The 1070915-nt window shown below is 40.6% G+C and overlaps 8 protein-coding genes, 2 long non-coding RNA genes, 1 other non-coding gene and 2 pseudogenes across 38 annotated transcripts; 6 read left to right on the top strand and 7 right to left on the bottom strand.

The window, feature by feature from the left end:
* Positions 1-18655: 18655 nt before the first annotated feature.
* Positions 18656-48047, bottom strand: Lrrc66 (leucine rich repeat containing 66). 3 transcript variants are annotated; one of them, XM_070013146.1, is made up of 6 exons: positions 47779-48047; positions 44180-44668; positions 37712-37881; positions 31456-31645; positions 28291-30124; positions 18656-21288 (listed from the first exon to the last, which is right to left on the bottom strand). In XM_070013146.1, the coding sequence occupies exons 2-5, from the start codon at positions 44664-44666 to the stop codon at positions 28335-28337; spliced, it is 2637 nt and encodes an 878-aa protein (XP_069869247.1). In that variant the 5' UTR covers positions 44667-44668; positions 47779-48047; the 3' UTR covers positions 18656-21288; positions 28291-28334. The 3 variants fall into 3 exon arrangements, with proteins under 3 accessions (XP_069869247.1, XP_069869245.1, XP_069869246.1); XM_070013144.1 differs by lacking the exon at positions 18656-21288 and having other exon boundaries at positions 26661-30124; XM_070013145.1 differs by lacking the exons at positions 18656-21288; positions 47779-48047 and adding an exon at positions 46449-46498 and having other exon boundaries at positions 26661-30124.
* A 92-nt stretch (positions 48048-48139) lies between these two features.
* Sgcb (sarcoglycan beta) lies at positions 48140-62711 on the bottom strand. 2 transcript variants are annotated; one of them, XM_070013150.1, is made up of 6 exons: positions 62636-62711; positions 60112-60321; positions 56615-56800; positions 55504-55695; positions 55109-55240; positions 48140-51584 (listed from the first exon to the last, which is right to left on the bottom strand). In XM_070013150.1, the coding sequence occupies exons 1-6, from the start codon at positions 62672-62674 to the stop codon at positions 51384-51386; spliced, it is 960 nt and encodes a 319-aa protein (XP_069869251.1). In that variant the 5' UTR covers positions 62675-62711; the 3' UTR covers positions 48140-51383. The 2 variants fall into 2 exon arrangements, with proteins under 2 accessions (XP_069869251.1, XP_069869252.1); XM_070013151.1 differs by having other exon boundaries at positions 60112-60318.
* Positions 62712-73769: 11058 nt separating this feature from the next.
* Positions 73770-78678, bottom strand: LOC138821053 (uncharacterized). Its single transcript, XR_011370038.1, has 3 exons — positions 78569-78678; positions 78303-78454; positions 73770-73876 (listed from the first exon to the last, which is right to left on the bottom strand). It is a non-coding gene; the product is annotated as an uncharacterized lncRNA (long non-coding RNA).
* On the top strand, positions 77536-109110 carry Spata18 (spermatogenesis associated 18). 4 transcript variants are annotated; one of them, XR_011370036.1, is made up of 13 exons: positions 77537-77938; positions 88128-88233; positions 88435-88550; positions 90000-90112; positions 94715-94810; positions 97454-97693; positions 99249-99675; positions 101396-101554; positions 102601-102776; positions 104621-104744; positions 106518-106674; positions 108616-108661; positions 108954-109110. XR_011370036.1 is itself a non-coding variant. In XM_070013148.1 (13 exons), exons 1-13 carry the CDS (start codon positions 77852-77854, stop codon positions 108959-108961), a joined length of 1782 nt encoding a protein of 593 aa, XP_069869249.1. In that variant the 5' UTR covers positions 77540-77851; the 3' UTR covers positions 108962-109110. The 4 variants fall into 4 exon arrangements, 2 of the variants coding, with proteins under 2 accessions (XP_069869250.1, XP_069869249.1); XM_070013148.1 differs by having other exon boundaries at positions 77540-77938; positions 106518-106601; XR_011370037.1 differs by lacking the exon at positions 108954-109110 and having other exon boundaries at positions 77536-77938; positions 104621-104794; positions 106518-106601.
* A 275975-nt stretch (positions 109111-385085) lies between these two features.
* Positions 385086-386913, top strand: LOC138820654 (myb/SANT-like DNA-binding domain-containing protein 7; annotated as a pseudogene).
* A 23711-nt stretch (positions 386914-410624) lies between these two features.
* Positions 410625-479195, bottom strand: Usp46 (ubiquitin specific peptidase 46). Of its 4 annotated transcripts, none has more exons than XM_070012931.1 (10): positions 478987-479195; positions 476029-476135; positions 448017-448097; positions 443694-443907; positions 442614-442843; positions 428655-428731; positions 420511-420594; positions 417892-418089; positions 415261-415339; positions 410625-414109 (listed from the first exon to the last, which is right to left on the bottom strand). In XM_070012931.1, exons 2-10 carry the CDS (start codon positions 476122-476124, stop codon positions 414008-414010), a joined length of 1161 nt encoding a protein of 386 aa, XP_069869032.1. In that variant the 5' UTR covers positions 476125-476135; positions 478987-479195; the 3' UTR covers positions 410625-414007. The 4 variants fall into 4 exon arrangements, with proteins under 4 accessions (XP_069869032.1, XP_069869030.1, XP_069869033.1 ...); XM_070012929.1 differs by lacking the exon at positions 478987-479195 and adding an exon at positions 476468-476951; XM_070012932.1 differs by lacking the exon at positions 476029-476135 and having other exon boundaries at positions 478987-479194.
* Positions 479196-499025: 19830 nt separating this feature from the next.
* LOC138820610 (uncharacterized) lies at positions 499026-500147 on the top strand. 2 transcript variants are annotated; one of them, XR_011369935.1, is made up of 3 exons: positions 499026-499113; positions 499406-499496; positions 500060-500147. It is a non-coding gene; the product is annotated as an uncharacterized lncRNA (long non-coding RNA). The 2 variants fall into 2 exon arrangements; XR_011369934.1 differs by having other exon boundaries at positions 499076-499149.
* Positions 499703-499823, top strand: LOC138821147 (small nucleolar RNA SNORA26). Its single transcript, XR_011370084.1, has one exon. It is a non-coding gene; the product is annotated as a small nucleolar RNA SNORA26 (small nucleolar RNA).
* A 13790-nt stretch (positions 500148-513937) lies between the features above and the next one.
* On the bottom strand, positions 513938-514024 carry LOC138821148 (small nucleolar RNA SNORA26; annotated as a pseudogene).
* A 55966-nt stretch (positions 514025-569990) lies between these two features.
* On the top strand, positions 569991-574310 carry Rasl11b (RAS like family 11 member B). The gene is made up of 4 exons (XM_070012384.1): positions 569991-570282; positions 570641-570697; positions 571758-571834; positions 572834-574310. Exons 1-4 carry the CDS (start codon positions 570132-570134, stop codon positions 573302-573304), a joined length of 756 nt encoding a protein of 251 aa, XP_069868485.1. The 5' UTR covers positions 569991-570131; the 3' UTR covers positions 573305-574310.
* A 7681-nt stretch (positions 574311-581991) lies between these two features.
* On the bottom strand, positions 581992-893741 carry Scfd2 (sec1 family domain containing 2). Of its 2 annotated transcripts, XM_070012469.1 has the most exons (9): positions 892807-893741; positions 885426-885594; positions 877705-877832; positions 857694-857869; positions 793496-793745; positions 617152-617297; positions 606256-606390; positions 592577-592696; positions 581992-582422 (listed from the first exon to the last, which is right to left on the bottom strand). In XM_070012469.1, exons 1-9 carry the CDS (start codon positions 893642-893644, stop codon positions 582330-582332), a joined length of 2055 nt encoding a protein of 684 aa, XP_069868570.1. In that variant the 5' UTR covers positions 893645-893741; the 3' UTR covers positions 581992-582329. The 2 variants fall into 2 exon arrangements, with proteins under 2 accessions (XP_069868570.1, XP_069868571.1); XM_070012470.1 differs by lacking the exon at positions 592577-592696.
* A 6574-nt stretch (positions 893742-900315) lies between these two features.
* Positions 900316-961730, top strand: Fip1l1 (factor interacting with PAPOLA and CPSF1). Of its 14 annotated transcripts, XM_070013127.1 has the most exons (20): positions 900316-900628; positions 901814-901858; positions 901959-901998; positions 906722-906779; positions 908989-909092; positions 912473-912537; positions 913880-913987; positions 914422-914552; positions 914845-914913; positions 920416-920525; positions 925145-925255; positions 926606-926699; positions 929202-929358; positions 947658-947684; positions 949595-949649; positions 951221-951276; positions 955095-955308; positions 959290-959427; positions 960117-960264; positions 961651-961730. In XM_070013127.1, exons 1-19 carry the CDS (start codon positions 900544-900546, stop codon positions 960262-960264), a joined length of 1815 nt encoding a protein of 604 aa, XP_069869228.1. In that variant the 5' UTR covers positions 900316-900543; the 3' UTR covers positions 961651-961730. The 14 variants fall into 14 exon arrangements, with proteins under 14 accessions (XP_069869228.1, XP_069869229.1, XP_069869227.1 ...); XM_070013128.1 differs by lacking the exon at positions 961651-961730 and having other exon boundaries at positions 925148-925255; positions 960117-960391; XM_070013126.1 differs by lacking the exon at positions 961651-961730 and having other exon boundaries at positions 960117-960391.
* Positions 960483-1068960, bottom strand: Lnx1 (ligand of numb-protein X 1). Of its 4 annotated transcripts, none has more exons than XM_070013121.1 (11): positions 1068822-1068960; positions 1051496-1051975; positions 993109-993350; positions 992265-992417; positions 987334-987536; positions 985599-985970; positions 976474-976608; positions 973316-973493; positions 971764-971992; positions 962113-962271; positions 960483-961732 (listed from the first exon to the last, which is right to left on the bottom strand). In XM_070013121.1, the coding sequence occupies exons 2-11, from the start codon at positions 1051885-1051887 to the stop codon at positions 961597-961599; spliced, it is 2199 nt and encodes a 732-aa protein (XP_069869222.1). In that variant the 5' UTR covers positions 1051888-1051975; positions 1068822-1068960; the 3' UTR covers positions 960483-961596. The 4 variants fall into 4 exon arrangements, with proteins under 4 accessions (XP_069869222.1, XP_069869224.1, XP_069869223.1 ...); XM_070013123.1 differs by lacking the exons at positions 1051496-1051975; positions 1068822-1068960 and adding exons at positions 1043033-1043209; positions 1043352-1043409; XM_070013122.1 differs by lacking the exons at positions 1051496-1051975; positions 1068822-1068960 and adding an exon at positions 1043033-1043409.
* Positions 1068961-1070915: the final 1955 nt, after the last annotated feature.

The following is a 1070915-nucleotide window of genomic DNA, read 5'->3' as shown; positions in this document are numbered from 1 at the left end:
CCAACATGGTGTCACATTTTTTAAGTCACCAAATAGATAAAAGAGAAGCTTAGAAATGCCAAGTTTATGGGGAGCCAGCATGTCCTTCACTTATAGTTTCTGTTTCTGGGAGAGGAAGTTACTCAGATTCTGTTAATGGAAGAGTCTGGGGGTTTTGTTACTTTAAATCCCTGTGTCTCAACTTTTGCTGTCATCAGCAATATATGACTGAGATCTCTTGTGTAACTTTAAAATCCTTTTTTTGCCAGAAGAATATGAACATGATTGTATCAACGTGGAAATTGGTAATGCAGAAATATTTTCAATGAAAATGAGTGATCGACTTCTCCGTATGTTTTCAGTCTGCTACATTGTCTGCCTATCATACCTTTTTGTTTTGTGTTGTTTTGTTTTATTGCTGGTACTGGGGCTTGAGTTCAGGGCCTGGGCTCAGTCCCTAAACTTTCACTTCTACACTTGAGCCATAGCAATATTTCCTGCTGTGTGTGTGTGTGTGTGTGTGTGTGTGTGTGTGTGTGTGTGTGTGTGTGTGTGTGTGTGTGTGTGTGTGTGTGTGTAATTAGAGATAAGAGTCTCATGGCTTTTTCTGCCCAGGCTGGCTTCAAATTGTGATCCTCAGATCTCAGCTTCCTAAATAGCTAGGATTACAAGCATGAGCCACTATGCTCAGGACCTGTCATGTTCTTAATATCCAAGAGCCTTTTCTTGGTATTAATTGATCTGATCTCCAATTTATCTCTGTTTACTACTATATCATTTTACTCCATTGGTTTGCCATGGTCCAGTTCTTAAAAACCTTGGTCCTTATTTATGAAGGATTGTCACTGGACAGAGGTGAGGGTTACTGAAGCTCCCTTTTAAATATAGGAACTCTTCACTTAGGGTCCTTGACTTCTATCGCAGAAGAAGAATTTCTGGACAAGTCACAATGGTAAAAAAAAAAAAAAAAAAAAACCTTGGCAGAGCTTTATTGAGTAGGTAAACAAGCAGTCAAGCAGACGGACAGAAAAAGGAGACAAACAGGATAGGGGCACACTTTAGCAGAGTGTGGGTGCTTTCATAATGGAGATAGAGACACAGAGAGACAAACATGCAGACAGACACACACACACACACACACACACACACACACACACACACACACACACACACACGCACGCACGCACGCACAAGGAGGCAAAGGAGACACCCAGAGAGACACACAGCTCCTTGGGCTGTTGGGTATTTATAGGGTGAAGGCAGAGGGTCTGGCTTTAAGTTATACAAAGCTAGGTGCTTTGTCTTTGCTTTAACCACACCTGGTGCTATTCTCTGAGTTTCCACGTAACAGATCCGTGTCCTTGAAACAAGGAGACTCCCTGTTACCTGCATTTTGGGGCATCCTGTCAGGCAGTTTGTGAATTCTTGGGTGAGAAATGCATCTCTCAGGAAAGAATGCATTCAGTTGCCTCTTTTGAAGCAAAGATAGCATTTCTAAGTTTCTAGATACCATATTTCTGAGTTGTCTACACCAGGCCTCAGTTTCCTTAAGTTATCCTGCTTCAGAATGAGCTGACAGAAAAAAAAAATCAGAATTCACAATTATTCCTGAATATATCAGAGTTTGGGTTGCAAGTCCAACAGTGGACTTGAAATCCATAGAAAGTTGTGGATGGAGAAAGAGCAGGCCATGAACACGTTTGTGTCCAGAGCAGCTGCTCCTGGATGCAATACAAGTGAGTAAGAATCCACTGCGATATTTAATGATGTGCTAAAGGCTGATGTGAGCGAATGGAATAACACGGATGCCTCAGGACGCTCCACAACCTGCACCACGTGTGTGGTCTTCGCTGGACCTCAGCAGTTGCTCTAGACAGCTTGGATTATGGAGAAAATGCTTTGTGTCTTGCCCAGGGAAACTTAAGGCTACTGCTTCTACAGCACACCTGCTCTGTCTGATAGCTTTCAGATGTCACCTCCTCGTTCAGGCTGCTCCCCAAGCTGTGGCCTGGGACAGGGAAGGAGCTTTGCCTTCTTGGCATAGTGGGTAAGGACTTGCGGGAAACACACAAGAGTCACCTCTCCCAACAAGGTCCAGACCCAGCCTCACAGGCCTCTACTCCAAGTCTCCTCCTTTGAACCAGGACATCCCTTTCCTGCCATGATGCCCAGGCCCCAGGCTTGCTGCTGAGAGAGAGAGTGGGAGGCTGGAAACTGCTGCTGCTTATCTTTGGGGTCTGTGGGATGTGATGAAGGAGGGAGGGAGGCCAGGCAAATATGAACAAACATGAAAACCTCACTTAGGACCCTGTGGGGGCGGGGGAAGGCGGGGGGATAGACCCTCTCAGTGGCTCCCTGCACACCAACCTGGGCCAGCATGGCCCCAGCACAGCCCAGAGACTCAGAGGAGCACCGGGTGAAGGAAGTGAGCTGTCCAGAACTGCCCATTGCTCCAAGGTAGGGCAGCTCAGACCCAGACAACTGCAATAACTCAACAGGTTAGTCAGGGGAAGTTACCAGATACTAAGTAATCCAGGACAAGTGACAGCTGATTGAAAACACAGAGTGAGAATAGAATGAATAGCCCTGGACAGTCCAGAGAGATACCTTCTAAACCAAATCTGAGGTCCCCTCCCTGTCCAGGCTCCCCAGAGTGTGACCCTCATGAGACCCTCACACAGCCAGACACCAACTCATAAGAAAGAGTGGAAAACAGATAAAAGTCTACTGAGACCGTGCCAGCCAGTTCTGGTACACAGTTCAATTCATATGTAATCGAATAACATTTTGAAAACAAAACTGAGAAATCAGATTGGAATTCAGACTGTTTCCTGTTGGCCTGAATTATTCCTGCTGTTCTCAGGGTGATGGATACCCAGGGAGGACAAAATAGATGAAAGAAACAGTGGTTGGTCTGCATGCCTCGTGAATGTCTGTGCTTCCATTATAAGTATCAGAGGAGACACTTTCCTGTGGGCAGTAAGGGTTGGAGGAAGGAGACCTTCATGTGGTGGTTCAGGCAGAAGAGAGTTTATTAGAACCAAACTGCTGGCCTGCAACCGATGTAGGTGTACAGAGATTAAATTTATGGTGGGGTGAGAGGTTATATGGGGGAGGGGGAGAGGCAAGACTGGGGTTGGATGAGGAGGTGACCTCAGAGTCGGGGGGGCCACCCACTGCCCCCAGGGGTGCCAGTTAACTGGATTACAGGTACTGGGCAGGGCCTTCTAGGGAGGGCCATGTGCTCGTGCTTGGAGAGAGACCAAAGGGAAGGGGCCAGGCAGACCTAACATGGGCTACAATCACATATTGTAGATGGTGCACTGTACATGGCTCTGAATGGGCAGAAGCAGATGTGTCTGAGCCCATTTACCACCTTTGTGATGGGAGGGAATTCTTCTCTTTGAATGTGTCTGTTGGGCCAGGTCCCTGATTGATTGTAAGGCAGAGTTTGCATATTACAAATGTCCTTGAGACCAGACACAGTTATAAGTGAGTAACCATCACAAATTGGAAGGCCTTTATCCCCTGTATCTAGGGGATAAAGTCACTGCCTGGCTGTAGTTCCAAGTCAAGTGTCAGGGAGGTAGATGACCTCATGTCCAGTTCACAGTGCCCCTTGAGGAGGTACTGTTACCTTCCTATTTCAGATGAGGAGGAAGGGGGGAGAGACTTTCAGTCCTGAGGCTCCCAGAGGTTAGGTAACTTGAGCATCGTACAACAAGTAGAAAGTGGCAGAGCTGGATTGGGATTCAGGCAGCCTGGTCCCAAAGCAGGGCCGATCCCAATAGGAAACTTCTCCAACAGTTTGTTTGTCTTTACTGCGAAATCAGTTAATGTTCTTAACATTAAACTCTATTGATTTAAAATATTTTTAAAAAATACTCTACAAACTTAGGAAACACAAAGCACAAGCCAGTTTGTCTGTGGATTTCCAGTTTATGTTTGCGTTCTAAGAGACTTACTGGGTTGGGCACTGGTGACTCACACCTGTAATTCTAGGTATGTAGGAGGCTGAGATCTGAGGATCACTGTTCAAAGCCAGCCCAGGCAAGAAAGTCAATAAGATTCTCATCTCCAAGTAACCGCCAAAAAGGTAGAAGTGGAGCTGTGAGTCAAATAGTAGAGCACTAGTCTTGAGCGAAAAAGCTCAGAGACAGCACCCAGGCCCTGAGTTCAAGTGAAGGGAGAATTCCCAGGCTCTTAGTTCAAGTCCCAATACTAGTAGAAACAAAGAAGGAAGGAAGGAAGGAAGGAAGGAAGGAAGGAAGGAAGGAAGGAAGGAAGGAAGGAAGGAAGGAAGGAAGGAAGGAAGGAAGGAAAGAAGGAAGGGAGGGAGGGAGGGAGGGAAGGAGGGAGGGAGGGAGGGAGGGAGGGAGGGAGGGAGAGGAAGGTAGGAACGAAGGAAGGAAGAGAAAAGAAGGAAGGGAGAAAGAAAGAAAGAAAGAAAGAAAGAAAGAAAGAAAGAAAGAAAGAAAGAAAGAAAAGAAGGAAGGAAGTTGTAAGGTAAATTAAATAATTAGGTAAGGAAGGAAAGAAAAGAAGGAAAAGAGAAGAATTACTTATGAGTTATCCAGCAATGCTTTAGTGTTTTTTTTCCCCTCAAATATTTGTAGCAGTGTTTAGCCTTGTAGGTTTTCCTTTAACATAGTCAAGCGGGGGAACCTCCAGACTTTCAGATAAAGCTCCCTTTTGCTTAAAAATACTTTCAGATTGCCTTCAGAAAGGTTTGCATAGCACTTGTATTGGTTCACCTGATGCAGGTGAAGTTTTGTGAAATTTCTGTCTAAAAGTAGGGACTCTTCACTTAGGGTCTTTAAGTCTGACCACAGAATAAGAATTTCTGGACAGGTCACAATGGTGAGAAAACTTGGTGGAGCTTTATTGAGTAAGTAAGCAGTTTGTGTTCTCACTCGGCACGTACAGAGGTCTAGTATCTGCATTGACACTTGCTATTTCCTTTTGTTTTAAAGTGTACCCTTACTGGGTGTTAATTGGATCACACTTAGTGAGTGTAATCATATAAAACCATAGGAAAGGATGAATGTATTTCATTTTCCTTTAAGATCATATTTTTCCTTTCTTTCCTTCTTCTTTTTGTTGTCCATCCTGGGGCTTGAACTCAGGGCCTGGGCGCTGCCCTGCACTCTATAACTCAAGGCTAGAACTCTACCACTTGGAGCCACAGCACCACTTCTGGTTTTCATGGTTAATTAAAGAATCTCACCAACTTTCCTGCCTGGGCTGGCTTTGAACATTGATCCTCAGATCTCAGCCTCCTGAGTAGCTAGGGTTACGGGCATGAGCCACCAGTGTCCAGCTATTTCTTCTTTCTTTCTTTCTTTCTTTCTCTTTCTTTCTTTCTTTCTTTCTCTTTCTTTCTTTCTTTCTTTCTTTCTTTCTTTCTTTCTTTCTTTCTTTCTTTCTTTCTTTCTTTCTTTCTTTCTTTCTTTCTAGAGAAGATCTTCCTTTCAGCAGAGGGTGGTCATTTTAGTTATTGTTTAAAATGCCCTTCAATGAAAGAATTAAATATTAGTCTTTCAAATTGAAAGAAAAATTGAGGTTATGAGATTAAATATAAGAAACATACTGAACAGACAAGAGCAGTAAATGCATGAGATCTGTATCAGACCAGAAGAGAAATGTTTAAAAGCCCAAAAGATAGGAAAACGAACCAATGCCATCACAGACCAAATAGAGACAAAGTAATAGACCACTCAGCTCAAAGTCAGTTCTCCGTCTGATCCCGTCTGATGGCAACTACGTAGATATCCAAGTGTATGGGGCACCTACCCCTAGCCACTTACCCCCACTGCCAAGGAGACCATGAAACACAAATGATCTATTCACTGACAGTGTTTTATATACTTCTTTAGACTTTTCCCACTTAAATAACATAGAAAACTCCATTCCCCACATGGCTGACCACTGCACTGGAATTTGTTCTACATCACAGAAAATAAAGGGGAAAGCTGCTATAGTAGGTGCTTCTGGAAAGGTCACCTCAAATAGCACAGGTGTAAAAATAAACACCAATTGAATGCACTCTGCTTCTCTTTTCAAGATTCGCGGTATTCTGTTATATACCTAATACCATTCAGGCTTCTGCACCTTTGATAATAATGCTTAGCACCAGAAAAATAAGATATGATTGGTTTCAAGTGACAGAAATTGCAAAGAGACTATGTCACAGCTCCACTTAGAATAACCAACCTAGAGAAAGTGAACATGATGAAGGTTTATATTCATGGCTAGTTTCGGAGCAATAAAATGTGAAGAGATGTGTTGGTGTGTCCTTTTAAACACTATTATCTCAAAGGCTACATGTGAAGCTTAACAACTGGGGAACGCATTCTTTTGAATGATTCCCTGAGTAAACCATCACCAGGCATGCAGGGTAGATGTGATTTCTGAAAATAGCCTTGATTGAGAGTCACCACTGGTCAGAAGGGCTGCAATCACACAGGGAAAAGCGACTTTCCTCAAACAACATGATCTGACTGAGGCGGGATAGATTAGGGAAAATGAGGCACGGTAAGCTTACAGCAAATATATTTGCTATCAAGAGATATTCATTCATCTACTTTCCTTAAGATTAAGGGACCAAAGTCATTTAGGGGAAAATGAAGCAGGATAACTTGAGGAAAATGAGGTCTGCTGAAAGCAACTTAGAAACATGGTGTTTAGAAGCACAGAAGCACTGCAGGATGCTTTCCTTCCTGAGAGATGCATTTCTCAACAAATTAACATTTGCTAGACAGGATATATGCCTTCCTGAGAGAAATGTTCTCCCAAAACTTCAGCAACCTCTTACCCAAAATGCAAACAGGATGCCCTCCTTAACTTAAGGATAAGTATCTGTTTTATGGCAGGAAGCATTCTTACCTGGAAGGATGCATTCTTGCCTGGAAGAAATGCCCCAAACATCCAGGAACTCACAAAGTGTAACACCAGGAGTAATGAGAGCAAAGATAAAACTTTAACTTTAACATAACTTTTAACTTTAACATAACTTTAACCTCAGACTGCCCCCCACACCTTTACCATAAAAATAGCCCCCATGCCAAAGAACTCTATCTTTCTCTTTGTCTCTCCCCCTATGAGAGCACCCACACTCCATGAGAGCATTCCCCTGCCTTTCTGCTTGTCTATCTGCTTCTTGTCTGCTTGTCTGCTTGCCTGCTTGGAAACTGGTCTAGTTGCTGAGAAAACAGTGTCGCTGTTCCTCAAGAACTTAAAAAAGAAAGCTGGCCACTGGTGGTTCACACCTGTCAGCCGCTCAGGAGGCTGAGCTCTGAGGATCACAGTTTGAAGCCAGCCTGGACAGACAAAACTTTGAAACTCTTACTTCTGATTAGCTAGCAAAGTGCCCATACTGGAAGCTGGAAACAATGTGTCTTTTGCATCTGGTGATTTCAGCCTTCTAGGAGTCTGTGTCCTGAAGATGAGTCCTTCTACCAGGAGCCCAAGCCCATCAAACAGGGTATCTCCATGTCTTTGCCACCAGGAGAAGCAATCATCCTGAAGGATACCAGTACCAGTTGAATGTAGCCCAGACTTCCAGTTTCTTGACTAAGCTCTCTCTTAAAATTTCTGATCCTTGCTGCACTGATTCAAGAGGTGAGGGATTTGTCTGTTTTTGGAGCAAGTTAGCTAGGGGATGTTAGCAAGTTAGCAGCTCGTCCAGGGAGAAAGTCAAGGAAGAGTGGTCAAGGTTAGGTAAAGGTGTAGGTAAAGAGAAAGAACTGGAAAGAGTTAGTGAAAAAATACATCTCCCTCCCTTCCTTCCAATGGCATATGCATGCTTGCATGCAAGCGCATGTGCACACACACACACACACACACACACACACACACACACACACACACACACACACACCTGTTGTCAATAATTAACCCAACAAACTTTAAAAGTTAGGGTAGGGACTAGTTTCCCTTTTCTTCTTAACCACTCTATCCAAATGGTGGAGCAGATTTTCTGAAGCCAGCAATCAAATAAATAGCTGGTCAGCGGGAAGTTAGAGTTTGTACACCACGTACTCAGCAGTGTCCTGGGCATCCTGGGGGCCCAGCCTCAGTGTGATCAGTTTTCCTTTCTTCTCTCAAAAGGTGATCATGGTGATATGGACACACACACACACAAAAACCCTGAAAGCCAGGCTGGGATATGTAGTTTTCCAGCATGTGAAAGGCTCTGGTTTTCATCCTCAGCATTGCCAAAAGTAAGTAAAGCAGACCGCCAGACAGGAAGGAGAAAGGCAGCAAAAGCCCAGCGAGCACCTGCAAAGACTGAGAGGGAGATGCCCTCCCCACGTGGGGAGGGGGCCATGCACACCTGTGCGCAGGTCCACGCACGTCCAGCTGCTCATGTTTTGCTGATGGATAAACAGAGGCATGCAGAGAACATCAAATTACAGAGGAGCAAAGGGGCCATGGAGGATTGGAATAAAATCCATCCCTAAAGGAGGTGAAGTGAGTGGTCTGAAGGTTTACTTAATATTTCTCTGCTTCTCATGGATAGCCTTTCTTCTCCTGGGCCTTGTTCACAGAACCTGTGATTCAGAAGAGAACCTAAATATTGCTATGTGTGGGAGCAATGATCATAGACAGTAAAAAAAGTATGGGAAAATTGACCTAAGGTGACTTGCCAAGAATGACGGAGCCAGTTCTAATGGTTGTTGAATGAAAGAGTGATGGCATTTGATTAGCAGCAACTAGAAATATACTGAGTATATTTGTGCTGCAATAACAAAACACCTTAGGCTAGGTAACTTACATGCCATAGAAATTTACTTCTTCTTTCTGTGGGACATCTTGATGAAGCCTCAGCGGTCTCTCCCGCTCTTCAGGCCTTGCGATGCCGCCCAAGGATGACAAGAAGAAAGATGCTGGGAAGTTGGCCAAGAAAGACAAGGACCCAGTAAACAAGTCTGGGGGCAAGGCCAAGAAGAAGTGGTCCAAAGGCAAAGTTTGGGATAAACTCAACAACCTCATCCTGTTTGACAAAGTCACTTACGACAAATTCTTTAAGGAAGTTCCGAACTATAAACTCATAACCCCTGCTGTGGTTTCTGAGAGGCTGAAGATTCATGGCTCCCTTGCCAGGGCAGCCCTTCAGGAGCTGCTTAGTAAAGGACTTATCAAGTTAGTCTCAAAGCACAGAGCTCAAGTATTTTACACTAGAAATTCTAAAGGTGGAGATGCCCCCACTGCTGGGAAGATGCATGAACAGATCCGATCGGCATTTGGAAAAATAAAACTTTATTACACCAAAAAAAAAAAAAAAAGAAATTTACTTCTTGCAGTTCTAGAGGCTGGAAAGTTTAAGATCAAGACTCCATCAGATTCGGTATTTTTTTTTCCTAAGTAAGACACCCATATATCTTCACATGGCCAAGGGACAGTTTCCCTTAGCCTCTTCTATAAAAAGAAGAATCCCATTCAGAATGGGGGCTTTTGTAGCCTAACCACTTCCCAAGAGCCCCGCCTCTCTATCTTTTTTAAAAAGCAGTCCTAGGATTTGAACTCACATCTTATACTTTCCAGACAGGCACTCCAGTAACTGAACCTTGTCCCCAGTCCTTCTGTTTTCATTATTTTTCAAGTAGAGTCTTTCATTTATGCCCAGCTGGCCTGAAAACCACAAATCCCGTTTAGACCTCTCCAGTAGCTGAGATGATAGATGTTTATCATCAAGCCCAGCTTTTTATTGGTTGGTTGGGGTCTGATACACTCTTCTACTGTGTTGGCCTTGAACAGCAGTCTTCCCCAAATCTGCCTTCTGATGAGCTGGGATTACAGCTGTACTCTACTATGCTGACTCCCACTTCTTAATTCTATCACATTCATTTTATCATCTGAATGTTGGGGTGACATAGAAGGGACACTAGTATTGTGGATAGTGGCAATAATAACATGGAACACTCTGTGCCAGGTGCTTCCTGGGAATTGTATACACAAGGGCATACTGCATGCGCAGTCCAACTGTACAGGGTGAATACTCTTTCCATCCTGTTATATGGATGGTAACTTACGTTCAGAGGCAGCAGCCAAGTCCTGGAAAAATGTTTTAACAACCAGCTTTGGGAAGAAACTGTCAAAATATCAAAATACCACTGTTGGGATTTGCTAAGGTGAGGTATTTGAGTTAAAGGAGTTGTGATCAGGTGTGGCATGGGTGTGTGTGTTGGGGGCGGGGGGATTGTATAGACTAGGATGGGGAAAAGAGTAAGCTTATTACTCATCACTCTCAGGAGGAGGCAGGCTGCCTGCCTCGCAGGATCTATGAGGAGAGAGCACCGTCCCAGTGCTGTGTGTCCTCAGCCGGTGGATGGGACACAGGAGAAGGGGCGAGGGCCTTGTGAGCTGAAGACTGAACTGGGGTCTGAGGCATTGCCTAGGTGGGTTTTCTAAAACATGGTTAGGTTGGTTAGTTTTATTTGATATGGAGTTCATCAGGCCTAAAACAGAAGCAAGTTCAGGAAGTTCAGGTGAGGGCCTCGTTTATGTAGAACATGACACTGAGCTGGCTGGAGACTTAACCATGCAGGTCCAAGGTGACAAGCCAGGGACAGGACAAGAAGATGGTTGCCATCTAGCAATAATACGAATGAGAAGCAAGGTGTGGTAGTGAATACTTGTAATCCTAGCTACACGGGAGTTGGAGCTAGGAAGATGGTGGTTTAAGGCCAGCCAGCTAGGCAAAAGCAATGAGACTAGTCTGAAAAACATTGGCAATGTGGCTCAAGTTCAATTTCTAATAACACACACACACACACACACACACACACACACACATTCAAATGAGAATTGTGACAATTACCATTGTGTTGGTTACTGTTGGCAGTAACACCTCTGAGTTAAGTCATTATCCCCCCACCCCCCAAAAAAATCTTTCTTTGGGTGAAGCTGTGTAAAAGGAGGGGAAAGGATGAATGAGAGAGGGCTTGGGATTTTTTGAGAGGAAACACTGAAATTTGAGCTCTGGGCCTCCCACCTTCAAGGCAGGCATTCTATCACTGGTGACACACTCCTCCCCTTTTGTTTGTAGTTGTTTTTCAGATAAGAGTCATCCATTTTCCCCCAAGGACTCTCCTCAAACTTTGATCCTCTTTTCAAAGCCTCAAGAATAACAGACACAGCTAGGATTATAGGCATGCTCCGCCCCATCAGGCTTTTTATTTTTTTGGAACAGAAAGCGCTCTAAAAGAGAAATGCTTTTCATTTTTCTCATCCAGCAGTTTGAAAAGGCAGAGTTCAAAGATCAATGACAAATTAACGTCGGACTGCCAAAAAGAACCAGCAACTGGGAGCTCAGCAGGAAAGATAATTCTTCTTGGCCAGAGATTTCCTAGGAGGAATTGGAGGGAGCCTACCAGAATCCTGGGAAGGACTGGAAGAAGATTTATGTAATAATTCAAGAGTTGTACCTCTTGAGGCTATGAGGTTAAAGAATCTGTGTCTATGAGTTTCCAAAGCCAAACACATTGTCATGATGTGTGTAGTGGGGAGGGGTAGAGGAGTAATTTCCAACTCCTTCCATATGCTTCTGTGTTGCCTTCTGTACTCATGCTTGCTCACTGCAGTTGAAGGCTTGGCTTGGCTGGGCTACTGGTGCTGGGGGCTTACTTTGATAAGCACGGAATGCAGTGGCGCATTATAAAGAGGTTTGGCCTAGATTCTCATCCAGCCATCACAGACTGGGCTGGTTGACCTTGGGTGTATTGCTCTCTGAGCTTGTTCATGTCATATGTAGCACCAAAGTGCTGGACTAAATTGTCTGTAAAATCCTTTCTAGCTCTGAAAGGCCTGATTCTGCGACACTGAAACATTTGATTTCCTAAGGCATCATGCTTCCTGTGGGACCTGTGATGAAGTGAAAGTAACTTGGGACTAAAATACGAATAACAGGAAACATTTATATGGAGCTTATGAGTGCTGTCTAGCGTTGGAAGTGCTTAGCTAATGTTCAACCACTTACTCTTTATATAATGGGGGCCTCCAGGTTGCTGTCGCTAACACTTGGGCCTGCAGATGCATGATGGATGGGTAACTTAAGGCTTCAGTTTTGTGTCTGTCTCCTTTATTTTGGCTCAGACTTCTGCTCAGCTTTTTACATAGGTAAGTATGTTAATCCTTCAAAGAATGTCTATCCAACGCTAGGGCTCATCTTTTAAGGCCCAAGGCACCTTGAAGAGCAACTAAAATATTTTCAAGATTTGTAGGGACATTCACAACCCCCTTCCCCTCCCCCTTCACCCCCGCCCCTCCTGAGTAGTGCCTAGAAATCAGAGTTTAAAACGTTCCTGGAACAGCAAAGCCTTGCAGGCAGGTCAGCCCTGATGAGACTGCCACCACCAAAGTGGGCATTACCACCACCCCTAGCAGGAGCAGTAATTTCAGATGGGAACTGAATTGTCCTCTCAAGTGACAACAATGAGATTTCTCTCCAGAACCAGAATGGAGAGAACAATCAAGTGGATCACAACTCGACCAAGACTGCTTGATTATTATGCCTACTTCCCACCTCCTGGCCTTACTCTGTCTTATGTGAATCTAAAGCTCATGTCAGCACCCTTGAAGATGGAAATCTGGAGAATGGACAAAATGAGTACTGAATCCTTGCATCATGATATTTGCTCTCTGGAAGGGGAGGGCTGGACTTGATTTGTTGGTATCTTCCAGCATCAGGCCTCAGCTGCTATGAAAACGCATGTGAGCAAAGGAATCTGGAGAGGCAACTGCATTAGATCCAGTCCATTTCCCTTTTGGGTGGTTGCAGGTCATCTGGGTCTGAGCTGCTCCACCTTGGAGCAAAGGGAAGCTCTGGATAGCTCAGTGCTAGTCCTCCACTTCCTTCATCAGGTGCTCCTCTGAGTCTCTGGCTGTACTGGGGCTGTGCTGACCCAGGTTGGTGTGCAGGGAGCCACTGAGAGGGTTTCCCCCCCCCCCCCCACAGGGTCCTAAGTGAGGCCTTCATGTTTGTTCATGTTTGCCTGGCCTCCCTCCCTCCTTCATCACCTCCACAGACCCCAAAGACAGGCAGCAGCAGTTTCCAGCCTCGCACTCTCCTCTCTCAGCAGCAAGCCTGGGGCCTGGGCATCATGGCAGGAAAGGGATGTCCTGGTTCAAGGGAGGAGACTTGGAGTAGAGGCCTGTGAGGCTGGGTCTGGACCTTGTTGGGAGAGGTGACTCTTGTGTGTTTCCCGCAAGTCCTTACCCAGTATGCCAAGAAGGCAAAGCTCCTTCCCTGTCCCAGTACTAGGTGTTGAACCCAGGTCTTCACACTTGCTAGACAAGCCGTCTACCACCTGAGCCACACTGTTATTTGTCTTTTGTTAGGTTTTTGTGTTTTGTTCTTTTTTTTAGATTCACACACTAAATTTTCCCCTAGCTAGCCTCCACCCTGATCCTCCCATCTCTGCCTCCCAAGTGTCTGGAATTACAGACATGAGCTGTGAGTGCCAGCCCCTCAGAGAGCAGGTAGATTCCCTCAATGCTCCTTGAACCTGACCAAAACCATTCGCTCTCTGCTCCAAGATGTCTGCAGGAAAAAAACAGAGGCAGTGGCTGATTGCCACCATCCTCACTGTTGAGGAGTCACTTGACTCTGCAGCTGCCATTGGGCCTGAATATGTACAAGGCCAGGAGACTCCATCTCCCAGGAACAACCAGCCATTTATTAGCTTCCTGACTCCAGATAATCTGATTGGTGATTTGATGTTGTTACTCAGGGTAGGGTTGTGCACACTCTCTGGAAAACAGTTTTCAAAGTAACCAGGTAGAAAACGGCTCATGCACAAGCTGCAGGCGGTTGGTGGGCGGGCTGTCCTCACAGGGCTGAAACACTGCACTAAGGGAATTACCCAAGCCTGCTCCATGCCCGAAGGAGTGCTAAACTCCAGGTCGACTCCCTGCTGAGCCCACAGAGCATTGCGCTAAATCTTCTATTGATGTGGGACAACTCTGATGTATGCATGGCACACGGAAATCAGGCTAGTGTCCAAGGGTGGGGGGAAAAGGCCAGGCAAGTTCAGGGTTTTGACTGAAGTCCTAGAAAAGGCCAGGGAAGGTGCACAAACTCCAGACACCAAGAAAAATAAAGGTGAATGACAATTCCTCTGGGGATCTAGAGGACCCAAACCTCCTATCCCCAGCTCTCCTATTTTCCCCCCCATTTTTTTCTTTATGTGCTTTTTATTGTAAAAATACTGTACCGAGGGGTTACAGTTACATGAGTAAGGTAAGGAGTACATTTCCTATCGAGCATTGTTACCTCCTCATTTGTTTTTCCCCTACCATCCATCCCTTCCCTCCCTCCCTCCCCAAGTCCTCCCTCGCCCCTCCCCCCAAGTTGTAAAGTTTGTTTTCAACATAGTGTCTCATAGATCTCATTGTTACAATGGGTCAACCTGTATCCTTATCTCAGCATTTTGTTATTTCCCTTCCCCTCCCCAAATTAGAAAATGTATATACAAGATACAGGGCACCAGAATCAACTACAGTGAAAACAGAGGTTATACCATGGGGGAAGAACATACAAGAGAAACAAAAAAATCACATAGTACATTATAAATACATTAAAAAACAATAGCAAGCAAGAAAAAAAACACTTGTGTCCCCATCTTGGGGTTCACTTCACTTAACATCATCTTATATGGTCATATGTACATAGATTTTGACCTTTTCTGCTTGTCCTAGACATATACTAGTTATTGCAAATAAGGGAAACCATGGGACCTATGTTTCTAAATTTGGAAAAAAGTATATTAAGTGAAGAAATACAGCTCTTTAAAAAAAAATACAGTGTTAAGGATTGGCATGTTAGGACAAGCCTGAAATCCCAGCAACTGAGCTAGATCCATCATAGAAAAATGTCCCCTTCTCTTTGTTTTCTCTCCATGCAAAATCACAGGTAGACCTCTTCCCCTTTGTTCTCTTGTCATGCAAGACTGCACGTGGCCCTCTCTAGAAGTCCCTGTAACCACCAGGCAGATCACTGGCGTGTATGAGTTAGTGTAAGTTCCCCTAGGCTCTGAGATCACTTTCTCATGCGCTCCTGTCACTTCTCCTTCCCACCCTTCCCTGTATAGTCTCTCTGCAGTTAGCTCAAGCTGCTACAGCCTATCCTAAAGTGTGGCCTGGAAATTTGGCTCTCCCCATAAATGCTTTTCTGCCTGAACCAGGTCGTGGTCTCCTTTTGGCAACCCTTATACTCAGGAGACAGAAGTGGAAGGATTGAGGCTCAAGGCCAGCCTGGACAGAAAGACATTATCTGAAAAACAAACAAATAAAAAAAACCCAAAAGGACTAGAGGTATGTTTCAAATGGTAGAGCACTTGCAAGGCCTTACATTCAAATGAACTGGAATCAAAATTTAATCACTTACTGGGCTACTTAAGTGACGAGGAAGTATGTTTTGCCCTTAATGAGAAAACAGAAAATGGAAACAATAATTTCATGGATCACTTTCTTCTCCTCTTTCTTTTCTGTTTTCTTTATGCTTCCTTTCTTCCTTCCTTCCTTTCTTTTTCTTTCTTTCTTTCTTTCTTTTCTTTCTTTCTCTTTCTTTTCTTTCTTTCCTTTCTTTCTTTCCCTTCTCTCTTTCATCTTCCTCCTTCCTTCTCCTTGTTGGTATTTGTGTGTACCAGGCAGGTGTTGTACCACTTGAGCCACACCTTCGGTCTTTTCTGCTTTAAGTATTTTTTAAATACCTACTTTATGCCTGGCCTGACCACAATTCTCTATGCCTCCTGAATAGTTAGAATGACAGGCAAGCAGCATTGTGACCAGCATTTTTGTTAGTTGATATAGGGTCTTATGGACTTTTTGCCTAGACTATCTTCAAACCATGATCATTCTCAGCCTCCAAAGTTGCTAGGTTTACAGGCACAAGCCACCATTCCCAGCCTGTAGGTCATTTTAAGATGAATGAAGATAAACACTGATCTGTGGTGGAGGATGCTTTGAGTGGGGTGTGATACTCTAGACAAGATAGGAAGGTCTCTGAGGTGAGAGCTGGGCTGGGATCTTCACTACAAGAAACCATAGTAGGAACAACAGATGGCACATTCCTTGCAGTGGTAACAGACAACATAAAGAAAGGCTCCATTGTGGTAATGAGGTGGATAGACTAGGGAAAATGAGGCATGCTAAACAGCTGCCAGGCATTCAAAAAACTCAAGCTAAAACTAACACAGAAGGTATTCATCCATCTACTTCCTTTAAGATTAAGAGACCAAAGTCATTTTAGGGGAAAATGAGGCAGGATAAATTAGGGAAAATTAGGCAATTCAGAAATTAGGCAGTTAAAAACAGAAGGGACACCTATGCGCCAAAGAAAAGCAACAGGATGCATGCAACATATAAGTACTCCTTCCTTCCTCCCTCCCTCCCTTCCGTCCGTCGTTCCTTCCTTTATACCATATAAATACACCAAAGATCTCTCTCTTTCTCTCTCTCCATCCCTCTCTCCCTCCATCCCTTTATGAGCACCCTCTGTTAGAGTGTGCCTTTTCCTTCCTGTCTTCTTGCCTGCTTACTTTCTTACTCAATAAAGCTCTGCCAAATGTTCCATTATACTTATCCAGAAATTCTTATTCTGTGATTGAAGTGAAGAGTCCCTCCTTTCAGAGGGAAGCTACCCAAAACTTCACCTGCATCCTGTGACAGTACCAGCTGGCCTGTTCCAGGAGCAAAGAGAAGCCTGTGTGACTGAAGTGATGCATCAAGGAGAGCAGCTGGAGGAGGTCAGTAAGGGGTGGCAAGGTATAGAGCATGGGGTGTTGTGGGCCATGGGAAGTGCTGAGCAGGGTAGTGGCTCCATCTGGCTACCAATGCAAATCGTGCTTGTCCCCGAAAATTGCATTCTCTGGTAGGTCAGTATTAGGCTTTAAAAAAAAAAGTATTTCCTGTAAGGGTAATTTAATTCCTGTACCAATATATGTACATTTGCATTTCTTCCCTTGTGTTGAACATTGCTCACTTTGCATTTTATAACATTACATACTCACAGATAAAATTTCCACATGTTCCATCTGTTGATTTAGATTGTCCTAAATGGTTGGGATTTCATCACTAAATGTAAATAGAGTATTGTTCATGAATTTGCAAATTGGCTTTTCCTTTACTGAGTCATGAAGGGTAGTAGCCCATTATATTTTCACAAGCAATTTACCATCTCTTATTTAGATGTGTGGTCTAAATAATACAGTGGTGTTCCTTCTGCAGAAATTCAGTTTACATTAAAATATAGACTGAAGTCTAGCATGCATGCTTCCTACCTTTCTGGCCTCTCGTTCTTCTCCTTCACCCTGGTCTGGCTGGGAGGAAGGCTCTAAGCTTTCTGAGGACAGGACTGCTTTCTGCCAGCCCCCATGTCCAGCATTCCTCACAACGTAGTCTCATTCTGTATGTTAGAGATGTTCAATGGAATTGCATGGCAAATACAAGAGAATTTCCGCGCATGTGTGTAAACAATTTAGCAAGCTGGAGTGAGGCTCATGGGCTTTTAACTGTTCTGTGGAGTTAAAATGAAGAGAATTCTTTCCAGGCTGCTGAGTTTTCCAAAGTCAAAAGCTGATACTTTCTGAAACGGCAAAGTCCATGGGGAGGAGGAACGTGGGGAAGAGCCAGAACTAGCATGGAGCACAGAAAGGTCTCCATTTTCACAGCTTTTACCTCATCTTCTCTCCCTATGAGGCGCCCTGTGGTTTGGGGTAAGAAAATACTTTTTTGCAGGTATTTTGTTTTGCCTCATTTTATTTATTTCCTTGGTAACTGCAGGCAGGACTTGATGTTCTGGGATTTCTCCTCCTGGCTATGTGTGAGTGAATTTCCATTTTTACTGTTTTGTAAATCACTGCTCAGGCTTTGACGAGGCCCTTCTGCAGGCATGGGTGGTCTGTGCTGGATGTTTCTGCTTCCTGCAGAACATATAGCAGTTAATCACGGCTCTGCTGCAGCAAACGTTACTCAGTAACATTCGCTTTCCTGCCCTTGCTGGAACTGCAGATTCTTTCTGTATATTGCATGGAAGATTTTTTAAAGCCGTATTTTATTTGGATATTAAAATAAGGTTGCCAGATAAAATACAGGTCACCCACCTGAAGCTGAAATCCAGAGCAGCACTGAATAGTATTTTGGTATACATAGAACTCCCAAATATTGCACGGGCAGACTTAAATATTAAAGTATTTATCGCTTATCTGAAATGCAAACTTTTCTGGGCTTCCTGGATTTTTATTTGCTGAATGTGGAAGTCATAATGAGAGCCTGTCACAGTGGCTCTCTGCTGACCTTCTCCCTCAGAAAACTGGGAGGGATTTCCAGGAGGATTTCTCTTCTTCAACATCTTTTCACCCAATCTTTCCTTGTGAGACACACAAGTGGAGTCTGGAAGTGGCTAAAGGGGGAAGGGCTTAGATTAAAAGGGGCACTGCCCGCTGAGTTGAGGTTGTTTTGAACAGGGGGCATCTTTCTTTTTCTTATTTTCTTTTTATTACAGTTCTTTTTAAATATTTTTTATTGTAAAGATACTGTACAGAGGGGTTACAGTTACATGAGTAAGATAATGAGTACATTTCCTATTGAGCATTGTTATCCCCTTCTTTGTTTTTCCCCTACCATCCCTTCCCTTCCCACCTCCCCAACTCCTCCCCTCCCCCAAGTTGTAAAGTTCGTTTTCAACATAGTGTCTTATACATCTCTTTGTTTTAATGGGTCAACCTGTATCCTTGTTTCAACATTTTGTTATTTCCCTTCCCTTCCCCAAATTAGAAAAATGTATATACAAGATGCAGGGCACCAACATCAAATACAGGGAAAACAGGGGTTATACCATGGGGGAAGAACATACAAAAGAAACAAAAAAGTCACATAATACATTATAAGTACATGACAAACAACAGCAATGAAGATAAAACCTCTTATGTCCCTGTCTTGGGATTCATTTCTCTTAGCATCATCTTATCTGGTCATATGTACATAGCCTTTGACCTTTTCTGCTTGTCCTAGACATATACTAGTTATTGCAGATAAGGAAAACCATGAGACCTATGTTTCTTTGGGCCTGGCTTACTTCACTTAATATAATTTTTTTCCAAGTCCTTCCATTTCCTAACAAATGGGGAGGTATCATTCTTTCTGATGGAGGCATATTTTCTTTTTCTTAAAAAAGAAAAAAAAGGAAAGAAAACAAAAGACATTTCAAGGCTAATTTTGTTGTCATGTAGAGATCCCTTGCTGCCAGCTACAGTGCAAGCCCAGGTAAGCCTGAGGGAAAAACACAGGAAAGGCATTGTGGGAGGCAGGAGGGGACAGTGTAGGGTTCCTCTGGATCTGGAGGGAATGACTGAAAAAGAAGGTGGAGAAGGCCCTGACGTTTGAAGCTGATGGTGCAAAGAAGATAGTTCAGGCTGGGACTGTGGCAAGCACAGGGCCAAAACCAACTGCAAGACACTACCTGCTTTCACAGTGAGGGAGCAGTCAGGATCCAGGTGTGGCATCTGTTGCTGCAGGTGACTTGTTCTTCTGCAAAGGAGTCTGCAAGGCATCAGCTTGCTGTGGCCTGTCTTGCTGACACCCATGATCCCATCCTGGTTTCTAGTCTTTAGTCCATGTACCCTCATCTTTTTTGCAGGGTTTTGCTTTCTGTGATTACTCATAGTCAAGCATGGTCTGCTCTTTGTTCTGTAGGGAGACAGGCATGCCGTCCAACCATTCTTGAAAAGGCATTCCAGAATAGATGCAATCATTGGCTTTCCGTGTTCTTCCTTCGCAGTCTCCTCACTCACAGCTGTCTATGGAAGACAGGGTCACCTGTACAAAGGTGGTTTTCTCAGGTGCTACTATTCCCCACATCAACTTACCAGGAGAAGATCACTGTGGAGCCCAAGGCTAAATACCAGTCATGGGGCCGCCATTTTCCTTGGTTTATGTGAATTTTCACTCTCTAAGATTGTAGTCCCTAGCCATGCCTGATGGGTCATCCAGGATAGCTTCTTAATGTTCTGGTGACAAGGTTGCATACTGTTTTGGTGGTCTCCTCAACTTTATTTGTCCCACAAGTCTTTTGGCTTCTAGAGTATGATTTAGGACCAGGAGGCTTTTTAGTCACAAATTTCTTATTACAGTAGCAAAGGCTGAACTATGTATTCTCCAGTAACTGAGAGCAGGGCTCCTTAAAGTAGGCTAATTTCTATTTTGGAGGTAATATTCTGGTCTGTCTTTGAATGTTTATTGCTAAAAAAATAATGCTTTAGAAATTCTGGAAAAAGAACAAAACTAGCTTAGGGGAGATGGTATTCATCCAGCTGTAATGATTTGAGCATCTAAAAATAAAACAAAAATCTTACGTTGAGTCGTGAAAAGCCAGAGTCAGGAATGATATCCAATGAAAACAATGAGAATTTTCTTTCCAAATACAAGTGTTATATGTGGGTTGTATTTATTCAAATGAACAAAGATATTATTCATGTTTAACCCTATGAATAGATTCAAAATTATAGACACACACAGATACAGACACACACACACACACATCACACATACACAACATACAGAGGCAGATGAAAAACATATGTGCCAAAGGCTAAAACGATTGCACGCTTAGGTTTGGGATGTCTTTGTCTATTATGGTATCTGAGATCTATTCATTATATGATAAAATATTAAGAGTTTGAAAAGCCTTGAAATGCAGTAACACTTTGATTTTTCCATAACATCTAGAATTTTCAGAATGTGAGTGAAATATTAGGACAGAAGTTTGAAAAATAAAATTAAACTAGACACAGTTTGTGCAACATCTAGATTTCACTAGTCAGAAGCCTTTTTCTCAAGTTCTCGGGAGCATGAGATTTCCAGACAACAAAAAAATGAGATCCACCTGACTCCTTACAAATTAGCAGGCTCCTAAGGCCCCAAGTTCAAATGGTAGTGTGTATTTAAAGATATACAGAAACAGGCTATCCAAAGAAAAAGACACACATTACAGGTCATTTATGTAATAGCAGAATTTGAAACCTAATCAGCATAGGTGCAAGTAAAACAGAGGGAAAGCCAAAGAAAAGAGGCTTGCTAGAACTCAGCTAGCTTACTGGTTAGGGCAATTTGGGAGGGACTCAAGGTAAGATATTTTGAAAACCTTGAATCAGATTTCACCCTTATCAATCAACCATCGCCAAACCAATAGTATGCATATTCAGAGGGGGTATAAAAATGTATTTTAACAAAAAAAAGTAATAGGATTGCTTACCTGCTGTCACCGTGACATTTATGCCACATCATCGGAAGTTTGTTTTGTTTGAAAGTCTGAATAAGAACAAGCAAATAAAATAGTCAAAGCTTTATAAACTTCTTTCTCTGTGCAGCTGGAGAAACTGCTTTTCTTCTTAAGAACTTTCAGCTCTTACAGGAGCATATTCATAGACTCCATGTTGGAACTGAATTCTACCCAGCTGCCAGAAGTTGACTGACAGGAGACTAGTAGGTCTGTCAAGCTATAGGAAGCCTCATCTCTTCCACTATACATACATGGTCCAGTGGAGGTCTAAAGAAATAAGCGAATAATTCTACATGGGTGGAATGAAGGGAGAAAGGTTTACAGAGGAGAGGAGCTTATACAGATGTGAAATACAGAGAGCAGACAACAGTATGGGCCAAGACACAGTGGAATGACGTAGGCCTGTGTAAGGTATAGCTGGTTTGAATTTTGCATGTGAGAGAAGGGCAGGATATAGTGAAATGAGATCAGGGTCCAGTTATGGACTCTTTGTCCCACACTAAAGAGTTTGTGCTTTCACTATTTATTCAACAAATGCATGTGTTAAGAACCTATTAAATGCCAGGCCTTCGGGGAAGAGATATATTGATTCATGGAGCTCTCAGTAGAGAAGAGCCAAACACTAAGCTAATAACTACATAAATGCTAATTGAACTCAAGCTGAACTCTCCTATGTGAAGAGTAAGGCTGTGCAATGAGAGTTTGTACTAAGAATATTGAACTTAGTCTAGGCTCCAAAATTTCCACTTGTCCAAAAGTGAAGCTGAGGTCTTAGTTGGAGCTAGTCAGTTAATTGAAGGGTTGTTTGACAAGAGCACTTGGGGCAGATGTTGAACCAGGTGAATGATGAATTTACCTTATATGAGGTGAAGAAAAGTATTAAAGATCATAATAATCTAGGCGCTAGACAAGAGGTGTGCCTTATTTGAGGATTGAGAACTGGTATACCAAGTTAAGGGTTACAGAGGTGCTAGATCACCTAGGACTAATGATGCAACGAGGCAGACTGACAGACTCTTTCTCCAGATTCTATCACTTTATTTTCTACTCAAACTCTGATCTGGCACAGTTTGGCCAGCTCCTATCCCTACCTTTGTGCCTATTTCTCTGAACAGGCATCTAGGAACTCCCATTGCACTGTGCTCAGAGGATTCTGTCTCAGAGGTAGGAAATGAAAGAGAAGGAATAAGAACACAGAACTTATAACCAACTTTCTTGGATAAATGTCTTAATAGTATTGACCAAGAAAGGGACAGAGGAAAAACAAGATGAATGAATGACCTATGGGTATTTGGGTGACTAGAGCTAAGGATTTGAATCTGGAACTTGGGAGGGAGGGTGAGCCATCTGTATGGCTGTAGAAGCAGCAGGGCCCATACTTGTTAGAACATTGTTGGCAGTATTATTTCCTTGCCATTCTCAGTGCCAACAAAGTGGTTGTAAAGAAAGACTGGAGAGAAACTCTTGAGGAGACTGCCTTTATGTGAACATACACAGAAGAAGAGTTGGGAAAGGAAAAGAAGAAAATGTCAGAAAAGGTAAAAGATAAACAGAACAGTTTATGAGAGGCCAGACTTGAAAGTTATACCAAAAAGAGCTTGTTTTAGGCTAATGGCAAAGAATCCTTATCTTTTTTTTTTTTTTTTTTTTTTTTTTTTAATTTTTTTTTATTGTAGAGATACTATACAGAGGGTTACAGTTACATGAGTGAGGTAATGAGTACACTTCCACTTCCTCTTGAACATTGTTACCCCCTCCATTGTTTTCCCCCTACCATCCCCTCCCTCCCTCCCTTCCCCAAGGTTCTTTTTTTTTTTTTTTTTTTTTTTTTTTTTTTTTTTTTTTGATCGTGATTAAGTGATTACTTAATTTCCGGAAATTCACAGTATTGTGGAATAATGATGCTCATTTAAAGTCACAAGTTCATTCTAACTTTCCTGGAGCAAATTGTCTATCACAGTCTATAATATATAACGGTGCTCATATGTTATATACCATATATGTGATCAGCAGCATGGGGATATTTAGTAGTGGTTCAACCAGATGAGTGGGAGTTCTTTGTTTCTTAAGTCCTGTTAGTTTTGTCATATCACCTAACATTTTGGATTCATCATCCACTTATCAGGGAGACCATGTACTGTTTGTCTCTTCGTTCTTGGCTTACCTCGCTCAACATGATTCCTTCTAGCTCCATCCATTTCCCTGCAAATGCCATTATTTTGTCATTTCTAATGGCTGCATAATATTCCATTGTGTATAGATACCACAATTTTTGGATCCATTCATCTGTGGTGGGGCATCTAGGTTGTTTCCATATCCTAGCTATTGCGAACAGTGCTGCAATAAACATGGAGGTGCATGTGTCCTTGTATATTGGTTCCTGTTGTTCAGGGTAGATGCCTAGAAGTGGTATGACTGGGTCGTAAGGGAGGTCAATCTTTAGCTTTCTAAGGACCCTCCAGACTGCTTTCCAAAGTGGTTGTATGAGTGTACATTCCCACCAGCAGTGTAATAGCGTTCCTCGTTCTCCACATCCCCTCCAGCATTTGTCGTTGGCTGATTTGTGGATGTGGGACATTCTGACTGGGGTAAGGTGGTATCTCAGGGTTGTCTTTATTTGCATTTCCTTCACCACCAGGGATGATGAACATTTCCTCATGTGTTTCTTTGCCATTTTTATTTCTTCATTTGAGAAGTCCCTCTTTAGTTCCCTTGCCCATTTAGTAATTGGTGTGTTGGGTTTGGGAGGGATTAGTTTCTTGAGTTCCCTGTATATACAGGATGTTAACCCCTTGTCTGATATATTGCTGGTAAATATTTTTTCCCAATTAGTTGGTTGTCTTTCTAGCTTGGTTGCGATAGCTTTATCTGTGCAGAAGCTTTTTATTTTAAGGTAGTCCCATTTGTCGAGTCTCTCTCCAATTTGTTGTGACCCTGGGACTCTGTTCAGGAAGTTCCTTCCTGTGCCTATTAGTTCAAGTGTCTCTCCTACTCTGTCCTGAAGTAGTTTCAGAGATTCAGGTTTAATGTTAAGGTCTTTAATCCATTTTGAGTTGATGTTGGTGCATGGTGATAGGCTGGGGTCCACTTTTAGTTTTCTGCATGTGGCTGCCCAGTTTTCCCAGCACCAGCGGTTGAAGAGGCTGTGTTTCTTCCATTGTATGTCTTTGGCTCCTTTGTCGAATATCAGCTGGCTGTAGGCCTGTGGATTTATTTCTGGATCTTCTATTCTGTTCCATTGGTCTTCGGGTCTGTTTTTGTGCCAGTACCATGCTGTCTTTGTTATTATAGCTCTGTAGTAGAGTTTGAAGTTCGGCATGGATAGCCCTCCCATATTGTCTTTATCCCCTAGAATTGTTTTGGCTATTCTAGGTCTTTTGTTGTTCCATATGAATTTTTGGACTGTTTTCTGTATTTCAGTGATGTACGTCATTGGGATTTTAATAGGAATTGCGTTGAATTTGTATATTAGTTTTGGAAGTATTACCATCTTTACTATATTAAGTCGGCCTATCCAGGAGCATGGGAGGTCTTTCCATTTCCTAGTGTCTTCTGCAATTTCTTTCTTTAACTTTTTATAGTTCTCATTAAATAGTTCTTTTACATCTTTGGTTAGGTTAATTCCTAAATATTTTATTTTTCGGGAGGTTATTGTGAATGGGGTTGCTCCCTTTATTTCCCTCTCTTCCTGTACATTATCAGTGTATAGGAAGGCAACTGATTTTTGTGGGTTTATTTTGTATCCTGCTATTTTGCCAAAGTGATTTATGATTTCTAAGAGTTTGGGGATGGAGTTTTTGGGATCGTGGAGGTATAGTATCATGTCGTCTGCAAAAAGGGATAGTTTAACTTCTTCTTTTCCTATGAGGATCCCTTTAATGTCTTTTTCTTGCCTTATTGCCCTGGCTAAGGGTTCTAGGACTATATTGAAGAGGAGTGGAGACAGTGGGCATCCTTGCCTTGTTCCTGATTTTAGGAGAATTGGTTGTAGCTTTTCCCCATTAAGTATAATATTGGCTATTGGTCTGTCATAAATGGCTTTTATTGTTTTTAGAAATGTTCCTTCTATTCCTATTTTCTCCAGAGCTTTTAGCATGAATGAATGTTGAATTTTGTCAAAGGCCTTTTCTGCATCTGTAGCGATAATCATGTGATTCTTGACCTTGGCTCTGTTGATATGTTGGATTACATTTATTGACTTACGTATGTTAAACCATCCCTGTGTCTCTGGGATGAAGCCTACCTGGTCATAGTGAATTATTTTTTTTATGTGTTTCTGGATTCTGTTAGCTAGAATCTTGTTAAGGATCTTTGCATCTGTGTTCATCAAGGAGATTGGCCTGTAATTCTCCTTTTTGGTTGGGTCTTTGCCTGGTTTGGGGATGAGTGTGATATTGGCTTCGTAGAATGAGTTTGGGATAGCTCCTTCCTTCTCTGTTTCTCTGAAGAGCTTGAGGAGTATGGGTATTAGTTCTTGTTTAAAGGTCTTATAGAATTCTGCTGTGAATCCATCTGGTCCTGGGCTTTTTTTTGTTGGAAGACTTTTGATAGCTTCCTGTATCTCATTATAGGATATTGGCTTATTTAATTGGTTAACTTCTTCTTTGCTCAGTTTGGGCAACTTGTATTTCTCTAAAAATGCATCCATTTCTGCCCGATTTTCTTCCTTTAGAGAGTATAGCTTTTGAAAGTAGTCTGTTAGAATTGTTTGGATATCTTGGGTACGTGTGGTGATGTTTCCCGTGGCATCCCTAATCCTATTAATATGGGTTTCCTCTCTTCTTTTTTTAATTAATCTAGCCAATGGGCCATCAATTTTGTTTATTTTTTCAAAGAACCAGCTTTTTGTTTGGTTTATTTTGGTTATGGTTTTCTGATTTTCTAATTGGTTAATCTCTGCTTTTAATTTGGTTATCTGGCTTCTTCTAGTAGCTTTAGGTTCCATTTTTTCCTGTTTTTCTAGCTGTTTTAATTGCAACGTGAGATTATTTACTTGGTCTGTCTCCATTCTCTTGATGTGGGCACTGAGGGCAATAAATTTGCCCCTCAGGACTGCTTTTGCTGTGTCCCACAAGTTTCTTTGTGAGGTGTTTTCATTTTCATTGAGTTGTAGGAAATGCTTTATTTCTTCTCTGATCTCTTCTGTTATCCAGGCATTGTTAAGGAGTGTGCTGTTCAATTTCCATGTATTGGAGAAATTTCTGCGGTATGCTTTGTTATTGAGAGCTAGCTTGATTCCACTGTGGTCAGATAGGATACAGGGGATTATGTCGATCCCTTTGTATTTGCTTAAGTTCCTTGCATGAACTATGATATGGTCTATTTTGGAGAAAGTTCCATGAGCTGCTGAGAAGAATGTGTACTGTGTTGTTTTAGGGTGAAATACTCGGTAGATGTCAGTTAATTCCGCTTGCAGTATGGCCTCTCTTAATTCGGTAGCTTCTTTGCCAATCCTCTGGTTGGTAGACCTGTCCTTTGGTGAGAGTGGTGTGTTAAAGTCTCCTAGTATTATCGTATTGGGATCTATTTTATTCTGTAAGTTTGAGAGCATTTGTTTGACATATCTGGGTGCACCATTATTTGGGGCATATAAGTTGATGATGGTTATATCCTCCTCTTGGATTGTTCCCTTTATTAATATGTAGTGTCCGTCCTTGTCTTTCTGTACTGATTTTAATGAAAAGTTTATTTTGTCAGATATCAGGATAGCTACACCTGCTTTCTTACTGGGGGCGTTTGATTGGTAGATCCTTTTCCACCCCTTCACTCTGAGTTTGTTTGTATGTTTGGCTGAGAGGTGGGTCTCCTGAAGGCAACAGATGGATGGGTCTTGTTTTCTTATCCAGTCCTCAGTTCGTTTTCTTTTAATTGGCGAATTCAGCCCATTTATATTAAGAGAAAGTATAGAGAGATGCATTGTTGTCCCTGCCATTCCGTTTTCCTAAGTTTTTCTTTTTTCCCTTTCCTCCTGTGCTTGCTCAGTTAGACTTTGAGTAATGCCTGTTTGGGGCAGGCCCCAGTTCCTGGCTGCTTTCTTCAGGTTGTGTCCCCCCTCTTAGAATTCTTTGTAATGCTGGCTTAATGTTTATGAATTCATTTAGTTTTTCTTTGCTATTAAAAGTTTTCAGTTCTCCATCAAATGTGAATGCTAGCTTTGCCGGGTAGATCAGTCTGGGTTGGCAGTTATTGGCTCTCAGGGCTCGTATGGTGCTTTCCCAGGCTTTTCTTGCAAGGAATCCTTATCTTTTACAGAAAGCATCATTTCTTCTCTTGAAGACTGATTTTTTAATCTACATTTTGTTCTAGAAAATGGCCACTCTTTTAACATAAATTATTAAAAATACTTAGAATTGATCTTAATTTTGTAGTGACATAATTGATCTCCCAAAATTGAAATCTTTGTGAAGAATTTGTTTCTGTTCAGCATTCACAAATAAGTGTTCCAATGATTACCAAGACGTTCTTTGGTTCTCAAGTTGAATGTCCCTGTCTTTTTTTAACTGTATTTTTTTTGTCTTTTCTTTTTTGGTACTGGGGATCGAACCCAGGACGTTGCACTTGCTAGGCAAGCGCTTTGCCACTGAGCTACATCCCAGCCCAGAATATCCCTGTCTTTTGTTACAGTGGAGTTGCTCTTAACAGACACTCACATTCATCTCCCATCCCATCTCTGGGTCTGTGTTTGAGCATGAAAGTTAGAATCCTTTTCTTTCTACTTGTAACAGATTCTCCCTCTGAATATTCAACCTGCTCTATTTGACTGGAATTGTTCTGTGTTCTTAATGAACTGCGTTTATCTGGAAACTCTTATAATAATAATAATAGCATTTAGTCCTTAAAACTATCTTCAAAATATTGTCCCTTTTTTACCGAGGGCTTGCTCATCACCAGAGACTGTAACACTTCCTAGAATCATAGTCCTCTGGTGAGCATATAGACACCTCATTTAATCAGTGTCTATCTGTTTGGGACCTAGGTCACTCCCTTGAGACTCTTGCTGTGGAGGTCTTAAAGTCTTCCCCTGCTCTGACCTTGAAGGAATATCTTTTTGAGATGTGTCTGTTCCTTGAAATGTCTAAGTCCTTTCCATAGCAGGCTCCGTGGGATCATCAGTAGAAGGTGGTGGTGTCGGTGGTAGATTGTCCACATTTGCAAACTTCAGGTCTCTAAGTGAGCATTGCCATTCCACTGCTCCAGGCTGAAGAACTCTGTCATAATCACAAGCAAACACACCAGTCTCATCACTTAGAGGTATATTGTCCAGTGACCTGGGCCAGATCAATGCATCCTCAGATACACTGATGTTAGAGGCACCTTGCAGATGTGTTTCACACAAACCAGAGTCTGCCCTAGAAATCGGAGGCTTCCCAAAGTGGTCTTCCTCCGTTTCATACTTCTCCAGAATCTTTTGGAAGGTGATGCTGTCTTCGAGATGTTCCACTGAAGTCACATTGTCCTTGTGTTCCTCTGAGTCCTCGATCTGCGGAGGCTGGCTGGCCCCACCACTGCCCTCACCGTGTCCCTCTTCTTTAGTCATACTCCTTGTATCCTCAGAGCCCTCTGAACTGAAAGTAAACAAAGACCCTTCATCTGAATCGTAGTCAGATTCCAAGCCATACTGAAGGCCAAAAGGGACATCTTTTTGCACGGGCTCATCAGGAGCAGGAATGTCCTGCAGGCCACTGCGCCATCTTGGCAGAAGGGTGGATGGTTCTCTATTTTCTGGGTCACTGTATGTATCTGCACTGCAGAGGTCTGGGAGTTCTTTCTCAGTGTTGGCCCCAAGGAGTCCTGGATGCTGTGTGTAAGGCAAGCTGATGAAATTGTTCCCCTGTATTTCCTTAGAACATTCCATGTGTGGGCCAGTGGTCTCCACAGACAGCCCTTCAAGACACCTTCTTTTACTCTCTCCAGATCCCTGTGTCCTTGCGTTTGTTGCTATTCTGGAGGGAGAATCTGCTACTTTTCTTAGGTGTGATAGGTCTAATTCTTTGAAGTTGTGATGGATTGTGCCACAGACAGTCTCAAATGTGCCAGCCATGGGAGATACACTCACTGAATGCTCAGGAGGAGAATATTCCTGGGCCACAGTGTCATAATCTGATTCCCAGATCATATCATTTCTATAAATGTGATCCTGTGCTGAGGAAATCAGTTGGTGATTATCAATCTTTGGATGCCTGCAGAGAGGGGAAAGGTGGGCCTGGCCATTTGGAAGCATATTGACACTTCTACTTCCTGCCTTGTTCCCACATTGTTCTGTGCTCTGCCATCTTCCAGGCTCTTTTCTGCCATTTCCCAGAGTCCCATCAGGAATGATAGTAGTGTATGAGGTTGGCAGTGTCACCTGGGAAGGGTTCTGATTCTTATAGAGGTTCTGATGGAAAGCTGGGTGCAGATCTTTCCTTGGGTGCTGTGTGCTGCTTGAAGCTTCGATTTCATCATAGAATCCCTCATTTGAGTAGGTGTTGTTGGAGCTAGGACTTTTAGTGCATCTTTGTCTCCACAGTCTGTCAATATAGGGCCTGATGAAAAACCCCAAGCAGAAAGCTAAGATAAATGTGATGAACACTGAGAGACAGACAGCCAGGGCAAGGTCTGGGGCATTGTCATTATCCTCTTCGCCAGTGGCCCGCACATCCCAGGTGTTTCTGATCCCTCTTGGCCACAGTGTCTGCTTCTCCCGCAGATCAGAGTCTACAGGTGCATCCTTCATCAGAGGGGAAACGCGCAGATACATTCCTTCCCCAGGCCTCTCTGCTTTGCTCCTTATGAGGCTTTTCACAGGATTTTGATTTGTGTGAGAAAGGTGTATCTCCCTGGATGTTCTGCTTTTGGGAATCTCTGAATATGAGTCCTCATTGCCTGCAAGTGACAGATAAAAACCGTACACTGAGAACAACATAAGATTCCAGGTTTTCAAAGCTTCTGCAAGGCGTTCTCAGTCCTAATCTAGTTATATTTTTAGCTGTGGATAACCTGGTGCCAAGTAGCTTCATTTGTTCCAGCTTTCTTAATTCAAGATTCATTTGTGCATTCGCTCACCCATTCATACCCTCTTTCTTGTCTAACCACAGTATGGCTCTGGGCACAGGTACACATGACTGTTAGCCATAGATTTGCTGCTCACAGACCCAGTAGTTGGGTTTCTCAGGCTTCCTCTCTGACAGCTGGACATGTGAGAAAAAGGCCAGACTGGGTGGGCAGCTTCATTGCTTCTCCATCCTTCATAACCTTGGCTACTTCATATTTGCCAAAACACTGTATCAGTACCCCGCAAACAAAACAGCAACAATAAAACAAAACAAAACAAACCCCTATCTCTGCCTTACCTCGGTCTGTACAATTGTTTCCTCACCATTCCAGATGCTGATAATGAGCAAAATATTCATTTTTCTCTTCTGTCCTCCACACTTGAATGCCAATGTGGATTGTAGAAAGGAACGAAACAAGCATGGATGACCACCTTTAGCCCTTAACTGTTCTTTGTGGATTTCTTCTACACTGTCTGACAGTGCTATAATTCTACTTTGATGGCAATTCTGAACAGAACTGAGAAAGGGTGGAGCTCTGTATATTTATTTGTCTTTTTTTCCAAGATAATTAATATTGGGAAACAAAACCTTCCCAGATTGTTCAACCCCTGTAATAACTCAGGAGAGGGGCAAGAAGCAAATCAAAGGAAAATACACTGTGAAATGTGTGGGATTTTTTTTGTGTAGAATGAACATGTATCACTTTGAGAAGGTTAGAATGAATTTCAAATACATTTCAGATCTTAGAAATTAAGACTTGGGATGAAATTGTGATAATTTGGGCAAAATTCTCTTTAGTGAAATTTCTGTTTACTTTTTCTTTCTTCCACCCCTTCCTCCTTCCATATCTCTCCCCCTGTTGTTTTTCTCCTCTCTCCTTTCTTCCCTCCCTCTATCTCTCTTTCTTTTTCCTTCCCTCCCTCCCTCCATCTCTCTCTGTCTTTTTTTCTTTCCTAAATGCAACTAGGTTTCTTTGACCACAAGAAGAAAATTGCCCATGAACTGATGGCACCATGATCGATGACACTAGGCATTATTCTGTGACACAGCTCAAGGCTGTGGTCAGCACTCTTGCTTTCAAAGGAACTGTCACTGTCTCAAGCCTCAATTTTTTATGCATTAATGGGACCATCCCAGGGAAGAGAGACATTACTGACATACCTATAGACTTGTTGCAAATTACATCCCATGTTTTCCTCCAAGATTCAGAAATGCAGCTTTGGAAGACTGTGAAGCTATCATCACACTGCCATTTGTTATCAGCCACGTTGACCTCCAGATGGGGAAATTCTAGAGCAATGATCATCACTGGTAGGATGGTGGTCAGAGCATTGTTGCTGAGGTCTACCACCTATAGAGAACAAATTTAAGGCAGTCTATAAACCAAAACACTTTAGGAGTAAAGTAGGTTACAGAAAAATACATTCGTGGTATTCAGAAGTGAAACGAATTTAGGAATGATTTGAAAGTCAACGAATAGTGGGTATAAATCTCTACTCTGCTTATAAAAACTCCTTGAGCTCACCTGCTCAAGAATTAAGTGCACGTGAAATCTTCCATTAAGATTTTTTTCCTTACTAGCTATAATTTGTACTGTTAAATAAAATGTGGACTCTTGTGTTATCAGGGTTTAGGATTGTAACGGTTTAAATAGGAAATGTTCCTCATAGGCTCCAGTGTTAAAATCTAGGTCCTTAGCTAGTGGCACTATTTTTGGTGGATCTAGGGTGAGATCTAGTAGGAAGAGCTGGTTCTCCCTTGGGTGGAATCTTTGGGGGCAGGGCTTGCATCTTGCTCCTGGCCTCTTCCTGACTCTCGTCCTTCCTGTCTGTGCTGAGGTGATGAAACTCCTCACAACATGGCTCTGCAGCCATGATGTTCTGCGGGCACATAGGCCCAAGCAACCATGGGCTAAAAGAAATATTTTCTCTCTTATGTTGTTTCTGTCTAGTTTTTTTTTTGTAGCCATGATAAAATCAATTAATGTAACAAAACTGAAAGCAAAACTGGAGTGAGAAATGAAAACTAACAACAGGAAGAATGATTCCTGAGAAAAGATTAAAACAGAATAGTCAAATGTGACTGAAGAAATACCTATCTACAAGCATTTCAAGGGGGTTATATATTACCAAAGGACTGGAGAAACATATAATAGTGCTTCACAATTTACTGCATTGAAGAAGAATGAAATAAGATTAATACTAGTTTTGAAATGTTAGTGAAATTTATTTCATTCCCTTTAAGCATGATGAAGATTTTACACTTTGAAAAATCTATCTGGCCTCAGAAAATATCCCCACGTGGAGAGATTAATAGAATAGTCAAGTATTAAATGTATCACTCAGAAGAAAAACAGTGTTCACTGTGATACATGAGTACTAAAAATGTTCATCAAGTTTCAAAGCTAGTTTCCCAGTTATTTTCAAACATGTAGAAGGCATATAGCAAAAGAGATCATGTGTGATTATTGGCAGTTCCAGGGGCTATTGAGAATTACTACTGTACTTTAAACATTCTCAGATGTTGAAAATGAACTATACAACTTGAGGAGGAGGTGGGGGGGGGTCAGGAGGGAAAACAACTGGGAGAAAACAAGGGAAGACATGACAGTGTTCAAAAAGAAATTTACTTAATACCTGATTTATGTAGCTGTAACCCCTCTGTACATTGCCTTTACAATTAAAAAAATTCTCAGAGTAGATTCTTAGTTTGCCTGTGGAATCCATTACCTATGAGCTGCAGAAGACTCATAAGGAACAATAAATATGCACAGAAAGTAAAATAGGCATACAGCAAATTATATATAATCAGATCAGTATACAATCCACTAGATAAGGTTCCCCAGCACTTTTACAATATATTCTTGGTGAAGATAAGTAGGCCTTCTCATTTGCTCTATTAATGTCTGTAACAGCAGACAGAATCCTTTGTCTCCAGGGATCGCTTGCTGGTATTCAGACTCTTGAGCATTCCCCTCACTGAAGTGTGGGCAGGACCTGTAACTTGTTTCTAGAACACACTGCAGCAATGTACATCACTTCAGGATTACATATAAATTAGCCATTTTGTCAGCAGGATCCCTGGCCCACTACTTCTGAAGCAAGCTAACTGCCAGGTCCTAAACAGTTCTACTGGAAGGCCACAGGGAAGAAACCTGAGGGCAGGCTGAACCAAACGCTGGTGAGGAGCTGAGCCTCCAGCCCAATAGCTTAGTAAGGAACTAAGTCTGCCAACAGCAGGTGAGCTTGGGAAGGAATCTTCTTCCAGATGGATTTCAGGTATGACTGTAGCCTTGGCCAACACTGGTGCAGCCTCTGGAGAGACCATGAAGTGAAGGCCCCAGGAACTGTGAGGCAATAGGCGAATATGATTTAAACCTGTTCAAATTCATGATGCAGCAATAGTTAATGACTTCACCTATTCACTAGCTTTATTTATGCTTTTGTTTATTCAGTTAAGTAAATGTAAATATCTTAAACACTGGAAAACAAAGCAGACACAATGTCTATAAAGAGCATGATGACTGTCATGTCATTGTAGGGTTAGGAAGCATAGACATTACCAAGTAGCCACAACCAAGGCTATGATGCCTTTTTGTGTAGGGGTTGAGGATAAGTTAAAGTACATTAGAGGTGTGTTGAAAGGAGGCCCAGGAGAATCTCCCTTGATAAAGTAACATCTGTTAAGATCTGGAAGGACTAATAACAGTTAGCTTTTGCAAGTAAAGGATCAGCAGCTAGGGTTCGCCTGAGGTGAAAACAGAAGGACAGCAGTAAGCCAGGGACAGATGGCTTGGAATGAGGCTGGAGAGGCAGGCAGGGGTCAGGCCCTAACTGAAATCTTATAAGGGTTTTAACAAAGAAGTGGCATAATCATCCAGGTGGTATATTAAGAGAGAAGGCATGGTGGTCACTTTAAAAATTATTTTTTGTTTGTGGCTTCCTTCCAATTTCTTTCCTTCTTTCTTTCCTTCTTTCTTTCCTTCTTTCTTTCCTTCCTTCTTTCCTTCTTTCTTTCTTTCTTTCTTTCTTTCTTTTCTTTCTTTCTTTCTTTCTCTCTTTCTTTCTCTCTTGTGTCAGTCATGGGGCTTGAACTCGGGGCTTGGGTGCTGTCCCTTACCTCTTCAGCTCAAGGCTAGTGCTCTACTACTTGAGTCACAGTACCACTTCCGGTTTTCTGGTGGTTTATTGGAGATAAGAGCCTCATGGACTTTCCTGCCACGGCTGGCTTTGAACCATGATCCTCAGATCTCAGCCTCCTGAGTAGCTAGGATTACAGGTGTGAGCCACTAGTGCCGGCTTATTTATTTTTTATTGTTATCTTTAAGTAATTATAAAAAGGAGTTGCCATTTAACAAAGCAGTTTATGAATACAATATATCTTGATCAATGTCACCCATTTCAACACTCTTCTTAATTTTGTAGGATATACATTGGATTTGTGACTGCATTTCCCCCTTCTCTTCATTCATCTATTCCTTCCTCTTCCATCCACCCCTTTAAAGTCTTATTTTGCTGAGCTTTGATTCTGTAAGTGGCCCTTGGCTCACATTTGTAATCCTAGCTACTCAGGAGGCTGAGATCTGAGCATCAGAATTAGAAGTCAGCCTGGGTAAGGAAAAACCATGAGACTTTTATCTCTAATAAACTGGCTCAAGGGATAGAGTGTCAGCCTTCAGCAAGAAGAAGCTCAGGGCCAGGCATGCCCCATGGCTGGCATACACACACACAACACACACACACACACACATACACACACACAAACAATTCTATAAGTGGTACAATGTTTACTGTACCTTAAGTACTGTCTTAATAAATTTTTGTGCATCAAAACATGTAGTCCTCATTAAAATAGTCTATAAGACAGGAACTAAGTTGTTTCTATTTTACAGATACGAAAACAGGCACAGAAATCTGGTAACTTGCTGAAGATAGTGTGACTGGGAAGTAGCAGTTCCTTGGAATCTTAGCAGCAGGCTTCCTAACTTTCTTTCTGTGAAGCAGGCTTTCAAGCTCTATTGGTTAGAAGGGGGAGCTGGAGCTTTGTCTCACAGGTACACTTCAACAGTATTTCACACCAGGCAAACAGCAGCTGTTCATGTGCATGCTGCCTTAACAAGACAGCTGTTAGCCACATGTGGCTATCGGGCAATTCTGTGGGATGTAAGATACACAAAAAAAGGTGTTGAAGATCGTAAAAAGGGGGATGCAAAAAACCCCTCAGTATTAATTGATGTAATTTCATATGTAAAAAGCAGCATATTGGAAACAGCCTGGATACCCTACAATAGATGGATGAGTAGGTCCAAAAAGTGTGGTACCATGGAATTTCACACAGCCATTAGAAAAAATAATGTATGTCATTTGTAGGGAAATGGATGGACTTACAACAAATTATGTTAAGTGAGGTAAGCAGGCCCAGAGAGACAAATGGCACGTTTTCTCTCATATGCAGAAGCTAGATCTAAGATATAATGGACTATGATGAATTTCACAGGACTCTAGGCATTCACAGTGAGACTAAAGGAGGATATTAGGGCAGGAACACAAAAGCACAATGCTCATATGCCTCTGATCATATAAAGTAATATTTATCAAAATGAACTCCAGGAAAATGAAACAAGAGGATTTTTCTTTGTTGTTGTTTTCTTTTTTTTTTTTTTTGGTCTTGTTTGTTCATCTGTCTTTGGGATGCCCAAATGGAGGGACAAAGGTGAACAAATTGCAGCAGTGGTATTCACTAGACGTGATGTTGAAAATGAACTATGCACTTGGAAAAAATTATATTAAGTGAAGTAAGCCAGGCCCAAAGAAACATAGGTCCCATGGTTTCCCTTATTTGCAATATCTAGTATATGTATGAGTCAAGCAGAAAAGGTCAGATAATGTGATGTCAGGAAAATGAAGCCTTAGATATGTATTTTAATGTTTTTTTCTTTCATGCATGTGTTTCTAACGCATTTATAAGATTATCTCTTTGTTGCGTTGTATGTCCCTCCCCCACAGTATAACCCCTGCTTTCACTATATTTGATGTCAGTATAACATGTGGAGGAGATGGGGAAAAACCAGTTGTTTAAGGATACAGGTGGACCTGTTGCAACAATGAGAAGTACAAGTTGTCATGTCCAAAACGAGCTTTACAACGTCAGTGCGGGGAGGGGGGGTAAGGGGGGGAAGGAGAAGGATTGGGATTGGGGGGGGAGGGGGGAGGCTGGGAAGGGATGTGAAGGGTAAACCAAAGGAGGAGGCTGCAATGCTTGGTAAGAAATGTACGCATTATCCTGCCCATGTAATTGTAACCCCTCTGTACAGTATGTTCACAAATAAAATTAAATTAAATAAAAAAAAAAGAAAATGAACTATGCAACTTGTAGGTGGGGACGAGAGGGAAAAACTGGGAGAGAGCAAGAGAATGGATCACATTGTCCAAAAGAGAAATGTACTAATTACCTGATTTATGGAATTATAACCCCTCTGTATATCACTTTTATCATAATAATAGCTAGTGCATTGGGCTAAATAATATATTTCAATAAGATGAAATTTACTTGCTTATTTTTGTTTTTTATATTTGGCTTCTACAACACTTCAAACTACATCTTGCTAGAGAATAATATTGATCCATATAGAGAACAGTGGTGGGTGACAGAGGTTATGACAGAAGTTTCTACAAGATCATTTCTGGAGGTCCCTCTGATTGGTCTAAATGATTAGTGAGGGCATTTTACACTGTCCTCACAAGGGGGACAGTATGCTGAAAAGGGCTTGAAGCAGACTTTGGGGTTCCTTATACTCAGCTACTAGGAGTTCAGGAAGATTAACTACAATGTGTAGAGCTCCAGAATGTGGCACAGATTCCCCCAATCTGGTTTGATGTTTAGGAGAGTTGTGGCATTGGTAAGTGCCAACCAAGTATGTATGGTTACTATTTCATTGCTATTTTTCCCATGTCTAATTTTGGCAATGAAGCAGTACGGTTACGGACTCACCCTATGGTCTTGAGTTGTTCACATCTCAGTATTGGCCAGCGATTCACAGCCACCTTTGAAATGTCCTAGTTTACATAGAACAGTGACTGATCTTGTAGCTTATAAAGACAGACTGAAAAATCACATATTTAATTTCTTGCCAACTGGTAACTGGGATTTTGGAGTGTGACTCAATTTGATTTAGAGGAATAATGTGCCAATTCTTGCTGCTAAGTATTATGTTTAAGCTCATGTTAATTATTGAAAGTTTTGATTTTTGAGGCAAGAAATCAACTTCAACTCTTTTCAGGGATCTTAAAATAGACTTAGGTGTTCAATCAATAGCTAGGAAGAACTTCTACTGAAGAAGTTCTTCAATAGAAATAGTCTTTTAAGGTAATTACCCATATAGCTGCATATTTAAGACAGTATAGACATATTTCAGAACCTTTAATTTTTTGAGGTCCTTGAAGGCTTCTGGGTGGATTTTGAATATCTTGTTACTCTTTAAATAGATGTGCTCCAGTTGCAGGCAGCTATGAAAATCAGAAACCCCAACTTGCAGTATTCCATTGAAGGACAGATCCAAACTCTGCAATGACTTCAGTTTCCACAGACCTGTTAAAATTAAGAAGTAAATGAAAACTAAAACCAGTAGTATTTATAGCAGTATTATTCATACTGGTAGAAAATTGGAGACAACTTTAATGATCCACAAATGAAAAACTGTAGAAATGTGACATAAAATGATACTATAAAATAGAAAGTAGTCTTTAAAGTTAATAGAGTGGGGTCAACCTGTGAACTGATTCAACAGAAAAAAAAAGTTAAGTTTCAGAACACTATATAGTTCAAATGTTTTGGGTAAAAAAGAGTCATACACAAACTTAACCATATATTTTAAGTTAGTCATTATTAGTAGTCAGTGCATTGAGAACTAGGGTGGCGGGGAGAAGGGAAGAAAGATATGAGAGGGAATTTCCTTTTTTATGTTATATTCTTTTGGATTCTTTCTTTCAATCAGCGTGTTCTACTTTTAAAATAAAAGATTCAATTTTAAAAATCCAAACATTTCTTGGCAGTACTTAGGTTTGAACTCAGTGCTTTACATTTACTAGGCAAGCACTCTACCACTGGAGCCACATCTTCAGCTTTTTTGCTTCATTTTTTTTTTTCAGATAGTATCTTAGTATTTTTTGCCCTAGGGTTGGTCTTAAACTGTGATCCTCTACCTCCACTGGGATCACAGACACATTACCACGATATCTGGCCAAACCTTGATTAAAGGAGGTGATGAATAGATATTTATTGATTTAGATAAATGATTCTGATATATCAGGGAAAAAGCTGTTTTGATGCTTTAGTACATAGATCATTTTTTTTTTTACTTTTAAAGTTTTTTGCAGCAATGTCCTTTCTTTTAACTACTTATTGTTGGACCTATCGCTATTTTCTAGATATTCTTGTATTTTTTTCTGAAGTCAGTGCATTACAACTAGATTTTGTTTTTTTCAGCACAAAAATTAAATTGCATTTTTGTCTCTGCCTTTGTTTCACTTGGTTCCAGGGAGTACCCAGAAGGCCCACTTGGCACTGAGAATGTAGGTTGAGAATAAGGTGCCAGTCAAAGCAGACTCCCAATTTTGCTTTCCCAGATGGGTCTTTCAAAGAAGTGACTTCAATTTTACATTTTTTTTTTCTGTTCTGTTCACGCATGTGGGCTATGTCTTTAACTCACTACTGCATAACAGATCAAATTGGTTCAATTCCATAAGGGTTTATTACTTTTCTACTGTCTGCACAGTACTGATTGCAATACTGATTATGCAGAGATGATGACTTAATTGAAATGGTTGTAACACATAAATTGTCACATATTCATTTGTACAGATTAAGCAAGAGACTTTTAGGGCAATAGATCAATCAAAATATTATGAGCAAGGTACTTGGTGCTAAGGACAGAGTACAGAATCTTCACCTTAAAGCTTAGTCTGTTGGATTGGTAAAACAGACAAGAAAAAGTTTATTTATACAAAGTAGTACATCCAACTATACAATTCCCTATTAATTGCCTGTCTATTCATCAAATGATCAAGTCCCTTCAGGGCAGAATTCACATTTTTGAAATCTTGCATTGCCTCTTATCCAATATACATTCAATAGGCCAGAGGCAATAGTATTTGGCTTACATAGTGATTTAAAGGTCTTTGAGGAAAATTAAAGATTCAATAAAAAATTTGCATTTCTGGTTTCTCTCGAAGAACTGGAAGTTCTTAGTGGCATAAGACAGCATTAGCTAGAGCTGACTAAGAGCTACTTGCTTTAAATGGGGGGGCGGTAATAAACTCATAGAAGACTGATTTCTTTGTACTCATGTTTGTATAAAAAGCAAGAAAACAGCAGATAGGCCAAGAAGACCACATGTCTAAAAAACAATGAAAGAAAACCAAAGCTAATATTATGTTGGCATAAGCTAGTAAGAAATACTCCTGCAATAGCAACTCCAAATGCTGGAGTCCCTGTGTACTGCCCACTGTCCTTAGACTTGTCCTCAACTCTTCCCAATGCAGTTGGACACTGCACCAGTACCCTAGTTAGGCTGCATCCAATGGGGGCTAGTTATTAAGAATTTGAATATAACTTCTGGAGAAAATGTTTCTCTTTACAGAGGAGAATATCACTGAATGTTTTTTTCTTTCTTCTCTCTCTCTCTCTCTCTCTCTCTCTCTCTCTCTCTCTCTCTCTCTCTCTCTCTCTCTCTTTTGGTCGGTTGTGAGGCTTGAACTCTGGGCTTGGGCGCTGTCCCTCAGCTCTTCAGTTCAAGGCGAGCGCTCTACTACTTGAGCCACAGTGCCACTTCCGGTTTTCTAATGGTTTATTGGAGATGAGTCTCATGGACTTTCCTGCCCAGGCTGGCTTTGCACCAGGATCCTCAGATCTCAGCCTCCTGAGTAGCTAGGATTGGCTCACACCTGTAATCCCTGAATGTTTTAATATGCAAATACATAGCTCTAGGAGAAAAGATGCAACAAAAACCATTGGTATTCTATAGGTTTCCTAACATTTTCATGATATCTTTCTGGCCTACTTGGCGATGTGAACTCTTATTTCCTACAATACCTCAGTACTTAATTGCATGGATTAAGTACCCTAGTTGCTCAGTAGGGAAAGCTCATGTCTAACTCTGAAGTGAAAGAAAGAAACAATTTTAAATCCCTATTTATATTCTTTTTTTTTTTGCCAGTCATGGGGCCTGAGCTCTGGGCCTGGGCGCTGTCCCTCAGCTCTTCAGCTCAAGGCTAGTGCTCTACCACTTGAGCCACAGCGCCACTTCTGGCTTTTTCTGCTTATGTGGTGCTGAGGAATCAAACCCAGGGCCTCATGCATGCAAGACAAGCACTCTGCCACTCAGCCACCTTCCCAGCCCCCCTATTTATATTCTTTATAAATTCTTTATATTGTCAAAACATTTCACAATCATTTCAATTTTTAATTTTCACAAAATCCTTATCACCATTTTCAAAGGAAAACACCAAAACCCAAGAAGGGTACAACAAAAAAGAAAATTATAGACCAATTTCTCTGATGAACATAAATGTAAAATTCTCAATAAAATATTTACAAATCAAATTCAATAACACATTAAGATTATTTATATACCATGAACAAATTGGTCTCATTCCTGGCATGCAAAGTAGCTCAACAATATACAAATTAATCAATATAATACAGTACATATACAAAATTGAGGACAAAATTATATGATCATTTCAATAGATTCAAGAGAAATTCTGACAAAATACCAAATCCTTTAACAACAAAAGTGATAAAGAAAACAGGAATAGAAGTACTACATCTTAACATATACTATAACAAGTACTATATCTTAACATATGTTAAACTTGTGCCAACACTGAATTGGGGGAAAGAGGGAACTATTTTCTCTAATGTCAGGAATGAGACAAGAGTTTCCACTCTTATTTTACTTTGCTTGAATCCTTAGCCACTATAATAAGGCAAGAGAAAGAAACAAAGGAATGTGAAGGGGAAAGAAAGAAGTAAAATGATTCCTATTTTCAGATGTGATACCATACTAAAAAGACCCTACCAAAAACCTCTTCGATCTGAAAAGCACTTTAGAAAAGTAGTAGTAAACAACAACCAGTAATATTTCTATATATTAAGAGTGACTAAGCTGAGAAAGAAATCAGGAAAACAATTCCATTTACAATAGCCTGAAGAAAAATTAAGTACCTAAGAATAAACTTAACTAAGGAGGTGAAATACTTCTATAATAAAACTATAACACCTTAAAGAAATTGAAGGAGACACTGGAAGATGGAGACTTAATGTTCACAGATTGGCAGAATTAATATTGTGAAAATGGCTGTGCTACCAAAAGCAATCTACAGATTCAATGCAGTTATGTTGTTACAGATAATACAAGGTTCCATTTTTAGGACACTTGAATTTAGAAGTGACATTATCACCTACTATATTAGTTAAAAATGCATCGTGGCCAGGCACTGGTGGCTCATGCCAGTAATCCTAGCTACTCAGGAGACTGAGATCTGAGGACCTGGTTCAAAGCCAGCCTGGGCAGGAAAGTCTGTGAGACTCTTATTTCCAATTAACCACCTAAAAACTGGAAGTGGTACTGTAGCTCAAGTGGCAGAGCGCTCACCTTGAGCTGAAGAGCTCAGGGACAGTGCCCAGGCCCAGAGTTCAAGCCCCATGACTGACAAAAAAAATGCATTGCGTCATATGAATATGTATACATAAAATGATGTTCATCAAGGAAAAAAATACCTTAAATGTTTGAGTAAACCAATTAAGGCAACTATTAAAATACTATTTGTAAGGCAGGTACAGGTGGCTCAGGCCTGTAATCCTAGCTACTAAGGAGGCTGAGATCTGAGGGTTCTGGTTCAAAGCCAGCCTGGGCAGGAAAGTTGGTGAGACTCTTAACCTCCAATTAACTGCCTGAAAACTGGAAGTGGCCCTGTGGCTCAAGTGGTAGAGCACTTGCCTTGAGCTGATGAGCTCAGTAACTGTGCCCAGGTCCAGAGTTCAAGCCCTATGATTAACCACACACACACACACACACACACACACACACACACACACACACACACACACGCAAAAAGAAAAAAGCTAGAAGTGGCGCTGTGGCTCAAGTGGTAGAGCGCTAGCCTTGAGCTGAAGAGCTGAGGGACAGCGCCCAGGCAGAGTTCAGGCCCCATGGCCAGACCCCCCTCCCCAACCAAAAAAAAGAAAAACAAAACAAAAAAAAAACTTGAGCGGGGTGCTGATGGCTCACACCTGTAATCCTAGCTACTCGAGAGACAGAGATCTGAGGATTGCGGTTCAAAGCCACCCCAGGCAGGAAAATCCATGAGACTCATCTCCCGTTAGCAACCAGAAAACTGGAAGTGACAGTATGGCTCAAAGTGGTTGGCTGCTAAAAGAGCAAAAGAGCTCAGGGACAATGTCCAGACCCCAAGTTCAAGCCCTGTGCCTGACAAAACAAAAAACAAAAACAAGAAAACCCTTGAATAACTTTAATTTCCCCCTTTTTTCCTTCAACTCCTAAATAATAACAGACATTCCTTTTGAATTATGAACAATAAGATAAAAATTACAAAATAAGATCAAAACTAGTTTACACTCTATGTTTTATGGAAAAGTCAGGAAGGGAAACTCCCTCCACACAGCTCTCTGACACAGTGACTTGAGGACTTACACTACCTGCGAGGCTCTTATTGCCAAAATGATGCTTATGGCATGGATAGATGCTATTAAGAGGCAAAAATAAAGATATGAATAGTCAAAACTGAAAAATGAGAAAAATGGTGATTTGTGATAGAGAAAAGATACAATCTTTTTTTAAAAAAGTAAAATTGTCATAAAAAGTAAGTGCTTAGCAAATAGTGAAGGTTAAGAACAAAGAGAAAGTGAAGTGTCTAGTACTCCAGAATGTTTTGGCAAAGGAAAATCCTGGTGCTGGTGGCTCACGCCTGTAATCCCAGCTACTCAGGAGGCTGAGATGTGATGGTTGCGGTTCAAAGCCAATCTGGACAGGAAAGTCCGTGAGACTCTTATCTCCAATAAACCACCAGAAAACCAGAAGTGGTGCTGTGGCTCAAGTGGTACAGTACTAGCCTTGTGCTGAAGGGCTGAGGGACAGTGCCCAGGCACAGAGTTTAAGTCCTATAACTAAGAACAGCAACAAAAAAAGGCAAAGGAAGTCTTGCTTCATAAACTTGATATATTTTCTAAGTAAAATCTGGCCTATTTGTGAAGGAACTCTAACATGTACACTATTGAGTTCAGATGAGTATTTATTACAATAAGAAGATATGTAAAGCATTCTGTTAGAAGGTAGGACAAGAAATTCTGGTTTTGACTTGATAATAAAAAGTTTATATACAAATTCATAATACTGATTCATAGTACTGATCTACATTTGGAGTACAACTAAGTAAGAAGAGACAAAATGTATTCCAAGAAAAAAAAATCAAATATGTCAACATAAAATTGCATTGCTACATATTATTAAAATATCCAAACAAGTTATTTCTCAGTGTTTTTTCTGTATTAATATACAACACTCAGAACAGATAAGTTTAAAATCATACATTATTATTTAGCACCTAGATACTTCCTAGTAGCTCTTGACAAGTGTACCTAACATTAATGTGAGTCATACTAAGTGGAGATTAGATTGCATTTCATATCGGTTCCACACTATATATCCTAATTTCCACTAAGAAGGACCTTTCATTGTATTTGCTCCAATCATATATTGACATTCGGATGCTCCCTTAAAACTGAAAGTAAGAATTCGGTTGACATAAAATAGTAGTTTTCCATAAACTCAGTTTCTCTGATTCATTTGACTTTTAGAACTACTCACCCGTGGGTATATCTCTGAGTTTATTTCTTTGAAGAATGAGCACCTTTAGAAATGGAAGCTCTTGTTGAAGGCTGCTTCTATGTAGTCTCAGCTGTGAGGAGTGAGGTCCTGGCAGATCCAATGAGTTAGAGTAGATTACACTGTCACTGAGGTTTAATATTTCCAAAGCATGTACATGCTCAAGAGGGCATGAGATTATTTTCCATATGATATCATTACTGGGGTCCAAATGCTCTATTTCCTGTCCTTGTTTTGTAGGAGAGTGGAAGAGAACTTTAAGGAAATGGAAACTCACATCCACTGTGGCTACTATCTCTGATTCATCAGGTGGAAAATGTTCTCCAGTAAAAGAACAATTTGTCGGAAGATACTCATTCCATTGGTCCTCAGAATTGGAGAAAATCCTGGTTTCTCTTGATGGCTCTGCCATTATTCCAGTGAAGACAAGACTTGTAACTATGGTAGCAATGCTGAGGTTCTTCATCATGCCTGAAAAAAGTAAAGTAAGATGACTTACTCAAAATAAATTGTATAAACACTAACAGCAAATAAGAAGCAGGAATTTAAAAATTTAAGAATAAAGAAAATATCTTGACTATCATTTTAAGTGAATGAGTTCTTAGAAGTCAGGGTATTTTAATGTAGCTAACAAACTAAAAGCTATAGTATAAAAATTATACTTCTGTGACATTTTAAAGGACCCCTTGATTTTTTAGAAAATATACATTCATTAAGGCCTCACCTGTGCATCTGTTTTTCCACTATCATTCACCCAGCAGTCTGCTTTGGAGTGACTTAAACCTACTCAGACTAGACTTTTCTTTGCTGGTCATTAGCACAGGGTAAAGTCTATTGTGCTTATCTAGAATACTGTAATCAGCTGTGTGGTTTATTACAGGAATGACATCCAGTTTCTCGAAACTGGGAACCTCCCATATGAGTAGAAAGTTCAACTGACAAAAGAGACAACTTGATTTTTAAAAAAATGAGTCAACGAACTAAACAAAGTTCATCTTTGTGGCTTTGACTTTCAAACCATTTTGAAATAATTTAAGTGTAAAGAACATGAAGTAAAATGGGTCAAGAAAAGGATTCTCTGCCTCAGAACATGAAGATGTAATGAGATATAGAAACATGTATTTTTTTTCACCAAAAATTCCAGGAGAGCAATAAAGTTCTTGTAATTATACACAAGTTATAAAGGTTAAATGTAAAGACAAAATAACCTGAAATGATTTGTTCTAAGTTCTATTTTAAAAACCAATGTGTACACAATCAGTAATATTATTCTGTATTCTCTCTACAAGTCAAATAAATGGCTCCTTCCTTTTTGGTCTAATAACATTCATACTAGTCTTTATCACTATAGTCTAAAATATAAAATGGCTTAACTGCCTCTTCTTGCGGCAGTTAATCTGGGAATCCCAAGGATACTGTTTCCTGTTTTCCTTATATAATTTCCTCATTTAAAATCTTTTAAGAGCTTCCTTAATTATCTATAGCCCAAGTCCTTTGGGTTGCCATTCGAAGCTTCCCATTATCTACCTAGTCTTATAAATTAAGTTTGGTAAATTCATGTGGAGCAACTGCTAAGATGTGACTTGGGCAAAAACAGTTATGTTTCAGCCAATAAAACATTGCTTATTTTCAATTCCAAGCAGAATCCTTTTCTCTACTCAGCCTAAATCCTACACATACTTTCAGACTTATCTAAAATCTGATGGCCCATTGCCTCCTTTCCTGCTCTAGTTTCTATTTTGTCTGTTTCCACCCATCTGTCAGTCAACATTTACTGAATGAATGGATGTCAGTAACATTTAGAGTGTCAATACTATGCCTCATTTTCAGTATTTTGCCTTATAGCTGTTTTTGAACTCCCCAAAAGATAGTAAGGACCCCCCCCTTCTCTCTCTCTCATACACACACACATTATATATATAATATATATTCTCTATATATATATGGAGGGGGGCTTGAACTCAGGCTTGGGTGCTGTTCCTGAGCCTCTTTTTGTGCTCAAAGCTAGTATTCTACCACTTTGAGTCTCTGGTTTTTGAGTAGTTAATTAATTGGAGATAAGAGCTTACGGGGACTCTTCTGCCCAGACCAGCTTTGAACCATGATACTCAGATCTCAGCCTCCTGAGTAGCTAGGATTAGAGAGAGATGTGAGCCACTGATGCCCAACACATTTTATATTTTTAACAGTCAATACTCTCATTGGGATACCTGTGTGCATGCATGCAGAGTGAATTAAATTCACAACACACCTCTTACATTTGTTTCACAGGTCAATTCTCCCAACAATTGAAGGACACCTAAATTCAGGTACACATGGTCGTAAACTTCAAGGTGACTTACAGCAGGGAGGTGTGATTTCCACTGTGCCCTGTGTGCAAGACTCTGAAATGGAATTAACTTGCTCAGCTGGAAGGTATTTGTTTATACACTCAGAGCTGCAATCATTATCTATACAACTGCACACCAAGCTTTGACTATAATATGAGCAACCCTTCAGAAAAAACCCCAATACAGTCATTACTTTGCAATATTTAAGAGAGAAAGCTACGGTTAAAAACGCCTTTTTAAAAGGAGATTTAAGTTAGATTTTTTTTTATTACCTGGTTTCCTTTTAAGTTGAAAAGACTGACAACTGAAAGTCTGAACTCAACACAGTAGGTAAGGATAAATCTAAAGTTAAAAGCATTGATGAGAATTTTATTTATACTACATTCAAATTTATCTATACTAGGTAAGAAACCACTGAGATCTCTTAAGTTTCTGAGGAAACTGTAAACAATTAGGTAAAATATAGTCCTTAAGTTGACAAATTCCAGCTGAAGTATGAGGAAGCAGTTAGAAATACTTGGATATACAAAATACAGGGCACTGAAATAAAATACAGTGAAAACAGGGGTTATACCATGGGGGAAGAACATACAAAAGAAACAAAAAAAAAATCACATAGTACATTAAAAACAACAGAGACAAAGATAAAAACTTTTGTGTCCCTATCTTGAGGTTCATTTCACTTAGCATCATCTTATATGGTCATATTGTACAGGTATTATTAATCATACATTTATTTTATTTCAGTGCCCTGTATTTTGTATATACATCTTTCTAATTTGGGGAGGGGAAGAGAAATAACAAAATGCTAAAACAAGGATACAGGTTGACCCATTTTAACAACGAGATGTACAAGACACTATGTTGAAAACGAACTTTACAACTTGGGGGCAGATGGAGGGAAGAGTTGTGGAGGAAGGGAGGGAAGGGATGGTAGGGGAAAAACAAAGGAGAGGGTAACAATGCTTGATAGGAAATGTACTCATTACTTACTCATGCAACTGTAACCCCAGTATCTTTACAATGAAAATATATATTAAAAAAGAATATATGTACATATAAAACAACCTTAAAAAAAAGAAATACTTGGATATGTATGTATCAGAGTGAGTCAGGGGAAGGCAGAATTAACAATGCAGAAATAAGAATTCATTCCTTCATCAAGAGAAGTTGGAAAAAGACAGGAAAAAACAAGACACTGATGACAAGCTATGGAAAGACACAATGTTACTACCTGCACCTGAAGCATACCTTAAGATCCTTACAGATCCTTACTGGTTGGCAAGTGGGTTGGTCTACAGCTGGGTCATGCCAGGTGGAGATCCTAGACCAGAGCCCTGGAGGCTCCACCCATCCCATCAGCTTTCTCGGTGGTGCCTTCACTCTTTCATTTCCAAGCTCTTGCCACAGTGACAGTGCACAATCCCCTGGGCCATAGAAGCATACAGAAAACTCTCCAGCTGGGACTGAACAACTTTTCTAACTTTCATTCCATAGAAACATAAATATGGGTCCAATTCATCTCGTGTGTGTGTGTGTGTGTGTGTGTGTAAGAGACAGAGAAAGAGAGATCAAGCAGAAACCCTGTAACCATTAAAAAACAAACAGCAAATAGTTTACAGAACTTTTATTGTAAAAAGAGGTCATTAATCGTTATTACAAATGAATCAACTAACACTCAAGTTAGCAATCAGTAACACATTTATGTTTTTTTTTAATATGGCATAATTTGAAACCTTTGCCTTCTCAGCATTTAAAAAAAATTAATAGAATTATCAGCATGTCAATGGTCTCTTCAAGTGTAGCACCTTAACAACAGTTTTACTCCCTTAAAAAAACAGTCATTCAGAACTGGTAGAAGTTCACCTTTTCATCATTAAAACAATAATACAGCTTTATTTTGGTTTTGTTTTCATAATGCAAAAAGAATACATGTAGGCAGACTTCCGAATATTGCACACTGTGGATAGTCTCTGTTTTGTGGTATTTTCATTTTTTTCCCAGGTGCCTGGTAGTGACTCCCTAAAGTCTTGCATTTATTTATTGCGCTCCTCTTTGCCATTGCAATCACTTCTCGAATGCTGTCCTTATTTAAACAAGGACCATCATGCCTCTAATGGGGTCCTTCCTTTGTCACCTACCTCCCCGTGGCTGCTTGTCGGGTGGAGGTCAGTGCAAAGGAATGAGCACACAGCAGGAAGAGGCAAACTTCTGTTTATTGGAAAGATACCATCTGGTGGAGAGACTGAGTAGCTGCGCTTTACTGGGAATCAAAGTCATGGGTAAAATGGATGGTTCATGGTTGTTATGTTTCTCAGTGAATTTTCCAGTTTCCCATTCAATGGAAAAACTAAGACCCTGCAAAGTACCCAATAATACTATACCAGGAAACAATCAGCTCTATAAAAACATCAAAATATCTTCTGTCAAAAGCATTTAATGAAGATGTATCAAAAAGACAAGTATCTTTCAGAGAAGTAAAAATAGATCATTTCATGAATTATATATTCAATAAATAATATTTTGTAATATAGTGTTATATAGTTTTAGTAAAAAATATTTACTGAAATTCCCAAAGCAATTTAAATAGAACAGTAACAAATGCACAATTTAAAAGTCTAAACAAAAATTCTATTGACTTAGTTTTCTGAGCATCGTTCAGATATTAATGATACTGAATATATCCAAATGGTTCACATACTGCTATAATTAATAATACTCAGAGGTCAAAAGGCTTTCTCCCTTTCCATTTAAAAACTGCACTCAGTGTTAGTCAATTCCTTTTTTTCAATATAACTTTTTGACTTTATAATCTCTTAGGTATCTAGTTTTCCTATCACAGCCAATCATGACAATATTGAATATGAATTGCATTTTGTATCGATTTTCTTAAAGAGTTTCAAGTGACTATAACAGAATGTGGTCACATTTTGGTGCAGTTGGGTTTCTGCTACATCCCTACTTCCTATTTTACACCAACCTACTTTGGGATCCTAGTCTCTGATTTTCCATGTATCTTAATGCCAGAGTTCCTCTCAAATAAAATAGGAAATACATTAAACTGACTTAAGAATTATAAATACTTACAATGAAATAGTAATATTAGAGGCAGAGATAGTCTTATACTTATTTAAAAATTACTTGCACCAGGTGCTGGTGGCTCATGCCTATAATCCTAGCTATTCAGGAGGCTAAGATCTGAGGACTGTGGTTTGAAGCCAGCTTGGGCAGAAAAAAATCTCTGTGAGACTCTTATCTTCAATTAACCACTCAAAAACTGGAAGTGGTTGGGCTGGGAAGTTGGCTCAGTGGTAGAGCGCTTGCCTTGCATGCATGAGGCCCTGGGTTCGATTCCTCAGCACCACATAAGCAAAAAGAAAAAAGCCGGAAGTGGCGCTGTGGCTCAAATGGTAGAGTGCTAGCCTTGAGCTGAAGAGCTGAGGGACAGCACCCAGGCCCAGAGTTCAGGCCCCACGACCGGACCAAAAAAAAAAAAAAAAAAACTGGAAGTGGCATTGTGGCTAAAACTGGTAGAGTGCTAGCTTTGAGCAAAAGAGCTGAGGGACAGCACCCAGGTCCTGTGTTCAAGCCCCATGACTCCCCTCCCCCCCAAAATTATGTGCATTATCTCCTGTATTAGCAACCTTTGGTCCAGTGCATCCTGGTGCACAGGGCATATTTAACAGGGTGATAGTTGTGTGGCACACAGAAGTAAATGCATCCTATCATTCCAGGACAGCAGAGCTTGTCTGGACCAACTGTCTCCTCACTTTCCACTGGGCTATAAATATCCTGGTATCTCTTTAGCCCACTCAGGTACGTGTATGCAGAGGACAACTGTGTAGAAAATGGGTAAAAAGTCCAATTAGATCTTCCCACTGAATATTTTAAATCTAATAGTGATTGGCGTTTTTTTTTTTTTTTTTTTTGTCTGACATGAATTTTACTGTTAGAATAGCACAGGGTTTTTTTTTTTTGTTGTTGTTGTTTGATTATTACTTATTACCTGCTTAGCTAAGTTTAGTCTTTTTATTCAATCTTTCAGGAGGTTTAAATAATTGAAAATTGGTACAGATTATAAAAGAAGATGACATTTGAAATCCCATATCTACGATGTGCTGTGAGACAAATTAACTTCTCTGTTCCTCAGTTCCCTAATGGGAAAAGATCGAACAGTAACACCTACTTTAGAACTGCAGTGCGAATTAGATTTTAAACATGCAATGCCTAGGACACTATCTAGGAACTGTAAGGTGCTCAGCGAATGGCAGCTATCATTGTGTTTTAGTGGTTAGTGTTTTAGTGTCTAACACTTTGTGAGCACTTAATATTAACCATTATTTCAAATAAACAATATATTGCAGAACAGGATCTTACATGTATTAAATTCCTTAATGACTTCACTTGCATGGAAGGGTATGGCTCAAGATTAATGCACAAGATTAATGTGCATCTTTCCTTTTAGCAGCCAAAACAGCAGGGACCATTGATGGAGTATCTTTTAAATGTCTCTTAGGGTCTATCCCCAAAAGCTGACTGATGATGAGTCTAACTAGTTTGTTTCAGCCCTTTATCTTTCAGATAAGGGATAATAAAATTTAAAAAAATACTTCTTTAAAGATTAATTTTATTAACTAAGTTACTTAAAGAACTATCTTTTGAAGATCAGTGCAACTTAATAAAATCTATTAGAATTCAGGCACTGAAAAATGTCTTAATTATGGAGACTACATAATACAGTAGTGACCTCCAGATAAAATAATTATGAGTTATCACAAACTCTGTAAAAACATGATTTGCATGCATATTTTTTAAAAAGGCAAGATATGAATATACTGACGACCTCTAGAGTTCTTCTAATGTGTGTTTCCACAAGGATTGTCTGAGATCTGGCAGCCCATGTTGTGGTTGGTTACTTGCACCTTGAAGAGTGTCCCGTCAGCACACATGCAGAGCTTGAAACGCACCCAGTCACCCACTGGCTGCTCTCCACTGGACGAACTAGGTAGACGGCTTGTGCTGACCATCACAGTCCCATTTAGGATGATGCTGTTTTCCTGTGGGGAGGATAATGATATGATTTATTTACCTCCACAAATATCTACACAACAAAGGTAACTAACAAAACTTACTGGAATGTTAACAAGAAAAGAAGTGAGAGAGTAATGTCATGACCAAAATCAAGCACAGCTGACAACAAAAACCAAAACTAGTATCAAGATTCAACTAATTAATGACTTTGCGACTCATTCTGTCCTTACTGTATGTCAACAAAACAGCACCTAACTTGTAACTACTAGTTAAAATGACATCTGACTCCTAAGTGTATTAAAAAAGTGTTGTTGAATGAAGTCTCAGATCATTTTCCCTTGCTAACTTCTAAGAGAATTAAGTTACTAGTTGATAAATTTGTGACAATGAGAAGAAAAGACTATCTTAGAGGAAATTAACTTTAATGGATAGAAATAAGTTAATAATTTAGAAGGCAGCCAACTCAAAGAACACAGCCTGGAGGTTCTCTTTTTCAAGCTCACTCCTCAAGTAACTTTTTTTCTTTCTTTTCTTTTTTTGGTATGTGCCAGTACTGGGGCTTGAACTCAGGGCTTTGAGCTTGCTCAGCTTGCATTCTACCATTTAAGCCATGCCTCCAGTCCAGCTATTTGCTGGTTAAGTGGAGATGAAGTCTCTTGCAGACTTTTCTGCTGCCCAAGCTGGTTTCAAACCTTACTCCTTAGACAGGATTGCAGATCCTTAATACTTTCTTTTTTAGGTAGTACCAACCTGTTTTCTTCTTCCTTCTCCCCTTTCTTCCTTTCATTCATTTAACAAATAATTATCAAGTACCTACTATGTGTCAATCCTAACTGTAGGGTACACTAGTAAATAGGTTAAGTAAAATCTAAGTTCTGATATAGCTGATGTTGAATGGGATGGAAGCAGATAATAAACAGATGAATGTGTAGAAACATATAGAACACTGGATGGGACAAATGCTATGGGGAAAAATAAAACATGGTTAGCAGAGAAAGGCTGGGGGGATTCCATTTTCCAGAGGGTTGTCAGGGAGGTCTTTCTGATGAGGTCATATCCAACAGGAACTGGGAGAAGTGAAGGAACAGGATATGTAGGTAACTGGGGAAGGGTGCTCTGTGCAGAGGAAACAATGCATGCAAAGGCTCCACAGTGATGTGCCTGGTTTTCTAGGCATGGTACAGAGGCCAGTATGGATGCAGCAATGAGAATAAGGGGGACATCTGGTATAACTGTAACAAGAGACAAAGAAATAACTAGGAACCATAGCTCTACATCCAGGGAATGGATTTTGAATTTTATTTGAAATTGGATTGGAAGTCATTTAGAGGTTCAAATAAATAAAGTGAGAAGATCTTTTTAACTGGTCACTCTGAGCCAGGAATGGTGGTAAATTACAAGTACACATTTATAATCTAGAAGTCTGTAATCCTAGCAGTTGGGAGAAGATTAGGAGTTTTAGGCCAGCCTGGGCTATAAGGGCTATTGAGGTTTTTGATTTAGGCCTGTTAGATTTCAGATACCTGTTAGGTATGGAAGGAGACAGGTAAGCAGGTAATTGGGTGAGTGAATAGTAGTTCAGAGGAAAGGTTCAGGCAGCAGCTCTAAGGCAGTCATCAGCTAACTCATGATGTTTACAGGAATTAGAGAAAGTAGGTTATAAAGTAGTAGAATTGATTCACTTATTATGTAGTGGTAGTCCAAGTTGAATACCCTTTATCAGAAATGACTGGGACCAGAATTTAGATTTCAGTCTTTGTACTTTGGAATATTTCATAAACTTTAGTGGCTGAGAATTCCTAATCCAAATTTTCAGTTTAGGAATAAATCTGTGTAGAATAAATGTAATTCTTAAGGGTCTATTTTTCAAATTTTGTTCCAGTGCTGCCATCTTGTGGTCACTGAGTTTCACTTTCTTTAGTCTTGCACAGCAGGTGACTATGGTGAATACTACTATTTTGGTGATGAAAAATTTTGAATGTTCTCACCACAAAGATAAATATTTAAGATGATTTAAGATTCACATCTGATCATTGTACATTGTACCTACAGATTAAAATATCACACATTACACTTCATAAATATGTACACTGCAAGTCAATTAAAAAGAAAATGTAAAAAATAAAATTTAAAAAGTAGCTTGATAAAACTCTTCTAATGATTAGCTTATATACTTTCACTATTGGTATTAGCTGAGTTATAAAACTAAGTCTCTTTTCAATTCTGGCTCCTTTTCCCTTAATAGTGAAGAAACTGATATATGTATATGTGTATTTCCATATTTTAACATTTCTCTTGTTAAGAACAAGGTAGAATGGCATGAGAATCTTCCTGTGGAAAGAATGAAAGGTTTAGAAAACTTTCCATAGTCTCTATGCAAATGGCACAGAACTGTTGCTAATTTCTAGTGCAGAAAGCAGCCCTGGTCCCTGGTCAGGCTGTTCATCCACACATCTCTCAGAACAATGGCTTCATACACAATGCAAGTGACAAACTGCTTAGCACTGATGTGGAACTGACAAGAGCCACACTGGTTCATCATTATAATTTAGAGATGGAAGTCTCTGCTGTTTATGAAACGGAAGTGACTACTTCACTAATTATTTGTAAGAACTGTAAAACTGAATTTTTTTACAAAAGGAAGAATTACTTCTAACCTTAGGCTAAGGGGCTAATGCTTGGCAAGGACATCTCTAATTAGCTTTAGATATGTCGTATACAGCATTTGCCCAAAGAAAGGCATTTCAAATAACTATGTTTTGACCAGAATTGGGAAGGGTATAAAATGTTTAGACTTATGTCTCTCTTGTACAAAGTAGGTATGGAACCTGCTACATTCAGATGTAATTTGTGCAACATAAAGAATATTTCACTTTCAACAACACCAATAAAGGCAGAGATATTTTTCCTTTTAAATTAATACATGGCTAAATACAAACATATTTTATATATTTGCTACTTGTTTTTTCACATCATTAGATATGAAACTCAGAAAATAATATGAAAAATCTTTATTTAAAACAACAACTTCAGGGCATAGTCTTATCTTTCAGAATTCTCTTTTAGAATTTTTGGATTTTACTTTTGTGATTTTAAAATGAATAAATATTATTGACATTTTTGACAAGTCTTTTAGGTTATTATAAATATATATGTCCTGAAAAATAAAAATTAATATATTTCACAAATTGATTTATAATTCTTTCACTAAATAATATATTTTGAATATTTCTCCAGGATGGAAAAATATACTCACTTTTAACAATTGCAATATATGAACTTACCTATTCAAGAATTTAATATTCTCCTAAATTTTTAAAATAAGTAAATACTCACAGCTTTTTTTTTTTTTTTTTTTTTGGGTCCGGTTGTGGGGCCTGGGGCTGTCCCTCAGCTCTTCAGCTCAAAGCTAGTGCTCTACCACTTGAGTCACAGTGCCATTTCCGGCTTTTTTCTTTTTGCTAATGTGGTGCTGAGGAATCAAACCCAGGGCCTCATGCATGCAAGGCAAGCACTCTACCACTGAGCCACCTTCCTAGCCCCTACTCACAGCTTTTAATTCCATGTTTCCACCCATGTGAAATTCAATGGTTTTTCCCATGATGAATACTCCTTCATTTCCACGCACAATAGCACGCCCATCAACTTTTATATTTAAATCACTGGTAGCATTGCTGGTAATCTAAAAATTAAAAAAGAAATACTGAGAAAAATTTCTAAATTAATGTGTGAATTATTATCATAGATAGAGAAATAAGCTTTGAAAAGACATGTTCTAGAGATAAGTGATAATTCTCACACAAGCTAGTAATGACAGGTCTAGTACTAACCCTTTTCAGAACATATTCTTTTATGCCAGTGTAAAAATGGTAAAACTCTCCTCCCACTTTATAATTTTAGGCAACAATTCTCTTTTATTCATAAAAAGAAGAAAACAAATCATACCCTTTCAGTAGATGCTTTTTGAACGTTCAAACTCTTCACTCCGCTTGGCAAATGAAACTCATGAGTTTCATAGTCTGTGCTGAACAAGATATTTTGAGTCCTGGGGTCGAAAAACTGCATTCCAATGTCACTTGTGATAGAAGTTTTGTTCTTTTCTACACTGAGCTTTGTTGTCCCTTGCTGAAAAACAATCTTCAGAAAAACACTTTATTACGAATTTTCAAAGAATATGGTATCTCAGATTCACGAACATTATTTTTAAAAACTACAATAAGACAACTTCAAATATTTTAAATTATAGCTCCAATCACTTCAGAGAAGAGTTCTTTAAAGTGAAGACTTACATGCTTATTTGCTTATATAAGAGCCCAAAAGTACTGATAGGAGAACATAGGTCAGTACCTAAGATGGCCAGGGGAGGAGGTAAGAACACTTGCTTGAGATTTTACTCAGTTAAAAGCCTACGTGAAGCTGGGCACTGATGGCTCACATCTGTAATTCTAGCTGCTCAGGAGGCTGAGATCTGAGGATTGTAGTTTGATGCCAGTCCAGACAGGAAAGTCTGTGAGACTATCTCCAATTAAGCACCAAAAAAAAAGCCAGAAGTGGAGCTGTTGATCAAGGGGTAGAGCACTAGCTTTGAGCACAGTGCTCAAGCCCCAGGATGAAATTTTAAAAAAAATTCTTATGTGATAGCAGCTACTTATCCTGGCTTGCCACTGAGTACAGTGGCTGGTTATCATTTAGAGTCTCATTTAAAAACAGGGTTTTCTAACCTAGGAAGGTGCTTTTGCAATGCTTTCCTCAGATGTAAGAGAAAAGAATATTCTATCTATTTTAAATACTTCTGTATAATGACATCAAATTGCATCTGTCAAGGATACCACTGAATGTGATCTAGAAAGCATCTATTTTTAATAGATTATGAAAACAGCAATGTTAGCAAATGATGAATATTTATGACAACTACTACAATGATGAACATATGTATACAATTTTTTTCCTAGAGGAAGACATCTAGTTCTAGTACTCAAGTCCAGATTTTTCCAAAAATTGTTTTCTAATGCTTTGCTTCTATTCACATTATACTTCAGATAATATGGTGACTTACAGGCTGGTTGTTGCCAGTGATGACCAAGTTTTCATTTCGCCTTCCTCCTACTGTACTCTTATAAAGAGGATGAATAACTCCCATGTCAGATACTTGTTTAAATCGAAGAAGACCACTTTCATGGAACTCCATGCTGTCACAGCCATTTGGTCCAATGCGAATCACAGCCCAGATGACAAGAGTTATCTGAAAAAGAGCATCCAAGTTCACTGTTAACAGGCAGTGTATACTTGGCACACCTGGGAAGCAAATAGAAAAGACAAGGGCCAAAACATTAAAAGTGTTCAAAATTATTTTATCAGTGAGATGAACATCAATTGATTTTCTACTGATAAGATATATTAAGCAAGGTGATTATTTGGAGATGAGTCTCATGGACTTTCTTGCCCAAGCTGGCTTTGAACCATGATCCTCAGATCTCAGCCTCCTGAGTAGCTAGGAATGCAGGCATGAGCCACCAGCACTCAGCTAAAATGATCTTTAAGTCTAAACTTCTCAAATAATATATTCCTTTTTCTTTTCTTTTTTTTGCCAGTCCTGGGGCTTGAACTCAGGGCTTGAGCACTATCCCTGAGCTTCTTTTGCTCAAGGCTAACACTCTACCACTTGAGCCACAGCTCTACTTTGGGTTTTTCTGTTTATGTAGTACTGAAAAGTTGAACCCATGCTAGGCACTCTACCACTAAGCCACATTTCTGGCCCAACACAATCATTTTATTTTTCTCTTTCAGCTAATCTTTCTGGAGTCCCCATCTTTCCACTGCCATTTAGCTCCATTAGGCTCCTGCACAGGTATAACTGAATTTTCCCTTCACTTTCACATTGGAACTTCCTTCTTTCTCCTGTGTAAAATAACCAGTTGCCTAAATCTGTCTTTTTAACTTTCTTGGTTTTCTCTGGATAGAAAATTTAGGCTCCTTTGAAACAATGCATGAGGAATAAAATGTTTTGGAGCATATGTATGGCAAGAACATATCCTTAATCTCTGACATCTGACAGTGTGGCTAAGTATAAATTTAAAGTCTTGAATTATTATTTTTTGAACATCAAGCCATTACTTTATGGTCATTAGGTTTTCAATGCTACATCTGAGAGTCTGATAACATTTTGATTGTCCATTCTTTATATGCAGCCTGTATTTCTCCATCCTAGAAGACTTGGAAATTTACCACTATTCTGGGTTTTCTTAGATTTCATAGTAATGGTCTGGATATGAGACTATTTTAATGTATTATGTTGGACCTCAAATAATAGTTTTCAATCTGATCTAGAAAATTTTCTTCATTTCATTTGGTAACTCTCTCCAATGTTTCTTCCACCTGAACTTTCAGAATCTCCTATAAACAGAAAGCTCCCAGATTCTCTAATTTTGTTGAATCTTCTGGAAAATCTCTTACTATTTATCTTCCAATGTCTCCCATTGCCTATTATTCCCCTCCCTCTTGCCCTTCCCCTTTCCTATCTTCCCTCTCTTGCCTATTTATATGAGTTCTTCCTTATGTCCTTAATCACTTCTTTAAAATGGCATGTTATTCTGGTTTCATGGGCATAATATCCTCTATTTCTCTGAAGATGCTGATTTTAGGTTTTCTATCATTCTTTCCTTTTTCTAAAGGGAAAATCCAATTTGGATACTTTGGTTTCTATCATTTTTCAAAAAAAATCTATTGATGCCTTGCTGAGTGTTCATACTTAACAGTGAGGTAATAAAAATGCATGGACAATTCTCTGTATGTGGGTGGGGCTTGTGAACGGTCTGCTTTACAATAGGGAACAACAGTGGGCTTTTTCATGGGCACCCGCTAAATCTGACAACCATCACCTGTTTTCTCTAGGTGCCTCCGTCCTCCTGAGAGCTTCTTTATCTCCTGCCTGCTGTCAGGGGAGCTGGAGGTAGAGGATGAGGACAAGGGAGAGCTGGAAATGGAGCTTCAGTGCTCAGCCTTCAGACTAACCTACAACCCACCCTGTTGTCCTTTGCATCAGGCAGAAAGAACTCTACCTGCTCTTGGGTATTCTGACTCTCACCGATTTGGGACGGGGTTTGGAGCGGAAGCTTCCTAAGTGCTGCCTAGAAGTGGGGCAGCATGGGCATCTGACTATCAGAATTTCCAAAGTCCTGTTTCAGTTCCTGACTACTCTTGCCTTTCCAGGCACTTCCAATTCCTAAGGCTACTCATCAACACAGCCCACAACCCCTCCGCAACACACAAATACAAGCAGCTTCTCCTCTCTGTGAAGTTATTTGCCAGATCTCTCCTCTTTTTTCTTCAAATATTACAGTTTAGTTTTCAAAGATACTTGTATTTCTTGACATTGTTACATTAGGATAACCTTTTTAAGAAATCATTTCTATCCTTTTGTTTAGATAGAAATGTCTTTGTTCTGACATTTTATACCCAGGAGTTTCTTATAAAACACATTGATAAAATAAATTCAGAATATATGCTCCTAGTTAAAGCTATTTATAGTACTATGAAATCTATAGAAACAGTTCTTATTTTAGTGAAAGCATAGACAAAAGAGTTTTAGATAAACATAAAATAGAAAGGTTGGCTAGAAAGCATTAGAACAAATAAAATAAATGAAATCACTTTTCAAGTTGCTCCACATTGAAATCCAATCTGAAAATATTGATCTACACATAGAGAAGAGGGTTTCAAAATCAACCTTTAGAGATCACAACCTCAAATTCAAAAGCTTCTACTTTTAAAAAGTGAACATCAAGTTGGGTGTCAGTGCTTATGCCTATAATACTAGTGACTCAGCAGGCTAAGATCTGAGGATTGCTGTTTGAAACCAGCCTGGGCAGGAAAATCCATGAGACTCTATCTCCAATTACCAGCAAAAAGTTGGAAGTAAGGATCAGTGCCCAGGCCCCAAGTTCAAGCCCTGGTACTGGTACAAATAAGGTATATATCTTTGGAAATGGTGACATGCCAAGTCTACAACCTCTGTATACAACAGCCTACCATATCTTTTCCCTTTTTAAAAAGGGACTTATGACTACAAAGTACGAACTTTCACCATCAAAAAGTTTACAAGTTTAAAATCTGAAAAGGAAATACTGACTGTAGGAAATGCTGAATAAAAACAGAAAACATTATTTTTAGAAGAGGTAGTAAAATCATGGCAAAGTTTTTCTCTATTACAACTTTATCTTTACCAATAGTCACATCCCTTAAAGGGAAGAATCAACCAACATTTTTTTTAACTGAGATTAATTCATGAAAATATTAGCCTACTAGGTTTAAAATTTAAAAATGTACCTTTTATTTACTTATTTTTGCAGTGTTGGAGACAGAAGCTTTGAAGTTTTTATTATATAAGGTATTAACTAAATCCAATAGAAGATACACATATATAAATTAAAAGCAGAATATAAGACAGTCCCAAAAGAAGTTATAGAAACAAAGTTCAAATTATCACTGTTAAAAAAAAAAGATGAAAATTCCTCATAGTAGTCAAAAAAAGAATATTTTGCCTCATATACTCACAACTAGATTGATGACAGCCAGGATAAACAAGAGGACAATCACACAGATGGCTAGGTTGCCTTTTCTCCCCCTCAATCCGGTTTTATGCAGCCGATCTTCATCAATTGGAATATATCCGGCTTTAAAGTTACTGTTGTGCTCTTTATTGACATTTCTTCTCTCAACAGCCTTCTCTCGCATGGATTTCTTTACAGGCCCATTGGAACTCTGCTAAAAATCAAGCAAAATGGAACAACAAGCCACTCTTTTTAATGCATTCATGAAGCTCAAATTCATAATGAAGCAGCTGAACTGGTGAATGTCCCACTGACAACTTGAAGGTTACATTGAGTTGTGGTTTCAAGTAAGGACATTAATGAGCGTAGAGGGATGGCACACAGACCCTCTGGGTGACTGACAACATGTATTTCCTCTTTGCTTTCAATAGACCTACTGTCAGTAATGTGTACAGCTCATTTCTAGACACAACTGACACTATAGTATGTACACTATAGTTTTTATTAATTATATATTTTTACTTAAATGTATTTTTTCATTTATATAGGAAGAATTTGGAATGCTTGACACAGTTTGCTGGTCATTCTGAACCAACATACAGATTTGGGAATCCTGAGCCTAGAGCATATTGTAACTATGAGACCACATCACTGGGAAAAATAGGATAAAAGGAAGAGAAGAGCTAAGAATCTAGTTAGTTTCAGGGAACCTTAAATGTGCAAGAATACTGGAAAATGAGATATAATGAGATATTGTACAGAGATTACAGTATGATTTTTAAAAAGTAACTTCATGTTTGTTGCCAGAGCCAGTGGCTCAGGCCTGTAATCCTAGCTACTCAGGCGGCTGAGATCTGAGGAACACAGTTCAAAGTCAGCTTGGGACAGAAAAGTCTGTGAGCCTCTTATCTCCAATTAACCACCAAAAAGCTAGAAGTAGATGTGTGACACAAGTGGTAGAACATCACCCTTGAGCAAAAAGCTAAGGGACAGTGGCCATCCTCTGAGGTCAAGTCCTGGTACGAGCACACGTGAAAACAAAAGTACCTTCATGATTGTCAAAGATGATTTTTTGATAACAAATCGGTAAGAAGGGAACAGACAGCTCTGATACTAGTATGTGTACCTCTATGCTCATGTCCAAAAGGATGCAAAAGGAAAGAGACAATTAAAGATGCAGAATTAACTGTCAGAGAAAGGCTGTGATTTAAATCACCCCTCCTCTAACTTGGAAAAGATTTGCATGTATAATAGCAGAGGGTAGAAAAAGCCAAGGTGAATTGCTGTAGTTTAGATTTCTTAAGTGTCCCGCAAAGGATCACGTGGTACAGGTTTGCTGCTCAGCACACAACTATAACTGGGAGATAGGGCCTAGTGGGGTGTCTCTCAGTAACTGAAGGTAGACTCTTGGAGGGGAAAGTGGGTCCTCCTGCTCCTATTTCTCTCTTTCTCTAGCCATAACTGAGCAATTTTGTTCTGTCACACATTCCCACCAGGCCTAAAACCATTGGAGAAATTGCTGATGGATTGGGAACTCTGAAGCCAAAACAAACAAATAAACAAACAGTTTTCCTCCTGTAAGTTGATTATCTCAGGTATTGGTTATAGCAACCGTTGACTAACACAGGGTAAAGATAAAAGATTTCAGAGAAGACCAGTACAATACGAAAGACAAGATCTTTCACGAAGCAGGAAATCACTAGTGAATAAATGTCAATCCCTTAGAAAAATCGTTCCCAAGGTCAAACAGAATATTGACGACTCGGCGCCTGTCTGCTTTTCAAACCATGACGAATGCGGCTTTATCCAGAGAAACGACCCTACTCCTTATTTAAAAAAAAAATCACTTGAGAAGGGATTATGAAACTTACTTTCATCATCATAAATCGCGCCCAACAGTGCCTGCACCTGCGTGCACACGGGCATGGATAAGCATGCATAAATATACCTTGATGCATTTTTTTTTTTTCTGGAAACAATCTCTAAAACGGCTCTGAGTTACAAACTGACGACGTATTTAAAGCACGGGCTCAACCTGCACTGGACAGGAGTTTGACTCGGGTAACTAGATCTCGGAGGAGTGGCGAGGGAGGGGCGGTCTGGGCGGGCCGCAGGCCGGGGCCCCCAGCGCCACACCCAGCAGCAGCTGACGGCTCCCCGCGGTGTCCGCCAGCCTCGGGCGGGGGCCCGGGTTATTTTTATCCGCCTCTCCGCGGAGCGCGGGGCTGGGCACGGCCCGGCCCGTCCAGCCTGACCCCGCTGCCTGGGCCGCAGGGACGGCGGCCCCCCGCTCGGCCCCGCCGAGGCCCGCGGCTGGCTCGCTCTCCCGGGCCGCCCGGCAGCTCTCCCGGCCTTGGGCAGCATCCCTTCTGCGGACGGCTCCTGCCGTTCTGCCCTGCGGAACCCGGCCCCCCCCCGCCGCCGGCCTTGGCGTCCCGGTCTACGAAAGCCTACGGTCAGTCGGTCCCACGGGCAAGACCTGGCCTCTTCCATGCTCCCCAGTCCTGTCCACGGCGGGACTTACAGACCTGCTCGGCCGCCGCCGCGGCCGCCGCCGCTGCCGCCATCTTCCCGCGTCTGCCGCCGCCGCCGCCGCCGCTGAGGTGATCCCGCCCCACTGTAAGGCACGCCACGCCTTCCGGGCCTGGCCCCGCCCCTAATTTGCAAGTGCGCCTGCTCCTCATTTCTTTCCCGCTCTCACTTCCTCCCCCTCCCCCCCCCCCCCCCCCCGCTTCAGCCCCTCCCACCCATCTCACACCTCCATCCGCCCCCAGTCTCAGCCAAGCCCCACCTCTTTCTCACACCTCCGCCCCCACCCACTCAACCCTCACCCAGCCACTTGCCTTGCCCATGCCTCTGCTTGCCCCGCCCCTGATCACACCTCTGCCCCACCCATGCCCGTATTGCCACCGCCTCTTCCCTCAGGCCCCGCCCCTCGTAGTCACGCAGGCCCCTCCCACACACGGCCCCGCCCATTCCCACAACTCCGCCCCATCCTCACCCGCTTTATCCCCGCCCTCTCTTTGCATGATGGCCCCATCCTTGCCCACAACCTCATCCCTCTGCCCGAGGGAGATTCTGGCCACTACTGGTCGTCGTCTCCAGGTGGGTGAACCATCAGGGGCTGGGGAAGCCACGAGCCCGCGGGCCGCTCCCAGAGTCCCTTGAAAATACAGAACGTACCTCTCCTCTGGCCCCCAGGGTTGGGGACATCCTGAGCTGGGAGTTCTCAGGGCTTCCTAGGCCCGGACCTCCTTGGCTGTGGTGTGGAGAGGCCTCCGCGGGAGGATGGGGGTGAGGAGAGCGTTAACAGAAGTCAGCAGTTAGGAATTAGCTAACATCTTGAAAACACTCTCAGCGTGCGGGACCGCTGCTTAACTTTGGAGGGCTTCTGAAGTCTGCTGGTGGCGCAGGTGTTTTCCTGTACTATATTGTCAGTACAGTGTGGGAAAGTGTTAATGGAGCTTACTAACTTCACAGACATTTACTGCACACAAAGAAGCCACCATTGGTGCTAGTAACTGAGTAAAATTTGGTTGTTCCTTGTGAATATGATCCAATATATATTTTCAGCTGAAAGGAAATACAGTGAAGTGAGATTCAACCAGGATTCAAAAGGTGTTCATGCAGTGAATGACTTCTAGAAAGCACCGTCAGGCCCCAGGGCTCTCTAACTCAGCAGGAAACTTCCTTTCTTCTGGAACAAGGTAAATTTTACTTTTGGAAAACCAAAAGGCTTATTTCATTGCTCTGCTGTGAAGTTTAACTTAGTCTGTCACAGTCTGTAAAATGCCTTCTAGTCTTGTTTTCATTCTCTTCCCCTGATTTTGGCAAAAGTCATGTTGTGAGCTACAGCAGAAACACAGACAGGTGCTTGTATCCTTTAACAATGTCAGAATGTATTGAATATTAACAAAGCCACATGCTACATCAATTTCATTGGCTTTATTTATCAAATACCACTGAGTTCACTTGATAGCCATGAATCATTGGCAGGTTTCTTTTGTCAATTCTTTCCTAATATTGGTCCTCAGATTATATATTCAACATTTCACACAATAACAGTGTACAGGTCACCGAATGTCTGTGGAAGGGTTAAAGAAGCTATAGTGTTCCCAGGGGCTGTACTGAACTCAGAGATAAGAACTGATACCAACACAAGGAAATATCTCTGGAGGGGACCAGGTAAGTTTTAGGAACTGCAGGTTCACCCCTCAAAGCACAGTTGTCAAATGCAGGTCCAAGCAGCAGCCATTTCTAATGTTGATTTGAAGGGGGCTGTGTGTTCATGGGCACTCTCACTTCAGCAGTTTTATTGGGTTAGGCTTGTGACAGGTGACCAGATGACAGGTCAGTCAGTGCTCCTCCTTTCCTAGTCCCAAGTGAGTGTGTAATATCTAGTATAATTGGTAAGTTCATGTATCTAGTAGTTTTGATGTGATTTGATACATAGAGAATTATTTGTTGACATAAATGATCAGTTTGTACATTATGGTGTTCTGGCAGATGACAGGTTACTTTATAAAAAGATGTGCAGTCATTCTGGTTTTGTACTTATATTCAAAATGGAGTACTTTATATGAAGATTGTTTTATAAACTCAGCTTAAGGCTGCTGTTCTGTATGATATAAAGTCACCCAGAATAGGTGCAGACTGTTCTCCTTGGGTAAGTACTTAACTGATCATCAATCTCCACATAGGTCCTTTGCTAAATATTGGAATCACCTGACACCCACCTTAAGGCTTGTTCCAACCTTGGTTGCTAGGACAAACTTGTATTTTAATCAGGTTGACTATAAATTATACTTCAAGCACTGATCACAGTTATTAGATTAACTGGGCTTTTGACTGATCCTGAATTTGTTTCCAAATCTGGTAAGGTAGTTTTTAATTTCTGTGTTTTACTTCTTTTCCCTAAGCTTGGAGTCTCTCTTTTTCTCTGGTAGACAAACTTTTGCTCATCCTGAAGAATCTATCCCAATATCATATTCTCTTCAAAACTTTGAGGCTTTCATGGGGTATTTTAGGTGCTCTGGCCTTTATTCTGCTCCTATCCTTCAGGACATCTATTAAAGGCCTTTGTCTCAGCCTTCACCCCTTCATCTCAACCCTCACCCCCTTTATCCTGAGTGTCTGGCACAGTAATGGCACTTTTGACTGTGTAGCATCCCTGATTGATTTTACCAACCTCTCTCCATTTAGGTACTACAATACCTGACTTTTTGAAGCCAAATGCCCCTTTGTCTATATGCAAACCACTTTTCCTTAGACTCCTATTGCTAATTTCCATTGCTGACAGGACATCCCATTATTCTCACTGATGCCAATTTCTTCCTTTTTAGAAGAGATCCAGGGCTGGGAATGTGGCTTAGTGGTAGAGTGCTTGCCTAGCATGCACGAAGCCTTGAGTTTGATTCCTCAGCACTACATAAACAGAAAAAAAAAGCTGGAAGTAGTGCTGTGACTCAAGTGGTAGAATGCTATCCTTGAGCAAAAGAAGCTCAGGGACCGTGCCCAGGCCCTGAGTTCAAGTCCCAGGACTGGCCAAAAAAAAAAAAAAAAAAAAGAGAGATCTAGTTCATTCACACAACCACAACTTCAGTGTGAATCATTCTCAATGTTTTATCTTCTAGATTTTGTCTCTGAAATAATAATACTTGGAGGTCACTGTGTGCCTGACAATTCTTCCAGAAGTATTATGAGATAGGTCTACATTTTACTAATCAAGGCTCACAAAGGTTAAATGACTTTTAACCTAGGTTTTCATCCAGTGCAGAACTAGGATTGTCAGAATTCATCTGACACAAAAGTCTTTGAGTTTCCTGCCACATAATGAACTCAGTCTTAGTTCTGTTTTGCCAGATAGATATTATTATCCTTTGGAAGCACAAGCAGACCTTGCTAGGGCTGCAGTATAAGTCAGAACATAAAGACATTTATCCCTTCATTGACTCTGTAGTAGATTGTACTGTGTCCTCCAAAAGATATATAGAAGTCATACCTTTCAGTACACTTGAATGTAGTCTTTGAATGTGAAACGCAGATCTTTTTAAGTGTAGGCTGAATAATTGTGTCCTTCCCCTACCAATCCACATGTTAAAATTCTGAACTCCAAAGTGATAGCTTTGGGAGCCAAGCCTTTGAAATGTGGTTAGGTCTTTGGGAAGTGCTTGGTACACTTTGTGCTGTTGAACTTCTCTGAGTGCATAAGGAACAGGGATTTATTTTTTACAGTTCTAGAGACTGGGAAGTCCAAAGTCAAGGGCTGTACCTGGTAAAAGCCTTTTGCTGAATTATCCAGTGGTGAAAGGCAGAAGGGTGAGAGAGGCAGGAGAGCAAGAAAGGTAGGGAGCTATGCTCATCCTTTTATCCAAAACACACTTTCAAAATAACTTACTCCATAAAGATAATGGTATAAATCCATTTATGAGAACAGAGCTCTGATTATCTAATCAACTCTTATACATCCTCTTTTGCTGCTGTGTGCTTCTGACCTATCACTTTGGGGAACACACTTAAGTCCTAGTAGTGTTACTGAAGCCCCTGGCCATAAGGCCAGGCTCTAGGTCTGAATGCTCATTTTCATTAAGAGATAGAGAATGAAGTAAGAAGGCCAGGTCTGGCAGGTGCCATATTGGCCACATGGTGGATTGTAGGGTCTGGCATCTTGTCTTTATGCTGGAGGAAGAAAACCCCCTGCTCATCAGCTGCCTCCCAGGAAATGGCCATGCCCAGATCCCTGGAGGCAGGGGCAGGCACTTGGCTGATAGGTTACTGAGTCTGTCAGTCCAGTGCCTGGGACTGGGAATTTCCTGAGAATCTGCCCCCAGTGCCGACCTATTTAGGCCTAAACCAGCCTAGCCAAGAGCAGGCCATGCCACGTGTGTCTCTGTGATTGTGTTCTTTGCCCTGTCTTCTGGCTCATCTCCAGTCATTAATTACAGTATCCCAATTCAGCTCTCTACTGAAGTTGAATTGGCTTGTTGGTATTGTTTTTCTTATTTCTTTCCTCTTAAGCATGTTTCCTAGCTGTGTTATGTGTATTTGCGTGCTGCAGGCCTTTGCAACAACTGGATACCTGCAGCCTGTTAACTGTATAATAAAGACTCCGATATTCTATATTTTAAAATGTGGCTTCTGGGATGGATGATTCACCTTACAACAAGAATATTCATGAAAATAAGTTTATTTACAGTTTTGACCAAAACTGAGGAAGAAAATTTCAATCCATCTCTTACTTGCTCATAGCAGTGTTGTAAGTTCCAGAAAGAGGGAACAAAAATTAGGACATGTGAACATGTTGAGTTAGATGTGTGCCTACTTAACAAGAGCTGGTAGGTCATCTTTCTCCTGGGAGTTGAGTATTTCTCCTGTGGCTAGAGCTCTTGAGTGGGCTATTTACATTAGAACATGAGATTTCTTGCAGGGATTTTAAGGTGCCTGTTACAGTAGGAAGTGATTAAGTGACTATCTCTGCCCTCATGGATGCTATCAGTCTCTTGTCTCTTGCTGTGTGAGCACATATACTTATTATTCCTTTGCTCTTCACTGTGATCTTCAAGCACACTTCCTCTGTCATATTATGCAACACTGAAGTTTATGCACTTATAAATTAATACTACTACAAATGTTACCATCTTTAAGGACCAACCTTACTCCTACTTCTTGACAATAACAAGCAATCCTTGCCTTTTTAAAGGCAAGGGGTTCCTATTTCACGTGCCAATTTATAATGTCATCCCTTTCATTGTTCTCTCCTATCTCTTCCAAGCTTTCTTCTTTTGTTATTCAGACAGTTCACTATGACACCCATTTTATGACACACCAATATTATCATGTTATTTTAATTTTTCATGTACAATTGGCTCCAAATTAGACTGTGAGTGCCTTAAAAACACAAAGCTGGGTGCCGGTGGCTCACACCTGTAATCTTAGCTACTCAGGAGACTGAGATCTGAGGATTGCAGTTCAAAGCCAGCCTGAGCAGGAATGTCTGTGAGACTCTTATCTCCAATTAACCACCAGAAAACTGGAAGTGGTGCTATGGCACAAGTGGTATAGTGCTATCCTTGAGCTGAAGAGCGCAGGGTCAGCATCCAAGCCCAGGATTCAAGACCCATGACTGACCAAAAAACAAAAAGAAAAAAACAAAAAACAGACGCACTGTGTTATTCCTTCTGTTTTGTTCCAAGTACTGAACATATTAGGAACCAAATATATAATACATGCTAAAGAACTTTCATGAATGGATACTATGTCTTTATTGGATAAAAAAAATGTTATGAGGGGGCTGGGAAGGTGGCTCAGTGGTAGAGTGCTTGCCTCACATGCGTGAGGCCCTGGGTTCAATTCCTCAGCACCATATAAGCAAAAAGAAAAAAGCCGGAAGTGGCGCTGTGACTCAAGTGGTAGAGTGCTAGCCTTGAGCTGAAGAGCTGAGGGACAGCGCCCAGGCCCAGAGTTCAGGCCCCACGACCGGACCCCCCCCCAAAAAAAATGTTATGATTGCTTTGGTATCTCTGACAAGTAAGTGTCCCCTGTAATATGTACCACATAGCTCTCTGGAAAAGGACCTCATCCCTATCACTCTGTTTCCTAAGTGCTCTTCTTAGGTCTAATTCCTTCCCTGCTAAATGTACCTGTAGAACTTCTAGTGTGATAGAAAAAAAAAAAAAAAAAAAAAGAGATTGAGCCTCTCTCATTACCCTTTATTGCCTCCCATTGTCTATGAAGTACAAGACTCCCCAATGCCTGATATGTAAGACTCATTAGAGCCAAATCCAGGAGACTGCTTCCAGGCTTGTCTGTCATAGTTTGACTCCTTCATTGTCGCACTGGACTAGTATTCATCATTCCCTGACGCTGCATTGTTTCACACCTCAAAACTTCAGTTCCTCCTGTTTTCACTTCTTTTCTTCTGGGGGACTCATCTCCTTTCTTCCGTAACTTTCCCTGTTCCTTTTTTCAAGAGGATGGAAGAATCACTGTTTGTGTCTACTCTGTTAGAACTTGTCACATTGTACTATGATTGTTTGTCTCTTTCTTGACTAGACTATATAAGGTGCTAGAGAGCAGGAACTCTGGCCTTATATTTAAGGTCTGTGGTTAAAAAATCCAGTAAATTATTAAATGGGCTGAAAAGGATCCATACTGTCCCACATTGCATGCCTGTGGTACACAGAGATATCTAATAAGGTTGACCATTCCCCTCAGCACTCTGTAGTTTCCCAGTATCCTGAACTTGTCTTTTCAAGGGCCATTTTTGCGGAGCTGTATATTTGTCATTGCATTTAGCTAGCAGAGCTGAACACATTGAAAGTAGGGATGCCTTCCACGTTGAACTAAAATGAAAACCTAGGTAGCGATAGGAAGGATATTTAGATAAATATACATCATTTTGCTGTTTCCTTCTGATCTTGTATTTTTTTAGGGGGGTACTGGGATTTGAGCTCAGGGCTTCATGCTTAGAAGGCAGGCACTCTACCACTTAACCCACACATACCTCCAGTCCCCTTTTGCCTTGGTTATTTACTTATGCCAGTCCTGAGGTTTGAACTCAGGCCTCTTTGTGCTCAAGACTAGCACTCTACCACTTGGGCCACAGTGCTACTTCTGGCTATTTCTGAGTAGTTTATTGGAAATAAGAGTCTCATGGATGCTAGGCGCTGGTGGCTCATGCCTGTAATCCTAATTACTCAGGAGACTGAGAACTGATAATGATGATTTGAAGCCAGCTCAGGCAGGAAAGTCCCACTGAGACTCTTTATCTCAAGTTAACCATCAGAAAACTGGAAATGGAGCTGTGGCTAAAAGTGATAGAGCATAGCCTTGAGTGAAAAAGTGTAGGAACAGTTTCCAAGCCCCAACTTTAAGCTCCATGATAAAAAAAAAATTGCATAGACTTTCCTGTCTGGGCTGTCTTCAAACCATGGTCCTTAGATCTCAGCCTCCTGAGTAGCTAGGATTGGAGGCATCAGGCACCAGTACCCAGCTGCTTTGGTTATTTTTAAGGTAGGATCTCAAATTTTAGTGCCAAGGCCAGCTTGGGCTATGATTCTTCTACTTGTGTTACTCAGGTTGCTGGGGATGATAGATAATTGTCACTGCATCCAGCCATTGTGCCTCCCCTCTACCTGTGATTAAAGGTGCTTGCCATCACAGCTAGCCTTTGAGTGAGATCGTCTAATCTCAACCCACGATAACTGGATTGCTGCCTCTCAAGTAGTAAAGATTATAACAAGTGTGAGCTATCATGCCTGGTGCTGTAAATTCTCTATAATTTATTTAGGTAGATGAGATTAGTTGTGATATACTACCAATATACACTTGTTTTTGGAGTTAAAGCAATAGCATGAAGTAACTGTATGGAAGAATTCTGATCTACTTCATGGAGTAGAAAAGGCTTATTATTACTGGTATTACATAGAAAAATCTCATCTTTGTTTCTGTCCCATGGGGGAACCAAGCTTCAGGCAGATTCTAGCCAACTAGTTCTTCTAATGGGTGATTTTTTTTTTTTTTTAGAAAAAAACCTTTCCATTTCTCCTTCCTTCCTCCTTCTCTCCTTTCCTCCCCTCCTCCCTCCTTCCATTTTTCCTTCCCTCCCTTCCTCCCCTTCTCCCTCCTTCCCTTCTTTCTTCCTTCCCTTCCTCCCCTCTTCCCTCCTTCCCTTCTTCCCTCCCTCCCTCTCTCCCTTCTTCTCTCCCTTCCTCCCTTCCTTCTCTCCTTCCTACTTCCTTTCCTCCCCACCTTTCTTCCTTTTTTTTTTTTTTTTGTTCTGGTCCTTGGGCTTGAATTTAGGGCCTGGGCACTAACCCTGAGCTTTTATGCTCAAGGCTAGCACTCTACCATTTGAGCCACAATTCCACTTCTGGATGTTTTGGAAGTTAATTGGAGATAAGAGTCTCACAGACTTTTCTGCCCTGAGTTGGCTTCGAATCATGATCCTCAGATCTCAGTCTCCTGAGTAGCTAGGATTACAGGCATGAGCCTCAGGTGCCCAGCTTAACCTTTGCATTTCAATTTGGCAGAGAACAAAATGGAAAAAAAAAATGAAGCTCCTGAAATGAGAGCTAAGTGGTCCAGGAACTATTTTTGTATCTACAAGAACCTACAAAGAACCTTTGAGTACACAGAAGTTTTGCTTTTCTTCAAATAGCAATAAGGCTCTGATCCAAAAACAGGATCCTCACACAGACAGCACAGCACAACCAGAAGAGATGGGGCCCTTCAATTTCCAACCTGGAACACAGATGATGTTTACATCCATTATGCTGGCTAAGGGTTTGTACCTGCCCTAGTAAGGAAACACTGAAAATCAAGGGAACCAGCCACAGATATCCCTGTAGTTTATTGCACTAGTATGTCTATGGTAATGTGAACAAATATTCATTGCTTTCACTTCAGTGAGTGGGTGCAAGTAGAATCTTTTGTAACTTCTTAACATCTTAAGTTAAATGTCTCCAGCCAACTGACATAGGTAAAATTCGTTGGAATAAATTAAGGCCTTTCAGGAAGTCTTTGTTATGTAGATGCTTGAGACATTGCACTTCTGGAATGGCATCTGGCTGTATGGCAGGATTATGACAGCATAGAACTGATTTGCCTTATTCTAGCCCAGTGGTATTATGACATCAGCTATAAAGCAGCCAATCATTCCCTTCTTTCCTTCCTCTCTTTAATTTTTCCCGAGTTGGTTACAATGCTGAATAAGCCTCTGTCCTTTCCTTACAGAGGCTCAGAGGTCTTTATAGGAGGCAGATAAATAAGTATTACATAGTGTAATAATTGCAGTGATGCCCAAAAGTTAAAAAAGAGAATGATGAGTCCTAAGGGTTGAGGAATTAGGAAGTCTGTTAGTTTAAGCTGGGTTTCAATTCATTAAAAGTGCAATGGTACAGAAATTCCTTGTTTACTTGAGGTTGGGAATATTAGTTATCCTAGCAAGCTTGAAGAATAATTGAACTAAAAAACAGTGCTCAATTTTGGGTGATTGGTGAATGCTCCCAGAATAATTGTAACCTAATGGTGTAAACAACTGGTTTTGCTTAATCCTAGGCCTAACCAGTATGTTAATACAGTGTTAAGGTCAGGCTGTAAGAGATCTTAAAGCTTATGTAATTCATGCTTTTCATTTTCTAGATGACAAAATATGGCTCCAAGTTATTAATGATTTCCCTAAAGTCATTTAGAAGTCACTACAAAGCATGAGTCCGAAAGTTTAACTGCCCCAATTATATTCTTTCACTTCTCCAGAAAATTACCTATTTGATAATATCCTAAAATAATCAAATTGGAACAAAATTAGGGTATCATTCCTAGATAGAATTTTGACCCATCGGATACTTTCTCTTCTATATTATAACAAGCAGACTTTAAGATAGAGCTTCAGCTATGTTGGCTGCATGCTTGTAATTTAAAGTACATGACACTTCTTAAAAAAATTTTTTTTGGTGGTACTGAGGTTTGAACTCAGGGTCCTATATTTTCTAGGCAGGCAGGCATGCAGGCAGACACTCTACCACTTGAGCTATACCCTTTCATCCCTTTCTTCGCTTTAGGTATTTTTCAGATAGGGCCTTTTTTTTTTTTTTTTTCCAAATTCAGCCTCAGACCTTGATCCTCCCATCTACAGCTTCCCTCATAACTAGGCCCACTGTTCTGTACCACCATGCCTGACTTATTGAGGGTAGGGTTTGTTTTTTGTTTTTTGTCGGTTGTGGGGCCTGAACTCTGGGCCTGGGTGCTGTCCCTCAGCTCTTCAGCTCAAGGCTAGTGCTCTACCACTTGAGCAATAGTGCTACTTCTGGCTTTTTCTGCTTATGTGGTTCTGAGGAATTGAACCCAGGGCCTCATGCATGCAAGCAAGGCAAGCACTCTACTACTGAGCAAGCTTCCTAGCCCCTGAGGTAGGTTTTTAGATAACTTTTAGGCCTGTGGTGTCCTTGAACCACAGTCCTCCCAATTTCTGCCACCATTTATACCTTATAGGCTCTTTATTCAGCAACATAACCTTTTACCCTCCAGACTCTTAGTCACTTAAATTGATTGCAGATAGCATCCATCAAAGTTCTGCAGAAGGGGAAGTTAAGTGCATTCAAGAAGATATCCACTATTTCTGTAAGTATGGAACTTCTAAACTTGTGTCAAGTAACACCACCTGAGTAAGAAATGGGGCACCAGTTGCTTGCTCTTTGATGACATGTGTTCTACTGTTACCCCTTAGCCATTGATCAAATTGTCTTCTTCAAGAGAACAATCAGATCAAGGTTGATTTTACACTTTCTCTAAACCTCTTTCACTTATGTTGTTCTATATACTTTAAAAAGGGATAAACATAGTTTGGAAGAGATACCAAAAAATGTATTCCTATTCAAAGAAACAGCATTATACTTTAAAAAGCCAAATAATCACAATCATTAAAGTCCTTTTCCTTTCTGCCTTGGCTTCCACAAAGCCAAGCAAAATGAGGTTCTATCTTAGTATGTAGGCATCATTTTTTTTTATTGTGAAAATACTGTACAGAGGGGTTACAATTACAAGATAATGAGTACATTTCTTATCAAGCATTGTTGCCTTTTCCTTTGTTTCCCCTTCCCATCCCTTCCCATCCCCCCTCTCCCAAGTTGTAAAGTTCGTTTTTTGACATAACGACTTGCACATCTCATTGTTGCAATGGATCCTCCTGTATCCCTATTTAAATGACTTGTTTTTGGCCTTCTCCTCCATAAATTATACCAACATCAAATACAGTGAGAGCGGGGGTTATACTGTGGGGGAGAGACATACAAAGCAACAAAGAGATAATCTTATAAATATGTTAGAAACAATCGCATGAAAGCAAAAACATTTGAATACTTATCTTGGGGTTCATTTCACCTAACATCAAACTTATCTGACCTTTTCTGCTTGTCTCAGACATATTGTAGGCATCATTTTTTTAGAGTATGAACCTTTTTCTTTAAAAGTTAATTCTAACAATGGTATTTTCTACAAGTTGTTTACTGTAACAGCCATCTTGGATACGTTTTTGGAAGTACATGCAGCATTGCCTTTGTTTTGGATCACTGAGTGGAAGGCCTATGCCTCTTAATAATAAAAGCAAGGGTCCTGTGCACATCCCATGCCCCTGCGATCTAGGGATACCAAGATGTACACATAACTGCAGGACTTGAGGTTCCTGAACAGCTTTTTAAGACTAGAGGATCTGTGGAAATAACATCAGGCATATATTGTAAGGTGATTTCATATATCCATTTAGTCCTCAGAATGTGTAATTTTTTTTTTTTTGGTTGTAGGGCTTGAACTTTGGGCTGGGGTGCTGTCCCTCAGTTTTTCAGCTCAAGGCAAGTGCTCTACCACTTGAGCCACAGTGCCATTTCTGGTTTTCCGGTGGTTTATTGGAAATAAGAGCCTCACTGACTTTCCTGCCTGGGCTGTTTTGAACCTCAGTCCTCAGATCTCAGGATTCTGAGTAGCTAGGATTACAAGAGTGAGCCACCAGCACAGGGCTAGAATGTGTAATTCTTAAGTTACATATAGGTATTTGATCAAAACATACTCTGAATCATTTGCTTAAACATTAATATTTTGCTTTGGAATAGTTTTTTAAAATAGTTTTTTTTGAAGAAGCAGTTCATGTTTAGGGTGGAAATTAGGAAAAACAAAATCATAAAGGAACAAATTAAAATCAATCATAATCATACTATAGGGACATATTATAGAATTCCTAGATAATATTATTCCCAGGTGAGAATTCCTAGGTATTATTCTTCAGTAATGTTTGTATTTTAAGGGTTTTTTCAAAGCTTTTTTTTTTTTTTTGGTGGTGGTGGTACTGGAGCTTGAATTTAGGGCCTCAAGCTTAAGCTCTGCTTTTTTGCTCACAGCTGACAGTCTGCCACTTGAATCAAGCCTCCAATCCAATACTGAGATTTTTAATTAAGCAGTATTTCATTGAATGATTTATTCAACCTTACCCTATATTTGGGCATTTAAATTATTTTATTAATACTGTGATCTACATTCTTAATACCAACAATGATTTATTGAGTATTTACTATTGTGTATGATAAGCACTATACAAATTGCGTTGTCAACTTTTTTTTTCTTTTTGCTGATGCAGAGGTCTGAACTTAGGACCTTGAGCTTGGCTTGCTCACTTAGTGCTCTACCACTTAGGCCACAACTTCAGCTCATCTTTTTGTTGGCTATTTTAGAGATAACAGTCTCAAGGAGTTTTTCCCAGGCTGGCTTTAAACTGCACGTCTCAAGCTTCTTGCATAGCTTGGATTACAGGTATGAGTTATCAGCAGCCAGTTGAACTATCTTTAGACTTAGAACAATCCTGTGTAGTAAGAATGATTGTCCTTTTATAGATGAAAAAACTATGGATTATAAGCTATTATAAGGTGTCTACAACAAGTGTTGTAATTTGGCTTATGTAAACACGCAAGGTTAAACAGGACTGTTCTGATTCAGATAGCTTATCAAAATAGGCAAAATAGGCTTTACTTCTTTTATGTATATATATCTACATATATATGTGTGTGTTTGTACATATATACATACATTAATTTTTTTAGGAAGGAGATGTCTAGTGAAATTTTTCTACTATGATAAAATAACATGTTGGATATCATAGTACTAATTTTGTGGTCTAGAGGAATATAGGCTCCAGAAATGAATCTTGCAGCTAGGGTACTGGTGGCTCACACCTGTAAATCCTAGCAACCAGGAGGCTGAGATCTTAAGATCACAGTTTGAAGGCATCTTGGGCAGGAAACTCTGTGAGACTCTTATCTCCAATTAACCACCTAAAAGTTGGAAGTGGAGCTATAGCTCAAAGGATAGAGTGTTAATCTTAAGCACAAAAGCTCAGGGACAGCACCCAGACCCAGAGTTCAAACCCCAGGATCCTCACAAAAGAAACCAAAAGACAGAAACAAGTCTTTCATTCAACAGTGAACAGAAAAACCACTTATTTATTAAGAGAAATAAAAAAGAGAAGTAGTGCAAATTCTGAATTTTACAGTAATGGATATGCAATGTTCATATATAAGTACTTAAAGCAATGAACTTGAGTTACATGAACTAATTCCTCTCCACCTTCTATTTAATGAATAAATGATTTGTAGTCAGCACATCCTGTGATGATACCTAAAACAAGAGATTGTTTCTAACTGCTTGATGATGGTTGGGATAGTTTAGTAGTTTAAACTCTCACCATGTGGAAATCAACAATGCCAAACCACGTGGGTGCTTTGGCAAAGTCACAATTTAAAAAAATTCAGAATTAGATGGAACGTTATCAATTGAAATGAAACTTGTCAGCTGTAATGTGCCATGCCAATGTATAATATGTAAACTCAGGTTCATATATATATATGTATATATATATGTATATATATACATATATATACATATATATGTATATATATGTATATATATGTATATATATGTATATATGTATATATATGTATATATATGTATATATATACATATATATGTATATATATATGTATATATATATATATAATTGGTCGTGGGGCTTGAACTCAGGGTCTGGGTGCGCTGTCCCTCAGCTCTTCAGCCTCAAGGCAAGCACTGTACCACTTGAGCCACAGCGCCCCTTCCGGTTGTCTGGTGGTTAATTGGAGTCTCCCGGACTTTCCTGCCGGGCCTGGCTTTGAACTGCGAAGCTCCTCGGTAGGTAGGATTAGAGGCCGCGGGCCCCTGGCGCCCGGCTCTCAGGCTCCTCGATTATAATTTGTGCACATAGGTATTTAACTGTGGAGCTAAAGCCTCCTGACCCCACCCTCCCCGTGGCCCAAGGAATAAAGCAGAAGATAGAGGTGGGAAAAGCTGAAGCTTTAGTTCCAGCAGTTTTCTTGCGAGGTAAACCCTAGGAACGAAAGGCAGGCGAGGCGGAGTCGCCGGGGCGGGCCCATCAGCTTGTCCCTGGAGGCCGGGCTTCGGCTGTTCTAGGCCGCGCTGACCCCCGGGACCCAGGTGGCGGGGTGGGTGGGGGTGGTGGTAGTAGTTCTAGGCCTCCGGCTGCTCCCCGACCTGCACCTCAGACCGTCTCGGGCCCTCGAAGGGGCCCCCGGACGCCATCTGGGGTCTGCGCGCCCTCCAGTCCCCGGCCCAAGTCTGAGACCCAGGATCTTTGGCGCCCTCGCCCTCGACCAGCAGCAGCAGCAGCAGGACGAGGAGCAGGAAGAGCAGCAGCAGCAGCGGCAGCGGCATGGCGCGGGCGCGGGCGCGGGGCGCGGCGGGTCCCCCCTCCGCCCCCCCGCGGAGGAGGGGCGGTGGGGAGGGCCGGGCCGGGGAGCGGCGCGGGGCGCAGGGGCGGGGCCGGGCGGCCGGTGTTGCCCGGACGCGGCCGGCGCGTCCCTGGCAGCCGCCCGCCACGTCAAGGTTTGTTTAATAATGGCCGGGGTATTTACGGCCCGGGCGGGCGGGCGGCGGCGGGGTTGCCCAGAGAGCGCTCCGGGCAGCGGATGAGGCGCGGAGGTCTGCGGCGCATGGCGCCTCCCCCCGGCTTCCCGAACCCTGCCCGGTGCCACCCGAGGGGGAGGATGGAAACAACAGCCGCGCTCTGAGCCCCCCGGCCCCCGGAAGACAACACCCTTCCCGCCCCCCGACCCCGCGTCCTGCGGAGACCCCCCGCGCGCCCCGCCGCGTCCGCTCCCCTCCACCTACCCGCCCCGCTCCCCGCGCTGGGGGGTGCGGGCCAGCGAGCGATGGCGGACAACCTGAAGAAGCTGGTCTCCAAGGAGAACTTACTAGCGCTGCAGGAAAAGCTCAACTCGTGGGCGAAGGACTACAACGTGAGTGCGGGAGGGAGGCCGCGGGCTCGCCCTGCCCACGGCCCCCGCGCAGCCCCGGCGGGCGACGCTCGGGATCCCTGAGGAGGGCAGTCCCGGGGCGCGTGCCCTCGGGGTGCTGGGGCGGCGGCTCAGTCAGCTGCGCGGCCGTGACCACGGACGCCGGTGGCCATAGCAACGGGAGAGTCAGCCCTGCTCCTGTGCCACTCTTCCTCCCCCCCCCGCACCCCCCCCCCCCAAGTCCATACCTTCTGCCTCCGAACCTACATGTTCATGTATTACTACCCTCACCTGTCTTTCTGCAAGTCTTCCGCTTTGAAAATACCCAGGGGTCACATCAGAATGGATTTCTATAAACCATACAAACCATAGCTAGGTCTGATCTCAGAAGTCGCTGACATGGACTCTTGCAGATAACGCTGGGCGTTTCGTTTGGTTGTGGGTCAGCATGGTGATAAAGGCACTCCAAAGCAGAGTTCAGGAGGCCCATTGCCAAGGCCTTTGAGAGAAGCCAATAGTCTGTAAACCAAACGCATAAGCATTACCCGCATCTCAGTCTTTACCCAGCTGCTCCCTGCAGTAGCCTCCCCCACCCCCCCACATAAAGGACCCAGAAGGTCGGATTTGCCTTGCCTTCTGTCTCTGCATCTTAAAGTGGAGGTTCCCGTCTTTACCCAGTAGAGTTGTCTACGTCCTTCCTCTACCTCAGACACAGCTTCTGAGTCTGACTGTTGACTAGCAGAATAACCTCTTTGGATCTCATCACTTGATCTGTCCAATGGGAGTGACTGGAGTAAATACATAACATTATTTTCCATATTTTAGTGTTTTGAATCTAGATTGGCTCCTCATTGTCATGACTTCCTGCCCCATTCACTCTTAAGACAAGGCTTCTGAAGTGAAAGACTTTGAAGAACAGCTTGAGTTTTCCCCTTAGCCTGGCTTTCTTAGTGTTTAGTGATTCCTCTTCCCCTCCCCCTTGCCGAAAAAACCCCAAAGAAACCAGTATCAGTCATTTCTTCTTCATTTGTGACTCGCATCTGCAATGCTAGTTATTTGGGAATTTGAGATTGGAAGGAGAGAAGTTTGAATCTAGCCTGTACAGAAAAGTCTGTGAGGCTCCATCTCTATCTGATAAACCAGCAAAAATGTTGGACCAGAGGTGTGGCTCAATGGTGTAAGACTACAAGTCCTGCAGTTCAAACCCTGGGACCATCAGAAAAGGAAGAAAAGAAGGAAGAAAAGAAAGAAGAAAGTTGGTTGAAGAGACTTCAACATGAGGGATATGGTGGTTTGTGCCTGAATCCCATATATGGTGGAAATTTTAAGTAGGAGGATTGCCATCCAGGCCAGCCATGCAGAAAGAGATACTATGTCTTTAAAATAACCATAGCAAAAAGAACTGGAGGCATTGTTCAGATGATTACTTGCCTAGTAAATTCAAAGCCCAATACCTTAAAAAACAAACAAGACGGGGCTAAGAAAATTGCGTAGCACATGTAAGGTCTAAGGTTTGATCCCTAAGAAGAAAACGTTTTTCAGGCAGATTAAAAATTACCTTTTTATTACAAAAGACTTGGACTGGCCCTACCACTTTGTGTGTGTGTATATGTATGTGTGTGTATGTGTGTGTGCGGGCTTGGGGTTTCTGGGGCTTGACTCTGGGGCTTGAGCACTGCCCCTGAGCTGCTTTTGCTCGTGGTTAGTGCTCAACCACTTGAGTCACAGCTCTATTTCCAGCCTTTTTTTTTTTTTTTTTTTTTTACTTTCTTGCCCAGGGTGGCTTCAAACTGCAATCCTCAAATCACAGTCTCCTGAGATTTGTGTGTGCCTCATGCTGAGCACTTTTAAGAGCACCCTCTTACTAATCCCACAAAGTTGAAAATAAATCCTAATAGCATGCATTTACTACACTTAAAAAATATTACATTGAGACATGCCATAGTTGTTTACATTTTTTTTCTCGGTAACTTCCTATTTCTCCATTAGTGCCATTTCAACCTGTGCCCTTCACGGCTCTTGAATGAAGGCACATGCCTTCTCCATGCCTTGGGGTCCTTTCTTAGGCTGTCTCATTTCTCTTGAGCTGTCTGACAACTCAGAAGAATGATGTTCTTGATGCATCTCCTATGCATGTACTGACCCCTGTTGATGCATCTCCTATGCATGTACTGATGAATTTCATTGTGAATTTCAGGGCCTATTGTTGTAGAGTCTCACTTCTGAGGAGCCCATTAGACAGTTTTACTAGTGGGTGCTCTTGTCGTCTCAAGTTCAATCAGTCTAATACTGAATTCAGCCTCTAGCATGTCCTGGTCCTCAATCACCTCCTTGTCGTCATCATAGCATACTCCACATCCTTTTCACCATGTAATCTGTTGGTTCAAACCTCAGACTTCATAAAAAATCTGAATACTTTTCCACACTTCCATTGCTAACACCCTTCACCTTAGATCATCTTTATTATTAGATTATATTATTACGGAAATGATCTAAAATGCTGCTGGTCCATTTCCTATTCTCTTTTCCTCTTTCAGTGCTAGGGTCTGCACTTAGATGCTCTATCACCTGAGCTCTGCCTCCAGTCACTTCCCCCTCCCAACTTTAGTTAGAATCTTTTGCTTTTGTCCCAATTTGCTACCTCTACCTCCCAAATAGTTGTTGTTACAAGTGTGAGCCAGTACACTTGACCATTCTTTTGAATGTCAAGTTACTCCTTTACCAGCACCCTGTAGATTTCCTATTTCACACAAAATAAAACCAAAGTTCCTACAATGGCCTTCAAAGTCCTACAAAGTGAACCTCACTCAGCACATTTATTTGTTTCCTCTTTGCTCAACCCACTGCAGCAAAACTGGCTAGCTTGCAGTGCTGTTGGAACTTTGCCTGCTGAAGGACAGGTTCCACATTTCACTGCCCCAAATAGTTGCCATTGAACAATTAAAATGTGGCCTGTGAACACCAAGAAATGGAGGTTTTGGTTTTTTTTTTTTTTTTTTTTTGCCACTCCTGGGGCTTGAACTCAGGGTCTGGGCACTGTCTCTGAGCTTCTTTTGCTCAAGGCTAGAACTCTACCACTTAAGCTACAGTGTCATTTCTGGCTTTTTCTGTGTATGTGGTACTGAGGAATTGAACTCAGGGCTTCATGAATGCTAGGTAAGCACTCTACCGCTAAGCCACATTCCCAGCCCCAAAGAAATGGAGTTTTTCATTGCTCTGAAGTTCAGCTTAAATTTAGCCAGGTATGGCTGCTGGCTACTGGCTAGAGGCTGGGACCACAGGTTCGTCCTGAAAGCTTCCAGACTCCTGCTTCATGGCATTTTGCACTTGCTTGGAAAGCTTTTCAGTCATTGGTATTTTTGCAAGATAGCAAAATCCTCAACTTTCTCACCTTCAAGTCTGCTCCTCCTCACGCAGTCCATCCTGTTTACAGTTGCACCTGGCGCTCATGTTCTCCTTTCCCTGTCTTATTCCATAATATGTATCTTTCAGTATTTCCCTGTTTTCTTTTTTTGTCACTCTCCCCTCTACTTCCATTAGAATGTAAACTCCAGCAAATTCTGCCTGTTTCTCCCTTGTGGCACTGTATACCCAGCACTTAGAAGACAAAGGAGAGAGAGAAGGGTGCTGTTTGTGAGCCAGTCAGGTAGAGGGTAAGAGCTAGAAAATGGTTAGCATTAGGGGAGATAATTTATTTGCCAGAGGGCCTCAAGGTCTTCACTGGGCTATTTAGAAGCCTGGCAGAAGCTGAAAGCAAAATGCAGGCAGGGGACAAGTTTGGATTCTGTTTTAGAAAATTCCCTCTAGTTGCTCCATCATGAGGACATTGGAAACTAGGGAGAAGAGATATGGCTGGGTGACTCTTGAGGCAAGAAATTCTATCAGTTTACTTCTCATAAGTTAAACTGGCACATTTAGTGATGTGTATCAAAGACTGAGAGCTAAGGTCCTAAGGTTTGTTGTAAGATATCCAAATTTATTGCATAACATCTGTCTTTGCATAACATCTGTCTAACTCTGAAAAAGCCACTTGAATTCTAATGTCCTAATTGTACCTTGGAGATATTAGCATGAGTTGTTCATGTAACCTTCCTGCACTGGGTCAGCTCTGTGCTAACTCCCCCTCCCTCTGAGTTTCTTTGTTTCCCCTAGAGCCATGGACTAGGGAGTTAACCTGGGTCAGGTGCTTTGAGATTTAGTTCAAACAATATCCTTTATGCAATCATAGTAGCGAACAGTAAACACTATTGTACCCTTGATAATCCCATCCTCAAGTTAGGTGAGATGACATTTTTCCTCCCCCGCCCCCATGCTTGCTAGGCAACCCTTCTACCATTTGAACCCCTCCCCCAGTCCATTTTACTTTATTTTTCAAAAAGAATTGTGTGTTTTTGTCCAGGGTTGACCTTTGACTTTTTTTGGGCGGGGGCTGGGTTAACCTCAAATTGTGATCCTTTTACCTATGTGTCCTGTATAAGTAGATGATGTTTCTTAAAGTAAAACAATAGTCTAGAAAAAAATTACAAGCTAAGAAGTCTCAATTATTTAAATATGTGAGTAGGGCTGGTGGGGAAGGGTGGTAATGCAAGGAGACTTTCTTATCACTCTTGTGTTATAGGTGTTTCCATTAAGAGATCCAAACAGTGTATTAACTATCAACACACATAAAGATTTTATTGAAGTGTCTATTCTGTTTGATTTAGAATTATCTTTGGGGTTGAAATAGAGGTCTGTGCCAAGGTATGCTTAATTCTTAGAACAAAGCATTTCTGTAGTTGCTATGGGGTATTCAAACAGACTCTGTCCACCAACTTCCCCTCCTCTTTGTCAGTGAATATCTACATTCTTTCTTCCTCCCTCCCTCCCTCCCTTCCTTCCTCCCTCCTTCCCTCTCTCCTTCTTTCCTTTTCTCTCTCTTTCCTTCCTTCCTTCCTTCCTTCCTTCCTTCCTTCCTTCCTTCCTTCCTTCTTCTTTCTTTCTCCCCTCCCCCTTTTGCATTACTAGGGTCTGATCTCAGGATCTTGAGCTTGCCAGATTGACTGTCTCACTTGACCCATACCTTTAGTCCTGCTTATTGGTGATTATTTGGAGATAGAATCTAGGAACTCTTTTTTTTCTGGACTGTTCTTGAAGTGTGATCCTGCAGATTTCAGAAGCCTCCTGAGTAGCTAGGATTATAGGTATGAGCCACCAGTACCCAGCCATTTCTACATTCTTGAGGATTCCATCCAATTAGTAAGTTTACAGAGAATACGTTTCTTGCTTTAAGGACCTTTATCCTTCCATGTTGCAGTAATAAACCTCCAAATCTAAATGTCACACTAGAAGAGAAAATTTTCCCCTTCTCCAGCAGCAGCTCTCCTCCCCACCATTCAGCCACTCTGTGTTTGGTAGAGCTGCCATTCTGTCATGTGGCCTGAAGAGCTTGTATTGCTCTTAAATAACCCACAAAACTTCACCCTCCATCTCTTCCCAGAAGCACACATAATGGGTTGTGTGAACACCACATTCTGTATTTACACACTAAGTGCACATGACATCACTAGATAACATAATCTTGGACTACTCTTTCAATGTGGCCCATTGTCATCATAAATGTCATTAATGTGCATGTACATGTAATAATGTGGCTCCAATCTAATTGTAATGCCTCTTGAGATATGTGGGAAGATGGATGGAATATTTATAGTTACTAGTAATGAATTCATGGCTGCCAAAGAAATTGGCAAGTGATTTAGGTATTCTTCACAGAGTTGATACAGACAATATTGCTTAATATTAAGGAGAATAAATAATGAAAAAGACCAGTAGAAATATTCACTGTGGGGTCAAGACAATGAAATCTAGTGGAGAAGCCTACACCTGGCTAGAAGGTGCCGCTTAAGTTGGCATGAGGTATCTGGCATGCTGTGCCCATTCTATTACATCATGCAGAGATTTACTCATAATGGGCATTGCTGCCGTCCTCTTCAAACCCCCAGAACCAGTGTGAGGTTAAAGATAGAAATTAGAGTTTTTGTTTTCTATGTGTGAATTCCCTTGGTTATCTGCAAAAGAAAGCAAAAACCCCACCTTCTGTTTAATGTACTTGTCTATGACTTCTTTGATTGGCTAAATAGGAATAGCATTCTTTTTATCTGCAATGTGAAGGTTTATTTATTTTTATTTTTTATTTTTTGTTGTTGGTCACGGGGCTTGAACTCTGGGCCTGAGCATTGTCCTGAGCTCTTCAGCTTAAGGCAAGCGCTTTACCACTTGAGCTATAGTGCCACTTCCAGTTTTCTGAGTGGCTTATTGGGGATAAGAGTCTCAAGGCCTTTCCTGCCTGGGCTGGTTTTGAACTGCAATCCTTAGCTCTCAGCCTTCTGAATAGCTAGGATTACAGGCGTGAACCACCGGCACCTGGCAGGTTTATTTTTTTTACTAAAATAAAAATAGGGGAGCATTTGATATTGTAATAGCATTTATATTTTAAAAGAATACTATGAAAGATTTGTTTTTGTGTGTGTGTGTGTGTGTGTATGTGTGTGCGCACATGCGTGTGTGTGTGTGTGTGTGTGTGTGTGTGTGTGCACCTGTCCTGGGGCTTTAACTCATGGCCTGGGTGTTGTCCCTGGCTGTGGGTTGGACAATGGCATCACAGTCCCTCTGTGGTGGAAGGAGGAGAAGGCACTAGCATCTGGAAAATCACTAATGCTCTAGAGAATCAAACAAGATAAAGGCTAGAAAAAAAAGCTTGTATTTGACTTGCCCTCATGTGGTCTCTAGTGATTGTATTGACACCAATTATAGTAGAGTCAGGGGGTTATGGTATTTATAGATTGTACCAGGTTGAGGAACACATGGAGTTGAAGAAGTAAAGGTAGTGATTAAAGGTTACTCCTAGAAGTTACACAGTATGTGGAAAGAAAATAACAGGACAGTGTTTTTATTCCGATCTCCTCAACATCATCACTCCTGTTCAAACAGAAGTTCCTGACCATCAAGTGTGGATACTGCCTTGTTTTTTAGTTCCTTCATAAAATCTCCCTATCCAATGTATCCAGCCTTACTGTTTGTTCTCACTAGCTCAAATTCTGTGCTCTGCTCCCACGGAGAGATTTTTGTAAGTTGCCAACAACTGACACATCACTGCTCTCACTTGTTTTCTTAGATTTTTCCTCATAGGATAGTTAAGGCTTTCAGATTTAGTCTCTGGACCTGTACGCACTTCTTGATGAACCTACTACTTCCTGCCTATGTTCTTGCTGTTCTTCCCTGGAAAAGCCCTTCTTTCCTTCCTTTAATTTTTCCCTGGAGCTTCTTGTTATACCTACAGTTCACTGTCCACAAGAGCATTTAACATACCCAGAGGTGGCCCTTGTGTGCTTCTCATTCTCCACCCTACTTCTCTAGCTGCTCAACATTTTGGCTTCAGGCAACTCTTTTTTTTTTTTTAATGAAGCTTTGTCAGAGGTTCTTAATTATAATAGGAGTTTGATGGTTTTTGAGTGGATAAAAGCTATAGTCCATGAGTACAGTATCCTTAGTTCATGTGCTTGCTTTATTTATCTTACATTGGTTTATGTTTACTTGGATAATGTGACCCTATTGTAACCTAGTGTCTTGTACCATACTTTGTATGAGAAGTGGTGGCGTGTTGTGACACGTCTTGGGAGTGGAACAGTATACATAGTGTTCTATTCTGATACTTTAGTTATGTGCACAAACATTTCTCTGAATATCCACAAGGAACAGGAGTGGACAGTCATGACATTGAAGTAATACCTCTAATTATTGTGCCAGACTTTGTGCTTGAGTTAGCTTTAGAGATCAACTACCTCCAAAATTCAATAGAGGCTCCTATTTAAATGTGTTTTCTAATGACTGACAGCCAAGATTACCTTTTTATTTTCCAATACTAGGTCCCTGAATTTAGGATCTTACAGCTGCTAGTCAAGGTGCTGTACCACTTGAGCCATATACTCAGCTCCTTGGATCTTGTGTTTTTGCCCAAACCTGCCTTGGACTCTAATCTTATTACTTACACTTCCTGAGTAGCTAAGATCAAAGGCATACATCACCATGCCCAGTCCATGATCTGTCTGATTCTTCAACCTTAAGCTCCCTTTGATGTTTCATACCACCTCAATAGCATCCAGTTGTTGAATACTTTCTGTATCCATGGTGCTGGTCATGCATTGTTTTGATTTAGTTCTCCTAACAATCTACAAAGCATCATTATCTTCGTTGTATGGTAGAGAAAACAGGCTCAGAGAGGTTAATTTGTTAGGGTCACATAGAACTATGATAAGTGGCAGTGCATCTCAGCTCTGTTTGAGACTTGAGTTTTCTTGACTCTCCCCGTCCCCTTCTTCTGTTCTTTTAGCCAATGGCACTATCTAACCAAGGTCAAAAGGCTAGTAGGCAAATAATTGAAGCTGAGTGTTATAGTGAGGTATGAACTGGTCAGGGCAAGGAGCTGCTGGTTCAGTGAGGAAGGAATGGTCGTAGCTGCTCATGCTCTGGGTTTCAGGTATTCTGAGCATGTCAGAACGATGGTAAACCACTCACCAAACATTACTTGGATCTCTCAAAGGATACTAATGAATACAAATATAAGACAGAAAAATAACTCGTGTTTTTGGGGAGCAGATAGAGGGATGGGGTGAAGGACAATATAGCTGCCAGAGGAATTAGGTCTACAACGGAACCAGTTGCGAGGTACTGTCTACCACGCATGGAAAATAATAAGCCAGCTGTCTTGCTATGAGCCCATTCATCGAAACTGCCGACAGTTCTGCAAAGCCCTTTAGGATATATTCTCTCTGGCTGTTGCTTCTGCCATATCCCACCTGCATTTGGTCCTCAGGTTTCCACACTTGTTTTTTGCCTTCAGGGCCTCAGCCCTGGCCATTCCCACTTCCTGGACTTGCTTTTCTCTTGTGATTTCTCATCCCTCACTCATTCAGGATCTAGGTTGTGCCCCTACTTGGGGGAGCCCTTCCCTGACTGTCCTTCCGAATCATTGTTTTTTCACGTTGTCCAATCAAACAGTTAGTATGTGTTAGTATGAAAGAACATGGGATCCAGAACCAGGCTGCTTGGGCGCCAATCTATATAGATAGTTTTAGGGGCAAATTATTTAACTCTCTGAACTTTAACTTTCCTATCTGAAAATGTAACAATAACAATATCCCTTCTTATAATGGGCTGAGTGTATATGTGTAAAGCACTATTAGTGGCTAGCATAGGGGAGGTTAGTAGTAAAAACAAGGTGAGTAAGTCTTCTCATTTTCATTCATCCGTTCTGTATGCAATGAGGTTGGTTGGATGGTCACTGCAGAGAATGCAGAGCTTAGGAACAGGAAGGCACAGGATGGGCTCAGTCACTATTCTTAAAGGGGTTTCTGCTTGTTGTAGACCATTCCTCTTGGAGACACAGACACATATTTTCCCTGTAAACTCTTGCCTACAGATCATGCAAATTGCTTCTTTTCTCTCGAGTTACTGTCCTCCTTGTTTTGCAATTTGTGGTGTCCAGAGGATACTGATAGCATACTTTATTATGACTTGAGGTGACATTTATCTGTGCATTTCTACATGCACATGATTTGTTACTTACAGTCCTCTTTTAGTGTTGGAATCAATTAGAAGCTTGATGAAATGGTAAAATATCACCAGATACTGACCAAAGCAGAATGATAGGTGAAAGACCCAGTTTTCCACCTCCCTATTGCCTGTACTTACCACTTAGAAGGCTCGATATACAGCTGCTCGATCACCTACTTCCTCAAGTCCATCTGAGTTCTATTCGGACTCAATTTGCTTCCTCTTGGAAGCCTTCCATGACTTTTAATACAATGGTCTGTTGAATAGACCTGATTCTCATCTGAATAGAAAGACTTACTATCCCACTACAGAGTGACTTTGGAGTCTCCTGTCTATGAACTATTTGGTGAGTGCCATCTCTTTGTCTTTCTCCTGGTATTCTCTACTCAGCAAAGCTTTATTAAATAAGTAGCATTCTTTTTGCTTATATATATATATATATATACACACACACACATAATATATAGTATATATAAAATTATGTAGAGACCATAAACAATAAAGCAGATAAATGAGGCAGCAGTTTTTTGTTGCTACAAAAGGTCTACTCAGTTTTAAGAATGAAATTGCTGTACTGATATCTGCTATTTTGGCTTTACAGAAAAACACATGCGATGAAAACCTGAATATTTGCCTTGAACTTATTGAACAAGTTGCCAAATTGCAGGGGCAGCTCTTCACAATTCTCACATCAGCAGCCCAAGAAGGTGAGAGCTGCCTGTGCTTCTCTGTCCTACTCTACCTCCCTTTCCTCCTCTTTTCCTTTCTCTTCTTTCTTCTTTCTCCTCTTCCTTCCTCTCTCCTTCCTTTCTCTTTTCTCCTCTCCTGCTTTTTTGTGTCCTCTAGCTAAGAAGATGTGGCGAGTTTCTCTTGCTGACCTGATTGATATATGTGTGCCATTCTTTTAGGAGGACATAATGAGGGTGTGGAAATAATCAAACTACGTCTTCTGCCTTGGCTGGAAGCTGCTTTTACTGCTGCTTCAACAGGAAAAGCTCTTGACAGTAAAGTCCCTTCTCTACAGGTACGAATGCTAAAGGATGACCCTTGACTTTTTGTGTGTGGTTATTTTTTTAAAAAAAATTTGCTTTGGGTGGTGCTGGGGATCATATCCAGGGCCACGAGTATATTAGGCAATCACTGTAGCATTGAGCTGCACCTCTAGCACTGACCCCTGACTTTGTGAAACAGTGCATTAAACTTGGAACATCTAAGATAAAAAGAAAACTTAGCAGAGTGTCACAATTTGATATTGATATTGGTTTCTATGGGACAGTGTCCGTTTTCAAACAGAGACTAGACTAGAAAGATAATACATAGCATACTTAAGCATTATTGTGCCTGGGTAAAGAAAACATTGGTGTATTAGGACATTTTCTGTTGCCACAACAAAATACCCAAAGCTGGGAAATACATAAAGAAAAGAAGCTTATTTAGCTCACAGTTTTAGAAGCTGAAAACCCCAACAGCCTGGTACTGACTCCAACAGGGACTACATGGGAGTGGGGGGGGGTAGGATAGGGTGAGGGGTGTCACCAGCAAGAATTCATATAAAAGGGAGATGTCAGATGGCCAGAAAGGAAGCTAGCATACAGAAAAGTCTGGCTTGCTCTTTTATAACATCCTCTCTTTAAGAAACGAACCAGAATGTCATGTCCCTTCCAAGCACAGAGTCCTCAATGATGCAAGTACTTCCCATTAGGCCCTGCTTCTTAACTGGGACCTAACACACAAACCCTTGGAGGACATACTCAAGCCATGTCCAAACCATCACAGCCAGAAACTTTACTTTGAAAGGTTTAACTGGATTGACATACATTTCCTTTCTAAAACTCAAGCATGTAGAGCAGGCTTTTCTAGCAGGAGGGTTTTACAAGACAGTAACTGAAGGCTTTCAGTTTAAAGATCAGTGGGCAGGAAACCAGATCCTATCCCATGGCCCTGGGTAATTATTTAACTATTTATAAACACAAATTGTTTTCTTATTGGGCTGACTGGGAACAATGATTTTGCTGCCCTAACAATAGGTTCATTACCTGAGGTACTGATACATGGTAAGGACCGTGTCATTAGGCAGTTTTTTCCCTGAGGGGTTTTGTATGCTTCTCAGATCGATTCTGGGTATAGAGATGTAGACGTGTGCATCAAAGTCTTTTTTTAAAAATATAAATAAAGGTATAATTTATAGAACAGTGAAATCTTCAGGCTGATAAATTATGGCAAATATGCCAATGAAATTCACATCCTTGCGAGATAAATGTTTCTGATACTCCTCCAGAGTGTTAACTTGTGTAACCTTGGAGGCAGCTGCTCTTGGATTCCTTTCATTTTAGATTGGGTTTTAGAGCTTCATGCCCATAGAGTCATGGTCCACATTCTCTTTGTGTGGCTGACTGCTTAGCTCAGTGGTTTTGTGATTTACTCATGTCGTTTCATGTATTCAGACTACCTTTTGATTTCTGTATCTTTCCAGAACACCTTTGATAGGGAGAAAAATAAAGACACTAATATTCAGGATGTAGATCTACAACAATTAGACAATGACATGAAGGAAACCCGTGAACAACTCAACCAGGTTCAAGACGAGTAAGAGGAATGCAAGTTATCTTTTTCCAAAAAGAATTGTTTATAATTTAGTCATACTTTATATATTGGAGAAGAATAATGGTTCATTTAAAATGTGGGCATTTGCAAAAAGTAACACGGTGTGCGTGTGTGTGTGTGTGTGTGTGTGTGTGTGTGTGTGTGTGTGTGTGTGTGTGTGTGTGTGTGTGTGTGTGTGTGTAAGGGAAAAGGGAGGGATGGGGGAGAAATGGAGAAGAGGGAGGGGATCAGGGTCCATGTCTAAGGGTAGGAACAGTGGGACAGCTATATTATTCTCTGATCCCTGGTCCTTTAGCTCCTTCTTCATAGTCCCATCATCAGCTCATATTTATAAACAAGTGAAGATTGTTTAGATGAACATCTTACCCATTGGGAGAAAGATGCTGATAGGAAAGGGATGAAAGATGAAAAGATGAAAGAGGGTGAAAGATGAGATAAGTATCAGCATCCATCTACTGTAAATAGGCTTTTAGGAGACTATGCCTCAGAGAAGTCACAGTTAACAACACCAACACCAACAACAAAAAATGAACTGGAGCTGTGGTTCAAATGGTAGAGTTCTAGCCTTGAGTGGCTAAGCTAAAGGACAGTGCCTAGGCACTGAGTTCAAGCCTCCCTACCAGCACAAAACAAAAGGAGACAAAACAAAAACAAAAAAATAAACTAGACAAGCATTTAGAAAAATTAGAAAGTTTAAGAATGTATTTTAAAATGTATTAAAACAGGCAGTTCCAGGCAACAACAGGAATCAGATGCTTGCACTGGACATGTAAGTCAGGGTAGTAAGTGTGGGAGGTACTGCAGAGAAACTTTCAGACTTTGGGTTTGAATTTGATGAAGATGGACAAATATGTATGAAATGGCATTCAAAACCCTATAAGGTGTTTTGGCTACCATAGCCTTTTGCAGGAATGGGATAGCAAGGAAGTCCGTTCTAACTAGTTAATGCTTGTGACAGAATAGTGTGTCAATGCAGAATTCTGCTTTGTTCTCTCGATCTGATTTCCTTTCTTCTTTCCACAAGGAAAACGTCTCTATCTAGTTTTTGCTTGATATAAAAATTATACAATTTTCTTCTCAAATGCACGGAATCAATATGAGTGCAAATATGAAAGTCACCTATACTCTCACGAGACCCTGTGAACATTTTGGCATATTTTACTCAGTCATTTTCCTTTGTATGTGTTTGCACGCTATTCACAAACATTTTCCTTTGTATGCACTCAGCTATCCATAGCTGAAGAGCAGTTGTAAAGCTATAGCAGTTAAAATGGGTAGGTATACAAAATAATTTCTTTGAGGTTCTTCTGTTTGTTTTAACCATGTCAGTCAATTTCTGGTCTCTTCAGGTTTATTGTCTTCCTTTTTGTGTAAAGGATGTAGTTAATTCCAGGTATAAACTTCCCTTCTGAGCTAACCAGGTCCCTTTGTGTAGTAGATTCCTTTCCCTTTATTCTTCCTTGGATTTGTCTTCATCTAGAGAAAGAAGGGGCACTTGCTTGCTCTTCTGGTGTTCCAGGTGAGGCAGTTTGGGTCCTGTTCTGTCCGCTTGGCTTACGCTGGTCTTGTGTCCAATGAGCATCAGTATCTTAGGCTGATGGGTCCTGAGTTGAGCCTTGTCTGGTTAGATTCCCTGGGTCATTGGCTGGCAAGTGCTGCACATGGTGAGGGTACCTGCCAGTTGCCTATAGTTGGGATGTAGAGATTTAAGAATTACTGGTGGTTCTTGTCAAAGTTTCCCACTTTCCTTTCTTGTTATATGGTTGACATTACCCATAAGGGATACCAGAGACCTAGAAATTTGAAGAATAAATGCTTTTTTTTTCTTTTTTTTTTTTGTCCAAGCCTAGGACTCAAACTCTATACCTGATGTTTTGGTACCAGCTGGTGCCTGGTGCTCTACCAACAAAGCCACACCTCCAACCCCAGAATGAATGTTTTTTAAACAATTTTTTTGAGAGATCTAGATTTTGCATATGAGAGAACATGCAATATTTACCTTTCTTAGTCTGGATCATTGACCTTAATATAATTTCCAATTCCACCCATTTTCCTACAAATGACATAATTCTACTCTTTATAGTTGAATAATACTCCATATTACATGCACACATATATGTGAACATGTAGATAAACAGTATAGATATGTGTATATACATGTACACATATGTTACACATGTAAATGTATGCTTGTACACACATGTGTACATAGGTGTATCCTTACAAATCTATAATATTTATACATGCATATATAAATTTATACATATATACATATACAAATCTATAAGATTTTTTCTTCATACATTCATCTGCTGGTAGCCGTTGGGCTGAATCCATAGCTTGACTATTATGCTGCTATAACAGGGGCATGCAAGTATATCTATTCTGTACAGACTTAGCATTCTTTTTGGATATATATATATACCCAGAAGTAGTATAGCTAGATCATAATGGTGGTTCTAGTTTTAGTTTTCTGAGGAGCTTCCATATTGATTTCCATAGTGGCTACATAGTTTACATTCTCACTGGAAATTCCAGCATGGGACTTGGGAAGGTGGCACAGTGGTAGAGCGCTTGTCTTCCATGCATGAGGCACTGGGTTTGATTCCTCAGTACCACGTAAGCAGAAAAAGCCAGAAGTGGCACTGTGGCTTAAGGTATCTTTGAGCTGAAGTGCTGAGGGATAGCGCCCAGGCCCAGAGTTCAGGCCCCACAACTGACAAAAAAAAAAAAGAATTTCCAGCATGTATATTGGCTTCTTTTTTATGGCATCATTGTTTGTTTTCTTGAGGACAGCCATTCTGACAGATGTGAGATGGAATCTAGTATTATTATTATTTTTACTGTGAAAATACTGTACAGAGGGGTTGCAGCGACAGAATCTAGTATTATTGTGACTTGTATTTTCTTTATGACTAAGAATGTTAACAGTTCTTCAATAGAATATTTGCAAGAATAATGCTAAGAATGTTTATATATTCTTTCATTTAACTTTTTGCCCTAATTGCTTCATTTCTGTGTATGTCCCCTCTCCATATATACAATTTTCTTCCTCATGGAACAATTTGAAAGCTAGTAGTTGTTGCTCTTCCTGGAATTTAATAGCTTTGTTTTTCTTTTATCCCACCTGTGGTTCTAATTCTGTTAGGTATCCCACATGATTGGGTCTTTGATAGCCTGCTCTTCCTTCCCTCCCTTACTCTGCTTCATGATCCTTAAGCAAAATGTTTCCTCTGTCTAATTTGTGGAAACCAGTTGGGTTCTTCCTCAGTTTCAAAGATGCAAATCCCAGTAACACAGGCTAATGGAGACGAGTCCTCACAGGTTTGATGGATTCCAGACAGGAGAAGACTGTTTCATGTCTGCTTCACTTTGTAGATGAGGATCTGTATTGGTCATTTTTTAAAAATCATTGTGACAAAAATTCCAAGGCAAATAATTTCAGCTGCTAGTTTCAGAGGTTTCACCGATGATCACTTGGCCTCTTTACTGTAGGCCTCTTGTGAGGCTGAACAGCATGGTGGGGAGTGTGTGGTAAAGCAGTGCTCCTCACTTCATGATGGTTGGAATGAAAAAAGAGAAAAAGGAGGACAGGACTTTATGTCCCCTTTACAAGCATGCTTTCAGTGACCTATGTCCTCCATCTAGGCCCATATCCTAAAGTTTCTACCCTTTCTCAATCATCTACCAACTTGGGATCAAGCCTTTAACACATTAGTTTTTGGGAGACTTTTAAGGCCATAACTCTAACAGAACCCCCCCAGTGTTTTACCTTCCATTGTTCTTCTAACAGAACCCCCCAGTGTTTTACTTTCCATTGTTCTTCCACTAAAAGGAATTGCACTCTCATGGTCTTATAACTTCTGCGATGAAAGAATCTGGATTTTCCAGGGATGCAGTTCACAGAAATCAGGCATTCTTTGTCAGACAATACGCCTTACTGTATAAGGGAGCTTCATTGAGAATCAGTGATCTTCATCCAATGTTTACTATCCCACATTTCTAAATTTAAAGAGATCTAAAGTACGAGTATGATTATGTTTTGTCTAGTGAAGAAAGTCTTTGATGCTAGCAGTGACTGAGCTATTTGGAATATTCAAGGAAATCATATTCAGGTAGAAATCAGATACAGGAAAACATGGGAGTTTTGATAATCAAGTGTGATTTTTGAGGACTCTCTTCACAGATGGGCAAGCAAATTTTGTACATTTAGGAAGTCTTAGAAAAACAAAGGTTAAAATGCAGCTCCACAGTGAAAAATAATGAGTATAAGTAATGGTAACTTGCAGGAAAAAAACGGAGATTTTTTTATACAGGCCTAAACTGTATATGAGGTTGGATATGAGAGAATTAGAGCAGGTGAATTAGGAGGGTGAGAAGGATAAACTGAACAAGTGTCTTGTTTGTACCCAAGTCCACCGTAACATTTCTAATATGTCTGATTAAATGCAGATGTCTTGTAAGTTGATTCTGTTTATATTGAATGTGTGTCATATGTGAAAAGTTCCTGAGAGAATCTATGCCTTATTTGGAAAGTCTACCAATTTTGAAAAATATGTTTTTAACTACTGATTTCTATTACAGTTTGCCTGAGGCTGGAAAGCCTCTTGAAGAATCCAAGAACAGATCAACTGTATCTCTCTTGGCTGCAGAGGAGGAAATAAATCAACTAAAGAAGCAGTAAGAAAAAAGAATGATAGGGGCTGGGAAGGTGGCTCAGTGGTAGAGTGCTTGCCTTGCATGCCTGAGGCCCTGGGTTCGATTCCTCAGCACCACATAAGCAAAAAGAAAAAAGCCGGAAGTGGCGCTGTGGCTCAAGTGGTAGAGCGCTAGCCTTGAACTGAAGAGCTGAGGGACAGCGCCCAGAGTTCAGGCCCCACGACCGGACCTCCCCCCCCCCCCCTGCAAAAAAAAGAAAAAAGAATGATAGGTTGTTTAATCATTGAATTTAGCTTTTCTTTGGTGTGTCATTGCAATATGAAGGAATGTGTTTATGATTAGAGGCAATGCTTTCTAAATATTAGTATATTTTTACTACAAAATATTTCCTGTCAACTATAGACAGTTTCTAAAATGTAGTATTATATAAAGGAATATAAAAACTGTCTTATAATTCTGGTATTTCTTCCATTAGTATATTAAAACCTAGTGATGAATGCAGAATTAAGATGCACATATACATTTTTGGAACCTACATTTTTATTTAGTATTGTTTTTCTCTATTACTAAGAAAAGAAATACTGCAGAACTTGGTTTTAAATAGTTTCATCACTTCCTGTCTTTGGGTAGTTTCATGTTAAATGTTCAGTAGAATACTAATTTTTACCATAGAAACAACATTAGAATGATTTTGTAGAAATATCTCAAAAAAAATGAAAATCTCAATTTGGATTTTAGATTATTTCCTAAAGATCAATTTCTGGAAGGGGAAAATGAACAAATTCTTTAAGGTTTTACCTTTGTAGACCTTAATTTTGACTCTTCTCACTTTAAAAGAGCAAGCAGGAAGCATATTTACACACAGACACATACTATGCACACATACTACCACTTAATTGGCTTCATACATGTTGTGAAAACAATAGTCTTGATAATACCCACAAACCTTTGTATGGAACAATTTTATTTCCCATTTCATTGATTTCTTTTTTTGGGGGAGGGGTCCGGTCGTGGGGCCTGAACTCTGGGCCTGGGCGCTGTCCCTCAGCTCTTCAGCTCAAGGCTAGCGCTCTACCACTTGAGCCACAGCACCACTTCCGGCTTTTTTCTTTTTGCTTATGTGGTGCTGAGGAATCGAACCCAGGGCCTCAGGCATGCAAGGCAAGCGCTTTACCACTGAGCCACCTTCCCAGCCCCTTCATTGATTTCTTATAGAACCAATTCAATTCTATGTCATTTCCAGGGTAGTTTTTAATCAGAGATTACATTTTTTTTTTGGGTCTGGTCGTGGGGCCTGTACTCTGGGCCTGGGCGCTGTCCCTCAGCTCTTTAGCTCAAGGCTAGCGCTCTACCACTTGAGCCACAGCGCCACTTCCGGTTTTTTTTTCTTTTTTGCTTATGTGGTGCTGAGGAATCGAACCCAGGGCCTCAGGCATGCAAGGCAAGCGCTCTACCACTGAGCCACCTTCCCAGCCCCAGAGATTACATTTTTACATTCTCTACATCCTTCATAACTTCACCTCTTACCTTTCATCTTATACCACCATTAGTTGTATCATAAAATGTTCTTAGACTTTTACTTCTGCTTCCCCACCCTTCCCCCCTACCCCCAGTTCTGAGGCTTGAACTCTGAGCTTGAGTGCTGTCGCTGAGCTCCTTTTTGAGCAAAAGATGCTTATTAGCATTCTGCCACTTGAGCCTTAGCTCCACTTCCAGCTTTTTCTATGATTTAATTGGAGATAAAGAGTCTCACAGCCAGCTCTGGCTGGCTTCAAACCACGATCTTCAGATCTCAGCATCCTGAGTAGCTAGGATTACAGGTGTGAGCCACAGGCACCTAGCTCACTTCTGTTTTATGGTGGCCGTGCCTCTATAGATGTTAATGAGGAAGCCAACTTTATTTCTAAAATTTTATTTGTCTTTTTCTATGCTGCGTTATTTTTATAGGTCCACACTTTCAGGAGTCTTGTGAATATCATTGTATTTCCATTGTAGTTTGCCCCTGTATTTCATGTGTTCAAAAAGTTGAACTCATAAAAAAACACAACAAAATTGGGCTCATACACTTGTAATCCTAGCTACTCAGGAAGCTGAGATCTGAGGATTGTGGTTCAAAGTCAGCCCAGGCAGGAAAATCTATGGTACTCTTATCTCCAGTTGATCACCAAAAAGCCAAAGTTGAGCTTTGGTTCAAGTGAGAAGAAGAGCTCAGAGATAGTACCCAGGCCCTGAGTTCAAGCTCCAAGAAAGGCACATACACAATGAATGAATAAATAATTAAATAAAAATTTAAAGAGCCAGTGAGGGTAGATTATATCCTAGATCAGCTTGGATTAGATTCCAAGGTCAAATGTTTGAGTGCAACTGAGTACAATATAGACTTTTCCTAGAAGAAGACCCACAGGAAGATCCTTTCTTTAGAATCCTTTCCCCCAGAAGCTGCCAGTGTGACCTGGTACCCTGACTCTAACAGTTCTGTTCTCCATTAATTAGTGTTCGTGTGTGTATATATTTTCATCCAAGTTTATCACCCAGTAACATTAAGCAGGTTAATAGTTGTTTATTTTCCTCCCTCTCTCCATTCCTCCCTTTCTCTTTTCTGCCCTTCCCTTTTCCTGTGCCCTTTCCTTCCCTTTCATCCCACTCCCTCCCTTCATTGTTCAGGCTTAAAACACTTCAAGCCCAGGAAGATGCCCGCCACAGAAACTCAGAACCTAGACGTTCAGAACAGTACAGATCAGAACGTAGTTCCATCAAGCGCAACTCAGAACAGCGATACATAGACAAGACACCCCGTGCTTCAGAGCAGCGGAACTCAGAGATAGCTGACTATGAGAAACAGGTCCGAAACCTGAAGGATGAGATAGCTGTTCTGTCTTCTGAAAAGACTGGTCTCCAAGGAAGGTCTGGCAAACTCTCATAGATCTTTTACTTTAAGCGCGCGCTCTCTCTCTGTGTCTTTCTGTGTCTCTCTGTGTCTCTCTCTCATCTGAGTTAGTGGTAAAAGCCTGAGTGGCTGGGGGTAGGTGGATGGGTGAGTTGGATGGATGAGTAAAATGACACTGTAATCACAAACCCCAATAATCTGGGAGGAGCTGTGACTTACAAGCACAAGTTCGCTTAAACTGTATGCTTCCAGACAGAGAAACTTGGAACTAATTTATTTTGGATTGAGAGATATGAGAAGGAAAAGGGTCTTTTTGAAAGCCTGGAACTAGGCTGCTGGTAACACTAAAAATGTTCTATAATATCCGGGTCGTTTCTCTTCTCTGAGGCATAGGAGTCCTGTTTCTAGGGATGACTGTACATTTTATTTTTCTTGGTTGGCATGTGTAAGTTATGTTCTTGTGAAATCTTTTCCTACTAATGGACAGATGAGGCAGCTCATTAAGACAGTGTTAGTGGAGACAAAGCAGTGTGCTTCTCTTTTTAGCCTTTGTACTTCTCTTATTCTTTCTACCCACCCCAACATGTCCTGATTTAGGCTATCAAAGCACCACTACCCATTGCCCATCCATGTTCTTCTAAATGTAACCTGAGCTTTTGTTTGGTAATTCTCTGGTAATAGTGTAATGGCTTCTAAGAGGCTATGCCTTTCTGCCTGGTGTGTTTGCACTGTGAAAATTAGAAAAAGCCTACAAGGAAGCCCCCCCTACTTCCCTGCTATACCATCATTGTTGTTGTTTTTTCCTCTAAGATTTTCCTTTGGGAGACCTATTTTCTTTTGGCTATTAGTCTGATATATATATTTCTATATATCTAATATCTATATCAGACTGATATATGTTTTTTGTTTGTTTGTTTTTTGCCAGTCTTGGGGCTTGAACTCAGGACCTGGGCACTCTCCCTGAGTTTCTCTTGCTCAAGGTTAGCACTCCACCACTTGAACCACAGAGCTACTTCTGGCATTTTCTGTTTATGTGGTACTGAGGAATTGAACCCAGGGCTTCATGCATGCTAGGCAAGCCACATTCCCAACCCTACTAATCTGATACTTTAACTTTACTTTGTACTTGGTCACAATGTAGTTTAAACCAGAAGGCTTGTGTGTGGTAAAGTGTGATGAGTTAGTAATCCAAGGTCAAGGTAAGAAATGCCAAGACTTCTCTGGCTCTTGATGGTGGTGCTACTCCCAAGATGGTCCTATTAGTCATCTTTTATAACTTCCAAGCCCTCATCTGAAAAATGGTCAACAGTGAAAGACTTTGCCTCCCAAGGCTGCTGAAAGGGCAGATTGAGTTGGTGCATGAATGAAAGGGTTTAGAGACAGTCACTAGGCAAATACAAAGTGTTGTTTCTTGTCACCTTTGAGGCCTCTGGAGAGCCTTCTCACAGGCCTGGTAGAGGGAGGGCCTCATTCTATGTAGCTTGTTCTAGCAGGACTCCAGTGTGTCATCTATGGACGATGTGGGGGACAAGAAACAGAGTTTAGGGACAGCTGATTGCCGTTCACTCGCAGGTCTGTCAGAAGCCGGTCTCCTAGCCCTGTCCAGCGTAGCCACAGAGACAGCCGCAGTCCCATCCGCAGAGACAGCCGCAGAAGCAGCCGCGACGCCAGCCGCAGAGGCAGCCGCGATGCCAGCCGCAACCGCAGCAGCAGTCGCCACCGCAGCCGCAGCCACAACCGCAGCCCCAGCCGGAACCGCAGCTGCAGCCCCAACCGCAGCCGCAGCGGGAGCCGCTCTGGCAGCCCCTCGGTTGCAATCGCCAAGATCAGAAGTCCATCCCCGAATCGTTCCAAAATGTCCAGCGTGGCGCGCAAGGCCGCGCTGCTGTCCCGGTTCAGTGACGCTTACTCCCAGGCCCGCCTGGATGCCCAGTGCCTGCTGCGGCGATGCATCGACAAGGCGGAGACCGTGCAGAGGATCATCTACATCGCTACTGTGGTACGTTACGCCTGCAGCCCGACCCCGGGCGCACCTGGGGCAGTGGAGACAAGACCCAGCTAGAGGGAATGGCACAGGCTTGAAGACACAGGGGGATGCTGAGGCCACTCAAGGAGGCAGCGCAGTAACCCCTTTTACCTCTTTCCTCTTAACGTCCTCCCTTCCCTCTATCCTTCCTCCATTTCCCTAAAGATATTTAGAGGCAATTCACTTTTTACAGTAATTAACTTCACACCATACGCCAAGTGGTCATTTGTGGGAGAGTAGGACTATGTCAAATGAATCTGTTAAAGTTGATTTATGCCCTGTACCCTTGGTCTCACGTGAGCATATGTGTGCACAGTCGATTTATCACTGCAAGTAACTCTCATTGGATGGTCTTCCTGCAGGTTAGTTTAACAGTTATAACCAAAACTATGAGCATGTCAGCTACTTGATTACGGCAAACTAAAAACATACACGTGAAACTATTATTTTGCAGTGAACACATTTGTTTTATGAATGGGTGCCCTATTGAGACATGAACAGTCTATTTTTTTTTGTCTTTTCTTTTTTGGTACTGGGATCAAACCCAGGACGTTGCACTTGCTAGGCAAGTGCTTTGCCACTGAGCTACATCCCAGCCCATGAAGAGTCTATTTTGAGATAGTTCAATTAAAAAAAAAAAGCAGAAGGTTAATATGAGAACAGAATGATCAGAAATCCATATTTACTCATTTATATCAGAGGTCAGAGATTGGCAAACTATGGCTTATGAGCCATGTGGATCCAGCTTGTATTTCTGAGACATAGTGCCTCTAAGTTAAGAATGTTTGTTTGAGAAAAAGTCTCAGTATGTAATCCAGCCTGGCCTAGAACTGATTCTCCCTGCTCAGTCTCCTGGTAAGAATGGTTTTATATTTTAAAGGGATGTGAGAATTAAAAAAAAAAAGCGACAGTCACTGAAAAGCTCAAACACTGGCTCTTTGTAGGAAAAAAACTTGCCAACCCTGGTAAATATAGTTAAGAATCACTTCTGGGCACCGGTAGCTTATGCCTATAATCCTAGCTGGAGGCTGAGATCAGAGAATCGAGGCTCAAATCTAGCCTGGCAAGAAAGCCTTATGAGAGATTCTTAGCTCCAATAACTACCAGAAGTAGCCAGAAGTGAAACTGTGGCTCGAGAGGTAGAGTGCTAGGCTTGAGCAAAAAAGTTCAAAGATAATGTTTAGGTCCTGAGTTCAAGTTCCAGGACCTGCACAAAAAAATAAATAAAGAGAATTACCTTCTGAATTAAAGTTGTGTGAGCATCCTTGTCTTAAAAAACTAGTTTCCCTAGTGTTTGCTATATAATAGACATGAAATAAACGTTTATTGAGATGATATATATGTAAATATGAGGCTAACAAAATTTTCTTTTACTTTTTGCTTGTGTCTACAGCAGAGTATTTTTGTCCCCAAATCTCTGCACTGCCCTGTTTCCTGCACTCACTCAGAATTACGACAATAATAGTCACTTGTTTTGAAATTAGTGATTGCAAGTTGTCATATATGTATTTATATACTTTGAAAATTGAGAGTTGTTTTTTTCTTTATCTCAGGTTAAGTCTTCATGGTCTATGGAGCTTAGTTACTTGAGGACTGATACAATGCTCTATTTCTAGTCTTTCTAATTCTTTTCTGTGGGTAGGTGATTTCACCTCCTCCTCTCACCAGGCAAACTTCCTGTGTTCTTATGCAGGAGGCATTCCACGTGGCTAAAATGGCATTCAGACATTTCAAGATCCGGGTGAGGAAGTCACTGACGCCGTCTTACGTAGGGTCCAACGACTTTGAGACTGCTGTCTCCGAGTATATCATCTGTCACCTTGATCTATATGATTCCCAAAGCAGTGTTAATGTAAGTATTGGGTCTCTCGTTTAGGACTAGTTTGTGGCTGAATGACACAATAAATACTGATAATACAGGAACCCATCCTGATGGAAGAGTAGAAAGGAATGACAAAGAATTTACAGTATATCATGTCTTTATTTTTTTTCTTGGACAGTTTATGGGAGAAAATGTTCTGGGCTTTGTGGTACTATTTAGAATTTTTTTAAAAAATTAAAAAGCTGGGTGCTGGTGGTTTATACCTGTAATCCTAGCTACTCAGGAAGATGGTGGTTCATAGCCAGCATGGACAGGAAAGATTGTGAGACTCTTATCTCAATTAAACTCTAGAAAACTGGAAGTGGCGCTGTGGCTCAAAGTGGTAGAGTGCTCAACTTGAGCATAAAAAGCTCGGGACAGTACCAGACCCTGAGTGCAAGCCTTACAACCAACAACAACAACAAAAACAACAAAGTAAAAAAAGAAAACTAAAATAATAAAAAAGGAAAAATGAATGAAGAACAAAAGATTAGGAGATAGAATATCTTAGTCCTTAAGAGCAAGGGCTTTGGGAAATAAGTGTGGAGTTGAATCCTGACTCTCCTACTTGCTTATGTACATGCTTATGTTTTCAGTTTTTAATCTTTAAATGGGAACAACAGTGATCATTATCCTGTAGAGTTACGGAGGTATTCAGTGAAAGAAAGGTAATTTATTTAGCACAAGACTTGGTATGTAGTGAATATTCGATAAGAGAGCCCTCTTTTAGTTATTACTATAGATTAGAAACAAGTCAAAGTTGTATGTTGGCACCTCATACACTTACAGTAGAAAGCTAAGGAGCTAATTGGATTTAAAAATTAAAATTTCTTTAAATCTTAGCATCTCATTTATACTCTGTGAAACTTTTCCTTTTCCCCCTACTAGCAAGGAGAGCATGCACTGTTCTTTTTTTTTTTTTTTTTTTAAAGCTTATTTTACTCACAGGCCCTTTTCCTACTTCCCATTAGTCTAAACTCATGTCAGAATCCTCAGGATAGGTTGACAATCAGATAATGCTATCTCTTGTTTTTCAGGATGTGATCCGAGCCATGAATGTCAACCCTAAGATCTCCTTCCCTCCTGAAGTTGACTTTTGCCTCCTCAGTGACTTCATCCAGGAGATTTGCTGCATTGCTTTTGCAATGCAGTCTTTAGACCCACCTCTTGACATTGCATTTGGGGCTGATGGAGAAGTCTTTAATGATTGCAAGTAAGAGGCACGGGTAGAAGCTAAGGACTCTTTATTAATAAATTGGCTTGTCTCTTTCCTGGGAACACTTAGGAGAGGGATTCCAGCTGGGAAAATCAATAGTTATTACCTCCTTTGTAGGCTTTGCCATGGACTTCTCTGTATTTCAAGTAGGACTCCTTTCTGGGTTAATTCTCCACTAAGCATATGGGCTGTTGGAGAAGTTATCAAGTACCTGGAGCCTGTCTTGAGCACTGTAAGAGACAGATGTTTTATATATGCACGTGGCCAGACTAGATTTCTTGTGTAAAACACATGTTCCCTGTACCACATTCCTTGACATGAGGTTGATAATGGAGTTCAGCAAGCTGAGATCTCACAGTCACATCAGTGGGCTGTATGCAAACGGGTGTTTGAAAATGAATGCTCATAACTCTTGTCTATGACTACTGGATTTCTGACAGGTTTTACATAGTAAATATCCCCTTTGTAAATTAGAAGAAATAAACTGAAAGTGTTTATTGAGATTTAATGAGATCACAGTTTGATCTGGAAATTAATCCTGGAAGAGGCTGAGCTAGTGCTTAAGAACACCAAGTATCAATTATTAGTTGTGTAATCTTGGGCATGTCACTTCACTTATCTGCCCTGCAATTGAATATGGGTCTCACCTCAGGGATTTACTCTTGCTGTGCAGGTACCCTCCTGCTTGAGTCACATCTCCAGCTCTATTTTGCTATGATTATTTTTGAGGTGTAGGACCTTGTTTTTTGCCTGGACTGGGAACCTCTTGTTAAACTTCCAAACATAGTTGGGATGACTCAATTGTGTACTACTATGCCAACTTTTTCCATTGAGATATGGGGGTGTGGTGAACTTGTCTCTTCTCCTCCTCCCCTCCCCAGGATGACCTGGAAGTGTGATTGTCCAGATCTTAGCCTTCTGAATAACTGGGATTGTAGACATAAGCCACTAGTACCCAGACAGCACCCTTTTATTCTTCTTCTGCATTCCTTTGGCTAATTTGTATGGTTTGTTATTTTTTTTTTTTTAGTGTCCAAACACTATTGAGTACTTTTGAGTAAAATTGAAACTTACCTGTTTTGTTTTTTACTTTTGCTATGGTCAAACCATGTATTTTCTCTCTCTGGATTCAGTAGCAGGACCTTATATGTTTTCACACTTTCTTTTGACTTACTAGGTCCAACTTATCCTTCAGGCTAATTGAGCTATTTTATTCTTTCCTATCTGCACCCTTAACACTGAGTATATTTCATTCATGTTATTGATAAGCATATTGATTTACCATAAGATTGAGAGGGCCCTCAGCTCTCACCAGTCCATTTAATTACCCTTTTGGGGAGTATAATTATTGACCCTGTTTCCAGTTATGTTAACCATCCACCCGTTTTTTTCTTTTATTTTGTTCATAATGACAACATGAAAAATCTCATAAGAAGCCTTATAGAACTTCAAATTGTCTGTGATTCTAGCATTTTCCTGACTTGCCACCTTTTTAATCCTACGAAGAAAAGGAAAATGATTGGCTTAATAGGACGTGCTAGTACCTAGCCATTCTATGCTGGGTTCAAGTTGGTACTGATTCCTGGGCTAAGAGTCCAAACCCATTTCTTTAATAATAGAATCAGAATCCATATTTATCTAGATCTAAGCATAATCAAAACCAAAACTTTATGCTGAGATTTCCCCCCTTGTGCTGTGTAACTGCCTAACTTCTGGCTTTGGATTTAACTCAGTGGTTTAAGTGTTTGCTTAGTGTACCCAAGGCCTTGGGGTTGACCACTAGCAGCAGCAATAGCAAGATAATTGATTTCTCTTCCCTGTTGTTTTGTTTGTTTACAAAGGTACCGCCGAAGCTATGACTCAGATTTTGCTGCTCCCTTGGTCTTTTATCACGTCTGGCCTGCTCTCATGGAGAACGACTGTGTCATTATGAAGGGAGAAGCTGTCACCAGAAGAGGGGCTTTTGTACGGTGGCCTTGCATAGTGAAAATTCATCCCCAGTGTTTGCTTCACAAGTTCGAGAACATTTATAAACCCAAAGATTCTATAAAAGGAGTTGATAAAGAATTGCTTGATAAAATTTCATACAAAGGAGAGAAAGGAGATGACCATGGAAATAATATCTTTTTGTTTCCCTCAAGATATCTTCAACATTTTCTGGCAACAGTTTCTTTGTTTGATCTATTTAGATGATAGAAATTACTCATATTTAATTCTTCAACTTAGATATATTTTGATATTTTCAAGCCAAAGCCCTTGTCTTTTATCTTGTTGGAGGCTTTCTATAATCCTATGTATTTAAAAGTGATTAATTACTTTTTAGGAAATAGTTTGCCAGTTGTTTTCTTTATCAGTAATTTTCCATTTTAGTACGTTAAACATGTGTCATTTTTCTCTCCTTGGTATGATGTATAAGGAGGGGGAGGGATGGAGTAAAAGGGTCAGGGAATGTAAGGTAAGAGGAGCCAATCAGTTTTTGATTCCAAGTACAAGGCTTTTCATATGCTGAACACTTGGAGCAGACTTCAAAATGGAGTCTGTGTGTGTGTGTGTATGTGTGTGTGTTCCTGGGGGTTGGGGTGGGAGGAATTGAGTGCTATGACTGCTTAGATATTCTGCACAGTTCATGTAATGTGTTGTTTACTTCTGCCTTTCGTAGAAAGTTAGGCAAATTCTAAAGTGAGGCCCTTTGGTCCAGAGCACAGCCACCATCTTAATGGCTTGCTTCTTGTTTTCCTTGAACTGAACCATAGAGGAAGTGGTCATATCAGCAGACAGTACAGAGAGTAGTTTATTTTCATACAGTTTAGTAATAAGGGTTTTTGTAGCTTAAAAATCCTATTACAGTAAATTCTGGCTGAATAAAACATTTTATACTATGAAAGTTGGTCTACAACCATATATCGCCATGAAACATGTTTCTTGCCCCGACAATAGTTACTCTCTATTAAGAAACTTAGCTGCAGTACAGTTTGGAAAGGAAGGAGAGAAAAGAGCCACAGATTTTAAGCTCTATGTCAAATAGCGATTGCTTCTTAACTTCCTTCTCTTTCAAATATATTACCAACATTTGTTCAAACTTAAACCTTTAAAAAAAAAGAGTAAAAGGAAGAACTTGAGAAAGAGAGTTGAATGAAGGGAAATGTTCAAAGAAGTATTATACCTATAAAATCTTAGTGAATAAAATTTTCTTTCTTGCTTTTTTCTTGAAGTATCAATACACAATAAAAATACACATGTCACCCAGGCCCTGAGTTCAAGCCCCACTACTGACAACACAGTAGCACATGTACATGATGTATGAAATTTGATGAATTTCACAAGCCCCACTATGTTGTTTCATTCAATGATATTTATTTATTCTATAGTTATTCATAACCCAAGCACTACACCTAGGTGCTAGAGGATTTAACAATGATGAAAATGCCACAAATCCTTACCTACATGGAGGCAAACTCACTTGCAAACTCAAATGTGATTTCTCACACACAAAACCTTGTAAAAATCCTATCACATCAAATATCTGAATATTTCCCAAATCTGTTACAATGGGGTTTTGTTTAAAAAGTGTTTGCCAGATGTTGGACAGCTGTAGGAAATGAAAGTGGTGTTGATCATACTGGTGAGTAGACATAGCAAAGTACAATGCTGTTAGTAAAGCCTCTTATTGGATGGAATATGCATGTTGTTTTAACCATAAAGACCTTCACTCACTCCCATTTCTTTTTCTTGTTTTAGTGGAATTCGATGCGATCTGTAAGTCGTTGTCGAAGCAGGAGTTTAAGTCCCATCTACCCACGTAGCCACATTGGTTTAAGTACGGTACATATCTGTCCAATCATTTTTATTCCAAGCATCCTATGATTGAAAATTTTTATAGTCGCCTGTAAAAGAGGTGAATATAAAAAAGTAGAAAGAGACACTGTTGGAATAACATTAACCCTGAAATGATTTTTTTTTATCATTATGGGCTAAGGAATTTAGGATGTTAAAAAAAAAGAAATAGAGGTAATTTTTAAAAACCTATTTAGTTAAAGGAGTAACATTTCTTTAACTTTGAATGGCATGGCTATTAAAGATCTGATAATCTTCTGAATAGAAAACTGGGTACCTTAGTCAACTGATTTGGGCTCAATTCCCAGTTTAATTGAGAAAGTACTGTAGAGTTTAGAGCAATTGCTAGAATTATCTACATTTTAATGCTCTGAAAAGGGATTAAAAGGTCATTAAATGTTCCGAACTTTGAAGTAGAAAAAATGAGTTTAGCATTAGTTATTAGGTGTATTAATAGTTCAATCAAAAATAAAATAATAGCAAGAGCTTTCTGAAAAATATGGAGGTAACATCCCCCCAAACATCATTACAACTTACTCCTTCCTTTATTCTACAAATAATATGGAAATGGCCCTGTGGCTCAAGTGGTAGAGAACTTGCCTTGAGCTGACGAGCGCAGAGACAGTGCCCAGGCCCAGAGTACAAGTCCCATGACCAAAAAAAAAAAAAAAAAAGCTAAAAACTAAATAATGTTAGGTCAAAGCCTTTTGAGTGTAAGTCTGGATCAAGACCCAAACACCAGCACAGGCTCAAATACACATTTCTTTGGATGGATGCCGTTTTCTGGAGGGACCTGAAAATGACCAAAAATGGTTATCTCCCCTCAATGGCTCTCCATATAGGAAGGCTAGAGTTGGTAATTGATTTAGTTTGTTTTAGGAGTGGAATTTCACCAGAGGAAGAAAACAATGGAAGAATTTCTAGGGAAGTGGAAGAGTCATCCTTTTGCTTAATATCTATTTTCATAAATGTCTAAGTAGTTACACTATTAGGCAAAAGCCAAATGCTAATGCATTTAGTGGACTGATAAGGAAAAAAATCTTGGGAGCATTATAACTGGGGAGATTTAAAGATCTCCCTATTCTAAGAGTGCTGCTATCAGAGGTTTGAGTAATATTAGGTACTTCCTGTGTTCTAACCATGGCACACTTTAGACTCTCATTGGAAGTCTTCACCAAAATGTCCTCTGTAGATAAACGCTGACGAATATGTACTTCTTTCTCCCTGTTTCTTTTCCCATGCTAAGGGAGAACAAAGTCATTTAAGCTTGAGACAAAGAAATCTTATTTCTCAGTGGTAAAACTGCTGCCTAACTTTCCTTCTTTTTACATTACCCTTCCCTTACAATGAAATTAGGTCTACCTGTCAAACAGAATTCAAATACTTTCAGTTAGTCTGCTTTTTTGGCTTATTTAAGTCTTGATTCAGTAACAGTTTCCATCTTCATTAGCATGTATTTATATAAGGCCTTTGAAGCTCAGAGCAAAAATGATGCTTGTAGTCAATGTCATACAATTTACAATTTAGTCTTTTTAGATTAATGAAAGTGAAGTTAAGATTTGAAAAATGATTCTTTTCTGGCTGCTTGGTAACCTTCCTTATATAGGAGAAAATTTTGGACATATGAGAGATAACTTTTCTAAAGGATCTTTCAGTGCATCACCATTTTAGCTTTTGTTAGTTAATTGCAATAATAATAATTTGTGGAAATCAGTAAATTCAATATGGTTGCTTTTAAGCCATTGAACCCAGCATCTAATTAACAATGTAGTTTAAACTAACATTATCTAGTTACTAACATAATCTAAATCAAAAGCAGTACCCATTTAAAAAAGAAAGCATAAAAGGAAATCACAGTGGTCAGCCTTAAAGGGAAAAATCATAATTATAAAGTACTTCAGAGCAACGAATTGGTTAGTTTTATGGAAAGGATATGTCTAAAGCATTCATTTGTTGAGCTCCATTCACCGTGTAGTTCACATTACACTCTTATGTCTTCCAGATGTCTCGAAGCCGGAGTCCTTCTCCAGTAAGATGTTTGTTGCCAAGTAAGTGAGATCATAAAGATGGATCATAAAGATACTATTTTATACTCTTTCAAGTGCTTAGCATTTTGCAGCAAGATGAATGTTTGGCTTCCTAGGGAATATCTTTTCTTCTACCTCCATCATTCATTTCTGGGCTCTCTCAGGGATGGAACCCATAGGAATCCTGTGGGTTATGTTGGGAGGTTTAATTGCTACAAACAGACTGAGTACCAATTTTCCATATAGGTACTTGCATAAAAAAATCTAGACAAGTGACCATCAGTAATGGCCTCTATATTTTTTTTCTCCCTAGGATTTTAAAGCCACCAGACATGTTCCTTCGCCACACTCCAGGGTAACAGCCAAGTTCTCCAGTGCCTCCATCTGCCTGCCTGCCTTGTCTGCCTCTGACCTCACTTAACATGATATGAAAAGGCAATTCCGTGTATCACTCCACACAGAGAGTTAAACGTTTTGTCTTAGCGCATTTGTAACTTTAGGTACATTGCATTTGATTTATACTTTCTAGGTACAAATTCCATTAATTTCATAAAAACGATTGCATAGGCATTTAGGATCATATTCATTCGAAGCAAAGTCCATTACATAGATTCAGGATTTCCATTCTGAAATATGGGGCTCTTTTATAGCAACCCTATGGACAAAAGTAGAAATTCTGCTTATCATGCTAAATCTAAAAGGAAGGCTAAGTCACTCAGTTTACCAATTATAAATGCTACAATTGCTTATATCAACTTTTAACCTGAAACCAAAATTGGTTGTTTAAATTGGCTTTTTATGCTTGGAAGTTAGTGCCAGTCTCAGGTTGGAGAACTTAGAGCAGTAGTAGCAGTGATTTGGAGTTAAATGTAGAAGATAATAACATATAACATAATTTTAATTGGTTTGCTTATTCTTACTTGGAGAGTGTCTCATTTGGGTTCGTGGAGAACCACATGTCAAAGTCAGCTTTCAGATGAATGATTTGATTGAGGCCAACTTGAGATCAATATTAATTACTCTGTGTTTATCTCCTAGGAATTTTCTATTTTAATGCATGTGTTAAATATAAATATAAAGTTACCGGGGAGCTGTCCTATATCAGCTTCACCTAGTTGTTTGCAAGTTCAGACCTCCTTGAACTCCATTCAAGGCCCCAAACTAAGGTGTCATTTATTTACTTTTTTTGGGGGGGTGGTCCGGTCGTGGGGCCTGAGTTCTGGGCCTGGGCGCTGTCCCTCAGCTTTTCAGCTCAAGGCTAGCACTCTACCACTTGAGCCACAGTGCCACTTCCGGCTTTTTTCTTTTTGCTTACGTGGTGCTGAGAAATTGAACCTAGGGCCTCAGGCATGCAAGGCAAGTGCTCTACCACTGAGCCACCTTCCCAGTCCTAAGGCGGCATTTATTGACTGCGAACTGAGTTTCTTAACTTCTTCATTAGGAAGTACTCTTGAGAGTTCAAGGTCAAGATAAAAATGTTTTTGATATTGACTTGGGATAAGTAATGTTCTTCCTGCTTTTTTAAAAAAAATATTCAAGCCAGCCTTACATGAGCTTCTCCGTGACCACTTTTCCATACATCACTAGGTCATGCGGAGGTAAGAGTTTCTTCCTCTTTGTGTTTTGTTATTTCTTTGAGGCCAGGTAATGTTCATTGAAAGGAGCTCAGTACGAGCTCCTAGACATCTTTAGTCATTGACTCACTTTGTGGCCTTGAACAAGTTACTTCATCTCTCTGAACCTTTATCATTGTAGTGAGTATGTTGGATGAGATTAGTACTTCTCTTATTACTACCAGACTCAATACATCCATTAAAAAAAGATAGAAAAGTGTAGGAAAGAAATATGTCAGAGACTACTATCGACTTTTTATAACAACTATACAACTATTTTTCTTACATATCTTGAAAGGAAAGCAGAAATAGATATGAAATACATACATACACATGCACATATATATACATGTAATTTTAACCCACATATACTAACTACCAAGTAAAGCAGAAGAAAAGGAAAGCATTTTAGTAACAATAAAATATATTTCAATAAAAATCATTGGTATAGCCATTATAGAAGATAAAATGAAGGCATCAGATGACTAATTTTATGCAGTTCTTGCATGTAACATCACTAGCTACAACTACAGGTCAGTGTTTGATATATTGATGGCATAAGATCACATCTTGTCACTGGAAATGACTTTCTGAAATACTAAACAACTCTTGGTAATGTTGTACACAACTCCCTGCCCCAAGTCTTGCCTTGATTTACACAACAATTGCATTCCTGGACAACTCAGTGTATATGAAAACCATGCAATAGTTACTTTGTGCTATATATTACAAGACTTTTCTAAAATCTTACGTACTAACGAAAGCCTATATAGCAATATAATCTGATTTGGAAAATGGTCACATATAGCTCACTTGAGTGCTCTCAGTCCTTAGCTGGCCCCTTGCCATTTCTCAAGTTTCTGTTTTGAACTGTAACTACACAGGGCAAGCGGGAATAAATTTTGGAAAGACTACCTGAAACTCAAGACTGCTGGCTTGTACTCATTTTGCCTTAGAAACTTTGAAAAGTGACACATTCTTATTTCGTACCCTGAGTTAGTTTCTGTTTTAATAGTTTATTCTCTAACAATAAAATCAAGACAAGGTGCTTTGTACTGTAAATTCTTTTCAATGAAATCCTCTTTAGATGATCAGAGAAGATGTTACATATTAATAAAAGGATTTGAAAACATTAATTTAGCATCTATCTACTTAAACCTATGAAGGGGGAAAGTAACATAGTAAAATACACAAGGCATGAAACTCAATTACATCACCCATAGGTGAATTACTCAAGCCTTTTAACAAATATCCATTGAGTTTATAATCCTAACAAGATGAATAATAAAATGAGCATGAGAGGAGAAGGAAGACCATTTCTAATACCACCAGAACCATATAGCTATGTGCTCTGCTCACAGTCCATTCTAATTTGCTTCTAGAAACCCGACAAGTCTGTCTGCATGAGTATAGAAACTAGGATTACAAACTGTATTAGGTAATTGAAATATGAGCCTAGGAACCATATGGATAAGTGACATTTAGTATATGTCATTAAAATACCAGAGCAGTGAAGTGTGTTGGCCTTCATACAGTGAGTGAGCAGGGGCCCTTGAAAATCAAAGAACTCAGTCTCTTATTTCAAAATGAAATACAATGGGAAAACGTCACCTATAACAAGTTGGCCACCAGGGGTCAGTGTGAACATTATAATTTCCATAGTTCACCCACACTCATCCATCTGAACTGAATAGCTATTTCTGCCTTCTACTAGCTGGGTCATGTGATAAGCATGTTATAGGTTTTATTTCAATATAGTTAAGACATTTAAATACATTTAGTGTTTCAAATGGAATAATCTATTGAAATGTGAAGTAAAATAGGTTAGGAAAGTTAATATAGTAATTGGATAGTGTTTATAGAAGTTCTTGAGTATAATTTTATGAATCAGGCCTTTTAGAAATTGACTTACAGTGTTGAGATGTTGGAGATGGGGCATTACACTCCTACTACTTTTTTATTAACATATAGTAATTGTGCAACGGAGTTTCATTATATTTTCACATATGCATTCCCTCTATTATTTTTTCCTCTTGCTTTTATCTTAGACTAGGGTACATCAGAACCCTATTTTAAAGAAATAGACTTCAGGAGTGCTCCAACCCTATGGGTCACAGCATGAAATCATTAGTTTATTCATGAAGACATTTATTGCTGTTGTGTTACATATGTTACAGGCACTGTATCAGGCCCCCAGGATACAAGACTTTCACTTTTGGAAAGAAAGCTTTCAGCACTCGTTGGCAATGTGTACCAATGGGACCACTCTGTGGTCTCTCTAGGAGATAGGAAAGAGACTCTTACTGACCTTTCTTTTGGGAGGGGGGCTGATAAATACTATTCAGTCCATAATGTTGGCAGAGGGTATAATCTTTTTCTGTACTGCCTCCTGGACTTAACACCATGTAATAATTCACTCAGAACTGCAGGCAGGGATTTTTCTGGCTCCATGTAATGCACAGTGAGAATGGATCTGAACAGTCAGATGTCACTAAGTAATAGGCCAAAGGTCTTCGCACTCATCTTCACAAATAGGTCTCTCAATGCTCTACCACATTAGCACATGTGACTTTCTGAGGAGATGCCATATAGCATTTGCCAGGCTTGCTCTACCCTGGACCCTTTGGTTTATGGAGCACTTGCAGAGGTACTTTTCCCAAAAGCCTAGCTAGGGATCTGCTTCCTTCAAATCTAGTTCTAAAGAGTGAAAGTGGCAGACCATTTGGAGTTATCTTTTATCAACTGTTATAGCCAGTGCAGGAAGAATCTTGACTCTGCCATCTGATAAACAGACTTTTCACCCAAGAAGTGAGTGACCTGGTTATGGCTTCAGCCTACTTCAAATTAACTCTCATTGTGAGGCCTTGAGGATGGAAACTTAATCCTACTATGGTATCTAGAGATAGGATCTTTGGGAGATGATTAGGATTAGATGAGATCATTTAGGTCCAGCTCTCATGATGGACTCCTCCTGACAGCCTTACAGAAGAAACCAGAAGACACACACACACACACACACACACACACACACACACACACACACACACACACACACACACACACACACACACACACACACACACACACACACACACACACACACACACACACATGCATATTGGCTCCTTTTGTCACATGATGTTCTGTGTATCTAGGGATTCTGACAAGGAGAAGGCTATTACTAGATATAGCCCTGAAACAAGCCAAAATAAACCTCTTTATAAAGTAGCCCGACTTCAGTATTTCATTATAGTAGTTAAAAGGAGACTAATACTATTAATTACTAAATAAAAGGACAAAGCTAGATCTTCTGTTTATTCTTTTTTTTTGGGGGGGGTCCAGTCGTGGGGCCTGAACTCTGGGCCTGGGCGCTGTCCCTCAGCTCTTCAGCTCAAGGCTAGCGCTCTACCACTTGAGCCACAGCGCCACTTCCGGCTTTTTTCTTTTTGCTTATGTGATGCTGAGTAATCAAACCCAGGGCCTCAGGCATGCAAGGTAAGCGCTCTACCACTGAGACACCTTCCCAGCCCCTCCTGTTTATTCTTGCACTTAAAAATTTTATTTATTTTGTTTTTTTAAGAATATATTTGTTTTATTTTTTTATTGTGAAAATACCATATAGAGGGGTTACAATTACATGAGCAAGGTAATGAGTACATTTCTTATCAAGCATTGTTGCCTCTTATAGAATATGATGTTGTTTCTCATTTCTTATCAAGCATTGTTGCCTCCTCTTTGTTTCCCCTTACCATCCCTTCCCATACTCTCCCCACCTCCCCCTACCCAATCCTCCCCCCCCCCCACCAAAGTTGTAAAGTTGTTATTCTTGACTTTTTATGTGGTGTTTTCCTTTTGTCTATTTTATACCCTTTGCATCAATAGTACCATAAAATTTACTTTTTTCTTGCTTTTTCTTTTTCTTTTTTTTTTTTTGCTGATCCTGGGGCTTGAACTCAGGGCTTGGGCACTGTCCATGAGTCTCTCTGTGCTCAAGGTTAATGCTCTACCACTTGTGCCCCAGGGAATTTATTGGACATAAGAGTCTCACAGACTTAGTTGCTTGGGCTTGCTTTGAACCGCAATCCTCAGATCTCAGCCTCCTGAGTAGAGAGGATTATAGAGGTGAGCCACTAGTGCCCAGCAAAATGACTTTGATCCAAATATGAGTTTATCCAGCATTCACATCTTAAGTCCTATACCTTGGTCTGCCTGTTCACCTTTACTTCTGTTTTCTTTCCCTAGTATGCATAACTTTTTAGGGTTTTAGTTTTTCTAGTTTCCCTGATGCAAATCAACACTCACTTCTTAAATATTAGCACTTAAGGCAACCACAGGTCAATGACAGATATAAGTATTTAGAACAATGAATAGCATTCCATGTAGATTTATTTATGTCCAGATGCTTGTAATGCATTTAATGCAAATTTCAAGTAACCTATTTTGCTTTTTGAGTATTTGACTTACTGAAAAGTGCCAAGTTTTAACATTTTTGAGTTTTAAACAATTTTGAGTTTTGATTATTCTTAGATCTTGAATCACTTCGATGAAAAATCTGGGTAGTATTGCCAAAATTTTTTGATGATGAAAACATTTGGCATGTTTATCAGAGAGAATCTTGGCTTTCTTCCATTTGCTTATTTAATAACCTTCAAGGGTACTGGTATTTTCAACATCAACAGTCAGGTCTGCAAAACTCTTGGAAATGACCAAGCTTTAATAACCCACGAGCAGAATAGCCTCTTGTGTGTACTACCCCTGACTTTTAAAATACAAAATGACAAATATTAAAACTTATAAGCATATTAAACTGCCTCAACCTAGAAAGAAATCTAGATCTGCATACACACATATAAACATATTGCAAAATGTAGGCTATAAGATTAACTTCAATAAAATACAAGGATGAGAATTTCACTTTTTTAGAGATAAAAATTCCCCTCTTGTTCTATGTTTGGACAGTTTCTTTGTTGAACTGTCAGAATGTATATTTTATAATAAGCATAGAAGTCATTCCCTTTCACTTTCTAGATCTGTGTTCACTGTAAGTAGAAGTTGGAGCTGTGGTTACCACATGAGTCCTCATTCATGGGTTAGTTTGAATAGTAAAGTCGTGCCAAAGTTAGCCAGAAGTCCCCTGGATAATCCAGGGGAATAGCTTTGTGATACTATGCATCTTTGGAGAAAAATCTCAAATGAGTTAAACTGACATCCAGTGTGAGACCTCGCAAGTGGCTCACCTCACCCCAAATGCTGAATGGAGAAAATAGCTTTTTTCTATATATTTAGGAAAACACCAAAAATCCCAAAGGAAGACTGGAAAGGACTTGTTTTGGTTTCTATTCACAAACACCAAAACACTTTCTTCTTTTATAGCCCAATATAATCCCCATCACCACAGTGCATTATTAAAAATGAATTTAAAAGTTCTGGAAGGAGCCAGTGTAGCCTTAGTTTTAGTGTGAAAGCATTTGAGAAACATGAGCCCCCAAAGAAATGTTTGGTTGAGAGAACAGATTTTTTAAAAAAATATCTTCCTTTTCTGAATTCAACTTTTTCATGAGTAGCCAACGTAACAGAATTGTGGCAATGCAATATAAAATGATTTTTGCAAATGAAATTTATGACATTTCTGTCACAAATTTAACCAACTCAAGTAACAAAGCAACACTAGAGAATGTAAATCAGTTCTGTTGCTCATAACTCCCAGGGACTCTGGTTCACACAAGCCTAGAAGTTTTCTTGAGAATTGCATGGAGTTAACCACAAGATGGCAATGTTGCTTAGGAAATGGCAGTACTTGCTGGGGATGGGGGAAATCAAACTGGGAAATAGTAATTCCTGTCTTTTACTGCTTTCTGTAAAGTTGGAGAATAAGTTGATGGGGGATGGTCAAGCATAAAATACAAAGTGAAAGAAAATACAACATTTTACATAACTCCATCTTTAAAACAAAGAATTTCAGCAAATTCTCTGCTCAGAATAATTTTTTGTTTTTTGTTTTAAAGTGCCATTTAACACCATTTTATCAACTTAGAATTCGTATTGAGTGAGATGCAATGCTTTTAAACATGGAAGAAGAGTAAGTAATGGTTTATTTCATGAATTGCTCAAGATTTCTAAGTTTTTCATTGATTAGTATTTCATATACCCAGGAAACTCTGTTTCAGATACCTTTAGAGTAACTTCAAACAACTAAAAGTTTCCCTGAAAGATAGAATGATATTCCTAAGCAACATGCATGTTCCCACCAGTGATGTTTTAAACAAGAAAAGTTTATAGCATTAATAATTTCTTAAAATCATTTTTGCAGGAATAGAAATGGTTTCTGTCAAAAATGTAGATTTTTATTTAGGCTTGAGGTTTACTATAGTATATGTGTAAGTTAGGCTTGAAACCTTCTATAGTATTACCACCCCCCTCCCCATCTGTTGTTGGTTGTGGGGCTTGAACTCAGGGCCTATGTGTTATCCCTGAGCTCTTTTTACTTTGAGCCAAAGGACCACTTCCTGTTTTCTAGTAGTTAATAGGAGATGAAAGTTTTAGAGTTTCCTATCCAGGCTGGCTTTGAACTGCAATCCTCAGATCTCAGTCTCCTGAGTAGCTAGGATTACAGGTATGAGTCACCAGCACCCAGCATGTATATGTTTTTGTTCTTGATTTTAGCAAGATGATTATGCAGAGAAACACCTCCAGCTAACGGCAACACATCTATATGAGTTAAATTACTAGTGTCCAAGCAAAATTTTACAAAGTAAAATAATTCAGTAGTTGTACAAAGGGATTTCAATTTAACATGTCAGTTTATGAGTACAATGTATCTTAATCAGTGTCACCCTTTTCATAATTCTCCCCCTTCTCTCCCAAGCCCCATCCATCTCCTCAATTTTCCTAGTTCCATTTTCACATGTACACACTGAATATTATGACTTCGTTTTCATTCCTCTTTTTCTTCAGTCTCTCTTTCTCTCCTTCTTTAAGCCCTTACCAGGAGAGGGGATATTCAATCTGTGACTTTTCTAGCATTCTTCCCTGAAGGAATGAATTTGAAATATTGTCATGTGAATAAGAGAAAGGAAACTCTTCCCTGGAATGGGCTTATTAACAGTAAGCTGCTACTTGACACAAGTCATTGGCAAGTCTAGAACTGTAGCATCTAGCACTGTGAGCATCTACCTTACTTGTACTTAATTTTCACAAGCAGATGGTCCCTGTTTTGCTCAAGGCTAGTGCTCTACTACTTTGAGCCATAGCTCCACTTCTGGTTGTTGAGTGGTTAATTGGAGATGAGTCTCATGGGGACTTTTCTGCCATGGATAGTTTCAAACTACGATCCTCATCTCAGCCTCCTGAGTAGCTAGGATCACACCACAGGCATAAGCCATGGGCACATAGCTGCTTTTCTCCTTTTAGGCTGTATTTTTCACATAGTGTTTCTGCCTTCTGAACTTCTTCAAGAAAGAGAATAATGGACCAGCATTTGGACAAGGATAAGGAAAGTTAGGCAGTTGCATAGAATGCAAATAAGGAATCTGTGAAAGCAAATCTGTGGTGGTCATTGCCAACTTTGAAACAAAGACGGGATGATGGTCCATCATACATTCTAGTTTGGAAAGCACTTGGAGTTGTCTGTAACCCAGTTCAATTTGGCCACTGTTACTGGGCTTTCTGAGAGACTCTTTATATGATTTGTATCTGTTTAATGAGTTGTATTGCAAAGGAAACCAAACCCAGCCAGCAAGTTTCTTATACCAGATGAAATTATACTGCCATCAACTTTTTTTTTCTCTGGTGCCACAAAAGTATTACATAAAAGAAATGATGAGGACTTTATCCATTCTTGTTTCTATAGACATGAGCTGTGTTGTCTCTTTACACTTTATTCCTAGGGATGTTTTAGGTCCTGCCATACATCAAGGGCTAAATTGCCAGTCTGATGTGCAGGCATCATTACTGGTTGTCCTGAAAATCATGCTCTTTTTCAGCTACCAAAAGAACTCCAATGAAATGTTAAAAGATTCAACAGTACAGAGACTGTTTATTTGTGTAAAATATAATCTCCCACATTCATATGGAAAGAGAACATCTTGTGTCCTTGGGAAAGCATAAGATAATGGAGGTTTGTTAGTGGCTGGATGTAATCCCACTGTACATTCTTTGGTGGAGCTTTCTGAAATATGCCTCTTATTTGGCTTTAGTGTGTCTATATTGGAGTACTGCCTTAAGCAAAATTAACCTAGTGATTGCAGGATAGTGCCTGGCAGGCCAGCAGACTAATTTCTGCTTTGAAAAAAGTGAATACTTTAAATAAAGAGACTCAGAAAGACAATTCAGGAAGGAGACAAACCCAACATCACACTAAACTGCCTCTTGAGAAAATACTCCTTTTTGTAGAGCAGTAATACATTGAAGTCATTAATGTCTAAATAATGATTCATAAATCATTATTGCCACCACTTATATAATTTCTGAATGACGGCAATAAAGTCACTGGAACTGAAGGAAGGTTTCTTTTCTTCTCCCTATGATGCTGGTATCCATGTGTGCTTGTACACAGCAAGGGTAGGTAGGGCTTGATTATTTTAGTTTGGGGAAAAAGAGGGCCAGGACGGATCCTGGGCTGCCTCCTAGTCAGATTCACAATGAACAAGGACAACAGCATAGTAAGGCTTTCCCCTCCTCTTACTAATGACGTAGTGTCTGCTGTTTTCAAGAAGTACTATAGATAGCTTTAGGAAAAAAAGATCAGAATTTTATTATGCTTTCACAAGCTTTTATTTTGGACTGCTAAGGAAAACACAAGCATTATGAATAGGCATGGGTTTGGGGCACCATAATTTCTTCCAGGTCATTAAAGGGAAAGCAACATATATGGGAGTAAAACACAAAGCCATTCTGTCCACTGATGCCTTTACAGAAAGTGGTTCTCCTGTGCTCTTCCCACAGTGCCTTCTGCCTGCCTCCTTTTTCCACAGAAACTTGCTTTTTATTACTAGAAATCCAGAACGTGGACACCTGATCCGGTGTCTTACGCTCCCTTCCCTCCTGCTTTTCTTCTATGCACACATAGCAGTGAGTGGCTGACATCAGGGGCTCTCCCTGCAGCCGTCCCTGCTGCTCCTGACAGCCAGTGCCAGACCCAGCTCCACTGCTCTTCCCTGCTAGAAATTCTAGTCACAAGGCAGCTTTGGGTGTGATTTCCTAGAGCCTGAGGGAGCTACACCCAACACTGGAAAGGAGGCCAGTGTGTGGTAAATGGGATATGTGTCTGGGCTTGGCTGAGAGAAGACAGCTGAGTGTCCACACCATCACTTTTCCTCTGGCCAAGAGCAGTGGACTGGGGAGGCTTTGTGTGAAATGTGTGGATTGAGATGATATGAGAGATTATTGCCCTTTTCAAGACTGGTTCCCACCTGGTCTAGACCCACACATGCCTAACAGCCCAAGCTAAGCATGATGAGCACAGAGACCAACCTCCACCACAATGCTGGTATGACCAAGGCACAAGATGGTTGTGAGCTTTCAATATGACTTTGAATATGGAAATATTCCAAATAAGGGACAAGGGAAAGAGAGGGATAGAGTCCATGTAGAGAGATTTTACAATCCAGCAAGCCATAAATTTGGGAGTGTGTGTGTGTGGGGGGGGTATGTATGTGTGTCAATACTGGGGTTTAAACTCTGAGCCTGGGCACCATCCCTTAGCTTTCTCACTCAAGGATGATGTTCTACCATTTGAGCCATAGCTCACTTCTGCCTTTTTTTGCTGGTTAATTGGAGATAAAAGTCTCATTAACCTTCCTGCCTGGGTTGGCTTCAAACCTTCATCCTCAGATCTCAGCCTCCAGAGTAGCTAGGATTATAAGCATAAGCTACTAGTACCTGGCTTAGGCCATGAATCTTAAGAAGAAATCCCCATGCCTCATGAGGTGAAACATTTTCCTTTTCTTCAAAAAGTTCCAATGAGGAGTTGATGCCTGCTCTGAAATGACCCTTAGATCAAAGACTTCAGAAGTAGATGTCATGGTTCCTGTGAGAGATAAATGCACCCAGAAGTTTTTGCTCCCTTGATTTCAAAGGAAATATTGGAGTTGTTCTAGCACTGGGGGCAACTGAGTAACCAGCCCTACTCCTTCCATACAGATAGAAGTTCAAATAAGCCTTAACATGTCAGCCGTGGTTGTATTTTGTTCTGAAGTAGCTCTGTACAAGAGAGTGGAGTTGTCTGATAGGTCTTAGGGTCACTCCATATCTCAGGTGTGTGGGAGACTTGGTGAACTCCAAGACCCCCACACTCTACCCTGAAGACATTCAGGTTTTGAGGCTCTCACTGGAGACCCACTAGGAGCAGTCTCAGAGATAATAGCCTTTTCAACAGGACAGTATCTATGTTCATGTAGGAGCATTCAAGGAGTTACCAGCAAGGACTGTGCAGGGTCTGATTTCTGTGTAAGGAAGAGTGATGTGGTAAGAATATGTATCAGGAACAAGAGGTACAGAAGGAATACCAGGAATGAGCTCCTACGCAGGAGTCCTGTTATAAAACTCATAGATTTGTAATCTCCACATGGGTTCCTTATCTTTTCTTCCCCCTCTTTTCTCTTTCTCACTCCTGGGATTCTTGCTATAAGTAGGAAGAATCCTTCACTGCAAGCAGACGTTGAGGTGGCCTGTATGTGCATTTTCTGTCTTAACCATTATATAGTATATATATGCATCAAATTATCACATTGCACTCATAAAATCATACAGTTGTATGTGTCAATTAGAAAATAAAACTAAATATCTTATAGCAGGTACCATATTATCACATTTGAAATATTTTGCATAATTATTATTTTTTGGTCCATCATGGGTCTTGAACTCTGGGCCTGGGCACTGTCCCTGAGCTCTTAAGCTCAAGGTGAATGCTCTACCACTTGTAATTATTTTTTTTAAAAAAAACAAAAATACTTGAAATAAGGAAACTCTACCTTGGCTTTCCTCTTATAACATAGAATTCACAGATACTCAGGATGAAAATCCAGGCATCAGTTCCTCCACTAATGAGAATGTTCTGCAAAGACTCTCTCCATCCTATATCTGCAGAAGTAACTGATAGAAATTCTGATCTGCTCTGGTCTGGAGTTCTGATGACAGGAAGCAAAGGCTCTTTTCTCTTTTGTATTAGTTCTGATGCCAAATAGAAGTATTTAGGAGTTTTTGGTCTAACAAAATTCAGAAGCTAAAGGCATTGTCCTTCTCTGCAGATACAAATGCTCAGCAAAATACAAATGGCCACAGTTCTACTCCCTCTTATTTTCTTATTAAAATAGATGACAAAGCCCCCAAATTAATCATGTTAGGGGGGCATAGGAGAATCTCAATGACATGCTATTTTAATACTAGTTTGCTAAATCAGTTGCCCTAAATCTTTTGCCTGTCTGGTCTCACTTTTAATAATTAAAAATTCAATTAATGCAAATGCATAAACCCAGGCAGCATGCAAGCTTGTGTTTCATTTGGAGCCCAACTTGAAGAAACAGCAGACAGTTTATGGGCTTTTATTTTGGCTTGAACCTGCAGGGGCTTGTTACCAGACCTCTGCCTTTCTGACTGCCATATGCTTTCTTCACTGCAACTTTAATCAAGACCAGACGTAGCCTGATGTGAAATAAGATCTGAAAGCCCTGAGAAGTCACCCTAATGAAACTTGAGCAGCTGGAGCCCACAGACAGAGAGAAGCAGATTTAGAAACATCATTTCAGTTCTAGATTTCCAATCCATCTTAAAGGGAACCCGTCTCAAATTTGGGTTATGCTGGACACATGTGTGGGGGTTCCTGTGACTTCTAACTAGTTTAGGAAGTGACAAATGATTTTCACGGTGTATAGATATTATTCTATTAACTTGGGCAAGGAGGAGCTCCAAACACCATTGTAGGTCAAGTCCTGCCTGTAGGTGAGTCTTTTTAATAATTTTTTTATTAGATTGAACCAGTAGAGTCACTGCAAGGCATTGTGGGAGTTGAGAAAGCTGGGAATTAAAATGTCCTCAGCATCACATGAAATGATAAATTGGACCTGGGGCTGTGGCTGGGCTTCATGGGTGCATGAAGTACCAGAAGCAGCTGGGCTTGGTGTAGGGGACTTCTCCATCCAAAGTTTGCTCTTCGGTCAGAGTGAGAAAAAGCAGTGTCTAGAGAGTAGAGTCCATTGCCTGGGGTAGGCTGACATTTTTCAGCCTTCCATGGAAACATCTGGAGCCTTTCACATTCACTGGCTCTGTGGAAAGAGAGCTAGCTGGAGACCTTGAATTATTTCCTCTAGTCCTGTCACTTCCTAGTTTATGAGCCACTCCAGTTGTGGTTCAGTGAAGGTGGAAAGGTTTCCCAGGCCTTCACGTAGGGCTCACTAACACATACATTCTGGAAGGAAGCGGGATTCTCGGACCCCCTAGGTTAGCAGAGTTTAACAGTCCTGGTGAAGTCACCAAAGAGGTCTCTCCTTAATCAGATGAGCAAAGAAAGCACCTGTATTTTTTGACACCATGCTTCCACATCTCCTCTCATTCTTACGCTTTTGGACTGATTAACCTCAATCTAATTTGTACTTCTGGTCTAATCAAGTGTATTAGACAATGATTCCTAAGTATTTTAAATTTCTTCCTTCTTTCCCCTCCTCTTCTCTAAAATGGTACCCAAGCCTGGGAGAGGCATCTTGGGACCTTATGCTTTTGACATACTCAGCTCATATCCCTTGAGGTCTGACTAGCCTCGTTATGTGCTTGGCGGTTCTGTGTTATCTCGGCTGATGTTTGTGGGTCTTGCACGTGTGGTCTATTCTTTCTTGACAGATGAGGAAGTAGGGGATGCTCTCTGCCTCTCCCCCATCTTCTATGGCTTTCCACCATGAACATTGGCTGTTTTGTATTTAGCTCTATTTATTTCCCATAAGAAGAAGAGTTTCTTTCAAGCCAACTTGTTTCAGCCAATACTAATGAGACATAGATAACTAGGGAGCCCGGAGAGCAAGCTGAATCCTATTCCGCCCTGCACCTTCTACCTGTTGCCTTCCAGGTCATCGCCTGGGATTACCTTGAGCAGTAGTCTCTAGCCCTAAACATCCTGCAAGGTACAAATTCCTCTTAACTTAGCCACTGTTCTTCTCCCTATTGTGGCAAGGGAGAAATGCACAAAGCTGAACTTCTGTCTTCCTAACCACCATCTCACCTGTCCCACTCACTCCAAAATCCTAGGCCACACAGAATAGGTTTTCTTTTACTTGCCTTTCTTCTCTACTCGGTCTTCCTTGTGTCCAAATTTTTCTGTGTATTGCCCCCTTTTTGCCTCTCTGCCTTTCTCATGTTCTTTCTCACCAAATTATGCATATCAAATTATTCTGTTTCAGATGGATTAGCTAAAACAACGAATATGCGTCAAACTTTTCTGGAAGGAATATAATTAATGTATAATTATGTTTACCTGCAGGGAAAGCAAGAGACCTAAGTTTTACTTCAATTTTATATGTTTGGGGAGGTGTGAAGTTTCAAATCATGTGGCATACCATTTTTAACTTTTCTGTAGTATCAGTAAAGTTGTGCGTTAGTTTTCATCACTATGGTGACATATGTGAGACAATTCATTTAGAAGGAGAAAGGATGTATTTTAGCTCCTTGTTTTGGAGGACCTATCCAAGATAAAGCAGACCGATTGCTGTGGGTTGGGGTGGGGTTGGTGCTGGATAGCAGGGAGGATGGAAAAGAACAAATGGCTCATCGAAAGGCCAGGAAACAAGAAAGCAAAAGAAAGGGCTGCGGTTCTTTTGGGAACCATTCCAATGATCACAGGACCCTCTGCAAAGTGTTTCCTCCAAGAGCTCCTTAGCATCTCCCCCTGGCACTACTCTGGGGATTGGGGTTTAGCACATGGACCTTCAGTGGACATTCAGCAGCCTAAACATAGCATGGCCGAATAGCACTTCATTTTTTTTTTTTGTATGTGTGCCAGTACTGTGCAAGGCATAGATCCTGACAGCTTCTTGGAATCACAGCTTCCGCCCTAGGGGGTCCATCTCTGGACTTCTTTTACATAGAGAATAAACTCTTATGTGATCTATACCTTCCTTCCTTCCCTCTCTCTCTCTCTCTCTCTCTCTCTCTCTCTCTCTCTCTCTCTCTCTCTCTCTCTCTCTTTCTTTCTTATCTCTCTCTCTCTCTCTCTCTCTCTCTCTCTCTCTCTCTCTCTCTCTCTCTCTCTGGGCCTGGGTGCATTATCCTTTTGCTCTTTTGCTCAAGGCTGCTGGTAGTTAAAAAAATCTTATGGGCTTTTCTGCCTGGGCTGGCTTCAAATCATGATTCTTAAATCTTAGCCTCCCGAGTAGCTAGAGTTACAAGTGTGAGCTTGGCTGGAATAATAGTTTTGAGTTAATTTGAAAGTACAGTGTTTGATATCAGAAGATGTAACTTTGGCAGAAATAATGTATCCAAAAGAAATCTCAGTGCTGTCACAATGGCATAAAGTATATGGAGTGGTCTAAAACTTGGGTGGCCTAAAATGTAGGAATGAGTTAAATTTTCATTGTAAATAAATGGGAAGGAACTAATACTAACCAAATCTTTCAGTGAAATGAAAAATGGAGGGGGAAAAAGAGAAAAGCTAACACAACAAGAAAATGGATCCAGGAATTGGAGTGGTGTGGTCAAGGGGTGGGGTGCCATCTACACTACTTTTCTCACTTCTCAGTGGAACCCTGGCCAGGTGCCCTGCTGAGAAACCACAGTTCTGTGCCTTCCTTGCCAGGTGTAGCCATGTGTCTGGACTCCAGCCACCCATGTGTGGCCACTGGGGGTTGGATTTCTGAAGAGTCATATTCAGAAACAAACTCTGCTTTTCCTTCCTTGTTCCTTTGGTTTCAGCTGGATTTCTTTCAGAATAGAAATGAGACTGCGAAAGATGGAAGATACAGAACCACAGACAAGGCACACATTCTGGTGGCTTCTTGGAGTCACAGCTTCCTCCCTAGGGGGCCCATCTCCATCCAGACTGCTTTTACATAGAGAATAAACTTACATGATCCATATGTCCATCTTTCTTTCTTTCTTTCTTTCTTTCTTTCTTTCTTTCTTTCTTTCTTTCTTTCTTTCTTTCTTTCTTTCTTTCTTTCTTTCTTTCTTCTCCTCCTCCTCCTCCTCCTCCTCCTCCTGTTGTTGTTGTTGTTGTTGTTGTTGTTGTTGTTGTTGTTGTTGTTGTTGTTGTTGTTGTTCTTCTTCTTCTTCTTCTTCTTCTTCTTCTTCTTCTTCTTCTTCTTCTTCTTCTTCTTCTTCTTCTTCTTCTTCTTCTTCCTCTTCCTCTTCCTCTTCTTCTTGCTAGTCCTGGGCTTGAACTCAGGGTCTGGGCACTGTCTCTGAGCTTCTTGAATGCTAGCACTATACTACTTGAACCACAGTGCCTCTTCCAGCATTTTCTGTATAGACTGTAGACCTTCCTGCCTGGGCTGGCCTTCTGAGTAGCTAGGATTACAGGCATGAGCCACTGGTGCTCAGCCAGTACTCCTCCCACCTCCCCCAACACTCAGTCTATTCACAACTGAATATAACTGTTGTTCTGGCTTAATTTAATTTTTCTGAAAAGTGATTTATAAGGATTCATCAGCATTGGTCTCTATATTGATAATAATGAGGATGGTCAAATGACAGGAATGATAAATACCAACAACTTGGGACTGATTTTTTTCCCTCTCAAGATGGCAAAACATTCTGTGCTCTGAAAATATGCTTATAAAAGTAAACAACTCAGCGCAAATGAAGGTCTCCTGTGACTCATTCTGTGTCTAGAAACCTCATTTCCATGTTCTCTCTCACAATGGTTGTGCAAATCTTGAATTACAAACTTCTGTAATTGCAGAGGCTGTTGGGAAAATACACACACCATGACCCAAGCATTCGTTCAGTCTGGACACACTATCCCTCCTACAAAGTCAAATACCTGTGGTTTGTTTGCATTTGCCTGTGGCAGGTTGAATGGAACCAGCTGGGAGATTTCAGTAAAAGAAACCTCTTGATTGAACCCAGTGATTATATAAGTTGGATGTCATTTGGAGTCTCCTGAATGAACCCTCATGATCTATATAAGAGTGGCTGGCCCCAAATAAAAACTGAAAGTTCAGTGGCCACTAAAACTCCCAAATCCTGTTTCCTCTGGCCCTATTTCTGTGTCCCCAGATGTCTTGTTTGTCATCTTAAAGCTGCATCTTAAAGCTGCTTCAGTTTTTCTGTACCAAGTGTAAGGCCTTCTTGATCTCTCTCTCTCTCTCTCTCTCTCTCTCTCTCTCTCTCTCTCCCTCCCCCCTTTCTTGGGAGAAGTACTGGGGTTTGAGAGCCTTCTGTTGGCTAGGCAGATGCTCCAACACGAGTCATATCTCAATCCCTTTGTACATTTGGTTCTTTCTTTTTTTGGGGGGGGGGGTCTGGTCGTGGGGCCTGGACTCTGGGCCTGGGCACTGTCCCTCAGCTCTTCAGCTCAAGGCTAGCGCTCTACCACTTGAGCCACAGTGCCACTTCCGGCTTTTTTCTTTTTGCTTATGTGGTGCTGAGGAATCAAACCCAGGGCCTCTGGCTTGCAAGGCAAGCGCTCTACCACTGAGCCACCTTCCCAGCCCCCATTTGGTTATTTTCTAGTTAAGGTTTTGTCTTATGCCCGGGCTGGCCTAGGCTGTGAAGTTCCAGTTTGTTCTCTCATATCTCATAGCTAAAATAACAGGCTTGTATCACTGAACCCAGCCATTGAGTTATTAAATAGAGTTTCCCGATTTCTCCTTGTCTGGGATGGACTCAAACCTCACTTTTTGATCTTTGTTTCCCAAGTAGCTTGGATGATAGGCTTGAGCCATCCTTGTACCCCTGGCTTAAAGTATATTCTTAAGTAAAATTTAGAAAAATTGGTCTCCAAGAAGTTTTAGGAAGAAAAAACTGATCTATGGGAACTAGCTTAGGAGCAGATTGATGATTTGTTATGAAGTTACCTTCTCAGGTAACCTCATACCTTCTGAGGTTACCTATAAGATCCTTTAGTCTGATTGTGATTTAGAGTTAAGGTATCCCAGGAGGTCAACTGATAGAAGCCCTTCTGAACCCACACCTCTTTGGAAGGAGTTTTCAGGCCTGACAGCATCAAGCCAATGAACTGGCTGGTTTTAGGTTCTCCACACCATAGGTGAGTGCAGGACAGTCCTGGGGCAGCAAGATATTATAGTCATGATTGTATTCAAAGACCCAGATGAATTGTTTCAGATTTACTACTGAACTATATTCTTGCCCTGCAAGACTCTCAGCTAGGCCAGTAGCACAATTCAACTACTACTGGGGCCTGTGAGATCTTGCAAATCAGTGAACAGGATCAGGTGGTTCATTGCCATATGGGGTGGTGAAGACTGGAGAAGTACAATTGCATGCCCAAATGGGAGGCTCTTAACTGTCAATGTGATGCTGGTTAAATACAGGGCCTTTGGGAAGTAATCACATTTAGATGTGTGCTGGAGGATGGTTTCTTGTGATAGGATTAGTGTTCTAATAGGAAGAGGAGCATGGGCCAGAGCTGCTTCTCTGTGCCATGTGAGGACACAATGAGAAAGCAGAGGGTCATGTGCACACCAGGAGGAAGCAATTTACCAGGAAGTGAATCTGATGTAGTATGTGCTGCCCCAGCTTGCTAACACATTTGCCCTGGGAGAATAGAGGCCACAGTTGCCATGCTATGCAGTTTTTAAAGAAAAGTTTAGGAGGTGGGAAGGGAAGGGATGGTAAGGGAAAAACAAAGGTGGGGATAACAATGCTAGATAGGAAATGTACTCATTACCTTACTCATGTAACTGCAACCCTTCTGTACAGTATCTTTGCAATAAAAATATATTAAAAAAAAGAAAAGCTGGAATTCTCTGTCATATAAAGCACATGGTGAGCCAAATAAAACAAAGCTACAATCTATGGGTGGCCTCTGGGTATTTGCTTTGTCTGTGGAGGTTGAGAGTTCTGGGTCAAGTGTAGGATAGGTTCCCAAGCTCTCATGTTTACCAGCTGTATGTGCTTGAGCTGATGAGTTTACCTTCTATAAGCTCAGCTCCTTTTTTCTATACGATTAATACTGTTCTAAGGGTAAAATGAAATAACCCTGGGGGTAAAAGTAGCATCAGATTAGTAAAATGGTCCAATTTGAAAAATCTACATAATTATGATGTTAACTACATGATGTTCTGAGAATGGTAAAACTGTAGATACAGCAGAAAGGGTACTGGTTGTCAGGAATTCAGAAATGTAGAGACGGATGAAGAGACAATGCAGAGATATTTAGGGCAGTGACACAATTCTTAACAGTACTATAATGCTGGATACATGCTGTACATTTGCCAGGACACATTGAAAAAAGCCCAACATGGTGACCCTCAGGTAGGCTTGGACTTTACTTCATGTGTCACTATTAGTTTAACATTTATACTAAAAGTACCACATTAACACAACATGGAAACTAAGGGTGGGAAAAATGTTAACATGAATGATAGTGTTGTTAACACCAATGATGAAAATGCTGACATTTGCCTATACTCAGCCAACTCAGTGGCAGAGTACGATTGCTCACAAGTCAATGGGGCACAGAGTGGTCTGACAAACAGAGAAGGCTGGACATCCATTCATTCATTTTGGCTAGACTTTGTCACATGGGGATCTTGTACCATGTACCACATCTAACACATGCACTAAATGCACCTGCCCCTGCTGGTATGATGGGATTGACTAATGAAGAGTCTGATTCTCACATGACTCTTCCATTTTTCAGTAGCTGCCTTGGGTTGTTCACAAGGATCAAAGAATGGGGAAGTGGGCAAAGCCTGGTGTATTGTGTTATTCTATGAACCAGAGTTACAAACCCAGATCAAATCCAAGAACTAGATAGGGTAGGAGGTACAACATTACTGTGCAAAGAACTTGAATGCAGAGAAGGGAGTAAGTGCGGCCATTTTGTTCAGACATTACCTTTACCTTTCTCATTACTCATCCCTATTAGTTTTCTTTTGGTCCTTTGGCCCTTTGTGTAGTGTAGTTGAACATATCTTTGGAATTTTTCTTTTATTTAGTTGAGGGACTTTGTTGAAAAATTAGATTCGCTCAAAGTCTAGGGCTTTAATCTCGGGAGACCAAAAGAATAAGAGAAATAATTCTTGTATCACTCAATCTGGAAAATAACTGTAAGAGCTCTTGTGAAACAGGCCTATAAACTCAGGCCCTATAACAACATCAATAACTCCAATGTTGTCTTATCAAAAGCAATGATTTCTGTTGCTCAACTACATTGGGATAAAAGAAACATTTGACTCAATTTACCACAACTTCTGAAGTCTAAGACACTCAAACATGACTCATAACCTTTCTTCTTGAGGATCAGAGTACCATCTGGCCTGGGAATAGCACTGACCCATGTTATGTTTAACGTGGCTCCAGGAACTCAGTGACATTTGAGGCAGACGTGTTCTTTCGACTCATGTTCTGAGAGCCATGGTTTTCGCCATCTGCCCTTGGGCCACTGTTTATGCCTGTGGAGAAGCACTGTGCAATCTTACTGGAAAAGTATTTGCTGAAAACCCCAAACACCCACGTTATGGAGAAAGAAGGTTAAAAAGTTTTCCAATTTTGTACATGAAGTTATATTCTTAGCACTAGGACAATATTTGGAATCATTTTCATTGACTCAGGGTAGGAATTCAGATGTTCCAAGAGAAGCAGCCCAGATATCACCAACTGCTGAACACAAATGTTGAACCTGCATCTGCCTGGACACAACAGGCTATCTGTCCTTGTTTGGCTCTAGAGCATGTGAGACTCGAGTTGGAATGAACTGAAGCTTTTCCAATCTCCTACGAGGATTTGGGTGTCTGCGTACTATAGCATTGCTATCTTTATCTTATTTCCGAAATATTATATAGAATTGTTCATTCTCAACGAAATTTATTTTTCAAGCATCAAGGATCCAATTGCAGGAAGATTTGCCATTCAGGGTTTTGGACAAAAGAGAAGCAGATAAAGTTGTTGCAGAACATTTGTTAGAATATTTCCCAAAGTTCATTTCATAAAATGCAAGTCCAATGAAACAATGATTAAGACAAGGTTACATTGTCAGATAACTTTGAGCAATAAGCAAATCATACCCTTGTCTTGGACAGCTGTCATGCATATTAGCTGATAAAAATCTCTGAGGAGTTTCCTGGGAAAGAAACATATCTCCTATTTTTTAAAAAAATAATTTAATGTTTCCCACTTGTTTGCCCTGGGAATCATCTTAAAAATAAAAAGAATGACTGAACAATGTGGGGGAATGCTGTCATACATGTTGGTATAGGGGTGTGTATGCAGGGAGTTCTGATCACTTAAGTACCAGTTTGATGGAGATGCAAGCATCCTCTTTCTTCCCAGAGATTGGAAACTGTCCTGACTTTGGACCAAGTCTCTGTTGATAATAACTGACTGCTACAAATGACAGTAGTATGCCATAGATACAAAACAAAACAAAAATCCAAAACTAATATACACAACCACTACCATCACCACTATAAACCACTTAAATGGAGTCTCTTAATTATACCTGTTTTCATCCTGCATAAAGTGGGGACAAATGCAATGTTTTTGACACCTGAGATATAAGCACCATTCACAATACCTCAGCTACAAACAAACTTACCATAACTCTTTGTCATTTGTTTTCACATAACTAGCCCTCAGTGTCTGGAAGAGAGCAAGGATTCAGAGACTATATTCTGAATGTCTGAATTAGAGCAAAGTTTTCCCCTAAATATTACAGAAGGTGATTTGGATTTGGCCCAGATGTTTTTTTTATCATAATGATTTTGTATTTGCTTTAAAGGTACATAAACAAGAATAAATAATAAACAAGAATAAATACTTTTTTCAAAACTCCATGGATATTATTGCATAGGCATGACAAATGGAAACAGGAGCTGATTTTAAAAATATTAAATAAGTAAAAGAACAAGTGCGAGGCTGCCAATTGTAAAAGTGGCACATGAATGACTGGAGTGAAGGGAAACACTCAGGTTAGCAAATCCTCTCTGAGTCTAGAGAAGATAGGACTTGGAGCCTGGGAGTGGAGAGAGGACGGAAATGCCAACACATTAGTGGCAGCTGTCCTCATCTGCTATGTCCATACTTCCTTTGTTTTTAGGTTGGGAAAAATATGAAAATTATTATTTGTTGAAATGAGCAAAGAGCAATAGTTTCTTTTTTTAAATTTAATTTTATTTTATTTGTGAACATACTGTACAGAGGGGTTACAATTACATGGGCAGGATAATGCGTACATTTCTTACCAAGCATTGCAGCCTCCTCCTTTGGTTTACCCTTCACATCCCTTCCCAGCCTCTCCCCTCCCCCCCCAATCCCAATCCTTCTCCTTCCCCCTCTTCCCCCCCCCCCCCCCCCGCACTGACATTGTAAAGCTCGTTTTGGACATGACAACTTGTACTTCTCATTGTTGCAACAGGTCCACCTGTATCCTTAAACAACTGGTTTTTCCCCATCTCCTCCACAAGTTATACTGACATCAAATATAGTGAAAGCAGGGGTTATACTGTGGGGGAGGGACATACAAAGCAACAAAGAGATAATCTTATAAATGCGTTAGAAACACATGCATGAAAGAAAAAAACATTAAAATACATATCTAAGGGTTCATTTTCCTGACCTCACATTATCTGACCTTTTCTGCTTGACTCATACATATACTAGATATTGCAAATAAGGGAAACCATGGGACCTATGTTTCTTTGGGCCTGGCTTACTTCACTTAATAGAATTTTTTCCAAGTTTTTCCATTTCCTAACAAATCGGGCAATGTCATTCTTTCTGATGGAGGCATAGAATTCCATTGTGTATATATACCACATTTTCTTGATCCATTCATCTGCTGAGGGACATCTGGGTTGGTTCCATATCTTAGCTATGGTAAATAATGCTGCAATAAACATTGTTGTGCTGGTAGCTTTAGTGTGGTCTTGTTTGTAAACATTTGGGTAAATGCCCAAAAGTGGGATTGCTGGGTCATAGGGGAGCTCTATGTGGAGTCTTTTGAGGAACCTCCATACTGCTTTCCAAAGTGGTTGAACAAGTTGAGCAATAGTTTCTTAAATGCAGTCAATTTGCTAATAGTGCTTGTTTAAAGAATAGTGTAGTTTAGTGGTAGACTGTGTCTCTGGAATGTGTCAGGCCCTCCAGTTACATCCTCAAACTCTCCCCTTCAAAAGAAAAAGAAAAAAAGAAAAAGAAAGAGAATCCTGGTGACAGTTGCATAAGTAAAACTGGAGATTTTTGCCCTGCCTTGCTGAAGTTGGGCTTTCTGTGGGTTCCTATAATTAAGTACTAACTTGCTGTAGGGCAGGGTGAGTGAGACTGAATTCACACACACACACACACACACACACACACACACACACACACACACACACACACACACACACACACACACACACAGAGTTGTAGCAGATCAAATATTTCCCAAATCTATCCTCTAATGCTTTCCTTAAACAAAATCTTACTTGCAACATATAAAAATAGAATGATAGTGGATCTGTGGCTCAAGTGGTAGAGCTCCAGCCGCTCAGGGATAATGCACAGGCCCTGAATTCAAGACTCAGTACTAGCACGCGTGCGCACGTGCACACACACACACACATATACACACGCACACACGCAGATGAAAGCTAATCCTAGTGATGGTGGCCAAGGGGTAGGCTGAACCTTTCTCTCTTGGCCTCCCCTCATCTTTCCCTTGGCTTTCTCAAAGTTACAGCTTGAAGACTTCTTGATGAGGTCATTCACGAGGTCTTCAGTTTTTAAAGCATGGAACCTAGCTACTGCTTTGTCTTCAAAACCCCAAACCATTTCCTACTTGTCCCGCTGGTCAGTAGATGAAATACTATATTTAATGCTTATATTTGTAGATCTGGGTTGGATGAAAAAGAACCAATACTCCAAGTGGGCAGCAGGCCACCATCTGGTAGTTCTCTGCTGTCTTAATGTCAGAGTTTGATAACCCAGATGAGAAAATAAAGATATTAAGTGTATGTTTTTCACCCACATCCTTGGGTGGACTGATACTTGGGGGAGCTGTCAAACTGAGTCTTCTGATACTTGTGATGCACCTTAAGTTTCTGGGAGATGGGTATCTCCCTGATACTGGGCAGAGCATAGTTCCATGTGGTATCAAACTTACAGTTGTGAAGGGTCACTGTGCCTCTGTGGGATGGCTCATGACAATGACCAGAATCAGCACACATTTTTTCTGTATAGCATCATGCTTAGCTTGGATTCCTGGGGAAGCCTGAATCTGGCCAACAAAGATAGTTAAATGCACAATCGTGCATTCATCAATTGTGCAGTAATTAATTTCACAGTTGAGCAGGACCCTGGAAATGTCCTTACAGAAGGTAAGCAGCAGAGAGAATGCAGGCAAAATTGTGCTCAAGTCAGTGACAGTGAGGGTAGTATCAGGAAGTCATGATCAGTATTTTCCTGAGCATACTAGAAAGGAACAAGACTTGCCTCTTGATGGCAGATCTACTTGTCATTGTAAGTAAAGATTAGAAGCTAGAAACAGACATCTTAGGGAAGTTGTCCTGAGATTTAGAAGAAACAGTCCAAATTAAACCAAATCATTCCCTTAGACCTCACTTTAGGGTTGAACCAAAAGGCTCTCAGAGAGTTGGAAATCTACAATGATGCTATAGCCCACTATAAATCTTCTATACAAGTGTAATCATAGTATCTCAGCTGATGACGAGCACAAAGACAGGGTACCTTGTTTCTTTGCTTTTTAGGCACGTCTATGTACCCAGCATTTAGTATAACCCTTCTCTCATAGCAGATGTTTGTTTACATATGAAAAAAAAGTTGTCTAAGACTTTACTTTCTAGTAGGGAGTAGAGCCAGGGCATAAAGCCAGGTCTTCAGACTATAGAGCTCACAAGGGTAGACTTCACTCATGCCTTTATTGGTCTATAGTCCTTCCAGCGTCTTTACTCAGGTTCCTTCCAGTGAGGTAGTTATTCCACACCTTCTCTTAAAAAAACAAAAACCAAACTTCTGACTAAATCACATAGTGCCTAGATGCTTTAAAAGGCCTTGAGTTATTACCATGTCTTGTGAAGTAGGAATTTCTTTCTGTGTTCACTATTTTTATTCATTGATGCTAGCTGCTGGGTTATACTACCTTTCATGCCTAAAAAGTACTGGCCTGCAGAAGCTGGTTTCTCATTCTTGACAGAAGGCAACCTAATTAAAAGTCAGCTTACAACAAGGTTTATGGGGCAAAATGCATTTTTAGTACATCAGGGAACAGAGCCCACTTTAAATAAGAAGTAAAAAGAGCATCTCTGGGGTTAGAAAATATATGTTGGGAAATATTAAGTTAGCATTAGGAAACCTCTTAAATGCATGGAAGGTCATGTGGATGCTCCCAGGAGAACTAAACTGTAATCTTTTGGTCTATGGATGCACTGCAAGTGGGCTATATCATAGATCAAAGATATGGAGACCCCCTCTAAATTCTGCTAACCCACACCCAGTGTACCTGTTATTTAAAATCTGAAACTTGAGGGCAAATAGGGAAAATAGGAGCATAAAATAGATTTGACTTCCTAAGTTTCTGGGGGAGTAAAAGCTGTGTTTCGGAAAACAGGTCGTTCTGAATTTTTCTGCAAGCTGTCCTCATCATTTTTAGAATAACAAGTCTTTGGAGTCAGGCTGTCTAGGCTCTTATTCTGGCTCCATAACTAGTAGAAACTCTAGGCAATTTCATTTTTCTCTTTGTACTTCAATTTCCCCATCTCTAGAATGGAGCACCTGGTAATACTTAATGTGTAGTGGTTTTGCCCAAAGTTCAAACAAATTACTGCCCATAAAGTTGTAAGTGTTGTATATGATGTTCAAAACGTCTCTGTATTCCTTTGTAGGATTATATATTCTTTCATTTGAACTCTAGTGATAAGTTACATGCACAGACCAGGACTTCTTATATAATTTGGAGCATCTTGGACAAAATGGCAATTGGGGACTTTTGTCATATTATGAAGAATTTTGATTTGGCAGTAGAGCATTAAACCAAGTATGGAACCTTTTCCAACAGAATTTCTTCATTACACCCAGACCTCTTACACAGGAAGCTGGTTCTAAAATTGACTTATAGAAACTAGGCATTCATTTACATACATTCACAATATAAATTAGCATGGTTTCTAAAATCTGGAAAGGCCAATAAAATCTATTTGATCAGAACAAAAGATGGGATCTAGGCAGTGGTGGCTTGCTCATACTTACCTACTCACGAGGCTGAAGTCTGAAGATAAAGTTTCTGAATCAGTCCAGGCAGATGAGTCAGATTTTTATGTCCAGTTAATCAGCTCCACATATGAACAAAAAAGCATGAGATCTGGAATTTAAGCCCTAGAACTACCACCAAAAAAAAAAAAGGAAAAAAGAAACGAAAAGAAAGAGAGAGATAAGAAGGAAGAATGAAAGGAAAACGCCAGAAGGAAGAAAGGAAGAAAGAGAAAACAAAAAAGAGGTATAGGTTCTATTTGTAAAGAATTAACCCATCTAAGAAAATAATCTCAGGACTGCCCTTTTATAAAAGTCAGCTTGGGGTATTTTGGGTGAAATGTAGAAATCTTCACTAGATTCACAGGGAAAATTAAAGCATAAGTTTCAAAAAGGACAAGGTGCTTCCAGGCTTCACTTTTTAAGTTGCCATTGCACGTGCAGTAAGATGAAGAAAGACTGTTCTGCAATACCACTCCTGAGGAGGAATTTGAAGGGATCAAACTCTGCGTACAACAGAGATAATTGCATATCTATGTTAATTGCAGGACTACTACTATCAATGCATGTTAATTTCTGCCTAAGTATGATTTTTACCAAGGCTGAAATCACCCTAAGTGTCCACCAGTGGATACATAGTTGCAGAAAATATGGTATATATGCATAATAGAGTATTCTTGAGTCACTAAGAAAAATGAAATCATGTTATTTGAAGGAAAAGGGATGGAACTTGAGCTCATTATGTTAAGGAAAATGTTAAGCCAGACTCAAAAAGGCAAGTATCACATCATTTCTCTCTTATGCAGAATCTAGGGGTTTTGTTGTTTTTGTTGTTTGGTCAGGCTTGGCCTCAGAGCCTGGGCAGTATCCCTGAGCCTTTTGCTCAAGGCTAGTGCTCAACCGTTTTGAGTCACAGTTCCTCAGTTTTCTGGTGGCCAATTGGAATCTCACATACTTTCCTTCTTGGGATGCCTTTGCCCTGTGATCCTTAGATAGCAGCCTCCAGAGTAGCTAGGATTACAGGTGTGAGCCACGGTACCCGGCTAGGTTTCATAGGTTTTTTTTTTCTCTTTGTTTTAAATGTGAAAGTGAATGGGTGACTATTTGGGAAAAAGATGGGATCCAGTGGAAAAAAGTAGAAGGAAAGAGGAAACAGAGGAGCAGGGTATGTGTGTGTGAACCAGATAAAAATAAGGATAAGCAGGACAATGTCATATTGAAACCCATTGTCTTGTATAATTAACAAACACTAGGAAGTGGCACTGTGGCTCAAGCAGTAGAGAGCTCACCTTGAGCTGAAGAGCACAGAGACAGTACCCAGGCCCAGAGTTCAAGCCCCATGACAGACCAAAAAAAAAAAAAATACAAACACTAATAAAAAATTTGAAAGTTTTTCTCGAAAGGCTGTTCAAAACAACAATCGTCAACAAATGTAGTTTTTATTTTTGCTTGTTGGTTCCCAGCAGATAATGCTGGGTTAAATTTGTCCAAATTATACAAGGCTTTCCAATAAAAGATATTTGAGCTACAGGAATAAAGAACAGAACAAATAGCAAATAATACTCCTGATGAATGGCTGAAGAGGAAAATTGAAGTCTTATTTATTTTTTGCCAAATTCTTTTAGTTGGGGAATATAGTGTATGTAATAATTACTAAGAATCAAGGCAATCAAGGGGAAATTGAATCCAAGATATAAATGGATCTATCCCACTGGCCCATTAGGTAACATGAAAAAAAGTATATAAAATATATACTTTAGAATTATATTTAGAAAGCTATTTGCCTACTATTGTCCAAAATTCTTTGAAGGCTAAGATGCTCCTAAGGAAGCAGCTGTTCCCAAATGTTTTTCAGCTAGATTGTATAGATTACATTGCACTCCAGTGATATTCAGTAATTGTATGTATGGAATGCTTTTAATCATTCATTTTCACATGGGAGGAGCAATTGTCATTTGGATAAAAAAAAACACAATTACTTTATGTTTTTCTTTGTTTGCCAGGAACTTTTGATATTCACTTGAATGTTTGTGCTAGAATTTGGGGGGGGGGGGTGAAAGGGAATAACAAAATGCTGAAACAAGGACATCGGATGACCCATTGCAACAATGATACTCACAAGGTACTATATTGGAAATGAACTTTACAATTTCTGGGGCGGGGGGAGGAGTAGGGGAGGTGGGGGAGGAAAGGGATAGTAGGAGAAAAAGGAGGGGGTAACAATGCTTGACATGAAATGTACTCATTGCCTTACTCATGTAACTGTAACCCCCCTCTACAGCATTTTTACAATAAAATAAAATTTAAAAAATAAAATAACTATAATAAAGATTAAAATTAAAAAAAATATGGAAGATAGAAGAAAGAAAAACCAGGAATGAAAATAGGTCTTTCAAATGTCTGGTATATTTGATTATTCTGTTAGGAACAGAGCAACAAAAGTAGTTTTAATCTATGCTATGAAATTCTTAAAGGTTTTTTATCCATGTTATGAAAGTATTATGAGACAGAAGTGGGATTCATTTGGCAGACTACATTGAAAATCTGGAACTGGAATAGATTTTGTGAAATCTAGCAAGAGATCTAAGAAAGGCAGGGAAAACAATGAGACGTACAAGACACTATGGGGGCGGGGAGGGAGGAGTTGGGGAGGTAGGGAAGGAAGGGATAGTAGGGGAAAAACAAAGGAGGGGCTAACAATGCTTGATAGGAAATGTACTCATTACCTTTCTCATGTAACTGTAACCCCTCTGTACAGTATCTTTACCATAAAAAATATAAATATGTATAAAAGAAAAGCAGGGAAATCCTAAGAATGGAGTCTCACTGAAATTTACTTGCTTACATTTTTGTTGTATTGGATCATGTGATAGTGGGTTAAAAGTTTTGGGAACTATTTTCCTTAGTATTATGGCATTATACATTGCCTTAACCTGTACATGAGAGTTTCAGGTGCTCCTTATTCTTGCCAACACTTAGATTAGTCAGTCAATCAGTCTCATTCTTATACCTACTGGTAGCTTTGTTATGTGTTGTGTTGTGTTTTTTTAAGATGAATTCTGAATTTATTTAGTATATCAACAAAAAATTATATCCATTATGTTGAGCATCTAATTTACCAAGTTTTTCCTAAAAATAAGTTTCTATTGTTGCTTTTTTTAACATAAGATTTTCATTGTGAAAGTATTGTACAGAGGGGTTACAATCACATGAGCAAGGTAATGAGTACATTTCTTATCAAGCATCGTTGCCTCCTCCTTTTTTTCCCCCTACCATCCCTTCCCTCCCATCTCCACAACTACATTCCCTACCACCTAAATTGTGTTTTAACATGAACCATTGTGATCATGCTATTTGTAAATAAGGATAGTCTTATTTTTTCATCTTTAATCCAAATGCTGTTTATTTCATTTACTTGACTAATTTAGTACAATGGTTGGATAAAAGTAGCCATAATGTGTATCTTTATCTTGTTTCTGATTTTGAAAGGAAAAGTATTCAAATTTTTACCACCACGTATGATGTTTGCTGTAGATTTTTGTAAATTTGTGTGTGTGCATGAGTATGTATGTGCATGTGTGAGTGTGTGTGTGCGCATGTGTGCATGCACACCAATCCTGGGGCTTAAATTCAGGGCTTGAGTGCTGTCCCTGAGCTTTTGTAAGTGCTCTAACACTTGAGCCAAAACTCCACTTTTGGATTTTTGGTAGTTAATTGTAGAGAAGAGTCTCACAGACTTTTCTGCCCAGACTAACTTTGAACCATGATCCTAAGATTTCAGCCTCCTGTGTAATTAGGATGACAGGAGTCATCCAGTTGTAAATATTTTTAAAATCAGGTTGAAGAAACTCTCTTATAATTCTAGTTTGTTGAGATTTTTTTCTTTAGCATGAGCAAATGCTGATACTAGATTACATTAGATACATTTTCTTCATCTATTGAGATGGTCATATTTCTGTAAATGGTAAATTGCATTGATTAATTTTAAATGCCAAGGTCACGATAGGTTATTTTTAAACATTTTGAGTTTGAATTTCATAAAATTTTATTTAGAAATTTACATATATGTTCACAAAGGATCTTAATCTAAAGTTATTTTTTCTTATCACATTGTTGGTTTGATCATAGAGTAATGCTGGCCTTACAGAATTAAGTTGGGAAATATTCTCTCCTCTTAGAAGTTCAGGAAGAATTTTTATAGAATTGACATTGTTCTTCTTTAAATATTTGCAAGAACTCTGGTGAAATTATATGACCTTAGGATTTTGTTTGTGACAAGGTTTTTAAACTACAAATTCAAATTTTGAAATATATACAGGTATAGTCAAGTTATTTATTTATTCCTGGGCAGCTCCAGTTATTTGTTTCTTTCAGTGAATCTGTCCATTACCTATTACTAGTTGAATTCATTGAAATAGAGTGCTCACACTATTCCATTATTATTCTTTTAATAGCTATCAAAGCTAAAAATCATTAGGTTTTTGACTCTGGCTGGAAGGGACAAGAACTATTTCTAGTATGGCATGATTTTGTTCTATTCTCTGTACTCGTCTTCTGCTCTTGGTAGCTTTCTGGTGTGTATATGCTGATCAGAACTCATTGGAGACTCCTGTAGGACCTGCTTCAGGTCTCCAGGTGTCTCATTTCACACAGTTCATTTCTCCCTGGCACTATCACCTGAAACTCTAGCCTCCTTGACCTCCTATACTATCAACTCTGTGCTATAAATGTAACCAGATTATGCCTAAGTCCCCCCTCTCCCCCCACCACTCTATGGACTGGAAAACTTCGTTTGTGAGCTGGTATAATCACAGAAATTATTTCATTTGTTTCTCATCTCACAGTAATCATTGTCCTTTTTTTGCTTGAGGTTCAATATCTTGAAAAACCTGTGCTCTATACCTGTTGTCTGGCCTTTCAGCTATTCCAGGCAGGAAAGTAAATCTGGTTCATGTTCCATGTTCCACAATGGCAGGAAGTAGATGTCACCAAATAGATTTTTAGAGGCTCATGTTTACTGAGAGCTGTGTTCTGGACATTTCCAGGTGCGATACCATGTCTTAATATTCTAAAATTAACAGAAAAATCCATAAATGTAGAAAAGTATATAGAATTCCAACTATGAAAAGATACTATTTGTCCCCCCTTTTCTTTTAATAAGGATATCAGATCACAGAAAGATTACTAGTGTTTCCAAAATCCCATAAGGATGACATATTTGAGACTGGGGTTTGCATCTAGAAGTGTTTGAACTAAAAGCATTTTTTTTTTTGATCCAGTCATGGGGCCTGAACTCTGGGCCTGGGCACTGTCTCTCAGCTCTTCAGCTCAAGGCTAGCGCTCTAGCACTTGAGCCACAGCGCCATTTCTGGCTTTTTTCTTTTTGCTTATGTGATGCTGAGGAATCGAACCCAGGGCCTCAGGCATGCAAGGCAAGCGCTCTACCACTAAGCCACCTTCCCAGCCCTAAAAGCATTTTCTTAAGCAGCCTCTTCCCTTTACGGCTGCATCTAGTGCTTGCTGCTTGCAGAGAATTATGACAATTGATTTGATTTGTCTGATGTACACCATCACAGAGATCTGTACTTTTCATTCAAGATGGGGAACCACGTGAGCTCCATAATATCAGGGACTGATTTCAGGTTTTCCTTTTCTGCACCATATTGGTTTACCTGAGATCCTGGCTTTTTCTTCCTGCATATATTGAAGAAAATTAGGCCCTAAGTTTGTGAGAGATTATGTGTCCATAGCCTTAGTCAAAGGATTGTGATTCCTTTACCATAAGAAGAGGAGAAGAGCAAAACAGTTGTCTTTGAAAGCTGTTGAGGATGTTCTGAAAGTTTGAATGAAAGAAAAAAATGAGGCTCAACTTTCAGGTCAACTGCCAATGTCTGTGTGAGAACTGGAATAAGGCTGATTCATGGCAAGATTTGCTGGTGCATGTTTACAGCAGTTCCAAGAATCCTCTCAGAAGCCTTGCAGAATGGAAAGATACTCAAGCCAACACAATTTACACGAAAGCAAAACCAAGTGTGTTGAATATCTTTTTGAGGGGAATAGTAACACACACGAGAATGTGATTCTGGGGGAAATGTGAGTATATTATAACTTTTGACATTCTCTACCAATTAAGCTAGTGAGATTTTGGTTGTGTCAGGGGTGAGACCAATGAACTGCAATCTAGAACTTATGTATAAATTTTAAACCACAGTTTTAGGATGTGAACTTGTTCCCCCTGTTTCCTCTTTGTTTCCTTCCTTTCTAATGATACAATTAAAATTGATTGACAGTTGATACTTAGGAAATACAAATAAGCAGAAAGAAAAAATATCATCTGCAATTGTAAAACAAGTCGATATTCACAATAAACATACAGGCGATTAGCTTGGTTGGTGGCCTTGATTTCCTCCTCTCTTTCGCTGCACATGTGCAGTGGTGTGTGTGTGTGTGTGTGTGTGTGTGTGTGTGTGTGAGAGAGAGAGAGAGAGAGAGAGAGAGAGAGAGAGAGGAGAGACAGTGTGTGTATGTGTGGTGTGGTGTGTGTTAAAGTGGGGGATGTTGGAGTGTGTGTGTGTGTGTGTGTGTGTGTGTGTGTGCATAAGTGTAGCTGATAATACTAGAATAGCCCGTAATACATCAGGCAGAGATCCCTAATGTATTTTGGATCATGGCAGAAGATGAGCACAGGCCTAGTACCTGTCTGGATTGGAAGGCGGGGGAGGGAGGGTTGCCAAAACATAATGCACTCTCATAAATTGTTTTGTATTCCCTATTTAAATCCTCCCCGCTTTTGACTTCTGAGATATCCCCAGAGATGAAATGCCTAGAACTATGATTAAAGAGTGACCATTTATATGAAACTCCCCAAAGTAACACAGGCTTAGGGTCTGGGCAACAAACAAGACAGAACAATATTTCCCAGGCCCACAGCTGTGCAGGTTACAGTCCCCAGAGGCCCTCTAACCATGGATTTGATTGTGGAGAACAATTCCCTCTCCCTGCACCTTATGAATACTAGAAAGGCTGGATTTTCCATGAATTGAACATGACCTTTTACAAGAACCCAGATGAAAGAAGTTAATAGAAGAGAAGGGGTAGTGTTAGTGGTTCCATGCCTTTTGGCTAATGTATAGGCCGTTGAAGTTTCCCCTGCCCCTACAATTTGGTCTGATTTAAACACTGGAAAAGGCAATTACCAGCAAGGTGAGAGCCGGAGCCTTAGAAAACAAGTGGCAGAGATATTAGATGACACTAGGCAGGCAGAGCATGCTTGCAAAACTTGAATGTTCTGATGTGGCGTGGCTGTTGTCCTGCCTCTAGCATCAAAGACAAGGCCCCATTTCAACAACGGTAGGACCCTTGTTTAGACCAAAATGGAGGCCTAGATTTGCATATCCAGGTATTTAAAATTATAGATAAATTGTGAAATAAGTAAATAAATAAATAAAACATCATGTCCTTTTTCCTTGACAAATATACCTTGGTAATCAGCTCAACCTTCAACATTTTTGATTTCTTGGTATTTAACAAATGAAGTCTAGCTCCTGCCCCATATCACCCCCTGGATACTCCCCTCTTTTCTTACTATATCAGCCTACTACACAAACACCAGCCACACCTCCTGCAAAAGTCGCCCCTCTAGAGTCTCACCCATCTCCCCATGGCTGGATACAAGAAAGAAAGCAATGCAAGTTTTAGAAATGACCTTGGGGTCATCTAGTCACGAAATTCAAGGCACCTGGGTATGTGGAGTAGTCAAGAGCCAGAAATGGAAGTTAGGCTCTTAGGGATCATATTCTGTTACATCTGTGGACTCCTTGTTCCACAGGGAGAAGAGAAAGGGAAGCAAGGACAGGGCTAAAGCTGTGGGCTTAAACAGGGCCTCTCCTCTCTGCCAATACCAGATAAACTAGTGCCACTTTGTCAACTGCATATGGCTACTGACTGTTTTCTGTCACCACAACAAAATACTCCAGGAGAGTACTTTATAAAGAAAAGAGGTATATTTTTCGGTTTTGGAAGCTGAAATCTAAACGGCATAATGCTGGCTTTGGGTTATTTCATCTTCTTTCTTATGCTCAGATGTGTCAAAAAATGCAAGAGGATGTCACGGTGAGAACAGGTGCAAAAGAAAAAGCCAGAGACTATGGAGGGGGCCGGTCTTGATGGTTTCATAACAACCTGAACTTGCATTAAATGACAGGAATCCTGAGAGAATGACAGTAATTCCAATAGGTCTTCCAGTGGGTCTCATTTGTTTTCTTTTCTTTTTTAAGTAAGTTTTTTATTGTGAAAAATACTGTACTGTGGGGTTACAGTTACATGAGCAAGGTAATGAGTATATATATATATTTTTTGGATTGGTCGTGGGGCTTGAACTCTGGGCCTGGGTGCTGTTCCTCAGCTCTTCAGCTCAAGGCAAGAGCTCTACTGCTTGAGCCACAGCACCACTTCCAGTTTTCTAGTGGTTTATTGGAGATAAGAGTCTCTGAGACTTTACTGCCCGGGCTGGCTTTGAATCTCCACCCTCAGATCTCAGCCTTCTGAGTAGCTAGGATTATAGGCGTGAGCCACCAGCGCTCGGCTTATGAATACATTTCTTTTCAAGCATTGTTGCCTCCTCCTTTGTTTTACCCCTACCATCCCTTCCCTCCTATCTCCTACACTCCCCAGCTCCCTCCCTCCCCCCTAAATTGTAAAGTTCATTTTTCAACATAGTGTCTTATACATCTCATTGTCGCAATGGGTCAACCTGGATCCTTTCCCTCTCCAAATTATACCAGCATCAAATACAGTGAAAATAGGGGTTATACCGTGGGGGCAGGGACATACAAAGCAACAAAAATATCATATGGTACCTTATAAATACATTAGAAACAATAGCAAGAAAAAAAAACACTTGTGTCCCTATCTTGGGATTTATTTCGCTTAACATCATCTTATGTGAACTTTTCTGCTTGTCCCAAACATATACTAGTTATTGAAAACAAGGGAAACCATGGGACCTATGTTTCTTTGGGGCTGGCTTACTTCACTTAATAAAAATTTTTTCCAAGTCTTTCCATTTCCTAACAAATGGGACAATGTCATTCTTTCTGATGGAGGCATAGAATTCCATTGTGTATATATACCATATTTTCTTGATCCATTCATCTACTGAGGGGCATCTGGGTTGGTTCTATAAATTAGCTATGGTAAATAATAATGCAGTAAACATAGTCATGATGGTAGCTTTAGTATGGTCTTGTTAGTGATAATTCGGGTAAATGCCCAAAAGTGGGATTGCTGGGTCATGGGGAGCTCTATGTGGAGTCTTTTGAGGAATCTCCATACTGCTTTCCAAAGTGGTTGAACAAGCTTACACTCCCACCAACAATGCAGTAGGGTTCCCTTCTGTCCACATCTGTCCACATCCCCTCCAGCATCTATTGTTGTAAGAGTTTTTGATTATAGCCATTCTAACTGGGGTGAGGTAGAATCTCAATCTTGTTTTGGTTTGCATTTCTTTTATGGCTAGAGAGGTTGAGCATTTCTTCATATGTCTATTGGACATTCTTTCCTCTTCAGAGAAGTTTCTCTTTAAGTCTTTAGCGCATTTATTTATTGGGAAGTTGTTTCTTTGAGGATTTGTTGTTGGGGCATTTAATTTTTTGAGTTCTAGGTGTATTTTAGATATGAGACTCTTGTCCATTGTATGGCTAGTGAAGGTCTTCTCCCAATCCGTGGGCTTTCTATTGATCTTGCTAGCTATGTTCTTTGCCATGCAGAAACTCTGCAATTCATGCAATCCCATTTGTCCAAGCTTTCTTTGATTTGTTGTGTTTCTGGGTCTCTATTAAGAAAATTTCAGCCTGTGCCATGGAGACCTAGGGTTTCTCCTATTCTGTTCTGTAATGTTTTCAGGGTTTCTGCTTTGACTCCAAGGTCTTGATCCATTTGGAATTGATTCTGGTGCAGGGTGATCTAGCTTTAGTTTTCTACAGATGATTAACCAATTTTGCTAGCTAAAGAGGCTGCTTTCTTCCATTCTTTTTTTTTTGTCAGTCATGCAGCTTGAACTCTGGGTCTGAGCGCTGTCCCTCAGCTCTTCAGCTCAAGGCTAGTGCTCTACCACTTTAGCTACAGCGCCACTTCCAGTTTTGTGGCGGTTTATTGGAGATAAGAGTTTCAAGGACTTTCCTGCCCAGGCTGGCTTTGAACAGCAATCCTCAGCTCTCAGCCTCCTGAGTAGCTAGTATTACAGGTGTGAACCACTGGTGTCCACATTCTATTCTATTTTTTAACTCCCTTATCGAAGATTAGGTGGCTATAGGTCTGTGGGTTCATTTCTGGGTTTTCAATTCTATTTCATTGGTCCTCAGGTCTGTTCTTGTGCCAGTACCAACCTGTTTTGATTACTATGGCTTTGTAGTAGAGTTTGAAATTTGGTATTGATATTCCTCCAGCAGTGTTCTTTCCATTGAGGAGCATTTTTGCTATTTGGGGTCTTTTATTGTTCCATATGAATTTTTGGATTGCCTCTTCTATTTCCTTGAAGAATGAGGTTGGAATATTGATAGGTATTGCATTGAATTTGTAGATAGCCTTGGGAAGTATTGCCATTTACATGATGTTGATCCTTCCAATCCAGGAGCATGGGAGGTTTTTCCACTTCCTAAGTTCTGCTTTGGTTTCCCTTTTCAGGTTTTTAAAGTTTTCATCATAGACGTCCTTCACTTCTTTAGTTAATTCCTAGGTATTTTATTTTTTGTGGGGCTATTACAAAGGGAGTTGCTTTCCTGATTTCAGCTGTGCTCTTCTCATTGTTGGTATACAGAAAAGCCATTGATTTTTGAGGGTTAATGTTATACCCTGCTACTTTGCCAGAGTTTCAAATCAGCTCGAGTAATTTGGGAGTGGAGATCATGTCATCTGTGAAGAGGGAGGGACTCATTTCTTAACGATTTCTCTACTCTCACTCTCTCACTTGGGACACCAAGTTCCAGCATATGACCCCTCCAGGGATATACTCAAACCATAGTAGCAGCTCCCACCAACAATACAGGTTCAACTCTGTCCATCTACCCCTGCACAGAAGGCTTCACAGCAGAGCCAATATCCCTTATTCATACTTTATCTCTGGAGGGTGATAGGTTGGTGTGGTGAAAAAACAATCTGCTTGAAAAATGGCAAACGCCCCCCCCCACAGATTAGATGAAGGATTTGCAAACATGTTGGGCGCTAAGCTGTTAAGTCAGAACTTGCATAGTTATTTGAGAAAAAAATAAATGGAAGAAACATCAGCATACAAAAAGAAGACAGCATGGAATCCTCGTGTACTGGATGCAGGTGAGGAAAAATGTTGTTACTTTTCCTTTTACTTCTGTTTTTAGATCGGGATCATCTCCCATGAGCTGACAGGAATGAGAGATTATTCATCTCTTGGTCAGCCAGAAGGTGTAGTAGACATTTGATGCCTATGTCCATCACAATCAATTTCCTCATCCTGTGTCCCACAATTCCTGTTCTTCTGGTAATAGCTTCAGATGATTGGAATGTTGTCAACCAACTCTATTCCAGAAGTAACACATGACCCATTAGTCTGACCTGTTCCAAAGACCACACACTCATGGTCTTGGGTGCTGGAATACCACTGAAGTTGTACCAAATGTAGAAATTCTTTATTGCAGACAGTTAAGACAGAGCTATTCAAGTAGGAATAAATTTGAGATAGACATGAGAATGAGTCACTATGAGTTTCTTCTCAGAAGAAACTTTGTCAGGCTCTGTGCTTTCCTGTGCAGACCCCCTTAACGTTAACATGAAGTCAGAGCCAGGGTGCTAAGGGAGCTTCTTGCATTCTTGAATCCTTTGTATTCAAATGAGATCCCCAACACTTAAAACAAAAGAAATGGGCTTGGTATTGATAAAGTAGTAAATTAAAGCAACCAGTTGCTTCCATTGGTTATAAAAGGATGCCTGTCTCTGCTCTAGAGTCAAACCCTGTACCTGCACAGCAGAGTTCATTGTTCCATAGCGTGTGCTCAGAAAAGGATTAGCTAATTTCTTTTTGTTGACATCATGTTGTTTTATCCAACTGAAGTCATACAACAAAAATCCAAGTTGTAATGCTTGGTGCTATATGCATTGTCCTATGAATCTTCTAGAAGGAAGACGTGAGATGATCCTGAATGGACAAAGGCAGTGCTGCCATTCCCATATTATCATTAGGGAAACTAGATCTGCTTCCTTCTGTGGATTTGTGTTAAAGAAGGCTGTAATCTCCTCTGTTTTTCTTTTGGCCAGCATCCAGGTTGCTCCCAACAACTCCCCCACGAAGAGTTTTTCTTTGATTTGTGAGTGAACAGGACTTTTGGGTTGACCCATTTTATCTCCCAATTGGGACTCTCTTGAGGTTCATGTTCTTTTTTGCTTCTGCATCTCCCCTCCCAAAGTCTCGGGCTGTTCTCCTGGCCCAGGAGGCCCACACCAGTCCTTTTGGCAGGCAGAGAGGTCGCCAAGGAATACCATGTCATAAGCCTGCTGGATGCATTAGCCTGATTTCTCCCTTCCTTTACTTTCTTTCCACACAATAAAGTCAGACCTTCTCCAAGGTTGAAGATTTTATGAGCCAAATAAAGGAAAGGCAGAGTCTTTTTAAAGGCCAGTTGGCTGGTACTGATATCTTCAAATTTGGAAGATTGAAAGTTTGAATATATTAATACAACATGTTGTCCTTCATGAACTTGGATAATAAAGGTCATATTATCATTGCTATATATAAAATGAATCGTGTAACCATGTAGAATTTCTAGTTGCTTTTATATATGCCATCTTACTTGTGTCTTCAACAGATCACCCATGGACATGGGTGTGGTGGTATAATAGATTGAGTAAAGCATGGATAAATGCCTAATTGCTTATTGCATTATGTGATTTTATATACATCTTAATTATACTTATATGACTATATATAAAGCTCATCTAAAACTGTGTGATTCTATCTGTGGGGATAAGATAGTAACATGTCTATAGTCAGAAAAACTATTTGTGATCTAGCTCTACTGTATCTATTAGAAATTGCTATGGTTTGAATGTGTTTCTCCATATTCATGTTTTGGAAATGTAATTGCAAATGTTACAGACTTATATGGTGCTGACTGATAGTTAAGTTATGAAAACTGCCCTCATGAGTGTTTTATAATGCCTGCAAATAGGTTCAATTTGACTTCTTTCTTTCCTATATATATTCTTTTAATTTCTTTCTCTTACCTTATTGCTGACTAAGAATTCCAGCACTACTTTTTAATAAGAATGAAGAGAATAGCACCTTGAATTGCTAACTTTTGAGGAAACAGTTCTAGGTTTTCCTCATTTAGTTTAATGTTGGCTACAGGTTTATCAGCTATAGTGTTTATCATGTAGAAGTACATCCCTTCTATTTTTAGCTTTTTTTTCCCTTCAGGGTATTTATCATGAGGAGATGTTGAATTTTGTCAAAGGCTTTTTTTCTGCATCTACTGAGATGACCATGTGATTTTTAATCCTTTATCCTGTCTATGTGTTGAATTACTTTATTGATTTGTGTGTATTGAACTATCCTTACATACTGGAATGAAACTTGATCATGTTACATGATCTTTTTGATGTGTAGCTGAATTGGTTTGTAAGTATTTTATTGAATTTTTTGTGTCTATGTTTATCAAGAAAATTGGCTTGTAATTTGCTTTCTTTATCATGTTCTTATCTGGGTTTTTATATCAAGGCAATATTGGCTTCATTTAATGAGTTTGACATCATTCCTTTCTTTCCTATTTTATGAAATGGAGGAGCATGGTGTCAGTTCTTTAAAAGTCTGGAAAAATAGAGTAGTAGATCTATCTGGTCTCCCACTTTTAGGTAATTTGATCATATACTTATTTTTTTGGGCGGGTCCGGTTGTGGGGCCTGAACTCTGAGCCTGGGTGCTGTCCTTCATCTCTTCAGCTCAAGGCTAGCGCTCTACCACTTGAGCCACAGCGCCACTTCCAGCTTTTTTTTGCGTATGTAGGGCTGAGGCATTGAACCCAGGGCCTCATGAATGCAAGGCAAGTGCTCTACCACTGAGCCACCTTCCCTGATCATATACTTATAAAACCTTAACCCACCAAAAACTTCTAGATCTGATAAAGAGCTTTAGTAAGTTGCATTATACAAAATCAATATAGATTATCAATAGTGTTTTTATATAATAATGATGATCTGAGAAAGAAATTAGGAAAACAATTTCATTTACACTGGCCTAAAAACTTAAATACCAAGGAGTAAATAAAATAAAATTAAATTAAAAAAAATACCAAGGAGTAAGCTTAACGAAGGAGATGGAAGAACTATAAGGAAAATTATAAAACTTCGAAGAAAAAGTTAAAACACTAGAAGATGGAAAGACTTCCCATGTTTATAGATGGACAGAATGAACACTGTGAAAATGGCGATACTATCAAAAGCAATGTACAGATTCTGTTACATGGGAATTCAATTGTGAGAAAGAGAAGCCACATTTTGAGAGGTCAAGTCAGAAGTCTTTATTAGAAAGCAGGTGACTGCACGAAGACTCAGGTCTCAAAACTTTCACCAAGCTTTTAAAGGCAAAAACCATATGTTTGGGATAGGGATCCAATCCAACAAAAGCAAACTGTCTAGGGGAATACTCAGGAGCCAGCAAAGCAAACCATGTAGGGGAACCACCAAGGGTGAGCAAATCAAACCATCTAAGGGAATACTCAGGGGAGAGCAAAACTTTCCATATAGAGGAACAATCATGAGTGAGCAAATCAAACCATCTAGGGGATTAATCAAGGTCAAACATTTTCTGTAGAAGCGTTCCTGGGACTAAACAGCATGATACATCTGCATATAAAGAACAGCCTATTTCACTATTAGGCTTTTCTTCGGAGCTGGGTGAAAAGCCTCTACTACTCATCCAGATGCGAGGAGGGCAGTGAGAACAAGGTGATGTTTTTAGACCCAGTATCCTTATTTCAATTCAATGCAATTTCCATAAAAATTCCAATAGTATTTTTCTCATAAGTAGAAAAATCAACCCTAAAATGGATATGCAAGCAGGAAAGATGCTAAATAGCCAAAGAAATTCTGAGCAAAAAGAAAAATGCTACAAGCCGGGCGCCAGTGACTCACACCTGTAATCCTAGCTATTGAGGAGGCTGAGATCTGAGGATCACAGTTCAAAGCCAGCCCAGGCAGAAAAGTCCGTGAGACTCTTATCTCCAATAAACCACTAGAAAACAGGAAGTGGTTCTGTGGCTCAAGGAGTAGAGCGTTTGCCTTGAGCTGAAGAGCACAGGGACAGTGCCCAAGCCCAGACAGAGTTCAAGCCCCACAACCGGAAAAAAAAAAAAAAAAAAAGAACAATGCTAGAATATAACAATAACTGGCTTCAAATTATACTACAGAGCTATGGTGACAAAACCAGCATGGTACGACACAAAAACATCCAATATACCAATGGGATATAAAAGACTTACAAATAAGCCCTCACAGGTTTAGCCATCTGATTTTCAACAAAGGTGTCAAAAACCTACAGTGGAAAAAAAATCTTTTTCAACAAGTGGTGCTCCAAAGACTGAATATTTATACATAGAAGATAGAAACTAGACTCCTATCTCTAACCTTATACAAAAATAAATTTAAAATTAATACAAAGAATCTTTTTTTTTTTTTTTGGGTCTGGTCGTGGGGCCTGAACTCTAGGCCTGGGCGCTGTCCCTCAGCTCTTCAGCTCAAGGCTAGAGCTCTACCACTTGAGCCACAGCGCCACTTCCGGCTTCTTTTTTCTTTTTTTTTTGCTTATGTGGTGCTGAGGAATCGAACCCAGGGCCTCAGGCATGCAAGACAAGTGCTCTACCACTGAGCCACCTTCCCAGCCCTCAAAGAATCTTAACATAAGGCCTGAAAATTTGCAATGACTACAGGGAAACAAGGAAAATACTTTGAGATATAAGCATAGAGAAGAATCATGAATAAGACCCCAATAGTTCATGTAATATGAGAAAAATATTAATAAATTGGAATTGTATCAAGTTAAAAATCTTCTTAACAAGAATAAAAAGAGCCCAGAGAATGTGATAAAAATCTTTGCTAGTTCTTCCTTGGATAAAGATATCTAGACTATATAAAGAACTCCAAAAATTAAACAGCAACCCCTCCAATCACCCAATTAATATTTAGGAAGTAAATTGAACACACATTTCTCAACAGAAGTAAAAATGTGAAATAAATACATGAAAAATGCTCAACATCCTTATTGATAAAGAAATGCATTAAAAAATAAAAATTAAAAAAAGAAACTGCATTGAGATTCCATGTCATTGAGATTCCTAATGTCATTGAGATTCCATCTCATCCCCAGCAGCATGGCAATCATCAAACCAAACAAGAAATGTTGGCAAAAATGAAGGGGAAAAGAAACATTTATGTATTTTAGATGGGAATATAAATGAATGCAGCTCTTGTAAACAATCAACATGGAGACTTCCAAAGAAGCTTGAAGTAGAATTACCTTATGACCCTCCTTACACCATTCTTTTTATAAATTAGAGGAAATAGATGTAAACCAGCATGCATCAGGACATGCACCAGAGATACCTATACCCCCGTGCTTATAGCAGCACTATTCTCAATAGCCAAATTATGGAATTAGACTGGGTATCCCATTTAATGAATAGACAAAAAAATGACACACATACTCAATGCAGTATGATTTAGTAATAAAGAAGAATGAAATAATTTTACTTGCATGAAAATGGATAGAAATGGAGATAATCAGGTTAACCAGAAGAAGCCAGATGGAGAAAGACAAATATTGCATGTTCTTTCTGAATTCTGGATTCTATACCTTAAAGAAGAATGACTGCATTGAGTTTAAAGTGAGAACTGTTCAGGGAAAGACAGTAGGAGGGAGAGGGAAATGAGGTGATGTAGTGGGAATCAATCTAATCCTGTTTTGTATGTCAATCGAATCCTGTTTTGATATATTTATCCTATTTTGATATAGGAAAAAAGAATAACATAACTCACTAACACTTTAAAAGGAGGAAGCAGTAAGAAAAAGTAACAGGGAAGACAGTATATTATAAACTTGCATGACAATATATCAATGAAATGTCATCAACATATGCTAATAATAAAATAAATAATAATTTAAAACATACACTTAACCTTTATAACACTTCTAAACATTTGTGTCCATAAACCATGTCTAAAAGGGATATAGTCTCAGAGTAGGTGAGACTGTTTAATAAGGCATAATTTATGGAGATATTTGGGTATGCGAAGTTAAACCTAGTGAGCAGTCTGTGTCTGAGGTTGGAAGTGAGGAGCTAGAGCTGAGAGGTGAGCACAGGAATTAAAAAACAAAAAACAAAACTCATGGTGATAAGTTATGCAGGGATCATGACCAGAATGGAAAAAAAACCCTTATTATAGGGAATTATTTAGAAAGGTCTAATATGTAGTTTAATTATTATATTCAATGCATTATGCTGGAATTCCTATCTCTGTTTCCCCAACTTTTAGTCAATACATGAGCTGAACTGGGGACTAAGAAGGGTTCAGCATGTTGTAATTTGTCCAGAGAGAAAGGTTATGGTAGAAGCGATGGCCAGGGAGAAAGTTGCAGCATGGGCTGGACAAGAAGTCCCTCTCTTCCTCTCCTAGTAATTTCTGATGGGACCTGGAGGGAAACCTCTGATGACACGGGGTGTGGGTGCTGCAGTCATAGTCATTTCATTTAGATGTTAAAAGGTGAGCCAGGACCCTGTGAAAGCTGGAAACACTTGGGTTACAAATGGGATGAGGTTCACTATCATATGTAAATTCAAGCATGCTTTTGTGGCTTTGTTCCAGTGACTCCTCTTGCAGCTTAGTCTTCTGACATTTTCTTCCCTAGCAGGTAAGCTTTTATAAAGCAGATATTTGAACAGATAATTTAAGACAGTCATAGAGTTAAGGTTGCCACCATATGTTGCTTATCACAGTAAGCAGGAATGATCAAAGTCAACCAGAACATTCTGTATTCAGCATTTCCACAGAGCTGTCTTGTAACTTCTTTTTTTTTTCCATTCGCAATAGGGAGGAAAATAAACTGACATCAGCTGTGGACACTGCCAAGACCGACATTTGCTTTCTATTAGCTTCAGTTCCCCTTCCTTAGGTTCCCAGAAGGCTCCCAGGTCTAGGGCTGCTCAGTGAAGGGCTTTCAGAGATAAGGAGAGGATAATCTTCATTTAGATCCCAGCTGCCCAATTGCAGTTCTTTCTCTTCCTCTTTGGGAAACATCTGGAAGCCTCCACCAGAGGTTGTTGAGCCCGTCCCTTCCTGAGAGAATTAGCAATGGTGGTGTGGCTCACATGCGCAATACTAGCAGAGCTTAGCTCACACCGTCTATGCTTTGGATGAAGCAATTGGTGTGTTCAACATGTTCTTTAGACCTGACCCATCTGTGCTTGCTAAAGGAAACAATGCCCCTCCGGACCACAGTGAAGGGGAGTTTGCAGCAAATGGTCCAGCGAGGCCTCTTTGGATCTTTTTAGAGCATGATTCCAAAAGGCCTATCAAAGTTGACTCTGACAACCATCTCTTTAAAGTATATATAGAGAAGGACTAAAAATAGACCTCATGATGCTTCTAAGGTTCCAAAAGATCATTAGGCCCTAATAGAAAAAGGACTCACATAGGTAAGGTCCGAAAAAGCAGCACTTTTCCCATGGTTAGTTGGTTCCCAAAGTTAGTTGGCTGTTTGTGCTTGCAAAAGCATAAGACATGAATGTGCTTGGTGTGTGTGTGTGTGTGTGTGTGTGTGTGTGTGTGTGTGTGTGTGTGTGTGTGTGTGTGTGTGTGTGTGTGTGTGTGTAAACTTGTAGATCCCTAATACTTCACATAATAAAATTAAGCATTTAAAAGTACACAACACAATAACATTTAGTATTTTGCAATGCTCTACAATCATTACTCTTATCTAGTTCCAGAATTTTTTTTCACCCCCATTGAATAGTATCCTGTATCCAGTGATTAGTCTCTCTCCTTCACCATTAAACTTCAATTTCCCTTATAACCACTAATTTATTTTCTATCATAATGGGCTTTACATAATCTAGATATTTCATGTAAATAGCTTGATACAGTAGGTAACTTTCAGTGTCTAGCTTCTTTGATTTAACATGACATTTTCAAGACTCAATTGTTATAGCACTTATCAGCACCTAATTCCATTTTATGAATTAGTAGTGGTTCTATTGAGCAGACACACCACTTTATCCATTTATTAGCATGGATGGCATTTGGGTTCTTTCCACATTTAAGCTATGACGAATAGACTATCAATCATATTTATATCTATGATTTTATTTTTTATATGTAGTACTGGGGTTCAAATTTAGAGCTTGACACTTGCAAGACAAGTTGAGCTAATTGATTGACTGAAGATTTGGCTCTTCTGGAGTCAAAGACATTGAGAATAGAAGAGAGAGTGATTTTTTTCAGGGAGTTCTTGAGTCTCTGCTGTATTTTATTTTATTTTTTGGTCGTGGGGCCTGAACTCTGGGCCTGGGCACTGTCTCTCAGCTCTTCAGCTCAAGGATAGTGCCCTACCACTTGAGCCACAGCACCCCTTCCTGGGAAGTCAGTTATCATTGAACAAGTGCTTGCTCTCCCCAGAGCCTCTCTGAAGTAGGGTCAAACTTTCAGCCATAGAGTCACATGTCTGTGACCTGAGACTTCCCATGATTGCTTGTTTCTGTGCCTGGGGTTATCAGATGCTCCTCTTTCCCTTTCCTGTTGCCCTCAGTTCTGTTTCCCAGGTTGCATTTGTGGGGTTACATAAGTCATGGAAATAGCACTTGCTGTCTACCCAAGAAACTTGGATCTGTATCTTGGCTCTGCCACTTGCAATGGAATGACCCTGGACAACACAATTAATTTCCCCTGGCCTCTGTCTCATCTGTGAGATGGTCATCTTTGGTTCTTGCTCTCCAGGATCTCTGTTTGTAGAGCACATGGCCAGCCAAGATGGCTCTGGGAGAGAGTAGAGTGGGCAGACACCAATTGACCTGCCCATCAGTACCTAACCAGCCCGTGAAGGCTCAGGTGAATGATAGGGTGTGACCTTGACAGTGCTTGGTTCCTCTTCCTCCCTTACCATACCACCCACCCTCTTTGTCTTTAAAAAGGGGCTGCTCTCTGTTAATAAACGAGTTTTTCTACCTGCTGGATTTGGCTCCCCGCTGTGTCTGATTGTCTCCTGGGCTGAGGGAGGCTAGGGAACGGGCGAGTGCCGCACTTACCTTTCCTCGGACCCCGTCCGTCTTTTGTGGGACAGACGAAGACCCAACATCTGGCGCCCAACGTGGGGCACGAAAAGAAAAGATACCGGCCGAGGCTAAGCGGTCTCTCGGGGTAAGTGAAACCCTAAATATGGGTAATGCTATATCACAGAAGGAGGAGGAAGAGGCAACATCAGGCCTAGAAGGGGTACAGGAGGATGTGGGAAGTGAGAAGGAAAAGGAAAGGGTCAAATCTAATCGAGAACGCACTGAGACGTGCACAGTAGAAGTCAAAACGAGGGTAAAAATTACCCCCTCTGACCCAGCTGATATTACCCCCTCTGACCCAGCTGATACTGATGGTCCGAGGCCCCCTCCCTATTCTCCTGATTGGAGGGGAGGTACGGCGCCCTACGAGACCTGCGAGAGGGACTTGCAAGACCCAGACCCCTACCAGCCTTCTATGGAGGGGCCGAGGGCCAGGGAAGTAACCTCCTCGGAGACCTCCTCTGGAAAGGAAGGGCCACCAAAGAGCCGGAAAGGAAGGGCCACCCAAGAGCCCAGACTCTCGGCCACAGGATTCGCTTCCCCAAGCCTATCCAGTCAATCTGGCACCAGGGGCTAACAGGCCCTTGGAATGGTATCCATGGGAAGCTAAGGATCTTAAAGAGCTCCGCAAGGCAGTGACGGAGGATGGCCCAAACTCTCCCTGGGCCCAGACCCTATTACAAGACATTGCCTATCACCCTTGTGTCCCTAAGGACTGGATGGATGTGGCCAAAGCCGTTCTCACTAGTTCTCAGTTTATTAAATGGCATGCTTTCTTTAAGGAAGAATGCAGAGTGAGAGCAGAGAGTAACCGGCAGGCTCAACCTGCAATACCTATTACTTATACCATGTTATCAGGGACGGGGGAAGCCTACTCCACTGGCGTCGAACAGGCCGCAATACCTGGCCCGTACCGTGACCAGGTGAGGCAGGCAGGACTTGCTGCGTGGTACAAACTAGATGATGGGCCTACTGAGTCCCCCATAGCAGGAGTGAGACAAAAACCAGATGAGTCTCTACCTGATTTCATAGACCGAGTCCAACAGAGTGTTCACCGCAAGCTGCCAGCAGGGAACCTCCGAGATCAGTTTGTAAAGCTGCTGGTCTGGGAAGGGATGAATGCAGACCACCGCATGGCCTGCGCAGGATTGAAATGAAAGAGAGTTCCCTGAGCAGATGGGTGGTGGCCTCACAGGATGTGGGAACGCAACAGCACCGGTCCCAATCACTAGCTTTAGCTTTACAGGCTCAGACGCCAGCAGCCCGGGGCCAAGGAACCCCAGGGGGGAGAGGGACTTGTTTTAAATGCGGGCAAGAGGGGCACTTTAGGAGGGACTGTACACAGCAATCCTCTGCCAACCGGCCCGGGGGGCCAAACTGCCACCTACGCCCTGCCCCAGGTGCAGGAAGGGATACCATTGGAAAAAGGATTGTCGATCCAAGTTTGATTTAGATGGGAAGCCTTTAAACTAGGGGAGGGGCATCCTCCAGCCCCGTTAACCCAAGGAGGAACCCCCTCTGCTGTGAGGCCCAGGCAGCCTCATGGCAGGGCAGCCCAGGTCCATTGGACCATCCCCCTGGTGGACGGACTCCGCCCTAAAATGAGTATTCTTATAGGCAAAAAGAGGTTTCACTGCTTAATTGACACCGGGGCAGACCGAACCATACTCAGGGAGGAGGAAGTGCCCTTGGACTGGAAGCTTGCACCTGGGCCCCCGATATTGGGGGTAAGGGGCAACTCCCAAACCAAAGAAACGGTTGCCCTTATGACATGGACTAGCCCAGATGGAGAACAGGGAAAGATACGCCCTTTAGTGGCAAAGAACCTCACTGCCAATTTACTAGGGCAAGATATGCTAAGACAAATGGATGCCGTGGTCACTACAGACCATCGAGCATCCTATGATGATATCCTGGATGGGGAAGAAGCACAAAGGCTTAAACAGGATGGAGAGGGAGTTAAGGAAGGGGATTTTTTTAACTTTCATAATTACAGAGAAGAACATAGGGGGCCCGCTCGGGTGCACCCCCAATCCTAAAGGCCACTGCCCCCCGGGTACCTCCCATTAGGTGGAAGCCAGGAAGCCCAATCTGGGTGGAGCAGTGGCCATTGACTAAACCTAAACTTGAAGCCCTCCACCTTCTGGTGGAGGAGCAGATAAGCCTTGGGCATATCCGCCCTTCTATAAGTCCTTGGAACACACCCGTATTTGTTATTCAAAAAGCCTCCGGGGCTTGGCGGATGCTCCAAGATCTACGGAAGGTAAATGAAAGGATGGAGCTAGTAGGAACGCCCCTAAGAGGCATGCCCTGGACTCCTGCTATACCTTCAGAATATACCTTGGTTGTGATTGATATTAAAGATTGTTTTTTTTCTATCCCTCTGCATCCAGATGACTGCGAGAAGTTTGCTTTCTCTATACCTTCTCTTAATTTTTCCCAGCCTGATCGGAGGTTTGAATGGACAGTGCTGCCACAGGGTATGGCCAATAGCCCGGCCTTCTGCCAACAATACTTGGCCACACTTTTAGGGCCTGTGCTGGGTTCAGATACCTCCCTTGCCTATGCCTACATGGACGATATAATTCTGGGGCACCGAGACCCAAGCTGCCTGGAGGGCCTTCTGGCCCAGGTTCTGGACATATTAAAAAAGGGGGGTTTTACCATAGCCCTTAATAAAATTCAAAAGGTGGCTCCTTTTAAGGTGCTCGGGACCCACCTTACCTTGACTCAGGCCAGCCCCCTTAAGCCTTTGCTGGATATTCCAGCCTCTCTGACCTTAACCCAACTTCAGAGTCTTTTAGGGGAAATCAATTGGCTGTTGCCATGGGTTTCTGTCCCTAAAGATAGTCTTGTGCCCTTATTTGCCCTGCTAAAAGATAGGACGCCACAAGAAGTTATTACAATTACAGACAGCCATCGGGCAATATTTTTGCAGTTCCAAAAAGCCCTGGATAAAGTTTCTCTAAAGAGGTATTCTATCAGTGAGCCCATTTCCCTTTGGTTGTTTGCAGGGGTTACATTAATATCTGCAGTTTTAACTCAAAATGGGGAGCCATTAGAGTGGGTTCACACTCCCCTGGGGGGCACGCCTCGGGTGTACTCTCAAGCAGACCAACTTGCAGATGCTATTGTGAAGGGAAGGACGCAAGCCCAAAGGCATTATGGCCTCGACCCTCACTCCATTGTTTTTCCTTTTCGGATGGCAGACGTTGAGTGGCTCACTCGAGCCAATGCTCGTCTTGCTCTCTCCTTGGAGGGGTTTCTAGGCCAAACTGACTGCCATTATGGGCCGTCCAAATGGACTGTCATGTTATGGCGACTTCCCCTCAAAATACCATCTCTATTTTCTCCTACGCCTATTCCTGGCGCCCTTCATGTTTTTACTGACGCAGGTAAAGCGGGCTCTGCATATGCAGCCTTTGAGGAGCAACAAAAGACCCCAAGCCAACAAAGATTTCAACCTTGTCAAGGGTCAGCACAATATAAGGAAATGCTGGCCGTAATTATGGCTCTTCAGGACATTCAAAAACCCTTCAATTTGTATTCTGATAGCCTGTATATGATTAACTTGCTCCCTCATATTCCCCAGGCACATCTTAAGCTGGATGAAAACCCTATTTCCCCCCTTATGGTTACCCTTAAGGGCCTATTAGAAGGGCGGGGAGCCCCTATTCATATTCAACATTTGAGAGGGCATTCAAAACTTCCTGGGTTTTTTTCCCTAGGCAATAAGTGGGCAGACCAGTTAGCTACTGGCCCACAAGCATTAACATTACAAGAGGCTACTTGTTTGCATGATTTAACCCATATTAATTGGAGAGGTCTTCAGCAGAGATTTCCTCAGATTCCTGTAAAGGACCTTAAAAGAATAGTGCATACCTGTAAAACATGCCAGCCTTTCTTAAAAGTACCCCCGTTACAGCCCCCGGGGGTAAATCCCAGAGGCCTTAAACCTAACGTCCTCTGGCAAACGGATGTCATTCATTTCCTGGCCTTTGGTAAGTTTAAATATATCTTTGTCTCTATAGATACCTACTCAGGAGCATGCTGGGCCACAGCACATACAGGAGAAAGAACTAAACATTCACAAGCACATTTTCTTCAATGCTTTGCCACCTTGGGTCTACCAGCACAAGTTAAAACCGATAATGGACCCTGTTTTGTTAGCAAAGCAATGTCAGAGTTTTTTGACAAATGGCATATTAATCATACTACAGGAATTCCCTATAATCCCCAAGGCCAAGCAATTATAGAAAGAAATCATCAATGTCTTAAAGAGCAATTATTAAAACAAAAAATGGGAGTTAGCCCCCATGTACAGTTACAGATAGCTTTGTTTACCATTAACATCTTAAATTTTTCAAAAGGGGCAACTGAATCCAGATTTCAGAAGCACTGGGGACAACTAAACCCTAAGCCCCAAGTGGAAGTCAGGTGGAAGGACCCCCTGACACAACAATGGAGAGGACCTGACCCCCTAGTTACTATGGGCAGGGGATTTGGATGCGTTTTCCCCATAGGGGAGTCCGCTCCCATTTGGATCCCTGCCAGGAACCTTAAGTTTTTACCCATTTCCTCTATACAGGAGGACGCCCAAGAATAAGCTAAAGACAAAAGCCAGAAAGACAATTATTAACCATCCCCAAGGGCAACCAGCCCTTGAGAAGCTCTCTTGTGTTCTCTAACAATTGCAGATGGCGATACTCCAGATGGTGGCTGTCCTGACTCTCCCGATCCTGTGAACGGCCCTATGGAATCTGCATCAACCTCAGCGAGTGACCTGGGCAGTGATCAACGCTGGCAATGCAGAAATCGTCAGGAGCACCACAAGAGAAGCTGTCCCTTCGACCTGGTGGCCTGACCTTCATTTTGATCACTACCCTATGGACTGTTTAATATTTTTTAGGAGTTAATTATTTTAATGTTACCTGCTTTAATTGTTCTTGTACTAATTGCTTGTATAACAGCATTGAATCCATACTTATTGTTAAACAACCACCTTTTGTTATGCTTCCAGCTTAGATTTTGTCCAACCCCACAGGCAAATAGCTGGATTAGAACAATCCCCACCTCTGGACTCTGAAGTGGCAAAGACTGCTATACCATCCTTCACTAAGGTTAAAGGACTAGTAGTGACGTTTCCTGGTCTGGGAATGCTTTTGCTGATGGTTTTTCTATGCCTTCCTTGCATTATACGTGCACTGCAAAACTCTTATGAGCTTAGCCAGCCAGTTATTAAGCTCCAAATGAATGAATTCCCCCCCCCCCCAGAGGAATCGCAGCCAGAGACGGGTAAGAGGGGGTGTCAGTCTGACCAACCTAAGACAGGGCCTTCAGCTTCACTCTGAAGAAGTTCCCGATGACGGGTAAGGCAGACAAGGCGATCCACCCAACCTAAGACAGGCGGGTTCGCTTCTTTAAGCAAAGATGGGGGGGAGATGATGTTGGGAGCAATTGGGAGCTGACAGTAAAGCTCAAAGGTCATCTTGACTCCTGTGCTAGCTTAAAGGCACATACAAGGAACTGGCTTACTTAAGACACCAGGTGCCCAGGAATTAATTGAACTGCTTCCGACATTTCTAACTGTGGTGGGACTGATGTTTATTACTGTGCTAGGTGGGTCTGTCATTAAAACAAAAAAAAGGGGGAATCTGTAGAGCACATGGCCAGCCAAGATGGCTCTGGGAGAGAGTAGAGTGGGCAGACATCAATTGACCTGCCCATCAGTACCTAACCAGCCCGTGAAGGCTCAGGTGAATGATAGGGTGTGACCTTGACAGTGATTGGTTCCTCTTCCTCCCTTACCATGCCACCCACCCTCTTTGTCTTTAAAAAGGGGCTGCTCTCTGTTAATAAACGAGTTTTTCTACCTGCTGGATTTGGCTCCCCGCTGTGTCTGATTGTCTCCTGGGCTGAGGGAGGCTAGGGAACGGGCGGGCGAGCCGCACTTACCTTTCCTCGGACCCCGTCCGTCTTTTGTGGGACGGACGAAGACCCAACATCTGTTGGCTCTAACAACTATGAGGATTTGTTTTCATCAGGATTTTGGCATATCCACAGACAAACTAGTTTCAGAAGCCCAGTTCATCAGTAGCATCTGCATAATTTACCACTTCCTAAGTCCCAATATTTTTCAGATGCTTCATGTCCTATGAAATCTGAAGTGCTTTCAATGTGAGTGAGTTGGTAGAAAATGGAATGGGCAGAAATCCTGTCAAATTACTGAAGTGTAATTCGTTCACTCAGGACACTAAGGCAGGAGGATTACAAGTTTGAGGCTAGCCTAGGCTACAGAGAGAGATCCCATCTAAGAGAGAGAGAGGGAGAAGAGGAGGGAGAGAGATTAAAGTGTGAATTTGATTTGGGATAACTTAGTTAATTTTAAAGTTTTCCCTGTCCTAGATAACAGAAGAGTCCATTCTACTGCCTTCCTTTGGGCCCATAGTTTAAACACACCGACCCAAAATGAAACAATAAATAGAATACACTGCTTTCCTTGGCTTTCTGTTAGCTGTGGGAAGGAAACAGCGGGAGTGGAGTGAAAAGCAACTCCTTTTCACCTAGCATCTCCTGAAGGTGTCTCATTCACCTACTGAAATGGAAGACTGAAAACCAAAATGCTGACCTGGGAAACAGAACTGAGGGCAACAGGAAAGGGAAAGAGGAGCATCTGATAACCCCAGGCACAGAAACAAGCAATCATTGGAAGTCTCAGGTCACAGACATGTGACTCTGTGGCTGAAAGTTTGACCGTACTTCAGAGAGGCTCTGGGGAGAGCAATCACTTGTTCAATGATGGCTGACTTCCCAGGATAACAGTGCAATTTGGTCCAAGGGGGATAGATATTTTCTTTTCCGACTACCTGCTGGGTGTGTTTCTTGTCTATTCAGATCTGGAGGCTCTACTTTGCCCTTCCTGTTTTGCTCAGATTGCCTGTTTCTTTCTTCCTGTATCCTTCCTTCAGTTTTGGCCCTGAGACAGCACTGATCTGAACAACTGAAGAATAGAATGACTCCAGTTTCCTTTCATCTCTGGGGACAAAACTCACTGAGACGCCTTTGTGGACCAGAATTACTAAAAGAGGTGAAAGGCTCTTGTTTCTGGAGATGGTTTTCCTTGTGTTACTCTAACGGAAGCCTCTTTGAACTGCGTGTGTAGAAGAGTCTCCAGAGGGTTGCAGCTTGGTGAAATGTTTCAGACTAGCTTTGTTTGCAGACTCAGGTTTTGTTTTGAGGTTCTGAGAGATATCCATTGTGTTTAATTTATTTGCTTTTATTAAGACATAATATTTATACATTCTTAGGGGGTATATTATGGTAATTCATGTACACATGTGTGTAATGATGAAATTGGAGTCAGTGTGCCTTATAGTTTGTGACTTTTTTTTACTGTTTTTCTAAAAAATTAATTAATTAATTAATTTATTGAAAAGGTGATGAGCTGGGGGTTATAGTTACATAGGTAAGACAATAAGTACATTTGTTTTTAATCATTGTTACCCCATCCCTCTTGATCTCCCACTTACCCCTTCCGATCCGCCCCACCCCAAGTTGTAATGTTCATATCCCACATACTGCCAGTGAGTATCAGTGTTGCTGTGGTTCATCTGTTGTTCTGCTGTTTCTGTGACTCCCTTTCCCTTCCACTATTGCATTTTCATATTGTGTAAAACACGAGCTACAAAAAACTAAGAGAAATGAAGAAAGAAAAAAATGATAGAGAAAAAAGAATGAACTATATATAGGGTCTAATGAGAACTTCTTGTTTCCATATGTTGTAGTTCATGTTAATATGCTTCATTATATATAGTCCTTTGCACTAAGCACTTGGGTTATTGAGATCTACACCAGTAGGAATTTTATTACTATAAATTATTTTTTTCTGATGCCACATTTAGCTCAAGTTCTCTAAAATTTTGAAATTTGAAACAGAAATAGGCTTCATAAGTTTTTTGATCTTCAACTAGACATTTTGAAATATTTTCCAGTAGCTATTTATGAGGCCCTTCTAAATGTGTGTGTGTGTATGTGTGTGTGTGTGTGTGTGTGTGTGTGTGTGTGTGTGTGTGTGTGTGTAAATTTTGTCTCATTGTGATTAGGTTAGATCCAAGTAACATTTACTAGATCTATATTATTTGGGAGTTTTAATTTATATGGCAAAACCCATTGTAAACAAAGTTCAAAGACTGAGGAACTGCATTTTCATTTTGTATTATTTTAAAATAGAATGTTTTAAAATAGAATGTATTCCTGTTGTTGGGTACCAGGAAGATCAACTACCTAGTAGAAAAGTGGGAAAATATATTCTCAGATAATTTATAAAAGAGAATTTTCTTTCTTTTTTTTTTTTTTTTGTTAGTCATGGAGCTTGAACTCTGTGTCTGGGAGCTGTCCCTCAGCTCTTCAGCTCAAGGAGAGCTCTCTACCACTTGAGCCACAGAGCCACTTCCAGCTTTTTAAGTGGTTAATTGGAGATAAGGGTCTCACAGACTTTCCTGCCCTGGCTGGCTTTGAGCTGTATTCCTCAGATCTCAGTCTCCTGAGTAGCTAGGATTATAGGTGTGAGCCACCGGTTAAAAGAATAGTAAAAAAATCTAACTTTTAGTATATGAAAAGATCTTGCCTTTTCTCAAGATGAGAGCAATGCTGATTACAACCAAGATGAGGTGTCCTTTTCATCAAATACCAGTAAAGACAAACTTCTATAACAGACTCTATTAGAGCATAGGGAAGAAGACAATAGACAGTAACTTTAATCTCTGGCAAAATCCAATTCCAGATACTCATAAACAGCATATAAAATTCTGATCAATAATTTCCTTTTTCAGGAATTTATACAAAAATATAGTCACCCATATGCAAAATGATTTGGTACAAGCAGATTCACTGCAGCATTATTTTAGTAATAAAAGATTGGCAGTGATGCAAATGGGCAAGTCAAAAAGTTATTGTAATTTTTGTATATCTAGACAATTGACTATCACACTGCCAATAAAAGTATGAGGCAGGCATATTTGTATCTGAAAAGGAGATGGTACAAGGGATAGTTAGTAATGTATAAAAAGCAAATTAGCCAAGGGCTGGTAGCTCACACCCGTAGACCTAGCTACTCAGGAGACTGAGATCTGAGGATCACAGTTCAAAGCCAGCCAGGGCAGGAAAGTCTGTGAGACCCTTATCTCCAATTAACCACTCAAAAAACTCACAATAAAAAAAAACTGGAAGTCGAGCTGTGGCTCAAAGTGGTAGAGTACTATCTTTGAGCAAAAACAAAACAAACAAACAAACAAACAAAAAACCCCTCAGAGACAGAGCCCAAGGCCTGAGTTCAAGTCCCACAGTCAACCAAAAGAAAAAGCAAACCAGAAAAGAGTATGCAGAATATTTACATTAAAATAAGAACCATACCTACATAAAACACATAGTGTGTAGTTATAAGCATGTATAAGTGATTTGTATTGTACTGGTTGATAGGTTGCGTATCAAAAACTATGGATTCATATATATGTATAAGCATAAGAGATCTCTGAATGGATGGGTAGAAATGGGCAAGAGAAGAATAGGAAAATGGTGCTGGGGGGCAGGGGGAAGGAGAATTGTGTTTCATTATGTTTTCATGGTGTGTTTTGTACATAAACATCATTCCCATTAAAAATTACAAATATAATTTATGTTAAAAATAGAAATCTGGTAGATTCAAGGGAGGACTTGAACATTGTAGTTCCTTAGAAAGGTTAACTCTCAGTCCAACTAACTAAACACCAAGAAATGGGTCTCAAAAGGTGGGAGAGTGGTGGGGTTGGGAGGAATGGGAGGATTGATAAAAGGGTGACATGATCAAGATTCATTGAGTGTATATATATATATATATATATATATATATATATATATATATATATTCATTGTATAAATACACAGATAGGTATATATATGCATATATCCTGCTTTGCTGAATGGCAGTTCCTTTTTACAACTACTAAAAGATTTTATTTATTTTTATTGTAAAGGTGCTATACAGAGGGATTACAGTTACAAAAGTCAGGGAATTAGTGTGTTTCCTTTCAAATAGTGTCACCTCTTCCCTCTTTTCTCCCAGTTTTTTCCTTCCTAACTCCTCCCCCACAAGTTGTATAGTTCATTTTCAACCTAGTGTCTAGAGAGTATCACTGCTGCATTTGTTCATTCTTTGTCCTACCATTTCTGTGCTCTCCCTTACCCTCCCCCAAACAGATAAACTTGCATATAAGACAAAAGGTACAGAAAGCAAAAACAGCAACAAAGGAAAAAAAATACCCCCAAACAAAACAAAAGCAAAAACAAAAAGGAAAATAACAAAAAATTCTCTTGTTTCCATTTCTTAGAGTTCATTTTGACAAGGATCTTTTTATATGACCATATGCAAATAGCTATTGAGCCTTTGTGATCCTCTCCTAAGAATATTCTCTTTTGGTCTCACTGTGTGAATATTTAAAGTCCTGTTTAAAGTTCTCTTTGCGTGTCCTGAAGTTCCTTTTTTTAAAAAAAATACTGACTGTTTTCTGTCAGTACAACAAAATACTCCAGGAGAGTACTTTATAAAGAAAAGTGGTATATTTTTTCCATTTTGGAAGCTGAAATCTAAACAGCATAATGCTGGCTTTGGGTTATTTCATCTTCTTTCTTACTCTCAGATGTGTCAGAAAATGCAAGAGGATGTCATGGTGAGAACAAGTGCAAAAGAAAAAGCCAGAGACTATGGAGGGGGCCGGTCTTGATGGTTTCATAACAACCTGAACTTTCATTAAATGACAGGAATCCTAAGAGAATGACAGTAATTCCAACGGTGTAATCACCTTTCAATGGGTCTCATTTCTTTTCTTTTCTTTTTAAAGTAAGTTTTTTTTTTTTATTGTGAAAATACTGTCCTGTGAGGTTACAGTTACATGAGCAAGGTAATGAGTACATTTCTTATCAAGAATTGTTGCCTCCTCCTTTGTTTTTCCCCTACCATCCCTACTCTTCTACCTCCTCAACTACATCCCCTCTGTCCCCCCTTCCCCTCCCCAATTGTAAAGTTCATTTTTCAACATAGCGTCTTGTACATCTTATTGTAGCGATGGGTCAACCTGTATCCTTCCCTTCCCCAAACTATACCAATATCAAAAACAGTGAAAACAGGGGTTATACCATGGGGGAGGGACATATAAAGCAACAAAAAATCACGTGGTGGTACCTTATAAATATGTTAGAAACAATAGCAAGAAAGAAAAACAAACACTGTGTCCCTATCTTGGGGTTCATTTCGCTTAACATCATCTTATCTGACCTTTCCTGCTTGTCCCAGACATATACTAATTATTGAAAATAAGTGAAACCATAAGACCTATGTTTCTTTGGGCCTGGCTTACTTCACTTAATATAATTTTTACTAAGACTTTCTGTTTTTAACAAATGGGGCAATACCATTCTTTCTGATGGAGGCACAAAATTCCATTATATATATATATATATATATATATATATATATATATATATATATATATATATCACATTTTCTTGATCCATTCCTCTACTGAGGGACATCTGGGTTGGTTCCATATCTTTGCTATGGTAAATAATGCTGCAATAAACATAGTTTATGTATGTATGTATGTATGTATGTATGTATTTATTTATTTATTTTTATTTTTTATTTTTGGGTCTGGTCGTGGGGCCTGAATTCTGGGCCTGGGCGCTGTCCCTCAGCTCTTCAGCTCAAGGCTAGTGCTCTACCACTTGAACCACAGCATCACTTCTGGCTTTTTTTCTTTTTGCTTATGTGGTGCTGGGGAATCGAACCCAGGGCCTCATGCATGCAAGGCAAGCACTCTACCACTGAGCCACCTTTGCAGCCCCTAAACATAATTTAGTATGGCCTTGTTTGTGATCATTTGGGTAAATGCCCCAAAGTGGGATTGCTGGGTCATAGGGGAGCTCTATGTGGAGTCTTTTGAGGAATCTCCATACTGCTTTCCAAAGTGGTTGAACAAGCTTACACTCCCACCAACAATGCAGTAGGGTTCCCTTCTGTCCACATCCCCTCCAGCATCTATTGTTGTAAGAGTTTTTGATTATAGCCATTCTAACTGGGGTGAGGTAGAATCTCAATCTTGTTTTGGTTTGCATTTCTTTTATGGCTAGAGAGGTTGAGCATTTCTTCATATGTCTATTGGACATTCTTTCCTCTTCAGAGAAGTTTCTCTTTAAGTCTTTAGCCCACTTATTTATTGGGCGTTGTTTCTTTGAGGATTTGTTGTTGGGGCATTTAATTTTGTGAGTTCTAGATATATTTTAGATATGAGACCCTTGTCCATTGTATGGCTAGTGAAGATCTTCTCCCAATCCGTGGGTTTTCTATTGATCTTGCTAGCTATGTCCTTTGCCATGCAGAAGCTCTGCAGCTTCATGCAATCCCATTTGTTATTTTGATTTGTTATGTTTCTGGGTCCCTATTGAGAAAATTTTGGCTTGTGCCTAGACCTGAAAAAGGAAATCAAAGCAGAACTTAGGAAGTGGAAAACCTCCCATGCTCCTGGATTGGAAGGATCAATATTGTGAAAATAGCAATACTTCCCAAGGTTATCTACAAATTCAATGCGATACCTATCAATAGTCCAACCTCATTCTTCAAGGAAATAGAGAAAGCAATCCAAAAATTCATATGGAACAATAAAAGACCCCAAATAGCAAAAAACGATCCTTAACAGAAAGAACAGTGCTGGAGGAATATCAATACCAAATTTCAAACTCTACTACAAAGCCATAAATATAGTAATCAAAACAGGTTGGTACTGGCACAAGAACAGACCTGAGGACCAATGGAATAGAATTGAATCTCAGAAATGAACCCACAGACCTATAGCTACCTAATCTTTGATAAGGGAACTAAAAAAATAGAATGGAAGAAGACAGCCTCTTCAGTAAATGGTGCTGGCAAAATTGGTTAAATACCTGTAGAAAACTAAAGTTAGATCTTTATATATCACCCTGCACCAGAATCAACTCCAAATGGATCAAAGACCTTGAAGTCAAAACAGACATCCTGAAAACATTACAGGAAGGAATAGGAGAAACCCCAGGTCTCGTAGGCACAGGCTGAAATTTTCTCAATAGAGACCCTGAAGTTCTTAAATTTATCCCAGTGGCCCCTGGAATCAAGTGTCCTGACGCTCAGGAACAATCATCAACAAGATGCAGAAGTCCTCCTATGGTGTGAGATCACTATTCCTCCATTTGTCTCTCTTAAAATAAAAGGCCTTTCAAAGTTCACCTAGTACTCCAGCATGCATGTGGGGAAGTTCCTAAGCTCTTTCCTAGCTACCTGGCCTGATTTTTGGTCATTAGATCTCTCCTTCTTTCCTATACATCCAAGATTGCCTTTCTCTCCTTTTTTATTTTCAATGAAATAATTGTCATGTGCCAAATAGACAAATCTCTCTTCCTGCATTGTTTCCTATTCACCACAGTGACCTTATTTAAGAAGTAGCTTAGAAATGGCTGGATTCTAGTGTTTTATTTCTCTGGCAGAGAATCATATGAAATGGTTTGGTGATAATAATCTGGGAAGAAAATAATGGTGATCTGAAAACACTGCATGTCCTAGAGAGGATCTCGAACTTTCTCCTAGGATGCTGAATCTGTCAGGGTTTAATCAGAAAAGCAGAATTATATTTATATACAAGTATGTATTCCATATATTGCTTATGTGTTATCTGTGTAAGGTGTATTGGCTTTTAAACAATATTTCTTTAAGTAGTTGTACAAATGAGTTGCCATTCTACAAAGCAATTTATAAATATAATGCATCTTGATCTATGTGTCACCCCTTTCAACATTCTTACCCATCCTTCCCAATCCACCCCTTCCCTCACTTTTCTTAATTTTATAGGATATGCCTCATACCTTTAATGCTTGAGTTATTGTCTTTTTTTTGTTTTGTCGGTCGTGGGGCTTGGAGTCTGGGCCTGAGCGCTGTCCCTCAGCTCCTCAGCTCAAGGCTAGCACTCTACCACTTGAGCCACAGCGCCACTTCCAATTGTTGTCTTGCATCTGATGTGTGAACTTGAAATTCACAGGGCAGGCAGCTGGGAAGAGAACCTGAATGTAAAGTGGGAGAGGGCGAAGATGTGTGAGAGTCCTTGAGGGCCAAATAGAACCCAGGTCAGTTCTCATTGTTTCCAGCTTTGACGATGTGGTGTCTTGCAGGATGCCCTTCTTCAAGCCTTTCATCATGGAGCTCAACACACACCTGCCCAGAAGTTAAAAAGTTAGAGAGGGCAGAAGTTGCATGTGCAGCAAAACCTGTAGTTGAGGAGGGGAAGCAGGCATGATTAGTACAGGAAACAATAGGCTGTACTTCTTACTTTTAGTTCATTAAGCTAATAACTGTTGTTGGTTATTTTCTGATACTCATGTTCTTTCTGGAACATTTAATTTTTTTCTTTAGTTTTGCATGGGCAGTTATTTTTCTTTCTGCCTGCTATGCAAATTTTAGCCTTGCTTCCTGGAGGACTCCTTCCCTAACACTTCCTGGGTGAGTGCCAGGCCTTTCAAGGGCTGCCCTTAAGGTCTCTGCTTCCTTTTTAACAAAATGTTGTATCATAATCGTTCATTTCTTTGGAGCTGCACTCCTCTGTTTGAGGTAGTATCTGTCCTTCATTTATTTGTACCTTACACTCTTCCAGCCCTTGACAGCCTGACTGGTCCTTTTGGAAGCCTAATGAGTGCCTGGTGATTAATTAAAGCAAACGCCTGCCTTCCCTACCCTTGGGTAAGCTTGAAGAAAGATGAACGAGATGTGAGATTTTATTGCATAATTAAATTACACTGTCAAAATAAATTTTAAAGCTGAAAGGAAATTCAGAGATCAGCTACAGGAAATTGAGGCCTAGAGAGGTGAAGCAAGTTGGCCAAGGTCATGCAGCTGTTCAGTGGCAAACTGGGAATGAAGCCCAGGTTTCTTGCTGGCCAGTACTAGCCCAAATATGGGGAAGTTCAGTTGTTATTTACTCTTACAAAAACTTTCAGATCTAGGCAAAAGGACTCAGCAGTCTGAAAGTGCTAATGAGGCGGTGGCAAATTAAAATTAGTGGGATGAATGAATCTCAGAAGCGATGGTTAGAGGCTCTGGGGGACTATCAAGAAGATGCAATGAGATGAGCCCATTGCTGATTTCCTCTGACAGGGCCATTGGTCTTCAAGGAATGTTTGCTGATCAAACTTTAATGAGGATGGATGTCCAAACAAACCAAATGTAGCATGTCAAGTGTCAGAAAGAAACTAATCGGTGTGTTGATAGTTTCATATGTATTATTGAGTGCTTGATCTGAATTTTTTCTCATGTTTAGTGAAAGCCTAAAATGATGGATGTAAATAGGCTGCTCTTACTTCCTGCCTTGTGAGTTCAGAAATCAAATGTGCCTGCTTCTAGAGTGAATTCCATAAAGAACAATCTTTGGATATGTGTTGAACTTGAAGTTGACTAGTGAGTGGGTAAGCACTTGGAAGGAAGGCTTTATAACTATGTATGAGAAAAGACATAAACAGACACCAGTGGTCCAGGATTGACCAATAGAATAGTTTTGCTTGGCCATCTCAGTGTTTCAAAAGTTAGACATTGACATCATTTAATCATAAGATTTAACATGTGAAAAATTCTAGGTTTCTACCTTCTCCTTGAAAGCAGGAAAATCTAGTACCATTTGATATACTTTAATATTAATTTCTTGTTGCTGCTGTAACAAATGGTTATAAATTAAGTGGCTTAAAACAACAGAAATTTTATTTAATCACAGTTCTGAAGCCTGAAATCTAAGTGTTGATCCCACCCACTGGGAACTCGGTGGGGAAAGTTTTCTTTGCTTCTTCTAGCTTCTAGGAATTTCTCACATTCTTTGGCTTGTGGCTACCTCATTCTGACTTCTGCTTCTGTCTTCACACAACCTTCTCTTTGGCAATTTTTTTCTCTGCCTCACTCTAGAAGAACATTTGTTGCTTGATTTAGCCTCTACCAGATAATCTGGGATAGCATCATTTCATGATTCTTAATTACATTAGCAAAGCTCTTTTTAAAAATATTATTTTATTGTAAAGATGCTGTACAGAGGGGCTATAGGTACATGAGTAAGGTAATGAGTACAGTTCTTGTTGAGATTTGTTACTCCCTCTTTTGTTGGTCTCCCACTATCCTTTCTCTCCTCCACCTCCCTCACTCCTCCCTTCTCCCCACCTCCGAAGTTGTAAAATTTATTTCCAATATAGTGTCTTGTGGGTATCATTGTTGCACTAGGTCATCCTGTGTCCTTGTTTCAGCATTTTGTTATTCCCTTCCCTCTCCAAATTGGACAAATATATATACAAGATGCTGTGTGCCAATATCAAGTATAGTGACACAGGAGATATATTATAGGGGGAAGAACATACAAAGGAACAAAACAATCACATAGTTCATTAAAAATAACACCACCACCAAAGAACTGCTTGTGTCCATATCTTGGGGTTTGTTTCGCTTAACATCATCTTATATGGTCATATGTACATAGCTTTTGAGCTTTTCTGCTCATCTCATAAAATTATCCTAGATGTATACTAATTATTGCAAATGAGGGAAAACATGGGGAAAAAACAACAATGGAGGAAAAGAACAAATTGTACAGAGGATCTAATGAGAGCCTCAGCAAAGACCTTTTTTCTAAATGAGGTCAGATTTATAAATTCTGGGGGTTAAGGGCTTAATTATGTTATCTAAAGAGCCACTGTTTAACCCTTTAACCTGGAGCTGAGTAGTGGCAGAACCTGGGTGATTAATTTGTCACAGGACTCACCATGTTCTACTCTCTTGGAATTTAAACATATATATGTATATATGTGTGTGTGTATATATATATATATATATATATATATATATATATACGTATAAAACATGGTTTAGGATTTGGTAAAAGATGTAACTATCGCATGTGATGAAATGACTATGGCTCTTGAGGAAAGGCTGGGTATCAGAATCACTTTGGGGGTACAGGTCTCTAGGATTTTGCTAATGCATAGGCATTAGTAATTTGAAGTATGACAAGGACTGAGCTGGATTGGAAGTCATGGCATAGGATTAAACCTTTCTTATTATTTCTGAGACATATGCGCCTGTAAATTCTTACATTTGTTCCTTACAGCCAAACTCTGGGGATGAAGAACAGAGAAATTTGATAAGTGAGGGACCCCGCTCTCTTGAGTTAGCCTACTCTCTCTACCATTTTCATAGTTATCCTTTATATTTCCTATGTTGTAGCATGGAATTGAATATGCAAGTCTGCTATGAACAACTGTCAACAAAATGAAGAGACAATGATACTATTTTACAGGATTATTAATTACTCCACATGCTTGCTGTTCTCTTTTAAATATACCCTGCATTGTTGTAGAAAATCTTTAAGTTGCCTTGCCTTCACTTTGTTCAAATAGGAAGAAAAAGAGAAAAGGAGAGAGGGAAGAAGGGGTGAGAGAGGCAATAAGGGAGGGGGAGAGAAGAAAGGAAAGAGGGAAGGGAGGGAGGAAGGAAGGAAGGAAAAAAGCAAGGAAAAAAGGAAGGAAACAGGCTTTTCAAATGGATACAGGTTCAAGAGGACAGGGATTACAAGGAGAGTATGAGAAATTCAAAATTTCTTTTTTTATTGTGAAAATACTGTGTAAAGGTTTACAATTACATGGGCAAGATAATGAGTACATTTCTTATCAAGCATTGTTGCAAAATTTCCACATATAACCTAAGAGAAGAGGTAATGAAAGAGGGGTGGTGATACTTAGTGACAAAATCATGAAGGACTTTGAGTGTGATACTGAGAAGCAGAGTTTGTCCTTATCCTATTTTGTTTTTAATTCTATTTCCAGTACATAGAATGATGCTTGGTGTATGCTAGGCCCTCAGTCAGTATTTGTTAAGTAAATATTTGAATAAATGATGATTTTCTAGGTCCCCATGAGATCTGCTTTATTTATATCCTTCACTGTAATGAATCTGTTGGATTTTCCCACCCATACTCTTACCTGGGGATAATGTCCTTGACACTGATTTTAGATGAAGGTGAGCCTGTGGCCACTTCACTGCCCTCTCATATTTCCTGGGTATTCTTTCTGACTTGATTCACTCCCTGTGGACTCTTGTTTATAATGTTCAAAACACAGTTTTAATTTGAATTTTCCCAAAGGCAGACCTAGAGGTAAGGACTAGATTATAAGTAGGCCATTTAGGAAGAGTATCCCACGAAGCATAAGTAAGGAAGCAAGAAAAAAAAATGAGGCAGAGGAGGGTAAGAGCAGAAAAGATTGAAGTAATGAGGACTTACCCCCAGGGACATATATCATGTGGAATATGCCTTAGCATTGACCTCCATTAAAAACAAGGAAGTTTATTTATTTTTCCACTGGTTTCTTGCCATTGCTGTCTGGGGGTTGTTTCTGAGTATGCAACAACTCTGACATTTCCAGGTGCAGAAGGCTTTCAGGCAGAGAAGCAGGTGGCAACTGATGGAAGAAAGCAGCCAATATCTTACCTTGAGATGTCTCTGGGGTAGGAGATGGAAGAGCAACAGTATCTGTTACAGTACAGCCTTTGCACCACTCAGATTCACTTATATCCCCACGAGTCTGCTCTGTTATACTTCAAGGTAATAGTCAGCAAAAAATCTCTAAAAAGAACAAAAAGACCAAATTGGGAGGGATTGTGGGAAAGTTGCAGTTCTTGTGCTATGGATGCAACTGGATCTAAAGCTGTTATTGAAACACATCATATCCCTCTCTCTATCCATTCTATGTTCCTACCACTCCTGGTTAGCATTTCAGTAAAGGCTGCTTGCTCTGTGGAATGAGCCAGATCTTCATCTTTAAAGGTTTGAGCCCTCACAGGCTGTGATTGCTACAGTGACCTGTTCAGTTGTTGTGATTGGACAGAGAAGGAGCCCCACACTTCCTCCTGCCATTTCTCTGCAGTGAATTCACCCAGTTACATACCCAGCTAGCTTCTTTTGTAGAAACCTTAGCTCCTCATGGTGGTTCCCTCTCAGTAAACAGCTCCTTCTCTGCCAGCCTCCTTTGTTACCACCTCTGATGAGGTGAAAGTTGTAAATTCAGGTTGGGTGACATCCTTTGATAGAAGCATCTCCCGCTTTATCCTGAAGATCATGATCTTGCAGAACTTAAAACAGCAGGAATGGAAGCACAGATCTCCAAAGCTGGTGGCTGCAAAGGCTGGCGTCCCTATCATGCCCTGGTTTTCTAGCTACAGGGGACACAGGATCATGAATGGCCAAAGAGTAGGTACATTTTTCCAGAATCATAACATAGCTGAGCTTTTGAGAATGTTTGAAAGTTCCACTAGGACAGTCAAAATTGTGCATGATGTGCTGTGTGATACAAGCAGTAAATTCCATGTTTTTCTGCTCTTTGGTCTAAGCAATGTTGTTTGGGATCCTGCATTGGTAATTCACCTGCTCAGTAAGTCCCTGTGCAAAGGTTCTGGATGGAGATAAGGGGTCAAATCTGTATCTCAAAGAAGTATAAATTGGAACAATTTTTAATCACTTCCCCTTCCATGGTAGAAGAGGCTTACTGTATTTAACTTGACAGCAAGTCTTTTGTTGGATTTTCAAGAATTATTTAAGGGAGCTTTCCATCAGTCTTGATTACTGACAGGTCAAGAGGCTGGCAGTGAAAGTTGTTATGATAACTTTGCAGAGAAAAAAAATCCATGCTGTTGGATATATATAGCCCCCTGCCTCCATCAATACTGTGGGACTCTAGAAGAACATACTCAGATAGAAAAGCAGAACAACATGGTTTGTGATACAGGTAGCTGCCAGTATACTTGGAGCTAGTCCCCTGTGTATAGGTGAATTTAGAGGTAGACCAAGGGACTTTTGGGTGAGTAAGTAGGACTCATTGTTGTATATGAACTTTAGGACATAAGCTAAGCAATGCCTTCCTCAGAGTCATTAGCTTGGTTGGTGTCCCCATTCCTTTTCAGGGAATCTCAATACAGACACCTCTCTCTCTCTCTCTCTCTCTCTCTCTCTCTCTCTCTCTCTCTCTCTCTCTCTCTCTCTCTCTCTCTCTCTTTGTCTCTGCTAAAAGCAGATATCCTACTGTTTAAAATAGCTGTTCTTATCTTGATCTGATTATGGATGACTTTCCTCTTATCTTTATTTTAGCCATGCAATATATTGTTTCTGTGATTGAACCAAAAAGTTACTTTAAACATTGGGGAGAATATACCATTACATTTCAGATATAAATTTTGCATCCTTTCATTCTCAGTTTGCCCAACACTTCCAGCTGCCCGAGAAAGCAGGATTCATTGCCCTAAAACAGCTTTACAAGTAGACATGAGAAATGAAGGCAGAGTTACTCACTAGGTAACCCTGCCAAAAGGCAGTCACTAGGCTCTGTGATTCATTGCAGTCTGAAACCATGTTGTTTCTTTTAGAGTGGATTTCAGAGTAAAGAGAGATGTACTGTAGCTGCTTTTCATACAGTATTTATTGGGAATAAATCCAGACTTCTTGTGAATTGGAAATATAATTACTCAAAAATTTCTTTAAAAGAGTACCACTCCAAATGAATGGAAAAGAACACTTAGTACTTTTATTTTATTTTTATTATTCACTGAGACTAAACATGCTTTTCGCTCTCTTTTTAGTGAAAAAACACTTTATAGTATATATATATATATTTATATTTATGTGAAATTACATTTTATTTCTTGAGAGAACTACCTATATTTTTCTTCTAAAACCATCTTGGACATGTGAGCATTTAATTTTAATTTAATATGACTTTACAGATAGTGACTATCAGTTCATATTTATAAAAAACAGATTTCAAAATTGAAATACTATTAGTATTCAGTGATTTAATCCTACCCAACTTAATAATACTCTGGGTGAGGGGGGGAGGATGGGATGGGAAGGGGAAACAAAGGAGGAGGCTACAATGCTTGATAAGAAATGTACACATTATCTTGCCCATGTAATTGTAACCCCTCTGTACAGTATTTTCACAATAAAAAATTAATAATTAAAAAATTCTTGATTTAATAAACTGACAAAATATTTGTAAATAATACATGTTGTGCATGTAAGTGGATCATGCTACAGTCATGTTTTTTCTAGTACTGAGGTTTAACCTCAGGGCCTGTCACTCTTGCTCAGCTTTTTTGCTTACATCTGGTGCCGTATGCTTTTTGCTGGTTATTTGAAGATGGACTCATGGATTTTCTGCTCCAGCTGACTTCAAACCACAGTCTTCCAGACCTCCTGACTACTTAGGATCCTTCTCATGATTGTTTCTAGGAATAACAGGACAGATACAAGAGGGACATCTTTTAGTGCCAGAAAAGTGAGAAGATAATAAAATGCAGCCCCCAAATCACTAACCAAACTGACATGGATGGAATGGGCCAAAGGGACACAGAAACAACAGAAAGAGCTTGATTAGCCAGATCAGGAAAAATAGGAGCAACACAATATTGTAACTTGAAGTAAAAACATCCGCAAGTCTATAAAGAAGAAATCACTGGATAAATAAATAAATGAGGAGAAAAGAAAAATTTCCTTTGTAGAATGAAACTAAATCATTTATGAATACTTGAGCCTGTATCCTGAACACAGGATTTCTTCTCAAAGAGTACAGTCTAGAAAGGCGGAAAAGTAATTTTATAGTGGGGAAGCCTGAGAAATAGCAACCAGCCAGCGACCAGTCTTAGTGGTAACTACGTTGATCATACTTGCCTTGGACACAATTGGTGGTAACAATAGCGCTTTTCTTTGGTGAGCTTCCTTCTCCAAACCTGTGACCCCAGTCTAATGGTGAGAAAAACATCAGAAAAATACCAACAGAAGAAAAATACACACCACTTGTCCAGTAATTTAAAAGAAACTGTCAAGATCATAAAAAATAAGGGAAAATCTATGCCAAGAAGAGTAGAGCCAAAGCTGAATGAGCCAGTCACAGCCAAGAGTTGACTAAGGAGACATGACAGCTAAACATATTGCTCTGTCCTGGATGGGATCCTGGGAAAGGAAAAGGATGTTCGGTTAAAGACTAAGGAAATCTGAATAAATTGCACCTTTTAGTTAATACAGTATCAATACTGGTTCTTCACTTGCTATATATTATACAAAATATATTGCTATATTATACAAAATAGGTCAAAGTATGGTGCTGTAATAGGAGAAACTGAGTCTGGAGAATAGGACATTCTCTCTTCCTAATTGTTAGGTAAATGTGAAACTGGAAAAATCAAGTCCATTTTTAAGGAAAAAATCAAGACATTCTCAAATAAGCAAATGTTGAAAGACTCCCTTGTTATCAGGCCTTTCCTGCAAGAACTACAAAAAGCAAACATTCACAATGAAAACAAAGACTCACACTCTCTGTCATGAGAGGGAGTCAAGATCACGTGTAAAATAAACTGCATTAAATACAGGTTGGAAAATAGATAGGATGATATAAATAGCAAACACAAAGGACAACATAAATGTTTAAATTCTTGTATCATCTGATTAAAAAACTGTATAAAACAATAAACATAAAACCCCAAGATAGGGACACAAGTGGTTTTTTTCTTTCTTGCTATTGTTTCTAACGTATTTATAATATATCATGTGATTTTTTTTGTTTCTTTGTATGTTCCTCCCCCACAGTATAACCCTTGTTTTCAGTGTATATGATGTTGGTGCCCTGCATCTTGTATATACACTTTTCTAATTTGAGGAGGGGAAGGGAAAAAAAAATGCTTAAATAGAGATACAGGTTGACCCATTGTAACAATGAGATGTACAAGACACTATGTTGAAAACGAACTTTACAATTTAGGCAGGCAGGGGGCGGAGGGGAGTGTAGTTGTTGGGGTAGGAGGGAAAGGATGGTAGGGGAAAAACAAAGGAGGAGGTAACAATGCTTGACAGGAAATGTACTCATTACCTTGATGTAATTGTAACCCCTCTGTACAGTATTCTTACATTAAAAACATATTAAAACATGTTGATGGCTTTATAGGGTAAAAAGGCATAAATCATATAATAATATCACAAAAGAGGAAGAGGGGAGTGAACTTAAATTACAGCTAAATTTTTGCATACTAGTGAAATTATATTTGCATCAATCCAAGGTAGATTGTATTTAAAGGTTAATTTTAATCCATGGAGCAGCCAATTAAAAGAACTCAAGAATATGGTGAATAAGCACCAAAGGAATAAAATGGTGTGTATAAAAGATTTAACCACACAAAAGGCAGTACTAGAGGGACAGAGGGAGAAAAAGGTACCACATATAGAAAGCACACAGCACATAGAAAACAGCAAAATGATGGATGTGAAGCCTACTTTATTTGCAACTACGTTCAACATAAATTTACTTATTCCATGCTAGCCCAATGGCAGGGATTTCAGAATGGGTGAAAGAACTGGAGATCCACATACAAAATGATGAAACTGATTCCTTACTTCTTCACATAGGCAGAAAGAACTCACTGGAAAATATAGGAAAATATGGGAAGGAAAATGTGACTTTTCAAGCTAAATAGAAGCCATTTCACAGTTGGGCAAAAAAGAACACATTATTTGAATTCTACTATTGGTTATAATCCAAAGCAAGTTTCAAAATCTTTCACTAGATTTAATGAGAATTCTACTTGTGGAACATGGGATTTTTTTTAAAAAAAGGTTTTTCTTGGACCAAAGTTTTATAAATATCTATTGGGGTTGTTGGAAAGGAAAGGAATGTAATCTCCTATGATCACATACATAAGAGGAAGAATAAACAACTAAAGGAAGCCAGCAGACACGGGATTCTGAAAAGACCAGGACCTCAGATGGTGATTACCATGTAGGCCACACACCTGTGGAGGAGAACAAGGCTGGGGTCAAGTCAGGCCACCCTGGACCACAGACAGACCTTCCGGCATTACAAAGCCATGCAACTACATGGATGCAGAAATTCATACTCTAAGCATATCTTTGTTGTTTAAACAAGCACATCAAGTTTGGAGAGAAAGATTTTTTTCCTGCAAACTTTTTGCTTGTCTGTTTTTATTTTGGGGATAGCATGTTGCTAACTTTGCCGAGGCTGACCTTGAATTTTTGATCCCTTAGTCTTTGCCTGTCTCCCGAGTAGCTGGGTGATCCGTGTACCTCCCTCGCTGTCTATTCTTCCAAACTTTCAGCCCTCAGTTTGCAGTTGAGAGATCCTGATTTCTGACCTTCTAGAAGTATCTCAAGTAACTCTTCGGTCTCAAGTTCAGATTTTTTGTAGAGACTTAAAACTTTAAGCCTGAAAGCTGGGTGCCAGTGGTTTGTATCTATAGTCCTTGCAATTTAAGAGGTTGAGATCTGATGTTCTGGGAAGCCAGCCCAGGCAGAAAAGTCTGGGACTCTCTATCGCCAAGTAACCAGCAAAAGTTTTGGACGGGAGGTGTGTTTCAAGTGATGGACTGGAGGTGTGTTTCAAGTGATGGAGCAATGGCTATGAGTGAAAAAAACTGAATGAGAATGAGAATTCTTGAGTTCCAGCCACAGTGCTGGCATATACACAAAAATAATCAACTGTGAGGAAGAATATTGAAAGCTGTTCAAGTTTATATGTGACCATTGTTAATACAGCAATCCATTTCACGGGCATATTGATAACACTGATAACGATGATGTCTATAAAGAGTGTTTTAGCATTTATCAAGAATTTTTACTGACATAATTTTATAAGTCACATCAGAAACCTGTGAGGTTTATGTGTGTGTGTGTATGTGTATGTGTGTGTGTGTGTGTGTGTGTGTGTGTGTGTGTGTGTGTGTGTGTGTGTGTCATTTAACATGTGGGAAAACCAAGGCTCAGGGGAATTCACACTCACATGTTGGTGATGGAGGCCTAAGTGCCAGACTTAATTCTAATTTCAGAACACTTTAGATAGCTACCATCCTGGCTGCACACCAGAACCATAAAAAGTACCCAGATACCCTGGCTGAACCCTAGGTCACTAAAATCAGAATACCTGGGTATGCCTGGGTGGGCAACAACATTGACCTAGCTCCTCAGAGAACTTTGATGGATAGCCAAGCTGGCTCATCGTGTTCTCCACCATGTTTCCTCCTCAAAGCACTCGGAAGCTGTAACATGCAAGAAGCCAAAGGTGACACTACAAAGACACTACAAAGATACTTCTTGTTTAATTCAACAATTATTTATTGAGTACAATTGTTTCTGCCAGGGTGGTAGTGGGGAAAAACTGCAGTGAGTAAGACAGACAAGTCACTGGAAATCTGGTTATCCCATTGGCATGATGCACCCTAGCTAAACATGGTGAGCTCTTCTCATGGTGATGAACTGGCACCACTTCTCAGTTAGCCCGCGTTGCTGACCAATTTCGTCCTATTGAAGATTTATTCTAGTAGTGGGAATCATAACTGTGTGGAAGACAATTTGTCTTCCATTTTGTGAAGACGTGAGAAATTCTATCCAGAGCTCTCCATAGAGGAAAAACTCATTTTACTTCGTTCTTTTTTACTAGGCTGCCAGGAGGCTCAGAACTCCTTGGTATACAAGTGTAGTTCCTTCGCAGTATGTCTGCTAGTACATTCCCTCTGGATGAGTGGGGAAACGGAAGAGAAGTTTGGGTAGAACATCCTGATGCTAGTGTAAGTCAGAAGTAAGCCATTCTGGCCTGTGCCTGGAGAAGAAATGAGAAAAAAGAAAAACAAAGCCAAGTTTCCTGACTATGAATGGAGCTTGCAGCTGTCTGGAAGACTTCCTGAAAGGAACTGGGGCTTCTGGTGGAAGCACTGTTATTCCAAGGACATATAGGAAAGGGCCCTGGACCAAACAAGCACCTGCTAGGCATCCTCACTAGCCAGAGGAGACTGGAACAACAGAATCTATAGAAGCAGCAGTTCAGGGCCAAAGGTGAAAGGTGAAAGAGCAAGTAGAGACCATCTAGAATCCTTTCTCATCACCACTGATGAGAAGTTTTACACTATTTTTTATTACAACTGTGTTTTTTTTTTTGGTTGAGGCATGTAATTTGTTATCTCATATTATTATTTTTTATTTGAAATTAGACTGAGAATAAAAATATATGGGAAGAGGTTTGGAAATAGCAGTAAAACACTAAAATGAGCCCATTTATTGAAGCTGAAAACAAAAATATAAAAGTGACTTTATGCCAGGCACTGGTGGCTTACACCTGTAATCCTAGCTACTCAGGAAGCTGAGATCTGAAGATTGCGGTTCAAAGCCAACCAGGGATTTTTATTACCAATTAACCACCAGAAAACCAGAAGTGGTGCTGTGGCTCAAGTGGTAGAGTGCTTGCCTTGAGCTGAAGAGTTTGTCCCATGACCAGAAAAAAAAAAGTAACTTTACTTCTTTCATGGTCACATGCAGATGTTAAGAATCCTGAGAGTGCTAGCTCAGCATGGCTACGGCTGAATCATTGCTCTCTCTCTCTGACTGTTGAATGATCTAGCTACACATCCCAGGATAAACGAGAGAGCTCCCCCACCTCCCCCCCCCCCCCGACAGGTCTATGTATTGCTCCTTAGGGGTTTGAGTGGAGTGAATATTCCCGTCACATGGTTTAAAATTCAGTTAGAGAAGTCTTTGTGTGCTACTTAAAACAAAAAAAGCTGGGGCTGGGAAGGTGGCTTAGTGATGGAGCGCTTGCCTTGCATACATGTGGCCCTAGGTTGGATTCCTCAGCACCACATAAGCAGAAAAAACAAACAAACAAACGAAAAAAAACCCAAACATGTACTTTGCTTAAGATTTTGAAAACAGAAACTCTAAGAAGAGAAGAATGATTCTCCACACTCAAACCTCTAGAAATAGCCATGTAAACACTTGAGCATTTTTTGGGGGATGGGGGTAGAGAGTGCGTTTGTGTTTATTGTTGTCTATTAGTTTCCTTTTAAAATAATCACTACATATATACTCTGGTTTCTCTTCAGATTGTATAAATCTTTCGCCTTTTACTAAAATAATCACTACCGCCAAACTGCAAATTACTTAGGAAGGGCTTGGCATTATTATCAGCCCTTTCCCATAGGAAGCAGATGTTCTTATGATCTTCATCTTACAGATAAGCTAGTGAGGCAGACAAGAGTCAGACTTTGCACAAAGTCATGAGGCAAGTAAATGGTGGTATTTGAATTCAAACTATAACATTGCGACCTTCTATACTGCAAATACCACATGAAATCTCAACTAAAATTAGGAGCAAAAGATAAAAAAAACAAAGCTGAGACTATAAGACAAATGTGAAATATTCTAAACCATAAGAACCTTATCCTGTTTCTCTACAAGGTCTATAATCACCAATCCCAGAAAGAAAAATTGGCCAATTATAAAATGCTTTGTGTTTGTAAGATTTAAGACAGACAAACATACTATTTGTGGCTCACTCCTGTAATCCTAACTACTGGGGAGGCTGAGAATAAAAGGATTGAAATTTGAGGCCAGCCAGGGCAGAAAAATTCCCCAAACCCTATCTCAGAACAGACAAGCAAAAAACAATGCTCAAGATGTGGCTCAAGTTGTAGAGCAAGCCAACCTAGCAAGGGAAAAGGCCTGAGTTCAAACTCTAGTAGTGCCAGAAAACAAAACAAATCAAATGATCAACAAAATCATTATTGTTGGTGTTCTGGCCAGACAAAGGTAAACATTTGAACACATGGTCATGATACAATGAAACAGATGATGTTGGTGTTCACCCTACTATAGTTTTGTTATTATTAGGTATTTACAAGGGGACAGACATTCAAGCACCTACAATAGACTGTAAGACAGGTTTCTATGGTAAAGAATCTTACACAGTAGTAGAAGAGACAAATAATAAGTAAGTAGATAAATTTAACTATATAATTTCAAGTTGGAGGAGAATGTGTGTGTGGAAAGGGGATGCTACCTCAGGTATATCCTACCTGTGTCATCTCTGTGGGCTGTGTCTTTTGGTATCCCTCAATCAACACCAGAATCATTTCAGCTGAAGTGAATGCAGGAAAACCTACCACAGGAGGACCAGCACAATGGATCAATCAGCACACGTAGATTCTCGGTTCTACGGAAAAGTAGATGGACTTTATGTCCTTTGATTTATCATCTGTAAAAATACTATTAAAATGTTTTGAAGGCATCCATGGATGAGTTGGTCATCATTGGTTGGTGCAATGGTGAGATCCCACATTGATGATTACCTCATATAAGAAGATGCGTGGACCTGGGGAATATTGTGTTTCTGGGAATAAGCCAGGCCCTGAGAAGCAAATTTTGCATGATCTCACTCACATGAAGCACAAAATGGTGGTTTGGCAGAGCTGAGATAGGAGGTAGAAGGCAATGGATATAAAGTTACGGTTAGATAGAAAGGATAGGTTCTGGTGTCCTATTGCACAGGAAGATGATTATAGTTTATAATGTATGTCATATATTTAAATGGCTAGAAAAGAGAATGTTGAATATTTCTCACCAGAAAAAAATGAATAAATTTTGACATGATGGAAGCTAATTGCTTTGGTGGGATTATTATAAAATGCACACTTGTATCCAATGATCACATTGTACCACATAAATAGGTGCAGTTATTTGTCAAATCTAACAAATCTAGAAAAACATTTATTTGAAGTTAAATAGAGACCTGGAGTCCTCAAACTTGAGTTTTATCAGAATTAAAAATCAAACCTTAATTAGCTGTTGACTGTCCTCAGTTTCTTTTTTAAAATTTAATTTTATTGTCAAGGTGATGTATAGAGGAGTTACAATTACATACATAAAGTAGTGAGTACATTTCTTGTCAAACTTGTTATCCCCTCCCTCATTTTTCTCCTACTTTCCCTCCTCCCTCACCCCCTCCCCCGCAAGTTGTACAGATCATTTCCAACATATTATCTGGTAAGTATCACTGTTGCCTTGGTACCTCCCCAGTTTCTGATATAGAGAGTCTGGGGTGGGGCCTGAGTATTTGCATTCCTAAGACTTCCCAAGCACCACTGTGGCTAGTTCACATATGACTTTCAAGAACCATTGTCATAGTCCCATGGCTCTTTAGGGACAGTCTAGGTTCAGGGACAGTCTAGGATGGCTACGGTGAGGGTTGAGGGACTGAGGCCTTTGGGAATCCTGGAGAAAGTATTGTTCTTTTGTGTGTGTGTGTGTGTGTGTGTGTGTGTGTGTGTGTGTGTGTGTGTGTGTGTGTGTGTGTAAACTCAGGGCCTCATAAACTCTCTTAGCTCATGGCTCAAATTCTACCATTTGTACCACACCTTCACTGCCAGCTTTTTGCTGGTGAATTGAAAGTAAGAGTCTCTTAAATTTGTTTGTGTGGGCTGATCCTCAGCTCTCAGCCTCCTGAGTAACTAGGACTACAGTTGTGAGTCATCAGCATCTAGGAAAGCTTTCTTTAAAAAAAGGCTTTCTTAAAAAATTCACCCAAGGGCTGGGAAGGTGGCTCAGTGGTAGAGTGCTTGCTTTGCACGCTTGAGGCCCTGGGTTCGATTCCTCAGCACCACATAAGCAAAAAAGAAAAAAGCCGGAAGTGGGGCTGTGGCTCAAGTGGTAGAGCGCTAGCCTTGAGCTGAAGAGCTGAGCGAAGCCCAGAGTTCAGGCCCCACGACCGGACCCAAAAACAAAAACAAAAACCAAAAAAACCTTACCCAGCCTAACCACATTTTATCTCCATATAAAGTGAGCTGAAGAGGGCCACGGCTCTTTACTGGGAAAATGGGCTTCAATGGGCTGTAAAGTGCAGATGGGCAAGTAACTGAAGTCCCAAATTCTAATTCATTAGAACTGGCCAAAACAGTTTTAACCTGGAAAATGTTCAGCAAATGTAAACTAAAGTGAAATATATCACAGACACATAAAATTGTATTTATATGGTTAAAAACTCTTCTACACGAAATGTTTCTAAACCAATAAGTGGCTCCTGGTAAACATTATTTTAATAGCTACATAATATTTCCTCATGTGGTTATACATAATTTACTAGTTATTTCCCTTTTGGAGATTTCTAGTGTTTTTGTTTCTATAAATAATGGTAAAATGAATACCTGTGTGCATAAATCTTCGCCTCTATTTCTCCTTAGACTGGATTATTACATGGGGAATTGCTAAGTCAAAATGAACATTTCTAATGTGCTTGAATACTATTTCAGAGGTATTAAAATATATTTCAATGTGATTACTGTTGTAAAGACAGCCTCTTTTTGGTTTTCTTTGCCACTTGAATAAAATTAAGCCTTCTTGTTCTCAAAATAAAATGTGTGTGTGTGTGTGTGTGTGTGTGTGTGTGTGTGTGTGTGTGTGTGTGTGTGTGTGTTTTAACTGAAAGGAAAATAATTTTTCATCCAAGTCTTAAAAGAGCATCTATGACATTTACTCTGAAGAGAATCAGACAGAAACCTCTGCCACACAACAGGCTGCACAGTATCCCAGAAACCATCCTGGAAACCTTTTCTCCTCAGAGAGCATCTCCATGGCTACTTTTCCCCAAACTTCTGGGCTCTATCTCTCCCTTCAGCCTCCATTGACACCTCTCACTTTGGGCCTTCTACTTCAATTCTCTTCCCATATAGAATTCAGTGAGGGCAATAACATCTCAGGAGTGGATGGAGCAAAACCTTCTCTTTGGGTGATCTGAGCAGGAAGCCACTCAACATTGCAGGGTATATGCACTTGATACTGGCCTTGGCCATTGAGCTTCACATCCCTTATAGTTTTTAGAAGTCTGCACCACCTGATTTTTTAAGGTCATATCTGGCCTCTTGGGCTTAGAAGTTTTGTGATTGGATGGGTGACAATCACATCTGTCACATCTAATCATCATAACAAAGTCAACAATGGATGTTAGCCAAAGTCAAGGCCAAAGTTAACAATGCAAGTCAGCCATGTTTGAAGTTTTTTTTTTTTTTTTTTTTTTTTTGCCAGTTGTGGGGCTTAAACTCAGGGCCTGAGCCCTGTTCTTTAGATCTTCTGCTCAAGGCTAGTGCTTACCACTTTGAACCACAGCTCCACTTCCAGTTCTTAGGTAGTTAGTTGCTGATAAGTCTCATGGCCTGGGCTGGCTTTGAACCATGATCATCAGATCTCAGCCTCCTGAGTCGCTAGTATTACAAACATGAGCCACCAGTGCCTGGCTGGAACACTCACTTTTTAAGCAGAGGTGAGTATTCTTGTTAGAATCTGGAGTAATGTGTTTACATGTATAAATTCTATTGTTTATTTGAAGTATGTATTTACATATTAATTACAAGAACATAATATTGCAAAAGTGATGGGTTATTACAAAGGATGTTAATATTATATACAATGAAAACTTCAAATGTTCTTAGGTACAATGAGCATTTCAAACTGTTAAATACATAAACTGACTCATGGTTACAATTTTAGGGGAGGTTAGTGGGGATTGAACTCAGGATCTTGAGCTTGCTAGGCAGGCAAGCTATTAGCCATGACTCCTACTGATCTATTGCTAATGTAAACCTGAAGATAACATATCAGCTACACAATTTTATGAAGGACATTATGTGTTTTTCTAGCCAAAACATGCTTATAAAATTAAGATAATAATATAAGCCAAAATAAATGAGATTAGGTTTTTATTATAATCAGATTTTCCTGGAATTATTTTTGTATACTAGCATTTCTAACCTTAAGCAAACTAACATTAAATAAGTTGCTTACTTTTGAGTAATAAGATCTCATTTTGAGAAAAAGAACTTTTATGAGTTTTACCAAATGAGTTAAAAGCAGAATGCTAAACTTCTCCCTCCCTCCTTCTCCCCCTCAAGATTTCACAAGAAGGAAAACCTTTAACATCATGTATAGTGGAAACCACAGTAAACCTTGGATTTAGCCTTAAGAAAAATATGAAATACAGTTTTTCCCCTCCTGTTTTCCCTGTATTTGATTCTTGTGCCCTGCATCTTGTATATACATTTTTCTAATTTGGGGAGGGGAAAGGAAATAATAAAATGCTGAAATAAGGATACAGCTTGACCCATTGTAACAATGGATATACAAGACACAATGTTGAAAATGAACTTTAAAACCTGGAGGCCGGGTGGAGGCAGGGAAAGAGATGAGGAGGTGGGGAGGGAAGGGATGGTAGGGGAAAAACAAAGGAGGGGGTAACAATGCTCAATAGGAAATGTAACTGTAACCCCTCTGTACAGTATCTTTACACACACACACACACACACACACACACACACACACACACACACACACACACACACACACATATAAAGAAAAATCTGAACTACAAAAACAAGAAAGCTCCAGAGAAAATAAAGTATCTAAGAGAATTCTCACTCACTCTGCCATCAGGTCAAAGAAAGCAGCTACTCAGGGTGGACAACATTCAGTTCAGGGTCTAAAGGTGCTGTTGACAGAGCTCAGAAGTTGTTGCTAAGTATCTTCACTGCAAATTTATAAAATGTAGCTAACAGAAAATTTGATAATAAAGTGATACTTGTGACAATAATAAAAATTCAGGTTTATTGTTGTGATTCCAGAAATATGCTCTCTGCCTGTGATACTTGGCTTTTGATGAATCTTGATCAATTTTTAAAATCTAGGCACTTATAATTTAGTCAAATACAAGTTGGCACATTTCTAATTTACTTCAATTTTTCTGATGCTGTCTGAATCCATTAGCAAAAATACTGTTGATGGCCACAGCAGGAGGTTGGGCCCAAATTGCCTCATTAAAACATTCCTGCCTGAATGTGAGTTTGTCAGCTTTCCCCTGGGAAGACTCTACAGAAGCAGAGGGCTTTGAAGGTCATGAATCTTCTCTTCTATAATTTTCTCTTCCAAATCTCCTAATATCTTAACTTACTAGCATCTATCTATCTATCTATCTATCTATCTATCTATCTATCTATCTATCTATCTATCTATCTATCTATCTATCTATCTATCTATCTATCTATCTATCTGTCTGTCTGTCTGTCTATCTCTCTATCGCCTGTACTAGGGCTTGAACTCAGGACCTGGGTGCTGTCTCTTAGCTTTTTTACTCAAGGCTGGTACTCTATCACTTGAACCACAGCTTCACTTCTAGTTTTTTGCCAGTTAATTGGAGATAAGAGTCTCACAGACTTTCCTGCCAAGCTGGCTTTAAACTGGCTTTAAACTCAGATCTGAGCCTCTTTGTGTAGCAAAGATTATAGGTGTGAGCCACTGGTACCTGATACTATTGCTAATTCAGATAGGATGATTGCTTACTAAACAGGTCAAGGATGTGGGTTCTCATTTTCTGCTGACAATTAGCTATTGGTGTTCAAAAAGACCCTTTAAGACATCATATGGACACATCTCATTTTTCAGATGAGAAAAAAGTCCTGGGAGGTGAAGGAATGTATCCATGGCCCATTAGCTCATCATGGAAGAACTAGAGCAGAATCCATTATTCTAGGGAGTAACCTTGAATTTTGTCCCAAGAAGTAAAGATGTTACTTTCTAACCCCTCTTCTTCCTTACTTAGAGCTATGCTCTTCACCAGAGTTAAGAAATACCTTCCTCCTCAAATCTATTTATATTTCAACTTTCAATCGCTGTTGGACAGAACTTCTGTGATCTCTTTCTAAGTATTTCCTGAGTATTTCAACCTGTGGCTGCGTGAGTTTAATGAGTATCACAGATGATCCATTGATGTTTCCAGCTTTTAGTGAACCATTTATTGTTTCAGAACTTATTACGAAATGCATTTTGGCAGATACACCTTCCCCTTAATTTTTAAACCCATGTGTATTGGAAAGGAAATCTAGTCCATGTGTTTTTGACTCATTTTCACCCTGGTCATTAGAATGTGGTTGGTCAGAGCTAACTGGACTCTATGTACTGTGCGGGGTCTTTTCATCAAGCATCCATGATCTTAACTTCTGCAAGTCATCAACAACCAGATTGTGGTACAGCTAATGTCCTAACTCCAGCTAGTCTAAGCTGATCTATGACACATTCTCATGCACTGTTTCTTAAGTAATTCCATATTTATATTGCTGTTTTTCTTGGATCATGATGGAAGATGGAGTTAGGTTGTATACATTGTCTTCCTTTTACAAAGGATTTAGAATAATCAGAAATGATCTTTTCTACCATTTATTGAACATTTATTATGTACCAAGCACTATAAAGTTTATGTGGATTAAATTCAGAGTAATTCAATGAGGTGGGTAGAATTATGATTTTTATTTTATTACTTTTTTTTTTGTCTGTTCTGGAGCTTGAACTCTGGGCCTGGGTGCTATCCCTCAGCTCTTCAGCTCAAAGCTAGTGCTCTACCACTTGAGCCACAGTGCCACTTTTCTGAGTGGTTTATTGGAGAGAAGATTCTCATGGACTCTTCCTACCTGGGCTGGCTTTGAACTGCAATCCTCAGAGCTCAGCCACCTGAGTAGCTAGGATTACAGGCATGAGCCACCGGCACCCGGCCCATTACCTTTTTTGTGTGTGTAATGCCAGAGATCAAACTCAGGGTCTTCTGTATGCATAAAGGAGGTAAGTATAACACTTAGCTTTATCTGCAGTCTATTAATTATTTCCATTTTAAAAGACTGGAAAAACAGAGTCCCAAGATCACAGCTAGTAGGAGTAAAGACACAAATCAAAGCCAGTCAGTAGAGAAACTGATCCAGGGCTTTTTTTTTTTCTGCAGTGGAGTCATTGTATGAGGTTGTAGCTCTTGATCCATCACAAACTGTATTTTCTCTTTGCATTTGAGATACTTTGGTGAATAGACCAGCCTAAATTTGCTTTCCTGGACAGCCACCTGAGTGATTTATGTACGCTAAAATATGCACTCAGTAGGCATAACGGCTATTTGTAAAAGTGCCTTCATAAGAGTCCTTTGACCAAGGAGGAGGCTGCAATGCTTGGTAAGAAATGTACGCATTATCCTGCCCATGTAATTGTAACTCCTTTGTACAGTATGTTCACAAATAAAATAAAATAAAATTAAAAAAAAAAGAGTCCTTTGACCAAAAAGAGAACAACTGACAGATCCATCTCCTTGGAGAAGGTGTCATATTGTGTAATCTGTCCCGGAGGGTATCCTAAGACTGTATATTATTTAAGGTGAAAATCATCGCTCCTGTTGAGGGGCTCACCCACATGCTGTTGACATGATCAAAGGGCCCAGACACACTCAGTGTCATTCGTGGAAGTGATGTGAGCTGTACACACACTCGATTGCATGTTGGAAGCCGGTCACCTCACAGGCAGATATCAATGGCAAGGAGGTTGTTCATGGATAGGAAGTCGGAGAGTAGGGTCACTGTGTCTCCTCAGTAGAATAAAGTCTTGTCCTTATAAAACCTGTCCTTACTTGTTTACACCCCAAATTTCCTTTGAAACTCTGTGTCATGGAAACAGCCATGCTCGTCATGCCTAGAGTTGTATGTCTGGCCTTTTTCTAAGTATTAGTCAAATCAATGCATGCTTGGGGAAGCCAGGTGCTCCTGGATCATGTCTGTAATCCTAGCTACTCAGGAGGCTGAGATCTGAGGATCATAGTTTAAAGTTAGCCCAGGCAGAAAAGTCCATGAAACTCTTATGTTCAATTAGCCAGCAAAAGCCAGAAACGGAGATGTGGCTCAAGTAGTAGAGCATTCATTAGCCTTGAGCGAAAGAGTGAAGTGAAAACATGGAGCCTTTTTTTTTTTTTGGTCGGTCATAGGGCTTGAGCTCTGGCCTGGGCGCTGTCTCTCAGCTCTTCAGCTCAAAGCTAGCACTCTACCACTTGAGCCACCACACCACTTCTGGTTTTCTGGTGGTTTATTGGAGATAAGAGTTTCATGGACTTTCCTAACTGGGCTGGCTTTGAACTGTGATCCTCAGATCTCAGCCTCCTGAGTAGCTAGGAGTAATGGTGTGAGCCACCGGCGCCCGGGTACATAGAGCCTTTTGACTCTCTTGACAAAGTCCTTCCAATGAGGAAAAAGTTTGACAACCAACTTTCTTTAATGCAGTCACACATTCACTAGGTACTGTGAAGGACACATTCATTGTGTTCCAGCAGTTGCCTTGTTAAGTCTCCTTGTCCTCGTTTTAGAGGAGAAAACAGTGCGCCCCAACTCACGTATCTTTGTCATCAAACAACCATCACTCAAACTTTAATCTTTCTAACTCTCAAGCCAAGCCTCCATCAAGCATGTAAAACTCCATCCAGGAATGAAGTCCAGTAACCTGGTAAATAAACCACAGCAGATCCAGGCACCCTGCCCATTCTCTCCCAATATCCTCTGCCAAAACAGTTCATTGGTCTTCCATTCCACCCACCAATATTCTGCAGCCACGGCCTGTTCGCTTGGCAGAGTTGAGCTTGCTAATCTGATTTAGAGATAAGGAATATCTTGCATTACTTTTCTGATTCAATAATATCCACTTTGTTTTCCTGGACTAGATAGGGTGTTTTAGCTAAAATTCTTCTCTATAATTGCTTGGTTATCAGACACATCTCTCATTCTTCTAGGTTCACATACTCTGGAAGAGCCAGACAGGCTAATAAAGATAAACAGGTGCAAAAGAAGGCAAAGAAGAAAGAATATTTCCTGTAACAGTATTCGAATCTTTCAGGATTTCAGACTTAGTTGTTCAGCCAGTGGGCAAACTTGAACATTTCAAGATTTAACACAATTTCTCTCTGTCTCTGTCTCTCTCCCCTTCTCTTCTTCCCTCCTTCCCTCTCTCTCCTCTCTCTTTCTCTCTCTTTCCCCCTCTCTCCTTCTCTCCCTCTCTCCCCACCTCTCTTGCAAGTGCTCAACCACTTGAGCCACACATCCAGCCCTTTTTGCCTTTAATTTATCTTTCAGAAATGGTCTCATTTTTTCCAGGACTAGCCTTAGATCATGATTTTCCTACCTATGCCTCCTGAGTAGCTAGAATTACAGATGCTCACCACCATGGCTGCCTTATTTATTGAGAGAAACATCTTGTTAACTTTTTGCCTGGGCTTGCCCTCAAATCATGATCTTCCCAGTCTCTTCCTTCTGAATAGTTAAGATTATAAGTGTGTACCTTGCCTTAATAAAATTCCTTCAAAAGCAAAATGATACAGTGAGAGAAACAGTAAACTGGAACTATAAGTTCAGAAAGGATAGTGCAAAGTAAGAGCTAACCTATAATTCATTTTAAGACTTTGTCACATTCAAGAGTGCTTCCTAAGTATCTATCAATAGATACAACAATTAAGACACAATTACTATCAGGGATACAGGCATGCAAACAAGTAACAATCTACTATGCTAATCATGCTAATAAGAAATATTTGTACAGAATGGAAGGACAAAAAACAATGAATTTGTTCTGGAGATCCTTGGGATATTGAAATAAAGTTTTGAAGGACAAGTAGGAGTTCATCACATTAAAAGATGAAGACAGAATTCTAGTCAGAGAGGATTCCACTTGCAAAGTCTTGGAAGTCAACATGAGCGCGCACGCGCGCGCGCACACACACACACACACACACACACACACACACACACACACACACACACACACACACACACACACACACACACACACACACCATGGGTTGTGTGGAGGTCTGATGAGGGCTGTTAACGACCATGACAGTACACAGACAGGGTGTGTGCCCATCTGGGAGGAATCAGTGTCTTCCATGTTCCAGTCTCAGAGTGATGTTTAGGGTTCATTGCCAGCAACGCATTCCCTCCTGCATTCTTGATGTATTTCCTAGGGTATGTGTCAAGTCTAACAATGCTGTGTGTGAAAGAATATGTGCTAACAAAAGCATAATACAAGGAGAAAGGGTCTTATAAATGTCACAGCACTGTCCATTTTCATGTGATATATGAAACAGCAGACATTTTCTGCTCTCATAAATTCAGAGAGAAGCCCAACTTTGAGACCTGTTTACCAGGGCTATTGGGTTTGGTGAACAAAGCATTCTTATTTGCTCTGGGGGCCTTTTTATCACTATATTATTAAGTTCTCATGGAATAGATTTGGTGGTCTAAGCAAGTCCTTGGAGAGCTGGGCTGTGCAATAGAAGTTCAAAGCCAGCTCTCTCTCTCTCTGTGTGTGTGTGTGTGTGTGTGTGTGTGTGTGTGTGTGTGTGTGTGTGTGTGTGTGTTTGCCTGGGCTGCCTGGCACTGCTATCTGGCAGCCCCTGGAAAAGCTGCCTACTACTTATTTTCTTGCTAACAACGTAGTTCCCTTGCAGTAGGCTTTCTGCAAGCCTTAAGATGTCATGGAGGTGCTGGTGGGGGTCTGCTGTACTTGGCCAACTTTACTTGAAGCAGAAAGGATGCTAAATTCAACACTGGGGACTGCTTTCAGGATGTGAGTTCTCTCTGTGATCATTTTCCTGGCCTGGACTTCAGAGGACAGCAGTGTTTTCTCAAATTTGCCAAGATGAGCTTGTGAAATAGACAAAAAGAAGCTTTAAAACTACATATATTTATTTTTTATTATCTTTAATAGTTGTACAAAGGAGTTGCCAGTCATGTCCTTGTTAGAGCATATCTGTAGTGGATAGGGAGACAGAGTTGCTACTCATACCAACAGTAGATTAAATTTTTTTTTTCCTTTTAGCCCAGGTGGCCATTGGGGTATAAGCAAAAGTACTAGAGTGGTGTCTTTGTTGAGAGAATTAGTATTCCTCTTTCTATTCTTCCTATGCCTTGTTTACATGCATAACCTGATGCCTTTGTGTGCTTTGGCAGTCAGGTTGGATGATGAGGCAAGCTTGAAGATGGAAACCATGTACTAAGAATGAAGAAGAGATACAAAAAGCCCGTGTCTCCCATGACACAGAAAACTTGCATCCTACCTATTTACTGTCTACTTCTAAACTTCCTGTTATGTAAGAGAAACAAACCCCTTCATCTTGGGTGAGCCTTTCTGACTTGGGTTTTCTTTTATATGCAGCTAATGGAAACAGGTTCTCTTTCCATTATAAATCAGCTTCCTTCCCATAGCAAGAAACACAACTGCCTGCAACTCCAAAAGAAAAGGTGTGGTAATAATGAAGTCAGGATTTAGGGATCTGGCTGATGATGTAGCATGCTGGCTCCACCCCTCACCAGCTTATGACCCTGAGCAATTGCCTTCATTGGCTCATGTCTTGGTCTCCTCAAATCTACACTAGAGATAACTGACAGCATTTACTTTCTAGGATGGTTGTAAAGATCAAGGTCAAAGAGGTAGCATTCTCCAGGTGCTAGCAGTTAATGACTGTAATCCTAGTTATGGAGGCTGAGAGCTGGAGGATGGAAGTTCAAAGCCAATTGGGGGAGAAAAGCTTCTGAAAATAACCAGCAAAAGGCTGGACTGGAGATGTACTCAAGTTGTAGAGTGCCATCTAAGAGAGCAAGTACAAGGCCTGAGTTCAAACCATCAGACCAGCATAACTTTGTAAAGTGTTTTGGCTTTGTCTAGTACTGAATACTCAGAAAGTATGAGTGATTTGGTTGCTTTATTTTAAATTCCAAGTCTATGAACCCAGAGATACCAGCAAAGAAACCCCAGGGAGGAACTGAGCTGTTCTAGCTTGGGAAGATCCAGATGGTCAGAAATGATGGGGCCTTCGGGTTGGTGTGGCTTGGTTCTCACGCCCACCATGGTGGTGGTGGTGGTGGTGGTTGAATGTGGATGAGTGTAGCTAGAAAGAGGTGAGTAGCTGAGGAGGTTGGGAAAATGGAGGCCAAAGACCCTCCAGGCCCATTCTCTGGCTTGTGAAGATGTGGAGGAAATGCAGACTTGCTAAGCCCTCAGAAACTTATTTAGCAGTGGCTTAAGAAATGGTTGCTCTCTGTGTTCTCTGAAGTCTTTAGAGTCTTTGTTATACCAAGTTCAGGTCTCTCTCTCTCAGAGCTGGGGCAGTTCCTGAAGTCCTTGCACGGTTACAGTCATGGCCACTGCCCTTTCGCCACACTGGTGATGGACACAGTGTGACAACAATGTTGACTATTGAGACTCTTTTTTTGGGGGGGAGGGGAGGGGTCCGGTCAGAAGGCCTGAACTCTGGGCCTGGGCGCTGTCTCTCAGCTCTTGAGCTCAAGGCTAGTGCTCTACTACTTGAGCAACAGCACCACTTCCGGCTTTTTTCTTTTTGCTTATGTGGTGCTGAGGAATCGAACCCAGGGCCTCATGCATGCAAGGCAAGCACTCTACCACTGAGCCTCCTTCCCAGCCCCGACTATTGAGACTCTTACTGGGTGTGTTCATCATATCATTCCAGAGTCTATGTTCTGATGAGTTGGTAGCCAGGATCTTGCTGGCCTTGGAGGACTGGCCTAACCTCTCCCAGATTAGCTAATTCTTAAATGATCCTTCCCCCCCAACCCCCCCCCCCAGCCACTCCCAGGAGTCTTACTCACCCAACTCCAAATCCTCCACCAACATTGTCTCCCTGCCTCATGACCCCAGTTATACCAGACAGCCAATACAGCCTCTGGGTCCTACAGGTTGCCAAATTACCCCGACTAGCCAGTTGTGAACGCGCTTACCTCCCTTGCCCCTCCCTGCCACAATCACAGTGAAGCTCTCGCTTTCTTTCTCTCCTCACTCCAGGAAGGCTTGGGTAGCTGAGCCTCTTGAGCTAGAGATCTGTGGATAGATGGATTTCTTTCTTCTTGATCATCATTTCCATGTATGTGTTCCTACCATCTCTAATTTTAAAAAATCTATCTATTTATTTCTATTGTAAAGATGATGTATAGAGGGGTTATAGTTACATAAGTCAGGTAATGAGTACATTTCTTTTGAAACAGTGTTAGCTCCTCTCTCATTTTCTCCCAGATTTTCCTCTCCAGAGTCCCTCTCCCCCAAGTTGTATAGTTAATTTCCAAAGTAGTATCTAATGAGTATCACTACTGATTGGTTCACCCTTTGTTTCGCTGATTCTGTGTTTCTCCTTTCCCTCCTCAACTCAGATAAACTTATATACAAGACAAAGGATATACAATCAAAAATAGAGACAAGAGAGAATAAACCAAAGAGAAAATAAAATAAAAATGTATCACAAACAGTACGATAAAAAACCTTCTGTTTCTATTTCTTGGAGTTCATTTTGATAAACATCATTTCATATGCTCATATGCACATAGCTATTAAGCCTTTATAATCTTCTCCTAAGGATATCTTCCTTTGCTCTCACTGTGTGAACGTTTAGAGCCCTGTTTAATTTATCATGTCCAAGTATAATTTTTTTTGTCTTTTACTATTCATTGTGTTTATTTGTAGATTTATAGGCACATTCTAATTACTACAAATGAAGGAAACCATGCAACCTATGTATCTTTGGATCTAGCTTACTCCGCTTAATATAATATTTTCAAGTCTTTCCATTTCCTTACTAATGGGGCAATGCCATTCTTTCTGATGGGAGCATAGAATTCTATTGTGTATATATACCTATATACCACCTTTTCTTGATCCATTCGTCCATGGAGAAACATTTGCTTTTTTTGGGTTGTAGTGCTTCAATTCAGGGCCTGAGCGCTGTCCCTTGAGCCTCTTTGTGCTCAAGGCTAGTGCTCTACCACTTGAGCCCACAGTGCCACTTCCAGTTTTTTTGCATGGTGAATTGGAGATAAGAATCTCACGGGGACTTTTCTGCCCAGGCTGGTTTTGAACCATGATCCTCAGATCTCAGCCTCCTGAGTAGCTAGGATTACAGGTATGAGCCACTGGCACCCGCTTTGAGGGGCATTTTAAGCAAAAACACCCAAGGGCCTTTTTAAAACTGAATGTGTGTGTCTGTGATGGTGGCTTATGACTCTCATTTCAGCTACTTGGGAGGTTAAGGTAAGAGAATCAAAGTTTAAGGCCAGTTTAGACAAAGTCAGTGGGAGACACTCTGTGGAAAACAAATTAAAAGCAAAAGGATTGGGGGTATGGTAAAGTGTAACTCAGAATTCAATCTCCAGTACTCCCCAAAACCAAAACAGTGTATGTTACACATGACTGAAAGTGTACAGAAGTCTTCAAAGATTCAGGCTTGGATTTAACTTCCCTTAAGTCCCAGTTTTCCCACAGGTATGCACAAAATATGCCAGCTTTCGTGACATTCCAGGTCCTATCTGCTGAGTTCTTACCAGCTGTGACATAGAGGCCTGGGAGGGACTTCTTTTTTTTTTTTTTAATTTAATTTTATTTTATTTGAGAACATACTGTACAGAGGGGCTACAATTACATGTGCAGGATAATGCATACATTTCTTACCAAGCATTACAGCCTGCTCCTTTGTTTACCCTTCACCTCCCTTCCCAGCGTCCCCCCTCCCCCCACCCAATTATACCCCCCTCCCCCCCACACACCGACATTGTAAAGCTGGTTGTGACATGACATTTTGTACTTCTCATTGTTGCAACAGGTCCACCTGAATCCTTAAACGACTTGTTTGTCCCCATCTCCTGGGAGGGACTTCTGAAAGGGCTGTCACTCCACTGGAGATCACATTGTTGTTGTGGTTTATTATATTTTATCAAAGCAACTCTCCTGGCAACCTACTTTGTTCCATAAAGATGATGTTAAAAATATTTTAAGAGCCATTTTTCTTATATCTTAACAACCAAGAAATTTCTCAAAGAGTTTATAGCTCTTTGGTGATCTTGGCATCTTAAAGCATGCTCAGAAAGGCTATGACGGATGATCAAGATCATGGCGGGTGTGTGTGTAGGGGGAGGTCAGCAGAGTGTAGAGACTCTTGGAAAAAATGAAGCTAACCTTCCACCAGTTCCTAAAGACCATGGTGCTGATGAGTAAAAGAAGACAATGAAAAATACTCATTAAAATCATTTATATGTTCATTTAACTAAGCTCTTCCTATAGTTCTTGTGTGCCACCCAGAATGACCTCACAGACACAGACTTATCTTCAACTCTTGGTCTGAGGCTTCTTCATGGGATAACCTGTATGATGAGAAGCTGTTCAAGTGCAGCCTGTGAACTCAGCCCTGGTAAGTCACTGGGGAGGTGTGAAGAAGCAGAGTTATTTCAGCAGTCCCCTTCACAGGCCCATCTGTCTGCATTCTGTTGGGCAGGAGGCCTCAGAGGAAATATGGCCTCTCCTTCATGCCAGCTCCAGGAAAACCAAATGGGGCTTTGTCAGCAAGTGGAAGATCAAAGAGCCATCACGCCTCACCCCCGAATAGAGCAGCTTTGGAGATGGTTCTGCTGAGCACCTCTCTCTCTCTATGAGAGCTGTGATGACATCTCCCTTTCACATTGTCCTCTTAAGGTTTGAGAGAGATCTGGATCACTGGCAGAGTTTTCAAAGTCATTAGAAGGGTCCACTGGTTCTCACCACAGAAAAATAATGAACACCAAAATAATGAACACATAAAAATGCTAGTTAATGTGATTTAATCATTACGTGTATCCATGTTTTGAAATGGCCAGACTGTATCCCATATATGTTACAAAGATTGTGCATCAATTCTAAAACAGCAAAACCCACCAGGCCTCAGTGGCTCATGCCTGTAATCCTAGCTATCTGGCAGACTGAGATTGAGGGATTCGTGGTTTGAGAACAACCTGGGCAGACAAGTACTCAAAATCCCTTGTTGATGGAAGCTGGGTGTAGTAGAATTTGTCTGTTTTTCTGGCCCTGATGGGAAGTCAAATGTAAGTAGATTGCTGCCTAATATGTGCCTGGACAGGGACTGAGACCCTATCTTGAAATGAAAACATCTGTGAAGAGATAGATGGACCTGGGAAAGTTATATAAGTGAAGAAAGTCAAGCCCAGGGAGACAATGGGCGCAGGCTCTCTCTCGTATGTGGAAGCTAGAACTAATTAATAAATGCACAAGTAAATGCATATGGAGTTGTACCCAAGCACAGGTAATCTCTCCTAAATGGACTCCTGTGAAATGAATTATCTTCCCTGCCCCATACTACCCTGAGGTGGGATCTCACTGAATATTTTCTCTAGCATTAGCAAATAGGAAATAAGACTGGGAAAGAGTCTAGCCCACCTCCAGTGAAAGTTCCAGTCTTAAATGTCTATGGTTAGATTATCTTTTTCCTTGCACAAATTGTAGGAAATTGCTGTACAAGATTTGTGAGCAACTACTCCTTTCTTCTTTGCCTTCGTCTTTGTTTTCTTCCTCAACAGTACCGGGGTTTGAACTTAAAATCCTGCACTCACTAGGCAGGCACTCTAGCACTGAGCCATGCTTCCAGTCCTGTTTTCCACTGATTACTTTTGAGATAGGGTCTTGGTTCCCACCTAGGTGTGTACTTGGGTCATGATCCATCTGTTTTAGGCTTCCAGTCATAGCTAAGGTGACAAGTGCTGGTATGCCCAGCTTCTTTCTATTGAGATGGTGTCTTGCAAACTTTTCTTCCTGGGCTGACTTAAGATCACAATCTTCCCAATCTCAGTCTCCCATGCAGTTCAGGATGACAGGCAAGCACCATTCTACAAATCTGTGTGTTGTGAAGGTATCTTACAATTTTTCTGTCCAGCCTGGCACTGAATTGTAATCCTTCTTTTCCTCTCTCCCTCTTCCTCTCTCCTTTTTCCATCTTTGGTAGTGTGGATTAAGTCATGCTTATAATCCAAGTCCCCTTTAATAATTTGTTAGAGCTAGAACGTAGAGTATGAGGTATGGAAATGCAACAGGAGAACTTTAGAGTCACCAGAAATATTCATTTCTGAACTCCACCTCTAGAAACTCTTTAAACTGATGTAGAAGGAAGCCTGGGCATGACAATTTATAGAACTCTGTAAGTCTTTCTAATGTTATGTCAAGATTGTGAACTTCTGACTTAAGTGGATGCAGATTTGGTTACATAGTTGGTTTGATTTGTTTCCCCATTGACAATATCTAATAAATACAGCCATCATGTTGAAAGTTTGGGATAGATATGACCTAAAAGACACATTTTTGTATTAGTGGGTGAATTTATTATAGCAGGATTAAAAAATTCAGAACAACACAGAAAAGTAAATAGACCCTATTGCTTTGATAGATTTTCCATCACATGCCTTCATGCTTTACCTTCAATCTATGGGTCTGTGTCAAACTTGCAATCATGCTATAGGCAAAGCTCAGTGTAGGCTGATGAAGTTCCTGGACTGTGAGATCCAGAAATCTACACTGTACAAATTCAGACATGGTCCTGAGACCACTGGCCCACTAGTGGAGTGTGAACTCAATTCCTTGGAACACATCCAGCAAATTACTTTTGGCAAGATTCCTGAATCTGCAACAGGATGCTCCCCTTGACATCTGCATTACCCATCTAAGAAGGTGAGCAAATAACTGTGAAATAAAGTTAGGTCTCCTGACCAATTAAAGAGGTGTGTTTCAGAGAAACCCCCATGCAGGCCATCTACTGTCCACATTGTTTCCAGCAGATACACATTTTTGGTGTTCTGGGTTACTGATGGCTGGGTGATCAGCTTGGAAGCTGGAAGGTAATGTAGCTGGGGTTCCAGCTGGGATGTTTATTAACAGTCTGAGTAAAGGAGGTCAGTTAACCTGTGAACAATTACGAGTAATGCTGTTAGACTGAACAGAACCCAGGCTTGGTATTCTGCCTTTTGTTTCTATCACAGACGTGGTTTGCAATGCTCCTTTGAGAGCTGTACCCCAAGACTATTCATTATTGAAGCACTAAAGAGCCTCAGCTAAACCTGGAAGGCTTCAGGACATGGTGTTTGGATGTTGCTGTGCTTGCATTTAGTACAAGACTTTCTTCTTGGCCTTACTGTTATTGACACATTGGACCAGATAATTTTTGTTGTTGTTGTGGAAGGGATGTTCTGTGGATTGCAAGATATGTAGTAGCCCTGTTGTTTCTACCTACCAAGAACCAATACCATTCCTCTTGTTGTGACCATTAAAGATGCCTCCAGACATTGTTCAGTGTCTCCTAGGGGTGGGATTGGAAGTAGAGACTGGAAGATAAAATCACCCTACTTGAAAACCAGTGAGAGGTTCTCCCAATTTTGTTATATTAGAAAAATACTCAAAGACAGAATAATGATTCTCAGTTATCTCCTAAATGTCATTCACGGGACATGAGATTGTCTTTTCTTCACTTGCCACAAATATACAACAGCTTTTTTTGTTTTTGTTGGTCATGGGGCTTAAACTCGGCCTGGGCACTGTACCTCAGCTCTTCAGCTCAAGGCGAGCACTCTACCACTTGAGCCACAGTGCTACTTCTACAATAGCTTTTATAAAAAAAACAAACTATGTTTCCATTTTATAGTGCTCAACACAGCAGTCTATTTACATAATGGGTTCTTGGTAATATCTGTTGAATGAAGAAAAGGATTCACTCCTCCCTCTCCTTTGTCCCTGTGGTAGGGGCGGGCTTCTGGGAACTGAATTCAGGCTGATAACAAGCAAATCAGATCATGCCATGTTTCTAGGTGTAGTAGCAGGGTCCAGCTACATATGAAGCCTACACAAGGTGAATCTCTGGGACTTGTTAAGAATGTGAGTTCGAACACACTGAGCTCAGCTTTTGTTGTTGTTTTTCCTGCTCATTTTGAGCCTGTACTCTCCAAATATCTACAGCCATCTTGCCATTCTGAGCCATCCTAAGACTGGGCTTGAGAGTCAAGCAACAGTGACACAGAACCCAGAGGTGAAAAGGCAGGAACTCAGATTCTGATTTGTGTCCCTTGGCCCAGTGGCATTCTGTAGTGTTATTTCCAGTCCAACTGCCTCTGGATCTTTAGTTGTTTGAGGTAATGCATTCCCACAGGCTTATCTGTTTCCATTCTTACTTATTTTTGTTCAAGCTAGTTTAGGTTATGCTATCTATCACTTAGGATCAAAGGAATGTGCTTTTAGACAAAGCTCTACATGAATGCTGGCCTGCTGTGTGGGTCATAGTGCCTGATAAGGCTCGGTGTACATGTTGATTTAGGATACAGAATCTGGGCATTGAAAGTGCTTTAGAAATAATAGTGTGGCTGTCACCTAATGATGATATCCTCAGTCAGGAGAACCCCTGCTCAAATGTGTCTGGATGGTCAGAACTTGCTTTAATCTGTGACTTCTAATGTGAACCTTCTCTGGTTGTTAAGGAATCCCTATTTTTAATAACTCAAACCTGTTTCTATGTTTAAAACCTGCTTCTATTTTTAAAACCTGCTTCTATTTTTATTGTCAAACCACTTCTGAGAAATATCCACCGTTGGATAGTTAAACAGACAAACAATATTCAACAATAAAGACAAATTGCACATCTGTTTGGGTCAATCTTTTCTTTTTTTTTCAGAGTTCTAAAAAGAACTTTATTTAATAAAAAGAAATTTCTCACCTGGATCTTTCCCCCCTCTTTTTAAAATGAATTTGCTTTCACATATATAGTGTATTTATAGAGCCTTTAGAAAGAATAGAATTAGGGCGTAATCCAACCAATTAAATGCATAATTTCTTTTTTTAAGGGAAGGGGTAACAAGGTTGACAAGAAATGTACTCATTACCTTACTTATGTAATTGAAACTCCTCTGTATATCAACTTGACAATAAAAAAAGGAATGCATCCTATCTACACCACACACACACACACACACACACACACACACACACACACACACACACACACACACACACACACACACACACACACACACACACACATTAGGGGTCAATCTTTTCTATTTCAACCACTCTCCAGTATTTCTAGTTTATCCTGAAAAGTCATGGTCCAAAACTTGGCAGAAAGCAGAGCCTTTGAAGTGATGTAAACCCAAGCTTGTGACCCACCTTCCTAGCTGGTGAGCTGTGGCTTTAGAAAAGCTCTCCATCATGTTTGCTTCAGGCAGATGGGGACCACATGCGCTGTCCCATGGTGTCATGGTAAAATTCTAAGGAGTAAAAGTTGTGATGTGGTTTTTAGCTTTTAATCCAGTATCTGACATTTTGCTACGCTTTGTTCCATAATTATCAGTATCTTTATCACCTTGCTCCTCTCCTTGGGGTCATAACTGCAGAGAATTTTCTTAAAATATAGTCTCCAAAATTCAACCCCATATTCCAGATGGAATCTCACCAGTCTGATATTTTGACATCTCTTGTTTGGTTTATCTGAGGCCTTTTCTCATTTGTGTTCATCATTCAAGTTGGCATGGGTGGTCCTAACAATAACGTTGTCAGGTCACAAGGAGGGCAGATTACATGCAGCCGTTTCTCTTGCCATGTTGTGCATAGAAATCCACATTGTCAAGAATATGATCTTTGCCTGGTGACTTTCAGCACAGAGGTTCAGCCTCTGGAGTTCCTGGCTGCCCGAAATCAAGGCTACATCTAAGTACTGTTCATGAGGCCTGTTTATCTTTCCATAGCATAGCTTGCTGGCTCGAGGGAGGAGGAAGCTGATGTTTCCATTGGCAGATTGTAAGTCCCAAGGAATGAAGCAAACTGATTGTGTGATAGGGGACATCTAGGAAAATAAGCTCAGGACAGTACTTGCTGTCTACATAGAGATTGTCAAGGCTAAAGCAGACTCTTTAATGTCCAGCCAATGTTTGTAGTTTGTGAAAAATGTTTGTGTAAAAGTCCTTGCTGACTGCACATTGCCTCTGTAAGGAAAACTTTCCCAATTACTCATACATGGTCCACCATGAAAAAATTTTAATAGCTACTACATATTACATGCTGTTATAATAGGAGAAGTAATATGGGCTCATTTGTCCAACAGCTACAATTCTTGTATTATCATCCCTATTTTACAGATGAGGTCTGAGGCTCAGAGGATTTTCTTGTGTACCAGGTCAGACAGTCTAAGAACAAGTAGCATCTGGTTGTCCAGCCCCATAGAGTATGCTCACTCTTTGTGATCACTTGGCTATGACAAGATGCCTAGACAGGTAAGGAGCTCCCAAGGGCAGCTCCTTTGTAGACTCAGCAGAAGACTGAGCTCTAACCTTTATGTCCTCAGCTCTGGGAATCCCTCTACAGCCTGTCTTCAGATCTCCCTCAGTCTACTTTGTCTATTTACCATAGAAGGGGGAAGGTCTGCTCTGTCTATTGAAGCTCAGCACTCTGTCCAGGGCCATAGCTTCTTTGTTCATACTTCTCTCTACTTGTTCCTCCCTCATGGGAGATAGGACCTTGCTCCCTTTTGTTCTGTTAGCCCTTCTTTTCTCTGCCTATACCTTATAGGTGCCCACCCCCTCCACCAACACATCCAATGACTAGCCCTGTCTTCTATACCTTTAAGCGGCAAATGCTCCAGTCTAGGAGCAGAGAGAATGGGATTAAGTCACATCACCATTGCCCTTGAGGCTTGAGTCATCACACAGAATCTGAGCATCAGGTTTTATTGGAGGTGTAGAAAGGAGTGGAAAGGGAAAGAAAGGGAAAGGAGAAGGAGTGGGGTCAACAGCTAGGGAGGAGAACTAGAGAGACAAGGAGGAAAGGGACCAAGGCTGGCTGGATGAGCTCAGTGGCATGTTAAAACAATTTAGTAGTAATTGTGAATCACAAGCCATTTGTTATGGCAGAAACAAGAGAGCAGGTCTGCAGGTGCTGCTTGGGTTCTGGGCCGCAGAGGGACTATTGCAGTATCAGTTACCTTGTGCAGGAGGAAAACAGCATGTGCTGATTTCCAGAGAAATCCCCAGTTTGTAACAAAGCATGGGCTTTTCCAGCTCTCGGGTTCAAATTTCTCTCCAGGGGAACTCCAATCTCCCCCGAAACTTGTAATGAAAATAAAGTGTTTAGAAGATGTATTTGAATTTCCTGTCAATTAGGACATTTGTTAGTTCAAAGGAAGAAAAGCTGAGGCTAAAGGGAGCTGTAGTTTCATGCTGAGCATTGGTGGTGGGGGTGGTGTTAAATTATACTACAGTTCCAGTGTAAACCCTTGTTGGAAAGATTTATAGAAGACTGGTCACAACACTCTGCCATGGTTGAGACTGGATGGGGTACACAAAGGAAGGAGATTGCCCCAATATCTACAGCATCTACAGGAGAAATTTGGAAAACAACCCCCACTCATCCCTTTAAACAATAGAAAACTGTACAGCACATTGTAGTATTAAACGAGAGTCCTGAGTCTACCTTCTGCTCCAAGTGCAGACCTCATTTCCTCCGGGAGGAGTTCCCTGGTTTCTCGGGGTTGATAAAGCCACTTGTTTCCATAGTAACTTGTAGGTTTGTTGTTGTTGTTGTTTAATTGTAGTGTTGATCACAGTTTGCAATGATATATTTATATATTATACAGAAGTATACATATAGATATATGTGCATATCTATATAGATGATATAATTATATGCGCTCTCTATATGTGTACATAATTATATACACATCTATGATTTAACAAGGAAGTTATTCCTCTCTGGCTCATCAGACTATAAACTCCATAAAGACAAGATTACTGTCTACCATTGTATTCCCCAGGATCTCACACAAATTCCAGGCATAGAGTTGCTGTTCTGCAAATGTCTTTGATATAGGAAACTGTTAGGACTTTGGAGAAGAGAAAGCTCACTGTTATTGGACTCTTCTGGCTGTTTTGACAAATAGAACTCACTCTGACCAGTCCTCACTCTGACCAGGCTTCCCTAATGAGGAATTGTGGAACTTTCTCTTAGGTCCTAATATCAAGAAAGACTGTGGTTCCCCTTAAACAAACAAACAAACAAAACGCATCTGTTTCTATGCTTTTAGAATCTGTGAATCCTACATAGAAAGACATTTTCCTCTTTACTTTGGCTTTTAGAAAGCTCAGAGCCAACATTCTTACCTATTTTTACATTATATTTTAATGTACTATGTACTAAACTTGCCCCTGATTTCCAACATTTTCTTAACCTTTATTTATTAATATTGTACATTTAGTTATTTTATAGTAATGCTGAATTATCACATTATATAAAAAAGTAGATTTAGCTGCGTGCTGGTGGTTCATGCCTATAATCCTAGCTACTCAAAAGGCTGAGATCTGAGGACTGTAGTTCAAAGCCATCTTTTTTTTTTTAATTTAATTTTATTTTATTTGAGAACATACTGTACAGAGGGGCTACAATTACATGGGCAGGATAATGCATACATTTCTTACCAAGCATTGCAGCCTCCTCCTTTGTTTACCCTTCACCTCCCTCAAAGCCATCTTGGGTAGGAAAGTTTGTGAAACTCTTATCTCCAATTAATCACAATAGAAGCCATAAGTGGTGCTGTGGCTCAAATGGTAGAGTGCTAACTATGAGCAAAAGGAATCCAGGGAGAGCCAAGCCCCAAGACCAGCAAAAAAAGATATGTAATGTGATGGAAAATAACGGAATCATCTCCATTCCTCTTCCACCTGAGCAAATAAATGCGTTGGCCACCTTGGAAGAAATCCCAAGACCAGGGCCACATTTAGCTCTGACAGCCTTGGCAGACACAGATGCGGAAACCTTAACTCCCCTAATCAAGATAGGCAGCTCTCCCCCCCACCTCCCTCTCACCCCGCCTCCATCTGCCCCACCTGACTTCATTTTCTGCCTGATAACAAAGGACCCTAGTTGTCATGGTGGCATGCCATATTCTCTTCAGCTTGGCTGAAGGAGACTTGGTTGCCCTCCCCCAGGTTTTCTTTCCAAATAAAGCCTGTTGGTCTGTTGAGTTTATCTTTTTGCTCTTTTTCATTTCTTACATAATGTAAATTAGCTAATTAAATAATAATAATTTAAAATGCCAAGATTAAAGCATGATAAAGTGCATATGCCATTGATGCTTTCAAATGAATGCAGGCTTTGTTAACTAATCTTCTATTGGACATCCTTTCTAGGAATTACGTTATATAGAAGCCTGGGAAAAGATATGACAGAATGAAGGCTCTAGTCAGGAACAGAAATATATATATATGTATATATATTTATATATGTTTATATATTATAATATATATTAAGTATATATGTGTATATATATACATATATATACATATATACATATACATACATGTATATATACATATATATACATATATACATATATACATATATATACATATATATACACATATATATACATATATATATATACATATATATATACATATATATATATATATATATGACCATAGCTCCTCTAATGAAGTGAAGAAGGTGAGGAAGGAGGATCACAGTTTGAGAGTGGCCTGGACTACACTTAGTGTTGGAAGCATAGCTCAGGGGTAGAATACTTGCCTAGTAAGTACAAGTCTCTTGAGTTCATTTCCCAGTAACACACTACCACTACCATCACCACCAAAACACAAAACAACTTTCTACACCATGCTCTTAATCTTGAGATGTTATTATAAGGAATATTTAAATCTCGTGTAAGTTTTATTTTATTTGTGTGTGTGTGCGTGTGGGCGTGTGGGCGTGTGTGTGTGTGTGTGTGTGTGTGTGTGTGTGTGTGCGCGTGCTTGCACTGGGGCTTGAACTCAGGGTCCTGGGTTCTACCACTTGAGCTATACTTTCACTTTTGGCTTTTTATTAGTCCACTGGAGATAAGAGTCTCATGGATTTATCTGCCCAAGATGGCTTCAAATAATGATTCTCAGATCTCAGCCTCCTCAGTTGCTAGAGTTACAGGTATGATGGTACCTGCTTAAATCTTTCAAAATTGCTGGTGAGGAGAAGTTGATTTTAAGTTCCTTCTCTACCCTCTGTGCTTTGATTTCATGGCACCAACTAATCTCCTGACAATGAGTCTGATGTGTCTCACATTGATCCAAGTGGGGCAGCTATGTTGGTATTAAGTTTTAGTTACAATGGAATAAAACTTGTTGCTATATTCTCCCAAGGGAAAAATATAAAGGAATTAATGTCCAACTATTCTCTGTCACCACCCCGTGGGCCTAAAATGAAAACAATAATTTTAAATCATGTGTTCTCCCAACCAAATAACCACAGTCTGCTCCCACTATATGTTTGGTTCTATAATTGAATTATTTTGAAGAAATTCAATAAAATGTATTCTATGGTATTGTTTTTGTATTTTACTGTATTAAGCCATTCCAGATGGTGACTGAACAACATATTTTTGAAGTCTTTAATTTATTTTCTCCAGTTCAATAGTTACATTGCAAAGCTTTTGGAACATCTTAAATTGTTGTAGACTTTTGGCACTTCACCCAGTAATTGTTTACCAAAACCATTCCTAGTAACTTTAGTCGAAAGATTTAGCAAATATTAGTACATTTCTAAGGAAGATATTAATGGACATTGAAGCTGTTATTTTGAGAATTAAGTGGCAGCAATTATGGCAAGGTCTGGCAAATTGCTAAAGACCCACAACTATAGCCAAATCTACAGCTTGTTGGAAGGTCAAAAGAGTTTAGATAGACTCTTGATGTACACATCAGCTTTGGGTCTTTGAGACATTCATTTGGTAGGCCACCAGGGTCCTATTTGTATGAAGTCTGCAAAGACATCCTAGAAAAATATTGGAGAGGCGGCAATGGAGATTTGGAATTACTGTGTTCAAAGAGAAAAATCCCTGCCTGAGCCAATGAAGAAAGGTGTTGGGAGTTTAAGGAATTCCTAAGAGCATAAAAGGATCACACATGAACTCTTTTCTGAAGTCAGTTCTTGGTCCACTAGAAAGAGACTTTCCACGGGCAGGTTCCCTAGGAATATATCTCAAGATGGAAGACTGAAAACACTGAGATTCCTAATGTTTTGAGAGGCAGATATAGAAATGTCCACTGGTGGGCTGGGAAGGTGGCTCAGTGGTAGAGTGCTTGCCTTGCATGCCTGAGGCCCTGGGTTCGATTCCCCAGCACCACATAAGCAAAAAGAAAAAAAGCCAGAAGTGGCGCTGTGGCTCAAGTGGTAGAGTGCTAGCCTTGAGCTGAAGAGCTGAGGGACAGTGCCCAGGCCCAGAGTTCAGGTTCCACGACTGGACCCAAAAAAAAAAAAAAAAAAAAAAAAGAAATGTCCACTGGTGTGACATGTAGTCTATAAATGTAGCCTGATCCTTCCCAAAGACACGGCTTACCCCAGTCTGGAGTTATCTCCATGCCTAAACTTTCCAAATTAACCATCCTACTGTTCACGGAGTGGTCCCAACCATTATCTACCTACAGAATTATATCCGAAAACTCAGAAACAGGAAACATTTGGAATGAAGAGTTTGTAATGAGAGTAGAGACAAAGGTTGTTGTTGGTGACAGCCAGGGTTAGTATGTGTTATTGTGAGTACTTAGATGCTCGAGCTAGACTCCTGAAGCTCACAGCCTATACCTGACACTTACAAGCTGTATTACCTCTGGTAAGTTATTTATCTGCCAGTTTCCTCATCTATTAAACTTAGAATATCATAGCACTGTTGTCTAAGTCTTGTTAGTATTTATAAGGCACATATAATAGTACCTTATACACCATCAACACTATGATCTTGCTTGTTCAATAATTTGAGGAGGTAACATATGCTCCTTGGTTATAAAAAAGTGAAACATGTTGAAGTGTGTTAAAAGAACATTCTATCAGCTTTAGTGATGATGATTTGAAGACAGAAGAGACAAGAACAGATGAGAGCAAGTCACAAAGGGAATCTCCAAACTGGAAGCAGTAGGGCTAATATTACAGTGGCAGCTTCAGGAAGGAAAAAAACCAATCTGATAGCCTTGGTGAAGATAAATAGGCAAACATGGTGATAGATTGGTTTGGGGAAATGAATTAAGAAATAAATGAGTCTAAGTTTATGATCGTGGGGAATTAGAAAGATGATGGTACTGTTGACAACAATTGGGAAGTTTGGAAAGAGTGCGTGTTTCCACAGGAAAGACAGGAAGCTCAGGCCATGTCAGTATGGAAGAAACAAATGAGCCATGAGAGCTAAGCTTGAGATGGCCTGTGTGTTTGATAGATAGGCTACAGCTGAATCACTGTAATGTTTCATTAGGATGTCCAAGGTATCTGTGATGTCCCATGCCATGGTCTAGTGGATTTGCCATCTATAAACACATCCATTATTTAGATTAGGTTTGTCATTGAGGTCTTGCTTCTTCCTAGAGGCATGCCCTGTATGAATAATGTTGGAGGGCAGATGGTATATTATGCTCTAACATATTTATTATGTATGATCTATGTGTGTATATACATGCACAGCTTAAAGCAATATGTATTTCCACCAGAAAAAGAATATGGCTGAAACATATGATGGTTTCATCTTTATTTGAACCATCTGCCCATTATAAGAGAATAATTTTTGCCATTCTATGGTGATTTCAGGATTTGTTCTGAGCTCTTCATATGTGTGTACTTATCTCATCATCACAACAACCTTCAAGTGTATGAACATTAACTTCATACTAAGAGAGAACAGTTAGACACAGAGGAGACTAGTGCTATTTTATTGGATTCAATAGAATTCACAGACAATGTTCATGTGCAAGTGATTTATTAAGGAAGTGCTCCCAAGAGGACCCGTAGGGAGGAGGGGTAGTAGAAGATTAGGTAAGCAAGAAAACAATGGCCACAAAGCCCTGGAGAAGAGAACATCAGTGGAATCCTACAGGGGATATCTGGAGAAAAAGATCATCCCACAAAATCACCAAATCTAAGGAAAGAGAGCCTGGCTTTCATACTCTCACATCTGGGGAAAGCCATTTGCTAAAGGCTGTACCTTGGCTCTTTGCACATGCCATGTGTTCTAAGGCAGTCTTCCAAAGAAAAGTGGCAGGTACTAGCTGTTGGGTAAAAAGCACAGGGAATGTAGGAGCCGGCCTGAGTAAGAAAATGGAGGGCATCTGGCTTTAGGGTGGGTCATGGTAGGATCTACCACAGAGTGGTAGGAGATAGATCAAGAAGATTGATTTTTTTTCCTGGCTGCTACTTTGAGCTGTTGATTTGACTTGCCTTAAATATAAGTCTAAGACATGTGAATCTGTCTGTACACATCTATGTACCAAAGTATGCACAGATAAATGCAAAGTTGATATAGCCTAGAGGCAGATATAGCCTAGCGGTCAAATATATACCAGTAACTCAAGAGCCGAGTACAACCTGCAGAGACTCTTGGTTTGGCCTTTTGCGAGGTTATGGAAAAGCTGAATTAATAAACCATATTTTGAAAGTTGGGAGGTTTTGATTAAAATAAAAACCATACCTCCAGATTCCTGATTTCTCTCCACTTTCCTGCCCCACACAGCTAGCTGGAGGCAGGTAAGGGACCGCATCTGCATTTACCATACGCTTTACCAACCCTGTATGTCACTTGTATCACCTGTATCACCACCCTTCCTTGTCATCTATCTGACTCCCATGGATATTAAAACATGTGTCCCTTGTTATATGCAATCTCTTTTCTTTTCTTTGCATACTGGACCTGGGGCTTGAACTCTAGGCATGGGCAATGTCCCTGATATTTTTTGCTCAAGGTTATCACTCTACCACTTGGGCCACAGCTTACTTCTGGCCTTTTAGTAGTTAATTGGAGATAAAAGTCTCATGGACTTTCTTGTCCCAGCTGGCTTGCAGCCAGATCCTCAGATCTCAGGTACCCGAGTGGCTAGATTTATGGGCATGAACCACCAGTGCCTAGCTTATACGCAATCTCAACCGTATCCATTCTCCTTTGTCTCTTGACACTGACAACTTACCAGATTGTAGTAACTTCTTCTTGGCTTATGTTTCTAGGATTTGATGGATTTGATGCCCTGTGAGGGGTTAGGTAAGTGGACAGCAAGCAAACCAGGTGGCGATTATCTGGAATAATCCTGTCTGGAATCGACATCGGTGAAGCTCATATAGCAGTTGCCATCCACTGCTACACTGGGTGTGCTAGAATATCAAGTATAAACATAAATGCTAAGAATACTAAAAAATAATGTGGATAATTAATTTCCAGTCATTTCTAGCTCAGATAAAGATGCTCTAATAAATCCCTTGGCAGTTTCTAGTATATTCATTTCATTTTCTATGTCAAAGGGTATGAAACAGATCTGAAATGAGAGTTTAAATAAATCACAGTAATTTTCTGGTTGAGCAAATAATTATATTGTTTGAGTAAGTAGCCATCATTTTCTGATTTAAAGCTTTATTTTTTCTTTTAGGATTCTGATCAACATGATTTGATGGGCCAGCTGCTAACTTTGGGCCCAGGAAAATGTTTGAGTTCTAGTCATGTTTTACTGCCAATCTCATTCAAAAATTTTTAGATTGTTCTTCTTGTTTAACTTTACGCAAAGGAATCTGATTTTTTTTTTTTTCGGTCGTGGGGCTTGAACTATGGGTTTGGGCTAGGCGAGCACTCTACCACTTGAACTATAGTGCCACTTCCGGTTTTCTGGTGGTTTATTGAACATAAGAGTCTCACGTACTTTCCTGCCCTGACTGGTTTTGAACCGTGATCCTCAGATCTCAGCCTCCTGAGTAGCTAGGATTACAGGCATGAGACACTGGTACCCAGCTAGGAATCTGATTTTTAAATTAGTTATTAAAATATCTTTTATTTTTCCTCGGAAAGTTTAATGTTGAATATATGTCAAACAAAACGAACACCTATTTTCTTTGGTCATTAAGTTATAATTTAATAAGCTGAGATTACATTAAAAGATGCACTTGAGTACTACTTCTGGTAGTAAGTACATTCATCCAAACATTTTGACCTGTTTGTATAAATTCACTTTTTAGTGTGTGGTTTTCATCACATTTTATTCAAAATAAAGAGATTTTTTATAGTACTTTATGAGACCTGAAAAGGCTTTTTTAATCCATTTGGAAAGGTAGACATAATCAGGTTAAATATCTGAAATGTAGAATGTAGTTCTCCTCAAATAATTTACTTCTTTAGCTTTAACTTTTTTTCAGTGTTGGTAGCAATGGGACTGAAGTCATAATCTAATGTACTACTGAGCCATGCCTATAGCCCTTTTGGTTTTAGTTTGTTTTTTCGATAGGGTCTCGTGCATTTGTCAGATAGAGATCCTCCTACTTATGCCTTCCCGGTAGCTGAGGCTACAAGCATTAACCACCACACTCTGCCTCCCAAACAAATCTTTTGAAACACAAGTGAGAGCCAATGCTTGGTGCCCTAGATTGTCTTCACGCCTTTGGTGTAAAGGAGCTGTCTGTCTTCAATTATTCTTCTGATATTTTCTTGCATTTATTTTATTTATATAATTTTTATTATTTTTAAGTAGTTGTACCAAAGGAGCTTCAATTAGACATGTCAGTTTATGACTGCAATGCATCTCAGTTGCTTTTTTTCTGTTTACTTTGGTGGACTTGGTCTCCTGGTTTTGGCTTTTGTTCGGCTGTTAAATAGACAAAGTTAAAAATCAAATGGTTGGTATCTACTACCAGTGTAAAATGGAAGGTAGGGAGAACTTAAAGCATTCTTGAGGATGGTTGTTTTTATGATATATGCATGCATACACACATATATATACCTTTATGCATTTATTTATGTGTGTGTGCATGTGAATGAAGATATAGGAATGTGTTTGTGTCTGTATTTTATGATTTGTTTTAAAAGGAAAATGAAAAGGACATTTGAGACTTATTAATTCTTCCTTAGTTTGGAGCCTTTTCATTTTGTATTTACTTCTAGCTATCTTTTTTTTTTTTTTGCTACAAAGATGGATTTTTCTAACTCAAGGTTTTAGCAGCCTGGATAGGAACCAATTCAGAGGAGAAATTTAACCATAATTTCCATAACACTGACAAAGTACTATGACTCTCACAAATGAGAAAGGCCTCTATGTTTATCTTGAAGGACGTCTTTTAGAGCCTCTGCAGCTGAAAGGCAGACCTATTGATGCAGGCAGAGGTGAGGGTCTGAGTTGTTGGAGGATAGATGTGTGAGGATGGATTACAGGACAATCATGTGGAGGATGAAAGGAATCTTGCTTATTTGTCCTTTACCATGAGGGCTATTAAATGTCTCTTCTTCTAAGGCTCAGTTTTCTCATGTGTGAAATGGGATGAATAATAATTTCTTTGCTGTCCATGTGGAGCCATTGTATTAGAAATTAAATGAAGTTATGTAAGAAAAGCTGTCATTTTAGGACTTTCAGCGCTATGGTTCCTCTTAGTAGTACAGTGTTAAGTTCATCTTTGTATGTTACTAGTACTGAATGTTTAGTAACAGGAAACATTTTGTTCTCGTGAAGATTATGCTCTTGCACACTAGATGTCAGTAGAGCTCTATGATTTAACCAGCCATGCTATCAGAGTTGATCTATTCTTGGAAAGCTTTCCAAAGCAAACTTTGTGTTTTTGCTGATTTTGCATTTCTTATCAAATGACCGTGAACTCATGCCCCCTCCTCCCTTCCTCACCCCTCCACTGCATAAAAATTCACTGCCAGCACAATTTCATGCTATGATGAAGCTCTCCTCTCTTCATTTTTATCTTTAGAAATTTCATGAAATAATTCTTTTTCAGGAATTTGTGTGGAAAATATGGACACCAAGGGGAAACAGACAGTCCTCATGCTCTAGAGACAAAATGGTTGAGAAGAGTTATTACAGGCAAGTTTAGTGCTTTAAAAAAATCTCCATCCATTAGTTTGCATTCATTAGTTTTCTCACTGTCCTATTGTTACTGCAAAATTTTGAATTTTTAGTTTTAGTTCTAGTGGGAAAAAAAAGCAGAAATGCTAGAGTGTTGCTTGGCCTTATCTAGAAAATACTTAGCAAGAGAAGTTTCTGGTCTTCCAAACTGCTAATGTCTGCAGAGAGAGAGAGAGAGAGAAAAAAACCCAAGTATCTGAGAACCATAACTTGCCTTGTTTTCTGTAAATAGCTAGAAGGTTCAGGCATATGAGCTTAAGAAATTAAGAACTTATCATGATTCTAGGAACAATGAAATTACCTAGAATCTTTTAAGCAGAGGAGGGACATCTTTGTTAGACTCAAAAAGGTGAAAAAAGATGACTGATTTCAGTGTGGAGAATGAATTGGAGAAGCACCCAGAGTAGACACAGGGTACCTGACTAAATGGCAGCCATTCAAGGCATAGTTGATTCGAACTTGAGTGCCGGCGGTGAAGACTGGGATAGGTAAATGTGGAAGCAAATGAGACAATGGCAAATTAAGAGGCAAACCCAATAAGATTTGATAAAGGACAGGATAAAAGGAGGAGATAGGGGCATCAAGGTTGAGCTGAAAGTAATGACTTGCACCATTAGTGGTGGTACCATTCAATGACATAGGAGTGGGTCTGGGAGAGGAGTGGGTCTCGGAGGACAGAAAAGGAGCTCAGATTTAGCAAAACGATGAGTTATACTTTAGTTCAATAGGTTCCTCTGGGGCATCCAAAGATGACAGTAGAAAATGGTCTGGAGCTTAGAAATTCTAGGCTAGGGCAATACATGTGTGAGCATTCCAGAGAAGATACTTGAAATCATGATTGCTGAAAATGGACTTACAAAAGGAAGGAACTTGTAGTTCCATGTAAAGAAATCTAGTTTTAAAGTAGAACATGGAAATGCAGAATGTGGAGGACTGGCTGCTGTGAGCTGGTAGGCCTGGACCGCCCATGTCCATTTCCCCCACTGTTTATCAGGAAAAGAGTATTAAATGATGTTTTCTCCTTGCATGGTTGAGTGAGCCATTGGGAGCCACCTACTAGATCTTTCTAGATTGGAACATGGTTAAAAATCAACTTCTTCTTGTTTATCACAGAAGAGAAAAATCTAACACTATTTTTACCACCAATATTTTGCCAAGCCATGTTCTTTATGAAATGTCTATCTATGTATGTGAAAAACAGAGCCACTGTTGTGAACTCCTTTACTGATTGTGCATTCATTTTGCAATTAAGATGATTACAAAAATAGTATATTGTGAGAGTTGACTTATATGCATGTTTACCCATATGAATGTTCACATATATGTGTGTTTATATGGTTTTTAAAATAGTTGACTAGAAGCTTAACATTAAAATTATATTTATGACTCACATGAACTGAGAGGTCCTTACATCAATCACTTCCTTTTTCGCCTCTGACCTTAGAATGTAGCTGTTGCTGCTCCCATTTGACAGATAAGGACATTTGTATGGCAAGTTCACTGGATTGGATGTAAACCTAGGAAGGCTCCTTCAGAGGCCATACTTAAGACTTTTATGCTACTAGACTATATGGAAAGTCTACCATGCACAGTTCTAATGTTTTACAATTTGGATAAGATGGACAATACTTAGTAAGAGTGATTTGTAGATTCTGATAGCATTCAAATTCTGCTTAGGTCTGTAACTTCATCCTAACTCAAACTCCCCTGAAGTTGTCTGGGTTAAAATAGTCCCAGAAAAGCCATTCTAACTAATTCTGGCTTGAGAAATAATGTGTGATGCACTGATTGAATTTTCATATAATGTGTTGGGACTTCTTAGTCATAGCAGAAAGATCATTTTTTGACTCAAAAGAGAGGTGTGTCCAGACATGAGGGCACAGGAAAAACATTTAGCACAGTTGCCCATAAAAAGGAAGGTGAAAGAATTGGTAGTTTACATCATTTGGCAAAACTCTAGGGTAGACGTTGCTGCCTCTGTTTAAAGAATACTTCAAATCCTAACAGTCAAAAGGGGCAATTACAATGCCCGTGACACCAGGATACTGAAGCATGCATCTAAATGTCCCATCTAGGTTCAGTGGAGACAGAGATGTGCTCTTGGGAGGCATAGGAACCCAGGGTCCTGCTCCTCCTCTTCCTGACTCTTCCCGTGAGGCCTGTCTCCTACTATGTTTCCTCCCTGTAATTACAGCCCTCATATCCTGCAATATCTGCTTGTTCCTCTAGCCACAGGATTTGGCAAGAAGTGGAAAGTTTAGATCCAGTGCAAGGACTTCATTTCTGATTTCTACTCACCCATCATCTGATGAGTGGTAGCTACGGGAAACAATCACTTGGGGTAAGGGCAGGGGCGGGGGAGGGTTAGGCTAGAAGTTTCTCTTTAGAAGAATAAATTTTGAGAGCAATCAAAGCTGTATTTGATGTGAAGATTCAGAAATTCACTCTCAGATTTGTTTAAGAGCCTTCCCAAATTTAGTTATTACCAAAAACAACTCCTAAACATAATAAGAAAGGCTAATGTTTTTTTTTAATTTTAATTTTATTTTATTTGTGAACATACTGTACAGAGGAGTTACAATTACATGGGCAGGATAATGCGTACATTTCTTACCAAGCATTGCAGCCTCCTCCTTTGGTTTACCCTTCACATCCCTTCCCAGCCTCCCCCCTCCCCCCAATCCCAATCCTTCTCCTTCCCCCCCCCTTCCCCCCCTTCCCCCCCCCCCCCGCACCAACGTTGTAAAGCTCGTTTTGGACATGACAACTTGTACTTCTCATTGTTGCAACAGGTCCACCTGTATCCTTAAACAACTGGTTTTTCCCCATCTCCTCCACAAGTTATACTGACATCAAATATAGTGAAAGCAGGGGTTATACTGTGGGGGAGGGACATACAAAGCAACAAAGAGATAATCTTATAAATGCGTTAGAAACACATGCATGAAAGAAAAAAACATTAAAATACACATCTAAGGGTTCATTTTCCTGACATCACATTATCTGACCTTTTCCGCTTGACTCATACATATACTGGATATTACAAATAAGGGAAACCATGGGACCTATGTTTCTTTGGGCCTGGCTTACTTCACTTAATATATTTTTTCCAAGTTTTTCCATTTCCTAACAAATGGGGCAATGTCATTCTTTCTGATGGAGGCATAGAATTCCATTGTGTATATATACCACATTTTCTTGATCCATTCATCTACTGAGGGGCATCTGGGTTGGTTCCATATCTTAGCTATGGTAAATAATGCTGCAATAAACATAGTTGTGCTGGTAGCTTTAGTGTGGTCTTGTTTGTAAACATTTGGGTAAATGCCCAAAAGTGGGATTGCTGGGTCATAGGGGAGATCTATGTGAAGTCTTTTGAGGAACCTCCATACTGCTTTCCAAAGTGGTTGAACAAGTTTACATTCCCACCAACAATGAAGTAAGGTTCCTTTCTGTCCACATCCCCTCCAGCATCTGTTGTTGTTAGAGTTCTTGATTTTTGCCATTCTAACTGGAGTGAGGTGATATCTCAATGTTGTTTTGATTTGCATTTCTTTTATGGCTAGGGAGGTTGAGCATTTTTTCATGTGTCTATTGGCCATCCTTCTTTCTTCTTCAGAGAAGTTTCTCTTTAAGTCTTTCGCCCACTTATTTATTGGGCAGTTGTTTCTTTGAGGATTTGTTGTTGGGGGGTTTAATTTTTTGAGTTCCAAGTATATTTTAGATATGAGACCCTTGTCCGTTGTATGGCTAGTAAAGATCTTCTCCCAATCCGTGGGCTTTCTATTGATCTTGCTAGCTATGTCCTTTGCCCTGCAGAAGCTCTGCAACTTTATGCAATCCCATTTGTCCAACCTTTCTTTGATTTGTTGTGTTTCTGGGTCTCTATTCAGAAAATTTCGGCCTGAGCCAAGGAGACCTAGGGTTTCTCCTATTCCATCCTGTAATGTTTTCAGAGTGTCTGCTTTGAGTTCAAGGTCTTTGATCCATTTGGAGTTGATTCTGGTGCAGGGTGATATATAAGGATCTAGCTTAAGTTTTCTACATGTAGTTAACCAATTTTGCCAGCACCATTTACTGAAGAGGTTGTCTTTCTTCCATTCTATTGTTTAAGCTCCCTTATCGAAGATTAGATGGCTATAGGTCTGTAGGTTCATTTCTGGGTTTTCAATTCTATTCCATTGGTCCTGAGGTCTGTTCTTATGCCAATACCAAGCTGTTTTGATTACTATGGCTTTATAGTAGAGTTTGAAGTTTGGTATTGATATTCCTCCAGCAGTGTTCTTTCCATTGAGGAGCGTTTTTGCTATTCGGGGTCTTTTATTGTTCCATATGAATTTTTGGATTGCCTCTTCTATTTCCTTGAAGAATGAGGTTGGAATTTTGATAGGTATTGCGTTGAATTTGTAGATAGCCTTGGGAAGTATTGCCATTTTCACGATGTTAATCTTGCCAATCCAGGAGCATGGGAGGTTTTGCCATTTTTTAAGTTCTGTGTTGATTTCCTTTTTTAAGATTTTAAAATTTTCATCATAGAGGTCCTTCACTTCTTTAGTTAAGTTAATTCCTAGGTATTTTATTTTTTGTGGGGCTATTACAAATGGAGTTGCTTTCCTAATTTCAGCCACACTTTTCTCATTGTTGGCATACAGAAAAGCCATTGATTTTGGGGGGTTAATTTTATAACCTGCTACTTTGCCAAAGTTTTGAATCAGTTTGAGTAATTTGGGAGTGGAATCTATGGGATTCTTTAAATACAAGATCATGTCATCTGCAAAGAGGGAGAGTTTTATTTCTTCTTTCCCTATTTGGATCCCCTTTATGTCTGCATCTTGTCTTATTGCTGTAGCTAGGCATTCTAATACTAGATTGAAGAGAAGTAGAGAGAGTGGGCATCCTTGTCTTGTTCCTGAGTTAAGAGGAAATGGCTTTAGTTTTTCACCATTGAGTATAATGCTGGCTGTAGGTTTGTCATATACAAGAAAGGCTAATGTTGAACACATGCATATTAAGTGCTAGGTACACATGTGAGCATCTTATGAATATTACCTCTTTTGATCCACAACTGTCCTATGAGGTAGATGATAATGTTTACCCCTTCCTTTCAGATGAGGAAATGAACACAGAGATACATTAAACAGTTTCTCCAAGTTTACACTGCTAGTTAATACCAAAGGCACAATTCATATTCAGTGGATTTGCACAACTCTCACCTTGAGCCTGTGCTACTACCAGTATGACATTGCCTTACAAATCTGTGTATCCACAACAATACACCTCCTCCTCCTTTCACAAACCCTGGGGTCGGGGAGTGTGGTGTGGAATGTGAGAATCCAAAGTACACCCACTGGGCCCTGTCTGAGTTGCTGTAACAAAGTAGCAAGCAGTGGGTGACGTATAAGCATTAGGTACTGTGTTCTCACAGTTGTGGACTGAGAATCAGAGAGCAGGATGCCAGCAAGGCTGAGATGTGGTGACAGCCTTCTTCCAGAATGCAAACTGAGGGTTCCTTGTGATAGCCTCACATGATGAAGAGAGAAAGCTCTCTGGGATCACTTTTATAAGGGCATGAATCCCATTTGTGCAGGGCCTGTCCATAGAATAGGGTCACTTTTGTAAATCCCATCACACTGGGTGGAGGGCTAGAATTTCAACTTGTGGATTTGGAGAGAACTTGGCATTCAGTCCATTGTAAGTGTGAACAGCATCACCAGAAATCAGTAAGGAGACAGATGATGAGGAATAAAGAAACTAGCATTTCTATGAAGCAGTGGCGAGCAGTTCTGACTCTTCCACCCATGTGTGGCAGAATGGGCACATTTGGGACTATTTTGCAGATGATTTCCCTTCTTTATGGGTTAGAAGGTCACATTATACCATCACTCAGAAAGAAAGTGAGAAAGAGAGGATGCTGAAGCGATCTGAAATCAAATACCTCACCCACCTTGGACTGTTCTATGGTCTGTGAGGGGGTGCTAAAATCCACTGCTTATCATTGCCAGATGAAATGCAAGACATCTAGATAAACTTGAATTTTGAATAAGCAACAAATAATTTACATAAGATAAACTTACCAAGAAATGATTTGTCTGAAGTTCCAATTTAATTGTCTTATATTTTTATTTGTTAAGTTTGCATTCCTATTCCTGCCCTCTGTGCTGATGGAGCCCCCAAATCCATAAACTGAGCAATATAGACCTGTATGGCAAGGAAAGGAATGAACTGAGTAAACCAAACCCGATGAGAAAGGGATGGGACATCCCAAAGCATAGTTGGACGTGAGAGACAATGGGGCAAGAAGACAGTGGAAGAAGGTTGGGAACTGGGTTTTCTTTTCCTGTAAAGTAGTTACTTTCTTGAGCAAGGAAAGAAGTCAGAATTATCTAAATTCCAATTTTTTCTTATAATGTAATTTTTCTTTAGCTTCCTAGTAACTGGATCCTTAGACCTCATGTTGGTTTGGAGAAGAAAGAACAGAATAGTGAAGGAAAATGGCCTGGACAGTCTTCCCTACCTGCCCTTACCTGCCAAAGAGCCTTTGAGGCCTCAGGCCATGACAGGAAGCGCTCCTTGGTGGTTGTAACTGGGCACAATGCATAAGAGGAGTTAATGCCTGGGTCCTTAGAAGAAACATAACTGTTTCCTCCCAATAGTGAAAGGGTTGGGCACAAGGCTCTTGCTTAGATGACCTACGACTATAAAATCTTAGTTTATAAATTACAATGATCTTTTATTAAGGGAACATTGAACCTTGGTATTACAAAATATTAGGACATAATTTCTCTGAGTCTCTTCTACAAGCACACCTGCTTGATTTGGGTCAATCCTATACTCTTGATTGTCTGGGCCAGATGTGACCTGGTGCCACATTTCTACCATCTGCTTTATGTATATGGCAGACTGGAATGGTCCTAATCTTGGTCTTGAGTTAAATTTTGCATTGTCTCTGGTACATTGTAATGGAGTCGTCAATCCTTGTGTGTGTGTGTGTATGAATAGATGAATAGTAAGCCCATGGGTGGAGTTCACTGTGCCCATCCAACCTTCCATAGAATGTTTACATTTCAGATGCTAATATCTTCCATTGTGGGCATATATTCCATATCATCATGGTAACACTGTGACCTTGAATTCTTTTTGAAGAGTACCACAGTGACAAACTTGAACTTCTTGCATTATAAATCAGACATTTTGAATGGTCATTCGCATCTATGAGACAGGAAAAGCCTGGTGGCATTTGAAAAATTGCTTTGCTTCAGAGAAAAAAACTAGTGTCCTATGTACCTTGCGTTTGGTTGGTGTGTTTTAAGTGCAATGTTAAGCTTCCCACTGCACCCTGAGCACACCCACTTAGATTATAAACATTCAGAAAATTGTAGGCTCTTACCATCTAATTGGCAGTGCTTTTCTGAATAAAAATACATCAGCCCACATGCCACGTTTGCTCCAGTTGGCATCAAACCAGAAGGCGGGTCCACTCCCAGCAGCGAGCCCAGCTTGGCTCCATCAAGAAGAGAAATGTTTCCCGATGACCCTTTGCTTCCCCCAAGTATCTCAGTAGCACTCAGGCAGATTTCATGGACCAGGTTATCCACAGAATGGACGAGCCTATGCTTTGGTGAGATCTTGAAGTTTAGCCAGTATCATCTGAGGAAAAATTATAAAACTAGATTGAGGTACAGAGCCAGAGCAGCCCTCACTAGTGTGATTCTCCATATTGCCTGAGCTCAACCATCCTTCGTTCTACAAACTCCTACAGCTTAGATTAAGGTTCTGCTCTCCCAGTCATTACCCAGCAAACAACCATCGCAACAGCAACAAAAACTACCCAGGAGGTGACCAGCAAGTGCACATGGAGAGATATACAAGTTAGACTTTAGTAACAAATAACATGCAGTAGATGATGACAATTTTGTAAAACAACCACAGAAATACACACAGAGGGAAATGTGCCCTAATGATCATCTCTGTGAAGAGGTATTGTGGTGGTATTCTTTTACCTCATCTGTGCTAGCCATGTCTCCCTTTTTCTTTATAATAGGTAAAATGAATTGATGTGCTAAAGAAAATGAAACTTTTAGATATTCCTAACTGGAAGAAGTCATTCTGTGATCTAGATATGTAGGAGACACATGAAACAATGGTAGGATACTTAGAATGACTATTCCATTCCAGTAACGATGTCTACCACTTTCTCCCTTCAATTAGTATATTTATTTATTCATTCCACGTATTTATTTATTTGGTCCTGGGGCTTGAACTCAGGGCTTGGGCACTGTCCCTGAATTTTTGTGTTCAAGGCTAATACTCTATCACTTTGAGCACAACACTACTTTTGGTTTTCTGGTGATTAATTGGAGATAAAAGTCTCATGAACTTTTCCGCCAGGCTGGCTTAAAACCAGAGTCCTCAGATCTCAGCCTGCTGAGTAGCTAGAATTACAGGTGTGAGCGACCAGCACCTGGCTTGGTCTTTTTTTTTCTTTTAAATATTGCTTCTTTTTTTATTGTTTTCCTCAAATAGCTACAAAGGGGTTTCAAGTTAACATGCCTATTTATGAGTACAATACATCTTGATCCAAACCAGCTCTTCCAGCTGTTCTGTCTTCTTCCCATCTATCCTCTCCCACCTGTCTCCTCCTGTGTCCTGGTTCCATTTCACATGCATATCTTGAGTCCTATGCTCTGTTTACCAATCCTCTTTTCATTTGTCTACCTCCCTCCTGTTAGTTCCCATTTGCCTCAGTCAAGACAAGTTTCAGCTTTCTGGTATTCATTTTGTTGAATGGCCTGTTAATTGTTCAAAGAGATTACATCATAGAATATCACTCTTGCATTTATTATCCTTTAGTCAGTTTGATTGTGTATACATGTTTATTGTCCTGTATGTGCTTTTAAATGTGTCTATATTTTAGGCCTATCTTTTGCATATGAGAAGGTTTTTAAAAGTGTTGACTCATCCTCCTTTCTCTGATGGTAGATAATATATACTTTAACAACTTTCAGAACAGGAACTGAATCTGAATCTTTTCCAGGAGAGCGCTCTCTCTCTCCCTCTCTCTCTCTCTCTCTCTCTCTCTCTCTCTCTCTCTCTCTCTCTCTCTCTCTCTCTCTCTCTCTCTCTGCCTTTCTGTGTGTGTCTGTCAGTCTCTCTGTTTTGCTTTCTCTCTCTCTCTGTCTCTCTCTTTCTCTCTGAGACATGGCCTCTATGTATCTCAGTTTGGTTTTGAATTTGCAATTCTCCTATTTCTGCCTTCTCAGTGATAGAGCTACAGGTGTGAATCACCATGTCCAGTTATGTCTTCAGTCTTTTAGTACATAATTCCCAGCTTTATGCCATGTCCATGGTAGATATTCCGGAAATTCTTTTTGGATGATGATGTATACTTTTGGACATATTCCATTTCAGAAGAATCCATCAAAATCTATCCTCTTAAAATTAAAATGTTAACTTTTAAATAAAATATACACATTTGAAAATTTTAAACTTTCATAGGTATTCTTCCATGGCTCCTTTATGCAGAAATAACAACAACATCTATGTCTCTGGATGTCAGAGGCATGAATGGAAGCTCTGGGAGTTCAAAGAACAGTCAGAATGAGATTTGTAAGAATGCTCAGTTTCTTCATGTTTGTTTCTGGGTTTCTCAGACCATAGATGCTGCTTTTAATTTCCCAAAGCTCTTCATAGATCCTGAAATGCTAAAACTATGCCAAAATTCTAAAGATAAGTAGAAACAAGGTGAGGTGAAATTTGATGTGTAGTTTTTTCTGCATTTTTCATTACCTCAGAATAATTTATTGTGTGTGGGTTTTCATTGTGAAATTCCTATACATGCACAGAATATACTTTGATCAGATTCACCTTCAATTATTTTTGAAAAGCAATCATGATCTGTGACTTATTTAATAGTGTATTGGCTTCAACCTAGTAGACTCCCTAGAAAATAATTACAGAATTTATCTACCATATGTACACTAAGGCACAGCAATAGGCCAAAACATTTATGTGCAGGCTTAGCAGGTGGGAAAGGCAGCATAGGATCTTGGTTTCCCCTAGCTGACCGAAGGGAAAATCTCTGGCTCAAATTTTGTTCTGTGCTACTCAACATGCACATGAATACTCATTAAACCACATTCTAATCAGCTCCTTAGGACTGTGGGATGTGTTTTATACATTCCTATACTACATGTCCAACACAGCCGTGTCTCTTACTCCTAGCTCCAGCAATGGCTTACACATCTTTTTGTGTTGATACAACAGAGAGGAAGGACTGATTCTCTTATGACTTATATTTATTCACATACTCAACCATCCCATGTGGAGCATCTACTATGTGGCAGGCTAGTTGCTGTGGATAAAGCACTAAGCAAAACATCCTGTCTGTTCTTAAAGAGCTTCTCATCAAGTCATGGAGAACACACATTATGCAAATGAAGAGTCAAGTGACTATTTCGTTGTGACTGTCACTGTAAATCCTAGGAAAAGAAAGAATGATTAAGAAAAAAAAGGACAGTAAATGGTGCATTTATGAACTGATCTGAAGAGTCAGGGTCAAAGACTGTGAGTTTAGACAATCATAGATGGCAAAGACAGAAAATGTGCAGGCATAAAGCATGGCTCATCCCAGGAACTGAGAAAGGCTGCTGAGGTCATGCAAGGCTTTGCAGGTCACATAAGAAAGTAAGGGCTCAAGGACAGAGCAATAAGAAGCCACAGAGGGCTATGGAACAGAAGAGGGGCATGGCTAGAGTTTCAACTTTTAAAGGTCTCTGCAATTGCTGGATGGATTGCAGGAGAAGGCAGCAGGGGCAGCATGTGGGAGGCTATTACAAATGAGAGGCAGTCAGACTACAAGCAGCTTGTGGCATGGTGAAAGCAAGAATGGGGAAAGGAGAAGGAATCAAAACAGGTTGTGTCAGACTGAGTCACTATGATGAATATCTGAGAAAAACAACTTGAAGGAATTAGTTATTTTGGCTCACAGTTCTGAATGTTTCAACCCATGGTCACTTGGCTATGCTTGCAAAAAACATCATGGTGGCAGAAGCATGTTGAGAGGAGGTATTTTTCTCATGGAGGACAGGAAGCAAAGAGCTAGGAAGTAACCCAACATCATTTTCAAAGGCACACTTCTAATAATCCACTTCTTCCAGCTAGAATCCACCTCCTAAGGTTTTTCACAACTTCCCAAAGTAGTACTACAAGCTGGGAAGCTGGGAGTCATCCAACATATGCACCTATTAGGAATATCTTACGTGAAAACAGGTTTTAGAAATTACATGCAAAACAAAACAGAAATTATAACCAGAATTCACACCACCATCCATAAAATGGGTCAAAGTTAGTATTGTACATGGTAAAAGATTTCAGTTAGCTCGTTGGTTTTCATTATGAGGCTAATGGCTTATGAGACTCTAGACTTCATTACACAATATAATTGTATTTTCCAAAGCCAGTTGATTTTTTTCTTAACATTTTCTCCAAATTCCTGTAGGAAAGCTTGATAAACCACCACTACCTCTGTTATGCTAAATCAGTGATGCTTAGTTCCAATGATGTGCAATGTCCTCTGTAACATTAAAAATATATGATTCTTGTCTTTGGGGTCTTATCATTTCTGACAATAAATGAAACCTCCTTCAAACAGAAAGACATAAATGCCAAGTAAATTCCATAATTCCATAACTTACAGATGGTATTAGTGAGAGGTATTAGAAAAATGAGGCTCAAGAAAGCAGTTGAGAGGGTAAGAGCAGAGCAAGTATGAGACACAATGAGAATAGGGAATTAAAGACCTGAAGAGAAGGTTTCTTCCAGAGCCTTAGATGAGTTAGCAGGAGAAACAATAATAAGAGCTCTAAGATGAATTTGATGGCCCCTGACCCAGTCATGATAGGAGAGCAGAGAAGTCAGTAAGCTAAGGGAGGTGTGGAAATGAAGAGTTGTAGACTAATCTTTGATCAATTACTAATTTACATTTTGCCCTTTCCCTGGAAGGATTTAATGAAGCTTATAAGAATTCAAATATACAGCAGAAAAGTATAAATTAAAAGAGGGAAACCAGGCGCCTGTAATCCTAGCTACTCAGGAGGCTGAGATCTGAGAATCACGGTCCAAAGCCAACCTGGGCAGGAAAGTACATGAGACTCTTATCTCCAATAAACCACTAGAAAACTGGAAGTGGTGCTGTGGCTCAAGCGGTAGTGCACTCGCCTTGAGCTGAAGAGCTGAGGGACAGCACCCAAGCCCAGAGTTCAAGCCCCATGACTGACAAAAAAAAAAAAAAAGCTATGAAAAGAGAAGGAAAGACAGGGGTAGTCTTCTAAAGTGAAGCCAGGGATGTGGTTACATATGTACACAACTTTGGCCTCATTTGAATTAGGGAATTATATCATGGCAGTCTTGCCATGTAGCTCCTGGTGGTCTATCCCATTGAATGCAAAGCCTCTCAAAATTTGGAGATGGTACCTGTTAAGTGTTTGGTTCATGGAAGGTTTGCAAAACTTAAGTCAAATGGTAAAATGCAAAACGTGCCTCTCAGCTCCAGTGAAGTTTAAATAGTTGTGAATGTTGAGACTGATCATGTAACTTCTTTGGGCTTCAAGAGAATTGGTTATCTCTGAAAATTCAGTGTATGCAATAGAGAGTGCTAATTACCACACAAGATTTATTCTAATCTCATTCTGAGGTGTTGTTATAAGGATACTTTTCGAAGATTAATGCTCTTCTCCTTTGCATTGCACTCCTGGGACTCTGTGTGTGGCCTGCTTTTATCAGATAATTATTTTCAAACTCTGAGGCCTCAGCCTAGAGTTCAGGAGGTGAATCTGGTGACATGTCACTAACATTACAGGACAGCGGATTAGCCACACATGAGTAACTAAGAGCCAACCTGTGATGGGCAATTTCTTTAGTCCTTTATGTAAATAACAATCTAATTAGAGATACCTAGTAAAAGAAAGATTTGGCTTACATAGGGTGCCCAGGACCTATGAGACTTCACAGATGCACAAGGAGACTTCAGGAACAATTTTTAAAATATTGCCATTAATATATAAATTCTTTAAAAGGTGTTCTTTGGTCCCTTTGTTCTTTTCAAATATCCTTTGAAAAACATTATTTTGTAGACTGAAACAAGAATAATAGGAAACCATAACATGATAAGAAAAGTATATTGTTATTTTGGAAAAAGTTTGAAGGATATTTATTAATAGCATTATTTCTGATTTTATGAATTATGAGATTGTCCACTATTACAAGGGAATAGTTATTGCTCTGGGGGAATGAATTTATTCTCACAGGCTTATTCAACAAAAGGATTCACAAAGTACCCTTTAAATAATACATTGCTCCAGTGTTTATATAAAATACGATCCAATATACAGAACTTAAATACAAGAGTACTAATCACACTGTCATCAAAAGTGAATGACTGACTCAATTTACTATCTAAATATAATTGGGAAAGCAAAGTTTTTCTGGAAACACATATAACCATAAGAAAGAACTTGACCTTTCCTGGCTAACTATTCAGTGCCCCACCATCAAAAACAGAGCCATTTCTTACTATAAATTAATTTCATGCCTATGTAAGTCTCAGATGATTCCTGTTCAATTATGACCATTTCATAGTCCCAAAGAGGCACACACACGCACACAGACACACAGACACACACACACACACACACACACACACAGACACGGACACAGACACACAGACACACAGACACACAGACACACAGACACACACACACACACACACAGAGCCTCAAAACCAACTTAGAGTTGGAATAAACTCCTGCTCCTTGGCGGTCCATCCAGACCTTTAGGAGCCAGACGAGGGATGCTGGGATCTGTTAAATGACACTAGAATCAGGTCTTTGCTTATTTGCCAGTCTCATCAATGCTTACTCGAGACATTATTAACTTATAGCAAAATTATTCCACTCTTGTTAGGGTGGAGTTTTTAAGACACCCTCCTTGGTCTTTTCCAGGCTTTCCTGTCTTGACACCCCTGATTTAGCACAGGCTGCTTGTCCTGCTCTGTGTCATATTCTGCTCTCAGGCCAGCGATGAAGTCACGCTACAGTTTTATGAGCTATTGCAGCTGCACAGTATCCTCAGAGATTTTTACCTCCCTTTCAGAGCAAGAAAGTTTGCCCTCAGAGCTGTGCATTGCACTAGCCAGTTCCTAAGGTGCCAGGGACTAGCTGTTTTTCCACAGGAACCTTGGTTCTGGTTGGTCTCCAGGCCCACAAGAGGGTGATCCAGAGCCCCACTCTATATAGAGATGAGCCCAGGTGGGCATTGGTCTGTCTGTGTCATATCACTTCTCTGAAGCTGAAGTCTAAGCTCCCACTGATCAATCATTCAGAGTGTGCTCATAAAAGGACTAAGATTGTATGTTTCCTTACCTATTCTGTGTCCTCAATTGGAAGGCAAGAAACATTATTGTCCTTTGTCTTTTAACTTAGTCATTAATTTCTACAAAGCATGAACAAAGTGATCATCTGGAGTATTTCATTTAATAATAAAGAATGAATTGAAAGGAATGGTGTGAGAACCAAAGACGTGTAGATGACAGGAATGGACATGATAAAGTTTTGACAAGAGTTATTTTTCTTAAATAGCCATGGGTAATGGACATGGGTTTATAGCTGTTAACATTTAATTAATTGTAATATACCACTGTAATTGAAATTAGAATGGGAAATTGAATTCTTAAATATACTAAGAGACTATTATTGGGCCCTAACTTATTTTACTTATGTGATTTTTCTTGTTGCTGTATACATGGAATGACTAGACATTTAAAGGAACCCTGTGATGCTTTTTAAAAATCAGTGGGCCCCTATACACTTGGCAGAGTATGATTGTATGATTAAGTCACTTTCAGGACAACCCTTCCATGGTCAGATAGAAGGTGAAGGGGACCCAGAAGCCATAGATCTGGCACTCAATAGTTCTTGGTACTCTGAGTGATAAATGGAAAGGGGAAAGCGGCTCACCATCACTTCCTTCTTCTAAGAAGTAACTATGACAGTCATATGTTCATTTTCCTCTTACCCTCTAAATACTTACAAGGGCACAGGAGATGTGCATTAGGGTGTTGATTTTTCCCCCTTTTTGAAAAAGAAGACAATGCTAAGTCTCAATAGACTTGTCAAATGGAAGAACATGTTGGTAAAGGATTGTATGAACGGACACATTCAGGCCCTGGCAGAAACAATTCTTTGAGCAGTATGGAGTGTTTCTGGTGTACAGCATTTGAATTGATACAATAAAGAAGACCTGGCATAGCTAAAAGATGGAGGGATGAGGTGGGCATCAGTGGTTCATGCCGATTCTAACTACTCAGGAGGCTGAGATCTGAGGATTGCAGTTCAAAGCCTGCCAGGGTAAGGAAAGTCCGTAGGACTCTTATCTCCAATTAACCACCAGAAAACTGGAAGTGGTGCTGTGGTTCAAGTGGTAGAGCACTAGCATTGAGCTGAAGATCTGAGGGACAGTGCCCAGGTCCAGAGTTCAAGCTCCATGACTGACAAACAAAAAACAAAAACAAAAACAAAAAGATGGAGGGAGAAGAATTCTCTCTTTCATTGAGTGGTCCTCGTCTATCTTTTACTCTCAGACACTGGACAGTGGAGCTGCTGGTTCTGGGACCTAGATCTAGGCTCTGGGACTTGTATAAAAATGGGTACCCATTGCTGGCCTTCTTACCCTATCTGCTCCCTTGGTTGTTAGATCTTTGGCCTCAGATCTAATTAAAAGGTCAATTTCTTGAGCTCTCCAGATTGTGGCTTCTAGGTTTCCGTAATTGTATTCCTTCAATAAATCTCATCTATATCTATTTATATATCTAGCAGTCTGTGTCCTACTGGTTCTGTCTCCCGGGGGAATTTTAATGCAAGGAATTTTCTGGTGCTAGCTCGTGAACCAGATCTGCTGACCACCCCAAAGGTAATCACATCTTTAATGTGTATCCCACATCCTACCTGTGTTCTTTTAGGGGTAGAACCATGACACTCTGACTCCCACAGGAGAGGAACCAACAGCATCAGACAAACATCTGCAAAGCTGCAAAGACACACACATTATCCAAGACTGGCAGATGAGAGGGGTGGTTGGGCACTTATTATCTGAAGGGCAGGGAGATACATAGGCAATACTCATTCTCCCTATGAGAAAAAATGCAGTGGATTGGAGCCATTTAATCATGTTTAGGCTGAAGCCTATAATGCTAAATGATAAAAGCATGTTGCTTCAATAGTGCTAGATGTTGAAGTTATGCAAGCAATACTTCAAAGGCATTAAACTTCAGGCAAAAACAAAGGCATCTGAAGGCCTCATTACTGGGGATGAACTTTAAAAAAAATAAAAAATGATGCTATCAAATAAAATAATTATTAGTTTTTCTCACTTTTGTAACTTCAATTCAGTTAAAAATTGTATTCATTCACTTACTGAGCTCCTAACTAGTAGAGAATATAAAATTGAACAAGATAGACATGAAAAAAAAAATCTATCATGGTTGCAACAAGTAGGAGGAAAGATTAAAAATATTAATAAATGGTTATTTGTGGGGGTACATTGCTAATTTTCTTCACTGTCGTTTTCCATGGTTTCCAAAATTAAAAAGAAAATTAACATGTTCTTTTTTTCCAATCAGTGTACAGACAAAAAAGGCACATGGTATTTTACATTGCCCTTTTTATTACAATGTATTTATTTCAGTACGTGAGAAAAAAAACCTAATTTATGGGTAAATGGTCGGAATGATGAATGGGGGTGGGGGGGTGGGAGAGAATTCCCTCAGGGCTGGTTTGACACACTTTGGTAGAGCATGTGCTTAGCATGCCCAAAGTCCTGAGTTTGATCCTCAGCCACGGAAAATACAAAATAAAAGTGAAAAAGCTCCAAAACACTTTCAATTCTTTGGAACACCCAGGAACATAAGTTCTCACCTTCTTCCAGCTCTCAGAATTCCTGGATGTTCACTCCTTTGTGAGGAGCTCTGCAGTATTTGCATGGTTGGTTTGGGGAGCAGAATGTTGGAGGTGGGAACAGGAGATCAGAGGCCGATGGTCACTGTGTCACCCTCATGAAAAGACTTTTAGGGAGGAAAAGGAACCTGGAACCCAATTCTCTAGCTCACGTTTTTCTCCCATCTTGTAGTCCCCAGTTTCCTCATCTGTAATTAGGGACTATAGGCCCTCCCACTCCACAAGCCAGTCACTTGAGGCTCTCTAACTACAGATGGGTGAAAAGAGGGAAACGCGGAGTATATACAATTTAGCTTGGGCCTCTGGTAACCCTGGGCTAGTTAACGACATGGATAGACAGGTGAGCGCACCAGTGTAGAGATGCATTTGGAAGAAGTTATCTAAAGAATGTCGATAATCAGTCATGACTAAAAGAGGAAAATAATGGTTAAAGTATTTTTTATTCAAAAAGATCATTCTTTTCTTGTTAAGTGGTCAAAAAACCTTAAAGCTAAAGCCAAAACAAACATTTGTGAAGGCAGTTGCTAATAAAAAGATAAACTCTGTGGGATCTGACATTCTTTTCTCCCTCACCCAATTATTCATCCATTCAACATATATTCCCTCAGAATCTTTCCTGGCTGGGCCTGACCAGAGCTACTGGGTGCAGGAGGCTGGAAGGCTTTGTTCTCATGGAGGTGATTATGGCTGGGGCCATAAGCTGTTATGGGAACTGGCAGTTCTGTGTGTTCAGGTTTCATTAATCAGCTTTTACTGGCCCCTTTATCAATGCTCATGAAGCCCTCACTGTGTGGACCTCACAAAGAACACAGTTTTTTCTCTTGATGATTACTTAGCCTGGGACAGAGGAGAAATATAGGAAAATCAGTATCCACAATGAACCATGGTTGGTACCATAGCCCAGGGTAGATGGTAGGGCCAGGGGAAGTGGTGGTGAAATGATGTTGTTACTGGACTGTATCGAACTCATTCACTCTTCACTAATTCATTCATTCATTCACTCATTCACTATCATTTACTCACTCACTCACCTAGACAGTAGAAACAAAGCACTACTTTGGACCAGACATTGCTCCGGCTGTTGTGTTGAAGACTAAATGATGAATGAAAAAGAAATGGTCTTTGACCACATGACACTTGACTCTGGTGGAACAGAATCATAATAAACATGTAGAATAATAAATACATGGGATTATAGCTATAAAAGGCACATTGAAAGAAACCCAGAATAACAGCAGGAGCAGTTAGAAGGACAGTGCACTTGAATTAAGAATGGGTAGAGAATCTAGGATAATCTTAGCAGATGAACAGAATAGCTCAAAAGCTATGTCCATATGACCATATAAGATGATACTAGGCGAAATGAGCACCAAGACATGGACACAAGAGGTTTTTCTTTGTTGTTGTTGTGATTTCTTTTTTCTTTTGTGTTTCTCCCCCCCTACACACACACACACACACACACACACACACACACACACACACACACACACACACACACACACAATGTTTTATCCCCTATTGTCACTGCATTCGATTTTGGTACCGTTTATCTGAACTAGGGAAGTGAAGGAGAAACAACAAATAGTGAGTGACAAAGGACAAAGGGGAACCTATGCAACAGTGATACTCACAAGACAATATGTTGGAAATGATCTGTACAACTTAGGGGTGGGAATTGCATGGGGAGCGGGAAGAGGGAGAAAAATGAGGGAAGTGGTAACAAGAAATGCATTCACTACCTTATATATGTAACTGTAATCTCTCTGTACATCACCTTAACAATAAAATTTAAAAAGAAAAAGAATGGTAGAGAGAAGGCCAACAAAGAGCTCTAGGAAGGAACATTGCAGGCCAAGGAGAGAGCAGGAACAAATGCAAAGGTCCTGAGGTGGTTATAGGAGACAGGAAACCAGTGTAGAAGCACTAATACTCCCTCTATACTTGACCTTAAATTAAGTAACCAAGATAAATCACTTAGAATCCTCATCCTTGGTGTCCTGTCATCCTGTGTGACAAAACCCTGTCTGGGAGTAGGAAGACTGAACTGGGCTGTCCTTCCCCTGTTTGAGCCTCTTCCTCTCTATCATTTTATGCATGTGGATGTGAATGTGAGCTTCTCTTATCTCCACACACACACACACACACACACACACACACACACACACACACACACACACACACACATTTTTCTCTTTTTAGTAGCAAGCTCTATAGTCTTATTAATATAAAGAAAAGGAATCCCTTCTCTACTCTTAAGCAAAAGGATCTATAATCTGAGGTTCTCAAGCTTGTTTCTTGATAGCCAAAGAACTTGAAAAAAATCCTTTTTCTCTGGACAAAATCCAGCTTTCTGCCTTAGTACCTGCAAAATCCAGCCTTAATGCAGAAATATGGAAATGTAAAGAGAAATACTCATGAATCATTTCTGAAATACATAGGAAACAAGAAGATATTTACCCCAAAATATAGTGGCTGTCACTCTTAAACAAAACAAAACCCTCCTACTCTGTTTTTTATTTTCTCACTTTCCTATGATAAACTTGGTTATACATACATACATACATACATATATATATATATATATATATATATATATATATATGTTTTTAAAAACCAACAAAGGTTATTTAAAACAGCACTGTCTTTTGGGAATTACTAGTCTATAGTAGGTAAGAACTCAAGGCAAATTACTGTCTCTGTGGGAACTAATTTAAACTTGTCAGAGCAGTGAAATTAATTAGGTCTTAACTGACATTTAACAGCAAGGGTGACAGGCCCAATGTAGCAAAGTCGGGACTTGGAAATTGGGGATAATAGCATGCAGCTTGTATTTCTGCAAAGCATGCTCAGCTCAGAGGAAATAGTGCAGCAAGTAGAATTTCTAAAAAATACCTTTGTGTTTGAGTTTATTCTTCATTCCAAGAGAGTTCTGGAAGTGAAATGCCTAAGGTAAAACAAATTCTATTATGCTGGCATTCTTCCTTCGTCTATTCTGTCAAGGAAATTATTTCAGGCTTGCTAGACTGAAAATTTTGACTCACTTTTGGATCATTAAGCCTAGATTACTGGAGTGTTTTCCCCCCATAACAAAGAGAATAGAGTCCTCCTCTTTGACAAGTAAGTTTTCTTGAGAAGAAAATAGGAGAGATTTGTACCATCCAAGAAGAAAGGTTAAACTTTCTGGGATAGAGGGGTAGCAGCTCCCAAACTAGAAGGGAAAGGGGGTCTCATTTGTCATGCCAGTGTGACAAGGCCTGGGAAAAGCTGGGTGAGGAAACTGAGGACCAAGGAAGGGAGTCACAGCAGAGAGTCTAGGAAGGATACCCAAGCAAGATATGGACACCCTACTTTCAAGAAAAGAGAGGTTAGAGAGCAACATTGAACTGTTTTCGCTTCACGTCTGTCTGGAGAGAATATCTTGCCATTTGCCTGTTGTTGGTTCCAACAAAAATAGTCCCCACCTCCAGAGTGCCAAAGAACTTGCTAAGTAGTTCCATTTTTTCACATAGAAACCTTCACAGCCATGTCAGACTCAGAGACAAAATACAGCAGACTTGCAAAACACCTTGAGGGCAGAGTTCTCCTCTGCAGCAATACACAGCCCAGCCGATTACCTGTCTGCTGCCTTCCAGGCCGGTGGTAATCACTTCCAGATGCTTTTGGCTCCACAACCCCCTTAGCTCCGCCCTGTCTGGCCTCCTTGCCCCCTACCTCTTTTGGAAGAAAAATTAAACATCACACTTACATCCCTCCCCCTGAGGACTTAGGGGTCCTGAGCAGAGCTCAGCACAAGTATCCCTGGCCATTGGGGTGTCTCCTTTCTGCCTCTGGGGCTGAGTTCTCTCTGCTCCCTGTCCCACTTGGTTCCAGCTGTGCACACAAAGAAAAACAGGTAAAGCACAGTTCCCTGCAAGTTCCCACCGGGGCCCCCACTTCCTCGGATGCCTGAGCAGGGTCTGGCTCCTCAGAACTGAAGGAACCCTCATCAAGTTGGCATTTCTTGAGATAAAACATTTCTCCCAGCATGGTCTGGCCCTGCATCTGATCAACTGAAATTCTGACTTGATTTAGAATGTAAAATGCCTGTGAACTGTCATCCTGTCCCCCTGTCCTTATACTTCACCAATCAGTCTTGGTACAGTTTCTCCTAATAATGACATCTGAAACTGCATTATTCTGAACACATCATGGTAGCAAGCCAGTAAAGCCTTAAAAGAATGGCCCAGATTTGGGGAAATCTCTTTTGTCACTTTTGGGCTGCACCCCAGAACGCATGTCGGGTAGAAGTGAGTAATGAGTCTGGATCGGTGGGCAGGGATTCCTGCATCTGTCATTCTTTTACTTGACCTTATAACAGAATCACTTGGAGAGTTTGGTTAAAACACACATTGCTGGACCTCTCCCAGGGTTTCTGATTCTGTCTGTCTGAGATGAAGCCTAGAATTTACATGTTCCCCAGGTGATGGTTCCCAGCCTAGAGATGGTCCTTGGAGTATCACCGTTCTGCATTGTATCAAAGAACTTGAATTTAATTCATCAGGCAGTGTGGAATCCTTCCGGGGTTTGAATCTAGCTACTGTTCATGGGATTTGATACACACTTGTGATTGTTCAGAAGCCACAGCAAGGACTGCTTCACAGACACTGCAGCTGGAAGAGGAGGCTGGACAAAGGCTGGTGGTGCAATCAGATGCTTTGCATCAGGGGATGTTTTAGTAAAGGTTTCAAGAAGACATCCTGGCAGCAAAACTGCACTGAGCAGCCTTCAGGAGCCTAGCAAGGTAGAGCACTCAGAGGATGGTTTTGAAGAAAACACTGGAAGGAGCAAGAAGGGCCTCAAAGATAGATGTTGGCAAGCAACTCTCCAGATCAAGAGACCATGACCTTAAGGAGGGGTCTGCAGAAATGACACCAGGCTGATCCCCAAAACAGGCATGGCCCACCTCTCCCTCCTTTCTTTTCCTGTGTGTGTGTGTGGGGGGGACTGTATCGAAAACAGGTGGGGATAATTACAGGAGCCAGTATTTTCCCCTCCTCATCTTTCAAAGTGTCAAACAGGCAGACATGGGGAATGGGGCTTTTCCTGAGTGTTCAGACCAAACCTGGCCATTCTGACTCAGGGTCTGGCATGCAGTCTTGGGAGGATGGTACAAAATGATTGTGTAGCAATAGCACCCTTGGAAGGTGGCAGGCCTACATGTATTAATATATCCTACTAGCATTCACACATAGTAAGAGACAACTCAGAACTCTGCTATGTATTCCAGACATACAACAAAGCTTTATCAGAATTAGGACAATTACAATGCGCACAAATGACTTTATGCAAGACTCTTGCTCACCAACTTTTAGTGGACTCATGTGGCCCTTACCTCACCCACGGGCCACAGCATTGGTTGGACTGTTCTCTGGATTTGCTTTGTATATTTTTACCAGTAGTTGTATCTAAACAGTTTTCCAGCTGTGGGTTAGCTGTTTTACCTTTCAGCTACTTAAATTCTGCCCATCCTGGAGCTCTTCTCTCTCTCTCTCTCTCTCTCTCTCTCTCTCTCTCTCTCTCTCTCTCTCTCTCTCTCTCTCTCTCTCTCCCTTCATCTCCCTCTCTCTCACCCTCTCTCTCCCTCTTCCTTTTCTTCTCCCTCTCCCTTCCTCTCTTTCTCTCTACCTCTCCCTCTTTCCCTCTCTTTGGTGCCAGTCCCAGGGCTGGAACTCAGGGCCTTGTGTGCTGTCTCTTGCTTTTTTGGCTTGTCTGGTACTCAAGTAGTTTGAGTCATGATCTACTTCTGGCTTTTCAGTACTTAACTGGAGATAAGAGCCTTACAGACTTTCCTGCTTAGGCAGGAAACCATGGTCCTCGATTTCTACTTCTTGTGTAGCTAGGATCACAAGTATGAGCCATCAGTACTGGTCCCTTTAAAAAATTTTTGAAACATCAACCTACTGTCATCCATCCATTTCTCCACTGAGAACTCAAATGGTGTTTACTGGCTCAGCTTTACTTTGGGTCTTTAGCATTTGCTCTCTGATACTGAATCCATTTTAGGAGTCCTGTCTCCTCAGGTTGGCAGTAATACTTAAAATTCAGAATAGTGCTGGGTGCTGGTGGCTCACGTCCATAATCCTAGCTGTCCAGGAGGCTGAGATGTGAGGATTGCAGTTCAAAGCCAGCCCAGGCCAAAAAGTTTGTGAGACTCTTATCCCATTAACCACCAAAAAACTGGAAGTGGAGCTGTGGCTAAAAGTGGCAGAGTGCTATTCTTAAGCAAAAGAGCTCAGAGATAGCACCTAGGTCCTGAGTTCAAGCCTTACAGCTGGCAAAAATAAAACAAAACAAACAACAAAAAACCCTCAGCTAGTTGAACCTTGTCTGCCTAAAAGTGAACTCTTACTCTTTTCTTAAACCTTCATTATGATGTGAAGGTATTGGCTTAGTTCCTACATCTCTGCATGGTAAGGCCCAACTAGAAGCAGAGATGTACATATTGCCTGAGCACATCCTTCCTTTCTGTCTCTTGTTTCTAAAACTTGCTATGTTCTCTCAAAGGGCATCCTTAACAGAATGGTGGGAACTCCATCTCTGACAGCTCTTGAGCTCACATTTGATAGTCAAACCACAAGAAAGATGGTGGCTCCCTTCTCTGTTCAGAAGCTCTGACAAATAGGATTGGCCTGATTTGGGGACAATGAGTGCATTGTGGCTAATGGGAGGAAGAATCCACTTTGTGTTCCATTCCTTCTTTCTCTCTCTTTTATTTCATTTTCTTTTTTGCCAGTCCTGGGGCTTGAACTCAGGGCCTGAGCACTGTCCCTAAGCTTCTTTTGCTCAAGGCTAGTACTCTACCACTTGAGCGTACCACTTCCGGCTTTTTGTTGTTGTTGTTGTTATGTGGAACTGAGGAATCGAACCCAGGGCTTCATGCATGTTAGGCAAACACTCTACCACTAAGCCACATTCCCAGCCACATTCCTCTTTCCAAAGCCACTGACAGTTTTCTTTTGTCAACCTCTCTTCTCCATATGCATATGAGCTCTAAGGAGACTAGCAAATTTCCAGCCTTGAAGGTGGCTTCTGATCCATGGAAAGACAGGAGTCAGCAACAGTTTTCTATAAAGGCCTGAAGAGCTGGGTTTTAGGCCACGCCTTCATTTCCACTACTCAGTTTTGTCATGGTAAAGACAAAGTATGAGAATGTGGCTGTATTCCAACAAAACTTTCTTTATGGACACTAATAATTGAGTTTCATGTAATGTTCACATGTCATGAAATATCTTTCATTTGACTTTTGTTTTTCTTCAACCACAGAAAGATGTTAAAGATGTTCCAACCCCTGGCGTGAGCTCTCGATTCCCCTTGCCCAATGTCTGGTGTACAGTGTACCTTGTGGCATAATTTGAACCACCAGGCTGTAAGCTGAAGCTGCTGGGAACTTCTGGGACATGTTTCTTCATACTTAAAGAAGCACAGAAGACAGGACTCCTCCCTGTTTCTGGATGGTGTCTACTCTTGATAAGGCTGCCAGGAATCTTGGGGCCATCTTATAATGAGCAAGGAACTGAACTGAAGACAAAGCCCTTATACCAATGCTAAGAGAGAAGGCAGACAGAAAGATTCTTGGCTTTGGGCAGATCTTCTAGACCAGAACAGTCCTACCTATAGTTCAGTGTAGCACCTATACATCATGCTTTGGGCCACCCATAGTGCTTCATGACTATAGTATTCTGGGAGTAGTATATTCAAAGAACATTCTAGAAGTGGCTATTATATGTCCTCTTGCCTTAATCACACAACACTATGATCAATATGCTACTTGATCTTTACTCCCTAATCTCCATCCCTTCAACATTCTTTTCAGTGTTCAGTCACCACACACTTCTGTCTTCAGTTCCTGCTATTAATGGAAAATTCCCTGAGTTTGTTAGGACTACGAATCTGAAGAGCCCGTCTGAGAGGGGCTCACTACCTCCTGGGCTTACTCACCAAAGCACAACCTGAGCATTTTCTTGTGGGGCCTTGACTTAAAATAGCTTTCCTCTGGCCTGCCGGATTCTAGCCTCACCACAATGATCAATACACCTTTCCAATTCCAACCCTGCTCCCTCCATCCTCCCCAGCTCTCCCCCCTCTCAGGGGCTTGAGCATAAAGACAAGAGGAGCTAGGTGTTATCTAACATCTGATCACAAAAGATGATACAGGCTCACAGGCCAAAAAAACACTCTTGATTTGACTCTGGACACAGATTCAGTGGAGGGCTTTCTCCTCCATTTACATTTTGGGCAGCTTCTTCAGCCCGTTGTCCATATTTTCCTCTCCAGCAGCTGCAGATCCCCATCCCTTTTCTTACTTGTTGCTTTAGTCTTGTTCTCCAGTGTATTTATTTTCTTTGCCAGCACACCTTGTTTTCCTTTCGGGGGACCTTTACTCAAAGCGGCCATATGGTTCTCCTTTAAACGAAGTGTAGAGTGTGCAGAGGCAGCTGGTGGGGTCCTGAACATGCCTGTCCCCACATGAGCCCCTCAGAGCTTGAGCTGTTGCCCAGCAGAGAGCCCTGAGACCCAGCTGTAGAGAAAAGAGGGGTGTGGGGTGTGGGTGGGGATGCCAGGAAAAGTCCAGTGCAGGCCACACACCTCATTAGTTCATTTGATTAGTTGCTTTTACCCAGTTGTTGAAAATGGTGAGCAGTGATAGACGAGGACAGCCTTGAGATTGAAATCCTTTGAAATTTTGGAGAGTAGATAAATCACAGCGAGAACAGACAGAAGTTGATCTATGCATAGCCAGATTGACTTGTAAGATTTATGTAAGATTGCCTTGAATCCTTACTCTATGGCCTGTAAAGTAGAAACTCTCTTTTTTCCCCACAAATTCCTGGAACCTTCTATTTTTGTCTTTTGGCTCCTTATCCCCCACCCCCACCCTCCTCCCGCTTTTTTTTTTCTCTCATCAACCTGGGCTGAGAACCAAGACAGCTGTTCACCTGGCTACAAAAGCAGAGTTACTACTCTATCCAGCCAGGCTCAGCTCTACAAGGACAATTAGAAGAAAAGATATTTCAGGTAATTCCTCTATCCAAAGGATGTGCCAGTCTGATAACTTGTTTTACCTATGCCATTGTCTTTTCTAATTTGCACAAAGAGACTAGTTGAGGGTCAGGCCACAGCCCTTCACTCATGAGGGGACCATCTTCTCACATCAGACGTAGCAAGCTTTCAATAAACTAAAGAACGAATCTGGGTAGGAAGTCCCTTTGCACAATCTCAATCTCCCACTCCTCCTCTTACTCATGTTCTATTTCTTTTGTCTTCACTGTGTCTAGGGTCATCTTTCCAGCCTGCCTATGTCTTTAGGAGTGTCACCTTTCACCTCTAGTGAGTTATCAGAGCATTTCTCTCACATAAATGGAAAACTCTCCCTACAAAGCTATTTAGAAAAATAACACATAGTTGATAGTAACCAACTAATACTTGCTAAGCTGGAATATACTGCAGGTCCTATATCACTAAACACCATTGGTTGTGGGAGAAGAAATTGCGAGTCCACGGGGCAGAAAATAAGTCGAGCATTCTCCCACCATTCACTACAGATGTGCTCTGAGGAACTACTTTCCGTAGTTTTCCTCATGAAGCACGTGTTCATTTGCATTGGATGAAGAGTGAAATAAAACAGAATAGTCCATAATTCTATGAATAAGCTCTCTAATCATATTTAATAATGAAAACTCCCTTAACATTTCCTTGGAAGTGCAGGTCTTCCTCATCTATCTGCTTGATGATATTCACAGATCTATTTCTTCTGCCCCCCACCTACCCCCCTCTACAAGGATGTCTGGGGTCTCTGAGACTGAAGCAGAGGAGGCTGGGATAGTAGAGGTACGTGAACCTGACTTTCTTTGAGCTTGATGGGTGTTCAGACCTTTGGTATTTTGCTAACGTGAATTTCCTTTGCTGGAGCCTTTAGCCTGCAACTTCAGTTGGATGCTCATGTTCTCACAGTTTTGCATTTGCTGGGACTTCTCCACTCTTCTTTTTTCCACTTTTCCACTTTTTTTCTCCACTCTTCTTATTTCCCTGCTGAGGAGTAGGCTCCATGTTAAGGTGACTGTGAGCCTGTTCTCTCTCGTAGGTGGCCCAGATTTGGTTCAAGGAAATGCCCTCTTTGGCTCGAACAATAACCTGTGCTCTATCTTTCTCCATACTGTCTCTGGCTGCCTCAGCTAGATATTCCTGAAAAGACATTTTCCTCAGCACTGATCCATTGAGATTTCCAAGCTCTCTCTGGAAGTCATTCGATCAGTCTTCATCGGAATGATGTTTTTTGTTTTACACTTTCTGTTATGGAAAACATGAGAATTCACAAAAACTGAAAAATCAGTATAATAAACTTACAGTAAACTCCATCAATAGACCACCCAGCTTAGAAGTGATCACCTCTGGCTAATCCTAGCTCATCTTTGCACAGATGCACTTCTGTTCCACATCTCTGCAATTATTTGTTTACATCAGATTCTACAGCAAGTTTAAGCTTTCTGTATAAAAAATTTCTATATCCTACTCAGCCAAAACCAATAATACTTTCCTACTAGCATTAAGTAGACAATCAGAATTTGAATTTCCCTTCTCATCACATTTTTGTTTTGCTTTATACAAGGTATCAATCCTTGCTCTCTTCTGTTTCTTCTAAGATTTATTTTATGTAGGGAGAAGTTCATTTGCCATATAGAATTTCCTAGGATTTGGCTAGTCACTGATTGCTGATACCATTTTTACTAGTATTTTAGTATGGCCCTCATATTCTATATTTTCCAGTTCATAGTAAAATAATATATAGAGCTAAAAGTTTAATCAGAATTCATTCCCTTTTTTGCCATATTACTTTTTGGAGATGTTATTAACTTTATATTGCATTACATAATGTCTGGTTTTCTTTTCATGATTTCAAGATCACTCAGTGTGTTCTGATGCTATCTGCTGCATCCAGACATTTGCCTTTGACTAAGATATTAGCTGTACTCATGACTATTACCTAGATCCTTTCTTTTGTATCATACCTTTATACTTATTAAGGGAAAGAATGGGTACATTCTAATTCTAACATCCTTCTGCACTTATTGGCTGAATTTCTCCAGTACAGAAAACTTTTCCTCATTAACTGTCCATGATCCATAGAGGAAAGGCAGGATAAATATTTGTTTCCTTTGTTTACATGTTTCTAGAATAATGAATTGGTTCCCTCATATACTCAAAAATGAGCAGTATCGTTACAAATCACAGATCTTATTATACAATCTGCTGAATTTATTATTATTATTGCTGCTTAAACATTCCTGTCTTTGGTGTAAGAAATGGCTGCAAGCCTGCTCGTGAGTTATTGTGACATGACTCCAGAGTTCTCTGATACTTCCCTTCCTTTAGTGTTAGTGTTTAGGGTTTTGGGTCCTGTTTTATATTTTCTGCTCTTGATAAAAGCTTTTTTGTCTCAGAAAATCCAGGTTCCTTTCAGTCAGCTGAGTACTTATTGTTACTGAACTGACCATTCTTTCTATTCCCTTTCATTGATTTAAAGCCAAGAAATACATAAGAAATTATTTAAGGTGAGAAGCAGACATCACTTTTTTCAAGTAAAAGGATAGACAAGATAGACATAGGACATATGTGGTTAAGTATTATTTTATAAAATTATATTTCAGAGAGAAAAAACTAAAATAAATAAAATAAAAAACAATTTTTCCCTACAATACTAGGTATCAAACCTGGGGTCCTGCACATGTTAGGCAAGAATTCTAAAACAAGTTACACCCGCAGCCTTTAATATCTAAATTATGAGTCAATCTGAGAAAAAACCTTGGGAACACTGGAGCAGACTAGTTGTTTGAACCCCATTTGTAGAAAGGTTGTTCATCGTCTTTGGTCAAAAGACCAGTAGGTCATGAGACTTGAGAAATAAGAAACCCTTGTTTACATTTTGTATTTTTAATATGGCCATAATTATATTTAAGGAGATAAAACAAATAACAAAAAGAAAATTTGGATTTTTTTCAGGCTTTTAACATGATAAGTTCTATCTGAGAACATCAAGACAAGAACCAACATTGCAAACATTTTGGAAAGACAAGCCTACTAAGGATGCCCATAGAGGAAAGAATAAATGAGAAAGTAGCCAGCTTGCTTAGTAGGTCAACTCCAGCAACTTTTGGGGAGACACTATTGAGGTTTGAACTCAGGGCCTTGTGCTTGCTAGGCAGGTGCTCTCCAACTTGATCCATGCCACCCCAACTTCTTTCTACTTTATTTTTCAGGCAAGGTCTTGTGTTTTTGTTGGGGCCACCCTCAGATCCCAATCCTCCTACCTGTGGCTTCTCATGAAACTGGAACCGCAGGTCCATGTCATCATGCTCACTCATTGACTGAGATGATGTCTTAAGGCTGGCTTTGAACCACTATCCTCCTAATCTGTGTTTCCAAGTAGGTAGGATTACAAGCATAGGCCACCAAGCTAGGCACCAATAGGTAGCAACTTTACTCTCCTTCCACATTTGCCTTAGTTCCATATTTGAAAATACTTTGCCTACTAGTTAATTTAAGACTTCCATATTTGAATACTTTGCCTACTAGTTAATTTAAGATTCATTGCAATGGGTCTTAAATTAACTAGTAGGCAAAGTATTTTCAAATATGGAACTAAGGCAAATATGGAAGGAGAGTAAAGTTGCTACCTATTGGTGTCTACAAGTCGTTATGTTGAAAACGAACTTTACAACTTTGGTGGGGGGGGGGGAAGCAGGGAGGATTGGTTAGGGAGGGAGGATGGGAAGGGCTGGGAAGGGGAAACAAAGGAGGGGGCTACAATGCTTGATAAGAAATGTATTCATTATCTTGCCCATGTAATTGTAACCCCTCTGTACGGTATTTTCACAATAAAATAAAAAATAAAAATAAAAAAATAAGAAAAAGATTCCTTGTCTTTTTTCTGAAACAACTATTTATTAAACAGCAAAACAGAAATGCAACACAATTTTAAATACTTGTAAAATGAGGTCTCAAAAAGATGTAAAAACGTTTGTGGTATGACCAGTACATCTTTATGTAGTTAAAGTCATTCATCAATCCTTACTCTGACATATAAAATTATTCCATGATTAAAGTAGCTCAAAGCTAAATTGTGTGAGTGGATCTCTTTTCCTATTCTAATATTTTATTATTACCTCTGATATTGATTTCTTTACTAAATGGAATCAATGATCTAAGTTTTTAAAAATTGTTGAAAGAATGAATAAAATTCTGCAAGCCAATTATTTGAATTTACAGAAGGGGGGAGATAAAAAAAATATTGAGCTTACCAGTTATACATATAAAGCTGGCTGGATAAAACAGATAAACCTTGCAACCAAGCCCTAGAGCTGAAGTAGCATAGTAGGTGGCTTATGTAAGATCAGTGAAACTTCATCCACATTCCTGTGTGTGTGTGTGTGTGTGTGTGTGTGTGTGTGTGTTCCCCAAAAGATTTGCTCTGTGCCACAGATAATATTAGTCTGAAGTGAAAACATTTGGGATAGGTTGCTACTTTTATCATGCTATTTTCTATTTCTATTTATTCCTCAAGATTTTCTACTTCTAATAGATATATGACCAAAATTCTTATTCAGATGCCAAATGGGTTGTTTGGTGCAAAAGCAGGGTTTGATAATTAAGTTTCAAATTAAAATCCTCTTTATAGCCCCAATCTGTTTTCAACTGGTTAAAATGAAACCAGCAGTCCTATCTTATTACTAGAAAGCATAACTGACCAACTTTAGGCAAGGTTTAGTTAACTTCAGGAGTTACAGGTCATGTTACTATCATGGCTGGTTACTATTAAAAGTATTTTACAATTTGTTCAACCACTCTGGAAAGCAGTATGGAGGTTCCTAAAACGACTACACATAGAGCTCCCCTGTGACCCAGCAATCCCACTTTTAGGCATTTGACCATATGATCACAAACAAGGCCATACTAAAGCTACCAGCACTATGTTTATTGCAGCATTATTCACCATAACTAAGATATGGAACCAACCTAGATGCCCCTCAGTAGATGAATGGATCAAGAAAATGTGATAATATATATATATATATATATATATATACACACACACACACACACACACACACACACACATATGTATACATATATACATACATACAATGGAATTCTATGCCTCCATCAGAAAGAATGACACCACCCCATTTGTTAGGAAATGGAAAGACTTGGAAAAAATTATATTGTGAAGCAAGCCAGACTCAAAGAAACATAGGCCCCATGGTTTCCCTTATCTGCAATAACTGATATATGTTTAGGACAAGCAGAAGAGGTAAAAAACTATGTACAAGTGACCATATAACCTGATGCTAAGTGAAATGAACCCCAAGATAGGGACACAAAAGGTTTTATCTTCATTGCTCTTCTTTTTAATGTACTTATAATGTACTATGTGATTTTTTTTTGTTTCTTTGTATGTTCTTCTCCCATGGTACAATCCTTGTTGTCACTATATTTGATTCAGTGTCCTGCATCTTGTATATACATTTTCTAATTTGGAGAGGGGAAGAGAAATAACAAAATGCTGAAATAAGGATTCAGGATGACCCATTGTAATAATGAGATTTACGAGATAGTATGTTGAAAATGAACTTTACAACTTTGGTGGGGGGAGGGGGAGGAGTTGGAGAGGTGGGGAGAGAAGGGATGGTAGGGGAAAAACAAAGGAGGGGGTAACAATGCTCAATAGGAAATGGACTCATTACCTTGCTAATGTAACTGTAACCTCTCTGTACAGTATTTTTACAATAAAAATACATATTAAGAAAAAAGTAAAAGTGCTTTTACATATGTGAAGCTATCTTGACTTAGGAGAAGGGGAATGGGAAGGAGGAGGCAGATGAAGAAGAGGTAAAGAGGCACACAATGGCAGTCAGGTACATATATAGAGCTGTGCTTTCAGTACATGATTTTGGTCATGTTTTCACATGGTTATTTTCTTATATATCTCTACTAAGGAAGGGTGTAGTAAAAGTCACTGCTAAGTATATCAAAGCAAATTCAATAAAACATTCATCTTTAAGTTTCATACATATATGTAATTCTAATTGTAAGTTCTCTACAATTCATCTGCACATTTTATTAGACTAACATAATATACAAACGCATGGAAGTCTATTGAGTCGTTAATTTTGCCTAGATTTGACATTATCCTCATAAATATTCAATGAACCTGCAAACAAAGGTACTATAACATTTGGAATCATCCCAAGTTTTAAAGGAGGGAAAGAGAGAGGGAGGGGAAAGGGAAGGAGATGGTGTGTGTGTGTGTGTGTGTGTGTGTGTGTGTGTGTGTGAGAGAGAGAGAGAGAGAGAGAGAGGGGGGGGCAGCAATTTCATAAGTAAGAAGGGAAACCAATCCCTTACTTTCATTCGCTTTTTGTGTCAGATATTTGGAAAACACTAGAAGCAGACATGAGGGTTTCTATATGGTGAGTGTCCAAGAACTTGGTTTTAGCTTTAGATTTTTTCCCCCTTAACTACATCTGCTCTTGCTGTGAGATCTTCCAGTGTGTGTTGTAGTTCCAACTCTTGATTACTAAGTCGTAATTTTTCCTCAAGTTCCACCTGATTTTCAGCATCAACTGCGTTCAACTCAGTGTTCATCATTCTGGGCACTGAACTGCACCTTGGATGGAAAATCCCTGATGAATGGTCGTTAGAGGCACCAGGATCTTGAGACCATGCCTTGGGCTGGGACTCCAGGACTTACTGACACCTGCCTCTCCGCCCTCCTCACCTCCATTCATTTTTTTTGTTTGTTTGTTTGTTTGTCGGTCATGGGGCCTGAACTCTGGGCCTGGACACTATCCCTCAGCTCTTCAGCTCAAGGCTAGTGCTCTACCATGTGAGCCACAGCTCCACTTCCAGATTTTTCTGCTTATTTGGTGCTGAGGAATTGAACCCAGGGCCTCATGCATGCAAGGCAAGCACTCTTCCCCTGAGCCACATTCCCAGCCCCCATTCACTGGTTTTTAAAAGAGGGACATCAGTGGTTCTTGTCTGTAATCTTAGCTACTTAGGAGGCTGAGATCTGAGAATTCTGGTTTCAGACCAGCCTGGGCAGACAAATCTGAAAGTCTCATCTCCAATTAACCAGCAAAAAGCCAGTAGTAGAGGCATAGTTCCAGTGGTAGAGCTCCAGTCATGAGTGAAAAAACAAGGCCCTGAGTTCAAGCCCCAGTACTGAAGCACAAAAAGTTAATAGAAAGAGGAACTTAGACAAAGTCCTGTGAAGATCAGCATATCCTGTTACTACTACTACTACTGAGATAAAAATAGAAACATGGATCTTTGAATGTAAAGATAATTCAATCAAGTTCATGTTTTTTTATTTGCCATATGTGTAGACGCCAGGCAGTGGAAACAACGATGTTTCCTCTTAGTTTTAATGTAGATTGCAGGTGCAGGTATCTAAATAATGAGATGCTAAAAGCCCCAAGGGAGCCTAAACCATACTGCATTGGCTGCATGTCAGAATTCCATATTGGAGTAAGAGACACAAGAGCTGTAAAACTGATGAGATTCATTTTTATATGAAATTCAAAAGAAATGCATTTTCGCAGCTCAGCGTTTGTAAGTTCTGCAATGTACATACATTTTAGAAGTAGTGGGTGAGAAGTCACAGACGCCTTTCAATAAAGCACATCAGGAAATGTGCAATAAAACTTACACATGCACAAATGCTTGCCATAGTTTCCAACAGCCCAGTCACTTACTCCTCAGCAGTGCTTAACCCACCTACGTTGTAAAACAGCCTGGGAACACTGCTCTCTAGATAGAAGGCTAGAAGTTATAGTCTTTAAAGAGTCTCTATTCTCTCTCTCTCTCTCTCTCTCTCTCTCTCTCTCTCTCTCTCTCTCTCTCTCTCCCTCTCTCTCTCTCTCTCTCTCTCACACACACACACACACACACACATCCTCCTTTATTTTCTCATTTCTGTCTTCAATATTCCACTCCAAAGAGCTCATTTGTCTTTTCATTTCTTCTTTGCACACACAGGTGGGGAACACAACACCATCATGAAATGGGAAGAGAAGCAGACACACAAAAATCTGAACTGAGGTGTAACTATAATATTTAATATTATATCCTGACAAAGAAAATCCAGCATCAGATGGCTTTTTCTGGAGACTTCTATCAAAAACTCTTTTTTTTAATGGTGTTTGAACTCAGAACCTTACCTTGGTAGGCTCTTTCTCTTAAGCTATGTCTCTAGACCTTGAAGAAAGACTTAAGAATTAATCTTTCTCAAACTTTTTAAGAGAAAAAAAGTAAATACTTCCAGACTATTCAGTGGATCATCATGACTCAGATACCCAAAATCAAAGCTACTGGAAGAAAACTACCAACCAATCTTCCTTATAAACATCAATGCAGGGGCTGGGAAGGTGGCTCAGTGGTAGAGTGCTTGCCTCACATGCATGAAGCCCTGGGTTTGATTCCTCAGCATCACATAAGCACAAAAAGCCAGAAGTGGTACTGTGGCTCAAGTGGTAGAGTGCTAGCCTTAAGCTGAAGAGTTGAAGGACAGTGCCCAGGCCCAGCATTTACGCCCCTTGACCAACAAAAAATAAAAATAAAAATCAATGCAAAAGACCTTAAGAAATGCTAATAAAAAGTACTTGACATTACATTAAAAAAATTCTACATTATAACCAACTAAGCATTATTCTGGAACATGAGAAGGCTTTGGCCTATGAAGCAGTCAAAGTATTAGTTCTGGACAAAAATACTTTTAAACGATCAACATGTCTGTATGCAGAGTAACCAAAGGGTTAAGACAGCAAAGCCAGAAGACATCATATGGAGACAGACATATCAAGCTTTTTTTGTATCAATAACTTTTTAATTTAAATTTTAAGTTTATTGTCAAGGTGATGTACATAGAGGTTAGAGTTACATAAATAAGGTAGTGAGTACGTTTCTTATTGAACTTGTTACCCCCTCCCTCATTTTTCTCCCACTTTCCCTCCTCCCAAGACAACCCCCCAAGTTACACAGATAATTTCCAACATACTGTTTTGTGAGTATCACTGTTACATTGGTTCCTCCCTTGTCCTTTGTCTCACCAACATTTTTTGTTCCCTTCCCTTTCCTAATTCAGATAAATATATATACAATACCCAGGGTACCAAAATCAAATACAGTGACAACAGGGGATAAACCATAGGGGGAAAAACACAAAAGAAAAAGAAATCATGTAGTACATTATAAACACCAACAAAGAAAAACCTCTTATGTTCATGTCTTGGAATTCATTTCCCTTAGCATCATCTTATATGGTCATATGTGTATAGCCATTGAGCTATACTGCTCATCTGATAGAATTACCTTAGACATATACTATTTATTATAAATAAGGGAAACCATGTTTCTTTGGGTCTGGCTTACTCCACTTAATATACTTTTGTTCCAAGTCCTTCCATTTCCTTACAAATGGGGAAGCATAGAATTCCATTTTGTATATAAAAAGATAAATAACTGCATAACCTGATTTTCTTGAGTCATCTTAGAAAAGTCAGATTCTTAGAAAACTCAAGTGGAATTCTGGTTGCTGGGAGTTGGAAAGAGTATAAAAGATTAAGTTATTCAATTGATACAGATTTTCAGCTTCACACTGTGAATATTTGTGCGACCATGTTTATGTAGTTATCACTACTGCATACTTTTAAAAGTTCAAGATAGCAAATGCTACTTTACATATATTTGACCACAATAAAAATAGTCACATGTAAAAAAAAAAGTCACATGTGACTCTGGAGACTTAGACCTGACAACTCTAAGGATTTGATCAACATGGCACAATTGGAAGCAGAACAGGATCTACCTTGAAGGAATGTGTATCTTAGAGGAAGGCATTAGATTGATCCAATTATCACAGGCAAAATAGATATTATTCACAAATATACAATTGAACTATTGAAGATGTAAAAGTGATGTGCTCAAAATGTAGATAATGAGCAGCTAATCTTCGCAAAATGTTCATTTGGCCTCCCATTAGTGATATCCACTCATACTCCATGAGGCTTTTTGCCAACACAAGTAAAATCTAAAAGGTATTCATCATAACTAGACAAGCCACTGTCATGTCCAACAGTTCTTGTCCCTGCTTCTCTCTCCCAGAGCCAATAAGTACCTTCTGTCCGAGGTCTTTGGGGCCTCTTGGTTCAAAACTCAACTCTGACCTTTGTTACCATGTAACTGGCAAGAAAAGCTGATATCTCAGAGAAAGAAACCAAACATGTAAACATTGTCTAATCCGATATAGTGGCAGAATGATCTTAATATGGTCCTTCTACCCTGGTTCTACCTACCTGGCTCATCCCTTTCTCATAGCTACAGGCTGTTAGTCTTCAATCATCTCAAGTATCTTAGTTGTCCATGAGACTTTCCACTCCATGACCCCTAGAATAGTTTGTCTTGTAACATAGAAGGAGTGTATTTGTATCATCAGTGCCACTTCCTACAAGAAATAATAATCAAGCAAACAAGTTACAAACATGATGTTTTTTTTTCACATTTCTTTTCTCTCTGTCTTTAGTCTCTCCTCTTCTTTTTACCCTAGGTTAACTATGGAGCTTGTTTTGGGGGAAGAATTCACATAAAGCAGACTTGGATAACGCCTATCTGTCAGGCTGACTATAAAAATCAGAGTACATAAGGCTCTTCTACTACCTGCAAAATAATACTGCATCCTAGCAAGCAAGGCAAAGCCTCAAAAGTCTCTCTGTCAACTATATAAATATATAATAAATATATAATAAATATATAATAAATAATATATATATAATATATATAAATATATAATATATAATATATAATAATTATATTATAACAATTATAATAATTATAATTATTATAAGCTGGAAGTGGAGCTGTGACTCAAGTGGTAGAACTCTAGCCTTGAGCACACAAGGTCAGCCCTGAATTCAAGCCCCGGGACTGGCTTTTGCACACACACACACACACACACACACACAGCCTCCAACGAATTTCTTTTTCACTCAGCAAGGAAATTTTGTTGCAAATTTATGCTGCCTAAGGAGCCCTGCCTTGCGTTATTTCAAAGCACAGTGTTCACTGCTCCCTTATTTATATATTTTTTATTTTGCCAGTCTTAGAGCTCTAACTTGAGGTCTGGGTGCTATCCTTGAGTGCTCTACCAATTGAGCCAAGCACCACTTCTGGCTTTTTCTGAGTTGTTTATTGGAGATAAGAGTCTCACGGACTTTACTGCCTGGGTTGGCTTTGAACCTTGATTCTCAGAACTCAGCCTCCTGAGTAGCTAGGGTTACAGGTGTGAGCCACCAGTGCCTGCCAGGCTTCTTCCTAATTATTTTTTTATTTTTTATTTTTTTTTGGGTCCGGTCATGGGGCCTGAACTCTGGGCCTGGGCGCTGTCCCTCAGCTCTTCAGCTCAAGGCTAGCGCTCTACCACTTGAGCCACAGCACCACTTCCGGCTTTTTTCTTTTTGCTTATGTGGTGCTGAGAAATCGAACCCAGGGCCTCGAGCATGCAAGGCAAGCGCTCTACCACTGAGCCACCTTCCCAGCCCCTTCCTAATTATTTTAAGGGAGAGCTTTTCACATTGTATTGAGAGGGTTACTGTGCAACCCACAGAATAAAGACCATACCCAGGGTTGATCCACGGGCACCATCACTTTCCCTGGATTCTCACTATCACTTGATGACATGCATCATCTGTTTTGTGAAGTCCAGACTTTGTCATTCACCCACTCTCCAAATGGTGTCCACGTGTCATTCACTGGAGAATCAGAGATTGTTATCCTCCTATCTGAAGTGTGTGCAGCATTGACTTGCACATGCTTTATAGTGAAGCTGTCAGTATCAGAACAGGAGAAGCTGGAGCACATTTAGCTAGGTTTTGTTTTGGATTTTTAAACTGCAGCCTTGCGGGAGCTTGTTTCTCCTTGTTCTCAAAAAAAAAAAATGAAGCTGCTGAACCCTGCTGCAAGCAGCAATTTCTTGAAGGAGCAGCTGAAAGTTATTTCACCATGAAGCAGCACTGGCAGGCTTCTGATGCTCCATATGGTCCACAGCTCTGGGCTCCAGGAAGCCCCAGATCTTTCCCTCCACCCCCCTCACCTCACTTTGCATTGTCTATAATCCCAGCATGTGTGTTTGAAAGGCAATTGGGTAGAAAAGATGTCTTGCTCTGAGTCTTTGTCTTCCCTGTTAGCCTTTATGTGAATAATTCATGGAGCTGTAATTTAATATTTATTCCACATGTGTATTCTCTAACCACGCAGGCTGCAAAACAGCCAAGCAGATCTTAAACCAAGAAGCGGTCAAAGAAATAAATGGAGTTGTTGTCCTAGAAGAACCAGAATGTGAGAAATGCATCTACTGCTCTAGTCACTTGACTACGGCAGCACAACACCCTGGACCAATCAAGTGCTTTATATTTAATAAGATATTTCTTTATCGTTGTGGGAACTAGAAGTCTGAGGTCAGCGTGGGGCATGGATGGGTGCTGTGAGCTCTTTTCTGGGTTTCAGACTGTTGACTTGTCCTGGTGACTTCAGATGTTTGAAAGAAGATGAGAGCTCCTTGAGTCCCCTTTACAAGGGTAAGGATCCTACTTGTGAGATCTTTCCTACCATAACACATTCATCTCCCAAAGGACTTACCTCCCAATACCATCAGACTGGGTGTCAGGATTTCAACACATGGTGCTCTGTTATTGCCTCTTCATAGCATAACGGTTATCATGTATAGTATTATCAATAAAAATATAGAATATTTCTTAGTCATTTCTCTATCATGATTGATCATTTTCTTTTATAACTGTAGATGATTTAAGATGCATAAAACTTGTGGGTTTTATACACTCACTCTTCGTAGTGTTTCTGATCGTGTGTATCCTACAAAAACAAAAACAGGAAAAGTTCTATTTCCTAAAAATATAGAGAGACTGTGTATATTCATATATCCTACATCATGACATATATTTCTAACTAAAGAGGATCTTTGTCTTAACTAGATGTTGATGAACTCCACAATCCATTTACAAACATTCAGAGATGAGAATTTTCCATAGACCAAACATAGACTTCCAGGATTTCAAACTTTGTTTCTCTCTTCTCACATTTCCACACTTGGTGCTATAAGAGGTCTCACCTCACTTGACCTTTGCCCCACACCTTTGGGACATAGCGCCTCATAGTCCTACCACTACAGTGGGTAGTAGAATCATCTCTGTAAGTCTCCCCTAAAGTAGAATAAACAAGAACTTCACTATATCTGAAAATGACTAAGAATCTAATAGTAATCCTACTCATATTCCCAAGTCCACTTTCCCTAAGATGAATTCTTAAAATGCCTTTGGCTACTCCATTACCACCCAAAACAAGGGGAAATGCAAACAAGGGGAAGCCAGGGGGAAGGAAGTAGTGGTCTTGAGCAAATGATGTTCACATTCCTACTTTTCCAGTATAATTAAAACTTATGACCATGTAAACACATTGCTTGGACTCTTCTCAGTATCACTAAGCAGGTAAAATTTCCTATGATTGAAAGTCAAAGAAAAAGCTTCATAGTGCACCCAACTCTTTCATCTGTGCTGTACTCCTATCATGCTCAGGGAAGAACTTACCATATGCATTAGAAATAATAGAGTGTGTGTGTGTGTGTGTGTGTGTGTGTGTGTGTGTGTGTGTCTGTCTGTCTGTCTGTCTGACTTCATGTCATACATTTTCAATTCCCATGTATAAACTTCCATGCCATGTGCTTCATAGTCTATATATAAAATGTTTACTTGATGAATACTGAATGAAGCAGTGGAAAAATTGTATTATTACACCATTACACTTACATTACTGATAAAGTCAGTAAGATTAACTGCCCCAGAGAACATGTCAGAGCTAGGACCAAATAACAGATCTGGTATATGGAAGGAGTTCACTGCGCTCTCTTCTCACTGAGATTTGACTGTGGGCCTCCTGGTAGATATCTAGTGCCTCTTAAGAAAAAGCAAGTCAGGCTCTGGACACTTCTCCATCTTACCAATTTCTCTTTGTGATTTGATGTCAGGACCTTCTAACAAGAATACTGCTCCATGTCAAACCACATCCATCGTAGGGCTATGGGAAACCTATTGCCACCCTCACTGAAAGGAATGAGGACCATAGCTTCTGCTGTGAGAAGCCTGTCAGCCAGAACGTCTAATCAAAATGAAATGTGTGCCAGGTGGTAGCATTGCTCTGTGTAGGAGGCTCTCAACAAGGCACCTGTAATTGGAGAGCTAAGTCATAATGTCACTTGATTTCTGCAATGTGAGGCTGCTTATGCTCCTTGAAGTGGAAAGGATTTGGCAGAGAGATCCTGGGGTAAAAATCTTGCCAGGAGTTGCCACTGCTGAACCCATGCCAACATGCACTTTCCAAGGGCAGAGTGGCAAAATGTGAGCTATGGCAACTGTTTTTGTCAGTGAATCTCAACCCACAGCATGCATTCACATCCCTGGAATGGCTTGTTAAAACTCAGATTGCCTAGCTGTTTTACACATTCAGGCTCCTTTGAGAACTGTCCCATGTGGGGGATAGAGCAGATACTACCAATGACCCTATTTAAGATGGGGAGACTGACCCTCAAAGAAGTTCAGGGTTTGCCCAAATTTATCCAGGTAATGTGTCTATAAAGAACCAGGATGTACAACCTCTAATTTCCACGTCAGTGACTGGTCCATCACAACACGGAAGGGTGGAGCTTCCACCTTTGAACTTTGACCTGTTCCCAGGAAGCCTGATGCTGCTGCCCTGAGCACCTCAATTTAAAATCCAGGACAACTACAAAGGACTCCACAACTTCTCTCTGACTCAGAAATGATTTAGAAGGATCAGAACCCTCTCAGGTAACCCAATGACCCATCGTTACTTCTAACAGTCAACATGCCATCTTGTGTACACACCAGGTATCTATTCACTGCTCTAGTGACATTTTAAACCTTGTAATTCTTTGATATAAAGAGATGTCATGCATGTTGTAGGATATTAGGCAACATCTTGCCCTCTACCATTTAGAAACCAATAGCGTCCTTCTTACCCCTGCCAGCTGTGGCAATTAAAGCTGTCTCAAGACATTGCTAAATGTCACTTAGGAGACAAGAATCACCTCCAAGATAATCACCTATCTATACAACATCATGCTTCTGCAGCATGAATGTGACAGGGACCACACAGCCCCCTAAAGCAAGTTGAAAGCTGGTCTAAATCCTAACTATGCCTTTCTTTTGAACACACACTTTTAGGATTATTTCAGACACTTAAGATCCTTTGAGATCTACCTACGTGGACAGTTGAGCAGATATTAATATTATTCTTATTTCAAAGATGAAGAGACTCAAGCTCAAAGACATTTAGAATTTGTTCAAGTTTACCCAGGTACTAAGTGTCAATAGAGAGCCTAAATACATAACCTCTGTTCTGTAGGCCAGTGACAGGCTGTAATTTGCATTCCGTCAACAAATATTTCATAACCAACCCCAGGGAATGGCATCTGTGTAATTTATGGTGGTCAAGAAGCCAGAAAATGCATAAAAAACATTTGTGAAGATGGAGTGTTTGGGAATAATTAAATCTATGTACTATCATTTGGCACTAGAAGCCTTCCTAGGGACAGTTCAGATCTGTGAATTTTCCTTTGTGAGTGGGACCAAGTAACCCAAAGTTCCCTAGAGAATACACATAATCAAGCCAACAGGTTTTTCTGATGGCTAGACTCATCTCATAATCAGAGGGACAATACCTGACTTCAAATGTCTCCAAGTTATTCTTAGGCCTAGGTCAACTATGTTATAAGCTCCTTTTTTTTCTCCTCTCCCCTCCTTGTGCTCTCCTTTACTGTCCTTCCCAAACATAGGAAGGAACAAGAATCTGTAAGAAGTATTCTACAACTTCAATTTAGCTTTCCTGCCTTTCTAACTTTCTTATTTACAGCCCAGAAGAGAAAGCAGTATCTACTCAAACTTGAGCATAAAACATGCAGTGGAACTTCAAATAAGAAATGCAAAGAATGAAGAAAGTTGCAAGTATGAATAATAAAGCAGCTTTATGTCTCTGTGCTAATGGAGAAGTGTCCCTAGTAGATTGCAGTGTGTGTGTGTGTGTGTGTGTGTGTGTGTGTGTGTGTGTGTGTGTGTGTGTGTGTTTTATAAGATCACTGTTGGGTGGGGTGAGGCTTAATTGTGAGAAAACTAATGAATGAAATAAGTTGCCCAGTGTTCAAACCAGTTGCAATTTATGTGAAAGCTTAAGCTTAAGCTTTCACATATGAAGTTAAGCTGGTGGAGCATTGCTGAGGAAGCCAACAGAGCCGTCCCAGAAAGAGGGGATGGGCTTTACCCCTGGTGAGATCAAAACAGAGCTCTGGGCTAGAAAGATCTCTCCTATGCCCAGAAATGAAAGAGGTCTGTCTCAACCTGCCAGCATGCTGCTGGAGACTCTGATGATACTAGGCACATGGAGCTACAAAAACAATCACCTGGCCAAAACACTCACTGACATGTGGCAATGAATCCATGTCCTGGCTGCACTTGCTCAAGTGATTTCACCATCCACACAGGATGAAGTTACTTCAACAGCCTCCACTTGCCTCCACATGGCCCCTTGGTGTTTATATACCCGGCGGTGGGATTTTTCTTTGCTTATATTTCTTTCTGTGAAATTTATTAAGAGGAACAAAATCCTCGCTTACTGCCATCTGGGTGAAGAAGGAAAAATTCTATGAAAAATAATAGGGAACGGAGAGATAGAATGAAATTATAGCACCTCTGTAGTTTTTGATCAGAGCCTCAATAAAATCACTCCTATGTTTCTATTAATATAGTTGGAAAAGACTGTGTCGATATCTGTAGGGGTAAGTTTTTGTGTTGCTGTAACAAAATACATGACACTGTGTAATTTGTAAAGAAAAGAAATTTCTTTGAGGTCTGGAGGTTGGAAAGTCCAAGCACATGCCATATGGCATGGTGGCGGGCATTGCATGATGAAAGAGAGTAAGCACACTGTTAGCATTCTCCCCACCTCCTATCCTCAGCTCCACCCAGACCTGAGCTCCACTCTGCCCTAGAGTTCCCACCAAGATAATTGGCCACTCCCACTCTCCACCCATACCTACCTGCTCATGCAGAGTACCTGAACCACTTGCCCAGAACGACCATCTGGATAGGGGCAGACGCCATATTGCTCCCTCACCCAGGAGAGGTATAGCCCCTCTTATAAACTTTCTCCTGTGCCTGCCTGCCTCTGCGTGGTCCCCTGGGATGGCCAGGATGGATCCTAACACACACTAGTTGGACTCTCCCTTCCTCTTCTTATAAAATCACTAACAGCATCATGCCCCACCCTTATGGACCTCATCTAATCCTAACCACCTTCAAAAGGCCATACCTTCAAATGCCATCAATATGTGTTTTCAAGACTTTAAGTTTCTAATACTTGAAATTTGAGGGACAATTTCTTTTTTTTTTAATTGTATTTTATTTTATTTGAGAACATACTGTACAGAGGGGCTATAATTACATGGGCAGGATAATGCATACATTTCTTACCAAGCATTGCAGCCTTTGAGGGACAATTTCAAGCCATAGAAACATCAGAAATAATTAACAATCTTCAATTTCATCAGAAGAATTCAAATAAATTCTAACACCAGTAAAAAAAAAGGATGGAAGGAAGGAAGGAAGGAAGGAAGGAAGGAAGGAAGGAAGGAAGGAAAAGAAAGAAAGGAAGGAAGGAAGGGAGAAAGAAAGAAAGAAAGAAAGAAAGAAAGAAAGAAAGAAAGAAAGAAAGAAAGAAAGAAAGAAAGAGAGAGAGAGAAAAGAAAGAGAGAGAGAAAAGAAAGAGAGAGAGAAAGAGAAAGGAGAGGAAGGGAGGAAAAGAGGGAGGGAGAGAGGAAAGAAAATGAAGAAAAATATGCATGACCTATAGTCCTAATTCAGCTTAGAATCAATGGCCAACACCCATCTGTGTGTACAAAGGAAGCTCTTGTGGACATCTGGGTGGAAGGCTTCTAGGTGAGAAGACTGCACAGTATGTATTCTCTAGACACTGAGAAAACTAAAAGAGTGGATAAAAATATGTGGGAAGTGTTTGTCTGAAGTAATTTGTAAGACCTGTGGCATAAGAAGCACTATTTTGAGGACCTTGTGTGACAGCTTGACAGAGGATGAAGGATGGGGCAGGTTGCTTTGAGGCACATTATGAAATCCCCCAGTTTAGACCTTGGAAAATCTCCAAGGATTTTGCAGTCTTGCCGGTTACAGACCTAAACGAAGAACATGGTTCACATCCCTGCATGTCCCTGCACCCCCCAATCATCCACTTTAATGAGATTGTAAAGCCTTGTAGACAAGGCCTGAGACAAACAAAATCTAGATGACTACTTGCTATAGTTTAGATCTTATATGTCCCTCAAAAGACACGCATGTTACTAGGTTTGGTCTTCTGCCCGGTACAACTGAGAATTAGTGAAATCTAGTAGGAAGTTTTCTGGAATCTGAGAGCAAAGTGAAAAAAAGTGGTGGAGGCTGAAGATTCTTATTCAACATTTATGGTATAATTTCAAGTCTGATATTGTAGTAGCGCCAGTGATGCTCTTTTTGATTAGGATTACTTCTGTAACTTGAGGTCTTTCATACTTCTACATAAACTTTAGATTTTTCTATGTATGAGAAAACAGTACTGGAACTTTGCTGTGCATTACACTGAATCTGTAGATTGCTTTTGGGGATATAGCCATTTTCGCGATATTAATTCTGTCAACTCATGAACATGTAAATTACTCTATCTTCTGATATATTTTTCAATTTGCTGCTTTAAGGTTTTATAATGTTATTTTAACCTCCTTAGTTAAGCTTGTACTAGATACATTTTGAAGTATTGTAAATGGAACTGTTTTCCTGATTTCCTTCTCAGTCTGTTCTTTATTGGCATATAGAAAAGTTATGAGTTGATTTCATATCCTGCTACAATGTTAAATATGTTAATCAGATGTAAGAGTTTTGTGATAGAGTCATATCAATTCTTATTTGTAAATAAGAGCCATTCAATTTTTTTCTTTCCTATTAGAATCCTCTTTATTTCTTTTTTTCTTCTTTAATGCATTGGTCCTGAATTCCAGAGCTATATTGAGTAGTAGAGAGAGTGGATATTTTTGTTTTGTATCTGACTTTAAGGGAAATAATTTTAGTTTTTCCCCATTTAGTATGATGTTGGCTATAGGTTTTATATATATAGCCTTCATTATGAAGTAGATTCCTTCTATTTCTGGTTTCTTCAGATTTTTTAAATTATAAATGATACTGAATTTTATCAGAGGCTTTTTCTGCAACTTTGAAATGATCAATTGATTATTTTCATCTTTGACTTTGTTTATGTGATGTATTACATTTTTAATTTACATATGGTAGACCTTCCCTTGAGTGGAACCAACTAAATCAATCTGTTGTTGGATTCAGTTTACAAGAATTTTATTGATACTTTTTGTGTCTATATTAATGAAAGAGATTCTTTTATACCGTATTTCCATTATTGCTTTTGTATCCTTGTCCAGTTTTGTAATGAGTATAATAATACTGGCTTAATAGAGTAAATATGGTAGCATTTTTTAATTTCAATTTCATGGAAACATTTGAGGAATGTTCATGTTAGATCTTTAAAGTTCTGACAGAACTTGGTTGTGAAATCTATTAGGTTTTAGGAGATTTAGGAGACTGTCTTTGTTAGGAGGTTCTATTACTGCCTCAATCTCATTTCTTCTAATAGATCTGTTTAAACAATTTTTATCCTTTTGATTCAATTTCGGTAGAGCAAATACATCTAGAAATATATCCATTTTGTCTACATTTTGACAAATATTTTAACATGTTTTCAGAGTATTTCCTCATAATTCTCTATATATCATTGGTATTTGTTATGATTATCCCTTTCATCTCTAACTTTATTAATTGGAATCTTTCTTACTTCTTTTGACCCAATTGGCCAGGGATTTCCCAGTCTTAGTTTCAATAAGCCAGATTTTCATTTCCCATATTTTCTCTAGCTTTTTTTGTTTCTTTGCTTCAGTTTTGTTCCTTCTTGCCCTAATTTTACTTTCCTTCTGTTTGAGTTGTTTTGTTTTTCTAGGAGCTTTGAGTGCATTATTGGGTTATTTATTTGACATGTATCATTTTGTTTGTTTGTTTTTTGTCAGTTGTGGGGCCTGAACTCTGGGCCTGGGTGCTATCCCTCAGCTCTTCAGCTCAAGGCTAGCGCCCTACCACTTGAGCCACAGCACCACTTCTGGCTTTTTCAGCTTATGTGGTGTTAAGGAATCGAACCCAGGGCCTCATGCACACGAGGCAAGCACTCTACCACTGAGCCAACTTCCCAGTCCCTACATGTATCATTTTGATGAAGCACTCACAGCTATAAACTTTCCTCTTATCATTACATTTGCTGTATCCCAGTGGTTCTAGCAGCTGTCCTTTCATTTTCATTACATTCTAAGAGCATTTTTTACCTCCTCTCATTATTTCTTCAATAATTGAGTAGTCATTCAACAATATATTATTCATTCTCCATGTGATTGAATATTTTCTTTAATTTTGGATTTTTTCTTTGAGTTCTAGTTTAATTCCATGATGGTCTTATGGGACAGAGAGTTATTTGAACTTTCTTGTACTTGCTATGACTTGTTTAAAATCCTAGAATAAGGGGAAGTTTTCTGTTATTACTAATTAAATAAATTCTCTTTGCCTTTACTTTATAACTCTCCTTCTTCTAGGCCTATGATTTGTTTGTTTTTTGATGGCATAGGAGAGTATTCACACATTTCTTTTCCATATTCTTAGTGTGTTTTCAATGTTTTTGACAGATTGGTCTCATTTCTCCACTTGATATTTAAACTCTGATACTCTATTTCCAATTTGTTCTGATCTACGAGACTCTCAATTGAGTTTACTATTTGGGTTACAGAGTCTTTTATTTCCAAGATTTCAATTTGATTTTTTTTTCAGAATTTGTATACCTTTTCTGAATTCCTCCTTTGTGCCCTTTATTATGTTTGTTATTCCATTCAGTTGTTTATTTGAATTCTCTTTTACTTCATTCAGTTGTTTACTTTTAACCTCTGGTTTTTGTTAAGGTGCTTATATCTGTTGCTTTTAATGCCATTGTTGAGCTCATTGTTTGAAATTTCATTTTCTTTGCTACCATTTAAGTCTTTTAGAGTGGCATTCCTAATTCTTGGAGGAAACATGTTGACCTGCTTATTTTTTGTATTTTCATAGTCCTTTTATCTCTAGGTTGGAATTTACACATCTGAGGCCAAGTTGTTTGCTGAGTTTTCATCACCTGTGCTCCATTAAGACTTAGTCTTAATGCTCAGGTAGAACACTGCAGTGAATGGACTGAAGTCTATTTCTCATCACTGGAATAGACTGGATGGCTCAGTAACCAATCCTTCACTCAGTGTGTAGGTGACAAGGGCCTGCTCAGATTGAGGTAAAATCACTTGAGTCTCTTATAATTGGGTATGTTGCCTGTCCCTGGGTTGTAATCACTTTAGAGGCTCCCTTTCTTAGTGTATTTGGAGATGCTATTGGGTTGTTGGTTGCAGGAAACTTTTGCTTATTGGAAGGACAGGTTCTCCATTGTTTTATACATATCCCTGTTTATATCTCATGGGCCACCACGCTTACTGTGATAGAGTTTGACAGCAGTGAATAGATCACTGTGTTCCACCCTGGTTTGGGAAGGCCTAAGGAATATAGTCACCCTACCTGCTGGTCTCCATACTCAGAGAGCCTGTCTAGCAGTTCACTTCTCTGTGGAAGAGGCTGTGAACACTTCTTGATTGAGAAGGTCTGGATTTGGAGCCTCAGTCTTTTCAACATGTCATTCAAATCCAGCCATTTCCTTTAATACATTTTATTTCCATAACATCATTATTAATGACTTTGTTCATTCCTGATTTTAGTACTTTGATTCATCATTCTTTTATTTTTGTTAGATTAGCTAAAATTTTGTCAACTTTGTAAAATTTGTCAACTCTTTTAAAAGAACCAACACTTGTTTATTTATTTATTTCCTTTCATTCTCATCTTCTATAGAAAACTTAGAGACCACAACTCTCCTCCCCTCCAGGAGAAATCCAAGTATATACAACATGACACCATATGTAGCAGTATAGCATCAGTGATTGGTCTTTCATGGTTCCGCTATATAGCTTGTATATGAGTTCAACCCCAAATAATGTGATATGCTCTGCTGCAGAAGTTTAGGGGGAAAAAATCAAGAAAGAGAAATGGATACCCAATTCATATGCTGACCTCATTCCCTACATTTTGAATGCTACTAGTATATAACAAAGAACCATTTCTACTGGGAATCATGTTTACTTCAAAGTGTGCAATCATCATTCTAGACAATGACTATAAAATACCCCTTAAAAAAACCTAGAGGTCCATCCAACATTAAAGATTATTAGCTCAACAAGAGAACAAAATTTTTACTTGAAATTGCCAGGTGTGTATTTTAACAGAGGAGCCTATGGTGCTGAGAAAATAACTGAAATTATCCTTGGTTATTTAAAAAAAAATAATAGAACAGTTACACCATTACATATACCAGGTGTTTTTAATTACCTTACTCGTTCACAGACTGTCTTTCTGTAGCCTTCTTTGTCCTCTTCCCAGCAAAATTCCTAGGACACAATGCTATATACATGTTATATACCTAAAGAATTTGATTTACTACTCTACCCTACTCTAATCCTCTAAAACCTTGAAATCATATGAAAGATTATAACATCCATCAAGTGTTTATTATATGCATGCAGAGCATTGAGTTAACTAAGCACTGTAGAAGGGGGAAAATCAAAGAAATTCATCACTTCAAATACAAACTTACAATTGAATTGTGGCAATTTGTATATTTCTTTTGTACACTTCTTAGCCTGGAGTGAGGGAAAACAAGGGAGTGTTCCAGCTAGAACTTTCCCAGTTGAAAGAGAGAATTTCAAATAAGCCTAAAAATGAAATGATGAGCTACAATAGGTACATTATGGAAAGTGTGAATTTCAGGCCAGTCTAGGTCTAGGGGCTCAAATGATGCATCTGTATTGTAACCTCCATTTTTCAACTCTATTTTCTTTCATGTTGGGTTCAGGCAAGGTATTGTCTCATGGTAGCAAGGTAGCAATCGGTACCTGTAGTCATGTTTCATTTCTTCTCAACAATCCCAGTCAATAGAAAACTTCTTTCTCAAGCATTCCAGCCAAAGTCCAAACTGAATGACTCTGGTTTTTCCAGCCTGCTCACTTGCCCAGACCTGAATCCTTTGTAGCCATACAAATAGAATATATTGTTCATCTTGAAGTTCTAGAACAAGAGATATTGACAGTCTCGCCTGAATCACCTGGCCAAATTGGGAAATCTTTTTTTTTTTTTTTTGCCAGTTCTGGGGTTTGAACTCAGGACCTGGGCACTGTCCCTGAGCTTCTTTTGCTCAAGGCTAGCACACTACCACTTAAGCCACAGCGCCACTTCTAGCTTTTTTTGTTTATGTGGTACTGAGGACTTGAACCCAGGGTTTTATGCATGCAAGGCAAGCACTCTACCATTAAGTCACATTCCCAACCCAAGGTGGGTTGCTCTTTAAAGAAGGACCAAAGGATGCACCGATAAGTCAGGGAATATGTGGTAGTTGGGCAAATCCTGACCCAAAAAGGATCAGTAATGCTGATCCTTGTGCCCTTTACAATGATAGATGATATTTAATATTAAGTGGGTGACAAGTCAGTCTACCAGATTCTTTCATCTCCTTTTTCCAGCACCTGTTAAGCAGCCTACTACTATTGTCTACTATTCATTTCAAATCCTCCAGGTGGGTCAAACCACAAGAAAACTGGGACCAAGTCCTCTGATTTCCTAAGACAATGTCAGGGACATGGAGAAGAACATCCTCTTGTCTCTTTTTGGCCTCTGCTCCATGATAGTAAGTCACCAGAACTGGATCCTAATTTGCATTTTTGCAATTTGCCAAAATGCACTGGATATATTTTATTTATTTATTTATTTTTAATTGTATTTTATTTTATTTGAGAACATACTGTACAGGGGGGCTACAATTACATGGGCAGGATAATGCATACATTTCTTACCAAGCATTGCAGCCTCCTCCTTTGTTTACCCTTCACTTCCCTTCCCCGCCTCCCCCCTCCCCCCACCCAATTTTACCCCCCTCCCCCCACCCAATTATACCCCCCTCCCCCCCCCACACCGACATTGTAAAGCTGGTTTTGACATGACATTTTGTACTTCTCATTGTTGCAACAGGTCCACCTGAATCCTTAAACGACTTGTTTGTCCCCATCTCCTCCACATGTTATACTGACATCAAATATAGTGAAAGCGGGGGTTACACTGTGGGGGAGGGACATACAAAGCAACAAAGAAATAATCTTATAAATGCGTTAGAAACACATGCATGAAAGAAACGAAAACATTAAAATACATATTTAAGGGTTCATTTTCCTAACATCACATTATCTGACCTTTTCCGCTTGACTCATACCTATACTAGATATTGCAAATAAGGGAAACCATGGGACCTATGCTTCTTTGGGCCTGGCTTACTTCACTTAATATAATTTTTTCCAAACCTTTCCATTTTATTTATTTTTAAAAAAATTAGTGTTACCATAGTGCCTATAACCTCCACAGGTGACAGGCAGAGACAAGATTACAAGTTTGAGGGCAGACTAGATAACTAGCTGGAAAAGCCTAGAATGCATAGCAAAGCCTTATCTCTAAACATAAAAAAGTAATCTAAGGAGATGATGCATTGGAGAGGGAGAGTTTTATATAGTGCCATTCTCTAAGTACTGAAAGGTGACAAATTAATAACTTGGAAGCATGATAGAACTGTCAGGAGTATACTGAACCTCCACAAATGCTGCAATGGATAAGGACTTCAGCAATGTAAAAATTACAACTTGCTCTTAGAGACAGCAAAAAGTACAGCAAGGGAAATGTAGTTGTATTTTGCTATAACAACAACTATGAAGCATTGAGTGTCCAAGTCTTGTGTTCCTAACCTTCTTTGACTCATCTCCAACCCTCAAATGTTTTAGTTTCTCTGGCCTAAGATAAACCTCAGTACACATGCACATCCCTGTAAGAATTTAGAATTGAGGACATCCTTGTTTTAATTTAGCCAACGTAGCCTGAAGCCCATCTTTGTGCATTACATAAGTGACCATACTGTTTTGATGCTGGAAAATACTGTGAAAAGCTTGGACTCACTAAGTTCCTGTTCTGGGTAAGACATAATTTCTACTCTAGAGAAGCTTAAAATTTAGTTGAGGAATCAAAACATAGTAATAAAACACGACAAAATTACCTGTTCTTTTTTTTTTTTTTTTTTAGCTTCTGGCAGTATGAGAGGATGAACTGATATTCTGCCATCCTTTTGCTTTACATCCTTTTGCTTTTAGTTTGTTTTTCAGATAGTGTCTCACACTTTCACCAAGACCAGACATGGCCCTAACTGCTCCTACATCTACCTCATTGTAGTTGGGATTGCAGGCATAAGCTCTGCATCCAACCCCAAAACAAATTTTGAAGAAAGGGGAGAGCAGTAGTCACTCAGTCAACCTAATTTGTCAAGAACCTACAATTAGTCTAGGAATTTATCAGAAATAAGCAAATGAAGTTTTAAAACTGGGTTCTTCTTGTCTCCCTTGAGTGGAATTCTCCAGATAGAAATACCACATTCCAAGTGAGGTGGGAAACCACCAGGCATTTACTTGTCCCTGGGTGTTTTTCTTTAAATGACCAACAATCTCCAGTGTGTGAGACAGAGGGGAGAGCTGGCTGTGGAGGAAGATGGTCAAAGAAGGATTCCTGAATCCAATTTCCACCTCAGTTATGGGGGGAAATGGGATCCTCTTTTTCACTGCAAGGCAAAGGAGAGAGGCACTTGGAGAGGTAACTGTGGATCCCATACAGCCAGGGGAGGTGGGGGTCGATACCTGAGCAATCTAAAGGATGGAAAGGGAATGGCTGGTTTACTGTAGGGATTTTTCTGCCTTACTCTGATTTCTTTTCTGCCAAAGGGGCTTTCTCTCCCGCCCATATTTCAGGCCACAAAGCGATCAATTGTTGAACTCCCTAATATCCTGATGAGGTCGTTAGTATCATTATCCCTGAGGTCCAGCTGCATAAACAGAGAAGGTTGGCTGCATTGACCTAGATCCCACAGGGGGCAAGCAGGCTGGGGAGGAGAAATGGGCTGTAACCTCTTACAGCCAGAGTGGGAAACTTAGTTTTATCTCCTTGGAGAAGATTCCCAGGTACAAGGCCAAAACTTGGATCATGTCCTCTGAGGTGCAACGGTGCATGGGTCATTTCCCAATTGTAGGAGCTGAGAGCAGCTGTGTCATGAAATTGGGGGAGGGAGATTTTACTAAAATATACTGTTTCCAATTTGCTTCTAATTGGCAGTCAGTGGTAAAGAAAATGGTACTTACTGTTTAATTAGCAAAGGAAATGTACACCCAAGCAACTTGCTGGACTTTCTCGCCTTTTTAAAATTTTTCAGTTACAATCACACACACACACACACACACACACACACACACACACACACACTTAGATGAATGCTGCACACCTTAGTATAAATTGGCAACAACAATGTCCCCAGAGCTCTCTGGAATGCTTCGCTATGTTTTTTTTTTTTTTTTTTTTTTTTTTTTTTTTGTCAGTAGTGGAGCTTGAACTCTGGGCCTGAGTGCTGCAACTCTGCAGCTCAAGGCTAGCGCTCTACCACTTGAGCCAAGTGCCCACTTCCGGCTTTTTCTGTTTGTTTGGGGTTTTTTTGGGTCCGGTCATGGGGCCTGAACTCTGGGCCTGGGTGCTGTCCCTCAGCTCTTCAGTTCAAGGCTAGCGCTCTACCACTTGAGCCACAGCACCACTTCCGGCTTTTTTCTTTTTGCTTATGTGGTGCTGAGGAATCGAACCCAGGGCCTCTGGCATGCAAGGCAAGTGCTCTACCACTGAGCCACCTTCCCAGCCCCATTCCAGCTTTTTTTGTTTATGAGGTGCTGAGGAATGGAACCCAAGGCCTCATGCATTCAACAACACTCTACCACTGAGCCACCTTCCCAGCCCCCCCCTATGAATTTTTAAATGCATTACTACATGAACTGCTTGGTAACTACAAACACAACCCAGCAAAACACAGATCAACAAGCTTGGGAGTGGAGTGGTGGTGGGTGGACAAAAGAATGATTATAGTTGCCCTCACCTTCTGGAAGTGTATTAAACCTTAATATTGATAAATGTAATAGGGCTTTGTTTACATGGCAATTAGGTCTAAAATCAGTGACAAAATAGAACATCTCACTTAATCAAAATTACCCTTGAAAAAATTCCTCAACTTGCCCACACAGTGTTGTGAGTTTACATATAAATATGTATATGTGTGTATATAGGTGTGTGTACAATCACTCTTACAATCATTAAAACTTAAGAACCCATTGGAATCAGAAGACAAGGGACCACTGAATGTCTGAACACTAAATGTAGCCTACTGTAGCTCTCAAAAATACAGAGTGACATCTCACACTCAACAAACATAAGCCAACGCTGGATTGTTGTTAGCTACATTGGACTTGATTGGACAGTACAGCTTTGGTTCATTATTTCTTCAATCTCCCTTGACACTAGTGGGATAGTCTATGCTTGTTGTTTTGTAACCCCATAGCAAAGACATAGGCTTGAACACATTTGCACAAGTACCTTTCAAAACCCACACTTACTATGATTAAAGAAAGTCACATGAACAAAGCCAGACTGAAGTGATGAGGAAGAAGTGTCTGCATCTGGACACTATTTGAACTTTTGTGGGTTTTTGGGGGGGAGGGTTGTTTTGTTTTGTTTTGTTTTCTTCAAGGCTAGCACTCTACCATTTGAGCTACTGCACTACTTCCAGCTTTTTGGCACTTAATTGGAGATAAGAGTTTCACAGACTTGGAAGTGGCGCTGTAGCTCAAGTGGTAGAGTGCTCGCCTTGAGCTGAAGAGCTGAGGGACAGCGCCCAGGCCCAGAGTTCAAGCCCCACGACCGACAAAAAAAAAAAAAAAAGAGTTTCACAGACTTTCCTATTCAGGCTGGCTTTGACCTGTGATCCTCAGATCTCAGCCTCCTGAGTAGCTAGGATTATAGGCATGAGCCACTGATGCCTAGTGAGATTCTGCCCTTTAAAAATTGGGACTATAAGTCCAATAGCAAAGAACTCAGATATGAGGAGAGTGGATCCGGGTTATGATTATAGTGCATTTTGCTCCACATTTCACTTTGGCTGTCTAGCCTTCCTATGCATAAAGTGAGCTACAAATTCCTACAAATTCCAAAAAATCCTTTTCAGCTTAAGTTGCAAAGAGAGTTAGCTTCTATTTTCCACCAAGCATTCAGACTCTCTCAAATAAAAATTAGTTGTGCACAAGAAGTGATTCCTCTGCCAGGCAGATTGTGAGACAAAAATAAATCAAGATGGAGAGACATTCATTCTAGTGGGGAGAGGAATCCAAGAAGGCTGTTTGGAAAAGCCACAATTTGCCCTGCATGGGGACCAAATCGTGGGAAGGAGTGAGTGCTTGAAAAACATACAAGTGGGGGCTTACAGAGTGCATTTGAAGTACAGTTTTAGAGTTTGAGGTGGGTGGGCAAATAGGAGGCAAGTAAAGATAGAACTGTGACCTTGAATGTCAGGAGGGAGATTGATTCAGATTCAGGGAGCAATAGGAAGCTAGGCAATATTTTTAATCAGGACAAATCCTAGATTTATGTTTGAAAAAAATAAAATCATACCTATCCCTATAGGGAAACTCCTAAGGTTATCGAGCAGAGAGTGGAAGTAGAAAGCACCTTTAATTATAATGAAAATAGGTAAATCTAGCCTGCCAGTCCCTGGAAGTTCAGATGTCTTCTTCAGCTTGGACTCATGAATGCTAACTACACAGGACTTTTGAGGATGTGATTTATGTGGGTTCCAAGAGGGAAGAGGAGTGACATACTGGTACCATTTGTCCACACTGGGTTGGAGACCTGAGCCACAGGAACCTTATTTCTCAGGGGCTTTTGTAGTTTCTGTGACCTTTTTTTCAGTTTTACTTTTCTATTATTATAAAGGTGCTGTACAGAGGGGTTTGTTACAATTACATTAAGTCAGATGAACATATTTCTCTTTGGATGATGTCACCCCTTCCCTCACTCTTTCCCAGTTTTCCCTCCTGTCCCCACCCACAAGTTGTATCATTCATTTTCAACATAGTGTCTAGTCAGTTTTGAAGAAGAAAAATTCGAATTTGTGAGCTCATTGAGGCTGGAATCATCTCTTAATTAACTAGACACTAGCACACTCTCTCAGTGAGCCTGGTCCTCACACACATAAGAATAGCTCTGTGTCATTAATGCTGCACTCATCCAGAGGAAAAACCCTCAACATTTTGACACACAAGTGTCGTAAGAAGAGTTCTAAGAGATCAATGACTCCTTCCTCTAGTTGGAAAGTGTTTCCTTTTGTTTCTCTGTTTGTTATCTCTATTAAAAAACATACTTGTAGCTTTGATCTTGAATCACTTCTGTAAAGAGAAAATGAGTACTTTAAAAGCCATTTATGTTCTTACATTAAGCATCCTGTCTTCTGCAAACACGTCAGAGCTAGGCTTCACAAAGATTTTTTCCTTAAGACAACACAAAGCAGACATCATCGTGGGGGGGGGGGGAGGGGTGGGTGTGGGTGTTGGTATACTCCAAAATTCTTTCTCTTAAGTTTTGAGATGACACCTGAATGTCAGGTGTTTAATCTCCTAGGAAAGCATTATAAAGTACCACAAATGGTACAACACAATTGATCACCTCAGTTCTGGATGGTGATGTCTGAGATCAAAGTATTGGCAGAATTGGTTTATCCTGAGGACTGGGAAGGAAGTCTCCAAAATACCTACCAATTGATAGCCATCTTACAGTTGTGTGTTCACTGTGTCTTCCCTCTATATAGGTCTATCTGTCTAAAATTCTCCTCTTCATAACAACAAGAGCCTCACAGGATAAGAGTTCATCCCAATGACCAGCATTTTCACCCAATTACTTCTCCAAATAAGGTTGCATTCTGAGGTTCTAGGTGTTATGATTCCAACATATTTGTCAGAGGACATAATTCAACCCATAACACTGAGTTACAAGGGCTTATATTCATAAGCCACCGTCAGAGGATTCATTCTCAACTAAGAGTTGCTTTGAATTTCAGATGTCTATTTGAAGGAAGCCGGAGCATCAAAAAGCATGAACCATACTATTCTAGCCACTGGCACATTGGCTTTTATTGACCTCTCTCATATTATATGATCAGACTTTTCATGAAAAGTACAAATCCAGTTTATCTAATGGACAGATTCAGGAAATGAAATGGGTAAGGAAGCTAGCTACTCTCAACCTACTCTTCCCCTTCTTTAGTAGATGGATTCCAGCGATATCAGGAGGGAACTTCATTATACCCTATCTACTGCTATTTATTTCCCCATGAAGTGTCACCAGCCATGTAAGTTTTCAGTCTTTATTATTTGTGACACTGGTGTTTGAAGTGAACTGTTAAATCTTTATCCCTTCCCAGAAAAAGCTTCATCTTAACATTGGAAGCTTGTCTCTGACATGCTTCTGATATGGGAGCGTGTACCAGTAAGATGCCCTACTAGATTTTGGAAGAGTACACCAGTGAGGAAAGAACTCTGAAGGGTAAGGTGACCAAGCTCAGACAGTGTAGGGAAAGGAGAACTGTCCTGCTGAGAACAGGGGCCCAACCATCGTCAATGAATGTCACAAACCGCTTATCTGTGCAAAACTACCAGATGAGATGTTACCAGTGCATAGAGCTATAGCAAACCACTTACATCCAATCAGTGGTGGGCTGGGGCTTGTTCTCATGGTCAAAAGCAATAGAGATCTAGGGCAAAAGACCTCAATGGAATGAAGGTGTTTTAAACAGATAGTGAGCTCCTACCAAGTGTATTTATTCTTGAGGCTGTCATAACAAATTGCCACCAACTGGGGGGCTTAAAAACATCAGAAGTTTATTTCCCCATATTTCTGGAGTCCAAGAGTACTTGGACTATTTGGGGGATTCTGAGAAAGAATTCATTACATGACTCTCCCCTTCCCCTAATCTCTGGCATGCTGTGACTTGCAAGTGATTCATCCAGTCTCTGCCTCTCTCTTTTCTTCTTTCTGTGTGAGTCTTTTTAAGGACACTTGTCAATGAGTTTACTATATAGCAGATTATCCAGCTTGAACTTCTTTCAAGATCTCTAACTTAGTTACACCAGCAAGGACGCTTTAAAAAAATAAAGTCTCCTTTATAGATTCCAGGTAGGCATATATTTTGGAGAGGCATCAGCCAACCTACTACACCAGCAAAAGAGAAACAAATGGGGGACAGCATTCTGAAAATAGAGAGTGCCAAAATAAAACCCCTCACAACTACTTCCGATGCATCCTATGACTTTTTCTTACCATAAATGCCACTATTTTCAAAAGATCCAAACCAAATTCCTTTTAATATATCCTATATTTATTCTGGAAAGTAGACAGGTATTTTTTTAATATCTGACCGAAAACTATCATTGCCTTTCCCCTCCTCTCAAGTCAACTGCCTCATATGGTTTGCTCTAGCCCCATTACTGTCTCAGAGTGTGTGAAATCTTATCAGAGAAAATAGCACAATAATTGCACCCTCTGGGAGAATTCAAGCATTGAAGATCATAATCTATGCCCCATATCACAGATTAATGGAGTCCAAGTCAACTGTCCCAAGCCTCCCAGGAGACAGGAACTCTGTTATTCTGGAAATGTGTCTTGTAGGATTTCTTAATTAAAAGTAATAAGTATCTTCTGTTTCCAATAGTTTGAAGCCTTAATGCATATACTATCTTTGTGCATTTTATTTTGGTCTTGGGTTGCCCTTCTCCGATAATTTATTATATGAATCAAGAACATTCCTGTTTAAGCTAAGGAGAAAACAGCTTTAACTTCTCTACTTTAATCCTAGCATGTTTATACGGTTTCCTGAATTCACTAAAGCCGATGACATTAACCTTAAATAGTCATTCTTAGTAGTAAATAAGTTCTTCCCAAGTATGAAAACCACACAGGTTATAGGAAAACAATACCTTTTAAAAAAGAGTTTATAATAAACAAAATAGAAAGATTCTAAGCAACTAGATCAATCCAAATAGAATAATGAGGTTAATTAAAAAGATTTTGTGGGAAAAATAAAACAAACTTTTTGTCTCAATTTTGGAAAAATTTCTAATTGTAAAAATAACACAGTACCTTTTTTTGTGCCAATCCTGGGGCTTGAATTCAGGGCCTGTGCATTGTCTATGTACTTTATGCTCAAAGCCAGTACTCTGCCACTTAAACCCCAGTTTCTAGTTTTGCTTCTGGCTTTTGGTGATTAGTTGGAGATAAAAATCATATGGATTTTCCTGCCCAGGCTTGCTTCAAACCGTGATCCTCAGATCTCAGCCTCCTAAGTAGATAGGATTATTATAGGCATGAGCTACTGGCACCTGACCAGCACAGTACCTTTGTAAAAGTTATCAGATCAAGAGATTTTATAGGTGACATTAAAAAATGTTCAAAGCAGTGGCTCATGCATGTAAGACTAGCTACTCAGGAGGCTGAGATCTGAGGATCCTGGTTCAAAGCCAGCCCAGGCAGGAAAGTCCAAGACTCTTATCTCTAATTCTCTAATGAACTACCAGAAAACCAAAAGTGGCACTGTGGCTCAAGTGGTAGAGCACTAGCCTTGAGATGAAGAGCTGAGGGACAGCTCCCAAGCCCAGAGTTCAAGCCCCACAACTGACCAAAAAAAAAAAAAAGTTCAAAGCATGTATAACTTCTGAATTTCCAAAGTTGTCTTATAATATAAAAACAAAGGAGAACATCTTAACTCAGTGTTAAAGTTAGTAGCCTAACATTGATGTTAAAAGCAGATAGTACCAGCACAAAGTCAGAAAACAGCAGACTAATTTTACAGTCGGATATAGAGGCAAAAATCCTAAATAAAACATCAGCAAGTCATATCTAAATAAAATAGTAGAATGTCAAATCCAGTTGGTTGGATGTGTTGAAAGAATGTTACAGCATAACTAAATAGAAGTTAAACTACAGGTATGAAAATATAGTTTAAAATTTTAAAAGATGTTAATATTTATTGTATTGAATTTTGCTCAGGAAAAACCCATGTGAGAATTTCAATAATTGCTAAAAAGCATTTGCTAAAATTTAACATCCATTTCTCATTAGAACAACAGCAAAAATATTAAATCATAACATAGAAATAAGAACAACTCAAAGGACATAGCTAGCAAGATCAATAGAAAGCCACGGATTGAGAGAAGATCTTCACTAGCCATACAATGGACAAGGGTCTCATATCTAAAATATACCTGGAACTCAAAAAATTAAATCCCCCAACAACAAATTTTCACAGAAACAACTGCCCAATAAATAAGTGGGCTAAAAGCTTAAAGAGAAACTTCTCTGAAGAGGAAAGAAGGATGGCCAATAGACATATGAAGAAATGCTCAACCTCTCTAGCCATAAAAGAAATGCAAATCAAAACAACATTGAGATACCACCTCACCCCAGTTAGAATGGCTATAATCAAGAACTCTAATAACAACAGATGCTGAAGGGGATGTGGACAGAAGGGAACCTTACTTCATTGTTGGTGGGAGTGTAAACTTGATCAACCACTTTGGAAAGCAGTATGGAGGTTCCTCTAAAGACTCCACATAGAGTTCCCCTATGACCCAGCAATCCTACTTTTGGGTATTTACCCAAATGATCACAAACAAGACCACATTAAAGCTACCAGCACAACTATATTTATTGAAGCATTATTTACTATAGCTAAGATATGGAACCAACCCAGATGCCCCTCAGGAGATGAATGGATCAAGAAAATGTGGTATATATATACAATGGAATTCTATGCCTCCATCAGAAAGACTGACATTGCTCCATTTGTTAGGAAATGGAAAGACTTGGAAAAAATTATATTAAGTGAAGTAAGCCAGGCCCAAAGAAACATAGGTCCCATGGTTTCTCTTATTTGCAATAACCAGTGTATGTCTGAGTCAAGCAGAAAAGGTCAAATAAGTTGATGTTAGGGAAATGAACCCCAAGATAAGTATTCAAATGTTTTTTTTCTTTCATGCAATTGTTTCTAACATAATTATAAGATGATTTCTTTGTTGCTTTGTATATCCCTCCCCCATGGTATAACCTCTGCTTTCACTGTATTTGAAGTTTGTATAATTTGTGGAGGGGGAGGGAAAAAACAAATCATTTAAATAGGGATACAGGCGCACCCATTGCAACAATAAGATGTACAAGTCGTTATGTCAAAAAATGAACTTTACAACTTGGGGGGGAGGATTGGGTGGGGGGGTAAGGGGGGTATAAGAAAGGGTGGGAAGGGGAAACAAGGAGGAGGCAACAATGCTTGATAAGAAATGTACTCATTATCTTGCCCATGTAATAGTAACCCCTCTATACGATATTTTCACAATTAAAAAAAAAGAAATAAGAACAACTACTAAAAATAGCACAATGTACCATGATAAAGTACAAAATACACAAACCAATGATAGTCCTATGTCGCAGCGTAATCAATGATTAGAAAGTGATCTTACCCATAAAAGCACCAATAAAAATAAAATGTGTAGAATATACATAAAGAAGCTTTACAATCACATTAAGAATCAATTAAAGCTTAGTTAAGTGGAATAATATGTTCTAGAACAAAACATGCAAATAACAAATATGTTCATTATTTCATTACTTTACAAAATTAGTACATTTCCACTGAAGATATTAACAGGATTTTTCATGAGAATTTCTAACTGATTCTGAATTTCAGCTGAAAACAATAGAGAATAGACTTTTGGAAAACGAATGTCAATGAGAATATGAACCACAAGATATCAAAATTCTATAAAGTCATTGAAATCCTGACAAGAGTTTAGAACCAAAAACACAAATAGATCACTGCTCAGAGAGAAAGTATGAAAGAGATTTGATAAGATAAGAAAATAGAGTAGATAGGAAAATAGAGTAAATGATGAAAGGGACATAACTAACCAATGACGAAAGAATTGGATTATTCAGCAATCTGTGTTGTAACAACTGGCCCTCCATTTGGAAGAGAGGAAAAGATGCCTTTAATTGACTGGTCATTCAAGCGTAAATTACAGCTGGATTAAGTGGTAAAGTGCCAAGTGTAACTGCAATCCTATCAGGTATCCGACAGCAGGATCCACTGCCAAATACCTGAAATGTATTCATTGGCAAGATGGAGTTTCCTGTAAGCTGTTGGCTGAGATTCTCAATCCCACTGTGGACATCTCTGTTCCTTGGCCCTCTCCAAAGGGCAGCTCCCAACATGGTAGTGTACAATGGACAGACAACCCAGATAAGGTGGAAGTCATGGCTTTTGCAATCTAATTTCAGAAGTAAAGTCTTGTCTCCTTAGCCATCATGAGCTGCTCCCCACATTTGAAAGGAGGTGTGGGCCTGAGGAAGATGAAGACCAGCAAATATCCAGCAAGAAGGATGGTTTCGCACTGGCCACAGTATTTGATTGTCCAAATGCAATCCCTCAGTAAATGCTTAAATAAATAAATAATAAATGTCAGGACCTTTTGGAGGTCTTTGGGGAGTGTAGGCATGTAACTTGCTGAGGCCAATAAAATGGAGATAGATATGTTATGCCACTCTTGTGTAGAGTCCTTTGCCATGAAAATAGTATGCTGGCAATAGAAGTTTCTTCTTTGACCTATATTCCAAATAAAGAAGACCCAAAGGAAAGGAGTCCAGCAGAGGTTTCTGGATTGGGTGCCATTTGTGATCACAGCAAAAATGATCCACACACCTGTTGATGTGCTACCTGCCTCATTAGATGGAAGACAAAGAAAGCTCTATTTATCCTCCTTCCTTCCCTTTCTCCCTGACCTCAGCAAAGACTCCCACAGAGCATGGGAGCTTATCTCTTCTAAAAGTCCTGATTTGCTTCCTACAGTGAAAGCCCAGTGTGGAATGAATACCATTAGTGCAGTGTATTCTTTTCCACCTTGGTGCCATTAATATACAACCCACAATCCCTGATAACTGCTCTAATGAGCAGGAGGACAGAGGACAGACACAAATCCTTAAAAAAAACTTACATCCTAGAAGAGAGGCAAGAAACAAGAAACAAGTATGTTGAAATATGCCAAGCAGTGCTATGTAGAAAAACAAATCAAATCAGAGGAACAGGAATGGCAAGGAATTTCACAGACCTAGAGGCCTGGGCACCTACTTGAGCACGATGCCATATGCATCTACACATTGAAGATCACAGCTTTAGCTACACTGTGTGATGTCACTAGTTTAAACTCCTTACCACTGATCACTGTCAACTCCTTGCTACTTTGAAGATCTGAATGGGGCTCCTTTCTTAACTGTAGGTCAATATATTATTGACAGATTTGGAGTTCTGCTTATGATATCATTTAATCATATTTATCTTTGGGCTTCAGATTAGAAGAGAATTCAAATAGAGCACTAAGAAATGAGAACTAGAAGAGAAGAAATGTGTTTATAGACTTGGCAAAGAACCATTCCCATAACAGTTGGGGCTGTAAACCTTCACAACTACTTTGCTGCCTCCCTCATCCATTCTAGGGATTGGGGCTCATTTGTAACATGGAATTAGCCTGTAAAAAAAGTAAATAGTTTGGCCAGAGTGGGCGTGGGGGCGGAGGGAGATGGGAAGGGATGGGAAACAAAAGAGGAGGCAACAATGCTTGATAAGAAATGTACTCCTTACTTGCCCAGGTAATTGTAACCCCTCTGTATGATATTTTCACAATTAAAAAAATGAAAAAATAAATAGGACTTGTTTATATTTATTCCTTTTTTGAAAAGAAAGGCTGGAAATAAATAAGACCAAACTTAAAAACATAATAATTTCACATGCTAGCAAGGTAAATGTCTGTTCAATGATTTCCTGCTTACCCCTCCACTTTTTATTTTATTAAAAATTGCTTTTTAAAACTACCCAAAGAAGAAGAGCATGAGATTTAGGAGTGTAAACTTTTGCAACTAGTCCTCGCCCTCCTGTTTCTAAGCTGTGTGTCCTTGAATAAATCACTAAATTCGTTAAGCCTGTATGTAATGCGCTGATAATAAGGATAGCCTCTCAGAATGTAGTGGCTATTAAGTGAGAAGATGTATGTAAAGTGCCGAGCTTTAGACTGGGCTTGGCATATGACCTTAATGCGCATGGCCATTATGGTTATTTTATGATTCCCTGAAGTGGGGCTGTGACAGTTTGAATGTATATCTCCTCCAAAATTCATTTTGAAATTCCTCTGAATCCATTCATTTTCCATTGCAATAACAAAACACCACAGACTAGGTAGTTTATATGGAAATAAAACTGCACTGGCTCATGATTCTGGAGGCCAAAATTCTAAAAGCATAGGGATAGCATCTGACAAGGACTTTTTATTGTTGTTTCATTTTGTTTTGATGTGCTAGGGGTTGAACTCAGGGCCTTATTCATTCTAGAGCTCTACCATCGAGCTATGGCCCAAGCCCCTGAAAAGGGCTTCTATGCTATTCTATACCAAGTTAGAAAAGCAGATGTAAGGGCTGGGAATGTGGCTCAGGGGTAGAGTGCTGCCTAGCATGCATGAAGGCCGGGGTTTGATTCCTCAGTACCACATAAACAGAAAAAAAAAAAAGTGGGGCTGTGGCTCAAGTGGTTGAGTGCTAGCCTTGAACAAAAAGAAGCTCAGAGACAGTGCCCAGGCCCCAAGTTCAGGCCCCAGAACTGGCAAAAATAAAATAAAAAGCAGATGTAAGTGAGAGTAGACATAAGTGTCACTCCTAGCCGTTCAATTCACTCCTATGAGACTAACATACTCCTGCAAGTACGGCCTTGAGCAATTGGTGAGATAGAGTCCTTATGATCTAAATACCTTCCACTGGGTTCTACCTCCCCAAACTGACACTTTAGAAATGAAGGTTCCAAAGTACAAACTTTTGTGATATACATTGCAACTATGCCTAAGTTAATTCCTGTTGTAGTATTGAAGAAGAGATCTTAATACAACAACATGGTAGTGATGAGGAGGGGGAGCCTTGTGGAAATAGATACTGCCCTTATAGAAGAAGCTCAAAGTTTGTCTTCTCTTGTGATTCTTTCCATTCCACCACAAGAGCACATGCTTATCCCTCCTGGGGACATAGCCAGCACACCATCTTGGAAGTAGAGGCTGGGTCCTCCCTCATCAGCTGACATCATGATCTTGGACTTGCTAGCCTCCAGAACTGTGTGAAACAAACTTCTGTTGTTCTGTTGTTGGTGTGCATGATCTGTAACAGCTTTTTTTTCTTAAAACAGCATGAACAGACCAAGACAGGTTCTGTGAGACAACCATATCCTAAGAAGTTCCCTTGTAGGGTGGGTAGGGGGAGGATGGGAAGGGATGGGAAGGGGAAACAAAGGAGGAGGCTAAAATGCTTGATAAGAAATGTACTCATTATCTTGCCCATGTAATTGTAATCCCTCTGTACAGTATTTTCACAATAAAAAAGGGAAAAAAAGAATTCTGAGCTAAAAATAAAAGTTTGGGAAACTCTACACATTACACACATTGCATTTATTTCGTGAGGATTCAGAGTGATCTTGAGATATTCATGGTACTGGGAATTCCTGACTTAAAGAAATACCTTCTCTTTTTCATTTACATTGCTGCTTTCCAGATTTTGTATATGAAACAGGGGCCTACAATATTCTTGCTAAATGGGAGGGATGAGGTTACTCTGGGTGCTCCTGAACTTTGGAAGCAAGGCTACTTTTCAGAAAACTAATGGCCCATAGGGTGGGGCTGCCCGTGAGATTATTCTTCTCAATGACCCTATGGAGAGGTGAGGGTTCAAAGCTGACCTGGCCTGAGGCCCCTCAGGAAAGCTTTGAACTTTACTGTGGGCATTCATTCATTGTTTGAAATGCCAATCCCATGGGTTCTTTACAATTAATTTTGGGGAGTCAATAAAACAGACAAATGTAATTTTGACGACTTGCTATTTCTAGCTATACATAATTACCCAACAGGCAAGAACCAGTTTCATCCAAAAGCACATCATGCCCTGTTTTGCAGGGAAAAGACTGTTCATAACAACTCCACCACTAATCCTATTGGCAGATTGTAACTCAGCATGGAAAAGCCGAATATAGATGGATGACGTCATGCTTGGAGCTCATCTTTTAAGATCTGTTAAAGCACTTAAAGGGTTTTACCAAGAAGGAGTCCCACCTTCCCGTTTGCGACATATCTGAGGAGAGGCGGGCCAGAGGGACGAGGAGGAGGCTGAGCATACTGCTGGCAGTGAGGCTGAAGGTCCAGAAGCTGGGTGTGACCAAGAGCATGCAGACAGACCTTTAAAGTAGATGACAACATGTCTACAAAGAGGAGGAACAGCCAAGGAGAAAAGCAACCCGCCCAGCAACTCAGGCAGAAGCTGACAGTGGTTCAGGTGATGATATTTCCTTTGTAGAGAACAGGGTTTCTCCATCATTGTCACTTCTCCGTCTAGTCATCTTTTCTAAACAGAGCAGCATGAACAGTGGGGAGACGGTGGGAGTGGTTCTATCTAGTGTGAAAGCCAGAGACAGAAATCATCTTCTCTAAGAATGAATTTCCTGATCCATGACATAAAGACAGTATTAGCATCTCCATAATGGGGTCGTGCTGTGGCTTCAATGAGCTAAGCTGGAGTTTTGCCACAGTATGTGACATATGGGAGGAGCTCTGTTAAGGTTGCACATAATTTAGATGGAGAAAGTAATGAGTTTAACTCATCGGTCCCAAGTCATGTGCTGGCCACATTTATTGGCTTTTCCCAAGAGGCCCTGGATTCTGGCAAGAGCTTGGCTGCAGCCTGCTCTTAGGATTGCTTCTAAGGTCTGGTGGTGCTGTGCAAAGAAAACTGATATGCAGAGATTCTGAAACAAACGTGAGGAAGAGAACATCTGGTTTGGAAGATGGCCTTGTAGCCCAACCCCCTGTAGACTATGGTTAGAGAGGAAAACAGGAAGTTTTATTCATCTTGCATTCTTGATTTTTCAAGTCCCAATCTCCAGCTGTTTATATCAACTTTGTTTTTCCCCAAGAAAAAGAGAGAGAGACAGCAAGAGAGAGAGGAAAACAAAAAAGCACTGTAAGTCACCATCTTTCCATGAAGTAGCCCTTTCTGGAAAAGTCAGATTGATTCATTGCCTTGGCTAGCTCATCTTTTATTATTGTCTTCTTTTCCCAAATTAATATCTTTTCCCTGGCTTCTTTTCAGGCCTGAATACATTGTGACAAAGAGGAAAGAAGTGAAATCAGGAGGGAGAAGGTGGGAAAAAAAAGCTTGGAAAGATGGCAGATATAGTAGAAAAACCCTGGATAGGAGAAAAGAGGAAAACTTTATAACCCTGACCCTGAAGATTCCAACGTGATTTGAGAGTTGAAGTTGTAGTTATCTGAGGAGTTCAAATCCACAGAGCACTGCAGATGTGGGAAGTCATCCTCAGAACCAAAGAGGAACAGGAAAAAAAAAAAGCCCTCAAAGCAAAAGTTAGGGGAAGACGGTTGTGTTGCTTGAAGATAAATGATATTTAACTTACTGCTAGGCATCCCTGTGAACCTTGATGATGGTATTTTCTAATCTTCCCATTGCTGTCATAGTTCTTCTTCTCTTTCAAATCATGGGGAGGTAATAATCTGGTGCTAGAAACAGGAGCTCAAACCCAACTGGGTTAACTGCCATGTAAATGATCTTTGGTCAAGGCACTTAACTCTCTCTGGAGCCCAGTGGCCTTGGAAAATGAGAATGACAATGATGATCATCAGAGTTCACCTATAATCTGCTGTAAGGGGTAAAGGAAATAAGAGATGTAAAGCACCTTGGCCACACAGCAAGTGCCACAGGAACTGAGCCATTATTTTTCCACTCATCCTTATTGAAGTATTCAAATTCTAGAACACAAGCAGAGTGTGTTGATCCTTTACAGCATTTACCACCTACAGACACTGTGGTGAATACAATTGGCAACTCTGCAGTAAGATGACCTGCCTTTTTAATCTATCTTTGAATACAAGGAGGGTCATGGTTTTTCAAAAGCCAATCCAGTCCCCAGAATCATAGTGGGTTGAGCTACAAAGGGATCTAAGATGCTAAGAGTTTTTCCAAGGATTTAATTTACAGCACTGAGCTGGAAATAAAACTACAAAAAAATAGGCAAAAATTTACATATCAATTATATCAATTGTATATATAAGGTTTTTTAATAATTAAAAAGCTTTCACTCAGATTTTTCTTACAGCAAATACTAGAATGTTAGCCTAAATGCATATGAATGCGTAGTACTTAGAATTATGTACTATCTAATATCAACTCAAACAAGATTCAGAATTATTTATATCAGAACTGTTTTATATAGTAAGATGACACATGATAACTAGTCTTCAAATCAATCATGGTAAGAGCCTTTTGATAGGTCAAATCTCACATTAATGGCTTTTACAGCAAAACCTCTCCCATATGTAAATTTACTTGTTAGAAAGCAAAAAATTATTTTTAATAATGTGTAGCAAATGTCTAATAGTTGTTCTTTGAAAGTGTCTCTATACTCCTCTTTACAATGTTTTTAACTTTTTTTCTCTTGTGAAATATCCATCCAGAAAAATAAAAAAACAGAATATGAATGTGTATTCATTGTGTACACACCTGCATGCACACACACACACCACACACACACACCACACACACGCACACGCACACATGCACACCACGCACACACACGCACATGCACACACACACACACACACACACACACACACACACACACGTGTCAGTTTTTAGTATCAAAAGTCTCCCCACAGATTCATCCATCTCAGAGGAAGCATCGTACTGCATTTTGACAGTTATTTTCTATATCATTTTACTTCCGTTGTTTGTACTTCTCAACAATATCAAATTGTTTTGCCGGATTATTGAAATCTTTCTTCTTTGTTTTGGAAACCCTCAGAACTACAGAAAAGTAGCAAACTTGTACATGGAACCTTCATGTTCTCTTTGCTTGGTTTCCCAGTTGTTGGCATTGTGATGTTTTCTTTATGTCACAGTGCACGGAATGGGTGCACAGATGTGTTTGCTGAACCATTTGAAACAAGTCAAGTTTGGGTTCTATATTTTAAATAAGCAGATTTACAGTGTGCAAAAACATTGAACTTCTCTTTGTATGACAGGTGATTTTATGGACGTTTGAAGTTGTAGTGTTGGTGAGGTAGTATCAAGTCTGGGGAAAAGTGCATAGCTGAACCTAGGAATACTCATGGCACACAAAACTTGCTCTGTGATGTCCTGATCACTGGCTCTATCAGCCTCGCCTTTCTCCATTCACAGACCTGATGTACTTTCTTTACTACTGACTTTTCCTGAAACTACTCCAAATGCCTCCTTTCAATCTTCGCAGGATAAAACCATAAGCTCTTTGGCCAGGTGATCTGAGACACTTCTAAGACCTAGGGAGAATCTTGAAGACTGGAGAGAAGCAATTCAGAGACAATGTTGTCAATTATTAGATTTTATGAGATTATTTCTACTGTGCCTGGACCAGAAGAGGCCCTGTGGTCCAGGGTGTGCCCTCAGTAATGGTGAAACTGTGAATTGAAGAAATGAGTGGATCATGTCTAGCTCTACCTTAATCTATCAGCATGTAGAAATTGATGTCAGAATCCAGTCTGTTCTTAGACAGCAAATGAGTTGGTATTTGAAAGGTTTATTTCCTTCAGATTTCTCTCTTTGAAAGGCAGTTAAAGACACCAGTCTTAGGGCTGGGAATGTGGCTTAGTAATGAGTGCTTGCATATTTCTTAGTACCACATAAACAGAAAAGACTGGAAGTAGTGCTGTGGCTTAAGTTGTAAATGCTAGTCCTGAGCAGAAGCAGCTCAGGGACAGCATCCGGACCCTGAGTTCAAGCCCCAGGACTAGCAAAAAAAAAAAAAAGACACCAGTCTTAGAAACTAAAAGAAAGAGGCCTGCTCTGTGGAGTAAATTACCAACCTATTCCTGTCTCCTAAGTATAAATTGGTGTGAAACACCTAAGAGTTTCTTAATAAATGCATGTAACAGTGCTGGAGGAATATCAATACCAAGCTCCAAACTCTATTACAAAGCCATAGTAATCAAAACAGCTTGGTACTGGCACAAGAATGGAGCTGAGAACCAATAGAATAGAACTTAAGATCCAGAAATGAACCTGCAGATCTCTAGCCACCTAATTTTCGATGAGAGCCAAAAATTAAGATGAAAGAGCCAAGCACTGGTGGCTCACTTGCCTGTAATCCTAGATATTCAGGAGACTGAGATCTGAGGATCACAGTTCAAAGCCAGCCTGGGCAGGAAAGTCCGTGAGACTCTTATCTTCAATAAATCACTCCAAAACCCAGAAGTGGTGCTTGGTTCAAGTGGTAGAGCACTAGCCTTGAGCCTTGAGCTGAGAGACAATGCCCAGGCCCAGAGTTCAAACCCCATAAATGACAGAAAAAGAATTGATATAAGAAAGCCTCAGGGGCTGGGAAGTTGGCTCAGTGGTAGAGTGCTTGCCTTGCATGCCTGAGGCCCTGGGTTCGATTCCTCAGCACCACATAAGCAAAAAGAAAAAAGCCGGAAGTGGCATTGTGGCTCAAGTGGTAGAGCACTAGCCTTGAGCTGAAGAGCTGAGGGACAGTGCTCAGGCCCAGAGTTCAGGCCCCACGACTGGACCCCCCAAAAAAAAGAAAGCCTCAGTAAATGGTACTGGCAAAATTGGTTAAATACCTGTAGAAAACTAAAGTTAGATCTTTATCTATCACCCTGCACCAGAATCAACTCTGAAACGATCAACTCCAAAACGATCAAAAACCTTGAAGTAAAAGCAGACACCCTGAAAACATTGCAGGAAGAACTGGAGAAACTCTAGGGCTCCTTAGAACAGGCCAAAATGTAATTCTGACCCAGCAGTCCTATTCCTGGGCATTTACCCAAATGATCACAAACAAGGCCATACTAAAGCTACCAGCACAACTATGTTTATTGCAGCATTATTTTCCATAGCTAAGATATGGAACCAGTCCAGATGCCCCTCAGTAGATAAATGGATCAAGAAAATGTAATTCTATGCTTCCATCAGAAAGAATGACGCCATTTGTAAGGAAATGGAAAGACTTGGGAAAAAATCATATTAAGTGAAGTAAGCCAGACCCAAAGAAACATAGGTCCTATGGTTTCCCTTATAATGCAATAATTAGTATAGATTTTGGGATAATCTTATGAGATAAGCAGTATAGTTCAATAGTTATGTACATATGACCATATAAGATGATGCTAAGTGAAATGAACTCCAAGACATGGACACAAGAGGGTTTTATTTGTTGTTGTTTTAATGTACTACGTAATTTTTTGTTTCTTTTGTATGTCCTTCCCCCTATGGTATATCCTCTGTGGTAACTATATTTGACTTTGGTATCCTGGTATTGTACATACGTTTATTTGAATTTGGGAAGGGGAATGGTGAGACTAAGAACCCGGTGGGTGGGGGAGAAACCACAGCACCAGTGATATACACAAGACAATATGTTGGAAATGATCTGTACAACTTGGGATGGGGAGGGTAAGTAGGAGAAAAATGAGGGAAGAGGTAACAAGCTTGACACGAAATGTACTTATTACCTTACGTATGTAACTGTAAACCCTCCGTACATCACCTTGACAATAAAAAAATAAATGCATGTAAAATAAAAGGCAAAATTCAATAGGTTTTTAAAAGGTGGCTATAAGTTCTTTCCTGTTCCTCCAAGAAGTGGGTTCTAGGTCATTCCTCTTTCGTCTTTACAGAGTTGTGTCTGATCCAGTAAGATGTGAGGAGGCAATAACCATTGGTTTTCAAGGCTGTCACCAAAGTTCATAAAGCTTTCTAATCTCCAAGGTTGCTCATGTTCACTCATAGAGCCATGCAACATCACAAAAGAAACCCAGTGACTCTAAGATATCCTGGATCAAGAAAATCTAGCCATGAGCAGACCACACGTACATGCTCAGATCAGAGTCTCAGCTGACCTCATACAGGACAAAACCTTTGCATGCAGAAGCTCCCATGGATACCAACACCTGAATACGACCTCAAGCTGTTTAAGCCTTCTGAGTTGAGACCTCTGACATCATAGAGCAAAGATAAATCATTCCCTGTTGTGCCTTGCCCATAGTCCCAAACAAGGAACCTAAAAATGTAACAAAATGCGTTCTGTTTCATGCCCCTAATTTGAAGTCATTTGTTATCAGAAAAAAAAATGGAGCAGTTGTCAACTATTTATGAGGATGAGAGAGAGGCAGGTGGAGGGGGAAGAAAGAGAGAGGAGAACAGATACAAACATGTATATGTACATGTGTATATAACACTGAAGTATAAGCCTTTGGTGAATTCCATATAAACATTTGCATTTTAGGAGCTTAAAACTGAGAAGATTAGATGAATAGATGTATTACTGACAGAAATATGGAAATGGTTGGTACAGCTTGGGCTCATTTAAATGCTCATTTCTCTTCAGAGGCCTGCTGAAGATTGACATAATAACTTGAAACAGCTCATTCTTGAAAAGGTAGCATCCTGGGGTTTGAAAGATCAAAGGCTTACTTTCCAGGGAAATGTTTACTCCTGCTTTTGCTTTCCCATAGGATCAGATTCTATTCTTCTTTGGTTCCTCCCATCTTCTCTATGACCTTTTAGCATGGGTCAAACTCTGGCCCCATTTCCCTTGACACCAAAGAAGGAAAGAACAAGGGAAAAACCTGCATCTGAAGAGGCCCACGGAGGTCCTTGTAACTAGGAAATGTGCCATTTGCATTTGTTTATTTTATATATGGTTTCTAATTCTGCAAGATCCTCCAAGACCATGGTTTGGCAGACTATGGGGCAAGAGTCAGTCTATGTGGTCCAGCACTTAGTTGGCTCCCTCTCTTAACCTCTGATTTGATCCAGTCTCAATACAAACCCAAATGGACATTCAGGAATCTGACATCAGGCAGATTTAATCTTTAAAAAAAGGAAGTATTTAGTCTTGATGGAAAGCATACAAGCTCATTTTGGAAAAGAAAAGAAGCACTTTGCATATGAAACTTCTCCATAGCAAGCAAGATTAACTTAAAACACAACTGCATCGTGAAATAGTAATAATGAGAAGGATGTTGGAAGTATGATAAATATCATGTTGTATTTTGGCATAAGCCATATAAACAGAAGAGTGTGAGGTGTCTCTAAAGGCTCTTCCTTCTTCCAAACCATTTTGCTTGTGTTCATGATATTAATTCTAAAAACTTTACTTTTATCTTGCAGTGCCAGAAAATATTTCTCCCAACCATTCCATTTTGGATGTGAAAAACTAAAAGCCAGAAATTATTCAGCCAAGGCAGACAATTGCTTCCTGAATTAGAGCCCAGATCCCCTGGTCTTCAAGTAAAACCACATACTACTTCCTGAACACTGAGCCTGGAAAGGGCAGGTGGGGAGGATCGGGGAGGGCACAGGAGAGGAGGGGAAGAGAGGTAAGGAGAGAGGTGCATAGGAGATTTGGGTTCTCCCAGCATGTTCCCTAGCTGGATTTGGAATGAAGTCAATAATCCCTCACCTGGCAATTGGTTCTTGACAAAATATGCTCTCAAACTCCTTTTCTCAGCACACCCAACCAAAATTTCAATTCAAGTCACTCTTTCTGATTTTTTATTCTACAGATCCCCAAAACATTGTTTTTGGTCATTCTATTATCTTGGATTTTGTTCTTTCCTTCCCCCATGTCCCTCCACAAAACTCAAGTCAAGTACTCCCTACCTAATGATACTCATCAAAAGAAAACAAAGTTTCCAAAGAACCAAGAACCACAACCTTCAACTGTGTTTTTCTGGAGGACATGAGCAGACACAGTATCAGTTTCTTTCCCAATGTACTTAGTCTCGTGGCATTCAGTGATGTTCCAGAACATTGATTGGTACCATGCCAGCCCTTCTCTAGCCACTCTAATGTGCAGTGTTCTGAAGAAGTGTCCAGAAAACTATCACAGGAATCCTTCTAGGTCACCTGGACCACTGCTGGTTTTCACTCAAGCTTTGCTTGTACTAAACTTTCTAAAGAACCTAGAGTCTCCTCTCCCCTAAAAAGAAACATTACACACACACACACACACACACACACACACACACACACACACACACACACACACACACAGAGTCACACATACATACTATAGGAATCCAGATGCTTCACATCTTCATTTCCAAGCCTTCTATAAACATCTGGCACCCATCTGCAAGGGACAAATGGGTGGCCCTTCCTACTCAAACTGATAAGACTGCTTTCAAATTCTGCTTAGAAAAGGATTAGAGCCAAAGATGCTCCTCTGGAATGCAGCCTGCGTGCTCCTCAGGCTGGCCTGATACTCTCCACAGAAGGCAATAAAATAAGGAAATCAGGAACTTTATGTTGCTCACCCTTATCTTCCAATCTACCACTCAATAAAATGCTTTTGCTCCCTGTATAGAATTGTGGGATTCACCTTCTCCCATGTGTCCCAGCAACTCAAATGGAATTCGTCTACAGCTGTGTTGGAGCCTCCCCTTCTTCTGCTCTGAGTGCTCTGGGTAAGGATCTAGACCTACAGGCAGAGAGGAAGAACTAAATGTCCTCATATGAAACTCAGGATGTGATGTTTACAAATATGGACACCTTGTTTCAATGGTATTGACTCCTGTCTATCCAGTTAGTTCTTACAACAACCAATGAGGTATTATTTTTGTCTTCATTTTATAGTTACTATAACTGAGACTTAGTATGTATGAGAGATTTGTTCAAGGGCTCTCAGTAGATGGCAAAGACCAAACTAGAACTATTTGACTTCTAAGCCCAATAATAATTACAAATAATAATAAAGATATCACCTAGAAAAATTCGATAATTTGTACTTCTTGTAATTTGTGCTAATCCATAATTTCCTGGTCTCTTTTGACCAATTCAAGGAATGCCACTCTCATGAGAAACCATCAGTCATGAGTGTGTTGAACATTCTTATAACTGCATTTTGTATGTTTATCTAAACATAAATGTATCCACTGGTGATAGTTCAATATGTAAAGCTTGCATGCATGTCACCAAAGATGTCTCATCCCTAAAGCCTGTCTTTTAAATTTCTCCATTCTTACAGTTGTTACCCTGTATGTCTTCTCAATCAGCAACGTGATTGTGGAGACAAGAACAGAAACCAAGACTGAGTTCTTACCTGGCTGATCACTTGACTGCTTTCACCTTGGAACTCTTGCTGCCTGGATCAGCACAGCTCTTTGGACAAAAGTGCAATGTGCATGTGTGTATATGTGTGTGTGGGGGGGGCGTAGATACAACAAAAGAGAGAGAATTATTGTATGTGAGTACTTGATATATAGTTTGATCTTCAGTATCCTCTGAAGGCCTATATATTAAAAGATTTGTCCTCAGTTTGTGGTACTATTGGTAAGTGATAGGACTTTAAAAGGTGAATCCTGCTGGGAGGAAGTTAGGTCATGGGAAGCTAGGTGGAGGGAGATCCTGGTTCTTTCCTGACTCTCTGAATTCTGACTATGAGATGTGCTGCTTCCCCACAAGCCCAAGGTCAATGAGGTCAGGCAGTCATTGACTTGAAAGACCAGAAGCTGAGATTAAAGAAGCCTTTCTTTCCTATAAGATGTTTATCTCAGGTATTTCATCACAGTGACAGAAAGCACACGGTAGTGCTGGTGTTAAAGTGTTGTGGAAAATTTTAATTGAGTAAGATGACACAATGAGTTCAAAGCCTTGTTGTTTATTTCAACATCATCTTGTGCTTGCAGATTTGAACCTGCTTCCATAATGTCACTGTGGATCCATCTGTAGTGTTTATCACTAAAACCAGTGCTGTGGCTTATGAAATAATGAGATGTGAGCCTAGGTTCTAGCAAACAAGCAGTTACACCAAAGGAAATACCCAGAACCATAAAAGCTACCTCCATATATGTGTTTGAATTACAGTTTAAGGAAGTATCATTTCTTGATCATTTTCCCCTCATTTCCAAGCCATGCTTCAATTAATAAAACTTTGTGAAAAAAAAAAAAGCATCTGCCACAGTTATCTATTACCTTTTCAGGGCTACAAAAGCTGGCACAATGCTAGATGTTGAAGTTGCGCAACTGTGTAAGTTGAGCAGTTCCTTTTTTTAAGTTAATTCATTACCTTCAGTACCAGTTAAAAACCAAAAACTGACAAAAGTCCTGAAAAATAACAAGTGAAAATATTTTAGCTATAAAGCATTTTTACGTTGAGTTTTTAATTTTGTGTGGCTAGATTGCTTTCACTGAAGGTGGTTTGATGAGAACACACACTATGTAACTATCTGCATTCTTTCACATCTCTACGTATTTTAAAGTCACAATGAAGATCAGGTAAGATCAAGTCTTGTGTTAGTCACCTTTCTATCACTGTAATAATGAAAAAGAGGAAACCAAATTAAAAGAGACAATAGTAAAGAAGGCAAGAACATCCTAGCAGGGAACTATTGGTGGAACTAGCTTGACTTACAGAAGCCAAGAAAAGGGAAAGGGGAGGGAGGGAAGAGAGAAGAAGAAATGAGGGAAGAGAGGGACAGGTCCAGTTGGATAGTTCTTTTCACCCATGAATAGGAAGCATATGCCAGATCATTCCATAAGCCAGAGTTCCCCAGGAACTGCATTTTGAGGAATTTTATGTTACACCAAAGCCCACTAAAACCAAAGTTATATTACTTTCTCTCTTATTGTCAAAAGCTGATAATACTTAACACAACATGTGTTATTTTATATGCATATTAAAACATCAAGGTTGAATACCTCAACTAGACATAATTTGTACTTGTCAAGTGTACCTCAATGAAGCTGTGGGATAAAGTTTAGCAACCAACTCTTTCCCTCACCCCAAATTTTGGCCCTAAGAACCTCCACCAACACCAAGTAAAGCAGCAAGAAGTTTTAATCAGAAATCATTCTGAGTTATAGAAAATGCCTACAGTGATATATATTTTATGCCAAAAAAAACACAACTGTGTTACATATCCTAAAAAGTGTTGAAGGTGTCTTGGAAACTTCCAGAGACTGCCAAAGACAACTGCATGATTTGATTGGCTGGGTGAACACAACCAATCTGAAACATACCATCTTCAAAGACAGATTTTGGTAAATAAATAATAAACCATTTTTTAAAGTCTTGCCTTAATGGAATCTCCTTCTTGAACATTTAATGTAAAGAAGAAGCATATGTTCCTGAGAAAGATAGATTTTATAAAGTGTGAGACTGGGCTTCCAGCCAAGCACATGGCAACCTGTAGAACATACAGCAGCCGGCGTGAGGGGCTGAGCCCAGATCATTCACTCACACCCCTTCCTCAAGCTCTACTTACAGTCCACGTGGTGTCCAGTGCTGGGAGCCGCAGTAAGGAGAGAAATAGCATACTGATTTCCCATCATCCTTTTCAGTCACAACTGAATTCACTTAGCAAACAATGGGAAAGTAAATGGAATAAGTTTTGCCCCATTTAATTGCTGGCATGGCTATTTTGATCTCTTTCCATACAACAGTAGAGCCATGAGTGCCAACAATGGATTTTATTCTGTGCAGTGACATTTTCTTGAAAAAGTCCCAAGTTTTATAAAGTGGAGAAACATTGCTTGCCATCAACATAAAGTTTTGTGTCTGTACATAATAAAATATGGATGCAAGCACCTCTGATATTTAGTCTAATGTTGCTGGTTTTCCCCAAGGTGGTTGATTAACAAACACAAGGCTAGCAATAAAATTTGACAATGTTTCTGCCAGGAGGAACTCTATCGCCGAGTCTGTTATAGTAAGCAATTAATATAAGACAAATACTGACACTGTGGGATTAGAAGGAGGAAAGAACTATTAAATAGCCTTTGTGTAGCTAAAGGAGTTGACATGTCCGGGTGAATTACACTGGAGAGCATTTACCCTCCACCTCTGTTTTCTTATCCTTTAGGAACCTGTGCAAATACCTTGGCTAACCTCTTCTCTGCTCCATCATGCTAAACATGCCAAAAAAGAGATTGGGCTTGGCCCAGAATGAAGCATCCTCCACTCCATCAAACATTTGTTGCTTTGTCCTAAGGGAGCACTCAACTGGTTTTGCAAAGATGCACGTGCAAAGAAGAATGAGCTCTGTCTGGTCATGGCGGTACTTCTTCCTTCCTGTGTGGACAGCCCTGTGTCAATGCACTTTCATCCAGGCAGGGTCTTTCCCCCGTGGGACTCCTGTGATTCACAATCTGGAGAGGAAAGTCTGTTCCATCAAATTGGGTGGTCAACATTTGAACTCAAATGTGCAATTTGTGTTCTTCTTCTGACTTAACAGGATAAACAAGTGGAGTTAATCTGGATAGCTCTGAACAATTTTCAGATTCAGATGTATCTTGCAATGCATCTTGAGTAGGCCAGAAGATTGTATCAGGAGTGGGTCAGAACACGGTTTTCTTCAAGTGTGAAATTTTATGTGTGTGTCTCTGTGATTCCAATAAAGAAATATAATGCACTCATAATTGAACTTTAAGCTCCTTGAAGGTATGATCTTTTTTTCCATATCCATTCTTCTGCTGTGAAAAGAATAGCAATGACCTTTGACCAAGATACTTCTTGGCTGAATAAAGTTCTTCACATTTACCCTTCAGGGTCTATGGACTTCATTCATCAAATGCCTGAGACAACAGAGCCAAGCGCCATCAGTGAAGCTGCAACACTAGCAAGCATTGAATATTGCTGAGCTTCAGTACTAGCAGGCGTGGCCTGCTGCTGAGCTGTGATACTAGCGGAAGTTGCCTGTGGCAGGGCTGCAGTCCTAGTCCTCATCTTGGCCAGCTGTGGAACTAGAAAAGCTATAATACAATGGGCTCTGCCCACAGCAGGAAAAAATAGTAACCTCAATCAGGAAAGAGAAGATATGTTTGGACTTGACTGATCTTAACTATACTAATGAACAAGATCTTCAAGAGCCAAACACGTACATGAGAATTCTGTGTATGCCAAACTGCATACATGTGTGTGTCTAAGCACAACAGAGTGGTAAGATTTCAGGGGCATTTGATTTTTCTTTTCCTCTTACATTGCTCTGTGCTGTTTGAATTTTTATGAGGTATATCTAATTTATATAACCAGAAAAAAAAAACAGATTCTTTCTATTGTGAAATAGAATTTGAATTCTGATTTGAATTCACTTGGGACCTGGGCTTGGAAAAGTTTCTTATCCTCCCCACCTTGGGCTTCCCTGCCAGCAAACTAGCAAGTGGGATCTCGTGAAAGCATCCACTGTGGAAGGAGAGGAAAGGAGACCAGAGGGGCAAAGACAGCAGAGTCTCCTTCATTGGCATGGCACAGTCATTGGCCCTGAGCATGACTCTTCCCAAACCTGGAGCAGAATGGAAAAAGGAAGATACTCCCTGTTTCACAGAACTATATATGTAGCTTCTAGAGAAGGAAAGGAAAGCTGCTGCCATGGAATTTCATTTCAAGCAAAGACCACAGTTATGTGTGCTCCAGCCAAATTAGACAGTCAACTCCTCTTTTCTGCTCTGTATCAGGGATTCAAGATGGCCCCAGGCTGTGACACTCCGAATATGCTGCCCTGGGCCTTTCTTGGCTCCTTGAGAACCATACTAGGAAGAGAAGAACAACAGAAGAGAATGTTTGGTGCACTCATCTCCTTTATTCTGGCCAAAGAGGAGGCATTTCACACAAGCCAGATAGGCAGTTTTGGTTTTTTTTTTTTTTCTTCATGCTATTGCCCTGTACTTTGGCTGTTTGAAACTCATCTGAGACTGACAGGAGGACTTTCCTCCTGCAAAGGACTCTGCCCACTTTTATTCAGTTACCATCACCAATCCTGAGTCACAGATGGAAATTGGGGGAGAGAAAGGTTAAGTCAACCTGGTGAATGTAGAGAATTGAACCTGCCCAGGAGTGAGGGATGATGTTCTCCATTTCGCATGATTACAGTTTCTAGAATACTGCTATGAAGACAGCACCATAAGCTGGACACAGTGGCTCACACCTCTAATCCTAGCTATTCAGGAGGCTGAGATCTGAGGATCCCTGTTCAAAGCCAGCCCAGGCAAGGAAGTCTATGAGACCCTTGTCTCCAATTAACCATCAGAAAATTTGAAATTGAGTTGTGGCTCAAAGTAGTAGAATGCTAGCCTTGAGCCAAAGAGCTCAGAGACAGTGCCCAAGCCCTGAGTCCAAGCTCCAAGATTGAGGGGGGGAAAAAGACATCGCCATAGTCATTACCACATTTGGTGGTACAATGGTGGAGACACAGACTGAACTTCAAGTGTGCCTAGAAAAAATAATTGAAGTGTATTTCCATCAGTGCACTAGGGCATCTCTGTGGGCTCTGTGTGTGTACGTGTATTCAAAAAATATATTTCATTATATTTATCCAACAAGATTGTTTACTTCATTTTCAAAAGGTAGGATGGTGAGCATATAGAACTAAAATAACTAAAATAAAAAATAACTAAAATAAATGAACATAATAAATAAATAATATAATGTATGAACAATATAAATAATAAATAGATGAGCATAAAGAACTAAAATAAAAGGATGGTGAGCACATAGAATTCTTAATCAGAAAATGGAATTATTTAACAACTTCAAGCACACACACACACACACACACACACACACACACACACACACACACACACACACACACACACACACCACAGTTCCACAGGGTTAGCTTTGCCTATGCCCAGCAGCATTCTTGGTTCTAAGGGAGAGGTAGGAATCGATCCTTAACTGACAGAGACCTCATTTACACGGCTCTATTGCTTGGTGCACACAATCAGAGATCCAAGTGAGGAAAATATGTGCAGGCTTCTCCTGTGTGACAGAAGATTAGACAGGCCTGCCTTCCATGCCATCTCTGCCACCTGCCAGGAATGAAGTGAGACTAGTCATTTTGATTCTGTAGTAATAAGTGCTATCAATAAATGAGTTCATGGTTGTTAATTTCATTACTGCTAATATCATCACCCTGGCAGTGGCCACCTACAGCTACATAATCACCCACTTGAGACTCATAAACCCAGAGAAGGATTTATTACCAGCAGGTATAACATTTAAGATTAAGAATACTGCCCAGGTGTGGTAAAAGAGCCTCAAAGAGTAGAAAAGCAGTGAAGAGTGATGAACAGCCAAGCAGAGACAGGAGGCTGAATAACAGACAACTGCTTACAAGGGAACTGTACGCCATCAGGGTTGGGTGGGCAGTTGCTTAAAGACCAGCCACATGGGCATTGTCATGACTTGTTTTGTTTTGTTTTTATTTTTTCCACTTGCATGAAGTCAATAGGACCCCTCCCTGGTGGCTCTTTCCAAATGCTTTGACAACTGTGCAGAGCCTTCCTGGGTGTGGGAAATCATATGCCTGTGAATTTGATCATCTTTCTCTTTCCCTGGTTAGCTTTGACATGGAGACTGGGCTCCATCAGGAGGCTGGGCCATTGTCTTCATAGCATTGTCTTCATAGAGGGCCTAGCGTGTGGACCGTCTGGGATTTTAGAATGAAATCTTGTAACCCAATCATTTCCCCCATTCCTAACTGCCTATGCTAACAGATTTCCTAATGAAATGTATTATCCAATCCTTAAAGAAGGGAGAGTTTTGATACCCTGCCATCGTCAGTTTTAAGAATGTTTTTATCTGTTCTCTTTGAAATGTGTTCACATTTGTCATCTTTCGTGTTGGTCCTTGGACTTGAACTGAGTGCCTGGACACTGTCCCTGAGCTTTATTTGCTCAAGGTAAATAAATTCTACTACTTGAGCCACAGTTCCACTTCCAGCTTCTGTTTCTGTTTTGGTTTTGGGTTTTTGTTTTGTTTTCTTTTCTTTTTTGAGTAGTTAGTTTGAGAGAAGAGTCTCACAGACTTTCCTGCCCCAACTGGCTTCGAACTGTGATCCTAAGATCTCATCCTTCTGAGTAGTGAGGATTGTGGGCATGAGCCACTGGCGCCCAGCAACATATTTGCCATCTTTAAAGTAACAGTGACTAGCAGCTAGCATCCTTCCATGTGGGGGTCCACTGAGGAACTAACAGGCAAAGAAAAACTGGAGATACATGCACATGTCTTGTATAGTGGATGCTCAAGGAGAGCATGTCTTGTATAGTGGATGCTCAAGGAGAGAGAGTTTATGGATGCTTAGAATTGAAGAAAACAAACTGTACGGGCTCAGAAGTCACCGCTCATAATAATCATCACCACTAACCTTGGTTAACTGAGCATTTTTTTAATACGCGAAGTCTTGGGCAGAAGGCTCAGATGCTTCTGATGGCCTTCTGCCCTAGGGCAGGGCCTGGGCTCATTGGGCACACCACAGAAGCTCTGAGCAGGACACAGAAAGACTCTCTACGCCCACAGAACTCTCACAAAGATGGTGGCCAGGAGAAGAAAGCTCTAAACCTCAGCCTTGACTGTGCTTGCTGGGAATGCTTGAGCCCAGAGACTCTACAGTCTCTGCTTTACCTTCTCTCTTTCTCTCCTCCTCTACCTCATCCTCAGAGACTCTGAGAGCCAGTCCTGAACATACCTTTCTTAGAGCTTTTGTTACAAAGGTCATTTGGCAAAGGGTCTCACCATCACCCAAGTGTCATGGTGGACACAGGCAAAGACTCACATGTGCTAGAGAGTTAACAGGAGACTCAGTTTCTATACCAGGCATTTCCACTAACTGTTACTTCAAATTGACACTTTTACAAATCCAGTGACTTTGGGAAGCACAATGCCAATTCACAGATGGTCCCTGGTTCCGAATGGTTCTACAACTTTAGAAGCAACACACAGGCACTAGAAGCAACACTAAGGGAGCATACCCACACAGCTGTCTTTGTACAGTGTCTGAGAAGTGGCATAAGTATTATCTCTGTGTTGTAAAACTCCCTGCATATTAGATGGTTTTGCCCAATTGTAGATGAATGTGCATGTTCCAAGCATGGTTAGGGTGGCTAGGATAGGATGTATAGTAGGTTCAGCATCATAAATACATTTTTGACTCCCTTTTGTTCAGCTTCCTGTGGACTCATTGAGACATAGCACATGATAAATCCAGGCGCATCTGTGTTGTACTTGTGTGTTTTTAAAAGAAAGACCAATCAGCTAAATGCAAACATGTCTTAAATATCACAAGTTTGATTTATTAACAGAAGAAGCTTTCTGTTAGGAATTCCCAGACACACTGCTGCTCTGTCACTCATCCACCTCTAGAACTCATTCTGTTCATTTCTTTGTTTAAAAAGAAAAAGAAAACTTAAAAAGGAAAAATGAAGAAACTAAGCAACAACCTGACCAGCAGGAGGCAGCACAAGACAAAGAATGAGTTCCTGGATTTAACATTCCCAGCCCCCAACGTTGTCAGAAAGCAGCAATGAGTTTGAATGGGAATAGAATGGTAGAGGAGCAGGGTTGGAATCCAAACCACAGAACTGTATCCACTTTACTCATGAAGTAAAGTGGATACAGAACTTGCTGGAACAAGATTTTTAAGGACAATAGCCAGATCTGCCCTTTTTTTTTTTTTTAAATGAACTCCATTGGATTAAATTCACTCCGTGGAATTTTAAAAGAGAATCTGGCTGTCTTTGGTAACATTCACTGCCATAATAATATCAATGTTATTTGGGAGCTATCCCATAGATAAAATGGAAAAAAGTAGTTTCCAATCAAAAAAGTAGTTTACAATCAAAAATTTAGGTCCCATGGTTTCCCTGATTTGCAATAATTAGTATACATATAGGATAATCTTATCAGATGAGCTAAAAAGTTCAAAAGCTATGTACATATGACCATATAAGATGATGCTAAGTGAAATGAACCCCAAGATATGGAAACAAGAGGTCTGTCTTTGTTGTTGTTCTTTTAAATGTACTATATGGTTGTTTTTTGTTTGTTTGTTTCCCTTGTATGTTCTTCTGCCTAGGGCATATCCCCTGTTGTCACTGTACTCGATTTTGATACCCTGCACCTTGTATATACATATGTCTAATCTGGGAAGGGAAGGGGAAAAACAAAATGCTGAAACAAGGACACAGGATGACCCATTGCAACAAGAATACCCACAGGAGAGTATATTGGAAATGAACCTTACAACTTCAGGGTGTGGAGGAGGTCTACAGAGAGGGGGGAGGTGGGGAGGGAAGGGATAGCGGGACAACAACAAGGAAGGGAAGGGGTAACAATGATCGACAAGTAATGTACTCATTGCCTTCCTCGTGTAACTGTAACCTCTCTGTACAGCATCTTTACAATAAAATAAAAAAATTAAAACCCCACAAAACCCCATAACCTATATTTTCTCTAAGAATTGAAAACAAGGTCTCATAAATCCAGGTGTTTTGGGTGGGGGGTGGCAAGGGAAGGTTTGCCTGGGGAGTTGGGGTGTCTGGCATCTAGAACTGGGCAACTACACATGTAGGTGAGAAGAAATGTAAATGCTGGAAAGTGAAAATGGTCTCAGACTGAATCTCTCATTTCCTTGTTTACCCTTGAAATATATGAAAATCTGAATCCAAGCCTGGTGGGTGCCGGTGGCTCACACCTGTAATCCTAGCTACTCAAGAGGCTGAAATCCAAGGATTGCCATTTGAAGCCAGCCAAGGCAGGAAAGTCCATGAGACTCTTATTTCCAATGAACCACCAGAAAACTGTGAGTGGCGCTGTGGCTCTAAGTGGTAGAGGGCTTGCCTTGAGTGAAAAACAGAGACAGAGAGAGAGAGGGAAGGTTTTGGAGTCCTACAAGGAAATGATGAGATTTATGGTCTTCATAACAACATAGAGGACCCTTGGCCTTGTGTCCATATCAGGACTCAAGCCATTTGCTAGGGCTGTCGTGACAGAACACTAGCAATGCATGGCCTTAAACAGCAGAAATGTATTTACTCACAGTATGAGTCTAGAATTCTAAAACTAAGCTACTGGCAGAGCAAGGTCCCCTGGAGGCTCTAAGAAAGGCTCTCTTCCTTCCTCTTTGTAGCCTTCATGGCTCCTGGCAGTCACCAGAGTCCTTCCTTCATAGCTGCTTCTTTCCATCTCTTTCCATTTCACAAGGCGTCATCGGTGTATATTCAAGTCTCCATATCCTCTCTTTTATAAAAATATCAATCAGTAGATTTAGAGTCCACCCAAATCTAGTGTGATCTTATTCTAACTAACTAATTAACTAACTATATATGTATATATATATATATATATATATATCTTCAAAGATATATATATATATATGTATATATCTTCAAAGATTCTACTTCCAAATAAGGCTATTTTCTGAGGTTGTGGATGAATTTGAATGAGAGTAGGGTGGGGGCAGGGGGGGAGGGGGAGGAGGACATTAGTCAATTCAGTGTATTGCATTGACTAATTGTTATATGTGGCAATATAGCTAGATAATGTTGAACCAAATCCTGGCTATATTTCTTCCTGTCATTTAGTCTCCCCAAATTTTGACTTTTTTTCTTGAGCCACCACACCTGGCTAATATTTCTTTTCTTGTTTAATGGCACTGTCTACAACTTGCAATATTATGTTGAACTAGCATGGAAAGAGTGGATTTCCTTGCCTTGTTTCTGATCTTCTGGAAAAACATTGTTTGTGCAATCTGACTTACAAATTTGTGGTAGATATTTCTCTCTGCTCTTATTTTAAAGTGTTTTGTTTTTATGGATAAGTGCTCGATTTTACCAAATGCTCTTTCACCGTAATTGATACTTGAATGTGATTTTTTTCGTCTATAGTTTGTTAATTAGTAGATTGTATCCATTGATTACCAACTCTGAATCAGCTTTATGTCCCTGAAGTAAACCTCATTTGCGCATGCTGTTTCATTTATTTTATATGTTGCCAAATTCTATTTGCTAATATTTTATTAACATTTTCTGCATCTGTATCTTAATGAGAAACTCTGATCTAGGTTTTTTTTCCATTGTGATGAGTTTGTCTTGTGTAAGTGTCAAAGTATTATTAGCTTCATAAAATTATTTGGTAGCTATCTCTTTCTATTTCGTAGAAGAGATTATAGGTGAAATTCTCCAGTGAAACCAACTGTACTTGGTTATTTTATTTGGGGAATTTTTTTCTTTTCTCTTTCTTGCCTTTTCCTTTCCTTCTTTCTTTTTTTCTCTCTTTCTTGAGGCTTGAACTTTAGGGCCTCAAGTTCTCACTTTGGTTTTTCAAGGCTGGCATCCTACCACTTAAGAAACACTTCCACTTCTGTTTTGTTGCTGGTTAATTGTAAATAAGACTTTCTCAAATTCATCTGCCTGGTCTGGTTTCAAACCACAGTCCTCAGGTCTCAGTCTCCTGAGTACCTAGGATTGCAGTTGTGAGCCACCAGCACCTGGTTACTTTAGATATCATTAAAATAGCTACTCCTGCTTTCTTCTGACTAAAGTTTACATAATTTTCTCCATAATTTTGCTTTCTGCCTGATCGATGTAACTATATTAAAAATGAGTTCCTTATATTTTCTCAACATTTACTACCAATCTCTTTTAATAGGTGTAATTGGACCATTTACATTTAATGTAATTATTGTTAATGCAGGAATTTTTTTTGTTTTTGCTTTTTTAATTGTGAAAATACCATACAGAGGGGTTACAATTACATGGGCAAGGTAATGAGTACATTTCTTATCAAGCATTGTTGCTTCTTCCTTTGTTTCCCCTTCCCATCCCTTCCCACCCCCACCCCGCCTACTCCCACCACCACTAACCCCCCCACACCGCCAAAGTTGTAAAGTTCGTTTTTTCGACATATCGTCTATGAAATTTTGCTGTCTATTTTTAACCTCCATTTCATTTTTTTCAGCTTTCCTGTGAATTGAGTTATTTTCCTGCGAATTATTTAGAATTCAATTTTGACTTATCTATAGTATTTTTATTACATATTAGTAGAGCTTTTTTTAGTGATTGTTCTAGATATCACCTCTCTCTCTCTCTCACACACACACACAAACGTATATATAACAGTCTATTACTGTTTGTTATTTTACAAATTTGAATGAAAAGCAGACATTATATCAAATATAATTTTTAAATGATATCAAATTATATCAAATATATTTTAGAAACTCCAAGAGATGAAGAAAATATGTATACACCTGATAGTTTCAGTTAGAGAAAAACAAACTGTGTTAGTTACTCTAATCTGTTACTTCCAGTCTCTAAAATGTATGTAGACTTCTCATGGGCAAGCAATTCTCTAGTAAATGCCAGCTAGGTGCCCTATAATTCAATTAACTTCTGACACTGTCTATCTAAAGAGAGCATCAGATCCCACAAGTAAGTCTCCTCTTCTTCTCACCGCCACTATGGATGTTAATTTCAAGTCTTTGGTTACAAATTGTACTTCAACTAGGAGTTTTCATAATACACGCCTTGAGTTGGTCAAAGAACTCAGAAAATAGTTTTATGTAGTAGACTCATATATCACAAAGGGTATTTTAAAGAACACAAACAGCAGATAACTGGGAATAGAACTCTAGGTTTGGAATTCCTTGCTTTCAACATCTGGAAAATGTGCTCCTCTCTTCCAGTTTCCACAGATTCTGGAGAAAGCATTGCCATTGGATTTATTGTTCCCCTTCAGATGAGGTTTTGTTTTCTTCTCATTACTTTTTTTTTTTTTTGCCAGTCCTGGGGCTTAAACTCTGGGCCTGGGTGCTGTCCCTAAGCTCCTTTTCCCCAAGGCTAGCACTCTACCACTTGAGCCACAGTGCCACTTTCAGTTTTTTTTTTGTGATTGATAGGAAATAAGAGTTTCACAGACTTTCCTGCCAGGCTGGCTTCAAACTGTGATCTTCAGATCTCAGCCTCCTGAGTAGCTAGAATTATAGATATGAGCCATCAGTGCCCAGCCCTCTTGTCCTTCTGTCTTTAATTTCCACAAATTAGATATACTGAATTTGGGTGTGAATTTCACTCAGCTTCTTGAATATGTATACTTCATGGATTTGTCTTTTATCTTTTTTTAATTACATGTTTATTATCTTTATGTACTTATATAAATTATTGGAAGGATGTTGGTTTTTTTTTATTTGTGAACATACTGTACAGAGGAGTTACAATTACATGAGCAGGATAATGCGTACATTTCTTACCAAGCATTGCAGCCTCCTCCTTTTGTTTACCCTTCACATCCCTTCCCAGCCTCCCCCCTCCCCCCCAATCCCAATCCTTCTCCTTCCCCCCCTTCAACGTTGTAAAGCTCGTTTTGGACATGACAACTTGTACTTCTCATTGTTGCAACAGGTCCACCTGTATCCTTAAACAACTAGTTTTCCCCCATCTCCTCCACAAGTTATACTGACATCAAATATAGTGAAAGCAGGGGTTATACTGTGGGGCAGGGACATACAAAGCAACAAAGAGATAATCTTATAAATGCTTTAGAAACACATGCATGAAAGAAAAAAACATTAAAATACATATCTAAGGGTTCATTTTCCTGACATCACATTATCTGACCTTTTCCGCTTGACTCATACATATACTAGATATTGCAAATAAGGGAAACCATGGGACCTATGTTTCTTTGGGCCTGGCTTACTTCACTTAATAGAATTTTTTCCAAGTTTTTCCATTTCCTAACAAATCGGGCAATGTCATTCTTTCTGATGGAGGCATAGAATTCCATTGTGTATATATACCACATTTTCTTGATCCATTCATCTACTGAGGGGCATCTGGGTTGGTTCCATATCTTAGCTATGGTAAATAATGCTGCAATAAACATAGTTGTGCTGGTAGCTTTAGTGTGGTCTTGTTTGTAAACATTTGGGTAAATGCCCAAAAGTGGGATTGCTGGGTCATAGGGGAGTTCTATGTGGAGTCTTTTGAGGAACCTCCATACTGCTTTCCAAAGTGGTTGAACAAGTTTACATTCCCACCAACAATGAAGTAAGGTTCCTTTCTGTCCACATCCCCTCCAGCATCTGTTGTTGTTAGAGTTCTTGATTTTTGCCATTCTAACTGGAGTGAGGTGATATCTCAATGTTGTTTTGATTTGCATTTCTTTTATGGCTAGGGATGTTGAATATTTCTTCATGTGTCTATTGGCCATCCTTCTTTCTCTTCTTTCTTCTTCAGAGAAGTTTCTCTTTAAGTCTTTCGCCCACTTATTTATTGGGCAGTTGTTTCTTTGAGGATTTGTTGTTGGGGGGTTTAATTTTTTGAGTTCCAAGTATATTTTAGATATGAGACCCTTGTCCGTTGTATGGCTAGTAAAGATCTTCTCCCAATCCGTGGGCTTTCTATTGATCTTGCTAGCTATGTCATTTGCCCTGCAGAAGCTCTGCAACTTTATGCAATCCCATTTGTCCAACCTTTCTTTGATTTGTTGTGTTTCCGGGTCTCTATTCAAAAAATTTCGTCCTGAGCCAAGGAGACCTAGGGTTTCTCCTATTCAGGATGTTGTTGTTTTGTTTTGTTTTTACAAATTTGTTATAATTTTTGAACATTATTTCTTTAAAAAATTTTTCTATTGTTATTATAAAGGTGATGTACAGAGGGATTACAGTTACATAAGTTGGGTAATGAGTACAGTTCTTTTTCTTCAAGCATTATTTCTTTGGATATTTTAACCTCATCTTGTTTTTATCTCTTTTTGGGACTCTGATGACGTTTGTAAGCCATTGCATCTTTTGTGATAGTCTGTTTGATGTCTAAGAAATGTCATTTTGATAATGTGCACTTACCATTTTCTTTCAATCACAGCAAGGCTCTGCTTGTGGCACACACACGGTGGACTGGCTCCATTTCCCTCACAATGCAGTGACCTTCAACTAGGGCTCCTGTATTCTTCCTGTAGTACAGGCAAGTAAGGACTTCAGTTTTTAAAGGGCTCTTCATGTCTTAAAGAAAAAATTTACAAAGAAAGTATAGAAAAGGTAAAATGGAACTTGGAATAATAGAAATCATTTTTAGATAGATAGATCAAAGTTGTAAAAAGATTAAATATAATGCACTGTTAAAAAGCCTTGTTCAGAACATAATACTCCTTCAATGAAGCTTGAAAAGAAATAAAACAGTGCTTGAAATTCCTAACACAGCCTCCAGGACAGTGATTGCTACTTGATTAGCAGCTGGAAAGCCACATTATGGCAGTATTTTGAGCCTCCTCCAGTGAACGCTGGGCTTGCAGCTCAACAGTGTGTTAGCATTGAAAAAGATGACCACTCTCATCATTTGCATAAGCTCTGGCCTCTGCATTTGTGGGTTTGTGCCTCTGCTGTCAAGCCAAACCAAATCCCTCTTAATTGATAAGTAAGGGGTCTAGTGGGCAATCCCAGAACATGAGTGCCCCTAAACCCCCAAGGTACCTTGAAAGCCCTTTTGCTATCACTTTTCACACTTCGTTGATGGTTGCTTTTGAACATCTGCCTCTTTTAAATGGACTCTGTGCTCGGTGAGCCCTTTACTAGCTCTGGTCTATGGCTCTTAGGGGACATTCTATAAGTGTGAATAAATGAATGGACACAGTCTCTCTGGAAGAATAGAAAAGACATTCCTGCTTCCAAACTCTATCCATTCATTCAGCCAGCCATTTATTCTGAAAGGTTTTATAATGCCTAGCATGTTCCAGGTGAGATATTAGATAATGAAAGTACAAAACCAAGGAATAAAATGTACGATTATTTTTTTTCCAAACTGGGAGCTCCATGGAAAATGCCATGATGGACCTGACTGCAAAATGAATCCCCGGATCAGGAGCTGAAAAACCATAACTTGTGAGTCAAACCTGGACAACCTATTTCTGTGTTAGCCAAGTTTTGGATTGCTTTGTTTTATGCTGGACCTGGGGCTTGAACTAAGGGCCTGGGTGCTGTGTCTGAGATGTATTTGCTCATGACTAGCACGCTACTACCTGAGCCACAGCTCCAGTTCTGGCTTTTTATTTTGGGTGTGAGGGGTGGGAGAGGAATTGGTCATATATATACATATATATATATACATATATATGTATATATATACATATATACATGTTTTTATTGTAAAAATACTGTACAGAGGAGTTACAGTTACATGAGTAAAGTAATGAGTACATTTCCTATCGAGCCTTGTTACCTCTTCTTTTGTTTTTCCGCTACCATCCCTCCTCCCCCATCTCCCCAATACCTCCCTCCCCGCCCCCTCAAAAGTTGTAAAGTTCATTTTCAACATAGTGTCTTGTACATAGGTCAACCTGTATCCTTATTTCAGCATTTTGTTATTTCCCTTCCCCTCCCCAAATTAGAAAAATGTGTATACAAGATGCAGGGCATTGGAATCAAATACAGTGAAAACGGGTTATACAATGGGAGAAGACCATACAAAAGAAACAAAAAAAAACACATCATACATTATAAATACATTAGAAATAATAGCAAGAAAGAAAAAAAGTTATGTTTTTATCTTGGAGTACATTTTGCTTAACATCATCTTTTTTTCTTTTTTTTTTTTTTTTTTGGGTCCGGTTGTGGGGCCTGAACTCTGGGCCTGAGTGCTGTCCCTCAGCTCTTCAGCTCAAGGCTAGCGCTCTACCACTTGAGCCACAGCACCACTTCCGGCTTTTTTCTTTTTGCTTATGTGGTGCTGAGGAATCGAACCCAGGGCCTCAGGCATGCAAGGCAAGTGCTCTACCACTGAGCCACCTTCCCAGCCCTAACATCATCTTATATGGTCATAGGTACATAGCTTTTGACCTTTCCTGCTAGTTATTGCAAATTCTACTAGTTATTGCAAATAAGGGAAATCATGGGACCTATGTTTCTCTGGGTCTGGCTTACTTCACTTTATATAATTTTTTCCAAGTCTTTCCATTTCCTAACAAATGGGGCTATGTATTCTTTCTGATGAAAGCATAGAATTCCATTGTATATTTATACCACATTTTTTTGATCCATTCATCTACTGAGGGGCATCTGAGTTGGTTCCATATCTTAGCTATGGTAAGTAATGCTGCAATAAACATAGTTATGCTGGTAGTTTTAGTGTGGTCTTGTTTGTGATCATTTGGGTAAATGCCCAAAAGTGGGATTGCTGGGTCATAGGAGAGCTAGTTCTATGTGGAGTCTTTTGAGGAACCTCCATACTGCTTTCCAAAGTGGTTGAACAAGTTTACACTCCCACCAACAGTGCAGTAGGGTTCCCTTCTGTCCACATCCCCTCCATCATCTGCTGTTATTAGTGTTCTTGATTATAGCCATTCTAACTGGGATGAGGTGAGCTAAGGGTCTTAGGGAAAACCAAGAGAGGGTGGCTCACACCTGTAATCCTAGCTATTCAGGAGGCTGAGATCTGAGGATCACAATTCAAAGTCAGCCTGGGCAGGAAAGTTTGTGAAACTCTTATCTCCAATAAACTACTCAGAAAACCAGAAGTGACTCTGTGGTTCAAGTGGTAGAACACTAGGCTTGAGCTGAATAGCTGAAGGACAGTACCCAGGCTCAGAATTCAAGCCCCACAAATGGCCAGGGGGAAAAAAAAGTATCTTAGGGATTTTCCTGCCCTGGATGGCTTCAAACAGCAGTCCTCAGGTGTCTCCTGAGAAGCTAGGATTACAGGCATGAGCCACCAGTGCCCAGTATAAGCAAAGTTTTAACCACCCTCATTTTATGTCTTGTCTATAGTAACTTTCATGCTAAAATAATCTAAAATGTTTAAAATATTTGATATCTGATGATTTACAGGAAAGTTTTGTCAATTTGTCTTCCCTCTACTATGCCCAGAATTTTTGTTGAGATGGAACTCTTGCACCTGACATCCCAGTTACACAGGAGACATAAGTAGGAAGAATGTGGTCCAAATTTCTTGTAATTTCTGGTGTCTTATCACAGGACTGGAGCATGGGCATGGGATTTGGGGTTGCAAGGACACACTGTGGAACAGAAAACAGGGGGAAATGCTGGGATCTGGGCCCAGGCTCTCTGCCTACTACAATAAGCTGTAATTCAGGTATGATTGGCAGCTGAGAGCTGACCAGTGGTGCTAATGCAGCCAGCACCACAAAGAATCCAGAACCTCTATCCCTGTAAGGAAATGAATAACTAGAACAAAGTCTGATTGCTTCCTGTAACATGGCCTAAAGAATAGTAAAGTGATGTAAATAGTAAACAGTAAAATGATGACCTGTACAACAATATGAGTAACGTTTGGTAAGGTATGAGATATCAATGAGACATTGTGAAAAAAGGTGGACAGTGGGAGGTGGTGAGGCTAATAAGGAAGGTAAATGAGGATGAATATGGTGGTGACAGGTTGTTTGAATGTATGAAAATACAACAATGAAACCTGTTGAAATTGTTTTGGTAAAGGGGAAGGGGAGAATAGTAGAGGGCTGAGATGGATTGGAATACTTTGTGTACATGAGTGAAGATGTCACTTATGACATGGAATTAAATCTACTCCCTCCCCTTTAATGTCTGCTATTTTTTTAAGGAAAAGAAATAGAAAATACTCTTCATATCATGTTCAGAGAAAAGGCAGACTACAAAACAGATGTGGCCTTATGGTTGCCAGTACATAAACTACTTCTGTGTGGATAACAGTATCTTATACTCTTATAAGCTATTCAACTTTTATACACAGTCTGAAACCATGCAAGGTTTATTTCATGCTTATCCCTGTAAAAAATTATTTTGGAATTACATGAGTTTAAAATATAGTAGTCTTGTATTTGAAAAGACATTCTTTGTCTAAAATATGATTATAGATAAAAGACTTCTTTGTAGGACTAATTACCCTGTTATCCTCTGTTAGAAACAAGGGCAAGTAAGTTGTGTACAAGATTGTAATTTATTTGTCCACAGATTCCAAAGCCAGCACAAGGAACATAGACACCACTCATATTCAAAGTCTCAAAACTCCAGAATTCATAATAGTCCAAAGTGGAAATTATTACTTGAAGGTGCTGGAAATAGAATTTTTTCCTTCCAAATATTTGCTGATGCTGTTGCTATGACAACTTTTCCATAAAAATGTTTAAAATAATTGAGTAAACCAAATGCATCAGCCGTACTGACTCCCTCATGCTGGGTGAAGTGATGTGTGCTCATACCTACTGCTCACGGAATGTTTTCCTCTCTCCTTGTTTAGGCACAGGTGACAGATCACCTGCTGACACCTGTCTTCTCATTTGAGGCAGGAAGCTCCTGTCACTGCCGAGCTAAAGATTTAGTACATGACTCCCAGACATCCAAACCTCCAAACCTACATAGCCAAAGCTAGAAACACTCCAAGTCCCCACCTGGAATTTTACCATGATTGATTTTTCTGTCTGGATGGAAGAAAAAGGTGGTCTTTTACATTTTTACCCACAGGAACTACTTGGTCTGTGTTTTCAAGTCACTAGTCCTTTAAACCAGAAAAGGTTTGTAAACAAATTCATATTTCTAGCTATTCAGTTGCTCATTTATTTACTCACCAAGCCTTTATGAAACATTTTTGTGCATCCAGAAATTGCTATAAAGTGAATAATTAAAACACATAAGAAGAGCTAATCTCATCAAGAAGTCAAGAAGCCAAGAAAGACAGACAAGCCTTCAATTTTGTCTAATGAGTGAAGGTCTTGGGTTCATCAACTGTGAAGTAGAGGAAACCCTATTGTGCACCATACAAGGAAGATTCTGAAAGATGATCCAGGTAAGAAATACCAAGGAAGTAGAAAATGCTTAGAAAATTCTTTATTTTTTTTTTCCTACTGACTTTGCCTCCTGGACTGCTCTGGGCATTCCAATGCTGGGGGGAGGGAGGCGGGGATAGTTGATGACAGACAGGAGAGGCTCTGTGGAAGCAGGGACATTCCTTTTGAGACTGGCATAAAGAGGGTGGGGGAGGGACTCTCCAAAAGAAGGATGGGAGGGAACAGGACCACTCTAGACAGAAGGAACGGAAGGATGGGGTGGGGACCATGCTACACACATGTCTTTTCATGTGTGTTCTATCATGCTTCCCTAGTTTGGGCTCTAAGCATTCAATATTTCCATTCCATTTCTTTAATATTCTGGTTTAAATCAAATGACAATTAGCAAAGACTATGCAGAATTTGCTGCTGCAAGGGCGTCATTAATGGTGTTTGGTAGAGGCTCAAAAGCCAGCAGAGGAATGAGAAAACTTCAGAGTGGAAGAAAGAAGGCTTTGAGAATGGTCTGATAGGTATACTCTTGGTGTGAGGGAAGCTGCAGGTGGACAACCAGAAGTAGAACATTTTACGTGTTTAGTTGGAATGAAACTGGCTTTCTTTAATTGTCTTACATCAGTGGCAGGAACTATAAGCAGAGAAGTTGTTAGCTACTAATCAAGTCCAGGTCATTGGACTATTATTATTACAAATAGACAGACAGGCAGAGATAGATAGATAGATAGATAGATAGATAGATAGATAGATAGATAGATAGATAGATAGATAGATAGATATCTTGCTTAGTTCCTGGATGGCTGTTTGAGATTAGTAGTCTACCTCCCTACAAGTCAGATCTAGCAGGTCGGCTTTCCGAGCTGCTTACTTACTATAGGTACTGAGTGAGTTGTCTTCTAGAGATGGGTACTGCAGATAGGGTCAGGGTTTTGTCTTTTCTTGTGTGTGGTCTGGCCACTGTCCTTTTGTATTTGTTCAGCATTTTAATTAAAATCAAATATTCTGGAATTCCCATCTCAGTTGGAATTAAAATGTCTTTCTTCCATCTCTAGGGTCCTCCTAGGGTTCATTTGAATCATAAGACTGATTTTGAAGGTCTCAAGAGAGCCACAGTGTAGGATATAAACCTCTATCCAAGCTCCTCAGCATTCTTCTTGTGCCCAAACATGCTTCATTCCTGTACCTCCAGCCCTCACTGACACCCTGGCAATATAGAGAGACATGAACCTCTCTGCCAGGCTCTTGTGGTGTTGGCTTGGGGACAGATCTGTGCTCTGCTGAAGGTACATTCTGGCTTCTCCTGGCTCTGCACTAGAGTCAGAATTCAGTTCATTCCTAGGAACTGGACACTGAATTACAATTGGCACCAACTTCAACGATGATTTTGCAAAAGATAGATTTTTTCCCCATAGATGGATTCTTCTTATATTTCCCTCTATCAAAAAATAAAAAAAAAAATCACGACTTTTTTTTTCCTAAAAGCAGTTGTGTGAAGAGCTGAATAATAATAGAAACCAGACCTGTTGTTTTCTGATGAGCTGATTTTGTGCAGGAATAGAATAGAGAGAAGGAAGAGGGACTTAATTCACCATTGAGAAGGTCTGTCTGAAAATCAGATGTCTCAATCACACTTCTGGCACATGCCAGGCTGCAATCAATTCTTGGCTGAATCCTCTGACAGGTGCTCGGAGTGATGATGCCTGGGCTGCTGATGAAAGACAGGTCCACAGGCTTTAGACGCCAGATGTGTGAACAGCAAAGTCAACATTTAGTTGAGAAAAATGTAGGAGCCTGAGTGACATTTTCCTCAGATGTGGACCACAGGAATGTCTGCAAACAAGCTATTCTTTATGAGTTAGGTCATAAAACCTAAAGGAGATAATTTGGGCCTGAAAAAAGGAATAGGATAGACAAAAATCACTTCTAATTTGCTTATATCTCAATCAGGGTATTCTTCAAAGATGACTTATCCTTTAATAAATGCCTGCAAAGTTAGCTTATGATTTCCTGGGGAAGACAGATATACTAAAAGTGTCTAAGCTAACATGGAAGTAATCACTCAGCAGTGGGTGCTTCTCCAAATATTACCCCCATGTCAGGGGAAGGGTGTTGGCTCATAGAAGAAGGCCCTTAGGCTCAAAGGGGATGCACTCTCAAATTGGACATGAAGTGCTAAGTGCAAAATCTGACACTCAATTCTACTGGAGATGTTAGGGAAAAGGTGACAGCAGCCAGATTTAATAGTCATCAATCAGAGCCATTCTGCATCCCAGAAGACATGTGGCAGTGTCTGGAGATAGTTCTGATGGTCAGGACTTGGAAAATACGACTGGCATCTAATAGCAACCAGGGATACTGCTAACTGTACAATCCTACAACCCACTACAACAACCTACAACCCACTTCACAACCCACCACAAAGAATGATGTAGCCTGAAAAAGCGTAGTGCCAAAGAGGCTGAGAAGTTGTGGTCTCAAATAAACTGTCTCTCCACTCTGTTCTCTGAGAGCAGAAAGCAATTTCTAGCCGGAAGTGCATATGGGCTAACGTTGGCTCCCATCCTCTTGCTCACTACCACCTCATCTTTCCAGCCTCTTTACCTTTCTGAGGTTTCTCTGTAGCTGGTGCCAACCTGTCAGTCACTCCCTGGGAAATTCATAGCTCTTGATCTTTGTATATTAGTCCCTCACCAACTTTCTCTCGGGCAAATGCTTAACTATCCCTACTCAGATGCTAAACATCTTCTCCCCACCCCCACCCCCCTTTGCATCTCTAGGGAGAGAAAATTCTCTGTCTCCACTAGATCACTCATCAGATTGTGTTGTGATGGTTTGTTTGCCTTTTAGAAACATTTGAGCTTTTGGGGAATTAGACATAGAGACATTCCCATCTTTGTATTCCTCAACATAACTTCCTGTCTAGCACTTAGTAGGTGAGCAATCACTTTATGTCAAATTTTTCCTAGTTAAAATATCCCCACGTCTTCTGTTTTTCCCACAAGGAACCCAGTTTCATAGACAGAAACAGCTTTTGTTGTGACTCAGAGAGAGCCTGTGTTGTCTGGGTTGTGTGTAAATCACTTACCTCAATGCCTGACACACAGATTTTGTTAAGTGAGCATCATTTTCCTTGAGTTTCCCTGCAAAGCAGCTTAATAAAGTACCTGGCTCTGCCTCTGGGAATATGCAGGTAGGAAGATGCCATTGCATTGTTCATACAAAGTCTGGTGGCTGTTATTGAGCAAAGCACAAAATCTGTCCCATTCTTAGCATTGCCTGGCACATCCATGCTGGATCCCAAACATGTGAGGAGAAGGAGACTCAGATGTACGACTAGATTGTCACATGGCTGCCTAACCAGGGCCTGTGTTTCCAGACTCTCTGGATCTAACAGAAGTAGGAGACTAGCTCTTGGCAGTAGCAGGTGAGCTGAGAGAATGTGCATGCTGCTGGACCAAAGGTCCTAGGAAGTAGACGTGTCTCCATCTTCTCTCTCTCAGTCAAGTTGCAGAGGAGTATAATCTGGGTTTCTGAATGACTGCACTGAGGACATTCCCTGCCATGGAACCATCTGACAGGTTGTAGGGTCAGTCTGTTAGAGATCTGATAATAAAAACAAATGGAGCAGTGCTGGAGGTGACAAATTGAGCAGGAGGTTTATCTTCACTCCCTCTCATAACAGCAATATACTACTAGGGATGCCACCCAGGGACAGGAAGGGGCCCATGAAAGCATGGGAGAATGAGTTTCTGGAAGGTGGGAATACTGACTAATGTATGAAGGAGATGAAGAGGGAGAGAGAGGAGGAGGGAAAGGGAGAGGGAGGGAGACGATGTAAACCATTTACAGCAGTATAAGTCTCCTACCATCCTTACACTGTATCCTAAGTGTTACGTTGTCCAATTGCTTGTAATTCATTGCAATTGATTTACTAAATTGGAGACAGATCTCCAATTTTGATTTTCTGGCCTGTGAGATTTTCCACCTGTGATCCATGGAGGAAAAAGTATACTAATGCTGCCTCTGACAGGAAGTATTCTTAGGAGACAGCACAGTACCTGGGCAATACTTGATGTGTCAATAACCACATACGTCATTGTGAAATTGCAGAACATTAGGGAAAAAGAGAAAATGTTAATGCTTCCAGAAGGACAAAAAACTTCACTTCCAAAGATTAAGCAAGACTTTTCATTAGCTACAATTGAAGCTAAGACAAATAAGAAATATTTCCAGAGAACTCAAAGAAAATTATCTTTAGCCTAGAATTCTATATAATACCAAAGTATGAATATATAACAAAATGGTCAGGTATGGAAGAATCACAACCAGCTTTCCTCCATCCTGTCAGAAGGTACTGAATAAATGCAAGCTAGCAAAATGAAGGTCAAATGAAAAAAAGGTTTAAAAAAAGAAAAAGAAAACCAGAAGGGCATTAAGATGTAGAAACTGGAAAGCAAAAGGGATATGGCTGTTTGCAGAGATACAATATTGTGTGAAGCTTTTTTTTTTTTTTTTTGGTTGGTCGTGGGTCTTGAACTCTGGGCTTGGGCGCTGTCCCTCAGCTCTTCAGCTCAAGGCCAGCACTCTACCACTTGAGCTACAGTGCCACTTCCAGTTTTCTGGTGGTTTTTTGGAGATAAGAGTTTCATGAACTTTCCTGACGGGGCTGGCTTTGAACCTGGATCCTCAGATCTCAACCTGAGTAGCTAGGTTTACAGGCATGAGCCACCAGCACCCGACTTGTGTGAAGCTTAAAAATGCAGTTGCAAAAAGAACAAGGAGAGGGTGGCAATTAGACTAGCAGAAGACAAATAGCACACTGTTTTGATAGTTGGCTGCATTCCTTTCACTCTAGGCTGCACCAAGCAGCTTGGAACCTTCTCTTTGCAGGCCTGAGCACAGGAGTTGAGAAATTGAGTACTTCCTTCATCCTGATTATAAGCAAGTCTCATTTAGGTTTAAAGGCACTGCTAACAAATAATCTTTTAGCTATCAGCATTATATAAATTACAAGTTTAGTCCCATGCCCTGCAATACCAATTTCTGAAGTTAAAATGTCAATTAAAATAAAATAGGAAAAATGGATTTTGCTCAGTCTGTTCATTGTGTCACTTGTTTTTTCTTTCTTAAATATGTCCTCATGCCCACAACCAGAACTTAAACACACACACACACACACACACACACACACACACACACACACACACACACACACACACACACACACACACACACAATCTTATCCCTCCAGAAAACTCCTGGTCCTCTGACAATTCTTCGTATATTACTTGACCTGTGCTAGTAGAAATTATTTGCTACATAAATGTGTGAGGGCATACACTGGCCTTTCTTCTTCACAAGAGATCACCTCAAGTGACTTAAAAGGATGGCACCTATCTTCTTAGTCATGACTGTATGGCAGAGACATTAAAGGTTTCATAGCAGCATTAAGAACTTTGAAAATAATACTTATTACATTGAAAAAATAGTGCTAAATGCAATTATGTAAATCAAAGAGATTTTAGCTCAACAAAAACTCCATACATATCAATGTTTTAAAGCCATATTGGCTCAAACAGATTGAGCCAATATCTTAAGTCAAAGTCAATCCTTTATAACTCAAAATATTTTTGCCACAACTACCACCACTATTTCTTTATCTTAATATATATTTTTACTGTAAAGATACTGTACAGAGGGGTTACAGTTATATGAGTAAGATATTGAGTACATTTCCTATAGAGCATTGCTATTCCCTTTCTTTGTTTTTCCCCTACCATCCCTCTCCCTACCCCCTACTCCCCCAGCTCCATTCTCAACTCCTCCCTCCCCTCCAACCCTAAAGTTGTAAAGTTCATTTTCAACATACTGTCTTGTACATCTCATTGTTACAATGGGCCAACCTGTGTCCTTGTTTCAGCATTTTGTTATTTCCCTTCTCCTCCCCAAATTAGAAAAATGTATATACAAGATGCAGAGCACCGAAATCAAATACAGTGAAAGCAGGGGTTATACCATGGGGGAAGAACATACAAAAGAAACAAAACATCACATAGCACATTATACATACATAAAAATAACAGCAAGAAAGAAGAAACCACTTTGTCCCTATCTTGGAGTTCATTTCACTTAGCATCATCTTATATGGTCATACGTACATAGCTTTTGACCTTTTCTGCTTGTCTGGTAAGATTATCCTAGATGTATACTAGTTATTGCAAATAAGAAACCATGGGACCTATGTTTCTTTGGGTCTGGCTTACTTCACTTAATATAATTTTTTCCAAGTCTTTCCATTTCCTAACAAATGGGTGGTGTCATTTTCTGATGGAGGCATAGAATTCCATTATACACACACACACACACACATACACACACACACATCACATCACATTTTTTTTTATCCATTCATCTACTGAGGGGCATCTGGGTTGGTTCCATATCTTAGCTATGTTGAATAATACTGCCATAATCATATTGTGCTGGTAGCTTTAGTATGGCCTTGTTTTGTGATCATTTGGGTAAATGCCCAAAAGTGGGATTGCTGGGTCATAGGGAAACTTTATGTGGAGTCTTTTGTGGAACCTCCATATTGCTTTCCAAAGTACCACTACCATTTCTATCCTTTGAAAAAAATATACTCTTCGTAAGCAAGGCGTGCTTTTTGTTTGATAGTATAGATCCGAGCCCCTTGGGTTCAAAAAAGTCTAGCATCAAATTCTTACCTTCACCATATAATAATTGGGAAATGGGGACATACTAGTCAACTCCCCTTGTGTCTTCATTTCCGTGTCTTTTTAGTATATGCTTATATTTTTATTAATCTGAATCAATTGCACAAAGGGGTTTCATTGTGATAGTCCTTATACATGCATAAAATGAACTTCAATCAAAGTCACCCCTCAATTGCTCATTACTTTTAATGAGCTTCATTTATTCCAAGAATTAATTAGATAATCAGGGTATTCATTTTTAAAGGTGGATGCATCTTTCCAAAGTCATGAATGCCAGACTCTACTATCATGGGGCCTGGCATTGATTTGCATAAGAGATAAAGTCAGCAATCTGAGGATTGCTCTCGGGAGACAAAGCCCTTCACAAGAAAGAGACCCATTGCAGAATTGTCTTTACCTGATCCCAGCAGATCCATTAAGTTCACTCTCTCATGCAGTCTCTCCAACCTGTGAAAAACTAATTCCACTAAGGGTCTGTTTCAGTCTCCTAGATGTAGGACCAGATAGGCATTTTACAACTCTAACTCTTATCTAGATATTTTCAAATAAATTGAAAGACGTTTATGTATACTTACTTGTGGGGTATGTTTTGTTTTGTTTTGGGGATTATTTTGGTTTTTTGGGGGGAGAGGGTCCGTTGTGGTGCCTGAACTCTGGGCCTGGACACTGTCCCTCAGATCTTAGCTCAAGGCTAGCGCTCTACCGCTTGAGCCACAGTGCCACTTTTGGATTTTTCTACTTATATGGTGCTGAGGAATTGAACCTAGGGCCTCATGCATGCAAGGCAAGCATTCTACCACTGAGCCATCTTCCCAGCCCCTTACTTGCATTTATACTATGTCTAAAGAATTCTGCTGAGTATTGGAAATATTCTTTGATATTCACTCCTCCCAATAACTTTTGGCAAACCTCTAATTTTCCGATGAGGAAATTAAACTCAGACATTACTGATGACTAGGCAAGACTACAAATGTGGTCAGGGTTTGAAAACAGGTCTGAATATGATGAATGTTATATAAGAGTTCTGAACACAAAACACACACTAAAAACCCACTGCTACCATGGAATTCCCCAGTTGGAGAATGTATAGATGAACAGAATTATTTAAATCCAAACAGATACTTGTTACCACTCAAGTATTTAGTATAATTTTGCAACGTATTATCCTTGGAGTTTGAGGTGAAGCAAAACCTCAGTGATTTGTCATAAGGCCAAGGGAAGTTCTGATTTATAGTTTATTAATAATGCAGTATGTGTCCCAATACTGAAGCTAAGAGGACCTAACTGAATCAAAATAGATGTCCTCTAATTAGAAGCAAATGTGAGTCTTCAACAAACATGATTGTACAATTATATTCAATAGAGGAAAAGATAATCGGAGGTTGGGTGATGGCAAACATCTGGGTTTAGGGAAATTGAATTGCTGATGTTTGGACAGCTGGATTATATCAGATTTAGGGCAATGTCTTCTCACCTCCTTGCCCCTGCTTCCCACCATACAAAAATAAGTCACTTCTCCAAGGCAGCCCCAGGGTCCTATTTCTGACCTCCACTGGTGCACAGACAGATGGGGCTAGCGGCTGTCACCTCATCAAGCCCTTGACCTGCAGTCTGGGGCTACAGAGGTTAAGCAGGAAGCTGAAAAACTTCCAATCATAATTTCAGCATTTGTGTGAGTTTGGCAATGAATCTCTTGGTTTCTGAAAGGGTAAAGTCATGTTGTCTTGCTGCTATTTCATTTCTCTGTGCTCTCTGCTTGGATAAGGAAGCAGTGTCATCTAATTTTAAGGTATTCACCGTTTGCCTGGTTTTGTTATGTTTTGTTCTTCTTTTCTTCTTTGTTTTGAGACAAAATCTCACCATGTATCTCAAGCTGGCCTCAAAATCACAATCCTCCTGCTTCAGCTTTCCATGTACTGGGATACAGGAGAATACCACCACACCCAGCATGATGTAATTTTTATTTCCAGCAACTTAAACTCTCTGCTTAAAGAGATATTTTGAAATGTTTACATTTTCCTGATGCATTACTTGATGAGCAATTATTTGTTTAGTTTCTTCCAAGGTAAGGAAATAAGAAAAAAAAATGGTATCACCTTTGCAAGACTTTCATTGTTTCACAGATAACACTGTCATTTTATGCTTCATGTATATGACTCATCGTAACATTGCCCATTATAATTTTTACTGTAGCAATGTTTATTACAATAAAGAAAGGAAAATAGCTAAAATATCTAATGGTACATAATTGGTTAAATAGGTCACAGAAGCCCTGTAGTAACTCACTTTGGAGCTGTCAAAAGTTGAGCTTTTAGGGAAACATTGAATAGCATAGAAAATGTTCATAATAAAATTTTGAATAGCTGCAATAAACATAGTTGTGCTAGTAGCTTTAGTATGGTCTTGTTTGTGATCATTTGGGTAAAAAAATGCCCAAGTGGGATTGCTGGGTCATAGGGAGCTCTACGTGGAGTCTTTTGAGGAACCTCCATACTGCTTTCCAAAGTGGTTCAACAAGTTTACACTCCCACCAACAATGCGGTAAGGTTCCCTTCTGTCCACATCCCCTCCAGCATCTGTTGTTATTAGAGGTCTTGATTATCACCATTCTAACTGGGGTGAGGTGGTATCTCAATGTTGTTTTGATTTGCATTTCTTTTATGACTAAGGAGGTTCAGCATTTCTTCATGTGTCTATTAGCCATCCTTCTTATTTACCATAGCTAAGATATGGAACCAACCCAGATGCCCCTCAGTAGATGAATGGATCAAGAAAATGTGGTATATATACACAATGCAATCCTATGCCTCCATCAGAAAGAATGACATTGCCCCATTTGTTAGGAAATGGAAAGACTTGGAAAAAATTCTATTAAGTGAAGTAAGCCAGGCCCAAAGAAACATAGGTCCCATGGTTTCCCTTATTTGCAATTTCTAGTATATGTCTGAGACAAGCAGAAATGGTCAGATAAGTTGATGTTAGGCGAAATGAACCCTAAGATAAGGATTCAAATGTTTTTTCTTTCTTGCGATTGTTTCTAACATATTTATAAGATGATTTCTTTGTTGCTTTGTATGTCCCTCCACCACGGAATAACCCCCGTTTTTGATGTTGGTATAATTTGTGGAGGGGAAGGGAAAAAACAAATTGTTTAAATAGGGTTACAGGTGGAACCATTGCAACAATAAGATGTACAAGACATTATATTGAAAAATGAGCTTTACAACTTTGGCAGGGTGAGGGGTGGGAGGGGTGGGGAAAGGGGGAGCAGGGGGGGAGGAGATGGGAAGGGATGGGAAGGGGAAACAAAGGAGGAGGCAACAATGCTTGGTAAGAAATGTACTCATTACCTTGCCCATGTAATTGTAACCCCTCTGTACAGTATTTTCGCAATAAAAAAATTTGAATAACTAATCAGGAAGAACAGTTGCTCCAGGGAGAAAAGTGGAAAAGAAGAGCACTATGGTTTGAACATGATTCGAATGCATCCCCCTAAGGGTTGGTATGCTGAAATTCAATCTCTATCATAAGGTATTAAGAGAGTGGAAACTAAAGAAAACTGTGGTATTTCAAGATGAGGCTGTGGGAACTGAATACAATTAGATAAGGTCATTGCAGTGTAGCTCCCATGACTGAATTCTGGTAGCTTTTTAAGAAGTGTGAAAACAGAAGACATGCATACACACATGAATACTTCCTGTCTCTAGCCAGATTGACATCCTAGATCACAGGACTAAAGATGAGCCCATGAACCTGCAGAACTTTTAGCTAAATAAACCTTTTTTCTTTACAGAGTTCTCTGGCTTCAGATATTCCATTGGAGTAATGAAAACAGACTAAGGAAATACAGAGGAAAAGCATGGGAGAGTTATATAAGACAGCAAGAAGAATTTTGTTGGAATAGCTGAGGGAAATCCCATCTGCTCCATAGCAAGAAGCTGATGGAAGGAAAGAGGAATTTATTTACATGCAGGCTGGAGTGAAATTCAGAATGGCTAGAATGGTTACATTCCAAGTAGCACCTATTCACTCTTCCTAACAGGATTGGTCTCTCTCAGTGGTCCTAGGGAATGGGCATGTTTTAGCCACGTTAGTATATCCCCAAATCCTGTTATACTCAGGCACTTCCGGTAGTATTGTTTCCATCTTTAAATTAATACTGTTTCAAAGGAGATCTTCATTTGCTATTATTCATGGGAAATTTATTTTTCAAAGGAAGCTCATTTATTATTGTAAATGAAAGACTGGTATAATCATGTGCATAGATTGGAAATGCTGGTAACATTTAAAACTGTAACAACAAACTCTGAATCTGAGGTCCACCCTTCCTTTATTTACCATGGAAACTGTGAGGGCACTACTCACAGCATAGTTATGCTGAATGGAAACATTTCCCTACATGAAGAAAGAAGGGCTAGAAGGGAACTGAAGAGGGAGTGGCTTTCTCTTCGCCCAATCAAATGTCAGAAAAAGACATCTGTGGGTCACTGAAATCACCTAAAGTTACATCCCAGAGATGGGAAACAGTGTTCCCAGGAAAGAGGACACTCTGCTTGCAGAGCCCCGGACCAGTGGAGGAGTGGGAGAGAAAGATGAGGGCCGGGGCTAGGAAGGAGAGGGAGTTAGGGACAGATAGGGTGTGCTGAAAAGGGCAAAGCCACTGGGGTTGGTGCTAAGTGGTTGGTAAAGGTACTTCTATTCAGAATCAGAAACAAACATCAGCAAGAAGAAAATCATAAACAATCATAAACATGGAAAGCAAAAAAGCTGCCCTACTCTGCTTTGTATAAACTCCCTGTGAACAAATGAATGGAGCCAGGTGACCCACAAGGCCCAAGCAGTAGCATCATTGGGAGAAGTCATCTCTGGAAAAGGAAGCAGCTGTAGTCCTTTCTTATGTGGGAAAAAGAAAGCAACCCCAAAACATAACCTTGACATAGACTTCTCCATATAGTTGCAAGAATGTTCTTCATGGGAAGTGATGGGAAGGGGATACAGGCTTCTGGGCCCTCTGCTGCACTCTGCAGGGGGTCACATATCCTCAGTATGACCCAGTTAGGGGTGGCAGAGAACGGAGGCAAGTCTTAGCAGTAAAGAAAGAACACAATTCCTGAGGGACTCATGACAGATCCATCTATACCCCCCACCATGGTTTGCCATTATCCTTCCTGTTTCCAGTCCACAGAATGTCATGGTCTTTTTTTTTTTTAAGTTTCAGATGTTCTTCTTTGTGCTCACAAGAACTTTTGTTTTCAGGTCAGCATTACCATTAGGTGACACAAAAACAACCCTCAGCAAGTTGTTGGTTATGCCATACCTAATGATGAAGGTACTCAGGACTCTGGTGGCCACACAGAACTCTCAGATCAGTGGAGGGAAAGAAAATGTCCAGCACCACATCCAAACGATCTGCCAAAACCCTACTGAACCATTTCATTCTTAAGACTAGAGTTTCCACACTCCATATGTGCATTTCTTTACAAAGACTTGTGATTCAGTAACTGGGAAATGTCATTTGGCTTGATGAGTAGATATTAGCATCCTAAAATAACATTTATCAAGTGCCCACACAAGCACAGAAAGCTGCACGTGGTGCATGCAAATTAATTGGTGGCTTAAGTGTTAATAACAAGTATTTTAGCACCACTTCAAAAGTAGATGTCAAATAAGTGTCTGGAGTTGATTTGAGGGTAAGTCTTGTGGTTTTAATCAGCACTGAGATACTGAGTTGCTTCCTGTTTGCTAGAATAAATTATTCCTCTCTCACAGCTATTTAAAATGCTCATGAAACAAATGTAATGTCATGCAATGATTTACCTTCTGTTCACCCACATGTACCTAGTAACTGCAGGCTTTTCCTTTGCCTCTGAAGGGACCACACAACCAGCGACATTATGGTCAGTCCATGGACCAATATCTAAGGACTGGCCATGTACCCAAATCTTATCTCATAGAGTCCATATTTCCCAGTGTTTGTGGGCAAGCAGAGGATCATGGACGATTGTTCAGAATGGTATGGGGACCAAGAAGAGAGATATGTAGCTTTACTGTTACTAACTTGCTTGGTCTTGTAAGCTGTATTACATTTGACCACTATCAAATGTGAAAACTTCTTTTAAAAAATGCAATAAAATCATATCTAATTCTTTCCTCTGATTTTAAATATTGGAACAGGAAAGCCTTTAGAGTGTAGTGTTTCTCAGTACAGAGTACTGTAGTAAAGATGTAAAGATAAAGGGACTGTGGCTTCTCAGATCCACAGTAAGCTGGAAAAATGTCTTCTCCAAGTTGTTCCCTGCACATAGTCAGGGACCTGCACAGAAGGGTTTGTGGATATAGGAAGAAGCAGGCTGCAACTCTGTTTTAACCTCATCAGGCTTACTCGATCACCAGGACTCCAGAAACATCACAAAGTGGTCTTTGGTACCCAAAATTGTTCTGGACCAACAAGGAAGAAAGTTCCACAGTGACCAGGGAACCAAGTTTGGTCTGCTACTTTAAATACAACCAGATCTTGTGGGCCAATAGTAAGGAGGAACAACCCTCTTCCCTGCTTCCCCCACAAATTAACCCAATGAACATGCCTAGCTAAAAGACTGGGGGTGGAGGGGAAGGTGGGCTGGAAGTCTTCTTTTGTTCATTCTAGAGTTCTCTATTGATGAAGGAGAAAATGCATATTTGGGAACAATGAGCAGACTCTGATACAGAAGGTGAAAATAGCCTGTGTATAATGTTTGAAGTTAAATCAAGTTAGAGATCTTTATGCAATTAAGAGAATTTAATAAGACAAAGTCCTTTTGGCATTTTAGGCTGAATCTTCTAAGCAGTGAAAACTAGGCAGGCTTCTTGCTTATAAAAAGATTTATTCTGAGGCCAGTGACCAACTGCTAAATCATTTGCAAGCTGTTCAATGATTTATATATGGACGGAATTGAGAATTTCCTTGATGTTGAATTCTATCACTTTTTCTCCTCTATCTCACCTCATTTTCTAAATATTTCTAGAAACAAAATCTTTTGATTGAAACTCTTTAAACTGAATGAAAAAAAATCAAACCTATGTTACTATGCATTTCGCAAAACACCTATTTACAGGATTGTGACAAGCTAGCATAGTATGATTCTTATCCTCAATGATTTTCTAACTTAGTCTAGGACAATGTTGAACACTGATATACATATTTCTGCAAATGTACCACTACCAACCAGTCACACAGCTACAGAGGTATGTGGTACTAACCTGGGCTTCATGGAGATTTGTGGACATCCTTGACATGGTGCATAATGATGAGCAAAGGCATTTTTGTATAGATTTCGTCATCCAATTAAAGGAATCTGCAACTCCAATGAGTCTACACACTTACATTAAAGGCTTAACTTTTGAATCTCTAAAGACTGTATATATGTATGAAGATACATATATCATATATGTACATGTATACACATATATTATAAATATATACATATATATAATCCATTATCCATTCTTGATAGCTTGCCAGTGTCTGAAGAATAGTGGTACAGGGCATTTACTAACCAGCCAGCCAAGGATAGAACAAGAAGCAGAGCAAAATAGAGGTGCCAGAGAGTTAGAACTCACAACCGAGTCTTAAATTATACACTAGGTGTACCAACTAATACCTTTTCTTAAAAATAAGTCACTCCTAAATGAAGACCTGAATTCCATTTAGGATAGCTCAGACTCTCCCAAATCAGCAGCTAGTGCTATTTCCTACAAACCCATTGCTTCCCTATACAAGTCTACAGTGGTCACCTATTGTGTGCCACTTCTGCTGTGTACTGGTGAGGCCTACCATGAGTGATAATGGCAGTTAGGGCCAAATACAGAAGCCCAATTTCAAACAGGTGCACCTTATATCCACTTGGGTATCTCCTTAGCTAAGATCATTGGGTTCTGATAATGAACAGTCTCTCTGTTAAGGAGTAGTTAGATGAAATTGATCACTTTTGTCTGGCCTCTTTTCTAAATTAGATTGCAGTACACATTTAATAGTGATATGACCCATTCTGCTTATTGAAGACAAAGCAGATTTATCCTTGTCAGATTCGCAGTTTGTATGCAAAAGTGATTGCAGATCTTACCAGTTGATGTTAGATACATACAGAGTGGGTCTCTTATTTGAAGATTACAGAACAGAACGTCCAGAAAGTGAACAGACTTTTTCACTTAGGGTTTGGGTAGTGACCTACCTTGATTTATATTTTTTATATATCTGAGATGAGATGGTTCTGACATCCTAAGAAATTTGATTTAGTGCTCTTGAACATGGAAATTATCTTAGTAAGGAATTTATTTAGGAGATGGGAAAAAAGCTACAGTGGTTTAAATAATATAGAATTTTTTCTCTAACTCTCCAGAAGTGGGTAGGTGGTCCAAGTTCTGCTCCACTAGAATGTCCAGGATGCAGATTTTTTTTCCCTCTAACTACTCAGAAGAGGCTAGGTGGTTCAAGTTCTACTACCCTAAAAGGTCCAGGATCCAGGCTTTGTCCATCTTGTTGCTTACTGTTTCTCTTCCCCCTTTCAGGGTGTGATCCCCAAGTAGGGGAGAAGACTACATGAGGTCAGACCTGGTTACAGAGCAAGCATGGAGATGCAAGTCAATGCCCTGTTCACTGCTGATACCATTTAGGTGAGTGAGGGTAAGTCTCTTTACTTACTTCCTTACTTAAAAGGAGGAAAAGGAGAAGAGATTCTGGGGAACAATAATCAATCTCTGCTTTGGTGAGGATCCCTTTTTATAGAATTGGCCAGAGGTAGTAGAACACAGTAGAAAGGATGAAGGCTTTTGAGGAAGCAGATACCTCAGACACACTCCTGGGTCTCTCAGTACCAAGTGATTTTGAACTTGTTGCTCTAATTCATTGAGCTTCAGCTCCCCTAATGTAACATCATAATAACACCATGTAACTCACAGACCTGTGACGATTAAGCAATTAGTTATTTAGAGTGCCTGACACTGTGTGGGTGATGTGTGTGTGTGTGTGTGTGTGTGTGTGTGTATGTGTGTCCACATATAGTGTATATGTGTGTGTACGTGTGTGTGACTTTTACCAGGATGATGCAAAAGAAATAAATTATGGAGAATGTAGCAACCTTGAAAACTGAAATGAGAAATTGATAACTTTCTCTTGCAAAAATCCCATTTAGTTATCTGATTTTTGATCAGACAGTCTAAGATATACAGTGGGGGGGGGGGAAGATAGCCTCTTCAATAATTAGTATTGGGAAAACTGGGTATCCACATACAGGAAACCAAAAGGAGATACCGGGCACTAATATCAACTCAAAGTGGATACAAGATCTCAATGTCAGAGCTGAAATTTTGAAGTTACTGCAAGAGGGAATAGGAGAAACACTAGAACTCACAAGTGTAGCAGAAACTTTTTGAAAAGAGCTGCAGAGGCACAGCAGATAGGAGAGGGAATTGACAAATGGGATGACATCAAAATAAAATGTTTCTACAGAGCAAAGAACATAGTTACTAAACTAGCAAGACAGCCAACCGTCTGAGAGACAATCTTTACCAGTAATACATCAGATAATGGCCTAGTATCCAAAATACACAAGGAACTCAAGAAACAAACCCCTCCCAAAGCTAAAAAGACCAATCATTAAAGGGGCAAAGGAGCTAAGGAGAGATTTCTCAGAAGAAGATGTAAGAATGGCAAAGAGACACATGAGGAAATGCTCATCATCTCTGGCCAAAAAGAAAATGCAAATCAAAACAACTCTGAGATTCTATCTTACCCCAGTTAAATTGGCCAACATTGTGAATTCAAACAATAACAAACATTGGCAGGGATGTGGGGGGAAAGGAACTTTATTGCACTGTTGATGGAATGTAACCTAGTATAACCACTCTGGACAGCAGTTCCTCAAAAAACTAAACATAGATTTCCCTATGACCCAGCCATACCATTCCTGCACAGACGTTTCTCATTATCTTTATCCCCTTTATACAGCATGTATAACCTTATTTTTATAGAATTAACATAGTATTAACTATACATAATAGAATGATTTAAAGTACGTGGAGAAAAAGAGAGAAAAAAGAAAATATGGTCATAAAATTTAATGTATATTCTACAAAATTAAGAAAACTGAGAGGAGGGAAGGGTTTGGAGGGATAGGAAGAATGATAAGAGACGGTAGTGATGAAGATGCAATGCATTCATAAACTCATTTGTTGAATGATAACTTCTTTTACCATTAAATGCTAATAAAATGTTTAACTTTATTTTTTAAAAAGTATATGGTAGGATGTTCGTAGGTTAGGCAAATACTATGTATTGTTGTGTATGATTTGGGTGTACAAGGGAATGAGTCAATTCCTCACTGAAAAATGAAGGACATCTGGAAGGAAAAGGCCATTTTTTATATCCCAAGCATTATCTCCCCTCCACACACAACATGCAAAATAACCAAGAGTTGCATGAAGAATTCCCACATAGCCACTATAGCTCAGTTCATCCAGCAGACTGCACATTCTGAGTTGAAAGTTTTGGGCTCATTAACAAAGGAACAATTTGGGAATAAAGCCCAAAGTATATGAGATGTTCATTGTTCTGGGGGAAGTCAGAAGCATTTGATTGTATTAAAAAGTGTTGAATCTATCAAGACTTAGTGCTCTCATCTTTGTTTATCTTAAGCAAGTAACTAAATGTTCATGGCTTCTCATTCTTCCTTGTCCCAAAGGGACAATAAACATTGGTCTGCCTACCACAAAGCATTTTTGTGATGAGGAACAAATGAAATCATGATGTGGGTGAAATCTCAATGGGAAATTCCAAATCACTGTGAGATCTGAGCCTACAGACCCCGAAGTAACTTGCCATTTTATGCAACATAAAAATTAAGCTCTCAATTATGACCTTCTGGCCTCAACAGCTATATAATCCTTCATGACCTAAGCTACTGTTTCTTCTTGTCTTGGAGCAATGACCTCTCATCTCTCATAGGTCAGAATCTCAGGGCTTAGAGGTCACTAAATAAAGAATTTTGAGTTAATCCTGTAAATCAAAGAATTAAATGATCTGACTTGACCTATCATTTTACCCTAGAGAGATCAGCCATGCCATTGCAAGGAAGAATTCTTCTCTCACACCATCTGCCTCAGAATGCACAATAATCTACAATCTTGAAAGGCAATTCTGCAAAAATAAAGTTGAGCTCAAATGATGGATGAAGGCCACCCTGGATGATAAGATACCAGGTTTCTGCAAAAGCAGAGCTGACTGTAAATTGAACCTTCACAGGGATAGCATCAATCTAAGGTACAGTCTCATTTCCTAAGGCTACAATCTACTAATATTACAAAGAGAGTTTGATTAAGGACTGGCTACATGGTCTTAGAATTATGCCAACCAGGAGGAAGGAGAAAGCAAAATCCTTCAGGAGACAAGCAAAGGCCTGGAAGATGAAAGGCTCTTGTTCTGAGATGAGCTTTCATTATTCATAGTTTTTTTTAAAGGTGTTGTTGGGGAGGGAGTTCAGAAGAAACACAGTAGAGAATGAGGGAGACCTCCTCTTGTGTGTCAGCCACGTAGAATACAAAAGAGTAATTCAGCAGCAAGATGGAGGGTTGCTACTGCCAGGGGTTGGAAGGATGGGGCTCCAAAAGCCCTAAACTCCTGGGGATGTGATACATTGTTAAATTTTCCCTTCCTTTACTTCAGGGTTCTCCACATCAATGCTACTGACATTTTGAGCCTCAAGAAAAGTTCAAACTGTGACTCAAGAATGTCATACTGCCCTTTTGTTTTCTGTAGTCATGGATTGAGTAGGCAGAGTTGGTAAGGAGGACAGAGCTGTGGGAGGAGGGCAGGACTGTTCTGGAAGGATCTGTAAGTAGACCAGGGGTTATGATTTGAAACTTAAATATCCCCATAAATCCTATGTGTCAAAAGTTTGGCCCCCAGCCTACAGCAGTACTGAGAAGTAGTGGGACCTAGTGGGAGGAAGTGAGGTCTCTGAGGGTGTGGCTTTGGGATCCCAGCCCCTTCCTGTCTCTCTGCTTCAGGACAACAAGGAAGTGAGCAGCTTCCTCCACGGTGCCCTCTTCCACATTGTACTTCCTCTCCACCGGCCAAAATAACAGGTCCGACCCAGAGGTGAAGGCCTCTGAAGCCAGGAGCCTAAGTAAACGTTTTCCTTTGATTGTCTCGGGTATTTTTGTTACAATGACAGAAAGCTCAATACTAGACCTGGTGAGACATGGAATTCTGAGGCAGGATGAACTGACCCAACCTTCCTTCTCCCACTGATTTATGCGTGGTTGTCTGGGAGACAGAACTTTTAGTTCTGCCATATTTCTTCCTGGGAGTCTCTACACATGCTTCTCTTGCTGTGTAAATCCCTCCCACCATCCACTCCTGAGCCTCTGATTAAATGACACTTAGTAAGCCTCTACTCTTCACTTGAACATCACCTACTCAAGAAAGCCTCCCCGGATTGCCTCTAGGCCAAGTCAGATTCCTCCCTCTTGATTACTCTCTTGACACCACCAATTTCTCTTCACAGTACTTAGTCCATCTGCGATCAAAGTATTGGTGTACTTAATGTCTGTTTGACATTAAAGCTATATTAGAAAAGGAATCAAATCTGTATGACAGAAGCATACAGAACACACTTGTAGAAACATCAGTGGAATGAACACCAAATAATGCCCTGGCAACTCTTTCATCCACAAAAAATTACTTCATCTTAAAACATATGAGTCTTAGACCAGGCAAGAGGCCTCATGCTTATGTCATTAGAAAGTTAATGCATATCTATTTCTTTGTCTCCAGTTACCTAGCTATTTAAGTAAGATGTGAACATAATGAAAATTATATGAAAAGGTTTATTAGCATGAAGGGAGCCGTAGACTAGAGCAAGGCTCCAGAGCACCTACGCTTTGTTTTTCTGGGGCCTTATTCACCTTAGATTTGGATGAGAGCCATCCTTCATTTGGTGAGAGCCTAGATGAGCAGATTGATTGGCAGGTTGAGCTTCAGCCATGCCCCACACATGTGTCCTGGTTATCAGGACTTGGATCCAGATCATCAACCCCCAGGAATTGTATTAGCATCCTTAGCAACCCCTTTTTGGTGGAACTTACTTGCAAGATAATTTGATGAGCCACTTGCTAACTTCAGACCTTTCTTTGAAAGTCAGGAAAGGCTATCTGGTGGGCAGACTGTTCTAATTAAGGATCTTGGTAATCATGTCTGTTCCCCAGGAAACGAGGGATCTTATACTTCCTGCCTGTCTCAACTTAAAGTACACTCTGTGCCAACATTGGTGTGCATCCTTGCCACCAGGTGTGCAATCTGTGGGGCCACAATATATAGTCCCTGATAGCTGTGCTCCCAAGAACAGACAAGTCCACAGTACATTTGCATTCTAATCCTGGGGAGTGATCAACAGCACTGGTGTCATGTCTAGAGTATGGACAGAAGGACTAGGGAACACAAATGATCTGGGGTTGAAAATGGAGGGAAATAGGCTGCACTCTCTGACCGGAAATTGAACTCCTCTCAGTAATGAGTGAGGGGACTGTGAACCAAAATCTGGCCCTTGCACATCTTCATGATAGTGTATTTGTCAAGATTGGAGGATATAACATTCTATTTATCAGTTCATTATACTGATTTATGCCTTTTAAAGGTTTAAACAGAAGTCATACAAATCTCTATTTGTACTTTGCTCAAGGCCCTACAAATGTCTGGACTGAGTCTGTCTAACAGGAAATGAAGCTCTCCAGTGTTTTTCCCATGTCTCCATTGATCTGGATGTCCCTCCTCTCCCCCTCACACCTGCTTTGGCCATGGATCTCAAGAATTCCCTTTATTTACATTTGGTAGAGTGTCCTCTCCCAGTTCTCAGAGCCAGGTTGCTGTGCCAGGTCTATAATTCCTGAACCAGGTCTTTCTCAGGTCCCCTTCATGGTAGTGGGAACTGGAAAAGCAGAAAGAGATAAGCAAACACTTCAACAAATCCCCAGAGGCAGGGACTTCTGCTCTGCATACTCAGCTTCAAGAGAGCTCTAGGGAAGGGGAACAACAAAATGGTGAGACAAAGGACAAAAGAGGAACCAGTGCAAGACACTATGTTGGAATGATCTGTAAACCTGTAGGGGGGAGCAGGGGCAAGGGATGGGGGGGGGGAGAGAAGCAGAAATGGAGGAGTAACAAGTTTGACAAGAAATGTATGTACTACCTAACTTATGTAACTGTAACCTCTGTACATCACCTTGACAATAAAATAAAAATAAAAACAAAAGAGAGCTCTAGGTGTAGTCAGGAGCCTTGTAAAGTTCTTTGATATTAATCCCTACAAGCAGGGAAAAGGAAAAAATAAAATAAAACAAGACCTCACTTTTCTAAATCAAGCCTCCATCAGAAGAAAATTCCATCAGGCCAACCTCATCAGAGAACAGAAGTCTGAGTTTATTGCAGAAGGGAAGGCTAGATTTTCTGTAAAAGTCACAGAAACCCTCTGAGGAAATTGGATGTATGTAGTCAGGTCAGACACAGGGCTGGCAAATCTGACACCAAGATGATTAGCCTCTTAGCATTCTCAAAGGTAATTAACTATTTTCCCCTAAAAGCAGATTTGCCCTGATGTGCTTAGAATGCTGAGAGCCAAATCCACTCATGGCTGGCACACTTAGCCACTCTTCATTACATGTGCATGGCGAAGGCTAAGAGCTCCACTTTTTCTACATGGATTTCTAAAATTTAATAAGAAAAGCCTGTGGCAGCCTGACAGTAAACTAGGTGATCATTGGCATATTACTTGAAATGCAAGGACAACACCTCGGCCACCTAATGACTTTTTCTGCCTTTACAGTTCATCAAAAGATGAACAAATCTAAGGAGATTTGGGCTGGTGAAAATTTGGGGCTTTAGACATTTGTTTCTACCATCACCAGTTCTATGTCACCAATTACTTGTTGTAGTTATTTGTTTGTTTGTATCATAGCTATAAAACATTGAAATTCATCCTGTCACATGCGAGTTTGATTTTTTTTTTAAGTTAGTCTCACTACGTAGTCCAGATTGGCCTCAAATTTGCAGTCCTCCTGCCTCAGTCTCTGGGATTACAGGCAGGTACTGCCATAACTGGCTCAGTAAGTTTTGATATTTTTTCCTATTAAAAGCATTTCATAACTCTATATTGTACATGCTGAAGCACTTTGTTTGCAATTTCCTTTGAAATCATCACTGTTAGATTGATGGATGCATTGGAGATAGGCTAGCTGAACAGTATCCTAAATCTTGTATAAGAAAATGCTAAGTGTGAAACCTAGGTGGTAGATCTATGAGAAAAAAAATCACTGTAAAATTCTTCCATATTTCCTATGTTTTTAATATAATAAAAATTATAGTAAATTATAAGAAATATTTTTATAATAAAATGCTAAGTAAAATTCATTTAAAAAGACTTTCACAAACTCCCTAATTGTAACTACTCCAAGTATTTTCTGAGCCAAAGCATTTAAACTGTCATTAATCTCAAATCCATTATACACATACCAAGAAATAAGCCAAACAGATGTGAATATTTGTGTGTGGTTAAGAGAATAAATTTAAAAATAACATTTTGATTGATCTTTGTATAGCAGATATTAAAACACTTTGTAAAGCAAAAATGTATGGTGATTTCATAACCTTGAATGATGTGCACCAAATCGCAATATTGCATTAATACCTTAAAAGCAAAAGTTGCTGTATCCCTGAAGGCTTGTAGTCATACATAGTTGTCTTGCATTAGATAACCTGTAGAGTTGCGTCCATAATGTAAAAACCAACAAGGGCTGGGAAAGTGGCTTAGCAGTAGAGTGCTTGCCTAACAATCATGAAGCCCTGGATTTGATTCCTCAGTACCACATAAAACAAAAAGGCTGGAAGTGTCACTGTGGCTCAAGTGGTAGAGTAATAGCCTTGAGCAACAGAAGCTCAGGGACCATGCCTAGGCACTGAGTTCAAGCCCCAGGACTGACAAAAAAAAAAAAAAGTAATAGCCTATATTACTTCATTGACTTTCTTTTCCAATCTCTGGCCTGTTTTCATCTTTTAATATTTTTAAACTTACCTATAAATCAAAATGAAACATTATATATCCATGAAATGAAAGATGAAGCTTTGGCCAAAAAAAACAAAAAACAAATTAAAAAAGAGAGTCTATTTTTACCTTAACATTATTGCTTCTCTCAACCAAAAATCATATAAAATCTCAGTTCAATGGAGACATGTAAGAGGGCATACATTCAAAGTAAAACACAGACAGAAAAATACTATTGGGTACTATGGCCTCCCCTAATGTATTTCTGTTTTGTTAACAGAAAAGGTAACTAAAGAAAAACATAGACTAAAAAAGAGAATGCATTTTCCTTGTTCAAAATTACCAAGATGTGATTAATATATTTTAAGATAGGGAAGGCTATTTCCTTCTTCATTTTTAGATTCAGATTTGTCAGTCTGGTGGAGAAACAATGACACACATCTGACTACCAGGTCCAATTAATTTAGCTGAGAACAGTTAGTCACCTAAAACAATATGCTCCTGCTGGTAGAATCTGTACTTTTCATTAAATGAGCAGCTTAAGAATACTGAAGTCTTTGAGAACTACTTCACAGGAGGATGGAAGCAAGCCCAGCCCACGTACATATACACCATGGCCTCTGTCCTGAGAAAGGGAGGTGTGTAGGCAGTGCAGGGTATGGCATTAACACCGTTAGATATTGTGCAAACACAGTCCCTGGCTGCATGAATATTTAACTAACTGCCGTAGCAGGCAAAGAGATTTCTTGTACAACACTTGCTCCATTTTATAACATGAATGCAATTGCTGCTTTTGAGTTAAGTTCTTTTCAGTGCCTTAAAGCATCATGAGGAACATAAAACGGATCTGAATTTTCACTCCTCCTTGAGTTCTAACAGATATCCTGCCTGAAGTCCAGTTTTTTTGGCCTTGACGTTCTCTGCCAAAGGCAAATCTCTACTGCTTTTCACAGTGCCATTTGCTTTCCAAGGAAATTTTGCCCTAAAGAACAGGTGAATTTAAAACCACAAAGTGAGCTTTGTGCTTCTGAAAGTCACCAGGAACAGAGTTGCTCTTCTGTATATGATCAAAATCATGTGTTGCAATGGTTTGATCTCTCAACTGGACTGAGAATAACCTGGGTGCATTAAGGCTGCTCAAAATAAGGCTGTGGTGGTTTCTGTTCCACCAAGTAAAAGACTCTGCTTAATTGACTTCCTATGCTTGTTCTCAGTCACACAATTTCTAGACTCTATGCATTTGACCATTCAGAATGGAATGAGGCTGGCCCTGCCTACATAAGCTTAATGAAACCCTGACAAGGCACAGCACAATAATCTATCAATGATCAGACTCTTTCCTACTAGCCTGTAGCCTCACTTCTCTACTACAGTGGATCATGCTGCAGAAGGACTGACCTTCAGCAGGCAACTGATTATCTCTATGCTGGCTAGAATGATGCTGTGGCTGATGGGAACAATTCAATTTATGGGAAATGTGAGGAGTTCAGTTTGCCGTGGCATGGAATTCAGTTGCTGCAACCATCCCCTTTCCAGTGCAGTGTTAATCACCAAGACAAAACACATCCCTTACAAGAAAACAGCTTTTCAGGGAAACCCCTTCTCAAACCCTTCCTTTACATGTCTACCATAGCTGTCAGAAACTACCTTGAGCAGTGTGTTTGGTGGATGAACAAAGAGTTGGGTCAGTGCCCACCATCTGCTGGCCTGGAAGGTACTCCGACTTCCTTCCAAGTTATCCCTGGCAATGAACACAATTTCAGTTTGCAGCAACCATGGTCCATTTGCCACATTCTTCATAATCTATCCATCCATCAACCTCTCATTTTTTTCAAGCAAGTAGCTATCAGTTGAAACTTGGCACAGGTTCAGGACAACTTTGTTCTATGTAAAAGATGCTATAGCATCATCTCAGGCAATCACACTATTGAAAACAAGCCACAAAATGATACAATAGCAGTGCAACAAAACCCAGAGGAAATATATCCATGAAACAAAAGTGCAGGAAGAAAAAATGACTTCCAAGTCCTCTTCGGGCTGGACCCTTTCCCTCAACATCAAGAGCTCTAATGGTGACCTCTAGAAGGATTTGCTGTGTGGAAAACCCTGGAATGGCCAGTTGAGACGAACATGTTGTCTAGTCTCAGCTACATAGGTGGGGCAGTCCCCAAGTTAGCTCTGAGTAATTACCAGAAACAAAGTATGTTTATACGTGCTTTATATTTGTCAGGTGGGTTTGTTTTTTTATCATTTTAAGGTTTTTTTCCTGTTAATGTTTCCTGTTTTCTTTGTTCCTTGGCACTGCTACTTATTAAGGAAAACACAGAATTTTTCTTGTACTTTTAGTTCTTAAACTGGAAGGTAAAACCCGAAGTTAAGAATTAGGCTTGAATTTTCCCTTTAGGGGCAGTGTGATATTGACTTAGGAACTCAACTCAGAGACTCAACTTAGAGACTCATTATTTTGGGGAGGCCTGTCTTAAGACTTGAACTCAAGGCCTAGGTACTGTCCCTAATTGTTTTTTTTCAAGGCTAGCTCTCTATCATTTGAATTACAGCTCCATTTGGGGATTTGGGTTGGTTAATTCAAGTTAAGAGTCTCACAAACTTTCACGAGCTTTCTCTGAAATCCAGAGTACAACAAAGGCTGCAAAAAATTACACTGACACAGACACTGTGGCATGCAAAAGCTGAGTAAGGACTTCAACCGTGAAAGCCACAGGCTCTGCTGCTACCACAGAAAGATGGCTTCCTACCTGGGGCTTGCCCTAAGCAGGACCAGGAGCACAAAAGAAGAAAGAACACAGGATCACATCTCTCCATCTTATATTTTGTCCCACAAGGACCCACTTCCTTCTTGTTTCTTCTATCTACAAAGTAATGGCTTTCTTGTAGCATTTTTCTGTCTCCACCCTCTACAGAATTCCAGCATTGGGTTGCTTTCTATTGTAAACCTGAAGAACAGAAACCTACCATTGAATCAGTCACTCTCCAAAATTCTATTTCCCTTTCCAACAAGCCTACTATTATTTAGTCTTTACAGTTCTTGGGCATTTGTTTTATGTGTTCTGCTTAGATTTTTGTAATAACAGCAGAATGGGGTGGGCCATACTTAATCCATCATAGTGTCTTATGATTGAGCTCCTTTGTAGAGTGGTTTTACCTTATCCACTGACATCAGTATCTCATTCCTAGTTTAGAATTCCTACTCTCTTTGTTGATTACATGCTTTATCATAACTTTTTCAAAGGGTCTTCACATCTTGCTAGTTGTTTTGGCTAATATAAAAACACTTAAAGCTGCAAAGAGACCACAAATAATAACTCTGTCGTGCTAAGAGCATGTAGTTTGGTAGCAGAACTTGAAAGTCACACTCAGTTCTGCCATTCATCAGCTATGTGAGATTAAGATGCAACATAACAAACCTCTGTGAACGTTAGTTACCCATCTGTAAAACAAAGGTCATTTTAGAATGCTCATAAGATAGTTGGAAGGATCAAATCAGACATTAGGCATTCAGGATTTGCCTTTATTAGACAATCAAGAAATGATAACTATTGTCATTATTAGGAATAATTTGCATTCTTATCATAGGATACTTTTCTTGGCTCTAGGGTCTTGATACATTGCTATGGTAACAGTAACCATTAGGCTTCAAACAGATGAAACCAGTCAGATATCTATGAAAATGAAGACCTATAGAGATCTGTTTGCTTGTGCATTTCTGTGGCAGTGTCCTCAAGAGAAAATAGCATCTTTTGGAGCAACAATCTAGAAAGAAAGGATCAAAATGGTCACAGAAACACAAAGAAGGGTATGCAAGTACAGTGATATATTGTTGATAGAATTTTTTTGTCCAGGAACATGAACTTAGTATTTTGAACTCATTTATTTCTTTGTTCCCTGAGATAGCCTGATTATTTCCCATTCATCAATCCTCATTGTAAGCTTAAAAGCATGGAATTTCTTTGTTAAAATTGAAGTTGCTTTTCTAATAATTCAGTCTTCTTTGAGGCCCCTGATTATCCTGTTCCATTTGCTAATTAATGGTCAAAATTGTTCTTTTTTTCCTTTTCTTTCTTTTGGTTTGCTAATATCTTCCTCCTATCTGGCAGGTTATATCTGGTTTTAGCATTTCTTCTTGATTTTTTTTTCTTCACTGGCTCTCTTATTTATAAGCTCATAATGCTTGCCTGGTACTTTTTAATTGCAGTCTATTTGAACACAAATGGCTCCTGAACTTTTTATTCTTCACGTTTCTGCAATGATAATAAGTAATAGAGTCATATTTAACTACAGAAGAAGAATATCAAAAGTTCTCTGGAGCAGAACACGGAATAATACAGCATTTCATTAGTTTCTAACGCCCACGCTAGACAGCTCACTTGTAATCATTCTTTTCCACACCATTGCAACTGCTCCTAACATTCACAATGTCCGACAATCTTTCAAAATAAAATGATGATTTCTTCCATTGGAAAATTCAGGGCTGAAACTGAGCTGACTGCTAATAAAGGGGAAATACCAGTTAATATGAATATGAAGCTCCACATCAACCAATAACCTAAGAGTCTACTGAGTTCCCAGGCTTTCTGATCATAAAGCTATGAAGAATCCAGATGGTTATTTATGGAAGGAACATTTGTGTTCACCAAAAATTCGCGTGCTGAAGTTCTGAGCCATAAGGTGATGATGTTAGGAGTCGTGGCTTTGGGGAGGTGCTGTGGGTGGGAAGCCTATGGCTAGGAGATTACTGTCCATAGGAAAGGCCCCAAGGATTCTATCACCCTTCTGCTATGTGAGAATATATTAAAAAGACAGCCACCTATGCGGTAGGAAGCAGGTCCTTACCAGACCCCAAATCCACCAGCATCCTGATCTAGGAATTAGAGCCTCTGGAACTATGAGAAAAGAATGTTTGTTGTTAAATACTCAACCTAAACAAATCTAGTCATTCTTGTTATAACAGCCTAAACAGGTTCATATATAGTCTTGAAATGAGCAATGGGACCTCATGGTATTGAACATACGGGAATGCCATTCTGGGTGCTACTGAAATAACCCAGGAACAGAGCTGAATTATAAAGGTAGTTACAGTGAGGCTCTTCTGTTTTGGCTGAGGATTCTGAATGTCAGCTGTAAAACTTGGTTTTGTAATTAGTTCTGTTTTTTTAAGGGGATATTGTTGTGATATGGGAAAATAGATATCTGAGAAGCAGATATCTGACATTAGCCAAACATTTCATGTTATGAACTAGAATTATTGTGCTTTTTTGCACATCCAAGATTCTTAAACCCTTCTGGTCAGCTAAGGAAAAATAGATTTTAAAACTATAATGCTGTCAAAAATGAGTTCCTAGCAAAAAATAATGGAAATAAATGTCTATATAAATAGCTAATAAAAACTGATTGAATAAATTGTCTTTGGTCAGCCTTTCTGCAGAACACAACTATAAAACTGAAAAAGATATATTAAACCACTCTTTTTTTGATAATAGAAAGTATGGAACTATAATCTTTGAGGGAAGTAAAAACAAAAAAGTAGAAAAAAAGAGAAAGAATTAAAAAGGGAAGGAAGAAGGGAGAGAGGAGGAGAGGGAGGGAGGGAGGGAAGGAAGGAAGGAGGGAAGGAAGGAAGGAAGGAAGGAAGAAAGGAAGGAAGGAAGGAAGGAAGGAAGGAAGGAAGGAAGGAAGGAAGGAAGGGAAGGAGGGAGGGATAAGGCACTACAACTATCTAGCACTTTTCTGGACCATGGCACACAAAGAACCTTAAGAGATGATCCTCTTTAGTGAGCTGAAGAGCAGAGAATAGAATTCTCATACTGATTTGGCTAGACTTCGTCCTCCTCAGTTGCAAATAATATTAGCAAAATAATTAAACAAATTCAACAACTTTCAAAAAGAAAAGCATATCATGTTAAATGGTGTTTATATTAAGAACTGAAGGTAGATTTATCATCTGAAAATCAATCAATACTATTTACTACACCATCAAAATGAAGAAGGAAAGTTATATGAATGTCTGATCAATGCAGAAAAGACATTTTTAATAGATTCACCATCCTTTCATGAGTAAGAACTGTTTGCTAAAAGGAAATAGAAAAGAATCTTATCTTGAATCTTCAGCTTTTGTTTGCCATCGTGGTTACTATGCCTTCCTGAGCTTCTCATCATGTCTTCTCACAAGACTTTCAGAATCAAACAATTTCTGTCCAAGAGACAAAAGCAAAATCACCCCATTCCCCAGATGATTTGGATGAAAACTGGTAACGAAATCAAGTACAACTCCAAGAGAAGACACTGGAGGAGAACCAAGCTGGGTCTGTAAGGAATTGCTTCAGATGCCCACATATTTATGCTCTACCATGAACCAGTCAAGCTGAAATGTCAATACTGCCTGGACTGACAGTTGGGCATTTTTTAAAATTGATTTTTCTTTGGTTATTTTAATAATGGGCACAATAATAAGCATGTAATAAACAGCAATAAACATTACATTTTAAAAAAAGAGTCTTATCAATCTAACAGAAATTATCCATGAAAAACCTACATTTAATATGACAGTAGTGAAAGAATGCCTTCTCTCAGGAATTAAACAATGCCTTACTTCACTTTCTATATTCAACATCATACAGGAAGTTTAGCTAAAATAACAAAAACCAATAAAAGGCAAAAGGTCTCAAAAAGAAAGAAGTTCAACAGAATCTATTCACAAATTACTTGATTGGAGGCATAGAAAATCCTAACAAGAGCCAGGTGATGGTGGCTCACCCCTGTAATCCTAGCTACTCAGGAGGCTGAGATCTGAGGATCATGGTTTAAGGCAGCCCCAGGCAAGAAAGTCTGTGAGACTCTTATCTCCAATTAATCACCAGAAAAGTGGAAGTGGCTCTGTGGCTCAAGTGGTAGAGCACTAGCCTTGAGCTGAAGAACTGAAGGACAACTCCCAGGCCAAGTTCAAGCACCACAACCAATGAAAAAAAAAGAAAAGAGAAGAAAAGAAAATCCTAACAAGTACATAAAAAATGCAAAATGGATAAAGTAATTTAACATGATTGTAGAATATTCAGCCAATATATTCAAATCAAATCAAATGTGTGTATATTTAAACTTGCCACAAAAAAGTGGAAGATAAATATAAAGAAATTCTATATATAGTTGGTTGTGGGCTTGAACTCTGAGTCCCGGTGCTGTCCCTGAGCTCTTCAGCTCAAAGCTAATGCTCTACCACTTTGAGCCACAGCCGCACTTCTAGTTTTTTAGTGGCTAATTGGAGATAAAAGTCTCACAGCGACTTTTCTGCCTGGGGTGGCTTTGAACCTCGATCCTCAGATCTCAGCCTCCAGGCATGAGTCACAGCACCTGACTATAGCAATATTCTCAAAACTAAAATACATAAAGGTAATAGTGATTAAAACTACACAACTATTAAAACCTGACAAAAATATCAAAGTAGCTGGAGATATGTCCCATGTTCATGGATTGGAAGACTTTATGGTATTAAAATACCATTTGTCTCCAAATTGATCTATAGGAAGATATAGGGGGTACAGAAATAGACATATAGAGCCATTGATTTTGGCTAGTCAAGGAAACTTAGTGAAGAAATAGTAACAGGTGGTGTTGGAAAAACTTGATATCACATGAGGGCAAAAAATTTGGACTTTTAACTTATATCATAAAAAATTACCTTGGAGCCCACCATACACCTACACATAAAAGCTAAAACTTGAAATTTTCTGAAAGAACACAGATTAGAAAGTCTTCACCACCTTGGAATAGGAAACAATTTCACAGGACACCAAAAGTACCACCACAAAGAAAAAAATGAAAAATTATGCAGCACCAAAATGAACATGTATTTCCTCTTGGGAGACACAACTAAGAAAATAAAAAAGCAAGCCACAAAAGTCAGAGAGCTGAATAATATGTATCCACTGAAAAATTTGTACATCAATATTCATTGAAGCATTATTTATAATTCAAAAGAAGTGGCATCCATCCATATGATCACCTAAATCATAAATAAAATGTAGTATGTGCATGGAATGCAATACTAGTTGGCTATGAAAATGCGTGAAATTTGCACACATGTCACAGCATGGATAAGCCTTGAAGACATTATGCTAAGTGAAAGAGTCCAGATACAAAAGATCATGTAAGATTCCTTTCTATAAAATATCCAGGATACAAAATGAATGCAGACAGAAAGTAAAGCAGTGGTTTCCAGGAGACAGAGAACTGTTAACAGTTAAAGCTGATCCAGGCAGTAGTGGATCACACCTGTAATCCTAGCCACTCAGGAGGCTGAGATCTGGGGATGGCAGTTCAAAGCTGGCAGAAAAGTCCATGAGACTCTTTATCTTCCATTAAGCACCAGAAAACCAGAAGTGGAGCTGTGGCTCAAAGTGATAGAGCAGTAGCTTTGGCACACACACACACAAACACACGCGCGCACGCACACACACACAAAAGATCAAGGACAGCATCCAAGCCCTAAGTTCAAGCCCCAGGATTGACACACACACACACAAACACACACACACACACACACACACACACACACACACACACAGAGAGAGTTAAAGTTCTTTTTGGGGTGATGAAGATGTTCTGGAATTGGATAGAAGTAATGGTTATTCAACATTAGAAAACCACTACATTGTACACTTTAAAGGCAGTATCTAGTATGTGTGCTACATCTTCTAAAAAGCTAGGCTTTTAGTAGTATTCAAATTTCAATAATTGGTACAAATTACTCAGTTATTTTTGAACAAGTTTCCTTTCTTCTTAAAACCCATTACTGATTCAAACTAATTTTTGGTACAGAGAACATTGTCATTGAATGCATAAAGTAGTAATTCTCTCCAATATCTGCTTCAGAAAAGCAAATCGCTCTCTTCTTCCATCCACTTATGGGAAAATGAGACAGATAGTTCTTATATAAACTCTGCCACTGAAAGTTATTGCTTTTGAGCTTGGCAAATGAATCTGGATCCTGGTCTTCCCAATGCACCATCTTACAGGGCCTCTCTACTCTAACAAAGTAAGCTCTGCTAATGTGAGCATTTGCTTGTGGAATTACTCACCAGTTCAGAAACTAGGCAAATGTTGAAGGACATTCTATGGCAGCTCTGACCATCATGAAGACAAAATGTGTTTGTGTTCCACATCTCCCCATCATGTTAGCCTCAAAAATAAACTTCATGTGGGGTGAATTTGTTTTTCACAGTTTCTATGGGAGCAATAGAAATAAAATGAAGCCAAGTTAAGCTGTACTTGAGAAGCAGTAAATAAATATGGCTTGAGGAAAATAGAGCATGTAAAGAATGTGGACAAGGCCACATTCTGATTGTCAAAGGACTTAGTCCTGAGTTAATGGTTGTCTTATTTGTATAGCCATTTCCTGGGGAGGAATACTCACACTCCCCCAATCTGTTATATATAGGAACTAAATCACTGACTCCTAGTTTGTTCTTATTTTTAATAGATGTGAGTCAGATAGCATCTGCTGTGACAATGTGTGTATTAATTACACATTATGCATACACATATGTATATAATTACTGATGCAGTTATAGTGACTGATATGCTCCCAGCATCTTAGTCAGCAAGCCTGTGAGAATCAACACTGTATTTCCAAACCAAAGGCCAGTAGACTGAAGACCTGAGAAGAACATGATGTTGCAGTTCATGTATGAAGTCAGGAAAAGATTTAATAACCAATTAGGAGTGTCCTATTACCTGAAGGAAGGTCTGACTCTTGGTTCTATTCAAGCCTTTAAAAGTTTAGATGGGTCTTACCCACACTGGAGAAAGCAGCATGCCAATCCAAATGTTAATCACAGACACATCCAAAATAATGCTTGACCAAATACCTAAGTAACCAATGGTAGATATCTGCACCATGATCCCAAACTGAGCTGGAATTGCAATAATTTAGCACAGTTTACTCTAGTCTAGTAGTCTACCTAGTTTCAGTGAAAACAAATCTCTTCTCAATACTGCTGTACTTATTATTTAAAAAAAAATACACTTCTTGGGTGACATTTGGATACATTTCAAAATAACCCAAATTGAAATGCAGCCTTGAAAAGTATATCATAGTAACTTTCCTGGAGTTATAATGGTTTATTATCCTCCTTTTCTCACTTTCTGAATATGTGTTATAATTTCACTGGGGCCATGCAGGTAAGGCCTACACAAATTCAGCTACATGGATCTAACATGACTGTCAGCTTTGATAATTTGTTTGTGTCTTAGTTACAGTAATTCTGGAACAATAGCTTTTAACAATCCCAGAGGAAGAGGTCTCTTGCTATGACCTTCTTGTTTCTGTCTACTTCTTCACTGATAAGAAGACAAATTAGATTTGCAATTGAGTCAGAGCTCTACTTCACTTGGAAAGGTCATACATCCAGCCAAATGAAAGACATGATGTTTAATTACAGAGTTAGGAAGCCAAAGAGCTTTTCTAGTTTGCATCTCTGCGGTTTATTGCTGTCATTGTCTCTTTTTGGGGGCATTAACATCATTCATCTTCATATTCTCCCTTAGGGGAGAGAATCCAAGGATCTTTAAAACACAAATATACATGACATTTAGTTATCTTGGTGGGTCAGTGATTCAGTCACAGAAATTAAGTTTTCTTGGCAGAAGTGGCTCTGTTTTAGATCTGATGGACCCCAGACTTCTCCTTTTCTCTTACTGCTTCATTTCCAGTGAGAAAGCAAGTCTCAACAACACTCTCATCAATGGATAAAATCATCAATGTTAATTCCAAAAACACAGAGGCCAAAGGAGGGAGAAGGCAAAAGGAGGGAAGAAGAAAGAAGAGGAGAAAAATGGAAGGGAGAGGAATAAGATAAACGAACTATCAAATCATCTGGCAAGCCAAAGGAAGAAGCAACCCCTGATTGTTGATATGTCCTGTTTTCTCTAGTCTTCACCAAGTTAACCCCACATCATCACTCATCTGCCAGTATGGTCATCTTTGGTGCACAATACAGCCTTTCCCTGACCTCTCTGCCCAGGCCAAACCTCTAACATAGCTTTGCTTGACCCTATATACCTCCCTTCCTTTACATTTGTCTCGGTGGTTACTTCCATCATTTCATTGTTCACTATTTAATCAATGCTGCCTTCTCCATTAAACTGTTATTCCCATGAGAGAAAGAGGGAACGGCTTTCGCTAAGCAAAAGGAAAGCAATGTACATATCACCTGATTTGGAAGAAATAGTTGTATTGTCAAAGTTTGTAGAGTGCATCAGCTTTATAGACCATGATAATGACAATTCACCTTGTGAAGACTTTAGCTAAATATCACTATCCCACAATACTGTGAAATTCATGTAATCACTTAATCTCAATAAAGAATTTAAAAAAAAACTATTATTTCACAAAAAACTATTATTTCCTTCAAAGCACCAGCCATTTCTAGGTTTTCTCACCATTGTATCTCCTGCACCTAGGATACTATACAGGAATTCAGCTAGCATTTATTGAATGTATCTGTTAATTAATCAATGAAAACACATAAAAATTGGAGCACAGGGAACTTACTTTGTAACTTTTATTAAAGGTCCCATCACTAGCCTAGTGGTTCTCAGATGGTTTGATTGCAAGATCCCCTGTTACTCCTTAGACCATTGGGGAAATCACATAAATATGTAGATCAGCTTTATTTATCATTGCAAAACCTTTGGAGAAAACCATATCTTCTCTAATAGATGAGAGTGTGCTATACACAAGCATGTCAAAGGTCCTGTGTCCAAATCAAGTACTGCCAAAAATAGATTAGATGCTACGTGCTAAACAGATATGTAGATAGAAAGACACACAGTCGACAATCCTATTCAGTATGATGATATAACAGCACTTTCTAGATTAGAAACAAAAAAAAACAATTGTTATGCTGCTTTAAAAAGCCTACTTTAAATATAAAGAAACCAGTGATCAGATAGGAAAGGGTAGATCATGATGACATTCATCAAGAGAAAGCTGGACTGTGCTGGGCACTAGATGGAAGAAGTTGAGCTAACAAGGACCATGAATGAGGATGAATCTGCCCCCAAGTAGACTGCTTGCATTACAACAGAACAATAAAACCTGCTCAGATTGTTTTGGGAAGAGGCAAAGAGGAGAAGGGAGAGTGATAGACGGGGAGAGATTGATTATAATTGATAACATATAATTATAATTGATTATAATACATTGTATACATGGGTGGAAATCTCCCAATGGACTCCCCCCCAACTTATACAACTAATGTGTGCTAATAATAATAGTAAAAAAAAGTAAAATGTAATTAGAAAAACAAGAAAGCTGAACTTAATATTGACATTGGCAATAGATTTTAGAGTAAAGAACACTCCCAGAGATAAAGAAGGCCTTTTCACAATTACATAGGGGTTAACTTACCAAGGTGAGTGGAAATCCTAAATAACTACCCTATAATGATAGAATTCTAAAATATATAAAGTGAAATCTGGCAGAACTCAAAGGCAAAACCAACAAATCTACAACTACAATCTGAGATTTTAGTGTCCCTGAACTGATCACTGATAGATATTCAGGAAGGGAAAAGACAACCTGCCAACACAATGAACCAACTTTACCTAAATGACATATGTCCCACATTCCATTCAATGCACGAGTTTCCCACATCCACATAGAACAGTCAACAAAGTGAATTATATTCTAGGCTCTTACATAAAATCACAATAAATTTAAGATGATTTATAGCATGCAAATCATTTCTTCCACCCAGAGGGGTAAATTCGAAACACGTCTCTAGAAAATCTGTAAAGACTTAGAAATGAAATAACATGCTTCAGAATAATCCATGAGTTGAAACGGAAATCAAAGGAAAACTTAGAAAACATTTTGAACTCAGTAAAAATGAAAACAGCATATGTAAAAATTGGAGGGATGACAATAAACAATTCCTTAAGGAGAAATTTATGCACACAGAGAAGAAATTAAGTGACCTCAGCTTTCACCCAGGAAAAGAGAAGGAAAAGAAAAAAAAACTAAAGCAGACGGAAAAGATAAGGAACATCAGAACATGGTTTTTAAAAAGTCCAGACCTCTATTCCTTCACAGATGACTACATCTTTCATGTCACCTTACAAAAGAAGGAAGAGCAGAACAAAAATCAGTGAACTAGGGAATGTCAGTGAGTGAATGAACAGGTTGGAAGAGAACTCCAAAGTCTGTTGGCAAGGAAAAAGAAATAGAAAAAAGAAAAGGAAAAGCTGGCAGAATTGTGAGAATCAGTCTCACCAGAGTACTGGAAACCAATTTTAAAAACACATAGCAACTAGGTGAACCTTTACTCAAGGAAAAAATAAAAACATAACAAAATACCTGCCACTCCCAGAAAGCACCCTGTGATATTTGATCCTATCCTAGACCTTCTCCCATTCTCAGCTCTGCAGAACCTTGACAGCAAGAATCCACCCTACCGAGATAGAGCCTTAGAGGAGCAGAATGGATCCTATTCTCCAAGAACTGTGGTTGCTGCTTTTGACCTATCTGGTAGCACCTGGAGGACTGGGGCTTTGTCCTCACTGTCACAAACCACACAGCCATCTTTCCTTCGCCAGCAGATCACACACACGGTGTGTACCAGATATCCTAGGTATGTAGCAGGCTACACCACGGCAAAATATTTCTTTGTTCAAGTGCCATATTTTTTTTACATTTTTTATTGTAAAAATACTGTGCAGAGGGGTTACAGTAGGTAATGAGTACATTTCCTATCAAGCATTGTTGCCTCCTCCTTTGTTTTTCCCCTACCATCCCTTCCCTCCCACCACTACAACTATCCCCCCCGCTTCCCTGCCAAAGTTGTAAAGTTTGTTTTCAACAGTGTCTTGTATATCTCATGGTTACAATCGGTCAACCTGTATCCCTATTCAAGCATTTTGCTTTTTCCAAATATTTTTTTCTTTCTTGTGATTGTACATAACATATTTATAATGTACCATGTGATGTTTTTGGTTTCTTTGTATGTTCCTCCCCCACGGTATAACCTTTGTTACTACTGTATTTAATGTTGTTGCCCTGCATCTTGTATATACACTTCTCTAATTCGAGGAGGGGAAAGGGGAAAAAACAAGTGTCATCTTTGAACCAGCACTTCAATAAGTGAAAATGTACTTGGCAAGTAAACTCAAGAATATAGACTTAAAGCTATTAGTCATTCAACTGAACATTAGAAGCATTAGTATATCTGTTATAACAGATAATGTACAGGAGCTCGAACTTCAATACACTGCTGATGGAAATTTAAGACTGCTACTACTGTGGAGCCCTATTTGGCAGTTTCTTAGGATGCTAAGCACACATCTAGCACATTGCCTGGCCAATTCTCCCCTAGGTAGTTACCAAAAAGGACATGTCCAAACAAAGACTTACATAAATGTCTGTTTGTGACCATTTAATTTGCAATAATAGCCCAAACCTGAAAACAACTCAAAGCCTCAAGGGCAGGTAAATAAAGTAATTTTACTATATCCACAAGGGTGAGTGTTTAGCAACTGAAAGGAATGAGTGTGTAATATGTTCAAATGCATAAGTGACTCTCAAAATAATTATGCTGTGAAAAAAGGCAGAAAAGTGAATATCATCTATACAGTTGCATACACTTTTAAAAAGCGCAAATAAAATAGGGTGACAGAAAGAAGTCATTAGTTGCCTAGAAATCAGCAGGAAAAGCAAGAGGAGGGAGGTAGGGTGGAAAAAAGAACACATGGAAACTTTTGGGGATGGTGGATATATATTTATTATCTTAATAGGGGTGATTGTTTTATAAATGTATTCGTATGTCAAAAATTATCAGTCATGGGCTTTAAACATGTGCAGTTTATTGTATTTCAATTATACCTTAATAAAGCCATTTAAAGGAATAACTATATTTTCCAAAACAAATTAGTGAGAAAAGTGTCATTGCCTGACATTTTCGCACATCTGTTTTATGTCACACTTAATGAAAGACAGCTGGATTCTCCGATCTGTTTCCTGCATTTAGTGTGCTGCATTGTGTAGTTTTAGCTTCAGAACATAAAGCAAATCCACCTCTGCATAATACAGAGTTTAAAACGGAAAGTGTTTCAATATCGTCCTCAGAACATTGCTGATGTTTGATACCACATCAAAGTGTGGTAGTTTCTCAATGTTGCAGCATTGAATCTGAAATCAAATTAACAAACTATGCATATTCGGTTATATTTTAAAAAACCATTGGTCCATTATGTACTTGAATGAGTCTTTCCATGTATAATTTTTTTTGGGGGGAGGGTCCAGTCGTGGGGCCTGAACTCTGACCCTGGGCGCTGTCCCTCAGCTCTTCAGCTCAAGGCTAGCACTTTACCACTTGAGCCATAGCGCCACTTCCGGCTTTTTTCTTTTTGCTTATGTGGTGCGGAGGAATCGAACCCAGGGCCTCATGCATGCAAGGCAAGCGCTCTACCACTGAGCCACCTTTCCAGGCCCAACCATGTATAATTTTATAACAACATGGTAATTTGGAAAAGGTTGGCTTACTGAGTTTTGCAGGTCTTCCAAATGTAGTCATTGAAGGGATGGATGGGATTGGGAGAGGTGAGGGAGAATGATGAGAGGGTGATTGATCAAAACGCGTTGCACTCATACGCTGCCATGTTGAATTGAAACTCCTTCGTACAACTACTTAAAGATAATAAGAAACAAAGATGATATATATGCAGCTGTATGCACATCCATACAAATACACACATATACATTTACACACAAATAATGCTCATGGGAATATAAAAACAATACAACTACAATAGGGGCTGCTTTGATAGCTACTTAAAATGCCAGATACATAATAGCTGATAAGCGCGTATCAGCAACATGTCTCTGATTTTACCAAAAAGGTTTCAAACTCACTGAAGTAGATACTGATTTTCAAAAATTCTGATTTTCAGTTGAAAACTCAAATTTTCTAATTTGGCAAATGCCATCAGTTGTTTCCTTTGAAATGACATCTTCACTCACAGTGAGTGGCAGCCTGTACTCATGTTTTAGAAAATGTCTGCCAAATAGCTTGAACCTAAGTAACCATAATTTCTGAATCACTGCTGTTGTCTGAGTATTTGTGTCCCTCCCCAAATTCCTATGTTGAAACTTAATTGTCACTATGGGGACAGTGGAAATGGGACCTTGGAGAGGCAGTTAGATCATGAGGACATATGGGCAAAGAGTGATTGAATCTGAATTGGATTAATGTGCATGCATACATATACTTGTTTATATATTTTTTAAGATCCCCAAAGAGTTGCCTGTCCTCTCTCCACAACCAAGAGGCAGGAGAAGGGATCATGAGGGCTGGGAAGGTGGCTCAATGGTAGAGTGCTTGCCTTGCATGCATGAGGCCCTGCGTTTGATTCCTTAGCACCACAGAAGCAGAAAAAGCTCAAAGTGGTGCTGTGGCTCAAGTGGTACAATGCTAGCCTTGAGCTGAAGAGCTGAGGGACAGTGCCCAGGCCCAGAGTTCAGGCCCCCCAACCGACCAAAAAATAAAAAAATAAAGGGTCATGAATGGCCCAGCAAGTGCACCGTTCCCACATACTGAATCTATGACAGCCTGGATCTTAGACTTCCCAGCCTCCAGATCTGTGAGAAATAAACTTTAATTGTTTACAACTTTTCAGTCTATGGTATTTTGTTATATTAGCCCGCGTGGAGTAAGTCAATACTTTACGGGGAAAAAAGAAATCTGTCTTCTGTAATGAAAATGATTAGTTGCACTTTGAGTTACACCGAAAGTGCTTTCTGCATATTTCCCACTCTACCAACATCAAATATTAAAAAGTTATACTCAGCAGTTGACATTAAGTAAATTGGGGGGGGGTACTGGAGTTTTTTTGGGGGGGTACTGGAGTTTTACGCTCAGGGCCTCACAGTTGCCAGACAGGGACTCTGCCCCTTGAGTCATACATGTCTCATGCATTAGAGTTGTGGGGATACGGTCTTGTGCGTAAACCCTGGACTATTATCCTCCTATTTGTGCTTTTGTACAATTGGGGTAAACAGCACACACCATCATATTCACCTATTTGCTAAAATGGAGTCTACATAAATTTTGGCTTTGAGTGGCAATCTTCCTGATCTCCATCTCCTAAGTAGCTGAGATTCCAGGTATGAGCCACCACACCCAGATAATACAGTTCATTTCAGTATTAGAAACATTTTTAAGTGACCAATCACACTGCAAGAGTCAAACCTCATCCCTCTCACAAGTCCATACAAATGTTTGCACATGGAGTCACTTAGCACTAGATTTTATTAAAGGCCTCCATAATAAAAGGCCTTCTTGCCTCCTTGTTTCCTCTCATCCACTTCCAAGCCGCAGTAGAGCCTAATGATTCTACTTAAACATGTAACTAGAATGTAGCCACGTCTCCCAAATCCTCAACTACCTGGTCCAAGCCACCACCAGCTCTTGGCTAGCTGATGGCAGAATCTCTTCCCTGGTCTCTCCAAAAACACTTGTGCTGCTTTTAGAGTTGTTCTCAACCCTTTGAAAAGTTACTTCGTCCTGCATTCCTCTACTGAGACCCTCCAGGGCTCTCAGAATCAAAGTCACTCAGAACCAAAGTCATAGTCCTTATAATAGCGTTCCCTATCCTTCTCATTCTCCTACCTCACCCTACTGTCAATCTCTCTCTGTGTCTCTCTCTGTGTCTGTCTCTGTCTGTGTCTCTCTGTCTGTCTGTGTCTCTCTGTCTGTGTCTCTCTCTGTCTCTGTCTCTTTCTCTGTCTCTCTCTGTGTCTGTCTCTTTCTCTCTGTCTCTCTGTCTCTGTCTCTGTCTGTCTGTCTGTCTGTCTGTCTGTCTCTCTCTCTCTCTCTCTCTTTCACTCTCTCTCTCTCTTTCTCTCCTGCTACTCACATATCACAGCCTTTGCATCAGGTATCCCTCACCCAGGCCCTCATCACCAATAACTTTTTTCTTCAAGACCGATCACAGTGGCTACCAAAGTCCAGTCTTCCCTAGCCTTCCTTTACAAGTGCTCAGCTGCCCTCACCTGGAGCACTTCTCATTTCCCTTCTCTACCCTATTTTTCTCCATTATATAGATCCCCATCTGGTAAAAGATGCACTCCATTCAATGGTTTTAGAGCTTTGTGGGAACATGTACTTCTGTCTACTCTGTTACATGTAGACTGTTAAGTCCATGGTGAAATGAAAGCAGAGAAATTGATAGCATTGGCACAGTAATAAATATTGAATAGTCTTTGAAATAGCCATAGCAGTACACTATTTAGGTATTTTAAATCACTTTTCAAACAACAATATAGTCTCTCATATGGAAGTGGAAAACATCATTGTCTTGATTTTTTCCTCAAATCTACTGTTTTGTATTAACAGCTTAAACACATGGTACAATCTCTATACTTACACTTTAATTGACATATCTTTTAGGTAGGGGAAAGTAAAACAGAGAAATAGTTTTATCTTTTCTATCGAAAAAAGAAAGGCCATAGCCTCCTAGCTATTCAGGAGGCTGAGATCTGAGGATCGCAATTTGAACCCAGCCCAGGCAGGAAAGTCTTTAAGAATTGACCACTAAAGAAAACAGATGTGGAGCTATGGCTCAAGTGGTAGAGCACTAGCCTCAAAAAAAAAATAGCTCAGGGACAATGCCCAGGCCTTGAGTTCAAGCTCTAGGATCAGTACAAAAAAAAAAAAAAGAAAAGAAAAGAAAAGAAGGAAGGAAGGAAGGAGAGAGAAAGAAATGAAGGAAGGAGAGAGGGAGGGAAGAAGAAAGGAGGGAGAGAAGGAAAGAGGGAGAGAGGGAGGGAGGGAGAGAAAAAGGCAAAGGCTAAACATACTTCAAATATATTTCTGTAAAGAACAAATTCAATGGAATTGTTAGTACTATTTAGCCATTCTTCCTTAGTGGGCAATGTAATCCTCACACTGGCTTCCTGCTTGTTAGAAAAGCAAAAAACAAGACATGGACATTGGGAGGTAAATCTTGAGTAGAATTCTTTCTGCTCCAGTCAGAAGAGGATCAGAAGCAGCCACCAGTACAAGACCACAGGGTATGGGGAACTTGCTCTATACCTTGAGATAATGTCTGCAGAAAAGCAGACCTGAACCTGAGCAGAAGCCCTTTGAGGTCATTGGCAGCCCGCCCTCATCCTTGTCACCCTCTCAATGACCCACAACATTAGATGTGCGTTCAAGAGGAAAACTCTATGCACTTCTTCACCCATAAAATACACCAAAACAGTGAGGTAAACAGTAAAGTAGTGGCATGATGGGCTAGAAAGAACTATGGAAATGTTTCTCTGAAGGCCTGTTTCTACCTTGAATGGGCTACACTGTGTGAATGAATCTCCCAACTTCCTTCATTTGCAAAATGGAGGGATTGAGTCATATGATTTCCATCATTAAATTCTGTTCCCTAGTCTATATTAACAACCCTAAAAAGGGTGCGACTAACTTTTAGAAAGATTTCCATCAAATGTGCTTTCACATGAAAAGTTGTTGCTCAGCGGGGCGATGAGCTCATGGGGATGTGACATTCTTCACATCCTGGCATCTCTTGGGAGCTGGTATTATTTGAGTCTCTGCCCTCTCCCACGTCATTTCCAAACACCAGCTCCTCCATTATCATCCACCTGAACGCAGAGTATCAACCACGCTTCTGCCATTTCCTCCTTCTATACTATCTCAGGAGCTCCAAATTGAGGATCACGTGAAGCACAATCATTTCTGTCTATTCATGGAAAGAGAAAAGAATAAAAGCCATAATCACAGCCCCCCGACTTCCTCCTTTCGTTTCTACCATGTGGAAATGTACCAGCTTCCACAGAGCCTGAGCTCTGGCTCTGCGACTCTCCCAGAACCCATCTACGGGGCTTCAAGGGCAGCACCTATGACCTTTGAGGGAAAAAAAATTAAAATATCATTCCAGAAAACTGGGCAGCCACATGCAGAAAACTAAAAGTGGACCCCAGCCTATCACCATGCACCAACATCAACTCAAAATGGATTAAAGACCTTAACATTAAACCTGAATCTCTGAAACTACTGCAGGACAGAGTAGGAGAGACACTTGAACTAATAGGCACAGGAAGGAACTTCCTGAACAGAGTCCCAGGGTCACAACAAATTGGAGAGAGACTCGACAAATGGGACTACCTTAAAATAAAAAGCTTCTGCACAGATAAAGCTATCGCAACCAAGCTAGAAAGACAACCAACTAATTGGGAAAAAATATTTACCAGCAATATATCAGACAAGGGGTTAACATCCTGTATATACAGGGAACTCAAGAAACTAATCCCTCCCAAACCCAACAAACCAATTACTAAATGGGCAAGGGAACTAAAGAGGGACTTCTCAAATGAAGAAATAAAAATGGCAAAGAAACACATGAGGAAATGTTCATCATCCCTGGTGGTGAAGGAAATGCAAATAAAGACAACCCTGAGATACCACCTTACCCCAGTCAGAATGTCCCACATCCACAAATCAGCCAACGACAAATGCTGGAGGGGATGTGGAGAACGAGGAACGCTATTACACTGCTGGTGGGAATGTACACTCATACAACCACTTTGGAAAGCAGTTTGGAGGGTCCTTAGAAAGCTAAAGATTGACCTCCCTTACGACCCAGTCATACCACTTCTAGGCATCTACCCTGAACAACAGGAACCAATATACAAGGACACGTGTACCTCCATGTTTATTGCAGCACTGTTCGCAATAGCTAGGATATGGAAACAACCTAGATGCCCCACCACAGATGAATGGATCCAAAAATTGTGTGATATCTATACACAATGGAATACTATGCAGCCATTAGAAATGACAAAATAATGGCATTTGCAGGGAAATGGATGGAGCTAGAAGGAATCATGTTGAGCGAGGTAAGCCAAGAACGAAGAGACAAACAGTACATGGTCTCCCTGATAAGTGGATGATGAATCCAAAATGTTAGGTGATATGACAAAACTAACAGGACTTAAGAAACAAAGAACTCCCACTCATCTGGTTGAACCACTACTAAATATCCCCATGCTGCTGATCACATATATGGTATATAACATATGAGCACCGTTATATATTACAGACTGTGATAGACAATTTGCTCCAGGAAAGTTAGAATGAACTTGTGACTTTAAATGAGCATCATTATTCCACAATACTGTGAATTTCCGGAAATTAAGTAATCACTTAATCACAATCAAAAAAAAAAAAAAAAAAAGAACCTTGGGGAAGGGAGGGAGGGAGGGGATGGTAGGGGGAAAACAATGGAGGGGGTAACAATGTTCAAGAGGAAGTGGAAGTGTACTCATTGCCTCACTCATGTAACTGTAACCCTCTGTATAGTATCTTTACAAAAAAAAAAAATATCATTCCAGAAAGAAGGCCCAATTTGATTTTTTTGCATTTGCATTATGATGGATATTAAATCTTTGCTGCACAAAGGTTTAGGTCAAATCTGTAAAATATCTCAGAAACAGAAACAATTTACAGTTTATTAATTCAATGCCAAAGATATTTCACTTTCCCATGGTACTTTAAAAAAAATAGTACTTTTTTTTTTTAAGTGAGAATTACCTTTACTATAAGACATCATGACTGACGTTACACTCCATCATTCAAGCTGACCAAGAAGGCACTTCATAAAGTGTCTCTTCCTCACGAATTTTGGCTGGGACTGTAGGAGAGTATAAGGTATTATGTTTTGTGCACAATTCACCTCCAAGATGCTGGAAAGAATAGTTACAGCATTTGATACCATGTGTTCAAAACTTCTGATACTCTGTGTTTATGTTACCCATTTGCTGCTTCTGAAATTTGTATTTAAAATCCCCCACTAGGGTCATAAAATATGATTGCTCTTTCATGTGAGTTTCTAAACATGGTTTGAGGATAATCAGTATACACTCTGCAGGGGGAAAGGCATTTTACAAATGGGGAAACAATGGCACAGAGAAATTAAGCCACTTGTCTGAGCTCACACAGCTAGTGGGCAGCACCAGGATTTAATGGGGCAGACATGCTTACACCATGCCACACTGTCTTAGTCCAACAGTTCTCATGACATGTCTGAAACAGGAAGACCACAAAGACTGAATAGCCAAGTCCTCCCACACCAAACAAATTGGTGTACCTGAGCACCAATAGTACCAGAATATTGAAAACACCATGGTCAGGGACATCAAGACCTGGAAACAGACCCAGTGTCCACAGGTAGGAAAATGGCTACACAGAATATTGCCCAATGAAAGTGGCTGCATATGCAAAAATATGGATCATCCTTAAGACATACTGGAGAGTCGGAGACACAAGGAAGAATAGGATTCCATTGAGCCTCAGTTAATGACTCTGTAAAACTAAAATGCATGTTGTTTGAGGATACAATCACCGATGATGGGGCCATAACAACAAGCAAAGGCTCAGTTAACACAAAATTTGGGGCAGTGGTCATCCCCAGGCAGAAAGGAGGGAAATGGCATGCGTGGGGCAGCGGGCTGGGGGGGTTGGCAAAACCATACAGGAAGAAGCTTCTAGGCTTTGTAGCTATATCTCCTTGCCCAGGTGGCAGACATCCAGGCATTGTACTGTTGTTTTTCTTTACATGGTGCAGATATGGTTTATACATTCTTGTATATAAAATGTATTTTACAATAACTTCTTAAAAATAAGAACCACGAAGAACTTTCAGACAAAGACATCTGCGCGTTGGCTCAAGTCTAAGGTTTATAAAAGGTCCGAGAACAAAAATGCAATCTTCTGATGCATGTAGATCACAATTATTAATGGTAAATTCTCTCCTGCCTCTCAACATAAGCCCTGAGCAATATAACTCTAATGAAGTATGAGAAACACCAAGAGTCTCTGGGTTTCAGGAGATGCAGCTGCACCACATGCTCCATCCTACAGCTCCAGCGACACAAAGATCTCATTCATAAGAAGACACAGCGGGAGGGATGGGAAGTGGGGGGGCTAGAGAGGGGGGGAGATCACATACCTTTTAGGTTGGTGTCTTAAAATGGTAATATATACATATATACACAAAATATTATATATATATGTACAGAGTAGATTCAATAACTAATAATCATTATTATTGGCTAACAGTGAAGAGTCACTTCAGAAAGTTTAGCCATCAGGTCATTTAAAACAGTGGTGCTTTCCATCATTTAGTTTAGTTTAGTTTTAGTGGTATGGGAGTTTGAACTCAGGGCCTCACACCTGCTAGACAAGTGCTCTACCACTAGCCGGGCTTCAAAATCTCTTTTTGCTTCAATTTGTTTTCCAGATAGTCTCCAGCTCTTGCCTGAATTGGCCTCAAGCTGCAATCCTTCAGCCTCTACCTCCTTTGTATTTGGGAGTACAGGTGTGCACCACCACTACTGACTACCTTTTAGAATTTTAATGTGGACATCAGGTTGTGTAGCCTTCCTGAATCAGGAAAACTAATGGAAAGAAAGATCTGGATTCACAACCACTGTGGAACTTGGCTCTGGTCATGACACATTTAATAGTAGAATCTGGGAATCATTACATTTTAAGTTTTCAAATGTCAGAGACTGCTGTTTACTTAACCTTCCACCTGCCTCCAGTCTCTTTTGTCCTCACATTTTCTGGGATTTGATTGTCCTCAAGTTTCTTCTCCAACTGAGGCTTCTCTTGGGATCTTTTCACATTAGAGGCCTTTCTCCTGTCATTCAATTATCCTGAGCCAGAGCCTCAATACTTGTTGCTATTAGCCTGAGGGAGAATTGGACAGGAAATCTATTCCCCCACCAAGACCTTAAACTTCCAGCCTATTTTTCAACTCCATCCTCATTTGCTTTCTTCGCTGCCAGTACAGCAAGCAAGCATTGGGTTCTAACAAAGGCTCTGAAACAAGACATATACACGTCCAAATCTTTGTGTGCCACAGGGCAACAGTGTGGCCTTTGCTTAGTATTTCTGAGTCTCTATTTCCTCATCAGTAAAGTGGGCATAGTGTTGATTTCATAACAGCCTTATTGTTAAGACAGCCAAATATAATGCATGAGAAAGTATTTGGCATTGTACCAGCATATTGTAATATTCAACCCTATGTTAACCTTCCATACTCATAAAATAAAGCAAAATAAAATGAACCGAGGACTACAAAATACTCTTTGAATGTGTAAGGAAGAAAATAGCTAAACAAATATTTAATATGAAATATTGAGAGCTTAAACATCAAATTTAAGAAACAGAAACATGCCTAATGGTGTCATTATTATTTAACATTGATCTTGTTTTTATAATTCAACATGGTTGAACATGATTCTCAGAGAGAATTAGTTTCTCTGTCTCCTGGGCACCCACTACATTTTTTTCATGTATTTGTCCCCATACATTCACTAAGTATATATATATATACATATATATATATATATATATATATATATCCTCTCTTTGCCCACATTGTTTGTAACATTTGATTTCCAGAACTCAGTATTATGTCAGATGCATAGTCAAAGCCTGCTAACAAACAGAAAATGATCTTATCATTGACTTTCCATGCTTTCCTTTAGAAGCAAAGCCAATCAAATTTTTGCTCAGAGTCACAGAATGATAATTTTTGAATATTGAAGTATTTTCCACTCTTGGTAACTCAGCATTGTTGTTTTAAATCCTTTTGTCTCCATCTATCATTAAGACCAGACCCCCAGAAATGGAAGAATTCCATCTCTAATACAGGAGGCTTTGCATTAATTTGAGCTTCACATTTAACTTTTTATCTGTGTAAATAGAAAGTCTTGAAGGAACAAGAGCTCGGAGGAGCACGGAGCAGATCAGGAAGGGGACACTGAAGGGACATGCCTGCCTTCCCAGCAGAGGAAAGCTTTCATAGTGCTGGCACTGGCTCCACTTCTCCAAGCTGCACATCTTAAAATATAATGCTATCAGTGCATGGAAGGAAATTAAGCCCTGGAGAGTGTTTCTATTGCCATAGAAACTGCACCAATCCCCACTTCCTCTTCCCTTTGGACATGTGCTTCACCTCATCTTACAGTTTCACGCTAACTAAATTTACAAGAGACATATGCACCTTGTTAGTGTCTTATAAGTGGTTCATCTGTTAGCAAGGAAATACGGCAAAATATTAGGTACTCGAGTTCTGGAACCAAATTGCCTAGGCATGGACCATTCCCTGTGCTGTCACACAACTTAGACTTTTTATCTGGTCCTTTAATACAACCCCCGCTTGTAGAGTTTCAGTCTTGGGATTTTTATACATGGTACTTCCTTAGATTAGCAACAAACAGACAGAAAAAGATCTAGAAATGTCAGCTGTATTCATCATTGGGACCAGGAAATACACTGAAGTCAGGGGCATCTGGCCCCTGGCCACAGTGTGTTTCATGAATGCTGATTGAAAACTCTGATGCTGTCAGTATAAGCATTCTGTGGAAGCCAAGTGGGCCATTGGTATTTGGTAATCAGCTTGGCAAACAGGATTCAATAACACAAAAGTTAGTTGGTTCATTGATTCCTCCTCATGGGCCAGCCATCAAGATGTCACTCTCTGAAGCTTTGTGAAAACTGGAATCTTGCTTATTGCCATGGAAACTGACTTGTGTGCACCAAACCCCATTTCCTCTTGTTTCCTGGATTCACACCTAACCTCCTCTTCCTTTGCAGTCAGCTGGTCATGTGACTAAGCATCAAGCAGTATAACTTCAAGCTATTTTTATCCTTCTTTGCGTGGGCCACAATCTTGTGTCCCTTACCCCTGGCAGCCAAAATTCTATATGCACCACAGAGCTGAAGCCACATAAAGACATCAGGACCACCAGGGAAGAAATTTGGGGATTCCCATATCTGCTAGGATGAGATATTGTTATGATTTGCACATAAAATATCCCCCAGAGGTTTATGAACATAAGCCAATTTTCAACAGATGATGGGATTTAGGGAGAATCTGGAAACAAGGAGCTGAGATTTACCTGAAAAAAGTAGGGCAATGGAGGCACGTCCTTGGGGCTGAATCTCGTCTCCTACCATGCCTCCCTGTAATAATGGATTGAAACCTCTGAAAATATGAGTTGTAATATGCCTTTCCTCCCTTAAGTTACTCAATGTGAAGTATTTTTGTCACTGTGACAAAAACTAACACAAGCACCCATTCAGCCACATGCTCACTGTGAACATTTATTATGTTTGAACCATTACAAGTTTTAAAGATTGGTACAGGTTCTAGAATCACCTTACATATCCGGACTAACATAAACTTAGCATTCCTATAACAATACCCTGAGTATAGCAGGGACTTAGGGAAATGCTGGATTTTACTAGAAACACAGTAAAGATCACCATTACCATGCAGATGACCAACTCTGCAAAAGAGTTTAGTTGTCTGGAACATGACAGCGTCACTAGGAGGGTGAAAATGTAAATTATCTTCCCCAGGTTCACTCTGCCTCTGGTCTCATCAGTCAGACTATCCATATTCAGAAGTTATCATCTGAAGTTACTTAATTCAGAGACCACAGAGAGCCACATTTGATGTGGGTGAGGCATAATTACACTCAGAGAAGATTGTGAATAGACCATTGCCAACCGCTATTTAAGGAGAATGGAAGATTGAGAGGTTGGGAAAGATCTTAAGTTTACCCAAAACAAAAACAAACCCAAAAAACCCTAAATTAAAAAAAAAAAAATCTGGCAGAGCAGAATAGCCTGAGAGCCTGTGTTGTCTAGGATGTGAGCCCCACAGTTAAAAAACTGAAAATGGTAACAAGGACACTGTAGGAGAGATGGCTGAGATGACTTTCCAAATGCCTTCTTCTTCCCCATCCCTACCCCTCCTCCCCACCCCCACCCCCACCCCACACACAGAGTTTCTCTCTTGGACTCTGACCTGCACAAAGCAATTATATGGGAGTAGAGTGACACCTCTGCTGTCCCCTGCCACCCCCCCATTACTCCAGTAGGAGGTAGCATTGCTCAGCTTCTGGAGTCTGTGTTGCTAGGAGTCTAAATGAACAGGAAGAGTTGGTTAAAAAGACTTAATCTTCAGAAAATTCTTTCTATCCTCAAGTGCCAAGAATCTCCCAATTAGTCTAAGTTTTCCTGCACTCTTCAGGCCTCAAACTTTTATAACACAATGACAAAATCCTAATGCCAGAATAAACTTCTGGATACATATACGTCCAGCTCCATGGTTTAAAGATGAATAGACTCACAGAAATAAAAGGACTCAATTATGTATTTTACTACTTGGTAGAAAATTGCTGGGTTATCTGAATCAGACACAAAAAGCAATCAAGAAGAGAGATGATGTCAGAATGAGGTATTTAAATATCATTTCTGGAAAACAGGACTAAATTTTTTCATTGGAAAACCACTTAGGTAAAAAAATGACCAGCTGCACACTGATAGCTCACACCTATAACTTTAGCTACTCTGGAGGCTGAGACCTGAGGTTCACCATTTGAAGCCAGGCCTAGCAGAAAAGTCCATGAGACTCTTATCTCCAATTAATCACAGAAAAAGCCAGAAGTGGTGCTATAGCTCAAGCATGGTAGAGTTCTAGTCTTGAGCAAAAGTTGCTGAGGGACAGCATCCAGATCCAGAGTTTAAGGATCAGAGGCAAAGCTACGTCAGAGAAGCAGTTTTGATAAATAAGGGATACTCTTCTCTGCTTACAAAAAGGTGTAGTGACTTGAGGTGAAAGAAGATTTAAGTTAGACCAACATGAAAAGGTTTTTTTTTTAAATAACAAAACACTTGGAAAGTAGACAAGAATTTGTAAAACCAATATAATCAGAGCCACTAGTGCAAGACTATAGAATGTGAAAGTGGCTATTAGGAAAAAATAATAAAAAGGAACATGTGAAAACTAAAACAGCAACGAAAACGGGTTAGCTAGATGCCAGTGGCCTATATGAATAATACTAGCTACTCAGGAGGCTGAGTCCTGGAGGATCAAAGCCAGCCTGTGCAGAAAAGTCTTCAAGATGCTCATCTCCAATTAACCAGTTAAAAGCTAGAATGAAGATGTGGCTCAAGTGGTATGACACCAGCCCTGAGCAATAAATCTGAGTGAAAGCATGAGTCCCTGAGTTCAAGTCCTGACACTGGCAAAACAAGACAACAAAAGGTTAAGCAAAAAGTTATGTTTAACACACCAAATAGTCAATTAAAAAAATATTGGCAGGCCTTTTGCATCTTTTTTCTGTACTTGACTTTGAAATATGGCATATGTGTTGTATTTGTTACATGTTTCAATACCAATCAATATTAAAGGGCTCAGTGACCAGATACTAGTGCGAGTGACAAGTCGGTGCAGAAGTGAAGAGCGAGACTGAACAGAACCTTGTAGAATCTTCAGGACATGCAGCACAGACATCTAGGCTCACCCAGAGAACTCTGAAGAAATGGTTTCTAAAAAATAAAGCACATAAAGGGCTTATACACATATTAGTTAAAAAGAGCTTCCCATTTTCAAAATTGTGTTCTCTTAAGCTCTGCCTTCCCATCTCAGATAACTCCAAGGACTTGTGAAAAAATCACATCATTGTTCTTAGGCAATAAATTAAAGAGACAGGTAAGGCCAATGCCAGGGAGGGAGTTTGATGGTGGAGACTGGCCTGTTCTGGGGGGTGAGGGTCTGGGGTCAGAGAGAGAGGCCTCAGGCTCAATGACTTAGTACAACTATAGAAGTAATCAACAATCCTGCCAAAAACAAAGGACTATTTTTCCCCGAGTGCTAAAACCACCAGTAGCAATTTTCATGACCCACTCTTTGTTTTTTGTAGGAATTGGTGGGAGAGGCAGGCTATAATCACGGCATGTTAACTCAGGACAAGAAGAGCACTCCAGAGAGATTGTTCTTTCTTGGCAAAAGCAACCAAAAGAGAAACACCCAGCTTTCAGGATTTGGAGTCACTTTTAGGTGCTCAGGAAAGGACAGCAGCTACTAAACACAGCAACAATATAGAGGACAAAGTCAAGTCCAACCAGGGCACCAACAAAAAGCAGGTTGATAGGAGCTCTCCAGCCCCTGGATCCCTAGGCCCTGCCTCCATTTCCCACCATCCAGCTGAGTATTCCTCCTGGGTGTGGCTGACTCGCACATTGCTGGCTCCTGCAGCCTTTGAATTCGTTACAGTGGTGGAGCACGTGGCAGGAACAAAGTTTGTTCCATTCCTGAGTAAACATGCTTCAGGGGCTGCTGCTTCCATCTCCACCCAGCCCCACAATCTTGGCAGTGACTTCTGAGGGTGAGGCTTCCTCACTAAACTGAGCAGTGCTTTGTGTAGACATTGATTGGGCCAAGTGTTCCCTTCAGTGCTGCATTCTCTTTCTGTGGACAATCTGTAATAAGCACATTTGTCATTCTGAGTCTCAGTGATGGGAATTAGTGGAGCACTGACTATCGTCACCACTGATTGTCTGCATAACTCATTTAGTACCTTGCCTCATAAAATAGTGATTCCAAACTTTATCCTTAAAGTACTTTATACACTATATTAGTTGGCTAGGGCAGCCATAACAAAGAACCACAAACTGAGAGGCTTAAACAATGGGAATATGGTTTCTCACAGTTCTAGGGCCTGGAAATACAATGTAAAGGTGTTTGATGCTAGATTACCTTTCTCTGAGGATTGAGAGGGAGAAGCTATTCCATGCTTCTCTCCCAGTTTCTGGTGGTTTTCTGTGTTCATGCTTGGAGATATATCACTCCTGCCTACCTTCATTCTGATATGATATTCTTTTTGTCTACAAAGACACTACTCAGTGTAAATTAGAACCCATCCTAATGATTCCATTCTAGATCAAATACTTCTATAATAAGAAAGTAGAGAACCAAGGCTGGCCTTCAACTTTTGAATTCGAGAGGCCCCAAATTGACTCTTAACATGTACTTTGAAGTATTTAATCTTGCCAATAGCTCTCTGAGGCTGATACTTTCAGGCCCAGCACCTGAGACACATGACTTGCCGACTTCATCAGGCCTGGCAAGTGGTAGAGCATCTCAAATCTTCTTGTTCCAACATCTGAAGGTGAGTCCAGTGGTGCAGCTCTGTAAGATTGAGGTTGCTGTTACTATCTCACACTTATCACTTGAGAAAATAAAAAACACTGGTCATGAAATTAAACCATGTTCTCTTGCTTGTTACTGGCAGAAGTGTCATTTGAACCCAATGCCATTTAGTCCTGGCGTACAAGCTGTTAACCACTAAAGCTATATGACCTCTAAGATAAAAATAAGTCCTTCTGAGCTCCAGGAAAAGTTGCTGGCCATTCCATACTTTTCAGAGGATGTGTAATTTTTTGGTGGTTTTGCTAATATACTGCATTAGCCCTTGGGAGGGAGGAATGTTAATTATTCCAATGGACAGCACATATTGGGAAAGAACAAAGGCCTTGCAGGAGGAGGTTATACAGGCTTGAGCCCCCCACTTGAGCACTGCCTGCGACCCCTTCATGTTCTGCAGTAGAACTAGAGAGAGGAGAAACAGGTGCCAGACTGATGAAGGCAGTTTTGGTTAAATTTTTTTAAAAAGGTCCAAAACATGCATGGAAGAGTTGGTGGTGGTGGTGATGGTGGTGGTATTTGTTTTTGATTTTGGGTTTTTCTTTTTAGTAGAGCAAAGATAGAATGCAGATAGGGAGGGAGGGTGAACAAATACAATCATGCTATCCATTATGTACTATGTGGAAAATTAACTATGCAACTTATGCACAGAGACAGGAGGGGGGAAGAGCAGGAAGGAGTGACATTGTCCAAAAGAAGTAATGTACTAGTTACTATTATATGGGAATACAATTGTGGGATAGAAAGAAGCCACATTTTGAGAGGTTGAATCGGGAGTCTTTATTAGAAAGCTAGCAACTGCAGGCAGACACATGTCCCCAAACTCTTGCAGCCTCAAGTACACTTACTAAGGTTAAGAAGCTGAGCCATGAGAGTAAGAGAGGAAAGAAAGAGCAGAAAAACAACCCAACAAACCAGACCAACTCTAATGGAGAGACATGGTGACTTCAGAAGTCAAGAGACAGGAGGCATGGGGCGCCATGGTGGCTGAGCTGGCCTAAGCAGGATCCTGGTCAGGGAGCAGGGTCACAGGGAGCTTGGGAATTTATGGCATAGGACTGGCAAGTTCTGTTGTCTGAGTCCCCTCCCCTGGCTCTAGGAATTCAGGCATGCCCATCACCTGGGTATGGAACTTCACCTTCATCCATCATGTTGCCAAGATGGTACCAGTCAGACCCAGTGTCCTTATTACCTGACTAATAAAATAGTAATCTCTCTGTATACATAATAATAAAATCATATTTTTTTAAAAACCTGAGTGAAAGCCTTTCAAAGAAGGAGGGAAAGAACTAAAAAAAGGTGTCTTACTTTCCCTGAGAATATGGGACATTTCTGCTTTTGATCAGTTGAGCTGCTCTTGTTTTGAGCCATAAGGCAATGATTTTCATTCTTCCAAATGTAGAGACAGAAATTGGGAGTTGAGGGTTGTCTTATTAATAGTTGGGGTCCATACTTAACTTTCTTAGGATTGATTAGCTGCTTGATTCCTCCTTGAAATCTGAGGGAAATCCATTGAATATTTACCACTCCAAGCCTAGCCACCCAATTCTGCCAACCAGGTGGATAGTTGCTGGTTAAACAAATTACAACTCTGTTCTCATACATTTATTCTGGATCTTGTACACTTTTAAAAGAAACATTGCTACTTTTTAGTTCATTGACCTAAAAGATCTTCCCTACCTGCCCAATTCAATAAAGTTTCCATTATTCCCTTCTTACGAATTGTGTCATACTCCTAAGAGCTCTGTTCTAAAATTAGTTTTGCTACCCTTAATAGTGATTTCCTGTTTCATTTGCTTCTCTACTCCAAACACCTAGCAATATTAATAATGAAGGAATAATTGTGTGTAAATATTTTCCCATTTTATCCACATAGTAACTGGCCATCTACATAGTGCTCTGAACGTTTGCTTGCTTGTTTATCCAGGTATTGTAAAGATTGTGAGCATTTAGTACAACAGGAGACAGGAGACAGGACTCTTTCATTGACATAATGAATGAAAGTAGTTCTCCACCCATGCATACATGCCCTAATCCCAGTAAGCAGCCATCACCCAGCGTGAATTAAATCTGCTGTGCGTGACATGTCTGGTATGCGATAGACCTCTCTCTTTTTTTCTGTTTTTATTCTAAATGACCCACACTGTAACCACTGTCTCTTAGCATTCAGAATCCAGCTAAATTTTGAAGCATCTGTTTAACTTTACAGCTTGCTTTTACCTCACTGTCACAGTAAACACAGGCACCATACACATGCTAGGCACTCTATGTAGGGAGGGAATGTGAAGGAAAATTAAAATATACTAAAAATATGTTAGGAAGAATTAAGCTCTTTTTCACTTATTTATTTTTGTGCTAGAGATAAACCCAGGGCTTAAAGCATGTCCAGCATGTCTTCTACCACTGAGCTATATACCCTCAGCCAAAAAGAGAATAAGTTCTAATGTTCTATAGTATAGGGAATGATTGTAGTTCACATATATATTTTAAATAGAACTAAGAGAGAAGAGTTCAAAGGTTTCTAACCCAAAGAAACGTTCAAGGAGGTGGCAGCATGAATGACCCTGATTTGAGCATTATATATTGTATCGCTTGCCTAGGATTCATTGTAAAGTTCTCTCCTAGGGCTCAGGAAATCTAGGGTAGATAGAATCTCAGTTGCTCAAAACCTACTTGCACCTGCAACTTAAAGATCCTATCTTTATAGCAGCCTGTCTGGGGTTTTATACCTCTGGGCAATGTTAGACATGGGGCTAATGCTTTGATGGACATCCTATTTTTAGGGGGAACTGGAACACAGTCAACACGTAATACTCCCTATCCATCACAGAACACTTCGTTGTCAGCACATTCTACATGTGTTCTTGAGAACTACAGGCAAAAAGAACTAGGTAAACCTGGAGGGTTGTCAGTGAGAGAAAGGAATGGCCATTGGCCTGCTGGTGGAAATTTTTTTTAAAATAAGAATACTGTTATAAGGTAACTAGATTGTGAGAAACAGAGAAGCCACATTCTGAGAGGCCGAATTGGGAGTCTTTATTGGAAAGCCATCAGTTGCAAACAGACTCCTGTCACAAAGACCTGTAGCCCCTTGAATATACTTAACACTGCCAGAAAACTAAGCTATGAGAACAGGAGAGAAAAGAAAGAGCAGAAAACAATACCAACAAGCCAGATCAACTCCAACAGAGAGCTGAAGTGGGACATCATGGTGACTGGAAGAGATCCAGGAGATAGGGGACACAGGAGCCACAATACATGAGGCATCCCAGCACCTGATCTGGTCTGGGCCTAAATAGTGTCAGGGGCAGGGGGCAAGGTCACAAGAAATGAGAATCTCCCAAGTTCAAGACACAGGATTGACAGGTCTAGTAGCATTGTCTAAGTCCCTGCCCCTGCCTCTCAGAATTCAGGCAAGCCCATCACATGGGAGGTGGGGGTTTACCTTCCTCCATCTGGAAGACAAGATGGCACCAGTTAAACTCAATTCCCTATCTACCATGTGGCCAAGATGGCGCCAGTAGACCCAGAATCCCCACTTCAATACTGGTTCTAAGTAATACCATCTTGGATCTTAATAAAAGTTAATAGAAGATGGGGACTTTCTGAAAATTCTAGAGGTGATAGAGGACATTCTTCAGATTGCAAATGTGTCCTGAGTTGTTGAGCTCCAAGAAAGACTTTCTTCTCCTAGAAATCAGACCCTGATGGCCCAATTATTTACTCTGTCTATGTATAACACTTTTGTTAAGGCTTGTTGCCCACCCCAAGCATGTGGTTTTTCTCTTTAAAAGTATTGTGCAAGCTCTATATTGGGGTGCAGGCCTTTGAGACAGGAGTCCACCTGCAGTCACCAGCTCTCCAACAAAGACTCCCAATTTGAAGGGATGGTAGGGGAAAAACAAAGGAGGAGGCAACAATGCTGGATAAGAAATGCACTCATTACCTTGCTCATGTAACTGTAACCCCTCTATATGGTATTTTCACAATAAAAAACAATTTAAAAACTTATCAAAGTTCTAAAAAAAAAGGCTCCCAATTCAACCTCTCAAGATGTGGCTTCTCTGTTTCTCATCAATCAAGTTCCCATACAATATTTTCTTTTTGAATATAAGGTTATGAAGATGGTAGATCAGAAGCTTCCTCCATGCAACTCTATTGAGGAGAAGAGTCACTATAACGAAGGACAGGATTACATTCCAAAGAGGAAAAGGAAGAGCACAGGGAATTAAGACCAAGGTGACAGGAGAAACAGAAAGGCAATGAAGAAAAGAGTAAGAAGCAGTCCACAGCTCCAGCCCTGTCTCCATCATAGAATTCAGGAGAGTTGAAGCAGAAACTACAAGATAAGCCAGGCAGTCCTGGTGACAAGAAAACCATTGGAAGTCCTAGCTTCAGGATAAGCCCACAGACATGACAAGTTTTAAATCCAGTGACAGGATGTGTATGCAGTGACCCTGTATGGCAGGCCAACACTGAGGAAGAAAACGATTCACTCACTCCTCATTATTGTGGGGTGAGATTGCCCAGTGAGAGGGAGCCTATTGTTAGTGACTGAACCACCTTGAGGACCTGAATATAGATAGATAGATAGATAGATAGATAGATAGATAGATAGATAGATAGATAGATAGATAGATAGATAGAATTCAGCTGTAAAGAAGAACAAAATTGTATCATTTTCAAGAACTGGAAATCACTATGTTGTAGTTGAAATAAGGATACTAAGTCTAACTGGTGCCATCTTTTTTTTTTGGGGGGGGGTCTGGTCGTGGGGCCTGAACTCTGGGCCTGGGTGCTGTCCCTCAGCTCTTCAGCTCAAGGCTAGCACTCTACCACTTGAGCCACAGCGTCACTTCCGGCTTTTTTTCTTTTTTGCTTATGTGGTGCTGAGGAATCGAACCCAGGGCCTCATGCATGCAAAGCAAGCGCTCTACCACTGAGCCACCTTCCCAACCCCAACTGGTGCCATCTTTATAATGCGGTGGATGATAGGGAATTGGGTTTAACTGGCGCCATCTTGTTTTCTGGGTGATTGAAGACAAGTCCCACCCCCAGGTGATGGGCATGCCTGAATTCCTAGAGGCAGGGTTGGGGACTCAGAAAATAGGTTATTGGACCTGCCAGTCCTGTGCCATGAACTCATGAGACTTTTGAGCTCCCTGTGACCTACTCCCTGATCAGGACCCTATGAAGGCTCCTACCAGCTCAGGCGCCATTGCATGCCAGCTTCAGTGTCTCCTGGCTCTCCTCTGGTCACCCTAGTATCCCACTTTGTCTGTCCATTGGAGTGACCTGGTTTGTTGGGATTGTTTTTCTGCTCTTTCTTGTCTTTCCTACTGTCATGGCTGTTTCCTAACTGTATTAAGTGTAGTTGAGGCTGCAAGAGTTTGGGGACACCTGTCCACCTGCAGTTGCTAGCTTTCTAATAAAGACTCCCATTTGACCTCTCAAAATGTGGCTTCTCTATATCTCGTAATTGAACTCTCATATACAAAGTGAAATAAGCCAGCCTTAGAAAGATAAATATTGAGCCAGGCGCTGTTGGCTCATGCCTGTAATCCTAGCTACTCAGATCTGAAGATCCCAGTCCAAAGCCAGCCCAGTCAGGAAATGTTCATGAGACTCTTATCTCCAATTAACCATCATACAACTGGAAGTGGTGCTGTGGCTTAAGAGACAGAGCACTAGCCTTGAGCTAAAGAGCTCAGGGACAGTGCCCAGGCCCAGAGTTCAAGCTCCATGACCAACAACAACAACAACAAGAAAGAAGGAAGGAAGGAAGGAAGGAAGGAAGGAAGGAAGGAAGGAAGGAAGGAAGGAAGGAAGGAAGGAAGGAAAGAAGGAAGGAAGGAAGGAAGGAAGGAAGGAAGGAAGGAAGGAAGGAAGGAAGGAAGAAAGAGAGAGAAGGAGGGAGGGAGGGAGGAAGGGAGGGAAGAAGGAAGGAAGGAAGAAAAATATTGCCAGTTGACGCTCACATGAAGTATCTATGTTTTAAAATAGGCATGAACATGGAAGGGGAACTATTGGGGATGAGCTTGACTTCAGGTTTCTCCAATATTCTGTAGCTTTTCACTGATCTTCAAAGTCCTACTTACCAGTCCATTCCAAAAATACATTTTGAGATTTGGCTGTCTCTTCCAGGTACCAACATCTGGATTAGCTATCAATTGCAGAGAAAAACCTTAATTTGGGAGTATAATGTCTGTAGAGAGCAGTCTGTGTCCCTCCCTGAGTAACTCCTTTTTCTTTTTTTTTTAATTGTGAAAATATTGTATAGAGGGGTTATAATTACATGGGCAAGATAATGAGTACATTTCTTATCAAGCATTGTAGCCTCCTCCTTGGTTTCCCCTCCCCATCCTTTCCCATCCTTCCCCCCCCCTCCCCGCCCTCCCCACCAAAGTTGTAAAGTTTGTTTTCGACATGAGTAACTCCATTTTCTATAGATCAGCACACGATTTTGCATCTGTCTGTATAGAGAAAACAACCACCATCTGCACAGTACAACCATGATAAATGATTTCTTTATGCTAATAAAAAATCACTACCTACAAATTAAATCAAGGACACATAGACACAGGGACTGATTAGGATATATCAGAGACCAGGCATGTAAGTTCATCCAATTCCAGACAGTGAGTGATGCAATCTCATCTACATAAAAGAAGAAACACTTAAGTCTGTGACATTGCACACAAGCCTGTCACCTTGCCACTGATCACTCCATGGCCTTTTTCCAGGAGATCACCAGATCATGAACTTCAACTGTTCCTAGACTTAGCAAGATTTTATTCCCCTGCCACTGACATTATCCTCTTCATTCTGGTCTCACCCTCGCCTTGATAGCTCTGCATCTATTTCTTAACCCCTAACCCTGACCGCCTGCAATGACTCAGTTGTATTTGTAACTGGCTTAGTGTTTCCTCTTTGCTTTGCCTTTTGGTTTTTTACCTTGCCTCTTAAAATTCTATTGTTCTTTGTGCTTTTCCAACTTTCTGTGACCTAATGTAACTGTGTGAAGTGTGATGTGTGATTTGAATGTTACAATAATTACATGTCAAGATATCAGTTATTAAGATTTAAATGGAAAGAGTGAAGAAGGGGGTGAATATGATCAAAGTACCTCATATGCATGTATCAAAATAGAATAATGAAAGCCATTAAAATTGTTTTCAAAGGAGAGAAGGGGAATAAGAAAGCAATAGAGGATATGAATTTGATCAAAGTACATTTTATGCATGTATGGAAATATCACAATGAAACCCGTTTGTATACTTAGTATACTAATAAAAAGAGAGAAAGATAATCATGGATATAAAAAATTTTGAAATAAAAGAAAAAAGATTGGAACGGAATTTTTAAAAATTATGATAGCTGTAGCCAGGAGTTCAAATGCTATAGGCTATGGCCCTATTGACAGGCGATAAATTATGACACTGTGGGAAGACACAAATATGTTAGCCAATATGAAATGGCTTGTGTACAACAGTGTCTTAAAACAATTGTGGGATAATAAGAAATATATATTTAGTCTTTATCCTTGATTCCTGGTACACAGCACATGTGAAATTTCTGCAGGTTCTTTTGTATGTTAACAAGATGACTGGTAGGTAGATGCTTTAAGTAGGTTCAGGATATTGGTTGGACACTAGAAAGTCACAGCTTGACCTTAGCCTTTTTGATTGATTCTCAAATCTCCCCCCCACCTCCCTGACCCCCTCTAGCTGTCTAGTTGGTTCTGGCTGAGGAAGAAGATCTCAGTTTACCACTTGAGCCTCCCCAGGTGGCCGCTTGGGGCATGGTAGTGTTCCCCATTGCAAATGCCTTAAGAACACAAGCAGAAGTTGTAATATGTTTAGGTTTTTTGTTCTGGGGTTTTTTGTTTGTTTGTTTGAAGTTTTTTGGTCAGGGGGCTTGAACTCTGGGCCTGGGGGCTGTCCCCGAGCTCTTCAGCTCAAGGCTAGCACTCTTACCACTTGAGCCACAGCACCACTTCTGGTTTTCTGGTGGTTAATTGGAGATAAGAGTCTCATGGACTTTCCTTGATTGGGCTGGCTTTGGATTGCAATCCTCAGATCTCAGCCTTCTGAGTAGCTAGGATTACAGTGTGAGCCACCGGTACCTAGCTGTAATATGTTTTATACCTTAGCCTCATACGTCACTGACTATCATTACAAATCAGCCCTACTGATTATAGAAGAGAATTTCACAAGCACATGAATGCCAAGAAGGGGCCTGACAACCTGTGACGCTCAAATATTTTTCTCAAATAAATGAATGAATTGTTGACTGAACTAAAAGCCCTCTGTACTCAGTCCATTTGGACCTTTTATTTGTTTTTAGTGGTACTGGGGTTTGACTTGGGGCTTGGTACTTGCTAGCCAGCTTCTCTATCATTAGAGCTGTGCCCTAGCACTTTTTGTTCCAATCTACCTCTCTTCAAATCTCCACAACCCTCCCCCAGCAATGCCATCTCACATATACAACATTCAACTCAATGAACAGAGACACATTTTGTAGGATATGCTTTTACATAGTTTGACAAAATACCAGCTGGAGATAATAACCATGTCTAACTGCATGTTTCAGTAAATTCAATAAGGCCAACTTTTACTCTGGCCTTGAAATACATCACTAACACTTCGGTTGAACCTCTACTGAAGCCATGAGATTATAATTAGGAGCTGAGCTAGATGAAAATCCTTAACACTGGGAACGTTTGTTCAGAGAAATAACCAAGTATCTAGAGCTCACTAAGGAGCTGCAAGTTCCCATACCTTAATTCACGTTCACCTGAAGAACACCTGAATTGGAAGAGGAGCTGAGTAGGATGGGCAGAGTTTCCAGGTTTGTGCATATAGCTCAGACTTTCTGATGTCCTTGGTGCCAGACTTTGTTCTAGGCATGACTCTACCCTTACATCTCTGGGTTTTATCCAACTATCATCATTTCAACAAAGCCTAGCCTGATCGTATTTAAAATTGTACACTTTTCAGACCCCTTACTCGGCTCTGTATTTTCTTATTTCAGAGCATGTGTTGCTTACTAATATGCTATAGTTTTGCTCTTCATAGTCTTTTATTTGTTGACTTTCTCCATCTCCCCCAGTCCCCAACCCCCACTGCATGCTGAATTTCAGCTCCATAGGACAGGATTCTTAATCTGTCTTGCCCATTGATACAGTGTCTGGCTCATAAGAGATACTGAACTGTTAGTACTGTTCAGAAATTACATAAGCACTAGAGATATGAGTGAGCAGAATAGTTGAATTTAATATGTCTTGTACAAACTTTCCTGCAAGCTCCCCAAGTCTCATGAATATCGGTGGACATACTGTCCTGTGTGTATAGATAGCTCCTATGGTTGATCCAGTGATAATACTATTCCAATGTCCTCATCTTCCATTTGTTTTCAAAAGCCCTCACCAGCCTTTGGATTCTTTCCAGGACACCCTAGGTGACTTTGCTTAAGAACCTAGATCTTAGAGTCAAGCCAGGCTCCAATTTCACACTTGCTTTGGTAGAAATAAAGTTTGCCTTTCAAATGTAAATGCTCCAGAGCCCTAGCCACTGTTCCTGAACTCTGTCTGGCAAGTACCACCGGGCTGAGGGAAGAAAACATGTTTGTTTTTATTCTCAAATTGGTCAAACAGGGTCACACTTTTGTCAAAAAAAAGTTAAGATGACCACCACCGCCCTTTCCAAACTATAAAAAAGACAAAAGCTCATTACGTCCCAAAAGTCACATAAAAGTAAGAACATTCCATTGAAAGCTTAATCAAAACCAGAACATACCAAACAGCAAGCTAACACGAGAATGACTGGAATTAAACAAGGAGCAGAAAAAGGCAAATGAAGATTCTTAATGAATGCAATCAACAAGAAGGTTAAAGGACTGTCTAGTTAAAATAGCTAGCCATGAAAATAACTGACTTAATATCGACAACCTTTCAACAGAAATCATGGCATTGGTGTATGTGACACAGATTAAACAGAAGGAATTATTTTTTCCAAAGAAAAAACAAATTGGGAACAAACAGCATTACATGTCAAGAGTAACTGAGCAAAAAAAAAAAAAAAAAAGCAACAGAAGAAATGTAGATGGAATGTGAATAAACTGGTTGAAGCTAGCAATTAAGCATTGCCGCAGGAATTTACAGGAGTGTTTTGAGGAAAAGGGCTGGAGTGAGGAGGGACATATACACACAAATAAAGCTTTGTAGCTTTGAATTCTTTTCTGAAGAAAAAGCCAGTAGTAGGTCTTGCAAAATAGGAATCGAATTGTCAAACTTCAACCTCATGTGCTGAGCTGTACAATAAAGTAGCCATAAGTCACAAAAGCTATTGAAAATCAAAATAAATAAATTTAAATTAAACAAAATGAGAAACTCACTTCCTCAGTCATATTAGCCCCTTTTCAGGATGGCACAATGTATAAACAGAAAGTTCTAGAAAATAGAATAGACAATTAGAAAACCTAATCTTCATGAGCATCTACAACAGCTTGAGCTTTGATCCTCTTTTCCCTCTAAAGACAGGAAGACTCACAATGGTACAGTTGGCCCTGACCTTAGCAACTAAGATTAAAATTCTTAACACTTCTAATAGTTCACTGGTGGGGAACATTTATAAAACCATATATAAAACATATAGTAATCATGCTATTTATAAAACATATAGTAATGAAACATTTAGTATTTATAAAACATATAGTAGTAATGCTAAAGCAAATAAAACACTGTCCAAAAACCTTCAGACTGACATGAGCTGAGCACTTGTAGTTCAGTTGTAGGAGAATTCAGTCATGAGAAAACAAAGAAGTCCGATTTTGAGAGGTCAAATTGGGAGTCTTTATTAGAAAGCAGGCAATTGCAGGTGGACTCCTGTCTCAAAGACTATAGCTCCCCAATTACACTTAACACTGTTAGAAAATGGAGCCAGGGGGCTGGGAAGGTGGCTCAGTGGTAGAGCGCTTGCCTTGAATGCATGAGGCCCTAGATTTGATTCCTCAACACCACATAAGCAGAAAAAGCTGGAAGTGGCACTGTGATTCAAATGGTAGAGTGCTAGCCTTGAGCTGAAGAGCTGAGGGACAGTGCTCAGGCCCAGAGTTCAAGCCCCATGATCGACCAAAAAAAAAAGAAAGAGAGAGAGAGAGAGAGAGAAAAAAAAAGAAAACAGCCATGAGAGCAGGAGAGGAAAGAAAGAGCAGAAAAACAATATCAACAAACCAGATCAGCTCCAATGGAGAGCTGAAGTGGTGGCTGGAGGAGAACCTGAAGACCTGAGGCATGGCATGCAATGGTGCCTGGGATGGTCCAGGCCTAAATAGGATCCTGGTCAGAGGATAGGGTCACAGGGAGATTGAGATCTCATGACCCAAGACTGGCAGGTCCAGTAACCTATGGTCCAAGTCCCTACCCATAGAAATTCAGGTACACCCATCACCTGGGGATGGAACTTTCCTGCCTCTACCATGAAGACAAGAGAGTGCCAGTTAAACCCAGTTTCCTGTCCTCCACCATGTGGCCAAGATGGTACAGGTTAGACCCAGTCTCCTTATTTCAGTTTGTGTTTGTAATCCTAACTATTCAGCCAGTCCAGGCAGGAAAGCCTGAAAGATTCCATCTCTAGTTAATCAGGAAAATGTTGGAATGTAGACATGGCTCAAGTGCCGGCCCAGAATGTAAGCTCAGTTATTATGAGACCAAACTCAAGCCCTAATAAAAACAAGAAGAAAAGAAAACAGAGAAAGAACCCAGAAGGGTAGATATGAATACATAACTTGGAAGGTCCCAGACCATGATTAGTTGGCCTCATTGTCTTGGGCCTATAGTGAGGCAGCACAGTGTAACAGAAGTGATGGTAAAGCAAATCCACTTATCTCATGGACAAGGAGCAAAGAGGATAAGGAGGAGGCCAGGGTTCCACACTCATCTACAAGGGTATATCCTCAATAACCTAAAGACCTCCCGGTAGATGCTACTTCCTAGAGCCCACCACTTCCCAAGAGCTCCACCTTGGGGAACAAGCCTTTAACATATAAGCCTTTGGGACACTTATCTGTACCACAGCACACATGCTTTTTGAGAACTTTCTGCTCCCCGTCAAGAAGGGGAATCTAGTTCTCTCCTCTAACCCACAAAGGATTTGTGACTACTCTTATCAATACCTTATGACTTCTGGGGTTAGGTTATATAAAAGATATAGATTCCTCCTGGCTTTCTCCCTCACTCTTTCTCTTGGAATGTTGTAAAAATTCTATCTAATTTGAAGTTGCAATCCTGGAGAGACTGTGTGAGAAAAAAGAAGAAAAACTTACATAAAAAGACATGCCTACAGAGAGCCAGTTATTCCAGCTCTTGGATGTTTGGATCTTCCCTGTATCAACCACCATCCAAGTGAATGAATGGGCCATCAGATAAACCTAACCCAGACTTCAGGTCTTCCATATGAGGCTTTGTTAACAGTCAAGTATGGCAGGAGTTGGGGTTGGTGTGGGAGTGATAGAAGTTCCAGTCATTTGTTCATATCTCTCGCTTTCCCTCCTTCCTTCCTTTCCTCTCTCTCTCTCTCTCTCTCTCTCTCTCTCTCTCTCTCTGTCCGTCTGTCTGTCCGTCCGTCCGTCCATCTGTCTGTCTGTCTGTCTGTCTGTCTATGCCTATTGTGCCAGTTAGTATCAGTTAGGACTCTTTTTTTACAGGGGTGCTGTAGGTCCTATTTTTAAAATCTGGCTTAAACATTATGGATAAATTGTTTACTTAAGAGAGAATCAGAGGTGGTCAGTCTCAAAAATGCTTTGCTATTTCCAGCCTTAGAATGTTGGCTTTTTTAATCTAGATGCCTCACAGTTGCAAAATGGCAAAATAATAATAATAATAATAATAATAATAATAATAATAATAATAATAATAATAAAATCTCCAGGCATCATGTACTGTCATGTCATATCCAAAAACAAGCAAAACACCAGGAGTCTCCCTTTGTGTGTTCTCTCTCTCTGTCTCTCTCTGTCTCTCTCTGTCTCTCTCTATCTCTGTCTCTCTGTCTCTGTCTCTCTCTCTCTCTCTCTTTAATCAAAGAATAACAGGAAAGCATTTCCCAGAGGTCTCCGAGGTCTCCTTACATGGAGTTTACCAGGAATGAGTCACAAGGCTTTCCTAGGTGAGAGTAAAGGAAGCAAGGAGGATGTTGGAGAAATGAGTATCTGTGCAGTTTTTCTAAGGACATCTGGACACAGGAAAAGAGGATTGAAAAAACTGGGAGAAAACAAACTAACAGCACCTGCTACATGAGGCTCAGCAAAGAAATGAAGCCATGATCCTGCCTTCAGGACATCAAGGAAACAGCACCAGGTTATGCACACCAGCAATTTGGTCAGTTACACAATGGGAAGAAGAGGGGGAAGAAGGAAGAAATATGGCAGTGAGGTATATTTCTTACTTATTCCTTCATAATGGATACCCCCTAAACACACACACACACACACACACACACACACACACACACACACACACACACACACACACACACACACACACACACAAAACCCTGTTGCCAAGTGAGAATGAACTTGGATGATCAAAGATCAGAAGACTAGACTTTTCCAAAAACACCTTAGTTTCAAAGCAGACTAGACTAAGTTGGATAAATACGCATCATTATTATGTGCCTTGGGCTATTCAGGTCACTATAACAACATACCATAAAACTGTGCTGTACTGCTCATAAACAACAAAAATTTATCTCCCAAAGTTCCCAAACCTGAGAAGTACAAGATCAAGGTTCTGGCAGATTCAACACTTGGAGAAGGCTTTGCTTTCAGGTTTATGGATGGCATCTTCTGGTGCATCTTCATCAAGATAGGGCAAATACGCTTCCTTGGTCTCTTCCATAAGTAGACTGGTCCATTCATGAGGGTTTGTCTAGGTGATCTCGACTCCTCCCAAAGGTACCATATATTAATGCTACCCCATCACATTAAGGCTTAGACATCAACACGGGAATTTTGAAGGGACACAGACATTCAGACCGTAATGTGATCTACAGAAACAAAAATGATCCACTGTAGAAATTCCTTTAAATTTAAGTGTTGTATTCAACCATAGAAATAGCGCAAGAGGAAAGAGTCAAAAGTATATTTCTTTACATCCAAAGAATTTTCCAGTGCTTAAAAAAAGGTAGGAAGGAAATAACACAGAGGAGAGATTATGCAACAGAGAATTCTTCCTACTCCCCCATCCACCCACACGAATAGCACACCCTATCCCCAACAGGAGAGAAAATGCTGCCTTTTCATTGAACTATCAATCCACATTTTCTCTTCTCCAGGACAGTCCTGGGCTTGCCAGATAAAGAGTGTTCAAACAAAACATGCCTCTAAGATATTCTAAAATAATAATTAAGTAGTATACACAACCAATCTAGCTGAAAAGGTGTCTAAGCATTTTTGTGTGGATAAGAAAGACACATTATCAGCCTGAGGCTTCTGTGTATTTACACTCAGAAGGCAAATTGAGAGTGTAATTAAACTGGAAAGAGAAGCTAAACACTCAAGTAATCTGAATGAATCTATTCAAGAAAGTTACTTTTTTGTGTGAAACAATGAATTTACTACTAAGTCCACATATTCAACCAGATTTAAGGCATCTATAGGAATGATGAAGGAAAACATGTAAATGCTCTGTGAAGGTGTGCGTCTGGACAATGTCTGCCCACGGTGACAACTCATTGAGAAGGTGCCAGGCAAGTAGATCACTCATCCTAATTAATATATTTCTTTCATTCGTGTGTGTGTGTGTGTGTGTGTGTGTGTGTGTGTGTGTGTGTGTGTGTGTGTGTGTGTGTGTGTGTGTGTGAAGATAGTAGGGATTAAACTCAGGACCTCCTTTACATGTGTTAGCCAAGTAAGCATTCTACCACTTGAGTTATACCATAGCCCCTAACTAGGACATTTCTCAGGATTGCCCAAAACTTTGTCTGAAAATTAATACTAACACACTGATTTGGATTGACTTTTATATGAAACACAGGGAAGGTCCCAGGCTCTGACCTACCATGTCCTACCGCTCACTCTTAGGCTTGATACAGGTGACCCCTATGGAGAAGAATAAGAGGTGATAATATCTTTCTCCCCCACGCCTTCAAAGCAGTCCCTCCATCTTTTCTCCAAGCTCCATACTATGTCTGACAGTCTTCAGGGTGGCTATGCCTCTCTTTCTAGAGTTTTTGAGACCTTTGTTCTGTAGTAACAATGAGCCCTTGGATCCAGTTTCTCTCTGCCTTCTGTCTATGTGGCTCTATCTTGCTCTTTTGCATCACCCTTAACCAGGGCAATGAATAGATCTTCCTGGGTACATGAGATTGTTTTTCATGGTACCTCTTCTCACCTCCCTCTCCATGAAGCCATCAGCAGTATAAGAGATCAAATCCTACAGTAGCAGTGATTGTGTCCTAAGGAGTTCAAGAGAAGATTTGGCTTGGAAATGTTCTTTGTTAATATTAAGAAAGAATTGTGAAAAAAGCAAATATTATTCACATTTTCCTGTGCTCCCTGGGTAAGACTTACATGTATTTGATCACATCAACAAAACATAGTAAGAGTCCTTAAAGGAATCATATGGTCCTATAGTCACAGGTGTCATGATGGATGATGCAGTATCATGGAGCAGGATGCAATCAGAATTACTTTGATGCAAATAGGGATCTGCAGAGGAAAGAAAAAACCTATATTGTTTTTAAAAAATGGATTCCAAAGAATCAATGCATTGTGGGTAATTGTAACTTTCATAGTATTTCTATTTTTTTTTCAATTTGAAATTCATTTATTTCCTTCTCCTTTCTCCTGTTTCCCTATCCACTACCTATATTACAGCTCTACCATCCCACCATTCACAGTCATGCTGGACTGCCCCACCTGTGTGGGCCGGTGCTTGATAGCTGTACCAACTCTCAGGCAAGCTCCCCTGTGAAGCCTAACCCCTCTCCCTTTGCACCCAGAAGCTTTCCAGCCTAACCTGCCTGCCCAAGGTGGAGGCTTGGATCACCTTTGGTATGTAGGAAGTCAAGGGCAGCAGCAACATCTCGAACCACTCGGCTTGCTTCTAGCTCATTGAAGTGCTTCTGCTTCTGGATGTGGGCTCGGATGGAGCCTGAGGAGCAGAGGGAATGTGGCAGAATGAATCTGAAGGTCTAGTAAGCAGAGTCGAAGCTTTTACAAGTTTGGGATGGGGATACAAGCTAAATGTATGCAAAATGTCCAGCACAAAGTATGGTCTTTTACAGAGGAGGGACTAGCATGTATCTGCTGAACAAAACTGGACTTCAACATTGTGTATCTATTTATAAAGAACTCAGAAGCAGCAAAGAACAAGTATATATATTGTAAAATGAAGTTGATGATGATAATGATGATGATGATGATGATGCCACCAACAGGACTGATGTAGCTTCTGATATCAAAAGAACAAAAAAAAATGTACTCTTTATATGACTTATGTAACTGTAATCCCTCTGTACATCACCTTTATAACAATAAATTTTTGAAAACAAAGATGATAGTATTTCTAGATGAAAGAAGATATGAGGTTAGGCAGGAATGGTTCACCTGACAAAAAGACAGAGACCAAACTAGAAATAACTAGCCTCCGGTGTTATGAAGAATCTTTACATGCATTGATTGTACAGCAAACAAAAGTAGAAGCTCCTCTTTTCTATCCTTATTATGGATCTTCATTAGTAAATCACTATCCTGATCATGGGTCCATGAATTTGTAGTATATTTCTTTAGGAAGACATTTCACTGTAATAGACCTGAAGCTGTATCAGATTCAGCAAACAAGTCCCTCCAGAGGTTATGTGGGAGCTGAGTGAGTGGGTGACATTGAAACAGGTGGACAAACCCCTGAGCACACTGTGAATGGTAACCTAGCATGTGAGTCCAGGGTGCTGCTGACAATGATGGTGGCCCCTGGACATGACAAACTTTAGCTGCTTCCTCTTCAATCTGGCTCAGAAGGGCAGAGCTATGGCCTGGAGATTTCTTGTATCTAGAATAGGTCCCTAGGTTTTCCTTCCAGTAATGGGACCAAGCTGGGGCAGGGTTTTATGGAGCCAACAGTCAGCAATGGCAGCTTCTTCCCTGATCCACATTTACAGGAGTCTTGAACACAGGTCAGAGATAGGAGTTCTGAAATCCTCAGGCAGGTTCCTGAGAGGAACCTTATTTGCATGGCTTAAGCAAAGGCGAGGAGTGAATGTGGTTGAGTTGTCGCCTACCCCTGCACTACATTAATGGCACCATCATCAAGTAACCAAAGTCACTTCAATGGAAATGCTAACTGCTGTGCTATATACAGAGCAACCTCTTTCCAGAACATGCTCAGTTGATGTTGTTAGTATTTTGAGATTATATTACTGATATACTATAGGGTACATAAAATCATGGTATTTCAGTCTCCGAGGCTTTCAAGAAAAAACACATACGGTGCTACTGTTATAGGAATAAAATAAATCTACCCCCAGGATACTTGGTAATAAACTCAGTTCTTGCTTTCTTGGTAACTTCTAAATGGCCTTTAGAATGTCTGACATCAGCTTACACTGAGATTTTAAGTCAATAGAAGGAGCAGCCAAGCAGTTGTCTTTTTGATTGAAAGACACCAAATACTGTAAACTTGACTAGGCAAAGGATTGATGTCAACACAGCGGTCTGTCTGCCCAGAGCTTGTGGCTCTATAATAAAAGTATCTGACTACTATCCCCAGTGCTATTCAGGTTTAAACTGCCCCAAGATCCATTTAGACTGCATACGTTGATCCTCATTTGTTCCAGCATAAACATAAAGGTTTTATTTTCCTTTTCTGTCAACAACCACATGCTCATCTGTAGAGTTCGGGCAAAAATCAATCCCAGTGTATTTGAATGGTGTCGTTATTGATCTCTCCTCTTTATTTCTCCATCACTGTTATCATTACTATCATCATCATTACAGACAGCCAGAAACTGCTCGTTGTGTGCCAGGCAGTAGGCTAAAAGTTGTTGTTTGTCATGTCATTTCAAAACAACCTATGAGTCAGTTATGTGGTCATCACATTGTAGACTTTAAGATTGCCACATAGAATGGCTGAATCGCTCAGTTAAAGTCACAATTAGCAAATGGTATAACCAGGAGTTGGAGTCCAGTGTTCTAGACACTCAAGCACAAGCTTCTTTACATGCTTGGCTTAGTCTTACCTTCGGGCATCCTCTCATTTGGAAAGGTCTTCATCTCTGGACTCTCCTCATTCTTTAACATCTCAATCACGTTCTTTTTGAGAGCCTTTCTAATAATGGATGCTTTCATCTCCCCTTTCTGAATTCATTTCATAGTTTCCATGTAGGCCTCTCAACTTAGCACTAGACCATACATGACGGCTTTGGGTTTTGGATAGTAAATGTTCTGCTCTCAACTGGTGCTCAGACAATTCCTTGAGGGTTGTTGTTGGATGCATTTCTTTGTCTCTAGTAGCCAGATGTAGCAACTTCCTAAGATAACTTTGCCTTTAGAGAATAACAACATCTTTTAATAAGAGCAGGTTTCAGGGCAAACAGTCACTATCAGTCCCCTACAGGAAGAAATTGTAGAGTAGGGAACCCAGTAGAGAAGGGGAAAGTTAGCACTGGACATCTGTTATGCCTGCAATTCCTTACCCAACAGTTTAAGAAGAGAGAGAAGGTTTGTAATGTTAGTAGCTTAGGTAAGTGGCAGTGTCATTGGATGTCACTAACATGGGGACATGCATTCTATTTTTTCTTTGCATTTTAGTTACCAGGACTGTGATTAGGCTGATCATAAATTTTAAAGGATGCCTAATAAACAAGATCTTACTTATCTTCTACTTCTACTTGCATGTACTACTAGTCTAGGAAGGGATTACTGGGCAGCCTCCACTTTCCCCATCTTAACGCACTGCGGTTGGGCTAAGTTCTTGTCAGTTCAGTCTCCACATAGAAGGAACTTTCCATATATCCTCCTATACATTAATTATAGGACAGCTATTGAGGTCTGCCCACATCCTTGAGAGAAGAGTCTTTAGCTTAAATTAAGCACTTGAGGCCTACCAGTGTCTGGAGCACTGAGCCTGGAAGCTGTTAACTATATCTGATCCAGAATATGTTAATACCAAAATATTTTTCTATCATCTTTGTTTTACTTAGTGAAAACAAGGTGCTTGCCACTGCTCGAGACAGTTTGTTTCCAGTTTAAAGAGTTCTAGATACCAGAAAAAAAGACTTCTCTTAAATGGGAGACCAACTGCCTCCTTGTTATTTCTACCCATTGGATTTCACAGTTTTGAGAGCTATTCAGAACAAGCCCAATCCCTATTCTATGAATGACTTGTTGATTATTTGGAGCCTCGCCCTCCCTTCCAAGACCCAGCAAATCACCTCTTCTTTAGTTGATAGATGAAGCATCTGGATACTTAGCAACACATGCCAAGTATGTTTGCCTAGCCAACAGGGCTCCTATGAAAACAAATAGATTTCACACCCCAAAGAAAGAAGACTTTTTTCTCATACCCAAGTCCAGCATATCAAAACTCCTTATATCCACTGCCAGACCTCAATAGATGCCCAGTCTAAGTAGCTTTGGCTAGTTTTTCTCTTTTTCACATGAACATGTGAGCATGATTTCACAGCCTTCCTTAATATTATCCTTCATCCTTCAACTACCCCAAGGTCTGGAGGAAAAAAATTCAATGACACTTCAGGTTTGGATAAGGTTGTCCTTATCCAAAGTTCTTGGGCCCAGAAGTGTTTGGGATTTAGATCCTTTAAAATTGTGGAATATTTGCATATACCTAATGAGATGTCTTGGGAATGTGATCACAATTTGTACAATTAATTACTTTACGATTAATATACTTCAAACGCACAGCCTGGAGGTTTGTTTTTGTTTGTTTGACTTTTGGCAGTATAGGTATTTGAACTCAGGGCCTCATGCTTGCTAAGCTGTCATTCTACTATTTTAGCCACATCAGCCCTATTTTTTTGCTGGTTATTTTTGAGAGAGGATTTTGCTTCCTGCCTGGGCATGTGCCTGGATCTCCATCCACCTTCTACAGGCTTTCCATCATTGTTGGGATCACAGGAAGGTACCCCCATGTCCAGCTGCCCTTTATAGAGATGGGGCATCTCATAGTTATCTGGCTGAGCTGGCTTGTCACTGTGATCCCTAAAATTTCAATCTCCCACATAGCTTGTGATGACATGCATGTGCCACTACATCCTGCTATGGGTTGAGAAGGGGTTTTTGCAAACTTCTTCAAGGGCTAGCTGTGAATGGCAGTCCTCCTGTTTCAGTCTCTTGAATAGCTAGGATTTCAGACATGAGCCACCAGCATCCTGCTTTCTTTCCTTTTCTCCTTTCCTCTCTTCTCTTTTTTCTCCTCCCTCCCTTCTCTTTTCTTCTCCTCTCCTATACATTTGTTTAAAAAAAAAGTTCTGCTTTGCTGAGCCACTGGGATTAAAGAAAAGATGACTTTAATGCTACTGCTGAGATATTTGGAGGACATCAAAGAGTCTTCTCAAACTTGTGAAGAAGAGGTGCATGCATTCCATTTCCATTCAGTGGATTTGTAGCACACGGGGTGTGTGCTCAGTTGAGTTAATTGAATCACGTTTGTTCATGGGGATGCTGAAATTCAAAAATATGATACCCACAATGTGCAAATAACCCTGGCTCCTTCATCACAACCACCGTAGCTAAACAGACATCCAAGTCAATACTGCACCTGGGGTGTGGACTCTTTAGAAGTCAACCCTTACAAAATGAAATCTTGCTCTCTCTCCTCCCCCCTCCACACTTTTTATTTTTTCAAATTAATCTCCATCACCTTTTTAATCTTCTTTAGGGATCTGAAGGATTTGTAGATTAGAACCATGACAGAATTTACCCAAGAGGTGTCTTTATTAAGCTGCTATGAACATGGAAATGTTTCTGGCAGGAGTGACAGACAGACGTGAGAGCAACTTCAGTTAGAGTAGACCTGGTACTTCCTGGAATTTTGTTGAGATGCCCCCAGGAGAGGCTAAGGCTACAGACAGAAGGGTTGCCATGGGTTTCCATGGCAACCGCCACTGGAGGCTTCAGATCTAATAAGAGAACTGGGAACAATGGATTGGCTTTTGTCTTATGGACATTGCACATCATCTGACTGCCCATTTTCCTTTCTGAATTGTTTATAAGAGTCAGCCAAATTTGGTGGCCCATCTTATCAAGTATCAAGTGTGAGTGTATATTTTGTGCAGTCTCTTTGCTGGCACCATTTTACATCTCTACCTTATCCTTATAGATACTCATGAAGCTGGGCGCCAGTGGCTCACGCTTATAATCCTAGATACTAAGGAGGCTGAGATCTGAGGATCATGGTTCAAAGCCAGCCCATGCAGAAAAATCTGTGAGACTCTTATCCCCAATTAACCATCAGAAAACTGGAAATGGCACTGTAGCGCAAATGGTAGAGCACTCACCTGAGCTGAAGAGCTCAGGGACAGTGCCAAGGCCCAGAGTTCAAGACCCACAACCATAAAAATAAATAAATAAATACGAATTTGTGAGGCAACAAATTGGGGAATGATGGAATTCAGTGCACATAGTGATTGTTGACTGCTAGACTTCTTGGAGTAGGGGAGGGCATTAGGATAGAGATCATTAAGTTTCTCACATGACAAGACTAGAAACCACTATTTCTTTTCTTGAGAGCTGATAGGTTTTTCCTGAGAGGAATCCTCCAGTTTTCTGCCCGGAATAGAGAGGGCCACACAGCCTCTTTTCCATTTCCTGTGTCTTAGAGCCTAGTTGGGAGATGGAAGAAGGAGGCGAGGTATGGAAACTTTGTGCCTCAGTTTCCCCCATACTGCATACAGTAATGAGGTGGGTGGAGACTAGGGTGAATATAAGCTTTCCATGAGCCACCACTAACTACAAGTCCTTCCAGGGTCCCTCTACTGAGAGGCTTGTGACCTAACATTTCAATTTTTTAGTCTACATACATGCTTTCTGAGGCTTTCAACAAATGATTCTTGCCTGAACAAGAATGTCAAGTGGGCTGGGGCTGCTCTATGGCGTGTAGCTGTTGCTGCCTGGGACCCCTTGCTCCTAACTACCACGGTCCAGCTGCCTCATGGTGGCCATCGAAGTGCACCTGGGCTGCTGTGTGGTCATCTACAAGGACAGCTGGGCAGAAGTGGTGACAAATGATGCAGGAGATAGTGTTACCCCAGCTGTTGTAGCTTACTCAGAGAATGAAGAGGTGGTTGGGCTGGCTGCAAAACTAAGTAGAATAAGAAATATTTCAAATACAGTAGTGAAAGTAAAGCAGAGCCTGGGCAGCAGAGACATAGTGGTACCAGGTCTCGGCCTTGGAAGCATTCCACCCTTTGTGGAGAAGCCACTTCTGTTAGGAAGCCATTAAGCCCTGCTTCCAGTACCCACCCTGGGTGACCTCCCAAAGTTGGGCTTTCTCAGTCTGGGCCTATTTATGACCTATGTATAGGCCACACTACTTGCTACCTAAAAATCTTACACCTTCCCTATTACTCCATTCCCCTGTGGCCTTCCATCCAGAAGTGTGGTCCTTGGCCCTGACTTCTCAGGTCCAAGGAAAGAATGGACTGGCTCCTAGAAATAACACTGAGAGCACACAGAGGTTCCCCACACCTTCAGATTTGTGCACCTGTGGCCCAGGAGCTTGCTGCAGTAGCCTTCCTTCCCAGCTCACTATGGCCACCACCAGTAGCAGTGCCGGCATTGGGTGATCCACACAGGAGACATGAACTCTTTTCTCCATACTAGGCGAGGCAGAGTATATTCAGTACCGCAGACTGTACATCATAATGCAGATGTCTATCAGGCTGTGTCCAAGTGAATGCAGCGGGAAGGTTTCCGCCGCACCCAAGGCCAGTGCTGCTCCAAGTTTAAAGTTCTGAAGGCATTATACTTAAAGGCCTATGTTGCCCATGCCACCAGCATGTGGGACGCACCGCACTGTCCATTTTATGATACGCTGGATCAGCTTCCTCGAAATCAAGACAACTTAATGGAGGCTGATGCTCGGGCCAACCACTGTGATCAGAAGACACCCCAAGGGAAGAGAGACCCTCCATTGTGAAAGCAGAAAGGACTCAGGCAACTGATCATCAGTCTTTATTGAAATGAGCTGAGGAATCAGATGAAGATTGTCAGCTGAGAATCAGTGACCGGACTTGAGAAGCCAGTGACCTTGAAGACTCTTGGGATGAATCCTCGAGTGCAGGTATCTCCCAAGCATGTGAAGCCAGTGACCTTGAGGACTCCTGGGATGAATCCTCGGGTGCAGGTATCTCCCAAGCATGTGAAGGAGTGGGGTCTCAGAGTCACTTGCTTCTAAGAGCGGTGGATGTCTGGGCCATGCCCTTTCCAGAACAGCCCAAAATTATTTCAAAATTAATAGACAAAGGGTCCCAGGGCTTAAAAAGCTACCACCCTAGTAGATATGATATTAAAAATTGAAACCTGGAAGACATGCCCTTTGAGCCAAACTAGTCTTAGCCTTGTATGTAATGAGTAGTTAGGAATTTATAGGAAAAGAGTGGGCTAGCTAGCTCTATGAAAAGGATATGTTTAACAAGGCAAGGGGTTGTGTTATGGGCCCAAATGGCCAGATTAAACAAATGATTATTCGAATCCCTTGTGGAAAGAGGCCTTCCTCAGAATTGCCCTAGTTTACACTGTATCTCAGCTGCGCTGCTGGCTCTAGGCATTCCCTTAGCAGGAGTGCCTCTCTGCAGCATTGTTGCTTTGTTTTTCACGGTGCTCTCAAGGGGCCACGAATTATAGCAGCTCCCACAACCTTTTCAGAGGCGCAGCTGCTCCCTGTCAGAGCAGTCCCATGACCAGACTGGGTGTGTCAGGTGAGCCCATTCCCAGCACCAGCACCAGCTGAAACCCTGTCGGGGGAACCTCCACTCCGCAGCCTCCAGGTTCCTCTTTCACAGTTGGTTTGGTCTCTGGTGGAGATAGACCTTTGGCCAATCAGCCCCCTCCAAGGTAAGCAAGGCAAAGAAGACTGTTAGTGGCCAGGACTATTGCAGCTGAGTTGGCAGAAAACAGGAGGTTGGCACGAGAACTTTCAAAGTGAGAGGAATCAAAACTGGATAGGGGGACTGGGAAGGTGGCTCAATGGTAGAGTGCTTGCCTTGCACGCATGAGGCCCTGGTTCGATTCCTCAGTACCACATAAACAGAAAAAGCTGAGAGTGGCGCTATGGTTCAAGTGGTAGAGCACTAGCCTTGAGCTGAAGAGCTGAGGGACAGCACCCAGGCCCAGAGTTCAAGTCCATGACCGACAAAAAAGAAAAAAGAAAAGAAAAGAAAAGAAAAACTGGATGGGTTGATTGCTATTGGTGAAGAGGCCAATGCCCAGCAAGATGTCGCCAGTGAGCTGCACAGGGATTCTGTCATCACAGTCAGACACTTGGAAACAGCAGTGGAAGAAGCTACTGGTGCCTTTCAGCTAAGACTCGAAATTTTGCTTCAAAAGTTGATTGCAAATGCCAAAGCTAGCAACTGATTGTGAAAGAATAAACCACATGCACAGAGAAGTCTCCTCACACCTGCCTTCTGACACTGCAGCACCTACTTTTGTCCTCCTAAAAATGTAGTGAATTGTTGATATGAGGAGGACTAGGAGTACACTTGTGAGTTCTCTTTATCAAGATTCTCCACTAAGTGAAAGACTATTTAGAAATGAAAGATGTGGAGGGAAACCAGGAGGACAACACAGAACTAGAGGGAATCAGGGAAAAACATACAACAGCGGGACCCATCTGCTGCACTGGACATTGACCAAAATGAATTAAGCAACTCAATGGCAGCAATGGGAAGGAGGGAACAAGTGGGAAAGAGGCAACAGCTGACTCTATGCAAAACAAAAGAAATGTACCTATCACTCAGTGTGGAAGAAATAACTGTATTGCAAAGCTCATAGAAATCATAAATGTTATAGACCATGATAAAAAAAAGAAAAAGAAATGAAAGGTGCTGGGGCTGGGAAGGTGGCTTAGTGGTAGAGTGCTTGCCTTGCATGCATGAGGCCCTGGGTTCGATTCCCCAGCACCACATAAGCAGAAAAAGCCAGAAGTGGCTCAAGTGGTAGAGCGCTAGCCCTGAGCTGAAGAGCTAAGGGACAGTGCTCAGGCCCAGAGTTCAGGCCCCATGACTGACCCAAAGAAAAAGAGAAAGAGAGAGAGAGAGAGAGAGAGAGAGAGAGAGAGAGAGAGAGAGAGAGATGAGAGGTGCCTAGTAGAAAATATGGAATCAAGTCCAAGAAAGCTAGTTTGTCTTGGCTTTCTCTGTGATTGGAGGCAGTTTCCTTTACCTCCCTACCACAGCTTCCTCATCTGTGAAATGAGGGATAGCTAGTAACTCCTGCCTGCCTACCTCACAGAGCTGTTGTGAGGATGAAGTGGCTAATAGATGTGAAAGGGTTTAAACGTTTAAAAGCACTATGTAAATGTACATCATTAATGGGTGTGGCCTTGGCTGGAGCAAGGCTAGGGAGAACATATTCCTTTACAAGATACAAAACTGTGGTTGTATACCTTGACCTGTTGCTTAAATCTACTAGTTTAATTTGACCACTTCATGGAGTTTGAGGTCTTAGATTTTAAAATCCTTCTATGGTTCATTAGACTAATATAGGCATAATGTGTATTTTTCTCTTTGTTTCATTCTTCATTGCTATGTCTCTGACATATCTACCAGTCAGCCCAGTTGGTAATAGTCCAACCAATCAATCATCTTCTACTTACTACTTAGTCTGCTATCATGTTAAGGATATAACAAGAACGAACGGGAATCACAGTAGTGTGTTAATGCTTCTTATTGATCATCTGTGATATGGTGGATATTGGCTGTTTTATAAAACAGTAAGTGAAAGCAAATTCTTTATATTTCATATTATTTGGGTCCCTTTCTATGCATAAGTTACATCTTTAAATTCTAGTTGCCCTTTGAACCTTATAGAAACAATTTGAATTGTAGCAGTTTGCAATCTGCTTTTAGTTAATTTCATTTTTTTCTTTTAGCTTGTTGTTGGGGTTTTTTTTTTGTTTCTTTCTTTCCTTTTTGCTTTTGCCTACTATGTTATAGAGGCCCTCATAAGCTTTCCCTCTGGGGAACTTGCCAAGGTTACTTTTTGTCAGATGATCTAGGTAAAAGTTGATCTAGTCAATGGCAGATGGTGAAATAGGCCAGTTTCCCCTTTATTATTATTTTTTGTCGGTCATGGGGCCTGAGCTCTGGGCCTAGGTGCTGCCTTTAGCTCTTCAGCTCAAGGCTAGTGCCCTACCATTGAGCCACCGCCACTTCAGCTTTTTCTGCTTATGCAGTGCTGAGGAATCGAAGTCAGGACCTCATGCATGTGAGGCAAGCACTCTACCACTGAGCCACCTTCCCCGCCCCTCCCTTTAGTTTTGAGAACACTGGAGGTGGTGTGGATAGAGACTCCTTTTAAGCACAAGCCCTCACCCAACAACTATCACCTGTGGGAGAGGTAAAGTGACAGGAAACATTCCCAGTTTTCCATCACTCAATCCTTTTAGTAGTGCACATAAATGCTTTCAGGGAACACACATCGTCTGGGATTTAAAAGGCTTTCCTGCAGTCAAGCTGGGAAAGAAATGAGAGGGTGTATTGGAAGAGGTGATGTTTTATAGATGACCTAGTGCTTACCTAACTGCTAACAATGCAAATGGAACCCACCTGGCGCCATGTGTCAGTGGCAAGTGAAGTGGCGGCTATGTGAAGCAGCCAGTGTGGTAGAATACCCAGGTGTATAGTCAGAACTCCTGTACCCCAGTCCAGTTGCAGTGGTTTCATTGGGCAAAATCACTTGCCCCTCTCAAGCTTCAAGTCCTTTATTTCTAAATCAAGATATTTGTAGTGGGTTGGGTTTTTTTTCCTAGTGACTTTGAGTTCTAAAATATTTAAACACTATAAGGCAAAATACAAGTTCCAGGAGTGGCTCCAGACATAGAGTACATGCCTGCTTGCTATGGGCAAACCTGGGTTTATACCCCAGTACTAGTGTGAAGTTACCATTTTCATCACAGTGGCATACTAATGCGTCTTTGAAATTCTTGTACCAGTTGTATTTTAACAATTGCATTCTGGTGTTGATGTTTGTTGATAGCTCTGGAATGTCTGAGCATCACACCGGAAGAGAGTGCTTACTTTCAGAAAGCATGTATTCAGGCATTGAGATTGAGATGGATACATCAATTTATGTTGTGTTACTTGTTTTAGCCATTCTATGGAAGCATATGTGCCCTTACAGCAATGTAACACTAGTAAAGAGGAGTATATAAGTAAATTTCCTGGAAAAACAGCAAAGTATACTCTAGTAATGGTAGCAAAATACTTAGGCAGGAATTTCTTGTGAGTAGGAGAAGTGCGAAAGAGTAGCAGTGGAATTCGTATTGCAAAAAATCTGATGGGTGTAGTAACCATAATATAGATATGAAACTCAAGGAAATGGTCTTAAAGAAGTAAACAAAACACAACACTGCAGAACCGTCAAGGGGAGGGAAGTTGCAGCAAGGAGAGCCCAAATTCCAGAAAACAAGCTGGGAATCCTGCCTAATCTCCAAGCCCAACCATATATATGGCCTGGACATACTCAGACAAGCCTTTCACCATTCCGTAACCCAGATTCCTCATCTAAAGTAGATGAGGAACCCTACCTCACAGGGGTGTTGTGAGGGTCCAGTGGACAGATGACTGAATGATATAACAGGGGCTGGGAAGGTTCTGCAGGGTTGGTGTTGCTAAGCCAGGGAGCAGGGAGCCTGATGGCTAAGAGATAGTGAAGGAGGAAGAGGAAATGGACTCCCTGGTAAGGTTTGATACTGGTAGAGTTGATACTGCATCCTGATGACCCTGTGTATACTATCCTCCCACTAGCTTTGTTTTTCTGTTACACAATTTTTTTGTAGTGTGGACAAATAAAATATATATATATATATATATATATATATATATATATATATATATATATATGAATGTCAAGCAGCACAAATCAAGCACAAGGCTCTGAGTTCAAAACCCAGGTACTGGGAAACCAAAACATAAAACAATAGGTGATACATTTAGATCTCTAAATCTTAGCAACCATGAGGTCAATGAAAACAGCAGCCACATGAGAGCAGAATGGCAAGATAGTGAGGCATCTGGTGTGGGGAAAGACCTCTCACCTCCAGTGAGGACTGAATTGTGTCTCTACCTCATTCACTGAAGGTGGTGACTTTACATTCCAATTGTATAAGGATTTTATTATAACTAAGGTGCTGTACAGAGGGGTTACCATTTCATAAGTCAGGCAATGAGTATGTTTCCCCTTTTGGACAATGTCTCACATTCCTTTGCATCTTCCCACCATCCAGTTTTTAATGTCCACATGGTTTTTGTTGGATGGCGAAGCACATGCCAGTGCTGAGGATAATTGCTGACACTATAGTTGCTAAAATCAGCTGCTCTTCTTTTTCTTCCCTGTTATTAAGGCAAGGAATGTATCCAGACATTTCCAGAAGCATGACTTTTATCTGAAACTTTGTTCCTTCAAGAGACTAGATTGGTCTGGGACTGTGGCTTAGTGGTAGAGTGCTTGCCTCGCATTCATGAAGCCCTGGATTCGATTCCTCAGTACCACATACACAGAAAAAGCCAGAAGTGGCTCAAGTGGTAGAGTGCTAGCTTTCAGCAAAAGAAGCTCAGGGACAGTGCCCAGGCCTTGAGTTCAAGCCCCAGGACTGGCAAGAAAAAAAAAAAAGACGCTAGATTTACATTCTAGATACTACCCCCTACAAGCAACTCCAAAGTTAGTAAAAGTGAGACCTCCTTTTAATACTTAGAGGATTCAAGACCTCTTCTTTTTTTTTTTTTTTTTTTTTGTCGATCATGGAGCTTGAACTCTGGGCCTGGACGCTGCCCCTCAGCTCTTCAACTCAGGGCTAGTGCTCTACTACTTGAGCCACAGTGCTACTTCCAGTTTTCTTAGTGGTTAATTGGAGATAAGAGTCTCACAGATGTTCCTGCCCAGCTGGCTTTGGACCTTGATCCTCATATTTCAGCCTCCTGAAAAGCTAGGATTACAGGAGTGAGCCACTGGTGTCCAGCTTCTCAAGACTTCTTTTGTAGAAGCCTTTGGAGAGCCAGAGTTTAGGCTAGACTGGCCAGTGGTATTTGTTGATTTGGAATCATCCAGTATCCATTCACCCTCCTTCCATTAACAGCCCAGTTCTCACTTTCTTTGGGGAATCTTCCCTCTCCTCGTTCTATTTGGTTCAGATACATAACACTTCTTGCCATCTCCCCAAAGCATCACCCTGTGAGCACAAATGTTGAAGCATGTAACTTCAGCCAAAAAGTGCATCCAAATTCCCCATCCACAGTGAATGGTCTGAGGTACAAACACATTCTAATCAGAGTCAGTTATACATCAATGAACCCTTCAGTAAAAATGCTACAGTAGCATTTTTAATTAACTTAATTTTCAGACCTTAGAAGACCTGGAACTACAGCAACCTTTTTACCAGGTAAGCACTGAGAATAAAAACTAAGTTAAGGAGAAAATTATATTGAAGATAGAATGGAGATTGAGTCCTAGTGACATTACTTCGGCTCTAGATCAAACCATGCTTGAAGCTAGAGATAGAGAGCTATAGACTTTTCAGCTGAAACTCTGTGCTAGCTTTCCATCACTATAACAAATACTTGAGATAGCTTATAAAGAGAATAGATTTATTTAGGTGCACACTTTTGGAAGTTTCAGTTCTTGATTAATTGACCCTGTTCACTTCAAGCCTATGGTAAAACAGTGCAGCAGGACAGGAATGCCATGGAAAACGAATCCTTTCACTTTATATCTGGGAAGCAGAAAGAGAGAGGAAGGGGTTAAGATCCAAGTAACCCCTTAGAGAACCCCCAAAGACCTGAAGACCTGCCATCAGGCCTTGCTTCTTAAAGTTTTCCCCAATCTCCCAGCAGTGCCATGGGCTGGGGCCTCATCCTTTAACACATGGACCTTAGGAAGACATTAATCAAAACCATAGCAATTTCCCATTTTTACTTAAGCCCATTTAAGCCCATTCTTCCAAGGAAAGAAGTCCTGTTGCCATATCATTGCAACTGCCACCACTGTGTAAGGGAGAAAGAATGCTTTAGTGATGGCCTTTCAAAGAAAACAGGCCCAAGATTAGCCAGCTTCATGGGGAAAATGTGCAAGTAAGAGTTCTCCTTGACTTTTCTCCAGGAACTGGGACCACTGGGAGCTCGAAAGAGGATGTGACTGTTTGTGTCAGAGAATAGGTGTTTATAAATTGGGGAAGCACAAGAGATTTAAGTGATCACAAAGAGGAAAATACAGCTGGACACCAGTAGATCATGCCTGTAATCCTCGCTACTCAGGAGGCTGAGATCAAAGGATTCTATTTCAAAGCCAGCCTGGATGGACAAATCTAAGATCAAGGAAAAAGCTAGAAGTGGAGTTGTGACTTCAGTGATAGAGAGCCAGAAAGAAAAGCTAAGTGAGAATAGAAGACCCTAAGTTCAAGTCCCAGTAGCAATACTAAAAAAGAAAGAGAAATAAGGGGATGCGGGGAGCAATAATCAACGGCCTGATAGGATAGATTCCTTAGGTTGCTCAGATTCCAGAAAGGAATGCGATCCTCATAGGGTTCTACCTATGAAATTCAACACAGGGATGCTGGGTCAAGATAAAGAACCCAGTCCTTGTGTCCTAAATGTCAGACCCTCTTTTAATGTTGAAAAACAAAGTAAACCACATAATGCTGTAGAGATTCAGCAGACTCCTGTCATATTTCCTCTACTTCCATTTCATGCTATTAGAAACCCCTTCTTGTTTGGCAGGGGCTTCTGTGGCAATTTGGAGAGTTGAGAGCCCTGACCCTATTTGTTGGCCAAGTCTAAAACCAAGGTGCCTATTTCTCATGGAATGCAGTTACATTTGTATTTTTCTTCAAGTAGGAGCCTGACTTTTAAATGGGCATGTTGTCCTTTTCCACTGATCACAGTGACCTTCTAAAGGGCTTAGTGGAGAGGGTAATCCTGATTCCTGTGAAAAACTCCTGCTGTAAAAGCTTAACCTAAACCACATTCCACAAATCACACACCACCCCAAACCCAAGGCAAACCTCCTTCCTCAACAGATGATTGCACTCTTTGTTTTTCAAATACAGCTCAAGTTGTGGTAAATTTTATCAGGGATTCTCCATGAGATAATGGGATTTGGGAATAGTATTCATAGTAAAATATGTATCATGAAGTCTCAAAGAGCTATAACTCTTTACGTCCTGGTTTTCATTTTGTTTGAATATGAAGTTAAAGGGACATCAGATTGTTTGCTTGTTGGTTAATTAAAACAATATGGAATGCGAATTTCATCTTTAGTCTTATTTTGAAAAAACAAAAACTTTTTTTTCTGCCCAACTAATTCAAAGTCGAAGCAAAAATTAAAAGACAAAAGCCAATCTACTAAGTACTCTCATCTGCTCTTTTAGGGTAAAATTGCTATGTATAGCAAATAATCCCAACCTTGGTGGATTCAATTGAAATCATCTTATTTCTTACTCACAGAAAGCTCATTCTGTTGTTGGGAAAGCCGTCTAATGGGCCTAGTCTCCTAACTTCTCATGGGGTGTCCCCTAGAGCCTCTGTAGTCTGGCAGACAGGTGAAAGAGGGAGAGCACATCGCACCTGTGGAAGGACTGGGAAGGCTGGGAGTGTGGGACATCACTTTCACTCCTTTGGCCAGAACTCAACGCCCAAGGGAAGCTGGGAAATTCTATCCTTCTCTGTCCCCAGGAAGAGATGGGAAGGGCTTAGTGAGCCTCCTGCTGGTCTCCTCTGTCATGACCATCATTCTAGATCAACACAGAGGATTCTCTTCCTGTTTTCTATGGAATCTTGATCAAAATTATGGTTCACAATACTTCAGAGATTCTTGTAAGTCCATTTTCTTAATTGCTCAGCCTCTCTGAGACATAGCAGCAGTAATCTCCTCTTTAAAAACCAGGCAACTGAGACAAGACCCAATGAACAGCAGGTTGGATCTTGAATCCAAGCCTTGTGACCCACTGCTTGACCCCCTAGTAAGGTAGAACATGGAGGCAACCAAGGGACTGATTGCGCTGAAACCCAACTTCTAACATCATCCACTGCTTCTTTGTGAAGAAGACCCATAACCAAGAGCCCAGCCTATGACAGATTTTGTACTGTGGACTCAAACACTTTGAACATTTCTTTTTAGCACCATGGAGGATTTCATTAAATTTCTATGGACTCAATAACATATGAAAACATTTTTTCATTAGACCCTCTAAGTCAAATGTGGAAAATACTATTCCTTGATTCTAAAGCTCGAGAAGCTGAGTCCTTCAACATATGATCCAAGATCATAGGATTACAATCTCTTTTCAAGATGGTTGTGAAATAGCAAAGCAGTACTAAAAGGTGGTCGCGGATAAAATGTTGCTCGCTTTCTTGGAATGTCTTCCAGAAGCAGATTCTGATAAAGACCAGAGGGCAAGTGCTAATTTTAGAGGTAATTCCAGGAAGAAATGAGAGAAGAAAGGTTTGAAATGAGCATTATTGAGCAGGTTACCCCTGTGGGCAATTGAGACTTGTCTGCTGGGGAAATAAGATATATAAATCTATTTGTAATTTCTTCAATTTTAGATTTTCAAAAACATTCAGACTGTCCTTTACTATCATGAGAATTCTACTAGTATTCTTAGGCCATTATAATAAATTATCACAAATTTCACAGCTTGTAAGATAAATGTATACTCTCAGAATTCTGCAAAACAGAGGACAGAAATCAGAATCTTGACCGAATCTTCCTTCTGAAGGTTCTGAGAGAGAATCCATCTCATGATTCTTGCTTCTAGTGGCCATTGGTCGGCCATCCATGTCCCTCAGTTGGGGCTAGTAGATTTATCTCTCCAGTCAGTAGCTTATCTGCTTATCTTCACTGGCTCCCCCTCCAGGGTCTCTGTTTGTCTCTCCTTTCCTGTCCCTTGTTAAGAGACTAGTTATTTGGTTTAGGGAACACCCTAAATTCAGATTGATTCACTTGAGATTGTATTTGTGCTAGATCATATTTCCAAACAAGTTCACATCCTGGGCATCAGATGTTAGAGTTGTACATACTGTTTTGGGTGTCACAATTCAACCACTGCAAAGGTATAACCATCTATTTATTAGAAAATAGAACTGCAAAAAAAGAGTAAAAGAAATTTCTGAGTTTCTGAGAGTGTGTAAAAAGATTCATCAGCTTCTGCTATTGTCAAACATTAATTGCTATAGTCTCTCTTTCTCTTTTTTTCTTTCCAAAATGCTCCAAAGAAGTGCAGGAGCTCCCCGTAGTTAACTGAAGATTGTGGATAAATACAGGAAAGAAAGGATTTGTTTCATGGTGCATGAACTTGGAGATGTATACAAATTCTTTCAACCTAAGACTAATTGTTTAGCTTAAAGGCTGATAATTTATTTACCAAAGTGTCAGAAAATAGCCAGAGATTAAAGAACAGCTGTGTATGCATTAATTTTATCCCCATCCTATGAATGAGAGCTGGAAATGTACCAGGAACTAAGAGCAAGTAAGACTTGAAAATCATAGGATGTAATAGACTGAAAATAGTCTATTCTCTAATCCTCCATTGCAAACAATAATAATCATGATAACAGTAATAGTGACAGTAATAACAATAAATATAGCAACTTAAAATATAGAGCGTTTTCCTTATACTTGGCAAGCCACTGTTCAAAACTCTGTACATGTATTATCTCATTGTATCTTCACAGTGGCCCTATGACACTTACCAGCCCTTATTACAGAAGACGCTATGAGGCAATGAGAGGCTACACCACTTACTTAAAGTTACAAGGCCAGCTAACAAGTGGACAGATCAGGACTGAACTCAGTCTGACACCAGAGTACCTATGTGTAATCAATCCATTACTTTTTAAGTCCCTTGTAGTTTAAAAATTACATGTAAGAGTAGGGTTTTTTTTTCTTTTCTGCTAGAAGCAAAAGTATTTGGTACAATCGTGCTAGACCCAACTAAGTACTCACACTTGTAGCCAACCTTCACCTTGTTTTCAGAATGGCTTGATAGTCTTAATCTATCTGTCTCTGCAGGATCATATGTGAAACTACATCTCTTAGAGCAGGGCATCTCTGCTTGTTTGTTTGCTTATGTAGCAATTATAGAAGGGACTCCAGACCCCCTGGGAATAAGACTCATACTAGGACAGCCCCAGATTAAAATTAAGGAAATCCACTGTCAGTAAAAGAAACTAAAAGATAACAGAAAGACCAAAACAAAACAAAGAAAAAACATTCTAATAGCTTAAACTAACCAAACCATGATATGCAACAATGTACACTGGATAATAAAGCTATTTTTAAAGGCTCCCCCCCCAAATAATAGCTTTAAAAGTTACAAGGGATTTTTGTATCAATTTTTCAAAATAAAAAAAATATAAAAGAATGGCTCCATGAATTAGAGAAACAAGAAAGAAGATCAGGTGGGCAAAACAGAAAGGTGGTGGGGCCTCAACAGTTGGCAATCGACACCTGTCATGATCACAAATCTACATACACACTTACTTTCCTTCTGATAATTGTGATGGTTACCTTTAATTGCCAACTAATGGGATCAAGAAATAAGTGTGGCTGGGCACCGGTTGCTCATGCTTGTAATCCTAGCTACTCAGGAGGCTGAGATCTGAGGATCATAGTTCAAAGCCAGCCTAGGCAGGAAAGTCTGTGGGACTTATCTCCAACAAACCACCAGAAAACTGGAAATGGTGCTGTGGCTCAAAGTAGTAGAGCACTAGCCTTGACCTGAAGAGCTGAGGGACAGCTTCTAGCCCAGAGTTCAAACCCCACGACTGATGAAAGAAAAAGAGAGAGGGGGTTGGGAGGGAAAGAGGGAGAGAAAGAAAGAAAGACAGACAGACAGACAGACAGAAAGAAAGAAAGAAAGAAAGAAAGAAAGAAAGAAAGAAAGAAAGAAAGAAAGAAAGAAAGAAAGAAGGAAAGAAAGAAGGAAGGAAAGAAAGAAGGAAGGAAAAAGAGAGAAAGGGAAAGGAAAAGGAAGGGAAGGAAAGGAAAGGAAGGAAAAAAAGAAAAGAAAAGAAGTGTGTCTGTAATGGTGTTTCCAGAGATGATTAAATCCTCAGGGATGTGAGCTAATGACTGGACTGCTAGCTTGACAGATCCATAATACAATAGTATTATTGGAAAGCGGTAGAAGGTAGAAGGTGGGGCTTAGTTAGAGAGAGTAGGCTGCTGAGGCCTCGGAGGCTGTATCTTGCCCTGGCTCCTCCCCATATCCCCCTTTTCTCTGCCTCCTAGCTCCCATGTGAACTATCCTGCTCTGTCACCCTCCCTACCACGATAAGCTGACCTCTCTGAAACCATGAGATTACATAAATCCTTCCTTTAAGTTGCTGATGTCAAGTATTCAGACACAGAAACAATAAAAGTAACTAATACAATAATATTGGTTTTTAAGGAATTAAAACTCACCACCACATAAATGTATGAAGTCAAATCATCCATGTGATTATTACAAACTAACAACTTGTTGCCACAAAATTAATAAATGCTCCTGAATGAATTGTGGCTCCATCCTGGAGCCTATGAGCCAGCAGATGTGGGGCAAGACCTGGGAGGATGTATTGGTGTTACTGGTGGTGGTGGTGGTAATGTCAGTGTTGGTGGTGGTAGATTAGTGCTAGGGTATGTATTGTTATTGTGGTTTGGCAATTGTTAGAGGTAGTAGTGGTGGTGGTGGTCCTGATACATAGTCAGGTTAGAAACCATTCCTTGGGCTAGGTCTATATTTGGACTCCTGCCTCTGACCCCAATGTGTTTTGCTCCCTCAGTAATTCACAGCAAGCCTGATGATGCAAAAATTGTCCCACAGACAAACAATATTACTCAAGAGATCAAAGCAAGGGATCTGTCATCTGTTTCACCAAGGACTTTGAATCAGTAGCTTCCTGAGTCCTACTTTCCAAGGCTAATTTTCAGATTCCCATCCTTTTTTTCCTCCAAAATAACAAAATAAATGTTGTGACATTTGTAATTTTGTATGATTTTTGGCAACAAGTGCAAACAACTGTAATTCAGACATCTTAAGAAGACAAGTTTCACAACTGTTGAAAGAGCAACAAGTTTCAAGCCTCTCTTGGGCCTAGGACACTTGAAAGGAAAGAAATCTATGCATCAGATGAGGACAGACATAACTTATTATGCTGTCTTCCAGCAACCTAAAAATTATGTTTCAGACTATAAATTTATTGATTCCAGAGTCTGGATATATGAAACCACACAGACAGACAGACGGACGGACGGACGGACGGACGGACAGACGGACAGACAGACAGACAGACAGACAGACAGACAGACAGACAGACAGACAGACAGACAGACAGATAGATAGATAGATAGATAGATAGATAGATAGATAGATTCCTCGAAGTTCTGGGGTTCAGTACTAACTCTTGACCAATTCAATACTTGCTAATAGACCAACTAAACTTCCAGAGCCTGACTGTGTAAATTCATAGTGCTCTAAGAAAAACAAAATTTTAAGGTTTTTTTCCACAAAGATATATGTACAAAGATACTACAAGGATGCTCATAATACCAGAAAACAAGCATAAATATCTAAATGTTCTTCAAATAAATTTTGTATATCTATATTACATGATTATATAGTGGTTTTATTTTAATAGAATATCTCTAATATTGAAAGGTCTTCAAGGCTATTGTATTGGGGGACAAGTTATAGAATATAGTTTAACATTTATGTTTAAAAAATCAAAACTAGGGCTGGGAGTGTGGCTTAGTGGTAGAATGCTTGCCTAGCATGCATAAAGCCCTGGGTTCAATTCCTCAGTACCACAGAAACAGAAAAAGCTGGAAATGGTGCTGTGGCTTAAGTGGTAGAGTGCTAGTCTTGAGCACAGAGAGGGACAGAGACAGAGCCCAGACCCTGAGTTCAAGCCCCAGGACTGGCAAATAATAATAATAATAATAATAATGTCTAAATAAATTTGCACTTATTTTATATCCTTGTACACAAATATCTGTATTAATAATGTAAGAAAATCCTACAAACTTTCATTAGTAGTTACCTTGGTAAAAGAAAATGCAAGCGTGCTAAAGAGGAATTTTTACTTTTTTACCCTTTTTAACTGTAGTCATAACTGTTGCATCAGTTTAATAATTGTTGGAAATTGTATGAAAGAAAAATAGCAGATAGCATGGTGCTGATTCTTTTTGTATTATTTTTTCTAATTAAGGATGATAAACATTATATATATATATATATATATATATATGTATGCATGTATACACACAGACACAGACACACACATACACACATTAAGCAGTAACAAAGTGTTTGGGCTGTTGCATAGTATGTGAGTACAGTCCCAGCTGCTCAGGAAGCTGAGGCAGGAGGGTGACTTGAGGCCAGGAGTATGAGGTACCAGCCTGGACAACACAATGAGAACCTGTCCCAAGAAAACAACAACAGCTGGTACTGGTGGCTCACACCTGTAATCCTAGCTATTCAGGAGGCTGAGATGTGAGGATCACGGTTCAAAGCCAGCCCACTCAGGAAAGTCCATGAGACTCATATCTCCAGTTAACCACCAGAAAAATGGTAGTGGTGCTATGGCTCAAATGATAGAGTGCTCACCTTGGGCGGAAGAGCTGAAGGACAGTGCCCAGGCCCAGAGTTCAAGTCCTATAACCAACCAAAAAATGAAAGAAAGAAAGAAAACAACAGTTGCTATAATTTTTAAATGAAAGAACAAACATATTGTTTGACTGAAATGGGGAAATCAGGGTGGTTGTGAATTAAAGCATCTAACAGATTCTCAAATGGCTCTGGGAAAGGGTTGTCACATCTCTACAAATACAGAGTGGTTTGTGTTGCCAGTGCAACCTGTAGGAAAGGCCTGGAAGCCAGACAGCCACCCTCAAGCTGGGCACCACTGATCCTTGTCCAGGTGCTGGAGAGATGCTCAGGAATTGTTGAGTGTGGGCCTCTGAAGAGGCAGATGCCCTGCCTCCCCAGCCCAGTGCAAGTGTGAGAGAGGCCTGTGCCAGGCAAAGCTGTCCTTCAGGAAGTGCAGGGACAGCACGTGAGAGACTTCATTACACACCAGCAACATAAGCAGCTCTAGAAGAACACTCCTTTCAAAGTCCAAAGTGTAAGAATCTAGCAGTTTCCCTGGCTGGCCACAAAAGCATTCATGCATGCTCGACCTACAATTTGTAGATTTTACTTATCAAGAAATATTAACTAGCTATCTTTAGAATCATGTCACCACACAGGCTGCACATACCTGATCCAAAGAAGTAACCTTGCTTTCAAAGAATCAAACATTAAAAGCTAAATGATGTCCACGCGGTTCACACACACATATATGTATATCACACACACACATATATAAATCCAGGTAGCTGCACCTGTTTTAAATTTGTGCTTAATGATGTCAGCATAATTCATTGTACGTACACACACACACACACACACACACACACACACACACACACACACACACACACACACACACCCAGATAACTGCACCTAGTCCTGTTTTAAATATGTGCTTAATTGGGGCTGGGAAGGTGGCTCAGTGGTAGATCGCTTGCCTTGCATGCCTGAGGCCCTGGATTCGATCCCTCAGCACCACATAAGCAAAAAGAAAAAAGCCGGAAGTGGTGCTGTGGCTCAAGTGGTAGAGCACTAGCCTTGAGCTGAAAAACTGAGGGACAGCACCAAGGCCCAGAGTTCAGGCCCCACGACCGGACCCAAAATAAATAAATAAATAAATATGTGCTTAATGAAAAAATTTTCTGGGATTCCTTATTAACAATAAGTTAATGTAACATTTTCTGGCCACTTCCATTCTAATATGAATGTATTAGGTGTCACTGTGATCACAGGCATTGGCATATGTATATGACACTTATTTAACCCTCACTTAAGACATAAGTACTGATGTTATATTCCCATTTTGCAGATGAGGTAGTGGCAGAGTCTACATTAGCATTATTCTAGTTCAAATCTGTAGTGTTATTTGGAGGGAAAAATCTATTCCTCTAGATGAACAAAAGGTTGGGTCTAAAATACCTCACCATTCGTACCTAGACTTTGCACCAGGTAGACTGGCTAGGCACTGAAATAAAGCTCTCCAAAAGAACTCAGAAAGCCCTAGCCTCTGTTTTTTAATCTCTAGATGGGAAAGGTCAATATATCTCATCTATCTTATTGTGAGGATCCAAGGATCTAGCTCAAAGTGCCAGGATAGTCAATTAGATTGCCTGAGAGATACTTTGATTAGCAAAGCATGCCACATTTCATTGAATAGCCTCATTGTTCTTATTAACTAGCCATAAAAATATAATATAAATGGAGTGTAAACTAATAACACACTTAAAGTTCTGGACCATTTGGACAATTGCATATGGAAGGTGAAGTTCACTCTATAGAACCCTAATTCTGTGTCCTATTTGGCTGCTAAAACCACCTCATTCTCAGACCCCTTTAGCTCAAGCTCCCAGGAGCTTCTCTGAGGCTGTCTGGAGCTCCCAGGAGAGAAGGTATTCAGACAGCTAAAATAGAGCTTAAACACAGGACAGTTACTCTCAGTCCCTCCTTCCTTCCTCTGGGTAGTACCAACTTAGAGAGCCATGCAAAAGGGTTTTGACAAGCAAGGCTGGCCAAGTTGTCAGGACTTCTGTTTCCTGATCTCAACTTTGGGAAGTTTGTGCCATTATCTCAGAATTTCCTTTCTACTCTGGCACTATGCAATGTACTCCAGGGCTCAGTGAAAGATGCCATAACTCACCATGAGAGGACACATCACAGGAAGGGTGGTACAAATACAAACACTGAGCCTGGCACCATCTCTTAGGGATAATTCCAGAAAAGCCAGGGGTTGACAGAAAAGTGGAAACTTAACTGAAGATGTAAGATGTAGAAGTTTGCATTTTTGCATAAATGCATTAGGATCATTTCTATAATTGATATTAGTTATGATAAGCCATTCTTTTTATTATAAATTCCCATTAACTTTAATCATTTAACTGCACTTTCAGCTTCTTGTCCACTATTTACAACAATGTAAAGCTGTTTCAAAAATACAAGAGCTGGAGCCAGGTGCTGGTGGCTTACCCCTGTAATCCTAGTTACTCAGGATCCTTAGATCGTGAAGATCTGAGGATCACGGTTTGAAGCCAGCCCAGGTAGCAAAGTCCATCAGACTCTGACTCCAATTAACCACCAAAATAAGTTGTAAGTGAGGGCTGGGAAGGTGGCTCAGTGGTAGAGCACTTGCCTTGCATGCCTGAGGCCCTGGGTTCGATTCCTCAGCACCACATAAGAAAAAAGAAAAAAGCCGGAAGTGGCACTGTGGCTCAAGTGGTAGAGCGCTAGCCTTGAGCTGAAGAGCTGAGGGACAGCGCCCAGGCCCAGAGTTCAGGCCCCACGACCGGACCCCACCCCCCCCCAAAAAAAATAAGTTGGAAGTGAAACTGGCTCAAGTAGTCGGACACTAGCTTTGAGCAAAAAAGTTCAGGGACAGCGCTTAGTCCCTAAGATCAAGCTCAAGGATACACACACAGAGAAAGAGAGAGAGAATACAATATCTATATCACAAAATGTTACTGCCTTTAATCAGATGGCATATAACTTCAAGTTAGGGTAATGACAAAGTGAATGGCTAACTGGTTGCCAACCTGAACTGTATTAACACCTGAGACTTTTCTCTTTCATGAATCCCGAATTCTTAAAGGCCAGTTATCTTGATGACTCCCAACCCTATCTGAAAACCATTTGGACTGGCCAGAATGAACCACCAAACACCGGCATGTGTTTGGGGGAGGAATATTCTATTCTCTCTAATCTTGTGCACTTCAAAAAGTCCCCATAATAAAAAGCTTTTTTTTTTAGAATCAAATCTATTTTAAAAATCAATTCCTTCAGGCAGCTTTATGTAAATCTTAATGTGACAGAAGTCACTCACGAATGCATCCTGCTTAAGTAGCATAATATGTTCTTTCTCACTGTTCCCAAAGCTCTGCTTTACTGAATATTCTTCTCACACTTTGGCACTCACTCACAGCTCCTGTCCTTGGAAGGTTACTGCTGATTTTCACTCCACCATTTCTACATAAGGACAAGAAAAAATTCTTGAGCCTAATATAATCAGCATTCCCATTATAGAATCTCTAGTTTGGACTCAGCAGCCATGATACAAATAAATGCCTCTAATAAAAATAACAAGAAAGCTGGGCGCTGGTGGCTCACACCTGTAATCCTAGCTACTCAGGAGGCTGAGATCTGAGAATCACGGTTCAAAGCCGGCCGGGGCAGGAAAGTCTGTGAGACTCTTATCTCCAATAAACCACTAGAAAACCAGAAGTGGCTCTGTGGCTCAAGTGGTAGAGCACTAGCCTTGCCTTGAGCTGAAGAGCTAAGGGACAGCGCCCCACAATGGACAAAAAAAAAGAAAAGAAAAAATAATATAAAACCACTCCAAAATGCAAAACAAGTTTCCAGAAATTCTAAACATAAACTGGTGCTTGTTTTGTATTGCTTTAGGGGAGGTCTTAGAGAATTGTAACCAAAACTTGAATAACAACCCAAACCATATGTTAATTTGCCCATAGGTAAGTCTCTAGGGATTGAAATGGTGCTTTGCAACCTTAGCTGGCTTGCTGTAGTCCGTCCCCTATACCTCTCCAAACAGCCCTCAGGTGATTGATTTAAACCTTTCCATTGATTCCTGCCTATTTTTAATTTCTTCCATCGTGAGGACATCGCTTGGTAACAGAACCCAGAATAAATGTCCCCAACTCTTCTGTCATGGGGTTCCCATGCACTAACCCCTCCCCACATCATGTACATGTTTAATTCAACACCCTATCTAAGCATAAAGCTCCAGAGCTAGTCAGGTCCCTGCCTTCATGGAGTTCATTAGCTTCCCTCCTCTCATGACCCTTTGACTCACTGACCAATTTTTGCAGAAAGAGGAGGGTCTATTTAACTTCAGCTCTGGCTTAGATTCAAGATCACTGTTGTTAGTATTGGGTTTTAAGCCTTGTTTATTTTCAGAGAGACCCATGGACACCCAATGTATGTCAATAAAAGCAACACTGGCACTGTAGCTCTTTTGAGAAAAATGGGTGGGAGGGGTATTTTTAAGCCATTCCCACTAGAGGGCACCAGACCCTGCACTTACATCCTAGGTCGCCTCTCTAGCCACCTGGTTTGTGCACTTCCATACTGACCTCTCCACTCCCAACTGGAGGATTCCATGAAGGTTTCCAGCATGCACAAGATCCAGACTTCTTCTGAAGACCAATGTTCCTGAGGGGCTTTGAGCCTTAAGACTCTGTCTTCCTTAGTAGCGTTAGGCCCTGATTCAAATACTAGTTCTAACATTTCAACAAACTGAGGGATCTGTACACAAACACACCCAATCACTGATACTCCCATGGGAGGGATGGATGTGCTCATAACCAATGGGTTACATGCCTGTTGTTTTTCAGGCCATTACTGTACACTACAAACTTATTCTCTCCTGCTTCTTTCATAGGTTAGGAAACACTGACGTCCAGACTTACCCAAGTTGGAAGCTTCTCTTGGTTTTGAAACCTACCTAGCCAAGTCCTTGGGCAGGAATTTTTATGGACCATTAATGGCACTCTTCTTTCTGAGCCACCTTTGACGAAACTGTAGGAAGTGGTTTATCTCTCAATCCTGTCAACTCCCCCTCGACCACATGAGGCATACAACTCTGGGGCATCTAGTGAAGGAATGTCAGAACTGAGAGGCCTGGGGTTTCAGCTAGGTGATAGGGACAGTGTTAAGACACAGGAGCTTGTCAGGATGAATGCTGTCAGGGAGGAGGGAAAACTCTTTGGGAATCTTCCTAAATGTCATCGAGTTCAAATTAGAGTGGAGGTAAAGTGGGAATTGGTAAAACAACAGAACTCACTCACTTGGACTCCAGACCAGGGTGAGAGGGCTGTTGGTATTTCATGATCTTGGTTTTCCCTATGCTTCGATAAAACTATGAAGTGGATATGTTTCTTGTGTCACTTGATCACAATCACGACATGACCTTGTCTGAAGCCTGTGATTGTGTCAAACATGGCCTAGCTGTTAAGTTCCAGGCCAGTTCCTGACATAGCAATCTGAGTAAGCGATCTCAGCCAGCTCCTTGCTGTCATGGATATTTTTTTCCCTTTTCTCATCTCTCTTCAGCCTTGTTTCATGCCTGGGAGATGATACTGTGGCCAGGAGTTTGTAATTGTTTGAGCAACTAGCTATTACATGCTTTCCACCATGTTGCATTAGTGTTTCTCCCTCAAGGACTTGAGGAGCAGAAGCATTCAAATGCCATTCACTGACTGGCATGTAGCCAACATTATGTCCACCTCCAACACCATCCATCAAGGTAGTCAGAGGCAGGCCTTAAACTTGTGTCCTATTACTCCTGATCCTTTGCTTTCCACACAGCATGATGGCAGCATCCGATGACTAACCCACACCAGAACCTGGACTTGGAATCCCAAGTCAAAGGTTTGTACACAAAACTATGGAAGGTGTCTAACATTCTCCTACCACGGACCAAGGCCAGGGCAACAGAATCTGTAGGTTGCTCTTCAGCTGGGAGGGCTTGTAAGGGCTGACCCAGGTTTTAGATAACCCTTCAGGACAAAGGTACAGAGGGATTGTAAGGAGGTAGGTAATGGATGGCGTTGTAGGTATTACAGCCATTTAAAGGAGATGGAGGATTACAAGTTAAGGTAATGAGCTTCCTCTTACCCTTGAATCCATTTACCTTTATTCTCTCACATTCTGTATGAACTTTCACCTGAGAGCAGGTTCCATAGCTCAGTTTCTATTTTAGAGACCATTATAGGATCCTCCGATGCTGTATCACTTTAAGTGCAAGTCAACATGTTAACATTTGGAGGATTTTCCATCCTCCCTAGAGCCCACACCCTACTTCTGCTGAGGCCATCTATGTCTGTGGTGGTATAGACAGAATACTTACATTAGCAATTCATGCTTGTGTTGTTGTTTTCTTTGGATCTGGGTTAGAAGATAGAAAGATATGCAGAAGTGATTTGTGTGTGTGTGTTGTGGAGGGGGATGTGCACGCATGTGCACGCGTACACGCTCTAGTTTTAGGGCTTGATCTCAGGGCCTGGACACTATTCTGAGATTCTTTTGCTCTACCAGTTGAGCCACAGCTCCATTTCCAGCTTTTTGGCAGTTCATTGGAGATAAGAATCTCACGAACTTTCCTGCTTGGGCTGGCTTTGAACCAGGATCCTCAAATCTCAACTTCCTGAGTAGCTATGATTACAGGCACTGAGCCACCATTACCTGTCTTAGAAGTGGTTTATTTTTGAGGAGTATCCTAAGGTTTTTAATTTATTCTATGGCAACTAATAGTGTCTTCATCACATAGGTTTTATAATTCACTTAAAAATTAATTTAGCTGCTATAGTGGCTTCTGCCTGTAATCATAGCTAATCAGAAGGTAGAAATAGGAGGATCAAGGTTAATCCCTAGCTGCAAAACTAAATCAATACCAATACCACCAACGCACACATACACACACATTCACATGCACATAAACACAAAAATCTTTCTAATCTCCTTAAAGTGGAAAAATGCCAATTCTCAACCTTAAAATAAATGTACTTTAAAGTAGCTAGCTTGCTGCAGAAACTATCAAACCCTCTCAAATTCTTTTCATGTTTATCATAGTGCAGAAGCTCTCCACCCCACCCTCAAAGTCTTGTTTCTTTTTAGTTAGCTCAACACACAGAGCTCTCGGTGTAGTCCACTAATAGAGATCTGAAATATAGCTGAGTTGGTTCACAGGAAGAGAACTCGGTTAAGTATATAGAAATTGTGACTTTAACCATCCATCAAGCATTTTACGTCCAGCCAAGTCAAATCTGGGTCATGTATTTCATTTCTAAGACCTCTACTATCACAAGGAGGTAAAAGAACAAAATAGGATTGCCACAGCCTTTTCACTGAAGAGCTTTTGTGGAATTTCACATCCCCTTACATCCAAACTGCACCCTCTCTTGGGAGACAAAAACAGTGAAGGATGTACATGCATAATTTATAGCTCAAACAGGATACCCCAAGGTTAATAAAATTTTATTATAATCAAATGGAAAATGAACACAAAAAATTAGGAATCTTTTTTTTTATAAAGTTGAATACCATTTCTGACTGTGTCTCTCAACGAAAATTAGTTTGTAAGCTACTCATGTTTGGTTCAAAGCAATTTAAGTCAGAAAATAACAACCCAGGTTAACCAATGAAAACCAATAGTCACATAGCTTTAAGATTCTCATGCCCATGGGGTTGGAAGTAGGAGATGAGAAGTATCTATCTAGCAAGTGCAAGGACTCTAATTCAAACTCCAGTACTGAAGAATCTGTGCTCATTTATTTTTGTAAGTCTGGTTAGGAGCTGATGATTTGGGCATGATATAAACAACTTGTTCAGAAATATGGAATTTCTGGCTGGGCACTGGTGGCTCACTCATGTTATCCTAGTTACTCAGGAGACTGAAATCTGAGGATCAAGTTTTGAAGCCAACCCAGATAATTCACACACACACACACACACACACACACACACACACACACACACACACACACACACACACACACACATACACACACGAAGTGGAGCTGTGATTCAACTAGTAGAGAGCTAGCCTTGAAGAAAAAAAAAAAGCTAAGGCTGGTGACTCATGCCTGTAATCCTAGCTACTCAGAAGGCTGAGATCTGAGGTTGCAGTTCAAAGCCAGCCTGGGCAGGAAAGGCCATGACTCTTATCTCCAATAAACCACCAGAAAACTGGAAGTGGCACTGTGGCTCAAAGTGGTAGAGCAAGAGCCTTGAGCTGAAGAGCTCAGGGATAGCACCCAGGCCAAGTTCAAGCCCCCCAACTGACAAGGGGGAAAAAAAACACTAAGGGACAGGGTCCAGGCCCTGAGTTTAGGCCCCAGTAGTGGCAAAAATAAAAGAAAAAGAAATATATAATTTCATAAAATGTACTATTAGGACTTCCAACATATAGGCTCTTTGACAATGAAGCAAGACACTCAAATCCTTTGCTGCAATATAATAGACTCACGCTTTATCTTATTGTATTATCGATTAGAAGTAGCTAGAAGGAAGGCTAAGGCAATGATACACATAGGCAGGAAACTCAGGCCTGAGAAAGGAAGAAAGGTCAGGCCACAGTGTCATGCACAGTGACACTCAGTGACCGCCACCAGTGGGTTCCCCGCATTATGTCCACAACTTAAAACATACATTTCCTTTCCACACAGACTTTTCTTCTGAGGTGAGAAATGAGATGGAAGACCCCATCTGTCTCATCTTTCTATTTTCTCACTACTTTCAAAATGCCTAGCACCCAAAAGCTGTTAAATAATTGCTTGCTTAGAAACTCTTCCACCTCTAAGCCTTCTTAGGGTAGTTCGAAAGAGTCTGTTTTTAGCATTGGGTCAATATTCAAAATTTTCTTTCAAGAAAAAGGAAACTCAGCAAATGTTTTTATACCCTCAGATAAATATGACAGTAAAAATGAGAGGTATAATCTGTTTGAACGTGTATATATCAATGAGAAGAGAGAGAAGGCAATTTGGAGGGAGAAAAAAAAGAGCACTTCTCATTCTTTATAAATTGATCACTTGAGGCTGGGAATGTGGCTTAGTGGTAGAGTGCTTGTGTAGCATGCAGGAAGCCCTGGGTTCAATTTCTCAGTACCACTTAAAACAGAAAAAGCCAGAAGTGGCACTATGGTGCTGTGGCTCAAGTGGCAGAGTGATAGCTTTGAGCAAAAAGAATTCAGGGACAGTGCCAAGGCCCTAAGTTCAAGCTCCAGGACTGGCAAAAAAAGAACAAAAGAAAAGAGAAATTGGTATTTGGTGGCTTGGAAGTCCTTTCCTCTAAACCTCACTTGACAGATAGAGGAAAAAGGCTAACAAAAGTACAACTGACACCCAAGATGGTCTTCTCTTTGTTTTTCCCAGCCTGGCAGACAGATAACCTACCCAAGAGCTTCTGTTGCTCCTCAGTCAGTTTCAACTGCATGGCTCCTACCAGAGATGACAGAAACCAAAAGACTCGGCACTTAACAGTCCCACTTCTGGCCCGTGGCATTGCATTTCCATCATGGAGCCCAGGCATGTATTCAGATGATAACTGCCAGTCTACGCACAGGACAATGGAAGTGACAGGCTGGGAGAAGTCCTGCCTGCAACAACTGTAGGTTGCACACTGAAAACTCAGGGGGAGAGACCTAACCTGCCACCTGCAAGGCAAAGGTATATTCTAGAAGCTGTGGTCTCTCTCCATAGCTCCAACAAGTCAAGGAACCCAGGACCAGGATGACATTTCTACTCCTTCCTTAAAACCAGTTGCAATTGTGACCATAGGGGCTGTACGCCACTTCCTTCTTTTAGGAACGGAGTTTTCAGCTGCACAGTCAGGGCTCCTGCCTGTAATCCTATCGGCTCAGGAGGTTGAGATCTGATGATTGTGGTTTGATAGCTCCAATTAACTACCAAAAAGCTGCAAGTGAAGGTGAGGTTTAAGTGGTAGAGCGCTAGCCTTGAGAGAAAAAAAAAAAAGCTAAGGGACAAGCACCCAGTCCCTGAGCTCAAGCCCCTGTACACACACACATGCACACATACATACTCACACACACACCTTTCATTTTGTGACCAGGGAATTCCACAGAAAGAATTCATTGTTATGTCTAAAAGCTATGCCCTAAATTTCCTTTTTCACTTATTTTTCTCAGTGTGCTACTTCCTAATATTTTTAAATGATTTTTCATGTCCCACCCCCACTAAAAAATGCATTATCTCAAGAATATTGATTTTTATCATCCTTGACAACAGCATTTCCTTCTCATATCACAACAATCACAATTTTTACATTTCGACTACTTCCAAGTAAAGTTTAGAATAAGTGGTTGGACAGGAAACTTTCATGAGATTGACATTATTGCTTAAAGTGCTTGAATTAGTTGATTACATGGGAAAAACAGAAAGAAACCTAAGACGCATGTAATTTGAAATAAAAGCTAGGAGTCTTTTTTTTTTCTTTTTCTTTTTTCTTTTTTTTTTTTAAGCAACAAAAATCAAGTGAATGCCACACACATACTATTTTGGTTACACAGAAATGGGAGCCAAAAATAAATTAATGTAATACTAGAAAACAGAAAATTTAATTAGACAGAAAAATAGGAACTAATTGTGCCTGACCCATGCCATTTGCATGAGTTAATCACAATAGTGCTGATAAATGCCTTGATCAGATGACAGCAAACCAGGAGGAAACATGTAGTGCACAATATTTTAATACACATGAATATACAAAGTTGATCAAAATGTAATGTTCAAAGATAAAATCCATCTGTAATAAAGCTACATTCCAATATCTAAAATAAGCCCTATGCGCCAATTAGAACATAGTTCTCTGTTAGGCATGCCCATGAAATTAAGGGTAACCATTAAAATAACCGCATAGGAACCATTTCTGTCATTTTCCCCCCCATTTCATCAGAAATCCAAAATATACTCAGGCCATTAAACCAAACATGATTGGCTTTCTCTTCAAATCAACACCCCCATGTACTGTTTGTTCCTTGCTCTCTTCATACCAGTCCACTTCATGTTGCTTTGGAAGAAAAAAAAAAAATCCATCAAAGTAACAGGACTAGGTGTCAGCACTTTACAAAATCCACTTTCAAACAAACAATTTCTTTTTTTCACATACTGTATCAAAACCTAGATGCTAAACTAGCAAGTGACAGATAAAGCAAATATTTCTTCTTTTTTAGGGTGTAAAACATTGTAACTTATTTTTAAACACCCATCCTCCTGGAGTAGGCCCCCACTAAAAACCCCAGGCATCTAGGGTATATTGCTGAGCCTTTGTGCTGTCATCATGATCTTGGAATGGTCCCTCATACCCCATTACCATTCTCTGCTTTATGCTAGGAATGAGGGATGGAAAAGTAGGAACGTGTTTACATAATATTGTCTTTACATAAAGAAAAATGAGGGGAGGGTAGCTGCCAAGGGTTTGTTTTGTTTCTCGAAGAGGAAAAGGTAAGGAAATACCAGATAGCTCTTAATTAAAGGGAAAAAAATGATGTGAGTACTGATTGAGAAATATGACATCTCCACTCTTCTTGTATCTCTTGAATGTCTATTATATTCTCCATATTCATAGTCTCTTCTTTTTCCAAAAATATATTCATGAATACTGAATTTTAACTGACTTTCTATTAAAAGCAATTATTTCAGTTCAATCACTGGGGGAAAATTCTTTACACATTCCAAAGGAAAAAAAAATATTGAACCTATGGCATTATTTAAATATGACTTCTACAGACTTCCAATTGAAACATTTTTGTGTAATAAATTAGCTTCATGAATTGCTGGAAAAAAGTTTTTCCAAAGTTACATTTTAATAGTTTTCCTATGATTCAACTCCAATATATTTGAGATCAACCATCTTTTTCATAAGTTTTGTAATCTATAGTCAAACCTATGCAGTATGTGTAGCATAAACATTTCCCTGTTTCAATTACCTTCAAGTGGAAAGTGCTTTTCCTGAAAGAATAAAGACTCACCTCCCAGGTAAGTGATTACTGCGTATGTTTTATGGAGAGAAAAAGACAAATATTCATAAATATGAATTTGCCTGTAATCAAGGCAAAGTACACTTTTGTTACTTGTATAAAACAATAACATGATCACCCTGTTTGTCTTCTCCAGTGAAGAGTAAAAGATTTAACTTCAAGCATGAACAAATGAAGTGTTGGCATGCTTAAGTTCAAAGCAATTAACAGTTCAGGATATTTCAAAAGTAAGAAATCCAGTTTCCATCACAATAAAGTGCTATCCTCTTCATTGTTGTAAAATGGCCACTAACATCTTCAATCCGTGTTTTTCACATTATGCCAAGAGTTCGCATGTTCGCTCGCTCGCTGCTATACTAGGTAACAAAATAATATGTTCACAGTATACTACAGAATATGGAAGCCAACTGACTTCCTGAAGAGAGCCAAGCTTTATGACTCATTTGTAGGAAACCAAAAACCAGCTCCATGGCAAAACACCAAATCGACCCTTTGAATAAAAGGTACCGGTAATCAAAGCTCTAATAAATACATACATAACAAAAGTGAACAAAAAATTAATTATAGTGAGATGAGGTTCTTCCAAACAACGGTCTTGTCAAGCATTCTAGGAATCTGAGCCAGAGAAACAGCCGCCATGTTGCCCATTCTTCCACGTACCCACTAACACTTCCTGTGACCCAACCCACACCCAGCTAATGGACTCCAGCAATCCCTCTCCAAAGGGATTTTTTTTCTTTTTTTTTTCTTTTGCTCTGGGTCTTGCCAGAGCTTCAGTATACACACTGAAAACATGTTTTAGGAATGCAGCTGTACAATGTGGCTGATGGTTGGGGAGGTGTAGTACTCTTGATACGCTTGGTGTGGAAGGATGTCGGTGCTGACTGGCTAAGAGATGTGCCAGAGGCAGTCACGTGGTGTTCCAGCCCCACCACCACAGACTGTGAAACATCATCAGCAGGATTTGAAAGATAGCTTGAAAAGCTTAGCAGTGCCAGATACAGGACAAACGTAACTCACAGGACCTCACAGAAGAAAAGTGTCACTGAAAATTAACAGCATCAAGTTATTTTCCTGAAACTTCAGTTTTGGTAGAAAGATAAGAAAAGTAACTTTTCACTGTCCATAAAAATCTTCTTCCTCTTGGCTCTGCCTGCCCTGAGCTCCAGAATTCTTAGCCCCTGGGATTCTAATGGAGAGGTAAACACACCTGATGCAGATGCTCGATGCTAGGCATCACAAACAGCTTCTCTTCACCCTGTTCCTTGTGAAGGATGTTTTAGAGGATGTTCTCCGTTACCCACTCTTAAACATTTTCACTTGCATACACTTAAAGCTTAGAGTTGTAGCCCTAAAAGGTGACCATCTACCCAATTCCTCCATTCTTCTGTCAGAAAAAAAGGCAGATGAGATTTTAAAAAATATGGGTAGCAATGCTTCCAGGGACAAGATAAAGGAATGTATTATAAGGAAACCCCCAGAAGCCATTTAGGAAGTTTAGCCAATACTCAAAATGGACTGGAACATTCATAGAAAATGTCATTCTAATTCAGACGTAACAAAAATGGCAGAGCATTTAACCAAATCCTAAAATTAGCAACTGTGACTCATAGAAATCTTACTACAATCTGATTGCAGTTAACCCTACCTCAGACCAAAAGACAACCAAGAGTAATGCTGCATGTGAAACAATGAAGGGAGAAAGTTTAACATGGCCAGACCGTTGAGACTCAGAGTGACAGCATTAGCGGGCCACTAAGAAGAAGGAGGTCGGCAGAGAAACCGGGTAATAGTGCTTTGAACATCTTCCCCCATGTGATTTAGTCCCACAATTCTTTAAGTTATTCTCTTGACTGGTAGAATAAAATATATCCAGATTCTGAATTTTTTGATATATCTGACGTCAGGCCATAAAATTCTTCAATAGCTTGAGCATCTATTTTCTGCAACACACAAAAAATGAAACAGCGCAATTATTTGCTGGGAAAAGAAAAACTAATAAAAATAACTTACTAGTTGTTATACAAATTACAATTAGGAATTTTTATGAGCATCGTGTGTGTGTGTGTGTGTGTGTGTGTGTGTGTGTGTGTGTGTGTGTGTGTGTGTCTGGGGATTGAACACAGGGCCTCATGCATGGCTAAGCTATATACCAACCTCACAAATAGGAACTTTGGATCGCAAATAGTTAACTCCATAGACTTTAACAGAAGAACATCATTACACAAATTGCAAGTCACTAGGGAAGAAAGACCATCCTTTCATTCATCAACAACAATACACAGGTGCTATTTGAAGAAGCCAGGGATTCTGTCTTTCAAGTGGTAAACTGGAGGGTCTCGGAATAATTTTACTTGTGTTATTCTACTCCATTTTAGTTACTAAGTTAAAAACAGATCAAGCGGGAGCCAGTGGCTCATGCCTGTAATCCTAACTATTCAGGAGGCTGAGATCTGAGAATTGTGGTTCAAAAGCCAGCTTGGCCAGGAAAGTCCGTGAGACTCTTATCTCCAATAAACCACCAGAAAACTGGAAGTGACGCTGTGGCTCAAATGGTAGAGCTATATAGCCTTGAGCTGAAGAGCTGAGGGACAACTCCCAGGCCCAGAGTTCAAGCCCCATGACCAGAAGGAAAAAAACAAACAAATAGATCATGTCTTTAAATGTATGTAACTTGGTGTAAAGGTTTCTAGGCCCAAGAGATAAAAATAAACAAATGATTTTCAATTATAATCAATACAAGAAAATTTTGCTATAGTAAGTGGATATGATTTGTTCCCTATCAGAGAGGCCTGCAGTCAATGTAGTAACAGTACCTCGCTTTAAATAACAATGTCACTTAGGGCAGACTAGAGTTTCAGATGCACCATGTCTGTGGCTGGCCGGTAACAAGAGCATAGTAGTAACAAGTCTACATTCACATTCCTCCCCGTGGAGCAGGAGGATCAGGAGGATGTAGTTTTGATAGAAATGTAAGATGTTTTCAATTCAGACTATGGGGAAATAGGTTTAGTTCAGAAAAATATCTGAAGTAGATATTGTCCCAAATCCTATATATACCTTATGCCTACTGGAAAATAATCTGCATACCAACCTCTACAATGTCATCATCAAACAAAAGCCAGAAGCCATGGCTTTTCACAATAGTGATGTAATGCCCTCGATTTGGACCACTGGAAAAGAACAAAGGAAAGAAAGTGACCAGGTAGACATTTACTTTATAAAACTCTACTTAGCCCTTTATTAGCAGAGATTTCCACAAGGAGAGAAAACTACTGTCATAAGGCAAAGCCTAGCACAGTGACACATACCTGTAGATTCATCTACTCAGGAGGCTGAGGCAAGAGAACTCCTTGAACCCTCGAGTTCAAGGCCAGCCTGGGCCACATAGTGATATCTCATTTCAAAACTAACTAAATAATATATAAATAAGAACTTGGTACAGCTCCTGTCTATTTCCACAATTCATGGCAGATCACATGGGTGCCAGCAATAGCCACAGGGGACTATAAAATATATAAAAGGGCTGTCTTCCAAACATTTAAGAGCTGAACAGAGAAAAAAGACATTCAAATTTAGCAAATATTAACAAAGAATTACTGTGTACCTACTATGTGTCAAAAACAACTGGACTAATAGGTCTTGGGACTTGGTGGTATGGGTCAAATATGTCTCCCAGAATTCATGTGTTAGACAATCCCCAGTTCAACAAGAGTTTAGATGTTGGAGTAGGATCTTTGCTTTGTTTCATTTTGTTTTTGAGACAGGGTCTTGCTCTTTAACTCAGACTAGCCTCAAATCCATAATTCTCCTCCTTCAGCCTCTCAAGTGCTAGAGTTACAGGCCTGGGTCACCAGAACATAGATTATCAGATGTGAGACTGCATTTTCACTACACCAGTGTGTAATGAAAAATAAATCAGCCAATTTCCTGCATAGTTAAGGTACCATCTTGGTATCCGAGCATTTATAGCATCTGACAGAGGTAGATGGAAAAGAAAAGATATTCAGTCTATGGCCCCCAAGCAAGAACCCAGGCAGACAGGTGGAAATCGGCCCCATCCCAAGAAAAAGCACACACCCATTCACCCATCCCAACCAAGCAAAGGAGCAAGCAGGGGGACTTTCAACAAATTTTCTGTCAATAGATGGAATAAAAAATATTTGCTCAAGGGACTTGCAGCTAAAACACTGCTTATTCATATCTAGAACATGTCTCTTTCTTCCCCCGATTGTATACTTACTGCTAAAACTGCAAAAAGAATATGTTTAAGAATAGACTTCTGGGGGGCTGGGAAGGTGGCTCAGTGGTAGAGTGCTTCCCTTGAGCTGAAGAGGTAGGGGACAGTGCCCAGGCCAAGTTCAGGCCCCATTACCAAAAAAAAAAAAAAAAAGACGTGTGTGTGTGTGTGTGTGTGTGTGTGTGTGTGTGTGTGTGTGTGTGCGCGCGCGTGTGTGCGTGTGTGTGTGTGTGCGCGCGCGCTGGTCCTGGGCCTTGAATTCAGGGCCTGGATGCTGTCCTTGACTTCTTTTTACCAAATGCTAGCTCTCTAGCACGAGAGCCACAGAACTATTTCCGGTTTGGGGAGGTAGTTTATTGGAGGTAAGAGGCTCATATATTTTCCTGCCTAAGCTGGCTTTGAACCATGATTCTCAGATCTCAGCCCTCTGAGTAGCTAGGATTACAGATGCAAGTCACTAGTGCCCAGCTTTAGATCTGATTTTTTAATCACCTAAAGTGCCACAAAATTAGTAAAATCTGATTTACTGCTTCCAGATTTTATTCACCCATCATAAAATACATTAGGTATCATGCTATATATTTAATTTTGGCTGTTTGAAAATGGAAATCACAACAATGAAAGCATAAGCATTTATTTTATTTATGGGTTTTGCTGTTTTGTTGTTAGTGGTACTGGAGCTTGGACCCAGGGCTTTGCACTTGCTGGGCAGGCTCTCTACTGCTTGAGCCCTGCAGCCAACATTATTTAAAACTCATGATAAGAACCATATCTAGCTAAAGGAAACTCATTAAATTACTTCCCACAACATTTGCATAGTTGTTATTGTAATATTATTGTATGCAAGTCTGTAGCTATGTTTATTTACATTCAGTCATTACCACATTTTAGCCCATAACAGATACAGACATAACAGTTCTGGCATAAAATTATACTGCCTATGTTATGGTTTAGATATAAAATGTGCTCCAAAACTCCTGGGGTAGGGAGGCCTTCCTCCTATAAGCTGGCTTTGTCAGGTATTTTACAACCATGTTGAAAGCTGACGTCACAGCCTAACTTGCATACTTGTCTCATGTATCTATTTCATTCACACCATGATGAAATTGCACACTATCACATTTCCATTGTTGAGCAACACATCTGAATCTTTTTTTATAATTTTTTTTCCAGTCCCGGGGTTTGAACTCAGGGCCTGGGCACTGTCCTTGAGCTTCTTTTGTTCAAGGCCAGCACTCTACCACTTGAGCCACAGAGCCACTTCCGGCCTTTTCTGTTTATGTGGTACTGAGGAATCGAACCCAGGGCTTCATGCATGCTAGGCAAGCACTCTACCACTAAGCCACATTCCCAGCCCAACATATCTGTATCTTTTGAAGAGATAAATAAAAGTTTCACAACCCAGTAAGGTGTAACTAGGTCTATTTCATCAGATAAACAACCAGTACACTCATCATGTGTACCTGCCTCCTGGCCCACCTTTACCTGCCACAGTGAACGACCACAGCGACCAGGTCATACATGCGGTCCAGGTTCACGGCATCACTGGAGGTATTGAAGAGCCGGAGCTCCAGAGGGAAGACCACCCGGTAAGACAGCTTGGTATACCTGTGGAGCTGTTCCATGTACTTGAACCGCTTTAGGTGGAGGGCTAAAATCATGGGCAGCTTTTTTACCCTCATCCTGAGAAACCATAAAACAGAAATCAGTTGTAGCAAATGCCTATTAGGAGAAGAGAATATACTATCACCTGCACACCCAAGAATAGAAGCATGGCGGGGGGGTGTGGGGGGGGGGTGTCTGGCAAATAACCAAAACAGTTTACAAGAAGAAAAGTATGCTCATTTTTAGACTAACTTATTCTATATCCTTGGCTAACTGGAGTGTTCCAGTGAAAAAAGAACAACAGTATATTTGTTTGATCGAAGAAGATGCTGCAGAATTTATGTACCAATCAAACACCAGGTGCAATTGGTGACACTGCCTTCTGCCTCCCAGAGTGGAAAACAGCTGAACAATCCACTCCCTGAAGTGGACAGGAAGACCCAGAGGTTTCGAGATTGGGGAGGTGGGAAGAGAATAAAGGAAAGTGTACAGACAGAACTGGAAACTTCCAAGACCAGTTCAAGGATGCCTGTGGCCCACACACTTGGGCATCCAACACTAAGCAATCTCACTTTCCTCATTTATAAGTCACAGGGGCTGCCTTAGGGCTATGTTTCCCAAACTGGCCCAGGCGCACTGTGAAAGTTACCAGACATAGAGTTCCTATGGCCACGTTTAAACAAGACCACTATTTTAAAGCCCTCCATGCGCATTAAGTTCTGAAGGGTTTGAGAAATCTTTCACTAAAGGATGGATGGTATATTGGAAGTAGCACATACCAATATCATACAAACATATAGCTTTATTTTCATTGGATGACCACTGGTATTCCTTAGTTAACTATCAAAATAGTAACAGGGAATGTACGAAGCACTGCCAGGAGAAGGGTTTCTAGTTCCCACCATTACCCTGTGCTATGTACACCCTGAATTAGGGTACATGGTGCTCTGCCTGTGCATATCTTCAATGCATAATGGTTGGAAAAGATACACTTTTGGGGGGGGGCAGTCCTGGGGCTTGAACTCAGGGTCCGGGAACTGTCCCTGAGCTTCTTTTTGCTCAAGGCTAGCACTCTACCACTTGAACCACAGTACCACTTCCAGCTTTTTTCTGTTTATGTGATACTGAGGAATGGAACCTGGGACTTCATGCATGCTAGGCAAGCACTCTACCACTAAGCCACATTCCCAGCCTGGAAAAGATAATTTTTAAGTGAATATTCATCTTGCTGGACACTGCTAGAACATGCTTGTAATCCTAGGTACCCCAAGGTAGAGATGAAAAGGATCCTGGTTCAAAGCCAAAGTTTAAGAGACTCCATCTCATCAGAAAAAATTTGGGTGGAGTGGCATGCACCTGCCACCCCATATGGTAAGAAGCATGAATGGCAGGATCAAGGACCAGCCTCGCTTGGACAAAAAGCAAGATCCTAATGTAAAGCATTACCAGAGCAAAAAGGCTTGATGGCTTGGCTTCAATTACGGTAGAGAACTAGAAAGGCACAATACCCTAAGATCAAACCATGGTGCTGCCAAAAAAAAAAAAAAAATGATAACCATAAAATTCTGCTTTCCATTAGTGGGTTTCTTTCATATATATTCAAAGTAAAATGACAGGAAGTGACACCTTATTAATGGATGGGTGTGTGTGTGTGTGTGTGTGTGTGTGTGTGTGTGTGTGTGTGTGTGTGTGTGTACTTGAACTCAGGGCCTTGTGTCCTTGCTTGGCTTTTTCTGCTTAAGGCTAACATTCAGCTCTACTTCTGGAATTCCGGTGGCTAGCTGGAGATAAGAGTCTCACAGGTTTTCTACCTGGATTGGCTTTGTACTGTGAATCTCAGCTCTCAGCTTCCTGAGTAGCTGGGATGACAGCAGGGAGCTACTAGAACCTGGCATAACTGATAGATTTTCAAAAATCTCTTTCTGTAAGAAATGTCCATGCCTAACAAAGGGCTGGGAAGATGGCTCAGTGGTAGAGCGCTTGCCTTGCATGCTCAAGGCCCTGGGTTCGATTCCTCAGCACCACATAAGCAAAAAGAGAAAAAAGCCGGAAGTGGCGCTGTGGCTCAAGTGGTAGAGCGCTAGCCTTGAGCTGAAGAGCTGAGGGACAGCGCCCAGGCTCAGAGTTCAGGCCCCACAACCAGACCCAAAATAAATAAATAAATAAATAAATAAAATAATCCTGGTGTCTACTCTTTGTTTTGTTCTGTGACAAATTCTCAACATAATTCAGCTTATTCCCAACAGGATACCAATTATAGCTGATACCCAATTGTTTACCCAGTACAGTATTTGTCATGGAACACTACCCCACATTTGCTGAATGAATGAGTCCAGGAAGAGCAAACAGACAAAGGGTCTTCAGTTAGCATTCTTTTCCAGGTATCACTGGTAAGGAAGTTACTAACGCCCAAAGCTGCATAAACATGAGACTCAAAACCATGCCTGTTGCAACCTCATCTGATTCCTTCTGGGGACACAGAGCCCACCCTTAACTTACCTTTTCTGGGCCTCCTGCTTGCTGCAGCATGTCTCACAATAATACTTTTGCTCGCTACACAGTGTTTCTGTGTTGCTGAAGTCTCTGTAGAGAAAAATGGTTTCATCTTTTAAAATATCCACACATACTTGGAGTACCACATTTTAAACTCCTCTGTTTCCTACAGGGTAATCGTTAAATGAGGAAAACAGTACTCAGAAACAATCCTTCTTAAGATTAGGGAAGATTACAACAGCAGAGCATGTCTACTGCATTGGGTCAAGACCTCACCACAAAAGCTTTCAAATATAGCTTCATGAAAGCCAAGCTGGTAGGTCATACTAGTAATACCAGCACTTGGGAGCCTGAAATAGGAACATCATGTGTTTGAAACCATCTTGAGCTACATGATGAGACTGTGTCTCAAAACAAAACAAAACATCTTTATTTAAGTGGATCAACAGGTTTCCAACAGATTCAGAAAAAGACTCAGAATTAAGGAAGCAAAAAAAACCCTATAAATTGGAAATAAAAAATATTATAAAAGAAAAAAATGTTCCCTAGAGTAAAAGCTGACGTGTAAATCAGGCCCCAAAAGGCATTCATGAGTCCAGGTGCTGGTGGCTCACACCTGCAATCGTAGTCAGCTTGGGCAGGAAAGTCTGTGAGACTCTTATCTCTAACCACCAAAAAGCCAGAAGTAGAGCTGTGGCTCAAGTAGTAGAGTGCTTGCCTTGAGCAAAGGAGCTCAGGGACAGTGCCCAGACTCTGCATTCAAGCCCCAGGACTGGCATAGCCACAATAACAAACTCAGCATTCATATAAAATGCAAGGTAATATCACTGTGTGGTTCATGAAAAATGGTATGTCTCAGAAGGCTCATGTTTTCAAGACCACAAGAGGAAAGACAGTGAACTCTGAAGCACACACAACTGCCCTTGTGTTGAACTAAGAAAACCCCAAGTTATTAGGAGGTGGCTGCCTCCCACCCACCCCTACTCCCACCTCCCTTGAGGATGAGAACTTTGACCTGTCTTCTTTTAAGAAAGAAGGTCATTATGCTTGTCCTGAGTATAGTCATAAGGTTTTATTCTGCTACTTGTGGTTTTCTTTTCTTTCTTCTTCTTTTTTAAATCTCAGAGTCTTTCATTCTCTTCTGATTCTGCTTAACAAGTCTGTGGTCTTCAAAAGGTAGAGAAAGGATGTAATAATACCCTGCAGTTCTGAAGATGCTGTGACATTTTCTTATTCCCCATGTCCTCGCCGCAGCACAGCAGATTTTATGAGATAGAAAATGGTATTGAAATGGTGATAATGAATGTACCACTTACACAGAGCATATCAAAGACAAACACAGAGTGTTCATTCATTGACCCTCTGGACATTAACTGCAGTTTCCAGGCTCAGTCCTAGAGATTCCAATTGTCCTCAGGTGACTCCACATCAACCAGAGGTAGGTGTCAAAGATCCACTGACCACAGTGAAGCTTAGATAATAAAGCACTGCATAGGATTTCCCTGCCTAACCCTCTCCCCACAGTTTCCTGTTTTACTCAGGAATATAAAAGCCCAACTTCCAAGTCTGTAGGCCATGGTCATCGATCTTTAAAACTCTCCTCCTCCCCTTCCTCTTCCTCTTGCTCCTCTTCCTTCTCTTCCTCCACTTCTTCCTCCACCCATTCTTCTTCTCTCTTTGTTACTGCCACACAGGCCTTGGGCTTTTCTCCTTCCTGTCCAGAAGCACTTGGCAGTGTTATTGTCACAATAGTGAGATCAGTTCCCAGAGGCCTCCAGAGCTGGCTGTTCAGAGCTCAGCAGGACACTCCCCTCTTTGCAAAGGGCTTCTGTGATCACAACAAAACCCACCCAGCCCCCATATCACATTGCTGTCTGATTGTCATCCCTGTACATGTCCTCTTCCGAAACCATCCTTCAACTCATCTGATCATTTGTCTCTCTGTCTCTCTTACTGCTAGATTCCCCAGTGAATGGCACTCAATAATATTTGCTCACTCAATGAATGAACAAAGACAGATGCAAATATAAAGTCTGAGGAAAAGCACAGAGAAGAGAGAAAAAACTTGAATGGGTGAAATCTAGGTTTCTAAAGGGCAATGCCCAAGTCAGGTTCTTGTCAGGTACATATGCCATGTGGGGACAAGAATCAGGCACAGAGGTAAGGGAGAATGCACTACAAGTGTGTGACTCGGCCTCAGGTATACTACTAAGAAGCAACATGGACCCTGTGGCTTATAGCCCATGAACAGGACTTGGCAAGGAAATAGATGTTTAGCTGATGCTTTATACTGCTTTGGGTAGCATTTTGAGGAAGGACTGCAGGTGGTCTAAAGGCAAGGAGACCATTTAGAAGGCAATTCAACCTAAGCTTTAGATGTCTAGGGCTTGATTCATAAGCCAACTTGGACTTAGTCTAATTGGTAAGTCAACTGCGTAACTTCAGTGAAATCTTGTAGTAGCACAGAATTGTCTGGAGTGGATGGGAAACTGGTTAGTAGTGGATGTCTGTGGAGAGTCATATCTGTCAAATGTCTCTGCACTCCACTGTCCTTATCCAGCTAAAAAATCAGAACAACCAATGAAAGCACAATGAAGAACAAGGGATTAAACACGCATGGCCCAAAAAAGGTTCTGTATAGATCCAGACAGGTAGAATTATACCAGAAGTTTGTACAGATTGAACAAATTTAATCTCAGGATCCAAAACATTTCTGGACCAAGCATTTCAAAAGAAAAAGGTTACTCAACCAGTACTTATTTATTTAAAGATTCAGTTTACAAATAACCACCATCTGCCCAGCTCCCGTTGGCTGGAAGCCCATTACCATGAGAGAAATAGTAATGTGTGTGATGATGCAGTCACCACATTGGAGTGGAGACAGGGGAAATCAGGGAAAGGAGCTGGCACTGGCAGGAAACTGAGATAATGCAGCAGGTGTGTGAGTTCAAGTTGCTAGATGTTGGAACAAAAGTAAGTCACAGAAATGCCAGGTATGGTGACATTTTATGCTGTAATCCCAGGCTGAGACAGAAGAATCTTGAGATTGAAACTAGCCTGGGCTGTAAAGGGAGATAAAAAATAAATGAGAATAAGTGAGCAGCAAAGGTCACATTTACAAGGAGAAAGTAAAAAAGAGAGATGACAAGAAGTCTTTCTGGCACTTGGAACAAATTACCAAGGCACAGAGATGGGGTTAGGGAGTTAAGAAATTGATAAGGGTATTTACCAAAGTTCTCTGTATTTCAATTTAAAAGGATTATAGTAGCCAAGTACTGGTTGCTCACACCTGTTACCTTAGCTACTCAGGGGGCTGAGATCCAAGATTCTCAGTTCAAAGCCATTCTGGACAGGAAAGCCTGTGACACTCATATCTTCAATTAACCACAAAAGAGCCAGAACTAGAGCTGAGACAGTGCCCAGGTCCTGAATTCAAGCCCCAGAACTGGCACCAAAAAAAAAAAAGGAGAGGCGGTCATGGTAGCAAACAAACATTAAAACATACTTTTAGGGAACAAATCTAATAAGAAATGTATGCCTGGGCTGGGAATATGGCTTAGTGGTAGAGTGTTTGCCTAGCATGCATGAGGCCCTTGGTTCAACTCCTCAGTACCACACAAACAGAAAAAGCCAGAAGTGGTGCTGTGGCTCAAGTTGTAGAGTGCTAGCCTTGAGCACAGAGAGGCTCAGGAATAGAGCCCAAGCACTGAGTTCAAGCCTCAGGACTGGAAAGGAAGAGGAAGAAAGGAAGAAAAGAAAGGAAGAAAGAAAGAAAGAAAGAAAGAAAGAAAGAGAGAAAGAGAGAGAGAAAGAGAGAGAGAAAGAGAGAGAGAAAGAGAGAGAGAAAGAGAGAGAGAAAGAGAGAGAGAAAGAGAGAGAGAAAGAGAGAGAGAAAGAGAGAGAGAAAGAGAGAGAGAAAGAGAGAGAGAAAGAGAGAGAGAGAAAGAGAGAGAAAGAGGGAGAGAGGGAGGGAGGGAGGGAGGGAGGGAAGGAAGGAAGGAGGGAGGGAGGGAAGGAAGGAAGGAAGGAAGGAAGGAAGGAAGGAAGGCCTTTATAAAAGAAATCATAAAACCTTTTAGAAACATATATGAAAACGTAAGTAAATGGAAAAAGACTAAAAAAGCCAGAAGTGGACAGTTCCCAGGCTCTGAGTTCAAACCCCAGTTTCAGTCCAAAATGTGTGTGCGTGCGTGCACAAGCGCACACACACACACCAACAACAGCAACAACAACAAAACCCCACATGAACCAAGTCCCACTAAAACATGAATCTCAGAAACAGAATAGGTAAGCAATGGGATTGGATGTACATACGTGAATTTAGTGAAAAACAGAACTTTCTCAAAAGAAGTAGAAATGGATTTCTTTCCAAGATTAACTTCAAATAGAAAGAGCTTTGGGAAAATTAAATCACTGATTTCCTCTGACACCTGGCTAACCTCCCTGGCATGAAGAGTAGGGTTTATAAGTGAGAGGAAGGCAGAGGAAACAAGGAGAGTTTTCAAACATGGAGTTCTTAGAGGAAGAGTGGAGGTTCTGTGGAGAAGCCACGAGGGGCAAGACTCTCAAAAGGAAGATAAAAAAATACCAAAAAGGCCAAGCAAGGACAAGGAAGACAAATAGCCTGAGGGCATCCCTGACCTTTTCAAAAGGAATAAAAATCTTTCTTTCTCGGTGTACTGCTGTCACCCAGATGGTTTATGCCACCTAAGACACAGAACTGAGCTCTAAAATATTAGAATTGTACCTTAGCTACAGTACGAATTTATAGCTTCTCTCCACCTGCTCCTTAGACTTAACCACTATACCATTTCTCTAAGACAAACGTTCAATGAAAATACATTGTAATCCATCACTTAAAGACATTCTGAAAAGAAGTGGTATGATCTTATATTCAAATCCTATGATTTTAGCTTGAATTTTTTAAACAAATCATTAAAACAGATGAAAGGCAGAACTATCACATAGTAAGAGTAGGGTGTCAGTGGGTCATGCTTATAAGCCTAGGACTTGGGAAACTGAGAGAGTAGGAAGATCATAGTTCAAAGGCCAGCCTGGGCAGAAAATGTTTCTCTCTCAAAAGATAAAAAGAAGAAACTGGGCCATAGTGACTCATGCCTGCAATCCTAGCTACTTAGGAGGTTGAGATCTGAGGATCATGATTCAAAGCCAGCCTAAGCAAAAATAAGTCCTTTTCATGTGAAACTCTTATCTCCAATTAACTACCAGAAAACCAGAAGTGGAGCTGTGGTTCAAAGTGACAGAACGCTAGCCTTGAACAAAAAGAGCTCAGAGACAGCACTTAGGCCCTGAGTTCAAGCTCTATGACTGACTAGAAAAAAAACCAAAAAACTAAAAACAAAACATCAGAGAGAGAGAGAGATAGAGAGAGAGAGAGAGAGAAGAGAAAAAACGCAGCAAAAAGCAAGGCTGCAGGTATGGCTAGCAAATAACAGGGCCTGAATTCAAATCCCAGTACCACCAAAATAAGAAGAAGAAAGAAGAAAGCAGAAAGAAGAAAGAAGAAGAAGAAGAAGAGGAGAAAGAGAGAAAGAGAGAGAAAGGAAGAAAGAAAAGAAAGAAAGAAAGAAAGAAAGAAAGAAAGAAAGAAAGAAAGAAAGTAAAGAAAGAAAAGAAAAGAAAAGAAAAGATATGGTTCAAGTAGTAAAGTGCCAGCCTTGATTGGAAAAAGCCTAGTGAAAAAGCTTGAGGCCTTGAGTTGAAGCCCTGGTTCAAAGCCAGTTGGGGCAGGAAAATTGATGAGATTCTTATCCAGTAAATTACACACACACACACACACACACACACACACACACACACACACACACACACACACACACACGTGAAGAAGCAGCCAGAAGTAGAGCTGAGACTTTAGTGGTAGAACACTATCTTTGAGCCTAAACAGACGCTCAAGATCAGCACCCAGGCACTGAGTTCAAGCCCCAGGACTGGCAAGAAGAAAAGAAAGAAAAAGAAGGAAGGAAGGAAGGAAGGAAGGACCCAAACCCAAGAGAGATGAGGGCATAAAAAAAATCTGTAAAATAAATACAAATTAAATTCAGAAAGGGAAAGAGAAATACCATTCCTTCTCCTTTGACTCCGATATTTAAAAAAAAAAAAAGTAGAGGTATGGGTCAAATAATAGAGCAACAGCCTTGAACAGAAAAAGCTAAGGGACAGTGCCCAGGTCCTGTATTCAGCCCCAGTCCCAACACATACAACACACACACACACACACACACACACACACACACACACACACACACACACACACACACACACACACACACACACACACACACACACACACACACACACACACACACACACACACACACACACACACACACACACTGAATCTGTTGGCAGCATCTCTTCCTAGGTCTTTCTTAAACTTCCTGCTGGTGGGAAGGGGAAGAAGTTGCCATCCGCCATCAAATTCTCGGTGGTGTGAACACCTGACAGGCTTGTTAGGTGCACAGATAAGGGCAGCTGAAGATGAGCTAGTCAAGATCTAGTGTAGGGGTGGTATTTTATATTTGCAAATCACTAACATCAGCCTGGAGATGAATCAGAAGGGAATCTAATGTTGTTTAAATGGCATTCAACCATTACACATTCACCACCCAGCTTTAGCACTCCCAGGGCCTCTCCCTAGCCTTCCTTTATCAGTTTGCAGGACAACACATATATTTCTTCAAGAGAGGAAAATACAGAAACAGAAGTAGAGGCTACATTTCTCTCTGCCATGTTTCCCAATGGCTGAAATTAGGACTAACCACTCGGACTAACCACTCGGTCCTTCACCTGCCTCTTTATCCTCAGCCACTGCCACCCCCACCCAAACAGCACAGGAATCTCCAAGAGGGGAAGGCAACCTCCCCCTCCCCACGTTACCATAAAGAAGGTGTGACTCATGTCAGTACAGCCTTAACCTTTCCCACACCCTGCAGTCACAGAACCTTGGGGAGATCAAAAATGGCTTCTCCGGTACAATTCCTGTATCCTGTGCTTGGAAGCTTTTTTCATGGAAGTTGTCTATGTTGGAAACTATCTATCTATCTATCTATCTATCTATCTATCTATCTATCTATCTATCTATCTATCTATCTATCTATTTATCTGCTTCTTTTTATAGACATTCTGGGAATCCATGCCATTAATAGAATCAGGCAATAGAAAAAGAGGCCATTCTTGTCTATAATATACATTAGCATGTTGAAAATAAAGAGATGACAAGCCTGATGGGGGTGAGGGGGGGCAGGGTAGTCAAGTCTCTGGGAGTGAGAAACAACCCCCAGCTCAAACAACATACCATACCCAGGAGGGCCAAGAATCTCTCCCTAAGCTGTTATTGGTAACAGTAACAGGAGCTCCTGAAACAACTGCCCTGTCACCTGAGCCTTACTGATGCAAATCAATAGTATCTAGTTAGCACAGAACAAAGCATCTCTGAACGGTGACGCCTGTCCATCTTTCTTTCAACACACTTAGCATGTGTGCATTCCCATCAGAAAGGAAATGACAGGGGAGAACAGGGGCTTTCTCTGACATTTGCCCCTCTATCCTTAGCAAAATTATAAGCAGGCATTTTCTCTTGTTGAGAGTGGAGGGTGGGAATCTTGTCTCTGCAGCAATTCGAAGGACATGTTCAATGCCCAATTCAATACTCAATACCTATGATGAACCTGGGCATATACTATTGTATTCTAGGCTATTGTACTCTTCTCTCAACACGAATGAAGGGGGAATTCCTGCCATGAATGACCTCCACAGAATACTCAAAAGATGGAGTCATGGTAGGCACCTGTAGCATTTGCTAACTTAATTATATGAATGAATGTGTACATGGGGGGCTGAATGATGAGAGCCAAAAGCATACATCTGTTTTAAAGATTAACATTTTATTTTTCAGTTTAGTGACTAATGACTTCCACCTGATGCTTCCCTCTGCTCTGTGAGCCTCTTCTCCAGACCACATAGACTTACTCTGCATTTCTCATGGGAAAAAAGAAATGGAAAATAATAGGATTATATTGGTTTTAACAGTAAGGAAGATTAGGTCCTGGAGGAAGTACAGGATTTTATTTATCCCATTTATTTACTAACTCAAAAGCTTAAACCACAGTGAGAATTCATGAGATTACCTCAGACAGTGGGTAATGGAAGTGTTTTGTTCCACATCAACAGAAAGGTCAAGAAAATCTTCATCTTTGCTACTCACCTGAAGAGGAGGGAAAAAGGAGAGGTGCATTAGGCACATAATACAAAGCAGACATCGCGTGGCTAAAACCCTCAACACTTACAGGTGCTCCAACACTGTAGCTGCAGGAAGCGTCGTGTGTGATTATGCGACCTCATGGGAACTATTATCTGGGACATACCCCAGACATCCTAGAGTCTCAGTTTACCCTCAAACTCGATTTCTCTTCCTCTGTATTCATTTTCCCCCTTGCTTCAATACAGGAAGTAGTAAACATCCATGTGACCCAGATGGCAGAATAATGGAAATGGAAAAAGGAAAGGAGTCAGAAAACCTACTACCCAGGTGATCATCCCTGCACTAGGGTCCAGTCCTTTGAATTCACTTTCTCCTTCCTGTGTGTCACTGTGCAAACCATGTCTGTGGCCAGGAAGCCAGAGAGTCCCCCTAACCACCCATCAAAGTTTGGCCAGGAAGTGGCCATCATTTTCAGAGTCTTCTGCCATCTGTGATAAGCAACTGGCTCTGAGCTGGCCTAGAGGCCTGGCCCACACAGCCCACCCCACTGTGGACTCTGCTGGAGCCAGATCCCTGGCCTCAGCCATTCCTCAGCTCTCTGTAGCTGAGACCAGACTCCTGCTTATCTCATTTATCACCCCAGCTGACCTTGTGCTTACCCAAAACCCTTGGTTTTTACTGTCTTGATGGCCCAGCCACAAACTGGAAAATGAAAACCATAGCAAAATGAAAACTAAGCCCTTAAAAGTGTGGCGACTGGGCTAGGAAGGTAGCTCAGTGGTAGAGTGCTTGCCTTGCATGCATGAGGCCTTGTGTTTGATTCCTCAGCACCACATAAGCAGAAAAAGGCAGAAGTGGCACTATAGCTCAAGTGGTAGAGCTCTAGTCTTGAGCTGAAGAGCTGAGGGGCAGTGCCCAGGCCCAGAGTTCAGACCCCACCACTGGAAAAGAGAGAAAGAAAGAAAGAAAGAAAGAAAGAAAGAAAGAAAGAAAGAAAGAAAGAAAGAAAGAAAGAAAGAAAGAAAGAAAGAAAGAAAGAAAGAAAGAAAGAAAGAAAGAAAGAAAGAAACAGGGAGAGAGAAAGAAAGAAAGAAAGAAAAAGAAAGAAAGAAAGAAAGAAAGTAAGAAAGAAAGAAAGAAAGAAAGAAAGAAAGAAAGAAAGAAAGAAAGGATGAAAGAAAGAAAGAAAGGATGAAAGGAAGGAAGGAAGGAAGGAAGGAAGGAAGGAAGGAAGGAAGGAAGGAAGGAAGGAAAAAAAAAGTGTGGCAACCATGCTAGGACCTGAAATTCTGGGAATTAGCTAAAGGAGTATTACAAGTGATGAACACATCCTTGGATACTTTTATAGGTAGACACAAGAATGAGCACTGAGACAAACTGCATCCCATACACGCTCCTCGCACCTTGTAAAAAGCATGATTTGGGGCCAGTTACTTATCCTCCCTATACTCAGTTACCTCATCTGTAGAGACAGTAAGAGCATCTATCTCAAAAGGTTGTTGTAAAGATGAAATTATACACACACACACACACACACACACACACACACACACACAGCATTGCCTTAAACAATAACCATTCGATAATCAGGGGAGGATTTGTGTGTGTGTGTGTGTGTGTGTGTGTGTGTGTGTGTGTGTGTGTGTGTGTGTGTTGGTCATAGGGCTTGAACTCAGCTTGGGCCCTGTCCCTGAGCTCTGTGTGTGTGTGTGTGTGTGTGTGTGTGTGTGTGTGTTGTGTGTGTGTTGGTCATAGGGCTTGAACTCAGCTTGGGCCCTGTCCCTGAGCTGTGTGTGTGTGTGTGTGTGTGTGTGTGTGTGTGTGTGTGTGTGTGTGTGTGTTGGTCATAGGGCTTGAACTCAGCTTGGGCCCTGTCCCTGAGCTCTTCAACTCAAGGCCAGCACTCTACCCCTTGAGCCACAGCACCACTTCTGGTTTTCTAGTGGTTTATTGGAGATAAGAGTCTCACAGACTTTCCTCCCCAGGCTGGCTTTGAACTGTGATCCTCAGATCTCAGCCTCCTGACGAGCTAGGATTACAGGCATGAGCCACCAGCCCCCGGCTAGGGGTGGATTTTTAATGGCCTAAAATTATCAAAAAGTTGAAATTGTTTATCACCTGGATCTACACACTAGTAAATGAGAATGTGGGCTATACAATTATATTCCAGTTATATATGAAAAGGCGTGTATATATGTATACACACAAAGCCCTTCTTTTATAGCTCTCTACCATCCAGCTTTAATTTTCTATTTATTATTTTTTGTGGTTCTTATTTCAGCTGTGGTAGATATATTCATGGCCCTAAATCTTCACTGCTGGTTTCTTTGCCTTTATAGCAAGGTGGTAAGATTTCCCATTCCTCATTCTGAATGCAGCCAGGAGCCCTGACTTGGCAAGTGGGGATTTGAGGAGACACATTACAACACAGGCTCTCTGATTATGAAATTGTTCTCTTACACTCCTGTCATCACCATGGTTTCTCAGATTTACTCTTCTGGCTCCCATACCAGAAAGTCTTTGCCCCTCCCCACAGGCCCCCTAAGGTAAAGGGCATCAAACCATGAGCTCATTCTGTCATTCTGCACAATTCTTTCTCCAAACACATCCATCCCTACCTGCCTGTTGATGTTCATTTACCAGCATTTTGGGGGAATCTGCTTTTAGTTTAGAGATATTTTGGAGGCAGAGTGGTTTGATAGGATCTCAGTTATTAACTGAACTTCTGAAAGGTCAAAAGCCAACCTTTGAACTTCCATTTTAGTAAGAGAGAGACAGTAAATAAAATAAAAAATACATCAAATGTTAAGTGGTCATATCAGTTCCCTGTTGCTTTGCTATAAACCACCCCCAAAACTCTGAGGCTTAAATGAAACTATCATTTTTCATAACCCATGAACTGTGGGTTGGCTGAGGGTCAGTTGATCTAAGCTAGCCTTGACTGAACTTGACTGAACTTGTGGGCTTGTGGGCCAACTGGCTCATTTTGTGTCACAGATCGGCCGGAGTCTTGCTAGAGGCTGTGCTTAGCTGTGGTGCCGTATAGTTAGGGCAGCTCTCCTTCTTGCTCTGCCATCTTTTTCCTGAAAACAGCAGGCTACCTGGACTAGCCTAGAATGGATTGTTTCTGAAAGTAAAACAAACTGTATGCTATCTGTTTAGTTAAATTTATTATGGACTATAAAAAGAATTAGCATAAGTACATAGAGGTCTAAAAGTACTATCAAACAAAACAGATTTATTGTGTGTCTGTTTGCTGGTTCTGGGACTTGAACTCAAGGCATATGCACTATCCCTGAGCTGTTTCACTCAAGGCTAGTGCTCTACCACTTGAGCCACAGCTCCACTTCCAGCTTCTTGATAGTTAATTGGAGATAAGAGTCTCAGGGACTTTCCTGCCCCCAGTTGTCTCCGAACTGTAATCCTTAGATCTCAGCCTCCTCAAAAGCTAGGATTACAGGACTGAGCTATCAGAGCCTGGCTCAAAATACATTTTAAGACAAAGTTATGATGAGAAACACAAAAGGGATATTTTCTGATAAGTCAATATATCAGAAAAACAGTATTATCAAATATGAGACCCTTCATAACAGATTCTTAAAAACACAGAAGACTGAAGTGAATAGTAATCACTAATTAAAAGATTAGACTACTGTTCCATACTGTTTGCCTCAAAACAACACATAAAGGAAGAAGTCAGACACAAAAAAGCCACATATTATAGGATTCTAAACCTATTCTAAAACAGGAAAGGAAAATCTCTAAGGATAGGAAGTAGACCAGGATGTAGTCTAGTGTTGAAAACGGGGATTAACTTCCAGATACAAGGGATCTTAATGATGAACAGTAATTTCCAATACTGGCGTATGGTGAGAGTTGCACAATATAGCAAATTACTAAAGTATCGCTGATAGATGAATTTTGTGCATGTAAATTGTACCTCAACGGAGTTGAGAAGTGACAGAATTAGGAGAAATTATACAATCCCACATAGCTACGTTTTTTTAACAGCTTTTTCTTAGCAGTTGATAAAAAAAGCTGGAGGGAAAAAATGTCAAAGACATCAAAGATCTAAAAACCTTATCAACTACCATACCTAACTGACAATTAAGAAATATTATACCCAACAGCTAAAGAAATATACCTTTTGTTCAATTCAGAGGTTCTCAACAGGGGAAAGTTTGCTTCCAGGGACATTTGGCAATATCTGGAAACATTTTTCACTATCACTATCACTATCTTAGAGGACCCTGTTGGCATCTGGCAGGTGGAAGACAGGGATGCTGGGAAACACCCCCTAGTGCCCAGGGTATCCCCACAGCAAAGAATCACCTGAACCAACATGCTCTTGAGAGGTTGCTTAGGTACAGATAACATATTTACCAGAATAGTTCCTGTGTTAGGACCAAAAACATATGTTAGCCCAGCACCAGTGGCTCATGCTTATAATCCTAGCTACCTAACAGGCTGAAATCTAAGGAGTGTGGTTCAAAACCAGCCCAGGAAGTAAAGTCCATTAAGACTCTCATCATCAATTAACCACCAAAAAGCCAGAAGTAGAGCTTTGGCTCAAGTGGTAGAGTGCTAATCTTGAGCACAAAAGCTCTGAGATAGTGCCCAGTCCCAAGCCCCAGGACCGGCACTAAAAAAAATTTAAAAATCAGGGCTGGGAAGGTGGCTCAGTGGTAGAGTGCTTGCCTTCCATGCATGAGGTCCTGGGTTCAATTCCTCAGTACCACATAAGCAGAAAAAGCTGAAACTTGCACTGTGGCTCAAGTGGTAGAGTACTAGCCTTGAGCTGAAGAGCTGAGGGACAGTCCCCAGGCCCCAAGTTCAGCCCCATGGCCGACAAAAAATAAAATTAAATGAAATTAAAAAATTAAAAAATCAAAAAGACAATAAGTTAATAGTGACTGAGAGCATGTAGAATATGTTTTGAAACCACCACAGAATTAAATTAGTATTAAGATATCTAAGAACATTTACAATTTTGGGAAGTAAACAACATGCATCTTGTACATGGGTCAACTTAAAATCTCAAGAAAAATTTTTTCGTATTTTAAACTAATGGTTAAAAAAAACATAACATCAAAATTTGTGAGATACAGCTAAAGCCATAGTTAGAGGAAAATTCACAACTGTACAGATGCATATTAGTAAACAAAACATCAAGAGCATCTTTGCTATTTTTAACTGTTATCATCTTGGTACCCAGTTCCAACATTTAGTAAGTGTCCTATAAATATTTTCCAGATGAATTTGTCTAAAAAAAATTGGGCAAATCAATGTCTCAAAGTGATCATTGGTAACTGAGAGATAGAAATATGAATTTCTTTTTAAAAAATAATCTATAAGTATTATAATTTTTAATTAGTAAAACTTATCATTAATATAAACAGTCTTTCTCTGGGAGCAAAATGAAAAGTTTATGGCCAATTGGAATCATACAGAAGTTAGCCTGGATCTGGTTATATCTAAACTGTTGTGTAAAGAAGGGAGAGGAGAAGAAAACATTCCCACTGGATGAAATTTTTTCCTATATTTAATGGCTTCGAAGAGAGGGAGAGAAGATGCAGATCTCATTTACCAAATGAGGGAAATAAGTATACCTTTCCCAATTCCAAATGCAACCTGGCTTCCAGAATTACAGTGAGAAAGGACTGTTCGTGTAAGTCAACCCCTACAGGGAATGTTGAAACATGACACAACCTTTCCGTCTGGACTTTTCTCTTTCTCCCTGCCCAGAATGGCAGTCCTAGCCAGAAGACATGAGCAATCTTTGCAAGATTCCTTGCCACCTTGGAAGAGGGGGTTGTTTGCAGTTTTGTTGTTGTTGTTTTGTTTTGTTTTCTTTCTCTTTTCCAAGAAAGCTGCCTCGAAAGAAAAGTATGTTGTTCCCACACACAAGGCTCTGGTCTAAGGAAAAGTACAGCTTGTCTCCAAGGAAACATATATCACAAGAGATTCATTCCAATACTCTCAGCAAGAACAGGCTTCATCTTATTCTCCTTTCTCTCTGCTTCCTAATTCTAAGCCTGGAGGTTCCCACCAAAAAAATAAAATAAAATAAACCTCCTGCTTAAAAATGGTAGAAGACACCCTACTAGCTCTTTCATATAAACCTTTTATATAAATCATAAGTGTTGCTACATTCTTGAATAATTAAGAGTTACATTCAAACATTCTTCTAAATTTCCAGATTCCTTCCAGGGTCAGTGAAAAAGATGAGGAGGTGTCATTTCTATACAACTCAGCTAACATGATCATTTGCTGGCTGGAGGTGATACCTGGGTGGGAAAAATGGGGTCCCCTCTACCCACTGGGTTCCCCATCTCCTGAGTAAGTGGGCACACCACCCCTTTACCTTCTACTTGTGAAGCCCCAGAAGCTGGCAGATCAGTCTAAACCTCTACAAATGAAGCAGTATAGGACTACAAAATTGGTACTTAATAAAGTACTTCTTGAAAGCAAGTAAGAAGCACTGAAAAGACAGATCCATAGAGCAACAACTCAGTTGAAATAAAAGGGGGAGGGTATTAAAATAAACAGCAACCAATAAGCGCCAAATGGCCTCATAAATCTTACAAAGAGAACAAAAGAACAACAAAACAAACACTGAACTAGAATTAATAATATTAATAATAATAATAATAACTATAAAATCCCTAAGCCCAATACTGAAGTAGCTTTACCAAGGTCATCAGGAACACTCAGCCCTGAATTACCTCTTCAAACAGTCTCTCCAAATCTAATGCAGAATGAAATTGTTTGTCTCCATAAATATTGGTTGACATTTGTACTGCAAATCATAAGCAACATTCACAAAGGGTGAGACCCAGGGAAAAAGAATCACTGTTTTCTGAAAACATGAAGTCTGGCACAAAGGTTTTCTACAATTGCAGGAACAGGAGGCTGAGTGAGGCCGGGACAAAGGCAAGGTGCCCTCCAGGGGCCAATTTGCTGCTTAGGATCTAGGGCACTTTAATCCCACTGTGAGATTTCACAAATGTGGGTTTTAACAATTCTGACTGAGGCTGCCTGCCCTAGGCAGAGGCCCTTCCTCAAAGACCAATCCAGGAGATGCTCACGTTAGGTACTCTTTAAGGCTAAGTCCTAGATATTTTACTATAGGAAAAGCCTGCAGGCAATACATTTTCTTAGAAAGTAGACAGCTTTCTAACAATTAGAGCCATCTAAAAATGGAATGTATCCTTGAGAGATTGAGTTTCCTGCCTCTGCACAGGGTCCATTGGATCCTAGGGACCAACTGGTTAGGACATCACAAAAGGGACACAGGCACTGGTTTAAAAAAAAAAAAAGGATTAGATAACTCCTAGGGTTCCAGTTGAAAGAGCTAAGAAAATGAAGGGATGTAACTTCAATGTGCGTGTGCGTATACACACACACAGACACACAGACACACAGACACACACACACACACACACACACACACACACACACACACACACACACACACACACACACACACACACACACACACACACACACACATATATAACGTGCTTTCCTCAAATTATCTAATAATTTCATGGAGGAAAATAATGCAGGCTTTTAAAAAATTGTTTCATCTTGGGCTGGGAAGGTGGCTTCATAGTAGAGTGCTTGCCTTGGATGCATGAGGCCCCGGGTTCAATTCCTCAGCACCACATAAGCAGAAAAAGCTGGAAGTGGAGCTGTGGCTCAAGTGGAAGAGCACTAGCCTTGAGCTGAAGAGCTGAGGGGCAGCATCCAGGCCCAGAGTTCAGGCCCCACGACTGACAAAAAAAAAAAAATTGTTCCATCTTCCAATGAGACACACCCACCCACTGTCATCCATTTTTTTCAAGCCAACTATAAACAGTTAGACAGTTATAACAAACACTACAGCATGGACTCAGACTCGGTAGTACATTTTGTGGGCATAATTACTTGGTGCAGTATTTACTTTGGTGGAGATCAGTTGACTTGTTCATACGCACAGAAAGAAGCTATAAATGCAACTGAGCCTATCATCAGAGTCATCCTGAAATTCTACACCAAATGTCGCCCAGATGGATTTTGTAACAGTATTCATTTCAAAGATAACATAAAAGCATGCGAGCAGCTGCACAGTGCGGTGCAGGTTTCCTGGCTACAAACGCGGTCACCTGATATGCTCCATTGTTCTGGTCTCTCTATGGTAAGCTCATGGAGTGCTCTGTACCTCTCCTTCACAGGGTCTTATGATCATAATTACACAGTTCGTTATCTACTGTGTTGTTAATATCTGTCTCCATGGTAGAAGTTCCAGAAAGGCAAAGCTCTAACTCCTCAGTGACTCCTCCTTTTACATGGCAGTATGGCATAGGTGTGTACAGGGAACAGGGGACATTCACTGGATACAATATTGGCTAGGGATGCAGCTCAGTGGTAGAATGCTTGCCTAGCATATGCAAAGCCTTGGAGTCAATGCCCAGCACAGGGGGAGAAGAAGAAGAAAAAGAAGAGGAGAAAAAGAAGGAAGAAGAAAAGGAAGAGAAGGATACTTACATAGTCACTAGATAAACAAATGTGATGGTAGATGAGAATATGGAGTAAGAAGTATGCTTACACACCAGGCGTCGGTGACTCACACCTGTAATCTGAGGTACCCACTAGGCTGAGATCTAAGGATTGCAGTTCAAAGCCAGCCAAGTCAGAAAAGTCTTTGAGACTCTTATCTCCAATTAACCAACAAAAAGCAGGAAGTAGAGCTATAGCTCAAGTGGTAGAGCACCAGCTTGTGCAAGAAAGCCAAGTGAGAGTATAAGGCCCTGAGTTCAAGTCCCAATACTCACACTCACACACCCACACAAAAGAAGAAAAAAGAAAGCAGGAAGAAGAAGGAAGAGGAGGAAGAAAAGGAGAAGGAAGAAGAAGAGGCAGCTCACATACTGGGTATGTAAGTGGTTCAAAGCCAGCCCAGAAAAGAAAAGTCCATGATACTCTTATTTCAATTAATCACACACACACTAACAAAAGCCATAAGTGGAGTTGTGGTAGAGTGCTAGCCTTGAGCAAAAAAGCTCAGGGACAGAGCCTAAGCCCTGAGTTCAAGGTCCAGGACTGGTTAAAAAAAAAAAAAAAAAAAAAAAAAAACAGTTCACAGCACCATTGTTCATGATTTCTCAAAAAAAAAAAAAAAAAAAAAAACAAATGTCTATCACCAGTGAAGTAGATTAGTAAACTGTGGTTTGGTCAGGCAATACCAGACTACTTGGCAAGGATAATGAATTAACTAATGTATCATGCAGCAAGCAACACAAATAAATGCCATCAAGGGCAGTAAAAAGAAACTGGGACACCACAGGCTAAAGGTAATGAGTCTCAGCTCTGTTAAAGCATAGAAAGATGAAAACATATGCAAACCCTTCCAAAGAAAAGGAAGAACTTGGGGTTTTTTTTTTTGTTTTTTGTGTTTTGTTTTTTTTTGGTCAGTCATGGGGCCTGAACTCTGGCCTTGGGTGCTGTCCCTCAGCTATTCAGCTCAAGGCCAGTGCTCTACCACTTGAGCAATAGCGCCACTTCCGGGGGGGTTTTTTTGTTTATGTGGTGCTGAGGAATCAAACCTAGGGCCTCATGCATGCAAGGCAAGCACTCTACCACTGAGCCACCTTCCCAGCCCCAGAAGAACTTGTTTTTTTCAAGGATGTTCACTCCAAAAACACTGTGAGAAAGGAAAAGTCCAAATCTATCACACTAGTAAGAGTTGAGTGAGGCACTAGTGGCTCACTTCTGTAATTCTAAATACTCAGGAAGCTAAACTGTGACCTAAGGATCATGGTTCAAAGCCAGCCATACACACACACACACACCAGCCCTGACACTCTTATCTCCAATTAATCACACACACACACACACACACACACACACACACACACACACACACACACACAAAGCCAGCCATACACACACACACACACCAGCCCTGACACTCTTATCTCCAATTAATCACACACACACACACACACACACACACACACACACACACACACACACACACACACACACACACACACACACACACACACACACACACACACCAGAAGTGGAGATGTGATTCAAACAGTAGTGGTTCAAATCGTAGGCTACTTGCTTAGTAAGCACAAGGTCCCAACTTCAAACCCCAGAACCAAGACAAAAAAAAGGAATGAAAAATTATATCTACAGGATTTGCTTTAAAAAAAAAAAAAAAAAAAAAAAGCTTGGCCGGGCGCTAGTGGCTCACGCCTGTAATCCTAGCTACTCAGGAGGCTGAGATCTGAGGATCGCGGTTCAAAGCCAGCCCGGGCAGGAAAGACCGTGAGACTCCTATCTCCAATAAACCACCAGAAAACTGGAAGTGGTGCTGTAGCTCAAGTGGTAGAGCGTTCACCTGGAGCTGAAGAGCTGAGGGACAGAGCCCAGGCCCAGAGTTCAAGCCCCACAACCGACAAAAAAAAAAAGCTTGATGGTGAAGGGTAGAAGCTAAGAACACAAAAACTAGCCAGTGTTTTAGCAGTCATTTGAATGTTACTGGAATACAAAGAATAAAGGGGGCAAAGAGCTGGGAATATGGTGAAGCCCTGGGTTCAATTCCTCAATACCACATAAACAGGAAAAAAAAAAAAGCCAAAAGTGGCACTGTGGCTCAAGTGGTAGAGTGCTAGCCTTCAGCAAAAGAAGCTCAGGGACAGTGCCCAGGCCTTGAGTTCAAGCCCAGGACTCATAAAAATAAAAGAACATAAAAAGGGAGCAGAAAATTGAAAGGAAGGGGAGAAGAGGAAAGAAGGGGGAGAGAAAAGGTCTCTAGATAAATAAGTTAGTGCAGAAAATACTTTGGTAAGATGTGTTTTACTTCATTTTCCTTATTTTTGTGTTTTGTGGAACTGAGGACTCAGTTCAGGGTCTCTTGCTATTGTAAGAACTTGATTTGGACCTTGATAGTCCTACCTCCACCTTCTGATTGGCCAGAACTACAACCACGCATAACTATGCCTGGCTTGCCCACCCTTCCTCTCTGTCCCTCAGTGGTATTGGGATTTTAACTTCAGGACCTCAAACTTTCTAGACAGAGTGCCTACCCTTTGAGCTATTCTGTCAGTCCTTTTTGCTTTACTTATTTTTTGGAGAGGGTCTTAGGCTTTTGGCCAACGCTGAACTGGACTTTGATACTCCTTATTTATGCCCTCTACATGCTTAAGATGACAGGTGTGAACCCAGCCTCTTGGTGTGGAAAGGATGGGGTCTTACTTTTGGGCTGGGATGGCCTTGTCCCTTCATCCTCCAAATCTCTACCTCCTGAGTAGCCTGGATTATAGGAGTGAGTCACCATGCATGGCTTGCTTTTTAACATAGCATGTGGTGCTTTTTCCCAGGCTGGCCTCAGCCCACACTATGTGAACCTCCCAAGTAGCTGGGACTACAGATGAATGCTACCACTCTTAGCCCAGTGAGATATATATGTTCAAGAAGCTGGGAAGGTGGCTCAGTGGTAGAGTGCTTGCCTTGCATGCATGAGGCCCTGGGTTCGATTCCTTAGCCCACATAAGCAAAAAGAAAAAAGCCGGAAGTGGTGCTATGGCTCAAGTGGTAGAGCGCTAGCTGAGGGACAGCGCCCAGGCCCAGAGTTCAGGCCCCATGACTGGACCCAAAAAAAAAAAAAAAAGAAAGAAAAAAAAAAGAAGTTATCTCTGAGCAAATGTGATCATAATTTTTGTAGAAAAACTACAAATTTAACATATCTGGGTGGGAAGATGTCTGATAATATCTAGTCTCTTTTTTACATAGCTATGTGTCCTAATTGAATCTACAATGAACCAATCAGTATAGTAATTTGAACAAGTACTATAGAAAAGGACATTGGAAAGATAATAAAAACTGAAAGGGTTCCTATCTTACATATGTATATGTTTCTTAACCATTTCCGGGTCACAGCTTGCAAAGGTATACATATAAACATACATACATATATACATACACACACACAGATATATATACACCTCTCAAAATTTAAGTTAAGTCTTAATCCCTAATGTGACAGGGTCTTTGAGTCATGAGGGTGGGCCTCCATGATGGGATTAGTACCCTTAAAAAAGCCGTGCACTAGTGGCTCATACCTGTAATCTTAGCTACTCAGGAGGCTGAGATCTGAGAATCACAGTTCAAAGCCAGCTCAGGCATGAAAATCCATGAGACTCTTATCTCCAATTAACCACCTGAAAGCCAGAAGTGGAACAGTGGCTCAAAGTGGTAGAACACTAGCTTTGAGCAAAAAATAACTCGGGAATAGCACCCAGTCCCTGAGTTCAAGCCCCATGACTGATGGAAGGAAGGAAGGAAGAAAGGGAGGAAGAAAAGAGAGAGAAGGGAAGAACAACATTTAGGAGGGGCTGGGAAGGTGGCTCAGTGGTAGAGCGCTTGCCTTGCAGCCTGAGGCCCTGGGTTCGATTCCTCAGCACCACATAAGCAAAAAGAAAAAAAGCCGGAAGTGGGGCTGTGGCTCAAGTGGTAGAGTGCTAGCCTTGAGCTGAAGAGCTGAGGGACAGAGCCCAGGCCCAGAGTTCAGGCCCCACAACTGGACCCCCCCCCAAAAAAAAAGACATTTAGGACACATATGAGGATACAACAAGAAGGCAGCCATCTGGCCAGAACCCAACCATGATGACACCCCAATCTCAGAACTCCAGCCTCTATAACTGAGAACTAAGCTTCTATTGTTTAAGCCACCCATTTATTACAGCACTGTCACAGCACCCCAATCAGACTAAGATACAAGCCCTTAGTAGCACCTGTTAAAAGCTACCATCTCTCTCTCTGTAGAAAGATGCCCAATCATATATAAACTTCATATTATATCAAGAAACTCTGAGGCCCATAATTAACCCACAGAAGACTGAGTTGTTTGTAGTTAGAATAAACAACAGAGGACATTTATTGCACACTTGCTATGTACCAACCGCAATCCTAAGTGTTTTACAAGTGCAAAGCGCTTGACTCTTTTACTTCTCCCAGCAGCCCAGGAGAGACTCACACTCACCATTTTACAGATGAGGACAGGGAAACCAGAGACTGAAAAGCTACTCTGTGTTTAAAGCCTATACAATACACAAATTACTGATCTCTGGAGATTGTCTTCAAATTCAGCTACCAAGAAGGGAGTGCCATAGGCCAGACCTTTTGAAATCCTTTAAACAATACTATGATTTCTCACGTACCCAGCAAACGATGGTACAAACAAGATTCAATCATCTCCAAAGTTTCAAGTTCACTGAAACATGGCTGAGACTGCATGTAAGTCAGGGCCATAGTCTCCTCCAAATCACACCTGACTTCCTCACAACCAAAATCTTTCCTTTTTTCTGGTTCTTATCCTAGGGCTTGAACTCAAGAACCTGGTGCTGTCCCTTACCTTTTTCACTCAAGGATGGTGTTCTACCATTTGAGCCAAAGGTCCACTTCCAACTTCTTTAGTGGCTAATTAGAGATAAAAGTCTCATGAATTTTCCAGCCCAGGCTGGCTGGCTTCAAATCATGATCCTCAGATCTCAGCCTCCTGAGATAGCTAAAATGACAGGTGTAAGCCACTGATTCCTGGTCAAAAGTCTTTTCTAAGGCCAATGGTCAAGATCTAGTTCAGTTTTTAAACCCTAAAATTGGCCATAGCATAAAACAATCAAGCAAGTCAGGAGATTTGTGCCCACCCATTTCTTCAGCAAATGTGGAGCCGTCTGGGATGAATACATGCTTCCAAAAGTTCACACTTGTAATAGGCATAAACAGGACGGTCCACATATATTAAAGTCAATTCCTAAGTACTTGAATGCCACACTGTATTTATTTGCACATAACACAATCTAGGAAGTCACTAGAGAGCCCCAGTACTCACAGTTTCACAGTTCAAGCATCGGGTTTCATTGGTGAGCGTTCCCTGAAAAATTTCATGGACCCACGTGAGTTCCGGTTTATTATTCTCTGCAGGTTCATTCATGTTGCCATTTTTTAATTTCCCATTTTGCTTTTCCTGTTTCTTCTCTTCTTGAAGGATGTCCGCAATAGTGTTTAGCAAATAATTTAAAAATTCGTGAGCATCCTGCTGCATGTAGTTATCAAAGAGATCTGGAAAGGGAAAGAAGGTCATTATTTCACTCTCAGGTTCCTGAGAGGCAAAGATGTGCTTAGTTTTACATTCCAGGCTTCAATATTTTATATTGCAAGGGTGGACAGGTGTCGAATATGAATATATTCAGCTCTACTCTGTAGCATCAATGAATAAGTTTCAAAAGAATTTTGTTCACTTCTAATAAAACGAACATTTTGCTGCCCACCAAGGACTAACTTCCCCCTCTCTCCCTACTGTCAGGTATATAAAAAGTACCAAGATTCTTACTGTGTTCTACAGACTGGTTTTGCCAGGCACCAAAGGCTCATGCCTGTAATCCTAACTCCTCAGGAGACTGGATCTGAGAATCACGGTTCAAAGCCAACCCAGGCAGGAAAGTCTTTGAGACTCTTATCTCCAATTAACCATCAGAAAACTAGAAGTGGCTCTGTGGCTCAAAGTGGTAGAGCACTGGTCTTGAGCTGAAGAGCTCAGGGACAGTGCTCAGGCCCAGAGTTCAAGCTCAGGACCAAAAAAAAAAAAACAAGATCTGGGTGCTGATGGTTCATGTCTGTAATCCTCACTACTCAGGAGGCTGAGATCTGAGGATCATGGTTTGAAGCTAGTCCAGGCAAAAAGGTCCATGAGACCTTTACCTCTAATTAACCAAAAAAAAAAAAAAAAAAAGCCAGAAGCTGAGTTATGGCTCAAGTGGTAGAGCACTAGCCTTGAGGGAAAAAAGCTCAGGGACAGCACCTAGATCCTGAGTTGAAGTACCAGGACTGGCACCAATAAATAAATAATCAGCTTTTCACTTGGGACATACAAGAACTATCCATTTTCCTTATTTCAAGCCCCGCTACTCACCATTCTCCTTCCTCAGCCTGGAAATGAACTTCTTTGGTGGGATGACGCCAACCTTCTTCTTCTGTGTGGCAATGCTGTGAAAAAGGTCTGCCAGGCACGTCAACAGGTTTTCCTTCTTTTTTTGCTGGGCCTTGTATGCCAACACATTCTCCCGGAATGGCCGGCAGAAGTATAATGCCTGAAGCACGGAGTTACAGTAGCATGTGTTTCCAAACTGCCAAAGGACAAGAAGGGTGGCTTGAGTCACTATCCGGGGCCATGCCACCTCTGGATCAGAGGAGGGAGAGAAATGGCCAGGATGTATGAGCCTGCCCAGATTCCCCACAGTTCCCTGTATCAGAGCCCAACTTGCCATATTAAAATACCAGCTAACTACTCTCCGCACTGGAGGGATGACCTGACCAAGAGGTAAAGGAATAAAGTCTACAGCAGTCCCCTGATGCCTCTAGCTTTACCTTCTGTGCTTTCCGTTACCTGTAGTCAACTGCAGACTTAAAAGATCAAATGAAAAAAAAAATGTGGTGATAAATGACTCATTAATTTTCAGTGTTGTACCATTTCTAATAACATGCTGAAATATCACGGTATGAAAGGTGAGCCATCCCTTTTCCCAGTGTATCCATGCTGTATAGAGCACCTGCTCAGTAGTCACTAAGGAGCCTGCTTGTTATCTGATCCATAGTGGTTCAAGTAGAGCTAGTATTAAGAAACAAGTACTGACTGGGAATGTGGTTCAGTGGTAGAATACTTGCCTAGCATTCATGAAGCCCTGGGTTTGATTCCTCAGTACCACATACATAGAAAAGTGGCACTGCGGCTCAAGGGGTAGAGTGCTAGTCTTGAGCAAAAGAAGCTCAGGGACACTGCCCAGGCCCTGAGTTCAAGCCCCAGGACTGGCAAAAAAGAAAAAGAAAAAGAAACAAGTGCTACTAAGTTTATTACAATACATTGTTTGAATTGTGCTACTTTCTTACAACATTACCTATTGTTAATTTCTTGCTGTGTTTAATTTGTAAATTAAATTTACAAATATATGGATAGGAAACTACCCACAAATATAGGCACATCCTCTTGAGGGGGGGCAGGGGGTCTTGAAACACATCCCCACAGGTAAGAGGAGACTCCTACACATCATTCTGATGCTTCTCAACCCATAGATGTCTCTTAAATGATAATAAGTACTCTGACCAAATAGAGTCCAATGAGAACTTCTGAAGCTTAGGAAGGGAGAAAAGAAAAAAAAAATCTATATAATACAGAGACTCAGAAAAGCAGCTGTCTAGATAAAAGATACCTAATTGTAATACATCAAAACTTCCCTGACAGTGAAAATAAAAATCCAAATCAAGAAGCAATTGAGGGGTTTCAGGATGTAACTCAGTGGTACACTACATGCTGAGCATGAGGACTTGGATTAAATTGAAGCATGACAGGAAGGGATAAAAGAGACAGAGGGAAGGAGAGAGAGAAGAAAACAGGGAAGAAGGGAAAGAGGGATGGAGAGAGGAAGATAAGGAGAAATAGAAGGAAGAAAAGACAGAAGGAGGGAAAGAGGGAAAGAATCAAAGAATAAGAAGCCATTTAGCTGAAGCTTGTTTCTGTTTTCCCTCTTTCAAGATTCCAAGTGGGTCTTATTTCCAATTAACCATTAGAAAACTGGAAGTGGCACTGTGGCTCAAAGTGTTGGAGTACTAGCCTTGGCCAGAAAAGCTCAGGGACAGTGCCCAGGCCTGAGTTCAAGCCCATGACCAACAACAACAACAAGTTCCCTGCCCATTGGCTCAGACTACAGTGCCTCACCCACTCCAGAGAAATGGAGGTAAAAAAAAGTGTCTACTCAAACCAACTTCCCAGCTTCCCATCACTTTACTTTTATTTATTTATTTTTGCCGGTCGTGGGGCCTGAACTCTGGGCCTGGACACTGTCCCTCAGCTCTTCAGCTCAAGGCTAGTTAGTGTTCTACCACTTGAGCCACAGTGCCACTTCTGGCTTTTTCTGCTTATGTGGTGCTGAGGAATCGAACCCAAGGCCTCATGTATCCGAGGCAAGCATTCTACCACTGAGCCAACTACCCAGCCCCTCACTTTACTTTTAAATCAGCCCCCTCTTATTTCTTTCAAGGTGACAATTGTCCTAATCCAGTATCACCCAAGGCCCTGTTATCCTACCATCAAAGTAGGGCCCAAACAGTACTACTTTATCCCTCTCAAAATCATAGAGAGAGACAAGTCATTATCTCTTTCATTCCTAGTGACTGTAAGAGCAGCACTGTGGGAGAGTCCAGCTGAGACTTTCACTGGAGAACTAGTCCTACAGGGTAAAATGAACAGGAAAATTCCTAAGGAAATAACAAGATGAATAACCCAGATCACAAAGAAGCCATGAAGATTAAAAGAGAACACTTCTCAGGCTGTTGGTTTGAATGTTGTCTCCAAGAAAGAAAGGACACTCCAGTAAACTTACATGGCATGTCTACACATGCTGAGATGGAAGACTACTTAGTTTCATACATTTCAATCTAGTTTGACATAATTATGTAGCAGGAACACATTCTTTAAAAGAGATATTGGAACTTTCATAAATTACTATTCAAGAGCTCATAGATGAAGCTATTAGCACAGTTCTCAGAAGTCTTGCATAAACTAGGAAGTGGCTTAATTCTTTATTTTTCTCCACAGTTTGCATCTGTCTTTTCCTTGCTAAGACAGAATTCCCATGACTTGAATAACTATCTTCAGAAAACTAAGCAGAGGCCCTCACACAATGGCTTAAACAAGAACTAGCACAACTAGAAGTCAGTGTTTTGCCAACACAGTGCCCAGTTCCTTAATTAAGTCATCCTCCTTCTAGTCTTTTCTACTCAGTGTCTCACTTTCACCCAGATACCTTTTGGACATGCTCTGCCACATCCAGTGAACAAGACCCAGGAAAGAAATGGATCTAACATTGACTGAGCGTCCATACACAGCCTCACACCATGGTCTGCCATAGGATCTCTGGTTCTTTATATTATAACCCAAGAGGATGGAATCCCATTTTATAGATGGGGAAATGGAGGATCCGCTTCTTTATGAAATTACATTGTAAGGCAGTTATTGGTGACAGGCTGGTAACACTTTGCAAACTGATGGTACAATGTAGATAACAAATTGAAGACTTCCTGAAGAGCTGACCCACATGACAAAGGGAGGAAAGATAAAAGGGCTTTAGCTACAGAGGCTTATGAAATTGGTATGTGTTAGAAGCACAAGGACAGAATGTGAATTTGATCAAATAATGAATATAGTCATTAACAACATTTTCTAGAACAACTAATCCTCTCAGAAATAGATCGAAATATCCTTGGCAAATATTTGCTACTTCTACTAACTGAAGAACATAAAAATTGTCTAAAAAAAATGAGCAATGATGAGCCAGGAGTTGGTGGCTCATGCCTGTTATCCTAGCTACTCAGGAGGCTGAAATCTGAGGATCTCAGTTAGAAGCCAGGAAAGTCCCTGAGACTCTTATCTCCAATTACTCCCCCAGAAAGATGGAAGTAGAGCTGTGGCTCAAAGTGCTAGAGTGCTAGCCTTGAGCAAAAAAGCCCAGGGACAGCACCCAGGCCCTGAGTTCAAGCCTAAAGACCAGCACACACACACACACACACACACACACACACACACACACACACACACACACACACACACACACACACACACACACACACACACACACACACACACACACACACACACACACACACACACACACTTGAGCAAAAAAGCCCAGGGACAGCACCCAGGCCCTGAGTTCAAGCCTAAAGACCAGCACACACACACACACACACACACACACACACACACACACACACACACACACACACACAAAAGTAATGATGAAAATGGGAGGCAGGCAAGGTACATGCCTATAATCCCAGCACTCAGGAGGTCCAGACAGGAGGATCAAAAGTTCAAGGCCAGCCTGAGGTTTACACAGCAAGTTCCAGGCCAGCCTGAACTACGCAAGGAGACCTTGTCTCAAAAATAAACAAACAAGGGCTGGGAAGGTGGCTCAGTGGTAGAGCGCTTGCCTCAGCACCACATAAGCAAAAAGAAAAAAGCCAGAAGTGGCACTGTGGCTCAAGTGGTAGAGCGCTAGCCTTGAGCTGAAGAGCTGAGGGACAGCGCCCAGGCCCAGAGTTCAGGCCCCACGACTGGACCCAAAAAATAAATAACTAAATAAAAAATAAACAAATAAACAAGTAGAAAAGAAAAAGAGCAGGGAAGTTGTCTCAAATACTTCAAAATGTTTGATAAACATATTAAATTTGAATTACTTACATTGACCAATCCGAAGTAGTGTTCATTGATTGGAAACTGCTCTGGACCAATGTCTTTTTCCAGAGCAGAGGCATTGGTGCCCTGAAAGAAAACACACCAAAAGTTCTATTGCATGGAAAATACATGAGAGTGTACAGTGAAACTTAAGCCAGTGCATTACTGTGACAAGCACCTCCTATGAACAAGGAGTTTGGGAACATTTGTGCTGAAAGAAAAGGGTCAGAATTTAGTTAACCAGTAGACTAGTTCATAGCAGCTCCATTCTTCTTCTCATCTAACTTGTTCATCCCCACAGCCCTGTCCTATTTGGCTTCTATCATCTTTCCTGAGGAAAGGAGGTTTTAGATAGATAGGCAAATGAGCAAGCTATCACTAAGAACTTCTGTGTAAAACCCTGGCATTCCTGACAGCTGAATCAGCTTTTAGAAACAGAGTGGCTAGAAATATATAGCCACTTTCAAAGTTGAATTCTTCATTCTGATAAGGATTTGTGCACTCACGGAGCCACACTGGTCCCTGGGACTAGGCATTGAAAAAAGAATGGAGTCTACAGCCATACCACCCTGAATGAGCCCGATCTCGTCTGAAAAAGTGAGTGGAACAAAACAGATGTGGATGGCTGCTCTCCTGGAATTCCCATTTTAGTAGATGGAGATGGCCTGGAGCACAACAAGTACATCAGGCATTACTTTGGCAAGTGATAGCACACTGGAAAAATACAGTGGGAAATGGCATGGAGGGGGGGGCATGCAGGAGATAAAGAGTGGACAGCTGCACCTTTCAGTAGAGTGGTCAGGGAAGGTCACCTTGCTGGGAAGGGAAATGTCCAACAAACATTGTGACTACTGGTATCAGACGGTAAGTCACATGAGCCTCCAACATGATAATAACAGCTACTGAGTCATCTTGCTACATGCTGAGACTGTGCTGCTCGTCCTCAAACTACTCTATGAAGTAGGTGCCATAATGACTCCTACTTAACAGACAAGGAACTCAAAGGGTCAGCCAGTAAGTGGTAGAGCTAGGGGTTGAACCTAGAAGCCACACTTGACAGTCCTTGATTGTAACCAAATGCTACACAGAGCAATCCTATCTCTTAAATATACTGACCAAGCAGGTACAGTGGCTCACACCTATAATCCGAGATACTCAAGAGGTTGAGATCTGAGAATCACAGTTTGAAGTCAGCCCAGACAGGAAAGTCCATAAGAGTTATTTCCAAAAATCACCCAAAAAAGCCAAAAGTAGAGGAGTTGCTCAAGTGGTAGAGCCTTGAGTAAAAAAGCTAAGGGAGAGTGCCTAAGCTGAGTTCAAGCCCCAAGGCTCATGTACAAAGAAAAAAAAAAGGAAGGAAGGAAAGAGGAAGGAAGGAAGGAAGGAAGGAAGGAAGGAAGGAAGGAAGGAAGGAAGGAAGGAAGGAAGGAAGGAAGGAAGGGAGGGAGGCAGGGAGGGAGGGAAAAAATCAAACAAACAAAAAAACACCACAACATTGACCAAGCCCCACTAAAGGCCATTCACTAGTGGTGGATTATCTTTACTTTCCAAGGCCTAAATGAGTCAGCTGGGAATAGGAAAAGTGATTAAAGTTCAGAACAAGGTAAGTACAGTCGTCCCTCATTATGCACATGGGACTAGTTCCAGGATCCATGAGGAGATACTCAGATCCCTTGAATAAAGTAGTATAATTTTGCTTATAATCTACACACATCCTTCTATCTACTGTAAATCATTCCTTAATTCCTTGCAATACCTAATACAATATAAATCTTATGTAGTTTTGGTTGGAGAATACCAAGAAAACAAGCTGGACATAATCAACACAAATACTATTTTTTATTAATAAGTTTTTTATTGTGAAAATGCCTTACAGAGGGGTTACAATTACAAGAGCAAGGTAATGAGTACATTTCTTATCAAGCATTGTTGCCTCCTCCTTTGTTTTCCCTTACCATCCCTTCCCTCCCATCTCTCCCTTTTCCCCCTCCAAAGTTGTAAAGTTCGTTTTTTCAACATAGCATCTTGTACATTTCATTGTTGCAATGGGTCCACCTGCAGCCCTATTTAAACAATTTGTTTTTTCCTTTCCCCTCCACAAATTATACCAACATCAAAAACAGGGGTTATACCGTGTAGGAGGGACATACAAAGCAACAAAAAAGTCATCTTATAAATATGTTAGAAACAATAACAAAGAAAGGAAAACCATTTGAGTCCTTATTTTAGGGTTCATTTCGCCTGATATCAACTTATCTGACTATTTCTACTGTCTTAGATATATACTAGTTATTGCAAATAAGGGAAACCATGGGACCTATATTTCTTTGGGCCTGGCTTACTTCACTTCATATAATTTTTTCCAAGTCTTTCCTCCCCTTTCCTAACAAATGGGGCAATGTCATTCTTTCTGATGGAGGCATAGAATTCATTTTCTTGATCCATTCATCTACTGAGGGGCATCTGGGTTAGTTCCATATCTTGGCTATGGTAAATAATGCTGCAGTCAACATAGTTATGCTGGTAGCTTTAGAATGGCCTTGTTTGTGATCATTCAGGTAAATGCCCAAAAGTGGGATTGCTGGGTCATAGGGAAGCTCTATGTGGAGTCTTTTGAGGAATCTCCATACTACTTTCCAAAGTGGTTGAACAAGTTTACACTCTCACCAACAATGCAGTAGGGTCCCCTTCTGTCCACATCCTCTCCAGCATCACTGTTATTAAAGTTCTTGATTATAGCCATTCTAACTGGGGTGAGGTGGTATCTCAATGTTGTTTTGATCTGCGTTTATTTTATGGCTAGAGAGGTTGAGCATTTATTCATGTGTCTATTGGCCATCCTTTTTTACTCTTCAGAGAAATTTCCCTGTAAGTCTTTAGCCCACTTATTTACTGGGCAGTTGTTTCTTTGAGGATTTGCTGTTGGAGAATTTAATTTTTTGAGTTCCAGGAATATTTTAGATATGAGACCCTTGTCCATTGCAGGGCTAGTGAATATCTTTTCCTAATCCGTGGGCTTTCTATCTTGTCAGCTATGTCCTTTGCCATGCAGAAGCTCTGCAATTTCATGCAATCCCAATTGTCCAACCTTTCTTTGATTTGTTGTGTTTCTGGATCTCTATTAAGAAAATTTCAGCCTGTGCCAAAGAGACCTAGGATTTCTCCTATTCCGTCCTGTAATCTTTTCAAGGTGTCTGCTTTGACTCCAAGGTCTTTGATCCATTTGGAGCTGATTCTGGTGCAGGGTGATATATTTAGTTTTCTACAAGTGATTAACCAATTTTGCCAGCACCATTTACTGAAGAGGCTGTCTTTCTTCCATTCTTTTTTTTTTTTTTTTTTTTTTGGTCTGGTCGTGGGGCTTGAACTCTGGGCCTGGGAGCTGTCCCTCAGCTCTTCAGTTCAAGGCTAGTGCTCTACCGCTTGAGCCACAGTGCCACTTCCAGCTTTTTTCTTTTTGTTTATGTGGTGCTGAGGAATCGAACCCAGGGCCTCATGCATGCAAGGCAAGCGCTCTACCACTGAGCCACCTTCCCAGCCCCTCCATTCTATTTTTTTTTAGCTCCCTTATCAAAGATTAGATGACTTATAGGTCTGTAGGTTCACTTCTGGGTTTTCAATTCTATTCCATTGGTCCTGGGATCTCTCCTTGTGCCAGTACCAAGCTGTTTTGATTACTATGGCTCTGTAGTAGAGTTTGAAATTTGGTATTGATATTCCTCCAGCACTGTTCTTTCTGTTAAGGATCGTTTTGTGCTATTCAGGGTCTTCATTGTTTGATCTGCAGATAACTGCTACGTGGCTACAGGGCCCATGGATCTGGACCAACTGATGTATGAGCAATGGGGAGGGCAGACTCCCATTTGTCATGTGGATCTCCCATCGTTCGATAGCTTTCTCACCTTCTCAGGCGAGAAGTTATGTAGCTCACAGAGAGAGAAAGAAAATAAAAATGAAGAAATTCTTGTTAAAAATAATACTAGCCTGGCACTGATGGCTCATGCCTGTAATCCTACCTACTCAGGAAGCTACAATCTATGGATCACATATTTCAATGCCAGCCTGGGAAGGAAAGTTTGTGAAACTCTAATCTCCAATTAAGTATTTTAAAAAAGCCAGAAGTGGAGGTGTGGCTCAAGTGGTAGAGCACTAGTCTTTAGCATGAAGGATCAGGGATAACTCTCCGGCCCTGATTTCAAGCTCCAGGCCAGGCACAACAATCATAATCATAATCATAATAAATGTTTTGCAACTTATTTTTGACTGATATCTTTAGTATTTCTATTTGTTTGTTTGTTTGCTTATTGCTGGTCGTAGGCCATGAACTCAGGGCCTGGGCTCTGTCCCTGAGTCTCTCCGTGCTCAAGGCTAGTGCTCTACCACTTGAGCCACAGTGCCAGGTCTGGCTTTTTCTGTTTATGTGGTACTGAGAAATCAAACCCAGAGCTTCATGCATAGTAGGCAAGAACTCTACCACTATGCCACATTCCCAGCTATTTAGCATCTCTCTCCCAAAAAGAAATGGCCCAAGAAGCAGGGTGGGATGTCTACTTGCTGCTAAGTAAACATTAACTATAAGATAACTCAAACCCAAGGAAAGAGAACAACGCTGGTTCTCCCTTTCACAGCAGAAATGACATACCTATTACAAAAATCCTGTTCCCACTTGTTTTGATTCCTTTCTGCCGTCTTACCCATCTACATTTCTCTCCCTGTCATTTGGGACGCAGGGATCAATGCTCACTCGTATGCAGTGGCTTTAGCAGGTCTCCTCCAGTGAGCCAGCTGTTACTGCCTTCACAATACTGTGACTCTATGTACAAACTAGGGCGGCATCTTATGGCATCGGCCAAAATCACTACAAATTTTTCAATAAGGTTACTTCTCAATCACAAATTAATGTAAATAATGTACCTTGAATATATCCTTTTGCCATTTTTCAAGGATAATTAGAATATATGGCATAGAGCCCAGGAAAAATGTCAGATATAAAAACACAACACATGGAAACAGATCTCATTAAGACATTATGGGGAAAAAAGGAACAGTTTTAAGTTAACCTATGATGTTTCTGGTTGTTAATTCTTGGGTTATATCTGCTCTTCCCTACCCATCTTAGTATTTTTTCCTCTTTCTGGAGGGGAATCTATGAGTGAAGGTCATGATACACACTGAGTCCACAGCACAGGACAAGGAGAGAATAAAGTGAGCTCATGGTGTCTTCAGTGAGACCTGGCTCTTCTCTGAGGTCAACATTCCTCACCACCTTCAGGTTTCTTTGTTATACAGCTTAGAGTCTATGCCCTTTGAAGAGCCCTATATCCTAACCTTTGGATATTCCAGAAAAATCTAAATCCAGTATGAACCATATTGTCCACCGCCTCTGAGCATACAATCAGACATATGTGCAATGTTAGCGTGGGAAAAGTCAAATCACCATGCTGACCAGATCCACTGGAATTCACCCAATTCTAGTAGCACTCAACATGTACCCTATTCCAACATGTCTCTAGTATATTCACTCCCCTCTCCAGGATGGCTATGTTCAACTTTGCCCAAATGTCTCAGAACATCAGCATTCCATTGACTCTACTCACTATACCTCTCCACTTAGAAAAGCAAAATTATAACCAGCAGACAAGGACTTGCTTTACTTACTAATCACAAACCCATATGCCTCTCTCATAACTGGTGAATACATCTCTCTTGCCAAAGGATCTGTCCTTATTAAATCCATCTCATCAAAAGTTAGACATCCAGGCTGAAGGCATGACTCAAATGGCAGTTCAAACCCCTGTACCACCAAAAAAAAAAAAAAAGTTAAACACCTTTCAGCATCTCCCTTATATCTCCCTCACACATACAACATACACAGAGAATCTCTATGTTCCCCATGTATCTCCCCCAATTGCCAGCTCCATTCTTACTCTCATCCGAGCTTGCCTTCTTTAAACAATTGTCTTTACTGAAGTACAGATGAATCAAATGATCGCTAAGATGAGCGATGTGGGGAGGTGAGGAGGAGGGGAGATGCTGTGTTACTGAAGCTGAGTGATGTGTGTGAGTGGGCTCACACTATTCTATTTATGTTTTTACACATACAGTCATGCATCACTTAACCATGGGAACATGTTCTAAGACACATGTCATTATGCAATTTTGTTACTGTGTGCACTTACACCAGCCTAAATAGTCCTACCCCACTCCATGAATAGACCTGTGTGCGCGCACGCACACACACACACACACACACACACACACACACACGCATGCACGTGCATAGGAACAGTCTACTGCTCCTACAACCAATGAATCAAACCAAGCACAAAGAAAAGGATGTAATCGAGAGACATGTATACACAAGATGTGTGATCTGTGGCCACTGTTGCACATAGCACATTGTTTCAGTAGAATGAGTACATTTGGATACAGTATCTTATAGTAAATGCTATCATGAATGAATAGTAATGTACTTGCTTATCATCGAGTGTTCTGTGCTGTGCATAACTAACTGTATGGGTTTGCACGAGCAATGGGGTTACTTCCACTAGAACCAAAACACAACATCTCCATTATAATTTTACAGAACCACTGTTATATAAGAATGAGGTCCAGGCTGGGAATGAGGCTTAGTGGTAGAGTGTTTGCCTAGCATGCATAAAGCCCTGGGTTCCATTCCTCAGTACCACATAAACAGAAAAAAACAAAGCCAAAAGTGGCACTGTGGCTCAAGTGATAGTGTGCTAGCCTTGAGCAAAAGGGGCTCAGGGACAGTGCCCAGGCCCTGAGTTTAAGCCCCAGGACAAAAAAAAAAGAATGAGGTCCATCACTGATCAAAATATCAAGTGGCTGATGACTGTATATAGGCAGAATAATGGTCACCCAAAGGAATGTCTTAATCACCCAAACTAGTGAATACATTGCCTTCCATAGCAAAGGAAGATGATATTAATTCATGAATCTGCTGGTCTTAAAGTATGGACCATTTTCAGGACCATAGCCCTGAATTATTAGTGATCCTCAGAGTGGGAGGCAGGGGCAGGACATAGTAGAACAATGCTGTATGAAGACTCAACTTGCCTTTGGGAGTTTTGAAGATGAAGGAATGCAGGAATGCCCTAGAATGCAGATAGCCACTAGTGTTGGAACAACCTAGAAACTGAAGTTCCCATTAGATCCTCTAGGGAGACTGCAGCCCTGCATCACCTTAACTTTGGCCTGAGGAAATCCATTTTGAACATCCAGATGGTAAGACAGTAAATCTGGATTGCTTAAGCCACTAAGATAATATAATAGCCACTGCAGCCTAGAACGTTAATATACTTGAGGTTTCTCATAATAAAATCTCCTGTAAGACTTACTTCTATTTCCTTAGCCCTATGTCTTCTTGTAGAAGACATTATTCTACAGCTGAAGAAGTGGCTCAGAGGAGAAGCACTTGCCCAGCACCCACAGAGCTCTGAGTTTGATCCCCAAAGTCACAGTTAAATTAATAGCAATAAGAAAGCTTGCCTGATCCTCTTCTAGGTTCTAGAAGAGTTCATCAGTATCCCTGATGAACTCCAAACGTTGTAGACTTCAGCAGAAGTGCTTTTAGATGGTTATCTTTTTCCACAAGTGACTCAAAACCCAACCCTTTCCCCTTAACTTTCTCTCTAGAGTCGGACAGCAATTACTCCATGACTTCAATCAGCAGCTGCAAGCCAACCATTTCCAACTCTATCTTGAAACCTCACTTCTGGGCTCTATATTGCACCAACACTGGCATTCCTAAAAGCACTCAACATCCATTTATCCAAACAAGTTTCTCACTCCTCTGGTAAATAACACTCTCCTCCTTGGGACTCATGCTAGTACCTCAGGGTAAGCCAAACATCCCCTGCTGAACGCTGCCCCCCCCCCCATCACAGTCTATAGATTGCCACTCCTTAAATCTCTCACATTCCACTACCTCCAGCCAGGACAGGCTGCCAGGATCTCTTATCTGAATTACTACCACCTCCCACACAGACTCCAGGGTCCACCTCATTCACCCTAACCCACTACTGTCAATACTGCAACAAAAGGCTTGTAAAAACACAAATCTGCTTTGGAATCCTCCAGTGACTGACTGCACTACTGTCACCACACTCTTCTTGTCATTTGTTCTCCTCTCTACATTGCCTAACTAATGTCCCTAGTCACTTCACATCCCCTCCCACTCATCTGAGCACTCTTCCCCTACCCTTTTACTCTTTTGTAAGACTGGCTTAAAGATCAGCCCCTCAGAAAATTCTTCACAGCCCAGCGCCCCTCTCTTTTCAGTCCCCACAATTGGTAGAACAACCCCTCCCCAGACATCCACATCCCATCCCTAGAACCTTTGATAATATTACCCTACATGCAAAAGGGACTGTGCAGCTATGATTAAATTAAGGATCTGGAGATAAGGTTGTCCTGGATTGTCAAGGTGGGTTCAGCACAAGTCACAAGCATCCTAGTAGGAGGGAGGCAGGAAGATTCAGAATCAGTTGGAGCTGTGATTGAGGAAGCAAAGGTAAGAGAGACTGAAGCTGCTACACTGCTGGCTCAGAGACAGCAGAAGAGCCCATGAGCCACGGAATACAAGCAGCTTGCAGAACCCCCTAAAGCTGAGGGAGGAGACTTTCCCTAAAGTGTTGGGAAAGTGTGCAACACAAGTCACACCTTTAACAACTCCAGACCTAAATGATAATAAAGTTATGTTTTTAACTAGTCTTTTTTTTTTTGTGTCAGTCGTGGGGCTTGAACTCTGGGCCTGAGTGCTGTCCCTCAGCTCTTCAGCTCAAGGCTAGTGCTCTACCTCTTGAGCTACAGCTCCACTTCCATAAAGTTCTGTTTTTAATCTACTAAGTTTACGGTCATTTTTTACAGCAGCAATGGGAAATTAGAATATCTCCTCCCTCCTCAACCTCTACTCCCCCTCACAGTGTATATTCCAACTCTTATTTATACAGGCATTAAGACATGTTTGCACTAAATGAGAGCAAAGGGCTTCTCTGACCTATGCCACGGTGCATTCTCAGTGGGGAGCACATAGTAAGCTCACAGTGCCTGAGGGTTGGGTGGTTAGCTGGGTGGATACACAAGTGGGGATGGTGTGCATGACCATTTTTTGATACAAATGTGTGTACTGTTCAATGAGGCATGAGTGGTACCCATCACCAGCTCCGCTCTCTCTCATCCCTCTTATAGACACACTCCAGGAACTGGTTTCCATGGATACAGAATGTCACTGATATTGACAGTTGGAAAGAAACTCTTTGCTTGAAATGCTGGTATTTACCTTTGGCTACAAAAATCTTTGTGGCTCTTTTAAATTTTTAGCAGATTTACAGGCTAATTATGTTAAGGGTAAAAATGTGTATATGACAAAGAAACAGACAGGAAGGGAATGTCTCATAAGATGATGACAATGATCATGAGGGCTAAAAATATGAAGTGGGCAGTATCAAACAACAATTTAAATGACCATGTCCTTCACCCCTTCAGTTCTCCTTCAATTTATTCAACCATATATAGTCACAGAAGTGGGAAGAGATAAGAAGCCTGAAACAGTGACCCAAATAATATGTGTGTCTTTGGCAAGATGGAAAAATGTATTTATCGCTTTCCTATAAATATTCAAGATGATGTAGGTCTGAGGTCGCAGCTCTAAGGTACTGGCGGTCTCAGAATCCATCTTTTCGTATTTTTGTGATTTATATGTGTATGTGTGATAATTTCATCAGACAAAACTGTATTACTCTCATTTATCTCATTGCTCTGCTGACCTCAAGTGTCAGTTGCTTGCTTTGAAATTAGGATGGCTTCTCTAGGTTCTACCATCAACTAATTTCTGCCAAGGGGATGTAGAAAAACAGGAGAGACCATTCTTAGCTTGCATGCATGCTCCTGGAAGATTCACACATTACTTGTCGTATAACCTCTCTGGCCAAAATCTAATCTAGTCACAAGGCTATACCTAGCTGCAAGGAAGGCTGGTAAAAAGATTTACCTAAGAACTCATGTTAAAATATTCTTTTGCATTAGGGATGGAAAATGAATACTGAGGGAAAATGAATACTTGTGTCAATAGCTCAGACAGTGTCTGCAAGATTTGTAAGAGAAAAAAATTGGAACTAGTCCCAGCACTGGTGGTTCATGCCTTTAATCCTAGCTACTCAGGAGGCTGAGATCTGAGGATCATAGTTCAAAGCCAGCCCAGGAAAGGAAAGTCTGAGAGACTCCTATCTCCAATTAATCACCTGAAAACTGGAAGTGGAACTGTGGCTCAGAGTGGTAGAGCAAAAAAAGCCTTGAGCCAAAAAGATCAGGGACTGTGCCCAGGCCCTGAGGTCAAGCCTCATGACTAACAAAAACAAAAAGAAAACAAACAAACAAAAAGAAGAACTAAGCTGGTTAAATAATTATGTATATATATATATATATATATATATATATACACACACATATATATATATATATATATATATATATATATATATATATATATATATATACACACACACACACACATATGTAATGGAAATACAATTAAAGCATTGTTTAAACAAAGTTGCCACACAAGTATAAGAATTTATCCGAGATAGGGGGATAAGAACATAGCACAGAGTAACACTGTAGATGGGCCACTCCTGGAAATATCATCATCATTCAATCAATTTCTACCTGACCAGCTTTGTACCACTTTGATTCTACTACTCTTCTATATCTGAAGAACACAAGGTGGTCAACGTAGACGCAGTATTCAACACCTACATCTTAATGGAACAACAGAAAAATTATTATTAATTTGCTTGGCTTGGGTTTTTGTGTGTTTGTTTGTTTGGGGTGGCAGGAACGCAAAGTGGAGATAAGGTCTCACCAGGCTAGTTCTGCACTCTAAGGTTCAAGTGAGTCTCTTGCCTCTTACAGTAGCTGGGACTAAGGGCACACCACACCACACCTGATCAACACTTAAGAAATTATTAACAATGCACAGGGGTGTCAGAGAATGGGGCCATGAGATATAGAACTCTTTTTTTTTTTTTTACTATGAGTATGTATAATTTTTGGTACTGAAAATGTAATATATTTAATTTTTAACATCTAGTAAGCTAATTCCCTGCATACTACTTACCAAAGGCTCCTCAGCACATACTTCAGGTTGCATTTGCCCTGTTTTCCTTGCCAGTGTTTATTTGCCTTTGATTTTGGTTACTTTGCCTTTCTTTGGAGGTTTCCTGGCCAAGAGGTCAAGTTGCTGAGATCCTGCTTCCCCAGTCCATAGGGGCAGCAGAGAGAATGACAAACTGTGAATGTGGCAGGCACTATATAAATTGTGAAGTGCATTACACAGCCAAAAGCCTTTTGTGAACAGGCAGCACAATGGTTCCAAAGGCAACAGGAGGCAGTGAAAATAATTGTTATATGACCAGATGCTGACAAAGAATGCCTCCATGGGGGGAAATCATAGGGTCTGAAACAAACTTCTTATTTCCTTCAGTTTAAAAAAAAAGTGGTAACCTTTGAAAACAATGCAGCCAACTTTATTAAAAATAGAATCTGAGCTGGGACAAGCTCCAACAAGCAGGCTATAATGTTAGCTTTTCAAAGCACCTTGGAAAGTGATTCTGAGACTACCAAGAGTATTAGTGACACATCAAACACACAACAACAACGACTCAAAAAGAATGAATCACATATAATGATATAGAAAGCAATTTCTTTTCAAGACAATTCAAAAAAAAAAAAAAGATCTTACAAAGGACACAAGCTAGAATTTCTTCCTTGAAGAACATATAGAGAAAGAATCTTGAAGCGGGTACCAGTGGCTCACACCTGTAATCCTAGCTATTCAGGAGGCTGAGATCTGAGGATCATGGCTCAAAGCCAGCCCGGCAGGAATATCTGTGAGACTCTTCTCTCCAATCAACCACCAGAAAACCAGAAGTAGCACTGTGGTTCAAGTGGTAGAGCGCTAGTCTTGAGCTGAAGAGCTGAGAGACAACGCGCAGGCCCAGAGTTCAAGTCCCATGATCAACAACAACAAAAAAGAATCTTGCCAAGGTTGAGGAAATAACTGAAACAATGACACTGACAGTGTCTGACGAGGTCCCCAGAGGTGGAGACCAACTTTCCCCAAATCTCACTATAGCCACCCATATGTCTCTGCATCCCAAGGCACAGCCTCTCTTTCAAATTTGAGGGGGGGTCCGGTCGTGGGGCCTGAACTCTGGGCCTGAGCACTGTCCCTTAGCTCTTCAGCTCAAGGCTAGCACTATACAATTTGAGCCACAGCGCCACTTCCGGTTTTTTTCTTTTTGCTTATGTGGTGCTGAGGAATCGAACCCAGGGCCTCATGCATGCAAGGCAAGCGCTCTACCACTGAGCCACCTTCCCAGCCCCTCTCTTTCAAATTTGAACAGAGTCCCGAGGGCACACTAGAAAGGCCAAAGATACCATGTAATGATTACATCCACATACACAGAGAAATTAAGTCTTTAGTTATAAAGCATGAATAAAATAGATAAAATAGATAAGCAGCTACTAAAACATCATTTTTAGGCCTCTATTCCAAAGGCTGCTTAACCAATTAAATTTTCAAAATTCAATAGTATATAACAGCTAGGAATCAGTGGCTCATGCCATTGGAAGGCTGAAAAAAGGAGTATCACAGTTCAAGGCTAGTCCAGGAAGAAAAGTTCACAAAACCCCCTTCTCAATCTATAAGCTGGGCACAGGACAGGAAGGAGCATCATTCTAAGCCAGACTCAGGAAAGAAAATAAGTCCACAAGACTCCATATCAATGGAAGGTGTCATTTCAGTTATGGTAGGAAGCCTAAAATAAGCAGATCACAGGCCAGTTATATGACTAGGCAGGAAGTGAGACCCTATCTCTCAAAAATAATGAGGACTGGTTCAGAAGCAGAGTGCCTGCCTACAAGGCCCTGAGTTTAAACCCTAGTACCACAAGTGAAAAAGAAAACACCTACATACAGCACTAGTTTTCTTCATCCTTTAGTCTAGAATTCTAGACTTCTGATGCCAGACTCATTCCAAAATAACCTTGTAAAGAAAGTGAAATAAAAAGGAAATGATTCAATTCAGCCCAAGGTCTGTGGCTGAGTCAGGAGCCACCTGCTACAGTTCCAGGATGTTTAAGGGAAAATTGAATGTAATTAATAATAATGGTACTGACTCACAAGTAGCATTTACTATGTCCAGTCACTTTTCTGTATTATGTCCTCAGTTTAAGTCCCTCAATAATCCTCTAAGATGGATACCATTATTTTCCATATGTTAAACTAAGCTGGTGCTGGTGGCTCACACCTGTATTCCTAGCTACTAAAGAGGCTGAGATCTGAGGATCATGGTTCAAAGCCACCCTGGGCAGGAAAGTCCGTGAGACTCTTATCTCCAATAAACCACCAGAAACCCGGAAGTGGAGCTCTGGTTCAAGTGGTAGAGTGTTAGCCTTGAGTTGAAGAGCTGAGGGATAGTGTCCAGACCCAGAATTCAAGTCCCACAACCGACAAAAAAAATATACATAAAAATAATAAAAAGTAAGAGTTTAGCCAGGCACTGGTGGCTCATACCTAGAATCCTAGCTATTCAGATGGCTAAGGATCTAAGGATCACAAGTTCAAAGCTAGCACAGACAGGAAAGTCTATGAGACTCTTATTTCTGGTTAACCACCAAAAAAAAGCCACATATGGAACTGTGGCTTAAGTGTTAGAGAACCAGACTGAAGTGAAAAAGCTAAGAGACAGTACCCAGGCCCTGAGTACTGACTCAAAAAATAATAATAAGACATAGACAAAACTGAGTGCCTGTGGCTCATGCCTGTAATCCTAGCTACTCAGGAGGTAGAGATCTTAGGATCAAAGTTCAAAGCCAACTCAGACAGACAAAACTGTGAGACTCTTACCTTAATAAACCAGAAAAAGCAGGAAGTAGAGGTGTGGCTCAACAGCTATGAGCCCCAGGATTGGTAGCGAGAAGGAGAAAGAGAGAGAGAGAGAGAGAGAGAGAGAGAGAGAGAGAGAGAAATGGTATCCTCTTCATGGAATTCCTGTGAGGAATCAAAGGAGTAAAATATGCAGAAAATCCTTCGAAAAGGGACTGGGCACAGGAATTGCTACGTCTTAGTCATTCTAGTCTCACTGGCCTTCATTTTCCTTGGCCAACCTAGCACCCTGGCAGGAGGCTCCTGACTCATCCTGAGCCCATCAATTCCTTTTTTCTTCACTTTCTCTATAAAAAGAAAAGATTCTCATAATTGTTTCAAAGGCTGGGAGGCTTTAGCCAAATAAGAAAAGAATGTTGTCTAAAAAGGCAGAGAGAGAGAGAGAGAGAGCAAAAAAAAAGAATTCTAAGGAGTAAGCTGGTTCACATGTAATCATGGATTAAGAAGCAATCTTACTTCCCTAATTTCTAACTTCTTAGAAATCATCTCAATTCCTGCAAGGATAATTACTCTGTGTGTGTGTGTGTGTGTGTGTGTGTGTGTGTGTGTGTGTGTGTGTGTGTGTGTGTGTGTGTGTGTGTGTGTGTGTGTGTGTGTGTGTATCAGTGGGATGCAGATAGAAGGGCAAAGTACTAGAATTATGCAGAATAAAATGTTATTATACCCATAGAGCTCATCTCTCCATGCTGGGGGTCAGTGGGAACAGGGAGTGAAGGACAGAATTGGCGGGAATTTTATAAAGGGAAATGTATTTTGGGGATCCAGTGAAAGCTACAGAATATCCACCAGGCCTTTAGAGGATACAAATGCAGACAGTGATGCTGAAACTCCTGACTGGGACATATATAGGCCAATGTTCCCTCCTCAGAGCTGCCCTGGTCTGGGCATTCTCCCTCTCCCTCTGGCTGCCTCCTCCTCACCAAGTGGCCAATGTCACTTCCTCCCTGACCCTTCCCTTCACAGCATCCTGTCGGTCTGTTCCTTCACAGCACTTACCACATTTTGTAATAGCATAACTGCTTATGATTATTTAACACAGGTCTTCCAACTAAGAATACAGGTTTGCAAATGACAGCCTATAGGCTGAATGTGACCCATCAACAACTTCTATAAATAAAGTTTTATTGGATCACAGCCATGATCACTTATCTTCTCCCTGCAACTTCTTTTGCAACACAATGACAGCTGTGTCATAATGACAAGAGACATGATGGCCTACAAAGCCTAAAATATTCAGTCCTTTATAGAAAAGCTGGCCAGCTCTTCCCTAGACGTGAAGCCTTATATAAGGGATGATAATGCCTGATTGACTTGCCACTACTAAGTAGTGTGTGATATGGAAAAGGCTCTGAGATAGATTTGCTCCAGGAGAAGGGTGAGCAGTTTTGCCACTTATTATTTCGAGACCTTCACATCTATGTGTTTATTGATCCTACTACCCATTAACCCAGAGCAGATAACTCTCAATCTCATGGGAAAATGGAAAGCAGCCAGGCTTAGTCAGGCAGAGGCAGATCATCTGATCCCAGAATCTTAGCTCCTGACCACAAGTCAGGAGAGAGGGTCTTCATTCAAGTGGAAGAATGCCTTTGCTGCAAAGGTACAGACTGGGCAGAAAGCTAGAACTATTCATGAACATGCCCACTTTGGCCAGTGGCTATCACATGTCATCTCACCACCAAGCACATCTCAAGTGGCTATGGATGACCATCCTGTTGGCTTGGCAAACAGTTCACCACAAAGTCCTATCCCACTGAGCAACACGCAATTACCTCACACTCTGCCCAATTCATCAGTGACAGTGATAATATATCCACTCCACAGGTGAGAGAACGGGAACCAGTGGAAGTTAAATAACTTGCTATGGTCAAGCAAACAGGAGGCAGAGGTCAGAGGTCATTACAAACCTAAACCCTGGTTAAGTATCCATCCTCTTCAGACTTTAACAGGACTCCACCACACAGAAGAAGGCAAACAGAATGTCATCGTGCACCATGACGTCATGTGTTTCCTTTCCTGATATTCCATGATACTGGATGGGGCAGCGGAGGATTACTCAGGAAAAATAGGTAAATAAAAAATCAACTTAATTTTATACAGAAGCCAAAACACAACTACTGAAGTAGATACCTGGGATACTTGACTGCATTCTGGTACAAAATCATTATAGGAAGGAACAGTAAAGATTTGCTACACCTCTGGCTGGCAAAACTATGACCCACACACTGAGAGACAACACAAAGAAATCCTCAGGTAGAGGTACCCACCAACTCAAGACTGGGCTCAAGGCTATTTTCTAGCAGAACAAGAAGAAGGAAGAAATAGTCACCCGTAGTCACTAAACTCACTACAAAGGCCCCAGGGTGTCTCTGGGATGAGGATGCTCCTCACACTCCTACTTTAATGGGGTTCTTCACATCACTTTCCAGAACAGCTGTCTCAGAAGTGGGCATGGGATCTAGACACAGCCCCAGGTTAGAGGTCAATTCTACAAATTCATTACAGTGAGATTGCATCCTCCCCTCTCCCCAACCTGCCATACCACATCCAAGCTCAGGATCTTCATCAGGGAAAAGCATGACACTCTAAGAAGATTGCAATTCAAAGACAGCCTAGGCAGAAGAGCCCATGAGACTGCATGCATCTCAATAGAGGAAAGATGGGCATGGTGGCATATACCTGTTATCATAATAACTGAGAAGCATAAAATATGCAATTGCCGCTCAGGACATACCCAAAGAGGAGCAAGATCTTATGTTAAAAGTAACAGTAACGGCCAGGCACCAGTAGCTCATACCTGTAATCCTAGCTCCTCAGGAGGCTGAGCTCTGAGGATTCAGGTTCAAAGCCAGTCAGGGAAGGAAAGTCCATGAGACTCTTATCTCCAATTCGCCATCAGAAAACTGGAAGTGGAGTTGTGGCTCAAAGTGGTGGAGCTCTAGCCTTGAGCAAAAGAGCCCTAGGACAGCACCCAGGCCCTGAATTCAAGCCCCACAAATGGGAAAAAATTGAGGTGTGTGTTTTATTTATCTCTCCATTTTGCTAATGATTCTTTTTTATTGTACTTTACAAAAATATTGGCCTGAGGCAGATTGAAAATAAAAATAAAGTGAGTCTTTCCTTGCATACTTAGAAAATAATTGCCAAAAACAACACATTAAATGAGATTGAGTATATTCTCCTAAACACGGGAATGGCTATTCAAGCTCACATCTAACATGAAAATACACGGAGACACCATTCTAGCTGGTGGCTCATGCCTATAATCCTAGCTGCTCAGGAGGCTGAGAACTGAGGATCCAGCCATCCCAAGAAGAAGTCTGTAAGACTCACATCCAATTAACCACCAAAAAACTCAGAAAGCAGGTCTGTGGATAGAGTGCCATCCTTGGGTGATAAAGCCCAGGCCCTGAGTTCAAGCCCTAGTACCATCACACACACACACATACACACACACACACACACACACACACATGCACACACACACACACACACACACACACACACACACACACACACACACACACACACACACACACACACACACACACACACTCCAGTTTATCCCCCTGGCAAAGATCAAGAAGTTTGTGGATGGCATACTGCTTTGGCAAGGTTATAGGCAACACAGGTTGCACATAACACTGATGATGAGCACTTTGGCAAAATCGCTCCAAGTTATAAACACAAACCCATTTCTCGGAAGTCACTTGACAGACTCTCACAAGTACAACAGGACAGCCCAGCAGAGCTGTTCCCCTGCAGCTCTATTTGTAAAAAACAAAAATCTGGAAAACTACCTCACATTCTGGTAGTCAGCAGGAACCATACTAAGTGAATTCAATACAGTGAAGCAACCACACATCCGGCATCAAAAACCAGAACGACTGTGGGGCACCAATGGCCTAGGCCTGTAACCCTGCCAAGCCAGGCAGGAAATCTCAGTTACAAAACAAAATAAATAAACAGAAGTGAAGCTGTGGCTCGAGTAGTAGAGCACAGCCTTGGGTGAGAAATCTCAGAGATAATGCCCAGGCGGCCCTGCGTTCAAGCCCCAGTACTGGCACAAAGATAAAATAAAAATAAAAAATAAAAAAACTGGAGTGAGGATGTTCTTTACACACTCACCATCAAGATACAAAAAGCAAGAGGCAGTTCAGGACAGATCTGTATATATCATATGTGCTATTTTTAAAAGCCAATGGGAAAAGATAAACACATTTGCTTGTATGAACATAAGAAACATCTAAATAGAAGCATAAGAAATTATAAATACTGATAAATGTCAAGGAAGGAACTCAATGATGAGACTTTTTTCAAACATATCCCCTTTTGCAAATTTTGGAATTTGTGACCTGTGCCTACCAATTACCTATTCAAAACTTTATTTAAAAACTTTTTTAAGACCTGAGCTATGGCTCAAGCACCAGCCTTGAATAAAAAAGCCAAGTGAGAGTACAAGGCACTGAGTTCAAGTTCTAGTACCAGCATATACACCAAAAAAGTTACATCTGTCATCAGGATCTGATAGTGAAGTAAGGAGGTCAGATCTGGCCGGCCCCATATTGACACATGGTAGATTGTACGGTCTGGCATTCTGTCTTCATGCTGGGGGAAGGAAATTACCCCCCTCCCCAGACTCCTAGGTGATGGGAATGGCCAGATCCCTGGAGGCGGGGACAGGCACTGTACTGACCCTATTAGGCCCAGACCAGCACAGGAATCATCACACTGTGACACGTGTGTCTCTGTGATCAAGTCCTGTATCCTGTCTCTTGGCTCATCTCTGGTCATCATGGTGTCCCAATTCAATCCTCCATTGGAGCTGAAATGATTTGTTGGTATTGTTTTTGTTCTTTCTTTCTCACTAGCCTGTTTCCTAGCTGTGTTATATGTACTTGGGTGCTGTAACAACTAGCTGCCCACTGCCTGCTAACTGTATAATAAAGACTCCAATATTCCATCTTCCAAGATGTGACTTCTGGGATAATTCACCTTACAACAGAGGCTGAGGAATCTGGTTCAAAAACAGCCAGGACAAGAAGACCCATAAGATTCTTCCCTACAATTAACCACCAAAAAGCTAAAAAAGGAACTGTGGCTCTGGTGGTAGAACGCTAGCCCTGAGCAAAAAAGCTCAGGGACAGCACCAGGCTCTGAGTTGAAGCCCCAGGACTGGTACGCATGCACGCACACGCACACATGCACACACACATGCACACACACACACACACACACACACACACACACACACAAGCTACATTTCTTCATTCAATTATCAGTAATTATTTATTTTATCTGTGACATATATGTTATCCCATGCTGACAGGTGGGAAAGCAGCAATATAATAATCATAGCTCCCACCCCGAAGTTGTTACCACTCAAACACGGTAGTTTCTTGACACTGAATGCTCATCAGAGTCAACTGTGGCCCTTAACACACACACACACACACACACCTACGCACGCACGCACAAAATCCACTCGAGGCTATCTGCACCTACATATTTTCAAGAACTATGAGACTGAGGTCCTTTGTAAGCTGCAGATCAAGTAGTCTCCCACTGATAAAACCACTGCATAGAGAATTTTAAAAACACATAGTCTATCAATCTATTTCTATTACTAGAAAATACCCAAATCTGAGTAACTTATACAGACAAGAGGTATAGTTAGCTTACAGGCTTAGAGCCTGAAACTACAAACAGTATGGTACAGATCCTGGTGAAGACCTTGTGTGGGAAGGCATCTCAATGGCAGGAGCACTTGTGAGAAGGTGAGACCCTGTTGTCAGGTGGGAAGAAAGAGCAGGGGCTCTGCTCTATTCTTACAACTCTTTGATAAGCACTAGCTTGTCCGGATCCTGTGAAAACCACATCAGTTCCTTTGGAGAGCATTTCCCCAAATGATCTAACAACCTCTTAGCAGACTCAAAGGCCTTACCATTTGTAAGTTGGGGGCCCAAGCCTCAATACACAGCCTCTTACAGAGTATAGAATAGCGGATCTTAGATCTACATTCTAGACTAATGAAGGCACATGGGCAAACGCAGGACCAAGAGCATTTACCACTGCCCTCTTTTCAGATACAGTATTTTGGAAACCATTGTCTCTAAATCTGAGAATGAATAAGGAAGCCGTGGCTAAGTGCAAGAATACAGCCATAGAGCAATCAGAAAGAATAACCTAGGTTGCTGTGTCAGCATAATCCCAAAGAAATATAGTTGTAAAAAGCCACATGTTTATCCACACACTGTCATATCACTTACAGAATCATAAATAAAGACATACACTGATGACACTCTATCAACTCTATGAAGATGGTTTCTTTAGATTAGAGAGGTAAGCAGAGACAGGGTACTGAGTAGTGTTTTTAAAGTTATTATGCCTGAAAAAGTATTTTTAAAAATTAACCCAAATATGACTAAATTTTAATATCCATTAAGTCTGAAAGGTAGTTACTTACACATATAACATACTACATTCTTTTATTTTTCTATACTCTGTGGGGTGTTGAGGTTTGGTGATTTTTTTTTTAATTTTTCTTTTTTATCAGTCCTTGGGCTTGAACTCAGAGCCTGGACACTGTCCCTGAACTTCTTTTGTTCAAGGCTAGCACTCTACCACTTGGGCCACAACACCACTTCTAGCTTTTTCTGTTTATGTGGTACTGAGGAATTAAACCCAGGGCTTCATACATGCTAGGCAAGCACTCTACCACTAAGCCACATTCCCAACCCTTAAGTTGTTTGTTTGTTTGTTTTGAAGACTTCACCAGTGTTGTGATAAATAACCAGAGCTTAGAATTTCTATTCCAAAAGCAAAAAATAGTCAAAATCTAGCTACTTAATATCAAGAAATACATCTATAGAAAGGCAGCAATCCATAGCTCTAGCTCTTGACGTTAAATCATTACCCTAAATAACTTTACATTGATTTCAAAACTTCCACAAGGCAGCTAATTTCTATAAGCAATATTTTTTAAGAGGCCAAGGCTATTACCTGAGAAAAATCAGTATTTCTCAAAGCATGCTCCTCGAGTTTCTAGGATACAGTGTAGAAGGAATGGAGAAAAGGAAGGACTGCTTATTAAAAATGCATATTCCAGGGCCCCACCATAGACCTACTTAATCAAAATCTCTAAGGATAGAATTTTAGAGTCTATTTTCATTATTGTTGTTATTGTTTGTTGTTTTGTGTGTGTGTGTGTGTGCCAATTCTGGAGAAAGAACTCAGGACCTGAGTGCTATCCCTCAGCATTTTTTGCTCAAAGCTACCACTTGAGCCACAGTTCCACTTCTAGCTTTTTTTGAGTAATTAATTGGAGATAAGAGTCTCACAGATTTTCCTGCCCATGCTGGATTTGAACTACGATCCTTCAGATCTCAATCTCCTATATAGCTAGTGTTACAGGTGTGAACCACCAGCACCCAACTCAGAGTCTGAATTTTAATGAGATAATATATATGTGGGCATCATTCTTTGGTATACTAAAGAACCACTGAATGAGTATACGGGGGCTTAAACTCAGGGCCTGGCCTGGATGTGAATCATGATCCTCCAGATCTCAGCCTCCTGAACAGCTAGAATTACAAGTCTGAGCCACCTACCAGCTCCTGACAGGAAATGGTCATCTTGTCTTCATTCCTTAGATTTATTACTTTCTACCTTCTCTGCTTTGTTTAGTCTCCCTGACATTCTTTTTTTTTTCCTGGTTGTGGGCTTGAATGAGCTCTTCAGCTAGCACTCTACCACTTGAGCCACAGCCCCACTTCCGATTTTCTAGTGGTATATCGGATATAAGAGTCTCACGGACTTTCTTGCCCAGGCTGGCTTTCAACAGTGATCCTCAGATCTCAACCTCAGCTAGGATTACAGGCATAAGCCACCAGTGCCCCGCTCCCTGACATTCTTATTCATTGTTCCTATCCCTATTTTCAGACAAGACCAGCTGACTCCCAAACCCTAGAAAACTGCTGCCCAGCCTCAGAGGTCAAAACAATCCAACACCAACCATGGAGCTTCACTAGTAAACAGGAAAGGGCAAATTTAAACCACAATGGACTGGGAGAGCTGGAGATGTACATCACTGATAGAGTAGTTGCTGAGCATGCACAAGGATCCAGGGCTCAATTCACTAGCACTACCAAAAACAGAAAATTTAATGAATGAATAAACTACAAAGATGCAATTTCACACCCATCAGATTGGCAAAATGCCATGTCTAGCAATATCAAGTGTCTGTAAGCATGTGGAACAACTGGATTCCTCCCCCACCCAGTGCTGCTGGCTAGATGACAAATTGGCACAGCTGCTTTGGAGAGCATCTGGAAACATATGAAGGTAGAAGATGCCCATTTCCTTTGACCTAGAATCTCTCTTCCAGATGTATGCCATCGAGAAATTATAGACATTTACACAGGAAGGCAAGTTCACAAGTGTTCGTAGTACTAAAACACTAAAACAGCACAGATGGGAAAACAGTATGCCTAAGGGATCATCAACAATAAAATGCTGTACATTGTCGCACGTGCATTTGAAGGAATATTACATAGTAGTTAAAATTAACTAGAATTATGTCTATCTTAATGGATAATTCTCCAAATCATAACTTAAGCAATATTAGCAAACTGAGAGGATCAGCTTGGTGTTACACAGCATGTTTAAAACACAAAGAGATAATATTTTATGGAGTTTATGAATGAACACACATATGATAACCATATAAAAACGTGATAAAATACCAAATTCAAACTAGTAGCCATTCTGTCTGGGAAGGAGGGTGCTGAAATACAGAAGGATTCCCAAGAGGTTTAAGTATGTTTGTAATGTTTTGTTTCTTCACTGGGTGGAGATATTGAGTGTTCATTCTGCTACTATACCTACTTTTCTTTTCTTTTCTTTTTTCTTTTTTTTTTTTTTTTTTTTTTTTTTTTGCCAGTCCTGGGGCTTGAACTCAGGGCCGGGGCACTGATCCTGAGCTTGTTTTTGCTCAAGGCTAGCACTCTACCACTTGAGCCACAGCACCACTTCCATTTTCTGTTTATGTGGTACTAAGAAATGGAACCCAAGGCTTCATGCATGCTAAGCAAGCACTCTACCACTAAGCCACATTCCCAGCCTTATACCTACTTTTCTAGATGCCTAAAATTCATTCCCACCCAGCAAAAGAATCCCACATCTGAGATACTTTAACCCATTTGTGGTTTTCAAAGTGGCCCCAAGACTCCTAATCAGCAAAGTCTTGGGAACAAATAGCCCTCCCCACCCCATCCCCCACTCCACCCCGCTCCCCCACCCATCTCATCTCACCCTTAGATCTTAAACCAATCCATCACAAATAATGATGCTTAGAACTGTGATAAAATTCCATATTGGAATTTACAATGGTTCCCAAGCTCTAGCTCATAATCTCAGGACAGAAAGAGTCCCCAAGCCCTTTGTGCCAGTGTTAGACAGATACAGAGTTTGTCTAAAGGAAGGTTTTGCTTGATCATTTCTGAGTGGCCTTTTCTCTCAAAAGACCAAATCTTAGACTAGCATTTGGCTTCACCAAAATGGAAGATTCACTAAAACTAGATGTATTAAAATATTCAGACTAGAAAAGCTAATTAGATTAAAAGACATCTTACAATTCTATTCTTTTTTTTTCTTTTTTTTTCTTTTTTGTCAGTCATGGGGCTTGAACTCAGGGCCTGGGCACTGTCCCTCAGCTCTTCAGCTCAAGTCTAGTGCTCTACCACTTGAGCCACAGCACCATTTCTGGGTTTCTGGTGGTTTATTGGAGATAAGAGACCCATTGCAACAATGATACCCACTAGACACTATAGTGGAAATGAACTTTGCAACTTCAGGGCAGGGAAGGGGGGCAGGAAGGAGTGGGGGGGTCGAAGGGATAGTGGGAGCACAACAAAGGAGGGGGTAACAATGCTTGACAAGAAATGTATGAATTACCTTATTCACATAACTATAACCCCTCTGTACAGCATCTTTACAATAAAATTAAATTTTAAAAAAAGAGTAGGGCTGGGAAGGTGGCTCAGTGGTAGAGCGCTTCCCTTGCATGCCTGAGGCCCTGGGTTCGATTCCTCAGCACCACATAAGCAAAAAGAAAAAAGCCAGAAGTGGCTCTGTGGCTCAAGTGGTAGAGCGCTAGCCTTGAGCTGAAGAGCTGAGGGACAGCACCCAGGCCCAGAGTACAGGCCCCACGACCAGACCCCCCCCCCCAAAAAAAAGAGTCTCACAGACTTTCTTGCCTGGTCTGGCTTTGAACTGCAATCCTCAGATCTCAGCCTCCTGAGTAGCTAGGATTACAGGTGTAGTCACTGGCGCCCAGCTACAACTCTATTCTTACAACTCTAAGTTGCTTTGAGTTGGCTTTATGTGGAGACTAGAAGTCAAATCACCAAAAGATACCTTTTTGATATTTCTGAGTTTAATACATCATAAAACTTCAATTACTTACAACTGCTAGAAAAACTAGGTGAGCCAGGAGAAGGAAAGGTTGGGAGGAGGGCAAGGGAACACAGGAAAAAAAACTGAGCTAGGAAAAACTCTCTTAATTGTGAAGATAATCAAATTCCAAGTTTGCTATCAATTACAACCTAAACATACAAAATTCTCTACTAGTGAAAAAAGTGTATAGGTTTGTTATATGGGTGAACTGGACTACAAAATTGATACCCATAAAGGTATCATGATCTTTCACTCTAGCTAAATATTGGCATTCAACTTTGTCTTCCCTTAGGATTCCAAGAAAAACACAGAAAAATCTGCAGATTTAATTGTCAGGTCTTGACCTAACATAAACTCCGGAATATTAGAACTGTGGAGCCAGAACAGAATTTTCCCCCTTTTTAAACATTAATCTATCTCATTCAAGCTGCATTTTTTAAAACCCAATCACTATCAGAGTAAATCCTCTCACATAATTGTAACCATTCTTAGCTGAAAGACTAACCTTCTAGTTATGTTATCTTTTAAGAATGACAGAAAGTATAAAACAAAAGGCAAGCTTTCTCCTCACATCATGAAATGAACTTTTTTTTTTTAATTAAAAAAAATTCCAGGGGCTGGGAAGGTGGCTCAGTGGTAGAGCGCTTGCCTTGCATGCCTGAGGCCCTGGGTTCAATTCCTTAGCACCACATAAGCAAAAAGAAAAAAAACGAAAGTGGTGCTGTGGCTCAAGTGGTAGAGTGCTAGCCCTGAGCTGAAGAGCTGAGGGACAGCGCCCAGGCCCAGAGTTCAGGCCCCACAACCGGACCCCCCCCCCAAAAAAAAAAAATTCCAGCCAGGTTCTGGTGGCTCACACCTTAATTCTAGCTATTCAGGAGATTAAGATCTGAGGATGGCTATTTGAAGCCAGCCCAGGCAGGAAAGTCCATGAGACTCTAATCAAAAAGCCAGAAGTGGCACTGTGGCTCAAATAGTAGAGCACCAGCCTTGAGCAAAAAAGCAAACATACAATGCATAGGCTCTAAATCCAAACCCCAGTACCAGCACACACAAAAAATAAGTCCAATCATTCTCAAAGTACCAAATTACCTGCCCTGGGTAAACAGTTGATTCACTAAGATAAAACTATGTTTATACTTTAAAAAAAACTTCACTTTTGTTGCCAAATTTTACTCTCCCCTCTATTTGAATATAACTTCATTTCTTGAAGAGAATTCCAACTCAGCAGTTAAGCTGGAATATTATCCTGGAATTGTTTCATGATACTAAAATGCTAACATGTGATGAATTCTACACTGCTTTAAACAAGGTAGTTAGGGAGTTAGGAGGTTTCTAACCAATTAAGAGATGTAGTATTTTATAAAGACTTTGTGTGGGGCAGGGGAGGGGGGTTTCAGTACTGGAGCTTGAGCACAAGACCTCACATTCTTGCTTGTGTTTTTCCATCCAAGGCCACCACTCTACCACTTGCGCTCCACCTCCACTTCTGACTTTTTGATGGTTTATTGGAGATAAGAGTCTCATAGATTTGTCTGCCTGGGCTAACTTTGAACCATGATCCTCAGATCTCAGCGTCCTGAGAAGCTAGGATTACAGGTATGAGACACTATAAAGACTTTATCTCAGAAATACTAGTCATTAACACATAACTCCCTATCTCAGCCTCTCAAGTAGCTAGTATTACAAGAGTAAAACACAGGGCTGGGAAGGTGGCTCAGTGGTACAGAGCTTGCCTTGCATGCTTGAGGCCCTGGGTTCGATTCCTCAGCACCACATAAGCAAAAAGAAAAAAGCCGGAAGTGGCGCTGTGGCTCAAGTGGTAGAGCGCTAGCCTTGAGCTGAAGAGCTGAGGGACAGTGCCCAGGCCCAGAGTTCAGACCCCACGACCGGACCAAAAAAAAAAAGAGTAAACACACACACACACACACACACACACACACACACACACACACACACACACACACACACACACACACACACCTTACAAGATGAGAAAAACTCAAATCCCCAGAAATACACACACACACACACACACACACACACACACACACACACACACACCCCTTACAAGATGAGAAAAACTCAAATCCCCAGGAATATAACTTTCCCAAAGCCACCATGAGATTCATGTTTAACTAAAAAGAATCCCAGTGGTACAGATTCCAATTCTAACTCACATGGACTATCATCTGGTCCTCATCTGAAATAAAAGGCACAAACAGAAAGTGTCTGAATATGAAAGAAAGCCCTGTTGCACTCCTCAGTCTCCCCCCAGCGCTGCAACTGAGACTTCCTTCACCTGAATCAGTATTGAAATGGCTTCATCTTTACAATTTGTGTCCACAAGATGAGGACTGGCTGAGCAGGGAGTGCCCTCATTCATAGGAAGCCCTTGTGTGCAGTATGTACCTACATTAAGCCTAGCATCACCTCAACAGACAGCTATTTATATGTGTAAAACTTGCCATTGGGTTTTATTTTTGTTGTTGTTGTTGTTGCTTTTGTTTTTTGTAGTGCTAAGTATTAAGTCCCAGGCCTCACGGAAGATAGGCAAGCACTACCATTAAGCTCCCCAGCCACCAAAACTTGTAACTTGTCATGTCTTTGATACATAGCATTTCCTCCAGCATATATCTTTTCCTTCTTTTGGCAGTAGTGACAATGGAACTCAGAACCTCATATTTGCTAGGCAGGCAGGCATTCTGCTGAACCATCCCAAAGGATCTTGCTTTTGGCCCAGGCGTGGACCTCGATCCACCTATATTAGGCTTCTAGTCATACCTGGGATGACATGCCACTATTCATCCAGCTTTTTCTATTGAGATCAAGTCTTAACAGACTTCTCTGCCTGGGCTAGCTAGGAACCTTTTTTTTTTTTTTTTTTTTTTTTTTTTTTTTTTTTTTTTTTTTTTTGGCAGTCTTAGGGCTTGAACTCAGGGCCTGGGCACTGTCCCTAGGCTTTTTTGCTCAAGGTTAGCATAGCCACAGCACCACTTCTGGTTTTCTAGTAGTTAATTGGAGATCACAGTTTTATGCCCAGGCTGGCTTTGAACTTCTATCCTCAGATTGCAACCTCCTGAGTAGCTAGTTAAGGCGTGAGCCACCAGCACCCAGCTAGCCTAGAACCTTTAGCCTCCCAAGTAGTTGGTATTACAGGAGTAAAACCACTGGCACCCAGCTCAAAATACATCTTATAGCTCTATTAATGAATGAAATGAACATAAAATGATTTTGTTTGCTTTGGGAACAAATCACATTTGGTATCTCTTAAACGCTTCCAAGCTTCCTGTTTAGAAAAGAAGTCCTCAATCCAAAGCAGAAAATTATAAAACAAACAGACCAAAAAATACCTTTTTTGTCTGTGCCTTAATAATTCACACATTGGACATTAAATCCATTGGTCTGGACACAAATCAGAGGATTATCAACAGGGGACATTCCCTCATGCTTGGTAGCAGCTAGAGCATTTTCAAAATTACAACACACCAGCCAAACAAGCTTTACTATCTTTGAACCGTCCAGACATTGCCATGTGGCCAAGCTCACTTGCCCTAAGCAAGTTAATCAAGAATTACTACAGCAAAGAACTCACCCAGTACAAGTAAATGAGAGCCAGCATTAAACTTCCAAAGGACAATAAAACTTCAGTGGTGTGAGAGGCAAGATGAGGGATGAAAACATGTTCCATGTCCCCTATAGCTAAAAATGGCATAAGAAATAAGGAGAAGAGACATGGTATTTAGCCGTCAATCACAGGAAGGATTTGCTACAAGTTTTATTCTGCTTTGCTGGAGGAGAGACTGCTTTTCAGTGCTGGGTCTGTGGTAGGGCAGCAGGACAGTATCTTTCAAGACCCTGAGTTCCATCCTCAGCATCCTCCCAAGACAAAACAATCCCCACTTGACTTGTTTTCATTACACCTATTCAAACCAGCAAGGAGCAAACGGAATTGGCAAAAGTCAAGAACCCTGGAGAAAAGCCCAGCCCCCTCCCCTGCAAAAAAAAAAGAAAAGAAAAGAAAAAAGACATACCTGGAAACAATTCATGATCCAAAGAAGACTCTAACAGAGAGATGCAGGGAACATGTATATCTGCCTAGGTGAATTCTGTAGGCTCCTCATCACCAGCCTTCTCCTCTGGGAAATGAGTCTGGGAGAGGCAGAGATGACCTGCACAGCCTTTTATAAGGGGCGGGGTTCAGGATTCCCATCCCAGTCATTGTATACTGCCACGCAGCCTGGTTTGCCTAAGTCAAACATGTGGTTTGTTTATCTGTCAGGTTGGAGAAGGCATCAACTCCATCCTCCTTTAAAAACTAGAAGGTGGCATCATTTGAAGAGAATATACTGACAAAAACGGTCAGCAGTTGCTGTGCATTTTCTGTGTTGCACTAAGCCTCGAACCCCATGAAGTCACTTAATACAACTGTCTGGCAAGATAGCAAACGTTATCATCCCCTTTATATAGATAAAGCAAGACAGACAGCAGCTTCTTCAAGGATACTAGGCTAATACATTTAAGAAGCAGGACCTGAAAGCTGGTGATGGTGGTATACACTTACAATCCAGGGCAAGCTGAGACAGAAAGATGTCCAATTCTAGGCCAGCCTAAACCTAGACTGAGAGATCTTGAGAACAAACCAACAAAAAGAAGCAGGACTTAAATGTAGAGTCTGGCTTTCAGGTAGTTGCTCAAGCCACTGTGTCCAAATAGGGAAATAAAACTATTCTTAAGAATTATGAACCTCACTTTACAGGGGTGACCATCTTTAACTCATTCGTACCTTTCGGGGTTGCCACAGGAAGCGGACACCATACTAGCCTGCTCCTCTCATGTCTGCCCAACAGCTTGTCTCCCCTGGTGGACTTTTCTGAAAGTAGGTTGATGACATTCTTCCCAGGTATGCCAAGAAGTGCTAGCTGCACTGAGGGCAAGAGAGTCTAGGGCTGTCTTCTTGGGACATGTTAGCTCTCAATGGCTAGCCTAGTTCAATAGGAAGAGATGTCACCACACACACAGACAGAAACACCAGCAGCAGCAGGGACACAGCCTCAGGACCCTGTAGGCCTGAGACCACCCTAGGAAGCATGAAGCTAGCATTCCCAGTACTCCTTGGGAGCTGGTGGCAGCAGATAGACGTAAGGAAAGCATGGCCTTCTCACTGTGCCAGACAACATTAATGCCACTTGACAAGAAGCAGCAGAAAACCTTTCTCCAGGAGAAAGGAAAAGGGGGAAAGGGAGGAAATGGAAAGGTTCCAGGAGATGCCAATTTTAACCACAAATGCTGAGCAGTTTTCACTCTGAGAAGCCTCAAACGATCACTCTGCTGGCCATGGCCTTGCCCAACTGTGTTCACCCAGCAACCTCTAGGTCCCCACGCACCCCTGAGGTAACACATGGCTCCTTAGCCATGTGTTGATCTTGAGAGAATGTGAGAGAGAAGACTGAAGAAGCTGTGTGGGGGAGAAGGGCAACAGGATCACCTTACCCCCAAGGCTTCTTCATTTCATTTCAGGGGTTTATCAGCTTTTGAGGGGTTTCCCCACACTAGCAAGGAAAGAGCATGCCTTCCACCTCAGGGAACACGAGGAGCGTGGAGGCAAAGCCTCCATCCTCATGTCCTGGACAGGGCACCATGCCTGACCCCAAACTGAGTTCCTCAAGGCACTGACCAGAGAAGGTACCAACGGGGAACACCCTGGGGACCCAAAGGCAGGGGGCGGAGCCTGCAGAAACTGGAAAGGAGCAGGAAGAAAGCAACGGGGGAGAGACCCGACTTAAAGTCACCACGGGGTCGTGGCCCAGTGATGTCCTGGCTGTGGCCCCCTCGGGTGCGCCCACAGCCGCCCACCGGGGACCTGCGAAGGTGGCTACCACAGAGCCTCCCTTACAAGCGGGGAGGCTGTGGGGTGCAGCCCACACGCTGTGGGGTCACCCCGCCGGGTGGAAGTTCGCCCCTCCAGCCACACTTTTGCGCTTTCCTGTTTTCACAGCAGCTCTCTTACCTTTCACATTTCTCCAGATGCACTGATCACTATCGCCGAGTGAATGTTACATACAAACACAAGCTGAACTCAGGACGAGGCCGGGGCAGTCAGCAGCCCAGCAAAGGTTTTTTGACTGCCCCCCCACCCCAACTGCTGGCTCGCCCCCGGTCCCCCAGTCTCCCCCCCCCCAGCCCTGGGGACATCCACACGCGAGGCCACCCCCCTCCCTCCCTCCCACCTCCCCGCACACCCCCTCCAGCCGCTTCCACCGCAACCGGAGGGCGGGGGCAAGCCAGCGGGCCCCGGGATCCCGAGATCGACCGGCCGGCCGGGCTGGGGGGTCCCCCGCAGGGACCGGGGAGAGGGGGATCTCGGCCCCTCCCCCGACAGCCGGGGGGGTTGCAACCAGCCTGGCCGGCCCGGGGAGGGCCGGGAACTTGTGGCCGTGCGCCCCCCCCCCCTCCCCGCGTCCGTCCACCGCGTGGGGCGGGAGCGCGGCTCGGTTTCCCTTTCTTCGCCCAGCCGGCGGCGGGCGCGACCCCCGCGGCGGCGGCCACTCACCATATTACAGATGGAGGCGATGTTTCGGACAGTCATTAGTCTAAAGGTGGCAGCGATCCCGCACCGCCATCTTTACCAGGGGAAAAGAGGACTGGCCATGGTGGAGCGCCCGCGGCGGGGGAGGCCGGGCGGCGGCCGGCGGCCTGGGTCCGGGAGAGGAGGCCGGGCGGCGGCGGCGGCGGCGGAGGCAGCGGCGGCGGGAGGCGGGGAAGGGGAGGGCGGGAGGCAGCACGGAGGGCGGGGAGTGGCGGAGCGAGGGAGCCTGGGCCGCGGCCACGGGCGTCGGGAGGAGGAGGAGGACGACGACGAGCAGGCGGAGGAGGAGGGGCGGCCGGGTCCCGCGGGAGTCCGCCGGCCGCCGGAGCCCTCGCCTACCCCTGCCCGGTGACCGGTGCGCCGCGCCCCGGCCGCCTTTGCCTCCCGACGTCCGGCCAGCGGGATCGCGGGGCCGGGCCGTCCGCAACGCAGCAGCCGCAGCCTCCTCCCACCCCCGGCCGAACCCCGGAACCGCGCCGGACACCCGCTCTCCGTGCGCCGGGGAAGCCCGGGATGCCCGGGGCGGCCGATCGCCCCGGCCGGCGGAGCCGGGAGCCCAGTGCTGGCTGGCCCCCTCGGCTTTGCCTCCTCGAATGGATGTCCCCGCCCTGTCCCCCGCAGCCCCCCGGGGGTTCGTTCGTTCTTCCTTTTCCTTTCTCTCTCTCTTTTTTTTTTCTTGTGGAGGACCTTAGGGGCAGAGGTGACGAAGGCCAACTTGTAGTTTCTCCCCAGGGCTCATGCCAGTTGGCACCCACAGGAACCTGAGAAGTAGAAGTAAAATGGGGTCAGGACGTGGGAGTGGAGAGAGCCCTCGCCAGCAGCCGGCCGGCTGCCCGGTACAGGATAGGGTTCCGGGTCTGGGTGGAGGCCCGTTGCGGGGGCACTCAGGCGGTCTGTGGCATTAGCAGGTACGGAGGAAAAGTTCAGGTTCTGGGCAGCACTAGGCATTGTGCACCGAGTGGAAAGAACAAAACTTTTCCGCATGCTCGAGGGAGACGTGTCCCCTTCCCTGGGACTAACCCTGCTTAGGGATGGGTGCTGCTTGGGCACAGAGCCAAATCCAGGACCTCGCTTAGACAAGTTCCACTTCCGCATGCAAGGCTACAATTCAGTGCTTTCAACCGAAGAGCTGAACGAGAGGGACGTGATAAATTCTAAACCAATCCACCTAATGACAGAAGGACGTCGAAGACACAGTGATATCATTGAAGACAGCTACTGCAATAACCCAGGCAAACGGACTACGGGGAAAATAGTGTTAATACCCGTTAAGACTTCATAGCCATTGATTGCTGATTCTCCTAAGACCTGGAATGGAAACAGAAGACCCAGACTGCTACCTGAAGGCTTTGGGGTTTATATCCGCACTACATTTTTCAATAGATACAAGGACTAATATTCCCAACGATGTTAAGTCATCCTACCTAAATTCTATTTCCAAATAGGTCTCGTGCCTTCCAGTGTTCCAGTGTTCTAGATCTGCGCCCTTCCAGCAGGATGGAGAGGCTGTGGAGAGGCCTTGGCCAGACTCTCCAACAATAGCTAACTTTGATAACAATATGCGCTTTGATTTCTTACGATTAGTCATGACATTCTTTACATTCATAATCTTCTACCTCGACTCTTGCAGGTGGTAGACTCTGACCTCCTTTTGCAGATCCGTAGCATAAGGCTTGGCGATCATGCATCCCACCAGTTTACTAACCAGCACCATTGGGGAAGGAAGAGAAGACAGCCAAACTCTATGACAAATCAGACATGTCCACAGAAGTTTAAAGAGTTGAGGGTTGTCACCTAAGTGTAGGAGCAATTTAAAGGTTACAACTTGGATTTTTCCTAGGGATGGGATGGGGTAAGATAGGGGAGAATGAAGGATGGGATGACCCTGAAGATGCATTGTACTAAAATAACCTGACTTCTGGAATTGAACCATTTTATACAACTACTTAATAAAAATAAAACTTTAAAAAACACCTCAGGCGGGGTTGGGAAGGTGGCTCAGTGGTAGAGCGCTTGCCTTGCATGCCTGAGGCCCTGGGTTCGATTCCTCAGCACCACATAAGCAAAAAGAAAAAAGCCGGAAGTGGCACTGTGGCTCAAGTGGTAGAGCGCTAGCCTTGAACTGAAGAGCTGAGGGACAGCACTCAGGCCCAGAGTTCAGGCCCCATGACCGGACCCAAAAAAAAAAAATAATAATAACACCTCAGGCCTCTGAACTCAGTTTCACAGAAGATCCACTAGAAAGGCATTGGTTCAAAGCTTTAAATGTTATGAATGTTTTATACCATGATAAAGTTCACTATTTTTCCCAACATGGCCACATGAATTGTGAAGCCTACAGAATGGAAAAATACCTTCTGACACAATGAAAACTAAACTGTCTCTGCTTCCAAGTAGTCTCTTCACATCAGCAAGAGAACAGGATCTTTTCATGCCTTCTATCAGCCTAAAGTGTTCAATGCAGACAACCAGACTGAAACTCAGGCAGTCAGTCAGTTCCATACACAACAAATCAATTGAACAGAGCAGAGTTTGTCAGCTTCATGAATGATTAAATACATTTTACACTTCCACTGCATTGGTATTCACAAGTCTAAAGGGGAGAAAGCTTGAGCTGAAGAATTATAATGTTAGCTTTAGTCAGTGAGGAAGCATTATTCTGGGAGTGGTAAGAGGTAAAATTTTGAAAATGATACTGGCTGATAAGAGAATTTTGAGTAAAAGTGTCCCATGTATTCAGATCCGCTGGTACAAAGGCGTAAGGAACTAGGATGGAAAACACAGGGGCAAATGGAAGAATGGACACTGCATAGCCTTTATGAATTTGAAGGAGGCAGTCACTGTAGTGCTGTGCCTCTTACTACCCAGGGTGGTCTCCGGCATCAGCTGAGAGGTAAGCTTTACCCATCTGAGAATAAGCTAGACTCTACCCAAAGGTAGGACCAACAGCTTGGTAGTCGCTTAGCTATCATTCTCCTTCCCTTGTCTACTCTGGAGAACTTCCTCACTCTGGCTTTCAGACCCTGGGGCTCTCTCTAAGTTCAGGAGCAGTTGGAGGTTACCAACTCCAGGCTCTAAAGGAAGGGCCAGGATCCAGACCTGCCCAATGAGAGCACATCATGACCCAGACATGGGGGTTGGCCTCAACAAAGAGGAAGTAATACAAACTGAGCCAAAAAGAGTCAACCCTGGGGGGCTGGGAAGGTGGCTCAGTGGTACAGAGCTTGCCTTGCATGCTTGAGGCCCTGGGTTCGATTCCTTAATACCACCTAAGCAGAAAAAGCCAGAAGTGGCACTGTGGCTCAAGTGGTAGAGCGCTGGCCTTGAGCTGAAGAGCTGAAGGACAGCGCCCAGGCCCAGAGTTCAGGCCCATGACCAACAACAAAAAAAAGAGTCAACCCTGGGACTTCCGGGGAGAGAAATGCCCTCTTTCCTGAATTTACTGAGTGACTATGATGCCGATGTAGAGCTTTCATCTTTCCACTGATTGAGGATGCAGGCAACACAGTGAAAAGGAGCTGAGAATGAAAAAGAGATCCTACCATCATTTATCCAGTTGTGGCCCAATCTAAATCCTGCACTTTTCAGTAACTCAAACAAGTAATTTTTATTTTCCTTGGCTCCTGCAAATTGGGTGTCAGCTACTCACCACTGAAAGAATTTGAATTCACGTGTCTCCCTCTCCCTGAACTTCATTAGGCCCATTCTGTTTCCTCTCTCCTCTGCCTGGAAACCCATCTTTCAAGGTCTGCCTCCTCCAAAAGGCCTTCCTAGACTGTTCCTTCCAAACATCCTGCCTTACTCACCCCACCAATGAACATCTGCATTCAGGTGGCCACTAGTTTTATACCTTGCTAGTTTCCTGTCTGCTCCTCCACTTTTAGTGAACATCCACTCACCTTGCAGAGCCTCAGACAGGAGAGAGATGCTTTTGTTATACTGTTAGTGCTATAGCACTAGTATTCATAAATACATTCACCTTATGTAACTCAGCATGGAGGCCGTGGGTGGTTCAGCAGTAGACCCCAGTTAGGCTGCCATGACTCTGTCTGACCATGGGCAAGTTTCTCAACCTCTTCATGCCACAACTTCTTTGTTTATAAAATGAATACTCAGGAGGCTAAGATCTGTAGATCCTAGTTCAAAGCCAGCCAGGGCAGGAAAAATCCATGAAACTCTTATCTCCATCAGAAAACTGGAAGTGAAGCTGTGGCTCAAAGTGGTAGATCACTAGCCTTGAGAAAAAGAGCTCAGGGACAGCACCCAGGCCCTGAGTTCAAGCCCAACGATTGACAAAACAAGTAAATAAAATGAAGACAATACAGAAATCTTCAGAGTACATGTTGTTATTTCCTGCGAAATACGCAGGAAATAGAACAAGGTTTAAGAAACAATTAATCTTTTTGACTTTGGGCAAGTTTCTCAACCTCTTTACTTCTTTATTTATAAAATGAGTACTGAGGAGGCTGAGATTTGAGTATTGCAGTTCAAAGCAGCCAGAGCAGGAAAAGTCCTATTGTATCTTTGGAAGACGTAGTATTGAATCCCTCATATTAGAGGAGAGAAATCTGAGGCTCAGAGAGTGGTATAAGCATTATCTCTAGTGGGGCCTTTGAATTCTATTAAGGGCAGTGAATTGGGTGAATAGGTTAAGATAGACTCCATATGGGAATAGTTCATAAATTAAAAGGAGATGAGGGGACAGGCTTTAAAGATTCTGGCTCTGAAGGGAAGGAAGAACAGGCAGCAGACAACTGAAGGTCTCAAAAGTACACCCAGTAGGGGTGAAGTGTGGTTGGGGAGGTGGGAGGGGGATTTCTCCCTGGTCTACTTGGTCTGGCTCTGCCTATCTCTTCCAGCTTTGACGTCAAACACATCTAACCAGACTCACAACTCATCCCTACCATTTCTGTTCTAAGTCCACTGATCCCTCACAGTTCACTACCATAGAAGTCTGCTTTGTCTCATGTTCCCTAGGAAGTTCTAATCAAGGATCACTTTTGTTGTTGTTGTTCCTGGGGCTTGAACTCAGGACCTGGACACTATCACTACTATTTTCAATGCTAGTGCTCTACCACTGGAGCCACAGCTCCACTTCTGGCTTTTGATAGTTGATTTGGAGAAAGAGTCTCACAGATTTTGCCTGGGCTGCCTGAACTCGATCCTCAGATTCCAGCCTCCTGAATAGCTAGGATTACTAATATGAGCCATTGGCACCTGGCCAAAGACCACTTTTTTGAGATCTCTTTAGAGAGCTAGCGTCGTGTCTGGCACAGTGTTGTGTCTGGCACCTACACAGAAGGTTCTCAGATACATAGTAGGTCCTTATTCACCTGGAACTCTTGGTTTACAATATCAGAACCATTTTATTCACCATCTTGCTTCCTTAATAGTTTTCTCTCTGCTCTGAGTTCTGGTCTGAACTATATAGAACTGGCCATCCTAGCAGATGCAGGAGGGGCGGGGCTTAGGGAAATCATGTGAGGAAGTTGAAGCAACAGGGCTTCCCTAGAAATAAGACTCCCTAGAAAGAACAGGATTTAAGGGGAGATCTCTGACAGAAGCTTGAGGGAAGTGAAGAAAGAGATCAGTGAGTTTGCCAATGATTTGTTCCTTTCACCAAGATTATTAATGTGATGTTTGTCATCAAAACATGTAAGGTGGTCTGGGGGTCCTGGTCTAGCAAACAAAAGCAAGGCCTTAAGACCACGTGTCCTGGGACACTCCTGTAATCACAGCTAAGTGGAGGCCTTAAGTAGGAGGATCAAAGTCCAGGCTGGTCTCAGCAAAAAAAAAAAAAAGCAAAATCCTACCTGAAAAGTAACTGAAGCTAAAAGGGCTGAAGGAAAAGCTCAAACAACAGAGCACCTACTTAGCAAGTAAGTTCAAGATCTAAGTTCAAGCCCTAGTTAAAAACAAACAAACAAACAAATAAAATGGGGAGTGAATTGTAAGACTTGACGGGAAAGTTTTAAGAAAATGCTAGAAGTGGAGAGGGTCAAGTCTTTCCCTTTTCTGAGGAAACTACATAAGGCAGTAAGCAGGCAGGATTACATTGACCATTACCTTAAGGGGATTTGACTGCTCTGCTTGCTTCTAGGTCCTTCAGAATGATAGGCACATAGAAGGTGCTCAATACATGCCTTTGTTGATTGAGAGTCTGATAGAAACATTCGAGTTAGCAGAACATTAGAGTAGTTGGGTCAGATTTAGTACAGGGGCACTTACATTCCTTATGGTCCACAAATACAACTTTCAGTAAAGAGTAAGTTATTTCTTCTGGGTAGGCTATCCCGCCATATCCTCCCAGCCCATGTGGAGTATTTTCATCTCAACAACCCCCAACCTGCCAGCAGCAGCTGGTAAGAGGCAAAGCCACAGGAGATGCACTTGAGGCCTCTTCCCTCAGCCACACAGCATTTACCTTTCTCCTCTTTGGTCCTGTTCTTTGGGGAAGCTGCAAATCATGTGGCCCACCGAAAACAGGGTAGGACTATGCAGAATCTTCTCACTGTGCTATTTTGTCCCAAATCAGGTCAGGTTTCCACTTTTCCATTTCTTCTCAGAAAATAGTCAGGCGGGCACACTGAAGTTTTTACTTTGACAGCCTTACAATTGTCATTATCCTGCTGATGGCTGAGGTGTTCCATGCCCTGTAAAGCACCATACAAATGCTAGTCACCAACTGTGTTACCAGTGGCTAGACAGAAGTAGGCCATGAAGAACTGATGGGGCAAATGATGCATGCATTTGGTAAAACATTCATTCATTCATTTTGATGCTGGTACTGGGGCTTGATCTCAGGGCTTCACATTTGACTTGGTTTTTTTATTCTGCCTCTCTACCAATGAGCCACACCTTTACTTCCAGCTTTTTGCTAATTAATTGAAGATAAAGAATGTCACAGATTAGCCAGGCTCGGGTGGCTCACGCCTGTGATCCTAGGCTGAGATCTGAAGATTGTGGTTCAAAGCCAGCCCAGGCAGGAAAGTCCATGAGACTCTTACCTCCAATTAACCACCAGAAAACTGAAGTGGTGGGGCTGGGAAGGTGGCTCAGTGGTAGAGCACTTGCCTTGCATACATGAGGCCCTGAGTTCGATTCCTCAGCACCACATAAGCAAAAGAAAAAAGCTGGAAGTGGCGCTGTGGCTCAAGTGGTAGAGCACTAGCCTTGAGCTGAAGAGCTGAGGGACAGCACCCAGGCCCAGAGTTCAGGCCCCATGGCTGGACCAAAAAAAAAGGAAAACTGAAGTGGTGCTATGGCTCAAGTGGTAGAGCACTCACCTTGAGCTGAAGAGTGTAGGGACAGTGCCCAAGCCCAGAGTTCAAGCCCCACAACCACCACCACCAACAACAAAATAATTTCACAGATTATTCTGCCTGGGCTGGCACCATGATCCTTAGATCTCAGACTCCTAACCAGTGAACCATCAGCACACTGGCTATTTTTTTTATTTTTATTTTTGCCAGTCCTGGGGCTTGAACTGAGGGCCTGGTTACTGTCCCTGAGCTTCTTTTGCTCAAGGCTAGCACTCTACCACTTGAGCCACAGTACCACTTCTGGCTTTTTCTGTTTATATGCGCTAGGAAAGTACTCTGCAATTAAGCCACATTCCTAGCCCCTAGCTAAAAGTTTTTAAGAATTATTAGGACTTGGTAAGTGGACTTAACAGTCTCAAGAATACGAATGGATTCAAATGATGACAAATGGTTTAGGCTGTTTTTGATAAAATTCTGATTCAATTGGAACCATTAAAAACCACTGTAGAAGTTTCCATTTTAGGCACATTACACTTATTGCTATTCAGACTTATTGAATAAAAGAATATGGTAAAGCATTTGCCTATCCTGTGAGAGTCTTGGGTTTAACCTGTAGGAAACACCATGAGACTGTTATCTCTGATTAACCAGCAAAAAGCCTAGAATAGATACCTCAAGTGGTAGATTGCCAACCTTAAATAGAAAAGGCCAAGTAAATGTATGAGTCCCTGAGTTCAAGTCAGTATCAGCACCAAAAAATAAAATAAACAAACAAAACAATAATAAAATACAACATAGACAAGTAAATACTCAGAAACTATAAGCAATTACAGAGAAATAGCCAGTAAAAACCAATGTAGCCAGGCACTGGTGACTAATGCCTACAATTGTAGCTACTCAGGAGGCTGAGATCTGAAAAATCATGGGGTTTGGGAAGGTAGCTTAGTGGTAGAGTGCTTGCCTAGCATGCATGAAGCCCTAAGTTCAATTCCTCAGCCAGTTCATACCACATAAACAGAAAAAGCCAGAAGTAGTGATGTGGCTCAAGTGGCACAGTGCTAGCCTTGAGAAAAACCAAGCTCAGAGACAGTGCCCAGGCTCTGAGTTCAAGCCCCAGGACTGGCAAACAAAAACAAAAGCAAAAGCAAAAACAAAAACAAAAACAACCCAAGCAGGGAAGTCCATGAGACTCTTATTTCTAACTAACTACCCGAAAAGCTGGAAGTAGAGCTGTGGCTCAACTGGTAGAATGCTAGCCTTGAGCATAAAAGCTCAGTGACAGTGCCCAGGCCCTGAGTTCAAGCTCCAGGTCCAGCACACATACATAAAAATCAATGTAAGACAGGTACCAGTGGCTCACACCTGTAATACCAGCTACTCAGGAGGCTGAGATCTGAGGATTGCAGTTTGAAGCTAGACCAGGTAGAAAAGTTCCCATGAGACTCTTATCTCCAATTAACCACTCAAAAAACAGAAGTGGTGGCCATAAAAGAAATGTAAATCAGGGGCTGGGAAGGTGGCTCAGTGGTAGAGCGCTTGCTTTGAATGCATGAGGCCCTGGGTTCAATTCCTCAGTACTACATAAGCAAAAAGAAAAAAGCCGGAAGTGGCACTGTGGCTCAAGTGGTAGAGCACTAGCCTTGAGCTGAAGAGCTGAGGGACAGCGCCCAGGCCCAGAGTTCAGTCCCCACGACCGGATCCCCCCCTCCAAAAAAAAGGAAATGTAAATCAAAACAACACTGAGATTCCACATCACCCCAGTTAAAATGGTTATAATCAATAAATCTAGTAACAACAGATGCTGGAGGGGATGTGGCCAAAAGGGAACCCTCCTGCACTGTTGGTGGTAGTGTAAACTTGTTCCACCACTCCGGAAAGCAGTATGGAGGTTCCTCAAAAGACTACACATTGAGCTCCTCTATGACCCAGCAATCCTACTTCTGGGCATTTACCCAAATGATCACAAACAAGGCCATACTAAAGCTACCAGCACAGCTATGTTAAATGCCACATTATTCACCATAGCTAAGATAATGGAACCAACCCAGATACCCCTCAGTAGATGAATGGGTCAAGAAAATGTGGTATATATATTTTGTGGAATTCTATGCTTCCATCAGAAAGAATGACACCACCCCATCTGTTAGGAAAGACTTGGAAAAAAATCGTATTAAGTAAGCCAGACCCAAAGTAATATAGGTCCCATGGTTTCCCTTATAATGCAATAATTTGTATACCCTTAGGATAATCTTATCAAATGAGCAGAAAAGCTCAAAAGCTATCTACATATGATCATATAAGATGATGCTAGGACAACTATATTTATTGCAGCATTATTTACCATAGCTAAGATATGGAACCAACCCAGATGCCCCTCAGTAGATGAATGGATCAAGAAAATGTGGTACATATACACAATGGAATTCTATGCCCCCATCAGAAAGAATGGCATTGCCCCATTTGTTATGAAATGGAAAGACTTGGAAAAAATCATATTAAGTGAAGTAAGCCAGGCCCAAAGAAACAGAGGTCCCATGGTTTCCCTTATTTGCAATAACCAGTGTATGTCTGAGTCAAGCAAAAAAGATAAGTTGATGTTAGGGAAATGAACCCCAAGATAAGTATTCAAATGTTTTTTTTTCTTTCATGCGATTGTTTCTAATATATTTATAAGATGATTTCTTTGTTGCTTTGTATGTCCCTCCCCCATGGTATAACCCTTGCTTTCACTGTATTTGATGTTGGTATAATTTGTGGAGAGGAAGGGAAAAAACAAATTGTTTAAATAGGGATACAGGTGGACCCATTGCAACAATGAGATGTACAAGTCATTATGTCGAAAAATTAACTTTACAACTTTGGTGGGGGGGAGGGAGGATCGGGTAGGGGAGTGTATGGGAAGGGATGGGAAGGAGAAACAAAAGAGGAGGCAACAATGCTTGATAAGAAATGTACTGGTTATCTTGCCCATGTAATTGTAACCCCTCTGTACGATATTTTCACAACTAAAAAAAAAAAAGATGATGGATGATGCTAGGGGTTACGAAGGTGGCTCAATGGTAGAGTGCTTGCCTTGCATGCATGAGGCCTAGGTTCGATTCCTCAACACCACATACACAGAAAAGACCAGAAGCGGTGCTGTGGCTCAAGTGGTAGAGCTAGCCTTAAGCTGAAGAGCTGAGGGACAATGCCCAGGCCCAGAGTTCAGGCCCCACAATCGACAAAAAAAAAAAAGATGATGCTAAGCAAAATGAATCCTAAGATATGGACACAAGAGGTTTTTCTTTGTTGTTGTTGTTTTTAATGTAATATGTGATTTTACTCTTATGGTATATCCCTTGTTGTCACTGAATCTGATTTTGGTACCCTGCGTCTTGTATATACATTTATCTAATTTGGGGAGTGGAAGAATAAAAAAAATGCTGAAATAAGGACACAGGATGACCCATTGCAACAATGAGACTCACAAGACACTATGTTGGAAATGAACTTTACAACTTCGGGGGTGGGGGAGAGGAGTTGGGGAGGTGGTAGAGGGAAGGGATAGTAGGAGAAAAACAAAGGAGGGGGTAACAATGCAACAAGAAATGTAGTTATTGCCTTACTCATGTAACTGTAACCCCTCTGTATAGCATCTTTATAATAAAATTAAAAATTAAAAAATAAAATGGAAGTGGTGCTGCGGCTCAAGTGGTAGAGCATCAGCCTTGAGCATGAAGAGGCTCAGGGACAGCACCCAGGTCCTTAGTTCAAGTCCCACAACTGACAAAAAAAATTAATGTAAACTAGAATGATGGGATATTATAGTTATGTTCATCAAATTCAACCAATTTAGAGCCAAGACAGATTCAATAACACAGACAGCAGAACTACAAGTTTGGTCCATATACACATAGCCTTTTATAGCCTTCCTAGATTTTTTTTTTACATTCTTAAGTCTAAAATTTCTCCCTAAATTCAATTCAATTTCCCAAGGTTCAAAATAATTTCTAAGTGCTCTGAGCTAACCATGAAGAAGATCGGTATGTCCATATGTTATAGTAATATAGCCAGACCTTCTCTAACTAATTAGGAGCTGATTTTACACTGAAATCCAATCCTAACAGAACATGATATATGACTATCACTCTTCAGAGAGACAAAAGCAGTCTGTCTAAACTCCCACTACTTTCTCTGCCACAAGTCAGGGCTTGGAGTTATAGAAAGCAAACTATGTAATTTCCCTGCTCTCTTTTTCTCTAAGGACTCCAGGGAGACCTTACTCTGTAATAGAATAGCTTTCTTGTGGGAAGATGTCACCACTGGCTCACAATCCATAGTGCATGGACTTTGACTTATGGCACTGCACTGATCCATGTACATTCACCCCAAGCTGCTACAAGACAAATGGCTCACCACTACAGAAGTCTGGCCTCTGGCTACCAACCAGAATAAAGCTCATTTGTCCCTATAAGTTTTATGGTTTGAGTCTCTGCTTACAGCTGTGGTAGACCAGCTACAGATTGACATTTGCCCATCTCTCTTCTTGATTTGAGAAACATAAGTTTTCTTCTATTTCATTAGGGTATTCATTTAAAGTATTTATATCTTCTAAATCAAAGCTCCAGAATGGTGGCCCATAGATGTTCTAGTTTCACTGTGTTTAATTCCATTGGAATTAATGCCAACATATGAAATCTAATGAGTTCACCAAGTTCACATAAAAATTCTGCTTATCAGATGGACACTAGTGGCTCATGCTTTTAATTCTAGCTACTGAAGAGGCTGAGACCTGAAAATTGCAATTTGAAGCCAGCCCAGATAGGAAAGTCCATGAGACTTCTATCTCCAATTAACCACAAAAAGCTGGAAGTAGAGTCATTGACTAAGTAATAGACCAGTAGCCTTGAGCACAAAAACTAAGGGATAAAGCCTAGGGCTGTGAGTTCAAGCCCTAGTACTGGCATACACAAACACACACACACACACACACACACACACACACACACACACACACACACGCAGAGAGAGAGAGAGAGAGAGAGAGAGAGAGAGAGAGATTCAGATTGTCAGCTGCTTTTGAACCAAAAGCTTTAAACATTCAGGGTGGGCATTCCTGGTAGGGGCCAAAAATAGCTACTGGGTGGCCTCCTTCTGTGAGGACATATCTCCTTAACTCATCATAGTCCTTTGACTAGGCTCTTCGCTCTTTTTTTTTTCTTTTGTCAGTTGTGGGGCTTGAATTAAGGCCCTGGGCACTATCCTTGAGCCTGTTTGTGCTCAGGGCTAGCGCTCTATCACTTGAGCCACAGTTCTACTTCTGGTTTTTGAGCAGTTAATTGGAGTTATGAGTCTCACAATGCTTTTCTGCCAGGGCTGGCTTTGAACTGCGATCCTCAGATCTTAAGGCTCCAGAGTTGTTAGATTACGGGCATTAACCACTGGCACCTGGCTAGGCTCTTCACTCTTTTATACTATTTACCTTGCCCCTATAGGCATTCAAAATTCCATTTCTGTCCTAATCCAATAGTTCTAAGGCCAGGCTCCTGCCTGGAGGCATTGGCAGCAACTTGAATAATTTTACAACAAGCTTCATGGAATTGTGGCTCCTGCAAGGCCCTGCTGGGTTGTCCAATCCTGTCATTGCCATGCCCTTTTTACAAGCTGATATTGATACCAAACTCTGCTGACACATGATGAGTCTGATTCATCCAGAGTTCTGGGACTTCTATTATGCATCCACAAACCTGATTCCCAGTCCCTCTTCCCAAACACATGGGCAGAAAAATGCTGAGAGCTGTAGTTCAGCTTTCTCTAATTTGTATGAAATTCAATTGACAAGGAGATCTGCAAGTTTGAATCTTTTTTCAAAGCATTTATATTCTCCCCCTCCTCCTGTGAGTCAGTGCATTCAACAATGCTATTTAAAATTCAATCACTAAGGCAAATTAAATTATAAAAATGGATCATCACTTTTATGGAAAACCAACTAAACAAATGTTTTGTTGAAAATGTCAAGCATTAGGGGACTTTAATATGGAAAGCATTGTCCATAGGAGAGACGAGCAAGTCCAAAACAGAGCAGATGACAACAGTGCTAATTGATATTTCAAATAAGAATGGCTGTCATGTCCTGATAGAAGAGGTACTGTGTTACCTGATGAGATGACACAAACCATGCCATGAGGGCTTCAGGGCCCAGGGGACTGCAGCTTGCAGAATATAAAGCTGTGGACACAGCAACACTGTGTCCCTGACAATACACAGGGGAAATTAGTTCGCTGCCATAGAGAAATACATTGCAGAGGATCTAATGTGGTAGTAAAAGTACCCAAGAGTTCCAGAAATAGCAGGTAGTAAGAACTCACTCATGTCCATCAAGACTCAATCTTGAGGCCTGTCATGTGGCTCCTGTTTGCACTCTCACCTACTCAGGAGGCGCAGAGTGGGAGGATTGTAGTTCAAGACCAGCCAGGGCAAAAAGACCACATCTCAACCAAAAAAAGGTAGCCATGGTGACCTACGCCTGCCATCATAGCTAAGCAGGAAGGATAGGTAGAGGAATCACAGTCCCAACATCAACTCATGCAACAACATGAGGCCCTACCTGAGAAATAAAGCAAAAACAGGACTGGGAGTATGGCTGCCTAGCTAGCACAAGACCCTGGGTTCAAACCCCAGTACTTCCAAGAAAACAAACAAACAGAAAAAAAGAGTCCAGCCCTCCAAGGAGTCCAGCATTGCCAGTGTAGTAACCCCACTTTGTTTCATTCCTTGATAACTCCCACTTCTAATCCTGAATCTCTGGCCTCCAGAATGTTGTCTGCCTGGTCCTGACCACAGCTGAAAAGAATCCCTGCCCCAGTGATCTTTGAGCATCTGTAAACTACCACCTGCGTGTGGTTCTGATCTATATAAACTCTGCCCCACTGGAGGTCAGGGCTCCTCTTGGTCTTTCTGGGATGAGGAGCCACAGCCAGCCAAAACTCCTTGTCACTTTTGCCTGTGCCTCCATGGATTTTCTCCACTCTGAGGTCATTACACCAGTCCTCCTGAAAAGGAAAAGAATCAGGCTGTCCACCCTGAATTCTCTGGTTGATATTCTGAGCTTATTTTAGAATAACTAGTCAATGTGTAACCATTAGTCCTTTTTTTTTTTTTTTTGGGTCCGGTCGTGGGGCCTGAACTCTGGGCCGGGGCACTGTCCCTCAACTCTTCAGTCAAGGCCAGTGCTCTACCACTTGAGCCACAGCGCCACTTCCGGCTTTTTTCTGCTTATGTGGTGCTGAGGAATCGAACCCAGGGCCTCATGCATGCAAGGCAAGCACTCTACCACTGAGCCACCTTCCCAGCCCCATTAGTCCTTTATTCCCAATCTCTGATGGGATTGCCTCAAGGGGCTATACATTTCATAGATTGATCTATCTATCTATCTATCTATCTATCTATCTATCTATCTATCTATCTATCTATCTGTCAACTATCTCTTGCTGAGGGTTAAACCCAAGGTCCTATGTATGCTAGGCAAGCAATCTAAATTATACCTCTAGCCATTTTGTTTTCTTTTTTAGTTTATTTTTGAGATAGTGTCTTGCCATTCCCTTTGCCTAGGCTACCTCCTAAATAGCTGGGATTTTTAGGTGTGTACCATCACAACCATTTTAGAAATCTCTAGAAGAGAGTGACAGCAATTCAGACTCCAAGGACATGTTCCAAAAGACTCATCTCTCACCCTAGGGGACTGTAACTGACACATCAACCAGTGACACCAGGAGCTTCTGATATGCTGGGTTTTCACTTGTACACTTGTACTTTCAGAAACACTATCTCAGAAGGCTTATGCCAGCATTTCATGACTCTTATCTCCAGAATTTATTTTATGGTATGTTGTGTTATTTTTTGCCAGTCCTGGGGCTTGAACTCAGGGCCTGGGCACTGTCCCTGAGCTTCTTTTGCTCAAGGTAGCATTCTACCACTTGAGCCAAACACCACTTCCAACTTTATCTATGTATGTGGTACTAAGGAATCAAACCCAGGGCTTCATGCATGCTAAGCAAGCACTCTACACTAAGCCACATTCACAACCCCAGCATTAATTTTAAAATCATTCTTTTAATAAAATGGCACAAATTAAAAAGATTCTGGGAGTTGGAGGCATGACTCAGTTGGTAGAGCACTAGTCTTGAGCAAAAAACTCAGGGACAATGCCCAGGTCCAGAGTTTAGGCCCCACATGACTGACCCCCCCAAAAAAATAATAAAATACATAAATAAAATCTCAGGGACAGTGTCCAGGCCCTGAATTCAAGCTTTGGGACATCTCTATCTCTCTCATAAGCAGAAAAAGCCAGAAATGATGCTGTGGCTCATGTGGTAGAGCACTAGCCTTGAGCTGAAGAGCTGAGGGACAGTGCCCAGGTCCAGAGTTCAAGCCCCACGACTGACCAACAAACAAATAAGCAAACAAAACAACAACAACAACAAAAAGATCAAGCAAGGCTCACACCTATAATCCTAGCTACTTAGGAGGCAAAGAGCTAAGGATTCTTTTTGGAAGCCAGCCTGCACAGAAAAGTCCATGAGACTCTTACCTCCATTAAACCAACCAAGAAAAAAAATATCAAGAAGTGAAGCTGTGGCTCAAGTGGTACAGTACCAGACTTGGGCAGAAAAAATTAAGGGACAGTGCCCAAGCCCTGAAGTTAAGCCTCAGTCAGTACTGTCATGAAACAAAACAAAACAAAACAAAAAGATAAGAGAGAAAGAAAAGAAAAAGAACAAAGAAAACTCAAGACACAAAAGGGAGGTGTGAGGTTAAAAGAAGAGACTCAACTATTGGAGCCAAGATGATTTTGTAACTTTTTTCTCTGGAATTCCTTATGCGTACGCAGTTCAAGCTCTTGTCAGAAGCTAGAGGGAATGGCATGGATGGGGTTGTGGGAGGTAGGAAGGCTGAGACCCAGAATGAAAAGTTCAGCTCTCCATGAGGCATGTGGTCTAGGTGCTCTACTTAGGCCTCCTTGCCTCAGTTTATAATTCTAAAATGATGATAGGCCGGGCGCTGGTGGCTCATGCCTGTAATCCTTGCTACTCAGGAGGCTGAGATCCGAGGATCACAGTTCAAAGCCAGCCTGGGCAGGAAAGTCTGTGAGACTTTTATCTACAATAAAACTACTAGATAACTGGAAGTTGCCCTGTGGCTCAAGCGGTAGAGCGCTCGCCTTGAGCTGCAGAGCTGAGGGACAGTGCCCAAGCCCAGAGTTCAAGCACCACTACTGACCAAAAAATAAAAAATAAAAAATAAAATGATGATAGTAGTATTTTTATATAAAGGGCTTATTACTATGAATGACTCTTAAATGTGCATTCCATGTTGTTAAAATTCATCCCTGGCCCAAATTACATATCTCCTTTGAACAATTGTTTAAAGAATTGGAGATAATGTGTCTAGTCACAGTAAATGACTTTTGCTATTGCAATGCCAGAGAAGTTGGTCAGAGTATACCAAAGAATTAAGGAAAAGTATAGCCAGAACCAGCTCTTAACGAGTGTGAGGAAAGAGTACAAAGGGTATAAGAAAGAAAGTGCTGAAGGAAAAACTAGGGAAGGGCAGAGACTCAGATACTCAGGGGCAAGGAAGAGCTAAAAAGGGAGTCAAAAATTGTGTAAAATATCAGAGAAGCTATATAAATTAGGGTCATTGGATTTGCTCATTATGAGGCCAGTGATGACCTTAGGATGCAGTTTCAGGAAAATAGGGATGGCAATGACTTCTGGGTAGAACGAATCAGGCTGAGATGAGAGTAGAGGAGATACATACACACACACACACACACACACACACACACACACACATTTAATGTTAGTCACCCATTTTCCTTTAAGTCAAAGGAATGGTTTTAACATTTCAAATGAACTGTATTTGTTATCTCTATTGAATTAAGGATTTGGCCAGAGGGGTGAACATTTTAGATTGCTCCTAAATTCACATTAAATATTTTATTCATTTATTTACTTATTTTTTGGTCAGTTGTGGGGCCTGAACTCTAGGCCTGGGCGCTGTCCCTCAGCTCTTCAGCTCAAGGCTAGTGCTCTACCACTGAGCCACAGCGCCACTTCTGGCTTTTTTCTGTTTTATGTGGTGTGGAGGAATCAAACCCAGGGCCTCATGCACACAAGGCAAGCACCATACCACTGAACCAAATCTCTTTCCATTTTTGTCACCTAATTTTGGGATAGAAATATTTTTCATGGGGCTGGGAAGGTGGCTCAGTGGTAGAGCGCTAGCCTTGAGCTGAAGAGCTGAGGGACAGAGCCAGGCCTAGAGTTCATGCCCCATGACCGGCCCCCCCACACACACACACACAAACCCAGAAATATTTTTCACAATTGTCCCCAAATCCCACCAGGTTGCCATTGAATTATTGGATTAAGTTACCTTGCTTACCTCTTCTAAGAGTCTTCCTTTGTAGCTTGGCCACATTTACTAACACAGAGTTAAGGGTAATATCTAGACATTATCAAAAGGGACAATAGGGAGAACAGATTCAGATTAGAGCCAAGTTCGAGCTAGAAAGGTTAAAGGGAGGCTAGGAATATGGCTCAGTGGCTAGGAATATGGCTCAGTGGTAGAGTGCTTGCCTAGCATGCATGAAGCACTGGGTTCCATTCCTCAGTACCACATAAACAGAAAAAGCCAGAAGTAGCGCTGTGGCTCAAGTGGTAGAGTGCTAGCCTTGAGCACAAAAGAAGTTCAGGGACAGTGCCCAGGCCCTAAGTTCAAGCCCCAAGACTGGCAAAAAAAAAAAAGAAGAGGAAGAAGAAGAAAGATTAAAGGGACAGTAAATTCACTAAATTCACAATCCCTCTGCCATTTCAACCAAATCCTATGAATGTTTGCAAAGAGCTGTCTGTCACAGTTTCTATTTCTAAAGTTTCTTCAATTTCTTCTTAATATTAAAGGGTTAAATGACTCCTTACATCAATAAGATTCTGTCATTTCCCGGCTCAAAAACACATACATCCTGCATGCTCTGGCTTCAATCTATCTTTACATCAGGCCACAAAGATCCTCAGTCCTCAAGTTCCATCACACTTTAGCCAGTCAAGCATTTTCCTGTGTGAGAGCCCAAAAAGCAGAGCTGTGAGATCCGAAAGGACCGGGAGTTTGGAAGACCTTCTCCCAAAACACTCTCAGAGCACTGAGAGTTTCCTGGAAAGGTCAATCAGGCCTGGCTTCACAGGAATTCAGATTTCTATCCTGGGTGTGGACTAATTCTACTCTAAACTTCTTGGGAGCTTGTGGGTAGACTAAGGTTTATGTAAATTGTAAGCTATTTACTGGCTCCCATTCTCAAGGTAAGGAAGTGGTCTACCACAAAATATTGCCACTGTTTGTACCTTACTTTCTGCAAACTATCCTAGAAGAAAGCAATAAAAAACCTTGGTGAATGGAACCTTAGGATCTGAAGCTGGCGGAGGGCTACAGGTCCCCTGGTACCCGGAATCTCCATTCCAGGACCTGTCTCCCTTATTGCCTTGCTCCCGGTAAAGGTGGGTTAAGGGGCAGGTGATGGTGTGCACCATAACCGTTCCCTGTTGGAGCTCTGAGCCAGCTGCAGATCTTCCATTTCACCCAGGCACCCATTTCCAACAATCAAATCTATTTATTGGATGGTCTCCCTGCTGCAACCCCCACACCAGGGGAAAGGTAATGCAGCATGGTGAGGGCCTGTGCTTTCGATGGGCTTGGGTGTACATCCCAGGACCACATTTACTCTATAATCTTGGCTAACGTGCCCACTTTGTTTTCTACCTACGATTTGGGGGATGCTAGAAGATTTTGAGGATTCATTTTGTTAACAGATAGTCAGCACTCACTCCACTTGGGCAGGCATATGGCTGCCAAGTTTGAGCCGGTCACTTTTGGCAAACTGCCTACCTCACCCTCCCCGGCTCACATCCTCTCGGTTAATTACACTGTATTGGTTGAGCACTGTAAATGAATGGACAGGGCACATGCAGAAGGAGGCTGGCCCATCCGAGCTTAGAAAAGGCCACGGTAGTGTGCTTCTTGGACAAGAAGACATGATCTAAGTCCCGAACGCACACGGAACGAGTTTTAGAGAAGGGAATCTAAGAGATATAGTCCAGCCCAGTGTAACCACAGGGGTCTCTGAGGATTGGGAATGTGGCTTAGTGGTAGAGTGCTTGCCTAGCATGCATGAAGCCCTGGGCTCCATTCCTCAGTACCACATCAACAGAAAAAGCTGGAAGTGGTACTATGACTCAAATGGTAGAGTGCTGGCCTTGAGCAAAAGAAGCTCAGGGACAGTGCCCAGGCCCTGAGTTCAAGCCCCAGGACTGGCAAAAAACAAAAACAAAAAAAAACGAGAGAGAGAGAGAGACAGACAGACAGACAGGACAGACAGACAGACAGACAGACAGACATAGAGACAAGACAGGCAGGCCAGAGAGAGCCAGATCCACCATTGGGTTCCTGGTTCCAAGTAGGATGTAGTGCCCTGAATCAAACCCTGTCCCGCCACAGCCAAGCCACAGCAGACCAGAGTCAGCCCGCAGCCAATGGCCTGATCGGTCCCCCTGAGATTTCCTGACGATTGGCTGTCGGTCAGTGGTCTCTTCCTGACTCCGCCCAAGCCGAATCTTACCGAGGATTGGCTGCTCTCCCCGCGGTCCTCCCTCTCATCCCGCCCCTTGCCGAGCTGTCCGGTGATTGGCTGTCCGGCGCTCTGGGGTTCATCCCTGCCCCGCCCGGCTGTCCTAGTCTCTGCGCCGCGCTCAGGCCACCGGCCTTTTAGTCCTGCTCTTCGGTCGTGAGTGATCGCAAGGTCTGATCAGCTGGGGTGGCTTCCTGGGAGGCTGGGGTAAGAGGCCTGGATTCGCCCCGCGTCCCCTCGAGCTTTGCCCGCCTGGAGCTCCGCTGCTCCTGGCGGCCAGAACAGAGGGGTAGAGCAGTTCTCGGCGGCCCGGGGGTCGGGCGGCCGTGCCCGGCCCGGGGCTGCGAGAGACACACGCCGCGCCCAGCGCCCTGGCTGGTTCCGGGTCTGGAGCTGGGGAGACAGCACCGCGCCCAGGGTCCCGGGTAGTCCGGGGTAACAAGTCTGCGCTTTACCTCCCCAGGGCCGGCCCTCCAGAACCCCAACCCCGGCGGACCTTGCGCCCCTGGAGTCGATTCTAGCCTCCTAAAGATGCAGCCTGATTCCGACTGCAGGTACGTCCCTTGCCTTTGAGGGAAATGACAAAGCCAGGCGGGGAGCACGTGGCCCCGGGTAGGCAAGGCCGGGGGGGGGGAGGGGAGCGGTGTCTGCTGCTCGCTCGCGGTGATCGAAGGCCCTGATCGAAGGCCCGGCTTGTTAAAACGGCTGATTTCACGAGGTCTGTTTAGAAAGCACAAAACTTCTCAAGCCGCCCTTTCCTGTGCCCTTTTAAGGTTGACCCGTGTCTTAAGAGGCTAACACAGAAGGGTAAATGAAATCTCCATAAAACCCAGAGATGAGGCAGTAAAACTCCTCTTTGGATCCTGTCTGGAGTTACAACTGAATCAAGAAAATTACAGTTGCAACATATTTCTAATGTTCTAATATTTATAAAGAAGGGGATACATTGAAGCTTTTGCTTCCTAGACTTTCGTGTTTTGAAGCAGGGAAATGTAGACGTTTAGGGTATTTGGAGGAAAATCTAGAACACACGTACATAAGGCCTTAGCGATAAAGCATGAACAATACTGAAAACATAGCTCTGCGTTTTTAATGCTTAAAATATTTTTATTCGTAGGTTGAAAACTACAAGCCACAGAATGCTAAGATGCTGGGATTCCTACGATTCCAACTGGATTACACATACCATTACAATAAGAACATGCAGCAAATAAGATGGTATAGTAGACATAGTAACTTAAGGGCCCATGTACTGTTCAGGACAATGCTGATGGTGGCAGGGACACATGGCAGTTGCTCCAAGTACTCCTTTTATTTATTTAACTCAGTTCTTGAGGTTGGTACAATGATCTCATTACAGAATAGTGCAGTGGTTTAGGGCCTTATATTTATCCAACTTGGTTGCTATGTGATTAATGGAATCCCTTAAGATTCCATATCCTGATCAAACAACAAGAACTAAACAGGTTAGTCTACTTTGGATTGGCAAAGAAGAGCTGTTAAGAATCAAAGCTCTGGCCAGGCACCAGTGGCTCATACCTGTAATCCTAGCTACTCGGGCCTGAGATCTGAGGATTTTGGTTCAAAGCCAGCCCTGGCAGGAAAGTTAGTGGGACTCAGAAAACCACAACCCCAAGTGCTGCTGTGGCTGAAGTGGCAGAGTGCTAACCTAGAGCTGAAGAGCTCAGGGACAGCGCCCAGAGTAAAAGCCCCGCGACTGACGAAAAAGAGAATCTAAGCTCTTTGTGGTTTTTAATTACATTGAGTCTAGTTTTTAGCTAGAGCTCTTGGCAAGCAAGAGCCCTGAGTTCAGTGTGTAAGTAGTGAAATCAGGTATAAAAGAAACAAATAGGTAACCACCACTTGAGCCACGGTGCCCACTTCAGCTTTTTTTGGTTTAAAGTGAGACCTAAGGTTCCCTCAAAGAGGAGTAGATTTCACACAGGAAACAGCCATGTGAAGACAAACTGGACACAATATTTGTGTTTCCTAAGGGACTATGCACTTCATGAGAGCCAGTAAACCAAAACATTTCTATTTCAAGTGGCAATTTATTGTAGCAATGCTTCCCACAGGAGAAATGAGGCAGTTGAAGTTTTATTTAGATTTAAGACCTAAAATGCAAAAACAAGAGCCTTTTGAGTCAATTTGTTTTTTATTCTTACAATTTTTTGTTTACATAGTTTAAGGTACCACTTTAAAAATAATGTACACTGCTCTCTAGGCCATACAGCTTGACCATGAACTAAAGTGCTACCATTTGTCCATAAATAAGTTGTCTCACTAGGTTTATATCCTAAGGAGTGTTTATATTCTGAGAAAGATGGTATGTTTCCTCTGACATGTAGAAATTAGATATAGAATGCACAAGGATATGAACTATATAGAATTATATAGATAACAGTGAGACTAAAAGGATACTGAGGAAGGCACAATGCCTAAGTGCCTTTTCATATTTACATAGTGATGTACATACTGAAAGAAACTGCAAGTTGTGTGAATAAAAGGCTTATTTTTCTTTCTGGGTGTTTTTTCCTTGATTCTGTAACTTCAGGAGGGAACAGAACTGGGAAAGATGAAAAAGTGCAGCTGTGGAGCTCACTGTCCATTGACAATTGGGGGCACAGAAGAAAAAGGAAATATGCCCTTTACCTGACGTAATTGTAATCCCTCTGAACATCACCTCTATAATTTTTTTGTTGTTGTAAAGGTGATGTACAGAGTGGTCACAGTTACATAAGTCTTCTCAGCACCCACTATCAGGCTACCTTAAAAACGGGTAAGGAGACGGGCAAGGAACAACTAACACTACAATGATAAGGAGCATGCATACAGAAGTCTCCTGTAGCATAGTTTAGACATGCCCTTGGCTCCAGTACTGGGGTTCCAGCCCTTTTGCTTTGGTTAGTTTTCAGGTTGATCTTTGAGTCTTTGCCTGGGGCCATTCTCAAACCCCTACCAGAGTTGGAGTTAGACACCCCATACACCTGGCTCATTGGTGAGATCTCCCCAGCTGGTCTCTGCTGCCTCTGCTCATGCCTTCCAGGAAGCTGAGATGAGAGCTACCATACTCCCAGCCGTTTTTTGAGGACCCCCCCCTCAACTTTTTTTCCCAATGACACCATTTTTACTTTTCCCCAGGGATGGCATGGCTCCAGTCTTTCCCTTGCTATTTTCTCTGGTCTGTACGAATCCCTATAATGTTTAGGCATGTTGCTTTGCCAAGAGCAGGAACTGGATGTGTGCTGACCTGTTCCCTGGGGGTTGGCATCAGCACTGGGAGCTAGCAGTAGCGGGAGCCGGGCCCACGCCATAATTTTACCCCTCTTTCCCCCTTTCCTGAGCCTCCTTGGGTTCTAGACTAGCGCCTACCACTTAACCCAGAGGCCTCCGCGGGGCCTCGGCCCAGGCCGTGGGCACCAGTGCCCGGCCCGGCCCTCTGCTGCCGGGGTTCTCGCCCCAGGGGCGCTGTGGCCCTGGCTCTAGATCCCAAACAGGGATCCGAGGAGTGGCGGCTCCGTTCCCCACTCGTCAGACACCCCCCAGCCCAGCGCCACTTCAAGGTCCCCGTCCTCTGACCTGCGGAAGGTCTCAAAGGAGAAGGCGTTTTGGAGCGCAAGGCCATGCCGGACAGAAGCGGTGTGGAGACCTGTACTGTCGCGAGAGGTCAGGCACGCCCCTCACGGGCTACGAGAACTGAGCTACGTCTGCCAATCACCAAGTGGGGGCGTTTCTCGGCGCTTATTGGTTCATCTCGGGCCCTGCCCCGCGTCGGAATCCCCGCCCTCCCCGTGGCCCCACCCACTCCGGCTACAGCCCTGGCTGAGCTGAGGTGAGGAAACCACAGCCCCTGCATCTGGTTTTTCCCGTTCCGGGAACTGGAACTGCAGCCTCCAGAAGAGCCCCAGCTCCTCACCCGCCGCACCTGGGGCCCGTTGCTCCTCCAGATCTTACCTTTTCTCATGCTACCCGATACTCTACCCTCACCAGTTCCTAAACTGGGAGATGGTTTGGGGGAGGCAAGAAATCCATGTGTTTCTCCCCAGGCCTAAACTCAGCAGCATCTCGCTTCAGGAGCATTTATTTGGGGTCGGGGAGGAGTGGAGGAGACAAACACAGCTGAACTCCCTTCACATATTAAATCATCAAAACAGTGCCCAAGTAGTTATAGCTACTGTTAATATTCCCATTTTTTCAAGCAGGAAAAGGAGGCGGGGATTTCCTAATGTTAGTCTTATCGTGTGGCTTTCTAAAATATCTACCATGCTGTTGTTTTAATCACTGTTGCTTTTGTTTTAATTCAAACCTCTCATTGTTTGCTTGGATTACTTCTACAGTCTGGTAACTCCTCACAGGTCAAACTCTGGTAATCTTCCTAATGTAAATCCGATCATGTCTCAAATCCCCCTCCAGTCTCTTAATATCAAGCTCTTCTGTTTCACCTTATTGCTTACAGGTTCTAGCCAAGACTGCTTTTTAATTAAAGTGCCTTACGCTGTAGTTAATAAGTGCCCCCGTTATCAATGCACAGTCTGTCAAAATGTCACAAACTATCATACACAACACAATCCGAGCAACCTCAAATAAAGACCCTAACTAGCATCTTAGTTCAGGCACTAATTACTCTTCTCTACCCAAAGGTGACAACTACCCTGACTTTTAAAGCCCTTTAAAGTAGTGTATATAATATTATATTAATTAATATACTATTAATTAACATTTATATTAGTATTAACATATTACATATATAAATATAATCTCAGTCCTGGGGCTTGAGTTTAGGGCCTGGGCACTGTCATTGAGCTTCTTTTGCTCAAAGCTATTACTCTACCACTTGAGCCATCACTTCCAGCTTTTTTCTGTTTCTATAGTACTGAGGAATCAAACCCAGTGCTTTAAGCATGCTAGGCAAGCACTCTACCACTAAGCCATATTCCCAGCCCACCATTAATATTTTATAAAACTTGCTTTATGATATTTCTGTCCTTTCCTGTATCAATGTTATTTTATTTCAAAGTAAATAGCAATACATATTTATTCCTCTAAATTCAGCATGCACATCATTAAGGATGATGGTTTCTTTTGATATTCAGTGCATATGAAATATACAAATCTTCAGCATACACCTATGAGTTCTGGCAAATGCATTTGTTTGTGTAACTCAAACCTCTTATCATGTGTATGTTATATTATCACCCTGGGAAATCCTTCGTTTTCCCTCTCATTTCCACTTTCCGAAGGATAACTCACATACTGAGGCAACCGTCCCTCCACAGTAGGTCAGTTTGCCTATTTCATTTAAGTGGAATCACAAATATGTGCTGAGGAATCGAACCTAGGGCCTCATTCATGCAAGGCAAGCGCTCTACCACTGAGCCACCTTCCCAGCCCCTTAGCACATTTTTAAGTATACAAAATAGCACTGTTGTCTGTTTGGAATGTGAAAATGTATTCTTTGTCAGAGAGAGAAAAAGAGAGAGATAATCTCTTATACTGGGATCCTTTTTGTTTTATTAATGTCATTTGAGGAACAACTTTTCTAATTTAAAAATAATCCAGGGCTGGGAAGGTGGATCAGTGGTAGAGCGCTTGCCTTGCATGCATGAGGCCCTGGGTTTGATTCCTTAGCACCCCATAAGCAGAAAAAGCCGGAAGTGGCTCAAGTGGTAGAGCACTAGCCTTGAGCTGAATTGCTGAGTGACAGCGCCCAGGCCCAGAGTTCAGGCCCCACCACCAACAAAATAAATAAATAAAATAAAAATAATACAATTTATTCATTTTACTGTCAGTACTTTTTGCTTTATTTTTTTTTATTTTTATTTTTATTTTGGTCCAGTTGTGGGGCCTGAACTATGGGCCTGTCCCTCAGCTCTTCAGCTCAAGGCTAGCCCTCTACCACTTGAGCCACAGCGCCACTTCCGGCTTTTTTCTTTTTGCTTATGTGGTGCTGAGGAATCGAACCCAGGGCCTCAGGCATGCAAGGCAAGCGCTCTACCACTGAGCCACCTTCCCAGCCCCACTTTTTGCTTTATTTAATAAATGTTATTTAATAAATCTCTGACTACTCCAAGTTATAAACAGTCCTGCTATATTTTCCTCTCAAAGTTTTTTTTTTTTTTTTTTTCTTAGTTTGCTCATTTACATCTTCCATCCATTTGGAATTGATGGTGGTGAATGGTAAGAAATGGAGATCAGGGCAGAAAACCTTATTCTGTATGGATAGCCAACTGTTCCAACATGTTGAATTTGAGCACAAAGCAGGACCTATGCCTATAATTTCAGCTACTTGTGCAAGATGAGGAGGATCATGTTTGAAACTAGCCCATCAGAAAATTAAGGAGACTCCATTTCAATCAATAACTGGACACACTAGTACATGTTTGTCATTACATCTACATGGGAAGTGTAAATAGGATCTAGGTTCAGTTCAGCCTAAGCAAAAGTGTAAGACCTTATCCCCAAAATAACTAAGGCAAAAAGGATTGGGAGTATTGCTAAAGAGCACCTGTCTAGCAAGCAGGAGACCCTGAGTTCAACTTCTGATACTACCAAAGGAAAATGAAGCTGACATTCCTACTTAGACTTATCATTAATCAAATGATTGTTTATGCATGAACCTATTTCTCAATTCTATTCTATTCTATCAGAAGGTCTGAGTTTCTTTGCATCAATACCATGTCTCTATTACTATTGCTTTATAATAAGCCTTGATGATATATCAGTGAATTTAATTTTAATTTTAATAAATCTGAAATAGCCATGTAGCTATTGGCACCCATGCTAGACAGCACATAGAACATTTCTATCCTCACAGAAAGCTTTACTGGATTATGCTGCTCTAAAAGATATCTAAAGCCCGACACTAGAGTCTTCATTATACACACAGCTGCATGCACCCAGAGTGTAATGTTGGCTTCTTATTTAAAAATACCTATGTTAAACCTCTTTAAGAGCTGAGGGCATAGTTGAACTGAGAGAGCACTTTCCTAGCAAGTGTAATGCTTTTGGTTCCACTGCCAGTATGGGGGAAAAAAGCCCCCAAATCTTTCAAATATAAACTAAGAATACAGTTTCCTATAGACAAATAGTCTCCCAGTTCTTTGAACTATGTATGGGTAGCAATGAAAATATTATTTCAGGTGTGGGAGAGCTTTGAACTTTGTGAAACATTTTCCTTGGTCAGATATACTGAAATATGGGATCCTAAATCAGAGGGAAAGGTTCCTCCGTGTGGCAGACTGAATAATAGCCTCTCCATGTGTCCATACTCTAATTCCTGGAGAGCTCTATAGCAAAAGGGACTTTGTGGATATAATTGAACTAAGGATGTTGAGATGAGGAGATTATCCTGGATCATCTTCACAAGCCCTAAGCACTCTTATTGTCCCTGGAGGATGGATGAGGGCTACGTCAGCTTCCAGTTTCCACACAAAATCGTAAGTCCTTGAGATCCACTCATGAAAAATATCTCAAGGAGTCTCACAAAGAGGAGAATTTTGTAAAGTAAAGGTAATAAGCAAGGATTTATTTTAGTATAATAAGGTTACAGTAGGGAGACATGTAAAAGAGAACCATTTCTTCTGCATTTCTTCTTTCTATGAGAATACAAGTGGTCAGGGCCTAGCAACCCACAAACATTAGAAGATGATATCATTTGGGGAAGAAACTGAGTTATGATCTGGCTAAAGGTAAGATGCTTATGAAGCATCCAAGCAAAGATCTCTCTCCCCCTTCTCTCTCACACACACAGACACAGACACAGACACACACACACACACACACACACACACACACACACACACACACAGAGTTAAATGAAGGAACCAGGCCTGAAGATACAGATTTGGAAATTATTGCTGGAGACTGGAGAGCCACTGGTGTCCTTCTGTTCAATGTCTGGCAAACTTGAGACCCACAGGGTCAAGATTATGGTTTAGAGTCATAGGCAGAGGAAAAGCTGATATACCAGTTCAAAGGCTGCCAAGCAGGAAGAAGTCTGTCACTCAGGGAATAAGCAGATTTTTTGGTTCTACACAGGTCTTCAACTAATTGGATGAAGCTCATTCACACTGAGGAGAGACACCTGCCCCATTCAGTCTATAGATTTAAATGCTAAATCCATCCAAGTCCTCCAGGACAAAACAAACAAAAACATGCCACACAGGAACACTGAGAATGGTTATTCTATTACCTATAGACACCAGAAAAATTGACACATAAAACTAATCACAGTGTGATTTTAGGAAAGGTTTTGTAAAGAGGCAATAGGCAACTACTACAAAGGACACTTTGAGATCTAATAAGAACTCAGTAGGATCATTTATTTGGCAAGATGGAGGCCAAGAATATCCTTGAGGAGAGCAATTATATTAATCATCAAATATATCAATAGATAGGTGGAGTACTGATATAATCAGGGGAACTTCATGAAAACAGGAAAGAGAAGAGGAGATAATAAGTAGCCTATCTAATTGCTTTTATCAGATGATCAAGGTTATCAGATGAGAATATAGAGGTGGTAGTATAAAATTATTCTGAGGGCAAAGGAGAATGGAAAGTATGGTGGAGTTACTTTGGAGAGCAGAAGCTAGACTTCGAAGGGAGAAAGGACCAATTTTGGATATGTGGTTATCCCAGGCCCCAAATAGGTGGGGGTTAGCACTTTGCTAAGTAGAGGGAAAGGAGACAGAAAAGAATATTAACCATAATGAATTTCTTTTTAAATTATAAACTCAAATTCTCTGACCATCCTTGTAGAAACTCTTCACAAGGAAGATGGCATACAAGAGGGTTGTATTTCCTTAAGATGCACTCCTAGTGAAATTACTCAGCCAAAGAGAATGAAGTTTTAAATATCCCATTAGATATGCACCAACTGCTTTGATCTTTCTAAAGGATGGCTTAATAGGACCACAATACAGAAAAGCAAACACTTAAAAGAGATAATTAAGTTTTAACACACACATATTTAAACGTAAGGCTTTAAACTATCATCTGTAAACCTTCCTGTTCTGAATTATAATTTCACAGGAAGTGGCAGAATTAATGTGGCGATTCCATGTATCCTCATCCATAGTCCTCCAGGGAAGTCCCTGTGCACAAGAGAAAACCAGACTTGTGTGCTGATATCCCATGGCTCTAAGACAGTCTGTCATGTGTAGATATATGTAGTCACATAGTTCAGGTAAAAGATAATACTACTACAAAGATCTCCCTCCAATATTAACTACTATATCCCAAGGCATTCAGTTCAGAGGACTGGGGGAAAAATCATCCATTCTTTCCTCCAACTATTTTTACTATGCACATTTCTTCAGAGTTATAAATTACTATATATCACAATTGCTTTTAGGTTAAATAAGCGTTTCCTTTACTTGATTGTGTAGACCTCTGTGTTCTGAATGTAAGTCAGATGATACGGAATTTTTGGTTTAGGTGTTTTGCTTTTTGCTTTATTTTTGTTGTTGTTGCTGTTGTTTTTGCTTTTGAGACAGGATCTCATCCTATAGCCTAAGCCAGCCTTCAACTCAAGATTCTTCTGCCTCAGCCTCCCAAACGAAGGGATTACAGATGTGAGCCACACACCTGACTGGTAATATTTCTTCATAGCACTACTGACTACTTGTTAAGATTGCTACATTTCAGTATTCTTTTTTTTTGGGGGGGGGGGGTCCGGTCGTGGGGCCTGAACTCTAGGCCTGGGTGCTATCCTTCAGCTCTTCAGCTCAAGGCCAGCACTCTACCACTTGAGCCACAGCACCACTTCCGGCTTTTTTTTTTTTTGCTTATGTGGTGCTGAGGAATTGAACCCAGGGCCTCAGGCATGCAAGGTGAGCGCTCTACCACTGAGCCACCTTCCCAGCCCCCTTCAGTATTCTTTTACAAAGTTTTAAGGGAGTAAATGAATAAAACAAACAAAACAAAACAACACTGGGATGAGAATATGGCTTAGTGATAAAGCGCTTGCCTAGCATGAAGTCTTAGGTTTGATTCCTCAGTACCACAGAAACAGAAGAGGCCAGAAGGGGGGCAATGGATCAGTGATAGAGTGTTAGCCTTGAGCAAAAGAAGCTCAGGGACAGTGCCCAGGCCCTAAGTTCAAGCAAGCAAACAAACAAAACAAACAAACAAACAACCTCCCCCCCCCCCTTGTCACTATTCTCTAATGTTCTTTCTCTGTAAGAACCTATTTCATGTCAGGTGCCAGTGGCTCACGCCTATAATCCTAGCTACTCAGGAGACTGAGATCTAAGGATTATACTTCAAAGCCCACCCTGGCAGGAAAGTCCATGAGTCTCTTATCTCCAATTAACCACCAGAAAACTGGAAGTGGCGCTGTGGCTCAAGTGGTGAAGTGCTTGCCTTGAGCTGAAGAGCTCAGGGACAGCGCCTAGGCCTAGAACACAACCGACAGAAGAAAAAAGAAAAGAACCTATTTTACCTACTAAGGGTTTCTTGTTTGCTTCTATTTTATACCTAGATTATCTAAATTTCAATACAAATGGATCAACTTTTAAAGAAGCAACAGTATGTACATGTATATAAATCTGACATATTTTTCTTGTGGTTGGGACTCAGGACCTGGCACATTCTAGGTAGGCACTTACTGTATCACTGATCTATACCTCCAGCCCTTAACTTTGCAAACAATGTTTCAACTGGCTCCTACTATAAAGCTAAAAACAAATGGGCAAACATTGTAGTCTAGCTGGGGAACTTGTTTTGTACTTTATATAACACTAGAGACTTTGGTAGGGTTTCACAAGTAAATAGATTGCAGCTAATATCTACAATTTATTATAAAATTTTATTATGAAATAGAATTCTGTCACAAAAAATGAAATCACAAGTAAGAAAGGGATAGGGTGAGAATGAACCACCTATACTGATGAGAGCTATGTGCATTTTCTTGCACTCATTTACTTTAATAAAGTCTAGACACAACCTATCTGTATGTGCAGAGTATGATCTATACACATCCATTTCTCAGCTTTGTCCACTGATATCCTAACAGCAATAGTAATGAGCATAAATCATGGCTACATCTTGGTCTAACAAGAACCCACAGTTTCCTGGAAAAATGATCCTAGGGCTGAGCAGAAAAAAAACGGAGCTGCACAAGGCAGCTCCATAAAGTGCTGAAACACCAAAATGACTGGGGGGGTGGGGGGGGGGGGCGGAAGGAAGGACAGGAGTGTGTTGGAAGGAAGGATCCAAGACTCTGAAAGGACCCAGGACTCTGAAAGATCCAGAGCTCTGAAAGGCCAAATCTGAGCAAACTCAAAGAGTAATGCATATATCCAAATGCATGTATCCCAAAATCCATACTAGGAAAGAGGATAGAATTCTATTATTGGAGAAGGGAATAGGAAGTTCCTGAAACTTCTAGTAGTGGTACTGGGAGTTATCTGAAGTGTATCTGGTGTCTTGTGTGCTAGCTTTTGTCAACCAATTTGCTTTGAGCTCCATCTGAACCATAATGATGGGAAAACAGACTTGTTCCTTGCAAATACTAGGTTTCAAATATCAAATGTACCTGTGGCCATCCTTTCAATTCTGAAAGTATTTTCTATGACCCCTCATGACCTATGATCTCTCTGCATATATAATTTCATATCCTTTAACCCAACATGGTATGGTCTGTCTAAAAATCACTTCCAGTGCTTGATAAATGAGACTTATTCTCCTAAAAGATAAATTCTAATATTCCAGTGAGTGCATTCTCCATGTTTCCTCTCTGAACTTTGTTGGCACTTGACAATCTGAAATAAGGACTAAATAAGCATCACGAATATCCACGAGAACTTCATCTTTTCATGGTTTCTCTAGTTTCAGTACAAGTATTTAATGCACTTCATGTAGCACATTATATCCTTAAGCACAGAGTCCTTCTCTACTGTGCCTTACACTGCTGGAAGAGCTCTTATTCCTCCCCTCCACTGCCGCCTCCTCCTCCCCCTCCTCCCCCTTCTCCCCTTCCTCCTCCTCCTCCTCCTCCTCCTGGCTAGCACTCTTCCATTGAGCCACAGTACCACTTCTGGTACGGAGGAATCGAACCCAGGGCTTCACACATGTTAGGTAAGCACTCTACAACTAAGCCACATAAAAATGAATAAACTTCCCTCTAAGGATGCTTCTAGTGTCTAAGTTCCTTTTCCCCCTTTTTTAAAAATTATCTTCAAATAGTTGTTCAATTTTACAGGTCAATTTATGTGTACAATGCATCTTAATCAGTGTCACCCCTTCTATCACCCTCTCACCCCCACCCATCCCCTCAAGTTCTCTAGTTCCATTTTCATGTATGTATGGTGAACATTACGAATGATTTTCCCACCATCCTTCTCTCCATTTGTCCACCCTCCACCCCTTAGCCTCAATCCTTCTGACAAAGGCATGTTTCAACTTCCTGTTTTTTGTCTTGTTTTATTAAACTGTTAGAGTACTATTTCTTATGCGACCTGAAATAATTGTTCTCCATTAATAAGACGTCAATTGCTTACATTATTTGTTATACTCATCTTTCAAAAATGTGGTGCCCCTTCCCTTTATACATAATCATTTTCATAGGTTTCTCACTTGCAAGTATGTATCATGTATCTATATTGTTTTTCTTATTTCCTTCTCTTTTTTATCAACCTACCACAAAACCAGGCAGAATGAAGTGTTACTTCATTATAAATACTTTCCCTACCAGGTCCCTGAAGTCCTGTTCTCATCCAGACCTACAGTGGTAAGATGGCTACACTCACACCAGACCAATTCCCAATCAGACTGCAGATTAAAATGTCCAGAGGGAGTCAGAGAAACACCTATCATCTGACTGAAATGGTTTGTAGTTTTTTCCCTAAAGGAAATAATGCTTCAGTCAACTTTTAAATACACACGGCTTATTCTTTGAGACCTAAGAGAAGAAAGTTTAACTGTATATGCATGCATGTTTTTACCCATCTCTAAACAAAACTGAGGTTGCCAAATGATCTTATCTATTTCAACATATTCTGATCTAGAAAGTGTAGCTGGGAGGGAAACTTGTACTCTGTCAACTTAAGATCCATTTGTGTTTGTGTGTGTGTGTAAAGTAACAAACTGATCAGCCAGAGGCCAGGATGTGTGAGTTAGTGCGAGTTAAGGCTGCAGAGGGAAAGTATGAAAACTTTTGGTAATGATTTTTTATGCAATTCAATTTTTGGGAAGGGCATCTGCCCAGTGAGACCCTCCTTTCTGGGGCTTCGTCTGAGGGGCTGTAGCAGCTGAATTTTCAGAAAGCCTGCTCCTCTCATCAGAGGCAAGTTTAGATAAGGCTTGTTTCTGCAGCTGCTGTTTGTTCAGATGTCCTTATACTGAACATCCTATCCTGATGGGCTGTTAGGCCCCTCATTATCCCATTTGAACACTTAGATGAGGATTCACAGACAAGGAGCTGACTCCATAGCTCTGCAGACAAGATCGGTGAAAGGTCAGGAGTTAGCCATCCATGAAAGCAAGAAAACAGGCTTGAACAAGGTTGAAAGGAACAAACAGAAACATATAGCTCCATTTTCTATTGAAACAACCTTCCACTCCTAGAAACAGATATCTCATTTATTTAGTAGAGCTGAGGTTAGACACACTTTTACCTTTTTTGCTGTTGGTCAACAAATGCACAAATGTTCTTCCTTATTGGGTGGTTGTGGTTTGGAGTAGAGGCTACACTACTGACTATGAATTGGTGCAATCCTAAAGTCTGCAAAATGGCACTGATTATTGTTCTATTCCTTTGGGAATGGTTAGAATTGTTTTTACTAGAGCATAAGATCCCAGTCTTGAATAAAGTCTTGATAGGGTCTTGTGCTTTTTTGCCCAGGCTAGCCGTGGAATTAAGTCCTCCTCCCTCTGTCTCCTGAGTTGCTGGGATTACAGACCTATAGTTGTTTTCATGCCTGCATATTTTGTTTATATATATATATATATATATATATAATACTTATATATTATACAATAAATATATAATTATAATATGTTTGATGTATTATATACATTATATATGGAGAATTGTGTAATATATTATATGTTATTTTATATGTATTTTTTCACCTTAAAGGACCAGGGAATTGGGAGGATTATGCCTATATTTTTTTTTCCGGTCGGTCATGAGGCCTGAACTCTGCGCCTGGGCGCTGTCCCTGAGCTCTTCAGCTGAAGGCGAGCACTCTATCACTTGAGCCACAGCACCACTTCCAGTTTTCTGAAGATGAGTCTCACAGACTTTCCTGCCCAGGCTGGCTTTGAATTGTGATCCTCAGATCTCAGCCTCCTGAGTAACTAGGATTATAGGCGTGAGCCACCGGTACCTGGCTATGCCTAGATTTTTATGTCCCACATACCCTGAGGGTTGAGACTTACAGTCACTATGAAATGGTAATGACTGTCCCAGAGTCTCTGCAGACAATTATTTCTACAGACTTCCGAGGTGACAAGATTTGTTAACATTTGGTGAAAGGGGGGCAGGAATAAGTGGTGGCTGGGGTGGACAAGGCAATTTCAGTGTTTAAAAGGAGTTGCTCTGGCAAAAGTGTGTGTGGTTGTATTGGGGTGCATGTGCAGCTCAGGCACAGGCACAGGGATCCTTCGGCAGCATCAGCCAATTGTCCCCCCAAATTTGCATAGCCGTGCTTGGAAAAAAGATGGACAACATTGATAGAAGGCATTTTTGCGGGGGTGAGTTTGAGCACCTTGTGATATTTCACGCCCAGATAGATACTGTGGCTTGTACTGGTTCTAGTTTGGCTCTGGGAGGCTCCATGGCCTTGGCCAGCTGGTGGCTTCAGATGTTACAAACTTCAGAAAGTAGATCTTATGCCTTTCAGTGTCAAATAGCGATAGTTAGCCTGGTGTGTCATTAAAGCCCACGACAAGGCTGAAGTTACTATTTGTGCTAAGGGTTATGAAAGGGTTATGTAAAATCACCACAAAGGTGATTGAGGTGATTGAATTGTAACTAAGTTTCCTTTGATTCAGGTGTGACTCCAGGCAGGATCCAAAGAGTTTTACACAAAGTCTTCTCTGGGTTTTATGGAGGAGTCTTTACCAGCTTTACCAGGCGTGTGTGTGTGTGTGTGTGTGTGTGTGTGTGTGTGTGTGTGTGTGTGTGTGTGTGTGTGTGTGTGTGTGTGTGTGTGTGTGTGTGTGTGTGTATGAGTGGAGTGGATTGGTATGGAGGCGTCCTTTACCAGCTTTACCAGGCCGTGGGGGGGGGGGCGTTTTGGATTAGGGCTTCTGCACCAAACACACCCCAGAGAAACTTCGCCTTTGGCCAATTGCCTGGAAATGTGGGTCACTTCAGTCAAGAACGGTGACACACTTGCGCTTAGAACTCAGGCTGATGCTCTCCAAACAAGTTTGAGACAAAATCCTAGGGTGCAAGTTCCCTCCAGGTTGGGGTTCTGGCACCAGGGCTGCGCCCCCCCCCCTCCCCCAGCCGTCTGCATGGTGGCGGCGGGTCGGCCTGGGCAGGAGGAGCCCGGGGGCCACGCAGCACCCTCGGCGCGGCCCGGCACAGCCGCCCACCCCGTCCCTGGCCGCCGTGGGCTGCTCTACCCCCTCGTCTGGCCGCAAGGCTCCGGATGGGCAGAGCTGGGGATGCGGGGCGAGCCAGACCTACCGCAGGCGGACTGGGCACCGTGCCTGCTGGAAGCCAGAAGCCACTGACACTCGAGGGCAATCCCCTGGGGTGGCTAGGGACGCGCGCACTTTAAGGCGACCAGAAAAGTAACTTCGAGCCATTAGAGCCACAAAGCAACAGCCAATCGTCGAGCAGTCTCAGGGCGGGGGCGGGACGCGGAGGAGGATGGCGGAGCCAACAGCCAATCCCCAGGAGCATCCTGGAGTGGGAGGGCCACGAACGGGCCAGCCAATCACCAAGAAGATTCTGGGCAGGGCCTAAACGGAGAGGCGGGCAGCCAATCCCGGAGAAGTCCCGGGGCGGGGCGGGATGGGGCAGGCTTGACCATTGGGTAATAGTTCAGCCCACCGGGATAGTTTGATCTCTGGCTGTGGCGGGGAAAAGGCAACTTGTTTGCAGTGTCTTCCTCGGAGCCTCAGGAATCCCTGCCTGGAGGACCGGATTCCTGCGGCTCCTCCTCAGTCCTTGGCGCTGGTGTATCTGGTTCTCGAGCCAGCGCGCCTCGCGCTGGAAGACGTTGGCTTCCACTCTCCTCAGCGGCGCCTAGACGCATCTTGGGCTGCTGTTCCTTACGCCACGTTGTTATCACTTAGGTAATAAGCACCGGTTCCCCGAGGGCCTTCGACCTGTGTACCACCTTCCATCCCTTAAGTGGACCAAAGGGTTTTCTGACACCGAGATTGTAGTGGAGATGAGAAAAATCAAGATGAAGGTACAAAATATGTCTTACTGTGATCAGTGCTTAAAGAAAGAGGGAAAAAAGTATTGCAACTGGAAAAATGAAAATTACCTTATCTGTGAACAAATAAATGCTCTTTCGGACACTAAGAAACAAAACAACCCATCTTGGCTGGTGTTGCTGCGCCGCTTTGAGACGTATATTTCACTGCATAAATGAGTAAACACCACACACGTCTCTTCCAAGAATGATGGCTCCTGCACACCAGAGGAGGGCTCTGTTTGGGTCTCTAATAATGCACACAAGAGACTGGTGACAGGGTAGGACTCATGCCCCACAGCCCTAGTCACTAAACAGAGGAAACTCCTAAAGAAGACTGTCCTGAAATGGAAACGAGTATCCCTTCCTTCCTTCCTTCCTTCCTCCCTCCCTCCCTCCTTCCTTCTTTCCTTCCTTCCTTCCTTCCTTCCTTCCTTCCTTCTTTCCCTCCCTCCCTCCCTCTTTCCCTCCCCCCTCCCTTCCTTCCTTCCTCCCTCCCTCCCTCCTTCCTTCTTTCCTTCCTTCCTTCCTTCCTTCTTTCCTTCCTTCCTTCCTTCCTTCCTTCCTTCCTTCCTTCCTTCCTTCCTTCCTTCCTTCCTTCCTTCCTTCCTTTTTGTTCTGTTTGTTTATCTGTCTTAGGGAGTGTAAGGGGAGGCACAGAAATGGACAAAGGATAAACAAATGTAGCAATGGTACTAACTGGACATTGGGTGGGGGATGGGAGAGAAAAGCCAAGAGAGTGAGGGAAGGGGTGGTATGTCCAAAAAGAAATGTTCCCTTTACCTGACTTTCGTAACTGTAACCCCTCTGTACATCAACTTTATAATAACAATTATTTTTTTTTTTAAAGAGAAGACTGTCCTGGATGGGCTGCTGAGCTCCAAATTCCTTAGTTTCCCTTTCAGCCCACCTGTGAATGGGCCTGCAGCTTGCTTAGCTCATCCTACTCTTCTGCCAGCTGGAGGGGGTACCCCAACTCCCTAGTCACACCATCCTAGGCTATTATTTTCGGTCTAGTTTCTCTATTGATGTCCTCTATCTTCACTCTTATGTATGGTTCAAGACATGGGTTTAACCACTACTATTATTCTTTCCTATGCTCACTCTCCATGCCTCCTCTTTCCCACCCCTTTACTTCCTCTATAGATCTGTCTTTAAGCACTTTACATGCACATGGGTGGTGAACACATCCATTAACTGAAATATAGTAACATTGTTCTCAACACAAGCTACTCTGGGAAATCCTCCATGGTACATGTTTCTATAGACACAGTTGATACTGTCCAGGTATATGGACTTATTTTCTTCTCCAGCTAGAGAATTAAAAGGCAAGAACATGTTTAAAGCTGACAGAACATGTTTATTTGAAAGCAAAAGGAAAGCAGTGGAGATATACTGAAAAGGGGATTTCCCCCCCCCCAAAAAAAGATGAATCCAATGAAGTCCTCTCAGAGAGTGGCCACTGTAATACAGGGCTCCTCCAATATCTGATTGCTTGACGATTTGTATGTAAGCTTCCCTGGGTCTTTTCATTTGTTCAACAGACACTTAAAGCATGATGGAAAGAAGTGTTTGAGAGAGAACCTAAAGCATTATGGGAAGGAGAAGTGCCGTGTTAGGCTACATGTTATCTCTTACATGTTATGTTTACCATTTTTTATCCCTAACTATCTGAGAAGTCCCAGCTCTCTCTTCCTTTTTTGACGTACATACATCATACTGACCACCCCATTTATCACTATGCCAATTGCACTGACTTGTCTTTTTCTGTCCCTGTCTTGTCCTTGAAAATTAAGTTCACAATTGGGTGAGGTGGCAGGGGAGGGGGGTGGAGGTGGGGAGCATGGGAAGGGAGGGGAAGGGGAAACAAAGGAGGAGGCTACAATGCTTGATAAGAAATGTACTCATGATCTTGCCCATGTACTTGTAACCCCTCTGTACAGTATTTTCACAATTAAAAAAAAAAAGAAAAAGAAAATTAAGTCATATCCCCCACCTCCACCCCAAGCTGTTTTCACTTTGTAAAATGGAGTAAGGTCAGAGATGAGAGGAATAGTGATTGTGAAGTAAAGTGACTGCCCATTCTTTGAAGTAGTGGCTTTGTGTTGGGATGTGCTTATTGATGTACGGAATAAATATGTATGGTACTGTATGCCAAAACAATGTAAATAGACTTGAGACTAAAATAGACCGTGAGACAAAAGTCTAAAGCATTGACCCTGAAAATGTCTAATCTAGTGGACAAAATTGACATTAATACTTGAATCATGCAGATGAAAAGCTACCACTCAGGAATAGTAAAAATGGTCACCAGGGGTCCCTTTAGATTGAGGGAAGGTGGTAAAGCAGAAAACTGAGTCTGAATCTATGAAGCAAAGGAGAGGAGCCTGGATTCTAGATCCAGGTAGAGGCAAGAGTATGTATAGAACCAGCTCCAGGAAGTTCAGTGCATTCGCAGAAATGTGACTTCTTCACCAACAGCCAAGGGACAGATAGATGAGAGTACATGATAAGACATGACACAAACTAGGCTGTAGAGGGATTGTAGCTGGAGATGTGGGATATGGAATGTGCCTGGCCAAATAATGCATCTTAAAAATGCCCATAGATGATGCTTATTGATAATATATAAATTATATAAACAGATGTCAATAAGAAGTTGATTGCAAGACAAGCATATGTTCAAGTGAGCTAACCTTTATTGCACACTTATTAAATGCTCTGCAATCCTTTAGCTTGTCTACATAGAGCCTCTCACTGAATCTTCTACCCATTAATTCCACTCATCTATTCTACCCATTAGGCACAATTAACCATGTTGCACATGCTAATATTTTGTGAGAGCTGTTTAACTCTTCATCTAATAGTATAGACATGTGGTGAGCACACTAGGTATTCAAAACCCATCAATCAGGCTAACATCTTATGATTCCAGTTCCACACTAACACCTGCACACTTGTGGGCACAAGCACACAAGTTTAGGAAAATACACATCAGCAAGATGATTGACACAGGATGGCAGCATGGAATTCTCAATTTCTGTCACGTTGAAGGCGCTGTTCCTTAAAGATGACAGTGGGATAGGATTTGAAGTATTTTAAATCCAGAATTATATTAAGACAGTCTTGTTAGAAGTTGACCTGATGGTGCTAAATAATAGTTTTCTTTCTAACAGTCTTTGGTTAGGTTAGATTTCTTTATTCTTTTGAAAAATTGCTTAAAATGATTATACATTACTCATATGTGTAGTATACAACGTACTGTACCAGACTACTATATGAATCATGTTGGTCAGTTAGACTAATTAACAGAAGGCATGGACAAAGTACAGCTTAAATGAACTCTTAATTCTGTTAAAGAAAATGACTGAAAAGGAATCTGCGACTTGATTCTTCTGTGACAGGGTTTTAATGAGACTGCTTGCATAGAGTGCTGTTTTACATCAAAAAAAGGAACAAAAATACCTTGAGGTTCTATTTCTGGGTACACCACAGAACAAGATGGAACCTGTTCATTTTGTTTCTCACTACAAAATGTAGGTGATGCTTTCAACCTTTTTAAATGAATAGCAGAATTAGCAAACATCATAAGTGACCGCGCCCCATTCTGTAACCACAAATGTATCTTTAGTGCTATATTTTCATGAGAAATGAAAATGTGCTAGATTTTTTTTTGTTTTCCTGGAAGAGTTAATATGAAGTTAAAACTTCAAAATCTGGAATATGCAGTTGATTGGCTACTCTTTAAAATCCTAGTTTCCAAATTTAAGCAAGAGGAAAATCAGGTAAAATTTTCAAGTAATAAAACAGTAAGGAAGAAATAAAAAATATTGTCTTCTAAAATGTGATTTATGGGCGGGGAAGGTGGCTCAGTGGTAGAGTGCTTGTCTTGAAGGCATGATGCCTGGGTTCAATTCCTCAGAACCACATAAGCACAAAAAGCCAGAAGGGGAACTGTGGCTCAAGTAGTAGAGAACTAGCCTTAAGCTGAAGAGCTGAGGGACAGCACCCAGGCCCAGAGTTCAGGCCCCACAACCTCCCCCCCCACACACACAAATAAAATAAAATGTGATCCATTTGTTTTTTCAGAAAGGCATTCTTTATTTTCAGTAAAATTAGTAAGATTATCTGGCATGTTTTATTAAATCATGTTGGATGAGGCTGGCATGCTAAGAAAAAAAATGGCAAAAGTAAACTGCTGGCTTTTCACTAGTGGCTCACATCTGTAATCCTGGCTAATCAGGAAGCCAACCAACATTTGAGGGTTATAGGTCAAAACCAGCCTGAATAGGAAAATCTGTGAGACTCTTATTTTCCATTAACCACCAAAAAGGCCCCAAGTGGAGCTTGTATAAAGTAATAACCTTTTTTTTTTGAGGCTTGAACTCAGCCTGAGCACTGTCCCTGAGCCCTCCAGCTCAAGGCTAGTACTTGAACTGCCATGATGTGCTTACTGCCTCATTAGAGGCCCAGAGATTGGAGCCAGTGGTTCTTGAATTAGAATCTTCTAAATCATGAACCCAAATAACCTGTGTATTCAGGGCCTGGGCACTGTCCCTGAGCTCTTTTGCTGAAGGCTAGTGCTCTACCACTCCAGCTCCACTTCCAGTTTTTGAGTGGTTAATTGGAGATAAGAGTTTCATGGAGACTTTTCTGCCAAAGCTGGCTTCAAACCATGATCCTCAGATCTCAGTCTCTTGAGTAACTAGGATTGCATGAGCCACTGGCGCCTGTCTACTCCTTTTTCTTTATGCTAATTGCCTCTGATAGTATATTACAGTGATGGGAAGCTGACTAAGATAGGGAGTATGTATGCTTAGAAAACTTTAAAGTTTTTGTCCTAGAAGGAAGATCACTACCATACTGGCCTCGTCCCTATATACCCTTATATAATACAGAAACACAAATGCCGAGCTCAGGTTTCTGGATGGAAACAATCAAGTGTTAGTGTCAATTCTAGACACTGAGTGCAGAGATGGTATCAGCTTTCTGGGATATGAAGCCTAGGGAGCCTAGGGAGCCCCTTCTCTATTAAATATAGTTCCTCTGATTTCTTGAAGCTTTTCACATAAGAAACTGCTCCAGTTGACCTATCTCCAACTACTTGTAGTCTTGTTTCCTTCCCCAGAGGAAAGGAAAGTACTCCTAGGTACTCACTTTCATCCAGTCTTCACATCACTTTTGCATTACTTCAGTAACAAACACTTGGTGAGCATCAGCTGTGTCCTGGGAAGCAGACTATGTGCCTTGGATACAAAGATGATCAAAACATGCTCCTAACTCTCAGCCAGCTCTGGAATGATGACCATGCAGTGAGTGATGCAGTCCAGGTAGCACTGGGCTTTATATAAGGGACACAGAACCGAGACATCACACTTTTCCATGATGGTTTCAGGTACAAGGGTACCTTCCCTCAGGTTGCTGTTTCTCAGGAAACTTTCTGTTACCAAGGTAGAACCAGCTATCTTGAACAAGCCCTAAATTCTGAACACAAGACTTTGTAGAGCTGAGCTCTTCTTGAGAAATGAGAAGAGTTAGATGTGGGCTCTAGAGAGGAAGCAAAATTCTGCAGATCCTTCAGTGAATGCCTGGCTGGTACATGATTGGGCTTAGAAGCACCACGAGGCCATCCTTGTAGTGGGGGCTTGCTGGCATTCTCTTGCAGGAAGTCTTAGAATCATGGTTAAGAGGGAGAAAAGGCTCTATTATTGAAAGTTCCTTATAACCCATCAAGAAAGTGTGTGTGTGTGTGTGTGTGTGTGTGTGTGTGTGTGTGTGTGTGTGTGTGTGTGTGTGTGTTCACTTCATCTCAGAGGGTGTTTGTGGTTTCCTGACAAGCTTCTATCATCATAAAGCCTGAGCTTGTGTAGACAAGTTGAGGAAAAATCCTGATTGACATTAATCTCAAACTATTGCCAGGAAGGTGTTTTTGTTTGCTTGTCTTTGAAGTAAAGATCAGAGGTGATTCTTTGTCACCCCCAAAACTTTGATGTTTTGCTGCTCCACTATTCACAGCCAGGATGCAAACAGCAATATCTCACTTGCAATCTCCACCATCATTTTCTGAATGAGAAACTTGTTGAGAAGAACATAATTTGTTTCAGCTCAGTTGTGACTTTGAAATGTTCAGGCATCCTGGGAGCGGGGACTAGCTCCAGAAGTGTTAGTGTCCATTAGGAATGTCTATTTTAAAAACTGGAGAGCTGGGCGCCGGTGGCTCATGCCTGTAACCCTAGCTACTCAGGAGGCTGAGATCTGGGGATCGTGGTTCAAAGCCAGCCCTGTCAAGGAAAGTCCGCGAGACTATTATCTCCAATTAACTACCAGAAAACCGAAGTGGCACTGTGGCTCAAATGGTAGAGTGCTGGCCTTGAGCTGAAGAGCTTAGGGACAGTGCCCAGGCAAGAGTTCAAGCCCCACAACCACCAAAAACAACAACAACAAAAACAACAAAAAAACAAAAAAAAAAACAAAAAACCCCAAATAAACCCCCAAACTGGAGAAACTGACTACATATGAAGACATCAAAAATGGAGATTTATACTAATTGTAGTCCAAATTGGCCTTGGCAAAAATATGAGACACATTAAAAAATAACTAAAGCCAAGAAACTTACTTGAGTCCAGAAGCCTTCAAACAAATGACCAAGATATAAAACCAACTACAGGTTGGGAAGGTGGTTCAGTGGTAGAGTGTTTGCCTTGCATGTATGAGGCCCTGGGTTTGATTCCTCAGCACCACATATACAGAAAAAGCTGGAAGTGGGTGCTATGGCTCAAGTGGTAGAGCACTAGCCTTGAGCTGAAGAGTTCAGAACAGTGCCCAGGCCCAGAGTTCAAGCTCCATGACCAGCAAAAAACAAACAAACAAACAAAAAACAAAAAAAGAAAGAAAAAAAGCCAGAAGTGGCGCTGTGGTTCAGTGGTAGAGAGTTAGCCTTGAACTGAAGAGCTGAGGGACAGTGTGAAAGCCCAGAGTTCAAGACCCACAACTGACAAAAAAAAAAAAAGAAAAGGAAAAAGAAAGGAGTTGCTTTTATGAGTTGGAGTGGGAGGATATTAGAATCTAAGCCTGACAGGCAACTGAGCCTAAGCCTGAGGCTGGGGAAATGAACACGCTCAGCATTGTAGTTCATCTCTGTCACTGACTAGCTATGCACCCTCAAGGAAAGTACAACCTCTCCACATTCTTTATACACAAAACGAGGATAATAGTATTGTTAAGATTAGGGACAATTACACACTGAAGTTGACTAATATGTAAGTAGATCCCTAAAATGGTAGCTATATTGATCTTGGGCAAAATAGTCATTTCATGAAATGTTTACTCTGAAGTCTCAAGTAAAACAACATGAATGTTAAATGTACAAAAGTGTTCCAGTGTCTTACCTTTCCTGGTTCTTCCTGGTTTGATAGTGGCCTCTGTCCTTCCTCTTGCCATAGAAGGCTGAGGATGAGATCATGACTCATCAAAGGATGAGAAGAGATTTGATGGAGAATGTAGGGACCAATCTAGGTCTTCCTTCTATACCTGCTATTATTCCAAATGTACTCACAAGTGCACAAATGATCTGTGGTTATTGCTAGCTCTCCCTTACAAATAGTCTCTTCCCCTATATATATATATATATATATATATATATATATATATATATATATATATATATATTTATGTATATATATATATATACATCTCTATGTCTGAACATATAGATAAAAAGTATTTCCTATACTTCAACCAATAGAATGGTTTTCCAATCTGAGAAAGTCTTACTGTGCCATGAAGTTTTAAGACGAAAGAATGGAGGAATTGGTGAAAGGGGGAAACCTCTGGCTGAAATTCTTTTTTTTTGGGGGGGGGGTCCGGTCGTGGGGCCTGAGCTCTGGGCCTGGGCACTGTCCCTCAGCTCTTCATCTCAAGGCTAGTGCTCTACCACTTGAGCCACAGCACCACTTCTGGCTTTTTTCTTTTTGCTTATGTGGTGCTGAGGAATCGAACCCAGGGCCTCAGGCATGCAAGGCAAGCGCTCTACCACTGAGCCACCTTCCCAGCCGCTGGCTGATATTCTTGAATGATCAAATCCATCTATGTATCTGAGCATATATATATCCACTTATTATCCATCACCCATCCATCCATCCACCCAGTTCACTACCAAGTGCTAAGCAGTGAAGACATAATGTTAAGCAGGAGCCTACTCACAGAATTCATAATGTATGGATCTCTGAGGTGACTGGGTTGTCGGTCAGCTTTCCCTCACATCCACTGAGTGAAAGAACAGCATTCCATTTCAAATATATGGAAATTTGAGATGAAATGAATATTGTAGACATTTTGGGGAGAAATGAAGAAAAGAATAATTACTTTAACCTCTTTCCAAGAGTTTATTATCATGAACATTTTGATATATTTCCTTAGGTGCTTCTAATTCTCTCTCCTTCTCTCTCTCTCTCTCTCTCTCTCTCTCTCTCTCTCTCTCTCTCTGTATGTGTGTGTGAAATCATGCAATATGTATTTGCTTTGTCTTACTAATTGCTTAATATTATAAACAATTTTCTATGCATTAAAAATTTAAAAATATGAGTCTTTGTGATTGCATTATATGCCATCTAAATGGAAAATAAAATTTCTAACAGGTGTTTTGCTATAGTTTGCATCCTAAATGTCCCCTGAAGGCCCATGTAGTAAAGGTTTGCTCTCTCCATGGGGCTACTGTGAGGTGGTAGAACCTTGGGGGTGGGGCCTAGTGGGAGGTCTTCAGGTCATTGGGGACAGGCTCTTGAAAGATATAGTGGGGCCCTAACTCCTTCATCTTCTCCTTATCACATCCCAGCCATGAAATGAACACTTTGGTTCCATCATGTACTACATTACCATAGGCCTAAAGCAATTGGGAACTGAAATCTTTTCCCTATTTCCTGGTGTATAAATGCTAATCACAAATATTCAGTATTAATTTTATTATAATTACCTTAATTTATATACCCAATTATATACTTAATTGTAATGTGATTACTGCGATGAAATGTTACTTACTGAACCAAATAATTCATCATGATGAAATTTATTTTATTTCTTCTTTTGCCAGTCCTGGAGCCTGAATTCAGGGCCTGGGCCCTGTCCCTGAGCTTCTTTTGATCAAGGTTAGCAACTCTACTACTTGAGTCACAATGCCACTTCTGGCTTTTTCTCTTTCTTTTTCTTTTTTTTTTTTTTTTCTTTGTCAGTTGTGGGGCCTGAACTTTGGGTCTGGACACTGTCCCTAGCACTCTACCACTTAAGCTACAGTGCCACTTCTGGCTTTTTCTGCTTATGTGGTACTGAGAAATCGAACCCAGGGCCTCATGCTCGCAAGGCAAGCACTCTACCACTGAACCATCTTCTCAGCCTGTGGAGCTCTGGCTTTTTCTGTTTATGTGGTACTGAGGAATTGAACCCAGAGCTCCATGCATGCTAAGCCATATTCCCATGCCCAATTTATTTTGATGTACATTTTGGAATCTTTTTTTCCTGATGGCTAAGTTTTACATGTTTCTCTGGAACCATTCAAGAGTATAAAACTGCTACATGTAAAGCCAAGTTGAGCTCCTAAAAGGATGCAACTCAATAAAAATGTAGCAAAATCTTGTTCTTGACATTTGAGCTCCAAAAGAAAACTAGTTGTTTTTACCACTATCTGAGTAAGGAAAAAAAATGAAAAGGATTTACTGACTTGAAAATGACAACAGTGGGACTTGGGGCTTTGGGATGTAAATTTGCATTAACAATCAGGGAAAAGGCCAAGCTCAGAATTTGAAAAAATCTTCACTGGTCACAGTATGCAAAGGTCATCTGGCATGTGGTCAAGACAATTGGGAAGTCACTCACAAGGAAAGCATCTTTGACTCAGGTCACTCAGAGCTGGGAGGATGGAGAGCTACACCAGAGGCCAACAATGAAGCATTAGCATGAGAAATGACTCACCATGAAGAGCAGGCAGAAGAAAAAAAAAGCTCACACAAATTCAGTTCTCCATGAATTAATACACTAGAATTATTAACTACAGAAAACAAGAAGAAAATAAACCTTCAAGATTTACTGGTTATTTGTCTCTAGGGATCTTGAGTGAGTTTATAGTTTTGCTTTATTGCTAATACTAGGGCTTTAATTCAGGGCCTAAGCACTGTCCCTAACTCTCTACCATTTAACCCATACCTCCTTTTATTAATTAGAGATAAGAGTCTCACAGACTTTCCTGTCCTGTCTGGCTTCAAATGATGATCCTTAGACTTCTGAGTAGCTAGAGTTACAAGTAGAAGCCACAGGTGCCCAGCTTTGAGTTAGTTCTTAAAGGAGTGAGCCTGGCCCCTTCCTGTTCCCCGGCTTCCTTTCCAGGTGATATGTCCCTCCCTCACCTCCTCCTACCATAAATGTCATCCAGCACGCTGTGACATAGTCCAGGGAGTCTGCACCAGCCACTGCCATGCCATTTGAACTTCCAGCTTCCAAAACTTGTAAGTTGAATAAATCTTTTTTTCTTTATGCTACCCAACCTGGGCATTTTGTTATAGCCACAGAAAACAGGCTGATACAGTGTCTTTTGAAATTATTCTCCATTTTAAAAAATTATTTGAGATCTGCTTTACTAATATCCTCTCCACTACCACTGCTGTCTAAATTCAGAGCATCTCAATATCTTTTAGATGATCTACCAAGCACTGGTGTCTCATGCCTGTAATGCTAACTACTCAGAAGATCAAGATCTGGAGGACTGTAGTTCAAAGCCAGCCCAGCCAGAAAAGTCCCTAAGACTCTATCTCCAAAATAACTAGCTAGGCTGGAGGTATGAATTCAGTGGTAACATGCTAGCCGAGCAAGTAAGCTTAAGTGAGCTAGAGACCCTGAATTCAAACCCCAGTACTGCCCCAAAAAAAGATACTTTCTACATCCTAGTCTCTTAATGTTTGTTTCTTTTTACATTTGAGTTGCATTTCATTGTATAGATTTGCGATTGTTACCAATGAACCTTGAAATTCCATCCAGTTTTCTCTTTTGTAATAAAGTTGCAATGGACTTTCATGTGTCAGATTCAGTGAAGTATAGACTCAGAGATATTTAGTTGATTCCAAGTTGTCTTTGCTCTCTGTTGCTTGGATTCTAGCTCCTTTGCTTGATACATAACCCTGCTGGTGACTAGTGGCCTTATAAACCCAATGTATCAAGATATTTAATGATGGATACACAGACAGACCTGCTTCCTAGAGACCTCTCCAGAAGGTATACCTATGCCACCTTATTTAGTAGCTGAACATGCTCAGCTTCTCAGCTCTAACAGACATGTTCTCCAGCAAGCAGAACAGTTACAAACCTACTCTACCATGTAGGCCCTCACTTCCTCACTCCTCCCAACTCTTTTTTTTTGGGGGGGGGTCTGGTTGTGGGGCCTGAACTCTGGGCCTGGGCGCTGTCCCTCAGCTCTTTAGCTCAAGGCTAGCACTCTACCACTTGAGCCACAGCACCACGTCCGGCTTTTTTCTTATGTGGTGCTAAGGAATCGAACCCAGGGCCTCTGGCATGCAAGGCAAGCACTCTACCACTAGGCCACCTTCCCAGCCCCCTCCTCCCAACTCTGTAAGACCCAAATCCTACAGTAACTCCCTGATCCCAGAGCATTGTAGTAACTTTGCTTCTCTCACTGCTATTTCCCAATAAGACTACCATGAGCTTCATTTTTTCAGTGCTCATTTTTTTTGGCATCATTTCCAGCATCATTAGTTCTCAACAGAAAAGTCTAGACACTTCTCCATCATCTATCAGTAAGAATGAGAATTGAAAAAAAAATATAGGCTACACCTCCCTAATTTAGCTAATGATGGTAAGCTACAAATTAAGAGCAAACTTGATTAGAAATGAAAATGATTAGCAAAATAATTACCAAAATAAACAAGAGCTTACATTTTCTCAGATTTTTTTTGTGCAGATTTGTCTCTTAGTCGACAAACTAAAATTTACAAAAAAAAAAAAAAATCACATCTGGTCTTACTGATTGAGCCTTCTTAGTATTTGCTTCTTCCACAGCTGGCTTACCATTCAGGTCTGGCAACTCCTGAACTGGTACAGATGGCATTCAATGGGATGTACCCATTAATCACAGATGCAGATGTCACAACAATGTCAAGTTGCTATGAAGTTGCTAATTACTTGCTTTCAATGTCTAATTGTAGCCCAAAATACAGGCTAGGCCTGGTTAATGGACAACCACACCCAAATCATTGTTAGTTCTGAGGTGCAGAGAGTATGCTACGGGTATGCTATGTCAACTAGATACATGACTGGCATGGGCCAAGAAAGTGACAGCCACTATGCTCACTGTTTTTGCTCTGAGTTCCTTCTTTGTTTTGGAGACTTCTTTCATTTAAGCCTAAGCTATTTTTTAAAATAATGTCCTTTTATGTTTATGCACCATATCTAGGTCCAAGAATTTGGTCAAATGCCAAGTTCATGAACTCGGATAATCTGATAACTCAGTAATTAGATTGCCCAGGCTTTATTAAAATTTTGGAGTTTATTTGAGTAGATAGAGATTTATAGATTTGGCAGCACCAGATTGAACAAGAGGGAGGAGGCAGGACTCCAGTGCTCCGAGGAAGGGAGTAGGGGAGAAGAGGGAACAGGAGAGAAAGAATCATCTCAATGGTTAAGGTGGAGTTTTGTTGAGCATTTCGAATTAGCTACGTTTAAGTTTTATTTTACTGCTTGCCTTGAGTTGTGCTTGGTTTGTTTTGGTAGCTATCCAAGGCCCTGCAGCTATCTCCATCTTATGGCCTCCCAGTTAAAGTCTGCAGCTGGAATCCTAGTTCCACTCACTCCCTGTTGCCTGCAAATCTCAGAGCAGGCTGGCTTAGCCTGAACAGTGCTGTCACCTGTGGGTGGGAGCGGTCATGCTACATTTGTATTGAGCATTACACAGAGAATGCTTGAAACAGCATCTGGCACACAACTGTCATCAAATATGTGTTGATTTTCACATCACTAAGATAGTGTCAGAAGTACTTCTTGTCATGTTATGGCAAATCTTTGGAAGGTTTTTTACTCACCTATTAAATTTAAAAAATCTACTTGAATAGCAAACTGCAAATGTTTTCTTTGTTCTAGATTTAGGGAAAACAATGAGTGCTATTGCTTTTAGGGACATGTGGTGAGCACTCTGGGACACTTATAAGCTCAGGGTTTGGGGGAGTAAGCTCTCTTAGGTTTAATATCCTACAGAATATTTTCCTCAGCCAGGCGCCGGTTGCTCATACCTGTAATCCTAGCTACTCAGGAGGCTGAGATCTGGGGATCTTGGTTCAAAGCCAGCCTGGGCAAGAAAGTCTGTGAGACTCTTATCTCCAGTTAACCACCAGAAAACCAGAAGTGGCACTGTGGCTCAAGTGGTAGAGCACTAGCCTTGAGCTGAAGAGCTGAGGGACAGTGCCCAGGCCCACAGTTCAGGCCTCACAATTGACAATAAAACAAAACAAAACAAAAACCAAAAAAACAACACTTCAGACCATTAGCATTTTTTTTTTGGTCTGGTTGTGGGGCTAGCGCTCTACCACTTGAGCCACAGCGCCACTTCTGGCTTTTTTTCCCCTGCTTATATGGTGCTGAGGAATCCAACCCAGGGCTTCATGCATGCAAGGCAAGCACTGTAGCACTGAGCCACCTTCCCAGCCCAACCATTAGCATTTATTTGATAATTTTAGCTATGTCCATCTTTGTTGACTTTGTTTCTTAGCAGTGAATAATTAAGTAGATTATTATTTTATATGTAATCAAAATAAGAAGGGATCAGAAAGGCATATTGATTTGGAATCAGAATGGGATGACATGAAATCATAATGGGATAGATGGAAAGATGCTTGCTGTGATTGGTATCTTAAGGTAAAATAATTTAAGGTCAAAGCGAAAAATCCCTTGTTTGGTGTTGTAAGCTTGGTTCTACCTCTCCAGGGAACAATGATTATCATTTACTGAAGATCTTCCTAAGACAAAATTTCCTTAATAGGATTTCCCACATAGCCCCTGGATGAGTTCCTGACTAGTATCAGTGCTCTGATCTGCATACTGTGTTCCTTGTCTCTGTGTTTTAAGAACATGGCATTTGTTCTGACTTCTCATGTTGTGTCTCTAACAGTAATTTCTCCTTAACTGAATAACAAGTATCCTTACGTACTTAGTGTATTCTGGTGAGATCACAAACCAAGGGCTCTGTGTTCTCTATCAAGGGTTTTACTTGCTCGCTGTTCAGTTTTTGTGCAAGCACTTTCTGTTTTATAGTTATATCATGGTGCTCATTTAAAGATACTTTTCAGTTTTTGGCCTCACCTAAAACTCTAGTTATTTGAAAGGAAGAAGCTCAAAACAGCATTCTTTCACACAATATGTAGTCTAAGGGAAGGGTTTGCCATAAAGGATTACATCTTTCACATGAGAAGTAACTTTAGACATTTAGGTATCATAGAAAATGTGCTCGGTTTCCTTTCAGCATCTCATCTGTTGAAATTGTTAAGTGAGAGTTATCTGAGAAGACAGAGGGCTTCTCTATCTTATCCCACATTTCTATCGGAGATTTCTTCTTTTTACATTGATGATTTTTGTCCAATATTTGCACTCTTTGCTTATGAGTGCCTGATACATCATCATATTTCAATGATTTTCTCTCTATATTCCAGTGTTGCCCTGGCTCTTTCAAACATCTGTCCTCTATAGCCATCTTTTTTCTTTTTCCCTAAGTCAGAAACCAAACCCAAGGCACTGTGCATACTAAAGAAGTACTCTAAGGGCTGGGAAGGTGGCTCAGTGGTAGAGCGCTTGCCTTGCATGCATGAGGCTCTGGGTTCAATTCCTCAGCACCACATAAGCAAAAAGAAAAAAAAAAAAAAGAAGTACTCTACCACGGAGCCATGTCCTCAACCATCACCTTCCATATGAAGATGAGAATCAGTGTGTCAAGTTCATCATTATATAGAGATTGTATTGAATGTATAGATTAGTGTAGAGAGAATATAAATCTTTTTTTTGGGGGGGGGGTCCGGTCATGGGGCTTGAACTCTGGGCCTGGGCACTGTCCCTCAGCTCTTCAGCTCAAGGCTAGCGCTCTACCACTTGAGCCACAGCGCCACTTCTGGCTTTTTTCTTTTTGCTTATGTGGTGCTGAGGAATCGAACCCAAGGCCTCAGGCTTGCAAGGCAAGTGCTCTACCACGGAACCACCTTCCCAGCCCGAGAATGGAAATCTTTTAAGTGATTTTATAATTAATGATGTGGCTAAAACTGTCCCTAAAAACAACTGAAGCTGAACACTTGTAACTCATGCCTATTATAAACTTAGTTACTCAGGAGGCTGAAATCATGGTTCAAAGACCATTGATCAGAATGCTGGAGCATATATCTACCACATTGTGGAAGCTTTGAGGAAGCTGGGAGCTAGTGGCTCATACCTGTCATCCTACCTACTAAGGAGGCTGATCTGAGGAATCTGGTTTAAGGCTAACCCAAGGGGGGAAAGTCCATGAGACTCTTATCTCCAATTAAGCACTAAAAAAAAAAAAAAAAATTGGGAAATGGAGCTCTGGCTCATGTAATGGATCACCAGCTTTGAGTGAAAAAGCCAAGTGAAGAGTTAGAGGCTAGCTGGGCACAGGCAGTTCACGCCTGTAATCCTCGCCACGTAGGAGTCTGAGATCTGAGGATCCCAGTTCAAGCCAACCTGAGCAGAAAAGTCCCCATGACACTCATCTCCAATTAACCACTCAAAACCTGGAAGTGGCACTGTGGCTCAAGTGGTAGAGCACTAGCTTTGAGCACAAAGAACTCAGAGACAGTGCCCAGGCCCTGAGTTCAAGCTCCACAACCACAACCACAACAAAAAAAGGAGAGGCTCTGAGTTCAAACCCTAGTATCAGTACATTAACATTTTTTTATTTAAAGAAGATGAAAAAGAGTGACATAATTGAGGAAACAATAGATTAGAAGAGTTTAATTGCTTGGAATAAGAATGAAAGCACAAAAAGAGAACTGCAGTGAGAAACTGTAGTTCTAAATATAGGGCGATATTTTTTTTTTCTCTCTGAATAATGAATGTCAAAGAGAAATGGATCCTCACAGGCCAGTGATTACTGTCTGTTCCTTTAGTGTCAGAAGGAGGACAAAGCCAGGTCCCTGTGGTTAGTCGGGTGCTTTATTTCAAACAGAGCATTTGCATAGTGCTTTGGAGGTATTAACACCAATCCAAAATATCTAGATAAGGAGGATTAAGATACAAAAATGTCCATCGAAGCCAAGGTTTGGCATTTCCAAATATATAAGTGTTTGTACAGATGATTCCAAATATGTAGTTGACAAACCTCAGATAAGTCCTGGAATTTTTATTTTTAGCCTTGCTATTTTTAGAACATCCAGTGTGGAGTCATGGACGATGGGTAGCTGCTTCAAATTCTTGACCTCAGGAAAAGCCCACAGCCTCAGGGAAACCTTTGCAAAGCTGCTCATCTCTCCAGGAGACCCTGTCACTTGAATCCCAGAAGCCTTCCACACATTCCTGAGTTATAACTACCCCAGAGAGGAAAAGGTCTGCCAGAGACCTATGAGCTAATGTGCAGCTCCATGCTAGGCAGCCAATAGGTGCTCAGTAAGTACAGGAGAAAATCTCACAACCAGAAAAGATTGTTCACATGCTTCCTTCCTGTAGCACCAAAGAACCACATCTTTATGTAGATAATTTTCCTATGCTGCTACCTAAAAACTAACCATCTGGATATCCCTACCTCAATCTCCTGAGTAGCTTTGATTACAGGTATGCACCACTATACTGGGCCTGGCCTTCTTTTGATTATACCTCCTAAGCCAGCTACCTGTGTGTGTATTTTAGAGCACATTCTTTTGTCTGTGTGCACTGTCTCCAAGCTGTCTCCTTTCACTTTCTCTTAAACATGCTCTGATCAAGCCTTTAGTTCTGCCCACTCCATCAAATCCAGTCTCATCAGCCTAGGCTGTATCTAAATGCACTTCCTTGGAGATTTTAGTAAATTGTATAGTACTCTGAGTGTTTGTGTTCTCCCAAATTTCTATGCTAAAAGCCCTAATCCCCAATGTGATGGTATTAGGCAGGGTTATGATTAGGTTATGATTAGATGATTAGGTTTTCAAGGCAAGGCCCTCATGAATAGGATTCATGTACAAAAAAGAGAATATTGTCTTATTTCCCTTCCTGTTGCTATAATAAACTTCCTCAGGCTTGACTATCCATGTATGTATAAAGAGTGTATTTAGCTCACGTTCTGCAGATTCAGGTGCCCAATGCCTGCATCTGCTCAGCTCTGATGAAAGTCTCTTGGCAGAAAGTATCACAATGGCAGAAGCATGTGCTGAAGAGATGACATGGTATGACAGGAAGCCGGAGACTCGAGCAGGGCAAAGCTCCCTCTTTCTAAAACAGCCTGCTCAGGCAGGAGCCAATCTTCTCTGAAAGACCAGGATTAATCCATTCTGAGGGAAGAGACTCCATGACTAACTACCTCCCACTGGGCTCTTCCTCTTAAAGGATCCACCACCTCTCAACCCCAGCAATAATTTTCTAGCACACAAACTTTTCAGGGCCTACGACAGCAGCAATGCACCTCCTTTGTGCCATGAGAGAGCACAGTAAGAAGGTGTTTATCAGGAAAGGAAACGGAGGCGGTGCTCATCACATAAAATCTGCTGGTACCCTGATTTTGAACTTTCAGTTCCCAGAATGTGAGAAATCAAGTTCTATTGGATATGATCTACCCAGGTGAAGCTATTTTGCTATCGCAACTGGAAGGGACTAATAGCTTATAATTCCAGTGACTTGGGAGGTAGAGACAGGAAGATTAGGAGTTCAAAATGGGCCTGAACAAGTTAGCAAAACCCTGTCTCAACAACAGTAACAACCACAAAGGTTGATGGTGTGTCTCAAATAGTAGGGACTTTGCCCTATTGAGCAAGAAGCCCTGAGTGAAAAAAAAAGTAATGGTTCTCTGTCATTGTGATATTATTGAGCTTTATAAATTTCTTTTTTTGGGGGGGGGGTTCCAGACGTGAGGCCTGAACTCTGAGCCTGGGTGCTGTCCCTCAGCTCTTTAGCTCAAGGCTAGCGCTCTACCACTTGAGCCATAGTGCCACTTCTGGCTTTTTTCTTTTTGCTTATATGGTGCTGAGGAATCGAACCCAGGGCCTCATGCATGCAAGGCAAGCGCTCTACCACTGAGCCACCTTCCCAGCCCCATAGCATTATAAATTTCTATGTAATGTTATATGAGAAAAGTATTTTTTTTAACAGAACTCTCTTCCACAATGTGAAAACATGCTTTTCTATTCATCAAATACATTAATAAAGTTTTTTTGACAAAATTAAACCTATTTAAGAATAACTGATACAAAAGATTCCCACAAAATACTAAGTTACACTGAGAAACCTATATTTCATGCATAGAAGCATGAAGGATATCAAACTATTTTATTTAAGCATCCTAGATTTTCAAAGTTCTGATAAGGTTTACTTTTCTTTCATTTTTGTTGTTGTTGGAGATATGCCCACAGCAGGTGTTAAGGTCTCCTTGTCTTTGGAGCACTTGGTTCTCTTAAAGAGAGGCAAATATCTCATTTCAAGGACCCAGAATACCTGAAGAATTGTTTCAAGAACATTGCAAATAAGATGCATGTACCCATGTCATAGCATTAAGAAGCCACTTTACTAACTAGCACATTCCTAAGCAATGCCTAGCATATAAGCTTGTCTTTTAACTCCATTCCTGGAGAATTATCTTCTTGGAAAACATCACTTTTATTTATTTGTTTATTTTTGAATCCCTGATTACCAGCCCCTGTGGGAACTGTCAAACATATGCCATGCATGTAAGTACCATGGGATTTCTTCCCATCCAAAAATAAGGACCTGCCAGAGTGATTAGTTAACTTAGCAAACAAAGAAAGAACAGAACGCATTGCAGTTTGCTCATGGAACAAGCTGGAAGATTTGGAAAGGTTAAGGTTCCATGCAGTTCAAAGTAACATTGAAAACAGAGAACTGCTGACGGCTCACACCTGTAATCTTAGCTACTCAGGGAGTTGAGATTTGAGAACTGTGATTTGAAGCCAGACCAGGGAGGAAAGTCTGTGAGATGTTTACCTACATTTAACCACCAGTAAACTGGAAGTGGAATTGTGGATCAAGTGGTAAAGCACCAGTTTGGAATGAAAAAGCTAAGGAGCAAGGCCCAGTACCTGAGTTCAAGCCCCAGTATTGGTACAGATTAATCAATCAATTAAACAAAACTAAAAAATAAATAATAAAACCAAATCAAGACCTCCTCATGCTCAAATAGAATGGGGTTTTTCTGGGGGTCGAAAAGTGATATGTTTCAGGGCCTGGGAAGGTGGCTCAGTGGTAGAGCGCTTGCCTTGCATGCATGAGGTCCTGGGTTTGATTCCTCAGCACCATATAAGCAAAAAGAAAAAAGCTGGAAGTGGTGCTGTGGCTCAAGTGGTAGAACGCCCAGGACCAGAGTTCAGGCCCCACGACCAGACCCCCCCCCAAAAAAAAAAGAAAAAAGAAAGAAAAGAAAAGTGATATGTTTCAAAAAGCTGGGAATGAATTGACTCCCAGGGAAGCAGTAGAGTGAGAGAGGCCGACAGATGCCACAGTGGTAAGGAGGGGAGTGTGCACGTATGACCACACACACAGGTGTGCAAGAGCAATCTGGGAGCTGAGAGGTCAGCACTGGACAGGGCTAGCAAGGTGGCAGGTTGCCTCTGGCCTCTTTGCTCATGCCAGCCTGCGCCATCATCACATCCTCATAAACACAGATCAAACTTCTAGCCAAAAGTTGAGACAGGCAGAAGAGTGTGTGAAATGCACATAGAAGTGGAAGAAAAGGAACGCAGTGACCATGACTGTTGGCAGTAAGCTTACAGGTAATTTTAAGTATTTTCTACACACCTTTAAACATGTGCCTCGCTATCAAGTGTGGTGCTTCACGCCTGTAATTCCAGCACTTGGTAGGCTGAACTTGGAAGATTATGAGTTCCAGGCCAGCCTGGGCTACATTGTAAGACTATGTCTCAAAAAAAAAGAAAAGAAAAGAAATTACTGTTTTCTCAAAAAGAAGAAATAAATTACTACCTAAATACTTCAATTATGCTGGAACTTTGGAGAAGGTCAACACAACCAAACTAAATTGAAAGAAAGACAACTCAATGAAAACCCAGGCACTAAAATTATACTTTGTCAAAATAAAATAAAATAAAATAAATTGACCTGCCATATGACCAGCAGTCCTTCAACTTGGCCTGCACCCAAAACATGAAATTAACATGTCAAAGATACATCTGCACTCAGTGTTCATTGCAAAACTGTTCATAATAGCCAGAATGTGGAAACAACTTAATTAGCACCCACCAACAGATGATTACAGAAAATGTTTATATATATATATATATATATACATACATACACATACATACACATGTACACATACTACACACACACACACACACACACACACACACACACACACACACACACATATGAGTATTAGCCAGTCTTTAAAAAAAAGGAAAATTCTGTCATTTTTAAAGAGCATAGGTGAACTTAGAAATATAATGCTAAGTGAAATAAACCAGACATAGAATGACAAATAACCATGTGGTCTCACTTCCATGCTGACCAGAAGATTTGGATTCTCTCAAGTAGCAGCTACTCCTAGTTACCTTGGTAACTGGGGTACCAGGCTAGTAGTATGAGATTTGGGGGAAAGCAGTGATTGGTCACGTGGTACAGTTCAGCTAGGAGGAAGAGTTTTAGTAATCACAAAATTGCTACTAGGAGCTGTTCAGATGTCCTCCCCACAAAAAAAGGGTAAGTATGGGAAAGGTAAGTATATGAAAGTTAGTTCAATTTAGACATTCCACAATGTGAATAAGGATCTCAGGACCATGTTGTACTTCACATGCAATCCTAGCTACTCAGGAGACTGAGATCTGAGGACTGTAGTTCAAAGTCAGCCTGGGCAGACAAATCTGAGAGATTTGTCTCTCCAATTAACCAACAAAATGCTGGAAGGGAAAGTATAACTCAAGTAATAGACCACCAGCCTTGAGCAAAAATGCTAAGGGAGAGCCTCAAGTTCAAACCCTAGCTAGTACTGGTACACACACACACACACACACACACACACCATAAAATACAATTACCATTAAATCACATTCTTATTGGCCAATCATGTTTTCAGTCTTGAAAGTCATGACTTCCAGAAATTAAAAAAAGCATAAGCATAGGTCAAAGTTTCTAAAAGTCAAGCAAGCTTGTAAATGGAAAGAGGGTGGGGTGTCGGGCAGGAGACAGCTGCCTGGAAGTCAGGCGTGGTGCTCGCATCCTCTTAGCTATGAAATATTTGGTTTGCTCAGCTTGGGCCATCAACGTCCCCATCGAGCAGGATCTGGGACTCATTGTACCCTCTGATTTATAATTATCTAGCATTAAAGTCACTCTTTGGAACCTATTTTCAGCCATCATGCTCATTGGTGTGATTAATTATATCTTCTTAAGAGACCAATATCTATTCTTTGAGAGTGTAACCTTTCCTTACTTGTAGGCAGCAATTTTCAGCTCATCCAGCTCGGGAACCAGTTAACACTGAGTCCCCGCAGGACTTCAGGAGTTGGAAATTCGAGGATAATACAACCACCAGCTAGGAAAAGGTGCTTTCAAGGGGAATAGCTCCACATCTCTAGTGAGAACCTCATACAGTTCTTTTAAGGGTGAACTTACAACTATTTTATTTACTATCTCATTTTATTTACCTTGTTTTATTCTATTCAACCAACAATTTGGACTTTTTATTTCCTCTGAGAGAGGGTCTCCGTCTATAGCCCAGCCTGGTTTCAAACTCAGAATCTTCTTGTGGGGCTGGGAATGCGGCTTAGTGGTAAAGTGTTTGCCTAGCATGCATGAGCTCTGGGTTTGATTCCTCAGTATTACATAAACAGAAAAAGCCCGAAGTGACGCTGTGGCTCAAGTGGTAAAATACTAGCTTTGAGCAAAAGAAGCTCAAGGACAGTGCCCAGGCCCCAAATTCAAGTCCCAGGACTGGCAAAAAAATCTTCTTGTTTCTGCCTCCTGTGTTTTGGGGTTATGGGTATGAACCACCATGCCTGGCTTTTGTTGATGGACATATACTATGTGTCAGGAGCTGTTTGGATCACTGGCTCCTTATCATACGTGGCATTCAGTCAATCCAGTCATTCAGTAAGAGTTAATGGGCATCTACCATGTGCCTATGATTGTTCTAGGAATACAGCCTGTGTTACAGCAACGTACAAGGCAGAAATGCCTGCCCTAGTGAGGCTTCTATTCTAGTAGAAGAGAACAGTGACAATAAAACTCACACATAAGCAAGTGTAGCATGTAAGGAGGTGGCAGGTGCTATGGAAAATCAGAAAATCTCCAACAGGGTAAGGACTTCCATAGGATGTGTGTATATGCGTGTGTTGACTTTGCAGTTATTAAATAGGATGGTGAAGTAGATGAAATACAGTCTAAGATTCAAAAAATATGCCCAAAGCATATGAAGCTTGTAAAACTGAACTTATTTTCTAGGTGTGGTGGCACATGTCTGTAATTTCAGCCCTCAAGAAGTTAAAAGATAACAAGTTCAAGGCCAGCTTGAGCTACATAATGTATTCTAGGCCAGCCTCGGCTATGTAGTGAGACCTTGTCTCAAAAAGCAGACAAAAAGTTGACTTGACTTAGTCACTTTTTGAAGAAACAGAAATCTCAAGACAAGACCATCCTGAATGATCCAAGTGGGTCTCAAAAATCCAATACCCAGTGTCCTTTTCTCTCTCTCTCTCTCTCTCTCTCTCTCTCTCTCTCTCTCTCTCTCTCTCTCTCTCTCTCTCTCTCTTTCTCTCTCTCTCTCTCTCTCTCTCTCTCTCTCATTTTTGTTATTATAAAGGTGTTACAGAGGGGTTACAGTTACATGTCTGGTAAAGAGTACATTACTTTTTTGACAGTGTCACAAAGGAAGAAAGAGACACACACTCAGAGTCAGATGGAAAGATGGAGGCTGGAGTTGTAAAACCCCAAGGGGCCTCCAGCCACTGAAGCTGCAGTGCCTTGGCTCTGGGCTTTCGGTCCCTAAGTTAGAAGAGAATGACTGCTGTTGTAAAGCACTCAGTGTTGATCTCTGCTCTCCTGAAGCATGAATGTGGGGTCAGAGCACAGGTGTCATGCAACAGTGACCTGGGAATGAAGTCCTAGGGGCAGGGGGAGCCAGGGCATGTGACTGTGTGTGGGGACACATGACTCAGTGGCCAGTGTGGTGGGAGCAGGAAGGGCAGGAGCAGGAGAGGACTAGGACAGAGGAGCATCAAAGCGACAAGGGGAGGTGGCCAGTACACATAGGATTCTCTGAGTGGAATCCATCCTGTAAACATGGGCACAGAGCACCAGCTTCACACCTGACCCAGGTTGCTGCTACTTCAGCACCTGCATGCACTCAGCTCTTTAGTATTTCTCCACTTTGTAGATTGGAAGCTGTTGTCCCCCATGGTTGCCTGTCATGCTGGGTCCCAGTCCAGACGCTGTTGAAAAGCCCTCAGGCTTCCCACCCCATCACACAGCCTTGCAAGCAGGTGCACAGGGCAGAGTGCAGTGACCTGGCAGTGGGGACAGGTCACCGCCACACACCTGTGGCTGGGAATTCTTATCCAGAAGCAAGCTCGGCCTGGGAACTCTGTGCACATGGTCTTATAGACTGATCTAACCTTCCCTGGCACACTAGGATCCTGAAGACAAAGAATTCAAGACTCGGAGAGGCGATGTGACCTGAGTAGGTCCTGTAATGAGTAGGAGGCTTGCTCCAGTTCTGAAGCAAAGCTGATGGCTCTAGAATTTGTGTGTTCTTCTTTTTTTCAGTTCTGAGGTTTGAACTTAGAGCTAGGCAAACGCTCTACTGCTTGAACCATGCCCAGTCCGCGTTTGGGTCTCACACTTGTTCCTGAGGCTGGCCTTGAACAGGAGCCTCCAAATCTCCAAATCCTGAGTTGGGATTATAGGTGCGAACCACTGTACCAAGCCCATGAGTCTACATATTCTTGATCACTACACTGTCTGGGTTTGTCAGCTGGGCAGGAGTAGTTTTTGTTGATCTCTGGTGTAAGCAGAATAATGGTGTTCAACATGTTCACTGCTGGAACAGGTGACGATGCTATTTGACAGGACTCAGGGGATTTTACAAGTGTGATGAAGTTATAGGCCTTCACTTGTGTTCTTGGGAATATTCTGATAGGCCCAGTGTAAGGGTTCTCCTTAAGGAGAAACCTCTGGAAGAGGGGGGACATTTGAGAAGAGAGCTCAACCCAGGTCATTACCTTTCAGTACGGATGATGGGCTCAAACCCAGAAAGAGGCGGGGGGGGGCAGCTTTCAGAGACAGGAAAGGAAGCCTCCCTAGAGAATCCAGCCCTGTTGGCATTCTAGAATGAGCCCAGTGAGATTGCCAGCCTCCGATCTACAGAGCCGTCATCTGCCATGTTCACTGGTTTGGAGCTATTTGCTTTACGGTGATTTGGTACAAGTGTTAGAACCAGCACAGCAGGATAATTTCAGGGGGCTCCTAATAGGATGAGGGCAATGGGGAAAACTGTGCAAAGAAAACTGAGAGAGGAAAGCCTTCCCCTCCCATCACCTGAGAGTGACACCACCAGTCCGGCCCTTCTGAAAAGGGGTTGCTGTAAACTCTACCCAGAGCTTTATTCAGTAAAATAGTTCCCGAGTCCCCTCTGTGGAGCCAGCCTTTGAGGAGAGGGCTAAGCAAGCACGTTCTTCCTGAGCTTCTGTCTATTGTGTCATTGAAAACTTATGAGTTATTTCTGGAATTTTTCCATTGAATCTTCTCAGACCATTGTTGACTACAGGCACGTGGAACCATGGAAAGTACAACCCAATCAAGGCCAAGGGGGATCACAATCCATACCTAAATGCTCTGTTTCTCTAGAGAATGTGCTAGAGAATACAATGACCTAAACCAGTTTTCTATTTTTATTTGTATTACAGTAATTTGTAGCCAATATAGAAATAGCCAAAATCGTATTAAAACCCCTATGTTTCTAGCACTTACCTTCAACAATGTGTAATTCGTGGCCTTTCTTCTTTTGTAGGCCGTGTTCCTGCCCATTTAACCACCTCCTGTATTATTTTGAGGCTAACCCCAGACATCATATCATTTCAGCTACACACCTTTTAGTGTGCATCTCTAAAGCTAATGACTCATATATATAACCACAAGACCATGAGTGCCCTTAAGAGTAAAAACAATACCATCAAAGAGTCAGACATGCTCAAATCTCCACCACTTATCTCTTGAAAATTGATTCTAGTTTGTAGCCATTAAAAAAATTAGCATATATTTATTCAAGAACTTTTGAAAAATACAAAAATAAGTGCAATTAAAAATTAGAGCCACCCACAGTTCCTGACACTGGTGCCAGCCTATATGGTGCCATTGTACAAATAGAAAAGGAGGGGTCTTTCCAGTGGACCTGAATTGTGCCAAGATGCCAGCCACCACTGATCTCTCTAGCAGATGCTCTTGCACCTTAACGAGTTGGCCTTGTGTGTTCATGTCCCTGGATGTTGCATCACTGTGTACATTTTGGAGTGTAGCCTTCCCGATTTTCTATGGATATATGCATAGCTTTTGCATAATTGTTTTCATACTGTACATTCTGTTTTTCAAGCTTCTTTTTCCACTTAAGCACAGATCATAAACATTTTCTCTTGCCATGAAATTTGTTTTCAAAGCACAGATTTCTGGAGCGATGTCAAGGCGCATTGTATGAATGCCCTAGAATAGATGAAGTGATGGCCAGTTGTTTAGACTGACAGGCCTCAGAAGGCAATGCCTGTCTTTGGTGGAGAAAACACAGACAAGAACAGTATGTCCTTGGTAGAAACACGAAGATATGCAGGAAAATTTCTGCACACACAGGTTTTAAATTGGTTCCACCCATTGGTTTGGAAAGAAAGTGAAGGTATTGTTCTATTTAGTTCAACTTACATCCCCTGATGTGTGTAAAGTCTGAACTCTTCCATTGTAAACAAGAAGTTTCAGTGAAGAGTGGTAAGGCAAGACAAAACAGAAGATACATTTGAGGACAGTTATTCCCAAAGTTATGCAGCCAGAAGACTTGAGGTCTGGAAAGCCAATCTTGGCTGACATGCAAGGCTGACAGAAGGCAACAGGCTAGGAGGATCCCTTGCTGCGGCATTGCTGACTGGTAGGGCACAAGTACAACCCAAACACCTAATTGTCTCATAAGGAATATCACCACAGACTTCAGCTATTGGCTAATGGGTGCTTGGAAAATTGCCAGCTCACAATCCCCATCTCTTAAGAAAGGAGACACATTGAGGTCAATTGCAAATCATCCATTTGCCCAAACCCACAGGCCACAGTCGGCCCAAAGCCTGAGCCAGTGTTGTCTATGTCAACTCTTATCATCTGTACTGAGTCCAAAAAACCAAAATGACTCAGTTTCATGGAGTCATTGGGGCAGGGTGAGGTGGTTAAGTCTGCAATCAAAGTGCTGGCAGGGCCAGGCTCCTTCTGGGATCTCTAGGAGAGTGTCTTTTCCTGTCTCTTCCAGGAAGGCTTTGTTCACGTGTTCTTTGGTTTGTGGCTACATAACTCTAATCTACTTTCTTTTCTCACCCAATGTGTTCACATTTCCTTCTTATTGTCAGAGCACTAGTCATCCTGGGTTCAGGCCCACCTGAATAGCCTTACTTTGACCTGATTACACCTGCAAAGACCGTTTCCCACGCAAGGTTGTATTCACAAGGATGAGGGGTATAAACTTTAGTGTATCCTTTAGGAGTACACAATACAACCTCTAATAGAAAGTCAAAGATCTGGAATGATAGATTCAATGATTTCACCAATGCTGTATGATCTTGAGGCAATAATTTAGCATCCCTGAGCCTTAGGTATGCCCTCTGCCCCCAGAGTTAGTCTCATGGTTTGCAGATTCAATGCTGGTTGAACAAGACTCTGTATTTTTTTCATTCATCAAAGGGAGTTGACTTGCAGTGGAAAGGGTCTACTGTGTTGGTAGCAGACTCAAAAAATCTGAGAGGCCGTGCTAAAAACACCCCAGGGGTGGGGGATGAGAGCTGTGTGAGGGGTTTCTGTTATCCTAAACCTGAGTGTGCTGAGTGGAAAATGAAGGACACCACCCTCACTCCAGCAGTCCTTGGTGAGACCTTTTGTGATGTCAACATCTAGTCCATAAAATGAAGAGCAGCCCGTAGAACTGGCCTCTTCCTTCCAGACCCTGGGACACTCAGGACCATCAGCCCCAATGCCCAGGCTCCATGATCAAGGGCTTTTCTGGCTTCCAGAGCTCAACCGTGGACCTGGCACGAGCAGATGACAGCCAGTTGTCTTGGACAAGGAGTGCAATCAGTGCAGACTAAATATACCTCCCCTCAGCCCAGCTTAAATATTTGGACAGGCACAAGGCATGTGTGCAGAGGCCGTAAGTGGTTGAGAGGGTTTTAGCTCGGGGTGAGACTGAAGGGATTTGACATGTTATTGAATCGAAGGCCGAGGAAGGTGAAGCCAGAGCCGCTACACATCCCAGGAATGCGGATGGAGGGCTCTCAGTGTGTATCTGAGGCTGACAGGGGCTGACAGTGCCCATCTGGGAACAATAACCTGAACTGCAGGCCAGAGCTGTGCAGAGGCTGCATCCACCCCCACTTGCTGGGCTCTGGCAGTGCATTCTGGGAGATGGAGTGTGCACAGAGTGGACACCCATTTCATGCTGCTGTCCCCAGCTACATGCTTCCTCCTGGGGCAAGGCAGGCCTGCGGGGGGGGGGGGGGGGGGAGGAGCAGGGGGAGGCAGCCTCCTGAATGCTTGCCATTCCAGGAGCAGCGGGCTGAGGACAGTCCATTCCTCCCCCTACTCCACGCCCCCTGCAACCTCCCCGGGAGACCTCCGTGGAATGCCACAGGATGGCAATTCGGGATGCCAAGTGATCACCCAGCCGGCCGCCCAGTCTCCGTGTCTCCTAGCACCAGGGCAGTGGGGGAGGCCAGGAGTGTAATGTGTTTATGTCACCTCTAATTCCTTGGCTCTCTTTGCGCATCTGGGGAGGGGCTTTCATCAGTGAAGTTCAAAGAACGGTTCACAAATGACCTCTGCTAATCCCCACTCTGATCTGAATCTTGTCGTGTAACTAAACTGATTACAAGACTTTGGTGAGTCGGGCTGGGCTGGGCGGGCCCCTGGGGTAGCCGTCCACATGCTTTGCTGCATTACGGGGAGCCAGCTTGGCCTTAGATCAGTGCGGTTAGGGGTCGTTCATGATGCAGAATGCTAGAGTGGGAAGGAGTCAGGGACCTTATTGCATAACCTGCTTTATACATGCATGTAACCCTGAGGGGAGTGACTAGCACTTGATTCCCAGTCCATTTCCTGAGCCCCCCAAATGGCACTTCTGACTGCTTCCTGGTCAAGTTCATATCTCCAGGAAATCCAAATGGCCAGTTACCCAATGGGCACTTGCCGCACAGACCACAGGGCCCTGGGGCTCTCCCTCCGCTCTCCTGGGCTCAGACTCTTCCCACAGGAACATGCCCTCTCATGTCAGCCACCCTCCCTCACCCCACAATCCACACTTGCATTGTGGACCCCAGAATTCCTGCTGCTGGGCTGCATGTTCCTTATGGGGCAGGTAGAGAGGCCAACTTGGGCCGCTATCTCCAGTACTAGCCTGCCCCATGTCATTCAGCTCAAACGCAGCATCCAGCAGTCTGGAAGGCAGGAGGAGCTGGCCGCCATGGGGAGTGCCTCCACCTCCATTAATGATCCTCTCATAAGCAGCCCCTGCTCCACACACTATGCCCCTGCCTCTCTTCTGCTCCACCAAAGGAAGCAGCAGCCTCCTCCCTGGCCTCCCTGACTCCAGCTCGGCCCTCTGGTGCATTCTCTGCATTATGGATCTAAACATCTTCATGTAACAGCATGATTTATAATCGGATGGAGGTCAGAACTGATGGAGGGTCCCTCTATTTGAACTTCAGCTCTCAATTTGGAGGTCAAGGACTTACTAGAAAACTGCAGAGGATCTTCATACTTAGCCATTCACAATGCTCTTGGCCTTCCTATAATTCCTGCCAGATATCCATCCATTGTGAAGTTGTTAGAGCCTTGGCATTACATTTCCCGAACAAGTTAGAGTTGTAAATGAAGAAAGATCCAGACATTACCAAGTTTACAACTAGGTCTTCTAATTACAGCCAGGCTTGAGGGACTTGTCAGACTACCAGTCTTTTTTTTTTTTTTTAATGTATTCTATTATTGGGGCTTGAACTCAGGGCTCAGCTCCCTTGCTTACAACTGGCACTCTACTACTTGAGACATACCTCCAGGCCAGCATTTTGCTGGTTATTTTTGGAGTGAGAATCTCTTGGACTTTTCTGTCTGTGTTGGCTTTGAACTTCAATCTTCTGGATCTCAGTGGCTAAGGCTGAGTAGCTAGGATTTCAGACATAAGCCATTAGCACCTGCTGACCACCAGTCTTTCAAAACAGCTTGGACATTGCTTTGAAGCTAAATGTGGAACTAATTCTGCCACAATCCTCTCTAGAGGACTGGTAGGGCGGAGTTTATGAACAACAAGAAGTGGTATATACACTGCTTTATGCTGTGCTTCTCTTTAAGTGGTGTGCAAAGTTTTAGGCCAGAGGCTGCAACTTTTTTTTTTTTTTTGTCGGTCATGGGGCCTGAACTCTGGGCCTGAGCACTGTCCCTCAGCTTTTTAGCTCAAGGCTAGTGCTCTACCACTTGAGTCACAGCACCAATTCTGGCTTTTTCTGCTTATGTGGCTCTGAGGAATCAAACCCAGGGCCTCGTGCATGCAAGGCAAGCACTCTACCACTGAGCCACCTTCCCAGCCCATGCACTGTTCTTAAGAGTCACTATTGATCCCACGGCTTCCTCTGTAGCTAGATGTGTGAGCTCTTGCCATGAAGTGTGGGGTTCTTAGGAGATTCTATAAAGGGCGGACAGGATAAACCTTCTTTTCCTTTCCTTGGTTCTTTGGTTCCTCCTTCATGTTTTCTGGAGTGTGAATGTAATGGCTGGAGCTTCTGGTAGCCATGTTGAATTGTGAGGCACCTTGAAGAATGAAAGCAATGAAAGCCAAAAAGACCCCAATGAGTTTATGGGTATTGTCAAAACCATCTAGACTCTGTGTATGGGAGTGTGTGTGTGTGTGGATGGGTGGGGGAAGGTAGAAATAGACCTTTTACAAAGGTACCAACCAGATTTTATCCCAACAACTAAATATCATTCATGATTCAGGGCCCAATGGTTCCTTGGCTCTGGAGTCACTCCATGCATTGGCTGCAATTGCTCCTGGTCCTTAGCTCAGGAATTTTTTCTCCTGCTTCTCCTCCTGTGCTGGCAGAACCTCAAGGTCACCAACGGTCTCTGGGAGTCTCCCATAAGCATCTCCTACCCCTAGCAAGATGCCCCCTGGCTTGCCCAAACAGTGATGGGTACCCAGATTAAGACAAAAGCCCAACTTTCTCAGAGCATAGACTTTCTTAGAAGTTTGGCCCCTTTGTTTATCATGGAAGCTACTCTCTGCTGGCTCATGGCAGTAGTTAGATGGTAAGCCCTCAGCCTTGTGTTTGTTCTATCATAGCCCAAGACCTCTCTAAAGGCCAAGTCACAGTCCTTTTGGAAAAGGCTCTTCTTTAGTGCCTCTAAGGAGTGTTTGCTCCCTTTCTCATATGACCAGTGGAGAGATGTGTCAGTGACAGGCTGGAGTTTCATGCAGTGCTTCTGATTTGGCTTCTTCCTATGTGGGGAGAGCCGCCATGGACAACTCTCCAGATGACATTCCATGGGGTGAGAGGAGTAGATGACCTTTGAGTAGTTAAACCTGGGGACAAGTGACCCTTCAAACAACAGGTGCACAGATCAAAGGCTGCCCCTTATTTTTATAAACAGGATTCTGTTTGACATGTAGAAGAAGGGTGTGTGTGTGTGTGTGTGTGTGTGTGTGTGTGTGTGTGTGTGTGTGTGTGTGTGTGTGTGTGTGTGTGTGTGTGTGTGTGTGTGTGTGTGTAGGTTAATGGATGACAGATCTTTGGGGACTCATTTTCAAAGCCTATTGTCAGTGATCAGTCCCCTGCTTCATCTTCCTTGAAAATGTGTGGTTTTGATACAAGTTGTTTAAATCTGAATGTATCTATATTTATGATACTGAAAGATTTAATTCAGTGTTCCAGGACCTGCAAGAGGCTCTTGTCTAGATGACTGGGAAGGCACTTCATGACTGGTGGGCTGGATTGGGTCCAGCTGTGCTCCACTGGATACACACTATTGGCTCCCTTTTCTTTGTACTCTCTACCACCTTCCTGTGTGATCTCCCATTTTCAGTGACATCCTTTTTTTTTTTTTTTACTCATCACTTCCTCATTCATACCCAAATGTCTCCTTGGCATTCCCATTTGGATGTACAATGGGTATCTCAAACTCCATATGTCTATTATAGAACTCTTACTTACCACCTTGAAAATACTTTTATCGCTGGCTTTTCCAACTCAGTTTATGGAAACCACCTTTCTCTCTCCATCTCAGGCCTCAAACTTTGGGGCTAGGTTTGAGGCCTAGGAACTGAGGCTTCTCATTCTCAGAAAACCCCGTTGGCTCAATTTTTACAATATGTTCAGAAAGCCACTTTCATTACCACCTTCACTGTCACTTCCTGCTCTGAGCCATTCCCTACTCTTCCCTGAACTGGGTGAGTTCTCAAAACCCAAAGCACTTGCCTATTTGCCAATTGTCAGCATCTCTGGATGCTTGCATCCAGTCTTTCCCCTTCCAATCTCAGTGAAACCATAAGGAAAACTTATATCTGCATCCAGATATAAGTGGAAAATGATCAGCTAGGAAAGAAGTAGGAAGTGGAAGGTAGGAGGTGGGGCTTTCCTACCTTGTTGAAGCCAAGATAAAGAATGTGTGCTACAGACTGGAATGGTCCCAGGTGAAGAGAAATTCTCTCTTCTCTCTCTCTCTCTCTCTCTCTCTCTCTCTCTCTCTCTCTCTCTCTCTCTCTCTCTCTCTCTCTCTCTCTCTCTCTCTCTCTCTCTGGATTGTAAGCTTAACAAAGCAACTTGAGGGCCTTTGTCTGATTCATGCTGCAAGTTATTTTTGGCACAATGTCAAGGGCATGTCTGATAACTATACTACAGGAAAGCTGTACAACTGTTCTGCAGGAGCAATTAAGGAGCTGGAGATGTGGGATCAGACAATCCAGACAAAGCCTAAACCTTGCACACTAATGCTGTTAACTAATCGGTGAGCTATTTTCTTCTCTGGGCTTGATTTCTGATCAGTAAATGGTATTTGGTTTTGAAAACAAATCTCTCTCTCTCTCTCTCTCTCTCCATACATACATATGTATGTATGTATATATATATGTGTATATATATATATATATATATATATAATTTTTTTGCAAGGCCTGGGCTGAGCTTGTGGCTCAGGGTGAGCACTCTACCATGTGAGCCACAGCTCTACTTCTGGTTTTCTGATGGTTAATTGAAGATAAAAGTCTCATGGACTTAAGAAAATAGAAAATATTTATTGTCTGATGGTGCTCTGTCTTAGGTCAACATAAAGTATTCATCCCAGAGATGTAGGCAGCAGTGGCTGACAGCACAAAACAGAAGGGGTTCAGGGGCACAGGACAGGGACATCAAGGGTCAGATGAATTGCTTCACTTTTGAGACAAGAAAACTATCCTAGAACTCAAAGTTTCCTGAATATGAGCCCATTTCCCCCTGGAATTCACCTGTCATCTCCAGAGTTCCACCTATGGAATCAGAGCCTATGGAATCCTTCCACTCTCCTTCAGGCTCACCAGGTTTCATAGCCACCCTAGTGAGAACGATTTGCGGGCTCACATCACAATCCATAACTCCCACCCCCCAAATGCTGTTTCCATAGTGTCCTGGGTGGGCCAAGGGGAGAGATGGTGGACTTGTTATATCAGAGAGCAAATTTCCTCAGTCCTGGAGACCAGGAGTATGATCAGAAAGGAAACAAGTTTTGAGATAGGAGGCAGGAAGGGGTGATTCTCCAGCAGTGACCTCCTTCCCCAAGGTTCTGTCCATCTCTGACTCCCAGACTCTCCTCAGTTCATTGTCCACTGGTGATGCCTAGGCAGCAGCACAGGATGCTTTAATTTACTATGTGCCCTTGGTCTGGGATCTCTGCCAGAGCCTAAGAGAGGCCAAGGACTAGTCAGCATTTTCAACCAGATACAAATGTTTCTCTCATCTAGGCCTCTGCATAGAAAGCCTGACCTCCTCAGAATGGCAGCCAGAAAGCTCCACACTCCTCATAATCCTCCCATTTCCCACTAATCAGATGTCTAGACAAGAACAGTCTCTGCCCCCTTTCCTGTTTGCAAATCTGCCTTGACAAGTCATATCCTCCAACAATGCCCATTAAAAAGTTCTTCATTTGTTGTGGGAGCTTTGTGAGACTTGGTTGCTGGAAATGCTATCAATTCTGGGATCAACTCAATTCTCTCTCTCTCTCTCTTTTTAAAAAAATCATGCTTTGATATTCCTCTGTTTAGATTTCATTCTCTTGAGAGGAACTCTGTTAACAAGGCAATTAGTGCTGCTTTGGATACAAGTAGTGCACTGTGGAGTTTGTGGCCAGATGGCCAAACTTGACTCAGGGTGACTTTGGAAAGAAAGCTACTCCCTCTGTTGCTTGAACCTATATATAAAGCACAGTATGTGTGAGTGCTGGTGGCTCATGCCTGTAATCCTAGTACCCAGGAAGCTGAGATCTGAAGCTCCTGTTTGACACCAGCATGGGCAGAAAAAACTATGAGACTCTTACCTACGATTAACTAGCAAAAAGCTGGAAGTGGAAGTATGGTTCAAGTGGGAAGCTTGTAAGTCAAGCAACAGCGTGAGGCCCTGAGTATTGGACTTAGTATTGGCACCAAGAACTAAAACAAAACCACGCAGCATGCATCGTGAAGTGAGTGAGAAAAGTTTCCATTTTACATCCATCTATTGGAGACCAGGAAGTCTATGATTTGGTTTCTCCCTCTTTGTTGCTGACCATGTCTAGCTAACATTGTAAAATCTTATCTCTGAGACTTAATGCATGATCTAATATGTATATATATATATATATTTATATGTATGTGTGTATACTTTATTTAAATTAGCACCATAATAGTAGAGATCGAGAGCTGCTAGAAAATGGAAACCCTAGCTCCTTATTCAACAGCTGGGGGAACTAGAACAGTGGTTAGACAGATCTCATCCCCAACCTACATCCTCTAAGTACTTTTTGGGCTGGCGCATCATGGGAACTGGGGCCGGCACTCTGGCAGAGAGAGTAGTGGGAGGTGGTTGTGTCAGCAACTTCCACATTGACAAAGCAGTGATCTCTATGAGTAGGATGCATGTGAGGTTTTGTGTTCCAATTTCAGTTTCCAACGATCAGCTTCAGTCAAAATACTAAATGGAAAGTTCAGAAATAAACAATTCATAAGCTTTAAATAAGTTTTATTATAGTGTAGTGTTATTGTTGATCATGTCTCACCGTGGACACATTAAATCTCATCATAAGTGAATGTATTTAGGAAGAACTGTAAATATAGGATCTGGTACTATCTATGGTTTCTATAGGGGTTCTGGAACATATCCTCCACATTTAAAGGAAGACTACTGTAGCCATTATACCCTGGTCCACACAGAAGAAATTTGCTGCAAATTCTAATAGCCCAGACTTTACAATGAAAAACTGGCTGCTTAGTCCCTACAGTCCCAGCTCATGCTAGCAGCTTTGGCTATGGACAGAGATTTACCCAGATTCTTACCAATGGGTCATGAAGGTGCTTTCTTTCCCCGACTTGAGCTGCCCTTCTCCCTTGTCATCCCACATACCTGGGAGAACCCCTAGTCTCTTTAGGAGGCAGATCTTGTGTTTCTAAAATGATCAGGCTAATGCAAGTTTCAAAGTGGCCAGGTGATCTCCTGCAGGAGTTTCCATCCCTAAAGTCCCTAAGAGAGAAAATCAGACATTGGATCCTACGGGTTGTGCAAAATCTACTGAGAAGTTCAGCGTGCTAAGACACACCTGTTAATTCCACAACTTAGAAAACTGCCACAGGAGAGTCATGAGTTCAAAATGGCCACCCAAAGCCAAACCAAACAACAGATAAGCACATTGAGTGTGCAAAGCATCTTCAAGCTGTTTTTGGCAACCATTGCAAGAAGACATATTTTGTATGTGAGGATAACAGACAGAATACAGACTGCAAATGTATTTACATGTCAAGGATGTTTTATTCTGGTCTTTGGAAATCCATACTGTAAGCCATTACGCTTGCAAGCTCATTTAATTGGCTTTCTGATAGAGCTTTTCTTTATCCCCCCCCCTTTTAAAGCAGCTTTAAAAGAATGTTTACTTTTTGCACGACAGTGATTGAACATAGTCTTCCTTCACACCCAAAAGGCTTTAAATTACAGCAATTTCATGCATAAATAAGAATAACATGTTAGAATTTTATTTAAAGATTCAGAAAAGTCATGAAGGAAAAGTTAAGTCTCCATTTCTCTCTAGATCACGAAACATTTTTTGTTTGTCTAAAAACTAACCTTTAGGCAAAATTTTGCATGTTGGCAAATTTGTTTGAAATAATCTACAGGTCAGCTGGGAGGTGACACTACGAGAACAAAGGTCAAGAGTTGAGCCCAGTAGTCTTGCTGTTGTACCCCAGCTGCCTGTGCAGACACTTGTTAGTGCTGCCACTTGGGCGTCCTGACCTCCATCAATCTCAGCAACCCCACCTTGAAAAGAGAGCGAGGTGCACAGTGAGGATCAGAGAGAGAAATCGGGGTCACCAGGAAAGCCCAGCTGCGGCAGCAAGCCCCCATCCTGATCATTACTTACGGCATCTGACGTCATTCTGTCTCTGAGCTCTTCGAAGACAAGCTGCTCGAAAGAGACTAGCTGGTTTCCTTGTTTCTCTTTCCTTTCTTAATTTTGGCTCAGTAGATGGGAGCAAGCGAGGGAGCCAGAGCCCCCAACCTCACAAAGGACCAGTGTCTGTGGGCTCAGCGATGTCTGGGAGGCCCATTAGACTGAATGGGGGTCCTGCCAAGTTTGCATATGGTTTTCATATCACTGGGCTTGTTTTGACTCCTATGAGCTTTCCCGCCACAATCCCTCCCTCGGGAGGAAGGGAAGTACAGGCAAAGGCTGCAATTGCAGAGGCACCCGGGGTTCAAAGCAAACAACTCCAGGCCTGTGTAGGCTCCCCAAGAACCATTCCTTGTCCCCTCCGGTGGCCTCCTCATTCTCCTGCTAGGCTCCCAACCTCTGGCATGTGTTGGCTTCCCTCGTTCTCAGTCCTGTCTGCTCTTTCTTCCCAGAGGACTGGTGGGAGAGTTTGGCAGACGAACAAAAGCCATTAGCAACGTCTGGTCTGGCAGAGGCAGCAGCAATTGGGGCTATCTCCAGGCTCTGGTGGGCGGATGTGGGCTGGTCCTTCATCAGCTGCCCTTTGACAACTGCACAACAGGCCCGTCTCCATTTGAGCAACTGGTTGTCCAGAAATATAAATGGATCAAGTGAACCAGATCTTTCTAGGCACGGAGTCAATGGACAAAAATCTAGATGGAGCTTGTGGGTACTTTGTAACAATAGGAGACGATAATTAATTTTAAGCTAGTAAATGTTTGTTGAGCTCCCTATCATATGCTGTGGCACTGCTCTAGTCTTAAACAAAGCAATCACAGCTAAGGTTTATCAGATTGGGAGTGGCATAAAGCCCCTTTCAGTTAATCTGCTCATGTGCCTCATGAAATGAATATCCCCAAATAAAGGAATGGAGTCCTAGAAAGATAAGCAACATACTGCAAGTCACATGACTAGAAGAGGAGCCACAGGTGTGGAAATTAAGTCAGGGACACCCACAATACTGCGCAGTCTGCCTTGCCCATTGGCTGTGGGTAGCCTGAGACATCTGCCCCAAGCTTTCTGTACTAACTTGTGCAGATGTGTAATCTGACTGTGAACATACCATCCTGTGGGGGCTCTCAGCTCTTTGCCCTGTAACTTTTCTAGCTTACACTTTCTGCCTCAGCTCTACATTGCACCTCTGTCAGGAGCTGAGCTTCCTCCTGAGCTGGGCTCCTCCAGTGGGTTTGCCAGTGGAGATAGGGAGGGAAGGGGCGAAGCTATGAGGTTCAGAGGTCCCATGGTCTAATCCATGGTGAAAAGCTCCAGTGAAGGGCTCAAATGGACCACTTTGGTGGGACATGGAAGGATAGCACTTTGGAGTCAAGTCTGAATTCAAGGAAGGGGAAAAGTGCAATGTCTTTGGTCCTGAGTTCCTACAGAGGACATTGCACCTTTATTGTGATCTGGTTGTGACTAACAACTGCACCTCCATATTAGTCTCAGTTTCTAGCTCCCCCTCCCCCCCGCCCGTACACCCAACCCACACCTTCCACTCTCCCATCGCATGGCTTCTGGTTGCTCAACTCTAATCATTCCTGGGTCATAGTAGGTGGAAGAGCCATGAAAATTACTGTTCCTGCTCCTTCCTTTTTGACTTCCCTGTACTCCCGGTTCAGATACTATGAGTCACTTCCTTGCAAAGTCTGCTCTCTTTTCTGTCTTTCCCTCTCTGCTCTTGAACTATTTTGGTAAACTATGAACTCATACAATCTTACTCCAGGCCTGCCTGCGGCCATTGCACAAGACTGAGTAGAAACACTCTTTGCTTCTCCTTCATCTCATTCTATATTCTTGACAACTCATCTCAAATGCATCCTGAGTCTGCCTGGTCATCTGGGTGCCCCTCTCCAACACATCTACTGCTTGCCCTCATGTTAGCTTTCGGCCTTGCTTTCCACACCACTGACAGGACCAAGCAGCTGGACGAGAGCAGCCACACATCTCTCCACACTCACCCTTTCCCTCTCTCCTGCCTCAGTGACCCTATGCTGACCTTCTATGAGGAAGGAGGTGACATCACAGCAAAGCTTTCCCTGAAATGCTCAACAACCTTCCATGTTCATATTTTCTTGATTAGTGCTGTGTTAGAACTCACTTTGCTCCAGTGGGGTCTGGGAAGAGAAGATTCACCAGTGTTTCTTTCTTTTGTAACAGAAGCGGCATAGTGGCGAATGCTTCTAATCCTAGCTACTCTCTGTAAGTGGAGATTATTGGGGGATCGTGATTAGAGGCTAGCCTGAACAAAAAGTGAACAAGACTCCATCTCACCAACACCCCACCAAATTTCAGGGGGAAAAAAATCTCCATTTTCATTCATGGCAGTAAGATAGTGCCAGAGGGACATTCCCTCTGGCTTCAAAGCACGGGGCTATCCTAGGCCCGTGTTCTAGGTGAGAAGAGGTATTCCATTCACATGAAGAGGAAGGAGGTAGATGCTCCATGCCTTTTGACTCTCTACCTGGAACTCTTAACCCGAATCAACACTGTCCCCTCTGTAAATTGATCAATCAGCCCTACAACTTAAACATGAGGGAGTGGCTGGTGGTTTTATGTTTCTTTCTTCAAGATTTGTAGATACATTCTCTTCGCTCTCTCAATGACTTTGTTTATGTTGGAATTGGGAATGGTTTGTGAAAAACCAGACATAATGAAACTGCACACTAAACAATGATAAAAAGAACAAAAGACTAACCGTGAGAATGTGAAATAGTTTGAGATAAGGAATATGCATTTAGTTAAGCATGCATCTCAGAAGTGAGCCTCGTGGGAAATGGAAAGAATATGTAATATGAAGAAGAATGAAAGGATGTCTCACTAGTCCACTGATCTGATTCCTCAAATAAGCAAATTTAGTTCTGCATCCTGGTTGGCTTCTTCCTGTCAGGGACACCCCTTGGGGAGTATTGAGGTAATGTCTATTCTGGCTGCAGTCCCATAGAAATCAGATGCCTGAGCGGCTACTCATTGGGAGACCTGGGCTTGGCGATGGCCTGAGGAGGTCCAAGAGGTGTTGTGAGCAATTAAGAATGCTTGCCGCTGGGGAAGTATTGGGAAAGGCAAACCATGTACTCCAGGGATGTGGCCTTTGTTACTTATGACACTGTGGATTGAAACAGCTAGGAACACAAAAACCATACAAGGTGGAGGGACTAGGAAACACTAGTGATGTGACCTTTCATGGGTTGTCTCAAGAGAAGTCTTTGAGGGCTGCTCCATTGGGCAAAAGGGCTTGGCTGAGGAGTCAGGAAAGGATCCAAGAGGCTCATGTTGTGAGAGAGGAAGTGTTTGGTAATCTTCAATGACAGTAGATGCAGTTGTTCAGAAAGACCACCTAGTGACAGCACAGTCAGAGCGGTGGGGTGACAGAAGCGTTGCTCCGCAGAAGGTTTAGCTAGTATGTCAGTCAACACAGAGTGGGGTTCTTTAGGGGTGGCTGGAGCAGGTGTTCAATGGAATCCATTTTCATTACATGGTGAATCTCTAAGAGTTATGAGCTTTTCCTTGGCAGCTGTGGCCAGGATGGGGCACTTTGGTGGTAGAGAAAGTGAATGGATGTGTGAATGACGCACATGCTAGAATGCATCTGAGAACTGCAATGTTGGAGGCTTTTACAGTGGGGTAGGCAACTCTCAAAGCAAACCATGTGGCCCAGGTAGCCTTGGCCCTGGTGGCTCCAGGCATCAGGGGTAGCAGCAGTGGAGGCCAAAGATTTTAATTAATCAATGCTGGAAAACTATCCTTGATAGGTGGAGGAATGTGACAAGGATGCTGCAGCCTGGAACCCAAAAGATCTGAGTTCAAATCCTGGCTCTACTGTTGACTAGGGGGTGACTGTGTTCCTTAGTCACGCTAGGAGACATTTTTTAAACTCTAACTAAAATGCAAATAATAGCCCATTCTTATAATCTCAGCTACACAGGAGGCAAAGGGAGGAGGATTGTGAGTTCAAGGCTAGCCCAAGCAAAGCTAGTGAGACTGTACCTAAAAAACAAAAGTGTTTTTTTTAAGTTATAGAGTTGTGGCTTAAATGGTAGAGTACCCACCTAGCATGTATAAGAGACCCTGGGTTAAAAAAAACCAACCAAGTGATATGAACAATGCATGTGTTGCCTGTCATGGGAAGAGCTTAGGAATTTGTTCCTATAATTATGACTAAGAATCATCCATCAAGTCCCTTCTTGTTATTTTGAGTATTCACAGCATCTCTACCTTCATTAGGGGAAGGAACACTGTATTCTTGTCTCACTAGGAGGGAACGGAATCTCAAAAATTAAGTACTCTAAGCTCTCGTGGAAAGCAGGTGGCAGAGCTAGAAATCAGACTTGATTTCCTGATGCATCCGGAAATCAGATGCCAACATCTCCAGCCCACCTCAATGGGATGACTCTCTGGTGCCTCTCGGAAGCCATTGCAGAGGAAAATATTTTCTTTTATAAACACCTTCTCAGTTATTCTTTTTGTCTTACAAAGAGACACTAAATGTAAGGATGATAAGCATAAAACTCTCAAAGGTTCCAGGACAGCATTCCCTCATCTATTTCAATATGGTGAGCCAAGATCCCAAATGAGCCAAATACAACCCCATGGATTAGAACTTTGCTTTTATCTGCTTGGCATCCATTTCCCAGTTATCACTATGCTGCGTTCATTTCCAGTCCCAGTGGATCAGTGGGGCTGAGTTCACCAGGATCACCTTGGTGATGTGCTCTGCTCTACTCTGGGCACCTGATCTAGCTTGGCCAACAGCACTTTCTGTACTTCTGGCCAAATGGGCTCTGGGCTGGACATGTAACTCAAGCAAGGCCAGATTCAATTCTGGAACTCTCTTTTGGAGCATCTAGACAAGGGTCTTCTTTTGGGGATGAGAGTTGCTGACTCTAAAGGGGATGGATGCCAGCAACTTCCAGAGGCATCCAGAGCCTGCCAAAGGGCAAGACAGGTAAGAAATGAGAAGCAGGTCTGAGTCCTGCTGACCCATGGCTGTGGTTGGAGCCATAGACCAGCAATACCCGAATCTACCACATCTACCTTTAGCTTTTCCCATTAAAAAAAAAGCCTCTAAGTTCCATTTTACTCTTTAAGGCAGCTTGACTTGGGCTTCTGTCATTTTTTTTCCCAGGACATATCCTGACTCATTTGAAAAGAGATATGCTATTCTTATCCTCCCTAGAAATTCTCTTGCCTACATGGAATATAAACTACTCCAGAAAGCCTTCTGTCCTAACCAAAGCTACCACTAGTTAGTGTTTAGCATCCAACCATGACGCATGGTTGACACCATTTCCAACCATGAGGGTTTCAGTGAGACTGAGAGACAGTTGTGTGTGAGGGTCCTTCTTGACTCAGCCTTTTTATAAACATTTTTGTTCATGTTCCAAAGCAATCTGGTGTGACCTTACGGACCGCTTGATGCCTCCAGGTCCCACATGTGACACTATCAATGACTATCAAAACATCCTTGGGCTCACTGGGTGGCCAGGCTCATGAAAGCCTATATGCCACAAATCATGTAGCCAATGAGAAGGAAAAGTCAACGACTCAGAAATTAGGGCAAAGCAGTCCATATATATATATATACTGACTTCACTTTTCTCACTTAAGTAAGTGCTTAATGAGGGCAAGAGAAAAGGTGTCATCGCAGATTTGAAATTATACCTCCCTGTCAGCCTTCCAGAGGGAGCAAAACCATCTATTTACGTATTCCATAGCGCAGCCTTGGGACTCACACTCCCAGACATTTTGGATGTGCGGTGGGTCCTTTGGGGCCCCTTCCTCATGGAAGGAAGGCTACTCAGCTGGTAGCTTGTAGGCGATGCTTTATAAACACACCATCTGTCTCCAAGTACAGTTCAATTTCCACCTCTCTCCCTATGGAAAAAAGTGCCTGCAGCTTTTTTTCGCATCTATTTTCAGTGCAAGGATAGGCATGAGTGGACACAAGCAATCACTAGCCCAGTGTTCATTGTCTGTCAGGGTTTGATTTGGAGCCTTGTGTATGTGTGTCTTGCTCTTTGGTCTTTCTTTACTGTTTCAACTCCCTCACCTTGGCTGTTGGCCAGCTTAGCATCCAGCTTCTATTCTTCCACTCAAACCTAAAACCTATATTCATCTGCACTTCAGCAGTCGCTGGCACACACGACTGCAGGCAATCTGGCCATATTGATGTTCGTATTTACTCTACTTGATGCCAAGAGGTGAGTTTTATATAGAAGATAGTGTCAATGAGGCCATCTGGAGTTGGGCAAATCGGTGACTGCACTCTGTGTTTTTTGCTGATGAATAGCTGAGTACATAAATGAATGAATGGGTGAAGGAATGAATGAAATCCTGGATGTGAATGCTTTCTCTCCTTGGGCATTTAGTTTCTCCTTTCTACTAAATTGTCTGTCCCAGTTTTCCTTTTCCTAACATGAACTTAATATGTTCATGTATGTAGTAGGAACTCCCTAAATACTGATGGGATGGTATCAGCACTTAGATTAATTCTGTTCCTATGTCTATTCTATCTGCTTTCTATTTGACTATTTCTTATAGCTTCTGCATAAGACCTGCTCAGGTACTCAGGCTTTTTGGGGGGGGGTGTAGAGGGAGGGTTCTTTACCCATTTCCTGTTCTTCAGGATTTGTGGCTACCAAGGGCTGGCCATTCATCCTGTTACCCCATCTCTTTCTTACTTCTGCTTGATCCTAAGTTGAGACTCCTGGGGTCTGTGCTTTGTCCCCTCTGAAACTCATGTTGAGTGTGGCTCCCAGTGCAGTGGTGTTAGAACTTGAAGAGGTAATTGGTAGAGTCTGTCTCTCAGGAGTTCTCGCTCTCTGTGGACTAGATTTGTTGGGACAGGAGTTTGTTACAGCTGATAGCAAACTGCCTGTCTAGTGTTGTCTTTTGACATTTATCGTTGCCACCACATTATGATGCAGTGTGAGACCAAAAGCTGCTACCAAGTCCTTGACTTCCCAGCCTCTAGGACTGTGACCATTCTTTACAACTCAACCAGTCTATGGCATTTTAGTTCTAGCAGCAGATGACAAAGATGAAAGACAGGAGGGTCAGAGGTTATAATGCCTTCCTTTTTCTTAGAAAAACAAATGCCACCATTCAAGACAATCTTTGAATCACAGTCCATTTCTGATGTTAACCAGGTCAGAAGGTCTCTTTTATTATTTTATTTGGTCCTTCAAACACTTTGCTTTTAGTAGGTTCTGGAGTGGATCTGTCTTGCCAATGGACTTCAGAAGGAGTGGTTGGCGACAGTGAGGGCCTCTCTTGTGTTGGAATCTTAATGTACATTGGAAACTGAGTGTGGGAATCTTAGAGTATGCTGTGAACTGAGCAAATCCCAAAAGTTAAGTCTAAATGCCTATCTCCAAGCTTCCAGATGCTTCTATAATCTAGAAACATCTTATGTATTGAACCCAAGTCCTAATTCCACCCTAATTTCTAGTCCCTTTTGTTGGAGCAATCTCTTCCACCCATCACCCCACATCCCATCCGTCCTTTCTTTAAATGAACTTCCTTGTCTGCCCTTCAGGATACAGCTCAGTTTCTAGTTCCTACAGCCACTTCAGCCCATACTGACCTTCTCTCTTTAAAATGGCATTTTTATGGATCATAATGCATCATTCATTCTTCCCTCTATCATCTCGCCTTCCTCAACAAATTAAAATAGTCATGAGGATCACATCACATCATTCCAGTGACGTTCACACGGCACACTTGCAAGGGTGATTCAAAAGCAAAAATTTGATTGACCCCCCCATCAGAGTTGGATGCAGTGTATCTGGGGTATCTTTCCTGAGAAATTCTTTTTTTCACATTTGAAAAACATCACCTATACTTTCAGTCATCACCTATACCTATACTTTGCAGTCTCATGTTGATGAGGACAGGTAAAGGGAAGTGTGTTTGCTAGGGAATGAACCTGCCCTCCAAGACAATAAATAGAAGAGGCTATTTTGCCCAAGACAGACATGAAACCCTGTCATCCCAACCCCTGCCAGAGCCTGTCACCTATACACAGTGGTCACATGGACAGGACATAGGAAGCAATCAAAGGATCTGTTGATGGTTAAATACTCAAGGGGAGCTGTGGCATTTGTCAACAGCCCCCAGTGTTTAGCAAATGTGCTCTTCATCATCGAGCACTGGTCCTATTGTGAAGCATTATTCCTGTTCTGAATGGGGCTGGCATGACGTAATAGAAAGACAAGAGATGCAAAAAGCAAAACATCAAGAAATAGACAATTGCAGTCTTCCTGTTGTAAGGCACCTTGCAGAGTAGAGTTAAATTGAATTCCAATCCACAGACTCAATTCTCATTTGGACTCTGGACTTGTGGGTAAAAACAAACAACAACAACCAAAAGGGTGACTGAATGCTTCCACTAAATTCAGGAGATGATGCTCTACCTGGAGCAGGCTGAGAATCTTGATTTGGTGTGGCTTTTTGGAACAACAGTGTCCTAAGTGTTCTGTGTTCTGACTCCAAATTGGCAGAGCTGACACCATGGTCTGTGTACTGGCCTGTAACTGTGATTCACATAGCTGTAGGGGGGAATCTATGAGAAGTCATTTAAGAATTGCAGCCCCTGTTCCAACACACACACACACACACACACACACACACACACACACACACACACACATACACACACACACACACACACACACACAGAGGATTCCAGCCTCTGTCCAACCTGCCCTTTCTTCATCCTCACATTTCATGCATTCCATTCCAAATACAAACCTCCTCCAACCTGCAAATCACAGAAAAGATAAAAAGAGGAGACAATGGCTGAGGATGAAGGACACTTTGCCCTGTGTAGCTACTGTACAGTGGGGTCTATTGAGAAGTAAAGGCAGATGCTGAGTTGGAGGTCTCTGGAGCCAGATTGTCTGGGTTCAAATGTCACCTTTCCTGCCTCCTTGCTGTGTTGTCCTGAGAAAATGGCCTAACTTTTCTGAGCTGGGATTCCACATCCGTGAACAGGATGGCACCAGCAGTGGCATTATCTTGTGGGTCTGTTGTGACAGTTAAGGGAGTCACTACCTGTGGAGCATAGAAAACATCCTGGGACATGCTCTATAGTCCATTGCTGTTTGTTATTATCACAGGGGAACGTATGTGGGGCCCATACCGGCCAGGGATATCTCCTACAGTGGGGAGTAAACAGAAAATTACCATGTAAATAACAGAACCTCTTCTTATTCATGACTTTAGAGTACCACTACTTACTGAGAATCTAATATTCATCAGGCATGTGCTGGGAGGAGATAATACACAAATGGAAAGCACTGAACAGTCTGTGTTCTTGGGAGCTTCTGGTCCATTCCCAGCTGTCCTCAGTGTAAGCGACCCTGCTACTGCGGAGGCCTCGACTACAGGAAAGAACTATTCACCGTGGCCCTCCTTCAAGCAGGCTCCTCCTTGTGTTTGTGATTCATTTCCCAGCCAGTCACCAAAACCTAGGCCAGTCTACTCCATTAGCATTCTGAGATGGGTCTTCACCGCCTCTCCCTCCCCGCAGAGCTCTGGAAGTCCTGCACCATAAACTCTATGCCCTTATTCCCTTGCTTCTGTCTTTGCATTGATTCTTGCTGAAACACTCCTAGAAGACATTGCTGGTTCCGTTCTGTTCTCCCCTGCCTTTCCCTTCACTGCCCTGCCATTTCCCGGCTCCATCACCCTGGTTCTAGGCCCATAATCTGGATTCTACCTCCCTGAGACTCAAGCTGGACATCACTGCACCCTCTTCATCCTTCATCATCACAGACTTCAAACATCCTCTTCCTCCTTTGACTAAAGTCAATGTAGAGTGATCCACAGCTGAGCCAGCAAGTGCAGCACCCCTAGAGCTGGCCACAGCTGCAAAGCCAGACTCATCTGTGTGCACAACCTGGGTCAGGCCCCTCCAGCATCCCTTCCCACAATCTCACCTCCCCAGGCTCTCTCTTCATCTGCCTCCTTCCTCAATGCTCACAAAATACTTGGGTTCATTCATTCATTCATTCTTGTATGTGCTAAGCACTTCTGGGCTCTGGAGATAGAGCCACGAACAAAACGAAGTCTGCATGTTCAAGGAGCTTGAGTTTTAGGGTGGACCATGGACAACTACTTAGGCACCAACCAACCAACTGAATGGTATAATGGATTGCTCAGCAAAGAACAGAGTTGGGGCCAGCTCACGCCTGTAACCCTAGCCACTCAGGAGGCTGAGATCTGAGGATCATGGTTCACAGCCAGCCTGGGCAGGCTCTAATAAACCACTAGAAAACTGGAAGTGGTGCTATAACTCAAGTGGTAGAGCACTTGCCTGGAACTGAAATGCTGAGGCTCAGTGCCCAGGCTCAGAGTTCAAGCCCCACAACTGACACACATGCACACACACACACACACACACACACACACACACACACACACACAAAAAGAAAGAAAAAAAGAATAAAAAGAAGAGAGTTGGCCCATGTACCTAAGACTTCTAGCTACTAAGAATGCACAATATCCAAGGGAAAAATTGTATGTGTACTGAACATATATAAACTCTTTTTCTATCACTATTTCTATAGAGTATTACGAGCATTGGCATAGCATTTATATTTTATTACATAATTTTAAGTCATCTAGGGATGATTCAAAGTAAAATACAAATATCTGTATTATGCAAATACAATGCCATTTTATAGAAGGGACTTGAGCCTCTGAGGGGTTTGGTTCTCCAAGGAGGGGGAGGGCATTCTAGAACCCACAGATACGAAGGGACTATGATGCCACGAGCTTGAATGACACATCTGAGTGGCACCGGGTCCAGGGGGCAAACCGGGAGGGAAGGATAGAGGGAAAGAGAGGGATAGAGGTGTCCTGACAAAGGTCCTCTTTAGGGGTGAGACTATTTTCTAATGGTGAGGGAGAAGCTGCTTGAACCACTTATTGAGAGACTTGGGGAGCCGGCTCTAGCTGGTTCAACAGGCTGGATATTGTTCTCCCCTGTGTATTGGGGCTGGCATGTGTGCAAGGTTAAGGAGCCTGCCTTCACATCACAAAGGGTCTTCTGGGGAAAGCAATGCAGAAGCCTGTCCAAAGACCATCATCCCATCTTCTGGCTGGCAATTAGAGAGCCAGAGGAATGCCTTGGCTCTTGGCTCGCCTGTGTGCTTTGGCAACTGAGTACAAGAAAGGATTCAGCCCGGTTTTTGCTATCTCCCCATCTAGGCCCAGGTAATGAGGAATTTGGGAGAGGACTTGACAAGTTATAAAAACACCGCTCCAAACTACTGATTAAAGGACAATGTGGGCTGGAAAAAATAGCTCCTCGCTTCACTCCCATCACGAAAAGGCGAACACTAAACTTACATAATTTCCTGGGCTCGTTCTGAGGATAAGTCTCCCCAGATAATCAGCATCTAATGGGACACAAAATCTGTCATAATGTATTTGCCCTTAAGCTAAGATATCTGTCTTTCAGTTCACACAGGGGCACATAGTTATTGCAAAAATTAAGTTTGTGGCCAGGCACTGGTAGCTCAGACTTGTAATTCTAGCTACTCAAGAGGGTGAGTTCTGAAGATCAAAGTTCAAAGCCAGCCTAGGCAGGAAAATCTGTGAAGCTCTTATCTCTAATTAACCACCCCAAAGCCGGAAGTGAACATATTATTGAGCATAAAAGCTCAGCAACAGTGCCCACGCCTTGAGTTCAAGCTCCAGAACCAGCACACACACACACACACACACACACACACACACACACACACACATACACAGTGTGTTGTTTGCTTTGGGAGGGTTAAGAACCATCTCTGGCAACATTTGAGTTTTCCCATCTTGAAACACTTCAAGTCCCAAGGTGGCAAGCTTTACATTCCAGATGAACTATTAGTAATTAATTGTGGGCTTCACCCCAAGTTTCCAATAGAGATGTCTCAACATACCAACCTTCATATTCTTGATATTTGGAATGTGACTCCTCCACCAGCTACATTCTCTGCGAGCAATTTCTATCTTGGGGCTAACTTGTTTCTTTATATAGAAATCAATGTCCTTGTTAAATTGAGTACATGAGTCATTTGTACATTTCCTGAAAACCATTACATCTAATTGTTCTCATCTGCTATCCATTTTCTTTTTTAATCAGAAAGAAAATGCATTAACAAAGCAAACCTGTTGGTGAGACTCCTAATTGTCCATGGACTGTTGCTAGAAGGAAAATGTTTCCTGGTAGTGATTGAATTTCATACTCACTTAAGAAATGATTGTATCTCCATCATTACCAACCAAGTAACTTAGATGCCACCAATAACTTGGTGCTTCACCTCTACACTTCATGTATTTCTATACCTCACACACTGCTATACTTCACACTATGATCTAAGAGACTCTGGACACTCTTGAATGGCCTGCAGCAGTGGCCATAACTAGGGCTTAGAGTATTGGAGGGTTACTGCACTTTTGATAGCCAGACAGAGCAATGAGAACTATTGGCACCGGCTCCACACAAAGCTCAATTGCTTGTCTTCTAGATGACATGAAGAGTAAGGACAGAAGTGAAGTTTCTTTTTTCCCCAATCATAAGTGGGTATTTATAAAAAGATTTGTTTTTTCTCTTAGTATATTATAGTTCTTCTTCTTTTTTTTAATCCAAGGCCTGGACTTGAACTCAGTATCTGATGCTTTCTTTTACTGGCTGATGCTCTACCATCTGAGTCACACCTCCAACCCCAAGGTTTCTTCCTTGTGCCCCTCCTTCCTTTTTTCTTTCTTTTCTTCCTTCCTTCCTACTTCCCTCCATCCCTCCTTTCCTGCCTTCCTTCCCTCTTTCCACCCACTTTTTCTTTCTTTCTTTCTTTCTTTCTTTCTTTCTTTCTTTCTTTCTTTCTTTCTTTCCTTTCTTTCTCTTTCTTTTTCTCTCTCTTTCTTTCTTTCTCTTCCTTCCTTCCTTCCTTCCTTTTTCTTTCTTTCTTTCTTTCCTTTCATTTTCTTTTGCTAGTGTATTATGTTCGGAGCTGATGGGTGCTGCCATCCATGCAAAGAAAAGAAGTGTCCTCAGGTGGCTTTTTCTACTCACAGGGGCAATCAAAGAGCAAACATTAGGTATGTCCAATCTACTTAGGAACTTGAAACCAAATGAGCCTGTTAAACAATTGCTTCACTTGTCAGAATCTTTCTAAACCTTTCTATTTTTATCTGTCTTCTCATCACAAACTCTCTCAGGTGCTCCAAGAGTACAGCCTTTGGAAAGTCCAAGGCTGATAGTCATTTCTCCGTGCTCCTTTATCTTCTGGACAACGTTGAGTTAGTTAGTCCAAGAGCAGATGGGCATGCTTGCAGGATGCCTGCTGGCAATGGGAAGAAAATGACAATGTCACTCTGTATTTGAAATATTATTAGACTTTTCATAGAGCCAAGGAAACTCCTAAAAATGGCTTCATGAATAATATAGTAATGTCAGCTCCTAATGTCCAATGTTCCAAAGGCTTTGGGAAATGAACACTGAGATATTTCTTACTTCTTGTAGAAGCACAGTAGAAACTCATTTGTTATCCCAAATGCTGTGTGAAAGTGGAAAGTATTCTGGGTTAGTGTTACCAGATTGCTTATCAAGTGGATGCTCCCAGAAATAAACTACTTGAGCTGTTAAGATGCAAGTCATTAAGAGAAGAAGAAAAAAAGTCTCAGCTATTTCCCTAAATATGACAAAGAGAATTATTTCCCCCTTTTTTTCTTTTACCTTTTGTTTATGCGTGGTATTGAAATAGAGAAAGAAGGCAAGAGAAATCTTCCCAAAGAAGAGAGATAAAATCTGATTGAGTTGCAGAGGCATATCATTGTGGAACACTATCGCACCACCAGTAGAAGGGGGGAAATGCGGCCTATACTGTTACCATAGGAACCAGCCAAGGTATGTGGGAGGGGGGAGGAAGACCCATTCAAAGCAGAGCCTTCCCTCTTATAACATAAGATCTTAGCTTTTCCCCCAAATTAAAGTTTTCTAATCTAAAAGGAATTATTTTCTTTTTAAAAAAGAATTTTATTCATTGTGACATCTGCAAACATGCATACAGTGTACTGCAATGACCTCAGCCAATCTATTACACTCCCTTCCGAACTGCTTCTTACAATTCCAACAGGTTTCATTGTTTTGTTTTGTTTTTCTGGTCGTGGGGCCTGAACTCTGGGCCTGGGCGCTGTCCCTCAGCTCTTCAGCTCAAGGCTAGCTCTCTACCACTTGAGTCACAGCGCCACTTCTGGTTTTCTGAGTGGCTTATTGGAGATAAGAGTCTCACAGACTTTCCTGCGCTGGCTGGCTTTGAACCATGATCCTCAGATCTCAGCCTCCTCAGTAGCTAGGATTACAGGCGTGAGCCACCAGCACTCAGCTCATTGTTCTGTTTCTGATCAAGGTACTTCGACCAGAATCACCTTCATTTGCCCTCTACATTCTGCCAATAACTTAAAGATGATCTTTCTAATGGCAACAATAGTGTGTGTGTGTGTGTGTGTGTGTGTGTGTGTGTGTGTGTGTGTGTGTGTGTGTGTGTGTACACACATGCACATTCCCTTTATCTAGTTTAGTTCCAATCTGCTTTTGCTCCTAGTTTGCTTTTGAATCTAAGGATTCTAGTTGTCTTTCAGTCTAGACTTGACGGAAGGAAGGTTAAAAATTGAATGAGAAAGCGCATTGGGCACTCACTCTGAGCCGGCAGAGCTCTCAGGCCCGGAATGTGCAGGCCTGTGAGACGTCTGCCACACAGGATACTACTCCTCTTCCACAGTCCCCAGGCCTGTCCTGTCCTGTCCCGAGCTGCATCCTCAAAGATCTCTCAGGAAATACACAATCCATTTCCTAATCCCTGTAATCCAAAGTTTGTTTTGGAGCCATGGTCCTTTTTAACTTTTTTTTTTTAAATGAATGTGATAAACTCTCGTTGCAATTTGTTCTCAATTCAGAAGCACAGGCAATGCTGTGCGATTCTAAGTCACGGGCAGCCACCTTTCTTGTGTCCTTCACTGGCATGTGCCCGCTGCTGAGAAAATGAAAAGCAAGGCAAAAGTAGATGAGTAGTATGGAAAGCCGGCGAGCATGCCAAAGCTTGTCTTTCTGGAAGGAGGCTGCAAGAGAGAAGGATCAGCGAGGAAGTGCTCTATTAGGTTGCACAATCTCTTAGCGGGGGTATAGTGTGACTGAGCAAAAAGGAAGAGTTTGACCATATGCCCTGTGTACATTTCCTTCCCCCCTGGTCTTGAATAAATAGATGTTCTTTTCTAGAGCAGTTTCAGGTTTGCAGCAAAAATGGGAGAAAGATACAGAGATTTCTTGTGTACTCCCTAGCTCTACCCAGGCCTTCAATGCCAAAAGAGAAGTATTTTCACCTTTTCTTTTGTTTCATTTATGCTATTGAAAATGACAAAGAGGGCAGAGGAAATCTTCAAAACAAAACAAAGCACAAATAAAATCTGGTTGAGTTGCCCAGGAAAATACTTGTCCCACAGTGACACATTGTCCCAATGAATGCAGCGACAATGCCACATCATTATTACCAAAAAGCCTATAGTTGACAGTATAGTTCCCATAGGTATTGCACCTGCTATAAGTTTGGACATATATGTACCACGTATTCACCACTATTGAATCATACAGAGTAATATCACTGTCCCTATCGACAAATCCCTATACCACCTACCCCTGGCATGAGAAATGAGGATTACCTAGCAGCACCATTTGACCCATAGGCTTATGAAAGTAGAAAAGGAAAACTGGTAATGGGTTCTGAAGAAATTGATGTACTATGTGAAAACATTTTAGAAGAGATGAGTGCTGATACATGCTATATTGTGTGTGTATATATACAGATGCATACACACATGTATACACCAATAGATGTGTATGTATACACACATATATGTATACAGGTATGCATCTGTATGTGTATACACATATATGGACACATATATGTAATGCATACGTATATGTATATGTGTATATACACACATGTCTATGTGTATGTGTATGTATATATGTGTGTACGATATGCTTATATATACACACACATCACTTCTCCTGTCCTATTTCCTTCCTAATTAAAAAAAAACTTGAAAAATTAACTAAAACTTCCAAGAAGGGCTCTCAGGTGATCACAGGATGAAGGTGACGAAGGTGAGTCTCTGAGGCAGAGGTTTGGAATTTGAATGGCACTCATTTCTTTTCTCCATTTTTCCTTCCTGTCTTTTTCTGTGTTCTTTAAAGCACAGCCAGATCATTTAGATCTAAAATAAAAATACCAAATTCAGCCTTTGTGAAGCAGACAGAAAAATCACAGGTTTGGTATCATTTTATGGCAATGAAAATCAAGGCTCAGAAGCTGAACGGATTCAAAACAAAATTCCCTTGACAACTTCTGTCATGTCTCTCGCTCCCCCTCTCTGTGTAAGGCAGTTAAATACTGTAGACTACATAATTATTTTACCCTGTAAACATGATAGAATTGCAGGCTTGGTAGGGGGAGGGGGTAAAAAGTACATGGTTACCTGTAATTATAGTCTTGCTTGAGTTTGATTTTATAGGCAGGCAAAACTCAGGCTGGATTTAAGCCACACAGAAAGGCACAATGCAATGGAAATCTTTTTTTTTTCCTTCTGACTCCAGTGGCTGTCGTTATTTCATTCCAGTGATCTCCCTAAAGACAATCTTTGTATTATGGTCATTGTCCAGATTGTATGTTGGGCTCATTGTGCCATGGATCATAGACTGTTTACCAAAGCAGCTTGAGATGATCATTCTGTTTCTCTTTGATTCCTGCATCCCCTACACTGTTTAGATAAGAGGGTTTGTCAGAGAGGCTGGACTGGTCAGGATGGTAAATCCTGCCAAATACCTGGTATGTTAAGTCCATAGTGTGAGGGGTTCAAATTAGATGCCTGATAGGCATAGATAAAGGAATTGTTTTATTTCACTTTTAGATTTCCACTTTTGTTTCTTTTATTTTTTTAGTGCCAGTATTGGGACTTGACCTCAGGGACTGGACACTGTACCTTGGCTTTTTTGCTCAAGGTTGGTTGGCACTTTACCATTTGAGCCACAGCTCTACTTCTGGTTTTCTGGTAGTTAATTGGAGGTAAAAGCCTTACGGACTTTCCTTCCTAGGCTGGCTTTGAACCTCAATCCTCAGATTTCAGTCTCCTGAGTAGATAGAATTACAGGTGAGCTCCCAGCTCCAAGTTTAGATTTCCATTTTTAATGTAGGTATGCTCAGACTCACAGAATGTGTTTTGTCTTACCCTGAGGATAAAAGCTCTGGGAACATTTGAGACCGCATCCAGGTTGGAAGAGCAGGCGGGGGTCGGCCTGCGTGTCTGGTGACGTCTTTCACAGTTAGTTCCAGCGACAGCAGGCTGCACGGAGGAGGAATTTGGCCGGCTATTAAAGATGAGCTGGACTTGGGTATTTTATGAGTGCGAGGCTCCCGTCTTCCTTGGCATCAGGCCACTTTTAACTAACTCTTACGTGCCTTGAGACCAGAAACTAAGTGTGGGCCTGCCTGATTGGCGGGTCACCTCCGTCCACAGACAGCACAGCCTGAGACACGGTTTTCTTGCCATTTTACAGCTGCTGGAGGAAGGTGTAATTGGGCGAGGGCACTGCGAAGCCTGTTCTGCCATTGCTTTTTGATCTGCCTCGTGTGTGTGTGCGCGCGTGTGTGTGCGCGTGTGTGTGCATGTGTATGCGCGTATGTGCGTGTGTGCGTGCGCGTGTGTGTGCACGTGTGCGTGCGCGCTCGTGTGTGCGCGCGCAGTACACGCACTCGGTCCTGTTGTGAGCTATCCCTCTTTCCAAGGCCCGAGAACCTGGTCTAGAGCAAAGCGGGTGATTCTGTTATTGCCTCCGAGTGCAATGTCCTACTTTCAGGGTGGTGCTGGGGGGCTTCGTGAAGGACTTCACTGGTAGCCCAAATCCACCGGGGTGTAATTGTGCGGCCTTGCGTGTACCCAGGATGGACTCAAATCCGTGCAATTACGCCTTAACATGAAGGAGCCAGACGCGGGGGTCCCGCCGCGGGGCAGGAGCTCCGGGGCCTCCCCCGCGGAGCCCCGGTCTGCAGGGAGCGGGTTCCGGGGCGGCGGCGGCGGCTGAGACCGCGGCTGGCTGCAGGCGGGGACGGCGCGGGCTGGAGGACCCGGGGAGGTCGATGCCCCGCCGGACACAGCCGGCCGCACGCGGCCCCGGGCCCAGCCCGCTTCCTAGCGTCCCAGACGGCCTCACGCCGGCAGCCACAGTGGCTGCTGCGTGAGGGCGCAGCGGGATCGGGCGCAGCGCTCACCATGGGCTGCGCCGCGGGTCCCCGGCTCGCACGTGGCTGCCCTCGCGGCCCCGTTTTCCCCGCGTCTCACGGGGACCGGCACCGGCCCCCCCACGAACGCCCGGGGGCGTGGCCCGAGGAGGGGGTGGGCGTGGCCTCTGGGAGCAGCCCTGGTATTGGCCGTGAGGCCTGGGGGCGGGGCCTACGCTGGAGAAAACAGGCGCGCCGCCGCGGGCAGTCCCATCGCCGAGCCCGAGCTGCCGGGTCGCAGCACCGCGTCCCTGGTCGCCTCACTTTTATAGTCTTTATCTTCACTTTGGCGCGCCGCACCCCGGCCTTCCCGCGCCTCCGGCCCCGCACGTCCGGTCCCGCGTGGTGCAGCCCGGCCGCTGCGGCGATGCGCCTCATCCAGAACATGTGCACCATCGCCGAGTACCCCACCCCGGCCAGCGCCGCCGCCGCCGCCGCCGCCGACGGCTGCCTGGGGGTCGCGGGCCGCCGGCTGGTCAAGATCGCCGTGGTGGGGGCCAGCGGCGTGGGCAAGACCGGTGAGTCCGAGCCACGGGCCGGGGGTCTGCCCCCCCCCCCGATCCCCCGGGCTTTGCGGGTAACCGAGAGGAGGGAGGGCGGGGTCGGTTAACCCGCGTCCTCCCGCCCAGCACAGACCTGCGGGGACTGGCATCGGGGGTTCGAGGCCTCGGGGGTTGAGTCCGCCCCGGGGAGACCGTCTCCTGCGGGGAGGCTTCGGGGTGCCCCCGAGGGGGGCTGGGCCACCGGACCCTCCCGAGGTGGGAGCAGGGTCGGGGAGCCACGGGGAGGACTTCCCTGCGTGGCCGGCCAGGGAGCGCTCGGAGCGGGGTTGCGAGAGGGTTAACCCCGCTCCCTTTCCTTTGCTCTGACCCGCAGCTCTGGTGGTCCGGTTCCTCACCAAGCGATTCATCGGCGACTACGAGAGAAACGCAGGTGAGCCAAGTAAATGCCCGGAGGGAAAGGCGATCCCGAGGACGGCTGTTTCCCCGGTCTCGGTCGCTCCCGGGCCACGTCCGGCCCGGGGGTTCTGGCACCTCCCGAGCCCCGGGGCGCCCCTCCGTGCCCCCTCCCTCCCCACGCGACTGCCATCTGGCCTCGTTCCATTCCGGGACCATTCATCATCTTATCAAGTGCCCGAAAGTATTCCCAGTGGTGTGTTTGAACGACAGGGACCCCGGGTGGAAGCACCCTTTGTACTCCTGGGCCTCTCCCTTCAAAACATGCCTGCCGAAGTCATAAAAAAAAGAGAGAGAGAGAAAAAGAAAAAGAAAAAAAAAAAAGCTAGCCAGCTCCTCCCCCACCCCCTCCCTCTCCACCCGCCGCCGTTCAGAGTGACCTTTTAAAGCAAAGGCCAAAGGACAGCAGTTGTAAACCTAAAGTTCTCTTTTCTTCACAAAGAGACATAACTAGATGGCAGAGTTTTAGGAGGCTGAGTTCCTGAATAAATGAGAGGAACAAGTCTGCGGTGATTTTAAGAAATGCGACCTTTCTACCTATGCTGTTAGCGTAGGCAGTAATCTACAGGCAGAATGAAGTCCCTATAGGAGATTATTCGAAATGTTATAAAGGATAAAGGATAAAGCTTCTGCTTTAACGTAATACCAGTAGCTGTGTATTTACTAACCATATTTGCCTACTCATCTTTTATATATAGTGGCCAAAATGTTAACCTATGGCCAAAGAATGATTATATACCCAAGTCAAACAAAATCCACACATGCTAGACAGGAACTCTGCTTCAAGAAAGTATTCAAATACAAAAACTCTGTTTAAAATTAGACTTCAGTCTCCCAAATCTCACCAACTTTGCCCTGCTTTTAATAAATCCTAAGATGGTTTTAAAATGGCTGTTGATCTTTCTTTTTTAATCTAAAGAAAATTTCCAATACATAGAAATACACTGTGTGCCTTTCTGTGTTGAATACAGCTGGCTATGTTGTTTTAACAAAACAAAAACAAAAACACCCACAATCTCATTTTGTTGCCTTCTTAGGTAATCTCTACACAAGACAAGTCCAGATAGAAGGTGAAACGCTGGCGATTCAAGTTCAAGACACTCCAGGTATTCAGGTGAGAAGCTGTGAGATGGAAGGCAGCTGAGGGACTGGGGAAATGTTCAGTTTTCAAAGTACCTCCCTGAAGGAGAAAGGGATTTGGAGAATCAGGGCTAGACTTTTACATGTTGTTTGACACTGTGTGTGTGTGTGTGTGTCTGTTGTGGAGCCTGAACTCTGGGTCTGGGCACTGTCCCTCAGCTCTTCAGCTCAAGGCTAGAGCTCTACTTGAACCACAGTACTACTTCCGGCTTTTTCTGCTTATGTGGTGCGGAGGAATCGAACCCAGGGCCTCATGCATGCAAGGCAAGCATTCTAGCATTGAGCCACCTTCCCAGCCCCTGTTTGACACTTTGTGTCTGGCTGTTGGTCAGTTTTGGCCTGGCCTAATTTGGGAGATGTGGCTATGGCACGGGAGGATTTCACAGGACAGGAAAAACTAAAGTCAAACACTTGCAAATGGTAGTTTCCTTGTTCTGGTGAAAAAGGGTGTTGCTTTTTAAAAATGTATTTATGTGTTTTTATTTTAAACCATATATGTCTTTCACACTGAAAACCAAACATCTAGATAAGCGTCTTCAATACTTAAAATTACTTTGATGTTGTAGGAAGTTTCTCTGTAGACAAAAAGAGCCTGCTAGTGGTCCCCACCCCCTCCCTAAACTGGGCGGTTATCCAGGTTTAAATGCTTCCAGCTCCTATCTTTACTTCCCCAGACTTACTGTCTAGCCAGTTAATTTCCCATTTTGTGCAACTACAAAGTCTCTCTGCGTGGAGTTCTCTGCAGGTCAATTTTCCACTTGAGTGTTGTGAGCTGCACTGTTATTTATTCCAACTCTGTGCAGCTGGGTCAACATATTGTCAAGAAAGCTGAAGTGTGTGGGGATGGAACATGGTTTTGACCTGCAGCCTGGAACTGCGGTGGCAGGGCCTCTTTTGAACTCACAGTCCAACCAGGCCAGGGCTCTTTGCTGCTCTCCATGCCACTCACTTGGCCCTCACTGCTCTCTTTCAGGTCCATGAGAATGGCTTGAGCTGCAGTGAGCAGTTGAACCGATGCATTCGCTGGGCAGACGCGGTGGTGATGGTTTTCTCCATCACTGACCACAAGAGCTACGAACTCATTAGCCAGCTTCACCAGCACATCCAGCAGCTCCACCTGGGCACTCGACTGCCCGTGGTAGTTGTGGCCAACAAGGCTGACCTGTTACATATCAAGCAGGTTGACCCCCAGCATGGACTGCAGCTGGCCAGCATGCTGGGCTGCTCCTTCTATGAAGTGTCCGTTAGTGAAAATTACAACGATGTCTACAATGCTTTCCACGTCCTTTGCAAAGAAGTGAGTCACAAACAGCAGCCCAGCAGCACCCCTGAGAAGCGGAGAACTTCTCTCATTCCCAGGCCCAAGTCCCCCAACATGCAGGACCTGAAGAGGAGGTTCAAGCAAGCACTCTCTGCCAAAGTGAGGACTGTCACCTCTGTCTGAAGCAGGACCATTCAAGGGGGTTTGGTCATCCAGGAAGAGGGCCTAAGGTTCCTCCCGTGCAGGACTATTGTATGCTGGCCATGGTTCATGGTTCCAGAAAGGGCTGGAACAGAGAGGCCCTGGGGCCTGTGTAACTACTAGTGATGAGGAAGTGTCTGGAGCAGGGGCAGACAGACTAGGCCTGAATGAGCACCCCAGGCCACTGTGGATCTGTCACATGGACTTTGTTCCTTGTCCTGTTGAGTGGGGAGGGGGCAGACCCAGTTTAGGTTTTCTTCTTAACTACCTTGTAAAGGATGATCAGTTATAGGTTCATCACATATATGGGTGTGTTTTAGGTGGAATGAATGAACACATGATGCAGTCACATGTTTCCCCCTATCCTGTCCTTTCTTCCTTCTTTTTCTTTCTTTCTTTTCTCCTAAGAGGAGGAATTGCTTTCCTCTTACCAGTATGATTTGCATCTCTGGACCTCCATTTCTTACAAGATTCCCAGATTTTCTTTTTTAAGAACAAGGAAGAGCTTCCCACCCTCAATAAAGGTTGAGTTTGGGGCCAAAGGATTCTGTGTCCAGACGGCTAGGAGCTGTGGTCTTCAGGAAGGTGCTGGCTCTCCCGACAAGGTGTGGTGTGCTTAGCAGGGCATGTGCTGAGTAGCTGTGAAGAACTTCCATCCCAACTGACCAACTGTGAGACTGTATAGTTCTGTTTGTTTGTTTGTTTTTTTCAACTGTTACATCAGGTACCAGAAAAAGAAAAGTGTCAATTGATTTTGGTATAATTTGTGTAAAATGGCCCATGATGATGACATTGGGTTGCTTCCTAGGCCTGACCGAGTCATGGCTATGAGTGGCTGACATACAAAAATACTATCTTACAGTGACCAGATACAGGGGCTTCCTGCCAAATCCCCTATACAGATGCACTTTAAAAAGCCATTCATGCTTTGGCTGAAACTGTAATTAATTTATTTTATGTACAATAAATCTCATTTGAAAAGAGTAAACATCTGTCTTGGTCTTTATTGAAACATTTACCTTCTGCCTTTTAGACACAGTATTACTTGCACTTATGGCTTGCACTTATTGGGCACACTGAGTCAGTACCTGAGCCTTGCAGGGGTTGTCTCTTACGTCTCAAATCATTTTATTACCTCCTTTTATAGATGATGAAATCGGCTTGCCAAGCAAATGATGTAACTTTCAGAACCCTGATTGTGAATTGCAACTTGTGGATCTATATGAGGAGACACACATCCTCCTCCCTACCCATTTCCTCATGGTTCTCCTGGTCAACCGAAGACAAAGGGCAGACTACACATTTATCTCAGCAAAATCTTCGAGGATGTTCATGCTTCTGGCATAAGAAGTGTTTCCCTGATATTTTTGGAAAAGCCTCTTCTTGGGTATGCTGCTTCTAAAATTTTTATTCTCATGGTGAAGCCACTGGGCAGCCGTAGCTATAGCATGTGCCACAATGGCCAGACATCTCATCTGAGCCCAAAGATCTTCCATGCAGGCTCAGTGAGCCCTCCATCTTTATGGGCAATGGGTCACACCTTTGGTTTGGGCAGTGATTTCATCCAATGGTCTTGTTTAATCATGAGGAATAATCCTGTAAGGAGTGTAGGCAATACACATAAGCGAGAAAAACAGGCTTTAGTGATTTTGAGTGCTGTTCATTCAAGGATCCTGCAGTACTGTCTTCTGTCTTTAATGTTATTTCTTTATAATGGTTTGTACATATAATATATTGCTCTCTGACTTTCATGTTCCTATTTCTTCACAATGATTCATACATAAAATATATTACTACCTGACAACCAGCGGGGCCATGGGAAAGCAGCCAACATGGATAGCTATTGGAAATCTGCTATGGTATAGAGTCAAGCTTTCAAGTCTTTTTTACAGGGGAGAAATCCAACTTGCTCTTGATAGTACGCCCTGGCGGTTCTCCAATGCTTCCTGTGCACAGGAAAATTTTCTGTACATTGAATCAAACCTCATCTCTAAGAAGGTGGTGTGTGTGTGTGTGTGTGTGTGTGTGTGTGTGTGTGTGTGTGTGTGTGTGTGTGTGTGTGTGTGTGTGTGTGTGTGTGTGTGTGTGTGTGTCTCAGGTCTCAGGGACAGGGAGGGAAAATGGTGCCAAGAGACTCAGAAAAATATCACTACCATGGCAGGGGCACGTACCTCCAACTAGATCTACTCACCTTTATCTGAATTCACCCTGATTAGCTGTGTTAGCAAGACTAGTGAGTGAGAGGCCCATCTGCACATGCTTACCCTGGTCTCTTAGCCATATTCTAGAATGAGAGAAGGCAAGAGCTTCCTGTGTGGCACGTTTCTGCAGCAAAGTGCTAAACTTCCATTTTTTTTTTACCACCACCCTGCTTCCCCCTTTCCTTCCCACCTCTATACCTCTGATCACTTGCAAGATCACTTGCAGATCACTTGCAAGAGATCTTCCCTCATAGCTGGCATCCTGTACACCTTCTCCTCTCCAGCTCTGGCGCTGTAGACCAGCCCTCACTTCCTCACTCCTTCCACCTCTCTGGGTGTTTCAGCTGCAATTAGCTTAGAACTTTGGTCCATCCGGAAATGATAAAGTGGTTGTTCAAGGCCATAGAATGGAGCAGGGAGTGACAGCAGAGAAACAGGCAGGCATGGTCACACAGATGGAGAAAGAGAAAAGCAAACATAGTCGCTGCTGGAAAGCACCCAAGTCCTAGTTTTATCCACTGCCTCAGGCTGACTTGACTATTTATAGTTGTAGCATACACCATGCTTTCTTCTCATGGATTTGGTGTCATGTTTCATTATTTTCGCATCTCTTTCATTATTGCTGTCTCTTCATTTAATCCCTATGTTGCTAAATGTTTACACTAAAATCTTCTGGCTCTCAGAAACATCTCATTTCCTCCAGCGGTTCAGGAAGGTAGAGATTGTGTGTGTGTGCATGTGTGTATGTGTGTGCGTGTGTGTGTGTGCGTGCGTGTGTGTGTGTATGTGTGTGCGTGTGTGTGTATGTGTGTGCATGTGTGTGTGCGTGCGTGCGTGCGTGTGTGTGTATGTGTGTGCGTGTGTGTGTGTGTGTGTGCTGGGAAGGAGAGAATGGGAAGGAATTAGAATTTATTGACTATTTCCAATGTGGTAGCTTGTAATGCTGTCTTTTAATCTTTGAGGACTCCTGAAGAAGGTAATATTGCTTCTATTTTATGACAAGTGTCATGTTCTCTCCACTGGGTTAATCTGGTAAGCTCTCCTTTCCTTTTTTCTTTTGCTGGTGTGGTATGGTGGTTTGAACTCAGGGCCTTGTGCTTGCCAGGCAGGTGCTCTACTATTTGAGCTATTCCCCTAAGCCCTGAGCTAGTTCTTGTTTGCTTACTTTTGATAGTAAACTTTTTCCCTGGCTAGCCTTGGACCACAATCCTCTTGTCTCCATCTTCAGAGTTACTGAAATTACAGGTGCCACCACAAGTTCTGCTCTCTCCCTTCCCTCTTACAAATGAGAAAATGGAGGCTCAGAGACTGAAATGCCTGCTTAGAGCCACAATGATTGCTGCTACTGTATTTATTAAAAACTTGTGAACCAGCCGGGTACCGGTGGATCATGCCTATAATCCTAGCTACTCAGGAGGCTGAGATCTGAGGACTGTGGTTCAAAGCCAGCCTGGGCAGGAATGTCTGTGAGACTTATCTCCAATTAACCATCAGAGAAAACCGGAAGTGGCACAAGTGGTAGCGTGGTAGCCTTGAGCTGAAGAGCAGCACCCAGGCCCAGAGTTCAAGACGCATGACCATATATATATATATATATATATATATATATATATATATATATATATATATATATATATATGTACACACACACACACACAAACCATAGTTGTGTGCCAGTGGCTTACACCTGTAATACTAGCTTCTCAGGAGGCTGAGAGCTGAGGCTTAAGGTTCAAAGCCAGACTGGGAAGGACTGTACATAAGATACTTATCTCTAATTACCAAAATGCTGGAAAGGCAGCTGTAGTTCAAGTGGTAGAATGCCAGCCTTGAGTGAAAAAGCTAAGGGACAGACCTGATCCTGAGTTCAAGCCCAGTGCACCTCCTGCCCCCCAATCTATGGACCAGACACAGTGGGAGTGTTTGAGTTACAATTTTCTATACCCCCATTATCCACCTTTAGTCTTTTCAACAGAGAAAGAAGAGAAGCTGAGCTGAATGAAGCAGCTGACTGAGCTCAGCAGTGGCAGATCCAAGCCTCTGCCTCAGGTCCTTCCCTGGTCCTGGCTGGCTCCCAGAGGCAGACCTCTCCGCAGAACCCGTGGAATTCTTGTCCTTCTGTTCACGGCCCTCTCACCTTGACTCCATCTCCCTTCTGCTACAGGCTTGGGCCTTCCCTTGCAGGAAGGTCACATCTGCTGTTGCCATCAGCCAGCTGCTGCTGGCCTCCAGCCCCCGTGGTAATAAAGATGTCTGGGCAGGAGGGGCGCCCAAGCAGCCCGTCTGTCTCAGCACTGGACCCATGTCTGTCATGATGTCTGGCTTTCTAGTTTCCTCCCTGCTTCAAATCAAAACCATTTGCAGCGCTCTGCAGCTGGCCAGACCCTGCTGTGAAGTTACATAGTGGCTGGCCTTCCTGGCCATCCCTGGCTTCTTCCCACCCTAGTCTACATTCACAAGGCTCCACCAGTTAGTGGATTCGTTTCCAGCCAGCAACGAACCCCAAGATTTAGGAACTATGGGTGTGATTATGGACAGTTCCTTGTTTAGGAGAAAAGCGGGATTTCAACATTCATTTTATACCCCAAGAGCAGGCAGGGGAAGCAAATCTATTTTCTGGGCAAACAAACAAGCTTGTGGGCAAATCTTCACAAAGGAAAAGTTGGGAAATTAGGCTCCTGCCTTGGCTAGGGGGAAATGGAGAACTCCCCACCAGCCCCCACTGGGAATGACCCAGACTAAAGAGCTTGTCTGGTTACAATAACCTAGAAAAACTGATGTGGTATACATACCCCTCTAAAGAGAAGCTTCCAGAAAGTTCTTATTGTCCTCACCACTCCCAAATTTCAGAAGAAAACAGGATTAGGGCCATTACTGATGGTGGCCAGACCCCAGCTACCCCGTACCTCCTTTTCACATATTCTGAAAACCATTTCTTGCTTTTTTTTTGTCTTCTTAAGTTTCTTTTAAAACAGAGATGAGTTTCTTGCTGTTTTTTTGGACAGAACAGCAGACAACATTTGAAATAGTGGATTATTATTTGTTGTTGAGATTCTGTTTCTGGTAACCAGGGTAAAATAAATAATAGTGGTCTTGGGCTGTGCTTGATGGAATTCTTTGTTATTGAAATACCGCTATAGTGTAGGGGCCATGGAATAAAGAGTTATTTGCCTCGGCCCTGGCCCTGGGACCTTACTGGGCTGAGGCAGCTTTGGAGTACTGCCAAACACTTTGCTGCGCCCGCTATGTTTGCTAGGACAGGGCTCCAAAGGGAGGTTTACAAAAGCAGAAGTCGATTGCTATGAAGTATTTATTCCTCTATCCATGTGTGTATATAAAGTGGTCTGTGAGGCCCTTGGCAGGAGATCTGCATTTGTATGTTGGCTTCACCACCGTGGGGTGGTAAACACTCATAGCCAGGCCAGAGAGGAGAAATCGGCATGACTGCTCAGCTAGGCCTTTTATGTCACTCTCAGGTGGTTGCCATAGGGGTGGGAAGGAATGACTCTTTCAAATGGATACATGTGGGTAAGGTTGAAATGGTAAAGGAGGATGTGGAACGTAGATTCTACCTAACAACTTCCTGGCTGACATTAGTGATGGAGAAAGGTCTAGTGGAGACATATGGTCCTGCATGAGCAACCATCAGACTCTTATTACCAGTACTAGTGCCTCTTAGGTGATGTCTGAAACTTTCCCAAAGGATCATGTGTTGAAGGCCAGGTCCTCAAAACAGCAGTGGTCACAGACAGAACGTGTGGGAGGTGTTCCATTTATAACTTACAACGGATGGGTCTACACCTTAATGGGCTGTTAGGAGGCAGTAAAAACTTTAGGAGGGGGACTTTGTTAGCTGAAGTAGGTCACTGGAGAGAGGAGATGACTTTGAAGTATGTGTCTTCTGAGACCCTTCCTTCCTTCCCCACCCTCTCTCTATCATTCTATCTTTCTATCTCCCTGTATCTGTATCTCTATCACATTTGTGTCTATTTCTAGCTCCTCTCTCTCTCTCTCTCTCTCTCTCTCTGCTTCCTGGCTACCATGAGGCGTTGACCAGCCTCCTCTATCTCTCACTCTCTACCATAATAATGTTCTACCTCACTGCAGGCCCAGAGACAACAGAGCCAAGTAACTATAGACTGAAACCTCTGAAATGGGAACACAGATAAGTCTTGCCTCCTTCAAGTTGATTTTTCTCAGCCATTTTATCATAGTGATGGGAAGCAACACAGGTGCTCTGAATGAGCTGACCAGGTACCATCTTCTAAGTGTTATACACGTAGTTAACTCTTTTAGCTCCAACAATCCAGTGTGGTAAATCCTATTATTGTCCGATTTCATGGAGAACTAGGACCAAGCGAAGTGAATAACTGTGTGGGAGAGGTAGGACTGGAGTTAGCCCTTGAATCAGGTTCTGGACACTGCCCAGACCTCTGGTTTAGATGGCCTGGGAAGTATGTTAGATGAAGGTGTTATTGCTGTCCTGTTTCTCTTCTCCTCAGGACTGTCTGCAAGCTTTTGTTTTACTCATTTTCCTGTGGCAGTTTATCATTTTGTGAGTCAATAAAGAGCCACATTTTGTGGAAATCACATGCTCTCCATTCTGTGAGGGAGGACCACACAGCAACCCTCCCATGAGGTAGATACCATTTTTATTTGTATTTCATAGATGTACACATTGAGGCGTTGGGCCATCCATAGTGCTCTCAGCTGTGCAGGTGGGTCTTCAATCCAGAGATTTCCAAGCTCAGTTCTGCACAGTGCTCCTCTATGTGAGCAGAGGCAGGTAACTGCCTTCTTCTCCAGCCCCTCCCACACCTGGGACATGAGCAAAAAGCCCAGGTAGCACCAAAGAGGCTGCGTCACAGGGACAGTGCTAAATTTCCACAGTCGCCTTCTTTCTCTTTATTTGTTGAAGGTCCTTTGCAGGGCTCCTATAAGGTTTTTAATTTTAATTTTGGTGATACTAGAGTTAGCTTACTTCTTCAGAGAGGCTAGCACTTGGTTCTACGGTTTAGAAAGACTCATTTGCATGTTGGACCTACGGTGCACAACTTAAGCTTGAGGAGATGCTTATATTGGGGCAAGGCATAGGGAAGCACAAGCAACCTATTCTGTGAATGTCACAGAGCTGAGGATGGGTCTGGCTCACAAGGGCTGTGAGGTAAAAGCTCACAGAGTGCCTGGGATGATTGCTACATGTGCTCATTCAACATCTGAGAACAAAGGGATAAATGAATAAAGACTTGAGTCCCTGAACAGGTTCTTTTTTATTTCTTTTTTTTTTTAATTTTAGAAAATAAAAATCTGGGCTGGGAAAGTGGCTCAGTGGTAGAGTGCTTTCCTCTCATTCACGGAGCCCTGGGCTCGATTCCTCAGCACCACATAAACAGAAAAGGCTGGAAGTGGCACTGTGGCCTAAGTGGTAGAGCGCTGGCCTTGAGCTGAAGAGCTCAGGAATAGCACCCAGGCCTAGAAGTCAAGCCCCACTACCGACCCCCCCCCGCCAAAAAAAAAAAAAAAGAAAAAAAAAGAAAAGAATAGAAAATAAAAATCTTTGATGACATTATAACTTCTTTGGAACCACTGCCATTTTCTTCCTCATTTTTAAATGTAAAATTTTTAGATAACCAGGATAATTACACAAGCATCTATGGCCTCCTATATTTCATCATCATCCAAGAACTCGTGTTTGATGGAAACCATACTTGGGTAAGAAAATGAATGCCTATTTTCATAAAAACTCTGCTTTGATTACATCTAGGATTGATCTCCAAAATGACAACACTTTGTAGAGAACTAAAGTCAGAGGCATGCTTTCGCACTTGGTTAAGCTGCCTTAGGAGGTGTTGTTCAGCTTTATCTCCTTATTTCAAACATCTAGAGATGCTAGAAACTTCCATCAGCCATACATCTATAAATGTCTGGCTTCCAAGCAGCTCTGCCTAGCCCCCACCTCCTGAGTTCTCATATAATTTCATTAGGTGGGTCTGTTTGTTTTTCTATGAAGAAAAATTTAAATGTACAGAAAAGAAAGCCTTGTATTTCAAAAGAAACTGGAAATCCCAAAAGCCTTCTAGGGGTGGTAGTTACAATAATGACTCCCTGCAAGGGGTGGGTGTGGACCTTCCACAGGCAGGGGCAGCCCTCCACCACCTTCTCTCCCACTGCTGTTCCAAGTGGCCTGGCTGCCAGGCCCGGCACAGGCTGGAACAATGTGGCTCTTTGTTATGGATGGATGATTTACAACACGCAGGCGCAGGCAGGCGACCAGCTCAGCCCCAACACCACCACCCTCCCTTCTTTGCCTTTTCAGACATGCTTCAGATTCAGACAGAAACAATGCCTTGGACTCTAGCTGCAATGTTCCCGCCTCAGTTCTATAATCTTAAGGAAAATCAAGTTTTCCTCACACTCCTAATTCTGAAGGGCATCTAATTTTTCCTTGAACAACATCACACCAAAGGATTTGTTGTTATCTACTAGTTTTTATTTAGTTAAGGAAGTTAAAGGTAGACTCAGAAAGATGATCAATAAAAGTAAATGAAAAAGAAAGGGAATTGGTCACTAATCCAGTCAACTAAAGACAATCTGACATCTTTGTAAAAATGAATTTTTTTAAAAAAAATATGAGCAATCCATGTGAAGTACCTTGCAACACCTGTGATTCTTAAGATCCTTCTGGCAGAAGTCAGTCATAGACACAGTAAGTAACAGAGACACTGCAGGTGGAGGTGAATCTGGATGGTGACAGTCTGGTATTGGTATTTCCAGCTTGGCCAGGTCTTTTATCTTTTTAGCAGATGTCAGAAGCCAAGGTCTGGGTGTAGTCGGTCAGTGGCAAACAGCAGCTCAGGAATGTTAAGTGGCTTCAGAAGTCTCGTGGACAGCACCATGACCTACAACAGCAGGGACCAACCACCACAAAGAGTCAGAGAAGTCAATCCCAGGTTACTAGATAAGAAGAAATAAAATGCAACCCATGTTGCAGGGGACACCCTGAAGGAAGGCAGGTTGAATGCCACTTGGCACTGGAAGAAGGGAGTCACAGCCTTGGAAGGATGACCTGCAGGACAGCTGGGCTGGGTCTCCTGGATGTTAATCAACCCACCCACCTTAAGAATGGCTGAGAACAACACTGGATGCTTCTGAGCTGACCAGCCCCTACCTTGCTGCTCACTTGCATATAGTTAATGCCATAATTTGTTCTCAATATTGACGTTTCTCTGCCTTTCAGGGATCGTTGGCTTCCCAAGAGAGCATTAGAAGTTATACCTAAGAGGAGGGTGCTATACTTTGGGATGAAGATGGTGCTGATGATTACCTTAGCTTTTAGCACCACAGACTGACTGGGTTAAACCATAGACATTCACTGTTTTACAGCTCTAGAGACTAGAAATCTAAGATCTGTTGGCAGAGTTGCCTCCTTCTAAGGACTGCAATGGAGAATCCATGCCATGCCTTTTCTCTCTATATTTCCTCTACACATGTCTGTCATTGTGTCCACATTTCCCCTTTTCATCTGGACATAGTCACACTGGGTTAGAGTTCATTGGATTAATAGCCTTATTGTATCCTGATCATCTGCAAAGATCCTATTTAAAAAAAGAAGACACATTCACAGGTCTTGGGGGAGGAGTAGAACTTGAATATCTATTTTTATTTTTAGTGAGGGGGATAATTCAATGGGTAAGATCGCTGATGATGATAGCAGTTAACATTTATTAGTTCATATATACCAAGTCCATGGGATTTGATCTCCACTTGGTCCTCATCAGACCCTCAGGAAATAATGACATTTATTATTCCTACACTATAGATGAGGAAAATAAAGGATGACAAAGTTAACTGGTCAGTCTAGGACACACCTAAGTGGTTGAGTCAGGAGGTCCAAGGCCCCATCCAGGCCTGGCTGCTTCCCCTCTACTACTTGTGGGTTCCTTTGGCTGCTTGCTGGGTGATGTTTCCAGCTTCCCTAAGCCTGGATTTCCTGCTAGGGTAGAATTCTCCCTGGAAGACTGGGATAGCTTGCTCCCCACGGGCTGGGAGTGTGATTCATTTTTAAGGATCAGATGAGGCTCTGACTAAGCAGATACTGTTCATCTACTGATGAGGATGTGATCATGAGAAATGGGGAGGGAGGTTCAGGAAGGAACTCCAGAGTCCATTTGGGAAAAGGGTTTCTAAAGCAGAGGTCAAGTTGGTCTGGACACTGCCCTGACCCCCTTCTCCTGCCCCTAAGTCATCCCACATCCATGAACTGACCAACTCCCAATCCAACTAGCTCATGTACTTGATTCACGGTAAGGAGGAGGAAGTGGGGAGGAGCCACAGGTAAAGGAGGGGAGGAGAAAAGGAAGCATTTTCTTCTTGTTTTTCTTGGAAGCCAAAGAGAGAGTTTGAGGACAGTGCATGCATTCCCGCCGCCCCCCCCCCAATCACCTGTGTTCAAGGTTTCTATATTGTTTGACCATGTGACACTGAGAATCTCTACTCATTCCAGGTTTTCTTCACCAATGAGGGCTCCACACCAGAGACACTGGCCAACCCTGAGTGGCCCCAGATCTCCTGTTGATTGTCTAGACACTATGCAAAATTTGTTTAGCTAGGAGGTCAACCAGCTCATGTGTCTCAGAAGGAACAACTAGCTGAGCTCATGGCATAGTCACTGGGATGACAAAAGCTCCTGCATACGTATACAGGAAGTGTGTGGCAGTCATTAGCTGCTTTTCTATTGGGTTTTGCTACTGAGTCTTCCAGCTAATTACTATCTAGAGAAACATGTATGTTCATACATAAGTTTTCCAATAGAGCTTTCAGGGAGCACTACAGACTCCTAGCAATTAGGAACAATTAGGAAGCCGCTTTAAAATGCACACATCAAGACAGAAATTCTTTGTGACCCTCTGAGGTATGAAAGGCCTGAAGAGCCCCCTCTGATTCTAGGACCACCAGCCCCCTACACTGCCATCCCTGGGCTCCTTGGTGACAGGAAAGGTGGTAGATTCTTCTCTGGTATGGTCAGAGGGTTTCCGAGGATTGCCATATCTTGCTGGCAGGATTGGGAAGTTGGAATGGAAGTGTTACAGAGTCAGTGTATGCCAACACTCGAGAGCAGCAACCACAGCCCAGCTCTCAGGTCAGGCGGCCATGGGTGCCGGAGACCATGCATTTGGTGTCCACCCCAGGCTTCTCATGTGTAAACAAGCAGCCATTTCCACAGCATGGCAGGTATCAGTTCTGCTCTGTGCGGCAGAGCCATGGTGTCTGGATCCTGCCCTGGGAAGAGGTGAAATGAGCCAGCTGGGAAACAGAGGTTAGGGGGTTGTGGGGAGGGGAGAGGGTAGGACTGAGCCCAAGGACTCTTCCAGAGAGCAAAGGTTAATAGCGCAGGAGTAGGAGTATGCAGCCTGAGTTGGACCATAGCTAAGCCAGCTGACCTAGAGAAGCTGAGGCTGAATCTTCTCAGGTGCAGGGTGCAAAGAAATTCACTGTATAACACTTAGCATGATGCGGGCTTTGGAGAGACCCACAACCACAGCAGCAACCCTGGTCTCTGTCACCAGCACTGTCCTCATTATTTGCTCCAACTTTGGGCAGCTCAGGGGCATCGCTGGGCGAAGAAGGGAAGAGGCAGAGGAGGTGAAGATGCCAGAACAACCTCACCAAGTGTAAATCTCACATGTTATTCACAGGCTTCAAATCCTTGCCACCTCCTTGCTGCTTTTGATATGCCCTGCTCTGGAGTCCACTCACTGCTGGGCACCCTGCGTCCCAACCATCGTTCCAAACCTCTTCACCGTCTGTCCTGAGCACCAGCCACACTCAATATTCACAGCCTCACAATGGACAGACACGATCTGAACAGAGTTTGCAACTCTTCGTGCCTAGAGACTCCTATCTCTGGCCCTTCAGTTCAGGTGTCACCAATTCCAGGAAGCTTTCCCAGACGTTGCCCTATTCAGACACAAACCCTGAGAGAAAAACCTGTCCCCTGATGTTGGCATCTCACAGTGTTCCCTGCCTTCTTCACTGGGCTCTGTCATCGTTACTTAGCACAGCACAGGTCTAGTTTATTAACAATGAAATCAGCAAGAGGAATATGACCAAGGAGGCTGGGATTTTAGCAATGGTCAGTGGGAAGTTTTTTTTTGTTGTTGTTTTGTTTTGTGTTTAATTCAGGAGGACTAGGCAGCTAAATGGCTCTAGGTAAATTTGTTCCATAATAGTTCAACAAAAAGCATACTTGTCTAAAATTCCTATGTGAAGAGCAAGCCAAGTCACAGTGTAACCGTCACATACTGTACAATAATTGGTGGTCCTCCAGTAATTTTACATCTTAGGCATTCCTGGCACGCAGAGTGCTTTTGAGTATTTTCATTTGGCTAACATAGCCCTTCAACTTCTAAAAAGTAGGCCCCAAATGGGGGAAAAGAAACACTCAAAAGAGAAAGAAAATGTTCAGAAGAGCCCCCAATGAGCTTATCAAATAAAACCATTTTTTTTGAGACAGTCTTGCTATATACTCCAGGTTGGCCTCAAACCCTTGATCCTCCTGTCTCAGCATCTACAGTAGTGGGGTTACAGCCATGTACCTTATACCTGGTTTAGAGTTTAAACAAAGCTGGAACACAGCCATGGGTAAATGGAACATTAGAGAGCTCTCAGCCAAATGAGTCTTCTCCAGCCTCCAGGTGTGAGCTCTGTGGGCTGCGTGTACTCCTTTGTCCACCATCTAGCAGCTCCTGTTCTGAGTTTTCTGGTCCTCTTTTTTTCTCTTTTTGTGTTTCTGTTTTCTCCTTCTCCTGTCCCTGCCCATTCTTCTTCCTTTCAGCTAGTGATAATATTTCTTCTTCTTTTTTTAAACTGTATTTTTTTTGTCTTTTCTTTTTCGGTACAGGTGATCGAACCCAGGACACTGCATTTGCTAGGCAAGTGCTTTGCCACTGAGCTACATCCCAATCCTGGTGTTGATTTTTCTCCCCTTCATCACAGGCCTGGCCATCATTCAGGGCTCAAGAGTCAGCCGATTTTTAACCTTTACCCCTCATCTCCTGGCTTATCTCAAAAGAATCAGCATTCAGCAGAGAGAAAACAGGTTCTTTAATAAATGACACTGTAGTTTCATGGCAGCTATGACTTAGATGCCATCAGCTATTGCTAATGACAGGCAGGTCCACTGGGGAGAATTTGAAGATGGAGCTCCCTCATTGACAATAGGTATTTAGGACAATGCAGAAATATTGTGTGTGTGTGTGTGTGTGTGTGTGTGTGTGTGTGTGTGTGTGTGTGTGTGTGTGTGTGTGTGTGTGTGAATGAAATATCTGCTGGCTGACTATGCAACAGGGGCAGAAGGTACCAGGGATACCAGGCTCCATGGAACTACATGCTCCAGCAACTGCCTGGCCCCATGCTGTGGTGCTTGCTCTCATGCTCATTCTGAGGTCTGCCCTGTACTCAGGTCCACCTGCAGCCCAGCCCTTTACTGCCATGGGCCCACTGGATATTTATAACATCATTTGCAGTCTGTACAAAATTATCAATTCAGGCAGATGGCCTTGGTGGACAAGGAGAACCACAGAGAAGCATACCTTTCTGTCCTATAGTTTACCAAATGATTTCAAGGGCCAGGCGTTCCCTACCCCAGCAGACGCTCAGGCTGGCTTTCCTGGTCACACTGTAATTTGCAGCTGCTGCCATCTTCCTGTTCTATTTATGCCCAAGGTGGAGGAGGCAGGAAAGTTTAGGATGTGGATTTCATAATCCTCTGATTTCTAACAGTGAGAATCAAAAGGGGCAGATAGTAATCTTTTAAACTTGACGGATTTTTTTCCAAAGCAACTCACATAGGCACAAGTGCCAACATGCATATTTATCCATTTGAAGAGCTTTTTTGAGAGCAGAAAATAGTGAGACACTATCTACTGCTGCTTATATATGCTCTTCACAGGTGTATACACATACCCATGTTAAGCCAGAGGGGCAATGGATTATCTTTTCTAGAAAGTGCCTGTGAACCACATGATCTGCATTCATGATGCTCCACAGCTAAGTGTGTTGGAGTCCAGATCTGCTGAAGGCAGTAAGAGGGGGAGTTTAAGCATCTTTTCACCTCGGTCCCTTGTGATTTGTTGTCATTATTGTCCCTCCCTTGAAGGTTCCTAGCAATTTAAAAACAAAATGGAGCAGGGATCTCTTTAAGCCCCTCAAATTGCATGCATATTGGGTGTGTGATTATAATTATGAATCTGCTTAAATATATTATTATGTCCTCATTTAACATTCAGTTCCAAAAATGTGTTAGTGTAAGAAAGTGGGGGTAGGTGACACATGCACCCATCTATGAAAAGCAGCAGGAGGCGGGCCCAACTTCTGGCACCATCTTCTTTTTCCCTTGATCTGGCAGATCCTCTGTTTTCCCAGAGAGCATTATTTCTCATTATTTTCTTCTCACACTCACAGGGCTCTGCTGGCCTCACTGTCACCATCCGGCTATGGAGCCAGACTTAGGAGATATCCTGGTGCCCCTACAAGTGCATTGTGAGAGGGGAAGGCCAGATGGAGACTTCTACCTTGATCTGCTTAGGATGGGTTTAGGGAGTTGTATTCCTTTGTCAAGTCAAGGAAAGAGGTGGTGTGTGTGTGTGTGTGTGTGTGTGTGTGTGTGTGTGTGTGTGTGTGTGTGTGTGTACACATGTGTCCATGGCCTGTTGTCTGTCACTTGTCTTTTTGGATGAAGGCTGGTGCTCTACCACTTAAGTGATACTTTCTGGCTTTTTGGTGGTTAATTGGAGATAAGAGTTTCACAGACATTTCTGCTTAGGCTGGTTTCAAACCACAATCCTCAGATCTCCTGAGTAGCTAGGCTTACAGGCATGAGCCCCCAGGGCCTGGCTAAGAGAGCTTTTGTAGTGAGGAGCTTCTTTATTTGGCTCATTTTCTGTCCTGAGCGCATGGTCAGTGACTGTGGGCAGGGAGAAAAGAGAACAAGTCCTGTAGTTGGGACATGGTGGCAGCTCCTTATGTTTCATGCTGACTTGTCACGCTTTGTGTAAGAGAGCTCATTTCATAGGGGCCTTAAGAAAATTCCATCTGGGGGCTGGGAAGGTGGCTCAGTGGTAGAGCGCTTGCCTTACATGCATGAGGCCCTGGGTTCGATTCCTCAGCACCACATAAGCAAAAAGAAAAAAAGCCGGAAGTGGTGCTGTGGCTCAAGTGGTAGAGCGCTAGCCTTGAGCTGAAGAGCTGAGGGACAGCACCCAGGCCCAGAGTTCAGGCCCCACAACCGGATCCCCCCCACCAAAAAAAAAAGAAAAGAAAATAACATCTGTTTCCTTGAATAGCTGATCCCTGAATTCACTTCACATCTCACCTCCAAATGCCCCCTGCCTGAGGAGTGTTTTCTATCACAACCTCTGGAAGGAATAGAGGGGGGAGGTGGCCTTAATTTCCTCTGCTCTCATCAGTTAGCATCAATGGGGTGGTTTTCAGCTTCAACTGTGTGTGAAAGGGAGGCTGTGTGTGGGGCTGAGGACAGGCGGGTTCTCAGGTCTGCATCCTAGGGGTATGAGTCAGGTGGCTGTAAGGTATGAAGACAAGATGTGGGGGATGATTTGGGGTCCTGCTTTATATGTCTGTGGAGCGGTCATGTGGATTAGGTACACGGCCAGCTTGCTTGTTAAGTTCTCTGTGCCCACTAAAGTCAGCTCTAAAGAGCGAGAGCCCTGTGGGAGGAGAAGGGCACTGGGACTTGGTTGCTCATGGGGGAGACAGTCCTCAGAGTAAAACTTCTCAAGACCGGAGGAGGCTGCCCTGGGAGGGGCAGGCCTTCACTCCATGCTATACTATCCCGTGTGAGTTGGCACTGTTCCCACTGATGATCAGGTCTGAGTAATTCCATGGTTGCTACTTGAACCTTGGGTGTCTCCTGGTACATGAGTTCTGAAATACCTACCCCTCCAGTTAGGACATGTGTGCTCCCAGCAGAAGTCACTCTAAGCAGAGGACAGGATTGGTACACATGCCATTGTGCCCTGATGTCCAGGCATATCTACAAGCAGGAGGCTGAGTTCTGTTAGCCTCGGGCCAGGGCAGCTGTGTCTGTTGGGTGTAAGAGGGGCAGGGACTTTAGTGGGCTGATGTCACTCAGCAATCTGCAGATAATCCCCTGCCTCACAAGCTGGGGGCAAGGGCTCTGTGATCACTACCCTGCCTCAGTTTTCCCAGGCAGGTAGAATCCTCTTAGGGCTCGTTGACTTTTTGCACAAAGGAAAAGCAGCCTGAGGCAGAGCCTTAAGCCTTGAATCCCCCTAAAGCTCCAAATTCCTTACAGTCTCTTTCTGCAGATGCCTGGGTTGCAAGGTCAAGCCTGCAGCAAACCTAAGGCAGGCTCCAGAACTGGGGATTACTATGTCTGTCCCACTGTTACAATGCAGCCCTGTTCTGAACTTCTAAGAACTTGGTTCACCACGGAAGGGACAGTAAGAAGCCATCTTTCTGATTTAAATGAACAACAGCCACAACAGATAAAGCCAATCACTCATGAAACAGATGCTTGACTCTCCTGATAGAGTGTGTTAAATGAGACTGGATTTACCAATTCATCAGAAATGTCACTAGCTATGACAATAACAGGCGATAATAACAGAAGTGGTTACAGTGCATGTCTAGTCTCACTGAAGAATCAGGTATGGTTTCCTAAATCCTCGGTTCTGAGATCTAGGCACCAATAAGGATCAACTTCCCAAGTGGCTGAGTTACTCAACAACAACAGTTTGCTCCCCCCAACTCCATTCTCTTAGTCAATAAATCCAGCAAACCACCAGGTTTACTAAGCTTCTGCCATGTCTCAGTCCTGGGTAACCCTTGCCTTCCAGGAACCCATGTCTGGTTTAGGAGCATAAGCCAGCCAGCAAATACACAGTGGTCAGTGAACACTCCTGGGCATCATTATGTAGTATGGGTTTGGGATGCTAGCAGAGATTCAGGAAGGGCCTGGGGCAACAAGCAGGACTGCCGCAGGGGAGCACAGACCTCCATAGCCAGCTGTGTGGACTCATAGAGCTTAGGCTGGAGGCAGGACACAGGGCAACAGCTCTGATGAATAAGCAGATAGGACCGGGCTGAATCTCACTGCTCCTGGTTTGTGTGAGCTATGTGGACAGTAAACCAACTTAACCAGTCCCCCCATGCCCCTGTCTCAGGGAGTATTTGAGGACCTGTAAGCAAGGGCAAGGACTTTTTTGGGGGGAGGAGGGGTGGTGAGGTGGTCAGTTGTGGGGCTTGAACTCAGGGCCTGAGAGCTGTCCCTGAACTCTTTTGCTCATGGCTAGTGGTCTACCACTTTGAACCACAGAGCCACCTCCAGTTTTCTAGTAGTTAATTGAGATAAGAGTCTCATGGCGGGGGGTGGGGGTGTGGGGAGGAGAATCTCATGGGGTTTCTTGCCAGGGCTGACTTTGAACTGTGATCCTTAAATCTCAGCCTCCTGAGTTGCTAGGATTAAAGACAGGAGCCACTGGCACCCGGCTGAAACAAGAGTTTTAAACCTTAGTTACAGGCTCTTTGTCCTCAGCCAGGCTGTAGCCTGCAGGCAAGGGCCTCTTGTTCCAGAAGTCTTTCTCTGGGGACATGAGCCTCAGCCTTCTTGCTGAGTAGGGCAGAGGATAAGTGTGGTCACCAGTGATGACAGCTGGGGCCAGGCACTGTGGTAGGAGGGGCACTCTTCAGCCTGAACTGGAGTCAGGACTCACAGCCTCCATGCTGGATCCTCACTGAGAGAGCAATTCCAGATCACCTGGCTAGTCAAAGGAGAGCCAGATGGGAACCTGAGCTTCTACAATCAAAAGGTTTGTCTTCTTAACTATGTAGCCACAGGGCCAACCTTCCCATCTGAGGAACAGGATAGGACCTGGCAGGAGGCAGAGAGTAAAATACCAGTCATTGTCTTTCTGGATAGCACCCAGTCCCCTGACTGCCAGTTGGAAGGAAGGAGGTCCCTGGTCTGGGTCCTTCAATGGTCTAGAGCCTGGAAAGCAGAACTCCTGAGTGATTAGGCACTGACTGGAGAGCCCCTGCCATAAGAGCCAGGAATAGAATGATAGCACCTTGGCCTTGGAGCCTAGAAAGAGCCAAGGGACTAGGAAGAGTGGGTGGGGTAGAAGTAGAGAGCTCTTCTTCAGCAGCACCCCATCCCCTGTCCACCTGGAGCACAGTTTATTTTGCAAAGAACAGGGAGTTATTTGCATGGATTTTACTAAGGAACAGGGACTCATGATGGACTTTCCTAAAGCGGTAAGACCTCTACCACAAGGAACAAAGGCTTTCCATGGGTGTTGGGCTGACCCTGGGACAGCAAATAAGAGAAAAGAAAGCTAGGCTGGAACAGATGTGGGGAACACCCCCCCCCTTTTTTTTTGGTCGGTGGTGGGACTTGAACTCGGGGCCTGAGTGCTGTCCCTCAGCTCTTCAGCTCAAGGCTAGTGCACTACCACTTGAGCTACAGCACCACTTCCGGTTTTCTGGTGGATTATTGGAGATAAGAGTTTCATGCTTTGTATGTCCCTCCCCCACAGTATAACCCCTGCTTTCACTGTATTTGATGTTGGTATAATTTGTGGAGGGGAAGGGGAAAAAAAATCGTTTAAATAAGGATACAGGTGGACCTGTTGCAACAATGAGAAGTACAAGTCGTTATATCAAAAATGAACTTTACAACTTTGGTGGGGGGGCGGGAATGATTGGGTGGGGGGGGAGGATGGGAAGGGGAAACAAAGGAGGAGGCTACAATGCTTGATAAGGAATGTATTCATTATCTTGCCCATGTAATTGTAACCCCTCTGTACAGTATTTTCACAATAAAAAAATAAATACAAATTTAAAAAAAAAAAGAGTTTCATGGACTTTCTTGACCGGGCTGGCTTTGAACTGCGATTCTCAGATCTCAGCCTCCTGGGTAGCTAGGATTACAGGTGTGAGCCACCAGTGCCCGGCCATCTCCCTCCCTTTTTGTTCTACCCTTGGGTCCTTATTCACATCACCCATGACTCAGTACCTGGGATCCTGGTTTCAGGGACGCCACAAGGTCTTTGACCATTTTAGCTTCAGAGACTGTGACTCCACCCACTACAAAGAGGATGAGGAGGGGGTGGTCACTGGGATGAGGCCGGCTCACCTACAGAACAGAACAGAACAGCATCAGGTCAGATTGCAGCCCAGGACAGCCGCCCCTCCTCATGCAAGTAGGAGGAAGTAGCCTAGTGGAGAGCTGATGGTTATTAGCTAGCAGAGACCTCATTGACCAGGAGAATGCCCAGCAGGGCATCTCAGTACATCCTTTACACAAAGACTTTATTAGAAGTAACATTAAAGGTGTGGAGCTGTAAGGGCAGAAAGGCCAAAGAATACTTCATTGAGTATCACTGTTCAGGTCTCAGCATTAATTTGCTGCCCTCCCTTGTTGCGTTGCTTTGTGCTTATTTCCTGAGGTTACAGCATTTGTGGGTGGGTGTTTCTCCACTACTAGAACAGAGTCCCCCCTAAGGTAAGCCGGTGTCTGCCTTGCTCCCTGTTGGTCTCTGTGCTTACCTTTTCCAGCACGGAACAGGTGTTCCATAAATGTCCAAAATTAACAAAGCCAGAGCTCTGGGCAGGTGGTAGCAGATTGTGTAAAGGATGGAATGGAAAGGGCGCCATCCTCAAAGACATTAGGTCTGATGGGTTTCAAGCTTGTGATTTCTTCCATCCAACCTCAGCAAAGGGCCTATGCTATATGAACCCTACTTCAGGTGCTGTAGACTATCTTCCTAATTCCTTACGATTTCACCTATCCATGAAGCAATGGGTTAATACATTATAAAATGAGAAGGCCTCTGAGTGGAAGAAATGTACATAAACAGATGTGGTGAGGACAGGAGATAGGTTTTGGGCCTTAGCTAGAAGCCACAGTGTTTCTGCAAGGAAGTGAGGAGGAGAAATGGGATGGGCTGAGTTCCAGCAATGAAAAGTCAACATCTAGGAGCGGTAGCTAGAGGCTCATGGAAACTAGAGCATGCTGGGAACCACTGCTGGGAGGTGCTTCCAGCTGTCCACCTGACCCAGTGAAGACACATGTGGAGAAAACAGGCTTTAACTCCAACAGGAGAGGAAGAGAGGAAGTGATCATGAGTGTCTGCTCACTCACGCACAAACCCTCTGAGGGCCCCGGGCTGTGCAGAGAGGATGCAACATGGGGCAGCAGCCCATGATGAAGCCAGGAAGGAAAGAAGGAAGGGATGGAGAGAGGATAAAAGGAGGAAAAGATGGAAGAGAGGAAGGAAAGAGAGGATGTGAGAAAATCTGAAGGTCTTCAAAACACTGGACAAAAATTACAAAGTCATCTTTGAAAAAAGGCTCTTGGTTTCTCCTCCTCCCGCTTCTATTCTGGATCTCTCCTTCCCTCTCTACATTTGTTGATCGCTTTTTATCTAAACCATACTCTATGCACCTGCAGTCACCCTGCTGCTATCCCACTGTCCCCAGAACAGCTGAGATCACTAATGACCATGCTCGTGTAGGAGTCAATGGACACCTTTAGGCTTCATCAAAGAGGAAGTTTCTGTGGTATTTGTCACAGTTGATGACATGCGACTCTGCTATTGAGACAGTATGCTCTTGTTCTTTCTAATTTTCTAATTTTGTCTCTTAGATTTCTTCATCCCTTTCTTTTCTTGGTCTGCCTCTTTACATGTTATATTGCTTGAGGCACTATCTTTTGGCCTCTTGTTCTTCTTAGTACACTATCCTCGAGGGAACTTATTTTCTCCCCTGTCTTTAGAAATCTTTCAGGTATTCCCTAAGTTTATGTTTTTGGCTAGAGCACTGCTGTCATTCTCCTTGGGAGAATCTTTCCTGATTCCCAGACACAAAAGATTTTTCAGACCCTGGGCTCTGGGGGCCAGGACTGAAGGACATTCACCTGGCCATTTTTGGTGCTGAGTGTAGTATCTAGTACCAGGTAAACTTTCAGTAAAAGTGTTGCATAAGTGAGTAAATAGATAAGTGAGTAAATGAACGAGAGGCACTGGTTTACAGGAGATGCTCTTCTTCTCTTAGACGTCTTCCAGAAACTTTCTACTTTATGCAGTTTTCTGGCTGAGTAACTGGCCCCCAAATTCCTCTCAGCCTTCCAAAAACCTGTCACTTCTCACTTAATCCGAGGACAGAAATACAACTGGCTGCAAAGCTTATGCGTGGCACAGTCTGTTCCCTAAGACGTATGCTTTCCATAAGACAGTCTGGGATCTGAGGCACATGCCGAGAAGAAGGATGCACTCACTGAGAGATGAAAAGGGGAGAAATGAAATGAGCAGCAGCAAACAAAGAACAATTTCCTGGGGCTAAGGAGTGGAGGGAATGTTAGTTTCAACATGAATAAATGGCTCCAATTAATGCATACTGGTGTTTGCTATTTGGGTTTCACTTTAGATTTAGGTTTTGATACTGGACTTTCTCTTCAGAGCGTGTCCAGTCAGCTGGCTGTGAGGAAGTGGAAACTTCATCTGAATCCCAATAGCAGTCAGAGACGGTGGAGTCCTGTTTGTAGGTTGGTTCCCCATGTGACCCACTTTAAAGATGGAAGAATTCAACACAACTTCTGCCATTCTGATGGCAGGAATTTGTTACTCTCTGCTCTCTCTTCTTTCATTTTCTAAACCTTCCCCGGGCTGTGACTTGAAGATGCCAACTCTGGCCAAAGAAGATGGGTTCCTCCCACCACAGCAGCAGGCTGTGAGGCCCCGGTGCAGGTGTGAGGCCTCAGGGAGCTCTTTGATGTCCTGATTTGCTTCCAAGTGGGAGTTGTCAAGAGAAAGGTTTTGCAGGTTCCTGGGATCTCTCCAGGAAATCTGGGAATCCTGCTGCTGATTCCTGACCCACACAGGGCTACTTTGCTCAGTTCCTCCTCATCTGTGACTCCCTTGTTCCTAGGACAGGCAGGATGAGGTTTCCCTCTCTCCAGCAATGGGCAGTGCCTTAAAAAGGCAGAAACAGGTGTGGGCTGTAAGGGGATGAGGCCTTAGGATGACCTGAGTGACAGCCCTTGGTAACAGCTTTTCTCTCAACAGGAGTTAGTGAAAATACCACCACTGTCACCACACACTGTATGTTCTATGCTGTGCTGCCTCTTCACTCATTCACCCATGCAACAAACATCTGAGGACCAGATGCTGCTGCAGGCATCAGGCACTCAGCAGTGCACCAGAGAAGAACCCGCACTGTTAAAAGGCTTCTATTTTAGTGGGGGAGGAGAGGGAAGAGAGGGATGAAAGTCTATAAGTAAGCGGGTAAAGAGGGTGAACAAGTATAAGGATAAGTAAGGTGGTAAGAATGAAGGAAAGTAAGTGAATGAGAGGAAAACCGTGTGGGGGAAGGGGAAAGCAGGTATCACTGCAGGCAGTCCTTAAGACTGTGAAACTCCACCTTACAGATAGAGACCTTCAAGCTTAATGGCTAAAACAACTTAGTTCCAAGTCATCGAATTAAGGTTGAGACTGAACGCATGTCGATCTCACTGGAGGGCTATAAGCAAACCTTCTGCCTTACAATACCACACACTGCCATTATAAAACTATTCTTTGAAATGAAAGGCCTTATATTACCTTATATCTTTAAAGCTCTACACTTTTAAAGAAATATTAGTCACTTAGAGAAGGACCTTGCTTATCGGGTTGCCTCATGCTTCCCATAGTTCCAGCTGTGGACTACTGGCTTGGGTTCCACTGACTGTCCCGTAGGTCCTTAAACTCAACAAGACTAAAATGCAAGCTACCTTCTTCTCCATTCCTGCTTCTCAACCACAGACAATGTCTACTTTATCCATCCAATAATGCCAGAGCTGGATAGCTCCATTCTCTTTATTGCCAATGTATACCAAGGTATACCCAGTCCTGTGGAGTCCTCTGGCACTTCATCCTGGCCCCTCATTCCTTTGGCTTTAACTGAGGACAGACTCTACCCTTCCTCTCTTTCCTTCCCAACTGATGCCAAGCTGGTTCTTGTTGCCACTGCTCAGTGATGCCAGGGCAATTCTTTTAAAATGAACATGAAGTTATTAGCTCTTCCTTTAAATCATTCAACAGCGCCTTGTTTGGGGACAAATCTCAAGCCTCCAGTCCTTGTTGATCTAGCTCCTGCTTATCTCCATCTCCATTTTCTACTCCCCACATGCCATGCCACCTAGCTCCAGCTATTGGGAACAAACTGTACTCCTCCATGGACCATGGATTTCATCACTTTGTGCCTGACTCCTACTGGTCTGACAGTAGCATCCAAGTCCCCAGCTGAACTACTCTTTTGTGCTCTCCCAGCACCCCCCTCCTTTGGGCCCCCAGCTTTCTTGTGTATCTCTCCAACAAACTGTCAGTGATGAGATATAAGCAATGCCATAGTAGGCAAGGTGGCTAGTTCATCTGTATTATCTGTACCCACAACATGGCCAGCACACAAAGGAGGCTCCCAATGAACTTTCACTATCTGACAAAGTACACAGACTGCCAAAGCCAACTTTTTGTTTTTGTTTAATGATTCGTATCAAATCCATCTCCCTACAACTCATGGAACAGATTTAGTAATGTTAGATACAAATCAAACCCTAACTCATAGTGAAGCATAATTAAGATGAAGAGAATCCAAAACAGTGGTTATAAATAGTATTGCAAAGAATTCCAGGACTTGTACACTAATGCTGAATGCCAACATGTTTTCTTGTCAGAATAGCATTAAATATAATGGGCCACAGTGACTAGTTCTCTCTCTGAGTCTTGTTTTTCTTATGTGAAGAATAAGGAGCTACAGTAGGTGACTCTCAAGGTTCTCTCGATCAAATTCCAGTCTGACATTAGACTTTCATCTGAAGCCCATCATTTGGTCCGTCAACCCAAAGCAACCTGATACCTGCTGGAGACTCCTCTGTAGGTATCTGTCTCTTGTTTTTTTTTTTTTTAATTTAATTTTATTTGTGAACATACTGTACAGAGGGGTTACAATTACATGGGCAGGATAACGCATACATTTCTTACCAAGCATTGCAGCCTCCTCCTTTGGTTTACCCTTCACATAGGTATCTGTCTCTTGCCTAAGCCAACAGCCTCCTTTACCCACATGGTCAGAGAGTGGGCTCCTGGAAGCTGTTACAATGTGATCCTGCTGACTAGTCATGGTCAATTGGTCCTGGAATGGAGCCCTGAGCCAGGCTGCACCAACTTCCCTAGGAATTAAAGACTTGTCCTAAGACATACAAGGCTCGGTCAGAACTGGACTTCCAAGACCCTAAAACAGCAGCAAGACTACTCAATCATTTGTTCAACTAATAGTTTTTGTTGTTGTTGTTGTTGTTGGTTGTGGTGGTGGTGGTGGGGCTTGAACTTTGGGCCTGGGCACTGTCCCTGAGCTCTTCAGCTCAAGGTGAGCACTCTACCATTTGAGTCATAGCACCAATTCCAGTTTTCTTGTGGTTCATTGGAGATAATAGTCTCCTGGACTTTCCTGCCCAGGCTGGCTTTGAACCGTGATCCTCAGATCTCAGCCTCTTGAGTAGCTAGGATTATAGGCATGAGCCCCGGGTGCCCAGCTGTTCAACTAATATTAATGGAGTACCTACACTATGCTGGCACCATCCAGCATCCTGCTTTCCTAACAGCTTTCCAGTTGGTGGTACAAATCCCACTTAAGTCCTTAGCTTCCCTAGGATACCCCTTATCCTCACGATCCTCACAATAAATATCCTTTCTTTGATTTTATTTATGCAATCGGTTGGCATCTTAATTGCAACAGAAAGAGCTTCAACTGTTGTCCCTCACTGCCACCAGGTTGTCAGGGCTTGTCTGAGCATTTCTCAGTTGTCTATCTCTGCTTGTGGCCTTTTCCTAGTGGGACCAAAAGTGGTGAGACACTCATAGCAACTCAATCCAAGGCCTAGAGCACTGATAATGCTTCTGGTCTGGGTCATGAATCTCTCTCTCCCTCTTTTGTTTTCTTTTTTGGTTGGTCGTGGGGCTTGAACTCTGGGCCTGGGCACTGTCCCTGAGCTCTTCAACTCAAGGGGAGTGCTCTATCACTTATGCCACAGTGCCACTTCAGGTTTTCATGTGGTTAATTGGAGATGAGTCTCACGGACTTTCCTATCAGGGCTGGCTTTGAACTGCGATCCTCAGATCTCAGCCTCCTGAGTAGCTAGGATTATAGGAGTGAGCTGCTACTGGTGCCCAGCTTCTCTTTTTCTTTAACAAAGCATAGCCACAGAAGAAGCAGAACAAAGACAAACTATAACAACTCTTTAAAAACTATACATGAGATAAAAAGAACTCATGCCCCTTTCTGTTAGATTAAACACCCCCTCATGTTGACTCCAGTAAAGAGCACATCTTGACAAATCATGTCCTTTAGTCAAAACAAGGAGAGGTTCCAACACATGGAGTAGATATAAAATATATTATTTTCAGAAGACTGAAATCCAAACCACAAATTCCAGAAATGTACTTTGAAAGTGCAGCCTATTAGACATGCTAGTTTTAAATTAAATTAATATGCTAGTGAGAGGGAAGGTATGTTTCGATTTATTTATTAGATTGCTATCAAGCTTTCCCCTAGGAAGTTCAAGGTGCTCTGGGCAAAGACTGAAGACAGTGAGAACCAGGCTGTTTAAAGAATGTCAGGTTCTGTCTCTGTTGGTTCTTCCCAGTTCAATGGGACTGTTCCCCCAGCGGGCTCCCTGGCTGTCCTTTGAAGCTGACAGCCTTATGGGCTAGTCATACGTTTTACCCCTGGCTGAGAAGTGCATCCAACTAACTTGAAACATTCTCCAGCCCAGCGGCATGCTTGCTGCTCTTCTTCCCAGCTGCTGTGATTTACCTTATAGGAATCAATAGGAACAAACTTGAGTGAGGACTATTGCTCATTTTTTAGTATACGATTTCTGTTGTTGTTGTTATTGTTGTTGTTGTTGGTCGTGGGGCTTGAACTCTGGGCTTGGGTGCTGTCTCTCAGCTCTTCAGTTCAAAGCGAGTGCTCTACCACTTGAGCCATGGCGCCACTTCTGTTTTTCTGGTGGTTAATTGGAGTAAGAGTCTCATGGACTTTTCTACCTGGGCTGGCTTTGAGCCACAATCCTCAGATCTCAACCTCCTGAGTAGCCTGGATAACAGGCATGAACCACCAGTACCCGGCATTTGGCTGCTTTTTAAAAACATAATTTTTAAAATAGTCTGCTAAGCTGGAGATTGGGGGAAAAAAATGAATGAGACTCTATCTCAAAAAAACAGTAACAACATCAAATGGCAACTAAACCAAGCTGGGCATGGTGGTACATGCCTGTGATCCTAGCTATGTAGAAGGTGGATGCAGGAGGATTGTGATCCAAGATCTACAAAAGCAGAGACTTTATATGAAAAAAAAAAAAGCAAAAGGCCCCAAGTTCAATCCCCAGGCCTGCACACAAACACAAAACATTTTATGGAAAATAATAAGTCAGCCTTCATTATCAAAATCTTTTTGGAATCACTTATTTTGAAATCAGGTCAGAAGCATGAATAACTTCCATGTCTGCTAGCTCAGAAGGGAAAAAGGATTAGCCAGCACCACTCTTGCCAGGCTAGTCAGCCAAACATATATTTAGGGGAATGCAATCTATGTTGTCCAAAAATAAAATACATTTTCTTCTCCTCATACTCTTGGTCTGTTTTCAAAAAGAAGAGTATACATTCCCTCCACTTGAAGCTGGTACTTGTCATGATTTGTGACCCTCAACACACAGATTGCTGTGTAAGTGATGCTATGTGACAGTTCATGACTTCAGTGGCTTCCACCTGCTGTCTCTCTTAGGTCACTTGCCCTGGGCATGGCTGCTCTGCTGTGAGAAAGTCTAGGAGAGAGGACCTCTGTAGAGAGAGACTGAGGTCTCCCAGCCTGGTTGAGCTCAGCCATACTGAAAGTGAATCCTGTCCTGCTGAGTTATGCCTAGAGTGCAGACGTATACATGGTCCTATTCTTGCAAACCAAGGGTTCATGGGTGACTTCCTACGCACCATTAGATAACCAGAACAAGGGGGAAAAAGACGTCTCTAGACCCTGTGACTTAGAAAAATCCATGCAAAGAAAGTGGTTTAGCAAACTTGTACTGTGATGCAAATGCACAGTTCTGACTCTAATGAGGTCAAAATCCAGGTGCCTGAGTGTCCTGCTCCTGAAGGATTTTTTTGGGGTGCAGAGCCTCTTAAGACCCTTTTCTTAGCTATTGCTGCTTGCAGAAATACAAATAACTATGGGTGAGTGCTGTGAGCCACTTCAGAGGGGCTGGAGAAAAAGTCTGCACCACCCATGGCATTATGGCTGCCTCCGGAGCAGCTGCAAACCCAAACCAGCGTGGAGGCTTTTGCTCTCTCCCAGCATGTGGCTGCTGCATGTGGAAGTGCTCAGGAGAGTCAGCTCCCCAAGTCATTCAGTCATCTCTGTTTCTGGGTGGCCAAGGCCTCCTCCTCTATGCCTTGACCCATTTTGTCCTGTCCATGTATGGTACCTCACCAACTCCCCATGGTTTGCCCCACAGGAATAACCTATGTCCCCCAAACAGGAGATCAACAAGTTTGACCCAAAGTGGAATGGATAAGAGGATCTGGAAAAGCACACCATAGGCCTGTGAATATGGCTTCCTGTAGACACAGCAGTAGAACATGCAACTTTATATCTTCCTAGCAAGAGCAAATGCTAGGAAAATTTGCAATGACATCTTTGCAGGTGGCAGGACCACCGCCTTCTATTTATCTTCATCTTCACCACAAAATTAGGTTGCATGCACCAACTACCTGCGCACTGGCTGTGTCCAGTGATATAGAGATGCTCAAGGTGGCTTTTTTCTTATTAGTCACAGTCTGAAAGGAATCATAAACTTGTAAAAATAAGAGAAAGTAAGCTGGGCGCCAATAGCTCATGTCTGGAATCCTAGCTACTCAGATGGAGCTTCCAAGTCAGTATGAGAGTCTGTGAGATTCTTATCACCAATTAGCTACCAAAAAAGTCAGACATGGAGGTATGGTTCAAGTGATAGAGTTCTAGACCTGAGTGAAAAGCTAAAGGATAGAGCTCAGGTCCTAAGTTCAAATCCGAGTTCTAGAGCATATAAATAAATAAATAAACAAATAGCAAGTACGTCCACAACCAGACACTGCTCTGAGTGCTGTGTATATAGTCCCTCATTTAACTCTCACAACAGCTCTACCAAGCTGGAGCTGCTCCACCCAATTCTATAGAAGAGGAAACTTAGGACAGGTGAGGCATGGATTCTAGTGCTCTGACTCCAGGCCTGTTAAGCTATTCCCTACTGCCTCCCTTGTAAACTGACAGCGGCATGAGGGAGTAACAGATAGCAAGTAAGGAATACATAGGTGAAATCAACATCTATTATATATAGAATCAATTAAAAATATAGATGTTAAGTAGAAAATAAACTCTCAACACATTCTTGGTATCATTCATCCCTTCATCTGACCACTCTGTTGGAGCATTTTTCCTATTAACTCATTCAATTTCTCACTCTATAAAACAAGTCCCTTTGTCTCTGTTCTGTTCTCCAGGGAAACAAAAAGTTGGAAGAAAGTAGTTTCTGGGCTTCTGTTGTGAAAAGAAGACAAGCAGGGACAGAGGCTGGAGCTGGCTTTTGTTTGGGTGGGTAATCACTGCACAGTGGGTGAGCTGGGAGCAGGATGTGCTGCTGCTGGACCCGTGATCAGCTCTGCCTTGCTTAGTAGTGGCTGGAAAGGAGGACCAGCGTCTCCGCTGGGGGACACGGGAGTTGACGTTGGGGCTGCTACTTCCTATAGCTTAGGAAGTCATTGAAATGTAGCTTCAGGATTAAGAGCCATGTAGAAGTTCTCTCTGACTCTGCTTTCAATGATTTCAGTTACCTACAGTCAATTACAGTCTGAAAATATAAAATGCAAGATGCCAGAAATAAACTTAAATTTTAAATTGCACACTATGTGTTGTCCTGCCTGGTTCCATCTCTGAATCATCCCTTTGTCCAGTGTTTCTGCTCTGTGGATGCTACTCCCCTGGTCACCTGGCACTGCTAGTGTTCAAACAACTCTTAATTCACTGTGGGTCCCAAAGCACAAGGGTAACAATGCTGGTAACTCAGGTCAAAGAGAAGCTGTAAAGTGCTTTCCTTAGCTGAACAGATATAAGCTCTTGACTCAATAAGGAAAGAAAACCAACTTTGTGTGTTGAAATTGCAAAGATCAAATCTTCTACCTGAGAAATTGTGAAGAAGGAAAAGAAATCAGTGCTTGTTTTTCTGTCACACATAAAGTTCAAAAGTTATGACCACTAAATTTGTCTATGTGTGTGTGCACACGTGCATGCATGTGCGTGCGCATGTGTTTGCAGGGAAAAGCACAGGGTTTAAAGGGGCCGATATTGTCTGTGGTTTCATGCAAACCAAAGGTTTTGCAATGTATCCCTATGGTGAGGGAAGGACTACTGGAGTTGGAAAGAGCAACTAATGGCTTAAAGCTGTATAACTTTCTGAATGAGCACTATAATAGGTCCATTGTGATACCCTTCCACCTTTAGTGAGGGTCTGCTGTACACAGGTGCTGAGTGGTGAGGATTCAGAAAAGAGTAAGATCTAAACTGCAGGCTCTACTTCCGAGCTCATCTCTCCCTGGCTTCCTGATCTACCCTCTCCTTCACAGTCTATCGATGCTGCCCCTGGGTCATCCCGAGTCAATATCATCTCTGAGCAGACAAAGAACAAGGACAGAGCAGCAATTCAGCTTCCTTCCAGCTGAATTTCATTTCTAGAATTTGTACAGCAGTACCCACAGCACAGGCAGGATTCAACATGGAAGGCTTTATTGGGCTCCCCTCTGTGTTTCTTCCTGGGGTGGAGTAGATGCCAGAGGCACAGTGGAGGGCAGCAAGTGACAAGAAAGACAAAGGATACCTGATACAGAACAAAGATGAACCTCAAAATGTAATGCATTGGCCCATTCTCCCACAGTGCATGGTCCAAGTCCCACAGAAGCAGGTAGAGTGAAAGCAAACGGCCTCAGCCCCAAGAGATCCTGCTCGCCTGGCTGCCGCCAAGACCAGCCCAGGCAGAGTATTCGTGTGCGACAGTACCAATGGGACAGTATTTATGCCACTGTGGAATCCTGAAGAAAACCAAAATTAATAACTTATTAACATTTAACTTCCAAGGAAATGCCCGGCAGCATCCCAGGGCCAAGATATGTTGTGATTAAGAGCATGGGCTTTGAAATGAGTGGCTTGGGAGACAAGTCCTGGAGTCATCCCTTCCAGTGTGTTCTTTGGGAGAAAGCTCAAAATAGAAATGAGAAGCAATCCTAGCCTTCTGGAAATTCACATCCACTGATGAACCATTCTAGGCCTCAGTTTCCTCACTGGAGAACAAGGGTAATGATGGAGCTACCTCCTAAGTTTGTCAAACAACCTCTTCTTTACATGAGAAGGGAAACTTTCTCACTGGCCCTAGAAAATCAAAACCACAGATTTCTTTATAACTCTGGGTAGGTGAGAAGCAATGAAATACAGGATAAGGAAAGTTGGTCCATGGCTATGACCATGTTAGACTCTATCCACATCTTACTCCCCCCTTTCTCCAAGGACCTTAAAGCAGAATGGAAGCCTCTAGAAGGCACATCCATTTCAAAAAAGTAGCTCTTTGGGAATTTAGTTCTTCACAGCTAGTCATTCTTAAGTTTATGCTAAATTTGCTCAAATCTTGAACACATAGGCTAGAGAAACGTTTCTTTGATGAGTTCTGGGAATGGCAGGAAATCTCAGCTCCCAAGACGCATTTAGAAATTAAGCAAAATGACTCTCCCTTGGAGTAGCGAGGAGGGATGGGCTTTGTGCCTGGGCCAAAGGAGATTCCCTGCATCTCTGTGGACAGGTGCAGGATTTCTAAAGCTGTGGACCAAGCACTGGATGCTGGCAGCTGCCAGGAGACAAATTCCTTCCTCTTAATGCACTACTTGGCAACTTTTCTTTGAGATCGGCCTTGGCTGTGGGGGCATTTCTAGAAAAGCCCTAATGATCAGCTTTGAATGGGAAAAATCATTCAGTTTCCCAGTGCTGGCTCAGGATGGTCCCAAACTTCCTAAACAATGCATACTTGGGACAGTGGAGCTTCTGATCACAGGCAGAGCTGGAGAAAACTGCAGAGTTTAAAGGAGTGATTTTAACTTGTGAGGATTATTGTTTCATGGAACAGCAACAGATGCATGTGATTAGTTCGCCAAAGACATGACTATGTATCATAACATAGTCTATAGTCACTTCTAGAAGTCTAAGTTCATGAGTGAAGGAAGACAGTGCTCAAATGGAGAGGGATGGAAACCATGTTTAGCCTGGAAGTCTCTGTATAAACCAAACACCTACTCAGGACAGGGAGCCACTCACCAACTCTGGGGCTTATTTATACTCTGTACAGAAGTCTGTATTGCTTATTAAGAGTAGAGAGAGAAAGAGAGAGGAGGGGGAGGAGGGAGGGAGGAAAGGAGGAAAAGAGAGACAGAGAAAGAGAGAGAGAGAGAGAGAGAGAGAGAAACACATACCCGCCGGGCATTGCATCAGAAATGGTTGGTAATTGAGCACAGCAGAACAGAGAGACTGGCGTGGCCATTCAAGCCAGTTTATTACTCAGTTTCCAGTCTGCCTGTCTGGTATCTGTCCTCTGGCTTTTGGAGTGGACCAGTTTTCCTGGAATATGCATTTATTGAACTTTGAAAGGCCAGATCTTCTATGTAGATTAATTCATGATTTCAAAGGCTCTTTGAAGCTGGCAAAACATTCCGTTATTTCCAAGACTTATTACCACTAAAATTTTGGCATAGCCTTGAGAGGTCAGCCTGTAATCTTGTTTAGAACCTTTTAAATTTAGAAACTTTATAGTGAGTTAAAAATAGATCACACTTGTTTACTTTTTCCTTTCAGCCCTACTTCAAGGGCTGTTTACTCATTTTTTGACCCACTCCAGATACAAGCCAGAGAATTCTGGTGTTTCTCCTCTATGAGTTTACTGGGCCAAAAGATAGGTCATTTCCAAGTGAGTTTTGGGGTGCTAGTCATGGGACTCACCGGTGGCTCATGTCTGTAATCTTAACTACATAGGAAGCTGAGATCTGATGACTGTGATTCAAAGCTGACCGACCTCATCAGGAAGTCCACAAGACTCCAGTTAACCAAGTAATTTCCAATTAACCAGCAAATAACCAGAAGTATCACTGTGGCTTAAGTTGTAGAGCACCCATCTTGAGCAAAAAATGCTAAGGAACAGTACCCAGGCCCTGAATTTAAACCCCTGTAGTGGCAACACACAGAAATCAAGATTGGCAGACTGTCACTAAGGCTGGTAATTAGTTTATAGACTCATGGTAAGGGACAACATGGGCCACAAGGAGATTTCCCATGGTGCCTTTTTAGAGGCAATGTGTCCACACACACGCACTCCATATTGACTAGAAATGATCCCACCCAGTGCACAGTGCTCAGATCAGAGAAGCTCAGATCAGAGTGCTTATAACCAAAAGGTAAATAAAGATGGCCTTGGTCATAGAAGAGTGAAAATACCAACCACTGTCTGTACAGAACCAGCCAAGGCCCGTGGAGTGCCAGAATTTTCACACTCAGAAAAGGGACTTTTGGAACACTGAGGATTACCTCTTCATGGTTACTTACCTTCATGAACATGCTAAATCCCGTTTTAAGGAGATCAGTGATGCCTGAAGACATGTGTTCAATATCAATGGGATCTGGCCTCTCGGGATTAAATATTTCCTCCACAACCTGCTTCAACAATGGCTTATAGGTTGCCTGGAGAGACAAAATATTGTGCTGGTTAAGTGCTAGAGGCACTTCTTTGGTATGTCTGGAGAAAGGACAGTTTAATCTGCCCTAAAAGAAGCAAAGCAAGTTTAGTTAGATGCTGAAAACAGCAGTGATTTTATATGTGTGAAAAGATACTAAAACAACCTTGATCTTGATACTTCCATCCCCAATATTCTAGCACTATTTTGCCTCTCATAACTGATTCTGCAAGTGCTGCTTATCAGAGTCATACTCACAGTATACTAATAATTCTATTATAGAAATATATCTTGTGTATATATACACAATATGCATATACGTGTACTTATATATATGCATATACATGTGTATATACATATATATGTATATACATGTATATATATATATATATGAAAATAGCATAACAAAACTCACTAACAATGCTCAGAAAGGAGAGAGGAGGAAGGGGGATGATGATGAAAGAGTAATGAAAAGGGAATAAATTTAATCAAAGAATATTACATGCATATGTAAACATCACAATGGAACCTCTTTGTACAATCAATTTATGCTAAAGCAATAAAAGATTTCCAGAGATCATCGTTTATGCATGGAACATGCTGGCAAGCAAAGTCCTGCCATTTGATATAAACATGAAGATGACCTCCAATGTTTCCCAAACATTCCTAGAGTTATGTTCTCCTCAGTGAGGATTACAAATGTTTATTGCAATGGATTGTCAACATCCAGGCTTAAAGCAATCCCTCCTTCCTCCGTAGAGCTCAACTCCAAGTCCAACTAGGCCAGAAAAAGAAGGCCAGATGATAAGAGGACTCTGACCTAGGTCAGGGCAAAGAGCAGGACACAGGGCTTCATAAGAATTCCTGTAGAATCAGAGTGAGGTTAGTTTACAACTCCTCTGGTTTGTAAAATAGTGTTGAGTGTTTTTCTTTTCTGTGACCTGAATACTCTGTCCAGAAGCTTCACTGACTTCTGTAAGACCTCTGGGTTTGGTTCTCCCCTCCTCTTTCTTAAACTCTAAGAAGGCACTGCTGAGATGCAGCCTGTCTTTTCATTGGCCAAACATGTGACTTGCCTGCAACCAGAGGAATGGATATTTAGTGTGCTGAACGTTTCCCTGGCTTCATCTTATTTTACTTTATAGATACTTTGTACTTATTTTACCCATTATTCTACTTCTCTTAAAATACCTTAGAAATTAAGCTGGGTATAGCCTATCAACATTGTTCCTGACCATTCATCAGGAATGTAGCTGGTATATTCCTCAGGGAAAAGATACAGGAAGAGGTAGTGTGTATTCAGCAGAAAGTGCCACCTTCTTGATGTTTATCACACACTATTGTGTGCCTGGAGATTTCATGATTAGCCATCACAAAAGGTAAGCATTGAATAGGAACACTGATATAACAGGAACTTGTTTAAAGCCATGGTGTAGAGCAAGGTTGATACTTTTCTCTTAAGAAGAAAAATTCAAATTAAAACTATACCAAGATAGATTTATAAAAAACAAACTTATCAGATTGGCAAACATCCAAAATTCTGAAGCCATATTTTGATGAAGTCAGGGGGTTCCAGGCACTGTCAGAAGGGAAATAGTTATGATCAACACAGAGAATAATTTGGCAGGAGCTATCAAAGCGACAAATGCATCTGACCTAGAAATTCTTCTTTCAGAAATCTATTCTCTGGATATGCTCATATATGCAAATAAGAACCATAAAAGGCCCTATTGTTTTGACATAAAGTTTTGAAGTCTACCTTCTCCATAGGGAGCTACTTAGTAAGTGAGGCATACTTATCTGTAGGGAGGAATGCTGGAAAAGTGACTGAGAAAGCTCTGGGTGGGAAAAGTAAAAACCACGGTGTCCACTGGATGACCTAAGCTGGTTTCAAACCATGATCCTCAAATTGAAGAAAGTGCCAGAGAGAATATAACAACACTTATTGAATGCATAGTAAAATTAAACCCGTGCAATAAGTAGAAACTACCTCAGCTGAGGTAAAGAAACAAAGACAAGAGGGAGACTTCCCCTGGTATTGCTTTTTGTTTTATAAACCACAGTGAGTGGAGTGTCACTAAAGATAGCAACAATTATCATTTAAATTTAATACATGATTAATGACTAGAAAAGAGATTGGGGTAAAGCACACCAAAAAGTTAATGAGGGCTAGCTTTAGACTCAAGAAGTTGGGGTAGAAGGGAGGGTAGGATTCTGCAAAGAGTTCAGACATAGACCAGGGGTCTCTGGACTCAAGCTGCAGCATTGTACCCTGCTCATCTTTACCAGACTTGTGCCTAGGCGGCAGGATTGTTGTCAAGGCTCCAGAGCCCTAGCGTGGGCTGGGGAGGCCAGAAAGGAGACATGGAGGGATGATGGGGGAAGGGTGCTGGCTTGTTCTCCCTGGCTCCTCTTTGGGTTAATCTGTGGAAAGCACACTAGAGGCACAGCCCACTGAGTTGGGCCACATTGGAACTGCTGTTCCTTCATAGTTTCTAGAGACTGTGATTACTGTGTGGACATCTACTTAGAATGAAGGAATAAACTACAATTTAAAATACAGAAAGTAAAGGGTATCGAACATATCACATGATCCAGAAAAATGATAGAAATGCTTTTATTAGTGGTCAAATATAGCCCTCTACTTATTTCTTACTTTTTTTTTTTGATGTGGTTGCATTCTTTCTGATGATCTTTCCCATATGGCAACTCTGAAATAGCACATTTCTAGAGATGTGATAGCTATCAAGCTATTTATTGTCTCTTCACTCCAAAGTCTTCCTTCTAGACTCAGCTCTTTGTATGATGCTGGGCTCTGACTATAAAATACAGGAGCTGGCAGAATCTCGTTCCCCCTTGAAGCATCACGTTGCAATGGCTTCTCTCTCAGCAATTTCAGCTGACTTCCCCCTGGATTTTAATCATGGATATACTAAATTACCTTTCTTGTTACAGCCATGTGGAGCGATCATATAGTAAAAAGCACAACTTGAGAAAAACCTTCTCAGTGCTTGTCTTGAGTCTTCTTTGCAAATACATGTATTTATCTTTTTCCCAATTAGGACTTTAAGGATGAGACTCATTGGCTTCTTCCTCCAAGCAATTTAGTTGATAGTTTGGGGCCCAGACCATGTCATTGGAACAAGCTGTTTTAGCATTTTCCACTTGGTCAGGCACTTTTGCTGCTCACCCAAGGACCATGTAGAAGGTGACAGGCATTTCTCTGGAGCCCTACCCCAAGTGATCCGCATGCTTAAAAGGGCCAGAGGGTTATTTGGGTTGCCTCAACCTTAAAAGGGTCAAGCTGAGCACCAGTGGCTCATGCTTATAATCTTAGCCACTCAGGAGGTTGAGATCTGCAGTTCAAAGCCAACCTGGGCAGTAAAGTCTGTGAGACTCTTATCTCCAATTAACCAGCAAATAATCAGAAGTGGAGCTGCAGCTCAAGTAGTAGAGTGCCAGCCTTGAGCAAAAAAAGCTAAATAAAGGACAGTACTTAAGCCTTGCATTCAATCCCCAATACACACACATAAAAGAAGAGGGTCAACCATAGGAACTAAATGTTTCTAACTGAACACTCTTTGCCAGTTCACTTTTTTGTGAGGAGAAGAAGAGAAAAACTCTGATAAATTTGTTGTCTTTGTTTCTTTACAGTCACTTAATTCTTGCTTCAGGTAGGAGACAAAGTTGGATGTCCGTTTGGAGAACCATCATTCAGAGACCCAGGTTCCTGCCTTGGAGGGGTTCCATGATTCTCCTGGGGCACTGAGATTCCATGCTGATTTTCATGCTGATTCTATTTCAGTAGAAGGAGAGTAAGAAGGATTTCCAGAGGGATGTTATAGGTCTTGTTTGAAAATATATCACTTCTACCCATAGTTCATTGGCCAAAATCAGTTATGTTGACATTTGCCTGCAAGGCAATTTGGGAAATATGGTCTCACACTGTGTGCCCCAGAAAAAAAGGAAATGGGATTTGGGGAACACATAGCATCCTCATTAATTGGAGTTGAAATGTTAATATGGCTATTTCCTTAAAAAGTGGTAAGCTGTATGTATGGGCAAAGGATTGTTAAGCCCCTTTGTCACTTTGCATAGGAAACTGGCTTTTGGTTAACTTTCTAGCTCTGTTTCCCTGGAAACCTGATAAAGAAGGAATGTCAGACTACACAGGCAAGAGTGCTTATGACAGAAATGACCCCTGCTTGGTAAATTGCAGTGTACTGGGGGAACTACTGATATTTGTTAGATACAGCTGGAACCTGGTGACTCTTGAATAATAATTGAGTGTGTCCCTATGGAATGCTGGAAGTTGTGCTCATGGAATTGTGGCTGAGAAAATTTCCTATATAGTTTTCACACCAAGGAATACACCTAATAGCAACCTCATTCTCTCAGTCCTGAACTGTCACCTCAGAACCCAATCAAATACCTCCCTGATGACTGTGTAGATGGCTTTGTGTTTCATGGGTGGTCCCAAGGCTGTTGCAGGGAGAAAAGTGCCTGATACTCTTCCATTGGCAAATTAGGGCCCTATTCGACCACAGAGCCAGTTTATCTGTTAGGCATAGGTTGCACAGTACCTTAGGCCTTTTAAGAGTCCATAAAAGTATTACTGTTATTTGCATGTGTGTGTGTGTGTGTGTGTGTGTGTGTGTGTGTGTGTGTGTGCATGTGTGCACATGAGAGCGTGTGCCAGTAGTGAGGCTTGAACTCAGAACCTTGTGCTTTTAATTGTCTTTCTTGCTGACAGCTGGTACTCTATCACTGGAGCCACATATCTGTTCTGTTTTTTTGTTGGTTAATTGGAGATAAAGTCTTGCAAAGTTTTGTTTTTTTGTTTTTTTTTCTTAACCAGAGGTGGTTTCCAGCCATGATCCTTAAATCTCAGCCACCCGATTAACTAGGCTAACAGGTGTGAGCCACCAACTCTGAGTAGAATGCCTTAATTTTCAAAAATATATTAGCTATTTACCTTTTTTTTTCTTTTTGGTCGGTAGTGGGGCTTGAATTCTGGGCCTTGGCACCGTCCCTGCACTCTTCAGCTCAAGGCGAGCACTCTACCACTTGAACCACAGTGCCACTTCTGGTTTTCTAGTTGTTTATTGGAGATAAGAGTCTCATGGACTTTCCTGCCCGGTCTGACTTTGAATCAAGATCCTCAGATCTCAGCCTCCTGAATAGCTAGGATTACAGGCATGCCACCAGAGCCCGCTTAACTATTTACCTTTATATCAATATAATCATACCATATGTGTTTTACTATTCTTAATTTTCGTAAAGAAAGAGGCTCACAGAGTCTAAGGCACCTGGCACCCATGAAGGTCATCCTGTGGCCATCTCTGATAGTGTGCTGAGTCTGGAAATGGAGTCTAAGAAGATATCCTAATGTCTATGACCATTGAAAGGATCAGAGTTCCACAGAACTGATCTTATATCAGAAACTCTCTTTATTGTCTTCTTTAAATGAGCTACATATTTTCAAAAACAATCTGGACTTTAAAAAAATATCCCATTTAAACAAAATGTGAAAAATGAAATGCTTGTAACAGATTAATTTTGTGCTGGAGATAAGGTGTGATTGTACCCGGAAGATTTTTTTTTTTTAATACCTGAGCTGGCTTCTGATGCAGCAGTTCCTAAGATTATGCAATGTCGTCTGACTTCTGACATCAGGTGCATTTCAGAAACCATTTCCAAGGATGCCCAAATTGCTGCCACAGACCCACCCCATCATGTGGGTCTCTGACATTGCCTTTGCTGGCAATGGGGGAAGCTGGGATGCTCAAGTCCGCTCATGAAGAGGCTTGGTCTCCCTTTTTGCACAGTGACCCTACACACCAACTTCTTAGGAAAACCAGACTTGTCAAGGGTATTCATTATTTCTCAGTTCAAGACTGCACAGAAAAAACATCTGCTTAAACTGCTGAGGGATTTATTTGACAGTGCATTGGCTTTCTTTAATTTTTATTTTTGCCAGATTACAATTAGTTTCTCCTTTCATCTTCTTAAAGGAAACGGCTTGTTTGCAGATTTTAAAATGTTTTATCTATTCATCCATCCATGCATTCTTCCTTCTATCCATCTCTCCATCCTTCATATTATTTCTTTTACAAAACTCATATGTGGTCCCTTCAACTTCAATATGAGGAAATCAAAGAACACACTCAGAAAGAATTTGCTTGCATTCACACATGAGGTAGAAGTAGACTTCAAAACAATGTCATTTCTTGGCCCTGAGTTTCATCCTGTCCCACACTAATTGATTCAAAAAGGTCTCAGAGTTATAGGGCTCAGTATGTAGGATCGGGGGGTAGGGGGGTGGGGGGGAGGGGCCAGGAGACAGAAATTTGCCTAGGAGATGAACAGCTGGTGTTCAGGGCTGGGGAGAGTTGACATGAAACTCTGCTTGAAGACTGCTCAGAGCCCTATTTCCCTGGCATAAGACAAATCAAACTTCCATGGGCACTGCTGTTTTCATGTCTTGTTCACATGCAGAGGCACAAAATACAGCACACATTCTGAGTTTTTAGCACAGCAGCTCTGCGCCAGACTCATGCTAAAGTACATCAGGGCAGAGCCAGAAAACCTTGAGTCAAAAAGTCCCTGCCCCAAGTCATCACTAATGTCCTAATGATACTACAGCTGAGGATCAGCAATGTTGTCAAATACTGTGGCTTTGAGGAAGGAACCCAAGCATCCTACACAATGTGTAAGAAACATCAAGAAGAAATGGGTGCTTGGAAACTCACAAAAAACTTTTTTCCACATGCATGTGTAACCACTAATCTTATATTGATCTATGATCCTGTCCTGGACAAACTGGGGATTGTTGGGTAGGCTGGGACCATGGAGCTAGCTTATCTATTTGGCTCAGGACACTAGTATCTTGAGCTCATATTAACTTTTGGGGATCCACAAAATTACCATAGATTTTATATCAGAAAGAAAAAAGAGAACTTTAAGGTCAAATCAGTTCTCCTTCTGTGTAGCCCATATTCCAACAAAGGAAGAAATGGGATACTTCAAGGACCAAAAGGCTTCTCTGCTCTTCACTTTTCCTATGGCTGTGACTACAAACTCTCATTATGTACAGGCTGGTTATTTGTCAGCTACTAAGAGTTTATAAGGTGTCAGCTCACTGAGTCATAAGAGCATATTTGTGAAAGATGCCCAGTTTGAAGATCTCATTAATTATATGAGAAGATGGGCACTGGTGGCTCACTCCTTAGCGACTCATAAGGCTGAGATCTGAAGATTGTGGCTTAAAGCCAGCTTGGGCTGACAAATCAGTGAGATTCTTGTCTCCAGTGAAAAGATCTGAAGGTGTAGCTCAAGTAGTAGAGCACTTGCTGTGAGCAAAAAAGCCATGCCAAGAGTTTTAGCTGGTCTCCTAGTGTCTATCACCCCTCTCCTCAGAAATCAGGGTCCTAGCACCCTTGGAGCAGCAGGCCTGGTAATGGGACTCATGTCGGGATATCCCATTCCTCTGGTTCTTCTAGAGATTTGATTAATTCCTACAGTAAACCACATGGTCCTTAGAGTAACACTTTCTACATCCAAAGTATGACCAACACACTTTCCTGAAGGAGTAATAGATGAAAATGAGATAAGAGGCAACTCTAGTGCCATCAGGGGAAAAAAAATACGTTGGAGCACTAGCATATGAGCATCAGTTCAAGAGAGAGGGTGCTGGGAAGAAGCCTGAACTATCAATCTGTACTTCTAGAACCTCCACAACAGCCATGGTGCAGTGGAAGAGCAGGTTTTGTGTTGACTGCAAAGACCAGATCTTGCTCCTGGTCACTCTGTGCCTATGTAAAAATCACTTGGCCTTTCTTCCTCAGAACAACACCTGTCTTACTTACTGTAGGAATTAAAGAAAAACAACAATGAAGACTAAGCATAGATATACTTTTCAAGTATCAGCTTCTAATATACAAGAGGAAGCGCTGGGATTCTGTGGGGCCATAGTGGGAAGATGAGTTTGCACATAAATCTTATAAGTCAGTGCCCTCAAGCAGTACTCTTCATGATGTTCTAGTTTCCCCTGAAAGTACATTCAACTTATCTCCCCCCACCCTCCCCCCAAAAAACCTAAGTAAATTTCCCTAGGGATATCATGGGAAGATAGAGTAGATTATTATTATTTTTTTAATATTATTTTATTTTATTTGAGAACATACTGTACAGAGGGGCTACAATTACATGGGCAGGATAATGCATACATTTCTTACCAAGCATTGCAGCCTCCTCCTTTGTTTACCCTTCACCTCCCTTCCCAGCCTCCCCCCTCCCCCCACCCAATTATACTCCCCTCCCCCCCCCCCCCCCCGACATTGTAAAGCTGGTTTTGACATGACATTTTGTACTTCTCATTGTTGCAACAGGTCCACCTGAATCCTTAAACGACTTGTTTGCCCCCATCTCCTCCATATGTTATACTGACATCAAATATAGTGAAAGGGGGGATTACACTGTGGGGGAGGGACATACAAAGCAACAAAGAAATAATCTTATAAATGCGTTAGAAACATATGCATGAAAGAAACGAAAACATTAAAATACATATTTAAGAGTTCATTTTCCTAACATCACATTATCTGACCTTTTCTGCTTGATTCATACCTATACTAGATATTGCAAATAAGGGAAACCATGGGACCTATGCTTCTTTGGGCCTGGCTTACTTCACTTAATATAATTTTTTCCAAGCCTTTCCATTTCCTAACAAATGGGGAAATGTCATTCTTTCTGATGGAGGCATAGAATTCCATTGTGTATATATACCACATTTTCTTGATCCATTCATCTACTGAGGGGCATCTGGGTTGGTTCCATATCTTAGCTATGGTAAATAATGCTGCAATAAACATAGTTGTGCTGGTAGCTTTAGTGTGGTCTTGTTTGTAAACATTTGGGTAAATGCCCAAAAGTGGGATTGCTGGATCATAGGGGAGATCTATGTGAAGTCTTTTGAGGAACCTCCATACTGCTTTCCAAAGTGGTTGAACAAGTTTACATTCCCACCAACAATGAAGTAAGGTTCCTTTCTGTCCACATCCCCTCCAGCATCTGTTGTTGTTAGAGTTCTTGATTTTTGCTGTAGAGTAGATTATTCTTGCCTAGCTTTTCCCCCTCAGAAACATTGCTCTTCCCTGGAGGCTCACCTTTGACCATCAGGAACCTTAGTTCTGTCCCCTACCTTGTCCAGCATAGAGTCCTCAGGATCCACAGTCCTGGACCTTCCACATTCTCTACATTTCCTTTAGGACTTTCTATGCATTCTTCTCCCCTGTGAGTTTTACAGAATAAATACTGGGTTCTATCAATGGTCAAATCATTCTTGTTTGGTGCTTCTCCCCTCTGTGGAAAGCTTCAGGGGAACTTTATTTTATTAATTATTATTATTATTATTAGTGGTGGTACTAAGGTTTTGAGTTGGGGTTTCATACTTGCTAGGCAGGTGCTCCATACCTCTAGTCCTTCCTCCTCCTCCTCCTCCTCCTCCTCCTCCTCCTCCTCCTCCTCCTCCTCCTCCTCTTCTTGTTATTATTATTAATATTTTTGTAGGTCATTTTTGTAGGCGCTGTCCCTCAGCTCTTCAGCTCAAGGCTAGTGCCCTACCACTTCAGCCACAGTGCCACTTCTGGTTTTCTGGTGGTTTATTGGAGATAAGAGTCTCACAGCCTTTCCTGCCTGGGCTGGCATTGAACTGCGATCCTCAGATCTCAGCCTCCTGAGTAGCTAGGATTACAGGCACCTGGCTGATTATTTTTGAAATAGGGTTTCACTTTTTTTGCCTGGATTTGATCCTTCTGTTAATCCTTCCTTCCATAGTTTGGATGACAAGTATGTACTACTATACCCATATTATTGCCTGAGATGAAGATCATATGAACATTTTTTTCCTGGCTGGTCTTGAACCAGAATCCTCTCAATCTCTGCTTCCTGAGTGGGTAGGAGTACAGGTGTGTTCCAGCAGTGCCTGACTTCTATTTTATTTTAATTAGTTATACATATATTATTTTTTAATTGAAAAGGTGATGAGCAAGGGGGTTACCGTTACATAAGTAAGGTAATGAGTACATTTGTTTTTAAGCATTGCTACCCAATCCCTCATTATCTCCCACTGACTCCTTCCCTAGTACTCTCTCCCCAAGTTGTAAGGTTCTTATCCCACATAGTGTCAAGTGAGAATTAGACACATATTTTGAGACAAGGTCGCACGATATAGTCCAGGCTGACCTCAAACTTCCTAAGTAACTTAACCTGGCCTCAAACTGGTGATCTTCCTGCCTCAGCCTCCTCAGTGCTAGTGCAAGAGAATTTCAAAGATAAATATTTCCCTTATCACAAGCTTCTCTTCCTTTGCCATAGGATTATTAGGTCATTTTGCTATTCTGATTGTTCAAAAAATTATGGATTGTTTAGATATGGAAATTTAGGAATTATACAGAGCCAGTCTTTCATTTGGTAACTAGACCCCAGGAAGTGAAGGACTTTGCCCAAAGCTATAGAATAAATCTGTGATAGACACACAGTTACAAAACAGTGGGACTCCAAACCAGTGCTCATACAACTGCGTCAGTCCCAGGGAAAAGCTGAATTGAGAGGCTGGTAGAATCCCAAATTTTCAACCCTAAGGGAACTTGAAGTCTATCTGGAATGAATCCTCCAAGCCCATCCTAGAGATGTTAAGCAGAAACTTCCTTTGGACCTGGAGTCTGAAACCTAAATGCAGTTACCTTAAACCTCATGCACTTGCCTGGTGAGTGTGAGTTCCAGGAACATACACAGACTTGAACTGCTTCATGAGATTCCGAGCTCCAGCAATATCTTGAAGAGAGGCAAAGAGTTCATCCACAGCGAGTTTGGATTGAGGAAACGTCAGGTTAATTGCAGAATCACAGCCTGAAACAATCCAGAAATATTTTCTTAGTTGAACAAATCCTTAAATTAAGTCTTCTCATGACAGCTTGGGCTCAATGTAACAGAGTTGGTAATTTCTTTAACCCTGTGTTTCCCTGGCTGTTCACCAACTGGGCTCTTTTAATCACTCCAAGCAATGAAACACAGCTGAGTGTAAATGTTTCTAGGCAGAAGTAGGACTTGGAATTGCCCAGGGTCACAGCCACTGGCTTTACTCCTAGACTGCAGATATTGCACAGAAAGCAAGCTCCTTAAGAGCTGTGATGGTCAGATTTTGGGTTCAAAATGTCCCTTGTACACTTAAACTTTTCTACATATGATGCCTCCCACAAGGGGTCCCTTGTGCATGGTTCTCAAGCCAATTTCAGGTTGTATTTAGTGGGTAGCAGGCACTATGTGGATAAAGGTTATAAAATAGGATGAGTTCTTTCCTGGGATAATACTAACCTTCCTCCTTCTCCTCCTCCTTCTTTTTGCCTGTCATGGGGCTTGAACTCAGGGTCTGGGCACTTTCTCTGAACTTCTTTGGCTGAAGGCTAGTGCCATAGTGCCACTTCAGGCTTTTTTCTGTTTATGTGGTACTGAGGAATTGAACCCAGGGCTTCATGCATGCTAGGCAAGCACTTTACCACTGAGCCACATTCCCAGCCCTAGTAACTTCTATAGTTACTGAATGTTCACCTCATGTAAGGAAGTACTTTAAGAAATTAATGCATATTAGCATATTTAATGTCTACAGAAAGCCAACATGGTAGGTGGGTTTCTGCAGATGAAGAAACAGAGCCATACAAAAGTAACTAAGCCATTCTGCGGTATTTTTTTTTTTTTTTTGGTACCAGTCCTAGGGCCTGAACTCTGGGCCTGAGCGCTATCCCTCAGCTCTTCACCTCAAGGCTAGCACTCTACCACTTGAGCCACAGTGCCACTTCTGGCTTTTTTTTTCTGCTTATGTGGTGCTGAGGAATCGAACCCAGGGCCTCATGCATGCAAGGCAAGCGCTCTACCACTGAGCCACCTTCCCAGCCCCATTCTGCGGTATTTTATGTGTGTTAACATCACACATATAAAGGAATCAGTAAAACACTTAGTTCATCTGCAAACCAAACTTTTAAAATCGAGAGTAGGGGAGCAGCCTTTTCTCCTGGGGAGGCTTGGGCCTGTCCCTGGGGCAGTGGTTACCCAGTGGGTGGCAGTTACCCCCAGGCCCTTCTCTTTGGCCACACAAGGTGTGAGGTTCCCCAGGCTGGCTGTCCAGCCTCCTCTGATTCTCAACTCTGGCAGATGCTGTATTCAGTTACTTCTAATAAGCCCTTGCCAGGCTGCTCCATTCAGCCAGCTTAGGAGATAACGGCATTTTGTAAGGGAACTCTTAAGTGTACAATTCCAGCCAGTTCTCATTGAAGCCACTTAGTTAAACAGATAATAAACCAGAAGTTGATCCTAGCCTTCAGCTACGTGTGGTCTGTGTACTTCATTTGCTTACCTTGTGATAAGGGAGGCCCCCAATCCTCTAGGGTGCCCCTGTATTCTTCTACAATGAGGGGATGACTCATGCTCCTGCAATTTTCTTTCTCTAGAGAGTTTGAGGACCAGAGAGTTTGGGGTCCAGTTACTCCTTGGAGTAGCCACACAGGGCTCCTGTGTCATGTCAGCCCTCTCTCCATTCCCTCTCACCCTTCTCCACTTACTCCAGGTCCTTTACCTCAGCAGAGGCCCTGAACCCTACAGGGACACATCTCCAGCCATGAAACTGTGCTAGCAGAGGGAAGGTTGGGATGCTGAAATGAAACCACAAGCCTCCCTTGTCGCCTCCAATGTCTTCTGTTGCATCTGGTTCTCTCAAACTTCAGGCTTGAAGCTTTCTAGTTCTTGTGGCGTCTTTTCACATAAACCTAGCTGGCACAAGTTTGGCCTTATCCCTTAGGTATTCAAGTAAATATTTTGTGTAAGAAGAGGCTGTCTTAGTCTGGATCAATTGAAGCAACCCTTATCTAAGGCCTTTGGCACACACTCACACAGATCAAACATAAAGTGTGTCACATGTGGCTGGATGTGCTGGAGAGCAGGGTGTGTGGCTCGAATACTATTCAAAATATCTCCTTATTTAAGAATATTATTTGTCCTCATAGCTTCAAAGACCACTCAGGTCCCTGAATCTGTTTAGGCAAAATAGGAAAATATATATGCATAGGTATGTATATATATGTGTGTGTGTGCGTGTGTGTGTAATATATATATATATATATATATATATATATATATATATATATATATATATATATATATAAAGCCTGGTAAAGAAGCTATTTTCTCATCTCATCCTCTCATCCTGCTGGCCTGAAGTTGGGCATACTCCACCCACTTTCTTGCTTGCACCCCTCTGCCTTTCAGAAACCCTTGGCAGCAGGGTGCCCACCTCCATGGGGCAGTCAAAGCAAAGTCTGCTCAGGCTCTGACATGGCCTGAGAAGGCAGAGCACCGGGAGGTCACGACCTCCATCATCCATCCAGCAGTCTGACATGGTCTTTTCTCTCTTTTGAAGTGATTGATTTTAAAGTGGAGTCTTCTCTCGGGGATCTCGTGCTTAGCCATTGAGAATAATACTAAACAAAATAAAAAATCGAGTAAGCCTTCGCAAGTGGTATCCCATCTGAAAGTTTTCAATGATGCAGATGGATATTTTATGTGTCAGGGTGGCTCCTGGTAAGTATATAACGAAAACTCTTCCTACATGTGCTGGGGCAGCCAGAAGGCTTTGAGAAAGTCATTTTATGAGGTGACCATGAAAATCTGATCTCATTATCACACTTCTCCATCCATCCATCCATCCATCCATCCATCCATCCATCCATCCATCCATTCATCCATTGATAGTTATTTGCAATCTGATTAAAATGAAAACATAAATGTGTTTCCCATTCACTAATACTTTTAAGTCTTTTCTTTGAGTATTGTCTGCTGGTTAGAGTTCTTTCTTTAATAAACTATGATGTACCTTGTACGATTTCTGACATAACATGTAGTTCATTTAAAGTGGAGATACCCAGAGCACAATCAGAGAGTGGAATTCTTTTAGATTTTTAATATTTGGGTTATTTTCTCATGCTTTTATAATTGCCTTGTTGGTACCTAATTCAAAAGTACCTTTTTAAATGACTTCTCTTTATTGAGTCTTTCAAAAGCAATCAATTAGGGTTGTCACTGATGACAGTGTTGTTAATGAATTTGTATTTTATCAGTATGTGAAAAGATTTAACTAAACTTTGCAATTTAGTAACTAGCACCACTGGGAAAAGCAGATTTGGTAACAAACATAGCAGACTCTTAGAAAGCTCACAACCCCATGGGGACAAGTAAATACAGAGGGTATATAGGGTGGTTTAGAATGTTAACTCAGTGTCACTGTATTTCTTTTTTTCTTTTTTTCTTTGGGTCCAGTCATGGGGCCTGAACTCTGGGCCTGGGCGCTGTCCCTCAGCTCTTCAGCTCAAGACTAGCGCTCTACCACTTGAGCCACAGTGCCACTTCCGGCTTTTTTCTTTTTGCTATGTGGTGCTGAGGAATCGAACCCAGGGCCTCAGGCATGCAAGGCAAGCACTCTACCACTGAGCCACCTTCCCAGCCCAAGTGTCACTGTATTTTACAGCAGGGTCACAGAACAGTATTCTGATGACTAGGGCATGCATGTGGAGGTTGGTTTAAAACACATGAATATACATCCACCTTTACTATTATAAATTTAAAAGTAAGTTTACATTTCTGAAGTCCCATATTTATGTTACACAAGTAGTTGAAGCTGGGTCATGAATCTCATGCTTACTGTGGTATTGTGATTTTTATTATTTATTTATTTATTTTTGTTGGTCGTGGGGCTTGAACTCTGGGCTTGGGTGCTGAGGCTTGAGCTCTTCAGCTCAAGGCTAGCATTCTACCACTTGAGCCACAGTTCCACTTCTGGTTTTCTGGTGGTTAATTAGAGATAAGAGTCTCTTGGACTTTCCTGCCTGGGCTGGCTTTAAACTGGGATCCTCAGATCTCAGCCTCCTGAGCAGCTAGGATTACATGCATGAGCCAACAGTGCCTGGCTTTTTAAGTTCTTCTAATATAAGAATAATCATAATGTGGATTACTACAGATCTTCATGTTTTATAGGCCACTTTCCCTCTTGGCTGTGGAGTCCTTGAGCTATCATCTGGCTGGTGCTCCTCAGCAGGTTTGGAGACATGGACACAACACTCAAAACACTTGGATGACTAAATGAAGCAGCCTAACAATACCTGAGCCAGGTATAAGCAAGGATCATAAAGAGATCATAAAAGCCCCAAGACATGTTGCTGCCTCAGAAGGCTGAGCACTTCTGGAAGGCCCTCAGTAAGTCTCCCTGGTAGCTCCTGGGCTTCCTTATCTCCCGCCTATGGATTCACTGAATCCTGCTCCACAACCCAGAGCCTACAGTTGTAGCTTAAGTGACAGTGAGGGAGTCAGAGACTCTGGATGATTCCTTGCTTCCTTTCTGGTCTCCAACTTACTGACTAGCTCATAGATTATATCTACCAAGTATTTCTGGAATGAATGAATGAATGAATGGGAAAATTAGGGGGAAAAAAGTCAAATCAGACCAAACAGACTATAAAGCAATGGCACTGATTTTCTTAGCAGATGATAAACTACCTCTGCAGGAAATTTCAAACAAAGAGCTTCCAGCTTGCGTTGAGCAATTGCAGCTACAAGGAGAAGTGGATCAACTCCCAAAAAGGGTCCTGGAGAAGAGCAACTTCAACTGGCTGATAAACATGCTTGTCTGTTTGACACCCAAAACTAAACTACATACATTTTAAGTATGTGTACATGTGTGACAAAGCTGTTTTAAAAATACAAGAGAATATTAAATACAAACTATAGGGCAGTGGCCACTTCTGAATAGGATGATTACATCTGGTGGGGAGGAAGGTAAGAAAGGACATGTGATAGGGTGGTGATCCCATGGGTATTTATTATATAATTTGTGCTTTCTAATATGCATACACACATATATATATCACATGACCTTTCATCTAATATCTGTTATCATGTTTAAAAGTAGAACCCAAACCAGTTCCACTATCTAAACCTCCAGCAAACCCAGCTTTTAAAAACAGCTGATCAAAGAAACAAATGACAGCTAAAATATATTAATATTAGGCAGGTCTAGGATGTGTGGTGGACGTGTAATAGAGAATCCTGGAGGAAGGACAGCCAGCAAGACTATGCTTCAGGACTTTCCCCTAAGATGCCCCTGGGAAATCTCCCCAAAGTGTCTCTTCTATGGCCATAGCTGTAGGAAATCCATTTCTTTATCTTATGATATTATGGGTTTAAGTAAGAGAAGAGAAGCATTCAGAAATTTAAACCATGTGATTCTGTGTTATAGTTATAACTTCACATGCTGGTTATGTTGTCTATTAAATCAAAGTAAATACACTGTAGACAGAAAGTTCTCAAAATTCACCATTCAAAGGAACTGAAATACAACAATGTCTGAGGCCCTCCCTCCTCTTCTTTCCTTTCCTTCCTTCTTTTCTTCTTTCCTTTCTTCCTTCCTACCTTCCTTCCTTCCAGCAGTACTGGGATTTAAAATTTGAACCCAGAGCCTCACACTTACTCACCTGGTGCTCTAACACTTGAGCCCCACTTCCAGCCTGCAATTTTCTCATTCTTTTTGAGGGAGTCTCACAATCGTGTTTGCCCAGACTGGCTTTAAACCACAATCTCCAGACATTAGCCTGCTGAGTAGCTAGGGTTATAAGCACAAATCACCAGTGCCCAGCAAGACTATTTCTTTATGAAGGATTGGATTTTTAATCAGATACATGATCATTTATTACCAGGCTATCATTATGGTTGAAAGAGATTTCTTTCATATCATTTTTACTTTGGGCACTTTTCCCAGCCATGAAACCTGCCCAAAGTGGGGGAATACCCACAGAGTCGCTTAACACCGGGCTGGAGACGAGGGCGCAGTGCTGGAGACCAGGGCTCAGTGCGCAAACCACGCCATCCTCAAGGCAGCTGGCAAGGAGCTCAGAATGCCTTCCTGGAAGTGCAGGCCAAAAGAGTCCTTTGTTCAGAATTGCCTAGGATCCACTGTTTCTACGCCCCTCAAAGTCTCAGCCTAGGTACAGAGTGTCTCCAGTTCTAACAATACTACCAAAAGTCAGTATTTCTTTTTTTAAGGAGATAAGGTTGTGCATTCGTTTATAAAAATGCTGATGAGAGATGAGCACCATTGTATCACACCTATAAATCTAGCTACTCAGGAGGCTGAGAACTGAGGATTGTAGTTTGAAGCTACCTATGGTAATAAAGTCTTTATCTCCAAATAAGTACCGAAAGTCCAGAATTGGAGATGTGGCTCAAGGGGTAGAGTACAAGCCTTGAGTAAAAAAGCTCAGGAACAGTTCCCAGGCCCAGAGTTCAAACCCCAGGACTAGCACACACACACACACAAACACACACACACACACACACACACACACACACACACACACACACACACACTCTCTGAAACTGAAGAAAAGAGTGCTGTCATTTCTGGCTATGCTTCCAAGAAATCCTTCCTTACATAGTTACAGTGACTACTTTCCTCAGAGTTATGCTTGTCTGCTAATTACACAAACCTATGATATGGTTAATTGTCAATGAGGAGAAAAGCATGAAATCAGAAGCTCAAATCATGGCATATTTAAGTCTTTTAAATGACCTCTCCTGGCCCCCCTAGCCTCTTGTTAGCAGTTATTTAAAAGCTTTCCTTTAAAAACTTTCTTTAAAGTCTCCTTTTCTATTCTGTTTCTTGGGCCCAGGCTTTCTGAGCTTGTTATGAGGACATTCAGTAAGCCCAAGGGGCATCTAGTGTCTTTCTCCCCACTTTGGGGGGAAGGTGAGGTGGGATCATTTTCTGATCTATTTGAGTAAAAGGAAAGAATGGAAGAGAAGCTTATTGGCCTTAGATTTCTTTCATCCCTTTTGTTTCGGAAAAGAATAGAAGAGCAAGTGGCATTTATTTTTCGTCCAGTAGCAGACAGGTCAAATGCACCCAGCCGCCTTTCCCCCACACGTGCACAAATCACTCTGTGCCTCACTCTAAGGTCCCCACACCTGTTGCTGTAAATCTCCATTGACCCCATGGAGGGGGAGCTGGCACTCATAGATCTGAAACCGAAGCTCTCACTAAATGAAGCCTCTTATCTTTGTCTTTCTGTATTTTCTTTTGGAAGCGGCATGGATTGGGGTATAGGTTAGCCATGCCGGCTGGAGAGATGGGCTGTTGTCCAGAAAGGACTGGCAAGGGGCCTAAGCAAGGCAGAGAAGGGTAAAAATAGTGCCTTTCTCCTCATCATTTAAGGGTGAAGGAGTCTCAGGGTGGAGCCCAGAGCAAGTGCAGGGGCAGCAGCAAAGCGGACAGACCCATGCCTCTCCTCTGCAAGCCAGGGCTCCAAGTGCATTGCCTCGGTCACTGTTCAGTGGGAGTCAGGCTGTGGAAGGGGCTGGATGGAGGGAAGCTCCTGAGCCCAGTACTGAAAGAGCTCTCTGGGGTGGAGGGCCTTAAGATGAATGCTGGTGTGTCTACACAGCCACTTAGATTCTACATGTACAAAAAGAAAAAAAAGAATGATCACTAACATGCAGCTAGTCTTTCACTTACTTCTGCCCAGGGCCATTTTAAGTAGACTAGTTTCAGGGGATAGTTATCCTCGGTGCCCTCCTTGTCAAGAAGGGTCACTTTGAGGGGGTGGGGCAGGCTTCTTCCCGCCTGTAGGACAGGAATGGGCGGGGCTAAAGGATAATGTGGGGGAGGGGCGGCCAGTTCAGAGATTTAAAGACAGAAGACACCCCGGCAGCTGAAAAGAGTGGGGGAGTTAGTTTAGAAATAAAGACTCTAGAATGGTTGGAATTCCTCTGGGGCTTCCACTAAGGAGAGAGAAAACAAGCCAGATGGGCCAGGTGGACAGCTCTTACATTCTCTACACACAGAAGCCCACAACTGCCTTCATTTCTGGGCAGAGTGCTTGCCTACCTCCCAGTATAAACACTGCCTAGAGCTGGTGTGATCTGTCCCCAGCTTGCCACAACAGTTCCACTGAGAGCTAATTAACCCAATGAGTCTCAGGTCTGTAATACGTTTTGCACCTCATGCAGGCCAGGCACCCAGGAGGTGGTCAATAAATACAATATGGATGTATGGGTCATTATACTGGGGGGAAGAAGAAAGTCAAAAACAAAAAATCCTCCATGGAAATTTCTAGCTGTGGTTTCAGGGCTCCGCATTTCCAGAGGCAATGCCCCACGCTCTGTAAGATATGAGAAGCCTACGGGCTTCCTACTCCTACTTAAGTAAAACGCTCTAGAAGCTGCAGCAACTGGAAATGCAAGACACTCAGCATGCTCTGAGTGCTCTGAGCACTGACTGGGCCAGCTGGCTGTGGGTCAGCACAACTGTGTCATCTCTCAAGGTCAAAGAATGTTTCTTAAGAAAGGGCTGGAGTCAGATCAGTGGTACATGCCTGTAATCCAGCATTTGGAGACTGAAGCAGGATCATGAATTTTCAGGGTAGCCTAAGCTACATAGTGAGACTGTATTCAAACAAACAAAAATAGGGCTGGTAGAGCACTTGTGTCAAACCCCTGTACTGAAAACAAACAATAAGAACAACAAAAATAAAAATAAAACCACACACACACAAATGAAAGGTCTAAGAGATGTATATAGATATAACTTCTGAAGATGTTCATAGTCATCTTGTTTATGATAATGAAAATTGGAACCAGCTAAGTATCTACCAACAAGAGGATAAAAATGAATGTGTTTAATTTATTTTTGATTAAAAGAGTGGTAAGAAGCCAGGTGCCAGTGGCTCATGCCTGTAATCCTAGCTATTCAGGAAGCTGAGATCTGAGGATTGCAGTTCAAAGCCAGCTTGGGCAGAAAAGTTCATGAAACTCTTATCTCCAATAAACCAACAGAAAACTGGAAGTGGCATTGTAGCTCAAATGGTAGAGCACTAGCCATGAGTTGAAGAGCTGAAGGACAGAGCCCAGGCCCAGAGTTCAAGCCCCATGACCAAAAAAAAAAGAGTGGCAAGAGTAGTTGCTGAGCAGTTGTAGAGAGCTGCGTGCAGCCGCACCTTAAAGATGGGGCCGGCTTCCGCCCTCCACCTTCCCGATGGCGAGCGCTCTCTGTGGTAAACAACTCCTTATATGGCTAAGGCAAAGAATCTGGCTTGCTTTCGCGCACCTGAGCCTATTGGTGGTTCCCACGTGGCGTATCAGGGTTGGCTACCCAGCGGGTACTTAAGGCTGTGTGGGATTCTCCCCGGGGTCAGAAGATTGCTCAAAGGTCCTGAATAAACTGCTGAGAGAAGAGCTCAGTGTTGCGTCTTCCTTGCTGGTCGAGGTGGTCGTGACAAGCAGTATGTATAGAAGATACACTAGACAGTATACATATGAATGCATGAATGTATGCAAATACACACTGTTCACAATTATTCCTCTAGAACATCACTGGCCAACAAGACTTCCTGCAACAATGGGAATATTTTATATCTGTACTGCCTAATATGGTAGTTAAAATGGCTATTGAGCACTTGAAATGTGGCCAGTATGACTGATCTCAATTTAAAAAAATTTTTGTGTGTGCCAATTGTGTTACTCTTGCTTAGCGTTTATGCTCAAGGCTGGTGTGCAACTATTTGTGTCATACCTGCACTTCTGGCTTTTATGATGGTTAACTGAAGATAAGAGTATCTTAGATTTATCTGCCCAGCTGGCTTCAAAGTGTAATCCTCAGATCTCAGCCTCCTAGGTGGCTAGAATTACAGGTGTGAGCCACTGGTGCTCAGTTCAATTTTAAATTTAATGAATAGAAATGGCCACATGTGGCTAGTAGACTCTGTCCAGCATGGCATAGAAGTAGACTATAACCCTAGTGGGGACAAAGATCTTTGTCCCTTGTGCATGGCAAATGTAAGTGTTTAATAAATAGCTATTGAATGAAAGAATTTCCTCTTAAGGGCTATTATGTCTGGAATCATGGAAGACTTCTACTTTATGTACTCTGTTCCATTTTGATTTTTCATAAGCATATAATTTATGCACAGGAAACAAAAAGACTTTTAAATTATGAAAATATACAATACATCAATTTCATTTTTTCCTTTCTCTCCTGGGTGCCCAAAGTATGGCTTGCTTTGGGTGGTGGACAGAAAGGCTGTTCCCTGGGAAGTGGGTAGTTTACTCCTAAGTATCTGGACTAATTTTCTCCAAGTGAATATCCTAGATGCCACTGAACCTCAGCCCCTCATCCCTGCTACCTGGCAGAAGTAAGGTAGTGAAAAGTTCATTTGCAGGCCTCAGGCTTTCTATAACTCCTAGAGAGGTCAACAGCAGAATCTCAGCTTGGGGGGGGGGGCGCGGGTAAGGTAGAAAACCTAACAGAAAATACTGTCTGTGTCGTTAGAAGGTGGGGCTAGGCACATTCTTCTTGGTTATTTGCAGGGTCAGCACAGTCCTGATTTATCACCTTGCATCTTAGTAGTCAGGTCCTAGGATACCTTTTCTCATCCCTGTGTAACTGTCAAGTCTGTCTGCTCATCTGAGTCCCACCCATCTTCCCTCAGTCCCCTCCCCAAGCCTTGGTGAATGCTACTGCCTGACCTCCAGTGTCAGGCCAGTGCCTCCAGCTCTTTCCTGTCTGCTCTTCTTCAAGTCTAGAGCTACAAGTTGGCTGATGAGCACCACTCTGCTGCCTCCCACAGCCTGTGGACCCTGTGTTGGCTACATCCATGTGTCTTAAACCTTGGTCTTTCCACCAATGTTTATGTACTGTCTGTTCTGATATTCACACAGCAGTTTTTCTATAAGCTGACTGTGAACCAGCTCATTTATTGATTGTAAACTGATCTACTGATCTTTTTCCTTTCAGTTCATATCTATTGAGTGATAAATGTGCCAGGCACTAGAGGTAGTGTGCATATGCATAGAGCCTGTATTACAGGAAAGGGAAAGAGAAATATATTTATATATATATATATATATTTACATATTAACATATAGATCATACTATGTTACTAGAAACAAGTAAGTTTCCAAATGAAAAATGGAGCAGAATTTTTTTTCTGGTGCTGGTCCTGGGGCTTGAACTCAGGACCTGGGTGCTGTCCCTGAGCTAGAGCTCTCATTCCAGCTTTTTTTTTTTTTTTTTTTTGGTAAATAATTGGAGATAAGAGTCTCATGACTTTTCTGCCCAGGCTGGCTTTGAACAGTATTCCTCAGACCCTCCATTGTAAGTAGGATTAAAGGCATGAGCCATGGGCACCCAGCTAGAAAACATTTGTTATAGGCTCAAAAGAGCCTCTTGGACAAGCTGCATTTTATCAGACTGTTTTCAAGTGGATAAGCAAACATTGCAGGTACCTAGGAAAAAGCTTCTAGGCAGAATGGTAACATGTGCAAAGGCCCTGAAACATGAAAATCTTAGGGTTTCCAAGACAACCATAGACAAGTGGCTGGTCTAGAGGGAAGGGACCCACAGTTAGAGAGAGGCGGGGGGGGGGGGCAGTAAACAGGACTAGAGGGAAGGGACCCATGGTTACAGAGAGGGGGGAGAAGGAGTAAACAGGACTAGAGGGAAGGGACTCATGGTTACAGAGAGGTAGGCGGGAGGGAGTAAACCACTGGTAAGGACTAGATGGCAAAGGATCCTCAAAGCCCGATGCCTTCTTGTGCTGAGCAGTGGGGTGTGTGGGATATGGGGCCAGGAAAGTAGCAGGCCACCTGGAGTGGCTGCTGAAACAGGGCAGTACATGAGCTCTGGAATTTTACACATCCAAACATTTCTGTGTCTCCTTGTCCCTTCCTGACAGTAGGATTACAATGAAACTCAATGGAGTAAAATAACACAACCATCCAAATTGCCCTGGGAGGAAGCTGGCATGTTAGCTTGGCATCAATACCAGCCATTTCTGTGAGAGACTCATATTGTAATGCCAGAGGGTGTGGTGGGCGGAGGGGAAATTAGAGAGGCCTCTGATTCACATCTCTGGTAGTATTTGTTTAAGAGGGAGATGGTGAGGGGAAACCCTTAGCCAGTAAGGTGAGAGGCTGGCAGGACTGAGAATCCAAGGTTCATCAGGTAGCTTTAAGAGCAGGAAGGGCCCTTATTACTCAGAGAGGAACTAGGGATTAAGGTGCCTTTTACATTTCACCAGATCTGGTTTATGTGCTGATTCACTCAGCAAATATTGACTGAGTCCCTGCTGTGGCCACTGTTGAGGGCATGGTATAGAATAGCAAACATGCATTAAAGTTGTTTCCTACATCCCTGTCCTTTGCTTTCCCCCATGGTGGCTAGAGATGATGTTAACATCAGCATTTATTGAGTGCTTCTGGGTACCAGGTTGCTAGTCTAGGTTCTTTCCCTTATTGTTCAGAACTTCTCTAGGAAGAGGGGGATCTTATCATCTATATTCCATATATGAGGAAAATAAGGCACAGAGAGGTCAAGTAACTTGCCCCAAACCCCACAGCCAATTCATGGCAAAACCATTATTGGAAGCTGGACAGTTTAGACCCAGGTTCTTGAATGTTATGTTTTTACCAGAAATCAACAAACATCTGAAGGATTATGAAAACCTGAGCAGCATAAACACTGTAAAACAGTTCAAATGTAAACAAATACCTGGGAGAAGGATCAGTCTAAGTTTTGACAAGTGCAATTTATGGGTTATTTAGGAGGATGTCCACATTTTTATTACATACGGATGCTACAGCTCAGCCGTAAGACACTAACCAGCACAGCTTTAGGCTGCAATAAAGTACTGGAGGCTAACACCAAACACTCCCTGACCTGAAAGACATTTGTTCCTTCCAGAAGGCTAATGGTCACCAGAACAATATCACTGGGTGTGTTCATTTGCTCAGTCATCATTACTCTCAATCTTGGTGAAAGTAACTTCCTGAGATTTTATCATAAGAAATAAGATTTCACTCCCAAGTCTACTCTGCTTCTATACTGTTGGGGCAGCCATTATTGTTCAATAGCATTCCAGGTCTCTTTTCCAGGTATGATGGACTAAGGCAGGACACTAGGGCTGGGCAGTAAAATGCTAGTGGTAGTGGCAGATGCTGTTTCCAAATGGCATCAGAAGCTGGTGTACACATTACCACTTCCTTTTGCTCTGTGATCAAGAAAGCCAGGAGGCTTTGTCTGCCTGGCAGAGCCTCACAGTTCTGATGGAGACACAGAGCCTAGAGAAGACACCGGTCACAGTTATTATAAACTACAATCCACCTCCATATCAGAGCTCTGCATCTACAGACTCAAACGGCCATACATAGAAAAATTGCGTCTGTATTGAAATGTACAGACTACTTTTTCTAAACTATATATACAACTATCTATACAACACCAACTATCTATACAACATTTACATTGGCTGAGGCATCACAAAAAACTAGAGAAGATTTAACATATGCGAGCAGATGTGTAGGTTATTTGAAAATGCTTTACCATTTGTAATGGATTTACTTGGGCATTTGAGGATTTGACTGTCTGTAGATGTACTGGAACCAGTCCCTGATGAATACTGAGAGATGACTGTATGGAGATTTGTTGTTTGTCTGTTATTAACTCATCTTAACTGATATAAATATCAACCTTTTAAGATCTAAGTGAAAAACAAGAAAATAATCTACAGAGCCACTTCTAAAAGAAATGAAAGCATATAATAACTGCCAATTGCTATATTTTAGATATATTTGTTATTCACATCCCATCTTCTTGGCAACAGGATGAAAGAAGTAGATATTATTTCCATACAGAAGGAAGACGACTCAGCCAAAGCTGCACAGATAGCAAGGGTCAGGAGTTTCAAATCCAAGTCAATGTAAATCTTCTGGTTATTTCAGGCTATTATTATTATTATTAATCTTATTTTATTTTGTCAGTCATGGAACTTGAAGTCGGGACCGAGGGACTGTCCTTGAGGTTTTGTGCTCAAGGCTATCATTCTACTACTTTGAGCCACAGCTCCACTTCCAGTTTTTTGGTGGTTGATTGGTGATAAGAATCTCAGACTTTCCTGCCCAAGCTAGCTTTGAACTGTGATCCTCAGATCTCAGCCCCTTGAGTAGCTAGGATTACAGGCGTGAGCCACCAGCACCCAGTTATTATGTCAGGCTACTTATAAAAAGCATGTGAAACTAGATTGACTCTATAGGCCAAACACAGAAACCCAGGTGGGAGGGGCATCCCAGCAAGCAGGCATTTACCAAATGTGTACCATGTGGCTTCTCTCAGGTAAGTTACCAAGTAAACAAGACAACTGGTGGTAAGCTAATAGTGTTGTGTAGGCTTCAGTGGGCAAAGTGGCGAGGGAAGATCATTAGCTAGGGTAGGGATGCCGTAACACAGAGTATATTCAAAGTAAGGGAGGGGGAGAAAAGGAAAAGGCAATAGAGAAGGAAAAGCTGGGAAAGCAGTGAGGAGTAATGTGGTGCATGCGGGTATGAGCTGATAACATCAAAGCCACCCTCAAGAGTGGCAGCTTGCAGCCCAGCTGGCTTAGGTAACTAAAGCAGGGAACCCACATTCCCCGGGGGCAGCTGCACTCAACCCAGGAGGAGAATGGCTCAGGCTGGTTCCAATTACATGATGACATAATCCAAGTAAGGAGAATCCTTCCCCTTCGCAAATGAAGAAATAATGACAGTCATGAGTAGTAATGGCTCACAGAAGGGACTGCTAGGCCATAATCCACGCTCAAGAATCCAAGCAGAGAAACTCCACATTGGACATTAAAGGCACAGTCCTCATTTTGACAATTGTAGAAAGGCCAGATTCAAGGATAAACTAAAGGGACTCTTGTAACTTGGAGATCTTGATTTCATCTAGGGAAAAGGTAATAGCTAAAATGACAAGAAATGTGAGACATTCATCCTGGGAGCTCAGGTGTCAGGTGTGCCTGGAGGTTGGTGGTGGGGAAGGTGTCCTAATGCTGTGGCATTGAACAGAGGAGCTTCCTGTGGTCAGTGTTGTGGGGCACGTGGGCAGCAAAGAGCGCTGAGAGGGAGTTGAGTGGGCAGAGCCCGATTTGTTTACATTTAGTGCATAAACATAGAAGCTTTGGTGCATGATAGGGTGTGACCTTTACAGTGATTGGTTGGTTCCTTTTCTTCCCCATGCCACCCGGCCTCTTTTAAAAAGTGCTTGCTGTGTGTTAATAAATGAGTTCCTGTCCCCGCTGCCGTCCGATTGTCTCCTGGGCTAGGGGAGGCTGGAGAACGGGCAGCGGCACACTTACCCGAAGACCCGACGGTGTAAGGAGGGAAAAGCCAAACTGAGAGAAGGCAGGGGAAGGAGGGGTATTTTGAGGGTAAAAGGAGCCTGTACCCCTCCAGTACCACTGTACTGAGCATGTTCTGCTGAGGGGGCAGGGACTGGAGGGAGGCTCAGGCATGCGCTTCTCTGCCAGAAATGTCCTCCTGCCTTCTGTGACTGGTAAACTTTCCTTTTCCTTCCTATGCAGTTCAGCTGTCACTTGCCCTTGGGTAGCAGCTTTGTAGCCTTGGTGCTGAGACTCTATTTACAAGCCCATGAAAGGCACTGTTGGCTCCTGGCACTTTCGCTGGGAATAAGGAATCACCTCGCTCCCTTGCCATGGTTTGGATGTGGTTGAAGTACATCCTGCAGAGATCTGTATGTGGGAGGCTTAGTCCCAGTGTGGCAACGCTGGTCTGTGGCGGAGTCTTTAAGGAGTGGATCCTGGAGGAAGGTAGTCAGGAAACTGGACACATTACCCTAAGAAAGATAAATGCTAGTCCCTTGGAATGAGCAAGACTAAGCCCTCTGTCCCCATGTGATCACTCTTGTGATCCTGTCTTTGTGTACCGTCTGGCCATGAAGCCCTAACCAGAACTAGCCCTGTGTTCTCACACTTCTAAGTTGTGAATACCTAACCCTTGTTCTTTGGTCATTTCCCAGCAGGAGGTATTTTGTTATAGCAATGGAAGATGGACTAAAACATTAGCTTCAGAATGCCACTTTCTGTTGGCTGAAGTAATTCAACATGTATTTTTGGAGTCCCTGCAAGCATCAGGTAGATTCCAGATATGTAGCAGTGCACAAGACAGTGTTCTTGCATCACATTCTAGTTATGGAGACAGTGAAGTAAATGTCAGGATGTAATAAGTGATATGAATAAAAACAAAGCAGGGTACGGCCAGTAGAACAGATGGCTTTCCTGCCCTTTTCAGCATCTTTGGGCTGGTCTTTTTGTACAGCAAGGCTGGAAAACTAAAGACTCTATTTATTGGCTATCTGGCTCAAGAGCCTAGGTGGTTCCCCATTTAAATCTCAAAGATCACAGGAATACCATGCTAGGTCATTATTCCATCATCTTAAACCTGTCCCCACCCTCAGACAGAGAGCTTCTAGAAGCTGGACACACTCTGGTTCAATTTCTGGCAGCACACGAAAAGCACACACCAAATTTTTGTTGAACAAGTAAGTGGTCCCATCTGAAAGAGAGGCTTGCCCTGATATGGGTGAGAGGCAGTCACAAAATTAGGATATGAGCACAAAGTGCCCACTGTATGGTGAGTGCCAGGATGCCCTCACCAAGCAGTCACTAAAGAGAAGCCACCCCTAGCTCCTCCATTCAGAGCCTCGTGTTTGCCAAGTAGGCACTCTACTATTTGAGTCATGCCAGCAGCTTTCCACCTTTTTGTGCCAGTCCTGGGGTTTGAACTCAGGGCCTCTGAACTTTTCCTCTAAAGGCTAGTGCTCTACCACTTGATCTACAGGCTCCACTTCTGGCTTTTTCCTGGTTAATTGGGGATAAGTCTTACAGTCTTTCCTGCCTGGGCTGGCTTCAAACTAAGAGCCTCAGATCTCAGCCTCTTGTGTAGCTAGTAGTACAGACATAAGTACTAACACCTAGCCTCTCATTCCTTTTTGCACTGTTATTTTCGAGGTAGAGTTTCTCTTTATGCCTGGCTGGCCTGGGTTTCAATCCTGCGACTTGTGCTTCCTCATGTTTCTGGGGTTGGCAGGAATGCACTCACTACATTCCTAGTTGGTTGGGATGGAGTCTCAAAAGCTTTCATGCCTGTGGTGGCCTTGAACAATGATCCCACAATTTCTGCCTCCCAAATAGCTAGGATTACATGCTTTAGCAACAGTGACTGGGCTTGCTGTGAACATTTTGATATGAGAACATTCCTCATCAAATAGAACTTGCCTGTACAGTTCAAAGATAGCTAAGAATAGAATCTATATAAAGCTACATTGCAAGAGAAAAGTGAGGATAAAAAGCATTATGCAGAAGGCTATTTGGCATTATTTGAATATGGCATTACCCTGCTGTTAGGAAGGAAATGCCACAAAATACTTACAATAAGGAACAAAGTGGAAACAGCTGTGTTAGTATGTGACTGTCCCAGGGTCTGGCTGCAGCCCCCCGCCTTGCACTTGGGCACTAGTGGACATGGGACAGGGCCCTGTTCACATTCAAGAAATCCCTTAGTAACTAATTCATGGCTTAAAAAATTCTTGTTGAACTCAGGCATTGGGCTTATGTTAGGATGTGTTTTGCTGTATTTCAGAATGGAGAATGCCTGAGAGTGGGCCGTTTACAAAGAGCACAAACTTCTTCAGACCTCTGGAGGCTGAGAAGCCCAAAATGAAGGTGCCTGCATGTGGTGTGGGCCTCCTGGCTGTGTCCCGACATGGCAAAGGTCAGAAAGGCAAGGGAGAACTAATTGCTTCTAACCAGCATTTTTTTAGGACAAAACCCTCACAGTTAGCTCAAGGTCCTCCCTGTAATCCTGGCAACATCTGCATTTGGATGGACACACTTGGACTACAGTGTGGAGACCAGCTCCTTGAATCCGCAATGTGGTGGGCCCTGTGTGCCCTAACTCAGCTTCCTGGGTCTCCTCCCTACCCATCAATGTACCTAAAATAGAACCACGTGGGAGGGATGCATTCAGACACATGATGCACCTTTATTTTTAGCCCAGAGAACATTTTATTTCTCAAACAATGCAATAAAAGCCTAACACATAAGAACACCTGGATGTGGTACAGGCAATTATTCAGCAAGTAAACCCTTAGATACTAACAAGGGTAAAAAAGCTAAAAATATTCTCAATGGACTCTCACTGAATGGTAGATACTTGTCATTTTAAGCCTACCTTGTCTCATTTAGTTGCATCTGGATTAATAGAATTATAATTGCTACACATATTACTTCTCAGCAATTATGTTAATGTAGACCAAGACTGAGAATACTCTTATTTATTTGTGTAAATGGCATATTGCTACTTATTAAAAATGGATTTTTCAGCTGAGCACCAGTAGGTCCTCAGGAGACTGAGATCTGTGGATCGTGATTCAAAGACAGCTTGGGGAGGAAAGTCTATGGAACTCCAACTAACCACCAAAGCATCAGAAGTGGAGGTGTGACTCAAGTGATAAGCCATAGTCCTTGAGTGAAAAAGATTAGAAATATACCCCAGCCCCAGAGTTTTAAGCTCTAATGTGGGAATAACAACAAGCAAAGTGCAACGTTATTGAGTCTGTGATGGGGAGAAGACAGTGGAAATGGGACTGCTTTCATTATACCATGTCTCAGAAATGGTAGGTCGATTCTATGGCCCACATGTCATAGCAGAACCTGAAAAGCAACACTAAGCACTAAGGACAATAAGGAAAATAGTTATCCTTCTAGTCTTTGAAAGTCCAAGTCAGAAACTGCAGCACTGATGACTGACACTTATCACCACTGTCTTATGAATTATGACAAAAATCAATTGCCTATAGATACTTTTCTAGTGACACATTTATCACGTAAGCTTTGTTTTTAGGATAAAACTGGCTGACCCCTCTTCTCATAAGTCTGGTTTAACTGGCATAGATGTGCCGTAGTATATTTCAGTTGATTAGCTGGCCACTGTCATCAGATGTTTGACTAGAGGCATCCTGCAAGGTCTGGCCATTTCTTCCAAGTAGCTAATTTGTAGGAGAATCTCTGCACACTCCAGCTGCAAGGAGCACAGAGGCCATTTAGCATCCTTCCTATTAGCAAAGACAGGATGCTTTACAAAGGGCTAATGCTTCACTCAAAGAGATTTGTTTTCCTAAAAGAAATTTCCAGACGTCAACTTATTTCAGCAGGAAAGTGCTTTCCAGAAGGCATATCTTTTCTCATCATATGGAAGGTCACCTCTCCCCCTGCATCTTGCACAAGGCTGATTGCCATATTATCTACCTATTCTTTCTTCAGATGGAGCAGTAGGTGGTATTGACTTTATACTATATTAAGGCATGTTTACTGTGAATTTAGCCATGACCATAGAACAGGACAAGATATTCTTTTGTGTACATACCTGTGAGCTACCATGATAACCCTTAAAGCTATTCAAACTAAATCTCATTAAATTAAAATATAATGTTTTGTTCCTTCATCATGAATGAAAAACACTTTAAAGCTTAATAATACCAAATGAAGAGCAATACAGTGGCATGTACTAAAACCAGAAACACATAGAAAATGTGTACCCTTTAATCTAGTAATTATACTTTGATGAAGCTATCCTAGAAATAAGTTTCCTCAGATACAAAGAAGCATGGATAAGGGTGGTCATTATACTGGCTTACAACCAATAGTAATTAGAAGCAATTCTTTAATATGTGCACTAATGGATAAAGATTAAATAACATGTGACATTGTTAAAATGATCTATATACAATGGAGAGAAGAAAAGTGGGTGAAAATAGTCATAATATCCAATGTACATATGTGACAATGGAACCAGGTAACTGGGGTGGGGTAGGAGGGATTGAGAGATGGGAGAGAATGATGGAAGGATGACACAGACCAAGATATGTTGGACTGAATTAAATCCCTTTTTACAATTATTTAAAGGTAAATAAAAAAATCTGTATGAAGCAACTTGAAATAACTATGCAATATTAAGTGGGATAAGCAAGTGAGAGAACCATCGAGTAGAATGTCATATATGACTTAAAAACCCTATGGGCTTTCAAAACTATACATATGCATGGGAATACTCAAAAAGAGTGTGGAAGACTCTATCCACTGGTGACTGGGTCACCAGTAGAAAGAGGAGTGCAATTAGAAAAGAAAAGACATTGGGAGGATGTGTGCTGTCATCTGTTTGGTCTACACGTTGTGTTAGGAGGTTGCATTCACACATAGAAGCACTGTGAATCTCATTTAAAAACTGGTCCCCGAAAAACTGGTTTCTTCTGTACTTATAGAGCCCTGATCTCTACATAAGGTTTTCTCCATCTCCTCTTACCACCCCATTCTTGGCTCCAATTTTCTTTACTTCAGCACTACATTTAGAACTGATTCTGGCTAGATCATAAAACTGACCTTGGAAAATGATTTCTTTTTCTGCCAGTGCTCAGGGGCAGGAGCAGGGGCAGTCCATGGTAAAATCTTCAGCTCAAAAAAGTATCACACTACAAGAAATAAAAGCCAGATGATAGTGTTTCTTATCAATAGAAAGTTCCAGCTCCCACTAATGTATGACCTACCTCCTTATGGTGTCACAGATCAGATGTTCTTGGCATATTTTTCCAGGCTAAACAAAATAACATATTTCAAATGGAATAATTCTTTTATTGATTTTTAACTATTTTTTGTTTTGTTTTGTTTTTTTCTTCTAACCTCTCAGTTCTGTCCCTACAGAACTGAATTTATGTGATCTGTGGTACTCCTCTTTTTTTTTTTTTTAAAGAAAGAATAAGTGTCAGCTTTATATATCAAACATTTCAGAGGCTCTTTTCTTTTTTTCTGTGGCACAGGAGCTTGAAATAAGGGCCTGCACAAGCGTGGCTTGCTTGCTACATGGCTGATATTCTGCCATTTGAGTCATGCCTCCAGTCCAGCACTTTGCTGGGTAATTGATGATGGAGTCTAGAGTCTGACAGACTTTTCTGCCCATGTTGGATCTCATCTGTGATTCTTCAAGTCTCAGTCTCCTTAAGTAGCTAGGATAACAGGTGTGAGCCACCTTTGCCTAGCTCTTATTCCTAAATTAACTCAATCTTAAAAGTGAATCCTGAATCTCTTTAAAATCATTGCCAAGCTTTTAACGGTTTAGAAGAATATAGAAGCCTGTGAACTTGGAATAATGCATAACAGTGAAAAGGTGAAACAGATTGCTTGAAAAAGTTGAGATTTTTCTCTATTGCAGAGAAAATTGGTCTGGATGGCTAATAGCGGGCATCTGGGGGGTCTACCTTTTCAGCACCATCGTTTTCCTTCCTACTATAAAGTACATCTTCCAAATCTGTAATCATCAGCCTATCACAGGCTTATCTCAGAGGCCAAAAGTGCTCTCAACATCTCAAAGGAAAATATATAAAATTGTTCTATGTTATCAATAAATATATCTCATTGAGTATTTTTAGAAGAATAAGGAAGACAATGTTTCAAAATTACCAAAGCAGCCCAACTCTAAAAAGTTCATATATATATTTGAAGTTCAAATTGCTTTTTTTTGCCAGTCCTGAAGCTTGAACTCAGGGTCTGGGTTCTGTGAGCCCCTCTGTGCTCAAGGCTAGTGTTCTACCACTGGAGCCACAGCACCACTTCTGGCTTTTTCTGTTTATGTGGTACTGAGGAATTGAATCCTGGGCTTGATGGATGCTAGGCAAGCACTCTACCACTAAGTCACATTCCCAGCTTTTTGAACAAAGCTCTTAAGAGTCTTTATTTTTCAGTACTGAGTCTTGGCTGTTTTTGTTCAAGGCTGGTACCACTTGAACCATCATTCCACTTTTTGCATTTTGTTGCTTAACTGGACACAAGAATCTCTTGGACTTTTCTGTGTGAGCTGGCTTTGAGTCACAATCCTTTGATCTCAGCCTCTTGAGTAGCTAAGATTACAGATGCAAGCTACCAGGAATGAGTCTTTCTATAATTGGAAAGCAAATGATTTACCACAACTATCATTGCAAATAAGGTCACAGCAATCATTACAACTTTTAATCTTCTCTATCAACAATATTATTTGTGTTTCTGAATTTTCCATATTATAGCTTCTTATTTTAATTTCTAAAAATGTTAAGAAGTAAGGCACTGGTTTTTCATGCCTGTAATATGACTTAAGAGGCTGAGATCTAAGGATCGAAGTTTGAAGTCAGCCTGAGCAGGTAAATCTGTGAGACTCTTATCTCCAGTTAATCACCAAAGCAAGCTGGAAGGGGAGGGGTGTCTTAAGTGGTAGAGCACTAGTCTTGAGCAAAAAAGATTAGGGACAGCACCTAGGTCCTGAGTTCAAGCCCCAGAACTGGAAAACACACACACACACACACACACACACACACACACACACACACACACACACACACGTTAAGAGTTAAAAATTGGCCTGCATCATTCATACATCCTAATTTTCAGCATTGGGACTTTCAAAATAAAGGCCTCTTCCAGGCCATGGGATTCCAGCCATCCTACTTGTACTGGTGGCTGGGAATGTGGCTTGGTGGTAGAGTGTTTGCCTAGCATACATCAAGCCCTGGGTTTGATTCCTCTGTAACACATCAACAGAAAAAGCCAGAAGTGGCATTGTAGCTCATGTGGTAGAGTGCTAGCCTTGAGCAAAAGAAGCTCAGGGACAGTGCCCAGATCCTGACTCCAAGCCCCAGGGCTAGCAAAAATAAAACCACAAAGAAACAACAACAAAAGAAAACAACAATACTGCACTGGTCTCATTGCTCTTTCATGACTTCTTCGCCCTAATTCCATCTAGTGGATCACTCAGCTAGAAAAACATCTCAGCAAATCACACTCCAAGAATCAATTCTCCCATTCAGATCACACTGAGAAAACTATCTGTAATAAACCCTTGGTTTTGTGAGGGATGGCCATTTGAAGAGGGCCTGCCATTCACAGAGAAATTGCCAGACAAGAAGCCATGGTCATGTCATTACTCTGAATGAGTCCTGGCTTTTATACACTAGGGACAGTGAAATTCTAGTTCTATCAGGGCAAAAATAGCACTTCTCTCCAAATTAATGTATTAATTCAGTACAAATACAAGAAAAAAATCACAGAATAAGGTCTGTATGTGTGCGAGAGATTAAAAAAGACTAAGACCACTGTAGGTGAACATAATGCTAGGTAAGAATGTCTAAGTTAAAGATGAGCATATGTAGTAATTAAGATTATATGTAGTAATTAAGATTAATTAAAATAAACAATCTTTACAGTCCCAGGCACACATGGAATCTGATACGTGGTAATGGCAGTCGAATTCCATAGGGAAAGACACGTGTTTACCCAAAACCAATATTACATATATTCCACTAGTACAAAGTAAATGGGACAAGCCAGATGTGTTAAGACCAAATTGTGAAAAAGTCTACAAACTTAAAAATTTTCAAGAACTTAAAGATACCATGCAGAAAGTACAAAGCCATATACAGTGACAATGACTCATGCCTATCATCCCAGTTACTGAGAGCTAAAGTACTGACATTCAAAGCCAGACACACAGAAAAGTCCAAGACTCTATCTCCAATTAAGCAACCATAAGGCTGGGTTGGAAGCATGGCTCACGTGGTACAGTACCAGCCATAAACAAGAAAAGACAAGGGAGAACAAAAATATACAAGTTCAAGCCTTAGAATGGAGGAGGGGGAAATACGGGGGAGGGGGAGGGAGAGAGAACAAACCTTAAGAACTCGAGGCAACAGAGAAATAGCTAAGCAAAAGAAGAAATCCAGGGGCAAATCAACAGGAAGAGACAAACAACATCCAAGTTGAAAACAGACAAAGAACACAAACAGGCAAAGTTGAGAAGAAAGCAAATGAACTAGGAAAAAAAAAACACGCACAGAAATATTTCACACAGAATCAGGGAAACAGTTATGATGCACATTTCCAAGTCTGATGCTCTTCAGCTCTTTCAGGGACAGATACGGCAGACACTGGGAAATTCAGGAGGAAAGGCAAGGTTAAGAATAAAAGAGATCAAATGAGAGAAGGCAGTCCAGCTAATGCTTTGCAAATGTGCATTTTCTTCCCTCTTTCTTCCTGGAACATGGGTCTCTCCCTCCCTCCCTTCTTTCTCTTTCCCTCTCTGTCTTTGGCACTAGAGTTTGAGTATTACTCAGGTGCTCTACTACTTGAGCTATTTATCAGAGTTATTCATCAGACAGAGTCTTTCACTTTTTCCCAGATCTAGCCTGGGACCCTGATTTTCTATTTCTCCTATGTATACCTAGCATTATAGATGTGAGCCATCATGCCTGGCTTGTTAATTCCTCATACTATAATCCTTCCCATCTCTACCTCCTGAGTAGCTGGGATTACAGGTGTGGACCACTGTGCTTTGCAAGCATATAATAAGCAGAGCCTCAGTGATCCTAGCACCTTAACAAAGGTCCATCATCACCATAAAACTTAGACATCACGGTTGCAGCCTGTGTCATAGAAGACACAGGGACAGGGTTGGGGATGTGGCTTAGTGGCAGAGTGCTTGCCTAACATGCATCAAGCTCTGGGTTTAATTGCGGAAGTAGTGCTGTGGCTTGAGTGATAGAGTGCTAGCCTTGAGTTAAAGAAGCTCAGAAACAGCACCCAGACACTGAATTCAAGCCCCAGGACTGGCAAAAAAAAAAAAAGATAGAGGGATTGTTAAGATCTGGGTGTACTAGCTGTGGCATTTGGGGCATGATTTTAAATTCCAACTCTTACTTTTCTATAGAGACAGAACCACAGAGCTATCAAGAAAGTAAGAGCAGCTGGGCGCTGGTGGCTCATGCCTGTAATCCTAGCTACTCAGGAGGCTGGGATCTGAGGATCATGGTTCAAAGCCAGCCTGGGCAGGAAAGTCTGTGAGACTCCTATCTCCAATAAACTACTAGAAAACCAGAAGTGGTGCTGTGGCTCAAGCAGTAGAGTAATCTCCTTGAGCTGAAGAGCAGAGGGACAGCACCCAAGCCCAGAGTTCAAGCCCCATGACTGAAAAAAAAAAAAAAAAAAGAAAGAAAGAAAGGAAGAAAGAAAGGAAGAGCACAGAGCTGCACACATGTAATCAGAGCTCATATTCTACTGGTGGTAGCATGCCAAGTCCCCTTACTGCAACCATGTTCACACATGGAAATGTAGTCATTTCCAACTCCTGCATCTATGTGTGCAGGACAAACCCATGCAATGTGGCACTAGCATCTGAACCAGCATGTGAACAGTCTCAATCCTTCCCTTTGCCTTCCAGGGTGTAATTCATGGGGGTGGACAGGCTGGATTTAAATCAATGGGCGGGTTGATTCTTTTTATGTCTATTTCCAAGGTCGTAATATGTATTTTCTGTCTCCCACATCCTGCCTTCTATTTTCTTCTCCCTATATAGGCACTTTGAATACCAATTTATTAAAAGGAGGCATCTTCAGAGACAGCTTAAATAGACTCTAGCATCCTGAGGCTGAGTTAAAATTCTGAGTGTATAGCTTGCTGTAGGGGATATGCAGGATGGGCGGCCCAAAGGCTGGGCCTTGTCAAGTTTTTGCTGGGCCATGAGTTGTCTGGAAACTGAGGCAAAGTCATACACCACTGATGCTCATGTTCTCAGTGTAAGACAATAAAATACCCTCAAAACGCCAGTTCACCGCACACACACCTGCATGCTCGTATTGTAACCATGGCATTCCCAATATATACACAATGAAGATCTGGCCCCAGGTTCTCAGTTCAAGGGCAGGAAATGTGCAGGCTGGTCTTAAGAGCATATTGTCTGCGTCTCTGACAACCATCTCTAACTACCGCTGTCCCTGATGGCAGCCCTGTGCCCTTTCCATGTCTGAGGTTTTAGCACTTTCATTCCTGACTTAACAGGTGTTTTCCCTCAAACTCTTTTCCACATGGTCTGACTTCCCCCAGGGTTCCCAGAAGAGAATTTCCCCTACAAGGATACTGAGAGGCCCAGAGAAATAAATTCCTCTTGGCCACTGGCTCCACTCTGAGGACGTCAGTGTTCTGGCCACCCTGAAGGCCCATCCTTTCCTTTCCCACTTTCTGGAAGATGGATGGCTACAGGGGAATCCACAAGGGCCAGCTGCCAATGCTCTGCAGAAACAATGGGAGCACAAATCCTTTATCTTTTCTCTTAGGACCGGTACCACCAGAATGTGACAATGTACAACATGTCTTTGGACCTGGGTCCAGAATGCAGGAGGACAGAGTAAACACAGTTCCTGGACACAGACTCACCCTAGGCAGTGAAGCCTGGCATTGTGTGCCCATGGTTGATGCACTTTGTAAAGCTGACCATGGGTCTGTTTTTGGCAGAAGGCTGGGCAAATGGCACCAACTAACACATCGGTATGCCCAACAAGAGATCAGACACTAGTGGACAGAGGACAAGACAAAAGATGTCCTGAGACCAAATCTAGAGACAAAAGAAGTCTGTTATGCTATAAATGGCACTAGCCTGGCAAGATAATAATTTAAAATATTAATGGATTGCACATCACACTTAAAGTCACACTTTTTTATTGTGAAAATACAGTACAGAGAGGTTACAATTACGTGAGCAAGGTAATGAGTACATTTCTTATCAAGCATTGTTGCCTCTTCCTTTGTTTCCCCTTCTCATCCCTGCCCTTCTATCTCCCCCACCCCCTTCCTTTAAGTCACACTTCTTTTGACCTTACTACCCATCTCCTTTGTTAGGCTTTGGAGATACTGGGACAATCGAAAGAAACAAGTCTGAAGACTACAGTAAGAACCCAGTGTTGTGGGTAGTATGGAACTAGATGCAGTTGGGGTGGAAGAAACAGAGAGGTGCTGGGAATACACAGTATGATTAAATGCTACAGGTTCAGGAGCAAAGGAGGCCCTGCTCCTTACCATCTCTGCCATAAAGCCTTGGAGAAAGATGGACTCTCAGATGTGTTTATAGCTTTATAGAACAAAAGCAGGGGAGAGTAGGAGGGGCCTATGCTTCACCTTTTGAAAGGAACACAGGAAAGACAAAGACTCAGAGCAGAAACAGCCACCTGAAGCCACGGAGTTTTCCAAGGCCCAGTAGAGCCTGTGGCAGGTGCTATACCCCTAAGTCCTGCTTCCAGCCCTGTTTTGTGCTGATTATTTTTGGGATGGGGGCTCACTTCCTGCACAGACCTGTTTCTGGACAGTAATCCTTCTATTTTTCACTTCTCATTGTAGCTGGAATGACAGACACACATCACCATACCGCACCCAGCCACTTTGGTTGGGATGAAGTCTCATGGACATTTGTGTCCAGCTTGCCTGGAATCTCAATCCTCCCTATCTCAGTCTCCTATGTAGCCAGGAATATAGGTGTGAGTGTGAGCTACTGTGTCCAGTTACTGGTTGAGAAGGACTTTAGTATGTATGCCCAAGGCTGGCCTTGAAGTAGCAAGAATTACTGGTGTGATCCACTGACTCCTGACTTAGAGAAAAAAATGTGCTGGTACTAGAGCTTGAACTCAGGACCTTGTACTCACTTGGATTTTTGCTCAAAGCTGGTACTCTATCACTTGAGCCATTCCTCCAGTTATGACCTTTTGCTGGCTAAGTGGGGATAAGTCGCTCAGCTATGTCTGCTTGGGCAGGCTTTGAACTTGGTCTTCGGATCTCAGCCTCCTGAGTAGCTGGCAGAGATGTGAAATGTCCCCTGAAGATCTGTGTGTTGTAGACTTGGTCTTCAATGCATCAGTGTTTAGAGGTGAGGCTTGAGAGGTGATTGGGTCAAGTTAATCAGTCAATTAACTCATTAATAAATTCACAGCTGAATGTGCTATTAGAAAGTGGGGCCTAGTTGGAGGAAGTAGGCCACAATTTCTCTCTGGTCTCTGTCTCTTTCTCTGTCTCTCTTTCCATCTGTCTGTCTGTCTCTCTGCTTCCAGGCCACTGTGAGGTGAGCAGTTTTCCTCTGTCCCATTCTCCTACCATAATATGCTGTTTTAAGACAGTGATGGGCCAAGTGATCACTGTCTAAAACTGGGAGCCAAAATAAATTCTCCTCCTTTTATGTTGTCATGGCAATGACTGATACAATTTATCACACAGCAGAACATTTATGCTTAGATTGATACCTGCTATCCTGAGAAAAGTCTAGTTTATGATAAACCCACCCTAAAAGATAGTTTAAACTGACTGATCTTTCCTTCCTTTCTTCCTTCCTTTCTTTCTTTCTTTCTTCCTTCCTTCCTTCTTTCCTTCTTTCCTTCCTTTCTTCTTTCTTTCCTTCCCTCCTTCCTTCCTTTCCATTATTATTATTATTATTTTGGTCAGTTGTGTGGCTTGAACTCTGGGCCTGGGTGCTGTCCCTCAGATCTTCAGCTTAAGGCGAGTGCTCTACCACTTGAGCCACAGAGCCACTTCTGGTTTTCTGGTGGTTTATTGGAGATAAGAGTCTCACAGACTTTCCTGCCCAGGCTGGCTGTGAACCATGATTCTCAGATCTCAGCCTTCTGAGTAGCTAGGATTACAGGCGTGAACCACCGGAGCCCGGCTTTCCTTTCCCTTTTGATGAACTGAATGGCCTCTTTTGAGTACTAAAAGTACTTGTTTCCTTAAAACAAACACACAAAAACTCTAAATACCTGTTTTGTGGCCTCCTTAGGAAGGAAGAGAAGCAGAGGGAGCAGAAAAAGACACTGACAACTAAACCTAACACAGCATGGTAAACTCTATATCAGCAGGCATGCTGCATGGCCTAGGAACAGAGGAGGGCTTGTTATTCTGACCCTGGAAATCTCTGAATGTCCTCAACTCTTGTCTAGCCAACCAGAATCCTCAAGAAGACTAACTTATAATCAGAATTTCACAATCTACTCAGTATTATGGGGGGTGGGGAGGCATTGTGTCAGGAACAATCTCTGCAGACACACACTCTCCATGCAATCCTCCTAATGTTTTCCAGCCCTTTGAAGTTACAAGAAGCCATGTGACTAGTCCTTGCCAAGAGGAAGGAAAAAGTGATCGCCAAGAACCAGCCAGCATGAAAGTCTCCAACTCAGCCCTTGTTCTTCCCCGTCATGGTAGCTGTGCAGGTCTCCAGATGGCAATGCTTCAAAATGTCTGAGCCTGCACCAGCCTCAGTCTTTGAGAAAATGTGTAGAACAGAAACCCTGATGAGCTACACCGCATAGATAAATTGAGCAAGAAATAAGCACAAAATAGAATTAAGCTGTTGAACTCTGTGTGTGTGTGTGTGTGTGTGTGTGTGTGTGTGTGTGTGTGTGTGTGTGTGTGTGTGTGTGTGTGTGTGTGTGTGTGTGTGTGTGTTTATGCTGGTAGTGGGGCTTGAATTTGAATTCAGGGTCAGAGTGTTCTCCTTTGGTTTCTTTTTTTAGCTCAAGACTGGCATTCTACCACTTCAATTTCTGGCTTTTTGCTGGTTGATTAGAAGTAAGAGTCTCACAATCATTTCTGCCTGGGCTCATTTTAAAACACAGTCCTCAGATCACAGCCTGTAAGGAGCTAGGATTACAGGCATGAGCCATCAGTACCTGGCCAAGCTCTTGAACTTTTGGGGTTAATTTGTTAAAGCAGCAAAAATTTAGAATATTCTGACCAATGCTAATGATGATGAGTTTGAAAAGGACACTGGTTAGATGATAAGATGAGCTAGTATTTTAAAAACAAACTTCTGAAAGAAAGTGACAAGCAGGAAAGTGTGATCTATCCACAGACAGAGTATCCAGTTAGGATTAGATGCCACACTGGCAAAAAGAAAGAGACAGGAGGAAAACAAGAAAACTACTTCTTTGTTATCTGATGCCCTGCCAGGTCCCTGCCCAGGATGGGGAATCATGTGAGGTGCAGACAGTGACACTTGGCACAGTTGGGGACCTCTCTAAAGGCCATCTCGCGGCTGCTTGTTTTCTCTGCAGCCTCCTAAGCTTGCTTAGAGGAAATGAATAGTTTAAGACTTTGATACCTTTAAAAGGCTGACAAGTCCAGAGAAACAAAGCATACCAGTTAAACAAGGCCAGTTTAATTTTACTCTGGAACAAACTTTATCTTCTCCCTCTCATAAATACTAAATATAGACTTTAAAAAATATTTCCATTCTCTCTGCAATGGCTCACTTAAGAATATCTTTTTGAATAGTTAAGAAGCACTTGGAGGCAATATACAGATGACCAAGCAGCACAGAGCTGCGGTCTAGATTTCTGATAAAGAAAAATGTATAACTCCTGATTCAGAGAGCAACAGGAAGCTCTATAGCTTTACAATCTGTTGGTGATAAGGAGACACATGCTGGAAACGGATTCGTTAGAAGAATAATCCTTTTAGTCCTCTAAACATTAAATTCTTCCCTGCTTTTTCCCAGATAGAAAGATCTTCATGGGACCAAATAATTCCCTCAGAAAGTCACTAAATAGTAGAGGATCTGTGATAATATGACCCAAAGCATCTGGAAATCTGGTAACAGTATCTTTTTAGTAGCTATAAAATAACAGGAAAATGTTTATAACGTTACAGTGTCCCACAGGGCTAGCAATTTATGCTACTGGTTAGGCTGAATATAAAGGCCTGTTGGAAAAGTAATAGTAAACAAATAGTGCCAACAAAAACTACAATTGCTACATTATCTAGGCATTTAAGAGAAGGCTGTGAGAGGGTGCCCTTCACGCCTTCAGTCCTCACAAGGAGCCCTTCAGAGACATATTGTCCCCAGCTGCTAATGAAACACTACAAGCGGCTAGTTATCCTACCTAGAGTATTTCAATGACAGAACAGAGAAGAAGGTAATCTAGCTGAGTCTGTTTGGAGCTATCTATAGGGTTGTTCACTTATGCCAGTAACTGTGATGAGAAGCAAAAGAAAAGCCAGCCTCAAGTAGAATAAAAGGAAGGCAGGAACCTCTACTATATTTACCATACAAGCTATTCACAGGCTGCCTGAGCACGAATCCTGCCAGGCCTGGGTGCCCTCAGTCCAAGAGCAAGAAGCAGATGCTAGGGGTGCTAATGCTCTTGATCATGCCACAGGGCCCAGGAATCTGCTTGGCAAAGCCAAGTGAGTTATGAGTCAGTGTCTCAGGAGGTCATGGTCGTTAGTTTGTCTGTGGTGGCCACTACATATGTGACCTGAGGAAGTGTGTTTCCCTGTCCTGAGCTCCACTTTCCTAATCCAGGAGACAGGGAGTGCAAGGAGTGGATGAGAGGCTGATGTGATAAAGCCCTGTCAAGTGTCAGGAGCAGCACGCGTGTGCGAAGGGTGGTGGTAAAATGCTGGGGACACTAATTATCTGGAGGCAACTACTAAAGGACATATGCAGAAAAGCAACACCATGTAAGTGGACCACACTGCGGTGTCTCCCAGGCGAGAAGGCCCAGGCAGGGTTATCTGATGAACAGGGGTTTATCAGCAGTCTGTACTGAAGGATGAGGGGGCACTCACTGACTACTCAAGGGTTTGGCCAGATGCCATTCTGTGGCACAGTGACTAGGATCACAGGCTTCTGAGCCAGACTCTTTGGATCTGAATATGGGTTCAGTTACCTATTAGCTGTGTGGTTCTGCTCACTTTTGGTAGCTGGGGACACTCTAAGCGGGGCTGGTGTGAAGCTTTTTAGTAGCATTTTAGTGCCAGACATAAAGTTCCATGGATTACATGGCAGGTCACATCCATGTTCTCATCCTGACATTTAACTAGGTTTCTGTCACCATCAGGCTGCAATTTTGGTGGCAAGGACTCAGGCTGATAGCTGTAGATCTGCTCCTCTGGATATTTATCTTTATAATTAGAGCTTGAAAAAAATATTCATTTAAAGCATATGGAATGGCTGTTTGGGTAGGTTAGGATAGCTGAAAAACAGCAATTTTCTACTTCAAACTAATGCATCTAGGCAAGTAGATCAAAGGTTCAAAACAGCAGCAATAAAAGGAGCAAGCTGTCTAGCAAAAATAATAAAGGGAGAGTCTGAAGAAGAAACAAAATAACCATGGCTTACGCAGCGACATCTGTATCAAAGAAATGCATAAATTAAGTCCAGGATTTAATCATGCCCTCCAAATGCAAACATCAGGGCTCATGGGCTAGTCGGCTTTCACGTGTACACATCTAAGGAAGAGGAAGAGGAGTGATTCTTTGGGGCCATAAAAGAAGCAGGGAAGGGGTTCTGTCTTCCACCCCAGGAGCTGGCTCCTATCTTCCCAGCTGCCACTACACATGCCTCTTTCATCTGCAGCTTTCCTACCCTGCTCCTTTTGATCCACCACCTCACCCACTCGCCTGCTCCTGACGTCAAGCCTCCCACACTGGACCCTGTGCTTCAAACTCTCCTCGCTCCATCTGGTGGCTATGTTCCTCCCACCCTTTCAGCCTCACTGTCTGTCTCCTCTCCTACAGGCACTCCGTGTGGCTGGCTTTCCACAGGGGGCAGCTGGGGGATCCCCTCTGACTTTGGAGTGCACTGGAGGGCTTAGGGCAGTGGGTACCTAGTCCTGAGCTCTACTCAAGGCAATAAGCAAGAGTCACACCAGCACTGTTGGTCTTCGTTGTGACAATGTGGCCATGTCTCACTTTCCAAAAGAAAAAATAAAGTAAGAAAGCAGATCTTATAAGCTCAACAATTATTTATTGCTAATATTTATCAAATGATTGATACTATATCTGATGCTTGTATGTCTATAACTTTGAACTCTTTACAATGGCTTTGTGAAATAAGTACTATTATAATTTTGATTTTTTTTTTTACATTTTGAGTTAGGTGATTTGTCTTGGGATTGCATTGGTAAGTGACAGTCAAAAGTCCAAGAGGGCAGCAGACCCAAGAGTCTTAACTTTATAGAACACTAATGAAGAGACCACGAAGTAGTATGTACTTCTGCAATTTGGAGGAAAACAATACACACACACACACACACACACACACACACACACACACACACACAGATGTATTTACTCTATGGTAGTACAAAACAAAGGTGTGGTGAACAGCATCTATTTGAGGCTGAGAAAAAAAATATTCCTTGCACTGGACTAGCAGAGTAGAATGCTATGATTCAAGGAGAAGCAGATATTTGGCTGTGGAAACATTTCCCAAGAGCAGAAGATGGGAACCTACTAACCTGGTGTCCCACAATAGGTTGAGATGGCTCCTGCTCTGTGAGGAACCCCATGAGGACTTCAGTGTGAGTTCTTGGAATCTGTGGGGGAAATGAAGGCTACAGTGGATCCCCATCTTCCTCACAGTGTCAGAGTGACATCTGACAGGTTACATGAAAGGCATTGGCATAAGTTTCTCCATAGTCAGAGCTCTAAATCTGGCAGAAGCCTAAGACTACATCCAGAAGGTAAAGAATTGCCATTCCTGTAGCTGTCTCCCTGCAGTATGTGTGAATGACTATCACAGTGAGCAGGAATGCTTCCTTCTTCTGGGAGACTGGAAGGGGAGGTGTGACTCAGGAGCAGTGGGGTCAGAAGAGAGTGAAGTGGCTTTAGAACAGCCTAGAGCAGAGGTCAAGGGGACGATATTACATAGAACTCTTGTTGCAGGTGTCAGAAGCCCAGCTTAATTAGTCTTAAAGAGATGTTTTAGCTCAATCACCTAGCCAAGGGAAAGGCCAGCCAGGTCCTGGGACAGAGAGGCCAAGTCCAGATCCTCCCAGGCAATTTTCTCATGTCTCTTCCCTCTGAGAGTTATCTTTGGTGCAGTTGTACAACATGGCTTCCAGCAGCTTCACAGGCCCAACTTCCCAGCTTTATGACTAAGAAACAATGTGCTCTCTTTCAATTAGTAAAGTTCTGGATGAGAAATCTAAATGGCTTGTTGTGACCAGAAAGGTGACAGTCCACACCAAGATCCAGTGGAGAAGGGGGAGAAGAGTTTCCCACCAAGGATTCCCAGGAGGGCGGAATGTGGGACAGGCTGTCAGAACCCTGGAGTCCTAGGTCTCCAGGTCTCTATAGCAGTAAGAAGATCAGCCCCAGAGGGAATGGCCACAGGTAGAGGGGTCAAAGAAGCAGAAATTGCTGAACTTCTAGTAAGATTCAACTATAGGTCAGAATGAAATGCTTCTTTTATTTCTCCTTCCTTCCTTCCTTCCTTCCTTTCTTCTTTCTTTCTTTCTTTCTTTCTTTCTTTCTTTCTTTCTTTCTTTCTTTCTTTCTTTCTTTCTTTCTTTCTTTTTCTTTCTTTCTTTTCTGTTGTCAGTCTTTGAACTCTGAAACATTTCTTTATAAGCCAGATCTCCACTGTTCTGGGGAACTCCTGTAGCCTGAGATACCAAAGTCACATAAGGGAGGGGACAAGTGCATCAGAGATATACCATACACCATAATTCCAGAAATGACCCTACGCTCCACATTGAAATAAATACGAGGGCTGGCATATGTAAAGCATTCTGTCTGGACTCTGCCTTCACCGGAGGTGTGCAGAGCTGTTCTGACAGCCGGCCCATGACACACACAGCTGGGGCCTCAAGCATGGTGTGTCATTCTATTTACATCAATAATCCAGGCATACGGAGTAAACATCAGATGAACATGAAAGCTGCAACATCTGGAGAATTGTCACCATCTGCCGCTCGAAGAGGCCCACTTAAAGAACCAGCAGGAGAAGAGCCGTATGTGGTCTGAGTTTAAAAAAAAAATGTTGGTGGTTGTTGGCAGCTCTCAGTTGCTGAGAATAGCAGTGGTTCTTCCTGATGTGGCAGTTTCTGGGCTCTCACAAATCCCAGCGACCCCTCACAAAAGGCTGGGGCCCGCATACCACAGGGCTGCAGCCCATCGCTCACCATGCATATTTGCAAGGCTTTGTTTCTCTCCCTTCCACAGGACTGCACTCTGGCAGGCACACACCAGGCCCCCGAAACAGAAAAGAGAGAGAGAGAGGCTAACTCATGGAAATGTTAGTAAAACAATTGTCCCAGTGCCCACTCTCTCCAACTCAATCCTCATTTGATTTTCTCCACAGAGCCAAGAATTCCATGCACAGATCTCTACTGGGCCAGGTGTCCCAGGTGTAGATGAAAACCTAGCCTGGCACAAGTATGTGAATTCCATCAGACCAAGGCTATACTTACATTTTCATTTGTTAAGAGAAATCCAAGCTAGCCACTGCAGACAGGATCCATAAGGGCTGTTTTTTTAAAAAAATATTTTAATTAATTTTTAATAAAATTAACTAGCTGTTTAGTGCTATATTTAAGAAGGTCCCAGTAAACCTGACATTTGCCTCCTTGTGCAGCTAAACAGGAGAGGCAATTTTGACCTAACAACCATCTCCAGGAGCCCCCAGAACACAGGCTCGTTGTACCCAAGAAACCAAGTCAGACACAAAGGAAAAAGGTTCCTTTTTCTCTTCTCTGTATTCAAATTGTTACTTCAGACGAGGCAGGGCTAATTTTACTCCCCAAGGTGGGGAGAAAAACAATGTCACTTTAAGTCAGTTAGAAAGTACACCCATGCATACGCATCTGATCCCCGTCTTTATTACAAGGTCGTGAACTTGTGCTTACATATTAAAGTTGGATGGGGCTGTGAGGCCGTTTTGTTAATACTAGAAGGCAGGCTCTCTATGTTTGTTTATTTCTGGTCAGGAAGGGAATTTACTGGGCTCTTATCTCAGCCCTGTCTCCAGCCAGGTTCTTTTCTTACTGCTTGGTGAAGGGAGCGAAGGTGCTGGACCAGATGTTTTCTGAGGTTCCTTTCAGTGAACATTTTATATGTGTCAGCATTTTTTAAATGTGCTCCAGGAGTTCTCATGTTGACCTCTCCTTATGTTTTCTCTTCCGCCTCCTCCTGACTTCAGTCTGCTTACCACGGATCCAATATCTCCATGTCCACAGACAGCTACCACAGGCACAGGAGCAAAGAAAAAGTGTCCAGAATGGGGGTGGGAGGGAGGGGGGAGTACTCATATCAAGGAGGGGTCAAGTGGATCAGAGACCATACCACAATTCCAGAAACTATCCCGAGTTCCAAATTCAAACATTCAAATATTGAGTCTCATGTCAGTCAACACTGTCAGAATGTGTAGCCACGGCTATTGGGAAGGTATTTGCCTGGCTCTAGAGAAGTACTCTTGGCTCCAGGTACCTCCTACCACTCTATCCAAAATGGTACTTGTGCTTCTCTGATTAAGTACAGCTTAAACAGGAGATCATTTACTATAAATAACTCTAAGCTGACATACTTAAATATCAACGTGGACTTGTTTTGCATTAGACATTATGAAAGTGAGGGTGCTATCATTAGTAAAAAACTAAAGCTTAGAAGGAGGACTGATGGTTTAGAAATGATCCATTTGGCATTGGAATTGAGATGGTTTGACTTGTGTGTCTCTTGTCTTACTACGTACCATGTACTATGATGTCTCTCACAGGACAGGCAGAGGGACAAGGCATAGGGTCAGAATACTGGAAGAAATCTATTACAGTCTGTGTACTGTGCATGATATATAACAGCTTATGGTTTCCTTTGCTAAGAGGCTCTTCAAGAATGCAAGCTTGGGGCTGGGAAGGTGGCTCAGTGGTAAAGTGCTTGCCTTGCATGCATGAGGCCCTGGGTTCGATTCCTCAGCACCACATAAGCAGAAAAAGCTCAAGTGGTAGAGCACTAGCCTAGAAAAAGCGGCTCAAGTGGTAGAGCACTAGCCTTGAGCTGAAGAGCTGAGGGACAGTGCCCAGGCCCAGAGTCCAGGCACCATGACTGGCAAAAAAAAAAAAAAAAAAAAAAAAAAAAAGATTGCAAGCTTTAGTCTTTCCTTGGACCCAAAGGGAACCCTAAAGTAGCCAGAATACCTTTAGATCTGCTTTATACAACACAATGAACTTGCTTCTTATATGACAGGCAAATTCTTCATTCTGTAAAAGATTTAAAACATACCAAACAAATTCCTCCCATTCAAAAAGAATGTAAAAACAAGATGAAATGACCTCAGCTAAAATAATTTTCTTAAAGATGTTTTACAAATAGACATATAAGCATATTGAAATTGTTACTGAAGAAGGGGTCACTGCTTCAGAGAACACATAAGGTGGGAGTAAGATTTCAAACTGAATCACAAACTGAATCACAAACACAGGAGAAGAGGAGTAAAATTAGGCTGTAAATGAATGAGTATGTGAACAAACAAAGCTTATCATCCATGAGAATAAATGGGTGTTGTTACATTTGGCCTTGGGTATAGCCAAACATTTCTATCACTGCTATTCCCTAACATTCTCTTCTTACCCCTTTGTTTCCATTCTTTCCATTTGGCCTATTTAGTTTTGTCCCTACCTGCTGGAACTGAGGTGAGAGTCATGAGTCAACCTGCACTCTGTGCACTTTGGAATCTCATGTACACCTCTATGTACAGTTGCAACCCCCCCTTGCAGAGGTCCCAACTCTGCCCCAAGACAGCCAAATGTCCCATCCATTGTGCAGCCAGCAGGCTCATGAAGTCTGATGCACTTCATAGAGGAGTACATATTCTTCCCGATGCCCTCTTCTCTGACCCTTCCATCCCTCTTCCCCCAACATACACATAATGCAGGACACATAATGGCAAAATACACTTTCCACTATAAAAATTTAATACTTATTTCCCTTAACACACAAAACATAGTCCTGTTGCTGCAGGAAAAGAAAGGTGTATGGTTGCACAAAATCCTTAAGAATCTTAGCACCTCGTGTTAGGGGTCTCACATGATAGGAACTCCTGTTATCAAGGGGAGAGGTGGACCTGAGTTGAGAATTGGCAAGGTCTGAGGAAGAGAGGCAGGACAGTCCTATGGAGGGAACGCCTGCACCCCATTCCAACTGCTTTTGATAACACACGCCCTACTTTTTCTTAAACTTATCTTCAGCTCTTAGGATTCATGAGGAGCTATATTAACACTACTTACCAAAGTATCCTATTCCTCTGTACTCTAGGAGGGTTGGGAATAGGCAGTGATCCAGCCCAGTGCAGTGGGACATGATCCTGATATTTGATGAAGCCGTGAAAACTCCTTTTATTTTTTGCAGGGCAGAGTGATGGGGGGAGGAGGAGGCTTCTGCCTAGGATTTAAGCCTGTAGCTACCCATCTAAGGGGAACCTGAGAGGAAAGCACAGAAGGAAGCAGAACCAAAATAGAGACAGACTGCTGAGGGGAAAGACAGGGGGACTCAGATATACCCTTCCCTCTGATTTGGAAAAAACTGTTCCTCAACTTCATTTTTATGTGTTTGGTTGAATTGATTAGCTGTTATTGTAACTTGGAGGCAAAAATGGTGTGAAGATGTTCGTGGAACAATAGAAAAACCAGCGTCACCAGCTGGTGTAGAAGATCAGGGGTGAGAGAGGGCCAGGCCTAGCAGAGTTGGGAGGGGAGGCATGAACACAAAGCCAGGAAAAAGGAGTGTAGGACTATAGGCAAGAACAGCATTCCAAATAAGCAAGTACTGATGGAAGAAATGTTTAGCAAGGAGTTGTGCATCTTTGTATATAGAGATGAACTCTGGGGTTGCTTTCAACCAGGAGGTTGTGCGTGGAGGGCAGTAGCTGGCAATAGCGCACAGCCTGGCTTGGAGTGGTGAGATTAGAACATGGTAGTTACTATTAGGATGGAGGTGATGCTGCAGTGGTCCTGGTGGGAATGGGGAATGATGTGTAGGAAGCAGCAGCACCATGTTGTCCATCTGTTGTAAGAGACAAATGTAGTTCCTTAATTTAGGTGTAAGGTTTGGCAGGATGAACTTTGAGATCTTGGTCAGTTCTATAGCTCCCTGATTTCAAGGTAGTCAGAACTATAAATATAGCTTGGATTAAGAGAAAAACTCAGGGTTCTGAATGACTTCAAAGGGCACCCAACAAAAGCCCAACCTACTGCAGGAATCTCCTCTCCAGAAATTCTGACAGCTGGCTAGTCTTTCAACCAAACACTTTTTTTTTTCTTTGTCAGTTGTGGGGCTTAAAAGCAAGGTCTGGACACTGTCCCTGAACTCCTTTTGCTCAAGGCTAGCATTCTACCGCTTTAAGCCACAGCTCCACTTCTGGTTTCCTAGTGGTTAATTAAAGATAAGAGTCTCAGGTACTCTCCAGTCTGGGCTGGCTTTGAATCGTCATCCTCAGATCTCCTGAGTAGATAGGATTACCAGCGTGAGCCACCAGTGTCCGGTACAACTTTAACACTTCTAACTACAAATGCTTAATGCCACAAATTTTGTTCCCATGTGTCTCTAGCATAAAATTATTTCTTTTATTGGATTGGAATGGTCTTGTTTACAAATTCAGTTCCCTATAACCCCAGTATTTTCTCCTGAAGTTCACAGAGGTAAGAAAATGCAGGGCTAACATGCAGAAAACTAAAAGTGGACCCCAGCCTATCACCATGCACCAACATCAACTCAAAATGGATTAAAGACCTTAACATTAAACCTGAATCTCTGAAACTACTGCAGGACAGAGTAGGAGAGACACTTGAACTAATAGGCACAGGAAGGAACTTCCTGAACAGAGTCCCAGGGTCACAACAAATTGGAGAGAGACTCGACAAATGGGACTACCTTAAAATACAAAGCTTCTGCACAGATAAAGCTATCGCAACCAAGCTAGAAAGACAACCAACTAATTGGGAAAAAATATTTACCAGCAATATATCAGACAAGGGGTTAACATCCTGTATATACAGGGAACTCAAGAAACTAATCCTTCCCAAACCTAACAAACCAATTACTAAATGGGCAAGGGAACTAAAGAGGGACTTCTCAGATGAAGAAATAAAAATGGCAAAGAAACACATGAGGAAATGTTCATCATCCCTGGTGGTGAAGGAAATGCAAATAAAGGCAACCCTGAGATACCACCTTATCCCAGTCAGAATGTCCCACATCCACAAATCAGCCAACGACAAATGCTGGAGGGGATGTGGAGAAAGAGGAACCCTATTACACTGCTAGTGGGAATGTACACTTATACAACCACTTTGGAAAGCAGTCTGGAGGGTCCTTAGAAAGCTAAAGATTGACCTCCCTTACGACCCAGTCATACCACTTCTAGGCATCTACCCTGAACAACAGGAACCAATATACAAGGACACGTGCACCTCCATGTTTATTGCAGCACTGTTCACAATAGCTAGGATATGGAAACAACCCAGATGAATGGATCCAAAAATTGTGGTATCTATACACAATGGAATATTATGCAGCCATTAGAAATGATAAAATAATGGCATTTGCAGGGAAATGGATGGAGCTAGAAGGAATCATGTTGAGCGAGGTAAGCCAAGAGCAAAGAGACAAACGGTACATGGTCTCCCTGAGTGGATGCTAAATCCAAAATGTTAGGTGATATGACAAAATTAACAGGACTTAAGAAACAAAGAACTCCCACTCATCTGGTCGAACCACTACTAAATAACCCCATGCTACTGATTACATGTATGGTGTATATGTATACACTGTTATATGTTATAGACCGTGATAGACAATTTGCTCCAGGAAAGTTAGAATGAACTTGTGACTTGAAATGAGCATCATTATTCCACAATACTGTGAAATTTGGGGGGGGGGGGGAAAGAACCTCAGGGAAGGTAGGGAGGGAAGGGATGGTAGGGGGAAAACAATGGAGGGGGTAACAATGCTCAATAGGAAGTGTACTCATTACCTTGCTCATGTAACTGTAACCCTCTGTATAGAATCTTTACAATAAAAAATTAAAAAAAAAAGAAAATGCAGGGCTAGTCTGGGAGTATGGGGAGGTCATTATCTTCAGCTACACTTTTAAAAAGTTGGTGTCACCCATCCTTTTTTTTTTTTCTTGTCTGAAGTAATATGTTAGAAGATAGTTGTGGGGCTGGGAAGGTGGGTCAGTTGAACAGTGCTTACCTTGCATGAACGAGGCCCTAAGTTCAATTCCTCAGCACCACATAAGCAGAAAAGCTAGAAGTAGTGCTGTGGCTCAAGTAGTAGAGCGCTAACCTTGAGCTGAAGAGCTGAGGGACAGTGCCCAGGCCCAGAGTTCAGGCCCCACAACTGACCAAAAAAAAAAAAAAAAAAAAAAAGATAGCTGTGTTGATGCTGTCAACAGTTTAGGGGAAGTAGCATGCCCAAGAGCTAAGAGTATCAAAATGTGTCTTCTAGCTACTTCTCCCCCTCTTTTGATTTGGGTTAGAAACCTGTCTCAGACCAGAGTAGCTCTGCAAGATGACAGCATTTATCTAATCTCTTTTCTCCAGGGCAGCTTAGTCAATATTTTGCTATATCGGTCACTAAGAATCTTCCTTTTCCAAATCTCAATGCTTTCCATAGCTCAGTTAAAAGCTTAGATGAGTTAGTTCCCCAAAAGGGAGATTAGAAACCAGGGCCAAGCCTTGAACTCTAGCTCATTGATCAGTTTCCTCCCCTAGCCCAGCACACACAATACTGGCTTTGTTTAAATCAAGAAGTTACTAAACAAACACGAGGTTTACCAAGTTAAAGCCTCTAGAAGTATACTATCATGACTAAACATTTTAATTACTCTCTGTTAAGAGGAACAAATATATTCCCAACTTATCAGAAATGCCCTGATCACTAATTAAACAAACAAAAAATACAATTACTACTAGGACTATTTAGGTTCATCTATTCTTCTGATTGAAAAATTAAGTATTTCTCATTGCCATTTTTCTCTTCTGTTGTTTACTTCTTATACAACATAATTTTGGAGGAATAGCAACACTATTGAGGTACTCACCTAACTACATTAAAAATGACTACATAGGGCTGGGAAGATGGCTCAGTGGTAGAGCGCTTGCCTTGCATGCCTGAGGCCCTGGGTTTGATTCCTCAGCACCACATAAGAAAAAAGAAAAAGCTGGAAGTGTACTGTGGCTCAAGTGGTAGAGCGCTAGTCTTGAGCTGAAGAGCGCAGGGACAGCGCCCAGGCCTAGAGTTCAGGCCCCACGACTGGACCAAAAAAAAAAGAAAAAAAAAAAAGATTACATATACTTAAACTTTTCAATTACAAATTTGCTTAAGATCCTTAGCCTTTTTCTTTTTAAAAGGTAGTCTTTAATTGATTCCCTTGACCTGACATTGTGTGTGTGTGTGTGTGTGTGTGTGTGTGTGTGTGTGCGCGCGTGCGCGCGCGCGCGCGTGTGTGTGTGTGTGTGTGTGTGTGTGTGTGTGTGTGTGAGATGACGACCTCTGCCAGGTTCCTGAGCCAAAACTGAAGTATTTCAAATATAAGAACCCATGGCACAGTTAAAAATGGAAATGTCTTCTAAAGTCTCTCCATCAGGGATTGAGGGAGAGCATGTAGCTTGGTAGTAGAGCTTGTCTAATATGCACAAGGCCTGGGTTTGATTCTCAGCATTGTGAAGAGGAGTTTCTTCATTAAATAAATTCAATTTCCCTTTCCCTTGTCTTCAAGCAATGATGAATGATTATCAATTTGGTTTTCTCTGAAAGAGTGGGAAAGAATGTTACTGAGACAGGCACGTCTTCTGCATGTGGGGTGTGTGGCAGTCTCTCAGCCTTGGGATTTTGCCCTTCACAAAATTCTCAAGTGAGATCAGAGTTAGGAAAGGAGAAAATGTTGCTTCTTTTTCTTTCTCTTTTGGCAATACTGGAGTTTGAACTCAGGGCATTGTGCTTGGTATGAAGGTACTCTTAACTGCGGAGACACTTTTGCTCTTTCTGGGGCTGATTGTTTTTGAGATAGGGTCTTGTTTTCTACCCAGATTTTCTGTCATAGCAGGAAGGCAGGTGCATGCCACCACATTTAGTTTCTTCTATTGAGACAGTCTCACAGACTTTTCTGCCACAATCCTCCCAGCCTCAGCCTCCCATGTGCCTAGGATGACAAGCATGCTGTACTATGCCAAGCCATGGGTGATGAAGGGATCCAGAGAAATTTTCTGCTCAGGCTGGCCTCAAACCAGGATCACCATGTTCAACCACCCAAGTAGCGAGGCTTATAGGCATGAGCCACAGGTACCTAGCTGAGTTTTGCTTTCTGACCTTACCATAAATTGAAAAGACAAGAAGCCCCAACCAAAAAGGAGAATTACAGGCCAATCTCCTTGATGAACACAGATGCAAAGATCCTTAACAAGATTCTAGCTAACAGAATCCAGAAACACATAAAAAAAATAATTCACTATGACCAGGTAGGCTTCATCCCAGAGACACAGGGATGGTTTAACATACGTAAGTCAATAAATGTAATCCAACATATCAACAGAGCCAAGGTCAAGAATCACATGATTATCGCTACAGATGCAGAAAAGGCCTTTGACAAAATTCAACATTCATTCATGCTAAAAGCTCTGGAGAAAATAGGAATAGAAGGAACATTTCTAAAAACAATAAAAGCCATTTATGACAAACCAATAGCCAATATTATACTTAATGGGGAAAAGCTACAACCAATTCTCCTAAAATCAGGAACTAGGCAAGGATGCCCACTGTCTCCACTCCTCTTCAATATAGTCCTAGAACCCTTAGCCAGGGCAATAAGGCAAGAAAAAGACATTAAAGGGATCCGCATAGGGAAAGAAGAAGTTAAACTATCCCTTTTTGCAGACGACATGATACTATACCTCCACGATCCCAAAAACTCCATCCCCAAACTCTTAGAAATCATAAATCACTTTGGCAAAATAGCAGGATACAAAATAAACCCACAAAAATCAGTTGCCTTCCTATACACTGATAATGTACAGGAAGAGAGGGAAATAAAGGGAGCAACCCCATTCACAATAACCTCCCGAAAAATAAAATATTTAGGAATTAACCTAACCAAAGATGTAAAAGAACTATTTAATGAGAACTATAAAAAGTTAAAGAAAGAAATTGCAGAAGACACTAGGAAATGGAAAGACCTCCCATGCTCCTGGATAGGCCGACTTAATATAGTAAAGATGGTAATACTTCCAAAACTAATATACAAATTCAGCGCAATTCCTATTAAAATCCCAATGACGTACATCACTGAAATACAGAAAACAGTCCAAAAATTCATATGGAACAACAAAAGACCTAGAATAGCCAAAACAATTCTAGGGGATAAAGACAATATGGGAGGGCTATCCATGCCGAACTTCAAACTCTACTACAGAGCTATAATAACAAAGACAGCATGGTACTGGCACAAAAACAGACCCGAAGACCAATGGAACAGAATAGAAGATCCAGAAATAAATCCACAGGCCTACAGCCAGCTGATATTCGACAAAGGAGCCAAAGACATACAATGGAAGAAACACAGCCTCTTCAACCACTGGTGCTGGGAAAACTGGGCAGCCACATGCAGAAAACTAAAAGTGGACCCCAGCCTATCACCATGCACCAACATCAACTCAAAATGGATTAAAGACCTTAACATTAAACCTGAATCTCTGAAACTACTGCAGGACAGAGTAGGAGAGACACTTGAACTAATAGGCACAGGAAGGAACTTCCTGAACAGAGTCCCAGGGTCACAACAAATTGGAGAGAGACTCGACAAATGGGACTACCTTAAAATAAAAAGCTTCTGCACAGATAAAGCTATCGCAACCAAGCTAGAAAGACAACCAACTAATTGGGAAAAAATATTTACCAGCAATATATCAGACAAGGGGTTAACATCCTGTATATACAGGGAACTCAAAAAACTAATCCCTCCCAAACCCAACAAACCAATTACTAAATGGGCAAGGGAACTAAAGAGGGACTTCTCAAATGAAGAAATAAAAATGGCAAAGAAACACATGAGGAAATGTTCATCATCCCTGGTGGTGAAGGAAATGCAAATAAAGACAACCCTGAGATACCACCTTACCCCAGTCAGAATGTCCCACATCCACAAATCAGCCAACGACAAATGCTGGAGGGGATGTGGAGAACGAGGAACGCTATTACACTGCTGGTGGGAATGTACACTCATACAACCACTTTGGAAAGCAGTCTGGAGGGTCCTTAGAAAGCTAAAGATTGACCTCCCTTACGACCCAGTCATACCACTTCTAGGCATCTACCCTGAACAACAGGAACCAACAGGAACCAATATACAAGGACACGTGCACCTCCATGTTTATTGCAGCACTGTTCGCAATAGCTAGGATATGGAAACAACCTAGATGCCCCACCACAGATGAATGGATCCAAAAATTGTGGTATCTATACACAATGGAATATTATGCAGCCATTAGAAATGACAAAATAATGGCATTTGCAGGGAAATGGATGGAGCTAGAAGGAATCATGTTGAGCGAGGTAAGCCAAGAACGAAGAGACAAACAGTACATGGTCTCCCTGATAAGTGGATGATGAATCCAAAATGTTAGGTGATATGACAAAACTAACAGGACTTAAGAAACAAAGAACTCCCACTCACCTGGTTGAACCACTACTAAATATCCCCATGCTGCTGATCACATATATGGTATATAACATATGAGCACCATTATATATTACAGACTGTGATAGACAATTTGCTCCAGGAAAGTTAGAATGAACTTGTGACTTTAAATGAGCATCATTATTCCACAATACTGTGAATTTCCGGAAATTAAGTAATCACTTAATCACAATCAAAAAAAAAAAAAAAAAAAAAGAACCTTGGGGAAGGGAGGGAGGGAGGGGATAGTAGGGGGAAAACAATGGAGGGGTAACTGTTCAAGAGGAAGTGGAAGTGTACTCATTGCCTCACTCATGTAACTGTAACCCTCTGTATAGTATCTTTACAATAAAAAAATTAAAAAAAAAAAAGAAAAGACAAGAAGCAATAATTATTGGATGTTAACATTCCATGTTGAGTAGCTATCTGAATCAAATATGGGGAATCTACATGAAAACCAAGATACTTAAGAAAATTAGACCTTTGGCCTTCCTATAATACATGGTTTTATTGTGGCTATTTGGAAGAGAGAATAATACATAACTATTATTGCATGATTTTCATTGAAGAGTTCAATAATGAATTAATTAAAACCAACACATCTTTTCCCAGTGTGGGCCACTTAGCAATGTTCTGGGCACCAATTTTAGAAATGGAAAGCCTTCAAGCTGTTATGTTCCAAGACTTTTAAATTAATTAGTGTAAGGAATTATTCTTATCTACTCATCATATAAAAATTCAAAAACTAGGTCAGATACTTGTCTGCCTGCTAGTTGTTTAAGTTTTAGACTAGCTGACAGCAATGGAAGATTAGCAGAAAGGTAAAGATGAGTTTATCATCGGGATGGATTTGGTTCAGTGGTAAGTCCTTAATTTGTAGTGATTGTCAATCGCTTGAACTAACATGTCCAAATTTCCCAAATTAGGAAAGGGAGACATTTTATTACATGATGAAGAGTCTCATGTTTCCTGGGAACTGGTATCTTTTTAGTGGTTCTAACAGAACCCCGGTGATCTCTATCCACAGTTTCAGGCACATGCTAGGAGAGCCAAAGACCCATGGCTTGACTTTTCATTTTACTCAGTGAATGGTTCAAGCTAAATAAAACTGGTTTGCTTTGTAAACACAAGATACCCAGCTACTAAAATTGACAAAAGAATTGGACCAAGGGGATTGGAGGTCACAGATAATGGAGTCAGAGATAGAAGGGTTCCTTGAACTTTTTAATCCCAAACTTTAAGTCATGTAGCTCTCTTTCTGGCCTTTGCCTGAGTACTTCTAATGATGGGCCAGCATGAACCAAAGTGGTCTAAGATAAGTGTTCCAAAGAACACCATGTTAACCTGGTCTACAATTTAGCAAACAGTACTGTATGAGTTTAGATTTTAGGCCATAATGGAAAAAAATTATAGAAGCCATTGAGTTACAAAGTTGACATTGATTACATGATTCCTGATCCTGAAGGCAGAAGGTATAATAAACAATACACACACACACACACACACACACACACACACACACTCACACACACACACACACACACACACACACACACACACACACACAACCTGTAATCCCCAGATACCCAGGAAACAGAGATCTGGAGGCATGACTTGAGGCCAGCCCAGGATAATCCAACACAAGTGACATCTGGGTGCCGCTGGTTCACCTGTACTCCTAGCTACTCAGTAAGCTGAGATCTGAGGACCACAATTTAAAGCTAGCTTAGAAAGAAAGTCTATGAGACTCTTATATCCAATTAACCATGAAAAAGCTGGAAGTGGAGGTATGGCTTAAATGACAGAGGGACAGCCTTGAGCAACAAGGCTAAGAGAGTGAGGCTTTGGGTTCAAGCCTTAGTATTGGCGTATGTATGCATACACACACACACACACACACACACACACACACACACACACACACACACACACACAGTGACATCTTATTGAGATGTAGTATTAATACTTGGAAGTTCAGTCCTGAAACATGAGGATCCAGAGCAGACCACCTAGATCTGGGGTCAAGACCTTGCACACTACTCCTGATTGTTCTGTCAATTCCTAATAGTCAGGGTTCTGTTTTGCTTTAAGAAAATGTCCAAGGATGCAGGTTTAATAATCTTCCCTACTTGAAATGTGAGATAACCTTAAGTGATTAATGTGTCTGTTTTTATAACTTCTTCCCACACAGGTGCAAAGCCAGATGAGTGAGCACAGGCCCACTTGGTGACTGAATGCCTTCCGCCGGGGTCAATGGTCATCTGTTCACCTGTTGATGTAGCCAATCTCCACAAATTTTAAGTCCCTTTCCTCATTTCCACATTATTATCCAATTCATACTTATAATTTGTTTTCAGGCTTGTGATGACCTTTCTAGAAATTTCTACTATTCCTTTCTCTAAAAAAAAAGTTAACTATGCTGAGCAAGGGAAATGTCAATCAGCTTGATGCAAACCTTTCCTGTTACATATATAAAAACATCATGTTGTACACTATGAATACATACAAGTCTTACTTTCCAGTTAAAACATTTAGAAATTTATGAGTGTTACAGAGATTTCCCATATACTTCCATATTCAGTTTCTCCTGTTATTGACATCTTACAATAGAATGGTACATTTGTCACTATTAATGAACCCATTTTGATACGATTCTAACTGAAGCTTGTACTTCATATAGACTTCCTTAGTTTTTTAAGCACAAAAATATCTAACATAAAATTTATCACATTAAAAAATTTAGAGGTAGAGGATGAGAGTATAACTCAGTGGTAGAGGTCTTGTCTAACATACATGAGGCCCAACACTTGATCCATAGCAATAGAAAAAGCAAGCAAGCAAACAAGAGAGAGAGAGAGAGAGAGAGAGAGAGAGAGAGAGAGAGAGAGAGAGAGAGAGAGAGAGAGAGGAAGGAGGGAGGGAGGGAAAGAAGGAAGGAAGGAAGGAAGGAAGGAAGGAAGGAAGGAAGGAAGGAAGGAAGAAGGAAGAGAAGGAGGAAAGGAAGGAGAAAGTAAGGAAGAGAGAGAAAGAAAAGGAAAAGAGAAAGCAAGAAGGAAGGAATGAAAGAAAAGGAGGGAACAGGAAGGAAGAGTATAGTGCAATTATCAAGGACATTCACAGTGTTGTTCAACACAACCATCTCCACAGCTATTTTCATCCTACAAAATTACTACTGTGCCCATAAAGCATCATTGGCATGCAGCACTGTAATTTTTGTCTCTACAAACTGGCATGCTTGGGTACTATATGTAAGTATTTTGTCCCTTTATGACCATGTTCAGGATTTACTTTACATGGACTGCTGCTTCAGCCAACTTTGTTCCTGTACATTCTAGATCTTCTACTATGGCTTTACTTTCCTTCTCACTATTTCCCCACTCTGGCATGATGCCTCTTCTACATGGAAATCCAGTTACTTCTCCATCTGGGATATTTCCCTAAGTCCCACGTAGCATCTGAGACCTACAAACCCTTCCTAGACTGTATTTTTTAAAGCACTGACTAATGGCAGTCCTTATTCTAAGCAGCTTTACATAAATTATCTTGTTTAATCTTCACAACTCCCTTGAGAGGGAGGTAGGGACTAGCTTATATAATGCCATTTTACTGATCAGGAAGCAGAAACATAGGGAGGTACAGTAACTTTTGAAGGGAATCCAATTAACACAAGCCAGTCCCATAATTAGAACCTAGGCAGTTCCAAACATCCTGTGATGTTTCTTAGTTCCTGCCGGTCCTGGCTTTCTTTCCACAGGAAAAGTGGTCCCGTTCTCTTTATGTCTAATACATCCACAAATAAACACATCTCTTCATCAAACTACAGCTGTGGCTGATTCTCCTTGGACTCTGTTTGGCCAGATGGTTTGCCAGTGTTTTGCTGAGCCACACCTGAGCTTGCGAGGCCCCTTATACACAGGCCTGTAGACTGCCTGGGCTCGGAAGCCCAGCTTCTACCCTGGTGGGCACTCATCTACCCTTCTTCCCTTCCTTCTTTAGTTCACTCCCATCTGTGGTGAGCTGTTTACTAATTCCAATGTAACTTTAGCCAAAGTCCCCTCCATCATTAATATTTCTTAGTCAAATGCAATTATTTAACTATAGATCAAAAAGCTCTTGAATGTCACTAACATTAGATTGTATGATTTGGAAAACTGGCAATATATGATGATCCCATTCAAAAGCCACAGTGATCTGTCTCCGGGATTACTAAGGACATGAAGGATGATGACACCACTTTTACAGGACAGCAAAACCTTCAGCACATCCTGGACTGCTGTGTGCCAAGCTGTGTCCTGAGGGTGCAGGTGATATGCTTGGCATTTTGAATGCTGTGCATAGAAGCTATTCTTTGTCAAAGGCAGCATGTCAGAGGCTGAAGCAGGGCAGTGTCAAGATGCTTAGGATGACACCTGAGTTTCAAAGTGAGCAAATCGTAACATGCAGGCACACTTGGTTTTGTCATGGAGCTGGGCTTTGTTGGTGTCTGATCCTCCCATCAGTGGCCACAGGGCAAACAGGTGATCAGATGTGAGCACATGTGTTTAGTGTTTGTGCAGTGACAGCTGGCTGGTGTGGAAGATAGATGTGATTATAAATTTCTTTATTGCAAAAGAGGAATCCTGAACAGAGGTGGCCAAGACCCCAGCCACAGGAAAGTAAGTGTGACAAGATCTCTGATTTATACTCCAGTCACCACAAGTTGCAATTGGACAGGGTGAGGCTGAAAATGCTAGTGTGAAGACTGTTAGAAGACTCTGTGTGTGTGTGTGTGTGTGTGTGTGTGTGTGTGTGTGTGTGTGTGTGTGTGTGTGTGTGTGTATGAGAGAGACAAAGATAGAGACAGAGACAGAGAGAGACAGAGAAACAAAAACAGGGTAAAAGAAGACTATGATATATGTACAAGAAATCTCATCTACAAGTGGTTATATGTTAGTTAGGGATGATACCATAGAAGATATTCATAATACATGGGGTTTTTTTGGTGTTTTTTTTTTTTTTCGGTAGGTCATGGGGCTTGAACTCTAGGCTTGGGTGCTGTTCCTCAGCTCTTCAGCTCAAGGCTAGCACTCCACCACTTGAGCCACGGTGCCACTTCTGGCTTTCTCAGTAGTTTATTGGAGAAAAGAGTCTCATGGACTTTTCTGCCTGGGCTGGCTTTGAATGGTGATCCTCAGATCTTGGCCTCCTGAGTAACTAGGATTACAGGCGTGAGCCACCAGTACCTGGCCATAATACATGTTTTAAAATCATATAGAACATCATTGTTTTGGGCCTAACTATTCTATAGCAGGAAAATGGCTTAGCTAATTATGGTTTATTATAGAATGTTAACACACTTATGAAAAAATTACATGGGCTATTCTCAAATATTCACTCTCTCATTCTTCCAGGCACCGTACAGTACATGCTCCTTACTCTATTCCCCTTGAGGCTAGCTTGTGGTGTGACTTGCCCTGGCTGGTAGAATATGAGCTGAGGCAATGGTGTTCCTTCAGGCGGAGCCATTAATAGTTGGTGTGTGATTCCGGCTGTCTTTCCTCCCCTTGCTGCAGCAATCATGGAAGTATGTGTTGTGATGTGACCTGACCTCTCAAGTTCAGGAGTGAGTGTGATATGAAAGCAGAGCCCTCTGCTGACCTGAGGCAGACATGCAGAGTGACTGAGATTGGAAACTATGGTATGGTAGGCCCCTGAGACCTGAAAGATGTGTTCCTGCAACAAAGCCCCTTCTCTAGTGACTCACATCGTACCCCACCCCTTCAACCCCAGCCACCCCCACTCCTGCTCTAATGATAAGTATTACCACTGAACACAAGGAACTAGACAATAGACCAGAAGAAACAGAAGTACTTGGTGGGGAAAGACTAAAAAGGAAGACATCAGATTTTCTTCTAGATAATTCCATTCAGTTAAAGACAGAAGGAACTGATGCAGGCACTGCTGATTAATACAGTGCATTACTTGCTAGCTTCTTTTGTGCTGTCCTTACTGAAAAGATGAATATATAATAAAAACAAAGATTATATATAGAGGAGTTTCTTGTACTGTACTGCCATGGACATTATTCAGACATATGAGTAGGAAACACAGAATTCTTACTGCCCCAGGAGGTTAGACAGAGAACACACTGCCTATGACTGATGAGACAAAGCTCATATAAGGTTTGACTTGTTAGTGAGTGGTCAGCATTGTGTCACATAGGAGATTAAAAGGGGCTTGACTTCAAAGTAGGATTCATGATCAGTTCTTTCCCTGTTTATTTTCTGTCTCTTCTCAATTGGTCTATGGAAGAGACACACAATATAGATTGTTTTGTGCAATGCTGTGTCCTTACAGCAGTGGTTGGCATATAGGAGGTGCCCAGTAGCTTCTTGTGAAAAATGGAAGATTAGAAGAAGTATTGTGGGAAGGTTAGCAAGTTAAGTCAAATATGCATAATTGTGGGAGAAATGGAGTCAGGAGCCAGGAGTCAGGAGTTAGGCAAACCTAAACCAACAGGAGAGCTGGGGTCAGAAGTTGCAAAGGGTCAAGGTTTTCATAACCCAGGAGTAACACTGCCAGATCCTACCCACTGCTCCCTCTGGCATTTGATCAGACTCTTGGATGTGCCTCTGGTTCCCTTCACAAACATTATCATCAGGGACTTGACAAAAGTTTTCTGTGTGGACAACAGAAGCGGTTTGTGGGGATCTCATGCAAGGATGGGTGTAAAGTATGTAGCACCACACTTGGCAGAGTCCTACAACATGAAGAAGATTGAGGAGCGGGGTGAGGCTGGGAGGGATGAGGGAGAAGGCTGAAAGAGGAGACACTGATCAGGATGCACTGTATTCATAAACGTCTTTGTTGAAGGGCAACTCCTTTATACAACTATGTAAAGAAATTTTTTTAATGTGATAACCAGCTGGGCACTGGTGGCTCATGCCTGTAATCTAGCTCTTCAGGAGGCTGAGATATGAGGATCACAGTTCAAAGCCAGCCCTGGCAGGAAAGTCCGTGAGACTCTTATCTCCAATAAACCACTAGAAAACTGGGAGTGGTGCTGTGGCTCAAGTGATAGAACACTTGCCTTGAGCTGAATTGCTGAAGGATAGCACCCAAGCCCAGAGTTCAAGCTCCACAACCGACAAATAAATAAATAACTAAGTAAGTAAATAAATAAATAAATAAGTAAATACAAATAAAAATGTGATAAACTTGAAAAATAATCTCCTTCTTTCTTTATTCCTAACCTTGATGAGTAACATTCTTTCTCTAACTTATCCAAATTCAGAGTTAGAAATGATAGTAGATGTCTTTTTTGCCCAAGAAATGTTCTGCTTAGTAATCAACTACATTAATACTAATATGTGTCCATATAACACATCATATGTTTATGGAATTATTTTAATTCACTTTTTATTGGCCTTACTGTGCTTATTTTAATCTGATTGACACAGTGTTATTTTTAGTAATTTTTATATAATTTCATTATATTACTACTGATAATGTATTAAAATAGAATTTTTTGTTGTTGTCAGTTGTGGGGCTTGAACTCTGGGCCTGGGCATTGTCCCTCAGCTCTTCAGCTCAAGGTGAGTGCTCTACCTCTTGAGCTACAGCGCCACTTCCGGTTTTCTAGTGGTTTATTGGAGATAGGAGTCTCATGGACTTTTCTGCCCCGGCTAGCTTTGAACCATGATTCTCAGATCTCAGCTTCCTGAGTAGCTAGGATTACAGGTGTGAGCCACCTGCGTCCTGCTTTAAAATAGAAATATTAAACTGTATGACTTTCAAAAAAACTTGGCATGGGACAAATTGCTATTGCCATCTTTCTTTTAGTTGTTTTTTTTTAAATTTATTTTTTATTGTGAAAATACTGTACAGAGGGGTTACAATTACATGGGCAAGATAATGAGTACATTTCTTATCAAGCATTGTAGCCTCCTCCTTTGTTTACCCTTCCCAATCCCTTCCCAGCCTCCCCCCACTCCCCTACCCAACCTCCCCCCACCTAAGTTGTAAAGTTCGATCTTTTAGTTGTTTTTAAAATATTGGCTATCTCTATTTATTCCAGACTGTCCTGGAACTCACTATGTAACCCCCGGCCTCAAACTCAGGAGCCTCAATTCCACTGCCTCCCAAGTGTTGGGATAAGTTATGTTCCATTATACTCTGCTTGTGACTGTAAAGACATCAAATTATATAGATGGGTTAAAGTTTGTTTTTTTTAAATTGTTTTCCTATTTATTGGATGCTTAATATGATTAGTTGTTTTTGAAAATAAATTTATATATTTTGCTTTGAGACAAGCTAACAAACCAAAGGAAAGAACAGGGGTGGAGAAACAGTGGTTAGGCTTTAGATGTGGGTAATGTGTGTACTTACAGAACGTATCCTAAAATGTAACCAAAGCATCCACAGCTCTTTGGTTCTGGCCCTTAAGAGCAAAGCAGCACTAAAAGTGTGCTATATTTGATAAGTATCACTTTCAGGATAAAGTGGAAGTGACAATTAGATTCCCAAGAAATATGTGCTCCAGTTTATGTGAACTATTGAACTGGCTGCTTTGAGAGAAGTTTAAAGTAAGATGAAATAGAAAGTATAGTATTGTACTCAAAGGACTAAGGAAATCATCTTGTAACCAGTTGCAGTACTCCATCTGTTCTCAGAAAAAAAAAGACTTCTCCCAAATAGGTGGACGTGAATAATACTTGAGGAAGAAAAACAATGACTCCCCTATTCCTTCTGCCTCTCTGTCTTCAGTACATTCTAGCATTGTCCTTATCAAAAGAAAATACACAGATTTTTCTTCTGTGTAGTTAAAACTTCACATACCCTATTGTGAGATATTTCAAACATACATTGACACAATAAGGAGCTTTCCCATCATCAATGTGACATTTTATGTGTATGTACCACATTTCACTTAAAAGCTGCCTTCAGTGATTGAAACCATCAATTCAGAACTAACAAGGTCAGGCTTGCCAGGCAGAAGTTTGCTATAGCAAAAACCCAAACAGGAGTCCACCATTTGTCCTGGCTGGCACTGAGCCTCACTAGGGAATAACATTATTAGGGATGCATTGAATTCTAATTATTTAAACTCAAGAGAAGAAGAGATAAATCCTTCACAAAGAAAATCGGTAATCTAATCAAGAGCCATAGCTACTCTTTCTTGTCTGTTCCCCAGTCTAGGTTTCAATCACCCCTACATTACTTCATGTTCTGCTCAGAGCTGCTGCACAGGTCAGGCCCAAACACCCTATTTATATTCTACTACAAAGACTGTTTCCTAGAGTTGAAAGTTTGAAAGGCGTGGCTTCTGCTTTCCTTCATCTTTCCCTCCCAGTCCTCTTTAAAATACAAATATAGTTTTGGTGTTCTAGTTCTCAAATTCTTACATACTGATTCTAATGTTGATATTGAAGATAATGGCAGGTTCCTACCATGTGCCAGGCATTTTTACAAATCTTAACTTGTTTAGTTGGTTAACCCACAGCATCAGGTTCTAATCATGTTTCCCATTTTACAGATGATGAGATGAGGTTCAGAAGTGTTCATTAATTTTCTAAAGTCACACAATTTATATTGTGCCTTCCTCCTTGGAGGAAGAATAGCATAGAGGTTTGGAACAGGGACAAGAGGGATCCTCCTTACAATGAAAACTTTAAAAACCTAAAAAAGGAAATTAAGGCAGAATTTAGGAAGTGGACAAGCCTCCCATGTTCCTGGATTGGGAGAATTAAAATCACGAAACTGGCAATACTTCCAAAGGCTATCTACAAATTCAATGTGATACCTATCAATATTCCAACCTCTTTCTTCAATGAAATATAAGCAGCAACCCAAAAATTTATATGGAACAATAAAAGACCCCGAATAGCAAAAACAATCCTTAGCAGAAAGAACAGTGCTGGAGGAATAGAAATACCAAAATTCAAACTTTATTACAAAGTCACAGTAATCAAAACAGCTTGGTATTGGCACAAGAACAGACCTGAAGACCAATGGAATAGAACTGAAGACCCAGAAATGAACCCACAGACCCATAGCCACCTAATCTTCAATAAGGGAGCTAAAAAAAAAAAAATAGAATGGCAGAAAGGCAGCCTCTTCAGTAAATGGTGCTGGCAAAATTGGTTAAACACCTGTAGAAAACTAAAGCTAGATCCCCATATATCACTCTGCACCAGAGTCAACTCCAAATGGATGAAAGACCTTGAAGTCAAAGCAGACACCCTGAAAACATTACAGGAAGGAATAGGAGAAACTCTAGGGCTCCTTGGCATAGGCTGAAATTTTCTTAATAAAGACCCAGAAACACAACAAATCAAAGAAAGGCTGGACAAATGGGATTGCATGAAATTGCAGAGTTTTTGCATGGCAAATGACATGAAGAGGAAATACGAATGGCCAAATGACACATGCAGAAATGCTCAACTTCTCTAGCCATAAAAGAAACACAAATCAAAACAACAATGAGATTCTACCTCACCCCAGTTAGAACGGCTAGACTCAAGAAATCTAACAATAATGCTTGGTAAGAAATGTACGCATTATCCTGCCCATGTAATTGTAACCCCTCTGTACAGTATGTTCACAAATAAAATAAAATTGGAAGTGGCGCTGTAGCTCAAGTGGTAGAGCGCTCGCCTTGAGCTGAAGAGCTGAGGGACAGCGCCCAGGCCCAGAGTTCAAGCCCCACGACCGACAAAAAAAAAAAAAAAAAAAAAAAAAAAAAAAAAAAAAACATGACAAATAAAATAAAATTAAAAAATAAAAAAAAAGAAAGACAGGGAAAAAAAAAAAGAAATCTAACAACAAATGCTGGAAAGGATGTGGCCAAAAGGGAACCCTACTGCATTGTTGGACGGAGTGTAAACTTGTTCAACCACTTTGGAAAGCTGTATGGAGGTTCCTCAAAAGACTCCACATCGAGCTCCCTATGACCCAGCAATCCCACTTTTGGGCCATCACAAACAAGGCTATAATAAAGCTACCAGCACCACCATGTTTATCACAGCATTATGTACAATAGCTAAGATATGGAACCAACTCAGATGACCCTCAGTAGATGAAAAAAATGTGGTACACACACACACACACACACACACACACACACACACACACACATACACACGCAATGGAATTCTGTGCCTCCATCAGAAAGAATGACATAGCTCCATTTATTAGGAAATGGAAAGACTTGGAAAAAATTATATTAAGTGAAGTAATCCAGGCCCAAAGAAACATAGGTTCCATGGTTTCCCTTATTTGCAATAACTAGTATAGGTTTAGGACAAGAAGAAAAGGTCAAAAGCTATGTACATATGACCATATAAGATGATGTTAAGTGAAATGAACCCCAAGATAGGGACACATCTTGTTTTTTTTTTTCTTGCTGTTGTTTTTAATGTATCTAAAATGTACTATGTGATTTTTTTTTTGTTTCTCTTGTATGTTCTTCCCCCACAGTATAATGCCTGTTTTCACTGTATTTGGTGTCAGTGCCCTGCCTCTTGTATACACATTTTTCTAAATGAGGAGGGGAAGGAAGCTGAAACAAGGATACAGGTTGACCTATTGTAACAATGACATGTACAAGACACTATGATGAAAATGAACTTTATAACTTGGGGGCGGGGAGGTGGGAAGGGAAGGGATGGTTTGGGAAAAACAAAGGAGGAGGTAACAATGCTCGATAGGAAATGTACTCATTACCTTACTCATGTAACTGTAACCCTTCTGTATACTACTTTTTACAATAAAAAACATAAAAAGGGGGTCCTAACTGGGCTGACATCTCCTCCACTGTGTGAGGATGACACAAAGTGGATTAGAGAGGGCTCAATAAAATTAGCTAAGGTTATCTGTTTTTCAGGTACTGTTTGTACTCAGAGCATGAAGAACATAGCAAATACTATGGACATGGAGCATGCCTCTTTTTCTGGGTTTGTCTGTAGTTACAGACACCTTTGAAGTCTGCCTCCTTCCAGTAGACACTACCGGTATGTTTCCTGTTTCTCTGCACACATGATTCCTCCTCTTCATGCACTCCTTGTATCTCTGTACACCTAAAGTCTCTTGCTTGTAGCTTTCTTCTCTGGCAGGAGAAGAGGTCTGTCTGGTCCCTTCACAGAGACAGAAACATTTGTTGACACCTGAGGTTCACAGTACCTTTCTCTATTACTTCTGACATGAGGTTTTTGCCTATGGATCTTCCTGCTAGATGGTGAACCTCTTTGGACTGGGCCCAGGATCTATTCTTACACAGGCTGCCCTTGGTATGGTGTATGGTATCTCCTAGATATTCAGGAAAGTATGTGAAACTGGATTACATTGGTGTGAAGGTTGGCTCAGTTTATAAATAATCATATTTCAAACATCATTTTTATGGTACACTGGTTTAAAGGCATCTAATTATTTATTATCTGCTATAGAATAATTCTGGAAAAATTCTCCTGTGGGTGCCTGACAATCTAAGACTGGGAACTTGACAACACTGACCTTCTCATGAGAACAGTGTAAATCTTGAAAATGCACATTAATAAAGATGGTTAGAATTCCATGTTAGATACAAACGTACACATAACTCATGCACTCAGATAGAAACTTGTGAGACAGCAGTAAATGTGTAGTAATTGTAGGCTTTGAGGCTTTTCACATGGTGTAAACATTCCTCTATTAATTGAAAACATTGTGTGTTAACATACATATCTCAATTTCAAAGTTTGTATATTTTTGTACTAAAAAATATTTTCTAAGAGGACTGTGGCCTACCTCTTATATTATTTCAGGATCAGCGCAAGAGTTATTAAAAGACAAACTCAAGTGATTCCCTGTATTTACCAAGGAAACAAAAAGGTCACTGCTAGAAATCAACAAGCTTCTGCTTTTCCAGAGGTGAAATCCAAGGCCCCATAGGTTCAGTGAGTTCTCCAAGAGCATGCCCTAAGCCAGCCAGAACCTGGAGTGGGTACAGGGTGCAGCAGGTGACACAATCAAAGTTTAGTGGACTCTATCAGGGTTTGGGTTACATTCTGGGACTAGCATGAAACTGGTGATAGTGATGGTTTTCATAGAAGGTAATTCTCAGTTCTGATATATTTTCAAACATAAATATCACTGGTGTTGGGAGGAGAAAGACCAACTGGAGGCTGTGTAGGTGGTGCAGGTATGAGATTATGGGGCTCAAGTGAGAGTGTGCTAGTGGAATTAGAAAGAAGGAACGGGCTTGAGATATATTTTAGAATTGGAGTCAAGAAGACTTTTGGGAGGTAAAGAAGAGGGAGGGATCAAAGATGCCTTCTGTTTCTGATTTGGAGAGAAGGTAGTGCTTTTTCTGAGATGGGCAGATAGGAGTGCAAGGAACCAAGAAGCTGGTTTTGGACACATGGGTTATATAAGGCTAGAAATAGAAACAGTGCAAGTGACATTGCTTTGCATTGTATCAGCACTGACTAAGCATGGGCTGGTTCTGTTTTTACCATTGCCCCTGTCGAGACCACCCAAGGAGAGTCAATAAGGTTAAGAACACAGATCAGAATGATGATGTAGTGTGGCTACAGTAAGAAACAGACACATTTATTGGCAAGTGTATACAGATGCCTTGAATGTTGGGTACAAATGACATTCACTGTAGTGATATTTATTTTGATGATTTCTCTGTAACTAGTCAGAGGCCTGCTTTGAATTATATCTATTACTGTTTATCGAAAGCTTGAAAGCTTAGACAGCACTTGTCAACAAGATTTTCCTCTTCTTCTAAAGTAAACAGCTTTAACTCATAGCAAATAAGCAGCTAAATAGTTTATCAGCATCAATATCAGCATTCTTTAGTATTTAGGTGTTATCCATTCTTTTTTTTTTTTTTTTTTGGGTCCGGTCATGGGGCCTGAACTCTGGGCTTGGGCACTGTCCCTCAGCTCTTCAGCTCAAGGCTAGCGCTCTACAACTTGAGCCACAGCGCCACTTCCGGCTTTTTTCTTCTTGCTTATGTGGTGCTGAGGAATCGAACCCAGGGCCTCTGGCATGCAAGGCAAGCACTCTACCACTGAACCACCTTCCCAGCCCTGTGTTATCCATTCTTTAAAATTGGTACAGATGCCAGTGGCTCATACCTGTAATCCTAGCTACTTAGGAGGCTGAGATCTAGATCCAGAAGATCTCAGCCAAGGCAGAAAAGCCTGACATTCCAACTCCAAAATGATGAGCACAAAGCCAGTCTGGAGGCATAACTCAAGTAGTAAAGCACCAGCTTAGCAAGCAAGCCGAACAAGCACAAGCCCTTTGAGTTCATGCTACAAATTCAAGTCCCAACCAGAACAAAAAGGGCATGTTTACAATAGACAACTTACAATAGTACGAAGTGTCATTCATTGATAGTGGAGATTGATATTATCTTAAGAGAGCACACTTTTTATTTATTTATTTATTTTTCTAGAACATCTTGAGTTTGGGCAGGCTCTATGCTTAGATACTCCTCTACTGCTCTCTACTGTCCAAAATGATTCAGCAGCTAGCTATGTTTGCACACTCAGCAATGCATGGAAGAAGTAGCATCCTTTATTGTCTGTACCTGTACTTCAGCCAGGCTTATTTTAGGGAGATGTACATGACAGAACCGTCAAAATGATGACCCTCATGGGGTAATCAATAGTTTCAGAAAACTATTTGCAAAGGATTTCTATGGGACATTATTTACAATCACTATTTCTTGCTCACTCAAACAGGGTATTTTTTTTAAATCAGGTTCCAATGTGAACTACCCCATTCCTTGCTTTCCTGTGATGGCTTTTACCAAGGTTATGGTTCAACATAAAGAAGGTATTGTTTCTGTACCTTCAACCTCAGTTCTGGGTTCTTGCCAGACCAAAAAAAAGCCTATAATAGTTCATGAATGAAGAAACAGAAAGGCATGATAACTGAATACCTACCACATAAAGACACCAGATTCTGTCAAACCAAGTGTAAATATTTCAAGACCTACATTTGCAATGTCCAGTGCTTACAGAATTGGTTTTAAGGTATTTAAAATCACAGTGATACAGTAATTTGTACAAAGCAATATTTATGACTCGTATTACATGCTATGAAAGGAATGGTAGCTAAAAACTATCTAAAAACTGTAATTTATATATTCATACATGTGTGTACCATTGTTCAAGGAAGATGTATTACTTTATCCTAACGATGCTTATCTCAAAAATCTGAACACAACTTCAATAGCCAACATTTTCTAGACATCACCAGTTTTCTTTATCAATAGCTTTTTTTCTCTTTATCTATAGTTTTCTTTTTCTCAGCTCCAGGGCTGAGTTTCCTTGACACTTTCAATGATTGTTTATTCAAATTACCAGAATTTAAGAGATCTTGAGTGTAAGACTTTGAAACCCTTATAAGATCGTGAAATGGTGACCTCTGCTGGAAAACCCAAGAGAAACTATTGTCACAAACCCTCTTTTTTTTCCCCCTTTGCTTTGCTTTCATTATCTGTAATATAGGAAAATAATTATTTGTGCTTCCTTTAGGAGTGAACCTAATCTCATTGCCTGTCAATAAATAGACCCTCATCACTATGGATGCACCTTCAGGTGTCTTCTATTCTGGAAAACTGAAGCTTCCTAAGAGAAGGTCTCATTCCAATTTTGACTCCCTCTCTCTCTTCCTCCATTCCATCCTTATTTTTGTTATCTGGGTTTATTGAAACAAAAGCCAAAAAAGCCACACAATTAGGTTTTAATCAGTGAAAGCAATGCTATATAACAGCAAACAGATTCTAGGTCCATTCCTGTATCCTTGCAATCGAACTCACTTTTAACTAACCTGAGTTGCTTCCTTAATATCAAGTATTTTGTAAGGTATAATATGTTGACAATTGCCATTTTAACACATGAATTCTCACAAGGGGGGTTACTTATGAAAAATACTCTATTGCATTCAGCAAGCATTTAAAATCCTTTACAATGGAATACCATCTACTATATTCAATTTTACTCAGTCAACTCTAAAAAGGCTGGGTGTTTTTCTTTCATAAATGATTATTTTAATTGTATGGATTTATGGAATGCAATAGGATAACCTGATAGATGTATCCAGTATGGAATGATGAAATCACAGTGGTTAACAATTCCATCTCCAGTACTCATTACCTTGCTCATGTAACTGTAACCCCTCTATACAGTATTTTTACAATAAAAAAGTATTTAAATAAAAAATAATTCAATCTCCATAAGTATTTGCTGAAATTTGTTTGATTTAACACAGAATGCTTACATGCTTATGGGTACAGTGTAGTATGTTTTTATGTACTGATTAAGTTAGGGAAAGTAACATTTCTATCTCCTTGTCATTACTTGGTGTTTGAGACTTTGCATTCCTTTCTCTTAGTTATTCATAAAATATATAATAGGTTACCATGAACTTTACCCCTCGTTTCCCCTAATACTCTAGCACTCACTACTTCTATCTGTCTATGTTTAGGGGACTATTAGTCAACCTCCTACTATCCTATATCCCCACCTTCTCAGCCTCTATTAATCATGAATATACATTAATTATGATCACATATTACAAATAACTTTTTCTTCAATAGTCACATATAACACTGAATAGTATTTATCTTTCTGCATCTAAACTTATCTAACTATTATTGACAGAATCAATAGGAAATAAATGAGAAATAGTTGGTCAACTGGAATTCCTAATCAAGGCTAAGCAGTTCTTGATGAACCATTAATGATAAACTCTCAGGTTGAAAGGGTCCTAAAATGATCTACCATCATGCTATAAAGGGAAAGACTGTACAGTGTGTAATCTCAGGTTCCAAAGACTTCATTTTGAGCCTTCTTTTCTTCATAGGTTGTCTTCAAATTTCCAAAACAACTTTAATGAAATACAGCTGGATTATGTACCTTCCCAATAATGTAGGAGATGGAAAAAAATGATTTTATTTGCCCACACCTTTTACAAGCCAAAGTGTGAACACACTATCAAAACCTCCTGAAACTTATTAAGCTGAATTTTGTCACCAGGAACACATTTTATAACTTATTTTTAAGGGCTCTAAGGAATTTTGAGCAGGACATGGGTCTTTAAAAACACAATTCACATATTTAATTAGGAACCATGCAGTTAAGTCTCAGATGATTTAAGTTTAAAATTTTCTCTTGGGGTTTTAAGGGTACTGATCATAAGATACTTATTTAATCTTGTTAGACTGTGTGACTGCTCTCTGGCACTAGGGATAACTCTCGTCCCCCTCCCCAGCCCCCCCCCCCTGCCCCCAATATGGCTCCGGAGAGCTTAACAACATATTCAGCACGTGTTAGTGAAAACATATGAGCAGATTCAGCATTCTTCAGCCAACATTTACGGACCATTCCTACTGCAGCAGTCATTTTAGTTATTTCCAATAAATATTTATTTCATTTGGCATGGTGCTTAGCTCCACGTTTTATTAATTAGCCGTATGTTTCATCCCAAATACTAAAACAGAAGCCTTTCAAGTCACTAAGAATCCTATACTATGAAATGTTAGTATCATCTCTGTGACTTCGAGGATTCAAGTGCTGAGATATTTTAAAGAATGTTTTAGAGAGGTGTGTAGTACCACAGAGCAGCATGTTACAAACCATAGCAGTTTAGTTTTATTCTATTAAAAAAAATCACTCTCCCCGCCCCCCCTACCCCACTCCCGCCCAGAGGTGTCTGGAAAACTTCCTTTAGAAGATTGCAAAATGCCAGATGTAACTTTTTTTTTTTGCTTTAAAACATTAGTTTAGGAACACAAACATCAAATATTTATAATTTCAGAAGACCCACGTATCTGTCTGGAATTCTGGGTCAAAGACAGCAGGTTAAGGTTGATTTAGGTTTAAGAAAGTTGCTCCAAATATGCAACAGATGACACTCTGCAATTCCAGCTATGTCCACCCATGCTAGAACTGAGCCTGAACACATCTGGGAATTTCCAATCAGATAAGAAAACACTAAAAAAGAGTGGAGGCTGTAATGTGGAGATTATTTTTTCAAGCCATGAAGACTGTCAAGATAATTTCTCTGAAGACATTCAGAAGACAGAAGTGACATGTAATTTTCCATATTCTGCTTTTGTCCTTGTCCCTCCTGATATGGGATGGCCGGGGAGGGGACACAGCCAGGTAGGTCTCGTTCTAGCTTGGTAGGTACCTCTTCCCTCACAGCGAACCCTCTGCACCCTGGAGGACAGTGTCTTACCTCTACTTTCCCTGGGTGATTTAAAAAGGAAAGTCCTGCCAAGTTTTCTTAAAGCTGCTGACTACAAATGGGATTTTAGACTTCTTACAGCTTCTGTTTTGTGTTTCAGGGGAAAGATATCTTGATAGAAAGAACCTAATTTTCATAGCTGATAATGAGGGCTCAAGGTTACCTGAGCTAGTGATGCTAGTGATGTAAGGGAACTGGCCTTCTCTCAGCAGCTATTTTGTGCTATGTGTTGTGGTGATGCGCCAGTTCCTCAACTCACAAGATTTCTGATCTAGTCAAGGGTTACAAATCATTTAATTAAAATATTTTAATTTCTTCTTCGGCAAAGTAGCCCACAAAAATCAGTAGTTTTTCTATATGCCAACAATAAGAAGAACAAGGCTGAAGTCAGAAAAGCAAGCCCTTTTTTAATAGCCTCAAATCAAAACAAAACAACAACAAAACCCTAGGAATTAACTTTATGATGAAAACTTTAAAAACATAAAAAAGAAAATTAAAGCAGATTTAAGGAAGTAGAAAAACCTCCCAAGCCCCTAGATTGGGAGGATTAACATTATGAAACTGACAATACTGCCAAAAGCTATATACAAATTCAATGAAATACCCATCAATATCCCAACAACATTCTTTAATGAAATAGAAGAAGCAATCCAAAAATTCATATGGAATAATAGAAGAACCCAAATAGCAAAAACAATCCATAGCAGGAAGAACAGTGTTGGAGGAATATCAATATCAAACTTCAAACTCTATTATAAAGCAATAGTTATAAAAGCAGCTTGGTACTGGCACGTGAACAGTCCTGAGGACCAATAGAATAGAAGTGAGGGCTCAGAAATGAACCTGCAGATCTATGGTCACCTAATCTTTGATAAAGGAGCCAAAATTAACAGATGGAAGAAAGACAGCCTCTTAACAAATGGTGCTGGAAGAATTGGCTATACACATGAAGAAAACTGAAGTTAGATCCTTACATATCACCCTGCACCAGAATCAATTCCAAATGGATCAAAGACCTGGAGGTAAGAGCAGATACCCTGAAAATATTACAGTAAGGGACAGAGGAAACGCTAGGACTCCTTGGCACAGGTTGAAACTTCCTAAATATAGATCTAGATATAAAGCAAATCAAAGAAAGGCTGGATAAATGGGATTGCATAAAATTGCAGAGACAAAGGACATAGCTAGCAAGATAAATAGAAAGCCCACAGGTTGGGGGAAGATCTTCACTAGCTATGTAACAGACATGGGCCTCATGTCAAAAATATACTTAGAGCTCAGAAAATTAAATACCCAAAAACAAATCTTCAAAGAAACAATCACTCCATTAATAAGTGGGCTAAAGAAGTAGAGACTTCTCTGAAGAGGAAATAAGAATGGCCAATAGACACAATGAAGAAATGTTCAACATCTCTGCCCATAAAAGAAATGTACAGAGTCTTTCCCTTTATAGCATGATGGTAGATCATTTTAGGACCCTTTCAACCTGAGAGTTTATCATTAATGGTTCATCAAGAACTGCTTAGCCTTGATTAGGAATCCCAGTTGACCAACTATTTCTCATTATTTCCTATTGATTCTGTCAATAATAGTTAGATAAGTTTAGATGCAGAAAGATAAATACTATTCAGTGTTATATGTGACTATTGAAGAAAAAGTTATTTGTAATATGTGATCATAATTAATGTATATTCATGATTAATAGAGGCTGAGAAGGTGGGGATATAGGATAATACTTTGTTTTCTCAAAATACTGCCTTCTCTGTTGAACGATAAATGACTTCTCTCTCTGCACCTTCATGAGGGTCTAGGCTGGTCCTCTTTTCCCTTTATGTTGTCTTTCTACTTCCCTGCCCTGCCTTCATGCTTCACCTTCTTATAGCACCTCCCTTCTCCCTCCCTTTCCTCCTCCATCCTCCTTCACCCTTGCCTCATTATTGCTGCATGGCTAAACCTATCATTTATCCACACAGTCTCTCAGACTTTGTGGCATTGCAGCAAATTTGACATGCTCGATTATTATCCTCTTAGAAGGAGAGTTGAAGTAGGGGGTCAGACAAGAAGCTATCATACATGATTCAGTGCCTCCTGAAGGATGGACTGGTCCTGATAAAAATGCTGTTTAAAATTGATTGCAAACATGTTTCCACCAGACAAAGCAGCTGCAAAAATACCTAAGGTCCTGAGTAGTATCAGTCCAGCAATGTGTTTGCTTTAGTCTTGTTTTGCTGCTCCAATGAATAATCATTTGTGACTGTACACTGCCACTGTGCCATTCTGATGGTTCCTCTTTAGCTTCTTAAAGAGAATGATCTCATTGAAGGCGCTGAATACAACTGCACAGTTTGTGTACCGCTTAAAGGAGTCTCGGCAAGGAAAAAAGGTGAGGCTGCCTGCTACGCCTTTCCTTCTATTTTTCAGATGTGGAAAATGAGGCACAGGTGGGCTATGCAACTTGTCCAAGTAGAAGAACCACAGTGATTACAAATTTAAAGAAGGAAATTTTGAGACAAATGAAAATGCCTAGTGTGAAATCGACCACATTGACTGGTATTCCTTACTAAAGCATAAACAAATTGAGGGCAGATACCATGCCTATTGAATTCACCCTTATATCCAGGTATGTTTTATAATAAATAATAAGGAGTAATGAATTGTTTTAGAATAAATGACAAAAAAGCCATGAGACATGGAGAGGATTGGTTCTCCCAATGAAGGGGGAATGAATGATGATGAAGAAACTGCTGTGTGCTCTTCATCTTTGTGTGCAGCAGAGCCAGGACTGAGATGGAGGGCATGGACTGACCGAGTCTGGGCAGACCCACTGGGATTGGGGACAGACCTGGTGTACAGAATGGGGAGAGAATGCTGATGAGGAGTACACAGCAGGACAGGAAGAAACAGGGAAACAGGTCCATTAAGGGACAATGGAGGGCATCATGAGGGCAGAGCAAGGGATGAACAGATCTGGTCTATAAGAAAAACTTGTTTATAGGCAACACAGAGAAGCACAGAAAGTAGGTAGCTGGCATCCACCAGGCTTGGCCAGAGACAAGTCTAATAATAACTGAACTAAATATTCTAAATATTTATGTGTCAGGTCCTGAAAGAAACACAGAGGTAAAGACAGCTGGGGTTGGTACTATTATTCCTCTCATTTCAAGATAAAGAAATAGAAGCTGAGTTGTCAACATTTCAACAACAATAGGAGACAGACTGGGATTCTGTCCCAGATATGTTGAGTTCAAAGTCTATATTCTTGTTCTTTTACCTTAGAAGAAAGGTATGTGGTGGAAGAGGAAAAACTCCACCAGCAAGAGAATCAGGGAAAGCATGGAAGGGTCTTGAGTGTGTAAGAGCAGGAAATTACACATGTTTTAAGGATGGGCTTGGTCTTGGGAATGGGATTGGCACTGGGAGACAAAAATCTGGGTATTTCTTGGGGAAAGGAGGTGATCACTGGAGACAACACACAGCCTGGTCATTAGAGCTCCCCATTTCAGCAGGTCAGCCTCAGAGTGTTTGCATACTGCTCCACCCAACCACAGGGGTGGTGGGTATTAAGACCAGCACTGTTCTGGAACCTGTGATAGAGGAAGGCAGAGACCTGTACAAGCAGAAAGCCATTTTGTGATTACAACTTTGAGTTTAGATTGTTCTATGTGCCAATATTTATCTTGAAGCTATATCAAATCTGTTTGAGGTAGAGCATGAATCTAATAACTGTACTGTCTATGTAATGTATGCATTTCCCCAAGCAGCTTTAAAAGTGAGTACAATTTTAAAGTTCATTTTTCTTTAATTGGGTGGTTTATTTATGTGCTATAACAAAATCATTCAAATACCTTTGGTGGCTCACTGTCGAAAAACAGCCTTATGCCTTCATCTCCAGTGCTTGGAGACTCTCTATAGTTTTTTACATGTGTTGTTTCTTCCCTTAAAATGACCACTTCAAGAAGATGGAAGAAATACGCAGTCAGGGGCCTGGCACATGTGATTGTGTGGTGAACACAAAATGCCACTGTATGGACACTAGGAAAAAAGCTGGCAACATCACTGGATTTCCACTCCAAGCTTCCAAATGACACTGATTAAAAATAGCCATAAAATTAATGGAAATCACTGTAATTTTCTAGGACAGATACCTTTCTTCTGACACTAAAATTAGACACAGACTGCTTCATACCTGGCAACAGTCACTCTCAGAAAAACCAGCTGGAGACAGAGGAAGTGCGGTGATAACTGGGCATGTCAAAGACTTGATGGGGTCATGAACTGCAGGCGTTGGTGGCAGTGCCACAGTGAGCAAATGAGCCACAGTGACACCTTCCTGTTCCCATCTGTCCTCCACGGCTGCTCTGCTCTGGCCGACTGCAGATGGAGCGGGCAGCCCTGGAGGTCACTCCAGTTCAGAGGGGGCAGATCCCCACAGCCAGGGACAGGGGCCACTCCTTCATTATCCCCTCAATAGCTGGGGTGAGATGAAGATGTCCCACTGGCTGGGGAATCACAGAAGGTGGAGCGTTAGGGATTCCATGTATTCCAGACCAATTTTTCATGGACTGTGCTCAAACTTGAAGAATTTCTATTACTACTTCATATTACGTTCTTACTTTTCTGTAGCCCTAATATTTTATTAGCTTCTTATGCTACCTCTGACCTCCTACAGTTGTAAAAGGGGGATGTGGAAAGGATAGGGGTCTTGGTGCCAGAGGAGTAGATTTTACTTCTGGCTCTGCTAATGCCTTGAGCGAGTTAACTGAACCTTGTCACATGAGAAAGAGTCCCTCTTTGTCAAAGGCATGGAGTGGACTATAACACAGCGTTCAGTGTGGCAACAGGAAAAAAGGACTACCTTTTAGAGATGAGTAGATTGAAACATCAGATAACTACAGGCTCCCCTGACATCTTGTGGGGGGCTATAGTCAGACCTCGGGGCTTCCCCTTCCACCACCCTGCTCTATGAGAGTAGTCCACCATGGACCATCAAAGTCCTGTCTCCTATGAGATGCCACAAAGCTTCTGCCATCATTGTTTACCAGGCGAAGAAACTCATTAACACTAAGACAAGAGTATATGCATCTGTATAATTTCATAAAGTGTATTCATCATCATCATCATTATCATCATCCAAAATACCTTTATAAAAAGCCTATGGTGTTAATGACAACATCAACATCTGTTTCTGAAGATGTTATTTTACTCATAAATGATCATTCCTGTAAGAAAGGAAGTAACATGGTACCATTGAGCAATTACTGTGTTTACTCCTGTCTTATCTTCTAGATTCAGTTTCTTAAAAGCAAGAATGGAATCATTTCTGTTTGTCCAGCACTTAGCATCATGCCAGATCCTGGGTATGAATGAAGTTCATAGATCATCTAAAAACTTTTGGTCTTCCTACTTAGCAATTCTAAACAACCTGCATTGGAAGCTACTATTGAAGCACTGCCTGCTTTGAAGAGCCAAGCCCTCTCTTAACCCAATCTCCAAGGGAAAGGCCAAAGTGAGAGTGGTAGACAGGCACACAGGAGAGAAGGCATTTGAACAACTATAAGCCACAGAGTAGAGTGGGCATCTGTGGGCCAAGTGTGGAGTTTCAAGTGCACCCTCCTGACACAGTGTTGTTTCCCACACCAGAGGTTATTTCTCCTGACACGTGAGGCCTCAGGGGTGCCAGAAAGGATGACTAGCAATAAAGAGACTGAGCAGGGATCTGGCTGAATGCCAGGTCTAGTCAGAGGGACACGCTGTCTGAACAGCATTGACACAAGTCACGAAATTCTTGGTACTGTCTTTTGAGTCACTTTATTCCCTTAGTACTAGTTAAAATAGAATGTGGACTGGACCGAACGAAAGTTGACTTTGACGATAGAAGCATTTGCTTACACATTCACACCCCAAATCAAAGACTAGACTTGTCTGAGATTTGAAATGCGAAAAGAGACAGAAAGTCCTATCGCCAGCTTCTCTGGCCATGAAGACCCATTGCTTTGGAGACCTACAGTGCAGACGATAAGAGAGTAATGATAAAAGCCCTCCAGCTGGAGGCTCGGGTGGATATCCCTGAGCCTGAGCTTCACTCCAGGCTCCCTCCACCCCTGTTTCCGGTGTGGTACATATTGGAAACACATTGGGGTCGTTTTCCCTTTTAAAACTGCTGTTTTCTGTTTGGGCTTTCAAGTTGTCCTACTTTCTGCATCCCAGCGTCCTCACTTAGCAACTCAATGTGTTCCATGTTCAGATGCAGAGGATTTTCCCTCCCTCGCCTTCTGGGAAATAGAAGGGAAGATACCGGCCTTAAGGATGAACAGAAATAGGGGTATGTGGAGTTTCAGGTAAGAGATGGGAGAGCAAAATGAAATTGTATTTACTTTGGCCCATCTTATATCCAAAGATCAGAACTCGGAGAATTATTTAGATTCGGCTGACCCGCATAGTAATGTAGGCCATGGCTCTTGCCAAGAACAAATTAGGCTGTCTGAATCTATTGCTCTTCTCAATCCAGAAAACTTCCTGGTGTGAGGAAGCAGCAAGGTCAGCAGGCGGGACAGAGGGTCGCCTGAGAGAGGGGGCAGATAAGGCTGCATTCCAGGCTTCTGCTGAAAACACTCCATATTGGGAACACAAGCTAATCTTTTCTTAAAACCCACAATAAGCACTTGGTTGCATTTGTAAGTCTAAAATACCCACGATGGCAATGTCATCAGGTAATCTTTGAATATTTAACTTCCAATCAGCTTGAGGGGGTTCATGACTCCAGGTAGGCTACTGATTAGTTTAGCCCTACTATGACCTGCATCTCCCAAACCTAGGGTCCGTCTCCATACTGCCATGTTGGAAATCTTTAGGACTGCCTCCCTCTGAGCCCATACTGTTAGTACTGGCAACATCTACAGTGTTTCGCAGGAGCTCCGGGCTCCCTTCCTCTCACTAGGCTCTCCAAACACAGGCCCGCTAGAGTAGATCAAGGATAAAAGAGCATTTGGGAAAACACAGTAGCAGCCAACAGAATTTTCTGTGGCAGGAATCAAAAGGACAATGGGGTTTAGTGGTATGTGCTCTTATCCTTTCCAAAATAAGAGGCTCCCCACTTCCGCATTATGACAACAGAGAATTCAGTTCAACACTCATGCAAATGCGTCTTGAAATCAGCAAAGGACAAATGAATGCACTTACATTCCGTTTTATAATTTTCTCATCAGATTGCAAGATAATTTTGCTTCTTTTACATAACTGGCCAAACAGGGAGAGGTGGCCCCATGTGAAGGACTTGTGGGCGATGTCTACATAAATGGGGGCATTATTTTTGTTTTGGATTCTACTTTAAATGAAAATTTTTGTAAAAATTGAGATGAACCTATTTCCTATTCAACATATATGACTTTATATGTCTAACAATGAGAAGATATTTTCATATGGTGCTTGGGTGCTGGGGAGAGGGGACACCATACTATAAAATGGGAGGAGTCATGTTTCCCTGACAACGCGTGTAAGTAAAATGCTGTGCTCTGGTCACAGAAAAGACTGACAGCCTCGAATAAAGCCATACCCTATTATCGTCTTTGTTGACTGTCCCTTGCCACCAGTCCAGCTTTACCTCTTACTGCTCTCTTAGAATTGAAGCTGTGGCCAGGCGCCTGTAATCCTAGCTCCTCAGGAGGCTGAGATATGAGGATCACGGTTCAAAGCCAGCCCAGGCAGGAAAGTCCATGAGACTCTTATCTCCAAAAACCACTAGAAAACCGAAAGTGGCACTTTGGCTCAAGCGGTAGAGCACTCGCCTTGAGCTGAAGAGCTGAGGGATAGCACCCAAGCCCAGAGTTCAAGCCCCAAGACCACCACCAACAACAACAATAAAAAAGAATTGAAGCTGTGACCGCCTCTGAGCTTTCTTCTCCCAGAGGCCTTTGCATATGCTGTTCCTACTATCTAGGACATTCCTTTCTCTATCCTCATCAACTCACAAGTTCTTATCCACCATAGGCTAAGCTTAGGTATCCCTTGTCCAGAAAGCCTTCTGTGGAATTTCAGCTCTGTTAAATTTGGAACACAGCTGAATCCACTAAAAAAGGTCTTACCCAGAGTTCACACCAACTGCCCTCTCATACATGGCACTAAGTAACTATGTCTTGTTGTTGTTGTTGTTTTTAAAACAATGAGCCACTTCAACCACAATTCACAGATGAGAAGGCTGGAGAGGTGAAAGGTGGCCAGGCCATCTCATTGCTGTTTCTTTCTCTCAAAAGGAGAGCTGGCAGTTGGCAATGAGTGCAAACCAACAGAGGGGGCAAAAGGGTTTTTACTCTTTAGTTTGGCATAGTTGGGTGTCAGAACAATAAAAGTCCTTTGTCTCTCTACACAGTAAGTCTGGGTGTTGTGTAGGGTTCAGCTGAGAACGCTGGTTTAGCACTCGATGCACTTGGGCCAGGTGTGAGGCTGTGGCCTTGGGTTCCACACAGGGCCACATTGGGCCTCGGGCTTTCACAGGTGGCTCCCTTTAGCAGCTCGGGGTGAGAAAGGCCAGAAGAGCCTCAGGGGCTGCTTAGTGATAGCATCTCCTTGAGTTTTGTTAGAGGCCCCCAAAAGATTGTTGCTCCCAATATCTAAAAACTGGTTTCATGACTGAATTGGGGTTTCCAGCTTCTCTTAAAAAATGTGATTTTGCAGCATTTGCCTGATATCCCAAACCAGCGGCAAGTGGTAGGAGCTGAGCCGTTGCTGCTCTCTTTAGTTCAAGCACAATTCCCAGCTGTCTTCCTTAATGTTTATACCAACTGTGGCTCTCTGTTGCCTGTGAATTTGTCTCTGTTCCATTCAAGGACAGGTTAGAAATCCAGCATGATTGTATATGAAGGAGCAACAAGAACCTCATTTTGAGCCCTAAGCCTCAGTATGAAACATCTCAGCACTCTGGCCTGTCCTCCAGGTAGCTTGCTATGCCTGGTCCCTTCTCAAACCTGAGTACAGTTGGTAGATTTCTGTTAGCAGGGAGAGGCAAGGTTCCCTCAATGAACGGAAAGGAAGTTGTTGCGGAACTGTTGGCTAACATAGTGACCGCTTAACATATGTCTGGTCAGTGATAACTGTCTCCTTATGTATTAAAATAAACAAAAATATGTAGACTGAATCATATTTTCACTGGCTCCTTCCATTTAGAGAGGCTTTGAAATTTTATAGAGATGTAACCCAGGAAGAAAAAGAACTTTAGATTCTATCTCTGAAGAGAAAATACTTAGCCCTTGAATTACATAGCTAATGGTACCAAATACTGAAGTTCATAAATGTTCAAAAGAAAAGTTCTATTGTCTATGAAGCTGCAAGCGTCTCACCAGGTTACTCCTCTAATTCAGAGCCTTTGCAGCTCCCTGCAGCTTCCACATTAAAGCCCTAGCCTTGAACTTGATTCTTCTGGAAATGAGTGCTCACCGCCCTGCCCCTCTGTTCTCTAGCCCTCCCCTCTCTCCTCCTCCCCATACACATTCATAAATGCACACATGGGCATGTGCATGTTTTGAAAATCCCCTACTTAACAATGTATAGTCCTAAACATGCCATGGTCCCTGGTAAACTCCTGGTATCTTGTCCATCTGGAAAACTGTGATCAAGAGTCCACCCCTCCAGGAAACCATTGCTGATGCTGACAAAGGGGGAAAAAATAGAAGCCCCAGAGCACTTTGTTGACCTCTAGCTCTGACCTGTAAGGCCATTGAGACCAGAGCCATGCTCTAATTTTCTTAAACTCTCAAAAGTGTTCTGGTAGCTCACAGTGGGAATCTAATATGTATTTGTATTAAATGAGTACATTTATAATGTCATTAAGTTTCTAAGGGTAATGGAAAAACAAAACATGAAAATCGCTCTCTATCCCAAGATCAATAAGCTTATGGTTCATTTTCTATGTCTAGGAGCTGTCTAAACTTCAGTCCATTCCAAAGTGCAGGTTGTCTAATGATCTGCTCTGTATTAGTTAAAAATATTGCTGAAAAGGGTCTTCAGATTTCCCACACATATTTAACAAACGCAATTACAACTGGGCATATATTGAATATCTGCACATATTTAATATCCGGACAGTATTGCTCTTTATCCTTGGTCTCGCTCTTCAAAGTTTCAGTTACCTGCAGTCAACTATGGTCCCAAAAAATTAAATGAAAAATTCCACAAGTAACCAATAATTGTTAATGCTTAATCATTCATAATGATTAATAATATTAATATATAATGATTATAATATTAATGGCATTCAGAGATAACCCATTTTAGGAAGTAAACACTTGGCAAGTTTTAAGCTGCATGCCATTCTGGGTAATGTGATGAAATCTCCCATGGCCCTGCTCCACCAGCCCTGGGTGTAAATCACACTTTTGTCTAGCTTATCCATGCTGGGCACACTCCCTGGCCATTAACCACTTGATAGCCATCTCAGTTATCATTGTTCCAGTATCCTAGTGCTTGTGTAACCTTCATGTTGTAGACCATTGCTATGACACAAGGCCTGTGTCTCCCTTCACTCCTATCTTCACACAGCTATTGAAACATTTCACTCAGGAAGAATGAATACAGTATCGAAAGATATTCTTTTTTTGTTTTGTTTTGTTTAACCGGTCTTGGGGCCTTAACTCTGGGCCTGGGTGCTGTCCCTCAGCTCTTTAGCTCAAGGCTAGCACTCTACCACTTGAGCCACAGAGCCACTTCTGGCTTTTTCTGCTTATGTGGTGCTGAGGAATCGAACCCAGGGCCTTATGCATGCAAGGCAAGCACTCTGTCACTGAGCTACCTTCCCAGCCCAGATATTCTTTTTTTAAAATAAGTTTTTTATTATGAGAATACTGTATAGAGGAGGGGTTACAGTTAGATGAGCAAGGCAATGAGTACATTTCTTATCAAGCATTGTTGTCTCCTCCTTTTTTTCCCCTACCATCCTTTCCCTCCCATCTCACAACTACAGCCACCCCCCCCCACCTAAATTGTAAAGTTCGTTTTTTGACATAGCATCCTGTACATCTCATTGTTGAAATGGGTCCACCTGTATCCCTGTTTAAACAATTTGTTTTTTTCCCTTCCTCTCCCCAAATTATACCAACATCAAATACAGTGAAAACAGGGGGAGGGACATACAAAGCAACAAAAAAATCACATGGTACCTTATAAATACGTTAGAAGCAATAGCAAGAAAGAAAAAAAACTACTTGTGTCCTTATTTGGGATTCATTTCACTTAACATCATCTTATCTGACCATTTCTGCTTGTCTCAGACATATACTACTTATTGCAAATAAGGGAAACCATGGGACCTATGTTTCTTTGGGCCTGGCTTACTTCACTTAATATAATTTTTTCCAAGCCTTTCCATTCCCTAACAAATGGGGCAATGTCATTCTTTCTGATGGAGGCATAGAATTCCATTGTGTATATATACCATATTTTCTTGATCCATTCATCTACTGAGGGGCATCTGGGTTGGTTCCATATCTTAGCTATGGTAAATAATGCTGCAATAAACATAATTGTGCTGGTAGCTTTAGTATGGTCTTGTTTGTGATCCCTCGGGTAAATGCCCAAAAGTGGGATTGCTGGTCATAGAGAGCTCTACGTGGAGTCTTTTGAGGAACCTCCATATATGGAAAGATATTCTGAGAAACTATCTGTAAATAATTTTATTCCAGCTTATTATAATTGTCCTATTTTGTTGTTCTTAATTTCTTCCTATGCCTAATTTCTAAATTAAACTGCACTATAGGTATGGACATAGAGGAGAAAACAGTATAAATTAGGCCTGGAACTATGTGCTGTTTCAGGCATCCAGGGGGAGGCTTGGAATGCATACTGTAGAAGGGTTGACTATTGTTGTACAGTAACGCAAGCACATGTAAGATGAGAGATTATGTAGTGGAACAACTACATTTTCTGCTTCTTTGGTTGACAGATGAGAAAACTGAAGCCTCAGGACTTGTCCAAGTTCATCATGTAACTAGCTGATGGCAGAAATGAGACTAATACTGAGTCCTAAAATTGACTGCTCTAAAAGGGGCCAGAGTTTTTCTAGTGTAGTCTTTCACCAAGAACAATAAATTGTAGGTTCCAATAAATCGACAACACTGGCTGTTACCTTCATTAAAAAAAAAAAAACACAACCCACTAGGCATTTGATACTTCTCAAATATATGCAAGCACTACAGTGATCAAAACCAGCTGCTGCTGGGTACCACAGCATGGCTACCTTGGTCAGGACATACCCCGTAGAAGAAGGATGCACATGGTATCACCCTCACAGGTCTACTGCAAGTGGCAGTTTGTGTGTGTAAACTACTGCCCTCTCCACCAAGCCAATGAAGAGAGCATAGTGGAATGGGAGTTAGCCCTAGTACCCTGAAGAGTTTACCTTAACCTCACCTAAACCTTTTCCCTGACTCTAAGTTGTTTTCTAGCACTTTCTTCCTCTTTGTTTATCTGGTTTAAGTAGATAGTTTGACTGATTTACACTGGGGACAAAGATGAAAAGCTGACTTTTATTTATTAATAACGGAAATGCTTCATTTTTTAAATAACTGGAACTAGTTTGAAAATGAAGGGGAAATTAGCAATTTTAGTAATTTTTATCTTTTAATAGTTGCAACAGGGAGGACAACATAAAAACATGAAGAATAATTAAAAAGTAAACGCCCCAAACTGACTTTATATTCATATATGTATGTGTGTATGTGTGTGTGTATAGGAATATGTATTTGTAGGTATATTCAAGGAGAGAAGAGAGCTAACTTCTATTGAGCACCAGAGATTGTGCCAGATACTTACAACATCCTACTTAATCCTCACAGTACATTTGTTCAAAGTGCATTATCATACCATTTTACAGATGAGAGAATTGAGCATGTAAGTGTTAATGCAATTGACCCAAGTTAACTAAGACGTTATAAAGCTGAATAAAGCTATTGCTGTTTCTATTAGATGTTGGAGTTCTTACAACTTTTACATGACTGTCAAGAAATGTAGAGGTGAAGAAAAGGAGAAGAAGCCAGAACATTCCACAAAGAACAGAGGCGCCAAGAGAGGACACCTGTAAGAATCCAGGTGCAGCAGGAAGCTGAGTAGGTACTTATGGTAAAAGGAACTTTTGATTCTCCCTCTTCTCTCAACAAAAGGGTTAAGCTGGAAACAGCAGATTTCTAAGTCAAGCTGGAGAGCTGAGTTGAGGACCTGTGGGGGAGGCAGATATACCCAATAGGTTCTGAGGTTTTGGTGGCTACCATACTCCTGCTCTGTCTCAAAGCACTTTTATTTCTAATCACTACAACTGCTCTTGAGATTTGTATCACCCTCACTCCCTACCCCTGAAGTTGTAAAGTTCATTTCGAACATAGTGTCTTGTGAGTATCTTTGTTGCAATGGCTCCTCTGGTGTCCTTGTTTCAGCGTTTTGTTATTCCTTTCCCTTCTCCAAATTAGAGAAATGTATATACAAGATGCAGGTCAACAAAATCAAGTACAGTGACAACAGGGGATATACAATAGGGGGAAACAAAAAAATCACATAGTACATTAAAAACAACGGAGGGAAGGGACAGTGGGAGAAAAACGAAGGAAGGGGCAACAATGCTTAACAATTAATGTACTCATTACCTTACTAATTTAACTGTAACCCCTCTCTACAGCATCTTCACAATAAAATAAAATTTAAAAAAAGATTTCTATCACCCAAGTAGTAATCTTGCTTTCATTCAATATCTGAGCCAACCTGACATTTCTTGAGCACCTCTGATGATCCTTCACATAGTTTTAGAAAATGGGTGTAAACGAACAGGTAAAGAAAAGACAATCTCTGTCTTCTGTTTTTGTTTTGTTTTTTGTTTTTGGGTCCGGTCATAGGGCCTGAACTCTGGGCTTGAACGCTGTCCCTCAGCTCTTCAGCTCAAGGCTAGTGCTCTACCACTTGAGCCACAGCGCCACTTCCGGCTTTTTTCTTTTTGCTTATGTGGTGCTGAGGAATCGAACCCAGGGCCTCATGCATACAAGGCAAGCGCTCTACCACTGAGCCACCTTCCCAGCCCAATCTCTGTCTTCTGAAAACAAACATAAGAATAGCCTCCAGTATATCCTACTCCTCCTCCCCTCCGACCTGCCCCGTCTCTCATTTCCCTTCCCTTCCTTTATTGATTACACAGGCACTGCTGGTCTTGGTGGGAGTAGATCAAGAAAGATCAATGTCCTTATAAAAGCTCTTGTCTAACTGTTCCATTCAATACAGTAGTCAGGAGCCAATGTAAGTATTTACATATAAATTTAACAAATAAAATCACAAATTTCCTTCCCCCCACACACATGGACAGTGGCTACCATATTGTGCAGTGCATAAGCAGAACATTTCCAGAATCACTGCTAGACAGTTTTGTTCTGAAGTCTATTTACAGTGACATCTTTAGCACTGCCAATACTGTGCTTGGCATATAAGTAAGCTTTAGTAAATCATCATTAAATGTTAAAATAAGGTGTACAACATAAAGGTATGTCCCAGTACATCAATAAACAGAAGAGGAAGAACTTGACTTAATAAGGTGAGCTCAAGGAATATCTTCTAAAGGAAAAATTAACTAGTGACAGGATTAGAAATAAATTCAAAAGTTATGATTTGCATAACTTCCATAGGTAAATCACAACTGTAAGTCACACTGGTCAGATGTTTCTGGATGGGTAAGCTACCTAGTGAGGGTAGGGGAAAGTATACAATAGCAGCTTTCAAGTACCCAACGAGTTCTCATTAGGGGGAAGTAAACAAAAGTATGCCTTCCTATTTTAGGAAATAAACAGTTTACAATAAGTGTCTGAAATAGTCCTGGTTCTTAAGTATTACTATGCTCTTCAAAATGAATGTTCTGTGAGGCCTCCCTTCTAATCAGCCAATGTGCTAGTCAGGGCCAGCTATAAAAAGAAGCAGTATTTAGGTGTCCATTCCTTAGCCTCAGAAGGAAACTGAATAACAACATACACACACTATGTGGTCAGTGAGGGAGACCTCTGGGATCTGATTCAGAATAGCTCTTGTCTAGAGCTGTCCAATACTGTGGGCATACTGGCAACATGAGGACTAGGAGAGAGGAAGGTGTTTGAGAGAGACGTAAACAAGTGCTGGGTGGAGGCCAACTTGGGCCAACTTCAGTGACCGAGGTCTGATGACTAGGGAAACAGGAGGGAAATTATCCCTCACAAAGATGACCCACCACTGTCATTGTCATCAGAATACACACATAACTAACATTTAGATACTACATTCCAGACCTTGTTTACTTCATTTAATGCCTTCACCAACCCTGCAAGATGGCTGCCGTTAGGATTCCTTCAGACAGATAAAAAGAACTGTCACAGTGAAAAGAAACTTTTTCAATGTCACATGGCTCAGTAATAAGTGGCCAGTGGGAATTTGAAAGTATTGATCGCTGTGGTTGTGTAAACAAAGGCAGCGTGATGTGAGAGTTTGATATTTGCACATGTTGTCAGAGCATCTTGGTCAGTGGGGATTTTTCAGTGCTAGATTTCTCTTTTCCCCACACCCTGGAAAGCTTACTACTTTGGGGATTTCTTTTTTAGGGGGTGGGAAGGGCAGTCCAGGGGCTTGGACTCAGGGCCTACGCACTGTTCCTAAGGTTTTTCACTCAAGGCTACCATTCTACCACAGTGTTACTTCCAGCTGTAAGGTAGTAGATTAGAGATAAGAGTCTCACAGATTTTCCTGTCTGGGCTGGCTTGGAACCATAATACTCAGATCTCAGACTCTTGAGAAGCTAGGATTACAGGAATGATGTGACCCAGCTTGGCATTTTTACCCTTTACTTTGGTTTATGACTCTACTCCTTAAGTTCCTAGTGTCCAAGACAACAGATGTTGAAGACATCTGAAAATTCTGTACTTTTCCATTAATGTGTAGGAACATAAATAGGAAGATAATAGTCCAGGCCAGCTTGGGTATCAGTATGAGATTCTATCCCCAAAATAACTGAAAGTAAAGAGGGCTAGTGCATGACCCAAGAGGTAGAGCACCTCCTTTTTTACATTATTTTATTGTAAAGGTGATGTATGGAGGGATTACATTTACGTAAGTAAAATAATGAGTACATTTATTTTACAAGCATGAAGCTCTGAATTCAATCCTCAAAATGAAATTCAATACTCAGAAACAATAAACGTTGATTCTGGAGTTAGACTGTCTAAATTCAAATCTTAGTTCTAGCACTTACTATTGGCATGTCTTGATGCAATCTAACTTCTCTATGTCCATATCTACATCTATAAAATCAAAATAATAATAATAATAGTTCCTACCTCCCACACATATAATCTGTTCACCAGTGCTTGGTGGTACGTCACAAAAGTTTTGTGACTGCCAGCGATGACTACCAGTTATTTGTCAAGTTGGGCTGTCAACTGGTAACCTCTCCTCATTAGCCACCCTTTTTGTACACACAGGAAACACTGGCTATAAGCATGAGCAGCTTTGGTCTGACTGAATTTAAGCTACACACAAGGGATCAGTTTTTAGAGATATGTGTGTGTGTGTGTGTGTGTGTGTGTGTGTGTGTGTGTGTGTTCATGTATGTTCATGTGTGTGAGGGTCAGAGTAGAAGTCAAGAAGAGACTCATGGAACACAGAGCCTTCCTTAAGACAGTGACTAAACTTGAGCTGGCCTTTATTGTTAATAGCTAGAGAGCAAAAAGACAAAGATGGTATGGGAAAGTGGGAACATCTTAGTCAACATCTCTGCAGGAAACAGATGACATACTCAGACTGGGCCATTTGAGGAGGACTTAATAAAAAGGCTATTATAAAGATATGGGCAGGGTTTAAAGAAATTTCATCACTGGAGGTCTACTACTCCAGGGCTGGCAACAGGCCATGCATAGGCCCAAAGAGAGTGAAAGGAAGAAGTGTTCAAAGCACAGGGAAAGGTGGCCCCAGAGTCCTAGTAAGATTTATAGCTGATGCTTTTCCGTTAGCCAATCCAAACCAGAAGCAATAGAACCCCATTAGGGTAGACCATGCAGAATGTCAGCTTTCTTTCTAGACCCCTTCTTAACCCCAGTATAAAGCAGAGTAAAAAGTAGGGAGATGGAAGAACTAGCACAGGGAAAAATGAAACCAACGGAACAGAGGCTAAATTGGGTTGGAGAAAATAAGAAGCTAGTCTAAGTCTTAATGTTTCAATCACCATATTCATTTGCTCTCTCAGTCTAATAAATACCATGAAAACACTGAACAATGTTGGAAGACCATCGTAGCTATGTAAACATGCTTAGTGAAGTGGGGGAATGAAAGAAGGATGGCAAAGTCAGCCAGTTGGTCAGGGAATGGAGAAGTGCATGCATTAAACATTTTCCAAAATAATAAAAAGTGTCTAGAAGGGAGAAAAGACCCAAGTTTACAAATCTATTGAACTTGAATGCCTAGCCAGGTTTTCAGAGAAAAGCCATAGAACACAGTAGATACTATTTTAATGGGCACAGACTCAGACATAATAGAATATAACTGGCTTCACAACCCAAGAGAACTATTTTCCAATCCCACTTCTCATTCTCATGCAGAACTCTCTACTTGATTCAGCCAAAACTCCTATAAGCATTTTCTATGTATTTTCTCTTTCAATGGTGCAAAGAAGATATGTGATCCTAATGGAATAATTGTCATTCCAAAAGCACTAGGTGGAACATAGTTTCATCCCATTGGATTGTCTGCCTCTCCACCCAATTACCTGTGATAAACCTGCTGTCATCCACAAATGGCTATAAACTCCTACTCCTTGAAAACTATTTCCTCCAGCATCAGCACTAGAAGTAACAAATTTCATAGTATCAGGTAGCACTTACTCTATCTTGAATAAGCTCCTTCCAGGGACCTTCAAGATTTTGGAGTCCAGTCTTTCTAAAAGTGTTTGCCAAAGTCCTCTCAGGAACTAAATGAGAAAAAGGACTCCCTGGGTAGGCAAATGGAAGAAACTGTTTTCCTTAATGATAACCTTTCCAGAGTTCTTAATATCAAATATGAATAGTGAATGCACTGGAGGAAAACACAATTTTTAAATTTGTGTGGTGAAAGAATCTCTTTTGCAACAAGAACCTTGTAGGACAGGTGTTCATTGTTTAACAAACCTTGAATCTCAATTACAACAAAGGAAACTGGGGAAGAATGAAACGTCTCGCTCAAGGCTTCATGGCTGAATATTGCTTTCTCCTGGTCCTGGTAAAACTGTGACTTAAGACTGACCTTACATATTTGACTTAGATTTGTGTGTTTATAAACACACATAGGCTCACCTGCATTTCCTCACACTGAAGCACACTAGCATGGATCTATCGCCATTCCCTTCCCCATTTTAACTGCACTTCTCAGAACCTTTGCCCATCCCCAGTTACCTTTCTAGGGGGAACAAGACCAGGAACAGCATGCACACTCCATGGGGGAACACATGTTCCCCCATGTTCTCTCTAGATGTTTCCAGTCTGGTGTTGTGTACATTTCCCAAGACCATAGCTTCTCATTGGTTTCTGGCCTGCAAGATCCAGAGCTCACTGTGTTTCCTCAGGCTGCACTGATAGCTTGGAGCATATCCGTTTCTAAGGCAAGGTTTACGCTTTCTTCCATCTCCCTAGCTTCTGCTGGGGACTATTTTATCCTACTTCACATCTCCCACAGTGTCCACTAACTCCCCAAGGATGATGAGTTTCCAAAAGTCTTGCACTTGCTTTGCTGCATTAATATTCTAGAAGTTTCTTCCCTGATTATCCTATGCTGGCCTCAAAGAAAACCCATTTGTCATGTTTCTGTAGGCTTGTGTGATTTTTCTTGATGTTTACACTTGACAGTTAACTTTAGAATGACTCCAATTTTACAGTTACTTTCTTTAAATTACTTAAAATTATTTCATCTAAACGGTTTTGTTGGGCCTTGTACAACTTCCCAAGATATGACAGAGATTTATGCCCAATTAGAAGATTGCTTTTAAGACAAACGATAGCTTGTGTATACTAGCAAAGATGCTGGCAACGAAAAGAATAGTTTTGGACAAACAGGTTTGTGATTTCAGATGCAGACATACTGACTTCTGCTCAATGTCAAGGCTGGCTGCAGAGTCCAGCTGCTCCTTACACCACAGAACAAGGACAGAACATTCTTGGCAGGAATCCTTGTCCTCATGGGCAAATTGCCTTTAGACCTCCCAGTACCTGGCACAGCTCTGAGCTCAGAGTAGATGCTCAATAAACATGTTTGAGGGGAATAAGGGACTGAATAAAGGAGTGAACATGTGAACAAAGAATATGGAAAACAAATATCGAAGATCATAGTTTTGGCTCATAAGCAAAACTTTTTAGTTCCTTTCGCTCCTTTTCCCATTCTTTGGGATCCAGACCCTCTAAAACATGTCCTGTATTTCAAGAACACTCCTCAGATGGCAACTACAGCAGAGGAAATCTAGCAAGCCACGTCTTTGAATAATTGAAATTAAAACTATCTACCTCTCTTTTCATCCAAGAAAAAATAATGCTATATAAACAGTAATGGCAAACTCTGAAAAATGGCTTCAAGAAGCAGATTTTTTAGAGTACCTTAAAAAGCATCCAGTTTAAATACTGTTCAAAAGAACTCAATATTCCAGGCTTCATAGTTAATACTGACTCTATTTTACCCCTTTAAAACATTTTTTTAAAAAAGCTTTAAAAAAAGATAGTAATATACCATTTCCAACTCATGGAACAATTGTTACTATTCTGTATCTGTTTCTATGAGGATATTGTTACAGCACTGTGCTCACAATAAAACCTTCATCCTAAATCTCTGTGCACCTTATGAATTTCACTCCATCTTAAGTTTTTTTTTCCCCAAAGAAGTCACGCAGGTTCCTTTCATAATGCCAGCAAATAGCTCTAGCCTTCCACAGCTGCAGAAGTTTATGTCCTGAGAGATTTTTCAATGTTACAACTCATGCTTCCAATCAAAACAGTGCCAGAGTTGACATGATTTACCAGGGAGAAGGACTTGATTAGGGACCAGCACATTACCAAGCAAATATTAAAAAACTACAAGGAGTTTTTAAAATGCAATGGTCTCTCTGTTCACAACAGCAACAACAACAAAAAAGCCAGAAACAATTTCCTGTGCTACAGCTAAGCGAAATAGAGGTTTATTTTCAAGGTTCCTGTAGTGTGTTGTAGACATTTCAGAGGCCGCTTTCACCTAGTAGAGGTGCTGGCTCCTTAAATAACTCCATCCTTCTCAGCTCAAATGGAAAACAGCTGTATTTCTAGACTGTAATAAGAACACCTATCCAGGAGGTCAAGGCTGGGCTGAAGGACACCGCCATGAAACGCTTCAAGTTTCTTTCTCTAGGTTACAAGTTTGGTCTGCAGTGAATTGTCAGTGACAACCTGTGGCTTGGAACTTAATTCCTTGATGCATTTATAACATTGTTATTTCTTCCTCTCGAGAGGTATAAATAAGCACATAATATCCTATAAATGCACACTGATTTGGGAGTAAAGGATGTTGGGAAGATAAATCTAGGGGTTTTCCACTGAGAAAAAGTTTTACACTTTAAACAAACAACAACAATGACTTCACTTCTTCTTTGGGATAATTTGAGAGGTTTCCATCCTCCACTCAATGCCCACAAATTTCCATAAACAAGAGTTTAAAAAAAAAAAGAGAGAGAGAGACCCTGGCAGAAGTCAAAGGGTCAATGGACTCTAAATAGCTTTCAGGTTCAAATATGCAGGATCTACAAGAAGCAAAGCCCAGTTCAGTTCTGTTATCATGAGTCACCACTGACAAGAGATTCCAAACCATAAAGTTGAACAACTGCAGATTTAGCACTCTGAACTGTATGACTTACAAATCTCTGGGGCAGTCCATTTGAAATTGGGCAAGGCTAGGATTTCTTATTAGCATACGGGGCGGGGGGGGGGGGGGGTGACTCAGAAAATGCCCTGTGGTGCACTCCTTCGTTTCAGAAGAGCCCAGAGCTATTTGTTTCATTTGGTTGTCACTCTAATGGGTGTTTTAATAAAACTCTCCTTAAATAAGATTGAAAAAGAATATGCTTCTCATTCGCTCTTTCCTTCCTTTGCTCCCCTAGGGTAAAATCTGTGCCCCTCTCCACCCCCACTTTTCCAGCATTTTAGACACCAGAGATGAACTTGTGCCTTTCTGCCACTGCTCACAATCTGTACTAGTCAGTCGGCAAAAAAAGAAAGCATTTGTATCTATAGAATTAATTGGCATCTTATTAATTTTGCTCAAAGTCTCTTCTCCATCTCCTCTTCCCTCTCTTTCCCCTCCTTTTTTTTTTTAAGAGAGAAAGCTAATGAAAACCATGTTTATGTTCTCAAAGGCACAGAGGAAATTCATTACTCTGAGGAATAGCACACTCCACAAGTGAAATGAAAGTAATCTTATTTATGACAGGAAGGGGCCCTTGCTAGACTGAACTGCGCCACACTCAGACGGTTTCAGAGTAAAGAAGCTGCACAACTCCTGCACCAAGTCCAAATGGCTGCCCTGCCCACAGCAAACATACCATGCTTTTGTGTTTGAAATGGTTGGGAGCTCCCAGAAGTTCACTGACTTATAGAGACAACTTGAGAAAACCCATTTAGAATGGGCACTCTTAGTCTCACCTTCCATGGATTCCTCTTTTCAGAAAGACACCTCATCGACCCATTCATTACTCCAATGACATTTATCAAGGACTTGCCTGAAAATGCAGCTATGTTACATTCATGGCTTTAACTCCCCCACTAGATACGCTATTTCAGTGTGCATTCAAGTGCTCTTTCCTGTGTAAATGAGTAATGAGATTGCTTACAGAACTCCTTTTTACTATAAATGTCCATATGGGAGCCTCTGGGCACTATGGTACACACCTGCAATCCCAGTATTCTAGAGGCTGAGGTGGGAGGATCTCAAGTTTAAGACCAGGCTAGATCCCATAGCAAGACCCTGTCTCAAAAATATATAATCTCTAACAATTGTATCTCCTTGTTTACTATTTGGGCTTTTTCATATGGATTTTTTTCCTAAGTCTTCCAGTTAGTCAACAAGAATCACTTACTTGTGTGTGCTAAAGTCTACTGGGGATGACAGTCTCTTCTGTTTTTTTTTCTAGACTATTCATGAATACTCTACAGAATCCTAATTAACATCATATGGGATCTTGGCAGTAACAAGATGGTTCTGTAGTATTTACGAGGCAGCTCCTAAGACGATGTTTGCTTCAACATCCACGATCATCAGGCCACCCCTCACTGACAGATACAGAACAGACTCAAGGGCAGATCCTAGACCACATATCTTCTTTTTTTATTAAAAAACCATACTTATTTACAATCTAAGAAATCCTCCATGTTTACCACTGTAGAAAGGATGTTATTGCTTGAATTCTATGCTCTGGAGCTTTTTATGTTCTTTCATTTGTACATAAAGGCATCTCTTCCTTCAGCATAAAATGAAGAGGGTCAATAAACAAATATCTGATGCCCTAAAATCACAGAGCCAACTGTCCAATTTGATCCACATATCCTTTCCAAGTCTGGAGGTGCCAAACAAGGGAGAAACAGATATGCCCCTTTCCTATGTGCAAGAGAGACAGGACCAGTGTGTGGCATGATATACAGTAAATGTCATGGTGCAGAAGGACTGACTGCTGGGAGAGAAAAGGCCTCCTGTAGGAGGAAAGGAATGGATTTCAGTGAAGTCTCGGGCAGAAGGAATAACTTGTATAAAGGTCTGAAGAAGAAAGTTACTGGGTTTTTCTAACATCAACATACTAGTAATCCACACTGGAGAAGGTAAGAGAGAATTATAGAGTCTGGTTTTTTACTGGCCACACCTAAAATCCAAGCGTTCCTTCCTTGCCTTGCCCAAGTTCATGTTTCTAAGTGTGGTATGTAGCATTATCTGGATAGTTATTCTCCCCAGACACTATTCTCATTGGCTTTCCAATGCACAGAGGTAATCCATTTATGCTGAAGACCTTGAATGCAATCCACGCAGCATTTATCTATGCCTCGCATGCACCATGTTCCAAGCTGCCTGTCACCCGTGCATATTCCTTACAGCACAAAGCACACTGCGTGCGCGTGCGTGTGCACACACACACACACAGACACATACACACACACAAAATATATATAAGGAATATTGTATATAGCACATTTTGATACATATGGTAAGATGACAAACATGGTTTAGATCCCTATTCTATGAAATCTGCATAAGTCAGCTTCATTTTTACTCTGAAAAATCTATTAACAGAGTACTGGGTGGCAGATGTTTTGAATAAAATGTAGACATCACAAGTTAATGATTTAGCAAAATAAACCAAAAGTCAGCAAGTCAAGAGGGAAAAGAGGAACGATGTTAAAATGTCCAGCTTTGTTATAGGGTTTGCTATTTGCTACCTCAGTTTTTCATTAAGCAAAACTCACTATATTTAAGGCAATTTAAAAAGAGTAATAGAGAGAAATACAGTAATGAAAACTAGCTGCATAGTTGAGTGATTAAGACACAGGACATGGATTTTATGTCTCTGATTAATTACACTTGGTCCTTTAACATCTAACATCATCTAACATTTGCCGAGAACCTACTGTGTGCCAGTAACTGGGCTGTGCATTGGAGACACTGGGATGAGGCAGATAACAGTTCTACTCTGCAGAAATTTAAGTGAAGGATTTAAAAAAAGTAAATAGAAATGATAACGAACACCACCTTTGGTGCAACAGCTTTATCAAGAGCAGTCCCATCTCTCAAGTGTGGAGACAACTATCTGTCACCATTAGAAAAACAGCTCAAAAGAGGTATACAACCATCCTATCTCTGAACATCTTTTGGCATGGCAACCCAGCTCTAGTGATTCCTTGTATTTGGAGATCAGACTACATACATCATCAAGGAGTAAATGTGTTCAAATACATTCTGCTTTTTAAAACTGAGTAAGTTTGGGACGAGGCAGAATGGAAAGCCAAGTGGTGAGCAGCTCGGAGGCTTTGTCTTATTTCTGTAGTTACCTGTGTGAGCCACAGAGAGGCGCTCTGGCTTAAAGAATGAACGGGCTCCTCTGTATCCCCTGTGTGGGCCTTTAAAGAGCAAAAGGGATTTATCTAACATCAGAAGACCAGCAGCTCTTATAGGAAGACAGATGTTTGTCCAACACAAAGTACAGATGTTTTTGACAAAAGTTCCAGAAAAGATCTTACTTATGAAGGGAGAATTAAACGAAGACAGAGATATTAGGAGATGAATTTCAATGCTAAAAATAACCAGTTGTTTTTCACTGGGTCACCTGAGTTAAGGAAATTAATAAAACAAATGATCAAACAAAAACAAAACATTAAACAATGAAAAAAAGCAAACAAAAACCCTCTCAAATTAAAACAAAGCTCTTAGAATAATGAGAACATGGTTGAGAAGGACAGGCTGCTGATAATATTCCCCTTGGCATTGATTGTGAACGATCCAATTCAAATAAGAATCTTCCTTATTCTTCACGTAGAACTAGCCATTATTCTGTTTGTAACATTGTTGCCATGGAAATAAATCTGCTGTTACAAATTTATCTGTTTGGTTACTACTCCTGGATCATAGAAGAGCAGAAAGCAAGAAAGTCAACACTATTCTTTGCTAACATTTTCATTTTGACAGGGCTCAGAGATTCAGGAAAACCGGACAAACATACTCTGTTTCAATATAAATTTTAAATGTTTTCCAAATCTTTATGCAGATTTGCAAAAGTCACATGATTCAAAATGTGTAGCTACCTACAATTGCCAAGTTCTGTAAGCAATGATCCAGTATTCCAACTCTTCTTTATACCAGACAGAATAACTGAGTGGTACTAGAAATGAGTAAGAGGTTTTAATTAGGAGACAAAAGAAAACTCATGCTTCTGAATGTTTAAAGCATTTAGCTTTAAACTGGCTTTGTGTGGATTTTTTTTCCAGTCCTGGGGCTTGAACTCAGGGCCTAAGCACTGTCCCTGAGCTTCATTTGCTCAAGGCTAGCACTTTACAACTTGAGCCACAGCACCACTTCCAGCCTTTTCTGTTGATGTGGTACTGAGGAATCGAACCCCGGGCTTCATACATGCTAGGCAAGTACTCAACCACTAAGCAACATTCCCAGCCCTTGTGTGGATGTCTCTTAAAGGACTTGTAAAAATATGAATCTTCTCTAAGATTTCTTGTACTGTCAGGACTTTAAAAAATAGTAAAAATACTGTTCTCTCTCCTGTTCTCCTCTTTATCCCTTCTCCTAAACCAGAGCAGCAGCAAACGTTCTTGCTATAATAATCACATTTGGGTGGGCACCACTGAGTAATTGTAACACAATAGGCTATTTTCTGCTTCCTAAAAATAAGGGACAAAATATCCAGGGGTGGGATGGTTGTGCAATGTACCACATGGACCACACTTCACCCACTAGAAATAAACGTGGAAAACATTTAAATCATATATGAAAAAAGTAGAACTATGAATAAAAACAAGTTAAACAAAAACACACTGTGTGAAAGAATGAGATAATGTCCCCAGATTTCCAGTGATGATGCTGTTGTCTGTTTTCTATCTACATTCGCCATGAAAGATGAAGTAACAAGTACGACATGGGTTGTACAAGCCTAATAAGAAAGCATTGGACCCAACTTTGCTTTATCTTTTAAAGTTAAATCATGTAGATTCTATCAGAACATGGGACTTTAAAGTATACAATTAGTGAGATTAAGTTCTTTCAAAATAGATTTTTGGGAAAAATAACGAACTATTTCTGATGGTATAAAGAGCACTGGGTTTGAAATCTGCTCTACAAGCTATGAGTTATATACGCTGAGGAGGTCACTCATATTCCTTATCTCCCTGGCACTCAGATGAGTTCTAATGTCCTTACTGGATCTATCAGTCCGGGATTTTAGTTATTACAGTCAAAGTCTTAGAGCTATAATGCACCAATGTTGGCAAAGGAAAAGTTAACCAAGGGCTATAGCTTAAAGTTAGTAGACAGTTGCCTGAAAGGAGAATCTAAAAACAATTTCATCAACAAATAACTTTTTTTTCCATTGGTCATTTACTGAAATCACTGATAATCATAGCATGGATGACACATGAGTTCTTATTCATCCTACCTGTTTCTGGTCTGTTCAGTCTCCCATACTCTTAGAGTAATATTCATACCCTCTCCTCTCCGCAGCTCTCCACCACCAACTCCAGCAACTCCATTCCCATCTAGTGCCTTGCTAAGAAGCTCAAGATGTCAGCTGGGGCCTTTCCATCTCTAATCTCCCCAACTCTTCACCTGTGTTCATCCTTTCCTCCCGTGTCTGTGCATGCACTGCCTATCAACATCACAGTCAAATCATGTCACTTCTCTGATTCAAACCCTCTTTGACCCCACTTCTTAGAGAGAGCCAGAACCAATATCTCTATGAAAGCCAACTAGGTCCTACCTGCCCTTAGCTTTGCCATTCTCCTTCCACTTCTCCTTGCTCAACCTGGCCTTCTAGCAGTTCCTGCATGAGACTGAATAAGTCATCACTTCAGAGCCTTGGCCTTGATATTCCCCACACCTGGGGAACAGGAGAGTCATTCTGCCATATGAAAAAGGCTTATGGCTCTGATTTATTCAGGCCTGTTTAAAGAATCTCCTTAAAGAAGCTTCTCCCAACTGTGCCATGCAAAATAGCAAGTTTGCACCCTGGGACCCTTCTCTATACCCTTCTGCTTCCCTCTCTCTATTCTGTTTCTCTTTAGAGGTATTATCAGCATGTGACATACCACATGCTGGCTTATTATCTTCCTATGCCCAAATGTAGGCTGTATGATGTCAGGACTTGGTTGGTTTTATTCCCTGTTTCAATACCAAAGCCTATAATTGTTCTAGACACTCAAATTTATTGAATTGTCTAAGTTGTTGTTGTTGGTGGTGGTGGTGGTGGTGGTCATGGGTTTGAACCAGAGCCTAGGCACTATTCCTGAGCTATTTTGCTCAAGGCCAACACTCTACCAACACTCTACCACTTTGAGCCATACATCTATTTCCAGTTTTCTGGTGGTTAATTGGAGATAAGAATCTCATGGACTTTCCTGCTCTGTCTGGCTTTGAACTACAATCCTCAGACCTCAGCCTCCTGAGTAGCTAGGGTTATAGGCATGAACCACCAGCATCTAGCAAATTATCTGACTAATTTTTGTGACACTGTTAAGCTTAATAAAAGTGGATGAAATTTGATGTTGTTGTAGAATAAACCAAGCATTATAATCCATAAATAGTACAAATTTGTAGATGGTTATAAGTTTGTAGATGGTTAAAATGCAAAAGGAAATAAGTAGCACATGTACACCTAGAGGGAAGTGGATCTAAATCTTAGGGCAACTCAATGTTGTTGTGAATAACATTCAACTAAAAAAAGGCAAAAATACAATGCCCCTGACAAGCATTGCTCCTGACGGCAATAATCCAATGCTCTTACACGTCAGAGGCCAATTTCCTTCTGGTGATTTCTTCCCAATTTATCCTGAGTGGACAGTCACAGTGATTTATATTCAGTCAATCAGTTTTCTGTCAACAGGAAAACTCCACTGGATTTATGAAGTACAGTTTTCACGCTTGGATATTCCTTTATTGTTAGATATTTCTGGGAAAAAGACTTATCATGTCAACCCTAGAGACCAAGCACAGCCCTCCCGAAGGGTACTCAGGACATCTAAATACAACAAAATGCATACCAGCCTGACCTTGTTCATTAACAACAATGTAAGGCACATGTGTTCATGCAGAACACATCTTAGATGGCTGTGTCTGCACTTCTTAGCCTTTATATTTTGGGACAGCCACAATGCAGTTTGTTATAATAGCCTCTCATGCATTGTGTACTCAGGAGACCAGGTATTAAGCAGTGTCAACCCATAAAGGTATAGAGGCTAGAGTGTATTCAGTTCCCATTTGGTAAGTAAAGAAAAACACTCAGTGCTGATGATTTGGGGAAGCTTGGCCTTCTTATACCCAGATGATGGGAAAGCACTAAAGCAATTTTCCTAGCATACGTGACCCACAGTTATCAGCGCCCTTAAGAAGGATTATAAGCTGTGACCTAGTCATTCCATGTCTAGGACTTTATCTCAAGGAAGTAATCAAAGATAAGAACAAAGATTTATGTTCAAGGGTGTTCAAAAACTGGAAACTGAAATGTGCAAAAATAGAAAAACACCAAAATAAATCAGTGTAAATCTTAAAGTATAATGCAAATATTACAAATAAATTTTCGAAAACAAATAACTTGGAAAGTGCTCCTTGATGTGGAGGCTAATTTTCACTTAAAGCCTTCTATACATAGGTAGATTTATGTTTTAATATACAATTCCTATGAATTGAAGGGGAAACTGACCAAAATGTTTTTAGTGATTATCTGTGGGTGATGGAATTAAAGTTGATTTCAATTTTTTAATCTTCATGCTCTTGCTTAATTTTGAAAAATATTATTGGTTTTATTATAACAGATACATTATTTAATCATTGGGAGAAGAAATCTAAAAGCAAAATTCCACTTGGATTCCAAAAAGTGGGATAATCCTGGCCCTTGGTAACTATATGGCTATGTCCTCAATGTTGCTAAAATTCTCTTTTTTCAGGCACATCACTTTTGTCAGAATCATTTCAAAACAAAGAATACACAAATTTCCACAGTTGTGCTATTCAGCTTCTGGCCTCCATCTTCCCTATGGGTTGTCTAGTGGTTATTCATCTATCTAATTTAGATGAATACAGTAGGTCTTAGGTGACTGCTCTGCTTTGGTTCCTGAGCCGTGGTAATTATTATCTTAAAGGTACTCAGGAGGTTGAAGGTTCAGACACAGAGAACTGTCTATATTTCTGTTAGTTGGCTTACCAAATTACAAAAATCTCGTGAGTCAACAGGAGAGATTCCAAACACAAAGGTCGAGGCCCGGCTAGTGATCTTGCTGACCCCACCTCAGAGCCAAGAATTGCAATGCACTTTCCTCCTCCCAGACTAAAAGAGAGCTAAATACTTAGCAATCAGCTTGTCCTGGTTGATTTTTTTTTACAACTATTTTTTAATGGGTAATGGCTTTTCCGGTGCCCACACAGTAAATTAACAAGTCATTTCATGACTTTTCTTCACTGTAAAGGCTTTTGATGTATCTGAAACAGTACTGTACTTGTTCATGTTAATTCATGTTAATTAAATGATATTCTCTTTCAAATAAGACTGAGATCCCTCTGAAAGCCATATGGTCTAGAGTGGATATGAAAGTCAGGTTACACACACATCTAGTAACTTTAAAGGTCACTGTTGCAGAATGGCTTTGAAACAGACAAATTATTGCAAATAGACTTTTTAGAGAGAGTTTTCAGACAGCTTCAAAAGGACAGTTATAGAAAAAGCCTGGGAAACTATCAGTACTGCCCTAACTTCTTTACTTCCTCATCAAATCCTGATGGTTTGTGCGGTGGGCTAAAGATGCACTGCATGTGATTGCCTAGCATGTGGTAGGCCCTGGGTTCAACCTGCAAAAGACTAAAACAAAAACATTAGGAAAAACACAAAGCAAATGACTCTGGTGTTTGTATCTTTCAGTTTTATCCCATTACTCTATGCCTAGAACAAGGTTTTCTAAGAGATGATTCTAGATCTCAAGAGACCAGGTACTCTCTCTCCTCTTCTTCTGGACCCATGAATAGAGCATGTTCCTCAGCCTCTCAGGTAGATAGGAAGGGCTGTGTGTGTCTCACTGTTGGTACAAGTGACATAAACATTGCCACATTGGGTTTGTGTAGTTACAAGGAATACGGGGACAAGGTGTTTAGGTTATGTTTCTTCAAGAGTCAGTTGTGAGTACATTTCACTGTCCTTTGATGAAAAGTTTGTGTGAGGAATCTTAATGACGGGGTAGGTGATTTTGTTTAGTACAAGTCAAAATTTTGTCCCAAACATTCCTCTTTCCAAAATTACTATTGTGATCACCCTATCATTTCTCCTTATATTTACCAAATGTAAGGAGAGTGACAGATTTTTTCAAGTTCTATATTCTTTTGTATGTCATACAAAATTATGAAAAGTGAGGGAAGGGGTAGGTTGGGAGGAATGGATAAGAATGTTGAAAGGGGTGGCATTAGTGAAAAAGCATTACATTTATAAACTGCTTTGCGAAATAGCAACTCCTTTGTATAACTACTAAAAGGTTTTTAAAGAAAGAAATAACTTTTGCCATATAATATAGTAATAATGTAAAATTCCCAATAAATCAGAAATTCATTTTATTTTTTAACTGGCTTGCATTTCTTATACAGAAAGGGGTTTCTCTGGTACATTTCCACACAGACAAACCCATTTTAGAATGGTAAACATGAACTTAAGTCATTTAATTGGTAATGATCAGTTGTTGAATGTCTGAAGTCAATTTAAAATGACATTGAACCAAGTATAGGACACACATCTCTAAGCCCATCAGTTTGGAGGCTGGATGGGAAGATAATAAATTTGAGGTCATATACATATATGGTAGGATTCATTTCAAATATTCTATCAGTTTCAACAATAGAAAATTTCCACTGTTTCTATTTATTTATTTATTTATTTATGGTCGGTCATGGGGCCTAAACTCTGGGCCCTCAGCTCTTCAGCTCAAGGCTAGTGCTCTATCACTTGAGCCACAGCACCACTTACAGCTTTTTCTGCTTATGTGGTGCTGAGGAATCGAACCTAGGGCCTCATGCATGCAAGGCGAGCGCTCTACCACTTACTAGCCCACTATTTTTTTTTATTTTTTAAAAAAAGTTTAGAAATGTCTGAAGTTAAAGATTAGTGTTATTTTCTGCCTCCCATGTCTGAGGTGGCATTATTAACTATGGAGTATCTGGTCTCTTCTATTTACATGCAACAGATGCGCACAAACACACACACACACACACACACACACACACACACACACACACACACACACACAGAGTGCTTTGTCCTTTTGTTTTCCAGTCAAAAGCTATTTTTTTTCTTTAAAAAATATGTCTGATTGCTCAAAATACTGAATTTCTTATTCCCAGTTCTTTATAAAAAGGGAGAAAACATTTTTACTACTACTTAAAAAAATAACAGCAGCTTCTAACATAGTTTATCCCAGTAGGTTTCATTTTAAAAGTAACAAGAGATCGCTAATTTTCTCCAAACTTGCAAATCATTTCCTGAATGGAAATATACTGTAATGTTATGAACTTTCAAAAGATGCAATGCTTGCTGTCCTTTGAAGAGTTTATAGTCTAGTGGGAGAGAGCGAAATACAAATAAATAATAGCAGTAGAGTGGGGTATGAAGTAAACTCTCCAGGGGCACACAAAGAGTTAGGGTGTTAAGAAAAAGCTCCTTAGAGAAGGTGACAGCTGAGATCTGTCAGGATTTGAAGAAGTAGGAGAAGGAAAGGAGGAGAGATGGTTTGGAAATGTCTTTCTAGGTTTTTTGAAAAGGTTTTTGTCCTAGTAAATTTCTTTTATATACTTCAGCCAAATTGGTTTTGTTCACATAAACAGTGTCTATCAATGTGCACAGAAGTTATTTTTCTATAGAAGGCACTGCAACAAAGTGCTTCTTGCCCTGCCCTGGAGACCAGAAGACAGAATCCAGGTGACACTCTGTGATGACTGGTGACTAGTGCCAAGCTAGCAGATGGAAAACATTACTGGGCCAATTCTACCCCAATGACTGGATGGCAGCACTATCGTGTGAAAAATGAGGAAGGGTCACAGGTCCTTGTATCATGAAGCACCATGGTTAATGCCACTGGGGACATTGTCAAGTGATTTGTGTGGTTGTCGGAAACTCTTCTGCTAGTATAATTCCTTATTATTTAAACTTGGGGGGTAGGAAAAATATTATCTCCAGTAGGTGGGGAAAGGAAGTTGGACTGCAAAATGATGTCAAGTGCAAGCTAATCATTGAAATATCCATTGAAAGATGCATATATAGAAAGGAAAAAAACACTGAAAAAAATGTTATTTTTCTTATTGGGAAACTGAGTTGTTTTGAAATTGACTGTGACAAAGGATAAGAATAGATTATCTTTCTGTTCTCTGCCTGTAAGTCAGCTTTGAAAATATTCCCAAATTTACAAAGCTAGAGCCTCTGAGACCATAGAAGGTCAAATCTGTTACATCAGACAGCAAATCTAAAACAAAATAATAAAAACAAACCTTTGTGTTGCAAGTATTTCTCTCTCTGTTTTCATCTTCTAAAAACTCTGTGTGTCCATATCAGTATCATCATCAATAGTGGCTTATTCTTTTCCATTTAGAAAATTGCAGAGAATGTTTTAATAGCAAAAGGTTAGACACTGGAGCTAAATAAGAGACCTGGTTTTGAGTTGCAACTCTGTATGACCTTGGCAAATTTAAACTTTTTCTCATCTCTAGAGAGGGGATTAATTCCAACAAACTACCTCATAGGGTAATTTAGAGATCAAAATAGAAATGAGATAGTACTTAAGAGACTATTATAAAAAAATCAAGAAACGGTTTTCTTCTTAATGTTAAATAACAAGAAAATAATAATTACAAAAAATAGATGTGCTAGAGATTTGGATGTTTTTATTCATTGCTTTCTCCCTAGTATCTGGACCAGTACTTAATGAATAGCTGGAGTATAAAAACTATTTGTTATCAAAATGAAATGAAGGGATTCAAGGTATACCTATAGGTTAAGTTGAAATTTTTTTTAAAAATGTTTTTGGAAACTATCCAAAAGAATGCAGATGGCTGCATTACTATTCTTTAGTATACCATGAGCAACTGATCTAATTTATGATACTTGTGGGTACTTGTATCTTCTTGAGGCCTTTATGCATACAGAGTTGGTATCTAAATGTTTAACTTGATTATAGGGAGGAAAAATTCTTGCCTACAATACTACATCTAACTTTGAAATAGTTCAGCTCTTTAAATCTCATTCCTTCCTCCTGATTTGTATCTGTTCTCCAAAAGGTGAATATTGCTGAAATGTGAAATTTCTTTGTGACTCAAACTCAACGAACACCAATGCTGCACTTGGGAAAAAGAATTATGAGCCCAAGTGAACACCCAAAATATTGTTACAGCTAGAAGAGGTACCAAGAATCCACATGTTGAGGGTGTGATCTGGGTGGGCAGAATGCAACAATATAATCCTCTTTTCCTTTCCACGACCCCAAATCTAATTAGCTCTAATAGCTCTATTGTTGTTATTATTGTTGTTGGGCTGTTAGAAAGTTCTGTGTTGAAACTAGATCTATTTGAACTACGTATGACCTCATGTATTTTTTTATTGTATATTTTATAATTGTGTTCATTTGTTTTCTTTACCATGCCTATAGCTTCATTTTATTTTCTGTTCTTCTTTTCTTTTTGCCCAGGAATAGGTACTTTTTTATAGTATGTTTCTCTGCAAACCACTTTGGATCTCCTGCGGAATGAAACATAACATGAACAAATGCAATTCCAGAGGTCAATCTGGAGGTTATCTGAATGAACCTGGAGATAGACATAGCCCTGAGTGTGAGCTGTCCATGGCTGTGGCTCATTTACCACATGAAGTTAAATCACTGCATGGTCAGCTATATGCTGACATGGAGGATGCCTCTGGGCATCCTTCACAAGCTGTGGGTGAGAGGAAACCGCTGTTGACGGGATTTTAGAGACAATATAATTTAAATGACTCAGGGCTAGTGTGGAGTGGACATGCCACAAAGAGCACAGGTTTTAATCTTGAGCATCCAGAACCAACTGGTCAATAGACCTGCAGACTCACTGTGTCTGCTTCCATTCACTTCTTGTGGCCCTTTCTCTAAAATGCCAATGTCAAGTCTTAGTTTGTCACAAGGAAGTCTGAAGACTTCAAGATCTACTTACCTCCCTTTATGAAGGATTCTCAGCTAAATTTTGGCCCCAGAAAAGTCCTCTAAAGAGCTAATGACTGGCTTGCTCTTTTATTTAGCAGAAGCTGACAAACACTGAGAACTGAAGGTTTTTCATCTAGCTTGTTCCAGATGGAAATCAAGATTTAAAGCCTATGCTGAGGCACCCAGTCTCATGCTACTTAGGAGGCTATGATTTGAGGATCATGGTTCAAAGCTAACCTGGGCAAGAAAGTCCATCAGACTCTTATCTCCAATTAAGCACCAAAAAGCTGGAAATGGACATGTCACTCAAGTGGTAGAGTGCTAGTCTTAAACAAACTAAATGGAAAGGACAGAACCCTGGCCCTAAGTTCAAGACCCAGTACAGCACAACAAACAAATAAGATATTTAAAGCCAAATTTGATGCTTAAATAAGGATACAGGTTGACCCATTGTATTAATGAGATGTAAAAAATACTACGTTAAAAATGTCAGGGGAGGAGTTGGGGAGGTGGGGAGGGAAGGGATGGAAGGGGGAAAACAAAGGAGGAGGTAACAATGCTCATTAGGAAATGTACTCATTACCTTACTCATGTAACTATAACCCTTCTGTACAGTATTTTTTTTACAATAAAAAATATAGAAAACAAAAAGAAATGAAAGCAAAAACCTAACCCCCTGATGAATGTTTAAAAGAAGAAATTGAGACTAATATAAATTATGATTAAAAGATAATTTCAGAACAACCACAAAAAGTCAGAGAAGGAGAAGGAAGAGAAGGAGGAAGAGGAAGAGGAGGAGGAGAAAGAGGAGGAGGAGAAAGAGAAGGAGGAGGAGTAGAATGAGGAAGAGGAGGAAGAGGAGGAAGAGGAGAAGGAGGAGGAGAAGGAGGAAGAGGAGGAGGAGGAGGAGGAGGAGGAGAAGGAGGAGGAGGAGGAGGAGGAAAAAGAGGAGAAAGAGGAGGAGGAATAATAATGATTGACTTGGATTTAAAAAAGTGAAAAATTGGTTTGGGAGGAGGATGAAGACTTGGAGGACATGACTTATTGGAGGCAATTACTATTTGATGAAAGAATGGCTGGATGACTTAATGGGAGGTTAAGTTCTTTACAAATGTATGGTTTGACTGTTTTGAAGGCTGATTATGTAATATGAAATTGGGATCACTATTTTATTTTAAAAAATAAAAATAAAATAGTCCATAATTTTCCCCAGTAAATATTGGTAGCATTTGTATTAGAAGATTATTTTTAAGGCTGCTTTAAATAAGGTTTTTAGCTGACCAGTGGAATGATATTACTATTTAAAAAAAAAAAAAAGTCTTATTGGGTGTCAATGGCTCATGCCTGTAATCTGAGCTAATCAGGAGGCTGAGGTTTGAGGATCACAGTTCAAGGCCAGCGTGGGAAGGAAAGTCCAGGAAACTCTTATCTCTAATAAACCACCGGAAAACTAGAAGTGGTGCTATGGCTTAAGTTTTAGAGTGCTCACCTTGAGCAAGAGTTCAGAGACAGTGCCCAGGCCCAGAGTTCAAGGCCCACAGCCAACCAGAAAAAAAAAAAAAAAGTTGACTGCCCCTTTAATCCTGTCACCACCTCAATAATCACACATAGGCCCAGATCTTTCCATGCTGAGAGTTAGAAGAAGTTGGTACCTAGAAACATTGATGTAGCTTATATATTTTCCCTCAGAGTATCAATTTAGACTGTGAATATTCTAGCCCACTGGTTACAATATACTTTATCTGAATGGGGCACATGGGATTAATCCAACCTGTGGGTTTCTCCACAGCCTTGCTGTGTGGCTAGGCTGGAAGCTTCTATTATTACAGCTTGGAATAAAAGAAATGGAATGAAAAGAAGGGGTGGGGATTTGAAGAGAGGGGAAGGTGGCTTAATGCTTCTGGGTGGCCACCTCTTAAATAGAAATCTATGCTTGTTCATATAAATACCACACTAACTTGGTCAAATTCTCAAATCATATTTATATACTTAAAATATCTTTAATTCCAAGTTCTGGATGAAGCACAGATGGTGATATCCGGTTTAAAACAAAATGAGAAAATCAACACTAAAGCAAATATTTCTGTTAATCCATAAAAATATTTTTAGTTTAATTGATACCAAATAGCGTAGATATTTCCAAACCAAGAAGCACATTTCAAAAAAAAACCCAAGATTTTCTAGGTTGCTAATGGAGAATAAATAGACTTCAGAGATCATCCTTACAGCAAATAGGCAGCTGTGTTTCAGTTTCTATAATTTTAGACAAAGTACAAATTTTGACTAACAAAGTAGACCTGCTCATATTCATGTCTTCTCAGCATATTGTCTCACAATGCCAGTCATTATCCAGAGACACAATGATGGAATGTCAAATAAGAAAGGAAAAATGGGAAGGGAAGGGCAGAGAGAAAGAGAGAGAGAGAGAGAGAGAGAGAGAGAGAGAGAGAGAGAGAGAGAGAGAGAGAGAGAGAGAGAGAGAGAGAGAGAGAGAAAGAGAGAGAGAGAGAGAGAGAGAGAGAGAGAGAGAGAGAGAGAGAGAGAGAGAGAGAGAGAGAGAGAGAGAGAGAGAGAGAGAGAGAAGGAAATCCACTCAACTACTCCAACTACTCAGTTTGGGCAGGACAAACTGCCACATGGGAATTCACTGTGTGAATTCATGGACCATGTCTTATTTGCTTCTGATGGCTTAGGTAACCTACTGCTGGGTACCATAATAGACAGACTGTTTACTAATTCAGAGGCCTATCATTGATCTTCTAAGTTGAATTGATAAATGAAACATTGTCAAAATCTAACTTGTTATAAACACACCACATGATTTGCACAAGGGTAACTGCATATATTAAAATTTTTCAAGAAATCTCTTTACTTAGAATGAATTACATTTATAAAAACCTATTTTACCTAGGACCAGCAAAAAAAAAATAGCTATTTTAATTAGCACTTATGGGATAAATGGCTTAATGTTTTCTTTTTTCCCCTTCTCTTTTCTTAGGAAATATTCCATAAAATTTTCCAAAAAGAGAAACTATCACTATCAAGGGGAGAAAATTTTCCATTTGTTAAACTACTATTACAACAATGTTGTTATTTCCACTACTCTAATTCCCTTGCTCCTACCCCATAAGACAGCAGAGATGTTCTCCTTTCACATGTAGAATGTTGGAGTTTTAAGTACTTTTGAAAAACATCCAGTCTAAGTTCACCACTAAAGAACAGGAAAATTGCCAGAGCTCTTTGTTAATTAGAAACATACCTGAAGCTCTACCACAGTGAGTGTTATCACTGTTTCCAGTGACCAGCACAATGCCTAGCACAGAGCAGGCATTCAATAGATACTAGATGGATAGACAGATGAAAACAATGTGAAGTAAAAATGCTGCCTTTGAGGTCCTAGTCAAGGTCCCTGGAAGCCACCAGATCAGTATTTCAATGATGCACAAGATGGAGAAAAAGTATATCGGGTCCCACTTCCAAGGCTGAATTAATCTTTTAGTTGTAGATACCAGGACAAAATCAGTGAGAACCCTACAAATGTACACTGGTTTATCATGTTGCTATTTCCTAACCTAATCTCTCTTTTTTAGACAATCTCACTGAGAGGAACCAGATCTTTCTAAATGTCTGGAACATTCCATAACTTCTAGGCAACTGGAATAGTAGCACTGCTACCACTTGAAGGTCACTAGAATAGAATATGTACAGGGCAAGAAGAAGAAACATAATGAGAAGCCACATTTCAAACTTAAACCACTGGAATGGGGCAGTGGAAGTTGGTGAGGGATGATAAATTCCACAGTTGAAAATTGTTACTACACTTTTCCAGCTTTTTTCTACTAGTAAAAGTGTGAAGTTATAAAATAAGTCCTTGGTCAAGTGAGATGTGCACATTTTACTGTTTTGAAATAGCAATGAATTAAGTGTTAACCTACTAATGTGACAAAACTAATATATACAGATATAGAAATTCCCTTAAGTCCCTGAGTGACTACACAGTCAGTGAATGAGATGACCTATCTCAAACTATGTCAATCTCTTCCAGAACCAATAGCTGGATCTCCTGCAGGCTCCGAACTAAAAAACTATGTAAGCGTTATTTCCTCAGCCTGCCTATTTGTCCCATCTATCCAGGCTTATTTGTCTGCCTCTTCCACATACCCTGCTCAAATGCCCAGTCACACACTCCTCTCTTCTTTGTGACTATCTGAGGCCCTCAGAAACTACTTACAGGAAAGAGAGGAGGGTCAGTCTAGTTCTCTGAAATGCCCTGGGTAGTGAGCTGGGTAAAGCGGGTCAACCTGCCATGTTGGTTTTGTGATGAGCCTGATGGCCATGCAGAGGGTATGTGGTTAATGAGGTCCTGGCCAGTCCCAATGTCTATAATTCCATGTACCCTTTGCATTTATCACTTTAACATTTTTTTAATCCTCAACTGAAAATCTGGGGAACAGGTATGATTTGTAGAAGAGTATGAACAACTGATAATACATATATTTAATAAAAGGAAATATCTTTGTTTTCTTTCTGAGATAGAGTAGGTGTATTGAGTATTAACTTTTTTTCCATTAACTTTTTAACAAGTTAAACAAAATTTTAACAAATTAAACTGTCACTGTTTTACTTTATTGATAGAGATGAGTATGAATGCACTTTGGTAAAGCTAGGTTGGTAGGTCAATTATCTGAGAATTATACTGTAGAATTGACTTACCTGTCTTGTGAGGTATGTGTTCTCTGCCCAGTACAATCAGTAAGGGACTGCCTCACATTCCTCCTGTCACTCATTCCCTCATACTATGGCTCATGCTACTTACTAACTAAAAGGAAATACGTCAGAGAGGGAAAGAAGTGGGGAGAGAGAGGAAAAGGGAGAGAAAAAACAGAGAGAGAGAGAGAGAGAGAGAGAGAGAGAGAGAAGCCCTCCAGGGTCAAGCATTTTATGAGTTAAGCACAATATGAGTGATGGCTGCCTGACTTTTTTTCAACTTTGCTAAAGTAACTTTTCTCTAATTCTCCTACCACATAGTTGACTGAGTTATATGACTGAATGTCTTCAGAGCTCATGAAGATTGCGTAGGTGCAATGTCATAAGTTGCCAAGTTGGAGAACAGAGACAGGTGGGCAGAAGGGCAGAAGGGTTATTCTTTGAACCATTTCACTGACAGAAACATTTCACTGACAGAAACATTTTATACATGTTTAAAAGCCTGCTTTCCGATTCTGCTCCTGGATGCAAAAAAAAAAAAAAAGGTAGCTTCTAATACTCTGTTCTAACACAAGAACAATGGGAGCAAGCTCTCAGGAACAAAAAGAAATTCTGTCATTTGGGCTTAACGAAATAACAACTCTTTCTGCACTATGAAATTTTCCTTCTGATATGGTGTGTGCCTTTTCTATTAAGAATCTGGAAGAGTTTTTGGAAAAATTTTGCCAAAAATATTTAAATCCAGTGTGCACACATTGCATTCTATTAACTTTTTTCTTCCCACTCAGTCCCACTCTGGAAAGTCCCATGTCCAAATCAAGTGCCCTCAGTGGCAAGAATGAAATAAGACAGGGCCTCTGTTAAGCACGAAGTCAGAGGCCCAGAGGGCAGGATGCACACTCTACTATCTTCTTTCATGACTCTTTGGAACATCTTGGACGTACACTTCACTTTAGAGGCCTGCACCTTGAACAATCCAAGTTTTAATGGCTTGAGTTTAACTGTGTTACTTTGACTTCATTGACATATAAAAAACAGCATAGTTCCATGTTTTCCCTTATTTGCAATAATCAGATAATCTAAGATAATCTTATCAGATAAGCAGAAAAGCTCAAAAACTATGTAGTACATATGACCAGACAAGATGATGCTAAGCAAAATGAATCCCAAGATAAGGACACAAGAGGTTTTTCTTTGCAGTTGTTGTTTTTAATGTACCATGTGATCTTTTGTATGTTCTTCCTCCTATGGTATATCCCTGTTGTCACTATTTGATTTTGGTACTTTGCATCTTGTGTGTATGTATGTATATATATTTTTTTTTTATTTTTTTTATTTATCTAATTTGGGGAGGGGAAGGGAATAACAAAATGCTGAAACAAGGACACAGGATGATCCATTGCAACAATGAGACTTAGAAGACACTATACTGGTAATGAACTTTACAATTTTGGGGAGGGGAGTGAGGGAGGTTGGGGAGGAAAAGGATAGTAGGAGAAAAACAAAGGCGGGGGTAACAATGCTCAACAAGAAATGTACTCAGTACCTTATTCATGTAACTGTAACCCCTCCGTACAGCATCTTTACAGTGAAATAAAATTAAATTAAAAGAAAAACAGTGTAGTCTGTATAGGACTTACTAACTTCATTTCTTGAAAAAAAATACCCAAATGGTAATAGATAAATAAACTGCTGTCTCCACATAATGGAAGACTGATGTACAATACAAAAAATGAATTACTAGCACATCCAACATTGGTGGATCTCAAATGCTAAGCAAAAGAAGTTGCATTCGAAAGGTTATACCCTAATTGAGTCTACTTTTATAATAGTCTGGAAAAGGCAATCTTATAAGAACAGAAAGCAGACAATAACTACAAAGTGATAGTGAACTCTTTCCCTATCAACCCCATGGACTTCAACAAACAGTACATAAAAGCTATTGGAATAGCATGACAGTTGTAGAATTGAATTGCAGGTGATAATTTTTTATGAATTCTTAGAGGGTTTTACCCATATAGTGCAGTCTACTGTATACAAATTAAAAAGTGAACAAAAGTTAATATCTCTTATAGATGTCTACCAACAAAAGATTTTCCAAATAAATCATATGAAAAGGGAATAAATGTCCCTGTCAAGAAGAATAAGGTAGATACTGCTAAAAAAGATATCTAAGAGATTGGCAGGTTGTAGACGTTTGATACATAATCATTTTAAAGGAATATATGCATATACAGTTAAAAATAAATGAGAAAAAATGGAGAAATATTCCCCCAAATAGAGCTGTTTTTGATGGGGGGTTTGAATACTGGGCTGTGTGCCTACAAGGCAGAAACTTAATCACTTTATGGGCCCAGCTCTTTTTTGCTTCTGATAAGGTCTCTTGCCTAGGGCCTACTTGGTACCAAAAGCCTCTCAGTCTTCATTTTCTAAGTAGCTGTGATTATAGTTGTGTGCCATCCCTCTGACTTAGAAAGAGATTTTTCTAAAAAGTTGGATGATAAGAGTCTTTCATTTTTTGATTTACATATTATATTACGGTATGGAGGTTCTTTAAAAAAAATACAATGCAAAATCAGAAAGTTATAATAGCTATGTCTCCAGTTGAAGATAATATGTTTGTTTTTTCATAAAAATCATAGAATTTAACTGATTTCATGCCAACTATTTAAAAAATAGGTTTTAGTAATAATTTGGCATGGAAGCTTGATTTTGAGTGTAGAGTCAGATTTGAGAGTAAGATTGGCAGTTTCTCTTGGAGCCAGCATTTGTACATCATTTAATGAAATCCAACCCAGTAGTACATCATACAGACATTTAGGTTGCCAGTAAGCAATGCTTGCCAAGTGTAAAAGAACACTGTATGTGACAAATATAACCAATATGAGACACATCCTGTAAGCACAGGTGCATTTAAGAGAACAGCTTTTCACAGCCGCCACGACTTGAGTTTTTTTGGACACTGATCTTCTCTGGGATCTGAAGTTGTCTTTTCACAGAAAAAGAAAATGTCTAATCACTTTAAAACCACATATATCTGATAAAGGCCAGAGAAATCATCCTGGAACACAAGGCCAAGGATAAAGATCTACAATAAACATGACAACAATCCAACAATGAACATCATGTCACAGTTCAACCAAACCCTGGGAAATACAGATCTGGATATTTTCTTGGAACACTATACTTCTTTGTAAGCCAGAATATAGAAGTTTTTTTATTATTATTAAGATTTCATTCAGTGAAAATAAAATGGTGGCACTATGGGTCCTCAGGACTAGCCAAAGTTAGGCTGTAAATGTAATTTTTTTTTAAAATTAATTGAAAACATAAATTAACTTTAGAAAAAACACATGGTTCTCAGAATTTTCCTTAACAAGAACAGTATGTTGAAGAGACACTTCTAAAAGAAAAATGAGTACAAGCCTGGAAAAGTGGTGTTTGATGATTTAGTAAGCTATTTATTGGCATCCATTAGAATCCAGCAAGAGAATTCCACATCCATGCCATTGGCAAGTCCTTCCATGAGTCTGAAGAGGGTTCTCTAAACTCTTCAGATGAAATTCCCTTCCTCTGGACCTGCCTCAACTATAAAGACAACAGGATTTTCACTGATAAAAATTTTTCAGATTGATAACTTGGATCCTGTATTTTTCTGTACAGATGTTCAAGTGTTCACAGAGATCTTTGGTTTTAAATCACTCTTGTAAGACAGTCTAGTTTTGATGAAAAGAGATTCACAAGGAGAGTTTTATGTAGCACTCATATCTGTCTGAGTATAACAGAACTGGCAGAAAGAACACAGAAGGGGAAACACCAGGATCTAACAAGGTATTTTATATACATATATATAATGATATAATATAAGAGATTCTAAGAGGAGATGTTAAGTGAGGATGAAAGCAACAAAATGCTGAGCATTACACACACACACACACACACACACACACACACACACACACACACACACACTCAGAGTATTTTAACACTGAAAAAAATTCTATATATTCTCAAGATGGTAATTTGGTTGGAATTGGACTTTTTTCTCTAACCACACACGTCAATATTATCAGATGGCATTCATTCAAATACAAATTTAATTTCCTACAAATCAATAAACATGAAATAATCTGAGATTCTACAGTGTTTCAGTATGAAAGCTTGCTAGTTTGTAAAATAAAAAAATGTGTTGCTTTGTTGAATACAAATAGCTTGTTTTGCTTTGACTGCTTTGGCTGAATAGGCCAAACACTCCTTTAAAATGCTCTAAATTGTATAATAACAGAGATCTCTATTCTTTAGGTCTTCCATCTTTTCTATAAGCCTCTACTCACTGTTCTCAGAAGCAGATTCATGAACTTCCAGCACAGTCAATAAGTACTGCACTATATTTTGTTGTTTGAGACAGTCTCACTAAGTATCCCTCTATGTGGCTATTTTGGCCTCAGACTCACTATGCAGGCCAGTCTGGATTGAACACACAATCCTACTGCAAACCTGAGTGCTGGGATTGCAGGTGTGCATCCTACTTGTTTATATTGCACCATTTTAAGTAGTTCAAACCTTACCAATCAATTTTGTAAAAGATCATTATGAAGAGTGAAAACAATAACCAAATTTGCAAACAGATTTTAACTTGATGCAAAATCTTTTATGAATGAGATGAAATCATTGTTGAGCTTGAGTAACTGCTCAGGTTTTAGATGTTTCCTCATTTCCTTTATTTGGGGAAGGGGACAAAAAAGAAAACCGCAAGGACTATTCAGCCTATAAATCTGCAACTAGACATATGCTATGTGTATTTTCCTAAAGACTTTTATTATGTGCTCCTTAAGCAGCATATCCATGCCAGATGGGTGGAGTGGAATAGAAAACACATCTTTCAGAAGAAGCTATTATTGGGTCAGGAATATGCTAATTGAAAGGGCTTATGCAGCCATCTGTGGGATTCTCAGTGGCTGAGGCATATACTGCTTCATACTGCTGTATCCTGCACTGCCTCCTCTAGTGTTATGAGTACTAGGTTCTCACTGATGGTGATGGAAACAAATAGGTTGATCTGGTTTATTTGCAAGGTGTGTTCACACTTGACTGGGATTTACAGTCATGCACACAACTTAGAATTTAAGATTATTTATGGTCAAATTGCTCTAACAATTCTACACAGAACTTATCACTATCACATCTTTATCTATTTACCACCCCTCTGCACAGGAAAGTAGCATTTAAATCAGGACATGAGACATCTGGTGTGAGTCAGTTAGTGAACGACTTGTGCATCCCAAGCCCCAGGCTGGGGGAAGTCTAGGAAATTAGGTTTACAAGAGTAGAAGTTGGGAGAGGATGAGAGCACCAAAGAAATGAGCCACATTATCTCTGCCTTTGAAAGTAAAAAGGCCACTTTGTACCTGTGGACTAAGGTTAGCGTGACATAGTGCTTTAAGAAACACATAAACTAGCTTAGAGTGGAGGCACATACCTAGAATCCCAGCACTTGGAAGGCTAAAGCCAGAAAATCACAAGTTCAAGGCCAGCTTAGACTGTCTCATGAGATCCAATCTCAAAAATTCCACGAAAGGCCCAAACCACAAGCCACTGCTTCACAGACTGTGCTTCACTACTTCAATGATGACATAAGTACCATTTTGTTTTATTTTTGAATAAGCACATATGTGGCATTCTCACTGAGATATTTCCATACAAGTACATAGTTTGATTTGAACAAATTTGCCTTCTCCAAATTTCCATCCTCTCCTCTCTCATTACCCCTTCCATTGGATGAGTTTCATTATGTAGTCTTCATGTATATATGTGTAATGTTCTTTGATTTTCATTATTTTTCAGTATCCCTTTTTCCCCTTTACTATCTCTGTCTTTTACATATATTGTCTACCGATGGAAACCCAATAACCTGTAACTGTTGATGCTAAGATGCTGCATTTTATTCTTCTCAGCTATTTGACAACATGGTTCTATTTCCCAGGCATACTTAGCTCTTCATTTTATTACCTGCTGTCAGGAGTTTTCATATTTTTATATTTGTCCCCTTTTTAATATAAAATCATGGCACATAAACAGTTCACTTTGTTAAGACAAGTTGAGGGATGAATTGGCTCTATCACAAAGATAAAACGTGTCTCAAATATACTTAAGAGTCAAATCTTGGTCTACTGGGTCTAATTAAGCACAGGCACACTTCTCGCAGCAGAACTTGACAGTGCTTCCCATGAAGTTTCTGGAACAGGAGTAATCCAAAGTTTGACGCGGCTTAATGGAAACTGTTATATGATTTTCTTTCATTCTCTGTGCATATGGTAGCAGCAGTGCCAATCCCTCACTCAAGTCTGGAAGTGTATAAAATCACTGCTCTGGTTTCTGATCTCACAGACGTTCACTTCTATGTGAGCAGTACAAGACTTCCTAAAAACAAAGTGAAAACTCTGACAACATTGGGTCCTTCACCCTCCAGGGCCACAATCAGCTAGGGCTGAGCAGCAAAGTTGGCCACTGTGCATGACACATACTAGTTCTACATCCCATGCTTTTTGCCTTTATCCATCAATGGAAACTGAACTTATGGCAGAACCTAAGTATCTCAACAAACAAATAATGTGCCCAGGAAAATATACATAGGACAAGTTTTTGTGTCAGACAAAATATCCTCTGAAAACCCTTCACATCTCTAGAACAGATTCCTCTTTATTTTGTCTCAGACTACTTTTGTCAGCTGCTACTTTTTTTTTTTACTTTTTCCTATGAATGAAAATGTTAGATTTCCAAAAGGAGCAACACGATGGAACTCCAGAATTACTTGGAGTGGCCCCTGAAGGGTTTTTCTGGAACTCTGTGATTGTATCTCTGGTTTGTTGTGGACCAAGGATGGATCAATTTTCATAGCTGGAGATAATTAGAACTTACTTTCTTTTGGGATAGAGAAGCCAGTAGGCCCTTGAACTTTATGAATTAAAACAATAATGGGGCCACAGGCACCACTTCTAAATGTAAATATCAGTTCCAACATTTCTGGCATGGCAGTGGCGTTGTTTCTGACAAAGTACAATTATATTACATATTAATCAAATGACTTCTTATTAAATAAGGCAGAGTGAGAGGGACAGAAGCCAGGCAAACCTCTCACTGAGGCTCTGCTTTAAAGTATTGGAGGTAACAGCAGGTGAGATGGCGTCAGGAAAGGGCACTGAGGGGATCAAATGAGGCCCATCAGTGAAGAGGGAAGAGGTAGGGATGGCTTCCAGCCAAAAGGAAGCAGGAGACAGATGGCAGCAAAATTAAAGTGTCACAATTAGGCTGGAGATCTTAGGTGGCTGTCAACTAACAAATACAAATGAATTAGGGAGAGTTGACATACAAGAAACTGATGAGAAAGGAAACCAGCCATGTATAACTCAAAATGATTGTTGACTATGCTGCTGTGAAATTTCATGCATTTGTGAATAAAAATTAAGTTGAAGAAATATAATGTGTAAAATAATTATTGGAAACAAAATTTCTAGAGAATTATAAGGAAAATATGGGGGTTGGAGCAAGAAAAAGCCATTTACATGTGCAAAAAGTCTTACCTTGTTGAATAAAAAACATTATTTTCAACATATTTCCATTTTTGTATGTTACTTGAATAACAACAATGAAAATATATAATGAAAGAAAAAGTTTTGTTAGGACAAACACAAGATTTTTCACATGGTAATTTGGAGTGGAGGGGAAACATTTTATATATTTTCATATTGTTTATCAACTTTTTTTAAAAAACCTGAAATCCTCTTAAAATATTCTTTTAAAATAATAACTTTAGAAGATTTTAAAATAATAAATTTTCCCAAATATATAGGCAAATATGGAATGTCTCTTATGTTTGGACATTGGCCAATCACCCAATGTTGATCATAAGCTCCTGCATGATAAGAAAACACATCACAATGTTAGGCATAGTGGCAGCTCTGACAGTTGCTGTTCAGACTCCTTTGAGAATTAACTTGTCTTTGATTATTGTGTAAAGAGTGCAGTCAGTGGACAGCCAACCTTCTGATGTCACATCACAGATAGCCCTCTCTACCTCTGAGGCCAGGCCACGGTCCGCCCAGGCATTACTAGCTAGCCACTGAAGATGGAGAGCATTGACTTCCCCTCCCAAGGTTATTTCCTCCTAAGGAATCTTCTGCAACAAACAACCTGTCCTCTTGAATTGCCCATGGGTTGTTGACATCAGACCTCTCCAAGGTCTGTGCTCTCTCCCCTCCCCCTTCCCCAATCCTGCTTTTCCTTTCCTCCTGTCACATAAGGGAAAGTTCCCTCTGCTACATTCTCTGTCCTCTGCTTTTTATCTTTCTTTTCTTTTTTAATTTAATTTAATTTTATTTGTGAACATACTGTACAGAGGAGTTACAATTACATGGGCAGGATAATGCGTACATTTCTTACCAAGCATTGCAGCCTCCTCCTTTGTTTACCCTTCACATCCCTTCCCAGCCTCCCCCCTCCCCCCCAATCCCAATCCTTCTCCTTCCCCCCCTTCCCCCCCCCCCCCCCCCCGCACCAAAGTTGTAAAGTTCGTTTTCTACATGACAACTTGTACTTCTCATTGTTGCAACAGGTCCACCTGTATCCTTAAACAACTGGTTTTTCCCCATCTCCTCCACAAGTTATACTGACATCAAATATAGTGAAAGCAGGGGTTATACTGTGGGGGAGGGACATACAAAGCAACAAAGAGATAATCTTATAAATGTGTTAGAAACACATTCATGAAAGAAAAAAAACATTAAAATACACATCTAAGGGTTCATTTTCCTGACATCACATTATCTGACCTTTTCCGCTTGACTCATACATATACTAGATATTACAAATAAGGGGTTGGTGGGAATGTAAACTTGTTCAACCACTTTGGAAAGCAGTATGGAGGTTCCTCAAAAGACTTCACAGAGAACTCCCCTATGACCCAGCAATCCCACTTTTGGGCATTTACCCAAATGTTTACAAACAAGACCACACTAAAGCTACCAGCACAACTATGTTTATTGCAGCATTATTTACCATAGCTAAGATATGGAACCAACCCAGATGCCCCTCAGTAGATGAATGGATCAAGAAAATGTGGTATATATACACAATGGAATTCTATGCCTCCATCAGAAAGAATGACATTGCCCCATTTGTTAGGAAATGGAAAAACTTGGAAAAAATTATATTAAGTGAAGTAAGCCAGGCCCAAAGAAACATAGGTCCCATGCTTTTTATCTTTCAAGGTCTCTACAAAGCTCTTAACTTCCAGCTCTGTCCCAGTACCTGCTCCCCAGAGGAGTCAGCACAGAACCACCGCTGGGCATCCAGGTAACGCTTCATCTTACCTTTCCAGAGCTCTTTTCTCCTCTACACACTAAAATCCTTTGCCAATATTTTAGTTTTTCTTGCCAAGTTATATAACTGTTTCATCTAAGTTTGTCTCTTTACAAAAGAAAAAAAAAAGTTTGGTGCCGGTCCTGCTCAAGACTAGCATTCTTCCACTTGAGCCACAGCTCCACTTTTGGCTTTTTGGAAGTTAGCTGGAAATAGAAGTCTCATGAACTTTCGTGGCTAAGCTGGCTTCCAACAGTAATCCTCAGATCTCAGCCTCCTAAGTAGCAAGGATTTGTATCTATGAGTCACCAGTGCCTAGTTTCTTTGTAAAAGTTTGTGAGGTCCATTCTAATTACATAGTGTCAGATAATCGTACAAAATATTTTAAGAAAATAATCATAAAAATATTTATTTAGAAAAATAAGACACAAAATTCACAGAAAAATTCAAATTTATGCAAACATATGTAGGCCAACTGTGTTCTCTTGGTGGAAGAATGACAGGGCCTTTCAGTTGTTAAATTTTCCTTTAGGTTATTTAAATATTCTTAGCTTTTCAATATTTAAAATTTTTCTTCAGTTTACATACATATATTCATTTATATGTTCATTCACTTAGTTAAGATGTATATTTAATTCTGCTACAGCAGTTCAAAAAGAAAACACATCGGAAGATAGCTTATATATGTACCTGTGGCTGTAAATACTCCATGTAAAAATAGTTGTATAATGGAGACAAGCAATATTTTTCCTTTAAAATTCTATCTTTAGCATTGTTTCTATGGCCACTTTTGAAATCAGAAAATTTAAAAATACCTTTAAAATACATTTGAATACTTAAGAAAAGCAAAGTATATATATTATATATGTACACACATGTACGTTATGTTTTCAAAAAGAATCCTATAGTTCTGGGGATCAAAACCCAGGGCTGGGAATGTGGCTTAGTGGTAAAGTACTTGCCTAGCATGCATGAAGACATGGGTTTAATTCCTCAGTATCACATAAACAGAAAAAGCCTGAAGTGGCACTGTGACTCAAGAGGTGGAGAACTAGCTTTGAGCACAGAGAGGCTCAGGGACAGAGCCCAGGACGTGAGTTCAAGCCCCAGGACTGGAAGAAAAAAAACCCGAAAAAAACAAAAACAAAAACAAAAACCAGGGCCTTGTACATGCTAAACAAGGGCTCTGCGGTTGAGCTACATCCCCAGTCTGGAGAAGCAAGATCACATAGAAGATAGTTTATCTCCCCAACAATGGGGAACAAATGGAGGGCTAATTAGATATTTTCAAAATGGTCTAAGATATGGATAGAGGCACCACATTTTACTATCTCCAGATTGAGTGGCAGCCAACATCACCAACAATAGTCTGGGTAAATAGCTGATGTGATTAAGTGAATTGAAACAAACAGTAGAGTGGCCATGAGGAATATTTCAAGATGACAAAGAACTCAGCATTGGATTAGATTATTCTACCTCAATAATAGAGATAGCATCTCCGTGTCTGGAAGTGAAATCACAGACTGTCCATTGGAACCTAAGTGTTTTATATACAGTGGTAGGAGACTACAAAGGAAGAACAAAAACCAGGAAAAAAAACATGTAGATAAAACACCTGACTGCCAATACTAGCTCTGGTCTCACTCCAGTACATTCTCTACATTGAGGTCAGTGTTTTACAAAACACAGTGATGTTCATGTTACTCCTAGGCTGAAAAGCCTTCAATAGTTTCTCACTACTTTATGAACCCAAATTGTATTTCTGTGGTTGATCAGGCCCTGGGTCATTTGGCAACCACCTCCTTTCTCCTTGGGTTTCAGGAATACTTCTTTCAGTTCCTGAAACCCTGGTATGCTTTCCTACTCCTTCTGGAAGCTTCCCATTTCTCACTTCTGAATGCTGACTTTCTGCATATGTCAGATGGCATATGTCAGATGGCAATTAGACTTCCCCGTTCTGAGAGGCCTTCCTCAAACATTTCTTGACTGGTTCACGTCTCCAGAGATGTGTCCTACCACCAGCTGATTTTCATCATTACAATTTTAATTAAATATTTATTTGTACAATTGTTTGGTTTCTATCTGCTTATTAAAACATAAGCTCCATGATAGCAAAGATCATGTCTACCTTGCTCCCTGCTATATTCATAGTATCTGTCACAGTATAAGCACCAGTAAAGACTTACTGAATATAAGAACAAGTAAATGCAATTCACAGAAGGTAAAAATAGATTAATCACATTTTATATTACTGTGGCAAACCCTTACTTCTTGTTCTTCCAGGTACTCAGGAAGATACTTGTCCTCCCTTCCAGCTGGTTTCTGGGATCTATGACTGTGCTGCAGCCAATCAAATGCATGCAAAAGTGATGTGTACTATTTCTAGACTTTGCCCCAGAACATTCTATCCATCCATCAGTGTGAGCAGCTGATCATTCCAAGCTGGTATGACTACCTAGAGGAAGGAGCTCAGGCCCCAAGTTACTTCAACCATGTTTGAGTGAGAAAACACTGTTTTATCAGGTTAGACAGCTGGGTTAATTACTCTGGCTAGCAGAGCTGGTTAGATCAGTATAGTTCTCAATCTAGATTAAAGTGAAGTCAATGGCAGTGAGGTAGACCAGAGATGGACCAGTGTTCACTGTCTGAAGTTAAAATCCTGAGGTTTGCTACCAGTGAAAGAAGACTGATTGAAGAAGAAAGCCAAAATTATTTTTGTTGAGGTCTTTACTTCATAGCTTACTGAAAGGAAGGAAATTCTGAAAGTCTAGGACACCAGGGATATAAACCACATAGAAAAGATTGAAACATGAAAAAAATAAGCCCTGTTCACTTATAGCACTTAAACCTGTGCAGCTGCTAGAGCTACCCTTGTGAAAGAATGGCTGAGTCCTGGGTGTTTGGAAAGTATCCTCAAGACAAGCCCATTACAAAACCACATACAGCACTGGGTAGTGGTTTCCTGTAAGGTATTCATTCTAGTACCTGCTAGGACGAAACAGAACACCCTGGAAAAAACCAGAAGACAACAGAGCCAAGGAAATAGCTACTAATACAACAACAAAAAAGAAAAAAGGAAAAAGAGAAAATAGGATTCACCAGTCTTAAGGCAGACATGTGGGTCCTACAGCAACCCACATCAAACAGCCTAGAAAATGATCTGGTCCACCAAATGCCATCTGGTTTATTTTGGACAAATCTTGGGCATGGTATAATTAGTGTGGTTGCCTAGGGTTCTGGGTACTGAAGTGTGTGCCCATTTGCTGGGCCTCTCTTCCAACTAGCTGCAGTAAAAACTGCCTAACTGGTCACAGCAGACCACCACCAGGAGAACCACCAACTTTGTAGAGATCCTTCATGTGGCTCACCTCTGGCCCAGGCACTTAACTGGAAAGGATGGATAATGAAGGGCCCCAAAGAACATGTGTGTCCCTGGCACTTTTACCAAATTACATTGCCAGATTTTTTAATATGTTATTCCTCAAGGTACCTTCCAAAATCAACATTTCCAGAGTGTCCTGCTGCTCTGTAATGTAGCTAATTTCTTTTTCCAGGTCATAGGGGAAAGCAAGCAGACACATTTTTTACATTGACAGGCTTAAAAAAACAATGCATTGCCTGTACTATACAATGGGGCCTTGTATTTTTTACGGCTAAGTGGCACTAAAATATAGTCTGTGGACCTAGACTAAATCAATTTAATGAGCTCAGGTGAGGACTTGGGGGATGGGGATGTCCATTCTTACAGCAAATCTCAACCGTTCAGCCTCAGTGATAGGCTAGCATTGGGCCCCATCAATGTCACTGAAATGTTAAAGTGACATATATAGGTTTTTGTCTCTTGAAAAAGGACAGCCTCTGGCTAAGAGATTTTATAGGAAGACGCTCATTCTTATCCACAAATGGATTTACATAAAACATTTCCCCCTAAGGATTATTCAGATTGCATAATCAAACATGATATATAATTTGTTAATTTTAATAAGCAGCATGAACTGCTATGACACTGACCTAGAGATTGGATTTTCTACTATACATTTTGTGTTTACTTCTAGTTGTTTGGTTTCTCTAGTAAAGGAAAGGGCCATTTTTAGTCACCTGAAGCTTATATCCCTTTGCTTTCCCCAAACTGCAGTGCTGGATTGTTGTCCGTACTAGAACACAGTAATGAAAGGGGAGAAGGAGCACTATGTGAGGAGACTAACAAAGATGGAGAAGGAAGAGTAATGAAAGGAAATATTGAGGAAAGTAGAGAAACCAAGAATAGGGAGAATATCAGGAAAAAGACACTGACTCATTAAAGCAGCCAGTCCATGTTTTGTGCTAGTCAAGTTTTGGACAGAAGGTCACCAGAGACCACTCATTAGTTTCCCATTTGTGATAAGAGCATAAAAAGTAGGCCTTATAAACCTTGTTCTATAGTAAAAGGCAACAGTAACATTATTATCATCAGTAATAACACTGGAAGTGCAAAAACTAGCAAGAACTTGATGTCAGCTCACAAGTTGAGAAAGTATTCAGTATTTGTAATGCGAGACCATTCAGCTATTCAACAAAAAAGGGTATCTCTCCTCGATCCTCAGCACATAATGCTTCAGTACAAGTAAAGCTTCACTTGAATTGATGATGAACTTATTTAATTAAAAATCTAATTATGAATGCATTAATTCTAATATTGTACCTTAATGCTAAGACTGAGGTGGCAATTTTAGTGCTCCATGCTACTACAAAGGTTAGTTTTTTAAAAAAAGAATGCTATTTTAATTATAGGTAGTACTTTACTAGTATATTTCCATATAATTTTCAGGAACCTAGCAGGAGACTTACTTATATTAAGCAAAGATCTGAATTAATAATACATTAAGCAAAACACAAAAAACAGGTTCACAAACAGCTGAGTGTGTCTTCAGTTCAACTATACACCAAGTCTCAGGGGAAATGGTTGTTTTCAATATATGCAGAATTCCAGACAAAGTCCTTTCAGCAGGACTGACTGCACTTAGAGTTACCTGAACAGTTTTAAAATGGCTCTTCCTAGATCACACTGCAGGCCATGGCAGCCATCTCTGAAGACAAGGATCAGGCACCTAGGGTGTTAAAACACCCTTTACTTTGTAGCCAAATTTGAAAAACACTGTCAAAACCATAAGCAGAATTAGCTCAACAACCTGCCCTCCATGGAGTTTTGGGGTCTGAATCATTGAATGTAGTCTTTTTTTTTTTTTCACTGCTTTCTTTTTCCTTTTATTTATTTGGTTTTTAAGCCACAAACATCTTTTAATCTTCACAATGATAGTCATCATTATCTTAATCTACAATGCTTATGAACTCTATGACCTTTAACAATAAAAGTATTTTTTCAACTCAGGTGTTATGTACATTTCTTTCCTTTTGCTTAGTGTAAGCTGTTCCCTCTTTCTCTCTCATCACTGTCCTTGAGTTGCTTAGTTCACTTTCATCAATGTCCAAGGCAGCTAATAGGCCCCTTCGCTGCATTTTTTCACCTGTTTCCCACTGATTCTGTGCTTTTCTCCCATCTTCCCACAGATGTGTACATGTATATGAATGTGGTCTTTACCGAGTACTTAAGAAACAACTATGAGAACTTCCAGGTGAGTGAAGAAGACTAATATACAAAATATAAAACTTAACATCTGCTTAGACTCCAACACCCTAGAACTGATAATCAACTTGTGAGAAACAAACAGAAGACAAAGAGGATGGAGAATGGAGAAGAACTGAGAAGGAGGAGGAAAGAGGAGGAGGAGGAGAAGGAGGAGGAGGAGGAAGAAGAGAAGGAGGAGGAGGAGGAAGAAGAGGAGGAGGAGGAGGAGGAGGAGGAGGAGGAGGAGGAGGAGGAGGAGGAGGAGGAGGAGGAGGAGGAGGAGGGGAGGGGGAGGGGGGAACAGGAGGAGGGGGAGGAGGAAGCAGCAGAGGAGGAAGAGGAGGAGGGGGAGGGGGAGGGGGGAGGGGAGGGGGAGGGGGAGGAGGAAGCAGCCGCCCACAAGACAAAGAAAATGGGACCGGAAATGGGACTTTGGAAAATAGCACAGAGGCAGGTTACAAATGACTGAACACTAACGAAACAGTCATGAGGCGTGACACTAATGCCACAGAAATGCTCAATTCTCAGGAATTGGGGTACCTGTGGGCCAGGATATAAACAAGAGCCACGGGGGAGAAGAGGATGAAAGTTTGTGCAAGGAGTTTACAATGCCCAATTTCTTCACCAGCGTCTGAGTTGGACCTCTACTTTACTTCCTGCTTCCATATCAGACATATTTAAAAATAAATTCAGTGCAATTCAGCTCAACTCAAGACTCTTTGATTTGGCAAGAAGGTAACTGAGATGGTCTTGGTTAACTCTCAGAACAAACTTATTGTTCCTGGCAATCTACATATACTAAGGAATCACTAGAGCTACAGTAACTAGATACACAGAGCAAGTTCTCCCTTCTTTTTAAATGACAATCTTTCCATATTATTGGGAAAAACAGAACAACATACTGCGAGGGTTCTTGTGCCCACTCATCCAACTTTCTCATGCTTGTTTCCTAATGGGAACACTACGATCCAGAAAAATGGTTTCCTTGGATGAATAAAATGTTTTCCATGAAGAGCAGAGAGGAATAAAAGAAAAAGAAAAAAGAAGTTATAGAATTAGCTCAATTAGAGTCCCTACAAATTCCATTTTTTCTATGAAAATGAAAATAATACTTTGTTCTATATTATTCCAAAGATATCACAAGTGTAAAGAAAAGATTGTTCAGGCTTCTGATTAGGATGAAAATATAGTGTGTGGTAGGACCTCCAAGTGAGATTTCTGTGCAAGCTGACACAGAGATGGCCTCATAAGATTGAAAGGTGTTTGTGGTTTAACTTGAAACTTGGATTTCTTTATTGTACTGGTTCTCCAGCTGTCTGCAAGGTAACAGCTACTTTCTTAATTATACTAATACAGCCATAAAACACATAATGGTGTTTTAGTCAACAATAGACTGCACATATGATGGTGGTCTCATAAGATATAATGGAGCTGATAAAAACAAAATGCTTTGGGGGTTCCTCATTATTTGTGAGAGTATAAAGAGGTCCTAATGATCATATAGTCCAAACAAATGCTGCTTTTCTGGGTCATAACAACTAAACAAATCTGCAATTGTCTTTTGAATAGCAAAAATGTGGTACATTGTATTTTATTTTAAAGCATTAACCAGGCACTTCTACATAAACAGCATCTAGTACAAACACAGACAATACAAAATAGAGATATTTAAGATGTACCATCATTTTTATAAATGTGTTTGGTATTTACTCCAGATTGTGCTAAGAACTTAAAAAAAAAAACCAAACATGTCTTTCTTGAGCTATATACTTCTGATAATAAGGAAAACACAAAGTTAAACTCTTACATCTATTGTTCTCCCCACTGAGTGCTCCTAATAACACTAGGGATTATACTGAAGCCAAGAGTTTTGATTAACCTTTGACTGCTGGTCAGTGGGAGAGCCAAGATCTACTCCCACTCCAAATCACAGAATCTTATCTAATGACTCTGGTCTTTAAGATCTTCCTCTCCTTCCTATCAGAACAGAAGGTTTTATGAGTGCAAATGAGGAAAAGGAGAATAGAAATCAGAAAAGCTTTCAAGAACATGGCAGGCCCATAATGTAGATGGGGTCCATAAGGTAGTTGGGGTCCCCACTTCTGCCTTCTGTTGCCTTTACATTGTGCATTCCTTCAGGGCAGAGTTCTGCTCCCTGCAGTTGTATTATCTATTCATTTGGAAAATAACACCCTATGTGTGAAGCGCTTCAGGGTGAGGAAATCAGATGGTGGGTTTTTAAGGACTTTTTCCCTAGAGAGGTATGTCACAAGAAATTCTCATAAAGGAAATATGTTCCCCTATTTTCTTTATGCAAATATAATTGTCTTACTCAGTCCCTATTTTCACCTTATAAAGAAATGGGATTCTTGTAGACAAGTTGGTACAAGGGGGGCAATAAATCACTTCTCCTAAAACCACATCTAGACAGGGGGTGAGAGAGCTAGCTGACTTGATCATGTTACCTTCAAATATGGTACCACATTTAGGTCACAATATGCTACTAAGAGATTATATGTGTGTATACACATATATATATATATACACACACAAATTATTATTATAATTATATAGTATAATATGTGACCCTGTGATAATATATGCATACTATACATAACCATACATTATATACATATATATTATATACATACATATTGTAATTATGTAGCATATTATAACACTATAATAATAATAATAATAATAGTCTCTTGTGGAATCAATATTTGCCTGCAGCAAGGCCATTACTTCCTTGTAGAAAACAGCTGATCTGGAAATTTCCTTTGCATTTCTTTTTTTTTTTTTTTGGGGGGGGGGTCTGGTAGTGGGGCCTGAACTCTGGGCCTGGGCGCTGTGCCTCAGCTCTTCAGCTCAAGGCTAGCACTCTACCACTTGAGCCACAGCGCCACTTCCGGCTTTTTTCTTTTTGCTTATGTGGTGCTGAGGAATCAAACCCAGGGCCTCAGGCATGCAAGGCAAGCGCTCTACCACTGAGCCACCTTCCCAGCCCCTTCCTTTGCATTTCTGCTCAAACTCAAATTGTAGTTATCAGAAAAGTGAAGAATTACAGGTATGTTTGTATTAGTATCATGATAGACTTACTAATAAAAACATTATTTCCAGTCAGTTTCAGAACTCAGGCAGGAAAGAGCTGATATTCTGATTGCTAACCAAAATCAGGAGCTCTTCCCATCTAACATTATTTTTTTTACAAAAATTTACTCAAATCTTACAACTTACACAATCACAATCATGATATAAATGTGATCTCAGGATAAAATCTTTTTCTTTTTTTCTTTTTCTTTTTCTTTTTTTTTTTTTTCGGTTGTGGGGCTTGAACTCTGGGCCTGGGCCTGGGCACTGTCCCTGAGCTCTTCAGCTCAAGATGAGCACTCTACCACTTTGAGCCACAGCACCACTTCCGGTTGATTGGAGATAAGAGTATCACCGACTTTCCTGTCTGGACTGGCTTTAAACCGCAATCTTCAGATCTCATTCTCCTAAGTAGCCAGGATTACAGGCATGAGCCACCAGCACCCAGCCCCAGGATAAAATAAATCTTAATAGTATCACACAGAAGAAAATCCAAAGGCCATGGACCTCTATGACATGCTCCAAGAAGACTTTCTGAAAGCCTGTCTGGGGTTTCTTCTTAGATAACAACAAGACTGGAATTATTACATAGAATTCAGATAATTTAGAAGGTATATGATGGTATGAAAACACTACTACAAATATGAAATGATCTTGCACTACTAAAACCCAACATCACTTATCTGGTAATTACAAGTTATTTGCACATCCAGATATCAATATGGAAGTTTCAATTATAAAAATAAATGTTCATATTTAAAAATACCTAAAATCCTGCCTATAATAATAAGAGTTTGCAAATAACATGGTTTAAGCAACTTCATGTTCTTTACAGTTGGAAATAATATTTATAATAATGATTTTGTTAGATGTATTCCTATTTATTTATAAATACTGATCTCATAAGTTTCAACTTTAAATGTAAAAAACAAATTGCTATTTATATTAGGAATCCTAACCCTCATAAAACCCAAACAAAAACACCCAGAGAAATTATATTGTATACAGTTCAACCCTAATGTAAGAATTCTCCAGATAATAAGAGAGTCATATTTCCTCTGAGGAAAGATAACATGATACATTTAGAAAAGGATAAAAGGGTAAAGCAGGAGAGGGGACTTATCTCACTTTTACAAATTTAAACAACACCATTATCCCCTTTAACAGATAGGGACAATGAAGCCAAAGAGGTGATGTTAATGGCCCTAGCATCACCCCTGATTAGCAGTTAGGATTGATTCTGCCTCTGGGACAATAATGGTAATCTTTTAGTAAGTAAGAAAAATGAATGACCACAACATAACTTGAATAAAAGTCACTGATGAAGATGCCCAGAATCTAAGTTCTCTTCATCATCTATGATTTTATTGGTTACTAAAAGTAAATTCACTGGATAAGGTAACCACTGAGGACTTGGGGGAAAAAAGTACCTCTGGAAGATCCTGTGCTTATCAGAATAGATAAGCTCAAATAAATGTTGTGGCTAATTTTGAAGCAAATGGTAGTTTCACACTTTCCCTGGCTCTCTGCTCTTTTCCTCCCTCCTGCCTTCCAGATGTTTGTTCTACATACAAAATATCAATGTCATCTCAAATCTACCTTCTCCTTGGCTCCCAGGACATCATTTTTTGACCAAATATTTCAATGCAATAGGAGAGCTGTCAAAAAACTTCTAACTGTATCCTAGTATGGTACTTTTAAGAAATTGGAAATGTAGGGGGAATATATTACTTCATAAATTTCTCAAAGAGCACAATTGTATCTCATTTTCAAAATCATAAGCGGTATGATTTACTCTCTGTAACAATCTTTGAAAACTCTGAAGACAATCAATTCACAGTCCTAAATGGCTGAAGGTTATGTAAAGAGAAAGATAGAAAGATTATAATGGCTGAGGACAAAGGCTTGGTCATTGAATGAGCTCTCCTAAGAAGACACCATAACTCAATGAAGTGTAACATTATCTGGGAAAAGAAGCAATCATAGGCCCTATGGAATTTGAATTCCAGTTCTGTCGCTTACTATTTATGAGATTTGAACAAATTCCTTTTTTCCTTAATTCCTTCCTTCTTCTTCCCCCTTTTCCTTCCTTCCTTCCTTCCTTCCTTCCTTCCTTCCTTCCTTCCTTCCTTCCTTCCTTCCCTCCCTCCCTCCCTCCCTCCCTTCTTCCTTCCTTCCTTCCTTCCTTCCTTCCTTCCTTCCTTCCTTCTCTTTCTTTTGCTCTTTCTCTTTTTGTGCCATTCCTGAGGCTTGAACTGACTCTGAGGTCTTTTGCCCAGGGTTGTACTCTACCACTTGAGCCACAGTTCCACTTCTGGCTAATTGGAAATAAGAATTACATGGGCTTTCTTGACAAGGCTAGTTTTAAACTGTGATCCACAGATCTCAGCCTTTAGAGTAGCTAGGGTTACATACAGGTGTGAGCTAATGGCACCCAGCTTGAATTAAGTTCTTACCTTTCTCATATGAAAACACAAGCATTAAAAAGACACAATGCCAGGCACAGTGATTCAGAAAACAATCTCAGCTATTCTTGAGTCACAAATTATAGTTCAAGGCCAGCCTTGATGAAAAAAAGTTAGCAAAACTTGATCTCAGCCAACAAGCTAGACAAAATGGTGGGTCATGTTGGCAATCTCAGCTATAAGGGAGGGAGAAGTAGGAAAACTGATTTAAAAAAGGTTGGCCCCAGGAAAAAATAGAAGACAATTTGAAAAATAACCAGTGTGATTGGAATGCTAGAGTGTTTGCCCATCAAACTCAGGGTCCTGAGTCCAAACCCCACTTACTGTGCATCAAAAAAGAAAAAAAAACACTGAGTTACCATGGTCCAAGGAGGTTATCCATGTAAAGAATTTAGCTTAGAGCCCATCACATAGGAAGAATTTAGTCAGGATTTGCAATTAGCAATGCTCTAAATATTTTCTTTTTGAACATCGTAATTTTCCACTGGAATGTATGCTTCTATAATTTTATTTATGTGTTTCTTTTAAGAAAAGAGTCAACTAGTTTTTCCAATAGTTACAAAAAAGAAATAATGGTAAACTTAACTCAGAAAAAAATATAGGAAATCCCTTAAGAATAAGAGGAAAACTTTAGTAGAATCTCCTCTCAGTAGAAAATGACCACACATATGGCAGCCTATAACTATAGTGGACATAGGCCCGTTGCATAATTGAGCATGATAAATTCAATATGGAGCCTACAAGTGAATAATATTCATACCATATTTAAATTACTACTAGAATACAGACTAGGAAGGTCACCTAGGGAGAAGGATAACAGAGACCAACTTTGGAATTAACTTGAAAGGAGATATGAAAAGAAATTGCATATTTCTCCAGTAGGAAAATTCACAATGCAAATACTGAATCAGAGAGGAGAAAGCATGGAAAATTTCTGCAGTACTGCTGAGAGTCGATTGAAGCAAACCATCACAAACACTCTGGCTCACTTAATTCAATTTATGTTTTTTTTTTCTTAAGGTATAGTCATATTTAAGGACATTATCTTAATATTAATAATATTATGTGTGAAAGTACGTCAAGGTATCATGTAGGTCAGTATTATGCTTTACTATTGTACACTATAGCTTTACTATTGTACACTAACACTACTCCTGAAAGGTTTTATCTTAAAAGAAATATTTTATAATAATTTTCTTTCTTTCTGTTTAGTTTCTGTTTCCACCTTATATCGAGTTGAATTTCTTTTTTAACTTACAAAACAAAATATATATAATACTTCCTGTCTCATACTAATACTTCCTTTGCTCTACTACCATACTATGGTTCAATGTTGTCAATCACTTGAAGTCATGCACTGTAGAATCCCATATTTTTCAGAAATGAATAAGATTGCTGACTGAAGTTTTTAAAAAAGCTCTTGAGTTAATAGCACATATGTTTCCCATCCCCTTTCTTGCTACTGAATTCATTGAACACCCTGTTCAAGAATAAAACTTTAAGGAACACAAACTTGTGGCAAGACCAAATAGACTGTGTTCTGGGATTATGCTTTGAAGTAAAACCATTCCCTTAATGTCAGAGGTTTAATACTACCATTTCACCATGAAAATAATCACAGATGAATGAATGTTCTGGCCAGGGCTAATTGTCTTTGAAGTTCTCTAAGTTCAAGGATTAAAAATGGGTATCTGACAAACTCTACCTTATCAAAATGTTACAAAGGAAACAACTTGTGGGCAAGACCCAATCTTTTTTGGCTTATATCTAAAAGTAAAGCTGTAACTTTAAACATAATTAAAAAGTATTCACGAATCTTTGATTAAGACAGCTAAATTTGAAGGCCTAACCTTTTGTCCTTATTTTACAGTCATCAGGGTGAAGACATAATTGTTAAGTGGCACTTAGTAATCAAAACCAGAACAGTTAGTGAGTGAGATCTTTCTTGTGATGGTTTTATGATACGTGTTCACTTTCTGTACCAAAAAGTACAGCTGTAAAGATGTCATATCTGACAGAAAGGAAAATGAAATGAAAACAAAACAAAACAAAATCTAAGAGGTTTAGAAGAATGTGCATTTGCACCTGGGTGAGTCTTGTGGCATGTTTAGAAGTTGGAACACTAAAAACTAATTTTTTTCTCAGTGAGCTGAGAACTTCATACAACCAAACCAAAGAGCTACAACATGTTGTTCCTTCTGCCTGGAAAAGCTTTCACTCTCCCTGCTAGTTCACTTCAACCCAACCTATGGGACATTTCCTTGATGATGTCTTTTCTGCCTTGCCAGATCCCAACTTTCTGTGTCATAAGTGTGCCTTTCCCCTACAGCCCATGTCATAGCTGAAACTTGACATTATTACGTGGGGCTATTTGATCAGTTCTCTCCCGTTGGAGTATTAGTGTTCAAAGGGCAGGGGAGTGAGAATGTTTGTTCTTCCTCTTATAGTCTCAGAACCTAGGGCAGATCTGGGCATGCATTTAACATGTGTTCATGGAAGGATAAAAGAGAAGGAAAGGGCTAGGCGGTAAGTAATGACAGTTACATAGTGAAGTAGTTACTAGTCTTACTAGGTAATAATAATGATTAGAATTCTACCCCCAGGCCATGCGCAGGTGGGTGGTATGTTAGTATTGTCACTACCAATCATATTTGGTTCCCTTCTGTCTTTTCCTTCTCTCCTCTTTCAGGGGAACATGGATGGAACAAGACACAGGATTGGCACAGAATCCAGTCCTGAACAACTGCACTTATTTCAAAGCTGTTTCATTCATTCTGAGCCTCACATTGTACTTTTAAGCAACATGGTTGGTAGTCATACTGATATTTCAGTGAAGGCTATCTGGGGATAGGATCCTAGCCAGAGTGACTGTCACACACTATGGCAGCCGTTTAGAACCAGAGTGTCTATGGAAAACAGCAACACCTGTGAGGATCACCATCTCTATCAACAAACACATAGCAACTGGGGCAAAGTCTGCTTTGTCTATAGTCAACATGGGGCTGGTAGGTTAGGGATTCAAGGGCAGGAGGAGGAGGCAGCCAGAAGGAGAAAAACTAGGGGGTAACAGCTTTCGGAGTTCTCAGCAAGTCCTCATTTCTTTACAGACACAGCCAGAACCATCTTGCTCATACACCCTGACCTTGGGACTTGATAGAAGTCAGGTGTTACTGTTTCCTGACACTTCTTGTGATGGTGAGAAGACCAAAGACAGTGAAGTAGTCTTCACACAGGCTTTATGTTTAGAGCAATTTCAGGGTTATGGAAGATTCAGAAGGAAGGAGAGCTCCAGTGTATTGTTGCTTTCTCCCCTGCACAGTTCACAAAGCATTTTCTACAAAGATACATAAAGAACTGCCAAAAATATTCTAAACGCTGTCCCTGTTGTTTCTAATTGGCCATTTTTCTATTTTAGGTAAATATTAGCACTAATTATTTTAACTAACTTCATTTTTAGTTCATTTTGAAAGCAGAAAATTCAATAAATACTGATGAAAAAAAAAAGGAAATGTCAAATATAATCCTATTTTAATAATTTTATTTTTAATAAACTACAAACTATGTTAGAAGACATTTTCAGTGTTTTTTTGTATATATGTTTTAACTTTTACAAACAAAACAGCATTCTACATATTATTGTAGTCAAATAATGACAATGATCTGTGTAATGAAATAACTTGACTTCCTTTGTACCATTTTAAGTATCCTTCAACATTCGCTGCAGAGGGACAATAACATTTCATTTTGCAGATAATCATCATCTTTTTAACCAGTGTCTCCTAGTTTTAGACATTCAACATATATTTGTGAAACTACAAGTATACATTTTCCCCATTTCATTCTTTGACACATCTTTAAAGAACGGTACTTTGTAGGGTGGGAAAATGTATGCAGTAGCACACTAGATAATTCATTTTAATCTTTATACAAGATCCTAATGTTGGCAAGGCAGGGGAGAATAGCTCTGCCATGACCCTTATTTAACTCGGGACGGATGTGCACAGTCCAAGGGCAGCAAAGTGATAAATAGGTTCTGGCAGCACCTTCCCCCCACCTTGAGTAGTATTACAGTGTGTCATTGGAGTGGCTCATTTTAAACAGGAAGCCAGGGACACTGTGTGGTGTTCTCCCAGGATAAGCTCACAGATACCTCATAGAAGGCTTTGGCACGACTTGCAATAGGCACACAGAAAGTGGCTTTATTTTTAAAGCTCAAATTCAGCTGAAAGCTTTACAAGGAATCCAGTGAAGGGATTGCCTGGACTTGGGGTAAAATAGCTGGTTTATTCTTGCTTCCACAGTACACAAAAGCCTCACTGATGAGTCCAGCAGTCATCTGCTAATCTTACACCTTAAAATAAGTAATATACACAAGTCCTTATTAACATGGAGTCTCCACTCTGAAGGGAAGGGTATTTGGGAGACTGGACTTCTAATTCACACTGAGTTACCCTGTTTCCACGTTCTACTGCAATTCAATGTAGCTAGTGCAATTCAGCAAAGAAGCTTCATCAACAAAAGCAGCCAAATACCATGTTTCCCAGTGTGATACTTCAAAATCACAGTAGTCAGTTATGTGGTATACAATTTTACCTTCTAAGTGGCTGTTTTAGTTTTAGAGGATAGGACGTATGGTGGGGAGAAAAATGCCACTTTTGTTTATAGATTTTCTGATAATCTTTCCTCCCAAATAGAAAAAGCTTACTAATGAGATTCCTTGCCCTCCCCCCACTCCACCCACAGAGTAATAAAAGTAATACCAAATGATACTATAAAAATCCATACAACAGAGAAAAGAAACTGGTAAGTAAGAAGATGAACTTTAACCCTAACATCCAAAGATGGACTTTATTAAAGGGCAGGGAAAGTAGGTTCATCGTTAGAATCTGATGTTTCCTTGACACAAGTATTTGAAAAATATGATACTCTTGCTTTGCAACCTGCCTACTTTAATGATGCAAATTTAACTTTCTGTGACAGTTAATATTGATTTTTTACAACTGAATATTTAGTTGCTATCTTAATACTGTTAAGGTCCTAATATGTTTTTATTTTGACAATTAAATTCATAAGGCCATTTGAGGAGAGTCATATGTTTCAATATTGACATGTGGCTTTTTACTAAAGAGGGAAATTTGTTTGTAGACATTAAAATAAACAACAATTTATAGCAAAAAATTCTGTGTAAGCAAAGATGAGTATGCACAATAAAAACAAAAATTAAACCATTAAAATGTCTAAAAACAGTCTATTTTCTTAGAGCTGGTTTTATCGATGTTTACTTTTGAAATGAATTAAATTATAATTTTTGACTTTTTATGTGTTACTTAACATATGTTACTTAAAATATGAAAATAAAAAGATCAGACAGTTTGTACAAAGCAAAAACATTAAAATCAAAATCCAATTAAATAAGCTGTGCTTTATGCTTTGCTAATTTGAAATTAAATTATGAAAAGTGAAAGTCAACTCTGATAATCTCCCCTCCCCCTTCTCTGCTTTCTCTTCTCTCTCTCTCCTTAGTGGTATTGAGAGTCTAACTCAAGGCCTCACACTTGCTAGGAGACGCTCTACTCTAGCCCAGTCGTCTTTACCAGTATCCAAAATGATAACAACAACAACAACAAAAAGTTCAGGCACTTTTGTTTAAAGAATCTTTTTAAGTTACCAGGTACTGGTGGCTCATACCCATGATCCTAGCTACTCAGAAGGCAGAGATTAGGAAGATGGAGACTCTAGGCCAGCCACTGAGAGCTCATCTCAGTGAATAGGCGGATGTGGTGGCATGAATTTGCCATCCCAGCTATAGGGGAGATCATTTTCCATTGTCACTTGGTATCAATCTTCTTCAATCCTCCCCTTCTTCCTCCTTCTTTCCTTTCCTCCCTCCCTCCTTCTCCGTCTCCTTCTCCTTCTCCTTCCTCTTCTTTTTATTTTTTTGTGGGGAGAGCAGCATACTCCAGTTAGAACTCAGGGCTTTTACTTTCTAGGTAAGCTGTCCATTACTTGAGCCATGCCTTCAGCTCTTTTGCTTTAAGGTATATCAGATAGGGTCTTTCACATTTTTATCCAGGGTGGCCCCAGACTGTGATTCTCCTTATAGATTTTGAGATTACAGATGTGTCTACCATGCCCAGCTTGTTTGCTGACATGGGTCTCATTAACTTTCTGCCTAGGATAGTCTGAGCCAAGAGCCTCTCAATCTTTCCCTCCCATTCTGTAGATGGGATTGCAGATGTGTATCACCAATTTGGCATGCCTTAATCTCCTAATTCTTCCTTTCCACTTACTACTAATTCTATTTTTTTCTTTGTTTTTTGTTTTTTTTTTTTTTTTTTTTTTTTTGTCGGTCGTGTGGCTTGAACTCTGGGCCTGGGTGCTGTCCCTCAGCTCTTCAGCTCAAGGCGAGTGCTCTACCACTTGAGCTACAGCGCCATTACTACTATCTACTATATCTGCTCTGTGTTACTGGTTGGTTTTGTAGTACATCTAGGATAAGATATGCTCCATAAATGTCTATACAAGATTTAAACTTTTCATCTCTTCTACTAAATATTCTCACACAGAAAGGAGCAAAATTTCCTTCTGAGGGGATACGATTGTCTTCTTTAATGGCTTTATTATCAAAGTCTGCCCCATTGGGGCTTTTTTTAGGCAAATCACTCTGGTTTAGTAGGTAGGCTAGTGGATGTCAGTATAGAAGGTCAATTATTTGCCTTAGTAATTACATATGAATTATATTTTAATTAATGGGGTTCTGTATTCCTTATTTGTTTTGTACTAAAATCAGAGAGGCTGTTTCTTTTTGATGATGCTATATTCTTATTGTATAATGCAGCAATCTTTCTTAAAATCATGGTACCTGGAATTAGCTCTATCGACTCTAACAGCTGTCCAACTATCCTCTGTCATATAAATGTAGTTGATATATAATCACTAATATTTTTATGGTTCTTATATTTTGTTTTTATACCCTAAGTTTCTTCATAGCAGAACCCAGTTCTGTTTCCATTATATGTACATGACAGAAATACATGTTTTATTTTCCCTTTTGGAAATGAACAAAACTTTGAACATTAACTCATTTTCCATTGCTTGGACAAAGCTAATTTCCACTGTTTAGATGACACCTACAAGAGTTGATCTGGTCCCTATAATTTACTTGTGTCATGTTTTGTGCCTAGTAGTAAATAGCATGTGAGTGAAGCTGACATCGAAAGTACTACAAACCCTAGGAAACACCTTTGGATTGTTCCTTTGAATATCAGATCAAGAAGCCAAAAAAGAAAAAGTAGAAGACAGGTGGGTGCTGGTGGGTCACGCCTATAATTAGCAACTGAGAAGGCTGAGATTTGAGGATCAAGGTTTGAAGCCAAGCCAGGAAGAAAAATTCCTGAGGCTCTTATCTCCAATTAACCAGCAAAAAAGCCAAAAGTGAAGGTATGGCTCAAATGGTAGAGCACTAGCATATGGGCTGAACAAAAGCCAAATGGAAGCATGAGGCCCCAAGTTTAAGGCCCAGTACCAGCAGCACAAAAGAAAGAAGCAAAGAAAAGGAAAGGTAGAAGGCATTGTTTTTCCTGAAAAAGATTTGTAGACATAAGTGGGAAGAATTACAGGCATGTACAAGATTATTTATGAGAGAGAAGAGAATGAAGGGATGGGGGAAATTTTATAGTAAAAGGCATAATTTCTTAATGACATTTAATGAAACCTGATCCTAGAAAGTACTGTTCTTTTTAGTCATAATTTTCATGTATTCTAAGAGAAAGCTGTTGTCATAGTTATAACTTTTCATTTGGACACCCAGGCTAGTTGTTGTTTGTGTATACAAAGAAACCCTTATATATATAAACATTCAGTTATTTTCTTTTGGTTGGAAAAAATATCCTATCTTTGAAAGTAGGTGTTTTCTATAGTATCAAGGTTGATGAAAACCATACCCTTGAGCAGGAAGTTCAAAAGGCAGAATGGCAGGCAAGAGCTGAGCCATCTGGATGGAAACATGTTACCATCCTTCGAGGGCCAAACCACTGACAAGAGCACGCCATTATTTATGGAAAGATCTGCTCCCTGGCTCTTGTCAGCCGTGTTCCCAAGCCGCTGCTGGGCTGAGGGAGCGTGCTGATATCTGCCTGGCCTTGTGTCCTCATAACTGTCAGGAGTAGAGGTGCTGGTGAAGCACCAGGAGGCAAACAGGGTGGATGGACCAATCAGGCTCAGAATAAGGAAATGAAAAAGCTGTGAGGAAGAAAGGGCTTGCCAACTCTGAGCATTTTGATATAATTCTCCAACCAACTTAATGAATCTTTAAATGGTGATGAGAGAGGAGGGGCTGAGCTTCTCTGCAATATTTCTCTGCGCTGGCCCAGAGGAGGCTGCTTGCCAAATTGAGTTTATCCAACATGCCTTTCCACTTGCTTTTTAAAAAAAAATTTTTTGAGAAGACATTTTTTTCTTTCAGCAGCAAAGAGGAACTTGGAAACAATATGCTTAATAACTTCACTAATATTAATGCACCAGGAGTCATTTTGTATGCTGTTGAAAGTATGCTGAGGAAAGGTCGAAGAATGTAGTTTAGCTACAAGACACTAGTACTGGAGCACCCAATGGCTTCACAGAAATTATAGTGTTCTTCTGCAAGCAAGGCATTCCATTGTAATTCTTAGATTGTGATGGGGATAGACACATATAAAAGTTGTCAAACTAAGTGGGAACACATTCAATTTTAAGATCTCATAGGATGGACAGGAAAAATAACAGTATAAAAACAGAAGTTTTTTATATGCACTTATCTCCACCATTGAAACAGCATTTAAAAACATTATTAATATGATTCCTTTAAGTGAGAGACAAGGTCATATCTCAATTTTAGGATCTAACTTTCACTTCTCCATTTATCAAATGCACAAGTTTTCTCAAAAGATCATGAGAAGCCCCAGTAACATTTATACCCTAGTTTGACAAATGCTCAGTTGTCTCTATAGTATTAGAAGCTTATTCTATCTTTCCTGGACCTATGAACATTTCTTTCAAAGAATAAATAAACATTAATCTTGGCAAATCCTCCCATATTAAGAATGAGGCAAAGAACAACAAAGGCAACTAGTACAAAAACACATAAACTGTTTTGCTAGTTACCTTTAAAATGCATATCATTTTTCTTAGTGGTAAAACACTTAACTTTTACTTTATAGGCCAAAGTCCTACATGAGAGCTTTGCAAGCTCTGATCATTTTTAAGATCCAGCACATTTAGGAGCACCATAATAGTTAAGACCATGGAAACTACCATGAATGTGTGTTACAGTTAGGATATGAAATGTCCCCAACAAGCTCACATGTTGAAGGTCTGGGAGCCAGCTTTGGACAGTGATTGGATCCTGAGGGCTGTGACCCAGCCAATGGATTAATCCTTCAAGAGATTCATAATAAGATGTCATTATGGACATGTGGTAGAAAGAAAGAGATGGGGCCTAATTGGAGGAAGTAGGTCACTGAAGATGTGGTCTGGAAAGATACCTTATACCTGGTCTCTTTCTATCACACTCTGCTTCCTGGCTGCCATGGGGTGAACAGTTCTACCATATATTCCAGCTATGCAGACTGGTAAGTAAGAATAGTTTTTAAAAGTCAAGCCAAGCACTGGTGGCTCACGCCTGTTATCCTAGCTACTCAGGAAACTGAGATCTGAGGATTGCTGTTCAAAGCCAGCTCGGGCAGGAAAGTCCGAGAGACTTATCTCCAATTAATCACCAGAAAACTGGAAGTGGTGCTGTGGCTCAACTGGTAGAGTGTTTGCCTTGAGCTGAAGAGCTAAAAGACAGCACTCAGGCCCAGAGTTCAAGCCTTATAACTGATAAAAAAAAAAAAAAGTCAATCATCAAATGACCATGACTCATTCTTTAACTCATACTCACTTGGTGGATTAGGGTTTGCCAGAAAAACAGCCAATAGGCTGTGCACACAGTGATACATCAATCTGAGTGTGAAGGCCTAATAATGAGAGGATTGCTGACTGTATATGTTTGGGTATGGCCTGAGTCTGAAAGCCTAGGAACTAACTTCTGAAACAGAGAGCAATTCTGTACTATTCAGGCCATTGATAAATTGGATGATGCCAATTCCCATTAGAGAGGGTGAAGGTCATCTTCATTATTCAGTTTACCAATTGTAATGCTTGTCTCTTTGGCAAACAACCTCACCCAGAAATAATGTGTCATCAGTTTGCTAGACATTTTAGCCCAGTTGAGTTGATACACAAAATTAACCATCATACTGAGAGACGATGGAATACAGAATGTGTGAACCAAGCGAGAACATAGCATTCATTGTGGATCTGCATGGGTTTTCATGGAATATCCTGCAATTAGATTACATTATAGCCTGTACCTCACAAGCTAGAATGGCTACACAACAGGAAGTAGGTAGATACAGCAGAGTTTATTGACCTCTTATAGCTGACCCAGCTCTCTAAAAGCTAACCCCCTTCCCTCAGGACAGGTCTGAACTAGGTAGAAAGAAAGCAGAGGGGAGCTTGTCCATTGCATGTGATCAACCTGGAACACAAAGGATTTTTAATAATAAGAGTTGGAACTGAAAAGTAAGAACATTCAAAGTACTCAATAATTACCACTATAGGCCCAGGCAAAGTGATTATGACACTCTTAACTAAGTGCTTACTTTCCATTTATATCATGTTTTACTACTTGGCATTTTACTACTATGCATTTTAAATCCTCAACCAAAGGATAAAAGGAAGAAAGTCACGCTCTCTATTACAAATCACCATTGAGCTAAAACCCTAGGGGATATTTGAAGGCTATATGGTATATACAAAATATAATTGTGCCATACAGAAAATGCTCATAAGAAGATTTATATGAATAAATATACATTTTAATATACACATGAAGAAATTCCTCTCTTCACAGGGGAATAGTTAGGTATTCCTGTTGTATAACACATATGGACAGATGGTAAGGATTAACATATTTGTTTAAAGGTAATGCCAGAGAAGCTCTGCCTTTGGAAAATGATATCACCACACAGACCAAATGTTCTAAGAATAAATATGCCCTCCCCTTTAACTCCCACTGACAATTTCTTCTTAGCCTACACTTTCTGAGTTTTCATTTCATATTTAGATTTTTGAAGAAGTTTGACCATTTATAATAACTGAACTAGGTTCAGTCTGCATTTGAGGGTAAAACAAACATTTTGTGATCCCTGGATTAATAACATCTGCCTCCACTCAGGAACCTCGTTCACAAGATCTTAAAAAAGACACAAGGGCATAACTTTAATTCTGTTGTATTACAGGATATTTAGGTTTAATTGGAATACATTATAGCAATGAAAAACTATTAAATTATACTCTGTAATGTAAACATTTAAGAAATTCAGTTTTCAATGAAAATAACATACATGGAAACAGTATTTTTGTTTTGTTTCATATTTTAAGACAGGATCTCCCTATGTAAACCAGGTTGACCTTGAACTCATCTTCCCCTTGCATCTACTAAGTGCTGGGATTATAGACATACACCCAGAAAGAGGATTTTAAATGTCTGATTAAGGTTTCACTTACTCTTTCAAAGACCTGGGTGATAAAGGAAATAAACAGAGAGGACATGTTGATAGGTCCTTCTCTCTCTGCCTAACAAAGTAATGGAGGAAAGTCATCATTCTTAATAGTCACAATACAGAAAAACAGGGAAGGGATGTGAGAAGCCTTCATAAAACACCTGAGAACTATTTTTGTACAGTTAGGAGATATATCAACAATAGGATTTCAAAACCTCAAGATAAACAAAACACTGAGGGTACACTGACAATGATTCAATATAGAGAACCCTTTTGGGGAATAAAAGTTAATCTTCTATGGCTAAACACTCCACAAAGACATTTCAAGCCCCCACACACTATACATATCTGTCATAGTTCATCACATCCAAAACATCATCCAAGTATAAGTTATATCCCAGAGATTTAAAATTTTCAAAAAGTTTATATGACAGAAGATGAAATGCAGTATCTGATCATTACACCTTCAGCATTATCACGTACACTATTTGCTGCAAAGTACAATCTACTTCCAAACATTCCTAAATACAACACATGAACTCCCTTAAAGCAGAATTTCAGACAATTATATTACTGTGTGGGTTAATAAAATCTAGGAGATCTCTGTATAATCTCTCTTTTATATCCTGGGAGGAATACTTTTTGTTATGTATAACTCATATTTGTGTTTCACTCTGGGTGATTATTGTATTGGTATATCTACATTACTCTAAGTTGTTAATTGATTTGTATGAGTTTCCTATGCTGATTTTTCTTTCTTCTTTTTTTCTTTTCAAAATGTTTTAAATTTATTTTTCTTTCTTTTCATTTGAGATCATTCACATACAATTAAATTTATTGCTTTATAAATTCTGCAATTCGGTGGACTTTTATCACATTCACAAGGTTGTACAACTGTCACCACTATCTAATTCCAGAACATTTAAATCACTCTTAAAGAAACACAGACCCATTAGCAGCCATTCCTCATCTTCCTCCCCCCACCCCCAACTCCTTACTTTCTCTCTGCCAGTTGCTGGTGACTTTTTATCTTTCTGTCATTACAGACTTGCCCATTCTGGATGAATGAAACTTACAATATGTGGCCTTTATGTCTGGTTTCTTTCATTTAGAATAATGTGCTCAAAGTTGGTCCATGTTATATATAGTACATGTCAGAGCTTCATCTATTTTCATATTGTATGGATATAATATATTTTGTTAAAACATCAGTCGATAAACACTTGAGGTTACCATGAACATACCTCTCAATACACTTGGGTAGGAAAGAAGAATTGCTGGATTAACAACATATAACTGCTAGGGGTCATATGATAACTAGATTCAACTTTTTAGGGAACTGCCAACATTTCTGTAGTGGCACTATATTATATTTCTATCAGCGATGTATGAAGGTTCCAATTTCTCCACAACCTCATCAACACTTGCCATTGTCTTTTTCCCCATTATTATGGCCATCTTAGTGAGTATGAAATAATTTCTCTTTGTGGTCTTTTTTTTTTTTGGTCAGTTGTGGGGCTTGAACTCTGGGCTTGGGCGCTGCCCCTGTGCTCTTCAGTGAACCATGTGAGCCACAGCGCCACTTCTGGCTTTTTCTGCCTATGTGGTGCTGAGGAATCCAACCCAGGGCCTCATGCATGCAAGGCAAGCACTCTACCACTGAGCCACCTTCCCAGCTCTCCTTGTGGTCTTAATTTGCATTTTCCTAGAGATTAATTATGCTGGACATTAATTATGCTGCTCATCTCCTTTGGAGAACAGTTCATCTTATTCATCAACTATACTGGGCTAAGCATCTCTTGGGGTTAGTAAAACATTTCTGGGTGTGTGAAGTTGTCTGCAACCCCAAGTGATTGGCATTGAGTTAATAGACTGAGTAAAACAGAACACTCTCATCGGTGGAAGTGGACATGAACAGAACAAAAAGCAGAAGGCCAGATCTGTTCCCTGCTGATCAAGGACATCTGTCTTTTCCTTTCCCTACCTCTTGAAATCAATATTCCCTCTTCTTTGGCTCTTAGTCTCAAATTAGGATTTATACCATCAGTTCCTTCGGTCTGCAGATCTTCACACTTGTATTGGATTTACACTAATGGCTTTCCTGGACCTACAGTATGTAAACAACAGATTATGGGACTGCTCAATCTCTATAACTGTATGAAACAATCTGTTATAACAAATATTTGCCTGTCTCTTTCAACATATCTATCCTGTTGGTTCTATCCGACTGGAGAACCCTGATTAATAAAGACTTTGGTACCAGGAACAGGATGCTCCTATATTAAATACTCATTTACCACTCTAAAAGAATTATACATGTAAATGGAACAACATTGCCTGGATAGCAGCATGCTTACTGGATACTCAAAGCCCACTGTTGAGATCTACTGATGGGGAGAGAGTGTCTTTACAGAATATTACTACTCATTGATCTGGATGCCTAGGAGCTTTAGCGAAAACATACAGCAAGATTTGTGTTACTTCCATGATACAAACCATGGATCAAGGAGTAGTTTTCATTTTACTTTTTATTATGCAAGGAATATATTTCAGAACTTACTGTATCAACCTGTAATTCTAGCCTTGGGGAGGAAGAGGCAGGAGAATAGTGAGTTCAGAGACAGCATGGACACATAGTGAGACTGTGTCTCAAAATATCAAGAGCTGAGGTTATAATTCAATGAAAGAACACACGTCAAGCCCCCAAGGTTGATCCCTAGCATTACAGAAAGAAAAAAAAGAATAAACAAAGAAATTTCATCATGCATTTCATAATGCCTATAGCTATTTAGGCAGCAATTCCTCTGATGGATCTGGGCAAAGTAAATTGATATTTTTGTAGAAAAGACTCACCATTCTAGATGCCATTAGAAACATAAATTCACAGAACAAGGTAAAAATATTGACTCTAATCCTCATGTTTGACTTTTGAGTTGTTTAAGACTTCACTAGAGGAAGGAGCTACAGCTGTGATAAAATCAGCAAGAGAATTAGAAGTGTAGTCTAAGGTGTGAATGGCTGGTTGTAATCTCACATAAACATCAGTGGATGAGCATTTCTTCTTACATATGAGCAAAGAAAGAGTCTGGAAACAGACTCTACTCTTGGTATAAATGCTGTGAATACTGTTGAGATGGAAACAAAAGATTTATATAGATGTATATGTAGTTCACAAAGCAGTGACAGTTTGAGGGAATTTACTCCAATATTTTTTTAAGTTCTGTTATAGATAATATGCCACCCAACAACATCTCATGATACAGAGAAATCTTTCAAGAAAAGAAGAGCCAATGCAGTAAGCTTAATTGTCTTATTGTAGGAAACAGTCAGAGCCATCCCAACTTTCAGCAAAAGCTTTAAGGCAGCAGTCCTGATGATAGAGGCAAACCCTCCACCACCAAGACTTGTTGAGGGGTCAGATGATCATTAGCATATTTTGCAATAAAATATTCTTAAATTAAGGGTTTGTAATTATCTTCAAAAGATAGAAGCTATTTGACTCCTAATAGAATACAGCATAGTGTAAATATAAGTTTTATATGCATGGGAAGGAAAAATTGTACCCGTTTCATTGATGGTCCATTTTATTGGGATATTTACTTTATTGAGATGGTCTTGAACTGAACCTGGAATATTTCTAAGTATGCTTGTATTTTGCTGATGCCATTTCAAAGCAAAATTTTTTTTTTAAAAGTAAGGTTTAGCCAAGCACCAGTGGCTAAGGCCTGTAATTCTAGCTACTCAAGAGTCTGAGAGCTAAAAATCATGGTTTAAAGGCATCATGGTAAGGAAAGTCTATGAAATTCCTATCTTCAATTAACCAGTAAAATCTGGAAGTGGAACTGTAGCTCAAGCAGAGAGTGCTAACCTTATGCACAGAAGTTCTATGACAGCACCCATGCCCTGAGTTCAAGACCCAGCACCAGCACACATACACACAAAGTGAGGTTTCACTTTTATAATAAAAGAGGGGCTGGGAAGGTGGCTCAGTGAAAGAGCGCTTGCCTTGCATGCATGAGGCCTTGGGTTCGATTCCTCAGCACCACATAAGCAGAAAAAAAAAAGCCGGAAGTGGGGCTGTGGCTCAAGTGGTAGAGTGCTAGCCTTGAGCTGAAGAGCTGAGGGACAGCGCCCAGGCCCAGAGTTCAGGCCCCACGACCAGACCCAAAAAAAAAAAAAAAAAAAGAAAGAAAGAAAGAAAAGAGAAATTCTTAAAGATAGAATTTTAAGAATAACAAAAGCAGAACATTAAGATTTGCAAAATTCTCAAGCTGTCTATATTGTGAAAGAAAGGAAAGAAGAAAAGAAGGAGAAAAGGAAAGGAAAGAACTAAGAGTGTGGTCATGGGGTCATTTGATTGTTTAGATCAGTTATCTATCTCAAAGTGACTAATTGTCTAGGAGTGTTTCTCCAAGAAGGAGAAAGCAAAGAAGAATATGAAAGATGATTCACAAATCATCAGGGATGCTCCTTCATGTCAAAAAAGAAGAACCACTTTACTTCTAACAGTAAAGGTGACGTACATCCAAAACTGTGAGGGCAAGGCTGCACAAAGCTGTGGAAGCTGGGCAATTTAAAAGCCTTGAGAACTGAATCCTGTCTGGCAATGTTGCAGAGCAGGATTTCCACTCACTAAGTCTGGAAGTCAGGGCCCTGCTACAATGGGCCTGAAGAGAAAGCTTGAAGCCAAAGGGAAATATTCTTAAGTCTTAAGTTCTCATGGAGCTCATCTTATGGTTTGAATTTGGGATGTATTACCCCTAGCTTCTTTCCTATTTCTCCCTTTTGGGACAGAGATACCTGATAAAATGCTTGTCTTGCTTTTATGTTTTGACAACATGTAATTTGCTTAACTTCATGTTTGGAGAGTAATTTGTCTCAAGACAAATTATATCTTAAATGTTACCTGAATCTAATGTAGACTATATTCAGGTGCTGAAATCAGTTAAGACTTTAGGGCTGTTGGGATGTGATTAAAAAAAAAAATTTTGCATGTGAGAAGAAAATGAATTTTGGGGGAACTAGTGGTGGGATGCTCTAGACCAAATGTTTGTCCTCCCCAAACTCATACATTGAGGTTCTAATCCCAATGTAGTGTTATTAGGTGAGGCTTCTGGTAGGTGGTTAAGTAAGTGAGTGGGATTAGTGACCAGGAGAATTCTCTTACCCCTTATGCCATGTGAGGATTTGGTTAAAAAGGTACCATCTATGAATCTGAAAGCAGGCACTTTGATCTAGTGCATCCCAGCCTCCAGAACTGTGAGTGGATAAAAGTCTGCTATTATAAACCATGCCATCTATAGCAACTTGTAACAGCAGTTCTAACAGACTAAGATAAAGAGCAATTAAAATCCTTCACTCATATTCAAGTTTTTTGTCAATGTTATTTATTTATTTAATTTTATTGTCAAGGTGGTGTACAGAGGAGTTACAGTTACAAATGTAATGTCCACATTATTTTTTAGCTATAATAGTTTTTTTCTATTCTGAATACTAATCTATTATTATAATAGGGATATTATTTGCAACATTTTTTTCAATTCTTTGAGTTCTCTTTTCACTTTATTAGTATCCAAAAATGTTTAAAGCAAAGTACTTAATTTTGGCCAAGTCAAATTGTGCTTACTTTAAATTTTTTAAATTATCTTTCAATCATTGTACAAATTATTTTCAATTCAACATGTCCATTTATGTGCACAATGCCTCTGAGCCAATGTCACCTCTTCCCTCATTTCCACATCTATCCCACCCACATCTGTCCCTTCAAGTTGCCTAGTTCCATTTTCACATATGTTCATTGAGTATTATGGTTGTATTCATCCACCATCCCTCTCTCCATTAGTCTACTTCTCTTAATCCTACCCATCTCAGACAACACATGTTTTGTTAAACTGTTAATTATTCAAAGGGTTACAACATGGAAACTATGTTGACAATACTATATTTTAGTCAATAGGATTATATACATGTATGTATATATGTATATACTGTATGCATACATATATATGTGCATATATACATATATATGTGCATATGGTCCTGTATGTTGTGGGTTTTGTTTTGCTTTGTTTTGTTTTTGTCGGTTGTGGGGCTTGAACTCTGGGCTTGGGCACTGTCCCTGGGCTCTTCAGGTGAGTGCTCTATCCCTTAAGCCACAGCGCCACTTCTGGTTTTCTAGTGGTTTATTGGAGATAAGAGTCTCACAGACTTTCCTGCCTGGGCTGGCTTTGAACTGTGATCCTCAGATCTCAGCCTCCTGAGTAGCTAAGATTACAGGTGTGAGCCACCAGCACCCAGCTCTGTATGTGTTTTTAGATACATTTATATTTTAGGTCTAACTTCTACATACAGGAAAAAGAAGTATCTTTTGTTTCTCTGAGCCTGATTTACTCCATTCCATATATTTTATCCAAGTATATCTATTTGCCTGAAAATGATAGAATAGTATTCTTCCTATTGGATGAATAAAATTCGTGTGTGTGTGTGTGTGTGTGTGTGTGTGTGTGTGTGTGTGTGTGTGTCTTTTTCTTGATCAATAATAATGCAGGTGCTTTTAAGGTCTCACAACTTATAGTCTTTTGGATAAATTGTGCTTACTTTTAACTAGAAAAAAGTTTTACATAAATTTTTATCATGAGAAATCTTGTTAAAATTTAAATGTGTTTACAATTATTCATTTAACAAATAGCTGAATAATAAAGTAATTTACAATCCCTCTACTGGTACAAAAGCAAAAATTTCTCAGTTTAATTCTATTGTCAGGAGAGACATACATATGAAGTGAGAAAATTAAAATTTTCATAGAAGAAACAAGTTCATAAATAAATTTTAAAATAAAGTGGACCTTTTTTTGCCAATAGTGAGAAGTGGTGACCATCTTTAAATGACCTGTATGTTAAAACTAGCTTCGGAGTCTGGGTCTGATATAAATGTTAATATTAATCTATAAAACATCTTTGCTTGCTACCATTTTTTAAGTTGTAAAGATATATAAAGAAATTTCCCTTGTGACATTTCAAAACATACTCAATCATTAAAACATAATTTTAAAGCTATATATGCCAATATACATGATACATCTGTTTCCTTTACAGAGAGCCTCAACAGCCAGAACTTTGCTTTGGTAACAATAAAATATGCTATGGTGATTTCCAAGCACTATATAGTTTTGCAATGGAAAACAAGCAGGAGAAGCTTTGAAGGTTTGTTACAAACTGTGATGTCTGGGTGGCAAGTGGGATTTTACTAAGCCCAAGGGACATTGCAAAACCGTCTCCCCAGCCATCTGTTGCTTTGTATCTGCTGTTCTTCTGGAAGCCCGTCAAAAAGTACATGACAAGTGAAAACTATTTTGGCAACAAAACAAATAAGAAATCCCAAACAAACATCTTCCCACCAACAGTTGGACTTTCTGTTGGATTCAAATCATACATGGTAATGCTTTTTAGAAAATGCATACATTAACTTATTGAAAATACTGTGATATTGAAGGAAGAGTGAAAAGAAATGAGGAGGGGATGCCTCATCTAGAAGTAGCTGGTTTGTATGTGCCACGAGGTCAGACTAAACCTTCTTCCTCTGTATTCTTAAGACCTCAGGGTTGGCTAAATAAGTATGTGAAAAGAAGGAACAGGAAAAAAACCATAGGCCAGACAGGAAAGAAATGAGACCCAATGAAAATATCTATAGCTGATGACTCAGGACCAGGTAGAGTATTGACTGCAGTAATATTCTAGAGTGAGGTCTTTAATCCCCATTCCCTCATTTGCTCAACAAATATTTGTGAATCTAGAATGAATTTAAATTAACCTCTTTAAGAATCTAATCCTCAAGTACAGTGACTTCAACCTGCAAATTTAGGTGGGTCCAGCCTATAGAATGGCTGGATCTTTTTTTTGGGGGGGTAGGGGGTCCGGTCATGAGGCCTGAACTCTGGGCCTGGGCGCTGTCCCTCAGCCACAGCGCCACTTCCGGCTTTTTTCTTTTTGCTTATGTGCTGCTGAGGAATCGGACCCAGGGCCTCAGGCATGCAAGGCAAGCGCTCTACCACTGAGCCACCTTCCCAGCCCTGGCTGGATCTTTTTTATTCCCCAAGGACATCAACTTATTTTTCCCTTTGGATCATTTCTATCAGAATATGAATGCACTTTTATTTTTCCCACATTAAATAATCATTGATTCCCTATCTCCCTTAAACAATCACTATTTCTCAGGTCTCCTTACAACCTGTTCTTCATAGAGTTGCAAATAATCACTTCTTCAAATTCCTCTTTCCCTGTTGTCCCTTTAACTCACTCCCTTAAATCTTTGCCCTTCACTCCATTGAAACCACTATAGCATAGGTCAATAACAAACTCCATGTTGCAAAAAATACAGTGATCAAAACTGTCCTCATCCTACTTATTCTATTATCAGGCAGCATCACTTTTAAAGATAACACATTCTATTGGTCTTCATACTACTGTGCTAGTTGTTCTTTATTAATTTATATTATTAGTTCCTTTCTTTTCTCCTCTCATTTTAGTCCCTGATTTTGATTCCTTTTCCACCTATCCCTTGGTGATATTCTTTAGTCTCATGCCCTTACATAACACATCTCAACAGCTATTGAATTTTTTGCCTTGAATGTCCAACAGATGTGTCAAATTCAGCATACCCAAAAGGAATTGAAGTTCTTTCCTCAAAAACCTGCTCCTAAGCTCCCCTTCCCAGCTGACTTTAACTCCAATAATTCCAGTTGCTTAGATAAAAAACTTTCGAGTAATCTTTGACAGCTCTCTATCACTTACAGACCTAATCCAACCCACAGCCAATCTCTAGGGTAAACTTTCAAAATATATAGAGAATCTGATCTCTCTTAACCTATTCACCACTATATTCTGGTGCAATTTAACTCAGCTCTCACCCACATTACTCCAAAAGCTTCCCAAAGAAGTTCATGCTTCTACTCTTGCTCTCTTTACAGTGTCTACTCAACAGAACAGTTTAATCTTTTCAAACTAATCACAAATGCCACTCCTCTGCTTAAAATATGCCAACGGTTTCATATTTCACTCAAGAATTAAAAGCAGCCTTTAAACTGTCCCACAGACTCTTCATACTATTCAATTTCCATCCCCACTGCTCATTATATTTCCTAAACATTCCAGATACCTTCTGCCTACCTCAGAAGCATTGCTCTAACTATTTTCTCTTTGGAAAGCTCTTTCAGTTATATGGCTACCCAGCTAATTACTTTGACAAGTTTAAGAACATTTTTCAAATCTCATCCATTTTTAGCTGAATGAGCTCTTCCCTGGCATCTTAATACTGCTGATGTATGTGCATATGTGTGTACATGTATGTGCAAGCACATACATGGGCCACTGATTCCCTTAAACCACAATGCTACTTTTCCAAAGGCTCATCAACTGCCTTAAACTATCACCCTATTACCTTTTCCAGCAGTCTCTATTCATCTCTAATATACATCTCATTTACTCTTCTATCCATCTATTATTATGTACATTGTTTATTGAATGTCTCCGATAGCTGAGCTGCTGGCTCTGTGAGAGAAAGGGATCATTGTCTGTGTTGTTGACTGATGTATTACAGATACCTAGAGCAGCACTTAGTACTCAGTAAGAACTCAAAAACTGTCTCATAAGTGAATAAATACGAGTACTACTATGATTGGTTTGGGTCAGTTCCCCCAACACTACCGACGTCAGAAATATACAAATAGAGCCAGGTGCAGTGGCACTGGTATGTAATGCTAGCATTTGAGTGGCCAAAAAAGAAGCATTATGACTTTGAGGCCAGCCTGGGTGTATTAGTTACTTTTCATTGCGGTGACAAAATACTTGACATAAACAACTTGTAGAAACAAAGATTTATTTTGGCTCACTGTTTCGGAGGTGTCAGTCCATCATGGCAAAGGGGTGTGTTAAAGCAGAGCAGCTCACCTCAAGGCAGCCAGAAAGAAGTAGGGGACAGAGAGAGAGAGAGACAGAGACAGAGAGAGAGACAGAGAGACAGAGACAGAAACAGAGAGACAGAGACAGAGAGACAGAGACAGAGAGACAAAGACAGAGAGACAGAGACAGAGACAGAGAGACAGAGACAGAGACAGAGAGACAGAGCGGAGTTTTTCCTTTTCCATTTTTATTCCATCCAGACCATCAGTATTGAACAGTGTCACAGACATTCAGATCTGCCCTTTCCTCCTCAGTTGCCCTCTGACTACTCTCTGGGAACAGACACACTCAGAAGTTACCCTAAGACCCTAGGTATATCTCAATCAATACAGGTTGACAATTGAAATTAACCTCTCTCTTACTCTCTCTCATTCAGAGAATTCACAAATAGTAAACAATTTGAAGTTTTCACTAGCTTTCCAAGTCGCTAGGATTATTCATAGAACTATTTCTGCCACCTCTTTTTTCCACATGGGATCTCAAAATTTCATACAAAAAGAGAATTGATTAAAAAAAAGAGTAAGTTATCATTATATTTCTCTTACCTTTGTCAACCAAACATTCTATTATTATTGGACTTTATTCTGGTTTAGTTGGTATAAAAAGTACAAATAAAAAACTACTTTGGAAGTACCAGAAATACCAAAAATGATGATACCAAAAAATAAAAACAAGCCAGATCCATATCAGAGCTGGTAAAGGACATAATAATAATTCAGCCTATTATCTACTGCTTTGGTAACCAGAACTCCTAACTTTCATTTCTGTGGTTATTTGCAACTTAGATCAACTTAGACAAGTTACTAAACTTGCCTTAGTTTCTTCATCTGTTCAGTCTAGGGGTTTTTATTTTATATATATAGACATATATATATGTCTATATATATTTTTTTTTTATTGTAACGATACTGTACAAGCCAGGTGTTGGTGGCACACACCTGTAATCCTAGGTACTCAGAAGGCTGAGATCTGAAGATCAAGGTTCGAAGTCAGCCTGGGCTTCTGCCTTTCTAGGCCCTGAGACTCTTGTCTCCAATAAACCACTCAGAAAACCAGAAGTGGCACTATGGCTCAAGTGGTAGAATGCTAGCCTTGAGCTGAAGAGCTGAGGGACAGCGCCCAGGCCCAGAGTTCAAACCGCATGACCAATTAAAAAAGAAGAAGAAGACCAAGAAGAAGGAGGAGGAGGAGGAGGAGGAGGAGGAGGAGGAGGAGGAGGAGGAGGAGGAGGAGGAGGAAGAGAAAGAAGAAGGAGAAGAAGAAAGAAGAAGGAGAAGAAGAAAGAAGAAGGAGAAGGAGAAGGAGAAGGAGGAGCAGGAGAAGGAGGAGGAGAAGGAGGAGGAGGAGGAGGAGGAGGAGGAGGAGGAGGAGGAGGAGGAGGAGGAGGAGGAGGAGGAGGAGGAGAAGGAGAAGACGAAGAAGAAGAAGAAGAAGAAAGAAGAAGAAGAAGAAGAAGAAGAAGAAGAAGAAGAAGAAGAAGAAGAAGAAGAAGAAGAAGAAGAAGAAGAAGAAGAAGAAGAAGAGAAAAAGAAAAAAAGATACTAAAGAAAGGGTTACATGAGTAAGGTAATGGGTACATTTTTTTTATCAATCAGTCACCCCTTCTTTGTTTTTCCCCTACCATTTCTTCCCTCCCCACCCCCAACTTCTCCCTCCCCACCCCAAGCTGTAAAGTTCATTTTCAACATAGTGTCTTGTACATCTCATTGTTACAATGGGTCAACCTGTATAATTAGAGCTTTTTGAAGAATAAATATATTCTTTAAAATAGTGCCTGCTACAGAAATTTGTAACAAATATTATCTATTTATTAAGTTGGGTTTGTTTGGTTTTTTTTTTGGTCCATCATAGGACTTGAACTCTGGCCAGGGCGCTGTCCCTCAGCACTTCAGCTCAAGGCGAGTGTTCTACCACTTGAGCCACAGCACCACTTCTCTATTTATTAAGTTCTAAATAGTACTTTTTTTTGGGGGGGGGTCCAGTCGTGGGGCCTGAACTCTGGGCTTGGGCGCTGTCCATCAGCTCTTCAGCTCAAGGCTAGCGTTCTACCACTTGAGCCATAGCACCATTTCTGGCTTTTTTTTCTGCTATGTGGTGCTGAGGAATCAAACCCAGGGCCTCATGCATGCAAGGCAAGCGCTCTACCACTGAGCCACCTCCCAGTCCCTAAATAGTACTATTAATAAGGTCTAAAAGTATTAACATTCTTCATGATGAACCCATGGTCATTAAACAGAAATACCATCATAGTTATAAAAGACTAAATTATATAAGTAAATAATTATATGAATAAGTTAGTAGTGAAGTGGGGGGGGGAGGGTCATGGGGCTTGAGTGCAGGGCCTGGGCACTTCCCCTGAGATTTTCATTCAAGGTTAGCACTCTACCACTTTGAGCCACAGTTCCATTTCTGGTTTTCTAGAGATTAATCAGAAATAAAAGTCTCATAGACTTTCTTGCCTAGACTGACTTCGAATCACAATCCTCAGACCTCAGCCTCCTGAGTAGCTAGGATTACAGGTGTAGGCCACCAGCACGCAGTGGGAAATGGTTTCATACTGTGATTAATAAATCATAATAACCATTTTCTATCATGCTAAATAACAAAATTTAATTGCCTTTATTAAATTAATTGCTAGAAGTTTATTAGGACTACATTACATTAAAAGATGCTTTATAGACTAAATGGATGAAGAATGGAATCACATATATCTCCATCCAAACCTAGCATGTATCCAGTTTTACTCCAGCATTATTCTGAGTTCTGAAAATTTGCTTTTCTTGGTATTTTTAAGTAGTTGTCTTTTGCATGGAAGGCATACTAATGTTGAAAATAAATTATGAAGTTTCCATAATAATATCATGTCGGTGTAAATGTTCAGAATGTTTGCATAAATGATCACTATCCCTGAACTGGGTTTCAGAATGAATCACACAAACCTACAGCTGTGAGATTAAGTACAGAAAAGAAAGAACTCCACTTCTGGCACAAGTTCAAATGTCTCAATGGAGACAGAACATGTCAAACACAAAGATTACACTGAAGCACTACAGCTCCCATGCACAGGAAGAAACTACCAATACTTTCTGTATGGAAAAGTACTTAGTATATTTCACTGATACATGATTTTAAAAGGGGGAGGGACTAGCTTGTAGAAACTCAGGACCACTGGCTTTCTGGGGTCCACATATTGCTTCTGTGCTGTGGAGTTGTGCTCCAAATGCTGGTGCACATGTGAAGATATTAGGACCCCTCTCTGATTCTTTTCTTCTTTTTGACTCCTGTTACAACATTCCTGTTACATTAAGTCAAAAAACAATCATGCAGCCCAGAATGATATTCCTATTTAGTAATCGCTGATCTTTTAACTTCTAGATATTGAAGCGTTCCAGTCAATTCCAGTTCACAGAACATGTGTGAAGTTTTAAACTTATCTGCTGATAATAGAGGAAGTTACTCATGGAAGAAATATCTTTGATCCTAGCACAGTCTGGCTTTGCCGAGACAATTGTTTGAAATGAAAAAAAAATTACTGTATTTTTACAATAAAAAACATATAAAAAAAGAAAAAAATTTACTAAGCATTTCTTTTAAACAGAAGAAATGTTAAACTTTATGGTAGAATTTCAAAGAAACACCAATTTGAAATAGCTATAGAAAATAAAGTTAAATTCAACCCATATAAAAATGATTCCTATGACATCAGTAAAACTTTTAAAATAAATTTTAAGAAAAGAAAAAAAGGAGAAGACATCTGTAAAATTCAAGTGCAGGCTTGAGCAGAGGAACATCTTTGGTTCTTTGTTAGAATTATCTCATCATCACCAAAAGACAGTTATTTTCACTGTCAGAGTATAAGTTTTGTGAAAAGCCAATTTTTTTAAAAAAATGATTATTTTTCTTCTGGAAATAGATAAATTAACCTTACTACATCCTAAACTTCACAAGAAATGATAACCAAACAATAATATCTTGGGGTACAATGAATATTAACAGTTATAAGGAAGAAATGGCTTTACCAGAGATATTAAAACCTACTTCAAAGCCTCTATAACTAGACATTTCCTGAGGCATGAAGAGAACATAGACCAATGAAAGAGAACAGCAAGTCCAGGAAGAGATCTCACTACAGATGGAAATTATTTTAGTACATGATACGGGCACCTCAAAAGGCTGAAGCAAAGATAGACCTTCCAACAAATGGTGCTTGGACAACTGGACATTGGTCATACCTTCACAAATGAAATCTCCAAACTGATCTGACATTTTAAAAATAAAACTGTTCTTTCGTTCGTTCGTTCGTTCGTTCGTTCCTTCCTTCCTTCCTTCCTTCCTTCCTTCCTTCCCTCCCTCTCTCCGTCCCCCCTTCCTTCCTTCCTTTCTTCCTTCCTTCCTTTTTCTTTTTTTGGCTGGTCCCAGGACTTGAACTCAGGGCCTAGAATCTGTCCCTGAGTTTTTTGCTCAAAGCTAGTGCTCTACCACTTGAGCCATAGGTCCATGTCTGGCTTTTTTTTTTCCTTGGTAGTGATTTATTAGAGATAAAAGTCTTACAGACATTCCTTCCTGAACTAGCTTCAAATCACAATCCTCAGATCTCAGCCTCCTCAGTAGCTAGGATTACAGACATGAGTCACTCGTGCTTGGCCTTATATAATTAATTTTTGAGTGGATAAAGTCTTGTATAACCTGAAGGCAGAAAGGGCCTTCTAATTGTAACTCTACAACTCCCCTGTTGTCACTGTACTTGATTTTGGTATCCTGCATCTTGTATATACATGTTTAATCTGGGGAGGGGAAGGGGAAGAACAAAATGCTGAAACAAGGACACAGGATGACCCATTGCAACAATGATACCCACAGGAAACAAACTTTTACAACCTAGGGTGGGAGGGGTGGGGGAGAAGGGAAGGGATTGTGGGACAATGACAAGGGAAGGGGTAACAATGATCTACAAATAATATACTCATTGCCTTACTCATGTAACTGTAACCCCTCTGTACAGCATCTTTACAATAAAATAAAATTTAAAAAGAAAAGAAAGCAGCAGACAAGTCCCAGATAGGGATCTCTTACAAAATATTGTCAAGGTTGCAAAATTTTAAAAAAATGTCTGAGAGGTTGCCAGAGCCAAAAGTAGCTTAAGTACACTTAGTGACTAAATATACTATAGGCCTTGACCTGGAAAACAATATTAAGCAAATATTAAAGATATATGGAACAAGAAGGTCCAGACTTTAATTAATAAGAATATATCAGTATCTATTTTATTACTTCTAACAACTGTAACATACTAGTATATACAACATTCATAGGGAAAACCAGACCCAGAGAGAATAAGAACTCGGTATTAGCTTTGCAAGTTTTCTATATATCTAAAACTGTCTAGAAATAAAATGTATTTCAAGCAAAAACAATATCAATGCCAATTGAATGGCTTGCACTATCATTACTCTGGATGTCATCACATGATAGGAAGCACCTGACATTTCTCCATGGCACTGTTCTCCAACACCCAACGGGTCATCCAACACAGCACACTTAGATGTTTAAGGTGAAGGGGAAAAAAGGTAGAATAGTGGCAGTAAGACACACTATTACTGAACATTTTAGTACTGTGATTTCCGTTCTTTTCATTTTATGACCTTGTTTTGAATTACTCTGAGTCATATTTATCTCTCTAAATTTTTTTCATTTTTCAAGCAAAATTTTGCAATACTTAGGCCAAAATTAGAACAAACTGTAGTCTAAATATTACTTGTGGAAAGCTATTCTGGATCTATCGCCATTCCTGAAAACCAGGACAGTTTGAACAAAATAATTGAGAATGGAAAAGAAAATTAATTATATAAATCAATGCTTGCATTTCTTCTCAAAATCATCAGCAAACTGTTAATTTTTACCATTTAAAAATGTTCGCATTTGTTGGGGGGGGAGGGGGGAAGCTGGGAAGGGATGTGAAGGGTAAACCAAAGGAGGAGGGTGAAATGCTTGGTAAGAAATGTATGCATTATCCTGCCCATGTAATTGTAACCCCTCTGTACAGTATGTTCACAAATAAAATAAAATTAAATTTATAAAAAAAAATGTTCGCATTTGAATATATTAACTTGGGCTTCAGACTATGTTACCTGAAACTTTATTCCTGATTGGCTTCCAAAGCCATTTATTTCACAGCTTATCATGCCAAAATATCAATGCTATAGAAAGATTAAGATAATATACTGCTCATCCTTCTATTCTTGGCACCAAGATGAGTGCATTTCAGAAAAGTGAAAGAAATATAAAGACTGAGTTCCTCATTGTCAAGAAGAATAGATTATAAAGAGGAGTAGGGGCTTAGTATAAAGACAAATGTGCTTAAAATAGCCAGGACAAAGGAAGGTCATTTAGCTTGCTTGACAGAGGCTAGCAGGCTTCGTGGACCAGTAAATACTGAGATAGGCCTGGGATTTTGATGGCCACAGAAGAGATGGAGAGGAGTTTTACAGGATTTTAAGATTTCACATTCTGAATCATTGCCTTCATGGAAACATCATTCAGAGAGGGCTTGATGATCAAATGGATGGACACAAGAAGAAAAAAGGAAACAGAGAATTAAAGGAAGTGTGGTCAGGAAAGAAATCAAAACCAACTAAATCTCTAAGGCACTTTAACCAACCCTACAACTTATTCTCATAGTACAAAAAAAGTTAGCCTTAGTGTATAAATTAATTCAAATGGAGGAATTTAAATATGGCTGAAAACTTTGCTGTCAATCAGTATAAATTCAGTTGGGGCTTACTGTGTAATGCCAGGGCTTTTAGGTGAGCAAAGAGCAGTAAGTCAGAGTCTTCTTATAAAAGGGTTCTCATGCACCATCTAAGCCAAACCAGAGCCCTGGAAAATTGCACAAGAAACTAAAACAAGAACCTCAAAAGGAGTGTGACAGCATAGCTAAGAGCACAAGTTTGGACACAGATTTGAATCCTTAGTTTGCTACTTACTATCTAATCTCTGACAAAGTGTGGATAATAATATATTCCCCAGAGGATCTTGTAGGATTACTCCCCATCCATCTTCAAGCTCTATCCCTCCACTTCCCTCAAGCTTCTCCTTCAGCCTGCTGCCATGCTTCATCATCTGGAGTTATAAAAGACAAAAGTGCTGATGTGCTGGTACATTAGAGAAAGAACTTATCCACTAAAGTCCAAGCGCAAGTCTCCCAGTGTTGGTCTGTGGTTATGTTGAATATCGTTACACATTTTTTGAAACACTCAAGACCAAAGGCAGTCTTACATAAATAGGGTCAGTGAATGACCTCTTCAAACAGCAAGAAAATAGTAATCAGCCAAATATGTGTCTCCATCTAGTATGGATAATCAAGTTTATAAATAGGTAAAACATTTGAACCAGGTAGCTCTTAAATGGAAAAAAAAATTTTTAGAGGGGTGTGTGTGTGTTTGTGTGTGTGTGTGTGTGTGTGTGGGGGTGGGTGGGTGGGTGTTGGTTCCATGGCTTGAGCACAAACCTCATGCTCTTGCTTAGTTTGCTTGCTCACTGTTAGGTTCAAAAAAGAGGAAAAAAGATGAGAGAAACAATGAGGCCGCTCAAAATCAGCACAGATATATAAGGAAGCCTACCTGGGAGCCTCCAGCCAAAGCTAGATACTCACTCCTTGCTCACAATCTGAAGTATTTATAGTGGGTCTGAAAGAATGCTAGAACTGCCTAGTGGAGGAGAACCGAAAGTAACTAATGGTGGACAAATGGTGGGAAATAAGGTCACAGCTGGAGGCAGAAGAGAGAGCTGAGCTGGGGTATTTGCTCAAGGTCCAATCTGGGAGTACATTTTGGTCTGGTGGCTGCTGAATGAGTTTATCTGGTCCAGGGAAAAAAGGCAAAGAATAAGTGTGAGTGAATCAAGGTGTTATTCTGGGGCTTTAAGATAAGGACATCTGGCCATTTCAGACTTAACATTCACAGCTGGCACTCTACCACTTGAGTTAAGTCTCTAGCCTGGCATTTCCTTATTAATTGAAGATAGTCTCTTCAAGTTTTCTGACGAGGCTTTGAACCAAGATGCTCTGGTCTCAGCCTCCTAAGTATCTATGGTTACAGAGATGAGCCACTGACCCAGCTAGATTGTTTTTTAGGAACAAGATCATAGTGGATTTTACCTCAAATCCACATTTATTGAGCACTTACTATATGCCAGGTAATATTCAATGTGAGCATGCCATAAGTACAAGTGAGAAGTAATGTTACCATTAAAGCACAAGCATCTTGAGGGCAGGGACTTTTCCTAGTTTGTTATAGCACATAGCTGATAAAATGACCAGCTCAAACAGCTCAGGGTCCCCTGGTGATTAAAGGGAAAGAACACCAACTATAACGGTGAGTGCATCTCTTCATCTATGAGTAGCAACCAGTTAGATCAAGAGGGTGAGTGGCCAATAAAATTTGAAGTGAGATAAGGTCACAAAAAGAGATAATTCAAGAATTTCTATCAGGAAAAAGTTTTAAGAACATGAGATCTCATAGTTGGAATAACAAAGTAAGTCTTCCAGGTTTAGTCCATAGCAGGATAGAGCAACCGCTCCGCTAGCAAGGGGAACAAGGCCTGGTACCAGTTGTGGTAAGATGGCCTACTGCTGATGGGTGCTGCTGTGATGGTGTGCCTGCTGTGTGCCCTCCAGCACTCTGCGAGGGTGGCGCTCACACATTCCTGACTCAGAGAAATGAAGTGGGACAGTAGAACCTGCCACCATCACAGAAATGATTGGCAGGGATGTATTCAATTCTGACTCCAGAAGGCTTCCTCCCACATCCTCCTCTTCCATGCATGAACTTCTTCACTACATTTCCTTTTAGGGTCTGCAAAGCTGCACTTTTTTTTGTTTAATGGAAGACTTTTGTTTCACTGGTATCCACAGCACATGGAGAAGAAGAGCCACTCTGGGTGCTAATGCTGAATTCACTGTTTATTGGTAAAGATCTGAAAGGAATTTCAGTAACTAGAAAGGGCCCAGCATAAACATGTTCTTTACAATGTTGCCTCCACATCAAGTTTCTGTTCAAAATAGGTAAGTGGGATGATCAGAGAGAAGTTTAATAAAGTCAGTTTAAAAATCCTGTGGTTGGATAACTATGGAAAAAAGTCAAGTCCCCTCAACATTAGCAGACACTGTCAGCTTGTGAGGACTGCCGTTGTTTGGGGACAGGTATGTCTTACCTCTAAGGTTATGCTTGCATTTCAGATTTTCCAAACCCCTGATGAGGATGCAGTACCCTAGGGAATCAGATACACTGAGGTTTACCGTAACACAGACAAAACCCAGAAGCCTGGGCTAATCAGCAGTGACATCACACAGCATTCCAGAGCTGGCCTCTCACCAAAACCAGGAGCAGAGGCAGAGCTTTGTTTTCCTTCAGCAATCAGGGTAAGGGAGGGCTGGATTGTTAAAGAATAATTACAAGGAAAGGGAATTGCCTCCCTGAAATAGACTCAGCTGCCTTTCATAACCTGAGAAGCAGTGGCTCCCTTGAATGTGTACTCGACAGGTTCTGGCTTTACCAGATCAAAAATCAATCAATCACACATGAAGGGGGAAAAGTGAGTCAGGAGGCTAGCTCAGTGGTAGAAAGCTTACCTAGATTGGATGATTTTGATCTCAGTTTAGTGCCCAACACAAGAATGAATAAAGGAAGGAAGGAAGAAAGGAAGGAAGGAAGAAAGGAAGGAAGGAAAGAAGGAAGGAAGGAAGGAAGGAAGGAAGGAAGGAAGGAAGGAAGGAAGGAAGGAAGGAAGGAAGGAAGGAAGGAAGGAAGGAAAGGGACAGGGAAGGGAGGGAGTAAAGAGGGGAGGGAGGGAGTAAAGAGGGGAGGGAGGGAAGCAAGAGGTGAAGCAAGAGAGCAGGAAGGCACCAATGCTTTTACAAAAAGCAAAATCATTTAGTAAAAAAAGGGATTAGTAACTCTAAAATATGTACATTTATAGAAAACTAGCACACATTCAGTTCATAAAATTTTGCTTCTCTATTATACCTTAATAAAACTAGAAAAAAAGGATAAAACTAAATCTGAAAAAGAAGTTCTTAGTGGCTAAACTTTTATGATTTAAGATGATCATCACCGCTAGGATTACTACCCCACCACAGCAGCAGCAGTCATCTGATGAGAGTCCACAGTGTTTTAGAAATTGTCCTAGTAATGCCATGACCTACCCCAGAACTTCTGGGATATCCATTTTGCAGATGGGAAAATGAAGAGAAAAATATGTTAATTTCTTAGTAACTTGCTCAGGCCCACAGACAAATAAATGGCAGAACCAAGATTCAAAACCACATGATCTAGTGCACTGTAGTCCTAAACCATCATTTTGTACTCAGTTTGAGAAGGCCAAGCTTGGGCATAATTAACAAACATGTGTTTCTAATTAACAACAAGGTCTCTGAGGTCCAGATTCACTTGCTTTGGTGTGAACTAAGAGATCCATAGCACATCAGGAGAAAGAGAATAGCAAGTTAGGCAGACCATGAGTCCCAACTGCCCCCAAGAGGACATTCACTTGGAAGAAAAGAAAGACAATTTGTTGCAATGTTACAAGGTCACCAAAGTTTAATGTCCCCAAAAGGGCTTTTGGTACAAGTGGCCAAGGTATTCTGCCACAAAATAATAATAAAATCCTGTATTTCATGGAAATGGAAACTTGCTAGTTGTCATCCAAAGTCTGCATGCATTTAAGGATGTCATTAATATTCCCAAACTGACCCTTAATGGCTCTTCTTCCAGCCAAACAAATAACCCAGAGTCCCCAAGCCCTCAGGGCCTTCAGTTGTAGTTCATTCATCTAACAGATGTTTGCCAAGCGGCTACCACGTGCCACATCCTGTGCTCCATACATTCCTGGGCCTCTGAAGACACTAATGACTATGCTGATCTGAGTTCCTGTTTACAAAAAAACAAAAAAATTCACTGAATAATAAGTGAACTGTTTCCAACTGGATAAGAGGTTCTGCTTGTTTCTCTCTTCGGTTCCACCAACAGGGAGACATTGACAGAATACTGCAGTGCTGGTACAAGCTGAGCCTACAAGCTCCAACTTGTCTGGGGGCCATAGAGAATGGAGTAAGGGATGGGTCCAGGGGTAGGCTGGGTCCAAGGGGTCAGTCACCACTCAGTTCCAGCCATTCCTGCCATTCCTTACAATTTTTTAAAAGAAATGAAAATAAACACTAAATAAACAAAAATCCAGCTCTTCACATAAAGGCTCTCTATTTTCAAGTTTGGTTTCCAATTCAAAGTTATCACAAACACGAAGGATGCCAAACAAAACAGGGCAAAGGCTTAGTGACTATGATCCAATTTACAAGAGGTGGAAAAGGAAGGAGCAACAGGATTGGGAGAATGCTCTCTAGACAATTCCTTCATGTAGCGTCCAAGTCCACAAAAGCAGTTGCTCAGGGAAATACTAGCAGGTCAGATGGAGGACTGAGCCCTCACAGGAGTGCGTTACAAAGATTAGGTATGGGGAGAAGCTGTAAGATGTGCCTTGTCCCCTGGGCAGAAGAAAGTTACATTCCAGCCAGCCCACCTGCCTGTTATTCTCATAGGACATAAGCATGAGTGACTGGCTAGGACCAGTACAATGATTAGAGATGCCCTGCCAGTGTGATTTTTTTTAAGGCAGACACCAATCAAGAACACAAAGTACTAATTTCAGATTCATTTTATTTTTGCCTTCTTATTCTAATGGTTCTTATTTCTATTAGTTCAGCTACTATTATCATATCAGTTTATTCATGTAAAATCAATGCTAACCTACCTTCAGAATAATGTTCCAAGACTCACCTGCTAAATAAAAGACCCAAAGGAAAAATGCCCTGGGCTCTAAACCCTGACATGCTAACAAACTCCAGTATACTCATCATGAAAGAAAAGAAAGATGTCTTGTTCCAGCAAGAACTTTAGCCTCTAAATGACACAGCCATGTCATGGTAAACAATGGGAAATATGCAAAATAAATAGGTGGGGAGGAAATGTTGCTGCACATAGTCCAGAATTAGTAAGCCACATGGAAGAGATGAAGAACCCTGCCTTTAGTCCCAGACAGGCCTATGTCTGAATTCTATAGCACCTTCACTTAATACTAGCATGTATTGATAACCCCTCTGAACTTTATCTCCTGTTGTGAAACTGGGTAGCAATATCTGCTTCTCAGAACTGTAGTGCAGACCAAATGAGGTAAGGTACGCAAGGTATTTTAGGGATAGCTGTGCTTATTTTTAATATTATACCAAACTTTTAAAAAATTTATTGTAGGGCTGGGAAGGTGGCTCAGTGGTAAAGTGCTTGCCTTGCATGCCTGAGGCCCTGGGTTCGATTCCTCAGCACCACATAAGCAAAAAGAAAAAAGCCAGGGCTGGGAAGGTGGCTCAGTGGTAGAGTGCTTGCCTTGCATGCTCGAGGCCCTGGGTTCGATTCCTCAGCACCACATAAGCAAAAAGAAAAAAGCCGGAAGTGGCGCTGTGGCTCATAGTGGTAGAGCGCTAGCCTTGAGCTAAAGAGCTGAGGGACAGCGCCCAGGCCCAGAGTTCAGGCCCCACGACCGGACCAAAAAAAAAAAAAAAAGAAAAAAGGAAAAAGCCAGAAGTGGCGCTGTGGCTCAAGAGGTAGAACACTAGCCTTGAGCTGAAGAGCTGAGAGACAGCGCCCAGGCCCAGAGGTCAGGCTCCACGACCGGACCCAAAAAAATAAATAAATAAATAAAAATAAAAAATTTATTGTAAAGGTGATGTGCAGAGGGATTGCAGTTATATAAGTAAGGAAATGAGTACAATTTTTGTCAAACATTTTCACCCCCTCCCTCATTCCTCCTACCCTCCTTTCCCTCCCCCGCCCCACTCTCCTCACGAAGTTATAAAGTTCAATTCCAACATGGTGTCTTGTGAGTATTGCTGTTGCATTGGTTCATCCTTTGTCTTTTGTCTCACCATTTCTGTGATTCCCCTTCCCATTCCCAAATCAGATAAACTCATACACAATACAAAGGGTGCTGAAATTTAAAAAAAAAACAAAAAACAAAAAACAGTGACAACAGGGAATAAACCAAAAAGGGAAACAAACCAAAAGAAAAAAGAAATAACTGCAAACTTCTGACTTACTCTTATGAGAAAATTAAGACGTATTTCTGAACTTCTTTCTAAATATTATACACAATATACCTCTAATTCATGTCTAACATTCTCTACACATTGTCCAGTCAAAATTATCATTCAGATTCATGTTTTCAATGAAGACTAGCATACTTGATATTTACCATCTAGATATTAGGGTTGTTGGTTTTGTGGATTTTTTTTTAATTTTTCATTTCCTTCAGCTCTGTTATAGGTCTGTTTCTGCCTCATTCCCATTCTCACTCTCCCTCAGCTTGATAACTACATAGGCAGAAATGCCTTATTCAGAAACAGAAAATAAAATTTATAAATATGCCATCACTAAGTTGAAACAACATTAGTCTGAGCAAAAGACAAAAGCAGGCACTGCCAGGCGCTGGTGGCTCACGCCTCTAATCCTAGCTACTCAGGAGGCTGAAATCCTGGGGATCGTGGTTCAACGCCAGCCAGCATAGGCAGGAGAGTCCATAAGACTCTTATCTCTAATAATCTATTAAAAGGAAAAAAATAAGGTGGAAAAGGAGCTGTAGCTCAAGTGGTAGAGGCTAGCCTTGAGCAAAAAGAAGCTCGGGGACAGTGCCCAGACCCTAAGTTTAAGTCCCGGCACTAAGTAAACAAAAATAAATAAATAAATAAGAGAAAAAGATTTGACTATATACTAATGGAAAAGTAGCTAGACTTACAAATATCTCCATTTTAGCCAAAGGTATAGGAAGAGAGAGGGTGAGAACTTATCCAGCAAGCACCCTTGCCCAGGGCTGAGCAGAGCTGAGGGAGCAGCTAAACCAGTGCCGAACTTGCTACTGGTCTAGTGTCAGGAGACCTGGCAGCATGACCAGGACCACAGTAACGATAAGCTCATGATACCTAAAATGCTGCTGAGTATCCCAGAACAACCCCCTCTAAGAGGATAACTCCAAACTCATCAATTGCCCAGGACCTCATTGAAGTGCTGCAGAAAATAGGGGGAGGCCCCGTGCACATTCAGTGTGATCAGTCTCAAAGGAGAGCTGCAACAGGACATACACAGACCCCCTACTCTTCCCCTCAATTGTCTGATTCAGTCACTCTGGAGTAGGTAGGACCTGAAAATGTGTTTGTGTAAAACCATCTCAGTTGCTTCTGACACAGGTGGTTTGCAGATAAGTACTTGAAAACCATTCTATGTAAAGAATTTAAATGAATCCTCACAGACATCTCTGTCATAACAGTTTAAGAATCTTCACACACGGAATCAGGCTTTGTGAGGAAAAAAGGCTTTGGTGTGCCCATGATAAGCCTACAAAATAGAATATCGGAGTGTCAAGGCTTTGTCCTCTTTCTTAGAGGACCCAACATATTGCTTTTACATTTAGACTATGAATCCAATGAGCTAGATCATCCCCCAAATACTTTCACATCTAAACATTTTTGTACAAGAAAATACATTAATTTCTCTCAGTGCTGACTGGCAAGCAAAAAACACAGGATCAAGTACTTGAGACAAAGAAACCCCTTCTTCTTCCCATAAGCAAATGGTCAATGTCTGATAACCAAGCTTCATATGGCTAAGCCTGAGAAAGAAAGTTAGCTCCTGTCAACTATGTATGACTTAACTGCTCATCTCTTACAAAGATAAAAAGAAATATTTCAAGGCTAGGAAGGTGGTAGAGTGCTTGCCTCACACGTATGAGGCCCCGGGTTCCATTCTTCAGCACCACATAAACAGAAAAAACCAGAAGTGGAGCTGTGGCTCAAGTGGTAGAGTGCTAGCCTTGATCTGAATTGCTGAGGGACAGCACCTAGGCCCAGAGTTCAAGCCCCACAACCAGCAAAAATAAAAATAAAAAATAAAATAAAAATAAATATTTCAGTTACAAATTATGTATATGAGAAAATGTGAATCAGTTCACTGATGCGTGAAGTGGTCTAGGGAAAAGGATATCTAGAGTCACTGAAAGGAAATATGTTGTTATAGTCTTGACGAATAGAAGAAAAGTGTTTTCTGTAATGCAGCAAATACAGCTTTATTGAGCAAAATTTCATAGACAATACTCAATTTCTATACCAAATACTTGCTTCATTGCCCAATATCTCAGAACTAAGTTTAGATACCAAAGCATGAGGCATTAACTTAGACTCTGCTGATTTTAAGCCAAGGCTAAGTACAGAAAAGTAGAGGATATTGTGCAAATATCAAAATCCAGTATTGGTTCTGTCCTTCCTTCAGCCCAAAATTGTTAACTAGAAGCTGGAAATATAAGAATGAATGATACTCAATTGCTGTCCTCAAGGAGTTTAATCTAACATAAGAGATAATAAACAACAATAGCTAAAATCAATAATGGCAAAATAAAATAACTCACTCAAGACAAAGTAAGAAGCCCACACATACACATTTCAGGATTGTCACAAATCAATACTGAGGTCTAGGGGATCATTTGGGGCTGGGTTGATCAGGGAAGGAGCATGAAAAGCAGTGACATTTAACAGTATCTTAAAGAATGAGTCGAAATTTTACAGGTAAGACTAGGGAATAGGAAATGTGCTTTAGGCATAAGAAATACTGTTAAAATATACCAGCATTGGAAAATTGCTAATTGCAGAGACGGACTAGAATTATTTAAATGCTATGGAAAGAATACAGAAGGGCTGTTATTAAAATGATCTTATGACAATGTCCAAAGGTAGTATCATTAAGTGACAATTGATTCAAATATGTTTATGTAAACAGCATGTATCTGAAGCTTCTCCCATTCTCATTTTCCCTCACTATTATTTTATAATTTTCTTATTCCTCAAGAGCAACAAAAAGTTACTGAATATTCTCTTATATGAATAAAAAAGCAACAAGTGCTCAGACAAATCAGTCAACTTACTATTGTCAAGATGTTAAACTGAAAAGCTGGGCCACAGACTCACATTCATGTCAATGGGCACACAGGCCTGATGAGAGGGCCTATGGATAAGCAAGACATACAGACACCCCCAGCAGAAAGCTAACACCCTCCTTCTTACTACTTTCTATTAAACATGATTCAGTCTAAGCATTTTCCTTATAAACAAATGACTACCTAATATAATTCTGTAATTTAGGAGTGCTAACTTCAAAATTGTCTTCAATAGGAAAGGAAGATCAGACTTGGTAGAAATAGAAGTCATTCTACTAAATGCTAATCACACAATTATACAATAATCTGGTTTGCTTTAAAACACACATTGGTATTGAGGGACACTATGGTAGTTTGGAGAGTCAGAGGGCCAGGAGCTGAGGTTTAGACTAAGCTCTGAAGATGTTAATTGGGCTGAGCTGTGCCCTTAGTTCAAATCTGTAGGAAGTCCAGACTATAGAGGACTGAAAGGACTGTGGTTGGAACAAAGAGAATAAAAGAAGAAAATGGCCTTCAGAGTGAGAAGGTAATCATGGAGAAATAACACTCAAGTCCAGGAGGAAGCTTAGGCCATGGTAGTAGGTATCTCTCTCTCTCTCTCTCTCTCTCTCTCTCTCTCTCTCTCTCACACACACACACACACACACACACACACACACACACACACACACACACACACCATTCTGGTAATTGTTTCTGGATCTTCCCTACCGTGAACAGTAAGGACTCACTCAAATTTTTATTTTCCCCCAGCCTGGCTACATGTATTTTTGCTATTCTATTATTTTATGCAAACTGTTGATTATTTTTCATGCCAAATTGGAAAACAAGAGCTATGTCCTCAAAAAACAAGCTAGTCAAAAACTAATATATAATCTGGGCACCAATGGTTCATGCCTGTAATCCTAGCTACTCAGGAGGCTGAGATCTAAGGATCACAGTTTGATGCCAGCAGGGTAGGAAAGTCTGTGAAACTCTTTTTTTTTTTTTGGTCGGTCATGGAGCTTGAACTCTGGGCTTGGGCGCTGTCCCTCAGCTCTTCAGCTCAAGGCCAGCACTCTACTGCTTGAGCCACAGCACCACTTCCAGTTTTCTAGTGGTTTATTGGAGATAATAGTCTCATGGACTTTCCTGCCTAGCTGGCTTTGAACCGAGATCCTCAGATCTCAGTCTTCTGAGTAGCTAGGATTACAGGCATGAGCCACCAGTGCCCAGCTTGTGAGACTTTTATCTCCAATAAACTACTCAGAAAAAGCCAGCGTGGTGCTGTGACTCAACTGGTAGAGTGTTAATCTTAAGTGCAAAGAGGCTCAGGGACAGTGCCCAGGTCCTGAGTTCAAGCCCCAGGACCAGCAAAAATAAAAAGATAAAAACTTAATATATGGAGCTGGAGGCACACCTCAGTGGTAGGCCACTTGCCCAAAATATACAAGGCTCTTGGTTTGATTCCTGAACTAAACTTTAAATTAAAAAAGCCAATATAAATTTCTCTTGATTTTGTACATGTTGAATCTGAGTTTAAAATAAATTTAGATCTAATTTAGCTGCAAAGATAATAACAATAAGGAAGTAATTAGGTATCTGATATTTTTATTTTTCTTTGTACATGCCCTACTCAAAAATTTCCAACAAAAATCCCTGCTGGCTTTTGTTCTGTCCTAAGCTCTGAGTAATGGCTGCCCAGATACGTAATAGCTTCAACACCTCATCCTCATATCTGGCAGGGCGGCTACTCTGAAATGCTATAATCATCCTAAAGTCAAAAGCCCTTAGAAACATTTATTTATAACATAACAGGCTTGTACTCATCACAGATGATGTCATTTTGTCCGAATTCCTATGTTCCCAAGAAGAACAACTTGAAACAATCAAGAAAGTGTGCAAAACTCAAAGCATCAAGTATCAGGTAGGGAATGTGTATGGTTTCTGAGTTTTCTCACACAGATGTTGAGATTGCAATCAAGGAAAGAAAGGCAAGAGATTAAAGTTTAATAATAAGAAGAAGAAAGACACAACTACAGACCAAATTGATGTCTTGAAATCAGTTTCTAGGGAACAAAATGTAAAGTGGCCTATGTTCTTTTACTATAAAACAAACATGCTTCACTTCTCATAAATGAAGGTAATGACCAAAATACTAGAAACTAAACTGTAGTATGTTGCTCTCTACTAGGGGGACTGACCCTAAGTTTCCACAGAAAGAGTGTGCATTCCCATACAGAACGTATCCAAACACACTTCAACAACAAAGAAGCCTCTCCTAGCCAAACACTGAATTCCCTACAAGGTGGTGATCTGACCAGGAAAAAAAAATCTTCAAATCCTTCACCACTATGTAAGAACAGCTGTTCAGATGTAACTGTTTCCTTAACCGCCACAACAAAACTAAGGAAACAAAGAGTCCAGTCATTGTAGAGTGTAGTCCAGATAAAACCACAGCTTCTAAAATTAAAGCCCTAATCATTTCTGCATTTTAGAAAATGTAAATTGCTAATGAACACTGCTGCCTATCAGTTTCCTGTTCCAGTTGGCTTTCTGTCAGGCTAGCAACAGCTCAAGAGCCTGAAAAAGAGGTGCAGGCATATGCTCTGTGTTTTAAAAAGAAAGAAAAAGAAGAGGCTTCGTTTTATAAACACTTCAGTGAAAATTACCATTCTGTTCAGGACCAATTCAGTCCAGGTGCTCAGGACAGAATGAGTAGGCAACACACGAAGACAGAAAAAGTGAGACTTCTCTGGGAATTTCTAAATACAAACCAACACGACTGGGGGCTGCACACATACATTCTCCTTTTGGTCTTTACAATGTTAATCTTTCATTCTCACATTGTAAAGTAAATTGAAGCCTACAGCCTATTGTGTCTCTTTTAAAGCTTTTCCCACTCCAACTTGAGGCCCATATGTTTGTACCTAAATATTCTGACTCCCACACAAGATCCAAAATGACTGTCCTTTTGGGATTACAGGGTCTTCCTTGTTCTCTAATTAAAGGTAACTTTATTTGCAGGAATAACATCTCCTAGAATTTAGGATATAGATGTTGAGTGGGACACCAACGTTCTTAACAACTTCCTTTGCAACAATAGGATTGGGTTTTGTTGTCCTTTGATTTGGGTTTGTGTTTGTGTTTTTGTTTTTTCCACTTGCTCACAGATGGTACTCTACACTTGAGCACCATCATCTGACTTTTTCCTGATGGAGTCTTGAATATTTTTCTTCCTGGGATAGCCTCAAACTATGATCCTCTATGTCATTGCCTCCTCATTATCTAGTATTATAGGCATGAGCCTATAATGTCACCGGGCTGCAATGTTACTTTTAATATCTCTATAGTGACCATATACCTATACTGCTTTTGTTCTGGGCACGCTAATCTTAATAGAACAACTCTAAACACATGTAAAAGAACATCCTACCTTATACCTTCACCTAGCATAGGTGGTATTCATTAGTTGATTTTATACCAAATACAAAATATTAAAAGGCATTTTGTCTGGGAAATGGGTAATTTTAAATTGTAAAATTTAGATTGCTCTTATTAAAGAGCAGAAGATCATTCAGAATGTTCTGAAGTGAATACATATGACTTACATAATCAGAAAAAAAAGCCAATTATATATATTTTAAGAAAGACACATGAATAGAAATTTAATTTTTACCCGGATGACAATCCCTGACCTTCTACAGCTCATATCCAAAGATTCAAGTAGCACAATTACCACTACTTGAGTTTGGAGGAGCAATTACCTGGTGAGTCTTCAATTCTAAGAACTATTTTAATTGAGTTATTTTCATGCTGTTCTCTAAGTCAATAGAGAAAATTCCAGACAATGATTCTAGACATACAAACACCTGTTCTTCAAGTAATTATCTGATGACATTGATTTTTTCCTGTTTTCAGGTAAAACACCAAATTAAAGAAAGGGAAGATGAAATAGTTAAGTGTAAACACAAATATATAAATCTGGTGGCCCATCACTTCAACTCTGAGTCAAAGATGCATGATCAATGACAGTAAATCCCACTGCCCCAAACACACACACACACACACACACACACACACACACACACACACACACACACACACACATACACAACTATAAACATGAGCTGTAATTTTAATGGGCCCTCTATTAAATATGTCCTCCATCGTTGACTGAAATGTTATATGGTATAGGATTGTCTTCACTGCTGGCACTGTGTGCAGACACAAAATTTAGTGATATAGATGGCCTGTTTCATGCACTCATGCACAGAGAAGTATCTGTACAAGAAGATATATTCCATTGTCTTAGTTAAGAATGGTTGTTTTTTATGATGTGGCAGGAAAAATTAACTATTGAGAAAGTAATCTGTAGGGATTCCTGAACATGTTAGTGCAATCATTTAGCTATCTCAATAGTCAGCTTTAAATATCTTTCTGCACAGCTCCTGATATCTTTTAAATATGTACTAACCATTTGAACTCCACTTGATATGGCTCTTTAGTATTATGTGCTACAGTTAACTATTGGAATATGCTGGATAGTAAAACTAAATGTAACAGTTCCAACATTTCTCAGGGGAGTGATTGAGAGCACACATATGTTCTTCATCAGGGTTTCCAGCTGAAATCTTCAAAATCAAAAGAGAAAAAAAATAGAGCCTATTATGTTGAACAGTGTTGCAAACCATAATGGAAAACAACAATCTTTAAAGCTAGTGTTTTTTTTTTGGCACGCCTAAAACAAGAAATCTGAAACAGTGGAAATGAAGGCATATTCCTTCATAATAATGGCATGCCATAAACCATGAGGATCCATAAACTAGAAAGATGAGCCAAAATCCTAATGCGCATTTCTCCTTTCCATCCTGAAGTTGTCATTTCAATGAATGGGCAGAGTATAGTCATAGGCTGGTAACCAATCTTATCACTGCCATGTTCAAGGAAGATATTTCTGAAGCATTGGAAACTGTCTTTCAGCAGAAATGAATCATCTGAAATTTTCTGAATTACTGGGGGAAAACTGAATAAAGGAAGAATGCAGTGGTAGTAGGAGAGAAACTCTTATTAGCTTTTACAATTCTCAGTTTGGAAGTATTCATAAGACTAACTTTATATAAAGCTGGGTAAAGTACCTGGTCAAATATGAAAAGTGCTTTGTTTGAAAGCAAACCTCTACTTCTGTAAACAAAATGTTAATGCCATGGGCTAATGGAGATAAAGACTTTTGTAACTGAATGACAGCCATAATAGCAATAAAAGTTTATGGTAACATTTCCTTGAATGTTTTTTACAAAAAGGAAAGCTGTCATGAACAAATGATTGCAAACAGGTTTTTGATTGTTTTTTTTTTTTTACCTTTTAGCTAGTACTTGGGTTTAAATGCAGAACCTTGTATTTGCCTGGCAAGCCATGTTCTGTTTTGCTTTATTTATTTTCAGACAGGGGCTCACATTTTGGCCTGGGGCCAGCTTTGGATTGGATCCTCCCAACTATGTCTTTTGGCGCGGGAGGGGAGAGGATGTAGGGCTTGAACTCAGGTCCTGGGTACAGTCTTTGAGCTCTTTTGTTCAAGGCTAGCACTCTACCACTTTGAGCCACAGCGCCACTTCCAGTTTGAGTGCTTAATTTTTTTTTTGAGTGCAGTGATAAGATTGTTGCTATGGTAACTGGAAAAGAAATCATGAAAGTCCATCACTTGCCTTTATTTTACCCACACCTGAAGGAAATCTAGTTCAGTATGGAGGTGACAGTTTACCAGCCTATGACTGGGACTTTTCTACCAGGGCTGGCTATAAGCCTTCATCCTAAGATCTCAGCCTTCTGAGTAGCTAGGATTATAGGTGTGAGCCAGCGGCACCAGGCCTACAGGTGGCTGGGATTACAAATTCACAGCAACACACTCTGATTATTTGTTGAGATTTGCTCTGTCTAACTTTTTGCCTGGGTTGGCCTTGAACTCTGACCTTCCCAATCTCTGCCTTTCAAATAGCTAAGATTATACAGATAAACCATGGTGCTTGGCCTGAAAACAGACTTCTACTATTGGTTGTCAAATATAGCTTTGTTTTTGTATGAATAAGAGCACATAATTGTTTTGCATTGGAAAGTAGACCTGACAGTATCAAAAGCTGCTTTCCACAATCCAAAGAAAAACAAATCCTCATGCTCCATTGAGCATGTAAGAGAACGCTAGTAAAAAGCCCACTGGACAATGTCCCCTTTCTCAGTGTTCTCAGGCTGAGTGCTTCCTGTACATCTGTAAATTTCCACATCGTGGCTATTGGGAGAAAGGTCACAGTGCACACAAGAGTGTCACTGTCTCTTCAAGACATTGGAATATTACTCAGCCTTTAAAAAGAAGGAATTTCTGCAATTCAGCATGAATGGACTTTGAGCTCATTTATTCCAGGTGAAATAGGCCACATACGGTATGACTACACTCATATGAAGTATCTAGAACAGGAAATTTGTAAGCCGCAAGGAGCTATGAATCAATAGATGGTTAATTTCCATCACACAGATGAAGAAGTTCTAGAAAGTCATTGCACACCACCACACCTGAGGTGAACAGTACCAGACAGTACACTTAAAAAATAAAAATGGGGGGCTGGGAAGGTGGCTCAGTGGTAGAGCGCGTGCCTTGCATGCATGAGGCCCTGGGTTCGATTCCTCAGCACCACATAAGCAAAAAAAAAAAAGCTGGAAGTGGCGCTGTGGCTCAAGTGGTAGAGCGCTAGCCTTGAGCTGAAGAGCTGAGGGACAGTGCCCAGGCCCAGAGTTCAGGCCCCACGACTGGACCCCCCAAAAAAATAAATAAATAAAAAAATAAAATTGGGGGCTGGGAATGAGGCTTAGTGGTAGAGTGCTTGCCTAACATTCATGAAACCCTTGATTTGATTCCTCAGTACCACAGAAACAGAAAGGCCAGAAGTGATGCTGCGGCTCTAGCCTTGAGCAAAAGAATCTCAGTGACAGTGCCCAGGCCCTGAATTCAAGTGTCAGGATTGGCAAAAAAAGAAAAGAGAGAGAGAGAGAAGAAAAAAGAAAAAAAGATGGGGGTAGACCTCCTGTTACATGGTTTTACTATATTTTAATTTTAAAATAAAAATGTCTCCTACACCTCCTCATTTATTTTATGTGGTTAATATTAAGTAGGAAAATGGACAGGTAAGAAGGAATAGAAAAAAAACCAGAAAACCAAAATCCTTTAAAATTAAAATCAAACCTCATAAGTAAAAGTCAAAGAGGATTTTTTTAAGTATGGTACAACATGTAATTTATATGATTCAGGCAATCCATGTAAAGCTTTTTAAATTATTCCTGTTAACTATCAGAAATCCCTATGTCATTATTTTATGCCAAAGTTGTAGGAATTATATAGCAAAGAAAACTCAACTACAGATTTAACAGCAAAACCCATTGCCACAGAATTTGATAACTCAAGCATTTTCCACAAAACTTACTCATTCTCATATGGGCTTCAAATACATAAAACTTAATTAATGCAATTCCCAACAACACACAAGTCCCAAAGTCAGTTCTCTATGCTGGGAAGTCTTCTCAGACTCTCTGGCAGGCTTTATTTTCCAAGATATCTTTCTTATATTAAACTCCAAGCTGCTATTCAGTGTTTTCTGTCTAATGCACAGTTCTGTAAGCAGTCTATTTCCACTTAAATAGTGTCTTCATGGAATCTATTTGCAAAGAAAAACCTAAGCAACCTTCTTTTACTTAAAAACAGCCTAAAGAAGAGACCATTGCTTACTGATAGCACAGCAGAGCATCATTTCATCTAGCTGGACATCTTTTAGACTTCTAGAAAGTTCTGGAGTTAGAGAAAAGGTTTAGAGACTCAGTCGAATTCCAGGCTTCCAGTATAAAGTTCACATGTTACAGCCCCACAAGCTGAATGCCATCATTCAATGAGATCTCTGACTCACACAGTGACCTAGAAAATAAGGCAATCTTAAAATTTGAGTGATTTCACAAGTTTTTTAAAAAATAAAAACAAGTACAGATTCCTGTTGAGATGTTAAAATGTCAGATCCATGGTCCCTGGAAAAAATAAAAGAATCTACATTTTGACACAATCTCTATTAGTTCTTATGGTTCCTGAGATGGAATTTGTCATTACCATTGCATTTTCACTGTTGTTTTTCTAAAACCTAGCCTGTTTTTACTTGTTTTTATTACTTGCTGTGCCTAAAAGCATTAGAGTTTGAGACTCCTATTATAGCCCATGGTTTCAGATATTATTCAAGTATAAAGACACATATATAATTAAGTTTTTAGTGTCTGTTGTTGCAAGATACAAAAGAGAAATCTCATAAGCTTAGCAACAGTTTAAATGAATTTCTTTTAGAATCAGAATAGTACCTATAGTATTTTTATGTTTTATACAAAAAGTAATACTTAGGGGCTGGAAATATAACTCAAGTGTTAGAGCACCAGTTTAGTGAGCATGAGGTCCTGGGTTCAATCACCATACTGACAAATAAGTAAATACGTTTTTTTCATGGATGATTGACTTAAACTATAAACTTTTGCTCTACTGGGATCCATGAACCACAGGTCTAACTGAAAGAGATCTACCCATTCCTAAGTCAAACAGACTATTGGTTGGTGATTTGAGGCAATTAACATTTTTTGTGTCCTCAATGTCTTCATGTGGATGGGTTCATTATGAAAATGGATACAAACCCTCCCAAAACTATTCCTCAATTTATTAGAAAAAGGAATAATCACAGAAACACAATGAAAACTGTAAATCAACTATTTTCAATTGTATTCTCTGACCCAAACTATATTTGAAAAGTCATTTTATTTGTGAATAAACTATCTCAAAAAGATGTTAGCATTTCAGACACATTTCAGTTGAACTCAGTGACTGGGTTATATGCATTAGACTGGCAAGTGTTTGGGATCATACTTACATATTCTCTTCTAATTAAAGGAGAAAGTACCTTCAAAAATATACTTTTATTACCAAGGATTATATGGTATGATAATGTCACTATGTGGTATTGCCAAAATCTTTGTCTATAAGAGATTCTATTTGCTCAGATGCAATACAGTAATGGACACTATTCATAACTGTGATTTAATACCACATCACTGTGACACTCCTTTGCACACATTTTCAACATAGATTTGGCATTGTATTTCTTCTGTTGTTGTGTATTTTTTTCTTGTCTCTTTTAGGGGAGACATTGCCTGATGATGTTTAACTTGACAACAATGACACACTAACAATAATGATATAAACAACAATGATATAGATAGTATATACTAAGGACACACTGTATGTAAGGATCTATGTCACATGTTTTGACTATTTTATTTCATGGATTTGGTTACTATTACTATCCTTATTTTGACTAAGTATCTATGAATTTATATGATCTAATCTATACACACAACTACTAAGACAATCCTGGCTCAGAGAACCAATAGGATTCAGAATCCCATGCTAACAGCCTAAACATTTTCTGCCCATGGTTCCTTTGAGTGCTTTTAATGATGTGGGGTGAATGGACATGTTCAATTAATACTGATAAATTAAAAATATGATATAAATCTAATGCTGCCAGCTCACAATGATTTATTATTTTAGTATTTGCTGTAAAAGAAATTATCTTGCCTTAGGATGTCCTCTGTTACATAAGTCTATAACTACAGTTGCAGTATATGCATTTCTAACCTAATGTCTATTCTTACATTTTTTTTATTCTAGTCCCTCACTTGTTCCTAGGACTTGAAGAAAACAATTGTTTTCCTACTAAAAAGTGGGCAGACTCAATTAGCGTATGTCTTTTACTTTCATCTTTCCTCCCCTCTTGCCTGAGGTGTGGACACACACCTCAGGAACAGTGTCTTCTCATAACTACAATAACTAAACCATATCTTTAAGACATTGAAGAAGGAAGTCTGTAACTACAATAACTAAACCATATATATCTTTAGGACATTGAAGAAGGAAGTCTAAAAGAACATGAGGTCTGCTTTTTTCCAGTCTTCTTGCTGTGGAAAAAAAATCCCTATTTGCCAAGCTACTCTGGGACATTACATTTCATTACATATATCTCAGCAATCTCAAAGAAATGATGCCATAACTGATAATCTAAAATTATCTACAGGATATAAAAAAGACTTTTATACTTATAAACAACAGCTTTTATGATACTATCATGCCTCTGTCTTGAAACCCAGAATTTTGAGATACTTTGAATTAGCCACATTAAAACTGGTTTCACATTAAACCTGATTATATAGACCCACTGCCCTTATTGACCTTGACTTTAAAGATAACATAAAAACTTCAGTGGAAATATCAAGTAAGAACAGAGACTGATTAGCAAAAAAAAAGAATCAAAAATATTTTTGTGTCAAAAAAATTAATCTAGCCATTTACAGGAAAATGGATGAAAACAGAGAATGTGTGTTTAATGAAATAAGCCAGACATGGAATAACAAATATAGCAGGGAGTTGGGAAAAGAGGTAAGAGAGGTAAGAATGGGGGTAGAAAGGAAGAGGAATATAATCAGAGCATGGCATATGCATATGAGAAAATGTCATAGTGAAGCAATTTATGTAATTTTTATAACTAATGCACTAAGAATTATTTTTTAAAAGATGTGGTTGACTTGAAAACAACAAAACTCAAGTTTGGCTTTGCTTCCTGATTCAGAACTGTCTGGTCAACCTCCCTTGGAGTACTGGCTTGCTCCTAACAGGCTTTAGTATGTCAAGCTGCTGTTTCACCTCATGCCACAAGCCAATTAGTTAGAGCCTTCAGTGGCTTGAGCCCCCAGGGCAATCTATTCAGGGCAAACTATTCTAGGCAAAACATCCTCATTATCTGTGGGTACCACAGGAAAAAGATGGAGGATCACAGACCTATGTGACAGCTAGGTGCTACTGAAATAGACTTGACCTCTTTACAACCTCATATAGACCTAAACTTAGTTCACATACATATCATCATTTTATTCTCAGCAAAATGACCAATAGTCAATAAAACAGTTATGTCCAAGATCCAGGCTCAAGAATAAGTGATTTTCCCACTGACACACACATTGTTAGGAAACAGCAGAGCCAGGACTTTTAAATCAAGGATTTCTATATCCAACCCCTCTGGCTTTTCTGATGCACCTCTCTCTATGATGGCATTCCAAGCATACACAGACCTTTAAAACTTGCATTTGATTCCTTCTCTGAAGGAAGTTCAAATGGCATTGCCTTTTTCCTCTTGTGACGGCCATGCAAACACTAATGTATACAGAAACTGATACTCTCTTTGAACCTAGCAGGACCAAGGAAGCATAATACTAATTAGCATAAGGAGTTCTGACTAGTTTTCTTTTTACTGTCCCTACCCCCAATACATTGAAAGCCAATCCTTGCTATTCTGTGTGAGTAGAAAGAGATTTGGCTCACCACTCCAGGAACTGCCCCACAAGTATCTACTAAAAACAAAGCAGATTTTTAAAAAAAATAGTATGCTTCCATTGACAGACATACTTAAGATTTTGTTTGGTCTGGCCAATCACTGTTTCTTCTTGTTTTTTCCATACAAAGAAAGAATAGAGGGACATGAAAGAAACTGTCAAAAATGAAACACAATGCATAGATAAAAGAAAATATGAATTTTAAACATGAGCAATTACTATCAAGAGATATTCTTAAAGAAGAAATTATGTTTGTTATTCCTTCTTTAAAAAGCTAGACAGCAAAATTCAGGGGCTGGAAATATATTACAATGTCTTTATAACTGCAGAAACAAAGAGGATATGATACACAAACGAAAATAGAAAGATATGAAAAACATCTCTAAGTAGCTAATATAGACAGATTTAAAAAAACAGGCAATTAGTAAAGTAGTAAGTGGAATATGAGGTCTCTATTCAGATAGTAATAAATATGAGGATATGGCATAAAGCAGCACATACAGGCATACATGAGTAATGTAGTCATTACAATGGGCTTGTGGTAGGAGGAAAATCCCATGTTTAAAGACCTAGTCCTATACTTAGAAGTTAAGAGTTGACAGCATGCTTAAGTTTTAGGTGCAGAAAAAGGGTTTCTTATTCTTGCTGTTATTGCTAGTACTGGGGCTTTAACTTAGGGCCTGGATGCTATCTCTGAGCTAGTGGCAAGCTACTGCTCTGCCACTTGAGCCACAGCTCTACATCTGCTTTTTGGTGGTTAACTGGAGATAAGAATTTCACAGACTTTGCTGCCTGAGCTGGCTTCAAATCATGATCCTTATGATCTTGGCCTCCTGAGTAGTTAGGATTATAGGCACAAGCCACTAATGCCTAGTAAGGATTGCTTTCTTGATCCTACTAACAGTTAAAATAGTAAAACTGCCACATAATACGAAGATTATCTTGTATTGATTATGTACTTTCAATAATCCTTGTCAATGAAATTTTCATCCACTTCAAAATAGGCACAAGACATCAAATAAATTCTATTACTAACAAAAAAGCCAAGACCAAACCCTGGAATAACATAAGGGCCAAACTTTTGGCAAGTTCACTGTAAAAGCCAGGTTAGCCTAGTTCTAGGACAGAAAGCACATTTGGAAGACAATTCAATTCTTGCATGACAAACTGCAGTATCCCTATCTCACAAAACTGTGTCACTACCACCCACTGCTCTGTCATTAATTTTGATCCCAAGATGTAGATTAAACATCCTTTTAGGCAGCTAACTTTAAGTATAAGCACTTCTTTTCAGGTCATTAGATTTCTCAGCACTCTTAAGAAGGGCTATACTCATACTGCCTAGTACAAGTCCGTCTCCAAGAATAAAGTTTTCTTGGAATTAGATTTTGTGTGTGTGTCTCTGTGTGTGTGTGTGTGTGTGTGTGTGTGTGTGTGTGTGTGTGTGTGCCACTGACTAGTACATGTATGCAAAAGCAACATTTTCTCTTCCCTCCTTAAACTGTACATCCAACGATAATCCAAGAAAGAATGTACACTTAATAATATAAGGTATCACAGCTAAGATATGGAACCAACCCAGATGCCCCTCAGAAGATGAATGGATCAAGAAAATGTGGTATATATACACAATGGAATTCTATGCCTCCATCAGAAAGAATGGCATTGCTCCATTTGTTAGGAAATGGAAAGACTTGGAAAAAAAATTATATTAAGTGAAGTAAGCCAGGCCCAAAGAAATATAGGTTCCATGTTGCAACAATGAGAAGTACAAGTTGTCATGTTGAAAACGAGCTTTACAATGTTGGTGGTGGGGGGGAGGATTGGGGGGGGAGGCTGGGAAGGGATGTGAAGGGTAAACAAAGGAGGAGGCTGCAATGCTTGCTAAGAAATGTACGCATTAACCTGCCCATGTAATTGTAACCCCTCTGTACAGTGTGTTCACAAAAATTAAAATTAAAATTAATAGGTTCCATGGTTTTCCTTATTTTCAATAACCAGTATATGTCCGAGACAAGCAGAAAAGGTCAGATAAGTTTATGTCAGGTGAAATGAACCCCAAGATAAGTATTCAAATGTTTCTTTCTTTTTTGGGGGGGTCCGGTCGCGGGGCCTGAACTCTGGGCCTCAGCTCTTCAGCTCAAGGCTAGCGCTCTAACACCTCTAACACTTGAGCCACAGCGCCACTTCCGGCTTTTTCTTTTTGCTTATGTGGTGCTGAGGGCTCAGGCATGCAAGGCAAGCGCTCTACCACTGAGCCACCTTCCCAGCCCCTTCAAATGCAACTGTTTCTAACATATTTATAAGATGATTTCTTTGTTGCTTTGTATGTCCCTCCCCCACAGTATAACCCCTGCTCTCACTGTATTTGATGTTAGTATAATTTGTGGAGGGGAAGGGCAAAAACAAATTGTTTAAATAGGGTTACAGGTGGACCCAATGCAACAATGAGCTGTACAAGTCCTTATGTGGAAAAACAAACTTTATGCTTTGGTGGGGGGGCTAGGGGGAATAGATGGAAGGGGAAACAAAGGAGGCAACAATGCTTGATAAGAAATGTACTCATTATCTTGCCCATGTAATTGTAACCCCTCTATATGGTATTTTCACAATAAAAAAATAATAATATAAGGTATCTTTAACTTTAAAAATATTCTACAAGGGGCTGGGAAGGTGGCTCAGTGGTAGAGCGCTTGCCTTGCATGCTCGAGGCCCTGGGTTCGATTCCTCAGCACCACATAAGCAACAAGATAAAAGCCGGAAGTGGCGCTGTGGCTCAAGTGGTAGAGCACTAGCCTTGAGCTGAAGAGCTGAGGGACAGTGCCCAGGCCCAGAGTTCAGGCCCCACAACTGGACCAAAAAAAATATATATATATTCTACAAGCCCTTATTTTTCCATCTTCAGCTTCCAACCTTACCATTTTTCCCTAATATACACATGAATACATAAAGTATTTAAAAAAAAAACCTAAAAGCAATATCCTGAGCAAACATAATTAAAAACTAATAAAAAATGAATGGATGGCTAAATGAATATCTTGAACAAACACTAAATGAATATTCTTACAACATGACTTTAGTTCCAAAAATAACACAGCAACATATAAATATTATAAAAATCTATCCAAATAACCTCAGTTATATTAAACATACTATCCTTGTCTGTCTCTGAAATTACACACTTAAGGAATAACTTCCAATTAAATTGTCCTAGCGTTCAAATTTACTTTAAATCAAAACCTTGTTCTAAGTATTAAATAAACTATATTAAACCTTTCTAAGACAGTTTTCATGTATAGCCAAACAAACACATGCAATCACATTCAGTGTTGTTCTTAATGAAATGGGAACAAATCCCACAAATGTTGCTTAAGCAGACTTTCAGCTGGCAAACAGGTTCTATACGCAAGGTTCTATAAGCAAGGAAATATATCATTTCAGCAGATATTTCAGAAAGTTTTCATCTCATCAGGGTTGCACTTTCCATAACTAACCCCCAAAAAGGTCAGCAGTGAACACAAAATAAAGTACACATGCACAGAATGCTATAGTGTCTATAGCTCCAGAAAAGTCTAAATCAACTCTCCCCATGAGGACCAATAGGGGACAAGATGAAAAGTTAGAGGACATACGTATATGCATTTGTATGTATACATGTATATATGTGTATATTTGTATATATGTGTGTGTGTAAAATCTGCCTTGGTTGAGCCTTTCCGAGTGTCTGTATATACCTAAACATACACACCAAACACACAAACACTCGAAGTAATGAGTGGATAGATGGGTGGAAATTTAGTATGTCTTTAAAGTATTTCTGCTTTACATATATTCTAATAACATCTTACTGTGGAAGAGACAAGACTCAATCTGTACCGATTGGAATTAGCTTCACAAAACATAAATACCAATATTAAATTTGACACAACATACCATAAAGCACATGTTTTTATGAGTTATGCCACCAAAAGTGAAAATAGATTTATGATACTTATGTATTTTCTTCAAATTAGTATAGTCGTCTTTAATTGGGTATTAGGGTGCTATTATAGATAGTATCAATTAATTGAAATTCAAAGGAAGGATAAAATTAAAAATTTTGAAACTACTCCTGACAATGGCAATTTTTATTCCTATGATAGTGGTTGTATAATATCTTCAAGAAACCGTTTGCAAGTTGGAAGGGGGAAATTCAAACTTTCAAAGAGAATATGTCAATAGAAACCCTTGTTATATGAGGTACCATATTTCATTTTCTCCTTAAATATATCATTATATCTGTGGATATTTTGATCCTTTATCAAGGATTTGACTCTAAAGAATATAAACCTGACTTTGAAGGTAGCTAGCATTCATCACACTTTCCTCCCACTTCTCAAGATTCCAAACTCTACTACAGCAAGTCACATCTTCTTCCTAAAACAGCCTTTACTTTTAAACTTGCTTTCTGTATCAGTGATGCTTAACCTATAAGTGTTTCCACTCACCTGTGATTTTTTGCAGCAAAGGGGACAACTGAGACTCCTCGCAGATGGCCTGAGCCAATGTTTTCTTTACTTTTTCTTCTGCTTCTTCCAGGTCTTTATCTACTGTGAAGTCTCCGGTGACAGAATAAATGAATATGAGGAGGATTAACAGCTCTTCGGGGCTGTAGTCATCATTGGTCCTCTGGGTTGAAGGTTTAATCATAGGCAGCAATTGGTTTAACAAAACAGCCATTGTGGACTCCCCAATGCTCTGAAATAGAAAGCAACAATGTGATACTACATAAATTCTGTAAAAGATACAATTTATGCATCATATCAGGCCAAAGATAGCCTGGAAAGAAGCCTATGATGTTCACTGACCACATTACCTTTTATTTCTGTTTATTTCTCTTAGAATACTGCAAGAAGTTTGGCACCGTAGTTTTTATTTTAAAATTAATGAAAGCCGGAAGATTCACATATCCAAGTGAAAGCTGATAGTGTCTCAAAGAATACACTTCAGATTTGACAGCATTTTCTCTTTTTTCTGTTTCTCTGTCTCTTTGTTTCTCTCTCACTCATACACCAGAAGGAGTAGGAACAGTACAAGTGTTTGTACTCAGGACCTTCTCTTAGCTTGGTAGGCAGTATTCTATCACTGAGCCATGCCTTTAACCTGTTTTTTGTTTGTTTGTTTTGGGTTATTTTTAAAATTTCTGGGAGGAGAGAATGGGTATCCTCGGATCTCAGGCTCCTGAGTAGCTAGGACTACAGGCATGAGCTATGGGCATCTAGCTCTAGAACTTCTGATTAAAATTCAGTAACACTCTATACATCCAACTTAAGAGAACATATATATATATATATATACATATATATATATATATATATATATATATGAGAGAGAGAGAGAGAAAACATTTTCTTTTCAATATTCTGTATGCTGACAAATACTAGTCAGAATACTAGCCAAAAATGACATTTGCTACTAAATATGGTTAATATTAAGGACTGAAGAATCAAACTGGGTAATGTTGCAGAATGGATCAAGACTTCTTTGGGTGAATCTCAGAGTAAATGATCTTAAAATTTACAATTTTTAAAAACTGCTTTGGGTTCTTAAAACAACATGTCAAGTGATATTTAGCAGAGAATTTCAAAATCCTTTGCATATATGATAGCAGCACTGAATTACTGCAGTAACTGTATAACTTCTAAGTTTATTCATTTCTAACATAAATCTTGAGATCTTTTCTATTTTTTGGTGACTAGGTAAATCCTCATTTGAATTAAGAGGTTTAATCTCGCACATAAATCAGCCCTATGAAGAAAAACCACTCTTTGTATTTATATTCAAATCAGGGGTCAAATCATCACAGCTTGCAAGTTATATTATTCATTCAGAAATGTTCCCTGAGCACCTTCTGTGTTCAAGCTACTATTCTTGGTCTAGGGACACAGCAGGGAGCAAAACAAATTTCCTGCTCTCAGAGGTTTACATTCCAGTGAGGGAAACATATAATTAAAATCGAAAGAAGTAAAATATGTGGCACAATAAACAGTGGTAAGTGCTCTAGGGAAAATAAAGGAGGAGAGGAAGACAGTCTTAGGGACTGTGTGTTGGTATGAGTAGATGTGTGCTATTTTACACGGATAAGCATGTTAGGAATATTGGGATAGGAAAAAAAAAAAAATACCCTGTAGAAACTCTCCTGAGGATTAAGTAAACAGCAAACAGCTGAATGTTGTTCCATACTGGGCTGATCAACTCAAATGAGCTTTTCTAGTTATTTCTATACTTGAACAAATTTGGACAGGTCATGTCAAGGTTAAGGTCCACAATTACATTTTGTACACAAAACACAGCTGTTATCATTTATTCCTACTAAAATCTTGCATGTTTATAATCTCCTACGCAAAACGAAAATGCTAAGTCTTTGGACAGAAAAAGGTAAAAATGGAAAAGGATAGAGGTTTCTGGTACAAGACATGATTTACCACGTATAAACAGACATCCTTCTCAAAAGTACGGAGGCTGAAAGATGGGAAGGCATCATAGGACTGTCCTCCAGCTTAGAGGGAAAATCCTCAAGGGTTTTTTTCTTTGCTTAAAAGCTGCCAAAAGTAATTTAAAAGACAGGAGTCATGTGGTTGGCCTGTTAAGAGAGGGCCATGGAGGCTGCAGCTTGGGCTTCGGTTTTTCACCTTGTCTCCAACTCTGTGGATGACGAGAAGCAGACTCCTCCCTTGCTTTAGATCCCATTTCTAAAAGTCCGGGAAATGCATAAAGTACCTCTCCTGAAGGGGTTCCATGCTTCTCTCCCCAGAGCAGAGGGCTCATAAGAGATAATTGTGAGAGGAAAGCAAGAGCAGGTATTCACCATAATCATTTGTAAAGACTCGCTTACTAACAGGCTTCAGGGGTTCATTTTCAAGTCGCTGTTCTACCATTTATGCTAGAGAACAAAGTTTCTCATTAATGACACTCTAGCAGACTTCTGTTGTATCCACCAATTTCCAAAATTACTTTTTAAATCTGCTTAATGTATTCTATCAATGGCAAATTTTCATACACATGTAGCAACTGGTTATTAAAAGTCAAGAAATATAATGGAAATGAAGATTCTGTTTCAGAAAGCCACATTCCAAACCTGACTATGCCACTAATTTCTCAACCTCTTAGGATCTCTTTGTCTCTAAAATGGCATAATCTGACTAAAGGATGATGAAGCAATAGCCACATTATGTTGAGGTCTCTGTTTTCATGTTCCCTGCCCCTTCCCACTTTTTAGTGTTTAATTTTATCATTGGTAGCAGAAGATAGAAATTCCTAATTTTACAGTTGGCTATTCAGCAAAAACATAAAAGCTCAAAAATGAAAACCATTTCTGTAAACATAAACAGTCTTTCCAGAAATAATTATAGGTACATGAGTCACATGGGCTGGAATGTATACATGTATTTCTTAACTCTGTCCTTTGAGATGATCTAAAAGTCAGGACACCTCAATAGCAATGAGCACACACCAGTGTCTAGATCTTAGTTTCTAATATTCTTCAATAAAAGGAGCAGCAGGTCCTCAAAGTCAAGGGCAATACAAGATGAGCTTCAAAGATCTTAGTGTTAGAAAATAAGAAAGTGCTCAATAAGTAAAAGAAAAGGGATGTGTCAAAGGGACAGAGAAGCCAACTAAAAGACTTCTCAGTGACCAAAGCTGGGACAAATTGAACAACAAAATATATATAGGAATACTTGTTTAAAACTCAAAGTACAGGGCTGGGAAGTTGGCTCAGTGGTAGAGTGCTTGCCTTCATGCCTGAGGCCCTGGGTTCGATTCCTCAGCACCACATAAGCAAAAAGAAAAAAGCTGGAAGTGGCGCTGTGGCTCAAGTGGTAGAGCGCTAGCCTTGAGCTGAAGAGCTGAGGGACAGGGCTCAGGCCCCACGACCGGACCCCAAAAAAAAAACCTCAAAGTACACAATAAATATTTATCAGCTCATATTGATAAATGAATTAGCATAAATATAGAAGAGTAGAATTTCAAGTAATACATATATATATATATATATATGTTCTTACATCTTCAGAAGGCGAAGCTAAATTCTCCCCTACCCCTGCTTTATAGCCTCATATAAAGACTTGATCCTAAAAAGCAGAGCAGAGAAAGAAGAGTAACCTGAATGACCTTTCCTTAGTTATATCATTAGTTATAAATCATACTGATCTCTCTAATAATGGCACTTCATTTCTGTAGTACTCTTTCTCCAAACTCATGAGCCAAGTATAACCATAGCAAAAACATCAGACAAATCCTATTTAAGGAACATTTTATGAAATACTCAACTAGTATTCCCCCAAAATTATCAAGGTCACAAAAACAAGGAAAGTCTGAAAAATTGTCATATACTAGATGAGGCAAAGAAAAAGAACCACTAAATGTACCATCCTGGATTGGATGCTAGGTCAGAGAAAGGACTTGGGAAAAACTAATGAAATATGGTAATAGTCTGCAGTTTATGTTTGGTATCAATGTATAAATGTTGATTGCTTAGTTTTGACAAACTTACTACAGTAATATAATGTATAAAAATAAAATCAGAGATATAGAGAATCTCTCTGTGCTGTCTTAAATTTTTTTCTATAACTCTAAAACTAGTCTCAAAAACTGCTTATTAGAAAAAGCCAAAGCATACTTCATTTAATAAAATTTTTTCCAAGTCTTTCCATTTCCTTACAAATGGGACAATGTCATTCTTTCTGATGGAAGCATAGAATTCCACTGTGTATATATACCATATTTTCTTGTCCATTCATCCACTGAGGGGCATCTGGGTTGATTCGTATCCTAGGTATGGTAAACAATGCTGCAGTGAACATGGTTGTGCTGGTGGCTTTAGTGCAGGCTGGTTTGTGATCATTTGGGATAAATGCCCAAGAGTGGGATTGCTGGGTCATAGGAAAGCTCTATGCCAGACCCAATGGTTTCCCTCATTTGTAATAACTAGCATGTGTTTATAGAACTACAAGTAAATCCAATGGACAGTAAAAGACAAATAATTATACTTGAACATGAGAACATGATTAATTAAACAGCACTCTAAACATTCACACAGTGAAAACAAAGGAGGATATTCTTAGGAAAGGATCATAAAAGCTCAGTGGCTATGTGAAAATGACCATATATTGAAATGAACTCTAAGAAATGCAAAGAAGAGGGTTTTTTATTAACTGGACACTGGTGGCTCACACCTGTAATCCTAGTTACTCAGGAGGCTGATATCTGAGGATCCCAGTTCAAAGCCAGTGCAGGTAGGAAAGTCTGTGAGACTTGTATCTCCAATTAACCACCAGAAAACCAGAACTGGCACTGTGGCTCAAAGTGGTAGAGCCTTGAGTGAAAAAGCTCAGAGACAGCACCCAGATCCTGAGTTCAAGCCCCACAACAACAACAAAAAAGAGGCTATTTATTATAGTTTTCAGTTATTTAACTTTTTTCTTCAATTTATTCCCTTTGTCACTATTCTTGATTTCTGAACCTTTTGTCTTGTATATAGATTTGAGGAGGGGAAGGAGAAGCACAGGAATGGTGGGACAAAGGGTGAATCAATTCAGCAGTGATACTCACCAGACACTGTTGGAAATGAACTATCCAGTTTGGGCAAGACAGGGGTTGGGAGGAGAAAAACTAGGAGAAAATGAGGGAGGAGGTGACAGTGCTCAAAAAGAAATACACTCATTACCTGACTTATGTAACTGTAACCCACCCCTCTGTACACCACCTTTACAATAAAGTTTTTAAAAAAAGAAATAGGCAAAGCAGACAGGCTAATAAGATTCAAATCTAGGTACATTTTGATTCCTTTTTGTCAGACTGAAATTCAGAAAAGATCATTTGAGCTCAGTGTGAGAAAGAACTTCTCACTTCTAGAGTCATCTGTTAGGATAAAGGACTGAGTTAGGAAGTGGAGAATTTCCCATCATTGACAAAGGTGGACAAGTGGTCATCTGGCCCAGAGGCAGCAGAGCGAACTTTATACTACCTTGCCCTCGATGGTAAACTAAACTTTCCTTTTGCACTATGCTACCTGGCTACTTTGTCTATTTTCTGATCTTCTCCATTCTTAGAGTGGAACCTCCAAAAGAAGAAAGGAAAGACTCGGTATGGGTGGATTCCATAAGGATTGCAGTGGAGGGCCAGAAAGCAAACCATAGTACTGCCAAAAACAAATTCTAAAAAAAGGATCAAAGACTTTTTTAGACTGAAAGATTTCTAAAGGCAAAAAATAAGAATCTCAGCAGGATTAATAATGAGGATGTGGGAGTAAGACGATATGCCTGGGTTCAAATCCTATTGGTACTACTTACTAGCATACTTACACACACATCCATGTCTCAATTTCCTCATCTGTAAAATGGAAACAATAAGCAAAATATTTTGAATGTTAGGCAGTCCTGTATCATATCGTTTTGATTACATTTGATTACATTGTGGTTTAAAATAAAGCAATCTGCACAGTAGAACAAGATCTGGAAAGACTCAAACATAGGCAAATCACTCTTTTTGGGGGGCTAATTTTGTGGAAAACTATTTGTTTAGGAATATACAAGAATAACTTCTACTCTTTCAGGTTGTTCTAAGACTTTAATAACAACACAGTACCAACAGCACAGAATTTGGCACGTAGCAACTAGACTACTTCCCAGTGCCCTGTAAGCTTTTCTTAGCTGGTAGACATGGTTAAAATGATTGCTACCGGAATGGCCTATCTTCTAGGAACCGGAAGCTGGTAATCTCAAAGAAGGAAAGGGCAGTCAACAAATGCTGAGTTTGAAACCACATGCTGAAACTTCACCTCAGCAGTCAGAAAAGGTTAGAGGAAATATAAACATTACTAAATGCTGCCTTTGAAAAAGGACATGCAAAGCAACCATAACCAAAGCAGAAAGAGGGGGAAAGAACCTTCTTTGTAAAGTACCTGAGATCAAGTTCCTTGGTTGTTTTTATATAAATGGTCCTACTAGTAGGAGGTAGAGGACTGGAGCTGTGTCTAGAGTGACAAAACCTTTTGTTTATCTGCAGTCTGGGCTCCTGTTATTCTTGAATCAGTCCCCAGTAACTCCATACAAAGACCATCTGTAAAATGCATGTTGCCTTTAGAAAAGATGACCTTTCGGATAAATTACCATGCTTCTGTGTCTCTGTAAAGTCAAGACTCATTCTCTATTCTGGCAGGAGGCTCATATTCCATATGCTTCAGGGCAAGCCAGGTCTGCCAGCACCTGCTCTTCTGAGAGGCAGAGTCAGTGGGCACTCAACTCCCAGCTACTTCAAGCAAATATGGGAAATGTATCTTAGCAGCTCCTCCTAGCCACAGTGTCAGGAGGCTCAGGAGAAGTTGCCAGTGGGTGCCTGAGAAAAAGTACGTAAGGCCCATCTGCCTAAAACATTCCTTGCCATCATTTAAGACTTGCCACAAACTTTAAACTCCCATAATTAAAGGTACTTTGTGTCCTTGGAAGTAGGTTTCAATTTATACACCCCAGGCAAAATGCAAAGAGTAAGTTGATGAGTTTATGGATAATTCATTGATACATTTATGCATTAACAAATAAACAGTTTCATTGTGCATATATTATTGTGCCAGACATGTGCTATGTTCTGGATACATCTATCACAGTATGACACAGATTTAGACGGCTCACAGGTAAGTGGTAGGACACTGCTCTAAAAATGTTCTTTAACAGAGGTAGGCATTCACTTTGGAAACACACTCAACTCTTGGAAAGGGCACAACACAACTGAGTTTTAAGCAGGGACAGTAAAACTGTAAGAAATGAAAAGTAGGTAGCACCTTTTCTTCTTTCCTTCGACAAATATTTAATGTGCACTTACTAATAGTGCATGGTAGGTACAAAGCTGGCATCCCAAAGAAGCCTACATTCTAGTCCCTGGAACCCATGAGTCTGCCACTCTACATGTGAGAGAAGGCTACAGATCTTGTGATTAGGAGATAATCCCATGTATCTGAATGGGCCTGAAACTAATCCATGAGTCTCAAAAGTAAAGGATGAGGTGGGGGTGGGGAGAACCAGAGGGGTGATGGGAAGGGATGGGAAGGGGAAACAAAGGAGGAGGCAACAATGCTTGATAAGAAATGTACTCATTACCTTGCCCATGTAATTGTAACCCCTCTGTATGGTATTTTCACAATTTTTTTAAAAAAAAGTAAAGGACCTTTCCCAGCTGTGATCAAGGAAAATGTGATGAGAAAGAGTCAAAGGTATGCAATATTGCTGGCTTTGAAGATGAAGAAAAGAGATCACAAGCCAATGAATGCAGGGGTCTGCAGAAAACAGGAAGGCTAAGTCCAAATCATTTAGTCTCAAGAGTCAAAGTTCATGAGGCCCAGAATGATTATCTAATGTGCTAGTGGTATGCCTTTTAAGAGCTCCATTGGAACAAATATATGCTTATAATAATACCAAGACATTTGTTGCCTTTTTGGGTGGATATTTGCAAATACAGTACAAAAGCATAGACACGTCTTAAAGGAGTAAGTTAAGAAAGAATGTAAGTTAAGATACAATTAGTATTTACATACATATTCATTGCTATAGAGTATTCACAATAGCCAAGCTATGGAAGCAGGCCAGATATCATACAGGTGATGAATGGAAGAAAATGTGGTATATATAAAAAAAAAAACAAAATAAAGTATACATACACAATAGAATATTATTTGGCCAAGAAAAAATAAAAAGGATCACAGGGCTCAATAGCTAGGTGCATATGATCATATAAAGTGATGCTTACTGAAATGAACTCCAAGAAATGGAAGCAAGAGGTATTTTGCTGTATTGTTTGTGGTTCTTTTTTCTTTCTTTCTTTTTTCCTTTGGTTTATTCCCTCAGTCACTGTTTTTTTTTTCTGTACCCTTTGTCTTGTAGATAAGTTTATCTAATTTGGGGAGGGGATGAGGAAGCACAGAAATGGTGGGACAAAGGATAAACTAATTCAGTAGTGAAACCGACTAGACATTATGTTGGAAATGACCTATACAACTTGAAGAGGCAGGAACTCAGGAGGGGAAAAACTGGGAGAGAACTAAGGAGGGGTGACACTGTTCAAAAGGAAATATACTCATCACCGGACTTATGTAACTGTAGTCCCTCTGTGTATCACCTTTAAAATACAATTTTAAAAATAAAAAAAAAGGACTGGTCAGAACAAACAATAAAGAAAAATAAAATCGAAATCAGTATGATAAACAAAGCCAGGTTCAGAAAGACATGCTTTTTTTTTCATATGATGATGCTATACCTAAACAATATAAATAGTCACATACATGATTACATATATATGAACATATTTATAATTGTAAGACTGTTTGAAGAGACTAGAAAAGAGGAAAGGAAAAGAGAGATCAAACAATATCAAAATATACTGTATCTATGAATGAAGGTGGCAAAACAAAACTCATTGAAAGTTGCTGAATAATGGCGAGTTAGGGAAGTGAGGAAAGTGAGTCCATCTAAGGACTGTATATGAATGTGCAAAATATCACACCAAACAATTAACATAATTAACGTAATTTAAAAAATAAATGATAGGAAAGTAAAATAGGTACTGTCTGGGGAGGTGAGCAGTTAAGTACAAGTGGGACTGGGGAATGCAAACTGAGAAGGTAAAGGAGGGTGCATATGGTCAAAATACTTTAAGTATACATGTGAAAATGGAACCATGAAATTTGTTGAGATTGGTTTAGGAACCAGTGAGGGGTGTAAAGGAGAATAATAGAGCTTGTGAGTTTGATCCAGTTACATTATATGCTTATACAGATTTGTCAAAATAAAACTTCTTGTATAACTAATTGGAAAAAAAGACACAAGGAGCTGAGTATCGATGTCCCACAGCTATAATACTAGCTCCTCAGGAGGCTGACACCCAGAAAGATCGTGGTTCAAAGCCTGGGCAGAAAGGTCCCAAAGACTATATCTTCAATTACTGAGCAAAACAGTAGGCTGGCGGCATAGTTCACATGGTAGAGTGCCAGCCAGGAGCAACCAAGCCAGTGAGCATCAGGCCCTTAATTCCAAGGTATTTTTGTACCAGCAAAAAAAAAAAAGGAGGGAGGGAGTGATAGAATAAAATTAGAAAGTGATCTGTTCCTTCAGACTTCAAGGAAGACAATTGATACACTATCAGTGGCTATATTCTACCTAGTAAGCAAAAATTGGAATTTTAGAAAACTTGTACATACATGTCACTGGCAGATTCTCTATTCTTTTTTTTTTTTTTTTTTTTTTTTTTTTTTGCCAGTCCTGGGGCTTGAACTTAGGGCCTGAGCACTGTCTCTGAGCTTCTTTTGCTCAAGGCTAGCTCTCTACCACTTGAGCCACAGCGCCACTTCCAGCTTTTTCTGTTTATGTGTTACTGAGGAATGGAACGCAGGGCTTCATGCGTGCTAGGCAAGCATTCTACCACTAAGCCACATTCCCAGTCCCAGATTCTCTTTTCTTAAAGAATTTTGTGATGAGACCAGAACTGACATTCAAATGTAATTTTTTTAACTGTATAATAAAATGTATCAACATTTGGAAGAGCTGCACAATTCAGTGAACCAGAGCTTTCCAAATGGATAGTATATGATGTAACAAGATCACGCTTAAGCAAAAGATCCATCCAAAATAAAAATAGAGCAGCATATTTAAAATAAAAATGTCTAAAATCGCACTGATTTGGTTTCCATGTCCACTTTACAATCTCCCTCTAAGAAGTCACTACTTGTAGAGTTTAGAATTGATATCAAAACAGAATAATCACAAACATCTGAAAAAGCTATCAAAATATCACTCCCTTTTCCAACAGTGTGTCTACATGAGGCTGGATTTTCTTCATATACTTCAACCAAACAACATATGGCAGCACATTGAAGAAGGGAGCTAAATACAAGAATCCAGCTGTTTTCCATCAGAAAGACATTAAAAAGATTTTCAAAAACATAAACCATTGCTATTCGCACTTTTTTTCTTTTGACAAAATAGGTTCTTTTCCAAAAGTATGTTATTATTTTATATATTAGCATGTGATGGAATTACTTTTAAAAAACTAAATGAATATTTTAAATTCTTGTTTTAATTTTAATAAAATAACTATTAATATTTAATAATTTAAGGTTGTCACATCCTAAAAAGAAAATTCATTATTTTCTATGCTGCCATTGCCTCCCCTTAGCTGGAATACAGATTAAATTGGAGGTGACCCAGTTTCAACTGTGTTCTTAAAGAGAAAAGTCAAGCCCAAATGTAGAACAGACCTAGATTCCCTGAATCATCTTGTCAAGATTCAATGTGCATAGAAATTACTTGGCATTCCTGTTGAATTTATTAAACCTAATGGTCTGGGATGGAGCTGAAAATTCTGAATTTCCAATAATTTTTCAGCTTGATGCCAGTGCTGCTGGTATGTGGATGACATTTTCAGTAACATCTATTTCTATTTCTACAGCAACAAAGTGGAATAAACTATCCTAGTTAGGTCACTGTATGGGCTCTTTTTTATATAGAACTTTAACTTGACTACCAACTAACATAGTTCACAAATGTATTATCTCGACCCAAATTTCTCTCCTTTGGCCCAAATCTATCCAACTGCCTGCTGGACTTCTCTACTTAACACATTTCACCTGCAAATTTAATTCACTGTCTAAAACTGAACTCAGAATTTGCACCCTCAAACTTCCCTATCCTATCATTCTGCATATCCTGTATTGTTATGTGGTGTCACCATTCTTGTAGTGGATCAAGTTTGAAACTGGGGCTTTTACTAGCATTTCCCCTTATCACTAACATATCTGTATCAACCATCAGGATGATTACATATATATATATATATATATATATATGTATGTATATGTATATATATACATATTTCTTCTGTATTGCTTCTACCACCTAAGCTATAACTAGCATCACCTTTAGACACAACTTACATTATTCTAAAATTAAAAGTTGATATGCTTAGAATTATTTGATAATTTTTAAAAGCCTCTTATACAGTCCTTATAATGACATGCACATGCCTTTTATCTCCTTGGGCCCAATAAACTGTTAAGCCTCATTTATTAGGAATCCTTTCCTCAGAGATTGCAATTCAGCTTTCTGACCTAGTCCTATTTTACTCACATTTGCACAGGATATCTCCCTGCCAGGAATATTATTTTCTGTCTTCTCCACCTAATCTCAAAAGTCAATTCAAGCATTGTTTACTTTGTCTTTCAATTTGGGTTAAATGTGCTCAGTTTATGATCCTAGAGGAGCCTCTATTTCCCCTTCCCATGACTCATTTTGCCTCATATTTAATTATTTATGCATATCTAGTTCTCTCCTAAGACTTAAAAATCCATCCTATTCTTACATCCTATTCTTAATGCAATTTCTAAGACTTAACTCAGTCCTTTGAACACAGGTGATACTAAGACCTACACACATCTCTACAGTAAAATAGTTGAAAAGAAGTACTTCTCTCATATGTATCAGCTGGTAAATGGGTGAGCTGCAATGAAACCCAAGACTCTATTTCTCCAAAACCTACGTCTATTCCACAATATTTCACTCCTGGTGCTTCTCAGTCAGAGAAAAAGCAGTTTGTGGGGAAAGTGAATCCAGACTCTTGGAGTAAAGAAAATTCTAGCAAGGCTTCTGACTTGGACAAATAATCAAGGGAAGCCAGCTCAGAAGACAATAGATGAATTGTGTATGGGCACGAGCTGCAGTGGGTATACTTAACTCATCATAAGTGACATAATGACTTGTAACACCTTCCTGTCCCCAAGTAGAACATATAACTAACCCCAGAACTTTATGTATATAATTCCAGCCATAAATGTTAGGGCAGAGTTTCCTATTCATGATGTCATCATGTTATGTTTACTCCCAAGCTCTGACCAGAGTTTGCATAAAACTAAGATACCCAGGGCCTGGGAAGGTGGCTCAGAGGTAGAGTGCTTGCCTTGCATGCATGAGGCCCTGCGTTCGATTCCTCAGCACCACATAAGCAAAAAGAAAAAAGCCGGAAGTGGCGCTGTGGCTCAAGTGGTAGAGCGCTAGCCTTGAGCTGAAGAGCTAAGGGACAGCGCTCAAGCCCAGAGTTCAGGCCCCACGACCAGACCCCCCCCCCAAAAAAAAAAAAAAACTAAGCTACCCAATGCCCCTGGGCTACCAGCCTTCAATTCTGTCAACTCTGTGTGTGCCAAACAAATAGCCTAGCTTTCTATTTATATCTGCCCTTATGTGGAAAAGGATACAATACATTGAAGACATATACACAAAAAGGAATAAAATCCTGAAATGAGCAATCAGAGTAGAAATAGTCTCAAAGAGTAGCTAACTTAAAGATAGTAGATTGGAACTATGCTGTAGGCTTCAGATGGGAAGAAGCAGAAAGGGGATGCTACAAGTTATTTGAACAGACTCAGCAAATAGCAAGGAAAACGAATGGGTGGCAAGACATAAGTCAAAGAAGGAGCCAAATCATTCAGGGCTGCCTAGCTCTGAACTTTCTTGTTGTTGTTGTTGGTCATGGGGCTTGAACTCTGGGCCTGAGCACGGTCCCTCAGCTCTTCAGCTCAAGGCTAGCGTTCTACCACTTGAGCTACAGCGCCACTTCCAGTTTTCTGGTGGTTTATTGGAGATAGGAGTCTCACAGCTTTCCTGCTCAGGCTGGCTTTGAACCATGATCCTCAGATCTCAGCCTCCTGAGTAGCTAGGATTACAGGCGTGAGCCACCAGCACCTGGCTGAACTTTTGTTTTTCTTCTGAGATGGTATCCAAGATGGTTTGGGGAATGTGACTTGTATTAAAGGCTGTCAGTCAATTGGTATGGGGAGAAAATAGACTATCAAAGGGCCAGGGTAAAAACAAGGAGATAGGAAGCATTTTAACAATCCCAGTGAGAAACACTAAGGCTTGGACCAAGGTAGGTACATTAAAGGTAGTGTGAGTTATCTGAATTTGCAATGCTCTGAAGTTAAGACCAGCACAGGTTTGCTGATGAACTAATAATGACATGTGAAGAAACAAAAGCATCTAGAATTATTTTCAAGTTATTACATGGAAATTCAGAGAAAGAGCAAATGATTCAGGAAGGTAACAGAGGATAGAATTAGTACAAAATATAACAATGGTACAGTTATAATACATATTTCAGAAAGGAAGCTATCCAAGCAAAGACAGTGAGAGAGTTGTTTGAAATTAATAAAAGGACTCTGCAGTAAGTAAAAATAATGGCATGAGTGAAAGGTAAGAAAATAGAAGAGGTAATTGCTGGTGGCTCATGCCTGTAATCCTAGCTATTCAGAAGGCTGTGATCTGAGGATCTCAGTTCAAAGCCAGCTGGGAAGGAAAAGTCTGTGATACTCTTTTCTATAATAAACTTCTCCGAAAAAACCCTGAAGTAGTACTGTGGCTCAAAGTGGTAGAGAACTAGCCTGAGCAAAAGAAGGTTTGGGACAGCGCCCAGGCCCAGAATTCAAGCTCCAGGACTGGCAAAAAAAAAAAAAAAAAAAAACCTAGAAAAATCTGAACCCAGAAAATTTACTAGAAAGAATATTCACATACAAATAAGCAGAGACTGATCGCAAAGCACAAATATTTCCCAAAGTTCAATATCCAATTGAGGCCTTTGGAACTAACCAGTATTCTGTGTCAGAGGAACTAATAGTTTTGAAGTAATGAGAGACAGTTAAGTCCTCATGGACATGAAAACAGATCCCACGAAGTTTCTCTTCCATTAAAAATACTGCAAGAGGAATCATGTGGAATATTCACACAACAGAATACTACATAGCAATAATGAAAATGAATAAACTATAATTTCATACAATAAAAAGGAATGAACATTATGAATATAATATTGAAGAAAAATAGCATTATATAATCCTGTTACTGAAAGTACAAAAATGAAGGGAAAATAGTCTATGTTTTGAGAAGTCTCTACCCAGGAAGGAGGGAGTCGCTGGGAGGCAGTTTCTAGAGTTGCTGGTAATCTTCCAGGTTGATCTGGGTGCTGATTACACAGCTGTCTTCAGTTAGTAAAACTTCATTGAGTAGTACTTTTTTTTATATTATATTTTACTTCAATAAAAAAGTTTTTTAAAATGCCATTATACCAGGCCATGTTTCCTGAGTCCTGGGAAGAACAGAGTTATCTACTTAAAGTTCTTATTATGGATTAGCATTTATCCAAAGCAAGAGCAGGAAAGCATGAGAAGCTTACAGGATTCGTCAAATAACTTCACTGGGCTACATGTACCTTTTGTCCAGGGCAGTGGGGAAGCACCAGGATTTCAGAGAAAAATGGAAAGAACAAGTTGAGTGGTTAATCATTTAAAATGCACTTGTGTTTCAAGAGAGATAGAAACTTTTTGTAATGTTTTCTCCATCTCTTGGGAAGTGATGTTATGTTGTGCTTCAAACGGAACTGCCAAGTTTAGGAGGCTGTTTTCTGTATATAGGCCAGTGGGGCTCTAAGTTGCATGAAATGAGGGACAAGTGATTTCTTCTGAGAGCCCAGTAGAACACTGCAGGGAATTGGGAACTGCACATCCAACCAAACCTCCATCCATTTGTCTTTATCTGGCCACCTCTAATGATTTAAGAGCTCTGTTGTGGTGTTATCATCAATCAATTACAATGATGGAATAGCCTCTAAAAACCAGAGTTTTTAAAATGCAACTATCCGTGACCTAAATTTCCTGCTGGTTCTGTTGGCTCCAGGTTAGGCCTTTCTGTCTATCATCAAGGGAGCCAATATAAATAATAAAAACAGGTCAATGCTAGAATTTCCAAAGCTTCTACAAAGGGGAAATAAAAGCACATTTTGCCAGTCAGTGCCAATTCAACATGTCCATTCTTTGCTTGAGCTTTGGTAGATTCTGCCTCCAATAACAACATATCCCACAGAATGAGTACATTAACTTAAAGCTTGGTTTGTTTAATTTGTTTTGTTTTGTTTCTTCCCTTACTTGTTTTTGAATCAAGCCAAGCAATGATTTTACAGCTTAACTTAGCAGGTCCCAGAAATGATGTCATTTTGCTGACTTGAGAAAAGGAGTTATGTTTTGGCAAATTAGGAATATATGAAAGGAGAAAAATATAAATTTTAGCTATCTTAATTGTGAATGTGATACTATATTCCCCAGCCTGTGTTAGAATTTGGCTCTCTAGATCCACAGAAAAGAAAAAAAAGCCAAGACTACCAAATGCTTAGGAAAGGAGAAAATGATCAGTAAAGAAAGGAAAATGTGTCCGAATTACTCAGTAGACTGAGATCTGAGAATCATAATTCAAAGCTAGCCTGCAAAGCGAAGTCCATGAGACTCATATCTCCAATAACCAGCAAAAAGCCAGAATTGGAGCTGTAGCTCAAGTGGTAGAGCCCTAGTCTTAAGCAAAAAAGCTACTTTTTTAGCTTTCCCAGATCTGAGTTCAAGCCTTAGTACCAGCACAGGAAGGAAGGAAGGAAGGAAGGAAGGAAGGAAGGAAGGGAGAGAGAAAGAAAGAAAGGAAGGAAGGAAGGAAGAAGAGAGGGAGGGAGGGAAGGAACCAGTGTAAAAGCTGTGTAAGAAAACCAGAACTTTTGGGCTGGGAAGGTGGTTCAGTGGTAGAGCGCTTGCCTTGCATGCATGAGGCCCTGGGTTTGATTCCTCAGCACCACATACGCAGAAGAAAAAAAAAATCCAGCAGTTGCACTGTGGCTCAAGTGGTAGAGCACTAGCCTTGAGCTGAAGAGCTGAGGGACAGCACCCAGGCCCAGAGTTCAGGCCCCATGACCGGACCCCCAAAAAAAGAAAACCAGAACTTTTAAGTACAGTTTCAGCACATTCCCTCACTTGTGGGAGGTAAAGAGAAGACACTTCAGGAGGCCTCAGATCTCCTTATAAGAGTGGCCCCCAACATGGCAGCAAAGTGCTATTCCTCACACTCACGACTTGCCCACCCTAAGCTTGCCAGCTCAGTGGAGCTTGGATTCCCCTCCTAGAAGGATCCTAGCCAGAAGCTCTGAAGTCTGATCAGCCTACTAAAAAACAATTCTGGAATGTTCTCTACATCAGAGGAGTAGATTGAACAAACTCCAAAAAACAGCCTGGATAATGGAATGCAAATGCAAAACCATGAAGGCAACAAATGCAAAAGGCCAAAAGCAAAATCACGAAGGCAACAAATCTGCCTTCAGAGTCTGTACTTTGCGTGTTCTGACTTTGGTTCTCCCTTGCCACTACCCAGAACTCACTGGCATCTTCCTAGCACCAGCACCTACTCCTTCTCTGAGCAATGAATGACTAGATAGCTGAACTCTCTTGAAAGAAGTCTGCATTTAAAGAGGAGACATGACCTAGGGGAGGCAAGATGTCTCCTTTGTGGTCAGATTTCTGGCTCAACAGTTCTGGGCAGTAATCTCAAATCACATATTACAGAAATTTAACTATAGTTAATTCTTTTATTGTAAAAATGCTGTACAGAGGGGTTACAGTTACATGAGTAAGGTATTGAATACATTTCTTGTTGAGCATTGTTACAGTTTCCTTTGTTTTTCTCCTATTATCCCTTCCCTCCCCCACTGTTTGTTTTTGTAATGCACTAGAGTACAGATTCAGAACATAAACATCACATTGCCTTAAAGGGACAGTACAGAAAGCTGCAATACAAATCCCACTACACTTCTGAGAAGCATTTAACATCACTGAGTCTCAAGTTCCCAATAAAGAGGAATATCACATACCTCACCACAATTTTATGGATTATAAATCAGATGAGCAGTTAACTTTCAAGTTCTTATATTTTCTTTATCACTATTTTATTACATTCCTCTCCAAAGGGATGTTTCTGTTTGAGAGGCCTGGTGAACTGGATACATTCAAATGCCATAGAGATTCACCTGCCCACTGGCTCTGATTCCCCCAACCACGACTTGGTCACTTCAATGGGTTCAGTGGAGTCCTGAGACACTGCTACATGGCCTCCCTTCAACACTGCCCACTCCTTCAGGCTCCCCTGGAGACAGTCTTGTTGTGGCAAAATCACATTCATCACAGTGAAAACCACAGCAGTTTCATGCCTACTAGGTACAACCCAGATGGCCCCCTAGAAGCTGTAGATTCCATCATGGCAATCTAGAGAAACAGAGGGCACCATCTGAAGCAAGGACACTTAGCATTCCCTATGACAAAGTTTAAAAACAAGAAGATGGGAATATTGGTACAAAACTTGCAGGTAGATTCCCCACCCAGCTTCTCTCCTGACAACTATTCAGAGTAGCAAAGAGCTGTCTAGTCTCTCCAGTTGCCTGCATCAATCACTGAACCATTAGTTGTATTTTGTTCAAAATGATGGCCAACTCAGTCATGTACTCCCATGGATTTGCTTTGCCAGTCCACCTACTCTTCCTTCCTTCTGCATTCCTCCTTCCTCCTTCCTTTCCCTCCACCAACTTTCCTTTGACCCTCACTCTTGCTGCTCATCTTCACACTGTTACTTTGCCACAGGCTCTATTCCCTTACCGCAGCTGTTTTGGCCTGTAGAAGGCTCTTAGTATCTCTGGACTGTTTGAATGTGTGGGTGGGGAGGTATCTATAACTGTCTGCAAGTGTCTACTTTTGCAACAAAGTAGAAAATCCCTGAGGAAGACTAAAGGTGTGGATCTAGTGGTAAACTATTTGCCTAGGAAGTGCTAGGCCCTGAATTCAATCACTAGGACCACTCAAAATAGAAAAGAGGAGGAGACAAAATCCAGAGGAAAGAGAAAATCTTAGCCTGAATTTATATAAGTTAAAAAAAAAGCAAATACTACCCAATGTGATATAAAAGGATCTAATTATTGTTTTAAGGTGGTAGGAGTTTCAATCCAGAGATCTGTAGAAGGAATACAATTTCTATGTCCCTACATTGTCCTGCACAGACAACCCAGGTACCAGGCCCTGCCTTCCTAGCCAGCTTTATCTAGAAGTATTCCCACTCTTGCCTGCTCTTGCCTCGATCCCTTCATCTTGTTCCAGCTACACTGAACCCAGTCCCTCTCCTCTGCTTTATATTTTTTCCATAGAACTTTTGCCATCATATTTATTAGATGTCTTTTTAATGTACCTTGTTTATCATCTGCTTTACGTTACCATATGGCGAAAAGAAAACTAGGAATTCAATATTTGTGATATAAATATTGTGTTTCTTGAGTAGATAAATATTTACAATTATTATATTCTATTGATGAAATGACCCTCTTATTATTAAATAATCTTCTTGGTGGTTACTGTTATGGGTTTGGATATGGTTTGTCTCTCAAGCTTGATTCATTGAGGCAATGCTGGAAGATTGTGTGTGTGTGTGTGTGTGTGTGTGTGTGTGTGTGTGTGTGTGTGTGTGTTCCAGTCCTGGGGCTTGAACTAAGGGCCTGAGCACTATTCTTGAGATTTTTGTGTTCAAGGCTAGTGCTGTACTACTTGAGCTAGAGCTCCACTTTCAGTATTTTGGTGGTTTATTAGAGATAATAGTGTCATGGACTTTCCTATGTGGGCTGGCTTCAAAACACTATCCTCAAATCTCAGCATCCTGAGTAGCTAGGATTACAGATATCAGCCACTGACACCCGGCAGGTAGTATAACTTTTAAGAGGCAATGCTTAGTGGGACATATTAGTTCACTGGGGGCATTGACCTTGGAAGTCCTCATTAGACCTTGGTTAGTTCCTGCAATAGTAAGTTGTTATAAAAGGGTGAGCTTGAGCATAAATCCCTCTCAGTCTTCCTGTCTTTCCATGTGCTCTAGCATATATACCACCCATCAGTTATGATGAGTTAGCAAGTGCTTTGGGTCCTTAAAATTTGTGAACCAAACAAACTTCTTTTCTTTGTAGAGTACTCAATCCCAGGTATTTTGTTATACTAAGAAAAAGCAGAGTATCACAATAAATATTTGATAATGATAAAAAGTCATTTAAGTGTACAATAACTTAACTTTGATTATATATGACAATTCTACACTTTTATTCCCCACCCTAAACCATACAGACATACAAATATACGATATAGTAGATTTAGATTCTAGTGATTTCAATAGTGGAACTACAAGTAAAAAACTATAAACATGAAATGTCTAAAGTAATAAAGGATGAAAACAAGATAATGTGGGAATGAAAGAAGAGAAGTTTTTAAATTAAAAAAATCATATTTAAAATTAAAAATTCAAATACTGACCAACATTGAAGAGAAAATAGTATAATAAAAGATAAACCTGAAAATATTAACTAAAGTATGAAGGCAAAAAATATGGAAAGAATATTGAATGAGAAGAGCTAATATATGTTTGATTAGAGTTCCAGAATTTTTTAAAAATGGAGAAGAAACATAAAACTGGATAAAATAATATATGTGAATTTTACAGAAGTGAAGGAAAACATAAATCTATACATACTGGACATACAATGTGTATCAAGTAGGAAAAATATGTAGAAATCCAGAATTAGACATTCATACTGTGAAATTTACAACATCAAATTGTGACACACACATAAAGGAACTGACATTACAGTGAGTGCAGACATTTCAACAGCAAAATATAAGTTGGGTCCAGTGTAAACAAAATTCAAAGTACTAGTTTGCTCCCATTAGAATGCCAAGCACATCTTAAATGCCCAGAAAATGCTGGTAGAGTAAGTCAACTGTACTGTCTATATTTACTTCAATCCAATGATTAAATTATGCCCTTGGAAGAATCAAATGAGACTGACATTAATGAAACCTAAAACTAGTTCATTTCTTATTTTGATTGAGTCCAGGGGTTGGAAAAGGGGGTGTGTAATAAATTCACTGCTTAGTGAAAAACATCTGCTACCAAGCTCACTAGCCTCCCCTACCCCTCTCCCCCTGCCACGCCTCGCCATTATCCTCAATGAAAAGAAATGCTTTTTATTCACTTCATTCTACATGGGTGTTTTTGTTTCTAATAAAGATTATATCATCCATGCAAATGTTTTTGCCTTTGCAGTACAGCATAGACAATTTTTGTGTGTTTGCAACAGACCACTTTGCCACGTTGAGGACAAAAAGTCTTACTTAGCTCCAATTTCTGTTGACTTTGGGGTTTGATATTCTGCTGACTACACATAAAATATTTTCCCCAACAATGGCTGTATTCTAGCCATTCCCACTGAAGTCCATGGAAAGCTGAACTGAAATATAGGATCTCATAAGGTACCCTAGAAATAGTGAAAACTTCAAGAGTTAAAAAATGTTTCTACTTAGGTAATAAAAAGAGCTAATATTATTAGAAAAGAAAAAAATATTTCTTAAGACCATGTAATGTGATATATTTTGGTTTAATTTGAATTTCTAAATTTCCTGCTTTAAAGAATTGAAGAAATTGGGTGTACAAATTCAGTTGAGACAAAAATTGTCATTTTTCCAAACTATTCAAATAGTACCAAAAAATTCCCTAAATGTGAAATTTCACTGGGAAGTTAAACAATACTGAATAATTTTAATCTGCAAGTCATTCAGTTGGTTTATATGTTAACTATGAACTACTGAAGTCTTTCTATTTTCTGCAGCACTGAGCAACTAAAATGCATAAGTAAATTGAAATACTACCATGAATCAGGTTCATATTAGACTTCATGACTTAGAGATGATAAAAGTTTTTGTTGTTGTTCTAGTACAGGGCTTGAACTCTAAGCCTCACACTCTCCTCAGCTTGCTTGCTCATGGCTGACACTCTACCACTTGAGTCACACCTCTCATCTAGCATTTTACAGGTTAATTGGAGGTAGAGTCTCTTGGACTTTTCTCCCTGGGCTGGCTTTGATTACAGGTATGAGTCACCAACAGCCTAACTTCTCCTAGTGGAGACATAGATGGAGGCTCATAGACTTTTCTGCCTGCTGGCCTGGAATTGTGATCTTCCCAATCTCAGCCTCCTTCATAGAGGGGGTGACAGAAATGTGTGCATCACCATGCCCAGCTATTGGTTGAAAATGAGTCTGGTGAACTTTTTGCCTGAGCTGGCTTCAAACTCTGATCCTCTTGATCCTCGCCTCCTAAGTAGCTAGAATTATAGGCATGAGCCACCACATCTGGCCCACTATCCCATTCTTCACAGCTCTCTACCTAAAACATACTTGCATACTTTCAATTATTCTATTTACATAGATAATGTTTCCACTTTATTTTATGGTACAGGCTCATTCAATTGGGAAAGGGCTTTCAGTGTTAAAGACAATAATGGAATATGTCATGACTTTTAAAAATACATATCACTGAATATTTAGAGTTACATTAACATAGTCACATTTCTACCTAGAAACAACTTCTAAATCTTTAGTGGTTGCTCTACTATGTTCCTTAGAAAGGGCATATAATTCTGAGATTCAGCCCCAAGATTCTAAGGGTATATAAACATAAGAAGTAGTGAAATGGGAAAGTTCAACTGAATACCAAAAATGACTCCAGGGAACATTCTATAATTAATGGTTACATGGCATGAGAAAAGAAAAAGAAAACTAAGTAGTACTGGATTGAGCTAAAACCTTCAGCTCATGCTTACTCAGCAGCAAAAAAAAAAAAGAAAAAAAGAAAAACAAAAACAAGCATTTATTATGGAAGATTTAGTGATCTCTGTATGGTTAGAGTTGTAGAAACACTTCCAGTGTGTGTTTATCTATGCTGTAACTCATCACTTTCTACACATTTAAAGGAACTTTGCAGCTGACATTTCCAATGCTTGATCACAGCTAAAAAGGAGTACATGTTTCAAAATTGGTGTGTGTGTGTGTGTATATGTGTTATAATGTTCAACTTCATAATCAAAGAAAGGCCTAACTTCATAATAAAACCAGCTAAAAACAGATGCATGCAGCACCATCCTCCAGAGAGGGCAAGGAAGGAGCAGACACAACACTGTGCTACTAGATTGTGCACTCAATCCTCCTGACAACTAATACCAAATGAAATGAAGAAGGGCAAGAGCATCACAGTGTCAACAGCAGCCTATTTGAAAACCAATAAGAGGGTAGATCCAGGAGAAGATTATTCATTTCACCTACTAAAGTAAATCTTGAACACAAGATGCTAAAAGAGGGGCATGGGGTGGGGGGAGTAATAGATTAAAAAGAGGGTAACTGCTTCAATTGTCTTTTCATTGGCCATTCATTTCTTTTTTTATTGAAAAAAAGGTTGTACAGAGAGGGTACAGTTACATGAGTAGGGTAATGAGTACATTTCATAGCAAGCATTGTTACCTCCTCCTTTATTTTCCCCTTACCATCACTTCCCTTCCCGCCTCCCCAACTCATCCCGACCCCCATGACATTGTACCATTCATTTTCAATATAGTGTTCTGTACATCTCATCATCACAATGGGTTAGCCTGCATCCCCATTTAAACGTTCTGCAATATTCCCTTCCCCTCCCTAAATTACAAAAATGTATATACAAGATGCAGAACACCGGCATCAAATCCAGTGAAATCAGGGGTTATACCATGGGGGAAGAACTTACAATAGAAACAAAAGAATCACATAGTGCATTGTAAATACATTAAAAACACTAGCAAGAAAGAAAAGGAAAAAAAAAAAACCTCTTGTGTCCCTGAGTTGGGGTACATTTTGCTTAACATTATCTCATGTGGTTGTATGTACATCGCCTTTGACCTTCTCTGCTTGTCCTAGACATATACTAGTCACTGCAAACAAGGGAAACCATGGGACCTATGTTTCTTTGGGCCTGGCTACTTCACTTAATATAATTTTTCCCAAGTCTTTTCATTTTCTAACAAAAGAGGCAATGTCATTCTTTCTGACAGAGGCATAGAATTCCATTGTGTGTGTGTGTGTGTGTGTGTGTGTGTGTGTGTGTGTGTGTGTGTGTGTGTGTGTGTGTGTGTGTGTGTGTGTGTGTACATATCACATTTTCTTGATTCATTCATCTACTGAGGGGCATCTGGGTTGGTTCCATATCTTAGCTATGGTAAATAATGCTGCAATAAACATGGTTGTGCTGGCAGCTTATGTTTGTGATCATTTGGGTAAATGTCCAAAAGTGGGATTGCTGGGTCATAAGGGAGCTCTATGTAGAGTCATTTGATGAACCTCCACACTGTTTTCCAGAGTGGTTGAACAAGTTTACACTCCCACCAACAATGTAGTAGGGTTTGCTTTTGGCCACATCCCTTCAGCATATGTTGTTACTAGATTTTTTTATTATAGTCATTCTAGCTGGGTGAGGTAGAATCTCAGCATTGTCTTGATTTGCATTTCTTTTATGGCTAGAGAGGTTGAGCATTTCTTCATGTGTCTATTGTCCATTTTTATTTCCTCTTCAGAGAAGTCTCTCTTTAAGTCTATAGTCCATTTGTTAAGCGTGCAGTTGTTTCTTTCAGGATTTGTTGTTGGGGGATTTAGTTTTTTGAATTCTAAGTATATTTTAGATATGAGACCCTTGTCCATTGTATGGCTTCTCCCAGTCCATGGGCTTTCTGTTGATCTTGCTAGCTATGTCCTTTGCCTTGCAGAAGCTCTGAAGTTTCATGCAATCCCATTTGTCCAACCTTTCTTTGATTTGTTGTGCTTCTGGGTCTCTATTAAGGAAATTTCGGCCTGTGCCAAGGAGCCCTAGAGTTTCTCCTATTCCTTCCTGCAATATTTTCATGGAGTCTGCTTTTATTTCGAGGTCTCTGATTCATTTGGAGTTGATTCTGGTGCAGGGTGAAATATACAGGTCTAGTTTTAGTTTTCTACAAGTGTTTAACCAATTTTGCCAGCACCATTTACTGAAAAGGCTTTCTTCCATTCTATTTTTTTTAGCTCCCTTGTCAAAGATTAGGTGGCTATAGGTCTGTAGGTTCATTTCTGGGTCTTCAGTCCTATTTCATTGGTCCTCAGCTCTGTTCTTGTGTCAGTACCAAGCTGTTTTGATTACTATGGCTTTGTAGTAGAGTTTGAAAGTTGGAATTGATATTCCTCCAGCACTGTCCTTTCTACTAAGGATTGTTTTTGCTATTCAGGGTCTTTTATTGTTCCATATGAATTTTTGGATTGCTTCTTCTATTTCATTGAAGAATAAAGTTGGAATGTTGATAGGTATCACATTGAATTTGTAGCTAGCCTTTGGCAGTATTGCTTTTCACGATGTTAATCCCCCCAGTCCAGGAGCATGGGAGGTTTTGCCACTTGCTTACTTCTGCTTTGATTTCCAACACCCCTTTATGATAAAGGCTCTGGAAAATCTAGGAATCCATGGAACATTCCTCAATATAATAAAGGCTATATATAATAAACCTACAGCCAGCATTATACTTAATGGTGAAAAGTTAAAGCCATTTCCTCTAAATTCATGAACAAGACAAGGTTGTCCATTCTCCCCACTCCTCTTCAACCTAGTATTAGAAAGCCTAGCTACAGAAATAAGACAAGATGCAGACATAAAGGGGATCCATAAAGGGGAAGGATGAAGTAAAACTCTCCCTCTTTGCAGATGACAAGATCTTGTATTTAAAGATCCCCAGAGACTTCACTCCCAAGTTACTTGAGCTGATTGGAAACTTTGGCAAAGTAGCAGGGTATAAAATTAACCTTCAGAAATCAATGGCTTTCCTGTATGCCTATAATGAAAAGAGCACAGCTGAAATTAGGAAAGCAACCTCTTTTGTAATAGCCCCACAAAAGATAAAAGACTTAGATGTTAACTTAACAAAAGAGATGAAGCATCTGTATGATGAAAACTTTAAAAACCTGAAAAAGGAAATTAAATGGAAGAGACCCATTTCTTTATAATTTAATAACACAGGATTTATTCTTTTCTATTCAATTTCTTTTTAATTTTTTGCAATTCATGGCAAGAAATGGTACTTGCCTGATGCAACTGTGTCATATTAAATGTTCGTGCTAGATTCAATTCTGTAACACTTGTTCATTGGAAATGTTTCCAAATAATATTCAATATCAATTCATGAAACAACTGCATCATAATGAGATGTTTACACATTTTTCCATCTATCTTCTATTTAACAATTGAGGAAATAGTTCCCAAACTCTGGGGAGACATACGCATGCATGTTTTATGCATATGTTCTTGTGCCATAGGACCTGTCTGACCTCAGCTACTCTTCATGCCCCACATGGGACTCTATTTCTTGTGAAAACTCTTACTATCTCTCACCTCAGGATATGTGCCTTTTGCTGTAACCTTGCCTGCAGATGACCTACACCACAGAATCCCTTAACTTTCTCTAAGTTTTGCCAAATAGCATCATCTCTGTGAGGCTTTCCTTGCTACCCTGTGTACAAATACAAACTTCTTTGTCAACATTTCCTATTCCATGGCCTTATCACTTTAAAATATCTGATTCACTTATTTATTTTTTTCACATCCATCCCTCCACACTGAGAAGGTAAACTACATGAAAGCAGAAGTTTTTATAATTTTTGTTCTCTGTTGATTCTTCAATGCTAGGGACATAATGGATACTGACTAAATGAAAAGACAGGAGACAAACAACAAAAACTACAATTGTAAATCAAATAAGCTAAGTTAAATGTATTTTTCATTCAATAAGCTATGACCTCCTTTAGAATTTAAAATCAGATAATTGCTATATTTAAAACCACAGTTGTTAACAAGTTATCCCACATACTACAGAAATTACAACATATATAATTAAATAACAAAACTACATTATACAGAGAAATCATAGTGACAATCAAAAAGTATAAGGTTGCATTTACTTTGATTTAGATCTAAAATAATATTAGATAAATTTGAGTAGTATTTGTTTTCAGAAAATCCAAGTGTCTAAATCCATACATTATGCTTTTCTAGATATGTCAAACATTACCATGGTTAAATGGCATCTTATACAAATTAAGGCACAGAAAGCAATACATTACTCCAAAAAAGGGTTTATATTGGAAATTTACAAAACACCTACAAAAATGGTTTCCTAGATGTGAAATCCCCACATCCTCTGACTATAACCTTCCTTGACCCTAGAGCACTTTTTTTGTGTTCTTCCTTCTAGTCAAGACCACCCCAGATGGGTAGGGACACAAGCTCAACCTTCACTATCCCAAGTAAACAGTACTATTTATGCCCAGGGTCTAAACTGTAGGCTCTGGAACCCAAATGTTTTGTTCGGCAATCTAAAATATCTATTCAAAAAAATCTAAATCTCTGTTTAAAACAAAATCTCCACTGAAAAACTGAAACTTTCCTTTTTTGCTGAAAAATCTGTAAATTTGAAAAGGGGGTTGGGTTGGGAGAGATGGGAGAGAATGAGGACAAGATACATTGTACTTATAAAGTGATTTGTTGGGGCTGGCAAGTTGGCTCAGTGGTAGAGCACTTGCCTTGCATGCCTGAGGCCCTGGGTTCGATTCCTTCGCACCACATAAGCAAAAAGAAAAAAGCCGGAAGGGGTGCTGGGCTCAAGTGGTAGAGCGCTAGCCTTGAGCTGAAGAGCTGAGGGACAGCGCCCAGGCCCAGAGTTCAGGCCCCACGACCGGACCCCCCCCTCCCCAAAAAAACAAAAAAACAAAAACTGATTTGTTGAATGGTAAAATAAAAATATAAAAAGTAAATAAATGATAGGATAATTAAGAACCCCCCTTAATACAAAACTTATAAATATAATAGTCTACTGACTTATTAAAATATCCATAGCATATTTTGATGTATAAACAAAAGGATTAATGTGTAGACTTTTGAAAGTAAAATAACACTCTACTGTAAGAAAAAACTATCTATAAATTCAATGACCTATTATCTAAAAGATGAGTTGAAAAGTAGGTGTTCCTTGAGACAGAGTACTGTTGCCACACAACTACTTATTCATTGTTTTATACCTTGCTTTTATGCCTCTAGGCAGGTATGAGGTGGAAGGCTCTCCTCTGTGTAGTCCATCACAGGTTCTATTGCTAATAAGCATAAACCCTGAGCTTCTGCATTCTGCTCTCTGTTTCATTAAACTCTGCTCATTCTGCACTAATTTAAGTTCTACTACAGAGTACCATGAAATCAAGTCAGACTTAAATTGCTACTCTTTTCCCACCAGTGGTGTGACTATGTCAAAATCATTCATCCTTCCTCTGATCATTTACAATGGAGAAAAAGACACTTCTCTTCCTTCCTCAGGGCTGCTGTGATGATTAAATGGACAGTGGAGGGAGGTACATGCACTCTACAGAGAAGAGAGGCCGCCATACAGTAAACGCTAATTTTATACAGGATTACATGTTTTTTCCATAATAAAGGGCTAAGGGTCTAAATAAAAGTATTGCAAAACAACAGTCTCTTATAGGAATCTCGAATGCTGACATATGGTCATCTATCCTATGCTTAGGATACAAAAAAATAGTAAGCCTACAATTATATCCCAAGGAAATATTAATGTATAATTTAAAGTTATCTCCTTTTTTAAATTTTACAAGCAGAAATAACATTTTACTTATCAGACTGATTAGCTAGTAGGTGACTAAATTTCCTAGGAGCTAAATATGCTTAAGGTCAAGTAAGTTCAGCTAAAAAGGTTGTCAGGAAAAATATGCACAAGGAAAAAAATTTATCTCAGAATGACAGTGTAAGAAATGAGCAAACGTAGTCTACTGATAATGCTGATATTAAAATGTATGTAATGAGCTGGGATTACCACACCCCAAAGAGAACATAACAGGAGTTCATTAAGTGTTTAACCAGCTTCAAGATTCCAGACATTCAAGGTTGCTGTGATTATGTTACAAAGAAACAGACCTACAGAGTACAAGTACTGGTAACAGTAATGAAAAGATGAAAATAATCTAATAAATCCTTGAGGCATTGTGTCACTACATCCATCATGTAAATCTATGTAACTCAGTAATTGGGGATTGAAAATTAATCAAAATGGCCCACAGGTCATTGGTCAGGTTTATTTAGTCATAAAAAAATCTGGCTTAATTAACCAAGTGGATTATGAAAGATATCTTCTCTGGAAACCTTCACCTTAAAAACAAAGGGAACTTTGAGACTAAACAAAACCAGGAACACTTATTTTTATGCTGCATTCTACTTCATTTCTGAGATCTCTACTTAAGGGAGAAAGAAAAGTAAAATGAAGTACATGACAAGATATCCTTCTTTTAAAATGTAGACCCTTGCTAGATACCGGTGGCTCATGCCTATAATCCTAGTTACTGAGGAGTCTGAGATCTGAGGATTGGGGCTCATAGCCATCCTGGGCAGGAAACTCTTGTGAGATTCTTATCTCCAATAAACTACTCAAAAAGCCAGAACTGGTGATGTGGCTCAAATGGTAGAGCACTTGCTTTGGACATAAGAAGCTTAGGGACAGTGGCTAGGCCCAGAGTTCAAGACCCAGGGCCAGTCAAAAAAAAAAAAAAAAAGTAGATCCTTATATTTTCTTGTATTCTTTTATTTATATCATAGTTGTTTAAAACAAATTTTAATCATAAGATCTGATTCAAAGTAGTCCTAAGTGATTTGTATGTAAAAGTAATAGCCTCCCATCCATCTAATCCCTTCCTAGACCTGCTCCTACTTCTCAGAGGAAACACTTTCGGCTGATGGCTAATTTTGTGCTCTGAAGATGAGCATCAAGTCTTCAAAGTTATGCTACTTTTACATATCACTGTTTTTTGACATTACCTATTGACTTTCTACTATAATAAATGAGAGTTTAATTAATCTGAATCTTCTCTTACATAATCTTCCCTTACATAATCAAATCACATGCATCCAGACAACATACACTGATCTCACAACTTTCACTTCTCTGTTAACTATCATTTGAAACATTGCACTTTACAGTTAAACCTGTTTCCTCTTCCACCCATCATAAACCAAATACCTTATCTCACAGGTAAAAATACTAACAAGAGTAAGATTTCTTCTCTTCATGCTATTCCTCTTAGTTCTACTACAAGTTAGCTTTAATCCTTTATATTTTTCTTTGTTTTGGTTAATACTTGCAGCATGCATGCAGAGAAGAAATTCACTATTATCTATCAGAACCATATCTTCAACTTACATGTTATTGGAAGTGCTGCATTTGTGTCTCACTTTTGAAAATTGCTATTCATTATGAAGATACATTCTAATAAGTATTTTATTAGATGTTCATATTCAGATGAACATAGGTCAAATTTCTCAAGGAACTAAATTTTCATCAAGGGAGTCCTGTTGTAAGTAATTAACAACTCTGCTGCCTTAGGGCTGTTTTATCTTTGAAACTGGAGGCCTTCCATAGTCAAGTTCTATCATTAGAAAATATTACAGATTTACAGTAGCTTAATTGCTTAGACGGACAGATCACAGATTACCTACAGATGATCAGGAGACATCTATGGTCTTAGATTATCAAATTTGACTAAAGTGTTAGCACTATCACTGCCTGATGACTGGTACAAGATATCCTATGTCCTTCTGCCTCCAACCCAGTACACAACACCAAACAGTTCACTATTGTATTAAAGGCCTTTAAGATGTGGATAGAGAGAGCTGCTGGTTTTTAAATCCATGAATTTTATCTGGACAGGTTGGACATTAATAACAATTATGCTATTAATATAATGTTGAAACCCCAAACAACTTTAAAAAGAGAAAATCAAACATGTATCGTGAAGTGATTAAGCATGGATTAAGTGGCCTCAGCATGGAATATAAGCCTCTGTATTTCAGTTTCCAAATTTCAAAAGTTGCTACAAAGATTTAAAATAATGATATATATATATATATATATATATAAAAAGCACTTAGCATGGTACATGGTATATTCCCATGAGATACACTAAAATTAGTAGAAATAGCATGTTTTTTTGTTGGAAAGCCTAAATTTAACTTCATGCTTTTTTTGATTTTTGACTAACCAAATCATCCATCTCTGTACACCTGGTGAAGCCAAATAAATGACTTTCCTTTCCAGAAATCAACTTTGTCTCTAACTGCCATCAAGACAAATAGACCTGATAGGCAAACAGCCCAAGATGACCCTTTTCAGGACTGTTCTTCTTAAGACATTAACCCCCACAATCTTCCTATGGGTCCCAGTTTCATGCTATATTCTTCAAAGGCTTCCGTGTCACTTCTTTTGTGTGTGTGGTGTGCAATTCTAGTTAACCTTATTCCATGTCACTTCTTATAGTCAACTCTGATTTTTAAGGTGCATTCAAAAAAACTTTACATTTGGAACCTGCTAAGAATGCTAAAAACAGATGTGCTATCATTCAGATTGAAGAAAGCTTAAGAAAAACGGATTCACTGCTACCTAGGTTGTGAATAAAACCCATCAAATAGTAGTAATCATTAACAATCTAAAGGAAAAGATAATTTGGTTTTAGCACACTTTTACCCATATTTCTATGGAAATTTTCAAGATATTAAAAATAAGATAAAACAAAATGAGAAGAAAACAAAAATTTAGCTCATGGACCTAAATTCACCATATGTAAAATGTCAAATAAATAGCTATTCTAATCTCAAATGGTAATCTTTCCTTTCAGGCTTCCTTATTTTATTGGACTAAATATTTCAAGCCTCATCTGGGTTCTATTACAATCCCAAAGACAACATGATATCTAGGATAGTGTTTATATGTAAAAAATCATTTTAAATCAGGAGGTGATACAAACTGATGTCCAGATTCTGTTACCCAAGACTATTCAATTATATTGTCTTTTATTTAAATTCCCAAATGATCATTTTCTCCTTTGACACAAAGTTAGTTGGCTCCACTTTTGATGCCAACAGTCTCGTCATGAAAATAAATTAAAAGTAGGTGGTCTGGTTAGTCTTCACAATGCTCCATTTTAATCAGGCCAAGCAGGGAAGAAGAAGGTTGTAGAAAGGCTGGCGGATCTTCAAACAACAGTGCATGCCGTCCATTTTACTCACAATGAAAAAGCTCTTCAAGAGATTACGATAAAGGTTCCCTCCTACTTGCAGTCTACATTCGTAATGTTTATGTAAGTGGGGTATATAAATCTTTCTCCAATGAACCCCATGGTTTTTAAAGCAGACTTCTTGTTATAAACTGCCTGTTTCCGTTTTGCCTGCCTAAGCAAGCCAGGCAAAGCTCATTGGCGAGAGACTGGAACTAATTTAATGTGCTCCAGGTTTAAGCCCCTAGCCTCTGTGCCTTTACAGGGGGATTTTACACAGTGGATTACTGCTGACTTTAACAATGATTCATATGATAAGTGGCTTTCGATTGGTTTTTTAGTGTCAGAAAATGTGCACTGGCAAAAGAAATGCCATCAAAATTATTTTTGGTAAAGCAATACTCATATAAAAGGAAAAGAAAGAATCTAATTTTTCACTAAAATAAAAGGAAATCTAAAATGGTATTCGTGCCAAAGGTGTGTTCACATCAATTTATCATTTTACTCAATGCAAAAATAAAATGTTGTTTACAGATAATTTATCACTGGATGAACTCATGATTGATTGAATAGATACACATTGCCACAAGGTTTGTTCTCATTATTAAAAATGCCAAAGCTATACTGAAGAGAGACAAAAACCATATTCCTTATCCAGCCTCAATGATACTCTGTGTGCTTTTGTCAAATATGCAAAATTCTCTGCAACCAACACTAATTAAAACAAAAACACACAATCTCAGGCTAGATCATGCCCAAGTGTATCAAAGGAAGAAAGTTTTGTCTGTTTAACTGAAAGGAATGGAGCAGCAACATTACTTTTAAAAAAATTGAAAAACAAAAGCATGTATTATACTATTATTATAGACTTCTACACTTAAAGGTCCTGACTGTTTTTCAAAACACACTTTTAAAATGCCAGATGTAATGATATATATTTGTCCCCAGACCTTGGATTGTTTCTTTCATTTTACTTCCGATGTTTTTGGAAGGGCAAAGCATAGCCTTACAGTAGGGGGCAGTATTGTAACATCGTGATTACACTTGAAAAGACAAGGCCAGGCCAAAGGAGGAAAAAAGTCATTATTCTTCATTAAGATTTAACCATGCTGGCATAATTACTCTAATTTATTACAAAACTTTAGATTTGTCCCTGAAGCCCAACCTGCTTTTTCATCACCTTTCCTACTTTATTGAGATGTATGAAGGATTTTTTAAATGCTTTTTATTAATTTACCCAAATATCTTAGACATTCTAATTGCTGGTTAGCAATAAAAGAACTATTTACTGAATGTCACATTTCAAAAGCATAAAGACTTCCTCAATTGTAACTGTAGAGTGTTCTTTATTATAAATATAATATCACATTAGGAATAGTTTTTTTTAATGATTGTTTCACCTCAGTCTAAAAAGAAATGCCAAAATGGATTATAAACACATCAACGTGACCCATGCTAATTAGACATTAATTTCAAAAATATGGGATAAGAAAATATTTACAAGTACAAAAGTATCTCCATATTTCCCAGAAATAAATGTTTCTTTCCATCTGCCTAGGATAATTCTTAGCTAGTGTGCTCTGAGGTAGGAAACTGAAATTATTTGGACTTGAATATTTAGTTTCTAATGTTTACAATGCTTTCAGAGTTTGTTCAGAAAGAAAAAAGCACATAAAAGTCTTTGCCAGGGCCGGGCCCTGGTGGCTCACGCCTGTAATCCTAGCTACTCAGGAGGCTGAGATCTGAGGATCGCGGTTCAAAGCCAGCCCGGGCAAGAAAGACCGTGAGACTCCTATCTCCAATAAACCACCAGAAAACTGGAAGTGGCGCTGTAGCTCAAGTGGTAGAGCACTCGCCTTGAGCTGAAGAGCTGAGGGACAACGCCCAGGCCCAGAGTTCAAGCCCCACGACCGACAAAAAAAAAAAAAAAAAAAAAAAAGTCTTTGCCAGGTCTCCAAACTAAAAGCTATAGACATACAATATTAATTTTTACCATATATAGGGTTATTCATGTGCATACATCCTAACTATAAATCTGAATATAACTAATTATTATTTTACTTTAAAAGAATCAAACATCCTACAATCTTAAAAAAATGTATGTTCTACTTTGTCTTCAATTTCATCTCAAAGGCTTGCTAATTTAAAAATAATGTATTTTTAGAATAATTTGACAGTTCTACTAAAAAACTCACTATTACACCTATGGCTTTGTAGATATATAAGCTAATATTTTAAATGTTCAAAAAGAGATCTTAAGAACACTAAAATACTGTCAAAATTTAATAAATCATCAATAATTCATAAGACAGTGTCTAAAGGCTGTTGATTTTAAATTTCCATCAATAAGTATATTATGGTTTATTATATTATTATACTATATTCAGTTTGTCGATTTTTACTGAAATTGTTTTGGAAATGGGAGTTTCTTGGTTTTATGGTATGTACATGTACATACACACATACACAGTTCAAAGATCCTACAAGACCCTAACATGTGTGCTTCTTGGAGCCTATGATCTGCCCCCATGCCTTTTCTTAACTGTGGTGATAAGCTGGGTTTTTTTTTTTTTCGAACTTAACAGAAAAACTAGGCCTATAATTACCACTAAATTTCCCTCAAATAGAGCTAAACATTTGAGTTTCCAGATGGCACATAATTCTTCCTAATTATTGCATAAAAGAACTTTTGACAGTTCCAACAAAGTAATTGGCTAATAGAAGAGCAGTAGGTATGCATTTCCCTGAAACATCTGTTTGAACCTCTAGGTCATTTGAAGAACATGTAAAAGAGTCTCATCTTCTAATTAGTTTCTCACCAACCAAAGTATCACTGCCAAGGTTGCTTTCAGTCATATGAGGGGCCAAGGTTCTTCTGTAGCATCATCTCCAGATGATAGGTTTGAGATTTAAAAAAAAAAAAGGAAGCAGCATTTTTTCCTAATAATAACATAGTTTCCTTATATAGCTATTTCCTGTCATCTATAACAAAAGTCATCTTAACATACTACTTAAGTGTTCACTTTGTTTCCTCTCTTTGTTTTTATATATCTGGTGAAGGAGTGAGATGGGCAAGTATTAAGGTGAGCTCACGACTATGAGGTACAAAAATAAATACGTATTATCTTTGTCCCTGGTTTCAGGCAGAGAGCTCCCAAAATCCCTTGGAATTTCCAGAGAGAAGTGTTTTGTTTTCAGTACATCCTTTCCATCAAAACTGAGTTAATAAAGTGACTTATGGCAGAGCTCTACATGGCATTGGGATGGGGCTAATCACCAGAAAGGCCAAGTAATTAGATGGCTAGAACTTTCAGACCCACCCACCAATCTATGAAATGAGGTTGGGGAGCTGGAGATTGGTCTCTGCAAGAACTCTTGAACAACAATATTTCATGATCTGGATTGTGAATGCATGGACATGCTTGAGTAGTAGCCTAACTAGAAATGGTATGGAAATTTCTTGCTACATTCACCACCTTCATTTGGATATTCCTATAAAAACATTGGTAAGGATAGAAAAGCGTTTTCCCAGAGTCTTGTAAGTCATGCTACCAAATGACCAAAACTGTGTAGTAGGCCAAAAGGAGTGGCAACATCATAGGCTATAGGAGCCTTGCAATAGCATTTGAAGTAAGGGTAGTCCCTTTACTTTGTGAGAACTGAAATTAATGCCAGGTAAATAGTGTCAGAAATGTACTGTTTGAACACCAACCACTTGGTGTCTAAAGTATGAAAAGTGGGTGATATGAGAAAAAAATCCTCCCAAACACATCTTTAGAGTTCAATTGGGCTGAAGCCAAGCTGTCTCAGGAGAGAATATCAAAGCACATGAGTCAGCTCAGGATGCCATAGACTACATGGTTTAAATTTTTTTCTCATAATTCTAATAGTAGGATATCATAGATCAAGGAGTCTTCATGGTCAGGTTCTGGTGAAAGTTCTTTTCCTACATATGGCTACATTATTGCAGTGTTCTCAAGGGGCAGGAAGAAAGAAGAAAAGGAGAGGGGGAGGAACAGAAAGCACTCTGTACCCCTTCTTACAAAGATACTAATCCTGGAAGGAGGGTCTAATTCTCATGATCTCATCTCAACTTAATTAGCTCTCCTCAAAGAGCCCAGTCCCTAAATACTATCACATTGTAGCTATGGACTTCAAGGTAGAGTTTTAGTGGGTCACAGTTCAATCTATAACACCAAGATAGTTGGGGAAGAAAATGGAAATGCAGCTTGTAGTCAGAATACAGTCATTCTAAGTGTGGGTGATTATTCTTTTTTTTCTTTCTTTTTTTTTTTTTTTGCCGGTCATGGGGCCTGAACTCTGGGTCTGGGCGCTGTCCCTCAGCTCTTCAGCTCAAGGCTAGCACTCTACCACTGGAGCCACAGCGCCACTTCCAGCTTTTTCTGTTTATGTGGTGCTGAGGAATCGAACCCAGGGCCTCATGCTTGCAAAGCAAGCGCTCTACCGCTGAGCTACCTTCCCAGCCCTGATTATTCTGTAACTGAATGCTTCAAACCAGAATATCAGAAAGTATAAAAGACCCTAGAGTAATCATAGAAGAGCCAGTTCTGTTCTTCCCATCCTTCCATCTCCAAGCTGACCTTCAGCAACAACAACCTCACGGACTGAGAAATGGAGTACTAGAAGTAGGAATCTGAAACCAATTAATTATTAAAGTAGCTTACAAGTGAAAATCATGCTGGCTTCCCAATTTAATCAAAGCATTGACTTCCAGACTAATAACAGATTTTCCTCCACTTATAGTAAGAGCAATGATCTGCTTCTGGAAAGAAGATTAGAGCTTCCTGTTTGGAAAGTCAGAGAGAGGGTATGTACCCTGCTAAGAAAAAAGTTTCCTTCCATGGAATGCAGAGCTTCTGGTTTGAGTAAAATGCCTCCAGATCAGATCTTGACAATATATTTATTATGGAGAGATAAATGTAGATAAGAGTACATCCTGCTTAATGACATAAATTGAACCACATCAAGGCCTGTGTAGCTTCTAATAGACTCAGTCTCATAACACACATAGGAACACATACACATATACACGCAGGGTCAGTGAATTCATTTCAGATATTCACTCTAGGTACACTTAATTTTTTCACTGGTAATTCATCAGAAACACATAATTCATTCTATATATTAAAACTTTAAAATATTGAAAAAAGTAAGGATTTGCTTGAAAACAACATTGACATGATCATATATAAATAACTTGTATTATCAAAAAGAGAAAGTATGGTCAGATATTCCTATAAGTTGATATCTGACTCCAGTGAGATCACTGACATAGTTGAAGATTTGTAAGTAGGAGAATCCATTTTAGAAAGAGAAAAGGAATTCAGTGTTAAAGGGCAAACAATGCATACATATAAATGCACATCCTCACAAAACCTTACTAAAATTACCAAAGAGAAACCATTTTTAAATTCTTTTTTATAATGAACAATCCCATAAATGCAAATAAAATTAGAGAGGATTACAGGGACAAATTTAGGAAGTAGAAAAGTGAATGGATAAAAATTAAAGGAGTCAAAAAAACCAGCTGGGTGCCAGTGGCTCATGCATGTAGTCCTAGCTACTCATGAGACTGAGGTCTAAGGAGTACTGTTCAAAGAGAACCCACAAAGGAAACCCCATCAGAGTCTTATCTCTAATTTATTACCAAAAAGCTGGGAGTAGAACTGTGGCCCAAGTAATAAGAGTACTAATAAGCACAAAAGCTCAGAGATAACACCCAGGCACTCAGTTCAAGCCCCAAGACTGAGAAACAAACTAGTTTACATTACAGAATCTTCATGAAGCTAGTGGAAATAGCAGGGAGAGATTGCTCTGATATTGGACTAGAACTGGGGCAATTAATATAGCAACTAGAATGAAGTTGGATAAAATTTGAGAAGAAGTTGAGTAAGTCCCTTCTAACTCTCCAAATCATCCAGCATCTGCCTCTTCTTTGCCTTGACTGACACTGACTACCTTTTCTTCTATATGACTTCCAGAAGATACAATTAGAGCCTTTCCATTCCATGCTGAATATTAGAAGAGCACCCAGAGGATCTCTACATCAAAAGGAAATTTGGATAGTTTACCAACTCACCTGGTCATCAGATCACTTGATCACCTACAGTCAATCCCAAATCCAAAAAGATTCCTACTCTTCTTACAACCAGAAACTATCTAATATATGATAAAAAAAAAAAAGCCTCAAGCATAGAAGATGGATAATAGAATAAATAACAAAAGAAATGCAATATTCATGAGGGGTAAAGAAAGAACAAAAATTATATCCTTGAAACAATAAGGCAAAACATAGTATAGAATTGTATTATTTTAAATAATATTTAGAGTACAAGTATCTACATGTATACACAAAACCACAAAGCAATCTGTAAATTTAGTATGATAGCAAAATAAAATTAATTCAGGCACAGTGTCTCATCCAGTATTCTTGTGCTACTCAAGAGGCTCAGATTGGGAGGATAATAATTCAGGCCAGCCTGAACAAAATGTTTACAAGCTCTCTACCAATAGCTGGGTATAGTGGTATGTGCCCATCTGAGATAAGTAGGATCACAGGCTCATAGGTGGGTCAACACAAGCCAAATAGTTTGTGAGATTCACTACCTTTCAGTGGAAGAAACTGAGGCACAGAAATAGGACAAAATGGATTCCAAAGTTACATTCCCAACTAAGGAGGTTAAATCCAAATAAAAGAAATTCAAGAAATAGTAAATATAGAAAAATGGTTGGCAGAAGGAAATCACAAAAATCAAGAAAATTTCAAAGAATTGAAGGATATGTAATTATTTTGTTGTTGTTGGCCAGTCTGGGACTTGAACTCAAGGCTTGAACTCTGTCCCTGAGCTTCTTTTGTTCAAGGCTAGTATTTTACCCCTTGAGCCACAGCATCACTTCCAGCTTTTTCTGTTTATGTGGTACTGAGGAATCAAACCCAGGGCCTTATGCATACTAGGCAAGCACTCTACCACTAAGCCACATTCCCAGCCCAGATATGTAATTTTATAGTGACATTAAGACAGATGAAAGTAGATCTATAGCATGGTGAAGCATTCTAAAATTTCAGAAAGCTGGCAACAACAAGACCAGATAAGTTTTGAAGGTTTTGGGGGGGAGGAGAGGGGAAGGAGATTATTACAAAGGAAGAAAAGATTAAGAATCTAGGGCTGAGATCAAAGGCCAAAGGAGTGGCTCAAGTGGTAGAGTACTTGCCTTACAAACTGGAGGCCTTGGGTTCAATCCTCTCGTACAGAAAGAAAAAGAATTAGGAATCAGAACAGAACAGGACAACAAACACTGGAGGAAAAAGAAAACCACAATGGAGCAATGCTTTCAAAGTACCAGAAGATAATTATGTCTAAGTTGGAATTCCTGGATAAATTATTGTCAGGAGGATAGCATACAGGCATTTTTCAGCTACTCAAAGTCTCAGAAAAGTACATTCCTTAGTTTCTCTTTCACAAGAAATTAGTATCCTTCACAAAAAAAATATAGGTGGGCGTGGAGGGAGGTCAAGAGAAAAAAAGACATGGGATAGAGAAAACAGTGGAGGCAGGTGGTGAAGAACTATGCATTAGGTGTGTAAGGTAAGTTTAGGGATAGTCTCAGACAGAACCAGTATGAAGGCTGAAGGCTCACAACATCACTGTACTCTTTACTACTCTACAGGGTTTTTATTTCCTATCAAAATGCTGAGAGGGCTGGGAAGGTGGCTCAGTGGTAGAGTGCTTGCCTTGCATGCATGAGGCCCTGGGTTCGATTCCTCAGCACCACATAAGCAAAAAGAAAAAAGCCGGAAGTGGAGCTGTGGCTCAAGTGGTAGAGCGCTAGCCTTGAGCTGAAGAGCTGAGGGACAGCGCCCAGGCCCAGAGTTCAGGCCCCACAACCGGACCCAAAAAAAACAAAACAAAAAAAAATCAAAATGCTGAGAGGATATGCCACCAAACCAAGGGACTAAAGCAAGAAGGATGAAGATAAAAGATCCCAGAAAAAAGTGTGACTCCATCCCAGGAAAAATAGGAACAAAATTTAGAGAAGACACAAAGAATGATAATACCCAAGATGAGAACTAGGCATACAGACAGAAAATGTATAGAGGTTAAAACAAAAATATCTTGAAAGTTATATAAGCAAAAAGAAATAGAAAGAAACCAAACAGGTACTATGAAAGTTACCAAAATAAAAAATAAGGTAAAAATAAACATAAGGAAAACAGAAAGTAAAAGAATAAGCTAAAATATAAGGCTCAGCTGTGACTGTTTTCTGGGTCATTAGTAATACTAATCATTAACACAATTACCCCTGAAAACAGCTCATATTTTGGTTAGCTTGATATAGTGACAGATAGTAAAAGTTAAATTACTGATTTTACCCCTAACTCTTCAATTCACAAATCTTGTACAAATAACAGGTGTGCATCATGATCAGTGACTAATCATAGCACATTCTTCATTGTTGATAAGAGTCACTGCACATCTGTTACCTGGCTTACATGGAGAAAGCAAAGTGTGCACTTGTGTTGCCTCCATGTCTCTCAGTGATAAGTCCACCTGACATGTTTACAAAAATCAGAAAACTGTGGGGTGGGGGAGTTAGTTGTGGAGGTGGGAGGGAAGGGATGGTAGGGGAAAAACAAAGGAGGAGGTAACAATGCTTGATAGGAAATGTACTCATTACCTTGCTCATATAACTGTAACCCCTCTGTATAGTATTTTTATCATAAAAAAGTATTAAAATCAGAAACTGAAAATGGAAATTGGCCAATAAAGATGAAAGTATGCTGAATAAAAACTATTAATTCTAAAAGTAAAATCCAAATAGAATGTAAATGGATAGTGAAGGTAGACTTGCACACATAGAAGAAAGAATGGTTTGTGACGAAGATAAAGATGCCCCAGAGAAAAAAATACAGACAAAAATTTCACAGTAAAGGCAGACAGAGATTATGACAGTTCACTAAGGCATAGGAAAAGTCTTGTTCTACAGTATAAATTATACACTAAAGGTAATTAATAAAAAATAAATCAACTCAGCATTTTAATTTTTAATGTTTCTGTTGTCTTAAATTATCCTGTACTGTGGGAGAAGGGATGGGTTAGGAGGGATGTGTGATAATATTGTCAGACACCTTGTATTCATATACTGTTTTGTAGAATGGGAACTTCTTTGTACAGCTACTTAAAGATAATAATAAAAATTTTTAATTACCCTGAACTAAATAATATCAATGTATTAAATAATTAATTAATATTCTATATAAGTAGAACCAAGATAAAATGTGTTTTAATGTTTTGACAAAACATTTTTAAAGGTTATGGAATAATTATCTTTCTCCATTGATTTCTAAGACTACTTTACACAGCTTCAGCTGACCACAGTCAAATTGAAGACATTTCTATTTGACCTTGTAAACTACATGCACTTATGCATATATGCACTTACAAATTATATGCAAAATTAAAAGTACCCAGCAAAGTATAGGAATTTAATAGATATTTAAAACCAGAAAGTATCAAGTGAAGAGGGGATAATTCAGAAGTACTCCATTTTTTAAATTACTGTATTGATAAAAGTAATAATCCTTAATATTTGGAAAAAGCCAAATCTGAAACAATCATGAATCAATAAAACCATTGCTGAGCAGCCAACAGTAGAAAGGGCAAAGTATTTATTTATGGAAAGAACTGGTTTTTATCTATTTCTTGCAAAATGAAAAACATGACAACAGAAAACTAGTTTATCAGTAAAGTAACTGGATAATACCAATACATCAACAATGGTTCTAAAGATATGTATCAAATAATCGAATAAATATCATGTGGTTATGTAAGTTATTTCTATTAATATTCAGAACAATTTTATGACATTGCTCTAACAAAGTCAGCCTTGATATCCAGTTTCCAAATCTTAGGATTCAACCAACAATGAATGAAAATTATTTACAAAACCCACTTCCAGGGCTGGGAAGGTGGCTCAGTGGTAGAGCACTTGCCTTGCATGCATGAGGCCTTGGGTTCTATTCCTCAGCACCACATAAGCAAAAAGAAAAAAGCCGGAAGTGGCGGTGTGGCTCAAGTGGTAGAGTGCTAGCCTTGAGCTGAAGAGCTGAGGGACAGCGCCCAGGCCCAGAGTTCAGGCCCATGACCAGACCAAAAAAAAAAAAAAAGAAAAAGAAAACAAGACCTGGCACTACATCAAAAGAATGATGAGTAATGAATAATACTTTATACATTTTAACAATTTAAACTGTTAATATATTTATCTTGTTTATCATCCTCTGTTTTTTTTTTTCAATTAGTCAATCATCTAGTTCTGATCACTCTAAGACTTCAATCATAGTTTAATCTTCAAAAAATGGGTTAACTCATTCTCAATAAATCCTTTCGCTATTTTTGTAATGCTTGGAGTGAAAGAATCTCATATGATAGACATTTGTACTGGGTAGAATCTACTTGACTTTGGTACTTAAGATTCTGGGAGAAAAAATGTGTGAAAAGCTGACATGTTGATTCAAAGAGGCTACATATGTGTAGATTTAAAGAGCTGAAGAGGCTGTATAGAAATTAATAAGAAAGTGTTGGGAAGATTTGTTTAGGCCAATAGTTCTCAAACTGTGCTCGGGGAACTCATGGGGACTTCTCCAGGGAGTTCATGAGGTCAAAATTATTTTCATACTAATACCAATACTTTATTTGCTTTCTCACTCTCATTCTCTCAGGAGCATATAGTGAAATTTCCCAGAAGCTGTGATGTGTGACAGGACAACAGATTGAATGCAGAAGTGAATTGGAGAATCCAGCTGTCTTCTATTAAGCCAGACATTAAAGAGATTTGCAAAATGTAAAATAATGTTATTCTTCTCAACTATGTCTGATTCGAAAATGCAATTATTTTAATGAAAAATGTATGTTAGCATACATATTATTATTTTAATGAAAATCATTTATTCTTACAATACTTAAACCAATAAGTAATTTTTTTTAATTTCTGTTTTAATTTCTCAATGGCTAATATCAGTAAATATGATCCATATCAACAAATGCTCTTTGGCCTCTGTGATAATATGCAAGTATATAAAGGGGTCCTTTTTCCAAAATGATTGAGACCCACTAGAGTAGAATATTCAGGGAGGGGCCAGCAAAGACATTTGAATGCTGGGTTTCACAAAGCTATTTCTACACAAGATTTTACTTCTTTACTTTTGTTTTTCTTTCTCCTCTTTAGTTGCCTTATAATGTTGATTGCATTATGCCTGCTGCAGCTACATTTCCTCCAGCAGAATTTGAAAGTGCTCAGGCATGACACCATTGTTCCTTCTGCTGGAAAAAAAAGTTTTAGTACTTAATATTCATTTTTGGGAAACTGTCCTCCTGTCCTCAAAATCAAATGATTGTTTCCTTCCCCATAGCTTGCAAAATGAAGCACATATGACAATCCATAAAGGACCAGGTTTTACAAGACTCAAAACCATACAGATATGGGAAGTATGGTTAGATTAGTATAATCTCTAGTACACGGAGGCTAAGAAAAGCATAATGAAAGTAATTGCCTAGTCAGTATTCTGCACATTTCACTCCCCAAACCAACAACACAGTTCAGGACAGACTGAAGACACTGCCCAAATTAGAATCAAACAAAAAAATGATTTGCACAATAAAGTCCTAAGGAGATAGTAAGTTTGTCTGTGTGTGTGTTAGGGTGGAGATGACTAGAAATATGGACAGATTGCCAGTATTCATTAAGTATTAGAGATTCATATTGCTAGTCATATTTTTTTTCCAGTCCAGGGGCTTGAATTCAGGGCCTGAGCTCTGTCCCTGAACCTCTCTGTGCTAAAGGCTAGCACTCTACCACTTGAATCACAACTCCACTTCCAGCTTTTTCTGAGTAGTTTATTGGAGATAAGAGTCTCATAGACTTAAGCTGCCTGGGCTGGTTTTGAACCATGATCCTCAGTTCTCAGCCTCTTTTTTTTTTAGGGGGAGGGGTCCGGTCGTGGGGCTTGAACTCTGGGCCTAGGTGCTGTCCCTCAGCTCTTCAGCTCAAGGCTAGTGCTCTACCACTTGAGCCACAGCGCCACTTCCAGCTTTTTTTTCTTTTTGCTTATGTGGTGCTGGGGAATCAAACCTAGGGCCTCATGTATGCAAGGCAAGTGCTCTAACACTGAGCCACCTTCCCAGCCCCAGTTCTCAGCCTCTTGAGTAGGCTAGGACTACAGGCATGAGCACCAGCACTCAGCTTACTACTCATATTTCAAATGGAGTTTTAGTAGTTATTTTCGTTCAACTATTACTTGAGGTCATTATTATTTCTCTTTAAAAAATGAAACCAAGTGAACCATTCAAATTCTGTCTCACAAGTGAACTCATTCACAATGATTACATTACTAATTTTTCTCACAGAGAGTTATCTCTTTTGTCTTGTTAGAAAATGCAATTAGCTTGGCGCCAGTAGCTCACAGCTATAATCCTAGCTACTCAGGAGGCTGAGATCTGAGGATCAAGGTTCAAAGCCAGCTCAGGCAGAAAAGTCCATGAGACTCTTATCTCCAATAAACCACCAGAAAACTGGAAGTGGCACTGTGACTCAAGTGGTAGAGTGCTAGTCTTGAGCCCAGGCCCAGAGTTCAAGCCGCATGACCAACCAAAAGAAAAAAACAAATAAATAAAAAATGTAATTACTTGAAAAAAATCTCTATATAAGAGAAAAACAGTTAACTATGTGCAGTTAGACAGGTGGCCAAGAAAAATATTCAGTGTATATTATTCAGTAATAATTGTAGTATGTGTAAACGCATATGGAACACATAAAATGTTCTAGCAATGTTTATACTAAAATTTAGTAGGCCTTTTGTAAAATGTGCTCATTTTTTTAACAAAGTTTATGTCTAAAGATAATCCGTTATACATAAAACTTTACAGAGGATTTTCTCAAGCACAAACACAGAGGTGAGTAAAGCTAGAATTCAAATCACTATTCTACTTCATTGTTACAGGTGAATTGAAATAAAATTCCTCTGGAGATGTGCAGTGCCACAACCAAACCCCATTTTTTTGAAATAAAGGAAGAAGAGAAATGCCTCCGATTCCACTCATTTCTCTTTAGGAATGTAGCATTTGCTAAAGAGGGGACCAATATTAAAACCAGACTGAGTGTGGCCTCCAAAATCTACCTGTTTTCAGTTAGACACAATTTAAAAAGTTCTTTAGTTAAATAAGAAAAAAAAAACATGAAGAGTTCATGCACAAAAACCTTTTGCTTATTCAGGCTAAAAGAAACAAGGATTCAGATGTGCCGAGTGGATGAAAGCGTTCCAATGGAATTTTAGATCAAAGAGCTCTTCAAATTTCCTTATTGATCAAACTAATAATACCATATTATTCTTGAAGACAATTAATTCTTGAAGACAATATAAATGACAGTAATAATAATTATTATTACCATCACCGCCACTACTGCTACCAGAGGTTACAAGGCCTGGAACTCTGACCAACCATCCTCCCAACCTCACCGCTGTGCTTCTGCCCTTCACTCCAACACTTACAACCCAGCAGGGACCTCCAGCTTTCCAGAGGGATTTTGCTCTTCCTCCTGTCTCCATGTAGAACACTTTCTCCTCAGATAGCCTCAGTGCTTACTTTCCCTTCAGTCTGGTTTCCAATCAGATGTCACTTTTTCAAAACATCCTACCCTGATCACAGTCTAAGTTAGGGTTTGCATATCAGTTATCTCCCAACAAGACTCATGTATTAAAAAGCACGTCTGCAGCTGGCAGTGTTTTTCAGGGAGGTTCTGGAAACTTTAAGAAAAAGTCCTTCACTGGAAATCTTTCCTTCAGGGCTGTAGTTTGTCCCATGGTCCTGTCTTTCTGCTCTTCTTGTCTGACATGAGGTGAAAAACTTCCCCTTCCACATGCTCCTGCCATCATGATCTTCTGCCCAAATGCGTCAGGCCAAGTGACTCTAGACTGAGCCATCTGAAATTGCAAGCCAAAATAAATCATTCCTCCCTTTAAAGTACTACACCTTTCTGACATATGGCTACAATGTAAGTCTGACCATTCCACTCTACGTAACGTTTTCCCAACCCTTGCTACTTTTTATCTATTATCTCTATGACCCAGTTTTATTTTTCAACATAGTCCTCATCAACAGCAATACTAGAGTGATTCAAGAGTCTTAACAGTTTATCCGAAATTCAAAGAATAGCAATATGAGAAGAGGAATGTAAGTCAGAGGTATGTAAGTCAGCATAGAATAGAGACGCCTATACCCATCCTCATTATAGCACTATTGACAACAGCCAAGATACAAAACCAACATGCGTGCTCATCAACAAATGAAGAAAATGCAGTAGTTACACAATGGGGTATTATTCCGCCATAAAGAAGAGTGAAATTCACTTTTAATGTTGCTGATTCTTTTTTCTCTCTTTGGCTAGCACCCTACCACTTGAGCCACAGCTCCACTTCCAGCTTTTTCTCATTATGTGGTACTGAAGAATCAAACCCATGCATGCAAGGCAAACACTCTACCACTGAGCTACCCTCCCAGCCCCTCTTTTTTCTCTTTTTTCTCACCTCGTCTCTTGTCATACAATTTTTATCAACCTCTTTGTTATTTGTTTTTGATGATGTAATAAAACAAAGTGGAAACAAAGAAGAGTGAAATTATGTCATCTGAAGGAAAATAGATAGAACTAAAGATAATGTTTAGCAAAATAATCCAGACTAAGATAGCCTATTTTCTTATATATGGAATTTCAGTGGCTTAACCTGTAATCCTACTATTCAAAAGGTGGGAAGATCACAGGTTGATGCCAATCTGAGCAGAAAAGTCTGCAAAACTTTATTCAACCCCAAACTGCCAGACTGGACTACACTTGAAGTGGTAGATCATTTGCCTAGCATGAGGAATTAAGTTCAATCCCATTACCACAGAATAAATAACAATAATAAGGGTCTACTTGTGGAGAGAACTAGCAGGAGTGAGAGGATGACAAGAGCAGATAGGGAGACAAATCTGATTCAAGAGTATTGTATGCACATATGAAAAGGACATCCTGAGGCCTATTTCTAAAGTCTGTAAGGAACCTTTTTTAAGTTATAGGTAGGGGATAAAAGTGATAAAGTAGATGCTTATGATCAAAGAATATAAATGAATAGAAATTCACAATAAAATCCCTTTATGCAATTAATATGTGGTAATAAAAATAAAATATAATATGAAATTAAATTTTAATATATGCTAATAAAAATAATTTTAGCTGGGCATAGTAACTAATTCCTGTAACTCCTGCTACTCATTAGAAATTAGGCATTAGAAATCAAGAAGATCACAGTTCAAAGCCAAACTGGGCAATAGTTTAGCAAGACTCCCACCTCAACTAGTAAGTTGGGTGGCATCAGCCCATCATCGCAGCTACACAAGAGATGGCTGATGGGAAGCTCACAGACTGAGGATGACCTCAGATAATGACTCTACCCAATAAATAACAAAGCAAAAGGAGACTATGGGTGTGCCTAGCAAGCACAAGGCCCTGAGTTTAAACCCTAGTACTGCCAAAAAATGTGTGTGTGTATGTGTGTGTGTATGTGTGTGTGAGCACACGCGTGTGCACACGCCAGTTCTAGGGCTTGAACTCAGGGCCTGGGCTCTGTCCCTGAGCTTTATTACTTAGGATTAACCCTTACTTAGGGCTCAACCCTCACTTGAACCACAGCTCCACTTCTGCTTTTTTTGGTAGTCTATTGGAAATAAGAGTCTCATAGACTTTCCTATCCAGGCTGGCTTTGAACCTCGATCCTCAGATATCAGCTTCCGGAATAGCTAGTATTACAGGTGTGAGCCAGTAGCATCCTGCTCAAAAATAATACTGTTAAAAAGAGAAATTCAAAGATTTCTTATATAAAAAAGTGATCAAATCTATTATTCAAAGGCTATACAGATTCATACAGTTTTACAGAATTTTAGCAACAAAGTAGTTAAATATAAAAATAACAGTAACTGACTATATTTAGTAATTGAGAACTCATGTAAAAGTTATCACATATCTAAACAAAAACTCTAAAAATTCTGCTTCTGACTAACTCTGCTACTGAAGGTCTAGAGGAAGAGGAATTCCTCTAAGAAAATAAATATACTTTACTGAAATGAAAAAAATTGAAGCCCTAATACAAATTTCATGCAAAGCTTTTTAAGCATATTTTCTCTCTGTCTCTGTGTGGGGTGTGTGTGTGTGTGTGTGTGTGTGTGTGTGTGTGTGTGTGTGTGTGTGTGTGTGTGTGTGTGTGTGTGTGTGTGTGTGTGTGTGTGTGTGTGTGTGTGTGTGTGTGTGTCTGTCTGTCTGTCTGTCTGTCTGTCTGTCTGTCTCTGGGTCTCTGTCTCTCTCTGTCTCTCTCTTTTTTGCCAATCCTAGGGCTTGCACTCAGGGCCTGGGCACTGTCCCTGAGCTCCTTTGGCTCAAGGCTAGAGCTCTACCAACTTTAGCCATAGCACCCTCCCCAGGCTTTTCTGGTTTTTTTTGAGGGGGGTCCAGTTGTGGGGCCTGAACTCTGGGCCTGGGCGCTGTCCCTCAGCTCTTCAGCTCAAGGCTAGCACTCTACCATTTGAGCCACAGTGCCACTTCCGGCTTATTTCTGCTTACGTGGTGCTGAGGAATCGAACCCAGGGCCTCATGCATGCAAGGCAAGCACTCTACCACTGAGCCACCTTCCTAGCCCTTTTCTGTTTATGTGGTACTGAGGAATTGAACCCAGGGCTTCAAGCATGATAGGCAAGCATTCTACCACTATGCATTCCCAGCCCAACTAGCATTATTAAAATACTGGCAAATAATGCGGTAATAAGCAGCAAAGTGGCAGGAAAAAGTAACAGTCAAAACTATATTCTAAGTATCTACAACCTTCAGGCACAAATTCAGTAATTATATTATTGCTAATGCTCAGAACCACCAAAAAGCTACCTTAATTACACAAATGAAGGAAACCAGCTTGGGGAGGCCAAACAACAATTCTCCTATATACTTGAGAATGAGACTATCTCATTTGACTGATGAAGAAGCTAAGGAACAAAAGATTTTCAATTATATTTTTCCTATCTTTAAGTAGCTATACAAAGGAGTTAACATTCAACAAATGAGCAAAGGACTTAACTAGTGACTTAAAGATCAGATCCATAGTCTCCCAATCACAACAGATCTTGACTGTTGAGGCTAAATTATAAATTACTCTGTGAGTCTTTAATGTTTTCTAAGCTCTTAATCTTGTCTTGTGATAAAAAGTTGCAAAATTTAAATTTAAGATCTCATTCAATGCAAATCTTATTATTAAAAAGGTCCTGCTAATAATTTATTCTTGAGATAATGACCACAATTTGGGATGATAATGTGTCCCTATCTCTAACTCCCTCTCCAACAATGGTTTGGGATATACATTCCCTTTAATAAATACTTTCAAAACTTCTGGTTAAATTTTTATTAGTAATTACTGATCGTTTGATTTTTTTTTACTTGCTCCACATGTAAAATGCAAATCAAGGTTATTATACTAGGAGAGGACAACAAGGTGAAGATTAAAATGGCATTTCCAGAAGAGAGATTGGGAGAAAGTAAAAAGAGATTTGTTGTACTGGAAGACGGTGTGTGATGAAATAAGGCAAAGAAAATTAGCAACTCTCTACAACTGGCAGCATAGCCAGGCCTTGATCACCATGGAGCACTGTGGCGTGGGGAGGTGGGGGCTCTGTGTGTTACCAGAGAGGCCAGCAGAGGAACCACAAAGAAAAACAGGTTCAGCCACACATGGGACTGATTCTGCTAACTGTGTCCCTGTGTTCTTGGTGTACCTGACATGACTTGGAAGGAGTCAGATTTCAATATCTATGAGTTTCCTGACCATACTGTTTTCCCATTAGGTTCATTACTAAAACAGCCTTTCACAACACTGGTTACTACTTTGAAACTGTCTCCATACTACAATTTCATCTGGATTATGTTTTTCCCTTTAGCCTTCTCTCCTTTGTTTCTTTGACACACACAAAAAAATGGCACAAATTGTAATCATGTTCTAACAGTGAGGGAACCAACAGTGACTCAAGTAGTTAAGAAAAGAATAAAAGTCACTGCATCAAAACTTTGAATCCTGATTGTGTCATCAAAATGATATTTAGTCAACCAAGAGAAAACCACTGTGTATGTATGAATTCCAGCATTCTTCTCTATGCTTTGATGGAAGAAATTATTTTTACATGACTGCAAACAGACCACTAAAAGCAGTTGCCAAAAGCTTAATTGTCATTTTTATAAAGAAGACAATGGTATCCATGAAAAAAAAATTAAGAGTAAGTGATAAACATTTGCTAATAATACTCCGAACTTAGTTTTTTTATTTAAAATTTTTATTTAGATTAATAACATATTGTGATAACTAATGACAGTTCTGAAGGAAGGACTAAGAAAAAGACATGGAACTTCAACACCAATTAAATTAATTAAAAATAGGAGAATTATTCCAAATAATATTTTTCCCTATAATATTGATTCCAAATGATTTGCTGAGAACCAGCCAGTACAAATTCTGGTTACCATATTTAATCATGATTTCTGAGATATGTCAAACATCAAAGAGCTATCATCACAAGTAATGTGCTAGGAGAATAGAACTGGTGCCAAGAAGTTTAAAGACCTAATTTGTACTGTGTCCTATCTAGTTACTGTTAGCTTTGAAAAGTAATATGACTTCAGCTCTATGCATTTAATTTGGGACCCAGATATTTGCAGACAAAGGGCAGTAGCAGATTTTATAGAAATGTACTTCTGTAGTCTCTCAAAGGAAGTTTTGTTTTTCTCCTCCACAAGAACATGGACTGGTCACCAGATGTGTAGCCCATATGGCACATGAACACAAGGGTGCTGAGACAATAAGAATGTGGCTAATATGCTCACCAGGCAGGAGCAGTCACCCTGACATGACAGACAAATGTTTGCTTCTATTGACTTTTGTGGGGGGAGGGGGTGGAAGGAGGGGGAATCACTTCATTTTTAAACCTGGAAATATGGAGCAGCCACTCATTTTCTCCAAACTTTTTTTTTAGCTTGAACAGAAATTTATTCAAATAGTTTATAACTTGGTCTGTACCTGTCCTTTTCACATAAACTATGTTGAAGATAAAAGAAAGAAAACTGAATCAAGAACAGAGTACAAGATATCTTTGGTGAAGAGTTCAAATCTGTCTACTTAAACTCCCAAGGATCTGTACAGTAGATCAGTCACTAAAGCCTGCATACTCAATTTCTAGGTTATATTTTGATTTTTTTCCTTCCTTTCCTTTCTCCAACAGGATGTGACTTACATTCACATTCAACTACACTGAGAAAACCAAAGCATGCCAGGTTATCATCAGAACTCCATGCTCTTGCCCATCTTCCCACTACGTGCAGGTCATCTCACCCTTCCTCACACACAATTTTCCTTATTTAGGCAAAATTATATATTTTTAAAACCTTTTAAAATGAGTTACTGCAAGTATGTATTTATTTATTTGTATTGGCATCAAACTCAGGGATTTGTGCCTGCTAGACAAGTGCTGTACCACTAAGCTACATCACAGCCTTAAACAATAAAGCACTTCTATTACTTGTGTGTGTGTTTGTTGGTCCTGGGGTTTGAACTCAAGGCTTAGGCACTATCCTTGAGGTTTTTGCTCAAAGCTAGCACTCTACCACTTGAGTCACAGCTACATTTCTGGCCTTTTCTTGGTTAATTAGAGATAAGAGTCTCACAAACTTTCCTGCCTAGGCTGGCTTCAAACCACAATCCTCAGATCTCAGCCTCCTGAGTAACTAGGATTACAGGTGTAAGCCACCAGCACTTGGCTTGCATTTCTATTCTAACGTAAAAGCAATAAAGGCAATACTAGTGATAGCTGACATTTATGCATAGGTCTGTTCTAGAGACTTAATACACTAAGAGCTCTTAAAAATGTACAAAACCAGCCAGGTGTCAGTGCCTCAGATCTGTAATCCTAGCTACTCAGGAGGCTGAGATCTGAGGAATGCGGTTCAAAGTCAACCCAGGCAGGAAAGTCCATGAGATTCTGCTCTCTAATAAACCACCAGAAAATGGGAAGTGGCGCTGTAGCTCAAGTGGTAGAGCACTAACCTTGAGCTGAAGAGCTGAGGGATAGTGTCTAGGTCCAGAGTTCAAGCCCCATGAGTGAACAACAAAAAAAAAGTACAAAAACAATACATATGCATTATACAAATCACACATTTGTAATTCAGGCACTGGAGAAAGAAAAAAGAAATATCATTCTATTCAAGTGAGATATGAAAGAGAAGATCATAAATTTTCTCTTGCATTTAGGAAGTCTAATTCTTTCCTCTTAATTCTGGTCACTAATAGTTCTGGGACCTTGAAGGATAAGTTGTAAAAATTCTTGTAGCCTCCACCAGCTCCCTCAGAAAAATTTCTCTGGGCTTCCTGGCTTCCAATTAAGAAGTCTAACTGCCCTGCCCCTGCCATGTGAGAGAGACCATAAGCAGACCCTACAGCCAAACCCAGTTATATGGCCCAAGACATCTTGTTTTCTCACTCTACCAATGGAACCAAATTCTTGCCTTATAACATCAGGAGCAATAAAAATATTTTGTGTATATATTACCATGAAGCAATAGATAAAATGAAGGACCTACTACTCACATAAATCATTTTGATGTATTTTCCAATATTATTACCCTAATTCTCCTTTTCTCCCTCCTCTCCTGCATCTTGTCTTCCCTTTTCTTCTCTTCCTCCCCTTTCTCCTCTTATCCTTCTCCTCCTTCTTACCACTGTAGTAGACTGCATCCAGTATATTTCAGACATTTTTGAAAACTTAATTGTATTGTCAGACATATTTTTATTACTAGAACAAGTGAACACTTTTCATATGCTTAAAAGCCAGTATTATATCCTCACATAGAATATGATTTCTCCACGCCCCTCTCCACCCCTTTATGAGTCTTATAAGTACCACATGCTAACCAATTGTGCCACTGGAGCTTACTCTTACTGTGTTGCTCAGGCTGGTTTCAAACTTCTGGGCTCAAACAATCCTCTCCTGTCAGCTTACACTTTTTGACAGCTTTTCTCATGTAATGATTATACTTCATTATTCATATTCATGATATATATATATCTTTGTGCTTATGGCAAATATCTTTTCCATTGTGTTTGCTTTTTGCTTTCACACTAAACAAAACAAATCACTAAAAAAAAGGAAAATAAAGACTACATCTTCCATACGTGGACTCATTAATAAAAAGAATATGCTATGTTATTTTTATAAAACCACAATAAAGATTTAAAGAAAAAAATCAATTGAGTGGGTAAGAGGAGAAATAATTTTATGTGTCAGTGTGATATCCTATAAATTTTAACAGATTTTTCTCCTGTAATAGACATTTTTAGCAATTTTGTTTTGCTCATTTAAGAATTCAAACTCAGGGCTTTTTTAAAATTATTGTGCTGCTGCATATGTGTTATGGAAGATTCCTACTAAAAATAGGCTGGTAGCTCATGCCTATAATTCTAACTACTCAAGAAGCTGAAATCTGAGAATTGTGGTTTGAAGCCAGCCCAGGAAAGAAACTCCATGAGACTCTTATCTCCAATAAACTACTCAAGAAAGCTGGAAGTGGCAGTGTGGCTCAAGTGGTACAACACTCACCTTGAGCAAAAAGAATCTGGGCCCAGTCCTAGAGTTCAAGCTCCAGGACAAGGAAAATAAATAAATAAATAACAAATAAATAAAAAACAAAACAGATGGTGTAACCAATATGTAATTGACCAGCTGTGGATTTATTTTCCTACACAGATGTAAAATGACCTAAGGTACTCAAGAAGCATTTCCATAATGTTTGTAAAATGACACTACAACACTAGTCTGCAAGTTATCAGCTAGTACTGCTGCACTGGATAGCAGTTAGCGAAAAAATTGCACAGAGGACCATTTGAGGTCCTCCTAACGCACATGTCTCTGTAGGAGATCTGTTATCATTCAACTGTCATCATGTCAAGTGCCAATATGCTCTGGAGAGCAAATGACAGGTAGACTGAACAGTGTCTACTCAGCACTTTTCCACTGCTGTTGTCAGACCTTTGACCTGGAAGAAAGAATAAGAGTCACAGAGTGCTAAGGCATAGCCAGTCAGGTGCTCAGAACCACACTCAGGAACCCCAGTGTTCCCAGCTTAAATATTTCCTGAAACATTTCTCTAACTTCTGAAGACTAACAACACTTGGCCAAAGCAAAACAAAGTAAAGAATTCAACCTATGTAGCCTCTTGGAGAGTAGGAAAATCTGGAAAACAAAGGAGAAATACACTCAAGGATCTGACCACATTGTTTGTCTCGCATTACATGGCCCTGATGTTAAGCAATGTCAAGTGCCCTATGAATCTTGTCAGTATTCTAGATATTCAGCCATCAGAGTCATTAATTCTCCTTCAGAAAACCGTGCCTTTCAATTATACCTAAGGTCTATAAATGGATATAAACAAGATTTGTTTTCTCCAGGGGTAACTATATCCAAAAATATCAATGTGAAAATTATTAAAAATTAATCATTAAAAAGTTAAATCATTATTAAAATTATTGTTGTTGTTATTGTTCTTTCCTTTCATTCTTAGAAATCCAGATGTTTAGAGTCATAGCTTAGTGGTAGAATGTCTGCCTAGCATGTGGAAGTCTATATAGGTACAAAAAACCAAAGTAGCTTAGAATGGAAGATTCCATGAAGAGAAACATAAACCATTTGAATTCCTTTTGGTCAAGCAAACTAGAATGGCTGTACTTGCCTTGTTTTTCACCAAATGAAGTCCTACCACATGCACCTTCAGCTGCTGGCATTAAGTTTGTACTTGAAACATTTTTGGTGGACTCACAAAATGCTAAGAACCAAAATTGTTAGCCTTGAATTCACTTTACCTAATTACTAACTCTGGTTTCCAGCTGGAATAACATATGATATCATTGATTGGAAGGCAAGGCCAGCTTAAAAGCAAGAACTTACAACATCTATATATTGGACTCTCCCTTTCTAATCAGGTGCTTAGCACAAAGTCATCTAATTCCTAATCTGGCAATGGGCCCACTCTAGCCAAAGGAACAGAAGTTCATGGGTATGTTTTCTGTTCTCTCTCTTTTTCTCTTTCTCTACTGCTATTTCTCTTTCTTTATCCCCCTCCCCTCATACATCATTTTAAAACAATACTTTCATGTACTGGGAGAGGAGAACAACATAAAGTAAAATATTCTGCAAGTAAAAATGAAAGAAAGATGATACAAATTCTTATAAATAGGTTAGATTTCACAGGGTTCAATTAAATGCTAAGGAGCAAAACACAGGAAAAAACTAACTTAAATACCAAATGTCAATAAAAATATATTAATAGGAAAATTTTCATTTCAGTGACTCTAGTACTCATAGGAGATATTATCCATTTAAATGAATATAAATTATGTGTTTTATTAATGTGTTACATTTTATTAATGTGTTTGGAATGTTTTATTCTCACATCTGAGAATAAGCATTAAAGAAAGTAAACAACAGTCATTCCGATGCCTTTACCTAGGTCAAAATCTCCAGCCACACATAGCAGCACACATGAGGGGCATGGCTTCAGCTTCAAACTCTTACCTTTAACCTGGCTCTGACACTGGCACTACTGAAAGTATTAGTAGGGAGATTCATAAACCTGTCTGTACTCTGCCGTACAGCTCTTAAGATCAAGACACTCATTTAAAATTTGATTGGTCAGAATCTAGGACCTATTTTCTCACATAGGCAGTAGTACAATCAATGTAATAGTCCCCAAGTACTCACCCATCTACAAAACCCTATTTGATCCATACCCATGAAGAAAGCACAAATAGTAATATATCAACAGCTAGTCCATATTGCAAAACAAGTTGTGTAGTTCATCTTTCTAACTTCACTGTCCAGAGACAGCATGTGCTCAAGAGATAAATTTTTTTTTCCTTTGGGTCCCGTCATGGGGCCTGAATTCTAGGCCTGGGCGCTGTTCCTCAGCTCTTCAGCTCAAGGCTAGCACTCTACCACTTGAGCCACAGCCCCACTTCTGGCGTTTTTCTTTTTGCTTATGTGGTACTGAGGAATTGAACCCAGGGCCTCATGCATGCAAGGCAAGCGCTCTACCACTGAGCCACCTTCCCAGCCCCAAGAAATAATTATTATATGGAATGAAACAGAATACTTTCTTTGGGAAGAGGCTGTTCAGCTTTATTTCCTTCTACCATTTTGGAAGTGACACTTCTCTTGGCAAACAAAATGACAAACAAACAAAACAAAACACTGGAGAGCTTCTCCAGGGAGGAGAAGCACCTTATAGGTGCAGCCTCTACCCAGATATTTGGGACAGAGATTCTGTCACCAAGTCTCATATAATGAGTCTGGTCCAAAGAACCAGTATTTTAGGCTACTCTGATCTTTTGGGGCAGCTGAGTGCTTACTTAATGGCTAATATTCCACACCAGGGAATTTTTTTTTCAATAAACTTCTTTAGAAAATTGAAAGTATGGGCTGGGAAGGTGGCTCAGTGGTAGAGCACTTGCCTTGCATACTTGAGGCCCTGGGTTCGATTCCTCAGCACCACATAAGAAAAAAAAAGCCGGAAGTGGCGCTGTGGCTCATGGTAGAGTGCTAGCCTTGAGCTGAAGAGCTGAGGGACAGTGCCCAGGCCCAAAGTTCAGGCCCCATTACCGGACCAAAAAAAAAAGAAAATTGAAAGTATTGCAATAAGTCTGGTAAATCTTCATACATTATGAAGATGTACATATATGCTAAATGAGTATACAGAGGTCAGATTAGGGATGAACTATCATGACTGTGAGCCAAGCAACCTTACTATCTGAAAGCCTTCTAACTACCCCATTCCCAGGCAGACCTTGAGCAGGCAGACTTCCCATGAAGGCACAGGACAGAATGACTACTCCTTGCAGCTAGTTGACTCTAAAGAAGAATGGAGAGGCCAGTCCAAGTGCTGATGGGTCACGCCTGGAATCCTAGCTACTCAAGAGGCTGAGGTCTGAGGTTCAAGGTTTGAAGCCAGCCAGGGCAGGAATGTCTTTGAAACTCTTATCTCCAATTAACTACCAAAAAACTGGCTGTGGAGGTGTGGCTCAAGTGATAGAGTGCTAGCTTTGAGTGAAAAAACAAAGGGACTGCACACAGGCACTGAGTTCAAGCCCTAGTACTGGCACGCAAGCACATGTGCACATACACACACACTCACATATACACAGGGGAAGTGAGAGAGAGAGAGAGAGAGAGAGAGAGAGAGAGAGAGAGAGAGAGAGAGAGAGAGAGAGAGAGAGAGAGAGAAAGAGAGAGAGAGAGAGAGAGAGAGAGAGAGAGAGAGAGAGAGAGAGAGAGAGAGAGAGAGCGCAAAGGAAGCAGCAGTTTCCACTTAGGAGGAGAGATACCCAGGAAAGTGAAGGGTAGAGCATGCAGTGTTATAGGGCAAGGCCTCTCCCAAGATAAAAAAAAAAAAAAAGTAAAGGTGAGCCATTTGATTAAGCTCATTTTCCATCCCAAAGCTACCAACCAGATAAAATACTACTGTTACAAGACAGAAGTAGAAATCAGAAAGAGACCAAGAATGTGCATTATAAAACCCTTTTTCTTAGAAATCACAGAAGAGATTTGGTTTGCTCTAATGCTTGCCTCTGCAGGTCTTTTTTTGTTTGTTTTTTTGTTTGTTTTTTGTCAGTCGTGGAGCCTGAATTCTGGGCCTGGGCATTGTCCCTCAACTCTTCAGCTCAAGGCTAGTCTCTACCACTTGAGCCACAGCACCTCTTCCAACTTGTTCTGCTGAAGAATCCAACCCAGGGCCTCATGCATGCAAGGCAAGCACTCTGCCACTAAGCCACCTTCCCAGCCCTGCAATTACTTTTTGGTGTAGATTTGTGAAAAGCATGTTCCATAGTTTTTCTTCTTAGAAAAAAATCCTAATGAAATTTCTTCCTTCCTCATCTATAAACAGCTCCCAGGTCTGACTTAGGGGATCATCATCTTTTCTGCCTCTTCCTTCACTTATTATTGGAATAATATCATAGATATACTTGCAAGTGTCAACATACAGTGGTGCTGAATAACTAAAGATACCATACAGACCGATGGAAACTTCTTCACAGAAAAGCCCACTCCTAATTATTATGAAAGAGCTAAAAACAAGACATTATAAAACAGGACTTCCCTAAGGGATGGTGAAGTGAGTGAGGAACTATGCTAAAATAACCCATTGTATTCCCAGGCCCAGCCATATGGCATAGGAGGAAATAGAATCAGAAGGTAAAACCTACCAATTTGCTAAAGAACTAGTAGACATTCTAGTACTTAGGTAAATTTAGTTTCATTTTCTTTTTAAAGACATAATCTCAACTTTAATATATTTTTAAAAAAAAATAAACCCTACCTATTAAAAACTATTGTGGCAACTAAAATAGCATTGTATTTTTCATTGCAAAGGCAAATACAATTTAAAACTAAAGCAATGTTATGCCTGGCTAATCTTAAATAGTTTTATAATTCTTTATCTTTCATTTAAAACCCATTTTCCAAGTTAGAGTTTTGAAATATAAATTCTGCCTAAATAACTAGAAATCATGGGTACATATATACTTATAAAGAATTTGTGTTAAGAAGTACAAACACAGCTGCTTCCTTTACTTCGTAGTTCACTAGCATTTTATAATCACAGTAAATTATATTACACTCAATAAAAGCTTTTCTCTATGACCATTAGCATAAAACATGAACTATACATTGCAGATTTAGAGAAAAAGATTGTAAAGTATTTTCAAACAGTAAAAATTAAAAGATATTCAGAAGAAGTAAAAGTGACCAATACACAGAGAGAAATGCTCACCATCTCTTGCCATAAAGGAAATGTAAATCAAAACAACACTGAGATTCCATCTCATTCCAGTTAGAATGGCCATCATCAAGAATACAAACAACAGATGCTGGCAGGGATATGGGGGAAAAGAAACCCTAATATACTGTTGGTGAGAATGTTAACTTGTTCAACCACATTAGAAAGCAGTCCGATTCCTCAAAAAACTAAATATAACTACTCTATGATCCAGCAATACTACACTGGGGCATTTATCCAAAAGATTACCAATCAGGATATAATAAAGCCACTTGCACAACCATATGGAAACAGCTCAGATGTCCTTCAATGGATAAATTGATCAAGAAAATGTAGAATATATACACAAAGAAATTTTACTTATCCATTAGGAAAAAGAATATTACATCATTTGCAAAGAAATGGATGGCCTGGAAAAAATTAAGTAGGTGAAGTAAGTCAGGCCCAGAGACATAAAGCATAAGCATTTTCTCTCATATGTGAAAACTAGAACTAATTTATAAATGTACAAATAAACACATGTGGAATTTAATGCAAGTAGATACAAATGTATTAACTGAAGTATGGTATTTGCAGGGGAGGATTCAAACAGTATAATTTCTTAGAAAACATCACAGTACAACAAAATGAATATGAAGAAACCAACCGGCACTTAAAAGAGAGCTGGGTGCCAGTGGCTCACACCTGTAATCCTAGCTACTCAGGAGTCTGAGATTTGAGGACCACAGTTCAAAGTCAGTCTAGACAGGGAAGTCCATGAGACTTTTATTTCCAATTATCTATCAGAAAACTGCAAGTAGTGCTGTAGCTCAAGGTAATAGAGTTCTAGCCTTGAGCCATAAGGTTCAGAGACAACACCCAGGCCCTGAGTTGCAGTCCCACAACCAACAAAAGAAAAAGAAAAGGATTAGTATAGATAGTTAAGTGGAGGGAGGTAAATGAATGAAGAGAGAAAGGAGAGGAGAATGTGGTCAAAATACTCAATGCATATTCTATGAAATTAAGAAAATTGAGGGGAGGAGTAAATTTGGGAGGGATAGGGAAGAATGATGAAAGGGCTGACATCACTCAAGATGCATTGTACTCATAAATTGATTTGTTGAATGATAACTCCTTTGTATAACTACTTAAAGATAATAAAAATTCAATTTAAAAAAAAAAAAAGCTCCAGGGGCTGGGAAGGTGGCTCAGTGGTAGAGTACTGCCTAGTGTGCATGAGGCCCTGGGTTCAATTCCTCAGCACCACGTGAACTTAGAAAAAAACCGGAAGTGGTGCTGTGGCTCAAGTGGTAGAGGGCTAGCCTTGAGCTGAAGAGCTGAGGGACAGCGCCCAGACCCACAGTTCAAGCCCCACGACCGACCAAAAAAAAAAAAATGTTCAAGTGATACTTAGAAAATAATTAAAACATAGCAATACATTTCTAAGTGGCAGACTCCATCTTCTCAATAAGTCTTAAATTAAGAAACAAATCTAAGTGAGAAAGAATCATGAAGAAAGTATTTCCTTTGACTTTTAAACTGTATTCACTGATAGTAAGTACTAGTTTTTCCCAAAGAAGTTCTCTCTTGAATATACAATATTCTTTCTTAATTAAATTCCTAAATTGGCCACATTCTGTAGCATAACTCAAACAGAAGTCTTACAAAGAATTCTCAGTTCTGTTGCTGATTCTACTATTCTGCACTCAGAACCAATAACAGGCAAGTTAGCTGTGAGTAGAAGAAATAGCCTAACCTCATTGAATTGTACATTTCCAAGGTCAATTTCTTTTTCTTAAACAAGACTGTCTATAATGGTACTTAGCCAATAAAGTCAACATTGAGGTTTCAATGATGGAGGCCTGGTAGAAAGTGGTGGAAATGAATCTCCAAAGAAATAAACAATTCTCAGCACTGGCTGAGAATTCTCAGTGGTGCTCAAACCCTTGGGAAAAGCTAAACGTTGCCTTTATACTCAAAATAAACTCAAATGCTCTACTTTCTAACCAACTTTTGTAAAAGGGACAGCTGACCACATATTATAACTTGCTACACTAATGGATGAGTGTATACTATATAAAATAAGCGCATTCATAAACAAAGTCATTATAAAGTCCAATTTATAAGTTTGCATATGCTAAAAACTAACTTGTTAGGACCCACGAATGACTGAGTACACAGTGCTAAACCAGTGATTTGCAATTATAATCCAAGTAGAGTTTTTATTTTTTGAAATGTTTACTTCTTTTTCCCTGTCTTTTTTTTTGGGGGGGGGGTGGTGGGGGTCCAGTCGTGGGTCCTGAACCCTGGGCCTTGGCGCTGTCCCTCAGCTCTTCAGCTCAAGGCTAGCACTCTACCACTTGAGCCACAGCGCCACTTCCGGCTTTTTTCTTTTTGCTTATGTGGTGCTGAGGAATCGAACCCAGGGCCTCAGGGATGCAAGGCAAGCGCTCTACCACTGAGCCACCTTCCCAGCCCCTTTCCCTGTCTTTTTAATTCCTTTTCTATTTGGTGAAGGAACCACACCAAATAGCATCACATCAAGGGAAAAACAAGTCGTTTAAGGATACAGGTGGACCTGTTGCAACAATGAGAAGTACAAGTTGTCATGTCGAAAATGAGCTTTACAACGTTGGTGGGGGGGAGGGAGAGGATTGGAGGGGAAGGATGGGAAGGGATGTGAAGGGTAAACAAAGGAGGAGGCTGCAATGCTTGATAAGAAATGTACACATTATTCTGCCCATGTAATTGTAACCCCTCTGTACAGTATGTTCACAAAAAATAAAATAAAATAAAATGAAAAAAAAGAAACCCAAATAGCATCACATCAAATAATCTAACATTCTAAATATGCAACAAAAGATTACCATCATACAATGGCTTAGAAACCTCTAATAAGTTGGCAAATTTTTATTCCTAGGACAAAAATCTTAGGTTGGAAACACTTTGATTTAATTTTTTCTTTCTAAGAAAATAGCAATTTTTATTTTATTTTATTTTTTTTGTCGGTCATGGGACCTGAACTCTGGGTCTGGGTGCTGTCCCACAGTTCTTCAGCTCAAGGCTAGTGCTCTACCACTTGAGCCACAGTGCCACTTCTGGCTTTTTCTGCTTATGTGGTGCTGAGGAATCAAACCCAGGCCCTCATGCATGCAAGGCAGGCACTCTACCACTGAGCCACCTTCCCAGCCCATAATTTATTAACAACTCTTGTGTTTTTATTTTATTTTTAATCCAATTTAATTTTATTATAAAGGTGATATACAGAGGGCTTACCATTATATAAGTAATAAGTATATTTCTTGTTGAACATTGTTAGCCCCTCCTTCATTTTTCTCCCATTTTCCCTCCCCCCACTCCCTCCCTAAGTTTTAAAGCTCATTTCTAACATAATGTCTTGTGAGTATTGATTTTTCATTGGTTCACTCTTTGTTCTTTGTCTCACCATTTTATTATTCCATTCCCTTCCCCAAATCAGATTAATGTATATACAAGACACAGGCTACAAAAAAAAAAAATCTGTGATAACAGGAGAAAACTTTTTTTTTAATTAGTCATGGAACTTGAACTCCAACTTTTTTAAAATTGGTCATGGAGCTTGAACTCCAGGCCTGGGCGCTGTCCCTGAACAACTCTGCTTAAAGCTAGTGATTTACCACTTGAGCCACAGTGCAACTTCGGGTTTTCTGGTGGTTAATTAGAGATAAGACTTTCCTGCCTGGGCTGGCTTTGAATTGCAATTGTCAGATCTCAGCCTCCTAGGTACAGGTGTGAGCTACCAGCACCCAGAACTTTGATTTAATTTTGAAGCTTGAGGTTTATCTTCTGGACATTCAAGTGTGAGCAGCACCAGAGAGGGGAGGTTTGTCCACATGGAAGGACAGGAAACATGAAGGAGGTTGTCATCATGAACTAGAGCAGGTTCTCAGGGCAAAGAAGATGCCCATAGGTAGAGGCAACAGCAACTCAGAGCATAATATTAGAGCTAAAGCTGGGCAACGAGGTTGCACAGAGGTTGGTAGGGCCTCCTAAGTAGCTGGATCCAATGGGACAGAGGAACAGCCCTGTGAAGAATAGCTGCAGGGAGGTCCCCGTTCAGGCTAGACCAAAGCACAGTGAATAAGTTGTTCATGGGACTAGCTGGTAGAGAGGAAAGGTTCAGAGAAAAGAAGGCAGGCAATATCAATCATACCCATACTGTCTGATAGGGTTTGGGGCATGAGAAGCAGAAGAGTACCCAGGCAGGAAGCAAAGAAAGGGATATCCCAGTGCCCCAGCGTGAGCATCAGAGTCAGAGCAAAGTAAGAAGGATATGGCATGGGCAAGCTTCAACAGAGCATCACAGTGTGAATACCAGTGCAAGAAAGAGCCCTGGTGGAGAGGAGGGCAGCAGTGGTAAGGGAAACCTGGTTACACATGGGAGATTTAAGTAACTAAAGATATTGAGAATAATGGGAGACAATAACAGAGAAGGGATTCACAATCATAGAAAGGGAGAAACCTATGGCATTGGATTAAAACTATAATATTGGAAAAAAAAACTATAATATTGGTATATATTCATGGTTTCTAGTAGCAACAAAGACCGAGAAATAAATATAAATTATAATGAATGAATCCTTAATTTAGACATTTTTAAAGGAAAAATACTTTTTTTCTCGTCCTAGGGCTTGAACTCAGGGCCTGGGGCTATCTTCAAGCTTCTTTTGCTCAATGGTAGCATTCTACCACTTGAGCCACAATGTCACTTTTGACTTTTTCTGAGTGGTCTATTGGGAATAAGTGTCCAGGATCTCTTTAAACCACAATCCTCAGATCTCAGCTAGGATTACAGGCATGAGCCACCAGTGCCTGACTGAATATTTTTTTGGGGGGGAAATGCTGCACTGATCATAAAAATCCTCACCATGTATACAATTTCTGAAAAAAAATGATAATTGAAATTCACTTCCCTTCATCTCTTGCTAAACATCATTTTAATGCACACTCTCTCTTTTTTTTTTTTTTTTTTTGGGTCCGGTCGTGGGGCCTGAACTCTGGGCCTGGGCGCTGTCCCTCAGCTCTTCAGCTCAAGGCTAGCGCTCTACCACTTGAGCCACAGTGCCACTTCTGGCTTTTTTCTTTTTGCTTATGTGGTGCTGAGGAATCGAACCCAGGGCCTCAGGCATGCAAGGCAAGCTCTCTACCACTGAACCACCTTCCCAGCCCCTTAATGCACACTCTCTATGTTGTTAAAGAATCAGACGCTAGGTAGTATGACATGAAATGTAAATAGAATAAATATTTTGCAAGAAATATTGTAAAAGGGAAGGTGGCTCAGTGGTAGAGTGCTTGCCTTGCATGCCTGAGGCCCTGGGTTCGATTCCTCAGCACCACATAAGAAAAATGAAAAAAGCCAGAAGTGGCGCTGTGGCTCAAGTGGTAGAGCGCTATCCTTGAACTGAAGAGCTGAGGGACAGTGCCCAGACCCAGAGTTCAGGCCCCACGACCGGACCCCCCCAAAAAAAAATGTTGTAAAAATCAAATAAATATGCCATCAAGATCAATAAAAATCTAAATGGGTCTGCCTGCAATTGCTGCTTTTCTAATAAAGATTAGTGATTCAACTTCTCAAAAAAAAAAGTCCAAATGGCACAAAATGGAAATGAAGTTTTCAGAAGCTAGTCAAATGCTCAAAAAATCATTCTTAATATTGAGAAACTAAAGATGTGGCTGTCAAAAAAATTAAACAAGTACAAAAACAGTACTAGGATTTTAATGTGGAGATACAACAAAGGCTACATCAACAATGTGATTTATTACTAAGTCTGTAGTCAAAATCAAAGGTTTTCTCTGGAAGTCAAAACTTTCATTGTTCCCATAGCAACATACCTGGAGGAGAAGCCTTTCAAATGCCAGAAAGTTGTCCCATTTGGCAGACTGTGGGTGCTTCAATGTTTGAACTGTAGCCAGCCCAAGCTGTAGGATCCCACAATGATTCACTAGAGCTTTAAGGTTGTTCTTGAAGAGTTGAATATAGGATGTGAGCTGCCCTGGCGTGACTCTCCCTAGAGAAACAACAATTTATCAGTTGTACACTTTCTGGGAGTTGTGAAAATCATGAAAAGGATGTTGTGAAAGATTACACTGTCATGTGTGCACAAAACTTAAGCGTTAACCAACCTTTCCTAAGCTGCTGTGATCTGACCAACAACAGTGAAATCCATACTGCACTTGCATTTTATAAGTAAGGAAGCTGTTGTAGGACCTAGCCAAGGATATATTGCTAGTAGAATTTATTTTATAATCTTCATTTGTGTACCTTTACTGGGACTTGAACTCAGGGCCTGGGTACTGTCCCTGAGCTTTTTGGCTCAAGGCTGGTGCTCAACCACTTGAGCCACAACTCCATTTCCAGCTTTTGGGTGGCTAATTGAAAATAACAGTCTCATGAACTTTCCTGTCCAGGTTGGCTCTGAACTACAATCCTTAGATCTCAGTATCCTGAGTAAATAGAATTATAGGTGTGAGCTACTGACATCTAGTGAGAATTCATTTTAAAATTTTATAATACTCCATAACCAACTTGTCAAATTAAATCAAGTGACAGAAATTAGACAAGACTGCATATGTGTATATAAAATAAGAAGAGAATTTTGTTATGATTTATAGATAAAATTTTATCATTGATTATCAATGAGTCCATAACAATATGTATAGGTATCAAAGCCTATTACTGCATAAATCAAAAACATATGGAGAATAGGGTGACAAAAGCACTGAAAGATGAGACCTCAGAAGAAAGCATTTAATGTGACACATAGTACATTTGCTATAATGGTCATCTAAATTTAGAATAAAAGAGTACACACTTCAAGGATACACGCACCACACACACGCGCACACACAAACACACATACACCAACATGTAAACATACAATTTGTTGATTCACTCTTCCAGAGCCTAGATCTCCAACTTTTGCCTATAGCAGCACTTTATGATTCACATCCTACTCTCCAACTATTAAATTCCATTGCTGACATCCATCAGTGCTTTGCATAAACCCAGACATCTGATTCTCCTCATCAAGCAAAAAGAAGATAATAGGGAAAGCATACCTATATCTTTCATAAATCATTCCTAAAAGCCGGAAGTGGCGCTGTGGCTCAAGTGGTAGAGCGCTAGCCTTGAGCTGAAGAGCTGAGGGACAGAGCCCAGGCCCAGAGTTCAGCCCCATGACCGCCCCCCCCCAAAAATAAATAAATAAATAAATCATTCCTCTACATCTACCCATGCAATATTTGTAGACTTTTTGCCAAATATTTTATTCTCACAATACTATTTTTAATTTCTTAGAGATTTTTAAATAGTAGTTTTTTTTGGGGGTGGGGTTGTTCCTGTTTATGTGGTACTGAGAAATTGAACCTAGGGTTTCATGCATACTAGGCAAGCACTCTACCACTAAGCCACATTCCCAGCCCCTATATAGTTTTAATGAATATTATTTGCCTTCAACTTGAAAAAGTTCATAAACTATAAATTGTACAATTCAGTTAGTTTTGGTATAGTTATGTAGCTTGCAATCATCAGCAGTCCATAATTTCAGAATATTTCACCACTCCTAAAAGAAATTCCATACCCAAATATAAAGGAACCATACATACTAGAATATAACCTGAACAAAATTTGCAGCTTGGAGACCTAACTGTACTTCATTATACAGTCAACAGAGAAGTTTTAATAAAAATGAGACTATTCAAGCAATTAGAGTAAAACTATATAATAAAACTATCATCGTGTATATTTTTTATTTTTGGGTCCAGTCGTGGGGCCTGAACTCTGGGCCTGGGCGCTGTCCCTCAGCTCTTCAGCTCAAAGTTAGTGCTCTACCTCTTGAGCCACAGTGCTACTTCTGGCTTTTTTCTTTTTGCTTATGTGGTGCTGAGGAATCGAACCCAGGGCCTCAGGCATACAAGTCAAGCGCTCTACCACTGAGCCAACTTCCCAGCCCATCGTGTATATTTTTTAATTTAATGAAATATGAATGTTCATGGAAGACAAAAGAAAGAATATTAACTGATGAAGCAAAAAACTGATTAAAACCTTTCTCCAACCCCCAGAAAGGCTTTAGGAAAACATGTGTCTAGAACACAATTGACTCCAGACTCAGAAGCCTTAGGTATAATGGACGTAGAAAATTAAGAATGTGGTATATACACAGTGAAGCACCCAATCCTTAAGCACCAATTTCACATATGTGTCTCTCCATGTAATCACCTCCCAAGTCAATGTCTATCATTCTAGCAGACTCTATTGTATGCTTATCCAGTCAACAGCCCCATGGTCAACCATTACTTTGAGCCCTAGCTCATCTTTTTTGTATACTTTTTGAACTACAGTTAATTGGAATCCTACACACGTACTAAGTTTGTATCTCTCTTCGTTTGCTTGACAGTAACCATAACTCTCAATCTATTTACGTCATTCTATTTTATTGTTCTGTATAACTAAAATTTTCTTTTTTTTTATTTTTTGGCTGGTCTTGGGGCTTGAACTCTAGGCCTAGGCACCGTCCCTGAGCTTGTACCCTCAAAGCTAGCACTTTACCACTTAAACCTATTTCCACTTCAGGCTCTTTTGGTAGTTAATTGGATAAAAGTCTCACAGACTTTCCTGCTCAGACTAGCTTTGAGAGGTGATCCTCAAATCTCAACATCCTGAGTAGCTTGGGATTATAGGCATGAGCCACCAGTGTTCAGCTTACAAAAAGTTTTTCTTAATCCATTCTTCTACTGAAGCACATTTTATAATTTGAGGCCATTACAAATAATGACACTATGAACATTGTAATATATGCCTTTTGGTATACATATATACTCATTTACATTGGATCTATGCCCAGGTTTTAGGTGAGTGAGTTTTAGATACTGTCCAATTGTTTTCCATGATTATACCAACATCCTCATATACTTCAAATCTGATTTAACTTAATGTATTTTTTAATAACCATAATGTTTAAAATGAAGTACTGTATCAATAAGTTTTCTTCATGGTATTTTATGCTGAGTAGTCAAAACTCTAGTAAGAGAAAAAACATTCAGAATGAAAAACACATTATCATGCTATCTATTATTATACATGCAAATTTTAGTTTCTCATTTTTCATTTGTATATTTACTTTCTTACCTAATTACATATAAAAATGCTTGGAAGGCAAGATATTAATTTAAGAAATTATTTTCAAAAGCAGAATGGTAGGAGCATGGGAGCAAAGTATATTTGCTTTTTATTTTACATATTTTGTCATTTGGATTTTCTATAAGCTTGTGCTAGTAATACTCATTAAATATTCTCTTAGTTCTGAAACAAAGTAAGATCTGTTTCATGTGGAATAAACAGATGTTTACTTTTCTCTGAGAAATTTGACTTTATTACTATCACTGATTTGTACAATGGGTAAAGAAACAGAAGAGTAATAGTAACTGCCTATTTCCTACCTCAATTGAGGTCAAAGGGCATAGAAATATGGTTCATGTGCAGATGGAGAGATTTAAGTCAGACATGAGAAAAGCATTTCCTGATCAAGATGACTATTAGACACTGAAACATGTTATTAATAGGGAAAGAGAGAAGAAAATATAAACTTTCTCCCACAAGAATTTGAAGGGCAATATATACAGCCATCTGTATAGTGAAACTTGGACAAAGCCCAGCTGTGAATGGACATCTATTTTATAACACCATAAATACTAAAGAAGGTTAACTGGGAGACTCTTTAAATACTATGTGTTTCTTATTACACAAATTTTTGACCTCTACAGCATTATAATAATTGCAGAAAAGAAACGTGTAAAAAACAGTACCTTAATTATGCAAATCAATTCAATTCAATGGATCTAAAATTCAAGAATCTGCTGTAAGATCGACTTCTAGTCTAATACAGAATAAAGTATAACTGCCTCAGGATTCAAGGGTCACAAATAGAAAATAAACATCTCTCCCAAAAGTTATACCAAACAGTGAAATATAAAACCACCAGGAACATTTATGGTTTGGCTTGCTATGGAAATGCAGCCTTCCTGAGGCTAACTTAAACACTGTCTCCACATTTATAAACTCAGCAGAGAGCATGCAGAACAAGGCTATCCAGGGACACAACACCAGGCATATTTCCTTCAAGGCCCACTCTAACTTGAAAAGAAATTTCTGCTCTTAAAAGAACCTCTAAACTTAATTTTTTTAATCCTACCCTAAAACCATAGGCCTTATTGTCATATCATGCTGTCATGATTTTTTATTCCAGTTAATATTTTCATTCAAGACCACTTATGTAGCCAAAGCATAAGAAGAAGATGGCCTATAAGTGCCTAATGTTTGTCTTCCTTCCTGCCTCTGAAAAAGATTCACCACAATAAACAACTACATTTTGAAGAAAGACTAAAGGACAGCACTGAAATATGGCACAACAAGGAAGTGGTACAAAGAAAGGAAGGAAACATCTTGCTCTGCTATAGTAACATGGCCTGTGAGACCCAGGAAGGACTTTTCCCTGCACAGAAAGTGCTCCATGGCTCCCAACACTGCTGCAGACACCTACAGTTTTTATTTTTCAAGAAATCTAAAGTCTTCACAAGCTCTAAGCTTAGATTACGGAAATGCCTGGAGCTTTGTGTAGTGGAGTTCACATTACACTACTCCAGAAAAGTAGCTCACAATGTGTGCTCAAACTGTTCCTGTGTTGTGGCACTTTGAAACAAGAGCTACCACTCTTCAAGTGGTAGTGTCTGCCTAACAAGTGCAACACTAGGAGTTCAAACCCCAACATCACCAAAGAAAGAACTGACTGCTAAAATGCATCTTGCCCCAGCGACTCTTAGTCAATGCATCCTTTGATCCCAGAGACTCAGTGGTCATTGAACCCATTGAACTATAGTTGCATAAATAAGAATGCATCATTCCCTAGCTAAGGTGCTGCAGGTCCTTAACCCCTGGGAACAAGCTGCATAAGAGGCACCTGATTAATCTCCATCTTAGTTGTTGCTTATTCTTCCTCCTAGTTCCTCGGAGCCTAGTCCATGTAGTAAATCCCTATCCCCTAGCATCTGAGTCAACAATGTTCTACTGGCCTTAGCCCACAAGAACATTGTGTTCCCAGCTACCTGAACAAATGTTCAGTAAACCATCTCCTTAGGGAAGTAGAGCCCTGTCTAGACTGTGCCACCCCACCCTCTGAGCCAAACATCTGTAGAACCCTGTGTCCTTAGATCCACAGTCTGAGTTATCAAAGCACACTACCTCTCTAGGGAGTATGGCTATCATCTCACTACTTCATGATTCCTAGAGTACAGCCACATCTATAGCCTGCCATTTCTAGGTTCTTCTTACATGAGCTTCACAGAGTCTGGGTTCCACTACCCCAGAGCCAAGAGGCACCATTATATAATACCTCCTCCCTTCTTGGTACTCAAATGGCCATTGTCTCCTGCTTGTTCCACTGTGCCAACAGCACTGTGCCCAAGCCTCTGAAACATTCTTTCTTTTCCAAAGCCAGAATAATGCTGTACCCTGACATTCAGGATCAGTCACAGCTTTATCTCTGGCCACTAGGTAAGCTCCTAAGAAATATCTCAAAAGCATACTTCCCATATTTGTGGGAAAGCTGCATACCCCATGCCTCAGAAAATGAACTGGTCACAACTGTCACTATAGGTCATAGAGACACTAAGCCCATTTCCCTAATATCACACTATCTCCAAACTAACTCTGTGCCCTAGATAACACTGTTGTGGTTGACTGTGAGTGATGGGTGATGACTGACACCAAGATGGACATGCTCAGTTAAATCTCTCCCCTGCAAAAAAAAAGGAGGATAGGAAGTTGCAACTGAGAACCCTAACAACCTTGTCCTAGTGCTATCTTACACCACCGAGGTATCTACAACCACTGTTAACATTGACCCCAACTGGAGAAACTATACGAAATCTACACTACTGTATTTAACTGGAAAAGAGTCAAGATAATCAAAGAGTCAAGATAATCTGTCCACAAGGCACTCTAGGGTTCATCTATAGAAGAAAGTCTTTCCCTAGGAAAACCACTCTTAACTTTGGAAGAGACAATTGTTCTATTAGTTATCTTTTATCATCATAAAGGCACAAGAAACAGGAAAAGTAAGGAAACACGGCACCACTAAAGCATACCTTTCCAGTTACCACCCTAAAGGAAACTTACAAAGTTGCCTAAATAGGGATTTAAAATAATGATCTTAAGGAAACTAGTAAGATACAAGAGAAAATAGAATATGGAATAAGGAAAACAATGAAAAAGCTGAATGATAAACTCACCAAATAGAGCCACTATGTAGTATGGGCTACATAGTGAGAACCTGTCTCAATAGAAAACAAAATAGATAATACTACTACTTATAATAATAATAGGAGGAGGAGGAAGAGATAACAAACAAAAATCTTGGAGCTGAAGAACTCAATAAGTGAAATAAAAAATATAGAGAGCATCAACAGTGGTTTGGTGATACTGGGGCTTGAACTCAGGAATTTATACTTGAACTTTACCTTCATCAGTCTCTCTATTGACAACTATAACAACATAATAAAAGCCACTTATGAAAGAAACATACCTAACACCATATTTAACAGGGAAGAACTCTAGCCGGAAACCGGGTGTCTGTAATCATGCCTGTAACCCTAGCTACGCAAGAGGCTAAGATCTGAGGACTCTGGTTGGAAGCCAGCCAGGGCAGGAAAGTCTGTGAGACTCTTATCCACAGTTAGACACCAGGAAACCAGAAGTGGTGCTGTGGCTCAAAGTGGTAGACACTAGCCTTGAGCAAAAAAGAGCTCAGAAGGGCTGGGAAGGTCGGTCAGTGGTAGAGTGCTTGCCTTGCATGCATGAGGCCCTGGGTTCGATTCCTCAGCACCACATAAGCAGAAAAAGCTGGAAGTGGCACTGTGGCTCAGGTGGTAGAGAGCTAGCCTTGAGCTGAAGAGCTGAGGGACAGCGCCTGGGCCCAGAGTTCGAGCCTCACGACTGGAACCCCCCCCAAAAAAATGATATCATAAAGTGATCTGTTTTGCTTCAGCTTGAATAGGTTCTAAATGCCACAAATCATAGAACGAAGTGGTGAAGCTCCCTTGACCCCAACAGTGCTCCAGAGAAAGGTTCTCTGTAAAGTGCATCCGAGTTTAGATGGACATCTTCTATTCATTTCTCCTCTGAGTGGCCACTTTGGACTTCAACAGATGGATTTCTTAGGAGCTATTTGCTTTTTACTTTCAGACCCCATTTTTTATTATGCAGCCAGTGGGGAAAATACAATTCACTTTGGGGGTTTTAAAAAAATCACTTTTCTGGAACATATCTACTTAGCTGACAATTTAATAACAAGCTCTGAGTAAGATGACATATGTTTATATGTGTAATGATAAAATGAATTCTTTTGTTTTCCCAATTAAACTTTTATCATTTTAAAAATGGTGTTTATTTCTCTTGGTGCTCAAAATGTTTTAATATGAATTTACCTTGTGCTGAGTAATTTTATATTTAAGATCTGAGGTTTCAATCATGGGATCCCTCTCACTGAATTTAAACACAAGACAATCCTCTGTCTAGAATTAAATTTTGTTTAATGTCTCAAAAATACCAGAAGTCTCTATCACAGTCAGAAAAAACTTATACTTCAGAATTTACAACAGAGGATGGAAAATAGTACATAATTTAAAGTACATCTCATAGTTTTAAATGCTGCTAGAAAATGCATTCCAGCCACTTAACACACCAGAGCATGACTTTTTTTAATGATAAGCTATATGATAGGCAGTTTTCACATATCAATGTCTTACTATGTTTTAAACTTTTTTTATGGTTATATTGTTTGTATGTGAAAATGAGACACACAAAAAAATTCTGGCTTAGCAATACAAAACAGAAATGGGTAGTTACTCTGTGTAATCTTTTGCTAAACTGTAGTTAGCACAAGGTTTCTTCCCTCAGTTTATTTCTGGAGTCTTACAAGAAAGCAATTTTTTTTAACAGTGACAACAGTAGAAAGAAAAAAGAAAAAAGAAATAATTTCACACAATATATTAAAAGCAAAACAAAACAAAACAGCCCTCATGTTTCCATATCTTGGAATTCATTTTGATTAGTATCATTTTATATGGTCATATATACATAGCTATTGAGCTATTGTGATCCTCTGCTAGAACTATCCTAGACATATACTAATTATTACAAATGGGGGAAACCATGGAGTCTATGTTTCTTTGGGTCTGGCTTACTTCACTTACCATGATTTTTTTCAAGTCTTTCCATTTCCTTATGAATGGGGTGATGTCATTCTTTTTGATGGAAGCATTGAATTCCATTGTGTATATATAACACATTTTCTTAATCAATATCTTTTTTTCTGTCCATATATATTTTTATTGTAAAAATATTGTACAGAGGGGTTATAGCTACATGAGTAGGGTAATGGGTACATTTCCCATCAAGCATTGTTACTTCCTCCTTTGTTTTTCCCCTACCATGCCTTCTGTCCCCACCTCCCCAACTCCTTCTCCCATCCCCTCTGCCCCCCTGCAAATTGTAAAGTTTGTTTTCAACATAGTGTCTTATACATCTCATTGTTACAATGGGTCAACCTGTATCCTTATTTAAGCATTTTGTTATATCCCTTCCCCTCCCCCAATTATATACAAGATGCAGGACTCCGGAATCAGATACAGGGAAAACAGGGGTTATACCATGGGGGAAGAACATACAAAAGAAACAAGAGAATCACATAGTGCATTATAAGTATGTTAAAAACAGAAGCAAGAAAGAAAAAATCACTTGTGTCCCTGTCTTGGGGTTCATTTCACTTACCATCATCTTATATAGTCATATGTACATAGCTTTTGACCTTTTTTGCTTGTCCTAGACATGTATTAGTTATTGCAAATAAGAGAAACCATGGGACCTATGTTTCTTTGGTCTGGCTTACTTCACTTAGTATAATTTTTTCCAAGTCTTTCCATTTCCTAACAAATGGGGCGATGTCACACTGTGTAATCTTTTGCTAAACGGTAGTTGGCACAAGGTTTTTTCCCTCAGTTTATTTCTGGAGTCTTACAAGAAAGCAATTTTTTTTTTTTTTTTTTGCGGTCGTAGAGTTTGAACTCTGGGCCTGGGCGCTGTCCCTTAGCTCTTCAGCTCAAGGCTTGCGCTCTACCACTTGAGCCACAGCACCACTCCTGGTTTTTTTTTCTGAATTTTTTGTTTATGTGGTGCCTGAGGAATTGAACCTAGGGCCTCATGCATGCAAGGCAAGTACTCTACCGCTGAGCCACCTTCCAAGCCCCAAGAAAGCAAATATTTTTGTCTTTAAAAAAATGTTTTTTGTGGGCTGGGAAGGTGGCTGAGCGGTAGAGTACTTGCCTTGCATGCATGAGGTCCTGGGTTCAATTCCTCAGTATCACATAAAAAAAGAAAAGAGGAGGGGGGACCAAGATGGCGACGGGGCAGTAGGGAAACGCCACAGCTCTCTCCAACCAAAAAGAGAGTTCGAGTTCCAACGCTTAATCTCCCCAAGAGACCGACAACAACAAAAAGACGAACACTCAGAGAAAAACCAGAGGCGGAGAATAACAAAAAAAGAAAGAGAGGAAAAGAAGAATTTCAGAACAGAGAAAAGCGAAGACCCCTCCCCCAACCTTTACTGGCCGCGCGGCAGTGCGCCAAGCCGCCGGCCAGCCGGCCCGGCGGGGGCTACCGGAGCCCCAGAGACACAGGGGGCCGCTTGCAGATCACCAGGTACCGGTTTGCAGAACAGCGGATCGCCAGGAACAGAAACCTATCAGCCGGGAGTCTCCTCGAGGATCCCACCCCCACCCCTCACTCTCCACCCGAGCAGAGAGGCTCCATCCCGCCAAAGCCGCTCTGCACCAGCAGCGCAACAAAGGGACCTGTCGGCAGACCACCCGCCCGATCGCGATCGCAATGACCTGGCAGGGCTGCTCGGGCCCCAGAGGCACCGCGAAGAAGCTGCCTGAGCATGGACACTTTTGACCCGACAGCTTCGACAGAGGCAGAGACAGAAAAGAATCACACAGAGCCACCACCGCCCAACCCAGCCCGCAACCACCCCAACTGAACTCGGATTGCAACAACAACTGATGACCTACACCACACAGAAAAAACCAGCTCCAGGGTGAGTACCCCACAGGGGAAGTGTATCCCTCAAGGGAGACCAGAGCTGGAGGGAATCCCCAGACCCTGACCTAGACTCCCTACCCCAACACCCGGACCACAGGACCCACTAAAACTGGGAACTGTTTGAGAGCTCCACCAGCCCGTGGAGCACACTCAGCTGGCCAGGCTAGAGCAAGAGCACCCCTGGAAGGGAGCTTAAATGCCCAAGCCAGGAACAGCGCCCCTGGGTCAAGACTACCAACAGTAGAAGAAATTTGAACTGTGTCCCCCAGGCTGTATAACCTAGGTGGTATACACATCAGCACAGGCCTAACGAGTGCGCTCCAGGCTGCATAACCTAGGTGGTATACACATCAGCACAGGCCTAACGAGCGCGCTCCAGGCTGGGGCCGGAACCAGGCCCGGGGATCCGGCGCCTGAACAACACGACCAACTTCTCCCAACTGAAGTAAAAACCTGAGCATACGCCTCAACAGAGGGGAGAAAACCAGGAAACAACACTCCCCGGGAAGCACGCCTGTGACAACAAAAGACCTGGAGGCCCAGGACAAGAGAAGCCCAAACCCCACCAAAACTCCACCCATATACCCTAGACTGGGAATTGGGCAACACAGGCTGCCAGCACCTGATAGTAAGCAGGAGCTCAGACTGTTAAGGCGGCTCAGCAATAGAGTGATAGTCTCAGATGTATGAGGCCCTGGATCTGATTCCTCAGCATCACAAAAGCAAAAAGGGTCAGAAGTGGTGCTGTGGCTCAAATGGTAGGGTGCCAGCCTTGAGCTGAAAAGCTGAGGGACAGCACCCAAAACTAGAGTTCAAGCCCACAACCAGCCCAAAACAAACAAACAAAAACACATCAGGAGCCCATAACAGACTCCAGTATTTGGGAGAGTGCATCCAGAGCATCTGTTCTTCACAAGAGCACCCGTAGGAGCAAACACAAGCAGTCTAGGCTGCTCAACCCTTCCAAAGGCGGGAACTGCCAGCAATCTACAGCAGAGAGCTGAGAATCCTAAGTAAGTCAGAATAGCAGCTGGAAATAGGCTCCCAACAGAACCCAGATCAGGCACAGACTCTCTCTACCAATACAGAATCAGCAACCAAGCAAAGACAAACACACCAAAACAAAATTGAAGAGCAGTCTCCTGAACCTCCATGTGAAAATCACAGAGAAAAATCACAAGGTTTACCACCACCCAGGACAGCAAGCTCACCTCAAAAGCCAGCAGCCACGCAGGGGAGAGCCCCAGTGGGAGCAGAGCAGGAATGGAAGACAAAAGCTACATCCAAGGGTTGCTGGAGGCAATGACTCAAGAAATAAAGCGAGAAATTGTTCAGAAATTGAAAAAGCACAAGGATGAACTATCCAAAGAGATACAGGGTATCAAACAAGAGATGCATGCAAAAATAGAAGCTGCACAAACCTCAGTAAGAAGTGAGATAAACACCAAATTAGAGGTAATGCATACCTCATTGAGAGGTGAGATCAGTACTCTGAGAACCAAGATTGAATCCATAAAGGGATCCATTTCCTCCATGCAAACCACAATAGAAGCCACTGTCAACAGAGTGAATGAAATGGAAGGTAGAGTGTCAGATACAGAAGACAGAATACACCAACTGGACCAAAAAGTGACAGATATGGAAAAATCACTCAAATTAAACCAAAGGGAAATTCAAGAGCAAGCAGATAATGCTAAAAAATTTAACCTTCGCATAATTGGAGTGGACGAAGGTGAGGAATTCCAGAGTAAGGGAATGCAACACCTATTTAACAAGATAATCAATGAAAATTTTCCCCACCTCAAAAATGACCATCTTAACTACATCACAAAAGCTTATCGAACACCCAACAAGCAAGACCCCAGGAGAAACACTTCTAGACACATTATAGTAAAAATGATAGATCTGAATAATAAGGAAACAATCCTGCATGCAGCAAAAATGAAGAAGGAGCTATACTACAATGGGAAAAAAATAAGAATCACTGCAGATCTCTCCACACAAACAATGAATGCAAGAAAAGCCTGGGAAAGCACCATACGAGCCCTGAGAGCCAATAATTGCCAACCCAGACTGATATACCCGGCAAAGCTAGCATTCACATTCGATGGAGAACTGAAAACTTTTAATAGCAACGAAAAACTAAATGAATACATAAACATTAAGCCAGCATTACAAAGAATTCTAAGAGGGGGGACACAACCTGAAGAAAGCAACCAGGAACTGGGGCCTGCCCCAAACAGGCATTACTCAAAGTCTAACTGAGCAAGCACAGGAGGAAAGGAAAGAAGAAAAACTTAGGAAAACGGAATGGCAGGGACAACAATGCATCTCTCTATACTTTCTCTTAATATAAATGGGCTGAATTCGCCAATTAAAAGAAAACGAACTGAGGACTGGATCAGAAAACAAGACCCATCCATCTGTTGCCTTCAGGAGACCCACCTCTCAGCCAAACATATAAACAAACTCAGAGTGAAGGGGTAGAAAAGGATCTACCAATCAAATGCCCCCAGTAAGAAAGCAGGTGTAGCTATCCTGATATCTGATAAAATAAACTTTTCATTAAAATCAGTACAGAAAGACAAGGATGGACACTACATATTAATAAAGGGAACAATCCAAGAGGAGGATATAACCATCATCAACTTATATGCCCCAAATATTGGTGCACCCAGATATGTCAAACAAATGCTCTCAAACTTACAGAATAAAATAGATCCCAATACGATAATACTAGGAGACTTTAACACACCACTCTCACCAAAGGACAGGTCTACCAACCAGAGGATTGGCAAAGAAGCTACCAAATTAAGAGAGGCCATACTTCAAGCGGAATTAACTGACATCTACCGAGTATTTCACCCTAAAACAACACAGTACACATTCTTCTCAGCAGCTCACAGAACTTACTCCAAAATAGACCATATCATAGTTCATGCAAGGAACTTAAGCAAATACAAAGGGATCGACATAATCCCCTGTATCCTATCTGACCACAGTGGAATCAAGCTAGCTCTCAATAACAAAGCATACCGCAGAAATTTCTCTAATAATTGGAAATTGAACAGCACACTCCTTAATAATGCCTGGATAACAGAAGAGATCAGAGAAGAAATAAAGCATTTCCTACAACTCAATGAAAATGACAACACCTCACACAGAAACTTGTGGGACACAGCAAAAGCAGTCCTGAGGGGCAAATTTATTGCCCTCAGTGCCCACATCAAGAGAATGGAGACAGACCAAGTAAATAATCTCATGTTGCAATTAAAACAGCTAGAAAAAACAAGAAAAAATGGGACCTAAAGCTACTAGACGAAGCCAGATAACCAAATTAAAAGCAGAGATTAACCAATTAGAAAATCAGAAAACCATAACCAAAATAAACCAAACAAAAAGCTGGTTCTTTGAAAAAATAAACAAAATTGATGGCCCATTGGCTAGATTAATTAAAAAAAAAGAAGAGAGGAAACCCATATTAATAGGATTAGGGATGCCACGGGAAACATCACAACACGTACCCAAGATATCCAAACAATTCTAACAGACTACTTTCAAAAGCTATACTCTCTAAAGGAAGAAAATCGGGCAGAAATGGATGCATTTTTAGAGAAATACAAGTTGCCCAAACTGAGCAAAGAAGAAGTTAACCAATTAAATAAGCCAATATCCTATAATGAGATACAGGAAGCTATCAAAAGTCTTCCAACAAAAATAAGCCCAGGACCAGATGGATTCACAGCAGAATTCTATAAGACCTTTAAACAAGAACTAATACCCATACTCCTCAAGCTCTTCAGAGAAACAGAGAAGGAGGGAGCTATCCCAAACTCATTCTACGAAGCCAATATCACACTCATCCCCAAACCAGGCAAAGACCCAACCAAAAAGGAGAATTACAGGCCAATCTCCTTGATGAACACAGATGCAAAGATCCTTAACAAGATTCTAGCTAACAGAATCCAGAAACACATAAAAAAATAATTCACTATGACCAGGTAGGCTTCATCCCAGAGACACAGGGATGGTTTAACATACGTAAGTCAATAAATGTAATCCAACATATCAACAGAGCCAAGGTCAAGAATCACATGATTATTGCCACAGATGCAGAAAAGGCCTTTGACAAAATTCAATATTCATTCATGCTAAAAGCTCTGGAGAAAATAGGAATAGAAGGAACATTTCTAAAAACAATAAAAGCCATTTATGACAGACCAATAGCCAATATTATACTTAATGGGGAAAAGCTACAACCAATTCTCCTAAAATCAGGAACAAGGCAAGGATGCCCACTGTCTCCACTCCTCTTCAATATAGTCCTAGAACCCTTAGCCAGGGCAATAAGGCAAGAAAAAGACATTAAAGGGATCCGCATAGGGAAAGAAGAAGTTAAACTATCCCTTTTGGCAGACGACATGATACTATACCTCCACGATCCCAAAAACTCCATCCCCAAACTCTTAGAAATCATAAATCACTTCGGCAAAATAGCAGGATACAAAATAAACCCACAAAAATCAGTTGCCTTCCTATACACTGATAATGTACAGGAAGAGAGGGAAATAAAGGGAGCAACCCCATTCACAATAACCTCCCGAAAAATAAAATATTTAGGAATTAACCTAACCAAAGATGTAAAAGAACTATTTAATGAGAACTATAAAAAGTTAAAGAAAGAAATTGCAGAAGACACTAGGAAATGGAAAGACCTCCCATGCTCCTGGATAGGCCGACTTAATATAGTAAAGATGGTAATACTTCCAAAACTAATATACAAATTCAACACAATTCCTATTAAAATCCCAATGACGTACATCACTGAAATACAGAAAACAGTCCAAAAATTCATATGGAACAACAAAAGACCTAGAATAGCCAAAACAATTCTAGGGGATAAAGACAATATGGGAGGGCTATCCATGCCGAACTTCAAACTCTACTACAGAGCTATAATAACAAAGACAGCATGGTACTGGCACAAAAACAGACCCGAAGACCAATGGAACAGAATAGAAGATCCAGAAATAAATCCACAGGCCTACAGCCAGCTGATATTCGACAAATGAGCCAAAGACATACAATGGAAGAAACACAGCCTCTTCAACCGCTGGTGCTGGGAAAACTGGGCAGCCACATGCAGAAAACTAAAAGTGGACCCCAGCCTATCACCATGCACCAACATCAACTCAAAATGGATTAAAGACCTTAACATTAAACCTGAATCTCTGAAACTACTGCAGGACAGAGTAGGAGAGACACTTGAACTAATAGGCACAGGAAGGAACTTCTTGAACAGAGTCCCAGGGTCACAACAAGTTGGAGAGAGACTCGACAAATGGGACTACCTTAAAATAAAAAGCTTCTGCACAGATAAAGCTATCGCAACCAAGCTAGAAAGACAACCAACTAATTGGGAAAAAATATTTACCAGCAATATATCAGACAAGGGGTTAACATCCAGTATATACAGGGAACTCAAGAAACTAATCCCTCCCAAACCTAACAAACCAATTACTAAATGGGCAAGGGAACTAAAGAGGGACTTCTCAAATGAAGAAATAAAAATGGCAAAGAAACACATGAGGAAATGTTCATCATCCCTGGTGGTGAAGGAAATGCAAATAAAGACAACCCTGAGATACCACCTTACCCAAGTCAGAATGTCCCACATCCACAAATCAGCCAATGACAAATGCTGGAGGGGATGTGGAGAATGAGGAACGCTATTACACTGCTGATGTGAATGTACACTTATACAACCACTTTGGAAAGCAGTCTGGAGGGTCCTTAGAAAGCTAAAGATTGACCTCCCTTACGACCCAGTCATACCACTTCTAGGCATCTACCCTGAACAACAGGAACCAATATACAAGGACACGTGCACCTCCATGTTTATTGCAGCACTGTTCGCAATAGCTAGGATATGGAAACAACCTAGATGCCCACCACAGATGAATGGATCCAAAAATTGTGGTATCTATACACAATGGAATATTATGCAGCCATTAGAAATGACAAAATAATGGCATTTGTGGGGAAATGGATGGAGCTAGAAGGAATCATGTTGAGTGAGGTAAGCCAAGAACGAAGAGACAAACAGTACATGGTCTCCCTGATAAGTGGATGCTAAATCCAAAATGTTAGGTGATATGACAAAACTAACAGGACTTAAGAAACAAAGAACTCCCACTCATCTGGTTGAACCACTACCAAATATCCCCATGCTGCTGATCACATATATGGTATAGAACATGTGAGCACCGTTATATATTACAGACTGTGATAGACAATTTGCTCCAGGAAAGTTAGAATGAACTTGTGACTTTAAATGAGCATCATTATTCCACAATACTGTGAATTTCCCGAAATTAAGTAATCACTTAATCACAATCAAAAAAAAAAAAAAAAAAGAACCTCGGGGAAGGGAGGGAGGGAGGGGATGGTAGGGGGAAAACAATGGAGGGGGTAACAATGTTCAAGAGGAAGTGTACTCATTACCTCACTCATGTAACTGTAACCCTCTGTATAGTATCTTTACAATAAAAAAATTAAAAAAAAAGAAAAGAAAAGAAAAGAAAAAACCGGAAGAGGCACTGTGACTTAAGTAGTAGAGCGCTAGCCTTGAGCAAAAATAAACATTAGGGGCAGTGCTCAGGCCTTGAGTTCAAGCCCTAGGACTGGCCAAAAAAAAAAAAAAAGTTTTCTGGTTGACAGAAAAGTCATTTAAATTTGAATTCTTCAAAGGGTTACTCATCTTTCTTTAAATTTCTGGCTTTGCTTATTTTGAAAAAATATAGCTCTTTACAAAAGTAAAGTATATTGCTCTTTCAAGAGTCCAGCACTGAGCAATAAAAATTGATTCATGCTCTGTGATACCATTGTAAGGTTATTTTACTGAAGCACAATATAAATTATCCTTATCGGGACCTTTTCTGCAGTACTGCTTTTCTTCATTTACTTTTCTTCCTCTGAATTACTTCTTGTTTCAACATATTTATGAAAAAAGAATGCTAAGAAGGTAAATATATCTTTACAAATGCATATCTAAGACTGTGGAAAAGAAAAGGAAACGGGGAAAAAGGTAGAAAGAAGGGAGGGAAAGAATGGGGAAAAGGATAGAACTAACAGTCAAATGCCAAAGTGGTCTCAAAACAGCAAAAACGGCAAAAGTATTTCTACAAAAAAATTTAGGACCTCTGTTATTGGTTAATACTGTGTTTACATGATTTTATAAATAGAGATCATATGCTCTGGCATCAGAATACTTGCATTAAAATTTTAGGTTTGTCCATTATCAGTTCTATGGCCTTGGCAGCTTAATTTTGTCTAGCTCCTTATCTGAAAAATGAGATGCATCCATGTTTGCTATCAGTCATAATATTCAATATATGAAAGTGGAACCTGGTAAATTGAGAGGATGGGTAGGATTGGGAGAGATAGGAGAGAATAATGAAAGAGTGACATTGCTCAAGATGTATTATACCAACTGACATGTTGAATTGAAATCCCTTTGTACAACCCCTTAAAGAGAAAGTTTATGCTTCTATATTTTTCACACAGAAAATAAACAAAATAAATATATAAATGAATAAATAAATGTGCCTGGCACCAATGGCTCACACCTGTAAGCCTATCTACTCAGAATCTGAGATCTGAGGATCACAGTTCAATGCCAGCCCAGGGGAGAGTCCCTGAGACTCTTATCTCCAATAACCACCAAAAATAAAGGTGGAGCTATGGCTGAAGTTGTAGGTCACTAGCCTTGAGCACAAAAGCTCAAGAGACAGCAGCCAAGCCCTGAAACCAAAAATAAAATAAAATAAACACATGTACAGAGTCAGACCTACTACTTTAAAAATACTCGGCAAATGTTATTTTCACTTTTCTTATCATCAGTACGTTCCTTAAGGCTGTCATAGATAGATAGATAGATAGCCATCTAATTACACTAAAGTTGAAATATTATTTTCATGTTGTGACCCTGTTATCCTTTCCTCCTAGCTCATTCATATTGATCTAAATTAACAGTGTACTCTATTTCAACTTGATAGCTTAGATTTTGTGCCTATAACTAATCAAGAACTTGGGCTATGAATCTCAATAGAAAAATAATGTTGTTATCCACTAAAATAAGCTATATTAAGTACTATAAAGAGCAGATTAGCCAGGCCCAAAGAAACATAGGTCCCATGGTTTCCCTTATTTGCAATATCTAGTATATGTATGAGTCAAGAGGAAAAGGTCTGATAATGTGATGTCAGGAAAATGAACCCTTAGATGTGTATTTTAATGTTTTTTTCTTTCATGCATGTGTTTCTAACGAATTTATAAGATTATCTCTTTGTTGCTTTGTATGTCCCTCCCCCACAGTATAACCCCTGCTTTTACTATATTTGATGTCAGTATAACTTGTGGAGGAGATGGGGAAAAACCAGTTGTTTAAGGATACAGGTGGACCTGTTGCAATAATGAGAAGTACAAGTTGTCATGTCCAAAATGAGCTTTACAACGTCGGTGCGGGGGGGGGGGGGGGGGGAAGGGGGGAAGGAGAAGAAGGAATGGGATTGGGGGGGAGGAGGGAGGCTGGGAAGGGATGTGAAGGGTAAACAAAGGAGGAAGCTACAATGCTTGATAAGAAATGTACGCATTATCCTTCCCATGTAATTGTAACTCCTCTGTACAGTATGTTCACAAATAAAATGAAATTAAATTAAAAAAAAAAAGAAACCAGAATGGATCTCATAGAGAAAAAAAAAAAAAAGAGCAGATTATAAGAGAAATTTTACTAGAGAAATAACTTTTGCAAATTTCCAGAGATAAATTCAATCTATTAATCAGATTCAATAATCATAATTAAGTTTTTCCATATTTAAATTATTTAACATATTTTTTAAACAAGAGTACAAAGTGAATAAAATGAGAAAATCCCCTGTTGAAAGGAACACTCATGTGATTGGACACTTAGCAGGCTACCACACATCTGAGTGGCCAGGTCAGAGCCTGTCTGTTTGTCCAGTGACTTTTTAAATACAATAGTTCAGGGCTGAGAAAGTAGCTTAGTGGGAGAATGCTTGCCTAGCATGCATGAAGCCCTGGGTTCGAGTCCTCAGTACAGAAAACGCTAAAAGTGGCACTGTGGCTCAAGTGGTAGAGTGCTAGCCTTGAGCAAAAAGAAGCTCAGGGACAGTTCAAGCTCCACAACTAGCAAAATAAGTAAAAAATATATATAATAGTTCATTCATTAAATCAAAAGCATTTTCATTTACTATAAAGGGAAAATTGAGAGTAGAGGTGGTCCTAGGTAAAGGAAGAAACTAAAGAAATGCCTTTAATTCCAATGCTTGAAGGACAAAGACAAGAAAGTCACAAGTTTGAGGATAGCCTACAAATCCTGTCTCAAAAAACACCACCCCACCAAAAACAGAAAGATAGACTGACAGAAAGAGAAAGGGGGGGGGGGGAGGGGCGGGAGCAGGGAATAGAAAAGACCAAAGAAGTGTCTTTACAAGGAAGAACTCCCCTAGCGTTCTCAACTTGAGTCTAAGAAACTTGTTGAGTCCCAGAGCAGTGCTTGCATTGTCCTTCTCTATTCCATGTTGGCTGGTTTGGCCTGCTGTTCAGAGCAGGCTTAAGCAAGCATCCTGAGGGCCTAGGGTCATGGTCTAGGGGAAAAGGACGGCTTACCCATACTCATTTTGATGGGCAGGTTTTCTCTGCTTGCTGCTTCTACCAGATGCCTCCGAACTTCCATCACTGCTTCCTTGTGCTTGGTATTCAGTAAAGCTTCCCACAGAGCTCTGGCTGCTGGGTCACTGCATAAAAGTCACAAAAGTACTTTAGATTTAATTTCTACTGGAAAATTGAAGGGGTTAAAAAATTACATATCAGGGGCTGGGAAGGTGGCTCAGTGGTAGAGTGCTTGCCTTGCATGCATGAGGCCCTGGGTTTGATTCCTCAGCACCACATAAGCAGAAAAAGCCAGCAGTGGTGCTGTGGCTCAAGTGGTAGAGCGCTAGCCTTGTGCGGAAGAGCTGAGGGACAGCACCCAGGCCCAGAGTTCAGGCCCCACGACCAACCAAAAAAAAAAAAAATTACATATCTTTTTTGAGCATTAATATGGTATGTGCCATTAATAGGTTTGATAGATTCAAGTGATTGGCTGTTAGAGTAATATATTTTGGAATCCAAAATTAAATATATGGATTAAATTATTTGTTAGTATTTATATGCAGCATATAACAACTTGAGTCAAAATACTTATCTGAGAAAGCAATCAGTAATGAGAATCTCTGTTCAAAACTTATTCATAGGCTTCCTAATTCACAGGCTTCCCAGTGAATGAAAATCAGAATTTGCCCTAAGTAATTGTGGCTTGAAGTGTTCCACTTTGGACCTTAGGTTGGAAGGCTGGCACTTACAGAAGCCTTTACAATAAACCATTGATAACAGCCCAGCGCACTGTATTATGCAGTCTCATCTGGGTTCATGTCTCCAATGGCTCTCTGTCTCGCTCAACACGCAAAGTCCAAATTATAAATAGTGTTCTTCCTGGAAGATCTCTGCCATGTAGCCAAATATACATATTTGTAGTAACATTTCAAAACTGAATATAAAGAAACAAGAGTGACTTCTGTTCTTTTCTAAGAACGTCTTCTCCTACTTAAAGCTTCACTAACTCTTCTATGTTAGTAGAAGCTAGCAATATATTTTTAACTTAGTTTTGAAAGCTATACCGATTAAAATATTAATTTACCTTGAATATTATATCCATTAGGATGCATCTTTGAAGTTTTCATTTGACTTGGGACAATGAAATTTTGTGTTTTTGTAGTCAGTGTAGTGTTTGACATGTAATAACCTTTAAATAGTAGCTTTTATATTATCTCTTTTCAATGAACTCTAGTATGGTCAAAATTGTCATCATTATAACTGTTTTTAGTTTGTTTTGGGTAGGTTATGGATCTTGAATTCAGGAACTGGGCACTGTCCCTGAGCTTTTGCTCAAGGTTAGCACTCTACCACTTGAGCCACCGTGCCACTTCCAGCTTTTTCTGTTTATGTGGTACTGAGGACTGGAACCTAGGGCTTCATGCACACTAGGCAAGCACTCAACTGCTAAGCCACATTCCCAGCCCAATAACTCTTTGATAATTAATCTTCAGTCAACTTGACTGAATTAAGATAGACACTTAGAAAATTAGTTAAGCAAGCCGGGCACTGGTGGCTCACGCCTGTAATCCTAACGACTCAGGAGGCTGAGAGCTGAGGATCGTGGTTCAAAGCCAGCCCAGGCAGGAGAGACCGTGAGACTCCTATCTCAATAAACTCCCAGAAAACCGAAAGTGGCGCTGTAGCTCAAGTGGTAGAGCGCTCACCTTGAGCTGAAGAGCTGAAAGACAGCGTGCAGGCCCAGAGTTCAAGCCCCACTACTGACAAAAAAAAAAAAGAAAATTAGTTAAGCAAATCTGGGCACACGTGGCTCATGCTTATATTAGCTACTTGGGAATCTGAAATTTGAGGATTGTGGTTCAGACCTAGCACAGACAGATGAATACAAGGGAATTGTCTCTCCAATTAACTAGCAAAAAGCCAGAAGTAGAGGTATGACTCAAGTAGTTGAGCACCAGCCATGAGCAGAAAAGCTGAGTGAAAGTGTAGTTCAAGCCTCAGTAATAGCACCGAAAGGATTATTGATAAAGAATACTCATAAGTGTGTCTGTGAGGGTAATTCCAGATTATCCACTTATAGGTCAGGGAACTGCTGGGCCTTGGATAGAACAACAAAGACTATTCTCTCCAATTAACCACCAAAAAGCCAGAAGTCAAACTGTGGCTTAAGGGGTAGAGCATTAGACTTGAACAAAAAAGCTCAGGGACACACACACACACACACACACACACACACACACACACACACACACACACACACACACACACACACACACACACACACACACACACACACACACACACACACACACACACACACACACACACACACACACACACACACACACACACACACACACACACAATTTATTTAACTTAAAAGACAAAAAAGAAGTCTAAATTGTCTAGGGCCTTTATCTCCAATCTAACTTATATTTGATGTTAGAAAAGAAAAGAAAAATATCCTCTAGTTATTTGATGACTTATAAAAATGAGAAAATACAAAACCACTTGCCTAGCATCTCATTATTTTTTTAAAAAGTTTGAAAAAGAAATGTACTCATTACCTGACTTATATAACTGTAAACCCTCTGTATATCACCTTTATAATAATAAAAATTTTAAAAATACACATGAAACATTCTCAAGCTCACCAAATATTAAGATCTAAAGCAGGTATTAATAAACAAGAACTGAATTTTTTAAGTGTGAAAAGGAGGATTACAGCTCAATGTAGCTCTGGAGGTGCCAATGAGTTGTCTGATGCAACTTTAGGACTTTATAGCCACATATTATAAGTAACCTCATTATTTTCATTCATTGAACACTCACAATCTCATCGATAGTATGACTATGTTATGTTATTGAATAGCAATTTCCCACAATATGTATCATTGACCTATTTTTTAGTTGAGAAAAGAGATTCTCCAAAGACATTAAATAACATGCCCAAGCAGGGCGCTGGTGGCTCACGCCTGTAATCCTAGCTACTCAGGAGGCTGAGATCTGAGGATCATGGTTCAAAGCCAGCCCAGGCAGGAAAGACTGTGAGACTCCTATCTCCAATAAACCACCAGAAAACCGGAAGTGGCGCTGTAGCTCAATTGGTAGAGCACTCGCCTTGAGCTGAAGAGCTGAAGGACAGCGCCCAGGCCCAGAGTTCAAGCCCCATGACCGACAAAAAAAAAAAAATAACATGCCCAAATTATATAGCCAATGACTCAAGGTCCCTGTAAACTCCAACGTCCATTTATTAACCATGATTACCCTACTCTGTTCAGTGAAAGACCTGAACTAGAATGCCAATAACTGAAGTTCCTTGGGTCCCTAAAAAAATACATTTATAAGGCTTACATTATGTTTTGTTGTTCTAAGTTCACATGAATAAATTTGATTAGCTTTCTAAAGCCTATAAAAACATCAGTGAACAGCTCATGTTACTATTTCTTTTATTAAAACCCTTTTTCTTGTTTTGCAAACCCAGTAACAATAATAAAAACTAACAAAAGAAAATGTCCAATAGCTTGTGTAATATAACTTAAACAATTTTGTACTTTCTTCTTATATTTAACATCATATTTTTCAGAGATAAACATGAAATTTTATAGATGAACATAATTTTATTTGTTACAATAGAATCTTTGAAGTATACAATGAAAATGTAGTATAGACCTATGAAAAGATCTATTGTGCTACCATGAAATTCAATTCATTTCTATATTTATTGTCAATAACTACATTAATGCTAATATATACTAATATGTACATATATATAAACTGATTATCTCGTATCCTTAACAAATGAAACTATTTTGACAAATTATCATGCTTAATAAATACAAACTGAGATAACATTCAAGATGCATTGAAATTTGACTTATGGAATTATAACCTCTTCATATAACTACATAATGATAATAATAATAACAATAAAATAGTACAAACCAATAATTATAACATTCTAAAAATAGATTTTTTTGAGTCTCTCAAGAGACTCTACATAGGAATACATGATCCTCTCAGTTCACTGCTGGTTGTTTACTCACTAGAATTACTCAGCTTTGACTATCAATGAAATCTTAGAAGCTACTACGGTTTGGAATGTTTGAAATCAAATGCCGTCCACTTGAAACAAACAGGAAATATTTGTCACCAACTAAAATACAAAGAAGATGGCACTAATTTTTAAAAGATGGCTGAATGGTGCATCATAGTGCCAATTCAGTTGAGTAAGATTCAGGATGAAATGTGAATGCATATCATTATTTGTGACTAAAATCCTCGGAATGGGAAATAGTTGCTTTATGGCATGCACAGGAAGCTAAGTTTACTCAGGACTTCCACAGTCATAATATTACAACAGAAATACAATAATCACAACAATGAACCTAATTTAAAACAGATCAGACATGAATCTGAGTCCTAGTTTTTCACATCAGGAAATAATAACTTCCATCAGTGTACACTTAATAAGGTAGGTTGCTTAAATTATAGAAGCTTTATCATTTTTTGACTGCCTTTTGGGGGAGGAGGAACAGACCAAAACTTGAATTCAGAATCTCATATTCCCACTTAGCTTTTTTGCTTAAACCTAGAGTTTTACCACTTGAGCCATGCCTCCAGCTAGCATTTTTTTGTCCATCATCGGACTTGAACTCTGGGCCTGTGTGCTGTCTCTCAGCTCTTCAGCTCAAGGCCAGAGCTCTACTTGAGCCACAGTGCCACTTCCAGTTTTCTAGTGGTTTATTTGAGATAGAATCTCACGGACTTTCCTGTCCTGGCTGGCTTTGAATCCTGATCTTCAGATCTCAGCCTCCTGAGTTGCTAGGATTACAGGCATGGGCCACCGATGCCCAGCTTCCAGTCAGCAATTTTGCCATTTGGAGATGGAGTCTCTTGGACTTTCCCACCCAGTCTAGTATTGATCTGAAATCCTCAGATCTCAGCCTTCTGGGTAGGTAGGATTACAGACATAAACCACCACTTCTGGCTTGATTGCTTTTTTCAAAAATCACTTTACCTTTAGTAACTTTATTCATTAGCTTTTCATGTCAATGAAAGTAAAAGCGGTGTGGATACAGGGTATGTGGACTAGAACCCTGGTTGCCTTCCTCCTTTCTTTCAAGATATAAGCACTTTATGTGGTCTGGGCATTCAGTGAGAAGCCTCCAGTGCCCTGCCATGGGGAGTAGCCATCTAGTAGAGAAACTAGGATCGAGTACATTCCTGCAGGGTGACAACAGCATTCCAGAACAGTATAGTACCTGATCTGATCTAAGTGTAGGGTGAAGGTCAAAAAGTGTTTGACATGTGCCCTGAGACCTGAAGATGAGAGGAATTAGCACAAAGACAAAGGAGGGGACCCTGGGACAAGATATATTCCCCAAGGATATGTCCTCAATGATTTAACTTCCTTTCAGATCTCAACTGTTTTGGGCCTAATCATGCTTTCTTTCATGACTAAAACCATCTCTGGCTTAGTTTATTCTCCTTCAAGCTTTGCTCCAAGGAAACATAACTTTACACTGCTGATTCAAATCATTTCACAGCCAGCCATTGCCCCAGTGTGATACTATTAGAAGGCAGAGAAAAGGAAAACTCAGAAAAATGTCCCAAAGCAAGAAAACCAGCAAAAATTAGCAGAGAGACTGTAAACAGAGCTGAAGGACAATTTAGGCTTGCTGCTTTTGGACATATGTACTCTTTTCTATACACCATAAAATTTAGAAGCACCCCAGTGGAGATTCTGATTGGATAACTATTGAGAAGTTCAATTTTCAGACTGACTGTTTTTACTTGGCACTAATCATCAACCTAATTAAGAACTGCAATCACATCTTGTCATTCAAATATAATAAGTCTTTCCATTCCTTTTTCATTTTAGCTAACTTCAGAGAGTTGTTGGCTTTGTTTAAAAGAGCCATAGTTTCCATTTAACTTACAAATCCCAAAGCCACAATGACCCAGAGTTCAGTCTTCTCACAACAGATACCACAAACCATTTAAAATTTTCAATATGGAAAAGATTTTGGGGCTTTGAATGCACATTCCTTAACAAACAAATACTATAACAGAGTAGCAATATGTCAATAATTACAGACCAAGAACCTCCTTTTTTTATATGTAATTTTAAAAGAACTGTGTAAAAGGTATTTAAATCAAGAAATGCAAGCTGGGCACCAGTGGCTCACCCTGGCAATCCTGCAAGAAAGTTCATGAGACTATTATCTCCAATAAAAAAGCTGAAAGTATCACTGTGGCTCAAGTGATAGAGCATTAGCCTTGAACACAAAGAAGCTCAGGGATATGGCCCACGTCCAGAGTTCAAGCCCCAGGACCAGAAAAAAATGCAACCTAGGATATCTTGGGTATATTGAATAATTTTTAAATTTCTTAGTGGTCACTTTTATATCTAATTTTCAAAGAATAATCTACAAACTATTAATTCTTTTACAAAAGTGTAATTGTGTAGAGGTGTGACTCGGTTGGTAGAAGCGCTTGCTAGTGAATGAAAAATTCAGGTACCAAGTTTCAGTTTCAGATCAAAATAAATAAATAAAACTGTACAGAGTCTGGATGATAGTTTTTAAAAATTCCTCAATGAAGTTAAATTAGCAAGTTATTCTGAGAAGATACAGGCCCTGTTCCTTTCCAAGTTGCAATATTTACTTGAAAAGTATAAAACAGCAGGTCAAAGTGGGGAGACGCACACAGGCACTGGATGTTACTTTCTTCCTTCTCACTGACAGAGACGGTGAAGTTCATTTGGGTTGGAGCATACATACACTAGGACTACAGATGTAGCTCTGTATACAGCACTTGCCTAGAATTTACAAGGTCCTTGGTTGCATCCCCAGTACCAAAACAACATTAACAACCAAAACATAGACATTTCTTCAGGAACTTAGTGAAAGAATAAGATATCCTACTCTCTCTCTTTTTCTCTTTTTCTCTCTCTTTCTTTCTCTCACTCTCTCCATGCCTTTTGCAGCTTCATCACCACTCATCTATTCAGCATATATCTCTTGAATGCCAGATACTCTTCTAGGTAATGCAATACAGCAGTGAATGAAACTGGCAAATAGCCTGCTTTCACGGAATTCTCTAGTGGAAAGTTTACTTCATAGCAATCTAGTAGAGAAAGAAACCACAATATAGCATAAATAACTATATTAAAAAGTAAGACATGAAGCCAGGTGCCAGTTGCTTATGCTTGTAATTATAGCTTTTCAGGAGGCTGAGATCTGAGGTTCATACTTTGAAGCCAGCCTGGGAAATGAAGCCCACAAGACTCTTATTTCCAATTAACTGCCAAAACAGCCAGAATTGGAGTTGTAGCTCCAGTGGTAGGGTGCTAGCCTTGAGCACAAAAGCTCAGGGACAGTGCCCAGGCCCTGAGTTCAAGCCCCATGACCAGCCAAAAAAAAAAAAAAAAGAAAGATATGAAAAGAACTACCCAGTAGCTGGTATTACAGACATATGCCACACTTGGTCTTTGTGTACCTTTTCTACACAGATAATCCATCTAGAATAAGAAAAGGAGGAGGAAGACAATGAGCGAGAGAGAGAGAGAGAGAGAGAGAGAGAGAGAGAGAGAGAGAGAGAGACAGAGAGAGAGACAGAGAGACAGAGAGAGACAGAGAGAGACAGAGAGAGACAGAGACAGAGACAGACAGAGAGAGACAGAGAGACAGAGAGACAGAGAGACAGAGAGAAAGAGAATCTCTATGTCTTACTTAGATTGAGCGAGACAGCCTGATGCAAGCACATTCTGATTATCATCCTCAGCCTGGAGTGCTGTGAGCTCCACCATGTTGACCATCACATCATTTGTATGGCCTGGAAGCTGCGGGAGCACTGAAATAATCTTCTCCACCAAGTTGTCTCCATGGTGTCCAACCGCTCCTGTTTAAGCAGATGAGCAAATGTAAAATGTAAATTCACAAATTGGAAGGAAAAAGTTAACTGGAAAAATGCTTTATATACTATACCTTCTATCAAAATAACACATTTTTAGTTTCTGTTACAAAAATCTAGTATTTAGTGCTTTGTTTACAATTTTTTTGGGGGGGGTCCGGTTGTGGGGCCTGAACTCTGGGCCTGGGCGCTGTCCGTCAGCTCTTCAGCTCAAGACTAGCGCTCTACCACTTGAACCACAACGCCACTTCTGGCTTTTTTCTTTTTGCTTATGTGGTGCTGAGGAATCGAACCCAGGGCCTCATGCATGCAAGGCAAGTGCTCTATCACTGAGCCACCTTCCCAGCCCCAGTTTACAATTATTTAGTCATGTGTCTTGTGGGGTGGAATTAATGCTCCATGAGGACAAGTTCACATCTGTTCTGATTACCGCATATAGTTCAATACCGCACTAGTTCAGTGCTTACATATATATTTGCTTATTACCACTCTTATTATAGTCAATCTATTAAACAGTATCATAGGATACCATCTTGAAATTATACTTCAGTGATAAAGACATAAAGACCCAGAAGAGCTTAGGACCTGAGTAAAAACAGCAATCTTTCTCACACATTAACTGTACATTATAATGGCAAAGGTCCCATTTGTCAAGCTTATACCTGCCCCCCACGTGCACCACAAAAATTAGAGCCACGGGGCTCTTATTGAGTATTTGTTGGATAAGAATAAGTGAAAAAAGATCATGGTCTACAACAACAGCAACATGTATTGAATGTTTTCTAAGCACCATGTACTGTTTGAGGAACATAACATGCATCAATTCTATTAACAATGAATGACGACCTCTAATTAAAATTCAAGAGTCACTGGGCATCGATGGCTCACGCCAGTAATCCTAGCTACTCAGGAGGCTGTGATCTGAGGATCGTGGTTCAAATCTAGCCCAGGCAGGAAACTCCATGAGACTCTTTTTTTTTTGGGGGGGGGGGGGAGTCCAGTTGTGGGACCTGAACTCTGGGCCTGGGCGCTGTCCCTCAGCTCTTCAGCTCAAGGCTAGCGCTCTACCACTTGAGCCACAGCACCACTTCTGGCTTTTTTCTTTTTGCTTATGTGGTGCTGAGGAATTGAACCCAGGGCCTCAGGCATGCAAGGCAAGCGCTCTACCACTGAGCCACCTTTCCAGCTCCATGAGACTCTTATCTCCAATAAATCACTCCAAAAAATGGAAGTGGTGCTGTGGCTCAAGTGGTAGAGGGCTCATCTTGAGCTGAATTGCTGTGGAACAGCACCCAGGCCCAGAGTTCAAGCCCCATGACCAAAAAAAAAAAAAAAGACTAGGAATACAATTCAATGCTTCTTCCATGAAATTTAGTTATAGCTCCAGAAGTAATCACTACATGGGAGAATTGTTCCAATGAGTGAAAACTAACCATATCTACCTACTTGTTAAGACCCTGTTCACTAGCCGGCACCGGTGGCTCATGCCTATAATCCTAGCAACTCAGGAGGCCAAGATCTGAGGATCATGACTCAAAGGCAGCCTAGGCAGGAAAGACCATGAGACTTTTATCTCCAATAAACCACCAGAAAACTGGAAGTAGCCCTGCAGCTCAAGTGATAGAGCACTCGCCTTGAGCTGAAGAGCTGAGGGACAGTGCCTAGGCCCAGAGTTCAAGCCCCATGACTGACAAAAAAAAAAGCACTAAAAAATTAATAATGGGCCGGGCGCTGGTGGCTCACGCCTGTAATCCTAGCTACTCAGGAGGCTGAGATCTGAGGATCATGGTTCAAAGCCAGCCCGGGCAGGAAAGACCATGAGACTCCTATCTCCAATAAACCACCAGAAAACCGGAAGTGGCGCTGTAGCTCAAGTGGTAGAGCGCTCGCCTTGAGCTGAAGAGCTGAGAGACAGCGTCCAGGCCCAGAGTTCAAGCCCCACGACCGACAAAAAAAAAAAAAAAAAAAAAATTAATAATGGGATGACAACAACAAAATCTTAGAAAATATTAGCAAAGCTTTTGTGTTGACTTCAATGAATGTCTGCTTTTAATACATTTATTTATCCATTCATTCAATAAATATTTACTGAAAATTGAAAACAGTTTTTCAAGGTACTCTTTTAGTGCAAGTTATTAAACACAAAACTAAACAAAATAAAGACCCCCCTCCTCTACACATGTAAGCTGCCATTCATGTGGAAGGAGATGGACAATAATTAGTAGTGTCAGAGAGTGGCGGGGTGGGGGGGGGGAGGGGGAGGGGAGCAATGACAAAGCAGTGAAATGCTTACAGAGTATAAAGACAGTGGTCAGGGAAAGGGCTCTCTGGAAACAAGGCATCATCTGAGAAGAAATTCAAAGGAAAGGTGGGAGAAAGTCAAGTTGATATCTGGAAGAACAATCCAGAAAGAGCCACAGAGGAATTTCAAAATCTCCAAGACTGGCCATGTCTTAGCAGTGACAAGGTGGCCAGTGTGTCAGGGGAGATCACAGGCAAAGGCAGGTCATGTGTGGCCTTAAAAATAATTATTAGAGCCGGGCCCCAGTGGCTCTTGCCTGTAATCCTAGCTACTCAGGAGGCTAAGATCTGAGGATCACAGTTCAAAGCAGGCCTGGGCAGGAAAAGCTGTAAGACTCTTATCTCCAAAAACTACTAGCAAACCAGAAGTGGCGCTATGCTCACGTGGTAGAGCTCTCATCTTGAGCTGAAGAGCACAGGGACAGCACCCAAGAGTTCAAGCCCCACAACCGACAAAAACAAACAAACAAAAATTATTAGTTGAATCTGGTAGTAGGTGTGATAACTATAAGCAAACAAGTGATAAAGTGGTTGTTGATACTTGTATGTCCTCTTGTATTTCTTTAAATTTTTATTTGTTTTTCTGTGCTGTGTCAAATGCTGCTTTGAGATTTAGAAAAAACATTTTTGATAACTGAAAATTAGGGTTGACAATATAAAAGCTATTAGAGACCTTCACAAAATGAGTATCTGGGCAGTATCAGAAACTAAAAGTTAAATTGAAGAGGAGAACAAGAAAAAAATTGAAGCAGATGATTGTAGGGACAAGAATAAACAACTCTTTCAAGTTTGCAACAAACTGATGCAAAAAAAAGTAACTAAAATTGAAGGGGCATAAGAGGTAAAGAAAGGAGATGTCCCATTTAATTTATATATTAAAAAGAGAAAAAGAGCCAGGGGCTGGTGGCTCATGCATGTAATCTTAGCTACTCAGGAGACTGAGATCTGAGGATCCCGGTTCAAAGCCAGCCCAGGCAAAAAAATCCCTGTGAGACTCTTATCTCCAATTAACCACCCCAAAACAGGAAGTGGTGCTGTGGCTCAAGTGGTAGAGCACTACCCTTGGGCACAAAGAGGTTCAGGGACAGGACCCAGACCCCGAGTTCAAGCCCTAAAACTGACCAAAAATATAAGAAAGAGAAAGAGAGAGGGAGAGACAGAAACAGAGACAGAGACAGAGAGAGAATGATGATCTAGAAAAAAGGTATTTGATTTTTAAAAAATCTATGAGAGAAGTGAAAAGGAACAAGACTTAGTCTACATAGATGAAAAAGTTAACGTTAGTAAGACTATGAAGAAATATTCACAGTACAAATGTAGAAAGGTTGTGATTTGGTGATGAGAAGTATAGGAGGTTTCTGCTGGCTTACACTTTCTCAGTGTTACTGGAAGCAAGTGGACAGGGGGTTAGTATAGGGAAGGATATTCAGAGACTTGACAAGAATTAAAATATTAGATGACTGTTGTTGAATGATAACTTTGTCATCGTACCAAAACTTACTTTCTGTCTTCCTTAACTGCTTTATTTTGTAGCTTTTGGAAGACAAAAGACATGCTTACTTCATTTGTTCTGTATACAGAGATAAAGGTATATACAAGAGTAGTTATAAACCAAAGAATAAAGAAGCTATTGCTATGATGCTGGACAGCCAGACTATTAACTGAAGTCATAGGGAAATACAAAAATATGTGACTTTCTTCACTAATTATGAAGCAATCTGTTACATCTTGTAATACAGAAATAAAAGGTTGCTGGGCGCCAGTGGCTCACTCCTAAAATCCTAGCTACTCGGGAAGCTGAGATCTGAGGATCTTGGTTGCAAGCCAGCCCAAGCAGAAAAGTCCCTGTGAGACTCTTATCTCCATTTAACCACTCAAAAATCAGAAGTGGCCCTATGGTAGAGTTTTGGCCTGGAGCAAAAGAGCCCAGAGAAAGCAGGTGCTGCACCGGTGGCCCATAGCTGCAATCCTAGCTATTCAGGAGGCTGAGATCTGAGTATCACAGTTCAAAGCCAGCCGGGGCAGAAAAATCTGTGAGACTCTTATCTCCAATAAACCACCAGAAACCTGGAAGTGCCTCTGTGGCTCAAGTGGTAGAGCATTCACCTTGAGCTGAAGAGCTGAGGGACAGTGCCCAGGACCAGAGTTCAAGCCTCAGGACCAAATATATATAAAAGTTTATAAAATTAAATCCCTATTTGTCACCATGCATCAATATCAACTTCAACTTTTCCCTGTGACCCAACCATACCACTCTTGGGCATTGACCCAGAATACTGTAAAGACACTAGCACATCCATGTTCATTGCTGCGCTATTCACAATAGCCAAGTTATGGAAACAGCCCAGGTGCCCAGATGCCCTACAATAATGAGTGGATCAAAAAAATGTGGCACTTATACACATTGGAATCTTAAACATCCATCAGAAAGAATAATGTGATGCCATTTGTAGGGAAATGGATGGATCTAGAACATATCATGTTAAGTGAGGTAAGCCAAGCTCAGAGAGACAAATGACATGTTTTCTCTCATTTGTGAAAACTAGATCTAAAATACAACCAAACATAATAATTTATAAAGGACTCTAGGCATTCACACAGCCAGATTAAGGGAGAATATTCTTAGGGAAAGAACCTAAAGGTGTAACTCTTCTGAACATTTAAAACACTATTTATAGCTGGGTGTCAGTGGCTCATGCCTGTAATCCTAGCTACTTAGGAGGCTGAGATCTGAGGATCAAGGTTCAAAGCCAACGAGGGCAGGAAAGTCTGTGGGACTTTTTTTTTTTTTTTTTTTTTTTTGGTTGGTCGTGGGCCTTAAACTCTGGGCTTGGGCATTCTCCCTGTGCTCTTCAGCTCAAGACGAGCGCTCTACCATTTGAACCCACAGCGCCACTTCCAGTTTTCTAGTGGTTTATTGGAGATAGAGTCTCAGGGACTTTCCTGCCCAGGCTGGCTTTGAACCGTGATCCTGATATCTCAGCCTCCATAGTAGCTAGGATTATAGGTGTGAGCCACCACGCCTGACAACTGTGGGACTCTTATCTCCAATTAATCACCAGAAAACTGGAAGTTGCACTGAGGCTCAAGTGATAGTGTGCTAGCCTTGAGCAGAAGAGCTCAGAGACAGCACGCAGGCCCAGAGTTCAAGCCCATGACTGATAAATAAATAAATACTATCTAAATGAATTCCAGGAAATGAAAACATGGGGGTTTGGTTGGTAGTTGTGGTGGTGATGATGATGTTTGATTTTGCTTTTGCTTTTGAGTCTTTTCTCTTGTGGAGGCAAAGAAAATACAGAAAGGGAGAAGAAGGGAAGGGTGAACAAATGCAGTCATGGCATTCAGTATACACTGTGCGGAAAATGAACTGTGCAAAGTGTGGGCAGAAAAGGGGGAGGGGAGGGGGAGGAGAGGGGACTGGAGAAAAGTGAAAGAAAGGGTGACAAAGTCCAAAAAGAAATGTACTCATTTCTCAATAAATGGAAATCCCTCTATACAACACCTCAATAATAATAAAATTATTTTTACTTATACATTGAAGTCTTTGCCCTTATGACAATAAAAACAGATTCAGAACAAGAACAACAGCAACAAAAAGAAATAGTAGTTAAACCAGTATATGCTGTTTATTCAGACAACAAACATATTCAACCGGCATCTTTTTCTTTACTCTTCTAAGATGTCTATGATGTTACTATATTTAAGTCAAAGTGACAGACAAGACACCTGATATTTCCACGCACATAATTAAGTTTATACTTCAGTACTATCATTTAGCCTACTTCCTACTTTATAATCTTAAAATAAATCTTACCTAGGTAAAAAATTCAAATACACCTGTTGTATTATTTAGAACATCATACAACATTTTCTTCTGAATTGCCAAAGGAATTGATTACCAGTATCAGCATTCTGATTATTCTCACTGACCTTCAATGTAGCTAGCTTATATTATTTTGGGTTTTTTTTTTTTTTGGTTGGTCGTGGGGCTTGAACTCTGGGCCTGGGCGCTGTCCCTCAGCTCTTCAGCTCAAGGCAAGCGCTCTACCACTTGAGCTACAGCGCCACTTCCGGGTTTTTTTCTGGTGGTTTATTGGAGATAGGAGTCTCACGGTCTCTCCTGCCTGGGCTGGCTTTGAACCGCGATCCTCAGATCTCAGTCTCCTGAGTAGCTAGGATTACAGGCGTGAGCCACCAGCATCCAGCGCTAGCTTATATTATTATACTACCATTATAGAACAATAAAACTGACCACTGAAAATAAATGTTCATATCAAAATTTTCTTCACCTTTTATAGGATTACATTTGTTAGATTACCACATTTCATGAATGAGCACTAATAATGAATCGATAAACATCTGAAAATGTTTTCTATAATTCTCTGGTAATATGTAATGTCAAGTTCACTTTTTAAAACCCATTTAAAGGAACCTAAACCATAACTATTTATGATAATTTCATGTCTCATGATAACATCTTTCCAATAAACTAAATTGTCTTAGGCAGATTCTTGTGAGTATTAATATCAGTACACTTCTAAAAGGTTCCAAGATAGGCAGTTCTCTTCAATGATGAGGCTAATTGCAGTTTTCTAATTTCTTAGATAAGATGTAGTTGTTTTAATAAGGTAACACACATTGAAGCCCTATCTACTAGTTACACATTTAACAGTTTGTGTTGTAATTTCTTATCTGCTTATCTATTTCTTCTACCCCTCCAAAGACTAAATTAAACTCACTCTAAATTTTAAACTCTGTGAGATTACTTTGTTTAGTAGGCCATAGCCTTATCCTCAATCCGACATATTGTAAACGGCTAATGAAACAGATACACAATCAGTAAAAGTCCAGCACCTTGGAGAGTGGTTTGAAGCCCTTCTAGCCCTAGTCCCTTACCTGTGAGATCCAGAGTTCTGTCCACGAAGACCACGGATGCCCTGCCCGTAGCAGTCTTCCTCCTATTCTTTGCAGGAGCATAACTGGCCATGTCTGCAGCGATAATACGACTGAGAGAACCCACAGCAAAACATTCTTCTCGTACCCCTAGATGCTCACATAAAGAACTGAGGCCTGATACCAGGCATCTTATCTGCAGCAGCAGTTCTGGGGTCAGAGCAGTGGCATCCACCTCACCCAGGCTGCCCAGCTTCCTCTTGTCCTGTCGGGCACTATTAAGGAGATGCACATCCTGTGGTAGTAGTGGGAAAAGGGTAGCAAAGGCTGGAGTCAGGGCAAGGTGGGGAGCAGCAGGGGCGAGCAACAAGGGGACATGAAGCACCTCGGCCGTGTAGTTCATGTTGCCCATCCACTCACACAGCTTCTCCTCCAGCTGCTCGAACACCGGTTGCTGCCCTTCTAATTCGGCCGCTGCTGCCGCTGGCACGTGATTGGCGGTGAGGTGAACGGCGTGGCTCACTGCCGTGACCACCACACAGTACTGAAAATGACTGCGGCGGACGATGTCTCGGAGAGTTTCCACCGTGCGACCTTTCAGCAGGCAGCTCAACACGAACACCGCCTTAGGCTGCTCGGCCCCGCCACCAACTGCGTCGCGTTCGAACTCCCGCAGGTGACAGGCCGGACCCCCCACCACCTCCAAGAGCCGCGGGTAACCGCACCCCCAGTGCAGGCTCTCCGCGCAGGCGGCGTCTAGGTAGACCACAGCCCGCTTGGCCTTGGCCAGCACCTGCTCCCAGCCTTGCTGGGTAAAGGACAGCACGCTCGGGACGCTCATGGCTCCGGACCCACAGCGTCCAGAAACTCGGGTGCAGGAACTTCGGTCAGAACTCACCACTTCCGGAAAGTCAAGTTTTTTTTCCCGGGGACTTTGACAGTCAACACCGTACACGTGGTCGAGTCTCTGACGCGCCACCCGGGCCGCGCACAGTGATGACGCAAACGGATCGCTGATTGGCCGGTGAGAAGCTCCGGTTGGAGGGAAGCTAGTCAGGGCTGGGAACGTGTAGTGGGCGGGGCTTCGTGTCTCAGGGTTTCCTGCCAGGTCCAAAAGTTTGTAGAAAATTGCTTTTCAGCTCATCCCTCTGGTTACCTTTCCTCACTCTCTGAGAAAACTCGGGAACAACAATAAAACCTGATCTTCAGCTTGTGGCTCACTCCTGTAGTCCTAGCTACTCAGGGAAACGGGGATCTGAGGATCACAGTTCAAAGCCTGCCCTGGCAGGAAAGCCCTTGATCCTCTGATCTCCAATTAACCACTAAAAAGCCAGAGTAAAAAAGCCTTGAGTAAAAAAGCTCAGGGATAGCGTCAGACCCTGAATTCAAGCCCCATAACAAGCACAAAAGAAAAAGAAAAGCAAATGTGTGGTTTTATGTCTTCCTTGGATATGAGTATATCATTGTAGGCACAGCCATTTTCTTCATCTAAACGCTGAGCAGCCAAAGAAGATAATAAAAATATCAGAATGACATGCAGTGTGTAATATTTGGTAGCTTATAGATTACTATCACATGCATTATTGTACACGTCTCACAAATGTACCTACTGACCTATTTTTGTTTTCCCCCATCATCTTGCATCTAAAATTGTTTATGAATACTTTTTATTAGGATACATTATTTGTACACTGTGGTATTTATATACATGCATACAATGTACTCTATCAACCTTACGTCTTCTATCACTCTCCCTTATTCCCCATTCCCGGTGCCATTTCTTTCTTTTGTTGTTACCGGGCTTTGAACTCAGGACTTTGTCCTGAGGCAAGATACTGTAGCATTTGAGCCAGGCTCCAGCCTATCCTACCACATCTAAATCTTGTTCCTAGAAGCTAGTTCTTTTCCATCCTTGCTTTTACCCAGCTCAGCATCATCATTCAAATGGACATTTTGTGGTGAGTAATGATGTTGAACTGGATAATTTCCATCCGTTCCTCCCTCCAATTCAGGTTTCTTTCTGATATATGTTGGTCCTGCCATTTTCTTGCTTAAAAGCCTCACCTGGCCCAGTTACCCACAGGGTACACCAGACCCTTTTAAAGAAATCAAAATATTAATCAAATTGAGAAAACTGATTTCTTAATTTCTTTCCAACTATGCCCAGCCTGGAACTTTATGTAGCTATAAAATGAAGTTGATACACTGAGTTCAGAATTCCTTCCTTCCAATTTTTCAATTAATATTGATAACATACTTATTAAGTATAATCACTGTGCCTCAAATATGCAATGGCTAATAAAACGTATTGGTTGAGCCACAAGGATTTACATCTGGCAAATGTTTCCTTTAATAAAGTAATCATTCTAATTATACCTTCCAAGTGGGGATTTTCCTAACTCTACTTCCACTAACTTGTCTTCCTCACTTCCTGATAAATAGCTGTTGATTGAAATTTCTGCTAAGTACTTGACATATCAAATGAGTGATGATGCTGAGCTGGGTAATAGCAAGGATAGAAAAGAACTAGCATCTAACCCTTAGGAGTTGGATGTGTGGCTCAGTTGGTAGAGCATTAGCCAATGAGAGAAAGCAGCAAATAATGAGTTTAAGTCCCAGTCTCAGACCTAAAAAAAAAGTGTTAACATACCTGTTTTCCTTAATATATCTGTTTTACTAGATTGTGCACCAAAGGCCTGACTGAAGTCTCCCAAACCTAGAAGGTAACTGATGTTCAATAAATGTCATTGAATAATAATATTCATATAATATATAATATATTCAACTAATTTTAATAAACTTGTACAACATTGAGACACTGTCTTGGGCATTCAGGATAGAAAGATAAGCTATATCACCACCCTCAAAAGAATTATAATGAAATAAGCAGACACCTACTGATGAAATCAAAATGTACAATAAAATATTACAGAAGCAATGACTAAAAATACATGGGAGTTACAAAGAAATTGAAACAAATTGTGGTTGCGTAAAACAAAAGGGGAAGTAGTCAGAAGTTTCATATAGAACCTGAGTTTTGAGATGCCATCAAAGAAACCCAGGTGTTTGGCAGTGGACAGGATGGGTGCAAGGAGAGTATTTCTGGCAATGCAGACAGGGAGTGTAGCTTAACGAAGGCAAAGAAACAAAGAATAGTATGACATGTTCTCTGCAACTACAAAGGGGTTATTATGGCTTGACTGTATAGCATGAAGGAAGGTGTGAGAAAAAATATAATATACAAGAAAGGAACTAGAAAAAGAAAGATATCAACTAGATCAGGCCACATTCTTATTTTCTACTCCAAATAGTGGTAGCCAGTTTGGAACTGTTGAAGTGATTTAGAAAAAAAAAAGCTTTCCAGATTATTATGTAGAAAATAATTTGAAGTGGGCCTACATCAGACTGCAAGCCTTCTAGTTATATCTCCCAAGTGGGGGGATAGACATGCACCACTATGTTCAGTTTATTGATTGAGATAGGCTCTCCCTTACTTTTTCCCTGGACTGGCTTTGAACCATAACCTTCCCATCTCTGCTTGCATGTAGCTAAGATTGCAACCAGCTGGCATTAGTGGAAGTACTGAAGAGAAGTAGACAGATTTGAGAGATATGTTATAGAAAGAGCCACCAGACCTTGACAATAGATTTGCATAAGTATGAGAGATGCAGATGGTGGAAAAAAATTAGACTCAAAGATAATGTGGATGTTTGGACTACTGAAAGCAAGATGTGGAAACCCTGGGGAGTGTGGAAGTGGGAGAGGTGAATCATAGTTCTAATTTGAAATACATACATTTGAAATACCTATTAATTATCCATTAGAATCACAAGGTGAAACTGAAAAGAGAGTCCTTTCTTGCTTTCAGATGTTATGCAGTAAAATTAATTGTTGCTAAAATGAATTATTGCTTTGTATACCATTACATTACATTCACCTTATCAAGTGTAATTTGTGCTTCCCTACTCAAGCTAACAATTGTTTTTCAAGCACAATTCCCTTTTACTTTTTCTTGTTTAGGTCCTGTATATTCTCAGCTTAAGGATTCATGGAACATTCTTTTTTTTTTTTTTTTGGTCGGTCGTGGGGCTTGAACTTTGGGCCTAGGCACTGTCCCTTAGCTCTTCAGCTCAAGGCAAGCACTATACCACTTGAGCTACAACGCCACTTCTGGTTTTCTGGTGGTTAATTAGAGATGAGTCTCATGGACTTTCCTGCTGGTGCTGGCTCTGAACCTTGATCCTCAGATCTCAGCTTCCTGAGTAGCTAGGATTACAGGTTTATTCATTGTTCTGGCTGGCACCAGGCCTTGTTGGCCCTCTGCTGTGGGGGGGGGGGGGTGGCGGTTGGGGGGAAGAAGCAGGCAAAGGCCTGGGTGGGAAAGAGGGCATCTGAGCCTGGGTTAGGCCTTATCTAGGGTATGGGTGGAGAAAGGTGTGGCCATATCAAATTCAGATGTGACCTCAGTGGATGCAGATGTGACCTCTTCCAGGTGTGCCAGTTGCCTAGGTAACGCAGGTACTGGGTGGAGACTTTGCTCAGAGGAGGGTGGAATCTGCTCACCATCCAGGAGCGGACCTTAAACACATTTTAACCTTCACAAGGCACATTGTCATTATCATGGAACATACAGTTTGCACCAGTTCTTTAGTTCAATTTAGGTAATATCTTCAACGCCAAGCTCCTTCCAGGTACTGAAAGGGGATTTAAAAAAAAAAAAAGCACCCTAGCAAAATAAATTGATTTTCCCATGAAAATATCAAAGTTCACAATAGACTCATTAAACAAGAGAGATAGAGGAGACTATGCCTATGATTCTTAAAGCAGTAAGTGAAAACAATTTTCCTTTCCCTTTCTTTTTTCTTTTTCCTTTCTGCAGTATTAGAGTTTGAATTTATGCCCTATTGCTTATTAGGCAGACATCCTACCACTTGAGCCATGTTCCTAGCTGTTTTTTTTTTTGTTTTTGTTTTTTAGTTATGTATTGGATATCTTATTGTGTTTCCCCCCCTTGTTTTCTTAGAACATAATTCACCTATCTCTGTCTCCAAAGTAGCTGGTATTACAGGCATATCTCACCACACCTACTTCATCTTATTTCCTTTACAAAAAGCCAAGAAGATTGACTTTATGCACCACACCAAGAAAGGAAGTAACAAATAAATAAGATGTCTTATTTTAGGGAAAATTTGGTCTAGTGGGGAGGCAGACAAAATAGACATATAAATAATCTAAATGTAATAATATAATGTAATAATATATAATAATATAAATGGAATAGACACATGCTATGGAAGTAGTACAAGGTCTAGATGGGTTCTAGAATTGACTTTGCCATGCAAACCTCCTAATATTACTGAACTCTGTTTCCTGTTTTTCAGTACATTTCCTTTCTTGAAAATTTCATGTATGCTTCTGTCTCACAGCCTCTGTTCTTGGTGATAGTCTATGCAACCAGTAATACACAGGGGGCTTACTTCCTTTCTCTATTCAGGTTCTAGTTTTGTATTACATCATTAGAGTAGCTTTCCTTTGCCACCTGATATTCCTCTTAATCGCTTTGTTCTTGGTGTTCTTATAGATTTTTCTTCATAATTCTTGCCAACAGGATATATTTGCATGTATGCTCTCTTGATTTTTCTATTAAAATGAAACTCCATGAAAGGAAGGCGTTTTTACTCACTGTTGAACTTACCTAGTCTTGAAGTCTACTGACTTTCTATAAATATATATTGAATAATTAAATGGGAAGAGATAAAATGAGTTCAAGAAAGATTTTAAATAATATGAGATTAATAAACTAAAAGAAGTGAATAATTCATGACTTTTATGAAGGTGAATATATTTGAACAAAAGTTAGAAGAATGCAAGCAATTGTTCTTAACAGGCAAAAGAGCTCTGAAGAGCATGTAGAAATGTTTTCAAAGAGAACTAAAACCCACATGACTGGTTTATATCATGTGAGATGATGTTGTTTGTGGAATGAAAACACTTTGTTAGAGCACATGCACCTTTTCCTTGAAGATTTAATTATGGAACATGTTTACCATCCTTCAGTTTTGCTAGTGTCTTCATTTCCCAAGATTCTAAAGGGAACAGATAGTCAATGACTGTTACATATATGTTTATTTTAGAGGACAAGAAATCCAGTCATGTATTTGTACAACTAATATAGGTAGTTTATGTTGAAAAGTGAGTCTTTATTTGATCATTTCAGAACTAAAAGGGATCTTAAAGATATCTAATTCAATTTTCTCATTTTTAATTGAGAAAACAGCATAGAGAAATTGGTCAACCAAGGTCACCCAACTATTTTATTATAGTTAAGAATTGTAACTGCAGTTTCAACCCATTTTATGTCATCTTTTCCTTTGAAGGTATGTACTTTAAAGTGTCCTCAAAATTTGGCATAATCTACTGAAATAAAAACTGCCTCAAGAGATCTGATATTCTGCTTTCTCTTAAGGACAATTCAACTTGAAACAACTGAACTTAAAACCAAGAAATGTGGCTTAAAATATGTTTTCATTGGAGGTAGCTGGCTGTCTGCATGTCCTGGAATAGAAAATCAATTTTTAAATAAATTTCTATTATCCACTTTGAAAAAAAAAAACTGCCTATACTTTATGCTCTGCCTTGGAGAAATAGGTGTCTGTTTGGTGTATCTTGGGCTTAAATCAGGGCCTGGATGGCTATTCTTGATTTTTTGGTGGTTAATTGAAGATAAGAATCTCACAAATCTCCCTTCTTAATCTTTTTTTTTTTTTTTTTCCTGGTCCTGAGGCTTGAACTCTGGGTCTGGGCGCTGTCCCTCAGCTCTTCAGCTCAAGGAGAGTGCTCTACTCCACTTCCGGTTTTCTGGAGATAAGAGTCACATGGACTTTCCTGCCCAGGCTAGCTTTGAACTTCGATCCTCAGATTTCAGCCTCCTGAGTAGCTAAGATTACAGATGTTAACCACCCCACCAGATCCTGGCTCCCTTCCTAATCTTACTTGAAATCTAGATCCTCAGATCTCAGGCTCCGGAGTAAAGAGTTACAGGTGTGAGCCACTTGCACCCAAAAGCACTTTTATGAATCTGCAAGAAGTCACTGGAATTTTTTTTTAAACAAGGAGGATGTATTATTCATACAGTGGTGCTTCTGTTGGGTGGTGGAAATTTTTTACTGAGACTAGATTCTGATTTCTTTAATAGTAAGACATAGGAGGTTGACAGGTAAGAATTGATGCTATACTAACTATGCAACCTGTGAAAAATAACACAAAGGCTTTAGGGAGATTTTAAAGTTAAATCAAAGGTAGACAGGAGACCAGCATCAAAGGCAGAAGAGAACAATGGTGGAGCAACAGGCATCCCTGGGTACTAGCAGAGAGCTTGGGGGAGGGGAACCCGAGGCGACGCAAGACGCCAAGCCGAAAGGCAGAGCGGGATTCTGGAGGGGCGGGGCCAATAGTATTGCGCTTGCGCACAAGGGCCTAAGCGGCCGCCGCGGAAGTGAAGCCACCTTAGAGACGCCGCGCCGCTGGGGTGCCGCCGCGCGTGCGCAGGCGGGGCCAGCACCGGCGTCTTCCTCTTCGCCTTCCCTGGTGCTGCCTTCTGTGGATTTTTGAGTCTCGCGCTTTCTTCGTTCGTTCTCCACCGAGTGCGCTCCCTTCTCGCGTCCCGGGACAGCGAGGCAGGGGAAGGGGTTGGAAGGGGCTGTTGATCGCCGCCACCTTTAACTTGTGCGTGGGGCGGCCATGTCGGCCGGCGAGGTCGAGCGCCTAGTGTCGGAGCTGAGCGGCGGGACCGGAGGGGATGAGGAGGAAGAGTGGCTGTATGGCGGTACGGAACTTCCTGTCCCTGTCTCCCTCGGGGTGGTCTGAGGCCTCTCCCACGCAAGCCGGCGTCCGGGCCGCAGGCGCCGCCGTCTCGGGCCTCTCGTTAGAGCCCCGGCCGGCCTAATTCGGGCCCAGCGCAGCGAGCGCGTCCCCCGGCCCGCGGCCTCCTACGCCCTGCCCACGCCCCCCACCGCGCCCCACGTCTTCTCGGGGTGCGCAGGGTGCGCCTCGCCTTCCCTCCACCTTCCCCGGTGTCCTCCGCCGCCTCCGAGCCTGTCTCTGGGCCACTTCCCTTCTTCTCTCCCCCCACCCCCTCCCTCTCCGCTCTTTCTTCTGGTCTTCTCTATTGCTTCTGAGGTGTGCTTGCTGCGTCTCTTCTTCTTGCCTCCACGGCCATAGCTTTGCCCTTTGCTGACCCTTGCTTTCAGAAAGTCATTCTGTAATAATAGCGAAATAAAGTTACATGCTGTAAAACTAACGTCTTGTTTCTTGATGGTCAGTTTTGTATGGACAGTTTGTATGGAATGCACCTGCAAGGGTACCTCCTTGTCTGAAAGTCGTGCTTTAAAAATAATTAATTAAAAGAGAGAGACAGACAGAGAGATGGAAAACATTATGGCCCATAAAGAAAACCCTGAATGTCTCCTGTATTAAGGTGAAGTTTTTCTTTTTTAAGAGACTGCTTTTTAACCCACATCATAGATGTACCTCATGACCCTTAGGCATATAGTGCTCAGTGTCATCTCATATGTGTGTTTTGTTTTGTTTCCTCTAAATTTAACGTATCTTGTACTTGCTTCTTGAAGGGGATTTGTTTTGACGTCTGTTTTTTTTTTAAATTTTCATTAAGTCATTATCCCTCTTGTCTGTTACACCAGATTTTAATGCTTGTTCCTTGCTTAAAATTTAAAAGTCTTGATTGCTTAAGAATAGTAAGTAAAAGTGCACAGTGGGCACCATGCTGCTCCTAGATGTAACTTTGATAAAGTTGTTTAAAAAATATATTGTCTAGTGGCTTTAGCATTAATACCACTCTGAAATATGAATGTATGAGTTTCTTTTACACAGATCTTGGATCTTCAGTGCCTCTTAACCTTATTTTTAATAGTAGTAAAGTCTGATTTTGTTCCATGAAAGACTTATCTTGTTAAACAATTATAAAGTGATCTAACTTTGGATATGCTTATAGGCCCATGGGACGTGCATGTGCACAGTGATTTGGCAAAGGACCTAGGTTAGTGCTTGTGATGATCACTTCAGATTTTCATAATACTGGTTTTTTTTCCCCCACCAGCTTGGTTTATTTACTTACTTTATTTTATTTTACTTGGTAGATGAAAATGAAGTTGAAAGGCCAGAAGAAGAAAATGCCAGGTTAGTGAAAATTCCTGTTGATTTTATCAGTTGTGTGATACTGTCCATTATTTCGTTGTAATCATTGGCTTGGTTTCACCATTTTAACTGCAGGTTAGGGACATTGAATCCCTTAGGGTTTATTCCTATTTCATGACCATTTCTGTCTTAGTTGCTAGGAGAGTGAAGTGTTCAACTCTTGAGTTTAGTAACTTTACTCTTTAACTGAGCTCAGTAGTAGCATATATAACATAATCATTAACTATGAAATATTTTGACTTTAAAATTTAAGGAACCCTGAAAAGTACCATTTTTATAATTTTATTAATATTTTTATATTAGAATATACTTTTGTTATAATTTCAGCATTTCATATCGATTAAGTTCAAAGTAGAATTGACTAATTTGCTACAAGGTTGTTTTTTTTTTTTCTTTTTTTTTGTGTCAGTCGTGGGGCTTGAACTCTGGGCCTGGGCTCTGTCCCTGAGCTCTTCAGCTCAAGAACACTTTACCACTTGAGCCACAGCGCCACTTCCAAGGTTGATTTTTTTTTTTAAGTTATTAGAATGGTGAAAGTACAAGATATATTCAAACAATTTCCTCTTAAAATTTCAAACTAATGCATACTCAAGCATGTAAGAAATACCTGGAAGTATAAAGTGGAGGAAATACTATTTCATACCTGGTAGGCTGACTGGTATCAGAGATAAGACACGTGTTGTTGAGGATATGGAAAAATTGGAACTGTCATACATTGTTGATAGGATTATAAAATTCTGTAGCTGTTTTTAGAATTGTCTAGCAGTTTTCTGAAATAGTTAAGCATAGCGTTACCACATAATTCAGCAAAGAAGTGAGACTGTATACCTCTATGCCTAAACTTGTACCTGAATATTTGTTGGTTTTAGGTGTCAGTCCTGGAGCTTGAACTCAGGGCCTGAGCACTGTCCCTGAGCTGCTTTTGCTCAAGGCTAGTGCTCTGCCATTTGAGCCACAGTGACATTTTGGCTTGTTCTGTTTATATGGTACTAAGGAATCTAACCCAAGGCTTCATGCATGTTAGTCAAGCACTGTACCACTAAGCCACATTCCCAGCCCTGTACTTGAATGTTAATAGCATTATTTATCATAGGCAGATGGAAATGGAAATAACCTATGTGTTCATCAACTGACAAGTGGATAGATAAATGTGTCCACTTGACAGTGAAAAGTAATGGAGTATTTATATGTTATACATAACAAAGATGAACCTTGAAAACATTATGCTAAGTGAAAGAAGACAGTCACAAAGGATGATGTGTTGTATAATTCTGTTATAAAAAGTGTCCAGAACAAGCAAGTCTATAGACAGAAAACTTAGTGGTTTGGGGGGCAAAGTAAAATGGGAGGGAGTAACTGTTAAAACATGCAAAATTTCTTTCGGGCTCCATGTGCACCTTTTAAAATTAGGTAGTTAGGATGATTGTACTAAGACTCAATTGTATCCTTTAATAGGATAGATGTGACTTAAGTCTCAAAAAAGCTGTTAGGCTGGGTGCTGGTGGCTCACGTTTGTAATCCTAGCTACTCAGAAAGCTGAGATCTGAGAATTATGGTTCAAAGCTAGCCTGGGCAGGAAAGTCCTTGAGACTCTTATCTCCAGTAAACCACCAGAAACTGCAAGTGGCACTGTGGCTCAGGTGGTAGAGTGCTAGCCTTGAGCTGAAGAGCTCAGGGACAGTGCTTAGGCCCAGAGTTGAAGACCTATGACTGGCAAAAAAAAAAAAAAAAAAAAAAAAAAAGGCTGTTAGAGCAACAAATGATTGGAGGAAAAAATTGTAGCTCAGGAAGTGTCTGAATTGGAGGAGTGTTCTTCCAGAATGTATTTCCCCAGTGTTTTTTTTTCCTATCATTGTATCATCTGCATTTAATCTTTTAGTTTTGAAATTTATATATTCAATTTAGTTCCTAATCCTAATCTCAGCCACAAAATTGAGATGGGCCTGTTGTTAATGAAAACAATTAAATATTTCTTCCTACTCATTTCTTCAATTAGACAAGAAGCTAGTTGATTAGAGTATAGAGTTATAACCAAATGCATAATTTTATGAGTTAATCTTTATGCCATTAATTTTTTTACTATTCTTACCTACACTTTTGTTTACTTTGTCACTGAACTTTAAAGCTTCAGTACTTATAACTTGATAAAATCTATTAAAGATAATCTTCCCATCTTCTTTGAGTGATACTGTCAAAACTTGTTTATATTTCTTATTAAAACTTCATTTCACTGGGCACTGGTGGCTCATGCCTGTAATCCCAGCTAATCAGGAAGCTGAGATCTAAAGATAATGGTTCAAAGCCAGCCCAAGCAGGAAATTCCTTGAGATTCTAATCTTCAATTAACCATTCAAAAGTGGAAAATGGAGTTGTTGCTCAAGTGGTAGAGATTAGCCTTGAGCACAAAAGCTCAGGAACAACACTCAGAGCCAGAGTTGTCGCCCCACGAGTGGCATAAAAAAACTTTTATTTGGAAAGCTCTTGTATTTATTCCACGGAGAGAAAATGTTTGTTTTTCCATAGTTTTCTTGTTCACAGCTGGCAGTCTACCACTTGAATTATGCCTCTAGTCTGGCTTTTTGCTGGTTATTTTGGAGATGGAATCTTTCAGACTTTTCTGTTTGATCTGGCTTTGAACCACAAAAAAAGTTTCATCCTTTTAAATAGCTAGGATTGGGGGGGGGATGGAGGGGGAAGGAGAAGGATTGGGGGGGAGGGGGGAGGCTGGGAAGGGATGTCAAGAGTAAACAAAGGAGGAGGCTGCAATGCTTGGTAAGAAATGTACACATTATCCTGCCCATGTAATTGTAATCCCTCTGTACAGTATGTTCACAAATGAAATAAATTAAAAAAAATAGCTAGGATTACAATTAGGAGCCACCAGTGTCTTGCTATTTCTGACTTTTTTTTGTTGGTCATGGGTGCTTGCTGTCTCTTAGCTCTTCAGCTCAAGGCTAGCACTCTACCATTTGAACCACAGCGCCACTTCTGGCTTTTTCTGCTTATGTGGTGCTGAGGAATTGAGCCTGGGGCTTTTTGCAGACAAGGCAAGCAATCTACCACTGGGCCACCTTCCCAACCCTATTTCTGACATTTTAATGATGATGGAGAACTAAAATTCTAAACAAATCGGTCTGTTGGGGAAGAAGTTTGGCAAAGCCTTTGAGTGTCTAGCTTGTTAGATCTTGAGTTGTCCTACCTAGGTCCTTGCTGTTAGAATTTGCATCCAGCTTTTTGGTCTGTTCATTGCTGAATCCTTCCTTGGTTATTAACCAGTTACATTACATTGTTTGCAATTCTGGCATGTTTTATCTGTCCAGGTTTTGGCTTAAACATTGTGATTGTTGTGTGAAATATAAAAGGCAAGTGAGGGTATAATACCAGAACAAATGTACATACATAAACACTGATAAAACGAGTTTACTTAAGTAGGATATTAGAAAAATTATTGTTGGGCATTTGTTTTCTTGAGTCAAACTGTAGAATAAGAAAAATCTTAATTTTTCACTTTCTCTTCTTTTTGTTTGCTTTCCTTGTAGATGGTGTTCTAAAATGCTGCTATAAATATAAACTGACTTACGTCAAGTTGTTTGACAAAAATAAAGTTTAGGAGAGATTAATACAAATTTAGTAAAAAGAAGTTTGGACTATATGAACATATGAGCATTTCTTTTAGAAGTGCTACTTGAATTCTCTGAGACTTGAGTCAAATGGATTTTTTTTCATTGTGCTTCTATTTTCCTAATTGTAAAATGATATGATAGCTAATACATACTGTTAACATTACAATTATTAAAATTATAAGAAACTATACTGGGAGTGTTGTTGGTTAATGGCAATCTTGAGTCATGCACAATGTATTTCGTTGTTAAGCTGTATATACTTAATACTGAATAGAAAATTTAAATGTTAAATGTGCCTTTATAAAAGTTTCAAAATCAATCCAAATTAGGCTTGCTAATTTGATTTAAAACCAGATAGGGTAGAAAAGTCTGCATGACTTCCATATTCAGTTAATCAGTGAACCATCAGGCTGGAAGTTTGCTGTAAGCAAGTAGGCAAGCCAAATATGCTTGATGCCTTGAGTTAAAATCCTGGTACTGACAAATTAAAAGTAAAAGAAATTATATCCTACCATCAAATTGCAATTCATAAATTGTGGAGTCATTTCAGTTCTTCGTTTCTAATGTGTTTATTAATTTATACTGATTTGTGATGCTGGGGATCAAACCCAATGATGCATGCTAGACAAAAACTAAATTACTGAGGTATACTTCTTTTTCTAATGTTGAGTACTTGTTTAATATAAAACGATAGGAATAGCAAAGAATAGATCAGACAGATTTTACCATCCAGTAGGATAATTTTAAAAAACCTTACCAGTTGTAGCTTTATTTATTTATTTATTTATTTTTATTTTTTTTGGGTCTGGTCGTGGGGACTGAACTCTGGGCCTGGGCGCTGTCCCTCAGCTCTTCAGCTCAAGGCTAGCGCTCTACCACTTGAGCCACAGCGCCACTTCCGGCTTTTTTCTTTTTGCTTATGTGGTGCTGAGGAATCGAACCCAGGGCCTCATGCATGTAAGGCAAGCGCTCTACCACTGAGCCACCTTCCCAGCCCCCGTTGTAACTTTAAAATATCAGTATAATCTACTTATAGTTTGAAAAGCAGTATCTGACTTGTATACTTATTTTTGTGTTCGTAGTGCTAATCCTCCATCTGGAATTGAAGATGAAGCCACTGAAAATGGAGTACCAAAACCGGTAACATACTCATAAAGCTTTGAAGCCCAGTGACTTTCATGTTAAAATTCTTTCTCAATAACTTTATTTATTTATTTATTTATTTTTGGGTCGGTCGTGGGGCTTGAACTCTGGGCCTGGGCACTGTTCCTCAGCTCTTCAGCTCAAGGTGAGCACTCTACAGCTTGAGCCACAGCACCACTTCTGTTTTCTAGTGGTTTATTGGAGATCAGAGTCTCATGGACTTTCCTGCCCAGGCTGGATTTGAACTGTGATTCTCAGATCTCAGCCTCCTGAGTAGCTAGGATTACAGGCATGAGCCACCGGTGACCGGCTGTAATTTATTTAAAAATAAAATCACCAGTTAACATAACTTTAGTATCGTATGTGACCTGGCCCCTTACATCTATCTCATCTGGTGCCATCCAAAGGACTGTATGCAGGACTTAGGAAAAGAAATAGTAGAGAAACTTCATAGGAAATAGAGCATGTGCAAAGGGTTGATGTTTATTGTTTTCAAATAACTGAATGATTGTACAGTAACTGAATATACCACAAGAAAGCTTGGTTTTCAGAGCAAAAAGTGAATCTCACAACTTAAATGTGAATGTTGGTAGTTTTTAGCCATGTCTTTTTAATGTGGTAGTCTCTGTATCAAATTGGGAAGTCCTCTCATTTATATATTTATTCTTGTAAAAAAGAAGTCAGTTTATTTTTCTGAAAACAAACTTGTAGACAGGGAAGCATTTTGCAAGGTGGGTCAGTTTGCAAGATGATCAATTACAAATACAGTTTAAATAAATTAGGATTAGGGTTTTTTTTCTAAATGGTGCCAGAAAAGTTCTATTTCTTTCTTTCTTTCTTTTTTTTTTTTGGTCGTCATGGGGCTTGAACTCTGGGCCTCGGTGCTGTCCCTGAGCTCTTCAGCTAAAGGCAGGCACTCTACCACTTGAGCCACAGCACCACTTCTGATTTTCTGGTAGTTTATTGGAGATAAGAGTCTCATAGACTTTTCTGCCTGGGCTGGCTTTGAACTGTGATTCTCAGATCTCAGCCTCCTGAGTAGCTAGGATTATAGGTATGAGCCATCAGTGGCTGGCTTTTCTATTTCTTTATAGTCCTATTTAATATGTAAAAGATTAAAATTATAAGTAAGTAGAAATATGTAGCACCTTTAAGAGCTTGTAACTTTTTTCTTTTAAAACTACTACTAAGACAAAGGACAAAGGAGGAACCAATGCAATCATGATACAAGACAATATGGTTAGAAATGAACTGTACTTCTTGGGGGTGGGGTATATTGGAGAGAAGGAGAATGGGAGGAAATGAGGGAGGGGATAACAAGTTCAACAAGAAAGGTACTAACTTACAGAGATAACTAACCCCTCTGTAGATCACCTTGACAATAAAATTAAATTTAAGGGCCTGGGAAGGTGGCTCAGTGGTAGAATGCTTGCCTTGCATGCATGAGGCCCAGGGTTCAATTCCTCAGCACCACATAAGCAGAAAAAGCTGGAAGTGGTGCTGTGGTTCAAGTGATAGAATGCTAGCCTGGATGGCCGGGCGCTGGTGGCTCACGCCTGTAATCCTAGCTACTCAGGAGGCTGAGATCTGAGGATCGCGGTTCAAAGCCAGCCCGGGCAGGAGAGACCATGAGACTCCTATCTCCAATAAACCACCAGAAAACCGGAAGTGGCGCTGTAGCTCAAGTGGTAGAGTGCTCGCCTTGAGCTGAAGAGCTGAGGGACAGCGCCCAGGCCCAGAGTTCAAGCCCCACGACCGAAAAAAAAAAAAAAAAAAAAAAGAATGCTAGCCTGGAGCTGAAGAGCAGAGGGACAGTGCCCAGGTCCAGAGTTAAGGCTCCACAACCGAAAAAAAGTTAAAGTTTAAAAAAGAATTAAAACAGAAAGCAACAACAAAACTACCTCAAAGCTGGGTACTAGTGGCTCACGCCTATAATTATAACTAATCAGAAGGCTCAGATCTGAGGATTGTGGTTCCATGCCTGCCTATGCAAAAAAGTTCCCATCTCCAATTAACCACTCAAAACCTAGAAGTTGCACTGTGGCTCAAGGGGTAGAGCACTAGCCTTGAGTACAAAGAGGCCCAGGTCCCGAGTTCAAGCCCCACAACTGCTGAGAAAAAAACTACCTTAAAACACAGGATAAATTCAGTTATTAATATAAAATATTGAAATGAATATATTTTATAATTGTGTATATTGATATAGAAAGTGACCGAGACTGAAGATGATAGTGATAGTGACAGTGATGATGATGAAGATGATGTTCATGTCACTATCGGAGATATTAAAACAGGAGCACCACAGTATGGGTAAGTTATTTTCAAGTAACACTGTATGAAAGTCATATAGCAAAAATTCTATGCCTATATCAGATGGTCAGATTGTCTGGTTGATTTCTATCTGTGTGTGTGTGTGTGTGTGTGTGTGTGTGTGTGTGTGTGTGTGTGTGTGTGTGTGTTGATTTCTCTGTGTGTGTGTGTGTTGATTTCTCTGTGTGTGTGTGTGTGTGTGTGTGTGTGCGCGCGAGCATGCATGTGCGTGCATGCCTGTGTGTGTATGTGCTCCAGTCCTGGGGCTTGAACTCTGTCTAGGTGCTGTCCCCGAGCTTTTTTGCTCAAGGCTAGTTCTCTTAATTTTGACTTGGGTGGTTAGTTGGAGACAAAGTGTTGTGGACTTTTCTGCTTGGGCTGGCTTTGTATCACATTCCTCAGATCTCAGCCTCCTGAGTAGCTGGGATTAAGTTGTTAGCCATCACCATCCATAATTACAGGTATGAGCCAGGAATACCCTGATTTTGGTAATTTCATATTTGTTAGGTAAAGGCGATACAAAAGAACATTTGTTAAAATTTCTCCAGAAAGGTAATTATTTCCTATAGATAGTTAATTAGATAGGTAGTTGGAAGAAACAGGTTTTGATACATGCATATATATTTTAAATGAATTCACTACCATAAAACTTTGGATTAAAATTGGACTTAAATTGTAATTTGAATCTATGTTTGTTACTTTTTTACTTTATTATTTATGAACCTTTAGTATTTTAATTTTTTCTCTAGAAAAATAGTATCAAAGATAAGGAAGGGGCAGTGTTCAAAAAGAAATGTACTCATTGCCTGACTTATGTAACTGTAACCCCTCTATGTATCACCTTTACAATAAAAAAATCAAATGTATGCCTTTATACTCCTCATAGTTCATTTTTCAATGTGTGAATTATTCCTAAGGCCTCTTAAGGCCAATGTATTTATTGATCTGAAGTTTTATTTTCTATGAACTGAACCAAGTTAATGGATTGTCATTGACTCCCATTCCAATCTTAAGGATTGGAAAGAATTAGAATAAAGCATGGGTTTTTTTTTTTGGGGGTGGGGGGGCGGTCCGGTCGTGGGGCCTGAACTCTGGGCTTGGGCACTGTCCCTCAGCTCTTCAGCTCAAGGCTAGCACTCTACCACTTGAGCTACAGTGCCACTTCCGTCTTTTTTCTTTTTGCTTATGTTGTGCTGAGGAATCGAACCCAGGGCCTCAGGCATGCAAGGCAAGCGCTCTACCACTGAGCCAACTTCCCAGCCCCTAAAGCATGGATTTTTATTTTGCTATTAAATTGCTGTATTTTGTTATTTAAAAATTTATTTTCCAAGTTGGTGGTATAATATGGTTACTAAAACTTGTGCATTGGATAGATATAGCTACATTCATATCATTATAGTTTATTAAGCAGATATATTTGGGGTAAACCAATATTTACATAGTGTTGGATGTTTTATTTCCCTAGTGGAACTGTTTTTGGAAAGGCATTTATTTCAGGAATGTAATGGCTGTCCTTATAGTTTTAATGACTTTTTAGTGAATAGGGTAGAGAAGAAACTAATTACTCATGTTGACAATAGAAATACTTTCTATGTTTCATTGAGGCAGCTGTGTAGTCCATGCTTGCCTCAAACCTCTAAATGGTTGAGATTATCGGAATATGTCACATGCATTGGACTATGCCTCTATGCCTGTCTGAAGACTAGAAATTCTTTTTTTTTTTTTAATTTTTAAATTTTAATTATAAAGGTGATGTGCAGAGGGTTTTCAGTTACATAACTCAGGTAAAGAGTACATTTCTTTTTTTTTTTTCCCCCAGGGCTGAGGACCAAACCCAGGGCCTTGTGCACGCCAGGCGGGTGCCCTTCTGCTGGGCTAAACCCCCAGCCCCTACATTTCTTTTTTGATAATGTACTTGCTCTCCCCAGTTTTTTCCTCACATCCCCAAGGGCTAGAAATTCTTATGTGGTTCTCATCTTTATTTGAGAAAGTAAAGTGTTGGGTTCATAATATGGGACTAGTAAGTCTTTTCTGCTAGTAGGCCTTTACAACTTTCACTGTGTAATCATTACGAATTTAATAAATACTATTGTATCAGATGATTTGTTTTTGTATATATAGGGCAATTTAAAGCAAATGTTGATTTAAGAGTAAAAATAATAAACCTGCCTGGTGCCAGTGGCTCATACCCGTAATCCTAGCTACTCAGGAGGCTGAGGTCTGAGGGTCACAGTTGAAAGCCATACTGGACAAAAAAGCCTTGAGACTTTTACCTCTAGTTAAGCACCAAAAAAAGGCTGAAGTGGAGCTATAGCACAAGTGGTAGAGTGCTAGCCTTGAGCAAAAGAAGCTCAGGGACAGGGGTAGGGCCCTGAGTTCAAGCCCCAGGATCAGCACTAAACAAACCTAACCATGTTTTTGGGCATGAATTGTACAATGTACTTAGGACTTCCATAGTACTTTAACTTTATTTTTTTCTAGTACTTTTTAGTTTCATGAATTACAGTTGTGCCTTTGTGTATGGAGATTAAGGAATTAGTATACCACAATTGAGTGTATATAGGAGGAGAAGGTAAAATAAATCTATTTGGCACATTTATTTTGAAGTTTCTTTACAAAACCTAAGTACGTGGAATCTAACACCTAATATATCTTGAGATTTGATGAGGCATGAGGGGGTCTGTGGGAATAGAGAATATCAGACTTGCCTAAACTTAGCTAAAGCTAAGCCTCTCTACACACAATGAATATAGTGTTTTCAAGCCAGAATGAAGAATGGAAAAATTATCTGTGTAAGAAGCAAAGAAATACATTTATTTGAACACTGACAGTTAAATTATTACAGTTTTTCTATTTTTTGTAGCAGTCCTGTAACAAGGAGGTTTATAGACAGCCCTTAATTTCTGTGTACTTTCAAACTAGAACTTTTGTACATTGTATTGTATATAGATATACCTGAGCTATGTTGGCTGTGTTGACCTTTGATTGTTAGAATCTAAATATCATGAAGACAGGAGTCAAACCTGTATAGCTTCTCATTCTTCTTGCTTAGCTTAGAAAAGGATGGAGAGTTTTCATTCTTGACCTAATTGCTGTATAGTGAATAACTACATGGTGAGGAAATAAAGCAAAGGTGCATATAGTATTCTTGTAAAGTTTGTTAAAATGGGATATTGAGTTAGCAAGGAGACTTTTGATAGGGAAATAAGACTTTTTACAAAAACTATTAAGCAAGTGACAGATTTAAAAATTAGTATAAAATCTAAAATGTGTGAATAAATGTTAGTGTTCCCATTTACTGTGTGGCTGTTTAATAAATTGACTATATCCCTGTTTTATATACCTTATCTTTCTCAGGATAATGTTTATTTTGTTTTTAGGAGTTATGGTACAGCGCCTGTAAATCTTAACATTAAGACAGGGGGAAGAGTTTATGGGACTACAGGTAAGAGATTGGTGTTTATAATTAGATCAGTAGGAAATGAAGGTACACATCTTGACTAGATCATAAATAACATTAAATAGCTCTCTCAGTGAGCAGTGTTTGACCATACATCGCAGATGTTGACAGAAGTTTTTCTGTTGATGGCCATATGGTAAATATTGTATGCTATTCTAGCTATATAGTTTTTTGTGGTTTATTTGATGGGCACTGGGTGAAGTCAGAGCCATGCCTTCAGACTTTGTTGTTGTTGTTGTTAGTCTTAGGGCTTCAGCTCTGGGCCTGGGTGCTGTCCTTGAGCTCTTCAGCTCAAGGCTAGCGTTCTACCACTTGAGCCATAGTGTCACTTTGGGTTTTCTGGTGGTTAATTGGAGATAAGAGTCACAAGAATTTTTCTGCCCTGGCTGGCTTTGAACCGAGATCCTCAGATCTAAGCCTTCTGAGTAGCTAAGATTACAGGCGTGAGCCATGGGTGCCTTGTCTGCCTTCAGCCCTTTTTATTCTAGGGTTTTTCCAGGGCAGGCATGGGCCATGATCTTCCTTTTTATACTTCTTACTATATTCCTGCCGTAGATGGGATAATAGATGTGCCCTACTTTATAGATGTGGTAGGGGGAGTGTCTCATGAATTTTTTTTCCCTTGCTGGCCTGGAGTTCTCTCAGCCTCCTATGTAGTGTGTTCCACTGTGTCCAATATTGGTTGAGATGTGTGTGCCTAGGCTGTTTTTGTACTGCTATCCTCCCAATTGGTCTCAATCTCCCAGGTAACTAGATTACAAGTGTGAACCAGACACCTGGCCATAATTTTTTTTTTTTTTTGCTTATATTACAACTCCTTAAAAGATAAAGCTTAACTTCACTCAGATTATATCAAAACAGTTGTATTTTATTTTTGCCAGTCCTGGGGCTTGAACTTAGGGCTTTGGGTACTGTCCCTGAGCTTCTTTTGCTCAAGGCTAGTTCTCTACCACTTGAGCCACAGCACCATTTCCAGCTTCTTTTGTTTATGTGGTATTGAGGAATAGAATCTAGGGCTTCATCATGCTAGGCAAGCACTCTACCACTAAGTCACATTCTCAGCCCTCAGAACAGATTTAAAAATGGAAGTTAGCAACTTCCTGCTGTTAGTAATCTTTTCTTCCTTCATAGAAATAAGTCCCTACTCTTTCCATGCAGTTCATCTTAAAGTTACACCAGGAAGTTTGACTTTACTACTTTCATTTATGGTAAACAATGTTTTGTTTAAAATGCTTGCCAGTTTGGGTGTCTGGAATAGTAAACTGGTGATGTCTCCCAGGCTTTTGCTAATCTAGCTCCTTTACTATTTTGTATTTCTGTAAAATAGGAACAAAAGTCAAAGGGGTAGATCTTGATGCACCTGGCAGTATTAATGGAGTTCCACTCTTGGAGGTCGATTTGGATTCTTTTGAAGATAAGCCATGGCGTAAACCTGGTAAGATAATTATAGATTTTATTACTTTCAAAGTATGAGGCCATCAGAAAAATATCTTTAACATTAACTTAACTTTTTTTGTCATTATGTTGTTTTTTTTTTGTCCTAAGCAAAAGACGAATAATAAGCACTTGTATTATTAAACCTAACTAGTGGCTAAGCATTATCATAAATGTAGACTTAAAAAATATGTTCTCAACTTCAAAAGGTTGTGCAGAGAAGTTATCAATTAATATACCATCAGTGTCCAGTTGCATATTTTTATTTTACTATTTCTAGCAAAATAATATTGATTAAAATGATGCGACATCTTTGCTTCATGGGGGTTGTTTTTCAAAACTACTGGAATTAGGGTAGTAAGACATATAAATTCTGAATTTTTATATTTGTACTTCATTATTATTTGCACAGTTAAAAATATGTTTTGTCTTTAGGTGCTGATCTTTCTGATTATTTTAATTATGGGTTTAATGAAGATACTTGGAAAGCTTACTGTGAAAAACAAAAAAGGATACGAATGGGGCTTGAAGTTATACCAGTTACTTCTACTACAAATAAAATTACGGTAATTAGTAAATATTCCAGAATAACCCTGCCTTTTCTACTATCCCATTTTGACTCCCTGGATAAGTCACTTTTCCCCCCATAAACATGATTAAATTCTACCTGATAGTTAAAATTTGTTCTCTTTACCATGTTTGTTTTTTCCCCTTCCTTCCCTTTCAGGGTTTTATAATAATAATTATTTTATGTTCTTACTTTCAAGTCACAGACTAGCCACAGCTAGTTTGTCTTTATATGGCCTGTAAATTAAAAATTGTGTGGTATCCTAATGGGGAGTATGTTATTTAACTTAGGCCGAAGACTGTACTATGGAAGTTACACCAGGTGCAGAGATCCAAGATGGCAGATTCAATCTTTTTAAGGTGAATTTTAGTAAATTATCCTTGGTTGCTCTCATTTTTTTTGTTCTTGAGTCTGCTCCTGTACCACTACTCAAGGGACAAATTTAAAGTTGAAATAGCTACTTTTTTTCCAAACCTTCAGCTTCCTGGTGACTTGTGTATTTGTTAATTGTTGTTTTATCTTCACTTTTGCAAGCATGTGAATTTATAGCCTTTCATACTAACAAATGCCAAGTAAAACTATTCTCTGCTGTGTGTTGTGGTTTAATTTGAGTCTAGTACATATTTATGTGAAGGATAAAAAAGTTCACGACAATAGTTTAAGCACTAATTGTAGATCATGCTCTGTTCTTTATTATCAGAATTGGAGGCTTATTTTTCCACATTTTCTTGAAAAGTATGGTAAGGGTGTATTAACATATCATCTCTCATGGGTATCATGTTCAAGATTCCAAAACTTTGAAGCATTCTCTGAAAAATCTGTGAGAATTTAACATAATGGAATAAAGTCACATTTTAAAAAGTAATACTGAAAAGGATTATGGTTATGTGAGGGACTTAAAGGTTGGTAGTAGCAGGTGGTATTTAGTCTAACTTCTCGCTTCTATATACTGGGTTATGATAAAGACACCCAGTTCAAAGACTAAAACTCTATTTTAATACTTTATTTCTTAGAATTGGGTTGAGTATTCTTTTTTGTTACCAATTTAATTCTTATATTGAGTAGCACGGATTGGGTTATATACTCAGAGAATTTTTATGATCTGGATATGGAACTCTGTGCCCCTTTGGGGACTACAAGTCCTGTCCACCAAACTACTGCCTTATGCAATGCATGTGCTATATCCGCAGATGTAGCCGCTCTGCTGGACACAGTTCTGTATAAAGAATTTAATTTTAATTTACATCCTACTGTGGGTAAGTATTTGGTTCTTGTTTTGTTGTACATATTTTGAAAGTTATTGATATTGTCCTCCCAATTTTAAATGATTGTTGGGTTCTTTTTGGGGACATTATCTACTTAGGCAACTGAATGTTTTGTTATGATTGATTATAGCGAATAGACTGAAAAGTTGTCTTTATAATAAGCTACTTTCTTTGTAGTGGTACATTTTATTTTCTTCTAACAGAAATGAGAACTGCTGTTTTACACTCAGCTTATGTATACTAGGTTTTGTTTCATAGTAGATTTCTAAAAATATAGTCTAGGGGCTGGTCTCTTCTTGAAGGTAGCTGTTGTTATGTTGTTAATGTTAAGCCAGTTTATATACACATTTTCTATTGAAATATTTTAAAATTCTTAGTTATTTGAAACGAGGTCTCTGTCCCATCTATTCTGGCTATTTGATTCAAATAAAGACTTGATTTTAGATGGATATAGTCTGTTGGCTTTCTTGCCCTGAAAATGTAAATTATAAATACTGATTTGGAAATTGGAAATAGGGTATTTTAATACTGTTTGTGGCAAATGTTTTATTCTTTAAGAGTTATTGTCACTTGTACAAAATGGTGGAAATTAGGCCATGTTGAAAAAGACTAATTTTTTATTTTTATTTTTTTATTTTTTTGTCAGTCCTGGGGCTTGAACTCTGGGCCCTGGGTACTAGCCTTGAGCTTTTACTCAAGGCAACTGCTCTACCACTTGAGCCACAGTGCCACTTCTGGCTTTTTTGGAGTAGTTTATTGGAGATAAGAGTCTCACAGACCTTCCTGCTGTGGCTGGCTTCAAAACAGGATCCTCAAATCTCAGCCTCCTGAGTAGCTAGATTATAGGCCACTGGCACCCAGCTTAAGACTTAAATCCTAAACTATCCTAACAACATTTTAATAGGTATTGAAAAGATATTTGAGGGTTCTTGAGCAGTGAAATAGCTTGAAAATCTAGTGTATCAAAAAGAAATAATGGATTTGTCTTTAGTGAAGAAATAATCTATTAGCTGCTTTAATGGAATTAAAAAAATTAAATAATGTAATTTCAAGCATGGTAGCAATAGAAATACTGCAAAAGAACCCTTAAGTATTTATTATGCAGGTACAAAGGCTATGAACATTTTCAGTGTTTTATTTATTTCCTTGTTTATAAGGCTTTATTTATTTATTGAGATTAGAGTGTCCCAGTATTTCTGTAGCTCAGGTCCAGCCTTGTCTTCCACTCACAATCCTGCCTCAAGTGTTTAAATTTCAGACATGTGCCAATTCCTGTCTTGTTTTTTTTTTAATAAAACAAAATAAAAGATGATGAAATTTAATCAGGTGTAAAATTTAAGTGGCTAAGGTGCAAAAACAGTTCTATAACTATAATTTAGGATAAGGGCAGAAGAGAAGTGACAGGAATGGGTAATGTGTATGTAAGAGAAAATGGACCACAGTCTTTTCAATTTTCTTTTTTTTAATTTTCTTTTTTCCAGATCTGGGGCTTGAACTCTGGGACTGGGCATTATCCCTGAGCTTCTTTTGCTCAATGTGAATGCTCTACCACTTGAGCCACATTTTTCAGTAATTTGTTAGACATAAGAGTCTCATGGACTTTATTGCCGGAGCTGACTTTGAACTGCCTTTTCTAAAAGTATTTTTATAACCATATGTGCACACACGTGCTGTGTACATATGCATTGCTGTTTTCTTCTATAGAAGTATTACTTTGTAGGGGCTGGGAAGGTGGCTTCGTAGTAGATTGCTTGCCTTGCATTCATGAGGCCCCAGGTTCAATTCCTCACTACCACATAAGCAGAAAAAGCTGTAAGTGGTGCTGTGGCTCAAGTGGTAGAGTGCTAGCCTTGAGCTGAAGAGCTGAGGGACATCACCCAGGCCCAGAGTTCAGGCCCCATGACTGGAAAAAAAAAAAAAAGTATTACTTTGGTTTCTTGTGTGCTTGTTCCAGGATGTGAACTCAGTGCTTCAAACTATTACTGGGCTTTTTATGCTTCTGGCTGGTGCTCTACTACCTGAACCAGGCCTCTAAGTTCCAGCTTTTTGCTATAATCTCTCTTTTTCTTTTGCAAAGTCCTTTCCCTCTCTATCTTAAAGGACATTAATGATAATGTTGATAACTTTTCTTCAGTGGTCTGTTTCAAGTTAACTTTTAGGTTATTAATTGGAATTTGCTCAAATAATTGTTGGTCATTAATGTAGGTATGGGATTGGAAACTTTATAATGAATAGAACTTGTTGACTATAGGCTTTCCACTAAGTTGTCTTTTCACATATTAGTATCTTTAGGTTGTTTTGCTTCTTTTTATGGTAATCTGGGCTTTCAGAGAAGATATTCCAGTTTCCTTCCTAAAGAATATATAATTTTATCAGCTTTCAGACTTTCATTGCATTCTCAATTTTTTGTTTTTGTGGGTTGAAATAAAAATTTGATGATTTATATATGACTTTCAATTTTTATTTTTAACATCCTAACATTTCAATTACATTTTCATATACAATTTTTTAATAATTATGACTGATACATAATCTCTTGAGGTTGCATACCATAGCTAAGAAGTTTCTTCTAAAAATTATTGTTGATAATATTAAACTTTTGTAAATTATGCTATGATAGCCAGCCACAGAAGTTTTAAAAAAATAATTCCAAAGCTTTTGGTATACAGAAGCATAATTTGCATTAGTATTTATTTAGCTTCTCAGGCTTACAAATTAGGTTTGTTTAGATTTGTAAGATCTGACATGAATTTGCTTTTAGGAAATCAGTTAAAACATCTTAAGATAATCTCTTAAATTGGTAGGTTATTTGAAATAGAAATCTTTATTCTACTTTGATATCTTGAGTACCACATCTGAAGACAAACAGACAATGATAATTCAAGCCAACTAGGAAAGTTGCTACAGTGGTTAGGAGTCTCCAAACTAACATAATGACTATGTTATCAAGAAACTAAGCATAAAGGAAAAGTTAGAATCACAAGCAATTTTTTTTTCTTATTTTTATTTTTGGGTCTGGTCGTGGGGCCTGAACTCTGGGCCTGGGTACTGTCCCTCAGTTCTTCAGCTCAAGGTTAGCATTCTACCACTTGAGCCACAGCGCCACTTCCGGCTTTTTTTTTCTGCTTATGTGGTGCTGAGGAATCGAACCCAGGGGCTCATGCATGCAAAGCAAGCGCTCTACCACTGAGCCACCTTCCCAGCTCCTCACAAGCAATTTTTACATGTAGAAAAATTCACTTTGATCGTGGAAAACAAAGTTTTTAAATTTAAAACACTACAAATACTACTAACATAAGATCCAGAAATTAGTATCTTCAATATTATTTGCCTTAAATACATATATAATGTCATTTCCTGTAATTTTAGCTGTGTGATCTTTTATCAAGTTTATTGATGTATAATTGTGTCAAACAAACTGCATCCATGTAAATCAAACAATTTGATAAGTTTAGACAGATACCTACATACCATGCAACTATCATGATGAACACTTAGAACATTTCTATCACTCTGCAATATTTCCCTGTGTTCCTTGTGCTTCTTTCTCTCCCTGGTCACTCCTGGAGCCTTCTAGTTCATGTTAATTTAATCTAATTTTATTTTGCCAGTCATGGGGCCTGAACTCTGGGCCTGGGCTCTTCATCTCAAGGCTAGTGCTACTACTTGAGCCACAGTGCCACTTCTGGCTTTTTCTGTTTATGTGGTACTGAGGAATCGAACCCACGGCTTCATGCATGCAAGGCAAGCACTCTACTACTGAGCCACTTTCCCACATTAATTCTATTAGACTTCTTTGATTCAGCACAATAATTTTGGATTTGTCACTATTGTGTCATATACTGGCAGAGTCTTTTTTGTGTGTGTGTGAGGGGCTGGTCTGAACCATTACCTCCTGTTTATATGTTCTGCATAGCTGGGATGACAGGAATGTACCACTACCCCTAGCTATTTTTTGTTGAGCTGGATATTTTTGTTGTTTTGTCCAGCTTCCTTCAGAGCATGATTTTTCAGATCTCTATTGTACCTGGCTCCTAAATAATTCAATACTGATATAAGATAGGAAGATTATTATAAAAAGGAAAAGAATAAGGAATTCAAGCATCTCAGTCTACTGAACTGGCAGGATATGGTACTGTTGATTGTGATAGGTGGAGAAAGGGTGTGCATGGCAGGAGCAGATTCTCATGCAGGTGTTGTGGCAAGCCATGGTTTAAAATAGAAAATGGTCAACATGGCTAAAATAGTCCTTCAGTAAGAGTAGCGAACACAGGAAAATCCTATTTAAAGCCTTTCTCAGTTACTGAAACATGGAGCCAGAGTCAAGTAGTTCATTTGGATTTGTTGGTATTGATTGGAGGAATTTGTGAACGTCTCAAAGAATTACAAAGAATTACTGGACTTTTGTCCCATAATCCATCTTTGATGCCCTTCAACTAATGAATCAATTTGAATAAAGACTCAGAATGAAACAATCTTCACAGTTATTTTCAAATAAGTTGTTATAAACTTATTTTAATCTTAAGCATTGTATTTGAATGTTTTATTAAATTAAACTAATAACCCAATTTTTGTTTCTGGTTTTTATTTTTGAAGGTACAGCAGGGGAGAACAGGAAATTCAGAGAAAGAAACAGCACTTCCATCTACAAAAGCTGAGTTTACTTCTCCTCCATCTTTGTTTAAAACTGGACTTCCACCTAGCAGGTTAGACAATTTTAACTCAATTATTGTAAGGTCATTGTCTCTTTATTTTGTATTTATGCTGTATTAAGTGTAAATCCTTGTAATAAAGAATTTATACTTTTGAACTGGGCACTAGATGCTACTCAGGAGTTTGAGATCTGGGGATCATGGTTTGAAGCTGGCCTGGGCAGGAAAAGCCTGTGAGGCTCTTATCTCCAATTTATCACCAGGAAACCAAAAGTGAAGTTGTTGATCAAAGTGATAAAATGCTAGCTTTGAACGAAAAGACCAGGGACATTGCCCAGGTCGTGAATTCAAGCCCCATGACTCACCAAAAATAAATTAATTAATTAATACTATTTTGAAAGTGTTCCATCTTAAAAAAACACTCTAGATGAGCAAAAAATGAAGCACAGCGTACAGTTCTGGGTATATCTAAAGATACTTGTAATGTACAGTATTCTTTTGACTTTTCAAAATTTTAAAAACAGATCAGTGAGTTTCTGAGGTTCTGCAGTACAGAGTGGTTGGGAGCTTACAATCTGCAATTAAGTGTCTTTTTTTTTTTTTTGGTCCTGTAGTGGGGCTTGAACTCTGGGCCTGGGCACTGTCCCTCAGCTCAAGGCTAACACTCTTAACACTTGAGCCACAGCGCCACTTCTGGCTTTTTTCTTTTTGCTTATGTGGTGCTGAGGAATCAAAACCAGGGCCTCATGTAAGCAAGGCAAGCACTCTACCACTGAGCCACCTTCCCAGCCCTGGAATTAAGTTTCTAGGCTCTACAACTTACTAGTTGTTTGTCCTTGGGTAGATCTCCCTTGTTAGGCCTGGATTTCCTAATTTTGTAAAATGTAATAATACTTGTAATCAAGACTAAAAAGCATATATGTAAGTCATGAGGTGTGCTATTGACCTTATATATCCATTGCTAAAATCTTAGATTGCTTTGTTAATGTTCAAATATTTATATGTTTGTGCAGAACTTCTAAAAATGTTTTTAGATACTTTATCCGTAGAAATGTTGAATTTCTAACAATGTACTTACTGCAAAATGGCATATTTAAGTAAATGCAGTATTTAATCTAAGAACATTTTGCTTAATCTTCCAAAAAGTTTGTGTATTGTTTTCCTTTTTGAAGTATATACAAACAGAAAAGTGACATTGAGTGTTCACAGTTTGATAGTTTTTTCACAAATTGAACATATTCCTATAAAACAGCTCATAGAAAAACAGTATGACCATTCTACTGCAAGTTTATTATGTCCCTTTCATTTTTAAATGTTTTATTTAGGCAAAAATTCAGACTTAGTAAGAATTGCAAGAAAAGTACTAAAAACTTCTGTATGTGCACATTATATTTGCTATATAATTTCTAAGACATTTTTCTTTCTGAGTCATTGAATACTGTGGCTATTATTTCCCTCTATTCCTAAGTATTTTAGTATGTTGTTCTTAAGAACAGGGGCATTTTTGTTACATATCAAGACAGAGTTACCAAAGTCAAAAAAGTCTAATAATCAGTATTTAATATGCAAATTAATTTAGCCAGTTGCCTCATTAATGATGTTCTTTTATTGCAGTTCTTTTCTTTGCTTCTTGATTCATTGCATCCAACTGTTCTATCTCTTTATTTAAAAGCTACAACAGTTTTTTGGTCGTTGATTATATTTTGTGACATTGAATTTTAGGAGCACAGCTAGTTGTTTAGTTCACAATTTGTATTTACCTGCTGTCTTCTGTTTAGTAGATTTAGATGTTGCTCTTGGAACTGGAATACTATATAAATGTGTTCTTCTCAGTGCATTAGCCTGGATATGCATGATACTAGTTTGTCCTGTTATTTTAATTGCAATGTGATAACCTTAATTGATTACTTATGGTAGTGTTCTATGAGTGTCTGCATTGTGAAGTTACTGGTTTCCCCTTTCTAGTTAGTAATGTGGGCACTGGACTGTTGCTCAGTGATGAAGTATTTACCTAGCACACAGAAAGCCCTCGATAGAATACTTAGCAGCACCACATAAATTTTTTTAAAAAATTGTGGGAAAATTCAGTATAAATCTTGTATTTCTCTTTCAAGTTTTCAATACTTACAGCATCCATTAGTAATTTTTACTTTAATCTGCCACTATTATAATGAGTTTAGAAAGTAGTTATTAACACTCAACATTATTAGTTGGTATTTTGCTTTAAAAAACAACTCCTTCTCTACTTAACTATCACTAAGACTCCTTAATTTGTATTTTTGCAGGGAAGGGGTTGTTTTAGAGATAGGGTCTTGTTCTTTGAGCCCCTAGCTGGCCCAAAGTCAAATCTTTTTGCCTTAGCTCCTGAGTGATACAACATCAGGCTAGGTTCATTCTTTCCTATTTTATTTGTGAGGAAAGCTGTATATGTGGTATATATACCATTTGTAGCATTAAACATGGTAATTCAATGTTACCCTCAAATCCCTCTAAAATTAGTGGGAGTCTTTTCAAACCTGGCGTCTGTAACCCTTGACATGTCTTTATTTTGGAACATTCTTTTTAGCATTATCAAACTGTATTAATTTTTTTTTCCTTTTCATTATTTCTTTTTGTTGTTGTTGGTCATGGGGCTTGAACTCTGGGTCTGGGTGCTGTCCTTCAGCTCTTCAGCTCAAGGCAAGCATTCTACCACTTGAGCCACAGTGCCACTTCCAGCATTATCAAACTGTTAAAAATTTATCCTGTACTTTCCCTGCTTTTTCCCAAAAGCTGTCAGTTTATTTTTTTCTTTTCTTTTTCTTTCATATGTATATCTAGATAGAGATATAGATAACATATATTAATACCATAGTTTTAAACTTAGGATTTTATGCTCTTACTTGGTTTTCTTGTTCAAGACTAGAGACATGTCAGCATGTCTCCAGTTTGGTATTTGGTGATTAATTGAAGTTGGAGTTTCACAGACCTTTTTGCTTTGGCTGGCTTTGTACCTTGATCCTCCAGGTCCCACCAGCCTCTGAGTAGTTAGGATTTAGGATTTATAGGAATGAGCCGTGGAACACCTGGCTTGATTTATCCAATTCTTGAAGATAGTCTTTCCTTTTAGCAAAAAATAATAATTAAATATCAAGACTAGGTTATTGGGTGTATTCATTGTACTTGGATATCATTTTTTCCAGGCCTTTTTAGCACTCAGCTGAGGGGGAAAACCCACAATTTTACTATGAAATTACCATACTCTTTTGCATAATTTTACATATTGCTAATCATATGAATCTCTTTTTACATACTTTTAATATCATGTTTCTTTTACATCCAGTTAAACACTAACCTCCCCCTCTCCTTCTGCACGTGCCCCCCCCCCCCCTCCGTCTTTAATGCCAGTCCTGGAGCTTCATATCAGGGCCTGGACACTGTCCCTTTTTTCTGTTCTCCAGCTCTCCTTTTGGCTTTATGTGGTTAATTGGAGATAAAGGTCCCACAGACATTTCTGCCCTGACTGGCTTTGAACCATGGTCCTCTGATTCAGCCTCCCGAGTAGGTATTTTAAGATATGAGCTACTGGCACCCATCTCCCTTTGATTCTCAAAGACTTGAGTATAAATACTCATTTCAGTGAATACAATCCATAATAGATTCATATGTAAGTTCTACATTTAACTATTACACTCAGAGCACTCAGAGGTAGAGTGCTTGCCTTGCACGCATGAGGCCCTGGGTTTGATTCCTCAGCACTACATAAATAGAAAGCTGGAAGTGGTGCTGTGGCTCAAGTGGTAGAGCACTAGCCTTGAGCTGAAGAGCTGAGGGAATGTATCCAGGCCCAGAGTCCAAGCCCCATGACCGACCAAAAAATAAATAAATAAACCATTAAATGGAGTCAAGCCACCAGTGCCTGACATTTCTTTCTTGCTAGTTTATTTAAATCTGAAATAAGTTCTTGGTTCTTTTACATTCCTGTATTTTTACTAGTATGTTGAAGTATATATATATGTGTGTGTGTGTGTGTGTGTGTGTGTGCGTGTGCTCAAGTGTGTGCGTGCACACACGCGCGTGTACATGCATTTATTTTTTGTAAGTCTCAGGGCCTGTGTTCTGTCCTTGGACTTTTTGTGCTCAAGGCTAGCACTCTATCGCTTGAGCCACAGCTCTACTTCTTGCTTTTTGATGGTTAATGAACTTACTCAGTCTGGCTTTGAACCTCTATTCTCAGATCTCAGCCTCCTGAGTAGCTAGGTTTAAGGCATTAGCCATTGGTTCCTGGCAGAAGAAGGTTATTTTTAAAAATAAAGTTGATGGATGCCAATGGCTCACACCTGTAATCCTAGCTACTGAGGTGGATGAGATCTGAGGATTACGGTTCAAAGCCAGAACAGGCCATATGAGTCTTATCTCTTAATTAACCAGCAGAAAACAAGAAGTGGATCTGTGGCTCAAGTGCCCAGGCTCAGAGTTCAAGTCCCATGACCAACCAAAAAAAAAAGTAAATGTTCGTAAGGTGTATATGTTTAAATGCCACTAGTAGTCTCAGTACCATTACAAATTATGAGATTTGGAAAGAATCCTACTATAGGACCAAAGACTTTAAATAATGCATGTGAAGGAAAAAAATAGTAAAACCAAAAGGGGTGTTACAGACAATAATATGTAAGAAAAACAATTTATCTCAGCAGAAACAGTACCTCTTCTCAGTCTCAGACAAGTACTGCCTCGAGAAAAGCCAATTCAAGTGTTGGGAAGTGGCAGGATCGTTATGGAAGGGCCGAATCTCCTGATCTAAGGTAAGGCTTTTTAAAAAACATTGGATACTGTGTTATGTTTAGATCTTCTGTATTATTTTGTCTCTTTAGTAAGATAGCAAATTGCTGATTAAATTATACCATGCTTTTCCTCTCAGATTTTTTTTTTCGGGGGGATACCACTGAAGGACTTTTTCTTTTTCTTTTTGTCGGTCATGGGGCTTGAACTCTGGGCCTGGGCTTGTCCCTCAGCTCTTTAGCTCAAGGTGAGCACTCTTGATCCACTTGAGCCATGGCACTACTTCTGGTTTTCTGGTGGTTTATTGGAGATATGAGTCTCACAGACTTTCCTGCCCAGGCTGGCTTTGAACCATGATCCTCAGATCTCAGCCTCCTTCGTAGTTAGGATTATAGTTAGGATTATACCAGCGCCCGGCTTTTCTTTTTTCACTTTTGTGTGGCTTGAATTCAGGACCTGTGCGCTGTCCCTGAGCTTTTTCACTCAAGGCTAGCACTCTACACTTTGAGCTACTGCTCCACTTCTGGTTTTCTGGTGGTTAGTAGGAAATAAGAGTCTCATGGACTTTCCTGTCCCAAGTCTGAGAGACTCTTATCTCCAATTAACCACCAGAAATCTGGAAGCTGTGCTGTAGCTAAAGTAGTAGAGCACTGGCCTGGAGCTGAAGAGCTTAGGGACAGTGCTGAAGCCCAGAGATCAAGACCCAGGATGAACCAAAAAAAAAAAAAAAATTATTTGTGATATGTTTAAAGGTTCATTTGAGGCCAACTTTTAAATTTCTCAAAGATGAGTTAGCTTGCTGAAAGTAAACATAGTTCAAAGAGGAAAGAGGTCTTTAGCATTAAAAATTTCAGGTTTGAAAATGAATTTTGCTGTTTATTACATAGATTAATGACCCTATTCTGAATCCTGACTTTGACATGACTAACAAATATGCACCAAGAAAAATTATTCTATATGTTCTATATTTGTCAAAGTGAGCATTATTTTTCTGAAGCCTTGTTGGGGAAACTTAAAAGTTTCTGTAATATAATTCTGGTATGTGTTATAAATTACACTAGAATAATTATTACCTAGACTAATACTTGTTTGACTAACATTTGCTATCTGATTCAGTTCCTTAATGATGTATCTAATACTAGATTACTTAAAATTAGTTTATTTAGAAGAAAAGTCATACAGATACTTAAATTTTAACATCATGATTATTTCTGAATGTGTTGGTTCTAGCTTAATAAAAAAATTACAATCCAAAGTAATGAGTTAAATCTTTGAATTATTAGTATTTTTTAATATATTACAAAGAATTTTAGTTTTTATTTCTACTAAATACTGCTTTTCAAACATCTGAATTGATCCATTTTTTGTTTTAGGAGATTACCTGGAGCAATTGATGTAATTGGTCAGACTATAACTATTAGTCGAGTAGAAGGAAGGAGACGTGCAAATGAAAACAGCAATATACAGGTTATAATCTCTGGGTTTCTCCTAGAGTTTTCTTTTTCCTTGTTAGAAACTTAGTAAGTAGGTTCACTAATAATTCTACCACTTACATGTCACATTTTAACTTCTATTACAATTCGTGCTACTTAGCAAAATTGGGTTTTTGTTGTTTTGTGTATCCTTTTGTTCATGTAAAATTATTCATATTTTCCGACATTTAAAAAATATGGTTTTAAAGTCTTTTTATGATAGTCCCATTGTATAAATCATCATTTATGTATCTTCCTTTTCTGAGTAAAATAGAACTCCTTTGTTAATTTTTTGTAGTTTTTTCCTTTTTTGTGCCTGTCCATGGGTTTAAACTCAGAGCTTGGGAACTGTCCCTAAACTTTTTTTCCCCAAGGTTAGTGCTCTGTCACTTGAGCTACAGCTTTAGCTTTTTGGTAGTTAATTGGAGATTAGAGACTCTTCTCTGCCTGTGCTAGCTTTGTACCAGGATTCTCAGATCTCAGCCTGCTGAAAAGCTAGGATTATAGGTATGAACCACTGGGGCATGGCTAGAATTCATTTGTTATTAGGTGAATAGAATTCAGTAACTGACATTGCCAACTGTTTCTCTTGGCCATATTTTTTCATTATTTCTTTGTCTGGATACCTTAAAAATGTTGAAATGGTGCCCAGTAATCCTAGCTATTCAGGAGGCTGAGATCTGAGGATCAAGGTTCAAAGCCATCCCGGACAGGAAAGTCCATGAGACTCCAATAAACCACCAGAAAACCAGAAGTGGTGCTGTGGCTCAAGTGGTAGAGCACTAACCTTGAGCTGAAGAGCTCAGGGACAGCGCCCAGTCGAGTTCAGGGCCCATGACTGACCAAAAGAAAAAAAGTCAAAATGAGCCAGTTGCTGGCAGATAGATACCTGTAATCCTAGCTACTCAGTGGGCTGAGATCTGAGAATCATAGGTAGAAGCCAGCCCAGGCAGGAAAGTCCAAGAGACTCTTATCTTCAATAGCAGGGAGCAGAGCTTGTCTCAGGTGGTAGAATAGCCTCCAGCACAAAAGCTCAAAGACATTGCCCAGGCCCAGAGTTAACCCAGAACTTGCATACTTATTTTTTTTTAATTTAATTTAATTTTATTTGTGAACATACTGTACAGAGGAGTTACAATTACATGGGCAGGATAATGCATACATTTCTTACCAAGCATTGCAGCATCCTCCTTTGTTTACCCTTCACATCCCTTCCCAGCCTCCCCCCTCCCCCCCCAAGAACTTGCATACTTATAACACACACACATACACACAAAATCAAAATTGTTTTGACACTAATTATGTAAATGTGTTACATTAAGATGTTTTAACATTTTTATATCTTTAAGGATAATTGCTTTTTCTTCTGTTACTAACGTGCCATGCTCTTAAAAAATAATTGTTTCTGAGTTTTAAGATATTGAGTAGAAACCTTATTAAAATTTACATATTGGTGTATTGAAAATCTTAATACAAAGAGAAATTACATGTTTAAGTGATGTGCTTTAGTCATCAAGGATTAAAGACATATAAATTTACAGCATTAATTTGACGTTTTAAACTACTTCCCAAATGTAATTGCGCATCTGAGTATCTCAGGTGACTTTTAAAAGGTCCAGATTTGGGCTGGGAAGGTGACTTAGTGGTAGAGTGCTTGCCTTGCATGCATGAGCCCCTGCGTTCGATTCCTCAGCACCACATAAACAAAAAGAAAAAAAAACCGGAAGTGGTGCTGTGGCTCAAGTGGTAGAGCGCTAGCCTTGAGCTGAAGAGCTGAGGGACAGCACCCAGGCCCAGAGTTCAGGCCCCATGACCGGACCCAAAAATAAATAAATAAACAAATAAAAGGTCCAGATTTCTCGGTGCCAATATGGGGGGTGTTATATTTCATTAAGTTGAAGGTGCTTCTGTAGGGTGCCTGTCTCTTGCCTGTTCACACTATTTTACTTTTACAGTATAAATCTTTGCTGTCAAAGTTACATGGTTCACTTAAAAAGTCTTAACTGCCTGCTACTTGGAACCAATTGTTGGAAGCATTGTAGTCTCTTACCTTGCTGCATGGTTGTGACACATTGATTGGCACAGTGAATGTTTGAATGTTGTGTTAATTTCTTAGGGCTGTATCTATATGGTTAGTGATTACATTGTTTTAACTTAAATGCTTTAACTTTGGTTGGGATAGAAATACAGTATTTATTGCATTATATTTGTAAGGTATTTGTTTTTTATTTGAAGTGTTATTATCTCTCAGTACCTTTTCTTGGTGATAATGCAGTTATTTTCTTTAACCTTTGAATATGAACATTTAAAGAAGTATGAGTGTAGGCTCATATATGCATATGTAAACATGTAACACAAAGAAATACTATCTCTAAAAACATGTATTTGAATTAAATTATTTAATTTATTGCTTAGGCTAAATGAAATAATTTATTAAGATTAAGTTTAGATAAATAACATTTACTCAACTTTCTCATTTGCTGTGCTCTAATTTTAGGTCCTTTCTGAAAGATCTGCTACTGAAGTAGACAACAATTTTAGCAAACCACCTCCATTTTTCCCTCCAGGAGCTCCTCCTACCCATCTTCCTCCGCCCCCCTTTCTTCCACCTCCTCCAACTGTCAGCACTGCTCCACCTCTGATCCCACCACCAGGTAAATAGTAAAAAAAGGTATTTGATTTTTGGAAGCAAATAACTTTTTAACAATTTTCAGTTAAAAAAATTTTTTTAGTTTAATAGTGAAAGTATATTCTCAAAATATTAGGAGTAATTGCATTGAATTAAAAGTTGTAGTTATGATAATTATTTTGTCTTTAACAGATTCACAGCAAAATAGATTACACATGCCTTTCTATTTCAACAGAACAGAGACAATATTCTACAATAAAGAATATATAGATACTAAAACTGAACAAAAATATGGTAGTAGTCCTGAAACTAAAGTTGCTATTGGTGTATGTATAAATCCATACTGAATTGTTAGCAATATGTTAACTTGTTTTTGAAAAAAAATTAAAGATACTTTTATCACATTTTTAAATTACTTTTTATTCTTAAGAAAAAAATCCCCTACTTTTATTTTTATTTATACTTTAATCTTTTATTTGGTGGCTTTAAATTTTTTCTTCCAGTAAGTTTTCAATATTTGTTCCTCTTAATGGGATTTTTATGAAACTAACAAGATTAAGTGTGTAGTTATTTCTTCCCAAGGAGAGTGTCAGTAGCAAATGATCGAAGTTAGCAGCTAGTTTTAATCCGAATTATAGGGAGAAATTAGGAATTCTGGTTTTAAAGCATTTTATTCTAAAAACCCACGTACTCTTACTCTACTTTGCGAGAGAGCCACTTTGCTTTGTAGTGCCCATTGTGACCAGAGTAAAAAGCCAGATAATAGTCTTCCTATTGTGTTCTTACCTAATAAGTTCATCCTTGCCCTCTAAATGTCAGCTATTTTCTCTTCATCCTCAACACCTTTGATTTCCTTTCATTATCAACTCAACTCCCACAAAGATGAAAACAGTGTTACAAAAACTGATTCCTGGCTTAGAAAAATCTTTTGTCTGAAAATGGAGGAAGAGTGAAATAGTTGAGGTGTGTGCCTCTCTGCCAGTTAATATTATTTCTAAAGTTTAATGACTTGAAACTGCTCATTTGAGTGCAGACCATTTGTAGGTTGGGATTGAACCTGGTTCTTGTGTCTTTACTATGTTCAGAATTAACCAAATGGTAGAGGACTTAATGTTCATAACCAAGACTTAAAATAATTCATAAGTGAATCCTTATCCTCTGAAAAAAAAGATTTGGAAAATATTTTTTGATTATTTGATTAGTGAGATTAAAAATGATAAATGTGGGCTGGGAAGGTGGCTCAGTGGTAGAGCGCTTGCCTTGTATGCATGAGGCCCTGGGTTCGATTCCCCAGCACCACATAAGCAAAAAGAAAAAAGCCAGAAGTGGCGCTATGGCTCAAGTGGTGGTAGAGTGCTAGCCTTGAGCTGAAGAGCTGAGGGACAGCGCCCAGGCCCAGAGTTCAGGCCCCACGACCGGACCCCAAAAACAAAAAATAAAAAATAAAAATAAATGTTTGTGATAGTAGTCCTAATTCTGAATTTCCTTATAATCTTTTTAAACTATTTTAAACCTAAAGAAGATTTGAAAAAAGATTTCTTTTTTAAGAACTTTAAATATCTTAGTTATTTTTAATTGATAATTGTTCATGTTTATGGGATACATTATGATGTGTTATGTATTTACATTATGTAATGATTTTAAGCTAGTTAACAAGTATATCACCTCACATTCTCACCAGGTTTTGTAATGAGAATATTCCATATCAACTTTGAAATATATAGTTATTTGCTATGGTTAACTGTTCTGTACATTAGTTCTCTAAAACTAATTTTTCTTTCTAACAGAAATTGTGTATCACTTTGATCAAAAGGTTCCATTTCCACTCTCATACCAACCACTAGTACCTCATCTCCATTCTGCTCTCTACTTTTTAAATATTTTACATATAAGAGATATTGTAGAGTATTCCTCTATACCTGCCCTGGTTCACTTTGCAAATGACAGATTTTTCTTTCTTATTTTTCTGATTTAAGTATTAGTATGTTCAAATGGCTGACAATTTTATGTCTATTACCAGCTTTTTTTATATTAAGATTGGGGAAAAGTGATGTGATTTAATGGAAAAAAAAACCAACTAGAATATTTCTGATTGTCAATGGCATTTATGTGAAAGTTTACTTTTCCAAAATGTTAAGATTACTCCATGTCTTATAACATCTTTGAGTGATGTATGAATTGCTGATGGCATTATATTGTAGTTCAATTGATTGGTTTTTGTTGTTGTTGTTGCTTAATGTATTTATCTTAGTGTTAAGCTCCATGATCCCTCTCTAGGTTTCCTTTGATGCTTATTCATGAATTATGTTTTGCTGCTGCCATGTCAATATTGAAGGAAATATATTCAAATGAATTGTAATCCTGAAAATAGTACCTAACTGTGGTGTTTATGGTAGGGGAGGGTGTTTTCAAAGTGATATTAAAAAAAAATTCTAAGTTGGGACTGTCTGAAGAACTATATATTTTTGCTAACTATGAGCTTTTGGAGAGAAGGAATAGTATATTTTATGTTTTCTTATAATAGTGCTGTGTGTACTCAGCATTCCCTTAATATGTTAGCTAATTAACTACATATTTAATGTTTTTGTAATACCAAAAATAGTTTTCAGATTATCAGGTGGTATGTTCAATCAAAACTTACATTACCTCTAAATAGCAATATGGCTTCATAGACATAATGTAGGCCCTGCTAAAAACTATATATTCAGTTGTCATTTGCTACATGACTACACTGTATTCTGTAGTTTGTTGCAAATTAAATTACATTGGGAATCAAAAGCAACTAAAAAGTGAAAGGCATGACTGAAGGGGGAGTCTTTGCCTATTGCCTTAAAAGATATTGCCTTTAATCTTTTGCTTTCTTTGAAATGTAAAGGGCACTGCCCCTGACCTTTTCTGCTCTATGTTAGTGCGTGCGTGCGTGCGTGCGTGCGTGCGTGTGTGTGTGTGTGTGTGTGTGTGTGTGTGTGTGTGTGTGTGTTTAATTAGAGATAAGAGTCTTAGGACTTTCCTGTCTGTGTTGGCTTTGAACCATGATCCTGAGATCTCATTCTCTTGAGTAGCTAGGATTTTAAGCCTGAGCCACCAGTGCCTGTCTTAAATGTTGGTTAAAAAAAATTAATTTGCTTTATTGTTATTATAAGAGGTAATATGCAGAGGGGTTACATATACATACATCAGGTAATGAGTACATTTCCTTTAGTACAGTGTCATCTGCTCCATCTTTCTCTCCCATTCTCTCCCTTCCATCTCCACGTTTAAATTGTGTTTTTCCTTGGGTTCTCTGCCTTCCCCCCACCCTTCTACAGATATGCACATAAATATACTGTATATAATGTAAAGAATTCAGACTCATCAACAAAAGATAAAACAAATTAAGAAAAGAGGCCTTTGTTTCCATATTGTTGGAGTTTGTTTTGGTATGTATATTGTTTTGTAGACATATGAAGAGGTGCTTGGGTATTGTACAGCTTTATATAAAAGTACCTAGAATCCTGTGTAATTTGTCATATCCCAGTGCATTTTAGATCTAACTTTTAGATCTAACAAATGGAGAACATTCTCCATTTGTCTCTGATCTTGGCTTACCTTGCTTAACATGATTTCTTCAAGTTCCGTCCATTCCCCTTCAAATGACATTATTTTATTCTTTGAGCTAGCTGTGTAAAATTCCTTTGTATATAGGTATCACACTTTTTGGATCCACATATCTATTGTGGGATATCTAGGTTATTTCCATATCTTGGCAATTATGAATAGTGCTGCAATGAACATGGATGTTTAGGTGTCCTTACTATATCCTGGTTCATGATACTCAGGGTAGATGCCTAGGAATGGTATGGGTGGATCATAGGGAATCTATGTTTAGTTTTTTGAGGAACCTCAAACTGCTCTCCAAAGTGATTATACTAGTTTACATTCCCACCAGCAATGAAGTAGGGTTCCTTTATCCCCATATCCCCACCAGCATTTGTTGTTTGAATTCACAATGTTGGCCAATTCTGACTGGGGTTAGATGGAATCTCAGGGTTGTTTTGATTTGCATTTCCTTTATGGGGAGGGATGATGAGCATTTCCTCATGTGTTTCTTTGCCATTCTTCTTTCTTCTTCTGAGAAGTCTCCCTTTAGCTCTCTTGCCCTTTTAGTAATTAGATATTAAGTTCGGAAGTGATTAGTTTCTTGAGCTCCTTGTATATATGGGGTATTAAGCCTTTGGCTGATGTACTGCTAGTAAAGATTGTCTCCCAGCCTGTTGGCTGTCTTTCTAGTTCACTAACAGTGCCCTTACCTGTGCAGAAACTTTTTATTTTAAATGTAATCCTACTTGTCAAGTCTCTCTCCTATCTGTTGTGCCCCTGGGACTCTTCAAGAAGTTCCTGTCTATACCTGTAAGTTCTAATATTTCTCCTCTATTTCGAAGTAGTTTCAGAGTTTTGGTCCCTGACATTGAGGTCTTTGATCCACTTTTAATTGATGTTACTACATGGTGATAAGCAGGGATCCACTTTTAGTGCATATGGCTGTTCAGTTTTTCCATCACCAACTGTTGAAGAGAGAGGTATGTTTGGGTTGGGAATGTGGCTTAGTGGTAGAGTGCTTGCTTGCCTAGCATGCATGAAGCCATGGGTTTGATTCCTCAATACCACATAAACAGAAAAAACCAAAAGTGGCACTGTGGCTCAAGTGATAGAGTGCTATCCTTGAGCAAAAGAAGCTCAGGGACAGTGTCCAGGCCCTGAGTTCAAGCTCTAGGACTGGCAAAAAAAAAAAAAGAAAAGAGGCTATCTTTTTTCCACTGTATGTATTTGGCATATTTGTCAATAATGCCAAACAAATGGTGACTGTAAGTGTATGGTTTTATTTCTGTGTCTTCTAGTCTATTTCATTGATTCTAGCCTGTGTTTGAAATCTGGTATTGTGATACTGCCTGCTTTTTTTTTTTTTTTTTTGCCTATAATTGCTTTGGCTACTCTAGATCTTTTGTTGTTCCATATGAATTTTTGGATTATTTTTCCGTATTTCAGTAAAGAATGTCATAGGGATTTTAGTGGGATTGTATTGAATTTGTGTATTATTTTTAGCAGTATGGAAGGTCTTTCCATTTCCTGATGTCTTCTTTGATTTTTTTCTTCAGATTTTTATAGTTTTCACTATAAAGATTTTTTACATCTTTGGTTAGGTTAATTCTTAAGTTTTTTTTTTTTTTTTTGAGGCTATTGCCAATTGGGTTGTTTTTAATTTTCCTTTCTGCTTGTACATTGTTGACGCACAAAAAGGCTACTAAGTTTTGTGGGTTGATTTTGCATCCTGTCTCTTTGCTAATAGGGGTAGTTTAATTTCTTCTTTCCCTAGGTGAATCCTCTTTATGTCCTTTTCTTGACTTACTGCTTTGGCTAAGGATTCCAGAACTATATTAAGAGGAGAGAGGGTGGGTATCTTTGCCTTGTTCCTGATTTTAGGGGAAATGTTTTAATTTTCCCCCCATTTAGTATGGTGTTGGCTGTTGGTCTGTCATATAGCCTTTGTTATTTTAAGGAATGTTTCTTGTATTCCTGGTTTCTCCATAAAGCTTTTAACATGAATGTATCTTGTATTTTCTGCATCTGTTGAAATGATCAGGTGGTTCTGGTCCTTGACTCTTGGTGAATTCATCTTGACATGGTGAATTATATTTATTGATTTGTGTATATTAAACCAGCCCTTGCATCTGTGTGAAGCCTACTTGGTCATGATGTCTAATTTTTTTTAATTTAATTTTTGTTTTTTTATTTTTTATTTTTCAGTCCTGGGGCTTAAACTCAGGGCCTGGGTTCTGTCCCTGAGCCTCTCTGCTCAAGGCTAGTGCTCTACTACTTGAGCCACAGCACCACTTCTGGCCTTTTCTATTTATGTGGAACTAAGGAATTGAATTTAGGGCTTCATGCATGCAAGCACTTTACCACTAAGCCACATTCCTAGCCACTGTATGATTTTTTAAAAATTTGTTTCTGGATTCTGTTGGCCAGTATTTTATTGAGGACTTTCCATGTATGTTTATCAAAAAAACTGGTCTGTAGTTCTTTTTTTTTTTCTTGGATTCTTGCCTGGTTTGGGGTTGAATATAATATTGACTACATAGAATGAGTTTGAGATTGCTCCCTCTCCTTCTATTTCATGGAAAAAGCTTGAGGAATATTAAAAGTCTGATAATTCAGCAGTGAATGCAGAGTTTCCTTGTTGGGAGACTTTGATTACTTCCTCTATCTCATGTGTTATTGGTCTGTTTAGCTGGTTTATATCTTCTTGGTCCAGTTTAGGCAGTTTGTATGTTTCCAAAAATTTGTCCATTTCTGTTAGATTTTCCTTTAGTGAGTATAAGTTTTGAAAGTCGTCTTTTATAATCATTTGGATTTCTTTGAAGTTTGTTGTAATATTTCCTGTGGCATCCCTGATCTTCTTGGTTTGAATATCCTCTCTTCTTTTTCTCATTAGCCTCGATAGTACTCTGTCAATTCTGCTTATTTTTTCAAAAGAACAGCTTTTTGTTTCCTTGATTTTATGTGTAGTTTTTTTAGTTTCTATTTTGTTGATTTCTGCCCTAATTTTTGCTATCTCTCTTTGTTTATTAGTCTTAGATAAGATTGGATATTTTTTCTTGTTTTTCTAGCATTTTTAGTTGTATCATGAGGTTATTTACTGGAGCTGTTTCTGTTTTCTTTGTGTGTCTGCTTAGGGCTACGAACTTTCCTCTTAGTACTGCTTTTGCTGTATCAGAGGTTCTGTTGTGATGTGTTTTCATTTTCATTGACTTGTAAGAACTTTCTCATATACTCTTCCTTAATTTCTTCTGTGACCCAGCTGTTACTCAGTATTGTCATTCAGCCTCTGTATATTTGAGTGATATATTTTGTTGTTGAGAACTAGTTTCAGGTTAGATGCAAGGAATTATGGTAATCCTCTTGTATTTGCCTAGGATTTTGGAGAATGCTTCATGGGCTGCTGAGAAGAATATAAATTGGGTCATTGTTTGGTGAAATACTCTGTAGATGTCTGTTAAGTCCATTTGGATTATGGTGTCATTTAGTTTAGAAGCTTCTTTATCTTTCATTTGCTTGACCTGTCCTTTGGTGAGAGCAGTATTAAAATCTCCCACTCTTACTGTATCTATCCTGTTCTGTAAGTCTAAAAGTGTGTCTTTAATGTATTTAGGTGCTCCATTATTTGACCACTGTGATTTCCTCTTCATGGGTCATTCCCTTTATTACTATGTAATAACCTTCCATGTCTGTCTGTACTGATTTTAATGAAAGGTGTGAAAGGGTACATTTTAGTGAAAGATCTTTTTCCATTCATTTACTCAGAGTTTGTTTTTATCTTTGTGAGATGGGTCCCTTGGAGACAACAAACGGGTGAATCTTGTTTTTTGATCTAATCTGGTATTCTTTTCTTTTGACTGGGGAGTTGAGTCCATTAATGTTTAGGGTTGTTATAGAAAGATATGTCATGTTTCCTGCTACTTTCTTGATTTTCTGTATTTTGCTTCTTTCCTCTTCATTTGCTTATTAAATCGGTCTTCTAGTGATTTTCTCTGATGTGTTTCCTTGATTTTGATTGTTTCCTTTGGATTGTATACCTTCCTTTAGTATTCTTTGTAATGCTGGTTTGGTGTTCATAAGTTCCTTTAATTTTTGTTTATCATGAAAGGTATAGTTTCACCATTAAATGTAAATGATAGCTTTACTGGATATACCAGTTTGGGTTTGCAGTTCTTGATCTTCAGGGTTTGGATTTTTATCATTCCAGGCTCTCCTTGTGTGAGAGTTTGTGTGGCAAGATCTGCAGTGATTCCGATTTTCTTTCATCCCAATATTGATCTCAAATGCTGCAGAATCAGAGAAGGAACTCCTTGTATATCAAGTTTAATGTTTTTACTATGATGTGTCTAGAAGTGTTTCTTCTTGGGTCCTGTCTACTAGGCTTTTTTTTTTTGTTGTTCTCCATATCTTCTTCACTCTCCCTGGGATCCTTCCCTGAATTGTTTCTGGTGTTTGTATTTGCTGTCTTGATTGTTCATGAATCTTGTAATCTTTCATTGTGATTTATGCATTTAGGTTCAGGGATTGTTAGGGCCGTGGGCCGAGCTTGGCCTGTTGGTACCCAACAGGTGGTGGCCCGCACTTGGCCCAGGCTAGCTAGCTCACGCTTGGTGGATTAGCCCATGCTGGGTCTCCAGGCCAGCAAGGGTTTTGTGCATGAGCTTGGGCCTAGGCTGGCTGAAAGGAGTTCGGTCCAGTCTACAGTGGGGGCTGGGAAGGCTAGATTAAGACATCCAGGCAGGGCTAACGGCTTCGGAAGGGCAGGCTCCTGAGTGAATGCAGGAGTTTGTCCTTGTGGGGTTTGCCCCACAGATGGCTGGCATTTGGCCCCCGCTTGTGCACAGCATGCTTGGATTGGCCAGCAGCCAGGTACTGGGTCTGATCTGTGGGGTATTTGTGAAGACTAACTGAAAATCTCTGAGATGGACATGAGGATTCGGAAGGGGCAGGCTCCCACAGGTGCTTGGGATTTTGTCTGTGTTGTTTTCAAAGGGGCACTTTTTCTCTGCTGATAGCTAGGACTGTGGAGGATGCAAGGTCCTTATGCCCTCCCAGTATGAGTCCAGGTGGTCTCCTGCTGGAAGCCAATGTGGGGAGGGGGGTCGGGGCGTGGGGAAGGGCTCTGGCCTCTTTGTCGTCTTAGGCCGGAGGAAGCCCAGCTCTGTGAGTCACCACTGGTACTGATCTCCTGTGGTAGGGTTGGAGGGGAGCTGCCAGCGTGGGATGGGGAGTTGGTGTAGAGCTCTTCCTGATTTTCCATCCTCGTGTGTACAATAAGGTGTTTTTTCCCCCCACTCCTATGAGTCTCTGTATATATGTAGGACGTTGTCGATCTTTTGGGGAGAAGTGTGTGTTAGGACCCTAAATCTCTGTTTGATTAGAGAGAGCTAGGTGAGTCTCTATTGTTTCATTGCCATCTTCCCTCCATCTTAAATGTTGATTATTTTACATTTTTGCAGTTATACAAAGGTGTTTCAGTTCTAGAAGTCAGATTATGAGGACAATGTTGAGTATTTTAACATTCTCTTTATTTATTTATTTTTGATCAGTCGTGGGGCTTGTACTCTTGGCCTGGGCATTGTCCCTCAGCTCTTCAGCTCAAGGCAAGCACTCTACCACTTGACCCATAGCACTACTTCAGTTTTCTGAGTGGTTTATTGGAGATAAGAGTCTTATAGATTTTTCCTGCCCAACTGGCTTTGAACCGTGATCCGATCCGGATCCTCAGCCTTCTGAGTAGCTAGGATTACAGGCGTGAGCCACCGATGCGTGGCCATAACATTCTTTTGATTAAAAATGATGTTGCTAGTCCATAATTTGCTAAGATTACAATTCTGTATGTGAGACAAATACAGTGACAATATATGATTCCCATATTTTAGTATCCTACCAGAATTTTTATAAATATATTGACTATTCATCTAGGGTTTTCCCTACATTACATCTTTATCAGCATAATTACTCATTCTCAACTATTCCCTGGCTTGAAAGTTAAGTTCACAGTAAATACTTTTTGAAGCTTTACAGACATGGCTCACCACATAAGTGTAAATAGTTCTTACAGTTATTAGGTAATAGAAACAGCTCTCTTCCAAGACTTTTCCTGTCAAATAGTTGATAGAGAGGAAAGGTTTGTCTCCTCTCAAACAGTCATTTGGAAATGTGTATGTAATAATTTAATAATTGTTAGTAATTTAGAGAGGAGAAAGTGTTTCTGGCTGTGGTTGATTTGTAAGAACACAGAGCTTTTTCCAACAGCAATGGTAGACACCACTGGAAATGCAAAAATGTTTAATGATATGGTTAATCATATTCTCTTAGAAGGTAATTTTTGTTAGATTCCATTGTATTGTCTTTTTCCAAAATGTATTAGTGTGATTTCATGCCTTTTCTAGAAATAGAAACAATGTACTTATTAAATGCTTTTTTCTTTTTAAAATAATTTTGTTGCATATTTAAGAAAATAAGATTTAACCCTTTAAGGTTCATCTATGTATATATAGTACAATGATGACTAGTGGAACAAATATATATAGTAATACATGTAACAAAATATATAGTAAATATATATATATATATATAGTCATCTTTTCATTATTATTACTCTTTAGGTCTTTTAAGCAATAATTTTCCTTCCCTTTTATCTCCAGGCATCTATTCTATTTTATTTCTCTGAATTTGCTTATTCTAGGTACTTACATAAGTGGAATCAGGCAGTATTTGTCCATCTGTGTCTGGTTTGCTTTTTTTCTGGAAGAAGAATTTAACCAGGTGCTATTGGCTCAAACCTATAATCCTTAGCTACTCAGAATGCTGAGATCAGAAGATCCTGGGTTGAAGACAGCCCTGGCAGGAAAGTCCATAAACACTCAAAAAAAAAAAGCCATAAGTGACACTGTGGTTCAAGTTGTGGAGTGCTATCTTGGAGCAAAAAAAAACTTATGGACAGAGCCCAGGCTCAGAGTTCAAGCCCCAGAACTAGCCAAAAATTAAAAAAAAAGATTTAATCAGCTGAAATAATTTAATAGTTTTTTAGGAACTTATAACTTAGACTGTTATTTTAATAATAGTTTAGTATTCCCTTTTTTATAATGATAGAAGGCAAGTTTAATTAGATTCATTTCTTGTTGCATTAAGTTATATTAAAACTCATGTGACTGATTCTGTAAGTCTTGGGAAAAGTTGAACTTGAGCCTGCAAGTAGAATTTTCCTAATTTGAAAGACTCATTGTTTTATTAAGCGTAAGCCAACCACTCTGGACCACAAATAAAACATCCCTTCTTTTAAAGCTGAATTTGTAAGGGTTACATTTTTAGAAGAAAGTTGATTTCTTCATAAGAGACTATTGGCATGTAAATCAGTGTCTTACCTAGTTATTTAGTATTACTCACGGTGTAAAATTAAATATCATCTACATTTTTCTTTGTTTGGGGTTCATGATACTATGGGGATAGAGGAAGTGGAACAGCCGACATCTGGGTTTTTTCTACATTTACTAAAAGATCTGCAATCTCAGAGGTTTTCTCTTAGTATTCTGACTTTTTTTTTTTTTTTTTTTTTGATCGTCATGGGGCTTGAACTCGGGGCTTGGCTGCTGTCCCTGTGCTCTTCAGCTCAAGGTGAGCACTCTACCACTTGTGCCACAGCGCCACTTCCTGTTTTTGAGTGGTTTATTGGAGATAAGAATCTCACGGACTTTCCTGCCCAGGCTGGCTTTGAACCGTGATCCTCAGATCTCAGCCTCCTGAGTAGCTAGGATTACAGGCGAGAGCCACCGGTGCCTGGCTGTTCTGACTTTTTAACATTAACATTTCCCAGACTTTTTGATCTTTTTATACTCTAAATTACTGCAGACCCCAAAGTTTATAGATATTATAGGTTTTTTGTTATGAGAAATTTAAACTAAGAAACTAAGAAGATTAATTAAGCTAGAAATGCTTGTGCTCATTACATTTAATTAATTAATTAATTTATTTTTATTTTTTTGGGTCCGGTTGTGGGGCCTGAACTCTGGGCCTGGGCGCTGTCCCTCAGCTCTTCAGCTCAAGGCTAGCCCTCTACCACTTGAACCACAGCGCCACTTCCAGCTTTTTTCTTTTCGCTTATGTGGTGCTGAGGAATCGAACCCAGGGCCTCATGCATGCAAGGCAAGCGCTCTACCACTGAGCCACCTTCCCAGCCTGCTCATTACATTTTAACATAAAACCTTTTTAAAACACCATTTTTATAGCATAAAAAAGGGTTTAGTGACTACAAGTGTTTTGTTTTGAACTTTTGTAGTTATTTTTACTCAGGCTTGCTAGGGAAAAACTGTGCTCTCTTATTTGTTTCTGTACTAAATTTGTAGTGATATCATAAACCACATTGATGAGAACACAACTTTTCACTCACAGAGAATATACTGAAGGAAAATAATACTTTAGGATTTTTTCTAACAATAGTATTTTGCAGATTGGAATCCTTTATCCTGATGCCCACTAGTGATTTTTTTCTTCTTGAAGTCACCATGTCTAAAGTCTCATTCTTTAAGACCTCTTGCCTTGCTGGTAGCTGGTAGCTCATGTCTGTAATTCTTGCTACTCAGAAGGCTGAGATCTGACGATTGCGTTCAGTGCCAGTCCAGGCAGGACAGTCTATGAGACTCTTACTTCCAGTTATACACCAGAAAACTGGAAGTGGTGCTGTGTGGCTCAGAGTGGTAGCCTTGAGCAAAAAAAGCTCAGGGACAGTGCCTAGTTCTCCCAAGTTCAAGCCTCACGGCCAACCAAAAAACAAAAAAAAAACGAACTCTTGTCTTTTTATCACCTATTTTCCCTCTCTCTCACCTCTTCTTCCTCTTTCTTTCTCCATCCTCTTCCCTTTCTTGTCTCCATCCTCCTCTCCTCGCCTTTCCTTTCTTTCTCTGACCCTCCTCCCTTCCCAAGTACTGGAGATTGTAGGTATAAAAACCGTCCTAACAGTTTAATATTTTTATGAAGATAGTTTTGACCTTAGAAAAGTTTTAGAGACCCTCAAAAAGTCCTTGGATGATCTGTATTAGGTGAATGTTATCAACACCCTTGACTTTTTGCCCTTTTAACTGAAATGTTATTTTATGAATATAAGTTATCAAACCATTATACTATGGTTATTTAATCTTTTTTGGGTCCGGTCGTGGGTCCTGAACTCTGGGCCTGAGCGCTGTCCCTCAGCTCAAGGCTAGTGCTCTACCACTTGAGCCACAGCACCACTTCCGGCTTTTTTCTTTTTGCTTATGTGGTGCTGAGGAATCGAACCCAGGGCCTCAGGCATGCAAGGCAAGCGCTCTACCACTGAGCCAACTTCCCAGCCCTGGTTCTTTAATCTTAACCAACAAATTGCCTCAGATCTGTACCATTTGCTAGAATTACACATTTTTCAGAAATACATTTGGAAAAGAATTCTCTAAAGACTTTGTAAACTATACTCACACTTTTAATATTAAACAGAAAAGCCTATTATTGAATCCAGTAAACTCAAAGTGGTGAATAATGCTCATTTTCTGTAATAGCATTTTGTGGCACAATTAATCTGGCACAATTCAAATGCAGATTTTATAAGGACTAAAAGCTTCTTCATAATGTTGGTTTTTTAATGTCTTTTTTTTTGCATATAGCTCCTGTTTTAATAGTTGGATTTTTGAATTACTATTGATAGTGGAGTTTGTAGAATCTAATTACAGTTTATTATTTGCCTTTTATTTGTACTAATATTCCACGTATTTTGTGATTGTTTGTGAGCTGATAAAACTAAGTTCTCCCTAAAAATATTGACATTTCTTTCAAATATATTTTGATTTAAGATAGTTTTTAATATTCTGTAGTAAGCGTTAGATCTTACAAATTAGATGACTATAAATTTTTCTTTTTAGTGTTCATGAAGTATATTGGTAATTTTTGTTTTGTGACCATAGCATTTTTTTAAATTTTGAGAATAAGTTCTTGTAGGGTTTTTTTACTTAATATTATAGAGTTGCATAGAAATACGTTTTTTTCATACACAGTTGGTCATAAGTAAAATAGTATATTTCAGTCAGCCTCACCACCTCTATTACTCTCCTTTCCCACCTCCCTCCATTCTCAAAATATTTAAATTTCATTGTTTCACTTTCATAGTTGCAGTCTATTTCCAGTGTGTTCATCTTTCCATCTTCCTTGTTAAAACAATCCCTCTCACTAATACCCACCATATGGTTTTTTCCTTTTGTTTCCTTTACTTATTATCTTTAAGTAGTTATAGAAAGGAGTTGTCATTTAACAGCATTTTATGAATACAATATATCTTGATCAGGGTCACCTTTTTCAATATTCTCATCCCTTCCTCCCCATTCACACTTTCCCTCACTCACATTTAAGAATATACATTAAATACTGGGATGTAAAAATTCTTCCATTTTTAAATTTTTTGTGAGTCTAGGCAGACAGTATTTTACTCTGTTCTATGAAGATATTTTCATAAAAATTTGGAATAGAATTTATTTCAACTATTCAGCATTGAGTTTCTCAGTAGTGAAATTAGGACATAGTAAGTGATTCTCAAAGTACCAGGCCAGTATTATCATCTCTTGGAAAATTCTTTGTATTGCAGATTTTCTAGTCCCACCATAGCCCTTCTAAGCCAAAAATTATACCAAGAGCCAAATGCTCCATACTTAAGAAGTTTCAGTGGTTCTGATGTAAGCCCAAGGTTCAATACCACTAAGCTACTTAGCCCATCAGAGCTTCAATATTACTTTTCCAAAAGCTGCTCATCACTACTAGAAATCTTACTTTTATTTAAGTTTCATAAGGGTCTCCAGGGAGATAAGTCAAAAATCAACAAAATAAACACCCAAAAGCTGGTACTTGAAAGGGGTGGAGGTGGGGTCAAGGGGAAAATGATAGAGAAGATAGGGAGAATGCAGTGGGGGGGGGGGGGGAGAATGGGGAACATCGATCAAATTACATTGTATTCATGAACTGCTTTGTTAATGGCAACTCCTTTGTATTACTACTTAACGATAATAAAAGCAAATAATAAAAATGTGAAAGGAGTAGGAAAAAAAAGGGATATAGAAAGAAAGTCACATTACTTATTTTGTATGCTTCAAGCCCATAGGCTAGGTTTTATACATGTTGGCCAGGAAGGTAGAGTTGTTCAGAGGGAGAGAAAAGAGATTTTCCCTTCCTTACATTATCTCTCATTTTGTTAGCACAAGTCAAATACATGTGGGCACATGTGTGCTAGTACTAGAGATTCTCTTGCTCTTAGTTGTCTTTTGCATGTAGCTGGTACTGGTCACTTAAACCATGCATCTAGTACAATTGTTAGGATGGTTAATGGAAGATGAGTCTTTTCTGATTTTTCTGTTTGGGGTGGTTTTGAACCTGGATCTTCAAAGAAAAGTTTTCTGGGTAGCAACAATAATAAATGTGAGCTTAAGATGTTTTAATGAGTTTTTGTTGTTGTTGTTAGTCATGGGGTTTGAAGTCGGCCTGGGGACTGGCCCTGGGCTTTTTCACTCAAGGCTAGTGCTCTACCACTTTGAGTCACAGTGCTACTTCTGTTTTTTGGGGGGTTAATTGGAGATAACAGTCTCCTAGACTTTCCTGCCTGGGCTGACTTTGAACCATGATCCTCAGATTTCAGCCTAATGAGTAGTTTGGATTGCAGATGTGAGTCACCGGCACTTGGCGTTTATTGATTTTTTTATTTTTATTTTTTCAATAGGACATGGGGCTTGAACTCTGGGCTTTGGCGCTGTCTGTGCGCTCTTCAGCTCAAGGCTAGCATTCTGTCACTTGAGCCACAGCGCCACTTCCCGTTTTCAGGTGGTTAATTGAGATAAAAGTCTCATGGGCTTTCCTGCCCGAGCTGGCTTTGAACTGCGACTCAGATCTCAGCCTCCTAAGTAGCTAGGATTACAGGCGTGAGCCACTGGCATCCGGTGGCTATTGATGTTTTAATGAAAATGTTGTTGGCCTGTCTGTCCCATGTTAAACTTTCTTAGTTATATTTTGAAAATGTACTTGATATTTGTCAAGCCATCTGTTGTAAAATATTACATTAACTTTGTAGTTCTTTTCAGTCAACATTTACCAATATTTACAGTCACATCCTTTCTAGTGTTCACACCAACTTTATTGGTTTTTTTGCTTGCTTTGTTTGTTTTTGTGCTGGTTTGAGGCTTGAACTTAAGGCATGGGTGCTGGTCCTGAGCTTTCAATCTAGTGCTGTACCACTTCAGCCACAGCTCCACTTCTAAGTCTTTTAGGTAACTTAGTATAGGTAAAAGTCTCATAGATTTCCTGCTTGGGCTGGATTCAACTCATAGTCCTCAGTCTCAGCCTACTGAATAGCTAGGATTATAGGTGCGAGCCACCCGTGCCTGGCTTATCATACCAACTTTTTAATGAATATAAGTATTGGTAAAAAAAAAAAAACAAAAAAACAAAAACTGTAGTATGATTTAATGGTTTTCTTATATTCTTAGTTCTTGTTGACTTTTAATAAAACAATTCTGTATTACTGAGACTCAAACTCAGAGCCCTCACCTATGCTATGCTAAGCAAACATACACATACTACTTCTGAGATATGCAGTAAGTTCCCATGCTGACTATTTTTTTTGTGTGTGTGCTTGTCCTGGAGCTTTATCTCAGGGCCTAGGCTCTGTCCCTGAGCTAAAGGCTGGTGCTATACTACTTGAGCCATAGCTCCATGTCTAGCTTTTTAGCGATTAAGTGGAGATCAGAGTCATATAGTCTTTCCTGCTCCAGCTGGCCTTGAACTGTGATCCACAGCTTTCATTCTCTTGAGTAGCTAGGATTTCAGATGTGGGTCATCAGCACCTGGCAACCAAGACTGATTTTAACTGCTTCAGAGCATGCTTAGTTTGGTCAGATGATCTTTTTACCTCTTAAATGTGAAACTTTTTACCTCTTAAATATTTTTATGGACTAAATTTTGATTAGTAATTTCTTATTTTTTTGCATGAATTCACATTTTAGTAAGTTGTAGTAAGCATTAACTGATGTGGTAACATTGCTTACACACCTAATAAAGTTGATTATGCTATCACAAAGTGGATGATAAATGTTGCTATACTAAAGAAAATAATCATATTAAATATGAAAACTGGGTCAAATAGTAAAGTTCTGTAGTGTTTGAAAAAAATCTGTATTAGGCAATAGTATGTGTTAATAGTATATATTAAGAATATTTAATACTTTGCTTTCCCATTTAGCTTAATCTTAGATTCTATTAGCTGATATTGTCTGTTGGATCAGTTAAATGGTTTAGGAAGCAGCAAGGCAATCTCAGGACGGATGTGAAATGCTATTAACTATGCGTTAATTTGGTAGATTTGTGGAAGCTTGATGTCTTCAGCAATATAACTATGTTATACATACTTAGTTTTGTTGGCTTTGTGAGTTTAGCATATTCTTTTATTGCCGGGATGGCTAAATCAGGTGATTTAGTCCATATTTTAAGGCTATTTGCTGTCATTTGGGGAAAAGGCAGTACTGAGGTTTGAACTCAGGGCCTCATGCTAGCCAGAAGGACACTTTCCCATTTGAGTCACATCCCTAACCCTCCATTTGCTGTCTTAAGAACTTTTTTATAAATATCTTACTCTAATAAAAACATTTTAACTTTGTAAACTACTAGCAGACTTACATTGTTCTTTTGTCAAGAAAACATTTGAAATTACTCATTTTTGCATGCATTTAGTTAATCAAGATTTTTTCCTCTTTTAGATTAATATTGATCTATTTTTAAAAATAGATTTTAAAAAATCACTCCAGCTGTGTTGACATTATTTATGGTATAAAAACTTTTCATGAAAAAGTTGCTTTAATTTTTTTCCTATTAATAAGAAATCATCATTTTTTTCTTCAACCGAAAGTAGTTTGTGTGCTACATAAACTCCCTCTCATGTATCTCCTAAGTTTAAAACATGGAGTTTAGTAAATAAATTTTACATTTGTACTTAAGTCCATATTTGGTCAGTATAAATTGAGAATGTTCACATGTAGTTTTCTTTAAGTTTGTAATATGTTCAAATAATGAGTGAGAGTCACTCTATTATTTTCTGACATGTAGAAGTAAATCATTTACTACATTCATATTAATGTGCCTTGGTGGTACATATATATGTATATATACATATGTACATGTGCATATATATGTATACATACACGTATGAATTTCTTGTACCCATTTTTTCCTTGTACAAATCAAGGAGAATATTAAGTATTCTCATTCCTAAAATTAAACAGTATGAACACTTGAAAAGCCTAAAAAAATGGAACTTTTCAAAAGTAAGTGGTGTCCATGATTTTCAATTACCTAGCACCACGTATAGTATTGAACCATAGTCAGTTTCCCTATTAAAATGTTCAGTATAGCAAAACCGGACACTGATTACCAAATTTAGTTAGCATTAATTTTTTGGAGTTTGATATTTGCATATGCATAAGTGTGCTTTTTAAGTGATGCCTAACTTCATTTTTGGTTACAACTAGTGGGGGCAATCTTGTTATTGAGTTGTTAGACTGGTTTTCATCAAGGAAGTTGGATGTTTTACTCGAATTGTTGGTCTGCAAGAAAACAGAATGCTTCTCTTGAGTGCTAAGCCAGGATAATGAGGCAAGGGGTTTATTTCAAAGTTTGTTTTGGTGATGGCATAAATACATAACAGGTTCTGAAATCCAGTTACTATATTAAATTTCATCACTTGTTTTTTAGGTATTCCAATAACTGTACCACCTCCAGGTAAAACATTTTTTTCATGTTTTTTTCCATCATTGTTAATGAACATGAAATTTCCAGCTTAGGAGGGTCAGTGTTGAAGTGGTTAGAATATGAACTTGGCTATTGGGATTTCAAGGTCCTATTTTCAGCTCTGCCTTTGCTTCATTCCAGTTCAAGATACTTAGTTTTCTTATACTTGTCTTACCCATTTCTGTGGAAATAGAAATTGTGAGAAAATTCTCACTTTCCAATTTGTGAAGAAAATATTAATGTAAAAATTCTTTATTAAAAACTTTTGATGAATGAATATTTTATATGATAAAGTGACTACAAGAGAAAAGAAAAATAATTTATATTCATTTTATCATGACTTTTTTTTTATACTGTTGTCACAGTTCAGTTTCATGAGAAAATATGTTCTGAACCACACAGTAGTAGATGGATTGAAAACTGGTCAGGTGGTAATTTGTAGAGTGGTAATTAATTGTTCATTGCTTAATCGTATGGCTTATAGGGGTTTGTTTATAGAACAGTGTTGTTTCTATTTTTGTCAGTTGTTCCTTTTTATTGGGTAGTAAAGTGAACCCTGTTAGAGTGTGTCTACTTAGCTCAGTATTGAAAGCCAAGGAAAATGTGAAGCAAGTGATAGTGATAATACTGGAATGGTGGGACTAAATTCAAAATGACCTGGATAAACAGAAATAGGGAAGTTCAGATTGCATAGGACAGTGTACACATTTAGGTATGGGATAGTCAGTGATTAATTGTGTGTAAATGTGTCTGACAGACTTACCAAGAAAAGTCAAAGGGATTGTGCCTTTATAGTTTATTTTAATGTGGTTGTGAGGCTACTGTGTAATGTAGGATTATGGAATCTAGGAGTACTATGGTAATTGTGCTTGTACTGATTTAATATAGGAGATCCAAAAACTGGAAACAGTGATAGAGCATAGTAAACTTGAAATAGTTTGAAACAGGACTATAACTTATTTGCATGGAACTTTGAGAAGGGATAAAAGAATAGCATTCATTTTACCTAGAACACTCAAGGGAGGACATAGTAGAATTTTCAAATACACAGAAGGTAATAGAGTTCTTGATAGTGGAATACTTTTGCCTCAGGACAGGATATGAATTACTGTGTTAGGGATTTAAATTATATCATTTAATGCATTTCCTAATAGTCAGGGTTGTTAAATTTGGAAAAACTAGGTATTGTAAGTTGTGGAATACTAAAGTCTTCTGTTGGAATGCTATGTTTCCCAATGAATTTGAAAGTGCAGAGTAGCCTACTTATTAAGATCCATTTTTGCAATATTATTCTGTGGTACTAAAAATTGAGAATGCAGACCTTCTGATACAAAGGTACAAATTATTTTCTTCTGTGCTAATGAAAAACTCCACTATTTGCCTTCCTTTGTAAAATAGTTCATTGGGGTTGTGCTATTAAAAACACTTTTACATGTTTGCTGGTTAGGTTCATTTATATATTGTATATTTTAAGGGAATTTCTATACATCTGATACTCAGTATTTTTTAAAAGAGGTAAATGCTATTTTATCTGCTTTTCTTCTATGAACTATTTCAAATAAAATCTATCTGGTGGCAACACTACTACTGTTTTTTATATGGAAAAGGTAAGGCATTGAGACTTAACTTTCTCATACTCACAAAATGGGCTATGTGTGGTGCTGAAAATAAGACCAAGTGTCCTGACTCCCAATCTGTGCTTTGTTAGACCAGACTGTTTGTTAAAATTTTTATTATTCCAAAAACTGTATGTTAAGTTCCATTTTTTTCTATCCATTAGAATGTAGAGAAGCACGTTTTTATCCCCAGAGAAATTTAGTGAAACACAGCAGCTTTGTTTCACTCTTAAAATCGTATGTGCAGTCTGCTAATAATTTTTGTCTTATGATTGAATGTTTCAGGTTTTCCTCCTCCACCAGGCGCTCCACCACCATCTCTTATACCAACAATAGAAAGGTAAATCAGTATGGGTGGCTGTAAGTTTTGGCCATTGATAGCCTTTTGATAGAAGACTTGCATTCATAAACATAACATCTGCTTATTAATTTGTAAATCTTAACCTGTGTTAGTTACTGTAAGATGTTTAACCTAAAGCCTGATGGCAAAATAGAGCAAAAAACATTTTAAATAATAGAATTTTAGAATAGGAATCTTTTATTTATGCTTTTATTTATGACATGGATTAGATTTTAGATTCTTTTTGCTAAAAACTTGGCTGGTCAGTTGTATGGAAAGTACAGTTTGCTAGAAATCATGAATAATATATGGCTTTTTTGCAGTTAGGTAAAGGCAACTATTACTTTTTACCCTAGTAAAAAAAGAAAAGCTGTTTTCTTCCCTGTTACATTGTTGCTTCTCACCTTCTGCATAGAGTTGGCCTTATTTTCTATACTTTGTATTTGTAGTTTATGTTGATTACAATGCTGTGTTGAGCAATATTCTTCGTTAGATGGCAATATTTTGTTTTCCAGTATAGGGAAATTACAGTGTTGCTAGGGGAAGGTTCACAATCTCTTTCAGACTTTAGGCTGCTATTCCTATTTTCCTTTAAGTGCCAAATCCCCTCTATAAGGTATTTGCTTTCAAAAAACATATTCAGCTTATATAAAAAAGAAAGAAAAATTCTGAGTTTTACATCAGTAGTACCAAACAATGCATATGTTTTCATAGATAATACTTAGGAAAATGTCAATTGTGAGAACATAAGAATTTGCTTTTATTTAGTACTTGTTGAACACATACTTGTTCTCAATCAAAATGTTAGAAAAATATCAGTCCTGTTAGTTGGACTGATTTATAACCTTAAACTTAAATTTTAAATTTTAAATATTTGCTGGGTGCTGGTGGCTCACGCCTTAATCCTAGCTACTCAGGAGGCTGAGATCTGAGGATTGTGGTTTAGAGCCAGCACGGGCAGGAAAAGCCATGAAACTCTTACCTCCAGTAAACCACCAGAAAACCGGAAGTGGCACTGTGGCTCAAGTGGTAGAACTGAACTGCTGAATGACAGCACTCAGGCCCACAGTTCAAGCTCCATGACCGACAAAACAACAACAACAACAACAAAAACCTTTAAAATTCTATTCTCAACATTCTTGTTACACTACGTTGAGCCAATCTGAATGAATTGCATTATTCTTGTTAAACATAACTTGCTAATGTTTTTGTGAGTAATTAAGTGTAAGGTTTAATGTTGTTGAGACATAAAAGACAATAAAAAGCCATAAAAAAGACATAAAAGCCAATGCTTTTTTATTTTAAAATAGAATTACAAAATTAAAGCTTATCATTAAATGATGGTAAAAGGTTATTAGTTTGTTAGGACAGAGATACAAGCCTGCCTTCAATTACTCAGGTGTCGGGTGTGGGAGGATCATTTGAATCCAAGAATTCAAGGCTGGCACGAGTAACATAGCAAGAGCTTGTCTAAAACCCAAGAATGTTAAAGGATTTTTTGCTTTGCTATTTTTCCATTTGTATCAAACTATTAAAATAGCAAAAAATACACTTTTTTTTCCTTCAAACAGTGGACATTCTTCTGGTTATGATGGTCGTTCTGCACGTGCATTTCCATATGGTAATGGTAAGTAGTTAACTCAGATTTAGTTTGAATCAGTAAAAGAGCTAAATATTTTTTAAAATGTAAAACTTTTCATGTTTAAAAAAATCATGAAAACAGTTAATAATTTTAATTGTTTTTTGTTTTGTTTTGTTTTGGGGTCCGGTCATGAGGCCTGAACTCGGCCTGGGCGCTGTCCCTCAGCTCTTCAGCTCAAGGCTAGCACTCTACCACTTGAGCCACAGTACCACTTCCGGCTTTTTTCTTTTTGCTTATGTGGTGCTGAGGAATCGAACCCAGGGCCTCAGGCATGCAAGGCAAGCGCTCTACCACTGAGCCACCTTCCCAGCCCACAATTTTAATTGTTAAAACAATGAAGCAATTAAGAAATGTTACTTGAAGCTGACACCACTGGTTCATTCATATAACTGTAACTACTCAGGAACCTAAAATTTGAGGATTATGTTTCAAAGCAGCAGACAAGCCCATGAGATTCTAACCACCATTAACCATGAAAAGCCAGAAATAGAGTTGTAGACTAAGTGGTAGAGCACCAGTGAAAAAGCTAAGGGACAGTGCCCAGACCCTGAATTCAAGCCTCAGTACTGGTACCCCAAAAAAGAAAAGAAAAGGAAAGAAAGGAAGTAAAGGGAAGAGGCTGGAGGGAAGAGAGGGGAAAGATTAATTGACAGAATTGAAATGTTTCCCAGGTTCCTAACAGAATCACCTCCATCTATTTTTCATTTATACTTTAGTGAATAGATATTTGTAGATTTTTTCTAATAAGATTTAGGAGTTTTCCCAATTTGTCTCAATCTTTATTTGTAAGAGTTATGGCATTAACTGTTTTTTTACTTTCCTCCTCAGTGGCTTGCTTTCTTTTAATGATAATTTGTAGATCCTCTTTGATGTTCACTTATAACAACTTTATCCATTTCAAGAGTATCATTCACTTATTTTTTGCAAATTATAATAATTTTTAAAGATATTTTGAAATACAATGGTTACCCTAATCAGATTTATAGGCTAGCTGGGCAGTAGTTAGGTGACAGAGAAGAGGGTGACAGTAGAAGGGTCTCCCTTAAGAGTGAACAGTACATGACTTGATTTCCACAAATGTTCAAAAACATAGGGATAAAAGGAAATAATATAGGCTTTAGAAACTGAACAGAGTTGGATGTGACTGAACTAGATTTTTGTGATCATACAGAGCAGTACAAGAATGCCCTTGGAGATACAGATTGGGTTTAGAACCCAGTCATAATACTCATAGCAATAAAGCTTATGTGATAAAATAAGCTGCAAAGTTCTAGTTTCCCAGTATATATAAAAGTATTATTTTTACCATATACTTTTATGTTTTCATATTATACTGTATAGATTATAACATTATGTCTAAAAGAACAATGTAGATGTATTAATTTTAAAAAGGCTTTACTATTAAAAACTGCCAGTGATTATTTGAGCCCTTTGGTGAATTGAGTTTTCATCTTTTGCTGATGGAAGATTTAGGTGGCTCTATTGCTGGCTGCTAACTGATCAGGGTGGTGGTTTTTGAAAGTTGGAGTGGTGGCAATTTTTTAAGAGGAGACAATGATGCTTGCTATATCACTTGAGTTGAGTCTTTTATGAAAGATCTCTTGGATCCATGTGATGCTGTTTGATAACACTTTACCCGTAGTAGGTCTTTGTTTGAAATTAGTCAGTCCTCTTTAAAAGTTTTATGTATTCTTGATTTGTTATTTTCCTTTCAGTACTGTTAACAGCATCTTAACCAGGAGTAGATTCCCAGTGAAAAAACCCAGTATCTATTCCCCTTTGGTTTTAGAGCAATTCCTCATCTGTTAAAAGTTTTGTCATGGGGCTGGGAAGGTGGCTCAGTGGTAGAGCGCTTGCCTTGCATGCATGAGGCCCTGGGTTCGATTCCTCAGCACCAACCACATAAGCAAAAAGAAAAAAGCCAGAAGTGGCGCTGTGGCTCAAGTGGTAGAGCGCTAGCCTTGAGCTGAAGAGCTGAGGGACAGCGCCCAGGCCCAGAGTTCAGGTCCCGCGCCCAGGCCCAGAGTTCAGGTCCCGCGACCAGACCCCCCCCCCAAAAAAAAAAAAAAAAAGTTTTGTTTTGTCATGAGGTTTCTGTAATTCTTCAAGGTACACTTCTAATTCTGTTATCATCATATCTGCTTCCTCCACTAAAGTCTTGAGTCCCCCAAAGTCATCCTTAGAATTAGAATCAGCATCTTTCAAACTGTTAATATTTTGACTTTCTCAATATTTTTACGAGTCATGATTTGCTGGTGGCGGGAGGTACGGGAAGAAGGAGCACAGTACTGACTGGAGTTTGAATTCAGGGCTTCAAGCTCTTGCTCAGTTTTTCACTTATATCTTAGGCTCAACACTTTCACTTCTGGTGATTTAATGTTTAATTAAAGATTAAAGTCACTCAGACTTGCCTACGTGGGTTGGCTTCAAACCTTTTCAGATCTCAGCATGAGTCAAAGGTGCTTAGCTTATGAAGGTTCTTAATGGCATCTAGAATGGTAACTGCTTTGCAGATGATTTTCAGTTTTCCTTGCCCAAATTCACTAGATGAATCAGATGAATCACTGTGGCATCTTAGGAAATTTTTTTTCTTTTTTGGTCCGGTCATGGGGCCTGAACTCTGGGCCTGGGCGCTGTCCCTCAGCTCTTCAGCTCAAGGCTAGAGCTCTACCACTTGAGCCACAGCGCCACTTCCAGCTTTTTTCATTTTGCTTATGTGGTGCTGAGAAATCGAACCCAGGGCCTCAGGCATGCGAGGCAAGCGCTCTACCACTGAGCCATCTTCCCAGCCCCAGGAAATGTATTTTTTAAGACTTGAAAGTCAAGATTACCCACTTTTGTACAGGCTTGGGCTACAGAATGGATTTTGTGTTATTAAGTTTAAAAATAACATGATTCTTGTCATTCATCTCCATCAGAACTAAGGTGACCAGATGTATTGTCAGCAGTAATATTTTGAAAGAAATCTAAGCTTAAAATACTCAGTAAAGCATGTTTTAAACAGATGTGCAGCCAACCATTTATAGAGCACAGGAAGAGTAGAGTCAGTATAATTCTTAAAGGTCATAGGATTTCTGTAGTGACAAATGAGCATATACTTCAACTTAGTATAATGTTCAGCTGCATTAAATCCCCACAGAAAGTGGGACTATCTGTTGAAACTTTGAAGCCAGGCATTAAAACTTCTCTATAGGTTAGCTATAAAAGTCTTGGACCACACTAAAAATCTGTTAGTGTTGTTACCTTCATAATTTGTCCTACTAGACCTCTGGCTAATTTGGTATACATTATGCAACTTTTCTATTGTAGGGACTGTTGCTTTCTTAAACCTTGTAAACCATCCTAAGGGGCATTGTTTTATTCTTAAAGTAGAATTATTAATCCATTACAGTGTAGCTATTGAACCTAAGATATTTAACGTGCATAAACGTGGCCAGCATGGCATAAGCTGCCACAGAGCTATATCCCAGGCCTTAAACTTAGTAATTATTTTGTAGTGGTTCTCATTTTCTCTTTCTAAATTATTAATACTTTCTAAGTCATTAATCTTTTTTGCTAGTTTCCAGTTTTGACATTGGGAAATGAGTGTTCTGATTCTTAACACTGCCAAGTAAAGGATCTTTAAGACTTTCTTAGGTCTTTGACATTTGTTGGTAGATTTTTCAATATTGAGAGTATCTACCAGGTGATATTTCTCTTCTGCATTTATAAATTCCTCTTTTGTGGCAGGAATTTTGTCTTTTCTCATTTATTTTTGTTTTCCAAGTACTATAACATATGTGTTTAATGTGTTTTTTCTTTAGTTGCCTTTCCCCATCTTACTGGTTCTGCTCCTTCATGGCCTAGTCTTGTGGACACCACCAAGCAGTGGGACTATTATGCAAGAAGAGAGAAAGACCGAGATAGAGAAAGAGACAGAGACAGAGAACGAGATCGTGATCGGGACAGAGAACGAGAACGGACCAGAGAAAGAGAGAGAGAACGTGATCACAGTCCCACACCAAGTGTCTTTAACAGGTTTGTTGAGTGTTAAACAATTTTGTATGCATGTACTTCACTTACGCTTTTGACATTCTGTTTATATGAGGAATTCAGTTCCAGTTGACCTGGAAAAGGCACTCTTTTTTTTTTTTTTTCTTTCTTTTTTTTATTGTGAAAATACCGTACAGAGGGGTTACAATCAATACATGGGCAAGGTAATGAGTATATTTCTTTTTTTTTTTTTTTTTAAATTGTATTTTATTTTATTTGAGAACATACTGTACAGGGGGGCTACAATTACATGGGCAGGATAATGCATACATTTCTTACCAAGCATTGCAGCCTCCTCCTTTGTTTACCCTTCACTTCCCTTCCCGGCCTCCCCCCTCCCCCCGGAAAAGGCACTCTTAACAAATACTTAAAAGCCCCATTTTAAAATGAGCTCTCAGAGGTTTGCCTTTATCAAAAGCAAATCTTTGAATTTGTTTACTTATCCCATAAAAGAATTTTGTACCTCCTCACAAATTTTTTAGCTGTCATCTAAAATTTTTCATTTGATTGCTGAACTATCATCCTTTGTAAATTTTTAAAAGATGTTTTTGCTGGTACCAGAGCCTTGTGCTTTTACCAGCTTAATCTTGCTGGCACTTTATCACTTAAGCCACTCCACTAGCCTTTCCTTTTCTAGTTAATTGGAGATGGAGTCTTGAGAACTTTAATGCCCAGACTGGCCTCAAACCATGATCCTCAGGTCTCAGCCTTGTAAGTAGCATGAACCACTGTTGCTTGACTTATCATTAAAAAAAAATGCATATAGATATCTTTGCCAGTTGTAAATTTTGTATTTTTATGCTTGAATTTCATTTCTGTGCCATTTCCCTAAAAATCTTGAAAAAATTTTAATTGTCCTTTTTTTGGTAATGTACCTATTAAGACATCTAAAAAATTTTTTTTGCTCCTGTGTCTCATGTTCAGAATTTTATCTTGTTTTCACTTATTTTGTGGATACATATACTGAAGAATTTGAATAGAACAGCATCCCTTCAATGCAATGGAGAAGCTTTCTCTTCTTTAGTTAATATATGATCAATGGATGAGTATTGTCATTGCAAAAATAGGATTTGCTATTAACTAATATTATTAATATATAGAGATAAACATGGAGAAACCTTGTCATATAAATTAGGTCTGTCCTAACCACCATTTTAATCTGGCTATTTTCAGAAGATCAAATCATTTTAATTTACTTATTTTTGTAAAGACCCTCGCTTCTCAGTAAGATCACATTTCTAGATAGCAGAAATTAAGACTGAACCTTTCTGATAGACACAGTCAATCCTGTTGGGCATTTGGTAACTGAAGACTTGTGTTTTCTAAGTTTCTTTAAGAACACCAGAAGTACTTTGCCAAGATTTACGAAAAGCCTACCCTTTTTATTTGTTACCCTTTAATTTAAAGACAGATTAAGCCATGCTAAGAACACAATAGTATTGATTTTAACAAATATTGGTTAAAAGCATTTTAAAAACGCCACTTCTATATGTATTAAAAAGTTGATTTCATGTAGATCTTGGAACTGCACATTTTCTCTCATTTTAATCTACTGAAACAACAGTAATATAATTTAATTGGTAGAAAGATATTTCTCATTGTTACATCAGCTAGCCAAATCACACTCAGTTTCAATCAGAACAAAGTCAATAGAATTTTGTATTTTGTGAATTATACCAGGAAAATGAATTTTACTATGGAAAATTACGTGAAATAAATACTGGCAAAAGTGTCAAAGCCATATGTACATAGGTTGGATTATAAATTTATAGGGTCATTGTTTTGAAAATTACAGATCAGGTTTAACATCTGTTTTTTAGATAGCTTAACTGTGGGCCTGAAAGAAAGTCATTCTAAGATGTTTGGAATGAAGTCTAATAATTTCCAGGCCTAGAGAAACCTTAGGCTACAGCCACTGCTCAGAAAGGCAATGGAAGGCGGTCTTTATGTCTTGGGCAGGACCAACTATGCAACAGTCTCTTGTAAGGTCCTCATCATATGGCTGCCTTCAGAAGGGCCAAAGCCAATGAAGAGTTGTTTTAAGAGTTAGGGGTGAAATGAAGGCTACAAATGACATATTATTAGATTACTTTTAGTTATTTTTATGTAAGTCTGTTGAGTCATTATGAAGAGCCTCATTTGTTGCTGTGCTAATTCTACTTCAGTGACTATTAAAAAGCTAAAAACTTACAGAAAATGTTCTGCATCTGAAAGATTATCAAATTTGCTAAATATTTTTATTATCTACTCTTAGTGTCTGTGTGTTTGTGCACCAGTATTGTGGCTCGAACTCAAGAGCCTTGTGCCCTCCTTCTGCTTTTGGCTGCACTTTACCACTGGAGCCACACTTTTACTTCAGGTTTTCCAATGGTGAATTGGATATAAGAATTTCTCAAATTTGCTTCAAATCTTGATTCTCTTAGCATCCTGAGTACCTAGGATTATATGCATGTGCCACTAGTATGTGGTGTTCCCATATTCTTAGAACATATAGCTGCCTCATACAATTTTTATTAAACATATTCCTAGAAACCACATCTTTTCAGCATATTGTTTTAAAAGTGAGTTCATTCTAAGTGAGATAATTACTGATAGTAGGTTTAGAAAATATTGACTTGTATTTAAATAAGAAAAGGAAAGAACCAGGTGTTGTGGCACATTCCTCAGCATTTCAGCCGTTAAGGTAAGAGGATTATGAGTTCAAGTTAGCCTGGGCTACATGGTGAGACTGTTTCAAAAAACATAATGGATGATGAGGGACAGATTTAAGGAGGTAAAGAAAAACTACCTTCTTACAATGATTAGTTCCTGTTTTATTAGTCTTTGTAATTCCATTCAGAATCAGAAAATAGAGCTGCAACTTACACTTATCTTTTCCATGCCCTAACACACAAAGATGTGTGGTATGAAGGATGGTATGTCCAATCTTTGGGCATCCTGTACAGGTATTGTAGAAGGTGATTTGATGTTCCTATTTTGGTTTATTATTATTATTATTATTTATTGAACTCTGTTTGATGACTGTAGTACTCTGTATTGTTGATAAAGTAGAGGATTAAGAATCTTTATCTGCTTTCTACCTTGTAGCCATTGTGAGCCATATATTCTTAGGATCTTTACTAGGCTTTGCAAATAGGAATTTTTGTAAGAAATCTGGAATATGTTTTTAATTCTAAACTAATAGCAAAAGAAAATGAAGCTGTTGATTTAAACTTATATCAGAAATAAAAATACAAAATATTGTTATATGAAATATCTATGGCTTAATAACTTTGAAAGCAATAGAGGGAGTGTAATGTGTAATTGTTATACTTTAAAAACTTTTTTTGGGGGGGGGGTCCGGTCATGGGGCCTGAACTCTAGGCCTGGGTGCCATCCCTCAGCTCTTCAGCTCAAGGCTAGCGCTCTACCACTTGAGCCACAGTGCCACTTCCGGCTTTTTTCTTTTTGCTTATGTGGTGCTGAGGAATCGAACCCAGGGTCTCATGCATGCAAGTCAAGCGCTCTACCACTGAGCCACCTTCCCAGTCCCTTAAAAACTTTTTATTAAGTATTTGTACAAAGAGGTTTCAGTGCTATTGTCTTTTTTTTTTTTTTTTTTTGGTGGTCTGTTGTGGGGGCTTGAACTCTAGCCTGGGCACTGTCCTTGAGTTCTTCATCACAAGGTGAGTGCTCTACAGCTTGAGTCACAGCGCTACTTCCAGTTTTCTAGTGGTTTGTTTGAGATAGGAGTCTCATGGACTTTCCTGCCCAGGCTGGCTTTGAACCACAATCCTCAGATCTCAGCCTCCTGAGTAGCTAGGATTACAGGCGTGACCACCAGCACCTGGCTCAGTTCTATTAAGTCTTTAAAGTTATTAATGTAGAGGCTTCTGTTTGACTTGAGAACCTCTTCCTGCACAGTTTTCAGTCATTCAGAATTAGTAGTTCAGGTGTCAAGATAACTTGTTTCCATTTTGATTGCAGTGATGAGGAACGATACAGATACAGGGAATATGCAGAAAGAGGCTATGAGCGTCACAGAGCAAGTCGAGAGAAAGAAGAACGGCATAGAGAAAGACGACACCGAGAGAAAGAAGAAACAAGACACAAGTCATCCCGCAGGTTCTGCTCTTTAATAAAATACCGCAGCCATTTCAAGCCAAAGAAAACGGATTTGAAAGTGAAAGCAATAATTTCCAAATAGCCTCCAGAACACACGTGTTTTCATTGGAAGTTTTAGAATAATCTGTTGAAATCTGTTAAGCACTTCAACAAAGGTTTTTAAAAATTAGTAAGACTGTATTTCATTTAATACTCAGAAAAGGAAAATTAGCCTGGGATAATAATCATAGAATTTGACTCATTCTACTATCTCATTAGCGGAGGAGGAAATTTAGTATATGAACCAAATCCTAATAGTATAAAAGTATTTTTGTTCAAAGAAAAAATTTAGAGCCGATATATTCAGAACAAAATCATAATTAAATTTTAATGTCTACTTGAAGAAAATGGACACTATAAAATAAGTACCTCTTAATTCTGACATAGTACTTCAATTTCTAGTTTATAATTTGTCTTTTAGAATAAATAGGCACTGGGAATTTGAGGTAATACTGGTAAAGATGATCCTATTGTATATTTCTACATGAAAGTCTCAAAAATTGATGACTTTCTAAAATGTGTTTATGAGAAAGTAATGCATTAGGCTATACTATGTCCAATGTTATCTTGAGAATTCACTTAGCAGATTTAGATTATGATACCAATTATGTATTTAAACACTTTAAAACGGAACATATTTTATTTTCCAGTAATAGCAGACGTCGCCATGAAAGTGAAGAAGGAGACAGTCACAGGAGACACAAGCACAAAAAATCAAAAAGAAGCAAAGAAGGAAAAGAAGCTGGCAGTGAACCTGCTCCTGAACAAGAGAGCACCGAAGCTGCACCTGCAGAATAGGCAAGATTTTTGCCCCTTGTATATTAATCCCAGAAATAGATAAATATAAATCTCATTATTTTTCTGGATAATGTTTAAGAAATTTGCCTTTAATCTTGTTCTGTTAGAATGAAAAGTTAATTTTTTTCAAAATAAAAGAGTGAAAATTTCATGTTAAGTTAAAAATCTTTTGTCTTGTAATATTAAAAAAAAAAGACAGCAATGACTTCATGTCCAAGAAAGTAAAGTGAATGAGTCTCTTAGAGGATTTAAAGAGCTGTGTTGTTATTTATATGCACAGTATCTAATGAAGGACAAGGACCCACCTCAGCTACAGTTTTGTTATTATTGGTCAGATACCATTCTCTTTTGAGGTTGTACTGCAAAAGGGACCCTCTCAAGTCTTGACATTAAAACTAATGGTCATTACCGCCATGGTACCTGCATATTAGCCTGTCAAAGTACTTGTATGTAGTTTTGGTATCCCAACTTTTGAAAGATTTTAAACTTGGAACTAAATAAGACATTTTTTATATCCAAATTACTAAGATCTATCAGGTGGTATTTGTTGGCCACTGCAATATAACTTCTCGTATGTCTAGTTTCTAGCAGGCATACCTACAGACACGTCACTGTAACACAAAGCTGAACCAGCATGGCTGTCTCACCCATTCTTGTGTTTTCCAAGACTTACTGGTAGCATAATATATGGAGTTTATATTGTGAATTAAAAATTTACTTATAAGTTTTAGTCATTTCCTATTAAAACTAAGAAAATACAAGTTTATAATACCAAACGAATTTGAGAGAGAACCTTAAAGGTGTTATACATACATGAGGTAGCACATAACTGCAGGGATCTTTAAAATGGTGAAAGAAGTAAATTTAACCAGAATCACATATACAGACAGATGTAATTTTTGAAAAACATTTATTTCTCATTTGGTGAAAGGAACATTTCTCATTGATGCAGTAAAAAAAAAATCCTCTGGCTTTAAATTAAAATGCCCATGATATACTTTTTTGTAGAGCTGTTCATTTGCCAAATTTTAATTTAAGTTGGTGATTTTAATTCAGTGGGCATACAAACTATTTTATTGTTTAAAGGCATTTTGTAGAAAAATATAAACTTAAAAGTTGTGGATGAGAAATCTTCCACACTGAATAAAAACTACGAGTAGTTTTTATTTTTTGAGAATATTCTTTGAATATAACTGACTTTCTTTAGATCACACCTTTCCTGACATTTTTTTATAGTGCGTTCTTTAAATATAAAAATTGACAAGATAAATATATTGTTTCCGTTTAGCCTATTTGTGATTTTTCTGTTTTTCTAAGACTCAATCATTGACCTTATAAAAAAGTACCAGGCCAAGAAACAATAGTGAGAGTAATTCTCCCTTTAAGTTCTTTCAGCATTCTTGCCAAGCAAGCATGTACCATGCCTGATGTACTTCTACCATTGACAGCAAGAAGAATATCACCGCATCTAAAAAACAAAACAAGATATGTGATCAGTATTTCACTTCATAGTTGAAGTTAATGTAAGTTTATTTTGGTGGTTCTAGTTTTTGCTACAGTGGTCTATTTTAACTGCATTACTTCCAAGTAAAGATTAAATTTTACAAACTTACTATTCATTTGGCTTCTGTTAGAAGGAATACTAAAAGTATTAGGAAGTTGCAGTTTGGAACCAAGAAAGGACATGCTTTTGAATCTACTAGACATTAAATGCTACCCAAATGTTTAAATTTCTAACTTCCTTTAAAAAAAATAAAAGTACAGTAAATATGTGTTCTTTGAAAGGGGCCAAACTTTTGCATATAGAAAAAACTTCTTTGAATATAAGTTTTTAATAGTCATTAGTACCTAATTCTTCCATCATTATATGCTGGGGTTCCTTCGACAATAGATTTGATAAAGAAAGGCTTGTTCCCATTGTACTCTTCATAACCTCCTACGATGCAGAAGCCCAGACTTCCAGCCGTGTTTCTTCTTAATATGACATCTTTACAGTTGTATAAGTACCTGAAAGAGTATATGTAATCAGTCAATATGTACAGTTAAATATTAGTTGTGATTCATCTCCCATTCCTTTCATTGGAATTTGTTTAGGCCAAGTATTTTGTATTTGGTCTTCTGTTTTCCATATTTGAGCCCTCCTCAACAAAGTGATTATAACTATTATGTCTGTTTATGTGTATCTACTGGAAAAGATAACCATGTTTTTGGCTTAAGGACATCTTAATGCTTGAATTTCTATTAGCCAAAAGTTGGGTACATCTAAATCCTTACTGATAAGCCAAAGTGAAATATACTGAGGGATCATGTTTTTGTGAATAAAAATTTTTAATGAAGGCAACAGTCCTTTTAATAAGTGATTCATTTCAACAAAAAGAAACCTATGCTATTAATGAAGTAGAATTTTTGATCTTTGAAAAACACTAGTCTATACTAATAAAGCTTAGAAAAGCAGGCAGTCATAAAGTGAATGGAAACCGAGACATATGTAAGACTATCACAACCGTTCATGTAGGTGGAAAAAAAAACTAGCATAAATGGAGAACTGCGAGTTACAAAAGGGCTAGGAGAATGAAAGACCGGAGGTCTTGTATAAATTACTAGAATCCTCAAGGACAATGGACATAAAATTGAAGTTCTGTTACTATTCAGTTGTCATTGGATCAGTGTTCACATTAGTGCAGGCTAGTGTGAACTGTTTTCCAGGTCCCAGAGAGAGAGAGGTGTCTAGACCTGAGTTTTGCTTTAACATCCCTTGTCTGCCATGTGCGTGGCTGTTTCTAGGGACTGAGGATGGGAGGTTAGCATTTTCATGTTGGTAAAATCAAGATAATGGCAATTCTGTTAATAGACTGTACCTAAAACATTCAATCTTAGATCTGTTTTTTGACAACAATAAAAAGTTTCTTGTGAAATATTAAGTGATAAAGTTGGTCATTATATTTGCTACTGACATTTCTTCTATATGTAACAACTATTTTCATATTTTTGCTGACTCACTCAGAATAAAACAAGCTTTAAGATTTGGTAAATATTTTTAAGATGTGTTATACTAAATTCAGCTTTATACCCAGTTTGTGTCCATTGTCATAACAAACACACATAAAATTTACAACCATCAGTTCATTTCACCAAAATGATAGCAAAAATCAGGAATTTTATTAACAACAATAACAAAAATAGCTTTTTTTGTTTGTAGGTGATAGTCCTGGGGCTGAACTCAGGGCCTACATGTGTGTCTTAGTTTTTTTTTTTTCCTCAAGGCTTAGTGCTCTACCAGTTGAGCCAGCTTTTTGTGGTTAATTGGAGTCTCATGGACTTTCCTGCCTAACTGGCTTGGAACAGTAATCTTCAGATATCCGCCTCCTGAGTAGCTAGGATTATAGGTGGGAGCTACTGGTGCCTGACCCCAAAAAGAGTACCCTGTTTTTTATTGCAAAACACTGATCTTTTTACACAGTAAACCTTAACAAGGTAGAAAAGGACATGCCTGTTATTCTTTAGGAAGTTAGATGAATAAGCTACATAGACATTATTGCTGTATAAAGCAGAACTAGAGATCACAGGAAGTGCATGGGGGGAACCATTCCATACTAAATCGCAAGTCAGCACCACCACACACTTAGGTGTTGCCACAAAGAAATGAGTGCTAGCCTCTTCGCAATTTTTTAAATTATATTTTTATCTTTAAGTAGATGTACTATTCATCAAATCAATTTATGAATACAGTGAATCTCTGCAGTTCTTCTAAGTTCTACACTGCATTGTCCTCCAGTTCCTCTTTCCCTACCTCATCTCTCCCCTCTATTTCTCCAACCTTCTTTCATACTTCTCCCCTTACTCTCAGGTTCTAGATTATTGTCCTTTGTACCATTTCTCTACCATGCCAGTTTTATTCCATTTGGGGGCTTTTGTATTAACTGAACTCCCTCCCTGGAATACTCTACTCCACATGACTAGCTACTTCCCATTTCAGGTCATAGGATAATTATCATCTCTTTACAATCCTGTCTTAAGCAACCTGGACCAAAAAGAAAAATACACACACACACACACACTCAATCCAGATAGAAAAAAAAATCTGAAGGAATAAGACACTAATAATTAGTGATCTAGAAGGATTGGAGATGGGGCTCAGAATGGAATGCCTGCAAAAGGGAGATGGGGGGCGTGGCTATGTGTGTTACTGTTCCTTACAGAGATAAGATCATGATGATGGGAAAATGCTAAGGTAAAATAAAGCAAAAAGGGAGTCTAACGTGTCCACTGGATTCATTCATCAACAGGTTACTGGTGATACTGATAATGTGGCAAGAACAGGCAAGGGAGAAAAGATAGATGCATTGAGTGAAGTGAGAAGTAGACAGAGCAAGTGTCAATCACTTTTAACCTAGGAGGAACTTGAGCATGCTGTACTGGTATGATAAAGCAGCAGACAGAGGTACTGATGACCATAGAAAGAGAGGAAGGATGATCTCAGAAGACAGGAGAGGGGGAAAATGTGCTAGGAGAAACTCCTTTCATGCTTCTAAGAAGGAAGGAGGAAAACTGGTTATGGAATTGGAGAAAATAGGTATGAATGTAGAAAGTCAAGTAGATGTACTCCAAAGATGCTGGATTTAGCTTGTAAAATGGTGAATTTATCTGCTGGTCAAAAGAGTAGATGGAATGTTGGAGGTTTAAGTTATGCAGAATATGTAGGACACAGGTACTGAAGAGAATGGGAGCAGAATGCTGTCATGGAAAATGTCATAGGTGCCAGTGGCTCATACCTGTAATCCTAGCTACTTGGGACTGAGATCTGAGGATTGCGGTTCAAAGCCAGTCCGGACAGGAAAATCCATGAGATTCCTATCTCCAATTAACCACCAGAAAACTGGAAATGGCACTGTGGCTCAAAGTAGTAGAGTTCTAGCCTTGAGTGAAAAAGCTCAGGGATAGCACCCAGCCCTGAGTTCAAGCCCCACAACCAGCCCCAAAATAAAGATGTCATAGGGATATGGCTAGCATTGTAAGCTCACCTGGAGGTACTTATTGAATTTAAGAGGTCAGTTAATGGATTTTCACAGTACCAAATTGGGCTTAGAAAGTGGGAAATAAATATTCAAAGCCAGTTGAAGTGATTGCCCACTGCATCTAAGTGAGAAAGGATGAAGGTAAAAATAAGAGGTTCATTTATTTCCAATGGATTAATACTTAGATCTGATTTCTATAAAACAGGATCATCAAGTGTACACGGGTTCTTAAGATGGTGAACTTTGAGAAATGCTGCTGTAGATATTAGAATTGAATGTCCCACTGGTATTACAAACTGCATGTTCAAATGACTAATAGCCCTCTTAATTACTATAGCAAAGTAATTGTGGTAATGACCCCAATTCTCCACCTTTCTCTGGCGTCAATGTTCCTTATCAAATAATTTTTGAAGTGTCTCCCCTCTGATTTCAGGCTCAACAGTAGAAAATCAGTAGCCAGCACACATACGCGCGCGCACAGCTAGCGCACGCACACGCGCACACACACAATATCATGGCCATCCAATATCAGCACTATTCAAATGACCCAACACCAGAGCCCTGTTGCATGGGACAGCCAGAGAGCCAGGACTGGCCAAGCATAGTATGGGTCAGCTGAACCCCTGAGAGTCATGCACAAAATTGCACATGCTACTCACATGCAATTGGTTTTTGAGGCACAATTGTAATAATATTCTTACTTTCCTCTAAATTCTGTAATCAGAGGAAATTACCATCATTGACTTCAGTATCTTTCCAAGGGTGCCAAAATACCATGTGCCAGAACCTCCAGGAAAGTTTAGTAATTCATAATTCATAACTTCAAATGATGTACTACAGCATTTTTTTGCCCACTAGATTATAAGGGTGTTCCTTAGTATATAATATACTGCTTCAGTATTTCATTCGAGAGATGCTTAAGTAGAAACATTAGGCATACCTTTATCTTTTCCTTCCATCTTCCTGTTCCTTTCCATCATTTGTTTTGAGAGAGGTTTTTGCTGTATCTAGCCCAGATTGGCCTGGAACACATTCTGTACTCCAGAATGGCCTCAAACACAGTATCTTCCTTCCTCAGCTTCCCAAATGCTGGGATTTTAGTTATGTATCACCACACAGCTGTTTTGTGGTAGGTGTTACAGAAATACATTAAATAAATTTGGTCTTGAAATAATTTGGCTATGAGTAATTCATTTGCTTTTTTTTTTTTTTTAAATTTTGTTTTGGGGTCCGGTCATGGGGCCTGAACTTTGGACCTGGGTGTTGTCCCTCAGCTCTTCAGCTCAAGGCTAGTGCTCTACCGCTTGAGCCACAGTGCCACTTCCTGCTTTTTTCTTTTTGCTTATGTGGTACTGAGAAACCAAACCCAGGGCCTCATGCATGCAAGGCAAGTGCTCTACCACTGAACCATCTTCCCAGCCCTCATTTGCTTTTTGATAGGGCATGTGGTAGGGAAAATGACAAGAAATTAGAGGCCTTAGCAGTAAACAATGATGAAAGCTGTACATACTATTCTTGCTGGGGGCTGGGAATGTGGCTCAGTGGTAAATTGCTTGCCTAGCATACATGAAGCTCTTGGTTCAATTCCTCAGTACCACGATACACAGAAAAAGTCGGAAGTGGTGCTGGGGCTCAAGTGAAGAGTCCTAGCTTTGAGCAAAAGAAGCTCAGGGACAGTGCCCATGCCCTGAGTTCAAGCCCCAGGACTGTCCAAAAAACAAAACAAAAACTATTCTTGCTGTATTAAATACTGTATGACAAAAATCTATTAGGCAAATCTCCAGACTGCTTTATGTTTGAGAAAAGGCAAAAAAAAGTACAACTTAAATTTTAAAAGCTAAATACTAGCCTAGCATCCTATTGAGGTGCTCCTCAGGCTTAGTGTACTGGGTGTAAATTGTGGACTCCCAAAACAACACTGCAGCTGGGTCCTTATGCCTATAATCCCAGCTACTAAGAAGGCTGAGATCTGAGGATCTAGCCTAGGTTGAAAAAAACCTATGAGACTCTTTATCTCTAGGTAGTTAGCAAAAAACAGGGAATGGAGATGTGGCTCAACCAGTAGAGTTGTCAACCTTGAGCAAAAAAGCAAAGCCAGCTGAATGCCAGTGGCTCACACCTGTAATCCTAGCTACTCAGGAGGCTGAAATCCGGGATTGTGGAAGTGTCACTATTGCTCAAGTGATATAGTACTAGCCTTGAACACATAGAGGCCCAGGATTGAAAAAAAAAAAAAACAAAAAAAGCAGAAGCACCAGGCCCTGAGTTCAAGCCCTAGTATTCACACACAAAACAAAACCCTATCACCAATTCCACTTCATGCTGTCGATTCTCCAGCCTTGCAACTTCAGACTTAACTACTGTTTGCTTTAGTTTAAGTGCGGGATACTTTTTAGTACCTAAATCATAGAAATGACTTTAATACTGCACAGTAGAAACATGTAGCTCTTAGAAGAGTGCCTGGCACACAAAAAGGGCTACCGTAAACATTAGCTGCTGGGTCACTACAGTTACTGCTCCATCTGTCTCATGGTTAAAATGCCGAGCATTTTGCCATTCAACGTAACAATCTTGATGAAAATGTTTTCAGCATTTTGGGAGAGTAAAAGGTTAAGTTCTGAGACAAGGAGAAATGAGTTCATGTGTATTTCTAGCCTTCCAGTCCAGATGAGAGAATGTTTTGAAAGACTTCCAGATGTGGAATGTGGGCCCTGAGAGCCAATAGAGACAAAAGCAGAGTCCTTCATGGTCTCTGAATCACCTCCTCTTGAGTGGCAGCTGATAGTGTCCAGTGAGGAGAATGTCTGGAGCTGCTACCTAGGGGTCACTCCTGACATACAATGCACTATTGACAAGTGCACTACTAATCACACGTTTACATCTCTTATTACCTACTTATTTTTGCTCTCTGCCTCTGCCAGTATCTAAACACCCTCAGCTCAACACCTAATGCTGCCTTCTTTGTGTGCATTCTTTGTGTATTGCACCTGAGGACATGAGTGCCATGAGCTTTTGATATTACAGTAGCTGGTATATCATTTTTGTTTTAGGGTTGGTTTTTTTTTTTTTTTTTTCATTGCTAGAGAACCTTAGGTAACTGGCTGGATCATACACAGGTACAAATAGCATTTCTCAAAATCTGGTGAAAGGGGAAATGTCATAGATTTGTGATAAAGGGAAGGGAAGGGAAGTGTGTGTGTGTGTGTGTGTGTGTGTGTGTGTGTGTGTGTGTGTGTGTGTGTGTGTGTGTGAAGGGAAGGGAAGTGTGTGTGTGTGTGTGTGTGTGTGTGTGTGTGTGTGTGTCCTGAACTCTGTCCCTGAGCTCTTCATCTCAAGGCGAGCACTCTACCACTTGAGTCACAGTGCCATTCTGGTTTTCTGCTAATGTGGTGTTGAAGAATTGAACCCAGGGCCTCATGCATGCAAGACAGCCACTCTACCACTGAGCTGCCTTCCCAGGCCATGTATATATATTTTGAAGATCTATTTGCAGTCTAAATCTCTAGCAATTCAGATAAAATGACTTGCTGGGATGATGGCTTCAGGCTCCTTGGGACAGTGTTAATGGGGAGAACTGAGGGTCCCTGGGGTTTTGAGCTTTAGAGGTTAGAGATGTGAATTAGCATTTGAGATTCGAGATGTGAATGGCTCCTTCCTGTGCATGAAAACTGAAGCGATGTGATGGCCCATTATCCATGGGCCAGGGGGCCTAGCGTAAGAGCACATTGAAGCATGACTGTTATTCTGAAAAGTGCCAGGGTAGACGTATTTTCACTCTCACACTGGCAGAGTGAAGACTGTCTTTCTCATCTTGCTCCTAAAGATTACTATCAAGCAACTAAGATACATGCAAACTATTTTAAGCAAAGTGAAGAGTCAGCATGTCTGAGGGAAGAGTACCAAAGGCCATCAGAGGGAAGATGAAAGAAGATGCCACCACTATATAGAGCTCATCTGGCCAGAAGAGCCTTAGGGTCCACAGGATCAGGCCTACCCTGCAGGACCATCAGAAATAGGAAGGCTGTCATCAGAGTTTCCCTGGGTCCAGTTTGGTAGAGAAGAAAGGCGTGTATAAAAGCAATGCCAATGCAAGAGGAGACGGTTAGACTGTGAATGTGATGGGTAGCTGGAGAAAAATAGACCTTGTAAGTGGTCCAGCAAGGCTGACCTCCATTGGTTTAGGAAAAATAGCGAAACATACAAAGCCCTGTGAAAATAAAGTCGTTTGTATTATCTGTAGCAAAGCCCTTGGCTTGCCCCTCTCCCCTCCTCCCCCTTCTGTGACACAACTTCAGCAGGGAGCTGCTGCTTGGGAAAACTTATCTCAGTCAAAGAATAAGCCCGAGATTCACTACCAAAAAAAGTGGTGGGGAGAGGAAATGAGCAAATAATAACGAGAGCACCACCAGAGAAACATGGATAACAAAATGCCACTTTGGAAAAAACAAATGGAAAGTACTTCTGGAGCAACTGCTCTATAGGCAAGAATTTAGAGTTCAATGGAGAGAGAAGATTTCAAAGAATTCAAGAGTAGGAGAGGGCTGCCAGGATAGAACAAAGAAATGGAAGAGAAAAAGGAAAATGTGAGGAATGACAGTGGCCACATAGGGTCACATACATTGAAGAACCGGAAACGAGAAAGCAAGTAAACAGTGCTTGAAAAGGATCTAAGAGAAAGAACAAGATATAAAACGTAAAAGATGTCAAAATACACTTCTCCAGAGTCCCTAAGAAGAGTTGAAATAACCTGATTGTTATTTTGAATGTCAAGGGAAAAGATTAAGCCTTGTATATATGGAGGGAACAGCATGAGATGGCTTCGCCCTTCTCCACACTTTTAATGCTAGTTCACTGTGATGCAAGAAGAACGAAGTATGACATAATACCCTGATATCCAGGATACCCATCACAGGCTCACACAGATGTGCCACAATTTGTTTAATTTTTGTTTAAATTTCCTGCTGTTGTCAGACACTAAAATGTTTCAATGGACTATCAAAAGGAAAAATAGCTGGCACCTAAGAGTGTATATGTTACCTGGAGTCAACAAACCACAGTTTGGCCCACCACCTGTTTCTGTTAATAAAATTTTATTGGAACATAGTCTTGTCCAGGCTTGGATAGTATCTGGGAGAAAAACTGAGTAGTTGCATAGAGACTATGTATGTATCAAAAGTCTGGACTCTGTGGCCTTTTCATGGTCTTCCAACCCCTGATACAAGCTCTCCTTGGAAGAACACACAAGAAATGGGCAACCCTGGGCAGCTCTACAGAGCAGGTCTGAGGGACCCTCAGATCCTGTGGCACCCTCTAAGTCTTGTACTATGTTTGTCACATCAGGACCAAGAGGAAAGGGAGAAAAGCCGTTCCTTGTTTCTTCACTTGGAAGCATCTGAGTACACGGTGCTACAATGCCCCCTTCAATGAAGAGGTACCACTGACCATGACAAAATATCTCCCAAACAAATGATGAAGATCATCCTAAATAAAACTGTATTTAGAGTAATACTCTCTTTTCCCACATAGACTCAGTTCTAAAATATTTAAATAAACGCAATGTTCAATTTTTAAGAATTTTTAAATGTTCTAATTACAGAAAATAATTCGTCAATGAATGTAAAGTTCAAAAAGAACCCACATCGGTTTGTATATGAAGCATGGCTATTAAACAATATTAAAACTAGAAGAGACTGCTTTTTGCCCTCCAACAAGATATTCTAAAATCAGATGTACTCTATTTAATCCTTTGCCAATATATCAACTTCAGTGAGGTCACATTTAACCTTACATCATGTGTCAGTAATCTGAAGGCCATTAGTTATCCTGGGAAAACACCAATTTACCATTCTATATTGTATAGCTGTTTAGTGGGAGTGTCCCCAGGTCCCTCCCCAAGTCATCATGTAAAACAATCCTTCACTTTGATGTTCCAGTTCCACCTCACTCCAGCAACGCTGCTGTTGCCCAAAGAACTTCCCAAGTATAGGCACTAAAGAGAGAATCACTATACTAGCAGATGCTTAAGCATTGGGGTGAAGGTCAGGTGTTCTGCTGTGCTGCTTTCTTTGTAGTTGGACCAACTAAAAGCTGCAGAGGTAAAGCCAGTCAGCACCTCTGTAAGTACACAGAACTGACACCAGCAGATTAGCCAAAGGTGAGGCTTCTCATAGACAGGTGTTCTCAGCCTCACTATAAAGAAGCACAGATTGGCTTTCTTTCCTCTGCCTGATCTGAGAAACTTGCACAAAGAATCTATTTACACCTATACATGGAAGCTCTATGAACTCCTCAAAAGGTCTAATGGTGTTTCTACTTACAGACTTCATGGCCCTAGGGTTTCTACATGCATTTTTAGTTACCGGTGGCAAGTCAGAATTCTTTCAAGCAATGTTACAATCAAGACTAAGTGGTAGTGCCATGAGTCATCCATGGCTTAAAAATCATAAATCATTCCATCCCATAGGGACATCACTTTGGAACTCACCGTGGTAATTCCAGCCACATGACCCAGGAAGGGGACCATTCACCAGGTAGAGTCATGTTGTGGTTGGAGTCCAGGGCCATTGGGCTGTTACAGTCTTCCTGAGGTTCATGTTCTCTGACTTCCAAGGCTTTGAGTACCACGGAAGAGGATATGCTCTTCAACAAGGCGACTGCCTCACTGCGGCTGACCTCTGTAAGCTCAATGCCATTCACATTCAGTAAAATGTCACCTGACAGGCAGAGAAGCAGAAGCACCATTAATGGATGCAAATGGATTTCTCCTTATTGTGCAAAAGGGCAAGAACAGATTGCATGCAAGATGTGGAGCAGGCAGGGCACCCTTCATTGACATGAAGCTGAGTTTTCCTACAGTTTATGGGAAACAGTCTTGTTGGAGGCCTTCTGAACCATTCTTATCAATATTTGACTCTTGCTTTAAAAATAAGGAAGATAAATTTTTTGTCATATTATCAAAGAAAATCCACTTTAGCTTTTTGTTTTCAGCAAAGTAGATGTAATCGACAAAGTGCCATACTTAAACAGCGATCAGCACATACAAAACACCCACTAAACACAGATTGAAGAATGACTATGAAACTACCTGTGACCATATCTAACAGAGGATCTCAGAGCAGCCCGTGACCTTAAAGAGGTTGAAAAGAAGAGCCACATTTCCATTTACTGTATTCCTATGATGTGCAGAGCCAGCTTGACACTATGTGTATGATGACTTCCACACTTCATATCCTATAATCTTCTAGTATGTTCTCTTATTGAACATGGGCTTCAATAGTCTCTGCTTAGGTGCGTACAGAAAAGCAAAAGAAATTCAAACTCACACCTCTCTACTCTCACTTTCTATTCATCTTCTTTTTGTTTTGCTACCTCCCATGCGTAACATCTTTTCCATAAAGAATAACCATAGCAAGAACAAAAGGAAAGGAAGGAAAATGGAACCTTGGAAACCTCCCAATTATCTTGAGTCTGAATCCTTAAAGGCACAACTGCTCACCCACTCAAGCTACCCCTGTGTATATGCTGACAATATTAGTAAGTATACATATTTGTAGAGGTAAATGTGGTATCACCTTCCTTCACTGAAAGTAGCCCCAAACACATGTGATTTATGTATAGGAATGAAACACCAACTGAACAGCCCCCGTGGTATTTAATCAATGTCCATTAAATCAGAATCCATCAATGATTTCTCCTAGCTCATGCACAAAATGGAACAAGTGATAAGTTTGTTTCCTTACTGGATTAACCCAGCAAAGATCCACTTCGAACAAGTGAGACCAGATTATGCAATAGAGCCAACTGGCTCATAAGCAGCCATTGCCTATTAATCCTGAGAGCATTTGGAGGTTCTGGCTTTACTAGTAGACAACTCACATCCATCCACCTACAGAGCTCAGAGGGTTGACCTCTAACTAGTCATGGACAAACAGAAGTGGATATTCTTGTTCAGGTGACTTTTACCTTTTGTCATTAAATTGGGAAACAGTTACTGATTTCTCTCAATACTATCATGAAAATGCCCCAGTTCTTTTTACCTGTTTTTATCCTTCCATCTCGGCTTATAACTCCTCCTGGCTCCACGCTGATGACGTAGATAGGCAAGTCCCATTCCCTGTGGGATGCTCCCCCTGCAACAGTCATGCCCAGAGATTCACTGGGGTCTTTATGGACACAAACCACCTTCTCATGACAAGTAGCTGCAGGGTGGAGGGGCTAAAGAGACACACAGAAAAACATGGCAGATATGTTCAAAAGTGGATTTTCCATAGGCAACAATGACCAAAGTTATCTAAAAAGTACAAAGTGCAGCAATATCATGAAACACGTTGATCCACTGAGAACTGTCTTTTTGCAGCTCATCCCAGTTTCGTGATTCCAAAATCTGTAAGCTAACTCATAAAGTTTGATTTCAAAGAAAAATAGTAAAACTAAAGGCAGAAACCAGGAGAGAAATCCAAAGTCTATAAAGTGAGCTGTAAAGAACATCTGCTGGGCCAGCCTTTCCTGAAAGTGGTGTCAGCTCTTATCAGTCATGAATATCAGGAGTTGGATAATATTTTTTTAAATGATCTTATTTTATACAAAACCTCCTTTTAACTTTTTCCTTAGTGTTTCCCAAACAGCCCTGTCTGCACGGAACAAAGAGGTGCTCACAGGAGCACATAGGTGCTGAACACAGCGATAAATGGGCCACAGATTAGAACTTTGTCTACAGGCCTTGTATCTTAAATGGCCATTTGCATTTCTCCCCAGAGAAGGATACCCACAGTAGAAACAGAAACCCCCAAGTCTGACTGTAAATTCTTCACACCCAGAATTGCACAACTTGAATTGAGGAGGAGGGAAGAAAGGCAGAGATAATCTTTACTATCTGTCTTTTCTCCTGACTCCCTAGTTTGGTTACCTCAAACTGTTCCCTAATGCTTAAAAAAATTATGGTGAAATAGCTTAAGCTGATAAAAAATGATGAACAATCAAGCATTCATCAAGCAATATAATATATACTTTACAATATTTGTTTTGGATTTTTAAAAACATTTGAAACATCTAGAAATGTAGAAAGTATGCCATTGTGACTGACCCAGGTACCTTATGACTCAAGGCAAGAAATAAATGTTTGTGGTTGAGAACAATGAATCTATGACTTCTTTTACTCAAGTCCCCACTTTTCTGCCAATGAGGTAATCACACCTAAATCTGGTATTCATTAGTCTTAACTTTTCAATTGGATAGAAGTATCTCTATTCCACAAACCCTGGCTTGAGTTACTTTTTTTTTTTTGTCGGTCGTGGGGCTTGAACTCTGGGCTTGGGTGCTGTCCCTGTGCTCTTCAGCTCAAGGCGAGTGCTCTACCGCTTAAGCCACAGCGCGCCACTTCCGGTTTTCTAGTGGTTTATTGGAGATAAGAGTCTCACAGACTTTCCTGCCCAGGCTGGCTTTGAACCACGATCCTCAGATCTCAGCATCCTGAGTAGCTAGGATTACAGGCATGAGCCACCGGCACCCGGCTTAAATTCTTATATTCAAAATGCCATGTTGTTTCCAAAATGCAACAAAATTTTAGTCAAAGCATAAACTAAGTCATCAAACATCTTTTATATATGCTACTTTTTTTTTTTTGAGGCCAGTTTAGAAAACAGAACTACAAATGAAAAGAGTCAACAGTTTCCCAATAGATCAATGTATAAGAGAGTAATTCCAGGAACTCAGACCCCCAGTTGAGGGTTGTGGCAAAGAACAGATTTACATTTTCTGTGACTCACATTGGATAGGTGGAAGGAGTTATAAAACTGCAGTGTGGTAGCTTAATGACTTAACATATTTACCTAACTAAAATCAGTTAAGTAGGTGAGAACGTTGGGTAAGCTAATACACTAGCCTTCCATAAATAAATACTATTAGTTTAGTTTTAACATGGTAATGGTATTAACAAAAAAGATACCAGGGAGCCTTTATCTTTAAAACATTTAGCAGAATGTATTTTGTCTGTCTGGATTGCTTATTATAAATGAACATGGAATTTATGATTTATAGAGGCCTAGATGCCTGCAGAATAGGGTAGGGTTGGAATGTTAAGCTCTGAGTATAAAGTAGAGATTCTGAAGTGAAAAAGTCAACCTTAGCTAGGTACTAGTAGCTCATGCTGTAATCCTAGCTACTCACGAGGCTGTGATCTGAGGATGGCAGTTTGAAGCCAGCTCACTCAGGAAAATCTAAGAGACTCTTATCTCTAATAAACTACTCAGAAAAAAGCCAGAAGTGGTACTAGGCTCAAGCCTTGAGCACAGAGGCTCAGGGACAGCACTCAGGCCCTGAGTTCAAGCACCAAGATTCCCCCTCTTCCCCGCCCCCCGCCCCCAAAAGTCAACCTATGTCCTGTTGTGGAAAGAGAGAAAGGTATTTGTTTCTTTTTGTCTGTTGCAAAAAATAGGTTACCTATAGAATTTCTTGAATGTTTTCAGTTAAAGCATTGAAATCAGATCTTAGAGGAAATGACTGATAGAGCTCTGAGCTCAGGCTACACAACTCTTAATGTTTACTAAACAAGGTTTGTTGACAGTCATCTGAAAAGTTAAGCCATTGCTTCTAACAGAAGCCACAACCAGAAGTACAAATTAGGCCAAGTCACCCAATTAGGGAGAGGTGACAAACTGGTATCCTGAAAGATGAATTCCATTCTCAATGCATTCTTCTGGGTCCAAAGTATTAAAACATTTTTTCTGAATTTGAATGTTACATGCTCTCCAGCTAGTCTCAGTTTCCACCACTCCCTGGTGTCCTATGAGCATCAAGTACTCAAAGCCTCCTTTTGGGCCCTTCTGCAAACTCAAATATTGAAAATAGGGGAGTCATCATTTCTAGACAGACTGAGAAACTAGAAAGCCAGAAACCAAGTAAACCTCTTGGCTCATTTCAAAGTGAATGGAGAACAATTCTTACACAGTCCTGACTCTGTAGAAACATGACATGTATTTGGCCTAGACTAGAAATTTCATCCCCATCTATGAGGTCTGCATGGTCAGATTGCAAAACTCAACACCATCCTCATTCCTGATTGGGTGATAGATACCTGCTACCTCATCAAGTCTGAAGATGAGAAGGTCTAGAGATGACACTTGGAAACGTTACACTATGCAGCCTTCCCATAAAACAGCTTCTTACAAAGCTGTAGGCGTGCCTGCCTGGGCCTCACCGTAGGAGCATTGTTCCTCTCCTCCAGGCCTGGGGACCAGCTGCCACTGCTGACCCAGCCAGCTTCCTGAAGAATGTCCGGACTCTGCTGTCCCACCTGGCGGGACACAACCAGGTGAACACGCCTTTCACTAGCCTGTGTGGGAAGACACAAGAGTTAGCCACACCATACAGCTTCCATACAGAGCACTTGGCACCAGGTGGTAACTTTGGTTGTGCCTTTCTTCCCTCCTTTTTATGTGGACAAATATTGATTGTAACCCACTTACCTCCTCTCTCTCCCTGTCTATCTGTCTCTGTCTCTCTCTCTCTCTCTCTCCCTTTTTCCTTTCCTTTCTTCTTCCCTCCCTCCCTCCCCTCCTTTCTTCCTTTTCTTCCTCTCTCAATACTTGAGATTGAACATAGGGCCTTTGACATGTTAGTCAAGAGGTCTACCATTTCTAGTATTTATGTCATCCTATAATTTGGCAAGAGTATGAATTATTTCTTTTAATCTTAAACCAGGTAGTGGGAATTGCTCCAAGACAAAATCTAGGGAAGGTTAGGCTTGTGTAAGTCATGGAAGAGCCAGGTATAGATAATGCTGAGTATTTTTTTGGTCAGTCATGGGGCTTGGCTGGGCACTGTCCCTGAGCTCTTCAGCTCAAGGCTAGCGCTCTACCACTTGAGCCACAGCGCCACTTCCGGCCTTTTCTGTTTATGTGGTGTTGAGGAATTGAACCCAGGGCCTCATGCATGCAAGACAGCACTCTACCACTGAGCCACCTTCCCAGCCCCATGCTGATGTATTTTTAATGAATGACTCAACTCCATACAAGCATTAGAGTCTGGATGGAATGAAGTACACAGGGTAAAGCAGTAGCTCAAAGGTTTATGATGAACGGTGAACATAAAAGAAAAAGAAGTAGGATTAGTGACAGTAACCCTGTCATTGTAGGAAGGGAAATCCTGTGTCTGACCATCTTAAAGATTCAAGCATTGGAAAGGTAAGGACTTAGGTTAAAATATAGTTTATTTAAAGTCATTGCCTTGCCTAATTTTTATGATTTCCACTAATTCTGACGACTATGTACATTGATACTGAACAGCATTCAGAATAGCAAGAGATTGCTTATTGCAAAGATCTACTCCACATAGTTAAGTCTACAGTTGATTTCTGCAATAGATCAAGTTCATGTATGTTTGGTTATTACAGACTGGCTGACCGCTCAGCTTTCAGATCAGCAGCACAGACAGATTAGATCTGAGCCTATAAAACTTACAGAAATAGGACTCTGTGACAATCCAAGCTGAAGTGGCCAGCTATTACGTTAGTAAAAGTTTGTAATAACGAAGCATAGCTAGATTTCCTTAGAAAGATCCCCAAGGACAATAGGTCTGGAGACAAAGATGGAGAAAGGAAAAGTAAGATCTAGTGTTTCCTCTCCTTGTCCAAATCTTGACTGCTTATCACCACAACAGAGACATGACCTGCCTGCCTCCTTCCTTCACAGTTATGGTTTAGGGGCCATGGGAAAGTTAGGTCCTGAGAGGATTGCATACCAAGTCCTTGCTCTTCATTAGCTCCAACAATAGGAGTTGAAGTACCTGTTTTCTACCCACCATGGCTGAATGTTTCAGTCTCTTCAGATTTCATATATTAAAATCCTAATCCTGAAGAGGATGGTATTGATGGCTAAGGCCTTTGAGAGATGATTAGGTTATGGTAGGTGAGCCATCATGAGAAGGATGAGTGCCCTTACAAAAAGTATAAGGGACAGGAATCCTAGCTACACAAGAGGCTGCAATCTGAGGGTCATGGTTTGAAGTCAGCTCAGGCAGACAAGTCTGTGATTCTCTTATTTCCAGTTAACCAGCAGAAAGCTGGAAGTGGAGGTGTGGCTTAAATGGTAGAGAGTCAGGTTTGAGCAAAAAAGCTAAGGGAGAATGCTAGGTCCTAAGTTCAAGCTCCAGTATCAGTCACAATTTTTTTAAAGGCATAAGAGGACTGGGAATGTGGCTCAGTGGTAGAGTGCTTGCTTAGCATGCATGAAGCCCTGGGTTCAATTCCTTAGTACCACATACACAGAAAAGGCTGGAAGTGGTGCTGTGGCTCAAGTGGTAGAGTGCTAGACTTGAGCACAAAGAGGCTCAAGGACAGTGCCCAGGCCCTGAGTTCAAGCTCCAGGACAAGCAAAAACAAAAGGCTTTATGACTTCTTCCTACTACTTGAGGACACAGAGAGAATATTCCACCTGTAAGAAAGGGGTCATTCACACGTTTTGAGTCTATCAGCATCTTGATCATTAGAACTATAATTTCTGAGCCAGGTGCTGGTGGCTCACATCTATATTCTTAGCTACTCAGGAGGCTGAGATCTGAGGATCAAGGTTCCAAGCCAGCCTGGGTAGGAAAGTCCCTGAGAGTCTTATCTCCAATTACCCATCAGAAAACCAGAAGTAGCATTGTGGCTTCAAGTGTTAGAGTGGTAGCTTTGCATGAAAAGGCTCAGGGACAGTACTCAGTCCCTGAGTTCAAGCTTTACAACAACAACAAAAAATACTTCTTGTCTTTTTATTGACTATTTTCCCTCCCTCTTACATCTCTCCCTATTTCTTTCCTTCTCCTTTTCTCCATCCTCCTCCCTCTCTTTCTCATCTCCGTCCTCCTCTCTCCTTTCCTCTCTTTCTCTGATACCCCCTCTCTACTTAAGTACTGAGGATTGTAGGTATAAAAGCCATCATGCCTGTCAAACAACTTAATATTTTTATGAGAGTAGTTTTGACCTTAGAAAAGTCTCAGAGAAAAAAAAAAAAAAAGAAAAGTCTCAGAGATCCCACAAAAAAGCTGGGATTGGAGCTGTGGCTCAAGTGGTAGTATGCTAGCCTTGAGCAAAAGAGCTCAGGGACCATGCCCAGACCTGGAGTGCAAGCCCCATGACAGACAAAAAAACAACAACAAAAACGATTTCTGTGTTTGTGCATGTATATGTATACATATATATGCACAGCTATATATATATACTATAGTGTAAACTTCTGTGTATACTATATATTGTGTATATATACTAAACACATAGTATATATATCATACATTATTTATACACATATATAGTGTACATGTACAACAATTATATACAATAAATCTGTTTATATATATACAAATATTTACTATATATGATAAATATATACACTATATATAAATATCAGCCCAACAGGATGTCTTATCTTCCTTCTAAGAACAAGACTCCCTCACCTCAGGAACTGGAACCCTGTTTATTAAATATTAAGCAATAAAAAGCCAATGAGCTCATGAAATCCTATCCACACAGCTGTCCAACAATGACCATGGATTTGCATTCTTATATTTATTAATATAAGGAATGTTTATTAACATTCCTGATCTAGGTTCTCTGGAAACACAAGGGTCAGTTGAATAGTTGTAAATCAGATGAACTTTAAGACAAATTGCTAACATGCAGCAAGAGTATTGATTATAAATTCCACAATACATGGTTGGCCAGCTGGAGTCCTTAGAGAATTTTCCTTCATCCACAGCCCTGTCATCACATTCAATCTTGCTCAGTCATCATTTACATGCCCTGTCTTTGCCTGCCTATCTTGTATTCCGGTGTTTCTCATCACATATAAAGCCTGTGTCAGAATAGAACCAAACCAGCAAGCTCAGGAAATCATAATGAAGAAAGCTGACAAGTAGAACTCTGGTATTAGCCAATTACATTCAATTCTTGGAAGAAAATTGCATAATAAGGGTTTTTTGGGGATGGCAAGCCTCACTTATCCAGAGAAGGTTATCTTAAGAAACTTTCTGAAGTAAAAAATTACTAAGAGATAAGCAGCAGCAAACATTTCAGGTCAAAACTTCAAACATGGAGCCTGAATTCACTCTCTTATCTTTGGGGGGAAATCCATTGTTTTGCAAGCGTTGGCAGCTGGCTTGTCTGGCCTGCTTACACATCCTATCACATTCATTTTGGACAGGAAACATCCACATGATGCTCCCAACACCTCTTAAGAACTGTGAACATTTGAGACTTACACATCAGGTCAACCTGCCAGGCCAAAATCCACATTGCCAAGAGCAGCCTGAAAGAGCTATTTAATTCATACAAGCACAAATTTCTCACTGGGCTTTCCATGCTGGCTCTAGTATTAAGGTGTTGGCAGGACTAACACTCTAATAAATAATCCTGGTATCAATTTACTTGGAAATAAATTCTCTGCAAGGCTGGATCTGTGGCTTTTACCAGCCACCTTGTAAATTGCTCACTGGGAGACTATTTGATGTATTTTCTTTCGTTGTGTTTGAAGATAGAAAGGTGGAAAATGGGCTAATGTGTTTGTCCTGGCTCTAACTTTCAGAGCATCTGGAATGAGGGTAAAGAAACAAGTCTTCGGGCCCAGTCTTCTTTTCCATTGGTGTGAATGTGGTGTGCGTGTGAGAAGGGGCCATGGTTGAAGCGCAAAACAACCAAAAGAGAGACTGATTCTTAGTTTCATACAACTTTCCAGGAAAGTGGAAACAAGAGGCTTGTAATTTCCACCACCAACAGTGGCAAAGAGGGCCAGTGATAACTATGGGCAAAGCAAAAGTTGACAAAGAACCTGGATGCCGAGAGCAAGCTTCTTCCCTAGACCAGGGCTTCTCCTGCTCCTTCATAAAGGAGGACTGCAGTTCAAGTGAATGCATCTCTGCTGCTTTTGTGGGGAAACCTGTAAATGTTTAAGTAGACTCCTTAACCTACACTGAATGGATGCATTCGTTATGTTTCTTCTTTGTTTTTTTTTTTCATTATGTTTCTTGTATTACTTTATAAACTTTCAAGTGAAGAGTCACCAACCACTCCACAAGACCACAGGACACCTGACAAGGAGGTATCCACATTGATATCAAGTACCAAGACTTTGTCACTTAGAGTAGACAGACCATGAACATGGATCTTTCTCTACGACAGTCTAGGTCCTTGGGCAACCCATACATGAGTGCATGGTGCTTTAATGCCAATGGATGAGATCCAGAGTGTGATTTATAATATCAACTGCTGAGAGAGCTGCTCTGTCCTTAAAGTTATATCCATAATAGCACAGATTTAAGTGACTTGAGACAGGTTCTTGCTATGGAGTCCAAGCTTTGTCTGAAACTCATGATTTTCCCACCTCTGCCTCCTTGTCTTCCTACTGTCTCCAATGTGTAAGTCATCTCAAGAACCAGAAGAGCTCCTGCCTCAATCTACTAAACAGGGCGGAAGTGGTAGCATAGAATGGGGCTGATGTGATGCATTCCAGTCTAACAAGCAAAGTGAGGTATTTTTGGTGACACCAGCTGCCATGAGATTCCCACTTTGCTATTTCATAAGGATATTTTTCTGTGGGGCCAAGAATCTCATGGATACCTGTCTTCATTATAGCTGAATCCATAGCTGGGTTGCATCACAGCAGACCAGCCCACTTCTGGAACAAATGAGATAGCACTCAGACCTTACACAGCAAGACTGACAAATGAATGCATTTGAATTGGATTTTAAGGTGGAAAGATACTGAAGCCATTGGTCATTCCTGTTGTCTGATAGCCAATGGGGTGTGGGAATGAAGTCTGTGAGTGAAAAAACCTCTGGGGGAGAAATCATAGGCTTCAGAAATATAAGTCCAGAATAAACTAACAGTGATATAAGTTGATATTCCCTACAAAATAAGCCTGGTGAAAGTCAACTTGGTATGACTTGACTTGTTTACCATGAGAACGTCAGCACCTAGCACCATGCCTGTGTCACGTTATAAAAGGAATTTGTGTCTATATTCTGCCTGAGAGGTGGCAGCTCCTTCAGCGAGCTAAATGTGATCAACATCTGACAAAAAGGAAATTAGGGAGACTTTGAGGAAAATGCTGAGAAGACCTTAGGATTTAACTAGAAAAGGAGAATTGGGACAACAATTTGGTCTCTTTTTCCCACTAGATGATAACTCCATGTTTATCCTTACATTCCAAGAAGCACATATCTTTTAGGGGTTAGAACACTAATGATGGGAAGAGGCACTGTGGCTCAAGTGGTAGAGCAGTAGCCTTGAGCACAAAGAGGTTCAGGGACAGTGCCCAGGCTCTGAGTTCAAGCCCTAGGATGGGCAAAACAACAACAACAACAAAACCAAACATACAGCGAAAGAGAAAGAAAGGAAGGAAGGAAGGAGGGGAGGAAGGTAGGAAGGAAGGAGGGAAGAAAGGAAGAAAGGAGGGAAAAAAGGAAGAAAACTAATGACGGTAATGCAAGTGGCAATTCCCACAACCTTACACAGAATGTCTCTCTTTCCCTTGTGGTATCTAGTGTGGAGATTCAGGATTCATTCTGTCCCATGGTAAAACAACAAGCATGTGGGGATATATGCCTTGGAGAGAGGGCAGTGATGTTTCCAGGCCCTTCATGCTCAACAGCATTAGAGCTGTGCATAAGGTTCATTCTTGTAAAATTCCAAGATGAAAAGTCTTTCTTTCTCAAGAACATGTCAAATTTGGAGCCCCATGTCATGTAACAGTCATCTGGACTTTGAGAATTCAGCTCAAGGAGATTTAAGGATGTGTGTACAGTTTAGTCTATGTGTATTAAATTTACCATAGTACCATGGTAAGATAATTTATCTAAGTAGGGATTGGATTCCATTACTAAGCTGGGCTGATTTGTAAAACACACACACACACACACACACACACACACACACACACACACACACATACACACACACACACACACACACACACACACACACACACACACAGAGACCTGGCAGGTCCTGTTTCACTGTGGTTCTTATTGGCTCCAAGGGATTTGAATGTTCAACTTCCCACCAAATTTTTACTCTTTCCCGCCCCCAGGTCTGCAGCAGAATCACAAGTTGGGATCATGTTTTTAATAACATATACAGGTAATGCAGTAAAGTGTTATTTGGCTTTTTGAATCTATCGAAAGTCCTATTACCTTCTTTTTAAAAGTTTGAAGAGGCAAGCTTTCTGTTGCTTCTCATTTAAATATTATTTCATCTTCCAAACAACTATCATATATACTTGATATTGGCCTCTTTTTTTTTCTGGCCATTTCTACAAATGGCAATGCATTTTTTTTCTGCAAAAACTCTGTGGGTTACCTGAAAACACAGTCATTCTAGTAATAGTACTAAAAAAAAAAGAGAAATAAACAATGGTGAAAATCAAGTCATATTCCTTAAGCTGCTGTAAGCAAGTCAACTGCTGTGTGTGGGAAGGTTTCTTTTCAGCCAGGCTGGACTGTTCATCTAACACTGGGGTCTGATGACTCAAGGCTGTTGCTCAATAAGCTGAGGGTAGGGCTCAACATATGTAAAGTTGGTCAAATTTATAACAGTTGTGGCCTCTCTGTAATAACTCTTCCTTGAAGTAATGTAGAAGAAAAGCAGAAAGTGTGGTACAGTGGGAGAGACCATGACCAAGAGGACATGTTGTCTGGGAATTTCTTTGTAAGGCAAATGTGATTCATGGAGGAGACATACAAGGAAGGGCAACATAGCCAAGGACTGAGTGGAAATTTGAGTCTCAACCTTTGAAGGGTATTTAGTTTAATCCTTCTAGCCTGGTATGTGTTACCAGTATCACATAAATAAAATCTTCTCTTCTGAAACAGCAAGATATTGCTTAGCTGAATTCTTGCAACATTCTTTTTTCTGTTTATTTTTCAACTAGCTTTGCCCTAGTTTTTCTTCTTTTTGAGAAAAAAAAATGTTTTTACCCCCTCCTGTTTATAAAGTACATTAGCTTTGTTTACTAAGCAAAAGGATCTTTGAGGAATTCTCACTGTTAGGCAAGATTTAATTTCATAAATTGACTTTCTCAGGGGAAAACCACTCTTCTGTTATTAATCTAAAAAAGTAGAATGCCACATGTAATTAAGATTTTTCCAAATAACATGAGGAAGACAGTTTTTCTGTTGCCTTCCCGATGCAACGAACCCTTGGCAGATTATCGCCACAATGTGAATTGTACCTGCAGAGGGCGCTAAAAAGCATAATCTGAAAAAAATAATATCAATAGTTCCTAAAATCTAGTTTTTAAAGAGAAGGGAAAAGCCAGCCAGGCGCTGGTGGCTCTTACCTGTAATCTTAGCTACTCAGGAGGCTGAGGATCTGAGGTTTGTGGTTTATAGCTGGACCAAGCACAAAAGGTCCTATCTCTAATTAACCAGCAAAAGGCTGGAAGTGGAGCTGCGGCTCAAGAGTGGTAGACCACCAGCCTTGATTGGAAAAGCAGAGTAAGAGTACAAGGCCTTGAGTTCAAGCCCCCGTATATACAAACAATAAAGAGGAAAAGAAATTCATCCATGAATGACAGTTCCTTCAAGACGAAAAACTAGTTTCTTTCTTTCTTTTTTTTTAAACAGGTATGTCTGTTTCACACAGTCTATTTTGTGTTCTGAGTCCCTGGCACACTCATGGTAGTATCATCGGCTTTACGTTTACTGTGACATTAGGACAAGAATATAATTCATGCTCTGAGTGGCCAAATAGTTCACCACTGTACTGAGTATGGCTTGCACATAGAAGCTGCTCAGCCAATGCTAATTGAACAAATTCAAAGGGACTAAAAGTAGAGGTTACAACTTGGGGAGAAATAGCAAGTATGTCATGTTCTTTGGCAAATAGTTTGATAACAAATCCCTATGAGACTGAACTAATGCATAACATGTATTTTGTATCTATGTATATAATATAGATGCTAATAGTTTGACTGCATTTATTAATGCAACAATATTTAAAAAATAATAAACATTTATTTACTGAGCGCCTACTCCTGCCAGACATTGCTCTAAGTGCTTGAGATATGATACATTACTGTACAATACTATACTAGACTGGCAGGTAACCATAAATTGGTTGATTTTTTTAAAGCAGGTATAGATAGGGGTTTGTGCACACATTTTTGCTCATGCGCATTGTGTTGAGGGAGACTGTCAAATCATTGGCTTGAGTAAGATTCTGACTTGCACAGAAGCTTTAAAGACTCCAGCTCTTTTCTCCCTGGAGGAGTCACCACATGTACATGTGGAAGAGGGTGAGCTGCTCATGTGGGGGTTTCTGACTGAGATCTTAAGAGTGATCTGTGACCCACCTGAATCAGATGAGCTGCGCTTTCCGGGCTGCCATATCGAAGGTCATGTCCATTAATGGCCAGCACACGATCATTCTCCTCCAGCTGGCCGTGCCGGTCTGCCACACCCCCATCCAGCACACTGAAGATGAACACCCCGGGCTCATCCACCCTGCGCACCAGTTTTATTCCCAGCTGTTCCTCAGGGCTACTTTTGTTGAGAATCACATGGAAACTGTCATCCCGGGGTCCGTAGGTATCCAGTGCCTGCCCAGTGCTCCTGCTTCGGAACTTCTGCTCGCGCAGCACAGTAAGCCGAAGCACCTGGCAGGGTTGGCGCAAGAGACGCAGGGCATAATTGTGAGGGACGTTACTGATGTCCATCCCGTTGACCTGGGGGAGGAAGAATCATATAGTCAACTCCACAACTCTGCCTAAAAGACCCAGGCCCCCATGTGCGCCAGACCCTGGCTTCATCTCCAGCACCACAAACAGGATAACCAGTCTTGCTTCAGAGACTGCTCTGTTCTCTTTCCTAATCCTGCGACCTAACAGCTCCATCCCCTACCAGTCCTTTCTAGGACCACACATTTATGTGCACAGTCTTGAAATAGGAAATATGAATTGCATATGTCTGAATATGTATGTTTATGCATGTGTTTGTAAGTATGTTAGAGTATAGGTATGTATGAGGGCAAAACTTTATCTCAGTGAGTGAGTGTGTGAGAGACAGAGATAGATGGAGAATATGTCAGGTATCACAGTGGTTGTCTGCAAAGCATTTGCTCATGTTTCTAACAAAAGAAGGAAAAAAGTTCTGCATGATTTCAAACAATCTAATACAAAAGGAAGTTTCCAGGATCTTCTATTGACAGGCTGGGTCAGGCTGTAGTATTACTCAAACATTTTTAAGTTGGGCCCTCTCATTTGGGCCTCACTAATAGGGCTAAACTGGGATGTCTGGTTTTAATTACTCTGGCTCCATAGGCCCAGCCTGGAGGCTGCAGCCTCCAGTGCTTGTCACTACTCTGCAAGAAAGCAGTTGATAGAAGCACTGCATTGCACACGATGCTGAGGAGGGACTCCGCAGGAGCAACCTTCTGAAGTTTCTAGTTTGGGAGGATTTCATGACCTGGTGATCTCATAACCAGTTTGGAGGCACTTTGGAATGAGCTTGGAAACAGCCCTCCTTGAAGTACAATGCATCTCCATCTCCAGAGTTGGATGAGACCCTCTGGACAAAGACAAGTCACCAGCAGCTAGGGCCTGCTCCGCAAACCTAGAAAAGGTCAGGCTCGCCTGCTAAATAGAGCCTTGGCAGCTCTTGTACCACAAATGACAGCTGAAGGTGACAAAAATTTAGATGTGAGTAGGGTACCAGGCTCAGGCCTATTCAGGAGGCTGAGAACGAGGATCATGGTTTGAAGCCAGCCTAGGAAGGAAAGTCTGGTAGATGGAGGAAGGAGGAGAGAGAGGAGAAGACAGAGATAAAATGATACAGAGACAAATATTGATAAACAGAAAGTGAAGAGTAGATGACCTATTTCAAATTTTAATTGTCACACAGAGATAAAATCTGAATCTCTTTTCTAATCATAGAAAGTATCAAGCATGTTTATCTCACTATTTTATCTTCATCCATCATCCATCCATCCATCCATCCATCCATCCATCCATCCATCCATCCATCCAGTTATTTGTAATTCAAGGCTTTTTATATCACATGCCTTATCAGAGCCTCACAGCCAGTCTCTACCTTGAGAATAATGTCCCCAGGCAGTAGCCGGCCATCCCTGGCAATCACTCCATCACGATAAATGTGCTGGATAATGATGTGGACCAATGGGGTTTCATTGCCTCCCACAAGCCTAATGGAGAGGCTTTCATTGGGATCCACTCGATTGATCTTGATACTGGTAATTTCACCATCTGGGATCAGGTGATACAACCTTGGAAAGACTGAAATGAACAAAGACTTATTTAAGACACTCACATAATGGACATTTCTAACCACTTCTCTTGCCAAAGTAAACTGTTCATTGTTTGTCATTTGTGTTTGCCATTTTTCTGCCTCATTGCCCAGGGTAAGTTGCTCTGCTGGAATGCTTTTCATCCTGGGCCTAAACCGAAATTTTCCTTCAAGGTCTGCATGAAATGATCCCTTCCAATTAAACTCTCCTCTGATCCTTTTTCCTTGCTCTCTTAAAACACACCACTTCCTCTCATGGCTTTCTCTCATGGCATTCATACTTCCATTCTTGTCATTCACACCCATTTCTTAGGTCCCCCGCTTGACTCTGGAATCTAGAATCTATCAACTAACTGGCTTTATTATAAGGCAGCAAGCAGCTGTGCTAACCTGTATATTCTTGGTTCTAACAGTAGGGTGAATGAGTTCAATTAATGTTTAAACAACTTGGATTACATTAAGCAGGCTGTAGACCACAGCTTGATTTCTGGCATTTCCTTGGTTCTGTACAATCTTAGATCTCTGCCTGCAGCAGCCTTTGGTTGATGTCTACTGAGTAAACAGGAATGAATGAATGAATGAATGACTGAACAAATGTCTTTATGGAATTAAGTGCAGTGCCATTGCTTTCTTCTTGAAGGACAAAAAATAGAACCTGCTCTGTGGCCCTTTCCATCATTCTGGAGATTTTGTTCTTAAAGACCTGCTCGGGTGTGGGGAATCGTCAGTCCTCTCCATCAGACCCTCCTGTTAATGGAAAGTCAAAAGATCTGATTCAGATTCAAGAATAAGCCAAATCCTAGTTGGTGATTTCTGAAAGTTTGCCCCTGATATGCCCGAGTCATTGAATTCAGAGCTGAAAGGAGATTCCAGGAGCATATAAGTCGGTATTTCCAAACTTATTTATTTTCTTTTTGCAGCACCAGGGATTGAAACCAAGGTTTCATATTTGCTAGAGAAATGTTCTACCATTTGAGATACACTTCCAGTCATTTTTGCCTTAGTTTTATTGTTTAGATAAAACCTTTTGCTTTGGCCCTGGGCTGACCTCCAGCCCAGCCAGAGGATTATGGCGATCCTCTGAATCTCAGATAGCTACAACCCCAGGTTTGTTCACCATGCCCAGCTTGTACATTTTGATTAATTAATTATTTAGCTTATTATGCTGGTTACAGGGGCTTGGACTCAGGGCCTTGTACTCTCCCTTAGCTTTTTTTTACTTAAGGCCAGTATCCTATCACTTGAATTACATCTCTACTTCCACATTTTGGCTGGTTAGTTGGAGATAAGAGTTTCATGGATTTGTCTGCCAGGGCTGGCTTCAAACAGATACCCTCAGATACCCTCTTGGGCTATGATTACAGGTGTGGGCCCTTCTCCTGTGACCAGAAACAGCTAGTACTTACTGCTGTGCAGCTCTGTAGTGATGGTCAGACCTTTATTTTACACATGGGCTTGCTCAGGCACAAAAAGAGGAAGTAAATAAATTAGCGGAAGGCTGCAAATGAGGTCACGTCAGGGTCAGATCAGACCCAAGTTCTGATAACCCATACCTTTATTGCCTGCACAGGGCCCCGATCCCATGTATTCACAGCCAAGATAGATCCACAGGGGACCTGTCCAATGGACTGACTAGCCACAGTACTGAGTGACAGAGAGGAAACTAAGAAGTGCTGGGACTCAGCCCAGCTGAGTCTGGTGGGCAAATGGCCCCTCAGAGCCTCCATCTCAGAGTTAGGAGATAGATGGCTGAGACATTCTGTCTACTGTAGCTCCCGACAGCTGTCTTTGCCACAGAGTCTCCTTTTGCTTTGTCATCTGCAGAGATACAACACAAGGAGCCTGGTTCTGTAGTAACCATTCTTTGGGTCCATTTTCAAAACACACGACCTTGGAACATTTTTCCTAAGTGAATTCAAGTTTTCAGGAACAATAAAGAAAAAATTAGTTATTTGTAAGTATGATGGAGTGGTTGGCAAGGTAATTTAGTGGCAGGAGAAGCTTGAGATATGATAATGTAGGTTCTTAAATTCCATTCTGATTTAATTTAATGTAAGCAACTGAGTTTGCTGAAAGGCTACAAGTAGCCGTCTTAATCTGTCACTTTCCAGTGCTATAAGTGTGTGAGTGATTGAGTTCAATTAGTGTTTAAACTACTCTGATTGCATTAAGTAGGCCAGACCACAAGCATGTGTTGAAACATATCATGTAACAAGGGAATGGCAATTAAAAAGAAAAATAAATTTTAAAAAAGAAAGATCTGAAAATAATCATCAAAACTGTTTTCTCTCTCTCCCCCATTTCTCCCTCCTCTCTCTCCCTCCTCTCTCTCTTTCTCTCTCTCTCTCTCTCTTTCTTTCTTTCTTTCTTTCTTTCTTTCTTTCTTTCTTTCTTTCTTTCTTTCTTTCTTTCTTTCTTTCTTTCTTTCTTTCTTTCTTTCTTTCTTTCCATTATTGGGGCCTAGGCACTGTCCCTGAGCTTCTTTTGCTCAAGGCTAGCATTCTACCACTTGAGCCACAGTGCCACTTCCAGCTTTTTCTATGTATGTGGTACTGAGGAATGGAACCCACTCTACCACTGAGCTACCTTCCCAGACCCTCTCCTCTTTCTTAACACACTTACAGAGATCATACTCCCTACCCTGAACTACTCAAGGATGTCTTAACTTCATGATACAAAACAATATACCTAGCCATACTCATAAATGTTTAGATCCTCACTAAAGGAGCTTTAGTGACCCTGGAGAATCAAAACAATTCTTGCCTTAGTCTGGAAAGGGAAGAATTTGCTCAATATTGTGTCCTTGCTTGAGGGCTAAAAGATTTAAGAATTATTTTCCCTCTGGGTTTATCGTGTGGTAGACATTTATTGAGCTAAACAACATAAATGAATATTTTTAGATGTCATAGTAACCCTATGGAGTAGAGTACTGCCTCTGTGTAGAGTTGGAATGGCAGCTGGAAGGAGAGTGAGCGCTCTGGTTGGACCATGACAGGGAGTTGGGGGAAACCCAGCCATTTCTTACAGGACTGGGACAGGCCCAGGGAGCGAGAGCACAAGATGAGTGGCTACCCATGTGAAACTAGAAGAAGAGGTCTCACATGACTGCTCATGAAATTTCTAAGGGTCTAATAAATACAGTAGCTGCAAGACTCCTCTGCACCCTGAAGAGTCGAAAGCAGCAGAACTGATGGCTAGAAGTAGTTTCTGGAGCTAGAGGACCTGAGCTAACATCCCAGCCCTAATTAGTTGGCTGATTTTGCATTAGTTACCTTATCTTTTTAGGACTCAGTTCTCTCATCTATACATGTGAAATGACGATCATTACTTAGCATGGTCATGACATAGCATTGACTTAGAATGCTACTTGTCTTAGGAAGTGCTCACTTTAAAAAAGGTATTGTTATTATTATTACTTTAAGGTTATAATATAAAACGAAAAGAAAGGAATAGGGTAATATTTCCTTAGCACCATTTATATTGGGAAAATCATACAGGATCTGAGATCCAATCTCATAGAGCTATAATACAAGGGGTTGAAGGCATGGCTCAGGTGGTAGAGCACCAGCCAAGGACGGAAAGTATCAGATACTGAATTCAAATCCTAGTTCTGAGCAAAAAAAAAAAAAGTGTGTGTGTGGGACTACAATATAAGATTCAAAGATCAGTAAGATCCTTTCAAACAAGCTAAGTAATCTCTCTGTGCCTTAGTTTCCTTATCTGTGTCACTACTTCTCAGGGTTGTTGTACAGGTTAAATGAGGTAATGTGGGTAGGACATTCAGAGCCACACCTCATGTCGCTATGATAAGAACTAATGAATTGTATACTATTTGCTTTGTGCCAAGCAATAAGATGATTTTTACTCATTAACTACAAGTATTATTGTGTTTAAAAATAATGACCAAATACAAAATTGTATACTTGCGGATTGATTCAGGTTCCAACAGGGGAATATGTTCTTATTTTAAAATGTAATGGAACTCCTTTGGAGAGCAAATAAATTATTAGAAATTCTTGGACATTTATTTTGACATGTAAAGTGTTTGACTCAACATCGGAACAAATTGTTCTCTTCAACAACAAACCAACAGAAAACATTTAAATACTTTACTTGGCTACTGGCATTATTTTATCTCCTACGTTTTGATGAGAGGATACAGAAATCTCTTGGTGCATAATCTCCTGCATACATATTTCCCAGGGAAGACACCAGATTCTTGGAAAATAGGGACAATCCCCCCATTTATTTACTTATTTATTTGATGTGTGTGTGTGTGTGTGTGTGTGTGTGTGTGTGTGTGTGTGTGTGTGTGTGTGTGTTGAGGCAGGGTTTCATTGTATAATAATTTAGGATGCATGGAATTTACATAGCTCAGACTGGCCTCAAACTCAAAATCTTCTTGTACAGTAGCTCTAGTTGTGGGATTACAGTCATGCCTTACCATGGCCAGCACTTACTAGTTTTCATATTATTACTCATTACTGTTATTCATTAAGCTAGTACTTAAAGAATCCAACAACCTTTCCCTCCATGTAACAGAGAACAGTAGCTTCTCCCTTTAATTACTTACAAGCACAAAAGCTAGTCTGGGTTAAAAAAATTTTTATATCCCTGGGAAGAGAGAGATGACAGAAGGTTCTTGGTGGTCAGGATATTGCCACCCTTGAAGTCACTGTGGAAGTCCAGCTATGTCCAACCTGGTGGGGTTCACCTACCTTCGGGAGCGGTGGTATTTTCAGAATTTTCCCTGCCCTGGTCAGCATGGTTGGCAACTGCGCTCCCACTCTTCGTCCTTCGTAGAACACTCAGAGCACGATTAATCTTTTTGAAGGATCTGCTTCTGATAGTGGACCGCTCAAAGGGCCGTGCTAAGCAAGAGAGAGATGAGAGAAGGTATTTATTTGTTGATAGAGACCATCTTTTAGCTGGGTATGGTGGCACAGAGCCTGAAATCCCAGAACTCAGGAGTCTGAGGCAGGAGGAGCTTGAATTTGAGATCAGCCTAGGCTGTGGATCAGCGTCCTGTCTAGAAAAGAGAAGAGAGAAGAGGGGAGAGGAGGGGAAGGAAGCACAAGAAAGGGGAAAGGAGAGGAAAGAAATAATGTTTATGTATACCCGTAAGTTATATGCATTAAAATATTAAACATAATTACCTCTAGGTGATAGGATTGCAGAATTTACCTTCCTGTATTTTTATAAAGTAAAATATGCATGTTTTTGAAAAATCTGTGCTTTTCTTCTTTTCTCCCTTGGACTAAAGTGAATACCACAGCACTTTTCTTGGGCAGGCAGAGGAGGTCTGACAGTGTGGGAGTGATAAATCCTCAGGCCTCCCTTCAACCCCTTTCACCAAGTAAGATTACATAGTTCTAATGATCTGAGGTACTCGTGGTTTCATTTCACTTCGGAGAATTGAACACTGAGCGGCTGCCAAAACTACCAGAACCATTTCCCCTTACAAAAACATGTTCTAGAACTTTCCACAGTGAATATTCCACTGAGGGCAATCTCAAGGAAGGCCCAGAGCCCATTCCAGGACAACCCAACCCTTTGACTCACCCCTCGTTCGGTTACTCCGGCCAGAGTCCGAAGGGCTGGTTGCTGGCTGGCCATCCTCAGCGGTGGACACGTAGGCAGGGTTGTCCAGGCCTGGCTCGTCGGTCATTAAGGAGATGGCAGCAGCTGCAGACACCTCTGGGGAGAGCGTGGTGGCAGTGAGGCTGGCACAGCCATCGGGGCAGCCATCTTGTGAACGCCTCTTCCTGTCTTTGGTCAGGCCGTAGTGGGAGGCTCCTTTACAGCTGAACAAACCCAGGGAAGGTTAGAAAGGCTGTGGCCCTGCTGCCATTGCTCTATCAGACCCCTTCAAATACACAGCCTGCCCCAAATGTCCCTCCTTTCCACACACAGGCACTCAGTACACACTTGTCACGATGTAATGATTTGGGAAAGCAACCTTTGTTTGTTTGGTGCTGGTTCTGGGTACACAGGGCCTGGGTACTGTCCCTGTGCTCTATATTGCTTATAGCTGGTGCCCTATTACTTGAGCTAATGACTCCACTCCTGGATTTTTCAGTAGGTAATTGGAGATAAGAAGCTAACAGACATTCCTACTAAAGGCTGGCTTTGAACTGAGATCCTCACATCTCAGCCTCCTAAGTAGCTAGGATAATAGGTGTGAACCACTGATACCCAGCAAGAAAGCACTTTTTTTTTTTCAGTTGTGGGGCTTGAACTCTGAGCCTAGGCACTGTCCCTGAGCTCTTCAGCTCAAGGTTAGCCACAGTACCACTTCCGGTTTTCTGGTGGTTAATTGGAGATAAGAATCTTATGGTTCTCCTTGCCTGGGCTAGCTTTGAATGGCGATCCTCCGATCTCAGCCTCCTGAGTAGCTAGAATTACAGGTGTAAGCAACGGGCACCCAGCAAGAAATCACTTTTTAAGAAATCCCAATTGCATTCTCCTAACACAATCTCTACCCTGGCTGTTGGACCACAGATGTAAGAAAGTTATAATGTCTACCTGACTAGGGTTTGAAGTGGGGCTATTATCTCTGACTATTGAGATGGGGTAATTCCTTCTTGCTGATGCTTATTTTGAAGTAAGTTTCAAGCACACTCACTTCTTCCTTTTGGGTTAGCTCCTTCACACTGGACATAAATATGAAGCTTCTCCCAGATTCCACATTTAGCTGTCTATGAAATCAGAAAGTCACCATGAAGCCATAGTTTACTCAGCATCACTGTTCCCTAGGGACAAGCATGGTGGCTTCTATCTCTGCCCCTGGGCTGGTCTGACTGGGCCTTTCCATTCTTCAGAGGGGCCAGTGGCCTGGGGACATCTGTGTCCTAGGAAATGCAACTCATTTCCATATACCCTCATATTGGTAGAGTAAAACAGCTTTTGTGGGTTTTTTACAAAACATATTTGTTTTCTGTTCATTTCACCAAAAGACAAACTTTGGAAATTAGGCTACTTTATTGGTCCAACAGCCCAAAGCTCAGGAGACCACGGTTTGTGCTGATCTAAGTGAATGTTTTTCCAAGAACATATTTTTATTGCCACTGGGAGACATTATTTTGGTCCACAGGCAATGTTTTTGGTCAGGAAATGGTGATGATTTAACCATCTCATTGCACTGTGGTAAGGATAGTGGGATGTCATGGTTGTAAAAATCAAATCATTCTGAAGAGCCCCTTTAAGAAACAGCAATTTACATATAATGAATGTTAATTGTATATATTGTCATATCAGTTTATTACACGAAATTTTACATGGTTGAGCCAGGTTTTGGTGGCTCACACCTATAATCGTAGTTATTCAGGAGGCTGACACCCGAGGATCATGGGTTCTAAGCCAGCCCCAGGCAGACAAATTCTTGAGACTCTTATTTCCAAATTAACTACCAAAGAGTCAAATTGGAGGCACAGCTGAAGTGGTAGAGCACCAGTTATGCCAAAAAGTTGACACAGAGCTCAAAGCCCTGAGTTCAAGACCCAGGACCATTACTCTCAACAAACAAACGTATCAAACTTGTATGTTTGAAGTAGACTTACTAGATTTACTTGTTTATTTATTTAGAGACAGGGTCTGGACTTGAACTTTGAATCTTCTTGCCATAGCCTCTTGAGTGGGATTATAAGTATGTTTCATCATGACTAGCTATGATTAAACTATTTGAAATAAACTTTTGATATCTTATTTGGAGAAATGCCTCATTTTCTCAGGAGACTCAATCAAATATTGGTCTACAGTTGATACATACACAAAAATTTTACTGCCCTTAAAATTCCAGAACTAGCAGAATGCATCTTTTTTTTTTGGCTTAGCACCCTTGCCTTAAAATTTACTGAGCTAGGGCATCTTGTGCAATTATTTTACCCTGGTTAAGTCGTATAATCTGCACATACTTTGTATAAAGTTTGAGTTTAAGTTTTGCCATGAATTCAGTACTTTGCTGCATATGTAGTAAATGTTCAGTAAATGGTAGCTATTCCCATAATTCACCTCAGATATTCTTTGGATGTCTGAGGTCAAGATTTTATGTGACAGATCAGGCTGAACATTTTTATTGCCAAATGGCAGTTATGACTCAGGTGCTTTTGCCTGAGTGTGGCCAACACAATCACAGGTTTGTATTATTGCTTATACTATGTCAGAGTCATTCCTGTCACTGAGTTTAATTGCTACTTAAACGTTTTAGAAAATATTACATTATGATTTAGCATTGAAATAAAGTTACTGTATACATGGAAAGTCTTAAAAACAGAGAAGAAGGGTATAAAATTGACATGGATGAAGCAAATACTCCTCCTCAAAAGAAGGTCTGAATAATAAAAATAATATGACGACTATAAAAGGAGGACTGAACTGAGCACTGGTGCTTATACCTGTAATCCTGGCTACTCAGGAGGCTGAGATCTGAGGATCATGGCTCAAAGCTAGCCCAGGCAGGAAAGTCTGTGAGACTCTTTATCTCCAATTAAGCACCAGAAAACTGGAAGTAGTGCTGTGGCTTAAAGCAGTAGAGCACTAGCCTTGAGCAAAAGAGCTCAGAGACAGTACCCAGACCCTGAGTACAAGTCCTACAACTGACAAAAAACAATAAACAAACAAACAAAAACTTTTGAGAAGGGAGAGAGGAGGAGGGACTAAAGAAGAATAATAAGGATGCAAGAATTTGATCAAATATACATTAAATGCATGTGTATAAATATCACAATGAAATTCTTTTGTATAATGAATTTATGCAAATACATTTTTTTCTGAAAAACAACTGCAATTCCATATTTCTTTGCAAATAAATAAGCGTTTTTTTAAAAATGTGTTCAGAAAGACATCCTTGAGCAGATGAAAAGCACCTTTGTCATTGAAAAGGACTTTATACTTCACAACAAGTAATATACCCCAGGTCAAGAGATACCAAGTTTGCTTAAACAGATTTCAAACCCAGTCTGGTATGGCCAATTCAGTCAGCATGGAGATAGTTTTCTCTTTCTAAAATTTTTAAAAATAATCTTTAAGGAATTGTACAGAGGAGTTGCCTTTAAAGTGCTTTGGATCACTAAATTGGTGGCATACTTGAAAGTTCCAGTATGATATTGTCTATAATCAATGATGAGATGTGGGTGTTGGGGGGATTTTGTTTTGACACTATATCCTAGGCTGGTCTTGAACTTGCTATGCAGCCCAGGCTAACTTTAAACTTACAAACAACTTGTTTTAGCTTCTCTATTGTTGGGAATCTGGATGTGTGCTACCATTCTTGGCTGAAATGTAGTTTTAATATTGTAGAAGGGGACTATGATTATACAAGCCTCCACCCTCTTCTACAAGAGGAAAATAGACAGTACAAGCCAGCTTACACTGCTAATGCTGCCAGCATTGAAGAAGCCCAAGTCCCCTCCCTAGAATTGGTGAGTTTTTACTATATCCATCAGCAACTTTGGCTGGGAATTTTTCTCCTAAAATATAGCTTTAAAAAAAAGTTTGATATGGGCAATTCAAACATTGGAAGAGACACTGTGTGATGGAAAAACAGAGGCCAGTGTGCATTTGAGCGGTACCAAGTCATAAAATAAATAAAGGAATAAAATAGTTCCATGAGGGCCTTGGTCAGCAATGCATGGGAAGGAAGTTCCTAGACGATTCAGCTGTTCTGGAAACACTTTTTGCAGGGCATCAGTGCCCTTGATCATGTGCTGTGCCAGAGCAGGAAATTAATTTTCCAGTTGGACAACCAGCAAAGGCACAGCCTTTACTTTCTTGGGGAATCACAGCGGAGCCCAGTGAGAAAACATCTTATTCTGCTGTCTCAGCACTGAAGAGGGAAAGGTATTTTTAAATTAGTTGAATCCCCATGTATACCATTAGGAAACCACTGCTATTTCAGATTCCTGGGCTTCTAAAGATGTGGTGTGTGTGTGTGTGTGTGTGTGTGTGTGTGTGTGTGTGTGTGTGTGTGTGTGTGTGTGTGTGTGTGTGTGTGTGTGTGTGTGTGTGTGTGTGTGTGTGTGTGTGTGTGTGTGTGTGTGTGTTTCCAGAAAACTTTATAAGATGGGTAAGTAGTCTTTTCTTTGGCCTTGTATCCTAGCTGGCATTACAAACTCTGGGGGAAAGGGGGGAATTCATCGAGAAGGAAATATTCTGACTCAAAAGCTTTCTGTGAAAATAAATTCAGGGATAGCCACTCATCCTGGGGTACCATTAGCTATGTCTAGCCTCTTGGCTTACGTTTAATCTGAGGCATAGAGTGATGGATGAAGGTAGCGGCTTGCACTTACTAATTATCTCTTTTGCAGTGACTAATACTGAAGCCTCTTGATTTACAAGAACAAAAAAAGGGAAGGAGAGGGGAACAGCTGATTAGCCTTGGCCAGCACAGGCACATACGGTGAACCCTGAGCTGTGTTCAAAGCAAGCAGGATTTATGTTCCCTTTCGGCTTCCCTGAACACTAAGTATTCTCAGGTGGTGATGGCCGTGAACTTGAGGGATGAATTGCAAGGAACATAGAAAATCATTTTTCAACCAAACCACAAACGTTGGATGTGCCATCTGTTCAAACAAGCAATTCAGGGGGGAAAAAAAAAATCACTGTTCTTGGTAATGTTGAAATGGAATTACTGAGCCACTCTATCAAAGCAAGCAGGAGAAAATCAATCTATATATAAATACTGACACTAGGTATACTAAATTATTTTGGGAAGTGGAGGGAGAAGAGGAGGGACATGAGAAGAATCCTACCAGATTCCTGAGTCTGTAATGGGAGTTGCTAACTAATGGGAGTTGGAGACTAGATGCAGGTTGGACCTCATTCCCACAGGTCCTGATGGGGTGAGCCCCACAGAGTGCAGCTGACTGGGCAGCATGAGCTTTCAGTAAACTTACCACTGTCTACAAGAAAGCTAGCCTCTTCACCCTCCTACTCATTGTCTGGTTAAGTATGCAACCTCCCTTTGACCTAGTACCCTCCCATGCTCCCTCCCTCCCTTCACTGCCATCAGGTAAACGTGGACTTAGCTCCTCGCTTTGAGTTCATTAAGTACCCAATGTGATCACACTTTAAACCAAGACTTCAAAACTTAAAAGTCAAGTCAGGCAAGTGGGGGTGGGGTGGGGAGGATTATAGTGAACAGCATGGTATGGATGACAGAGATTCTCAGTTGTCTGAGGAAAAGCTAGTCCAGCGTTGCCTTAGCAAGTAATTTGGATGCTGAACTCCTTTTTTATGTGAAATCTCCTTATTTTTAAATGCTGGCAATGGATTCGAAATGTAAAAAAAGAACATTGTGTGGTCCAAACAAAACACATCTGCAGGACAGATGTATCTCAAGGGATGATGCATTCCAATTTCTGGTAATAAGAAAACTGCTAGTGTGAGTAGGTTGGCCCCAATTCTCTCTCCCCTTCCCCCACTCCCAAGAAGCAATACGATCCTTCTGTTACCCTGGCTCAGTCTCCCTGCCCTCCCTCCCTCTTGTGTGAGCTTTCCAGGTGAACCACAGAGGTGAGATGACCCCTACATGGTTCACTTCCTCACTTCCTATGGACCTTTGACTAAAATTCACCTTTGCTAATCACATTATTTATGTCTGCACCTTCTCTGAGACATTCTACCTCCTCTTGCCCAGCTTATATTATTTCTTTGTACAATGCTAATTCTCAAAGGCAGGGAGATTTGAGTTCTATTTAATTATAACGTCTCTCATGCCTAAAACAACAGCTGGCATGTGGAGTGTTCAAAAATAACTTTTTAGTAAAAGAACCACTTCTACTAAGAAAAGAATTGATTCAGCAAAACTGCAGGCATGGCTCAAGTGGTAGAATGCCAACGGTGAGCAAAAAAGCTGAGCAAGCTCCAGTTCTGGCACCATAATAGGTACATAAATTGTTGACAAAGAACAAAACTAGTACAAACAACTGTTCTTCTATGAATTCTTCATGTTAATAAAATATCTTTTTAAGAAAGAGGGGGAAGAGGAGTTGGGGGAGGGAAAGTGGAAGAAAAACAAGAAAAGGGGTAACAATGTTTGACAAGAAATGTACTCATTATCTTATTTATGTAACTGTAACCCTTCTGTACATCACCTTGACAATAAAATTTTATAAAAGAAATTAAGCCAAAAAAAAGACTTTACTCAAATTACTAAGCTGGGATGAAGTATAGGTTATGCATCCCTGGTTCACAATGCTCCAAAATCTAGAACGTTTTGAGCGCTGATATGATGCTCAAGTAGACAATTTCATACCTGACTTCAAGTGAGAGGTGGCAGTAAGATGAAATTGTCTTCAGGCTGTGTGTAATAGATGTACATGAGAGAAATGAATTTCACATTTAAATACGTATTCCATCTCTGAGCGACACCTCGAATATCTACAAATGTCTATGTATGTATGTATGTACATATATATATATATATGTACCTTAATTGTTCATTGGCAAAAAGAGACGAAAAGATGGAACCTCATAGATGCTTACAGACACAAATTCTATAAACCAATAGGAAAAAATGGGCAGGAAAGGAGAGGCCTTAACATTAGAGGGAAGAATATCCACTTCTATCTCTCCCCATTCTATCACTTCTCTCTCTCTCTCTCTATACATATACATATGCATACATACATGTATGTATATATATATATATACACATACATGCACATGTGTTTTCCAAAACATTAAAAATCTGAAATCTTAAGCACTTCTGGCCCCATGTATTTCTCATAGGAGATTGTCTACCTATATCTTAATTGGCTAGCTATATCAGATGACTCACACAGGTCAGTGTTTTCCACTCTGAGTCCTCATGATACTATACTGGGAAGACTGCAGTTCATCATCTTGCTGTTAGTCCCTTCTGCAAAGTGTCCTGAACCACAAATAAGGTACACGAAGTAGTTATACTTAATGAGTGTTGAGATGCTGACCTTCACAATTTGAGCAAGCACTTGAATTTTTAAAATTATTTAATTGAGGCACACTATTTTACAATCTAAATATATCAAACAACATATCGAACATTTACTGAACTAAGTACCAGTCACCCTTTGGCACTCTAATAATTGAAACTGACAAGTTGGGAATTACAGGATGCACCTACACAGCCCCCCCCAAATATCCTTACTTGTGGTCAATTGTGATACTAGTGTAAATTTCCTCCTTTTCCTTTTCATTTACACTGACTCCAAGGCTGAGGAAGTTAGGAGTTTCTTCTTCTCCAATGGATCTATTTTTCTTATATACTTCCTCAACAACTTTGATAGAATTTTGTTCTATTTGGGTTTCTAAACTACTCATGCAACGTGCCTGTGGGGCTGAAGCAGGCCTTGAGATGTCTGATGCTGAGACAGAAGTGGGTAGAATGAACTGGGGAGTAAAGTTGAGAGCGGAGGTTCAAAATCCGTTCTTCACAGAACCTCCCCATGCCTCAGCAGCTACCTATTGCAATTACCAGCCATTAGCATCTTGGAAAATTCTTTTATATGTTTGTTTTCCTTTTAAATGGCTGTCCCTCTGCCCTATGCAATCTAGCTTGCATGATAGTAGAACTTCTGTGTGTCTTGCTTGCCACTAAACCTCTGGCACTAAGTAGAAAGCTCTGGAGAATGGGATGTGAGCAGGCTGGGTTAACATAGCCTCAGATATCCTAAAAGCAAGTTTTTTCTTCTTGCTCCTCTTTATTAAATGTTTTCTGTTTATAATTAAATATGTCTTCTCCATACTAGAGATTTGAACTCAGAGCCCTGTACTTACTAAGCAAGTGATCTGCCATTTGAACCCTCATCGCTTTTTGCTTTAGTTGTTTTTCAGACGGTAGTCTCAGGGTGTTTTGTCAAAGCTGGTTTCACACCAGGAGCCTCCTATCTCTACTTCCCACTTAGCTGGGATTTTAGACACATACCAACATAACAAGTTTGTCCTTGAAATAGTCTACTTGTACTGTTCTGGACCTATGATCCTCCTATAACTGCTTCCCAAGTTGTGACACTACAGGTGGGAGTCACTGTGCATGACCTGTTTAAATTTTTAATTGTGCTGACCCAGATGTGTTTCAATAGTTGTAGGCTGACTAGATCCTTCTTTTCTCTATAAGAAAAGAAGGGAGGTTTTGCATTTTAAGTACATGACAATGTTTTATAAGCTCTTTAATGTTAAGAACTAGAAATCTGTATTGTGTTTGAGATAAAAATAAATGCACTAGTCATCATCTTCCATAGAGCCCACCCTCGAATGAGGCCTATTCTTGCCAATAAAGTCCCAGTTGCCCTACTTGGAAGAGGCTCAAGTAATAATAATAATAATAGTTTCTATTTCTACAACAAGCTCTAGCCCTCAGGCACCCTGATCCAAGAACTTTTCTGAATTCTGATTGGATAATTCTTTTCGACATTTCATTCACTATACTTTCATCTTCCTAAATAATATCCTTTTGGTCTAGGGACATTACAGAAAGTCATTCTGCCTTGTTTAGATTACTTTTTCTTCCCCTCTAGGGTAAAACTCAGGTTCCCTGGGATGGAATCACATGGCTATCTGCACAGCTGCAGAAAACAATGAAAACCTCACTAGCACTTGTATAGGCCTGAGTGAAGCCAATATCAGTTAATACATAAAAGAGGCTATCAGGGAGCAAGCCCACCCTCTGGTAGTCAGTTTACACCCTGAGATTAAACTTAGCCTGGCCAGCCTTGTCTTGAAAAACCAATGGACTTACAACATTGTCCCCCACCACATGCTGCTTCCACTCATTAACCCCCTTCTTTTGCCTCCAAATGTTATCCTGGCTCTTCTAATCACCCATTTTTCTGGTTAATGAACATCAGAAAGGGAAACTTGAAAAGGAGCTGGAAAGCCAAAAGGCAGGCTAAATTACTGGCAGCTGGAGCCCTGGTCTCCTGGCTTTGGTGGGGAAAGAGTTGGAGCTATTTATTTGTTAATCAGGTAACAAATGGGCCAATGCCAATGTCAACAAGCACCTTTGACTCAGTTTACCGAAGATGGCTAATGCTGCCTGCGATCATCTTAGTGCTATCCAGGTCTGAGAAACAGTGGCCAGTCTCTGAACAGGATCACTTTCTCTCTGGAGTGTGGGGTGTGATGGAATGGGGAAAGACAGGGAAGAAGTGAGTATTCTTCCCTCTAATGTTAGTGCCTCTCTTTTCCTGCCCATTTGGTCCTATTACTTTCCAGAATTCATGCCTGTAAGCATCTGGGGTGCTATCTTTTCATCCTGTAAATCTCAACTCATAAACTAATGACAACATAATTATGTCAACATTTACAATGTGCTTACTGTAAGTATGGACCAGGCACTGTTTGACATGTGTTGTGTATATTAATACCATTCTTATGGGGAAGACCCTATCATGATACCACTTTGCCAATGAACAACTAAGGTACAAATGAAATAATTTTCCTGGGGTCATCCAGCTGGGAAGTGGAGTGGCTGGGCTTTGAACCTGAGGCAGGTAGAATTTTAATTGAGGTGAGCACCTTACAACGGTGGCTGATGACTGGGAGGTGACTGCTACACAGGAGGCAGGGCAAACACAAGGAAAAGCAGAAGCAGATTATCAACCATTTATATTATTTTACCACTGACAGTGTTCACTGCCAGCTACTAAGAGGCTGCTATGAGGAATATCAGCAGCCTGAGTTCCCAAGCATGGCCTGCTCTAATCGAACTGACATCTTTGGGCCGAGAGATGACAGGCATGAGCCTCTGCTTCTGTGCTGTCATCAGGGCTATTTATAAGTGGAGCATGCTTGCGGGGTCTCCATGCCCTTGGGCTAGCTCTCATTATAGACATTCCTTTGTTCTTGAAAATATCCTAATTATCTCTATGTCCCAGCACCCTAGAGACAGAAGCTGAGGAGGATGCCAGTTGGGTGTGCAGGCACCCCTGGGTGGTTTTATTTTATTCTACCTGTAGAGGGAGCCCATTTGCACAGACATCCATATACCCTTATGCACAGAGGAATATGTACATACACTCATAGCCATACAGCATTCACAGTGGAAAACAGGCATTTTCAGGATAGAAGGCATCCCATACTTGCTAGGATGTGTTCATTGTGACGTTCAGGACAGTAGCCATTTGAGATGTTATTAATTTGTATCAGCAAACACAGAACTGGGGCTCAGAAGATTATATTCTGCCTTGGTTAAATGAGCCCCATTTTATAGATGCAGAACAAGGCTCAAAGAGGCTCATTAACCCAAGATGACCCAACATTAAAGCCACAAATGAAAAGCAGCTCTGCCTGGGATTTTGATACGGATTTAAATTCTTTGTCATCTTAGACTAAACACTAACTATTGCCACACATAATCCTTAATGTGAGTCAGGAAGTTCTGAGCACTTTATCCATTCAGTCTTCAGAATGTGGTGAGGCAGAAGTACTTATTCCACTTTGCAGATGAGAACGTTAACTTCTCCAGAATCACACTATTAGCATCTAGGGTGACCAACAATTCCAGATTGCTGGAGCTGACCTGGTTCCCAGATGCAGGATTTTCTATGTATGTATGTATGTATGTATGTATGTATGTATGTATGTATGTATGTATGTATGTATGTATGCATGCATGCATGCATGTATGTATGTATGTATGAATGTATGTATGTATTTGGTGCAGGTCCTGGGGCTGGAACACAGGGCCTCATATTCTTACTTGGCTTTTTCACTCAAGGCTAATACTTTACCTCTTGAACCATACCCCCACTTCCAGATTTTTGGTGCTAATTGGAAAAGTCTCTCAGATTTGGCTACCTGAGATCTCAGCCTCTTGAGTAGCTAGGATGAGTGACTGGCATCTGGCTAGGATTTTCAGTGTTAAAACTGATCCGTTCTAGGCACACCAAATGAACTTGTCACACTATTAGCATCACAGAGCAAGTTTAAAGTCAGATGAGGGACTCCTAATAGGATGCCCTTACCCAGCCACTGTCTCCATCTTCTTCCCTCTCCTTTATTTTTTATCTAAAGATTTAATTGGGATTTGGAAGCTGTTGTTTGGGGTCTTTCAGTTGGCTCCTAGTGTGTGCTCACTCCTAAGCTGCTCTATTAAGTAGGGGTCCTTACGCCACCTCCAAACTCTGGGTAAGTGTAACCCTTCACAGCAATTCTTGCAAATCCAAATCTGTGTCTTTGCAGATGTAATTCCAGGGCTTCCCAGCAAGAAGAAGTAACCCACTGTTTAATTTAGAACAAGCAGCACTGGTAGCCAGGAGGGCCGGAAAAATACCAGTGCCACTCCCTGGGGTGATGCCTGAGAATTTGAAAGCCTGAACCAGATGTGAAGTTGACAGTGCTTGATGGGGGATGGGAGAGACCTGACACAGTCCAAGCCCATTCTTCACAGACATCACAACAGTTCATCCATTTTGGGGCTCTCTGGCATCTTTGGAGTCATTGAGTTCTTTTCTTGGACACTTTGGGGGAAGGGAACAGATGATTCCCTGCTACAGATGACTTGAGTCTTTTGTTGAGTGAACATATGGTGTGTCAAGGGAGGTGGGGTGCAGAGGGCCAGCTTCTTTTTTTGGTTAACTTTTGCTTGGCTTCATTCAGAATTACTTTTAAACCATTTGGAAGTAAGCCAGGCATTGGGGGCTCATGCCTGCAATCCTAGTGACTCAGGACGTTGAGATCTGAGGAGCAAGGTTCAAAGCTATTCCCAGCAAGAAAGGCTACAATAAGACTCTTATCTCTAATTGACTACCAAGAAGCTGCAAATGAAGCTGTGGCTCAAGTGGCGGAGCACCAGCCTTGAGTGAAAAAGCTGACAGTGCCTAGGCTGTGAGTTCAAGACCAGAATTGGCACCAAAAACAAAACAAAAACCAACACTTTTAAGTAGCAAATGTCTGGCTTTTCACTTGGGGGAACTGAGCTATGGATCGGCGGTGTCTACTTCGGGAAGGGTTTGTAGAGGAGCTGGATTTTTGTGCCTGGAGAAGATTTCCACATATCCGAACTGGAGATTTCTTTTTTTTTTTTTTTTTTTTTGGGTCCAGTCGTGGGGCCTGAACTCTGGGCCTGGGCGCTGTCCCTCAGCTCTTCAGCTCAAGGCTAGCACTCTACCACTTGAGTCACAGTGCCACTTCCAGATTTTTTCTTTTTGCTTATGTGGTGCTGAGGAATCGAACCCAGGGCCTCATGCATGCAAGGCAAGCGCTCTACCACTGAGCCAATTTCCCAGCCCCTGAACTGAAGATTTCTAACCAGTGTTGAATGCAGCTTAGGGGACCAGCCAGGAGTATTTTATTTTTCAGTCCTTGTGTTTCTGAAGTCCGCACAGTCCAGCGGCTGCATAGGTGTCACTGCTCAGCGTTGGGTTGGAAGAGGAAGCACAGTGTTCTTCCAAATGTCTTCCACTGCACTCCTGGGGTGACCATGAAATGCCAGACTGCTTATAAGTCCTTCCTGGGCTAGACATCAAGGACCCTCCAGGATGCATCACATGACCCTCAGATGCTGAGAAAGAACATTCTTCCTCACGCTATAAATATGTCATACAAAGATATTTGGCCTTTATTGTGCCAAATCCTCTTGCAAAAACCAAACAAAAGGTCTATTTTTTTTCCCAGCCAGTTTCTATGTTTACTCAATGATCTTCCTCTTCCTTTTCAATGTATTGAAAGGAAACAACCTTACTCCTTTGGTAAATTGTATTTCATTCCATCAAAATTGTTATTAAAAATAAAAGGACAAGGGCTGGGAATGGGGCTTAGTGGTAGAGTGTTTGACAGCATGCAGGAAGCCCTGGGTTTGATTCCTCAGTACCACATACACAGAAAAAGCTGGAAGTGGTGCTGTGGCCCAACTGGTACAGTGCTAGCCTTGAGCACAGAGAGGCTCAGGGACAGTGCCCAGGCCCCAAGTTCAAGCCCAGGATTGTCAAAGAAAAAAAGAAAGAAACAAATAAAAGGACAAAGTAGGCACATTTTTTTCCCCTGTTTGCAGGAGATGCTCGCTCTGTGTTAGCTCATTGGATCACTGAAGAGATCTTCTTCCCTATCACTTCCTTGCCAGGACCACTGTGTAGCTTCTGCCCTGTTTGACACAGTACCTGCAGGAGACTGGGCTTCTTGTAGTCAGAGGGATCAGCAAACTGGCCCTCTCGTATCTCTGCCATGTCTGCCACAGGCCTCTGTCCAAGCTGGCCTCTCCCCTGCCAACCACTCAAACACATGTTGCTGGTTTTGTCCAATGCTTGCTTCTAACCTCACTTTCCTTAAGGAAGCACCATTGTACAGCAGTCTCGTCCCTTCATATCAGGTGACACATTCCAAGAGACCAGAGAGATGAGCAAACCCTATTGTATACTATATTTTCCTTTAATACCTGCCTAGGACCAAGTTTAATTTAGAAAGTAAAGCAGAGTCATAGAGTACCAGTAACTAATATTAAAAATAATTATAATAATAATCCACTGTACTGAGAGTTATGTAAGTGTGATCTCCCTCAAAATAGTTTATTAATTATACTCTACTCTTCTTTTCTTGTTGACTATGGGTATCTGAAACCTCAGAAAGCAAAACTATGCATGAGAGAGACAAGGTACTTACTAAAACCTCTCTGCTACTTAAACTCATTCACTCATTCATTTCACAAATGCTTAGGTGACTACCAAAGTCTGCCAAGGATAATACACAAAATTAAATGCTCCAAAGTCTGCCAGTATATCAGTCTACACACAAATAAGACAGGCACACAAACAGGACAATATGCACCAAATAGCCGTCTGTAGCCAAGGGTTGTACATCTGCAAATTCAACCAACCATGAAGGACATATGCTTAAAAAATTCTAAGTTGGGCACTGGTGACTGAACTTGTAATTTTTTTGGGAGGGTCCGGTTGTGGGGCCTGAACTCTGGGCCTGGGCGCTGTCCCTCAGCTCTTCAGCTCAAGGCTAGCACTCTACTACTTGAGCTACAGCACCACTTTGGCTTTTTTCTTTTTGCTTATGAGGTGCTGAGGAATTGAACCCAGGGCCTCATGCATGCAAGGCAAGCGCTCTACCACTGAGCCACCTTCCCAATCCCTGGAGGGTCAAAGTTTTTAAGGCCAGTTGTGGCAGAAAAGTTCATTAGACTCCATCTCCAAAATAACCAGGAAAAAAGCAGGCCCAGAGATGTGGATTAAATGGTAGAGTGCCAGCCTTGCAATAGTTAAGACCCTAAACAAATCCTAGTACCAACAAATATACAAAGAAGCAAATAAATAAATAAATTCTAGAAGGTTTCCAAAAGCCAAACTTTAATATCCACGTGCTGAGCACTATGCTCAATCCATCTGAAGTCTAGGCATAGCATGCTTCAGTGTCTCCTCATTCATAGGCTACAACCTCCCCAATTACATGTTTTAAGTGTGTTCTAACTTCTATTGTGTATGGATGACTGTGGCTATGTCAGCTACTCATGTTTTCTTATTTTATTACACACAAATAGTAATAGCTTTTTTTCTAATTTCAAAAGTAATTGAGGATCAGGAAAAAAATTGAAAATAAGAAAAAAGAAACCCCTCACTTTCTTTCCCTCTCAAAAAAAATTGTTAAATCTTTTTTTCTGTATGCGGTGTGGTTTTGTTTTTGTAACTGGACTAAAGGAATTGTGTACTTTAAGATACATTATTATTATTATTATTATTATTATTATTATTATTATTATTATTATTATTATTATTTGGGGGGTCCGGTTGTGGGGCCTGACCTCTGGGCCTGGGCGCTGTCCCTCAGCTCTTCAGCTCAAGGCTAGCATTCTACCACTTGAGCCACAGTGCCACTTCCGGCTTTTTTCTTTTTGCTTTTGTGGTGCTGAGGAATGGAACCCGGGGCCTCATGCATGTAAGGCGAGCACTCTACCACTGAGCTACCTTCCCAGTCCTTAAGATACATTATTGAACTCTTCGACCATCAATGTATCAGCATGGCTATGCTCTTCATTGGTCCTTGCCTTGGCTTAGAAGATTAGATTCTGATGTACGTTAGACAAATTAAGACAATTTCTGGGGAGGTTCTACAGCACAATAGTGAGTTTTTAATGTTTCCTGGATGATTTGATTGTTCAATCATGGCTGAAAAGTCTCTGTCCCAAACCTTTCTGTTTTTAGACAGTTTCATGCAGTTCATTGCTGATGGCTGATTGACCAGATATCCTTGCTTGCAATATAGCTACAAAGTTACCTCCATATCATCTTGAAGGCTGCTCTGGGAATCAGCTGTGGAGGAAGTCTGGGATATAGTAGGACCAAGCCATACTAGTCTTTCAAAGAAAGAGTGGCCACACAATCATTTAGATGTAGAAAAGGAGAGAGTATTCTCTTACCCTGACCTTCCATAGTGTCAGGACTGCACAGAGCAATATTTTTCTAAAGTTTTCTAAACATTTTATGAGAGAAGTTGACTTAATGTTTTACTTATTTTCATAGTAAAGATTTAATCATGCAAATAACTCATCAAAGCATAGGTAAAAACAACCAGAAAATATTCCTAAAAACTTACAAATTGCTTGAAATGGTACATTGAAAGACCATTGCACTAAATATAGAAATGGATTTCTTTGACTTAAAATAAAAGAGCTGGGTGCCAGTGGGTCACTCCTGTAATCCTAGCTACTCAGGAGGCTGAGATTTGAGGATCATGGTTTGAAGCTAGCCTGGAAAGGAAACTCTATGAGACTCTTATCTCCAATAAATTACTAAAAAAAATCCAGAAGTGGTGCTGTGGCTCAAATGCTGGCTTTGAGCAAAAAAAAAAGCTCAGGGACATTGCCGAGGCCCTGAGTTCAAGCCCCAAGTCTAGCAAAATAAATACATTAAAATAAATTTAAAAAATAAAGAAAAACTGCATTAAGTTTTTTTTCCCCTTACTATCTTAAATAACTAAATCCTTTAATGAAATCTATTGGATCCTCTTTGGACCCTAGCTATTAAGGCTGAGTCCCATATAGGAAATAATGCCAGGTATTGGATATGTATTGGGCTCTTAACTTTTGGAGGATGCTGTAGGAATAGTTCAGTGGTTAGATTTTGTTTTTCTTGGTCATGGCACTTAAACTTGGGGCCTGGGCACTGTCTCTGAGCTCTTTTGCTCAATGCTAGCACTCTACCACTTTAAGCCACAGCAATACTTCGGATTTTCTGGTAGTTAATTGGAAATAATAGTCTCACGAACTTTTCTACCTGGGCTGGCTTTGAACTACAATCCCCAGATCTCAGCAGCCTGAGTAGCCAGGATGACAGGTGTGAACCACCAGCACCTGGAAGTAGTTAGATTCTTTATTCCAATTACCTACATAAAAATTAATTACCTCATTCTTCATGTAAACCTGATAACCTTATATAAAAGTAAAATAACTTTAAATATACCTTGTACTTTTTTTCATTATCAATTTTCATACCTCTTTTGTTCACTTACACACATGTACATATACACACATATACACATTTATGAAATTCTTGGGGTAGGAAAATGTTTTAAAACACTTGTCCAGCACCCAGAATATGTTTACAGAATGATTTTAAATAAACAATGAACATTCTCATTAAAGGTATGTCTTCACTATTATTGACTCTTCAACACCTCAGGGTTTAGTTTTGACTCCTATTATCCTAAATCCTAAACATGGTTCTAGCTCCTATTTTCTTTCTTCTATCTCTTGTGAGCTGTGAGGTTCCCCTTTTGATCTCAATCCTTTAGGATTTTTCTCTTTTCCTTTTTGGGGGATACACTAGTCCTTAGGTAAGAGATAATAAAATAAGAGAGAATGGGAGAGAGGGGGAGAGAGAGAGAGAGAGAGAGAGAGAGAGAGAGAGAGAGAGTCCAGTGAAACTTAGACTCTAGACTTTTGCCAACCACCCAATTTATCATTCAATTTATTTATGACTATAAGCTATCACCAAGAAAACGCCACTGAAATCAATGGGGTGAAACATTTTAATTTGTCCAGTTATTCCAGAAGGAGTAAACAGAGTTCCTAGATTTATTAGGGTACTACAGACTTCTAAGTTGCTCAAATTGAGCTTTTGTCCATCTGCCAAAAGCGGGATGAGGTGATCAGAAGTGAAACTGCCGGGGATTAAGCACCATTGCCAGAGCCACATGACCCCAGACAGTGGGACTTGGTGCTGATGTCCTTTGCATCTGAACTCTGCCAGATATTACATATTTTTATTATAATGCCAAGTAGTTCACTTATTATGAGTTGTTCATCATAACAATTACTGAACTGAGTCCCCCAGTTAGAATGATACATGGAACCTTCCAGAAAACTTCCAACGGTGATGTCAATGTAGGCATGGATGGGTTTATGCTCTCAAGAGAATAAAGGATTATTATAGATCTTAATGCTACATTTTGAATTTTGAAAATAATTCTTTCTTTGTGTGTGTGTGCATGTGTGTGTGTGTGCGTGTGTGCATGCGTACACACATATGTGCCAGTTCTGGGGCTTAAACTTTAAACTCAGGGCCTAGGCGCTATCCCTGAGCTTTTTTGCTTAAGGTTAGTGTTCTACTACTTGAGCCATAGCACTGCTTCTGGCTTATTGGTTGTTATTTGTGAAAAGAGTCTCACTGACTTTTCTGCCAGGTAGCTTCAAACCATAACCTTTAGATTTCAGCCTCCTAAACAGGATCATGAGTGTGAGCTGCCAGTGCCTGGCAAATACAGTTCTCTTAAGCTATGCCACTGTTCAACTATAAATGTGGACATCACATAGAAAATCTGTACATGTAGCACTAGGAGAGCATGGCTTTTCTACTCTATAGGTCAGCCTGGAAGCATAGTTTTTGTATCTCCAAATGAAGACAGAAATCACTCTGCACTTAGGTCATTAGACACACTTGAAGAAATTAGCTGTCTTCTTGAGTCTGTCATTCTAAAATATTCAGAGTGCTCCTCCTCCTCCTCCTGCTTGCCTGACAGTGACAGAGGATTTGATTAGGAGGATTTAGTTAATTACAACACTAAGAACTGATATTCAAAAGACAACTTTCCCGCCCCCCACCCCACTGACTTAATTATAATCTGGTTTGTCAGCCTACTCTTCAACAGACCATCAATTGGATCATATGAAAATGACATTTTGGGTAAGGGTCTTTGTACTCTAAGAAGACCAGAAGATTTGGTGACTCATCATCTGCTCTCTTCATGTTAATAGTGACTTGATAAGATATAGTCTTATGGTTTAAAGAGATTTTTTGTATGTGCTCTAAAATTACAGTCAACAAGCTTTCACTAGACCTTGATAGCCTGGTGGTCATTATCTTGCTGAAATTGTCCGTCAGGGGGAGGGGAGGAAATGAGGATGGAGAGGGGGGAGGTCCATTAGAGAAACATTTGCTGCGCCCTCCACTATGATTTCATACCTAGTGATTATCATATTCAATACTTACCACCAAATCTGAGGACTAGCCAAGGCAGGGCTGCCTTGTGTCTTACAGAGAGGAAAATAATGCAGAAAAGCTAAGCCACACAGCACAATGTCACCTAGCAGGAAGGATTTTCCCTGGAGACTCAAGTCTAATATAGCTAGATCAAGAAATTAGCAAAAGACAATATGATTTAGATCCCAAACTTTTTCTGCCAGGCAATGTCACCCCTGGGACTCATGGAATTCCTGGAAAGTCCATTGTGTTTCTGAAGAGATGACAAGACTTAGGTGCACCGTGAAGAGTCGAGGGATCTGCCAAGACAAGTACCAAAAGGAAGGGGACCATGGCAAAGAGTCCTTTCCTCTATGGTATGCATAATCAGAAGGAATTCCTGCAAAGAGGGAGTCTTATGAGTGTACAATTAGGCATTGTGGATATTTGGAAATTTCTAGAAATTCACTCATGTACACCAAGAGGACTCTATGGTATCTCCCAGCTACTCACTTTTTTGTCTTTCTGTGCTAGCTGGCAACACAGATCAAAGGTGCTTACCTCTAGGTTTGACATATAGCTCCATTTTTTACCTCTGCAGATCTCAGAAACATTTCTATCCCTTGGCAATGAAATGCACTTTCATTTTTTTTTGCCAGTCCCAGGGCTTGAACCCAAGGCCTGGGAACTGTCCCTATGCTTCTTTAACTCAAAGCTAGCACTCTTTCACTTGAGCCACTCCTGGCTTTTTCTGTTTATATGGTACTGAAGAATCGAACCTAGGGCTTCATGCATGCTAGGCAAGCACTCTACCACTAAGCCACACTCCCAGCCCAAAGTGCACTCTCCACCCTCTACCATGTGGACAGAATGGTTCTGATGGACACAGAGAACTAAAAACATTGCCTCATCTTTCTGTAAACTCAGTGATGGAAAGTTCTTGGATCAAATCCTGGCAGGCATGGCCATACACTGTGGTTAGCAGGACCCTCTGTTCTGGAAAGCACTAGGGAGAGGCTGAGAAGGGCAGGCCGGGGGAGACACTGGCAAGCTGGGCAGCCCATTATAAGAATGAAGTTCTTTGTGAGCTCAGGCCTACTCTTCAGAATGTCTACCTGGGCAGTGCCAGCCTCTGCCCTGTTATTTAATAAAAGGGGTAATTTGCAAATTGCACCCTGCAAATTGCCAGTATCTCATTATTATTTAATCAGAATAATGACTTGGAGATTGGCACTGCCATTTTTAAAATGCTGTGTATCTGGAAGCTGCCCAGAGGAAAAGGTTTATCAGTGATTCCTGATCTATGACAGTTCAATTCAGATTTCTGGTCTTCCTGATGGTGTGAAAGCTTTGCCTTCTGTTCTTTCCCAGGCTCTGGGAAAGAACATCTGCTCTTGTGGTGCTGGTGGCAGCAGCTGCAGGATCAGGAGGGAAAGGATGGGTATCACCTCTGCGATAGGCTGGGTTATGTGATCAGTTAAGAACCAGAACATTGCCGGGCAGGGGTGGCCCTCATCTATAATCCTAGCTGCTCAGGAGGCTGAGATCTAAGGATTGAAATTTGAAGGCAACCTGGGCAGGAAAGTTCATGAGACTCTTATTTCCAATCAACCACCAGAAGGCCAGAAGTAGCACTGTGGCTCAAGTGGTAGAGTACTAGCTTTGAATAAAAGACCTCAGGGCAGCACCTAGACCCTGAGTTCAAGCCCCACAACCAACAAAGCAATTGTCTACTTACAATCTTGACTTTTGCAATGGACTTAGCAGGAGGTGACTCCACACAGGTTGCTGACTACCTGTAAAGCATGTTTTGAGGACTTTTTAGAAGGAAAGATTTCAGGATCTATGTATCATGTTTTACAAGAAATCTCTTGTGGTGATATGAACACATCAGAACCCAATCGCCGCCACTTTGTTGACTGCCCACATTCTAAGTATTCATTTCATACTCACAGTAAAGATTTCATCTAGAGAATGTCTGAGTGTTTCATAAAGTGATAAGTATCAATGGATACATCAGTAAGATGTAATGGTTCCTTCTGAACTATTCCCATAATTCTGAATTCTTGGGTATGAATTACAAAAAGATCAAGCCACCAACTCCTAAGAACTGACAAGTACACTAAATATCAGAATGATTACTTTTCAGAAGCAATCTTCAAACCCAGTGATCATTATTGGCAAACAAACTGATAAACTAGGAAAGAGTCCATCGTTATTCATGATTGTCATGGACTCTGGCCATACTGGTTGCCAGCCCTATTCTAGACCTCAGAAACCACCATCTCAACTCCTTTCCATCTGTCTTAGAAGCTGCTCCACAAAATTCTATTACCTTTCTACCTACAAGACCTAACTCAAGTCAGGTACTGATGGCTCATGCCTATAATACTAGCTACTTAGGAGACTGGGATCTGAGGATCATGGTTTGAAACCAACCCAAGCAGAAAAGTCCATGAGACTTTAATCTCCCATTAATCAGGTGGAGTGGAGCTGTAGTCCAAGTAATAGAGTGTTAGTCTTGAGCAAAAAAGCCAAGTAAAAGCACAAGGCACTGAGTTCAAGCCCCAATATTGGCATAAAAACAAAAAAAAACAACTATGGTAGTCCATCTCTATAATCCCAGTTACTTAGGATGTAAAGGTATAAAGATCAAGGTCTAAGGTGGCTAGGCAAAAGCATGAAACTCTATCTGAAAAAAAAACAACAACAACTAAAAACAAAAAGACTGAGTGTCTTTCAAGTGGTAGAGTTCTGAGTTCAATTCCAATATTGCCAAAAACAAAACAAAACAAACTTAAGCTAACATTTAAGTGAATGTTCCTAGTTCTATGGGATAATTCAATTAGTCACGGGGTGTCCAAGACAGGTACTATTCATCTGTTTAACGTCATTATTTTTGTTAACATACCTGGGAGTAAAATTACATGGTAGCTGGAACTTGTCTGAAGATACTAGAGCATAAAGGAGGGAGCAGTGATGAAATCAAATTGTAACCTGTTGGTAATTGTTAGAATTGGAAAATGTATCTATAGGGTTCATTCTATTACTCTCCATACTTCTGTGTATGTTTGAAAATTTCTACCCTACAACATCAGTTGTATTTGTAAAGAACAGCAAATAAAATGAGAGCAAAATTAATAAGTTGAAATTAAATAAGAAATGGAAGACACAAAGTTGTATAATACACTTTTCTTGGCTCCTATAATGGGACTTGACCTCAGGGCTTCATGCTTTTACTTTGCTTTTTTTGCTTAAGGATGGTTAGTTTGGAGATAAGATGCTCTAAGATTTGTCTGCAGAGGTTGGCCTCAAACCATGACCCTCAGGAGTAACTAACATTACAAGTGTGAGCCACCAACCCCCAGCTATAACACATTTACATACACAAAGAGTTTTCACTGTGAATCTAATTCCATTCTGCATGTATAGCCTATATAGGAATGCACACAGAAGTGTCCACTAAAAATTTAATGACAGCCACATAAGTACTTTTAAGTTTTCTAGTAGTCACATTATATAAAATAAAGTAAATTGGCAAAGTTAATTTAATAACATTTTTATCAAACCAAATATATCTAAATGTAATTTCAACATGTAATCAATAGAAAAATTGAGACTTTTTTTGGTCAGTTGTGGGATTTGAACTCAGGGCCTGGGCGCTGTCCATGAGTTCTTTTGCTTAAGGCTTGGGCTCTACTACTTTGAGCCAACAATGTCACTTCTGGTTTTCTAGTGGTTAATTGGAGATATGAGTCTCAAGGACTGCTGGGCAGGCTTTGAATCACAATCTTCATATCTCAGCCTCCCAAGTAGCTAGGATTACAGGCCTGAGCCACTGGTGCCTGGTGAAAAATTGAGCCATTTTAAAGTTGTTTTAAATATAACATCCTGTGGGAGTCCTCAGTACCTTGCTCATGGTCACTCATTTTTTTCTCTTCTGTCTCTCTGCTGCTTGGCCTCTCTTCTCATTTCTTTCTTGCTCTAAAATGTGCAGCAACAGCCACACATATGGGTACATACACCCCACACATACACATACCACGTACCTCCATCAACCTTCCAACTCTCAGGCACTGGTTGAAAAATTTTCTCCTTTTTTTGTCTAGTATAGAAACACTGTGGCCATGGGGTCGATCGAAAAACAAAACAAAACAAAACATACTTCCTAGGCCACAACATTCTTGGATTCGCAGAAAACTGAGTCTGAAATCGAGAAGCGATGCCACACACCTGTCCTGGTGACTGCCCCAATTTGCTGTGATCCCCTCATTTTCAATCTTTGTCCTAGTACCCCTTGATGATCCTAAGACCTTAAGGCTCAGCTTGGCTTAAATGTGTCCCTCTTATGCATGACACCCCCAGCTTTCTGGATAAAGACAGCAGCTAGGACAATGTTTAGTTTTCAAAATGTTTGTAGTGCACATTATTTTAGCTTGAAGGCAGTTGTTAGGTTTTGCGCGCTCTGATGCTTCTCCACCATGTAAACATATAAGTTTGCAGAGGATGGAAGGGAGATGAATGAACTTGGTCACTGTGTAAACTGTGAAGGAGGGTTAAACGTGTCACTGAGAAGCTCCACACTTGCCATGCTTTTGAACCAGGCTGTTGGAGTACGAAGGTTCCACACGTCATTATTCTTTGAATGCTTAGGGCTCTAAGAGCCATCACAGGACCCTTAGATCTTAGGGTGCTGTTCTATTTCCTGCACAGAATCTGGTGTCTTTTTAGTTCTCTCTCTTCATTGTTCAGGAAAGAGACCTACTATGGCTGCCTGGAGGACTAGAAACCACTTTCTGCCTCAGTTGCTGTTAATACTAAGAAACTGTTTAACTGTTTCTGGTCTTGTTATAAAATATATACAAATAAGAAGTCCCTAAGTCTCAGTCCTCCAACTAGAAAAAGATTTACAGACGCCCTCCCTCCCTCCCTCCCTCTCTTCCTCCCTCCCTTCTTTCTTTCCTTCCTTCCTTCCTTCCTTCCTTCCTTCCTCCCTCCCTCCCTCCCTCCCTCCCTCCCTCCTTCTCTCCCTCCCTCCCTTCCTTCCTTCCTTCTTCCTTCCTTCCTTCCTTCCTTCCTTCCTTCCTTCCTTCCTTCCTTCCTTCCTTCCTCCCTCCCTCCCTCCCTTCCTTCCTTCTTTCCTTCCTTCTTTCCTTTCCTCTGCCTATACTAGGGCTTGAACTCAGGGCCTGAGCACTGCCCCTTAGCTTTTTATGTTCAAGACGCTCTGCCATGTAAGCCACAGCTCCACTCTAGCTTTTGGTAGTTAATTGGAGTTTGGTAGTTTGGTAGTTAATTGGAGTTTCATGGACTTTTCTGCTCTGGCTAGCTTTGAATCACGTTCCTCAGGTCTCAGCCTCCTGCCTAACTAGGCTTCTGGCTATAGACTTTTTTTTTCTAAATACAATTGTCTGGCAACTTTTTTCCTTGAGGAAGGGGTAGACTAAGGACACCAACAGTATTAATCCACTCAGTGTCTTCTTCATGAAAACACCTGTTATATAAAACTAGCCCAGACCTAAAGCAGCAGGTGCCAAGGGAACCTACAACCTGGAGACCATCTCAGTGCAGGCCACCTAGGCTTATTTCAAACAAAATGGAACAGAGCAGCTCCCCAGAGCCCTGCACTTTGAGACTCACAGAGGAGGTTCTTCTCAAGCCAGTTGGAAAAGAACATCCCTAGGACTATCATTTGGAGAGGAAGTTCTGACCTCAGGAGACAGAATTCCTGAAAAGCATTCAAATCAGTCCTTCTGGAAAGACAGGCATCAGAATGGGTTGAGTTTGTGCCCACCTTCCAAGGATAGAGAGTGTGTGTGTGGGGGGCAGGGGAAGGGTCCTCGCTAGATGCTGCTTACCTGGGAGGGTTCTGACCCAGCCCTGCAGCAGGGAATACTCCAGGCTGCCCAAGCATCACCATCTCAGATCAAGTACCTCCCTCTCCAGGAGCCCCTCTCCCTACTCCCAGTAGAAGTGTTCTGCTCTCTTTTGGGACCAAAAGTCCCCATAGTTCCCTGTCTGAATTTTGAGGTTACCTCATACCAGCAGGGACATTAAACCCAAAGACCTTGCTATGAAGCAAGCACATATGTTCCTCAATCCAAAATAAACCAACTAGCAGCTGCGAGGCTTTGTTTACTTGGTTGGCTGACCACCTTCTAAATGGCACAGGGGCATGGCCTGGGGAGGGAGAGGCTGGGCTTTCTTTTCTGATATCTCTTAATGCTCTAGGTATCCTTGGAAGCAGGAACTGATGCACCCAGGGGGCTAAAAGGGACAAAAAAAGGCCCAAGAAGATGAATGAAGGCACCAGAGTTGCCAATGCACTTTGGCAATGCACTTGGGCTCCACTGTCCCCTTGGGAATTAGAATTCTAAATACTATTGTTTTCAACCAGGGAAATTTTCCCTTCCAAGGAACACCTGACAACATCTGTAATGTCTGAAGATACTTTAGTTGCCCCAACTGAAGACTTTTTTTTTTTTTTGAGACAAGGTCATGCTATTCATCTCAAGCTGGCTTCAAATTCACAATTCTACTGCACGAATCACTCTGGCCAGATCCAGAAACATTTCTGATTTGTAATTTATTACAATTGGCATCAGTGGAGGGTAGAGGTCAGGGATACTACTAATACTACTGCCAAGTTGACTGCTCTACAGAAGAAAGAGGTATCAACTGTCTGTTTATAACAAGCTTGCACACTGAGATTTGAAAACTGTGTGCATGTCTTGGCAGCCAATGACAGGTCAAGGTACACAGCAGAAGGGGAGGATATGAAAGCAGATATAACAAAACCATTCTTATTAGAGACAGTCATGGCTTATTTCCCAAAGGTATCCAACAGAGGCCTTTTGCTTTTGCCATGGGCTGTGGAAAGGAATGAGCAGGAGGAATTAGCATGAGCATGAGAAGAAGGGCCAGGTTGTGCTAACCTGCTCCTCAGTAACATCAACCTCCCTGCCAATCATCCCACCAGTGCCTCATGGTTGATGGATGTGGCTCAAAAGTGTCTTCAGGGCCTCCTCTCAAGTGTGCCATGTTTCTGAGCAGGGCCCTGTCTTCAGCCTTGATTAGCATCATCTGAGGATGGAAAGTGGGGAGATCACATTGAGTCCTGCATTTCCCTTACTTGGTATCAAACAGATCAGCAGATATGGGAGGATTTAGGGCAAACAGGTCAACTATCTGCTAGAACTTAAGAAATTGACATATCAAGTGGTGGTGTTATGTGGTCTACTCTCTGTCAGGATGGATACCAGGGAGCCTCAGTGCCCCAGCTCTGACTCCCAGCACTGTTGGGAGAGTCATTGAGAAAAGTTCTGGGAAGAGGCTTTCTAGGGAACTGAAATGGGAAGAAATGACTGCATGGAGGCAGAAGGAAGGAAACTGGGAGCCTTGGCTTGTTCCATGAAAATGTTTTCCTGCTGTCACAAAGTTGATGGAAGTATCTGTCATTTCACTTCTTGGAATGAATCCCTATGGCTGGAAGGAATCTGAAGAGCACAGAAATGAGCTTTTTTTAAAAAAATATATCTGAATCAGAATTTTAAGGCTTAGTCTTGTGTTGTTTTAAGAACACAAGGCATAAATCAAAGATATGTGAAGCCCACCAATATTTTTTCTAGCATTGCTTAATTAGGTTCTGTTTGGGTTGCTTAAGGCATGACTCCTTCTGTCTGTTTTGCAAATTTTGTAATCATTGACTTTCTCTCGATATGTTATTATTTCCATGACATAAGACTCTGAATGTTAATGTTGCCACAAGAGAAGTATTGCCATTTGGCCAAAAATTGCAAATTATTTTACTCTGCTTACCTACAAGGGCACATAAGAAATCAATCCAGTAAAACAAATTGGCTCATTATGTTGTAATGAAATGGGACATTAATTATTTTTATGATTACTTCTACCATTTTTCTCCATGAATATGCTGTGTTTATGTTCTCACCCCCCCACCCCCATTCTCCTTCTCTTCATTCATTACCATACCTTTTTCCTCTCTTCCTCATTTACCTACTGGCTCAGTTTATGAGCACATTGGTCAGAGCCACTGTTACTTTTACCTTTCGTATAGCATGACCTGACAATGTTGACTAGGACACTGTCACCCCATTTTAGACATGAAGAGCTCAAATACCAAAGTATTATACTTAATTAAGCATGGTATTTTTTATTTATTTATTTATTTATTTTTTATTTCCGGTTGTGGGGCCTGAACTCTGGGCCTGGGCGCTGTCCCTCAGCTCTTCAGCTCAAGGCTAGCGCTCTACCACTTGAGCCACAGCGCCACTTCCGGCTTTTTTCTTTTTGCTTATATGGTGCTGAGGAATCGAACCCAGGGCCTCAGGCTTGCAAGGCAAGCGCTCTACCACTGAGTCACCTTCCCAGCCCAAGCATGGTATTTTTGAGAGGTGTTCAGGGACTTCATCAACAGTTAAGTTTTGTGGATTCATCACATGACCCTGACCTGAAGTTTTTCTACCTGAATTTTTGTTTTTGTTTTGCATTAATGATAATACTGGGACTTGAATTCAGGGCTTTGGCACTGTCCCTTAGCTCTTTTATTCAAAGCTGGTACTCTACCATGTGAGCCACAGCTTCACTTCTGCCCTGGGCTGGCTTCAATTCATGATCCTTAGCTCTCAGCCTCTGAATAGCTAAGTGGGAGCACCTGCCTCTCTCTCTCTCTCTCTCTCTCTCTCTCTCTCTCTCTCTTTCTCTCTCTCTCTCTTTCTTTCTTCCTTCCTTCCTCCCTTCCACCCTCCCTTTCTTTCCTGGTCATGGGGCTTGAACTCTGGGCCTGGATACTGTCATTGAGCTCTTCAGCTCAAGGCTAGTGCTCTACCACTTGAGCCACAATGCCATTTTTGGCCTTTTCTGTTTATGTGGTGCTGAGGAATCGAACCCAGGGCCTCATGCATGTGAGGCAAGCACTCTACCACTGAGCCATCTTCCCAGCCCTGGTATATTTCTTTAATCAGCATATTACAGCATCTTGTAGCTGCCTTGCCATTGTTTTATGAGGTATATCCCATGGCAGGGTGGAAGAGTTTGCTTTCTTTCCATGAGGAAATGGGTAGAGAGTAAATGAAGGCGTTTTCCCCACAAAATGAATGCCCAAGGTCAGTGAATGCACCTCCTATATTCTCAAGTGCAAGTGAGTCCAAGCTCCTAGTGGGAACCCCCAGAAATGCCAAATAAGAGGACTTCTTCCTATGACTGAAGCCTCTCACTGCACATTCCTGGAAGAGAGCGCCAAACATAAAGCCACAACCACTGAAGGCGTCTCCTAAGGAATTCTTAAAAATAGTCATAATAAGCTGGGCGCCGGTGTCTCACACCTGTAATCCTAGCTACTCAGGAGGCTGAGATCTGAGGATTGTGGTTCAAAGCCAGCCCGGGCAGGAATGTCCGTGAGATGCTGATCTCCAATAAACTACAAGAAAACTGGAAGTGTCACTGTGGCTCAAGTGGTAGAGTGCTTGCCTTGAGCTGAAAAGCGCAGGGACAGCACCCAAGCTCGGAGTTCAAGCCCCACAACTGACCAAAAAAAAAAAAAAAGTCATAATAAAGTATCCAGAAGGGATCTCAAAGGTGCCCAGGCTACACACAATTCTGACTACAAGGTTCCTCTTTTTTCATGATCTTCACCCTAGAAAACAGTACTTCCTACAAAAGCACATTTTATTTTTTTCTAAATTGTTATAAAGGTGTTGATTAGAGGAGTTACAGTTATGTAAGTCAGGTAATAAGTACATTTCTTTTTAGACAGTGCCACCCCTCCCCTCGTTCTCCCCCAACAAAAGCACATCTTAAAGTGTGTTTGGCAGCACAGCTGTATCAATTCTGGATTCTATCTCAGGGCCACCACATTCCCAGTCTAGTCTTCCTTCCTTCCTTCCTCCCTCTCTCCCTCCTTCCTTCCCTCCCTCTCTCCCTCCCTCCCTCCTTTCTTTCTTTCTTTCTTTCTTTCTTTCTTTCTTTCTTTCTTTCTTTCTTTCTTTCTTTCTTTCTTCTTTCCCTTTCTTTCTTTCTTTCCCCCTTTCTCTCTCTCTTTTTTTTTGCCAATCCTGTGGCACTGCCCCGAGCTTCTTGTGCTCAAGGCTAGCGCTCTACCACTTGAGCCACAGAACCACTTCCAGACTTTTCTGTTCATGTGATACTGAAGAATCAAACCCAGGGTTTCATGCATGCTAGGCAAGCACTCTACCACTAAGCTACATTCTCAGCCACAGTCTAGTATGTCTTTATAAAGAAATTTATCAATGCTGAAGTGACACAGCTTCTTTGTTCTAAATGCCTCACCAACACAATCACAACAAATTACTCTTTTGTGTTTCTAAAATAGCTGGTGCTCTTTCTCTTAATTCTATATATATCTAGTGCTACAAATATCTAATGAAACAATACAAAAGCTATAACAAACTGCACTTATTACCTCATATAAATATCAACATCAGTGCGGATTTTCTGCTCCAGCCCAAGTATTTTTTCTCTATTCCAAATATCTCTAACACTTGTTAAGAGTGATCACCTTCTGATTACAAAGGAAAACCTATCTTTGTGGTTATTGTTTTATACATAGCCCAAGCATTATTCATGACATTAGGTGAACACTCACCTCTAAGTCTGTTTCTGAATCTTAGGGTGGTAATGCAGGAAGTAATTTTCCTGTCAACTTTGATCTCTCCCTAAAATCTATGGTAAAGATGGAGGCAGTTAGAAAAAAAAAAAAGACAGTCAACTTACATGAACCCTTTTATGGAGTCAAACATACAGCAGATTGCAAAGGGTTCTAGGCCAGCCTTACTAACCACATCCTGCAACACAGCAAGGAAGGGAATGTGTTTGTCACTGACAGCAGAAACACAAATTTCAATGAGCAGAATTCCTTCCTCATAAATATTCTAATCCACTCAGTTCCTTCTTTACAGGAAATGGCATGGGGATGAGCTGGGCTCGTGTCCCTAGGTGGAGGTCAGCTGAGTAGTGTGGCTGCTGTCAATAGCTATTTTTCTCTAATGAAGCCCATTCTGAATATGAAATAGTAGAGAACACAAAGTAAAGTATCAGTCTGTTCTCATTCATATATAAATATATATATATATACATATATGCATACACACACATATATGTAATATCAACAGTAGGTCAGGAGTGTTAGTGTATGCCTATAATCCTAACTAGGCGGGAGGCAGAGGTAGGAAAATGGAGGTAGGATGCCTAACAAGTACAAGGATTTGAGTTCAAGTTCCAATACTACCACCACCACCACCACCACCAATATCACACAAATGCTACCTAAAAAACACTCTCAAACACAAAACCCAGAAGACAGGAAGGGGGCAGGTCTACATAGGTAGGTGGACATCAGGATCACTCTTGGGGACAGGTAGTACTCCTCAAATGGCCAGGGAAGACCTAGCAGAAGGTCGGCAAGCCTGAAGTCCAGATACTCAGCCACAGAAACCCCCCTGTAGTTCAGTGTCTTTGGCTTCCTACCATAGCTGTCTTTGCAAAGGTGTTTTTTAAATTTTTTTATTTTATTACATGATTACACAGGGCTCCACTGACTTCACAGAGAATACAATGAGGAAGCAGGCAGACCACATGAGGTGGGGTATGGGACTGGAACCCCTATGCTTTTCTGATTGCATTAATTCATCTCTGAGAGCATACTTAATCCCATGAACCTCAGATACTATTCATCTGAGTCAGCTTAAATTTTGGAAAAAATCAAAGTCAATCAGCTTGCTCCCTCTGACAGCTTCAGACTGGTGTCACGGCACATGTTGGGTTAAAATAAAACCTCTTCCCCAGGTAGCCCTGTCTCATTTGATTCATCTTTGATCCAAAAGCTGTGATTGAAACAGCCTTCAGACACACAGGTGTTCAGCTCACTGGGGACACCATGTACAGATTTTAACTCGAGCAGCCAGTAGTGTCCATTCTCATTATTTTTATGGCCAAGAAAGACGAAACATGAACACATTGGAACAAGAGCCCCTTGGGGGTAGAAGAGAGAGAGAGAAAAAAAAGAAAGGTAATTGAAGACCCTCAACAAAGACAGAATGTTCTGTAACTTCTGGAAGCAATCAGAAAAAAGAAAAAACCAAGCCAAACAACCAGTGAACATTCATGTGCAGACAACCTTACATGACCAGGTCCAGGAGATCCAACTGGTTGAAGAAGAGGGTCCAGAAAGAGAACTTGTTTGTCTTAATGGAGTTAGATCCACACTCCCTCATCAGTTGTGGGGTTTGAACTCGGGGCCAGGACACTGTTCCTGAGCTTTTTTGCTCAAAGCTAGTGCTCTATCACTTTGAGCCACAGCCCTACTTCCAGTTTTCTGATGGTTAATTGGTGATAAGGGTCTCACAGACTTTTGGATCCAGGCTGTCTTTGAACTGTGATCCTAAGATATCAGCTTCCTGAGTAACTGATATTACAGGTGTGAGCCAACAGCACCAGGCCTGAGTTAGATTTTCTGACTACAATCCAATCACTGTGTGATCAGCCCATTACATCAAAGGTGTTTGTGGTACACCACAACATGCAAAAGTGCTCATGGTACAATCATACCAGCTAAAGGCTCCCCTGGGCACTAAGAGAAACATGAAGACCCCCTGCCAACTAGAGAGCCACATGCCCAATGCCAAAGTCTGGACTACAGATCTGTCCCTATGTCCCCTTCCTAGATCTCTTGCAATATTTCCCATCCTTTGACCTTCTAATCACACAAAATCTTGAAAAGTGTGAATGTTATTTTACTCTCTGTTTGTGACAAGAACAGGAACATTTGTAGGTATATTTGCCTATTGAATTAGGCCTAGGTTGATAAAATGCTCAGATGTTCCCTAGTGCTGCCCACTCCTGTGTAGGAATTTTAAGCTTTTGAGAACATTTTAGAACTCTGAAATGTCTGTTCTAATTACATGAGCACATGATTCATAAGAATATTCTTTTGTTTGCAGAAAATGACTCAGTCCTAATTTGTTAGGTTAAACCCCAGGAGTCTCAATGTCCGTACTGTTGTTGACTAAAACCTACGCTAACCAAGATGCTGCCCACTGCATTATTTTCCAAATATGCTTTCAGAGGGCATAAATTGGCTTCTTGTAAGATCTAAGGTGTCTATCATAGCCAGGCTGTTCTTAAGAATCAGCTTTAATTAGGATTTGATTTCTACTGTCATCAGTTTTCATGGGGACACTGGCCACATATTTAGAACTAGAAATTTAGTATTTTCCATTGCTCCAGTTGTTTTTGATCAGGCTATTAATCAATGCCAAGTGTAATACTATTTGAATGAAGCAAAATGGCATGACAACTATCCTGTGCTTGCTAACAATACACAACAATGAGGTGTCCTTTGAATGCATACCAACCGTAACCCCAAAGCCAAGTGCCACAGTATCTTGTAAACATCTTAGGAATTATTAGCCCAGTGTTGGGTGGCTCATGCCTGTAATCTTAGCTACCCAGGAGATCCGAGGATTGAGGTTCAAAGCCAGCCCAAGCATAAGAGATGAGTGGGAGTTTTGGAAAGCAGTCATGGCTCAGAGTGGTCACAGATTGAAGCAGCCTCATATATTGGGGTCATACATTTGTCTTCAGAAAAATGAGGGCATTGGCTTTAGTTCTAAAAATAGCTAGCCAGAATGTATGATATGATTTCAGGATTCTCCAGTGGGTGGGTGGAGGGATTAATTTAGTTTGATACCTTGGCAACTGGATAAACTTTAGCAAATTCTCTGTACAATCATGTGGACTTGGCAAGGTCATGTCACACTAAAGAGGTTGGATTGAATAACACTGATTCTCTGGGGAAGGGTGAATAAGTAGTGCCAGAAACTATTTACATAGTGGAAAGTTCTTAGCTTTAAGAGACTTCATAATTTCATAGGTCTGACTAGCAATTCTATTGTTCATTTTTTTCTAAAGAAATTCATAGTTCACATTTCTTTATTTTAGTTTTTGTACATTTTTAATTGTAAAAATATTGTACAGAGGAGTTATAGTTACATGAGCAAGGTAATGAGTATATTTCCTATCGAGCATTGTTGCCTCCTCCTTTGTTTTTCCCCTACCATCCCTTCCCTCTCACCTCCACTGAAGTTGTAAAGTTTGTTTTCAACAATGTCTTGTACATCTCATTGTTACAATGGGTCAACCTGTATCCCTGCTTAAGCATTTTGTTTTTTCCTTTCCCCTCCCCATCACATTTTATTCCAGTTTCTAATCCAGTTTCTATATCAAGTGGAAAAGGGTAGGTATCTCATCAGAAACCCTTAGAATCAGTGAACAGATTGGAATACTTGAGACAAGTACAATTAGAGGCTATGACAATAAACTGTATCAAATAAACTCAGCAAAAGGAAAATATATGAGTTGAAACAAAACATGTTAGCAATAGCTTTAAAATCCATAAACTCATTCCAGGTCATGAAAACCAATAGTCCAGCTAGCCTATTTTGGGTGCTGGTGGAAAGCAAGAGCAAACACTGAAATAAAAACTCTCCAAGAAGCAAACACTGAAATGTAAACATTAAAGCCCTGAAATAGTAAACTCTTTCAAAAGCATAGTTTTGAATTTAATACTTTTATACTGGAGAATTACAAACTCATACCAATGCATTTGGACAAGAAAATTAAGTAAAAAACTATTTGGCAAACATGAACATGCATAAATCAGCTGCACCAGATGACACATGGCCCTAAGGAATAAAAGAATTTGACTATTATGCTTACTGAACAACTGTGTGTGTGTATGTGTATGAATAATTATTGCTGAAAATTACCCTGCACTCAGGAGGAATGTCAGACAATTGGAAAAGGACCAACAATGTGTGATAATGATATAGAAAGAACACAGAAGGAAGAGACAGGAGAAAATTAGTGCATGATAGATAGAATTGTTGGTTTAAGATACTGTGGAGAAAGTGGTGCTATGTCTCAAGTAGTAGAGTGCTCACCTTGAACTGAATTGCTCAGGGACAGCGCCAAGCCCAGAGTTCAAGCCCCACAACCGACTCCCCCCTCCCCCCCAAAAAAGAGACATGGTGTAATATTAGGGCAGGAAAATGAAACTATTCAGAAATCCAGGAATGAGCCAGGAGCCTGTATTCCTAGCTACTCAGGAGGCTGAGATAATGAGGATTACGGTTCAGAGCCAGTCCAGGCAAGAAACTCCATGATACTCTTATCTCCAATTAACTGCTAGCAAACTGGAAGTAGTGCTGTGGCTCAAGTGGTAGAACATTTGCCTTGAGCTGAATAGCTGAGGGATAGTGCCCAGGTCCAGAATTCAAGCCCCATGACCGACAAAGAACAAAAAAAAGAGAAAGAAAGAAAGAAATCCAGGAATGAATAAACAGAGAACAATTTGCATTTAAATTTCCACTACTGAGTTTATGAAATTATCTTGAAGACCAATATACATGACTGTTTTTATTGTAATTAAGACTATAAAGAGATTGGAGAAGGAATTGTTGTGAAGTGAACAAGTTGTGTTTAGGGCAAGATCACTATTGATCCAAAGATCCCAAGAGAGGTGACCATTACTGAAAATGGATGAAGATCCCAAAGCAGTATGGTGTCAAGCCCAGTCAGGCCTTAACTACCCACCATTTGATCTGGATCAACCAATTTATTGTGTGGAAGTGAACATTGCAAAATGTAAGGATGACACCAATTAAGAAAAGCCCCAATGGACAGGAATAATAATAATAATAATAATAACATAAACTAGGTTAGCCACAGACACATCTGTAGTTAGAGAGAATCTACTAAAACCATATCAAGCAACAAGCTGGAGAAATTTGGAAAGTAACACAATTTAGAGATGAGGAAGTTAAACCTGATTTCTCACTGAGCAGGGATGCAGATGGGAAGGGAGGCCATTCGCATTGCAAATCCATATTCAGAGCATGTGAGCAAAGTGATATCTAATCAGTGATTAACCTACCCTTTCCCTCCCCTCCTCTTCTAGAACAATCCATCGAAGATGAAAGCAGAAGAATGCAGCCCACAGTAGCTCTTACAGGGCTCTCACTCACTAACCAAAAGAATCCTGGGAAGACCTACACAGAAGGCAGGAGGATTGAAATCCAAGACCAGCCTCCAGCATAAACATGAGATCTTATCTGAAAAATAACTAAAGGACTGGAAGCATGACTTAAATGGTAGGGTATCTGCCTAGCAAGAACAAGGCCAGAGTTGAGTTCAAACTCTAGTATAAAAAAAAAGACACTAAAAGAATGAAGTGGGAGAATTAAAAAAAAAATCCAATTGACCAAATTAGTTATCTTGTAATTCAAGAAACCCTTTATTTCCTTAGTCTCCTTCACCTCCTTGTTTTATTCTGAGGCCCAGATATCATCCTATTTAGGTGTCATTGGACTTTTCAAGCCTCCAAAATAGATTCTAAGTGTTGGGAGATTTAATGGAAAATCAGCACTTGTTGAAGACTCATAACTCTTGAATGATGTTAAAGAAATTCTAACTCTAGGCTGGATGCTGGTGGCTCACATCTGTAATCCTAGCTACTCAGGAGGCTCAGATCTGAGGATTGTGATTCAAAGCCAGCCCAGGCAGGAGAATTTGTGAGACTTTTATTTCCATTAAACTACCAAAAATGCTGGAAGTGAAGCTGTGGCTCAAGTGGTTAAGCTCTAGCCTTGAGCAAAAAGAAGCTCAGGGACAGTGCTCTAAGTTCAAGCTCCAGGACCAGTGTGTGGGACACACACACACACACACACACACACACACACACACACACACACACACACACACACACACACACACACACACACACACACACACACACACACACACACACACACACACACACACACACACACACACACACAATTCTAATTCCTTGAAGAATTGCACTGCTGTCCCAAGTAGAACCCAAGGAGGCCCAAAGATGAGAATCTCAGAAAAATGTTCAAAGTAATGAGACACTAACTTCACTGTCCAATGCTAGGGGAATCGTTCCTAAAGAGAAAAAGTGCACAAGGGAAGGAGAGTGAGAAATTAGTTTACAGAGTAGTAAAGGTGGAAATACAAACAATGAACGCAGCTGGGTGATGCTCATGTGCCAGGCATTGTAATGGGCTTCTCTGCATGGTCTTTCAGGCCTCCTTATACTCCCTGAAGCTGGCACCATGACATGCCCAGGTAAGCTGCAGGGCCAGCATCTGTCTGGGTAAGCTCACGTTCATACAGTCATACTGTATATTCCTAAAGATACCACAGGGTTTACATCTCAGAAAGGAGAGACTTCCACACTGCTGGTGAGCAGATGCATTTCTGTAAGAACTAAGAATGGTGGCTAAGAGGGAGGTATTATTCCAGATGCACGTATAAAAACATCCCTTTGATCCGTTGAAATCTATCATCAGTTAGCTCATGAAGCTGAAACAATTTTGGGCTGACTACTTTAATGAACATCTTTGAGACCTCTTGTAATTTGTTTTCTTATGCCTACTTCAATGCAAAAATAACTGCATAAAATAGAAAGTGCCATCTGTAACTTAATTCTAGCTGGCCAGAGAAACTACCCAAATATTCTACCCCAAACAGTGGCTCTATATGGAAATCACTTGTCTGGCTCAGAATGCCTGTCAGTCCTCTCACCTGTCTGGAATTATATATAACCTGAAAAACACATAGCAACATCACCATCACCATGACAACCAAAAGAGATGCAATTGGGGGTAGAGGCGGGTCCTGGTATCAGGATGCCTGCGTTCCAAGCTGTCTGGATCACTGAGGTACTTCTGTAACTTCACTGCATCTTGGTTTTCTCCTCAGTAAAACAAGGTTCTCTGCATTTGCAGTAAGGTTCAACTGAGGTCACTTATTTAACATCACCAAGGCTAATCATGTTTATAGCACACTTATACCATTCCAGGTGTCTACTAAGTGCTTTGTGTATAGTGTATCTAACTCTTGCGCCATGAGGTAGGTACTACCATCAACATTAAGATGAAATATTTCAGGCTTCACTGAGGGTAAATAATCTACTCCAGGTGATCTAGTTAGTTAGAGATACGCCCAGGGTTTGTATTCACATCTAAATGGTTTCAGCAGCCACATTTTTTTTTAATGTCAAGATGAAGCTTGGAACTGCTTTAAAACAGAACACTACCCTTCTTCTGCCAGTCTTGTGTCAGAAATGCTTAGAATTATGTTAAATCTTGCAATGTCCTATTCTGAGATAAAGCTTTGTTGCAGGCCAATGACCCTAGGTTCTTTTTATACAGAAGCCACCAAGGAAGTCCCATGATGCCATGCTCTGAGCATGCCTAGGAGGTCAGACTCTAGCAGAGGACTAGGATGCTCAATCCCTGCAAGGTCACATGGCTCAGTAAGTTACATCTCTGGCATTGCTTTACCTAAAGCTGTTGAGAATTTTAGCAATGATAGCAGTTTTACTGCTTCCTGGGGATACATTTCATACACTAATGGATGCATCGTTATTCTCAACACAATGTCAGGACCTGTTCAAGGTCACATAGGTAGGGCTGAATCATTTGAATAAGTTGCTCTTCCTTGGTTTATTTCTATAAAAGGACTAGATCACCGCGCCCCCCCCCCCCCCCCCCAGGCCTCCTGTAAATAGCTTCGGATCCATGGACTCCATCAACCAATCATGTGCTAGGTTGAGTCTTCCTCTTCCAATAGAGGAAGCGAGAGAAGCTTTCCAGGAAAAAGGAAGTAGAGCCTGCAGTGTCAAGCTACAGTGTCAGGAGCCAAATAGCAGAGCAGTGACTCTTGGGGGTGGGGGCAGATAAAGGAAGGACTCCTTGAATGTCAAAGCAGAGCTGCAGGCCTGGGTGACCCTGGCCTGCTGACAAATGACTCAGACTTCTCTCCGACTCCACCCTAAGATGCTAGCCACCTCTGTCTCAGCTCAGGTAAATCACTTACCTGCCTCTTCAGGGAGAATGGGAAGAAGAGAATGAATGTGAGCTCAATAATTTTACTTTTCTGATCTCAGTTCACCATGCTTGCTGGGGATGCAGTTCTTAGCAAATTTCATCAAATTAAACTCTGTCTATTATGAGAGCGGCTCTCATTTTACAGATCACCAAAAAATAAAAATAAAGTGCCATTTTTTTTAATGCAGTCTGCTTTCAGAGCTGTTAAAAGCTTGGCTGAGCTTGATGAAATATGTTCTTATAACTATAGCCCTTACCCTCAATTTAAGAGGTTCTTATGTACTGGTATGTAGTAAATACTTTGTATGTTATTCAGTACCACCTATGAAGTATTATTACCCATTTTTAGATGAGAAAATCTCAGAGATGTTAAGTAACTTGCCCCAAATTACCCAGCTAACAGAGACTATGTAAACAACTTTGAGCTGGGTACTAGTTACCTGTAATCCTAGCTACTCAGGAGGCTGAGAGCTGAGGATCATGGTTTGAAGCCAGCTCAGACAGAAAAATCCACCTGAGACTCTTATCTCCAATTAACCACTCAACCACCAGAGGTGGAGCTGTGGCTCAAAGTGGTAGAGCCTTGAGCGAAAGAGCTTAGGGACAAAACCCAGGCCCTGAGTTTAAACCCCACAACTGACCAAAAAAAGAGAACTTTACGTCCGCCTGACTTCAGTGTGCCTGGTTACTTGCTCAAGTTGCCTCACTGCAGCCTTCTGTTGAAGGCTACTTGATTATGGATGTTGGAGTAACAAGTGGCCTCAGTCACGGTCTCTATTCTTCCCTCCTCAAGCTCTGGGTAGAGCTGCTAATAAAGGAAGAAGGTGAGAAGAGGGTGCAGGAAATCTGGAAGAAATCTAACTCTGTGTCTACAAAAGGAGAGCAAAAACAAAAAGGTTTAGAGAGGTACCAGGCCCACCATGGGTTAGGCTTAGAAGGGTACCAGGTCCACCAGGGGTTGGGTTGAGAAGGGCACCAAGCCTGTTAGGGCTGCTTCTCTAGAGAAACCTACAAGATCAAGAAAACAGAGTCAAGAAGAAAGGGGAAGCTGACTTATAAAAGCTTGGGCAGAGAGCAGGGTTTCTATGAGATCTGTGATTACAGTTCAAGACTCTTGGTACCTGTAAAAATCAAAGAGGAGACCTACAACGTGTGACAGCATCTTTTCTTCATGAATGTTTATTTAAAAATGCTCAATGTTTCAGGTTTGGCCAAGCTGGCTCCTCCCAAGCCTACTGTTATGTTTATGACAGAGATGGGGGTGGTGGCCCTCAGAGAACACAGTCAGGGAGAACACAAAGGAATCATCCCTTTCCTCTCTCTCTGAGAATGGAATATGACTAAGAGGAAAGGATGCTCCCATAAGTTTGATTTGGCCTGCAAACATGGGCCATCTCCTGCACCTTCCTTCCAAGAGAAATCCCACAGACTGTCAATGAGAAAGCATCCTCTGGTAACTTTGAAAACGTTGTGTTCTAATGCCAAGGAGTTCAGAGAGTTCATTTCTCAAGCAGTGGTGACTAAAGCATGGGAGAAGGGGGGATGGCGCTAACACTTTAGCAACTTTCTTACCTTTAGAAATGTTTTTTGTGTATGTGCATGTTCAATAACAAATATATGAATGTAGTAGTATATAGATTAATGCATACATATATAGATAACTAGATATATAATACATATAATGCATATATGATATGCATGATCATTCATATGAACATATAATTGATTATATATGTATATGTATAGGCAACTATATATAATTCTATGCAAATACATATGTACAGGCATAGGTACAAACTCCCTTCTTGATGTGTTGACTGAAAATTGGGGAGATTATCCCCCTAAAAAGAAGATGTTTTACTGTTCATCCTCTCTACCTCCTAGAAGCTCCTGGTCATTAAAAACACCCAAATTGGCTGGGCATAATGGCTGTCACGCTCAGAAGGCTGAGGCAGGAAGACCACAAGTTTAAGGACAGCCTTGGCTACATACACTGTCTCAAACAAAGCAAAACCAAAACAGAACACTATTCAATGGATACCAAATCAAAGTTAAATGCAAAAAGTCTTTATTTAGTATTGAATGTTTGAGCTCTTTTCTTCTTAATATTTCCCTTAATATAAATAGTAGATTTAAATTATTGTTTTATTTTCTTTTCCAGTTACTAGTCTAGAATTTGGAATTTGCCAAAAGTGTATTCCACCACACTCATCTCAAGAACTCTTGTATCAGTTGGAGGAAGAGGAAGAAGAGGAAAGAAACTTAAGAAAATATAACAACTAATGCAAAGCAAACTGTAATAAAGAAAATTATGAGACAAAAATGAGGTTTTTGAACTGGCTTGTATTTGATATTAAAAAATTATAATTACTTGGTTTTTGGTATTCTTTTTTTTTTTTTTTTGTCAATTATGGGGCTTGAACTCTGGGCCTGGATGCTGTCCCTCAGCTCTTCAGCTCAAGGCGAGCGCTCCACTACTTGATCCACAGCACCACTTCCAGTTTTCTAGTGGTTTATTGGAGATAAGAGTCTCACAGAGTTTCCTGCCCAGGCTGGCTTTGAACCGTGATCCTCAGATCTCAGCCTCCTGAGTAGCTAGGATTACAGGTGTGAGCCACTGGCGCCTGGCATTGGTATGATATTAATATGTCCTGTGGTCACATTTCTGAAGGATTAGCTCTTTGGGAATGTAAGTCGGCATACAGTAGAGACACTTGCACACCCATGTTTATTGAATCACTCTTCACAGTACCTAAGCAATGGTATCAGCCCACATGCCCAGCAACCAAGGAACAGATAAAGAAAGGGATTTTTTTTTTTTTTTTTGCCAGTCCTGGGGCTTGAACTCTGGGCTTGGACACTGTCCCTGGCCTCCTTTTGCTCAAGGGTAGTATTTTACCACTTGCACCACAGCACCACATCTGGCTTTTTCTTTGATTAATAAGAGTCTCATGGATTTTCCTGCTGGGCTGGCTTTGAACCATGATCCTCAGATCTTAGCCTCCTGAGTAGCTAGGATTACAGGAGTGAGCCACCAGCACCTGACTAAGAAACAGATTCTTAATGGAACATCATTCAGCCATAAAGAAGCCATAACATTACATTTTGTAGGCAGATGGATGGAACTGAAAAACACTGTACTAGAATAAGCCACATATGGAACCTAGAACTAAACATATAGATATTATATACATTATATATAACCCCAGCACTTAGGAGGGGCTATTAACATGTTCAAATGAATTAGAGAGGAAATGGAGTCTGAGGCCATGCTGGGTTGTACAGCCCAGTCTACATAGGCAGATTCTTTTAAGAAATAAAAGGCTGTTTTCTAGAGATTACAATATTAAACATTTATATAAACACTGTGCTGTCTGAGGTGTGCTTCAACATAATTCAAGGAAATATCCATGAAACAAGACTAGACATGAATGATTAATTATCAACAATTCTCAGTTGTCTGACAGTGAGTATAAGACACATGGAAATTTACTGTACTCCTCCTTACTTTTGAACTGTTTGAAAATTTCCATTATCATGAGCTAAAATGAGAAGAAAAACCAACCAAACATTAATCAGTGAGATTAAAAAAAAACTCCAACTTTGCCTCTCAGTCATCTGACATACTCATGTAACTAGAAAAATCAAACAATTTGCCATGCATTAGCGTAAACTCTTAAAACTGCTGAGTTTTCATTGGGCAGCAGTTTTCCAAGGGAGATGTCCTACATGAGACAGTGAATAATTTGAAACTGAAATTACTTCACTGCTGGCCAAAGAGAGCTTGTTGATTATCAAGGAGAAGTAAGAGCATAAAGCAGGGTCACAATGCTCTTTGGACATCAAAGGATCATCACAAAGCTGAATTTTGATGAGTCTGATATAAATGGGTCAGGATCTGGTTGTTTTCATTTCCTTTACAAAACACACCAGAAATAGCTCTGTGAATACATGAAATGCATGAAGATCTTCAGAGAAGAACCCAAAGGAGCCTGGCTTTGCCCCAACCAGAACGGGTCCTCATTGCTGTTTGAATATGATTTTTCTACTTCACCCTATTTCCTCTGTAAACTCTACCTCCTTCCTTTTGGCTTTGAATCCAAACTGGCTAATGAGCTTTACAACATGACAAAAAAAAAAAAAAAAAGCAAGAGATCAGTGGCATTTTTTTTTCTTTTTTCCTTTTTGAGCTTTCAGAGTGCCAAGTTCTCCCCTTACTCTATAGACTAGACAACACTATGCCATCACCATTAGCAAAAAGCTTTAGATTCTTATCTCCAATAAACCACTCAGAAAACCGGAAGTGGAAGTGGTGCTGTGGCTCAAGTGGTAGAGCGCTCGCCTTGAGCTGAAGAGCTGAGGGACAGCGCCCAGGCCTAGAGTTCAAGCCCCACAACCGGGGGGGTGGGGGGGTGGGGGGGGAGGGGGGATGCAGCCCTAGACTATGTGGTTCAAGGCCCAACACCTGGCCTCAGTCTGGATAAAGCCAACTAGAGAGAAAAGAAAAAAGCCTGATGGCTAGAAGACCTTGACCTAAGGAAGAGTAGTGGAAAAGCTAGACCACCTAATGAGAGATGCAAAAATCAAGGCAAGCAATCTTGTTACTTGAAATCCCAGGATGCCCAGCTGGGTTTAATTGAAGGTTCGCTCTGGCCCGTGAGCCCCGAAGTAATGTCCTCATTATAGAAGTCGGCACACTGATCGCTGTGTGCTTCACAGCATGTTTTGAGAAAAGTTCTCCTAGGGAGATGTGAGTGGTGGGTCCTTGTTCCTAAGGCCCTTAGTGGGTGATCTGTGTCCCTGACTCCTGGGGTGACCCCAGTGTGCAGGAAGGACACACACACAGCTTTCCTCCAACCTCCCTCCTCCTCCTCCTGCTCTTGGCAGTTTCTATAGGAGGCCTCAACACTCCACAGCCCTAAATGATTCAGGTTGCAAAATCTGAATCACTTATTTTCAATTTCCTGGAGTACAAAACTCCAGTGGGAAGAAGACGTTGCTATTGAGAAGTACTGTCTCAAAGGAATCAGGGTTAAAAAGAAAAAAAAGGAGCCGGGCGCTGGTGGCTCATGCCTGTAATCCTAGCTACTCAGGAGGCTGAGATCTGAGGATCGTGGTTCAAAGCCAGCCCGGGCAGGAGAGACCGTGAGACTCCTATCTCCAATAAACCACCAGAAAACCGGAAGTGGCGCTGTAGCTCAAGTGGTAGAGCGCTCGCCTTGAGCTGAAGAGCTGAGGGACAGCGCCCAGGCCCAGAGTTCAAACCCCATGACCGACAAAAAAAAAAGAAAAAAAAGGTATTCTGGCAGGAATACTGTAATAATGATGCTTCTAACAAAATTACTTATTGGACTCTAAGTTAGAGAAAGAGAGCTGTGATTTCCTAGTTTCCTTAATAATAATAATAATAGTTATATTATTATTATTATTTTTTTTTTTTTGTCGGTCGTGGGGGCTTGAACTCTGGGCCTGGGCGTTGTCCCTCAGCTCTTCAGCTCAAGGCTAGCGCTCTACCACTTGAGCTATAGCACCACTTCCGGTTTTCTAGTGGTTTATTGGAGATAGGAGTCTTACGGTCTTTCCTGCCCAGGCTGGCTTTGAACCCCGATCCTCAGATCTCAGCCTCCTGAGTAGCTAGGATTACAGGCGTGAGCCACCAGCGCCCGGCCATATTATTATTATTATAATGACACAGTTAAGCAGTAGCATTAGTATTAGTTTTGGGGTATATGTCCCTCTGGCAACCATTCGAAGCTGTCTGGTTGATAACTGTGTCATTTCAAGCAGAGGATGGAAAAGCACAGTCCTCACATTCTGTGTGCCGGCTCCATGCTCACTCAGCGTCTGCTCTATATACATCGGCAGGTCACAGCCACCACCAAGCCTAAGATGGTGAAAAATATTCCCAAGGCTGAGAGGGACTGTTCATTTTAAACGTGGAGGCAATTGGAAATAAACCGTTTCGATTTTCTGCCAATGGCTCTCAAGGGTTTGCTGTGCAGATAATAAAATGTAGGTATCACCCTTCCAAGTTTCAAGATTTTCCTGGGAGATTTTCTAAACTAAATATTTAAAGACACATGATGAAAGTCACAGCAGATCACCAACAACTTCATTCCTCAAGCACAGAACTGTGTTCTCAACCAGCTGAGAACAGACTGGTCTGGATCTTTCTGAGTGGGATCACATCCTCTTCTATGGTAAAACACACACACACAACAACAACAACAACAACAAAAGGTCTTCCTTGTCACAAATTGCCAAGCTATAAAACAATCTCATCTTATTCAGTTCCACTTCAATCTGTACGTGGCATTGATACCTCCCAGGCTCTCCAGCACACTCACCAGGTGGAGTGGAATGACATGAAAGTTCATGATGATGCACACACAGCACAATGTGTGGGGGACATGTAGAAAGGAGATAACTGTCAACAGGGAAGTAGGGGTTGACACCTCAGCGGGGACCAAAGGAGCATCAGAAGACTCACCTGGGGAGATCAGACAGCATTGGAAATGTAGAACCTATTTTTGTCACCTGAGATCTCAATGATGGGAGCAATGGGAACCACAGTCCCACCCCTCAAGATTTTAACTTTACTAGGTATCTGCATTTTAAAACAAGCCTAGCTCCTAATTCTGCTGTGAGTAGTCTTCAGAACCTACTTCGTGCTAACAACTTCACCTTCAGGTCCCTACGTGCTGGAGTCTAACATTGGCTTAGAAACATGAGTAGGTTTCTTGGCTAATTTCTCTTTAGGACAAGGTAATTCAGAAAAAGAGCCAGGGGACTAGGGCAAGGGCTGTTGGGGAAAGAAAGTTTTGCCTTTTATTAATCTCTGGCTCATGCTTGGCAGAGTCAGGGAGCATTCTGAACTCTTTTTTTTTTGGGGGGGGGGTCTGGTCGTGGGGCCTGAACTCTGGGCCTGGGCACTGTCCCTCAGCTCTTCAGCTCAAGGCTAGCACTCTAACCACTTGAGCCACAGCGCCACTTCCGGCTTTTTTCTTTTTGCTTATGTGGTGCTGGGGAATCGAATCCACGGCCTCAGGCATGCAAGGCAAGTGCTCTACCACTGAGCCACCTTCCCAGCCCCTAAACTCTTATAGACTGTAACCAAATACTTTGATTTTAGGCTTCTTCTGTTGAATTCTCTTTCCTATGGCTCAAGGCAACAGGTGGTGAAGGACATGTTTAAAAAGAGGAAATGCCCAAAGTCATAAGCTATTGGTCCTGAAGGTCAAACCTGGCACTCAGAAGTGATCTGTAGGGCTGAAGCCAGGGTTGCTGTTTGGAATTGAATCTGCATGCCCATAGGCCTTATACAGATAATGGACTATATTAGATGTGATTATGTATGCATATATGCATAGTCAGGTATTCAAGCTCATGAGTGCTGGAATAGGAATGCACACACACACACACACACACACACACACACACACACACACACATTCATTTTGCAGTCAGCCAGAGGTCTCACCATGTCCTTTCATTTGATACTGAAATGAGTCAACATTTTTAAACAATTCCTGCCTGGCTCTTAAAGACATGTGGAATGAGAGTCCTGGGCTGTACTATAAAACCATTCAATAGATGAGTGCCCCAAGTGGGCAGAATTCACAATGAGAATGTGTTAGTGTTAGAAGAAAAATACAGGAAAGGATCTTTATCTCCATCTCCATGGATGTGTAGGAGACACAGAGCAAATTTTACTCAAGGCCAGGAATAAAGCTGGCCAACCACCAAACTTTACCCAGCACCCCTTAGGTCCTAGTGAAGTATAATAGGTGAAAAAAGAGGCTTTTCCCTGAGGAACTTGTCACAATTGCCCTTCCCTGGGATGCTAAACTAACCCAGCGATCCCTTTACTGATGAAAATTGTTGATTTCTAAAGCTTTGGTGACAACCAAACTACCTCTTTTTCTTTTTAAAAAATTTTTAAAATATATTTTTTATTGTAAAGATACTGTACAGAGGAGTTACAGTTACATGAGCAAGGTAATGAGTCCATTTTCTATCTAGCATTGTTACAACCTCCTTTTTTCCCCCTACCATCCCTCCCTAACTCCTCCCCCCCCCCCGTATTCCCCCATCCTCCCTCCCCCTGCAAAGTTGTAAAGTTCATTTTCAACATACTATCTTGTACATCTCTTTGTTACAATGGGTCATCCTGTATCCTTATTTCAGCATTTTGTTATTTCCTTTCCCCTCCCCAAATTAGAAAAACTATATACGAGATACAGGACACAGAAATCAAATACAGTGACAACAGGGGTTGTACAAAAAAGATTACATAATACATTAAAAACAACAGTGATAAAGAAAAAAGCTCTTATGTCCCTATCTTGGGGTTCATTTTGCTTAGCATCAGGTTATCTGGTCATATGTACATAGCTTGTGACCTCTTCTGCTTGTCCTAGACATATACCAGTTATTGCAGATAAAGGAAACCATGGGACTTACGTTTCTTTGCGTCTGGCTTACGCCACCTCTTTTTCTGTCAGTACTGGTAGGCATTCCACCTCTCTAGCCACACCAAATAATTTTGTCAATGCTGTTTATACCATGTAAAAGGCTTTCTTTTCCTACCCACTGACTAGGCCTAGTTTCTTCCTGTAGTTCAATATCCAGCTCAACACGCAAAGTCCTCTGGGAACTGGAGGTGGACAATCTCCACCTTCTGGCAGCATACTGCCTACTTGACTATGAAAATGATATGACTTAGCAGCAAAACAGCCAATCAGGGAATTGTGGCCCATAGACCTTGCAGATGACAGGATAAGCTGGTAAACCAAAACCAGCCTCACAATCAATTGGTGGGAGGGGTGACAAAAGAATGAGGAAACAAAAAGGACAAAACAAAAGAGGAAATAAAGACAGGACAGTAAATCTTCAACATCACACCCTTTCAGGAAGCAAAATGGAGATCCATAAATCAGAAAGCCATCTTTAAAGACTTCAATTCTCATTATTTATCCCAAAACCAAGCTTTGGGATAACAGATGAGACAATATGATGGAAAAGGACGGAAGTATTGTCTTCTTATGGCATGTCTAGGCCTTGTGCTCTCTTTCTCTGCCATACTTCCTTCATAATAAACTGTCCTATCACCTTCACTTATGTTCTCATCTTGTCTGAATTCTCTTGCCAGATGCAAGGACCAAGGTCAACTTATCTTTTAAACTTTCTGGTAATGTATTTAGTGCATTGGCTGAGAAGTTAAGGATTAACTATGTGTTTTTCTGACTTGGACTCATTGAAAAGTTATTTAAAAATACTTCTATCCTCTTGCTTTTTCATGCCCTATTATTTATTACTTAAACTTCATCTCAAATATTCAGTCCTAGAAGGTGAGGATGGAGCCTAGTTTCTTACAGCTTGTACTCTATAAAGCATGACATGGTACCTACAATGGGCTTGCAAACCACAGATTTGTTCACTATCACCAGAAGCATCAGAAACAGATGCACAGAATTCCCTTAAAAAGCATTCCCAGTAATTGGACTCTGAGAAAACTCCAATGAGATTGGAAGTACTGTCCTGGAAATTCCTTAGCATTATGCTTTCTGGTTGGCATCACATTTTAAGAGGAATGACCTGCTTGTGTCCTCTCTTCATTCACAAAAATGTTGCCTGTGATGCATGTACTTGTAGGATAAGACATAGTTAATCCAAGATGGAGTCCCCCTTCAATAAGATACTAAATTGGAAGGTCTTCTCAGTAGTAACTGAAGTGGAGTAAGAGGTGCTCCCAAAAGATATGTCCACCCAGAAGTGTGAATATGGCCTTACTTGGAAAAAAGGATCTTAGATTTGAAGTTAGGTTAAGAATCTCAAGATGTAACCATTCAGGAGTATCTAAATAGATTATAACTCTCATGACAAAAGTCCTCATAAAAAAAGAGGGGAAACAAAACAAAATAGGAAAGAACACAGAAGAGACAACCAGGTGCAGGCAGTGGTTCGAATTGGAGTGATGCAGCCATAAGCCAAGGAACACCTGTAGCTACCACTAAAAAATGAAGGACTCAATGAAGTCTCCTCTCCTATACTTAGTACCTAGCTGGTCCCTGGGTACTTAGTTTCTGGACTTCCCACACTGTGAGAGAATAAACATCTAAGTATCTCCTTGTAGAAATTTGTTAACAAGCAGTTAACAAATTTGTTAACTAACCTTGAGAAAGCAAGGTTAGTGAATGGGATCAGGTGTGCAGGCAGGAATGCTGTCTTGTTGGATTTCAGTGTTCTCAATAGCATCCATCAGGAGAGGAGGGAACATTTCATAATCCCAATGAGCTCTGTTTGCTATTATGTACATTTTTCTAGAAAAGCTCCCCAGTGCCTTTATTTCCCCAGAGATGCTCATGATTTAGGCAGAAGCAGATTCTCCCTTTGAACAGACCAGTTAAACCTGAAAAGCAGAGTTCCCAGAATAAATGATTTGTCTCCAAGGAGTGAGTTCCCTTTGTTAAGCACTTACTAAGCAGTTACTTTGCTAGACAAATTGGTGAGACTAGATAATTACAAGAGAGACCCTGACTGTCACCAGATGGTTATGCTTTTCAGGGGTCTATGAACACTACTTTAAGTCCCTGCTTTCATTTGTCCACTGACTAATTTGTATACAACCCAATTCTTGCTATTTTAACCTATCCGGTTAACAGTGCATTTAAATTTGGGAAGCTAGGGGTGTTGCTCAAGTGGTAAAGCACCTCCTTGCAAGCATGAAGTCCTGACTTCAAAAGCCAGTAGTATCCAGGTGCTTGTAGTTCACACCTGTAATCCAGCTACTCAGGCGACTGAGAATAGTAATTTGAAGCCAACCGGGGCAAGAAAGTCCTGGAGCCTTTTTTTGGGGGGGTCCAGTCGTGGGGCCTGAACTCTGGGCCTGGGCCCCAGCGCTACTTCTGGCTTTTTTTCTCTTTGCTTAGGTGGTGCTGAGGAATCGAACCCAGGGCCTCAGGCATGCAAGGCAAGTGCTCTACCACTGAGCCACCTTCCCAGCCCCATCCTTGAGCCTTTTATCTCCAAATAACCACCAGAAAAGCATGAAGTAGATATGTGGCTTAATTGGTAGAGCAAAAAAAGCTCAGGGTTAGCATCCAGGCTCTGTGTTCAAGTCCAAGGACCAGCACACACACACACATACACACACACACACACACACACACACACACACACACACACACACACACAAACAAAACAAACCCCACCCTAATATCATTTTTTAAAAGAACAACAATAAAAACCTAGTACCATTTTAAAAAATTGAAAAATTACACTTTCGTAAATGTCTCAAACACTGATACAGCCCTTTTGTTTTGTATGATTACCTGAATCCATTCACTCTGCTATGCAAAAGGAGCCAGAAAAATATTCATTTTAGAGGTTGGGGACTTGAGCCATTTCCTCTCACAAAATAGGCGTTAGTCCTATAGGATAAAATCTTTGTGTTTCAAAGATGCAATAGTTAAAGGTGAAATGTCATGATAGCTACAATTTACCCCAGACCATTGGTTAGAAATAAATTAATTAAATCTATGAAGCAAATGTCTTAATCACTAAACTGGGGTGATAGAAATATTGGTACCCATGCCATGATTTCCAAACCACAGGTTTAAAAATGATCAAAAGTGAAAAATAAAATATGCATACATACAAAGAGTTCTCTTTTCCCTTTCCTGGTACCTGTTTTCAGGTACAAGGATGATGATGTTAAGAGATCGGTGTCTGCTAGTCATTACAAATATACTATAGGGAAAAAGAAAAAAGATATATGCTATAGAGATACCTTTGCTTATCTGGGCTTGCAAAGTCTGTTCTCAACAGCACTTGACGTTCTATTTATGGAAGGGAAAGAAGACACATCTATTGGGAGAAGGCTGAATATGAAAAAAAATAGCAGTGTTGGCACAGTTGCAGGAAAACAATGCTTGGGGAAACGGCACATCCGCTAAGATGGTGTTTTTTTGTTAAGTCACAGGCAGCACAGCTAAGCATGCAGCTCAGACTCTGCCAGGGCCTCTGCCATGGTGCATGCAGGGCATGTAGAATTTACTCTTCCAAACACACATGCCAGCTAGGGAGGCGACAAATGTCCCACCCCCAACACACATGACACAGAAACACAGGTGCAGCAGGCACGGAGGGAGGACTCACAGTTCTGAGTACAGGAAATGCAGGTTGCCCACATTGTCAATGTAGTTAGCAGGGCTGAGCCAGGGCAGGACCAGCAACAGAAGTGCCTTCATTTCTCCCTTCTCAGGCTGCTGCCTTCCTCCTGGCCACCTTCTTTCTGCCGGCTACAGGGGATCAGCCCAGCCCCTTTAGGGAAACCTGTTCATGTCCCCACAATCAGTCGATCAGAGCGAATCTAACTTGGAGCCTGTAGATTAAGCCACGCTATAAATCATAGGTCTGTAAGAGGATTATGTTCTTGGAGTCTTGGATGAGGAGATGGGAGATGGGAGGGACTCACCATGCTTGGCTAGAGGGCTTAGGCTGAGGAGAGCAGGGCTGATGCCTGGTAGAGGGACCAGCCCCTCCTGCAGGATGCCGACTGGCTCTTGGGAAGCAGCTGGTACATTTACATCACTGGCCAGGAGCAGCCAGACTGGGAGTGAAGAAACATGTTGGAAGAGGGCAGAGCCTGGCGCTTTCAGACCCCATATGTGAATAAGCAAATAATCAAAAGCTGTCTCACAGCCTTGCTTCGAGCAAGACACTGGGAAATTAGCCTTTCTGCAGCGCAGCGTGGAGATCTGAGCTCAAAGTGAGGATTTAGACACTAGAACATGAGTGCTTTCAGCCTGAGGCATCTCCACCTCCTGAGTACCAATGCAGATTTAGAAAGCATTTAAGACATTTTATCCATCACTGTCCTGGCTGCGATGACACAGGTAAGCATGGTGACAGCCTGCCAGATGATTTAGCAAACAGGCTCTATAGAAAGAGAGACTGTGTCACTGTCTTTGAAAATGTTCTGTTTAGATGATGTTGCGGTGTCTGTCCTACATGCATGAAGGGGACTCCCATTCATTCTTGAATTAGGCTCTGATGGTACAAGATGGTCCCAGGCACTTAAGTTCCTGAGTGCAGGTCACTTTCATTTTTTAAATAGATTTAATAATACCTGGTCCACAGTGACTGGACCCCACACCACTTCCAGCTAGATCTGTGAGTCTAGGACTGATGATGATAGCTCAGGGGTACAGCATTTGCCTAGAATGCATGAGGTCCTGGGTTTGATCCCCAGTACCACAAAAACAAAATAAAAAAGCAAGATCTATTGTGCTAGAGGACAGCACCTGTTCTAAGATGAGGACTGATTTGCATGACAGGGGATTCCCCTCCTTTTGCCCCATAGTTGAGAAGAGTCAAGTCCACTTGTCAACCCTAGGCCTAAATCTTAACTGAAATGGCTCAGAGACAATTACATTAGTGGCAACCAAGCAGTGCCATCAAACTGGACTGGATAGGAAGAAAAGTTTACAGGAAGAGACAGGCTTCTAGCAGCTGTGAAGCCAGTAACTGTGAATCTGGCATCAGAACTCATCCAGCAGCTGAAGGTAAGGTGATTAGAGTGTCCACAAAAGAGTCACAGAATGTACAGACTCCACTTTTACAGTTTACACCAGAGATAAGCAACCCTGGCCAATCATGACATGTAAGCTTTTCTAGTTTTGTGGGAGCCCAAACTTAAAATTATATTTCACATAAGGTTGGTATGCAGGAGTGAGTCAGAGCCGGTGAGGCCCTAATAAAAAGGAAATCAGGTTTGGTGTTTAGTTGCTGGAGTCAGACAAGCTTGAGATTGGAATTGCAGCTCTGTCCCATACTGGCTGTGTATCACTGAGTCTATTATTCAACCTCTCTGAATTCCATCGCCTCTTCAGTAACAAAAGACTAAACATAATTATAGTGCTTAACTTTGAGGGTTGCTGGGAAGGTGGGATGAGAGAAATGACATGTTAGCATCTTTTACTGAACTTAGAATTGTACAGTACTGGGATGTGGACCCTAGGGCTCCAGCCACATAAGTAGCAGGCTATGGGGTTTGAATTGATACTGTACTGTGACCTCTGCAAGGTTGGCCTGGTCAGGCTGCTACTGCCATTTGCTGCCTTGTAGAAGGAAGAAGGTGCTGCCCATTCATCTGCTTGTATTTCAGGGGGTGGGAAATGAACAAACTAGTATAAATGCTATATAAAGATGAGGTTCTGCTTCCTGCTTTTCCCTTCTGTCACTACTCAACCATTATCCTATACCCAACCTCTCCTTATAACAGACTCCAGTTTTGTTCAAGGTTAGCTGCTTCTTCTTTTTTTCCAGTCCTAAGGCTTGAATTCAGGATGGGGAGCCATCCCTGAGTTTCTTTCACTAAAGACTAGCACTCTACCACTTGAGCTACTGCTCTACTTTTGTTTTTTGGGAGGGTAATTTATTGGAAATAAGAGTCTCATAGACTTTCCTGCCCAGGCTGGCTTTGAACCATGATCATCAACCTCTGGAGTAGTTAAGATTATAGTTGTGAAGCCACCAGTGCCTGGGCACTTAGCCTTTCTTGCAGATAGTTGTAGTATAACATAATATTGGCCAAAAGTTTCAAGTAGAAATGACTAGGAGAGGTGTCCCAGAAAGGAGATAATTTCCATTTGAGCATTTATGATTCCTTTCCTGCTTGATACTTCTGTGCCTGGAACTTGAATGTGTTGCTGGAGTGAGCAGCTGTTTTGAGAACATAGGGTGACAAACTTGAAGATGGAAACTAAACTGAAAAGCAGGAGGAGCCTGGATTCCTGGTGGCATTATGGTAAAATCATCCCAGTGCTAGGTCTTTCTTGTGTTCTATGAGAAAAAGAAAACCTCTCTGGTTAAACCTATAGCACTTGAATAATCCATTACCTATCTGGCAGATGTATAATCAATTAACACAATCCCTTGGGAGTAAAATCCCCAACTTCAGATGACATGGACTGTTATATAGCTTCTTTGCTGGTAATCAGTTCTAAGCTCATCCCTGTAGTCATACCTTGCCTGACCATGCTATTTACCCTTAAATGTCATCTCAGGCATCTTCCCTTGTTTTCTTCTTTTGTTTTACCAAACAGGAGCAAGGCATGGGGTCAGAGAAAAGTTGGGTTCATGCTGGACACTGGTGGCTCATACCTGTAATACTAGCTACTCAGAATTGTGGTTCAAAGCCAGCCCAGTCAGGAAAGTCCATGAGACTCTTATCTCCAATTAACTACCAGAAAACTGGAAGTGGCGCTGTGGCTCAAGTGATAGAGCACTTGCCTTGAGCTGAAGAGCTCAGGGAATGTGCCTTGCCCCACAACTGACAAAAAAAAAAAAAGAAAAACTGGGTTCAGGGTTAGAAACTCAAAGAAAAGGTAGATAAAGAGGAATAACAAAATGCTGAAACAAGGATACAGGATGACCCACTGCAACAATGATACTCACAAGACACTACGTTGGAAATGAACTTTATAACTGTGTGTGTGTGTGTGTGTGTGTGTGTGTGTGTGTGTGTAGTGGAGGAGGTGGGGGAGGGAAGGGATAGGAGGAGAAAAACAGAGGAGGGGGTAACAATGCTTGACAACGCCCCAACTCTGTCCAGGTGCCCAGGCAGGCTGAAATGACCAACCAGACCATCAGCATGTTCTCTTCGCCACAGTTGAGACCCTCAGTTCCTTCTCCCTGCTCTGAACGCCTCCCTGTGCTGCAGCCAGTGGGCAGAGCCCACAGGAAAGCATACTACAGGAAAGGGCACCTGCTACAGAAGGGGACCCCAGGGTTGATCTTCAGGCATTGGTACAAAGTTAATTAAGACAATACTCCCAGAAAACATTTGGCCAGACAATGGCTTCATGTTTTCATTCTGACTCCTTTCAAAAAACACTAACTAATGACCTCTTTATTCACACAAGTGAATCCTCAAGGAGGGTCAGCTTTGTGATCTCCCATTTTCAGAGCACAAAAGAAAGCATGGAGGACAAAGCGAGGTCTTCTAAATGAATCCACACAAGCCGTGTATTCAGTCTCTCTTTTATCCTTACAAGGTCCTTCCTCACAGGCAGGAATCATGGCTTAAGTAAATGTTTCTGTCACTCAGGATCTAGCCTGATAAATACCCCATGTACAGATGACAATATGATACAATAAAGATATGGTCTGGAGCCTAAGACTCACTGAGGTTCAAGGGGAAAGGATTGCCCTCTTATGGACCTCCTAACTTGAAGACGTGCTGCATCAGGACAGAGACACCAGCTGGGACCTCTGCGGGAGCTCCATGACATCTACTGGCCTTGTCCTTTGATGAGGAAGGTGACATCCAGCAAATCAAGCCTGTCACCCTACCAGGAATTCTCCACATGAGACCCTTGTGATGGCCTATGATCTCCTAAGGGCTGAAGTCAACAGAACTACCCAAGGATCCTAATGCTCACTCCTACCAGCTCCCTTTCAAGTTGCAGAGATGTGCTCTCTAGTGGAATCAATGCCCTTTGCAGTCCTTCATGGCCAAGGTCAGTCTTCTGTGTCTTACCCAAGGATGTCTGCTGGGTGCAGGTATGAGGTGGACTGTCAGTACTGTGTCTAGATGACATGAATCTTGGAGAACAGATACTGTAGGGATAATGCCTATCTACAACCCAAACCCCACAAGTCTACTATTCTTGAGGAGTGTAAAATACCTATGAGTCAAGAGGAATAGGTGCAAGAGACCTATACAACACTGCTGGAATAAGAAAGAAATGTACACATTGCCAACACAAGCTGGGCTCTGGTGGCTCATGTCTGTAATCCTAGCTCTTTAGGAACTGAAATCTTAACAGTATGGTTTGAAGCTAGCCCAGCCAGGAAAGTCAGTGAGATTCTTATCTCCAATTTACCAGGAAAAAAAGTTTGAAATGATGGTGTGGCTCAAGTAGTACAGCTCCAGCCTAGAGCAAAAAAGTAAAGAGAGAGAGAGAGAGAGAGAGAGAGAGAGAGAGAGAGAGAGAGAGAGAGAGAGAGAGAGAGAGAGAGAGAGAGAGAGAGAAACAGACAGACAGAGACAGAGACAGAGACAGAGAGACACAGGGAGACAGAGAGATAGTGATAGTGATAGTGTGTTCAGGCCCAATACCAGTATACATACAAAAAAATTGCTAGCAGATACTTAAGACTATTCATCACAAAAAAAAGGTTAATGGGCGATTAAAAAGGTGTATATGGGGTAGGAGGCATGAGATAATTTGTAGAGCAGCCAATGAGCAAAAGAGTCAGTTACAGAATTCTAGTCTCAGACTTGGACAAGAAAAAATGGTGTGGGCAGTTAATGTTAATTACCTGAGTTCTGCCATTCTACAATAGACACATATTTTAAAATATGATGTTTCACACCAAAATACATATAATTTTGCCAGTTGAAAAAGAAATTAAAAATATAAAAGCCAGCTGGGTGCTATTGGCTCATACCTGTAATCCTAGCTACTCAGAACCCTGAGATCTAAGGATTGCAGTTTGAAGCCAGCCTTGGCAGGAAAGTCTGTTAGACTCATCTCCAATTAACCACCAGAAAACCAGACATGGAGTTGTGGCTCAAAGTGGTAGAGTGCTAGACTTGGGCAATATAGCTCAGAGATAGTGCCCAGGCCCTGAGTTCAAGCCCCAACACTGACAGAATAAAACCCCCAAAACAGGGGCTCAGTGGTAGAGTGCTTGCCTCATATTCATGAGGCCTTGGGTTCAATTCCTCAGTACTACATACACAGAAAAAGCCAGAAGTGGTAGAGTGCTAGCCTTGAGCAAAAAGCAGCTCAGGGACAGTGCCCAGGCCCAGAGATCAAACCCCAGGACTGGCAAAACAAAAACAAAAAAACAGAAATATAAAAGCCATTTTACTCATATGTATGTTTACTGGATAAATGATATTAAAGAATAATCAAAGATTCAAATGTTATTAACAAGGCTTTTCTCTAGCTTGTACATACACACAACTATTCTACCAACCATGGGCCACCAGTCTGGAGACCTCACATAGACGAGGTAGCATTTGTCTCCCAGACACCTCTGCCTCTGCCCTGCTCAGAGCACTCCATGGGTATTAACTCTTCCATCTCCTTCATGTTCCTTGTAGGGGAGAAAGAGGGTTTACTAGCCATCTTGAGTCAGGTTTTGGATTACATTCAAATTCTTTGTCCTTGCCAATACAGTGCTCGCTAGCTGGGGAGGAGGGAGTATATATCAAGCATCTGATGACTAATTATAAGATATTTTGGGAAATGGTGGCTTCAACCTACTTAGGCAGCTCAAGTGTGGAGACGTGTAAACGAGGGTGTCGAGGCCCGCACCTCCAGGTGGGAATTTCCTCTCTTGGGAGCTGTGAAGATCGTTAAGGCCTCGGAGGGGACTCGCTTTCTGTCATCTGGGGTTCTTCCCTCACAGCTATTTCTCCCATGTGCACATCATTATCAACTGTGCGATCATCACTCTCTCTCAAGCTTCCTGTGGTATGGGTGGGCAAATGAAATCCTGCTTGGCCTGGAAAGCTAGGGAAAATGAGTCCTCTCCTGGAGACCCCACAGGTCTGCCATGGCCTGCCTCTCAGCCTCCCCTCCCCAACCTCTGCTCCAGCCTACCCTCAAGTGCATGTGCCAGCTCATCCCTATTTTAGGGCATATTTTATACCCAAGAAAGCTCTTGGCTAGAGGCTGTGGACAATACCTGTGTCTCAGTTTCTCCTTAACAGTCATCACTATTTTTTTTCTCTCTTCTCCTTTACTTCTCTTTATTCGGTGATGGGCACAAGAATGACTTCTGAAGATATCCACTTCCTAAACTTCAGAACCTACCATGGCAAAAGGAATTCTGAAGCTGAGACCACACGCAGGCACCTGGATCACCTAGGTGGGCCCGAGGTGATCACCTGGTCCTTACAAGAGGGAATCAGGAGGGTCAGGGTCCCAGAAGACATGTCCATAGAAGCTGAGAGAAAAATCAGACAATGCTACACAGCTGGTCTTGAAGACAGAGGAAGTGACCATGAGCCAAGGAAGGCAGGTAGCTTCTAGAAGCTGGAAAGGGGCCAAAAAGAATGCAGCTCTATACTGATACTAGTTTGGTGAATTCCCTTTTGGATTTTTAAATCTCAGCACTGTGAGGTAACAAGTATATGAGTTGTTTTAAAGTCACTAGTTCATTTGTTATAGCAACAATAAGGAACTAATATACCCCCCCCACAAATATATAGATTGCAATACACAGGGGAATGTGATGTGTATAGATGGAACTCTACCAGGCCCTCTCTCCTCCCTGCACGCCCCACCTCCTCAACCCAGTGTGGTACCCTCCTCAGATTCCTCTCTTCCCCAATCAGTGCAGCACCTATCAGTGCCTACCTCACCTTTGACCCTGAACTTACTTTCCTTCCCACAATGCCTCTCAGACTTCCTGCAGAAGTCAGAAATAGACTCCCTTTTGCTTTCTTCTTGGGCCACACCTTCCAGGGAATTGGGAAGGTGGGTCATCCCAACCTGACCCCAGCCTTAACAAATGGTCAGCTGTATCCTGAAAACCCACATTGGAAGGATGTGGCTTACCATCTCGAGGAGAAAAATGAGTCCACTGGCATCCTCAGAATAGGAAACATGTGCTACACATTACAGCCAGACCCTTGCTTTTGATGCACATTAGAGAATGCACATACGTCCCCAAAGACAAAGCTTCAGATTCATGACCTAAAGTATGTGACCTTAAAAAAAAAGACCAGCACCTGCCTCTTGTCATGATCATAAGAGATCCAAGATCAACACCACATTGCAAATTTCCTCTTACAAACAACGGTGGTATTATATCACTCACTGTTGATTAAGCATCCTAAGTGTTCTGAGAGAGTTCCTCATGTGGAGGAACAGACTCAAGGCTGCCTGCGAAGCTGTCCACCCAGCACTGCCCAGAATCACAGTGGCTGGGTGTCACCTGCCACCAGCAGCATCAGCAGCGTCCAGAACACACAATTCTGCCATTAGGGTGTGAGATGTGGCCAAAATATTAACAAACATGTTACTCAGAGGAAGAATGTTTGCTAAATTTCTTTTCTTAATGTTTGGTTTACAACACCTCACATCTTCTCAATGAACAGCTGAGCCTTGTCAATTCCTGTGCAGAGGAGATTCTAACAAACATGTATCAAATGGGGAGACCCAATTAATCAATTTTATAACTAAATCAAATAGACAAGCGATTAATAAATTTCTCTGTACACTCAATAATAGCTCAGTAGAGTTAAAGGTACCAGTTTTTTTGAGACCATGAATATACATGCATACAACTCTACCAAGTGATATTCCCTCCCATAGATTCATAACTATAAACAATAGAGACAATCTATTTTGATGGTTTCCAACCAAGATTTCATTGGTTTTGAAGACAAAGTCAGAGTAACAAGTATCCCATGAGGCATTGGTCCACAGGAATCTCCTGGCCTTTGGGAGATATTGGGGATAGAAGGAGGAAGAGGAGGAGGAGAAGGAGGAAGAGAGTGAGGAGCAAGAGGAGGAAGAGGAGGAGGAGGCGGAAGGAGAAGGAGGAGGAGGGAGGAGGAGAAGGAAGGAGGAGGAGGAGAGAGCCACCACTTACTTTGTCTGGAAGTGGTGCTGGAGATCACAGCGCTGCAGCACCTCTGTGCAGTGCTCTGTGAAAGGGCAGGTGACTGGCAGCTTGTTGAGGAGTTTGTGGACCAGGATGCTGGACTTCTTGCAGTGTTGTAGAATCATGGGTTTCCGATCCACTGGGCAGAAGTCTTTCTCCACGAGGAGGTTGGTAAGGCACAGGGCACAGTAGGTGTGGCCACACGGAGTGTCCAGAGGGTCCAGCAATGCCTGCAGGCATATGTGGCATATGAGGTCATCATCTACATCTTCCGCATAGGTGTAGAAGTGGTTTTCTTCTGGAGAGTGAGCTTGGCCACAAACTATGCACAGGGGGTTAGGGCTGGCATCAGGGTCATCAGCAGGGGCTGGCTGGTTCATGGTCACCTGGGAAACAGCTTAATAGGAAATCCAATAAAACAGTATTTCCTTGGAGGAAGTTAAGGTGTCCCAGTAGCCATCCACAAACCTGCAAGAGAGCAAGATAGTTCATGTTTACTTTATAGCACGCAGAAAACCAATGCTGAGGTAAGAAGACTGAGCTACCAGTAGACGGCGACAGAGCTGTGACTCCAAAGGCTAGGACTCAATCTCTACCTTGGAGTGACATGATGGGATTTGGCCAAGTGCATGAATAGTGCCTCACTATTCATCCAATGGGAGCAATATTTATCTTTAACATCCTCAAGCTGGTGTTGTACATGTTACTTAGGTAACACTTATTGTATAAATGTCTGGATAACTAAAAAAAATGTTTAAAGAAATATTAATTTGGTAATCAAGTTCAATAGATAAGTGATTTATAAAATTCTCTATCAAATCAAGAAAAGGAGAGAAGAATAAAACAAAGCACTTGAGCTCCACTGCCTCTCTCCTGTGTTTCTTTCCTATCTTTGTCCAAAACCCTGAAACTACAGGACATCATGCCTTCAACTAAGTCATCTGAGCCACTGGGCATTTGTATTTTTCTATGGTAAGGGCACCATTTTCCTCTGCAATTCACTAGCTCACTCACTCCGTCATTACTGGATGTACTGCCTGGGTTCAAATTCCATCACCACTATGGTCAGTGATTCCTTCCTCTGTTTCCATACCTATAAAATGGAGTATTATAATAGCCCCATTCACAGGACTAATGTGAGGATCTACTATATGACATAAAGCTTTTAGAGTTGTGTGCCTGGGATTTAAAAGTCCTCAATAAATATTTGCTGTTATTCTTAAATGTGTTTGTTATGGAATCTAAGCTCTGTTGGCCTGGAATCTGAAAGCGAATAGTCCTTATAAGGCATCTGTTAGCTGTATTCTTCTTTTATTTAATTATGTTTTTCATAGAAGATCATCCTAATATATTTTTTCCTTTGGTATAATTTAGGTTCAAAATAATCAACATGATTGATTTATACCTAGGATGTGTTTTGGATAGTCAGTGAACAAATACTTTTCAAGCCCCAAGTGTGAGCTGGAAGTAGCGATCCTGAAAGAGATAGGAATGATGTGGCTCTGTGCACAGAGAGTCCCCTATCAGGAAAGGTAGAACACACACACACACAGAAGTCATTGTAGGTATGCCCAGGGGATCAGTGTAAACTGTGACTCTGTCACCTCTCACGATAACTCAGCACAGGGGACCTTACCTTATCCCTTCCATGTTTATTTCCCAAGAAAAATAAAAAGGACTTCAGCTTTCCCCCAGAACAAGTTTAATACACCAGGAAACTAGCCATGTGTGGGAATAGCATATAGCAGTCGCAAACTGTGGCACATATTTTTCTTTTCTCATTGAAATCTGAGGTCATTTGTGTGAACACTGCCTTATCTCCAGAAGAAAATACATTGACTTTAAACTTGCACTGAGCCAGTTTGGCTGTTTATATTTCTGTCCTGTGTTTGGATGCCTGGATGAGCATGCTGGATGATGGATTGAAGTAAAAATGCCCTGAATGTGAAAAACTTAGAAATCCCTGCATTTGATTTAGCATCAGATAGAGCCACCAAAGGCAAAGGTAGGGGGCACAGGAAATGGGTGTCATTGCTTCCAATCAAATTCCATGGAAAACTCCAGAGCTGCAACTCATCCTTGGGGCGGACAGAAGGTACTGGAACCTCACAGGAAATGCTTTCCGTGACACCAGAAGTAGTTAAAAATAAACAGGAAACTGGAAATGGGCCATCTGAAAGGTTATCATACACTTCACAGGGGAAAGGTTCACATAGGGTGGACTAAAGCCCTAGATTTTTCTGGGATTCTCTAGAAGAGCTTGGCTGTGTTCTCCCATGAGCTCTGGTGCTGCTGCTCTTTCTCATGGGGAAGAGTCTGTAACAGGAAATCAGGCTAGATTCTACTGGTCCCACTGGTAGCTTAGGCCAGACTTTTAGTTTTTAAACTGTGCTTTAAAAAGCCTTGGGTTGGGCTGGGAAGGTGGCTCAGTGGTAGAGCACTTGCCTTGCATGCTCGAGGCCCTGGGTTCGATTCCTCAGCACCACATAAGAAAAAAAGCCGGAAGTGGTGCTGTGGCTCAAGTGGTAGAGCGCTAGCCTTGAGCTGAAGAGCTGAAGGACAGCGCCCAGGCCCAGAGTTCAGGCCCCACTACCGGACCCACAAAAAAACAAAACATAATAAAAAGCCTTGGGTTTTCTGCAGAAATAAAGGGAGACAGGGGAGAACTCTTACCCACTTGCTATGGTTTGGATATATGTCTCCCACAGTTCTGTGTATTAAAATAAAGGCTTTCCCCCTCCTCTATCAGGGTGGGGCCATTGACAGGTAGTAAAGCCTTTGAGAGGTGGGACCCAGTGGGGATCATGGGACTCTATTTTCTTTGTTTCCTGGCTTACCAACACCAAAGGAAATGTTTTGTCCTGCCACTTCCTCCTGCCACTGCCAATGGGCCAAAGCAAAGGGGTAACCTTTTTCTCTTTGAAATTAATTGCCTTACTTTTTTCATTACAATAATGCAAAGCTATCAAACCAGCTTCCCACTTAGCTTTTTTTTTTTTTTTTTGGTCAATCATGGGGATTGAATTCTGGGCTTGTGCGCTGTACCTCAGCTCTTCAGTTCAAGGCTAGCACTCTACCACTTGACACAGCGCCATTTCTGTCTTTTTCTGCTTATGTGGTGCTGAGGAATTGAACTTGGCCTCATGCATGTGAGGCAAGCACTCTACCACTGAGCCACTCAGCTTTTTTAAAAAAATGTAAAGTCACACATATTAATAGTATTAGGAGTTTACACCATGATAGTTCCATAGATGTATATAATACCTAACCAATGCTTTATTGATACACTCAGATTCTCATAAGATTCTGCTGAAAAAAAAAAAACAACATAGTTTAAGAAGACAGGAATTATAAAGCACCAGATTGTACAAAGTCCTTTTATGAATCTGTGCTAATCAAGGAGTGCTTTGTTTTAGGTGGTTGGATTTTCTTAACTTTGCTTACTAACAATTTCTTGAACGTTTCCTTTGTGCTAGAGAATATGATTATATAATGTTAGTTAAGCCTTGCAAGCCACTAGGAATATTTTTGGTTTTAGTTGAACAGACAAGGAGATTGAAATGTGGCATGTAACTAAGGTGCTGGTCACACCCTAAAGGAAACCAACCAGGCAGGGCTGTCTAACTCTGCTTTCTGCTCTTAACCTTTCCTCCACTTCAATTCCCAGAATCTTTCCTGATTATAACTAACCAGAACCTCCATAATGGAAGTCATTCAGCATACAAGTTTTTAAGTCTCTTAGGCCTTACTACAAGTAGATATGTCAAAGATCTCTTAAAAAAAAGTTTCCTTGGAGTGGTGGTAAAAAGACGAGGTGAACCAAATGGAGGAAAACAGAACAAATACAGTCATTATATTCAGTGTATAATATGTAAAAATTGAACTATATAGTCTGAGGGTAAGGATGGGATGGGAAGAACAATGGAAAAGGTGACATTGACCAAGATGCATTATGCTCATATCTGACTTGTGGAGTTGAAACCCTTTGTACAATTACTTAATAAATTATGCCAGTGGCTCATGTCTATAATCTTGCTACTCAGGAAGCTGAGATCTGAGAACTGTGGGTCAAAGGCAGCCTGGGCGGGAAAATATTAAGCACCATTTTTTTTTTAAAGCCCAGAGTAGAGATGTGGTAGAATGCTAGCCTTGAGAAAAAAAAATCTCAGCAGTGCCTAGGCTCTGAGTTTAAGCCTCAGGATAGGCATAAAAATAAATAAATACATTTTTTTAAAGAAAAAAAAAAGATTCCTTGATTCTACTGAGCATCTCCATGCTGAATTCTAATATTACTTTCCCTCCCTTCCCTTTCCTTCACTGCCCTCCCTTCTCCTCCCCTCCCTACCTCTTTCCTCTTCTCTGTCTCCATTTCCAAGAGCAGTTTGAATTCCTGGCACTTACCCATGTGGTAACTGAATTTATTCATCTAATATTAATGTAAACACTGTTATATATCTTTTCTTAATAATTTACATTATTAAACTAAAAGAAGCCTATGGGAATAAAAACATTATGAGAGGACTGGCTGAACAAGCAGTGCTTGCTCTAGAGCAAAGAACTAGGTAGACCTTTGGCCTCAAAATACTTAAAAATACGAGTACCATTTGCCTGGTAGTTCTTAGTTCCTGTTCCTCTTGTAATTTCATGGTGTATTACCATTTTAGAAATACATGAGCCTTGCTGAACTGAGGAAAGACAATGAAAATAGAAAATCATTTTTCCCTTGCCAAGTGAGAGAGTGGGTCTGTCACTTAGAGACCATTTAAATTGCCTCCGTGAGGCCCTGGGCAGTAGTCCTGACCTGGGCTGGAGAAATCAGGGGGTGCTTTGGTATGAGGGAGCAGGGTTAGTGAGTGCCCTTCTTTGGATGTGTGTATGAGGTGGGGTGGAAATTTTATACTTTCTTGGTGTCAATACTTAGGACCAAGCATTGTCCTGCCTTTTAACTTGGGGCAAAATCAAAGCCTGCAATGTTTTTTAGACATGTATGCCAGCAAAGCCACCAATCTGGTCTTGAAAAGCACCAGGAGACACAGATCTTCCATGTTGCTGGCCATTTATCTTTGCATCCTTTCCTAAGCAAAGCTCTGGCTGATACCTGGCAGTTGCACTGTGGCCTGATTTTCAAATTCCAGACTTCCTGGCTGCTTCAGTCTGTTTTCTGTTGCCGTAACCATACTATGAACCAGGAAATCCAAGAGCAAGGGCATGTGATATGAATCAAGATGCATTGTCCTCAGAAAGTAACATGTTAAATAGAAACCCCTCCATTCAACTACTTGAATAATTTTTAAAGGGGGGTGGTGAGAGAGAGAAAGAGAACACACCAGAGTACTGAACCAGGTCTTTTATCATTAACCATCTCCAGAGATAATAGCTCCCATTCCTCCATTGGAAAGCAAAGCCTTCATGGCCTGTTATAGGCCCCACTTCTCACTACTCACATATATGGCCAATTCTATTTCAACATGAGGTGCTTGTCTGTGTGTGTGTGTGTGTGTGTGTGTGTGTGTGTGTGTGTGTGTGTGTGTGTGTGCCAGTATTGGGGCATGATCTCAGGGCCTCAAGCTCTTACTTAGCTTTAGACTCCAGGCTGACAATCTACCACTTAAGCCATACCTCCAGTTCTGGCTTTTCACTGGTTAACTGGAGATAAGGCTAACACAGACTTTCCTGCTCAGGCTGGCTTTGAACTTTGATCCTCAGATCTTAGCCTCCTGAGTACCTGGCATTAAAGGTGTTGAGCCACTGGCACTGGACGGACATTAATGTAAGTTTTGGAGGGACATTCAGATCACAGCACTGGGTGACCACAGTCAAAACGAGTTGGTGCAACCAAGAGCATCACTCAAGAGCTTGTGATGTCACCTGCACTGAATGCATTCAGGAATAACCTTTGGAATACAGCCCACTGGCTGTGGAAACTGCTCTGTGTTCCACAATGCATGAACATGCTTCCATGTGCCACTAATCTTTGCTAATTTTCCTCAGTGGATCCTGGCCTTAGAAAATGCCTATCCCTATCTGATAGAGTTGCCAGAATGAAGGGGTTAGAAAGGTATACACATTGGGTATGTTTATAATGTGTTACATACATATTATCTAAGACTCTTCCAAAAATACCAGAGCAAGACAGGGCGCTGGTGGCTCATGCCTGTAATACTAGCTACTCAGGAGGCTGAGATCTGGTTAACACAGTTTGGAGGTAGCCTGGGCAGGAAAGTCCATGAGACTCTTATCTCCAATGAACTAACAAAAAAGCCAGAAGTACAGCTGTGGCTAAAGGAGCCTTGAGCAAAAGAAGCACAAGGATAGCACCCAGGTCCAGAGCTGAAGCCCCAGGATCAGGAAAAAAGAACAAAAGAATATCAGAGCAAAAAAGGACTTGATAGACATAGCTTAAACAGTATACCTCGAGCTGGGAAGTTGGCTTAGTGGTAGAGTGCTTGCCTAGCATGCATGAAGTCCTGGGTTCGATTCCTCAGTACCACATAAATTTAAAAGCCAGAAGTGGTGCTGTGGCTCAAGTGGTAGAGTGCTAGCCTTGACCCAAAGATGTTCAGGGACAGTGCCCAGGTCCTGAATTCAAGCCCCAAGACTGGCAAAAACCAAAAACAACAACAACAACAACAGTACACCTACCAAGCAAATGAGAGGCTCTGAGTTCAAATTCCAGCACTGGGGGTGTGGCGAGGGGGAAAGATAAAAAAAACAAACCTGTGTTGACATGATAACACAAGAAGAGTTAGAGCTCAATTAAAGAAATGGTCAGAGGTGATTTACTTTTTGCCACCCAAAACAAACACTGATTAATATTCCCTGAAATTCACTAATAAATAGAAATGTTAAAAAGAAAAAGTGAAAGGCAAGCAGAGCTAGAGCCCCAAGGACAGAGAAGAGTGTGGATTGCGCAGCCTGGGACTGGCTGTTCAGGTGGGTCTCCATGTTTCCTGACCTGGCCACCAGCCAGGTGCAAGATGACTGCAGAATTGCCAGCCAGGGCTTCACAGGTGTGCCACTAAACTTTAACCAAGACCAGCACTGATTGTAGCTCCTCCTGATTGTTATGCAGGTGAGCCGCTGACTGAAAGGCTCATGAGACAGGGAAACAACTTGCTTCAAATAAAAGGAAAGCAGTGCAGTCTAAAGCCAAGTTCCCCAAATGATTACAAAACAAGTGGATCCCATAGGAGCTTTGTTTCTTGAGTACACAAGAACCTGGTCCTCTCCGACCCGGCCGCACACTGGCATAAATGATAATAAACACTACCAGGCTCTGCCCTGTTGTGGTGTTTCCATTTGCTATTTTTTTAAAAAGCAGGGTTCAGCTATATAACCCAGGGTGGTCTTGGGACTCTCAGTCTTCCTGACTTCATAAGCATGTGCCACCCTGCCTGTAGTACTTTGTAATTTTTTTTTTATGACAAAGTGGCTCAAAATCTTCTAAACCTGTCAACTAACCATCATGTTTTCCAATGTTTTAAACACACAGGCTAACCTAGGTCAGATGACTTCATGTTTGGGTTAGAGTATAGATGATGGAGTGTAGAGCAGTGGTAGAGCACTTGGCTCACATGTCCAAGGTCCTGGGTTCGATCCCCAGACCACAAAAACACTAAAATGATGCTTTAAAGCTTTGGTTGGAACTCAGGGATAGAGTGTTTGCTTAAGATGCCTTCAGATTGTTCCTGGGTCTGCAGTTCAGTGTACAGTGACAGTTGGGAGCACAGTTCTGAGTGGAAACATACTGTGGCGAAGCCAAATAATTTCTAACTTTTTTTTTGAGGGGATAATTCACAAAGCTATAGCCAACTCTGCCATTCTCTATTAAAGAAAGTAAGTTTACAGTAGAGCCTAGGTAAATTTGGTGTGGCTAAAGACACAAATAATGTGCCATCAACTTAAAAAAAAACAAACTTGTGAACTAAAATAACAAGATTTGCATGCAAATCTTTAAGTGCCTTAGTGAATACAAAGGGACACATATGGGGATGCCTTAGTATTCTGAATCCAAAGGGTTGCCGATGGGACATAAATTGTCTCCGACCCAAGAGCTGGGGCTGGGAGCAGGGGTTGTGTGTCATATGTATGGGATAAGGTCTACACAGCAGGGAAGTGAGTGGAACCAAGTGCCCATGGCTACTGCCAGGGTTGTGGTCACTCTTTAATGCTTCACATCTAAACCAATGGCCTCAAAGAGGGAGTAAGCAACTCATTAATGAGATCTGCACAGGCACAGGAAAACATATAAAGGATCTTTAAAGAGGCCAGAAACATTTCAGGAAATTACAAGAACACTGAACTACTAGAGATAATGCGCTACATCTGGAGTCACTAATAACACTGACATGCAGAAAGTAGGGATAATGAGAAAGTAAGAAGACTGAGGCCAGGAAGGCCATTCACAAGCAAGTCAGAGAAGAGCTTGTCATTCACAATGGGAGATTTCACCTCCCTTTCCCTGGGTTGTCATGGTACATCTTCCATACTGGGGTCTGTATATAAGGACTGTACCAGACAGGATGACCTTCCATTTCCAAGTCAGTAAACATAGAAAAATCCAGACAATAAAAATTAAGACAGAGTGCTTTGCATTGACCCAGAGGCCTGTTCATGCCCAGCTACCAGATCCTGGGCAGAGCTGACATCCGAGGAGAAGAATGAAAAAGAAGCCAAGTTGGTCTGCTGCTACTTCAGCTAACACACAATAGGAAATGCTCCTTTCCCCCCCAAACAGCTAATTAAGTTTTAGGGAGAGAAGAACATGAAGAAAGATGCCTGAATTTGCACCATTTTCCTGCTAATCAATTCTACAGGTCCATGCCCAGCATTCCTCTTAACCTCTGTGGGAGCACTCATAGGGAAGTCAGTTTTGTCTTCACTAAGGTTATGTCTGTTTAGGAAACAGAGCTTGCACATAGGAGAAAATAGTTAAAACATGGCAAGAAAATACACAATAAACAACAGTGAACATGATACCTCCAAGCAGGATCCCTAGACAAGCTTGGGAAATAAAGGAACAAGACAGCTATGTACGGTAGCCCAGAACAGTTCACAGGGAAGGTAAAGGAATGGACAGTTATCTGGAAGGATCACAAAAGGGATGGGTTTGGTGTAAAGAAATCCAGGTACATGGAAGAAGCTGGGCAATATTTCCATCAAGGAAAAAGTGTGCATGCTGGCATTGGGGACCCAAGTGATGAATTCCAGTTGAGGTTTTAAGGTGCTTTATTTAGAAGTTATAAGATTCTGAGTTGGGTAAGGATCTTAGATTCTCACCTAAGTGGGGAAAAGTTCTTCAGTATCTCTAAAGGAAGACCCACTAGCTTCTAACTAAAACATTTGCAGCAATGGACTTCTCACCAGTGTTCAAAAGATTGACTGCTCTCTTTTGTTTCTTTGACCTTGGGCTCTTGTTCTGCCTTTCAGGGTAATACATACCACACTGTTCCCACCCCCATTGAAGACAGCATTGGTGGATTCTCTCTTGTCATTACTGTTTTTTTCTTTGATCCTTTCCAAAGTCTTCCTGGGTAGTCTAAAGTGGTAGTAATGGTTCACTCAGGATGCATCTTAGTTTAAGTCTCTTTGAAACTGTGGCACCCGGAACACTTACCCACTTATTATAGTTGGACGAATTCAGAACTTAATGGGATGATCAGTTCCTTAACATACAATTTTTTTTCCTACCTATGAAATCAATGGTGGCCATTATCGATTTCTTTCAGTGGATCTACCCCCATGTTGACTGGAAGAACACGTTAGATCTTCATAGTACAAACCCATACTACTGTGCCTTAAGCAGGGATGAAAACAATGGTGGTGGTAAAGGCTGCCTGGTCCACTTCTTATTGCCTGGAATTTGCCTAATATTTTAGCTACATGTGGGGAAAAAAATCTTTAGAAGCCTCTAGAGGGGCCTGTGTATGAGAGTATTTATTAGTTGTGGAATAGAGAGGGAAATGCGATGCTCCCCCAGCTATATGTCCACATCTTAACACCTAAACTAGGAATATGGGATCATTGGAAAAGCAGTCTTTTAAGACATCATTAAGGGTCAGATCCTAAGATGAAATAATCTTTAGTTATCTGAATGGTCCCTAAATCCAATAGCAAGTAACCTTATAAAAGATAGAAGAAGAGATAAATATGGAGAAGAAGATGATGTGAAGAGTAAGGCAGAGCCTGGAATTGTGCAGCCACAAGTCAAAGACTGTCTGAAGGCACTGGAAGCTGGAAGGGAAGAGAAGATTCCATCCTCCAGCCTGAGTGGGACTGTGGAGGCCCGGCTGCCATTTTCATTTCAAACTCGGACTGAAAGAACAAACCTCAGGTTTTGTTTGTTTTTGCTAGCACTGGGGTTTGAACTCAGGGCCTATGTGCTGTCCCTCAAGGGTAGCACTCTACTACTTGAACCATAGCTCCCCTTCCAGCTTTTCTGGTGGTTCACTGGAGATTAAGAAGCTCATGGATTTTCCTGCCCAAGCTGGCTGCAAACTGTGGTCTTTGGATCTCAGCCTCTTGAGTAGCTAGGATTATAAGTATGAGCCTTTGTTGCCCATTACAAATCAGATTTAAGCCACCAAGTTGAAAGAAATTTGTAATGGCAACCGAAGGAAACTAACAGAAATGACTGTGTGTAGCTAGAGGTGTTCCCCTCTAACAGGGGTTAATAGCCCTGGTTTATGTACAACAATGCTTTTCTATACAACTTAGGGATAGAGTAAATGTCTAGTAGCCACTTAGAATGCTATGTACTTAGGGATGGTAATTCCTTCCTATATAAAAATGTCATTATTTCTTTGTTGCTGTTTTGTTTTCTTTTTGTCATGTTTATCTGTCTTTGGAGGGTTCATTTATCTGTCTTTTGGAAGGTAAGGGGGAACACAGAAATAGGACAAAGGGTGAAAAAATGCAGCAGTGGTACTCACTAGACTCTATGTTGAACTATACAACTTGTGGGTGGTGATGGGGTGGAAAAACTGGGAGAGATTGAGGAAAAGGGGTGACATTGTCCAAAAAAGAAATGTATTCATTTACTTGACTTATGTAACTGTAACTCCTCTGCACATCACCCTTATAATAACAATAAAATTTTAAATTATTTCCCTTTAATGTATTAGTATGTTTGAATGCAGAAATCTTCAGAAATGACTATAAAACAAGTTGCAAGAACCTCAGGGGAAAAGGCCACCGATGGAATAGATGACTGTGTGCGTGCTGCAGGAGACGTAATACAGGTATGACAACAATACTTAATGAGGAGTTCAAAAACACACTGTGACTCATGAATTAATGTGAGCGTGCAGGAGCCTAAACATGCAGCGTTCTATTCAGAAAAGGCCACATGACTGATGGACATAGTCATGAGCCAGCTATGCGCAGCACCTTGACAGAGAGCAATGACATATTTTCATGTCCCCATCACATGTGCTATGGCCGTGCTTTGAGCCAAGAGGCTGTTGAAGGAATCCTTGGAGAGATTCCATTCTGCTCTTGGCAAAGTCTTTTGTATCCCTCTGATGAATACATTAAATGCAAGAAACTAGGAAGACTCACTCCAAGATAATGGTGGAAGCCTATACATTCTAAGTCATATGTTCCTTGTTAAAAAATGTCCCAACTTCAGAAGTGGCGCTGTGGCTCAGAGTGGTAGAGTGCTAGCCTTGAGTGAGAAAGCTCTGAGGCGGCACTCAGGCCCTGAGTTCAAGCCCCATGACTGGCCAAAAAAAAAAAAAATGTCCCAACTTCGTAGTTAATTAGAATGGAACCTGTTTCCACTGTGAAAAGTTTCAAGGACTATGGCTCTCTGGGTAGTGAGGAAGAGTCCTTTCAGAAAGAGAGAGGACAGGGCTGGGAAGGTGGCTCAGTGGTAGAATGCTTGCCTTGCATGCCTGAGACCCTGGGTTCGATTCCTCAGCACCACATAAGCAAAAAAAAAAAAAAAGAAGAAGAAGAAGAAGAAAAAAAAAGCCGCAAGTGGTGCTGTGGTTCAAGTGGTAGAGTGCTAGCCTTGAGCTGAAGAGCTGAAGGATAGCGCCCAGGCCCAGAGTTCAGGCCCCACGACCGGACCCCCCAAAAAAGAAAGAGAGAGGACAGAGAACAGGAATAAAGCGACTGTCCTAAAAACTGTAGATTTCTAGTTTCTAAGTCATCTACTCTATCTGGAGCAAGAATTCCTTTTTTTTCCTTTTTAGAATATAATACAAATGAAAAAATATTAATGGCTGGGCACTGTGGTATGCACCTTTCATTCCAACTTAGGAGCTGGAGATAGGAAGAAAGTTCAGACCTACACACACACACACACACACACACACACACACACACACACACATACACACACACAATCATAGTCACATTGTTAAGCTAGGTGCCTGTAATCCTAGCTACTCAGGAGGCTGAGATCTGAGGATCACAGTTCAAAGCTAGTCTGGGCAGGAAAGTCTGTGAGACTCTTATCTCCAATTAACCACCAGAAAACCAGAAGCAACACTGTAGCTCAAATGGTACAGCACTTGCCTTGAATTGAAGAACAAAGAGACAGCACCCAGTCCCAGAGTTCAAGCCCATGACTGACAAAAAACAAACAAAAAAAGCTGGGCACTGGTGCAATTCTGAAATCTCACCTACATATGGGAGGGAGGCAGAAGTAGGATGATCTCTCGTTCCAAGGCTAGCCCTGGACCAAAGTGTAAGACCATTTCTGAAAATAAACTGAAGCAAAAAAGGCAAGGGTGAGGACACGGCTCAAGTGGTAGAGCACTTGGCTAGCAAGCATAAGGCCCTAAGTGTAAATCCAGTACCATCAAAACTTTATTATTTCCATTGGGAAGCTTGTTACATGTAAAATACTACATTGGGTATTTGACATACATTCTCTCATTCAGTCTCTAAAATAATACTCCGAGACCTACCATATAGGGGACTATATGAGCAGCTAAAGAAAAATAACATTTTGCTATTCATTCATTCATCCATCTGACAAATGATGTTTCCACTGGATACTAAACATATCACAAAACAAAGCACCTACAGTGACAAGGGGTTCATGTTCCTGACAGTTGACTACATTTTTGGACAACTCTACTTCAAATAAAATGTTTCCTCAAGCCAGCTACTTACTGGTGGTTCACACCTGGAATTCTAGCTCTAGGGAGGCTGAGATTTGATTTGGAAGATCACAGTTTAAAGCCAGCCTGGGCAGAAATGTCCTTGAGACTCTACCTCCAAAAGCTGGGCTGGAGGCATGGCTCAAGTGATAGAGCACCAACTGAGTAAGCAAGCTTGAGCAAGTACAAGGCCCTGAGTTCAAATCCTGAGACCAGCAAAAAATAAATAAAATAAAATAAAATAAAGAAGTGCTTCCTCACATTGCTTTGATCTATTTCCGTTAACAAACCAATAGGTCATGGGTATATTTTTGTCACACAGAACAGAAGGAGACAAGGAGATGGCAAACTTGGGAAGTTACAGGAGGTAGCCCCCATTTTCTCTTGCTGATTTCATTTAGTTCTGTTACAATTTTCTGTGCTTGTGGGTTTTACAGTGTTCCTATTGGCCCTCATCCTTTGGAGACTGTCAATGACCAAATCTCATTAATGCCGAGTGACACAGGCCTTCCTCCACCTAGTTCCGGAAAGCCTACTACTGTTTGGAGGCCCTGTCAGAGGACAATAAATTTGCCACCCCCGTAAAAGTGAGTGTAGGAAATTCCAGTACATAACTGCCAAGAATAGTTCCATACCACCAGGAAGTCCAGGGATGCCAAGGTGAGGTAGGAGGAGGACCCATTTGAAAACCTCCCTGGCATGCATTCTGTTCTAGCAGCTTACAGGTGGCCTACAAGTGGCCCAAATCCCAGTGGATGTAATTTTCTTCCCTTCCTGTGGGAAATTCAAATATAAAAAGGTCAAGGAGAAGAGGAGACTCTGAGAGATGAGCCCAGAGGCAGGACTCCTGGAAACTGGCTGTTTCTCAATTCACCAAAGCCTCCTGCCCACTGCTCTGCAAAACACCAACATCACTGGGCAGTTGCCCCACCCTTGAATGAAATGCCAAGATAAACAAGATAATACTTGTTAACAGGCTTTCCTTCTAAGCCTTCAGGAGCTTTTCTGGAAATCTGGTTCTGTTTTGGGCCCTCAGCTTACTACCATCTAATTTCCAGACTGCATTAAGACTGAAGAGATCTGTGATCAATATAGTAACATGACAGTAGTGAACACTTCAGGGCACTTGATCGAATCCAGACATTACACATCGGGCCATTTCAATTATTCCTCACAAAAGCACTGAGGTGGGTAAGGACTCCATTTTCCAGATGGCCAAATGGAAGCATGTAGGCTAGTGATTATGTGGCCGAACTAACTGGGTCTTGAACATGGATCTGTCTTGGAACTCACATCATGGCTTCCACTCAAGAAAACACATGAGTAACAGCATACATTGTGCCAGAGACTGGTCCAACTTTACATGTTTCAACTCATCTTTACAACAGCCCAGGAAAAGCGGGTTTCCTAAGACACACAGGTAGCACATGGTGGAACTGAGTTTTGAGCCCAGGTGATCTGATGCCAGATGTACAGCTGCAGCCTTGTTCTATCGAGAACTAAGTGAATACAGTGTTCCCAGTGGGTCCAACCCCTCACCTAGATGGGCAGTCACTCTAACTTCTGTTTTAAAGACCAGGACAGATTGAGAAGTCCCAGCCTTTTAACATACTTTCATGGAGGTAGGATGAAGAAAACTACTAGGCAGAGAACCTGGGGCTTTTCCCCTGAGTCCCTATCTGCGGCTCCCAGTATCTTGGAGGTCAGATCCACTGTCTCTTCCTCTTGAATGATGGAAACTTGTGTTATCCATTTGGGATAGGATGAGATCTGGAGGCCCAGGAATGCACCTGCTCTGATGCAATGACTCTAGGTCATTGAAGGACACAGGGCAGTGTCTCCTGAAGAGGTCCAGGCGGACCTCAAACTTCCCTTCCTCAGGATGGTGCAGGTTCTAAGCCAGCTGTCCCTTCTTGTTGCAGTAATCTGGCCATCTGTTCCCTAGACCACTGTGAAGGGCATTTATTTATTTGCAAGAGTAGATTTCCCAGCTAGTTTTAGAGGCAGCACGATTGAAAGCACATGTCAGATTCTAGCAAATGAAAATGGAGCACACCCCCCCCCCCCACACACACACAACTGTCTGCAGGAAACCCACATTTTGTGAGGCTTGAGGTTGGGAATAACCAGCATCTTAAAAGCTTTGTCAAGAGTCTGTTGGAGACACAGTGCCTGACCTGACTTTGTTAGGTAAAGTTAATAACACTGTTGGAACATTCTTCTCCCTCTAACCTGCTATACTTTTCTAAACTGTTAACCCTGAGTTAATTACTTACAATTAATTACAATAACAAGAAGAGCAGGGTTCCTAACCATTGCAACCACAGATCTTTTATCTTGAGAGCTTCAGAGCCCTGTCCTCTAAGCAGAAAAAGTTCCTCCAGCAAGAATGGGTGTGGCATGTATTTGGCCCTGGGTCAGCAGCAGGCATCAAGTACTCTAAGCTTTACATGGTAGTACTTTCCTTTACTTCTCATGGCTACATTACATCATAGGGATTCTGATTCCTTGACCCACCAAGGAAGAGACTGAGGATCACAGAAATTCATGATGTAAGTTGAAGACAGTGCTTGATTTCTTACTAGGCCTCATATTCACTTCAACCCAAGGATAGAATTAGCACCCAAACTTCAGACAGCAATCGAACAAACCAACTACATTCTAGATATTGCCTCTGTCAATTTCTTTTATCTGTTTCATCAGGGCTTTTCTCCATTACTAACCAGAGAGGCAGACATACAGTGACTGATAAAATGAACTGCTTAATCATAAACCAATCAACTATATGAACCAGAGGGAATGAATCTTCTAAGAGGCTTAGGACTCTAAATACACATTTTTATCCAGTGGATTCTGGACATGGAAATTTTTATTTTTCATTTCTCTATGCTGACAAAGCACTGGATCATGTCAGAACATTATTAAGGGTCAAGCAGCAGTCATCTTCCAAACATAAGCTCAAGGGGAAATTATAGGCACAAAGGTCAGTTGAAGGAGAGCAATATGAGCTTTCCAGGAGTAAGAGAGAAATTGGCAGGGCAGAGTCTTAGTGGTAAGAAGCAACTTTTTTTTTCCAAAGCAAACAATTTCTTGGTTTGTTTCGATTCATACTCTTGGATAGTTTATACGTATAATCTTCACTTCTGGGTGGATAAGTAGAGGCATAATTCTTAACAGATTAATGTCTTGCAAATCTATCTGCTAATTTACCTGTCAGAAAAACAGCTGATGAAGGGGTTTATTTCTCTCCCCAAATTTCCTAGCTCATCCTAGCAAGGAGCTTAATCTAGGAAGGGTTTCTTCAGTTTTGCAAACAATAGCGTCCTTGAGGATAGTAGAAACAGAAGTCATAAAGACTTGAGATCCCGCTCAAGAAAACACAAATGGACCCTAGAGATAAAGTTACTTTAAAAGCCAGGTCCTGGCAGAACATGCTCCTCTGTGTATTTGCTTATTAAAAGAAATGAGACAGAAAAAGCAAAAGAGTTTCAGGAAATTAAAACTCAGAGCCGAAGTTACATTCTTGTGGCTTTGAAGGGAAGATCTTTACTTGAAGCAAAGGTCAGAAAGCAGCCAGTAGGGTCTGAAGGTAAACAATTCTAACAAGACTGTAGAAGGTTTGTGAAGAGCATTGGACAAAGAATAAAGGGAACTGGAGGCTTTTCTTTTCTTTTTTAAAGAAGACTAGGGAAGGTTCCTGGAGGCAGAGGGTTACTGCTTAGGGAACAGAATTTACCAATCTGAGAAACTTTGTGGGGTAAACAAACAAAAAATCCAGTTACAACTTGTAGGTATGGATCAAAATAGCCTCTGATGAGGTGAACCCAAAAAGTAAAGCAAAGTAAAGATGTCTCAGAATTTTCTCAGCCATCCCAAACCCCATAACACGGGCCGAACAAGTCTGTACCTTTGAACTAAGTTTCAAAAAAAATGCCTCCACTCCCCTTCTGTCTAGGGTTAAAAAAAAAAAAAATCAGATCAACTTCCCAGACAATCAGAGGCTGGATTAATGATTAGACCAAAGTAAAAAGGATTAAATGTCTAGCTGGGAGATCTGTTCTGTACAGCAAGAATATCAGAATCTAAACTCAAAAGTCTCTCCAGGGGCCAAGCCATTCAGCCTGTAGTTTTGTCATTCAGATTCACCCTTCCGATCCTTTAAGGTCTAATAGCCAAGGGAGAAAATTGACATTCCAGCTTACCTTTTCAAGTGTGTATCTGGGCTCTCAAAAGTAGCAGGGACCTGGCAGCTCTCATGACTTGTGGCTGAAGCTAGCAGCTTCTTAGGCTGCTGAGCTGTGTGATCAGCCTCCACTTCGTGTACAGGTGCCTGGAGGAAGGAGGAGGGTATTGGTTGATCTGGAGCAGGAAATGTGTGACATCACGGAAGTCTGCACAGGTAAAACATTGCTGAGACCTTAGCGATTGAAACACTCAGTACGCCCCACCCACCTGTCACTTACCTGAATACCTTCCAGCAGGTAGGTGGCGTCTCTTGGAGGACAAATGAATCAGTTAGAACAATTTGCCAGATGGAATTTACTTTCTTTCCTGAGCATAGCACGTGTCTAGCCCTGTGTGCAGATCTTAACTTACATGACTAATAATATCCCAAACCCTTCCCAACATGGGAGATAAATGAGTTTAAACACTGACCTGTAATTCTGTGGGCTACCTAAACAGAAAGCATCTAAGGACTGACTTGCTTAGCAATACCTAGAATTTAGCCCCCTCTTGCCGTTTGGAATGGCATCCATTCGAATCCCAATAACCTGACAAATTGAAGGCAATATTTCAGATTAATTTCTTTAAACACACATACATACACGCACATTGACTAAAGTATGGTATATGCAGGGGGGAATTCCAGTGGTGGAACTCCTTTGACTAACTTACAGTCTGACAAAGTGAATACCAAGACGCTGGAACATATGTTGTGGGGGAGGGGAAGGGCACAGGAAGTACAGGAATGAAGAGAGGAAGAGTGGATGAATGAAGTCATAATATTTGATGTACATATGTGAAATTGGAACTAGGAAAATTGAGGAGATATGGGTAAGAGATATGGGGAGAATGCCATGTTCAGGCATTTATAAAACTCCAGTCATTCGTACCTAGGTTTGCTTGCAGTTAGAGTCACACGGTGGTTACACTTCACCCCAGGCTTGCAATTAGAAGCATTTGCAATGATTCAGATTGGAATGATAGTACCATAATAAGGCACCTTGCTGTTAGAGCCCCGAAGGAGGAGGAGTCAGGGTTATTTTGGTCTCAAGCTTGGTGTGTGGCCCTGGGCAAGTCATTGTTGCTTCAGCTTGGTTTTTCAGCAGGAAAGAGAGGCTGATGCCAGTCGGAGCCTCAGCCTCACCTGAGAAGCAGCTGCGAGGAATCCTTCCTGCCTCTTCAGCCCTTTGGCATCCAGAGGCCAGACTGTAAACAACACCAACCATCCTACTGAATCCTTGTCTATGTGACCTCTGTCCACAATCCCTGGGCAATTTTGGCCACTCTGGAATGTCCTACCAGAAGAGACTGGGGGTTCTCTCTCCCCGGAAGACATTCTTTTCCCCCCTCAGAGTGATAAACACCATACGGCCCTGTCTTAATCTCTCTTCTCCCTTTCCCCCACCTCCATCTTCCTTCCACGTGTTTTCAGACTGGTGCTTGGAGGTCTGGGTTTGGGGAGGGAGAGTATTTTGCCTGAAAAGAGGGGGGGAGGGGAAGAAGGAAAACTGGGAACCCGTAAGGAAAGGAGTCTTTGATCCCTTGTCATGGGCTTCCTCCTCCGATGTACCATTTCCACCTGGAAACGTGCTGTACACTTAAAAACACAACAAATGAAATAAAGTCACGTCTTTGTCCAATTGGAAGGAAGGTGGGCGTGGCTACCTTTATTACTAAAAGGGGAACAACCAAAGCCAGATGCGAGTAGTAAAACCTTTTACGTGCTGGTCTTTCAGGAACAACAGCAACAAAAAAGCAGCTCTTCAAAACAAAGGCTTCTCCTTTCCCACGGCAGGGTGTCCCAAGAGACAGGAGAGGAAAACCAGGCCCCAGGACGTGATAAGCCTCGCAGAAGCCACGCCCCCAGCAGGCCCGGGCGGCCCGCCCTCCCAGGATGAGGGCTGTCAGTCACGCCTTGCCTGGCACCCCGATGGAGGGGGGGGGGGGGCGAGGGACACCTGGGGGTGAGTAGTCAGCCTTAGGTTCCTGGCATGGGGTGGGGAGTGAGTAGTGGGGGGTTAACTTGCATAATAATACAATAAAATGAGAGTGTAAAAACGTCGAGGAAGACA

Source organism: Dipodomys merriami, unplaced genomic scaffold, assembly GCF_024711535.1.
Source record: "Dipodomys merriami isolate MVZ:Mamm:240054 unplaced genomic scaffold, mDipMer1.0.p SCAF_9, whole genome shotgun sequence".
In the NCBI taxonomy this organism is placed as follows: Eukaryota; Metazoa; Chordata; class Mammalia; order Rodentia; family Heteromyidae; genus Dipodomys; species Dipodomys merriami.
Note: the sequence above shows the minus strand (reverse complement) of the source record. Positions and strands in the feature narration are given on the sequence as shown.

Excerpts from the sequence above, each read along its gene's own strand:
- Lrrc66 (XM_070013146.1), bottom strand. The coding sequence starts at position 44,666 with ATGATGAAGAACCTCAGCATTGCTACCATAGTTACAAGTCTTGTCTTC. Across the intron at positions 37,882-44,179 it reads ACTCAGAGATATACCCACGG|GTCTGTGGAAACTGAAGTCA; the intron begins GTGAGTAGTTCT and ends TAATTTTAACAG. Across the intron at positions 30,125-31,455 it reads AATTTGCAACAAGTCTATAG|GCAATGAGGACTCATATTCA; the intron begins GTATGTCAGTAA and ends TGTCACTTGCAG.
- Sgcb (XM_070013150.1), bottom strand. The coding sequence starts at position 62,674 with ATGGCGGCAGCGGCGGCGGCCGCGGCGGCGGCCGAGCAG. Across the intron at positions 60,322-62,635 it reads CCGCGGCGGCGGCCGAGCAG|CAGAGTTCCAATGGGCCTGT; the intron begins GTCTGTAAGTCC and ends CTTGATTTTTAG. Across the intron at positions 55,241-55,503 it reads AAAAAGCATCTACTGAAAGG|ATTACCAGCAATGCTACCAG; the intron begins GTATGATTTGTT and ends TTTAATTTTTAG.
- Spata18 (XM_070013148.1), top strand. The coding sequence starts at position 77,852 with ATGGCGGACAACCTGAAGAAGCTGGTCTCCAAGGAGAACTTACTAGCG. Across the intron at positions 101,555-102,600 it reads ATTCCCAAAGCAGTGTTAAT|GATGTGATCCGAGCCATGAA; the intron begins GTAAGTATTGGG and ends CTTGTTTTTCAG. Across the intron at positions 104,745-106,517 it reads TCACCAGAAGAGGGGCTTTT|TGGAATTCGATGCGATCTGT; the intron begins GTACGGTGGCCT and ends TTCTTGTTTTAG.
- Usp46 (XM_070012931.1), bottom strand. The coding sequence starts at position 476,124 with ATGGAACATGTTTTCATCCCTCATCTTGCCTCTCACACCACTGAAGTT. Across the intron at positions 428,732-442,613 it reads GATGCTTGAACTGTGAAACT|GTGAGTAGCAAAGATGAAGA; the intron begins GTGAGTACTGGG and ends CCTCCTCTTCAG. Across the intron at positions 420,595-428,654 it reads TCCATTACCCACTGTCTGAG|AGACTTCAGCAACACAGAAA; the intron begins GTAATCTCATGA and ends TTTTCTCTACAG.
- Rasl11b (XM_070012384.1), top strand. The coding sequence starts at position 570,132 with ATGCGCCTCATCCAGAACATGTGCACCATCGCCGAGTACCCCACCCCG. Across the intron at positions 570,698-571,757 it reads CGACTACGAGAGAAACGCAG|GTAATCTCTACACAAGACAA; the intron begins GTGAGCCAAGTA and ends TTGCCTTCTTAG. Across the intron at positions 571,835-572,833 it reads AAGACACTCCAGGTATTCAG|GTCCATGAGAATGGCTTGAG; the intron begins GTGAGAAGCTGT and ends GCTCTCTTTCAG.
- Scfd2 (XM_070012469.1), bottom strand. The coding sequence starts at position 893,644 with ATGAGCGTCCCGAGCGTGCTGTCCTTTACCCAGCAAGGCTGGGAGCAG. Across the intron at positions 617,298-793,495 it reads TTTGCTGCAAAAAATCACAG|GCTGTGATTCTGCAATTAAC; the intron begins GTGAGTGGAAAC and ends GGATTGTTTCAG. Across the intron at positions 582,423-592,576 it reads CCCTGAAACCAGGATCCCAG|GTCATGGTGCTGTCCACGAG; the intron begins GTACTGAGTCAT and ends CTGCTGTTGTAG.
- Fip1l1 (XM_070013127.1), top strand. The coding sequence starts at position 900,544 with ATGTCGGCCGGCGAGGTCGAGCGCCTAGTGTCGGAGCTGAGCGGCGGG. Across the intron at positions 920,526-925,144 it reads ACTGGACTTCCACCTAGCAG|CAGAAACAGTACCTCTTCTC; the intron begins GTTAGACAATTT and ends AATTTATCTCAG. Across the intron at positions 926,700-929,201 it reads ATGAAAACAGCAATATACAG|GTCCTTTCTGAAAGATCTGC; the intron begins GTTATAATCTCT and ends CTCTAATTTTAG.
- Lnx1 (XM_070013121.1), bottom strand. The coding sequence starts at position 1,051,887 with ATGAACCAGCCAGCCCCTGCTGATGACCCTGATGCCAGCCCTAACCCC. Across the intron at positions 987,537-992,264 it reads AAATACCACCGCTCCCGAAG|TCTTTCCAAGGTTGTATCAC; the intron begins GTAGGTGAACCC and ends TGTTCATTTCAG. Across the intron at positions 962,272-971,763 it reads ATGTGGCTGGAATTACCACG|GTACTTATACAACTGTAAAG; the intron begins GTGAGTTCCAAA and ends ATACTCTTTCAG.